General features: G+C 39.7%; 3 protein-coding genes across 7 annotated transcripts; 1 reads left to right on the forward strand and 2 right to left on the reverse strand.

Moving 5' to 3' along the window:
• Positions 1 to 20949: 20949 nt before the first annotated feature.
• On the reverse strand, positions 20950 to 165327 carry BRINP2 (BMP/retinoic acid inducible neural specific 2). The gene is given in 11 exon segments (XM_078156480.1): positions 20950 to 22825; positions 22828 to 22937; positions 24566 to 24788; positions 25459 to 25566; positions 25569 to 25694; positions 31098 to 31203; positions 52922 to 53127; positions 56387 to 56536; positions 56539 to 56576; positions 91762 to 92117; positions 164505 to 165327. Coding segments are annotated over 10 exon segments (2349 nt in total). The 5' UTR covers positions 92040 to 92117; positions 164505 to 165327; the 3' UTR covers positions 20950 to 21821.
• A 10213-nt stretch (positions 165328 to 175540) lies between these two features.
• Positions 175541 to 617444, forward strand: ASTN1 (astrotactin 1). Of its 5 annotated transcripts, none has more exons than XM_020984286.2 (23): positions 175541 to 176376; positions 335117 to 335304; positions 380919 to 381312; positions 385139 to 385312; positions 387203 to 387310; positions 389435 to 389584; positions 391486 to 391677; positions 404347 to 404431; positions 481044 to 481118; positions 497808 to 497945; positions 499055 to 499205; positions 510098 to 510264; positions 519880 to 520074; positions 521617 to 521744; positions 532746 to 532850; positions 535460 to 535648; positions 582039 to 582307; positions 587143 to 587276; positions 590636 to 590787; positions 591866 to 592001; positions 600877 to 600977; positions 605296 to 605479; positions 613976 to 617444. In XM_020984286.2, exons 1-23 carry the CDS (start codon positions 176064 to 176066, stop codon positions 614211 to 614213), a joined length of 3966 nt encoding a protein of 1321 aa, XP_020839945.1. In that variant the 5' UTR covers positions 175541 to 176063; the 3' UTR covers positions 614214 to 617444. The 5 variants fall into 5 exon arrangements, with proteins under 5 accessions (XP_020839945.1, XP_020839950.1, XP_020839946.1 ...); XM_020984287.2 differs by having other exon boundaries at positions 175542 to 176376; positions 391486 to 391653; XM_020984289.2 differs by having other exon boundaries at positions 175542 to 176376; positions 385166 to 385312.
• Positions 617445 to 640314: 22870 nt separating this feature from the next.
• Positions 640315 to 876097, reverse strand: PAPPA2 (pappalysin 2). The gene is made up of 16 exons (XM_078155787.1): positions 876093 to 876097; positions 875078 to 875206; positions 871793 to 871884; positions 865898 to 866091; positions 863086 to 863217; positions 830340 to 830475; positions 828105 to 828321; positions 774110 to 774281; positions 768438 to 768615; positions 767277 to 767490; positions 735768 to 735936; positions 733755 to 733887; positions 728344 to 728453; positions 707547 to 707618; positions 649861 to 649959; positions 640315 to 645404 (listed from the first exon to the last, which is right to left on the reverse strand). Exons 1-16 carry the CDS (start codon positions 876095 to 876097, stop codon positions 645330 to 645332), a joined length of 2127 nt encoding a protein of 708 aa, XP_078011913.1. The 3' UTR covers positions 640315 to 645329.
• Positions 876098 to 1153433: the final 277336 nt, after the last annotated feature.

The following is a 1153433-nucleotide window of genomic DNA, read 5'->3' on the forward strand; positions in this document are numbered from 1 at the left end:
TTCTTTTGCTATCACCTCTGGTAACCTTTGCTAATGACTATATTTTATGACAGGTCTTTTGATGTCTCTTCCAAGCTCTTGACATTAATAAGTTTCATTCTATCGCTAGATACTCATTTACCTAAGACCAGGAAAGAATAAACACAAAAGAGATCATAGAAACAGAGATGTCATGCATTCACAAATATATGGCAGCTGAATATAAATAAATCTCATTTCCCCTTTCCCACTGGGAAGTTCATAGCAGTTTTCAAAAACCACCAGAGAAGAGAGTGAGAAATTATCTGATTCAATCTTTCGAATGCATACTCAGTTCTGATTCAACAACCAATCAAAAGAATGACAACAGCATGACAAAAACATGACAACAGGAAATAGAGGATATTTTTGCAAGTGGAATTTGGGGCCCTCCATTATATATTCCCAGAAGAAGGCTTATAAAGTCCCTGCCTCTTGGACTAGAATCAGACAAGGCACATTTTGACTATTCTGAGGATGGGGCCCTCCACTATTAAAATGATTAACTTAATACTCTTGGATACAGCTTTTATTAACCCCTTACACTTTATCCCTGTTTATCTCAATATTCTAATTCTGGTCTCCTATTCCTGGATAACCAGCATACACCTCCTATTTTGGGAGGTTCTACTTCTGCTCTCTTCCTAGGCATGGAAACACCACTCTTGATTAGAGCTAGAATATTACTCCAACATGGCTTCTCTCCACATCTTCTTCTGAGTTTAGAGATTCCCCCTCTCACAATCCCCACAGTTATCCCCTATTTATCTCCATCTTAATGGTTAGCCCTTGACTGGTTGATGTTGATTGATGGAGGAAAACAGTTTCAAGACCTCTTGTCATCTTTCTTGCCCTACTACGGATGAACTTCATTTTGTTAATATAAAAAAAAAAGTGTTGGCCAGAAGTGAACACGATATTACTGACATTGCCTGATAGCACAGAATGCAATAGGAACATTGCTTCCCTCACCTTGGACAGGTCTTTGATTTTAATACTGTGAGGATCTGTAATTTCATAGATGGGTTCTTCATCCCCTGATGCTCTTTATAGTTTAGTAGATAGTCTTTACATGTTGCTATGGACTAAAAAATATCATAGCAGTTTTCAAAAACCACCAGAGAAGAGAGTGAGAAATTATCTGTAGCTAATCATGTGATATGGCCTCCATCCTTAGATGACTCCATCACTAGGCTTGTACTGTAAGCTTTTCCAGCCTGCTATGAACTGCTTAACTTGTCACTTATATTTCTATTAATGCATCTTGAAATTAGATGAGCATTTTTGGTAGCCAAGTCATATGAGTGACTCATATTGCATGCATAACTGGACATTTACCCCCATTAAATTTCATCTAATCAAATTCAGGTCTTCATTCCAGGCTGTCAAGATATTTTTGGATCCAAGTTCAGTCATCTAACGTATTACATTTTTCAATGCCATGTCTTACCTATGCAATTCAATTCAATACTTACTACACATTTACTATAAGAAAGACACTAGGTAAGGGGAGTAGAAAGATTTTTAAAAAATCAACTCGAGTATTTATTAAACACTTAGTCTAAACCAGGCCCTGTGTGAAGTGCTAAGAATAGAAAGTAAAAACAAAACGAACAAACACAACACAGAATATGGTCTTTGCCCCAAAGGAGATCAAAGTCTGTTGAGGGGAGGTAACATTAGAACAACTAAGTGCAAACAACCTACCTACAGTTAAATAGGAGGGAAGGCACAAAGATTAATGAAGGTTATACAAGGTAAGACTTTAGCTGAAGTTTGAAGGAAGCTAACAAAACCACAAAGTGGAGATGAGGAGAGAATTCCATGAATGGGAGACAGACAGTAAAAAATGCCTGGAGTCAGGAGATAGAGTATCACTTAAAAGAAACAGCAAAGAAGCCAGTGTTAACTGTATCCTAGCAGATGTGGTTGGAAGTACAGAGTAAGAAGATTGCAAAAGTAGCGAGGGGCCAGAGTATGAGAGGCTTTCAGGGGCAAACAGATAATTTTATATTTGATCCCAGAGGAAATAGGGAGTCACTGAAATGGGTTGAATTGGAGGAGTGACATGGTCAGACCTGTGCTTTAGGAAGATCACTGTAATGGTAAATAGAGGATGGATTGGAGTGGGGAGAGACTTGAGGCAGGCAGACCCAGCAGCAGTTATTACAGTATTTAATGAGGTAATGACAGCCAGCACCACAGTGGTGTTAATGTCAGAAGAAAGAAAGTGTCTACAAGGGACATTCCACAGGTAAAAGCATTAAGCAGCAACTGATCGCATATGGGGTGTAAGAGAGGGTGAAGAGTCAAGGATAGCAACAAGGTTGTGAACCTAGGAGACTGGGAGGGTTGTGGTACCCTCAACAGAGAAGCCATATAAGAACTAATAAAAGCATTTAGTCATGAAGAAATTGTTGATACCCCTAAAAGGAGGATTTTTATTACAGATGTGGGTAACTTAGTTGTAATGTGTTGAGGAGTGAGTGAAAAGGAATTCCCGACAGTGAGAACAGATGACTTTTCTAGGATCTTGGTGGTAAAAATGAAGGGAGATTTATGACAATAACTTGAAGGTGAAGTTTTCCAAGCATCAGGGAATTTGTAGGCAGCAAGGAAGGAGTGAACAGAATAGAAGAGATCAAGGAGGGGGGAGAATGAACAATGGGGGCAACTTAATAAAGGAGACAAGGAAATTATACGAGGGCTCAAGTATCAGAACTGACCTTGACAAGAAAGGACATCATTTCCTCAGAGTCCAGAGTAAAGGAAGAGAGTGTAGGTAAAAGTAGACAGAGGTTTTCATATGTGGAACAAGGTAAATAAGAAAATTTATGATGGATGGCCTCAATTTTCTCAGTAAATTTTCAAGTGAGGGCATCTGCTCTGAGTAGAAAAGAGGTCTCCCAGGACCTATAGAAATACTCTTCCCTTGTCCCTCACAAGCAGGTGTCTCTTTTCTAAACTCATGTAGGCTCAGAGGCTCATTTATATCTCATTTTTCCCCAGTAGGATGTCCCCTGACTGTCTCTTCTGGGTCTGGAATCTCTGGGTGATCATCCCATCCTTCCCTCAGTTGTCCTTATCTCCTGCCTTCCCCTGGAACAAGTGAAACAGATTATTCAAATTTTTCAGTGCTACTCCTCAAAATACCTAGAAAGGGAAGGGTGATAGTACACAGCACTCGCTAGCACTACCTTCTGTCGGATTCACTGTCATATAGGCCCCATCTCTCCATTGTGTTCATAAGGATATCATTTGGGACTTTGCTCAATGCCTTATTGTATACTGTGTTGGCACCATTCACTGAATTGATCAACCCAATAACTCTGTAAAAAATTAAATGAGTTTGCTTTGGCATGCCTTGTTACCCATGGTCCAGGTAGACCACTTTCAGAATAGAGGGTCAAGCAGGATTTATCCTGCGAGAGACTTGACTCCAATGAAAGCATGTAGGCTCTTGCTTTGACTCTTTATATCCCTACTTTGGGGTAGAATTCTAGGGAAAACCAGGCAAATAAAATGTAGGTATGGCTCATGTCTAGTATCTCATCAGGAAAGGATTAAAAAGGGCTCCTTCCTAGAAGAAAAAAAAACATTTGAAGGGCAGCTAAGTGGTGCAGTGGATAGAGCTCTGGCCTTGGAGTCAGGAGGGCCTGAGTTCAAATCTGGCCTCAGACACTTGACACTTATTAGCTGTGTGATCTTGGGCAAGTCACTTAACCCCAATTGTCTTATCCCCCCCAAAAAAAAGAAAAAGGAAAATATTCAATATACAAAATAGATAAGTTTCCCCCAGTAGAAAAGCATTGCTTAAACCACGAGAGGCCCATAAGTGTACCTTATTGTTTAGTTGATTCGTCCTGTCTGACTCTTCATGACCCCATTTGGAGTTTTCTTGGCAAAGGTGCTCAAAATGGCTTGCCATTTCCTTCTCTTGCTCCTTTCACAGATAAGGAAACTGAGGCAAACAGAATTAAGTGACTTGCCCAAGATCACATATCTAGTAAATGTCAGAGGCTGAATTTGAACTCAGGTCTTCTTGACTCCAGGCCCAGTACTCTGTACACTATGCCTCCTACTTGCCCCTAAATGTACGTTAACTAACAATAAAAAACATAAAATAACGATTATTTATACTTTTCCTGGAGGTGATGATAACTTAGCGGGACTGCTGAACAGATACTTCATATTCACTTTGGATCAGTAGCGTACAAGCAACTCATAAATCCAGATCTTCTGGACAGCCAGGCATGGATTCTAGTCAGGAGTGTGCTCATAAATGTTTAACAACCAGCTCTCTTGGTGGGGGATGGGGGTGGGTGAAGGGATGTATGCATGATGATACACTTTTAAGTTTAATCTGCGTTAACATCTCACCATCACTTTCTTAATTCTAGACAATCAACAGAACAATAAATGAAGCCCCACTTAGCAGCGTTCACTGATTTCCAAGGTGTAAAAGGCTCACAGTGAAAATGTAAAAATCAGTTTTGCCGCTTTCAGTCCTTTCGGGTTCAGGTCACTGGCCTTTTCGCTATTCCCAGAGGTGGCTGTAGTTACAAGGATAGGAGGATGTTCTACTGGACAGCCAGCGTTAATTCAAGATTGCTCAGCTTCCAGAACTCACAAAGTTACTGCCAAGGTTGGAAACATCCAAGGTTAAGCTCAGAGCTCAGAGAAAGAAACACAGGCCAGAAAAGGCAGGAAGGCATTTGAGGTTCAGTCTCAGGTTCACATAATCATGCATACGTGTGTCCTGCCATATGCTTTAGTTGTGAAGTTGCTAAGGATGATTGTAGAAATACACACACACACACACACACACACACACACACAGTAGCTTGTAGTCCAAGCAAAGCTGGCCCTGGATGTATCCGAAAGACATGGCCTGAGAGATAGGACATGGAGACTTTCTATAGTTCTTAAGGTTCTTGAAGGGGAAGCTTTCTTCCACAAGAGTCCACTCCCTATGACATTTAGTGGCTGACTCAGAGGCAGCTGATGATGCAGTAGATAGGGGAAGGGCATGGAGTCAGGAAGATCTGAGTTCAAATCCAGCCTCAGACAATTACAAGATATGTGACCCTGGACAAGTCACTTAACCTCTATTTTCCTCAGTTTCCTGCTCTGTAAAATGGGGGTGATAGCAACACCTATCTCCCTGGATTGTTGTGAGGATCAAATGACATAATATTGGTAAATTCTTGGCATGTGTTATTCAATCATATTCAACTCTTTGTGACCCCTTTTGGTGTTTTCTTAGCAAAAATACTGAAGTGAAAAAAAAATGGAAGTGATTTGCCGTTTCCTCACCAGCCCATTTTATAGATGAGGAAATGAAGACAAACAGGGTTAAGTGACTTGCTGAAGTCACATAGCCAGTAAGTGCCTGAGGCCAGATTTGAACTCAGGTCTTCCCTAGCCCACTCCTGGCATTCTATCTACCGCACCACCTAGCTGCCCCTTGGCACATAGCAGGTACTTAATAAATGCTTGTTTCCTTCCTAATCTTCTGTGACATAATACCCAGTCACCCGGACACACAAGGACCAAGCAGAAGTTACTGAATCATCTCAGCAAATTAAGGACCTTATCCATCAGCAAAAGGCCAAATTATGGATTGGTCTCCCCAGAGCAGGATATGTGCTCCCTGGGATATCCGCTAGTTCATAGCAATTGCTTTTTTTTTTAAGTGCTCTGAATTCTTCTGTTTAAATAATCTGCTAAAATATCCCCAGAAATTGATGGAAATCTACCTTCCTTCACTTTTTGAAACTTCAGCTAACATTTCTCTATTCCAAGACCTAAGATACTTCTTTAACTCTCCACAAGTCCTGCAGTGTTTCTGCAACCACTTAGGTGAGCTCTTTCATTACCCTGGGCTGTAATCCAGGTGAACTGGATGCCTTTGGGACAGTGAGATGATCCTTTAGCCATTTGACTACACAGACAGGTTTACATTGTGATAGGAAGCGAGTACCCTACCTCATTGTCTCTTCACTTTAGCTTTACATATCTAGAGTGGTAATATTCACACTTGCCTCCTCTCATCCTGACTTTAGAGACTAATGAGCTAATGCTTACAGAACACATTGGAAGGAAGACCACTGATTAAACACTAGAATGGATGTCACTGTCACTGCTGGGCTTGGCTCTGCCTTTTTCCCTGGATGGAGGCTGCGGTATGTAGGATGTGAGTGTTTTGAGATACCTGGGCACTTGGTGCCCTCATTAGTCATAGCTTCCCTCCCATGCGTGTGTCATTTTATAAATAAAGCATATTATATCTGTAGTGTCAGCTGAAACTACATTTTGGGAGCATTTTTGTGAATTGAAATACTGTCATGTCCTAACCCAACCTTCAACACACACACAACCACACACACACACACACACACACACACACACACACACACACACACCCCTGTTACTTGAAATATTATCTCCCTGATATTTCAGCTCATAACCAATCTCCCAAAGGCTTATTCTTCTCAGAAACTGATCGGGACTTAGGATTGATGGGAATACTTGCGATGCACTGTCTCTTTTCCTTAATATAATCCAACTAGATCATTGGATCATAGTCCTAAAGATGGAAGGACTCTCCAAAACCATCTAATTTGACTCTTTCATGTTATAGAAAAGAATACTTAATGGGACTATTGAATAGGCATTTCATCTTCACCTCAACTCTGTACTGTCCAAACAAATCTCTCAGAATTCATTTATTTTGGAAAGTCAGACCTGGGCTTGTAGTTATCCTCTTGTCAGTGTTCGTCGTCTCTACCAAGAAGTACTGTGGTCACTGTCAGGACCTCTTTCCACAGTGTGTCTGGTACCTACTGGAGGACTCAGAAATTCCCAAACTTCAAACTGAAAAAGCTATTAGCAAAGCTGCAAATATCTATCTCATGATCAGTGCTTGGTCACCTATACTCAGGCAAAAGAAACGCATAGCAGAAGAGGCTGCCTGGGCCTTGAGATCCCGAAGCTTACCTGGCAAAGCACCTGCTCTAGTGGCTTTGAGTGAACTATTGCTATTTATGCCAGCATCAAGGAGAATGTCCCATTTTCACCCTTCATCGGTCATCCCCAAAAGATACTCTCAAGCTACAAATTCAGGAAAGTGGAAAGAGAGAGCAGAGATAGAAAGACAGGAAGACAGAGACAGAGACAGAGACAAAGAGAGAAAGAGCTAGAGAGGAGCCATGTTTCTACTGAAATAGCACTCCCTACGCATTCCACCATCATGGGGTGGGAGTGGGAAACCGAGAGACCATCCAGTGTTTTCTTTGTCATCACAAAGTGCCATGTCCTTCAACTCTAAGACTGAACATATGTATTCCACTGGAAGCAGTCCAAAGACTTACAGATCTGGGTTGGAAGTAGGACACTCACTTGTTTGCCCCCTCCTCCTTCCATCATAGTTGGTGGAAGCCTCCTTACTGGAAATCAAATTAACATTCCACTTAGAAGAGATTAGGCTTAATTCAACACTACACAGTGCTGCACACACAGACACTGTTGGCATTAAAATATCATTGGATAACAACATCTCTGCCAGTGCCATGGAACCTACTTCATTGTCATCTCTCTCTTGCTATTGCCATTGCAAACGTGGAGCCAGCTGCTGATGGGGGTAGGGAGTAGGGGAGGGGGGAGAGATGACCATTAAGTTAGCTCAGAAGAGGCAGCAGCTACTGTATCAGCTGCTGACAATTGGCAACTTCTCCAGATGATTGAGAACTGAACAGCTTAGGAAATCATGAAGTACCAGCCTGGCATGGTAAAGTACAAGAAGAGTTTCTCAGAGCACTGGCTTCTCTGCCTTAGGCTTCTCTGGCTGTTCTCTCCTTGGGAGCCCCAGATATGTCCTTAGCCAGCTCCCCTGTTTGCTGATGAGCCGGGTTTTTTTTTTTCCTTCTGTGGTGTCTCCAGAAGGAAGAAATGCAGATTAGCACAGAAGGGAGATCTAGTTCTGTAGATAACACAACCCTTCACTAAGACAAGAAGATTAGAGGGCAGAGATGCAGACCTTTACTCCACATAAATTCAGTGCGGTGTCCCAAAAATCCCTGGCCCTCACCACAACTTTCATGATGTTTAAATTATTTCTGGTTTTAAAGGCAGCTAGGTGATGTAGTGGATACAATGCTGGCTTCAGGAATTAGGAAGACTTGAGTTCTAATCCTGCCTCCCACTCTTACTAGCTGTGTGACCTTGGGTAAGTCACAACCTTTCTGTATCTCAGTTTCCCTATATGAAAAATGGATATAATAATAACACTTATCTATCAGGATTGTTGGAAGTATACAATGAGATAATATATTATTATATCAATAGTAATAGCTATATATATATGCATATATATATATATACATATATACATATATATATAAACTATTATTATTATGAGTGCTCCAGCTTCTCAAGGGGGTCCTGTGGCAACAGTAAATCTTATCTCCAACTCCTCAAGCAGCCAGCTGCAGGTAGTATAAAAATTCAAGCCATAGATGTTTCTCTGATTGACATCTCCTTTCCACTGGCACAAACAGCAGCTCCTAACAGCGAATGGGGTCATGTTGCCCCTGGACTCTGGAGAAAATGCAAGTAGCTACTAGCCACCTTACTTCTAAAAAGGCCTTGATGGCCAGAAACAAAATCTCACCTAAAAGGTCAATGAGTCTGTCTTAACCCAGAGGTGAGAGAGCAAGAGACCTTCAAGAGAAACCTTTGATTAAAGGCAATGTCCCAGGCTGTGTCCCCCCCCCAATCTGAAATTTCATTGGTCCAATCAAATACAGATCCCATCAACTGTTCTGGAGTTTAGTTTGATAACATTTTCTGGGGCCTGGCAGAATAAGTGATTTGCTTATTGTTACATGGCCAACATGAGCCACAAGTAGGAGGTGAACTCAGGTCTTCTAGTTTCCAAGGCCGAGTCTCTATCCAACTGCACTACCTCACATCCTGGGGTCAAGGAGTGTTTGTTCATCAGAGCAGTGATGGAATCAAGAAGAAGACAATGTTTTCTCAATTTATTCCCTGTGCCTCTCTTTCACTTTCTTTTAGTTTGGAGAGTAGAAGGGTGATTATTCCATGTGCTAATCTTTCCAGCTTCATTTGAGACCTACCTCCAGTCAAGTCTGCTTCAGAGCACATATTGAGTACCTACTATAGGCAAGGCAATGTACTAAGGAGTGTGGATACAAAAAAAGAGATAAAAGTCCTGGTCCTCAAGAAACCTCATAGTCTACTGAGGGTATATGACATGTAAATAGAGAGTCAACCAAACTAGAATTTATTAAGTGCTTACTATGTGTTAGGTGCTGCACTAAGCTCTGGGGATATAAAGAAAGGCATAATAATATGAAAAACAGAGTACAACCAATTAAGGGGATCAGGAATATCTTCCTGTAGGAGGTGGCACATGAATTGGGCCTTTGAGTGAATGAAGGAAGGAATGAAAACATATTTGTCAAGTACCTACTAAGTGCAAGGTGCCACCAAATAGCCTCCTCCTGGTTGAATACTACTCATTCCTTCAGATCCAGCCTAAGGCCCATTTCTTCCATGAAGTTTATGCAGATCTACAGAGACCTCCCCCTTCTCTATATTTCTATGACACTTGATGCTTGGACCCATCATTTGGCCTTTATTATAAGCTGCCTTGTATAACTAATTATCGTCTTTATGCTTATATGTCTCACATTCTCATCTTGATTGTAAATTTCTGAAGGTCAGGGGTCATTTTTACATGTCTTTTGTAAACAGAATGGCAATTTTGCCTCACACAAAGGCTGCAAGGATTCCACTTCAGCCAGCAATACAGAATTTCTGAAATCCACATCCTCATCAGATATGCAATTATGAACTGCCTGGTATCCAGAATGTGTAAAACATGTTTAAGACAAGTGGTATTTAAGAGAGTCAATCTAATGGACTTTTTAACTACCTATTTCTCTAAATTCTCACCTATCCTTGAATTCAGTTTTAGTCTTTGGTAAGTAACTTCTTGGACCATGTTATCTCATTCCTGCTACAGAAAATGCATTCAATAACTTATGTTCTTGGTTTTTATAGAGTCAGTCATTCAAAGCACAGCTTAGGGGGCACATCCTGCATGAAGGCTTCCCTGATTTCCCAAACTGTCATCACTCTTTTCCTCATGAAATTGTTTTGTATTTATTTTGCCCCTACAAAGATCAGATCATAGGTCGAGAATCTGAAGGAGCCTCGTAAGCCATCTATTCCAAAACTTCATTTTACAGTTGGGGAAACCGAGGCCGAGGAAGGTTAAATGTCTTGCCCCAATTCACACAACTATTAAGCATTGGAGGCAGGATTTGAACCCAAGTTTTCTGATTCGAGCTAGTGATTTTTTTCATCATGCCACGCTACACTCACCCAGTAGACTTATAAGATCTTCGAGGAGAAGAAATACTTTATTTTTGTCTTTGCATCCCAAGTGCCTAGTACAGTGTCTGGCACATAGCAGGTGTTTAATGCATGTTTGTGGAATTGAATTGAATATAAGAAATAAGATTTGGTTTCCATATATTTTTCACAATAGTAGTTGAAATCTGCATCAGGTCCCCTAACATTAGAACCCATGAAATCAATTCTTTGAATTCAGTGTCAGAAAAATATTTGTCTCTACAGGGAAAAAAAATAATGGATAAGGTTTCTTTTTGACAGACAATGAAAACTAGATAACCTATACGATTTTTTTGCCTCTTTCTCTTTGCCTTAGCTTTTAGGAAATGCAGACATAAATTCAGTATCTAAGAGCTTTTGTGAACTTAACTTAGGTGCCTGGTAACATCTATTAATCTGCTCCTCTCAATAGATCTTTCTAAGGGTTTTATTTTTCATTGCCCTATTTTACAGTTCATTTGATTTTAAAAGTGGCCTCAAAGCCTTTTTGGAAGTGGGATCCTAAATCCATACAGTATTTCTTTTGTAGCCCCAACAGTTCCAAACACAGGACTCAATAAATAGCTTCTGACTGAGAAAGCTCTCTGTTCTTTGGAAGAACCTCTATACATAAATTCATGGTGTTCTTTTTATGAATGATGCAAGGGTGATAATAAAATAGGATAAAGACCTGCAAAAGAGATACAAGAAGCCAAAAAGAAGAGGGGAAAAGAAAATCAAAGAGATTAGGTAAGATAGATGGTGGGTGTGAGCTGTTCACCTGCAAATACATTATTTTGGACAACCTTAGCAGTTTGTTAGGCCGGGCCTTCTGGAAGCTTTGAAATGACTGATGTGGATTTAATCATTTTGTTTGATGGATGCGGGCTTCTGTAGAGTGACAGTTGTTTGCTGTCCCATTTCTGAACAGATTTATTCTGATAGGCTTAGGGGGAAGACCTTTTTCAGCCACTGTGATTCAGCTTAACTGGAATTGTGCATTTATGAACAAATTGACTCAGGACTCTGTGAATTTTCATTTAGTTAAGGGTTTTTTTCATTTCTCTCTCTCTCTCTCTCTCTCTCTCTCTCTCTCTCTCTCTCTCTTTCTCTCTGTTTCTATTTCAGTGTCTGAGTTTCCTTTCTTCCTCTCTTATTGCTTTCTCTCTTTCTACTCTTCCTTCCTTCTTCCTCTGTTCCTCTCCTTTCTTTTTTCTTTCTTTCTTTCCATTCTTTCTTTTCTTCTTTCCTCTCTTTCTTCCTTTCTTCTTGTCATCATTCCTTTCTTTCTCTCTTTCTTTCCTTCTTTCTTTCTCTTTCTTTCTTCCTTTCTCTTCCTCCCTACCTCCTTTCCTTTCCTTTCCTTTCCTTTCCTTTCCTTTCCTTTCCTTTCCTTTCCTTTCCTTTCCTTTCCTTTCCTTTCCTTTCCTTTCCTTTCCTTTCCTTTCCTTTCCTTTCCTTTCCTTTCCTTTCCTTTCCTTTCCTTTCCTTTCCTTTCCTTTCCTTTCCTTTCCTTTCTTTCCTTTTTCTCTTTCTCTTTCCCTTCCTTCCTTCCTTCCTTCCTTCCTTCCTTCCTTCCTTCCTTCCTTCCTTCCTTCCTTCCTTCCTTCCTTCCTTTCCTTCCTTCCTTCCTTTCTTTCCTTCTTTCTTCCTTTCCTTTCCTTGAAAGTACTCTAGGGAGTTACCTGTCATCAAAGCAATAACTACATTGGGGTAATTTGTGCTTCTTCCAAGGCTGTCCAGAATTGGCTTCCTCACCCTAGATGAACTCCTCTCCAGGCTGTCCTCATCCCTGGTGGCAACCTCTGTGACATCAGCCACCCAATATTTTTCCTACACCCTTTAAATTTCGTTTCATTTTTCCCAAGTATATAAATAACTTGTTACATCTCTGCCTACCATGAGAAATGCTGGTAATTAAAGAGGGGCTATTCCTCTGCAGGTGTAGGTTGACTCCCCAAGAAGGTTAGTTAACCATTTTATATGTTGACTTTGTTACTCTAATGACATCACAAGCTCCTTGAAGGATGGATTAGTCCATCCTTTACTATAACAAATGAGTGAGGTATTCCATAAACGAAGGTCATCTAGGCAGAAGATTGTATAACATGTTCAGGAAACAGCAGTCCAGTGTTGCTTAAATGCAGAGCACATGAAAGGAAATAACGAATAAGGCATCTGAGAAGGTAAGCTGCGGACAGTTTGTGGAGGCTCTTAAATAGTGAGTGAAAGAGTTCATTTTCCATTTTAAATGCAAGAGGGAAGCACTGCAGGTTTTTGAGGTGGAGAGCACCACAGCCAGATCCATGTCTTGGAAAGGTTATTTTGTCAGTTGTGTAAAGGTTAGATTGGAAAAATGAAAGACTGGAAGTTGAAAGTCCTACTACAAGGCTCTTACCATCATTCAGTCAAATGATGATGATTGCCTGAAATGAACTAGAGTAGTAATCATGTGAATGAAAAGGAAAGAGACAGAAAAGATGTTGTAGAAAGATAATTGGCCAACTATTTGGATATGTAGATAATGTTAGAGATGATAGAGGGATAGATAGATAGAGAGATAGATAAATGACATTTGGGGGGTGGGGTAGGCAATGGGGTTAAGTGATTTGCCCAGAGTCACACAGCTAGTAAGTATTATGTGTCTGAGACCGTATTTGAACTCAGGTCCTCCTGAAGCCAGGGCTAGTCCTCTATCCACTGTGCCACCTAGCTGCCCCAGATAGATGACATTTCTTACGTTTTTACTACATGCCAGGCACTTTGTAAAGTCATGGGGATATGAAAAAGAAGGTATGGCTCTAAAGTTTTTTGAACTTGTGCAACTGGAAAGATGATGTGCTCTCAAAAGAAATGGCAAAGTTTAAAGGAAGGACATGTTTGTGTAAGGAAGATGGTGAGTTCCATTTGGGGATATTGAGATGAAGAAATCAATAGGACATCCAATCAAAGACGTTCAGCAAACAGTTGGCAATATAGAACTGTAGTTCAGGAAACAGATGAAGGCTGTGTAAGGCAGAAAAATGAATATATGAGCTGATGAGTTCACCAAGACAGAAAATGAATAGTTGGAATCCACTAAGGCTCTGTCCCAGGGACTCATTTCATCTTTCTCTATATTATCTCACTTGGTGAGCATTAATTCCTTTGAGTTTGATTATAATTTCAATGCAGATAATTCTCAGGTCTATTTATATATTCCTAATAACTTTCTAGACCTCCAGTCTCACATCACCAACTAATTACTGGGTAATCTCAACCTGGATATCCCATAGACATCTCAAACTCAACATAACCACAACAGAATTCTTAATTTTGCCCCCCTCCTCTTCTGAATTTTGTCGACCTTTCCAATGGTGGTACATGGGCACCACCATCCTCCTAGTCACTCAAGCTCACAACCTAGATGTCAACCTCAACTCCTTATTCACACTCACCCCCACATATCCAGTATGTTGTCAAACATCTCTTTTTCTAACCTTTGCAACATCTTTGGACATATCCCCTTCTCTTCTCTGACATATGCACCCCTCTGGTGGAGGCCCACTATACCTCATGCCTGAACTACTGCAATAGCCTACTGTTTGGTTTGTCGATGCCTTAAGTCTCTCACCACTCCATGCCATTTTTCACTCAGGTGATCTTTCTAAACCGAAAGTCATACCATATCATCCTTTTACTCAATACTCCAGTGACTCCCGATAACCACTAAGACCAAATATAAAATCCTCGTTTGAGAAGCCCTTCACAACTTTGCCCCTTTCTACCTTTCCAATATTCTTACATTATTATATGATCTAGGGACATTGGGCTTCCCACGGCTCCTTGTACATGACATTCTATCTCCTTTTTCACCAACTGTCTTCCATACCTAGAATACTGTCCATTCTCACTGCTGCTTTCTGGCTCCCCTGACTTTCTTCAAGACTAAGCTCAAATCCCACTTTTTGTAAGGAGTCTAATTCTTGGACTCCTACTGCTAGTTCCTTCCTTCTGAGATTGCTTCCAATTTACATTCTCTATATATCTTGTATTTGTGTAATTGTTTGCTGCCATCTCCACCATTAGAATGTGGGCTCCTTGAGGGAAGGGAACCTGGTTGTGCCCTTCTTTGTATCCCTAGCACTTAGCACAGTGTCTGGTACATGGTAAGTTCTTAATAAATACTTTCTGACTGATTCAGTGAACCTACAAAGGAGAGTGAGTAGGAATTTTCAGGTTAGCAGAGAATGGGGAGACATAAACTGTCATGGAAGCTAAAGGAAGAAGGCCAATAGGTCAAAATCTGCAGAAATAACAAGGTGAATGAGTACTGAGATAAGTTATTTTGATATAGTAGCTAAAACACTTTTGTTAACCTTTGAGAGGTCAGTTCCAGTAGAATGGTAAGGGTGGTAGGAAAACTGCAAGAATTTAGGAAGTTAGTGGATATAGAGGAAGCTGAGGCAGCAAGTATAGTTTATTTTTTAGTTTAGCAGTGAAAGGAAGGAAAGGTGGCGATACGTTCAAGGAATGGTGAAGTCACATTAAGGTTTGAATATGTTTGTAGATAACCTTCCTAGAGGATAGTTGAGATGATGGAATCAAGGGCACAAAGGGAATTGGTCAGGTTTGGCAAGGAGACAGACCACTTGTATTCTTTCTAGATGAGAGATCAAACAAGAAGGGGTTGTGTACATGGAGTAGACCTACTCCTTCTCCAGACTTAGCACAGGAAGGAACATGAAAGAAAAAAAATAGCACAGAAGATGATGTCAAGGGATGAAGCATTGTTAGGAAGTCAGATTTTCCATGATGTCAAAGATGTAGATTATGAGAGGAAGAAGAAGGTGAAAGGAAGCTAATAAAGTAGGAGTTTCCAAGCCAGAGTTATCACTCCAAGTAAGAATGAATAAGTAAGAAATAAGAGGCAGCTATCAGTAGTTCCTTTCCTTCCTTCTGGCATCCTATCCTGATTTACTTCTAAGGATTGATCTTTTTTTCTTAGGGTTTTTCTCTTAGCTCTCAACTCATCTGATAAGGTCAGAGAATCATAGAATCTCGGAGATAGAAGGAAAATTAGAAACCATTTATTTTTATTTTGTTTTGGAAGATAAAAGAAATCCAACTTATATTTATACCATAACCCCTTCACCTCTAAAATATCCCTAAAAAGTAATCATTCAGACTTATATTGAAGACCACAAGTGAGAGGGAGTCTTACTAGTAACTGAAGCAGCCCATTCCACTTTTGGAGAGCTCTAAGTGTTAAGAAGGTTTTACCCCTCAATATATACACGTACGTTTGGATTGGATCTATGATTTCATTAATGTAGGGAACTTCTGGCAAGGAAACTCCCTCTACCAATGCAGGCATCTGTCCTACAACTTAAGAGTCTTAGAAATTTGTGTGGGGCATAAAAAAATTAGCTGATTTTTCTCAGGATCATGTGGCCACCATGTCAGAATCAGGACTCAAGGATATTGTGATTGGAGGCCAGCTCTCTATCTACTATGGCATCTTATAACATGCACACACACACACACACACACACACACACACACACACACACACATGCATCGAGTGTTTATCTAAACATTCTAGATTGTTTTAACCAATCTCCTTGTGGCATGGTTTCTGGTGTCCTCACCATCTTGCTTGCACCCTTTTGGACTGGTTCCAGCTTTTCAATTTCCTTTTAAAATATGGTGCCTAGAACTGCACACAATATTACAAGTGTTGTCTTGTTGACCAAAGCAGGGTACAGTGGGATGATACATTTCCTCATTCCGGATGCTATGTTTCAGTATAAGATCCCATTAGCTTAGTTGGGGTTGCCATGTCATTCTATTTACTCAGATTGAGTTTTCAACCTATTAAAATACACAGGTCTTTTTCACATCAATGATTGATTAGTAATATTCCCCTCATTCAGTCCTTGTTCAGTTGATTCATTTTAATAAAACAAATCAACTGTACAAGTATATATTTATTCATAATTTACTTCACCTTAATAGACCTAACCTATTGTACTGGCCTGATGAGATCTATTTTTGGATATAGACTCTGTAAGTCAGCTAACAGTTCTCTCTGTACAAGTTCTATATCTCACACAAATTTGATAAAGATTTCATTTGGTAATAATCGTTCAAATTTATATATTGCTTTAAGATTTACAAAGTATAATGCCATCAAAAACTCTAAAAGGCAGGTAGTGAACTATTATTCCCATTTTACAGATGAGGAAACTGTGAAACAATTTTCCCATGGTCATATAACTAGTGTTGGAAAATAAATTTGAATCCAGTTATTCTGATTCAGAATGACATTATTTGGGAGTTGGAAGGGAACTCAGCGGCTATCTGGTGCAATGAAAATAGAATCCTTATTATAATGCACCCAAATAGTGATTGCCTGGCCTCTGTTTGAAAATGTCTAAGAAATAGGAACTCACCACTTGCTGAGGTAGCTCATTCCCTTTTGAGGCAGCTCTAATTGTTAGGAAGTATTGATGATATCATACCTAAATTTGCCATTTTGGGTCCAACTAGCACACGTCTAATTCAAATCTATTCTAAGTTTAGGCCCTTTCTACTATAAGACACTGCCCCAGAGTTGATGGGGTTCAGGCCCAAGCCGAGACCTTTGCCCCTCATCCCAAAAAGAATAAGAGTGAAAGGCATTGTCAAATGCTTTGCTGAAATCTAAGTTTATACACACGCCTATGGCGTTTCCCTGATCTATCAGAATAAGACTCTTGTCAAAAGGGCAAATGAGGGTAGTTGAGCACATCTTTGCATCTGTGTAGCTAATGGAGTATCACCTTCCTGGGATTTTTGCACTTTAATAGGGAGATGTTAATAGAAGTCTTCAAGATTCTGAAGGAATCAAAGGAGAGGGACAGGTAATAATTTGATATTTGAGAGCAAGGGGATATGTCCATCACTCTCTGAAGTCACACAATGTAGGGAAGTTTATTCCACCTACACATAATGCCCACATGAATTCATTCTTATGCTGATGGGAAAAGGTCAGGATCTGGACTTAAGCTTTATGTGAGCCCTGATATCACCTTCATTTGGGGGATTGGCTGTTGATGTACGAGTGAGCTTGCTCAAGATAGCATTATATTATTAGTATTAAGCCTTAAAGGCATTATTTAGTCTTAGAGGTATTAATCTAGTGCATTAGTACAGATTAGTATATGATGTATTATTTCTTTAGGGTTATAATTAAGGCTTGCATTTCTGATGATTATTACCCAAAGTGTGTTAGTGGCTGAATGGAGATTTGGCTCCTAATTCCAACTCATGATAAGCTTGCCAGCACCATTACTAAACTGTCAACAATTCCATACTTACAATCGTGTCCTGGAAAAGGCTGTCGACATCCCCTAATGCAAATTCTGGTGACTCCAGTTGCAGCCATGTACTCCTCTGACATGTGACTTCTCAACCTAGCTAGCTGTGAAATTCCACTGTGATTTCAAGGTTGTCCCAGGTCTCTAAAGAGTGTCTTTGGACCTACTCTCACTCCTCTTCTTAGAATTTATTTTATCAATTTATCAAACAATTCTACCACTTAACTCCCAATAGAAGGCTGGCTTATATAATGCTTACTGACTAATACTTTCTAGTGTGACCCTGTGTGACTCTGAGCAAGTCACTTGACCTAAATGTACCTCAGGCAACTAACTCCCTAGGAGTCACTGGATTTGGAGACTAAGGATTTCAGTTTTGTTCCTGAGTCTTCAGCTTAGTAACTGCATGACTCTGAGCACATCACTAAAACTCATTCTCTTGGCCTCAATTCCTCATGACCTCCAAAGTCCCTTTCAGGTCTGTGTATTTGATGCTATGATCCAGGCCCAGCTACACCTGAGGCATCCAAGGTGCCCAGTAGATCAAACCCCGGCCTGGAGTCAGGAAGACTTTAATTCAAATCCAGCCTCCCGACTCCAGTAAACTAGCCGGTGACCGTGGACAAGTTTCCTCAACTGCAAAATGAGGGTAATAATTGTACGTACTTCACAGGGTTGTTGAAAGAATCAAAGGAGATCGCATTCACAATTCACTTAGCACAGTGCCTGGGACATAATAGGTACTATAAAAATGCTAGCGATTATTATGATTATTGTTTGACCCTCAGGCAATCGCAATCTCTCTAGGCTTCCGTAATATGAAGGGTGTGGACCAGAGGACACCTAAGGCTACTTGTAGTTCTAAATCTCTTATTATTATAATAGGATCTGTGTTAACAAAGGGAATTTGTATGCCAGGAGTATTCTATGCTGAATAAAATAGAGCTGCTTTAAGAAGTACCAGAGGAACACCTCAAAACCGAACATTGTATCAGTCACTGTGCTAAGCAGTGGACCAATGCAATTAATAATAAAATAACCTGTTGTCAAGATGGAGCTGATATTTGGGAAGCCTTTAGGATTGCTGGAATGGAGGTGACTAACTTCAACTTTCAAAGCCTAACATCTGAACTAGCAAAGAGCCAGTGACGGGTATCCCTTAAGCACATCTGGGTGTTTCTAAAACCTCTTTCACCACGACCTTCCTGCTAGACCACCCAAATTAAGAAGGCCAAGGCTGGGGAGTTCTCAAGATCCATCTTATAAGGAAGTCAAGAGGCCACACTCTTTCCCCAAACTGGATCTTTTATTTAGAACCAAGTAGCTGTAATTCCCCATCGTTCTAGGTACATGAAATTGCGAAGATTTTAAGGACGGGGAGACCAGTGTGAGGAGATTGCCCTCATTTGGGAATGGGAGGGGGGAGACATGGTACCAGTGGAAAAAAGTCCAGATTTTGGAGTTGGAGGGCCTGAGTTCAAATCCTGACTCTTCCATACTTAGCACTCATGTAACCTTAGCCAAAAGACACTTGGCCACTCTGGGCCTCAGTTTCCTCATGTATAAAGTGAGGTTGGATTAGAAGACTTCCATGGTCCTATTGAGTACCAAGCTATGATTCAATGATCTTTTGTCCTGATTTGATTTCCACCTGAATAAATAAGTCTGTTTTACTGAGATTCCAGACTGTCAGTCTTGACACTAATGCTCAGTCAGCCTCGTGAGGCTCCCTTTCTCAGAATGGTTTATGTTATTATGGCAGGTAGCTGAGTCTCCCACTTGAGACCTTGATGCCTTTAATTGGTGAGTTAAAGTCTCTCTGCCCACTCACACAAGATGAAGACATGCATGTCAGAGCTGTAAAATCACCCTTTTCACACTCACTTCACACTTCTCAAGCACCCTTTATCAAACAACGAAAGTATTTTCTCTTGCCAACCAACCCTATACCACCTTCTCCTCTCCCAGCACCTGACTCTAACTGAACTCCACAGTCCTGGCTCAGTACATGACAAATGTTGGCCTCATCTCTGCAGGTGAGGAAAGAGACATGGAGAATTCTCAAAGTTAGGGAGCAACAGAATCAGAGATAGCAGCTCGAGCTGCTATATGTTGTTGATCAAGAGACCAGGTCATCACTCAATATTCCTGACCCAGAAGGGTTCAATGGGAGCTTTGAAGGCAGCAGTGCCCTGGGCCACTTACCTCACAAAAATTCTGGGTCATGATTTAATATAATAAAGCAGGAAGCTAGAGCATGACAGTAATCTTTGAACAGGCTTGAATAGAGCTGACTGGCTTCCCACTGTCTCCTGATTCCAGTTATACCAACTGCGATGTACCATAGGTGGTGAATGAAATACTTGGTATTTACGTGGTGCTCTCTCCTGAACAGGATGGGGGTTGTCATGCCTACGAATTGTACTGGGAACGTGTAGAGAACAGAGAGAAAAGTGATTCACCTAGGGATGGGCTAGGAGATATTTGCCATGCCAGGCACCAGGTGGGAAATGACATCTCCATGTCAAAAGTAAAAATTTTCTTTCAGATTCATGGTGTTTTTTTTTTTTGTAAGAGGAAAATGGGTAGTGAAAAAAAAGGATGGTTTTGGAGGACTGCTCCCTGGATTTTGTCCAGTTTCCCCTGGGAGTGATCCAATCCCATGGAAGAAAGGATATTGGATGATATCCAAGAAGCCATTGGTAGCAGAGCCAAAGAAAGATTTCCCACTTTGCTTGCCCTTCACCCAGCAACTAGCCAAAACACAGAGCTATTCTGCCTCCCTGAAGCAAGAATTGGCTAAACTGTGGTGACAGATAGAGTCTAATCTTAGAAAAAAGACAATGTAGTAAGAGAAAAGGCTAATGAAGAACTTACATTTTCCCTTAATCAGTGTCTACCACATAGAAGGAACTAATAAATACCTATTAATGACATTGTTATCATTCATAAGCATGCCCACAATTTGCACACACACACACCCCTTAACACATACATATGTGCACACATGCCTAGAACACACTGGGATGTCTTGCAATGCCACAGGAACAAGCAGGACTCCATACCAGTCAAATCATTCAGTCACAGCACACCATCATATTCACAGCAGGCAAAATAACAAACAAAAATTCTAGCCAACCCAGAGAAAGACACTCTTTTTTTTCCTCAAAAAGGCATTTTTAAAAAATATATTAAACCAGGTAAATTTTACTCAGATGTCACTTGGCTGGAGCAAATTAACAAAAAAAACCCATAAAATAAATATATTTTTGGTTAAAAAAAAAAGACATCCCTATACATTGAATACCTGTTACTAACTTGACAGCATTGTTTCCAGGGAATAAGTCCAGTTAGACAGAGGAGATGCATGGAGGTGAGGGAAGGAGGGTGGAGCCCTGGAATTGTGGGTGAGACAGAGAAAGAGGAGGGGGTCAAAGGGGGGCTAAGGAATAGGGATGATGAGGAGAAGCAACAAACATGATCTCTGTCTGTTTCATTTTCGAGGGTTTCCCAAGGGGATGGGTTCTGAGGGGAAAGGCAGTGTTGTGAGGGCACAGCAGAGGAGGAATACAAAAACTGAGAAACCAAAATGGGGAACACAAAACCACTACATTGTTAGAAACATCTGGTTAAAAAGAATACAAAAGTGACTCCTTGGAGGGGGAGGCCCGATACTCAGCCCCACTTTTCTCTCTCTTTGCTCTGAATGGCAAGAATCACTTTTCAAGATTTCTGTAATGTAGGTTTTTTTTGAGAAGGTTTTTTTTAAAATCTCTTCTTTGACTGTTCTCATGTCAGAAATCACTGATTTCACCAATCAGATTCTGCTTCATTTTAGTCTCCCAGGGAGGGAGATAATGTATATATACGTTTATGCTTCTGTGTGCCCACATCTGCATCCACCCTATCTGCTGGCACGTGACTCGAGCCGTGCCTTCAAGTCTCATTTGCTCAAATGCACACGATTGGCACTAAGGTAAGGCCATTTAGACAGTCTTGGCTCCCCCTGCTTCCTAGCCCCAGGGCATCCCCAGCGCCCCCCAGTTAGCTGCAGAGCTTGCCAGTCTCATACTCCACAGGACTTGGAAGTTTGGCATTGAAGGCCCTCAGGGAGGACTGAATCCTGCCCACTTCGTTGTTTGCCAGCTTGAGCCGATGCCGGAGCAAGCAAGAGAAGAGGTCGAGCCGGACTTTTCCGGGGGGAGAAAGCTGGTTCACTCGGTCCCTGATCTCAATGAGCTGCAACAGGGCAGAGTCCTGGGAACCTTGAGTGTATGGGTAATCCAGCTGTAGGATTAAGTCCCGAATAGCATCAGGGTCAAAGGGCATGCTATAGCCAAAGACCTGCAGGCTGTTGATCTTCATGTAGCCGAGATTCTTGGAGGGGTCAGACATCTCAAGGGGCTCATAGTAAAGCGTCTCATTAGAACTGTCATCCAGGGACTTGATTCGGCTCCTCAGGTAGACATGGACGGTCTCAAAAAAGGTCTTCCACTTGTTTCCCAGGGTGAGCGTCCAGTTTTGGCACTGGGCCGACGCATCCACATTAGTCCTTTCCCAGTCTGGAAAATTGCCTTCATTCACAGGCACGAACCAGCTCTCTGAATGGCTGCCCCCAAAGGGGTTGACGTAGATGGCCATGGCGGGTTCCAGGGTGCTGTTCTTGGTGAGACAGATCTGGAGTGACAGGGCCAGCATCACGTGGACCAGCCCTGGCTTGTACTTGTTGCTTTTTAGAGTCAGAAGCATGCGCTTTCTCCAGGAGGGGTCAAACCAGCTGCCCAGACGCATGTCATTGCTGATGAAGATGGAGTGGACCTCAATGCGGCTATCCCGTTTCTGAAGCAGGTACTTAAGTTCCAGGTCCTGCAGATCCGTCTCCAGGCCTACGTAATTCTCCAGAGACTCCGCCACCTCCGGCCGGCACAACCCCTGGGTCAGCACATAGCCATCATTGCAACCCCCACAGCGGGTGCTATTGTCTGGCGCACAGATGGCACAGGCTGGCCCGTCACCCAAGGCACACGGGATGGGACCCTGGCAGGAGGCTGGTCATAGGGGCAGGTGCAGCTGTGGCTCTGCTCCAAGAAAGTCCCAGGGACGGTGCTTTCAGCACAGTATAGGAAGGACTGGATCCGGTTCCACCAATAGGATAAGGGCCTGGAGAGGCAAAATAAGAGGGAAGCTTTATAGAGTCACGGTGAAATACGCAGGGATATCTTTCTTAGGTGATAGCAAGAGAGGCTGACATGGAGGGGTTAATAGAAGGAAAGAAGGGTCAAAAACAATAACAACGGCTGAGTACAGAAGCCCATGGTATTCCTTAGAATGTCCCACCTCGCTCATTCTCTACTGTATGAGAACCAAGAACCAAGGAAATTTGAATTTATCTTGGTTCTAGGATTCGCAAAGTAGAGCTCTTCGCATGACCATTTTTACCATACTTTTACCTTGGCTCTAAAATCCATAGTAGCCCCCTTGAATTCAGAATCACTTCTTTACCACTGTCAGCAAGCTCTCCATCAAATGATTCTGCTGACCCACTTGATCTCACTGCTTATGCCCTGCTATCATGCCCCCTCCTCTGCAGGAAGGCTCATTGACTCATTGTCCTCTCACCTACCATTAAACACCTCCCTCACCTCACAGGCTTTTCTACTTGTCTGGAAGGATTTCCTATCTCTCATTCACAGATCTATACCCTTTGCTTTCCTGTCTCTTGCTTCCTTTGCCAAGGCTTTGCCCACAAACAGTTTTTATCCTTTGCTATCTTTCCCTTGTGAGAGATGCAGCATGGTTTATTGGCTAGACAGTCAACCTGAACACCAGGTAGACCTGGGTTCAAGTCTCATCTCTGACTCATGCTGGCTGAGTGATCCTGGACCGGTCACTTAACCTCGTTGCTCTAGGTAACTCTCTAAGACTATAAGATGCAGAGAAAAGTGCCGATCTACATCAGCAGAGGATGTGTCTTCCGCTGTAAGTTACCTATGCCAATGAAACGGAAAGGGAAAGAAATCAGCATTTATATAGCATTTATATGTGCCAGGTACTGCGCTAAGCACTTCACTGTGACCTTGAGAGGTAGGTGCTATTATTAGCTGCATTTTACGGTTGAGGAAATAGAGGTGACTTGCCCAGAGCCATATAGCTAGTAAGTGTCTAAAGACATATTTGAACTCGGGTCTTCCTGAATCCAGGCCCCACACTCTGTCTGCTATGTCATCTAGCCTATCCCTATTCCCTATTTTGTTCTGCATTTTTTTCTCATATGTCATATGTTAGTCATTCCACTGAAATTAAAAGTTCCTTGCAAGACCTCTTTTCCTACTTCTGGGAGTCTCTTCTAATGTCCTCAGCACAGTGATGACTAGATATATAGCATATGCTGCATAAATATATATTTTTGATTTTCTGTCATAAACTTAATCAATCTTGACATTTGCATATGCAAAGAACAAAAGGAGAAATGCACAAAACTGTGAGCTTCTGTCCCTTAGCTTGTTTTCATTAAAAGTATATGTTAAAATGAACACAGTAGTAACAAAATTGCCCTGTTCATTTTTCTCCCTTTCTGAACCTCCTTTTCCTTTTGTTTATAAATATTTATTGGATGAATGAGTGACATCAACAACACAGCTAGTCCTTTTTTTTTTTCCTCATGGAGACCAGGTACAACCTGTCACTCTTGTTCTTATCAATATGGACAGGTCCATCAGCCCAGGTCACAAAAGGGGAGCTTGGAGCTCCAGCCTTGCCTGGCTGAGTGCTCCAGCCGGGCAGCTCACCTTTCCTTTGGCAGCCAGAATCGAGGCTGCCTGGGGCAGCGTTTGCAAAGGTTGAAGAGGCGGCGGATGACCCGATGGGTCTTCTTGGACAGCAGTTTCAGGGTGGTCCCCAGCTGCTGGTAACGGTGCTGGAGGCTCGAGTCCATGGCCCAGAACTGGGAGATGGCAGTTGAGTTGAGGAAGCGATCCTCTGGAAGTCTTTTCAACAGGGCCTGGAATTCCTCTGTGGAGATAAACCAAATGGGTTATATTATCAGAGGAAGAAGAAAAGAAAATAAGCATTTCTAAGGGACAGCTTGGGAACCATACAGGACTCTTCTCTGGAAGTCTCCACATAAACATGCTGCATCTTATGTAATACCCTGGAAAGGATTTCTATCTTATGGCACAGGGGAAAGAACACTTGATTTGGACTCAGAAGACCTGGGTTCAAATATCATTCCGTTTACTCATTACCCAGGTCATTTACCTTCTGAATTTCATTTTCCCATTTATGGAATGAACTCATTGAAAGGACACTTCTTCCTGAAAATAATGCGATCCTATGCACCCAGAGGGATATTGGTCTGAACAGCTTCTGTATGGTCCCTTCTGCCTATAAATGTTGTATTTCTTTCCTATCTTTGGTGGGGGCCCTTGACAAGGCTCTTATCTTGGGGTCTCCTGGCAAGCTCTTAACTTTTGTTTCTGACAGAACCATGCAAAGGGTCTGCTTCTTTTGGTTGGTTGAATGCAGAACCAGAGAAGGGATGAGAGGAAGGGAAGCTAGGTGAGTGCAGGCCTCAAGGCTCCCTTTCTAGCTGGTCTTGAGAACCACCCCACGGTGACCAGGCAAACGTTAAGGGGTAGTGGCGAGGGGGGAGTGGGGGGGGCGGGCCTGTCAGGTGTCTCACCTGACTCCTCAAACTGCCTGTTGTGAGTAGCCCAGGTGTCCTGAATCTGGAGCAGGCTCTCTTCCATGGCCCGGATGTCCGGTTCAGGGCAGTTGCACTCTGGGAAGCTGGTCCACACTCGCACCAGCAGTCATTCTCCCGGCAGATGAGCTCCCCTTCAGAGCTGCAGGTAATATAGCTGAGAGCAGCTGCCACAAATCGCTCTCTGAGGTACTCAGGTAGCAGCACCTGCAGGCCTGAGGCAAAAGACCCGTCAGGGGAGAGGGATCAACTCCACAAACAAGACTCCCGAGTCAAAGAGAAAGAGCCAGATTCCCCCAAGAGAAGAAAAGAACCTTAAAGATTATCCAGCCCAGGGCTTCTTCACCTTTTTGTGTGTGTGTGTGTGTGTGTGTGTGTGTGTGTGTGTGATGGACCCCTTAGGTCATCTGGGGAAGCCATGGATCCCTTCTCAGAACCATGATTTTAAATGCACAAAGATAAATAAGATTATAGAGGAAACCAATTATGGAAATTGAAAACAACGACAACAAAGTTCCAGGACCCCAGCTTAGGAACCTGTGCTTTAGCCCAGGAACCTAAGGCTGGGAAGATAAAGGGATTTGCCTAAGGCCATGCTGCTTATAAGTGGCAAGAGACCCAAGTGTGTGTATGTGTGTATATGTGTATAGATGCATATATATCCACGTGCACACATGCATGCATGTGCATGTATATATGTGTGTATACTATATAGTATGTGCATATATAGTATGTATATATAGTGCATATTATATGTGTGAGGTATATGTATATATAGTATGTATATATATAAACAATATATGGGCACGTGTATATGTGTGAATATACATGTATATCCACATGTATACACATATGTATTGCATGTATATGTGTGTATATAATATACGTATGTATATGTATGTACATATATGTGTACAGTATGTATATGTAATGTGTATTATATGTGTAACTATATATAGTATGTATATGTATGTGTATGTATGTGTACATATAATCTATGGGCATATATATGTATAATGCCTGTGTGTAGTATCTACCTATAATGCACATATGTGAATTTACACACAGTATATATATGTATACATATAATGGATGTGTGTGTATACATACACAAACACACAGATATATATATAATATATATATATTTTATGTATCATGTGCATGTACATATAGTATGCGTATGTGTATATGATGTATGTATGTTTACATACATATAATGTATGGGCATGTGATATATAATGTATGGGTATATGTATGTACATATAATGTATGTATATCTACACATAGTATGTGTATACATATAACGCACACATATATAGCATGTATGTGTATGTATATATGGTATGCATGTGTTTATGTGTATGCATGTACAAAAATGTCTACTATAAACATTAACATGTTGTGTAAATGTTGACTATTAAGATTTTTGCTATTATCTCTGCCACTAATTAGTTGTGTGACTTTAAGGGAGACCTTTAACTTTTCTGAGCTTCCTTTCCTTCACTGAAAAAGAATCAGAAGTGCAAAGGGCCTAAGAGTCCATCAGTCCAATTTTCTCTTTTTGGAGATGAGGAAACTGAGACTTACAAAGGTTAATTGACTTGACTTGGGTTACATAGCAAATAAATTCCTGACTCTAGATCCAGAACTCTGTCTTTGTGCTGGGCCTGGAGTTAGAAAGACTTGAGTTCAAATTTGGCTTTAGACATTTACTAGCTGTGTGACCCTGGGCATGTCACTTAAACTCTGTTTCCCTCAGTTTCCTCAAATATAAAGTGAGGATAATAACGGCACATACCTCCTAGCACTGGTGTGAGGATCAAACGAGATTATGTTTGTAAAGTGCTTGGTTAGTATAGTACCTGGCACATATTAGGTTATCATATAAATGCTTATGCCTCTCCCTTTCCCCTACATCAAGAGTTCTTAACCTGAGGTCTATGAACATTTGTTTTCTAAAATAAGATTTTGATAACTATTTTAATTGGATTCTTTTGTAATCCCATGTATTGTATTTCATGCATTTAAAAAAACATTATTTTGAGATGGGTCTGTAAGCTTCAGCAAACTGCCAAAGGAGTCGATAACACAAAAACAGTGAAGAATCCCTGCTCTGTAAAAGTTTCCCAAGGTCCCTCCCAGGTCCAACATTTTATGACTCTAAGTTTCTTCCTGGAATCTCCAAGGTTGCTTCAGTCCATGATACCAACAAGCCTGCCCATAGACATGGACAGTAAACCCACGGGCTCCATCTCACTGAGCTGCTTGAGAGTGAGGGAGTCCCTGTATCCCCATGACAGATAAGGGAGCATCTGGAAATTCAGTATCATAGGCCCAAAGCTCAGTCAATTCCCTTGCATGTGACATATGAAGGAACGAGTGCTCACAAGAACTCACCCAAACTCAAGGACAGAGATGTCCAGTGGTCAAAGGAATTCATGGAAAGAGAGTGGGATTTCTAGTTTTCCTTGACCATTTAGAGTATGGACATGGGAAGAGGTCTTCATATAAAGGAGAAGTTCAAGAACTACAGGAAGAGACTCGTGGTTGGATAGTGCTTCCTTTGAATCTTGGAATCTGTCCTTAGCCTTCCCTTATGTGACTGGGCCACAAAAATCCTACTTTCCATTTGGCAGTATCTTCTCCTGAGGTTCCCACACTAATCTAGTAGACAATGGAAAATGTGTTAGTTTGAAATATGAATGGAACTCCCTGACTGCTTCCCCAACAGGGACAAACAGACTAACCCAACACCATGCTCTGGAGTAAAGACCTGTGTTGAATTCCCACCTTTGACACTTGCTCCCTGTTTAATCATAACTGAGTCCCCTAATCTCCCTGGACCTCATTTTCCTTAGTTTTAAAATGAAGGGGCTGAGATGATCTCTGAAGTCACATTCAGTTCTAAATCTATGAGCCTTTGAATCCCTCAATACAGACACCCTATGACTCCTCCAGTATAAAGAAGGGTAGTCTTACATTAGACCTGGGTGTGAGGGAGCCCCAGCTCTATGTTTCTAGCTCAGCATTAGCAAAAAGCAAACCACCAAACATTTCTGTGCTTTAGTTCCAATAGAGTTACCATGAGCTGGAGTCATACCTGAGCTGACTGCAGTAGTAGAATTCCCTTATTTAGTTTCCACCTACCTTTAAACCAGCTAAAAGCTTGACTGTGGATAACCTGCAGTGGGGGGAGGCCTGGGCTCCTGATACATGGGTGTTCCCAAGGCTGGCCTGCAAAGGATGAACCACCCCAGCAAACCCATTTGTCTTGTGACTTAGGGAATAGGAGGCTTCCTTCAGTGTCAGGAGCAGGGGAGTAAAAGGAAAGAGGATCATAGGATCCCAGCTTTAGAACTGAAAAGGCGAGCACTGAATCCAAACCCCTCATTTCACAGATGAGGAAACGAAGAGCCAGCCAGATTAAGAGACTTGCCTAGATTATGCATCTAGTAAGTGTTGAAAGTGGGAGTTGAACTCTGGCGTTCCAGACTCCAAGTTAAGTGATCTATCTGGAGGCAAAGGAGGCAGGTAAGTGGCACAGAGATTTGAGTCTTAGGCTGGAGGCAGGAAAACTTGAATTCAAATCTACACTCGGACATTTACTAGCTGTGTGACTCTGGTCAAGTCATTTAATCTCTCTATGCCTCAGTTTCCTCAACTGTAAAATGAGAATTAATGAAGTAATATTTGTAAATTTTTAATACTGTACCTGGTACATAGTAGGCACTTTATAAATGAGTCACTCCTTCCTTCCTCTTTTTATTCCTTCCTTCCTTCCTTCCTTCCTTCCTTCCTTCCTTCCTTCCTTCCTTCCTTCCTTCCTTCCTTCTTCCTTCCTTCCTTTCCTTGCTATCCTCTACTTTCCCCCAACAGAGCATGGATTCCTCTGGCTCAATTCCGGCTAGATTCTTATTTTCCCTGAACTTCCCATGGTGATGGCATACATAAACACAGGGAATAGGGCCAGAGAGGCAGATTAGGTCCCACAGGCTTGGCTTACAGCATAAAGTATTCCAAAAGTTGGAGCTGACACACCTTTGTACTTACACACCTGTGTCACATTCTCATGCTACTCTCAACCCTCCCCTTCTAGGCTGCCTACCACTGGTTCGGGGCTGAGGAGAGCCTCCATGTCATGTACACCAGTTCCCTACCTTCTCCTAATCCCACCCCACCTTCATGTTTTCTCCCCCTCCTGATGGGAACATTCTCCACAACTGTAGCAGCGCTGCCCTGAGCAACAGCTGCATGAGTGATGGGCTATAAAATTAAATGGCATAAACTATTCCAAACCAACCACTAGACATTTTGAACTTCACCCATCACTAATTCCCAGACATACCAGCTAGCCCATCTAGGGAGCTGAGCATTAGTTAGCACCGGGGAACAGGCGTTCTTTATTTCTTAAGAAAAAATAAATAAAATTTTTAAAAAAATCTGACTCCCATGGTAGTAGTAGGTCGCTTCTGGCTCAGATTGGTTGGCATTTGTAATAATAGATCCTGGGTGAGGGTTATTGATTTTATGGTGCAGAGACAATAATATCTTAAACAGAGTCTAATTCAGTAAAGTCTCAAGAAAAATGAACTTTTCCCCCTGCCAAACAGCTCTGTCTATATCAATTTGCATAGCCTTGGTCTAAAGGATGTCAGAGGGAAATGGAGTACAAGGACTGGGTTAACTCCTCTTATCTTCCTGTCTCCAGACCTAATTCAATTTTCTTCTAATTTCACTCCCCTTTTTGCTTATTAGCCTCCAACCAAGGCTCCCTCCCCTGTTTCCTCTCCTTCCCCTAACCCCTCCCCTTATCTTTTCCTTCTTTCCCTCTCCTTTGCATTTCCCCTGTCCCCTCCCTCTTGCCCTTCCTATCCCCCTTCCCCTCCACTCCTCCTCTTCTTCCTCTTCTCCTCCCTGTTTCTCTTCCTCTCCCCTTTCCCTCTCCTTTCCCTCCCCCTCTCTTTTCTTCCCACCCCCTTCCTTTTCCTCTGGATTATCCTGGATCTGTCACTTCTTAGCTGTATGACCTAGACCAAGTCACTTTACCTCTCTTTGAACTTTTAATCTGTGAAATGAGGGGTTTGAATTAGATGACCTCCATGGCCCCTTTCATCTCTACATCTACAATCCTGGCATCTTTAAGTTTTCTTCTATTTTGGAAACCTTGTATACCTTTTATAGAAGGCTGGTATCAATATTCCCTTCACTACAGACAGGTTGGGGGCAAGGAAGGTAACTAGAGAAGAGCTCTGTCTTGGAGAAGAGTTGAACAGATCCAGGGACTTGGGAAGTGGGCAAGCCATTTCAACATTTTTCCTTAAGGAAGAACAGGAAAATATGAATTCTGCCTCAGACATTTACTAGTTGGATCAGTTCCCTTATCTATGAAATGAGAAGACTGGACTCAATGGTCTCTGGGGGACTTTCCAGCTCTAAACCTAAGCTTTGATGATCCAATGTCCAGAGAAAGCGTCTTGGTTTCAGCAGAATGAAATGAATGCATTTTCTGTTTGTTAATCTATTTTGGGTTTGTTTCTGGGTTTTTCCCCTTTTCTTGCTTGAGCAGCAGCTTCCAGACACTGCTGTGGCTGTGGAGAGGTGGGGGAAAGACTCCTTACCTAATAACTGAACCTTGTTTTCTGGACTCTGCACCAGGACTGAGCTGACGGAATCCAGGTTATCATAGTTACTGCAGCCCAGAGGGCCTGTCCGTGTCTCTGTGACCTAGAGAATTAAGCAGAGAGGGGGGTTTTCAGTAATAGGCATCATTTTCCTTTAGGACTCAGCAATGAAGTCATCCAAGTGTGCTTTGGTAAACTATCCTTGACTGTCCCCAAGGAAGTCAAGTTGGGTAAAGTCAATGACATTTATTAAGCACTGACAATGCACCAGATACCATGGGCCTATCGAGGAAGGTAAAAGTAGTCCCTGCCCTCATTGAGCTCATAGACTAATGAGGAAGACAACATGTAAACTGGGTAAATACAAGATACATACAGAATAGAAAGAAATCATCTCAGAAAGATGGCACTAACAGCAGGAGGCATCAGGAAATAATAATAATGACAACAATTATTACAATAGTAATAATAATAGTAGTAATAATAGCATTTACACAATCCTTAAAGGTTCACAAAGTGCTTTACATGTGTTATCTCATTTGATTCTCAAATACGAGCTATTATTATGCCCAATTTACATATGAGGAAACCCAGAGATATTAAGTGACTCATCCAGGGTTACACAGCCAGTAAGCATCTAAGGCAGGGTTCAAACTCAGCTCTTTGTTACTTCAGCCCCTGAGTTCTCTTCCATCTACTGTTCCACCTTGCTGCATCTAGTAGAAGCCCTCCTACAGAAAGTTGTCCTGAAGTTTAGTCATGAAGGAAGCCAGCGAAGCTAAGAGGTGGTGGTAAGGAGGAAGAGCATTCCAGGGATAAGGGACAGCCAGTGCAATGGAATTTCACATGTCTTCTTCACAGGGACTACAGTCAATTCTCCTTCTTCCCTATTTTAAGACAGAAGAATACAATTGACTAAGAGTTATGCCCCAGAGCTCCAGAGTGCCTGCATTTCATCTGGGAGCCAAAAGGAATCCTGAGGCTCTTTGAAGAAGAGCTGATATGGGCTGGGTAAGAAAAGAAAAAAAAGAACAATTAAAGCATGTGTCAGCTAATGAGTAAGTGAAATCTCTAAGCAGAAGAACCATGAGCAATCTTTGATGTCACCTCTGACTCTCCCTCTGTCCTCCTCCCCACAGGAAGATGACAAATCCTCTGGATATACAAGGGCAGGCAGGCCAGATCCACACTGTAGGACGCTGGCAAACAAGCCGTGCTGTAGTCAATTCATGTGGAATTGACAGACTTTGGAGATCCCTCAGGAAGCAAAACACTAGAGGAATTTGAATTATGAGTAGTATTATTAGTATTAAACATTTAAGTCCCACCTCAGCCCTGAGAAATCCACAGAGAAAAGCAGCCATGGGCTTTACTGAATATTTTAATAAGTATATTAAATATACATAAACTCTTATAGCCACGTCCTATTCTAGAGCACTATGGAAACTCTTTAAAATATTACAAAGCTGGCCCATCAGTTTTCCCATGATGCTTAACGTACGAGTTGAATAATATATAGCTTTAACTGAACTGAAACCATTATGCACTAAGAATGATGGGGCGCAGCTCAGGATTTTAAACTTCTTTGCCAAGATTCACTCAATTAACAAGTATTTATTTGGCATCTATTGTATGGCACTTTGCTAGATTTTTTTTTGAGGGGGAGGGGAAGGGAACAAAAAAAGGAACGAGACACATTCCATGCTCTGAAGAGGGTACAGTCTACTTTTCTATTGGATAAAGGGGATTGGGGTAAAGACTACCTAGACACATGAAATATTGTACTAAATTCTATGGTATTGGCTATGGAGGGAATGCTGGGGCACTGGATAGCTGGAGGAATGTTTTCTGGAAGAATAAGTTTTAGGCTGGGTCTTGAAGGAGAGATGGGATGGATAGGACAGGAAGAAAGGAGAAGAAAAGACGTTTCAGGAAATGAAACAAACGAGGCACTAAAGTAAAAGAGTCTGTGGAAGATGGTTGATGGAGAAATCAGTCTGACTTACTGAGGACATGTTATTAATATTTCTGAAGTGGAATCTAAGGATGATTATCCCCATTTTTGTCATATATGTTATTATCTTTTGTTTTCACTTCACCTAGATTTTCCTCTGCAGCCCTCCTCCCTTTCTCTCCAAGACAGCCATCCTTTATAGCTAAGAATTTTATAAAAAGAAAAAAGAGGAAGAGAAAAAAATTCAATAAAACTGATTAATACACATAAGAAAAAACTTTCATACGCAATGTTTCCCATCTGTGGACTCCCACCTCCGCAAAAGAATGGGAGCAAGTATCTTTTCATATCTCTTCTTTGGGACCAAGCTTGTTCTCTGCAATTCTGCAACCTTGTTTCAATTGTTTATGTTTTTGTTTTTTTTTCCCCATTGACTTTGTTGTTGTCATGTGCATATCTTTTTCCTAGATTGGCTTTCTTCACACTGCATCAGCTCATTTAAGTCTTTCCACCATTCTCTATAGTCATTATGTTAACTATTTCTAACAGCACAGTAATATTCCATTATATTCATGCATCCTAATTTGTTTAGATATTTTCTAATTGAAGGTTATCCCCATTTAGTGAGTGAGAAATGAGGCACCAAAAACTTTACCTAGTGGATTTATAAATGTCTTTTCCCCTTAGAAGACAATTGAGACAGCCTTACCACAAGCAGTGTTAGGCTAAAAGACTGGCTCACAATTTTTCTCTCTACCCCATTACTAGAGGACTTCAACATACAGACTGATATTTCTTTAAAACCCAAATTTTCCAGGTCCTCAATGTATTCACCTCTCATCACCTAGTCCTCCACTACACCTCTGCAGTGCACAAAGATGTTTATATCCCAGGATATGCTGGTGGCCTTTTAGAGCCAATTGTTACATTTCTATGTGAGTATTTAAACCTTGGACATTGAGAAACTCCACAAATTAGGGCCTGATTTATTATTTTGTGGAATGTCTATACTTTAAAAAGTGATTGAGAAAACAGTAATGATGCACATTAAACTTACATCAAAGCACATTTTTCTGGAGAGCAGGTTGTTGAATATTTACCAACACACTACTGGACACCTTTGATTTCATCACTCACAAGTTTTCCATTGCCATAAGTAAGAACTCAGAAGTTCCTCTATCTAATCACGATCTCTTATCTTTCTATTTCTTCCTATTACTCATTCATTTTAAACCTAGTCTTCTTCTTTATTGTAACATTAAATTGCTCTACTGCTCAGTATTTTTCTGGGCAGTCATTCAGAATTTTTGCTTCACACTCTTCCTTTTCCAATCTACACTCCTTAGTGAAAGTTTCTCTCTCTCTCTCTCTCTCTCTCTCTCTCTCTCTCTCTCTCTCTCTCTCTCTCTGTCCCCTCTCTCTCTCTCTCCCTCCTTCTCTCCCTCTCCCTCTTTCTCCCTCTCTTAACATCTCTCCTGCTTCAAAAACCCCTACCCTCAATTACTCTTACCATCTGCTTCCCTCTCTCCTATTCACATGCTGCTCAATGGAGCTTGAACAAATCTTGCAACCATGTTGACTAAACCCACTACAAATTTATGTTCTTTAATTTCACGTAGGTCTTTTCTACAGCAGAGCAATACTACTACTCCTCTCTAATAGATTGTCTATCTCACTCTCTGAAATGTCTCTTCTTTCTTTTCTTCATTCCTTACGACATAAAGAGCATTCTTTTCCCCACTCTCTGGGCTGAGATCCTCACTTTATACTACCCTTCCCCCCAAAAAGAATTAAGGCTATTCATACAGAACTTCCACTTCTCTTCCCTGAAACTGATAACCCACCCTCCTCATCACACAACCTCTTGACATTATTCTCTGTGTTTTGGGTTGAGAATGATTCAGACTAGTCCTATAATAATTTAATTTTGATAATAGAACAAAATGCAATACAACTTGTAAGTTATTCAACATTTAACAAAGAAAGATTTACATAGCTATAAGAGGGTATTTAGCCAGGATAGGCATTGAGGACGCCTTGAGTGAATTTCACTGAGCAAAGGTCCCTTCCCTGACATAAATATTGTGATCCATCATCCAACTATCAGAAATAACATCTGAAGCTTCTGGCTGCTTTGTACTCAGGTGATGAAGAAGAGATGTCAACAATCTGAACCTTAAGTCCCCTGAACTAATCAATGATCTCAATACCTGTTAAGGAAAAACCAATCTAATTTGTATGGGGGGTGGGGGAGAGGTAGAGGCGGGATTGGAGGAAACATATTGCTCTTGTCAAACACCGGCAAGTCCTCCTTTATACACCAGTCTCTGATAAAAGAGTATTGCTTTTCCTAACCAAGATCAACTCCTCCACATGCACCTTTTAATCTGTTCCTCCATGTCTTCTCCAGCAGATTTCCCTCACTATTATCCCCCCACCCTCTAATCTTCAATTTCTCACTCTTATTTTTTCTCACTGTATTTTTTTTTTGCTATAGTCTATAGAACTCTTCAATCTGCCTAGTTCTTAAGGGGAAAAAAAATACTTTACTAGGCCCTACCATCCTCTTTAACCATCAACATATTTTCTCTTGCCTTTCTCAGGCAAACACCTTCAAAAAACCATCTACATCCAGTGCCTCCATTTTCTTTTTTCCATATTCTCTCCTTAACCCCCCTGCAATGTGACTTTTGACCTCACTCAGCTGAAAATGTTGTCTCTAAAGTTACCAACAATTTCCTAATCACCAACTTTAATAGCCTTTTCTCAATTTTCATCTTCTTCAACTTCTGTGCTGCATTTGACACTGTCCACTACATTGTCCTCCTGGATACATGCTCTTCTCCCCTCTGGCTTCTCAGGACACTGTTTTCCTCTGGTTCTCCTCCTTCAAGTCTAACTGCTTTTTCTCCTACATTGATTAATCATCCATGTCATACCCACTAATTGTGGATATACCCAAAGGCTCTGCTTTGGGCCTTCTTCTCTTTTCTCTCTACATTTTCTAAATTGATGACCTTATAAACTCTCACGGGTTCAATTATTACAACTATGCAGATGCCTCAGAAATCTGGCCTTAGTCTTTGTTCTAACTTCTCTTCCCACATCACCAAGTGTGTATCGAACATGTCAAACTAGATGTCTCAGAGATAGCTCAAACTCAGCATGTTCAAACAGAACTCATTACCTTTCTCCAAAAAACTTCCCCCTATACCAAACTTCCCTATTATCTGGGGCTCTACTATCCTTTTAGTCACCCAGACTGACAACTTTGTGTTATCTGATTCCTATTTTCTCTCATCCCACAAACCTTTCTGACCAGTTGCAAAATCTTGTCTTTTGTATTCCAACAATGTCTCTAGCAAACATCCCCTCCTCTGCACTCACACAGCCACCATGCTGTTTCAGGTTCTCATCATCTCTTGCCCGCTACGGTAGTCTCCTATTTGCTCATCCTGCCTCAAATCCCTACCCCTCCATCTCATCCTTTTTAGAGCTGCTGAAGTAATTTTGCTACAGTGCAAGTCTGATCAGGTCACTATCTCCCCATTCCCCCACTATCCCTTCAAATAACACCAATAAAACCAATACATATTGCCTCCAGGATCAATTTAAATTCCTTCTTTGTGTGGCATTTAAAGCGATTCATATTCTGAGTCCATCGTGCCCTTACACTGTATTCTTCCCTCTCATTTTTAGATCCTGCCAGAAAATTCGACACACATGACACCCCATATCCACTACCCATATCTTTACACTGGCTATTTTCCATACCCATAATGTACTCCTCTCTTGTATCTGTTGGAATCCCTGATTTCACTGGGTCATCCTTGACTCCTCACTCTCTCCCACTCCCTTATTCAATCAATGGTTGCGCCTATCATTTACACCTTTGTAACATCTCTCATATACTCTCCCTTCTATCTTCTGATACTGCCACCACCCTAGTGTGAGCTCTCATCACCTCACACATGGACTATCACATTATTCCACTAGTGGGTCTCCCTGTGCCAAGCCTCTCTCCATTCTAGTCCAGTCTACTACTCAGCTACCAAATCTATCTTCTTAAAGTACAAGTCTGACCATGTCACACACACACACACACACACACACACACACACACACACACACAAACCCCAACTTTACCAACTCCAGTGGCTCCCTATTGCATCTAAAGTTTGCTAGCTTACAAAGCTCTTAAGTACCTGGTCTTTCCTTCCTACCTTTCCAGTCTCTTATACATTACACCACCCCCTTCTCTGATATACTCTATAATTCAATGATACTTGCTGCCTCCTTGATGTTTCTCCTACATGATGTGCCATCTTCCTACTCCATTTTCTCTGGTTGTCTCTCCTGCCAGAAACTCTCTCCCTCCTCATCTTCATCCCCTAGCTCCTCTGATTTCTTTCAGGTCTCAACTAGACCCACACTCTGCAAGAAGCCTTTCCCAGTCCCTCTTAAGGCTAGTGCCAACTCTCTATTGAGATCTGTTTTCATCTCAAATATATCTTGGTTACACCTAGCTATTTGAATGTTGTCTCTTCCTTTTAGACCAAGCTCCTCGGGAGTAGGAGCTGAGTCTTTTTTTCTTTTTTTTTTTTGGCCTTTCTTTGTTTCCCCAGGACTTAGCACAGGACCTAGCACACAGAAAATGCCTCATAATGCTCACTGACTAGTTTACTTTAAGATTCAATTCAAGATATATTTTAATCTTTTAATACAGGGAGGAGAAACAAGTGTTCTTTCAGAACCTTTATGGCTTAAAAGGATATTGAGGGAGTTAAATTAAAAAAAAAAATCTGGCAGTTCAAGAGGAAAGGGGTGAGGAAGAAATTGCTCTCTCTTTAAGGATTTTATGAACAGAAAGAGAAGGAAAGGTAAAAGGAGGAAAATAGTGGTGTAGAGAGAAAAGGATAAAAATAGCTATTTCCCATAACTGGGGTGCTTGTGAAGAATATATAAACATTGGAGGAGGAGTGTGAGGACTGTGGAACAGATGAATCTGACCCTTATATGAAATGGACTAAGGAAGGAAACAAGCATTTAAGCATCTGGTATATGCCAAGCACTGGGCTAAGGTCTTCATAAGTGTTATCTCATTTGATATTTACAACAACCCTGACACTATTAATATCCCCATTTAATAGTTGAGGAAGCTGAGGCAGACAGAGTTAAGTGACTTGTCCAGGATCATATAACTAGTAAATGTCTGAGGCCTGATTTCAGCTCAGCTCTTCTTGACTTCAGGCCCAGTGCCCTATCCTCTGTACCATATAACTGACTCTAGACAAAAAGAGACAAAGCAGAGTTCTAGACAGACACATACACACACACACACCACACACACACACACACACACACACACACACATACACACTGGTTTGATGTAAAAATACATAAAACCCATCAGTGAAACAAGCCATGATGGGGATAGGATGGAGGTCAACTGGAGGGTAATATTAGTGAGACAATAGTCAAAGAATAATCTTTCTGATGCTAAAGAAGATTGAGGGATTTGGAAAGAACTAGAATTTAAGAGACTATGTTATTTTCCTCTTAGAAAACTGGAGAATGGCTAAACAGATTGTGGTATGTTGATATAATAGAATATCAGTGAGCCATAAGAAATGACAAAACAGACAATTTCAGAGAATCCTGGGTATTTTGAACTCACCGGAATTGCTTCCGTTTGTTTCCAGAATTTTATTCTTAAGCACCTCCTGTCTCTCCTAGTCTGACTCCCCATGTAGTACTTCAGTGCATAGGACCCTATCTATATTCCCTCTGAACTCCTCGAATAAGCTTTCCTAACATCTAAGATACACTTCAGATGTGCCCAGATTTCCTCTCTGTTATTACAAACTCTAGAAGAAAGTCATTACTTCCTCCCAGGGTTGTCATCATTCTCACCCCAGGAACCAGTTCCTTCCTGTTAGTGAGAATCATATCCAGAACAGAATATCCCCTCTTTGATTTTCCCACCTTTTGAAGGATGAAATTATCATTAAGGCATGCCAAGAAATCATTAGCCATTAGCTTATGGCAGTCAAAGAGATCTCCAGTAGGTGTCTGGATAATTGAAAGCTTTCATCACTAGTCTAGCTGGCCACTGGTACCAGGCTTGTGATATTTCTCCAACTTCTCATCTATTTCCTATTTCTGTCTAGTTGCTCTATATTATTTTCTAAAAGACAGAATTGCTTTTGTCTCTTCTCCCACTGACATTTACCCAAATATTCTATGCCATGCCTCTTCCTCTTGTTTCTTAATTTCCTTACAAGAATATAACTTTTACATACCATATTACCCTCTTTTACCCATGCTATTTCTCTTGAATTAGGTGCAACTACCCAAGGCCATGGTCCATTTGTTAGTTTCATTCCACCAATTCTGAGTGATCCCTATGAAGTCAAATTTGCCTCTTTGTGTCAGGACCTCTAGTTTCTTTTGTTTGTTGCCTACAGTTTGGATATTTGTATATAGATATTTGAAGTCATGGGTCTTCCCACTAGTTCCTTTCATAGATTTTGTCTCTTGTGATCTTCTGGGTGTAACTATTCCTCCCTTTCTCAAGTTCTTCTCTGCAGTGGTTCTCCCTAAGATTCTTTCAGGGGGTCTGTAAAGTCAAAACTATTTTCAAAATAATACTAAGATGTTTTAAGTTCTAATATGTTAAATATTTATCTATCCATCCATCCATCTATCTATTTATCTATCTCCCATAAACAAAGGCTCTTTGGTGAGGGGGGTCCTCAATAATTAAGAGTTTAATGGTGCCCTGAGATCATATAGTTTGAGAACTGTTGCTTTATGGTATCAAAATTAAGGGAACAGGGATGTGTTGGCAAATGTTTAATGAATGTATCTACGGTCAGGGGTGTTTATGTGGCACACGCTTTTAAATGTAAACTGCATTATTAAGATTTTCTCCATAATTTTTTAAAGACAAGACAACTCAAAACATTAAATCAAACCTTGATTTTGCAGTGTTTGTCAATTTCTTAGGTGTAAATGTTAACACAAAATTCAACAATTAACTCTTAAGATCTGGCTTTCTCTCACTCTGGATATACATAAGTAGACTTCTCCTTCCCCTATCCTTTTTAGTATAAATCCCTTTTATATGTACAGGTTGCTTTCCCATAATATAAGTTTCATTATAATAGGCATTGTTTCATTCTGTCTTTTTTAAATTTTTATTTGACTTTTCCTCTGTTTGCACAAGTCAGTTTCTGTTATAAACTTGCCTCCAGTGATCATGGTCAAAGAAAGAGAATAATCAATCAAACAATATTCATTAAATGTCTACTGTGTGCCTGGCCCTTTGCTAAGTGCTGGGGACACAAAAAGATAGTCCCTGCCCTCAAGGAGCTTACAATCTAATGGGGGAGACAGAATACAAAGCAAGCTGTACGTAGGATAGATAGGAAATAATTAGTAAAAGGAAGGCACTAGAACTAGGGCACCTAGAGGACAAAGCGGATAGAGTGCCAACCCTGGAGTCAAAGGGACCTGAGTTCAAATCTGGCCTCAGACCCTTACTAGCTTTGTGACTTTAGGCAAGTCACTTAACTCTCCTAGGGTTTAAAGGGAGCCAGGGAGGTCAGTAGGTAGAGCAGAGAAGGAAGAGTGTTTCAGACATGGCGGACAGCCTGAAGCAGAAAAATAGAGTGTCTTGCACATAGAACAGCCAAGAGGCCAGCGTCACTGGATCAAAGAGAGGAAACTAGAGAGGGAGAGAAGGGTTTGGGAGAGAAGACTTGAAAAGTAGGAGGTGGATTCATCATGGCTTTCAATGCTAAACAAAGCATTATATATCCGGTCCTGGAGGAATAAGGATCCCCTGGACATTATTGAGTAGGGGGTGGTTGTGACATGATCAGACCTATGCTTTGTGAAAATCATTTTAGTGCCTGAATTGAGGATGGATTGGAGTGGGGAGAGTCTTGAGGCAGGCAGACCCAACAGCATGCATTGCACTAATCCAGGTGGATTAGTGGTAGAAATGTGAGGGGAAAGAAGGAAACATTCAAGAGATATTACAAGGTGAAATTGACTGGTCTTGGCAACCAACTGGATATAGGGGGTGAGAAATACCAAAGAGTCCAAGATGAATCTGAGGAACTGGGAGGATGGTATTGCCCTTTACAATAAAAAAGAATGTAAGTGTGGCATAAGATGTAAGAGTAAAGATAATGAGTTCTGTTTCGGACATATTGAGTTTAAGATGTCTATTGCACTTACAATTCAAGAACAATTGTGATACTGGATCTGACAGCCTGGAAAACCAAGCACCAGGGCTGAGTAGTGGCAGTTAACCAAATGACATCACTGTATCATGGGACGGGAATTTTGAGCTTCATTAGATTAAAACTTTCCTATGGAAGAAACCTGAGATATTTGCTGGTAATGATGGCTTCTTCTTCCCTCTAAAGTTCTCTTTCCAACTGATCTGGATTCCACGCCCAGCTTTCTTCAAGTTCTAAGTAGAACTGGAAGCATTAATTAAATAATATCTTTATCCAAAAGTCTAAAGGTAAGAACACTGGATTCAGAGTCAGCGAGCCTGGTTTTGGATCCCAGCTTTGAACTTTTTTATCTATGTGACCTTGGGGAAGTTTCCTAAAATGGAGATAGGTACTATTATATTTGCAGTACCTACATCATAGGATTACTGTGAAGAAAGAGCTTTGTAGGTCTGAAATCATTTGGCCAATCTGTTACGGCTATAATAACAAAGTACAAAGGTATTTTAAGTTCACATTATTTCATGCAGTATAGAAATTTGGTGGAGAATGAGGAAGAAAAACTGAACGTGACCCCTACCATTCAGTTCGCATTTGGCAGGATCTCAACAAGGCCCCGGGGGTAAGAGGGAAGCCCATTAATCCAATACTGGGTCCCAAGCCAGCAAATCTTTCAATTTCTCATTTCATCAGAGACTCTGCTCCATTGAGAAATGAGACAGCTGCTTCAACCCCAGCTCAGAAGTTCTAGATCATAAGCTCTGTCTCAGCATGGGGCATCTGACAGGACAGGGCAGGTAAGAGAAACGGGGAATCGCTGTGGGGAAGTCCAGTGGTGGCCCCATTAAAGCAAGGTAATAAGGCTATGCCAGGTAGAAAGAAGGCAGAGGAGTATCCCCCTTGTTAGTATTCAAGCACAAGCTTACATAAGTGGGCTGCCCTTGAATCTGACTCTTGATCAAAGGTTTGACTTTTGGGGAGAGCTGGGTGATCAGGGGACAAAGAGTAGAGACTGTGACTTTTTCTGCAAAAGCAATGGTAGAAAGAGGCTGCAGATAAAGTGGTAAAGAAAGTGTCTGTAGCAGCACAAACCCACACACTCAAAGAAAACCTCTGATAGGCTTTCAGGAAGGGAAAATAATTGTGTGCTAATTGGTCTGTTGACAGAGAGAGTCCTGCCTTCCTGCCTTGTGAAAGCCCAGATGAATCTCGCCTTCATTAGCAAGTCCAATTTTCCATAAATAACACAAGCCTGCAAAACCTCACTCCAGCCACCCTGCTTTCCTCTTCTCTACCCTTCCCCCATCCACTCCCCTTTCCTCTCCCTTCCTAGGGGGCCCTGTCAAAGCAAAAGCCAGAGAGAAAAATGGGTTTCTAATTGCAAACATTAAGGCTGGGGAGAGCTGCCTGAGTGAAGGTGGGTGTGCTAAAACAAGCACAAATTGAATCTTACCTCTGCTGTAGCACAGGATTCACAGGTCATTTTTAAGGATACTCTTGGGAGAAGAGGGAATACCAGAACTCTCTCGTCACCATCATGCTTTGCACATAAGATTTAGGGCAGCTCCTCTTTCATCAGTTCAGGTGGATCTTAAATTCCCCCTTCTCTTCCTCCTGCCTCCACCCTCCATCTGAGCAGATGACTGAACACAAGATGTTCTACAGGTAGGGAAAAGAGCCTGCTCTACCTTCCTTCCCAGTTCTTCCATCTTTATGAAGTACATAGTTCTTTATGTACTATGCAGCACTCTAAAGAAGCTACTAAGGGAATGAGACGAAGGAAAATGAGCAAATAAGCTTACCGCTGTTCAGAGAGGTAAGAGAAAAAGCAGAAATTCTCTTCCCCTGGCTTTTCCTCTATGGAGTGAGGAGGGCTAGCAGACTCCACATTCCCACCCCCTCTCTAAAGACCACCTTTAGGCTTGTATAGATGGAAAGCTCCTCTATTGGTCACAGGTAAGATGTTTTCAGTTAAAAGAGAGAGGAGACAAGCACTGAGCAGTGTCAGCAAAATAGTAGACATTGGCAGGGGGTAGAGGTAAGGTGATATATTCAGAGATGCTCATAATATCAGACTGTGCTACAAGGTCAAGTTGGAAATTCCAAAACATTAGCAGTTGATAGCTAGGAATTTGAGAGCATAGACAAAAATTTCAAAGACTGGGGCTCAGTGAATAGAGCTCTGGCCTTGGAGTCAGGAGGAGCCAAGTTCAAATTCAGTCTCAGACACTGAATACTTACTAGCTGTGTGACCCTGGGCAAGTCACTTAACCCCAATTGCCTCACCAAAAAAAAAAAAGCAAAAAAAAAATTCAAAGACTTCTGGTGGGACATCTTTGGAAGCTGGAGCTAAACTTCTAGGTCAAACATGTCCACGTGCCAATTGTGGAGGGGAAAAAAATAGTATAATTCTCTCACTCCAAAGTCTAGCTTTGTAACGTTGGGTAAATGCTGAAGCATAATTCATAGTAATATTACAAGTCACAGAAACTATACAGGTCTCTCTGTGGAGGACAAGTCACTCACTAGGTTTGGATAAGAGTCCTTTCTTTGTACACAAATACATACATATGACTTTTGCCTTGTAGGGGAAAAAAATTAAACAGGATTTGAACCCAGGTCTTCTGACTCCAGAGTCAGTGCTTTTCCCAGTGTATTTTATTGACCATTTATTTCATCAGGGTAACTGCTTCTTATATCAGTGCAGAATCATAATCTTTCCATGCTTTGGTAGATTATCTCATGAATTATTATGGTCCACCAAAATACGTCATCTGACAGCCAGGCCTCTGGTTGAGGAGCCTCACAAATTTATATGACTTAGTCCTTGGGTGATAGACACAGTGTTTTCCCATTTAGTAGGAATACCAAAATTCTCTCTCTGCCTGTCTCTCTGTCTCTATCTCTGTGTCTCTGTCTTTGTCTCTCTCTCTCTCTCTCTCTCTCTCTCTCTGCCTTTCTCTCTCTTTACCTCTCTGTCTCTTTCTCTGTGTCTCTGTGTTTGTGTCTCTGTCTCTGTCTCTCTCTCTCCCTCTCTCTCTCTCTCTCTCTCTCTCTCTCTCTCTCTCTCTCTCTCCCTGTTCTCTGCCTCTCTCTCTCTGTCTCTCTGTCTGTCTCTCTCCTCTCTCTCCCTCTCTTCCTCTCTCTCCCTCTCTCTCTCTCTCTCTCTCCCTCTCTCTCTCCTCTCTCTCCCCCTCTCTCTCTCCTCTCTCCCTCTCTCTCTGTCTCTCTCTCCCTCTCTCTCTGTCTCTCTCCGTCTCTCTCTGTCTCTCTGTCTCTGTCTCTCTCTGTCTCTGTCTCTCTCTCTCACCTCCAACTCATTATGTCTTAGGATCTTTCTCACTGTTACTTCCAATCACTGTTTCTGTCTCTTCTGTCTGTCTGTCTGTCTGTCTCTGTGGCTCTGTCTCTGTCTTTTCCCCTCTATTGTGGTGCCTACTCTGTGACAGGCACTGTTCTAAGTGCTGGAGATACAAAGAAAGGTAAAGAGAAGCCCTAACCCTTTCCCCATGGAATGTGGGCAATTGGCTATTTATAAGGGTATTTTTGTCAAGTGCTACCAGATTTCTCATTTTCATTCATTGGTCACCAGATCCCTCAGGTTAGGTGATCCCTTGACTTAGCAAAAATACATATATCCTCAATGATCAAATCCATTCATTCATTCATTCATGAAGTTAATTTTCTGTAGGTTAACACATATTTGTTCAATGAATACTTATTGAGGAGTTACTGTATACAAAACACCCTGATGGGGACTATGGAGGATACAAAGGTAAGTACAATACAGTCTTTGACTTAAAGGGACTTGGTATATGATAGAAAATACAGAACATACAGGGTGTCCCAAAGGTCTTAGTATAGATTTAAGCTTAAGACTTTTGGCAAACTCTATGTACCCTATAAATATAATATAAGGCCAAATATGATAAGTGCTGCAGGAGAGATATAAACAAAGTATTGTGGGCTTACTGAAGAGGGAGACATCATTGCTAGTAGATCAAGGAAGTCTTGATGCCTTCAAGTTTGGCTTTGTGGGATAGGTAGGATCTTAAAATGTGGCTATGGGAAAAGAAGGCATTAAAAACAAAGGGAATGGCACAGGAAAGAAACCAGATAGAGCTATGTGCACTTAAGGCATGTCAAGAAGCCCAATTTGGATGGGAACATGAAGTTCATATAGAAAGAACAGTGACCAACAAGGTCAAAAAATACTGAATTGTGAAACGATGTAGTCTTTACTAATTCCCACATTTAGGGAGCAGAGAAGTATAACAGAATCCATAAAGAGAAATATAATTTGGAACAGGGGATCACGTCAGTGACATTTCTCCATCTTGACTACTGTCTTTCTTGATGGGTTTTTTCCTTACTCATCCCTTTTGAGGAATGAATGGTTAGTTGTTAATTGTTGCCAATATACATCCTTCCTTTATTCTTTATTATATTCCAGGAGTTGGACACTCCCAAATACTTACCAGAGAATGTAACACATTGCCATACCATGTAGCACACTGGGCAAGCCCCCAGCCTTGCTCACAGTTAGACTGCTGTTGTAGCCCTAAGATTCCTGAAGTTTGCTATCGTCTTTGTTTCAGTAAATAGAACCCAATAGGGGAAAGATCCTATTAAATTAAATTAAAAAGCTACCACTCCAGGCTCCAATATATTACAATCTCCCAATTCCCACATTCTCAGCAGCTTAACATCTGATAAACACAATGATAACAACAAAAAAAAAACGCTTCAAAATTTTCAAATAATTGCTTTATTCTATTTTTAGTTAATCATTTCCTCTATCTGAAAAATAAATCCGTGGTACATCATATTGAAATGCAAAAGCCATTCCTTTTATTTTCTTTTAGTTCCATCAGAGTGTTCCACAATCATTCCCTCTCTCCTTAATCTTCGATCTCTCTCCTCTTTCTACTAGTTCTTTTCAGCTGCCTACAAATATCCCCAAGTCTTCTGTATCCTTAAAAACAATTGTCTATAGACCCTGCCATTCACTCAAGCTAGCATCCTACATCTCTCCTCCTCCATCCATAACCAGATTCCTGGTAAAAGTTATCTACCCTCATTGACTCTACTGCCTCTTCTCTCACACATGCTTCTCAATCCTTTACAATATGGCTTCTGACCTCATCGATCAACTGAAACTTTTCTCTCCACAGCTTTTCTCAGTCATCAAACTTATTGGTCTCTCTGCAGCATTTGGCATTGCTGACCACCCTCTCTTCCTTAATTGTTGCTCTTCTTTGAGATTTTGTGACAATGATTTCTCCCGGTTCTCCTTCAAGGAACCCAGCTGCTCATTCTCGGTCTTCTTTACTGATCTGTCATCCACAGCACAGTAGCCATGGATGGACCCTTAGGCTATATTCTGGGCCCTCTTCTTTTTCAGTGAGCTCATCAGCTTATGAGATTTTAATTGCCATCTCTATGCTGATCAACAGATCTGTATGTACATAAATTTTAGATCCAGGCCCACATCACTAACTATATGTTGGGTACTTCCAATTGGATATACCATGGACACCACAAATTCAATATGTCCTCATTATTTCTCACTATTAAATCCATCCCTCTTCCAAACTTCCTTCTTTCTGTTAAGGTGATCATTAATTTTCTAGTATTAGCCATATTACAAAAAAGCAAGGAAGATAAAGTGAAAAAATGTGCTTCAATCTGCATTCAGAGTCCATCAGTTCTTTCTTTAGAGGGAGATTGCATTTTTCATCATAAATCCTTCAAAATTTTCTTTGATCATTGTAATGCTGAGAATGGCTAACTGATTCACGACTGATCATTGTACAATATTGCTGTAATACTGAGAATGGCTAACTGATTCACAACTGATCATTGTACAATATTGCTGTTACTGTGTACACTGTTCTCCTGGTTCTTCTCACTTCACTTTGCCTCAGTTAACAAAAGTATTTCCAGGTTTTTCTGAAAGCATCCTGCTTATCATTTTTTATAGCACAACAGTATTCCATCAAAATTACCACAACTTGTGGAGCCTTTCACTAGTTGATAGGCATCCCCTCCATTTCTAATCCTTTGTCACCACGTAAAAAAACTACTACAAATATTTTTGTACATGTAGTTACTTTTCTTTTTAAATTTGATCTGAGATACAGAATGTGTAGTTGTATTACTGGGTCAAAGAGTATGCAGCATTTTATAACTTTCTGGGTATAGTTCCAAACTGTTCTCTAGAATGGCTAGATCAGTTCACAACTCCACCAATTGGTGTTCCAATTCTTCCATATCCCCTCCAATATTTATCATTATCCTTTTCTGTCATATTAGCCAAACTGCTAGGTGTGAGGTAGTACCTCAGAGTTGTTTTGATTTGCATTTTTCTTATCAGTAGTGATTTAGAGTATTTTTTGTGACTATAAATAACTTTGATTTTTCCTTCTGAAAACTGCCTATCCATATCCTTTGAGCATTTATCAATTGGGGAATGATTCATATTCTTATAAATTTGACTCAGTTCTTTATATATTTGAGAAATGAGGCCTTTATCAGAGAAATTTGTAAAACCAAAATTCCTCTGCTGCAGTTTTCTTTCTAATCTTGGCTGTATTTGTACAAAACTTTTAAATTTGGTATAATCATAATTATCCATTTTATACTCTGTACTCCTTTCTCTCTCTTCTTTGGTCATAAATCCTTCTCTTATCCATAAATTTACAGGTAAAATAGATTTTTCATGCTTTCATAATTTGCTTATGATATCACTCTTTATGTCTAAATCATGTACTCATTTTGACCTTATCTTGGTATATGGTGTGAGAGGTTGGTTTAAAACCTAGTTTCTGATAAACTGCTTTCCAGTTTTCCCAGCAATTTTTGTCAAGTAGTGAGTTCTTGTCCCAAAAGCTTGGATCTTTGGGTTTATCATAACTAGATTATGATGGCATTTTCCTACTGACAATTGTGTGCCCAATCCATTCCAATGATCATTTCTATTTTACCCTCTGGTTCTAGGATATCAGGACAGTTTTCTATGACAATGTCTTGAAATATAATTTCTAGGCTTTTTCTTTGATCATGTCTTTCAGGTATTCCAAAAACTGTTAAATTACCTCTCCTCAATCAATTTTCTATCTATTTTCCAGATCAGTTGTTTTTTCCAATAATATATTTTACATTTTCTTTTTCTTTTTTCATTTTTTGCCTTGTCTTATTGATTCTTGATGTCTCATGGGGTCATTCACTTCCACTTGCCCAATTTTAATTTTTAAGGAATTATTTTCTTCAGTGAGCTTTTGCACCTCTTTTTCCATTTGACAAATTCTGCTTTTTAAGGAGTTCCCTTCAGCAGTGGATTTTTTTTTTTGCCTCTTTTACCATTTGGCCAAGTCTATTTCTAAGATGTTTTCTTCAGTAGATTTTTTTTTGTTTGCCTCTTTTACCAAGCTGTTGACTCTCTTTTCATAATTTTCTTGCATCATTCTCATTTCTCTTCCCAATTTTAAATCAATTCCTCTAAACTGATTTTTAAAATCCTTTTGTATCTATTCCCAGGAATTCTTGTTCAGCTTGTGTCCAATTCATATTTTTCTTTGAGGCTTTGCCTGTAGTTGTTTTGACATTATTTTCTTCTGAGCTTGTGTCTTACTCTTCCCTGTCACCATAATAACTTTGTTATTGTCACAGTGTTTTTGTTTTTATTTGCTCATTTTCCAGCTTATATCTTGACTTTTAACAACATGTTAAAATTGAACCCTGCTGCTGAGGTTGAGGGGACACTGTCCCAAGCTTCAGGTTTTTCATGCTGCTGTCTTCAGAGCTAGTTCTAGGGGTCTATAAGTTTTTGGTGTTTCCAAGGTGGTATGATCTAAGGTGAGGTGTGGTCACTGCTCTTCTGGCCTGTGCTCTGATGAGGAAGGGACTTTTTTTCTCTGCAGCCACAAGTACTAGTGCTGCGCTTAGCTCTTAAACTTGTGACCAGGTCCCCTGCTCTTTTATAGCCACAAGCACTAGCACTCCTTTCTGCCTTGAAACTGAGACCATGGCCTCTACATCCCTGTTAGCAAGCACAAGCACTCTTCCTCCCCCAGGAACTGTGAGCAGGGACCCTATTCCTCTATGGCCACAAGTGCTAGTGCTTCTCTTTGCCTTGGAACTACAACCCCGAACTGCATGTTGATGATTTCAACAGGGTCCTCAACCCAGTGCTAGCAAGGAGTGCATTGTAATCTCTTTTTAACCAGTTGACTCCCTTAACATCTGTGGGTAGAGAGCTCCTGAAACTGCTGCCACTGTTTCAGTGTCCTCCAAAGCCTGCAGCTGATGCTGCCTCTGTGTGCACTATACTCTGGGGCAATCTTTACCCCAGTATCATAGACTCTCCCTCCTGACCTCCTAAGGAGTCTTAGCCTGGAAAAATCTCTCATCCTGACCTTTCGTTCCTCTGCCACTCTGGAATTGATCTGAGGCATTATTTTAAAGACATTCGGAAGGGAATGTTGGGTGAATTCAGCTGAGTTGCTGCCTGTACTCCACCATTTGGGGCCACTGAAGGTAAGGCTTTTTGGTGGGAGAAACCATTTAAATTGTCTTTTTATGCCCAGTGTTTTGCAGATAATAAGCACTTAATAAATGTCTGTTGCACTGAATTGGAAAAAAAAACCTTCTTGTTGCTTTCTCCACAATTCCTCTCTAATCTGTCCCCTTCTCTTTTGTCACATAACCACCACTCTGGTTGAAACCGGGAGTACCTCTAACCAGGTTCATTGCAATAGCCTTCCATTTAGTCCTATTGCCTTAAGATTCTTAACATTCAATTCCACCTTCCACCCACAAACCAAGGTGATTTTACTAAAATAGGAGTCTGACCAGGTCACTTCACTTTTCAATAAACTCTCTTAGTTCCCTATTACCTATAGGAACACATATTAAAAATTCTGTTTAGCATTTAAAGCCCTTTGATGCAACCAATATTAGAAGGAAAGTAGAAATCTGGGATATAATTTTTATAGCCAGTATTTCTGATAAAGTCTTCATTTCTCAAATATATAGAGAACTGAGTCAAATTTATAAGAATACAAGTCACTCCCCAATTGATAGTCAAAGGACATGAACAAGAGTTTTCAGATGAAGAAATTAAAGCCATCTATAGCCATATGAAAAAATGCTCTAAATCACAATTAATTAGAGCAATGCAAATTAAAACAACTCTGAAGTACCACCCCATACCTATCAGATTAACTAATATGATGAAAAAGGAAAATGATCAATGTTGGAGAGGATGTGGGAAAATTCAGATACTAATGCATTGTTGGTGGAGTTGTGAACTGATTCAACCATTCTGGAGAGCAATTTGGAATTGTGCCCAAAGTGCTATAAAAAGTCTGTATCCCAAAGAGATCACAAAAAGGGGAAAAGAGCCCACTTGCACAAAAATACTTACAGCAGCTCTTTTTGTGGTGGCAAACAATTGGAAATTGAGGGGATGCCCATCAATGGGGGAATGACTGAACAAGTTATGATACATGAATGTAATGAAATACTATTTTATTATTGATGAGCAGATGGATTTCAAAAAAAACCTGGAAAGATTTACATGAACAGATGCTGAACAAAGTGAGCAGAAGAAGGAGAAACATCATTGCACAAACAGCAACATTGTACAATGATCAATTATAATAGATTTAGCTCTTCTCAGCAATACAATGACCCAAGACAATTCCAAAAGACCCATGATGGAAAATATTATCCGCATCCAGATTATGGTGTCTGAACGCAGATCAAAGCATACTATTTTCATTTTTTGTTTTTTTTTCTTTTCTTTCTTGTTTTTCCCTTTTGTTCTCCTTCTTTTACAACATGACTAATGTGGAAATATAATTAATATGATTGTACATGTATAACATATCAGATTGTGTGCTGTCTTGGGGAGGAGGGGGAAGGGAGAAAAATTTGGAACTCAAAATTTTATAAAAGCGAATGTTGAAAACAATCTTTAAATGTAATTAGAAAAAAAATGCCATTTAGTGGGGGGTGGGATAAAGCCCTTTGAGATTTGTACCCAGACTACCTTTCCAATCTTATTACAATTATTCCCATTCTTGAACACAAAAGTACTTCCAGGCTGGCCCTCTCCCATCTCTATGTCTTTACATACTGATTGTCCTCCATGCCAGGAATCTACTCCCTTCTCATTCTCCTTCCTAGAATCTCTAATTTCTTTCAAGGTTCAGCTGAAGTGCTATCTTTGACATGAAGCCTCTTTTAATTCCCTCAGCTTCTAGTGTCTGTGTCCCACTCCCAATTATCTTGTATGAATTTTGAATATGCTTATTTACATACATGTTTTCTTCTTGGACAAATTATAATCTTTTAGTAAGGGGCTATTTCATTTTTTTTTAAAAAACAGGGCATGGCACACAGTAGGCGCTTAATAAATTCTTTATTTTTAAATATCTTTAATTTTAATTTGACCTAACAATATCACTACTAGACATATATTGCAAAGAGGACAAAGAAAGGGAAAGGACCCAAACGTACAAAAATATGTATAGCAATACTTTCTGTAGCAGTAAAGAACTGGAAAAAAGGCTAAAAAAAACCCAGTGATATGTGAAATTGAATATTGCAGTGTAAAAAATGATAAACGAAAGAATTTAGAGAACTTTGAGAAAACTTGTATGAATGGATATGAAGTGAAATAGCAAGAACCAGGAGAGAACAATTTACCTAATGACCACAATAACATGAAGGACAACTTTGAAAGACTTCAGAACTCTGAACACTGTAACCAAACATGACTTCAGAAGGTTGATGGTGGAACATGCCCCCTGCCTCTAGGCTGAGAATTGGCACACTAGAGATATGGAATGTGACTTTTATTTTCAAATATGGCCGTTGGATTTATTTGGTTAACTTGACTATATTTTTAAAAAGGAGGACTTCAATGGGGGAGATTAGTTAGAGGGAAGCGATAGAGATAGGTGAAAGAATAGAAGGCAGAAAGGAGAATACATCAATAAAACATAAAAGAAAATATACTAAAGAGAGATTTAGAAGAGAATACAAACCAATGAAGTAATTTTGTTATTACTTTGTTAAATTTAGCATACACTTTCAAAAATAAACTATACTGGGGCAGCCAGGTGGCTCAGTGGATAGAGCACTGGTCCTGGATTCAGGACGACCTGAGTTCAGACTCAAACACATAACACTTACTAGCTGTGTGACCCTGGGCAAGTCACTTAACCCCACTGCCTAACCAAAAAAAAAACTACACAAAAAATTCATAGATTCATACATTATCCACTTTTTTGTGCTCTGTATATTGGAATGTTTGTGTTTTGTTGAAAATTGCTAAGTTAATAATAGAGAAGAAAATATAATTAAAGAAACACAAACATGGAGGGCCTTGAAGGTTAAATTAAGAAGTCTGGATTTTATTTGGTAGGAAAATGGGAACCACTGAAGGTTTTAGAGCAAGGAGAGACATGAGCAAAAGAGTATTTTGGAGTTGACCTTGGGACCCTCAGCTAGGGCTTCCATTAGAAATTGGTCTCTTCCCTCTTCTTCATCAGCCCAATGGATCTTGTAGTTCCCTCTTCCCCAATGGACTCTACATCCCCCAGATTTACCTTGATGGCAGCTGTTGCTATCTGGATGTGGTGGAGACGACGGAGTGTGCTTTCTCTGTCAATGAAGTAGGAGGCTGCCAGCTGGTGTAGGGTCTCCAGGGACACAGCTGAACTGTTCCCACTTCTCCCAGTCCCAGTAGCTTCACTTGCATCTGTTTTCCGGCTCAGTTTCCTCTTGTCCACAAAAATAGTCAATGACTCTTCACCTGCATAAACAACCACAGCCTATTGGTATGATCTTCCTCCCCTTCCTTATTCCATGTATGAGTAAAAACACACACCCTACCTGTTCTGCACAATCTGAACTGGATAAGGTCCTGTTGTTATGACCTACCATCAATCCTCAATCAGAATCTGCTGATAGGATGATAAGGGGTGCCACATTTAGCATTCAGGAATTAGCAGATCACTCTTAGCTAGGTGGAGTTGCCATACAGACAAAACCTGAGTGAAGAGGAATTTATCAAGAAAGCCACCTTCCTTTTACTCCTTCTCCCACCCCATAATGGAAATGTTAGATTCAAAGCCAGTTTACCTTGTTCAGGGGTCCCTTGGCCCTTAAGATGATTGTAGGTATAATGAAATGCCAAAGAATATCCTGATAATTTATCCTAGCTAAAAGTTGCCCGAGTCCAAAAGGATGTTCTCTCTCACTTTATTTCACCATCTTCCATAGTGCTTAAGATAAACTATTAACTTGGGCAAGGTACTGGTACTTGAGGATCTCTCCGTGTCTCAGTTCTGACATCTAATATAACTAGAGAGCTGGTCCAAACCAACTTCTTTAAGGTCCACTCTAACAAAATTTATCATCCATTTTAGATCCTGGTCGCTATTATCTTTTGATCCCCAGGCCATTCTACTGCCTTTTTAAAAATTTATTTAGTATTTTGTTTTTTCCCCAGTTATGCATAAAGACAATTTTTAACATTTGTTTTTTTAAACCTGGAGTTCCAAATTCTCTCTCTTCCTCCCTCCTGACCCTACCTGATTGAGAAGGCAAACAATTCGATATAGGTTATACATGTGTAGTCATGCAAAACATTTCTATTTTAGTCATGTTGAGAAAGAAAACAGAGACAAAAAAAATCTCAAGAAAATTTTTAAAAAGTATGCTTCAATCTGTGTTCATACACCATCAGTTCTTTCTCTGGGGATGGATAGCATTTTTCATCATAAGTCTTTCAGAGCTGTCTTGCATCATTGTATTGCTGAGAATAGCTAAGTCATTCACAGCTGATCATCTTACAATGTTCCTCTTTGTACACACTACTGCCTTTCTTAAGGAACTTTGCACCCAGTTCACAATCTTCTTCTTTATGTAAGATTTACCCTTATATCAAGGGACTTCAACATAGAACACCCTAACCTCCCAGGTCCTCAATCTACTTGGTTCCCATGACCTACTACTCTGCTTTCCCTGAGATACGTATGGGAATGGTCACGTCTTTGATCTTCCCATCACCAACAAGCTTCCCCTACCATGATGAATAACTGTGACATCCCATTATCCAGTCAACATCTCCTATCATTTCATTTCTGTCTGTTTCCTTATCTGGAAAATGGGGATAATAATCCTCCCAGAGTTGGTTTGAGGACAAAATGAATTAATATCTGTAAATCACTCTGCAAACCTTAAGGCCCCACATCAGCAGTAGCTGCTGTTGTCATCATCGTCATTGTCATCATCTCTTCCATGCCTAATTTTCATCCTCATTATGAACTCCAGTGTCTCTACCCTTCAGTCACTCAATACTTGAGGACTCTCCCAGGCATTTGCTCCGATTATACTTTTTCCCTTCTCAATTTCACTCTTTTTAATGAATTCACCAGTTCTACTCTACTGTTCTCTTTTCTAAAAATTCTTTTGTTCTCTTATATTATTACTGCTCACACCTCATCCAACCCCAACCCTAGATTAATCTTACCTATCCTCTGACTAGAGTGGAAGCTTTTTGAGGACAAAGATTGCACCATGTTTGCCTTTGCTTCTTCATCACCTGGCAAGCAGTGCCTGGCATGTAACAGGTGTGTAATAAATGCTTGCTGATTTTCTGATTGATTCATTTCTAGGATTCTTTCCAGCTCCAGCAATGCATGAATCTATGCACCAGGCAGGTCCAGGTAATGTTCTCAACATCCTGCCTTAGTGATGTATCTAATTCATTGAGTTTTCTCCCTAGGCATAGAGAATTTTAGCTCCCTTCGTTTGGTTTTCTGACTTTAACTTCCCAAGAGCGCATTCTCAGGGTATCATTTGTAGGACTTCAAGTGATACCTTTACAGTCCCAGGTGAGACAGGAGCTTTGTCTTTGGGCATTCAAGTGAGGTGTCTATATATTTCCCCCAGGATGCTTCCTTCTCCCATAGGAAGCCTCTGAACTCAGAAGTTTTAATATTTTGACCCCAAATGCATCCATCATGTAGAGACAAGACTGGATTCCTTGGGGAGCCCTTTCCTGAGTTTTCAGCCAGAAAGCCCAAGGCAATAACAAATGTTCTCTTTCTTTCTGGGGGAGGTATGGATGCCACCTCTGTTGGGATCCTAGCTTTCCCCATTAGGGAAAAGGGAGATCCCAGGGCCCCAGGTGCCTGAGGGACATAAGGATCTGATTGCCATTCCTTACTAAGCCTGATGCTGCAAACACAACAAAGGATTGCTTTCTCTGTTGCTAGGAAATAATCCAAACCTGCAGAAAGTAGGAGACAAGGGACTGACAGGCCATCCTTACAAAACTCACCTGAGAGAAAAATGTCAGCTCCCCCGCTGACAGAGACCTTAGAGTAATTTAGAACAAAGGTTCTTTATTATTATTATCATTATTCATTATTATTATATTTACATCATGGACCCTTTTGTTAGCCTATGGTCCCCTTATCAAAAAAATATGGTTAAATGCATAAAATAAAATGCATTTTTTTTATAAAGGAAGATAATACAAATACAAATAAAATTATGTTGAAATAAAAACATTTTTTAAAAAGTTAAAGAAAAGGAAGGAGACAAGCATTTATAAAGTGCCTACTATGTGCCAAGAGCTTTACAAATATTATCTCATTTGATCCTTACAACAACCCTGGGAGGCAGGTGCTATTATTATCTACAGGGTACATACTAAGCCAGAGGTTAAATGACCTACCCAGGGTCATACAACCAGGAAGTGTCTAACTATACCACCCCCCAGGTTAAGAAGCCCTGATTTCAAATTTCACTAGTCTTGATCCTTACCGACCTATCATCTGCTCCCTCTGCCTCTTCTATTTTCTTAGCATATGTCTCTCAAAAATCCTAATACACATATAAATGTTCTCCCAAGGTGATCTTGCACTCACATTTTTTTTCCCCAAGAGAAATTGGAAAATCTTCTCTGATTCAGTGTGAGTTAATTCACTCTATATTTTCAAGAAGGAAAAAGACCCTTTAAACTATGACCTGGAAATCAGTCAGTGAGACTACTTACTCACCTCCCAGAGTTGCAGAGAGTAAGAAATGAGTGCCGTACTTTTTGATGAGGTTTTCTGTAATCTGCTGCAGGCTGGGCCTCCGTCCCAGGAGGCGGATATTCCGGATGAATTCTGGGGCGAGGGGTAATGGCAAGCTGAAAAAGTCTTTCTTTCCAGAGCCAAGTTATTCACCTTCCATCGGGCAAACTCTCTGGAGGAAGTTTTAAAGGGAACAAGTAGTGAGTTCAAGTTAAGAAAGAAGATGAGGCAGAGTACCAATCAACAAGATTCTAAAGTCAAAAACATTTGTCTTCAGCATCCTTCCCTTCCTTCTGCCTTTCAGAACCCCTCTCCCAGACCCAGACACCCACGGCCCCTTCTGACAGTGCCAGTGATTCCCTTTCCTTTTCTAATGTCATTAAAAGCTGTTTTTAGGGGCAGCTAGGTGGCGCAGTGGATAGAGCACCAGCCCTGAAGTCAGGAGGACCTGATTCCAAATGTGGCCTCAGACCAAACACTTGACATTTACTAGCTGTGTGACCCTGGGCAAGTCACTTAACCCCTACTGCCTAAAAGAGAGAGAGAGAGAGAGAGAGAGAGAGAGAGAGAGAGAGAGAGAGAGAGAGAGAGAGAGAGAGAGAGAGAGAGAAAGAGAGAAAGAAAAGCTATTCTTAGGGACTTCCCGGGAGTGGAGTCAAGATGGTCAAGATGGCAGAGTAAAGAAAACTCTCAGCTGACCTCTTCCAACATTCCCCCTCTCCCCAAACAACTTTAAAATAACACCTGAAATCGAATTCTGGAGTGGTAGAACCAACAAAAGGTCAGAGTGAGACATGCTTAAAGCCCAAGACAACACAGGAGGTTGGAAGGAGAGATTTGTGACAGGGTAGAAGAGGTTGTTGACCCAGTACCCATGCGGATGAAACACCAGTGGTGGGACTAGGTGGTGGTGAGAGAAATAGCAGCAGCTTTGGGCTCTCTCAAGCCAGAGATGGTAAGGGACCTGACAACTTGTAGAAAGAGACTACAAGGAACTCCTGTGCTAACACCAGATAGAATACTAAATGACAAGCAAGATTGATTTCAGAAAAACCTGGGAAGAATTATATGAACTGATTCAAAGTGAAGTGAGCAGAACCAGGAGAACAGTATACACAGTAGCAACAATACTGTATGATGATCGACTATGAATGACTTAGCTATTCTCAGCAATACATCGATCTAAGACAATTATGAAGCACTTATGATGAAAAATGCCATTCCCCTCCAGATAGAGAACTGATGAACTCCAAATGCAAATAGAAGTATACTTTTTCTTTACTTTACGTGTGTTGTTTTATTTTGTTTGTGTTTTCTTTTGTAACATGGCTAATAATGGAAATATGGAATATTGGAAATGTGCTCTGCATGACTTCACATGTATAATCAATATCATATTGTTTGTCTTCTCAAGGAGGGGGAAAGGGTGGGGAGAGGGAAAGAATTTGAAAGTCAAATTTTGTTAAGAATGACTGTTAAAAATTTACATGTAATTGGGAAATATTCAATACATATTTTTTAAAAAGCTATTCTTACCTAGATGTTGCATGAGAAAGGATCATCTATTACAGATTCATACTAAAATCTAAGTGACTGATGCACTTAATGTGCTATCTCTTACCAGACATATTTTTACTTTAACAGATGATAATGACATAATCGAAAGACTTGAAACCCCTAGAATTTCAAACATCAGCTTAAAAATCAGCTATTGAGGTATTTCTGGTGAGGGGTAAGTAGATTCATCTACCCCTAAGGCCAGTCTTAACAAAAAAAGACCATAGTTTGGTGTTCTCTTTATCTATCTCCCCCATTCCCATTCTTCCTGTCCTTATAGGGCTAGAGCACATGGGATATGCCTTGAGAGACAATGGATTATTAACAGGGACCCAGAAATCAGCCCCCTATGCATGGAATGCTCTCCTTCCTCTACTCTTGGCTTTCTTTAAGTCCCAATTAAAACCTCCCCTTCTACAGGGAGTCTTCCGTATCATCTCTTAATTTCACTGCTTTCCTTCTGTTAATTATTTTCTACTTATCCTGAACACAGCTTGTTTTGTATATGTTTGTTTGCATGTTGTCTCCCATTAGATTGTAAGCTCCTTGAGGGCAAAAACTATCTTTTACTTTTTTTTTATATCCCCAGTGCTTAGCATAGGACACATAGTGGGTACTTAGTAAACGTTTATTGTATTGTATTTAACTGTATTGTAGTTGGTTTACTAGCCAACATATTTTCAGGTGAGATGGGGACTCCACCTCTCGAGGAGTGATTCTCTCTGTTAGGGAAAAGTCACTTTCCAAAGCCTCAAGGATGTAATGAGCATAGGAATCCTGTTATTCATCTTCCAACAGGAGAACTCTCTAAGGGGAAAAAAAAGTATCCACAAAATCCATCCTACTTCTTTGCTTACCACCTGTGTGACCTTGAAGATCACATCATCTTCCTGTACCTTAGTTTCCTCATGTATAAAATGAGAGGATTGGACTATGAGGCTTTTCAGATTCCCTTCAGTAACCATATATGTGATCCCATGATCTAAGGAGCTAAGCTAGTAGTGTGTTGGTGAAAGAGAAGCAAGCCAACTGCCACCATTTTAGGTTCTGGAATTCTCTCTGCCTAATTCTGGAGATCTAAGATTGAAAGGAGGGGCACATGCTGCATGTTGCCAGGCAAAACAAGGGAAAAATGGATGGAATAATAATGTGTGACTCCAATGGAAATCTTTTGCTATTCCCACTGTGTGGCTTTATTTATCTAAGCAGGAAAGTTCATAATAATATATTATCAGTTCCTTCCTTTGTGTAGGAAATGCTAAACTTTAATTAAACTACAGAATGTTTGTCAAAAGAGCTTTCTCTCAAATCACTTCACAGAGCAAAGAGTGGCTGGTGTTTTGTCCTAGGTGGCTCAGTGAGAGAGAGGATTCTCTCAGTTCCTGGAGTTGTATTACAATGGTCAGAATTACAGAACTCTGTGACCAGATAATACTAGGATGGCCACCCAACCAAGCCCTCTTAATCCAGGAATGATTACCCTGAACCCATCATGGACTGAATTACCATTTTATTCTATGCCAATCAAAGAGGTGGATTTCCTTCACCTACCCAATTATGGTAATGAATGTCCCGCTCTCCTCTTGTACAGATATTCTCCCATTTTAATAAAACTCAACATCATAGAAATAACTAGCAATCATGGGGCCTGGGGCAGGTAATATGGAGTGCCCCTAGGACGAACAGCAGGAAAGGGACTCTCAAACCAATTTTATAATTCAGGAAGTGAAAATAATACAAGAAGTAATTAAGGCAAATTCAATTTGAGGTGGAGAATTATTTACCAGGGTAGCTTTTACGTAGCTGAAAGACTGTGTTAAATTTTTATTCTCTCTAAATTTCAATGTCCTAGGGCAAAGCTACCATTGTTAAAGTTCCATCCAGTGTATGAAAATCTAACATTATTCTAATTATTAAAAAAAAGCAACTTTAATTTACAAAAGGATTTGCCTCCTGAAAATAGTACCTCACCAACCAACGCCATTTAAGTGGCTATTTACAAATCATTCACTACTTGACAGGGAGGCTGACCAGGAACAATCACAGAAATGAAATAGCCATGACTAATTGAAGATCAAACAGAAGTAAAGACAATTCATCCCTGAAATTATCATTTTAAGTCCATGGAAAAATGAGATGTGATATATAAAATTTTACTTTTTATTTTTAACTATTCAAGGATACATCACTGATATAAAATAAGATATATTTAACTGTATACAATCTGGATCCCTGCCCTAGCATGACTATATTTTATAAGAAAATCTACAAATGAACAAGCATTTATTAAGTACCTACATTATGCTAGGTGCTAAGAAAATAAAGACAAAAGTGAAACAGTGCCTGCCCTCAAAGAGATTACAGTTTATAGGAGAAGAAAACATGTATGCATACAAAGAACACACATAAAAGATACAAAGCAACCCACAGGGTAGGGAGACACTAACAGCTGGGGGAAGCAGGAAAGGACTTAGGTAGGGGGACCTGTTTGAGCCGAGGCTTGAAGACCAGAGATGCCAAGAGGCAGAGATGAAGAGGGACAGCATGCCAGGCATGAGGGACAGCCAGTGCAAAGGGCACAATAGATAGAGTTCTAAGTGAAAAACAGTAAATAGGCCAGTATAGCTGGACCACAGTGGGTATGGAAGGGAGTTTTGTGTAATGAGGCTGGCAAAAGTAGGATGGAGACAGGATGTGAGGAGCTTTAAATGACAAAGGAGTTTTTATTTGGTCCAAAGGTGATAAGGAGGCACTGGTGTTTATTGAGTAGGGCAGTGATGTAGTCAGACCTGGGTTTTAGGAAAACCACTCTGGAGGTTGGGTGGAGGATGAATCGGAGTCAGGAGATATCTGATTCACGAAGAACAATTAGGATGTTATTTTAAGGGCCTCATGATGGGGATCTGAACTAGAACTGTGTGAGCAGAAAGCAGGGAATATATTTGAGAAACATGGAGATAGAAATGACAAAAATTGGCAACTGACTTGAATGAGTGGGGTAAGAGAGAATGAGAAGTTGTGTGTCTCACCTCTGCATTTGCTGCCCCAGTGCTTGGAATGTTCTGTCTTCTTACATCCCCCTCAGGGAATCCTTCTCTTCCTTCAAGAGGAAGCTTAAGTACCACCTTCTGATTCCTACAATCTCTACTATCACCCCTAACTACACTGTATTAAACTTTTCGGGATTCATCCATATTTATCATCTACTTATTTTATAAATGTACTTGGGGTCTCTCCCCACAATAGAATGCAAGTTCCTCGAGAATAGGGATTGCTTTATTCTTTGAATTTGTAACTCCATGCCTTGCTCAGTATCTGGTACAGAGTAGGTGCTTAATAAATGCATGTTGCCTGTCTGATTGACTGATACCAAAGTTGTGAGCCTGTAAAGTTGGAAAAATGGCAGTGGCCTCAATAGTAATGAGAAAGTTAGAAAAAGGATTAGATTTGGGGGGGGTGTAAAAGATAATAAGCTTTGTTTTAGACATGTTAATTTTCAGATGGCTTTGGAACATCCAATCCAAACAGACAATAGATATTTGTGATATGGAACTAGAGCTCAAGAGACTCCGATATTCTCTCAGATTCAGATATAGTCAGTATAGTCAGTATCGATATGGGAGTAATCTATATGGAGATGATAACTGAACCCCATGGAAGTTCATGATGTCACTAAGGAGAGAGAAAACAGAAGAAGGATGAGGTAGAAAGTTAGACTGCAAATGCTTTAGATGATTATGAGAGGAGAGGAAGTGAAGGCATATAGTTTAGACATCTTTTTTCAAGGACTGCAATAGATGTCCTGTCTTTTTTGAAAAGCAACAAACAACTTTGATCTCATCCCCTTCCATCTTTTATAACAAATTCTCTCTCTAATCCTCAATCTCTCCCTATTTACTGACTCCTTTCCTGCTGCCTACAAACATTCCCAAGTCACACCCAGTTAAATATACATAGATATAGATATAGATATAGATATAGATATAGATATAGATATAGATATAGATATAGATATAGATATAGATATAGATATAGATATAGATATATATCTCCCTCACTAGGTCTTACCACCCTTAACATCAACCTATATCTCTTTTCCCACTTCTCAAAGTCTTTGAAAAAAGACCATTTATAATCACTGCTTCCACTTTCATTTCTCCCACTCTCTTCTAAATTCTCTTCAGTGTTCCTTCCAACTTCATCACTCACCTGAAACTGCTCTCTCCAAAGTTACCAAGGTTTTCTTAATTACCAAATCTAATAGACTCTTCTCAGTTTGCATCCTTATTGACTTCTCTGCAGCATTGTACACTCTTGACCATCTTCTTTGGGATATTTCTCTCCTCTCTGGGATTACGTATCATTGCTCTTCTCCCTGTCTGACTTGAACCATCTTACACATCCATTAAAGGCGTCTCTATACCAACACTAGATCCTAAATCCTTTTATCTTTACCCTCTCTCATTTGTGACATCTCTACCTCCTGTGAATTCAATTATCATTTCTATGTAGATGACTTCCAGATCTCTATGCTCAGTCCTATTCTCTTTCCTGAGCTCCAGTCCTACTCACAGAATGTTTATTAAACATTTCAAACTATCCCAGAAACTTCAAACTCAACATATCCCAAAACAACACTCATTATTTTTCCTTCCAAAGTCCACCCCTCTTCCAAATTTCCCCAATATTCTGTAGTCTACCACTATTCTCCCAGTCACTCAGATTCAAAACCTCTCTCTCATCATAAATTCCTTACTGTCATTGAACCCACACATCTAATCAGATGCCAACTCTTATCATTTGTTTCCCTACAACATCTCAACATTTACCAAGCCATTGACCCTAGTTCAGTCCTCATCACCTCTCACTTAGACTATTATGACAGCCTCCTAACTGGTCTCCTGGCTTTCTGTATAAGTCTCTCTCCATTCCATTCCAATTCCATTCCACTCTATGCCATTCTATCCTCCATATGGTATGATTTCCATAAAGTATATGTCTTACCAGTTCATTCTGCTATTCAGTAAACTCCAGCAACTCCCTGTTACCTTTGGGACAATATGAACTCAAATGTTAGGAATTTAAAGGTCTTTACAACCCAATCCTATTCTAATTTTCTAGTCTTCTTACACATGATCCCTCTCCCCATATTCTATGGCAAGCCAAACTCTAATTCCTAATTACTGTTCTTCACATGTGATCCTCCCTCTCATGTATCTGTATCTTTGCCTTGGTTGTCTCCCCAGTCTTTAATACACCCCCTCTCACTTCTGCCTGCCTCATGGAATTTTTCCCAATTCAGGTCATTACCTTCGAGGTAAAGTCTTTCATATTCACTCCAGCTGTTAGTGCCCTTCCTCCCCAAACCGTCTTATATCTATATACATATATTTTATTTTCTCTATTAGAATATGAGTTCCTTGAGGGCAGAGGTGGTTTCATATTTGTCTTTTTATTCCCAGGACTTAGTATAGTGCCTGGCACATGATAGGTACTTAATAAATGTTTATTGGTCATTTGATTGAAACTTGATCAGGGAATACAAAGTAGGCAGTACCACCTGTCACCCCCACACTGACTATGGCCCATCTATATTCACACTGCACTTGACAAGTTGTCTAACCCTTGCCATGGGTTAGAGTGCTATCAGAAAAGTCAGGACACAGGGGACCAGTTCAAACCATTACCAGTTTCATTAAGAATCCTTAATCATACTCTTATTAACGTAAGTACCTGGAATTTTAGGGCTGGAAGACTTTAAAGGTCATATCATTCAGGCCATTAATTTATTAGGAGACAGGCCCAGAGATAGAAATCTATTTGTCCATAGCGGGATGGCTCACTAGCAGTGCCGTGGTACCATGAATAGAGTTCTGGACATGAAATCTGGAAGACCTACATTCAAATTGCCCTTCTGATGCTTATTTCCCGTGTGACCATAGTTACATTACTTCACTGCTCTGGATCTCCATTTCCTCATTTGTAAAATGATGAGGACTGGACATGGTAGGTTCCAAGTTCCTTTCTGGTGCTAGATGTATGTGCCTTCATCTGGCCATAAGAGGGCCTGAAGTACCTACCTCCCATGACTATTGCAAGGGTCAATTCAGACCATCTATGTAAAGCACTTTCCAACTTTGAAAGACCTACATCAATGTCAATTATTATTCATGGAGAAGCTGGGACTAGATGGTTGGTCTCAGAGCTCATTGCTATACCAAGCTGGTTTTCATTACCCTCTGTTGAGGCTTAATGGTAGGTATGTTTGATCATATTTTAATTCCTTTAAAATGCTACATATGGTAAATTATAAACAAGCACACTTGATTAATCCTGGAACCTGATCCAGCAACTATGCTGGATAAACACACATTTCCTTTATTTTCAAAGAACCCGACAGAATTTACACCATTCTGCCATCCTGCTAGGGGATGATTATTCCCATTTTCTGAAATTCAGACATTTTCAAGGAGGAGTAGTATGTTAGTGGCAAAGTCAAAATTCAAACTCTTATGCTCAGATTATTTTAACTCCGTGATCAAATTGTAAATGAGAAAGAAGAAAACCTAAAAGAAAGAATTGGGAATAAGTTAGGAAATGATGATGAATAGGAAGTATAGATTCTTCTTCTCCTTCTCCTCCTCCTCCTTCTTCTCCAGAAAGTTCAACAACTTTCTTTGTAATTGAAATCAGAAGGACCAGGAAATCAGGAGGAGTAAGTGGAAGAGATAAGACAAATATAACACATTAGGCATTTACTCTGGCAGAAATTCAGAATTGAGAAGCTGTATTTGAAACAAAGCAATAAATATGTCTGGAAATTATTTTTGGTAGCTTGCTTATAATCCAATGGGTATCTATTGTGTGTGTGTGTGTGTGTGTGTGTGTGTGTGTGTGTGTGTGTGTGTGTGTGTGTGTAAGGCACTATGCTAAGAGCTGAGATGCAAACACAAAACCAGAACAACACTTGCCCTCAGGAAGCTTGCAATGTAAGACTACATAACCACTTTATTTTACTTTTTTTATATTTTACTTTTATACTTACATTGTTATTTATATATTTAGTTTAATTTATATTTCCTCCCTCCCTTCCTTCCTCTCTCCCTCTTTCCTTCTTGTAGCCTTTTAGCATGAGTTAAAATGAATGGGGAAATATTGGTAAATAAAACTCATTAGGAAATTGTGGTACTGCCTTCTCTGTAGTTACTAACTCAATTCTCTTCAACCAGACCTGTAACTAGAAATTTCTGTACCTGGAGAGTGGCATGTGGGAAGGAAAAGGGTAAATGGTAAATGGTAAATGGTAAATGTCCCTGAAGGATAAAAAGTAAGTAACTAACTCCTCTTAAGCATAAAAGTAAGTAACTGTAACCTACTTTAAAAAATCGAGAATATTCTTGGATCATATGGAAAAGAGACAAAGTGGTAATTAAACCCCTGAAATTGGCCAGAATGTGATACTGAAGCAGCCCAGCAGGATGCTAGGATAACAAACTGTAGCCTGGGAGGTCTATGCAGAGATCTCTTTACTCTATGGAGAAATGGTAAAATACTCAAAGGATTCTTTAAGCAAATCTTAAATTTTTGGCCAGAGAAAAAGCCTGAGTCAATGAACTCTGACAACATTCACAAACCTCAGAGAAGAGTATCCTAAGTCATCTTAGGATACTTAGCAATGAAATGTTTGCTTCCAATTCATTAATTCAGTAGACATCAAGGAGGTTTTTATTTCTTTATTTTTTTCAGGCAGTCAAGAATAAAAGCTTTGGGGTGGGGGGGAACTGGGATTAAAATTGTTTTGCTTCAGTTAAGACCTCAGGCCAAACCCCTCCATTCCAATGTCCATGTCTTGCCCAAATTCTTCCTCTTTGTACTTTCTGCTCATTGAGAACAGCTTGACAAAGCAAATGTTTCTAATCTTAGTCTAGCCACAGAGAAAAGTGCTAATGTCACTCTGGAGAGCACTAAGCAGGAGTTTCATGGGTAAATCCATAGAGTAAAGAGATCTCTGCATAGACCTCCCAGGCTACAGTTTGTTATCCTAGCATCCTGCTGGGCTGCTTCAGTATCACATTCTGGCCAATTTCAGGGGTTTAATTACCACTTTGTCTCTTTTCCATATGATCCAAGAATATTCTCGATTTTTTAAAGTAGGTTACAGTTACTTACTTTTATGCTTAAGAGGAGTTAGTTACTTTTTATCCTTCAGGGACACAAAATAATCCCCCCCAAATCCCACCCCATCCAAGATTTTGTTGTTGTCATTGTTCAGTTGTGTCTGAGTCTTTGTGACCCCATTTGGAGTTTTCTTGGCAAAGATACTGCAGTAGTTTGCCATTTCCTTCTCCAGTTCTTTCTGCAAATGAGGAAACTGAGGCAAAATAAGTTAAGTGACTTGCAAAGGGTCACACAGTGAGTAAGTGTCTAAGGTCAGTTTTGAACTCAGTTCTTCCTGACTTTAGGCCCCTACGCTTGCTCCCATCCAATTATTATTATTTGCAAAGCACTATGCTGATCCTGAGGGACATGAAGACAAAATCAAAACAATCTCTCCCCTCAAGGAGCCTATTTTCTGCTGAGTCTGGTATCTACACGATAGCACATGTAAACAGATGAGCATATTCCTAATTATTTGAGGATGAAAAGGACATTAATACGTAGGAAAACTGGGAAAGACTTTCTTTACATTAGGGTACCTAAGCTGGGCCTGGAAGGAATCTAAAAATCCTTACATATGGTGGTAAGGAACTAGTATATTCCAGCCCGTGGGAGATGGAATGCTGAATTTGGGGAACAGCAAGAAAACCAGTTTGGTAACAGGTATAGGAAGAGGGATGAATGTGAAGTAAATCTGGAAAGGTAGACTATAGCCAGATTGTGAGGGATTTAAATGAGCAGAGAAAAGAAAGTTCTGGGACATTAGCCAGTAAGTAAATGGTATTACCCCTACTATCTAATACACTATTCTATACGTATCCTACGTATCCTACCTATTAAATGGCAAAAATAACAGCTCCCATTTAATTGGCATTGAATGCTTACAGTGTTTTCTTCAGACAGCCCTAGGAAAGAAGAAATGTAACTCTTATCACCTCCAATTTATAAATGAGGAAACAGGCTCAGAGACTAGGTGCCTCAGCAAAGTCATCCTTCTAGGAGGCTTCTGAGGTGGGGTTCAAACTCAGGTGACTAGACTCCAGGTACAATGTCAACATGCTAATTCGAGTGTAAAAAGGACAGACCAGTTTCCTTTGCCTTGCTAGTTTTTGTTGTCATTGTTGTTTTTTGCTATATGACGAGAAAAGAGCAGACTTTTACCTTGGGTATGGACCCAAGGATTTCCTGGAAATGAGAGCAGTTCTTCAGGACCAGCTACCGTGGCAGGAATATTGAATAGTCATGATTAACTGGACTTGGCATGAGGAACCTAGGTTTAAATCCTATCTCCTGGGACACTTTGGGCCTCGTTTCCTCATCTATAAAATGAGGGGGTTAGACTTGGTGGCCTCTCTTTTCCTTCCCGTTCTTAATCTATGCTCCTATGATTCCAAGGCTACGCTAACCTAACATAAAGAATATGAGTGATACCCTGGGAACTGGCCAGCCTCATCTCCCCAGCTGGAAGCAAAGGGATCCCAACTGATAAAGAAAAACAGCTTAGGAAACAAAGTGACAGTAATTAGAGAAATGTAAATGCAGGCTGTGCAGTGCCTCCCCTTCCTCATGCCTTGAGGTCATATAGCTGCTGATTTGAATGACGCCAGCCAGCCATCCTGCACAGGACCGGCAGGAAGGGACCCCCTTCTGCTTTACACAAGGTCAAAAAGAGATCTGCCAGCAAGGTTCCCCCTTGCAGGATTGTTATGGCTACTGATGATAAAAGAGGCATCAAGGGCACAGCTGCATCTTCTGATCCCAAGCAAGCTTTCCATCGGCCAAGCTCGGGAACACCACTTTTCGCCTTGCTTGCAAACTAAAAACCTTTGATCTGGCCAGTGACCTAGAGTAATTATCTAGGAAACCCACCTCCCAGCCTTGAAGGCGAATCTTTTTTTTCTTTTTCAAACCCAACCAGCCTTATTTTAAACCATTTATTTAAACTTATAGACAGAAGAGACTGTAAGAGGACATCTAGTACAACATTTTTATTTTATTTTTTCAACTAACATTCTTTTTTTTCTTCCTTCCAAGTCCTTTGTTCCTGGGGGGGGGCGGGGAGAATCTTTTCTTGTGGGGGGGAAGGAATAAATTTTTGTAATAAATGAGCATAGGCAGGCAAAAAAAATTCCCACATTGACCATGTCCAAAAATATGAGTCTCATTCTTCTTACTGGTCCATCATCTCTCTGTCAAGAGACAAGCCCTCATTTTACAAATGAGGAAACTGAGGCTCAGTGAGCTTAAATGATTTGCCTATGGGCACACAAGTAGTAACACAACTGAGATCTGAGATCCTATTCTCTGAGTCCAAATCCAGCACTGTTTCTACCACCCCATACTTATCAATATCATTTTGATATTCCCTAAAGTACTAGCGCAGTCATGTAAGGTTCAGGGGATCATAGATGTGGACCTGGAAGGGACCTCAGAGGCTACCCAGTCTAGCCTCCTCATTTTACATTGGGGTTGCAAAAGTAGAAGCAGGATCTGTACCCGGTCTTTTGATTGCAAATACAGCTCTTGTACAAGAGACAAGAATATGTCCAAGACAAATACACTCTTGCCCAACATCTCATGCTTCCTCTATTTATTAACATAACATCAGCTTGATAATTCCTAGAATTGCTGAGCTGAGGACAAGCACTAAGGAGTTTGACTTGTGATTTATTTATTTTAAGATAAATTTGATTTCCTTCCACCTCTTTGCTGGGCATCCATGCTCCTTTACAGGATCACCAGCATTTTGTAATATATTAGAATTTTTTAAAGATTTTTCCCCTAAATCTTAACTCTATCTCCACTGGTGGCACAGTGGATAGAATTAGAAGACCTGAGTTCAAATATGACCCCAGGCACTTACTAGGCTTGTAACCCTGAGCAAATCACTCAAGCTTACTGCTGAAAGAAAGGAAGGAAGGAAGGAAGGAAGGAAGGAAGGAAGGAAGGAAGGAAGGAAGAAGAAAGAAAGAAAGAAAGAAAGAAAGAAAGAAAGAAAGAAAGAAAGAAAGAAAGAAAGAAAGAAAGAAAGAAAGAAAGAAAGAAAGAAAGAAAGAAAGAAAGAAAGAGGGAAGGGATCTTCAATCCTTGAAGGGGAAGACCAGAGCTGCTATTTTTGAAACAGCTGCTAGTGATGGTAGCACCTGAAGGAAAAACTGAGGCCATTCTTTTGGAGGAGTGACACATTGATGGATTTGTGGGTGGGAACAGTGGACATCTGAACATGAAGTTGAACAACTTCAGTGCTAAAAGGATTGTTTAGCTTAAGTTCAGCAATTTATTTTTTTCTTATTCCCCAGGACTTTTGATTGGCATTGCCAATGCAGAGGGTGGATCAGGAGAACCCAGGAAACTTAACTACAGAGATCCAGGTCCTCAGAGGAACTTCTGATCCAATCCTCTCATTTTGTAGATGAGCATGCTGAAGCCGGAGAGGTTAAGTAACTTGCCAAGATCACAGACTAATGAAACCTGATTAGGTTAAAGCCAGTGCTCTACACAATGCTACTAGCTGCTCCCGCCGCTAGTGCTCCCTGGCCCCCCTTAGCTTGTTTCTACACATGAACTGTTGTCTCTCTAAATAAAATGTAAGCTTCTGGAGGGCTGGGACTATTTCTCTTTTGTCTTTATAACCCCAGCACCTGGGACAGGACCTAGTAAACAGTAGGCACTTAATAAATGCCAGATGATTGAATGAATTGATTTCTCAGATCCCACCTGTCTCTCGTTGATTTTAACAACGAAGATGATGACGACTTCCATTTTAGGTTTGCAAAGCAGATGTTACATCATTTTACCCTTACAACAATCCTGGGAGGAAGGCACTATTATATCTTTGTTTTGCAGAGTAGTAAACTGAGGCATAGGGAGTTTAAATGACTTACCTAGAGTCACACAGCTACATTTGAACTCAGGTCTTCCTGACTCTGTCCACTGTATCACCTAAGCTGCCTTCAGATAGCCCTCTCTTTCTCAGGACAGGCCTTTCTGTGAAGAGAACTCAGTCATAATACCTGCTCAGCTTGCATGGGGTTTGCCAAACCAAAGGGTCACTGAAATGTGCCTTTCTTTGGGGAAGCTCAAAGTACACAGCAGAAGTAATTTCTTCTGTCCTCTCCAGGCCTGTTGATGTTCTCAGGTGTCCAACAAGACAGCACATTGAGCTTGTGCCACTTTAAGTGGGGAAACTGATCCCCAGAGATGTGGAGTATTCTGGCAGAAAGGCCAGGTTCCCAGCCTCTTGGCCTTTGGCAGAGGCTCTGTCCATTCAGCTAAACCTTTGCTGCTTTCTGGGTCAGAAAGTTGTATCTTTTCTTCAAAGGGAGACTGGAGTATTTTTTGTTGTGGAAATCAGATAATTCTGGCCATGAATAAGTCTACTGAGGTAATAGAAGGATACAAATGGAAAGCCTTGTTATTTGTCTCAGTGACACAGTCAAGGGGGGTTCCCTTCATAGTACTTTTTTTTTTTTTGGTTAGGCAATGGGGTTAAGTGACTTGCCCAGAGTCACACAGCTAGTGAGTATTATGTGTCTGAGGCGGGATTTGAACTCAGGTCCTCCTGAATCCAGGGCCAGTGCTCTATTCACTGTGCCACCTAGCTGCCCCTCCCTTCATAGTACTTGAATATCTTAGAGAAAAAAGGATAGATATTATTTATTATCTCATGGGTTCGCCTCTAGCCCAACCGAGTACTATTATAATGTTCTTCTCCTGCCTTGGACAGCAAGGAGTGATTAATCTGAATTCTAAAAGTGAAAAATAATAAAGCACAGAATACCTTGTATTGGGGTAATGTGAATTTGTAAAGTATTTTCACATTTCCTTTCAGTTTATCCATGTAGTACAAGTGCAGAAAGCAATGAACACTTGGGTTTAAATCTTTCCTCATCTGTAATATGAGGTGGTTGAACAAGACAGCCTTTGAGGTCCCTTTCAGCTACAGATCTGGGATCCATGCAACAATCAATCATTAAGGACTTATTATGTGCCAGGCACCATGCTAAACACTGGGGACACACATGTAACAAAGCAAATATAATCTGAGGAAATACAAAAGCAAAAATTAACAATGCGCTAAGGATTACAACGGATAGAAGGCTGGACCTTGAGTCTAGAAGAGCCTAGTACAAATCCTTCCTCCAACACTTGCTAGCTGTGTCACTGTGGGCAAAATATTTAGTCCCTATTTGCCTCAGTTAACTCATCTGTAAAATGGGGATAATCATAGCATCTACTTTCAGAGTTGTTATGAACACAAAATGAGATATTTTGTAAAGCACTTTCTAAACCTTAAAGTGCTATATAAATGTTAGCTATTATTATCATCATTCCAATTATTTTGCATTTGAAAAAAATTATAGATGTGAAAATTGAGACCCAAGAGAATTCAAATAACCTTAGCCCTGATTTTATGGTGGATTTGGAACGAATAGTTATGAACATTTATACAGCTTTCTAAAGTTTAAAAAGCATTTTATATACACTATCTACTGGGTTAATCCCTACTGGGTTAATCCCTGTAATCATAGTTTTATTGCACCTGGGCACACCATCCCTCTTTCAGGTAATTCTCTCCTCTGTGATAACACCCCATCCTACTTTTTGCACTGGAGAACACTGTCCCTAGAAGGAAGTCCTGACCGGGTGGAATGTGAGGTCATTTGGCTAAGAAATATCTCCAGATAGAGGAAACCTTTCAGGCAAAAATGAAATCAACTTCATTTCTCCCAGCCCCTAGCTTCTAAGTAGGGCCCCTGGATAGCCTGGAAAGCCTGGCAAGGAGGTAATTTAAAAGCCCACTCTGTTCTCAAACAACGGCTGGTAAACAATGATTGGCCAATTTCATTCTAATCTCCCCAATTTTGCTCTAATTAAAATCAAGCTGCAGCTTTCAAACAGCTTAATTAAAGCTGATTGGGAGAAATGAGGAGGGGGGCTGGAAACAAAAGGGGAGGGGTGGGAAATAGCTGTTTGGTGAGTCCTTGAGGGTGACTCTAAGACAGCAGTGGGGGTGGTGTTTTCTTTAGTGTCCATGTGAAATGCAAGATTCACATTGAATGTCTGGTGGGCAATCATTTCAGTACAGCTATGGGACCAGAAGAAACTGAGCAACCAACCAGGAGGCCTGGGCTTTCCTAGAACAGCAATTCCAGCTGTGCTCCCCATCATCATTATTCATCCCCTAATATGGTTATTGAATCCACCATTATAACATTACAAATCATTCCTTGTTCCTGCCTTTAAGCACTTGCCTTTTCCCTAGATCCTTGGAAAATACACTTAGACTGCTAAAACTTCCCACCCTTCCTGCTTCTACCTTCATAACATAATAATTTTGGATGATTTACCAATTAACAAACCAACAATCATTTATTAAGGGCCTACTATGTTCTAGGAACCACTGTGCTGGATCCTGGAGACAGATGAAAATAAACTAGTCCCTGCTCTCTATAAGCTTACATTCTAACAGTGAGGACAACATACAAATAAACACACACACAATATAGATAAAAACCTGGGGGGAAGGGAGAGATATTAGTAGATGTGGGCATTAGGAAAGGTTGCATGCAGAAGGAGCTTGATCTAAGTCTTGAAGGAAACCAGGGAGAATCAAGTCCAAGTGAGGTCCAAGTGAGGAGGCAGTGGGTGTGGTCTTAGCATGAGAGATAGCAGAAAAGAAGTGGAATTTTAAAAAATATATATATTTCATTTTAAAGTCATGGAATAAAACAAGCATTTCTATAGCATAGTATAATAATAATAATAATAATAATAATAATAATAATAATAATAATAAAAAAAGATGATCGCACATGAAACTGCAAATAATAAGGACCAATAAACAGGCCAATATGGCTGGACCACAGAGTGTAAGAAGTGAAGTGATGTGAAAAGTCCAAAAGGATAAGAAGGCTGGAATAAGGCAGTGATGAGCAACAAATGCAAAACAAGAATTTCCTTGGGATCCTAGAGGTGCCACTGGCGTTTAGTGAGCAGGGAAGTGACCTGGCCCACCTGACACAGGATCACAGACCTACAACTAGAAGGGGCATTAGAAGCCGTTCAGTTCCCATTGTTCATTTTAAAGATGAGAAAACTGAGCCCCAGGAAGTGTAAATGACTCATTCTTGGACACCCAGGGTATACGCATCAGAGGTAGCATTGGAACCCAAGCCTCTGACTCCAGTGCCAGGGTTCTTTCTACAGTACTATGCTTCCTCTTATTGGAACACAACATTATATTAACTTTTCTTTTTAAACCAACTGCATCACACTGTGAGCTCAGGTCACCCTTGTGACCATCCAACCTCCTTTCACTGTACCTCAGCTCTTTTTCACCCCAAATGTTGGAAGTACCGAGAAGGCAATGTGGATAGGATACTTGGCCTGTAGTCAGGAAAACCTGGATTCAAATTCTATCTCACATACATACTAGCTGTGTGACCCTGAGTAAGTCACTTAACTGCTATCTGCCTCAGTTTCCCCAAATGTAAAAATGGGGATAATAATAGCACCTATTTCACAAGTTGTCATAAGGATCTAATGAGCTAATATATATAAAGGGTTAGCACAGTGACTGACATAAAATAAGTGCTTATTCCCTCCTTTGCCTTCCAAATGCTGTATCTCCTCTTCTCTCTAAATGTACAATGGATTTTTTGGAACTCAATGGACAGTTTGCATTTATCCCCATTAAATTACATTTTTCTTCATTTTGACACAGTTTTAGCTTGTCCAGATAACTGTAGCCTTATTCTAACATTTACCATGGTAGTTGTCCTTTCAGCTTGGTGTCATTTCCATTTCTTTTTTCGATCAACCCCATGTGGTCTATCTTCTTTACCTAACATTGCCAACTTTAGACTGCCCACTCGGCCAGCCAATTCCAATGATCTTTTTAAGACTCATTCTACCTTCTCTCCACAGCAGCTGCTGGTAGGATACGAAATTGGTGACTTTTGGAATAGATTTTACAACATCTATAGCTAAATAGAGGAAGTCCCAGTACTCCGGCTTTTCTATGAACTCTATATGCTGCTTGGCATAGAGGTAGTAGCTATATCCAGCACATGTGTAACCCTATCTGCAAATAAAATACATATATTGGTCAATCCAATAATGTAGTGGGGAGGAATAAAATGATGAGTTGGGTTCAAGGTCATGAATTATCCTGATGTTATAGCAAAAACCTTTTGATGAAAGAGATCTACAAGTAATCCTTTCCCAACCTGATGAGGGCAAATCCCTCTGTTAAGACACAGAACAGTATAGTTGGAAATGACCTCAGAGGCCAAGAGATCATCTACTACAATCCATAGGGGAAGACCTATGATTTCCACACCTGTGTCTAGACCAGTGATTTCCTTGGTGGTGGTATTGGTGTTGTTGGTTATGCTTGGACGCGGGAACTCTCTCTACCAATGCAGCTTAGCACCTTCTCTTCAACTTCTAATCAGCTAGGGTACTTAAATGACTTACTTAAGGTCACATTGTACTGAAGAGGAAGAACTTATACTCAGGTCTTCCCGATTGCAAAGCCCATGCTCTACCTCCTATACCACCATGCCTCTCAGTGCAAATCGTAACTGAACAGAAATCTCCTCTACAACATACCCAACAAGCAGGCACCCATTCTTTGCCTGAAGACCTCTAGAGAAGGAGAACCCACTACCTCCCGAGGCAACCCATTCCACTTTTGGAAAATTCATCGTTAAGAAGACTTTCCTTACCCAAGAAGAAATCTGCCACTTTATAACTTCCATCCATTATTTCAAGTACGATCCTCAGATGCCAAACAGAATAAATACTCTCTCTTTCACATAATAATCCTTCAAATAGTTAGGGAAGACTGGCATCTAGTAGGGCCCACCTCTCCACCCCACCCCCGATTTCCAACACATAAATCTTCTCTTCTCTGGGTGGAGCACCTCCAGTTCATTCAGCCAATGCGCAGGAAATCTACTCAAGGACCATCAACAGCTTGATCAGTTGCCCTTTTCTGGATAGTCTCCTCGAATTTTCCTATGCTCACTCATGCAGCTTGATTTATTTATAGAATCTGATTGGTAGATCTGAATAGCAAAGCCAAGCACTTCCACTCTTATTATATTGGAATAAAGATCTGAGTAACTGATGGAAAAGTAGAGTTTTACAGCATAGGAACAGAGACTTAGACTTGTGATTTTACTGACATAGGGAACTCTTGGGTAGGAAACCCTAGCAATTCAGGTTGGAATCTTCTTTGTAATTGGAGCTTAGAGAGATTAAGTGACTTACCCAGGGTCACACAGGACCTGAGCCAAGTGTTTATGGCTTTGAGGCTGGATTTTTACATCCTTACCCCTTTGTCTCTTTCTTCTGCATAAACATGGATAATTCTAGCACAGGTCCTACTAAGTATACATCTCTAGTTAAATCACAACTTCTCTTATAATTAAGTCTGAAGGACCAGATGAATGTAATGAAAGACTACTAAAAGTACCAGCTCATGAAATAAATGACCAACCATAACATTAATAATAATGACACATTTTAATTTTTTAATGATTTTATATCACATTTGATTCTGCCTATGGTCCACTTTCTATAGAGTAAAACTTTTCTTCCTAAAACACATGGTCTGTGGCTGATCATATGTACAATATTCCATACTCACAACCCCCCAACCCTGCAATGAAGGGAGGGAGGAATAGTTTACATTTCTGAATCTCTTTAAAAACTTTTTTCCTGATATCTAGTGTATCACTAATTTCATTCTATGCTTGAAAAAATAGAGGCTCATAGAGGTAGGAAACTAACCCATAATCATGGAATTGGTATATGCCACAGTTCAAACTTGAACCTAGGTCTCCTGATCTCTTTCTCAGAGTCCTCTTTCTGCACGATACTACTTTTGAACTCTGGGTGATTGTGGGAAACAGGAGAGAGGATATTTGCAGAAGACTAGAGATAAGCAAATATTATCTGTATTTATATAATAAAGTAGATAAGGTCACTTTTGCAAACCATAGGCAATTGAGCTTTATGTCAGTCAATCTCAGTCAACATTCAATTGATCATTAAACAGATGATGTGTGAATATAGAAAAAGAAATGTGATTTCTAAGTGCCAGCATGGATTCACATAAATAAAAATAGTTCCCATTTACTTGGTGAAAGGAATGTCAAAGATTTATTAGGAGAACATTGATTTATGTCAACTTAGAAGTCTCTAGGACAAAGCAAGAAGGCTCTAGACTTCGGATATGCAGATCATGGATCTAGGTCTGCCATCAAGGCCAACCTTCTCCCTTAGCTTATGAGAAAACTAAGGCCCATGAAGATGAAATGATTTGCCCAAGGTCAAACAGTGAGCTGTTATTAGAAGTGGTATGTGAACTCAAGTCCTCTGCCTTTAGAGCCAAGGTTCTTTCCATTTCTGTTCAACATTAGAAAAATAAAAAAGTCAGTGACTTAGATGCATACATAGATGGCATACTTATAAATCTGTGGATGAGTCAGAGATGGGAGAGATTGTTAATATGCTGAGTGACAGAATCCATTTTTTTTTAATACTCTGACAGTTTAAAAGGCTGGGATGAAACTCACAAGATGAAAGGTAATAGGAATAAATGTGTATTTGTGTACATATATATGGTTGTTTGTACACATATGTATATATGCATACATATATGTTGGATATTTTATATGCATGCAATATGTAACACATAAAATAATGTATAATATATGTAATATTTATGTGCAATATACGTGTAGTATATGTGGATATAGTATATTATTGCAGTCGATTTAATTATATTACACACAGGTATATATAACATGTTTATGTATGTATATATATGCACATACAGACACAGACACATGTGTTATTTATGCACATGTATGTGTGTATATATACATATGTGTGTATAAATATATTTATATATGTATACCTCTATATATACCCATATACATACACATTCACACACATATATCACCTTCAATAATACCATCAGGTGGAGACCCAGACTGCTTAACACTAATACATGTGAAAAACACCCAAGGGTTTTGTTTGACTAAATGCACAATGAGTTATCAGTGTGTCTTAGCTGCCAAAAAAAAATCCTAATGCCATTTTAAGCTCTATGAACAGAAGTGTAATGTCCAGAACATAAGACATTAGACATAGTCCCGCATGACTCAGTGATGGTTGGACAGCATGTGAAATACCGAGTTTAGCTCTCAGTGAACATTTTATTTTATTGTTTATTGAGGCCTTTTGTTTTTACACCACATTCATTTCTACATCTATATCTCTCCCCACTTCACCAACTCGGAGTCATGCTATTTAATCAAGATTTAAAAAGTAAGGAGAAATGAAAAAGCCACCCAGCCAGAGCCAAACTAATCCACACATCAGCTTGCCAGAGTCCACTACTCCATGCACATATAGCCCCCCATCTAACCTCTGTAATGTAGACAGGTGTGTTTTAACTCTTTTTGTCCCCAATTGGTGTCACATTTTGAAGGGACATTGACAACCTAGAGTATATTTAGAAGACGGTACCAAGGATGGTGAGGCAGCTCAGTGGCTCAGTGGAGTCAGGGAGACTTGAGTTTAAATCCAGCTGCAGACACTCACTAGCTGTATGACCCTGGGCAAGTCTCTTAACATCTGTTTGCTTAATTTGCTAGAGAATGAAATTGTAAACCACTTCAGCATCTTTGCCAAGAAAACCCCATACAGGTCTTGAAGTGTCAGATGTGACTGAATTACAACAACAAGCTAGGATAGCAAAACAAAAACCCTCAAAACTATGTTATAACCAGGACAACTGAAAGAGCTGGAGAGATTTAGCTTAGAAAACAGAAAATTAACAGAGCACATGAGCAATGCCTTCATTTATTTGATGAGTTATCATTGAGAAGACACTCTACATAGCTCCAGAAAGCAAAAAGAGAACCAATGGGAAGTCATGAGGAGACATTTTAACACAAAAGAAAGAACTTTATAACAATTAGAATTTTTATTTTAATGGCATAAGCTATTTTGTGAAACAGAGATCTCACCGTCACCAAAAGTGTTCAAACAGATACTAGGTACATTGTAGAATGTCTTCCTACACTGGTTGGATTGGATGGTCATTAAGAGTTTTTTTCAGATCCAGGATTCTGATTCCCTTTCCTCTTTCATATAGCCATATCACCTCATCTAGTTGACCCAGATAGTGACTTATAACAGAGTTCCCGAATTGGTTTATCACTCTGCCAATTTGTCCCTGGTCTGTAATTTTCCAAACCAAGAATCTGTGGTCCTTTGCTTATACCCTACACTTGTAAGGTACACCCTAATCACCTCTCTCTCTCTTCATAGCCCAGATTCTTCTTGAAATCTTCTCTCTCCCATTCCACCCACCAACCCTAATTCTAGCTGAACATGCTCTTTCTCTCCTTAAACTAACGATGAACTTTTTATTAATATCTTCTTTGCATTTTATCAGACTTTCCTTAGCATCATTCTTTACATAGTATCATTAACTCTACCATATTATAAATGCCATGAAGGTAGGATTTATGTCTTATCACCAATATTTAACACAGCACTGTATCCATAGCAGGTGCTTAGTAAATGTTTGTTGCATTGAATTAAGTTGATTTGGTTTCTAGTCTCAGCCATTCAACCCCCTTGGGATTAGCAGACATCAGAGAACATAGAGTAATGTTGCATTCATGACTACTGAAGGCAAGCAAAGATGCCTCACTGGCCTGCAGACACACGAGATTATTGGATTTATAGATGGAGAGGCCCTTAGAGTTTAGTAAGTCCAAACTCCCTCATTTTACAGAAGAGGAAACTGAGGTCTAAGGAAGTATAGCAACAGGTTCAAGGTTACATGGGGAATAAAAGGAGCAGAGCTGGGATTTGAATCTTGATTCCTGTTGCCAAATGCAGTCCTTTTCCTCAGCAGGATTCCAAAACAATAAAGCCTGTGTACACAATTGCCAAGTCTGTGTTCAATCTTCCTTCTTCCCTCCCCTTCCCCCAGCCAATATCTCCTTTAGGACTGGAACTTAACCACAGACAGCACTATCAGTGCCCAGGGGTGATTCCACCCTCTTCAGTTTACCCCAGTTACTAGTAAACCAACACCATCGCCTGTGTGGAATGATCATTAGATGTCTCTGTGCCCGGGTGGATCTAGGAGATCTCATTCCCTGAGGTTCTCTCTTCCTGTCCCTTCTTCGTCACTGGTAGGTCCCATGGGGAACACTGACACTTGTGGAACAGAAAGTGGAGTATGGATGTGAAAAGAAGAAAAAATGGCGATTCTCATGGGCCCCCAGCTTCACAACAATGAGCTCAGTGCATCCCTGGTGCCAGCTGCCTCACCTCATTGCCAGCCAGGGACTCTCTGTGGGCTGAGCTACGGGCTGTGAGGGTTGGGGAGGTGGAGGACTCTGGCATTCTTATTCACAGTGCCTGAGGTCATGTTTGTTCTTTAGGAAGGCCAGTAGGCAGATTTCAAGCCTGAACCTTCTAATGCCCCACTTCGCTTTCCTTAGTATTTATTTAATTTTAATAATAATAATTAGCTAATATCTATATAATGCTTTAAAATTTGCTAGTCACTTTATATGTTATCTAATTTGATACTGTGAGGTATGTGACATTTTATTATTTCTACTCTACAAATGAGGAAAATGAAGCAGATGGAGGTTAAATGAATTGCCCCAAATCAATAACCAATAAGTGTGTGTGGTAGTGTTTGAGCTTGGGTTTTCCTGACTCCAAGTCCAGCACTTCTTTATATATGTGTACATGTTGTATCCTCTGATAATCCCCTCCCTCAAGAAGCTTGCATTCTCTTTCACTCTAGTTTTTGCAGTCCCAAAGCCTGGAACATAGAAGGGGCTTAACAAGTGTTTATTGATTGATTGAATTCTTAACCACTCTAGGACTCAATTTCCTCACCTGTAAAATGAAGGAATTGGACTAGATCACCCTTAAGGCCATTTTTTTCAGCTCTAAAAATCGATGATCCTGACATCCTAGGTCAAGTTTTCCTAGATGGACTTATCAGTGATCCCTAAGTTCATGAGCTGGGCCTTGGAAATCAATGATTCACAAAGCTCCATGGAGGCAACAGAGGGCTGCAGAAGTGGAATGAGCCCATCCTCTTTCCTTCTCAGCTCTCCCTTTAATTTTCAACTGATGTTGAGAGAGACCGTAAGGGAATGGGCTCACCAAAGGTTGCAGTGGCGGCAGCAGTAACTAAGGGAGAATGAACCATACATTTTGAAAGGAGACATGGAGAATGCACAATGAGAAAATGAGTGAGTTCCTAACGGGCAAATCCTGGTCTTGAGAGTAAAAAGGCTAAAAATTCTTTGTAATGGTCTTCATGGGCCATGGTGAGAGGCTCCCATTCCTCCAGACACAGACTGCTCATAGTAGTGGTTCATTCATGAATAAAATTAATTATTTTCTGAAGCAAAAATTAATCCTATATCTCTCTGGTTGGCTGACTTTTGATCTCTCTACCAAATCTCATCTGAAACCAAAAAAGTTCCTTCCTTCATCTCTCCACCCTCCTGGGCCCCCTCTTCCTTCATGACATGTTCATTTTTTCCCCTTAATTTTACCTTCATGGATTAATTTTTTGAGAGGCCATTCAGGGTCATGGATAACATGCTAGGTTCGAAATCAGGAAAGACTTCAGCTGGAATCTCGCCTCTGACACTTCTGTAATTATTGCTGTTGTTGATGTTGAGTCATTTCAGTCATGTCCAGCTCTTTGTGACCCCCAGATGTGTAACTGCAAGCCCGTCACTCAAGCTCCCCGACCTTCTGTTTCCTATCTATAAAATGGAGATCCAGATACCTGTCATACTTACCTCACAGGGTCACTGTGATGAGCAAATAAGATAATGCATATAAATCACATTGCCAACCTTAAAGTGCTAAATAAGTGTCAGTTATTACTATTATTGAAAGAAGCTAAAAAATCTAACAAGAAAAAGAGAGGAGAGAGTGCATTTTAGACATGGTGACTATAGCAATGCCTATAGAAAGACCATCCAGGGCCAGCTAGGCAGCACAGTGGATAGAGCACTGACCCTGGAGTCAGGAGGACCTGAGTTCAAAACTGGCCTCAGACACTTGACACTTACTAGCTGTGTGACCCTGGGGAAGTCACTTAACCCCATTGCCTAACAAAACCAAAAACAAAAAAAAAAGAAATAAAGAAACACCATCCACTTAGGTAGGGCAGATTTGGAAGGGTGGAAGTCCCCATCGGCCTTGCTGGCAGAAGTCAAAGATCTTTTCAAGAACTGACATATTAGATTAGCTACATCACATGAGGAGCCTGAGATTAGAAGCACAGTAGTAGATTTCCACCTCAGAAGAAAAGACCTATGTAAATATACCCAAGTATTCATTGAACTCCTGTAATTTTTTTTCTGGCAATGTTACATTGTTTTATGATTTTATATGCACATATATACATATACACATATATACATGTGTCTATATTATATGTGTGTGTGTATATACGTATATTCTCCTTGACTAGAACCTAAACTCATGGAGGACTAAGGGACCCTGTCTTCTACTCCTCTTGTGTCTATCCACATCTCCTAGTACAGAGCTCTGCACATAAAAGGTACACAATAAATGCTTCTTGACAGATTGAATGTAAGGAAATTATATAAATCAGAGTTGCACTATATTATAGCTTTTAGCCATTAGTGATTGGGTGACAAGTGGGGTCTTAAAACAATTCATAGGAGGTAAGTGCGTACGTACATGTATTGCAGATTTCTTTTTTTTTTGCCTGCGATCTGAAAATGTTATTTCACGTATTTATGGAACTCCCCATGCAGAAATTCTCTCCTCTGAGACAGATCAACAACTTGCTTGTAACTTACAGCTTGGAGAGTTGACTAACTGATAAGTGAAGAGACTTACCTGAGGTTATCAATCAACAGATGTCACGGATGATGTTTGACCCTTTCAACTTTGTTTTGACTTTATTCTGTCCAGACCCCCAATTCCCTTTATTCACTATCTCACCAAATGTGTGAAAAATGATGCGTGAGCATTTTTTGAAATGTTGTAATAGCTAGGTGGCAGAGTGGATATAGTGCTAGGCCTGGAGTCAGGAAGACAAGTCTTCCTGAGTTCAAATCTAGCCCCAGACACTTACTAGCTGTGTGACCCTGGGAAAGTCACTCAACCCTGTTTGCTTCAGTTCCCTCAATATAATAGCACCTACCTCTCAGGGTTGTTTGTAAGGATCAAATGAGATAATAGTTGTATAACACTTAGTAGAGTGCTCAGAATGCTACATAAATGCTAGCTATAGGGGCAGCTAAGTGGCACAGTGGATAGAACACCAGCCCTGAAGTCAGGAGGAACTGAGTTCAAATCCAGCCTCAGACCAAACGCTTGACATTTACTAGCTGTGTGACCCTGGGCAAGTCACTTAACCCCAACTGCCAAAAAATTAAAAAAAAATAAATAAATGCTAGCTTTAATTATTATTATTAACGTTTTCAGAGGTGGTCAGAAAAGAATAATTCTGGATTGCAATGGAGTCATACAACCTTATTCTCAACATCCATACTCTGTAGCTCTGTCTTGCAGTTAAGGCTGTTTTATAGATAAAGAGTTTGGGGACAATTTGATAACTAAATCCTCAATTCAATCTAGTACTTATTCATTAAGCACCTAGTATGTGTCAGGCCCAGTGCTAAGGATACAAAGTCAAAAATGAAAATGGTCCCTGCCCTTGAGGAGTTTATAGTATATTATGGGTTCCTTATAGATCAAGGCTAGTTTCACATCATACATAATTCTATTCTATAACAAAGTATATTATAGAGGTAAGAGGCATCACGCTTTAATACATCGAACCTTGGCCCTGAAGTCAGGAAGACCCTGTATTCAGACTCTACCTATAAGACTCACTAGATATGTGGCCTTAGGTAAACTTCAGCTTCCTCATCTATAAAATGGAGACAATAATATCCATAGTACCTACCTCCCATGATTGTCGTAAGGCTCAAATGAGACAATCTATGTAAAATCCTTTGCAAATTGTAAACCACGATAAAAACGTCAATTGTTAATATTGTGGCTGTAAACTGGGACTTTTTATGCTCAGCTAAATAGTGAACTGAATTCATGGTTATACTAAGTGCTGCATATTTTCATATGTACCTCGCCATCAGTACCCTCAGGAAATGCTGCCTGGGCTCAGGGTTAGACGCTTAACATCACCATGTATCCTCAGTTATTGCTTTAATTTAAGCCCTTACCATAAAAAGCAATGGATATCTCTACTGGAGTTAAGGTAGACTTCAATGGAAAACTCACAAAGGTAGATAGATGAAAGCAGTCAGGTGGTCTGGCTAGTCATGAAGGCTTTCAGGTCTATGCTCCTTATACTAGAACTTATTTAAATAAGGGATTCCTGGATTTTCTCATTCTGCTTCTGCTTAAATCCCATGGCCTTTGTACATAGCTCCTTTCTTTCCATTCCAATCAATGCCTCCTTTGCCAAGCCACAGATCCAGAGCACAAGCCAATGCATAGCTCATAGCTGGGCAGCTTTACTAGTCTCAAAGTCATATAATTCTGCCCCAAGATGAGTTATGTTTCTTCCTTCCTTCTCCCATGTAACCAAACTGTAATCGTTTCACCATTCTTCACAGAATCCTCCTAGCAGAATGCCTGTTCTCCTTCTCCCCGTCCCTGCCACCTTTGTTCTCAATCTCTCTCTCTCTCTCTCTCTCTCTCTCTCTCTCTCTCTCTCTCTCTCTCTCTCTCTCTCTCTCCAACTCTGTCTGTATCTCTCTCTCTCTTTGTCTGTCTGTCTGTCTTTGCCTCTGTCATCCTCCTTCTCTCTGTCTCTCTCAGCCCCCCATATCTGTCTCTCTTTCTGTCTCCATATGTCTCTCTCTTTCTCTCTCTCTGTCTCTCTCTCTCCTACTATGTATCTGTATCTGTCTCTCTCTTTGTCTGTCTGTCTCTGTCTCCGTCATCCTCCTTCTCTCTGTCTCTGTGTTTCTTCCTCCCCCCGTCCCGTGTCTGTGTCTGTTTCGCTGTCTGTCTCTGTGTGTGTGTGTGTGTGTGTGTGTGTGTGTGTGTGTGTGTCTGTGTGTCTCTGTCTCTGTCTCTCTGCAACAGATGCAATAAACACCTAGGAAATCACTGGGATTTATTCCAGAAGATTTAAATGGCTTTTCATATTTATGTTGATTGTGATCTCTAATTGGAAATGGTGCCTTTCTCTCAGAGTAAGCTGTTTATCCGCAGAAAGCATTTGTTCTTGGGTGAGTTGTGGCCCAGATTTTAAATCAATTGTGAGGCTCCTCCTTCTGTGATGGTTTCCATCTCCTTGTCTGCTTCCTCATCTTTCTCACTCCCAGGGGCACCCCACAGGCTTCTTCTGAGCCCTCTCTCCTTCTCTGCCTTTATATTCTCTCCACAGTAACCTCAATTGTTCCCACAACTTCATCTGCTGGTGCACCAGCATCTCTCAAGGCTACCCTCCCACCTCTAATCTCTCTCTTGTATCTACAGCATCCTCTCCTAAATCTCTGATTTAGCCAAAATCCACTGAGGGCAGATTCCTTCTCCCTTAAGCCCTCTCTGTTCCTTTGCCCTGACAGCCCTTGTTCTCCTCTCTGACTCCCTGACACTTAGCATTATTGAGTCCTTGACTTAGCTTTTTCCTCTCTCCACTCCCATCCAGGCTCCTGCAATGTCTTAACTTGCTTCCTAGTATATCTCCAGACATTCTTCTTTCTTAAGGAATACACCTCTTCTTGCTACCTCTTTGCCTTGTTCATAAGATTTCCAAGAGACAATGTGGTACAGGAGGAGTTCTGGATTTTGAGTCAAAGGATCTTGGTTCATGATCTGCTCATGGTTTATATGCTTGGAAAAGGGGTGTTGGTGAGGGTGGCAGTCAGCTCTGATTGGTTAACAGTTAATGAGAGGTGGACTGTACTAAAAGAAGTGAGATTACTTCAATGAGAGGCTGAGAGTGACATCATGTAGCTCTTGGAGAAGGAGCCTATCTCTATACACAGTCTTGGGCAATCTAGATAAAGAATCTATAGCCTTCACCTAGGCCCTAGCTAGTTGGGTGGAGTAGCAATATGCAGAATGAGGAGAATGTTAATCCTATCTTCCATCAGCCCTGTCCTACGGAGACTAGACAAGGAAATAGTAGAGGGGAAAAAAAGAAACAAACAAACAACTGGGGCTCTTAACCAATTTTGATAATTGGCTATTAATGAGAAAGAAATAATAATTTCTCTTAAAACTAAATGACCTCTAACATCCCTTCTGGCTCTGCATCTGTGACCCTATGTCAGCATCTTTCCCTATACTCACTAATTGCAAATGTCCTTGACCAATAACTTTCCTTAGGTCAAAAACAGCTCCATTTATAACCCACCATCCTCACAGGTTTTTAGTTTCTATGCTTTTTGTTTGCTTCTCCCAGACGGCTTCCTTACCTGGATTGTTCTGTCCTATTTTTGTGATTCTTTTCCTGTTATGGTCATTTTTCCCATAAAGACTTCTAGCTCACCTACGACTGCTTCTTTTTCAGAAAGAGACGGAAAGGGAGGCAGTGATGACTTGGGGCCAAGTCCCTGCATTGACTAAGCACTAACCTTGCATTCCTCTCAACTGCAATATTCTATCTATCATTCTATATGGTTTCAGCCTTTTCCCATCTCTGAATTTTAATTTATTCTTTCCTAGTTTTAAGTGTTTCATCATAGTGGGCTGGATTTTTCCCCTTCTCATGATTGTCTCTCTATTAAAACCTTAATAAAAAAAGAAATTAAAAAAAAAGACCGCTCATTACTTTGATTTGTAGCAAAGAGAGAATGGAACATTACCGCCAGAGTGTTTCGAGAAACCGTATTTACATTTGCATCAGCTCAATTTAGGTGCCTGATTAGGTTGCGTGTTATGATGAAGATGCACTTACCAGTTGAAGGGAAGTGTCATGGTCCAGAGTAACGAGCGTGAGACTGCAAATCTGGAGACCTGAGCACTATTTCTGCCTGCAGTTCTGGGGGGTTCTCTGACCTTGAAGAAAAGTCCACTTTAATTCTCTGGGCCTTGGTTTTTCCATCCATTCCATAAGGCTTGTTTTGTGAGATGCCAGTCAATTAGCAATCGTTTCTTGAGGTTCTGCCTGAGCAGAGCATAAGCCTACTAGGTGCTGGGGCAGATGGTGGAAATAAGACCATATGTGACCCCTTACAAAATAACAATGTGCCGTGTAACTAGGAGATGAGTTCATGCCTGCTGAATTCTTGGATCGGAAGGTTAGGGATCTAGGGGGGCTTGTGAGAAGTTGATAGGTACAAATTTGAAAACCTGCTATAAAATTGAGCCAAAAAGCTCCAGACCACTTAACTGAAGGGCCTGGTGATCTCAAGGTGCACATCCTAATGAAATGAATTCCATTCTATCCTGGGAAATGTGCATCCGGGACACATCAGCTGCCCTTGAAGCACTTGTAGTGAGAGGGCCAGCACCTTTTAGTAAACAGCAGCTTCAATGGATAAGAGCGGGAACTAGGGCAGCCTAATATATTGGCATTCCTCTTTCTCAGAGCTGTGACAAGTGATGTGTCTACTCCAGAGAGGGAGTGAACTGTCCAAAGACATAGATTCACCACTTGTGGAGAACTGAGTCTGGGGATTGGGTAGAATTTAAATACTAAATCTTAGCCTGGATGGATTTACCCAGTGCAGCCTTTTGTGGGCAGTGGTGCAGAAGAGGAGCAGATACTAGGGAATAGGCGATACTGAAACACATATATGGATTTAGGGTTTAGAATGAAAAACATGTGTATACACATATATGTACACACACACATATGTACATGCATGCATGTGTATATATATTTATGGACATGATCAACTGTTTTTTTTGTTTATCTATATATTTTTTTCCCAATGAAGGTGGATAAGAGGGAAAAAAGGTATATTTCTGTTCACTATAAAATTCATAAATAAATCAGAGGGAGGGAAGGGAATAAGGAAAGGGAAGGGGAAGTGAGGCAAAGGAAGGAGAAAGGAGGGAAGAGAGAAGGGTGTCATGGAAGAGTCCCTTTCTATGACTGAATGTAGGATTTAAAGAGGAATTTTACCACTGATTTTTTTTTTAAAGGGTACTTTGTACCTAGCCCATGATGGGGCCCAGAAACACCAACAGTGTATTAGCTTTACCAGTCTTGGGTAAGCACAAAAGTAAAGGCAGATACATTGGATAGTAAGCACCAGTTCCCACCACCCTCCACATATTGCCACTGTTAACAGCCAAAGGCTGTCTGATGGCCCTAAAGCTACTCTACCCCTAAGTAACAATCAGGGGCCCTTGGGGTTTTGTTTTCCAAACTTGTGAAGCTTCCTGCAGTTCACTGAACAGCAAGTGTTTTGTTCAATCAGTGAGGAAGGAATGCTAGTCTCACTCTTCTATTGTGTGTGAGTGGCCACTGAGTATCTGATTTTCATCTGCATAGGCCATTTGAATAGCTTCTTTTCCCTGCACTGTTGTGTGAAATCAATGCAGGTCATGTTGATTCGATCTGATTATATCCTCTTTACATTTTTTGGGGGAGGTAGTTTTGGGAATTCTATAATTTAATAAATGAGAGGTGCATCTGCCATGGAGCAGCTAGCTCTACCAAGGCCCAAACATGACATCATACAACACTTTCTGACGTGCTCCACTCTGTCTCATTTTCCCACTTTTAAGATCTGACAATATGTTTTCTGGGGAAAAGGGGGAGAAACTAGGGGCTGATTCTACAGTATTTTAATGTTCCTTTGGGAATGAGTGGTTTTTAGTCCACACAGAGTAACTCAGTTCCAGATGGAGCAAAACACACAAATGATTGTGTTAGATAAGAACAGACCTAAGTAGGAATGAAGACAAAACAAGTAACTTTTTGCTGGGAGAGTACTCAAACAGCCTCAGTAGTTACCCAGAGTCACATCAGTTTCCTTAATGATGGAAATTTCAACCCCCAGAATACTACTGGGGCAGCACTACATAAATATTACTTTTTCATCTTCAAAAGGCTTTACCTCCTACCCCCATATCAGATTGATGCTGTTCTGTCAGAAGAAGAATGCAAGGCTTCTTAGACTTCCTCACTCTACAGTGACTGACCCCAGATGCACAACATGATACTGAGAGAGCTTGTCACTTTAAGTGATCCAAAAGCTGCTACGATCCCATAGATGCATTAAGTGTACAGACATGATTATGGACCATTCCCCAATGCCAGCTCTAAGCTACTGCCTCATCACTAGGCTATCAGGCATGAGAACTGCCAGAAAGGCTGTGTGGGTGGGTCAGAGCAGGAGGAGAAGGAGGAAGTTCTACTAAAGAGAAAAGGGAAACGAAATGGTGGGGATGGGAAGTCCTGTCACAACCTCCAGCACTTGCTTTGCTAATTGTCTTACACAGTAAATGGGTTTCTAAAGGTTGAGGGTGAGGGTAGAATTGTGCAGTCATAGCTTATTTTTAAATGCAATCAAAGAAGGCTCAAAGAAAGAAATTCTATGATGAACATGGTGAATCTTTCAGTTAAGGAAAGAGTCTTATAAAACAGAGAATTGTTACTACTACATCGTTTGGATTTGCGGAGGAAAATCAAGAGTTTCATGTATCTAGCCAACTTAAAGTGGGGGAGGGGGGTTTGCCATACTGTTTAGATGCCTGCTTACTCCATTTTACTTGTATAAAATAGGGAGACCAGTTGTCTTTGAAGGGAATTTGGTCTTTAGACTGGGCAGTATTTAAATAATGAATCAATGACTTCAATTAATCCCTTTCCCCATCCAGTATAGCCTTTTGGAGGAGGAGATATAAAATAGGAGTAGGTACCTGGGAACAGAGGGCATCTATGTGGTACAGCAAATAGAGATCAGGGACTGAAGTCAGGAGGACTCATCTTTCTGAGTTCAAATCTGGCCCCAGACACTTACTAGTTGTGTGACCCTGGGCAAGCCACTTGACCCCGTTTGCCTCAGTTTCCTCATCTATAAAATGAGCTAGAGAAGGAAATGGCAAACCACTCCAGTACCTTTGCCAAGAAAACCCCAAATGAGGTCATGAAGAGTCAGACAGGACTGAACAACCACCTGGGAACTGGGATTTTGAAATTCATAAAATGAGCAAAACTCCTTCTCCATAACTGAATCAATCAATCAATTAACCAAAACGCATTCATTAAGAACCTACTTTGTGCCAGGCATCATGCTAGGTTGTGGGCTGAATGGGATTTGGGAACTCTAGAAGCAGAGAGAGACTTAGAAGAGTATTGTGCCAGGCATGCACATGGACTACAAACATGGAGATCTTGGCAACCTTGCTTCTCTGTACCTCTGACCTAGTTGGGTATCAGCCAGACACATATCTAGCTTTCTTTCTTAATGTGGTATGAAAGTGGGCATTCTAAGCAACTGATGAGTGGCCCTCTATACTAAGCATCTGGCCAACATTAAAAAAAAATTGTTTTGAAATATTCCTGTGTGACATACTGCTGTCCTCAGCTCCCATAGCCTTGTTAAGCAAAACAACTCATGCAGATGTTTTAAAGTCATCAAAAATCTCCCAAGATAAAACGGGAAAGGGGGAGGGAGGAGAATAAGGTGAAGGAGTTATGGAGAAAGAGAAAGAGAGAGACACAGAGACAAAGACAGAGAGAAAATTAGTTCAAGGGAAGATCTGTGCATTGTCTATGCATTTTGAAGTGTCCTGAATGATGCTGTGGCACATCTGGTCAGGACCTGGGCGTGGACAAGCACTGGCCCAGTCACCCTGGGAACATGTGACTTTAAAAGAAGAGTCAGGCAGGTCTCATATTTGACCTTCAGCTCTGACATTCTAAGAGATCAATGGTAGAGGAGAAAACTGCTAACCCCAGAAAGTGCAACTTTGTCAGGGGGGGAGGACAGGTGCCCTTCTGTCCCCTGCAGAGCTCGGCTGGGTCTCTGAAACAGGAGGTTGGGCTGCCCTTCTCCTTATTTGCATGTGTAAGTGATTACCACTGATAAAAAGATTCAACCCATTAGTTAAAACCTGGCCCCCGCATTTGCCTCTGACCTCCCGCTGCATCCTGGGCTCCACGCTGACTCCATGCTGACTCCATACCGCATGACTTGTCTTCAGTTTATAAGCAGCATGGCCTATAAATAGAAACTCTTTTGCCAAGTCCCCCAGGAGACACCAGCAGGTTTTTTTCTATCTTTTTTTTTTTTAACAGAACACAACAAAAATATAGTGGGTATATTCTCTCTGCTTCATGTGTACTCCTGCTCCTGCTTTCACCTCTCACTTACTCTGAGGGTATTCAGAACCAGGGCTTGGCCAGTTTTTGCTGTAGGTCTGGGTAATGGAGGGGCTAGCCCATGTCAAGTAGTCAATGATGCTGTGTTATTACTGGATAAAAACTTCTCTTTGACCCTTTCCCCAATTGACAAATGGTCAAAGATTATGACTTTTGCTGTAGGTCTAGGTAATGGAGGGGCTAACCCATGTCAACTAGTCAATGATGCTGAGTTCCTATTGGATAAAGACATCTTTTTGACCCTTTCCTCAGTTGATAAATAGTCAAAGGATATGAACAGGCAGTTTTCAAGGGAAGAAATTAAAGCTACCTATAGTCATATGGGAAAAAACAATGCTCTAAATCACTATTGATTAGAGAAATGCAAATCAAAACAACTCTGAGATACCACATCATACCTATCAGATTGGCTAACATGACAAAACAGGAAAATGATAAATGCTAGAGAAGATGTGGGAAAATTAGAACATTAATACATTGTTGGTAGAGTTGTGAACTGATCCAACCATTTTGGAAAGCAATCTGGAACTATGCCCAAAGGGCTATAAAAATGTGCATACCCTTTGACTTAGCAATAGCACTTCTAGGGCTGTATCCCAAAGAGATCATAAAAATGGAAAAAGGACCCACATGTACAAAAATATTTATACCAGCTCTTTCTGTGGTGGCAAAGAATTGGAAATTGAGGGGATGCCCATAAATTGGGTAATGGCTGAACAAGTTGTGGTTTTTGAATATAATGGAATACTACTGTGCTGTAAGAAATGACGTGCAAGCCAACTTCAGAAAAACCTGGAAAGACTTGTATGGACTGATGCTGAGTGAAGTGAACAGAACCATAAGAATGTTCTACACAGTAGCAGCCATGTTGTTTGATGACTAACTTATATCGACTTAGCTCTTCTCAGCAATGCAAGGATCTAAGACATCTCCAAAAGTCTCATGATAGAAAATGCTATCCACATCCAGAGAAAGAACTACTGAGTTTGAATGCAGATTGAAGTATACTATTTGCTTTTTTTTTCCTTCTGTTTTGTTTTTTCTTTCTTATGGTTCCTCCTTTTGGTTCTAATTCTTCTTTACAACATGACTAATGTGAAAATATGTTTAATAGGAATGTATATGTAGCGTCTACTTCAGACTGCGTGCTGCTTGGGGAGGGAGAGGGAGAAACTTTAAAACTCAAAAGCTTATAGAAGTGATTGTTGAAAACGAAAAATTAATTCATTAATTAATTTTAAGAAAAGAAAAAGACTTCTCTCACCTGTAAATCCTGTACCTGGTGGTGAAACCTTGACGGTACCGTTCCATGAAGTCAGCATACTCCTGAGCACGGTGAAATGGGCCCCGGTCAGTGAGCAACCAGTCCAAAGGGGGCTGACCAGCCAAAGAGGCATGTTGCTCAGGGGTCACAACGGCAGCAGCAGCAGCAGCAAGGGCAGTGGTAGCAAAGATCCAGCTGGAAAGACATAGCGCCAGCAGCGTTGCCCATGGGATCGCCAGCCGAAGCCCTTTAAACTGAACGCCGCACTGCCACCTCATGCTTCTCCTTGACGGTTGGCTTCTTCATTCTCTCGCTGCACTCTCCCCGTCAGCACTGCTCCTCCAGGGCCCCTGGAACTAGTGGGGTATAGAGAGAAGAGATGATGTCAGCACAGTGACCCTTCCTTCAGTCCTCGAGGTAATAGCCACCTTCCCCACCATCCACAGGTACTCAAGTGAAACCCTGAATTGGGCTGAGCCCACTTTGGGAGCCCCTTTCCTGACTCATTATCCTTTTTAAAATATTAACTTTCACTATGAATTATGTTTTTAAATATTTTCCCCATGAGGAAATTGAGGCACAAAATGGTAAAAGGCAACACTGGCTTCATATTAATTAACAATGTGAAACAGGGACAAATCATCCTTCTCTCTAGGGACCAACAGTTAGGAAGACCTTGACTCTAGCACATAGTACATGGCTGAGGAAATTATCACTTCACCGAGGATGACAATTTCAGATGTTCTGGGCATGCCCCAGTCTCTAAATAAATCACATGAGCCATACCCAGGAGGTGTGAGATGCCTATATCTGGAAGCCAGCTGTAACCTCCCCCAACATATTTCAAGATATAAGGAAAGGGATAGTTTTAGATTCAGGCAAAGGTGGGATTGTGTCATAGAAGCAGAAAACATGAGCTTGGACAGACATTGGATTGTAGTGGAGGGTAGAAGGGCCTGGCCTGCCGTTGTTCATGGGGTCACCAAGAGTCGGAGTGGACTGAATGACTAATAATAATAATAATAATAATAATAATAATATTAATAATAATAATAATAATAATAATAATAACAACAACAAAAGGTGGGAAGGCAATCAGTCACCTGGGCACTGGGTAAGCCTGTTTCAGTGCCTGAACTTTCATCACTGGCAAATCGTTGCTTTGAGGTTAACATATTTAAAATTTTTTAAAAAAGCAAACCTTTTCTGAATTACCATATTAAAATGCGACCTTAGTTTGAATTAGTTTATTGACACTTTCCTACTATTAGGTGGCTGGAATTCCTTGAAAGAATGCGAGTTCCTAAATAAATATTATTTTGATTTACTTGTTGACTTGTATAACCAACGGAAGAAATTTGGCCAGTCATGTATTGGGTAAGGGGGGGAGGAGGGATTATGGATGGAATAATAACTAAGTCATCAGAACAAGAGGAAGGCTTCTAGCATGTTGGCTTGATCATATATGGAGGAATTTTTTGAAATATTCTGGTGCCACCTCCTCCATAGAGCCTTTGCTGACACCCTAAGTTGTTAGTACTGTCTCTTGTACTCTCTGCCCTCAATTTTCTTTTTATTGTGCATAACTGGATGGGGATTTCACTCCTCCCCAGACTGCACTCTAGGCCTGGGCTTCTTAAACTTTTTCCATTCAAGATCCCTTTAGCATTTCTTAAACTGTGGGTCTTGACTCCATAGGGTCTTTATCCAACACCCCAGAAACCTCTTCATCCTGGAAGTTCGCTCAAGTGCTGAAATGCATACCTTCCAAGTACCCTCTACCCCCAAATTCTCCCTCTAATTGGGTGGCTCCTCCTAGAATTTCTATTCAAGAAGGTTGCTTAGGCAAGCCATGTCTTCATTTTTTTCCAGGTTGTACCCCAGACTTTCTCTATCATTCTCCCCATTTCCCAGTGTGCGGTACCTACCCAATTTTCATTTTTCTTTTATGTATTGATTTCTTTCATTAGAATGTAATCTACCTGAGGGCAAGGGCAGTCTTTCTTTCTGTTTGCATTTGCATACTCTGTGCTTAGCCTATTTCTCGGTACACAGTAATTGCTTAATAAATGCTTGTTGACCATTTCATGTTAGTCGTGGCCCCAGCACTCAGCACAGTGCTAGGCATAGAATAGCAACTGAAGAAATATTTACTGAATTGAAGTGAATTGGATTGAAATGAACTGAATTAAAAGGTTGAGAATGTATAGAAAGACTGAATTGGTAAAAGGGCAAGCCTATGCTGATGAAACCACCAATCTACCAAAATGCACTAAAAGAAGTATCTATCAAGGACTTTGGGAGGAGTAATAAGGCATAGGTCAAAGTGTTTTAATGACTTCTTTTGGAAGAAACAGACTACATAAAACTTAATGAAATCATATTATTATTTCCTGGTAATGATACTTATTCAACAACATACTGAATGGAGGAAGACCAGTTTCAGGAACAAACAGTTTTGATTGTTAAGCTAAATTCGCTGAGCACAGCAAGAATGCTGCATTCAGCACTGACTGCCCCTCAGAAGGAGAAGGAAAAAAAAAACCTGGCCTTGGAATAATATATTTTCCACTTCATCAGTTTTTCTCTGGAGCTGAAGACAGTTTGACTAAAAATCTCTTCATAAGACAGATAAGTTTCAAATCTATTTTAAAAGTTTTTGTAAAAACGTATCACTAGGAGAAAAGACCCATCTGTATAAAAATGCTTATAGTGACATTATTTGTGATAACAAAAAGCTAGAAACAAACCATGTGCCCCAAAACTGGGCAATGGTTAAACATTACAGCATCGGAATGGAATGGAGGCAGTGCATTCCACTACTGCTGCAAGGAAGGAGGAAAATGAAGAACTCCTGAAGAGGCCTAGGACTTTGGGGGGCTGCTGGGAACCCCAAGAATGCGACGCTGGGCCCTGTCTGAAAGAATTCAACTCAAATCTTTTTCCAGCCAGAGAAAAAGTTTTATTGGTGATAAATCACATAGGCAGATGATGCCAGTAACGACTAGCAGGCATGAGAAAGGCTCAGCCTTTTGGGCTTGAGATTCTCAGCATCTGAATGGGGGCCAGGGTAGATATTATATACTAAAGTAACTTTGGGTAGCCAGAGGAGGGGTCTGGGAAAATGGTCTGGGAAAAGGGTCTGGGAGAGAATTCCATTGGAATGTCTAAGAGATTGAATAGACAATGGTAATAGATAATGAAGGAACTGAAAGGCATCTGAATGAGATCAAAAAGCTTTCAAAGGGAGATGAGTGGCTGGGGCCTGTAGACAAATGGGAGCCAGATTCCCTTTGGGGCAAGGGGTGAAGACCTCAGCTTGGGCCACACCCTATCACTCCCATGAATATGAGAAGACCTATAGGAAATGAGAGTGATGAGGATGGGATCTGGACCCCAGAAAGGAAAAACACACATGGTCAAAAATCTCTGGATTTTGTCTGAGGCTATAATCCCAACAACTGGCCTTTAGTTATCACCTATGCCCAATCTCCCAATTCTGTTACCCTTAACCTAGTTTAGTCCTCCATTGTCTTACCTCCCTATGGCCCTTGGCCACTTCCCATAGTTAATCCTATCTAGGTTCCATTCTCTCTCACCTCCACCCCTCACCCCCCCTACTTGCCACTCCCATCCAGATTTTCCTTAGACCCCTCCTCCATCACCCCAAACTACTTGGCCACTCCTAGATCCCTCCCACAGTCTTCTGTATAGAAGGTTCATCTTGTCTTCACTAAAATGCTCAGATACTTAAAATCTAGCCAATAGCTCACTAATGTTCAGACTCCTTAAGAGTCTGCCCAATATGGTGGATCTTTAATAAACCTTGTCTTTGGCTGAAAGAAGGCTTGCATCAAATTCATTTGGGCAGGACCTGTGATTTTGGGGTCCCAGCACCCCTAAACACCAAAACCTCAACAAGACCAAGTGAAGAAAGCAATGCCAAAAGAAGAATACACAGAATGGCTTCAAGTATATCAGTAGTTAAAGATACATGCAATAAAATATATATATTATGTATGTTTATATATATATATACATGTGTATATATGTACAATGCACACACACACATATATATTTGAATTGAAATGAATTGAAGTGAATTGAACAGTTGAGAAGGCAACACATCCCTTTGTGTGTATATACATATGTATATATCCAGAGTATTTAAGTAAAGTCAATGTGAAATAACTACAAAACTCTGCATAAATAGACTAGTCAATGTTGGTACCATACTGTCCATATTAAAGGACAGATCCTTCTTTTCTGTTAAGAGCCAAAAATCTAACAGGTTTTTTGCTGTTGTTGTTGTCGTGGGGGGCAATGTATTTTGTAAGAGTTTATTGTAGTATTTGTTGTGAAATGCAACTCATGTAGAAACAAAATATTTTAATAAGCTTTCTCCCTTCCACGCCTTCCCCACCCCCCAAGCAAATGTTAGAACTTATTTATTTTCCTTTTTAAAAAGAGCAAATCTGGGGGTTGAAGGGCATAGAACTCAGGTTTTATGTGGCTGCTCATATCCACTTATTCTCAGCAAGTGTTCATGCTGTTTGCTCCTCTTGTGAACCTTTCCCTTTATGAGGCTGAAGAAATTGTGTGTAAATGTTAATCTCTTTATGATATATGTGTAGTGTCAAGAAACCGAGCAGAACAATTAGCACATGTAGGGACTGGGCCTTTCTTTACATTTCTAGTACCCAAACTGATGGTTTCATTAAGTGAACTTTTATATGCCTAGGTATAGTTAGCAAGTGAAAAGGTTGGCTGACCTTGGTTTCTTCATCTGAAATGCTAAACGTGAGAAATTCAAGCTCACCTGAGGAAATCCAAAGAATTTCCATTTCTAATGGCAATTAATGACCTTAATCAAGGCTGCATCTCTTTACTCTAACGAATAAGCAATTAACTTGGTAACAGGAAGGTAAATAAAATCATAATTAATGAATTTGTCTGGGAGATGAATTTATTAGTGGCCTTTGATCTTCACTGATGATCTATGCAATATTAAGTTTTACTGCCATAACTCTATAAATGCAGGTACTGAAGTACAAAAATGGTCATCTGTAGCCATTCAAGGGGGCAGCTAGGTGGTGCGGTGGATAGAGCATCAGGCCTGGTGTCAGGAAGACCTGAGTTCAAATCCGGCCTCAGACACGCACTAGCTGTGTGATCCTGGGCAAGTCACTTAACCCTGTTTGCCTTAGTTTCCTCATCTATAAAATGAGCTGGAAAAGGAAATGGCAAACCAACCTAGTATCTTTGCCAAGAAAACTCCAAATAGGGTCATGGAGAGTTGGACAGGACTGTAAAAAAAAAAAAAGCTTGAACAACAACAAGAAGCCATTCAAGAAGTTCCTGCCCTTCTCGTACATATTAGAGTCACAAAGACAACTATCCTGGAGATAATTTATCCAGGTGGTGGATTTTCTTTAGTCCATAATTAGGCTCTTGCTTCTTTTGGCCTGTGTTTTTACTTAGATTAGGATTGGAATGAATGAATGAAAAAGAATGTTCATAGCTTTCTCTGTGCCAAATGCTATCCTAAACAGCATAAGTGCAAACAAAAAAGCAAAAACAGTCTTTGCTTTCAAGGAATTTACATTCTAATGGGGGAGACCATACACATAGGGAGTGGCACCCAGGGAGGATCATCTTGGTTCATAAAATTATAGTGATGGCAAATAGAGTGACAAGAGAATAGACCGTCCGTGGTGGTGGTGGTGGTGGGGGGGGGGGATCAGTCCACACTTAAGAAAGCTGGATAATTGAAATTTAGGTCCTGAAAAACAAACAGCTGCTGTCAAGAAGGGCAGAAGTCTCTTTCCCATGGATAGATTATAGGCAGTCAATGCATAAAAACTAGGAGCAAGAGGGCTTCTTGGTGGTTGTTAGAGTATTGGCCCTCTACGCAGCTCTTGGAGAGAGCCAGGCAGGACCTCTAAGGTGGCAAAGAGACAACTGTGAGAGTCTCGTACTTCTGGGTGGTTTTCTCTCCTTGGGTGTCAGTGTATTTTCCTTTTGTTTTGTACGTACCTGGGAACTCTTATGGGTTGAGGCATGACGTTGAGCTGCCAATGTCTTGAGTATGAAAACAGATTTTGTCAATGATAAGTCAACACTGGTTAACTATCTGAGATCTTCTGTATTGTTCTCAACGTATTCTTTTGTATGTACCTGAGTCGGAAGTCACAGGAGCCTAGAATAATGATTAGGGGGAAAGTGAGTCAGGGAAAAGGTAGGAAGGGGAGAAGACGATAGGAGGAGGAGAGAAACAGGGAAGTACGAATGAATTGCAACCTACTTCAGGATTTCTGAGATCCAAATTGTAGAGTACTTGGTAAGGGGAGAAGGGAAAGATTAACAATTTATTCAGGAGAGTCACAGTCATGGAAGATCAGTGTACTCATTTTCAGGAACAGGAAAAAAGAAAAGTCCTAATGCCCAAGAAGTGAGGTAGTATACTTCTCTGGGAAGTGTGAAGAAGCTGTCTGCTGCCACAGGGAGCCTGGCACCAAGATACTCATTAAGGAAATAAAGAGATAAAGTAAAAACAGAATCTCTGCCTTCAAAGAGCTTACATTCTAATGGAGGAGACAACATACAAAAAACTTTGTAGATACTTAATATATACCTAGAAGATGGAAGATACTCTCAGAGAGAAGGCATTAACCATGGATGGGGACTCAAAAGACCTCTTCTAGAAGACAGGATATGAGCCGAGTCTTGGAAGGAAGCCAGGGAAGTCAGGAGGTAGAGATAAGGGAAAGCATTGTAGGCACGGGGCATAGCCAGTGAAAGAGTATGGAGTTGGGAGGTGGAATGTTGTATTCAAGGAACCAGAAGGCCACTGTCCCTGGATTCTAGAGCAAGTATAAAGAAGATTGGAAAGGTTGGGAGGGGCCAGATTGCAAAGGGTTTTCAGTGCCAAACAGATCTTGGAGGCAATAGGATGCCGCTGGATTTTATTGAGGGGTGTGTGTGTGTGTGTGTGTGTGTGTGTGTGTGTCTGTGTGTGTAGGGGTAGGGTCCAGGGAGGCAACATGGTTAGAGCCCAAACACCATCATTATATGAGTTAGTGAGTACAGTGAAGAACAATGCATTTGTAAGGAAAGGGGGGGGGCTTTTGATGGAAGCAAGCTGGCAGAATAATGGTAGTCATTCTTGGTCCATATCACGACTGTGATTCACTGTAACATTCCTTGGCTAGAAATGATTTCTACAGCAGTCAGATGGAGCAGCGGATAGAGTGCTGGGCCTACAGTCAAGAAGACCTGAGTCGAAATCCAGCCTCGGACGCTTACTAAGACCGTAGGCAAGTCACTTACCCCATCCATCTGATGTTTCCTCAACAGTAAAGTGGGGATAATAACAGCAGCTGCCTCCTGGAGTTGTGGCGATGACCAAATAAGATATATGTAAAGAACTTAGCTCAGTGTCTGATAGTAGATGCTTAATAAATACTTATTTCCTTCCCTCCCTTTTCCTTATCCTTTGTGTAATAGCTGTGTTCCACTGGATATGGTTATGGAAGCACCACACCTCTTAATGGGTCCTCAGAGGCAAGTACCATGGAAATAAAAATAACAACAACCACCAGCATGATCCATCATCAACACTATTTATCCAGTGCTTTAAGATTTTTCAAAATTTCATATAATAGAATCTCATTTTGTTTTCATAACAACCCTGTGAAGTGGGTGCCATTATTAGTTCTATTTCACAGATAAGGAAACTGTATCTGAGAAGTAAGTAACTCAACCAGAGACAGGATCTGAACTCAGGTCTTCCTATCTTCAAGTCCAACACTATCCATTATGATATCCAGCTGTCTCAGGAGAACCAAGAAGGGGTCAATCAACCAGTAAATAGATGTATTTCAACCAGCAGGGTCAGCTACATTGTGACTGGTCTTCTTGGATTCCTATTGAGGCCTTCCCCTCCTCCTTCGTGTCATAGCCAGTTTAACATTCCTGGCCTTCAATGATAATCAGGATTTAAGGAAACTGACTTCCACTAACAAATTGTGTGATCCTGAACAAGTCACAATGCTTTCAAGCCACCATTTCTACATCTCTAAAAATGAAGTAAGATCATCTCTAAGGTTCCTTTGCTGTTATTCAGTCATTCAGTCATTTCCAATTCTTTGTTATAGCTCAACAAAGTTGTGAGATGCAATCTCAATACTGAGATTGAGATTAAAAGACTTGGGTTTGAATCTTGGCATCATTTAACCCATCTGGGCCTCAGTTTCTTCATCAGAAAAATAAGGAAGTTGGATTAGGTGGGCTTGAAAGTGCCTTGATAGTTCTAATATCTGATGAATCTATGAACATAATTCAAACAGTTTGGGAAGAGATAGATGTGTGAGAGAGAGGCAAGAAAGTCTTTGAAAGGTAGCTTTTATGGTCTAAGATAACACTTAACACATTCTGCCTTGTACTCTATTGTTAATTTGCTTAACTTAACCCTTGAGTCTGTTACCTCTTTGAGGGCCAGGAATGTGTCCTATTCATCTTTAAAGCCCTCAAAGTGCTAAAGACAGTTCTTTACAGACAACAGACTTATTATCTATTAATTGAATGAATGAATGAATGAATAAATGAATGAATGAATGAAGGGTGGCAGAAAGGAGTTATAAATTGTAATTCATGTATGCTGATGCAGTGAGATTTAATAAAATGATTAGGCAGTGACATTAAATAAGTTCTCAAGCCATTTTTGAGTGATTAATAGGGCAGCTTTATTGAGGGGGTGTTTGGAGGGTGGTAGTGGTAGAAAACCCAGGGCAGTGCAGTTAACTCCTGCCATCAAAAACATTTTCGAGGGAAAGCCTTGTTTTCATTAAGGAAGAAGCACGAAATAGAGAAGGTAGGCGGATTGGGGGCTGGGAGAGAAGAATGCAGTAGGAATTGAGTGTGACCCTGAATATGTGACCTGCAGTGGGGGTGGGGGGACATTTATAACCTCTTTTGTTTCACTGATTTTCATTACCTTTTGAGTCCTCTCTGGCTGATATTGTCAGCCTTGGTTCAGAGGGATTATAATGTTCATTTTCACACCATTCATTTTCCCTGGGCTTTGTAACATCTAACTTCTTCAGTAGATTATTACTGTCAGGTTGAGGCAGGGGGACATCTGACACTTCTGAAGGCGACAAATGAACTAGACCCCAAATCACCAACAAACAGCCAGGTCACACTATTTTTAGTGATCTCTTCGATAATTCCCCCACTGTCAAAAAAAGGATGACTCTTAGAATAGATTCATGGGTTTCTATAGCATAACAATGACTACCCACCACCACCACTAACACTACTATTGCTACCATCAGTATTACTACTACTGCTGCTGCGGCTACTACCACTGCTACTACTACTACCATCACCACTACTATTGCTACTATTACTACTACTTCTACTACTATCACCATTACTGCTACTACTACTATTACTACTGCTATTATTGCTACAGCTACTACTATTACAACTAATGCTGACATAAATTTGCAAAGCCCTTAATATACATTATCTCATCCGATTTTCCCAATAACTTGCGTGATAAATGCTACAGGTATGGTTATCCCCATTTTAAAGATGAGAAAACCTAAATTCAAAGAGTTAAAGCAAAAGAATACAAGCACTTAATATGTTTTTTTAACATGATGAGAAACACAAAATGAATATGACACAGTCTCTCTGCCATCAATAGGCTTATGATCTTTCTGAGATGTCAAGGTCAATACACAAGAAAGAATTCAATCATGTTATAGGTAGACATGGCACATAAATATATATACATATACATATATATGTAATGTATGTGTATATATATATACATATGTATGTGTGTATATATACATATATATGTATGTATGTATGTATGTGTATATATATAGTACAAAATTGTATGGTGTTGACTTTAAGTGGCTAAACCTTCTTTCGTAGCCTCTTCTTATAATTGGCTATGGGACATGTTGAACCGAGATGACTGGATCTGGGGTCAGAGGACTAGAGTTCAAATCTCAACTCTCCTTTTGCCTATTTGTATGATCTTGTGTAAGTCAATTTACTACTTGAGGCTAGAGATACCTCATCCAAAGCATTCAGAATAGATGATCTCTCTGAGGCCCCTTCCAAATGAAAAGCACATTCTACCATTCTATAGAGTTTTCCTTTACATCTACCCTTAAATTCTCTTGCTGCAAATTTCAGTTCATTTTTTTCTAGCTCCACCATCAGTGGAGAAGGAAAGAACAGCTGGCTTCGGGAACAAGAGACTTATTTATTAGTATGTGTTCCGCATCGAAGCCTTTCTGGATTTAGGCTCAACAATTCTCTTGGCTTGAGAGAAAGTGACTAGGAAAAAAACCAACAACAACATCCAGTTCTCAGTGCCATCCCCTCTCCCACATTCTAGTAGCTAGATTCTCCATGTAACAGAAAAAGAATGTGAGGCTGCAGAAGCACAACCCCCCTCCCCCACATCATCAAGACTGCATTGTCATTCTTAGGTATTCTTTTCTTTAATTGCCTGTTTAGTTGTCCCCATCTACAAACTCAGCATCATCTCAACCCCTTTCATTGCCCTCAGTATCTGATATATTTCCAAGACCTGCTCATCCATCTCCACAAAATCAATCACATCCATCTCCTCACTACTTACATGATTCTTTTAAATGCCTTTATCTCTCTACCCTGCAGTGTTGTAATAACAAACTCATTAGCATATTTCCAGCATTTCCTCTTTCCTCAAACTTCTTCCACATAGGTTATCAGAGCCTCCTAAAACCCAGGATGATCATGTCACACACCCCTGTTCAAGGATCTTCATTGGCTCCCTATTGCCTCAAAAATAAAGTACAAATGCCCATATTTGGAATTTAAGAATCTTTACAATCTTAATTGTATCCTATATTTCTAGACTGACTTCACATTAATCCCCTTCATGCACTCCATGGATCCAGACAAACTGGTCTACTTCATGTTTCTTGTATATGACATTCCACCTTCCTCCTCCATGACTTTGCATGGAAGTTATCCCTCCTTATCTCCATATCTTAGATTCCTTAGCTCCACTGAAGGTTCAGCTCAAATGCTATCCCCTACAAGGGGCCTTTCCTAAGTTTCTGAGTTGTTATTATGCCCCTTCCCTTGCAATTTGGTTTCACCCAAGGAAAAGTCTACATGACTACAAAATGAAATTACAAAGAACAACAAAAAGTCTAAATACTGTTTAATTTCAACAAACAAGAATGGTCACAGGAAAAAGACAAGAATATGCATCTGTGTCCTTCTGCAGAGCTAGGGAACAAGGGATGTGAAACATTTCACTATCTCACTGGCCAACTGCCTCAGTTGGTTTATGAATTGGCTTATTTTGCCAAATTGTTTTTTCTTCTCTTTTAAATTGTTTGTTACAAGGGATGACTGGCTAGGTGGCAGGAGGGGAGAGGGAAGACAGAACTATTGTCATATTTGCCCGAAGGTGACATAGGGGAAAAAATTACATGAATATTAATTTTTTTTAAAAAGAAAATTGATATAATAAAAACCAAACCAAAATCTTTAATGAAAGCATACATGGCTAGAAACTTGCTTTCAATCTGTTTTCCCCACAACTATGAGATTAACTTTCCTGAAATACCATTGTTATCATATCAAATCCCTTGCTCAAGAAACCATGGTTTATCAGAATAAATCTTAACTCCTCTGCTTTAAATCCCAAATCTCTATATATACTTAATTCTTCCACCTCATCTATAGCCCATACGAAGAATGACAGAACTTTAGAGCCAAAAGGGAGAAATCACAGAGATCATCTGTTTCAGTCTCTAGCATATTTCAGATGAAGAAATGAGGCTCAGGCTTGCCTAAGGTAACATAGGTAGGTAATGACAAAACAAAGATGAGAACCCAAGTTGCTTAACTTCTATGCAAGTGCCTCTTTCTGTTATATTAAACACTTCCTTAAAATGACCCCTCTGCTACAACCAGATTGTCTCCTTAATATCCCCTGTAAATAATTTGGCTCACCGCTGCCCCTTCACCTTCTTTCAGGCTCCTTGCCCTGCTTCCTAACTTTCTGTCATTCCTTATTGATCACTTTCTTTATAACACAACTTTTGGGTTCCCTTACGCTCAAGAAGCCTTTCCTGGCTAGCCTCACCCTTTATTGATCATTAGTCACTGTGCATTCCATCAGCACTAAAGTACACATATGGTCCTAGATTACCTTTCATTTGCTTATGTCCTCTAATTTTTTTTTTAAGGCATGGATATCTCATTTCCTTGTGAATTGTAAACAAAAAGAAGACAGATATTATATCTACCATATCACCATTTATGTAATAGATGCTTAATAAATACTAAATGTCATAAAACTAATAGATTAAGATATGTGTGTGGCAGTGTTGAGGGGGTGGTGGTGGATTCAATACAGTTCAATTCAACAAATGTTTATTAAGAATGTATTACAGTAACAGGATTCAGCTATGTACAGCACCCTTTAGTGATACAAAGACAAAAACAAAGTGATCTCTATCTTCAAAGATGCTCACATGTTACTTGGGAGGAAACAACATGTACACTAATAAGTAAATTCTCTCTTCTTTTCTCCCCATCTCTCTCTCTCTGTTCCTCTCCCCCTTTCTGCTTATTTGTCTCCCTCTCCCTTCTATCCCCTTTCTCCCTTTTTCAAGGAGACAACTCTATGATCATCAGTGGGGGCTCATAAGCATTATGAATGTAAACTTACAAAGTACCTTGAACATTGAGTAATTGTTCACCAGAGCAATTTGAGAATTAAGTCAGGTAGCCCCTGGAGCGCGACAGACATAATATAAAACAGAATAGCTGTACAGCCCCTTCTGTCACATCTACAATGGTCCCACTCATACTGACAGAACATTGAAATATAATAATAGACTGCTGGAATTAGAATAAGAAAGAGCTGGGTTCAAGTACTCTCTAACCCTATTCGCAGTACTAATTTGGGAAAGTTACTTAATCTGTCTTAAACAGAGTTTCAGTTTCCTTACTTTTGGAATTGGGATTAAAAATATCTATAACACCTTCCAAGCTAATGTAAGGCTGAAATAAAACATAGAGAAAGGATTGACTCTCGATCAGTTGAGTTTCTGAGGAAACTAAGACTGAGGACTGGGAAAAACAATAAACTTCACACTGTAGATAGCTTGCTTTAAAGGTTTTTTTCCTACTAACTTATTGATATAGTAAACAAGAAAGTCTGAGAATTTTAAAATGAGGGACTGGAAATTGATGAGTCCATCAGGAAGGGAAGCCATGGAAGAACTCAGCTCTTGAGAATTCTCTGAGCTCTCAAAAACTTCTTGCAACAAGGTAGAGAAGACTTCTCTCCTCCTCACCCCATCTCCATTGGCAATGGCATCTTGTGTCAAAAAACATATGGCCATAAAAGGTATGTGCTTGCTTGCAGCCTGAAATAATGATCCAAGAACATGACTTTCTAAATCTCAAACTTCTTTGGAGAGGTTTGGAAGACAGAGAGAGCTCAGTGCCTGAATTGACCTGGTCCTGATATACCAAGGGAGCAGGACCAGGAAAGTTACCCAATTATCCTGTTTAAAGATTGTGGTTATCTTTGATTGATCCTGGGAGTGTCCTAGACAAGGACTTCAGCCAAGCCAGAAGCTGGAAATGGAAGAGACCACAGATCAAGCAAAGACATCTACAAAGAAAAGCTCAGACAGACATCATGAGAAAACACTGGTATTCTATAAGCTACAGCCCCACATGGGAATTCCTTATGTGCAAGATAATAATAGCTAGCATTTACACAGCACCTACTATGTGCTAAGCACCTAACAAATATTATCCCATTTGATCCTCACAATGCCCTTGGGAGGTAGATGTTATTATTGTTCCAATTTTATGGTGGAAAAAAATTGAGGAAAACAGGTTAAGTGATTTGTTCATAGTCAAAGCTATTAAGTGTCTGAGGCTAAATCTGAATTCTGGTCTTCCTAACTCCAGGCCCAGTTCTCTATCCACTGTGCTACCTAGCTGCCTGATCTCTATGCTTGCTCATTCTACATTTGGATGACATGTATATTTGCAGAAGAATATGGTCTAAGTTTATGGGTGAATGTTCTAATGTAAATCCTCTTACTATACTATTCCACTAAATGCCTTTACTCTCAGCAAATTACATCCTCTGACTACAGAAAGAGAAACAAGTATCAGTGGGGGCTCATGAGCACTAAGAGTGCAAACTCATACAGTACCCTAAACATGGAGTCTCCAAGATGGAAACCTGAGAGTTGGGGCAGTTAACCCCTGGAGCGCTACAGAGATAATCCACATTAAAGCATATTACAAACTTAAATGTGCTATAGAAATATTTTTAAGGAAATCAATAATATTAAATATAATATGAATGGCATAAGAAAACAGTGGGAATATTCATTCATTTGAAATATTTTTACAGAACTATGAATGCTCAGGGAAATTATAAATACTACGAATGATCTGAAAGGAGAATAAGGCACAATTCCTTCCTTCAAAAAACTTGTAGAATGCAGGAGTAACATAAGTATGTACACAAATAACCATAACATAAAGAAAAAAAAATGACAGCTCTACAAGAGAGGCAGCATGGCACAGTATAAAAAGTCTTGGATTGAGAGGAAAAAGATTCAAATCCAAAGTCAGCAACTAAATACTTACATGACTCACCAAACATATTTGGGCCTCTCTCTCTATTTGTAAAATGGAAGCACTAGATTAAAAATCCTAAGCGTCCCTCCCAGGTCTAAACCTATGATCTATGATCTTTATAACTAAAGCGTGCTTTAGAGTATCGGAGAAGGCAGCCATCTCTTCTTGTTGGTGCTGGGAATAAGGAACAGGAAAGCCTTCAGGGAGTAATTATTTGAGGTGGGTCTTGAAGGATGTGTGGGAAGTAACAATCAGAGCCCCCCCAAAAAGGAAAGGCATTCCAAGTGAATGGCCAGATGTAAACAGACGAATGAGGAGGAAGAGTAAGGTAGGTGTTGGACAAGCAGTGTTTGACAAGCAGTGAACAATCTGTTTTAGAGGAAACATAGAATTTGTGAGGAGCCCATTATAAGATGACACTAGAAAGGTAGGCTGAAGTGAGATCATGCAGAGCCTTAAATGCCAGACTTAAGAGTTTGGACTTTTTATATAGCTGAAGGTTTTTCTGTTTTTGTTTTTATTTTGTTTTGTTTTAATTTCCCATTTGTTTTGCATTTACTTAAATACTCAGATAGTTAAGTTTTTGCTTCATTCTGCCCCAGAACCAGGCTACTGTTCTACTTCCTATGCACTTCCAAACCTGCCTCATACCTCCTCTCCCTTTCTTGGCTCTTTACCTTGTCCCAGAGAAAGGGAGAAAGGAATAAGCATTTGTATAGCACTTACTGTGTTCCAAGTACTGTGTCAAGCATTTTATATATTATCTCATTTGGTCAGTCCAACAACTCCGTGAGACAGGTGCTATTATTATCCCCATTTTACAGTGGAGGAAACAGAGGCAAACAGATGTTAAGTGTCACACAGCTAGCAAGTATCTGAGGCCAGATCTGAACTTGGGTCTTTCTGACTCCATGTCTACTTTGCCACCTAGCTACCTCATTAGAATGTAAGCTCCTTGAGGGTAGATACTATCTTGTTTGCTTGTATTTGTATCTTCAGACTCAGCACAGTGTATATAATTTATTAAGCCCTTATTAATGCTTTAAAAAAAATCATTCATTATATATTCACACGTTGCCTTCCCTCAAGAGAATGTATGATCCCTGAGGGCAAGGACTATCTCATTATTGTCTCTGTAAATCTAAGTCTGATCACACAGTAGGCCCTTAATAAATGCTAATGATTGATTATTGGACAGGAAAATTATACGACCAGATCTAAGCTTTTAGGAGTGATTAATGTTATGAAAGTGAATGGACTAGCAGGAGACAGCTTGCAAGTCAGGAGCCTGGCAAGAATGTTAACACAATAGTTTTGGTGAGAAGTAATGAGAAGCTGAACAGGACTCACGGTGATGAGCTGGAATGACTAACTTGTTTTAAGTATCAGGGATCTATTTCCATGGGGTGCTCTAAGTGTTCCTTTCAAGTCTTTTTGTTGTTGTTTTTTGCTTGGGCCATGGGGGTTAAGTGACTTGTCCAGGATCACACAGCTAATAAGTGTTATGTGTCTGAGGCCTGATTTGAACTCAGGTCCTCCTCAATCCAGGGCTGGTGCTCTATCCACTGCGCCACCTAGCTGCCCCCCTTTCAAGTCTTTTGGAGAGGAAAAGGAAGTCACAAAAAAAAAAATCCCTAAACCTTGGGAAGTTCCCCCATCATGAATTGCAGGCTGGGACCTACCAAAACTGCTCCATTCAGCCCTGCTGTCTTCACTTTTATTCTGGGCTGTCTGCCAGACCTGCCTTTCGACTTGAACCTTGACTTGTATGCTCTGCCTGGCTTGGGCCTTGGCTGGCACCAGAATTCATCAACTCCTGAGCTATGCCCCAGAGCAAGGAGCTGCTGAGATGTTATAGATGAGACTGTGACTGGCAAACACATTGTTTCTGGAACTGTGTTTGTAAATACATGAGTTGCCCGACAGCTTGTGGGATTAAATATAGAAGCAACAGTAGAAATTCTCTCTAAAATAAAGTATATGTTGCTCAATGAATGTTAATGAGTGTACTAAGGAAGAATGATCACCCTTTATTACAACATAGTTTAAGGCAAGGAACCTTTTCTTAATCAGAAACCACTTTTGCTGCTTTCTTCCAATCTCACGATCACCCCCAGAGGAGGGGTCCATTGGGAAGGATACTAATAGCGTAGGTCAAGAATGATGAGGAGAGCATGACATAGCAGTGACAGTCAGTTTGTTATTCAACCAATTAAGATATTTAAATATCCTGGTAGATTAAAATCAAGCTGTCAGGGAGTCCTGATCTAAGGGGCAGAGAACTGGAATGAGAATAAAGGAACCCAAACTGTGATGCTCACTCTAGTGTTGATTTGCAGTATAATTTTGGGAAAAATCACTTATCTTCTCTATGCCTCATTTCCTCATCTTTAAAATAGGGACAATCCCTCTTCTCATTCTGCTGTATCCCCTCTGAAGGGGTGTTATAAAACTATTACTGAGATAATGAATTTGAAAGTGTATCCTGTGATCTAAAACCAGATTTACATATACAGTTGTTAAAACCTGGGGGCTAATCCCAAGAAGGTCATTTTCTCTCTTTTGTTCATTGTCTCCCTTTGGGATTACTCCAAGGACATCACCAAACATACTTAGGACATGGCTTGTGTTTACATTTCTAGTATAAGCATTCGGGGTAGCACATACAAATTGTTTATAGGACAACAGCCTTTATTTCAGCTCACAGGAAAACTCAAAAGACACAAAGGATTCACATGAGTCTTTAAACAGATATGGAAACACATAAAGCACTCAGCTCCCCCAAGAATGAAATGAAAGGTGGGGTTTCACTGGGGGCAAGTCTTTGGAATTCTGGCAATTCTTTGGATTCTAGTGAGTGCCTTTTTGCCACAAGGATTCCTCAATACCACAGTGGTTTACACAACCTCAAAAGGTAAACATATTTTGGGGACTGTTGAACAAGTAATCTCCTTCCCATGAGACCTGTACTATATGAGTAATTAATGTTAATACGAAAGTAGCAAGGTGTGGCTCTAACGCTTCCCTCTACTCCATGACTTGGCTTTAGTTCTTTGCCTGCAGGGATCTGGCTGGGAATCCGCTTCTTTCACCAATAAACATGATGCTGAGGAAATCTTCTAGAAAGTAGACACCCAAATTCTCAAATTCAAGAACTCTCAAACTTGTGATTACCCATGAAGCAATTCCCAAACAGAGTGCAGCCCAGGAAATATTCCTTCCCTGGGCAAAAGGCTAGATTCTGGGACCACATGGCTTAGAGAATTCAGAATCCTTTCTCTTCCACACAGGAGTTTGGGGTTTAGGAGCACTGACTATGATCTGACCCTCTTAGGCAGAATCTGCACATATCAGCCTTGGTCATGTGCTTTGGTAGGAGCTCCATCACCATCCATGTCTTTTTTAATTTAATTTAATTTAATTTTTATTATTTTACCATCTGTGTCTTAGACTGAATAAATCTACTTTAAGTCTCTGGTCTCTTGTGCTCAAAAATGAAAAAAAAATGGCAGAAGACATGAACTTTAAATACAGGACATACCCCGTCAGACCACTGGGCAACTTCTTAAAGGATAGGGAAAAGAGAAAATATCCTTTATCTATCCCTTGCTGTAATTCTGAAGAAGGACAAAGGAAAAGGTGAAGAGGGACTTCTATAAAGAGATCATGACCTGATCTGTTAGACAGCTTTTACAGACCACAGAGAAGGGTAGCTCCAACAAGTCTTTCTTTCTGAGGTCAGGCAGTTAATCATCACTTATTCCCCCTGTCTTCTTAGCAAAGGGCCAGGGATTGTATCTATGTTGTTTTACAGGGAGATGAATTTCTGATGTATCCAAAGAGCCACACTTTACAACCTCATCAAGTTGACTGATTGATCAGGGAATACTCTGTTTAACCTCCTTTGAAAAGCTATTTTGAAGGGGCAGCTAGGTGGCGCAGTGGATAGAGCACTGGCCCTGAAGTCAGCAAGACCTGAGTTCAAATACAGTCTCAGACCAAACATTTGACACTCACTAGCTGTGTGACTGAACCCCAATTGCCTATATATATATACATATATATATATACGTATATATATATACATATATATATATACATATATATATACATATATATATATACATATATATATACATATATATATATACATATATATATATATATATATATATATATATATATATATATATACACACACACATACAGAGAGAGAGAAAGAATTATTATCTTTTTTTCAAATAGAGGGAAAATTTTCAAAGGCTGGGCACTAGAATCTTCCCAATGTACTTCTCATTGGAATTCTATTAACTGACATTTCAAAGCATCTGTCAATATAATTTAAGGATCTATGATTTTCCAGGTGGGGGTCCTCCACAAAAAAAAAATGGTGGTACTCCACAAGTAATGTATAACTTAATAGCTGAGTCTTAGAGATACCTGAAGCTTAAGAAAGATTAAATGTCTTGTCAATGGTCACAGAGCTAATATGCATCAGAGGTAGGTGAGATTTGAACCCAGGTATTGCTTGATTCCAATCCAGCACACAATCCCTTATATTTCATTGCCTCATATATCCTTACAATACAATGATAATATTTGTAATGGGCACCTTGAAAGACTGAAAAATTCTGAAGTGTCTTCTGAATCATTAAAGATCAAACTGCTCATATAATTTTACTATATTTCATTTTATTCTAAATATCTGAAAATTGGTAATCCATATATCTTGTTTTCTATGGCCAAACTATTCAACAGAAAAATTCAATAACCCAAAATGCTACATTTCCCAGTAATTCTGGACAACATTGAGTTTATTGTACAAGGATTTTCCAAGCATTTGAGTCAACACATTCTAATCTAGCCTCAGAAGTCCCCTTGGAGGTAAGAAAAACTAACTCTTTCCTTGAGCACAACCTATTCCTGGTACCCTGTTTGTCAGGACTGGAAGGATGGAGTACAGATAAAACTCTAAGTTAGTATGGTATTCAATAATCCTGTTCTTGGGTAGGCTTGGCTCAGTCCATTAAAGAAAATAAACAAAAACCATGTGTGGTTGAGGAACAACGTGTCCTTTTGGCATTATTGCAATAGGTACAAAGGTTCTGAATGGGCAGAATTACAATAATTAGAGATCATGACTCGTGCCTCTCAGCTGTAATTTGCAGAGAGGTACCTTCTAAATCCTAAGTTCAGAGTTCTAAAAGTAAAACCATGAGCCAGTACCATCTCTTGTAGAGGTGTCAGACAACCCCAATGTTCCCAAATTCAGTCAAGCCAGATTCAATTGAGAAATATTTAACAAAATAAAGAAAAAATATGATAGAAGAGATATTACATTTTTAAACTAAGTCAATACAAGGCCCATAAGGATCCTTATGTACAGTTTAGCAGATCCCATTTCTATTAGAATTTGACACCACTGATCACCAAATTAGTGGTATCAGAGGTTAGAAGGCATAAGGTTAGCTCTTTCTGCTCTTGGGCAATTCCACCAAATTAGTACTATAATTGTTCCATCTATAATGAGAGTGGATACATATGCTACCCTCTTTACCCCTCACTGGCTTGAGTTTTTATAAGACTTTACTATTTAAATCATTTTAAATACATTATTTCACTCAATCTTCATAAAAACCTTGCATGGTAGGTTCTATCATTGTCTCCATTTTACAGATGAAGAAGCTGAGATTAAGAGGTTAAATGAGCTGCCTAGGTTCATGCAGTAAGTATCTGCAGTGGGATTTGAACCCAGGTCTTCCTCACTCCAGGTCCAGTTCTCTATGGGTTAAGACAATGGCAGTAGAGAATCTTGAACTTCTAAAAGTACAGGATTAGAAATAAATTTCTAGCATTAAGAATGCTAATTTGCTTTTATCTCTCCCTAATCCATATGGGTTTGCACAGATCCTGAATCTTAGGTACTTCCATTGTTTGGAATCTAGCTTTAGCCACCAACCCAGTCTAGCTGGTTGGACCAGAAAATGTGGAATGTTTGAGCAAAAATGGGCCTTGGAGATCATCTCCTCCAACCAGGTCACTCCTTGCTGCTTTTTGGCAAGTGCTCAGTTCTTCCAGTTGGTTGCTCTACTTGTAAGGAGGGGCTAGGTTTCAGCCTAAACTAAACGAAACAATTCATCACACTCATTCAAAAAAGTTCATTCACCCTCTAGCTATCACCAGACCCTGTAATCCCATCTGTTCTGCCAAGTTCGAAAGGACTGTAGTTAGTAAGCCATGAGTTGGAAGGCCTCCAGGGATAGTCCAGGCTATCCCTAGCCTTGGTTTGGGGTCATTAGTGGAAGCATACTTTCCCACAGCAAGATGGAGTTGTTTAATGATACACGAGGATCAAGTTTCTATTCTGACCTCTTGACTAGAGAAGAACCAGAGAGAAATTTTGTATGTACTATCAGTGCCTGAATTCTGTAATCATTTAATTATGTTGGTAATGTTCATACACACATATGTATTTGCATAATACACACACACACATATATATTTGCGTATACATATATGTATATGTATATGTGAAATACATAGGCACGTATGTATATACAAAATATGACTCAGATTAATTTCCATATAATATGAAAATTTTATATTTTGTAAATATACAATGCATATTACATATGTGCCTGTGTACACAAGTATATCTGTACACGTACATACATATACGCACATACCTCTGCCATCTCACAACCCCATCACTGTCTTTCTCACAAGATACAAGTCTTGCTCTTGACAATGCACAAGAGCAAATGAAAGGAGAGAACATGCCAATGACCTCTATGATATGGTCCTCCTCTCTTACCCTGTGGTAATTCTAGTTTTGAGCCCAAACCTTCAAGTCTAGGGTCCCCTGAGGTGACTCCTCAGCATGAAAATCTGCCAAGCTACAAGACAAACTGAGAATCTAGTGGAAAGGCATGGGAAGTAGATGGTCAGGAGTGGTTCTTACATAGATTCAGCCCATTGGGAGGTATTTCTAGAAGCTAAACTATTAAAGGCAGTTAGTAGTTCAGCAGTCATACCACAATATTAAATCCATTTTGATATCCTGAAATGATGGTTTCCATTCTGCGGGGATAGATTTCCATGTCCAGAATACCCATTCTCCTTACCTTTGCTTCTTAGATTGTCCAAATTTCCTTCAAGAATCAGCCCAATTTTTACCTTTCTCATGAAACCTTTCATTATTTTCCCAAGCAACTAATGCCTTCTCTCTCAAAAAAGAATCATCTTATATAAACATAGAATATAGCTCTCAGAGGGCAGCGACTCTTTCATTTTTATCTTTGTATTGCTATCAGAGTCCCTGAAAATTTTCAGTATTTAATAAAAGTTTGTTAATTGCCTGAATTGTGCTCATTTCAAAAGAATAGCAAAACTGTCCTGCCTGATATTAATCAATTACATATACAGGGCATCCAATCATCATTGTAAAACTAGCTGGGAACAGGACTAGGCAATATCTTGAGCTATCCCTACTAACTGGAAGAGGTGATTCTCTAATTCAAAACCTCAGTCTCATCTCAGGAAATGTTGAGGAGCTCACTGACAATGCCAGAGCTTTGGCCTCTGATTTTCTTCCTGTCTTTTTTAGGATGTTTTGCCCAGTTGATCAGCTTTACCAGTTTTTCACTATCTGTTGGACCCTTCTCCTCTGCTCACAAACATGATTAAGACTCTCACACTAAAAATGCCTCTTTTTTTGACCATTTCCACCCCTTCAAGCTGTTATGCTACATATCTCTTCTCTTTAACTGCTACTAAGCCTCTAAAAAGAATTCTACACACACACACACACACACACACACACACACACACACACACACACACACGCACTTATACAAATATATGCATCTGTACCTACACTCCTTGCACTTCCTCTCCACTCACTTCCTCTTCATTCCCCTGCATTCCGACCTCTGTGTCCATTGCTATCTTCATACTGCCTTCTACAAAGCTGCCAATGACTTCCTCACTTCCAAATGACATGGCTTCTTCTCATTCTTTATTTATTTTATCCTCTGCAGCAGATTGTTGTTGTTCGTTGCTGTTCACCCTTCGTTCTTAAAGAGGCCGATGACATCATGAGGGTGATGTCTTCACTCACATGTGAACTGGATTTCAGTGAGGTAGAGCTGCACAAAGTCATCAGACTCCAGTGGCAAGACTGAAGTCATCTCGACTAGCTGTGGCCCTTCTCTGCAACACACAACAATGCTGACCACCCCTCCTTCTGGACACACTCTGTTCCTCTGATCTCTGAGCAAATTCAGCCTCTTTTGACCTCTAATTTATAAGAACTTACTAAGAAGTCTGCCTGCCTTCACTTTCTCCCATCTCTACTCCATCCTTCACATGTCTCTCAATATAATCTTCCTAATGCACAGTTCTAATCATATCACTCCCTTAATTTGAAAGCCTTCAGTGGTTTCCAATTGCTTTTAATAAAATACAACTTCTTGGCCCAGCATTCAAGGCTTTTTTAGCCTTATTTCAAGGTATTTTTATCAAGTATTATTAATCTCCAGTACCTAGCACAATGCCTTGTACAAAGGCAAAAACTAAACATTCTCTTCCTTCAAGAAGGAGTTTACATTATTCTGAGTGAAAAAAAACATGTGCACATATTGGTAAGTATAAACATATATATATATATATATATATATATATATATATATATATATATATATATATATATATATATACACACACAGATATGTATATGTATATGTGTGCGTATGTATATGAAATTTCAGGGCACTGATCAGTGGGGGCATTAGGGTAGGTGTCCTGTAGGAGGAGGAAGACGCACTTAAGCTAAGTGATGAAAGGAGTAGAATTCCATGTGGTGGAGTTGAGAAGGGAAGGCATTCTAAATACAGAGACATCTTGTATAAAAGCAGAGGGGACAGTAAATGGAATGGCATGTACGAGGAAGAGCAACTAGGTCAGTTGAGATGGAATCTAGCAATGTAAAAGGTAGCAGACTAAATTGAGGGTGATAATTCAACTACAACAACAAAATCTAGCAATAAATATTAAGGGAACTGAGGAAAGGGATAGGTGGGAATGTGAGAAAGAAAATCAGGTGTTTTTTTTTTTTAAGGTAACTAGGCAAGAGTTAAAATAAGAGGCAGTATATTGCAATATGCACTGGGCTTGGACCCAGGAAATAGTTATATTTGAATTCATTTCCTGGTCATGTGACTTCAAAAAAATCATGTTATAGCTCTGAACTTCAATTTTCCCATCTGTAAAATGAGGATAATAATACTTGCAATACCACATTCTCTGGGTTGCTTTGAAGAAAATGTTTTGCAAATACTGAGAGAGAATAAAGGGGGAACATAGAGGAAGCATGATTCCCTTGACAGGGAAAGAAAAAGGTGGTAAATAAGGTGTTGATATCTTCCACTTAGAAGAGAGGAAGGGGATTATGGGTGTGGAATGGTGCATACAGTCAGATATGGTCAGTTCAATAATTGGTTTTGTTTAACTACTTTTTTCTCAACAAAGAAAAATTGTATGTATATACATACGTACACAAATACATATAGATGTACTAGGAAACATTCATATCCATATGTATACATAGGCAAAACACATATTATAAAGGCAATCAATTTATATGTACATTTACATACACATATGTATTTACATGTGTGCTTACACGTACCATACACACACACATACACACGTACATATAGTCAGCTACCTGGAAAGCACTAATCCATGTGCTGCAAATACGGGCACAAAAAGGAAACAAACCCTGCCTTTGAGTAGCAAAGAATACCACATAGATACAAGCAAATATTGTATACACACACAGAGTAGTAAAAAGTGATTACAAGAATGACTTAAAAATATTACAGTGGGTAAGTTCGTGGTGGGAAAGATAGCGGGAAATGCCTAATGTTAAAAAAAAGAAGTGTTTATATGCACATATATGGGTATAGATGCATATATGTCTAATATATCTATGTGTATGTAGACATGAAGGGAGACAAAGAGAAATAGAGAGACAGTGACAATGACAGAGAATATAACTCAAGCCATAGTGGATAGAAAGCTGGCATCAAAGCCAGGAAGATTTGGGTTCAGCCTCTACCACTGAAACAAATTGGTTATTGGGACCTTGAGTAAGTCAATTCATTTATGAGTGCTCTAGACAGCTCTTTTAGATTGTAAGTTGCAGAAAAGGTGCCAATCTACATCGGCATAGGGAGTTTCCTGACTTCCATGTTCCCTGTACAAATGAAGTCACAGATCCAGTCCAAATTCCTATCCCTATATTAAAGGATGTTGGACAATTCGAGTCTCTTTGCAACCCACCAGATTGTGGCAGAGGTCCCAGATGGTCTGGTTGCTTTCTTGATGAGGAAGGTAGGACGGGAATCTTGAGAGAGGGGACTAGAGGTCACCCAACATTCCTATGTGAGAGACGTTTTTAAGTCGGATGTTCCTAATTCACAGATTGCATCTGAGGACATGATGACAGTTTGTTGATTGTAGATTAAAGCTAGAAGAAACCATAAGCTTTAAAAATAAGATCAATTACTTATTTATCATCCCTTTTCTTCATATGTATTGGAGCCAGGTAGACTTCTATACTAGTTCAAAGGTTCCAAAGTCTATATCCAACGTGGACTTTCTCTCTCTCTCTCTCTCTCTCTCTCTCACACACACACACACACACACACACACACACACACACACACACACACACAGAGCCTTCATATATCCTGAGTTTTGGAGGGTCTTTTCAGCAAATCTCTGGGTATTTGGTTTTTTACCAAGCTGGTGCTCTAGGAAACATCCATCTTCATCTACAGAGCTTGTTTGCAGCGGGGACACAAAGGCCCATTAATAAATCAATAAGCCTTTAGAAGAGGGGAGTTGGGGGGTATAATTCAGCCTTCAGAAATCCTGTGGTAGAGCAGGAGGAATCTAAAAATAGGCTTTTGAATAGCAGGGCACCACTACCCCTGACACTTTATAGCTTCCTGCTCATAAACAGGAGCAGCAGATTTCTAGCATGAGACCATTAGCTGAAATCTTCCTCTCCTGCAGTCTTTGGAGCTTTTTTCTAGCTCTCTGTACACCCTATGTACACTCTCCGGCTCCTGGCTCCTTTGTTTCCTCTTCTTTGTCCTTCTCACTCACCATATCTCATCATTGTTCTTTGCGTGAGTCTTCATTCCTGGCTTTCTGTGGCTCTCTAAATACCTACCTTCAAAGACCATTCCCACTCTCTCCGCATCTACTTATGTCAAAGTGACAAGTTTGACCCATAGAGACAGAACACTTATAAGCCTACAAAGTGCCAACTTCACAAGAACCCTGGGAGGTAAGTAGTGTAAGCATTACTATCCCCAATTCATAAGAGGAAACTGAGGCTCAGAGACAAGATACAACTGGCCCTATTTGCTGCTGCTAATGTACCAGTGTCAGGACTTGATCATGTGTTTTCTGATTCTAAGACCAGCACTCCAAAGAATAGCTTGGATTTTAAGTCTGAGGACATGGATTAAAATCCTGACTCTGTTACTGTGTCAACTTGAGCAAATGACAACCTCTCTAGGACTTTGCTTTCTTCTCTGTAAACTAAGGGCATAGAATTAGATAATCTCTAAAATCCTGCCAGGTCTAAGTGCTATGATCTCTACACTACATTGTCTTTCTTAGATGTAGCTGTAAACATCAGGAAACTATAAATTCCGCATCGGTCACAGGTATATCTCATAAAACAAATACAACATCCATGACACCCTTTAATAAACCTCATGTTCTTTGTACAATCAGTGCATACTATTTAAATAAAGCAATTTTCTTAAATAAACTGTGTATGCCAAGACACACACCACTTTCAATGATTCATAACACCATCATTCAACCAACAAGCTTATATTTAATTCTTACTATTGTCTAGGCACTGAGCTAATTGTTGGGGATAAAAAGACAAAAGGCAAATAGTCCTTACCCTCAAAATGCTTACATTCTAACAGAGCTAATATTATAAATATGTAGGAACACACAAAACATAAGGATCGGGATGAGATTTCTGATTTCATTGGCATAGAGATCTCCTAGGTGAGGAGAGTCCTTCTACCAAAGCACATGGGTTTACTGCTGTTCAGTCATTTCAGTCCTGACTCTGTGACCCCACTTGTTTTGGCAAAGACATTGAAGTGGTATCCACATAAGTAGCTTCTCTGAAAGTTGTAGTCTTGGAAGCTCATGCAAGCCTAATGCAAAGTCAAAACCATGTAACCTTGGAGGACAAGCACTCAAAGTTGGGTAGCCCAGAAAAGCATAGCAACTTTCAGCCTATCACTTAATACCTACATAATAATACCATATCATTGTGTCAGTTTTCATGCTGTATCACTTTATCTTGCTCTACGACTCTTCTCCTGTACTTAGAGGAATCAGGGATACATTAGGGGTGGGGGCATGGTGTTAGTTATTCAACAAACATTTATTAAAACGTACCTGTGCATCAGGAGGTTTACTAAGAGCTAGGGGCGCAAAGAAAGGCAAAAACACAATCCCTGCCCTCAAGGAGCTTATATTCTAAAATGGGATACAGCACACACGCACACACATATATACATACACGCATACACATACATGCATATACATACATATGTGTGTATGTATGTGTGTGTATATACACATACATATACACACATAAACAGTGTAAGTAGAAAAGTTTGGGGGTCTAACAATGAGTGCAACAGAGAAGGATCTCCTGCAGAAGCTGGGATATTAGCTGAGTCTTGAAGGAAGCCAGTAAAGGCAGGAGGTCAGGCTGACAAAGGGAGAGCATTCTGGGTATGGGGTACAGCCAGCACGAGGTCCTTGGGATATGGAGTGTCTGTGTGTGAATGCTTGGGTAGGCGTACTTACCTATCACAGGGGTTTATAAACCTTTCAGAGCTATATCAATGTGATGCTTATTACTATTCAAAATGCGACTCTCTAAAAAAAGGACCCGGCCTGTCTTCTACATGAACCTGTTTGCTCTCACAACTGGCCTAAGTTCTCCCACAGAACCATTTCTCTCACATTTCCAGTTCTGGCGGGCCCTTGGCTCTTGGTATCCAACTGGCTTCCCTCCTAGAGTGTTGTTTCTAGGCTCTGACATTTCTAGAGCTTTACCCCAGCTTACCCTCTGGCTTGGCATTTTCCAAATATGCTTTGGAGCTCCCTGAATTCCTTTTTTTTTTGCTTTGTTCTTATTTTTGATGCCTGTCCCTCTGCACCTGGAGGAAGATCTGTTTATTACCATTGAAAATGACTCAGCCATATCCAGGGCTGGGGGGTGGGAGGAAAAATCACCCTGATTTAAGTCAGGTTTATCTTTACAGTCTGTAAACTCACGATGGGGCACAGCATCAAGACCTAGCTATCTACTCCCCACACCACTGCAGAATGTCAGTGTCCCTTATAGATTGCTGATGCCAATTTTGCAATGTTTTGGAGTCTCATGGATATCACTAAAATGTTCTTAGATATTTTATTTTTAAGGAAAGCATTTGAGCATTTTTCCCTCTCACCTCTATCAGCACAGTTGAGGTCAACTCCTAAGCCAGGCTCATGGTTTCCTGATATCTATGTAAGGTCTGCAGAACTGGCCTTTCACATTCAACCTCTGGACGTCCCAGGAATGTCCAGAGTTTTGGGGCGGGTGTCAAATAATCAGTTTCATTGATTCATTCAATTAATAAGCATTAATTTAGTGACTATTTATTAATGTCCATGAGTATTTAAGTGCTTATGAGTTCCAAACATTGTGCTAAGTGCTGAATATATAAAGAAAGGGCAAAACGTTCTCCCTGCCCCACATTTTTTTCTTTCTTTTCTTTCTTTCTTTCTTTCTTTCTTTCTTTCTTTCTTTCTTTCTTTCTTTCTTTCTTTCTTTCTTTCTTTCTTTCTTTCTTTCTTTCTTTCTTTCTTTCTTTCTTTCTTTCTTTCTTTCTTTCTTTCTTTCTTTCTTTTTCTTGGCAATTGGGGTTAAATGACTTGCCCAGGGTCATATGGCTAGTAAGTTTCAAGTGTCTTAGGCCGGATTTGAACTAAGGTCCTCCTGACTTCAACGCTGGAGTTCTATCTACTGCACCACCTAGCTGCCCCCCTGCCCCATACTTTAATAGAGGAGACAATATATAAATAATTTTGTACATACCATATAGACATGTAGTAGATGGGAGATTAGCTCAGAGAATAGGGAGTGGGTGTGAGGTCAGGAAATTCTTCCTGCAGAAGGTGGGATTTGAGTTGAGCCTTAAAGGAAACCTGTATGAAGAGATGGGAAAGCAGAACATTCCAGGATTGCTGTGCAGCTAGTGAAAATGCACAGAGACAGGAAGGGATTCTCGTTCACAGACAGATTGGACTAGATGGTCTTTGAGCAACTACCATGTTGTTCATTCATTTCAGAGGTGTCTGACTCTTCATGACCCTATTTGGGGTTTTCTTGGCAAAGGTACTGGAGTGGTTTGTCATTTCCTTTTCCAGCTCATTTTACAGAGGAGGAAAATGAGGCAAACAGGGTTAAGTGTCTTACCCAGGGTCACACAGATGGTAAGTGTGTGAAGCCAGATTTGAACTCAGGACTTCCTGACTCCAGGCCCACAGAACCACCTAGCTGCCTAGGCACTGAACAACAGCATGATTTTAGTACAGTTCTGGGCTTGAAGTCACAAAGACTTCGTTTCAAACCCCACATCTATCACATACTAGCTGTGTTACCATGGGAAGGTAACTCACCTCCTCTAAGTCTCAGTTTCATCATCTCTCAATGGGGATGAAAATATCTTGGTTTCCAGAGCCATAAATAAGACTGTATATGTAAACCATTTTGTAAACTTCTAAAGTGGGATATGTAAGTGTCAGGGAACCTAGGTGGTGCAACAGATAGAATGCTGGGCCTAGAGTTCAAATTTGGCTTCAGATACTTACTAGTTGTGTGACCCTGGGCAAGTCCCTTAACCTTGCTTGCCTCAGTTTCTTCCTCTGTAAAATTAGCTGGAGAAGGAAATGGCAAACCACTCCAGTATCTTTGCCAAGAAAACCCCAAATGGGGTCACAAAGAGTTGGACACAACTGAAATAACAACAACAAATATAAGTGCCAGCTAAGATATGCAAAGATGTATAAACTAGCCCTGCCCTCAGATGAAAACCAGTGACCTACTTTTGGGCCCTCTAGAGAGCAATGAAGTGACATCTCACCACCCCATCTTTTACATCTTTTGAAAAAAGACTTAAAAAAAAAGAAAGAAAAGAAAAGAAATTCCTCTATGCAACCCTCTCTGGCTTCTCTTTAGCTAAAACTGCTTGGGGGCCTATTGTTTCAACTTATTCCTTCCTGTTCTAAAGCAGTAGTCCTGGATTTATTTCAAAGAGGGAAAATAGATTATACCTGCAGAATTCAAGGAGTTAGACTAAACGGTGGAGAGGGGCTGTCAAGGAGCTGGCCTTCTAAGACTCTGGAAGGCTTTCTGCTCAGGTTTCTATACATATTTACATACCAGTAGTTTCGAGCTGTATTTTTCTACTTGGTTTTTTTTTTCCTTACCGTTTTCCACAAATCCTAGTGTGTCCTAGTCCTGTTGGCAGACCAGTGATAACAACCTATTTTGACGCCAATCCCTTCTGTTCCTCTAATAAAATTCACAAATAAAATAAAAATCACAAGGCTCAGGGGATAAATTTATAAAAATCTTGAGGTAGAAAAAGAGACCCAAAGGACAGACACTGGTTCTGTCCATCTCCACTGAGGAATCAAACTGTAGTCTGAAGGAATTACACGGTTAGCTATTTGAGAGAAAACATTCTTCCTTTTCTTTTGAATTTTAACCTTTTGGGCCACTAAGATGTGGGGATGAGTTTCTGAAAGGTCTCTTTGTTTGTTTGTTTTCTAAAGATCAAAACATTTTGTCTGCCTTTGACAACATCAAGATTGATGACGAAGACAGATTTTTATGATTGGGCTCAAAGTGCCTTCCTGGTGCATAGAGTGAATAGAATATTAGATTTGGAGTTTGGAAGGCCTGGGTTTGATTCCTGCCTCAGATTCTTCATTCTTTTTTTTTTCCTTTTGGCAATTGACTTGCCCAGGGTCACACAGCTAGTAAGTGTCAAGTGTTTGGTCTGAAGCAGGACTTGAACTCAGGTCCTCCTGACTTCAGGGTTTGTGCTCTATCCACTGCACTATCTAGCTGCCCCCTGCCTCAGATTCTTAATAGTTATGTGGCTTTGGGCAAGCTATTTAATGTCTCTGAAGCACAGTTTCCTTATATGTAGAAGGTAGATAATAATAGCTGTAGCATTTACTTTAAGGTCATAAGCAGCAAAAGAGGTTGATAACTAGGCAAGGTGCTTTGCAAACTCTAAAAAGCAATATTGGAAGTGTACCAAAAATCTTAGGGCAGTTTCAAGCTAATAAAACCTAAAACTACATTCAGACTTTTGGGACACCCTGTATAAATGTCATTTATGAATATTATCATTACTATGAACTATATCCATTATTATTCCTTAAATTTTTGTTTGCACTTATACAAAAATCAGCATACATATTGGTCTGGACAAAGAGGTGTATAATAGGACTTGGAGCAGAGAGCTACAAGCAGGTCTAAGAAAGGGAAGCCTTCAGATCATTGGAGTAGATGACCTTGCCAGGCTCCTTGCAGCTCTGTGATAGCAAAATAGCGTGAATTCACCAGATCCTTATGAACTGTGTTTTCAGTTGTACCAGTTAGCTCTGTCCTGAAAATGCCAAAGAGAAACCATTCACAGCCCAAACTGCAAACTTGAAGTATCACAATTCTGCAAATACCTCACTGATTTTCTTCTAATTTGGCCCCAACTTCTCCTACCTCCACGAGAATTAACATTCTGCCAAGTCTGAAAGTTTATGCTTTCAGCAGCTTTGGGAACTATAAGGGTATACTAAAGGTCAAAATACTTTCCTCTCCTTGTGGGAAAAGTAGGTAATTTTCCTCCTCCTGAAAAAAAAATAAAAAAGCCAAAATCCTCTAAGGAGATTTTTCTCTGGTATCACTGTGTGAATGAGATTTGAATATTCTTTGGCTCTCTAGGTTGAGGGGGGGGGTTGGGAGCAATGCTACAAGAGTGAAAGAGATGATTAATCAAAATCCTTTTAATGCTTAAACTAGTATGAGTGTGTGTGTATGTGTGAGAGAGAGAGAGAGAGAGAGAGAGAGAGAGAGAGAGAGAGAGAGAGAGAGAGAGTACATGATTTCAAGCCACATACAGAGCAGGTCATAGGCAATACTGACATAGGTTGCCTATCACATAAGATCATAAATTTCGAACTAAAATAGACTTTAGAGGCAATGCAGCACAACTTCCTCATTTTATAGATAGGGATGTAAATAAAGTGGGTCCCTAGGAAGCCCCTAAACCAAACTCTACCATTAGTCCTCCATTCCTTTGGGTTAAGGTATTGTCATTGATTAACATTCAGATATTTGTGGGGCATGTAACACATTAAGCCACAGTGTGAATTAGTTTATCGGATTTTTATATCAAAAGGATGCCTAACAAACTCAAGTATAAATAAATTAGGATTCTCTTCTGTGAATCCAAGGGCTTCCAAGTACTTCATTTCACTTGGTTACACATTGAGCTTGGCTAACAGAAATCTACTTTCATAAGGCTTTACTAAAAGATGGACAGAATTAAGGCAGAGGAGGCTCAGGTGAATGGATGCTGCTATTTGTACAGAAAAGGAGTGAGAGAAATTATTATTAATAACTGATGATTTGGGGAGATCCAGAGTTTCTCACTTTTGCTAAAGTCCTGATTTTAAGAAGTTCAGTCTCTTGCAAAACTTTGATGATAATGAAATTGGACCAACTTTTTGTTTAGACCTCACCTAAGTGGGGCAGCCATTGTGTTCTGCTCAGGCTTAGGTGGGGCATAAATTCTTGGAATAGATTACCCAAATCTGGGGTGACCTTAAGTAGATGATGTAATCAAAGTTTCAATCAAGCCCCTCATTGTAATATTCATTCTCTCATTAATTGTTAACCAATCAGAGTTGATTGCCATCCTTTTGAATGCTCCTCTTCCAAGAGGACATATAAGTCAGGAGCCCACTGCCATGACTATCTTTGGTCTAAGAGTGAGGCCAAATGACCATCCTTATTTGTTTGTGCCATTTCTCTACAAATTTTTAGAGAAATGGCAAAAACAAGTAAGTATATGTTGAATTGTCTCTTATTGTTGAATGCGGCATTGTCTATTATTATTAAAATGCCACTTTTCCTATACACACATATCTTTATGTTCACTACACCTATGACCTAAAGCAATTTAATTCAATAAAAATTCACTGAGAGTTAGTCTGGCATAGAAGATAGAGATAACAAGACTTGAGTTTAAGTCTTGTCTCTGACTAGTAATGGCTAGATACCATGGGGAAGTCACTTAACATTACTGCAGTGACCCAGGCAATTCGAGCACACTGTGAAAATTACAGATGAACTGCTGTACAGATCAGTGCAGGGAGTTTTGACATTGAGAGTTTCCTGCACAGATGAAATCACAAGATCCCAAAACAGTAAGTCTTTACTGTGTACAAGACACAGAAGAAGATACAAAGGTGAGAGAATCTCAGAATTCTAAAGGACCTCAGAGGTCAACTAGTCCAATCCATTCATTAACAAGAGTCCTACCTGGATAAAAGTTGTTTAGTCTTTGCTGAAAGATCTCCAGTGAAGGAGAACCCAACCCCTCCCAAGCCACTCCATTTTTGAATAGCTTCAAAGTTAGGAAGTTTTCCCCTACACTGATCTTTAAATTCACTTTGTGACTCTAAATTTAACAAGCACTTATGTCCAAGGCACTGAGCTTGGAGTTGGTTATGCAAAGAGAGACTTGAAAGTGCCCCTGCCCTCAGGGGGATTCCATTCAACTGAGAAAATACACAGAATAAATGCAAATAAGTAAACAAGTAAATACAAGATAATTTGAGGAGGGAAATAGCAGTAACAACCAGGAGGATTAGGAAAACTATCATAAGACACTGGATGAGTATCACTTTCTTTGTAAAATGAGGAAGTTGACTAGATTATCTCATAAGCCCTCTTCCAGGGCTGACATTCTACAATTCTTAAAACAGGATTTTACTGTCTACTGAAACTGTCAGGCACCCAACAATACATATCACTGTCTGTCATATAACTATCTATCACTACCCTGCACCTTCACTGAGGATCTGCTGACTAACTGGTAGAATAGATGTATTTGGGACATAGTCTGGTTCTGTGTTAGCTATATTCTGCATTCAAAGCACTCTAGTAGCATAGCCAGAATATGAAGAAGGATATGTTTTCTTTTTACTTTCCATGTTGCTAGAGACAGATAAATAAAGATTTTATTAAATTGCCCAACGAGGGAGAAACCAAAAATTTCATGCAATTATATGGTTCCTGAAGGTTCTCCTAATTGAATTACCACAGGCCTATTGGGCATTCCAGGCCACGCACCCTATAATTCCATTAGCATTACCTCCATGGATCATATAAATGACATTAACATAAGGCTGATATTTGCTTTCAATAAGATAACACAGATGATTTTTGCTTAATTGTCTCTCTAATCCCTACCCTTCCCAGTCCAGGAAATGGTTTATAATTATTCAAAGCCCGTTATTTATTATTGCTGATTAAAACCACTTTTAAAAACTTGACATCAGTACAAGGTGTATTTTGGCATTCTTTCCTCTGACCCTCCGCCTCTGGCCCATTCCAATTTGCATGACCAGTGCTTTTATTACAAAGGGTTATGAGTGAGCACTCCTCAAGGAATGAGGCAACACCTTGCCACTGGTACTGATGAATATGGAGGTCAGAAAGCATAACTTGAAATCATAAAACCTTAGAGTTGAAAAGTATCTTGGAGATTATCCAGTCCTGTCTGCACCTGAAGCACAAATCCTCCTGACAGCACCCCCAGCAAGGGCTTCTCTATCTTGTTTCTTTTTGAAGACCTCCAGATCTCACTCTTCTTGAGGCGGCCCATTCCACTTTTAGACAATCTAACTGCTATGATTTTTATTTTCTTTGAATTACTTTAGGCTTCTCTCCCTACAACTTCTATCCATTGACCCTAGTTCCATTTAATGGTACAAAGGAAAACAGGTTGTTACCCTCTTTGACATCACCAACTCTTCTAATATTTGAAAAAAGTTTTAAGCCCTTCCCCTTAAAATTCTCATCTTAAGGGCTAAAAATACCTATTTCACAAAATTAGAGAATCTCAGAATTGAAAGACTCCAGCACAATTCTGTCAATCCTAAACAAAATTCTCCTCCAGAAGGTTGTTGAGAAACAGAATATAAAATAAAAGGGCAATACTGCTTGAGTTGGAAGGGATAACAGAGGAAATCCAACCCTCCCATTTTACGGGTAAGGAAAGTAAGGCCAATGAAAGTTAAGCGACTTTCCTAAAGTCCAATAGATAGTAAGGATCAAAGATAGTATTTGAACCCAAGTCTTCTGATGCCACCTCACATTTTTTTTAAAGTTTCTATTTCTCCATCTAATCACAGGGAACCCACTGCCTCACAAGGCAGGCCATTTCATTTTTTGACAGCTAGAATTATTACAAAGTTTTCCTTATTTACATCTACATTAAAACTTTATCTCTGTAACTTCCACCACTATTCCTCATTTAGCATAGAGCTAAGCACAACAGAGCAAATCCCTCTTTCACCTGATAGCCCTTCAAATAACCAAAGACAGCTATAGAGTTCCCTCTAAGCCTTCTCTTCTCCAGGATAAACACCAGATGTGGCCCAGGCTTGCTTTAGCATTTTCAGTTGCCATATCCTACTTTTTGCTCATATTATATTTGTGATCTTCCAAAACCCTCAGATCATTTTCTCACAAAAAAAGCACTAAAGGCATGCCTTTCCCATCTTTCACTTGTGAAAATTATTTTTTTAATCAAAGCATAAGACTTTGAACTCCTCCATAATAAATTTCATCTTATTTCATTTGGCTCAATGTTCTCTCTTGTCCAGATCTTTTTGTGTCCTACTTCCATCATCCGATGTCCAAGCTATTCTTCTTAACTTTGCCCTGTTTATAAGATTCCTAGGCAAGTCATCTACACCTTCATCAAAGTAACTGATAAAAATGTTGAAAGTTATAGGGCCATGTCATCTCCCCTACTTCTTTGCAAAAGACTATGGGTTATTTTGCAGAAAATGTCAGGCATTTCCAATGCATTGGTTACTCTAGCTGAACGGTGTCAATTTTCCTCTTTTTTATTTTTTGTAAGGGATCACCCACTGTGAAGAGTGGAGAAAGATATATTGTGAAATATAGGTAATATAAAACCAACAATAGAAAATTTTTAAAAAGATAAAGTTGAATGATCTGGGCTTAAAAATGTTAACATGAACAAGGCCCTAGCTGGAGCTGAATAAAGCTAATGAATAAAATGTCCTTGCCCCCTTAAAAAAAAGAAAAAAAGGGGGGAGAGAGGTGTATAGGGTCATAAGCACATGAAACTGTCTTCCAAGCTGGCTACTCACTGGATCCTACTGTTCAACCAAATCCAAATCCGTCTTGTCTCCTTGTCCACATTTTTCTTCCACCACAGCACGAGCGACTTTGTTAGGATGTAGGTAAACTAATCTACTATTCTTCTAGTCTGGAGACCCTTGTCAAAAATGGAAATGTGATTCTTCTGCCCTATTCCTGATGCTGGCTCTTTGTGGTCACCATTTTCTTTAGTGGATGTTCTCTGCATTCCTCTTCAGTCCATACTCTATTCTGCATTTATCCACCTCCAGTTTCTTCATCCTGGAAGTCCCTTGAGCCCTGAAGTTCACATCTCAGAAGTACCCTCACCCCTGAGGTCCCTCCCTCTGTTTACATGGCTCCTCCTATAACCTCTATTTTAGGACGGCTCTCAGGCCAGCCATGTCTCATTCCTAGGAAGGCTCTACTCCAGACTTCTTCTCCCGACCTCAGCTTGATACTTTGTCTTCCTCCCCCCAACTTTCTCAGCTTCGTTGTATGGGTTGTCTTCTCCTGTTAGAATGTAAGCTCCTTGTCTGATGCTAAGTGAAGTGAGCAGAACCAAGAGGAGTTTGTACACAATAACAGCCACGTTATGCAATGACGAATATTGTTAAACTGAACCCTTCTCAGCCTTATGAGGATCTAAGACACCTCCAGAGGCCTCAGAATGGAAAATGCCATCCACATCCAAAGAATCACTTATTTTTACCTTCTGTTGAGTTTTGTTTCATCTTTCTGATGGTTCCTCCTATTGGTTTTAATTTTTACTTACAACTTCACTAATGTGAAAATATGTTTCATGGGTATGTAAATGTAAAGCCTATATCAGATTGTGTGCCGTCTTGGGGAGGAGGGGAAGAAGGGGGAGAAAATTTTCAACTCAAAAGCATATGGAAGTGATTATTGATAAATCAAAATAAATTAATAGAATTTTAAAAAAAATTAAAAAAAATTTAAAAAAGAATGTAAGCTCCTTGAGGACAGATACTTTTTTTTTCCTATTTGTATTTATGTTCTCAGTGCTTCACATAATGCCTGACAGATTTTTGTTCAGTCCACTCTTGTGACCGCATTTGGGGTTTTCTTGGCAAAGACATTGGACTGGTTTGCCATTTCCTTCTCCAGCTCATTTTACAGTTGAAGAAACTGACGCAAACAGGGTTAAGTGATTTGTCCAGGGTCACACAGCTAGTAAATGTCTAAGGTGATATTTGAATTCAGGGAGATATCTTCCTGACTCCAGGCCCAGCACTTTATCTGCTATACCACCTAGTTGCCCTGCTTGGCAGATAGCAGGCATTTAATAAATGCCTGCTGATTGGTTAGCACCTTAATCATCATTTTTTTAAATGCATTCTGCAGTTTTCCTAAGACTTGAAATCAAGTACACTGGCCTATGTTTTACAGATTCCATTATCTTCTCTTTTTCTTGGAAACTAGGAATCTGACCTTCAATTCTGAGGAACCTGTTATGTTCTCCACCATATTTCAAAGAGAAATGACAGTAACCCAGCGATCATGACTGCAAAATCATATCACATTCCTTTAACCCCTGTGTCTTATAGGATGGTCTACAGTGCTGTCACTATGCTAGGCACAGAACCACAGGATTTAGAAGAAGGTACCATGCATATTTTTGAGCCTAAAATGCTTTCTTTACAGATAAGCAAATCAAAAAACCAAGAAAGGTTCAGTGATCTGCTAGGAAGGGTACAGGGCTGGAATTTGAACTGAGTCGGTCTGACTTCAAAATTAAGCTTCTTTCCTCTTCATCATGTTGCATCCTCTGATGAACCCTGGTTTGTCACCAAGAATTGGACACAATGATGCAGGTATGGCTGAGCAGGCAGAATACAGTGGAAATCTCATTGTTCTCATCTTGGGCACTATGCATGTATGAATGCAGCCTGAGATTTGATTAGCTTTTAGGCTGTGACTGAGGCCTCATACAGAGCTTGTAGTACACTAAATCCCCCAGGTCTTTTTAATATGAACTGTTTTCCAGACACATCTCACCTTCCCTGTACTTCCATAGTTGGTGCAGGCCTTTACATTCATTTCTATTAAATTTGATTTTATTAGATTTGATCAATCATTCCTGATATGCTTGATACCTTGGTCTTCCAACATATTAGCTATCCCTTTTGGCTGCCTTCATCCAAATGTGGAAGAAAACAATCTTTGGGTCCAGTCTTAAGTCATCTATACTTTTTTTTCTTTAAATTTACTTGAGTACATGCTACATATTTTCCTGTAGAAGATAAACTCCTTGAGAGCAGAGCATAACATCTTTTTTTTCTTCATATCCCTAGTGTTTATATAGTACTCTGCATAGGCTAATAAATGCTTACATACAATAGTTATATATGTGTATTTTAATAATATAAGCACAAAATATGATATATTTATTCTATATTATATATAACCTATGATGTACAATATATGATATATAAGCGTTATAATACAACAAGCATCTATACATAGACAATGTATATGTAACATTATTTATATATAATATTTTATATATATAGTAAGTATTATATATAAGTATTATAGCGGCAACTAGGTTGCACAATGGTTAGAATACTTGGCTTGGAATCAGGAAGACTCATGTACTTGAGTTCAAAACTGCTCTCAGACACTTCCTAGCTGTGTGACCCTGGGCAAGTCACTTGACCCTATTTGACTCAGTTTCCTCATCTGTAAAATGAGCTGGAGAGGGAAATGGCAAACCACTCTAGTATTTTTGCCAAGAAAACTCTAAATTGGGTCATGAAGAGTTAGATGCAACTGAAACTACTAGCAATAAATAAGCATTATAGTGCTTGTAAAGTGCTTAATAAATGCTTACAAATAGAATGAATTCTGAACCCATGTAATTGCTCTATCCTCCAGTCAATATTTTTTCACCTTATTCACAAGTTTATTTTGAGAATTGATGTGAAATGCCTTGCAGAAATGTAAATATACTGTGTTTATGGCTTTCCTCTGCTCTACCCATCTATTTACCCTGTCAAAAAAAGGACATTAGGTTAATTGTTTTTAATGTACCCTTGCGGGTCCTTATTGGTCACTGCCTCCATTTCCGAGTACTCATAAACCACTCTTTGAATAATCTGTGGAATAATTTTTCTGGAATCAGTAAGTGAAATCTCTCACATATACTGGATTTTAGACTTCTGACATTATTCTTTTGTAGGCCTTTCCCATTCTTTTATATCTGCCCTCATTTATTCGTGCTCACTTCCATCTCTTACATCTATCCCTTTAAAATCTGAGCTTTTTAATGAGCTCCCTATACAACTATTCTTGTGTTTCTACAAACCTTCGGGACTTTCTTTCTTATTAAAATGAAGTGTGATGGGGTTGTCAGGATTTCATTTTTGAGAGTCTCCCATTCTTCTTCGAACAACCTCTTGTCAGGAGCCTGCCTGTTTAGCCATCTGTGACCAGTATCTGATGCCCAGCTACCTTCCAGCTGTTATTACTTCTTGACCTTGAACTTCCTGAGTCAGGTTCTTTGGTGTCTAGCCCCTGATAGAATAAGAGACCTTAGAAAAATGTTCTGAACCTCAAATTGGCCTAAAGGGAGCTGGGACCTCTGAAGGCCCGCGTAAGCAGTGACAGAACGACCCCACTACAGTTAGAACCAGAGATTAATGAAACAAAATTGTTGTGGGCATGGGTAGGGAAATATGGTGAATACATGACTTTGGATATATCCTGGTCTTCTGTGCTTCTGGTTGGCTTGGGACTGAGGTGGCTGACTCATCATAATCAAGATGGTGCTCAGAGGTGTTCATATAAACTGTACTTATGGTATCCAGAATGACAGAAGAAGTGGGAGCATGGGAGTGTTTGCCTCATTAGAACATGCAGTTATTTCAGCTTAGTGTAATGAATAGAAAGCCAGCCTTGAATGAAGCCATGAAGACCTGGATTCATGTCCTGTCTTTGATGCCTACTGGCTATGTGACTTTGGGAAAGTCACTTAAACTCTCAATGCTCTAGGCAACTCTCTAAGATGAAGTTGCAAAGGAGGTGTCATTTAAAGTTGGGAGAGGGTGTTTCCTCACCTGGAAGTTCCCTAAATTAATGAAATCACAAGTCCAGTCTCAGTCCCAATTTAATGACATAGATACAGAGGTTCCACCTCTCATTGGCCACTGAACTGTGCAATTCCCAAGTCCTCTATTCTCTCACTCCATATATATTCACTGACTGGCCCAAGAAAGAACCTCTATACCCTCACTCCACATATATCCAGTAACTGGCTCAAAAGATCATAGGGACATAGATTTAGAGATGGAAGAAAATTTAAGAGATCATTTAGCTCAACCTCCTCACTGTACAGATGAGGAAATTGGGGCTCAGAGAGTTGAAGTGACTTGCCTACTTATACCCAGGCAGTGTGAATGTGGGGGTGAATGGTGATGGTTTATTGCTGTTTGTTGTTATTAGGAGGTAAGCTTCTTGAGGGCAAGGGCTGGTTCACTTCTATTTTTGTGTTTCCAGTGCTTACTTAGCACCATGCCTGACACAAGTTAGTGCTTAATAAACGGTTACCAATTGATAGTAAGTAGCCCAGGTTTCTAAGCTAGGTTTTTCTACTCTAGATCTAGTGCTGTTCCCAGAACATCATCCTGAGTCCTTTGTAGAATCCCCTCTAAAAGAACCTAAAGATTCATCTGATCCCCAATGTTACTTCTAGGAAGTCTATTTTATTTGCAAACACAAAGAATAACATGGGGCTGCTGAGCCCTCAATACAATCATGAGAATTGACTCGTCCTCTCTGTCTCTCATTGTTCTATTGGACCAGCTACAGCAAGCGGTCATTCTGCCCCATCCCCGTCTCCAAAATTGGCTCTATGTGGCGTGTAACAACCTCATTTGAATCAGTGATGGTGACAAGAAGAGAGAACTGCTTCCAGACTAATCAGGGGCAATTCCACTACTTCAGGATAATTCCTTTCAATGAATACCTCAAATTTTTAAAAAAAGACTAGCTCTCCCTATTTCACTCAGGCTGGAAATACAGTAGTCACTCAGCAGCCCAATCCCATCGCTGATCCACACAGTTTTGACCTGCTCTGATTCCACTTAGTTGGGTTCACTCCTCTTTAGTTGGCCCTCCCCCCTCTCCAGAGTCCACCATATGTGGATGCTAGACTTAATGTGGAATCTAATCAGCTTTAGCCCTACGACAGCTCAGAGCTTCTGAGCCTAAGCAATCCCCTAGCCCCAGCCTCCTCACCATGTTAGGGATAACGGGCATACCTACAGCTTCCAAAAATTCCAGAATTTTGTGTGGGGTAGCCATCTACCTGAATAATGTGTCGTTGTTTTCTTTCTTCTTTTTTCCCAACCTGTTAACAGGGGAATAGGCCAGAGAGGGCTTATATAATAGACCTACAAAGACAAAGACTTCTACAATGCAAAATGCCTACAACAATCCCATGTTCATCATAACAGGGTTATCTCTGTTACTTACCTTAGGGATCTTAGCCTTGACCATACCACCTAGGTACCTGATTCAAAGAACTGTCGACATCCCAGTGTACCACTGCTACAACTGTTCTTTAGGGAAAACTTCTGGTTCTATGTCTATCTTTCACATAACACATCAAACTGAGTTCCCCTAGTTTGGGTCACAATTCTGATCTACATGATTTAGAGGTGAATATCTACCTCTCTGCTGCCTACCATCCATCACCCAATGGCTGGACAGAACACCAGATGGACACAGGAGAAGCTACTCATTCTACCACCAACAGGCTTGCAGCAGAAGCAGGTTAAAATGGTTTATTAAAATAAGTTTTGGCTTTCAACTGGAGATGAATTTATTCATGCCTTCCTTGTGTCCCAATATTACAGCTAATTAAAAGTTCACAATAAAAAAATCTAGTAGTGGGCTATAATAATACCAGCACATTTAGGAATATTGCCCCCATTTAAACATTCTAGTAGAATGTAAGGTGTGGTAGGGAATGTTTCATTTGGTTCTTTGTTTCTCCAGCCAGTAGCACCATCTTTGCCCATGGCAAAAAGTTAATAAGTGCTGGCTGAATTGAATTGGGGGTCAATAGGACCCTAGCATTTTATTCTTTCTCTCTAAATTCCTTCTGTTTTTAAGTAGAAGGTGTGACCTAGGAAAACCTGAGTAAGATTAAAAGTTATAGGGTGAGGCCTTTTTTTTCTACCACTGAAGATGTCTTTTTGCACACATGACGTTTCTTTGGGGATTTTTTTCTGGCATTGTTGATATCATTTAACCTATGATCTCAGCTCACACTGGGTTTTCCTTGGTTCTCTGACACAATGAGGATAAATGATTGAATCACATTTGATCATACTCCCTTACAATCAGCTTTTAAAAGGGCGAACAGATAACAATGACAGACATATAGAGAATCAGAGCTCAGAGAGACAGAAACCTTGAGGATATTATATGGATTTGGTTTCCTGGAAGGAAACCTACATAGCCACATAACCCATGACCCCTCCAGAAAAATTATGTGCATCAGGTAGCCATATGGTCCCAAGAAAGAAGGTCCCATTGATGGAGAGGGATGGAGGTAGAGGGAGAGAGGCTAAGAGTTCTTAGACCAAACCAAGAGTCATAGGAATGCAAATCAAGAGCAATAGTTGAGGGATAAGAATACCTTGCTAATTCCAAATTCTTAAACTTCTCTACAAGAGAGAAAAGGCATTTGCAGATCAAAAGGAGGAGTTCTGGGGCTAAAGGACAGCAAAGGCCAGAGCTACAAGGTGAAAGAGCAAAACTGGATTTTACCTTTCAAGAGCACTGTGGGTTATATGGACTGTGAAGACCTGGGAGAGGAAGGGTTGGTTTTCTATTGACCCTATGTGCTTTCTTCTTTTATGGAGGCCCCAACCAGAGGCATATTATACATCTGGGGGACTTTATAGATCCTTACAAAGGTGGGGCTCACCAGAAGGAAGAATTAGTGGACTCTAGCAATCCTGAGTCCTTTTGACTACTAGGAAGGTGTGAAGGCTTCAACCAGGGTAGTATTATGGGACTGCAGATGACTGTATAGGCCCCTAAGAAGGTATGGATCACAGGGATAAAAGTCAATTCTTTACTGACCTTCTTTACTTTCTCCTTGCAAGAGACTCCTATTTAATGTAGTACCATAAGATGGAAGGAATATCTCTGTCCTAGAGATATACAGCCCTCATCAAAGAGGGAAAGGGAATTGTTTTGACTATACTGGCTATGACACAAGTCCTCTGAAATTTTTGTTGAATTGAAAAAAGCCTGTCTCATTTTTGATGTATAGTTAGCCAGAAGGCTTTCATGGGAACTGAAGGCCCCTGACTTCTTCTGTAGAGACCTGGGCACAAACCAAATGCTGATATTTCCAGGGGGAAACTTGGGTCAGGGCATTTGCCAAAGATAGTATTTGTGAAAGACAGTCCCCAAGATCAAATTCAGTCCATGTTAAGCCAAGAGCTTTGGTTCTGAGCCACGGATTATGTCTGAGTGTTTCATTATTTCTGGATGCCCATCCGCAAAAAAAAAAAAAAAAAAGAAAAGAAAAGAAAAAAAGAAAAAAAATCCACGCATACTGCTCTGGTCTAGCAACAACCAGGAACTACTTCTAAAAGTCCAAGCTCAAAATTATTTGGCAGACAACTGAGCTGCCCAAGAACTGGAGCTGAGTATGGTTTTTCCCCCTCCCCAGTAACCAACTTATGTACAGTTAAAAAACACATAAAGAAAAATATTTGAGTCTACAATGAAAGTCTTCACAACATATCCTTTTAAATCTCCTGCATTTCCTGCAAATCATTTCCCTAATAGAATAATCCTCTGATAATTAATAGATCCACTGACCGATTGCAGAAGCAAGTAGACATCAGTTAATTGGGTGGAATGACTGCATGGGTGCCATACCCTCAGCTGAGGAACCCAGGCTCTGGGTATCCAACTGAAAAGCAGCAGAATCAACACGAGGAGCTTCAAAAGAGAATGCCAGCTTACTACTCTGGGTGGCTAATTTCCACAATTGAAGATTTTCAAAGTGGGAAAGAGAGGTTCATGGGAGATACTTTCCTTGCTTTCATGGTGAAGCAATTATCTGGTTAAATACTCAACTGTGAACTGTGGTGCCAAAATTAATGATAGTTTCATATTACCGTGATTATCTCGTTAATTGATCTCGCATGATTGCTATCTTTAGCTCTGCTTAAAGAAAATGTAATATAGCCTATAGTATAAGATTTTTTAAAAATCTATTCTGAAACTCTTGGTTAAAGTAAGGCATATGATGAGCAATGTATAGTGTGTGATACTTTTTTTTTTAAATCGAATATAGAGAACAGACCTGAACTTTGAAAGGAAGCCAAGGCTTTTCTCACTGTTGGATAATCTCTAGTTTCAGTCAGCAGCTGGAGAGCTACAGATTTTGGTAGTGCCATTTCTTTCCCACCCCCAAGCAGACGCAGACAGCTACATACACGTGCACACATGAAAGGAAAATAACACATAAATCAAAGGAACCAACTATGGGAAAGTCTCATTAGGCCATCAAACCCCAAATCTTGGGTGGCTCAGATCGTTCCCACCTGCATATTCTCTAGAGTTTTATCTGGTTCAGGTTTCAAGTGTCTCCAGTAACGCACTTCCCCAAGGGTTGGTCCTGGTGAAACAGAGCTGTGTGAGGAGAAAATCTTCCCTGACGCTCAGTCTAAAATGGCACTCCCTTCAATTCCTCCCATTTTTTGTGGTTTTCCAAAATTGTTCATCTCCACAATCACCAGGAAAAAAAAATACCTTCTGAAAACTGGGGAAGCAGTTTTATTACTACCCCAAATGCTGCCATCTTGCTACATGACAACATCAGACTGTTCCTGAATTCAGGAGATGCCTCTTCAGGCCATGTTTTGGTATCTATTTTGAAAGGGAAAGGTCTGAGAAGAATAAACTGAGTTTCCAGGTGGGAAACTTGTATATAAGGAAAATAATACTGAAATATCTTGAAGTAAGGCTGTCCTCTGGCAGGTAGAGCAGGTCCATCTCTCTGAGTGAGATCTCCCTTGGGTTTGGTGATATTAGTAAGTGATTAGATCAGTCCTGCTTGCCCTCAGAGAACAGAACTAGAAACAGCAGGTGCAAGTTGCAGAAAGAGATTTCACCTTAATAAAAGATAAAACTCTCTACCAAATAAATCTGTGGAATGGTGGAAAGGTGGAATAGGTTGCCTCAAATGTAGTGGATTCTCCCTCACATAAAGGTTTGGGGTTTTTGCCTTATTATTTTTTTTTTTAATTTAAGAAAAGGATCAAATGGCCACATGTCAGGGGCAGTCAAATGGAGCTTTTCCATCCAATATGAGTCAGGAGAGATGGCTTCTGCTATACCAGGGGTGTGGAACCCTCCAGACTCTGAGGCACTGTTATTTAGGAAAGCTCTGCACGTTTTTGGGACTCCTAACCCACTGGCTTTGAATGAGTTTTGTAGTACCATGACTGGAGGCAAATAAATAGAATGGTACCCCTTAGAGAGTTAGCATTTATATAAAACTTTAAGTCTTTCAAATGATTTACATGTATTACCTTGTTTTATTCCCACAACCACCCTATAAATTAGGTGCTATTATTACTATCTCTATTTTTCAGATGAGGAAACTGAGGCTGAAAGAGCATAACTGACTTTCCCAGGATTACACAGCTAGTGAGTGTCAGAGGTAGGATTTGAACTCAGGTCTTCAGGATTCCACATATGATCTTCTATCCCGCTATACCCTCCAAATCCCCGCTTAAACTCTGAGACTATGATTTGCCAGTAAGGAAAGGAGAGATCAGTTCATATGGTCTGTCTGAAAGAGGAATCAGTAACCTTTTTTTCTTGCCTGGCCCCCCCACTAAAGGAAAGAAGAGAGGAAGGAGAAGATGGAGTTTGCCAACCTTGACAGATGGTGTGTGGGAAGCTTTGGGGCTGGGAAAAGAAAGATTTTTGCTGGCTGACAAAGAACAAGAGAAAGAGATGGGAAAGAAGTGTGACACAAGCAAAAAACAAAAGCTAAACTTGAGATGCACATGGAAGAGGAGGAGACAGAGGGATAGGAAATCACTGAGGGAACAGATGGGAAAAAAATGGACTTGACTTTCTTTTCTTTCCCTTCTTTCTATTTTTTTTTAAAGCAGAACTCCAGTATAACAAGAAAGGAAGAAATGAGTTGTTTAATAAAGTCAGCCTTCCAAGTTCTCTGTGGATTTGCTCATCTTCTGGGTTGAAGCATTCATGGAAACCTCAGACATCTCAGTCAATGCACCACCCCGCCCCCACCACTCCCTTACCCTTGTTAGGCATCCATGCACTTTAGCAGTGAAATCCTCCTCCCAACCCAACTAGATTGGGGTCAGATTGGCAGCTCAGCAAAGCATCTGAAGCATTCTACCCTGGCCTCTCAGTTCTTGCAAGGACTCATTCCCTGAGAATTGGATCTGGGAGAGACACACAATAGGATGTGATGGAATTTCTGCTTGGTTGAACCTTGCAGATTCACCACCTGTTACAAGGCTCTGAGGACCACCCCACATCTTGGCAGAGTGCATCCTGATGGCATGCTTAGCTGCCCCATATTCTCTACCTCTTTCTCTCCACACTAACCAATAAAGCTTATCTAAATAATTTATGCACATTACTTATTATTTTTTTAATGGTTCTGTGCACTGAGTTTGCTTTTGGACACTAAAGATAGACACCTCTCTTTTGTGAGGGCCTCCGGGAAATGGCAGTCATTACATAATGTGCAACTCAGGCAGGTTACATCCTGTATGAACCCATCTCAATGTAGTGTACCCTGTCTGACATAATGATCAAGGTTGAGCAGTCACCAATTTGAGTTGCTTTTACATTGACAAGGCTTCTTGAGGTACAGAATCAAAAGGCTTTTTTTGCAACCAGAGAAGGCAAGTATGTGTTTAAATGGAACAGAGGGATAATGTCTAGCTATTCAAGGCTATAATCCCCCAACGGCAATCTACCACAAACAGACTTGACTCCATCCACTAGACGAGGAAGCTGAAAATGATAAAAACCCATCTTTCTAATATCTTCCTACAGTGTCTCCCTAAAACACTGGAGAACAGAGTTTTGCATGGTAGCTGGTATATAGTAGGTGTTTGATAAATGATTTTTAAATTGAATAACAAAAAGTGAACATCAAGCTTTTATTCAGTGACTACCATGTGTCACGCTCTGTGCTAGGCACAAGGCAGAGAAAGCCAAAACTCAAAGGGAGCCTACTGTCAGGGAGCTTACATTCTATAGGGGGAGAGTACATGTACACACACACACACACACACACACACACACACACACACACACACACATTCTACAAGGTATTTATTCACATTGGGTCGCCCCCTTGTGGCAAACTTTGCAGAGAATATTGACAAGACTCAAACAGAATAAATAGGCATGGAAGGACTATAATTTTTTTCATTAGACGGTACTCAAGAATTGATGATATCACAGATCTATTTGAATAACTTGAGGACAAGAAAGTGTTCTTTGTCCTTTGTCTCACAGAGGACCATGATGTTAGGAAGGTGATGCCATTACATGCAAATGAATTGGATTTAAGTGAGAGAGGGCTGTGCAAAGTCACCAGCCTCACTCTCTCCTCTGGAGCCATCTGGGTTCAGTGGCAAAATATAGATGAGGACGACTGGAGATGGCCCCAGATGCAGTGGGAGACCTTGGCCTTTTGGCCAAGGGAACTTGGTGGTGGAAGGCAAGAGGATTTAGAAGCTGAGAGTAAGGGAAGGGTGGCAGGAAATTAGGAATAGAGTGATTTAGAATGTGGCTCCTGAGCTAAACTTTTAAGGAAATTAGGGGCAAATCTGTCTAAGATCCCATCTGAAGATATTTGGCTATTAGAGTGTCCAAAGCCTCTTATTATAAAGATGCCTCACATCTTAGTCAGCTCTGTGACTGAGATGGGAAGGCCTAAGGTATTTATTTCCTGGTTCTACTGTAAGTTCTTCTTTAGAGACCTTATAACATTATCTCAGTGATTACATGGTTTGGATTTATTTGGAAGCAAATCAAACTTAAACTACCTGTCTCTTTCAATTAAGCTCATGATATATGCATTTTCTGCTTTTCATTAAGATGCTGTAATTTTTAAGGCTTGGGAAGATATTCTAGACATAAATTATGTCTCATTTTTTGGCCTTCCATTGCATGGTCCTTCTATCACTCCAAGACCTACATTAAGGAAAGAGGAACGAGACCATAGAAGGAGATGAGAGACACATAGAAAATGAGGACAAGAACCAGGAGAGAACTATGTTAAGGAATCACAGGGAAGAAAAAGTAAAAAAAAAAAATGAAATGGTTGTGATGAGGGTCAAATGCTATATAGACTTCAAAAAGAATGGAGACCAAGAAGGCTCCAGAAATGAGGAATTTATTGACAACATCTGTGACTATAGTTTCAGTCTAGAGTCATAGAACATGGTGCCTGCCTTCATGGAGCTTGCAATCTAGTTGTGGAGTGTGTAAAAATTAAGTAACTGTGTTCAAAGCAGTTCTGAATAAGAAGTCAAGAGATGCCACTCTGAAAATATGTTAGGTGCAGCTTAAGACAATTGGGAAGGCAAGGTTCAGATGACAGTGAGATTCTTGTGGGATGTAGTGATCAAGAGAGGTTTGTGAAAAAAATGAGATTTGATCTGGACCTTGGTAAAACTTCCCACTATCCAATGCACTCTTACATAACTTAAGGACAGAAAAGCAAGTGAGCAATGAATCTGGTGAAAGTTTGATACTCCACAGTGTAAGAGACACATAGTTAGCAACAGAATACTGGATTTCCTTCCCTGGCCCTGGCTCTCCTGCTCATGGATGTATAAGTCCTGGTCTTTGTGACCTGGGAAAACAAAAGTGGTGGAGGGGTAACAATACCCCATTCTCAGAGGTTCAGAGAACAATCATTCTGCCAGTTGATGTATTTAGCTCAGACTGAAACAATCATCCACTGGGTATCCCCCTTATCACACAGCAAAAGGGCTCAGAGAGTCAAAAGGAACACATCCATGAAGAGGGAGATCTTGACAAAGCAGGAGAAAACGAGAGCAGATACATCGTTATGTTTCTGGGTATAGGTGACGGATGGTGTGCCAGCCAGGTGGTAAGGACCACAAGCATTTTCTTTTAGAGGAAGGGCACTCAATGAGGAACAGGAAGAAGAGGTGACTTCGGATTAGCTTCTCTGCTCAGCTATAGAAAGACGCAGGAAACAAACCTGGACGATGTGGATGTCAAGAATGGGAATAGAAGGGGAGCAGCCCTTTCCAATTTTATTTTAATGTATCTACTCTTACTCTCTCCTCTACTCTTTCTGACCACAGATTCCATCCTTTCTGCCCCTTATATATTGGGTGATTGGTTCTTGAAGTAGGGCTACTTTTATAATCCTTTAAATGACTGGGCCAGTCTTCCAATTTCTGGGCCTTAGCTTCCACATTTGCAACAGAACCAAGTTGTACTGGGCCGCTCGGCTGATTCAACAAGTCTTAAGTGTTTCCTATGTGCATACCACTAGAGGAGATAGAAAGTTCTGATAAGACTTGGTCCCTGCTGTCACAGAGCCTACATTTAGTTAGGAGATAAGATTACAACACAGAAAGCATGACACCGAACATGACATGATCTATTTATTAGAAAGTTACAAAACAGAGAGTAGTGAGAGATCTGAGGGGCAAAGTTGTTACTGGTAGGAAGAATCAGGGAATGAGTGGTGGAGAAGGTGATATTTCTTTGGGGCTATAAAAGATAAGTATGAATTCAGCAGGCAAAACAGGGCAGGAGGGCAGACATTATAGACATAGGGAACAGGGTGAGACAAGGTATGAAGGCATGGAAACCTGGGACATGTTCATGGCATAGAGATTGGTCCAGTTTCAAATAGAGGAATAAATGATAATAAGGCTGGAAAGGAAGGGTATTATCAGACTGAGTGCCAGTCAGAAAAAGGAGCATGAGTTTTACCCAGTAGGGAATAGGAAACCAAGGAAGATTTCTGAAAAGAAAAAGTAACAGCACCAGACATTTGCTTAAGAAAGATCATTCTGGCAGTGTTTTAAAGGATAAATTGGAGTAGAGGTAAAATGGGGAATGACAGTTAGCAGATTAATGCATTAGTCTGAGCAGGTGGTAACAAGGGACTATATTTGGGTTTTGAGTGGAAATAGAGAAAAGGGACAGATAGATATTGTTATATTACATTGTATTATATAATTGTACAATAATACTACATTATATCATATATTATATGATTTTATATTTTACATATATATATATATATATATACATATATATATATATATATATATATATATATATATATATATATATATATATAAAATACTCCATTTATCAGACAGTAAAAAGGCTTAAACAGTCCAAAGGCATGGAGACTTAGGTTTGGGGAGATGCAATTGGGAGAAGGGAAACAAGAGGTGAGGGAGAGGGAAAAACTGATGATAACCCCAAGATAATCAAAAGACAACGTGTATAGTGCAGAAAAAAAGACCACTGGATCTGGGTTCATATACCACCTCTGTCACTTATTAACTGTATGGCCATGGATAAATTACTTAACCTCTCTACACTTGTTTCCTTCAACTATAAAATCAGGAACTAGATGACCCCTATGCTCTCTTCCAACTATAATTCTAAGATCCCATGATTAAGAACATGGGAGATTAGGAACACGGGTGTCACTGACAGAAACAGTAAAATCAGAAGGAGAAACAGATTTAAGGAGAAAGAAAATATGCTTATTTATTAGCTGTGTCACCCTGGGCAAGTCACTGTTTGCCTCAGTTCAACTGTGAAATGGGATGGAGAAGTAAATGGCAAAACACTTTAGTATTTTTGCCAAGAAAACGCCAAACGGAGTCATGAAGAGTTGGACGTGATTAAAATGACTGAACGATAAAAATACTGCTACAGCTCATAGTCTTACAAGTACATCAACAAGTTACATAAGTTCCCATGACTTGGTCAGACTGTGATATTATCACAGGAAAACAAAGCTAGATTACCCATTAGTAGGGCTGGGATAAACTATGACAGGTGAGAGCTTAGGAGGTGCATCATGAGGAACCCTTGGGATGTTTTTAAGCTACTATCATTGGGCTTCCATTAGATTGTAAGCTCCTCCATTAGATTATAAACTCCTTATATAAAAGACTTTTTCCTTTTTTTTTGTATCCCCAACACTTAACACAGTACCTAGCACATAGGAGGCACTTAACAAATGTTTACTGATTGATTGAGGAAATGTAAACTTGACCAATAGGAAAGAGAAAGCCTCATGCTTCATGTAAAGGTTTCATGTTATAGATATATGTAGATTAAGTGACCGTCAAGTTTCCTTCCAACTTTGAGATTGCATGATGATGATAGTTAACATTTATATAGTACTTACCATATGCCAGATATGTATCAGGCATTTTACCAATATTATCTCATTTGATCCTCAAACACTCTGGGAAGTAAGTGCTATTATTATCTTCATTTTACAGATGATGAAACTAAGGCAAAATGAGGTGAAGTGACTTGCCCAGGGTCACACAGCGTTTTCCTGAAGATTCAGGTTTTCCTGACTTCAGACCCAGTGCTTTATCCACTGTGTCACCTGGCCACCAGATACTATGAAATCCCATGGATGCTGCTATCTGCTCCCTCTTCATCAGGCCCCATATCCAGGATTGCTTACAATAAGCATTAGAGAGCCCTTCCATCTCAACATATCAGAATCACATAAATTCAGTTTGTGGTCCCTTTACTCCAGTACCATTAACAAAGCTGAACATTCCCAGGGAGTACTTCCTCTAAGCAGTATTATTCTTATTTTACAGATAAAGAAACTGAGATACTCACAGATTCAATAACCATTGTGGTACTGAAAACCAATCTCCTTGGAGACTCTGATCTCACTTAAGTTTATCGATGATCAAACTGAATCCCAGAAGTGGTTAAGCAACTCATCCAAGACCACACAGGTAGCAAGTGGGATTTAAACCCATGTTAGCTGACTTGAAATCTATGCCATTCCCTACTATACCATGCTGCCTCAGAAGCTAAGGTCCTTTCTAGTTATTCATGCTGGGCCCCTTATGGTCTTACAGTATAATGGAAAGACCCTACACCTTAGTGTCAGGAGACCTGGATTTGAGTTGCGCATTTAACATCTACTTATGATATGAAAATGGGCAAGTGACAACCTCAGTTTCCTCATCTATAAAATGGGGATAATAATAACTGCACTCCTGACTTCATAGGAATATTAGGAAGAAAGTACTTTATTAGGCAAAGTACTTATGAAAACCTAGCTATCACTATTACTATTGATAATAGTAAGTAATAATAATATTATCATTACTAATAATACCAGTTCTTTCCTAGCTTAAACAGTAATCAACAAATATTTGTTAAGTGCATGCAATGTGCAAGGCCCTGGAGATACAAAGATATGATAAAATGGTCCCTGCCTTCAAGGAGCTTATAGTCTGTAAGGGGGAGATACAGCATGTACACACAAATAAATATAGCAGAAGAAAAATAGAAGAGGAAAAGATCTATAACAACAGAGGGTTTCACAGAGGAGGTGGCACCTAAGCTGAACCTTGAAAGATAACAAGAATTCTAGGAGACAGAGATAAGGAAGAAGTGAATTTTAGTCATGGGGGAATAGATATGCAAAAGCCATCATAGGAGATTCAGTGTCAAATTAAGAGCAATCTGGTTTACCTAGAATGTAGAGGAAGAATGTGGAAGAAGGCTGGGAAGGTAAGTCAAACTCAGATTGGAAAGCACCTTATGGGACAGACTGAGAAAGGGAATGCATTTTACCCTAAAAAATATCAAAAGTTTATTAATATCAGAGTGACATGATCACACCTATGCCTTAGCAAGATTATTTTGGCAGCTGGAGGATAGATAAATCATTATGGAGGGAGCCTGGAAGCAAAAAGGCCAATTACAAGGCCAGTACAGTAGCACTAGGAGAAGAAGGATGAACTAGGAGAGGAGGGGCTGAAATGCACTGAAGGGGACAGACTGGAGGAGGCCAAATTCTACAAAATTTGGTAGCTGGTTGAATGTGGAGGGTGAAGGACAGAGCAGAGTCTAGATGACTCCAAGATAATGAGGCTGGGAACTAGAAGGATGGGAGCACCTTTGACAGAAATAGGTAAGTTTTGAGGAGAAACAAGTTTAGGGGGAAAGGTGATGAGTTCCATTTGTGACGTGTGAAGCAGGAGATATCAGTGTGGTATTAGAGATTAGAGCCGGAGGTAAAGATTTGGGAATCATATGGACAGAGGTGATAAGCAAATCCTTCAGACAGATAAGAAAACAAAGAGAGAAAGTCTAGAGTGAGCTGAGAAAAGGACCCAGGACCTTGAAGTGGAGGACACAGCCTGCTAAGGAGGGAGTAGGCAGATGATAATGGAACAAAAGTGCCTGAAGAGTCATGCACCGGGAGGGGGAGAGCCAGGAGATTGCAATGTCACAAAAGCCAAGGGAGAAGAGAGTAATCACGGAGGAGAGGGCTGTCAGAAGCATCTAAAGTTGCAGGGAGAACTTTTTTTTGTTGTTTTATACCAGACAAGTGTCATCAATCTGGAAAGCTCAAAGTGAAAAGCATCCTCTCTAACAAGGCAGATGGACACCTTTTCTGAAATGTGTAGTTTTGGAGAGAGTTGTCTGGGCCCCTGGGAGATGAAAGGATGTGGTGAGTCAGGACTCAAACCCTGGTCTTCTTGACTCCCAGGTCAACATTCTATTCTATCCTAACACCACACTACTTTCATCCTAGGGGTAAGGGGTGTTTATTCAATCAGAACACTGATGTGTTCTGATTTATGACCAGCTCTCTATCACATTAGAAACTCTGATTTCACCTAAGTTTCTTGATGATGACTTGTTTATTGATGACGATAAATTTGAGACTGCCTCCCCAGAGTGAATTATGATTGAGAAAAAGCCACTGGATTTAGCAATTAAGATATCATTGCTGACCTTAGAGAGAGTAGTTTCAATTGAGTGCTAGGTTTGGAAGCCAAAAAGACAAAATCGAAGACATTGAGAATTGAATAGAAGATAATAAAGTGGAAGCAATGAGTGTAGGGTCCTTTGTGGAAAAAGAAGAGAGAAGATATATAGTATGGTAGCTTGAGGGAATGGAAGAGTGAGGTAAAGGGTTTGTAAGGATGAAGTAGACGTCTCCTGATAAAACAGTACCCAGTGGAATTGTTGAGGACTTGAGCAGATAAAAATAAAAAGTACAGAAGATTTTGACCTTTTAGGTGAAAACCCCTTTTATTATTTCCTTAAGAACAAATGATAAATATTTATCTCCTCCCCTCTAATCATCCATTTTATTTTTTTAAAGAGGTAATATCCATCCCATGTATAACCAAAAAAGAAAACAAAGTCAAAAATGTGTAATGCTTCTCCTTAGCTCAAGTACACAGTTATTGGCAAGGCAGCCATTGACTTCATAATTTTAGAGATAGAAGAATCCTTGAAAGATGTTATTTGGTTCAAAACCTTCATTTTACGGATGAAGAAACAAAGACCCAGAGAGCTGTTAAATGGCCTGCCCATGACCACACAGACAGTGAGCAGTCAAGCCAAGATTATGATCAAGCTCTTACCACTTACTTATGTGCTTTCATAGTTATGTTTGGGGGTTGGGCCGCGGTATCGAATCTAACATTAAACTTCTTGCTGGCTGCCCGAAAGTAACCCCCTTCTCCCTCCAACATGGAAAATGATATGTCTGAGGTTTTGTGGCATCCTTGGAGAAGCCAGAAGTAGAGAGAAAGAAGAGAGACGAATGAAAAGGAGCTTAGTAGTAGAGGGTGAGAAGGAAAATTCAATAGCTAGATGAATTATGGGAAGGAAAAAAAAAAACCAACCTTGCTGACTGTTCAGTTTGAGGTGAGAAATAACAGGATTAGAATGTCAAATTGCTGAGTCCTGAGGACCTGAAACATAAACCTTTTTCAAGTTGCTCTGCTTCCTACTCCTCTTACCCCTCCCAAAGGTGCTAATTAAATCTAGACTGGAAATAAAATAAAAGAAATAAAATAAAAAATGGAGGTGCTGCTTTTGAACCAAGCAGGTCATGTGCTGTCAGTCTGAAAGCAAGCTCAATGCCCGGCCTACTTAAACCCATAGTCAGAAGCTTTGGGGCACGGACTGGGGAAAACATCAGACTAAAATGGATTTCACATCTCTTCTGAACTTTCCATAGCCTCTTACTGAATGTCAAACCTTTGAATTCTCACCCTCTTTGCGCCTAAAGAGGGTCGGCTTCAAACAGGGGAAACTCTCTTAACAACGATTCTTAAATAGTTTTTGCCAAAGGATTCCACAGCATCCCAGAAAAGATATCCTTAAAAAGGAATTAAAGGTAGTCAGGTGGTACAATGGATCCAGCACTGGGCTTGGAGTCAAAAAGACCTGAGTTTGAATTTGATAACTTCCCAGCTGCATGTCATTTAATCTCTGCCTGCCTCAGTTTCCTCATTTGTCAAATGAATAGCCTAACAACACCCACCCCACAGGGTTACTATGGGGATAAAATGAGATAATATGTGGAGATCACTTTGCAGACCTTAAAGTGCTATATAAATTCTAGCTATCATTGCTGTTACTGCTGCTACTGCTGCTGCTGCTGTTGTTGCAGTCCCAAATTAGAGGACATAGAAATACAAAGAGGGTCAGCAGTGTTTTCGAGGTAACTTGGAGCCAGAGTGACTCCAGGGCCGCACATCCCATCAGCTCAGCGCTCTTTTGGCTGTTTATCAATTGAAAAATAGAGGCAATTTCTTTGAAAACTATTCACTTTTAGTCTCCTTCCCTTCCTCACTGGGCAATGCTTCCCATGAAGAAGAGTTCTGTAAAATTCAGGAGATGTCTGTCTTCTATACACTGAACTCAGGGCTTTAATAGTCAATCATAATAAAGTCCAGTCCAGCATGGATTTGTTAAGCACCTTATGTGCAAGGAACTGGTGATACAAAGACAAAATGAAAAACATAGCTTGCCCTCAAGGAGCTTTAATTTTACTGGAGGAATACAACATACATATATACATATACATACATATGTATACATACGTAACAAATAGTGTTCTTTTTTAAAATTTATTTTATTTTCAATTTATGGAATAAAATAAGCACTTCTATAACATAGTACAATAAAACGATGATTGTACATGAAACTGCAAATCTATTATGTACAACTTGTTTTTTTCTTTTAAAAATATAATAAAGTTATCATGTAAATTTCTTACAACATATTTTTAAAGTTTTTTTTTATTATGTAAACATTTATTACTTCTCCCCCCCACTGTCCCTAACCACCACCACTGAACAGTTTTTAAAAATCCTCACAAGAAAGATGAATCGTCCAGGAAAACAAATTCTCACATTGGCCATGTCCAAGAATGCATGTCCTATTCTGAATTTTAAGCTCATCACCTTTCTGGCAGGAGGTGGGTGGTGTGATTTCATCATCAGTCCTCTGGACTCTTCGCTTATTAATCAGAGTTTTAAAGTCTTCCAAACTTGTTTTTCCTCCATAATGTTGATATCATTATGTAAATTATTCTCCCAGCTCTGTTCAATTCACTCTGCACCAGATCACAGAGGTCTTCCCAATTTCCTTTGAAATTGTTCATTCCATCGTTTCTTATTATGCAATAATGTTACATTACATTCACATACCAAAATTTATTTAGTCATTAACCAATAGGTGGGCACCCTCTTAATTTCCAGGTTTTGGTTGCTACATAAAGAACTGCTATAAATATTTTTTGTACATGTTGGTCCTTTTCTTCTTTCTTTGATCCTTTTGGGATAAAGACCTAGAAGTGGTCCAGTTGGGTCACAGTTAAGTTACTTTTAGGGTATAGTTCCAAACTGATTTACAGAATGACAGTTTGAATTCCCGGCTCTACCAACGAAGCCTTAGGGTTTGTCTTCCCATAGCCCCTCCAACTTGTCATTTTCTTGGTCTGTCATCTTTGTTAATCAGATGGGTGTGAGGTAGATAGAACTTCATAACTGCTTTAATTTGCATTTCTCTACTAATAATTTGGAAAAGTTTTCATAGGCCGTTGATAGCTTAGGTATCTTCCTTTGAAAACTGCCTATTTATGTAAATATATATGTAAATTTCCAGAAGGACAACTAGATGGCACAGTGGAGAGAGAGTCAGGCCTGAAATCCGGAAGACATCTTTTTGAGTTTGAATCTGGCCTTAGATACTTCTTGGCTATGTGACCCAAGTCCCTAATTCTGTTTGCCTCAGTTTCCTCATCTGTAAAATGGGGACACACTGGAGAAGGAAATGGCAAACCACTCCAGAATCTTTGCCAAGAAAACCTTAAATGGGATCATGAAGAAAGAACTGAACAATAACATTTTTTTGCAGAGGATGAGGGAGAGAGTACTAACACCTTCAGGGATGAAGAGAAAGGCTTCCAATTGGAGGTGGCAAAGAAAGGGATCCTTGAAGCAATCTAGGGAGTCTGAGAAGCAGAGGTCATGGAGGAATGCATACCAGGTTTGGGGGTCAGCCTGTGCAAAGGCACATTGGTGAGAGGTGGAGTGCCAGGCTTAGGGATAACAAGTAGGCCCTGTTGGCTGGAACTTCGTAGGCCTGAAAGGGAGTAAATGTACAATACACTAGGGAAGGGAGGCCAGAGCCGCATTGGAGAGAGCTTTAAATTCCTTTTTCTGAAAAGGTTCCAAATTGCTATACCAACTAGATGTGCTTTCTCAACCCTGTGTTTTCCATATAGGATCACAGACTTTGAACAGGAATTGACTTCCTAGGTCACCTAAGTCCAATTCCCTCATTTTTCAAATGAGGAAACTGAGGCCCAGAGACTTGAATATAGGTTCTTAGACTCCAAAATCCAAGAGTTTTTTCTACTGATCCATGTCACATAATCAAGGTATGATCTGAAATCTTAGGAGAGTCCCACCTATCTGAAGGCCTAGTCCCTGCTGCTTTGAACCATTCTGTTATGTTTGCATAAGCAAACCTCTCATTACCATATGTGCATATGGCCTGTGTCAATTCTTTCAAAATTAGCCCATTTTCCTTCATATGAAGATGGATTTTTAAAAATTGTAGTCCATGTGCTACATAGCAAAAACAGGCAGTTTTCTTGTTTTTTTCCCCAAAATTAAGTCTCTGTAAGTCACTGCCAACTCCATTTCATACACAATATTTGTGAAATGCATTTGAAGAAGCCAACCAAATATAATATCTCATCTAATGCCTGTCACCTGGCAAGAAGTCCATTGCCTTTACTGAAACAACCAATTCTAGACCAATTACTCACACATATTTTCAAATGCTATAGTTTCTAGTGGCCACAGGAAGCTCAGAACAAGAAAAAGCTTGGGTTGAGGCAAGACAGAAATGCCACAGGAGGAAGAATTAGCAGAAGGTTGAAAGAACTAGAGTGCAGACATCAAGAATTGATGTGAGACTCTAAGTCCCAGCACCTGGGGAGAGTATCATTAGTGTCAAACAAAGTCCACAGCTAGGCAGTGTCTCAAAATGCGTTCCAGATCCTCCTCCTTCAAACAATCACAATGCTTACGGGAGAGAGAATGCCCCAGTGGCACAAACCATTGATGATTCTGGGACTTTAAATTGTAAATGTGAGTCCTTCATAATAACATGCTTTGGTCCTAATATTTACACTTATACTTTATTACTTCTGTCCTTAAAAATGTTGTTGAAACCATGCACCCATATGTTTGATGGAATAAACACTATGACTTGACAGTGTTGAAGGAAGAGAGTTATCTCTCTTTTCTCCTTCCCTTTGCTCCTTCCCTTAATACATTCACTTAAACCCATCTCTCCACTGGCTGGTGACAGTGGCTGAAACATCCAGGCAAAATTAATTCCTTTGGTTTAAGTACAGAAGGATCATTGGACTTGGAGGTAGAAAGGACCTTTGAGATCAATTCTTGTTAAACTGAAATGAATCCAATCAAGCCTAGCTTAATCAGTTCAGAGAAGACGAAAATAAGATCAAGAAAGGTTATATGACTTGCCCACAGTCACACAGATGGTAGACTGATGGGAAGTCCACAAGGAATGGACTTCTGAATCAAAGCCCCTGATTCTAGAGTTTTCTGGGAAGGGCATCACACTCTCATTATCAGCAACCAATACTTTAGCTACACATTAGTTAACAAAGATCAAAGGTCTAAGGAAATTAAAAAAAAGAGAAAGAGAAAATTTAAATTGTAAAAGAGGAAGGGAGAAATGATAGGCATGATTTCCCATAAGGGTAGGTAACTCTGAGGGTCCACAGCCTTGATTCCTAGGCAGAATGAGGAGGAAGTGAGAGACAAGGAAGAAAAGCAGAGTTGAGAAGGAAAATTTACAATCTTGCTCAAGACTGGATTAAGGTGAAACTCTAACAATGTTACCTAGCCACCCTTTCTAATCCAGCTCACCTCTAGCTCTCATCTCCTTTCCTCTCCTGTGGAAGATGTGGTGAGAGATGGTTTTGATGAAAGACAAATGACTGAGTGCCCACGACTGCCACACACTCATACATAAAGAGCACCTCCAATCTTGACGATAAAGAAGCTGCAATAAACAACGTGCACTCCAGGGTCCCAAGCTACCCAGAGAGAGCCATTTTCACCAAGGCGTTCACTCAAACACCCAAGCATCTTCCTTTCTGGAATTTGGCCTCCTGGTCCAGAGACAGGTGCGTTGTAACAAAGTCATCTGCCTCTAGGGGTCTCTAGTGTATAGAGGTTTCTCTGGCCTCCCTAACAAAGATGCTGCAACTGCTTTATCAGCTTTGTAACTCAGACCCCCAAAGAGAGAGGGAGGGAGAGAGAGAAAAAAACAAACAAACCAACCAAGAGAGAAGGCAGGGAGCCTAAAACAGACCTATCACCTCCCCAAATCCAGCTCATCTACCAGCTCTGAGACTGACATCATATTTATAGTATGTTTAAATGGCTGAATAAAGGAGTGAAGAGAGGGAGCATCAACCACCCTTGCAATCCTAATTGATGTGCTTCAGCCTTTCTGTTCCTCAAGGGGATTCCAAGGACTCCCCTCTCCCCTCTCCATTCAACTCCATCTCAAGACTGTCAGATTAGCATGAGGAAGGAGGGCTGCAGGGCTCATGATACTACCCTAAAAGAGGGCTTCCTCTCCTCACTTCCTTTCCTCTCACAGGAGAGGAAAGGCTAGCTTATTGAGCCAATAACTGGGGTCTCTCTAGCCCAGTGCTTTAGATGCACAATTTCCCATTCCCACTGGTGGGTCCTGTTACCACTGGTGGCAAGGCCCTAAGGTTGAGGGCCTGGGGGAAGGAAAGGAGGAAGGCGCTGGAATTTTGGAGAAAGCAGCATCTGCAGTTCTGCCAGGCAAGTGACTCAAACACCTGGGAGGAAACTTTTTTTTTTCCAGACAAATGCTGGACGAGGACAATTTTTGCTGAGGGCCAACATGTCCAAATACAGTCTTTTCCATTGCATCACTGCTGAGGAGGGCAGCACAAAAGGAGCAGCTATGATGACAAGGGGAAAAAAAAAGCAATTTAAGCTATTCTCATCCTACAGTGAGTTTAATCTGCATTTCCTGCTTTTACATAAGCTGTATCCCATGCCTGAGATGCACTCCTTCTCCCCCTCTTCTGATGCCTGGTTCTGGTCAAAGCTCACCTCTTGTGCTGCCTCCTTTGCGACGCCTTTCCTGATTCCCCTAGTTGGTAGCCAACCCACTTCATGTTTATTGACTTCAAATATATTTTGTATTTAGTTAAATGTGTACATATTGTATGACCTCAATAGAATGTAAGTTCTTTGAGGCCATGGCCTGTTTTATATTATGTTTTGGTAACTGAAACATAGCTTAATAAGTTGTTTATTGAATGAATGAAAATGGGTTCTTGTTTAGTTTATATAGCAAATTGCATTTTAAAGGTACCAAGAGGTCTTAATTTGAAAGGAATACTATTGTGAATTCTTTTGTAAACAAAACAAAAATTTCTTTGACTCTAATTATATGTTGTTTTATGTGTAAAATGAAGGGATGTAGACAAGGTAACTGACCTCAGAGCTACAAATTTATTATCTATTTTACTAAGCAAGTCTCCTAAGAGCAGGGCACTTCTGTAGTCTTCTTTTTCATCACTTGGATGAACCAGTCTACCTGGGTGGGCTTTGTGGTCAGTGACTCCAGTGTTTCCTGCTGCTTTTCCTCCCCTCTGCTCCACTCCTGATTCATTCAGATTTGGCCTCTCATATTGATTTTATCCTCATTATTGCAACTCCCCACTCCAAGCTTTTCAGGGACTTGGGAAGTTTTTGACTCATTGAAGAGAGTCTGATCATTTTCAGTATATGCTGATGACAACTACCCATCAACCTCTCTCTCATCCAAAGAATCACTGGACAATGCCCAGCTGACTTTCAAATGGCTGGCAATGTAAAACTGTCTCTGCATTTTGCTAAAGCACCTAGGATTTGCAAAGAACAGTGCAGTATAGTAGATACTGTACTACTGAATTTGGAGTCAGGGAAGATCTAGTTTAGAATTCTGCCTCTGACCCAGCTTAGCTGTGCGATAATGGGCAAGTCACATAACCTCTATAAGTCTTGGTTTATTCATCTGTAAAATGGGAAGAACAATACCCACAGTACCAGGACTATAGTGTGCAGCAAATGAGAAAATGTATGTCAAAATGCTTTTGTAACCCTTAGAATACTCTATAAATGTCAGCTATTTTTTGGTCATATCTATAATTTCATTCATGTAAGGAAATTTGCATGAGGAAAGCAATGCAGATCAGCATCTGCTCAACAAATTATAATCTTAAGTGCTTAAATTTGTAAAAGTAAGACCTCTTGGTTCCTTTAAAATGCAATTTGATTTACAAACTAAACACGAACCCATTTTCTTCCATTTATTCAATAAACAATTTATCGAGCCACATGCTAGGTGCTATGGTAGACACCCGGGGTACAGAAACACAAAATGAAACAGGCCAGGGCCTCAAGAAACTTACATTCCATTGCATACGTGTAACTAAACACAAAATATTCTAAGTCAATAAAAATTAAGTGGGCTGGCTACCAAGAGGAATCGGGAAAGGCTTCACATAGGAGGTAGCAAGTAGCACATGAAGGTAAGCTTTGACTGGGACCAGGGATCAGAAGATCTTAAAGGGAGAAGGCATGGGATGCAGCTTATGCAAAAGCATGAAGATACAGACAGATGGAACTCACTGTAGGTTAAGAATGGCCTGCATTGCTTGGAGAGTTTTTTTACTGGAAGGTTCAGTGACTGTCCCAGAATCACAAAGCCATCAGGTGACAGAAATGAGACCTGAACACAGGCCTCCCTGTCTCCAGGGCATGCTCTCTACCCACTGTACAAGACTGCCTTTCTAGCTATCATTAAGAACTGAAAAATGGTGTAATCTCTATCTGCAAGGGTCTTACAATCTAGCAGGGTGTCAAGCCTGTATGCAACCAAGGTTAGAATCTAAAAAGTACATTATAGAGGTAAAATTGAAAAGGTTAAAAGGTTGAGGAGAAAGTGAAAATGCTCGGTGAGGGGAGGTAGCTTCATGGTGGTAACAGCAAGGCTATAAAGCATCAAAGGAGAATGGGAAATCCATTCCAGACACAGGAAGCAAACAGCTTGTACAAATGCAATCCCTGATTTCTTTTTAAACCTTCCCCCTCCCCCAACCCATTTATGTACACTTTACTCCCTGCAGACTGTCCTATCGGAAAAACCAAACCAAACCACAGGATCTGGAATCAGGAGACCTGATTGCAGTCCCGGCTCCATCACTTCCCAGTCTGTGACCTAGGGCAGGTACTTAAGGGTTTCTGGGCTTGTTTCCTCATCTGTAAAATGAGGAAGTTGGACTAACTGACCTTTAAGATTCCTTCTAGCTCTATGTCTATACTCCCATAATCCACAGAATTATATCAGGCCATCCGTCTGCTTGCTCCATTTCAAATGTAAAATTTTATGATTTTCTGCTTATGCTTGGTAGCCTTCTAGCTATATTTAGGATGCTTTACTTTTCTCAAGTTATCTCAGCATCACGCTGTTTGTAGGAAAGAGTTTAAAGTGGTATGGATGGCAAAGCAGGAACGTAGTTGTTGGGCTTACAACCTTGTGGGAATTGGCCAGATGAAGATGGATCAGTTCCAAAGAGGCCCTTGAGGGCACTCAGTTTTAATATTATTAAACTTTTATGCAACACCCACAATGTGACAGGTATATGAGAGAGAGAGAGATGGATTAAGGGAGAGGTTGATGCAATGTGAGCTTCCAACAAAACTGTGACATCTGTCTTCATTTTCCCCTTCAACTGATCTTTCTATGACTTCCTCCCATTTTGCAGAGACCTCCACCTATATTCTCCAACACACAAACTTCTGCTATACACACATACTGTATTATTCACTGCCTCAGGTTCTTACGGTGACAACCTGGACTTGGTCTATTTGCCAGGGCAGTAATCCATGCTAATTTTCTCCATGACCCTTTCCTCCATGAGTACTTACTAACTTGTCTTGTGTATCATTTCCTCCACATATAATCACACTGCTTTCTATTAGGGAACTAATAAATGTGGTTAGTGTTAATTTCTTCCCTATACCTCCTCCTTCCATCACCCTCATGTTTGCATTTTATCAGAGCCAATACTGAGGTGGGGCGGATTTTTGTTGGGTAGATCTCTTGGTACCCCTCAAATTAAAGGATACTAAAGCCTCATACCTTTGGCATGAAGTAATAGGCTCAATTATAAAAAGGGTCTTGACAACAGTGAGCAAAGTGTTCCTTTCTTTGATTTTCTTTAGCTTGAGATGTCCCTCTTGACAAAAACAAACAAACAAAAACACCTTGGATTCAGTTGCAATATGTTGGTCATCACCCTACTGCAAGAAAGGGCTGCCAGATTCTAAAATGTAGAGAAACTTAAAAGTAATGTAACATATTTGATGAATTACCATTCAACAAGCTTAGCTTAGATTCACTCAATGTTAGTTCATAGAGTATCCTAATTTTGGTTCTGATTATTCAAAATGAAGTCAATTGTACTGTATAGTTTATGTACTACTAAAAAATTATTCTAGTTCAGAGCCTGACTTGAGATTTTTTTTTTTCTGGTGACACCTCATTAACCCACACTGGGAGACTTAGGGTTATAGTCAATAGAGTTATGGCCCCAGAAGTAAGGAAAAAATGTGTTCATATCCCCTACCCTTGACATTTATCAGATTTGAGATTGTTGGCAAATTATATAGTCTCTTAGCCTCTTTGAGTCTAAATTTCTTCATTTGTAAAATGGGGGTGATAGTAAGATTCATAGTACCTAGGTGCTATAGGCTGTTAGAATGGTCATATGAGATAATATATGTAAAATTCCTTGTCAATTTCAAAATGTTATCAACATGTCTATTATTGTTATTATTAAGCTGTATAAACTAAGTAGTCTGGTCACCTTATTCAAGGTCATTCCCAACATGCAGTCTGTACATATGATGCATGTATTTGTGTACCTACATTCAAATTGGGCCTAAATAGGTTATAACAGAAAATTCTACTCATAGTTATTTTAGCCGCTTGCCAAAGGGTCTTTATTGGCTTCTGCACCCTTGGACCTCTAGCTATTGTTCTCATAGAAGGGAAAAATTGGCTCCTGGTGCTATCATATAATGAATTGTTTGCTCTTCCTCAAAGAGATATGCACTATCGACCAGGGCTCAGTGTGTAGCATTCAGCAGCTGTATCTCACCCTGGTGAGCTTTCCTCTTTTTAGAACACAAGTTAAAAAAGTGAGAACCTTCATTCTTTAGCACCTCAGCTCAATTCCTATTTGCCTCATCCCCAAAACTACCAAAGTATAAGCTTCACCAAAAAGCAATGGTTTTCCTTAGTGATTCACATTTTATCCACTTCTTATCTACTCTAGAGGACAAACTTTCAAGGGAAAGTGGAGGGAACATTCTAGGTGAAACATTCACACCTGGTTTCAAGAATGGTCATCCTTTGAGGTGTGAGTCCCCCAGAAGAATTATCTTGGTAATTTTCATTCTCAAATAGAAGGTCACAAAGATCACAAGGAAGTAGTTTCTTCCTAGGCCTTTCTTGATTAACCCTAAAGCTTCCCTCCCCACCCCTAGTGAAACTTCCTTTGCGTTTATAGGATGTGCCAAAAGTGTTAGTGTAGTTTTACTCTTTAACAGCTTAAACTACACTAACACTTGTGGTTACACCTTGTGTTTAGCATGTTTACCTTAAATGTGTGTGTGTGTGTGTGTGTGTGTGTGTACCTGTGTGTGTGCACGTGTGTGTGTTAGAATGTCTCTACACATATATAATATAATATAATATATACAATGTATAATATATAATGAGAGAGAGAGAAAGGGAAGGAGGAGAGAGAGAGAAAGAGATAGAGATAGAGTCAATGAGGGCAGGGGATTTTGTTTTGGTTTATTTTTGTATCTTAGGCACCGAGTATAGATCCTGACTATTCTTGTTTGATTGAGCAATATAGTAAGCAATGGGAAACATCATGGAGTTGAATGAGTACTGGATTTGCCACTTTAGTGACTTTGGGCCAGTCACTTAAGTCTGATCCTCAGTTTTCTCATCAGTCAAATATGGAGGATGAGGTGAGATGGCTCTTAAGGTCTCTAGCTCCAAGTCTATAATCAAATACACTTATTCTTCAACATGCATTCTCAAGACTTCAGGTGACCCTGTCAAAAACACACTTTTGAACTCTAGCTTGAAGACATGACAGAAAGGTTAGTCATCTGAGTTACATCAGTCTCCCTCAATCTTAGCTTCAGGAGGGTGAAACTGCCTAAATTTCCATAGGCCATAGTTTTCTGAGCTTTCTAGCCTCCATTGTTCAGTATCTTTTGTCTTCTACATAACCACCATTTTATAGGAAATGGGGCTTGAAACTAGAAAACAGCAGAGCACCCATCTTGTCCCACACAACTTATGGGTTCATCCAAAACTTCACAGGAATGGGAAAACACACCAGTCTTAATCCCTTTCTTGGTTCTACTTCTGACTCTCTGGACCACCATGCTTCAGCTGCTTTCTCATCCTAGAAATTCCCTCATCTTGGAACATCTCTCCACCTCAAGTTCCCCTTCTCCCACTGGTAAGTTCCTTCCCAGATCTCCACGTTGGGAAAGGTCCTGATTAGCCATCCTGCATTCTTCTCTCTGTTCTTCATCTGACTCTCTGGAATTTACCACCATGACTCTATGTAGGAACCAGCCCCTCCTCTTGCTCTCTCCTCCATTAAATTAGAAGCTCCTTGGGGAGAAGAGACTGTCTTTCTTTTGCCTGACTTCATACTCTCAGTACGCCTGGCACAATCAATGCTTGTTGACTGACAACTGTCCATAGATCCTTTAATGGCAGAGGAAACATTCAAGGGAAACTCAAGGATTGAGTGATGAAAATTCCAAGCCATGACACTGTAAGACTCAACCCCAAATATAGTAAAGTGATTCTTTATATATTAGAAAAACATCTAGAGTCCTTCCTACACTCCCCATTCATATTACAGTATTCTTTCCTCAAACTTCCTAAAGCTATCTGGTCCTTTGTACCCATCACCACACTCTACACTGAATTACACGTGGTTGTGCATGTGTCATATCCCCTCCTCCTCTTTCCTTCCCTCCATATAGAATGCAAGCCCCTCTAGGGCAGGTAGGGCAGCTAGATGGCAAAGTGGACAGAGCACCAGGCCTAAAGTCAGGAAGACTTGAGTTCAAATATGACCTCAGACACCTACTAGCTATGTGACCCTGGACAAGTCACTTCACCCTGTTTGCCTCAGTTTTCTCATCTGTAAAACGAGCTGAAGAAAATGGCAAACCACTTGATCTTTGTCAAGAAAACCCCAATAAGAGTCATGAAGAGTTGTACACGACTGAAAATGACTGAACAACGATGAAGGCAAGTACTGAGCCTTTTTTTCTTTGTATCCCCAGTGCCTCTCAGAGTGCCTTTCCCACAATAGGCTCATGAGATCATAGAACTAGAGGGACTTTAAAGGTCATCTAATTGAAACTCTTTGATTCCAGTTAAAAACAGCAGCTGAAGCTGCTGCACCAAAAAATGAGCTATGCGTTAAAAGAAATGATAATAAAAAGGCAACATGGTCCAGCATGGGCAAGGTAGTTATGACACCCAGACTGTTGAAGACTGACTCTGTGTATCACCTGGAACAAGACATTTAACCTCTTTGTGCCTGTCTTTGCCATCCCCTTCAATTTCATAAATGAGGAAACTAAGGAACAAACAAGCCATTTCACTTGTTCAAGGTCATACAGGTAAGAAATGACAAAGCTACCATGTCAAATCCAGTCCCATGACTCCTATGCTAGGACCAGTGTTCAGTGGTCATCAGCTGCCCCAACTACCAATGTCAAACCTGGCCACCTGTGTCACACTTTCCATCAACTGCTGAGTGAGGGAATTGAGGAGAAGGACTTAGTTGTCAAGAACCTAACTGAACAAATAAAAAGCTGAGGATTCCACCTCTGTGGCCAAATATATAGGGCAGGGGGCTTCCCAGCCTGGACAGGGAAAGGGCATTAGAAGACAGTAGGTTTTAGTGAATATTTTCAGTAAAATGTAAATAACTTATGAGTACCTGCCTCCAGGAATGTGAGTAGGGATGAGAAAACAAAATGGAATGGGACTTTGGACACTAGGTTTTTCTCCATATGAAGAAATTTACAACCTATGTGACTTTGGACCAGTTATATATCCCATTAATATTCATACTGGCTACAAGCCCCCAGTCCATAGTGGAAGGGAGCACCCAAGGAATCAGAGACACATGCAAAAGGAATATGCAATGCCAAAAATCAAATGAGGAGTAATGCGGAGAATGTGACAGTTTTATCAGCCCTCTCAAAGCATGACCTTTCCTTTGACAGATAAGGTCTACTTGTCATAGGTCTGCTGTTGACCAGATCAGGGGAAGGCCAGATGTTGCCTCCACTGTATGTGTTCATGGCCCTCGGCGGTTCCTTAGAGCTGCCCCTCATACTAGAAATGATTTTATCCTCTCCAGATTAGCTTGAAAAAGGCCTGAATCACAGTACCTAGTAGTAAGGCTGCCAGCAAGACAGCACAACTTCCCCCCCCAACCCCATTCCATCCTCCCTCTACTCCACTTTGATTTCAATAGCGAATGTTTTATTTAAAAGGGAAAGGAGGAGGGGAGGTAAGAGGTTATACACACAGACATGCTCAAGAATTTTAAGGCTGAAAACTCCTCAGTGTTTTGTCATTCTATAGGGTTTAAAGGCACACTGGGAAGGAAATATTTGGGGGAAATTTAGATCCACTCTAAAAAGTCTCCAATTTCAATTAGACAGGATAACTTATAATGATGCCTTTAAATTCTAGGTGTTACTTTATCAGTTGATAACAATTTCCATGACATTTCCTAATGTGAAATTGGTGAATCATCTGAATTTCATCAGGATTTTGTGTGTTTGTTTGTTTGCCTTTACACATGGCCATCGGCCAGAAAAGGTGGAAAAGGCCAATCAAAGTTCAGTATTCCAGTGAACAGTACAGCCTAAAGAAATAGGGAACATTCTTAATTGTCTTGTGTCATGGTATGCCATGTAATTTTTTTGTGTGTCCCTTTTATGCGTGAAGTCAATGGACCTCTTCCTAGAATTAATATTTTTAAATGTATAATATAAAAGATAAAGGATCACAAGGAAACCAATTATAATCCTACTATTAATAATAGTTAGCATTTATAAAGTGCTTTACAATTTACAAAGTGTGCTACAAATATTAACTCATTTAATCCTCACACTGACTCTAGGAGATAGGTGCTATTATTATCCCCATTTTACAGATGAGGAAACTGAGGCAATTATAACAAAATATAGTTCTAAATTTTTTTTAAAGAGCCCCTCCTCTAAATTATTTTACCTAGGCCTTAGGACTGCTTCCTCCAAGTTGACTATCACTGAAATTCAGTTGTTACTTTATTGTCAGGATCTGAAGGGTAGGAGGTGGGTTGAAAGGGATAGAACTATTCTGGAGACATCTGACCTCCTTCTCTTTATTACCAATTACAGCTACTCTCCCTCTTATTATATTCTCCTCGGTCCAAATTCTAACCATTCTCCAAAGTGTAAAACAGATCCTGCCTCTTCCTCAGCATTCCTGGATCTCCTTCCCATCCCACCAATTGAAAGTTATGTCTACCTTTTCTCAAGTCATGTTTATTGGCAGTCCTGTATAGTCCAGTAGCAACTTTCATGTGGCTTAGAATTTACACTGTTATCATTACTTAATATCTTTGTTTTACAGTTTTCCCCAACTGTAAGCTCCCAGAGGGCAAGCAAGGGACTCCATCTTTGTAAGCTTTGTAGCAACAAGCAAGTATTTGTTGGTTTCACTAGCTCTCTAACACAAAGTTGTATTCAATTGTTACCTCCAATTCCAGTTAAAAACAGCAGCTAAAGCTGCTTATTTTGATAAGATCATCAAAAAATGAGACATGCATTAAAAGAAATGATAATAAAAAGGCAATATGGTCCAGCATGGGCGAGGGAGTTATGACACCCAGACTGGAACTTCCCATTTTGCTGAAGACTGACTCTGTGTATCACCTGGAACAAGCCATCTAACCTTTTTGTGTCTCTCTTTGCCATCCCCTCTTCCAAATTGTAAGGAGGTGACAGTATCAGCTCTGGCTCTACCTCACAGGATAATCAAAGATAAATGAGGCAATAAGCTCGTGTGAGTATTAAGCTCTGTAAAGTACTCTTGGCTCTTTGAGAAAGATGCCATCACACAATGTATACAGGGGCCATTATTATTTAAGAGAAATAGTTGAATTACCAAAAGCAAAGAGCACAGTGTGTGTGTGTTGGGGGGCAGTGGTGGTGGTGGTGGTGGTGCTAGATGGGGGCAGAAAGGATGTGGTGAGGACAAGACAGGGCTCCAACTTAGGAAGCTCCATCCTAAGCCATCTCAAGTCAGCAGAAAGTGCCCACGCAGGTGTCTCAACTCTCTCAAGATTATCTCTTCTTTGTGAGCTGGGGAGTGACTCTGGAGCACTCTCTCAGAGGGGCTCTTTTGTATGTGCCAGTCCCAGAGGACTAACCTGTGCCTGGGGAGAGGTTATCAGGAAGAGTTAGATGATGCAGGGCTGGCTCTGGAACCATATATTCTTTACCCTCTGGCCATACTCTGTAAACAACCTGTAGGGAAGCCAGATGGGGGCCTCCTGAGGGGGGTCTCCAGGGCAAGGTACTGGATGGTCACTAGCACCCCAGTCAGACAGTCAGAAACCCTGTGAGTGGAGCTTCAGGACTATCCGCTCTATAGCCTCTCCTCTCCTCCCCAACCCTGACTCCATGCCTGCCTGCTTGTCTTTGCTGGCCACATTTGCAGCACCCATCACTTCATTCTTCAAAGCACCCCATCTCAATTCTGGAGAGGGGAGATTGTCCAGGGACTAGTGAGACTTCCCCCTGGCTGCGGCTATTGGGTACCAAGCTGTCAGACACTCCGGAGCAAGCTGAACTCCACTGGGAAAAATCCACATTCCCGAATCTGCTTCCCTCCTCCCCAACATTTCACAGAAGCCATTCCCTACCCCCTTGCCCTCTCTCTCCATGGCCACTCTGTAAGGCAGCAAAGTGTGCGCTCTGCTGCACAGCAGAAAGCAATTATGGGTATTGATAGGATTTCAGGACCATCCTGGTAGAATTGCCCAGTTCTGCACCTGATGCTAGAAGACAACTTACTCAGGTTGAGAGAGAACTCAGAATGCTTCTGGCATAAATAAATAACAAACACGCAACAGCAACCCCTCAAGGAGGGCCATCTCCAGATTCTGATCCAAAAGAACCTACTTAAGCATCACTCTCCCAGCTTCTGACGTCATCAGTCTGGAACCCCTTCCCCCATTTTCCTTCCCCCTTTCAAGGAAATTCTACAAACTACTACCCAGCTGCTGGATTGGTCGCTACAGGCATTGTATGCCCTTGGGTAGTATGTTCAAGGAGTGGACACACTTGGATGTGCACATGTGTGGAGAAAGACAGCTGCAGAAGCATTCGACTCCCCAGTACACCTTCTCTCTTCCTTATTGTTTTATGCTGACATAACACTGTCCCCGATACAGAAGGCCCTGAATACACAGCTACAAGGGCAGTCTCTGATAATTACTACCTCTTTTGAAAAAAAAATCATTTGTCAATTTCCAGGGCACTTGGCTCCCTGGGCTAGGGATAACACACACAGAGTTCTTTACAGAGGGGTCTGTTCAAGCATGTTAATAGTGCATTAGCTTGATTGTTAGTTAATATTTGGCTTAAGTCTATATACTCTGGATAAATATATACCACACAGAGGGCTGACTGAAGAGGAGAACTCCTCTGGGCTCACAAGTTCATGTTCTCACTGAACAATTCAGTCACCTCCGACTAGCCCTGTGTAATGCCCAAGCATATTCTGTAGCCAGCATGCTCTTTCCATATACAGCACTTTGTGTCTGTATGCAGGCAGCTATGTGCCCAGAAGACCATGCATGAAAGTAACATGCAAATAAATATATGAAGATCATTACAAGAATGAAGAGAGCTGCTAGATCCTAGAATGAATACAGTATTTCTCTCAGAGCAGTACAGCTGCCTGCCTCAGTCTCCGGTGCTTTGCCTGTTTTAACTCAATCAGTGGGACTTCCACCACCACCCCTAGGGAGAAGAATTGCTGTCTAATAAGGTTCCCTCTTCAGATTTCTTTCCTCCGGCGTATGAATGTGGAAGTGAGGGAGGGAGGCATAGACAGACACTGTACAGACGTACTAGGTAGCTCTATGAACCGTAGGAATGGAGATCGCATGTGTCCAACCTATGTTCTATTTACCCCTTGCAGAGTATGACATGGACCAAGAACAGGCAAATAGACCTAGTCATCCCCCACCATTCCTCAGTAAGATGGGATTCACTGAAGCCAATGAGAGTTGTTCTAACTTTGAAGACTTACCCCAGGCAATAATAACAGGTCAGGAAGAATGCCCAGGGATCTGGCTGCCCATGGAGCAGCAGCGGTAAAAGGACTAGAGCTAGTTCAAACCAGGAAGCCTTCAGCCCGGCTCAGAACAGGACAGGAGAAAGCTAAGAGACCAAGAAGAACGGAATTATCCCCTCTGGCTGCCACTGTTTGCAAATGCCCAAAGCAGCAATTAGGGAGCAATTAGACCCTTTATCAGTCAACGCATACACATGCAACCAAGCTTCCCCAGCAAAACACCACCAGAAAACCATTCAATACAATACCCGCTTAGAGTTACCTTGAATCCTTGCAAGAGACTTCCTTGCTGTATCAGCTGCTCCCAAGCCCCAGAGCGTCTGAGAGGAGATTCCTAACAGATTCCAGGGTTTTTTCAGCACCGACCACATCTCCAGTGGCAGCTTTCCAAAGTTTTTATTTCATGATTTCACGTGCTTCCCCCCTCTCCCCATATTTGGAGGGAATGCGAATGCCTTCCTTTCAGAATGGGAGAGAGCACGGATACCCCTTCCAAATGCTGTCTTCCCTTTGCTGCTGGAGCGGCTATACCTCTCGCCTGTTCTCTTCCAGCCGAACACCAAGAACTCCGGTAACCCAAAGCATGGTTAAGGAGTGCTTCTGGATTGGATCAGGAGGGCGAAGACAGGACGGAAAAAGCAAGGACAGCCCAGAGCCAGCCCCTTGGGGAGTCCCAGGTCCCTCTGCAGAGGAGAAATCCAGGACCTAATTTTCTTTTCCAACTCTAAAAAAGACTCGCACTCCTTGTCCTCCCAATCACTGCTTTTCACTTGGAGAAAGGCAAGTCCACAGTCTTTCAGCCGAGATCATGCTGCTAGCTGATTTGTTCCTGCCTTCTCTACACACAGCAGGTGCACCCACATAGGTGGGTTAACTAGTAGAGAGGTCCCCCCCTGCTCGAGGAACAACTAAAGGAGGGGCCGGTTCTTCTCAGCGTTTTGAGTCAAAGGCGGTCTGTAGCCCTGTGTTCTATATTCTGACTCGGTACTCCGTACCTAAGCAGTGTCACCTGCAGACTCAGGCACCAGATGAGTGTCTTAAGATAACAATGCTGCCCTGGCTGCCTCCCTCTCTCTTCCTTATGCACGGAGATTGGCAGCCAATGAGATCCGTGGTCATACTCCCTCCAGTTGCCTATTGGCTAGCCAGCTTTGCAGGAGGGAGGGCTCTGGATCTTACCGGCTGCCTCCCTTGGGTAGCTAGTAGGCTGGGGTAAGAGCTCAGTTAACCCTCCCAGATTTGCAGCAGGGACTTTCCAGTTTGTTGGAAAAAGTGGTGGACAGATGCCTGACATGGGGTTGGGGTGGTGTAGAGAGATTGGGGCAAAAGAGGTGGAGTCTAAAAAGAAAAGCAATTCAATGTGCCCAAATCTTCTTAGAGTTATAGTAACGTCTTGGTCACACTTCTGTTGTTGTTAACTTGAACTCCTGCAGACAGAGGTCCGTTTCTTACTTAGAGGGTGGAGATGGGCCATGCAACTATTTTCTCTCTCTTTTTTTCTCCTCTTGCTCCTGAAATATCTAAACATATTTACTGTAGAAATAAGGCCAAAGATGAAAGACATTTATTTCAAAACACTGGCAAAAAAAAAAAAAAGACACTGCAATGAGCAGGGAGAAATAAAAGAGGAGAGTCAAGGGCTCAGGGAGATGAAGGAGTTACAAAGCTTAGAAGCAGACTCAAGAATGTGGATAGACAAAAGTAAGGCAAAGGCAGTCCCCAAATCAATAAGGAAAAAGCAAGTGAAGATAAGGGATCTGAGAGTACTGGGTTGTTCATCTTCATCCCAGGGGCAGATTAGGAAGGAACACACACACACACACACACACACACACACACACACACGCACACACACATCCCAAAACACCTCTTATTTTGAATGGGGAAATGTTTCCACTCTGTTAGTTATGCGATGGGGGGGGAGGGGGAAGGGGGCATGGATCTTGCTCTCATTTTTTGTTTTTAAAGGCACACTGGAGAAATCGGAACAGCAGCCGCCTTGTTCCTCCTAAGCAGGTGCTGCTGCTGAGCCTGCGAATTTATATAGAGAGGAGAAGAGGGGGGGAAAGAAAAGTGTGAGGAAAGAATATTAATTGTAACCAGGAAGGGCTACATTATGACGGATTTTCTTCGTATAATGAGGATGCAAAGCTGAAAAATGTGCTGTGAGCAAGGGAGAAAGGGAAAGGTGGTCCTTGAAGAGGAACCTTATATAACAGAGGATGAACCATGGGGATGAGTTTAGAGGATGTAGAGTGCACATTTACTTTTATGCTCTAGAGATCCTACTTTCATTTCTCCACATATCTGAGTCACTACTCACATCCCCCTAAGAAGGGGGAGAGAGACTCTCAATTTAGTTTTCTTAAACAGGTCAGCATCAGAGGTTATTCTGCAAGGGACTTAGGAAAAAAATAGTATTACGAATTTTAGGGAATGTCACAGAAATATAAATCAGGGTGAAGAAAAAAGGTTCTGAGGAGTGAGATGTTTCAAATGAATGAGAGACAACAGGGAATTCTGTCTCACATGTATGCAACCTCTCACCTTCACTCAAGCCTTATCACAAAGCCCTGCCTCTCCTGGTGTGGGACAATTGCTGCTTTCACCCCTACCTTCGCCCCAACAAATAAACCCATGACAGTCTTAGAGTACCAAGGGAATGGTTTGGTGCATAGCTTTGTAATAATTCAATAAGGAACCACCAAAGAAATGGGGGCTTCCCAGCTTCTGTTTTTCTCTAGACAGTGTGCACTGCTGTACTGTAGTATTTTCAGCATAGTACAGTGTGCAGAGGCTATATCTGGACTTAGAAGGTCTGAGTTCAAGCCTGGTTTTGCCAATTTCTAGCTGTGGGAATTTAGCCAAGTCATATCATTTTTCTGAGCCTGTTTCCTCATTTATAAAATGAGAGTGGCACTATATGGCAGGTGAGATCCTCTTCAGTTCTAAAGCTGTATATTCCCATTGCATAAACCTTGTACTAACTTGTCTGTATATGTATTGTGTCTGTATATTGAATTTATAAGCTCCTGGAATACAAGGAATATTTCATTTTTGTCTTTGCACCTTCCTAGTAGGGTTCCTTGTACATCTAAGCATGGAATAAATATTTAATTGAATTGATCTTAAGGTAGAGGGAGATGGGTGTTACAGTAGATAGAGTACCAACTTACATTGTGGAAGATCCTGAATTAAACTCTGGCCTTAAACATTTACTAGCTGTGTGACTCTGTGTGACATCTATTTACCTCAGTCTCCTCATCTGCAAAATGGGGATAATAATAGCACCTACCTCCCAGGGTTTTTTGTGAAGCTCAAATGATGTAATAATTGTAAATTGCTTAGCAAAGTGCCTGACACATAGTAAATGCTATGTAGCTATTTATCATCATCATCATCATCATCATCATCATCAATCAAATCCCTCTTAGTCATCTCTACTACAGTGGAAGGAGCACTGACTCTGGAATGAGAGGACACAGGTTCAAATTCAGCTTCTGATATCTATATGACCTGGGAAAAAAATCATTTAACTTGCTGATGTTTCAGCATCTTCCTCTGTAAAATGAAGGGGTTAGATTACATAATTCTGGGATACATTCTCAGTCCAAAGATCTAACAGAAATGCAATTCTCTGAGTGATTATGGAGCCAATTGCTAATGATAGAGATCATAGATTTGTGGTGCCAACATATTATTGAGTATCTGATAAAGAAAGTCTAATACTGATATTGAAAGTGACTAGGGACTTAGAAGTAGGAATGAAATAGACTACTGACCTCAATTAAGAGAAAAATCATAGTCACAGGAAACAGGGTTTTGGGAATAGCAACCAACCACCTGAATACGGGAAAACGTATTTTCATATACTCAGAAATGAAATCTCCTTTACGTACCATGTTATAAACCATTCTTGTTGTGTGGTAAACATCACAGGATAAACTTGCTGGTAAGCACCATGAATAGGTCACATATTCTTCCAAAAGCAATCAATAATATATTTGTTATAGATTCTTCACTCTAAGAAACTGTGCCAGTGTTGTAGAATCAATCGATAAAATGTTGATAAACACTTATTAAGCACCTACTATGTACCAGGGGATACAAATAAAGGCAAAAGACAATCCCTGCTCTCAAGGAGCTCACAGTCTAATCTGGAAGGAATGAAATACAAACAGCTATGTAAAATAAGATCTATACAGGATAAATTGGATAAGATCGGCAGAGGAAGGACACCAGAACTGTACAGCAGAGGATACAAAGTCAAGTCAACAAGCATTTATTGAACAGTTACTACGTGTCAAACATTGTGCTACAAATAGAAGTTAAAAGATACAAATAGAAGTTAAAAGAGTCCCTGCCCTCAAGGAGCTTAAATTTCAATGGGGTATATAAAGAACAGTAGCCTACTCTTAATAACCTTCAAGTCTTTTTGAAGTAATAAGACCTAGGTTCATGAAATGGTAAATAAAAACTTAATGCATGTGATTAAATACTGCATGAGTGGTTCAGTCTACAGGTGTCATAGGAATTTAAAAGTACATCACACTGTCATTGGGAAAAGATTTCATGGGGAGGTTGAGATGTGATCTGAGCTTTGAAAATAGGTGCCACCTGAATGGAAAGAGATAGTACTGAAGAGGTTGTTGGGCACAATGAAAATATAACTGGATTGGGGCCCAAGGACGTTGGCACAAATTCCAGCCTAAGAACTGCACCACTGGAAACCCAACTACAAGTGACCAATTGGGCAACACAGCTTCCTTCCTTCCTTCTTTCCTTCTTTCCTTCCTTCCTTCCTTCCTTCCTTCCTTCCTTCCTTCCTTCCTTCCTTCCTTCCTTCCTTCCTTCCTTCCTTCCTTCCTTCCTTCCTTCTTCTTTCTTTCTTTCTTTCTTTCTTTCTTTCTTTCTTTCTTTCTTTCTTTCTTTCTTTCTTTCCCTTCCCTCTGTCCACATAGGGTTAACGGGCTAGATTTTTTTCTTAAGGACTTTGCCTTGAACCCAAATCACTCTGGCTCACATTGATTGGCCAACAATAGATCCCAGGCCAAGCCCTCCTTAGTCATTGTTTGGGCCCTGATTGTCTCAGAGTGAATGTAAATAGCACTTTTTTTTTTGGCCCTTAACCCTAAGGGTCTTTCCCCTCCCAGAATTTCTTTTTTTTTTAAATCAGGTAAAAGAGGCCATTCTCTGCCTCATTTCTAACCTAGCCATAATCACTGAATGAGTATTGCTTTAGTCAAACTGAGACCTTCAAAAACCTTAGCTTAAAAAGGCCAAGGTCTCCCACTGTATCCAAGGCCATCTCCAGTTGTCCTGATCTATATCTTGTCTCTAGACCCAGATGACTTTGGAGGAGAAAATGTAGCTGGTAACTTTGCAAAGTCCTCCTTACATCCAATTCACTTGCATGCCATGGCATCATCTTCCTGATGTCATGGTCCTCTTTGAGAATGAAGGACAAACAACAACAAGCCCCGCCTCTTACTGCATGATTATGAGCAGAACATTTAACTTTCCTGTGCCTCAGTTTCCTCCTCTGTAAAATGAGTACAAAATGACATCTGAGGTTCCTTCCAGCAGTAAATCTATGATCCTATAAAAAAAAAAAGGGAAGAGGGTTCAGACGCTCTCCCAAGCACGAAGAATATGGCACTTTAAGGTATACAAAGGGAGTCCTTCATGTACATTATTTCCCTTACGTAAATTATTGAGTTTCTTAACAACCACAGGAGGGAGGTATTACAAGCTCCATTTTACATATAAGGAAACTAAGGCACAGAACAGTTGTGTGATTTTCTTATCATCACACATCAAGTTAATATAAGAAGTGGGATTCATGCAACTGATTCTCCTGGCTGCAGCTTGGGTCCTGTTTTGACGAGTCAATAGAAACTAAGGGCAGTTAGACTGGAAGGGGTAAAAAGAATCAGGTTGTAAGCAGACACACAATTGCTTCCATATAGAATTTTAATGTTTATAAAGTATTCTCCTCCCAATAGCCCAGTGAAATAGAACATCTATTATTTTTCAAATTAGGAAATTAAAGATCTGAAGAAGGGTGATATGTGATTTGTCTGTAGTTAGATGGTTCTGATATTCAAGAAATGTTAGAAGTGGGATCCAGTTTATATTTTCTGATCTAAATCTGGTGCTGTTTATGTTACAATCAGATGCAGGGGGTACCTGGACATGAGGGACTGGAATTCAAAAGAGAGGTAAGAGCTGGAAATCTGAGAGACATCCATATAGAAGGAATGGTTGAGGTTATTTCAACTCTCTTTTTTCATTCATTTTCAAAAAGTTAGGCAGACTTAGCCTAATGATCTGGCTAGAGAATTGATTCTCTAGCCTTTCCCTTAACCCCAACCCCAAATCCTCCATTTAATCCTGATGGAAGTTTCTGAGGTTCTTTGTGTCCCACACTCCTCCCCCTCCCCATTCCTAACAGGACCATATTCAATTCTAGGAATCAAGTAGCCTCAAATGATATCTTCCTTTTTTTTTTTCAGTCCCTTTTACTCACCAACATATGGATCCATACATAAAGACTGCAGATAACAACTGATTCTAACTTGGTATGGTTATCTATGTGAAGGCCAGCCTTGGAATTAGAAAGACCTGGGTTCAATTCCTGCTTGTGACAATTAAGAACTCTGACCAAGGTGCCAGTCACTTAATCTTTCAGTGCCACCAGGTAATTCTTTATCAAAGAGTGAACAAAGGTTTCCGTGTTGGGCATTCCCTACACTTATGAAATCAGCAGATCTAGATCATGGGGAAAAATCCCCACAGTAACAATATTCTATACAGTCGCTCTGTTACCCAAAGTAACTGGAGAAAGAAATGGCAAATAAATGAAGTGGACAGATAATTCTCTCCCAAAGTGATGGTTGGCTGCTATTCTATCTTTCTTTGGAGAAGCCCAAGGCACTTCTGAAAAGTTATTGATGGGATACCAACCTATGGGAGTGGGTGCACATATACAACGTCTCTACAGATCGGCTTTTGTACATGTCAGCTGTTTGGAAATAAATGCTTCATATAGTTGTTGTTAGAAGAATAAAAATGGATATTTGAAAGGTTGTCTTATTCAGTGTTATTCAGGGTCCCAGCACCTAGCTCTGTAAATACTTCGATGTCCTAGTCCATTATATTGGTGTTAGACTCTCTATCAATCAATAAAATTTATTCAGTACCTAATAAGTGCCAGGAACTGTGCTAAGCGCTGGGATACAAAAAGGAGCAAAAGACAATCCCTGACCAAAATGAAGCTCACAATATAATGGGGAAGACAACAAACAAATATATACAGACAAGCTATATACAAGATAAATAGGAAATAGTTAACGGAGGGAAGGCACTAGAATTAAGAGGGGCTGGGGAAGGCTTCCTGTAGAAGATGGGATTTTAAAGGAAGCCAGGGAATTGAGCAGGTAGAGATAGGGAGGGAGACCATTCCAGGCATGGGTGAGTCAGAGAAAATGCCCAGAGCTGAGAGATGGAGTGTTTTGCTCATGAAACAGCCAGGAAGTCAGTGTTACTAGATCAAAGAGTATGGGTTGGGGAGTAAGATGCAAGCAGCCTAGAAAGGGAGAAGGATGGATTATGAAGGGCCTTGAATGCCAAATAGAGCATTTTGTATTTCCTCCTGGAGAAAACTGAAAGCCACTGTGTTGAGTAGAGAGATATGACTAGACTGTGCTTTAGGAAAAATCACTTTGGCAGCTGGATAGAGGATAGACTGGAGTGGACAGAGACATGAGGCAGGTAGACCCACCAGCAAGCTGTTGCACTTGTCCAGGTGTGAGGTGATGAGGGCCTTCACCAAAGTGGTGGCAGCGTCAGAGGAGAAAAGAAATGGCACAAAAGTGAAACTGACAGGCCTTGGCAACAGATTCTGGATATAGGTGGTCAGAGAGGATAATAACTAAGTTGTGAGCCTGAGAGGCAGGCAAGATGGTGGTATCCTGTATAGAACAGGGAAAGGTGGGTGGTGGGGCAGACTGGGGGAAAGATAATGAGCTCTGTTTTGGACACGTTGAGTTTAAGATGTCTGCTGGACAACCAGTTCAAGATGTCTGAAAGGCAGTTGGAGATGTGAGACTGGAGGTCAAAAGAGAACTTGTAGCAGGAGAGGTAGATTTAAGAATTGTCAGTATAGAGATGGTAATTAAATCCAGGAGCTGATAAGATCACTAAGCAAAGTAATAGGGATGAAGAAGAGAAGAGGACCCAAGACAGGATTCTGCAGGACACCTATAGTTAGAGGGCATGATCTGGATGGCAAAAAAGACAGGGAAGGAAGACAGATAGGTAAGAGGAGAACCAGGGGAGAGTGGTGTCCCAAAAACCTAGAGAAGAGAGAATCAAGGAGGAGAGGGTGATGAATAGTGTCAATGGCTACAGAGAGGTCACAAAGAATGAAGATTTAGAAAAGGTCACTGGATTTGGCAATTGAAACTATTGGTAATTTGGAAAGAGCAGTTTCAGTTGAATAAAGTTGGGAGTCAGGTTATAAGGGGTTAAGAAGACAGTGAGAGGAGAGAAAGTGGAAGCACCTATTATAGACAGTTTTAGCCCCAAAGGGCTAAAGAAATATAGGATGATATTGGGGATGGAAAGAACAAATGAGGGTGTTTTTTTCCAGGATGGGAGGAGACATGGACATGTTTTTAGGCAATTTGAAACGACAAGGAGAAAGATCAGAAATAGAAGATAAAGAGAGGATGCTAGCAGGGACAATCTGTTGGAGGAGATGAAAAGGAGTCGATTCCTAGATCATGTAGTGGGGTTAGCCTTGGTATGGAGTAAGGCCATCTCATTATGCGCCGGAGGTGTGAAGGAGGAGATAATGGCAGAAGGCATATAAGTGATATGAAATGAGGAGAAGAGCTCATGATGAATAGCCTCAATTTTTCCTATATGAGGCAAGGTGAGCTCCTTGGGAGCGATACTTTTTTTTCTTCTTTTTTTGGTCTTTGTATCACCAGAACTTAATACAGTGCCTACTATATCATAGGCACTTAACAAAATACTAGTTGACTGGCAGTGTGTTGAAATTAGTGGCTCAGCCTTTTAAGATTAGATCATCATATTATATATTGAAGCTGGAAGGAACCTTCACAGTCATCTATTCTAAACACTGAGGACCAGAATGTTTAAGTGACTTGCCTAAGGTCACATGGCTGATAAATAGCAGACCCTGATATTGAACCAAAGACCTCTATCTTCAATCTCAAGTGTTCTTTTCCTTATAGCATGACTGGCTTTGTCTAACAGGTCTTTGAGGCCATGCTTATGGTATTATCCTTCCTCTCATTCTTTCTCTGCAGACTACGCAAAGTTTGCTCATTGGTGGTCTTGTGGAATATAGCATTTGGCCAACTCAGAGGGAAATTTAAAGATGTTCCTGACATTTGATCTTTACAAGATTGAAACTTTATTTTTTTCTGTCCCCTCCCCCCAACTTGTTATCATTGTTGCCATTACTACCAGACCATGTAAAACTTCTGCCAATATAAAAGTCTTTTTTTTTCTTACTTGACCTACCAGAATTATTTCTTCTGGTATTCAATCCAATCCAACAAACATCTTTCCATTTCCCATCAGCAGCTCTGTAGAACATCAGGCCTTCCTGGCATAAGCTGATCACTCGAAGTCTCATCACTGTCATGCAGATTGACTCAATTTTGACTACTCCATGACTTCTCAACCCCCTCAGTTGCCTCTCCCCTTTAATTGGAGACCTGGATAGTGAAGCAATAAACTCCCACTGCCTTCCGTTGTAGAGGCCTCAGAACTCTGAAGATAACTCATGGTTTTCCATCAGCAACTCTGCTTGGCTTTCACTCCAAGGAGGAGGTTTTTGCCCTCATCCCCTCCCTTTTAAGCTTCCTGTTTTATGTTGTCTTTCCCTCATCATATTGTAAGATCTTCCAGGGCAGGAACTGTCTTTTTCTTATTTGAATCCCCAATTCTTAGCATAGTACCTGGCACATCGCAGGCATTTAATAAATGCTTATTGAGTTAAATAGACTCACGGGGTGCAATTTCTTTCATAGTAACAATGAGTTACTAAAATTAACAACCAATTGCCTCCTCCCCTATTGGTAGTTCCTTGACTAATACATTTACCTACTATCCACATATACAGAAAAGATCACCTAAAGAGATGCCACTCAGTCCCCAGTATTAAATATTCAGTCAAAGATGGGATATTTATCAGATAAACAGCACTTGTCACTGGTGCAATATGAAAACAAAATGAAATCCATCTCTGATTAGATGAAGATGAAATGGCTTTCAAAATATGGGACCTTCTATGCAAAAGTTACATAGTGGTTCAAGTTTCATAGGTAGCACATGTCACTCACCCTCTGTAGGACTGAGTATGGGGAGCTGCATTACCTAAGTGTTCTGGAGCACTTTTGCTAGTGATTGACTGCAGCTTAGGTGAAACTTCACTTGAATGTTAGTTGCTGGCATACTCCTCAGCATGTTTAAAACATTTTATTATGTCTGTCATCCTTTTGAAAAGGGGAAGCTACCTAACATTAATGGAAATTAATCTCATGTGGATGACTTTCCCCTCCCAGAACACTTGCTAAATATCCTATGCCTGCCGTTATAAAGAGGATGTTGAGTTAGTTTGCACACACACATAACTATACACACTCAAATATTTCTTTCTGATTTATTATTAGAGGGTTGGAAACTTTACTTTTTTCTCCTCAGACTGATTTTTTATTATTATTATTCTCTATTGCACATTTACCAACCTTAACGTATCTACATTTCTTTTCCTGTCAAGATATTACTTCTGGCAGCTATACCATGCCAAACAATCACCTGAGTATATAGTTTCCCTTAAAAACATTTGGAAGCAGAGTTGAGGTAGGCAGACCTGGAGGGAAAAGCTCCAGTCTATTATTTTGCATCAAGGGTTTCTTTGGGTGCTTGAGTAATAGACACAGCGCCCTCCAAATTCCTTTAAAATGCTTTCCCAAACAATGTTAAACACAGCCTCATTCTTCTCTTTCTTAACGCCAACCCCCCACCCCAGTAACCAAATCCAACTGTTGGAGCAGGAATGACAAGAATGGGTAGTCAGTAATAGGAGTGTTTAGACACCAAAATAAACTGGAGAGGGTCATCATAAATCATATTCATGGTTCATTTCCAAAGTGTCCTTTAAGAAGTGTGTGTGTGTGTGTGTGTGTGTGTGCGTGTGTGTGCGTGTGTGTGTGTGTGTGTGTGTGTGTGTGTGTGTGTGTGTGTGTGCTTGCGCGCTTCGCCTCAACCTAGTCCACTGAGCCATTTGAATGATGCCAGGGGAAGATTTTGCATTGCAAAGTCTGATTGAAAAAAAAAAAAGCACCAATTCAGGTAGTTAATAGCGGAGTGGGTGCGAGAGCTGGGGAGATGCGAAGGAGAAGGAGCAGCCCAAGCCGCTAGCTCGGGGGCTGACCTGATTCTCTGAGATCCTTAGCTCGCTTTCTTTTTCCTCCCGCCTGCCTTCCCCCTTTCGGGTCTTGCTGTCCCCCAGTGTTTTCCCTTTATAGTGCTCGCAGCCCCTGAAAACAAAGAAATCCGGCTGTGGGTGCATCGGGGATCAGGCAGTGAGTGCACCGCACCCGGGAGGCAGGCAGGGTGCTGCTGCTCCCCAGCCCCTGGACCAAGGCTTTCCCCGCTCGGGGTCCACATCTCCTCCCAAACCCCCACCTTCCTCCCCTCCCTCCCTCACTCCCTCCCTTCTCTTCCCTTCCGTTCCTCCCCCACCATCTCAGCGCTGGGAGGAAGGCGGACGGGGCTCAAGATGGCTTTAGCCCGGCTCTGCGCCCTGCTCGCCTGCTGCTGGATGCCGGCGGCTGTGCTGGCGACCGCCGCTGCCGCGGCCGCCGCGGCCGCCGGAGGAGGAGGAGACGGGGACCCATCCAAGGAGCTGGAGTGCAAGCTGAAAAGCATCACGGTGTCGGCGCTGCCCTTCCTGCGGGAGAACGACCTCAGCATCATGCACAGCCCCTCGGCCTCCGAGCCTAAGCTCCTGTTCTCGGTGCGCAATGACTTCCCCGGGGAAATGGTGGTGGTGGACGACCTGGAGAACACAGAGCTCCCCTACTTCGTGCTGGGTGAGTCCCCGGGGAGGCCCCCTTGCCCCCAACCCCCACTCTCGCTCCATGCATACATACAGACACACGCACACACACACACACACACACACGCACACACACACACTTGCGCGCGCGCGCGCGCACACACACACACACACACGCACACACACTCGCTCGCCGCGACCCCCCCCATTGCTACCTTCATAGATCCGCCCCGCCACCCTTCATCTCCACACCCATATGCAACACAGAATCGCCTGTGCTCAAGAGCTTTTCCTACCTCCAGCCAGAACACTGTTTCCCCACGATAACAGCTCTTTCTACCCCAACCTGCACCTCTCCCCCCCGCAAAGGACACATACTCAGAGTCTTCATATAGTCAACTCCAAACACTGTTACCTCTCTGGATAGCTATCTACAGGCAGGGCATTTCCTGGATGCCCCTGGCATCAGACCACCCACAGCAGTAATGGTTTTTGCCCCCACTCCCTAGCTACCACATTCTCTACATCACCCCCCATCAACTCACACTTGCTCGAAATTTTTGAGTAGATCCCAAACCTTGCAGTTCTTCATCACTTTAGCAAGGATCTCTAGGCCAAACTCAAGCAGACAAGATCACTCTTTGCTTTGCTTCTCAGAAGCCCTCATCCTTTTATGGCCGTGTGACTGCCACCAGCCTTTCCTCCATTCACTTAGCTGTAGCTTTCTTTATCCTAGTTTTCCATCTGAACCTCCACTTCTGGATGTCCAGTCACCATCATGGAAGGGAACATACATCTGACCCATCCAACCACATGCTGCTGATGGCTACCTCTTCACACACCTTCAAACCCCTAAGTTACAGCAACAATTCATTCAAATAAGCTTATCTTCTTTATGCCACACACTACCCAACATAGGCATAAATCTCAACTTTCTTGTGTGCCAAATGCACCTCAGTGAGGAGGAGAATGAAATATTGATTTTATACTCATTCTTTCTCCTGATGATCACATTTCTACCACCCCCTCACACAGCCCAAAAACTCACCCCTATAAGGGCACAATAACACTTCTTTAACCTCTTTCCCAACATCCTTTGCCCATACAGACTTCAACAATATTTATAACATTGTTAGGCCATTTTGCAAAGGGTCACACAAAAGCAGATTCCTACTTGTGTGACTCACTCAACTAAAGTGACTATGGCTTTGCCTTTCCCCTCATCAGGCCCACACATCTGTCATCCTTCCCCCAAGTAGGCAACAGTCTGTCATTTTCCAATTCAAATGAAAATTCCAATAATGGAATATCACCATTCTCATTAAACCTAAGAAAAATATCCAGACTCCAAGCCCACAACTCACAGCAAACAATAAATATCCCCCAGACTTTAAATTTCATTAGGGCCTTCCCAGCCAAAGTTCAGTTTGTATGAACATCCCTCCTAGTTGGCCCAATGTAAGCAGTAAGGCATGCTGTACGCTTCTTAGCATTTCCCACTCCCACTCCTATCTCCAAAGGCACCTTTATTTCCAAAATGGCAAATTGCGTTCATGAAAACCATATGGAATCTGGGGGAGTAAAACTTTTATTTCCTGGATGGAAGACAATCATCTCATAAATTGCCCAGTCTTTTGAAAAGTTGAATTATAAGCTCTGAGGTTCATTATAGTGGGGGCCAATTTGGCCCAACCAAATCTATTTACTGGTATTATTTGATTAATGAAAAAAAAAAAGTTGGGTTATAGCTTGCAATGGAAACCTTGTAGCTTCATCTGTCTTTGGACCCAGCCTAATCTGTTAAAGTGCTGAGTTGCTAGAGTAATTAAACGGGCATTTGTGACTCTGGCAATGGTGTGATGAAGGTGCAGGTGTATCAGTTTTTATTACATTATGTGGCATGTGGTAGAAGGACTGGGGGATCAGTAATGTGCATATAAAGTGTCTGCTCTTGGCTGAGCACTTCAGTGTTGACTGTGCATGAACTAGGCCTTGGACATTATGTGAAAGGAAGGAGCCAGGGTGACTGGGGTGCAGAATGCTTGCTTGCTCCTGAATCTTGAAGCCAAGCCCTAAGGCCATGAACTGCTAACTAGAATCTCTAGTGTATGGTGAAAGGTCAGATGTAAGAAGATGGGCTCTCTGAAGTTTGTACAGTGCTGCTCACTGTAGAGGCCTGACAGGGTAACTATGGTAACCTGTAGTATCCTAGCCTTTATACCCCCACTCTTTTTCTTCAAGGCCAGTTATATTTGTCGGCAAACCCCCATTTCCTTCTCTCTTTCCTGAAAGTCAATAATATGCCTTCACATGGATGGAGATGCCAACATCCATCATACTGGGTTTGATATTTTGCACAGGGCATAAGTCATTATGTGTGGTGGGAATGTGTTAATTTGAAAATTTAGACCCTTTCACCTTGGCAAATACCAGAGGAGCAAAAAAGGCTGTGTATTGCTTCATTTTGAGGAATTGCCTGCCAGAACCACTGGTCTTTGGTTACATTTCTACAAGTACTAGGAGAATCTGAATCAAACAGTAAGTATTTACTGAATGCCCACATTCTGATAATGTTGTTCCAGGTTCTCTGGTGTATATAGAGGATAAGGCACAAGGTTCCATTCGCGAAGGGCTGGGATGTACAGGACTGACACATGCAAAGCAAGAGAACAATCCAAGGACAGTAGATTCCTCATCGGCCCTTCAAAAGATCTGGGATTTTGTCCTGAGTGTGGGGTACCCTACTCCACCAAGGCACATCACAAGCCCTCCATACCTTATTAAGTAGTTTTCATGAATTGCTATGGTAAAAAAAAATCTCAATTCCATTCAATAAACATTAATTAAATGCCAACTGTATGCTTGGTTGTATATATTTGTTGTCTTCCCCCATTAGATTGTGAGCTCCTTGAGAGCAGGGACTGTCTTCCTTCTTTTTGTCCCCAGTGTTTAGCACAATGTCTAGCATGTAGTAGGTGCTTAATAAATATTTAATAATTATTGATCAAGCAATATAAGGACAAAGTCTCTGTCTTCAAGAATTTTCCCTCTGAGATTACTTCTGATTTACCTTGTAGATACATCTTGTTTCTACATAGTTGTTTGTGGATTGCCCCCTTCCCATCCTCCCCATTGGAATGTGGGTTCCTTGAGGACAGGGATTGGTCTCTTTTTAAGCACATAACAAAAGCTTAGTTCATGCTGATTACTGATAGATAGATTGATTGAACTAAGGGGACTAGGAAAGGCTTCTCATAAGAGATGGTGCCTGAATTTATCTTTGAAAGAAGCTAAAGATTCTGGGAAGTGCAGGTGAGGAAGGAATGCATTTCCAGGATGGAAAGGAGATAAATGGAAGGCTGAGTTCCAGGAACAGCAAATAGGCAGGCCCAGCCCATTGGGATGGAACCTTGATTGGGTGAAAGGCAATGATAATTTCATGATCTATTGGTAAGGAATTGATGAGCTTTTTTTTTTCTCAATTAGCAAAAGAGGTAGGAAACCAAATGCCTGGTCTGTACTCTGAGCCTTTCCAGTGTGGTGCTTGGCATACTCAAATTTGAGTAATATGATCACCTAAAGTCATAGCCATACCAGTGTGAAGCAATGGACTAGAACTTTAAGTGAGAAAGTCTTCAAGTATCCAGTTATATGGTATAGAATGGATAGTATAGGAGAAGATCACAGGAGAAAGACATTCATAAGGGCAAGAGCAGGTAAAGAAGGAAGTTTTCCTGAAAAGGTGAGATTTTAAAAAATCTTTTAAAATTTTTATTTATTTATTTTTAGTTAGCAACATCTTTTTATAAGATTTTGAGTTCTAAATTTTTCCTCTTCCTTCTCCTCCCTCCTCCTAAAATGTCATGCAATCTGATATAGCCTATACATGTACAATCTTGAACATATTTCCACATTAGTCATACATATTGTGAAAGAAGAATCAGAACAAAAGGAAAAAGCTATGAGAAAGAAAAAAAAAGAGAGAAAAAATAGTATGCTTCGATCTACATTCAGACTCTATAGTTCTTTCTCTGGATGTAGATAGCATTTTCCATCGTGAGTCTTGGAATTGTCTTAGATCATTGCATTGCTGAGAAGAGCTAAGTCTATCAAAGTTGGTCATTGCACAGTATTGCTGTTATCGTGTACAATGTTCTCCTGGTTCTGCTCACTTTACAATTCATGTAAGTCTTTCCAGGTTTTTCTGAAATCAGCCTGCTCATCATTTCCTATGGAACAATAGTATTCCATTACATTCATATACCACAACTTGTTCAGCCATTCCCCATTTGATGGGCATCCCCTAAACTTCCAATTCTTTGCAACCACAAAAAGAGTATATATATATATATACATATATATATATATACACACACACACACACACATATATATATATATATATATATATACATATATATAGATGTATATGTGTGTATATATATATACACGCATACATACATACACATACATACATACACACACACACATATATGTATGGGTCCTTTCCCCTTTTTTATGATCTCTTTGGGATACAGACCTAGTAGTGCTATTGCTGGATCAAAGGGATCCAGCAGAAAAAAGTGAGATTTGATGTGGGTCTTAGAGAATGAATGGAGAGGAAGGAGGAAAATTAAGATGGCAGCTAGCTGGTGTACTAGATAGAAAGCAGCACTTAGGGTCAGGAAGACCTGAGTCTAAATCCAGCTTCAGACAATTATTATCTCTGTGACCTTAGGTAAGATACTTAACGTGTCTGCATCAGTTTCCTCATCTGTAAAATGGGGATAATAATAGAATGATGTCAGAATAAAATAAAATAATTGTAAATCACTTTGCAAACGTTAAAGCTCTCCACAAAGCTAGCTATTATTCTTAAACTGGAGAGAAATGTCCAAGGGAGCATAAGTAGAAGCATGAGTTATGTGTGAGATACTGAGGAAATTGACCAGGCTATAGGTAAGGATTCATAATTACCTAGATTAAGGAGGGGGTCAGGCTAAATAGTTCAGACTTGGATATAGTAGGCAGTAGAGAGCCATTGAAGGGTTTTTTTGCCTGGGCTTACCCATCCTCTGGGAAACATTCACCAAGATCACACTTGGTCTAGTTTCTTGGGTCAGCCCTAGACCTGATCCTGACTTCTGAGGTGAAAAACATCCTTCGGTTTGTTTTCCTGTTCATATTTTGGGAAAGGATGACTGTTTATAAAAGGCCTGGTGTGAAAACTTAGGTTAACTGAAATCAAGTCACTTACTGATCACTCAGGGAATTTGGGTTGAAGGAAACTTTCTTTGTTGTTCCCTTTCTGCTAGACCAATGTTTCCTAGACTTAACTTTGGGGTGTTTTTTGTTATTTTTTTGTTTGTTTTTAACATTTCACCACTCTTCCTAGTTGTTTCAAGAGGCATTAGAAAAATATCAACAAATTCTCAATACAAAGCTAATTGTGTTTTGCTTTGATTTTCAAGAGGGTAGCAGAGTAGGTTTAAAAAAATCAAACGTACAAATAAAAGTTGCTGCAATTTTATAAATTTGTAAAATTAAAATTTGGAATCCACCCCAATTCTGGCTCTAGATTCACATTTAGATTGTCAAACAGACAGAGCATTTATTAAGTGCTTAATATGTGCTGGGCACTGTGATTAGTACTAGAGATACAATTATGAGTACAAAAACAACTCCTACCTTTAAGGAACTTATGTTCTAATGAAGGAAGACAATGTGTAAAGGGGAGCTGGAAAGGAGGTGGCCAGGGGCAGGAAGAAAAAGCTGGAGAGTTGGGTGAGGAGTGAAGCAAAGCATATGATGGAAGGTTGGAAGTTTAACTTGGAGTATGAGTCTTCAGTTCCTTTCCCAATATTAGGATAGTTTAGACTTAAATCTGAGTCGTAGCTTTTTTTTAAGGGAGAAATTATCTAGTTTCAGATGCATTACCTGAGCTGTTCTAACATATCTTGGATAAGAACATTTCTTCTCAAAATGCTGTACTATTGGATATACAGGTCAGTTAGAGGTCATTCAAAAGAAATACCCAGAGGTAGCATGGTATAGTGTATCCAGAGTCATCCTGTGTCAGAGGAAATGAACAGATGCTGACCTGCATAAGTAAAGGGTAATTCATCGTCAAGAGTACCTTGCTGTACCCCATCCTCCCAACCTTCCTTACTACTCCACCCTCCCAATGTTGAACACTTGCAAAACCATTGTTCAAGTTTGAAGATATGATGATACAGTGCGTGAGTGAAGGTAAATTTGATTTTGAATTTTGTCAAGTTTTGTGTAAGTCATTGTAAGTCATAAAATAGTATTAATCATTAGTGAGTAACTCAGCTGGAGTTTATTGAATGCCTCCCATTTGCTAAGCACCAGGGATACAAAAAAAAAGGCAAAAAGTAGTCCCTGCCCTCAAGGAGCTCACAGTGTAATAAGGGGAGATGACATTCAAATATCTCTGTACAAACAAGATATAAACAGAATAAATTGAGGAACAGACAGTGAAAGAACTAAGATTGAGAAGGACTAGGAGAGAGTTCTTGCAGAAAGTGACAGACATTAGAGGATCATAGATCATAGATCTAGATGGAATCTCACAGACCATGTACTATAACCCTTGCATTCTACAGGATAGGAAGCTGAGGTCCAGAGAGGTTAAATGGTTTTCCCAAGATCACAGAGGCAGTAAGTAACAGAGCTGGGATGTGAACTCAGGTCCTATGAGTTCTACATGCCAAAATCAGTGCTCTGTCTCCAGTACCATATTGCCTCTTCCTAGGGATAGGGATAGGGACTGGACTTGTAATTTCATTTGATATAAGGAACTCCCAGATGAGGAAATTCTCTCTACCAGTTCAGGTCACCACCTTCTATGCAACTTTTTGTCCTAGAGAATTGACTAGAACATTAAAAGGTTGAGTAATTTGTCATGGGTCAAGCAGCTAGTAGGTATCAGGGAAAGACTTGAACCAAGGTCTTCTTGGCTTCAAGACCAGCTCTCTGTCTGCTATACCACATTGCCACAGGGTGTCATAGGGCACTTGAACCCAGGTCTTAGGATTTCAGAGCCAGCATTTATTTTTCATTGCATCCTGCTGGGGCTGGCCTCCATGGTTCCTTAAAATAAATTATTTACAATTTTTAAAAATAGTCTGCTGATTTTTCACTTTTGTTCCCATTATAATGCTTTGGAATTCATTTTTATGGACAGAGTTGCCGGCATATGCAATAAATGTTTTTTGAAACTCAGAGAATAGAAAGACCACTGCACAATGGAGTGGTTGGAGAAGGCTTTATAGAGTAGATGAATCCTGAGATGGGCTTTTGAGGTGGTAGGAATCGAGTAGATAAATATTTTTTTCCCCCTAGGGTCCTGTATACTTCAAGTATCACCATTCTAGGAGGGTGTGGGCACTCCCTCCAGTGATGAAGATTGTAATTCCTCTGTAATGTAGTAGGTAGACTTTGGGAGTTACTATGGCAAATAATGATAATAATCTCACCATTGCTACCACCATCATCATTGCTGCTACCACCATCTTCACCACCACCACAATCACTACCACCACCACCATCATCATTACCCCTATCATCATCACCATCACCACCACCACCGCTATTATCATCATCATCATCACCATCACCATCACCACCACCATCATCATCACCCCTATCATCATCATCATCATCATCACCACCACCACCACCATCATCATCATCATCACCACCACCACCACCATCATCATCACCATCACCATCACCACCACCATCATCATCACCCCCATCATCATCATCATCACCACCACCACCACCATCATCATCACCATCACCACCACCACCGCTATCATCATCATCATCATCATCACCACCACCACCATCATCATCACCACCACCACCATCATCTTCCTCATCCTCATCATCCTCATCATGCTGTGGCTATATTGCTGATGAGCCTCTCCAAATATATCTACGCTAGTGCCTGGATCACATACTTCCAGTCTGCAATTGGACCTATACCTGAAACCTTTCAAACCTGGTAGAACCTGCCAGAGCTTGTGCTCCGTGGTCATAGACTTTGTGAACATGGGGTCAACCCCAGCTTCATTCCATGATAATATGATTTATTGGAGCAAAACTTTAGTGGTATAATGTTGTTAAACAGACCACAGCAATCTCTCCAAACAGCAGCAAATCTCTGGATACTTATCCAATCAGCTGCTTATCTCTTTATCATGATGGTATACCCTAGGAACATTTTAGTGACAATTCCAAAAGAAAAACAATGGAGAATTGGTGGAAGGACTTCATATCTGGGATTGGTGTAACGATCTGGCAGAGACAGTGTTGTAGTATGGATTGTCTGGTGGTAAAGACTAAGGAAACTTTCTGACCTGATGTGAGATAGTATAGTGCAGTGGTTAGACACAACTCAGCTGAACTTGGATTCAGGAAGGCCTGAGTCAGGTCCTAATCTGGTGTGGGCCTGGGCAAACCTCTTCATCTCTTGGAGCCTCAGTTTCCCCATCTGTAAAATGAAGGGGTTGGATTAGATTGCTTCTCTGGTTCTCTCTAGCTCTATGTCTGTGATCCTATGATGCTTCGATCACATGATTCCTGGTCACTAGACAATGCCTATCTTTCCCAGATTCTTATTCCCCCTTAACCTTACACTCAGCATTTTCTGATGATTTCTATCCTTCCCCTAGCACAGATGGTAGAATATGATAAAGTGGTGCTTTTACAGAAATGAAAAGCTCCTACTATGTGTCTGACCCGGCAGTAAAATGAACTATCTCTGGCCTTCTAGGCGTTTATATTCTATGATGCAGACAACATGTATTTAAATATGTAGATACAGATTTGTGTATACATCCACCCATTCACCCATTATTTTATAGATGAGGAAACGAAGGCAAAAACAGAGTCAATGACTTGTCCAAAATCACACAGCTAATAAGTATTTGAGATAGAATTTGACCCCAGATTATCCTAACTTTCCATTGCCTTATCCACTGAACTTTCAGTAACAGGAGTGGGGATGGGGATTAGCAGGACAGAAGGACTGTTGAGCATGATCTTCTTTAATATATAATCAAAATCAATACAAGTTTATCTTTTTTTGGAAGGTGCATTAACATCTAGGTCTGGGATCAGGAAAAGCTTTGGTTAGAAGATGTCACATGGGCAGAGCTATGAAAGAAATAAAGAATTCTAAGAGGTGGAGGTGAAATGAGATTGAATTCCAGGCATAGGGAGCAGGGAGTCAAAAAATGTGGAGCTGGAAGATGCAGATCAATTCAGTAACCCATTATTAGGGCTCTGCTATGTTCAAAGAATTCTGTTTGGTGCTGGGGATGCAAAGATGAAAGGGGAGAGGAAGGAAGGAAAAGAGAAGAGAAGAAAAATGAAAAATAAAGGAGGTAAGGAAATTATATTCTGCCAGAGCGGTACATCATTAGTTGCAACCTTAAGGTAGGATACATAGCAGTTAATAGAACACATTCTCATGTCTTTACACTTTTTATGATTGAAAGAATTATATTTACCATTCTTTTTTTTTCACGTAGTAAGAACTTAGTAATTTTTAAAATTGAATTAATTGGGAGAGAGGGAAAAATAATTAGCAAATAATAATTTGCAAAGATTAATAATACCTTTTATATTTCAAAAATTCTTCCCCAAAATTCTTATTTGATTTGGATTCCTGGCATTGGTAAAATAAAGTGGTTTGTTGAGTGTGTTTGTGTGTGTGTGTGTGTGTGTGTGTGTGTGTGTGTGTGTTCTAAGACAAACTGAGATAGAAGGTGGACATTTCCTTTTTTTTCATTGTCTTATTGTTGCCTTAGTAATTCTAATTATCCAGGGACACTGATAATTATGAAGCTTATGTGACGGGGGAAGGAGAGATTTCCCCATATGTTGGCCAAGGGAATGCCTATCTATGAATAATTGCACTACTCTTATTTTAACAGTAAAGTATCTGTATAGAGAAGGAAAATTATGCAAGTACATGTGGTATTTGGTTTTTAAATACTGGACATATTAAAAATGATGGACTGGAATTCAGCAGAAATTCATTATTATAGAGCAATAGTTCTCTGTGTTTTAAATTCAGGACTCCCTAAAGGCCTCTTTGACCCTTGATTTCAACTCGTTGCCCTACAGTACTCTTTGGTAAAGCAATACAAGTAAGAAAATATGACACCCCCAAGAATATTCATTCCATGGTTAATTTTTATTGAATTCCAGAAAACTGCAAGTCTGTTTTTTAGTCATTTTGAAGCCACAATTGAGTTCAAATCCTGTCTCAGACACCTACTAGCCTTGTGTTTCTGGGCAAGTCACTTAAACTCTTTGGGTCAGTTTTGTTTTTATCTGCAAGAAGGAGATAATAACAGTACCTACCTTCCAGGGTGTTAGGAGGATCAAATGAGATAACATGTTATATGCTTTGAAAATCTTAAAGCACTATAGAATCACCAGTGATCACTATTATTGTTACTATTGCTATTGTTGTTGTTAGTAATAGTAGCAGTATTAGTGTTGTTATTAGAAGTAGTAGTAGTAGTGGTAGTAGTAGTAGTAGTAGTAGTAGTAGTAGTAGTAGTAGTAGTAGTGGTGGTGGTAGTGGTGGTGGTGGTGGTGGTAGTAGTATGGCAATGCTGCTGGCCCCCACTACGTCTTTTATAATGCTTATGCTTTTTATAGGTGTGCCACTGGCCATTCTATGCCACTCAGCACACTGTCCTCATTCTAACCCCATGCTCTATGCAGAGCTTACTGTTTTGAGATGGGGATTCTCTCAGAGACTATGAAGCCATTCCAGGGACTCTGAGAACACTGTCTGGCATTTTAAGACAGCCTTCAGCTCTCCACATATGAGTAAATTCCCTCACATACCTGGGGAAACTCACACCTGCACAGATCTTCCATGTGGGCAGTCAGACAAATCAACAGATGGGCAGATCTAGTAACAAGAGATGCCTCTGTCTCCAGCGAAAGAGGCCCCAAAGTGTTGCAGAATTTCTCAGCCTTCCAAGCCATTGAGAACCAAAAACAGTGACTATTTATTTCTCCAGAGTACTTAAGAATCCTTCGTCTTAACTGTATGTAATATATTCTGATGGAAGGAACAAGTCTTCATTCTTAAAAGAAGCAGCATGGTGTGATGGGAAGCACTCTGGGTTTGACATTAGAGGAGTGTGTTTGAATTTCAGCCCTGCCACTTACTACCCAAGTGACCCTGAGGAAGATGCTTGACCATTTGACCTCTTTCTGTCCCAGTTCCCTCATATGTTAAATAAAGGAATTAGTTTAGGTTAATACCATGGTTCCTTGAAGCTCTAATCTCTGATCCTTTGAAGGTAATCATTTATTTCAATATCTCATTAATATTTGGTAAACGAAGTGTTAAAGAGCAATTACAAAGGAAGTGCTATCGATGCTCATGGTGGAAGTAAGAGAAATTGCATTAGGCTGTTGGATTAGTCTTTAGAAGAGTAAGAGAGAATGAGAGCAGACATTGACTCAGAACAGAATACTGAAGAGGGAGTCAGGGGTGTTTTAGAATTCCATATGCCAGGTAGACAGCTATTTGGAACTGTATAGTTCTCTGTGAATGCCTGAGGAGCTTGGAAGAACTTTCTTTATTTTCAATTATTTCAATTATTTGAATTGAAATTTTCAATTGTTAGCTAGGTTGCTCAGTGCATAGAGCCCCAGACTTGGAATTAGGAAGATTTGAGCTTAAATTCTGTCTCATACGCATTACCTGATGTTTTCTCTGGTGATAGGCAAATGACAAGTCCCAAACAGAATCATGTAGTGACACTTTCCAAACACACACACACACACACACACACACACACACACACACACACACACACACACACACTCTCTCTCTCTCTCTCTCTCTCATCCCTTGGCTTGCAGTCCAAGCTTCCTAAACCCTAGTATCATCTCAGAAATGAACACAAGGATTTGGATCTGAGGTTCTTGATGCTCTTGTGGCCCAGCTCGGTGAATCTAGACCTAATTCATACTCCTGAATACAGACACTGAGAAGAATTACATTAGTTCAGTCTCAAGAACATTTATGGCTGCCTGCTTCTGAAGCCTGTGCTAAAACCCTGCATGTAAATTACTGCCCCATTCTAAGGTGGGATTCCCCACAGTACTATCCAGAGAGATGAGAGAGAGCTAGCTAGCTAGCTAGCTAAAGAGATAAAGTCTGGCTATCTACCTTTAGATAGATATGCATAGTTACATCTATATAACAACATTTTTTTGCTCCTGCTTGCTACTCTCTTGTGAGGGCTAGAGTTGATGCAGCTGATGTCAGGTCAATCTTTCCCTCCTGCCTTTTTTCCATCTCCCTTTTCTATTCCTTCTGCCTTGTTTCTCTGTCCTTTTCCCCAAGTTCTTCCACAGTATAGGTTGGCTAATTTTTTTTTTCCTGCAAACTAAATGAACCTTCTATTTGCACTAGTGGGCAATAGTTTCTGAGTCCAGAGGCTTGCTGGACAACCCATTATGGGTGATTTTAGCACACATGCTCTAATCACTCTAGAGCAATTGAATTGCCTTTTCATGGAGGGATGTTCTACAAGGGGAAGGACTTTTTAGATTGGCCATTTTGCTCACAGTGTGGAGGATAGAATAGTTCTGGGAGACATGCCATTGCTATTATTCATAGTGGAAATGGGAGTGCTGTTAATATAAGGAATTATAATACCTTTAGTCACTTCAGACCTCCTCATACAGAGGCCAAGAATAAAGGAGAGGGCCTGGGGCTGTATGAGAAGACATCTGGTAGTTCTTATAACTGAGTTTTTAGAGAAGGCTTAAAGAAAAGCTACTTCTTTTATCCAAAGCAAGTTATCCCATTTTACCAACTAAGGCCTGGAAAAGTAAGTTGATTTGCCCATATCTTCATCCTAATCTATAGAATGAACTGTTTATATACCATTGGTAATGGATTCTGGCTTATACAGTATAAGACTTAGATAGATACCAGAGCAGAGCGCCTTAACCTTTTTGTGTCATAGATTCCTTTGGCCATCTGCTGAGGCCTATGGACCCCTTCTTAGAATCATGTTTTTAAATGCAATAAAATAAATAAATAAATAAATTAGATTACAAAGGAAACCAATTATATTGAAATATAGTTATAAAAAAACAAATTCATGGAACCCAGGTTAAGAACTCCTATATTAGACAAATTACTTCATATCCAAGACCATCAATCAGTTTGGGCTGCTTGCTATGCTCAAAGGCACATTGCATAGTCCTTTGTTCCTTGATTTTCGACAAATATATAACCAGATTAAGAAGTCTTTATGAAAGGAAATACAGCTTTATGGTAAGTAAAAGAGATGCAACAATATTAATGTTATAAACTGAAAACAAACATGAAATTTGAGTTTGCGACCGCTAGAGTATATAATGTTCCCAAGAGCAGTTTCCCAGACCCTTTTAGTTTCTCAATTATCTGTGGAATTCCCATGACACATATAGTTTACATATATCCAAATGACAGTCTGTTGCTGCATATTCCCAGATTCAGGCAACTCTGAAGTCACCCTACTTCAGGAGTTATTTTCCAGCGCTTTAGAATGGTAAAACAGAAATAGTGACTTTAACTCAGCAGATACTAGAAATGCCTCTGGAGGATCTCAGGGTCTCATTTGGTAAAGATTTAGAGAAAACATGATGAACCTATGCGGAGAACACAGGGCTTAGAATGTTCCACATGTGCTAACATTTAAATCAATGACTAAGGTGACAGACCCATGTCATCACTCTTCATTCCTTTGCATTCTCATATTTAGTTGGCTAATGATGGTGATGTCTAGTATAATGTCTTTTTTACACGCTCAGAGCAAATTCAACTTCATCCTTCTAATATTACCATCTTGATGAATGATTGTAGAGGCAGTGGTGAGAGTTAATGTTCTTCATAAGGTTGGACAGTGACAACAACTTGGAATGTTCAGACCAGAGGGAGGTTTGAGAGAGAAATGTAAATTATCTGGTTAATGGATTTTTCCCAATATAAATGCAAAATCTGCTTTCATTTGCAGGTCACCATGTAAATCACCTGGTCGCCTGGCAGTTTTACATTCACTCAGGTACTTTGCAAAGGTGATTACTAGGAGCTCTGGAGCAATGTAGCTATTTCAGAAGGTTGGATTTGCTATGTGGTGTGTGTTGAAGTCTGGGAGTTCTCTTGGTTTTAAATCTAGAAGAAAATTTGCTGAATATATCTGTCTTGTGAATTCAGCCTCAATTCAATCCTCAGGAGTTAATAACAAATTTAAATCATCTGTGGATCATGAAATTCAGCCATCATCTTAGATTCTTTTTCTTCCCTTATCTGCTTGTCTCACCCCCTTCTCTTATTCTCATCACATGCTATAGTAATTAGTGAGTGGAAATTTGGTCAGAAAGAGGCCATGTGGGTATTAAATAAAGTGTCCTGAAATTCTTCTGGAATCATAAAATCTTAGAATCATAGAACTTTAGAGCTGGAATGTACCTTAGCATTCATATGTAATCCAATCCTTCCATCCTACAGCTAAAGTCCAGAAAAGGGAAGTGACTCACCTAATACTACAGAATCACAGGTTATCCAAGTTCAAAGGGACCTCGGAGGCTAGCCAGTTATTTGTACATGACTGATAAGTAGCAGAGAATAATGAAAGTATTATGTTTGGAGAAAATTAACCTTGTGATGATGTCCAAGATGAATAGGGTTATGTGTGGTGGGACAGAACCTGGAGGCAGGGAAACTGATTACGAGGTTATTGTAGTAGGTCAAAGTGAGAGATAATAAGGACTTAGAGGAGGGTGGCAACAAAGGGAATGGAGAAACATTGCATGGAAGAGACAGCAAGCATGCAGGATCACAAGTATTCAGCAAATAGTGAAATGTTGGTTGGAAACTGTTTTAGAAGGAAGGATGAATCATAGATTTAGAGCTGAAAGAGATTTAAATGCTATGGTTCAATTATTTCAGTCGGGTCCGACTGTTTGTGACAGTATTTTAGGATTTTCTTGGCAAAGATACTGGAGTAGTTTGTTTTACAGATGAGGAAACTGAGGCAAACAAGGTAAAGTGACTTACCCAGGGTCATATTGCTAATAAGGCCAGATTTGAACTTCCTGGCCCAGCTGTCTATTCGCTGTGTCATCTAGCTGGCTGTAAAGAGACTTAAAAAAATAACCTAGTCCAAGCCCATTTCCCATTCATTCATTCATTCATTCATTCATTCATTCTTTTGTTTGTTTTTACAAATGAGGAATCTGATTTGTTGCTTGCTCCAGGTCACAGAGATAAGGTGTTCAAGCTAGGATTCAAACCCAGGTCTTTTGATTCCAGATCAGAAGATTTTGAATGGTGACTGGTAGATTTGTTGTGCCATTAACAAAACCTCAGAAGTCAGAAGTAGGTTTGGGGCATGATGAGATCAGTCTACGTAACATTCTTTGAATCTTATTGTTCTAACAATTCAAATCTTCCTAATAGTACTATTGGCAGTCTCGTAGTTCTTGTCCACAAGGATATCATAAGATACTTTGTTAAATGCCCTTAAAATCCAGGTGCACCACTTCTGATAGCTTTTTCCTGTATACTAATGTCTTAACAATATTAAAAAAAGAAATGAAGTTATTAATTTATTTTAGTGAATTTATCTTAGCACCTAATGATCACTACATTCATTCTTAGGTTACTTACAAATAATCTATTTAGTAAACATTTCCAGAATTTGCCAGGATTTGACAAGCCTGCCTGGAAAAGCCAGGGAATGGAGCCCCCCAAAGAGGTTTTGTTGCAGAAACTGTCTTCTTGCTTAGCCAGTAGTTTTGATTTAAATAAGAGTCATTCTTCCAAGAAAATCAAACTCAGAGCAACTGACTGCCTGGGGTTTTTACTTTTATGGGTTTTTTTTAAAAATATATATAAAGTCATGATCCTGAGAAGACTTTATTTGTTGAGTACACCCTGTGTATAGATCACCATTCTAACTCTGAAAGCAGTTTCTCTTTGATTTCCTTTATTTTCTCTAATATTTCTTTCTCACCTCTCAGCTTTCCTTTCTACAACGATATGTTTCCCAGTATTTTCCTAGAGGGAATCAGCACTCCGACACCTAGCAGCAGCTAGGTGAGAATACCTGTTTCTGAAAAATGCACACATGCATTTTAGTTAACTTGACCTTGTGCATCTCTCTGCATGACATACTTTTTAAAAAATTTCTTCATTTATTCTATTCCCTGGGTTTGCTTATTGTTCAACAACTGCTGGGTACATTAGCAAGCATAATTTTAAAAAATACACATAGTTTGACCACTGATCCACAGGCCAACCACCTTGACTAGGATCTGAGAACTCTTCTGCAATATGTAACTATTATTTTACTGCCATGAAAACAATAATAACCTTGGAATAAATATGACCAAAGAGAGCAGGTCAGGGTTCTTACTGTAGTTACTGGGGCCCCAGTTCATCACGTAATGATCATACACTCTCCTGTGGCTGATGTATCACTGGTAGAAATTCATATAACCCTGTGGATGCGTGATCTGTGCCTAATAAATTGGGTCATTTACTGAAACTAAGTTGACTGGTGGGAGCCACTATGTATTACATAAGCTATAAGGTCATGATAACCACCGATACTGATACCAGACTATTTGGTGAGGCAGAATAGCTCAAGGGAAGTGGTTCGATCTGAGACTACATTCGCTACTATTCCTTACTAGGCCATGCACTCAGACAAGATAACTTTACTTATCTGAACCTTGCTTTTCCCATTTGTGTGTTAGGGAAAATGACTTTAATGTGTCCAAATAACTTTGCCAATGCCTTTCTACTTAAAAATGTTTTATTGATAACTTTTTTTGTTGTTTTTATGTCATAGTGATTTGGGGGCATTTATCCTGTTCCCGTTCCTTTGTCACAATGTAAGACAATTAAGCAAAACTAAGTGGCACAGTGGCCACATCTGACAGTGTATGTAACCTTCTGAACCTGGAAATCCTCACCTCTCTCCCTAAAGGAATGAGGTTCATTTGATCTTCTGTTCTCTAGGAACAAAATCAGCCACTGTAGTTATTCAGATTTGGATTCCCTTTTCCTGTTCTTTTCATTTTAATTATTGTGCATATTATTCTGGTTCTGGTGAATTCACTCTGCACTCTCATATGTCTTCCCAAGTTTATCTTAATTGCTCATAATCATCTTTCCCCAAAACCCAGTAATATTCCAGTACATTTTTATAATATAATTTGTTCCATTCCTCAAACAATAGGCGTCTGCCTTAAGTCCTTTCATCTACACCATAAATAGGTACTGCTTGAATATTTTGCTGTTTGTGACACCCGCATGTCTGAACAGCTGTGATTTTATCAAAAGAGGATAGGATGATACTTCACTAGTTATAAACTACCTTCTACACACGAGTTTTGACAACATAGATTTTTACTTATGTTAGCTAAGGGCTCTGTCCTGGGTCCAATACTCTTCTCTCTTGTGGACTTCATCACTACCCCATTGGATGCATATGTAGCCCACATCTCACTCTTAAGCTTCAGACCTGTATTGTTGACTATCTTATGAACATCTCTACCTGGAAGTCCCAAAGGCATCTCTCTTTTTTTTTTTTTAAAGTGAGGCAGCTGGGGTTAAGTGACTTGCCCAGAGTCACACAGCTAGGAAGTATTATGTGTCTGAGACTGGATTTGAACTCAGGTCCTCCTGACTCCAGGGCCGGTGCTCTATCCACTGGGCCACCTGGCTGCCCTCCAAACACATCTCAAACTCAACATGTTTAAAATAAAATTTGTGTTTTCTCCCTTCAACATACCCCTCTTGCAAAATTCTCTATTTTTTTTTAAAGGTACCACTACCCTTCCATTACCCAAGTTCACAGCTTCAGAGTTATCTTGGACTCATTCCCTTCACTTCAGCCCTTATGTCCATCAAGTACCAGGATTTGTTACTTTTAATTCCACAATATATATTGCATTCATTCCCTTCTCTCCATAGTCACCAACCTGATTCAGGTCCTCCTCACTTCCCACATAGACCACTTCTAATTACATAGTCTCTTTGCCTCTGGTTTCTCACCTCTTCAATCTATCCTTAACCCAGCTGTCAAAAAAGTATTTCTAAAGTGTAGGTCTGATGATCTTACTCCCCTTTTCAAGAAGCTTTAATGGCGCTCTGTTGCCTGTAAGACAAAATACAAAGTCCTATGTTTGGCATTTAAGGCTTTTTATAATCTAACTCTAATATATCGTTCCAGAATCATTCGCTGTCTTTTTTTCCAGCCCAGCCCGCTTCATACTCCCCATACAGGACGTACCACACTCAGCTCACTTCTGTGTCCTTTGTTCAGGCCACCTGCTCCAGGGCCAGAATGCTCTGTAGTGACATTCAAGGCTAAGCTGAAATTGCCACTCTACATGAGGCCTTTTCTGATTCACAATTATTAGTACTCTTACCTTGCTTTGTATTTACTTCTCTGTATAGTTGGGATCATATAATTAGAGCTGGAAGGAACCTTAAAGGCAATGTAATATAGCCTTCTTTTACGGATAATGAAACTGAGGTCCAGGGAGGTCCATTTCCAAGGTCACCCAGATAAGTATCGTAGGTGGAATTTGGACCAAGTTCTCTGACCTTTGAGTCAACATTCTTTACACTGCTCCATGTAGCCTCTATCTTGTTCCCTCTGGATGCATATTAAGTCCTTGAAGGCAGGTAGCCACTAGTTTTTGTGTCCAGTATCTCCAGTGTCTAGAACAGTTCTTAACACTAGCAGAAACTTGTTGAATTAAATTGATGCAGAAATAAATGTGGGATAAGGACTCACAATGCTACCTGTGTCATGGTAGCTGGGTGGTGAAATGGGTATAACATTGGATCTGGAGTCAGGAAGAACTGTTTAAAACCTTCAGCCATTTAATACATGTGTGACCCTAGTCAAGTCACTAAACATATCTCAGCCTCAGTTTCTCATCTATAAAATCTGTAAAAAATAAAACAAAACAAAACAAACAAAAAAACTCCCTACCTCACAGGGTAGTTAAAAAGCACTTGGCAAATGTTACAATTTTATATGTAGCTACTGCACAATGTCCCTAACCTTAAAGGTAGGCCGCCTTGAACCAAATTTGTCTCTCCTTTGACCTGAGATGTAGGGACTCTTCAGTTGGCCTGTAAGGTGGTAAAGGTTAGTATTGCCTCTAACCCCTCTGTAATCAGATGAGGGGGTCTCATAGTGCTGAGCTGAATTGACCTAGTCCTGGAGCCGTGGACCATGCTAGTACCCCTCACTAACATGTATGTAGTGCTCTGATGTATACAAAGTACTTTTATTACATTAGCTGATCATAGGAATGAAGAAGAGCTTGTCGGGGGTGAGGAGAGAAGGCTGTCAAGTAGACATATGTCTCTGGGGACAGGCCCAGGACAGCATAAAGTTCTGGGCTATCCATAACTCGGTTCATCTCAGGGGCCTTCTACCTACAGGTACCATGCATTGCCTTGGCATTGCTTGGGTGATAGCATTTCTCTTCTCTGTTTGTTGATTGATGTAGGTGCTCAGAGGTGGCCTTTTGATTTTCTTAGCCACAGACTGGGGGAGGCAGAGCAGAGAAACAATATGGGCAGTTATTTTAACAACAGCAGCAGCAAAAAAAAAAAAGGAAAAAAATGCACCCAACAAACCCACAAACCAACGATGAAGCACAAAAGGGATGGCCTTGTTTGGGGGATGTTCCCGGTCATTTAGTGGTTAGTGGAGTTTGGCTTGTTTACCAGTTTATTATCTACTTTATATGCTGAATGTAAGTATCTCTGGGCTGAGTATCAGGAAAATAAAAATATTCCTAATGGGGAGGCTGTTTAGCTCAGAGAATACCCTCCAGGGGAGTAGTAGAAGTGTCTTGGCCACTTAATGTAGTGACCTGTGAGGGTCTGGGAAACATTCCTTTGAGAAGCATTTTCTCCTGAGCCTGTGAGGGGGATGGTTTCAAGAGCAGAGAAGTAATATTCAAGATTTAGCTCTTATTTCTTTGTGCTGTCATTGGACAAGGCACTTTCTCCTTTTGCATCTCAGCTTCCCATCTGTTAAATGGGGATAATGATCCTTGCTGTCATATAAATCTTATCCATATACCAATTTCATTATTATGCTCCCTTTCTGAAAACCCTCACAAGCTTCTCAACAGCAGGACCTGGGCCAGGGCTATTGTCTAAACTTAAAATTAAGGCTAAATTAAGCCCCTTAATTTATCACTCAAAGCCTTTCGTATTTTGTCTTACCGTATGAATTCAGATCTGTCTATCCATCCAGCAAACACTGATTAATCGTCTCCTCTGTGATCGATGCTGAGGGAATAGAATGACGGGTAAGACAGGGCCCTTGCCCGGTAGCTTAATGTTGCTCTTGTTCAGTCCTTTTCAATTGTGTCCAACTCTTCATGACTCCATTTGGGGCGGTCTTGGCAGGATACTAAGGCGATATGCCATTTCCTTCTCAAGCTCATTTTACAAATGAGGAAACTGAGACAACCACAGCTAAGTGACATGCCTAGGATCACACAGCTAGTGTCGGAGGCCACATTTGAACTTATGAAGAGGAGTCTTCCTGATTCCAGGGCCAGCACTGTATCCACTATGCCACCTAGCTGCCCCTACCCTAAAAGAAGACATAAAACACATGTACACATAACTAATATAAAATTGCACTGAAGTGCAAACTGCTTATAAAAAAGATGCAAAGTGCTGTGAAAATTCCAAGAAGGTACAGAAAACTGGCTGGGGTGATCATGGAAAATGTCATAGAGGGAGTAGAATTTTAGCTATGCTTTCAAATATAGCCAGGATGTTCACATGCAGAGATTTGGTGGGGAAGGGTATGGGGTGGGGTAGGATCATTCCAGAAGCAGGAAATGATATGAATGAGGGCAGGAAAGCACAGACTAAGTTAAGGAATGGCAAATAGTTGATTTGGGAGTAGTATATGTTACAAGGAATGGATAAGGATAGATAGGTAGCCTGGATCTATATATTTAAAAATAAGAGCTGGGGAAAAAACAAAACAGAACAAAACAAAAAACAACAAAAACAAAGAAAAAACTTTCCTACTTTAATGTATCAGGTTTAAAAAGGAGTGCAGAGGGGAAGAAAAAAGACTCTTCACTGGGAGCAGTGCATAAGACAGAACATTTCACTCAGGACTGGTAGAGAACCTTCCCAGAGAATTAAGGTGAACAAGGAGGCAGTAAGTCTCTATGGTTCAGGATGATGATAATAGAGTGGGTTGTCAAGAGCAGATTCTGAGCATGTAGAATGACGATTCTGGGAGACTGACAAAAGGAAAGAAAATGGATAAAATTCGAAAATAACAGGAGTCCACTAGGAAAAGCCAATAGTGGGACTGAAGCATTTGATCCTATCTTCCACAGTCCCCAAAATGATTATGGAAGCCCTTGAATTCCAGGCTTTTATTTGATAGATAGTGGAGAGCCAGCGAAGGTTTCTGAGCAGTGGCATGGCTTGATGAGAGCTGTTGTTATTGTTCATTCATTCAGTCATGTCTGACTCTACGTGACTCCATGGGCAAAGTCTGGTTTGCCATTTCCTTCTCCAGTGTGTCCCCATTTTATAGATGAGTAACGGAGGCGAATAGGGGTTAAGTGACTAAGTGTCTGGGCAAGATTTCAGCTTAGATCTTTTTTGCTCTAGCCCACTATCCACAGTGGTGCACTATCTGCTGCTCTATCCACTGCACCCTAAGCTACCCCAAATGATAATTAATTTGACTAGGGAGCAATTAGAGAGACAGGGCAATTGGTGAATTCCCAAGGGCAGGGATTAGTACTTTTTTTTTTTCTGTGTCTCTTATACACACCTTATACATAGTAGGCTCTCAATAAACAAATTGGTTTAATTTAATGAGTAAACAATTATAGTTATTGGAGCTATACAGATATAAAATGAGGGCTTTCTTGCTTACCTACGATTTCATTGGTATAAAGAATCTCAGGTGGGCAAAGTTCCTCTAACGAGGCAGGAAGACAATTTATAGTCTGAGAGAATTGCCTAGGCACACTGACAGATTAAGTGACTTGCCCAGGATCACGTAGCTTAAGGCAAAAACTCTGGGTCTACAGAGCCACAGTATATCTAACGTGGGCAGGGACTTTAAGCAAAATCGTTCTCCTCACTTTCACTCAAACTGAATCCAGCTCTTTGTTCCTATTGCCTGGGGGGCTTCCCTGATCTACTTTAGATTCCCTCCTTCCTCACCTTCAGGCCTCCAGATTTTAGTCTTTCTTCTTTTCTCCAGCCACAAATGATCTCTCCTCTTCATTCTTCTAACTAACTAACTATAGTATGCATGCATGCATATATGCATACATGCACATGCATATATGGAGGGTGCATGTGTATGTGTATATATGTTTATATACACACATATAATATACACACATACATAGACACAATACATATAGACACATACATACACATACACATACACACATACATGTACATACATATATACACACATGCATGTGTCTATATATGTGGGTGTGTACCAATTATTCTGACAAACAAATATATTGTTACTTAACTGTGGCATGATAGTGTGTCTTGATAGCCTTGCTATTCATTAAAGAAATATTTGTAAAGTACGGAACAAGTCATTGTGTAATGTGTTGAGGAGACAAAGACAATACTAACAAGAGCCCTGACCTCAGATAGCTTATAGTCTAATGGAGGTGGGGGTGGGGGTGGGAGATAACTATGATACAAGGGAGAAGGAGATAGGTGAAAAGGAAAAGCCCAGACAAAGTGCTTTTAGAAAGGAGAAAATACACAATTAATCTTTGCTATTTGAGAGCAAGATACTGTCACCTCTACCTGTGGACAGACTCCCCTGGAAGATCTCAATTCCCCTGTTTCCTCTTATTTCTCAGCGTGCTTCCCTGTTTGCCTTGCCATCTTGCTTTTCTGTCTTCTAAGCTGCATCCTTTCTTCCTCAACGTGCCAAGTCTCCTTCATAAAAACAGTCCCTAAGAGCCCATTTTGTTTATTCAGTCTCTCCTGACTACATGGATTAATGAATCTTCCACTAATGGAGAATTTTTTTTTCTTTTTAATATAGAATTCATTTTAAAAAGAAGGAAGAAAGCACTCACATGTGCATGAAATCTGACTGTGTCCATTCTTCAATATGACAAAAGAAAACAAATGTCTCTAGGTGCAGTTTCATTTGCCCAGAATTTTTTTTAAATTAGTTGGCCTATGACATCATCTCTGTAGTGCTCTCCTGGTAAAGAGATTCCCCTGTTAAAGCAGAACAGCACCTAGGCAACTTCCTATCTTAAACAGTAAGAGCTTAAGCAGACTACCCAGGGTTACACAGCCAGTATGCCTCAGAGACCGGACTTGCACTCATGTCTTTCTGATTCTGTGGCCATCTCTCAATTCACTGTGTGACACTCTTTTTGCCTACCATTGCTGCAAGCCGAACACAAATGTGAAGTCTTTCAAGTTTCTCTGATTGTCCAAAGCTTCTTATTTTTGTGCATCTTTTACCTTTCTATAGTCATCCTTCTTCTTAATTCAGGCACTTGGCATTGACCTAGAACATAACTGTTTCCTTCCCTCTAAAGAGAAGTTTCTGACATCATCCTTTGCTTACTGATTGACCTATCGTTAATATGCATGAGTTTTTGACAGCACTTACTTCAACCACTATTCGAATTTTAAGCCTTTTAGCTCTAATTCTGGAATTCAATGTTTTGGTTTTTTTTCCCCCCCTCATTAAAAGGGATTTCAGGCACCAGAAAGCTGGCTGAGAAGTGGATTTTTTGTTCATTTGCTTGCTTTTGGGGGCATTATTTTTGGGGGGGTCAGATGGGCTCCTCATAGCATAATAGGCTTAATATCAGATTGGTCTCATGAAAGCAAACCTGGTTTGAACCTTTTTAGAAAGGAGCCTCTCTCTTCCTTCAGATGGTCATCTACTACAGGGATAGGGAATTGGCTTCAGTGGCTAGGAACCTCAGCCTGGAAACTGCTGAGCACAGAAGAGCCCCTGTCTATTCTTTCAAGACTTGGAGCTTATTCTGATCTAGCACAATCCCTGCTTAAGGTCCCCTATCTCTCCAAATATAGGTGCTGTTCCTCTCCCCCCACTTCTCCTAAAAGCATCTATTCCTACCTCCCTTAACATTAGCCCAACTGTTCCCCTCAGTTTCCTGTACCCCCAGCTTCCCAGATGCATGTTTTATGAATCTTAAGGCATTTGAACATTATTTTAGTTAGTATTTAGTGATCTTTTCATATTGTAATTCCCCTTTTTTTTGACATTTGCAACCTATCCTTCTGCCTCCTACATTATTTCTATCTTGGGTAATGAAATTTTTGACAAAGAACATGTTGTTGGAAATCATCTTCATTAGTGAAAGTTTTGCTGTAATGGGAAAAGAGGCAGCCACTTTACTCTGCCCACCATGAAACTCCGCTGATTCTCCTACAATTCCCAGTTACTGGACATGATGCCATGAGTTGAATCAACCAGTCAAAAATCATGTATTCAGTGCCTACTACGTGCCAGGCATTATAGAGGGGGACATAAGCATAGATACAGACACATACACACATACGCATATGAGTGTGTGTATGTATATATGTATACACACATATACACGAGCATATACACACATGCACACACACACACACATACACACACATGACAATCCCTACCCTCAAGTTGCATATATTCTCCTGGAAAGTGACAGCAGTGTTATAAAATGAAGGGCTTAAAATTAGTCAGTTTTTAAAAATATGCTGGATGATAAAAGTTATTGGCAGTGTGTTCAAAAAGCTTACCACAGATATCTTTAAAAAAAAGATATAACTCATAAGGTGACTTCTAATAATTGCCCTAACAGAGGAGAGAAGAGAATTCCAGACGGAGAAGAGAATGAAGAACCACACAGAAGCAAGAATGGGCATGGTGTGCTCGAAAGACAATAAGGAAACCAAATGGTCTCAGAATGGATGGTTCAGGGAGGGGAATTATTATTAATTGAATTGAGTCATAACATACAATATACATCTACGTAGATATATATGCATGTATATATGTATATGCACATATATGTGTGTATCTTTTTCTATGTATACACACATACATACATATACAGTTTATTCGTAAATATATTTGCTCGGTATGGGTCCTGATTTCCTTAGGGATTTAAGAGTCCAATTCCACCAGATTCCTCAGAATTATTTTTCATAATTGTCCATTTCATCCCCATCAGAAAGTTTTCTGGGGGGATGTTTTTATGTTAGGAACTAGCACAGTGCTGCACACCAAGGCAGATCACAGAATTTAAAGTTGGAAGGGACCTTGGCAGCCAAGGTCTGCCAAGACTCAAAAGGAATTTTATCTATAACATATCTGATGATTCATCACCCAACCTTGGTTTGAAGACTTTCAGTAATATGGAACTCACTACCTCCTAGAAGAGCCCATTTCCCAATGGTTAGGAAGGTTTTCCTAATATATACATACATACATATATATGTATATACACACACATTACATTTGCTTCTTTGCTCTTCCCAGTTCTGCTTCTAGTTCTGCCTCTGGGGGACAAACAGAATGATGGGGTTAAGCAGGATGATGCAGTGGAAAGAAATCTCAACTTGAAGTCACAGGACCTGAGTTTGAATATGCCATTTGTTATCTCTGTGACCTCGAGCAAGTCACTTCACTACATGGGGCCAAAGTTTCTTTCTATTTAAAATGAGAAGGTTGGCCCAGATGACCTCTAAGCCACCTTCCAGTTCTAGACTTATGGCCTTATGATAATTCTTTTCTCACATGACTGCCTTACGTTTCTACAGGACAGTTATTGTGTTACCCTTGAATTTTCCCTTCTCTAGGCTAGTTTCTTCAGCTATTCTTTACATGGAGATTGATGGAGGCAACTAGCTAGGTAACACAATGACTATAGAGAATAGGACCCAGAGTCAGGAAGGCCTAAATTCAAATCCGCTTACTAGCTGTGTGATCCTGAGTGAGTCATTTAATTTCTCTGTGTCTCAGCTTCCTCATCTGTAAGATGGAGATAATAACACCTACCTCCCAAGATTGTTATGAGAATAAAATGGGCAATATTTGTAAAGCGATTTGCAAACCTTAAAGCTCTACTTAAACGCTAACTACTATCAGATACCAACTTGAGCCTTTCACCATATTCAGGCTGACTTGAGGCACTGGGATTGTGTAGCCTGGAGAAGATCAGAAGTGCTTTTTGATGAATAGATTGATTGAATGAACAATGCATGTGTAGGTGTAAGTGACATGCTCTTAAGATAGGTGAGTGACAGACAGGCTGTTCTATGTCTTGGTAATCAAACCTTAACACACTGCAGTCTTTCTAAACGTATGCTGACGTCTCTGGATTAGAAGTTCTCCTTACAAGTATGTTAAGACTTTCCATTCATGGATATTGCAGACACTGACTCGATAGACTTGTTTGGGAGATCCCAACCGTAGCACTCAAGTTAAGGCCTGAAAGCAGTACAGAATGACCCCGCATAATAGGTCCTGAGAGTGTTCTAGCTTCTGGCATGCAATGTGGAAGCAGATGTGCAAAGGGGAAGGGTGATATCTGAGGCAGTTTTAGGGATGCTGAGTGTGAGAATCTTGGGGAAGATGGAGCAAAGCAGCTTCTCTTTTGCAGACCCTTTCTGTGGTCTATCCTGGTTCTGGTTCTGGTTCTGTATCAATAACAGTAGGACCTGACAATTAGCAGATTTTAAAGTAGGAAAGTACCTTAAGGATTATCTAGTTGAATCATCTGATTTTGTAGATCACAAATCTAGAGCTGGAAGAGACTTAAGAAGGTATCTAGTCCAATCCCCTCTTTTACATGTGAGGAAACTGAGACACAGAGAGGTTAAATGGCTGTGAAAGGTCACACAGATAATGTCAGATGCTCTCATTTTTTGGAGTCTTTGACTGCAGAATGGGTGTCCTCTCCATTGTATTATACTGTCTGTTGCTGGAGAAGGAAATGGCAAAGCACTCCAGTATCTTTGCCAGGAAAAACCCCAAATGGGTCACAAAGAGTCGGAGATGACTGAAAAATGACTGAACGAAACCACTGCCTCTTGAGACAACGTATCATAAAATGTTATAAAGGAAGATAATTTTTAAACTACAAGTCAATCAGCTTGACTTAGGTTCCTGCTAAAATTCTAGAACGTATTATTAAAGGGGTAGTTAGTGAGCATCTAGAAAGAGGAACAGTGATTACTAAGAGACAGCATGACTTCACCAAGAACAGTTCATGGCAAACTAATGTCATTTCATTCTTTGACTAGGTTACTAAATTAGAAGATGAGGGGAATGCTGAAGACACAGTTTACCAATTTTTTAAAAGCATTTGATGAAGTCTTTTGCTATCCCTATGTATGTGATAGAAAGTTGTAGTCTAGGTGATATATATATATTCACACACACACACAGAGTTTTATTCAGAAATATTTGAAAGGCCAGAGCCAAGGAGTAGACAAGTGATTTGATGTTATCTTGAAAAAAGGTCTCTGATGGAGTATCTTAGGGATCTGTTTAGGATTTTTATCATTGACTTAGATACAGCATAGAAGGCACGAAGCTAGGAGAAATAATTAATGTATTGGATGCTAGAGTCATGGCCAAAAAGATCTTGCCATGCTAGAACTTTGGTTTGAATCTGATTAGAAGAAATGTAATAGATTGGGTGGCTTAAAAATAATAGATTTCAATGGACTGCAATCTCTAAGGCCACAACAGGTAAGGAAGCTAATATGGTCTTTGGCACCATCAAGAGATGCTTAATGGTTAGAATTGGAGAAGTGATAGTCCTATTGTACTATGTCCTGTTTAGATAATACCTGCAATATTGCTTCAGATGTGGGAGCTACAGATTAGTAAGGATGCTAAGAAACTGGAGAAGGCAAGAAGAGAGAAACCAAGATGGTGAATGACCTTGGGATCATGCCATATGAGAATTGATTGTAAGAACTAGGGACGTTTAGTGGAAAGAAGAAAAGATGGAAACATGGTAGCTGGCTTCAAGTATTTAAACTGTCAGGTGCAAGCAGAATCAGCACTGTTTTCCTTGACCTTAGAGGGAAGACTTTGCAGATGTAGGCTTGATATAAAGTAACATTGTCTAACAATTAGAGCTGACCAATAGTGGGCTCCCTTAGGAGGTAGTAGATCCCCTCTCCTTCAGGGTCTTTAATCAGAAATTACATGATCAACTGTTTAGTGATTTTTGTTGTGGTCAGGTCTGGACTAGATCATCTTTCTGAGAGTCTGATGTAATGGAAAGAACACTATACCAAGAGCCAAGTTGGACTTGACAGTCTCTAAGCTACCTTCCAGTTCTAAATCCATTTATCCTATGTTTCAATGGTCATTTCAAGGCAGCTAAGTGGCATAGTAGATAGCCTTTTGGACTGGGAGTCAGGAATATGTAAGTTTTTTTTTCTTTTTACACAATTGGGGTTAAGTGACTTGCCCAGGATCACAAAGTCAGTAAGTGTCAAGTGTTTGGTCTGAGGCTGTATTTGAACACAGGTCCTCCTGACTTCAGGACCGGTGCTCTATCTACTGTGCCACCTAGCTGCCCCAGGAATATCTAAGTTTTAATCCTGACTCAGAAGCTTGATAACTGTGTGACTATGGACAAGTCATGTAACTTCTCAGTACCTCAGTTTCTTCATCTGTAAACTGAGGAAGTTGTTCTGAATGGCTCCTAAATTCCCTTCCATCTCTGAGTCTATGATCCTATAACTGAAGCCCTGGTTTCTTTTTTTCCCAGCTGTATGAACCACAGACAAATCATTTTTTCTCTCCTGGCCTCAGTTTTTCATTTATAAAATGGAATATTTTGACCCAGTGTACTCTGATTTTTCTTTCCAATTCAAAATATCTATAATGCTTCTGTGTTTCATCATTTAACTATATAGAAGTTCTACATTTAACTTGGAAATTAAAAAAAATGCCTGTTCATTTATGGGATCATAATTTTAGAGCTAGAAGGACCTTAGTCCAGCCACTTCTTTTTATAGATGAAGAAAATAAAGCTAAAAGAAGTTCAGTGATTTGCCCAGAATCACATAGCTATTAATTATTGGAGGGAGAATTTGAACTCAGGTCTTCATGACTCCAACTCAAGCACTCTACCCACTCTTGCCCAAGGTCACACAGCTAGTTAGTGGCAAAACTGGGATTAGTGCCAAAGTATCCTGAATCCAAATCCAGTGTTCATTTCACTAGAATGGAAAGCGGTAACTTCTTAATTCTGTGCAAAGCTGCCACTTCCTCTTTCCCCAACCCAACCGTCATAGCCTTTTTTCTAGTCTCTCTAGAGAAGGCAGAAAGTGAATTGCGAGGAGGATGGGACAAAATAAGCAAGCAGCCAGCAGAACGTTAGGGCAGGGGTGGAAGGGGGAGTTGGGACAGGGCAAGGGGCAGTCTTGGTAAATTGTGAGTATGAAGCTCACAAGGCCTGTATTAGATAAACACAGTTACTTGAGGTAGGCTTCATCCACAGTCACCCAGGAATCTCAGTATACCTCTTGCTTGCCTAAGGCCATTTCTAGTAGAGAATGTTTAAGGAAATATGGTATCCTGAGATGCTTAGGAATAAGAATGTGGTAATAAAATAAAATTAATATTTTATAGGGTGGGTGGGTTGAGTAGGTGAGTGTGGAGCATGTAAGAGAGAGATCCATTGTTCCATTCATTTGGCCTTCTTCATTATTCATCTACTGTAATGCCTTTCTTGGCATCATGATGCTTTTTAGGCCCCTGTTGTAACTAACAAAAGTATTTAGTATTGGACATCTCTCTCTGAAACACCAGAGACATTGCTCAAACTCATTCTGAAGCTGTGATTCATTCTCCTCTGAGAGGCTGGGTTCTATGGCTTACCTGTTCTCTGCGCCTTCTTCCCAACTGTTCGCTGCATTCGATGTAACTTGCAAGGAACTTATATTTAAACATTTAAAAAATCAGTATCATAAGCCACAGTGTTTCCACAGTACTTTCTTTACAAAGCTTTGCAGACCTCATGCGATTTGTCTTTTTAGCATGCCTGTGAGATGGGAAGGTAGCAGGTTTTCTTTTCTCTTTTGAATGGAGGTTTATTGGTTGCCTAAATGTGGCTGAATGTGGCAGGTAATAATAATAATAATCATAATGGAAAAGATGTGTGGGAAAGATAAGTAGGATTGTTTGGAGGTTCAAATGAGATGATATGTATAAATCACTTGATAAACCTTAAATCTCTATATAAATTGGGTTGTTGATATTGACATTTTTATTTTTACTTTGATTTGCAACTTCACTGACCTTTTAATAGCTCATTATATAAAATGTATCCCTTCCTCAGGAATCTTAAAAATCTGTGATTCTTCTTTGTGAATATTCTCTCTACAGAGGCAGATTGCAGCTCTCCTATGCCTTAGGAGACTTTTTTTCTTGTGAGTTGTTTCAAGTAAAAGAGTCATCACTTTGTAGTCAGCATGAAAATGGGCTTCTTTGAACTTGGCTAGGCTGGCCCGAAGTGGACAATCATAAAATCCATGACTAGGCCCACATGGAAAACTCTCCAGGTTTGATAGGACTCATCAGAGGCTGTGTTCAGTGTGGCATGACCCTGAGAATTTAGGATTACCTTTGAGATGTAATGAGAAATAAGAAGCAGGGTTTTAGCCAAGGGAGACCCTTCAAGTATTCAAGGAAATTCTCCTTAGGGGATATACCCAATCTGTTGGAAATCTCCCTCTTTTTCTTTTTCTGATGAGGGTAACAGTGTCTCACTCACTCTATCCTCTCTCATTGTCCATTTTAAATCAGCCCATCTACTCTTCTATTCATTCACACCCTTGATGAGATCTTTCATTCCACTTCTTGTATACAAATCACAAATGTTGACATATTTGCACCTCCATATATCTTTTCATTGGACTTTGAGGTATGTGTGCTTTTAATTCTTCTGAAATCATTGTGTTCCATTACTTATAACCTTCAACCAATTTGGATTAAGAAAATACTTGAATAGAAGGAGAAAACAAGGGCAGTTGATTGAGGATGAATACAAAAGAATGGCATGAACCTTAAAGAAAAATGTCAGACTGCCATGCTAAATAAGAAAACAGGCTAAAAAAAAACCCAGGTTGAAATAAAGTTGATGACTAATATTAGGAAAGAAGGATTTTCAGAGCTCTGTAAATGGGAATAAAAATAATAGCCGCTATCAAATTAAGGTTTGCCGGGCACTTTAACTTATCTAATTTTGATCCTTACAATGTGAAGTAGATTTCGCAGGAATAATCCTCGATTACCAGATGAAGAAATTGAGGTTCTGAGATACTGAGTGATTTGGTTGTAGTCACTAAGTAAGATTCAGAGGCAAGATTCAAACCCAGATCTCTTTTAACTACAAGTTCAGTATTCATTCTGTAATATCTTACTTTGCCCTTAATTGTGAAGAGGCAAAGGCAAGATTTTTGCTTGAGATGGATGAAATGTTGATAATGGACAATGGAAAGAAGGCAGTGCTCAGTTTTGATATGTCTCTATTTTCTCTGCCAAGAAAAAATTTCTTTAGTCTGGGAAAAGAGAGAATGAAATGGGTTAAAAGGAAATTGAATCTTTGAATAAATTATGTAGAATAGGAGACATGCCTCAGTAGGAGATGAGCAAATATTGTTTTTTATTTGAATAAATTTATTTATTTTTATTTGCATTTATAATCTCTCCTTCTATTATTCCCCCCACTTCACTGAACAACAACAATGACAAAAAAAATGAAAAACCCTCATCATAAACATACATAATCTAGTAAAATAAACTCCCATATTTATCAGGCCTATATACGCGCTTGTGTTTCTGCATTTTAATTCATCACCACTCTGGCAAAAGGTGAGTGGCACTATTTCATCTTTAGCCTTCTGGACATGTTTAATTGTTGTACTGGACAGAGTTCTAAAGACTTTCAAAGTTCTTTTTCTTTGTAATGTTGTCATTGTTTAAACCATTTTAGTTTTTATTTCTTTGCTCAGCATCAGTTCATTGAGGCCTTAAGGGCAAAAATTGTTCCAGTTTTTGAAAAAGAGCAAAGAGGATTCTTAAAACTGCTGGCTAACCTTTTTAATTCCTGGAAATATTGTGTAACACGTTATTAACCAATTGTTTTGTGATCACTTGGAAAGGCAAGTGCTAATCACGACCAGACAACATAGGTTCATTAAGAATAAGTCATGCCAGAATAAATCTCATTAAGTTTTCTGACAAGACCACTGGACTGACAGGTCAGCGGAATGCCACTGACATTTGTACCTAGTTTCTCCATAATTTTTCCAATGATCACTGATTGTGGTTGAGTTCTTTTAGTAAGCTGGGAACTAGTTCATTCCCATCTGATGAGTGAAACTCATTGACACTGTCTAGATGCACTTTTTTATTCTCTCATTTATCTTGGATTCTAATTTCCTGTTAACCCAGGAAATCTACTTCAATTGAGTAACCATTACCGTAAGTTAGTTTGGAATGGTGAATGCTTATGATCATGACTTGAGGATGTTGGAGAAGGGATGTTTGCTTGCTTGTACTAGGTGATTTCTGAGCTGCCAACTTTGAGATTCTGTATAGAATTTGTTCATTCAATAGTGACTAGTTTGGAACTATAGATCTTGAGCTGGAAGAGACATTTAGTATAATGCTTCCATTGTCAAGCATCAACTAGTTCTTCAAATACAATGTAGCCTAAACTTCATCCCACTCCATTCTTGAGCTGGTTTGTTATGTGTCTTGATCAGATCATAGAGCTAAAGCTGGAAAGAGGCAATATATAGACCAACTCTTTCATTTTACAAATGAAGAAACTGATGCCCGGGGAGGTTAAGCGAGTTAACCATGGGAACACATGTAGCAAATATTAGACGTAGGATCTGAGCAGAGATCCTCTCATTTCAGGGACAGTACTTTGTCCATTATACCACACTGCCTCTGTCTGTTTTTCTTGTCCATGTTACGCATATCAAGGGAATAATTTGACAGGTTGCCTCTATGTTATAGTCTAGGCAATGTGAATTTTTCATCCACTTTGTTTTACTAGTGTGGGTGGTTGGTCCAGTCTCTTGTGTATTACTGTGAATTTTAATGAAGAGTCATGTTATTCCAGAGTATGATACAACTTGCAAAATGTAGATAGACTAGGAATATATTTTTTATTCCAATAAAAATGAAGCAATATTCCTTGTATTCTCAACTTTTCATAATTCCCAAATCCAGTAACATTAAAGACAAGGACTCCAGGGGCAGAAGATGAATGTGTTATGACAAAATCAGAACTGCAGGCACTGATTAGAATTATGAGATTGAAAGTGTCAAAATAATGACTAGTAGGGAGAAGGCCAGCCTGATGCCACTGTGCCTATATAGTAGTACATTTCAGGAACAAGGAGATATCAGTAAAATTAAAATGTAACCAATTTAGAATAGATAAAAGGAAATTCTTATATTTGCAATCAGTTGCTAATCTGTGGATCTCAGCGCAGCTTGGGAGCAAGGAGGATGGCAACAGAGTATGACCTAGTGAAATATTAATTGAGCTCCGAGGGGGAAGTGGATGGAGGATTCACAAAGCAGAGAATCTTACCTCCATCTCTACAACCAACTTGTGCAATTTATGGTAAATCAAGTCATCTGGTTTTGCCTCAATTTTTCTATATCAGGAATAGTGATAAATCAGCCCTTCCAAGTGTCTACCTGTCTGTTCTACCACTGTATCTCAAACCATGACTGTTTGGGGAAAAACAGAACAGCCTACATTGTTAATTACAATGTTATCTGAGGTCTTGTTTTCTTACAGTATTGGGGTGAGGGGATTTGATGGTAACAGTCTCTGCTCTTTGTGTAGGGGTATGGCCCCTGATCAGGATTTATGTTGATCTCAAGTAAAGGTAACTTGGATTTCCACTGTTAAAATGTAGGTGGATTTAGTACCATGAAGTACATTAGAGTGGGATCCATTGTTTTGGGCCCTCAAAAACTCAGACTATGGGTGAAATCCAGAGCTTTGAGTCCTCTTTAAAGGAAGAAAAAGGGTTTTTCTAGATACCTTGGATTCATAGCTTAGGTAAGTAAAATAACGGGAGGACCAGCACCTCTGGTGTGAGGGCTTGCCGAGCCCTTTTCAGGGCTGCTCATCCACCTTTTGTGTCCAACTGTTGGCCAACTCTCACCTATGGCTCCAAGAAGCTCTAGCATGTGCAGCAGTCACATCCTGGAAACTATCTCATCTGACAGACTAAACCAGATTGAGAGGAACCTGTGGGTCTCAAACCTATCAGTGGATTTGGGGGTGGGGTGTCTATCCCAGGCATGTGAAGACTTCCCCCAGCAGAATGGGCAGATGAGAATAATTTGTTCCAGTGGCCATGAAGGCGGCTGAAGTAGGCTATGAAGTGCTTAGAGCTTGGTGAGATGTTGAAGATGCCAAGATCATCCACTGCCTCCCAGGTCATCACCAGTCATCCTGACTTTTGTCTTGCCACTGGACGTTGATGACTCTGGAAAAGAGAATGAGGCTGATGACTGTGCAACCCTGACTCACTTGAATCCAGTTCACACTTGAATCAAGACATCCACCCATGATGTCATTAGTCCTCTTTGAAAATGAAGGACAAAAAAAAAAATAGGATTATAGGTCCTGAGCTGGAAGAAGCCTCAGAGGTAATATAGAGGAATCCCTGCACCCATTTTAACAGTGAGAAACTTGAGATCTAGAGAGGTTGAGGGACTTGCCCAAAGTCACAAAGGTAATGAGTGTTAGAGGTGGAAGTGTCAAAAAAGAGAGACGAATTATCATCTAGTAAAAGACAGAGCCAGGATTTGAACTAGGGGCCTCCAACTCCTGAGTCATATGAAAGGATGAAATTAAAACACTGGGATAGCTAGGTGGCACAGTGGGTAGAGCACAGGCCCTGGAGTCAGGAACACTTGAGTTCAAATCCAACCTCAGATATTAACTGCGTGACTCTGGGCAAGTCACTTAAAGTCACTTAAGTCACTTAAACCCAAAAAGAAAAGAAAAGAAGACACCAAAGGATGGTGTGCCAATGAATAATATGTCTCCCAGGAGTTTTAGATGTACTATTAAGACACAAATTAGTGGAGTGGGTAAGAAGCCTGATTTGGAATAAAACCTAGGTGCAAATTGTTTAACCCATGACTCCTTCTACACTTGGACCTTGCCTCCTACCTCCCCCCCCCTTTTAACTCCCTTTTATATATTGTCTTCCCTCATTTGAATGGAAGCTTCTTGAGGGCAAGGACTCACCCTTTTTGTTTGCATTTGTGTTCCCAGAACTAAGCACAGTGCCTTCCACGTAGTAAACAATTAAAAAATTGTCTATCTGTCTATACATCCACCTATGTATCCGTCTATCTTTGTCTGTCTATCTGCACATGGGCAAGTCATCTTAGCCCAGCTCCAGTTTCTTCATCTGAAAATTCTGTTGTTTGTTGTTGTTCAGTTGTGACCCCCGTTGGGGTTTTCTTGGCAAAGATACTGGAGTGGTTTGCCATTTCTTTCTCCAGCTCGTTTTACAGATGAAGAAACTGAGGCAAACAGGGTGAAGTGACTTGCCCAGGGTCACACAGGTAGGAAGTGTCTGACACCAGATTTGAACTCAGGAAGATGAATCTTTCTGACTCCCAGTCCAGCACTCTGTGCACCACTTAGCTGTCCCATCTGTAAACTGGGGCATGTAATAATTCTAGCACCTTCCTTTAACCTTTCAAGGCTATTATGATATAAAGATGAGATTAATTAATCAATAAATATTAATTAATATTAATCAATAAATAAGATAATATATTAAGTGCTTTGCAAACATTGGAAAGAGATATAAATGTCATGTGATTATTATCTTTGTTGTCATTGGTTGCTTTTTATTAACTAACTACAAAAGCATAGCCTGCCCGGGGAGAATAGGATTCTAGCCAGTTGGGTAGATTGGTGGCAATTCACAACCATCCCTCACTTTTTGTCCTTTATGTATGCATGAACATGTGTGTCATCTATACCCAGACATATTTGTGTTTGACAGTGTGTGCAATGCCAGTTCTCTGGAGTATGCTATTACAGTTGCTGATATTCAGAATACCTGACCAGGCCCCCCAGTTTGCTAGGCATTGCAGAGAAATTAAAACACATGGTACATGCTTGCATGAATGTAGCTTCATTTTGCTTTTTCCCTGGGAGGGCCTTTAGCATCCAATCCCAGATGGGCTACAGCTGTCCCCCAGCTTGTGCTCAGACACTGGCAGAATTCTGAATCATTGCTTCAAGATTCTAGTTTTTGACATTCTGGTGAGATAAACATCTTAATGACAAACTCAGAAGCTGTGATACATTCTCTGATCCCTTGGTGGGTGGGACATAGGAGATGGTGGAACAGGGAGGGAAGACAAAGATATCTAGTTTTACCATAGAGTAAGGACAGGGGAAATGCAAAGTGATGAATCCCCCATGAAGACTTCTTACAGAATTATAGAATTCGTGGCTGAAAGGAACTTTAAAGATCATTTTTAACTTTCTTGAGGCTGTATTTATAGAAAGAAGAGGATTGAAAAAAGTGGTTAGGACCACTGCTCTGATATTGGGTTTTAATAATGAATTATGGAAAGAAGGAAAATCTTTTTGACTCTTATTTTGGTACTTTTTTATTTGTGACTAGGTGAATGATCTTTGGATTGGAAAGGAAGGAATTAAAATGGCTAAGTAGCATTGATTCTCAGAATAAATAGGGAGATAGAAAAGTGGGCATTTCACTGCCATAGAGGAGTTCTCATCCTCTCAGCCCAGAAGAACTGTACCACAAAGGGCTCAGAGATGTGGCAGATGTGATTCCTAAGCCATTGTTAGTGAAGAGGAGAGAGAGTACTGTAGGACTAAAAAGAGGCAGATGTCTCTGTTGAGGAAGAGAAAAAGAGAGAGAGAGAGAGAGAGAGAGAGAGAGAGAGAGAGAGAGAGAGGAGAAGAGAGAGAGAGAGAGTTAGATATGTAAAATATAGGCCATTGAACCTTGGCTTTGATTCGTGAGGAAAAAAAAGTAATTCTAGAACAGATTGTCAAGGGACGTTTTGAGAACAATTAGAATGTGTGGAACAGGAAGAGCTCAAGGAGAGCTGGTATGGTTTCATCAAGAACAGAACATTCCAAACTAAACTTGCTTTCTTTTTTGATAGGGTTACCAGGTGAGTAGATCAAAGCAGCAGTGCAGAAACACAGTTTACCTAGATAGTATCAAAACAGTCTATAGAGTGGTCCATTCCATTCTTACGGACAAGATGGAGTCACTTGAGCTAAACATTGCCTTATTAGATGGATTGATTCAGAAGTGGTTGAAGGGTCACACTGGAGGAGTACTCATTAATGGGTTGATGTCTATTGGAAGGTCTTTAATGGAGCTTTTCAAGGCATCTGTGCATGGCACTACGCTATTAAATTGTTTTTAATCAATTACTTGCATAAAGGCATAGGTGGCATGCTTTTCAAGTGACAAGGTAGCTAAGAAAGACAAGAAACATTTGATGATAGGATTCAAAAAAATTCTTGAACTTTGAAGGCTAAAACTTTTAGCTAGATCTCTTAAGGAAAAAAAATGGAAATATCATGCTTGGGTTCAAAAAAGGTACTTGTTTGAGAAGCACCATGGCATGGTGAATCTGAACTTGGATTCAGGAAGACCTGGGTCCCAGTGGAAGCAAGGTGAGTCACTTAACGTTTTTATGTTACTCCTTTATGCTGCACTTTCCTCACTTTAAAAGAGGATTGGACTATATGTCACACTGTATATAACAAGATAAGGTCAAAATGGGTACATGATTTAGATGTAAAGGGTGATACCATAAACAGATTAGAGGAGAATGGAATATTTTACCTGCTGGATCTATGGATAAGGGAAGAATTTATGACCAAACAAAAAATAGAATTATAAGATCTACAATGGATAATTTTCATTACATTAAATTAAACAAGGGGTTGCACAAACAGAACAAATGCAGCTAAGATTAGAAGGACAACCCAAAAAAACCTGAGAAAACTTTTTTGTGGTAAGTTTATCTAATGAAGGCCACATTTATCAAATATAGAGAACTAAGTCAAATTTATAAGAATATGAGCTAGGTGGAGCAGTGGATAGAACACCATCCCTGAAGTCAGGAGGACCTGAGTTCAAATTCGGCTTCAGACTAAACATTTGACACTTACTAGCTGTGTGACTCTGGGCAAGAACCCCAATTGCTTAAAAGAAAAAATTGAAAACTGAAGGGATGCCCATCATTTAGGGAACGGCTGTGGTGTATGATTGTGATGTAATACTATCGTGCTGTTAGAAATGATGAGCTAGATTGTTTGAGAAAAACCTGGAAAGATTTACATGAATGGATGGAAAAGGAAGTGAGCAGAACCAGACCATTTTACGCAGTAACAGCAATATTGTACAATGACCAACTGTGAATGACTTAGCAATACAATGATCTAAAACAATTCCAAAGGATTTATGTTGAAAAATTCTATCTACCTCCAGAGAAAGAACTGTTAGAGTGTGAATGCAGATTGAAGCATGCTTTAAAAAAAACAAACTTTATTTTTCTTGTTTGTTTTGTTTGTTTGGTCCATGTTTTCTTTTGCAAACATGGCTAACAAGAATATGTTTTGTATGATTGCACATGCATAATATATATCAAATTGACTGCTTTCTTAAGGAAGGGGGAGGGTAGGCAGGGAGGGAATTTGGAACTTAAAATTTAAAAAAAAATTAAAATTGTTTTTACATGTGAACTGGAAAAAATAAAATATTAAAATTTTCACAAAAAAGAGGATTTGCTGTAATTGCTTCTAAATGTCCTTGCAGCTTTAAACCTATGATATTCTGGTTCATAAGTACAAGATGAGGTCATTTGGTAATAAATATTTGCCCAAAAATAGATCTAGGAATTTTTGTGAATTACAATCCTAATATGAGTGAACAGTGTGATGTGGAAGCTAAACCATTAATGTAATCATAGGTTACATCAAGAGAGAAGCATAGTATCTAGGACTATAGTCCTAGGTGATAGTCTTATTCAGTACTGATCACACCATTTCTGGAGTATTGTGTTCATTTCTGGGTGCCATATTTTAATAAGGACAATGACATGCTGGAGAGTAGACAGAAGCGATCGAGAGGTAGAAGATCTAGAACTTGGGAACTGGAGATATTTAGCCTGGAGCAAAGACCTAGGAGGGACATGGTAACTGTCTTTAAATATGTTGAGTCTTCTTATATGATAGAGATTAGATTTGTTTTATACTAGGATAGGAAGCAATGGATTGAAGCTGCAGAAAGACAGATTGAAGTTTGGTAGAAGGTGTTATTTTCAGTTGTGTCTGACTCTTTGTGCCCGTTTGGGGTTTTCTTGGCAAAGATACTGGAGCGGTTTGCCATGTCCTTTCCCAGCACATTTTACAGATAAGGAAACTGAGGCAAACAGGGTTAAGGGACTTGCTCAGGGTCACATGGCTAGTAAGTGTCTTAGGCCAGATCTAAACTCTGGTCTTGCTGACTCTAGGTCCAATGCTCCATCCACTTCGTAACCTGGCTGACCTTGGTAGAAGGCAGAACTTCTTAAACTGCCCCCAGATGGGTACCCACTCATTAGATTTCAAGAGAAATCTGGATGACCACTGGTTGGGGGGATATAGAGGGAAATTTGGTCAGGCACAGGGAGTCTCTGATATCTCTTCCAACTCTGAGGCACTCTGTTCTAGTTTGGCCGCTTCATTTTCCAGAGGTGGATAGTAAAGCCTAGTGAGGTCAAGTGCTTTGCCCAATCCCCCCCCACAGCTGGGGACTTTTCTGGGTTCTTTGCCTGTACATCTTGTGATCTTTTCACTATACCTACTGCTTCCCTACCTATTCTTTATGACTCAGTGACTAGTAAAGGCAGAAAGAAGATAGACTTGAGTCGTGGTTTGTCTTGTAAGATTATTTGAAAACTTCCATGACTCCTGGAGAAAAGACTACATGGTCATAGGTCTGGAGCTCAGAAGGGGCTTTGGAGGTAATCAAGTCATTTTATCAATGAGGAAACTGAGGCCCATGGTGGTTAAAAGACATGCCCAAGGTCACACAGCTAGTAAATTTCAGAAGTAGAAGTGTCAGAAGAGTAAGCTGGACTATTAGAAAATTAAACAAGTCACTAATTTTTATACAGGTCACTCCATGGGGAAGAGGAGTATGGGGACCCAGAGAATAATGTCATTTATTACTAGAGAGGGTCATGGAGGAAAAAAGAAATGCTTTTTAGTTGATTCATAAAAAGTGAAATATGTTGAATATCAACAAAAAATCCAGTGCAGGTGCTTGGGTTTCATAGTGAAGGATCTTTTAGGGAAACTGAGAACTCAAGATTTCTCTTCCCAAGGAAATGAAGACCAGCACGAGAGAGAATGCTGAATACTGCAAGCTAATGGTAGCCATGGCGGCTTCCACTGACAAGGAATATCTGCTACTTTAGCAGGGCAAGGGACTGACTCCAAGCTCTTTCAGGATCAGGGTGACACTAATCCCTGATTTAATTAGCTTCGACAGTGAGTGACTGGTCCTAACAAGTTGGGTCTCCTAATGAGCTGCATCTGGGAGGTAGCTACATTACCTTAAGGGTGTGGCCCCCACTGGGACCAGCTCTAGAGGGTAAAAACAACCATTTCTCAGCTCCCTGACCTGACCACAAGTGACAGGGAGGAGTCAGACTGCCTGCTGAGTCACAGCTACTGCGTAGGGAAGTGACACAGACCATTAACCTGGACCTAAAACATCCTGAAAGCAAAAGTGTTGGGCAAAGGCAATTTTAACAGTGCCTGCTTCTGGTGGACACAGTGCTTCATCTCCCACCTAGTGAACCTCCTGGGAACAATAGGCCATTTTTCTCTGTTCTTAAATGGAAATCTTCATATGGATGGAGGTAAGCCAGGTCAGTCTAGTGAAATGCCTCAGTCTGTCATCAGAGAGGGAGAGAAGAAACTAATGCAGAACAAGTACCTATTTGGGATGTTTGGGAAATGATGATGATGATGATGATGATGATGCTAACAACTGATGTGGTATGTTAAGGTTTGCAAAAGTCCTTTTCATCATCTCAACTGAGCTTCACAATGACCAGTGAGGTAGTCACTGTTGGTGTTATTATCATCCCTACTCCACAGATAAGAAAACTGGATGTCAGAAAAGAATTATTTGACCACAGTCATATTTATCATTGTTCACTTGTGTCTCACTTTTGTGACCCCATTTGGGGTTTTCTTGGCAAGAATACTGGAGTGGTTTGCCATTTCTTTATCCAGTTAATTTTACAGGTGAGGAAACTAAAGAAAACTGGGTTAAGTAACTTGCCCAGGGTCACACAACCAGTAAGAGTCTGAGGCCAGATTTGAACTCATGAAGATCAGTCTTCCTGACTCCAGGCCACACGCTCTATCTATTGTGCTACTTAGCTCCCCTCCCCACAGCTCTGTTTTACTCTTGTCTTGCTAAAATTTTGAAGTTCAAAAAAAAACCTTGAAGGCTAGAACTTTGATTTTTTAAAATTAGAGCCTTCAAAATTCAGGAATTTTTACTTACTCCCAGTCTCTAACCTTCACTCTGGTTGTAGCTAACAGGTTCTCCTCTCAGACCGCATGGTGCCCTTTAATCTACAGCTTGGATGACCCTTTAAACTCTGTCTTCTTTTTTTAGGCCATAGGCAAGTTAAGTGCTTTGTTATCTGGCCTCCAAAGATTCATTCCATGGGATTCAACAGTTCATTTTATTTTCAACAGTTATTTTTTAAGCTAAGTGAAAGATACATGTCTATCTCCATCTCTCTTCCTGTCTCTATTTATAGCCATCTAATTTCACATATTCCCATCATATGGTCTGCAATTACGTCAAACTGACCTATTGCTCTTGAAACCTGCCATGTCTTATACACCTATCCTGCTTTTGTACAGGCTGTCTTCCATACCTGGAATGCACTCCTTCCTTCAATTGAAATCTTAGGCCTAACTTGGGTGTCTCCCCTTAACAGAAGCCCTTGTTTTTTCCTTTAATTATTAAGATGAGAGAGAGAGAGAGAGAGAGAGAGAGAGAGAGAGAGAGAGAGAGAGAGAGAGAGAGAGAGAGAGAGAGAGAGAGAGAGAGAGATGGAGAGAGATGGAGAGAGGGAGTCAACTTTTGATTATCTAGATTAATAGAAAGGATAATCTAAAATTAGCTGGCATTCCAAAATTGTGTTTTGAAGTTTTTTTAAATCAAATTTACTTTTCTAATTAAGTTTTGCTAAGGCAAATATTAAATTGATTTGCATTCCCTAAGCTCAGTGCTTTGTACCCAGTAGGCTCCCAGTCGATGCTGTTGATTGACTGACTGGCACCTGCTGAGCAGTGAGGGACAGCTGCCAGGAGTAGGCTGTGTCAAGAGGAAGTCAACCTGGGGTTAAAAGTTGGATGGGGATAATCTATAAAGCAGATAATCCTTCCTGTGCATAAAAAATTGACCAGCCTTTGTTGGCAAGAAGCTAAAAATTTTCTTAACTGTCTTGTGGAGAAGGGATGACTACTTTGTTTTCTGGTTTCCTGTTGCAAACCTGTTTCAGAGCTGTATCCACCACGTTTTTCTTCATTTAAAAAGAGAGAATTAACACGGACATCATCCTTGTCAAGTTCCAGGTGCTTGAACTGGAGTCATACAATCCCTTAAGCAATCAGCTGAAACCGAAATAGATGACAGCCTTCCCGCTCATGCTCACCAATTACTTTGCACAGAGTAGGCATTTGATGAATGTTTGTTGAATTGAACTGAATAAAATTGCCTACCAGGGCATTAAAGTTCTGGTAAGGTAATAGTTATAGAAAAAGTGTCAATTGCTTGGAAGGAAGGTCTCCATTTGTCAATGCAAAGTACCCTCATAAAACTGCCAAGAATAGTTGTGGCTAAAGCAAATATTTTTTATCTTGAATCATATGCAGACAGAATGTTCTAGAACTGGAAAATTGGACATAGATGTACCACCAGGACTGGATGCCACCTACCAGAGGTCCGAAGGAACATTACTGTGAAATTGTGGAACTATTAACCACAATGTGTAACTTTTTTTCCCCAAAATTAGCTTTGCCTGAGGACTAGTGGATTGACAATATGAATCCCATGTGTAAGAGGGCTAGAGAGGAGACTCTGGGATTTGCAGCCCAGTGAGTCTTGCTTCCATAACAGGCAAAATCATAGCATCTGTCAAAAAGGATATGGATAGATAAGCACATCTACCCTACTGGGGAAAGGCAATGCCAGGACAAAATGTTTTGTGAGACCTAAGCAAGGCTTGAAAACTACATTCGTCTTTCCCTTCACTAATAAATGTATGAATAAAATTTTATTTCCTAAAAGAGAATTTTAATTCATGTTCGAGGTATAGGAGGAGCAAAATTAAAAAAAAATTGTGGTTGTGAAAAAGCTTGCATAATATCCATTATAAACATGTAGAAAGGACATGTTCTCCTTGGGAACTGTATCTCCCACAAGACTGAGCAGGGTACATGGTAGGGGATGACGCTTCTTCATTGCAGATTGTGATTGGATAGGAGTATTTTCAGCCCTCCTAGTAGAAGACTCATCATAAACTCTTGTGAGAGAAGTGGAATGCAGGAAGATTAAAGCAAGGGCTAGAAGAGAGAGAACAGAAAAATAAAGCCAGAGCTAGGTGGCTGCCCCAGGTAACTATGTGTATAGCCTGCTATTACTAACAGGATTTTCTCCCTCTCTTCTCTGCTTGGAAACAATGGTTATAAGCATCTTCCTATCTATTGTTCCTATCTTGCAAGTCATGTTTGCAAGGCTTGACAGATTATATGAGGTTCTGAAGATTCCAAGCCCCTTGGGTTTGATAAATGGATAAGTTGCTAGCACATCTTGACCCTTGCCTAGACTGTTGCAACATGTGGATATAGCAGCAAGGTAGGGAGTGCAGAGAGAGTAAATTCATAAACCTTTTTTTTCCCCCTCCATTCACCTAGGTTAAATTGATGGTTAGATAAGCTGGTATGGGAAACAGAGACTAAGGACCTGTGTTCCCTGGCAATGCAGGAGCTTGTCATTTGGGAATGGGCAGAAAAATTATTCACAGCTTGATTCTTATTTGTGTCTATCTTGTATTCTTTTTTTTTTTTTAAGGAAATGCCATTTCCCCCTTCATTGTTATTATATAATTGATTCTTGATGGTTGGGGCAGGTTGAGAGGAAAAAAAATGGGAAGCTTGGCTTTATAACATTGGCTAAATAGACAATAAATCCCAAAGTGTGCTAGGAACCTAAATATAGCATCACCACATTTTGAATGGTTCATTCAGGGATTTGAAAAAAAACACAAAACTTTATTCTACAGACTTTTTTTTCTTCTGTGATGTGGTTTTGAGTAATAGGTCAGGGTCGGACTATTTGCTCTAGCAGTAGAAGGGCACATTGACAATTTCCTGATTCTTTTATTTTTCATATGTCTTTTTCTAGGGCAAAGTTGATTGTCAGAAGGTTTAAAATACAATAATGATTGTCCTAACTTTTCTTGTTTTAATGACACTGTAAAACATGTGACTTTGTATACCTAGATCTGAAAGGGACTATAGAGGTCATCTAATCCAGCTCCCTCATATTACAGATGAGAAAATTGAAGTCTGTAGGGGTTAAGTGACTTGTCCAAGGTCACACTGGCTGTAACTATCTGAGCTGGGACTAAAACTGAGGTCTTACAATTCCCAGTTCATTGTTTTTACATGATTCATCACAAAGCAAGTATGTATCAGTGAGAGTTAAATTTTATGACCTTAAAATGTGCATTTCTAAAAGTCATGTGAAACAATTTAGAGCTGAAAACCTAAAAAAAAAGAATGTCAACAATTGTTTTTACATGCAATTGAGAGAAAATAAAATATTATGTTTTTAAAAAATCATGTGAAATATTGTCTTTCTTTATGTCTATCTTTGAATTTCTCTATCAGTGGTTACTTATTCCATCTTCTCTCATCTCTATCCCTAGTTCCATCTCTAAGGAAAAGCCAAATATGAATTCTCTAAGAACAAATTAGAACTCATTCATCTAGAGCTTTTGGAAAGCCTGTGAACAAGAAGATGAGTGGAAATAATTTATTAAGTCTTTCAAAAAGCCTTTGAAAGATTCTACTGTTTTGGTTTTTTTTTTAAGGTTACTATGGGATTGGCAGTGCAGTGAAATATTTTCTCATAGCCAGAGAGTTGGCTTAGAGACAGAAAAGAAAGGGAAGGGATAAAATGGACAAGTCTTTGGTTAGAGAGAGTTAAGAGTAGAGTCTTCTAGGAGATGGTATGAGAAGAATCGTTTAGCATTTGTATAAGTTATAAGGAAGGAGTATACAACCAAATCTCAAACTTTAATGTAGGACTAAAAGGCTGCATTGGGATAGTAGCTGAAGCTATGCACTTGGAGAATGATTCTGGCTTCCATTTTGCTCTGATACTTACTACTAACTGTATCACCATGGGCAAGTTATTTAAACTTTTAAAGTACTGGTTTTCTCATCTCTAAAGAGAATGAGGAAACTTGCTTCACAGGTCTATTGCAAGGAAAGTGCTTGGTAATCCTTAAAGTGTTACAGAGATGTCTGTTATTATTATCTTCCTATTTTCTTTTTAGGCAATTGGGGTTAAGTGACTTGCCCAGGGTCACACAGCTAGTAAGTATCAAGTATTTGGTTTGAGGCTGGATTTGAACTCAGGCCCTCCTGACTTTAGGGCCGGTTTTCTGTCCACTGCACCAACTAGCTGCCCCTATTATCTTCCTATTTCTAAGTCATCCAACAATACATCACTGTCAGACTCATCTTCCCAATGCATAGGTGTATTTATGTCACTCCATTGCTCCAAAATCTGGTCTATGTTCTGCAACTCACACGCAAAAAAATCATTTCCCACTTCTGTGACTTTGCACTGACTACCCCCTGTTCCTAGAATGCACCTTCTCCTCAATTCTTTTTCTTGGAATCAAGACTAGGATCAAATATCACCTGTATGATACTGTCCTGGTACCCTCAGCATCTAGTGCCTCCCTCCTCAAGATTACCTTGTGTATGTTTTGTATGTACTTATATATGTTCATGTTAGCTCCTCTCTTAGAATATAATCTCTCCTTGAGGGAAGGAACTCTACATATTGCCTTGTTTTTGTATTCAGAGCACCTGGCAATGGAAGAAATGCTTGCTTGCTTTCTTTATTAATGAACAAGATTCAAACTATTTAATCTGGTTCTAACTTACTTTTCTTGGCTTATTTCACACTCCTGTCCTTTACAAATTCTTTATATACCCCATTTAAACCAGATTACTTGCTGTTTCCCATTCCCAGAAATATCCTATTGCCTTCCATGTCTTTGCTCATATTTTTTACCTCTGATAGTTATGCCTTCCTATTTCTTCCTTTTGAAATCCTATCCATTCTTCAGCCTAAAACATCTCTTCCTTCATAAGTCTTCCAAGAGTTATCCCAGTTGGAATTGATGTCTCCTGCCTCAGCTCTCATAGCGTTCTATATGTATCTCTTAAGGCAGTAAGTCTGTCAGTCAACAGATATTTATTTAGTGCTTACTGTGTGCCAGACATTGTGTTAAGGCTGTGGCTACAAATAAAGGAGAAAGAGAGTCCTTGCTTTTAATAAGCTCACATTTTAATAGGGGGGGAATTAAAGACTTATTATCTCTTTAGGATTTATCACATTGGATTTTGTATTACAGTCACTGCTCAGATACATGCCTCAATTTCCTCATTAGAATATAAGCTCCCAGAAAACAGGGACTATGTCTTATTTATTATGTATCCCTTTCATTAATCCCTTACACATAGTAGGTACTTAGTAAATGTTGAGTGAATGGGTTCATTTTGGAAAGATAAAGGCTGAGATTAGAGCTTGTAAAAATCATTTAGTGAAAGTGTAGGGAAGCTCTACATTTGTTTCTCTAAGTCGTAGGATTTAATTCTAGATATTAAACTTTGATGCTTCAAGGACAGAAATACGTTTAGAGGGAATGATGGTGCCTTAGCTCTTTGCAAATGCTAGATTGCAAAGACGTTTAAGTGTTGCATATCTAGGATTTTTAAAAAAATCAGTTCAATTAATTTTGAAGTACAAAGTCATAAATGAAACAATACTTTTTAGTAGCTTACATCCTAGAGGAGAGGAAGGGGATACAGTATATCGGCCAATAGCAAATGGTGCTTTCTAAATGTCTTTTGTTTGCTGATGAATTTAGGAATTTTTCTCAGAGAAATCCTGTTACCTTTAGTGTGCTTCTGAATTGCTAATTAATTTATGGAATTATGAAATTGGGGGCACATCTGGTTCTTTGGGTACTCGCTGTAAATGGTTAGGTGGAATGGCAACTCATCTGATATGGTTTTTGTTCATTTAAAAGCACAAATATGTTAGGATATACCATATGCTTAATAGATATTTCATCTATCAATTAACAGTCATTTAATAAGTACCTACTGTGTTCCAAATACTCTGCTAGGAGTTGGAGATACAAATATAAAGTATGTGTTCTCAAGGAACTTACATTCTGAATGTGGACTTCTGACTGGAAACTGTCTCATGTCAGTCTCTTGGATATTTTGACTAATATCATGGCTTTGCCTCAAATTCAACAGACCTGGCCCTGAAGTCATTGTTTTTACCTCAATCTACCTTCCAGTGGTACCACCACTTTCTTAGTTCAGGCCACAAACCTTTGCCATTTCCCTTTCCTTCATCCTTTACATTTAGTTATTAAATTTTGTGAAACCTTCCTTTCAAATATCTCCTCTTTTCTCATTATTTCTCTCATCCCCCTGTAGGACCTTATCATGTCAAAGTCAGATTACTACCACAAATCCTCATCTCCAAATCCTCTCTCCCTTCTCCAGTCTAAACTTTGTACAATTAGCACATTCGTCTCTGGCAAACTCTGGTTTTATCATGCCCTCCCTTCCCTCAAAAGGAAAAAACAAACAAACACCCTAATGCTTTATGCTTCAATTCAGTTTGATTCCAGAAAAAAATAAACAGCTAAGGTATGTAGAGTTTAGCAGTAGGTTCTTGGGGATATACAAAGTTTAGATGAGACACAATCTCTGCCTTCATATTATATAGTCTCCCTTGGGTGTGTGGCATAGGATATATGATTAATGCATTAATGAGGTTCAAATCAAAAGGCAATGTGTTTACAAAAAAAAAAAAGAAAAGGATTGAGGGGATGATAGAAAGCTTTATACAGAAGAGGTGACATAATTTACAATCTACATTGCCTGTTCAACTTCATTTCATACAAATCCCCAGCATGTATTCATGTCAAACTTACTGTTCTCATTTTTATGAAGATATAACCTGCCTTCCCCCTACTGAATTTTTTTGCTCATAATTTCCTGGGATTAGTATCTTTCCCTTTTGCCTGTGCAAATCTTACCTAGCCTTCAAGGTTTAGTTAGGAACCCACCTCCTTTATGAAACCATACACTATCATTGTAGACCTCATTGATTTCCCCTTGGTCTGAAATCCTATAGCATTTATTATCTCTACTGAGCAATTTAACACTTAATCATATGCTATCTTGCATTGTTTGCTAATTGTTTCATGTGAATTGGCTTGTCTCCCCAACTAGATTATTCAAGGATAACGTCTCGTATTTTTCTTGTGTTTCCTTACAGCCCAAGGACAGTGCTAGCTGCTCAGTTAGTGTGTTGGTTGATTGATACATCCAACTGGACTTGACCATTTAAACAATCAGGCCATCATTGCTCTGAGTATTTAGCAGAGTTCCTTCCCTTGAAAAATCACATGGAAATACATTCTAGTTACTTTGGGACATATAAGCATTCTGAAATTTGAGCTTAATTTTGTGGTGATGCTCTTCATTTCATGGCAGGAAGCCCATTTGCTTGCCATTAAATACCTCTTCTTCATGCCTTGCTGTGGTGTCCAGGTGCCCAGGGCTCTTAAATGCCTTGGCAGGGGACCAATAACTCTTACAGTCCTACTAAGGGAGGAAGGCATTGAGCGTGAGTGGAGCCACACACCAGTTGAGGGCTAGACAACCTTAGTCCAAAGAGATTTATTATCAGAAGACTGGTTTGTATTTTTTCTTGGCTTATTTGCTTGCTTTGTCCAAAGTAGCTCATGGAGACTCTCTAATTGTAAAGCATTTAGCACAGTGCCTGGCACATAGTAAGCACTATGTCGTCATCATCATCATCATCATCATCATCATCATCATCATCATCATTATCATTATTGTTATTATTATTTCTAAGACAAAGGAATAGTTGTGAACTGCACTGGTTGAGGAAGTACCCACAATGGATCCCTGACATTTAGAATGGCATGAATGGAGTTTGAATCCTACCATATACTTACTAGCTGGGTGACCCTAGACAAGGCATTTAATCTCTTTAAAAATGTTTTTTATTTTGAATTTAGCAGATACTCAATAAAATGGGCATTCCCATACACATAGCAGCACAGAGGATTGGACATGAAACTCCAGGTCTCTTACATAAAGCTGGCTTTTCCTTTTAAGTGTAAGATTAACTTGTAGCTTTCTAAGCTATCCTGTTCACCTGGCCTTCTTTCCCTTAGACACTTAAATGCTCTCAAACTCACTTTGGTCGTATGTAAAATGAGGATAACAATAGCTCCTATCTCACGGAGTTGTTAGGATCTAATGAGATAATGCAGGATGTCTCAAAAGACTTTGGGGACATCCAACATTAAGTAAAATAATTTATATATCTTTGTTTTCTTCATATAGATATTAGTTAGTAATATTATTTACTAGTTATTATTATTTACTGGCTGTATTACCTTGAGCAGGTCATTTAACCTTTCTCAATCTCAGTTTCCTCATCTGTAAAGAGGACAATAATAGCACCTACTTAACAGATTTCTGGTAAGAATCAAAATGACATGTAACAACATAAAACTATATATATATGTATATATATATATATATACATATGTATACATATGTATATATATATATATACATATGTATATATATGTATATATATGTATATATGTGTGTATGTATTTATGTATATATATGTGTGTGTATGTAAATGTGTGTGTGTGTGTATGTGTGTGTGTCAGAGCTAGGCAGTACAGTGGATAGAGTGCTTCCTCTGGAGTCAGGAGGATCTAAGCTAGCTGTATGACAGTGGACAAGTCACTTAACCCTGTTTGCCTCAGTTCCTCATCTGTAAAATGAGCTGGAGAAGGAAATGGCATGCCATTCTAGTATCTTTGCCAAGAAAATCTCAAATGGGATCATGGTGAATTGAACACAAAAATAACCCAACTGTATATATGTGTGGAGGTATATATGTATTATAGATATGCACTCACTCTCCCACATATATCCACACACATATAATTGTATTTATATAGCCATATATGTTTTATAAGTGCCAGCTGTTATTATTTAGTAATATGATTATAATTATTGAGATATAACCCTTCCTGCTCTTTCTCTACTATTAATAAATCTTGCTGGACCTGGAACACTTCTTATTAGAGGGCCTTGAAATTTCTAAATTGATGAGAAGGATGTTTGTAGGGCATTCACTTTGGTATGAGGAATTTTCTGTATCTTCTCTAGGTAGTAGCTTCTGTGATGGCTTGTGACAGGGCGCTTAAGGCAATGCATCAGATGTAAATCTGTCTTTACTCTGTTTTATCACATGCATCAAATCTGGGTTTATATGGAATATCTTCAAAATAAAGTTTAACAGCTCTTTCAATTGATGTCACCATTTGCAATTTGATCATGAATACCTAGCTGACTTCTCTCTTCTCCCTTACAGATTTCTTTTCTTTTCTTTTTCTTTTTTTCCATGAAAAAGATATATTGACAGATGGGAATGTTGTGATCTCAGGTTATCTCAGTGACATATACCTGTTCATTGAAGGAATGTTCACATCCCATCAAGGGCAGACATACCAAGCGAGAATTCCTAGACTTCCCAAAAGAATATCTGTAGTTCTGGCCATATTGCATTAGGGCATTTGTAGGGGGAACACTGTTCACATTTGGGGATCCTGGGGCCCCAAATAGCAACCCTGCCCCTCCTCCCATATAAAATTACTTACAGGAAGAGCAATAGCATAGTGTAGACTTACAATTGAAGGACCTAGATTCCAGCCTTGGTTCTGACACTAGCTTTCTGACCTTGAGTTACTTTAAACTCTCTGAGACTCAGTTTCTTCATCTGTAAAATGAGACAAAGATATTTGCACTCCCCACTATACAGGATTCTAAGGAGAATGGTTTGTCAACTGTAAAGCACCAAATAAACATTGGCTATTAGGAGGAGTTCCTTGTAACTATTTCTATGACGTATACAATTCCTCCATGAAAGCTTGGCTGAGACATTTCTGAAAGTAAGAAGAGATATAGGCTGGTGAAAGCCCTGTGGTAATCAGTTGTTCAATGGATGTACTTTCTTTCAGGGCCAAGAAGCCTTAAAATTAAGTGTGTTTAAAGAAAAAGCTTTAAAAATGAACTGGTTTCTTTAGTAGTAAATTTAATGTTAACCTTTCTGGCCTTGAGAGAAATTACGTCCATTGGACAACTAACTGCAATGGCAAAAGTAACAGTTTCAGTGAAATCTGGGAGGACTTCTATGAACTGATGTAGAGTGAAGTGAGCAGAACCAGGAGAACAATTGATACCATGACATTCTAAAAACAAATAACTTTCAAAGACTTAATATCTTGGATCAATACAGTGACCAACCATGATTCAAGATGACTTATGATAAAAAAAAAAGTCACTTGCCTCCTGGCAGAGAAGTGATGAACTCAAGGTGCAGAATGATATATACATTTTTGAACTTGGATAATGTAGGACTTTGTTTTGCTTGATTAAACATACTGATGGTAGGGGTTTATTTTTCTTTTTTCTTTATTTTTCCCTAGTGGGGGAGGGGTGACTGAAGCAGGAAGGAGAGAAAATAAATGCTTGTTGATTTTCACAAAATGAATTTTAAAAAAATATACTGGACTAGATAAGAATAATCTTATAGGTGTGCTTTCTTTCCTTCTTTTTGTTACTTCTCTCTTTACTCTTTTATTAAGCAGTCATTTAAAAAAGTTGCATCCCCTCTTCCATCCTTCCCACCCTACCAAGTTCACAAGTTCATCTGAAGGACCTTCAGTAGGTTTTGTTATGACAAATACTAGGAAATATGGTCAAAATGAAATTAGCAAACAAATTCAGATTTGACAGCATGGGACTTGACATGGAAAAAAAAATACTAAGACAAACCTGCGTATTCAAAATGACTTGTGAAAACTTTGAACTCCAAGAGAACAAATCTGATTACCATGAGCAGAATACTCACTCCCTACCCTTACCATAGGCTTAATTTTTCTTGAAGAGAAGGCTTCTGAGTCTAGTTATGTGTCTGTGTCACATGAGTGAAAGTTGGCCATATGCTGCCATGTTTCTATATGTGTCTCCCTTCATAGTCACTTATTTGCACCTACTGTTTCTTCTGCTAAGAACGGCTAACTTGTCTTTGTCCTGTAGCTCTTCCAAAGCCACTAAGTCAGCTTCTTGAGAATAAGGATTGCTTTGGTCTTTGTATTTACATCTCCTGTGCCCAGCCCAGAGCCACACAAGAGATGGTGTTTAATAAATGTCAATTGCTGACATTTCAATTTGTTGATTAGTGGAGTCTAGGCTACTTAGTCTTCCATTATACCCTCACCTGTGTTCATTCCTCTACTTAGCACCCTTAATGCTACTACAGTCAGGACGTTGGGGCAAATAAACTGGGGATCAGGAAGGCAACAGCTACTGCCAGTGTATTTGACAAGGGTACCTGTCTAATTCTCTCCTTGAGGGTACCTACAATCCTAGAGCCCCCAGGTTTCTGGGCATCTGATTATCAGCTGGTCTTCATATTGGAGAGCTATTATTTTTGGAGTTGGGGTGGGAGTGGGAAGGGAGGGTGAACAAGGAGGAAGCCACTGAAATCTCTGTATGGCTGAACAATACCATCCTAAAAGGACAGTCTGATTATTTCTTTTCTTTTCCAGTGTGTCTGAGTTCCCTTGTATTTTATGTGTCTATGTATGTGTTCAACCATATCTGACTCTGTGACCCCATGTGGGGTTTTCTTGGCAAAGGTACTAGAGTGGTTTGCCATTTCCTTCTCTAGCTCATTTTACAGATGAAGAAACTGCGGCCAACAGGGCTGAGTCTCTTACCCAGGGTCACACAACTAATGTCTGAGGCTGGATTTGGATTCCAGGCCCAACACTCTATCCACTGTAGCACCTAGCTGCCCCTTTATGTATCTGTAGTAAGTCTTTTTTGTTTATAGCAAGAGTCTTTTGGAGTTGGCTGTACTACAAGCTCCTAGAGATATGAAGGCAGAGAATACTCTGAAAGACATGAGGGGTTGATCATACTGCATCATGAGGTCCATGTGGGCTCTGTGTTTGATGACATCTGCACAGGTCTTACCGATTTTTCTAGAGGTAACTTTGCCACAAGTTCATAAGATCATCGATATACATCTGTAAGGAACCTCAGAGATCACTTATTCTAGTTTCCTCATTTTACAGATGAGTAAACTGAGACCCAGAGATGTTTATTGACTTGTCAATATCAAATAATAGCAGGCAGCAATGGAAAGATTTGAATATAGTTCCTTGACAAAAAAAAATGTTGCACTTTTTCCACTACACTGTGAAATACTCTGTTTCTGATGACATGGGACTCTGGTATTTCCCTGCTTAGGTACTCAGCTGTTTTGAGTTGTTTTGACCTCATATTATCTTACAAATGGATATGTTTGGGGCAGCTAGGTGACAGAGTGTATAGAGCACTGGCCTTGGTTTCAGGAGGACCTGAGTTCAAATCCGGCCTCAGACATATAACACTTACTAGCTGTGTGACCCTGGGCAAGTCACTTAACCCCATTGGCTAACCCCCCCCCCCAAAAAAAAAACCCCAAATAGATGTGTTGGCAGCTTGGTGGCTTAGTGGATGGAACACTAGGTCTGAAGTCAGGAAGATGTGAGTTCAGATCTCAACCTCAGACACCTTACTAGCTGTGTGAGCTTTAGCAAATCATTTAACTTCCTTTTGACTCTGTTTCCTCATCTGTAAAAAGGAAATAACCTGCCAAGGTTGTTGTGAAGATCAAATGAGATAACATTTTTGTAAAGTCCTTTGACAATCTTAAAGCACTATATAAGCACTGGCTATTATTATTGTTGTTATTATTAGTCTGTCATGTGGATGTTTCCCTAAATACAAACTCCTAAAAAAAAAGAAGTTCTTTGGTAACCTCTCTGACTTCCTGTCTCTTCTCACTATATATATAAAAAAAAATTATCTTCACCCAGTAGGTGCTCAGTCAAAGCTTTCCATTGATTAGGACTGGCTGTCTATTCATCTTATGTGCCCCATTGTGTTGCCAAAGCAACACCAGCTACCTGTGACCTCGCAGAGGGAGGAAGCACCTCAGGAGGGTCACCAGGCCTCATTAACTCAGTACCTTGCCGTATGGAGCTACTTTATCATCTCCCCTCCACCCCCCCCCTTTCCTTCACATGACAGAAATAATAGCTAGTCCATGAAAGAACTACTTTTAGCCTGGAAGAATGAGTTGAGTTCTCAAAGAGTAGAGGGTGACGAGGATTTGCCCTGAGCATGAATTCCCAGATAATAGCCTAAGAACTGAACAGACTGTGAAGTTTGTCAACTTCAGTGATCACTTCTTTGTAAGGAGAGAGAATGATACCTGGAAGTTCCCCTGCCATCCTCTTTGCTCTAGTGTTCTTTTTAGAGAAGGAATGAGCATTCTGGAACATCCTGGTTGATAGGTAACTGTGTTCTACCCTATTAGAATCCTGTCAATTCTACCTTGACAATGGTTCTTCCATCTGCCCCTTTCTTATCACAAAAACTGCTATCATCTACCTTGTTGCAGAACCTTATCACCTTTCACCTTTCAGCAAATGATTAGTCTCCCTCTTTTTCATCTCTTCTTTCTATAATCCTTCCTAAACACAGAATTATCTCTAATACAGAGATTTGACTGTCACTTTGGTACTCAAAAGCATCACCAGGCTCTCTGTGCAACATAATACTAACTTCTGCTTGGAATTTAAATGCATCTGTCCAATACTGCCTCAACCTACCTTTTTAGCCTTATACCACACTGCTCCCCTTCACTTACTCTGTATTCCGGACTCTATGCATTTTTCTTCCATGCCTGGAACACACACAACTGCCTTCTTATAAGCCATGGAGAAAGGAGGTTTCTAGCCATATAGCTAGGCTCAACAAGTAAAGTTTATCCTTCCTTATTTCTCCATCTTTAAATTGAGAGCTAACTTTGGCTGAATTTTAATGTAAACTTCTCCCTATCAACCTCACCCACCTCTGTGTTTTTCACAGATAAGAGCAGCAAGCAATTATTAACAATTTAGAAACCCTCAAACTGTTCCACTCCAAACCCATAAAAGCATCCTGTCTCTATTCTTCTCCTTATTCATGGATCGCCTCTTCCAGAAAGACTTCTCTGATCCTCCTGATCAAAGTAAGCTTTTTCTGTCTCAAATTTTTATGACTCAGTGTTTTTGTATCTACTCTTCCCCTTCACATTCTGCCTTATATTATACTTCTTCTCTGTGTACGCATTATGTGTCTATTAGATTATAAGATTCTTGAGGGTAGGAGATATGTCATTTTCTATCTTTGTAGCAGCTTAGCAAAAGACGATGAATTGGGGAGTTGCATCCTGAGAGACCAGGTCCTGCAGACATCATGATTCTGCTGTTTTGCTTCCCTTTGTTTTTTTTTTTTTAATGAATATTGTGACTGCAATTTGCTGTGCAAATTAGGGGTGACCTTTAGGTGTTGAGAAATTGCCCATGCTTCCTGTTGGTTCTTGGAATGGAGCCATCGTCTGTGCTGGAGCAGCACAAACATTCTGAAGGTGTTCTGCACGTGTAATCCGTGCCATCATTAATGAGTTCTGTTCTGCACACATTGTCTCTCATTATCTCTTTTCATGCTTCATCTCTGAAACCTTATACAATGTGGACATCTGTGTTTTTCTGACCTTGATCATAGCCACTGATGTAGCAGTGTCTTGATGGATTGTTTTTGTTTTTGATTTTTGAGGGGCATGAACGAGGGGGGACTAGCTTTCCTTTTATATATCTGGAATGCAAAGGCTTTGGGGCCTTTACATTGGTGGTTATCACATTTTTTTTTTGGTGCATGGGGACACTAGGTGCCCCCGGTGGGTGAGGTTACACAGGAGAAGCTTACGTTCAAATTCAGTCCAAAGTCATTTCTGGCCCTTTGAGCAGGTTGCTAAAAGTGAGAAAGGTAAGGAGGAATCCTTAGCACTTTGAGCTTAGCTCTATCTCCAGTGATCTCATTTCTCAGTAACTTGCAAGAAATTGAAAAGCTTACAGAGTGCTTTTTTTCTATTGTTGATGTTTTTTTTTTCCTCTCTTAAATGAATGATTCCCCTCACCTTCCTCAAAGGAATGCTATGAATCTAGTGAGGTGGGAGGTGGCATTTAGCAGGGTGCCTTGCAAATAGTAGGTGCCTAATAAGTGTTTATTGGCTGACTGTGACTGCCTAGAACATAGATCACAGATTTAGGACACAGAAAGGACCTTGGAGGCCTTTCGGGACAACCCTTCTCATTTTACAGATGTAGAATGTAAGAAGGCAAATGACTCGCCCAGGGTCTCACTGATGGAAAGCCTGGCCTGCTTCCAGACTCTCCTGGATCAATCCCTCTATATGTACCAAAACTGTTGGCAGAAATTCAATTTTAAAGACTGTTTACTGAAATGAGATTATTCATTGCCAAACAAACTGAGGGGCAAATGAGTCAGTGCTGCTGTCATTTCAGGTTTAGGACTGAGCTGAAGAACAACATATTTATTGGTATGGGCTTGTCTTTTTTCCTTTACACATTTTTACCTATAAAGTGAGCGAGTGCATAGTTAACCCCCTAAAGAATTCTTTGAGCCTATTTTAAAAAGTGGTTTTAGTTTTAAAAGCATATTTTTTCTTTCGTATTATCTAGAATAAAAACCAATTGCTAGATTGTAAACTCCTTGTGGGGAAGATTCATCAATGAATCAGTGAATGGATCAAAGTAATGCTTTTAGCTTTCAGTGCTCAGTGTATATCCAGGGAAATTGGGAGAATTTCTTTAAGCAGGTAATTAGAGTGGGGTGAAAGACTCTTTCCTGTTATCAGGTTATGTTTTTCAGCATGGAAAATTAGAATCTGAATTTTATACTGAAGGATGGTTCATCTCTCCCTACCTATTTTTGCCCTGTAGACTGGCACAGACATTGACTTGTTTTACTACAGCAGCATCCTAGGATGTCTTTTCCAAACAGGTAATTAATAGTTTTTGATTGTACTCCCCATCGATGTATTTTTAAAAATGTCACCTACTTATGTTAAGAAAAGGGAGAGATAGGGGCAGCGAGGTGGCGCAGTGGATACAGCACCGTCCCTGGAATCAGAAGGATTTGAACTCAAATCCAGTCTCAGACTAGACGCTTGACACTTACTAGCTGTGTGACCCTGGGCAAGTCACCTAACCCCAATTGACTCACCAAAAAAAAGGGGGAGATATAGTGGTCTGTAACCACAGTGTAGACACCTGGGATGTGGTAACAGATGTTCTGGATTTGGGGTCAAAGGACCTGAGACAGAGTCTTAGCTCTGCTACCTGTATGACCTTGGAAAAGTCAATGACTTCTGAAGTCCTCAGTTTTCTCACTTGTAAAAATGTGAAAGTTTGGACTAGATACCCACTAAAGTCCCTTCCAGCTCCACACACATCTGTGATCTCTGCTCACATGTGGGATAGCTATGTTGATTAATAGCTGAATAGGACAACAGTATTGCATAGGTGCTTTTGACACTCCGATCTAGGGAGATTCTTTAGTCACCATAGGTCCCATGCCTGTTTTGCTCCCTGCCCAGTGTGATGAGCTCGCTTGAACCTATGGGCCTCTCTCGCAGAGCTTCTCCTCATGTTCCGAAGGTCAGAGTATATGGGACTATTTATTTTTCCTTCCTGGCTCTCTTGCCATGATCACCCCCTCTCCTAGGGCTTCAGCATTTCAGCCTGAAAGGAAGATAGCTATGGGAAGGCTGAGGACCCTTGTCAGGGCAGAGCTGTGGCTCTCAGCCACCTTGGAGCAGCTGTCAAGCTTGGTGAGCTGTCTGTGCTCAGCCTGAAGGTCCCCAGATATTGCTACTAATCAGGTTGACAGGAAGTGAAGGCATTTACACTCCCTGGGTTTCTTTTCAGGCAGCATTACGCGCCCGATTCTCCAAGAACAGGCCCATGTCACCTCTCATCCATGTCTTCTTCCTGCTTTTACCTCTACTGCCATTCTCCTTAATGTTCCAAGCTCCCTCAGTGTCTTGGTAAAAGAGGAGGGTCAGCCTGCGACTCCCTTGTCTGGTATCACTCGACAAAAGCCATTCTGGCATGATGAAAATAGGATTTGACAGGTGCCAATAGGGTCCTCATTGATTTCTTTTTTTTAACCCATTATCCTCAAAGTGCTTCAGGTAGAGACAGGACTTCCTCCCCTTAGGGTTTATACTTCCTGCATCTGCCAAGAAAAAAGGCCCTGTCCAGTAGAACACTAAGTGAATTGGAAGGTTGTCTCCTTTTATTTCATCTGCTGTGGTCCCAGGAGGTAGCTCTCTCCAGCCATCATTCAGTTCAGTTCAATTCAGCTAACATGACATCAGGGAACTTCTCAGTCTGGGGTCAAAGAACCTGAGTTGAAGTCTGTTCTGTGCCACTTACTACCTGTATGACCTTGGACCAGTCACTTACTCAACCATTCTGGGCCTCAGATGTTGTTGCTGTTTTCCCTTAGAAAATGAAGAATTGGAGCAAGATGCCTTTAAAGGTTTTTCTATTTGAAAATCTGTGGTCCTATATGTGACCTGATAAGCAGGTTAGTATGCGCTTGCAATGACTTTTTACCAGACAACCATAGGAAACATTAGTTGAAATAAAAATACTTAGCTAAACCACAAAGCAAATTGGATGACATGAAGAGGTTTCCTTTGTGCATTTGTGTTACCAATGTGGAAAAATATGCATGGGAACACATGTGATAAGAGAACACCCGTAGTGGGTACACACATAGGGGCACACACATAACCCTGTTACTAGGGGTAATATATGGAAGGCTCATTTGTAGGGGCACAATTAGCCAAGGTGAAACTCATGCCTCAGAAGCTCCAGTGTCACTGATGTCTTCTGATAATGTCATCACTGCTTTCTGCTACTGTCTGTTGGTCATTGTACAACCTATACCTATGGCTACCTAGCATGGATCTAGGTACCTTCATGGCAGATATTCCAGGACTCCATTAGTAATGTGGGGATTGATACTCATTGAGTCAGATAAGTCATGTATGGATAAGTCTGGTAGAGTAGTTGGTGAAGATAGAAATCTCGTAAGTTTTGTAAGAGATGAATTATTTCCAAGGTGCCCTGGATGTGTGAGACAACTTCTTCCTTTTAAGGATATATATCCACCATCTCTGAGTTTGAGAAGTAACTGTCCTCATTATCAAAAGATGCTGCCCGTATCTATAATATTTTGCCCCATTTAGTTGTATGGAGATGATTTTACATGTCCTTCCCAAGAATGGTCCAATGGAATTCTAAAGATGGAATACTATCTGCATATCTGGGCATCTCAAATGTGTGCATATAGGCCTAATCAATGAGAATTTATTAAGTGCCTACTATATATCATGCCTTAGGTTGGGAATAGAAGTAAAACTGCACAATAGGAAGTGTTCTGCCCTGAGAAATCAGGAGAATTTCAGCTGGAAAATCTATAGGTGACTCAGGGTTCTGCCTGCAGCTGTTAAGCAGATGCTGTTGCAGATTTGCCCAATTAGTGAAGGCCTCTTTGCAGTAGCTCAACTTGATGCCTGGGTTCATCCCGCAGAATCCCATTAGTCAAGAGGAGAAAGTTGGTGTAAATGTATTTTGCAAGCAGCATTTTAACCACATGACCTCAAAGAAAGCCTTTGTGATGGACAAAAGGCTGGCTAAAACTCACCTCAGCAGGAAGCTATTACTTTTTCCTAATTTCATGTGTGGGAGTCCTGTGGCTATTTACCTTACAATAATGTGCCTATTGGACTCATTTTTAAATGGAGCAGTGGTGGTGAAACTTGAAATCCGGGAGAATTAAATGACTTAAGGATTGACACTAAGGAAGCTAAAAAGACTTTGTTTTAAATTTATATTGTTGCTTTTTTTTTTACTCCATAATTATTGTTTCTTAATAGCCCTACCCATATTAAACTCCTCCCATTTTAAAGAATGAAGAAATAAACATTTGATCAAGCCATGCAACCCAGAGACACAGTCTCACACAGTCTATTGCCTTCCACATGCATAGTTCCCATAAGAAGGTGTTTCTTTTCTCTAGCAGGGAGACTGTTCATTACAATTGATGAGAGTTCAGCTGTTTTTAGTGTTGTTATCACTGACATCATTGTGGTTGCGTATATCGTTTCTTTGGTTCAGTTTTGTTCACTCTGCATTAGCTCATGAAAGTCAAAAGAAGGGCTTTTCAATGTGATTGTACAAGTGCATTTTGGTCAGTGTTTTGTCTTGGATTTTCCTCTCTGTATTAATCCATACCAAGAAAACTTTTAGGAATGGTAGAGATGAGTAGACATTCACATTGATGAAGGGTGATGATGATATTCTATCCAGTGGGAATTGGAGAGCCGGTCAGCAAACTCAAAGTTAAAATTACTGCTGTGCTATGAAATATGGATTATTATGTACCAGTCCAATGGTTATTACTTGTCAGGGCATATGAGATGATTTAAGACTGGTGTTCTTAACTTGCAGTCCATGAACTTAAAAAAAAATTAATCACAGTGCTTCAATATAACTGGTTTCCTTCAAAATCTTATATATTTTGTCTTATACATTTAAATATTATTCTGAAAAGAGATATAATAGTTTTTTTTCACTGAGAAAGGATAAAACTATAATTTGAGAAGAATTATTCTAGTTTCAACAGACTGATAGAGGGATCCATGACACACAAAAAGATTAAGACCCTCTTACTTAAGATTTCACTGTACCAGTTTATCACTGATCTGGAAAATGCTTCTCAGGATTTCTCAGAGAGAACTACACCATGACTTCTCCATGGTACTGCTGGTTTGGAGAGATTTAAAGAAGACTCTCAAAGTTAGAAAACTTAAAGGAAGCTGTAAGATTTCAGTGTCTGACCTGTCCTTTGGAACATGCATGAATACTTGATGCCAATATGTATGTTTATCAAAACGGTTTTCATTTAGCAGTTTTTCCAAAGGTCCTCTTTTTGTTGTTCCTTTATATGGAGTCTTCCAAGTTTTCTGTTTTAGGAAGGCTGCTTATGACAGTTTTTAGTCATCAAGGCAAGAGAGAGAAAGAACAGAAATGATGCCCTTTGGGGATTGACTGTGGCAACAAAATGAGAAGGAAGAGAAGGGAAACAGACAACAGGAGCAGGGGGAAGAGGAAGAAACACAAGAAATAAGAGAAAAAGGGGGAAATCTGGGGAAAGAAGAATTAGAAGAAAGTGGAAGGAGAGAAACGGGGGGGGGAATTAAGCCTAACATGGGGAGAGGATCAAGAAGAAGAAGAGGAGGAAAATGTAATGAAAAAAGAGGATGAATATGAGAAGGTAGAAAAGGTTGAGGAAAAGGAAAAAATAGGAATAACAAGAAAAAGAGAAGGAAAAAGAGGAAATATAAAAAGAGAAAATAAAGAAGGAAAGGAGGAGACTGGAGGGAGCAAGAGAGGAAAAGGATCAAGAGGAAGAAGAGATAGTCCAGAACTAATTGCCCATTGCCCATCCTATTCTTGGTACAGCTATCCTGAATGGTACATGAAGTTCTGAAGGACCTGATTCCCGGAGCATGGCTGCTTCTACATTCTTTTCAAGTTACTTAAAAGGTTAGGAGGAAGAAAAGCAGGGAGGGAGCAGAAAACCAAAATACCCTTCACATTTTTGCAGTTTCTTTTGAGTTGAGAATGGCTTTTTAACCAGCGCCTCCATCCAGAACCTTGTTGCCATGGTTACCAACTTCCAGCTTTTGCAAGGCTATGACAGCAGGGCTCAGGAGATCGGATTGCTGACCCAGAAAATGAAATGGAAGAAGTTTTTGTTTCCTGGCATGTAAATGTTAAACACGCACATGCACCCACACACATACTCTCACATGCAGACATTTGTGTTTACTGAGGGGACTGTTTCTATTTCTGTACCCACATACATGCATGCACTCACACACAGAGAGACATTTGTGTTTACTGAAGGGAGTGTTTCTATTTCTTATTAGTTTCATCCTCATGTATGAGATGGAAGAGAGAGCCAAGAGTGGCTTCCCTGGGTACCTGTGGTGAATCCTGTTCTCATATGGGCCTTGCCCCAGTATTGCTCCCATCTATCTTGCTGCCAAAGGGCTTGGCCAAGGACACACTGCCTTCCCGATTCCAATTTCTAAAGCACTTTGAATATTTCCTGAGAATTCATAACATATGCATTCTACTCCACTCTTTGGAGTGTAGGTGTTTCTAAAGTTGTACATATGAATTATTTTTTTATAAATCAAATTAATTGGGGGGAGGGGAGGAGTTCATCATTTGAAGGAACTCGGTGGTAAACCCTTGTATTAAGCAGAATAATATCTTTTTGGCTGAAGATCAGGAGCACAGTACAGTGGAAAACAACCTGGATTTGGAATCAGAGGATGAAGTATGGATGAATAGCAACTCTATTACTTATCACCTGTGTGACATTCAATATGTTGCTTAACCTTTGAGGTTCAGTTTCCTCATGTATGAAAGGGAAGAGTTAGAAAATATGATCTTTGAGGTCCCCTCAGCCCCTAGCTACAAATCTGTGACTCTGTGGACTCTCAAAAAATCTACATTGTCAATTTAGATAATAGTACTAACAATAATAATAATAATAATAATAATAATAATAATAATATAATAATAATAATAATAATGATAGCTAACATTGATAAAATATTTTAAGATTAGCAATATTTTCTTATTTTTATCCTCACAAAATCCCTGGGAGATAGGTGATGTTGTTATCTCCATTTTTCCCCAAATGAGGAAACTGAGGCAGAGGGAGGTTAAATAACTTGCCGAGGGTCAGGCAGCTAGCAACTGAAGCTGGATTTGATTTTTACCTCTTGAATTTTTCTAAAGTGGGGCATGCCCATTCTGGGGTACTTAAGTTAACTTCATAGATAATACATTTTAGGTCTTAGAGGGTATTGAATCCAACTTCCTCATTTTACAGATGAGGAAACTGAGGCCAAAGAAGTGAAAGTGACTTGCCCAGGGTCATATTACTAATAAGTGACTGAAGTGGGAATTCCAATTCTTCTTGTCTGCTGGTCCAACGTAAACCACGCTAAATTTCAATATTGCTTTTTTATACCCTTCTCAGCCCTGGATGATTCTGCAGGGGCTAGTTTCAGTTTGTAGAGTGATACTTAGACACCTTATGATAAATGACCCCTTGGAGGGCATGAGAGGCCATCCAAGTGGCGAATCCAAATCAGAGATCCTAGAGAAGCAGCCTACTATCCTGACAGACCCAATCTGCCTCATCTGGATGATGATAGATTCCCTCAACATATGAAGGTTCATTCTATAAATCAGGTTGTCATGGTAACTATTATTAGATCACTACTGTGTACACTCACAGTTCATAAGTATGAGGGATTCTCAGCCTATTGCTAAAATAAAGAGGAAAAAGGTAGTTGCTTTCTGTGAAAGCCTGTCTATTCTAATGTGGATTTGCATTTGCATTTACATACAAGGGCATGAGTAGAGTAGGCATTTATATAGTGCAGTTAGGTTTGCAAAGTACTTTCATGTACTGTATTGCATTTAAGCTTTGCAACACAGTGTAGAAAGTGCTATAATTCCTTTTTTTTTTTAAAAATGAGGAAACTGAGTCTGGAAGGGAGGAGTTCAGTGATTTTCTCAAGGTTATAAGGAGCAGCAGAAGGATCAAACTACTCTGCTAACCCTCATCTCCTCTTACTATTCCATGTCGCCTCTCATATTTACTGTGTGTTCTTAAATGACAGCTTTCTGTGCTAGAGAGACAGCCAGCCTGGGGAGTTAGAAAGACCTAAATTCACTTGGGGCACTTAGTAATTTTGACCTAGGGCAAGTCACTTCACCCATCAGTGAGTCCCCTAAGCTTTATGTTGCCAAATGGGTGCTGATCTACATTGATGGAAATTTCCTCACCTGGAACTACTTATGCTAATGAATTCAGAGGTCTGCTAAAGAGGGAGAAGGAAAAAGAAGGAGAAACATGGAGGAGAAAAAAGAGAGGAGGAGGACTGAGTGAATTTGGTATCATCAGATAGTAATAAATCCTGCTTGATGTTCATGGCAAGTCAATCTGCAATATCATTAGGGTTTTACAAATAAATCATAGAGATAGGACTTTGCAAACACTTTGAGAGGCAGTTTGGTGTATCCCCCTTCCTATATTTAATTGTCTATATGTTTAAATATTCCTTTGATACTAATATCTGAAAGGCTTTCTGGTCTCCCCTATGTGGCTATACCCTCTACTCTAGTTGTCCATCTGTTTTGTCTTCTTGCTGGTTTGATTACCCAGGTTCTTGGACTCTTGGACTCTTTTTTTTTTTTTAACCTTAGACCATGCTTGTGTCTTTTGCCCTTTGGATCCTGGTATTGTTGTATTGCTGACACATTTTTCTTGCTTCTGTCCCGCTCTTTGTTCCCTTTCCCTCTCCTGGTACAATGCAATAAATGATATATTAATCTCAAATGACTTGCCTTGGCTCCCTCACCATCCAAACCATCACCATTGCAGATGGCCCTTTGCCCAGACTAGGTTGCCCTATTGACATCACCACTCAATTTAAGGAGTACACTTGGCCACAGCCACTGGCCAGTCCTCTCCAAAAGTAGAAGTGCTGTGTTGTTATCCATTCTTTATGATTGTATAGACATCTCTGTCAGGGCTAGGACTGGGAGGGGGTGGTGTTGAATCACAGCACCCCTCTGAAAAGCTCAGAGTTGGAGCACATCCAGTTAGTAGAATGAGACAATGGATTAAAATTAAGAAGCTAGGCATGGTTGTGGAAGGCATACCTACTAGAAAGCAAAATATGGCCAAAGGCTAGACAGATAAGAACTGGGAAATCCTAGTGTCCAATAGAAAAAAAAAAACATTGAGGAAACCGAATGTGAAGAACCTTCAATCATGAGACCTTGATTTTGAATCAACCCTTTTCCACAGTCAGGAAGCTCCTTGTAGTCTTCCTCTGAGGGCCTCAGCCAACCCCAAGGCACCAATTTCCACCCCTTAGATACCTGGCCCAAGGCTAATCTGCATAGCCTTTGTATATACTCTCTGCATATATCCAATTTACTATACCTGGCACATCCTGACAACAGCTTGTAAACCTCAAAATTCTGGAAGCAAGGGTTTTTTTAGCATCTGGTAGGTAGAAATAATTTCATGTTTCTCTTTCCCTTGCTTGGCCTTGTTGATGGTGAAAGGCTGTTTGCCTATAGAAGAAATAAATATCAGCTCAGTGTTCAGGGTGACCTGGTAGAATAGAGAGTCCTGGCTTTGGCGTCAGTGGACCTAAGTTTGGATCCTGGCTCTGACATTTATTCCTTGAGTGAACTAGGGCAACTCAGTCGAAAAACGTTTATTAAGTGCCTACTGTGTGCCAGTCACTGTACTAAGAGCTGGAAGCCATAAGTTCTCTAGGATCAGCCAGTTTTTTCATGTGTAACATGATGGGATTGAGCTAGATTGACCTCAAAGGTCTTTTCCTAGCTCTACATCCATGAACTTGTGATCATTCTAGGCAGATCATTCCAGGCAATCGGGGCAAAAGGAGTTGTACATTTGCAGAAAGGGCTAGAAAAGCAGGAGGAATGTCCAAGACTACTGCCCTGATAGAGATGTATGTGCAGATTCACCTGTGCCCAAGCCCAAGTGTTCCTTTTGACAGAAGTGGGTAGTCAGGGGTCAGAGACAACACATTCCCAGCTGGGCAAGAATTGTTTGGTTAGTTTCAGTTCTTTCTACCCACAGTGCCTTCCAGAGAAAATGAAATAGAATCTTCCCAACTCATCACAGGGGAGAGGGGTCAGGGAGTGGAGAGGAGTGGGAGATGATGTAGGGGGGAAAATAATGAGATAGAGCACCAGGCATGATAAGAAACCAACTCTGCAAAGGGATAAGAGAAGGGATTCTGGGCTGCCCCAGGACTGTCAGAGCTGCATGAAATGTGGAGATAAAAGTTAACCCTGCTCTCTTATTAGAATTGGGGGCTGTCTGCACGGCAGGCTTTTTCTTCTTTTACTGTTTCCTCACTTGGGCTGAAATCTCAAATCCAGGGGCAATGGGGATTTGAGATGGAGGCAAAAGGTCCCCACGTGGGAGGGAGCAAAATTCACTCATTGAAGCAATATTGATCATGGACAGAAAGGTTGATTTGAAGCCATCGACGCCCAGATCAGACCTCATTACCCACATCTTTTTTTGAAAATTGCCTTTGAGTCAGATTGTGCACAGTGCCTGGTTGTTTCCCAGGCTGCGACCACCCCTGCCTGACGTGGGCAGAATGCAGATCTCCTTTTAGGGCCAGAAATTCTCAAAACGGAAGAGTAGCAGCAGCCAGGGGGTAGCATAACTGTCCTGAAAGCAGCTGCTGTTTGTACCATCAACATATTCCCTTTGTCTTTGATGCGAATAATTCCCTGCACCGAAGCCACTGTCAGCTGCAAAAACATGGTAATAAGGATTTTTTTTTCCTGCTGAAATAAAGCAATTACAGTCGACTAGGCAAACACCCGAGTGACCTATGTGGCAGCCCAGAGTAATTTGCAGCGGAGTTAGTTTTCATTGAAATAGCAGAAAGATAAATTCCGTTGGCGCTAGCCTTGAAGCCATCGTGGAGACAAGGGACAGCTCCTCAGCAGTCTCGGACTTGGGGGGCAGGTGGAAACCTGGAAGGAGGAGAAAGAGAGCAGATGAGGAGGAGGAGGAGGCGGCGAAGCAAAGGAATGTGGCTGCGGGCTTAAAACAGACTTCTAACAGACATCTCTAAGCACCCACCTCCTCTGCTCAGTGCTGCCGAGCGAGCTCCCCTAGCAGGCTATAAATCGGCCAGACGGAATCAATATTATTCTTAGAATCTCTATTGCTTCAATCACTCAAACCGCGGGAGCCGCTGAAATTCTCTCCCTAAAGGTGGCCGCCCCATCAATTCCCTGTAGAGCTGGGATCGTGGATTTGGAGGTGGGGGGAATCATAGACGTCACTGAGTTCTGCTCCCTCGTTGTTACCGATGTCGTTGTCATTGTTTTCAGATGAGGACCCCAGCTAAGGAAACGGGGTTTAGTATATAACTTTGTCGCAGGTTACTGAGGTGGTAAGTAGAGGAGCCAGAGTTTGAATCCACCTGTTCTCACTTTCAATTCAGAACTCTTTCCCCTGGACCACATTGCCTCCAACATAAAGCAATAGATTGGATTCTTTGCCGAGTAGAGATATGGTGCTTTCATTATTGTATAGGATACAAAGACGAAAATCTTTTTTTTTTTTTGGCAAGGCAGATGGGGTTAAGTGACTTTCCTAGGGTCTCACAGCTAGTGTCAAGTGTGTGAGGCTGGATTTGAACTTAGCTTCTCCTGACTCCAAACTGATGCTGTATCCACTGCACCACCTAGCTGCCCCATGAAATCCTTTTTAAAAATTCCTCCCAAATTTATATGTGTTCCTTTTCCTCCTCCACCCTCAATAATCTGGGTAGAGGTGTGATTCTGAAGGGTCCAGTGAAGAGTCCTACTGTCCGTATTCAAACCACATCTAGAATACTGTTGTCAGTATGGGGTGTTGCATTTAATAATAGCTTAACATATATATAGTGCATACTATGTGCTAGGCACTGTGCATGTATTATTTCATTTGATCCTCACAACAACCCTGGGAGATAGGTGCTATTATTATCATCATTTTACAGATGAGGAAACTGAGGCAAACAGAGGTTAAGTGATTTACTTGTCGTGTCACAGCTAAGAATGGCTAAGGCCAGATTTGAACTCAAGTCTTCCTTACTCTAGGCCCAGATCTCTATGCCTTATGCCGTCTAGCTGCATTTTAGGGAAGTCGTCAACAAGCCATTTGTTGGGATGTCATAGAAGGGATTCCTCTTCAGGCATATGTTGGACAAGGTGACCTTTGTTGTTCCTGACATTTCTGTGACTGATGTGTAAACTCCTCTGTTGGATATAAAACCTCTCCAGAGCAGGGTCTATTTTTTTTCCCTCTATTTGTATCCTCATTGCTTAGACAGTCAAAGAATCAATAAACATTTATTTAGGAAATACTATGTGACCTAACCACAACCACATACGTTTAGGGCCTGCTATGTGTCATCCATTGGGCTAAGTGCTGGGGATACATGCATAAAGAAGCCAAAGACAATCCCTGCCTTCAGGGAGTTTACAATCTAATGAACTGCAATTCTTTTTCCTTTTTTTGATGACAGAAATGAGATTTATTTTTATTAATTTTTATTTATAATTTTTAAATTTATATATAAATTTATATATAAAATTATACATTTTATTTATAATTAATCTGCCTTCTCTCCCTCCCATCTCTTCTACCCCATTGAGAAAGCAAGAAAAACAAAATCCCTGTTACAAATATGTATAGTCAAACAAAAAAAATTTTTGAATTAACCATTTCCAAGAAAAATATTGCATCAGAAAATCTGTGCTCTAACTCTATTACCTCTCTATCAGGAAGTGCACAGCACATGCCATCATGAGTCTTCTGGAATTGTGGTTGGTCATTGCATTGATCAAAGTCCCTAAATCTTTCAAAGTTGTTTGCTTTTATAATCTTGTTGTTACATAGATTACTTTTCTGGTTCTGTTAATCTAATTCTTCATTAGTTCATATAAGTGTCCCTAGGCTTAATGAATTGCAATTCTGATGAATTAGAAATTATATTCAGACAGTTTGGAACTATGCCCCAAAAGTTGCTAAACGGTACATAACTTTGTGTGGGGGGTTGTGTTAAGTGCTACAGATACAAAGAAAAACAAACAGAAGTTTTTGTTGTGTTACAGATAGAAAGAAAAACAAAGTAAAAAAACAAAAACAGAAACAACAGCAACAGCAACAAAAAAAATCCCAAAACTAAACTAAACAAAATAGTCAGTGTTTTCAAGGAGCTCATATAATGGAGGCAACAACATGCAAACAATTCTGTACGAACAAGATGCACACAGTATCTCTCACATAGTAGGTACACAATAAATTCTTATGTGAATTGACCAAAATCAGATTGTGTCCAGAGGATGGTGGGGGGACTTTAAATCATGGCATGTGAGGATGGGTTGAAAGAATTGACCATATTTAGCTTCAAGAAGATAAGATATAAAATAGTCTCATAAGATCATAGTTTCATGGATTTAGAATTGGAAAGGATCTCAGATGCCATTTAATCAAACCCCTTATTCTCCCATGTCCTCACATGTTGAAGATAAGGAAACTTTGGCCCAGAAGGGGTTTAGTGACTTTGGATAGAGCACTGGGCCTGGAGTCAGGAAGACTTATCTTCCTGAGTTCAACTCTGGCCTCAGATTCTTACTAGCTATGTGACCTTGGGCAAGTCACTTAAGCCTATTTACCTCAGTTCCTCATCTTTAAAATGGACTGGAGAGGGAAATGGCAGACCACTCTGATATCTTTCTTTGTCAAGAAAACCCCAAATGGGGACATGAAGAGTTGGACATAACTGAAATGATTCGACAGCGGCAAAGGTCACATAGTTGATGAGCATCAGTAGCAGAATTTAAACCGAGGTCCTCTGACCACAGTCAGAACTTCTTCAATTACATGATAGCTGTACCTAAATATTTAAAGGACTTATCACATGGAAGATGGATTAACTTTTTTTGCTTGATCCCAGTGGTCAGAACAAGAAGCAAGGGACAGAAATTGTCAGGAGCCAGATTTTCGCTCTATTCAGTGGGGGAAACATTCCCACAATTCTAATGCTTAAAGCTATCTAAAAGTGTAATATTTTCCTTTGGAAAATAATGAGCTTCCCATCACTATAGGTCTTCAAGTGGAAGTTGGTGTGTAAAAGCATGTCTGAACTGAAAGATTAGATTGCTTATTGCTCACGTATAGGCTGGTCTACAATGACCTCTGATATCTCTTGCAACTCTGATCTGCTAGGTTTCTGTCTTTTCTCTAATCCCCTTGAATTAGAAATTATATTCAGACAGTTTGGAACTATGCACCAAAGTTCCTAAACTGTACATAACTTTTCCCAAGCAATATACTTCTAGGCTTATGCCCCCAAGAAATGAGAAAGAGGAAAAGTAGCCATACATAAAAATATTCATAGCAGTTCTTTTTATAGCCGCAAAGAACTGGAAACCAACAGGGTACTCATCAATTAGGGAATCAATGAATAAATGATTACATGTGAATATAATGGAATGTTACTGTGCTTTAAGAAATGATGAAAAGGATGGTTTCAGAGAAACATGGGAATACTGGAATGATGGAGAATGGAGTGATCAGAAACAGAACACTTTATACAATAGCACCAACACTGAAAAGGCATGCAGCTTTGAAAGTTTTAAAACTCTGATCAGTGAAATCACCAATCACAATTACAGAGTTCCAAAGTTGAAACATGATACCCATTTCCTGACAGAGAGGTGATGAGTGCAGAATGAGATATCTATTTTTTGGACATAGTCAATTCAGTAATTTGTTTGCTTGATTATGCATATTTGTTAAAAAAAAAAAAAGCCCTCCCATCCTCCATTCCATAGCAGTGGAAAAGAGGGAGGAAAAAAATTTTCATTTGAAAAAAAAATACAATTAAATAAAAAATATATAACCCTTATTCACAGGGCCTTAACCACACGTTCAGACCAATTAGTCCAAATTGTACTATGTCCAGTGATGGACCTATAAGCACAGGCTTTATAAACATTCTGTGCTGGCTGAGCTCTACCTTCTCCCTCTGCAGTTATGGGTCATTTCTCAAACAGGTACCAATCTATGTAACTGGATTTTTCTGTCAAAACATTTTGACAAGCTATTGTAGGAAAAAAATCCCAAGTGGCATAGGATAATTTAAAACAATCATATTAGATCACTTCACCTGGTCAGTCTAATGTTTCTGAAGTTCAGACAAGCCTTTTACAGTCTCTTTCAAACCATGCCCTTTCTCATGATGTAAGGCAGAGAATTTTGGACTCCACTTGTCCAGAAAGCCTCTCTTTCAGGATTACAAGCTAGAGAAATTGCCTAATTACCTTTTTGAATTGTCCTATGTACATATCTGGGAAAGTGTCAATGATTTCTTGAAGACAATTTTAACTTGTTTTTACTCTAAAACAACACAGGAAGAGGTAGGTTATATCTTGTCTGACTCAGTGATGTACACCGTCTTTAGAGTTTTGCTACACGATTCAGAGTTAAAATTATTTTAGATAATAAAGCTAAAAGGTCATGATTATGCCTTGGTCTGATGGCTGCTTTTATGAAACAAACTCTGAAATGTTGCCTCTTTTTACACAAAGAAACTCTTTCTTTGTTCTAGTTTGATCTCTAATTTTTTTTTAATTTGGTATTATATCCAGTGCATGGCATATTGACTGACACATAGTAGGTAATTTAATAAATATTTAATGACTGACTGACTATATACATGCTTTACTTTCTTACAATTGTTTTTGACTAAAAGAAAAAAATAAGACCTGATACCATTGCTATTATTAATAATAACAATAACAATAATATATTATTTACATCCTCTGTCATAATAATGATGATGAAAGCTAATTTTTATATTATACATGTATGTATATGTATATATGCATATGTGTATATATGTGTGTGTGACATATATATATACATACACACACACACACACACACACACACACACACACACACACACATATATATATATATATATATATACACACACACACATATATATATATGTATAGTTTAGAGATTTTCAAGGACAGTTAGGTGGCATGGTGGATAGAGTGACTGGCCTCAAGTCAGAAAGACTCATCTTCCTGAGTTCAAATCTGCCCTCAGACATTTACTAGCTGTGTGATCCTGGGCAAGTCAATTAACCCTGTTTGCCTCAGTTTCCTTATCTGTAAAATGAGATAGAGAAGGAAATGGCAAACCACTCCAGTATCTTTGCCTCCTAAAAAACAAAACAAATGAGTCATGAAGAGTTGAAAAAGGACTAAAACTACTGAATCACAGCAACAAACTGGTGTGATGTTTGGGAAATCATTTAATCTTTCATGACCGCAGCTTTCTCATCAATAGACTGGATGAGATTCCTTCTAGCTTCAAGTTCTCTGCAGCTTTGACAGCTCCTATCAAGTTGGATAAGCTTCAAAAATTGGACTGGTGATGAAGCATTTGTCTGTTGGCTAAGATCCAGCCTAGATGAATGTGGAGGAGCTAATCACCAGGCTTCCTACCAAGATGACTGACTGAACTAGAGGGAGGCTGCCTAGCTCCCATGTCCAAGGATAGGCAGTTCCGACTAGTTCAAGATCTGATAGTTAAATTTTCAGTGTGAGCATGAACACTTCAACAACTTGACAAATCCTACAAATAAGAGCTTGCTTTATTGCTTTATTGATTGTCTAGACTTAAGAAAGTGATGGGGAAAATTTTATTAAGGCAGATTAAATGTAAAAAAAAAAGTCTTGTATTTTCAGAAAACTGGTCGTCAAATATTTACCTACACAACCCTGAACAGTAACCCAATCCAGAAAAATCACCAAATAATGATTAAATCCAATGAGAAACTACAGTGACCTCTTCCAATCCAGAGCTGCACAAGAAGTTAATAGGATCATCAGAGCTGATAGACTCTAATCTTCACAGGAGATTTTCAGGGACATATGTGATCTTCATGGCTCTGTGTGTGGAGGCAGTGGGCAGTCAAGTTGATAGACTCTAATCTTCACAGGAGATTTTCAGGGACATATGTGATCTTCATGGCTCTGTGTGTGGAGGCAGTGGGCAGTCAAGTCAAGTCAACAAGCACTTATGGGCTCCCTGAGAAAATTCCAGAGTGATCAGAAAACCCCAGGATAGTGATTGTGAAAGCGTCAGGGAGTAGCAGCAGGCAGTGATCACAGGAGTGTGCAGGAGTAGGAGTCAGTGTCCTGAGACCATACAGGTCCAGGCGCTCTAGGTCCCTAGCACTCTGTCATGAGAGGTTGAGAAGGACCTTGATGATCTGGTATTCTGAGTCTCAAAGAAGCAGGAAGAATGAACCCCCAGAGGAGGTCAGTGCAAGAAGACAGGGGACCCAGGGTGAGATCATGGAAGGCCACCGCCCCACCTACAAGTGAAGCAGGAGGCAGAGCTCAGTCCTGGCACAAAGACCCATTTTAGGAATGAAAGCTGAGGAGATGAATAAATTAAGGGAACAAAAAACATAAGCCAGTATAAAATTATAAATCTAACTCTGTAACAATTGCAAGCAGGGAAGTAGAGATTCCAAAAATTTTCTACAAAAACTACATGAATACCTAAAAGAAATGATGCAAATGATTTTTAAAAAATGAAATAGAAATCCCAGAGGAAAGAATTGAAAGAAAAATAAAGTAACTTAAATTAGAAGGTCTAAACCCTACCCAAGAAATGGACTTTATAAAAATTTTAACAGAGCAAACAGAAATCAATGATTCCCATGAAATGGTAAGACGTAACAGAAAAAAAAATTAAAAGATTGAAAAAAATACAAGAAATATAAAATATCCAATAACAAAAACAAATGACCTTGAAAACAAGTCAAGGGGTAATTAAACAATTATTAAACTCCTTGAAAACCATGATTTAAAAAAAAAAGCTGGGGCATTATTTTTTCCAAAAACCATAAATGAACACTTCCCAGATCTCTTAGATCCAGAAGGCTAAGTAAAAATTAAAAGAATACACCAGTCACCTCATGAAAGTTACCTTAAGAGGAAAACTCCTGGAATGTCACATCTAAAAACCAGAGCTCTTAACTCAAAGAAAAAGTCATGCATGTATCCATAAACAAACAGTTTAAGTACCAAGGAACCACAGTCAGGATCAAGACTTGGCAACTTGTACCCAAAATGAATTTAGAAAACAAAATTCCAAAAGGCAAAAGCTGTAAGCTTGCAATGTAGAATAATTTACAAAGCTGTGAATAATCCCACGGGGGGAAATGGATCTCCAGTGAAATAGGGGACTTTCAAGCATTTCTGCTGAAAAGATCAGAACTGAGTAGTAACTCTGAAATACAAAAAAAGTAGTCCAGAGGAACCTAGAATGGTCAATGTATTTGAACAGTTGGAAGAAATTATATGATGATACAGTGCTAACATTCTTTCTATGTTCATTTAAAAATAGTCAACGTTTTAAAGTTAGTTTTTTTCTCTCCCATTATTTCCATCCCCCTTCCACATTGAGAAAATAAAAAAAATAAATAAAGGAAAAATAAAGCCCAGATAAATAAAAATATAGTTTGGCAGTACAAATTCTGGCATTAGCCATGTCAAACAATATGTCTCTGCCTTTTCAGTTCACTACTTCTCTGTCAGGAGGTGAATTGTGATGTTTTAAACTTCATTCTTTTCTACCTTGTGCCTTATCATTTTGATCAGAGTTCTAAAGCCTTTCAAAGTTATTTTCTTTATGTTATTCCTTTATAAACTGTTTTGTTTCCACTCACTTTACTCTTCATCCATTCATAGTAGTTTTCCCATTTTCTTTTGTAATTGTCCATTTCATCATTTCATATCCACAATGATATTCCATTATATCCATATATCACAATTTGTTTAAAAGGACAGTCCTCCTTAGTTTACAATTTTTGACTATTATGAAAAAAGCTGCTACAAATGTCTTTTATACATATATACCCTTTGTTTCTCTAGGGTATGGTTGTAGTAGTAACATAGTTGGGTCAGAGGGTATGTATAGTTTTATAACTTTCTGGAAATTGCTCTAAATTGCTTTCCAGAAGATATGAGCCTATTGGTTCCACAGTCAGTATACTAGTGTGCCTGTTTTCCCACAGGCCTTTCAACATTTGTCGCTTTCCTGTTTTGTCATCTTTGTCAGACTGATAGTTATGAGCTAGAACATCAAATTTTTCTTTATTATTTCTCTACTGATTAGTGAATTTGATCATTTTATATAATTGTTGTTAGCTTAGATTTCTTCCTCTGAAAACTTCCTGAGCTTAACTTCTGATTATTTATCTCTTAGGAAATGACTCTTAGTATTATAAATGTAAATCAATTCCTTATGTCTTAGATGTGAGATCCTATTAGAGAAATTTGTTGCAAATCATGTTATCAGATACTTATTTTGCTTCTGCTTTTTACTATTTTGGACCTTTTGTGTAAGCTTTTAAAAATTTATATAATCAGAATTGTCTATTTTTAAAATGTGATCCTGTCTATGACTCACCATAGTGAGAGTCATGAGTGCGCGCACACACACACACACACACACACACACACGCACACACACAAGTTTGTTGTAGAGATATGTCAAACTCAGCAAGAAAACAAGTGAGGATGGAGGTGGTGTTTAAAAGACTGGATAAAACTAGTGAGGGAATAATCACGATCATAATGAACTTTCTGATTTTGAAGAAGTAATTAAAAGAGATAAAAACAAAGTGAATAATCTAAAGGGGTACTTTCTATTGCCTTTTAGAATATTGGAGAATGACTATGCAAATTATGATATATAAATGTAATATTACATATTGAACTATAAGAAATATCAAAGAGATGGTTTGAGAGAATCCTGGACAAGAGGAACTGAAGCACAGTGAAGTAGGGATAGACAGGAGGTCAATTTGTGTAAGGAAAATAATAATGTAAAGAAAACAATTTTGAAAGACTCGATAACTCTGCTTAAAACTATGACTAACGATGTCTCAAGAGGATCTTTAATGAAGCATGTTACCCATCTCCTGACAGAGAATAATGGACCCAAGGTGCAAAGACATCTGCTTCTGGATTTGGTCATTGTGTGGATTAATTCTGGTTGACTATATTTGTTATAATTATTCCTTTCACTCAATGGGATGGGGAGGGTCAATTTTGGAGAAGGGTTAGTAATAATGCCAAAAAAAAAAGAACATTGTAATATTTTTAAATGCACTGAGAAGGAGCCAAAATGGTGGAGTACAAGCCGGCAAAAGTATCCCAACATTCCCCTCTAAACAACTTTAAAATATATAATGCCTCCAATCAAATTTTGGAGTGGAAGAGTCAAAAGGTCAGAGGAAGATATTTTTCCCCCAGCCTTAGACAACAGCAGGAAAGCTTTGTAACACCATTGTGGGTGCAGGCCCAGAACACAGCAGCAACAACGTTGGTGGGCTCTGGAGTTGGTCATGATATACCGATTGCAGCAACAGCAGCAGCAGTTTTAGAGGCTTTCAACTCAGAGATGATCAGTGGGTCAGAAATCTGGTCAGAAAGAGATTACATGGAACCCCTTTGCTGGCACTGGGTGTAGCTGGGACTGATCAGCATCTCTGTTACCTATAAGCAGTTCTGGGTCTCAGTTCCAGGAGAGAGAGGGAACACTGGTGATCCATCACAAGAGAGCAGGAGCCCTGGTCATAGTTCCAAGGGTAAGAAGAGTGTTACTGTTTGTGGCTGCAGAGGAGCAGGGTCACTTCCTCAGTAAAGATCAGAATATAGACCAAGAGAGCAGTGACCAAGCCCCTCCCCCAATAACACCACCTTGGAAGCACGAAAAACTTACAGACCCACAAAACTAGCTTTGAAAACAGCAGCACAAAAAGTCTGAAACTTGGGGCAATGCCTGCCTACCCCCAGGTCCAAAGTGAGGAAATAGGCTGAAAAATGAGCAACCAATAAAAAAAAAGAACCTGACCGTGGAAAGCAACTAAGATAGCAGGGGAGACACAACAATGTGAAACTGGTAAAAGAAATGAGAATGATATAAGAAAATTATGAAACAAGAGTTAACAGCTTGGTAAAAAGAGGCACAACAAATACTGAAGAAAAGAATCCCTTAAAAAGCATAATTAGCAAAATGGAAAAAGAGATTCAGAAATTCACTGAAGAAAACAACTTCTCAAAAAATAGAATTGGCCAAATGGAAAAAGAGGTACAAAATCTCACTGAAGAAAATAATTCCTTAAAAATTAGAATTGGACAAATGGAAATGACTGACTCCATGAGACTTCAAGAAACAATAAAACAAATTCAAAAGAATGAAAATATAGAAGAAAATGTGAACTATTTCATTGGAAAAAGCAACTGACCTAGAAAATAGATGGAGAGATGATTTAAGAAATATTGGACTACCTCAAAGCCATGATAAAAAAACAAAAGAGTCTAGACATTGTATTTCAAGAAATTATAAAGGAAAACTTCCCTGATACTTAGATCCAAAGGGTAAAATAGACATTGAAAGGATCCACCAATCATCTCCTGAAAGAGATCCCTAAGTGAGAATTCCCAGGAATAGTATAGTCAAATTCCAGAGCTCCCAGGTCAAGGAGAAAATAATGCAAGCAGCCAGAAAGAAACAATTCCAACATTTTGAGCCACAGTTAAGATCACTAAAGATTGAGTAGCTTTCACTCTATAGGAGTGGAGGGCTTGGAATATGATATTATGGAGGGCAAAGGAGCTAGGATTATAACCAAGAATAGCCTGCCCAGCAAAACAGTATAATTCTTGAGGGGGAAAAATTTATATTTAATGAAATAGAGGACTTCCAAGCACTCCTGATGAAAAGACCAGAGCCAAATAGAGAATTTGACATTCAAACAGAAGACTCAAGAAAAACATAAAAAGGTAAACATTAAAGAATAATCATAAGGGACTCAATGGAGTTAAATTTTTTTACATTTCTATGTGGGAAGATGATAAATGTAACTCCTAAAAACGTCATAATTTTTAGGACAAATAGAAGGAGTCTACAGGTAGGCAAGAAGGCATGGCTATGAATTGATTATATTGGGATGATCTCAAAAAAAATAGAATGTAAGAGTGAGAAAGAGGGATGCACTGGGAGAAGGGGAAAGGGAGAGGTAGAATGGAAGAAAGGAGGCACAGAAAGGAAGGCTTTTATAGTGGAGGGGAAAATGGGGTGAAGGAGAGTGGCAAGCAATGCATAAATCTCACTCTCAATGGAATTAGTTCAAAGAAGGAGAATACACACACACACACTCAGTTGGGTAGAGAAATCTATCTCACCCAATAGGGAAATAAGAGAGATAAAAAGAGAGAATGATAAGCAGAGGAAAATGGGATGGATGGAAATGCAGTTAGTGATTATAATTGTGAAGGTGAATGGAATGAGCTAACCATAGAATGGAAATGGATAGCAGAATAGATTGGAAACCAGAATCCCACACTATGTTGTGTACAGGAGACACACTTGGAACAGAAGGGCACACACAGAATTGAAATTAAGAGCTGGATCAGAGTCTGTTATGCTTTAACTGAAGTGAAGAGGGCAGGGGTGGGAATTCAGAGGATGCTCATCAGTTGGGGAGTGGCTGAACAAGTCACGATATAGGATTGTGATGGAGTATTATTGTGATATAAGAGATGACAAGGGGAGTAGTTTCAGAAAAAAACATGGCAAAACCTACAAGAACTGAGGCAAATTAGTGAAAAAATGCTATCCATCTTTTGAGAGAGAACTGCTGAACTCTGAATGCAATTTGAAGTATAATTTATTGCTTTTTAAAAATATGACTAATATAGAAATACATTTTGCATGATTTCAAATATAAAATTGATATCATATTGTTTGCTTTCTCAATAGATAGGGGAAGGGGAAGGGGAAGGGGGAGAATCTGGAACTCAAAATAAAAAAATAAGAAATGTTAAAAACCAGTAACTAAATAGATACTCCAAAAATTCAATGAAAAGATCAGAAGGAAGTTCAAAAGGAAGCACAGACAAGCATGATATATATTTAAAAGTTTAAACTTTTTAATTATAATTTTTAAATATATCTTTATGTCTATAATATTAACAAATTATATGTAAAATTCTTTTAAACATTCGTTTTCTTTAAAATTCCAAGTTCTAAATTCTCTGTCTCCCTCCCCTGTCTTACTCCTTGAGAAGGCAAACAGTATGATCTCGATTATACATAAGAAGTCATATAAAACTTATTTCTATATTAGCCATGTTGCAAAACAAAACAAACACACAACAAGAAAAACAAAATAGTAAAGAAAGTATGATTCAATCCATATTCAGAGTTTATTAATTCTCCCTCTGGAATTGGATAGCATTTTTCATCATGTGTCCTTTGGAATTGTCTTAGATCATTATCTTGATCAGAGTAGCTAAGTCTTTCACAATTTGACCATCTTTACAATATTGCCATTACTGTATACAGTTTTCTCTTAGTTCTGTTCACTTCACTTTGCATGAGTTCATATAAATCTTCTCAGGTTTTTCTGAAACCATCCTGCTCATCATTTCTTATTGCACAGTAGTATCCCATCAAAATCATATATCACAACTTGTTTAACCATCTTAAACTTAGTTTGCCCAATTGATGAGTATCTCCTTGAATTCCAATTCTTTGTTACTACAAACAGTTCTACTACATTTTTGTATGAATAGGAAGCAGGATATTTTAAAAAATAATAAGTAGAAATACACATACACACATATATGTATTTATGTGTGTGTGCATGTTTGTAGGCTTGGATAGATACGCATATAGCACATGTGTTTGTATGCAAATAGTGTGAAATAGAGAATCACAGCTTTATATAGAGTTCTCTTTTTGTATTTGCCATGAATTAAGAAGCACTTCATCAGAAAATTTTGCCACAAGCGATTTTTTCCCCATGAAGGCCTGTTTCTAAGGCAAGTAGGATGTTGCAATCTATGCTGTTATAGGGAATACATATGATGAAATCAAGTATTGTTGAAGTATTAAAGTTTCAGAAGCTAAGAAGCCACATGGCACCATGGATAGAATACTGAGCTTGTAATCAGAAAGATTTAGGTTCAAATACTGTATCAGACACTAACCAAATGTAGCATTGCACATCTCATTCTTTTTGAACCAGTTTCTTCATCTGTAAAATGGAGTTAATGATAATGCCTACTTAACAGGGTTGTCGTGAAGAACAATATGCATAAAGCACTTTGCAAATATCATCTCCTTATTGAATATGTCTATATCTGAAAGGAATGGATTGCAATTCCCAATTATTGTAGTTTTGTTGCCTGTTTCTCCATGTAAATAATTTAACTCTTCCTTAAAGTTTTTAGATGTTATTCTAGTCAGTACATACATATTCAGTAATGCTATTAATTCATTGTCTGCTGTATCTTTAAGTATATTTTCCATGTTTTTTGATCCATTCTTTTTTATTGCATATTGTGAGACCATGATTTCTCTCTACGAATTTTTAATTCATTTGAAACATAATAGATTTTGTTCCAGCTTCTTATTTTGTTTGTTAATCTTTGTTTCAAGTATATATCTTATAAACATAATATTTCTGCCTTCTGCCTTCTAATACATTCCACTGTTCTCTAACATTTTATAGGTGAGCCCAGGTCATCCACATTCGCAGTTTTGATCATTAATTGTGTATTTGCCATCAGCATATCCTCTTATAGTTTTTTTTTCCCTGTATGCTTCCTGAACACCTATTTAACCAGAAGAGAATAAGAAAGAAGGAATATACTCAAAATAGTGAATTATTTTGGTGCAATATGCTTTCAGTCTCCTGTCCCTCTTCTTCAAGTGCCTTCTGGAATATCATAGAATACATTTCTTCTCCTTTATAGTGGTAGCTACAGGGTTTTTTTGTGATCCTGACTGTGGCTCTTGAGGGAGATGAACGCTTTCTTTTTAATTGCTTGTAATATCTATTTTTCTTTGATTTAGAAGCTGAATTTTTTCTATAGCATTCCTATGAGTTTTCATTTTGGGATTTCTTTTAGGAGGTGAGTGATGGATTCTTCCTATTTTCACTTCACCCTCATAATCTAATATAGCTTGAACTTTTCATTCATATTTCTTAAAATACATAATCTTATATTTTTGTTATTGTTGTGATGCTTGTTCTCAGATAGTCCCATGATTCTTGTATATTTTTTCTTCTGAATTTTTTTTGTAATGCAATTGCTTCAATAGGAGATACTTTATGTTTTCTTCTTTTTTGAGGGATCTTTTGATTTTGTTCCAGTATTTCTTGTTGCATAATCACTGATTTTTGTTTCGTCTCTTCCAAGTAATAGGGAGTCTACGATGTGAGTAGCATTTTGCATATCTTGTACTATTTGTCTTCCACTTGTTTTTCTAGAATTCTCATTTCATTTATGATAGTATTTTTTTTTAAATCTTGCTTTATTTCTTTTAGAAATTCTAAATAACCTTGTGGCCAAATTGTGATTTGTTTGATGTTTTGCTTGTAGATGTAGATTTGTTATTTTTGGCTGGGTTTGTGTTCTGGGCATCTCTGATTCCAAAATATTTCTTTATCTTTTGCATTATTTTTTTTTAAAAAACTAACTTTTCCCAACCTTGCTCCCTGGATTGAAACTTTGTGTCTCTGGGTACTTCTTGATCGAAAGATAGGACTTGTTCCATCCAGATCTGAATAACCTATGGTCCTGTCATTGTTTCTTCTGGATATTGTCCTATTGTATTCTTCAAAGACTTCTGGATTGACTCAGACCAGTAAGATTCAAATGTTCAGCACCCTAAGGAGGCTGTGGTCTAATAAATATTGCTTCCATTCTGACCTGGGCTTTGCAAGATCCTGAACCAATTTGGAATCTAGGCAACATGGCTTCAGTAGTCAACTTTTGGCTCTAGCCTCTATTAACTTGGTGGAAGATTACTCCATGTTGCCATTATAGACAGCAGGTTTATCTGTATTCTATGCTTCCAGGATGGTGCACACAGCTATGCCCTGGTCCACATGCTAGAAGGTTCCCTGGTGTGGGTCAATGGTCAAGGTGACACAGAGGTAGGCATGACTCCTTTTTGTACTCCTTGCTTAAGTTAACAGATGCTGGCTTAAGCCCTGGTCCACCTGTGAGACACTCTATCACCCTAGTGCATGATCAAAGTGACTGAGCTGCTGTACCTTAGCATGGTCCTGGGTGCCCTGCTATAGGCCTCAGCCTCATTAGTCAGGTTTCACAACCCTGAGATCTGGGTAGACCCTGCCCAGAATACAAATCTCTAGCCCTAGCACCTATATGTACCCTCAGCTTCGGCTTTCCTGACTGGACTCCCTCCCCAGTACCTTGGGATTTGTTTCCTTGTATCTACCTGGCTGTTTCCCTGTGCCTACCTGAGTTGGAATAGGAACTCACAGTAGTTTCTCCTTGGATTTCCCACTCTTTGCTCAGTCTGGTGCTTTTTCTTATTCTTTGATGGATTAGTTGTGAAAAGCCTGAGCTGTACTGCTTCCTCTAACTATGCCACCTTGACTAATCCCCACCTTTTCAAACTTTAAAAATGCTATATTAATGAAAGTTATTATCATTATTAAGTCTCAACTACCCAGGCATATCAACAGGACAGCTTTCTTTGAGTTTCTCAAAATATTATCCATGATTGACACCAACTAAAAATCCTTTCACTATCTGTAAGGTGGGTAAAATTGGTTATTATTTTTCAGGTAGAGTAATTGCAGTAGCAAACAGGTAGAGAAAAGAGAGGGAATAAGGGAATTGTAAATTAGAATAAGTACTATAAGAGGAAAAGATATTTGGAAGTATAATCAAAGATGAAAGATGCCTTCAGCTGAGTTTTTCAAGTGGAAAAATCAGTGACTCTAAAAAACATGGCAAAGCTGTTCCAGGAGATTGAAAACTACAAGGAAGAAAGATCTTTCATCCAGAAAGAGGAAAATGGGGATTAAGGCTTAGATTTCTGTCATGCTCTCCAGTTTACGAAGTATTTTCCTAACAGTAATACTATGAGGTAAGGAGTACAAGTATTATAAGCCTCCCCTCCATTCCCATTTTACGGAAGAGGAAACTGAGGCTCAGAGAGATTAAATGACCTGTTTAAGGTCACGTAGCTAGGCAATGGCAGACCTGGGACTTTTAACCAATGTGTTGGACTTGGATTTATCAAGACTTGTGGTCTAATACTTCCTCTGACATTTACCAACTATGTGACCCTGAGCAAGTTAATTACCTTCTGAGCCTCGGTTTCCTCATCTGCCAATTAAGGATAATGTCTATTGTACCTACATCACAGGGTTATTATGAGGCTCAAATGAGATGTTTGTATTTTACAAACACTGAAACATGATGTTAATTTATATTATTAGAAAGTTTGAGCATTGAATAAACTAAAGAGACATAATAGTTCAGAGTCATGGTCCACCTTCCCAGACTTCTGTCTTCTGCCAGTTATTATCCTGGAATATGATATTTTGAGTAAGAGAAAACAAGGTGGTAATAGTCCTTCAAAAAATAATAACAATCGTGATAAAAGAAATACACACACATTTGATATTTCAGGGATCTATACTTGACAGTTTTTCTTACCCATTCATCCTCCTTGTATTTATCTACATGCTCTTTGATGATATTTATATTTTTAGATTGTATCATTTTATGGGGAAAAGGTTTCTTACCTGCTCCATTAGAAAGTTTTTCCTGAATAATCTGTCCCCAGATTACTTCTTTCAAATTTAAGTGGTCCTTTCTGGTTCTTGTAATCCAGTAATTGGAGAACAAACCTACATTCACATGTATCTTGCCTTCAAAGATGTATATCTTTTTTTTTCTTTTTTTATCATTTCCTTTCTCAGTCTTAGTCTTTCCAAGCCAAGAGGGACACACTTTAGCCTTCTCACAAGAATGTTTTTCTTCTATCCCTTTGATCATCTTTATTTTTTCTTTCCCCAGAATCAAATGGCTTCAGCTTCATACAAGAAATCTGGGAGCATGAGATGGAGATAGAAACAGAGAATGGAAGTAGAAAGGGCTGATAGAAGGAGAGAGGGAATGAAAATGAGTGAATTGAAGTAGTCGTGAATGGAGAGTCATTGGGCTGAATTTTGTCCCCCTCATCCCCAAGTTGTAGTACATTGAAAGTACTTGTGGAGTGGAGTAAACTTTGCATTATCTTTGGGCATGGGTCCTAGCAAATACTATACTCATAAGCACATAAGCTTGTTTCAAAGAGTTTTAAGTCTCGAGAGGGAGATAAGGTATAAATGTATGTCACATACTTAGTGAATGACAGTTCACAATAAACTATGCAATACAAACCATCAAGACTTACAAAATACCATGCTATAACCATAATGGCTTTAAGGCACTTTAAGATTTGCAAAGTACTTTACATATATTGATTATTTCATTTGACCTTCACAATTCTATAAGGGAGGTTCTAGGATAATCATGGTTTCATAGATGAGGAAATTTAGAGTCCAAGAGAAGTGACTTGCCCAAGGTCACTGAACTAGTATATATCTGAGGCAAGATTTGAACCCCAAATTTTCTGATTCCAAAGGCAATATTTTATCTATTACACAATGCTGCTTAATAGTGCAGTTGAGGTTATATTTGCAAAAGCAGTTAAAGAGGAGAGAATTTGACATATGAGATGAGGGGAAGGCGTATGAGAGAGTAGAAGTGAAGCTGGGTATTAATGGATGAATAGGTGTAGTGGAAGGAGTGATTATTCTTCTTGGCAGAGACAAAATGAGCCAGAGCATGGGAGTGGAGGAAAAACTGTGCCTGACATAATTGTGGTTGTGCTTGGAAGGGGAAGAATGGCAGTAAGAATCATTTGACTGATTTCTGGTTTACCACAGTGCCTAGCACATAGTAGGTACTTAGTAAATGCTTATTGATTATTGATTGATTGGCTAAAGTGGATTATCCAGTGTAGCATGCTCTGACAGCTAAGGCCAAAATTTACAAATGCTGATGGCAGATACTAGGTCATCTTTTTGGTTGGAGTATGGGCAAATTGAGCATCAGTCATTAAATTGACAGGCATGTATTAAACACCTGTAGTGTGAGATGTCTCTCTTAGCCTGACCATCAAGGTCTATACCATTCACAAAATGTGCATGCAAGAAAGGAACAGCTGCCTCAAATCAACCGTACAGAGGAGTCAGATCACACCTGAATAATTCAGAATCCTAAGGAAGTGTGATTGTCTTCTCCCTTGCTGAGCATGCCTCCTTCCATGCTTCTGTTATCAGCCCTGCCTCTAGCACTAAGGACTTCAGGCATGTCCAGGCACTTCTCTAGGCCTTCAGGTAGCCACCCGTGAAATGACAATATAGATCTCCCTCCTGCTGTATGAGGCAGTGAAGCTTAGGGCTGGCAGAGTCCTGTGTATGTTTTAGGGCAAATATATTACAAGCTCTGTTTTCCATCTCACTGTTTCTGCCACCTGTTTGGCCATGCTTTTGCTTGATGCAAATCTGTGCCAAAAAGGCTGATTAATGTTTAGGTTTAGAGCAAGGCTTTAGAGCAGCACAAGGGCAGCCTGTAATCAAAGGATGTGCCTGATTTTAACTGGGAGGTATTATCTACTTTTTTTTGTTATTGTTAACATCTGAAAAATTACTGTGGCCCCATCACTCCATGGGATATCAACAACTCAGAAGAACAACCTATGAAACAGGTGGTTGAAGGTCTTCAGAAATACTGTGTATCACACTGAGAAAAGGAAGACTGGATTTTTTTTTTCTGAATCTAGGTTGGCAGTACATTTTTAAACATTATAATTTAATGTTGTTATTGATATATTTTGCTTCCACATCATCTTCATTTAAAAATGTGTTCTAACCATTCATCTACCCAGAACGTCATTTGTCCCTCTTAACAAAGATTTGAAAAAGAAAAAAAAAAATGTAGTTCAGCAAAACATGAATGCATCAGTTGTTGCTAACAGTATATGAGATATTCCACACCCATACTCTCCAATTTCTGCAGAGGTCTGTTTTCTCAATTACTCACCAAGGCCAAACTTGGTCCTTAAAATTACTCAGTGTTCACTTTCAGGTTTTTTTTTTTTGTTCCTTCTGTTCACATTATTGTGGTGATGGCATATATAGTTTTCCTGGGTTAGCATCAGTTCATAATTCATATACATCTTCCTATGCTTCTCAACTCTTCATGTTGGTTATTTCTTCCAGCTCAGTAATAACGGTTGAGTGCACGTACCACAGTATATTTCACCATTCTGTAATTGATGGCCATCTTTGTTTCTGGTTCTTTGGCGATGCATTGTTGCTTTGCATGAGAAACTTTCACTGTGACATGAATTAGAACTGGCCAAAGCCATGGATGGGGAAAAGCTGACAACAAAGAGAAGTCATGAGGCCGGTTGGAATACACAGACTGAGATATGTAGATAAAGTGTTGGGCTTGAATCAGGAAGACCTGAGTTCAAATGCCGCCTCAAATACTTACTAGGTGTGTGATTCTGGACAAATCGTTCAATCCTTTTTAGTCTCAGTTCTCTCATCTGTAAAATGAGGGATTATGACTTAATGGTCTCAAAGGTCCCTTCGAGCTCTGAGTATATGATCTCATGTCCTCCTCCCTCCCTAAGAATTGAGATGCCTAGGCATAACTTATATAATAATGTTATATTAAAAATGGTTTTGACACTATATTTAAATCATAATGTAATATAAAAGAATAATAATATACAAAGTGATGTTAATTATACAATTCAATGGACACAATAATACATTTAAATAATACAAAATAATAATATAATATAAATGGATATCAATAATATAATATTATAATTCGATGGATATGATAACATATATCCGCCATGATAGCCCTACTCTAATGCTTTGTTATCGATTGGAAATGTCTCGGGCTGTAGGCTACCTCTAAAATCTCTGGTAAGACCTGCTCTGCCTGAAAGACATTGAGAATGGGCCTCATGGTATTTTAGGAGTATGTCCTTAGAATTAAGTTTGGAGTGGCTTGGTCAACAGGTGATGAATTTATCGTTACTATTGTTCTTGCTATGCGGTTATTATTAATGCTCCATGGCAACTCATGCAAGTAACTACCAAAGGGTGTCAGGGATTCAACGTGGAGGGAAAATCCATATCAGTGAACTCTTGAATTTTTTTTTTGGATGCTGAAGCAAAGCTTGCATTGACTTCCTTGCAAATTTGCCTTGAGGATCAAAAGAGATGATATATGTAAAACACTCTGCAACCATCAAGCACTACGTAAGTGAGCTGTGAGGGTTATTTATTCATGTTCTTTTAGAAGCTGTGATGAGGAAGTAGGAGGGATTCCATACCTTGCTACTGCACAGTCTATATTTCTGTACTGGTGCAGTCATTTTGGGGAGATGGTGGTGTACGATATGCCCAAAGGGAAAACCTTCCAGCCCCCAAGTTTCTGCCAAGGAGGGTTAGAACAATCAAATTCTGAGATGCACAGAAGGTGATTCTGATCAAGTCTTCAGTATAGCATCAAATAACTGGGAAGGCCTGCACATGAATATTTATCTTTATAATCCTCTCCTGTTCTTTGGAGTTAGGTAGGCAGGGAAAAATTATCCTTATTATGTTGGTGAGGAAATGATGAGCCCAGAATGCCTTAATGCCTTGTTTAAGGTCACATGATGGGTCAGAAGAATTGTAAATTGAACCTGCCACCCATGAATTTCTTCCTTTTCATTCATACGAGTAAGTGTGGGTGTTCTTTCAAAATGAGAAAATGGGTATAGAGAATAAAAGAATATTTATACAAGCTATCCCAAAAGTCTTAGTATGGTTTTAAGCTATAATAGCTATTGTATCTGATATTAGATATTACAGCTATCAATGTAATAGATAATAATACCTATTCGATGTGGTATATGTAATAGCTTTAATAGATTTAACTTTAATAGCTTAAAACTGCACTAAGACTTTTTGGACATCTTATATACACATACACCCAAATGTAAACACACATACATACACACACACACACACACACACACACACACACTATCTATGCACATACATCTATGTATATAAATGTATGTGCATGTAAACACATGTCTATGTAATATGTGTTACCATATATATACATGTGCACATGTATACACAAATGAATAAATAGGGCTGAAAAATAAAACAATTAAAGAGAATGACACAAGAAATGAAAACACTATCTCTTAGAACTGGAAAAATCCCTGAAGACAATAGGTTCAAGAACTGGAAGAGATCTTAGAAAACATCTAGTTCAGTCCTTTTATTTTACAAATGAGAAAATTAAGGCCCAGGTAGATCATAAAATTCATTCAAGATCATGGTCAGTAATTCTGGGATTAAAAATCTAGGGCTGGGGCAGCAAGGTGGTGCAGTGGATAGAGCACTGGTCCTGAAGTCAGGAGGTCCTGAGTTCAATGTGACCTCAGACCAAACACTCAACACTTACTAGCTGTGTGACTCTGGGCAAGTCACTTGACCCCAATTGTCTAAAAATTAAAAAAAAAAAAGAAAAAAGAAAATTTAAAAAAAGCTAGTGCTAGAATTTAAACTCATGTCTTTTCTGATTTTAAAGTCAGTCTTTGTCCCACTTTGCCATTCCCAGGGTAGCCTTTCTATGTCTTCCCATTTTACAGATGAGGAGCCTGAGATAGGAAGAGTTTAAGTGACTTATTTAAGTTCTCGCAGTTAGTTACAAAATGTGGGCCTAGGACCGAGGTCTTCTTCCACCCAGTGTTCTATCAGCTATGCCCTGCTTCACCTTCAGTACAAATGAAGGGGAATTGTAAACTTGATCTATAAAAGACAGAGACTATGGCAACCTTTTAGAAGGTAAGAGTCAGCCACTGAAAATCATAATTTTTAATTATTGAAATAATTTATTGATGCTGAGTCATCATTTTCATGGTGAACGTATGTGCAGAATATTAACAGGCCTTAGATATTAGTAAGGCTCTCTATTACTGATACCAGGATCATAATGTAAACACATGTGCTCCAGTAAAACATGGCATTTTAAAATAGCATTATGATTATATTGAGTTATTCTTTATGTGGTAATTTTACTTCTATGATTAAAAAAGAAAAGATCAACCCTTTCCTAAAATGATGATAAAAAGGAGCCTTTAGCAGTTAGCTTTTTTTGGGTCAGTTTTCTTAGGAGCTATCAAAATTCAGTTTACTTATCCTGTTTCTGTTTGCTGATTGGCTCTACTTCTAACTCTCTGGCCTTTGCTATTGTGCCTCAGCTGCCATTTCACCCTAGAACTTCCCTCAGGACTTAGGTTCATCTCACCCTGGAGTATCCTTACTCCGTGATAGCCCCTTTCTGCTACTGTGGAATTCTTTCTGTGGCCTCCATTTTGGAGAGGACCCCAGTCCGGCCACATTTTATTCTACTTTTGTTTATGTTTCTGACTTTCTGGTCTTAGAAACCCTGTCCCCTTCCTCTTCACTAAATCCCCTATCCTTTTTGTGTGTACCTCTCTCATTTAGAATACAAGCTTCCTGAGGGCTGGGGCTCTTTCTTTTTGGTCGCATTTGTATTCTTAGTGTTTAATACAGTGTTTGGCATGCAGCAAGTGATTAATAATTCTTGTTGATTTGCCTTGCCTTGTTGGCTGACTCCTCCTCCAAAATGGTAAACCAAAAGAAAGGATAAAGTAGTGACCATTGGGGACTATTTAAATGTCTCACTATTTTCAGGCAATCAATGTGGTGAACAGATAGAGAACACAGATACTTCCCTTGGTACCTACTACAGAGTTCTATATACAGTAGGCACTAAGTAAAGTCACAGACTCCCTTTGTCAATCAAACCCTGGAGACCATCTCATCCTTTGTTTAAGTCTCCCTTGAGAGGGCCACTCACTTCCTCCTAAGGCATCTTATTCCACTTTTAGACAGCTTGAATTAGGAATATTTTCCTTAAATATGAACAATCTATTATGATCCTTGTTTTATAGTTGAGGAATATGCGGAAAAGAAAGGTTAAGTGATTGCCCAGCATCACACAGTGAATAAGTGTGTCACAGGGCAGATTTGAACTCAGGTCTTCCAGGTTCCATGCCCAGCCCTCTACTGCCCCAAGAGCTGTCCCCCACGGGAGAGAATATACCTGCAGCTAAAGAGGCTTCTGGCTGTTTGAGAAGAAACCAACTGCAAATATTCCTTGATATTTGCCAACTTTTAACATCACAGTGAAGAAAGAGCTTCAACCTAGAGTCTTGGGAACCTTGTGCCAGCTTTATAAACTCTGGGCCTTGAGTCAAGGGAGGCGTTGTCAGCCTACTGGCAGCCTGTTTTGCAGTGTGTTCAGCAATGCTCTGAGCATGCATGTACTTGGTGCTTCTGCTGGTTAGAGAGTTATACTGATGTCCTAATTTTTAAGTTTGCCAATTTTTGTTATTTGTTTGTTGGCTGCTTCCCTTACCCTCCCCCTACAAATCAGTCATTGTATCCATGAAGTACACTGTCCATTTCTTTCTGGTTCTTCCTGGCTTAAGAATTATTATAATTGCTGACAATCATGTGGTATTTTAGAGGTTGAAGAGCTTTTACATGTGTTCAGTCATTTCACTTGTGTACAACTCTCTGTGACCCCATTTGGGGTTTCCCTAGGAAGAGATACTGAGGTGGTTTGCCATTTCCTCCTCCAGGTCATTTTACAGATGAGGAAACTGAGGTATACAGAGTTAAGTGACTTGCCCAGAGTCACATAGCTAGCAGGTGCTGGAGGCTGGATTTGAATTCAGGAAGATGAATCTTCCTGACTCCAGGCCAAGCACTCTGTACACTCTGGTGCCACCTAATTGCCTTCAGCTTTTAAATTTGAGCCTCACACCAGATCTAGGATGTAGGGACAACTAGTATCATCATTCCCATTATACAGATGGAGAGACTGGGACTAGGAGAAATTAAATGATTTACTTGCTCATGGCCACACAGCTACTGAAAGTCAAAGGGGAGATTGAGCCCAGGTCTTCCTGTCTTCAGCTCCAGCATTCTGTTCACTATATTACACCTCCTTCCTACCCATATGGTGCTTAAAATGAGGCTCAGTCTAGGCAAAGTATTGAATTGCCTGTTTTCTCTTAACTGTGCAATTCAATTCAGTTCAATTCAAATCAATTTAAATTAGATTAGATTCAATTAAAATAATTTATTAATTTTTCATATGGATGAGAAACTATGTTAGATACTGAGGATATAAAATTGGTCTTACACAGTATGTCCACAAGGAGGTTCTGATGTAATATGAAGGGCAGCTAAGCTAGTAATAATACTATAGATAACATAACATTTACATAGTACATTAAGGTTTACAAAGCATTTTAGAAATATTATAGAAATGTGGAAGTAGTAGGTATTGTTATTTGTCCCTACTTTACATATGAGGAAACTGATGCAGACGGAGGGTAAGCACCACGTCTGGTGCTTTGTCGTCCTAGGTGCCTAGTACACCAACGTATCCCTAGTTTACAGTTGAGGAAATTGAAGCAGACAGAGGTTAAGTGATGCAGGATCGCACAGCTATTACATATCTGAGGAGAGATTTGAACTCAGGTCTTCCTGATTCCAGATCCAGTGTTTTATCAACTTAGCTGTGCAGTACACAAATAATTATGACACAAAGAACAAGGAAATAAATCCAAGAGAGAGTTCCAGGCAAACTGCCCAGCCTCAATAAACTCTCCTCATCCCCATTTCCATGTGTGTCTGGCCCTTTTAACCCCATCAGAGAAGGGACCATGGTGCTCGTGCTCATGATGAGAATTTTGGATGCAGACAGATGTTTATTTCAGACCACCTCTGGCTTGACATTTTAACTTTCTCTTGTTCATAGGAACTCTGTCCATTTCAGCTCCAAATTTAACTCCAGATCATCTGTTCCCCTTAGCTCCTCATTATGAGTCAGGCAGTCCTTTCCAAACCTGGAGAATAGCAAAATAGAGGGTTTTTAGAAAATGTGTGTCACTGCAAGAGAAAAATCATTCCACATGGCTTGGGGCTTCCTTCTCTGATAATAATACAGTACTTAGCATTTATATGGTGCTTTTCATCTTCAAAGCTCTTTGCCGATATTAGTTAATCCTATCAACATTCCTGAAGGGAGGTAAGGGTCGTTCATTATCCTTTTGCAGCCAGGGAAACTGAGATACAAGGGTGGAGGGGCTTAATTTACATCACGAAGTCAGTTTTCTTGACAGATGCAAGTGTGTCTGAGGAACTGTCAAGTCCCTGGGCAGTGCTCTGATTGCTCATATCTGTGCATCATTGGCTATATTAATTAAAAACATACCCAACTGTATTGAAGTCATAATCCTTTCCAACTCATCCCACTCTATACTGAACCATCCCTTGTGACAAAAATGATTATGTAAAGACATCTGATATAGAAACCTTGCCTGACCAAGTCTACAATATTCAGTATTCATGATTTCTTTTCTCTTTGCTGTGATGGCAGATGTGTTTCCATTTCTCTTCTCAAGGACTGGTATTCAGTTTGTTGCTGCTATTCTTCTGCTGAGATTGTTGTTTTGTTTTGTTTTTCTTCTTCATTCAAAGTTCATTTTCTTTGTAGTCAGTCAACTAGTGGGTTAAGAAGCATTTATTAGGTACTTACTAATTGCCAGGCTCTGTGCTGGGCACTGGGGATAAAAAGAGAGGAAGAGAGAGAGAGAGAGAGAGAGAGAGAGAGAGAGAGAGAGAGAGAGAGAGAGAGAGACAGTCCCTGTCCTCAAAGAGCCTTACACTAATGTAGTCATTGTGTATTTTGGGGTCTTAGTCAATTTGCTTCATTTGGAACAGCTTTTCCCATATATCTCTGAATTTCTCCTGTTTCTCAATTCTTACAACATAACATAACACATTTCCATTATATTCCTATGCTATCATTTTTCAGTGGTTCATCAATTGATAGGCTCTCACTTTGTTTCTAATACTTTGCTACTAGAGAAATTGGCACCTGAGTATTTTTTTAATCCATTTCCCCTTTCTGACTTCTTTTGCTTGGGATATAAGTTCAGTGTAGAATTGATACAACAAAGGGTAACAGTTAATCACTTTTCCTCCATAATTCTAAATTGAAATCCAGAATGGATGTGCTATTTATTTCCAAGCTTCAACAGTAGTGAAGTGCCAATTTACATAGAATGAAGTGAAACCTCAGTAGTTTTTAATTTTTTAACCATATTGAAAAGAACTTTTATATGAATATGATTTTTAGGGTTTTTGACATACATGTATTATCTTTTTTGTGTTTTTTTTACTGCATCCATTTAAACAATAATGTAGTGTTTTCAATATTTGTTTTCATATGATTATGTTTTTAAATATGACTATTTTATGATTATTTTCTTGATGTTTAACCATTCTCTAATATTTGATGTGCATCCAACTTTGTTATAGTGAATTATTTTCTCGATATATTTCTATAGTTTCCTGGTAAGCATTCTATTTATTTATTTATTTATTTTTGCTTCAATATCCATTAGTGAGATTGGCTTAGAGCTCTCTGCTCTACATTATACCTCCTTTGTTTGGGTATTGTGACCATATTTGTCATGAGAAAAGATTTTAGTAGAGTGCTTTCTGTTTCTATTGTTTAGAATATTTATAACACAGATGTAATTGCTCCTCAGATTTTTTTTTCTTTTTAAATAGAATTCACTTGTAAATTCATCTAGCCCAGGGCTTTATGCCCTTCCACTGCCCTTTGGCAATTCATTTATGACTTGCTCAATTTATTTTCTGAGATTGTGTTAAGCTCTCTATCTCTTGTTTTGCTAATTTCAATGGTTTATGTTTTTGTAGACACTCAACATTTTTCTTTCAATTCTCAGTTGTGTTAGCATGTAATTTAATTGTGTATAATAATGTCTGATAATTCCTTTTATTTCCTCTCCATTGTGAATTTACTTCATTTATTGTTTGTCTTGGTGATTTTATTTTCTATTTTTTTTCCCCTCCTTGATCAGGTTTGCTAATGATTTCTTGACCAATTAGCTTTAAAGAAAACAGCTCTTAACTTTGATCAGTTCTATAGTGTTTTTATCTTCAAGTTTATCTATTTCTTCTTGAATTTTAAAGATTTCATCTTTTTGTAATTATTTTAAGATTTCTAATGAATCTATTATTCTAATCTATTTCTAATCAATCTTCCATTCTTTCTGATTATATTCTCAGATCATTAATCCTCTCTTTTTCTTTTCTTATTATTAATAACTTTTAGATATTAAAATTTACCTCTTGGTGATTGCATTAGCTTAATCCTACAAGTTTTGGCAGGTTGTTTCAATTTTATTATTATATTCTATATAATTTATTACTTTTTTGATTTTTTGACCCAATCATTTTTCTGGAGCTCATTTACCCAATCTCCATTTAGATCTCCATCTTTTGCTCATATTTTCTTTGTTTATTAATTATTTAATTGATTTAAGGTCTGTAATGCAGTGTGGTGTGTAGTAGGAGGCATTAGCAGGGGTGGGGATGTCTGATCCTGCTCTTTGTCCTTTTCCTTACAACCTGTTTCTTTTGATGTGATGCCCCCTACTTTTTTGAACCTCTCTTTGACCCTAATTATTTTCTCACCCTTACTAGTAGTTAGCACCAAGATATATGACTTACTTTTTTTTGGATGGGGCAACTGGGGTTAAGTGATTCACCCAGTGTCACATAGCTAGTAAGAATCAAGTGTCTGGTCTCAACAGGATTTGAACTCAAGTCCTCCTAACTCCAGCGTTGGTGCTCTATCCACTGCACCACCTTGCTGTCCCTTAAATGACTTAGTTTTGATGAAACTGATGAAGTTGGTACATTATGTTTTTCAAAATGTTTGGTTTGATAGTTTATTTTCTACATTAGAATTTGACAGTTCTTCACTTATGACTAAGAAACTTAGCATGACCAAGGTATATATCATTCAATTCAATTCAGTTCATCAAACATTTGAGTACTGCAACAGCCATATTACCCCACTCAACATTCCAAGCTGCCATTGTCAGAGAAAGAAGATAAATTTAGGTGGATCATTTTCCGAATTGGTAGGGTCAGTACATTCTTAAGTTCTTATTTCCCAAGTTAAAACATTTCTTCTTATTTTTTTTTCAAGGAAGGGGAAGCTTTGTATTTTTTTTTCTCTACTTGTGAAATCCAGAGCTTTCAGAGCCAAAATGTTATGGGTAGAATTGTCATAGTGTGATAATGGTAAAAATGAAAGGCTATGGCTATATGATCTGTCTATATAAAATGAAAGGGTATATAAATAAAAAAAAATAAATGAGGATATCACCACCTTCACCATCCTTGCATTTCTGTCCAGTGGTCTATTGGTCTTCATAGAAAGGACAAGCTTCTAGATTCCATTTCTATCCTTAAAAGTAGAGAACATTGGACAAATACCTAATTTCCATATAAGGTAGTACAATTATAGGTATAGGTGCTTTGAGAGTCTCTGAATTGGGAGGCCTGAGGGAAAGGGGTACAGTTTAATTTCCCAAGGCACTTATAAGATGCCCCTTTGTTTCTGCTACCACCTTGCTATGTGTGTTACTTGACAGGTCAAAGAATGTGGTTGAGGTCTTGTACAATAGGCATGTGATAACTGTTGAAATAATCCCTGTGAAAAATTAACCCATGAGTATTGTTGTTGGTGGAAATTCTAGTATGGGCAACTGCACCATTATCCAGGAGTAAAAGGAAATGTGCTTCCTTCCAGATACAACTCTCATTACTCGTAATACTTTGTAATTCTCCTATAGCTCCCAGGCTGTCAAAAGTCTTTACAGATCAATAGGAACTCATTTATTATTTTAAAAGGCTCATTTTTCAGACAGGGAAAAAATTCTGAAGCACTGCCTACCATAGGGAGAACAGAGAATAGTGCCCTGGACCCCATGCTTTAGTAAGGAGAGTTTGAGGTCTAGTAGAGGGAGTTCATGATTCTTGACTGACATTTTATAAACCTGTGTGCAGCAGTCCAGGATCAGAGAGAGAGGAAGAGAAGAGATGACTGTGCCCCTTGAAGGAAGCTGTTTTGAATCTTTCTTGTATTCTGTCTTGGTACTATTAAAGAGTTGAGAAGGGTTAGTAAGAAGGGTTAGTATAGGTAAGGTCCAGGGCAGGCTATAATTTGCTGACATGGGTGTGTGTGAGCACACATTCAAAAACAGGCAGACAGATAGACACAGATTCATATGCATATGCACATGAGACCTTTAGACTATATGTTGTGACTACTGTGACAGAAGTGATGGTAGGAAGAGAAAGAATAAGAGGAAAGAAATGGTCTCTCCCATTGTTGACAGAATTAGTAAGGCTTCATTCTGGATCATGTAAGACATTGACCCCTATAAACAATATTTTTGTGGGTCAAATATTTATTTATTTTTCTCCATATGTGTATGTGGGGGTGTGTGGTGGGGGTGGGTAGGGGAATGAAGAAGGAAGTTTGAATCTGTGATTTTATTTTTGTAGGAGAATCCTAGATTGGAAACTCTTTCCACACTTGCAAATCAGAAATGCATTATCTCAGAATTGATGGGGAACACTGAGTGGGCAATTAACTTGCCCAGGGTCACACATGCAGGATGTGTCATAGGCAGGACTTGAACATGGTCTTCTTGACTCCATGGCCAGACCTCTGTATTTCTTGTATTTATAAAGGACAAGGTCTAGCTAGTGGTAGAGTTGGCAAAGTTCCTACACTGCTCTTGAACATGTAATCACTGTAATCATAATAAGAAGTAGAAGGAATCCACATGGTCACATTTTGCATATTCTAGGCAGCTCACAAGTGGACTTTCCAAGTGGAAAGTTCCTTTCCTTTTAGTTGTCTCTGCTTTTATCTGGGGGCACTGAGAGGTGGTGGGTGGGGCTACACATATGCATTTCCCTGAAATCAAAAAGCTTCGATATGTTCATTTTAACAGTGTGTTAAAAGCCTGCTTTTTCCCCACTGGTGGGCAGGACTACTGGAATATCACTGTAAGAATTCAGCATGTCTGCATTTTCCAAGCCATTCCAGGGTTGTTTGCTCTTTTCTTGAAATGTATTATTAGGGCTGTCACTTGTTTTAAATGCTATAATGAATGATATTTTGTTGCCTAAGGCTTTTTCAGCAAAGGGCATGATTTTATAAATTGAATAAATAGAGTTATGGCAAATAATGAAAAATCTTTTAGAAAAGCATCATGGAACACCAGCTGACAGCTGACTTCATTTCCACAGTTTTTCATATGGTGCAATTTCATTACCATCACCATCATCTTCAGTGACTTAAATAAATTCTGCATCCATGTTGCATTAAGCACTACGCAGATATGCAAGGATATTTAGGAATACTAACCCTGCCCAAGAGGTTGCTACCTCCTGAAATGTCATCATTAAAAAAAAATCTCTTTTTGTTTGAGGCTATAGTGTCCTGCACTCACAATTGAATGTCCTAATGAATCCTTTATCCTTCCTAATTGTGCTCATTAGTGTGGCTTGACTAAATAAAATAGGATAGCTAGTTCTTAATAATAATGAAAATAATAATAGCTAACCTTTGTATATAACACTTTTAACAATGTGCTTGTGATATCCTATTTGCTCCTCACAACGACCCAGGGATGGGGGTGCTATTATTATGCCCATTTTGTTATTGTTGTTTGTGCTTCATTTTTGAAGAGGACCATGACATCAGGAAGGTGATATTGTGACTTGCAAGTGATTTAAGTGAGGGAGGGCTGTGCAAAGTCACTAGCCTCATTTTCTCCTCCAGAGCCATCTGGGTCCAGTGGCTTGATATACATCAGGACAACTGGAGATGGCCCTGAATGCAGTGGGAGCCCTTGGCCTCTTTAAACTAAGGTCTTTCTCCAGTCTCAGTTCAACTGAGGCAACACACATTAAGGCTAGGTAAGAAATGAGGCAAGGAATGGCCTCTTTTACCTTGTCAAAAAGAAAGAAAGAAAGAAAGAAAATCAGTCTGGGGGGGGGGGGCGGGGGAAGACACTCAGGGTTTCTGACCAAAACAGAAACACTTGCCATTTACACTCATTCTCAGACATCAGAGTCCAAACAATGACCAAGTGAGGCTTGGGCTGGGACCTGTTGTTGGCCAATCAGTGAGAGCCAGAGTGTTTAAGGCATGGTTCTTATGAGATAAAGAAATCTGGCCCATAAACCCCAGTTTTATAGATGAGAAAAAAAAGAAGCTGTTGGAGCATTATTAAGGTATCTATCCCACTAACATAAATCTTGTTGATTAAATGATGAGAGGTAGTATGATGTAATTGAAAGACCAATGGACTTGGAGTTAAAAGATGTGGTTCAGTCTTTGCTACTTATTGACTATATAGCCTATTGTCCATAAATTCAAGGAGAGCAAGAGTCTTCTCTTATCTAATCTTTGAAGCTCACCCAGTCTATAAAATAGTGTTTTATGCATAAGAGGGCACTTAATAAAAATGCCTTTAATTAAATTGAATTTTGTAATCTTGGGAAGTCACTTAACTGATCTGCCCTGGCTATTCCTAATCTGTTAAAAGGTGATGATACTTATGCTTACTACTTCACAAAACGGTTTGATGGTGCAATGTATGTATTGTATGTGTGCACGCATATTAAGTGTTATGTATGTGGGAATTGATTATGGTAACCTTGGAATTATATTTTCCTTAAATTGGGTAGGTAAGAGAAGGGGACAATAGGGTAATATAATGATGAAGTTCATTGTAGTATATGCATACATTACCTATAATGTGCATTTTATGTATATAGTATATACATTATAATGTATATATATATATATAAATATATTACTTGATATGACATGTTTGCAAAGTGCTTTTACATATATCATCTCAGAACCCCACAGTAGTTGCTGTGAGAGGTACATGCTACTATTATCCCCATTTCACTAACAAGGAAGCTTAAGACTCAGTATTTAGACTTGCCATGATCACAAAGTTCTTAAGTGTCTGAGACTCCATATCTTCCCGGCTCAAAGTCCAGCACTCTATTACTAGCCTGAATGTACCACAGTTTAGGTCTTTGCTTTTTCTTTCTTGAGTTGGAATATAAAATGGATACAAGAGGAAGTTGTATTTTCCTCAGGGTAAAGAAAGCTCTCTACCAACTGTAGTTATCAATCATTTATGACTTTATTGAGGAATCTTAGAGAATTGCCTAAAGCATGAGCCAGAGTGAGCAGTGAGGAATGCAGAGTTTACATTCAGTAAGTGTCTGTGGCAGAATTTGAAGCCAGGTCTTCCTTATTATAATCCTAGGACTCTATCCACTAATTGGTGTTACCTCTATTTTAATAATTTAAATAGGATATAGAAATGGGGCAAACTGAGGTCCTAGCACCCATGAAGAACCTGCACTTGCTTTCAGGGTAAGAAGATCAGAATTAATCTGCTGTTTTTCATAGCCTGCACAGAGCATGCATATAAACTAAATATTCATAGCAATATTATATACTGATTTATTCCTTTTTTGCCAGCCTGTTTTCATGTGTATCGAATTATATTATAAAGCTGGTAGGATTTTTTGAAGGGAGGGGGAATACATAAAAATCAAGTTTGGAGTTGTTTCAGTATAATACTTCTTGTTTAATTTTTAATTATACCAATACAAGAGACTATACTGAGAATGGATATTGCCTAATGGAGATATACATTCTCGCCTGGTAAGATATGTATTATTCATAGAAAAAGATGGTCTTGCACGAAGGGGCACCTGGTCCTTTAAGAGACAGGACCCTCCTGAATTGGAGTAGCTTTGATAGTGGTTTGATCTGTTGCCCAAAGTGCACTCACAGCCTCATTTAATATTAATAGGAGCCAAGCCAGACTCTTCCATGACCCTTTGCAATGGTAACTCAATGAATGGGTCTTTTAAGATATTTGGGATGAGGAGCCAGTCAGTTAGAAGTGGGTCACAAGTGTGAGATGTCTCATTAACATAGATATATCTACTTGTGGTTTTTGACAAATTGGGTTGATGAGAGTGGGTAGGATGGAGGTTAACATATTACAAGAAAGTCCAGAAAATCAATTTTTGTCACTGTTTGATTTCTCTTGTATCTTTTCTATCTTCTTAGTTGTTGCATATTGCCTTTTCTGAAAATGTCATTCCTTTTTTGTCTGTGCATTTCTCTGTGGGTTTTTTGTCCTTTCTTAAACTGCATTAGCCTCCATGACTATTCAGTGCAGTGAAAAGGTAACAAGAATCCAACCAGATGGAAGAATATGGAGCTAGGCTACAATGGTTTGTCTGGCGGACCTCAAGATCCTGGTATTTCCCATACCCTGGGTTTTTAAAGTCCTTGATAACTTATCTATCTTTCCAGCCTCAGTATACATTTTTCTCCATCCTCCTTACTATCGTCCAATCAAACTGTCTTTCTTTCTGTTCTTTATGCACTATAATCCATTGCACTGGTTGTCTCATGCTCTGAATTTTCTCCTTACTCATCTCTGCCACAAAGAATCTCTCCCTTCCTTCAGGACATAGCTCAAACACCACATTCTCTATGAAGTATTTTCTTACATGCTCAATGTCCTCTTTTCCTAACTAGAGTTTATATACACATACACACACACGTGCATATGCATATACACACATACATACACATATATGTACACATATAATTTTATATTATAATATGGTAACTATAATCACATACCATTACATAATATTACATGTATCATATTTAACCACCTTATGTTTATTTATATATGCTTATATATGTATACATAATATTTGGCTACATTTGTTGTGTTTATTCTGTATATACTTACATATGTACAAGTTGTTTCCTCTAATAGAATGTATGCTTTTAAGTGTAGAAATTGTTTCATTTTTTGTCTTTGTGTCTTAAGTACCTAGCACAGTGCCTGGCACTCATTAAGAATTTAAATGATTGTTAATTGATGTATTAAAAAAGAGGACCTCTCACACAATACAATCCCACATTCCCAGCAGTGGTGACAGAAATTGTGGACTTCTTGGCAGCAGCAAAATGTTTGAAGAAATCTCTTAAAATCTTTTTCCACCCAAAACCTGGTGGCAGTATGTCCTAATTGCAGGTTCACTTCTTTCAAGAAGAAATAAATTACTGAGTTCTAAATTTGTAAAATTGAAACTATAAATGAAGACATGTCACAAGAAGGATGAGCTCAGTTATGGGGAGAAAGTGTGTCATTGGGAAATGAATTGATTTTTATTTTGACCATGTTAAAGATTATATTGGCCTGCATTAAATTCCTATGAGCTTGGTATCAATTCCTGAAAATATTCTAAAAGGTATTATTAAAAAGATTGTTCACAAACATCTAGAAAAGGAAGTGGAGATCCCAGAGCACCAGGATGGCTTCATCAAGGTCAGATTATGCCCTTTATTTCCTTTTATTATGCTTTACTTGTGTGATCTTTGGCAAGTCATTTAACCCCCCTGGCCTTAGTTTCCTTATATGTAAAAAAAAAAGAGGTTGGACAAGATAGTGTCAGAGGTCCCTTTCATTTCTAAAATTATGAGTCTATTATCTTAAATTGGTAAAGCGAGTCAGTACTAGAGATATAATTTGCCTATTTTAGAAAAAGGATTTGATGAAGTCTGATGCCATCCTTAGGGTATGATGGAGAAATGTGAGCTAGAGGACAGTTCAGTTAAGCTATCTGGTTGAATGACTCAACTTAAAGAATAATCATTAATGGCTCAATGTCAGCTTGGGGTGGAGTCTTTAGTGGAGTGTCCCAGGGACATGTCCTTGCCTGTGTTATTTACATTTCTTAGAGTGATTTGCTTAAAGGCATAGTTGGGATGCTAATGACACAAAGCTAGAAGAGATAGCTAACTTAGCAGATGACATCCTGGGATATCCAGCTAAATCTAATCAGATGAAATGTATGTAAAGTCCTAAACTTGGATAAAAAATGAGCTGCACAAGAGCAAGACAGGAAAGACATGGCTGGATAGCAATTGGAAAAAAAAAAACAAACAAAACATGACCTGGAGATTTCAAGCTCAGCATGAGCCAATATTTTGATGTGACATCAAAAACAAAAATTAAAAATGACTAATACCATCTTCAGCTGCAGTAAATGAATAGCCTAGTGTCTAGAACAGGGGAGATGGTATTCCTGCTGTACTCTGCCCAGATAAACCGTATTTGGAATATATTAAATTCTAGGTTTCTTCTTTGGGAATGGAGTTGATAACTGGAGATTATCCACCTACAACCAGATGGTACAGCCAGGTAGGGTACAACCAGGAGGGCAGCAGACCTTGAGCTCATACTGTAGGTGAATCAGTCTAAGGAGCTAGGAGGTGATTTGCCAGGAAAAGGTTTAATAGGGATATAGTAGCTGTCTTCAAGTGTTTCAAGAGTTTTGCAGAGGAGGCACTCAGCGTGTTTCCTAAATGGCTTTAGTAACAATGCTTGGAAGTTGCAAAGGTATGGTTTTAGATTCGATTTAGGGAAAGGCTTCCTAACACCTAGATTTGTCCAGTAGTAGAATAGGTTGCTTTGGGAAGACTGTTACCAGAAGTCATCAAGCAAAGGCTAAATGACTACTTGTGGCCAAAAATGTTCTCCCTTCTCCTTTCAGTCTCCTGGCCTCCTTGGCTTCCTTCAAGATTCAACCTCAATTCCATTTCTGCAAGAGGCCTTTCCTGATCTCTCCTACCCCAGTCCCCAATTCTAGTACACATTCTGGGAGACAGCATGCCTCCCATCCCATGCCCAAATCTGGTATCTAGTATCTCTGAGATTATTTCTAACATACCCTGTATTTTACATATTGTATCTACATAGATGTTTGGGAGACATGATGCCTCCCCCAAAGTAAACTCCTTGAAGGCAGGATCTCTTTTTGCCTTTCATTATATCCTCAGTGTTTAGCACAGGGCCTGGCTCATATTAAGCACTTAATAAATGCTTGTTAATGATTTATTGATTTAGGGCCTAAAATTATTCATTTGCAGGGGCAGCCCGGTGGTGCAGTGAATAGAACTCTGGCCTTGGAGTCAGAAGGACCTGAGTTCAAATCCAGCCTCAGACACTTGACACTGACTAGCTGTGTGACCTTGGGCAAGTCACTTACCCCATTGCCTCACCAAAAAGCAAAAAAAAGAAAAAAAATTATTCATTTGCAAAATTTTATCTAATTAGACAACATCTTATAGCTAAATCTATGATATTGTGTTGTAGTGAGGATTCTTATTTAAGTTTGGGATGAACTAACCCTCTTAATTCTCTTTCAACACTGATACTTCATGAATGAGGATACAGAGATAAGAGTAGTCCCTCAGAATATAAGTGGAGTAGACCTTGGAAAAGGGGAGGAATGGACAGAATAAATTGAGGATTGCCTTCATTTATGTTGGCTTACTCCATCATATGTAGGGGAAATGTTCACCAAAAGACATGCAGGTGCAACTTCCTTTATCCCCAACCACCCAAACCTTCAAGACCTAAAGATGGGACTGACTGGGAAGTTGAAGGGCTACTTGTTGCAGTGGAAGGACCACTGGATTTCATTTCAGAGGATGTGTGGTTAAATATTAATTTTAGTATTGCTGTCTCTGTGACCCCTGAGCAAATTCTTTCAATTCCTTGGGCTTTGATTTCCTCATCACTAAAATGAAAAGGTTAGACTAGAAGTCCTCTAAGGTTTCTTTTCATTTCTAAAACTGCAGTCCTATGAGATTGCCTGAACTTTAGGAATTGTACTTGGATCAGAGGTCAAACATGTGCCTCCAAAAGCGGCAGAACTAGATGGAAATGTAATTGGTGAATATTTAACAAAATAAAAATACAATAAAACATACATAACATTACATTTTCAAACTACATCAATATGTGGCCTCCATGGATCCTTATGTATGGATTAGTAGTCTCTGTTTCTACTTGAGTTTGACACCACTGCTCTAGATGGCTCACTTCATTTCCCAAGCTAGTTCTTTCCTGAGAGGAAGAGTATTGTCCAAGTGCCAGTCAAAAGGCTGTGCAGGAGATCTAACAAAATCACTGACTGACTCAACAGAAATCAACAAGTGACCACAAGGGTCTGTGTTCAACATTACACACACACAAACATCCCCCCAAAAAAACACCTCCTTCCTCCTCTTCATCATCATTGTCATCATCACCACCACCACCACCAAATATCATCAACATCATCGTCAACATCATCACCATAACCGGTCTTCATCTTCATTGTCATCATCACCAACAACAATAAACCTCACCAAAAGGCTTAAAAGAATTAGAGCACTAAAACAAAGTGCGTGGGGATGGTAATCTATAGGAAGTAGCTGAAATCTGCCCTTTGTTCATAATTCCCTTTTCATCTCTTCATCCTCTGATTTCCCTTCTGCCCTTTCTTCCATCTTTATGTACTGTGACACATTTTTATTCATCCTGGTCCTATGATGAAGCAAGGTGGGCATTGAGAGAGCTCAATCTCAGGAGTTCATTTACCTTCTTAGGTTGGACACCCGTGCTCTTTTCCCAGCTTGTGGTTCTTTCTGGGACCATAGTAGGAGCACAAGTTATTGTTGTGAATATCCCATGTGGCTCATATTCCTTCACAAATATAATATTAGAGTTTCAAGGGACTTTAGAGAGGCATTGGAAAGCCAATTCAATTTGGAGTCCTGGGTTTGAATTGCAACTCAGTCACTTTGTACTGTGAGGCCTTGCATGAGTAGCTCAAGGTCCCTGGGTTTTAGTTTCTACCCCCTATAAAATGAAGCAATTAGACAAGATTATTTCCAAGGTCCCTTCCAGATTTAGATCAGTTATCCCTTCTATATTATTCCCAGTAAATATGTCACTATAAGATTACTTGTAAGTCACCCTCACTTGTCTAGGATGAGAGTAGGTCCTTTTGAAAAGCCAGAAGACACTAGTGGGGCTGACCAGATCTTTTCCCTTCTAGGTCACCAGGTGACATTATGCCCATATCAGGACCAGTTAAAACCATTGCTGTCCTATTAACAATAGAGTAAATGATATCACATAGTTATTTATTACCTTAACATTGAAAGTTAGAATCTAGGCACTGACTGTCTGACAGGCTTTGTCAAAAAGGAAGCCCAGTAATTAAGAGATCCATTAATATAGCTTTCTATAAATCTCCCTTAGTGGTTTCCCACAGAATGAAAAAGAAATTGTCTTTTTGGGAGACCATGGACTTGGTTGCTGTCCAGAATGCCCCAGTTTTGTGTATTAGCAGAAGATGTTTGCATCTTTGGCTAGCCAGCTGGCTTGCCTGTCAGGTTTGTGAGCTACCTTCAAATCAAGGCATTTGGAGCATTTGGGGCATTTGGGACATTTGAATGTTGTCTGCTTTTGTAAAAATAGTTTTCATAGGTCATGATTTTAATGGGTAGGTTGTTAAGGAGCCTGTTATTTTGGTCCTTTCAAGCAGTCAGGACCCTGGACAGCAGTGGCTGTCAATTTACCCATGCATCATCTAGATCTGCTTACTATATAAACACTTTGGAAACTTTATCATCTAGAAGTATGATTCATTCCATCCTTAGGTTGGCCACTTCCTTCACCAGGCCTCCTGGTTAGTTCAGTAAATGCAGTAATTTCTTCAGAAAAGGGTCATTACCTTAGTAAGCAGTTTAATTGCGTTAAATAAAAGGGTAATAAAGTGCAAGCAAAAAGTACTTGTATCTCAGAAGCAGCAACTATCTTCATTCTTCATTCTTCCCTCCCCAGAGGGCAGACCAACAGTTTCACAGGCTTCTGTTTTCAGATGAAAGAAATAGAAAGTCTGTGTATTTAATGCAAATTTCTCAGCCCTTGCCCATCTTAGTGAGTACCATCTGGGAGCTAGGCTATTAGCAATTGTCTTACCACTTGCAGAAATCTTGATGCCTGTATTGGATGGCTCAGTGTGCCCTTCACTCATTAGCTTACTTGGACAAGAACTTTTTCCTCAAGTTGATCTCTACTGTCCCTGACAGGTTCTGGCTGACTTTTTTCACAACGGCAGGTAATCGAAGGACAACTCTCAGCCCTTTCCCAAGTGTGAGGATGAAGGTCCTGCTCATGGCAGTGACATTCCTCTCCCTTTACCTTGCATTTCTCTTTTTTCCTTCCCTCCAACCTTAGTGTGTATGTGTTCCCAGTCATGTCCATGGGTCTTTCTGCATAGGCCCTTGGGAAATCTCTTTGAGAATTCACATGTCCTCTACTCCAAAGCCTTCTGAGAAATGTAGTCCATGGGGGACAGCAAGCATGGTCCCAAAAAATCTCTCCTTCCTAATGATACTCAAAGTCTAGCTAAAAGTGACATATCTGAAAGGTTTCAATGATGGACATGAATGGACATAGCTTGGCAACTCATTGGGTGGGGGGATAAAGTGAAGAGTTGAAGATGACTCCTAAGTTGAAAGCTGGGTAGTTATAAAAATTGTGGTCTCAACAGAAATGGGAAAGTTAGGAGAAGGATATCATTTGGTGAGGGACAAATCACTGACTTCCCAGTTTATATGCTTATGTATGGCAGGGTGGGGGGAGGTAGTTGAGGGATTTATGTGAGTGAGACAGAGAGACTAAGACAGAGAGACAAACAGATAGAATGGAGAGACAGAGGTTCTGGGCTAATTGATTTAATCCGGGTCCCCAAATCATTTGATTATTTTACTTTGCTGGGGCCAGCTTTAATACTTTCCCGAGAGTTCTTGTCTCAAATGAGATTATATAATAAAGCACCTTTTTAGTATTAAAGGCCTATGAAAATGATGATGATGATGATGATTATATGATATCTGAATCTGGGATTTCATTGGTGTAGGGTCTTCTCCTTGAGGAAACTCTCTATAAATGCAACTCAGTACCTTCTCTACAATTCATAGTTTCAGAGAGTTTCTTGAGGGCACTAAGAGGTTAAGTAGCTTACCAATGAGAATATAACCAGATGAAATGTCAGAGGTGGGTATTTTACCCAAGCTGTTCGAATCTAAGGCCTGTTTTCTATCTACTGTGCCCTATTATATCTCACAATAAGGAGAGAATGAGTGAGTGAAAACATTTACTATATACCTGGCACTGTGCTGAGCACTGAGGATACAAATATAAAAGTGAGATGTCTCTTGCCCTCAAGGAGCTTACAGTTCTACTTGGGTACAAAACATATAGATGAGTAGAAGCAAGGGAAGGATAATTTGTTTTAGAAAGTCAGGGATAAGTGACTATAATAATAATGACATCTTTTGACACACTCTTTCTAAAGGCAATGCCAGTGATGATTTTATTACAGTTCTCAATAAAAGAGGTAGAAAAAGAAAGACAATCTAGGCCAGCAGCGGAGTAGGATATGGCGGGGATGAAGACGATGAAGCTAACATCCTTTTTCACTGGAAGTGCAGACCCGAGATAAATACAATAGCAGAAAGAGAAGACAAAATGGATTTTTGATAGAAAGAAGAAGCCTGGAGCTTTTGGCATTAGAAAGCTAAACATTTGTTTCTTTTTAGAGGAATCAAGTGTCAAGAAAAGACCAGAGAAACCATGACTGAACTGCAAGATACAGCTGCAAATTTGCAGTGAACTTTTCCTATCAGATGAAATCAGGGAAATGAGCATCTGATGGAGCCATTTTGGCCTTAGATGACCTGGCTTGGTCTCTTGCCTCACCTATTTTCCAGTGATAGCATAGAAGAAATATTTTCCTGTAGTTATTGAGTTGTTTGGGGAAAATTCATCCTTTTCTCTGATTCATCACACTAGCCATATCCTTCATTCCAAGAAATGGGATGGGTGGGGAGGGGTATGGAGAGAGGTAGTACCATTATTTAACTTGACTTTAGGGTGGGTGGTGAGAGGTGACGTGGTACATTGAAGAAGTGGGCCTAAGTGGCAAAACTCTAGAGTTTGGTCAGAATCAGATTAAAATGTAATTGGGAAATGAGTCATAGAATAAATAAAAGTACAATACAACATAGATGATGTTAATTTGTGTTTTTCTAAATCAATGTGGATCAATGTCTATTTGACTTTGATACCACTGGTATCAGGTAGATAGAGAGCTGGCTTTCAGAACCAGGAAAAATCAAACAAACAAACAAACAGGATTTAGTCTGATTTAAGGAAGGGACCAGGCACTGGGAAGGCAACTCTAACTTGTTAGAAGGTGTTGACCTGCATTGTAAAAGGAATTGTCTCACTTGGGACTTCTTAATACATGTGAAAACTTGGGCCTTTTCCCTGTCCTGCATACCCCGTCCCTTTAGGGCATTTGAGTCAGGAACAATAGAACAATCAGTAGAGTCTCAAAGCCTAGAGAAATCTTTGACAGTTTTGTTCATGACAAAAACTGCATTCTTCTTGGACCTGGCATTATTTTCTCACCATCTCCATTTCACCTTAATCTAAAATGACACAGGAGTGCCTCACTCCAGTACAATTGGTAAGCCTTATTTAGGGAAACCTGGCCAGTTCTTGTGCTTAATTTACCTTGACCCATTACTTAACCCCTCTCTAGATAACCCTTCTTTCCAGAATCCCTTTAAACATTGTCTTCCTCCATTAATATATAAGGTCGTGGAGGCCTGGGAGCTATCTGTATCCTTTTCCAATTCATTCTGAACTCAGTCCTCCTCGGATTCCTTGCCTTTGAAAAGAGAGGGTCCAGGAGGCCTGGTTGAACAGCTGGTAAACTTTGAAATGCCAAAGGTGAGCAGGGAATTGAATTCCTGCACTGTGTGGTTATATGCTGGGGACCATCACTCAGACAAGCTGTGGGGAACGTCTCAGTTCTCCTGAAGTACTAAACGGGACTTTTAGCCGAATTCTGCATCCCTATAGGGGGTAAGGTTGCTTTTGTTTATTTGTTTATCCAAACCTTTGGACATGCATCAGACTGAAAGTTTAGCCTATTTACATTCCCCTGTCACTATTATTGCACTTGAAGATTGAAAAGAGATTAAGTGATAATAATTCCAGGTACACCAGTGCTTTCATCCGAAGACTTTTGCAATCCTGAATGCCAGACTGAAGGACTCAGGGGCTCCTTAAATCACTGCTGAGATGCAGCCATCTCCTAAGTGAAGTAGTCATCTTGTATGGGCCCACTCCCTATGAAAACAAGTGTCCTCAGAACCTTATGTTGGGAAGTGAAACTGACTCCTGCATTACTCAGCAACTGCAGACTGGAGGCAGACTGGAATTATTGGAACAGTAGTTGACTGGCGGAGGTGGGAATTAACATTCCTAAGAAGCACCTAGGGCTGTCTGAAAGGCTCCATATCTGAGAGGCAGCCAGCCTTTTCTCCTGCAGCTTGATGTGGTCAAAGGATGGCCATTGATTCATTTCCCATCCGGAAGAAAGTTGTCAGCACTCTTTTCCAACTGAAGATGCTGTGGGCAAAGCACAAGGTGGGACCCCTGCAAATCATTTCTCTGAGCCCCTTCCTACTAATAAGCCACAGAGGAAGGGGATTTGAGGACTGGCAAAATCAACAGTAAACAGCAAAGAAATAAGCATTTATGAAGTGCCTAGTATATGGCAGGCACTTTACACATATTGTCTCAGTGCGGCAGTGCACAGAATGCTGGGCCTGGAGTTAGGAAGACTCAATTTCCTGAGCTCAAATCCAGCCTTAGACACTAGCTGTGTAACTCTGGGCAAGTCAGTTAATTCTGTTTGCCTTAGTTTCCTCATCTGTAAAATAAACTGGAGAAGGAAATGGGAAACCATTCCAGTAACTCTCCCAAGAAAACCCCAAATGGGGTCATGAAGAGTTGGACATGGATGAACAATAACAACAAATCTCATTTAATCCTTGCAACAGCTCTGAAAGGTAGGCGCTATTGTTATATCTCTTTTTACAGCTGGGGAAACTGAAGATGACAGAAGTTCAGTGATTTGTCCAGGGTCACCCAGCTGAAGACAGATTTGAATTTAGCTCTTCCTGACTCCACACCCAATGCTGTATCCATACTGTACCACCTAGCTTCATGAATGTCAGAATGTGGCTCCAGCTATATCATTCTTTGAGTGGAGAGTGGGGCAGGATCTGTGTTTTCATCTGTGTAAGGACACTCCCATTTATCTGTTACTTTAAAAAAAAAATTGTAGATAATTACCTAATTAGTCCTCTTTATTTTTTATTTCACACACGCCAGTTTTTAGGAATAAGGGATGATTTCATGGGTGACTTTAGAGAGTTATCCGTAATGAACTTCCCTGACCAAAGGAGATTGGCATCTTCATCTACAACCCATAATTTTAGGGAGCTGCATGGAGGACTAAAAGGTAAAGGGATCTGTAGGGTCACACAACCCACATATGTCAGAGGCAGGGCATTTATTTACAGATTAAAATCACATATCAATATGAACGTATATTCATATACTAACATATTATAAACATTATGAACATGCTCATAATGGATTCTTGATAATGATGAGAGAGATGAAATAAATAGCATTTATTTATTTTTGTTTATTAACAGTACAAAACCTCTTTTTGCTCTCACAGAATAATGTGATTGAATTTGTTCCCTTATTGAAAAAAAAATCTTGGTTTTCCACGTTGTGATACAGTGATGGGAAGACCTGATTCTAAGAGCAGCTTGATTTTATCCTGGGTATTAATAGCTATCATAGGTTAATAAAAGGTATCTCACAGAGAGAAGTAGATCCAGTGGTAAGATGTATGTTTACTAAATCATTTTCCAATCCCATTTGTGAGTTATGAAAAGGTTTTGGCTGAAAGCTGGCTAGTACATGTCCATTCTTCCCTGGTGGGTAATTGGGTCTCCAGAGATCAGTCACAGAGAGAAGGGAACAAAGGTAGAGCAGATAACAAGATGTCTAAGTATGTCAAGGGGGTGGATAGTCTTTGTCATTGGCTTTAAAGCTGTCCAGTAGGGCCAGGGAGATGTGCCCTTGGGAATGAGGTTACAAATGTGAAAGAATTCCGTGCTTGGTGATTTCAGCCCCAAGTCTCCTGGCATTAGCAACTCACTACTTCTTACCCCTTGCCAGGTCTGACTCTAGTGTACCTGATTCTCTCATATGTGCTTGCTACAGCTTCTTGTGAGCCAGCATATGCCTCCTTTATTCTCCTGGGGGCTGGGGCTGAGTTGAGTGTAGGGAGAAATAGAGTGGGGTAATAATTCTTCTGGGAACCTGGGACATTGGACAGAAGATACATGCCTGTGGTAGAGGTGAAAGGAGAAAGGACAAGAGTCAAAGCAGGGAAGCTTGCCCCATTGCCTGCCTGCCTAGAGAAGAACCACGCAGGGCTGACTATCCAATACAGTCTGGTCAGGGCATAGGCAAAGGGGTAGCTGGAAGCAGAAGCACGTTGTGCCTCTAAGTGTGCTGAAAAGAGTGTCTGTTGAGCTCTCATGTTATCTTCTTGCCCCTGAGAGGGTAAGTGATGTAGCTCCTAGTCACATAAGCAGTCTGTGTCTGAAGCAGGACCTACACCTAAGTTCACTCTGTGATTTGGAATAAGAAAAAAATATCATTCAAAATTCCTCTAATTGTAGATAAGTTCTGTTTTTTAAGGTGGAGAGTATTATTTGTGCATATATTCTTTCCACCTTATTAGAATAAAAGTTCTTTAAAGACACAATGTGTATCATATCTGTATTTATATCTCCAGTACTTGGTGTGCTGTTCTCTTCTCTCTAGGATCATAGGGATCTCAGATGCTATGTAGTTCAACTTCCTAATTTTAGAGATGAGGAAACTGAGGCCAGGGAGATTGGGACTTGTTCCAGTTCATGCAGCATTAGGGTTATGATTGAACTTATGTCCTCAGAAGTTGCTATATATGCTTATTTCTTGAAGTGTAAAAGGAAGACAATCTGCCTCATTTTGGAGACCCTTAAGAAAATCAAACAATGCAACCATGAAAACAAGTAGCAGTCTAAGATATCAGCCTACATGACTCAGCACTAGAAGAGGACAAGGCTAATGGCAATTGGGAAACAAACTGAAAAGATCTTGAACATTCCTTTTTTTTTTTTAATGCTTGGTTTGAAGAGGAGATCAACTCTATTTTCTGAGAATAGATGCAGTGCTGCTCTTAGTCCAGTTAGATGTTGGATAATAAGAAAGACTGCATTGAGACAGGAGAAAGTATGTCTATGCATTTGAATGGGGCCAATGCAATTTTCATATGCCTAATGATTTGAAGAACTATTTGCAAGCCTTAAGTAATAAGGTACCTGGGGTATAAATACAATTAGTGCTGCGTAGGATTTCAAAGGAATGCTTTCCCTCTAATAGACATAGGAATGCACCTGGAGGGAAAGAGGGCCATATAAAAACAAGCTGGTGGTTTTGTTGTTCTATCTTATATCCAAAACAGCATACAGGAACACACCTGCATGTTAAAGGGGTTAGGAAATCCATGCTCCTGTGATTCTTTGAAGATATACAAAGGGCCAGGTCATACCAGCCAGTGTTCCTTGAACCACCCCTGTCTTATTTCCCCCTTCAGAAATCTCTTTTTTTTTTTCACTCTGTGTGTATGTATCTTTATGACAGAAAGATCAAGGGACCAGTTGTGAAGAGCTTAAGATGCAAAAATCCTTTCCCCAAAATAAACAAAAGTGAGAAAGAGGTAAGAGGAAAATGCCTCGTAAAAGACTGAGCCAGATAAAAATCGTATAATCATTGAATATTAGTGATGGAAGGGCTCTTAAAGTTCATCTAATCCAACACGATCATTTTATAAGTGGGGAAACTGAGTCCCAATGAGAAGACATGATTGGCTCAAGGTCACAGGAATATTCTGTTATTGAGTCAGAACAGTGACTTGAACTCAGGTCTCGGGAGTCTATGTTCATTTTTTCCCCTCTTTATGTAGATGTCTTACTGGATGGAAAAAGCTCGAGAGAGAGTGAGAGAGCGAGAGAGCATGTGTGTGTGTGTGTGTGTGTGTGTGTGTGTGTGTGTGTGTGTGTGTGTGTGTGTGTGGTGGATGTATATACATACACACATAAATATATACATGCATATATACATAGAGAACTATGATGAAAGACAGTGTGATCAAGCAAGCAATAATTCAAATCTGTTTTTATTACGTCCCAATTTCATTCCCTCTCCCCTTGTATTCAGCATGTGAACTTGTCTTCTGAGATATTGAGATTGAGGTCATCTAGTAAACATCCTTGTATCTCCTCCTTATCTCTCCCGAATCTTCATCAATCTAGTCTTCCTTTCCTCCAGCATCAGAAGAAAAGGTGGTCCCCCTCTTTGCCTCTACCTTGCACTTACCACACTTCGCCTTGTATCATTGTTATTTGTGCACATGTCATTGCTACCTTATTAGATTGTAAACTTCTTGAGAACAGGGTCAATGTCTTATCTATCTTTCTAATCCCAGTATCTAGCATGGTTCCTCCTCCCTTCTTTCTCTGTGGGCTCCCCCTAAGGTAAGATCATCCACTCCTATGGCCTCATCCAGTTTTATGACTTCAATTACCACCTTTATGCAATGATTCCTGAATCTCTGGATCCAGCCAGGAGCTCCCCTCAAGCCTCTGTCCTACATTTTAAAATGCCTGCTGGATATTTCCACCTCCGCATCTTACTGACACAACATGTCCAAAAAATAACTTTTGCCGTCTTCTCCCCCAAACCTGTCTTTCTCTCTGGCTTCTTTATTTCTGTTAATAGAGATTACCATTCCCCATCTACTCATGTTCTAAACCTTGGCATCTCCTTCTGCTCTTTCCTCTTCTTCAACCCTATAGATCATCACATGCAAAATGATATTAATTTTAAATGTAACATCTCTTCTTGTCCATCTCCATCTTAATACTTGAGTGCTAACTATTATAGGTCAGACCCTCATTATCTCTCACCTGAACTGTAATTAGTTGGCCAAAGGATAGTTTGTCTCATGTTGGTAACAGTGTGGAGGCAGGGAGGAAGGGAATAATGACGTATGCCAATCACCATCCCTTTGCTTTGCCTTGAGAAGGAATGTTGGTCCATATAACACAGTCTACATGTCCAAGGCCAAATTGCTGTGACATCCCTCTGCTGGGCCTGCCATCTGCCTCAGCCACTGGATGGAAGGTTGGCTTCCTTCCTCTTCTAGCATGTCAAGACCCCAGGTCAGGTTAGACTTTCCTCTGTACTGTTGTTCTCCACCAACTCTATTTGCCCTGGGTGAAAAGAATTCTAAGTATGGAACTACCTTTCATCTAAATTAATGTAATAGCCTCCTACCTAGAATCCCAGCCTCCCAGTTTCATTTCTAACTTGTATGATCTTGGGTGGGTCATTTCAACTCTGTCAAATTAAAGTGTTGAATTAGATTATCCCTAAAGTTACTTCCACCTATAACCTTTTTTTTATTCCAAGTGATTTGCAAACTGAGTTCTCATATCAATTTTCTATTTACTATGTGACTTATAAAACATTTAGAACACCTAAAAAAGTGTTTAGTTTCTATTTCTTAATTTACATGTAAGATTAGACCTGAAAAATTACCATATGACTTTGTTGGGAAGAGTTACTTGAGAAGTTACTTAGCTTCCCTTAACATAATTCCAGTGTCTTACCTCTACTGACTTCTCAATCCCTTGCAATTTAACCTCCATCCTTCTCATGAAACTACACTCTTTGGGGTTGCCAGTGATGTTTTTTTTTTTTATTGCTAAATACAAGAGATGTTTCTAATCTTTTTTTTTTTTGACCTCTGCAGTGTTTGAGATGGCTGACCATTTTGTCTGGTTTCTCTCACCACCTCCCTGTCCTTTGGTTGGATTTTCTTCTTATGGCTCTCTTCTTTCCTATCAGATAAATCCTTTTTATTCCCCTTTTCAAGATTACAAGCATCAGTGTTTTCTAGAGTTCTGTCTTAGGCTATGTTCTCTTCTACACTTTCTCTTGGTAATTTTGTTAGCTCCAGTGGGTTTAATGATAATCTCTATGCAGATAACTTCCAAACCTACTTATTTAAATCCTCATCTGTCTCCTGAGTTCCAGTCCTACATCCCTATTTGTGTGCTGGATAGCTCTGTCTGCATGCCGCATAGGCATGTTACATTAAATAAGATTAAAACAGGACTTTTCTCCCTAAGTCTGTCCCTCCTTTTGTTGTTGAAAGCATTATTGTTCTCTAGGCATCAGCCTTAACTCTTCATTCTCACCCCATATCCAGTCAGTTGCCAAGATTTCTTGATTCTACCTCTTCAATATCTCATGTAGTCATTGCCTTCTCTCTATTCATATCACTACTGCCTTAGTCTAGGTCCATGTCACTTCTCAGCTGGGTGATTGCAGTAACCTCCCATTTCTCCATGCATCTGGTCTTTCCCCTTTCATTTCATCCTCCATGCTGTCAAATTGATAATTTTAAAGGGAAGTTCCGGCCATGTCAGTTTCCCCATTCAAGAAGCCTCTAAGTATTTCCATATCTTTTAAGATTATATACAAACTCTTCTCTTTGACATTTAAAGCCCTTTACATTCTGGCTCCAACTTAACTTTCTAGTCTGATTACACATTTCTCCCCCTCACACACTCTGTGCTTTGGCCAGTCTTCCCTGCTTGCTGTAATATGTACACAATATTCAATTTCCCAGTCTTCTTCTTTTCACAGTCTCTCTTCTCTCCCTGGATGTTTCTACCCTACTTATCTCCACTTCTTAGAAATTCCTTACTCTTTCAGGCTCAGCTTAATTCACATCTCTTTTAAGAATCCTTTATTGAGTCTCCAAAATTAGTTTATTCCTCTCCTCTCCATCACTGTGAATTGATTTTGTTAATATCCTGAATTTATTTAGCAATGGATATAACATATCCTTTTAGTGGAGTGGATGCTCCCTGAGGACAAGGACTGACTCACTTTTGATTTTTATCCCAACGTCTAGACATGTACATGTCTAGACATGGCGCTCAGTCGATAAATGCTTTTTCATTAATTGATTGATATGAGCAATGTTGTAGAAAATAAGACTTTTCCTGGTTCAATATAACTCTTAGCAGTGAACCATATGTTGAAAGGAAGCATGCTGTTACCTTGAAAGGAACCATAGGTTTAGAATTGGAAGATATGGATTCTTAATCTAGTTCCACTCTTTATTGACTGTGTGAATTTGGGAAAATCATTTATTGTCTCAGTTTCCTCATCATTAAAATAGGATACTAATTAATATCTGCTCTGCTAATCTAACGCTAAGTAGTTGTAAGGATCAGCTAGATTAAAAAATGTGAATAGACTTTGTAAATGTCTATGTGAGAGTAAGGTGTTGCAATGTCTAAAGAAATCAGATAAGGAATCAATTCCTTCTTCAATTTTCATTTGTTTTAGATATAACTTGGTAATTCTGCAGGTTAAACACCACTACTTCAATTAGGAAGCAGACAGTGCTTTGTTCTGTTAGTTCCATGACAAGTAAAAGGATAATTAGGAGGGGGAAAAGAGCAGGGGTTGAAAGACGTGGGTGGAATTGATAAAACATAATAAATAACAAGTCATTTATATAATGCTTTAAAAATTTTGTAAAGCATTTTCCTCATAATAAGCCTGTGATGTAGGTAGTACTATAATCTTATCTTTATTTTATGGCTGATATAACTTTCATGAGCCAAATTGAATTTTTGCAGGCCTTATGACTTTTGAAAACTTCCTGTAAAGCAGAAAATGACTTTCTGATTTAAACATTAAATTTGGCAAAATGATGATTCCCTAGTTTAAATAAAACAAACACTTTAATTGAGTGGCACTAGTTCTTTGCAGAAGCACCGAATTTCAGAGTTGGAAGGGACATCTGTGTCCATCTGGTATAAACCATACCTGAAAAAGTATCCTCTCTACAATATACCTAAAACAAGATTTTTGTTTGAACATCTCCCATGAGGTATAAGCCACTAGCTCCTGAGATAGATACCCCATTCAACTTTCCAATAGCTCTAAATACTAGAAAGTCTTTTCTTACAAGCCAAAACTTGGCTTTCTGCATCTTCCACCCATTACTCCTACTTCTGTTTTCTGGGGCCATCTGCCTTTCACTAGGGCATCTTTGAAGAGAGAAATCATGTCCCCCCACTCTCCTCGAGTGTCCTTTTCTCTAGCCTAAATCACCCCAGAATCTTCAATCATTCTTTTTATGGCATGAGTCTAAATGTTTTCATCATATCAGATAAATTCTTTGGTGACTGTTGTTCTTAACTGAGGAGAGATTTCTGTACATCAGTGCCTTAGTAGACCAGAGTCCATTCATATAGTCTGTATCTGGTGTATGATAGGACGCAAAAAAAAAAAAATACAAAACTGGGATCCAGAAAACTGAGTTCAAGCTTTAATTTGATGTATGTTTGAATAATGGGCAAATCACTTAACCTTTTCTGCCTCCCAGTTTTCTGTTCTATGAAACAGAAACAAAATCTCTGTATTTCCTCCTACACAGGATGGTTCTGAGGGTCAAACGACATAAGGTACATGAAAATCTATTGTAAACTATAACTTGTCAGATAAATTTGAGTTCTTATTTTAAGTAAACCAAGTGGGAAGCCAAAATCCCAGGAAGCTGAAACTCACTGGTTCACTGTTTCATTTCCAATGGACTCGAGGGAAATTAATACTGAACAAAACCCATCTAGACATCAAATGTCATGCCTCATTGATTGCTCCCTACCTCTCCCCTCATCCATTCTTCACTGACCCAAACTATGCATCTCCTTGCTTATTTTCCATGGGAGCCTTCCTTAAGGTCTTTGTTTTTCTTTTTGTTTTTTTAATTTATTTCATTTTACAGTCAGGAAGCTGGCCCTGATGCCCAGCCTATATTTTTCTTCCTTTCTTATAGCTCCATTACCCCTAATGTCACCCTCCCTGGGTTACATTCTGAAGGCAGAATTTAAACCCTGCCAATTTCTGTGACTTTGCGTTGCCTTTATTTTGGGGTCTTGTTTTCCATGTTGCTGTTCCTTTTGTTCCTGCAGGTGCAGACAAATTAGCATAACGAGTAAGTTGCAGAATTGGAGAATAGCAAACTTGATTTGAAAAGCCATTTCAGATTGAGGTCCATTTGGTGACATTAAAGCAAAACTAATAAACAAACCAGAATCCAACCTCCCTCCTCAATCACTGATTTAAAAAAAAAAAAACACTTGACAGTACCTCTTTAGCAATAGAAGAATATTTGCTTAAATTCTGATTTTAGCTGTCATATTCTATGTTTTTTTCCCCCTCCCTCTGTATTCCCTTTCTCATTATTGCTGACTATTAGGGGATTTTTCTATGTGGGCTGGCCAAAAAAAATTCCCCCAAACCCCCCAAGCAAAACAAACCAAAAAACTGTTGTCTTTCATGATAAAAAAAGAATATCTTGTCATCCTGTGGTATTGTCTGCATACATAATCTCACAGTCTATAGACGGTATTTGTTAGGCTAATGAGCCACCCAGTGATGGATCCAACCATTTTTGAATGAAGAAATGGATACAGAGGGCTCAGGACTATATCCAGAGGAGAGCAAACAAAGCAGTCTTTAGTATGGAGTATATGAGAATTGGTTCAAGAAACCAGGGCTTTTTATGGAGGAAAAGTGAAGATGCACAAAGTTGTTGTTTTCCAATATACAAAATACTGGAGATATGAAAAGGGATTTGCACTACCAGAGGACAGAACTAAGAGCAACGAGCAGAAATCTTGGAGTGACAAATTTAGGTGTGATGTCAGGACAAAACTTCATAACAGGGGCATCTAGGTGGTGTGGTTGGTGGAGCACAGGCCCTGGAGGCAGGAGGACTTGAGTTCAAACAAATCTGGCCTGAGACATGTGACGCTTATAGCTGTGTGACCCTGGGCAACTCACTTAACCCCACTGCTTAGCAAAAACAAAACAAAACAAAACAAAACAAAACAAGAACCAAACAAGAAAAAAAACCCTTCGTAACAATTGGAGCTGTGTGCTACAATTACCCAAAAATAGCACTCAGAGATTTTCTAGGCATAAAGTGAAAGATTTATTACATTCCCGTGAGAAGCAGGCGTCTGCCGGTCCGAGCGAAGTGAGGTGAGGCACAAAGGTCATGTAGTCCTAACGCAGAGACACCCACCCACCACTGGTTGTAAATTCCCATTGGACAGGAATTTCAGCCTTGTAATCTAAAGTGCAAAAATCTAGCCCAGAAACAAGGAATCTCATTATAATACTACCAATCCTAGCTATTTTATCCTTATTTAGCATTAGCCATTACCTAATACTAATGTAACAGTACAGATCATGTGTTTTTTAGGAACTTGAAACTTGGGCCTATTCAGGCTAGTATAACCAACCTTGAGTTTGTAACAGTCTACAAAACTGTTACACTCAGTCCCTCTGAGAGATCTTACACTGTTTACACTGTCTCATTCAGAGCTATCCTAAAACAGAATGAGATGACTCAAGATGTTGTAGGATTGTAGATTTAGAGCTGGAAAGAACCTGAGAAGTCCTCGAGTCCCACCCCCTCATTTTCATACAGGACAGATTAAATGGATTTGCCTCTGATCACACAGGTAGACCTGTCAATGAAGAGTTGGGAATCAAACCTATGTCTTCTGATTCCACACATTTCGTTGTTCCAAGCTACTTTCCTTTGTAGTGATCTTGCCCTTTCTAGAAGTATTTTAAGCAACGGTTCAATGATCACTTGTTATATATGATGTGATTACAAATTTCCCTGTTTCTGTTGAAGACACCATTATAATCTTAGTCCTGCAGGATGATAAACTAGGTGATATCCTCACCTACTCACTCTCTCACCCACACTCCATTCAAGCATTTTGCCAAGACCTGTTGATTTCACCATTGTAACATCTCTCAAGCATTTCTTCTTCTCTCTCCTGATATTGCCACCACTGTGGTACAGGCCCTCATCTCCTCACACCTGGACTATTGCGATAGTGTTCAGGTTGGTCTACTTGCCACAAGTCTCTCCCCCACTCAGCTATCAAAGTGATTTTCTTAAAGTGCAGGTTCAACCATGTCACAGGTACCCCCCCGCCCGGTCAACTCCAGTGGATCCGTATCGCCTCAGATATAAAATATGTCACATATAAAATGTTTGGCATTCAAAACCCTTCTTAACCTATACTCACCCACCCCTAATGACTTTTCCAGTGTTCTTACATCTTATACTCCACCACATTCTCTTTGATCTAATACACTAGCTTTCTCAGTATTCTTCAAACAAGACAATCTGTCTCCCAACTCAGGGAATTTTCACTGGCTGGTCCTCATTGCTAGAATGTTCTCCCCCCCAATCTCTACCTCCTGGCTTCCTCGGCTTCCCAGACATCTTTCAAGTCTCAGTTTAAATCTTACCTTCTACAAGGAATTTTTTCCCAGTCCCTCTGAAGTCTATTATCTTCCTTCTAGTCATGTTCTATTTATCTGGTATATAGCTTATTTATATATAGTTGTTTACATGTTGTGTCCCCCATTAGACTGTGAGCTCCTCAAGAGCAGGGGCTGTCTTTTGCCTTCTTTGTGTTCCTAGTGCATTGAGTACATTGTAGCCATTTTAATAAATGTTTCTTGATGACTGATAAAATAAGATACTTAAATTGTTACCTAAATGCCAGGTATTGTGATTGTGACTGTGTTGGAGAAGGAATACTTATTTGTGCGTGAGTTGAATTAGATGGCTTTTGCAGCCCTTTGCAATTCAGATGCCATATGGCTCTCTGATTCTTGAAAGAAGATTGGAATTTCTGTAGACACTGGACTGATGTTTATTTGGTCAGAATTGGTTAGACAGTATTTGGTTTCTTTCTCTTTTCTTTCTTAAGAAACATTATTCTCTTTTTTACCATCAGTTCCACTATCTTTAGTGCTGCATATTTTCATTTCTCTGAGGTGAAATGAAAGTGGTAGAAATGTCCTCAGTAATTTAATGAAGGTCAGTCAATGTAGGCAGAATCTAGAAGTCAAGTTTTGAAGGGCCTTCAGTATTTGGCTCAAGTATGGCTCCTCATTATTCTCCACCTACCTCATATTCCAACTCAATTGAGCTATTTGCTCTTCTCTAAATTTGCCCTGAGTTCCTCTACCTTAACGCTTTTGTTTATATTGGTTCCTACACTTAGAATGCCCTTTCCTTTCCAATTCAGCCTGTTTATTTCGTGTCCATTCTTTAAGGCACAACTAAATTTTCATCAACTACTTTTCCTAACAGTCTGACCAAGTACACACAAATTAGTGGAGCCCTGACCCAAGGATCTCTGATTTCCAGAAAACACGGACAACACATTCCTCCTCAGGCCAATGATGATTGGGTAGCTCCTTGAGAAGATGCACAAACTCACATTCTGGGTTTGTAGGACTTGGTGGCCAGAGATACACTGTAGGCAGAGAATTTCATGGGAAACTTGCCTTAGTTCAGTGCCTGCAGAATTGAAAGCTGAGACAAGGGAGCTGATCAGATCACCAGTGCCATGTGCATCCCAGATGCGGATTCTGAATTGTTTCAGATAACTATAGTAAGTGGAGGCAAGCTGCCTCTGCAGTGATGCCTGAGGGCCCACTGCAGCACACTTTCTCACTTGTGCATCTTTTGTTTACTGATTCCCTCTGCTTGTGACTCCTTCTGTGATAGGCATGGTGGTCTTCACAGAATACATGTGGAATTACTCACTTTCTCCTTGTGGTCTAATTTTCAATCACATACACCTCAATCTGTTGCTGTTTCAGTCTCATACTGTATGCTATATTATAGCAATCTTATCATCCCTATTTGTTCCAGGAAAACTGAGATCAACTTCTATTCTTTTTATTCCCACGCAGAACCTATCACAGCACCTTCAGCATGTTATTTATTGAATTATAGCTGGTACAATTTAGCTTGAAACCAGCGTGTAGTTTAATATATGACAGAGATTTTCAAATGCTTATAGTGACTAGTCACCCTCTAATTTAACGACTATTTACCATACTGTTTTCATGGTGACATTGCCCAATAGAGAGAGGTGATGGTAGAGGGAGAACTTCTGGAATATATGCATAGTCATGGATGTAGTGCAAAGAACTTTGGTTATAGGAGGTCAAAGACCTTGGTTTTAGCTTTGTCTTTCCTTCCACCTCACTATGTGACCTCTCTGGATCTAACTTCCCTCATCTGTGAAATTAGGGCCTTATACTAGATAAACTCTGAGCTCCTTCTAGTTTTGTAAATCTGGGTGAAATCAAAACCCCTGAAGCAGCCATAGCTGTGCACATCCTCCTCAGCTAAAACCCCTTATCCCATTGCATTTAGATGAAAGTCCTGTGAATTCCCTTTCTTGGTGTGGACCAGGTCTCAGTAACATAGACAGAATTCTAAGGTGTTATTCTGGAACTAGGGGTAATGAATGGAAGATCCAGTAGTCTCTTGAAGGTTAAATGGATTTTTCTTTTAGGATTAAGGTAATCCTGTTGATCACCATGGAAAAAGACAGGGCTTTTTGAAGTGAGTCTCACCTTCAGCAAAGTAGAACTTGGAGTGCTCAAGGCTTGCAACCTTATTAACTCCAATACATCACCAATATGACAAACATGTACACCTGCAGATTTAATTAGTACAATTTTCTTGAGTCATTGAAAGTTTATGGCTTTCTTCAATTCCAGTAAAACTGAAGCAATCTGTATCAGACTGAAAAAGTCTTTTATTCTGATCAGTCTCTGAGCTGAGCTGGTCTCTGGCTCTTGTGACAGATTTTCTTCTAGACAGGGTAATTAAGGAGGCATAGTCAGCCACTTTAAAAAGTCTCTTCATCTTTGTTTTATTATCTGCAACACCCCTTTAGAAAATCTAAATGGAGGCCATCTTTCCTCCTTTACTCCCTCCACTCTCTGAATGATTCTCCCTCTGTCTTGGCAAAATAAAAGGCTTCCCTCTTTCCAGCTGGATGAAAGACCAGAGTCCCTGAAATGGCTCTCTCTTTTTCTGTACCTCCACAAAGAGCAGCATAATTTTATTCCCATTGCTGAGATACGATTATTCAGTGATAGGGTAGCAAGAAGATATTTTTTTTTCCTGTAGTCCAGCAATCCTTTTCAGGAAATTGTGGAGGTTTTCTCTGAGGAAGCAGTGCTGTTATTTCTACCTTTCAACATTCAGCAAAAATGTATCATGAAAGGCACTGTGCAATACCAATCAAATTATAATATTAAATTCCTACTATAAGTGAGGCATTAAGGTCACAAAGAAAAAGTAAAGCAGTCAGTAAGGGATGCAAAGGTAAATAAGGCATAGACATCTTAAATTCAATATGTCCAAAGCAGAACTCATTATCTTTCCCCCTAAACCCACTCTCTACTGTGTTATCATAAAGGGCAACACTGTCCTCTCAGGCTCTCAGGCTTGCAAGCTAGAAGTCATCCTGGATTCCTTACTTTCTCACCCACATATCCAAGCTGTTGCTAAGGCCTGCCTATTCCACCTTTTTTTTTTTTAACATCTCTCATACAGGCACCCTTCTCTCCTCTGACACTTCCACCACTCTAGTGCAGGCCCTTATCACCTCACGCCTGGATTATTGCAATAGCCTGGATTATTGTCTGCCTGCCTCTAGTCTCTCTCCACTCCAGTATGTCCTCCATTCAGCCCCTAAGATGATTTTCCTAAAGTGCAGTTCTGATCATGCTCTCTCCCTACTCTCCAGGGGATCATTATGGCCATCAGGATCAGATACAAAATGCTTTGTTTGGCATTCAATGCCCTTCCTTTCCAGCCTTCTTATACCTTATTTCCTACTCTTTGATCCAGTGATACTGGCCTACTAGCTGTTCCATGGGCAAGAAACTCCATCTCTAAGCTCTGGGTATTTTCTCCGGCTACCCGACATGTATGGAGCAATCTCCCTCCTCTGCTTCCACTACCACCTTCCTTGACTTCCTTCAAGTCCCAATTAAAATCCCACCTTCTCCTGGAAGTCCTTATTTAGCAGTTGATGTATGAGCTAAACCTAAAAGAGAGGATTCTAAGAGGCAGAGATGGGGAGGGACTGTATTCCAGGAATAGGGGGCAGTTTGGGCAAAGTATGGGACCTAAGAGAGAGAATATTGCATGCAAGAAATAACAAGAAAGTCACTTTTGTTGGCCCACAAAATGTGCAACGTGGAATAATGTCTAATTATTCCCTGGAAAGGTGATTTTGAAGTCAGATGGTAAGGGACTTTAAATGCTCAGAGAGATGTGGAACTCCCAAATGAAGGCAAGCTAAAAATGTTTAAGATACTTCTTCTGGAAGACAAGGCCAGGGAGGGCCAAAGCAGATTTGTTCACCAGTTGGCCACATTCTAGGATAAAATTAGAGTGTTCTCGTGAAAATCTAAATACAGTAAGTTCGAGACCAATGACAGAAAGTATTCCTTTACACAACAGGAAAGAAGCACAAAACTCATCACCCCCTTGAGATGGCACAAGCACAAAGTGTTCTTGGTTTCACAAAGAGTTTTAATAAACTTAGGAATGATTAGATCAAAGATGGATAAAGGGAGACTTAGATACACCTGATCATCAAGGTTGACCTGGGGGAGACAGACATGTAGCCCAAGCCTGGATAAGGAGCACACCGTACATCTAAGACAGTATAATGAAGTCTGTGCTCCTGAACTCTTATGGTCAAAGGATCGTAGATTCTGAACTTCAAGAGACCTTAGAAAACATATGGTACAAATCCCTCATTTTACATCTGAGGAAACTGAGGCTTAAAGCTCTTAAATGACTTGGCCAAGGTCACACAAGTAGTGAAGTATCAAAGGCAAAAATGTAAACCTGGTCTTCCTGGCTCCAAGTCTAGCAGTCAAAAAATAAACTCATTTCAGCTCTGGAATTCATACTGCAGAATCAGGCCTTTGACTTCTCTCTCCCTCTGGTTAGATGGCTCCTCCCAGAACTTTCATTTAAGGAGAGCTCCCATTTTTCCCAGGGATTTTTCTACAATGCCCTGGGACCTTCACCTCCCCTCTCCCCTGCACGTTTTCAGCTTCCTTTTCTGTGTTGTCTTCCCCCATTAAAATGTAATCTTCTTGAAAGCAGGGCCTGACTTTCTTTCTGCTTGTATGTCTATTCCCAGTGCTTAGCATAACAACAGTCCTGTAGTAAGGGCTTTATTGATCGACATGCTAAAGTAATAGTAACAACAGAAACAAAAACAATAATAACAACTAGCATTTATATAGCACTTTAATGTTACAAAGACTGACTCGCTATTCTATTTGCTTCTCATAACATTTCTATAAAATATGTACTATTATTTATCCTCTGTTTTACAGATGGGAAAATTGAATCTCAGAGAGGTTTAAGTCACTTGCCCACAGTCAAACAGCTACTAAGTGTCTGGGGCAGGATTTCAATTCAGTTCTTGCTGACTACAGTTCCAATGCTTTTACCATTGTATATGGCAGGAGTGGGGAACCTGCAGGCTCAAGGCCACATTGGTCTTCTAGGTCCTGGGTATGGCCTTTACACTAAGTACAAGTTTTACAGAACAAATCCTTGATTTGTTATTTGAAGTTTGGATTCAGCCAAAGGGCCACACTTGAGGACCTAGAGGGCCACATGTGGCCTCAAGGCCACAGGTTCCCCACCATGGTATAGGCTTTCTCCCATTTAATAGCATTTTAGTCAGCAGAAATTTGAATCTCATTTCTGACCCTTACTAGCTATGTCAACAGAAGTAAATTATTTAAACCTGTCTGAATCTAATTTTCTTCCTCAGTAAAAAGGGATAATAATAGCTACAGTGCTCATCTTCCAGGGTTACTGTAAGGATCAGGTTTGATCATGTATGCAACATGATTGGCAAACTAAAAGTCCCAGGTAAATATTAGATATTGTGTTATGGCTTTGGGCAATGTCCTTCCCTCAATATCAACAATATTGACATATTCATTTGAGTAATTTATTAATAATAGTTAGCATTTATATAGCACCTAGTCTGTGCCAGGCACTTTGCAAATGTCTCATTTCATCCTCACAACCTTCCTAAAAGGTAGATAGATATTATCCCTATTTTACAGTAGGAAAAAAAAAACAGGCAGACAGAGATTAAGTAACTTGTATAAGATGATACATCTAGAAAGTGTCTGAGGTTACATTTGAATTTGGGTCCTCCTGAAGGCAGGTCCACTGCTCCATCCTCTGTACTACCTAGCTTCCCCTGGCTAATTTTATGAGAGGTATGAAACTTGTAATTCATCCATTTCATAGATAAATTGTCCACTAGGTTAAATTACTAGCACATCAAAACCACTCTAAAGAAATCAATAATCTGTTACTTTGTAGGGTCAAAAACCATAATTTTGATGTTCTGTTAGCCATATAAGTATAGTAGACATTTGTTATTTACAGAAATCTTTAAATAGAGGATGGAGATATTAACATAGCTATAGTCTACTATGTTGGTATTCACTATGTATCTATACAAAATAAGACAAGAAAAATAAACAAATAAATAAACAAATACCTACAGTGATCAGAGCATTGTCCTAGTCATAAAGGGGGTGATAGTTTAGATGAGATAGGGCCCTTGTCCTGGGGGAGCTTACACTCTAGTGCAGGTGTGGATAACCTGTGGCCTGTGTTTCAGTCCAAGGGCCACACTTGAGCACCTAAAGGGCCACATGTGGCCTCAAGGCCACAGGTTTCCTACTCCTGGTCTAGTAGATAGAATGACATCAATTGAGAGAGATACAAGACATTGTACTGCATGATAAATACATTAGGTCTTTATAAAACCAAGTCCTGTAGTGTGTGCAATCTGAGAGAGAAAATCATTACTGACTGGGGAAAGGAATCAAAGAAGTCCTCCTGGAGGAATTGGTAATTGAGTTAGACTGTAAAATATGGGTAAAAATTTAAAAATGGGAGACTAGTTTTGACTGACTTTGTTATATAACCTAAATATTCTCAGAGGACCCTCATAACATTTCTGGGTAGCGGAGCCTTTTATGATTCCCATTTTACAGATAAAGGAACTGAGGTTCAAAGAGATTATATGGCTTGTTCAGTGTTACACAGCTAGCAAGTATCTCAGGCAGCATTGAAAACCGTGTCATCCTGATTCCAAGTTCAATCAACAAGCATTTAATGATGCCTGTTATGTGTCAGGCATTGTGCTGGGCACTGGGGATCAAAAGATCAAAGTGAAGCAATTCCTGCCCTCATGGAGCTCATATTCTATCAAGAGAGACAATATGTACATATTTAGATATATGCAGAATAGATATAAATTAGATGCAAGGTGATGGGAGGGAGACGTTAGCATTAAGGACTGATGGAAAAGTAAGACTTCTTCATGAGTTGTGAAGGAGACATGGGATTCTAAAAAGTGAATGTGACAAGGGAGTGAATTCCAATGTGATAACATTACTTTTTTTTTTTGACAGGGCAGTGAAATCCATTTATTTATTCATTTGCCTTGGAAAATAATTTTGATATTTATTTAATTCAGTAAATATTTCCCAGTTAAATATAAAATCTTAACAATCATTTTTTTTAAATTTTGAGTTCCAAATTCTCTCCCCGACTCCTGCCCCTTACCTCCCTCCTTGAGAAGGCAAGCAGTTTGACATCGATTATATATGTGAAGTCATATAAAACTTATTTCCATATAAGCCATGTTGCAAAAGAAAACACAGACAAAAAAATAAAGCAAGAAAAATAAAATTAAAAAAAATATGCTTCAGTCTACATTCAAAGTTCACCATTTCTTTCTCTGGAGGTAGATGGCATTTTTCATTGTAAGTCCTCTGGAATTTTCTTGATCAGAGTAGCTAAGTCTTCCACAGTTGGTCATCTTTTACAATATTGTTCTTACTGCATACAATGTTCTCCTGGTTGTGCTCACTTCACTTTGCACGAGTTCATATAAGTCTTCCCAGGTTTTACTGAAACCAGCCTGCTCATCATTTCTTATAGCACAAAATTATTCCATCATAATCACATACCATAAATTGTTTAGCCATTTCGCAATTGATAGGTATCCCCTCAATTTCCAATTCCTTGCCACCACAAAATGAGTTGCTATAAATACTTTTGTACAAATAGGTCTTTTTCCCTTTTCTTTATTTTCTTTGGGATACAGGCCAAGTAGTTGTAGTTCTAAGTCAAAGGGTATACACAGTTTTAAAGTTCTTTGGGTATAGTTCCAAATTTTTCTCCAGAATGGTTGGGCTAGTTCACAGTTCTACCAACAATGCATTAGTGTCCCAATTTTTCCATATCCCCTTCAGCATTTGTCATTTTCTTTTGCTCTCATGTTAGCCAATTTGATAGGTATGAGGTAGTATCTTAGAGCTATTTTAATTTGTATTTTTCTAATCAGTAGTGATTAGAACTTTTTTTTTAATGAGACTATTGACTTTGATTTCTTCTTCTGAATACTGCCTGTTCATATCCTTTGACCATTTGTCAACTGGAGAATGGCTCTTATTTTTACAAGTTTGGCTCTGTTCCCTATATGAGAAATGAGGCCCTTATCAGAGAAGCATACTATAATTTTTCCCCAATTTCTTGTATTCCTTCTAATTTTGTCTGCATTAGTATTATTTTTTTTTGTTCAAAAGCTTTTTTTATTTTCATGGTGATCAAAATTATCTATTTTACTTCCTATGATCTTCTCTCTCTCTTGTTTAATCATAAACTCTTCCCTCATCCATAGATATGACAGGTGCTTTTTTTTTCCTCACGCTCCCCTAATTTACTTAGGTTATTACCCTTTATTTATAAATCATTTATCTACTTTGATTTTAGCTTGGTATACAGTGTGAGATGTTGTCTATGCCTAATTTCTGCCAAACTGCTTTCCACTGAGCAGTAGGTTTTTAAAAGCTAACCCAAGTTCACAGTAATTCTGTACTTGGAAGGGTGGTTATGGAATGGTTTTGGGCAGATGCTCTCATTTGGAGGGAACAGCTTTTTAATAGGCTGGAGAATGAGCTCCCAGGCCCATGCTAGGAAAGATCACTCTCTGTGTGGCTCACATTTTGCCCTTATGCTGCAAACAAAGGGATATGAGGACAGGGTCAACCACAGGTACTTACGCTAAATAATGTTGCATTGGTAAATGTATTCTTTAACAGAATATTAAAAAAAACCCAATTAGCTGAAATTAAGGCAGGGGTGGAATAGAGACTGCCTATTCCTTGTGTGTGTGTATGTGTGTGTGTGTGTGTGTTTGTTTTCCACTTGAGAGCAGCACATGAAATGAGAGAGAGAGAGAGAGAGAGAGAGAGAGAGAGAGAGAACTCTCTACTTGTGCATTTAGAAGTCATCACTCTCATGGCCTTGAAGAGGGGAGCTTCTAGTCATGCTGTTACTATGGAATGATTGCTGCCTCTGTCCTTTCTTTATTCTTTCAAAAGTAGCAAAACTCCCACCATGCTCAGCACGTCTCCTGTCTGAGAGTTGAGCTTTCTGAGGTAGTTTCCTCTCTTCCCAAAGTGGGAAGAACTAAAATCCCTGTGGATTTTTTTTGGTGGCCAGCTAATCCCTTCCCAGAGATTGTGTCACACTATATAGAAAATAATTACAAAAGCATGTAGTTGGGAGATAAAATTCTGTGCATGAGAAAGAGGACAAAGGCCAGTTGTCTGGACCATAGAAGGTATAAAGGGGAGTAATATTTGATAATTCAGGAAAGGTAGGTTGAGGCCTCCTTATGAGGGGCTTTAACTGGGTTTATTGAAGAGGTGAGTGATATGGTTAGAAAATTGCTTTGGCAACTATGTGAAGAATGGTTTGAAGAAGGCATTATTGGTCTTTAAGCAAAGTGACTATTGCGATAGTTGAGGCAACAGATAAAGATGACTTGAACTAGGCTGTGAAAGTGGAAATGGGGGGAGAGGGAAGAACAATATAGATGCTGTGGAGGTAGAAATAACAAGATTTGAAAACTGATGGGATATTTTTCAGTGAGAGAGAATGAAGCATCAAAGATAATGCTGAAGATGCCTTTGTTGGGGAAAAAAGTGGGGGGAAGTTGGAAAGAGGGGTGATTTTTGTTTTTGAGGAAAGATAATGAATTCTGTTTTGAACATGTTGGGTTTGAAATGCTAACAGGAAATTCAGTACTAAATGTCCAATTGACAGTTGTCAATGAGCGACCAGAGCTCAGAAGAAAGATTGAAGCTGCTGCATAAATTGATATGGGAGTCACCTGAATAGAAATGGTCAGGGAACTGATAAACTCACTGAGAGAAAGAGCTCCCTGGGGGAAGGGAAGCATTTATATAACACCTACTGTGTGCCAAGTGCTTTTACAAATATTCATCATTTGATTCTTAAAACAACCCAGGGAAGTAGGTGCTATTATTATCCCCATTTACAGAAGAGGAAACTGAGCAAATGGAGTCAAGCGACAGCTAGTAAGTGTTTGAGGACGGGTTTGAACTCAGAGCTTCCTGACTCCAGGCCCAACACTCTATCCACTGCACCACCAGCTGCCAAGAGAGAACGAGAATGAACAAGCAAGGGCCAGCCAAGGGTAGAGTCCTCAGCTATACATGTGTGTGCATATACATGCATCTATGTATGTATACACATGTATGTATGCGCACACCTGTATCTATACACATACACATATCTGTGCATATATGTATGTGTGCATGGATACGTATGTGTATGTATATGTGTGTATAGTGCATGTTATAGATAATTATTCAACAGAGTATACTAAGAATGAAAGTTTGGATGAGTAGAACAGCCAAGAGAAAACAGTATCATGATACCAGAGAGCGTAGAGTATCCAGAAGAAGTTGGCCAAGAGTATTAAATCATATTAATGGTCAACAAGGATGATTATATGATGAGAATAGCCCAACAGATTCAGCAATTAAGAAATCATAGGGGTAGAATGAGCAGAACCAGGAGAACATTGTGTACAATAACAGCAATATTGTATGATGATCCACTGTGAATGACTTGACTGTTTTGAGCAATACAATGATCTAAGACAATCCCAAAGGACTTATGATGAAAAATTCTATCCACCTACAGAGAAAGAAATGATGGACATTAAATGCAGATTGAAACTTTTTTGTTTTTTACTTTTTCTTTCTTTTTTTTCTTTTAGTCTGTGTTTTCTTTAACAACATGACTAATATGGAAATATGTCTTGCGTGACTGCACATGTATAACCTCTATCAAATTGCTTTCCTTTTTAATGAAGGGGAACAGAGGGAAAGGAAGAAGAGAAATTGGAACTTGAAATTAAAAGAAAAAAAGAATGTTAAAAAATTTTACCTGTGACTGGAAAAAAATATTAAAAAACCTAAAAATATAAAAAATCATGGGTGACTTTGGTGAGATGTTCAGTAGAGAGTTGAGGTTGGAAGTCAGAGTGCCAAGGGCTAAGCAGTGATTGAGAGGAGAAACAGAAGCAACAATCTTTTATTCCAATACTACCTCTATGATATTGGCATGTTATGATATAGACATGTGAAGTAATAGATTTTTTAACTACTGCAAAGTCTGTAAGGAAAGGAATACAATTTTCTCTTATACCAGCCCCTCTCACATCCATCTTAATATTATTGGATCCCCTTTTTCGGAACTTAATGTCTCCATCTCCTATGCCCCCATCCACAAACAGTTCCTTTTCTGTTAAATGAAATAATTTTTTAGAAAGGACTGATTCTGGAGTAAGACTTAGGTTCAAGTATGGGCTAACATGTTAAACTTCTGGGATCCTCATCTGCACAATGAGAGATGTAGAATAGAGAGCCTTGTGAGGCCCTTCCAGATGTATGATCTTATGAACAATTACTGCCACCATCCAGTGCTTTTGAAACTCCAATCTTATTTGTGGCACTACAAAGAACAGTTGTATATAGAGATGCATCAAAGAGAAAACATTCCCTGGACTCATGGAACCCACATTATAATAGAAACATTTCTATGTAGATACACAGCAGAGCATTAGTGGACATTCACAAAGGATGGAACAACAAAAGAGACAGAAATATGGGCTTCTGTGTGGCATGACAAGAGATGCCAGCTACCATTGTAAAGCAAGCTGTGAATGTTTGCCCTCATGGGTGGGGATTTTCCTTCTTCCTTTCTGGCCCTAGTCCTTGAATTGGTTTTGGGTCAAGAGCTAGGAAAAAGGTTAAAAGGGCTAAAGAGAAAAAGGAGAGGGGAAGGAGGACTTTAGAGGGTCAGGGAAGTGTACGGAAAGAAGGTAAGAATAGAGGAAGGGGGAAGAGTAAGTGACTGAATGTGTGGATGTGCATTTTATTCCCAGCTCAGCACCAACGTTACCATTTAAAATCAAATGACTACATTTTTCTCTTTCTCTTTTTTTTTTCATTTTGAAATGATTGCCCAGCAGTAGCTATATGTATAAATCAGGATTACCAAGGGAGTGTTTGTCTGGGAGGCAGTTGAGCTCTTCTCATTTAAGGCTACTGGGTCAAAGACAGCCAGCCTTCAGAGCTGTAGTATGATTGGATGTAATTTTCTTAGGGAACCCTTATGTCACGGTTAAATCATTTGTATTTTGCTAGGTGAGGATGCCAGTGGGAAATGGGTAACTCAGAATGATTCTACTGTCTTAACTGTGTTCCCTGAAATGGGAGGTAGCATGATCAAGCAGAAGGAGCCCTTACATCTGAAGTAAGAGGACTTGTGTTCAAATACTATCTCTTCTACTCACTCCTTTGTGACCTTGGGCCAACTATCAACCTCTACTTAACCTCAGCTTCCTCATCCATCAAATCTGGGGCTCGGGGACTTGATGATTTCTATGGTTATTTTTGTGATCTTTATGAACTCTCAAGGTTGAGAAATGCTCTGTGTGTGTATGTGCATAAACACATATACATACATACATACATACCCAGAGAGATACACTTATATACACCCACACCCACATGTGTGTATGTGTGCCTCTCTTCATGAGTATATACATATATATGTATATATGTCTGTATATATACATAGCCACACACCCACCACATATATTCATATACACACACAAATACACATACATACCCACAGACATATATACACATATATACAGAGAGATATACATATATATTCATTCCCTCAACACATCTCTCTCTCTCTGCATATATGTGTGTATATATATACATATATGTATGGAAACATATATATGTATGTGTGGGTGTGTATGTATGTGTATCTCTTCATGAGTGCATGTGTATATATACACATATATACATATTATATAAATGTGTGTATGTCCATATATGCATATGTGCATGTGTATATGTGGATATATTCATTCATTTATTATGATGCTCCCCACCTTCCTTAACCGTTCTTGGCTGTAGATAGCACAAATATAATTATTTCCATTTTTCTAAATAAGAAGCCAAGCTTTATGAATGTTTGTGCTTTGTCCAAAATTACAAAGCATAGCACTGGCAAAGCCAGGACAGAAACCCAGATTATTGATTCTAGGTCTGCTGGGTACCCATCTATCTGTAATTTGACATGCCGCATTTTAAACCCATGGGTTCTCATAGTTTTACATGGGAAGAAATGGAGTTCATCCTCTTTAAAATAACGTGTTTTTCATCTGGGAGAAGCCTGTTGTTAAATCTTCTGTCATCCCCCTAAGATGGATGTGGCTTGACTATTTACTAAGAATGAATTGTACTAAATTGTGACTAAATCTCTGTTTCGCTTTGCAGATACTGGACCACCATTTTTAACAGAGAGCAGTTATAGGACACTGATTAGTTGGTCTGTGGTGGGAAATCATTCACCTGGTTTGCAGCCTGATTCCACTGCGGTACTTACACATTTGTGTGAGAGTTGGAATATTGAAATCTTCATTAGAGCCACCTCTCTGGTTATGGCAGAGTCTAGGCAGGAGAGATCAGGGAATTATGAAATTTTAGAGCTGGAAGGGACCTCTAAACACACAGAACATCTAAGCACATCCTCTTATCTGATGAAGAAACTTGAGCTATAAGGCCCATAGAGATGATGTGTCATCAGTGACAATTTAGAGGCAAAATTAGGGTTAGAACCCAGATCTCCTGTGTTCTTTCCACTATATGATGCTGGGGCTATTTTGTTTGGTAAGCTTTTTCAAGCTCAGTGTATAGCTTGGTGTACACCAATATATATGGGAAGGGGATGGACAGATAACTATCTGAAGGTCATTACTTCTCTGTCCAGTGCTGTGTTTCATCATGGCCAGACAACTTTCTTGTCTTTGCTTGCCCTGTTAAAAGAGGGAGAGTAGTAATTCATGATCTTAGCCTACTATGTACTGACCCAGAAACTGAAGTCAGAAAGCCTGGGTTCAAATCTTAACTCTGACAATTAATTATTAGCAGCATGACCATGGAAAGTCACTCTCAGTCTCATATTCCTATTTGTAAAATGGGGATAATACTTCAGTCACTCATGTGGTAATTGTTAGTTGGAGGTGGGTGCTTTGAAGATTTTAAAGTGCTGTAAAAATGTGAGAGGCACCCTGGTACAGAAGATAAAGAACTAAGCTTAAAGCCAGGAAAATTTGGGTTCAAGAGCTTCCTCTTCTGTATACTAGCTATGTGATTGTGGACACATTGTTTCACCTCCCAGTCTCTGAGTCAGCTCCTTAAAGCCCTAAGTTGAAGAAAAGGTGCCAAGCTGCCTTGCTAGATCGGATTTCTTCACCCAGGCATTCCCTTTATCAGTGAAATCATGAAATCAATTCCTATCTTCATACAAGTGTGAGATATGGTTATTCCTAGGGATCTTTTCCTACTTGCTGCTTAATGAGAAATAAAAGCCTCTGAATTTCTAATCCTATTCCCACTCAGTGCCCTGTAGTCTTATCTATACAGGACTGAAATGGGATCAAAGAAAAGGGAAGTCTGAGGTTCCACTCATTGATACATATCCCTATGTGACCAGTGAAAGGACCACTTTCTACCAGGATGCCCTCCTGCCCCTAAAACATGGATTAGGCTAGCTTTCCCCTGAAAGGCACAAAGCTATTCCTAGGACTGGATTGGTTCAGGTGGCCAGGGTTCAAGCTTCAAGCTGTGTTTCCCTTGATGTAGGTTCTTGGTAACCTTTTGCTATAATGGTGTGGGCTCCTGATTGCCCAAAGGCATTAAAAGCTTCCCAACACAAGTCTAGTTGGGGCCCTTCAGATTTGGTGGATATCCCAATCACTGCAGCTTGTGTTACTGAACAGAGCTGTTTCTACATGGAGGGGAGGGTAGTGAATCCACCCAAGCTGAGTGCTTCAGTTTCCTTGTTGAGTATCTCTTCTATGCTATCGCTAAGTAAACCTCCTTTTGTTAACTTTTGAATTAGTCGCTAGAATTTATAATAAGTAGCATTTATGTAGCACAGTAAAGTTTGTACAATGCTTTGGATGTATTCATTGATCCTCTTAATAACCATGGGAGGTTGGTTTATTATCATTTTATAGATGAGGAAACTGAGGCACAGAGAGGTTAAATGACTTCCTCACTCCTCTTGTCAGTGTCAAAGCAGGATTCAAACTCCAGTTTTCCTTTGAGCCACCCAGCTGCCCATGTGTATCTTATTTCATTTTAATACCTATCTTGAATTCACAGTCTTACCTAAGTCAAATCCACCCCTGGCATCACCCCATCTCTTTCATCCCTTAATATCTCTCTCTCTCTCTCTGTCTCTCTCTGTCTCTCTCTGTCTCTCTCTGTCTCTGTCTCTGTCTCTCTCTCTGTCTCTCTCTCTCTCTCTCTCTCTCTCTCTCTCTCTCTCTCTCTCTCTCTCTCTGTCTCTCTCTCTCTCTCTCTTTTGGTGCAATTGGCATTAAGTGACTTGCCCAGAGTCACACAGCTAGTGAGTGTTATGTGTCTGAGGCCAGATTTGAGCTCAGGTTCTCCTGACTTCAGGGCTGGTGCTCTATCTACTATGCCACCTAGTTGCCCCATCCCTTAATCTCTCAAAGTCTCTGTGTGAACCTCAGCTTCTCTCCTTTCACACGTTGGCCAGAGCTGCCTTCTTGCTTGGGATCTTCGTGAAGAGGCTGAGTAATTGTATGTAGTATTTGTAGAAATGCCAGCTTATCAAATCTAGTAGATATTCAGGACCATTCATAAAGTATTTAGCAATAAAGAGTATCTAAACCTTCTCCTGTGTGCTGCCCACCTTCTTTTTACCATAATCTCTTTAATAAAAGTAGAACCATCTTTATTCTTGATTCACTTGCTGGGTTACCCCAAATTTAAATGACCACTGTTGATCCCTTTCTCCATCACTATGCACATCCTTTTGATCTGGGCTCAAGCTAAAGTTTTGCATCCCTTTGGAAGGATACGAGGCCCGAGTCATTTCTATGAATACTCATCTCCTTACGAAGAGGGTGAAGAATGACCAGACATCATCATTCTGTGGGGTAAGGATGTGAATGCCTAGATACTGTCTAATTCCCTAGCCACTCTTGGCCTTTACTATAACAAGCACTTAGACAAATTAGTTTGCAGAAATGGGCCCAGGTTTTCCATTGGCGTGGTCTACCTCATTTCTCTAATGTATGCTTCCCTTTGTTTCTTTGCCTCCCACCACTTCCTGAATTTTCTCTTCCCCCACTCTGTGATGGACATACTCTTTGCAATCTATACTTGTATGTTGCTAAGGGTTTGGCAGATGGCTCATGGTAGTTGGCCACCACCTTGGCTGCCAGTTTTGAATAGAAATAAATAAGTGTGATTTCCCTCTGTGAAAATCTCACAGATGCCTTCTGAAATGGAAGTTAGTATGTATTGGAGACCTCTGAAGAATACTTGACTGGATGAAGTTGGCCTAAAGGAATGTAAAGTATATTTTTTACTCCCAGGTTCATCAACAGAAGTTAACCATTGAGCTTTGGGCATAAGAAACTCAGTAAACAGTGGTCACTTAAAGGAATAGAGATAATTACTTGTACCTTAGATTTAATTAGTCTAAGGAACTCCTTCTAACAACATAGGGTTAGCACTTCTTTGTATCTTATGGTCTCAGAGAGCGGCCTAGTGCAAGGGTGGGCAAAGGACAGCCCTAAGGCCAAACCTAGCTAGTTTACTAGTTGTACAACAACAGGTGACAGGCCAGATTTGGCCGTGGGGCCTAGTTTGCTGAATTCTGGCCCATGGCACTAAGATGTAAGGTGACTTGCCCAGGTTAACGTAGTCAGTGTGTGTCAGAGAAAGGGACTTGAATCCAAGCGTTCCTCGTCCTGAGTTTAGTTCTCTATTCATTATGCCACAATGCCTCTTAAAGGAAATTTGACTTTTTAAAAATTTCCTTTAAAAAAATGCTTTTTGAGACTGGGTCTTCCTATCTCACCCAGGCTGAAAACAACACTCACAGGCCTAATTTCACAACTGATCAGCATGGGGAATTTAACCTGCTTCATTTCTGACCTGGACTGGTTCATGCCTCCTTAGGCATTTAGATAGTCCAGTCCCTCCACCCTGCTCTTGGACGGATGCTTGACTTAATGTCATTGACTTTAGTCCATTGAAGCTCAGTGCTCCCAAGCTTTAGCCATCCTGCTAGCAGGGATTACTAGCATACCTGTCTTCTTTCAATTTTTCACGATGAAATATTGCCTTATGGAAGTAAGTGTTTAAGAAGCGATGTGGAAGAGGGAGTGATATTAGAAAGGTTGAAGGTCAAAAGATGAAAAGAGAGAAATGTGGGAAGGAAAGAATTAAGACCCAAAACATAGAGAGGGAGGGGAAGTGAGGTATGTAAAATGAATGGAAGGCCAGGATTCCAATGCCTACCGTGCTGTGATATTGGAGAAGTCCTGTAGCCTCTTTATGCCTTAGTTTCCTCATCTGAAAAATAAGATTGAGGTCATAAATTTAGAACTGAAAGGGATGTTAAGGGTCATCTACTTCAGTCTCTTAAATTTTTTTAAAGAAATTATTAATGCTTTTGGGCTTTATATCACAGTCATTTCCAAATAAGTAAGTCTTTTCCTTGAAACAAAACTGACAGTGACCATGTGCATGACGACACCCTGACAGTGTATGCAGCCTCCCACACTCATAGTCTCCTGTCCCTTCAGTGAAACAGGGGAAGTGTATTTCTTCATCTCTTTTCTGGGTCCAAGAATCCTCTCCTTCATTTTAAAAATGGAGAAACTGAGGCTAATAAAGGTAAAGTAGATTTCACAAGGTCACATGGATGGCAGAACCATGATTCAAAACCTCAAATCCAGAATGCTTTCCACAGCATCAGACTGGATCAGAGATGTCATGCTCACAGCCCACAGGCTGTGGGCCTACATAGGCCATAAGCCATATCACTAGTTCATTTCCCCATCTATTTTAGGAGGTTAGAACCATCAAGGAGACTTCCATTAGATGCCTTTGGTGACAGAAAATTATAGCCAAGACTGGGGTTATGTAACTTGAGTTAATGAAAGAGTTCACATGAGAAGTTCTCAGAGATAAATGGGGCTGTGGATGTGTTTTGTAACTTGTTGTTTGTTGGTATTTAGTTGATTAATCGTGGCTAACTCTTCATGACTCCTTTTGGGGTTTTCTCGGCTGAGATATTGGAGTGGTTTGCCATTTCCTTCTCCAGCTCATTTTATGGGTGAGGAAACTGAGGCAAACAGGGTTAAATGACTTGCCCAGGGTCATAGAGCTAGTACATGTCTGAGGCAGGATTTGAATTCAGGTCCTCCAGATTCCAAGCCCAGCACTCTATCCACTGCGCCACCAGCTGCCTTATTCTATAACTAAGTTCCCTTTTCTATGAGCCCAGCATCCAGTGCCCCCTCATTCCAAAGTCCAGACAACTATCCTGGCATCAGCTGACTCTCTGCAGGGAAATAGCCCCCCAGGATTCACAAGCCTCAAATTATGATTCTGCTCAGGCAACCCTAGGCTTCAGAATGACTTTTCTCATTACAATGTATGAAATGATCCATAAATACATAGTTTCATATTATGGAGTTTAAATATTATTACACATATCATTCCATGTCAGATTTTATTAAATGCATGCAGTCATCTCAATTTACAAAGGTCACTTGGGTAACGGTTGGAAATAGAATCAGACATATTTAAAAATCTTCTTACCAGTACATCTGGATGTCAGATAACACTGCCTTTTTCAAAGACTTTTTATGTTTCTTTGTTTTTCCCCAAGTGAGACTTCAATGGGTTTATCATGTGAATAACCTCTTTGCAGAGGTGAGATGAGATTCAGAAGATAGGCTTTGGGAGAAAAGAACAAACCACTTTTGAGTAAAATCAAAGCCATTTTGGCCAGCAGCCTCTCATTCTCTCTATGTGCTTATGTTTTGGCTGCTTATTTACCAAACAGGAACATTTTCATCTAGGTAGCTGGGTAACCAGGATGTACCTCCAGTTAGTTGCTATTCATGCCAGCGGAGAACAGTGCAGGGTGACCTACTTCCGACAGAATTCATGGAAAGCTGTGTTGATTTCCATCAAGCCTGATTTAAATAACCTTCTTGTCATAGAGAGAAAGGGAGGGGAGACTGTGGGGGTGGTGTCCTTAGTGCTGGGCGATAACAGGTGATTAACAGGTGAGTAGAAATTAGTGTTCTCAGAAATGGAGGTACCAGCCACAGGCCACATTGTAGAAATCACATGACCATCAGAAGAGAAAGTCCAAATGTTGCATTAAAATTCTACACCCAGAGGGGCTAGACAGGAAAATGGGGTTTGAGTCCAAGAGCTAAGGGCCTCGGATCAGAGCCGCCCTGGATAGAGCAGATCAGGGGAAGGAAGGATACAATACATCCGTTGTATTTTGTGCTGGGCTAGTAATGTTTTTCACTTAGTTTCCCTCTTTACCCAGTTCAGCTGAAGACAACTCACTGGGTTTGGTTGTCTCCCTATTCTTAACTACTCCATTAGATTATAAGCTCCTTGAGGACAAGAATATCTTTTACCTCTTTTTATATCCCCAGGGCTCAACACAGTGTCTGGCACACAGCACAGTAGACACTTCGTAAATGTTTATTGATTGGTTGATTGATCGTGCCCTTATAGTCTGTGGACTAACTCCTGAGGTCCCTTTCTTCTCTTCTACCTCTTCAGCTATTCAGCTTCAGTGTTTTTTACTGGCTTTTAGCTCCTTTGGGAAGAACTTCTTCTGTCCCTTCCCCTGGTCATGTTGTACTTTTCTCTATACTGGTAGGTAACAATGGGGCCTTGGAATATCATAACTTAGACAGGAGCTTAGTGATAACAGGATGATAGATTTAAAGATGAAAGGGACTTTCAAAGTCATTTAGTCCAGCCCTCTTAATTTTTCAGTTAAGGTAACTGACTCCAAGAGAGATGAAGTGATTTACCCAAGATCACACAGATATTAAATGGCAGAGGCAGCATGTGACCCAGGTCCTACAGAGAGGCCTGTGCCAGAGAGTTTCCCTCAAGTTGTTCCACCTGCCCACCCAGGTAAGTTTCTATTTCCCTCAAGCTCTCTATAGTACACACAGAACATAACTGGCCCCTACGAGGGACCCTTGTTTTCTTGGGCATGTGCAAAGCAAGATCTACCTTCTCTGGGTACATGACAGCTACCCTTGACTTTGAGTGTGTGTGGTGAGTATGGTCACTGGACTTAGAGTTAGGAATACATGAGTTCAGATCCTGCTTCAGGTATTTCCCAGCTCTGTGACCCTGGGCAAGTCTGCCTCAATTTCCTCCTCTGTAAATAGAGGATAATAATAGCACCTACACTACAGAATTATTTAAGGAATGAGTGAGATACTGTATGTACAGTGTTTTGCAAACCTCAAAATACCATGTAAATCCTAGTTAGCAGGACACATACATCTTACAGCGATAGAAATGAAAAGTCAGACACCATACACTGTGAGCCCTGGCTTCCTTGGTATCCCAAGATTGGCAAAAATGTATGAAGAGCTTCAAATGAGATTTTAGCCCTAGAACAGACTGTCAATATGATCTAGTCTAAATACTCATTTTATGGATTAAGCCCAGAGAAGTTTGATTACTTGCCAATTTGATCCAGGTAGAAAGGTCCCAGGCAAGCTTCGGACTGTAGGTCCTTCATCTTTAACAGCAGTATGATGATAAAATAGAAAACAAAACAAAACAAAACAAAACAGGATTTTGAAACAATCCATTCAACCAGTTGACTTCCAACAAAATCATGAAGAACCACCTGAAGTGAGAATGGAGGGAGTGTCTAAGCTGGTCCTTACCTGATGAGACTGCTCATCACTGAGACACTGGAGTTTGGAACTTGGTGAGGCCCATTGGGTATATGGGCCACAGGACAAGGCTGAAACTCAGTTTCCTTGTGCCTGATCACAGCTGGAATTTCCTGTCCTAAAATTGGAAAAGCAAGAGGGTTCAACATTCCATTCTAAGAATAACTCATTCTTGTTTTGGAGGAGGAACTCCCAAGGTTTCTAGTAATTTTTCAAAAAGTGAATCTTTTTCAATTGCTTTACAGATTGGGGGACCATTGACCTCACTGGTTTGAGGCAGAAGGGACATATGATAATAATAATGACAATACCTTACATTTGTAATAATGCTTTGCAAAGATCTAGTCATTAACCAATTTGATCCTAACCACAAACTTGAGATAGGTTTTTTGTTTGTTTGTACAAAGTTTACAAAGTGTTTTTGTACTTGCCATGTGGTTTCATCAATGTAAGGAACTCTCAGTGAGAAAATGCCCTCTAACAGTACAGATTGGAATCTGCTCCTCGATTTATAACCTTAGTGAGTCTCCTGGGGCACTTAAGTGACTTCCAGATCTTCTGTATTCCAAGGTCAGCTCTCTACTCACTATGTTATACCAAGAGCAACTGTTATAAAAACTTCATTTTACAGATTTGGAAGTAATTAGCTTAAAGTTACACAGCTAGTAAATGACTGAGCTAGGACTTGAAAACAAATCCCCTGATGATAAATTCTGGGTCCTTTTCAGTATACCAGAAAAAAAAATGAGGAAGAGGAAGCAGCCACCTAAGCGGTGTGAAGATTCAGAGACTGATAAGTGGAAGAGACCATAAAGTTTGTTTAGATGTTTATTAGGAATCTCTGCAAGAGTTCCAGTCTCATTTTGACCTCTGGATGTCCAAACACCTCTCATGAAGGAAAAGGGATTTCTGGGCATCATTGTATCCCATTTTCTGTTGACTTTTCTATGGCTCCACAGCCACAAACCTGGGCCGTGATACTGGTGAACCTCGCGTATACATTGACTGGTGCAGGCTCAGCAAGGTGACTTTGGTTAACAATGATAACTGTTGTTCATCCTTCATTTTCCAAGAGGATTTAAGTGAGGCAGAGTTGCTCAGAGTCATCAGCCTCACTCTCTCTTCCAGAGTCATCAGACTCCAAGGGCAAGACAAAAGTTAAGATGACCTGGGATGCTGTGGAAGACCTTGGTGTCTTTGATATCTGACCAAGCTCTAAGTGCTGCACAGCACCTGCTTCATCTACCTTCATGGCCAATGGAACAAATTGTTCTTGTTGGCCCATTCCAATGGAGGATGTCTTTATATGCTTGGGTAGACATCCCCTTAATACACTGATGGATTTGAGACCTGTTACCCTCAACCTCTTTTAGACCGTGTGCTGGGAAGGTTTTACTAGAGTCATGCCTCTGTGTGTGCTACAGCTTCAGCAATAATAATTACTAACATTTATATAAAGCTTTATGGTTTGCAAAGTGTTTTATAAACATTATTTTAGTTTATCCTCACAGCCATCCTGGGAGGTAACTGCTTTATTGTTCCCATTTTACAGATTTTGGAGCAGACAGAGTTTAAGTAACTTGCCCAGGGTCCTAGCGCTAGTAAATATCGGAGGCAGAATTTGAACTCAGATCTTCTTGACTCCAGGCCCAGTGCTTTATCCACCTTGCCACCTGGTTGCTTTATGATATATTGATTTTCTAGATGTTGGATCAGATCATTGCAAAATCGTCCTTGCAGAAAACCTTGTTGATAGAAATGGAAATGCAGATAACTCAGGCTAAGTTTACTAAGAAAAAACAAAGAGTCTCTGCTCTCTCCTAACTCTTCTCTTGTCTGTGTCCTTTTGTGCACTCATCCCCTTCATATGTGTTTCATCTGTCCCCCATCTTCCTTCACAGATGGCTGAGACTAATATGCTGCCCTCATTATGTTTATAGAACAAGTTGGGGTCTTTAGAGGCTGAGAATCCTGAGACATTAAGGACTTGGGTCACGTTTGATACCAGGGTAAAGATCTGTGGCATAATTAGTGATCCCCTGCTGTTATTAACCTCTGACTTAGGCAGGTTATTTTATTTTACAAAGGTGTTGGAAGTTAATGCCACTGTTAATAGTTATAGTTAGAAGACCATAATGAAAGCCATGTGGGAAACCAGACCTACCATCAATATCTTTCAAACTCTGAACTTAAGGGGGAAAGCTAAATAAAAAAGGAAGAAAGCTAGATAAAGAGTAATGAATAACTCCTTCGGAGATCTATCCTCAGTAAACTCAATGATGGCCTCCATTGTAGAGAAAGGCCTTTTTCATTAGCCCAAGTTTTGGACCACTGGCCTATTTCCACTGGCATTTCAAGATAGTGGAGGCTTAAGCTGAGTTCTTATAATGAGAAGACATTTATTGGTTGGTCGAAAGGATGGTGAATGAGGAGTCACAAGATGTAAATGAACGTAGAAGATGTCCTTGGAGTTTCCCTCTTGTATTTTGTCCATGAAGGAAATGAGAGTGATTATGCAGCCTTTCAGAGGCATGGGAAGCCAATTAATTTACGGAATTATTAATTGATTTATTGTGACCCATTCAAAAGGAAATTCTTCTGGGAGGGCACACAAAGTTCAGCTAACCACCCTTGCTTTCTACCCATGAATTCATTACAACTTGCACATTCAGGGGTAGGGTTAGCTATGAGTAACTTGTAATCTCAGTATTGGTGCTCCCAATTTATGACTAAGGGAATGTGACCACTAGGGGGTCCTTTGGGTTGAAGGGGGCAGGAACACCCATTTTTTGGATACTTTCTGGGAGAGACCATGACAGTAGCAAGTGGGGAGTGATATTTCAATCATACTTTAGCAAGGCACAGAGAATACAGAGGCAGAGGATATGGGCATAGGGGATGGGGTGGTGGAAGGAGATCGGTGGTAGGGAAGAAAATGGGGAAGGAGAAGGACACAGAGAGTCATTTATGTAACTCCAGATGGGAGTTGGGAATAATTAGCTAGCATGGACCCCTAGCAGGTGGAATAGTGCTGGTGGGGGAGGGGGCTGGGAGGTCGGGGGTAGGAGTTTGGGTTTTCATTTTTATAGAGTTTTGTTGGTGGGGGATGGGCTAATTCTTATCTGTGCCACCTTAGGGTTAGTCCATTAACATGTCCATATCATCTCAGAGTTATCAATGATACCTTACAGTTAGTTCATTAACATAATGCTTTGCTGGTATTCTGCTGGTCTTACAGTGAAGGTCTGGAGATGATTTGAGGCTTATAGATCACAGGCAGTTAGCAGGACTAAGGGGCCCTTACAGTAAGGCCTAGCTAGCATCCCCTAAGTTAGCACAAAGTCTAAGGTTGTTTTAATTTATAAAACAGTTTCCAGTGATTTCTAAGCTCCTAGAATTTAAATGATACCTGTTTTTGCACACCTTCCCTTATTCTAGGTCCTGTCACATTTTCCTCCAAGTTATCATTTTTTTTCTTTTTCTTAAATTACATTTTCTTATTTTCAACTAATGAAAATCTGCCTTCTCTCCTTCCTACCTCCCATCCTAAGTGAAAAAGAAATTGTAAGAAATATACATAGTCAAGAAAAATAAATTCCCACACTGGGAATACCTTTATATATGTAATATATATTATAAAAATTTATTATGTCCAAAATATATGTGTATCTCTACCTGTCCCCTGAGTCCATTACCTCCCTGTCAGGAGGTGGGTAACACATTGCATCAGAAGTCCTTTGGAATTATGATTGGTTATTGAATTAGAGTTTTGAAATCTTTCAAATCCTAGTATGCATGCCTTTGGTTTATTCTCCCCACCCTCAAGAGGACCAGGTAACTTGCTCAATGAACTGGGGTTGGGCCTCTTTAAATTCTGGGTTCTGGGGACATAAGAACCAGAGTGATAGTTGATGGGGGAAAAGGAAAGGGCATGTCAGGGATGGTGCAATATGACCTCATGATGTTTCTAAAAGTGATGAACCAGATTGTTCAGTCAGTCATCTGTCATGTATCCACTGTGATCTAGGTGAAAGAGGGAAGAGTACAAAAAGTTTGACTGAGGGTATTTTATAGCTGAAACAAACCTATAACTCCTGCTACAATGGAGACTGAAGCTGGTGGACCGCTTGAGTTTGGAAGATCATAGATATAGCAGGGTAACACCAATGGATTATCAACACCAAGACTTGACCCCAGGAGGGAGTCAGGAAACCAAGCTTCCTAAGGAGGCTGGGGTGGGGTGGGGCAGGGAGACAGGTCAGAAACAGAGAAAATCAAAATTCTTCGCTGATCATCAGAGGGATTGAGCTGTGAGTGGCTACAGCCCTTCAAGCTGGGACCAGATAGGGAGATTAAGTCTAAAAGAAAAACAAAAACGATAGAAAGAGATCACCTCTCTCCCCCTCAAAAAAAAAAATCCCATCTATTTCAAGTTTCTCCCTTGAATGTTGAGAAATCAGAAGTTCAGAGTGGTGAAAAGACTTTTGCAATGAGTTACTAACAGATTCAAAACTGGGACATGCCAAGCTATTATCTGACTCTCTTGGGCTGGGATTCTCATAAAATGTTTATTCCTGTGAGATTGTGAGAATGTTCATTTCTGAGTTAGGTCAGATATGCCACAAGTAAATCATGCACAGCTGAAGAATGTTGGCTCTTCAACACAAGAGCTTTTTAGAAGGGAAAAAGAAAATAAAAAACTGTGGGAAATAGACTTTGTTAGTTTGAATCAGTAAAAATAATGGGAGACTTGGATAGATTTCGATGTGTTTCCCATGCTCTGTGTCATTGTTGGCCTCCTAAGATGAGTTTTGGTAAGGTAGAATCAGGATCTCTATCATCCCCTCTAGATGTAATACTTTCAGTGTGTGGAATAGCTCAGTGATCTGAGCTTCCTCTCAGGGATAGCATTGTCCTAGATTAAAAGCTCATCTTATTTATAGATAATTGTTTTCTTGTCTGAAACCCTCTTGCAATGTTTCCTTTACATCAAGATGGTGTAGCATTGGTGCATACAAACACACACACACACACACACACATGCATAACACATACAACCCCTTCACAACAATGGATTATACCAAAAAATATTTATAATAGCTCTTTTCATGTCTGCCCAGAATAGAAAACTAAAGGTGTGTTTGTATATTTGGGAGTCCTTTTATTGGCAAATGGTTAAACAATTTGTGGCATATGAATGTAATGGACTAGTATTGTGTCATAAGAAATGATAATATGGGCACTTTCCAGAGAAACAGGAAGACATCTATGAACCAAAGCAGAGCAAAGTGAACAGAAATAGGTGGGGTGGAGGGAGGAGAAACATTATTACAATGATATTATAAAGAAAACAACTTTAAAACACTTTAGGACATTGATCAGTGCTATGATAAACATAAATCCAAAACAATTATCGTGTCACCTCCTAACAGAAAGGGGAAGAACTTAAAATGAAAAAAGCAATATACACTTGTAGATATGGCTGATAGGGAAATTTGCCTTGCTTGACTATGCAGATATGTATTGAAATGTTTGTTTTTGAGAGTTTTAAAAACATTCCTCATGGGGAGGGTAATGAAAAGGACAATCTAATTAAAAATAGTTGTTATTGGAAAAATAAAATTTCTTCACAAGAATAAAAAAAAAGTAGAGTGCAACACAATCAGGATCTCCAGGCCTACACACACACAGACACAGACACACATACATATATATACGTATACATATATATACACACATATACATATGCATATATATATGTACATATACATATATATACATATATACACATATACATATGCATATATATGTACATATACATATATATATGTACATATACATATATATATACATATATATATATATTTTTCAAGCTGTATAGTCAAGGAAACTATATTATGCTTAAAGGCACCACAAACAATGGGAGAAAAATACATGAAATGTATATTCACCAAATGGTGTAGCAGCTAAATTCCTGTTGCTTAATCAATCCACAAAGAACCATTTATTATATACCTACTATGTGTCAGGAATGGTGATAAATACTGAGGATATGGAGCCAAAAAATGAAATACTCTCTACCCTCAAAGAACTGCTTCCATTAGAGAAGACAACGTGTACTTGCATGATTATATGTATCATCTGTAAAAAAAGTAAATCTGAGGCATAGTTTTGAGAGAGAAGGTACCAACAGATGAGGAGGGTGAGGAGGTTTAGGAAAGGCTTCATGTAGAAGATGCAACTTTAGCTGAGTCTTGAAAGAAGTAAGGGAATCTAAGGAAGAAATGAAGATGGAGTGCATTCCAGGCTTTGGTGAGGATGATAGAAAAATATGGAGACAGGAGATGGAATACTGTCTATGAATAACAGCAAGAAAGATAGTTTTACTGGATTATAGAGGGTAGAAAGGGTAATAATGAAGAATAATGAAGCTTGAAAAGTAGAGTGTGGCCAAAATGAGAGAGGTTATAACTTTCTTTTGTTTCCAAAATCCACACTCTGGTTTCTGATGATGTTGAGGCTTTCTCAAGGGAGTCTATATTTGATCTGTCTCTAGTTCCACTGTGAGGCTATTGGCTTGTTTGCTTGTGCTAATGCTGGCATTGACAGCAAGCCTATGGGCTGGCTTTGTGCAATTCTGTAGTGGATAAAGTTACTTCTTATATTTTTTCATTGGATTTCTTGATCAATAGCTGATTTGTTGTTAATTTTTGAGTTGTTTTTAATTTAATTTAATTAATTTATTTATTTTTGCTGGTATATAGTGACTAGGCTATTTGCTAGAGTATAGGAAACCAGAGTGTTATACCAACTTGTAAGTGGAAGGTTACAAGTTAAAGAGTAGAAACATTTCTCAGCATGTCACAACCTCATTTCAAAAACTGGTCAGGTAATAGAGCATATGTCATAAAGAAATGTAATAAAACTGATATGATAAGCATATCCCTTATCATCCAGAACAACTAATAAAAGACATGTTAGGAAAAGATACAAAACTAAAAAATGAAATCCTGAATAATGATTTTATTAAAAAAAAACCAGTTAATAGAAATAATAAATGTTTCTTTTAAAGATACCACTAATAGTGAAACAGTATAGCAAATGATTTGGTATATAATTTCTCAGAATAAATTTTATATCTATGAAAGATTGTAGTAATAAAATAGAAAAAGAGGAAGTGGTTGTGCAATTAAAAGATAAAATAATAAGCAAATTAGCCACCCTGAAACAAGTACAAATAAGAAATCTGGAAAAAATAGTGGAGAAATAGAGAAACTAGAAAATAAAGCCTACAGAATTGATGAATAAAGCTGAGGGTTTTTTTTAAGAATAGCAAAATCAATAAACCATTAGCTAATTTAATCCAGAGAAAGAGACAGGAAATCAAATTACCAAAATAAAAAATGAAGAAAATAAATTTACAAGAACTAATGAGGAAAAACATAACACATTGTCAGAAATTACTATGAACAATTATATAATATAACTTTGCCTACTTAATACGGTATATAACAAATATAACAAGAATTATATGACTTTACATAACTATATAATTTTACTCTGCAAAATCATATACCAGAAAACTGAGACTTCGAAGGAAATCGATGTCTGCAGAAATATGAAACAAACTATCAGAACAAGAATTAGAGCTGTTAGAGTACCCAATATCAGAAAAACAAAGGGAGCCAGACATAAATAGGCTGACAAAGAAAAACAAAATAATGAACTCCAGCCCCAATGGACTTAATGACGATTCCATCAAACATTTAAAGAGCACTTAATTTTTACAGTGGTATGTAAATTACTTGGTAAAAGCAATAATTTGATATGATTTCATTTTGTCACAGCAATGTTTATGCACATGTGCTTCTACTGACACTAGACTGAATTCGAATATGCATCTTTGATCAGATGAAGCTAGTATGGACACCTTTAATTAATTAGTTCTTTAATTTAATTGGTTCTCTGATGGTGGAATTCAGAATTTCGTGCTATTCACATGTGATTGCTCTTCTGTTGAGCTTTTAATTTTGTGACTTTTAAGAATAAATATTACTTCAAGGAAACGTGTAAAGTTTGTAGCTTTTAAAGAATATATCTCAGTGACTATCGTAGCACCTGGTGGCCTGGGGTATTGAAACATTTCAAGGACATTTCAAGGACATTCAACCTCATAATCAACAAAATCAGTTCTGCCAATGTGCAAAGGAAAGTGTGGTAAAAACAAACAAATAGAAGAATAAACAGATGCAAACAACACTAAGAACTGCAAAACAGTCCAGTTAGTTATCAGACCACAAAGACCATCAGAGGGACTCAGTAGCTGACCAGACTGATATTGGATCCTCTATAGCAGCAGTATAAAACTCAATAGAAGTGATGGGCCACTAAAGTATACATAGCAATTCTTGTGGGCTGCATATTAACTTAGTTTAAAAATATAATATTATCTATGTTTTATTGTATATTTATTTCTCTTGTCGAATATTTTCTAATTACATTTAAATGTGCTTTGGGTTGCACTTGGGAGGATTGTGAGTCTCACACTGCCATGTTTGACACCTCTGCTCTACTGTACAACATAGGCTCTTGAAATTAGAAGAATAGTGAGAAAACTGTATCAAAAACCCCCCAGCTGCCGACTGTTGCTATGGAGAAAAGAAAAAACAAACCTTTGTCACAGGGAAGAGAATACCAAGACTAGAGTACTGAAAAAAAGTATACATACATGTATATATACACACATACATACATATACATTTACATATATACATATGTATATATATGCATGCATGTACATATGTATGTATGTATAGATGACAGGCACTTTTTCTACTATGGACATACCAAAACTTTTGTCAGAAGCAGCTCAGGTTGGTCTATAGATTCTGGGCCTCTTCATTAGACTATAAAAACATTCAGTCCTCCAAAATGTTTTGAGGGTTTTTCACGTCTGCTGGAGATCTAATTTCCATTGAAAGAATCATGAATTTTGATAAAATACATTGCTATACTTAGAGGAAGAATTGTTCCTGAATTACCAAAATCCTCAAATAGAGATGGAAGATATAAATATGACCTTACACTTCACCACATACACAATTTTAAGAATTTATCCAAGAGATGAAGATAAACATACTTCAAAAGCCTAGGAACTCACCTGATTTGAACCCCATTGAAAACCTATGTGCAATAATCAGGGCTGGAGCTGGAAAAATGTTAGTTAAAGTTATGTGTAATATCCACAGTAATGTGTGGTATCACAATAAACAATTAAAGGCTACACTTCACATTTTTGTGAACTCAGTGGCAAGTAGTGAGTACAGAACAAATTATTTCAGGAAAAGGAAGATATATTACATACTTTTTAGATGGAAGTTATATAAGTCAAGAAATTTAGTTATTTTACTTTGTCCCAGTTAATTTGTACAATACACTATCTCAAAAATAAAGCAACACCCTAGCAGATTAATCTTATGAATTAAATATGGCATTGACACTTAAATAGGCGAGAGATAAAGTGAAGAAAGGGAGCTTTGAGACCAGTCTCACTAGTGAAAATGGCTGCAAAGAACTTTGAAATACCACTACAGAAATGGGGAACTGGAATTGGATCTTGCATAGATGAGGAACTTGCTCTACCAATGAAGATGTACCCCTTCTCTGCAACTGAGAGTCTTTAGAGAATTGCCTGGAACATAGAGAACTTAAGTGACTTAGTAAGGTCATGTAGCCAGTACAGGTTAGAGGGGGAACTTGAATCTAGTTCTTCCTGACCCCAGAGCTGACTTGCAACACACAATACCACAATGTCTTTCCACAGAAATAGATCCAGAAAATAATTCTCTGGATTCCTGGAATGGGTACTTGGAGGAGTTGAGAGAACCAGTGATGAAACAAATTGAGTTGATTAATAGCTACAGCAAGATTTCAGTTTACAAAATAAATCCACATAATCAGGAGCATTTCTATACTGTCCTTACATAAAATAGGGTTGCTGATAACATGAGAAATTCTATTCAAAATAACTAAAAAATACGTAAAATATCTGGGAGTTAATCAAGAGACACAAGATTTTTGTGATTACAATTACAGAATGCCCTAGAGGGAAGTAAAGAGAAAAATATAACAGGAGAACTAGTTCATGTGTGGCCCATGTTAATATGATAAAAATGACTGCCACCTAGAATAAAATAAAGTTTTAATGTTGCAATGATAAAATTACTGTGAGTGACTATTTAAACTATATAAAATAATAAAATTCATTTAAAAAAGCCAAAAGGTTCATAATTTTGAGGGAAATAGTGACAAAACATACAAATGAAGGGGTATAAAATTATCAGACTTCAAACCATAGCATAAAATAGTAGTTATCAAGTTTTCTTTGAAACTGGTTTAGAAAAAGAAAAAAAAGATAAGTAGATCAGTAGAATAGACAAAATAAACAAGAGACAGCATAAATTATAATTTAGTACAATGATTTATAAACTTAAGAGCATAAATTTATAAATTACCAAAAGAAAGAATTCAGAAAAACTTGGGAAGATTTTTATAAACTTACATAGAGCAAAATAAGCAGACTAGGTGATTGGTTGTTGTCCTTCATTCTTGAAGACGATCAAAATGACCTCGCTATGCTAGAGTCAAGTTTCAGTGTGTCCAGCTATAGCTGATCAGACCAATACAAGCTTGGAATATTGTACCACAGGTCAGATGCAAATAGTCCGTGTGAACATTTGGGGTGGATTCTCTAAATTTGCGCATCCTACGTTTCCTTTGAGCTATTTCAATTCTGCTTTGCCCATAGAGCACAGCACCTTCTCTGATGAGGGTACACCATGTTGCATGGTCCTTTGCCAGTGTCTCCCATGTTACACAATCAATTCCAGAGTTCTTAAGAAAGACCTTGAGAGTGTCTTTGTATCGCTTCTTCTGACTACCACGTGAATGCTTACCCTGTGTGAATTCTCCATAAAATAGTATTTTTGGCAAGTGTACATTTTTTCATTCAAACAATGTGGCCAGCCTATTGGAGTTGTGCTTTCTGAAACAGAGTTTGAATGCTTGGCAGTTAAGAGGATGTACCATGACAATGATAATCAAAAAGTCCCCCAAAGAAGTTATTTAGTAGTGGGCAAACAAACAAACAGTGAAGGTCCTATAGATCAGATAATGAAACAGAGATCTTTTCTCATTGCAGAGAGGTGGGGAGGGGTGGGGAGGGCTGTTAGGCATAGTGTATACACATTTTCAATTTTTATGTCTAAATTGGATGTTTTTGATTGTCATGAAGAAAGTTACAATGGAAGGTGGGAGGAGTAATAGATAACTATGATGTAAAGACAAAAATCATCTTTAAAGCATTTTTAGTGGATTATAATGCACACAAAAGTTGCTTGAGTACTTCCTGTCTTTCTGTATGAAATTGGAAGTATGGCCTAGTGGTTATATGAAAAGTAAGGGATGGAACAGACCTAAAAGGAATTCACCTCTCCTGTGAACATCATTTCTATGCTGTCTTTCTGTGTGACTTTGTTCTGGCTGTTTACTTGACTTTACTTTCAGTGTTAAGATAGGAGGTAATGGTCATGCTCTACTCAAAAGAGACCTCCCAGGAAATCACACACACACACACACACACACACACACACACACTCTAATGTTTACTAAGCACTTTGGAAGTGTGAGGTGCTAGATACAGTTCTGAATAATTATAGAAAGGGCTGAGGTGGCAGCCATTGGATGTCAAATAAATCTGGCCTGATCTTGGTCATGTGCTTGTCTGCACCATTTAACTGGTACATTATGTGCTCCACTTGGGGCCTTGGCTTCCTTTGTTCTTCAGTTAGTAGGAAGGAGGTCATCTAAATGATGGTTTCCAGTGCTTAACAGGGAAAGGATTTGAAGATGAGTGGCATGTGCTTCCTGAGAAGAATTTCAAATACTGTAATGTACTAGGAAATGTCTATTATGGGTGGGGAAGAGCAAAGATTATGGAATAGCATTAAAATAAGGAGGGAAGGTTTCAAAAGTTTCTATCCTTAAATGGGGATATATGCATTCACCTTCCTTGTTTGCAATGTTCTTGAAAAACAATGGGTCTAGATTGGAGGGAACATAGAAGTGATATAATTCTATGCTCTGAATGTGTCACGCCTTGACAGCTGTAACAGGTGCACCAGGTAGGTTTCCTAAGCATCTCAAAGCATGGCATGGGCCCCAGTGCTGGGGCAATTCAGCTGAGGATAAGAAGGAAGAAGCTTAGGCCACCTGGGCTGCCTGGATCCTGGGTCTGGTATAGACTACTTGAACCCCAGATTAGCCATGTCTCCCACTGTGGCTTGGGCATCATCTACCTGGGCACAGGCCTGCCTGGTAATTGGTTTAGACTTTTCTCCTACTGTGACTTAAAGCTGCCTGAGAGTTGCCTTGACGGCTATTTCGCACCGTCACCACCCATGGCTTAGGTTAGATTGCCGTTTCACAGAATTGCCTGAGTGTTGATCTGCTCTGGGTTCTTAAGGTTGTTTGCACACTTTATCTTTGGCCTACCCTGGTTTGTTTGTGCTCAGAGCCTCTGTAGAATCTTGACAGTCTTTTTGTATAGTCTTGGATCGAATGGAGGAACATTTATGGCTGTTTTCCTTTGGTTTTCTTATTGTTCCTTATGGTATATTTTTAGAGCTTTATTAGGATGTTTGTGAGTGTTCTGGTCTTCTCTGGGCCTTAGCATGCCACCATTTTCCCATAGTTTGGTTATTTATTTCTATGACGGAATTCAGAGGATGCACCCAAGATAAAAGTGTTCTGTATTCACTTAAGCCCTGCCTTTCTCCCTTCTTCTATCTTATTGCTTTTCTCTCCCTCCTCCCTGAGATTGTATCATACCATAGGGAAATTAGGAGTTTCCCGTTGGCCTGTAGGCTAAAATGTACTTTCATGGATGGGCAGAAAGGAACAAGAGTCGTGTGTCACACAAACTTTCCTTCCTCAGTGAATTATACTATGGGAATTGTTTTTTGCCTTACTCTGTGAAGAATGTCTAACTTAGCTGCTTCTTTTAATTTGTCTTCATTCTCAGGATGCTGTATAATATGGTAGATAGGGAACTGAATTTGAATTTGGGAAGACCTGGGTTCAAATGTTACTTCATCTATTTATAGCACTTTCATTTTGGTGTGTGACTTAACCTCTTTGTGCTTTATTATCCTTCTGTAAAATCGTAAGGTAGGACTGGGTGACCTCTAGGCTCTGTTTCAATTGAAAACATATAATCTGATCTCTGTGGTACACAAGGTGGTTCAGTGGAAAGAGTATGATAAGTTACAGTCCTGGTTCTGCCACTAACTAGCTATGTGTCCTTGGGTAAATTTCTTACATTCTGGGCCTCAGTTTTCTTATATGGAAAATGAAAGAGTTGAATTAGTTGACTTCTAATGTCCCTTTCAGCACAAAGTCAATAGTAGTAAGAGCTTCCAATGACCTCCAGTGAAGATTTTGATTAACCTTGTATGTCAGTTTTTTCTTCTTTTTTATGCTAACAATAGCTGATGTTCTTATAGTTCTTTGAAGTTTTAAAAATCTTTTAATATTCTTATTTAAACATCACAACAACCCTGTGAACTAGGTGGTATTGGGAGTATATTCTTCACTTTAAAGATGAAGAAGCTAAGGCCAAGAGAAGGGTAAGAGTGAGATAAGATTCAAACTCTTTCTGCTTTCAATTCTACCATTCTATCTACTACATCACTCTCCCTAGGATTAAACATTGTAGATTCTTAACAAGAATTCTCCTTTGCATATGTCTTCTAGTTGTCTAAAGTCAGTGTGTCCAAGACACTAGTGGAAAAAGCAATAGTCTATGAGCCAAGAGACGAGCATTAGATTTCCAAATTCTGCAAATACTTTTTACCTCTCTAAGCCATTTCTTTCAGTTTGGACAAAACTATCTCTAACGGTTTATGACATCAAATGTGTCTTTGTGAATTTTAGGACCTAGCCTAAACAAATCAACAGCTAACACTTGGTACAGTATTCATAGGATAGGAATCCTTAATTTAGGGTCTGGGAACTTAAGAGAATTTTTTTAATAACCATATTTCAATATAATCAGTTTCCTTGGTAATCTGTATTACTTTGTTTTGTTTATTTAACATTATTCTGAGAAGTCCATAGACTTTACTGGATTAATGAAGAGGTCAGTAACATAAAAATGATTAAGTCCCTTTCATAGAATGAAGTCTGCTCTTATGGAAAGAACGTTTACTCATTAGTCAGAGGTTTGTTCAGTCATTTACAGTCTTGTCCTATTCTTCATAACCCCATTTGGGATTTCCTTGGCAAAGATACTGGAGTGGTTTGCTTTTTCCTTCTCCAGCTCATTTTATAGATGAGGCAAACAGGGTTCAGTGACTTGCCCAGGGTTACACAGCTAGCAAGTGTCTGAAGCCAGATTTGAACACAAGAAGATGAGTCATCCTGATGGCAAGCCTGTTGTTCTATCCACTGTACCAACTAACTACCCCTTGAAGTCAGAGGATCAGATGTTTGCTGTCTGTGTGACCATAGGCAAATAACTTAGCCTCTTTGATATCCTTAACTACAGTTTTTTTAACTACAAAATGAGGAATTAAGACCAGATGGTTCTGAAGGCCCTTATAGCTCCACATCTATGATACTATAGCTCCACCGTAGTCTTACATTTATAGGACATGGATGTGACCCTTTGTTCTCAAAGACTAAGCCAAGAAGTATAAACTATGTTAAGCCCTACTAAGATGGATGTCTAGTGATGGATACAAAGTCTGCTGTCCATATGGTAACCTTCCTAAGATCAGAGTGGCTTAGCACCAGATGACCACGTGATTGTGACTTTTTCAGTCCAAACAACTCATCAAGGCGTCAAGATAGAGAGGATTATTTATTTATTTGAGACTAGGTATGCCTGTCTTACCTCTGTTGAAAGCACAGTTGCTCTATGTTGGCTCAATGGCATTGCTTCTTGATGCAGAAGCTTTGACCCATTCTGTTTCCGAGATGGGCTGGTTCACTTCTGCTTTGGCAGTCCGATGGTCCCTCAATGTCCAGAAGATTACTCTTCTTGGTGCTAGACTTAGCACAGTCACCCAATTGACTTCAGCCCTGCTGCAGCTTAGAACACCTAACCTCAAGCAATCAGCCAGCTTCAGCCTCCCCAGTAACTGAAGATACCGGTTTGCGCCAGCATGCCCAGCCCATCGAGGGCTTATACTCTTCATTGTTGGAGATAGCATTAACCCTGAAAAGATTGTCCAACCTTGAAGTTAGGAAGCAGGAATGTTCTTGAAGTCTTTGAGCTTGTCCTGCGACAGTGGGATTGTCAGGAAAGTTTTGTAGCTGTTAATGATAATTGTGATGATGACTAATGATTTGGTGCCTTGAAAGAAGTCATGAAGAACAATGTTAGCAGTTCTGCCTATGTGCCTGCCTGATTCTGATTACTTCTCTCAAATTCCTCACTATCTTGCTTCCTGCACACCATTATCTGCAAGGATGAAGTGGGGGAAAGTTAAGTGGAATTAAAAAAAACAACAACAACAACAAAGCAGAACATAATTTTCTTTCTGTCACAGCAAGGTATCAAACTTCTCTGGTGGACGCTGCGGCAGAGCAGAAATAACCTGTCAGCCTCCATTCCTTACTCAGTCATCTCCCAGGCACTGGGCCTTAAATGCCAGTTCTCTGCAACAGTAATTACCTCCACTCTCCCTAGCAGTTTCGCTTGATATATCCGAGAGTAATTACTGTACAAAGTCTCACTCCCAAATTTACAAGGGGGAAAACCATGTATTTGCCACTGGGGATCATCCAGCATTCAGAACACACTCTGCAGAGGACAGCACTGATCATGGGAAAACGGGAAGAACTCTTATTACCTTACTGTTATTACCTTTTTTTATTTTCACCATAGTAGGCAAGAGCTGGCTGAGCTTTTACACAGTTGTAGATGAGAGAGAGAACTTTTGAGAATGCCTTCTGTAAGAGTGGCAGAGTTTTACTCATAGGCATACCCTTGTGTGTACCCTTTGTAACTATCTCAACCATCATCTTTTCACAATAATATCACTAATGCTACATCATCATCATCATCATCATCATCATCATCATCATCATCACTAGTTTTCTGTAGTTGGCAAAGTACTTTCCAAGTGTTATCTCATTTGATCGTCACGACTACCCTGGAAGGAGGTGTGATTAATGTGCCCATTTTGCAGATGAGGAACCTGGGGCTAAGTGACTTGCCTAGAGTGACACAGTTCATTAAGCACTTGAGGCTACATTTGAACTCAGGTCTTCCTAACTGTAACTCTAGCACTGCACACGCTGTGGCATGTATAACAAAACCTCATTGCAACATTGTAAAGTCCTAATGTTATGTTAGGCATGGGATTGCCCAAGATGCAGAGCCAATTTTTAGAAACAATATGAGCTAGTCCTTCAAGTTCAGGATTGTTAATGCTCTCATACATTATTCTGCTTACTGTTAATATATTCAGAATGACAGAACCTCAGAATCTGGAAGAGACTTCAGAGGCCACCTGCACATACCTGACCAAAAATCTCTTCTATAACATCTCTACCAAGTGACCATCACCATCAAACCTTCATTTCAAGTATTTCAAGTACTCCAGGGAGGGTTTTGCCCACCACCTCTCAAGGCAGCCACTTCTGCTTTGGATTAGCTCTAAATAACGGGAAGTTTTGTCTTACACTGAACCTAAATTTGGTTGTTTGCAACTTCTACCCATTTTTCTGCCCTCTAGGCTCTAGCACTTTATTAGGTAAGGATGATACTTATGATACTGAAGAAATTACTAGAATCATCATATATTTTAAATGTAAAATTTATTTAGCAGCTTATGTTTAATATTTGTTACAATTATATAGATTATGTATCATGCCTCTGAAAGGTCCATTTTGCTCTCTTATAGTCCAAAGGTATGCCATCTGGAAGCATATTTTTCATTTATAATATTCCTGTTGAACTGAGGGCCTCCGGTACTATTTCATCTAAGGTCAGTTTTCACAGAACCAATTAACCACATTAGGCATGGTGGCCCCCTATTCCTGTCCCAAGATTTAGAGTTGCATTTAGTTGGATGTATATACAATTAGTACTTAGCCAGAACTGGTTCCTTTGCTGAATACTGTTTCCCAAGAAAACATGAGAAGAGAAGATAGTGAGCTCAGTTCTCTAACCGTTTTTATTCCTTATCTTGGTTTTTGCCTTTCAGAAATATCAGGGAACACAGAAGACATCCCTCTAGTGCGCTGGCGGCAGCAATGGCTGGAGAATGGCACTCTCCTCTTCCATATCCACCACCAGGATGGTGCCCCAAGTCTTCCTGGCCTTGACCCAACAGAAGAGCCCCAGAGTGAGTCAGCTGAGGAGGAGCTGAGGATTCTCCACATCTCTGTCATGGTAAGACTAGATTGGCTAAGTGACTAAAGCACACGTAGAATATTTCCCTGTCTTGTCTTTATATATCTTGGGTGCCAGGGGGTGCTGGTTTGAGATGACTTGACTCTAGGGTCTTCATCAGTCATATGAGTATAAAGAAAGACATTATGGTTGAGGCATGTGCCTCACCATAAAGAGCCAATGGAAGTGCTTGACTCAGTGTGTGCCAGTACATATGGTCTATTCTTTATGACTAGACATGCTAGTAACTCCATGTGACCAATACTATTCTTTAGGCACTGGTCGAGCGACTTGCCCAGGGTCACACACATAGCTAGTAAATGGATGAGGTAGGATTCAAATTCAGGTCTTCCTGACTGAGTCCAGCACTATATTTACTATAACACTTAGTTACATCAGAAACTTATTGTACGGTTTACTGAGAGTCCCACTGGGGAGGGATCCATAGTTAAGAGTGTGGTCCACTTTCTAGCTCTGATAAAGGGCTTCTCTCTCAGCCTCTCCTCTTCCCTCAGTTTAGATCTTCTAAATCAGCATTTCCACGTCTGGCCTCATCTCCAAATTTAAGCCTTTTGGGAAACAACAGGTATCTCCTTCATTAAAGCAATTCTGCTTTGAAGATAAGCTGTTTTATATGTAATAGCATTGTAAACTTCAAATATCATTAGAAGTGCTCATGAAAAGTACATTTAAAAAGACATTTTGATATTTTAATGTCATGAAACACTCCAGATTTGATGCTTCTAAAATAGGTAGAGGTATCTCTCATCTCATAATTGGTTACCATCACCAATACTGTTCAACCTGTTTGCTAGGACTGAGAGGGACTGAGTACCATTCGAATATGTAAATATCTCATTGGCTCAGTGTTAAGAAATTGTTTTTCTTAGGAATTTCTAGTGGTGTAACATATCTCTTTGTATGTAGCCTCAATGGCTGTCCTGAGCTCCTTTCAAAGGTATCACATATTGAGCTGTTCTGTACTAAGAGATGGACCTGAAAAGATTCTTACAGATCCAAATGGTCAGAGAATCATAGAATTAGAATTGGAATCATCCTCAAGTCAAGCCGCATCACTTTATGGATGAGGGAGCTAAGTCTCAGAGAGATGCCAGGGTCTTTCAAGGTCATGGTATAACTAGCAGATTTGGGAATTCAACCCAGATCCTTTGTCTCTAAAACCAGTTGGCTTTCCATTGTACCATGGGGCCTCCCAAACCACAGGATTCATATGAGGATTCATGTGTTTTCTTTTACATGATGACTAATGTGGAAATATGTTTCACATGACTGCACATGTATAACATATCAAATTGCTTGCCTTCTCAACTGAGGAGGATAGGGATGGAGAGAGAGAGTTTGGAACTAAGTTTTAAAAACAAATGTTGAAAATTGCTTTTACATGTAATTGGGGAAAAATAAAATACTAAATAAAAAAAATAAGGACTATACAAAATAAAACTGAAGAGATAGGGGAAAAAAGATTCACATGAGGCAGGAATGCAGGTGGATGCCTAAGATCATTGTGTTTCATGACCATACATCATGGTTGAAGAGATTAGGCAATGGTGGAATCCTTGATATTCCTAACCTTACCCACTCATAAAAAAAATAGCAAAAAGACTTGTGACCCCAGCTGCTTTAAAGAATTACTGTGTGTCATAGCAATGAAGGTACACTTAAAAAGAAGGAATGTGATTAGAGACACTCATGTGACTAGTACAGTACCACTTTTTTTATATGATAAAGATCTAGAGTGAGCAGAGTCTGCATGGCACACAGTGTTAGCTTTGTTAGAAGGGATTTTGGGATGATTAAATATGGGAATAAAGTACAAGGAGGCCCTATTAGCTATCAGCAAGTGATAATTTTCACACTACTAGCCTAGGCCAGAGTACCCTAACACCTGCCCTCAGAACTAGAGGTATCAATGGACTTCCTGGAAGGCTGTCTGTGTGTTACTGGGAAGAGGAGTTTGGAGAAAGAATTAAGCAGCAGTTTGAAGATTTCAGAGGATTTGGGGAGTTCACATAAGTAGTGTGGAGCCATGATCCTGGATTTGGAGATAAAGCATTAGGTTTAGGTACTGATTTTGCCACTTACTACCTGTATCCCCTTGGGCAAATCCAAATAATCTTTCTTTGTCACTGTTCCTGTATTTTATAAATGAGAAGGGATGGATTAGATGATCTTTCCACTTCTAAATCTATGATCAGAAGCCCCAGACTAATTGTGCCTTATTGATAAGATCAAATGATGACTTTTCTTGAAGTCATGCAATTGAAAACTGGTCTGGGGCTAAAGATGCTAAAATTAAAAGAGAAAGTGCTGTAAATTCCCCATCTCCCTCATTTCTATATATGAGTGACTTCATATGACTCATTCTAGTTTTTAAAGAACACATTTCTGACCGTCCATTGAATTTCATTGTTATTTCAAATGGTTTGTGTTGTTGTACACAGGAATATGTCGTAGGCAAATTTTTGTTGAAGGTAGTCTACTTTTGCTCTTATATATTTTATATACTGAACCAGGGATGAACTGAAAATTCTCATGATAAACTCAAAAGGTCTCTTCACTTTGTTAGAAGAGAGAACAGGGCTGCCTAGAGGCCAAAATAGTCTAGAACAGAAGTTCTTAGCTTGAGGACGTTTGACTCCCCAAGTAGTGTAATTATAGATTTCAGGAGATCACTCATCTTGGATTGGAAAAATAGATTGTTTTTAACAACCTTTAACTGAAATTTAGAATTTTTTTGATTATTTGCAAAAACATTTTCTCAGGAGGCCAAAGATTTCGCCAGAATGTTAAAAGGATCTGTGATGGAAAAAAAAATATTAGAACCCCAGGCCAGAGGATAGATACTCACTCACATGCTTATCAAGAATCTTTTTATTTAACTTGGCCAGCTCAGAGCTCTTTCTCTCACCCTGCACCCAGTACCCTTTTTCTCTCTTTAATATTCTATTCTAGACATCTTTTCAAAGGCTTGAGTTGAATATCTTGCCTTGGCTTAGAAATGAAACCTGAGGGTTTCCTGTTTGAAGGCTTCTTTTCTTAAGGTCCCTGCTGACTTCTTGAGAATCTCAGGGATTGGTGCACTTCATTTGATAAACTTTGTGCAGCACTACTCAGAGGTGGAAGTCAGCTTTTTGGGGCACTTGAAATGAAAGCATAATACTATATAAAGAGACAGGGAAATCCTTTTTACATTAATGCTAATAAGGATGGGCAGTGAAATACACAAGTGAAATCTCACTGCCTAAACCTGTTAGTAGTTTTAAAAATATCAATAGTCATATTTTTTGCATTAAGTGCAAAAATCAATATTGATTCAGTTTTCAGTTTGGGAATAAATTAAAATTGCATAGTCTGGGAAATAGAAAAGTTAAGGTTATCAAAACATGTATGGTCACATTTTTGTTCAACTGTATACAAAAACATGTATACCGAAAAGCTTAACTACTAATATGTGTAGAGGGAATTAATGTATTTTTGAAAACCTTAATGTTTGCGGTTATTTCTGGTTTCCACTTTAGCTCAATGCAGAGCTTCCTGATTCCTATTATGTTTTATATTTAATTTATTTTAGTTTTAAATATCAAATATAAATAAGAGAGGATAGAAAGCCAAAAGAAAAGGGGAAAAAAAACTTATTTGCTGGAGAGGAAGTGTGGCTCAATAGAAAGAGAGCCTGCCTGGGAAACAGGAAGGTCTGTGTTCCAGAAGTCCCATTGATACTTCCCTGGTTTGTGTCACTGTAAAAACCACTTAAATTCTCAGTACTTTGGACTATTCCCAAAGACTGCATTGCAGAATAGTTGCTAATCTTTGGTAGAAGAGGTTTTTTATTCCAATGCAGTTACAGGTCTACCATACTTTACTTTTTACCCTCAAATATGAGTTGCAGCCCTAAAGTAAAATCACTTTGACAGGGGTCAAATAATTCACTTAAAATAATATTAGGAATAGGCCACTCCTCGATTTTATAAAAACCATTTTGGGGTGGGGGGTGGCTTATGGAGGCCAAAATGGTAATTCATTTGAAGGCAAAATGATATAATTTTACTGGTTTCATGATTTACATAAAATTGGATTATTATAGATTATACAAGTCATTTTGCAATTAGAAACATATAAGGAACTTTTTGGTCCACAAGGGAACTTATAATAAATTGTCATAAATTATTGAGTAAAAACAGATTCCTAAAATTTAAGATGATGCATAATTTGGAAATGAAGGTAAAGGAACCTTTCTTCAGTTGCAGGGCTACCTGGATTCTCCACAGGTAAACCAGATATAATGCTATTTGAACTATATATGCAATATGAAATGTATAATTCTATAGTTGTTTGAGGAAAAGCATGTTTGAATGCAAAGTTCTTTACAGTGTTATCACCTCCTTACTTCATAATGACATTGCTTTCATCTTGAAGAATTTGAAATGGTTTATTTGTAGGTAGTCAATGATTGCTTTGCTTGGTATTCAAAGGTTAATGGCTTGATTACCTAACTGGGTGTATTTTGTAGCACTTCCTATCGGAAGTCTATTTGAACATCTTTCTTTTATTCTTGCTGCTGATAGAGAATGCCTCTGCTCTTTTTCTGCTGTGTATCCCACCCTCACTGTAGCTGCTGTCTCTACCCTTAGTGTCTAAGGTATTTCCTCCACCATTGTTGTTAATTTACTTCCTCCTTCTAGTCACTTAGGTTGAAGGTGCCTTTGTGGGCCATGAATGATACAATAGAATGGCAGGATCCTTTCCTGGACCTAGCTTTCCATCTGGAGTGCTTCTCCTCTAGCTTTCCTTCCAGGATGAAGATCAGTTCTAGTGCTGACCCTTTCTCCTTGGCGGCCTTAGTACTCCTGCTCTCTCACATGACTGGTTTTCACATGCTTCCGGATCATAACCTCCATTTCTCAGGACACTGACTCACTAGAATACATATTTATATTGAAAACAAAACAAAATAAAGCAAAACCAAACCAAACCTCTATGCAGACAACCCACTTAATAGAACATTCTTCCTCCCACGTGGAGTAGGTCATAGAATGACAGCACCATTTAACCTATGTGCCTATTCTTGTTAAGTCTGGGTCTCACAAATAACCCTTGTGGTTAATTAGAAGGTATTACAGAAAATGCCATAACTGAAATGCAGCTCTAGCCCATGGCAGATAGGTCTTATTAAGAAGGCTGACCACCAACCAACTGGGACACGTCAAGTGTATCCAAAATCAAGGGGTCAGTGTCCTTGGCAAGATAGACACATGTATGATTATATTCAGATAGGAATATCCCTGGAAATCCCCCAAATGTAGCCTCAACCTTCCAGAACCCCAGAAGATTACTTGAATCTGAGCTACTTTCTAATGACAATGAAAACTAGTTTCCATAACATTAGCCTTTGTATAACTATAAATAACTAGGTCCACTCTTTCATTTCCTTAAACCGTCTAATATATGTGTCTACATATAACCATAATAGCGGTACAATATAGCTCAACTGGAAGCTTCTTGATACTGCCCCTTTCCGTAGTGTTAACTTAGATTTTCAATTTTCCCCACTGTCCCTGGCCATGGTGCTGACACTCTACTTTAGCCACTTGGCACAATGCTGAAAATAGCTTCCCCAGTGTTGAATAGGGTGCCCAACTCCAATCCTGGCACCCTGAACCCAGTATCTACATCTTCTTATTGCCACAGTTTTCTTCCTTTACTGCTAATAATAAAATCAAGAAGTGAACTCAGGGTTCTCTGGTATTGAGAACTACAGATAAGGTTCAAGCATGGTTGCTGCTTTATATGATGCAGTGGACAGATATACATGTTTAGGCTTTAGAGGGTTGCTACAGGGGGCAGACTGGGAAATGTTGAGTATAGGAGTTAGTGTGGCCACTCTGGGGAAGTGTACTTGGAGAACAGTTGTACAAGGTGCAGTGAGACATAGATAGACATTGTGCCCTGCTTCTAAACTCCTTGCCTTAAAGGCAGCACAATGCCTTTGATTGAGAAGAGGCCATCCTCTCTCTGGACGCTGCATGTCGAGTTGATCTGTCTGCTGCTTGGGCTGCTCAGCAGTCCACAGCACTGTGTGCTACATTCCTTGAAGTTTTACTTCCAAAGAGCAGCTACTTCCAAAACAGGACAGAGTAGCTCTGAAGTACAAGGTCCTCAGAGTATCATCATGATCATCAAGTATTTATAAGTATCCATGTGCAGGGAATGCTGGGCTAGATAATCTCAATCACTGTGTGTTCTCTGTGTAGTTAGTGTCCAGGCCTGCAGCTGTGTTGCCTAAAGCTGGTGGTGGGGAAAGTTGGAGGAGGAGGGAAGAGGGTGAGACATGGCAAACATGCCGCTCCCATAAATTGAAACAGCAAGGGCCTAATTGTTTGCATGAAGCAAACTTAAAATTCAAAGCATCTCACTACTTCTTCTATATTATTTCCCTGATCCAGCTCATTCAAGTCTTGGAAATCTTCAATTTTCATTTGCTTTATTTTTTTTTCTTTCTTGCAAGTTAATCACCCACTAAGCCCCCCAGCAAAAGTTAGCCTTATATTTACCCTTGTAGAGGCAGAAACAATCCTGTGTGATGCTAAACAGCCAAAATTAACACATATCCTTTTGCTAACTTTAAGTATTTGATGGGCTATCAAGTTGGAAAAAAAAGATTTGACTTTTTTTCTGCCTGGCCTGAGAGGTCAGAGCTAGGAACACTGCATGGGTGTTGCAAAAAAGGGCAAGTTTAGTCTTAATGAAAAGATACAAAATAATTCCTAAGAATTGGGACCATCTAGGAGGTACTCCCCTCTCCCCTACTCAGTAGTGACTTTTGAGATAAAACTAGTTCATCTCTTGGTGATTAAAGAGGGTTCTTCTTCAGGAATAGATTGAACTAGAAAGCCTCTGAAATTCCATACAACTCTGAGAAGCTGTGGTTCCATGATACCACCAGAAACATATCATACTACCTGCTTACTATGGATGAGGCTTTCAAGCTAGAGAATACTGAGCTGTGGGCTCACAAAATAACCTTGTTCTCTTTGGACTCATCATGGAATTTCTTTTCATATATAATGTATGTATACATTATTTTTGTATTATAGTCAGCTATGTAGTTGTAATTCCCTCATCAAATGGTAAGTTCCCTGAAGGAACTTACATCCTGTTCCTGTGGTCAGCTAGTACTGTACCAGAAAAAGAAGCTTTCATTGATATTACAGTGCCTTTGTATATTGCCCTCCATGTTCTGTTTATTTTATTTTTGTAGTAGTTCATAGAAGCCTTCTCTTATTCCCTCATGTCATTGTGTCTTGCTGCATGAGAGTGTTCCTTCATAATTATGCACCATAATTTTTTTAGCCATTCCCTAGTTTATGGGCATCCATTCATTCCAGTTTTGTTTTTGTTTTGTTAAAAAATAAGCCAAATTTTAGATGGCTTCTTTAGTCCCATTCAGGGTAAATTAGTTTAGAGAGAGGAAGATGCAGATGTATAAGCAGGAGTTAAATCTTAGGAATTTTCAGACACTCTGGTCTCTATACTACAAACTGGTTAGGATTTTAGTAAAATATTATATCTAGTCTGAGAAGTTGAGGAGGATTGAAAGAGAACAGAAAACATTAAAATTAGGAAAGGGCTTTAGGTAGAGAGTAGAAGGCTATGCTAAAGTGATTAGGTTAATTTAGTCTGGAGAAAAGAAGATTTTGAGGGGTTTTAATTTTAAAAAGACCCTCCTCCAAATCAGACTCTGTGTGTGTGTGTGTGTGTGTGTGTGTGTGTGTGTGTGTGTGTGTGTGATGGACCTCTTGGGCAGTGTAGTGAAGCCTATGGACCCCGTCTTAGAATAATGTTTTTAAATGTCTAAAATAATGTCGATAGGATTACAAAAGAAATTAAATGTATTGAAGAAGATATCAAATTTTTTTTAAAAAGTTCATGGACCCCATGTTAAGAATCCCTGCCCTAAATTCTCCAACCCCCCAGGTGAGAACTAACTACCATCATATTCCAAGGGGTTGGGTAATATATACATTCTATACAAGGCTAATTCAAATTCAGAGATCTGGTGTCAACATAATTGTCTTTTTCAGCACTCTGGATAGCAGTGTCATTGCTCTACCTCTGACATGGAAGGATAAGTGCATAAGGTGGGAGCTTCTGATGCTTTATGAATGACAGCTCCGATATCATGGCCACAGTTCAGCTCAGTGATTTCTTGACTGTCTTCTGGATGAAACACTTGAATGGCCCAAGAGCTATGGTGAGTGGTCAGACTGACCAACATCAACAAGATTCTAAATAAGATAGGTCATGAAGAAGCAGACCTTGACTAGAAATTCTCTTAGCTCTGTAGGGTGACCCAAGCAGGATGTAGAATTGATGTTGGTTAACTCCTGAGGCTTGTAGCTTGCAAGCTACCTGCAATCATATCCTACGTAATTTGTTGCTTAGGGCCTATGGTTTGGGGACTTACTGCTTTAGGGAACCAGACAACTAGTCAGGATCATAGCAACTCCTAACATAAGCCCTTGAGGAAATTTACATAGGGGGAAAAAATGAGGCAACTAGGGATAGCAGGTCAACAAGAGATACAAATTATACAAGTAGGATATAGGTATCTACGTCATATGCTTAGGGTATCATTAGGGGAGTTCTGTGTTATTGAAGGTTAGGATATACAAGTGTTGGTAACAAGAGCCTTATCAATTATATATCCATGTTCAACATGGGGCTTCCCTAGAAGAAATATCCTACTTGTTTATTTTATGCTTACTTTTATATGAGACAAAGTGTTGACATCATAGGCATTCCTTTTCAGAAAAAAAGTTTATTTTTCCCAAAGCAGATTTCATAACTGGAGAATTTCATCATTATCTCTATAAAAAGATGAGGAAACACATATGGACAAGTTGAATGGCTTATTCATATTCAGAGCCAGTGGCAAGCTAGGTATTTTATTTTTAACCTTTATTCTTTTCCAAGGCTCCTCTGTAGCAGATCTGAGATTGCACTATGAGTCCTGAGCCAAGCTAGATCTTCAGACCAATTTAAGAATGAACTGAGCCCCAAAACCATTCAGTGGCCCTTAGAATTCTCAAGAGTTAGAATAATTCTGGATAATTTACTCCTTTTTTTCTCCTCATGATACTACTCTCCTCTTAATTGAATTGAGTGTCCTGAACCAGATTCAGATGAATTCAGGAAGCATTTATTAAGTGTGTGTTATATGCCAGGCATTGTTCTAGGCATGAGTATACAAAGAAAAATACTGAAGGTTTTTACTTTTGTCTTTTTATCTCCAGTGCTTAGCACAGTGCCTGGTATGTAGTAAACACTTGATAAATACTAGCTGGTTGGTTGATTGATTAACTAATGAAGCTTTTATCCTACTGGGGAGATGGTGTCAGGATAATTTGGGAGATGTTTTGGTTAGTTTTGCTGAATTGTTTCTTTCATGTTATTTCTTGTTGTAAGGGATGGCTCTGTAGAAGGAGGAGGGGAGAAAATATGTTGGGAAAAGTAGATAATTTATAAACAAAAGATATAAGTAAGAATTCCAAAAAATTAAGGCTTCATAATAGAAGATGGCACCTGGACCCATGGAAATTGACTATATTCAGATCAGCCTCAGACACATGGCGTTATGCATATGACTAGGTAGAAGGATAATCATATAATGTTAATGCTATACTATACCTTAGGAAGCAGATAATTTAACCCCCTCATTTTGTAGTTTACTCCTTAGCAGGGACTAATTTCTACAACAGAGCAACCAATACAATTTTACAAATGAGGGTTTTTTTAATTAAGAAAGGTATTTTTAAAGTTAATACCTCCTACCTTGACTATGATTGTCATCATATAAAAATTGAAATAAAATGAGATTTTAGAGCTATTAGTAAAGTAAATTCCTAAATACTTCAGAAATTCTATCATATTTTCACTCATTCTGCAAACAACTGCTGCCCGCAGGGGAGACAAGTCACTATAGCCGAAACAGAGCACCCTAAGGGAGTGAAATAAAGTAGTGCCAAGCAATTTGAACCACTACCAGCATCTTGACCACCATCTCCCTTCAGATCCCAATGGAGACAAGCCAGAACCCTGAACCCAAGAGCCTTAGGAGTAGTAGTCTTCCAGATCACTAGACTTGCTTCTAGCCGTGGCTCTACAGACATAATTGAAGGGAGAAATCATTGTGGAGAATGGGTCCTCCACAAACTCCTGACCAAGCACTGAACTGTGGGAATGGCACCCCTACCCTCCACTTCCAGCCCAATCCTCATAGTCATCATCTGGGGAAGAAACTCCTGTGGAGAAAAGACTCATCTTCTCCACCACCTGCCAAGCAACTGCCACACAAAGGTCAGGCTAGCTGAAGCAACAAGGCACCTCAAGGGAGAGACAAGAGACACAACATACCAGGCATATCAAACCACCACCATCTCCCTGCAGAACCAGATGGAGACAGCTCCAGACCTCTAACCCAAGAGTCTTGGGAATAGCAAAGCTTTAAATGCAGTGCCTGAAATGATCATCCTGAGAAGCAGCCCCTTGTGTAAATACAGCTTCTTCTGCAGTTGCTACAACCACAGATACTAAAGAGCCAGAGAAGAAATATCTTGCCATCAAAATCAGTGGTACTGATGCTTCAATATCAGAACCAGATACAATTTTTTCAGTGGAAAAAGCTTTAAAGCGGCACGATTATGTGCTTTGCCACTGCACCCTAAGGACCATGAGACCTACCTATTTGCTTATAGCCCAAACCTTGTCTATCTGTTGTATCCCCAGCACTTAGCACAGTGTTTTACACATACTTAAATGCATTTTTAATTCATTGATTCATCAAATATTTAGGTCTCTTTTGTGCTATGCAATTTGTCAGGTGTTGTGGGTAGATACAATTACAAATAAGACACAATCCCTACTTTCATGGAGCTTATAACCTAATAGAGGACATTTGTTCAAAGTTCCAAATGGCTTTGAGAAGCAGCCAGGTATAAAATGAGAGCTGGTCAAAAGGTCAGGAAGGCTTGAGTTCAAGTCTGGCCTCTGCCATCTCCTGGCTGTATAGACTCTGGTCCAGTCATTGAACCTCACAGGGCCTCTGGCAATTCTCTTAGAATATAAGTATGTATCCTCTACACTAATTTCTTTGTAAGATAAAAACACCAAGCAGTTTCTCTTCCTCTATCTGTTCTGTAGCTCTGGATATGAAATGTAACCAGAGCAGAGGGTTTGAAACATCTGTAGTTAAGGGGTTAGGAGGAGGTTAAAGCAAGAGACCAGAAATCACAAAGAAAGTACTGTTCTTCATTGGTAAAGGAAGTTCTTCCCTTCACTGTTAAAATCCAATGTTTCAGTCAAAAATACCCCCAACAACTAATGGTTTTAATAAAGACAGAAAAGCTGAGGGCAAATCAAGGAGTGATTACACACATAAATAGGATTATTGTGAACAAATCATATGTTGTTCCTTCCTGCTAGAACAGAAGTCCCAGTGTACTCCTGAGCTCTGACCCACACGGTAGGCCTTTATATAACACTGAATATATGCTCTAAGAAATAGCACCTTACATAAAAAATGTGATATAACCTGAAAGCAAATGTAGAAAGAAGATATCATTTTTGGAAAGTGGGTGAGCTGCCTCACCTATTGAGGCTTGTATTAGTAAGTTAATCCACTTTGCTTTGCCTGCTTCGCTAGTGACTTAGCAAGAACTAGGTGTGGCTTGCTGGTATGGTAGGCCTCTGTTCAAATTTGGACCTTGCCCCTGTCAAATGAACTGTGGCATTTTCGAATGTAGGTAAATGTTCCTTCCCAACTCATACTGTGAGTTCCTCCTTTTGTTCATTTCCTCCTTCTGTCTTGTGATTAGCAACTCAAGTGTTTCCAAAAAGTCCTTAGTTAGCCCTTCCTTCCTAGTCTGACTCTTCAGCTTCTTCCACTTCTGTGAAAATCATTTCTGTCCAAGCAAACCTGCCTCACATATGCATTATCTTTTTCACTGAGGAGATGGCCCGTGTCTGCTTGTGCTGCCCCTTGCCCTTCTACAAAGTTTCTCTGTGTTTTCATTCAATACCATATGCCAGCAAAGAGTGGAACTGAGGAGGTCCGGGTAAGGAGAGCTGGTCTTGGGGGCAATTTTCGTAACCAGTATTCAGTTCTCCCACCATTTACCGAATACCTGCTCTATGCAAGGCACTGTGATACTATTAGAGGTCGGGATCGGGCTTATCATTTCACCGGTATAAGGAAATCCTAAGGGAGGGAAGCCCTTCTACCGATGTGTCTGTGCCTTTTCTGCAATTTAGAATATTAGAAAGATTTGCCAGAAAAAGGATAATTGGCTTGTCCTTGGTCACACAGCTAGTATATTTTAGAGACAGGATTAGGACCCAGGTACTCCTAGTTTCTTGGCTAGCTCTGTACCTACTTTATGACACAGATGAAGATACAAAAACAAATATCAAAGTTAGTTCCTGTCTTTGAGGAACTTCTGTCTACCGGGTAGATGCAACATGTAACTGAGAAGATACCAACACTGCCCTATTTCTAACTTATTTTTACGGATCTTGAGCACTCTTCCTGCCTCTGGTCCCTTTTTGTCATCATTGCTGTTGTTGTTTTTCCTATAGGTCCACGTACATAATTTTTATTGCTATAGGAACATCCTAGTATGGAAACATCCTCCACCAATGTAAATAGGTAACACTTCAGTAGTTTATGGTCTTAGAGAGTTTTCTAAGATACTGAAAGGTTAAGTAATTTTCCTCTTCCTTTTTCTCCTTAACTTTCTCGATAATGTCCCCAAAACCTCTTTACCATGGAAGTTCATTTAACCCTGGACTTTACATAACAGAACTACTTTTGTCCCTGAGGCCTCTTCCTCTGATTGACTAGTCCCTATAGAACCTTCATTTTAAGAAGAGGCTTGGGCCAGCCACGTCTTTATTTCTCTCCAGACTATACTCCTGACTCTCCTGGGTTCTCCCTACAATGCCATCGTGTTGGGTAGATTCATCTTCACCTTCCTCCTTTCCCTCCCTCCAGCTTGCTTTTTTTTTGGTATTGTTTTCCCCTACTAGAAGGCCAGATTCTCCTGGGCAGATACTGCCTTTCTTTTTCTGCTTGTATTTGTATTTCCAGTGCTTAGTATAGTGCCTGCCACATGAGAAGTACTTAAGAAATGCTTATTGGCTTGACTTGTCCATGGCCATACAGCTATTATGTCAGAGACAAGACTCATATCCACGACTTATAGACCATTTCCTGTCTGATACTAGATGCAACAGTACCCCTCACAATTATAAGAGTTGTTCAAACAATGGCTGGATTACTTCTTGTGACTATAATGCAGAGGGAATTCCTATTCCCTTATCGGTTAGACTTAATGGACTTTGAGGCTCCTTCTAATGCTGATTCTGTGATACAAGAGTCCAGTTTCTTCATCTGGAACTTCATTAATTGGGTTATCTCTTCAGACTGCCTTAGACTTGAAGTGAATGTATCATTAAAGAAAAACTATGCATATAAAAGGTATGATACGGAAATGCAGAAGATGCATGGTTCTGTTCATCAGCGGGGGTGGCAGGACCAACCTAAAGCTGAGATGTTGGCAGCAATAAGATCTAAGTTAAGTGAGGCACCAGAATTAAGAGCTGAATAGCTTTAAGGGTTCATTTTCATAGTGTTTAACATAATGTGACCAGCAAATGAGCCAGAGGCAGTGAGAATATTCAAAATCTGAAAATACAGGCTCCAACTAAGGTAGAGTGGGGTATGGTTTAAGGTAACAGAATCATGGAATTTGAAAGTTGGAAAGGGTCCCATTGGCCAAGCAGTCCAAACTGTACCACTGAAGAAATCCCCTTTACAATTATTTTTCAGTCACTGTCCACCCCCACCCCATAAGCCTCTTCTCCCCCACACCCTAATCCTCTTCTCCCCCACCTCGTAACAACTCTTTCCATTGTAACATAGGGAAGAATAAAATGAATTACAAATTTAATATTGTAGTTAAAGCCCTCTATAGTTGTTCCTATCAACTTTTCCAGGTAAAATTTTATATCACTCCTATTGCTGCTTTCTATGTATCATCCAAACTGGTCTAGTTAAGGTGTCTGAACTGTACATTCATTTCCCACTTTGGTCTTTTGTACAGAAATATACTCCTCCATTCTAGAAATGCAATCTTTTCCTGGCTCTGCCCCTGTATGATCTTTAGCTTTTTTCAAAACTCCATATCCAAACAAGTTTGAACTCAGACAAACAGGTACATTTTTTTCCTTCCATTTTGACTTGCTTAACTTGGTTGAAACAAATGCCTTGAGGGCAGAGATGGTTTCAATTTTCTTTTTCATCTTTGGTACCATAGACTGATACATTGTTTGTGCTTATTCAATGCTCCCAGAATGTAGGATGATCATGCCAGGGACTTTGTGGGCTTTAGCATTTGGGGCCATCCAACACTCACCCTCTTTACAAACAATTCCTCAGTTTACTCATTTTCATGACCTACTTTTTTTACCCAACCTCAGCCACATTCAAAGATGGTCACACTCTTGCTTTTTCTGTCACCCACAAGTTCTCCCTTTCCATGTTGATGAACTTTGAAATTTCCTTATCTGAAGACAATATTGTCATTCCATCTCTTCTTTTGCCTTATAACACCAAAACTGTTTCTTCATCCACATCATGACTTTTAATCCCTTGGCCTCTTATTTCTCTATTAAGCCATTACGATCCCTTCTCTACTTACATTTTTTTTTCTTTTCTCTATTTTGATCCTTTGGTAAACCAGTCCATCTCTACACCATCCTCTTCTCTTGAGTCCCTTGTTCCCTTATCATGCTATCAATCTTGCCCTGCCCATTCTCAGCCTTGGACCACTCCACCATCTACTAACTTTACTCCTATACACATATAGCTGAATGAAGCTGGAGAATATCATGAAACCATGCTGACTGGGATCACTACATATTTAAGTTACATAATCTCACATGGGCTTTCCCTATTGCAAGGCAATCTATTTATTCCTTCCTAATTGATTCACCATCCCACTCACCACAGCAGCTCTTAAAACATTTTCATCCCTCTTCAAACCTTCCATACCTCTCCTCAACCCACCCTCTTTGCAAAAAACCTTGCCTTGTTTTTTTGTGTGAAAAAAATAAAGCCATTCACAAAGAGCTGCTTCTTCTCCTTCCTCATTTCACATAAGCCGGATGCCTTCTGCCACTATGTTCTGTTTCTCCTGTCTCACACAAAGGCTGCCAAGGCAGCCCTTTCTACCTACACTAGTAATCCTATTCCATCCCATCTCCTCTAGCAGATTTCCCTCTCTAAAATCCCTCACTCTCAAAAAAAAATTTTAAAAATTTAAAAAATTTAAAATAAAATAAAGTAAATTTAAAAAATAATAAAAATAAAAAATAATAAATTTAAAAATAAAAAAGCAAAAGAATAAAAAAAAATCCCCCACCCTCTCACTTGTCTTCCATCTCTCCTTGTCTACTGTCTGCTTCCCTATTGCCTGTAAACATGCATATGTCTCTTCCATATTCCAAAACAATGCTCCCATAATCCTTCTTTCCAAGCTAACTCTTGTCCCTTATCTCTCCTGCTTTTCATGGTTAAAATTTTTGAGAAGGCTATTTGTAATAAGTGTCTCTACTTCCTTTCCTCTCACTCTCTTTTTAATTCTCTACAATAAAACTTCAAAACTCACCATTCCACTGAAACTACACTCCAAAGCTATTAATGATCTCTTAATCACCAAATCTAATAATATTTTTCTCAATTCTCATCCTTTTTTAAAAGCTTTTTTTTCTGTAGCTTTTTACAGTGTTGATCACTCTCTTCTCCTTGATACCCTCTTCTGTCTCAGTACTTTCCACTGGTTCTCCTACTGTGTATCTAACTGTTCCTTCTTAGTCTCCTTTTCTGGAGTTTCATTCAGGTCACACCCACTGACGGTGGGTGTCCCCCAAGGCTCTGTCCTAGCCCTATTGTCTGTTCCCTCTATACTGGTTTCACCTGGTGATCTCATCAGTTCCCATGATTTCAATTATAATTTCTATGCTGATGACTCTCAAATCTACTCATTTGGACTGAACCTCTCTGCTTACTTCCAGTCTCACATCTCCAACTGCTTCTTGGATGTCTCAAACTGGGCATCCTATAGATATCTTGAACTCACTATGTCCCAAACTGAACTCGTTACTTTTTCTCCAAAGCCTTTCTTTCTTCCTCATGGTCTCTCACCACTCCCATATCCAATATGTTCCTAAGACCTGTTGACTTCACCTTTATAATATCAAACACTCCCTCTTTTCTACTCTGCCCTGCCACTACCCTGGTGCAGATAATCATCCTCTCAAGACTGGACTGTTGCAGTCTTTTGCTGGTAGGTCTACGTCCACAAGTCTCTTCCCACTTTGGTTCTTCCTCTATTGAGCTGTCAAAGTAGTCTTCCTGAAGTGCAGGCCTAATCATGTCACCCCCGTACTCAGATTCCAGTGCCTCCCTGTCACCTCTAAGATAAAATCTAAACTCCTCTGGCATTCAAAGCCCTTCAAATCTGTTCACCTCTTCTCTTCCAGTCTTCTTACACTTAACACCTCCCTCCACAACTTACTGTATGATCCACTAACATTGGCCTCTTTGCTGTTCCCCTAACAAGATACTCCATCTCTCAACTCTGGGCTTTTTCACTGGCTCCATACCTAGAACTAACTCTCTCTGTCTCTCCCCATCTCCACCTTCTAGTTTCCCTGACTTCCTTTAAATCTCTGCTGAAATCATGTCTTCTAGGAAGGAAAATTCTCCTCATCCCTCTTAATTCTAGTACTTTTTTCCATTGATAATCTCCACCATATCCTGTATGTATCTTGTTTGTACATGGTTATTTACATGTTGTCTGCCCTATTAGACTGTGAGCTCCTTGAGAGATGAAGCTATCTTTCAACCTTTCTTTGTACCCCTAGCACTTAGCACAGCACCTGACACATAACAGGTGCTTAGTAAATGTTTGTTGACTGACTGACTCTTCTTCTGTTTCTGACTCATATTCACCTATGCACAGCTAGCTGTGACTGGCAGCATTCACATCATAGGAAACAGCTGTGCTTGTATGGTGTCAAATACTAGTGTGTACATGTATCTGGTGAAAGGTTCAATAGAATTTTAGATGCAAAAATCTGTTAGCAGAACACATTTTCAAGTTGATCTATACTTTTTGCAACACAGAAAGTGATGTGCTGGTTAGAGTACTGGACTTAGAATCAGAAAGAATTCAGATCCTTCCTCGGAGAGTTACATGTTTTTGACCATGACCAAGTCATCTCAGCTCTCTAAGCCTCAGTTTCTTCATTAGTAAAAGGTGTATAATAATGCCCATCATTCCTAGTTCATAGAATATGTCTGCACCTACTGCACCTCTATATGGACACCTGACTCAAGCACTAGAAGGGAAGAGAAAAGAGAAAGCATCAACATTTACATCTTAAAGGCTTAGCTCTCTGCTTCCCAGACATAGAGTTTGTGAAGAGTCAATTTGAGGGGTTTCAATGGAGACTTACTGGACTCGGTTTCCTTAAGGAGTCTACTCCTGGGTAGGCATCATGGGGTGGGAAATGCTGATATGTATTTTTTAAAAGCTAAATAGAGTTGTTCTGTGGGATAGGCTGCCCCAAGAGACTCTTCACACCATGAAATCTGGGAATATTCCATTTACCTTGCAGGGCAACCACTTCCTGATGGGGAGGCAAAAATACACCCTGGATCCACTATCTCAATGAGCCTATTTTGTTCCTCATGAAACTGCCAGTAATTTTCTTTTCCAAATAGCACTTCAATCCTGTACCCAGGGCTATGGCTTCTTACACCATATTGTGGCTGTAGGACGGATGAGGAGACAGCTGAACACCACGGGGGTGGTAGATGCCAGGGGGTTGAGCTGCCTGCTTTCCCTTTCTGAAGCAACTTTACAACACAGAAAACATCGATGAGGGGGAAATCTTAGTGTCAGGGAGAGACTAAGTTCCTAACTATTTCAAGAACTGCCAAATGGTATCTGAGGAGCCGTTGGTCTAGATTGGGAGAGTTACATGAAGAGACAGTGATGAACTGTACCTCTCCATGGACTATACTTCACATCTGTTACTATGTTTAAATTTTTATTTGCCTTCAGGTCCTGGGGTCCAAGGGCTTAGGCCGATTTTCATAGAAGGACACAGAGAGAGATAGTAACAGAAAACAATAATGAGAGAGGTACTCAGAGACAGAGACAGATGGAGAGAGAGAGAGAGAAAGAGGGGGAGAGGGGGGTGGTAAAGGAAGGAGGAGAGACACACACAGAGAGACAGACAGACAGACAGAAGGAGGGAGGGAGGTGGTATTCAAATTCCACCTCTGACACTTACTACTCGTGTAATCATAGAACATAAGTTAATCTCTAGTCCTCAATTTCCTTTTCTTTAAAAATGGGGTTAATACCTATCATACCTAGTACACAGATTTCTTGCTAGAATCAAATAAGATACTATATGTAAAGTGCTTTGTAAAGTCGGAAGAATCATGCATGTCAGCTTTTATATATAGTGTGCAGTATTATATACTTAGCTAATATATAGACATACATATATTCATAGATATATACATTTATACACATACCGATGAATATTTTTGGTGCTGCGAAATGTGAACCCTTTTTATTTCCTGATGTCCTGTCTTCCCTGCTGCCTATCACTGGGTCTAAAAATCCAAAGTTCTCGATTCTATCTCTGGGCGTTTCAACGTGCGATTATCAGCTAGCAGAAGTAAGCCTCCTTGTGCTTTAAGATCCTGCCAAATAATGCAAGCAGAGAAGCTTAGCTCCCAGGGTCTCCAACTTCCCTAAGACATCATTCCATTTAGTTTAACTTCATATGTGTTTTTGAGTGAGGAAACCCTGGTACTGATATACCTGCTTCTAGGTATGTCTAATCCTTGGCTATCCCCTATAATGTAAGCAGTCAAGCAAACCTATGCCCTTGGGAATAACAACATGCAGTATGGGAGGAAAATGAGTTGGCTGCTGGAAGGTTCAGTTTTCTCCACTTCTTTTCTTCAAGGATACAAATGTGAGGAAATGAAGCTCCAAGAATGAAAGGAAGAGTGATCAGTACTTACTAGGATTTTCTGTTTTCTCACTTACTTTGTTAACCATCGTCTTGGCTTGTCACTACCGCAGGAGTTGCTGAGCTGTGTAATCTCTTCTGGAATCTCTCCCTGACTGCTATCAGATCATACCTTGGTTGCATGACTCTTTTAGCACATCCAATCCACAAGTGGGTTTCCTGAGGACCTGGATTATCATTTAAGGGAAAGGAGGCAACAATGATGAAATAAACCTAGGAGAGTATAGGAATAGATTTTTCTTAAATCTGAGATTCTAGGCTATATGTTGTGGAGGATAGATTGCTGGCCTTGGAGTCAGGAAGCTGTGGGCCGAAATTTCACCTCTGATACTTCCTAGCTATATGGTCATTAACAAGTTACCAAACCTTTCTCAGCTTGTTTCCTCAGCTCCAAAATGGGAATAACAATACCTGTACCAGATATGGTCTAATTCTGGAAAAACATCCATCTATCATGCTGGCCTCCTCCTTCCACTGGTGAGATCCTTCCTCAGGCCTCCGTTTTGAAGATAGGCCCAAGCTGGGCATTCCATCCTGGCTGTGCTTCTGACTCCTCAGATTTTGTCACCACATCCTCAACTTCCTTTTAGGTGTTTTCTTCTCCCATTAGAATTTAAGCTTCTTAAGGGCAGACCTCTTTTTTACATTTGTATCCCAGAGTTTAGCATAAGGCTTGGCACATGGCCAGCATTTAATACTTACTGCTTATGTCACAGAATTTTTATGAGACTCAAATTAGATAATGTATGTAAAGCATTTTAAAAATATAAACCTTAACCTTGTCATGTAAAAGCCAATGATCTCCTCTTCCTTCCCCTAAATGGGCCTTAATATAGCTATAGAATGACCAGCACTTGTTTATTGGTTAAATTAGCCTATTCTTGTTTGTTATCATCTCTAGCCCATCCTATGGAATGGAGCTGCCATTTTGTCCTGGGAAGCAAATTCTCATGAGTCTGCTCTCACCTCCTCCCACCCCCATGTTCTGTTCTTTTCCCCATGAGACCTCATTCTGTGGTGGCTGCCCACTTTTTCATGACTGACTGCTGACTAGGGAAATGTTAGAGTTTGCAATCCTGCAGGCATAGTATATAGAGAGTCATATATAATATACAGACACGGAAGGCTGGAGTCAGTTAGGATCATGGGGTCATAAATTTAAAGCTAAAAGACCTTAAAGGTTGTCTAGTCTACTTGCTTCATTTTACAGATGAAGCAACTGAGACTTGTAGAGTTGGAGTAACTCACTCAAGAAATAAGGGCAATGAAGCACGAGCATTCTGTTGAGGACCTGTGATTCTGTATTTCTGAAAACCTTGGTCTAGCCCAGGCTAAAGAGTCACTCTTGAACCCATGGCAGCATTTCCTTCCATTCCCTGTACTCAGCACTAATCCTCAGGTTTCTATATTTCCTAGAAATTGGCCCATCCTGTAGTAATGGGTTAAACTGTAGGTTTGGGCATCTGTGGACTGATGTGACTAGAAAACAATTGGCTTTGAAGGAAAGTGTGCCCATGTGTCCCAGTGAAAGCCCCACCTCAAGAGCTTTATGCCTGGAAGCCCCCTGTCCTCACTCTGCAGCTTGTGACTCTCAGCATTTCTTCAGGATTGGTTGGAATGTTAGCCCTGAGCTGCTCACTGCTAACTCAGTGCTTTTCTCCCTTAGGACTCCATTCTCTGGTTTGGAGGCATATTCATGGAGCTTCCTGGTGTTTGCCTCCGAATAAAATGCATCTTTTTATTCTACAGTGGCAATGGAGAAAGCCAAGAATGTGGCAAATGGCGGGGGTCTCCTGCTTCCTGCTTTGGAGGGATTTAAGTGAGGAAACACTTCTGACTGACAGGAAGCAATATGAAGTCTTGGGAGAGGCTTTGAAAGAAGGCTGCACTTCCCTGGAGCTCTGTAAGAGCAGAGCCTTTACTCTCCTCTTTGGATTGGCTTAGGTGAAGCCTGGGGAGCAAAGAGTGGGATGTTTTCTGGCAGGTATATCCAGACTTGTGTTTTTATATTTCTTTTTTGTGTGTATGGCATTTTTTGCTTCAGTGGTCCTGGATTCTCCATCCCCAGGAACAGCAGGCAGTTCTAAGAAAAGACATCTTTTTCAAAGGAAAGTGGCTCAGGGGAGGAAGAAACTTCTTTACAGGATAACAATACCATGGATTAATAGAGTGATATCTTTCTCTGGCTTGCAGGTTTTGGTTCACTGCTCCTCTTATGGGGAAAAGTGACGGGAAATTATTCTCATTTTTTAGATAGGGAAACTGAGGAACTAAGATTTAAGGTTTTTTTTAAGTCGTGATGCCTTTCTCTCTCTCCCCTACTCCCTCCCTCTCTCTCTCCCTTCCTTTCTATACACACACATATACACACAACACACACACACACACACACACCCCTTTCTTCTTGCTTTATTTCTCCTCTTTCTCTTTCTCTTCTCTCACTTTTCTCTTCTTTCTTTCTCTTCTTTCTCTCCCTCTCTCTCTGTCTCTGTCTCTTTGTCTCTCTCTCTCTGTCTCTGTCTTTTTGTCTCTCTCTCTCTCTCTCTCTCTGTCTCTCTCTCTCTCTTTCTCACACACACACACACACACACACACACACACACACACACACTCCTCAGGCTTCCCTTGATGTTCATTTAAATGCTGGAGGGTGGCGCACAGTGTGATCTTTCCCAGCCCCACATTCCCTCTGCATGACCCTAACTATAATCCAGGGTTTTTTAGGATACTAAATTCAGAGTTGGGAATGCAAGGAACTCAGAGGTCATCCAGTCCAAACCTCTCATTTTAGAATTGAGGAAATTGAGGCCAAGAGAAGTCAAGAGACTAGATAAATATAGTAAATGGAAGAGTCAGTACTCTTTACTCAAATTTTCTGATTCCATATCCAAAGTTATTTTATTTTTTCCCACTGCACCACACTGTCTCAGTTCCTCATTAGCATCCATTTGAAATACCCAAAGTAGATAGAGTGTGGCATAGGGTATGAAGGATTAATCTTGGAGTTAGGAAATTCTGATTTCAAATGCTATCTCTGATACAGTCTGTGAGAATCATGAACAAGTGTCTTAATCTCTCTGATCTTCATTTTCTTCATCTGCAAAATGGAGATATTAATGCATGTAACAGCAACTTCTTTGGATAATTGGGAAGATCAAATGAGATAATGTAGGTAGCATGCTCTGTAATGGGAAGGGGCAGTGTGAGGTAGAGGTTAGAGATCTGGTGTCAGAGTCAGGAAAACTTGGGCAAGTTGTGCCTGATACACATGGCCTTTGAACTGAAGTAAATCATTTCATCTCTCTGCTTTGGGCAACTCTTGAAGACTGAGTTGTTCACCCAGTATTAACCTGCATTAGTGAGTTCCCTATACCAGTCATATGATTTTGGAAAGATGATATGGTAAAAAAAATGCTTTATTAAACTTAAAACATTGATAAATATCAACTATTATTATTATTTTCGGTGTAAGTGGGAGAAGGGGCCAAATGAGATAGTGGAAAACAGAAGGCAGCCTGTTACTTTTACTTTAAAATGCTATGTTTGAACAGTTCCTTGACACCAGACTGATTATCTGCATTAGGCCCAGAGCAATATGTTAATGGCCCAGTATCCTATTTATCCCATGTATCCTTCCCACCCTCCATCTCTGGTTTTCTTCCTTTCATGTGCTCAAGTGACTGGAACCTCCTTTTAGAAAAGGCCTTGGGAAAGAGAGCTGGAGGATGGCCTAAGCCAGGAGGGCCCTGTCTCTTTATTCTCTTGTCCACAGGGTGACAAACACACTGTTTTTCAGCCTGGTTGGGCAGTGTGACCACTCAAGGAAGTTATACCCTATAAGCAGAATGAGAGTTGCAATTCCTGCTATGAACTGAAGTGACTAATCAAATCCTTTTCAGTGGCCCAATGCTGTGGAGGAAGGGCAGCATAATAGGGCCTATGGCTCACTGTCATTCCAGCTTAAAGGGCCACTTTCCATATCATGGAAGAATAAAATGTTTCCCCTTGAAATTTCTGACTGACCCATCCTTCTTGGTAAAATAGAGGGCTGATTCAACTGTTTCTGTACTCCTCAGCCAATTATTCAAAGGAGACTGCTTCTAGAGACTTTGGCCATTTATACTATACATCATCAGTCTTGTAGACTAGCATCTCTTTAGTGAGTCTGGGCCTGTCCCTTTTCCTGTTGTACCTCAGTTTCCTATTAATCAAGAAATCATTTGACTAGTCCCTTCTCATAAGGAAATGGTACTGTGATCTCCTCATCCCTCAGGGGGGGAAAAGTTGAGATACAGAAAAAGAAAAATAATTTTGAAAGCTTGGGTCTCAGTGGTCAAGAAATGGCATGCAATACAGTATTGCCAAATACAACCTGGGTCCACTGCTGCTTAACTTTCTTTCTCAATGACTTGGCTAAAGGCATAGTGATATGCTTATCAAATTTACATATGGTATGAAACTAGAAATTATAGCTAACTCCTTGCATGATAAAATCTCAAATTTGGGGTTTACAGAACAGATTTAATCTTGGAGACTTCTCAAAATTTTTAATTTTTTGGCTTACGTTAACTCTACTCAGAGTTTCCTCTAGGAGCTTTAAAATATGGCTCATGCCTGTGTTTTCACAGATTAAAACAAAAAGGCTCCAGTTCCCATGCAGGCACTTGAGGTAGCAATGCATATCAGGCATAGGACAGCCTTCATTTTACCCCACAGAAAAAGAACAAAATAAAAGTGTCACAGTAGCACATAAACAGTTGGTACAATCCTCCCCCTTCTGGTGAATCTCACCTTCCCACCCAGAGACTTGTACAGTTTTTATGGATCATAGCACTACAGTGCATTTTGGATTCCCACTGGGTAGCAAACACATTTGGAATTGCTAGCAAGGCAACCCTTTGACTTTCCAGTGAGTCCTAACTTTACCAGAAGAAGCTGTGCAGGTTGTCTTCAGTACTACTCTAAGGATTTCTACTCCCCTAGAAATAAAATAAACTTGGGACTTCTAGAGAAATCACCTTTTGTTTTTTTAAGAAAAAAGGTCATATCTGCAATGTATAAAAAACAGTAGCAAAGTGGAAAATCCAGATTTTTTTCCCTCCTCTATATTGTGGCTCAGTTCCTTGATGTTCTCCAGGCTCTAGTAGCCATGTGCTCAATCCTGGGTCCTTCCTACAGAAAGCTAATGTTTCAGGAATTCTCGATTACACCAGTCACTTGGTCCCAAGTTCCATTCTCCACAGTTATTATCTCTCAAGTGAGAAGTTATATTACTACCTTTGGTGCCAGAAATGCAGGGTCTAGTAACTTGTGTTCTAGGGTCTCCCATCACCTCTTAGATTGCTTGAGTAAGAGAACATAGGACTACAATATACCTCTGCTCCAAGCCTGCCATTAGTGGCTGCTTTAGGGAGGCTAATAACAATAGATAACAGCTAGCAATTATATAGAACTTTAAGGTTTCCAAAGTGCTTTATACATGTTATCTAATTTGGTCCACAAACGGTCCTGTGATGTAGGTGCTAATATTATCTCCATTTTACAGATGAGGAAAACAATTGGAATGAGTCTATCACTTGCCCAGAGTCACATGACTCATAAGTGTCTGAGACAGGATTCAAACTCAAGACTTCCTGAACCTAGGTCCTGTGCTATCTAGCTACCTATTTAGTGGTGCAGCCCTTTTCCCCCTTAGAATTCAGGTCTACACTTTGTTTTTGTTGTTTTTCAGTCATTTGGTCATGTCCAATTCTTCATAACCCCATGGACCACAGTGCAACAGGACCTTCTGTCTTCCCCTGTTTCCTGAGGTCTGTTCAAATTCATATTCATTGCTTCCATGATGCTATCTATCCATCTGATCCTCTGCAATCAATCCTCTTTTCCTTTTGCCTTCAATCTTTCTGAACATCAGGGACTTTTCCAATAAGTCCCATCTTATCATTGTGTGGCCAAAGTATTTAAGTTTCAGCCTCATTATCTGACTGTCCAGTGAGTAGTCTGACTTAATTTCTTTATGTATCGACTGAGTTGATCTCCTTGCTGTCCAGAGAACTCTCAAAAGTCTTCTCCATCACTACAGTTTGAAAGTGTCAATTGCACTGCTCAGCTTTCCTTATAGGTCTATTCTAAGTTTTGCTACAATTCTCCTTTCTGTGCTCTGCTTCTCAGGATCACCCTGAAAATGACCCCCACAACCCCTCCAGCTCCTTTTGGAGTACAGAGAGGTAGCTCTGATCCACAATAGCTTGAGTCAATCAAATCATCCTAAATGTGACCTCATCTAGTCTCTTAGTTATTCATCAACTTTCTACTCCAATGGTACCTCACATTCATGTACAGCTTGACAATTTGCTCAGCTTTTTCATATACATAATCTAATTTGTGCCTCACAACAAGCTGTGATGTAGTCAGGGCAGATATTATTATCCCAGCATTATTGGCAAGGAGATTGAAGCTGAGTGATAAACAAGCACTTCTCCACAGTCACTGAGCTGATAAGTGGCAGAGGTAGTTAGAGAAAAATCTAGGAAAGGGAGCAGTGATCAAAGACAGCCGGTATGGCTACATCACAAAAAGATCACATCAAACCAACATCATCTTCTTTTTTGACAAGATTAATAAACTCCAATATTAGAGGATCAAGGTGGTTTACCTAGGTTTTAACAAAGTATTTGACAAAGTCTTTCCTGATATCCATGTGAAAAAGATGGGGGAAGGGAAGAAAAAGGGAAAAAGAAATGTATATGATAATTTTATAATACATTTAAAAGGAATAACAAGTTGTACATAATAGATTTGCAGTTTCATGTGCAATCATCTTTTTTGTTATACAATTATGGAATAGCTTCTTTTATTTCATAAATTAAAATTAAATATATTTTTAAAAGATGGAAAGATGTGGGTTAGAAGACAGTGAATTTCATTAGATTAATACATGGCCGAATGGATGGATCCCAAGATCACTGATCACTTTGTCTCAGTGGAATTCCCTGGGAATTTGAATTTGAGTCTGTGATGCTTATTTTTGATTATTATTTTCTTGGCTAAAGGTATAGAGGGTGGCATGCTTATCAGATTTTCAGATGGCAAAAATCTAGGACCTTTAACTCACTGGATGACAACAGCCAGATTACAAAGGGTTTTAATGGGGTTTAAAATATTACACTGAACATAAGCGAAATTCAGCAGGGATAAATATGAATTTTCATACTATTTCACAAATATAAGCTAAAGGAGGAATCTTTAAAAAAAGATGCTTTAATGGGCTTTAAGTTATATGTGAATGAGCAGTGAAATATGGAAGCTCCCAAAGCTAATACCATTTTATTCAGTATCCAGAAGCATGATGTCCAGAACAGGGGAGAGAATAGTTCTTATGTGCTGCATTCCACCAGATCACATCCAGAGTATTAGATTCAGTTTCTAGTGCCATATTTAGGACGGGTGTGGATGAGCTGGAGAATGTCAAAAAAAAGAGCAATCAGGATGTTAAAGCATCATGAGATCATGCCTGGGGATGTTTATCCTGTGTGTGTGTGTGTGTGTGTGTGTGTGTGTGTGTGTGTGTGTGTGTGAGACAGAGAGAGAGAGAGAGAGAGAGAGAGAGAGAGAGAGAGAGAGAGAGAGAGAGAGAGAGAGAGAGAGAGAGAGAGAGAGTGTATGTGTGCCTGCACATGTAAGGGCATGTATATGAGTGCTTAATAACAAGATGAGTGATATGTTACCTATCTTCAAGTATCTGAATAACTGTTTCATCAATCCATTGACATACATTTATTAAGTGTCTGCTAGTCCCATAGCGGAATATTAGCCTTGCTCTGTGTGTCCCTCGAGGACGGAACTGGGAACATCAGGTGAAAGTTATAAGGAGGTAAATATAGCTTTGATGTAAGGGAAAACTTCCTAATATTAGGCTTTGGGATGGGCTGACTTGTTTCTTCTCCCCTAATGTTTCCCAGCAAAGACTAGATGACCCCTTGACCACCAGTCTTACTATGTCAAGTTGGAGGGTTTTGTTTAGGTAGGGGTTAAACTAGTTAGCATTGAAGTCCTTCCATCCATGAAATTTTGTTATTCTTTTCCTGTATCCATGTTTGCTGACTCCTGGTCAATAGCTAAGCACTTATTAAAAGCATACTGTAGGCTAGGCTCTTTCTATTGCACTGTGTACCTACTGTTAGGTGATATTTAATTATTTTTATGTTGACAGTAAACATTTTAGAGCCCACTGATGAGAAATCACATAGGAAACATTTTTCTAAGTTCATTTCAAGGATAGGCAGGATTCCTATATCAGGACAGTCCTTTCAGAAATGCTTAAAATTGACAAACAAGAGAATTATATAGTAAGCATGAATACTTTCAGATACTCCTAATGCTTGGAACATTTTGGAGCATGGCAGGTATTACTGGAAAAAAAAATAAATTCTCTTGTTTTATTGTAACATGAGTGTCCTACATAAAGGATAGTCCTATATAGGGTGATGCTACTAATGCTTCCCCATTGCAATTGTTTTTCTCAGGGGAGATCTATAGCAAATGGGAGCAGTTAACAGTGGAAAATGGTCAAGCACTAGTAGAAAGAAGGGATAGTAACTTTTTCCAAACAAAAATTTAAAGTTGAGCTGAGAATTAGTATAAACAATGCTTAGGATTTTTAAAAAATGATTTTTATCAATACTGATGAGCCATCCATCCCTCTAAGTCAGTTGAATATTAAGTGTGCCTCCAAATAATCAATCAGCACATCTGGTATTTATGAGTTATCTGTTCTGAGTTTTTAACACTGGGCTAGTTGCTATTTAAGACACACAGAAAAATTACATGATATTGTACACCACCCAAAGGAGATTAAAGTCTAATTTGGGAGAGTAAACTGTCCCTTAACAAGTATGAAAAACTGAAGACAGAGTAAACTAAGTAATAAATTGTGTTACATGTTACAAGTATTACAAGACTTCAGGCAATGTGTGGTAGTAAGAGGATGACCATTTTGCTATCCTATGAAATTTGGTCTATACTTTAAAAAACTTCACAACATAGATTCAGTTTAATGAGAACTAGTATCAGAGTCAGGAAGATGGGTGCAATTTCTGCTTCTAACTTACGTGGTCTTTGAGAACTGAAGTAAATCATTACAGATGATCTTTAAGCTTTAAATTCTGTGACCTCATGATTAGAGTGGTCATGGAAGACTTCCTGAAGGAGGCAGAACCAAAAATAGGCTTTGAAGGATGATTAAGATTTGATACCTGTCAAGGAGGGAAAGCACAAAAAGACAGGAACAAGCATGGCCTGTTACCCTATGTCCTTATCACACCCTTTTCTGGAAAAGTAATTAAAAAACACTAATGAAAGTATAAAAAAAACCCCCTCAAATCTTTTATAAACAGACAGTTCTGGAACTGAGTTCCCACAGGCACCATGCTCTGAATTAAGCCATGATTATGTTGCAGGTTGGCTAAGGATCGTCCTCATGGGGACCAAGAAGAACGCCCTCCCTGGGTGCAGCATTACCCAATTGGCTGAGTAGATGATTTTTTTTTTTAAACCAGTTGCCTTGGAAGCAAGAAACACTGACTGACTTTGTGGGATGTGAAACTCACTGGCCAGATCAGGCTGACCTACAGATTCACTAGTGTTGGTTAATCAGCAAATCAGAACGAAATGAATATGTTGGAATTGGGCCTGTTGTCATTTTATGTGCCTGGTCAGGGCGTCAGACCTGCCTCCGTCCTAGCCCTGTCCTTTTGTTCCATTTCCAGGTTTTATACCTGTTGGTATCTAGTGGTGCCCAGCAGACCCAGGCTTGGGCTGGGATGGTGTACCCTCTGTGACTAACAGTTAGGCATGGAAACAGCCTTCTGTACCCAACCAAAGGAGAACCAGGCACAACTTGCTTTCCTGTCTCATCCCCTTTCCCACCCCCACCCCCAAGTCAAACAAAAGAGCATCCCTGGAAAGCCAAGAGAACAATACCGCCAATGTGGCCCCGTACTCGGAGGTAGAGGAAGTAGGGAGAGGGAGGAGGAGAGATTTTTTTTTGGGTAATTAATGATGGAAAGGATTTGAAGACCGTACAGTGGCTTTGCCAGTGGGAACATAATTAGCTGAAGACAATGTGATGCTGATTCTGGAGCTGGCGATTTAATGAAGCCTGTCTTAATTAGAACGTCAGTATCTCCCTGAGATTCCCAGAGCAGACCGGGCCACATCTCTGGATTTCATGGTTGATTAGTCTCAGTGAAAAATTATATATCCATGAATATATGTGTAAACATAGGTATGTATGTATATATGTATGTATACACACATATACATTGCAGAAAAATAATGTGCTGATAATCTCTGATTGCTACATCTCTTTACCCTTCTCCTGTAGTCTTCACCAGGCACCACAGAGGGAGTCAGGAAGATAATGATTCAAAAGGATATATTCTTGGGCATTCTCTATTAATAATGCATAGTCACATTAAAAATGTGCTGGTATGAGGGGTGTTCTGTTAGTTACTGGTTCTCTAAAAACAGCATGGCATACTTTTAAGTTTAGCTGGAATTAACGTTTTCTCCATCACTTTCTTAAGTCAAGACAATCAATGAAACAATAAGTCAAGCCCTGGTTTGTAGTGTTTGCCAATTTCTGAGGTATAAATGTTCATGCTAAAAATTTAACAACCAGCTCTGAGCTGGTCAAAGCTGGCTCCAGATCACCCCTGCATGTGTTTGTATCTGGGTCTGTGTCCATGTCTTTGTCTATATCTAAATCATCTATATCTCATCATGTATCTGTCATAATCTGTTGAAATATCTATCTGTATAAATATCTGTTATCTATCTATCATTATCATGTTGATGGTCGTGGGAAAGCCTCTCCTCCATAAGGAAAGACAAAAAAAGTATATGCCTGGGAAACAAGAGACCAGTACTACCTTTGTGACACATGGCAGTCCAACATGTCCAAAATGGAGGCATGTAGGATGTTGGCTCAAGAAAATAATCTTCTGACTATAAATCTTCCCCACCCCATTTAGTACCTGGTGAAGCCTGTAGGTGATAGTGGAAGAGATGGAGGAACTAAAGACTATTCCAACACATTGTTCTCCTGACATGCTTATGTGTGGGCAGACTCCTTAGCCCTTAAGTCTCTGTCTTCCCAATGTATCATCCCTTCAGAACAGAACTGGCTCTCATCTGGTTGCTGAGTTATAGTCATAGCTATTGACTTATCAAGGATGTCTCCACCAAAGCCAGTGTAGTCACCGGTACAATATCCATTTGATGTGGAAGATTTTATCTGAGGAATTTTTTAAAGATACCTCCTTGATTTTCTGCTCTGAGGATAAAGAACTGGGGATTGCAATGGAAAGAGCACTACCTCTGGAATAAGAGGATCTGGGTTCAAATTCCATCCATGAAACTTACTACTTTGTGACCTAGGACAAACCATTACATCATCCTAATTCTTAGTATCATCATTTGCAAAATGATGAGGTTGGTCTAGATGGAAGTGTGTTGAGGTCCTGTCCTGCTTGAGTTCCTGATTCTCTGGTGTCTCCTTAAGAGCCTCACCTGAACTTCTCCTGCAGTGAGTGATGGGTATGTAGGACCATCTGCCTACTTCCCTTCCTACTGTGATAGTGAAAGCTCAGCTCTCTTCCCCAACATGCTGAGACATGGACCTTCACTAGATGAGATGACCCAACTACAGAATAAGTCTCATAGCAATCTGATTCTCTCTACTACCATGGGCCCTCTAAGCCTTTGTTAAGGCATTGTGGGAAATAGTAATATCTTCAATCTCTTATTGCCTAGGAGTGCTCCGTCCTGAAAGCTTCCAGGTGTATCAAAGCCAAGAAATTTTTTAAAAAAGGAAAAGCTGCAATCAGGAGCTAATTTTTGATTCTAGGCCATATATGGGTGGGTAGAGGGATGGAGCCAGAAAAATGTCTAAGTGTCTGCTCACCCAAAGAATTTGAAGAAAATTTGAAGTAACGTCAAGAACAACAAAAGGGCCCACTATTCAAAAAGACTAGTTCTACATTCTGTATCACAATAGCTGTCTGACAAGCATGGTTTTCCTTTGTAAGATCATATAATTGGGTTAAAATGATATATTGGATCAAACTCAGTGGCTTTTCTTACTTGGGTACCTGGAATTGATGGTGAAGCTCCATATTGTCTAGACATTTGGAAATATTCACTAGCCCTCCAACAAACTTACTACTTCCTCACCTCATTCCCTATAGCCACAAGAGTTAGAAGTAGATATCTAAACAGAAGAAGAAAGGAATTATGAGAAGGTGAGAAAATAGCTATTGGCCAGTATTAGAGGGCAAAAGGAGGACTTAGGTAGAGGTAGAAAACAATGAAAAGTGACAGCCTCCTAGAGCAGTCACCTTGGCATAATCCTCTTGGACACTCAGGGGCTGGAAACAGCCAAATGAAGTGACAGCTGATTTCTCTTGCATTTTTGCTAGAGTATTTAGGGAATCCAGCTGGGTGGAATGGAGTTGATATATTTTGGAACATGGTGGGATAGTGAGTGGAGCCTGTGGTGAAGGTGAGTAGAGTCCTGATCTAATCAACCACCACCTGATACAGTTCTTTCCAACAGTCCCCACGTTGTTTGGGAGCAACCCAAGCCAACTGGTATTGTGCACAAAGTACAACATGCACCCTGTTCCACTTCTCAATTCACAGTATCACATTGACCTTCCTTTGAATCATAATATGAAGGGGGGGCAGTTGGTCTCTGATCAACTAATGTCTTCCCTCCCATCCTTGATGTAGTCTTGGAATGTAAGAAACAGATAATAGATAACGTAGTCTGGATATCTTAATGAAGTACAAAGATATATTGATATTCTATCATCCCTTTATTGAAATGTGAAGGAAACCATTGAGTTGGAAGAGTCAATGCCATTACATGGATGATGATTGTCTGAATCCCTAAAAGTTCTTAAAAAGTTGAGTTTAGCAGATATAGTCTACCCAGGGGTAGGAGCAGTTCTATGGAGTTGTGACCAGGGTCAAGGTGTGTGTGTGTGTGTGTGTGTGTGTGTGTGTGTGTGTGTGTGTGTGTGTGTGGCAGGGATTTCTCTCAACGTCCACTGGCCTTGGTGTTTTCAAGTGGAGCTACTCAACCAGTCAGAGACACCACATTCCACAAGGAACAAAGAAACATTCTCTGGATGGCCACAAACATAAAGGTGCAAAGGCTCAGGGTCAGAAAATAGCTTCAAGGAGTGGGACTTCTGGCAAAAGATTCAAGGAAGAATTAGCCTCCCTGGAAGATGGAGACTTTTCCAATGCCATATCAGAGCTGTAGTCGCATGCTCAGCACTGGGTCCCTATTCTGAATTTCCTTAGGTACTTTGATGGACTCATCTGTGAATTACTGAGGATTCTGTTACACCTTTAGTAGATGCCAGATCTCATGGTAACTGGAATAATAGATTTGGCTTTCATCACTGCTGTATGGCTGATAGAATGAGGGAAAATAGTGGGACAGGACTTCTCATAGCCACCTGGAACACTCTTGGGACCTCATGGGTCCTACCATGTCAAGAAGCAGCCAAAAAGACACAGTTTGCTTAGGTAGTATAATTCTCTTTTAAGGGTAAGGGGCCCACAGGCAGATGAGCCTGGTTTCTTCCTAGTGGAGTTAGACTTGGAGATCCTGGCAGGGATCAACCCTGCTTGCCTGTGTGCTCTTCAGTACCTGGCTCTTAGGAAATACCTGCTGGTTTTGTTGATTTTGATTCAGTCAGTCCCAGCGGCCACCCACAGAGCTGTCAGCCCAGTGAGGGAGGTAGTTTTTGCTCAGGGAGGATCCACTTCTTCTCACTGCTGAGACAGAAGAAGGAAGTGAGGTTGGGAGGGGTTTAACTTCTCTATTATGGTGAGAATGAAAGAGGGTTAAACTCTAATGGTCATTAGTGTGTCCTGTGCCAGCTGCCTCTTCTGTTACTTATTCAATAATTCCCTTAATGTTTAGTCCTAATGGACCAGATTATTGTTATTATTTTATTTCATTGAGATCACCTACTGCATAAAAACAAAGAGGAAAGGAGGAAGGGCACATGGCCAAGAAGAGACGTTGAGCAGTCATCCGGCTGGAGGTATTTATTTATTGGCTTCATGCTTGGCTTGTGAAGTCTTAAAGGGCTGAAACACAGAGACAATGAAGTTTGTTTCACACTGCTTTGCTCATGGACTGCAGCAGCAGTGTCCTGGAGAGTGTTTGGGACACTATGTATGACTTTTTGTCTCCATATCAGGTACACACATACATGCAGGTATGTGCTTGTGTGTGCATATACCTGGGACTAGCCTTTACAGAATGACACCAGTTACTGATTGGGGTCTAGCAGATGAATACCAAGTTGGTATCCGCATATATCAGCAAACTTCATTATGTACCAGTTTCCTACCTTCCCAGCCATAGCCGAGGGGATAAAAGAACCCTGCTGTACCTGATTTCTCTCTGCCAGCCCATTTTGCCAAGAATGAGTCCAGTTCTTTGGATGTAGGTGCCCACTGGGATGCTAAGCCTTGCAGATTCAATACCAAGCAAGTTGACTCTTCCCTGAACTTGTTATCACATTGCTCTACCCGGTTTTAGTTTACCTCATTAAGGCAAGCATCAGTGTATACACTCCTGCAAATGACCACAAAGGTTTTGTGATCACAGCAATGTGCTTTGGGTTTGCCCAGGGCTGTTTCAACCTTGTTTGAGGTCTGACAAGGTGAAGAGTCTAGGATTAGAAACATTCCGAGGACAAAAGGTGAGCACCAGAAAGTCATGAGAAGCAGTTAATATAAAATCGTCCCTGGTTTACTTCCCTTCTCTGCAGCCTTTTTCCTTTAGTTTTATTCAGATTCTCTTTACATGAAGTAAGACTCTAGAAGTCTCACTGGAAAACCAAAAAATAACCTCTCACGTTAAGGAATAGGGACAGGGGTGAGACATGACAGTGGTGATGGTTTTAGACCTGGGAAAAGAAAGGGAATAAAGGAACCGTGATTAAAGCCTTCATCCTTTGGTCAGGCACCATACTCTAGGATGCTCTGCTGGGCTCCATGGAGTCTAGATTTTCCTGATTTAGTGGGCAACTTCAAGAAAATTGAACTGGAATCTGGCTTCACCAAGGATCCAGTTGAATGAATTTTTTTTTTTGAGGGCATGTGGGAGGTGGGGGTTGGGATTCCCACCTTCTTCTTTAGATGGTTAGAGTTTCAAGGTGATGGGGGAGGGGAAATTTTTTGCAGCATCCACAAACAGCTGTGTCACCATGGCCCAGTGAGAGGTTAACCAGGCAGGGAGGGTCTGTTCCCTGCCAGTGGAATGTGCAATTCATGTCAGAAACCCCAGAGCACACAGTGAGGCCTCTTAATTAACGTGGTGGCCTGTGGCAACTGGAAAGCATTTCTACACGATTAAGGACTACAGAAAACCCCCAAGGGGAGTTAATGTTCCTAATAATTTATAATTTGAACATGCTGCTTAATATGCCTGCCTTGTATCTCTTAGTCCTCCATTGGGGGAGGGGCTAGAGGTATAATTCTTGTTTGCAGAAGAGTTCATCTGACTTGGGCACAAATAAGAGCATTCTGTATCACTAGAATGCATACCACCATTTATGGCAAAGATAGAAGCCTCTTAAATCAAGGAAGTGGCACCTGGCTTTAGGATTTTGATCAGCCCATCTGATTTTACAGGCTCTGCTTATATAACTTGGGGTGGATGTACTTATCCAGGACTCGAAAAAGTCATTTGCTAAATGGCCTGTTGATGGCCTGACTCCCAATAGGATCAGTACCATCATTTCCTTGGTCTGTGGTTACTGACTTACTAAGCAGGGCATACAGTATTAGCAAACCTTTTTCCTAGTAGGCCATTAGCTTACCAGATTAGAGCGGTTCCCAAATGGAAAGGAATCAAAGTTAGAATTATGGAATTTTAGATCTGTAAAATATTTTAAAGAGTATCAAGTCTCCTGATTTTGCAGGAGGAAAAAACCCCAACAAAACTTGAGTCTCAAAGAAGGCAAGTGACTTGACCAAGGTAGTTCTCCCTTTGTGATCTCATCAGCTTATTTCAGTTACACCATAACTGTTTGGGGATTATCCCAAGTCTTCATAGCTAACCTCAATGACACTCCCCTGCTGCGTATCCATCTGCGCATAGGACATGGCCCTCTTGAGGTCTTAACAGCAACCAAAATTTGATGTATCCAAAATGGAGCTCATATTTTCTCAGAATCCTGTCCCTCCTTTTAACTACTCTATTTCTGTTGAGGACACTATGACTCTCCCAATCACCCAGGTTCATAGCCTCAGTTCCTTTCATTGTCCCTCTATCTATCTCCTTCCCCTCATACAATCATTTCCAAGGTATGATGATTTTGCTTCATGACATATCTCAGATCTATTCTTTTCTCTCTACTCACAGTGCCCATCCTCTAGGTTAGGTCATTATCACCTCATCTACGCTATTGTAATAGCCTCCTAACTTGTCTCCCAGCTTCTAACTTCTCACCTCTCCAATCTGTCCTCCAACCGCTGTGAAATAATCTTCCTAAGGCACAAGTCTGACTATCTCACTACCTACTCAGAAGCCTTCATTGGCTTCCATTTGGCTCCCGGATAAAATATAGATTTCTCAGCCTGACATACAAGCTGGCCCTAACCTCCGTTTTCAGCCTTATCTCATATTATTATATTTTAATTATTCTGTATCCTAGCTAAGGTCTACTAGCTGTTCCCCTAACTTGACACCCCATCTCTTGCCTCTGTGCATTCCCTTCAGACCCTTATCCCAATGTCAGGCATGTAGTAGACCATTAATTAAAGCTAGTTGACTAGCGACTAGGTTTCTCATCCTCATCTCTACCCCTTAGAAATATTCCATTCTTATCTCTGCCTCTCAGAAGACTTATTATCCCTCAAGCCTAAGTTCAGATATTACCTCTTCCATAAAGCTTTCTCTGACCACTACCGTCCCAGTCATTAGTGATCTGTCCACCCCTTGAGTGACCCTGGATTTATTTGTTTGTTATTCATGTGGTATCTCCCTATTAGAATGTGAATTATTCTATAGCAGAGACTGTATATTTTTGCCTTTATATCACAGTGCTTTTAGCCCTAACACCTCCACTGACTAGTTAAAGCAAGTTCTTAAATTATTTAAAGTGAATTGAATTGCATTGCCCTGCCTGTATTCTAGACCATGTTTCAAATGATAGCCAAGCACTTCAAGGGGAATGAGAGAGGGCCCCTGCCTCTCCACTTTGGTCTAGAAACAAGGTAGGGAGTGGTATTGATCCCATTAGGGACCTGCAGTCATTGTATGGGGAGGAAACAGAGGCCATTACTCACAAGCTTCTTGATTTGCTGCATTTCATCAGCAGCTTTCTCAATCTCATTAGGAATGTAATTTGAATTCCCTATGTCCAGTTGCTTTGGGGGATCTTTAATTATGTCCACGTTTCATTCCTCTGTTTAGATTCTGGTTACTCCAAGGGTGAACCTGGGCCTTGGAATGCAAGTTAGTTGGTCGGATTGGTTCTTCCACTGGATATGTTTGCATAAAACCCATCTTAGTTTTCCTCATTTGTGTGCTGCTAAAGAATTCAAGAAAACCAGATGGATCCTTGGACCCTTGTGTCACTTTGTAGATATGGCTTCTTTATCCTTAGAGTTTCTGATCACTTGAAAGAATGTTGGAATTGGCAGGGATGTCTACTAGCCTTTAGAGTAATGGTCTCCAAAGTGGGGGTCAGGACCTCCAAGGGGATTATGGTTTCACTTCAGGGGAGTGAGAAGAGGGGAGAATCCCTACCCGCCCTTTGATAGACAATCATGGAGCTTTTCTCCAACTTAATGACATTTATCCTTACCCGTAACACTCCTATCCCAGCCCCTCTTCACTGGGTAAGCTACCATCTTCTTCCCTTCTGAGTAAGGACATCTTCACCTTTGGAGGACAACCTAATTGCTAACATAACCTAATTACTATGTGAATCCACAGCACCAGCTCTCTGGATGGGATGGAGAAGGAAATAGCAGTACTTAGGTAGACGTGGCCCCTCCAGTCTTCATGTGGAAACAGATCGGTCAGCAGAACAGAGGCTGGTGACTTATTTAGTCTTTGGTGATCAACCAAGGCTGAAATCCTTAGACTCCGTGTGGGTAGAGTTTTTAAAGCCCTCTGGTAACTGGGAAGTCACCTCAATACAGCCTGCAAAGTTGGGTGAACCAAGGTGTACCTTCAGTCTTTTCCAACCATGGGCCAACTGAGTCTTAGCCTTGATGCATTTTTTGGGGAAAAAAAAAAAACCAAAACAATCTTACTACTTTAGGGAAAGGGAGGAGGGAAACCCTGATAGATATGGGTCCAGTTATATACTGTTTCATGACAACAAGAGCCTAAAGATCTTCTAGAAGACGTTCTGCCATGTAAATGTTTTTGGGGATTTTACTCTGCAATTCGCCTAGCATAGGCAGTAGTACTAAGGGGTAAGAAGGAAAAAGAAGTATAGCCACCTTCAAAGGAGTCACCATAAAAGAAAAAGAAAAATATAATGTGGAAAAGAATAAAAGCTAGAAATCCTAGGCTTTTCTTCTCTCTCCTTCAGAAGAATTTAGTCTTACTTCTCAATAAACTGGTCCATGTGATTGGTGATGTCAATTTTTTTTGCAGTTCATAAAGGGTCCCTTGATACAAGATGGTGATGATAAGCTAGAGCAGCCCCTGGAAACCTCAGGGTCACAGCTAGGTGATAATATCTTGGGCACAGTCAGTGATTCTGCATCATGCATTAGGTTCATCTATAGTAAAGTACTTCACATTTGATGTTGAGGCTCTACCCACTCAGTATGTTCCCTGGCTTACTCAACAAAGCCTTCTTCTTGAGAGCTACATCAGGAAGATACCAATCCTTTTCCCCCTTAGAGGCCTCTGAATAGGACCTATTCTTTTCTTTCAGTGGGGCTAAATGAAGACTCTACCTTCATCTAGGAACTCTGGATTACCGTTAAGTCAACTAGAAAAGGGAAGGAGAAGGGAATATGCATTTATGTAGTGCCTGCTATGGGCCAGGCATTGTGCTAAGCACTTTCCAAATATGATTCAGTTGATCCTCACATCTTGTGAGGTAGGTGCTGTTATTATCCTCATTTTGTAATAGAAGAAACTGAGGCAAACAGAAGTTAAATGACTTGCTCAAGGTTACATAGATAGTAATTGTCTGAGGACAGATTTGAATTTAGCTCTTCCTGACTCCAGGCCCTGAGATCTATCCATTGTGTTGCCTAGTTAACCCTATCTAGGTGATTGCCTTTCTTCAAATAAATAAACTCACTATAGTCATATAGCAACAATTTCACCTCCTCCATGCTGTTAGAAAGCAGGATCCCCCAAGTGAAGCCTGCTAAATGAATGGAGATTGAACTATTTCTTTAGGGCTTACAGAGCCCTCTGAGAAAGCAAGGATCTCATGATCCAGGGAGGGGACAATGACGTCAGCCAGAACCATGTACAAAAGCAGTACATTTTTATCAGTTAAGTCTTCCTGGAGATTGGCTCTAAGAAACTTCTGGACCAGAGACCCCTTTTCCTTCATAGGGTGACATTGATTCTATGGTTTCTGAGAGGTTAGATATGACTTGGACATTCAGGTGCATGATGATGCACCTGCTGTTTTGCAGAGAGGCATGTCTCTTGCCATGAGATGGGTTGAGTGCTATTTTGTCAGCTGGGACCAAGTTGGGAGAAATGTGTGTTTGGATTGGCATAAGGAATTAATTGGGTAGAAATAGCTATCTTGCCCTTAGTTAGGGGGATCACATGGGCTTCGACCCACCATGAGATAGCATCACTACCCCAGTGTCCAGATTGTCAATGAACCCTCTCTTCAACTTGTGCTGTTAATGCAATAGCTCCAAACTGGTTATTTAGAATTTTTATGATGTCTCTCAGATGCTGTGTCTGAGGGTGCTGACATTCCCTATATAATCAGAGGCATTGGCAAAATTCCTCTAATGGTTCTGAATCAATGATGAGACATAGGAGACACTGGCACAGGACTGTCCAGCATGGCATGCCCACATCAAAGAAGGCATCATCATATGCTCTATGAGCAAAGCAGATTTGCAGTAGCTCAAAAGAAGTGAGAGATGTACAAATTTAGAGACATCTCCTCTCCAAATGTTCATATGCACTATTTTTGCCTGACATTCCAAGTGATAGAGCCATCCAAGATTGTATTGGTCTGATCAGGCATAGTCAGACACACCGTACCTTGACCCTGACACAGTGCTGTTATTTTGGTCCTTTTTGAGCATGAAGGACAATAACCGACCAGCCCCCAAAAGAAGAGCCTTTGATTCTCTCTAGTCCTGTTTTCTCCAGGTCCCATAGCATTTGGTCAGCCCCATGGTCATCAACCTGGAATCAGTACAGATCGATAACTTCTCAGCCCGATCCCTCAAGTTCTTTCATGCTGACCCACTACCACCAAGGACTTCCAGGAAGTATCTTCAAGGGAAGTGCAGCTGGAATCTTGTCCCACTCTCAGACTCATCAAGCCCTAGACTTCCTTTTTTTTTAGAGAAAAAGTAGCCCAACCCAAGTTGGGGGCAGGCTAGATATTAGTTCTGTTACACACTGCTTGTAAACATGAGACAAGGCTTAAGACCTTAGCTTTCTAACTCCAAGGCCGGTAGGTTACACATGACACCACCCTATGCATATGGCCTTGCCCTGGCATGGGAAGATAGTGTGGTAGAATGGGAAGAGCGCTGGATTTAGAATCAGAGTATTTGGATTTGAATTCTGGCTGTTCTTCATTAGCAACATGACCCAGGACAAGTCATTTTACTTGTCTCTATCTCTGTTTCCTCATCTATGAAGTAAGAGTGTTGAACTAGATGGTCTTGAAGTCCCTTTATAACTCTAGAGTAAGCTAATAGGTCACTGGACATGGAGTCAGAAAGACCTGAGTTCACATGATGCCTCAGGCACTTACTAGTTGTGCGATTGTGGGTAAGTCACAACCTTGCCAGCTTCAGTTGTCTCATCTGTAAAACAGGGGTCAGAATACTAACAGTTACCTCGTAGGGTTGTTGGGGAGATTACATGAAAGAACTTTAAAGTGTTATGTAGATGTTAGATATTAATAATAGCAATAACAATAATATTTTACCACCTGTGATGTAGGATCAGGAACAGTGGTGATGGGTCCCTTTCTATTTGTTCAGTTTCTTTGTTGGCAAGATGAGAGCTTATGATGGGGACTTGAATGCCAGAGGTCTGATGGTGATTCCTCCTCCCCTTTCCAAACTGACCCTACAAATAAAGCCATGTCAAAGTTGTACCCATACGGTATCAGGGTTAGCATTTATAGAGCATGTTAAGGTCTGCAAGGCACTTTGCATGTATTATCTCAATTGCCCTTCACAGTAACCTTGTGAAGTAGGTAGTATTATTAATACTAATAGCTAACATTTATATAGTGTTTACTATGTGCCAGGCACTGTCCTAGGAGCTTTACAATTCTTGTCTCATTTGATGTCGTAATAATCCTGGGAGATAGGCGATACTATTATCATTATTTTACAGATGAGGACACTGAGGCATAGGTTAGGTGATTTGTCCAAGGTCACATAGGTAGTATGTGTCAGAGGCTGTATTTGAACTCAGGTCTTCCTGGGTGATTGCAATCCATGTCAGCAAGGACTGGTAGAGGGCAGGTACTTGTATGATTCTCGGTGTACTTGGGAATCACGAAATTTTAATTAAAAAAAATGGAGCCATGCTTAGAAAAGTCCTTTTGAGGCAGCCTGTCAAGGTAATTGGGCCAGCATTTGGGTCCACTAGTGTGGTTCTGTTGTCATCACAGCAGGGTACTTGTTCACTGCCTCTCTGAGTCACATGCCTGGAGGATTAGTCAGGCCTGGCAGGCTCTGGGAATCAGTGTGGAGTGGTTTTGAGGAATCCTGAAGGGGGGTGCCAGTCAATTCAATCCAGTTTTTCAATGCAGCGTGGGACCTGATAGTGAATGAAGCTTCAGAAACTAAGAAACCATATCCCTGCAGCAGAGCAAGGTAGCCTTGTTTCATATGGCTGTGCTGGGACTCTCAGCTAAGCTCTTCAGCTCATTTTGGAGCAACTCGTTACTAGAAAGTAGCAGCCATTTGGAGAGAACTCAGAGGACAATGACAAAGCTGACCAACACCACAGATGGATGATTTAGGGAAGCAAGATCAGAAGCGTCAAAAACAGTGAGCCAGACGATGAGTATCCAAATATCCCATAAGTGCTGGGATTTTTAAAGCACCTACTATGTGCCAGGCACTGGGCTATAACCTCTGGAGAAACAAAGTCAGAATAACACCTGTCCCTGCTCTCAAGGAGTTCATGGTCTAATTTCATTCCTTAGCAAATTCCCATATGGAAACTAGAGGTCAGAGCTGTATAAATTGAATAAGGAAAAATTTAAGATGAGCCTGGGGAAATCCAGCCCCATTAAACAGCACTTCACTTTGGGTGAGATTTATTCATACTATGGATCAAACCTGGTATGTTCGGTGATGTAGAATGAGCCGGTTTCTCCCTTTAACAGGAAGAACCTACAGTGTGGATAATCTACCTTATTCCCTGACAGCAGGTTTCATACTTTTATGTGTATCTGACTGGTATTTAATAAAAGAAAGCCTATCATGTATGAATATGGTCCTAAGCATCTACTGTCAACGACTTATGCTTTTTGAATTGGGGTGTGTGTGTGTGTGTGTGTGTGTGTGTGTGTGTGTGTACAGTAAAACCATGATTCCTATATAACCAGGATTCTTAACCTGAGATATAGTGAACTATATTTTTTCCTTTAAAATTTAAACAGTTCTATTTCAATATAATCAGTCACCTTATTAATCTTATGCTTTTTATTTTGTGTTTAAAAACATTATTCTGAAGAGAGTTCCATAGGCTTCACCAGACCACCCAAAGGAGTCCATGACCCAAAAAAGGTTAAGAACCTTTTTTCTGTGATGAGTCATTAACACTCTCTTGTGGATTTATGATATGGCTGATCGGGCTTAGAGATATTGTCCTTGACAGAGGTTTTTTTTTTGGTTGCATTTTCTCCTGAGTGAGGTTAACGTGCTAGTACATAGATTTAACCTTTAGCCTTGCCCACATCTGTGCTCTGCTTTGACCAACTGAATGAAAAATTCTGAAAGTCAAGACAGTTGGAAAGGATACTGAGAGATTGTCAGTTTCTCCTATTTCTACCAGAGAAGTATGATGGAGAGATCCCTGGACGCAGACGGTCTGGGCTCTAGCCCTGGTTCTGACACATTATCTTAGTGACGATGTACCAAGCTTAACCTTCCACACCCTCCAGATCCACATTAGGAAGATAAGGGGTTTGAATAAGGTGATCCCTTACAATCTGTCCCTTTTAACTCTTTTGTGGGAAGGAAAAGAGTAAACATTTATTAAGTGCCTACTACATGCCAGGGACTCTACTAAGAAAGTTATGAATATTGTCTTATTTGATTCTCACAACCACCTTGAGAGGTGGGTGCTATTATTATCCCCATTTTACAGTTGAGAAAACTGAAGCAGACAGAGGTTAAACGACTTAGCTAATAAGTATTTGAGGCTGTGTTTGAACTCAGGTATTATTGATTTCAGGCCCTGTGCTCTACAGCTGTGCCACCTAGCTGCCCCTCTCCCACCCCATTGCAGTACACTGAGATGAGAGGAGTTGGATTTAAATCTTTGCTCTGTCACTTAATTGCTTTTGTGTCATTGGCTACTCTGGGCCTCAGTTTCTTTATCTGTAAAATAAGAATGTTGGATTATGTGACCTCTTCATCTATGATCCTATGACCCTATTAAATGCCAACTATTCAAGACATGCCGTGCTAGTTGCTTAACATAGGAAGTAAGTAAAATCCCTTGAGGATGGGAATCAATTCTTTTTTTGTCTTTGAATTGCCAGTGCGCAACTGTGTCTGACATATAGTGGGTATTTAACAAATCCTTGTTGAGCGATTGACAAAGTTAAAATGATGGAAAATGACACTAAGCCTGCCCTCAAGAAGATTATACTTTAACAGGGGAGGTACAAAAATAAATATGATTACTCCCAACAGATGGGAGTTTGTGTTATTTCTATGGCTCTTTAGTGAAGATGGACCATCTTTTTCACTAGTTTATTCCAATGTCCAAAACCTCTCGTGGTCAAGCCATTTTTCTTTCTGTGTGACCCAAAGACCTATTGTAATTGCAGATTGAGAAAAAGTAGGGAACTTAGTGGGACTTAGATGAAATGTAGCAAGAAAATTATTCCTTAAAGAAGTCTCCAAGAGTCAAAGCTCAGTAGTAGAAATCCCACAGCTCAAAGCCCGTTGAGAATTCTTCAAAGTCTAGTTGAGTGGGAATGACATTGAGACAGAATTTAAGGGGATGGAGCCGGGTACTAGACTTGTGTCCATGACTGACAAAAACCTAATGTGACCTGTCACTCGGGGTCTGATTCAGTCCCTTCGTGTCTTTGTGCTTTTGTGCCCTTATTCTAAAATGAGTATGAAACTGAACTTTGTTTTCCTTTGCTATACGATGATATTGTAAGGGGAGATAAATGGGAAGGCTTGGGGCAGGGAGAGCTTTGTAAATCGAAGGAATAATTATTATGAAGCTGGAAAAAGCCCCCTTTAATGCATTTCAGGGGAATAATCTTCTGCCTCTCAGTGGGTGGACTCACTGAGAATTAATAGGGTTTTTCATCTACAGTCTGTGTGATGTGTTGGCATTGATTGAAGTCCAAGGTCAGGAACTAAACCTTGTGGCCCACCTTAGCCTAATGAAGCAGGCTGGGAGTGATATTGACCAAAATAAAGGAAAGGAATACAGAGTGCAGAAGGTAAGATTTATGCTTGCCTACCTCCACTGTAATGGGCTTACAAGGCCATTACTCTAAACCTTGCTGTGGATGGATGTCAGAGGTGACAGTTCAGCCGTACTGTGATGCCACAGCCTTGCACTGACAGACTACAGTAGTGTTGATTTTTAGCTAGCCACAGAGACAATGGCTGCTAAGGAAGAGGAGGACCAGAGTGAAAGAGCTCTAGCCTCTGCCAAAGATAGGGAAATAAAAGGTTGAGGTTATAGCTTCCACTGTGTGATTCAGAGAGGGTTGTCTTGGAAAGCTACAGTTTACTAGAGAAAAGAGTTAAACATCCCTTCTCTCCCCATTTTGGGGTTCCAAGATTCTCCAATTGTAGGTTATAGAATCTAAAGATGGAATGAACGTCAAAGACCCTATATAGCCCTAGCCTTTATGTTACAGATGAATAAACTGACTTGCCTAGGGTATCACAAGTAATAAGCATTTCAGGTGGGATTTGAACCAGAATCCTTTGTCTCCAGAGGCAGCACAGAGCCACACTGTGCACAGCGGGGCACACTGATTCTGCCAGTTGTCATCCTTATCTGATGTTGCCATCTAGGTGAAATTGCTATAAGCAACAATAGGATGAGAGGTAGGAATTGGCAGGGGAGAACAGGAGGAGATAAGAAAAAGCTAGGTGGCATAGTGGATTAAGTATTAGGCATTAGGAAGACCTGAGTTTTAATTTTACCTCAGACACATCAGCTGCCTGACCCCAGATGAGTCACTCAAACCCTCTGATCCTCAGTTTCCTCATCTGTAAGATGAGATATTTTGATTCGATGACCTCTAAGGTCCTTCTAGCTCTAAATCTAAGTGCTGTTTATTCCTTTTCCAAAGGACCTAAAAAAATCATCCTACCACTTTTTTTTTTGGCTGAGGCAATTGGGGTTAAGTGACTTGCCCAGGGTGACGCAGCTAGTGAGTGTCAAGTGTCTGAGGCCAGATTTGAACTCAGGTCCTCCTGACTCCAAGGCTGGAGCTCTATCCCCTGTGCCACCTAGCTGCCCCTATCCTACCACTTTTGAAGTACATTTAAACCTAGATTCTAATCCTGCTTCAGACATAATCTAGCTATGTAACATTCATGAAACCACTTAACCTCCATGGATCTGTTTCCACATCTGGAAAACAAAGATTGGACTTGACCTCAAAGGTCCCTTCTAGGTCTACACCTAAGATCATAAGATACTTCACTGTAGAATGATACACAAGCCATCCACCTTCCTTTTCTTTCAGTTTAAGCACTGATTATAGCCATTTGTTTCTTGCTGTTGAGCTATGCATGCAGCAGGCACCGTATATATGCTTACTGAAAAAAAGTGAATGAGTGAATGTTGAGTTTTGGTAGTTGAAGCATCAAGATTTTTTGAATTAATTCTCTTTCGGATGGCCAGAGTGTGAGCCCTCCTTTAGCCTTGCATCTCCTAGCTGTCTGTTTTCTTCTTTCCCCAGGGGGGGATGATTGCTCTGCTGCTATCCATCCTATGCCTAGTAATGATCCTCTATACCCGTCGACGCTGGTGTAAGCGGCGACGTGTGCCTCAGCCGCAGAAGAGTGCCAGTGCAGAGGCAGCTAATGAGATCCACTACATCCCTTCGGTTCTGATTGGTGGCCATGGTCGTGAAAGCCTGAGGAATGCACGGGTACAGGGCCACAATTCAAGTGGCACCCTGAGCATTCGAGAGACCCCCATCCTGGATGGCTATGAGTATGACATCACAGATCTGAGGCACCACCTGCAGCGGGAGTGCATGAATGGAGGGGAAGACTTTGCTAGTCAGGTGACCCGAACTCTGGACTCACTCCAAGGCTGCAATGAGAAGTCTGGGATGGACCTCACACCAGGTGAGAAGGATCAAATGGTTCTTGGTCTCTCTGGGGCTCCATGAGGCTCTCTAGCTTTGGCCTGTTGGAGATGGGGGAGGGTGTACATCTCTCAATTTCAAGCAGTGATTTCCAAAAATGGTTAGCTATCTCAATGTCTAGTTGCCTATGGAGAGGCAGAGTAAGTCACTTGCAATGATGTTGAGAATTGTTACTGGATCAAAAATCTAGACAAGAATCTCTGGAGAGAATCCCTTTTTCTTTTCAACCCAAGTTGGGATTTGAGACTCATCAACATTAAACACAAGAGTGCCTTCACACCCTTTGAACTGGGTCATGCATCTGGCCTAAGAAACAAAAGAGGCAGAAAAATCCATTATGTGTATGTATTGATATGGACATATAGAATGATCACAACTTTATTGTCCTTCACAAATGAAAATGATTCTTTAAGGTCTAACTTGGGTAGCCCCTTCTCTGGGAAGTCTTTTTTTTCTTGTTGTCCCCAGATGTCCCCAAATTGCTCAGGTATTCCTACTGGATTTCTGTTTTGCACTTATCTCCTTCTACCTTGTATTAGAAGCGTCTATGATATGTCTCATCTCCCTATTAGATTACCATGCTCTTGTGGGCAGGGACTACATCATTTTTGATCTTTGTAACCCCAACATTGAGTACAATGTGTTACACAGAGTATAAACTTAATAAACATTTGTTGAACTTATAGCACTGTTTTTCCTTTTCCCACCTTGTGTTATACTTTGTATCATATTTACTTGTATACTTGTCATTTCTGCCCCATTGGATTATAAGTCCCTTGTGGGCAGGGACTCTGTCGTCTTTCAGCTTTGTATCCCTAGCACTTTGTTCATATTAGACATCTAATAAATATTTGTTGAATTGAATTTGTTTGTTGAATTTGAATTTGAATAACACTTTCTGTCACATTATTACCCACAATCTCTAAGACTTTATGTCAGAAAATCAGGGAAAAAATCCTGGCAGAGTTCTCTGAAAGTGGATTAAATTGCCTCAGAAAGAGGTGAGCTCTCCATCATCAGAAATCTTCCAGCAGAAGTTAGCTGACCTCTTGTTGAATATGAGGTAGGCGGGATATCTGATTAGGTTCAGGTTTGACTCAGTGATCTCTGAGGTTCCTTCCAACTCTGGGCTTCTATTTTATACAAATTACTGTAATTTCTTTTCCTTTATCTGTGACCCAAAGGACATTGTTTCTCCATAGGAAAAATAATGAGTTAAAGGTATCAGTTTGACACATGCCAACATTTCTCTTCTGTGGAACTGCTGGATAGCTGAAGCTTAGAAATGAAGTGTTTGGCATATGATGAAGCTCAAAGTACTCAAATGGATGGAAAACTCAGGAGGAACAGATTCCATTTCTTCCTTCTCTTCCCCCACTTTATTTTCTTTTCTCTGTATTTCTTATGCACCTCCAGAAACAAATTCCCTGCAGGTCAATTCCTATGACGATAAGCCCCAAGGGACAGTCCAGATTTTCTGTTAGGGAAACAGCTGAGAGCTTTTCACTTTACATACTGTCTACTCTATTTCCTTATTGTTTAATGTGTATAAGTTTTTCTCCAGTGAGATTTTAATCTTATAAAGCTCAATGAAGGTAGAGAAGAAATCTCATACATCTTCTTTATTCAAGAGTGCCTACCACAGTGCTAAGCATGGGAGTGATGTTTAATGTTAACAATAATAATAACTCATAGAGCACTTTAAGGATTGCAAATCACTGTGAGACAAGTGTATTTCATGCCCATATTACATATGAGAAAACTAAGGTTTAGGGAAGCTAAATGACTTGTTTTAGGTCAAACAGCTAGTAAGTGGGATGAATTCAAACACAGATCTTCTAAGATGCTACGTACAATGCTCTATTCATTATGCCACACTAAATTGAAAGCAAGTTTTGGTCTTACAAGATTACAGGATTTTGAAGAGTATGTAGTCCAATTTAAAGATGAGGAAACTGAGGTTTGAGATGCTAAGAGATTCTTCCAAGATCACACCAGTAATAAATAGCTGAGCTAGGGTACAAACCCAGGTCCTCTGATGCTATACCTTTCCCAGGTCCTTTCCACTATACCCAACTATCCAGCAACACATTTTCATCTTGATTATCCCACCTTAAAGGCTTCACCCTACATTCTTTATAGCACCCCACTCCCTGAGTCCTATTTTGATGACCCAATATGTCAGACCTCAAATCTGCTCTGATGAAATAGAAGCTCTCCAAAGGCCAAAGAAAGCAGAGGACCTTCAAACACACATACAAGAATGATCTTTACATTTCACGTGATGACCTCTGTCGCTAAGGAGATGATACCCAAATCTATCCATCAAGTCCTATTTTATCCCCCAAGCTCCAATCCTTAATCACCAATTGCCTCTGGCACATTTCAAGCTGGACATCCGGTATCCCTTTCAAATGTCCAAAGCATAACTCATTATCTTTTCCCCTAAGCCCACCTCTGTTTTGGGAGGGTACCGCCATTCTTCTAGTCTTAGAGGTTTACAACCTCTGTATTGTCCTCAACTCTTCATTCTCCCTCATCCCACATATTCAATCAGTTGCCAAATCTTGTCATCTCTAGTTATATCTCTCACATTCATCCTCTTCTCTCCACTCTCCATACTTCAAGTCCTCATTACCTATTTCGTAGACTTTTACAGTGGCCTCCTCATTAATTTCCTCTGTTTAAGTCTCTTCCCTCTTTAGTCTGTCTTCTGTTAGTTACCAAAGTAATTTTCCCAAAGCTCAGGTCTGACCATTTTGCCAACTGTCTCTACCCAGTGAACCCTGTTGTCTTCTCTTACTTCTGCGATCAAATATGAACTCGGGTTTTGCATTCAGATTCATTTACAACCTGTCTCTAACTAACTTTTCTAGTCTCATTATATATTACCTTTGTTCTATACTCTGTGATCCCCCTCGAACTGGTTTTTTTGCTGTTCTTCTCACATGACATTCCATTTCTGGTCTTAATGTGTTTTCACAAGCCATCCTCTAAATTTGGAATGTAATTCCTCCTCATATCCCTTCCCTTCTTTGAAATTCATTATTTCCTTCAAAACTCAACTTAAGTGACATTTTCTACATGAAGCCTTTCTTAATTCCCCTTAGCTACTTATGTCTCCCCACTACCAATCACACACACACACACACACACACACACACACACACACACACACGCACACACACACGCATGCGTACATCCCCTATTTCCTTATTTGAACCTAAGCTCCTTGAGGGCAGTGACTTTAATTTTTGGTTCCTGTGACTCTAGCATCTAGCAAAATTCTTTCCTCACTGGGGCCAGGTTGGGTATGGGTGGGGAAAGTGCTTAATAAATGTTTGCTTTCTGTCCAAGGACTGTTTTAGGACCAGCTAGGTTTGGAGAAGATCATAGAACTATAGATGAAGATCTGAAAGGGACCTTAAAGGGACATGAGTTGCCCAGAGTCATATAAGTATTGAGAGTCTGAGGTTGAACTCAAGCTCAGAGCTGCTAACTCCAAGTTCAATGTTCTGTCCATTTCCCCATTGCTGCCTGGTAAATCTTTATCACCAGAACACAGGCCACCAAGGGATGAGCTTTTTTGGTCACATCAGCTTAAGAAGATTTCTGCTAAAGTATAGGATTGCTATCTGCATTTGTGCAAGGCATCCCAACACTATTGAAACAGCAGGTCCTTGTAGCATCGAAGTCAGCATCTGCTCTCTCTAAATATTTTGTACTTAAACAATATCTGAAACTTACTGCTCTGTACCTCTGAATTTCTCTGCTCTCTTATGCTTTTTTGGTCTTTCCCATCAAAGTCGATGCCTTTGATTCTCCTTGCTCAGGAAGCGACAATGCCAAGCTGTCCCTGATGAACAAATACAAAGACAACATCATCGCTACCAGCCCTGTGGATGCCAACCACCAGCAGGCGACCCTACTGTCCCACACTTCCAGCAACCAGAGGAAACGGATCAATAACAAAGCTCGAGGTATGTGTGGAGGCCCCCAGAGATGAGTCTGCGTGTTTGTAGATCTGCTGGCAGCTTGGGGGAAGATTTGTGAGCTTTAAGGTAATACTGGAAGGAGAGGAAGCTATCTTATCACATACCCACTAAAACCTAATTTTCTTGTATCAACATAGAGAATAACTTGCATTTGCATAATGCTTAAGGTTTGCCAAATTTTTTTTTTCTTGCAGTAAGACTGTGAGGCAGAGTAGTTTATAGGGGCATCACTATTTTCGGTTTATAGCTAAGGAAACTGAAAGTCCTCAAGGTCGTGACTCACCTAAAGACATACAGCTAAAAAAAATGAAGTCAGGATTTGAGCCCAAGTCTCCTGATTCTAAATCCAGACCTCTTTCCACTTTGCCATTTAATGGGAGAGTCCTCTCTTCCACTTTGTTTAGATCTATCTTTGTTTGAGGTCCTTATTGATGGTTTAGACAGAGAGATGGATACGGTGAACTTTGGTGGTCCCTGCTATATGTTAGGAATCCCTATCCTCATAGCTATTATGATTAGACTATATCAAAATGATGACAGCCATGTGATGATGCAGAAAGAATACTGGATTTGAAGCTGAAGGATATGGATTCAAATTCTGGCTTTATAATTTGCTCCCTGTGTGACCTAGGGAAATCACTTCATATGTCTGAGACTTAATTTCCTAATCTATAAAAATGAGGGATGTGGAATTAGATGTTCTCTAAGGTTCCTTCCAGCTCTAGAGTTAGGGGGATGACAATATAATTAGAAGACAAATTAGCTCCCATCTATGCGTTAAAAAAAAAAGTGGTTTAGAGGGGCAGCTGGGTGGCACAGTGGATAGAGCACTGGCTCTGAAGTTAGGAGGATCTGAGTTCGAATCCGACCTCAAGCTCTCAATCACTTCTCAGACATATAACACTAGCTGTGTGACTCTGGGCAAGTCACTTAACCCCAATTGCCTCACCAGAAACAAAATGTGGTTTAGTTCATAAGGTTTCCCTCCCACTGATATGACTTCATGGTATGGTGTTAAGTGGGCACTGCCAAAGTCTTCCTGTCTAAATGAGTCAGAGAGTCATTGTGAGGCTAACAGCCTTTCCTGTCCCCCATCCTTTCCAAACAGATATTATCCAGAGCTGCACCAACCCATTACTATGCATTTATTCTGCTCATCCTTTACACTACTTCTGTAAACTGCAAAGCCTAACATAGGACCTGGCATATAATAGGCCTATGATAAATGTTTGTTGAATTGAATGGAGTTGAAATTTTCTCATCACCTCTCCTAGAGTAGATTTAGGTCCTGAGCTCTTGTTTTTGTTTCCTTAAGACAGTGAGGGCTGTGTGGTATATCGAACATTCTGTAACATTCATACAGGTTTATACATGACCAAGCAGGGGTGTCCTGGAGCCATTGTGTACAGGTTTCTGAGAGCCAATTGTTAAATTTTCAGTGTGACCACACTCTGGGAATCATTATATGCTCAAACCATGGCTTGATTTTTGTTAATTATCTAGCCTTAAGAAAGTGATGGAGAAAATGTTCATCAAGTGGGTTAAATTTAAACATGTCTCCTGTGTATGTGTGTGTGTGTTTATACACACACACACACACACACACACACACACACATACACACGGAATATAGATGTAGATACATAGATAGGAAATACACACAAACCCATTGTTTTTCCCTCTGGAAAGCTGGGTATTAAAGATTTACCAGCACATTCCTTCCACATCACCCCTGGCTGAACCCACAGTTGTTCAGAATGAGTTGGGAAAGGAAAGCCACACAAAGCTTGATGGAATTTTAGACTGGATGCGGGCGGGGAGAGGTTGTTTCTTGGGCTACTGCTGCTTTCCTTGATATATTTCTTTTCATTTCAGCTGGATCTGCCTTCTTGAACCCTGAAGGAGATTCAGGCACAGAAGCCGATAATGACCCCCAACTGACTTTTTACACAGATCCTTCCCGCAGCAGGAGGCGGAGCAGAGGTATTAGAGGTCTCCCTGGGGTGACAAAGGAGTGGGCAGCACAGAGGAGGATTGCAGATTGTACACTCTGGAGAGGAGTGCTAGATGAGATATTTCACATGTGTATCTCTTGGGTTTTGTGTCTATCCCAAGCTGTGAACTTCATATAGGAGTGCAGCTCTAGCTGAGGTATATGTCACCAGTTATTATTATTTAGACAACCTCATGCCTACAGTTGTAACTAGGGTGGTGTAATTAGGTCTGTATTCCAGGGCACTGAAATTTAGAGGGAACAAAATTTATGACAGCAACTTATCTGTCTGTTTCTAGGCTTCCCATATGGCAGTCTTCACAGCGAGAACCTTGGGTAGCTAAGGTTTTTATTTCTCTACCATTAAATTATGTTGAGTCATCCTTATTCTTGTAGGATGGTGCCACAAAATCTTCTTCTCCCATTGCTAAAATTTTGTGTGCTCCTACTTCCAAAACTGCCAATTACAGCTCTATTTGTCACTCAAGTGTTTATCATATAGGTGTCCTCTGATCCAGTCTCTTTCCCAGAGGGAAATTTGAATAGAGTGATTAGAAGTAGAACATCTTCAATCCACATTCTCCTACGTATCTGGAAATGAGGCAAAGCCATGTGTCCAAGTCACATTCTGTAGGGAAATGTCTTGCCCAAACCATAATAAAGTTTTGCTTTTCAGGGGAAGAGAGCAGCAAACCTAGAAATGGAGTCAGAAGATCATTTCTCCTAGAGAATAGTGCACAAGATATCTCAGCTTCATGGAAAGTGCTATTTGATGAGATGAGTCTGTGTCCTCCTGGGAGTAGCAGGATTATTTTGTGATCAAACACAAAAGAAAAAAAAGTTTATGCTCTGTTATACACATACAAATAGCTCTAACATGTAGTACTTTTAAAGTTTATAAATGGATGATAGTGAATGCAGCATGTGTCGTTTATTTTAATACTGCATTAAATAGCTTTATTTGTTGAATAAATATTTACACAAATATATACATATATGCATATATGTATATATGTATATATATAGATATAGATATAGATATAGATATAGATATAGATATATAGCTCTCCCTATATCTCACATGTAAATCTCAATCCTTGATTGGGAACCAAGTGTTCTCCTTAGCTGTATAGCTGTTCTTGAAATCCTATGTAAGGAAATTCGTAAGGAGAAATCATGAAGAGATGAGCTGAAAGACTCCTTTTAAATATAAATCTCTCCTCGTAAATAAAATTGGCTGTTGGTTTTAACAATTCTATAAGACATTATAGGTAAGGATGATACACCATAATGTTAGGGACCATTAAAATGGAAATTAAAAAAATCTCTGATTTTGAATGTACATATATGTATATATATATATATTATATATTAAAATTAAATATTATGTAATGTATATATGTATGCAAATAAATAGAAACTTGTTTCCTTTCGGGGACATTGGATACAACGCAAAATTCAGTTACATATTCAAATAAGGGATATATGTGCTTACTGAAAAATTATTTACTTGAGCCTTAGATCAGCCCTTACCCCTTTCTGGTAAATATCCTCTCTTTGTCATTTGTGATCCTGGGCAACTGGGCCTTTTAAGTCTGTATGTTGCCTTTCTCTATTTTTAGCTTTTCCACCATCTACTAGGACTGAGCTATTCGCACCCCGCCCCACCCCCTGCCCTTGCCCCAGATCAGTTGGGCAGAGTTCACCACTTAAGCATAAACTTTGGAGCAAAAGAGCTTAAGACCAGCAGACTGGTTAGATGAAGAGAATTCTTCCTTCCTGGATCTTCTGGCACTTCACCTCCTCAAAGAACATAATGTTGGACCCCAGCCCAGGGGCAGTACCAGGAGATGAGGTTACATACATTAATTCCAAGCTTTTTACATTCCCACTTCCTTCATATTGAGAATGGAGAGGTCATACAGGGTGAGGGAAATAGAAGTGCCTTTCAGAAGGGATGGCCCCTGCTGCAGTGGGCTAAGTGTCCCGGGTGCTGGCCTTTTATGGGTATTGTGGGCTGGGGAGGAGAAAAAAAAAAGAGGGGAATCCACAAGTTCGGATCAGGTTTCCTGGGCTCTTTACCATTTGTTGCCTTTCTTTTCTCTGGCTTGCAGTGGGCTCTCCAAGAAGTCCTGTGAACAAGACCACACTGACACTCATCAGCATCACCAGCTGTGTGATTGGCCTTGTCTGCTCATCCCACATGAGCTGTCCACTCATTGTCAAAATCACCCTGCATGTCCCTGAGCACCTGATCGCAGATGGTGAGCCCATCCTGCCGCGCATGAGGCCTACTCCTTTCCTCACAGTCTGATTTTCTAGGCATAACCAAGGGGAGTGACAGAAATCATAAAAATTACATTCTGTAATTAATGACTTTAAGAGGCAGTGTGGAATAAGGAATCGAGTCCTGGACTTGCAGTTAGGAAGATCTGGGTTCAGATTGCACCTCTCACACTTAATGAGCAAGTGACTAAACTCTTCTGAACTTGGGCAAATTTCTAAGACTGTCAGTTAAGGATGAGATTCAATTAACATGAGTGAAAGTGCTTCCCAAACCAGCAGTTTTTACACTGATGAAATACCATGTTTTTAATGTGTTGGCATATTAATAGATATATACTCAAAGGTATAGAGGCTTAAGAGAATCAAAATAGATTGAAGAAAGTCAGGCAATTAGGCTAAAACAAATCAGGCAAAATCTAAAAGAGGAAACCAAATAAATCTAAAAGAAACTAAATCAATAATTATGTGTCTCCTTTTTATTTGATTCTCATGAACATATATTTTTTGAAGAACAATTTATTTTAGGTCTAATGAGCTAATATATTCATGCTAAAGAGGGGAGCAGTTGATTTGGGGAAACTAAGTTTAGTTCTCCTTAGTGCGGTTGCATAAACTTACTGTCCATTACTACCCTGTGACCTTGGACAAGTCACTTAACCACTGCTTCTTAGCATTTCTCTAAAATGACTTCATTGTGCTAGCTGGTTCTAAGGTACAGGTCCCTTCTTGCTTGAAATCTATGATTCAAGTGCATTTAACTATGACTTACTCAATGGTATGCTCTCATTGAAATAAAGTTAATATTGCCCCAAAAGGGAATCACCTTTCAGTGAGAGAGATATCTATACCTCAGCGTATCTTAATTTTTCAATGCCAAAAATATCTCTCTAATGTGAAAACATTTTTTATTTTTTAGTTGGGAGCCTCAGGGCAGCTAGATGAAGCAGTGGGTAGCACACCAGCCCTGGAGTCAGGAGGACCTGTTCAAATCTGGCCTGAGACATTTACTAACTGTGTAACCCTGGGCAAGTCATTTAACTCTGATTGCCTCCAAGGAAAAAAAAAGGGGGGGGAAGAAGAGAAATTCGGAGCTTCAGGAGAGGTGGGGATAGCTTAGCTTGTCAGTGAGCGATTATAATATCCATGGCCAATAATGATTATGAACATGGACTTTTTCCCTCTGGCTACCCCCAGGCTCCACAGTAACTTCCAAAGGAGCTGCCACTGATGAAATATTTGTATCTCTTTTTTGAGGTTCCCATAGCTCCACTGTAAAGGCATTCTGTTCATAAGATCATCAATTTACAGATGGAATGGACCTTAGAAGCCATTGAGTACAAACTCTTCCTTTTTACATATTAGGAAGCTGAGGCCCATTGGTCAGACAGCTAGAAGTGGCAGAGTCAGAATTCAAGCCCATGTCTTTTTGCTGACTCTAAGTCCAAGACTCTTTCTATTGCATTATGATGCCTTCTTGAAGAGACTAAATTGATTCTTCAAACTCTTCTGCCAAGGCACCATAAGCTAACTCATCTTTTTTATCTCATCTTCAACCCAGTTGTTCTCTTTGCTTATCTCTAGCATAATTACTCAAAGCCCACATTTAGTTTTGCTTCCACAGGAAGTAGAGTGGATGCAGACTGTTGATTACCATGTAATAAAATGCCTGAATACCCCCACCCAGCTGTACACATAATTCAAGCTGAGGTAAAGCTTCAGCCTGGCTCCGGTCATCACTTGGTTTCAGACTTAGGAGTTTTGTAAAGGTGAATGGGGATGACATGACGTTTTGAGATTGATCCTCAGGTAGGCTTAGGTCAAAGTTACTGCATCTTCAGTGCTTTTTTGTGTCTTTGTTTTGTTCCCCTCTTCTCTACAGGGAGCCGCTTTATCTTACTGGAGGGCAGCCAGTTGGATGCCAGTGATTGGCTAAATCCTGCCCAGGTGCTGCTCTTCTCCCAGCAGAACTCCAGTGGGCCCTGGGCCATGGATCTTTGTGCCCGGAGGCTCCTGGATCCCTGTGAACATCAGTGCGACCCGGAAACTGGTAGGCAGGAGCACCGGGCAGCGGGTAACTGTCAGAGATGTCATGCCTCTTACAATCACTCATGCTTGGGCCATTACTCCTAAATCTCCCACAGTTCCCTGGGGACCATTTAATATACAAGTTGTCATCAGGGAGCTGAGTCACTGAACAAGTTGCCTTACCATTTAGAATCATAACCTGGCCACAGACTTGGTAAAGATAATGTTTCTAGCCCTAGGCCAGACCACGTTTGGCATCCAGTTTTCCCAGGTCATCATAAAGCCAGTCAGCTTTCAGAAAGATCACAAATTCAACTCTATTTGGTGATTCCTGAATGTGAGAGAGCCTAGCTATTGGGAGTTACATAGGTCACTTGGGCAGGATTCCCAGTTCCTTTCTCTCTAATGAAACATTGTTCTCTTTAGTCTTGATAAGGTAAGATTTCTAGAACCCATGGGTTAAGTAGCATAGGGTGGGCCCAGCCAGGAAAGTTTTGTGTTGTTACCTCTAGGGGTAAGAGTAGAGTTAAATATCTCTGTGTATCCACCATTGTCCCAGGAACACAGGATCAGAGATTTAGGGCTGGAAGGGGGCTTAGAGGTCCTTTAGTCCAACCTTTTCATTTTACAGAGGTGGTGCTAAGGCCTAGAATGGTTGAGTGACCTGTCGATGGTTACACCAAGAGAATGGTGGCGAGGTTAAGATTTGAACCACAGTCCTCTGGCTTCAAACCCAGCACCATGTCCAGTATACCATACTGCTTCTCATTTTCCCCCCATTCACTCAGGTAGATTTGAATGGGAGGGGACCTTCGGGATTGGAGAAGAGTAAATATTATGTTCATTTTCACAAAAGGAAAGAGAATGAATTCTGCCAACTGTAGGCATCTGTATTTGGGAGCACAACTCATTTCTAGATCTAATAGGCTATAAACTGAGGCTATAAGAGCAGAGAAGTTGACTTGGATTAGCTCAGATTAATTTTGTCTAGTGCAATTGCCTTAACTTCCTTTACGTGACTACTTGTGTGACCTTGTGCAAGTCACAACCTCTGGGCTTCAGTTCTCATGTACAAAATGAAGTCATTGGGCTAGATGGCCTCTCGAGTCCCTTCAGTCTCTGCATCTATAATCCTAATAGTTCTCTCCATGTACTTTTCCAACCAGTAACACTGGTCTTCTTGCTATTCCTTGCACATAATTCTCCTCCGCTCCCTTCCATCCATTTTCTCTGGCTGTCCCTCACGCCTCAAATTCTTGCCCTCTTCCTCTCCATCCCCTAGATTCTTTAGCTTCCTTTAAATCTCAACTAAAATTCCATCTTCTTTGAGAAAACTGTCTCAGACCTCCTTAATCTCTGTTTCTTCCTTCTGAGACTCCCCACATTCTTCCTGACTATATCTAGTTTATACATAGTTGTTTTGTTTTTTGTTTGTTTTTTAATATGGTGTCTTCCCCACTAGATTAAGTTGCTTGAGAATTGGGACATCCCTCCCCTCCTCTTTCTTTGGATTGGTAGTGCTTTGCAGAGTACTCAGCACATAGCAAGTGCTTAATTAATTCTAATCAACTGACTGATTGCCTGACTAGGACACTGAAATAATGACTTACTAAATAGTAAGCTTTTATTGAAGTATAATTAATACAGTTTGAAAACGGCCTGCCGACTTCTGGGAGACAGTCAGTCAGTAAGGAAACATTTATGAACAAACATTTATTAAGTACCTACTGTGCACCAGGCAGTTCAGTAAGCTTTGAGGATACAGATGCCAAAAAAAAAAAAGACAGTACCTGCCCTCACAGAGCTTACAATCTAATGGGAAAAGAGGACACACAAAAGAAAGCTGAAAAGGTGGGTTGGAGGAGCAGCCAAGGTAACTGGGCCATGGTCGCATGATAGAGAAGAAATCCAGATGAGTATAGTAAGATGAGAAATGAGAAGGTTGTTCTGGTCTTCCTCCTTAGATGGAGGGATTGGAACTCATGATTCTACCCCCCCCCAATCAGAAGACAGAATACTACCTGACTTGTTAATGTTTCCTTTCTTTGAAACTTTCCTTTCTTTTGACTGTGATTTCTTCCAAAGTTCTAGAACCTATCTTTAATAGATTATTGGGGAACATCTAGACAAGGAAGCAGTCTCCCACTAAAAGCCAGTATGATTTTATGAAGGACAGATCACTCCAGATAAGCCCATTTCCCTTTTGGGTGCTGCTGCTGATGATAATGATGATGCTTAACATGTTGTACATGCCACTGTAAAGTTTGCAAAGCATTTGACAAACATTATATCATTTTATCTTCATGGCAACCCTGGAAGATAGGTGCTATTCTTATTGTCATTTTGCAGATGGGGAACCCGATACTCGAAGCGGTTAAATGAATTGCTCTTGGTCACACAAGTAATAAATGAGATCAGATTCAAACACTTACTAAGTTCTGGTCCAGCACTTTGTTCATTACACTACATAGCTATCTTTTTGAGGATGTTATTTGATTGGCAGGTCAGGATTTATTTAAGTTTTGGCAAAAATTTTGGCAAAGTTTTACTATACTAACTCGCTACATACATATACATATGTGTGAATGTGTGTATGTATGTATGTATATTTTGGAGCACCTTATTTGAAGAAGAACATGACTAAGTTGGAGTTTATCCAGAGGAGAGTTAACAGGATGAGGAAGGGCTTGAGTTCATGCCATATGAGTACTGGCTAAAGCCCACTGAGGATGTTTTACCTGTAAAAGAGAAGACTTAGGGGGAACATGATCTTTGTGTTCAAACGCTTAAGAGACTGTCATGTATAAAAGAGATTAGATTTTTTGTGCTTGTCCCCAGCGAGCAGAATAAGGTACAGTGGGTGTAAGTTTCAGATGGGTAGATTTTGAATCTATGTAAGGAATAACTTGCTAATGATTAGAACTACCAAATATAGAATGGGCAACTATGGCTGATAGTAGGATTCCCTCAGTGGAGATAAATTATATGGGGGGATTTTTGTTTCAGCTGTTGGTTGAGTGAGTTAGCTCGGAGGTCACTTCTGATACTACCATAATTTGATCCTATGAGGGCCTTCCCTAGAAACACAATGTAGGAAAACTAAAGACCTTTGGACACTGTGAAGTATGTATAATTTTGTGAATAGAGAGGTGACAGTGGTTTACTTAATGTTCATACTTTGGGTAGGAAATGGTCATCATCATCATCATCCTAACTAACATCTAGCACTTTAAGGTTTGCAAATGTGTGTGTGTGTGTATGTGTATGTGTGTGTGTGTGTGTGTGTGTGTATTGTGATATATATATATATATACCCATATATACATATATACACACACATATGTGTGTATATATACGTGTGTGTGTGTATATAAAATCTTGATTCTCACAAGTTTGTAACATAGTATTATTGTTATTCCCATTTGAAAGATGAGAACTGAGGATTTAAAAGTTAAGTGACTTGCCCATGGTCATATTACTCGTATGAGGCAGAATTGAGATTTAGTTTTTTCCTGACTTGGAGTTCAATGCTCTAGCCATCTGACCACCTGTGTGACTAGCTCCCTATATGATCACTAAGGAGCTATATACTTTTACCAGTATATCTCTTAGTATTAGGTGAAGACAGAAATGTTTATATTTAATCAATTTCTAATGAACCCATTGTAGAGAATCTTAGCCCCCATGTGGAGTAAAAAGTACAGCATTTAAAACTTCCGTTTGTGGGACTCAGCTTGCTGATTCTCCCACGCCATCAGGAAAATGCCAGACTAAACAGATGGGTTTTTCACCATGCCCAAAAGTCAGTTTGCATGTTCAGTCTTAGAAACCTGGAGGAAAGTACAGTCCCGAAGTAAAGTCCTTCCTCACCAAGTTCCCGGTCCTGCTTGTCTGCTCACCTGTTATCTCTCTCTGACCCCTCTGAATTGATTGTTCTTCCTCTGAAAGGACATCTCTTAGAGGAATTAAATTCCTGTTCCACCTAGGCATTAAAAATCAACCAACACTTGGGAACACTTAGAAGGAAAGAGATAACCATAAGTTGTTAAAGCTATAAGGTGTCATGGACATCATCCAGGCTAAACCTTTCATTTTACAGATGAGAGAACTTAGGCTTAGAGAAACTGGGACTTTCCCAAGGTCATATAGCTGGTAGGTAATAGAACCAACTCTACATCCTCCTCCTGACACCTAATCTGGTCTTTCCATTTCACTCTAAAACCCAGGTAGCACAGTCTTCCTCTTTCTGTGTGGACATGCCAGTTTCCTCATGATGGTCTGTAGTGAGACCCCCTCACATCCACACTTTTTTTTTTCAACAGGTGGAATATTTCCAATGCTTGTTGAATATGAGTTTGGGAAGTCCCTCCCCTACCAATGACGTCGTAGTCTCCTGGCAACTAAAGCATTTCCAACTGGAAAGCCACAGAGAGAATCTAAAAATAAGGACCCAAACCTCAGTAACCGAACTAAGTGGCATTATTACTGTCTATGCTAACAGCTGGGAGAGGTACTATGGAGATTATATACATGTGTACGTATATATGCATGCACATACGCATATGTATATACATGTATGTGTATATGAAAGTCCCTCTGTGCCACTTTCCTCACATGAGATAGATGATGTGATTATCCCACACTCTCATCTCTAAGAAACTCTTCGCCTCCCACATTCCATCACAGATCCCATCCCCACATACTTTTCAAGTGTTGAAATTGGCTGCAAGTCAGTCTATCCTTATTTTTGCAATCTTCCTAGCACTCTTTGGAAATGCCATTGTGGTGGGTCATGTGCTTTCCCAGCCAAGCTGAAGCATGTCTTAAGAATGGATGAACAGCCCTAATGCTGGAGAGGAGCAGTCTCAGAGACTGGGATCTTTCAGCATCTTTCCTTTCTTAGATAGCCCAAGTTTGAGCAAATATTTACTCACCAGTTCCCAAGAACTCTCAGACAGGGAAGTAAAGGGCAGGCTTGTCCTCACACCATGTTACAGCTAGATAGTACTGAGTGTTCTAGGGAGATGAAATGACTTACTGAAGTCATATAGAGAATCATACTATAAGCTCCAAGTTACATAATCCTTTTATACATCTAAAATTTTTGTCTGATAGATTTCTCTGTTCCAGAGGTATCTCAAGCTCAATCTGTCCAAAAGTGCCAGGAAGATCTTGGTTCAACTTCTGCCCTGATATATAATGATTGTGTGACCCTGGGCAAGTCATTTAATTTCTCAGATCTCTAGACCATTCTCTACAGGTTGCAGAAGAGATGCTAGCCTGTATCGGTAAGAGAAGTTGATCCACCAAAGAGCTCCCTATACCAGTGAAATCACAAATCCATTATCTCTCCCTATGCCTTCCACTAATTCTCTTTCTAACTTTGCCCTTTCTGTTTAGGGCCTCCCTACTCAGCTTGAATTCCAAACTCATATTCCTAAATCATAAGTCTGACCATCTCACTTCCCTGCTCAAGGCAAGGCTCCTTACTGGTAGCTCCCCATTGCTTTTAAGATAAGATGCAAACTATTTTTTAATATTCTTTCTCAACATGGCTGTGTTTCCAGGATTATGCTATGTTACTGCTTCTCCCATGTTCTTGCTGCAGCCAAACTGGCCAGCTTCCTATTCCTTGTACATGGCCTTCCATCTTCCAAATGCATGGTTCAGCAGAGACCACCCTTTTTACCTCAAATACTCTTGCTCCTCACCTCTACTTCCTTTCAAGGCTCAACTCTAGTGCTAACTCCTTCAAAAGAACATTCTTATTTCCCTCAGTCATTGGTACCCAATCCTCACCACTTTGATTTTGCTTTATCTGTAGCCTACATTGACTTATCTTTGAATGTGTTCTGTCACTTACAGCAGATTGTAAGCTTCTTGAAGGCAGGGGCTATTTATGTATTCCCAGTGGCTGGAAGACAAGAGGTGCTTAATAAATGCTTGCTAATTGATCGATAGGGCATCTAGGTGGTGCCATAGTGCACCTTCCTTACTGCAAATCTGGCCTCAGACACTTTCTAGCTGTGTGACCCTGGGCAAGTCACTTAACCCTTTTTGCTTCCGTTTCCTCATGTGTAGAATGAGCTGAAGAAGGAAATGGCAAATCACACCAATGTCTTTGCCAAGAAAACCTCAAATAGGTTCAGAAAGAGTCAGACACAACTGAAAAACTAGTAAACAACAACAATAATTGATAGATAAAACTATGTAATGTTAAGTTTCCTCCATGTTGCCCGCTAGCATTTCAGAAGTGAATTTCTGGCATTAGACTGACAATGGAAATGACACTTAATTCAACCAATATTTACTAGTTGCCTACTATGTGCCCCTTGCAAGGGTCTAAGAATATAAAGATAAAAAGTAAAACAACTCTTCACATCAGTTGCTCCACGTGTGTTCTGAATTGGGGAAATAAGGAATTAGGGACAGAGTTTCTGGACTTTCATTTCCTATTGAAATAGAGTTGATAGAGCTTGAAAGTAGCCTGTTGCCTTATGGGTGACATGTCAGTCAATAAATATTTTTAAGAAACATTTTTAAACACCTACTATGTGCTAGGCACTATGGTAAGCACTGAGAATATAAATGAAAAGAAAGAAAGAAAAACAGTTCTTGTCCTCAAGGAGTTTATAATTAAACAGAGCAAGAAGACAGACCAAAAAACACTAAAAAGATGGAATGGGATAGCGGGCAAGGTAACTGGGCTGTGGGGGCATGATAGAGATGAACAAAGAAGTCCAGATGCATATAACCAAATGAGAAGTGAGGATAAATCTGTACTGAGCTCCCTTCTTATGTATGTATGGGTTATTTGTAAATCCAGTTCTTGTTTCATAATCTTCTCTGTCCATTGTCTTTTTGTCTGTCTGTTTCTCCTAGGCTGACATGTTGTACTGTTTCAAAGCTTCTCCATGAGCCCATGGGGGGAGAAAGGAATTAAATAGATGCTAAACCTATGGATACTTTGAGTACAACTCCTTTTAAATGGGCCTCACTGTCATACTAACTGTTTTGATCAAATGCAAATAATATTACATGTTGTGGGTGGCTCTTGAAGGCAAATTAATTGTTTTCATTTGAATGGACCAGGGTTTCTCAGTACCTGAGGCTCACAGCATGTTTCCATCCCATTGCAAAAGCATAGTCCCCAGGTGCAAATTTAAATGTCTCCCAGATTCATAAACCTAGCACCCATTTCTAACAAAGCTTGGCTGAACGGTGACAGGGACTTAGTATTTGAAGGCCAAACCAATTTTAGAACATTCACCTAGGATAATCTTATTTCTTTTCCAGAGTCCCCTTTTCCTTGGTTTCCATTTTAGTTTTTAAAGCAGGTGGAAATTGCATCTCTACTTAGAATATCATTGCCTTTTTTTTCTCAGTCTACTCAATGTTCTACAGTCTACAAATGTTGTAAGTTCCTTATCTGCCATGTGATCAGCTGGGAAGCTTTAGCACATGCTTACACATGGATCCTCTACAACGCCTGGCCAAAACAACCCAATCTCAGTCCAAGAGGAGCGGCCTTTTGGGGAGGAACATGGTTTTCCAGGCCAGTTCAAGCTTGTGCTTCTTAGATCCATCTTTCAGCTCTAGATGGGCTAATTACTTTCATTCTTTTGTAGACTTCCTCCCTAGGTGAGGTGCTTTCTCACATATTTTAAACAATTAAAAGACCACAGGACACAGGGGATTCTTGGCTTGGATCAAAGATTTAGAGCTGGCACGGATATAACAGGTCATTGAGTTCAAACTCCTGATATAACTATTGAGGAAGCTGAGGCACAGAGTCATTAAGGGATTTGCCCAGAGTCACAGCTGATAGAATCTAAAGTAGGATTTGAACACAGGTCTTCTTTACTTCCACGTCCAGTCCACTATCTATTATGCCATATTGCCCCATGAAAGTATAGTCATCAATCAGGGTTCTATTTGTCTTGCTCTGGATTTAGCTGATGAGGAAGAAGGTTATTTCAAGCAGAATTTGATCCAATGGGGAGTTCATATCATTAAGTATGTGGAGACGCAGGTTAAGCTGGTTTCTTTGCTTCCACGTCCACTGTGGAAAAAATGTTAAGGATATTGTACAGTTGGCTAGATACCCAGAGATAACTTGTCATGAGGATCCCAAGGATGTCAAGCATCAATGCCCTGTGTTCCTGGCCTGTACATCTCTTGATGGACTCCTAATCTCTGGCAGTACCAATGCCTGCGACTGCCTCTCACAGTTCAGACTCTACCTACGGTTGGTACTTCTCTGTAGCAGTGACACGTTTCTCCATTGGATTCCTGTGTATATCACCACAGAGTCAGCGCTTCGTGTGCTCACCACCATCTGTCACAGCAGATGCAGAGACTGTAACACTTCGAGCTTCGGAGGGTATCCAACACCCTTGTGGGGCCTTTAAAATTCACAGCTAACAATCAAAGCCTGTGCATGCGCGAAGCCCCTCTCAAAGTCAAGATTTAGCAGTTGGTTGCCATGACAACTTTTCCTCTCGACTTCTGTAAAAGTAGGAGTTGGGTAAACTGGTTTTGAATGGTGGTGGTAGATAATACCAACAACCATACTAACCTCTTCCATCGATGTTGAGTTGTGAATGGAGATTGGTCCCACCTGAGAGGTTGAGCTGAACTGTTCCCAAAGAGGTTACTGCATGTGGAATCAGAAAGACTTGATTTCAAATCTCACTTTAAATGTTTATTAATTGTGTAACCCTCTTCTGTACAACGGGGACAATTTTATCTGTAGAACTTACATTCAAGGGCTTGCCGTGAGGCTCCAGCGAGACAAGAAATGTATATGACTGCAAACCTTAAGTGCTCTGTCAAGGTCAGCTTTTCTCATTATTTTTGTTCTTGTGGACATTCATCTGGACAGAGTTTTAAAATACTTCTCTGTTTCTTGGCCTTTGAAATACCAGTTTGGAGAGAGAAGTTGCGTCTTCTTTGTCTTTGCAGCTTGTCCATAAAGTGCAAATTCTAGACCTGATATGGTGATGATGTGTGTGAAAGCGGGACTTTAAAAGATGTACAAACATGCAACCAGTCCCATTGGGATTATTATCTGTTTTATAGATAGGGAAACTGAGGCTTAGATAGGTGAATTGACTTTGGCCGTGATAATAAAGCTAGTGTTGTAGTAAATATTTGAACTTGGGCCTCCTGACTGCCAATTCCTGGTCTTTCCACTAGTTCATATTGATTAAGGACTTACTTTTTTTTTAATTTTAAAGTGTACATGAATTTCCATCCCCTATTATCCTAATAAGTTTTTTATAATAACTTTTATTCTTACACTGTCTTGATTTCCCTCTGTATCCCCCCTTCTTCAAGAGAACCCTTCTCTATAATAAAGACTTTTTCTTAAAGAAAAAGAGGAAGAAAAGAAATAAGCAATATTCTATATCCGTGGATGATCCTTAACCCCATCCCCACCAAAAATGAGGAGGGATAGGGGATGGGGAGCATTAACAACAAGTATATTAACAACAATAATTATGTTATAATATATCAACATAAATATAATATATGAACAACAACAATAATAATGATGTCAGGCACTAGCTGAGTTCTTATATAGTTGTCTTTGCTTGTCACTGTGGACCTCAGTCCAAAGGAATAACTCCAGGCGTGGAAATCCCCTTCAACAATACAGATTGGCAAATGTGAGAGGGAGTGTGGTATAGTATAATGGGTAGAGAGCTAATCTTGAATTGGAAAGATCTGAGTTCAAATCTTGCCTCTGACATATAATACGTGGACAAATCACCTTCTAGTGCCTTTGGCGACTCTCTCAGTAGGCATCGTATTTATTTCAGTTTTTGTTATAATGACCAGATGTCAAGTGCAGAGTTTACAGAGTTGTTTTATGAGCACTTTCACAATCATTATTGTGTCTGATACTCACAACAATATGCTAGTTATGATACTATCCCAATTTTAAAAATGAAAAAACATACTAAAAATGTTGAATGGCTAATCTAGATCCCAAAACTAGTAGATGGCAGAGCTGAGATTAAGATGCAGGCTCTCTAATTCTGCTACCATCTTTCCTTTATGCCATGCTGCCTCCAAAGCATTGCTATGACACTTCAGCATTCCATAAGGTGCTTAGAGATCTTTAAGCGATCAGACATCCATTCACCTTGGGTGGTTCAGTGGAGATGAATGGCATCTACAATTCATTTACTGTTTCTTGATGTTAAAAAGGAATGCAACCAATATTTCCACATAGAATCATAAGGGCATTGCTCTAAAAGAAACATGGCCACTTGTCAAATATGTTACGATGGCATTTCTTTTTTGCATATGGGTAAGATTAGATCTCCACCAAGCTTCCTTCCAACCCTTGCATTCTGTGAAGTACAGTTTTCTAAGAGGAGGGACACCTTGGAATAATCCATAATTGATTCAATTGCCTGAATCATTTTTTTTTATTTTTCTTTTTAATAAAAGTAAGTGAATTTAGAGCAAAACCTCAACAGGACCCAGGCCTCCTGGGAAACTGAAAGCATGTAAAAGTTCAGAGAATAAAATGTTCTCTCTAGCCAGTATCTTAGCTCCTGTCCTTTTCCTCACTCTGCTTAGAAGGAACATTTGCTGGATTGCTTCGTCCTTTTTCTTTTCCTGAACCAATGAATTAATTGATGATAATAATACCATTTTGGCACCATTTATATATTTAGCCAGGTTCATTTTTTTAGTTTGAATTATAGAATGAAACATGAAACAAAAACACCTGATTCCCTAAGCCTTATAGGGGTGTATTGTACTCCTTTATTCTGTAATTATCAATTCACCATTTGTAGTTTTCACTCCTTGCCATTTAATCTGGAACTTATAGATTTATTCAAGACTAATCTATGACAAAATCATCACTGGTCAATTACTCCAATGCTTCAAAAGATTCCTGATGTGATCCATGTGGGCCATCTTTCTATGTGCTCCATTATAATCTCCTTAGTAAACTACATGGCTTCTTACCCTGTTCTTTCCATAGCTCTTCCACTGAAGGATTATGCAAGCAATGTGCTGGAGACCTTCCTCTGTCTTCTTTTGTTTTAATTTTTTTAATATTTCATAGATATCCATGAAGCCTCTTACGCTGTCTTGATTTCCCTCTCTATCCTCCTTTCTTCAAGAGAACTCTTCCCTATAATAAAGACTTTTTCTTAAAGAAAAAGAGAAAGAAAAGAAACAAGCAATATTCTACACCTGTGGATGATCCTTACCTGCATTCCAACCAAAAAAAGAGGAGAATGTACCTCCACCTTTTCTGGTCCTATGTGTTGTATGCCTTTAAAGTCTCTTCCAAAAATTGTCACACACTCCAAAAAACCCACCTTAACATTCTTTGTCGATTCTTCATAAGCTAGGAACAAATTGCTTAAGAACCCAGATCAGAGGATGTATGATGGGGCTTTTTGAATGAATTTCCAACCCTGTTCTATCAAAACCTATGGGCTAGTTCTTCCATAAAGGGATGAGCCAGACTGAAACCCTGAATATGATGCCATTGTCTTTCCATGTTGTGAGACCACCTTACCTCTTTTGTCCTGATTTCTGTATTTGGAAAGTTGAGCACTCCATGGATTAAGTGGTAACTTGTCTCATCAAACCCATAGTGATATTTGTTTATGTCTTTCTAATTCAGTATTAATTGAACAAGCACGTATTCAGCACTTACTTTGTATAGCTAACTATACTAGGAGCACTGGGAGAGAAACAATTTAGAGACATGTTCTTTATTTCTTGAAGCTTACTATCTGGTAAAATTCTCTCTTCTTTCTCTTTTTTGGGGGTGTTTCCAAAAAATGTATAACTGGTGCATGATGCCTTTGGATGAATGAGCATGTTTATAAACACGAAGTCCTTGACTTCCTTGTACCTTCTTTCTCTTCTAGTTTGCCTCACCAACAAATGAGAGGGTTAAAAAATTGTACTTGAATAAAAAAAAATGTACTTGGAGGGGCAGCTAGGTAGTGCAGTGGACAGAGCACTGGCCCTGGAGTCAGGAGGGCCTGAGTTCAAATCTGGCCTCAGACACTTGACACTTAACTAGCTGGGTGGCCCTGGGCGAGTCACTTAACTCCATTGCCTAGCCAAAAAAAAATGCACTTGGGTGAGCCCAGTACCAGTGGCAATGGTGACGAGTACTATGGAAATTGACCATAAGGAAGCAAGGGTCTTGCAAATCAGTACTCTGACATTACCATGCTGACATGGTGTTTGCACTGAACTTAAAGTGCTCACATATTTCACATGTGAGCATCCTGAAAATAAAGTAATGACATGAAGCTTAGATTGGAGAAAGACAACAGTCAGATGATGAGCCTCGCTTGCCAAGTGTACAAGAATTACCAAACCTCATTTTATAGTTAAGATTGGCTTTCTTGGAGGAAGAAGAAAATAAGGATGGACAGTTGCCTTTAAGTCAATCATTTGTGGTGCAGGCTAGTAATTATTATCTTGTGCTTGAAAGTAGGAGGGATGGGCAAGCACATTTTAGTCACTGTGGCTTTCCTTTCCTTTCACAATGTGACTTTTCTGTCCACCGGGAGATGGGATGTGGTGATGGGATTCACTGGCTCATTCATATTGTTGTTAGGGGCAGACTTTAGTCTGGCCATTTTGTATTAATTTGCACAAAGCCAGAGTGTTAATGAACTCATTCATGTTTCTCTTTCCTCCTCCCTACTCTGCTTCTAAGGGGAATGCCTTTGCTATGAAGGATACATGAAAGATCCAGTACATAAGCATCTCTGTATTCGGAACGAATGGGGCACAAACCAGGGGTAAGTGAAGTAACCGCAAGCCAGCCAAATCCCAAGACCTCCCCCACACCCTCAGATGTGGTATGACATGAGACAACTGCACAGTTAGGAACTGAGCCAAAGCTTGGTTATATTCTGAGCAGCAACTCAGTAAAATGAGAAAAAATGACACTGTGCATTTCCATATTTATCCTGTCTTGGTGACGTTCATATCAACTTTTCTCCATTTACAAGTCAAGAGATGATGTCTCTGACTCGCAGCCATGCAGACTCCAGCTGGGATCTGAAAACCAAGCTGTCCTTCTTCCTCTTTTCCACACTATCACCAACTCTGAGGATTCCACAGACATACTTTAGCCCATGATTTTGTTGGAGGCACACGAGGCTGAGCAGACTCCAGCTTGCCTCTCCAAGGGTGTGATTGGCACCTGGCAATGACAGGAGTAGCAACTTGTTTTTACTAGGGTTGTCAGCAAAGGGTGATTTGTAAAGACATGGGAAGTAAGTAATGTCTGTTGAGTTAGGAGGTATAGTTATTTGGGGTATGTCTGAATGTGTGTGCATGCATGTATATGAATGTGTTGTGTGTGTGTGTGTGTGTGTGTGTGTGTGTGTGAGAGAGAGAGAGAGAGAGAGAGAGAGAGAGAGAGAGAGAGAGAGAAATCCCTGGTTTCAGCTTCATTGTATGTCCTGTTTCTCCCCTTCAGACAATCTTGGGCTGAAATTACATTACTGTCTCTATTCCTTTTGAAAGATATTTTTCAATTTTGCTTTCACTATAGTCCACTTTCCCATCTTGATGTCTGTGTTTTCTACAGTGCCTGGTGCATTGTTGAATCAATAAATGCTAAATAATCATAACAATCAATGGAACAGAGACACCTAGAAAGAAATCAAACCCAAAGGCATGTCGAGGTGATTGATTGGCTGCAAATTAGTTATGGGCTTGCTGCCTGACAAGACGGTAAAAGAAACTGATGTAATTTCCCATGGTAAAGACTGTGGAATCACAGCCCTGAGGTCGAAGATTGGCCTCCTCTATTGGATTCTAGTGAGACCAAACCTAGAATATTGAATATAGTTCAGAGCCCCTCAAAGCAATAAATATGTAGACAAATGGGTAAGAGTTTGGAGAACAGCAATAAAAGTGATTGAAGATCTCAAGGGACTGATTTATGATGAAGGAAGAAAAAGAACTTGACTCTCAGAAGTTGGCCAACTGATGACTAAGTTGGGACGTGACAGATGGATGCAGCTATTTGAAGAGGGCGAACATTCCAGAGAGGGTAATTGTTGAGAACTAAGAGTAGGATGGTCTAAAGTTAGGAAACACAAAACGGGTCAGAATGTTTTCTAACCTGGAAGTAGAATGGGCCTTGTCTGTGCAGCTATGGTAAAGCCTTGCTCCAATTCAATAATGCCAGTGGCTGACGTTTATGTAGCACTCTACAGTTTACAAAGCTTTCCCTTCATTATTGTACTTGAGCCGTAGAATTACCCTGTCAGATGGTTGCTACTGATTCCATTTCACAGAGTAGGAAATTAGAGAAATTAAGCAACCATTTCTAGGTCCAATTGAAATCCTAACTTCTGTATAGGAAGCCTTCTCTAACCTCTCTAAATTCCAAGGTTTATTATTCCCTGTGTATCCCATATATAGCTTCGTGTGTATGTGTGGTGTGTGTGTATATATATGGGAGAGACAATATGCAAACATATATATATATATATGTATATACACAGATGTATACACACATATACATACATACATACATACACATATACATACATACACACACACACACACACATATATATATTTTTTTTTTTGCATGTCCCCCCCATTAGATTATAAGCTGCTTGAAAGCAGGGCCTGTGCTTTACTTCTTTTTGTATCCCTAGATCTTAGCACAGTGCGTGGTATATGGTGGGTACTTAATTGAGATGGTCTTCCTAACCCTAAATGCAGTATTGTTTCCACTATGCTAGGCCACCTCTTTTCAGCTTCACTGCATTTCTACTTTTATCCCTGAACCCACTTGAATTATTCAGACAAATCACACATATTTATGTAGTGCTTCACAAGCTAGAATAAAGCTTTTTATGTCCATTACCTCATTGATCCTCAGAACAACTTTGTGACTTGGCTATTATTATCCTCATTTCACAGATGAGGAAACAGGCAGAGAGAGGTTTGTGACTTGCTGAGGGTCACCCAGCTAGGCAGTATCTGAAGAAGTCTTCCTGACTCCTAGGAGAGAGTTTAGCTCACAGCCCCAAGGAAAAGGCTGTTAAAGTCTGTAAATGCCACCTTAATAATTTTATTACTTCAGGATTGGGGGGAGGGGCAGTGGTGGAAAGACACCAAGCTGGGTGGTGGTCATTCTTTACTGGTGATCTGTTTGCTCTACATTGAACAAAGACTAAGGCTGTTTAAAATTGCTTTCCTTTTTTTTTCTTTTTTCCTTAATTCCATCTGATCCAGCATTTCAATTTGAACCATTAAGTGGATTATCTTCTTTCTGAGTTTCTCAGCTTAATGATAGCTGAGGATGAAGAAATAATATAATTCCAAGTGTTGGAACAATTTTCTAGATCATTTGGATCTAAAACTGTGTTGCTAAGGAAAACAGAAGATACATTTTTTTAAAAAAGCAGATTTTTTTTTTCTTTGACCAGAATCATCTAGACTGACTCACCAAACTGACTGAAGTTAAAAGATATTAGCAATGTCTGGTATTTATAGAGGACTCCGTTGTTTGTAAAATGCTTTAAATTGTAGTTAATCCTTGCAACAACCCTGTACAAATAATTGTTATCCCCACTTGCAGGTAGGGAAAACTGAGAATCAGGGGGGTGAAGTTATTTAATCATGGTAACAAGGCAGTAATCAGACAAGCATCAATTTAGAGGTAGAAGGATCTGAGCTTTAAAAGTCATCTGGTTCAACTCTCATTTTAGATCTAGAAAATATCTTATTTTTTATATATAGCAAGAGACAATCCCTGCCCTCAAGGAGATTACAGTCTAATTGGGAAGACAGCATGCAAACAAATAAATACAAAGCAAGCTATATACAGGATAAAAAGGAAATAATTAAAAGATGGAAAACACTGGAATGGGGATCCCAAGACCCAGAGAGGCTAAGACCTTTACCCAAATTCACACAGAAAGCAAATAGTAGAGACAGGATTTGAACCCAAGTTATCTGTTTGTTTGTTTTTTCATAGCCCTTGCCACTTAGTCTGTCTTCAGAGAAAAAGCATGTTGGGATGAGCCTAATTTGGCTTGGTAATTATTCAAACACTCTTCATTTTTCCTTGCTGATATATGGACAGTCCTAAGATTGAGCCCAGTGCCTCAAGGGATAGGGTAGAGGACCTAGAGTTGGTGTCATCTCAAATGAGCCAGGGTAAAGCACTGAGTTACAACCTGGCAGGAACATTAGCCCCAGGAAACAGACAAGAAGACCTAATCTGTCATTTCCATCTCTAATTTCCATGATTCTCTGATCATCACTGCTTATGAGGTCTCATTTTGGACGCTAATAAAATAATGGAATGACTGCTAAGAGAAGGGAAAAAAAACGTAATTCCCATGAGGATAATGGAAGTAGGAGAGATAAGCTTCATGAGTCTCTGTGAAAAAAAAATCATAATAAATGTTCCAGACAAAGTTGACTACAGTTTTCCCTCATAACATGACAAGATGAACAAAAAGGGGAGGGAGCAATGCATCTTCATGTAATTCAGGGATCATCTGCCCTGTTTCTTTAAGCGGATCTCAAGAAATTGATTGAAATTTGTCTGAATGTGAAGTCTGTCAACTGAATTGAAAACAGGCTGATTGCCAGCTAATGATCTATATTGGGGCATTATGGGAAATCAATGTTAGGTCTGGTTTTTCCCAAACATCTTATTTAATGAGTTAGGAGGTGGGGGGGAAAGAACCTCATGTTTGCCTTTCTTCTGCAGTGAACTTGTAAATGCCAAAGAAACAAAATGTTCTTTCAAATGATACTAGCTCCTAACATCTCAGAAGAGAAGGTCAGGGATTGAGAGTGGTAAGGGACCTCACAAGTAAGTTAGTGCAACACCCACCCACCCATTTGTAGATAAGAAAATGGAGGTCCAGAAAAGTTAAGCAGCATGTTGACGGTCACATGGCTAAGCAAGTGGCAGAATTGAAATTCAACAATGACCATAAGAACTTGTGTATATAGAGAGCTTTAGGAGGAAGGGAATAAGAACTTATAAAGCACCTACTTATGTACCAGACACTGTTCTAAGTGCTTTATAAACATTATGTCATTTAATCTTCAACACAATCCTATGAGGTGCTTTCATTTCCCCCATTTTACAGAAGAGGAAACTGAAGCAGACAAAGGTTGAGTGACTTGCTTAGGGTCATACAATAAGTATCTGAGGTTGGGTTTGAATTTAGATCTTCCTGACTCCAGACCCAGCGCTCTGTCCATTGCATCATGTAGCTTTAAGGTTTGCAAAGCACTTCATTTGATCAGCAAAACAAGTCTATGAGATAGGTCCTATTATAATCACCATTTTACAGATGAGGACGCTGTTGTTGGAGGGTTAGTGATTTGCAGAGAAACACACTACTAATGAGTATTTGAGGCAGTATTTAAAGTTGGGTCTTCCTGACTCCAAGTCTAGGGCTCTCTCTTTTGTACCACCTTGCTCCCCAATTCAAACCCAGGTCGTCTGATGCCACATCCAGCCCCATTTCTGCTGTGTCACTCTGACTTCTTAAGTCAGCAAAAGTTAACCACAGTTACATGAAAGTCTGCTTTGGAAAATCTGAGTTATTATGTCTGGATCAAAACAGTCATAAACTTCAGAGAGTTCCAGTGGGGAAGAACACTGATTAAGAGCCATAGCAGTGCAAAGAGTTCTAGATGGATTCTACCTTGTGAAGTTCAGAAAGGAGGGGGCTACGAAACACAGTGGTGACAAAGCAATAGTCTTTGGCCATTCCTTCACCCTCTCCAAAGTTTTTTCTAGGTTTATAGGAGCACAGATTGGAACTGGGAGGAACCCCAGAGACCTTCCTTTAGGTCCAGACAGCTGGTCCACAAGAGCTGTTTGGGGCAATTAATTAATTTTGGTGCAAAAAGTAACACAACAGCATTTCAGTTGCTTTCTTTAAGTCTCCATCCATATTATTTCTTCATCCATACATCCTCATTTATTTTCCCTCTTATGTTGTCATGGTTGATGCATGTTCTTCTTTTTCTTTGCATTATTTCATAAACTTCTTTCTAGAATACTTTATTATTGTTCATATTTGTTGGCTTTAATGAACATACTACATTTTTTTTAGCCATCACCATGTTGTTGGTCATTTAGACTTCTTCAGAATTATTGCAACTACCTACAAAGCTGTAATGAAAATCTTTGAACAGAAAGCATGGCCATTTTTCTTGATAATCCAGCATTATTATTGTTATTAGAAGAAATTAGGATGTTTAGAGATATATTCCTATCCTTGGTTGCTATCAAAGAGATTAACAATGCCTTTTGGGAGGTACTCTCCATGATCCTATGGTTGGAAGGGATCTTAGACTAGATGAGCCGTTGGTCCAATGTGGTGTGGCAATTATTGTTTTACTAGCTTACACTGATAGCCTTTAACCCTGAGCACTACAGATCTGCCTGTCATTAATATCACATTTTTGAGATGAAATGACTAGGAGAAATTTAAATCTCCCCAAGAAGAGAAATGGGGATGAATATGGTAAGATATAAAGGAAGAAAGAGGTATTGGATTACATGAAAACATCAGGGTATGAAGGAAAGGCTGTTAGGTGTTTCAGTGGATAGAGCACTAGGCTTGCAATCAGGAAGACTCATCTTCATGAGTTCAAATCCGGCATCAGACAATTACTCACTGTGTGACCCTGGACAAGTCACTTAACCCTGTTTGCCCCAGTTTCCTCATCTGTAAAATGAGCTGCAGTATGAAATGGCAAACCACTCCAATATCTTTGCCAAGAAAACCCCAAATGGGATCACAAAGAATCAGACATGACTGAAACAACAGAATAAGAAAAAATGGAGGCAGGAATGGAGAGGGTTATATACCACATCTCTTCAGATCATTTGGGACATTGGGACATTATCAGGCTATAATTTTTCATTGTAGTTGCTGTCAAATAAAAAATGTACCCATGGGCCTGAGATATGTGTAAAATCAAGATCAGAATCCATTCAGGTCAATCAATCAATCAATAAACAAGCACTTATTAAGTGTTTTCTGTATACTAAGAAATTTCCTAAGTGCTGGAGTTAGAAACACAAAAAAGGAAGCAAATCTCTGACCTGAAGTTATATTCTGTTGGGGGAAACAACATGTTTCTTTCTTTCTTTCTTTCTTTTTTTTTTGGTGGGGCATTTGGGGTAAAGTGACTTGCCCAGAGTCACACAGCTAGTACGTGTTATGTGTCTGAGGTCAGATTTGAACTCAGGTTGTCCTGACTCTAAGGCAGGTGCTCTATCCACTGCACCACCTAGCTGCCTTGAAACAACATGCTTCTTATGCATGAAAGTATATACAATATAAATTTGGGTAAATAATAGTCTTTTTTTTTATTATGAAACTACCAAAGTAGAGAGAAAAGACAAATTTCTTCTTAGTGAAATGTTAAAACAGGTAATTTAGGAGACTGATGGGCCAAAATGAAGGAGGAAATCAGAAGGCGAGAACTCTGAAAAATAACCAGTCCACTGGAAGGTGAAAAAGGCTCAATTCTGGAAGATGTGAGCAGGAGGGTTCCTGTTGAATATCCATAACCTAAGTGGTACAGTGGATAGAATGGTGGGTCTAGAATCAGCAAGACTTGAGCCTGAATCTTGCTTCAGATACTTACTGGATAGGTGACCCTGGGTGAATCACTTCATCTCTACCTGCCTCAGTATCCTCCTATGTGAAAGGCGGAGAGAGAGAGCACCTAGCTCCCAGGGGTTTTGTGAGGATCAAATGAGAAAATATTTGTAGAATACTTTTTAAACTTTAAAGAGCTACAGAATGGAAAATGACAGCAATGATGGTTGCTTCTGTGCTGTTCGGAAAGCAGCCATTTTATTCCAAGAGGCAGCAAACTAGCAAAGTGAGGAAGCATCCTCTACACACAGATCTGTGACATCGTCTCCATTCTGATTCAACATCACCTTCCTATTCCAGGCTCTTACTGTTCTATTGTTCTCTTGTTCTCACCTCCTCCCACTTCCAGTGAGAACAATATGTTAGCGATCTTCACACATTCGACACTTTGAACAAACCAACTGCTTTCCTTTTAATCCAAGATTGGGGACAGGATTCTCTCAGCCTACCCCTACTCCTCTCTATGCCTTCCCCAGAACGATTCCACAATAGGGATGGAATTGGATTGTGTCTTGCCTGGCAGACAGCATCATTGGTTTTCACGACTAGACCTCAGGCATAAGAGCTGACTCACCCCACATATTGATGGTGTGCCAATTTCTGCTTTCTTGAAATTGGCAGAGGTCTCTTTTAATGTCTGCATGAGCATTGGAGGTCCATTCTCACTCATCCCAGGTAATAAAGCTGAAAAGGGGTGACCCGCAGCTGTTTGGATATCCATGATGGGGACTTAGGTCTAGCTCCAAATCAACACTGCGGCAGTAGCTGAGAGGCTGAGGCGAAGGCCTGGTAATGAAAGACCAAATGGCTTGGTCAAAAGTTGGTGTCTTTAGCCAGAGTTCCCATGGAACATCAGTACCTCAGGTGAAATCCAGAAGTCCTCACTGCTTATATGTCTGCTTAAGCAATAAAGTCCATCACCCGAACCCTCCCTACCCCTCCTTCTTGTCCTGTCTTCTATAGCTCTCGTTATCCCTTTTTCACCCTTCTCCAAGTCCTTCAGACAGGATCTAGACAGGCAGCTGGCTGCTCCGTTATCTCAGGACACTCTCTCGCCCTCCGGCCCATAATGCATTTTCTATACTCGGCTTTTGTCATTGCTGTTCCACCTGCAAATGTGATTATCTTCCCATTAGCTTTTTTCTCTCTCTCCCTCCCTTTCTCTCTCTCCTCTCCTTTTCTCTCTCTCCCTCCTCCTACCGTTCTCTGTCTTCTTTCTTTGTCTCTCTTTCTCTCTCTCATAGCTATTTCTTAAATAGTCACAATTACCATCATATGTATCTTCTTATAATTTGCTCAGGCTTTTCATTCCTATTTCTCCTTTATCCTTTTTCCTTCTTTTTCCCCCTTCACACATGTCTCCATTCCCTCCTTCCTCAAGAGCTGATCAAAGTTGGAGCTGGATTCTGAAGGGAAGCAAAGTTTCTACAGCCCTCTTCCTCTCTGGGTGCCTCAGCATACATCCAGGTGCTTAGATACTATTTGGAAGTCAATTTTTCAGAAACTGAAGGAGCAGGACTTGAATTTTTCTAAGTGGATCTGAAGGGACCAGAATCTAGTAAGATGCTGGTTTGGAAGGGGTCTCTTCCTCCACCTGGCAAAATTTCCACCACATACTGAATGACTTTCCTATGTATATTAGAATATAAAATCTCCACTCAGATGTGAGCTCCTTGAACACAGGGACTGTTTTGTCTTTGTTTTTTTTTTTATTGTTGTTGTTTTTGTATCATCAGAGCTTAGCAGAATGCCTAGCACATAATAAGTGCTTAATAAATGCTTATTCATTAATTGATTGATGATTTGCAAATGAAATCCTGAATGTCTAGAATTCACTCTTACCTTGAACCCCTTTAAAAAGGAATAGGGGATGGGTTCATAATGTCTTCATGGTTATGCTCTTCCCTCTCAATATACAGTATATATAAACACACACACAAACATGCACACACACATGTGTGTGTATATATATGTGTGTGTGTATATATATACGTGTGTGTGTGTGTGTGTATTTCCCTTATATTACTATTAAGAAAATTGAAAGTGGAAATTCAGAGAGTTTAAATGGATTTTTCCTGGTTATACAAACAGTAAGTGTCAGAGGTGGGATTGAAACCAGAGCTGCTAGCCACAAGTATTCCAAATGCCCAGGTCCCAGACAGTATCTACTGTTCCCCAAAGTGTCTCAAAGTTTTCAGCTTAATATAATACAGGGCTGATGGATTCTCTCCAAGGTGAATGTCTAATATTCTTCCTATTCTTCTGAGGGAGAATCTGGGTGTAAGGCGGCTTAATATAAAAGTGAGAAGATAATGGAGGAGATCATTTATATAGAGCTTAAAGTTTTGCAAAGCATTTTACATATATTATCTCATAACAACTTGTGAGATAGTTGCTATCATGATTCCCATTTTACAGATAAGAAAACTGAGGCAGAGAGGTTACACAGGGTCACACAACTAATAAGGGTTTCAGACAGGGTTTGAACTTAGGTCATCCTGACTTCAAATTCAGCACTTCATCCACTATTACACTTAGCTCTTACAGGGATAAGGTCAGGGGAGAAAGATGGAACCCTTAGTTTGTGAAGAAAATGTTTCAGATTCCACAAATGGTCCACAAATAGTCATGCCTTCTCCTTTACAATTATTTTCCTTCATTAGGGACTCAGTGACCACTCAGAGAACTCTTCTCTACCTCTCCAACATTCCCCAAATCATCCTCCTCTCCATTAATCACCCTGTATCTTTATAAATCAGAGACTGTGGTTGACCTTCCATTTTTAGGACCTCTCTTTGCCTTTTCTTTCCTGGAGGTGTTTTCTATTTAGTGATAGCACAGACCATGATGAGCAACAGTGCAGAGTGACTTGTTTTAAATAATGAGGGGAGCCATTTCTTGCCATTAAGACCAATGAATGTTTTCTAAAGACCTCAATTTGCTCTTCCATGTCCAAAATGGAGAAAGTAAATTGAATTTGAGTATTTCGTATTTATAAGGGACCTCAGAGGTTAGTTAGGACAAACCATACCTGAACAGAAATTTCCTCTAAAGCATTGTTGGTAAGTGGCTTTGTAACCTCTTCCTGAAGTCCACTTTCAGAGAAGCAGTCATGATGGGCAGTCATGTAAAACCCATTCACTGTCTTCTGAAGAAGGAAGCCCATCCTACTTTTGGATAACTCTAAATTAAGAGCCTTTATTAATGTGCCACATAATCTTATTAGCTTTTATGACTTCTGTGTCATACTATTGATTCTTGTGGAGTTTAAAGGTTACTAAAAACTCACACCAAGGCAACACTTTTTTTCCCACAAGAGTATTGTCATCTGTGTGTCCCCTCATTCTGTACATGTATAATTAATTCACAATGTTACATTCATATGTATTAAATTGTACTTTAATTCAAATAATCATTTTAGCCTTTTGAGATATTTGGTTTTTGACTGTCATTCAGCCTGTGTCACAGGCAGATTTAATTAGTATGCCATCTATGTCTTTATCCAAGTCATTGATAAAAATTTTTTTTAACAAAACAGAGCTAAGGGCAGATCAGCACAATGGATAGAGTGCTGGGCCTGGAGTCGGGAAGACTCATCTCCTTGAGTTCAGGACTCGCCTCAGACATATACTAGCTATGTGACGCTAAGCAAATCACTTACCCCTGTTTGCCTCAGTTTCCTCATCTGTAAAATGAGCAACAGAAGGAAATGGCAAACCACTCCTATATCTTTGCCAAGAAAACCCCAAATGGGATCTTGAAGAGTTAGACACAGAAATGACTGAACAACAAAAAAGGGCAGACTGGATCTTCTTCAAGGCTGACACTGACTCTGGGCATTTTTCTGGCTGCCCGCCTGCCTGCAATGCTCTCTCTCTCTCTCCTCTCCATCTCCTGGATTCCCTGATTTCCTTCAAGTCTTAGTTAAAATTCTGCTTTTTAAAGGAAGCCTTTCTAAATCTATCTTAATTCTAGAATTCTCTCTCTATTGATTATTCCCTATTTATCCCGCCTCTAGCTTGTTGGTTTATAGTTATTTGCATGTTATCTCCCTTATTATATTGGGATTTCCTCAAAGATGCAGACTTTTTGCTTTCTTTGTGTCCCCATCACAGGGACTGACACATAGTAGGTGCTTATTAAAGGCTTATTCATGGACTGACTCATTTCTCTGTGTTACTCAAAAAGTTCTCAGTAATTCACACTAGTTTCTTTAGAAGATCACTCTTTGCTCTTACTTATCAAGAGTTGTTTGCTTTTGTGTCATTAGAATTTCATTTTTGAGAACTTCTCATTCCTCTTAGGCATATCTCCTCTGTAAAGTTTTAGGCCATGGGGTTCTGTCTATGTGTTCTCTGACCTCTTTTAGCTCTGCACTGTTGTCACACACTAGCCCAAGACTCTATCCTGGGCCCTCTTTTTTTTTTTTCCTCTCCATACTCTCTCACTTGGTGCTCTCATCAATTTCTGTTTCTTCAGTTATCATCTATGTAGATGATTTCCAGACTGAAATATCCAAACTTACTCTCTGATGACCTCTAGTCTCATAGCACTTCAACTATGGGACATCTCAAACTAAGTGTCCTGTAGGCATCTCAAACTTGACGTGTCAAACATAGAATTCATCATCTTTTCCTCAAAATCTTAAGAGGGTTAAGACTCTTAACCTTCTTTCCAACTTCTTATTTTCAAGAATACCTCTATCCTTTCAATCACCACTGAGGTTCACATCCTCAGTATTGTCTTCAACTGTTTGCTCTCATTCACCAAACAACCAATCCATTCTCTTTTTGTTTCTTCCTTTGTAACATCTCTCCCATGTCTCCTTCTCTCCACTCACACAGCTACTACTCTACTTTATGCCCTGATCACCCCTTACCTGTATTACTGCAGAAGTTTTCTAATTGGTCTCCATGTCTTTCTACTCTAATATAGTCAGCTGCCAAAGTGATTTTCCTAAAGTGTAGCTATGACCATTATCACACTCCCTATTTCATAAATTTCTCTGGCTCATTATTACCCCTCAGATCAGACATAAAGTCCTCTGTTTGGAATTTAGGGCTCTGTGACTTGGCTTCTTCATGCCTTTTAAATCTTCTTATACTTTATTTCCCTCCATATACTCTACAATCCCACTACAGGGTCCTATTTGCAATTTCTTGCACAGGACTCTCTTATCTCCCATCTTTGTACCTTTGTACTGGCTGTTCCCCATGTCTGGAATGCTCTCTCCTTTATCTCCACCTCCTAGAATCTCTAGCTTCCATGGTACCCCTTTCCCATCCTCCCCTCCCTAAGCTTTCTCCTCTAAGATTACCTTCCTTCTACTCAAAATATATCTTAAATGTGCTTATTTATTTAAATATTATCTCTCCTGTTGACCCTGAGCAAGTCACTTACTTTGCCTCAGTTTCCTCCTCTGTAAAAGGAAATGGAGAAGGAAATGTCAAACCATTCCAGTATCTTTGCCAAGAAAGCCCCAAATGGGGTCATGGAGATTTGGACATGAGTGAAACAACTGAACAATTGGAAGGTATAAGTTCCTCGAGGGAAATGACAGCTTCTGCCTTTCTTTATACCGCAAAACTTAGCACTGACATAAGCATATCATAAGTATTTGTTGATTGACCTGTCATTTACTGTTCTCCCCCCCTCAAAAAAAAAGCCATGGTGTGCATTAATTATTCCAATATTTTCCTTCCTTATCTACTTTGAATATGAAGACATAATGTCACTACCTCCTACACTGCTCATTATTTCTATTTTAGAAACCAGTTTCCCCTGGTCGGTCACAATGAGCTACAGAATAATGGCTTCACCATCATCCTTTACTCTAGCTTTTAAAGATTGTGATTACTATTAAAAAATTTTCAAAGCTATTCAACCTGAAACATGGAGAGAGTTCCAGGATGTGTCTGAGTATTTTAAGGCTCCTGTCACCAAACACTGTCATCTCTCCCTTCCAAGTTTTTATTTTTTTATTTTTTAAAAATCTTATTGTCTTCATTCTTCTGGCCCATAGTTCAGAGTATGCTCCTATCACAACAATTCTGCCTCTCATTCTGTTGAATCTCAGTTAAATATTCCCCATATTTCCCAAGGTTTGTGAATTTCCTCACCTGAATTTATGTCATATCCAGTGATTCTCCTATGCTCCTTTTCTCTGGTATATCCCATCTGTTTCTCTTCTTGGGTAATGTTCCCTCAGAGTTGCTTATCCTCTCCATCCCACTGATATTCTGCCTTTGTCATAAATGTTGTACCCAGTGATGTCTGGCATGGCAGATCTATGAAGGTGGTTTTCTCCCTTACCCTCTATTTTAAGTCCAGTAGTCTAAGATTTCAGTATTTTCCCTTATACATACTTTGATGGATCTGTAATCTCCCCATTGTAGGTAATCCCTTGAAAGCAACTTATCCATGCCTTCTCTGTGACTTAGGCAGGTAGGTGTCACAGTGAATTGAGCACTGGGTCTAGAATCAGGAAGATCTGAGTTAAGATCTGGCCTTACACGCTTACTAGCTGCATGACCTTGGACAGTTTATTTAACTATAAAATGGGAATAATAGTATCTGCCTCTTAGGGTTGTTATGACAATAAAATGAGAAAATGTTTATTTTTAAGTGCTTAGCATAGTTCCTGGTACATAGAAGGTACTATATAAATGCTTATTCCCTTCCCTTCCCTTCCCCACTTCCATCAATCCTCTGATGTGAAGAGGGGATTCAATCAACAGTAATTCCTCTAGATTTCACATCACATTTCATGGATACCAGTGGTACACACAGTCTATTGATTATGTCTTGCTTTTACTACGTGACCAATTCACCTTTTCTAGTTGTACATAAAGTTAATATTTTCCTTAATGTAATTTCTTCTGCCTACTTCTGAATTGCTTTTCACATAGTAGGCACTTTGAAAAGAAAATAAGTGGAACTTTAATTGAATTCCATGTTTGAAACTAATGTCCAGTGTTCTGGGTGGACTTTTCAGAATATATTTTGAATCCATGAATATTTGTCACCTAAAATGTTCATTTAGCCTCCATATTTCCTCAGTTTCTTTTTTTTAAATCAGCAGAATCATCAGACTTAAAGAAGCAATGAGTAAATCATTTAATTCAGTCCTTAAATCTGCCTTTGGAGAGTACAACTTTCGGTCTCCAAAAGAGGTTGTTATATACATTCTGCTTAAAATTGTATAGAAAAATGCTCCCAAATGTCCATTAGCAACACACTACAACATCTCAAAATACCATTAGGAATTCTTCCTAATAGCTTCCCCTCTTGTCCTGACCTCAGGGGAAGGAAGTACGCTGATCATTAATCATACAGGTCATATATTTCTCCTGTGAATACCAGAATATTTTTATGTAACAAAATGGATCTCCCAATTCTATTCAACTCAGTGACCATTTATTTAGGACCTAGTAGGTGTGAGGACTATGAAAGACCTGTTCCAAGGAGTGTTAACTATGACACCCTCCAACTCTAATATCTACTGACTGAAAAACATAGAATTTTAAACATAGAACAGCACTTAACAGATAATCTAATCTAATTCTTAAACAAAACTTCAAGCACTCTCTGCTGGTGCCTGAATACTTCCCGTGACGATGAAAAGCTCACTAACTTCCACCTTTGTTGAGTATCTCTACTTGTTAAGAACTTTTTCTTGGTATTGAGCTGAAATATGCCTCCCAATAATGTCTGCCTATCAATCTAATCAACCTGTTCTCTGTGCTAACACAGAGCTTGTTCACTTATTTATTACACACACACACACACACACACACACACACACACACACACACACATTCAAATCCTACTGCATGCAAAACACTGCTGTAGATACTAAGAAAACTGAAAGGGTAAACAGCATGACCCCTGTCCTCAAGTAGTTTTCAATAAGTTTAGGAACTTTCGTATATGACAGCACTTTAAACAGTCATGACTAATATAAGTCTTCCTTGCTCCAGGTTAAACATCACTTATTCCTATAAGCATTCCTTATGCTATATGGTTTTGAGGTCCTTTGACATCTTGGTTGCCCTCATATGGACACTGCTAGTACAGAATAAAATTCTGTTAATTCTGCCTAAGATTGGATTAGCGTTTTTAGCAAATACATCATACTCTTGGCTCATACTGAGCACGTGGTCAAATCCAGTCTCCAAGGACTTTTCCTCCCCCATTTGTACTTGAACAATTCATATTGTAATTCAAATGCAGGACTTCAGATGCATATTTCAATCAATCAATTAATCAAAAAGTATTTAATAAGTATCTACTTTACACCAAGGTATATGTGTGCCTGTATGTATGTGTGTGTATTATTTATGTACATATATGTATATATAATGTGTATGTATATATGCAAGCATATATGCGTGTGTATATACACATAAACACACATACGTGTATGTGTATATACACAAACACATATATGTATATATACACACACTCACCCACATAGATAGATAGATAGATAGATAGATAGATAGATAGATAGATAGATAGATAGATGATAGATAGAGTTTTAAGTCTAGTTTCTCTCCCTCCCTCCACCTTTCCCCCATACATTGAGAAGGCAAGGAATATGATACCCATTATACATATGAAGTTAGGCAAAACATATTTCCACCTTGGCATGTTATAAAAACAAAGAAATACATCATAGTTTAGACTGCCATTTTAGCCTTGTCACTTTCTTTCAAAATTTTTCATTGGTCATCTAGTGTATGTCATTCCTCCTTGGTTTATGTCATCTGAAAAATTGCAAGCACCCTTCTGTATCACAACAGGGCCAAAGTTATAATCCTGGGGCACACTGTCTCCCTTAAGACTGACAATTCCATTAATTTGAATGCTTGATTACTATTGTTTAAACAACTGTTATCCAGCCCACATCACACACACACACACAACACATATATATATATATATATATATATATATATATATATATATATGTTTATCTTATGCATAAACATGTCTTAAGAAGCTTTGTCCATGCCTTGGTGAGATGAAGATGTGTTATAGCTACAATATTTTCCTGATTATTAATCTACTAACCATTTCTTTAAAAAAAGAAGGAAGGAAAATTAAATTGTCTCATGTTTTGCCTTTAGTGATCCAGTGCTGACTTTTAGTGATCACCATTTGATTCTTCTTCTCTCTGGAGCCCAAAAATTATGACACAGATAATAAAATTAGTGAGGCTGTTGAGAAAGTTATTCTATTTCTTCCAGTGTGTATGTCCCCTCCCACTGTGTTCTTTCCATACATTGTACAGTCCCAAATTACCAGGAATGTAATCCGACACAGAACTCTAGTACAAAAGCCAGCCATTGTGTAGTATGATACCAACTGACTTATGTAAAGGTGTTGAAGAAGCAAAATGTCTTCTAGTTTTTATGATGACCTCCTCTTTGGCACTAGAATTAAAATACAGGGTCATAACCTGAATGTTCAGTTCCAGCTAAAATGTTATACCCCCATTAGACTTCACTGAATCAAAGGCTTGCTATTGAAAGGAAACTTATAAGTCATCTGTTGCAACCTGGACCAAAATTTCCTTCCACCCCTTACATACACACACTTCAAGTGATCATCCAGCCTTTGCTTGCAGACTTTCAGTGAGAGAAAACCCGTTGGGCTGTGCAGTAGGCAGGCGTGTTTGAGCTGAAATCAGGAACTTTTGATTTTAGATCCTGCCTCAGATACTTAATAGGTTTATGAGTCTGTGCAAGTCTGACTCAGTTTCTTCATCTGTAAAATGAGGTTGATAATAACGCAGAAGGTTCTCGCTTGATGTATATGGACAGTTCCACAGACCTCTACGTAAAACAATTTTTATGTAATGCAAATTTGCCCCAATCCACTCACTTCACTTGGCCTATATAACAAAAGCATGCACAAAATAATGTCTTTATCCAAATCACAAAATGTGCTAAAATGCAGATATATTAAATACTGTATCATGAGAATAAATTGAATTATGAAATGAAAGGTAAGATTAGTGCTAAAGAATTCATAATATAGGTGTGCAGTATGTTTCCCTTCCCGACCCACTGCACCTAGTCTTTATAACTAGTTGGTTGGCTGCACTTTTTTTTTTATGAAGCCATCAAGAGATGTTTTGAGAGCGGCTCTCTTTTTCCCCTTATATGTGTGACAGCAAGGAATATTATCCTCAACCAGTTTTTGAACTTTTAAAAATCTTGAAGTATTTGGAGCCATCTTTTCAATATAAGAAAAAAATTCACTCAAATGATGAAATACTTCTGCCGACTACTTCATTGTGAACCTTTTTGATTCAGCCTCAGGTTCCCTTTCTTCTGCAATCTTTGCAGCTAACAGCTTCAATCCTCATTCGACAGTTTTTTTTTTTCCCTCCATGGGACTCAATCAACTCCCCCACAATATTCTCATCCACTTCTAGCTCTAATTCCTGTGCTAAATTTACTATCTTGTTACTCACTTCTTTGAGTTTTAGCTTTGTCACATCCATGAAAACTGGGAATGAACTTGGGGCACATTTTTTTATAAACTCTCTTTATATGTGTTCCTATTATATCTTCCCATGCCTAAACAATATTATTGATTGCATGGTAAATATTACTGGATTTCCCATAGATCTCTCAATGTCAAATTCTTATCTGTATTCAAAACTGCAACTGCTTGGGAAAATATAATAAGTAAATAATATGTTCTGAAATTCACAATCACTCCTTGACCCGTAGGTTGTAATAATTAGGTAGTGTTATGGGGAATGTAGACCACTTTTACATTTTCATTAAAGTCATGCAGATGGGGAGGGTGATCTGGGGCATTATCCAAAATAAATTGAATCTTGAAAGGGATTCCATTATCATCATATAACTTCTCCTTGGGAATGAAGCAGTACATAAAACATTGTTCAAAGATGATATGGGTTATCCATGCCTTAGGGTTAGCAAAATAATGCACAGGTATTGTTGCCTTGCTGATTTCCTTTAAATACTCTGGGATTTTCTGAGAGGTGCACAAAAACAAATTTTAATTTGCAAATCCCAGGTGCATTCCCTCCAAGCAGAAGAGTAACTCTATTTTTTAAAACTTTGTGCCTGGCATAATTTTTTTTTCTCCACTGAGATGTAGGTTTGAGATGGCATTCTTTGATAAAATAGGCCAGTTTTGTCTACATAAAAGATTTGCTCCAGCAAATAGGGACCTTCATCTATTATTTTTTTGCAGGAATTCTGGGAACATCTCTGCTGCTTCAGTATCTGCATTAGCAGCCTCTCCTGATACTTGCACATTATGAAATCCTACACAATTTTTAAATCATGCAAACCAACCTCTGCTTGCTGTAAAAACCTGTATTCCTTCAGAATACTTTCCCTTTAAATCTTCAAAGAGGCTTCAAGCCTTGGCTTGAATTGTCATCAAGCTTAAAGAAGTATTTTTTCTGACTCCGATCTTCTAACCACATGGTTAATAGTTTCTCTATCTCTAGAACGGCACCTTCTCTTGGTTTCAGCAGATAAGTTGACTTCATACAAGCACTGCCTTTTGCATGATCCTTTATCCAGACAGCATCCTTCACTATGTTGTTCAGTCAGTATATGTGCTACTGGTGACAATTTTATCCTACTTCATATTTTCTAATTATTTTTATTTTCATTTCCAACTCTATTGGCTCATGCTTACGAAATGGTTCAATTTTCCCCTCAAGAGTATGTTTGCCATGAGCCATGGTGAAAATCTAAGGATCTCCATTGAACACAGGGAGAGGCACAGTGTCATTGACTGTCTACAGATGTGGGGGAACTGACTTAGAGATGCTTCTTAGCTTCGCAACACTGTTTATGCTGCTTGCATCATACAGTATCTTATCATACAGGATCTGTTTTGCATAATAAATTTTTGTAATCTTTTTTGGAATGCAGACTTTTCAGAATTCTTTATGTAAAGTCAAAATTGTGGAATGAAAATTTACGTAAAGCAAGAAGTATCTGTAAGGCCCGACCTCATAAGATTTTTATAAGGATCAAATGAGATAATATGTGTAAAGCACTTTCCAAATCTTAAAGCACTGTATCATTTCTGGCTATCATTATTATACCCTGACAAGGCAACCGATTTCACTTTGAAGATGGAATTGTTCTAGGATGTTATTACATTAAGCCTACATTTTCCTCTTTGAAACTTCCAATCGCTGTTCCTGGTTCTATCCTCTGCGGTCAAATAGAATACATTTAATCCTTCTTCCATGTAATAATCTTTTAAATACTTGAAGATGGCTATCATGTCATACTCCCTTCCCCCAGTGCTTCTGTTCTCAATGTTAGACATCTCTAGTTCTTTCAAATGATCTTCTTATGCAATGATCGTAAGTCCAACCACTATCCCAGTTGCCCCATTCTAAACCCTCTACATTTTATCAGTCTACCCAGGGCTAAAGAGAATATATTGGACATGATCTGACCAATCAGTCATCAGCCAGTCAATAAATATTTATTAAATGCTTACTATGTACCAGGCACTATTCTAAATGCTGGGCATGCAAAAAAGACAAAGGGTAGTCTCTGCCATAAATAAGCTTATTTTCTAGTAGGGTAAAACAGCACACAAGAGGAAATTGAAAAGGAGGGCTAGGAAGGTACCCCAGGGAGGCATGATGACAAGTCCAGAGGAGTATAACCTGGTGGCAAATGAAGACATGGCTAGTTTGGTTGCCCTCTCTAAATGTAGGTTCTGTAAGGAACTCCTCTCCACTCTCCAATCTGAGGGAGGGGCTAGTGCAAAGTACTACAGAACTTTCACCTCCTTAGTCCCAAGATTTCATTAGAGTTCTTGGCCAGCCTCATCCCACTGCTGATAATTACAGTCCATAATAACATCCTCTTCAGATGAACTACAGTCTAACAACATCAGATACTTGTGAAACTGATTTTTTTAATCCACGTGTATGACTTTACATTTAATCTCATCTATGACTTAATTAAAGGGTTTTTAGACTTTTTTTCTCTTGCTACAGTATTATTTACTATGAGAAATTGTGGCACACTGAACGTTTAAGTTGGTAACTATAGGAGAATTGAGTGACTCGATTTCCCTTTAATAAGAGTAGCTCTTTGTTGATTTCTTTGTGTGTTCACAGTGTGTTATGTATTGAGGTTCATATATATGAATATGCAGGTTATTTTTTTAATTCTGTACTTTCTATACTAAATATTTTGAGTAAGTAAAATTTATATTAATCAAAATAATTTATAGATTTTCTTTTATGTGCAGTAACATAACATCTAATGTTTTCCAGTACAACCTTTGAGAAGCACTGACTCACTTGTTAATCCTAGGTAGCAGACTACCCAAGGCATGAAGAGGGGGTGAAGTTACTTGTCTTAAGCTAGAAAGCTTGAGAGTAAGGACTTGAATCTACGTCTTCTTCCCTTTTAGTCCATGCTTCCTTTATATAGAAAATCCTCTATAAATGTGAGCCACCACTACTCCTCTTCCAGTTGGGTGCTGATTGGCGGAACAATGGTTAGAACCCTGGGCCTCGAAACAGGAAGATCTGAGTTTAAATAGGGGCTCAGACACTTATTATCTGTGTGAACCTGGGAAAGTCCTAACTTCTGTTGCCCTGTTTCCCTCATCTGTAAAATGGGGATAATAATAGCACCTCACAGGGTTGTGGTAAGGATCAAAAGAGATAATAATTGTAAAGTGCTTAGCAACAACATTTGGCACATACTAAACACTATATAAATGTGAGGTATTATTATTATTCTCTCAGCTAGCTATCAATTTATTTCAGCTTATAAAGTCTAAAGGCATTATCTCTCTCAGGAGTAAATTGGCACATGAATGACAAACTCTGAAAGAGAAAATTCTGGGGTTTTTACCTGCGTAGTTAGAGTGGGTTGGGTTGGGGGAGTGATGACACCAAAACCTATTTTTGGAATGATCCTGGAACCCTTTGAGTCACACACATAGGTGGCTATCTGTTTTGCCATTGGTAAGACTAATTAGAAGGGCAACATGAGAAATTGAGGAATTCCTTCCTGATTGAGGAATAACCTTGAAATCAGAGACAGGGGTTCAAGTCTTACCTTTGATACATACTAGCTGTATGATCCTCAAGAAGACCCTTCGTTTCTCAGTTACCCAGGTGATTCTGCAAGACTGTAAGCCACAGATGAGCTGTGGATTTATACCTATAGGATAAGTTTCCATGCAGGAAGTTCCTTGATACCAGTGAAATATCTAGTCCAGGAACCAACTCCCTCCTCCTTCCCACACCCAGTGGTTGGCTCTGCCTGGCCTTCACCATGTCCTTTAAATTTTCTTGCTTCTCACAACTGACATCAAAGTTAATGGACTATTGTATACTCTTGCAACTTTCTGCTCTTCAAAGGCAACGTTTCTGCCTTTTCTCTCTCTCCATCTTGCTACCCCCTCATCCCCATGGTCAACCTCCCATGAGGACAGAGGAAGGTATGTGTTAGAAACACTAAGCTCAACTTCAGTTCTCTTGTCTAATTACACTGCAGTCAAATTTTCCATGGCAGCCCCAAACGTAGCAGGATGCCCTCTTTGAAGGCATTAGTCTTCACAGCAGGGAGGGTACATCATCAAAGACTCTGTTTTCCAGCAATCCCTGCTGTGCTTAGATGTGCCAGAGAATTGTGGGAAGAGAGAAAGTGACAGAGACAGAGAAAATGAGAGAAAGAGGAGAGAGAGAGAGACGGAGAGAGAGAGAGAGAGAGAAAGAGAGAGAGAGAGAGACAGAGAGACAGAGAGAGAGAGAGAGAGAGAGAGAGAGAGAGAGAGAGAGAGAGAGAGAGAGAGAGAGAGCCAGCCTAGAGCTGGGGTACATTAAGTCTGCTATTCTCTCCTTTGGCTCTGAGCTAAGATTCCTTTGAACTCAGGCCTAGGGAGAAGGATGCTGATGCTATATCTCCAAGCCTCTCCCCATCCTTTCATTTTAAAACCAATTTAACAATTAAACTTGCTGTGTGACCGTGGGAGCAATGTAGAATGTGGGCTGTGGCTGGCTAAGTTGTGATTTGGTAATCTGAGGAGGTCTGGGGGTGGGAGAAAGGATATGTGAAAGAAATTGGCTCTTTGAGGAATTCCCTGGTGGGACTCTATTTGTTAGTTATTCTGGGTGAATATGTGTGAGCCAGGATATACAGAAGGATAGATAGACTCCATGGTCTTCAAGATGCTCAGTGACTGTAACAGATGAAATAACAGTCAACAAAAGCCACTTTGTTCTTAAGAGCCAAGAGCCAAGTTGCTTCCTTAAAGTTGGCTTTCAGGTTTCATGACCAAGAAGTTGTCATAATCCAAGGGGTCTCGATCTGACCATTATGTTTTACTTTTGAAAAAGAAACTACCCAGGTAGCACAGTGACCTCACTGTGCTCAAGGGAGCCACAGGGGTGTTACACAGCCCTGGGGCAGCATGCCATAGCTCAAGAGAAATGACCCATAGTATCCTGAGCACTAGATTAAAAGCGTCCTGTTTGACTCTAAGCTCTTTATCACTGCTGTCCTTGGGATTTTAGTTTCTCCATCCAGAGAAGGACTGTCAATGTTCTTATGTTAAACTCTAGGAAAACACAGAATTAATTTATGGATGAATTGATCTTTTTTCTAATGCCACAGAGTTAAAAAATATTTTGCTATAATCATCCCCTGTTTTATAGATGGGAAAACCAAAGCCCCAGGAGTTTCAAATGTCAGACTGGTAGACCTGAGACTTGAATCCAGAGATCCCACTTTGCAAATCATTTCAACATGTATTTATTGAGTTCCTGCATATGACATGAATAACCATATAAATAGTAATATATTAATATCTATGTGTGTGTGTATATATCTATATCCATATGTATCTATAGCTGTATCTATACCTGTAGAGGTGGTATGACAGTCACCTAGAAAAAACTAGGAGAGTTTCCAAACATGGTTGAATTACTGCCAAAGAAGCCTTTTACAGAGTTATTCTCGTAGAAAAGGCAGCATTTTAAGGACCATGTCTTATATTTACTTTTATAGGTGATACATAGCAGATTCACCCAGAATTACTGACAAAGAATGTCCCACCAGGGAGTTCCTCAAGGAACCAATTCCTTCCACCCTTCCTGACTCAGCCTTGTGCTTTATCCTTGAGATATTTTTTTTTCATAGAATCAGAAACTTTTGCTTAGAACTTTAGAAATCTTTTAGACTCAAAATATCTTAGAATTTGGGGAAAGTCTCTAACTCCAACCTCTTGTTGTTAGAAACATCTTTAATAGGTGTTCATTCAATTAGAAGACCTACCTCCCCAATTCCCCAGTGATGGGGACCTCACTTTCTGAGATAACCCATTATTATACTTTTGGACAGCTGTAATTTGTAGGCATTCCTCCCTCCCCTCCAGCTCCTTATATGAATCTCAAATCTGTCTCTCTGCCACTTCCACTCCTCTCCTAGTTCAGCCTTAAAGTTTAAGTAAAACAAATTTAAACCCTCTTCCACTTAACAGCTTCCTGAAGATGATTTTTCTGTCCCTCCTGTTATATCCTTCTACAAGTGAAACATCCTTACTTCCTTCAGCTAATCTATATGAAGCCATGACATGGTTTTTACTCCCTTTGACATTCTAGTCATCCTCTTTTGCATATGTCCCAGCATTCCAAGATACTCCATCTCCACTTGCCCTCTGTGCATTTTCCATGGTTGTCCCCCATACCTGGAATGTTCTCTCTTTTCACTTCTGCCTCCTTGACTTCTCTGACTTTCTTCAAGTCCCAGCTAAAATTTCACTACCTGCAACAAGCCTTTCCATATCCTCCTTAATGCTAGTTCCTTCCCTCTGTTGATTATCTCCAATTTATTCAGTCTGTGTCTTGTTTGTCCGTAGCTGTTTATATGTTGCCTCTCCCCATTCGATTATGAGCTCCTGAAGGTCTAGGACTGTCGTTTGCCTTTCTTCTCCCCTCCCCCCTTCCCCCAGTGTCTAGCACAATGCGCTGGCATATGGTATTTAATGCTTGTTGCTATTAGATCATTTGATTCTCATAACAACTGTGGGAGGTAGGTGCTATTATTTTTCCCATTTTGCAGTTGAGGAAACAGAGGCAAACAAAGGTGAAGTAGTTTGTCCAGGGTCACACAACTAGGGAGTGTCTGAGACCAGCTTTGAACTCACACACTTTCCTTTGAACTCAGGCCTAGGGAGAAGGATGTGGATGCTATATCTAAGCCTCTCCCCATCCTTTCACTTTAAAACCAATTAAATGTTTAACAATTTAGTGATTAACAGACTTTTAAATAATTAAACTCAGGCCTTCCTGACTCTAGGCCCACTCCTGCATCTAGCTGCTTTTGGTAGTAAAATTCTGGTTGCCGATGAACAAGGTCCTCCAGACCTTGGGGTACTCATCCAGAACCAGCTAGACTCTTTTTGCCAGTAACCACACAGGCCAGAAGGGTTTGAAATCTTAAACGTTGCTATTGCTCTGGGGAGACCTCTTTGGGGACCCTTCAGAACTTGTAGAAACATGTCCTTGTGTCAAGGGCAGCATCTAGCTACGGGCCTTCGGTCTCTCTCTAAGTTTGATCTTACTATCACACAGGTGAATAGTTAGCACTAATGGAAAAATAAATGAAGTCAAAAGGGGTCAGCATCCATTCATTTGCTACTACCAGCTTCTCTAGGTCTAGTTCAGATGGTTGGGGAGTGCTCTGGGCTGGTTAACTAAAACATTGCTCAAATCAGATTAGATCATGCCTTTGACTTCCTGGCTCCAGACCCATTAATGCATCTAAACTTTATTTCCTCTGGTCTCCCTTGCCAGAAAGTTGAAGGTACCTCATTACCTGAAGAACATAGCCAATGAGGGATTTGGAAAAGATCTCAAAGACTAATTATGGGATTAAACGGTTTGACTTCCAGGAAAGAGTGAAAATAACTAAATGGATGATCGGGGTAAAGGACACAGGCAGTTCCCGGCGTCTGTTCTTGGATAGATCAGTGATCTCATTGATAGCAGCTCTTCCTCTATTGGGGCAGAACCAGACCCATTAACGTCTTCTGATTCTGTGAAATTTTTGTTCATGTGCTTCCATAAGTTTTTCTCCAATGCCCTGGAGATCTTCCTTGGAGACAGTTCAGTCCATTGGAAAGAACAGTGATTTTGGAGTCAGAGAACCTAGATTCAAATCCTCCCTGTGGCAGTAATTGCATGACCTCAGGCAAATCACTTAACCTCAATTTTCTCATCTAAAAAATGAGAAAGGGGCCCCTTTCACTTCTAAGTTTATAATTTTGTGTTTTAAAGTTATGAAGATACCTTTACAACACTCAGAGCCAACCGTCTGTTATCCCTCATTTCCACTACATGACTGACTCACCTTATCTGTCCATTCATATAATTCTTTTTTTTTTTGGCTAGGCAGTGGGGTTAAGTGACTTGCCCAGGGTCACACAGCTAGTAAGTGTTATGTGTCTGAGTCCGGATTTGAACTCAGGTCCTCCTGAATCCAGGGCCGGTGCTCTATTCACTGCGCCACCTAGCTGTCCCCCATTCATGGAATTCTTTATGCACAAATGATCATTGGAAATAATCTGAAACTGACTTCAATTCAATTTTACAAATGTGTGTTATATACATAATGTGTACAAGGTACTAGGCTGCCACTTCTCTGAACCTCTCCACTCTGCCCCCAGAAACCTCGTTATTCTGGAAGATCTCTTCAGTGCTAGAATTCACACCTTGAAAGTACTGTCCTCACCTGACACCCCTCCCTCTGGTTAGATGGTTCCTCCTAGATCCTCCATTTAAGAGGAGCACCAGAGCAGCCATTTCTTCATTTCTCAGTAGGCAGTACTCTAGATTTTTCCCTCCTGTCCCCTCCCACCTTTCTAGCTTCTTTTTTTGTGTTGTCTCCTCACCCTGGAAAATAGTAAGAAATTACTAAACTCTCTCCCCCCCAAAAAAATATTAAGTTCTCAGAGGGCAAAGACTCTCTTTTTGTTTGGATTTGAGTTTCCAAATCTTACCATAGTGTCTAGCACATACTAAGAATTTTAAAAAATACTTACTGATTGTCTGTCTTGGGATTATGGATGCAAGAACAAAAACATATGCCCCCTCCCCAAGATTTTTATTTTCCACTGGCAAGATGTATCATAATACAGAGAAAAATAAATACAAGATGATTTTGAGGAGAGAATGTGGGGCTCAGGAAAGGTTTTATATAGGAGACACCTGAGCTGAATCTTGAAGCAAGATGAGGATTTTGAAAGGTTGAGGAGGCAAGACTTCTTTCCAGAAAATAAAGATGATACAATGCCCATGTATACTTTGATTGCAACTTAAAGTGCACAGAGGGTTGTGGGTGTGGTATGTGCATTAAGTAGGTCTAGAAAGGGAGTTTGGATTCAGGTTGTACACGTCTTTGCATGCTAGACAAAAGAGGTTTTTATATCAACCAGAGACAATAGGTTGTTGCTTAGGGTTGTTGAATTGGAAAATGACACAGACCCAGTGCCTTAGGAAAATAATGGACTACAGAGGAGTCTGGAAGCAAGGTGAATAACTAGGTGCTTATGATAGTAGTCCATGTAAGAGATGATGAGGGTTTAACCTAGGGTGGTCGCCTAAATGAGTGGAAAGGAGGGATTTTCAAAAAGATGCCGTGGAGGAAGAATTGACAAGATTTAGCTGTTTACTGACTATAAATAGGGGGTCAGTGAGAGAAAAGGATGACCCATTACAAATGCAGGTGCCTAGAAGATTGGTGGTGTCCTTGAAAGAAATAGGGAAATTTGCTTAAGCTTAGGAAGAAATAATGACAATAGCTAACTTTAATATGGTGCTTTAAAGTTTGCAAAATGCCTTACAGATATTATCTAATTTGATTCTCATAATAATTTGATAAAGTAGGTAATATTATTCCTATTTTACAGATGAGGAAATTGAGGCTGAGGATGGTTATGTTATGTGACTTGACGAGGATCATATATATAGTAAGCAGTTGAAGTAGAAACTCTTCCTGACTTGAATTCTTGTGCTCTGTGTTATCTAACTCTTGTTTTGGACAAGTTGAGTTTGAAGCAACTCGCAGTAGAGATGCCCACTAGGCAGTTGTCAGTGAGAGACTGAATTTCTGTCAAAAAGATTATGGTCAAATGCAGTGGATTTGCATCTAAAGTGCATTTAACTTATGTGAGTTCAACTGTTCAGAAAGAGATGATTTAAATAATGGAGAAGATTCAGCCCATCATTCCTTTATGTGCCATTACAATCAAAGAGTGTATGCCCTGGAGAGAGCAGGAAATGGGAGACATGGATTTCTGCTGTTCCTTGGGTTGTTCTCCATCTCTCATGGTGTGAGCATCTCCCTCCTCTGGGGGGAATTCTAGAACTTAAAGTGTATTATTCTGCTTAGGCTGGCACAATCAATAATAATGACAATCTTAACTGACCTTCTAAGTAGTCCTGATCACCTGCTATGTTCACTTTCACTTTCTTGTGTCCTTTCTTGTCTCATAGTAAAGCAGGAGGAGAAACCATTATAACACTTGTTCATATACTAACAATAGTCACGCTTATAAATCAGGTGTTTGAGAGAGTACTTTTATCCCTAATCATCAGATTAGGGGTTTGAAAAATCTTTACCTGTTTTTGTTTTCATCTATTTGAGTGAAAACCCAGGTTCCTCTGGGTTCTACTCTCTGTCTCCCTCCCTCCTTCTCTCTCTCTCTCTCTCTCTCTCTCTCTCTCTCTCTCTCTCTCTCTCTCTCTCTCTCTCTCTGTCTCCCCCCTCCCCCTCTCTCTTTCCCTCTCTCATTCATTCCCTGCTTTCTTTGTCTCACTCTCTCTGTCTCTCTCTGTCTCTCTCTCTGCCTTTCTATCTCTCTGTCTCTGCCTCTCTGTCTCTCTTCCTTCTTCCCCCCCTCATTCCCTCGTCCTCTTTGTCTCTGTTTCACTCTCTCTGTCTCTATCTCTGCCCCCCCCCACTATAGCTATAGCTTAGCTTTGGGGGAGGGAAGACTCATGCAATTGTTTCCACAGCAACCATCTCAGCTCCATATGCTCTCTGATATCAGCTGCCTTTTTTAATTTTTTTTAAAGCGACCCTATTCTCTTACCAGCTATAATTTATTTGAAGATACTATATGGCTCTTTATGGGCAATTTAAAATATTTTTTAAGGCTAATTTGGCTAAAAGTGATTTTTTTGAGGTAGTCACCTACCTCAAAAAAAGATGTGGCTCTACAGTATGTAGATTTTGTAGTCACCAGCATAGGGATGATAATTCATGGAAGCAGATACAGTCATTATGGGAGAAAGTGATGGGAACAAAGTAGAGCTCAGAACAGAACATTGAAAGAACACACATGCTTAGTGGGAGGGAGACGCCTTAGTCATATAGAATGAGGGAAGCATGCGGCAAAAGAGAATGACAATAAACTTTTAGGCAGGTAAATGAAGAAGTAGGAGAGGGTGTTATAGAAGCCAAAGGAGAAGAGAATGTAGGGAGAGTAAGTAAAGAAAGACAATGTAACTGGTGCCAAAAGCTGGTGAGAATTCTAACAAGAAGAGGATTGAGAAAGGATCGTTTGGTTTAACTGGTAAGAGATCATTTGCAACATTGGGAAGATGAGATTTAGTAGAGGGATAAGGTTGGAAATGCAATTGCACAGGCTGGAGAGTAAGATGATGAAGTGGAAGAAGCAAGTGTAGTCAACTTTTTTTTTCCCTAGGAGTTTGTAAAAAGAGAGAACAGATATAGGGCAATAGCTTGTTGAAATGGAAGAAAATTTGAAAGTTTTTTTTTTTTGGTAGGGGGGAGGATGAGATCAAGACATAGACATGTGCATAGGCACTGGGAGGAGTTAGTACATGGAGAGAATTAAATAATAGAGCTCTAAAGTGGAAACTGGTGAGAGGGGAGATGGAGATAAGATTAAGAGGGACTGCACAGAATCAAAGATACTAAAATTCATAAGTTGAAATCAAATCCAGTGGCCATTTAATCCAATCCATACCTTAAAAGATAAGTCCATGCTCCAAAATACTCACCATCCAGTGGTCATCCAGCCTCTTCTTTAAGTCCTACCATAAAGGCAAATCTACTACCTCCTAAGTCCACAGCTTTTACTTTTAAATAGCTGTTTTGTCTTTTCTGATCCCTCTCTTTTCCAAGCTAAATCATCCCAGTTCTTTCAACTGATCTCTCTGAATGTACTCCACCTTATCACTTTTTAAAAATGTATTGCCTAGATTTGAACACAATACTAGAGATGTAGTCTGGCCAAGGCAGAGAACAGTAGAACTCTCACCCCCACCTCATTCCTAGAGGTCAAGCTTCTCTAAATGTAGCCTAAGGTTCCATTTGCTTTTTTGGCTATTATATCTCTCCTATTGATTCATATTGTACTTGTGGTCCGCTAAAATCCCAAGTGCTTTGTCAGATGAACTTTCTAACCACATCACTTCTACCTTGTTCTTGTAAAACCATTTTCTTCAACCTAAGTGAATAAATCTTGATCTTTACCCTTATTGGATTGCATCTTAATAGATTCAGCCCAATATTCTAATCTTTGGAAAGATTTTTGAATACTGACTCTGTCTTTTTGTCCAACCTCTCCTTCCTAGGTTTTTCCATTTGCTAATTTGATAATGATATGCCCTTTATGCAAATCACTGATCAAAAATTCTATTATACCACTGTATTCTATTATACCCTGGGGATATAATGGACTCCACTGGAGACTTCCTTTCAAGTTGACTTGGAGACATTGGTGATTATTCTCTTGTTCTAACCTGTTCCAATTGCATCTACAGTAATTGTATTAGGGTCAAGATAACCCTTCTCTATCTTTCCTGCAAGGAGAGGTTAAGATTTTTTTTTCATCAAATGCTTTCTTAAAATCTCAGTGAACTATATCTAAAACATTGCTCTAATTAGTTTATTTGCTTTGTTTTAAAAAAAAGGAAATTGATTGGTTTTTCATAATGTATTCTTGATGAAATCTCCCTGATTCTTTGTGATCACCACTTATTTTTTCTATATATTTACTTTTCTCTTTAACTATAAATTCTAGAATTTTGTTAGGAATTGAGGTCAAGCTCACTGGCCCACAGAATGCAGATTCTATTCTATTCCTTTTCATTAAAACTGGAATATTTCTCCTGTGGTGCCTTTCCCATTTTCCATGATCTTTCAAATATCACTGATGATAGTTCAGGAATTACATGCACCTGTTCTTTCCATATGCAGTGATGCAGTTCATCTGAGGTAATTGACTTGAATATGTCTTTAAGAGCCCAGTGCTTTCTCACCATCTCATTACTCATCTTGGGTATCAATTCCCTATTACCCACCTTAGCCTGAATCTGCTTCTCTACAGCTTCCAAAGGTCATTCTTCTTGACAAATAAAACAGAATCGAAACAAATATTAAACAGCTCTGACTTTTCCATATTTGTCAGTTAACATTATTCCATCTCCCTTCTGCATGCATATTTTAAAAATATAAGTTAGTGGGTGAAGTCTCTATGTATGTATATTATTGTCTTTGTCCAATTTATATTTTTCCTTGACATTGGAACTGTTTCCTTTTCTGCTTTCAAAATTTCATTCTTAAGAATTTCCCATATTTCTCCTTAGCAGACTTTTTTTAGAGCTTTAGTCCACGGGATTCTATCTAGCCTTCCTCTAAACTCTTTGAATTCTATCTCCCAAAATATAGGGTGCTCATTAATCTATCAAGAACTCAATAATCAGTTATTAAGTTCCTGTTCAGCTCAAATCACTGTGTTTAGTTGCAAAAGATACAAAACAAAAATGAAATTACCATCAAGGGTGGAATAGAGTGGATGACACATATAGAGAGATAGACAGATGTACACATACACACACACACACATACATGTGTATGTATGTGTATACATACATATATGTATACATATGTGTAAGTATGCAATAGAGTTTGAGGAATAAGGACATAGTATCTGAGTACCAACTGACATCAATCAATCAAACATTTGTTAATTACCTACTGTGTGCCAGGCACTACTACTATGTGCTAAATACTGAAGATACAACTATACCCCTTGCCCTGAAGGAGTTTATAATCTAACAGAGGAAGACAACACAAAGAAAGGAAGCTGGAAAGCAAGCAAAGGTATACAATGTGGGAACGTGATGGATAGTCCCAAAGAGGTCCAAAAACTATGTGAAAATGGGTAGAAAAATTGTGCTGATCTCCATCTTTAAATAGGGGCCCTGAAGCCCATGATCCTGCTGTCCCATCAAAAGATCCAACCAGAGGGGCAGAGGATACTGATAAGATGTGAGTAGCAGTCAGATTCAATCTTGTAACATAATGGGATTTCCGAGTGATAGGGTTAATAATGGCACTTATCTTGCAGGGTTGTTATGAGATATTTCACAAATGAAATATTTGTTAAAAGTGCTTAGCACAGTACTTGCATATAGTAGACACTATATACTTATTCTCTTAATCTTCCAGGGGCCTTATGCCTTGAACTCATCATGGACAGCTATGTGATCTCTTGGTATCTTCCTTCTTATCTTTGACTTTAACTCCCTATTAGCTATTTTTGTTCTGTCCTTTTCTTTCAGAAGATTATTTTCCTTGGCAGAGATATAGATAGGCAGAGAGAACCGAAGTAAAATGAAGGTGGAGGGATTCTGCCTTCTCACTATCTTCCATTTTCATCTTTTGTCTCCCCCAAACATTGCCATGGCCTTTCTTTCAATATCTTTTGTCCCAAAGGTGGTTTGGCTTCCACCCCCTCCTTTTGATTTTGTTTTTAGATTTCCTGGCAAATCTTAGCTGATTCAAAGTTTTACCAGCCTTGACACTATTATAGGCTCACAGAATCCTAGAGTTAGAAAGATCTCCATGGCCAGATAGTCTGCCTCTTATCTGAACAGTAATACCACAATATTGCCCATCAAATGGCCATCTGGCTTCTGATTGAAGACCCCCAAGGCATAGCATCCCACCACTTCTTAAGCCAAAATATTAATCGTTTTTTTTCACTTATGTTTGACTCTTTGTGACCCCATTTGGGGTTTTCTTGGCAAAGATACTGGACTGGTTTGCCATTTCCTTCTCCAGGTCATGTTACAGATGAGGAACTGAGGCAAACAAGGTTGAATGACTTACCCAGGGTCACACAGCTAGTAAATGTCTGAGGCTGAATTTGAACTCATAAAGATGGCTCTTCCTCACTCCAGGCCCAGCCCTCTGCCACTTAGCTGCCTTCTACTTTTAAAGAACTCTAATTGTGACAGATTTTTTCCCCTCATGTCAAGCCTAACTTTCCTCTCTGCAGCTCCCATGTATTTCTCCTGGTTTTACTCTCCAGGGCCAAAGAAAAGGAATTTAATTCTTCCCCAACATGATAGCTCTGTAGATATCAGAAGGAAGCTGTCATGTTCCACCTGCCACCCCCCTATCATTTCTACTCTTCCCTGGGTTAAACATCCTCAATTTCTTTAACATATTCTCATGTCACTTTCCAGTCTGTCGACACCTTCCCAAACTATGGTGACCAATATCGAAAATCTGCATGATATATTATAGGCAATTATTACACTATTTGGTTTTGAAGGGTTAAAACTAGTCTTTCATAGCTAGGTTTTTTTTATTTCCTTCAAAAGTTTATTTCATTATTTTCTGTTTTATGTATTAACCTATTCCGGGGGTGAGGAACCTGTGGCCTCGTGGCCACATGTGGCCTTCTAAGTCCTTGGGCATGGCCTTTCAACCGAGTCCAAGTTTTACAGAACAAATTGTTTCAAGGGTATTTGTTCTGTGAAGTTTGGATTCAGTCAAAGGGCTGCGCTTGAGGACCTAGAGGGCTAGATGTGGCCTCGAGGCTGCAGGTTCGCCACCCCTGCATTACCTCCAGACTCCTCATTTAACCTGTCTTTTTGGTTTTTTTTCTTTTGTTTTCCCCATGCTCTATTCATTTGTCCTTTTACCCCCTTCTAAACTCCTCCTTTCCCTCATCCATCTCATCTATCACTTTTTCCGATTACCTTCATTCTCTTTTTCCCCTCAGTTTCTCTTTCCTCCCCAGTCCCTAGTCTTGGTCTTTTCTTTCTGTCCCATACCTTCCAAATCACAGTCTACCAGAAAAGAGAGAAAAATAGCCCACATGGACAAAGGATCCAGAACCTGAAACCTCAAAAGTCCCTGATAAAGTTACAAGGACAGCATTTTCTCTTTTACAGGGATTTTAATTTTTTCCCCCTAAATTATCAGCCTTTTTCCTTCTCCTGCTGTGTTGCTGAGGTTTTAAGGAGTTGAAGGACAGCCAGATAAAAAGCTTCTCCTTTTAGATCCGCTCTGCTCCTGCATCCCCTCCCTCCTCCTTCTCCCTTTTTTGCATTTGTGGGAAACCTAGAGAGAAAGTGCCAGCATTAGCATTTTTAATAAAGAAAGCTCAGGGAAGAGGGAGGCAACCAGGAGAAGGGCCAGAACCCAAAGCCACTGACAGGAAAAACTTTCTGATGAGACAGACAGGGACAGATAGAGGGACAGAGACAGAGAGCCAGTAAGTTGGGTGGATGGCAGGGAGTGGCACTGGAGAGACGGAAGAAAGAGGTGTAGAGGTCTTATGAGAAGCATTCAGGCTGATATCATTGGGGCTTGGCGTGCTAACCGAGCAGTTACGAGGTAGGAAAGTGCTGTGCTGGGCTGAGTTTGGCCCAACTTGATACTGAGGCAAAGCATTCCGAAATGTTTCTCATTTAGCCCATTTTCTCAGTCTTCCCAGAATGAGCCATTATTCATCCATTACTGCCTAAATTAGCAGCACTCTCTATCCCCTTCTTTTCTCCCCTCCCATTTCCTCCCCTTCCTTGCCTTCCTTTCCTCCTCTCTCTTTGCTTTGATCAATGAGACCAGAAAGAAAAGCAGGGAGGAGGCCCTCACAGCTCAGGTAACAAAAGTATGATCCAGAATCCCAAGGTTGGTGACACTTATATGCTCTTTCCCTCTTCCCTCCACTCCCCCTCCTTAGAAGCATCCAAGGGAAAAATTTGATGGAGTCGCCTGGTTTATATTTTGTCTAGGCAGACCAGGGCAGGTCTGTTCTCTCTGACGAAGTTAAATTGGCTTCTTTCCAACCCTGGAAAAGGAGAGAAAAATATCTCCTGACAGTGGTTTCTCTTCTTTAGTGAAAGTGGCAGTGATTAGATCTAATATCTTAGACAGCTGGCTAAAGAGCTGTTAAATAAGAATAAATTGAATACCCAAGCTGGCAGTCAGTAGGGGGCGGGAAATGGGGGGACAAATTCCCCAGATGCCCAAATGAGCATCCTCGTCATAGCATTGAAGTGCCCATCTTGTGCGTGAGATAGACATTTGGTAAGCCTACTTAATGTCCTTCAATCCATCATGAGAAGGACCATCATTAAGTAGGTCAAGGCCATGGTGGTGGAAGGTCCATTGGGTACTCCTGGGTTTCAGCATCTAAGAGCTTAATATCCATCAACTGGCAAAATGTCATTCTAGCCATTCCCTTCAATTTCGTCCTGGGTGTTAATCACTTCGTTAAACTTCATGGCATCTCTTTTACCCTTAGCAGGCGAGAATGAAAGCTACAGCTGGTGCTTCTTTACCCACCAAGTCTGACATTTCAGACTGTATCTGAAGAGTGGAAAATATTTAAGTATTTATGCAAACATCTGGTCACAGCTGCATTACACACCTGAATAGTGCATCTCACTTTGCATCATTACCGATGAATTCCGTTGATTGGCCTCACTTTTCATGGCACTATATTTGATCCCAGGCATGTGAATATTTCCTTTTTTATGACTGCAGTCATGCAAATGTTTAAAGGAACTTTGCATTTCAATCTGGGGATGCTTTTGAATAGTGGAGAGAAACAAATGGTTTTACACCTAGGTCTCCCAAGTTGGAGAGAAGACTGGAAAGCATATCATTTGTGCATTGGTGGAAGGAACTGGAGGTGTTTAGCCTTGAGAAATGAAAATTTGGGGGGTGTAGCCATTCTCTTCAAGTATCTTAAAGTCTACAGTGTGCTAGTAGGGATCTAATCCCAAATGCATTCTGCTCTGCCTCAAAAAGTCAGAGATAGAAGTGATAGGAAGAAGATATGGGGAGGGTGGTTTTAAAGTAATATAAGGAAGAACTTGCTAATAATTGTTATTTCTGCTGTTCAGTTGTTTCAGTTGTGTCCGACTCTTTGTGAAACCATTTGGGGTTTTCTTGGCAAAGATACTGGAGCGGCTTGCTATTTCCTTCTCCAGTTCATTTGACAGATGAGGAAACTGAGGCAAATAAGGTTAAGTGACTTGCCCAGGGTCACACAGCTAGTAAATCATCTGAGGCCAGATTTGAACTCAGGAAGATGAGTCTGCCTGACTCCTGGTCTGGCACTATGCACTGTACCATCTTGCTGCTTTCCTAATGATTAGAGTTTTTCAAAAACGAAAAGAGATACTTAAAAAAGTAATGAATCCGGCGTCAGTGGTGGCCAGCTGATAAAAGCTAGAGCAAGGTTGGGGAACTTGCCACCTCAAGGTCGCATGTGGCCTTCTAGATCTTTGGGTGTGGCCTTTTGACTGAGTCCAAGTTTTACAGAACAAATCCTTTTCTTACGGGAATCTGTTCTGAAGTTTGGATTCAGTCAAAGGGCTGCCCTTGAGGACCTAAAGGGCCACATGTGGCCTTGAGGCCACAGGTTCCCCTTCCCTGGGCTAGAGGATTATATGTGGCAGATGCTATAGAAACAACACATGCTTCAAAGATAGATTGGATTCCTTGACTTCTGAGGTCCCTTTAAACTCAGAGCTGCACTAATTTTAAGGTTCTCAGTCCATCTTCCATAAGTCCTTAAGTGTCATCTCCTATCTCAGGACTCAAGCTTCATTGTAACAGATTGACTGAAGGATGTAGGTGCCCTCTTCAGGGTGTGAATCCTGAAAGCTGTAGAACTAGAACCCAGAATCCTCCTAACCCCCTACCCCACCCCCCAAAAGAAAGCTATGACTTTGTTTCTTTACCCTGGGGGAACACTTTGTAAATTTGCTTGTATCTGTAAGGCTTTTTCGTTAAAATATAAATTTATTTGTTTCCAGTTCCAAATTCTCTTCTTCTCTCCACTACCTCTCCTGACCATTGAGAAGGGAAGAAATGTGATATCCATTATACATAAAAAGTCATGCAAAACATATTTCTCAACTCTATGACTGTAAGTTTTGTCAACCAGATGAGTTTCCTTCTGCCTTCATCCCCTGTCTGAAATTGCCTTGGGTAGAAACCAATTGTTACGGCTTATGAAAAGAGGTGTGTTTATGAGCAATCTGCATTTGGAGTGAACTGGCCAGAAACAGATGGTGATGGTGGAAATCTTTGTCCATCTGAGACTGCCCTACCTCATTTTCATGAATTGTTTGATGGACGTGATGCAGAAGGTCTGGGCTTCAGGCTCAGTTCTGCTCTCAATGAATTGCGTGACCTTGATTCAGGGGCTGATCCTCACTGATCCTGTTTCTTCAGCTCCAAAGTAAGGAAGTGGCATTAGATGGTCTTTAAGGTAACTCAGAGTTCTAAGATTCTGTGATTCTCATCTTTTGAGACTGGCAGTGAGTGTCTAGATACACTCCTGAAGAGATGGGTTCAAATCCTACTTCTGATGATTATTACCTGTGGGATCACAGGCAAACCACATGACCTCTCTGGGTCCCAGTTTCTTTATCTGCAAAACAGTGGGGTTGGGTTAGATGGATTTTGAGCTCCTGTCCAGTTCCAGATCTGTAACTCTATGGACCATACTCCCTAAATGGATTCTGCATTCCTCTTAGTCCCTTGCTGGAGTTTGGAATCAGAGTATATCTACCACAATCCAGGCAGCATATTCTATATTGTTATGAATAGGTGGTGGTGAAAGTAAAAAGTGGTCCACCAAGAGATCATTCGCTGGTTCTACAATCATGCAATGGGAGGGAGGAAATAGAAAGAGATTGTATTATACTAGATAGAGTGAATACAATTATTACTGTCACATTCACATTCCAGGTATTCCTTCATTTATTCATAATAGATTTTCCTGTGCTACTACTAAATACAAACTACTGTGCTACGCACCGACTGGAACACAAAGAAAAATAAGGTAGGGAACTTCCCAACTTGTTGGAGAGGCAAAACATAGAAAAAGATAGATGGCAATGTATGGTAGCATGTCATCAATAGGGATAGAAATAGGAAATGGACCTGTGATTTCCCGGTATAGAGAACTCCCAGGTGAGAAAACTACCTCCACCAATTTAGGTTGGCACCTTCTCTGCGATTTGTAGTCTTGAGAGTTTGCCTAGAGTAAAATATAAATCAAAGAAATATTTAAATACGAAAACTGAACAGGTGTATGGGAAAAACACAGGACAAAAAGGAACAAGCTTTTTTTGTTTTTCCAGGTTAAAGAGTAGAAAGACATTTCCCAGGCATCACGTAAGGTTGGGGTTTTGAGTTCCAAGGCTCACACAGTGAGTTTGTAGTGACATAGGTCTTTGTGTATCTGTTTATAGCATTTGCACATGCCCCCATTACGTGAAGCTGAGTGGTTGACAGAGGACCAACTACTTGCAGTACTCCAATATGAAGGCACTACCATAATGCCAATTATTTTGTCTCACCACATTCATCTGGAAATAACTTTGAGAAGTTAAGTGACTTGTCCAGGGTAACACAGTCAGTAGGTATAAGAGGTGGGACAAAATCCAGGTCACCATCTTCCTCCCATGTAATAAATTAATTATTTAAATTTTAAAAGAGCTTTAGGGATGGACTGGAAAAGTTTCACAGTGAACTTGAGCCTCTCCTTGGAGGATGGGAAGAACAAGAATAATAAAAGGAGAGGAGGAGAATATCCCATACAGGAGGAATGATATAAGTGTCAGACATATAGCCAAGAAAGTAGGTGGCTCATGCTGGGGATGGAAAAGAGGCTTCATGGAAGGCAAGCACAGTGGGAGACAGATTGGAAAAGGAGCTTGGGGCCAGACTGGAGACAGCATTCTAGCATAAGGAGTTTGCACTTTATCCTTTAGTACATATGGAGTCACAGAAGGCTTTTAGGGCAGAGAAGTGATGTGTCTTAGGCAAAGTAGATCAATCTGGTAATCTCTTCACTACAGCACCACCACATTCTTCATTAAGACTACAAGTTTCTTGAGGGCAGGGACTATCTTCTGCCTTTTTTTTTATCACCAGCTCTTGGCACAGTGCCTGTCATGGAGTTAGCCCTTAATGAATGTTTATTGATTGATTTAGGTATGGAGATAACCATTTGTTCTCAATGCATCAGCTCCGATAGCTTTTTACCAATAATAATAGTAATAGCTAGCATTTATATAATGCTTTCAGGTTTGCAATGCACTTTTCAAATATTATTTCATCTTATCCTTGCAGCAACCTTGGGAGGGAAATGGTATTCTTATTCCCATTTTCCCATTTTTACAGATGAGGAAACTGAGGCAGACAGAGTTTAAGTGATTTGACCAGAGTCACACAGCTAGTTAAGTATCTAAGGTCAAATCTGAACTCAAGTCTTCCTGACTCCAGGTCCAGAGCTCTAGCCACTGTGCCTTCTAGCTGCCTAGATGGAAAAGTTTTAAGCATTATCCCAGCAAGACTTTGTGTCTGTCTTCTGGGACTAGATTGGCTCAGTGTGGAAAGTTGATCCCAGGTGATATATTTTTCGACTGTGGAAACTTATGAAATGTGAATAGGTTGCAATCAGTATCACTGGAGGGAAAACCGACACTGATGAAATCATAGATCTTTGAAAACATGAAAGTAGTTCTAGGAGCCAAGTGCAAGATGGATAGGAGGAGAGAGAGGGAAGAGACGGACAGTAAAGAGGCCAATTAGGAGGCTATTGAAGCAGTCCAGGTGTGAGTTGATTAGGATCTGGACTAGAGTGGGAATGAAAAGGATGGAGCAGATGAGGGAGATATTACAAATGAAAAATTGACAGCCCTTGCTGACTGATTAGTTATGTGAACTTGTGGGGAGGGGAGGAGAAATGAAAGGGACTTATGGGATTTTTCTATAAGATACTTTGATTATGGTGAACACTGTGGTTCTCTCAAAATTGATGTGCACTGGCGATGGGAATGGGAAGGAAGAGAAAGATTAAAAAACCCCAACAGGATGTGCACAGTGGAACTCCAGGCACCAATGATGACTTGCACACTAGTAGCATGAACTTCGTTATCAATAAAACAAAATATTAGGTCCTGCTATATGCAAACACTACAGATAAAGATAGGAAAGTAATTCAAACTCTTTTGTAAAGAAACCCATGTTCTATGGAGGGTCACAACACATACAGAAAATTTTCAACTGTTTAGTCAGATGGAAAAGTCCCAGTGGAGTTAGGGTGCGATACTAAAGTGGAAAGTAATGCCTCTTCTTTTTAACGTCAATTCCATTAGTAAAATCGTATCTGTTTCTGATGTTGAACCATTTGACAGTGCTAAGGTCTTTGATGGTGAGAACCTTCTTTTCTAGGTCTTCAGCTAACTGAGAGAGAGAGGTATGGAGGCAGGTAGGACTCTGGAATGAGAAAGCTATGATGTCTTCATGACCTTCCCCCTACTGCCCCCATTTGTAATATGTGGGTTTGGCTGGCATTCTGATAGGGAAGACAGAGAGGAAGAATTAATTGTGGGACTGGTTGTGTGTGTGTGTGTGTGTGTGTGTGTGTGTGTGTGTGTGTGTGTGGTCATAGTCTCTTGGACATCTTGTTTGCTGCAATTATGCTCAGGGTTATGGCATGGTGGGAGGCAGTCTGTGATAACTCTGTGATTAAGATTGAGTACTAGGCTGCAGAAGGCAACTAAGTAAAGTGCTGGGCCTAGAGTCAGGAATACCTGAATTCAAATCCTGCCTCAGACACTCGCTAGCTGTGTGACCCTGGGCAAATCACTTAACCACTGTTTACCTTAATGCACTGGAGGAGGAAATGGCAAACCACTGCAGTATCTTTGCCAAGAAAACCCATGAGCACTAAGGTCCCCTGGGTCATGGAGAGTCAGACACAACTGAAGGACAAAACAAAAGTAGGCTGCATATCTTATAAACACATTAAGGCTCCTCCCACTTCCTTAAGCATGTGCTGGGTAAAGGCATAGTCAGACATCCTAGATGAGGCCAGAATCGTCTCCTTTACAAATGCAAACAAAAGTGGGAGTACAATGTATATGTCACAGAACAGTCACCCTCATGGCACAGATCTTCATCTGGTGAAATCCTTTTCCTCCTTCCAGATCCAGCTTAATGCCACTGCCTCCATTAAGCCTTCCCTGGACATTTGATGATATTGTGTATAGAGCACTGCAGCAAGGAAGACAATAGAGTTGAATGCTGCCTCAGTGGCTAACTGTTTCTGTGACCCTATACCAGGGGTGAGGAACCTGCAGCCTCGAGGCCACAAGAGACCCTATAGGTCTTCAAGTGTGGCCCTTTGAGTTCAGGACCACACTTGAGGTCCTAGAGGGCCCTGTGTGGCCTCCAGGCCACAGGTTCCTCCCCCCTGGTCTACACAAACCACTTGATCTCTTCTATAAGAGGGGAGTAATTATAGCCCTTATCTCTCAGAGTTGTGATGAGGATCAAGTGAGAAAACGTATGTGAAGCATTTTGCAAAACACAAAGCACCATGTAAATGTTAGCTGTTCTTCTTCACTGTCCCCTTTGCATACTTCCGTGTGCCCTTCTTATAGCATTTATCCACAGTGTGCCTCTAATTATCGTTATGTGTGTACATGTCTTATCTCCCCTTGGAGATTGCAAACTCTCAATATTAGGAACAATACCTCAATTGTCCTTAGAAGTTCCTTTCCAGTCCCTGCCTCCTCACCCCCTAGTGCTTAGCCTAGTTTTATGTTTAGAGTAGGTGCATAATTACGTGTTTGTTGAACAGAATTCAGTTGAGAAAGAAGGGTTGATCTTAACATGTGTTTTTGGACTGTTAAGATGGTCAGTTCCTTTCTAAGTGTTAATTACTCTTTATCACTCTACTCTATTTTTTTTAAGTCAATGATTTCCCATTCCCTCTTATTAATTGATGTAGTGATTAGAAAACCTTTCCCTGCTATGCAGCACTTTCTTTATTTCATCAAGGTTGGGTCCTGACTACAATTCTTTCATCTTTCTGGTTATTCTGTCACTGGAGAGAGAGGATGATGTAGACAGGAGTAGGAAGGATAGGAACCTAGAAAAGTGAAATAAGCTAGAAGAATGCCAAGGTATTGATTCTAAGAGTGAAAGATCCTATTTTTCAGAAGTGGCTTCAATAGGAAAACTGCATTAATATTTCATCTTTCTGCCTTTGGAATCTTTTTGCCAACTTCCAACCTGTTCACAGGTGACATAAATTTCAGTGCTTAGATGAATCTGGGTGTTGTCTACCTCATCAGCCAGTAACCCACTGTCATTCAGAGGATACTTATATTGTTCATTTTACCTTTAGAACATCTTTCATATACTTTCCAGCTTCTCCACTCCCATCCTAAATCCAATCCTTATTACCTCTCATCTGGACTAATAGGATAGCTTCGTATGTGATCTTTTTTGCCTCCAGTCTCTTTTCTCTCAATCCATTCTTCGCACTTACCAAAAAGAATTATCTTAGTGTACAGGTCTGGCCATGTCACTCCCATGCTAAGAAAAAAAAAAAAGAAAACAAAGAAAAAAAGAATCTTCCATGGCTCCCTATTCCCTCTAGGATAAAATGCATTCTTCTTATTCTAGCATTTAAAGGCCTTCTACACATGGCTCCAGCAGATCTTTTTAGTAATATTTCACATTTCTCCCTTTCACACAATCTTGTTCCATTCAGACTCTGCAATTAGTTATTCCGTGATTTGTCTTTTCTCCAATTCTTGAGAGGTATTGCCTTTTTACTTCTGCTGACTAAAATCTTTTCTTTCCTTCATTGTTTAGCTGAAGACTTCTACTATCATGAAATCATCCCTGATACCAACTGAAAGTGTTCTCACCCTCTTTGAATTTTCCTAGATTACGCCTTAGCACCCTCAACCCCCTACCTTGTAACATATTTATATGCATGTGTATATATATATATATATATATATATAATATATGCATATACATATGTATATATACATAAATGCACATATATGTATATATACATAAATGCACATATATGTATACACATATATGTATATTGTATGTATAAAAGATGTGTGTATATGTATATACACAAATAGGCATGAAGTCTGGCTGGGCTAATACTTAGAACTGTTCTATTTAGGCATCTAGAAAGTACAGCGGATAAAGTGCTGGGCCTGGAGTCAGGGAAACTGGAGTTATAATCTGGCCTCAGACACTTACTAGCTGTGTGATCCTGGGCAAGTCACGTAACCTTGTGCCTCAGTTTCCTCATCTGTAAAATGAGCTGGAGAAGGAAATGACAAACCACTCTAGAATCTTTGACAAGAAAGACCCAAAATGGAGTTACAAAGGGTTGAATTTTATGATAGAGGTAGCATTTGAGCTAGACCTACAATGATGGTGGAGTTTCATCAAGTGAAGATGGTGGCAAGAGATGGAAATTCCAGTCACAAGAAACAGTAAGACCAGAAACACAGAAGCCAAGAAATGTGAAGACTGGGAACTATGTGGCCCATTGAAGATCTAGTGAGTAGTCTTGGAATGGAGGAGGAGCAATGCAGTGAGGAAGTTGGTGGAAAGTGATGTCAGATAAGATTGGAAAAAGGAAGATGGTGCCAGATTTTCAAGTTTTCCAGAATGCCAGGCTAAGATGTCTAAAGAAAATGGTTGGAGAACAGAAATGATTTGCAAAACTAGGGTAGGTGCACTGTGGAGCAGTGCAGGGGGCCATGCAGTATCAGCACAAAGCCCAGGGGGTATCTGCTGCACGGACAGAGCTTCATCCAGGCAGACACAATAGGAGTCCGGGCTTCTGAAGAGTGAGGTGCACTAATAGGCATTTGCTTGTCTACGCCTGACTCTAGTGCTTTGGGCCTTTGCCTTTGTGAGCCCAACACACAACAACAAAGAGGAATAAATAAGAAAAGAGAAATCCTGTCATTCCAAGCCCATCTAATCTAGCTGATGTGGCCCCAAGTAGGTGTTTGATCAGCCCTGTTTCCTTTGTAAACTCCAAAGGCTGTGGGAGGTGGAGAGCCTGCCAAGAGCCATGATCACAGAGCAGCGGCAAGAAGCCAGCAGAGATTCGGAGATGCTGAGAGAGAAAACAAAGATGGGAATGGGGGAGGAGCAAAGCCAAACAAGGCCAGCAACAGTGGGGAAGGTGGAAATAGCAAAAGCAGAGGAGGAAGGAGAGTGGGGAAACCATGAGGGTGATGGGAGGTGAAGCAGGAGAGATGGGCTAAAGCAGAGAAAGAAACCAGGCTTCCTAGGTTACTGGAGCTGGAAGGGCCCTGAGAGGCCATCTCACCCAAGTCCCATTTTATAAATGAAGTGACTTACCCAGGTTCACCCAGTTAACATGTGACACAGCTAGGAAGGTGACCCAAATCTCTGGATTCCTCACCCAATACTCTTTCCACTACACCATGATAATTTGTTACTAGCTCCTGCCTTATTTATGGAGGGGTGAATGCTTAAAAACTTCTCTAAAATGATGACATCAGATGAAATCAGTTCTAATTTTTCTTCTAGTTCTAGTCTGTGATCCCTTGGCCCTGTGATCTTGTCTGAGGACTATTAATGTACATCATCAATTCATAGAGATTCTTAAGAGTTCTAAGAAGGGGTATATTGATACTAGCTCAAACTTACAAAAGCTGATTGTTAAATGTTCAGTGTGAGCATTTGCATCTCAGAAATCAGAAAATGCTACAAATCAGTACTTGATTTACAAAAAGGAAATCAATTGTCAGTTGGTTAGACTTATCAGATCTCAATTGGTTCGACTTAAGAAAGTGGAGAAAATGTTTATAAACAAATTAAAGTTAAAAGTGTGCTGTTTGAATGTTTTGTTCTCAAGGAGTGCTGGTTGTTAAGAATTTATCATCACAGCCTTGGTTCTAAGGGAGCTTTACGTTTATGTAGTCCATCTTCTCATCCCATGAAGGAATCTTTTCTTCGGTATCCTAGATAAGTGGTTATCCAGTGAGACCTGGATTTGGAGTCAAAGGACCTGGATCAGAAGCCCAGCTCTGCTAATCACAGTGTGAAACTGTAGGTAAATCACCTCATCTTTCTGGGCCTCAGTTTCCTCCTCTGTAATATGAAGAAGTTGGATTAGATGGCCCCTAGGGTCTCTTTAGAGTCAAAAAATATGGTCATGAACCTTTATTTGAACCCTGTCAGGAGTGGAGAGCTCAATCCCTCACAAAATGACCCATTCTATATTTTAAACTATTCTCATTGAGACAACGTCTTTCTCCACTGTTTCTGGCTGAGCAATATTTACATCCTCCATCATCTCAAAAAAAAAATAAAGAAAGAAAAAGAGGGGAGAGGGAAAAGAAAATTTATCTGCTGCAGAATAGCATTTTTCTATCACTTCATTCTCCTTGCTGTCTGTGTGGAACAATTACTGAGCCCTCAGCCTTTTGTTCCCAGCTGAGGCACCAGTAGGAAGGCAGAATAAAGCCCCTGCCTCAGAGAATACTGAAAGACCCAGGGAATCACAAAGCTTTCAAGGTATCAATGAGATGAGGCGAAGGACTTCTCAATAGCTCTTATGTATCTTGCTCGAGCTGGAACACAGCGATCACTAGGCTTCCTGATGCCCTCCGCTTTTAGCAAGCTTGACAGAGTTCGTTATTTCCCAGCACAAACATTAGACAGTGGCATCATCTATCTAGCAATAGATGGCAATGCCCATTTTTGTTTATGAACTCCAAACTGTTTACTTTTCAGATTCTTGCCAATTCAACTCAGCAAGTAACTATTAAGTGCCTACTGTGTGCAAGGTCTTGGGCTAGGCGCTGGGGGGAAACAAGCATTTTTATTAAGCACTGTGTTAGGCTCTGTGCTAAGCACTTTAGAAATATTATCTCATTTGATCCCCAAGACAACCTGAGGAGGTAGGTGCTACTTTTGCCCCCATTTTACAGCTGAGGAAACTGAGGCAGATGAAGTGACTTGCCTGGGGTTACAAACCATTTGAAGTTGGATTTGAAATAATTTGAAATAAGGTGTGCCTGACGCTCTATCCACTGTGATACTGGCTCTGGGGATATTTAGATCTAAATATTTTGTCAGCATTCTCTCTCTCTCTCTCTCTCTCTCTCTCTCTCTCTCTCTCTCTCTCTCTCTCTCTGTCTCTCTCTGTCTCTCTCTCTCTCTCTCTCTCTCTCTCCATATATGTATATGTATTATAGATACGTGTATATATATGTGCATGTATCTATGCATATTCACATTCCTATACACATTATGTATTTGTACGTGTACATATAGACACACATATACTATTATCTCTCTGCCTCTCTATAAACATATATATATAGAGATCAGAGATACATAGATAGAAACATAGATGTGTATATATGTGTATATACACATAAGTATGTGTATATATAAGCATGTATTTTACATATATGTGTGGATGTATTTATAAGAATGTATAAATTTACGCTATTAATAAATAATTGAAGTTGAAGCTATTGATATTACTATACTCATACGTATACATACAAATAGATGTATGTATATACATACAAATAGATGTATGTATATACATACAACATATATAAATATACACCTATATATACTCACATATATATATATATATACACATACACACGCACGTTGAAGATGCAAAGACACCTGATAATTTTTCATATTTAAAGGTTTCCATTAGTTTCAGGTTTTTGTTGGGGTGCTTCAATATTTTTATAAAAGGGAGGAGTTTGAATCAGATGACTTCAGAACAGTCTCTGCTCTTAAGCAACTTATGTTTTCTGGAAGGATGAAGATGTGTATGGATAAGTAAATGCAAGGGAATTTGAGGAGGGAGGGAGCATTCCCAACTATCCCAACACCAGGAAAGGCTTCCTGTAGGAGGTGATGTATGAACCAACCAAAGGAAGTAAAGATTCTGAAAGTTGGAGGTAGACAGAGAGTACACCCAGGACATATGGGACACCCTATGCAGAGGCAGTGAAGTGTGAGATGGCATGATGAGTTCCAGGAAACTTGGGGAGCAGTGACTAGTCTGACTGGAACTATCAAATATGTGGGGGACAGTAATGTGAATGAAATCGAGAAAAGCAAACTGGAACCAAATTGTGGGGGCCTTTAAAGGTCCTTCACTGAGGAGATTGCATTTTATCTTAAAAGTAATAGGGAGGGGCCGCTAGGTGGTGCAGTGGATAGAGCACTGGCCCTGAAATCGGGAGGACCTGAGTTCAAATCCGGCCTCAGACCAAACACTTACTAGTGTGTGACGCTGGGCAAGTCATTTAACCCCAATTGCCTAAAAAAAAAAGTAATAGAGAGCTGCTGAGCATTCTTGATCAGGGACATGGTATAGTTAAACTTGTGCTGTAGGAAAGTTATTTTTCCAGCTGAGGGGAGGATGAATTATATGGACAAGAAGCTAGAAGCCCTGCTTAAAGAGATATTTTAGCAGTTTGGGTAAGAAGAGATGAAGGCTTAAACTAGAATTGTGACTGAGGATCCAATTCCTTTGATCCTTTTGTTAATTGGTCGATTGATTTGTGATCTGTCCTTAATGAGGACAGAAATGACCAATTATGCAATGAGGAATTGTGAGGGTCCTTAATGAGCAGCATCCTCAAGTCATTTTCGAAACAGAATGGAAAACTATTTGAAAGACTTTCCCCTCCCCTGCCCAGTATGACAGTACACCTTTTGCTCACCCAGAAAACAATGTCCTCTACATTTTGCAATACATACAAAAACGCCTCCAGTTACCTTGAAGGTCAGTTTGTGGGCCTCACAGGATGAGATTTAGGGAAAGAAAAAGCCACATTTGTAATGATTCTGAGGAGTTTCATTTTTCTCTTTTCCCAAGTCAAAACAATGTAGTTTATCAACAGAGCCACAACTCAGGTGGGGCATGCAGAGTTGTGTCCCAGTGCGCAAAATTATGAGGGCATTAATAACACTCATAGTCTTATAGTAAGTGGGAGCAAGGGGGTGAGGTGGAGATGGGGAGATGAATTTAGAACATAGTTATAAAGAATCATTAGTTATCACTGGCTCCAGCCCAGGCTATTTCTTTCCCTGCCCCACACCCTCACTTCCACCGTCTTTCATGTCCCTCACACTAACTACTAAAACTACTTATTACAGCTCTGGCAACTAGAGCCCTAAACCTGACATCAGATTTGAATCCCAGCTCTTCTACTTACCCTGATCAAGCCTCAGTTGCCTCAGATGTAAAATAGGGGTAATGGTACTTGGTTGGGGAGACAGGATTGAAGAAATGAATTGTCAACATTAAAGAGCTACATAAATGCAAACGGAACCATCCATATGCAAAGTAGGAAAGTCACTCTACCTGCCAATGTTCCCTGCAACTTCTAAGACCATAAACTGTGAAACCCTTAAAGATCTGCATTGGTAGAAGGAATTTCCTTGCTGGAAGGCTCCCTGGACCAGATGAAATCAAAGGTCCCCCCCCCAATATATACCCATGTGGATGTCTATGTGCACACACTCATATACATAGTGATGGGAAAGGGACAGGGCCTGCAATTTGATTGGTATAGGGAAATCCTGGATTTAGAAAATTCTTCTCTTAACACAAATCACCACCTACTCTATGATGCATAGTCTTAGAAAGTTACTCAGAGCACTCAAAAGTGACTTACCAAGGATCACACAGATAGTATATGTCAGAGGTGAGATTTGAACCCAAGTCTTCTTAGATCCAGGATTAGCTCTCTAGGCAAGGCCACTAGAGATGCAGTGGATCTCTGGTTACATATACACACATGCATACATGCATGCACACACATGCATACATGTATACACACATGTATGTGCACATACATATACACACACATACACTCACTCTCCAACAATACAGATTATAACCTATCAGTGCCTTTTCATCCTATATGATTATTGTCCAGGTCCTATATCAAATCCTTCACAGAGGTTCCATCCTCCAAGGAAACTTTCCTGTGCATCCTGTGACATGATGTGAACCCCAATGAAGCGCTCTGGCTGTCCATCAGTTATACCTAATTACCTGTTACTACTATGCCTTTGGAGGTGACATTGGGAAATAAAATAAGGAAGCCTAACCAGATTAAATTGTCATTCTCCTTGAATGAGTCAGAAAGTGACTACTTTGCAGATTAGTGGCCGGTGTTGCAAAGGCTCTTTTGTTTAGGCAGGATGGGAACTTGTCTTAGTGTCTCACTTACCAGTGCCCTATCTTATTAATTAAGATATGGATGTACAGAAAGCTAAAATAATTTGTCCATCTAAGGAGTGTCAGAACTCATTTCCTGAGTAATTAAATGCTGGCCTAGATGTATGCTATCCCCCCGATGGTCAGAAGCAGGCTTCATCTAGTTCCAGACACACAATGATGCTCTGGCTTATTCATCTAGAACACAACTATACCTAGGCAGTTGGTCATTCATTCATTCATTCATTCATTCATTCATTCAACAGATGTTTATCAAGGCTTATTATGTGTAGGATACTATAATAGAGGCTGGGTATATAAAGAGATGTAAGGTACATATTCTTAACACATATAGGAATTACCATCAATAAAAATGACTCTTATAGAAAAATAAGAAACTGAATTAGAAGCAGAAAAAGATGTGTGTGTATGTGTTTTGGTGGGGAAGAGAAGAAATCAGTAGAACCCCAATGCCTGTCAAAAACCATGTGAACATTTTTCATAGAAAAGATAAGGGTGGAAAGAGGAGAATGAGTTAATACTGCCAAAATGATTAAGTAGAATAAAAGTGGTGTTTACAAATATACTACGGGAAAAGAAGTGCTTGGGAGAAAATGGGCCCATAAATAAATGAGGAGGATTGAAATCTACTGTGAACCCAACAGGGCTGAGGCACTGAATTGCCTTTTCCTATCTGTTTATCACATGAAAAATAACAAGGAAATGGACTGGGAGTTGTGATGCTTTTCAGAAGGAGGTTGATATTGAGAGGCAGGGAAAGGAGCCCAGCAGGAGTGCCTCTCTTAGCAGAAGTGGGGAAAGACTTAAGAAATACTGCTGGGCTGGATGTTTTTTGCTTTTGTTTTTTACTTTGCCAGAGAGCCTTCCAGAACCTCATAGTGTCCCACAAATATTGTTATTGTTCAGTTGTTTCAGTAATGTCCAACTCTTTGTGACCGCATTTTGAAGTTTTCTTGGTCATATATAAAAATGCATATAATATACATATACATACATGCACATACATATATACACATACAGAGAGAGAGAGAGAGAGAGAGCTTTGTGATGCCATTTTTGGGTTTTCTTGGCTATATATAATATAAATATACGTGTATGCAAACTCACATACATACATATATGTAATATAATATTATATATATATATATATATATATATATATATATATATATATATATATATATATAGAGAGAGAGAGAGAGAGAGAGAGAGAGAGAGAGAGAGAGAGAAAGAGAGAGGGAGAGAGAGAGAGAGAACAAGAGAGCTTTGTGCTGTTGCTTCTCTGATATGAAGCCACGCCTACTGACCCATCATCAAAATAGTGTGCATTTTGAGCTCTTTTCCTCTAGTGGAGATGGATTTATACTGCTTTACTGATGTTCTTTTACCCGGTCCTTTTGTAACTGAAGCCACGTATTCATTCACAAGATGAGTGTCCAGAGATTTTAGTGTTTGGGAGAAGGACATTAGAGATAACCTAAGTTAACTCTCTTATGTTCTAGATGAGGAGACTGAAGCCCAGAGAGGTTAAGTGACCTGCAGGAGGTGACATAGCTTATATCTGGCAAAGAAGAGATTTGAACTTAGGTCTACTGACTCTAAATCCAAAGGTCTTTCTGCTTTCCACAGTTTATGACCATGTAAGAGAACAGGAGATGGCAAACTGCGGTTTGTGGCCCAGATTTTGCTCACTGACTGTTTTTTTGTTGTTTGTTTGTTTTGTTTCTTTTTTGGTGAGACAATTGAGGTTAAGTGACTTGCCCAGGGTCACACAGCTAGTAAGTGTCTGAGGCCACATTTGAATTCAGGTCCTCCTAACTCCAAGGCCGGTGCTGTATCCACTGTGCCACCTAGCTGCCCCAACTGACTTTTTATGCAAATGTAAAAACCACTCTTAGCTCTCAGACCACTCAAAAATAAGAGGTAGACCCAATTTGGCTCTTAGCTTATAGTTGGCTTCTGAATCCTATAATAGAATAACAGTGCCTGACCTAAACAAGGCTTGAGCAGGCGATCTGGGACTTATTAGCACAGCTTTTAAACCTAGATGAAAGTCTTCAAGTCTCACTGAGATGTAAACTAAGATGGCTTGATTTAGAGTTATATTTGACCATGCAAATATGAAAACCTTTGAAGGTGCTTCAGGGGAATAGCCATAGTCCTCACTCAAAGCTAAGAATTGCTTTGCTGTCTTTTAGCTCAGTTCTGCCTGCCTTCTTTCCTCACTGCCGCCATGTGGGCCTTGAAAGATACAGTCATGAAAGCTGTCTTCAAACAGGGGTATGATGGAGCCAGTTCCTACCAGCTCAGACAAACTGATTGTTAAATTCTCAATTGGAACATTTATACCTTAGAAACTGGCAACTATTACAGATCAGAGCTTGACTTACAGTTTAGTTGATTGTCTAACCTTAAGAAAGTAATGGGAAAATGTTTATCCTAAAGATTAAAATGAAAAGTATATCATTTGCACTTTTTTTTTCCTGGAGAGCTAGTTGTTAAGTATTTACCATAATATCCCTATATTCAAGTATTCAAATGTTCAACACATGAATGGAAGGGAGATTAGACGTGTGTTATTTGGTCTCAAAGGATAAAACTAAGACCAGTGGAAGAAAGTTGCAAAGAGGAAGATTTGGGCTTGATATCAGGAAATGCTTCATAATAATCAGAATGATCCAAAAACAGAGGAAATTGCCTTGCATGGTAATGAGTAACTCTTCACTTGAGATCATCAAGCTAAATCTATATGGCCACTTCATGCCTATCTCTTGGGAGACATTTCTGTTTAGGTATAGGTTGGACCAGGTGGCTGTTTGTTATCTTTTGAGTAAGGGAATACTCAGTAGTTGTATATGTTCCCTATAAACACCTGATAGCCGAATACTGGGTATGGGGAGTGGGAAAGTAGGGAGGGAAGGGGAGGGGAAGGGAGGAGAGGAGAGGAGAGAGAATACAGATACATATGGACACACAGATACTGACCCACAGTTGGCCACTCTTCTCAGTTTGTTCACAAACTCCAAAGATGAGTCCCCAGAGAAGTGACTGAATAACATTCTTCTAAGAGTTTTAGAGGTAGGTGATCCTAAGGGGCTGTGCTTTTAGCATTGTCCTTCTCCAGTTCTCCCGGTGTGCTTCCCCATTACCAATCAGCCAGTAGCCTCAATCACTTTTTAGGTAAGGTATTTACTAAGAAGCCATAGCAAGAACCGTTATAAAAGGTATAGTAAGAATACAAAGCATTTCACTCAAAAGCCTGGGAATCACTCTCCCAACAATCTGCACAGAGATGATAGAGGGGAGAATGAGTACAAACTTAAAGTAAAATAGTCATGATTGAGTACAGATGAAGACTGTGTGTAGCAAAGGGTTGCCTCCCAACTCTTGGTGTTAGAATCCTTATGTGGAGCTCTTAGATACTTGCTCACTTCAGATCAAGAATAAAGACTGCAAGAGAAAGAGGCGGCCGTGTGCTTGTGGACCTCTTGACTGAATGGGATTCACAGAAGCCACCCTTCCTTCCCAACCTGGCTTTGGACGCAGCTCAAAGTAGTGCTGCACCGTCATTATCAAAAAGAAAAGAGCAATGAAGCCAGTTTGTCTCTTGTGTAGACCTATTGAGTTCTGGCTTAGCAGCCCCCAGTGCCCAGTTCTTCAGGCCTCTACAGCCAATTGAAGAACTTTTTTCATCACATAATACATACTCCTAAAACATCATGGCCAAAATTAGGATAACCTCAAGTGTCCCAATGATTGCTTGGCCTGTTATCAGGCCATGAATATACATACATACTCCAAGGACTGCATCCTGTCCCACTGTAGGCCAGTACATTTGCATCACATAAATACATGGAAAGCCACATTTTTAAATAAGGTTGACTGTGGAAATACTAATTTTATGAAATGAAAATGATTGATTGGACAAGAAGTTTTTATTGATGCATATGAATATGTTTATATCATTATTATCGAATTGTTGTGCCTCTTATTTCATCACCAAAGAGATTAATAAAAGAAGGGGACTGTGAATATTTTACCCCCTTCATCATTTAAATAGAAATAAGTACTTTATCAATAAAATTTGTAGCTTAAAGTTCCAGTTTCAATGGGGGGGGTGCTTTTTTTGTTTGTTTTTGTTTTTTACGGAAAGTCTATTTTTACCGGACAATCATTGGTGCCAAACTCTCCATAAAGAGAGAATGTTATCATTGTCACACACCTGGGTGCCAACTTACTAACAGGTTGTTGAGGGGTTTTTTTTCCCCCTTCTAATTCCTTTCTGAGTCTTTGTTTAGAAAATGTTTTCCCATGGAAACAATGTTATAAATGGTTCTTAAGTTCCTAGGGGTAATGTGCAAACTTAATTAACCCGCAAAGTACTACTGTGGTTCTTGAGAGTAGACGGTTGGGAAGGAGCTATCTTAGACAATGAGTAGTAGAGGAGAGAAAGGAATGAGGGAAGACATTCTAATCAGTGGTGGCACAGAGGGAAAGGGAGCCTAAAGCAGTCAGATGCCAGTGGTAAGTGTCCGAATATAAAGTACACTTCATTAAAAAAAAAAAAATGCATTGTACCGCTGTGTTCTTTTCCAAAATAGCCTTCTATCCTACTTTGGGATGACATTTTGATTACTTATGTTAAGGTTCCATGGGTCGATGTCAAATAAAGTATAACTAATGAGCTGGACTAATGATCCCTGAGGTCTCTTCAATTTCCATATCCAGTAACCCTAAGTCAATAGTTCAGCCATTTTCCTCAGAACAAGCTACACTGGTTTACAGAAGTAGGGCTTCCACCCGGAAGTTGAAAATTGGGGCAAGGCAGGGGCAGCTAGGTGGCATAGTGGATAGAGCACCAGACCTGGAGTCAGGAGGAGCTGAATTCAAATGTAGCCTCAGACGCTTACTAGCTGTGTGACCCTGGGCAAGTCACTTAACCCCCGTTGCCCAAAAAAATATGTGGCAAGTAGGGAAAAGTTGGAGAAAATGTAGACAGGTCAGTATTAAGAGTAAGTGATGACCAATGAATAGCCAGTATGTTCCACTGGTATTCATGTAATGTAATAAGATCTAGAAGAAAACCCCCCAAGAAGGCTCAGGAGACCCTCTCTAGTATATCTATGGGAGAAGATGAACAAGAATCACAGGAGAGGGATAAGTATGGATGAGTTGGAAACTTGGAATCTACGTCATTGGAGAGACACTTATCCACTGGCAGATTGCAGTGACCTTGTGTTATCTGTCCCTTCTCGTTTCTACTGCTGTAGTACAGTGTAAGGCAAGACAGCAAGTTGTATTGAGGTGTGCTCTTACACTTACAAAGATATTTTTGTTCTAGTGTGTAAGTAGTCATGGTGTCCACATGCTCTGAATAAATGATTATTTCACTGTTGTGGTTTCTGTTTACATCATCAAAAATCAAAACCTGAGTAAAAAAGCTTCATAAGTTGTAGTTGCTGTGGCTGCCAAAAGTTAATCACGTGATGGTCAGCCTTCCGGTGATGAACTACATCATGATGTAACGTGTCTGAGAAGGAGAGACAGAGAGACAGACAGAAAAACAAGAGAGAAAGAGACAATGACAGCAACAGAGAGAGAGACAGAAAAAGAGAGAGAGAGAAGACTTGAGTGCTTTCTACGTGACAGGCATTGTTACAAGTATTAAGATAAGGAAGGAACCCTTTGTTAAATAGCTACTATATGCCAGACATTGTACTAAGGTGCACACACTTGGAGGCATGTTTTGGGGATGAATGGGAAGACAATTGGAAACCTGGATCTAAGGTTAAAGCTCATCTATCAGAGATCACAGTAGTTCCAGGGGTCAAGTCCAAGGTTCCTGCAGTTAGGAAGTAGGGACGATAGCAGGAATTGACATAGTGTAGAGCTAGTGGCTGGGAAATGAGGTGGCCTGGCATGTCTTAGCTGTGTGAATTTGAGTGAGTCACACAAGCACAATGGGGACAGTCAAACTTGAGTTATCTGCCTTATGGAGTTGTAAGGAATATAACTTTTTAAATACTTTTTAACTATTATTATTTTTATCTGTTATTTCATTGTTTTTTTCATTGGTATGAGTAGTAACTTCTACTGCTGTAGATCAGCACTTTCTCTGCCAATGAGAGTCTTGTTACCTGGGGCACTGAGAAGCTGGATGTCTTGTCCAGTGTCACATGGTTAGGACGTGCAAGAAATAAGGCTTGGGTTCTGGGTCATCCTAATTCCAAGGCTACCTTTCTATCCACTGTACCACACCAGCACTCTAAGACAGGAAAACTCTATCTAAAGGTAAGCTGTTAGATAGATTCACTCCCAGATGATAGATGCAGAGTCTACAGTCAGGTCCATACTCAACACCTTTCCTGTTGGTTAAGAGTTGCTGAAGGCTGTTGGAACAGCCCTTGAGAATCCCCAGTCATTTGCATGCCATAATGAGGCTGTGGAAGAGGGGCTTTGAGTGAAGGCATGGTGCCCATAGCCATGTGAGATGTTCTTGCAGAGCAAGGCAAGGCTCTTTCTTTAACCCAGAACAAAATTTTGTATCAGAGTAGAAATACTATTTGGGTAGCTAGGTGGTAGAGTGGATAGAGTGCCAGGCCTGGAGTTAGGAAGACTCATCTTCCTGAGTTCAGATCTGACCCCAGGCACTTACTAGCTGTGTGACCCTAGGGAAGTCACTTAACCCTGTTTGCCTCAGTTTCCTTATCTTTAAAATGAGCTGGAGAAGGAAATGGCCAGTATCGTTGCCAAGAAAATCCCAAATAGGGTCACAGAGAGTCAGACGCAACGGAAATGATTAAACAATAACAAGAAACACTATTAATTGACACAGGAAAGAGACATAAAAAAAAAAAAGAAATCTAAGGAAGTGGGACCACAGAAGCCAAGGACTGGGCTCAAGTAGAAGGAGAAGAAAAAGGTCAAGAAGGGGCAGAAAAAGATTTAGGAATTTAACTGTATATCTAAGAAGCAAGGGACTGAGTTAAAGGGACCATTGTTGAGACAGGATGGGCTTTGTTCCTTGACCTGTATTTCAGAAATAGCCATGTGCTCAAGTCCTTCACTGTATTCTACCCATTACAATTCTTCACATGAAAGATAAATATGGAAGACAGTTCAGGAACTCAGCCCTCTAAGATTTCCTATACATTCTAGCCTTTTGCTGTATCCTTTACAAAATTCTGTAACCCAAAAGAGATGGAACACAAAAGAGACAGCTACCCTTTTATTAGTGACCTGGGGCCTGCCTTTTAGGGATTAATTAGACCTTTTTGGCCCCCTATTTTCATTAGCCCATTGAAGGAATCACACTCTTCTACTCAGACTCAGAAGGCCTCAAATAATCCACACTCCCAGACCATAGAGGTGGCCTAGACCTGAGAACCTCATTCTTAGTGTATCTTTAGGCTTTTCTATGCTGCCTTGGTATTTTCCCTTTAAAGTAGGGATGACCGTTCTTTTTATTTCCTTTTTTAAATTCGTATGTATCTAGATCTGTGTCTATATCTTTATTTATTTAATAGGCAATAAGGGTTAATTGACTTGCCCAGAGTCACACAACTAGTATGTGTCTGAGGTCACATTTGAACTCAGGTCCTCCTGACTCCAGGGTCGGTGCTCTATACACTGTACCACTTAGCTCTCCCTACTCCTTCCTTTTCCAGGCCCCTTTGCTAATGCTGACATCCATTAATAGCAGAGCTTTGTTGATATAATTTGTTCCTCTAAAAAGTGTTTTCTTTGACTTTGTAATTCCTGGTATCAACTTTCACTTTGTTGGCCTTCTTCGAACATATGTACCTATTCTGTCATGTTATAGGAATTTAATACTGAACATCAGTTTCCAGTGTAACCATCCTTGTTTCAATTTTCAATTTTTTTAGTAGAAAATCCCGAGTTAGAAGGAGTGTTGACACCCTGTAGCTTTTTCAGAGGAGAGGGATCAGGCTGGTGACTCATATTCATAGTATCTAGAAAAGAGAGACACTTAAATCATCTAGCCCAATGATGTGCTGGTAAATGTTTAATGACCAGCTCTCAATACTATATGCAGGGCACACTTTTACATTGAATCTACATTATTAACATTTTCTCCACCACTTTCTCAAGTCTAGACAATCAACCAAACAATAAATCAAACCCTGATTAGTAGTCTTTGATGATTTCCCAGGTGTAAGTGCTCGAGCTAAAAATGTGACAATTGGCTCTCAAGATCCTGTTTGAGCAGACTCCTGTCCCGCCCCCCCCCCCCCCCCCGCCCCAGGATTCTATTCTAACTCCTTCGTTCCTCAAAATAACAAATGACTTGGGGCAGCTAGGTGGCGCAGTGGATAGAGCACTGGCCCTGAAATCAGGAGGACCTGAATTCAAATCTGGCCTCAGACCAAGCACTTGACACTTACTAGCTGTGTGACCCTGGGCAAGTCACTTAACCCCAATTGCCTAAAAAAAATTAATAATAAATAACAAATGACTTGTTCAAAGTGACAAGGCAGGTACTAGCAGAGCCAGATTCAAACCCAGGTCTTTTGACTCCAGATCATGCTACACTATAGCCGGGAAGGACCTTGAAATTGTGGTCTTTGAGGACTCATTAAAGGAAATGGGAGTGTTTAGAAAGAACTAGGGGGAGGAACAGGACAAGACAGATGTGTTCAGGCACTGGAAGACTTTGCAGAAGAGGTATTGCTCAGCTCGCCCTAGAGGGCAAAATTAGTATCCATTCTTGGAAATACAGGGGGGGAGATTCCATCCTAATATAAATAAGACCTTTTTGATAATTAGACCTGTTCATGAGTGGAATTGGCTCCTTTGTTAGTTTTCGGGTCCCCAGGCACTGGAAGTTGTTCAAGGACAGATGGATAATTAATTGATGAATTAATTATTGAGCATTTATAAGCACCTACTATATGCCAGGCACTGTGTGAGACTCTGGGGAGCTTACATTCTATCCAAAGAAACAAACTGGACATATGTAACATACAAAATAGATATAAGGTAAGCAGGTGGAAAGGGTACTAGTTACTTGGAAGATCCAGAAGGTGGAACTTAAGCTGAATGTCGGAGCCCACTTGAGAGTGATATCAATAATTCATTGAATTCCATTAACTTAAAGATCTCTTCTATGTTTAGAATTCTATGACTCTATGATCCGCTCAGTGTACCACTGCCAGCTCCAACCTTGGATGAGCTCTGGTTCTCATCTACCCAAATTTTCTCTTCCTTTACTACAGGCTGCCCTACCTCTTTGGGGCATTCATTCCAATCCCTCATTGTTTGTACCAGTACTTGCCCTCCTGGCAACTTGCGATCAAAGAAAACAATGTGTTGGTACACCAGTTCTGCCTGCTGGTCTCAGCTTCACATTGCTGGAGGGCCGTAATAATATTCAAATAAATAAATGTCCCTCGTGACACGTAATACCTTACATTGACTTGAGAGTTACAAAGAGATTTCTCTACACTCTCTCCTTTGATCCTTACGGTAATCCTCCTCATTGAGATTGGTACTGCATGTTTATTACTAGAATATGATAGAGGAAGAAATGGAAGCTCAAGAGAAGCTCAAGTAAGTGACTTCCTCAAGGTCACATACCTACTAAGTGGCAGAGGTGGGGGCCTTTTTCATGGCATCTTTGTCTAAGTTCATTGTTTTGTCCACTATAACACATTAACCTTCCCTGGCCTCTCTACCCAAATGTCCTCCATCAGGTTAGATTGATTCTGGTTTCACAATTCCCAAATATTTGACTTTTGCCCTTTATAGGGACTTCTGACTGAAATGGAATTCAGAAATGTAAGGGACCTTGGAGATCATGTAGTCTAACCCCAAGAACAACAATAATTATTTGATAGTAATTTGAAGTTTGAGAAGTACTTTCTTTTCTTACAAAAACCCCATGAAGGGCGAGTATTACTTTAATAGATGAAGGAACTGAAGCTCAGAGGGGTTAGGTAGGTGACTTACTCAAGGTCTCACAGTTAGAAAAGGAGGGAACCAGGATTCAAGAAACTGGGTCCTAGAAAGGTTAAATGACTTTTCTAAAGAGACTTGTCCACAACAAGCTAGAGATGGAGCTGGGATTATAATTTGAGTCAGTGGAATCCCAGGTCAGTGTTCTTACCACTGTATCATTACTATACAGATAGTTGTGTGGTTTTTTTTTGTTTGTTTTTTCATTCCATAGCCAGGTGCCCTTGACCAATCTAGATAGCCTATGTACAAACCACAGCTAGGTAGGCTTAATCCCAGTGATATTCCTCCTCCACAGTATGCTTGATCTAACCACCAAAAGACTCCACAAGCTTTTATAAGGCATAATTTCTTCTCAGCTTATCTTTTAACTATCTTGTTTAGATGTCTAGAGAGCTAAGTGACACAGTGAATAGCATGCTGGGCTTGGAATCTTTCTGACTCCTGAGTTCAGATCTAGCCTTAGACTCTTACTAGCTATGTGATCCTTGACAAGTCACCTCATCTCCCTTGTCCTCAGTTTCATCATCTGAAAAATGGGGATAATAATAGCATCTTTCTCCCCAATGCCTAGGATACTCTTGCTCATCTCTGCCTTCTGGCTTCCTTTGAGACCCAGCTAAAATCCTGTCTTCTACAGGAAGTCTTTGCCTATCCCCTTTAATTCTAGTGCCTTGCCTCTGGTGGTTATTTCAAATTTGTATATAGATTATTTGTATATAGTTATTTGAAAATAATATGTCACACTTCTCCCCCCATTAAATTATAAGCTCCTTGGGAGCAGAAATAATCTCTTATCTTTTTTGTATCCCCAGTGCATAGTGAGGGTAGCTAGGTGGTAGAGTGGATAGAGTGCCAGGCCTGGAGTTAAGAAGACTCATCTTCCTGCGTTTAAATCTGGCCTCAGACACTTACTAGCTGTGTGACCCTGGGCAAGTCACTTAACCTTGTTTGCCTCAGTCCCTCATCTATAAAATGAGCTGGAAAAGGAAATGGCAAACCACTCTAGTAGCTTTGTCAAGAAAACCCCAAATGGCATCACAAAGAGTCAGACATGGCTGAAATGACTGAACAACAACAGTGCCTAGTAATGTGCACATAGTGGACATTTAATAAATGTATATTGAATGACTGACTCCCAGGGCTGTTGTGAAGATAAAGTGAGATATCTATAAAGTATTTTGCAAATCTTAAAGTGATGACAATGATGGCAATGATGATGGTAAGAGGTGTTCATTGAGTAGTCTATGCATTAGATTTTAGTTGCCTTTAGCAAACTTCAGGAAGCAAAGTGATTGCCATATAAATGGAGGAATGGAGTATTGGAACCAATTGTGTAATGAGAAGTTGTCTCTCACATTTCATCAAATCTCACAATCTTCGAGTTGGAAGGGACCTTGGAGGTCATCTAATCACTCTTGTCCATAACTGAACAACAATACTTTCTTTTTAAAATTATTTTATTGATTTTGTTAAATATTTACAATTATACATAAAAAGTAACACTCATTTTTAAAAATTAAAAAAAGATTTAAAAATTTAAAAATTCTTTCCCTCTCTCCTGCCTCTCCTTCCTCTTTGAGAAGGTAAACTCTTTGATATAGATTATACATGTGAAGTCATGCAACACATATTTCCATATTATTCATGTTACAAAAGAAAGCACAAACAAAATAAAACAATACAAATACAGAAAGTGAAAAAAGCATTCTTGACTCTCCATTCAAAGTTCATCAGTTCCCTTTCTGGATGTGGATAGCATGGGTTCTTGTGGAATCATCTTACATCATTGCTTTGATCAGAGTAGCTAAGTCTTTCACTGTTGCTCATCCTTACAGTCTTACTATTGTTGTGTACAATGCTCTCCTGGTTCTGCTCACTTCTATTTGCATGAATTCATAAAAGTCTTCCCAGGTATTTCTGAAACCATCCTGCTCATCATTTCTTATAGTGCAATAGTGTTGCATCATAATAATATACCACAACTTGTTTAGCCAGTCCTTAATAGATAGCCCTTCAATCGCCAATTCTTAGCCACCACAAAAAGAGCTGCTATAATTTTTTTTTGTACAAATGGGTCCTTTCCACTTTTCTCTATTTTCTTTGAGATATAGGCCTAGTAGTGGTATTGCTGGGTCAAAAGGAATGTACAGTTTTATAGCCCTTTGGTCATAGTTCCAAATTGTTCTCCTGAATGATTAGATTAGTGCGTAACTCTACCAGCAGTGAATTAGTGTCTCAATTTTTCAACATCCCTTCCAACATTTGTCATTTTTCTTTGCTGTCATGTTAGCTATTCTGATAGGTGTGATATTCTGGGAGAGTTGTTTTAATTTACATTTCTCTAATCAGTAGTGATTTAAAGCATTTTTATATGTGACTATAGATAGGTTTGATTTCTTCTTCTGAAAACTACCTGTTCATATCCTTTGACCATTTATCAACTGGGGAATGGTTCTTAACAATATTTTCTATGACATCTCTAACAGGTGGTCATTCAGCCTTTGCTTAAAGACTTCTGGTAAAGGGCAGTACACTCTCTCCATTTTCATTCTACTTTTAGATAGCTCTAATTGTTACGAAGTCTCCTCCTTCTGCAAAGCCAAAATTTGCTTCTTTGTCACATTCATCTACCATTTCTATTTCTGATGCCAAGCAGAATAAATCTAATCTCTGCTGCACATGAAATCCATTAAAATACCTGAAGAGAGCTCTCTGTATGTCTCATCTCCCTCCATAATCACAGACCCAGGGAGTGTAGTAGAGCCAGCACCTACCAGTTTGAAAGAGCCAATTCTTACATTTTAATATGAGCTTTTGCACCTTAGAAATCAGTAAATACTACAAATTGGGACTTAATTAATTGTTTTGTTGATTATCTAGACTTAAGAAAGTGGTGGAGAAAATGTTACAAATGCATATTAAACTTAAATGAGTGTCCTATGTACTTTTTTTCCTGGAGAGCTGATTGTTAAACATTTACTAGCCCTCCCCATTCCTAGTCTCTTTTTCCCTTTTCCAGGCTAAACATTTAGCTTATCCTCATATGGCATAATGTTAGCCTCCTGTCCCGCATCCTCCTGAATTCTGAATATCTGTGGGACCAAATGATTATCCCCCAGAAACATTAGCTAAAATAAATTGCCACTTAACCCCCAGCTAGCACAGCCCTCCACAAAAATTGCAGCTTCAAGACAAGGGAAAGTAATATCCTGTTATGAGCTCTCCAATTACCTCTAGACATCATGCACAGCACATCACTTGCGGGATGCAGTGAGAGACGCTACACAGCAGCTTTAGAAACTTCACTTCCACAAGATACTCAGTCTCATGCCAGCCAGAGGGAAGCTTAAATGGGTCTGACTGCACTTGACTGTTGATGTGTTATTTTCATTTTTAAAATATTCCCCAACTTGGATGGGGGCCTCGAGGTATGAGTAGAAAAAAATTGATATAATTACTTGTAAAAAAGAATCCCCCTAGTGACAGAACATTCTCTATGAGAAAGGGGACTCACCACTTTCTTTAGCTGGTAAAATCTCTCTGGAATGAAACAGAGAAGTTAATCTTTTTTTTTTTGGGAGAGCCAACATATCTAGCTGCCCCAACCCAGAAAAAAGAGTGAAATTTCCCCCCCTCACTAGCTCCCGTTTAGAATATCAGAGATTTAGAGCTTAAGAGGCACCTTAAAAGTCAGTTGGTCCTAATCCTCTCATTTTACAGATGAGGAAGGTTGAGATCTGTAGGGGAAAAGTGACTAAACCAAGGTCATACATATACTCTTTTTTTTAAAATAGGCAATTGGAGTTAAGTGATTTATCCAGGGTCACACAGCTAGTAAGTATCTAAGATTGGATTTGAACCCAGGCCCTCCTGACTCCAGGCTTATTCTATATCTACTGTGCCACCTAGCTGTTCCATCACATGTACTCTTAAGTGACAAATTTGAGATTTAAACTCAGGTGGTCTGACTCCTAATCTAGCCCTCTTTCTACCATACCATGAAGCTCCCCATTCTAGTTGTTATAATTTAGGGGCTCTCAGCCTTAAACTTAGTGCTCTTATCACCTTTCAGTGAGAAGTTACCACTGAGTTTCAATCAATAAAGCATCCCTCTGTGGACTCAGGACCAGGATAGAAATGGTTGTCTTCCATCCTGATTCACATCTAGCTGAATGCTGAGTCTGGTCAACTTTGGGTGGGTTTTCATCATGTTCTTGGCAGAGCCTGGATCACCTACTCTTAAAAATCCTTTGGCAGCTGGAAGGCAGAGAGGATGAAATCTGCTCTTTGAAAAGTGATCATGACTGACATATCATGTAGACCAGCATTGAAAACTACAGCAACAAGCTTAGAAGTCAGTTAGATTCAATCTAATCTGTTAAGACACTACAGTAGCCTAGATACTATGCCAGATTCTGTCATGTCCTTTAGTAGCTTACATTCTATTGAAGGAAAAAGAGGATATACTCAATACGTTAAAAGATCTCTACAAAGTAAATGCAATCATTTTGGGGAAGACACTGAAAAAGGAGGAGGGGATAAGAAAACTTCACAGAGAGTGAGATTTTAACTAGGTTTTGAAGAAACTAAGGATTCCAAGATACAGAGATGATGAAGAACATTGCAAGTGTGGAGGACAGACTATACAAAGTCATGGATGTTGGGAAAGGAATGTATGCCATATATAGGGAACGGCAAAGAGGTCGGTTTGTCTGATACATAGAGTGCCTGAAGAGGCTTTTGTGAATAAGCCTGGAAAGGTAAGCTGGAGCCAGATTGCAAAGGGCTTTAAACGCCAAGCAAAGGAATTTGTATCTTCTCTGAAAGACAAATGAAAACCATAATAGCTTCTTGAACAGAGGAGTACCATGGTCAGCGCAGTGCTTCAGGCACTTTTTGTATTTGTTTATTTAAGGATGCAAAGGATGAATTATAGAGGGAAGGGATTGTATATCTAAAGTGCTCTTTATTAGAAGAAGTAGATTAAAAGTAATGGTAAATGTATCTAAAGGGTCAGCAGTGAGGGAGTACTCTGAAAATAATGTAGGGGTATGTTCAAGGCAAGAAGAAAAAAAGGCAGCTTGAAGATTGTTAACAGTGCTCAGCGTATCCAGTTTGTGTCTGTGCCTCCCTGGCTGTATGGCCTTCCTTTCAGCTGAGCATATCTCTAGGCCACAGATTCCTTTGCTGTTCATGGTAACAGATCCAAGAGGGATTCTGCTGTTGGGGTGATAGGATTTGCCTGAAGAAATCACTGACAACTGAATCCCTGTTTAGGCGATAATCTTCGGGGTCTGGGCTTATCTGAGTGTGGAGCCTTCTACACCTCTATTTTTTATGCTTTGAGGATTTGTGATTTCATCCATTTGCATGTAGTACCCCACCAATAGTGATCAGAATTCCTTCCTGCCTTAATAGCTGCAGTTTATGAATTGATGGGACTGAAAAATTTCATTTTGGCTTACTGGCCAACTATTTGTTGATGATTCTCTCCAAATGGGTGAGGCTTCACCTTGGATGACAGACATGTGGTCTTTCATAGGGCCGTAATCAGAGTCATTCATACTAGTGTAGATTTAGAAGGAAATTAGAGGCCATTAGCTCGATTTTACAGTAGAGCAAACTGAGTCCCAATTCAACAAGTCAACAAGTATTTACTAAGCACCTACTATGTGCCAGGCACTGTGTTAAGTACTAGGGATACAAAGAAAGACAAATGATAGTCCTGCTCTTGAGGAGCAAGGACATAGAATGGTTTGCCTAGGGTTACACATTCAATATATGTCTGAAGTGGGATTTAATCCCAATCCTTCCTGGTTCCAAGGCTAACACTTGAGCCACTATATCATTTTGCTTGTTAGTAACAGTCAAAATTTGTGTTCCACCGGTATAGTCTTTAAGAACTCCGTTCCATGCCACAATAAAGTATCAAAGTATTACTTTATTAGATTCCCACTCATTTCTGAGTAAATTAATAGTTGGAATTTATAAATTCTGACTCTGTCTTGTCCTTTTGAATTTCCCAACCTAAGAAGATATACCTGGGTAGGTAATTAATAGGTAAACCACTCATGAAAAGGTCCAAAAGAGAGTCCAAATGTTATTCCAAAGGAGATCAAAGTATTATTATACTTTCATATATATATATGTATATATGTGTGTGTACATGCACACACACACACACACACACACACACACACACACTCTACCACCAGAGCTCAAAGGGTAGAACTATCAAGGAAAGTCAAGAAAACAAACATTGAATGCCTACTATGTGTCAGGCACTGTGTTAAGTAAACATTTGGTGGTGTCCAATGCCTAGGGAACCTTGTTTTCCATTGTAAACACCAACAGTGCTGCTGAGCCTTGGGGTCCCCCAGAATGACAACTTAGGATCCTCTGAGTAACTTAGGGGGTTCTACTGTAGTGGGCATAGCTCTTAATATAAGTAGTCTTTTTTTTTTGTGAGGCAATTGGGGTTAAGTGACTTGCCCAGGGTAACACAGCTAGTGAGTGTTGTATGTCTGAGGCTGGATTTTGAACTCAGGTCCTCCTGACTCCAGAGACTCCAGACACTATCCACTGTGCCACTTAGCTGCACCATAATATGAGTAGTCTTAAGGAAGACAAAGTTGTCCCAGAATCAAAACCTATTTCAAATCTAAAAAAACTATTATGAGAAAAGAGAAAACCTGGAGGTTTTGGTAACTTCCAAGGACATCAGATTTCAGACATCTACCAGAAGAGATTTAGTCCCCTTAGGGAAACCATCAAATGCTCTATTCCCTTGAAATATCCCCAGATCAAATTGTGGATAACCCTAGCTGTAATCCAGAATAGCAGAACATATACCTGGATAGAGCACCTTCTCTGCAGTGTAAAGTCTTAGAGAGTAACCTAGAGCAGTGGTGTCAAACTCATAGCCCAAGGCCAGCTCTCTAATTGAGAGCCACCCAGAACCAGATGGAAATATAAGTGGTAAATGTTTAACAAAATAAATAAACATACAATATAACTTAGATGATGTTGATTTGTAGTTTTCTAAGTTAATCTAAGACCTGCAGGGTTCTGTTACTATTTGAGTTTCATAGCACAGGCGGAGAAAATCGAGGTGACTTGCCTGCTGGGAAGTTTCAGGCATGAGATATAAACAGAGGTCTAGGGGCAGAGCCAAGATGGTGGAGTACAAGCAGTGACTTGCTTGAACTATTCCCCAAACCCCTCCAAATACCTGTAAAAATGGCTCTAAACAAATTCTAGAGCAGTAGTACCCACAAAAAGACAGAGTGAAACAAATGTTCAGCCCAAGACGACTTGGATGGTTGATTGGAAAGCTCTGTTGTGCCAGACTGGGAGAGGAGCATAGTTCAGCATGGGCCCTGCAGACAAAGACCTGGCCTCAGCAAACTTGCAGTAGTCTTTAGGGGATTGAATCAAGGGGAACTGTGGCGGTTTCCAGACTTCTCAACCCACAGACACCAAAGGCAGCTTAGAAAGTCAGTAGGAAAAGTCTGTCAGACGTGAGTGAGAGAGGAGCTTGGTCCCAGCCCCAGGCCTGCTGCTGCGCCGGGGTGGTGGCGGCTTCTGGAGCTCTTGACCCACAGACAGAGAGGGAATCAAGTGTCTGAGCAGAGGGAGATTACAGGGCTCTCTTTGCTGGTGCAGAGGCAGGATTCTCTTGCTTTGTCTGTGCTTGGGTCTGCGTCTCAGTTCTGAGTGGCAGTTCTGGGGAAAGGAGAAGCGCTGGCATAGTGGAGCTCATAGTGGCAGTGAGAGAGAATCCTTCTCACGGTTCCGAGGCAGAGAAGAGTGCTTGTGGTCACTCATACATCATAGCCAAAGCCAGGAAAGGAGTAAACACCTCACCCTTGATCATACTACCTCAAAAATGGAAAATTTTCCAATCCCTATAAGCATTTCTGAAAACAGCTGCACAAAACCCCAAAAGCTTGGGACAGTACATTTTGCACATTGGAAGCAGACTCTTACCTTAACAAAGAGTTTAAAAGTCAAATAATTGGCTGGGATCATGAGCAAACAGCACAAAAAACATCAGACCACAGAATCTTACTTTGGTGACAAAGAAGAAGAAAATATACAACCAGAAGACAAAAGCTCCTACATCCAAAGCCTCCAAGAAAAATGTGAATCAGTTCCAGGTGTTGGAAAGGCTCAAAAAGGATTTTGAGAAGCAAGTAAGAAAAGTAGAGGAAAAACTGGGAAGAGAAATGAGAGTAATAAAACAAAATCATGAAAAATAAGTCAACAGCTTGCTAAAGGAGACCCAAAAAAATACTGAAGAAAATAACACCTTAAAAAATAGATTAACCCAAATGGCAAAAGAGGTCCAAAAAGCCAATAAGTAGAAGAATGCCTTAAAAAGCAGAATTGGCCAAATGGAAAAGGAAATCCAAAAGCTTACCAAAGAAGATACTTCCTTAAAAATTAGAATGGAAGGGGCAGCTAAGTGGCGCAGTGGATAGAGTACCAGCCCTGAAGTCAGGAGGACCTGAGTTCAAATCTGGTCTCAGACCAAACATGACACTTACTAGCTGTGTGACCCTGGGCAAGTCACTTAACCCCTACTGCCTAAAAAAAATACAAAAAAAAAATTAGAATGGAGCAAATGGAAACTAGTGACTTTATGAGAAATAAAGACATTGTAAAACAAAACCAAAAGAATGAAAAACTAGAAGAAAATTTGAAATATCTCATTGGAAAAACAACTGACCTGAAAAATAGATCCAGGAGACATAATTTAAAAATTATTGGACTGTCTGAAAGCCATGATCAGAAAAAGAGCCTAGACATCATCTTTCAAGAAATTAACAAGGAAAACTGTCCTGATGTTCTAGAACCAGAGGGTAAAAATAGAAATTGAAAGAATCCACAGATCACCTCCTGAAAGAGATTCCCAAAGGAAAACTCCTAGGAATATTGTAGCCAAATTCTAGAGTTCCCAGGTCAAGGAAAAAATATTGCAAGCAGCCAGAAAGAAACAATTCCAATATTGTGGAAGCACAATCAAGATAACACAGGATTTAGCAGCTTCTACATTAAGGGACCATACGGCTTGGAATATAATATTCCAGTGGTCAAAGGAAATAGGATTACAATCAAGAATCACCTACCCAGCAAAACTGAGTATAATTCTTCAGGGGGAAAAAATGAACATTCAGTGAAGCGGAGGACTTTCCAGCATTCTGGATGAAAAGGCCAGAGCTGAATAGGGAATTTGACTTTCAAATACAAGACTCAGGAGAAGCATGAAAAGGTAAACAGGAAAAGAAATCAAAATGGACTCATTAAAGTTGAACTATTTACATTCCTACATGGAAATACGATATTTGTAACTCATGAGACCTTTGTCAGTATTAGAGTAGTTGTAGGGAAAAAAAAAATTATGTGTATATATAGATATATAGAGGGCACAAGGTGAGTTGAAGATTGAAGGGATGATATCTAGAGAATAAAAGTAAGGATAAGAGAGGATTATGCTGGGAGAAGGAGAAAGAGAGAGGTAGAATGGCATTAATTATCTCACATAAAACAGACAAGAAAAAACTTTTACAGTGGAGGGGAAGTGGAGGAAGTGAGAAAGAATGAGTGAATATTATTTTCATTGGATTTTGCTTGAGGAGGGAATAACATACACACTCATTTGGGTATGGAAATCTGTCTTACCCTACAGGAAAATAGGGGGGAAGGGAATAAGGGGGGATGATAGAAAGGAGGGCAGATTGGGGGAGGGGGTATTCATAATGCATGCTGTCTTGGGTGGGGGGAGCGACAAGATGGGGAGAAAATTTGGAACTCAAAATCTTCTAGAAATAAATATTGAAAACTAAAAATAAATAGATTAACAGAAAAAACAAATAATAATAAGAAAAAAGAACAGAGGCCTTCTGGCTTCAAGGCCTGCTCTTGAGCTCTAAACCAGTGGTGCCCAGATGAAATAGAAATGAGGGCCACTAAACCATGCATAAAGATTCATGCAGGCTGCATATTGACTTAATAGTAACGTCATATGTTCTATTGTATTTTATTTATTTTGTTAAATATTTCCCAATTACAATTTAATCTGGTTCAGGCTGCACACTCAGGAGGGCTGTGGGCAATATGTGTCCATACCTCTCTGCTATGCTTCAATTTTTCTCTGTGCTATACCTCTCTCTCTCTCTGTCTCTCTGTCTCTCTGTCTCTCTGTCTCTCTCTCCCCCTCTCTCCCTCCCTCCCTCTCTCTCTCTCTCTCTCTCTCTCTCTCTCTCTCTCCCTCCCTCTCTGTCTCTCTCTGTCTCTCTCTGTCTCTGTCTCTCTCTGTCTCTCTGTCTCTCTGTCTCTGTCTCTGTGTCTCTGTCTCTGTCTCTCTCTCTCTCTCTCTCTCTCTCTCTCTCTCTCTCTCCCTCTTTCTCCATCCTGTGTATAGGTACAGAAAAAAAAACACAAAATAGATATAAGATAATTTGACGGTACTGTGGAAGGTAGGAACTAGCAGCTGGGGGACTAGAAAAGGCTTCATATACAAGGTGATACTTGAGCTGAGAAAAAAGATGAGGGGGTAAGCCAGCACAGAGACAGGTGATGGAGCTATGTATAATGAACAGTAAACCCAATTTGTTTGGACTGTAGTATGAATGAATAAGAATGTACAATAAGAATGGAAAGGTAGGCTGTAACTGAACTTTCAGTGTCATAAAAGAGCAGTGAAATTTGGTCCTAGCCAAGCTACTAGGGAGCCACTGGGCTTTCAATGACATAGTCAGAGCAGCACCTTAGGAAAGTTACTTTGGAAGCTGTGTGGAGGATGGACTGGAGTGGGGAGGCAAGGAAACCGATTAGGAGAATGTTTTGATAATCCAGGCAATAGGCAAGGAAGACTTAAAAGTGGCATGGTGGTTATGTTAGTAGGTCAAAAGACAGAGAAGTGAGAGGTGTTTTGAAGATAGAAATCTTAAGATTTGACATTTGGCTGGATGTGACAGGTGAATGTAAGTGAGGAGCCAAGGAAGGTACCAAGGTTGTGAATCTAGAGTGACTAGAAGGATGATGATGATGTCCATGAGGTAAATGGGGAAGGGAGAAATAATTAATTATTTTGGACAAATTAAGTTTGAGATACCTATGGAGCATCCAGTTTAAAATGCTAGTAGACATTGAATGACATGAGGAGCTCAGGACAAGAAAAAAATATGTATAGAGATCTGTCAATAGATGCTTTTCATAGGAGCTATCATCTAGGTATTTTTCCCCCATCTTATACTTCTGGAGCTTTTTTTTTTTTAATCCTTGTATAGAATTTAACATGTATTAGTAGTAAATGTATTATTTTTGGCTTCTGTTCTAGTCTATGGAGACTATTCTCATCCAATGTTAGAAATGCCAGTCAGTTTTACCTCCTCCTCACATTCAACAAACATGTTTCTTCTACCTTCATAAAAGCTATAAATAAAGAATATTTCCTAGCACTAAGAAGGCTTAGCCAGGAGTAGGGAACCTGTGGCTTCGAGGCCACATGTGGCCTTCTAGGTCCTCAAGTGTGGCCCTTTGACTGAATCCAAACTTCATAGAAGAAATACATTTAATAAAAAGATTTGTTCCATAAAACTTGGATTCAGTCAAAAGGCCACACCCAAGGACCTAGAAGGCCACAGGTTACCCACCCTGAGAAGTGCCTAAGCCTTAGGCACTTGACTAGATATCTCCCTCCAAATTGATATTCACTGGTTAATGTCTATTCTTGGCTTCCACTTGTTCAACCAATTCCAGATTTACTTAGCTGTTCTATTACCTAGGACACATCCATTTTGTCCATAAGAACAGCATGATACCTGATTGTACCCATTTGTAAATTAAGGTTCAGAGATGATATGTGACTTTCTCTTGGGAACCTGTAAATGCAATCTTCAAGTTATTTCTCCTGAAAAATGCTATTTGTTTTCAGGTTGTTTCCTCTTCACTACTCCCCATGTACAACTCAAACTAACCTGTCATATAGCCAGCTGGGGTTTGTGCACAGATACATGTCTACTATTATTTCTTATTTTAATATTATCTGGGATGTTCTCCCTCCTTGTCTCTACTTTCTAGAAGATATTCTGCTGTTCTCACCCACAATTCACTGTCTAATGTATTCACCCAAGTATCATTCAACCAGTTCCCATCTTCCCAATAGCAATTAATGAAGGGATATTTACTGAGAATGTAATGTTAAGATTGAATAACGGAAGTGCCCAGAAATGGACTCACTCTCTCTTCTACGTGCTCAAATTTAGAATTGTCTAAGATCTAAAGTGGTTGCTGCAAGAAGTTCCCACCAACTTCATTGCTGGGTGTGGTACAGTCAATGAATGATTCACTCTCTTGCTAGCAGAGCAGTGTTTTGGCTGCTGCATCAATTCAGTGCTGGGTTGGCTCAAGCATGTTCCTCCTCTTGCTGTGTGCTCACCAGCTTGGCTTCTTGTGGCTTCATTTGTTAAGGAGACCACTGATAATGCTTTCAACCTTTTGCAGATCACAAAGTTGTAGCCTGTTTTTTTTTTCCTGTCTCTGATGCTCATTCAACTAAGATAAGGAAAAAAATAAAAACAGAGTTGAAAAAGGAGGAAAAGGAGGAAGAGGAGAAGGAAGGGGAGATGGAGGAGGAAGATGAGGAGAAGGAGAAAGAGGAAGAAGAGGAGAAAGATGAGAAGGAGGAGGAGGAGAAAGAGGAGGAGGAGAAGCCAATAGAAAATAGTCATAGGATACATGTTCTGAAGTGGGGAAAGCACCTACACACACACACACACACACACACACACACACACACACACACACACACACTTTAAGAAGCTGGCTCACCAACCATCCACCCAAGTGTGGATGGGCAAAAGGCAGAGAATATTGCACATGTTCTTGGAACTGTGCTCTTGTTGTCTGGTCCCCCCACCCCCATTATATTTCCTTATATATTTGTAATTATTTATTATTTTTAAAAACAATACCAAAAAGTCTTGCTGAATATTTGGTTTATACTATCATTTGAGACCTGGAAATGTTCTACCCCTTCACTGCTGGGGGAAGAGAGGGGTCCCTATTATTTTCCTTGAGATTCTAGGATTTTTGTTCCTTTCAATGAATGCCATCATTATTTATCTTAGCTCTATAAAGTATCTCCTTTGCAGATTATAGTATAATAAATCTATAAATTAATTTGAACAGATTGTAATAAGGACTGAACTTGTGATTCCTCTCTGATGAGGAAACACCCCCTGTCAACACAGCTTGTCACTTTCTCTGCGATTAATAGCCTTTTAGAGTTGATTAGAGCATTGGTGTCAAGCGCAAATAGAAACAGATTCCTATTAGTCATATATTGACTTAGAAAGCCACAAATTAACATTATCTGTGTTATATTTTATTTTATTAAAAATTTCCCAGTTACATTTTAATCTGATTTGAGCTTCACTTGGGAGTTTTGTACCTGTCAACTATGTTTGACATCTCTGGTTTAGAATACTGAGTGGTCATGAGACTTGCCCAAGGTTATGTTGCCAGTATGTGTCAGAATTGAGACTTGAACTCAGGTCTTCCTGATCCCAAATCTAGGTCTCTACCCACTGTACTACACTGACTCTTGTATTTTATGTATTATCATAATTTTTATTATTTTGGGATGGCCTGGCCATAAGTATTGAATATGCCTCCATTTATTTGATTTATTGTTCCTTTAGGGGATACTTTGTCAGCGTTTATATATGTATGTATGTATATGTATGTATAAACACACATATATGAAATATGAATATATACATATATGTATATATGTATATAGTGTGTGTATGTGTGTGTGTGTGTGTGTATATATATATATATATAGTATATGTGTGTATACACAGAGATAGAGAGAGATGCCAATATGTATATCTCTGTATGCATACATACACACATAAATGCGCATACACACATCTTGAATGTGCTGTGGTACAATGAATCCTAGATTTTTTGTTTTTTTCTTTTATCCTTATTTTGAATGGGACTTTCTTCCCCATCTATCCTGGTTTATAGTATTATTTTATTGAAAAATGTTTGATTTTGTGGCTCTTTTGTATCCTGTTTCTTTAATGAAGCTATTAATTGTCTCAATTTCTTTGTTGATTTTCTAGAATTTTCTAAGTAAACCATCATGTCTTAAGCAAATAGGATAATTTTATCTTTTTTGCCTATCTTAAGGCCTTTAATTTATTTATCTTGTCTGATCACTATTGTTAGCATTTCTAGATTTATGTGAAATAACAGTAAGGAAAGGGGTCAGCCTTGATTTACAGAAGCATTTACTTTAAAGCTTCTATTGCTTCCAATTTGCATATAATGTGAACTTTTTGTTTCAGATAGATACTTTATATGTTATTTACAAGGAGATCTTTCTATTACTATGCATTTTAAGGGAGTATAAATGAGTATTGTACTTTATCAGGGGCATTTTCCTCCATCTGCTAATATAATCATAAGGTTGGATTTCTTCCTACTTTCATTTAAGCAGCTATAGCAGTGTAGCCCTGCTTCCTCCACAAAACATCCCATGATCAGTGGGAAGGGGGTGGTGAATTGCTCTCTTGGCCTGCCCCTTCCTTTGCTATGTAAACATGAGACTCTCAGGTCTCTCATTTATCTGTCACCCCACTTGCTTTTATCTCTTCCCTTGTAACTGTTAATAGGGTATTTATTTATTTTTGGTTCATTTAATTAGCAAATCTGTGAGGTTGTTGAGGGTTTATTCTTCCTAGCCTCTTAGAGCTTTCTTTAGCTCTTTTATGTCTGGGTCTCAGTTGTCTTTCTTAGATTGTGAGCTCCCCAAAGGCGAGGACCATATCTATCTTGATCTACACAGGAACTTTAATGAGGCAGCATGCAGATCAGTGTTTAATAGGCACGTCTTAATTGACTGATTTACCATTGCCTTTCCTAGATGTTTATTTTTATCATCATCGTTAACAATTACACTTTGGGCAGTGTGATTTACTCCTGTAGAAGATGCAGCTAGGAAGAGGCTGATCAAAGTTAACTCACTGTTAACAAGTTTAACAGGATTAGGGGATATGAATCCTTAGCTGGGCATTGAAGATATCTCCCTCTTCAAGGTCTGAATATCCCCATGGGCACCACATTTAAGACATTATTCTGTCATTGATCATGTCATGTAAACTACACTTGCCTTGGGTAGTCTTTGGTCCATTGACAGTACATTAAGGATGATGTATTTACTGCTACTTTGGGAGTCCCTGAGCTTTACCTCTGGACTAGGCCTCTACATGGGATAGTTAGAGGAGAGAAACAGAGCTGAGGAGCAAAAAAAAGAGATGAGGTGTGTTGTGGGTGCTTAGACATGGTGCCAGTGGAAAGGTAACCTTGCCCTGTGTGAGGCCCCTCCATGGAGCCAGGTGACCCATATGAAGAAGGAGGCACATGGCCTCAGAAAGTGCAACAGCAGGAGACAGTGACAGTGAGAGGAATTCCTGGACAAGAGGAACTGAGGCATAGCAAGGGTCACAGCCATCATATGGAGAGGCAAATCCAGACCTGGCTCCTCACTAATATTGGGAGTTGTATATTCTATAGTATTCAGTGTGGTTTACTTTAGTTGTTTTCTTGGAGGGAGGGGGAGAAGGCTGACTATTTCAAACGCAAGTTTGTTCTCCATGCTAATTGAGCAGCCAGGGTAGAACAGTATAGGTCCCTAGAGGAGCGTGGATTTCATCAAAAGGAAAGGTTATTTGACTATTTAGCAACACTAAGAGTGCCCTCAGCTAGTATTCTAAGTTAGGAAATGCATCGTCAAGTCCCTGGGAAGACAGAGCTCACCAGAGGGAAAGGAGGTAGACTGAATATTGACCCTGAGTGCTGCCCTCTTTCAGGGAGTGCTCAAACTTTGGATAGCCCTTGGAGACCCACCAGAGAAAAGAAGAGAATTGGCTTCATTGTTTTTATGGGCTTCGTAATGAGATTTTTGTGTTTGTGCTAATGGACTTTTTTTTACAGATGAAATAATGTTTGTAAAGTGGCCTGGCACATAGTAGGTTCTATATGAATAATTAATTTCTTCCACTTCCCTTCTGTCAGGTACTATGTATTGTTAGCCTGAGCACTTGCATGGCACCCAAAGTCTCCTAAACATTAGCCAAACTCTAGTTTTCCCAGGGGAAACATCACTCTGGGGTCATGAACAGAAGAGATTGTGTGTGTATGTGTGTAAAAAGCCCCCCAACATTGAACATGAGCCTTGTAAACCCAGACTTTCAATTCTAAGCCTTAGATTACATATCAACTCTGAGATTTACTCCCCCAAATGAAATACCATAGCAGACAACACAACAATTAGTTTTAATGACATCTATCCTAGGAATTAACTTGAATGAGTGTAATTTTGGCAACCTGAAAGCCCAAACCCAGTGTGTTACTCTTGAAAGTGTTAACCATCATCAAAGTGAGATCTTGCCTACCATAGGCACAACCTGACCTGCTCCATTTGACCATTGTTTTCTAGGATTCAGATGAGCAGACTGGCATTTTTCCTTCTCATTTCTAGACCTGACTATGAATCATACCAGACATTTATTGAGTACCTGCAATGCATTAGGCTCGGCTCAGCAAAGAGAATTGGATGCGAACCCTGCTTGGCAGGTTCACCATCTAAAAGGGACAGAACTAACACAAAGGATGAAAAAAAAAACACATTAGGAGAAGGGAATTTTTCCCATGGTATAGGGGTTATTCGTAGCATTAGTATTGTTTATGAGTCAATTCTGCTTGTTCTCAGGGGTTCCAAATTGAATTCTAGGGGCATAGCAAATACACGCATAAGAGGGAAAAGTGTTGTGCATTCACAGAAGCCACAGCTAACAGCTCAAAGGGTGCCCTCTCCAGGTAGTTGCTTGAATAACTCATTGGACTGAATGCTGAGGTTGGGTTGAACCTAAGTGATTTACTTAGCCTGCTCAGATTATAGCAGTTGCCTTTGCCAAAAGAAAAAAAACAAAAAAACCAAAAACCAAACCAAAACAAAACAAAACAAACAAACAAATAAAAACCTGTGGACCGTAAACTCTCACCAATTGGGATAGAGTGAAAAGAGACCAGACACACTGTTTGGATTAATGAGAAGTTATAGAGGTTGTTTTAGAAAAAAATACAAATTTATTACATTCAAGTATGGGAACACGAATTAAGCTAATAAAATATTACCACATAGACGGTCTGTTCAAGAAATAATCAATAAAGGGAGTTTGTAAGTACATTTTTTTCTATGGATTTATTATATTGTCAATACAGGTATTCCCTCCAATAGTTGGACACCTGAGGTGTAGATCCTGGACCACCTATGTTTTCTCATTCTCTTCAGTGCAATCAGCTGTCAGTTGACAAGCATTTATTAAGCACTTAATATGTGCCAGGTACCGTACTAAGTGCTGGGGACACAAAGAACAGCAAAGGACAGTCCCTGTTCTCCAATAGTCGATCTAAATCAACAAAGATTTATGAGGCACTTATTACAGGTCAGGCTCTGTCCTAGCTACTGGCAATATAACTACACACAGAAAGTCCCTGGCCTCAAGGAGCTTACTTTCTAAAAGGAAGTTAGGAAAGTGATGGAGGCCAGCTGAATGTAGATATCTGAGTTGGAGGCATTGTAAGGGAAGTCTGAGAGAAGAGTCAGGAGTGCAGGCTAGACAGGAGTAAAGACATGGTATCACAGGCTAACATACACACAACTCTTGTCCATATTCTCTTACAGATCCTTCATAAAGTATCTACCCTTCATGCTGGGGGCCTTCCTGTTTTTACAATTTTCTTGGAATTCTATGGGTACCAATGGAGTAAAAGAGCTGTTGGTTAACCCTCATATTCTCCACATTAGCCAGTGGGCCAATTAACATCATCAATTATTTTCCTGAGAATAGCAGCTGCAAAAGTGATTGAAAACTTTTTTCCTGGGAGATAGATAAGGATTCTTCTGCCATCCTGTTTCTACTGTACCTTTGCTTAGCAGCTTCCCTCCCACCCTGCCCCAATCAATAATTTTAATACTTTCAATGTCAGCATTAGCCCAGCCCACAACCAAATTATCATGATTTCTGAATTTATTGGGTCTAAATTCACAGGGCTTTGCTGTGCATTTGCTTCTGGTTATCACGAGTAGGTTAGTTAAAGGCCAGACGAGTTGTGGGCTGAGTTACTTGCACATAGATTGTGTTTATACTCCATTAAAGGATTTGGGGATTCCAAGTGCTGTGTGAAAGCAAACAGTTTGTGTTTGTGTTTGTGGTTTTTTTTTCTTCTTCTAGGCCTTGGCCTTACACGATATTTCAGAGAGGATTTGACTTGGTTTTGGGAGAGCAGCCTTCAGATAAGATATTCAGGTAAGTGAATGGTGGGGGCCTGGCTTTATGGCCTCCTCAGGTCCCACAGTTCCTACCTTTCCACTTTAATTTGCTCCTTAGTTACAAAGGAAATGATGGAAAACACTTCTTTATAGTAAAAGTACCTCTGTGCTGATTAAAAAGTAGGAGAATAGTGGAAAGAGAGCCAGATTTGAAATCAGAGAACCTGACTTAAATTTCTGTTTTCTTACCTACGTTACCTTGGTGAAGTCAATCCCTCTTGCTAATCCTACATTTTCTTGCTTGTCCAACAAAAAGTTGGAATAAAGCAAAAGTGAACATTGTGTAAGTATAATGACTAAACTTGGCCACAGAGAAGAGTTGAGGAAGTGATCTCTCTGTCCACTGTTGAGGTGGGAGACCATGGATGTGGAATATTATATGCCCTCTATTTGTTGATTTTTTTTTCAACTCCTTTTTTACACTCTTTTTTTAATTTTGGTTACAAGGTATGATGGTTTATGGGATAGGAGATCTGGGAGAGATATATTCAGAAATGACTATAATATAATGAGAAAAGGCATCAATACATTTTTAAATGAGATTGGAGTAGATAATCTCCAAGGTCCCTCAAGTTTTAAATCCTGTGATTCCTGATACTTAAATCTTTTGGCTTCTTTATAATCAATGTGTAACATATTCAGTAGAAAAATGGGCAAAATTCTGCCCCAGCCCCTAGCTTCTCATAATCCTTGAGGCCTCATTCCCTGTTTCTTGCTCCAGTTACACTAATCCCTGTTCTTTCTGTCATTTTAACAATGTAACCACTGTTGTCCTCTTGCTAGGCTTGCTGAAACCAGAAAAAACAAATAAACAAACCAAACGAGACTCAGTCTTCAGCACTAATATTATCATTGAGATAACAAATGTTCTCAGACGGAAATTCTGGCCAGGAATAATCCCCCATTTCTGCTCTTTGCTTTGACTTTTGCTATCACTCAATGTAGGAAGGTAGACACTTCTGATAGAAAAAGCAGAGGATTTCTCTCTTCTCTCCTCCCCTGCAAGACATATCACCTTAAGGCAGTTATGTGACCAGTAGGAGACACTACACCCTGCATGGAGCACAGATACACTCTCCAGAGGGACACAGACACAGATTTCCCCAGTGAGGACATGATATCCAATAGAGGGACCTCTGGCAGCAGAGAAGGGAGCCATTTAGCTTTGGCAATTAAGAATCACGTTGGAGAAGAAAGCAGACCCTGGGAGCCCAGCCTTGCAACTCACACCCTAGGCATTAGCTTCCTGAGGATTCCATATGGAATAAAAAAGCTATTGAGGCCTGTTGGCACCAGGGGTGTGAGTTGCCTTGGCCATGTATTTTCCTTACAAGTGTGTCTCACTGTCATTAGGTTATAAGTTTGTGCCTGCTCTTCCTATACCTGCTGTATTTTCACGACACTATATTCCAGATTTAGGAGGAATATTTTATAGCTACCTGATCTCCAACTCCGACCACACAGTCATCTCAGGCCCTTGGAGAGCACAGGCCCTAGGCAGCTCGGTGTACTCTTCTCCCACAAGTGGCAAACTCCCATCTTCTCCTTCTCAGGCATTCAGCCAGTATTTGCTGAGACAAGACCCCACTCTCTCTCTCTCCACCTCTTTTTACACTTGCATCCTTGTCCAGTTTAGATCTACACCTCTCCAGTTTTTTAAAATCCTCTTCTGTACTCTGATTCTGTTTTACTCACTCGAATCATTCTATTTTAAACAAACATCCCTTAACCCTATATCATATCATCTCATACTCTTCCCATCTTTTGTCATTGCTAGTATTGCTAGACTCACTACAAAAGCTGTGTTCCCTAGAGTGGGTCGTTTCTTCTCTTATGCTATGCCATGTAATGGAACAAGAGACAGAGGGCCTACCTATTTCTTGCTCCCCACTGCCACTTCTAGACTTCCTCTATATAGCTAACACTCTGCAGCTTCTCTCCTTTTCATATTTATTCCATCATTGCTATCTTCTTGTTCAAAGTCTTCTGGCTTTCACCTACTTGCCTCTGGACCACTCCTCTTCTTTATAAATTAGTTCAGTGTGTGTGAACAATGCATCTGTGTATACACATATATACATGTTGTTCCAAAATTTTAATCACAGTTTTAAGACTATTTTGACACCTTCTACATAGATATATAAAATGCATAGATAGATAGATAGATAGATAGATAGATAGATAGATAGATAGATAGATAGATAGTTAGATAGATCTTCCTCCCTAAACCCTCTCCTCTTCTAAACTTCCCTGTTACTATCAATGACTTTGGAATCCTCTTAATAATCAAGGTTGGAAACCTTGGACTTACTCCTGACCCTTCCTTGTTATTCACCTCCCACAACTAAACATTTGTTAATTCTGGTACCCTTATACCAAATACAGATACCAGACTAGCTCAGACAGCATTATTTGTCAGCTAACCTCTTGCAATAACCTCCTAACTTGTCTCTCTGTTTCCACTCTATCATCTTCCCCTCCAATCCATTATCCACACACACATGAGCTGCCAAAATGATCTTCCTGAGACCCAGACTTCACCGTGTTCCTTTGTTCAAAAACCTTCAGGGTCTCCCTGTCACTTCTAGGATAAAATAGAAGCTTGCTCCTCTGACATCTCAAGCCCTCTATAATCTGCCTTTACAGCATAATTTTGCTTTATCTTTCCTCATACACTGTGTGCTCTAGCCAAACTGGATTATCAACCATTGTGTAACTCTACTTACCATATACATTCTTGCACTCTATATCTGGCATCCATTTCCTTCTCATTTTTACCACTTACAAAAAGCATTCTTCTTGGAAGCTCCACAAAGATATCTCCTTCTGGGGGGAGGGGGAAGAATAAGCACTTATGTGGTGCCTGCTGTGTGCTAGACACTTTGCTAAGCACTTTACACTTTTATTTGATCCTCACACCTTGGGAGGTAGGTTCTGTTGTTACCATTTTACAGTTGAAGAAACTGAGGCAAATAGAGGTTAATTGACTTGGCCAGGGTCATAAAGCTAGTAACTATCTGAGACAAGATTGGAACTCAGGTCTTCTTTACTCCAGGCCTAGCACCTTATCCACTGAGTCAGTGGCTGCTTTAGGAACTTTTCTGATCCTTCGTATTTGTTAATGCTTAAAATTTGCCTCATTACCCTGTTTTTATGTATCTGTCCTATGCCTCCCATACTCAAGTAGAATATGAACTTGAAGGGAAATGCTATTTCATGAGACTTCTAGAGCATGCCAGGTATGTACAAATGACTCTTTGTTGAATTCAAATTCCCTACAATTCCATGACTTTCCACTCTGTCCAACTTATTCTTCTCCAACTGTTTTTTCTTCAGTCCTATCTTTTTGCCTCTCTACCTTGGCTTGCTTTTTTTTTTTGCTTCTTTTGTTTTTCCTTCTGTGTGAAAGAGGGAAAGGTACAGAAGTTCTGACATGATGAATAGTTAAACAACCCTGGGGCATCAACATGCTTGCAGTCATGGAGGGGAGCCATGATTGGCCTTGGACTCCCATAGGATTGGAGTTCACTTAAGTTTACTCAGAAAAATCAGTGCTTGGAGACTTCTTTAATAAACTGGTCTACTACCACCCCCCCCCCCACGCTCTACCAAGACCCATCAACTCTAAGCATTTTTTCCTGCCCTGTCTGTGATTTTTAATCTCTGTGGGCACTCAGCCCACAGCTCTTCCTGTTTCTTGAGGTAGCACCTGCCTTTGTTACAGAAGTTCACTCATAAACCTTGCCCATGGCTCCGGCACTGATTCATAGTATCACTTCTTTACTGTGCCTTGAATTTTCTCTTTTCCTTCTTTGGTGACAGTCCAGGGCAGACTGCCCTTTCTTAATAAGATTGGCTCAGGGATGGTTTGAAGGATTTGTGTAGCATGAAGAGAGGGACTTTTCAATGTTGTTATCTTTGGACCCTGACTGGGGTACCAATGTCTGGAAGCTGTTCTAACAATTTTGGTTGTTATTTATTTGGTTTGGTTTCAAATCCTTTCCTATTAATCATCCTCTCCTGGGTCTGAACTGGGAAGAGGCTGAGAAGAATAGCTATGATTTTAGAGAAGTCCTCTTCTGGAAGTTCTATCCTGGATTTGATCATTTCCAGTCCCAAAGACCCTGTAAAAATCAGGACAATCTCATCCCTTATCCAAAGGGTTTGGCCAGCAAATACCCCCCTACCCCACTCCCACCCCCCCACACACACACACACCCTGGGCCAGGATCTTGAACTGAATTTCTGCACAAAAACTCTCCTTTTAGTAGAGGTCAGCTCTTAGGGAGTGCCCAAACTATACCAACCTTACCACCTTACTTTAAAGCTGGTGTTCTGGGGACAGATAGGTGGCACACTGGATAAAGCTCTGGCCTTGGAGTCAGGAGGACCTGAGTTCAAATCTGGCTTCAGACACTTGACACTTACTAGCTGTGTCACCCTGGGCAAGTCACTTAACTCTGATTGCCTAAGCAAGAAACAAAACAAACAAAAAGCTGAGGTTTTCAACATGGTGTTTATGGAGTCAGTGGATAGACCTCAGAGAGGTTTGGGATGGGGAAAAATGCCTCTTTAATTTCACTAATCTTTGATTTCATTTGTAATCCTTATGTGATACATTTAAATATTCTGAGAAGGGGTCTATGTTGTTGTTAGAGTCATTTCAGTCAACTCTGTGTGTGACCCTATTTGGATTTTCTTGGCAAAGATGCAGAAGTGGTTTGCCATTTCCTTCTCCAGCTCATTTTATAGATGAAGAAACTGAGGCAATCAGGGTTAAGTGACTTGCCAGGGTCACACAGCTAGTAAGTGTCTGTGGCCAAATTTGAACTCAGAAAGATGAGTCTTCTTGACTCCAGGGCTAACACTTTATCCACTGTGCCACCTAGCTTAATCTTCACCAATTGCAAAAGTAGTTCATGATACAAAAGGTTAAGAAGCCCTACTTTAGAAGGACCTAGGTTCTGTATCTATGCTCGTAGCAATCATCATGTGAAGGTCAAATAAATCAAACCAATAAGTCTTTATTTAGCACTAATTATGTGTCAAGCCCTGTAGTAAATGCTGGGAATATAAAGAAAAGCAAAAATAGCCCATGTTTTCAAGGAACTTAAGTCCAATGGAGGAGACAACATGCAAACAGAAACAGAGAAAGAGAAAGAAAGAGAGGAGGAGAGGAGGGAGAGAGAGAGGAGAAGAGAGATTGGGGTAGAGACATACAGAGAGATGGAGGAGGGAAGGAGAGATGGAGAAAGATACAGAGAGAGAGAGAGAGAGAGAGAGAGAGAAAGAGAGAGAGAGAGAGAGAGAGAGAGAGAGAGAGAGAGAGAGAGAGAGAGAGAGAGAGAGAGAGAATAAATTGGAGATAATCTCAGAGGAAAGGCACTAGCATTAAGGAGGATCAGAAAAGGCTTCTTGGGGGGTTTTACTTAGGACTTGAGAGAAGCCAAAGGAAAAAAACAAAAAACGGAAGCCAGAGAAGCCAGGAGGCAGACTTGAGGAGGGAGAATATTGTTGGCATAAGAGACAGCCAATGAAAATCCAGAGTGTGAAGATGGAATGTCTTGTATAAAAGTAGAAAGGGAAGCCAGGGTCCCTGGAACTTAGATAACATGAAAAGGGGTAAAGAGTAAAAAGTCTGGACAGCTAGGAAGAGACTAGGTTATGAAGAGCTCTAAAAGCCAAACAGAGGGTTTTATATTTGACCCAGGAGTCAATTTGACCCAGGCAGCCAACAGAGTTGATTGAATGGGGGGTGGCATGGTCAGACTTGTGCTTTGGAAAGATAAATTTGACAATTGAGTGGAAGATAGACTAGAGCAGTCCAAGAAGACTGGAGGCAGAGCAATTTCAAGAGTCTAGGCATGCGATAATGAAGGTCTGCACTATGTGGTGGCAGTGTCTGATGAGAGAAGGGAATGCACATGAGATGGTTGCAGAGGTAGAATAGAAAAGACCTGACAATGGATTGAACATAGTGAAGTGAAAGAGAATGTGGAGTTGAGGATGGAGAGGGGAGGGCTGCCAGGCCATAAATTCTTGATTTCCATAAATTCTATTCCACATAAGTTCATGGTTAGAGGGTGTGTGTGTGTGTGTGTGTGTGTGTGTGTGTGTGTGTGTGTGTGTGCTCTTGTGCAGACTTCTCTGGTGAGTGCTTGCCTTTGAGCAAAGAGCTCAGTGCTTGGGTAGAAGCATTGCAAAGCGATGTGCAGGGCTCTGAGAGAGGCTGCAATAACCCACAGCAATAATGATTGCTGGTTGGTAGAACAGAAGGTTTAGCTTGGGAAAGCATTCCAGGGTCTCCCACAACTTCTTTCTTGTGATATTTCTGAAGATAGTCTTGCCAAAATCATAAGAAAAGAAACAGATGAGTTTTCAGAGAACACAGATTTTCCACAATTGTTTTCTCTGTACTTGGTGTTTGGGGCCATTGTAAAGGTTGTGCAACCAGAAGGGAGATCCCAGAATTTCATTGTCATAGCTATAGAATCAGCTGGAGAGGACATTTGAGCAATACTATTAGCTATCATTGGTAGAGCACTTTGAGATTTGTAAAGTGCTTTATATCTGTCACTTATTTGATAACTACACAGATACTATGAGGTAACTGTGATTATTTTCCCCATTTTTACAAAAGAGGAAACTGAGGCTGAGAGGGGTAAAGTGATTTACTTAGTGTTACAAGGCTAGTAGATGTTTGAGGCAGAATTCAAACACAGTTCTTCCTGATTCCAAGTCTCATGCTCTATTAGCCGTACCACCTAGCTGCAGTCATCCCACGGTCTTCAGATAGGACTTTACCTGAGCTTTCTTAGGCAGTGTTCATTGCAATAAAATGATTCAGAAAGATCAAATCTCCGAGCTAGAAGGAGTGACTGAGACCAATAATTCAAGGTCCCCTTCTTCAATAAACCAAACAAGGGATCATCAGAGTTTTGCTTCAAGTTCCCCAGTGCCTACAGTGCAGAGCAGGGATCATTACTTCCAACCTATTCTATCTGCATTTAGCTCTAAGTGTTCAGGAGATTTTCCTTATTGTCAAGTCTGTATTTGCCTCTTTGGTTCCTTCTACCCATTGCTTCTGGATCTGCCTTCTGGGGCCAAGAAAAAGACAAAGGCTGATCTCCCTTCCACATGACAGTTCCTTAAAGACTTGCAGACAGCTTTCATTCCTCCCTCACCCTCTTTCCAGTCTCCCTTCTGAAGGCTAAACATCCCTAGTTCCTTCAATTTTACTCCACCACTCTTGGCAACAAACTCTACTGTCTTATAGCATAGACTTCAAAGAATTTTCCTATTAAAAATAATTTCCCGGTAACTTCTATGCCAAATCCCTCCAGCTGCTGTTTAAGTCGCTGTTTCCTACCCTCAGTGGGAATGGAAAACAAGGACTAGAAGAGAAGCAAGGATGTAGAAAAATCCTTCCAAAAACTGATCATGGGGAGGATAGAAGAGGAGGAAGGTGTGAAGTGGCTGGTAATTGCATTCAGCCAGATAACTTCTCATCTACAGCAACTGTTGTTTGCATTGGGCTTTTGTCAGGAACTTTTAATTGCCAAGCAAAGACAGTTGAACAAGCTAGCCTTATCTCAGGAGAAAAGGCAGGAAGATTGAGATAAGTAACTAAAGCCTGTTGGTGGAGCCCCCAGCAGCATAGCACCTAGTGATCTGAAAACATGTGCCTAGTAAGTAGGCAGTTCACCAGGAGAATTGCCCACCACAGATGCTAACAAATAATGAAAAATAAAATAAAAATAAAACCCAAGTTCTGTATGCTAATAGGTCTACCAGGTGAAAATAATTTTGTAGTGACCTTTATAGGATCTATAGTGTCTGTCTTTAAGCTTTGGCTAAGTAAGTGCAATCTGGACACAAAGTGTGAGTAAACCAGCTAATCTTCAGGATGAAGACATAAAGGGGTCTAGACACTTCCTCTGTTTTCCACATTATCAGGAAGGAAGGAAGGAAGGAAGGAAGGAAGGAAGGAAGGAAGGAAGGAAGGAAGGAAGGAAGGAAGGAAGGAAGGAAGGAAGGAAGGAAGGAGGAAGGAAGGAGGAGGGAAGGAGGGAAGGAGGGAAGGAAGGAGGGAAGGAGGGAAGGAAGAGAGGAAGGGAGGAAGGGAGGAAGGGAGGAAGGGAGGAAGGGAGGGAGGAAGGGAGGAAGGAAGAAAGAAAGGGAGGGAGGGAGGGAGGAGGAGAGGAAGGAAGGAAGGAAGGAAGGAAGGAAGGAAGGAAGGAAGGAGGAAGGAAGGAAGGAAGGAAGGAAGGAAGGGAGGAAAGAAGGGAGGGAGGGAGGAAGGAAAGAAAGAAGGGAGGGAGGAAGGAAGGAAAGGAAGAAGGGAGGGAGGGAGGAAGGAAGAGAGGAGGAAGGGAGAGAGGGTGAAGGAAAAGGGAGGGAGGAAGGAAGGAAGGAAAGGAGGAAGGGAAGAAGTGTTTAAGTGATTATTGTGTACCAGGCAGCAGGGACAGCATGGAGTAGGAAATACAGAAATGATCTGGAGGGCAGGAAGAAGTGGGTTCAAATCCTGCTTCTGATACATACTTTTTGTGTCACCTCGGACAGATCGCTTAATCCCTCAGTGCTCTATGCAGCTCTCTAAGATGATAAGATGAAGAGAAGGTGACAGCCTGTATTGGTGGAGCAAGTTCCTTAGACCAATCAAACTACAGATTCAGTTCTTATTCTATGTGCTAAGAATCAGGAATACAAATAGAAAAAAATAATAAATTAAACAGTATGTGCTATCAAGGAGCTTTTAAGCTAGTAAGGGACCTTACAGATGACTCTCTCATTTCATTTTGAGGAATCTGAGGCTCAGAGAGGTTGTGACTTGCCCAAGGTTACACAGATAGTAAGTGATACAACCAGGATTTGAACCCAGGTACTCAGATTCCAAAGCCAATTCTCTTTCCACTACACAAGGAAATAATGAAATGCTACTTTAAAAGTGTGTGTGTGTGGGGGGGGTGCTGAGCCAGTTGGCACACATCTATAATTTCAGCTACTAAGGAGGTGGAGGCTAGAGGACCTCTTACGTACCCAATTTTCATGGGTTTTATGGGCTATGCATGCCAGTTAGGTGTCTACACTGTTTGGCATCGATATGATGAACCGTCTTGGAGTGGGGAGTCATCAGGTTGCTTAAGGAGACACCAACTGGCTCAGGTGAGATACAAAGCTGGTCAAAGTACTCATGCCAACAGTCAGTAGAATGGACCAGTGAGAAGCCCCTATACTTCTATCCTGAGTGCAAGGTGGGGAGATCCAATCTTATGAAAAATGAAAGAAAGGCATTAAGATAAAAACAACAAAGTAATGAGATCTGAAAGGACTAAAGGGGATCCTGACTTGTGTCAGATTAGTGGAGGGTAGAAGAATAAAATACAGGAGAAAGGAAGAAGAATTGTTGAACACCTACAGCCAAGTAACAAGTACTCCTGTAGTATAGAGGGAAGCTGGCCCCTAGAAGGTAATACAGTTCTTTCCTTAACCTCCAAGGAATGACAACATTGACTAATAGAGAAGGAGGCCATCCAGTAATGGCAAGAGGAAGACTGACATAATTGATGACTCCCTATTAAAGGGAAACATGGAGGTAGGGCATGTATCCAGGTTATGCCAGACAACCTCCCAACACTGATGCAATGTAACAACAACCTACTTTTGATGATACATATGGACACAAATGATATGGTGAGAAGGAGCCTAGAAAGCATCGGTAAAGATTATGACATTCCAGACAAGAAACCAAAGAAGATCTTGGAAGTACATTTGGTTACTTTCTTCACTCTTACAGATTAGAGACAGGAGCTTCAGAAGAGAAATGCAGATTTAAAATTGAAAAGCTGGTTTAGAGGATAGTGATTAGAGGTAGATTTGAATTTCTGGACAAAAGAATAAAACTTAAGAATGATAGATGATTCCTTAGAGAAAGAGTGTACTTGAGTAGATAGATAGATAGATAGATAGATAGATAGATAGATAGATAGATAGATAAAGACTATATATCTGTATATTTTTTTCTTCGAATCTTGTAAATAAGAGAGGGATTTAAGTTGGAAAAGGTAAGGTAGACAGAAACTACCAATGTATACTCAATTAAATTCAGTAAACTTGTATTTAATTTTTGTTTGTTTAATCTTTTTATCCTCAGTGCTTGACTTAGTGCTTCATGCATAAGAGAGGCTATAAACATTCACCAAAATATGGTGGAAGATATACTATGATCAAGGACACCATGTTCTAGGCACTGGGGATATGCAGATGCAATAATGCCTAGTCCCTGACTTCAGGCAGCTCGTAATCTAATTGGAGGGCTAAGGCTTGTAACTTATGTGATACTGTGCTCAGCCTGGGGGTGATGCTGGGGGCTTAACTCCAAAGTGGGGCAATTACTTATCTTTGACTAATGTTCCCCACCCCAAAAACTTCCAAGATTCTCCTAAATGCAGCTTAGATATGACTCATATCTAGGTTTTCCCAGAGGTGGATAGCAAGGCCCATAGATAATAAGTATGGCTGAAACTTTATTTCCTCCATTACAGAAAATTATTAGGATGTAAAGAATTCTTAGAAGTCCATGAACAGAGAAATACAAAACATTCCAATATCCCATGAGACTGTGACTGCTGAACATATACTCCCCATTCATTTTAGACTTGCACTATCCAAGTTAATGTAATAGCAGGATTGGCATGATGCAGAGCTCTTGCTCTACTTCACTCCCGTGGCATTACACCTTGAGCTGCAGGATGACCATCTAGTGAGCAGCCTATTTTTTTCTGTGAGGAGCAGCTACTGAGGAGCCGTCTTCCTTTAGGCAACTAATGCCTGAAGCTGGAAATCTTCAAATCTTGATTTCTTAGGAACTTCCAAATTTGCATGAAGGTATCATTTTCAGGAACTCTGGTCTTTGACCTGTGCAAAGGAATGGAAACAGAAAGGAACAAGGCAGCCAGGAATCCATTGTCCATGGACTTCTCACTGTGGCCACCCAGGCAAGCCTAGGCAGTTTACTTGGGGTTTTTCCTGCCAATTGCCATTCTCTTATCCTGAGAGCCAAAGGGGAAGTTTTTCCCTGGGACCCTGAAAGTCTCAGGTAGAGAAGACTTAGAAAAAGTTAAAAAAAAAAAGCAGGGGAGATAGAGGCAGAAATCTGTTCCGTAGCACACTTTTGTGGACCGCAAAATGTTCAGTTCTTCTGACAAAAGTCCCCTCTTGAACCTCAGCCAGCCAATTATTGGAAGGCATCCCTCCTCTTCAAGCCATAGAATGTCAGAGGAGGAAAGAATTTTGGGTTAGACATCACCTAGCCAAATCCCTGCAGTGTACAGGTCAGACAACTTACAGATTGTCTTCCCAGACCCTGGGTTCTTTCATGCTTCAGGCCATGTCATGGTTCCTCATGAATGTATAGTCTCATGCATCATCCTCAATTTCAGCAGCTCTTCTTGTCCATCTACTACCAGTGTTTGTTATACTTGGGTAGTTGAGACTATAGACTGGACTTGTGACTTCATTGGCATAAAGAATTGCTAGGTAAAGAAATCCCCTTCACCAATGCATGTTGGCATCTTCTCTGCAATGTATAATCTTGTAGCAGTACAGAGACCTCTGGATTTAGAGCAAGGAAGACCTAAGCTTAAATACTACCCCAGACACAACCCAGTGACCCTGGGAAACAACCTTTCTCAGCCTTAGTTTCCTCATCTATAAAATGAGGATGATAATAATAGTACCTACCTTCCAGGGTTTTTCTGAGGATTAAATGAAATTTCATGTGCAAAGTTCGTGGCAAACCTCAAAGCATTTTATGAAATTCCATGTATCATCATAGTTATTATTAGTGAGCTGTCTAGCACTATGAGGTTAAGTGACTTGACAAGGGTCATATAGCATGTATGTGTCAGAGTTGGAGATTTAAACCCAAGTCTTACTGGCTCTGAGTCTACCTGTTATTATTATGAATGATAACAATAAGAGTTAGAATTTAAACAGAGATTTAAGGTTTGCAAAGTGTCTTACATATATTATCTCATTTGATCCATTATCCAATTCTTCCTTTCTTGTCTAGGCAGTTACAGTCTGACAGAATCCATTTTTTTTTCTCTTCTCTTCATCTTCCTGACTCTCATTCAGCTCACATGCCCACCTGCATCCTTAGTCTCAGGTCTGGGGAGGATTGAGAGTTCACCTAATTAGAGTGATCTGCCTAATCTTTGTCAAAGGAAGCGAGGGTTGGTGTTTGGGAGTGGCAATAATCCTTTTATTTAGCCAGCTGCATTATTGAAGAGAGAGATAGTAGTTCATCCTTTCCACTTTGATGAGGTACAGCTGGTGAAAATCCTTCTGCCTGGCTGGCCACACACAGCAGTGTCCTCTCTCCCGGGAAGGGAGTGAGGGTGCCTCCCTCAGAGCAGGGAGTGACTTTGTCTCTAAACTGCATCTTGAAGGAGTGTTCAGACAGCAGGTTTTGGTGGCAGGAGGTCTAATGGTCAGGGAGAACTTTCCCAGGGTCCTGGCTAGGGGCCAGTTCCCTAATGGTTGGCTCTCTTCCCTAGGGTGCCCCTTGTAGTTTGAGCTAGATATGACATTCTCCTCTGACAGCTGCTTTGTCTAGGGAAGAAGGCTCCATCTCAGTCAGTCATCAAGAGCGAGTGTAGTGGTACCCCTGCTACCAAATGCAAGGCACTTACAGGGAGTGCCAGGTCCTTGTCGCCATCATTTGACTGGTATTATTGATAAAGCTGCCTTTTGATTGCAGACCCACTCTCGGTCTGCCTGCCTCAGATCCCTGGGCAGTGAAGTAAGTGGGAGGGGAGAAGAAGGGTGTTCAGGAGGAAACTGAAAGGGATTCACAAAAGATGCTTTGTGACTAGCATAGAAAACATGCCAGATCTGGGCTCTCTTTAATTGTACGTGTCTTTCCATTGTTCCTCTCTTCACATTAAGTTGGAAAGAAAGGCCAGGCTGCCAAGCAGCCCTGTGATATCCCACCCATGCTGGGCTTTTATCCCTCAGACTATTTTTGACTGCGAGCGCGCAGCATTTGAACTACCTTGAACTGAAATGAGTGGATAAATAAACAAATAATCTCTCACAGTTTCCTTAAGATCTTTCTTGAAATGTTGATTGGTTCTTTTATATTTGCTTTTTCCCTCATTGTAGAGATACAGAGGGAAAAATTACTGAAAGAACCCTACAGAGAAAATTATTAGCAAAAGTTAATGGTTGAGAAAAACAAAACTGGGTCATCCCTCCTCATTTTACAGATGAGAAAATTGAGACCCTGGTTGATAAAGGACTTAGGTAAGGTCATGCAGGTGGTCAGCATCACAGCGGGATTTGAACCCATGTCTTTCAACCCCAGAGGCAGTGATCTAAGCACCACAGTACTTCCCCTATTCTGTTCTCTTTCCTTAAAAGAATCTTCCTGTTTTTTAGTCTTTTCACTTCCCATTTCACAGAAGGATAAGGAGCCCTACTGGGTTAGACCCAGGGGTTGGCTGGTGAAGGTTTAACAACTAATTTTCTGAGGGAAAAAATAAATGCATGACACACTTTTAAGTTTACTCTGCAGCATCAACGTTTTCTCCATCACTGTTTTTTTAAGTCTACACAATAAACAAAACAGTAAATTCAGACTTGATTTGTAGTGTTTGCTGGTTTCTAAAGCATATATGCTTACATGGAAAATTTAACACTTGACTCTTGAAAGATGGTTCAAGCTGGCTTCAGCACACCTCTGGTTGGACCCTTTCATAAACTTAAAGTGCACAGATGTGCACACACATATAAAATCACATGCGTGCACACACACACACACACACACACTTATTCATATTATACATCAAAAGATTCAAAAATTTCATTAGTGTAGGTATTCCTTCCACCAACACAGATCACCTTCCTGTTACAAACAAAGTTTGAGGGGAGGCGTGGTGTCTGTGACCTAGTGGAGCTATTTCTTAGAGATATATAGATAAAACCTGCTAATGATATGATGAAAAGGGAGAGAGAAAAAGGGAGAGGGAGAGAGGGAGAGAGAGAGAGAGAGAGAGAGAGAGAGAGAGAGAGAGAGAGAGAGAGAGAGAGAGAGAGAGAGAGAGAATCAATTGGCTTTAGATTCATATCTATTAAGGTTACATGCTTATGATAATATTTCATACAATAGCAAGGAGAATTTTCAGAGTAGCAAACTAGCTCTGTACATTTCTAAAAATTCTGAGTAGCAACCCTGATTCAATAGGTTGTATGCATTCTCAAGAGTAATCTACTCCATTACTCCTGGTTTAGCATCTACATGTACAATACCACAAATCAGGACAGAATTGTTTATCTCATGGAAGCAAGCTGGAGGAACCTTTTGTAATGTTAATCAGACAGGACCTAGCATATAGTTTCAGGGACCTTAACAGTTGCAAATTTCAAAATGAAAGGGTTTAGCTTCTTGATATCACATGCTCAGGACGGCACTGGGGTTTGTGTTTATCAGTCTCTATTTCTCTACTAGTATGTATACAGTGAAACCATTTGTTGTTGTCATGTCTGACTCTCTATGACTCCATTTGAGGTTTTCTTGGGAAAGATACTACAGTGGCCTGCCATTTTCTTCCCCAGCTCGTTTTATAGTTGAGAAACTGAGGCAAAGAGGGTTAAGTGACTTGTCCGGGGTCACACAGCCAGTGTCTGAAGCCAGATTTGAACTCAGGTCCTCCTGACTCCAGGGCCAGCACTCTATCCTTTATGCCACCTAACTGCCCCTACAGTGAAACCATAGAGTCCTATAATTTAAAAGTTTGAAGGGACCTCCATGGTCATCTAATTGAATGTGTATATGAAAGAAATCACCCATGTGACATACCCAACAAGTGATCACTCAACCTTTGTTTGAAGACTTCCAAGGAAGAGCAGTCCAGTAGAACTTAACTACACTTTGTGGCCTTAAATATATTAACTTCCATATAAACGCAGATATATTTTCACTAAATCCACTTCTCATGCCTCTTCCTGGCATGAAGAACCTTGGGTTCTTGGAAGATAAGCCAGTGATACACAAACTCTGACAAATCCAACCTATCTGCCATTTTAGGGCCAGCTTAGCTAAGTTTAAAGAGGCTAATCAATACAAGTTTGACCACTAGCAGAACAACTCTTGAAATTATCAATTCCGGCATGAAGGGTGACAGGCCATTGTTGATCATTCAGTCAACAATCATTTATTAAGCTCTTGTTTTGTGCCAGCCACTGTCCTAAGCACTGGGGTTACAAAGAAAGGCAATAATAGTGTTTGCCATTTGTGAAGGTTATACTCACACTGATTAAATCATGTATATTTGTTCCTTGGCGTATTGAAGCTAGTATTAATACATGATTATATATGGCAGACAGGTAGCCATAGAACACTATGGTCTCTGTTGTATTCAAGATAAGGATAATCCAAAAGGTAATAGAGAGATTCAGAGAAGATCATGACAGAAGCACTATGATATGGTGGAAAGCAACCTGTTCTATAATCAAAAGACTTTGATTCTAATCCTGGCTGTACTGATTACTACCTTGATAAATCACTCCACCTTCATGGGCCTTACTTTCCTCATCTATAAAATGAATGGGTTGGACTGGGTGGGCTTTGAGTCTCCTTATATCCTGAGGTCTGTGATTCTGTTTTTCTCTGCTATGAACAAATACTGATGCAGCAGAAGTCGTGTAAAGATTGTCATCAAAAAAGTATAACTAAAAAAGAAAGTGAGACAGTCACAGAGTGAGGGCAAGGAATAACCAATGGCTAGCTTACTTGCACCATTGATAGCTTGCTATGTGAAGACAAGAAGAGGAGGGCCCCAAGCATGTCGCGTAGGCTCCCTGTGGTATACATATGGGAAAACATGGATGAGATTTGCCCAGAATGGGCTGGCATGGATGGGAGATTATGGACCCACTGAGAAGCTAGAATGCACATGTATGCACACATATACATATACATATACATATATATATGGATATGTGCATAATATACATGTGAACACACTATCATACTCACATGCACAAACGGGACATTGCTATTGCCATTGATTCACAGGTTGGGAAGTACGAATAGCATATTTTAGAGCTCTTCTCAACATGGTTGTCAGTCTCTCCTCAGGTTTGTTTTAGGGAAGAGGATTCATCCCTTGGATTGAAAGCATCATCTTAAATTGGAAGGGCCATCTCTTTGTGACCTATAAAATCCACAAATGTTTAGAAATGTGACAGAACTAAGAGAATATTTATTCTTCTCTCCATTTTACAGCTAGTTAAATTGAGGCCTAGAGAGGTTAAATGATTTGCTCCAAATCACAGATAATGCCTGAGCTGGAACTTAAACCTAGGTCTCTTGACCCAGAGCCTTCTGTTCTTTTCACTGTTATAAGGCCTTTCATGATTGTTTTTAAGGCATGAGCATTAGAAGCAATTCTGCCACCAAGGGACTGGGTGAGCTAAGTTTGATAACTTCTTCTCCTTCTCCTTCAAATATTTCATCTGTCAAATAGCGATATCTGAAACAAGTGTGACAAGAGGACCAGTGAAAAGACTATAGTTATCCCATATATTGCCAGCATCTGTAGTGTTAGATAAGCTGTAATGATCACTAACCATAACACTTTGCTCTGCATCCCTGCAGGTTTACCTATACTCTAGGAGAGGGAATGTGGCTGCCTCTAAGCAAGAGTTTTGTGATTCCACCTGCCGAACTGGCCATCAACCCTTCAGCTAAGTGCAAGACAGACATGACCGTGATGGAGGATGCAGTGGAGGTCAGGTGGGTTTGGGTTCAGGGAGATGTGATATGAGCCATGAAGAGGTACCATGAGGTTGAATGGTCTTAATTCTGGGAGATAAAACGACAGGCTGGGGAAGAAAGGAAGGGAACCTGTTCTGTAGAATTCCCTCACAAGGTACTCAGTGACTCAATGCTTATTTTCCTAGGAAGCAATAATGCCCACTAGGAAGTCTACTTGATGAATTGGTATGTAAATATATTCTATGACCGTTTGTGTGTGTGTGTGTGTGTGTGTGTGTGTGTGTGATTAAGGGAGAGTGGAGGCTATGGGGAGTATAAGCTTTCTTTCTCTCTCTTTCTCTCTGTCACACACACACACACACACACATGCATACACACACACATGAAATCTATAGTCAGAGCAATAGAATGATAGCTTCAGGCTCTATGCTATCCTTGCTATATTTGGTAAAGAACAATGGCCTTAGAGTCAGATGACCTGGATGCAAAGCCAGACTTAATCATGTATTAGCTATGCAAAACCCATAGCAAGACCCTTAACCCCTCTATATTTATGTATGCGTGTCATTCTGTACATATATAAATATACATATGCATGTTTTATACAAATATATGTGTGAATATATGTATGTGTGTATACACGTCATAAACTTTAGGAATTGAAGTTAAGGATCACTTAAAATCTAATAAGCTCATGGTACATGTGGGCAAGATGCAAAAAGATGTATTGTTCTTATTATCTTGTTTTTTTTAATACCACTAATATATTAATTGATATGAGAGTCAAGTTGGGTTAATTTTTAGAATTTTTATATCTATTCATCTGTCTATATCTATTTGATTTATACATGCATTATTTTCCTTATTTAATTTGTGGGGAGAGATATTGACACAACCCAACTGCTGATAGTAGGAACAGGTCACCCTGCCTTCTGACCAGCTATGGGTATGGCATTGAGTAGCTAAGAACTTTATTTTCTTTATCCACAAAATGGAAATCACACATTAATACATCCATCAACTCACAGGATCAAATGAGATAGACCACATGCAAGTGTGTGTAATCTGGAGGTGTAAATGACATCTTTTCTTTTTTTCTATGACTTTCTGCCTACCTCTACCCACAGAGAAGAGCTGATGACCTCATCCTCCTTCGACAGCTTGGAAGTTCTCTTGGATTCATTTGGACCTGTCAGGGACTGCACCAAGGATAATGGGGGCTGTAGCAAGAATTTCCGATGCATCTCAGATCGCAAATTGGACTCCACCGGCTGTGTGGTATGTTAGTTCCCCTCGGTCTTTTTTTTTTTCTTTAATGAAAGGAGGTCTGGGAGCAGGTCAGAGGATAGCCAAGAAAACCTAGAAATGCCTTTGGAAGGCCTAGGGATAAGAAAAGGCAGAAGGGGGATGACAGGAAAATAAACAAAGTGAATATTCAACTAGTGATGCACTGTGAATTGAAAAAAAATAAGAATTGAGACAGGAGCAGTTCTTTTTGGTTTTGACTATCAGCTAATCCACATAGGAGTTCCATTAGTAGTAGAATATAAGCTCCTTGAGGTCAACAAATGATGTACTTTTTCACTTGGAGCCCATCACCTGATACAGTGATTAACATACATACATACAAATATATACATATATAGTTAACATATAGTTGCCTAATAAACGATTGCTTGTTGGCTTGTGCCATTTCGATAGTTAAGAAACGAAGCAAACTCATCCTTCACTTTTGCAGTCATCAATCAATTAGGAAATATTTGAGTATATCATATGATGTTCTATTGCTAGGTTCTTTGGGGGAAAAAAAATTTTAATATATGGTCTGTGTCCTCCAAGATCTTACAACCCAGCTGGGGAAAAAAAAGACACACACGTGTGACCCAGTACAATGTAGGATCATAGAATAGAGTTGAAAGGGACCTTAGTGGTTATCCAATCTATTTTACAAATAAAAAGACTGAGGCCAAGCCAGACTAAACAACCTTTCCAAGTTCACATAGCTGGTCAGTGACAATGCTAGGACTGTGACCCAAGTTCTATCACTCTAGTTTGAGTGATCTTTCCACCATGCCACCCCTTGAATACAGGGTCCTGCTCTTCTGTTCTATTTGGATTTAGACTCAGTACCTTTTTTGCACCTAATAAATGCTCAATAAACTCTTTTTTCATCCATTCATTCATTCCATGCTTAACTCTGTGGCATAGGCTGTAAGGAAGAGAGAGCTCAGAATGGGCTAGAGTAGCTGGGGAAGGGACCACAACATCCTTACAGTCAGTTTAACACAGTCTCCCCACTTTTCAAGAGGGACACAAGGGATGGGCACCCCAAAGATAAGCAGAAGATAATGGTCTCTGTCAGGACCCATGCTTGTAAAATCCTTGCAGTGTTAATTCCTGTTCTTCTGTAGGTGACCGCTCACCTACCTGATCATTCCTTTGGAGCACCCTTGGCAACTCCTTAACAGTCTGAAACTGCTAAGATCAGGAGTTGGTTGGGCAACAGAGGACATTAGAATTTTTCTGCCACCTAGAAGAAGGAGGTTATGTTGACTGGGGTAGGAAAAAATGGGGTGGAGCTGCCTCAGCGAATTCTCATTGGCAGGGCTGTCTATTTTTTTTAAATCAATTGGGGTTAAGTGACTTGCCCAGGGTCACGTAACTAGTAAGTGTCAGGTGTCTGGTCTGAGGCCAGATTTGAACTCAGGTCCTCCTGACTCCAGGACCCATGCTGTATCCACTGTGCCACCTAGCTGCCCTAGCCTGTCTATTGTTTAAAGGGAGCAATGGCATCATCCTCAAAGTCTAGAGAAGGAATGGAGGAGGTAAAGTAACAAGGAATGGGAGTAGGGCAAGGGATGGGCATCAATCAGCAAGTGTTTATTAAGCACCTGCTGTGTACAAAACATGATGCTGGGTATCCACATACTAAGAATGATGGGAAGGTAAATGAGAGGAACAAGTATGAAATATATAGTATGTATCCTGGAGAAGACATCTTGGCTCTGCCACGTGTTAGCTTCGTGACCTTCAACTGTCTGGTGTTCAATGTCCTCATCTGTAAAATGAGAGGGTTGGGTATGATGGCTTTGATGATTCCTTCCAGCTCCAGAGCTACGACATGGTACCTTTCCTCCCTCTCCCACCTGCTTCTCACTCTCACATTACTTGTTAGCAAAGCAGCCCTCCACTTCAGCTGCTGGCTGTATTCTTTCTGAGTCCTTGTCTCTCACCAGCTTCCCTTCCCTTGACCCACACAGGGAACTGTTTTCTGCTGAAAATGTGTGTGTCCCTGGATCTGGAGAAGTGGAATGTTTCCTGCCACAAGACCTTTGTAGCTATCCATGGGTCTTTTGAGAAGGGAGGGAAAGGGAAGAAAGTCCAACAATTGAAGAGAGAGAAAGAGAGACAAAGGCAGAGAAAAGAAAGGAGGGAGGAAATGAAGAAAGGAGAGAGAGGGAAAAGAAGAGAGACTGGTGGAGGAAGGAGAGAGGGAAAGAGGGAATAAAAGGGAGAAGAAAGAAAGGAGGGAGGAAAAGTGGTAGGGAAAAAAGAGAGAGAGGAGAAAAGGGAAGAAAAAAGGAAAGAGGGAGAGAGAAAAAAGAGAGGAAAGAAAGAAACGGAGAGAGATGAAGAGGAAGGAGAGAGAGAGAGAGAGAGAGAGAGAGAGAGAGAGAGAGAGAGAGAGAGAGAGAGAGAGAGAGAGAGAGAGAGAGAAAGGGGAGGGAAAGAAAGAGGGAGAGATGGAGACCGAGACAGAGAAAGTGATGGAGGGCTGTGAAGGGGAGATCCTATCTGTTCTATCCTAGGGATAGGAAAGTAGAACAGAGTTGCCTTATAAGAACACACCATGGAAAAGATGATTAAGGTTACCTTTGATGCCCTGTGGCCAAGGGCTGGGTTTATTCCTTATTCTACCTTTCTTGGCTCTTTGCAGTCTCATTTTCAGTGTTTCAAGCAGTGAGGATCCCAGTCAGGTCCTTCAGGAGACAGTTTCACTGTCTAGCAGAGCTCAAGGTTAGGGCATTTTCTTGCTATTCAGACTGCATTTTCTTCATCTAAATTTTAAACTTTCTTTGCAAATTGGATCACGCCAAATGTGCATATGTGTCTGTGTACACATACATACACACACACACAGACATTTCAAAGACATGTTTACTCTCTCATTCTCTCCCCTACACCTCTACCCCTGCCCTATCCTTCATGATGGTTTGCCCGTCAAATCCCCCTAGTCTATCATCCTGGCCTTTTGCCTGGCTTGGATCCAAGCTGATGGATTTTTTTTTCTCTTTTAACACCATGCTCTGTGAGACTGGAGCTGGCAGGAATCACGGAGAGGAATATGCATTTGTAATAGGGACTTGTCTTTTAGAATCTGTCCCCTAGGAAAAAGTCAACTCATAATATGAGTAGATCTGAATTCTCATAGCCCTTTGCAACCACCAGTCTCATGACTCTTGGGTAAGAAGAATGATCAGTTGGACCAGTTGACTCATTGTTTCATTTTGCAGATCAGGAAATTTAGGCATACAGAATCCAAGCATATGGAGAAACCCTAGAGTTCATGTAAAGGATACGCGTCCCTTCTCCGAAGTGCCAAACAGGTGATCACTCAGCTTTGTCCAAAGGCTTGATCTGAGGAAGGGGTGGAGGGAACGGGGTTGAGAAATAGCTGCAAGCTTCATCCCTTTCCTGAGAGTCCCTTTGTGCTGTTATGAAAGACAGACATATGCATAGACAGAGCTCTGTCTGCGGTGCTTGAGATGCAGCGCTACCCAGACTTGTTCAATTCATACATTCAACAAACAGTTGTGAAACCAAATGCAATACAAGGCACTTGGTGGGGGACAGGGGAGACAAAGCTTAACTCACATGATTAAGGCAGGAAGAGGCCTCAGAAATTATATAGTTCAATCCCCTTTACTTTATAGATGAGAAAACTGAGGCTCTGAGAGATTAAGTGATTTTTCCCAGGTCATGTACTTGATAAGTAGCATAATCAGGATTCAAACCCAGATCCTCTTATTCTCAAAGTCCAGTGATCTTTCCACTATAGTCTAATGATATTGGGGGCAAGCATTTAAGTGCATACCATGTGCAAGGCATTGTACTAAATGCTTTACAAATATATCTCATTTTATCCTCAAAATGACCCTGGATGGTAAGTGCAATTATCCCCATTTTTGCAACTAAGGAAACTGAGGCAAATAGAAATTAAGTGACTTGCCCAGGGTGATGCAGCTTTTATGTGTCTAAGGTCAGATTTGAACTGAAATCTTCCTGACTTGAAGCCTAGAGTTCTATGAACTATTGTGCCACATGGGGGGATGAGTCACAAAGAGATAATCACGGTCTACATGATAAATGCTTTAGAAAGCTGTAAAACAAAGTGCTATGGGAGGTTTTTTGGGGAAACTTGTGCATGCTGGAGACAAAGAGGGAAGAAAAAGTGTCATATGGATAGTAAGTAGCAGGGGGAGCATTTGAACTCAACTTCTCTGACTTCCATTCAGGGCTCTTTCCATTATACTGGCTCATCTCAATTTGAATTGCCTCCAAGTAGTCCATCATTATGGTGTAGTCATGTTATCCTGTAAGCCTTTTTGCATCAAGGGGCCATTCTGGCATCATCTCTGGACTTGGTATGAGGGTGATCTGTGTTCCAATTCCAATTCAGCCATGTACTTACTGGGGGGAGGGGAAGAGAGGGGGAGAGAGAGAGAAAGAGAGAGAGAGAGAGAGAGAGAGAGAGAGAGAGAGAGAGAGAGAGAGAGTGGTGAGGAGATCCTGGACAAGTCACTTCTCTGAACCTCAATTTCCTCATCTGTAAAATGAGGGAGTTAGATTCAATGACCTCGAAGGTCCTTTCCATCTTTAAATCTATGATCATACCCATTTCCTGGGCATGCCTCCATATGTATATTTCTCGTAAGGGAAGATCAATCTCTGTATATGTGGTTTGGGTCACAAGAAGAAAATCAGCCCAATTATGTCCATCTATAATGGTAGAGCCTACACACCTCTCTCCCATCAATTATTTGTAGATATGGGATGACTTTTTCTTTCTTCCCCAAATTTTGAGCATCAACACTGCTGCTTCTCTGCCTTTAAAGAAAAGATCTGTGTGAAGGTAACCCCAGGAAATGGAGGATTTATTGGTTAACAAGAGAGTAAAGGAACCCCAGAAAACTTTGGCCAAGTAGTTTTCCCAGTAGGGCAAATTGATAGTGTTGGGATTCCTGTTTTGTCCCCATTATCAGTTCAGCCTTTGTCTGTATTTCTGAGGAGATAGGACACATCTTTTTGGCTCTGCATGGACTCCCACAGGGTTAATTGCTATCCAGTTAATTGCCCTGTTGTTTATATATTCTCTGGAGGATGAAAACAAATATCCATGAAAGGCAAAGACCTGTGCAAAGCATCATTGCCCTGCCCTCCAAATCAAACCTTGCACAGGCAGCTGGAAGCCTCTTTAGCAGAGCACTCAGATGGGGCTGAGTACTCAGATGGGCTAAGCACTGGGGGAGATAAAAAGGAAAGTGGACTGTGTCTTACTTATACCTAGACGTAATCACAAAATCCAAGAACCAAGAAAAAGACCTCAGAGTTAGGGTATCTTGTCCAATTCACACCAGAACAGTAACACCTACAGTATTGTCAACAAGTGTCCATTCAAGCTTCCATCGATTGCCAAAGGAAAGACTTTTTTTATTTAATATGAAAATGGTTGAACTATAACTCTGTCCTTATTATTCAAAGATGACATTAATGAGTGATCCATCATCTTTAGGATGTTGCCTTTGAGAGCTCTTTTGCCAATGGGAGGGGAGTTTGCTTCTTCAAACACATGTTCTTGCTAAGTTCCTATGGTGAGCCACGGGATGTTTTTTTGAATGTCTGTCTGATGTTAACACCACAGTCTGTGACCAAGGAAGAGAGCTGGATGAATTGGCCTATACAAAGACAGAACTCAAAGCTTCACTGCCTGTGTGACCCTGGATAAGTTCAGAATCTGAATTTCGGTGTCCTCATCTATAAAATTGAGATGATAGTATGTTATTACCTCACAAGATGTCTATGAGTATCAAATGAGATGATGCATAAGAATTTCTTTGTAACTATAAAGTACAATATAAAAGAAAATTATCAGGCTCTAACCAGAGATTTAGATTACTTGCTCACTCTCCTTGTCTAACCATTCTGTTCTTTCATATCCCCCCCCCCAGACTCATTTGTTGCCTTTAAATCAGTATCTCTTTGCAATACATCATCCGATTATTCTTAAAGGCAGTGAATTTTGGGGTCAGCATGTAGTAGTTGCATGAGGATTACAGATTTAGAGGCAGAAGGGACCTGATGTTATAGAGATGGAAGCTGAGACCCAGAGAAATGTAAAGGGATTTTTCAAAGGTCATATAGGTAGCAAGGGACAGAATCAGGATTTGAGACCAAGTCTTCTGACTCCACCTTCAGTGCAGCATCCATTGTACCAAGCTCTCTATCACTACTGATAGCTACTGTATTAGTTTAATTCATGGCTGTTCCTGTAGAAGAGCAAGCCAAGAACGATATTACATGGTTTGGAGGTTTATGGGAAATTGCATGGCAGAGAGCTAAGGTAGCCTGTTACTTAAATTTGGCTCTATAAATTGTTTCTCCAAGGAGTATGTAGGGGGTGGGGAGGGAAAATGAAATTCTGAGAAGACCTGCATGGTAGGTTTTATCAAAAAGTTGTAAAAAACATAGTTTTTGAAGAAAAGAGGGTTTCTTTTGACCAGTTAAAAGACACCTGTTTCCTCACCCACTAGGGATCCAGGGTGCTCTTTTTGGTGAGTCATTGTTCATTTGATGCCCAGACAAAATGAGGTAATGGAAGCAAAGCCAAGCAGCCCACTTCATTCCCAAGGGTGCTGGCTATGCTTGCTTCTCTCTCCCCTTCACCTGTCACCAGAGCACCCATCTCTCAGTCTGGGATAGACAGGGACAGAAACTGGTGCACCATGGATGTGGCAAGACTCACTTAGGTTTCTAGCTAATTAGCCAGCAGAACACTACCAGCAGAAATAGAGGGGTGGGAGGGGGAGCACTAGAAGGTGGGGTGGGATGATGTGAATTGAGTGGGGAAAACCAGTTTAATCTCATTAACACAAATATGCATTAGATAAGAATTAAGCCAAGAAGCCATGAGCAGCCCATGAAAGACAATTAACCTTGTGTGTTTTAGGGGTCACTGAAATAGAATGCTCATTTATCAGCTATGCTTGATGCAGGGCATAAGGGAAAGTGGTGCCTGTTACTCAATCACATCAGCAGGTACAGAGATTTTCCCCCACACCCCACACCCCTCACCAACCAGAATGTATCTTTTTTAGAATTTCTGGGATGAGTAGACATGGACTGTGTGAAGTGGGGTTGGAGAGGACCCATTGTCCCAGTCTGAAACAACCTGTTCATTTTCATTATAGCCATCAAAATAGATGGGGGCATCACACACCCAAAGAAATGTTCTTAAAGACCTTGTGAATTAGGATAAGTTGAACAACAGTTCCCCTAGGCCTAAAGGCAATATTTCTCCTAGTTCCTTCACTCTGACTCAAGGTCCTTGGTGGGAAGAGGGAAGCTTTATGAGGATTGAAGCTTCTTCCCAGAGAGAAATATAAATTCTGAGTAATCCTGAGGAGAGAGGCAACAGTAAGACTTCTTTAGCTAAAATAAAATGAGATGCATAATTCAATGAAACCTTGATTCATAGGATCATAGATTTAGCACTCAAAATATCCAAAGTAGTCATCTAGTCCAGTGTTACCCCTACAAATGAGAAAACTGAGGCCCAGAATAGTTAGGTGACTCACCCAGCATCACTCAGGTATTAAAAGTGGCAGAGCTGAGATTCAAAACTGACTAACTCTGAATCTGACACACTTCCTGTTGTACCACACTGTCTTGTTGGAAGCTTAGGGAATAGGATGCTTTCATTAATGGAACTTGCTTGTCACAAAATGTTAGAGCTTCAAGTGATCTTACCAATTACTTTAGTCCAACTTTCTCATTTTATACATGAGGAAATTGAAGCAGAAATGAAGTGACTTATTCAAGATCACAGTGCAAGTTAGTGACAGGTCTAGGGCATGAATGGTGGTGTCTCCATCATATTTTCCACTATAACATAATGAAGGTTAAATAAAATACATTTTTGTTTTGACCCTCATGGTAGAAATCTTTCTGAGATAGAGTTACATACTCTCCTGCCTTAGTAAGTATAGAATAGTGGACATCATTAAACCCTTCATTGATTGTGCTGCCTCAGGATCATCAGTCAGAACTTCTGCATTTAATTTAGGATCCAAATTAGTATGGAGATAGGAGGCAGGAGTATCTGAAGCTTCTTTTTTTTATTTGCTTCTTTTTCCTAAATGGATTCTTGTAATTGGGCTCTAGCTTATTAAGGTTTTATTGAATGAGGCCTTTTTCCTCTAAAGTCAAAACTTCCAATTAAGGCTTATTGTGCTCCTATTTATTAATCTAACTACTCCAAATAGAGAATGGCAGATGATGAAGCTTCTAGAGTGGATGTTGAGGAAGAGGAGGAGGCATGATCAAGCTGATTCTGGTACCCTAAAAGGATCTGAACTTATTCAGCTTCCATCTGGTGATGTTCTTGTCAAGAACCATGCTGATAAGATGCTTGGGGGAGAAAAGAAACATAAAAGACAGGAATCCAACTAAGTTGGAAAGATACGGAATTCTGACTGTTGGTTGAAATGGCTAGTTTCCAACAGTGTTGTATAAAAGTGTGGCGGGAGATGTTTCATCGTCAGCAAAATTCCCAGAGTCCACATGCCAGGTGAGTGAAAGGAAAGGGGTGGATAAGTTTTGCCAAGACTAATTCAGGGAACCTTTCAGGAAATGCTCATGGCCTTCAATATAGCCTATTTAATCCTGTTTCAACCTTGCCTGTTCTAGGACCCTCTGTTCAAACCTTGGCAGCTGCACAGTGGCAAAGCCAAATTTCCTTCTGGTAGTGCATATGGCCAAACAGCTGAATAGCCAAGAAAGTGGATGGGTTGGGAGCAAAGGGAACATGGGATGGAACCCCCAGCTGCCTCATTTGCTTGTTTACCATCATCTGGAACATCTGGGTTTGCACAGTGAGAGGCAGCCTCACGAAACCTCCTGAAGGGCCGTCACCTTCCAACACTCCAGCTGGCACAGTGGGGAAGAAGGAGATGGACCAGGCTGGGAGCCTAGTAAACCCACAGAGGTGCCATTTGTTTGGGAAATTGCAGAGTTAGTGTCAGCGAACAGCGTGCATCCCATTGCGATCTTCGATCAGGGTGATGGGAGGGAGGGAAGGCATGTTTTAACAGGCACACCTGCTGCCGCTTCAGGCTGCTGGGCTGGTACATTTGGCAGCAAGGTGACGGAGTAAGCTGATTGTGTGGAGGTAAGTGGAGACTTAGTCCTCTCACTAGGATGGTTAAAAAGTATTCATTATGAGAGAAATGTAGGAAAAAAGCTAGGACATTGAAATAACTGGAATCCACTCCTGGGCAACGTCTCATACAATACAGCATTAATAACTCAAATCTGTGCTTTCCAAACTGCATTCATCAAAATCCTGGGATGCCTCAAGGTGGAGGTGGGGGCTTCATGAGAAAAATGTCAATGACGACAATATTTTCCCCTCTAAAACATTAAATACAGAATTATGTCTGGATCAATGTACTACTTCTGGGAGTATTAAAATAGGTTTAATTTCTTCCATTTTGCTCCAAATGTCTCTTGATATCCTTGCTCGTAAGGGTATTTCCAAATACTTAAACATCTTTAAACCAGTATTTATAAGCCCCATCCATATAATTCAGTCCCAAAGTGTTCAGTGACTAAGTTAGTTTGGGAAACATCAATGAACATTTATATAAGCCTTTTCAGTTACCAGGCACTATTTGGATGAATCCTCACAACAATCTTTTAAGGTGGGCAGTGCAAGGATTATCCCTATGGTACAGATATTTAAAAATGTGTCAGAGAAGTCTATTGATTACTCGAAGATCACACAGCTAATGACTTATAGAGTCAGGTCTTGAGTCATCCAGCTCCAACACCTGTGTTGTTATTGAGTCATTTTTTGGTTTTGTCTAGCTCTTTGTGACTTGGAGTTTTCTTGGAGGGGTTTGCCATTTCCTTTTCCAGCTCATTTCACATATGAGAAAACTAAGGCAAATAGGGTTAAGTGACTTGCCCAGCATCACACAGCTACTAAGTGTCTAAGATTTGAATTCAGGAAGAGGAGTCTTCCTGACTCCAGGCCCAGCACTCTATCCATTTTGCCACCTAGCTGCCCCCCAACACCTGTGTACTTTACATTATATTAGAGTGATTCACCCATTCTTAGTAGGTTAACTGAGGTTACTTTTTATTTCCTTGTGACCTAGGAAGCATTTGGCTCATTTTAGAAAGAAGTCATAAGACTAGGGCTGGAAGCTCTCTGTACCATTAGCTCCTGGCACATTTCTCTCCTGGCCTGAAGGATCATTTTAGAGTTGTTAATGTCACATGTACACCTGTGGAATTTAACAAATGATGGTGTCTGGTCCTGCCTCCTGTGCATAGCATCCAAGTGGCTTCTTCAAGGTCACATGGAAAGTCAACTATTTCCAAGAGTCTTGAGCTGTCCTCACTTGCCCCTGTACACTCACTCTAACTCCACACTAAACATTGACAAAGTTCTTTGGACATGAAAAGGGTCCAGTGAGTGCTCAGCCTAAACAGTAGCACAGCCCTAAGGAAGCCCTGCTAATGCATTTTAATTCTGGCCCATCACACCCACTGTTCTGCTAGCTTCAGGCCAGACCAGCATACCTCACACATGCTGCTTTGCTACAGTGTCCCCTTTCTTCACAACCCCTTCTGTCTAGGTAAAGAGAAACTCATTTTTAACACAAATATGTATTATTGGTTGCCCAGAGAGAAGAAATGGTATGGCACAAAGGGTCACAAGCTTTTAAAGGGAGTCCAGTCCAGTAGGAAGTTCATGAATGAATTTCCAATGCTAATGATTTCATGCCCTGGCATTAGAAATAGTTGCCTGAGGTTAAATTTTGGTCCCGAGAGTGTTCAGATCGCTGTTTCATCTGGGTTATGTGGATGCTTTCTGATTGTGCCAGTGCCCATCAGGACTCAGCCCCATGAAGGATGGTACCGGTTGCTACGATCGCCATATTGGGGTTGACTGCTCCGACGGATTCAACGGAGGCTGTGAGCAGTTATGTCTCCAGCAGATGGCACCCTTCCCAGACGATCCTTTGCTGTATAACATCCTCATGTTCTGTGGGTGAGTATGCTCAGAACCAGTCTGCATACTTTAATTCAATTGAACATTTGTTGGGCAAATACTTTGTTAGGAATTCAGAATATAAAAATGAATAAGACAGCTTCTGACCACCAGGGGTTTGTAATATAGTAGCTTACTTTTATGAGTGGCGGAGAGGCATAGGTAAGGCATTGTGTGATCATGGAAGAAATAACTGGATGTGCAGTCCATTCTACTTTCCAGCTGCTGTTGGAGAAAGGATGTGGTGAAAAGGGAAGACTTGAGCTGAAAAAGAAGGAAAACATGAAGCTAATTTGAAGGGGCTAGATTAGTTACATAAGTCAGAAATTGCATCTGAGAAGAGAAATTTGGCAACATTTGGGAGAAATTAAGGAACATTTGAAGGAGAACAATTTCTAGGCCCAGCTATTCTTACAGAAACTACTTTTGGGTTGAAAGAAGAGCAGGATCAAGGACAAATAGTGTGTATATAAAAGAATTAAGGGGGTTTGAAAAGGATCAAGGAGGATTGTAGATTCTGAAGTGGTAAACTCAGGAAGGAAAAGGAGAAAGCAGTTGGTAAGACAGGCAATGGTAAGTAAGAAGAGGCAAGTGGAACAATTAGGGGGCAAAGTAAATTTGGCAAAGTTAATCTGTGGGTAGGATGAAACAGATAGGAAATTGGCGTGACTGAAGTGGATCTGGGTATGGTGTTATTAGAACTGAGAAAAGGAAGTTGAGTGGGGTTGTATAGTTATTAAGATGTGACAATGGGAGATAAAATTATTCCTTATCAGTTTATGGTTGAAGAATGAATCTGAGTTCAAGTGCTGTCTTGAACCCAACTTGCTGTGTGATGCTTGAGCAAGTTACTTAACCTCTGTCTGCCTCAGTTTCCTCATCTGTAAAATGGGGAGAATAAGAGGATCTATATCCCAGGGACAGGTATGTGGTTCAGTGGATAGAGTGCTGGGCCTAGAGCCAGGAAGATGTGAGAACAAATCTGGCCTCAGATGCTTACTAGCTTGTGACCCTGAGCAAGTCACTTAACCCCATTTGCCTCAGTTTCCTCATCTGTAAAATGAGCTGGAGAAGGAAATGGTGAACCACTCCAATATGCTTGCCAAGAATATCATAAATGAGGTCACAAAGAGTTGGACGTGAGTGAAAATGACTTAATAACAACACCTCTCAGGGTCATTGTGCAGATAAAATGAGATGGGATTTGTAAAGAGCTTTGCAAACCTTAAAGTGCTACATAAATGCTTGTTATTATTATTCTTTTAAAAGCTGTAAAAGATTAAGTTATGGAGAAATGGGAGAAGCTTTCCATGAGAGCTAGATGATTGTGATTTTGCCTTCGCTAAGTAAATGTCATCTGTGTTCCAAGTGGGGGCTGATTACTGTCCTGATAGGTGAAAGTGTTCAAAGAATGGCTCTCCACACCTCAGGTTTTGCAGGACACTTCAATGGGGAACAGAAGGAATCTGAAGGAGAGGAGTGAGAATTGACCCTTGCCAGAATGTCATAGAATGGAAGACTGTCACACAGAGGAACAAAGGAAAAAGGAATGGCTGTTACAAAAAGAACCTGAAAAAAATAGATCTGAGGCTCTTTCTGCAGAGTCCACTTAAGTAGCTGGGATGGAAGAGAGGTTTAATTGTTTGCAGTGCTCAGATGAGCTGGTGGTCCCCAACTACAGTAACTCCAGTAAGATAGGGGGCACCAGACCTGGCCATCTACCCTGTGGCTGTATCCTAAAGGCCTTTGTTCCATCCAGTTACTGCCCTCAGGCCTAGTGATGTTCCTAAGGACCTTAGGGCCTTGCTATCTGTTTTTTTTTTTTACTGCTTCTTTAGGGTTTGGGGGTCTTTGCATCTGCCCTACAACTAACGTCTCTTATATTTATGTCTCCCCAGATCAGAATGTTAGTTTCTGTAGAGCAAGGAGTATCTCACTTTTTTGATTTATATGCCCATATATATGCTTGGCACATAATATATACTTAATACATTTTTTTTTTCACTCATTCATTTATTGGTTCTCTTTGCATCTTCAGAATTTCACTCTGGAGCATCTCCTCTTTTTCCTGAGCTAACTTCTCTTCTAGCGTTTTTAGTTAATAACCCTGACCTCTCTTTCTTCTGAACCCTTTGCAATCTTTCTTCCTGAAATCTAGGGTGTATGTTCATACTACATGGAGATTTTCTGTACTTCTCTATCACAAGCTTTAAGAGGAAGAAGTCGCTTCCCCTCAGGGTTCCCATCATTTCCACCGCAACAATTTTGCCAGAATAGACTTTCCTCCCTTTCTTCTTTCCCATTTCTCCTCATTTATTTGTTCAGGAGAAGGAAGCTGGGCACTCTAAAGGGGAAAAGTTGTTTGTCCTATGAAGAATAATATAGTAGATACCCAGAAGTGGTCAGGTGTGAAAATACACAGTAAAAGGAAGAGGAAGTAGAGACAAGTTGTAGAAAGCAGTGATTTCCTGCTCAGGGGGTAGGGAAGGAGCTATTTCTCAATCTGATATCAGCAAGAGAAAGTTGCATTGCCTTCCCAGGGCAGGCATCCAAAATATAACAGAGAACCTCCCAAGACTTATCAAAATGGATAATAATTACCTTTTTCTCATGATTTCATGTGGGCACAAATGACACCACTAGAAGGAACATTAGAAGGAACCTAAAAATTGTTGGCAATGATGAAGAAGTCTGAGGCAAGAAAATGAAGATACTTGGGAAAATGGTTATATTTCCCTCATTGTTCCCCAATGAAGGAGAGGGATGCAAAACAGAAAAAAAAAATGAGAAGTGAACAGCTAGTTAGGAAGGTGGTATCTGGGATTGAGATTTAGATTTTTGGAGCATGGCTTAAATAGAGGTATATCAGATCCCAGGCCAGAGACAAAATACATCTAACAATGGTTGAGAAGAATGTATTTGCCAGGTGTCATGCAAATCTAATCAAAAGAGCTTTAAACTAAAATAAAAAAGGATGGAAGAGGGAGAAGATGCCTAGATAGTTATACACACACACACACACACACAAATGTATATACATATATGTACATATATAAATCTGTCTCACCTATCTATGTATATCATCTGTATATCTGTATACGTGGTGAATAGCTACAAAGAAGAAATAGCAGTTGATATACCCAGAAGTTCACAGCAGAAGACTTCCAAGAAAGGAGTCAGTAGAAAAACCTAAGGCCTCAAATATCTATATGTAAATGTCCAAAATTTAAGCCAAAAACAAGAGGAACTAGAGAAAAGCACAGATGGCACGATCATCAGATTTTCAGATGACAAAAAGTTGGGAGGGATAGCTAACATGGTAGATGACAAAGTCGGGATCTAAAAGGATCTAAACAGGATAGAGCATTGGGATGAAACTAATCAAATGGAATTCAATAGGTTTAAATGGAGGCTTTTGTACTTGGTACAAAAATCAATATGTCAGTGCAATATAGGGAGAAGCATGGTTAGACAGCAGTTGTTCTGAAAAAGATCTGGTGGTTTTAATGGACTACATGCTCCATATGGGTCAGCAGTATAATGTGGAGGCCAAAAAAGCTAATGGGATCTTGGGCAGCATTGAATGGCATGGCTTTCACAAACAGGTAAGTGATAGTTCCATTGTGCTCTACCTTTCTCAGACTACATCTTGAGTATTGTGTTCATTTCTATACACACAGGGGTTTAAAAAGGAAATTGATCAACTGAAGAGTGCCCAGGAGAGGCCAGGCAGGAGGATGAAGAGCCTTGAATCCATGTCATATGAGAATTGGGTGCAGAAACTGGGAATGTTTAGCCTGGGAAAGAGAAGACTCAGTGGGGACAAGATAACTGTGTTCATGTATTTGAAGGATTTTTATTTGGATGAGGTATTAGACTTGTCTGTTCATTCCCAGAAGACAGAATCAGCAGAAATGAGTAGAAGTTGAAGAGAGGTTAATTGAGATTTGTTGTCAGAAAAGCCAAATATAAAACTCACAAAGAACTCCCTAACAATGGGGGCTAACCAAAAGTGGAATGGACTGCCTTGTGGGGTGGTGGGTCCCTCTCTTCCCTTTGAAAACCTTCAAGCAGAATCTCATTTTGTTAATGTCCCTTCTAGCTTCTGATAGTATTCGATTAAGAAAAATAAATGCCTTCCCGGTACAAGGCATTCTCTAGGTTCTGGGATTACAAAGATTAGGAAAAAAAAAAGGCCAGGGGGAGGGGAGGATATTCTCTGTGTTCAAGGAAGTTAGAGTCTACTGCTGTATGGTGGTTTACAGTTTCCAAAACATTTTTTTTCCTGATTGAAACAAAGAAACAACCAAAAACCTATGATAAGTAAAATATCCTCACCCCCATGTTGGCAAATGAGGACTATGGAGCTCTGAGTGTTGAAGTTATAGGCCTGTGTTGTCGTTGTTCAGTTGTTTCAGTCATGCCTGACTCTTCATGACCCCATTTGTGGTTTTCTTGGCAAAGATATTGGAGTGATTTGTCATTTCCTTCCCTAGCTCATTTCACAGATGAGGAAGCTGAGGAAAATAGGGTTAAGTGGCTTGTCCAAGGTTGTACATCTAGTAAGTGTCTCAGACTGGATTTGAACTCAGGTCTTCCTGATTCAGGACCCAGCACTCCATCCGCTGTGCCATGGTCACATGGCTAATAGATATTGAGTCAGAACTCACATTGTAAGCCTTGTGTGCATTCCATTATACCACGCTCTTGTAATGGACACATAAGCACCTGGATCACATTCAGGCTAGCCAGTTAGGTTATAGGGCTCCATTAACTTTCAGGGCCTCAAACTCTCAGATTTCTTGCTAGTCATTCTTACCTGTAAATCTCCTTTGTTCTAGCTAGGCAGTCTCATTAACTGAAAGGGAAGAAGAAAGTTGAGAGTTAAGAATGATATGACTTTAGAGCTATGTGGGATATTAGTCCAACACAGTATCCTTTTAGAGATGAGGAAATTGGTTCCAAGCCCAATATGCTTTTCACAGCATCCCTCTCAGAGTATCCCAGACTGTAGGATCTTATAATGTAACAGTTGGAAAAGACATTAGGGATCATCTAGTCTAAATCCCCCAGTTTGTAAGTGATGAAACCTAGGGATTTATTCTTCAAAAAGCTGACAATTACACCAAGTTCTTAGCTATTCTGCTAGAACAAGCATTGTCCGGAAGCAGACAATGTTGTCTATGGTTTCCAATGAGTTTCTGAATTTCTTGGAATGCTCTTTTGTAGTAGTCATGGTTGGTACTTGACATTTTTCAAAGTCCTTTTCAATTACATTATATTAACTTTGGCCCTTGTGACAATCCCATGAGGGAGCCAAGTAGGCAAGATGAGAAAAATGAGTCTCAAATAAATTAGGTGACTTGCTCAAGACCATATGGTTGGTAAATGACAATTTTAGGATTAAATCCCTGAGGTTCTGCCTCCTTATTCAATGATCATCTCTCTAAAATATGGTTCTACTAAAAATGGAAGGAATACCCCCTCTGCTGGTGATCAGGTTGTTGTGGTAGTGATGCTGGTGCTGGTTCTGGTGCTGGTTTTGTATAATTAATAAAAGGCAATCTATACTGAATATTTTTCAGTCATTGTCGATATACCATAGTGGAGTTCTGTTTTATGGAAACAGGTACATATGTGAAGACAGAGGGGTTACAGTCAGTACAGAAAATGTCAGTGACATAAAGGTTGAGTTTGGTGTCATCTGTAGCATGACTCTCTCAGATATGGAGAGGCAGCATCTGTCTAGAAAGATGCTTGAAACCAGACTGAAAAATATGCTATCACTCTTCGATGGCACAGATACAAGAGTATGCTGAAGCTAGATCTAATTGGATTGTGAGAGCCATTGTTAAATTTTCATTGCCAGTGTTTATACCCCAGAAATCAGCAATCATTACAATCAAGGTTGATTTGTTGTTTTGTTAATTGTCTAGACTTAAGAACATGTTAATAATTCAAATAAAACTTTAAAGTATATTGCATAATTTTTTTTAATATCAAGAGTCTATTTAATATCAAGAGTTAAACATTTACCAGCAAATCCCTTCATAGATAGCAACTTGTCTGAAATCTCTCAATGAAAACAGATAATGACCAAAGCCACCTGGATGTTCAGGGTCAAAATAAAGTTAGGTTTATACTCTAAGAGATTAGGCTCAATGGGCAGGAATCTCAAAGCACAGTTATTTAATATCATCATTCAGTGTGTCATCATAGTAACACACCATGAGTATGGCAAGGATTGATAGCAATATGCCTGACTGGGCAAGATTTGTGTGGGTTAAAGAAGTAAACTCACCTTTGCCTTAGAAATCTAAACCACTAGATTTTATTTGCATCCTGAATTTTACCTTTATGAAACAATAACGCCATTAATAACTTTAGCTGCACAGAGCACTTTATAGCTACCCAGAGCTTTCACTTAACATCATCTTCTTTTATCTTCTTACTAATCCTAGGAGGTAGGTAGCAAATTACTGTTATCCCTCTTTCCCAGAAGAGGAAAATAAGGCCCAAAAGATCCAAGGTGACCTGAGGTCACCTAGCCAGGACTCAAACCCAGGTCTTCTGACTCCAAGCCTAGTACATCTTCCAACACGATAGTACCCTGCTTTGATTGAGACAGAGACAGGAAACTAAAAGATATCTAAAATCAAGCAATCGATAGGGTATAAATGTTAAGGTACATTCAGATCCAGGCCATTCCCCTACATGGTGTTCTTCATGAAGAGCCTGGAGCATTCGCAAGATGCCAAAGTTCTTTGGAATCAAGAAAAAAGTTAAATTATGTTCAATATAGTTTTAGTGTTATGAATATTTTATTGTGGTCTGACACTGAAAATTAGAAATCTACGCATGAAAGATAGTGTATGACAGGGATTAGGATGTAAGCTCTTTGAGAGCAAGGACCATTTTGTTTTTGTATCCCAACTACCTGGCACATTTCTGACACACACTAAATACTTAACAAATATTTGATAATTGATTAATGATTTCTCATGGCTCTTCCAACGCTGAGATTCTAAGTTGGAACTGGAATGCTTTATTCCACAATCATTTTAGATACAGGAGAGATTATTGTGTGTACGTCATATTTTCCACAAATGCCTTGTGATAAGCATGCCCTTATGGTTATTGTTGTTTGTCTTTCATTCTCAAACAGGGCCATGAGATTGAACTAAGTCATTATATTGATGTTGGTTTCAGTCACACATACATTAGTTCTGAGCGGTGTCTCATAAAATATAAATGTAGGAAGGGTTTCAGACACTTATAATACAATGATGAGACTTCCAACTTTTCTTCACTGTTGCTTAACATTTTAATTGGTTTAGATGCATTCAGAAATTTCCAGCCTTCAGAGATGATGTGGCCCTTTCCACAGGAAACATACAAGCTACATAGAAAGTAGATTCAAAACTATACAGAAAACATTTTCACTTAGATAATTTAGTAGGGTACACATGTTCATATATATTTGTTCATACAGGTATATACACATATATCTCGAGGTGACAGAAAAATAGAAATAGTTGTCATCGAAAGAGCAATAAGGATATTTTTCACCTGGCACAAAAAAATATGATTAGGTGTGTGGCTCAGAAGACAGTCCTCCAACAAAAAAGGCCTGCACTTTCTCAGTGGGAGGGAATGGGTGGAGTTCAGCTCTTGACCTTTCTATGGTTAGGGAGGAAAGTGAGGCAGCCTGAAAACAGCATGGCTGGTGGAGACAAGTCAGTCAGTCAGCTAACACCTGTCAGGCACTAGGGATACAAAGACAGGCAGAAAACAGGCCCTGCCTTAGAGGAGCTCGCACCATGCAGGGACACATAGGAAGGCAGTGCCTGCCCACATATATCAGTGCTTTATAGAACCATGCCTTTAAAGTTTCAATGGAACTTAGACATCTTCTACTCTAACCTTCTAATTTTGCAGCTGGGAAAACTGAGACCCATAGAGACTGAATGATATGTACAAAGTCACACAGGTAGTAAGTGACAGAGCTGAAGTATAAGCCCAGTTTGTCTGCCCTGGAGTCTCCAACTCTTTCTCACTACTCCATGGTGATTCTTGTTATGATAGTAATTAGAGTCATAGTTAGACCTCTATTGGCAGCTGTAAAATTTTAGGCTTTTAACCAGAGCTCAGCTTATTTTATTAGAAACATTAATGCTATTTCTAAAAGGTAATGCTTTTGAACTTCACAAATGTGTGTGATTTATAAGCATCTTAAAATTTTCTGGCTAGCTGGGCCCAGCCACCCTCCTGTATTTTCCTAATCACAAAGAGGTAATTCATACTTCAGCTAACAAATGAATATCCTTTATAATACAACTGGAAACATGACAGTAATAAACAGATTTGCTAATGGTTAATCCCTCTTTACAGGCATTAGCCGTGGTATATATTTAGGGTAACATGCACCCAGTTAGGGGGACAGCCAGTAGATAGTTTTGGATTAATTGTACTTGGAGAGTTGACAATATGTGAATATGTATACCAGTATGTATTTAGATCAAGAGGACTTCTTGAAGGTGAGAATTAATTTCAATTGATCTTGTGTTGGGACACAAAAGATAATAAATCTTTTCCATGGCCTAGCTAGCTGGTGAGAGGCCAAATTAATACAATGAAATGATACCTTGAACACTGTGTCTTCCCATATTTATTCTGTCTGGATTGCCTTCCATGACTGCAATCTCTGCTCACCTTTTCTGAGAGTCTTTTGCCTCCCTCTCTCTCCTCCTCCTCTTCCTCCTCTATTACTACTACTGCTATACTACTGCTACTACTACTACTACTACTACTACTACTACTACGATACTACTACTACTAGTGCTACTACTACTAGCAATAATAATGACGATGATGATGTTAATAGTATTTATATCATACGTTAAGGTTTGCAAAGTGCTTTACATGTTATCTCACTGGATCTTCACAACAACCCTATGAAGTAGGTGATATTATTATCCTCATTTTACAGAGGAGGAAGCTAAGGCAGGAAGAAATTAAGTGACTTGCCCAGGGTCACACAGTAATTTAAGGCATAGTATGAACTCTGTTCGTCCTGACTCCATGTCATGCACACCATCCATCTAGCTGCCCCTAAATAAAATGTGACAATGGAAAGTAAAGTCCTTGATGGCATTCATCATTTCATTTTTGTCTTTGTGTCTCCAGTGTCTAGCACATATGCTCTTGATGTTGATTGATTACTAACAAATGTTAGGATGGTATAGATAAGTGTCTGAGAAAGACTTTAAAGTACACTGATTCATTCACAAGCTTATATTTGGTGAGTGTCACCCAAAAACTGCTTGAGAAACAAGCTATTTCCTTGAGAATTAGACACCTCTAGACATTCTGAACGTCTCTGCTTAGCAGAGAGAGAGAAAAGGGATCTAGTTGAACTGTTTACATAAATGGAAAGAGAGACAGTTTACAGATTTGGGTAATTGAACAATACTGGGTTAGCAGGGGCAATAGAAATCTCAACATTTCTGCTATCCAAGACGTCTCCTTTTCTTCAATACCATACTCCAATGGATTGGATCAGCCATTAGGTTAACTGATGTTTTAGCCTCTTACTTTTGTGTTCTATCATGGCAGGTGCATTGAGGATTACAAGCTTGGTGTGGATGGGCGCTCCTGCCAGCTGATCACTGAGACTTGCCCAGAGGGAGCTGAATGTGGGGAAAGTCGGGAGCTTCCCATGAACCAGACTCTCTTTGGGGAGATATTCTTTGGCTACAATAATCACTCCAAGGAAGTGGCACCTGGACAGGTGCTGAAAGGAACATTCAGGTGAATTCCATGGGTGTGGACTGGATCACCCAGGGCAGTTTGCCCTTGGAGAACCATAAACTTATCATACAGTCTCAAAAGGATAACATGTAATGATTCCTGAAGGTAGAGGGATGTGACTGATAGATTTTCAAGGTCCCCAATGGGTCCAATATTCATTATTTCAGTATCCTAGAACCACTTGGGTAACAGAGAGGTGTTGAATGAGCATTTACCTTATCCCTATTGGAATTGTAGATTCTGTCTAAGCTATCTCATATCTGTGAAATGGTAATGTGTGTGTGTGGGGGTGGTACTGGTGGTGGTGTTTCAAACACTTGTAATACTATAATAATGAGGTGTAATCTCATCTTCACTGTGTGCTTAGCATGAGGTTAGGTGCTCTAGGGAATTTGCAGCCTGTGGAGAAGATACAGTCTTTGCTGAAAGGAGACAACAATCTATGCAAAAAACCAAGGTCAAAACTATACAAGACACATGTTTACTTGTATATTTGAATGCACATATTCACGCCCATGTGTATATACACATATCTATGTGTATGTTATATACTTATATGTATTATGCATGCACACATACATACATATACATACATTATATATGTATGTGTATGTGTGTGTATATCAATATTACCATTGCCTCCCAAAATGGCATGCCAGTTGTTCTTTTCATTGTCTTTACTTTTGAGGCCTCATGGACCATAACTTTCCTTTCTAGCCACCATTCCTCTGAATGAGTCCTTATTAAATTCTGCCTTAGAATGTTAGCTCCTTGAAGGCAAGGATGACTCACTTCTGTATTTATATCACCAACACTCAGCACAGTGCTTGGAATATAGTACTCATCATTCAATCATGCATTCGTGCTTTAGAGTTATTCAGAGATGATTTTGGTCATTTCTCTTTAAATGGAAGAGTTGTCTACAAGAGATTAAAACTATTTAAAGATATATGGGACTTTGACTTCTCTAACAGGGGTCTTAAAACTTCATCCATTTGTATGTATCTTTCCTCATATTTCCCTTGGAAATTCCTTTGAGAATGGAAGAGATAATAATGAATGGTAGAATGTGAGATTTGGGACCAATTAGAGCCTATATTTGTGCCAAGCTTGGGCATCAAGACTTTGCTCTTTTGGGAATTGTGCTTCATAACGAAGCACTCAGGCTAGTTACCACAGCCAGGTGCTTGCCTGTGGTTCAGGCAGGAGAGAGACTCTACCCATATTAATATTCTTGGCTAGGGATCTTGATGACTGTTCCTTCAGAAACAGTCCCTGAGGCTGAGGACAATTGGATAGGAAAGATTCATGTTGCCCTTTAAGTAGCCTCTACTCTACATTCCTTCCTAATCTTTTTCCAGTTCTATCCCTACATTTTCCACAGGGCTTCCCTTCCCTCATCAAAACTAAGGCAGGCTGGCTAGGAATTTGACATACTATACCAGAAGAGAATTTTCCCCTAAGATTTGAAGAAGAGTATGGCCCCAGAGAAGTGTGCTTACCATGAATGCCTAGAAATCACTGACCTGTTCCTTTTTCCAGACAGAACAACTTTGCCCGAGGCTTAGAGCAACAGCTACCAGATGGCCTTGTAGTGGCCACTGTCCCCCTGGAGAATCAGTGCCTAGAGGAGATCTCAGAGCCTACTCCAGATCCAGAGTTCCTGACTGGTGAGTCTACCTGCCCCTCTAGGCTTCCAGGACCTGATTGAATGAGGAGAGTTACGAACATTGTTATATCCATTACTATTGTTTTATTTTGTTTGGGAGAGCAGAATCTGAATCTCTGATTTCAATGGTGTAGGGAAGTATGGGTATAGGTACAGGTATAGGAACTCTCTCCATTCTAATGGATTGGCAACATCTCTGTAATTTACAGTCTTAGGGAATTGCCTGGTTCTTTGAGAAATTAAGTGGTTTACAGAGGATCACAAAACCAGGATGTGTCAGAAGTGAAATTTGAACTTAGGTCTTCCTAACTCCTGAGACAGTTAGGTGGCACAGTGGATAGAGTGGTAGGCCTGGATTCAGGAAAATTTATCTTCCTAAGCTCAAATCTGGCCTCAGATGTTTACTAGCTATGTAGCCCTGTTTGCCTCAGTTTCCTCATAAAATGAACTGGAGAAAGAAATGACAAACCACTCCAGTATCTTTGCCAAGAAAACCCCAAATGGGGTCATGACTGAAAAATAACTGAACAACTTCCTGACCTCAAGGTTAACTGCAAATTATGCCAAACTGCTTTGTAGTAGTAGTAGTAGGAGGAGGAGGAGGAGGAGGAGGAGGAGGAGGAGGAGGAGGAGGAGGAGGAGGAGGAGAAGGAGGAAAAGAAGCAGCAGCAGCAGAAAATTATATAGCACAGTACCTGTCCTCATTTATCTTACAAGGATGTCCTGGACATTAAGTGAGGTGATAGACTTACAAAAGGGACTTCAGACATTTTCTGGTTTAACTGAATTATTTCACAATTGAGGAAACCAACTAGTCCGTGGACTCATGGAGATTTAGTTACAAGAGCTGTGCCTAAAGTCTGGGCCTCCTGGGTGCTTTCTATGAGAAGGTAGGTTTTGGAGGCAAACAAGAGACAACCAAGCTATGTCACACATGCAGACAGAGCAGTCTCACTGGGTGTACAGTGGCTTACGTGTTCCCTGGCAAGGCTTTGTTTGAAATTGCTAACTAGAATCTCTTCTGGTCACCAGGAGCCAGTAGTACATAGTTACAAATGGTAGAAGATGGTGGGTTTGTGCAAATAAGGTTTTCTCCCTCTCCATAAGCCCTAACCTTAAAGTGCTCTTTAAATATGAGTTTTCAGAGGCAGCATGGGATGATGGAAATTGGCTTTGGCATCATTGAACCTAGGATAAATCTTAAATCTGTCATGTCCTAGCTGTGACTCTACATCACTCAGCCTTTCTAGACCCCGGTTTCATCATCTATAAAGTGAGAGGGTAGGACTAAATGACCTCCAAGGTCCTTATTCTAAAATTTTATGACCTTTTTGGTGTCTCAGTGCCACTTATTCTGAGCCAAAGAGTATGATTCTTGGGACCAGAGCATGAGTGTGGATATCCCTTAGACACCAGGTCTACACCATGGTCATGGTTTCTGGGGTTTCTAGGATCTGAGTTAATGATTGGGCAGAACTGAGAGCCAATATTATGACTGAAAAAATGTTACCATTCAAACAATCAGCTGTGTTTTGCCTTGAAATGGAGTGTTATTTGGTAAGACAGCATGGAAAGGGGAGTTGGAGGGGTAGGAAAGAAATGATAGAGAGTCAGGGATAGAGACAGAGATTTATGAGAGAGATAGAGACAGTCAAAGGCAGAGATAGAGAGACAGATACAGACAGTGAAAGACTGAAAAAGAAAGGTACAGAGAAATGAAAGGAGAGAAAGAGGGAGGAAGGGAGGAAGAAAAAAGAAGGGAAGGAAGGTAAGAAGAAGAGAAAGAAAAAGAAAAGACATTAAAGAAAAGGAAGGGAGAGGGAGTAAAGAGGACAGTGGAGAGAGAGGGAAAGAGGAGCAACCAAAGGAGAGAGAGAAAGATAGAAGGATGGAATTAAAGAGAGAAGTAAGAAAGATGATAGAAGTGAAGAACAAAAGAAAGAATAAAGAAAATGGGAGAGAAGAAGAAAGAGACAGAGAGAGACAGAGAATACATTTTGCTGTATGTTAACAGGAGAACGGGTCAAGAAGAGCTCTCCTTTCAACCATCTGCCTGTGGAAACATCACCCCCAAACTCAGGAAATTAAAATCTAGTGCCTGAGAATGCTCAGAACTTCACTCATGGCTCTGCAGGGTCTTATTAACTTGTTACCACAACATTTTTCTGAGAGTAGAGTACTGATGCTTTGTGTTCCTTCCTCCTAAAGGAGGGTGTGAAATGGCACCTAATAATAATGTAAATTCTACACAGCTCATAGACAGCTAAGCCATTGCTTAAAGCATTATCTAAAAAGTATTCTAGCCACCAGGATACAGTGGAAAGATCCTTGTCTCTGGAGTAGGAGGACAGTGGTTCAAATCCCATATCCAATATGTGACATACCTGTGGGACCTCAAGCAAAATGTTTAGTTTCTCTGGGCTTCCTTCCTTCCTTCTTTCCTTCCTTCCTTTCTCTCTCTCACTTTCTTCCTTCCTTCCTTCCTTCCTTCCTTCCTTCCTTCCTTCCTTCCTTCCTTCCTTCCTTCCTTCCTTCCTTTCTTCCTCTTTCTTTCTTTCTTTCTTTTCTTCTTTCTTTCTTTCTTTCTTTCTCTTTTTTTTCTTTCTTTCTTTCTTTCTTTCTTTCTTTCTTTCTTTTCTCTTCTTCTTTTTTTTTTCTTTCTTTCTTTCTTTCTTTCTCTTTCCCTGTAAAAAGAGGAGGGGAGATGGACTCCAAGGTTACTTTTAGCTCTTGATCTATGAGACAATGATCCCAGGATTCTTCCTTTCATTGCAGAAGGACATTGAACAGCTGCTCCAAGAAAGCACATAAGAAGGCTCAGAGTGATATTACTTTTTCACAAAGCTTCTGAAAGTAGGGGTGGATGAAATTGGGGACATTCAAAATCAGTAGGATTGTATGTCATACCTAGAAATAAGGAGAGACTTCTGCCATGTTTGGGTCCTGTCCCCAAACTAGAATGCCTTCCCCTACCCACTAGAGTTTCCTCTACTGTGAAAAAGTATTAGTATTAAGGACAGGGTAATGTCTAAATGTGATTCTTTCATTTTCACCATCTTAAGGGAAGACAAACTTAATCCCAGTGTATTTGCCACAGAGAGAGGAAGTTATTGGGGCACTGTTAAGCCTTCTTCACTGGGATATTTCCATTAACTTTAAAGCCAAATGAAACAGCCTGGTTTCTATGTTATCCTGTAACCTATTTATGGCTGCAGGTGAAGAGAAGAAATCTTTTATCAAGGTTGACATTGGAGATTCTTTAGGCAAAGGGATCTGAGCAGACAGCTTTCACTGTTGATAGTAAGAGGCAGTGCTGTTTAATGAAGAGAGCTCAATACTAGGAGTTAAAAGACATGGATTCTTGGTCCTGATTCAACAATGACTAGCTGTATGACAGTGAATAAGACATTTCCTTATTCCAAGCTTCAGTTTCTTCATCTGCAAAAGGAGGGACTTGAGTTGATCTCTAAATTGCTTTTCATTTTTAATAGTTGATGGTTTTGTGGTGATCTTCCTTGCTTTTCTTCTTCCTCAGCCAACTTTCTATTGTCCTGAGGCAATCTGTTCAAAGCAAGTAGATTGTTTTAATTAGAGCTTACTGCAGAAAAGGACAAGACCATGGATTCAATCCTAGTTTTGGAGGGTGGTTGCAAGCACAATCAGGAAAACACAATGTAGCCTGCGTTGGAAAAACAGGGAGGGGTTTCAATTAACCAGTCCCCAGAAGCACTGAGGCACCAGGCTTGTATTCTCCCTTAAGTCAGTAAGACTTCTGTGAATGCAAAGCTATCAGGTATAAGGAGAGGGATAGGAGAAGCCAAGGAAGACCTCTGTTGGAATGAAGCAAGGGGATGACAATGGGTCTGGGCTTGCTAGGTATTTCCCTTTCTGTGTACACACTTTGATCTACTGATACAACACCTGTCCAGGGAAAGTAATTTCCACTCTACATGCCCTATGGCCATGTTGACTAGTTGTCCTGAAGTAGGAATATGTCTAGTACCACTAGGATACCTTGATGATTTCCTGACTCAATGAAAGCTCCTATCTTATCTTTTAAGACCACTCTCTTTCCCTTAGGATGTGAGTACTTAATAGGTGGTAAGAACCTTCCAGGGATGGACTTCTTTCTATGGCTAGAATAAATAGATTAATTGGGTTAAATCTGAGTGGCTTCCTTCCAACTGAACAGACCCCTAAGTACTGTTTTAGTTGTGATTCTTCTTGAGTCCCCACCCAGATCCAAAGGATCATAGGATCATATACTTTAGAGCTAAAAGGAATCTTGCAGATCATTAGTCTAACACCTACTTTAAAATTTTTTTAACCCATGAGGAAATTGAGATTTCAGAGAAGTTAAGTGACTTGCCCACAGTCCCAAAGGTACAGGTGAAAGATCTAAGGTTTAAATTTGGGTCCTCTGTCTCCAAATCTGGCACTCATTCCATTATACCATACCATCTCTTTATATTGCTATCATTCTGTGACATATTAGTGTTGCCCAAGTCTCAGATTCTTTTATCCCAGGACCTTGTAGGTCTCACTTATCATGCCTCCATGTGAAGTTTATTTTCAGTAAATGACTGATCCTAAGAGTTGGGAGGGGCTTTGGGGATCATCTAACAGGGGTCACATTACCATTAACACGAATTCCCACTATAATCCCCAGCGCTGACAGTAGGCTGTCTAGCCTCGGCTTAAAGACCTACACTCTAGTGAGACCTACAATCCCACGTCTCAAGGCAGTTCCATCCACTTTTTTATGGGTCTAATTGTTTGGATTTTTTTTTTGGCTTTTTACCATTTATTCAACCTGTTTCTCCAAGTTCTACCCTCTGAGGCTAAATATAATAAAACCAAGCCCTATTCCAAAAGAATAAGGCTAGGTGATCCATGGTCCTTCAGATACTTGAAAACAATTTTCATAGCCTTCCTAAGCCTTCTCTTCTTCAAAACAAACATGACCAGTTCCTTTTAGGTAATGCTCTTATGGCATGGTCTCTAATCCCTTCATCATCCTGGCTACCCTCTTCTGGGCATACTTCTTCTTAGAATAGTACCCAGAATGGAATATAGAAATCCTGATTTTGTCTGAAAGAGGCTAGATACAATAGAAACTATGCTATATACACCTTCCAGGCACTGTTCCTTCTTTACTGTAGCCTACAGCAGCATCACCTTTTTAGGGGATAATGAGGGGGCTGAATAAGTCACTTGTCCCAGCCCAGACTCTTATTGAGTTTCTAATTCACTGAAATCTAGGTCTTGTTCACAGCAACTATATCTGTGAACTGCAGTCCCTCTCCCCACCCCGTCCTGCAGTCGCTGTTCAGTCATTTTTAAGTCATGTCGGACTCTTTGTGACCCCATTTGGGGTTTTCTTGGCCAAGATCCTAGAGTGGTTTGCTATTTCCTTCTCCAGTTCATTTTACAGATGATGAACTGAGGTAAACAGGGTTAGGTGACCTGCCCAGTATCACATACCTAGTAAGTGTCTGAGGCCGGATTTGAACTCAGGAAGATGAGTCTTTCTGAGTCTAAGATCAGTACTCTATATCCACTGTGCCACCTATCTACCCCCATCTTGGAGTAGAGAAGCTAATTGTTTGAGCCAAAGTACATAACTTTATATTTATCCCTCCTTGATTTCATGTTTTTCAGTTTGGCCCATCATTTTTTGCCTGTAAAATTCTCTTTAGATCATGAATACCCTTCTCAACTTTGTGCCATTTGTAAATCTGACATATAATTTGACCTTACAAGAGAAAGAGTAGATCTTTGAAGCTCTTTGATATGATAGGTTGGGATGAAGGGAGAACAGAAGAAGGCCCTGGAGGTAAAGAAGCTTGACCCACCAGCCCATGTTGTTCGTAGCTTGGAGAACCATGGCTCTGCTTTCAAAAGTGTTTTCCAAACCTCTCCACAATTGTCCTGAAGGGCAGCCTGACTGTCAATTTGGCAAATACTGTCACTGTGCATTAGCATGAATAATGGTACAGCAGAGTTAGTAGGTATTAAAGACAGGTTTTCCATTAAGTCTGCACACCCATTCTTGATTCAAGCATAGATGAAAGCAAAAACACTTACCCAGAGGAGCTCTCTTGCATGAAACAGACTAATTCAGAAGTGCCTCCTCTGGCTTCACTCCCCAACCTCCACAAAGAGTCCTAAGCTGTCCACATGTCTAAGCCACCGTATTAGTGAGGTTCAGAATTTCAAGGCACGTAGGGAAAGCCACACATTTATTTGGTCAAACTTCAGGATTTGCTGAATAATATGCTTGGTCTGAAAATGAGTACTTAAAAATAACCCTGTATTTTTTAAGCTATAGAAATATCACCTTTAAAGAGGTATGACGCAACACTTTACAGGCATCAAACGTTAGGTAACCGTTTCCATGACTCTGATGTATCACAAACGCATTGGGAGGATTTGTTGTTGAACATTTATGTAATTGAACTGTTTTTCCACGCACAGTGGGAGAATGCGGGCCACTGTCAGTTTTCTACTCCTGCCTTTTTTTCCCTTCTCTCCCTTTCCCCCCACCCTATTCTGACCCCTGCACCTTCCTTTTGCTGAACTAAAGTGTAGGAAACTAAATTGTGGCAGAGAGGGGGGAGGAAGGAAAGAAGGGAGAGGGAAAGGGAGAGAGACAGAGAAGGGGAGGGGGAAGGGAGAGGGAAAGGGGGAGGGAGAAGGAAAGAGGGAGGAAGAGAGGGAGGGAGAGAGAGAGAGAGAGAGAGAGAGAGAGAGAGAGAGAGAGAGAGAGAGAGAGAGAGAGAGAATGAGAATAAGAACTAAACTAAGGTTCAGGAGAGCTGACCTTCCCAATAACAAAGTGCTTTGTGACCGTGGAACAAGTCTCTCCACATCTCTGAGACTTCATCTCTTTATTGTTCAAGTGAAGCACTTGGACCAGGTGCTCCTTAAGGTCTTTTTTAGCTTTACTGCTCTATGTTTTGTGAGGTGCAAAGGGTTGTACCTGAGATCACAGGTTATAATCATTGCTAGCACTGACGGAGCACCTTAAGGTTTCTAAAGTGCTTTGCTAGATTATCTTATTTGGAACTCACAACATCCCTGTGAGGTAAGTGATCCAGGGATAATTATACCCATTTTAGAGGTGGAATCAGGTTTAGACATGAAATGACTTGACCATAGTCCTGAATCCAGGAACAAGTGGAAGAAGGAGTAGAGCCCAGCCTTCTTCCCCAGGACCTCCCCACTCCACCCACACCCCCCAGCTCTGGCATTTTTTTCCAATTATAAAGGTTCTTTTTCTATTTGTAGATATGTTGGTGATGACAGACATATTTTCTTATATTCATATAGTCCTTTATACTTTCCAAAGTGTTTTCGCACCCTTAGTTTAATATGATTCTCCCGACACTCCTTATATGCAAGTAGAGTGGGTGTTATTCTCATTTGACCAATGAGGAAACTAGTAGTGTCTGAAAAGGGAAGTGATTTGTTCAGTTTCCCACCACAGCTGGTGGGGCAGGGCAGGGTTTAGAAGCCAGGTTATCTGTGGGCCTATTCAGTGATCTTCCTGCTGTACACTGCTGATAAAGTGAGGAGTATAGCCCAGGTTTCCTGATCTAGGTTCTTAAGCCTTGTACATTTTCATGAGAATACTGGCATTCTTATCCTTGTCATCTTCTTCCTTCTGCTTCTCTTTTCTTTCTTTCTTTTCCTCCTCTTCATCTTTCTTATGATCATCTTCCTCTTCCTGCTTTTCTTCTTCCTCCTCTTTTTCTTCCTCTTCCTCTCTTCTTCTACTTCCCCTTCTTCCTCTTTCTTCTCCCTTTCATTCTCCTCCTCTTCTTCTTCCTCCTTTTCTTCCTCTTCCTCCTCCTCCTTTTGCTCTTCCTCCTCATTTCCTCAAGTCACCAACAATAGTAACTGATAGACATTGTTTCAAAGTAATTTTATGGAAGTGAGCTTATTCTTTCCCCCTCTCTCCCCATCCCTCCCCAAGAAATCTGTGGTATAGGCAGGGTGAATACTAATATTGCCGTTTTCTAGATAAGGAAACAGCTTTTCAGACTCCAGGTCCTGTGGTCTTTTTCATTAGACACGACAGGCTGCCAGCTGGGCAGTTCTGGGATACAAGCCCAGTAGAGATTGAATAACAAGGAAAACACCAGGTAGGGCTCAGCCCAGAGACCAGGATTGGAGCTACAGCACAGCTGGAAGATTGTCCAGTCCACTTCTTTTTAAGAATCATATCTTCTCAAGCTTTTATTTTGTGTGGCCTCATTAATTAATTAGCAACTGTTGGGTGATAGAGTGGATGGAATGCTGGATTTTGTGTTAGGAAAACATGAATTTAAATCTTGCCCCAGACATGTAGTACTTGTGTGACTCTGGGCAAGACATTTAACCTCAGTCTGCCTCAGTTTCTTTATCTGTAAAGTGGGCATCAAACTAGCCCTCATCTCACAAAGTTGTTGTGAGGATCTTATGATGTAACATAGGTAAAGTGTTTTGCAAACCTCAAAACACTATATGAAATGCTAATGTGTTCTGAATCTTTTTAGTTTCATTGTTATCTTTAGAATTGAAATCACTTAGTGTATTTCTTCTGAAGTACTCAAAGGAAAGATTACATGTAGGTAGAAGATTTCTGCAAAGAACTCCAAGGAAGGATGAATTCATTGTGGATTCATGCTGGTTGCATCCCTAAAGGTTCAGAAAGAAGAAGCATGATGAGACCTATGTAAGCAGCTGAGAAGAGAGGAAGATGTACGGGGCTTGGACTTGGAAAATGGGTTTGGAACCTGGTACTGATGCTTATGTAGGACCTTGGAGAAGTTACTTCATTTCCATGAATCTTAGCTTCCCCATCAGTAAAATGGGGATAAGAACCCCCTGCACTGCCTAATTCAGAGAGCTGTTGTTGTTGGGGGGGGTGGGGCGGGGGGGAAGTGCTCTGTACACCTTAACACATTATAGAAATATGAGCAAATAGAATAATAACAGGTTTGAAGTACTTTAAATATTGAAAGTGTTTATAAATATGATCTTATTTGATTCTCACAATAGCCCTGGGAGGGTGATGGTTACTCCCATTTTACAGTTGAGAAAACTAAGGCAGGCAAATGTTAAGTGACTTGCCCAGTACCAAACAACTAGTATAAGTCTGACACTAGATTTGAAACTAGCTCTTCTTGACTCCCAGTCAAGCACTTTATCCACCATGCCACCTGAGAGGCACCTTTGGTGTAATGGATGGAAGGCTAGTCATCGAGTCAGAAGATATGGGGTTCAAGACCTGCTGCTGTTCCAAACTTGATGGATAACCTTGGACAACTTAATCTCTTGGTGCCCTAGGGAACTTTCTAAAGCTACTGATCTGTATTGGTGTAGAGAGTTTCCATTACTGAAAGTTCCCCATAGTAAGGAAATAATAGGCCCCAAACAAAAATGTTTATAGAAGTATGTCTGTTATCTATCTATCTATCTATCTATCTATCTATCTATCTATCTATCTATCTATCTATTCATCTGTCATCTATCTTTGAATCTATGAATCTACCCTTCAGTTATCTAGGCATCTATCATCTATCCATCTGTATATTTATCATTTATCAATCTATCCATCATTTATCATCTATCACTTATTCATTTATCGTATATCCATTTATCATTTATCAGTCTATCCATTTATCATCTATTACTTATTCATCTATCTGTGATCTATCAATTTATCACCTATCTGTATATCTGTCATCTACCCATCACGTGTATTTATCCATCTGTGGTATATGAGGTGTTTAGAGAGGACTGGTACCTCTAGCGTGAGGGCTTGCCAAACCCTTTTCAGGGCTGCTCATCTACTTTTGATGTCTGCCTTCACCCAGCTCTCACCCGTGGCTCCAAAAAGCTGTAGCATGCGCAACTGCCACACCCTAGGAAACCATCTTGGCAGACAGGCTAAACCCAGTTGAAGGTAATTGACAGGCCTCAGACCTGTTGGTGAGTTAGGAGGATGTCTACCCCAAGCAAATGAAGAGTTTCTCTGGGGGAATGGGCAGATTAGAACAATGGGCACTAGGCAGCTGAAACAGGCATTTTGGAGAGCTTAGAGTTTGGTCAGACATCAAAGACACCAAGGCCAACCACTGTATCCTGGGCTATTGCCGGTCATCTTGACTTTCGTCATGCCCCTGGACTTTGAAGACTCAGGAAGAGGGAGTGAGGCTGATGACTTTGTGCAAACTTGCCTCACTTATGTCCAATTTACACACAAGTCAGGTTATCATCTATGATGTCACTGATCTTCAAAAACAAAGGACAAATGACATCTATCCATCTATCCATCATCTATCTGTGAATCTATCCATCTGTCATCTATTCATCAGTCTACCTATCACCTATCAACTATCCATCTACCCATCTATTTATTCATCTGTCTGTATATCTATCATCTATCAATATATCATCAGTCTATCTCTCTGTCTACTTATCAATCAATACATATGTCTATCTATCATTTCTTGCCTCATCTCTATATAGATAGATGGATGGATACATAGTTAGGTAAATAATGTTATCTACACTTACGTACACAAAAGTTCTCTGAGCCTCAGTTTTCTAAGATTTCAAATTATAAATAGATCACAGTGTATGGAAGAATTCCCCAAATGGCCAAGTGTAGGTCCTTTGTATATTGTTATTTTGTATTTTTAATAAAGCGCAAGTTCCTGAAGACACAGGCTGTTTTGTTTTGTGTCTTCCACACCTAGAATGGTACCTGGAACATAATATGCACTTAAATGTTTGTTGATTGATTGACTGATTGGAGGAAACTGAGATCACGTGGAAAACAAAAGATGGAATGGTGTGTGAACTCCCAGCACACTCTCTATGGGACCTTGTATTCTTTTTAAAGAGATTAAAACAAATAGGTCTGAGATGAAATGGCTGGATCTGGGCAATGGGGGGCAGTGTGTTTGGTGGGCCATTTTCTAACCGGTCATGTTTTCTCCCTTGTTCCTAGGAATGGTGAACTTCAGCGAGGTATCTGGGTACCCTCTACTACAACACTGGAAAGTCCGTTCTGTGATGTATCATATCAGGCTTGACCAAGCAACCATCTCCCAGGGTGAGTGTCATAGAGCAGCAAGCTGGGGTACAGGATGACCAAAAGAGATTTCAAAGAGCAATCTCAGCATTTATTCTAGCAAATATTGTCCTATCATGTATGAGAGATTAGTGTTTGTATGGCAAAGTAGGGATGGCCTAACATGGAACCAGGGTCCTATAAATCACATGTTTTACAGCTTAAAATGATCTTAGAGATTATCTTGTCCTCTACAGATAAATAATTGAAGCCCAGAGGTCTAGGTAATTTTCCCAAGGTCATAGTCATGCAGAAGGAAAACAAATGAGTCAAGATTTGAACTTAGGCCTTCTGTGTCCAGGGCCAATGTATTTTCCCCTGTCTACTCTGACTTGCTTAAAATAATCCAGGTAGTATAGGCAGTGATGCAATTTCAGGACTCCCATGGAAAATCTCTTCTATACCAGGATAAGAAGTTTGGTCTTTATTTGGTAAGTAATGAGGAACTGTAAAAGGTTTTTTTTTTTTTAGCAGTAGGGTGACACCATCATACCTGTGCACCAGAAACAACAATGTGGCAGCCTTTTATCAGAATATTAGGAAGAGGCGAAGACTGAAGGCAGGGAGTACTAATAGGAGACTATTATAAAAGCCCAGGTGATAGTTAATGAGTGCTGAGAGTAGAGTGACGAGCATGGGGCTGGTTAGTCAGAGGTGAAATCAAGAGATATTTGGGAAGTATGCTTGACAGGACTTGGCAATTGATTACATATGTGGGATGAAAGAAAAGGAGTCAAAGATGATTCCAAGATTACAAGCATTCATTCAATCAGCAGACGTTTACTAAATGGCTCCTATATGGGGGTCGTTAGGGAGAAATGAATATTAAATAGCACATGATCCCCACCCATGTGGACCTTCCAGTTTTGTAGAGGGGAAGATCTGACTGGGAGAATGGTGGCACCGTGATGCTGAAAGGAAAGTCAAGAATAGTAGGACTCAGGGCCAAGCTAGGTTAGTTTTAGGCATGGTGAGCTTTGAGGTGTCCAACCTGGTGGGATGTCTAAGTGGTAGTCGTCTGTAGGCATTTAGAAATGTGAATCAGAAACCTGGAAGGGAGAAGTTGGTTGGGGCGTCATCCAATAGAAGTAAGACCTGAAAGCAAAGACTCAGGTAAAGAGTAGATATGGATAAGGGGGTGAAAGAATGAGCCTTAGGAAATGCTCAGGTTAAGGGGATAGGGGAATGAAAAAGATTCAGCAAAGGCAAAGGGGAAGAGTCATCGAAAAGGTAGGGAAACTCTTGAATAAGGTCTGTGTTGTAGTTTATAGATAGGTAGATGTTTTCCCAAATGGAACTGGGAATCAAGACGATGGAATCAAGACTTATTATGCATGACCATGAGGAAATATGACTATTATAGAAGTTACAGGAAGAAAGATTGTAGCTCAGTATAAGAAAAAAAATCCTAAAATTAGAACTCTCAAAATTGAATAGTCTGATTTGAAAGGTCATGGCCTCTCCCATCGTAGGATATTTTCAAACAGAAGCAATTCAGTCATTTGTTAGTGTTGCCTATTAATGTCAAAGAGGTGGATAGGACCTAAGAGGTCATCTAGTCTAACTTGTTTATTTTACAGATGAGGAAATGAAGACCTATAGAGGTTATGCTGAGTGGTAGAGGCAGAATCCAAGCTTAAGTCTTCCAAATCCAGTGCTTTTCTCCATAGTACAACAGAATTTGTGATTTAGGTAGTGATTAGGGCCTTTAAGATCTATCCACATTCTATGATCCCATGAGTCCTTTTCTTCCATTCCAAACGAGAAAGGTATAGAATTAAATTCCTAATGTATTCCCAAAGTGGGGTCTGATTTCTCTGTGATGCTTGCGGGAGTCTCCAGACATAATGAATGGACAGGGTGAAGGTAGAGAGACTGAATGAGAGAAGTATCTTGTAAGGAAGAGAGGAAGGGGTATGAAAGAAGTATGTCCTCACCTCTATGCATTGGTGGAAGAAGAAAAAGGATGGTAAAAAGAGTCAAGAATTTCTAATTTGGGGGCACAAAGCCAGAAAACTTATATGCAAACCTTAGCAGAGGCTCCTTGAAATTTTGCTTAGTGGCCAAAGAATTATTTGGCCAAAAATCACTAGGACATGGCCATCACTGATAAGAGGCACAGGGCCTCTTGTGGCAATTGAAAACATAACTGCTCTTCATTTTGGACCAGTCTGGCATAAGAGACCGTCCCTATCCTCTGCCAACTTCCTGCTGGTGCGCATAACTCCGAGTGAGTACCAGGCCTTTAGCCAGAGAATGACAGAAGAAATTACTTGGTCAACAGATGGCAGTTCAGACCCATTTCTTCTGCTTTACCCCGGAGGTCACCCATGGGGCTAAACACCTCTACTTTCATGTTCCACATCCGTCCTACCCATGTAGGACAAAGAGGAGTCTTAGAAAAAGAGGGGAATAGCTAGTCTGAAGGTGAGAGGCCTCTAATTGTAAGAAGTTACAATCAAGTACTGTCTGATTGAAAGGAATAATGAAGACTGAAGGGATTGGAATCCAGAGAGAACTGGAAACACTCACTTCTCTTCCCCTACTGTATTCTTTGTACCATTTGACAATGGTGTTCTCCTCCTTTCTAGCTCTCAGCAATGCCCTCCATTCTCTGGATGGAGCCACCTCTCGGGGAGATTTTGTAGCATTGCTGGACCAGTTTGGCAACCATTACATCCAGGAGGCTGTTTATGGCTTTGAGGAGTCATGCTCCATCTGGTACCCAAACAAGCAGGTGCAGCGGCGGCTCTGGCTAGAGTACGAAGACATCAGTAAAGGTAGGGGGCCTGCTCATCAGCTGGCCTGGTTTGCTCTTCCAGTACATTCAACTTAGTGAAGTCTAATGATTAAAAAAAAAAAGTGATTGATCTTAGGAGACTGTGTTCTTCCTTACATTTCAAAGGCATAGATGTTAATCTAATTTTCTTCATGGGAAAGCATTTCAGGTACAATTAATCAGTTAAAAAGCATGTGACAAGGACTTCAATATGTGCTGCGAGCCTAACAAACACAAAAATGAAAGAGGCCTTGCCCTCAAGGAACCTGCATTCCAATGAAAGTGACCAACTTGTACATATATAAGAGATAGGTAGTGGACCTATGATTTCATTAATATAAAGAATTCTCAGATGATGAAACTTCTTCTATCAATGTCAATTAAAGACCTTCCATAACAGATATAATCTTAGAGATTTGCACAGAACCCTGGAAAGCTAAGAGACTTGCCCAGGGTCATACAGCCAGTGTATGTAAGGGGAGGGGACTTGAACCCAGGTCTTCCTGGCTCCAAAATAAACTATCTACTATGCCATGCTACCTCTCATAGTTAAGGTCAAAAAGCAAAATTTTATAAATCAACCTCTTTTCTCTGTTCATCTAAAGGATAATTTCAGAAGTACTTTGCCTTCACTTTTGTTTAATCTTTAATTAGTCATGGTTATTGCTTCTGGTCAGCCTTTCTGTCATGTAATAAATCATTTGTAAATAGTAAAAAGGAAGCAAATCCTTTTGGAAATTAAGGAATTCTGTTACAATTAGAATAATTTAAAACTCTCATATATTGGGCAAAATCTTAACAATGGGAGAACACATGGTGCTTTGCCCCAGGGCATTGAAATCTAGAGGGCACAAAAATTTAACACATATATTCTTTGAGCCAATCTAGTAAATATCATTGACCAAAGACATTCAAACAGTACTCAAGAGGACTAGAAGTAAGGGATCACTGTGTCCTTTGATGTAGAGTTGGAAGGTATGAGAATGTGTTCTGCAAACTACAATTCTACACTCTCTTTCCTACCATGCTTTTAGTTCTCCTGGACTTACTTTAAAAATGTCGGTATAGTTTGTGTGGATCATCAAAGAGTGCTTATAACTTGAGGGTTTACTCTGCCTCTTAGCAGAGGTCAACTATCTACCCTTGGTCTATATCACCAAATCCTTTTCATAGCAATTCCAGCTTTCTCAGCCAAGTTCCCAAGGTCACAAGACTGGTCACCTCTGACCTCGAATAATCCGATAGCATCCCTCCTCTACGTCCTAAAACTCCGAAGGCATGAAAGCATCATGGCTAGTTTGCCTCAAGAGGAGTGAGTTCAACTGCAAATGTGGGATAGATATGGCTAATTCAGGTCAGCAAAATCTCCACATGTACCTACAATGGCCTCAAAGTTCGTTTACGTGGAAGAATGCTTATTCCCTCATGGATGGTCTCTTTTCCCAGAGTTACCACTGTCTTGCGATTTCCAGGGAGAATAGAAACTTGGCTGCAAGCAGGCCTGGGAGCTACATTCTTTTCTTTTCCCCTGAACTAGGGATCCCATATCCTAAATTGGACTCAAAGCTGATAGGCAATTCTGCATCGCATGTTGTACTATTGTTAGGTCTCACTCAAAGCGCTCTTCTTGTCTGAGATTCTTTTTTCACTAAGGCCCTAGTTTTGAAATTGTTCTATGATTTAATCTTTTGAGATGTTTCTAGTGATGTCTTTTGATTTTATAGCACCTTGATTTCCAAATATATCCCTCCCTCTTCCCCTACCCAGCAAGGTATCACTTGTAAGAAAGAATTTTTGAAAAGAAAGAAAGAAAAAAAGCAGTTCAGTAAAACCAACCAATGCATTAACTGATCTGACAGTATATGAAAGTACCTTCTAGTATATGCAGTATTCCCTTCCCCCTCATCTCTAGAGGTACCACTCTCCTTTACCTCCATTTTTTGCTCTGTGCTTCCCTTCCAAGAGGAATCTCTGGGCCCCTGGAACACCTCCCTATCCCAGGGCTACTCTCATTTTCTAAGCCTTTTTAGATAGGCTGGGCCAGGTTTTCCCACTCCCAACTCCTAAAACTCCCTGAAACTCCCCAGGGGCATCTGAGTCAACTGTTGCTGTAAAGAAAAAAAGGGCAGGTGGGTAGGTGGTACAGTGGATAGAGTACTGCTTTGGAGTCAGAAGGACTTGAGTTTGAATCTGGTCTCAGACACCAGCTGTGTCCCCCTGGGCAAGTCACTTAACCCCAATTGCCTCAAAAAAAAGAAAGAAAGAAAGAAAAAAGAAAAAAAGGTATCACTTGTAAGAAATTTTTTTTTAAAAAGCAGTTTAATAAAACCACCCAGAACATCAACTGAATCTGACAGCATATGCAATATTCCAGACTGATAGTCTGTCATCTCTGCAAAGAAGGGCCACAGGAACTGAGATCTTGTCATCCAGCCTCTTTATTTTAGATATGAAGAAGCTGAAGCCCAATAGGGTTAAGTGACATGTCCAAGGTCACACAGATAATAAGTATCAGGGTGAGATTTGAACCCAAGTCCTCTGACCAGAGAGTCAGTATTCTTTCCCAAATTTTTGGATTTATTCCTGCTGCTGACTAGCACCCTCTTCTCCACAAGAATCTCCAGCAACCCCCTCAACCATGGTTTGATTGATAAACATATCAAAAGATATTTAAGACATTTGGGTGTTTTCCCTTTGATAGCTTTTGACCTTCAGTGTCTACCATTTTCCTGCATGAATGTGATGTCCCTGTGATAGCTAAGTTTTTGTTTATTTGTTCATTTTACTTTTAAAGGGCTTTGCTAGTCCCATGGACATTAATTTCAAAGGACTAGTGGAGAACAGTCATTGTATTAGAATTGCAAGTGCGTTGGGCAGAGAACTCTTATCCCTTCATATTCTACATAATGGCTAGTATGAAAGTATATAGAAATGCATAGTGCATCAGTCAATAAGGATTTATTGAGCACCTATGGTGATCCAGGCATTTTGGTGAGGATACAAAGAAGGAAAAAATATAATCCCTGCTCTTAAGAAACTCAGAGTCTAATAGGGGAGACAATGTGTAAGCAAATATACATATATACACACACACACACATAATATATATAATCACATACATATACATATGTATATATGTGTATATACATACATGTATATGTGTTTATATAGATATACATATGTATATATACAAATATATTTCCCCTTCAAACATCCTAACCTTCATATGAGGATATACACACTTACATGAATGTGCACATGTATATACATGCACATGCATGTGTATATGCATATATACATGTATATATAAAACACAGGCAGGGGTTGGAGAGGAGAGAAATACTTAGGGCCAGGCATGGAACTCATTGAGAAAGGAAGGAAATTGTTTGAATATTGGTAGAAAAAGTCAGCAGAATTTTGATTTGTTCATAAATATATTTTTATGCATCTCAAAGGAGGAGAGGTTACTGAATGATGAAGGCAGAGAGGGAGACTGGAAAAGGCATGGAGGAGGAAGGCATATTCCAACTCTCTCACCATGACCAGTGAGTGAGTGCAAATGCAACCAGTCTTTGGTACCAGGGTGGCCAGGAAGAAGGTGTCATGAAGAAGGAGCCAGGTCTCAATGAGTGCAAGAAGATGGAGAGAGTGAGAAAAGAAAGGGTGTACTATGAAAGCTATTTTGTTACCTATGGAGTAGGCATTACATAGAGGGCACTGGAAGAGATAAGTATCTGTAGAGGGGTACATTTTAGGAGGTATGAAGAGGAATCAGAGTGACAGGATGGGACTAAGGGAGAATTCAGTGGGAGATGGTGAATGGTGTTTGAGCACGGGCACCTTGGAGTCCAGAATCATTGGGATGGCTGACGAATGACTATGTTGAAGGATGTTAATCATTAAGGATTTGTGTAAGTTTGTGTAGGTTATTATTGTCCATAGGAGTTTGGACAGCATGAGATTAGAAAGTTGGGGCTGGGGGACTTGTGAGTGTCCTGAAGCACCCAAAACATGATGTAATGACCACTCAGGGAGTCAGGCATGGGCAGAGCAACCCCTGTGGAGCTGTAGATAGACAGAAAGTAGTAAGTTTCTAAAGGAGGCTACCCATCATATTATTCTAAAGTGCCCTCTCTAAAGTACAGATTCTTGGTGCTTCATACTTTGAATGTCAGTGCTATAAAAATGTGGTCATGGAAAAATGGTTTCATAGATTTAGAGTTGGAAGGGTCACCAGAGGCCATCTAGTCCAACATTATTTTACAGATGAGGACACTGAGCCTCTAAATGGTTAGGTTATTTGCCCATGATTACCCAGAAAATAAGTATATGAGGAAGGATTTAAACCCAGATTCTCTTCTCCAGGGCCATTCTTTTCATCCTCTCAATATTGTGTCCTCTGGGGTTGGGGTGGGGGTAATTTCATTGGTGTGCAGGTGGTTAATCATGCCTAATTAATGGAGATTTGGAGATGGATATATTAGACTAGAGCTTCAGAGGTCAGCCTGTGGTGTTTCCTAGAGGTACAAAATGCTCGAAGACCTTACTCTCTGTCTCTGTCTCTCTCTGTCTGTCTCTCTGTCTTTCTGGCTCTGTCTCTTTCTCTCTCTGTATGTCTCCCACTGTCTCTCTGTCTGTCCCTGTCTGTCTCTCTGTCTCTGCCTGTCTTTCTCTCTCAAACACACACACACGCACAGAGAGAGAGAAAGAGAGAGAGAGAGAGAGAGAGAGAGAGAGAGAGAGAGAGAGAGAGAGAGAGAGAGAGTCATAAATACATACCATCCCACTCCCAGATCTAAAAGCAGAATGAAAATGGTCCTATGACCCTACTGTTGACCTTCATCTTCATTCAAAGCCTAGTTTGCTTCCCTATGAGCTGGGCTCTTACTAAGAGAAGGAGCATTGTGTCCTCCCTACTCAGTCTAATGTTAAGCTTTAGGTTCTAAGAAACAGAGGCAATGTTCTCTCCCCTGCACTTTGATGCCTCCAAGATCACTTTATCTCTGTGGAGTCTCTCACTTCAAAAGCGGCAAACACAGGGCACTGTAAGCTCTTAACTCTAGGGAGAAACATTTCCGCCGAGGTTGAACCTTGGATTCAAATAACTTAATTCTCTCACTGACCTCTACACGTACATTTTCCTATTTCCTTACCACTGCTTTTCAGAAACTAATTTTATGAGACCTTTTTAGTCCCTTCCCAATATTTCTCTTTGGTGTTATTCTAGTATGACTTCTGCCATTTTTGTTTCTGGTTTTACTCTTGGTGCACATCACAGAATGTATATAAGTTGACAAGCCATAAAAGACAGACATCTCGCTGTGGCTGGCTCAGCCCTCCCCTTGTACCTGCTGAACTCTGAGTCAGAAGCATTTCTAAGTGCCTGGTTTTAGTTCATCAGGAAAGCTGGGAACAAAGATTTCCCTCCTCCTTGGTGACTGGGGCTCCATGTATTCAAATGCCCCAGTTTGTTAGAATTCTGTTAAATATAAATTAATAAACTTAGTAAGCATTTATTAAGTATCTCCTATGTGTCAGGCATTGTGCCAAGTGCTGGGGGGGGGTACAAAGAAAGGCAAAAGACAGTCTCTGTTTTCAAGGAGCTCACAGTCTAACGGAGGAAAGAACATGTGAACAACTATGTAGAAACAAGCTATATACAGGATAAATTAGAGATAATCAAGAAAGAGAAGGCGCTAGAATCAAGAAGAGCTGGGAAAGTCTTCTTGTAGGAGGTGGGATTTAAACTAGAACTTAAAGGAAGCCAGGGAGTGGTATTGGTTTTATGAATATAGGGTGTGTAATAGGCAACCTCAGTGTATTTTATTCTCAGCTGGTTGGATGGCCATCGATGGACAGGTGTTTGGAAAGTGTATGGGACATATTGTCAAATGACAACTGAGTCTAAATCCAACCTCTGACCCTTCCTGCTTATGTGACCATAGGCAGCAAGTCACATAACTTCTATGACCCTCAGTTTTATCTCCTGATAAATGGGCTTTACTTATAGTACTTACTTCACAAGGTTATTGTGAAGATCAAGGGAGAATAATAGAACAACATTTTAGAAATGAAAGGGACCTTAGCAACCACCTAGTCCAACATGCTTATTTTACAGGTGGTGAAACTGAGGGCTAGAAAGTTTACATGACCTGTCTAGAGTCACAGGGAATAAGTGACTAAGGTGGGATTTGAAGTAGGTCTTCTGACTCCAAATTCAGTGAGTGTGCTTGACACTCTACTGCATTGTCTTGCCAACATCTTTAGAGATCCGTGTGGGGCAGCTAAGTGATGCAGTGGGTAGAGTGCCAGGCCTGGAGTCAGGAAGATCTGCGGTAGTGGTTGGTGCCTGGGAATGATAGGTTCTGTGTTTCTAGGGAGAAGATTTTCAGGGAAATGACATGGTTCTCAAGAATATGATCCCACTATGGGTTCAATTCAGTTCAACATATTTAAACACAAATTAACATAAGAATTAAAAAAATAAGAACAATCTATGTGTGGTCAGTCGGTGGAATTGGCATCAAATCAGAGAAACAGAACTGTTGATAATATTACAAAGAAGAGTCATTTCTTCAGCAGAGTTTTGGGTTAGGTGGACCGTGGCAAGGTTTCTGATTATTTGTTACTGTGAGTCCATATGAGACACTGAGTCACTAAGTGGTTAGTGAAGCACAGCCATGGAGACGTATGTAGAGTCCATGTCATAGCTGTTCTAGCAAAATAGCTAGTATTATTAATTGTTATAATTATTATATGTAATAAATTATTAATAAAAATAATAATAGTGATAACAACAGTAATAATAGCTAGCATTTATATGGCACATTAAGGTTTGCAAGGTGTTTTACATAGATCATCTTATTTGTTCCTTATAGCAACCTCCTAAGTTAGTTGTTATTATCATCTCTATTTTATGGATGTAGAAACTGAGTCAGGCAGAAGTTAAGTGACTTGCCTAGCATCATACAACTAGTTAGTGACCAATTCTTCTTGACTCCAAGTCCAGGATTTTATCCACTGTGCCATGTAACTCTGAAAGACAGGGTGGTAGAACAATTAACCTAAGTGTAAGAAATGAAATACTTTTCCTCCTTTGGAAGGTTAAAGGTTTAAGATCCCATTGTTCCTGGGGCAGCTAGGTAGCCCAGTGGATAGAGCACTGGCCCTGGAGTTAGGAGGACCTGAGTTCAAATCTGGTCTCAGACACTTGACACTTAACTAGCTTTGTGACACTGGGCAAGTCACCCCATTGCCTAGCAAAAATAAATAGATAAATCGATAGATAGATAGATAAATAAATAAATAAATAAATAAATAAACAAATGAATGAATGAATGAATGAATGAATGAATGAATGAATGAATAAATAAATGAATGAATGAATGAATGAATGAATGAATGAATGAATGAATGAATGAATGAATGAATAAGATTCCATTGCTCTTGGCCAGAAGTTTGCCAGCCCTAGTTCCAACCTAATTAGAGACCTACTTCCTCTCACTCAGAGCTTTCTGGACTTTAGTATGGGCTTTGATCATGGTGTGGTCACTCTGGGAACTTTCAGTGCTGTGTGGGGTTTCTCTGAACAGCAGAGGAAGAAAATCATCCAAGAAAGTTGAAGGTCAGATAGCACTCCTTCCTGCTTGTTCTTCGCCATCTCCATCAGCAAACAGTGCCATGGAATCACCCTATGGGAGGTCATAGTGGCATGACCCTTCCACTGGGAAGTTTGGGCAGACTGCGAGAAATATTCACCATGATGAAACACCTATAGCATTTAGATTTCACTTCAGAGCAGGACCTTTCTCCCATTGAGCCATGGATCATTAAGGAACTCAAAGAAAAAAGCTTCTGTGCAGAATTGAACTGCCTTCTGCTCCCCAAGGCACTAAAAGGAGCTGGAGAAATGCCAGCGATCAAGGCTAAAGATGACAAGCTGATTTTTTTTTCCCATTTCTTAAAGTACAGTCAGCACTGTCTTCATCTTGCTATCCCAGGCAGACCCTACCCAGATTGCATTCATCAATACTCAAAGGAAGCCCATTTCCCCGGAGGCGATTGATTCTGTGTTGTTTGAGATCTTAAACAGAAAAGAATTCAAGCTAATGGGACAACACTAGAAGGCAAGATTGAAGGCACTATACTCATTTTTAGTGTGTGCCATAAAATTTAACCGTTAATTATATGTTGGCGTGTTCTCCAATTGTTTATGTCTTTAATTCTGGCCTCTCAGCTAGATCTTTGGCTGTTTGAAACTAGAGATCATGTCTTACATAGTTGTAACTAGCCCAGGACAACCGAGGCTTTGCATCAGGACTCCAAAATACCGAGGAGGGCCCTGCTTCTTCCCCAGATGAATTTCCTCCTAGCAGCAGCCAACATCTACATATCTACCTCCCACTCCTCCACCAGCCCGTGATACCACACAGCAGAATTTCCACTGGGCTGCAAATCCCCAGATTCCCATCACCTTAGTGCCCTTCTCCTGAATTCCATCTTCCCTCTGTAATCCCCATTATCAAGCCAGACTTAGGGAGCAGTCCACCACCCTTCCCAGCACATCTGTGGGCTAATCTCCACACCACCATACCTCCCTAAACCTTGAATATAGCTCAAACACTATTCATATGAACAGCTCCAGCATCTTATAGTATATATGTGTATATGTATGTGTGCACGTGTGTATGTGCGCATGTACCTGTGCCCCACCTATAGCACCTGCTGTAGGATAGGGTATGTAATAGGTGTCCAACAAATATATGATTGATGGCTAACATAATTAGACTCTTTGAAGTCCCTGAAGAGAAGGCAAGTTTCCTCTTCAGAATTAAAATTAGGGTTGAGTGGAGGCACTTCTTTCTCTACCCAAGGCAATTTCAGTTTCTGCACAGAGCACTCTGAAACAGTAGAAATGTCTTCCTCCCACTCATTTTCTTTAAATATGTCCAGGTGCCCATAAAACAGAGCTCAAAGGCAAGGCCCTCCCCTTTATGTTTATTGTTGTTGCTTGGATCACGTTGGAGAGGCTTTGTAGTAATACCCATCTGTGTAGGTGAGGCATTCCAAGTGGGAGATCGTGTCTATTTTTAAATGGATTTCAGTGAAACTTGGCACTGGTTGAATATAGAATCACAGAATTTCAGAGCTAAGAGACACCTCAGCAGTTATCCATACCCATGCCCAGAAGAGAATCCCTTCTACAGCATTCCCACATAGTCATCCAGAAAGAAGAACCCACCACCTCTACTGGAAGGCAGCCCGTCACACTTTTGGATAACTTCTCTTGCTGAAAGTTTGTTTGCTTCTGACACCGAACCTAAATTTATCTCTTTGTAACTTCTACCCCTTCCCCTTAGTTATGACCCCTGGGGCCAAGAGACTTAATATTGGGAAGGATTAAGAGGTCATCTTATCCAGGAGTTCTTAACAAAGGGTCTATGGATAGATTTCAGGGAGTTCATGAACTTGGATGGGAAAGAAAAATCTTTATTTTCATAAACTTTTAACTGAAATTTTGCATTTTCTTCAATTATGGTTTTAAAATTAAAAAGACACTCCTTGTAAAAGGGGGTTCCATAGATTTCATCAGACTGCCAAGCGGTTCAGGACAGACAAAAAGGTAAAGAGCCCTTGATCTAGTCCAAGTCCTTTTTTTTACAGGTGAGGAAACTGAGGCTGGAAGAGATTAAGAAACTTACCTAAGATCTCATAGCCAAGACCCAAAGCCAAGATAACTGACACAGTCCCTTTCCTCATAGTCTAATATTGGATGGTCAATAATTTTTAACCTCAGTTTACATTATTTTTAACAGGGATAATAATAAATAATGATTAGAATAGCTTGCACTTACATAGTGCTTCAGGGTTTACAAAGTGTTTTTAGCAATGTGTGCCTGAAACATGACCAAGAATGAATCACCACTTCTCCTCCCATGTATAGTGAGATTATAGTTTCTTCTGCAGCAAGAAGTCCCCCCTCCCCCCGCCTGGAGTGGGCTGTGGCAGTGGTGGTGGCGGGGGGAGCTTTTTGATAAGCAGCCTGGGTGTTACTGCCTTTTAAGTGCAAAGAAGCTGTCAGGCTCATCATCAGAAGAAAAGTCTCATGAAAGAGTCCAGATGGATCAGCCTCCCTTTTCCCCTCTGTTTCAAAGCCCTGAACCCCCCTATGTGCTGTGACCTGCATAGAGAAACGTACATTTTCTTTTCTTGCTGCCACAGCAGTTGGTCCCTAGCCCTATTAATAACCCAAGTTCAAACAGGAGCGGTTACTAGGATTGAAGAATTTTTTCAGTGATGGGATTTTTTTTTTTAATGGTGGCCTGATTTTGAGAGGTGAGTCCTGTTTTCAAAGGAAGCAGATAGGCCAATCCTGCAGAGTCCCAGCCAATATCATTTGACAATAATGCTATAATTATAGGATAACCAACTCCCTTATAATGCTGTGAGAATACAGAAAGGATTTAGGATTTATGGAAAATTCCCAATTCAAAAATGCCATCAGTTAAAAGTAGATTTCAACATTCTTTGACTTAGATGCTAAGTCTTAAGTAACTGCCTGGGGGACTATAGATGTTAAATTACTTTTCAGGGTTTAGGAATTGTTGGCAGAGGTAGGACTTGAACCCTGCTCTTCTGACCACAAACTTAACACACTCTCCACTACACCTTGTTTACATTTGACTGATCACCCTGTTTAAACATGCATTCATGTAGGATTTACAAAGAACTTTACATGCACACACATTATATCATTTGATTCTTGCAAACACCTTGTGAAGTAAACACTATCATTTATCCCCTTTTTACAAATGTTTCTGAATGTGTATTTTTGTGTGTTTAATTACAGCACTCAAGCTAACCTGAAGATAAGCTCTGGGAGCTTGATGGCAAAATTAATAGTATACTGAAGTTGGAGTCAAGAAGACCTGAGTTCGAATCAGGCATCAGATACTTGCTAGCTATGTGAGCCTGGGCAAGTTGCTTAACCTCTTTTTGCCTCAGTTTCCTTAATTGTAAAATGAGGATCATAATAGTACGTACCTCCCAAGGTTGTTTAGAGGATATAAGATAATATTTGCAAAAGGCGTAGCAAAACTCTAAGTGTTATATTAAATGTTAGCTGTTATTTTTACTGAAACACATGAAGAAAATAACTTAAGAGGCAGTGTTGTCTGGCCAGAGCCTTGGCCTCAAAAATAAGGAAAATAAGGTAAAAATCCCACCCCTGATACAAACTGTCTATGTTAACTTGGGAAAGCTCTCTTAAGCTCTTGGGGATCTGAGCAACTCTCTGAAGACTCTAATTTGTACAGAGTTTGGTCACTGAGGAGTCCCTTTTGTAGATTAAAAGAAAAAGTCCAGTCGTGAACCCTGTTTTACAAATAAGGAATCTGAGGGTCAGAGAGATGAGATAACTTCCTCAAGGTCACAGATAAGTTTCTGAGGTGGGATTTGAACCCACAATTTCACAACTCCATGTCCAGAATTCTTTCCACTATGCCACATTATAACAATGTTGCTATGGAATATTACTTTACTTATGATTAGGTGTGATACATTTTTATTATATTCCCATAAACAAGGAGATAAGACTTAAGTTTCTTAAGGGAAGCGACTGGATATAGTACTTCCTTCTAGGTCTCAGAATTATAGTACGTATCATAAATTCTCAAAGAAATATTTGTTGTAGAAGCTAGTGAATCCTGTTTTAACTTTCACTGTGACTTAGCCCGTCTTTCATTCCCTATCAACTAATTTTCTTATAGGAGATGAGCATTTATCAGCATGGTACCCCTCATGCCATTTTGAATATGGTCCTCCTCCTTCTATCCCACCACTAATGAAGAAAAAAAAATCTGCATTCAAGACTTCTATCATCAATTGTCCTGCACCCTGTCACCTGAAAAAAGGCAAAGAATGTGTATGGCCAGTATTAAAAACAATCATTTGGTATACTTCACACTTCTGAGTATCCTCCCAACATTTTGGGTACCAGTTAGCTTTACTGTGCCTCAGAGCTAATATTTTCCTTTTTTTCTCCATATTTTCCATGCCCACTGTTTTAAGACAAATAAGATAAGAACTCTCCCTCCTCTCCTCTTCTCCCCTCCCCTCCTTTCCTATTTTTCTGTCTGTCTTTCTCTTTCTCTGTCTCTCTCTTTTTATCTGTCTCTGTCTCTCTCTATCTCTCTGTCTCTGTCTGTCTGTCTCTCTCTCTAATTATAGAACCAAACCAATCCACAGGTCAATACTGAAACACAGAAAGAAGATAACTTGGACTAATTACTATGTGTCTGGCTACTTTTCTATTTCTGGTTTGTCCATGGTTTTCATTTCCCTGGTCTCAGAGACAATGGAGCTTGAATGACCACATACGGTGGAACCTAAATGATTCATCTACTATAAATAGGACTTGACCTGAACTGAGCTTCAAAATGAAACCAGATCTCAATAGCAAAAATTAATGGTCTTAGAACCATGAGACTAGGTACCATCCTAACCTAGGACATAGTATATTTCTCTAGTTTTTTGGGGTTTTTTTCAGAAAAAGTCTAATTTGATACTTGAAATTATCAAAAGTATATATTTATGAGTAAAAGAAAATTAACACAAAACACTTTATTTAAGAAGGTATAAAAATTTGGTAGTGACCTTGAAGTAGGACAAGCTAGATAATAAGACAGATTCTACATCTGAGCAGTCATTCTATGAGAGGGTCAAGTGAGAAAATAGTGAATTACATAACTCATTGTGAGAAGAGAAAAGGGATAAGATATTAACCCCTTCTTCCCCATTTTAACCCTTTTCCCTTGGGCCCATTAGGGAAGAGTACCTGAATACTCTGTTCCAGGCCTCTGATTCTACTCTAAGCATAGAGGACTCTCCACTTCTTATCTCTTGCCTAGACAAGAGCCAAAACTAGTTGCTCAAGACAATGGCACCAACCTGGAAGCCATTCAGACTTCTGTCTAGCTATTAGGAGTATATAAATTAAGAGATACTTGAAAACCTACAATTTAAACTTGTTGCCATAGGGGGAAATACTTCCTAATAACTGGAGCTGTCCAAAAGTGAAATGGACTGCCTTAAGAGCTGGTGAATCTACCACTCTCCAGCACTGGAGGTATTCAAGCAATGGCTGAGTGGCAATTTGTGGTTATGTTGTAGTGGGCATAAATTAGTCCAGATGATTGCTGAAATCCCTTCCAACTACCAGAGAATGTAATTCTTTTAATAAAGAGGAAAGGAACTTGTACTATTTGACATATGAGATGGCTTTCTGGGCGGGGGAGGAGAAAGGATACATGGGATGCAAAATATCAATAAAATCTCATTAAAAACAAAAGAAAAGGAACTTAAAGGCAACAGGTCAGAATAGTTCTATGTAACTGTTATTTGCAGAAAGGAGAGTTACTACAATTCCAAAGCCTACCCTCCAAATTTGTATTTCTAAAAATACAAATGATTGTATTTTAAAATACAATTATTCCTTATATGGTGAAACAGTTGAATGGTCATGGCTCTCAGAGTAAATCATTCCCATTTCCATAACTGATCATGAAAAAGTATTCTAGGATTCATATCAGTGTTGTCTCAGGGAAAAAAATACCATGCGTGATTTTTTGTTCTTTTCCTGCCCCATAGCCTAGGGAGGTGGAAAAATTGTGCTCATTTCACTAGTGGGACCTTTAGGAAATGCCCAGACCTCTGGAAGGTGGTGGTGAAGAAAAGTGCATTCTGGATGTGGTGTGTTCCTTCCCCTGCTTGACTCTTCACTAGGTTGGGAATAGAAGAATGGTCTGTTTGCTTCCATGGCTAGGCAGTCCTCCTACCAATACCATTTGTCTTGTGGTGGTTGACGGGGCTAGTTTGGAGGCATTCTTGATGGCATCATCTGGCCAGTGCAGAACTCGTAATCAGTGGACAGGCCAGTGTGTAGGTTGAAAAAAGAGTCTGGGAAGCATCCAAAGTTCTTGGTCTAGTTAATAGTCCAGGGATACCTTACAATACTGTAAGTAGGCTGTGGGATATGGAGTCAGAACATTGGCAAGCTTCAAAATGTTAATTGTTAAAAGCCTTGCCACCGGACTGTTTTGTGTTATCTGACTTGTATGGAAGTACAAGTACATTTGCCCGTCCTTCTTAGACTTCCCTTTCATACCTTGTTTGCCTCTCTTCTCCCCTCTGTCTCATCTTTCTTCTCCCTCTCCTTTCTCATCTCCCTACTCTCTCCTCTCCCTTCTTTTCTCATGCCTTCCTTTTCTTTCCTATCTCTCTCTTCACCACCCTCTCCCCCTTTTTCTCTCTCCTCTCTTATTTCCTATCCCCTTTCTCTTCCTTTCCTTTTCCTCTCTTTCCTTTCTTTCCATCTCCTCCTCTCCCCTCCCTCTACATCTCTTTCCTTCTTCAATTTCTCTCTTCTTCACTTCATGTACCTATCCTTTCTCCTTTCTCCTCTCTCTTTTGCTCCTTCCTTCCACCCCCTCTTTTCACCTACTGTCCTAAAGTTCTGCACCCCAGAATCTAGAGAAGAATCAAAGGAAAGTATAAAAAGAAAGGAGGAAGTCCCAAAGTTAGGGACACCCATTCTTCTACTATGCTTTAACCCATAAGATGTTGTTATAAAAAGGTTTTCAGAGAGCTTAAAATGTGCCTTTTCTGAATTGTTTTCTAGTAATAGCCAGAACATCCTTTAAGGGAGTCAGGAAGTACTTGTTGGTAAAAGCCAGTGAGAGCCTACTAGATGGAACTGGCAGATAGGTGTGGAGAGGCTTTGAAGAAAGGCAGAAAATGGCACTGCAGGAGTTAATTGTGAGTGGCAAGAACCAGGCTGGTTTTAATGGGCAGGTGTAGGGAATGCTCAGAAGGATACATGCAGATCCTTTCTTCACAGCTTTAAGAAATGCTCTTTTGTGGGCTAGACATGGTTATGGCGGCTTCCCATTGAGTTTGGACAGTGGGCAGCACCTGCCCAAATAGAGTTCCTGCCCTTTAGGACTCCAGAGGGTTTTCACACAGGTATCCTTTACACCCAAACTAATGAGAAAGGAAAGAAGTGGCTCAAGTCAGGCCTTTACTGTGCTGGGAATCAAAAAGAAGAAGGCTGGAGAAGGAGGGCATTTCACTGGCTGGAGTTTATGCCACAAAAAACCCCTGTACAGAACAAACATAATAACCAGGCAGGTTCAAAAAGAGCTTTTCAAATACTTTGGCATTGTTGATAAAAAGGGAAAAAAGATATGAAGAAATGCTTTCCCAGCTCAACTTCTTGACAAACCCACTAATCAAAGTTATAAAGTAAAATATGGATGACATGGGCAAGGGGAAAAGAAATGATTAAGTGGTAAACCAGTAGGCTGGCCTCACTTACATTTTTCCCTTGGGTTTTCAATAGCTTTGTTTATTTCACAGGGTAAGTTAATGAAGTTACTCTTTCTCTGTGTCCTCACTGCCCTGCTGATGTCTTTGAATCTCTCTAAGTAATTTTGTGCGTCTGGCTCACTACAGGTGTAATTGGCCATGTGTATGGGTATATGTTTTGGTCATTTATGACTTTATGTATTTTTATTTGTGTCTGTTCTCTGTCCCCTTTCAAAAGCTTGTCTCTCCCTGCCAGGGGCTGTGGCTTCTGCTTCCTTTGTAACTCCCCACATGGTCTGATTGTGGGCTCAGCAATAAGTGTGTGCTCTGGAAATATGTGTGGTAATGAGTATGTGGATGGGGTTGAGGCTCCCAAGCTTTCTGAAGCCCTGAACTTCCTTTACAAAGGCAGGGAATGAAGAAAAGGTGGTGCTTGAAAAATTGTCATTATCTTCCTCCTAGAACAAAAGGGTGGGTGTATGCTTATCTGTATGCTTTTTGGAAAAAGGAGGGAGCTCTCATAGCATATCTGAATGAATACAAAAAAAAAAATAACATTTATTAGATGCCAAGTGCTGTGCTAAACTCTGAGGCTATAACAGTAAGCAAGCAAGATGAGGCCTTCCCTCAAGGAGCCTACTACATCCGGGGCCATCTCTGGCCATCTTGATCTATACCTTGCCACTGTACTAGATGACTCCAGAGGTGAAAGTGAAGCTGATAACTTTGCACAGCCCTCCCTCACTTAAACCCAATTCACTTGCATGTCATGACATCACCTCTATGGTGTCATGGTCCTGTCTGAGATCGAAGGACAAACGATAACCACAACAACAACAACTACTACTACTACTACTACTACTACTACTACTACTACTACTACTACTACTACTACTACTACTACATTCTAATAAAGACAAATAAAGGAGAGCTAGAATTAGAAGGAAGTGGAGCAGGTAGGACACCTTATTTTGGAAAGGACTAGGGAGTGGACTGTTTCTAAGCAAGAAAATATGAAATCTCACCTATCAGAGATTAAGGTCTGAAAGAAAGAATCTGTGCTCTGGAGACAAGAGGAGACAAGACTGCAGGTGGCTTGGAGAGGAAATGACTGGAGAAGTGGTCTATTCACCTGGTTTGGGCACAAAAAAGTAATAACTCACCTATCAGAGTCCAGGGTCCCAAGGTTATCAACTCCACATTGCCTAGAACAGTACATTGTGCATAATAAGCATTCAACAAGTATTTTATTGAATGAGTGAGATTATCATTAAACTGATAAGACATGAAAATACCTGGTTAATTGATATCTCCCATTCACAAAACACCAGAGAAACCAGCTTTGGCAAAAGTTGACAGCCCCATGAGTCAGAGCCCCTCTTCCCACCTCTCATTTTACAGCTATCAAAAATGGTTGTGAAATACTAGACTTTCCCTTAGGGGCACCAGATATTCTGGTATAGACAGATTCATCCCTAGAAATCTGCAGGCCAGAGGGATAACCAATAACCATTGTATGTTTGTGTGCTCTTCCCTTTCACTTCTACTTTTAGAATCTATGTCTTTCTTCAAGAATCAGCTCAAACACACCTTCTTTAAAAGGCCTTGCCAGGTCCCTCGAGATGGTAGAGCATTCATCTTTAAGGTCATCTTCCATCAAAGGTGCTTTTCATTCAGAATTTATCACCATATGACTTGTGTATATTTGGGCCAGTCACTTGATTTGGGATTGCAGTTTCCTCACCTGCATAATGAAGAGGGCTGCACTAGATATATAGCCTATATCCTAAGTCCCGTCCAGTTCTATATCCATACTCCTATGACTTTAAAGCCCTTTTGCCCAAGGTCATACTCATCGTTAATTAGACGAGGATGAAGATAAATCCAGGGAGCACCACTCAAAAAGGTCCTTGACAGATATCTAACAAAGGAATCCTATTCCTGTCCAGGTACCAATTTGCATTTCATCAGAGTTTCTTTACTCCAATATTTCATGAATCGGATGTTCTACAAATCCTCCTTTGTCCTTTCCATTTTGGGGAAGGGGGTGATTAGTCTATTTCTAGCAACAGGAGTTAGAGTAGCTTTTGCTTGGAATGATTTTATTTTGGAGGGCAAGGGAGGAAAGGAAACATATTTAAAGTTTCTTAGCAGTAGCCAGAGGTCATGATTTTTTTTTAACTTGCTGATTCTTGCCATTCAGAGCATATGTTTCCTTGTTATCTTTTAATTGGTTTTTATTCTAAATTTAAGACTAAACTGCTCGTTGTAGCAGCAGCTGTGAGAACTGGTATGGCGCATGTCAATTCCAAAAACGTGTGAGAAATCAGAACCTTATTAGTGTCTTTCTCTTCTTCCCCCACCGTCATGCCCAGACTGCACTACAAATCATAAAATTTCTCATTGTGCCCTTTCTTGGCTGTAGCAAAGTGGTGTGGTAGGAAAGAGAGCTTTGGATGTGGGAATTAAAACCTCATTTTTGTTCTTTACTCTGATATGATCTCTCTTAGACCTTAGACTGTTTATTTCATGTCCCTGGTCTCAGTTTCCTCATCTATACAATATAGAGGTTTGGCTATCTGATCTCTAAGGTCCCTTATAAGTCAAGAAAAAAAGAAATGTTGTTGTTTAGTCTTTTTTTCAGTCGTGTCTGACTCTTTGTGACCCCGATTTGGGGTTTGGGGCAAAGATACCAGAATGGTTTGCCACTTCCTTCTCAAGCTCATTTTACAGATGAGGAACTGACTTGAACAGGGTTAAGTGACTTGCCCAGGGTCATGCAGCTAATAAGTGTCTGAGCCCTGGTTTTGAACTCAGGTCTAGCCTGACTCCAGACCTGGAGCTCTATACGCTTTGTCACCTAGCTGCCTAAATATCTAACAATTACAAGGAAGATAACATACACAAACGAATCAGTGAAAATAGATTGGGGGCATGTCATTGGAGTTTGAAGTTCTGCCTCTTCAAAAAAAATACGGCATATTCTGGAGACAACTAGAAAAATTCCGTTTTGACAGTGTGATATATCTGAAGGCTCTGATGCTTCTGTTACCTCAGAAAGGATGAAAAAAACAAAAATCAACCTTCTTTGGAGTTACTCTTGACTCTTCCAGCTCCATCGTCTTTCACATGTCAACCTATTACCAAATCCTACCAATTTATCTTCCAAAACACCCCCTGCATTTTCCTCTCATTCTACATTCCCTCTGTGATCCAGCCTATTCCAGACTTTCATTAATAACAATGACTACTATGTATTAAACCCTTATAACATGGTGTTTGGATTACTGTAGTGGCCTCCTGATTGGTTTCCTTATCTCTAGTCTCCACACCCTCTCCAAGTATAAATGCCACACTCAACTTCCTGGCAGTTGAGGAACTGCTTGAATGTGTAATGATTCCCAATTACCCACTGTATCAAACGCACATTCCATTGTTTGATTTGTCACTGCCTTGATATGGCCCATGTATTTGTATACACTTATTTTTCATCACTTACAGAATCATAGAAATTAGTCAACAGTCAATAAACATTTATTAAATACCTATTATATGCCAGATGCTACAAGGGATCTCATCGGCCATCTAGTCCAACAAATAATCAAAGAGAAGCCACATCATACAGTGCCAGAGAAGTGGGGAGGCTGCTAGAGGAGCTACTGCTTCATTATTCTTGGACCCTTAGAGCTTGGTTAGACATCAGAGACACCAGGGACCCACACCATCACCAGTCATCTTGACTTTTGTCTTGCTACTGGACTTCAGTGATTCTGGAAGAGAGAGTAAGGCTGACAACTCTGTGCAGCTCTGCCTCATTTAAATCCAATTCACGTGCAAGTTATCATCTGTGACACCATCAGTCCTCTTTGAAAATGAAGGACAAACAACAAGAAGACCCTGTTAGTAGATCACCAGAAATAATAGTGCCTTTCTCTTCTGCCATCATCAAGGACATCTACAATGTTGTGTTCAATTCTAGATGTCATACCTGAACAGCTTTGGTAGCAGGTGAGTGACTAGGATAATGTAGAGTCCATAAACTTTGTTATAAAAGACTGAAGGAATTGCCAATGTTTGGTCAGTCAGTTGATAAACATTTATTAAGCACCTATTTTGTGCTAGACACTGTGCTGAGCACCGAGGATATGAAGAAAAACAAAAGCTAGCCCTCTGCTCTCAAGAATTTTATGATCTAATGGAGGAAAGGAAACGCAAAAAAAAAGAAGCTGAAAAGGGGTAGGGATACACCATGCAGGGGCATGATGAAGTCCAGGGGACTGCAGCCACGTGAGAAATGAAAATAATTCTCGTGGGCACCCTTCTTAAATGGAGGATCTTGGAGGAAGTCTCCATTGTCTATCCTGGAGAAGAGGAAGTTTATGGAGAGCATGGGTTTCCCAATCACCACTTGGTCAGGTACACTTCCTTGATCTTCTTTGGAGTAGTTGTGAGGGAGAAATGCTACTTCTTACTCTTCCCTCTTTTGCAGTTCCCCCTCGCCCTCACCCCATGGAGAACATGCAGCAAAATGTTAAATCATTCAAAAAAGAGTTATCAAATGTGTACTATGGCCACTAGTACTATGATTGAGAATCATGTGAAGCTATAAGATTTCTGTCTGTTTTTTTCAAATCCCCTATGACATGTCCTTGTCATATCTATAGAGCCTTATTCCTCATCACTTACAGAATCATAAAATTTAGATCTGGAAGGGGCCTCAGGGGTCATCTAGTCCAGCCAGTAACCAAAAAGAAACCACACTTTACAGTACCAACCAAGTGGTGAAACTGCTAAAAAAAAATGATGATGCTTAGCTAATTTTAGTAATAATAGCTCCATTATCTTCTGCCTTTGAAGATTGGTGCTGTATATCATGTGCTGCCTTAGAATTTGTCTGCTACTGTGGTTTGTGAACTGAACATGTCTACAATGTTTAATTGGACTCAGGAGGTGGCAGTGTTCCCCAGCATGTTGATTTAAGAATTAGTGCTGCCAGATGTAGCCTGAGGTGGGAACTTGGGGCAATGTGGAAAAGAAATCCCAGCTTTCAATATCAGATAGCGTGAGTTGGGCTGCAATGCTGGCAGCTGGCAGCTCCTTTCTAGAGGAAGTATGGAGGCTGCTGCCCTCATGGAAAGACCATACTGAGGTGCTGAGTAGAAGTGAATTTGTCCCAAGTCAAACAATTATATAATGGAAGAGCAGGCTCTAAAACCCCAGGCTCTGTCAACCAGTGCAGAGTACAATGCTGAGTTTGGTATTAGAAGACTCAAGTTCAAATCCTAACTATACCATTTATTGTGTGACTTTGGGCAAGCCACTTAAACTCTCTTGGCCTCAGTTTACCCTCATTGTAAAATAAGGGGGTTGAACTAGATGATCTTAAAGGTCCAGTCCATCTACGAATCTATGATTATTTTACTACACAATTCATTATTTGATTTTTTTTTTGGTTTGAGAACCCAAAATCTCACCTTAGTCTACTAGATTTTTTTTAATTGTGGATACTTCAGACATTCATCAATGTTATTTCATCCACTTTCCTCTTTACTACTGCTGAAAGGATGAACTTAATATCCAACTAGCTCAGGGGCCAATGCCAATGGTATGAGCTTTGAGTCTGTACTGAATGGGATACTCTAAAGAAATAGCCCTATGGAAATAATGACTCCTAAGAACCATTTTCTGGCGAATCAGTCCCATTTCCTAATTGGTATCATAATAGGTTTTATAGAGCTGGAAGGGACCTCAAAGATTATGTACTCTAGCACCATCATTTTACAGATGAGGAAATAAGGGCCCAGAGAAATTAAGTGACTTCTCTAAGGTCACATAGGTGACAAGTAGAAAAGTCACCAACAATGAACTGTCAAATCTACCTACACAGAAAGAATTTTGTCACAAACTATTTAAAGGTAGGCTGATACGAAGACCACCTATTTTGACCTTTTTCCATGTGTTTGTTTTTGCCTCCTTCTGTCTTTTTCCCTTTATGCCTGGCTCTCCATTTCCCCCACCCTGAGCCCAAGTGATGCCCAAGAGAAGACGGATCTAAAAGTCAAAAGATCCAGATCCTAGTCCTAGTTTGGTTGACAAGTAACCACTTAAACTGGAACAGATCCCTTTACTTCTCTGTACCTTGGTTTTTACAGATATCCCATGAGGGCATTGACTTTGAAGGATGTCTGAGGACCCTTCCAGCTCTGATATTCTGTCCTGAACTGACTGTTCTGAAGTACACTTACTTTTCTAAAGCTCAGGTGTTTTCGAGCGTGTGTTCTGAATAACACTCAGATAAGATGAATTAACAACTTAATGCTATAAACAAAGTCTAATATTTAGAATAGCATCGAGATAGAAATGTCTATGGAGAATGTGTCATTTCCCTTTCTGTGGGAATGTCTTATCTTGAAATGGGAAGTTTCATCTCAGAAAACAGTAATCATGCTTTAATAGAATCATTGAGGTCCCTCTGGATGGTGAAATCAGGTCCAAAGCCCAAGTATTTTCTTCCCCAGGTGATACTGTAGCCTCTCAGATTGGTTCCTTTCTAGGAGACAGCATGGCGGCAACCTTAGTTGCTATTTCTGTTGGACAGCCTTCCCCCTCCAGCTCTGTCCCCAATCTAGTGGGCTGTGATCACACTTGCACCAACAACTGAATTGAGTGACAATTCACCTCTTTCTTCTTGACTGCTGCCTCCCAGCTTACTCCTGGATCTTTTCTGAATTACAGAAGACTTAAAAGGTAGAAGTGTAGATAGATTTAGGACTGGTAGTCTAGCCCCATCTCCTGTTTTGAAGTGAAATAAAATTACACCCAGGGGGACTAAGTGTATTTTCTGAGTTCACACAGGCAGTAAATGCAATTAAGTTCTTCTGACTCAAAAGCTAGGACTATTTCATTTGCTCCATGCTCCTAACCAAGTGGCACAATGGACAGAGTATTGGCCTTGAAGTCAGGAAGGGATGAGTTCAAATCCAGTCTGAGACACTATTCATTGTGTGGCCCTGGGAAAGTGACTTAGTGTCTCCTAGCCTCAGTTTCTTCTTCTGTAAAATGGGGATAATAATAGCACCTACCTCAGAAGGTGTAGTAAGAATCACATGAGATACTGTGGGCAAAGCACTTTGTAAGCTTTAAGCTCTAACAATGCTATTTGTTATAACCTGCCCCTTAAGGCTGGAAGGTCCTCAGAGACTTATCAGCCCAACCAGCTCTCTTATATAGGAACCCCTTCTTTACCACATTATTGATAGATACTCATTCGTCTCCCAGTAATGGGACTCAAAAACATCTTATTCTACTTTTTAGCAATTCAGATTACTGGAAAGCTCTTTATATTAATCCCTAAATCTGTTCCCCTATAACATCCATACATTGAGTTTAGTTTTGTCCTTTGGAGCTAAACAGATTAAGTATAATCCTTATTCCATGAGATAGCTCCTCAAATATTTGAATGCTGAAATCAAGCCCCTCAATTCCCCTTTCCCCCACCTCTCTGCTGAGTATCTTCAGCTTCTTCAAGTTGTCTTCGTAAGGTATTGCTTAAAGACCAGTCACCATCCATGACGAACTCCAGTTTGCTAATGCTTCTTTTAAAACATGGTGGCCAGACCCAAAATCTGTACCTCTAGATGTAATCTGAGCACCACAAATAACAGTGTAAAGTTGTGAGGAGTTATAAGGAATTTCAAATATGATTTAGTTGAAAACCTGTACTTGAATAACAGTCATTTCTACATTCTACAGCTGACCATTCCAACCTTTACTCAGACCCCTAGGGCGAGGAGAAAGGAGGAAACCCACAACCTCCTCGAGCAGCCCACTTTTGCCTAGCTCTAATTCTTAAGAAGAGGCTGCCATATCATTTTGTTGAGTGATATTGGGCTTGCAATACTTTAAATTCTCAGATTTTTTTTTTGTTTTCAGATGTACTTTCTTCTTTTTTTTTATTAATTTATTTTGCGTTATCAACAATCAGGTCCATAAGCTTTTGAATTTTAAATTTTTCTCCCCCTCCCTCCCTTCCTCTCTCTCCAAGATGGCACACAATCTGCGCATATATATCACACATACATATATATATTCCTGTTAAACATATTTTCACATTAGTGATGTTGTAAGAATTAGAACCAATAGGAGAAACCCCCAGAAAAAAGAAACAAAACACAACAGAAGAAAAAAATAGCATATAGTATGCTTCAATGTGCATTCAAACTCCATAGTTCTTTTCTTTGGATGTGGATAGCATTTTCCATCATGAGGCCTTTGGGAGATGTCTTAGATCCTTGTATTGCTGAGAAAGACTAAGTCTATCAATATTAGTCATCTCACAATGTGGCTGTTATTGTGTACAACATTCTCTTGGTTCTGCTCACTTCACTCAGCATCAGACCATACAAGTCTTTCCAGGTTTTTCTGAAGTCTGCCCTTATCATTTCTTATAGCACAATAGTATTCCATTACATTCATATACCACAGCTTGTTCAGCCATTCCCCAATTGATGGCCATCCTCTCAATTTCCAATTCTTTGCCACCACAAAAAGAGCTGCTGTAAATATTTTTGTACCTGCAGGTCCTTTTCCAATTTTTATGATCTCTTTGGGATACAGCCCTAGAAGTGTCATTGCTGGGTCAAAGAGTATGCACATTTTTATAGCCCTTTGGGCATAGTTCCAAATTGCTCTCCAAAATGGTTGGATCATTTCACAACTCCACCAACAATACATTAGTGTTCCAATTTTCCCACATCTTCTCCAACATTTATCATTTTCCTGTTTTGTCACGTTGGCCAATCTAGTAGGTGTGATGTGGTATCTCAGAGTTGTTTTGATTTGAATTTCTCTAATCAATAGTGATTTAGAGCATTTTTATATAATGATAGATGGCTTTAATTTCTTCATCTGAGAACTGCCTGTTCATATCCTTTGATCATTTATCAGATGGACTTTTTAAACCGTGTCTTACATCTTATAATTGTGATATTGATTTTTTTTTAAACTCAAGGGTATAACTTTACATTTCAGCCCATTACATTTTATCTTACTGGATTCAGACCAACATTCTAGCCTGTCAGGGTGGTTTGGGATCCTGCCTCTGTCCTCTAACCTGTCTTGAGAGTGTACTTCTGAAATTAATGTGGCCCAAGTAAAAGCCAGCCTCTGTGACTGCCACCACATTATTATTATAGACAAGTAAAGTCAAGGAGTATGTATTAAGTACCTACTATTTGCCTGGCACTGTGCTAAGTGCTGGGTATACAGAGAAAGGGGGGGGGAAGTCCCTGCCCTTACAAGATAATGGAGGAAACAATATGCAACCAATATGTAGAAAAATATATAAAGGAAAAATCGGAAATAAGGCAAAACATCAGCATTAGGTGGAGGAATGGGGAGATTGGGAAAGACTTCATAAAGATATAAGTCTTTAGGAAAGAACCTCAGAATCTGTCTAGTTTGATCCTCTCATTTTACAGATGAAGAAACTGAGGCCCAGGAATTTAAGTGATTTGTCCAAGGTCAAACAGTTAATTAGCATCAGAGTTGGGGCTTGAACCCAGGTCATCTGATCCTAGAGGCATTATCCTTTCCACTAAACCAGGGCTGGGGAACCTGAAGCCTCAAGGCCACATGTGGTCTTCTGAGTCTTTGGGTGAGGCCTTTTGACTGAGTCAATGTTTTACAGAACAAATCCTTTTATTAAGAGGATTTGTTCCGTGAAGTTTGGATTCGGCCAAAGGGCTGCACTTGAGGGCCTAGAAAACCACATGTGGCCATGAGGCTGCAGGTTTCCCACCCCTACTCTAAACCATGCTGCCTCCTAAAGAGCCTACAGTCATCAGGAATGGTAGCCCAAATGAATGTTAATTCCTTAGGGTATGAACTATTTTTCACTTTGCCCTTAATAGCGGCAGAATCTAGCACAATGTCTTCTACGTAGTAGGTGCTTAATAAATGATTGTTGACTTGAATCTCATAGTTTTTACTAATAATAATAGCTAATATTTATGAAGCACCTTAAGATTTGTGAAGCACTTTGCATATGATGACACATTTAATCCTCACAACAACCCTGTTGGATAGAGGCTATTATTATTATCCCCAATTTACAGATGAGGAAACTGAGGCTGCGAGAAGTTAAGTGAGTTGTACGTGGTCACACTGCTAGTAAATGGCCGGTTTCAAACTCAGGTCTTCCCTTTTCCACTGAGCCACTTAGCTAGTGGAAAGCATATTGGATTCGTAGTGAGAAGACTTTATTTTCAGCATCCCAATGACTTTGAACAAGTCATTTCATTTTGATGGGCTTGTTTCCTTATTTATGAAATTAATTACTTGGACTATATGGTATCTAAGAAGGTACCATCCTGGTCTAAATCTACAATCCTATGATATATCCAAAGATAGGTATCAGATTGAAGGAATTTTAGAGGTGGCACAGTGGACAGAATGTTGGACCTGGAATCAGGAACACCCGAGTTTAAATATGACCTCAGATTCTTAACTAGATGTGTGACCCTAGGCAAGTCACTTAACCTTTGTCATCTCAATTTCCTCAACTGTAAAATGTTAGTAATATAATCCACCCCACCCCCCAAGGTTGTTGTAAGGATCAAACGAGATAATATTTGTAAAGCATTTAGCCTAGTGTCTGGAATGCAGTAGTGCTTAATAAATATTTGTTTCCTTCCATAGACAAAACTCCTAGACAGCCTAGGTAGGTAGCAGCTACAGGCTTGAGCAAGTATGCTGCAGCTTCACCTTTCGTGAGCAGATTTTTCATTAATGGCACGGAGAGGCTTACCCAGAAAAGAAAATGCCAGGGACTCAGGGGCACTTGTCATTTGGAAAGGTGAGGGAAAGCTTGCTGGAGCTGGGTGCGTGTTAGGGCTGAAGAGATGGAGACCAGGAGGAGAGGAAGAGCTCCAAGGCTGTTTGCATTGGGGGTGCCAGCCAGCAGGAGAGAAGGCAGCATAAATCTCACTGAGGCAGAGCTAAGTGGTAATGGAATTTAAGTTCTGTCATATGCTGTTAATTTGCAAAATAAATTGGTCAGAGCAGCAAAAGCATTTAACATCCCATTCGGTTTGAACAGCAAGAACCAGACAAGTACCTGGGGAGGAGAATGGGGAATGTGGCAGCAATCTCTTGTCTGATAGGTTATTATTGAATATGTGTCATAATGGACATTTATTTACCAGGCTTTGCTGCATCCTGGGAAACCGTGAATCCCCAGACTTCTCTATCCTATAGCAACCCCCTAGGATCCCACTTTCCCATTACTCCTACCCTCCCCCTACCCCTAAAATGAACATGAATACATAACTACAATGTAGTGCAATGAACTGAGCAGATAATTTTGCGAAATAATCTTCCTTCAAGGTTTAACTCAGGTGCCACTATCTCCATGAATCTTTACCTGTTCCCCCAATCCAAAGTGAGCTCTCATCAAATTGTTCTAAACCACATTTTCCCCCTATATCTTTCCTTCACCTCATTAGCCCCTCTCCCCTCACCTCCTCCACACACAGATCTGCACATTCTATTGGATATCATACTTATTTAAAAAAAAAAAAAGATAGGCAGCCTCTAGCCCCAGGGCCTTCCTTTTCCTTTCTTTTGCAGATTGAGCTGGACCTGCGATTTCATTAATCTAGGAAACTCCTGGTGTGAAAATTCCCTCCATGGAAGTGAAACCGCCAGTCATCTGTAACCTGTAGTCTTAGACAGATGCAAAGGATAGAGAGAGATTTAATGACTCATTTGCTCAAGGTCGCCCAACTAAAATGTGTCAGAGGCAGGGCTTGAATTCAGATCTGACTGAATTCCAAAGCCAGGCCTCTACCAACTATGCCAGTTTTTTAGGGGGGAAGGGGGATGGGGGAGGACCCCTGATTTACACATGTATTTACACATGTATTAAGTTATATTCATTTGAATTGGACTTACCTCTGGGCCTCTTGGGGCATCTAGGAAGTGCAGTGGATGAGTGCTAGGCCTGAAGACTCATCTTCCTGAATTAAATCTGGCCTCAGACACTTAATAGCTGTATGACCCTGGGCAAGTCCCTTAACCCTGTTTGCCTCAGTTCTCCATCTGTAAAAAATGAGCTGGAGAAGGTCAGAGCAAACCACTCTAGTATCTTTGCCAAGAAAACCTCAAATGGGGTCACGAAATGTCAAACATGACTGAACAACATGAATAGCTAAGTGGTACAATGAATAGAGAGCCAAGCCTGAATTCAGGAAAACTCATCTCCCTGAGTTCAAATCTGGCCTCAGACACTTACCAGCTTGTTACCCTGGGCAAGTCACTTAACCCTGTTTGCTTCAGTTTCCTCCTCTGTAAAATGAGCTGGAGAAGGAAATAGCAAACTACTCCAGTGTCTTTGCCAAGAAAATACCAAAAAGGGGTCATGAAGAGTCAGATACAATTGAAAACTACTAACCAGTAACAAAATGGAGCTTCAGTCTTTTCCTCTGATGATTGAGGAGGCTGAACCAAATACTCCCTCTCTTTAATTCTAACACACATAGAATGTGTCTGGTTTTCTGTAATAATCAGTCAAAGATAATAACATCTATTTTTTTCCCCTCAGTTTCAGAAATGATCAAATGGTCACCTGAGCTGTGTTCTTCCTAGCCAAGATTGGGATCAGGGAGAAAACAGGAAAGGTAGCAAGTGATGAGGAGAACAAGATAATGATGGGGAAGGAGGTGCAGGTGTGGTAGATAATAAGTAAAAGAGAGGAACTGTGCTGATCATTTTTTCAAAGTTGAAGGAACCCCTGATGACCCCCTGGTTCGAGAAGTAATATTGTAAATTATCATGAGAGAAACATCACATCATTATTTCCATTTTATAAATAAAGAAACTGAGGCACAGAAAGGTAGAGTCATGATTAGAATTAAATAATTCAGTTTGATGTATCTGGGGGATATATCAGAAAAGGAGGAGCCTGAATCCCTTGGTTTCTTTGATTTCATCAATAATATTGTCAATGGGCATAAAAATACCTCATTCCTCTGCTAGATTTCTCCTTCACTTCCCTGGCCTCTCCCCAAGTCATTTCACTGGAGGGGCACTTCCCCTCCTTCCTTATGGCAGCCAATGCAGGAGAAGCAGCTGTTCCTTACTGGCCCAGGGGATCTTAGCCTTGGCTTCCCAGCTCAGTCTTCCGAAGAGGGAAAAATAAGACCACAGATACAGACTTTATCTCCAGACAAGTGCAGGGAAGGCTCTTTCTTGAAAGTATGCCTCCTGCGACCACTCATTCACAATGTCTTTCTACTAATGAAGATTTTAAGATAACAAATCCCACAGGTGCTCCTTGTTTTCATCCTTCTCTCTTCTTCCCCTTCCATTCCGCTCTCCTTCCCTCCCTTTCTCTTCTTCCTTCCCCCCTCTCTGTGATGCAGCAGCAGGTATAATCTTGCATGGCTCTGCAGTTTCTGATGTCTGTGACTATGAATCTCTCTGTCAGATTTATTTAGACTTGGACAAGAAGCCAGCTGTCACTGGAATGGGGGATCATCGGATAGAACTCAGGGATGTCAGAAAATCATCTCCCACCCACCTCAGAACAGTAATAGGTAGAGCCCCAGCTGATAGATTTTCATAAGTAACAGAGGAGGGCAGTTGACCCAGGTCTGAGGCAAGATGTCAGCTTCTAATGTTACATAGCGAAAACTCCACACTCAGAAAGTTGGGTGACTTTTAGATGAACACATTTTAAGGTAAATAATAGAAGTGAGACAGGAAAGATAGATGACAGATGGACCATAAGCTACTCTATTTAAAGACTTCATAAGAGCTTAAATATGGAGCTTGGTTCTTGTTCAGTTGCATCTGACTCATCATGACCCTGTGGACTGTACAGTCATGGGGTTTTCTTGAGAAAGATACTGGAGTGGTTTGCCATTTCCTTCTCCAATGGGTTAAGGCAAGCAGAGGTTAAGTGACTTACCAAGGGTCGAATTTGAACTCAGCTCTTCCTGTCTGCAGGCCCGAAGCTGCCTCCTAGGTAAATAGAGGTTAAATGACTTGGCCCGAGGTCCCACTGCTTGTAAATGTGCTGGATTTTAACTCAGAACTCCAGGCCCAGCCCTCTATCCACAGAACCATTTAGTTGTCCCTAAGCACAGAGCACCTATAAGCAAATGCCTTTGGGGTAAATATTTGAAATGATTCTCATTCCATCTTGATCCATGAGAAAAGGAACTTTGGGACTGTGAAGGTTATGAAGAATAGAGACTCGAGTCACCAGAGGCCAGAAATCACAGCCATCCATTCAATTCATTCACTCACCATCATTATCGTTAGGTCCTAGCCTCTGATTCTTTTCAGTGGGGAGGGACATGAAGGGTCTCTCTCTAATAATAATTCATGCCCCTCCCCCAGGGCCTGTATTGTAAATATCAACATTTAACTTGTAATTCTCAAGGGCTATCTCCCAGAGTCATTCAGGCTAGGTTTGTTTACAACAATAAAAAATAAATAAATAAAGCAGAAAGGACTCATAGCTAAAAGCCTTTTAAAAAACCAATTGGGAAATCCCCTCTAAGGGAACTAGCTGAGTTCCCAGTCCAAAGATTAGGCTCAGAGCACCCACCCTCAACTACACACACACACACACACACACACACACACACACACACACACACACACACACACACACACACACACTTCAGAGCGACCTGTCACTGGCCAAATGTGGACAACAGACAACTACTAATATAAGGGAATGCCTAAGGAACATTTAATCTAATCATTTTAATGTTCTCTCAGTGATTTCAACTCAACACTCAATGAATTGACAAGAATTTATTAAGTACCTACTGTATTCACTAGAGATCTGATAGTAAAAGTGAAACATTCCCTGACATCATGGAACTTACATTCTAATGGAAGAAATGACGTGTACATATAGAGATATAAATAAAATATATACAACATAATAGGAGGCACTAGGGAGTCAGGAAGATGGAAGAGGGGAGAATGAAAGGTCTCAAATAGAGAGTGGCTGAGCTTGGAAGGAAACTAGCGATTCTAGGATATGAAGGTGAGGAGGGAGTCCATTTCAGGTATGGGAGATGAACAATGCAAAGGCATAGAGGTAAGATATATAAGGAATCATTTTTTGTTTGTTTGTTTGTAAAAGCCAGTTTAACTATTCCCTTCTATATGTGAAGGTGGTGATATGTAGTAAGACTAGACGGGTAGATAGGGGTCAGGTTATAAAGGGCTTGAAATGTTGCCTAGAGGTATTTATAGTTGACCTTGGAAGTAATGTAGGAAGCAGACGTGAGGCAGCTATATAGTTCAGTGGATAGAGAGTTGGGCCTGGAGTCAGGAAGGCCTGAGTTCAAATCTGGCCTCAGATACCTAGTAGCTGTGTGACCCCGGGCAAGTTGTTTAACCCTGTTTGCCTCAGTTTCCTCCTTGGTAGAATGAGCTAGAGAAGGAAATGGCAAACCACTCCAGTAACTTTGCCGAGAAAACCCCCATGGACAGCATGATCTATATGGTGACAAAGAGTCAGAAATGACTGAACAAGAGAGCCCATGAATTTTATTGAGCAGAGGAGTGGCATGGTCACTGGTGCTTTCTTTGGCAATTGTATGGAGGAAGAATTGGGCTGGGGAGAGACTTGAGGCAGTGAGACCAACCAGAAGGCAGTCACAATGGCCCAGAAGAGAGGTGAAAGGGTGGGATAGCTGTGTGGCTGGAGAGAAGGGCATGGATGCAATAGATGGTGCAGTGGTAAAAACAACAAGATTTGGTCCATTGATCAGACATGTGGGGTGAGGGAGAAAGATAAGTCCAGGAGGATGCTAAGGTTGTGAACCTACAAATCCCACTTGCAGTCTTTGGCAAAGAAAGAAATAGATATTTCCAAGTCTGCCAATGCTTTAGGAGATTTGGATGCTTCTGGGTAACACATGGTCATGGAGGTCAGACCCTCTGACGTCTGGCTGCTCTGCAATTTTAGCACTACCTGGAGAACCATCTAATTGGGACCCTCAATTAAATGGATTTTTTTTTCTTCTTTTCTTCCTCTTTGCTTTTAAGAGAGGCAAAAAACAAGAAGATGAACTGACATTACAGATTAATTTAAAACCACCAAGCTTTTAGTGTCTGTCTTGGCATTAGTGTGGCTTTAGAACAGTCTCTGTGGTTTTCTTTTAGGTCTAACATCCAGTGATTTTGTGATTCTGATACCTGCTTCATTCAACAATTCAACCCTACTGTGTGCCTCCTATTTGAAAGCTCCTATACTAGGCATTGGGAATAGAAATTATAACAATAAAACAGTATTTGTCTTCCAAGAGTTACTGGGGTGGGGGCAAGGAATATCTGAGTAGGATTGCATCTGTACTCTTGTGCTTTATTCACATTAACACATTCACTAGTGTTATCTCATACAATTCGAATCTACAACCTTGGGGTTGGGGATAGGAGGGTGGAGTTGTTTGTCCTTCATTCTTGAAGAGGACCGGAGCATTGGGAAGGTGATGCCATGACTTGCTAGTGAACTGAATTTAAGTGAGGAGGCTGTGTAAATCACCAGCCTCATTTTCTCCTCTGGAGCCATCTGGGTCTAGTGGTGAGAGATAAACCAGAACCACTGGAGATGGCCCTGGATGCAGTGGGAGACCTTGGCCTTTTTAAGCTAAGGTCTTCAGTTTGTCTACCCATTCAATGATTAAGGCTAGGTAAGAAAGGAGACAAAGAAACTCATTTACCTAATTAAAAAAAAAAACCTGGGAGGGAAAGACCCTCAGGGTCTGTGGCCAGAACTGAAACAATTGCTATTTTAAGTTCACTCTGAGCCAGTTAGGGCCCAATCAAAGACACTGAGTGGGGTTTGGACTGGGACCTATTGTTGGTCCATAAATGAAAGCCAGAGTGAATTGCATTTAAGACACGGTCCTTAAGAAAGAAATCTAGCCCCTAAACCCCAAGATATTTTTGGAGGAAAAGGAAGGGAAGGGAAGAGCAGGGATGGGGAAGGAGGAGAAGGAAAAGAAGGAAGGGAGGAACTGGCCAGTTGGGTCGTAGTGGGGCAGCCCATACTACTCACAATTTGCTGTTTGTCCTTCCTTTTTGAAGAGGACCGTGGCAGCAGGAAGGTGATGCCATGACTTGCAATTGGATTTGTGTGAGAGAGGGCTGTGCAAAGTCACCAGCCTCACTTTCTCCTCCAGAGTCATCTGGGTCCAGTGACAAGATATAGATCAGGACCACTGGACATGGCCAGGGCAGGGTGGGGAGGGGAGTGTGTGGAGTAAGCAGAACTATAATAACTAACTCTGTTTTGCAGGTGAGGTATTCAGGAACATGAAATAAGATAATATGTGAGAAGTGTTTTACAAATCTTAAAACACTATTTAAATGTTAGCTATTATTATTGTTGTTTATGAACTCCCTTGTGCTTAGGGGCAAGCACATGGAAACACTACATACTTCTACAAGAAGTCTTTTCAATGACCCAGCCCAGCTGCTTAGGCTTAGAATGTCCACTCTCTAGATCTCTTCTCTAAGACTGAGTACAAATTCATGTAATTCCCACATGCATCTATCCAAGGTAGCCATTCCCCATTGGACATGGGGTGGGGAGATGGTGTATAGAGTATAGGCTTACCTTCCTTCAGGCCCAGGCAAAAGCTGATGCATGGTGGTCTTTCTGCCAAGTAAGATAAAGTAGACAGAAGGATCCAGAGCAATCTCTCACTTTCTTTTATTGACTGGTGCAAAGTGACCCCTACAACAAGTCCATTCTCCTGAATCCTGGACAGTCATTCATCTTGAAGCTATTGTCAGGTATTGAAAACCAATTGTGAGTGCTCTGGGCACTCTCAGCAAGGCACTAGTGGAGTGCCTATGCTGTCCATGGGGAGGTGCTTCCAAACAAAGGTCCATACACTATAATACCATCAAGTTAGGGATTTTATCAAATCAATGAGGGGTGGAACTCTCACCAAGCTACCCCCACATAAATACAAGTAGTGCCTGCAATATTTATTTCTGTTACCTTGTCCTTTACATTTTATATCTGATATCTCTTACATGGAAACTGTCTAGGGACAAGTCCCTATCTCATTCTTTGTCTAAATCTAATCCAAGAACTTGAGCTTTTTGCAGCTGAATAAGTCTTTTAGATGCGAGCTCATTTTCTGTAGGCTCACTGAAAGCATCTTCAAGGCAATTCCAGTAGCAGAAGGGTTAATGGAGATTATTTGCATTTTATTCCTTTTCCAGGTGGAGCAGTAGATAGAGTGTTGGGCTTGAGTTAGGAAGACTTCAGTTCAAATCCAGCCTCAGCCATTTAATAGCTTTGTGACCCTACACAAATCACTTAATCTCTTTTAGTCTTATTTTTCTGATCTGTAAAAGGAGAGATTCTAATGGCCTCTAGTGTCCCTTTAGTTCTAAATTCAATGCATATGATTTGGAATTCTCCTGCTAAATCTCTACATTTTGAAAATTTTATATTTTATGTTGCTTTGGAGATTATATGGTGACAACTGTTAGATATATTATATTTGGGAGATTTGGGACAACAGCTTTGTCTAGCATAATGCTGTCCCCATAGAGTTTATCTCTGGTATACTCATGGATATTTTGAGATCTGTATTTATAACACAGGTATTTGTCATCTGTTACTTTATGAAAGATAGTGAGCTTCTAGTATAGAATCCTAGCTACCAGATTCTATCTCAGGACCTATTCTCTTTGAACTCCATCCAACTAAGAATAAAAGAACAAGATAGAAACAACAACAAAAATATTAATAATAGTAGCTAATGTTTATATAGCATTTTAAGGATTGCAAAGTGCTTTAGAAATATTATCTCATTTTGTCCTCACAACAACCCTATAAATTAGGTGAGATTATTATCTTACCTTTGACTGGTAAGGAAACTGAGGCTAAGATGAATTAAATGACTTGCCCTGAACCTCATGGTAAATGTTGGAGAAAGGACTTCATTCTAGTGGGTCCAGAATTCTCTTCACTATTCCACCTAGTTTCATAGTTCAGTGTGTGCCATGTATTAAAATATATGTATATGAGCTGTATTGGAATTGTATTTAGAATTAGAATTGCATTTAGAACTATTAGAACTAATTAGAACTGTATTAGAATATATGTATATGAGCATTAGTAATTCCCAAAGAAAGGTTTCATTAGTCCATGCCCATACCTGGCTCCTTGATGGCCTTGATGGCCATGAAGAGGAAGGCTGGGTTCAGTACCTAGGAGTAGGCTAACAATAGATAGAATAGAAAAATGGTAAAAGACAGAGGTTTCTGTGGTCTTTCCTCTAGGTTGCAAACCCTTGACTGTTTTGCCTGCAAATATTAGGATGAGATGCTGGATCTCAATCTCATAACAGTTATAAAGCCTCCAAACCCAAGCTGTCAGAACCCCCAGAGAAGCTTAGCTTAGCTTCAGCCAGGAGCTCTTTTTGATGTCTTCTCCTCCAACCCAGAAGCTGTAGGACTACACAAGTAGCCTTAGGCCATGCCAGCCATGTCCTGATATCACTCAGCAAAGTCAGTGGCAACTGCCTGTCCATATCGTTTTTCCTTGTCTATTTTTTTTTCCTACCATAGCAGAACCGCTGAAGAAAACAAGTTTAAACAACCAGGTTGCGTAGTTGTAGAGTACCATACTTGGAGCAAGGAATACCAGAATTCAAATCCTGTTTCAGAAATTTTACAGGTATGATCGTAGCCAAGTCACCTAACTTCTCTGTACCTCGGTTTCTTTACCTGGACCATGAGGGAGTTGCATTCAATTGTCTACAGGATCCTTTCTAACTTAAATTAGGGATTCTTGGTGTGTGTGTGTGTGTGTGTGTGTGTGTGTGTGTGTGTGTGTGTGTGTGTTAGAGAGAGAGAGAGAGAGAGAGAGAGAGAGAGAGATGGAGACTCTTGGCATTCTGGCAAAGCCCATGGAATCCCTTCAAAGTATAAATGTTTTCTTTTTAAAAATTTATACTTGAAGGAAATGCTCAATTTAATAAAATAAAATAAAAATGTAATTTTTCCTCCACTGAGTTCATGGACCCCCTGAAATCTATCCACAAGCTTGTGCTAAGCCTCATGATCCTATATCCTGAGATCCAATTGTCGACACTCTAGGACCAGAACTAATTTTTTCCATTCCTCACACTACAATACTCTTCTTTATTCAGAAAGTTGTCATTACCTCTAAGATAAAGGTTAACCTAGGCAAAGTTGTAACAGAGAATTCTGGCAGCTGGGGTGGATTCATTTCGAGTGGCAGAAACCCTAAAACATCCTAAGACTGACGTGTACTATCATTGCTATTACCATCAGGGGCAGGTTGTATGTGGGTAATCCTTCCCAGGAGAGAGTATTTGCAATGAGGAAAAGTAACCCCCATCTACGTGAACTGATGGCCCACAAGATCCTGGGGCCTGTCAGCTCAGAACTGGGAGCAGGACTGCAGTTCCTTCCCTCAGGACAACAATAGTCCCAAAGTCATGCTTTCTCCCTTTCCCTTTGCTACACCTCCGGTCTTACCCCATCCAGCATGACTACTGCAGGAAGGAAGCATCTTCCTGCTATGTCAGCACCCTGGGGGCAAAACCCCAGTCACCATATGCTAATTACAGCTCTGAATTTAGTTCACTGTTTCCCCAACATGTGTGCAGCTACATTTACTCACTATCTTTCAGAAAGATCACTGTTTGTGTTGCCAAGCACTTTTCCCCACTTTGTCCCACTTCTGAAACAGTCATTAAATCGTTATAGGCATATAAGAAAGGCAAGAGGAGCATAGGTTAAAACAGAGCTTCTCTCCTACCCACATTTATTTGTTCATCCAAGGAACATTTACTGAGAATCTGTCATGCATCATAAGAGGACAGCATGCTTAGTGGGTAGAGAGCTAGCTAGCCTCACAGCCAGGCCGTCCATCCTGTCCCCTGACCCAGCTGGGTGACTCTGGACAACTCAGCCTCTCCCAGGGCTCTAGACTAGGCTACTGTCTAAGACATTTAGTGACAGAGAAGGTGTCAGTCTGCATTAATAGAGGGTGTTTCTGGTACTAGAAAATCACTAATGTAGCCTTTCGTAAATTAGACAGTCTCTTCCTTCTCTGTCTTCCAGACTAGTAATAACAATCATAATAAGGGACACTTAAGTTTTATAGCTTGCAAAGTGCAGTGATAAAAAACTTGTACATCATAAAATAAGAAACTATGATAAGAATCAGAATACCCATTTGTAAGAGGAGAATATCTATTAGATCAGAGGAGAAAGAACATTCAGTTGGAGGATCAGGCAAGGCTTCATGGTGGAGGTGCCAGTTGATGGCAGGACATGGCAACCTAGGTTCCCCTGACTCCAAATCCAGTACTCATTCCATTGCTCTGCACTGTCTCCTCTGAAGGAGGTTTGACGTTCCTACTAAACACAAAGGCTGATTTCTATATTTATAGATCATTAGGAAAAAAAGTTAATGCCTTGCCCTATTTGCTTGCTTTAATGCCTATCTTAAGGGAAATTTAAACTCTTGTTTTTATTTTTTACCCTTTATATCTGACAGTGTTCAATTTTCATCCTGTGATCACTGATTTCTGTGTGTGTTGGGACTGCAGAGTAGAATGCAACAATGAGCCAAGTAACATTTGCCTGGTGCCCAAGCTTCTGATGACTGAGAATCGGGACTGAAACTCCAGCCGAGGGCTGGCTCAGAATCCAGACAGCTTTGAGGCCTGGAATTCAGCGTGTCAGGCTGACTGTTCACTTCCCCCTTATCTGTCTTAGGCTATCTTCAAATCATCTTCGTTTGTACTTTATTGTTAAACTTCTGTAGGTCCAGCCGAGATGTCATTAATCCTTCCCTGCCCTGGACATCAGCTCATGGGAGCTACTGCATAAGTAGTCACCAAAGGGGGAACTTTCTCTTGAACACATACCAACTGATTCATATTTAATGACCAGTTTACACTATAAATTCAGATTATATGCACAATCAGCTAGTTAAAAAGCATTTATTAAGTACCTACTATGTGCATGCTAGGCATTATGCTAACTGTACATTCAGATAATATACTCAATCAATGCAAACATTTATTAAGTATCTACTGTGTACATGCTGGGCATTATGCTAACTGTACATTCAGATTATATACTCAATCAACGCAAACATTTATTAAGTATCTACTGTGTACATGCTAGGCAATGTGCTAACTATAAATTCAGATTATATGCTCAACCAACTACTTAGCAAACATTCATTAGGTACCTACTATGTACGTGCTAGGTATTATGTTAAATGCTGGCAATACAAAAAAGAAGAGACACTGAAAAACACAAGCATATACAAATTATATAGCAAATGTGCAAAATTCATCTAGAAAGTGGTATTGGAGCTCAGCTTAGGGCTTCTATGATGTGGAGATGAGGAGGGAGGACATTCCCAGAACTGAAAGAGACCTTGGATGTTATCTAATTCAATCCCCCTATTTTACAGATGAGGAAACTGAGGCCTGAGTGTTGAAGTAACTCACACAGAAAGTGAGAAACAGAGCTGGAATTTGAACCCATGTTTTCTGGTTCAACCTTTCATTTTTTAGGTATATGAGAACTGAGGGCCAGAGAGGTCCAGCAACTTTGCCCAAGACATATAGGTTATACAAAATATTACTGGGTTTCCAAACCAGATTTTCAGATACGTCAGTCTTTTTTACTTTACTATAAATGTTTCAGCTATATCAAACAGTGAAGGTATCAGATACGTGTAAGGCACACACACACACACACACACACACACACACACACACACACACACCCCACTTTAGGAAAACAGTCACTGAGAAGAGTCAAGACATTTCAACTGTAGCCTCCTTGAGTGTGGGGACTGTCTTTTACTTTTCTTTGTATCCCCAGGGCTTAGCACAGCACCAGGCATATAGTAGGCACTTAATAAATGTTTGTTTGACTCACTGTCATTTATAGTTTTTAAGTACAGAAAAAGTAGTCTGCCTCAAAACTTCTAGAATACAAGTCTGCTTCTGCAGCATCCTTTAAGCACTGAAAGAGCAGATCTTGTATATGTGTTTGCTAGTAGCCTTTATGGTGCCAATATCATGCTGTCTTTAGGTAGATCAATATGCATATATCTTTAAGGCCTAGAGAACAGCAAAGGTAAGTTTTGGAGCATTGATGAAACCATTATAGTCACTCTGTACTAGTCTACTGGGGACACCCTTCCAATGTACTCTGAAAAAGGATTATTTAGTCAAAAACAATTGCCCTTTATTTGTAGTAGTTGATAGATTGTTTTTTACAAAGTGCTATACTTCTTTTAAAATTATAATCTGAATGCCATAATTGCTGGTAACAAAGCTAAGTATTGTGACATTTGAAAAAAGCACTTATTTAGGGTTTACTTTTTCTCTAGGCACTGCACAGAGCACTAGGCATACAAACAAAGGTAAAAAACATAGTCCCTGCCCTCAAGAGGTTTACATTGTAGTGGAAGATACATGTAAATAGCTATGTAGATAGATACAAAGAATATAAATAGAGAGACAGAGACTGGGCGGGAGAGAGAGAGAGAGAGAGAGAGAGAGAGAAGAGAGAGAGAGAGAGAGAGAGAGAGAGAGAGAGAGAGAGAGAGAGGAAGAGAGGAGAGAGAAGAGAGAGAGAGAGAGAGAGAGAGAGAGGAGGGGGAGGGGGGGGGAGGGGAGGGGGAGGGGGAGGAGAGGGAGAGGGGGAGGAGGGGAGAGAGGGAGAGAGAGAGAGACAGAGAGAGAGAGAGAGAGAGAGAGAGAGAGAGGAGAGAGAGAGAGACAGAGAGAGACAGAGAGAGACAGAGAGAGACAGAGAGAGAGAGAGAGAGAGAGAGAGAGAGGAAAGGGGAGAGGAGAGACAGAGAGAAAGATGAGAGAGGAAGGAGAGAGACAGAGACTCAGAGACAGAGAGAGAATGGAAAGCAGTCTGAGAGATAATGCCATTAACATGTGGGAGAACTGGGAAAGGACTCCTTTCAGCTGAGTTTTGAATGAAATTAAGAAAATCCAGAGGTTAAGGTGAGAGAGTAGAGTATTCCAGGCAACACGACAGCCAATAGAAAGGCAAAAGAGGTGGGAGGCAGCTTGTTATGTTTGAAGAATCAGAAGGAGGCCAATATTGTAAGAATAGCTTTGGAGTTCTCCTCTTGGTGTAATTTAATGAATTTTGCCAACTGCCCTGGTAGTCTGAGGGCTAGACGTAGGTGATAATGCTTCACGTGGAGGTGACTTGGTGAGTTCTAATCTTCAGGAAGCTATTTTACATGTTCCCACCCTTTTGATGCTGAGGGTTTGGAGAGAGAAACAGAAGAGAAAAAGGAAAGAGAGACAAAAATTAGGAGAGACATTTGATGTGTTCAGGGCAGAAGGAGGAGTGTTAGAATGAGTGCAGTAATTCTTTGGGGCCTAAAGTGGGCACCAGAATGCCAAGGTCAGTTAATTGTCTTCCTATAGTCCTTGTAATCTGGGATGTCTCTTTGCTAGAACCTTTCTCCAGACTACTCCATTAAAGAGAGTAGATTAAAAAGTAATGTGAAAAAAATCATTCAATCATGGAACCTCAGAGGTAGAAGGGACCTGAGAGGTCACTGAGGCTACCCTTCTGTCTGACCAGCCTCTCCAGGAGCTTTCTGGCTCAGGCAGTTACTGTTTCACTTGGCTGAAATCACAAATCACAGAATCTCAGGGTTGATAAGGAACTCAGAGGTGATTTAATCCAAACCGTACCTGAAGCAGCAGCTGCAGCAGCAACTGCATCACCATCATTATCTTAAAACAACTAGCATTTATATTATGCTTTAAGGTCTGTAAAGCACTTTACAAATATCTCAATTTGTCCTCACAATAACCATGGGAGGTGGGGGTTATTACTATTACAATTTTACAGATGAAGAAACTAAGGTGGAGATAAATTAAGTAGCTATTTGAATTCAAATATCTGACTCCAGGAATATCTCCACTGCATCACCTAGATGGAGCAGATTCTGTTTGTCTTTGTAACTATTTGTAAATTCTGCTGCTTCCTTGCTTGGGAACACCTATGCTTGTCCATTTTCTATTTGAATCTACTTTGAATGACAGTTAGCTCCTTACTCTCCCTCAGAGACTTTTCCTAGATGTCAGGTAGAGCCATCCTGGAGAAAATAGGGGAATGAATGGGACAGCAATCATTTGCCTTGGGTAATTTTCTTTTTGTATGTCCCAGAGTGATTTCTGGAGCAGCAGAATTAAATAGGGGGCAATGAGTAAGAAAGAGGAGAGCCCTCCTCAGCCCTAACCCTCCAACCTTTCTAAGGCTTAAAGGAATTGAGAAGGATTAACTGCGTCTTGATTTTAATTGTGACAGCCAACAGACATCAGCGAGCCAGCGTCCCCTCAAATGTTTAATAGCAATTACAAGTGTTAATGATGGAAAGCTGGTAGCTCTGGAAGTGAATTAGAAACTCAAGCGGCTGCCTCATGCCTGTTGTCACAGTGTCCCCTAGTGGTCACAGAGCCATCATGCACCCTAACTACTAGGAGAATAGAGGAAGAGGATTGATTGTACGGTCTTCTGATATGGAAATGAAAGACAGCACAAGTTCTTAACCTTGTTTGTGTCATGGACCCCCTTGGGTGGTCTAGTGAAGCCTAAAGACCCCTTCTTAGGATAATGGTTTTAAATGCATGAAATAAAACCCATAGGGACAGAGAGGAAATCAATTATGTTGAAATTCCATTGTCAGAGTATATTTTTAAAATAAAACAAGGTCATGAACCCCAGGCTAATAATCCTTGAGTGCAATCTACTTATTTTTTCATTTAGGGAAACTGAGGTTCGTGAATGTTAAGCAGTTAGCCAGAAGTCCCAGATTTTGTGTCAGAGGTGGGGTTTGAAGTTCCTCTGGCTCCAGAGTCAGTGCCTCTCCTTTCTTTTCTCACACTTGTATTTCTTTTCTAGAGTCATCGATTTAGAGCTAGAGTGTCATCGCAGGGTGCTTTGAGGTCATCCCTTCCCCATCCATTTTATAGTTTAGCATCAGAGACTCAGAGAGGGGCAGAGGCCTGCTCAACCTTCCATAAGTAGGGAGTGTCAGGTGCTGCATTTGGAGTGAGGGGAAATGGGTTTAATGCCCATTCCTTATTTACCACCTAAGTGACCTTGAGCAAGTCACTTCTGCCTCAGTTTTCTCACCTTTAAAATGAGGGGGGAGTGGTGGACCAGTTGACCTCTTAGATCTCTTCCATCTCCAGATGGTTAAGTCTATTACACCCAGTTGGAATTCAAACCCAGGTGTTCTGACTCCAAATTCTTTTCTCTATCCGACTAGAGGTGTCAAACACCCAGGACCACACATTCCACAATACTCCTGAGTGCTGACCAAACCCGATTAAAATATAATTGGGAAATAGTTAATAAAATGAATAAAAATACATTGGAACACAATATGGTGATGTTAACATATGATTTTTAAGTCAATATTTAACGTACAGCGATCAACATGTACTGTTTTTGTTGTTAAGTCATGTCTGGCTCTTCATGACCCTGTTTGGGGTTTTCTTGACAGAGACACTGGAGTGGTTTGCCATTTCCTTCTCCAGCTCATTTTTACAGATGTGGAAACTGAGACAAACAGGGTTAAGTGACCTGCTCAGAGTTGCACAACTATTAAGTATCTGAGGTCAGATTTGAACTGATGAAGATGAATCTTCCTGATTCTAGGTCCAGAGTTCTCCCACTGTACCACTTAGCTGCCTTCTTCTATGTACTGTCTAGTTGCCCCCATTTCTGTTTGACTTTAACATGGCTACCCTACACCACTGCAAGTCCCAGCCAATGATTTCTTGCAATACTCTCCTATAATTTAAAAAGAAAATAAAATAGAAAATTATCTTTTTTTTTTTTAATGTGTCACATAAGTGAAATTTTTGAGATGGTCAGATGAAATCAATTGCAGTCTCTTCCCCTTCATTGTAGCTGTTCTCCAGCTATTCTAGGCTTGAGAGTGCCATCTAGTGGCCACTTTCCAAAGAAAACACTTTTTATATAGATACAAGCATTTATTTGGGTAAATACATAAAATATGTTTTTAGGATATATATTTGAGAAAAACTAGATTTCTAGAGAAATAATGTCACATAACAAGAAAACAGTGACTGAAATTAGTGTTTTTAAGTGAGAACCAACAGCTTTAAGATTCAGAGAAAATATTCCAACTCTATTTAAAATGGTGCCCAGCTGAATGCCCCTGCTTCACAATGTCTGAAGTTTCTCTGACTAATCATTTTAAAATGCATGTAGACGCTGCCATTTCAGGATACAAAAAGAAAACAAACCTTTGGCAAGGAAAGCATTAGTCCATAGTAGCTTTGTAAAAATTATTTACTTCCTATCAAAAATCTGAAACAATTCTTGCAATGTCTCATCGAAGGGCAGTTGGGGGCCAGGAGCATGAGCAAAATCTACAGGCTACACAGTAGACACTCTTGCTGACCAAAAGTGCAACAAGAAGGACTGTGAGTTGATACTGAAATACAGCTAATTATTTAGAGTTCTTATATATAATGTGCTAGGACCCACTTGAGTTATCAGAACAAGCCTTATAGAGACATTTTTGAAACCTTGGCTCTGAAAGAAGTACTTCTCACTAATTTTCTGTGTTCAAATTCCCCTTCTTCCTTCCTCTTTGTTACAAAGAACAATGGCACAGAAACAGATCTCTGGGAGTCCTTAGATATTTCATTGTTGCTTATTGCTTATTCCTGGTCAATGGTTATAATAATCCTCCCAACAGAAACCTTGGAGTGCTTACAGTTGGGTTTGGAAGAGACAAAAGCTCTGGTGGGCAGGTGGGGGAGGATAGGTAGGGATCAGTCAGTCAATCAACAGTCAGCAAGCGTTTATTAAGTGCTTACTATAAGCCGGGTTCTGTGCTAATCTCAGGGGATACAAATCTAGGCAGAAAAAGAGCCCTACCCTCAAGGCTCCAGTCATCCTCATCTATATCTTGCCACTAGACCCAGATGGCTCTGGAGGAGAGAGTGAGGCTGGTGACTTTGCACAGTCCTCCTTCACTTAAATCCAATTCATTTACAAGTCGTGGCATCACTTTCCTGATGCCATGGTCCTCTTTGAGAATGAAGAACAGACATACATATCAGCGAGCTGCAGAGGGATTAGGAGATAGCAAAGATGAAGGTACTTAGTTCAGGGGCATGGTAAAGAAAATCTGGAGTACATTGTGGAAAGGAATGAGACCTGGCTGTCCCAGACACCCTTCTTAAGTGAAGATTCTGGGAGGAGCCATCCAGTCAGAGGGAGAGAGAAAGAGAGAGGCTGCAGAGAGTGAAGGGTATTTCCAATGTGTGAATTCCAGGGCTGGAGTGAGGCTTTAAGATAAACAGCTAGGATATGATAGAGAAAGTCCAGAGCACAGCCTGGAGAAGAGCAAGAGTCTCAGGGTTATGAATACTCCTTCGTGAAGGGTTGCAAACATCAGTGTGTGAAGCTAAATCTTTATAAAGACATACCCACTCAGTCTAGAACCACTCCAAGGCCTCTGGCAAGTTGGTACAGGTGCTATTGCATCCTTTGTGATGGAATCACATTTGGTTTTGCTCTGTAAGATTTCACAGAACTTTCATTGACTCATAAGACCTTCAGCTCAAATTTACATCCCTTATTAAGCAATATGTCAAATGTAATGAAAAGTGAGTCATGTAGTTGTATCCAGTGACCCCTTTCCACTACTTTAGAGGTACAGGAGACATCAGCCCAAATTGGTACCACTGGTATACTAAGAATGCAAAACTCAGAAACCATTCTATCATATGCATTGTGGTTTCTCCAACTGATCTTAATTCTATAACCATTATAGTGAATTCCTACTATATGTCAGGCACTATACTAGGTGTGGTATGCAAACAAAACTGCCTCTGCCCTCAAGAAGGTTATATATTCCACTGTGGGGGGTAGGGGGAATTTCAGGTACACGGATAAATAAATACAAAATACATTCAATAATTGGAGGAGGCACTAATCATTGAGGGATTCAGGGAAAATCTCTTAGAGAAGAGGGCACTTGAGGGAAGTGTTGATGGGAGCTAGGAGAGGTTCTAAGAAGTGAAGGTGAGTATAAAATGCATTTCAAGCATAGGGCACATCCCATGCAAAAGCACAGAGGTGGCAGGTGGAATGTTGGGTATGAGAAGTAGCAGTCACTCAGCCGATCAAGCAATCAGCAAACATCTATTAAGCCCTTGCTATGTGGTGGGTACTGCACTAGGTAATGGGAGTGCAAAGACCAAAGTGAGACTGCCCCTGCCCTCAAGAAGCTAACTTTCTACCGAGGGGATACAGCAAGGTCACGAACAAATAAATACAGGCTGTGCACAAAACAAACACCAAGTGATTGGGGTAGGGTACTAACAATACTTCGAAGACCTTCAAAGGAGGCACAAGTGAGCACAGGATAACGGAGCTTTTTTTTTTCCTTTTCTTTCCAATAGAAGCTAAAAACCTTTTTTGTTTGTTTGGTATTTTAGTTTTCCCCAATTACATGTAAAAACAATTTTTTAACATTTGTTTTTAAAACTTTCAGTACCAAATTCTCTCCCTTCCTCCCACCCCACTCCCCTCATTGAGAAGGCAAGCAATTTAATATAAGTTATACATGCACAGTCATGCAAAATATATTTCCAAATGAGTAAAGATGATCTTGAAGGGGACCTCAGAAGCCTTCTGATCTAAATGTTATTTTTCTTTTCATTTTACAGATTAGGAAACTGAGGCCCAGTGTGGTTAAGCAAGGTTCAAGGTCACAAGGGGGAGAGATGTAAACTGAAGCCTGTTCCTCTGAGAGGAACCATCAAAGTCCTTTTTATGCTGCTTGGCTGTGTGCAGGATGGTCTCGTAGCCTTGGGTAGATACATAGTGAATAATGAATAGAATGAGCATTAGGAGAAAGCTTTGAAGAACCCTAAAAGCAATCACTCTTTCTGCTAATGGAAAGGGGCTAAAACCCATCTTTTGGATCATCCTGAGTCCCTTTAAAGTCCCTCCATCTATCCATTGCCCCCCAGTCCTCAAAGACCCAGCTCAGCAGGTATTGGGGAATGCTTGAGAAATGGGAGAACACCAGCATACATATTCACCCACTGCTCATTGACCCCAGAAGATTATTTTAATACTGACACCAACAGTGAATGCTTCATAATGGAGCCTGTATTCGCCCTGAAAGGGTTCAGGACTTTTTTGATGTGTGGCATTTTGATCCCCAACAACTTTCTCTTCAAACTTTTTTCAATCGAAGTGGAAATTACATGAAAAGCATAGGAATCTAGAATAGCAATGCCAATGGATAATGTCTTTGGAAGGGGTATGTTGTTTGATGAATTCTGTACTGTGTCCAGCTTGATGGTGAATGTCTCCGTCAAAAATAGAATTGGAACTCCCCAACTTGTTTTTCATCTCTCCTCCAAGAGTGGCAGGGTATTTTTTTTTTGTCACAGTACTCTCTACCTACTCAGAAAGCATTTTCCCCATCTTCCTACCATTGTCTAACACTTAAGCATAGAAGTGCCAATTTACTTTCTGGCATGAATGTGCTATCAGAGAAGCAATCTGTTCATTCCTGAACTTCCCTGAGTTCACCTACAAAGTTTTCCCTTTGCCACCCCTAGGAAATGGCTAAATGATCTGATGATACTAGAAGGGAGGTAGGTAGCTTGGAATCAAGGCTCTAGGATAATCTTTCTGCTCTTAGCAAACTAACGTAATTAGCTATTTGAAAGTGGATTTCCCCACCAAAATTGGAAGTGTTCACTCTCGTATATCCCTCCTCCAGGACATATTCTGACATGATCAAGGATGAAATCCTGATGTCCAACTGGAAAAAAAAAAGCACATGACATTTTCTGATGCTTCATGCCTTTGTCTGCCTCTGTACCTTTCCCCTATTTCACTATGTCTTTCTTTTTGTTTTTCTTTGTCAGGCAATTCTCCATCAGATGAATCAGAGGAGCAGGAGCGAGACCCTAAAGTGCTCACATTCCCAGAATATATTGCCAGCCTGTCTGAGTCAGGCACCAAGCGCATGGCGGCTGGAGTCCGTATGGAGTGCCAGAGCCGAGGCCGGTGCCCTTCATCTTGTCCACTGTGCCATGTGACTGCTAGCCCTGATTTGCCTGCTGAGCCAATTCTCCTGGAGGTTACCAAGGCAGCTCCAATCTATGAACTGGTTACTAACAACCAGACCCAGCGGGTGAGGGACCCACGGCTGTCAGCTCCAGATGAAAACACAACAAGAGATTTCATAGATAGGTTCAAAAAGTGACAGGACACAGTGGAACTCCACAGTAGACTAAAGCTATTAGAATATTTTAGTTAATCTGAGAGCTTGATTTGCATGGGTTTGCATGTTTGCATATAAAATTTAATTAGTTCATTCATACCACCTACTGTAGTCCAATTGGATATTTAAGGCTCAGCACACCTGAAATTACACCATAAGTTTTTTAGCCCATAAGGTTTAGAGAGAGCGGGCAAGTAAGGAGAATAAAGGCAGAGCAGAAAGTGGGTGATCCCCATCCCTATCAGCTGTCAGTCATGAAATTAAATATCTGCATGACTCTGGGTGATGGGACTTGGACAGGTCAACTCAGCATCTTTCTTCATTCACATTGGGTCATTGGAATGGGAGTAGACCCAGTTTCCCTTAATAACTTCTGAACCCAGAACTGACTACTACACAGATTTGGGACTATGGCAGCTGTCCTCTAGAGTCAGGTTTTCATGCCAGCATCATTGTAACTTGTAAGATTCCCCATTTTATCACCCTTGGTCTCCAGAGAAGATCCTAATAGCCTCTTCTCTCTGCCATATATTATGACACCGAGTCACTTGGACTCAATCACTGTGTGTGATGACGTTCTTTGTACCTAAGAATCCAGGGAAAATCCAGTTCTGGTTCAGAGTTGGGAATCTAGGAAAATCTGGCAAAGGGTATTCCAACAAGGTCCCCATCTTCTTTCTATCCACCCCACTCCCACCTCCTCTTTGATTAATCTTTCTGAGAAGAGTAACTTCAAATCAAAGATTTAGAGCTGGAAGGGACCTTTGAGGGCATGGCATTCCTCATTTTGCAAATGAGGAATCTGAGATAAAGATGTAAATTGACTTGCCATAAGGCAACAGCTATTAGTAATTGTTTTAGGTGTGATCAAACCCAACTTATCCCTACTTCAGGCCCAGTAGTCTTATCCCCTGGCAGAATGTGGCACTACCAAGAGTGGCAAAATAAGGGACTGATAAATCTGATTCTCTGATATTAAAGGCAGTACCACTGACAAGGTATAGTCATGTGAGCCTTCCAGAGAGCATCAGGATATAAGAAAAGGTGGCAGAATGATCAATTATTTTCTTTTTTCCTTCCCATCCTCCCCACTTTTATTTTCAAAGAAAGAGAGATGTTGTGTGAGGCACCTTGTTATGTAGCTGACACTCAGACTTTTAGTCTAGCTTTACTGAAAAATGTGGAGGTGGAAGGGGTGTGTCCACCTGTTTTTGTTTCTTCAATCACTAATGTTCTTAAAAAATTACTTTATTCAATATTTGAACATGATCAGACTTCCTTTAATCAAAAAGTGAATCCATTTTCTTAAGTCCCTCCTACACTTACTCCCCAACCAAATCGGAACAAGACCCAGAGGAGTCTGCCCAGCCGCTGCTGCTGTAAGGGTTCAGGGGCTCCAGTTCTGTCCCTGCCCCTTCACAGACAGGGAGCACATGGCCCCAGGAACAGCCCTCCTTCACAGAATTTGAGCTTTAGGTGAAGTTTTAATGAATGGTACTAGAGGTGCTGCTTATAAAGAAAGGGACGAGGGGAGAGAGTAAACTGCCAATGCCTGCAGGCTCATCTGAAGGAGAGAGCTTGCGGTGAGCCTTCCCTTCCGGGTCAGCCTTAAGAAAGTAGCCAGTTTGTTTTAGGCTAGGCATCCATTTTCCTGAACCCCTTGCCAAACACAGAAGACCATCCTCCTCTTCTTTCCTCCTCCTCCTCCTTCACCTTTTTAAAACAAATAACAGGGGAGCTTCATGTGCACTTTTAATATTGTACTCTCCAAAGTCATATGGCGTAGATAGAGCTATATTCCTTTCCCCTGCTCTCCTCTTTTCTCTGCTCTTGCCTTCTCCCTCTCTCTCCAGTTTCTCCTGTTCTCTTTTCTTCCCTCCTTCCCTCCTTTCTCTCACTCTGTGTCTCTGTGTCTATGTCTCTATCTCTCTCTTTCTCTCTGTCAATCTCTTTCTCTTTCTCCATCTCTGTTTGCCTAATCTCTTTATGTCCTCTCCCCTATCTCCCTCCTTCTTCTATTCTCATCTCTCTGCACCTTTGTCTCTTCTTTCTCTCTGTTTCTCTTCTCTTCTCTTCTGTCTCTTCTGTATGTCTCCCATCTCTCCATCCTTTTCCCCTCTTGAACACAATGCTTTCCACTCGCCTACATTTTGTTTTCCTTTCTCCTGAGATGTAGGGGGAACAGGGAAAAATTTCAGGGAAACAAATATCATCATTAAATTGAAAAGACCCTTAGAGAAAATTTAGTTCAACTTGTACCTGCATAGGAATCCCCTCTCTTATCTTCCTGACAAGTGGTCCTCCTGCCTACATGCTTGGGACAACCCTTTATTTCACATTATTAGAAAGTTGTTGTTGGGATTTATTTGTGTGTGTGTGTGTGTGTGTGTGTGTGTGTGTGTGTGTGTGTGTGTGTGTTTTCCCCTTACATCAAAACAAAATGCACCTTTCTGCAATCTCCTCTTCCTGCTCCTTGGTGTGTCCACTGGAGCAAAGCAGGATGAGTCTAATCCCCAGGATAGCCCTTCACATACCTGAATATAGTGATCATGGCCCCCTGAGTCTTGTCTAGATAAACAGCCCTAGTTTGTTCAGTCAACCTTATTGTAGTATTGTCTCCAGTCCACTCAGTATCCTAGTGACCTAATAGGATGCCTTCCTGTATGTGAATATCCTTTTTAAAATGTGGTATACACAACCAGGTGTTATCTGATCAGAAAAGGGCATGGAGTGACTATTACCTCCTTGCTCTGGGCACAGTTTCACAGAGGGTGAAGTGGGACTATAATAATAATGATAATACTGTTAATGATAATAATAATAATAATAGCAAGCATTTATTTAGCACTCTAAAGTTTACAAACCACTTTCCATATATTGTCTCATTCGATCCTCACATTCCTGTGAGATAAGAGTTGTTATTATCCCTAATTTACAGGCAAGGAACTGAAGCCCAGGGAGGTTAAGTGACTTACCCAGTGTCACACATCTGGATAGTAGTTTAATTTGTCTTTCTAGCTCCATATCCAATATTCAATCCACTGCACCATCTAGATGCACTATTACCTTTTTCTCTCAATGCAACCTATGACAGCATTAGGATTTTTTAAACATATTTTTATTTATTTTGTTAAATTACATGTAAAAATTTATAATTACATGTAAAAATTGACATATTTTTAAAATTTTGAGTTCCAAATTCTCTCCCAAGTTACCCCTTGAGAAGTCAAGCAATATGATATCGATTATACATGTGAAGTCATGTAAAATATATTTCCATATTAGTTAGAGAACATTAGGTTTTATCAGCTACCATGTCACACTGTTGACTCGATAAAATAAAGTCCTAACCCTATATCTCCAGATCTTTTCTAAATTAGCTCCTTACAATGTCCCTCCCATTCTCTTTGTGACCTTGAGTAGGACATTGATTCAACCTCTCTGGGAACTGGTTTATTTATCTGCAACATGGGATCATTAGAATGATCTCAAAAGTGACTTCCACCCATCTAATTCTAAAATTCTAATGCTAAGCAGAAACAGATGAGGCCTGTCCTTCATTTCCCCTAACCAGAGCACATTCTTTCTTCAGGGCTCCCCTTAGAAGTAAAAGTAAGCAGAGGTAGTCCAGGTCCCAAGCTTTTTACTTATCAGGATTTATCTGACTCTCCTGCTACCTCCAAAGCTTTTCTTTCTCCCTTCCCTCTTTCCCCAACTCATTCCCTCTCCTACCTGGCAGCCAAAGATAGAGCACATAGAAAAATTTGAGGGAAGGGGGAAAAAACCAAGCTGGAAGTGTCCAGCACTCAAATAAACACCTTATGCTATTTTTCTACCTATATTTGTCCTGTCTTCTTTAGATGGGGAGACCTTACTGATCAATGACCACCTCTTTAGTCATGTGGACTCTTAACTCCCACCCCAGGGTTCCTTTTTTTTTTTTGACTACCCTCTTGCACGAGCTTCAAGGCAGACCAGGGTGCCTTGACAGCCCACTCAAATGACGGTATCTTTTTTTTACATTTCAAGTGCTTCTTATTTAGTTTGCTCCAGAGCAATTATATGTTTGATTATTCTGGTTCAAAAGTCATTGCAGGAAGTGAGAAGCATTAGAAGGAAAGGAGGAGGATAGTGGGAGAGGACAGTCAGAGAGAAAGTCTCAGACTTGCACCTCAGTCCATTGCGCTATCCCCCAGTGCCCGACACTGAGCCTGTCTCCCAGCAGTAGGCCATCCTCCCTGGCTCCCCCCTTGCATGCTTCCTCCCCAGAGGCAGCTGAATGCCTCTTGGGGTAGTCAGAACCTCACACTGCCCCTCACTTCATCAACATCTTCTGCTTTTCTTTTCTCTTCGTTGTGCTCTTTCTCCCTTAAGGTAGTCCAGCTAATGCACTACAGAGGTTAAATGAGAGGTCCCATATCACCCTTCACCCCCACCCTGAGAACAAAAAAGCATTCTAACAATGGACTTCTGGAGACCATGACTCTGTCTTCATTACCTAACCAAAATAATTGATTCTGTGGCTGGGATTTTAAGAAAGAGAGGAAGGCAGGACACTAGCTCCAGCACCTAGTACTGTACTGGGTACAATAGGGAAGGGATAGGGGTGCTCCTTAGCACCAGATGGAACCTTATTGGTATGCTTTCTCAGACTGCTTATGTAGGTTATTGCCTTGATAACCAAGGCTTGGGGCCTTCTCTTGCTGTCCTCATCCTGATGTCTCTCTCTTCCCCTCCTTTTTCAGTTGTTGCAGGAGGCCACCATGAGCTCACTCTGGTGTTCAGGAAGTGGAGATGTCATCGAGGATTGGTGTCGGTGTGACTCCAGTGCATTTGGGGCAGATGGGCTCCCCACTTGTGCTCCTCTTCCTCAGCCTGTGTAGGTTTCCTTTTTCCCTTTTGCACGGACATTCTGTCTTTGCATTCTTCCTATTAATGTGGTGCCCAGTCAGAGATCATAGCTACTTCCCCCCCACTGCCCCCAATCACAGATTTATCCACGAATGTACTTCTCCCTCAGCATCCACGCAGGCACCTCAGACAAGGCCCTGACTAGCCCTGTCCCTCTTCCCTCTTAGCCTAAAGGAAAATCAGGCCAATTTTGTGTGGCAATATTTTAAGTTAGTAGAAAGGATCATCAAGTGTCCAAAATACTAAGATTCATACAATAAACTCTTGAGGCAGATTTTAATCCTCTGCTACTAATAGCGTTTTAAAGTTTGCAAAATACTTTACATGTTATTGTCAAACACTTGACCTGTTGTCTTATTTAATCTTCATAGCAAAACTCAGAGGTAGGTACAATTAGTAGTATCCTCAGATTATAGATGGAGAAACTGAGGCTGAGAGATTAAGTAACTTGATCAAGGTCAGCATGTTATAAAGTATTTATTAAACACTCATTTTTTACTACATAGGATGCTAAGTGCTGGGAATACAAAACAAAAGTAGAAAGAAAGCTCCTGCCCTCAAGGAGCTTACATTCTAGTGCGGGAAGACAGCATGTACATGGAAGCTGAAAGGGAGGTGATGAGGAAGGTACCTGTCTTGGAATGAGACATGGCTGGCCTATGCAGCCTCTTTAAATGGAGGTGGTGGGAGGAGCCATCCAATGAGAAGAAGTTGCTACAGAGGTGGAAGGAGCTTTCAAAGTACAAGTCTAGGGCTAGAGTGAGCATTAGGATGAAGAGTTAGGGTGTGGTAGAGGAAGTCTAGAATGCATCCTGGAGAGAAATGTCGCTGGAGAAGGTTCCACAGCTAGTAAATTTCTGAGGCAAGATTTGAACTCAGATCTTTCTGACAGTAAGTCCAGAACCCAAAGGTTCTGGGCACTCTCATGCCTTTGAGTTTTGATAGCCCAGCTTTACCATTTAATACTTTGTAAGTAAACTGTACAGTGAAGATTTGGGGTTAGGTGACCATACGAGCTCTAAGGTCCCTTCCAATTCTGAATCTATGGATCTTACGCTATACTAGTATATAAAGATTTAAGAGCAAGCTGGGTGGACAGTAGTCCATAGCCTGGAATAAATATTACAAGCTCATTTTTCTTGTCAACTGTAATTATTTCTTTGAACTGTTTCTCTTCTTTATAATCATCATGGTCTCTTGGCTGTTAGAGCTTGAATTTCATATATGTCTAAATGGCGTGAAGTCCATTACTCCTAATTAGCAGCTTAGCCTCAGTCAGTTTTCAGGGAATTGCAGTTCTTATTTTCGGGGAATTGCTGTGCTCCAGGAATGAGATAGTTTTATATAATCCAAAAAAAAAGTTATTTTTTTACACATTTATTTATTTATACATGACTAATTCATGACTTAGGTAATAGTTGTCTTCAGATCATGGGACATTTGAAGCCAGCTTGATATTTAGCAATAAATATCCAATGTGTCATTCTTCCTTTTGACCCACCACCACGTATTGACATGCTTTCAGTTTTGAGTTTCCAAATAATGGAGAAAGCTAGTCCTGACCAGCTACATTACTTGAACTAGTCCTTTTGGAAACCAGTGCCATCTATGAAGTGGCCAGTCACAGTTATGGGTGCCATGGTGGGCCAGGATGATGATCATTGGTGGTAGATTGTAAGAACAATCTGAGGAACCAAGATGGAGGGAAATATCTCAAGGCCAGGAATGGAGGTTAGAAGGCAGATGTGTTCCCTCTGTACCTTAGGCAGTACCCAGGAGCAGGTGGTTAGGGTACAACAAAGAGTCTGCAAGTAAGTAATTTACAGCTACAGGGTATATGTAGAGGGTAGAGCAAGGCAGTAGGTTTAAACAATGTTGAAACCCAAGATCCGATATGGATTAATGGACACTCCATGTCCAACTTCAGAATGAGGAACACTGGTCTTACCTCCGTTCTGTACTGCTCATGGCACCCAAAAAAAGTTGATTAACCTCTCAGTGCCCTGGAAAAAAAAATCTCTATGACCATAATTTGCAGAACATTTCTAGATATATGTTAGTAGAGTGAATTGTATTACCAGAGGTTCCTTATAGTGATGAAATAATAATAATAGCTAATGTTTATATAGTACCTACTATGTGCTAAGCACTTTACTACTATTATTTCATTTGATCCTCACAACAACCCTAGGAGGTAGGTATTACCGTTATCCCAATTTTATAGTGGAGGAAAATGAGGCAAATTGAAGTTAAGTGACTTGCCCAGGGTCACATAGCTACTAAATATCTGAGGCCAAATTTAAACTTGGATTTTCTTGATTCCAGGCCCAGTATTCTATTCACTGTGCCGAGATTCCTAGGTTCAGACAAACAATTTAAGTCTAGATTTAGGATTTCATAGGTTTAGACAAACAATTTAAGTCTAGATTTAGGATTTCAGTGACATAGGAAGCTCTGTATCAGTGTAAATCTGCAGCTGTCCTGCCAACCTAAGATCTTAGAAAGTTGCCCAAGGGCACTGAGAAATTAAGTGACTTATCCAGGGTCCCATAGATGGTATTTGCCAGAGACAAAATTGAACCCAGGTCTTCCTGATTCTGGCTCTCTATCTACTACCCCATATCTTCACTATCTCACCACACACACACACACACACACACACACACACACACACACACACACACACACGCACACACACAAACACACACCCCTTTCCTGTCCTCATCATGGTTATTTTTGTCCTCATTCCTCACCTTACTACTATTACCTCATTTGATCGTCACAACAGCCCTAAGATGTAGTTGCTATTATTATTGAGGAAACCAAGGCAGATGGTGGGTAAGTGACTTTCCCAGAATCACACATCTAGAAAGCATCTGAGGCTGAATTTGAACTCAGGTCTTCTGGACTTCAAGCCCAGACTTCTATCCACTGAGCCAACTAATTGTCATATTATACAACCAGGGCAGCTAGGTGGTGCAGAGGATAAAGTGCTAGACCTGGAGTCAAGAAGACTTGAGTTCAAATCTGGCTGCAGACGCGTACTAGTTGTGTAACCTTGGGCACGTCACTTCATCTTGTTTGCCTCAGTTTTCTCATCTGTAAAGTGAGCTGAAGAAGGAAACGGCAAAGCACTCCAGTAGCTTTGCCCAAAAAAACCCCAAAAGAGGGGTTATGAAGAACTGGACATGACTGAAAAATGACTAAAGAACAATAATACACAATCACTGATCAACCCAAACACTGGCAGTGGGTTAGATGCAGGAGTAGTCAAGGCTCAGGGTTGGTACCAAACCCCATTTCATCTTCTTTCCTCTTCTCCCACAGACTCCGACTCTCCACGGTGCATGAGCCTAGCAGCACGCTGGTGGTACTGGAGTGGGAACACTCAGAGCCGCCAATAGGGGTACAGATTGTGGATTACCTCATCCGCCAGGAGAAGGTCACAGACAGGATGGACCATTCCAAAGTGGAGACTGGTGAGTGACCCTTCCCCTTTGAGAGCCAACCTTGCTCTGCGGTGATGGAACAATGGCTTGTCCTCAAACCTGTCTCCAACAAGGCTCTGCTTCAGGTCTCCTGCATGAGACACTCAAGGAGAAATCATTGGCCCTACCAGGGATCATCCATGTTGCCCATTTAAGAGCCGCTTAGTGGTAAACATCCAGCAAAAGCTGTTTTGATTTTGTTCTTCTCTCTGTTTATAAAAGAGGTGTCCATTTCATAGCCTCTAGGCATTCTCTCAGAGCCACATTTGAATAAACAACATTACAATAACTGGTTGCATGGCCCACAATTAGGAAACAATTCTCTACTAACCACTGCCATGATTACAGGGGGAAAAAAGGATTGCTTCACTAATAAGACGCCTCCAGGCAAAAGTCTGCCCAAACATATGAATTTTGCCTCATGTTTTGTTCTAAAGCAAACTCTGACTTTGCCTGATTTAGTTAGAGAGGAAAAGTTTCAAACTGATTTGGGGTGCTGCCATTGAAAGTACCCTGGGCCAATTTTTCCACACAGGGAGGAGGAGGGCAGTGTCAGTGGTGCTAATATGACTTGTGCATTTAAGGTGGGCACCCTCGGTGGGGGCATGTGCACACAGTGGGACCTTGTTATGGTTGTATGCTGCATAATCCAGTGGCCTCAAAATGGATTGTTCCATCTGTCACTTCTCAGCCTTTTGGCCCCGTGCATTGTCCAAGGCAGCCTTGGTGAGGACTAACCAATCTGTTGCCCTTGGTGTATCAAAGATGCTGGACAGCCCTGGTGAGTTCTTATGGGCAGTGATGGTTCACTGGGGCTCCTGTTCCTCACCCATGCTAAGGACTTCAAGGAGCTTACATAGAATGCTGATGAACCACTCGTCCTCCCAGCATGCTCTATATTTTGGGGGCTCAGGGAGTATTTCTCCAGTTGTACTGTCCATGGACTTAGGAGACTTGGGGAAGAGCGCGTCTAATGACAGATCTTCATGAAGGTTATCTTTCTTCCCCATTGTTTGCTCTTCCTTGATATCCCTCATGCATTTTACTTTTTTCTTTTCTTTCTGTGCAGAAACAGTGTTGAGTTTTGTTGATGACATTATCTCTGGAGCAAAGTCCCCATGTGCCATGCCGTCTCAGGTGCCAGACAAACAGTTCAGCACCATCTCTCTGATTATTCGTTGTCTGGAACCCGATACCACCTATATGTGAGTAATACTTCAACTCGTGGAGGCACACAGTCCATGGTGGAAAGAATATTGGATTTGTAATCAGTGAGCTGGGGTTCAGGCCCCACCTTTACCGTTCTATTCAGCTTTGACCTTGGGTGATTCCCTTGTTTTCTCTCAACCTAATTTTCTTCAACTGTAAATGAAAAGATTAGACAAGATGACTTCTGAATTCCTTTATAGCTCTAAATCCCTGGTCCTATTACTGGTGATTCTTAAATGTGTGAGTACCATGGTTTCCAGATGGCTCTTGCTATCTACTTTTCTCTCTTCAAGTTCACAGTGAAATATATTGAGTCTTCCTAGTGTTGTCAGTGTGTCTTCAGAAAGACAGTGAACCTCCCAATTATGAACTGTTCTCTCTCCCACCCTACCCCACCCTGAAGGGTCTAGAGATATTTTTAAACTCCTCATTGGATCAAAATACATGGCATCATGCAAATAACACTGGGTTAAGTCAGAACTCTTGGAAGTGAGTCCTGGCTCTAAGACTCCCTAATTATGTGGCATTTAACCTACCTGAGCCCCAGTTTCCTTGTTTGTAAAATGAGTACAACAATACTTGAACTACTTACCTCATTGGTGGAATGGAGTGTTTTGTGAATCTTAAGATTCTAGATAAATGTGAATTACCGATGATTATTGTAAAGCCCCAAAAAAGGGACAGACCATAATAGAGTCTGAGGAATGAGGGAAATGTTGTTGGGTTCAGGCACAGTGCCCAGAGATGCAGTGCTGAGACTTCATGTCCTCACCAAGTATGAAAATCACTTAACAGTTTATAGATTAGCTCATAAGAAGAGAATCACAATAGCCAGAAGAAGTCATTTCCATTTCAACAACCACAAAGCTCAAAGATGTGGGGTGGGTGGAGGCCAAGGGGCAGAAGAAGAGTTATGACCTGCAAGATAGGATCTAGGAAATCTTGAAGATTCAAAGAAACTAACAGCCTGGGAAAAGGCTAGATGCTGCAACTACGTAGATATCCCAAAAGAAAATAAACCACTGTTATGAACAAGTTGTGTGGCACTCTAAGAATGGCATGTAAACTGAACATGATAACATACCAAAGAAAAGGCAATTTCCCCTTTAAGGATGTCCAAATGGAATCATCCTCTGCGTGACTGTAAGGCTAATTAGCAAGGTCACTTCTGCTTAGCCAGAATAGGCTTACAATTTGTAATATTGTGAAGTTGAATACCATTCATCATGAGGGATGTCCATAATAAAGAACAGACTTTGGCTTTGTTTTGTTTGTTTTGTTTGTTTTGTTTTCTCTTTGTGGTATAGCCTGCCTTGTATCTGTAGTATCGAAAACAGCATGGGCCTTAACATAGTTCAGTATACATGGTGTAGTAGGAGTAGGAGCAGTGACAGTAATAATGATTATAATAATAACTAGCATTCATATTGTGCTTTAAGGTTTGCAAAATACTTTAGCAGGTCAACCAATTTGATACTCACAACAATCCTGCAAGATAGGTTCCATTATTATGCCCATCTTACAATGTGGAAACTGAAGCGCAGAGAGGTTAAGTGAGTTGTCCAGGTTCACATAGTGTCTGAGTCAGAATTTGAACTCAGGTCTTCTCGACTGAAAGTCATGAATTCTGTTCACTGTGCCATCTAGCTGGCTAATAATATGATAATGGTATATCAAAGTCATATGAGAATCAGATGGGGCACATGTCATCCCTGCTGTCCTTTCTGATGCTGGAGCTGTATGGAAGATACTTTTGTTGAGTCTACAAAAGATGAGCTTATTCATTAATATGTTTATTCAATAACAAAAAGCAGTCATTTTCTTCATCTCTGTAATAATCCATGAAGGTCTGATAGTAGGATAGTGACTTGACTCCAGACTGCTTCTCTCTGAATACCCTCAAAAAAGGTGAGAATAAGATAGTAATGATGATAACAAAAAAGTTGGCATTTGTACATTTCTTTAAAGTTCACCAAGTACTTTAAATATTTCTCATTTCAGCCTCACTATAGTCCTGTCAGTCAAGGGCTGTAGATATTATTATCCCAGTTTTACAGATGAGAAAACAACATCAGAAAAGCTGAATGATTTGTCTGTGGCCTTTCCTCTAATAAGTGTGAGAAATTAGATTTGAATCCAGGTCTTCTTAATGCCAAGCCAGTATTCCAACCACCACACCATACTGCCTCAGTCATAGGATCCCAGGTCGTAAACTGGAAGGGTCTTGGCAGGTAACTAATCCAACTCTTTTACTTTCTAGATGAGGAAGCTGAGGTTCACAATGCATTAATAAATTAGAGATCAGTAATTAACGTAACTGTGTTGTCACCGATGACTATCAATTTGAATTGTCTACTGTGGAAAAGAAAGCAAAGATAGGGTTTCTTTTTGAGGTTCCTGACTCCAGATGACAGCCGCCCCTGTCAGGTTGACTTAACTTGAACTGACTCAGCTTCTAGACCGCCTAATTAAGTAGCCGTACCTGGGTGCTTTTAGAAGACAGAACCACCACCCTCCCAGCTGCCACAGTTCATGGAAGTGTTGGTCAGCGAGCTTCTTGTATAAACAGACAACATCTGTGAGAAAAACCTTGCAACAATAATATGGTATGAGGGTTAATACAGTGAATGCAACCTCATTCCATTGGATGGCACCAATGCCTATCCCAGGAGGGTGGGACAATAGGGATTATTCTCTCCATCTGAGTGCAGATATTCCTTTGGTGATAAGAGAATAATTGATACTTTCCTACTTCCATTTCCAAAATACTAGAAAGGGCACTGGATAAAGAACTGGTAGGCTTAAGTCCTGCACTACTGGTCACTAACCAGCTATATTAAACAAATGGTTTAATTTTTTTGTCTTAGATTCTCAATCCTAAAAAATGAGGATCAAACATTGTGTCTTCCTTCACATTCCAGCTAAAGTTCCACCTTCTACAAGAAGCCTTTCCTAATTAATAATAGTACCTAACAACTGTTGATTACCTCCAGTTTATCCAGTGTAGGCCTCATTTGTAGATTGTTAACGTGTTGTCTCCCCACTGGACTGTGAGCTCCCTGAGAATACGACTTTTGTCTTTCTTTTTACCCCAGCTCTAAACACAGTGTTTGCTACATAGGCATTTATCCGTATTAACTGATTGACTGACGCTGATAGAATCACATAGCTGGAAGGCACATTCAGGCATTAAACAACCGATGTCCCATGAGGCTAAATAAGTTTACTCAAGTCACAGAGTCACCCAATGGGGAAGCCAGAAGTAGAACTCAGGCATCCTGATTCCCACTCTGCACTGTACCATGTGGCCTATCCTTAAGTACCCAGAGATGCCTTTCTCAACAGCCTGACTGCTTACCCCAGAAGAGCCATCATAAAGAGGGATTAGACTAGTTCAGCTTGTCCCTGCACAGGATGGCTGGAAGTTGCCAAGAGGCAAATTTAGGCCTTCAATCAGGAAAATTTTCCTAGAAATTAGAGCTGCCCATAACCACGAAGAACTGTCACAACAGGTAGTGAGTTTTCCCTCATTTAAGATTTTACGTAAAGAGGTAAATTGCTACTTAACTAGGGACCATGAGCTTAATTTTTTTTAATAATTGTGTTTCCTTTTAATTGGTTTCATTTGTAATTCCAAACATTTTATTTTATGCATGCAAAACCAGTATTCTAAGAAGGGATCCAGAGACTTCACCAGACTGCCAAAGGGGTCCATGACACAAAAGTGGTTAGGAATCTCTTTAGGAAATTGTTCCAGGTTGGAATGGACCAGATGGCCTCCGAGATCCCTTCCAACTACAGGATTCTGGGGACTTTCTGAATTCAGAGAATAGTGAGTCAGATAGAAGGGATTAGCTCAGATTGCCAAGCCTGAAGGGAGAAGATGCATGAAAGGAGGAGGTAAGGGCAGCTAATTCATGAGAATAAGCAGGGGACTACTCCATGCTCATCAGATTCCAGGCTGTTAAGCCACTAAGAGGCCTCTGAGTCAGATCCAACTCTCTGCTCGCATGCTCACATGCCCCCAATAAGTGGGGTTATTAGCATACCAACTGAGGTCTAAACAAACAGACAGGGAAGCCATGTTTGTAAAAAGTACAGACCTTTAAAAAGACCATAAATGTGATTATCCGTTAGCTTACTGGACAAGGTGCATGACTTCTCTTTAGTTTAGAAGAGCATAGATAGTTGTTTTGCTGCCCAATAAATGTTAAATAATAATAATATGAACAATAATGATGATGATGATGATGATATACAAGGAGAGCACATTTATGTACTGGTTGGACACACAATTGCCATTTTAAAATGTGTTATGCCCTACTTGATCCCTATAGCCAAGCTAATCTCCCAGAATTTCAGTTCATTAAGCAACCTGAAAGTGTCTTGCCCTGTTGGAGAAAGCAGGGGTAACTTCATTACCAGCTCTGACCCTTTGCCCAAGCTTATATGATGCTCATTCCCATTTGGAAAGAGAGGAGCCTGAGAACCTCTACCTTGTCCCCAACTTGCCCCCATATGGTAGTGTAGAGATTAATCAGCAGGTGATTTATGGTATTTTGCAAAGCTATTAGTGATGCAGAAAAATGTAGATATCTGTACATATACATATAACACATTGCAGGCTATCTCCAAGCTCTCTTTGCAGACTCATGTTCCATTATTTCCCATCTTGCATTCTAAGTTCCAGCCAAACTGGTCTGTTTGATCTAACCTATACAACTTAATATTCTGTCTCCCAGCCCATGGCCTTTAAACAGACTGTCTTGCATATCTGGGATCCTGTCTCTTCTCTTCTGTTTGGAATCCGTAGCTCCCTTCAAGGAGGCTCCCATTTTTTTCGTGCTGCTCCCTCCCCAATGAAATGACTTTGGATTGACAGTACATATATACACATATCAACTGTATATATGTATATACCCATGTATACAGATACAAATATGTGTATACACACACATATATATATATTGCATTTACTTATATGTTTACTTGTTTACATCCCCCAATAGAATATAAATGTAAATTCATTGAGACCAGGGACTGTTTTCATTTTGTCTTTGTATCCCAAGCTCCTAGCACATAATAATAACTGATAAATAACTGTTAAATTGAATCGAATTACATTCACTAGTCAGAGGCTCCGATATGAGAACCAGACTGAGAGATTAACTGAGGAAAGCTTTCCAAGAGTTTACATGGGACAATGAACATAAGTAAGAGGATAAGCCTTCAACACACTCACAGAAGCCCTCACAAAGTTTGCAAAAGAGGATGAAAGATAACTGCGTTGATTCTTCCCTTTTTTTGCACCTCTCTGGCACCTTTATCCATTTAGATTTGCTGTTGATAAATTGGATCATTCATCCATTTCATTTTGGGGGTATTTATAATAGACAAAATAACGTTCACTCAAAGTCATTCTTAAAACAACATTGCTGTTACTGTACACAATGTTCTCTTGGTTCTGCTCATTTCACTCTTCGTTATTTTGTGCAAATCTTTCCATGCTTTTTTTATTTTTTAAATCATTGAGCTCATCATTTCTTATAGCACAGTAGTATTTCATTACAATCATATACCACAACTTGTTCAACCATTCTCCAATTGAAAGGCATCTCTGCAATTTCCAGTTCTTTGCCACCACAAAGAGAGCTGCTATAAACATTTTAGAACATATAGATTCTTTTCCTTTTCCCCTAATAATCTTTGGAAAAAGACAAAGTAATGGTATTGCTGGGTCAAAGGGTATAGTAGTTTAATAACTCTTTGGGCATAATTCCAGATTGCTTTCCAAAATGGTTGGATCAGTTCACAATTCCACCAACAATGAATTAGTGTCTCAATTTTCCCACATCTTCTCCAACATAACACTTTCTCGTGCTATTATTTTAGCCAATCTGGTAACTGTAAGATGATATTTCAATATTCATTTTATAAACATTTATTAAGTCTCTACTATATGCCAGGCACTGTACTAAGTGTTAGGGATTGAAAGACAAAATGCTTCAAAGAATCATCAATTTTCAGAGTTAGAAGGAACTTCAGTATCCATCCAGTCCAATCCATTCACCAAAGGACACCTCAATTTAACATATTCGAGAAATAATCATCCAGCTTCCACTGGAAGACCCCGATGAAGGGGCAACCCTCCACCTGAGTCAGCCCACTTTACTTTTGAACAGCTCTGATTGTTAGGAATTTCTATTTTTTTGTTTGGTTGTTTCATTGGTTGGTTAGTTTTTGTTCAGGCCAAAAAGCCAACATTGCACCTCTACAACTTTCGCCCATTACTTCTGGTTTTACCCTCCATGGCCAAATAGATCCAGGCTAATCTCTTTTCCATGCGACAGTCCTTCGGATTTTTGAACAGCACTAACATAGCCCCCTTGTGTCTTCTCTTCTCAAGGATAATTGTAGGCAACAGATCCTCCAGTGACATAGACATAAGGCCCTCCACCATCCTGGTGGCTTTCCTTTGAATATTCTTCAACTTTTCCATGTCCTTCTAAAACTATGGTTCCCAGAATTGAGTATGAGATTGAAGATAAGATTTATAAGGGTATAAGAGAAAGTACAAAGAGAATATCAGTGTCCTGTTGCTGGAAACTATGCCTTTTAACATAGTCCAAGATTGAATTAACTTTTGTTTGACTACCACATCCTACATAATTCATACTAAGCCTGAAGTCCAAGAAAACCTCAAGATATATTGCCCCACAACAGGCTCTACCCATCCTTCGCCACCTCCTGGTTTTGTAATTGTGAAGTTGATTTTTTGTACCTAAGTGCAAGACTTTACATTTATCTCTATTGATTAGATTAATTCCAGTACTCTAAACTGACAAGATCTTTTTGGATCAAGACTTTGTTATCCAGTATTTTACTTATCTCTTCCAACTTTAAGGATCTTACTTTAAGAATTCTGCTGGCAGGTAGGCATCTAGGTGGTGCAGTGGATAGATTGCTAGGTCTGGACTCAGGAAAACCTGAATTCAGATATGGCCTCAGACACTAGCTGTGTGACCTTGGCAAGTCACTTAACTTTTGTCGCCATTTCCTCATCTGTAAAATGGAACTAATAATAGTATTTACCTCCCAAGATTGTTGCCAGGATCATATCAGATAATAATTATAGAATGCTTAGCAAAATGCTTGCCACAAAGTAAACAATAAAGTCTAGCTATTATTATTATCATTAATGCATTACCATCCCCAGGTGTTAAAAGTTGTTGTTTATAGGGTCAGTATGAAATGACATTGAAGTAGCACCCAGGAAGGCCTACTGCCAATTCAGGATATGTTGACTCTACTTGTACAATCCACCTTACTGAAACGTTGGGGGGAAACAGAGGAAATAATTTTTGCAAAGTGATTAGGAAATCTTAGAGCACCCTCCAAAGTGATTCATTATTAGTATTATTTTAAGAGAACAGAAGCTACTGTTTGTAGATAACAACATAAAATTTTACAAAGCGCTTTCTCAACAACCTTTTGAGGGAGATCAGAAGAGCATCAGTTTTGAGCTGTAAGGGACTTTAGAAATCACTGAGACCAACTCTCATTTTTGTTGTTGTTCAGCCATTTTTCAATCACATCAGCTTCTTCATGACCCTATTTTGGGTTTGCTTGGCAAAGATACCAGAGAGTGGTTTGCCATTTCCTTCTCCAGCCCTTTTTACAGATGAGGAAACTGAGGCAAACAGAGCTAAGTGACTCGCCCAGAGTCACACAGCTAGTAAGAGTCAGAGGCCAGATTTGAATTTAGGTCTTCCTGACTCCAGGCTGAAAAAAAAAACAAACTGAAGCCCAGTGATTAAGTGACTTTCCCAGGGACACACAGATAATAAGTATGAGAAGTGGGGTTGAACCATGGTCTTTCAGACTGCGAGTCCTACACAGGATCCACCCTTCCAGACAAGTAAGTTGAAATTCTGCTTCTGGTATGAGCATGCTGTATGACCGTGGGCAACTCACTCAACCTCTCTGAGTCTCAGTTTGGTGGAGGGCATCCTGGTATAAGAGCAGTTAATCATAAACAGCGTTGATGTGAAAGAGGTCAGTGTCAAACAGATGCAAACTCTGTGAGAATGTTTTTTTCTTCTTCTCCAGTTTTTCCAGCTTACTAGCTGCATGTTGGTAGGAAAGTCGCTTAACTTCTCTGAGCCTCAGTTTTCTAATCAGTAAGATGAGGATAAGAATACATCCACCACGTACGTTGTAAGTCTATTGAAAATATCATATGAGATGCTATATAGGAAAGCACTGAAGCATACAAAATATTGTACGAATATCAGGTAGTTTTTTATTACTTTGCCCTGAGTAAGATGCTCTTTTAGCCTTCTGATAAATTGAAGAGCTTCCAAACAAAGTCGTCCAGGATGACCAAAGGAACATGTCATCATAGGATGATAGCTATCTGCTATTGGAATGGGCTCTTTTGAGAAATGATGGGTTTCCCATTTCTGGAGGCCTCAAAGCAAAAACTGGATGACCACTTGGGTAAATCGCAAAGAAGATTCTTGTGTAGTGATGGATGTTGAATTAAGATGGTCTCTGAGTTGCCTTCTAACTTTGCGGTTCTATATAAAAGGGTAAATTGAATGCTTACCAAATGGTAGACAAAAGACAGCAAATATGAAAGAATTCAGCATTGCTATTACACCTCAGAATGGTTATGGGTGACTGAACAACAGAATTTCTTGCTCGCTTCGCATCATAATGGTGCAGGTAGTATCTCAGACTCTTAAATCTCAAAGTAGTCTCTTTTGGGTAAGGCACAGCCTTGAAACTGCACTCTAGAGCTATCTCTCAGGTGGCTTTCTATTAGAAATTGTGATGACGATATTGGTATCTTCCCACACTCCCTGTCAGGTTTACCTTGTGGGGAGTGGACAACACAGGGCGACGTTCCAGACCAAGTGATGTGATAGTGAAGACCCCCTGCCCGGTGGTAGATGACGTGAAAGCCCAAGGTAAGAAAGCCAGGTTTTGACAAAGAATGTTGTGGTTAGAGAGCCCTCCCCTTTGCTAAGAACACCAAAGATGCCCAGTCCTTACATATTAGAAGGAATGTCTTCTATTACCTCCTCTTCTTATAATCCTTGGATTCCTTCAAAGGTTAGCTTAATAAGCACTTTCTTCCATGAAAGCTTTCCCAATTCCCTCACTTTCTAGTGTTTTCCCTCCAAAAATTATCTGGTATTTATTTTTATATGTTTGCATATATTTAAATAGGTAAATATTATCTCCACTCAATAGAATTTTGGGGTGGGGTAGGCTATTTCTTTTCTTTCTTTGTATCTCCAGTGCCTAGTGCAGTACCTGGTACATAGCAAGTACTTATAATTGCTTATTGATCAAATGAGTCTGGAAGGAAAGTATTAGACAGTATTAGAATATTAGAATTACATTAGAATTACCTTCTCACATTGAAATGAGAAGGTATTTGGAGGCTAGTTCAAAAAGTAGGAATTTTCTCTTCACCATGGAGCCTCCCCACTAGGGCTGACACTTTCTGAAGAAAGTGGTGAAAGAGGCAAACTTTGCCTTTAGCAGATCTTATTTTCTTGAAACCACTGTTCCCATCCTCCCCAGAGGAAGCATCCAGGGCCCTCCTGCTTGACTCCACCACTGTGGCTTCCCAAGGAGTGCTAAACTGACAGGGTAGTACCCCATGATCTGAGACTTGCCAGACTTTTGGGGTGTCCTGTTCCATCAGAGGTCAGCTAGGTTCTGATCATTTACTCAACCCCACAAGGGAAGAGCCCTCAATTCAGTTAGAGAGATGTGCCCTCTCCCTCTTCACTGATGGGCATTGCCGCAGTCAAACTGACAGGTGCTAAGGACCTTAGCTTTAAAAGACCAAATCTCTACCACATCTGGGGCCATCTCCAGTCGTCCTGATCTTTATCTTGTCACTGGATCCAGACGGCTCCAGAGGTGAAAGTGAGGCTGGTAACTCTGCACAGCCCTCCCTCACTTAAATCCAATTCACTTGCATGTCATGGCGTCATCTCCATGATGTCATGGTCCTCTTTGAGAATGAAGGATGAACAACAACAACAATAATCACCAGCTTCTAAGGGACTTACTGTAGAATGTAACAACTGTAGACTTACCTGCTGACTTAGGACTGCCCTGGTTGAGCCAACCCTCTTCCCAACAGGAGAAAGTACTCTGCTGCTGAGGAGTCAAGTTATCCTACTTCTGGTGAGCCTCATCTTCTTGATAAATCAGTCAGTTAACATTTATTTAGTACTTACTAGGGGACAGAAAGTGTGCTAAGTACCAGACCTATACATCCTTATCACCTTTTTTTTTTCTCCTAAGGAAAATCCTCTTGATGTAATATGAGAGCTAATGCCTTTCTTTAGATGTACAGTCTATAGTTATTCAGACAATGCTAGCGGATGGCAAAGCCCAGGTTTTCTCTTCTACTATCATAACTCTACCCCTGATACTCTGTGGCTCTAACTCTTGATCAGTCCCAGAACTCCTTTATTTTATCTAAAAACTTGGCATTTTCGGGAACCCTTTGCTCTTCTTTATAGGGATCTCAGTCCAAGACTCATTATTACCCAGTATCTCCTTCTCAACATCCAGGAGCCTGGGTCTCAGAATTCCTCAGATCTGTACTATTACACTCCTACTGAAAACTCCCATGTTCAGTCAAAGAAAAACATTTAGCTAAATGAGATAATTTAAGTACAGTGCTTTGCCAACTTTAAGACACTATTGCAATGTGTCCATTGTCCCAGTGTATATATAATCTGAAATATAGCAGAGTGGACTGAGGCTTCCTTTAAACTATGTGGATTGAGGCTAATTATATTCTGCTGCAGAGTGCTGGGCCTGAAGTCAGGAAGAATCATCTTCCTGAGTTCAAATTCAGCCTTTTAGGTGGACTTACTGCCTGTGTGACTCTGGGCAAGTTACTTAACCCTGTTGGCCTCAGTTTCCTCATCTGTAAAATGAGCTGGAGAAGGAAATGACAAACTGCTCCAGGAACTTTGCCAAGAAAACTCAAATAGGGTTACAAAGAGGTAAACATGACTCAAAAAAACTGAACAACAACAACAAATATTGTACTATGAGGGTATTTCGACTTTAAAGATTGCGGTCCATAGAGTTGCAGGCAAACACTAGGCTTCCAATGGTACTTTCACCTAGTTATAGAAACCTTTTCCCTTAGACATCATTCCTAGGACCTAAATAAACTACAGGGCCACATAGAGTCCTAAGAGGTTTTTGGTCTACATAGGAGAGGCACTGTTATGTGAACAGCCATCATTGAGCTGAACAATTCAGTATTGGGTTAGAGTTAGAATTGTTAGAAAGTTGGAAAACCCTCTTGGATAAAGCCTATGTTTTTAACCTGAATTCTATATAACTGGCAATATTGTCAGATAACCCCCCTGCCTCCTATGAACATGTGATGCTTTTCATTCAAGTCCATTCAACTGATTCAGTGAGAAGGGTACTAGAAGATGACCTGTCACATGACCTGAATTTGAAACCTGACCTTATCACTTACCGTCAGTGTGACCTTGGGCTACACTCAATCTCTATGGGCTTCAATTTCTCATCTGCAAAATGAGAGCTTTGGACTAGGTGACCTCAGAGGTCCCTTTTGACACTAAATCTGTGATCCTGTGAAGTCAGATCAACAAGCATTCATTAAGCACTGACAGCATACCAGGCATTGTTCTTAGCCCTGTTCATAACGATGGCAGAAATGAAATCCTTGTTCTCTTGCAGCTTATATTCTGTTGGTTGTTATGACAGGGAGAGATAAGTGAATACAAAAAAAAATATACAAAGTGATTGAATGGGTGTAGGGGTAGAAGAGAGGGCATTGGGAAAGACTTCACATGGGAGATGATGTTTGAGGGGATCCCTGAAGCAAGCCATGAGGCAAAAATGAGAAGGGAATTCATTCTAGGCATGTTGACATCATCCATGAAGTCACAGACATGGGAGATGGAATATCATGTATGAATATCATGTAGGTCAGTGTGGCTGAATGTAGGAGAGGGCAAAATTTAACAATGGATGTAGGTTGTACAAGGCTTTACATGCCAAGCAGAGAAGTGTGTACTTTTTTCTGAAGGCAGTAGGGAGATAGTGAAGTTTTTTGAGAAGGGGAGTGACATGGTCAGGCCCATACTCTATAAGAATATCAATTTATGCTACCCGGTGCAGGAGTCTTTCTTGGTCCCTCCCTCAGCTGCTAGTGCCTTCCTCTCAAAAATTACCTCCTATCTACTCTGTATGTATTTTGTATGTATACACATTTTATTTTAAGCACCTGATTTTCTCCAGTTAGAATGTGAACTCTGAAAAGACAGTTTCTGTCTTTATGACCCTTAGCATAGTACCTGACACAGTTACCTTGCTTAGTAAATGTGGTGATTAATTAATAGTTGTATGGAGTATGTATTAGAGAAGACACTAGTGGGAAGACCTGTTAGGAGTTATAGTGATAGTTCAGGCTCAAGGTAATAAGAACTTGATGGAAGAGAAATTGTAAAAGTAGAAATGACAGCGTTTGGCAGGAGTGAAGAGTTGAGGATGTAAGGATGGCTCTTAGCTTGAAAAGTTGGGTGAATAGAAGGATGACAGCACCTTCCACAAAGAAAGGGAAGTTTAGAATATAGGTGAATTTCAGGTAAAAGATGATGTGGATATGGTTGTCAGCTAGGACTCATTGGTTGTCCATTGTAGGTGATGCCATTTTTCCCTGCCCATGGGTTAAAACAGAAATCAAATGGGCATGAAAGTGACCTGGGACCTGGCATGCCTGGACAATTTTTTTTTTTTAATTGAAAGGCAACTTCTGTGTAAGAGAAAAAGCTAATTGGATAGAGTGCTGGACCTGGAGTCTAGAAGACCTAAATCACCAGACTGGTACTCTGTGTATCTCTGAGGCAGAAGTAGGTATGTTATCCCACAATAGAATTTAAGTTCTTTCTGGGAAAGGGTAATCTTTTATTTTTGTCTCTAATACCTAGCATGGTGCCTTTCACTTAATAACATAGGTAATTAAATAAATATCTGTTGAATTAGGTTGAATTGAACTGAACTTGAACCAGATGATTGCTCACACACCCACACACACCCACACCCACACACACACACACACACGTATGTATGCATATAGGTATATATATATATATATATATATATATATATATATATATATATGTATTATGTTACGTGCAATCATTATCTATATATGTACATCTCTTTATATAGTCATTGCCTTCTCTTTTTTTCCTCCTTTCCTCTCAGAAATAGCAGACAAGATCTACAATCTCTTCAATGGCTATACCAGTGGGAAAGAACAACAGACTGCGTATAACACCCTCTTGGACCTTGGCTCTCCCAGCCTCCACCGAGTCCTCTATCATTATAACCAGCATTATGAGAGTTTTGGCGAGTTCACTTGGAGATGTGAGGATGAATTAGGCCCCAGGTAATCGGCAAATTGTATTGTCTGCTTTAAATCTCTGAGTTCCCCTCAAGTTTAATGACCACAGCAAGCTGTAGATAATCTAGTCATGAATTTTCACCTTTCTGAACTTTCCTGGGTGAGCTTGGTTGCTCAGAAGAGAGACTCCTCAGCTTTTACACTACTCTGTCAACCTTAGTTCTGTTTTAACATGATTTGATTAGTCCAGTCTAACACACACTCCCTAAGCTCCCAGAATACCTGTGCCCTGAGCCTGGAGGATGTTCCTCTAGCTGAGCCCTAAAAGATGTTTTAGGTGGTGGCATTTCAAATGGTGAAAGCAGCTGAGCTAAAACATTTATTTCCTGGAAGGGATTTAGGAAGATTGGAACAGAAGATTCAACAAATAGCTCTTCTTTGATGCCCTAAGGAAAACAAGGGCTTCAGAGAGTCTGAAAACATATTTCATGCATTATGACATAGATATATAGAGTACACATGTATTTTTAATGAATTTGTTACATCCCTTTACCAGCATTGCACAAGGCCAGTAGACATATTAGTTTTAGAGTCTAGAGTTCCTCTTATTCACTCCCTTGCAACAAAACAAAATGCCACAGAAGTTATCCATTTTATTTTATCGTGTTTGCCTTCCTCTAACCAAGATCAAACGAAATCTAGTAGTTTGAACATCTGTCATGTTCCAGAGGGACAAGGGCCCATGACATTCCTTTTTCCTAGTTTCTCATTTGTTATAGAAAGAAGGGAGGTTTTGGCTTTTGTTTTGTTTCTTTTGTTTTATAAAAGTATTCTTATCTTCCTGAAATAAAATTATTTTCTCTGCTTGGCAGACTCTTGTCTCAGAAATCATAGCCTATATTTCTAGAAATGACTTCCCAGAACTTCATTTCATCATGAAAATTGTTAACATTCTGAATGTCCTTAATGTCCTCAGAATTTGGAAAAAAAATGCAACAAACATGTTGGCTTTGTGACCTGAGGCATTCCTTGAAAGAACAGATTTTTTTGCCTTTTTTCGAGATTGTAGGGAGGCCAGGACTTAAGGGAAAATAAGGTATCAGTCTGTGATAAAAGAACACTGGATTGTTAGCCTAATTGCAGTTTCAATATGGTCAAGTACAGACCTACATTAATTACTTTTGGAAAACAGTTAAGAGTTCAAAAGAACAAGATCAAGGAAGATGCCATCAATTTCCTTCTTTGAGGAAATAAATGAACATCTTCCCTTCTCTAGCATTTGAAAATGGTATAGAAACCCACCCTTCTGGCTTCTTCCTCCCAATAAGTCATTGGTGATGAAGGGAAATATGTTAGTAGAAGTTTAAGGGGTCCACCAAAGTCCTTGCTGATGACGAATCGGAAACTTGACATCCCCTTGGCCAGTCAGCTCATCCAAGCCACAAAGGACAATAGGTAAAGGAGAAATGGTTTATGGGTGATGGTATTTAGGCAGAAGACAGAGTGCTTGTTTGATTTTCTCTTGACCCAACTTTGAAAGCTGAGATGACTGTTACTGCCCCTCATCTGACCCCACACTACTCTCTCAGCCCAGAAATTACTCTTGCTGCATGACACCTTTACTCCCACAGCATCTCTGTGGCTTCCTATTGCAGTATCTTTGGAATGCAGTGACATCACCCTCAGTGACATTGGTTGCCATGGGGGGAAAAACAGACTGGGCAAAAACAATCAAAGCTGAAGAACAAGAATTTTTCCTCTTAAGGGTGAATGTTGAGTCATACTAGCAAGAGAGCTGACCTCCAGGTGAATAAGAGGCATTTCTTTGCTATATGTAGGGGCCATTTATCATTCTCTCAGAGAATGAGACTTTTTCACCTCTGAAAACTATCCCTAAATGGATGAGATGGTCTTGGAGGTTGTCATTTTTCAAGGTGACCAGGCAGAGGTCCATCTGGGCCATTTCTGAGGCCTCTTAGTAAAGGAATCATGCAAGATATTAGTTTGAAAAGACTTCAAGTCCAACCTCTAAGTAAATCATAGAGCCTTACCAGAAGGTAGTCATCTACCAGAATCACATGAATTCAGAAATGGAAGGGAACTCAAAGGGCATCTAGTCCAGCATGTAACCAGAATTTCCTCCAGATTAGACATGAGAAAGAAGCAATCAACCTGGGGAAATGAAGGGAAGCTTCTGCTGCTTGAGGCAATTTACTAAATTTTTGGATAGTTCTAATTATAAAAAAGATTTTTTTTATCCCCTATATCAAATCTAAATTTATTTCTTTACAACTTCTACTTATTACTCCTATTTTTGCCCTGTGAAACCAAGCAGGACATATTAATCAATCTTCCATGTGTATTCCCTTTAAATAGTTGAAGACACCTATTGTGTCACTGATCTCTGACCCCATTATGCCCTTAACATCCCCCTTCACACACACACACACACACACACACACACACACACACACAGAGTCTTCTTCAGAGAAAACAAATTCCTTTAAGCAATATTCATATACCATGGTTTTTTGGCCCCTCACAATCAGAGTAACCTTACACCAAGTACCCCACATCACCTCCTTAGCAGCCATTCTATAGTGTGACCCTAAAAATTGGACACATCCTACATCTGCTGTGGTTGATGGTCCTCAGAGTACAACAACACTGTCAAATGCTGCAATCTGGACACTATGATTTTATTAATGCAACTTACTGAATTCAACCAACATTAATGAAGTATCTACTTTGGCAAAGCCACAGAAAAAGAGGATTTCAAAAGGTAGGGATTAACATGTCCAAGGCATCATTGACAGAATGAGTAAAAAATCCATGGAGATAGGAGAATGCAGAATGAAATCGGGAATAAACTAGAAGTTTAATTTGGTGGAAACTAGAAGGGAAGAAATATGAAACATATGGAGGGCACCAAGAAAGACCCTTGGAAGTTTATACTTTATCATGTAAATAAAAGGAAGCCACTGAATATGGCCAAAGGGGATCCAAAATCTTCTTGTCCCGTCTGCCGGATTGCTCAGCAGACTCACATAAGGCTTTCAGTTCTCATTGCCTTTGTACCTGCATTTTTTTTTCATATTAGCTGTTTTCTAGTCAATTTTTCACTAGCCTTTGCTGATGCAGACTTTTTGAACCCAAGTGCAGAACTTTATATTTATCTCTTCCTATTAAATTAAATCTTGTTTGCCTCAGCTCATTATCCCAATCTGTCAAGGTCCTTGTGGATCTTGATTCTCTCATATAATCTGTTAGCTATCCTTCCTAGCTTTATTTCATCCATGAATTTCCCATCTTGTTCCAATGAATTTTGGAGTTAGAAAAGACCACCAAATTACTCACTGAAATCCAACTATGTCTACACCTTTAACTTTTTTCCTGTTTTTAACCATATTTTTAAAAATGGTGTTGACCAAATGATTTGTTCTTAATGCTAGCTCCTAGAGATAATTTTTTTCCTTAAGTGATCATAAAACTTCCTTTTGTAATCCATTCTATAATTATTCCAAGAACAATAATCCCACTTATAGTTTGAAAAGCCTGTCCTTCCATTCTGGTAAATTGCTATCTATCATCTATCTTGGTTCCTTAAAGATCACTGAGAGTGGCTCACTAATTACATTCATAAATTTCTTCATTATCATAGAATGAAGTTTAATTAGGTCTGGTGGCTTGAACTCATGAAGGTCTGTTCTGGTATTTCAATTACTCTCCACTCCCAGGCTGAACCTTTCTTAGAACAAAGACAGAACTAAAAAATGGAGGGGGAGGGAGAGGGGAAACACTGCCTACATAGCTGTATCAAGTTAGATGCCATAGAAAATAGCAGTTACACCATAGAAAAAGAATGGCAGTGAAGATACAGGAAACAAAAACCCCATAAGCACAAATGCACAGAGTATGGGAAATAAACAAGGTAATCCAGCGATCTCTAGGAGAGGAAGCAAACATGAGTCAATAGGTATCACTGAGTCTTGGCAAAATGGGGCTCATGAATGGAATGAGACACTGGAAGGGTGCATTATATTATTTAACAGTGAAAGAACAGATAAAGGTTGGGGGTAGGTTGGGTAGTAACGTTGTATACCAAGAAGAAATATGCATCAGACGTGAAGAATATATTGGTGAACATCAGGAGGAGAAGGAGAAAAAAAGTGGCATGGTTGTGGGGCATACTATAGACCACCTGGTCAGGAGGAAGAAATAAACAAGGCATTCAGGAAGCATATCGCCATAGCACAGTATAATGGTAGAGTTTGATTATCTGAACATCTATTACATCTCTCTTTGTGGAAGAAAAAAACTGGAATAGCTAATAAATTCTTCACTAACCTTTATGATCCTTTTTCGTTCTTTCAAAAGGGTGGATGTAGTAGGCGAGAGAACTGTAATTCCCAACATGATTCTGCCTACCAAGAAGATACTAGTTGCCAAAGAAATATAGGAAGCTTGGGGGCAAATTAAATGCTCTGTCTTAGAATGTGTGATAAATTCTAACATAATCCAGTACACACATTAGATTTGGAGAGAGTAGATTTAAATGAGTTTAGAGAGAATCAGTAGGATCATGTGGGTTAAAATTCTATAAGGAAAGTCATCTCCAAAGAGGTAAGAAGCTGTCAACACCTAAATTCATCAGGTGCAATCCAAAACAATTCTAATAATGAAAAGGGGAGGAGATCTGTCTAAAAAGAATGATGTGGTTGTACAGAGAATTCATAAACTAATTTAGTTTGAGAAAAAGACTAAAGGAATTGGAAATAAGGTTAGATAGCATAGCTTGAATACAAAAGCATGGTGCAGTTTTGCAGAAATAGCATCCAGAGAGTTCAAACTTACAGTGAGTTAAGCCTGGGGAAGGAGGCTAAGAATAACATAAATAATTTTGTTAAGCTATGCTGAGAAAAAGTAAAAGATCAAAGAAGGGATAGAATTGCTATTTAGAGGAAATGGCATGATATTAACAGGAGATGGAAGGAAATGCAGAGTGATGAAAACCATATTTCTGTTCTTTGTTTCCCTCCAAAGAAGAATGATTTTGGGACTGGAAAAGGAGGAGCAGAAATGGGTTATAGGCGGTTGAAACCTGAGATAATTAAGTAAATAGTATACCCTTTGCTGCCAATAATAATCACATGTCATTATTAATAATGTTTATTAATAACTAATGTGTATTAAATGTACTAAGGTTTGCAAAGTGCTTTACATGTGCTATTTTATTTCATCCTTACATCAGTCCTGTGAGGTAGATGCTATTTACTTTATCATCTTGCAAATTAAGAACTCGAGGCTTAGAGAGATGAAAATCATCAGGCCTGGATAAATTCTATCCTGGGGTACTAGGTAGAATGGGAAGATGTGATTGCTGAGCCACCATCATTGTCTGAAACCATCATAAGTACTAAAATAAATACTAAACATTTATTAAACACTTACTACGTTCCAGGCACCTTTCTAAATACCGGGGATCCAAATACAAAAAAAGAAAGACAGTCCCTGCCCTCATAGAGCTTCTAGTCTAGTAAGAGATCATGGAGAGCAAGAGTGGTGCTGTAGTACTAGTGGAGGCCAAAGGTCTTTATTTTAGAAAAAAAGGAAGGGAATCCAATTTGGCAATTATAGGCTAGGTTCCTGGCAAAGTTACAAAAAGGGCTAGTTTGTGATTATCTTAAGAAAAGTAGCAGTGATCACTGAGAGTTGATGACCTTATTAAGAAGAAATCATGACATGCTAACCTCATTTCCTATTTTTATGGGTTACTTGACTGGTAAACTAGGAGGATGAAATAGACAAAGTTTCTCTATATATCAGTAAAGAATTTGGCAAAGCCTTTCAAAATTCCCTTGTGGAGAAAATTGAAATATAACATAAGAAAATAGCACTGTTAGGTGGATGTGGAAGTAGTTTAAAAAAAAAGAGTAATTATTAATACCTTGATATCAACTTGGAGGGTGGTTTCTTGTGGAATATGTCAGGAATATGTCTATAGTCCTGGTCTTTCGAGCATTTTAATCAATCATTTATATAAATGAATAGTTGGTGTGCTTATCAGATTAAAGATAACACAAAACTGGGAGAGATGAGTAATACTTTGACAGAATCCAAAAAAAAAACTCTGTGCCCTAGAATGATGGGCAAAATTTAATAAGTCAAAATTTAATGGAGACAAATGTAAAGACATACATTTGGTTAAAAAAATTCAATTTCAGAAGTATGAGATGGCAAGAAATGGTTATAGAGCAGTGCCAACTCAAAATCTAGGATTGTAAACTGGTGTAAGTCAGCAGAGTGTCATAACCCCACCATCACATGCTATTCCTTAAAGAATAAAAATAAAGAAAAAAAGGAAGAAAAATGTTAAGCAAGGAAGGAAAGGAAAGGAAAGGAAGGTAGGAAGGAAGGAAGGAAGGAAGGAAGGAAGGAAGGAAGGAAGGAAGGAAGGAAGAAGGAAGAAGGAGGAAGGAAGGAAGGAAGGAAGGAAGGAGAAGGAAGGAAGGAAGGAAGAGGAAGAAGGAAGAAGGAAGGAAGAAGGAAGGAAGGAAGGAAGGAAGGAAGGAAGAAGGAGGAGGAAGGAAGGAAGGAAGGAGAAGGAAGGAAGGAAGGAAGGAAGGAGAAGGAAGGGAGGAAGGAAGAAAGGAAGGAGGGAAGGAAGGAAGGAAGGGAGGAAGGAAGGAAGGAAGGGAGGAAGGAAGGAAGAAAAGGATATGATTTTGGATTACATTGAGAGACATAGTTTGCAGAGCAAGAGAGGTAGTAATTCCATTGTACTCTGCCCTCATCACATCATAGATAGATTATTTAGTCAGTTGTTGGTGCCATACAGGAGGAGGAGAAGGAGAAGGAGAGCATTGTTAATCTAAAGAGGGAAAACCAGGAAGTTAAGAAGCCTAAGGACCATACCACGTAATGTTGATGGAAGGAGTCAGAGATATTTAGCAAGGAAAAGGGAAGAACGAGTTGGAATATGAAGGATTTTAGTATGGTAGAAGAATTCTATTTGATCTGATTTGGACCAGAAGAGAGAACTGGGGATAATTTTGGTTCAATGTAAGGACAAGAAAAACCTTGCTAAATATTAGTTATCCAAAAATTGAGTGAGTAGCCTCAGGAGATCCCCACTTAATAAAGGCATCCAATCAAAGGCTGAAGAGCCAATTATTGAGTAAATTGCAGAGAGGATTAATGGTCAATATGGTTATGCTAAATGACTCCAGAGGTTGCTTCCAGCTCTCATCTTCTGTGATCCTTTTAGTAGTTCTACCTTCTCTCTGTCACCTCCCTATCTATGCAAAACCGAGGTCCTATCCCTTCCTGCACCTTCCTTTTATTGTCAGCTTAACTTAAAAAGTGCTGACCATTGAGTGGGATAATCCTCTTGCTTTCTTATATTTCTGATTCTGACTCAATGAATTGCAGGATTTGAGATCTAAGGACTTACGATATTATATTAGATATATCCCATAAGGACTCAGCAGAAAAAGGTTGCTTTAGAGAAAGATAAATGCATCCACAAAGACTGTTGGAGCTTTAGTCTAGTTTTACTGGACAGTAGGCCAGGAAGTTACCCCATGGTCATCTCCCCTCAAGGAAGTTTCAGTGATCAAATGTTCCCTTACTTTTGAGGAGGGCTATGAGCATACTACATTGAGGTCTGTGGGGCCATGATCCCCAACTTTGTTCTTCTCTCATACGGGTGATGCCCCACCACTAATATACTTTCTCTTTGACTCCAGAAACACAGAATCTTAGTACTGGAAGACAGAGCAAATTTCTAGTTATTTAACTCTGAGGTTTAAATCAGATTAATGTAGCCATCTAAGTAACCCTCAGGGATGTGTAGAGGTAAGAAGCATGACTCCACCTTGGAAGGTTAATGAGGTGATGGATCCAAAGAGGTGAGTTCTGGAAAATTGTAATATAAGTGTGAGCCAGTCAGATTGTTGTGCTTATACTTATCCTCCTCACATTACAACTTATTGTTTCAGCATCTGTATCATTGAGTCCATGGGTAGCTTTACATCCAGCTCAATCCCTTTATCCAAAGTTAAAAACTACTGAAATGTGAGAACTTCTATCACTCCAGATGTTTTGTTTTAATTTTTTTCCTTCTAGAAAGAGAATCATAGCATAAATAAAAATGCCTTGGTTATTTGAACTTTTTAATGTCTTTCTGAATTGACTGATCAATCCAAGCCAGTTTTCATTCATGGACATAAGTAGTCTGTTCTCTTACAGATTAAGAGACTCATTTATTTTTGTCATTGAAAACCCATTATTCATTGTTTCTTTATTTTGTGTGTGTGTCCTCATCCATATTATTTCTCTATCTTTCATTATTTCATTTTGTTTCTCTACTTCCTTTTTCCATTATACCGTATTGCCAACCTCTGTTCCTACACCTCCATTCTCTTCACTCTCTCTTATTCATTTTCTCCATTTTTCCTTCCATCTTTTTGCTCTTTGCCTTGTGTCTTCTTGTCCCTTTAACTGGCTCACCAATCTATCATCTTCATGTTTGGTCCGCAGGAAAGCTGGACTCATCCTCTCCCAACTGGGAGACCTCAGCAACTGGTGCAATGGCCTCCTTCAGGAACCCAAGATAAGCCTACAGCGCACTTCACTCAAATACTTGGCCTGCCGCTATCGGGAGATCAAGCCTTATGGACTGGAGTGGTCAGAACTTAGCCGAGACCTCAAGAAAACCTGTGAGGAGCAGACGCTCAGTGTCCTGTACAATGATTATGGAGATAACAAAGATAACTAGAGATTCAGGGTACCTGCAGGGGGCTACCAAGACTAAGCAAGAGGGAGGAAGGGCTTTTGGGTTGGTTTGTTGATTAAACTTTTTTTTTAATGGACTACTGAAACCTCCAAAGGCAAAATAACAGAAACCAGGGAGACATGTTCACTGCTCTCTGCAGGACTTCTTCGGTATGAAATTCTTCTTCAGTATGATTCTTCTTCAGCATGACCTGCCAGTCTGAGGTTTCATATGATGCCCTTTTCCTTTGAGGGATTTCTTTAGGATTTTTGTCGTTGTTGTTGATTTGTTTCCCTCACTTTTCTAAGAGTTTCATCAAACTGCTCCATGCTCCAGATGAAAAATCTGTCATGCACAGACTTTCCTTTCTCCCTCTGTCTGAACCCCATGCTCCTCACTGTGTTTCCCTCCTGTCCCACATTCAGAGGGATATACTCAGAGAAAGGGCTGAGAGTTCAGTCCATTAGACTTACCAAGCGTATGTAGTCTGTAGTGTGGTATAGACATGTCAACTATGACAAAGGATGGGTTTGAATTCACCCACCACAGAGCTCCTGATTTTCACAAAGGTGCCAATGGGGCAAGAGTGGGGCAAATAACAGCCACCTCCTCTATCCCCCATTCATTCCTTGCTAAACAGAATGTAAGTGAGCTATACCTATAGAATTGAGGCTCAGACGAGAATTGAAAAAAACAAAACAAAACGAAAAAAAAACCCAACCTCATCTGGAGAGAGGCTCCTGTCCATCTCTCCCATTTTTTCTTCTTTCCTCTGCCTCATCACTACATTAGAAACTTTAGGGCATTTCTCTCTCAGGGTGAGATCTGCCATTGTTTTTGTGCATCATAGAATATAGAAGGGGACCTTCAGAACTTCTGGCCATTTTTTTTTGCATCCAGGAAGGACTAAATGTAAACTCCACTGGGCAAGTGGATCTTTTTCCAATTCTCTGGTAAAGAGGAAGTGAATTCCCCACCTCCTCCCCTTTATATAGAATTATACCTTTTCCACTGGGGAAGAAAAGTTGGGGCAAAAAATTGTTCCTCTCTTGGTTATCTCCTGCAACAGTGGTTCCAGCATGAACATTTTCAGGCCAGAGAGAAATCTGTTTTATTTTGGCATTTTGTCCATAGCAGGCCAAATTACCAGGTTCTCTTTAGTCTTCTTACCATACCCACCCCCACCTGTAGACTCAGAGTTCACCTGATAATCATAGGAGTGGTGAATTTCCTTCATGTCAGTGTTTTAGCTTGCAAAGTGCTTGTAAAAAACTACTAGCTAGTTTTCCCCTACTAATCTTGCTAAATTATTCAGTTAATCTTGCAGATCTTTTCTCTTGATGACCTTTCAGGGGGCAAGGACTTCAATGAAGGTGTCCCCCCCACTACCAGTTGGGACCAGGCAGCACAGAGATTTCAACTAGGGAAGCACGGTGGAAGTTCAAAGGCTGTCATAATTGACACCCTGCTCCCTATGAGAATAGATTCTGTTGTGAACTTTCACCAAAGGCCCCTTAAGATGACATTCAGTCTATGCTGTCTCCCTCAGATGCCACCCCAAATGTTCAAGCTTCAACACTCCAAATACTTCAATACTTCGAACAAAATGTGCAATACTCCAAGCTTCACTGCCTTTGACCTTGTACTCTTTACTTGAAAGGACATGAGGAAGTTGGGGAAAGGAGTAAAAGTTTGTTGAGGCCAGGCATTGAATTAAGGTAGAATTTGACTTTTGTGAGAGCAGTTGAGGAGATGTGTTCACTCAGTCTCCAAACTTCAAATTCAGGTGATTCTAGAAATCTGTTCCCCACAGGGTGATTATCAGGGGATTGCCACAGCTTCCATAAAGGTCAGCCCAAGACTGATCCTCTAGGTACTGCTCTCCTGAGGGACCTTTGGAGGTGGCTGGTGAAAGAGGCAGAGTGCACCATTAGCCCTCCATCATTCCACCACTCTTGAATGTCTTTCATTGTTCTGGGGCACCAGCTCTATAGGTGGTTCTATAGTTCCATGTATATGTCTGTAAGTTGAACTTGACCTGGCCCCTTCTTCTTAAGAGTGAAGCTCATGATAAGTAAGGAGGAGTTTGAATCCTGGGTTCAAAGAAATTAGTGATGTTATCATGTCTGCTTCAAGAAGGCCAGGCTTCCAGCTCCGCATGATGAGCAAAGCTGGCTCATACTTTTCATCTTCTAGTGGACCTACTTGAGGAATCTCCGGGGATCTACTATCATGGCCAACAGAGGACTGTATTCACTAGCACTTCCGCTACATCAGTACGCAACCTAAGGTGAAATGTTGAGGTTTTTACAAGATCTTTCTGTTTCCCTGCTCTCTCATCAGAGATTTCTCATTGATGAGAGTGGTTTAGTATTTAATTAATAATAATAGTAATAAAAAAGTAGGCATGAGGCAGGAGTTGGGGTGGGGTGGGGGAGTTGCCTTTGGTGCTGCTCACTGCCTTTGCCCCCTGTTCCTCTAGAAAAGTGTTATGGTGATAACACCAATGTCTTCCCACCCTTGTAATGAGTATGCTGATGGGCCTTGGAGAAGAATGAACTGTAACATTATCTTGGAACTTGCCCCTTCTCTGCTTTTGCCTTTGATGTATTGCCTCTCTCTCTCTCTCTCTCTCTCTCTCTCTCTCTCTCTCTCTCTCTCTCTCTCTTGCTTCATTTCTTCTTTTCCTTTTGTTTGTATTCCTTATCCCTTTGACTGCCTTCCTTCTCTTCTGTCTTCTTCTCTCATCCTCCTATATTCCCTATTTGCTGTCTAGTCCATTCTCCCCTGAACACCCTTCTTCATTTTATTCTCATACTCCTCTTCCCTTCCCTGAGTTTCTATAGAATCCCCTTCCTCTATTTTGTTCTGTTCCATCTCTCTACTTTTCTCTTTTTCTTAGTCTTGGTCCCATGCTACCACCATTGACCCTCCAGGTATAAAAGAGGGCCGTATAAGAACAGGGGCATCCTTAGAACAGATAAGCAATGTTGTAAAAATTGTAGTCCTGTCATCACTAGCTGTCATGCAATGAAGTTGCCCCAAGGATTCCCAATAGCTAGAAGTTGATAGTGGTACCTTTTCAGTATTAAGCCTCCCATTTTCCAGACTGCCAAACTAATAAGTCCTTAGGTAGTTCCTCTCCTCTCCTCTCCTCTCCTCTCCTCTCCTCTCCTCTCCTCTCCTCTCCTCTCCTCTCCTCTCCTCTCCTCTCCTCTCCTCTCCTCTCCTCTCCTCTCCTTCCTCTCTCTCCTCTCCTCTCCTCTCCTTCCTCTCCTCTCCTCTCCTCCCTCCCTCTCTCCCTCTCCTCTCGTCTCCTCCCGTCTCCTCTCCTCTCCTCTCCTCTCGTCTCCTCTCCTCTCCTCTCCTCTCCTCTCCTCTCCTCTCCTCTCCTCTCCTCTCCTCTCCTCTCCTCTCCTCTCCTCTCCTCTCCTCTCTTCTCCTCTCCCCTCCCCTTCCCTCCTCTCCTCCCCTCCTCTTTCCTCTCACTCTTCTTCTCCCTTTTCCTCCTCCTCTCCCTCTCCCTTCTCCCCACTCCCACTTCTCTTCCACTAGGGGACATGTTCTTATGCAGCCGAACCTCTTCTGGTGTTCCCCTTTGGACACATATGTGTCACTTTCTAATAGCATCCTGGCTTTTAACTCACCATTCAGTTATTTTCTTTGGAGATTGGTCCATTTGTTATTTTTGGTTAATGATTGAAGACGACCACCATACTTCTTGCTATTCAGATGACCTATTAAGAAACCTAGTGTGAGAAATATCCTTACTGCTGTAGATGGGATGAAAGAACACCATGTGACCAACTTCAGGTATTACAGTATTATTTAAAAAATATTGTACACTTGTTTTAAAAACATGAAAAAGTTAACTAAATATTAAACAAGGCTGTTAGTATTTGTTGGTTGTGTGAATTTGTATATCTATTCTAGATGATCGAGAAACAGGACAATTCTTTGGATTTTGATTATTACTTTTTACTTTTGTCAGGGGAGTTGAGTGGGTGAGTGGGAGGGTGAGCCAATATGTATAAGAGTTGGGATTTGAACTCCAGTCTCCTTGATGCTGAGGCTGCTTCTCTATCTACAACCCCAGGATACCATATCTTTCTCTCTTCTCATACTTTAATATTACTAGTATTTGCCCACTAGATCATTCTTCACTTTGAAATAATCACCAAGATTTTTATGGCCAAGACATTGGAAAGAAGTCAGGTGATGATTGTGTTATACACCCAAATAGTGGCAGAAGTTTAAAAATTTTGGCCTCTAAGCAAAAGTTGACAAAGGGACTTCCTGCAGATCCTGATCCCAGAAATACCAAACCCTGGCTAAGGAAGAGAGGGCAGAGTTCTGTTAATAGGTCTATTATAGGCTGTTCTCCATACAAAGACTTTCTGGAGGGATGCCCAATGAAAGTTTCTGCTTACCTCTCTCGATAAAGGAGTACAATAGAAATGTGTCTGTCTTCATAAAATCAGATTAGGTGAACTCAGGTAAGTCAATTAGAATTTTTCAGATGAGTATCTTTACTAAAGTCCTACGTGGATGCTATCACTCAATGCAACAATCATTTATAATCATTGTGCTATATAAAGGTGAAGAAAAAAGTATCTTCTGCCATCTAGGAGCTTGCATTCTAAACACCCTTGTGTGAAGAAGGTGACCTTGGCTTCACAAAGGATTTGTCTGAGAAAAAAAAGCTCTGGAAGCTTTCATCATGAGCCACAAGCATTTATTAATGTGCCAGGCATCGTGCTAAGTACTTCACAAATACTATCTCATTTGATTTGATCCTCACAACAACCCTTTGAGGGAGGTTTGAGGAAACTGAGGCAGACAGAAGGTAAGTAACTTTCCCAGCTAGTAAGTGTCGGAAATTGAATTTGAACTCGGGACTTCAGGTCCAGCACTCTATCTTCTCTGCCACCTAGCTCAGTGCTAAGCCATGGGAATACAAAATAAGGCAAAAAACACAAAACCAAAAACAGCCCAGGTTCTCAAGGATCTCACAGTGTAATGGGGGAAAGATCATGCCGACAGATATCCACAAACAAGATGTACACAAGACATACTAAAAGTAATCTCAGAAGGAAGGTATTGTGATATAAAAGGAGGCTTCTTGCAGAAGGGGGGCTTTAAATTGAATCTTGAAGGAAACCAGGAAAGCTAGGAGGAAGAACTGAAGAAGATGAGCATTCCAGGAATGGGGGCCAGCCAGTGAAAAGGCACAAATGGGGAGATGGATTGTCTTGTACAAGGACAGTAAGAAGGCCAGTATCATTGTATCTTAGAATATGTGGAAGAGAAATAAAAGTATATGAAGATTGGAAAGATGGGAAGGACAGAGGTACTTAGGTTATAAAAGGGTTTGAAAAGTAAACAGATTTCCTATTTAATTCTAACGGTAGTAAGGAGTCAGTAGAGTTGATTGAATGGGTGGGGCTCAAGGGGAGACATGGTCAGATCTGCAGTTAAAGATGATCACTCTGTTAGCTAAGTGGAGGGTGGACTGGAAGGGGGAAAGATTGGAAGTAGGATGACCAACTAAAAGCCTGTTGCCATAGTTAAAGAGTGAGGTAGTGAGGGCCTGAATGGGGGGGCAGCTGTATGAGAAGGGGGCATATGTGAAACATGATGCAAAGGTGGAAGAAATAAGATTTGACCACAGACTGCACATTTGAGTTAAGGCAAATGAGATGTTGGGCATCATACCATTTCCTCTCATCTCTGCCTCTTAGTTTACTTGGTTTCCTTCAATATTTAATTGAAATCCTATCTCTTGTAGACCTTTCTCAGGCAACCAAAGTTATGAATGTTTTGCCCTCTTAAGATTTCCTTCCAATTATTCTCTATATGGTATGTATGTTATACACATGGTATATGGTATGGTATTATGTATATGGTACATGGTATATCGATTATACACATGATGTCTCCTTCATTGGAATGGAAACTCCTTAAGAACAAGGATGATTTGAGTCTTTGTACCCCAGTGCTTAGTTCAGGTATGACAAACAGAAAGTGCTTAATAAATGTGTGTTGATTGGCCAACTGATGATGAGTGGCCTTTCTTTTCAAGAAAAACACCTCTGCATGCAGCCTTGGTACATCCCATCTATTCCTGTCTTCCTGTCTTCTCCAACAAATTGTCCTTACCATCATCCTTTCTCCCTCTTTCCCAATCTCTGTCTCTGTTTCTGTCTCTCTGTCTCTGTCTCTCTGTATCTCTATCTCTCTCTGTCTTTGTCTTTGTCTCTGCCTCTGTCTCTCTGTGTTTCTGTCTCTCTCTCTCTGTCTTTCTGTCTGTCTTTGTCTCCATCTCTGTCTCTCTGTCTCTGCCTCTCTGTCTCTTTCTGCCTCTTATCTCTGTCTATCTTTGTCTCTTTCTCTCTCTGTGTCTGTCTTTGTCTCTATGTCTCTATCTTTCTCTCTGTCCATCTATGTCTCTGTCTCTGTCTCTCTCCATCTCTGTCTGTCTCTGTGTTCGTCTCTCTCTGTCTCTCTCTCTCCCTCTCTGTGTCTCTCATCTTTACCCTATCTACTGCCTCCTTCCCAGATGCCTGGAAACATGCCCAAGACTCCTCCATTCTTAAAAATAACAAAACAGAACATGACAACAACTAGATATTGGCAAATCTGCCAGGTATCATCCTCTATCTCTCCTCTAGATTTCAGCTAAACTCCTTGAAAAAGCCAACTCATCTCTGCTTCCACTTCCTCTCCTCTCACTATCTCCAATATTTTCAGTGGTCTAGATTCCACCCTTATCATTCAACGGAGACTACCCTTTCAAAAGTTACCAGTGGTCTCTTGACTGCCAAATGTAATCCAATTTTCTTAATCTTCATCCTTCTTGACTCCTGTATATCATTTGACATTGCTGAGTAGCTTTTCTTTGATACCATCTCCTTTCTGGGTTTGTGAGAATATCCTCTCTCACTTTTTTCCCTTCCTACCCACCTATCTGACCATTTCTCACAGTCTTTTTTATTTTATCCATGTCATGTTCACTATGTGTGGGAGCCCTCGGGAGTATTTCTGGAGCCCTCTTCTCTTATCCTTCTATAGTATCTCAGTTGCTGAGTATCTCATCAGTTCCCATAGGTTACATTATAATCACTATGCATATGATGTCTAGGTCTATTTATTTAGCTTTAATCTATCTCTTGATCTCCAGTTCTGCATCACCAACTGCCTGGTGGACATCTCGCACTGAATGTTCTGGGAGTATCTCAAACTCAACATGTCCATAAAAGAGCTGATTCTCTTTACCTCTGCCCACTCATCCCTCATCTGAACTTCACAATTACTGTACACCATCATCCTTCCAGTCACTAGGTTCCCAATATCATTGCCATCCTTAATTTCTCTCTTCCTCTCATCCCACATGTCCAATCAGGAACCAAATCTTGTTATTTCTCTATATCTTTTGAACATACTTCCATTCATATAACCACCACCCTAATTCAGTTCTTTATCACTTCTTCCCTTCACTATTATAACACTCTAATTGTTTACCCTGCCTAGAGCTTTTTCCCCATTCCAATCCATCTACTATTCAGCTGCCAAAGAGATATTTGTAAATTATAGGTCTGAGCACATCCTTCAATAAACTTCACCACTTAACCTATTACCTGCAAGATCAGATATATATTTTTTTTGGTATTTAAAGCTTTTTACAACTTGGTTCCTTACTATCTTCCCAATCTTCTTACAATCTCCTCCCTTCCAGGCCCTCTACAACCTAACTGTGATTCTTAGCATGTACTGCATACCATTTTTCATCTCTTTGGCTTTTGCTGGCTCTTTCTCATACCTAGAATGTTTTCTCTCCCACCCTCCGACTCTCAGAATCCTCGACTCCTTCTGAAAGAGACTCTACCCTGGAACCCCAAGTCAACCCTCCTGTATATATGCCAGGGAGTATGGGGTGAGAGTGTAGACAGCACAATCAAAGGATGCTTCGGTGTAGAAATTATCCAATGCTACATCACAGAGCTAGACTGTGGCAAAATCAGGCCTTCAATGCAGATCTCTTGAGTCTTGACCTCTTCACACTACCATCACAGGTGTACTGACTCTGAAGTCAGAGGACTTGGGTTCAAATCCTTCTGGGAGCAACTTGCTATCTGTATGACCATGGATATTGCCACTTAACCTCCCTGGGCCTTGGTTCCCTTATCTATGAAATGAAGGGGTTTGGCTCAATTGTCTTTTCTGTTGTTTCCAACTCTAGACCTATGATCATATGATAGGTAGAAGGATTTATTGTTGCTGTTATTCTTTATCCTTCGCTCTTTGAAGAAGACCATGGCATTAGGAAGGTGATACCATGACTTGCAATTGGACTGGATTGAAGTGAGGGAGGGCTGTGCAAAGTCACCAGCCTCACTTTCTCTTCTGGAGCCATCTAGATACAGATCAGAATGACTGGAGGTGGCCCCCATATAAGGATGTGGGTGCTATTTGTCTATCCCTACCCTATGGATACCTGTATCTTTGCTGCACCTTGATCCCTTCTCCTATGTGCCACCTTTACAAGTAGGTAATGAAATCATCTTAAACTTCCTTACATATGGATGTTATTTAAAATGCAAAGTATTCCACTACCTTATCTCCCCAGCCCTAAATGATGGAGTCATTCATTGTCCCTGTTATGGCTTGTCTCTTATCTTGGACCATTCTCCCTTCATCTCTCTCCTCGACTCAACCACAGTGGAATCACTTAATAAGGCCACAGTCACACCAAGAAAGACAAAGGCTTCTATGGAAACCTGCAGGAGCTCTGGCCTTGAAACATCTCAGTACCTCCACAAAGAATGGAGTGAAAGGGTACCCTCTGATTCCTCCACTTCACTGCGGGCTCTGAACTTCCCCTGAAGTGGACCGGCTTTTGAAGTGATATTCATTCATTAAATAGACTCCCCTCTGTTTCAGGGGCTCAGGGATGTGCCAGCTTTGTGCTTTCTTCCCCGGTTGTGTTTGAGGCTGCTCCTGGGTGGTCTTTTGTTCTCTTCTCTGAATTATGTGCTCAATCCCATTGGTTAAAAGGGCTCCAGCAAGAGCAAAGTAACAGATTGTGTTCAGCATACGTAGGACACTTGCCCATTATGGTATCCTTCACATCTGTGTTTCCAGGTCACCATCAACAATCATCATCAAAACTAACATGTTTATAGGACTTTGAGATATAGAAAGTCCTTTATGTGTTAATAGCTAACATCTGTCTGTCTGTCTGCCTGTCTGTCTGTCTGTCTGTCTACCTGTCTGGCTATTCACATTTGATCCTCATAACAACCCTGGCAGGTCAGTGCTATTATTAGCCCCATTTTACATGAGAGGAAATGGAGGCTGAAAGAGGCCAAGTGACTTGTCCAAGGTCACAGAGCTAGTAAGTCTCTGAGGCAAAATTTGAACCCATATCTTCCTGACTGCAAGTCCAGTGCTCTTAAATGCCTACATGTATCACAACGTTTTGTCCTCACAACAGCCCTTTGAAATAGGTGCTATCATTATCCCTATCTTACAGATGAGGAAGCTGAGGCTCAGAAAAGTTAAAGAACCTGCCCAGGGTCCCATAGCAAATAAGTATCTGAGATGGGATCCAATCTGAATCCAAGGCTCCCCTGGGAAGGTTCTTTTGGTATCATTTCCTGGGATATTCAACTCACCAGATTGTAGTGGGGCTTGAATGAGTATGTCAAGTACTTTGCAAAATTTACTCTAGAAAATATTAGTTATCAGCATCATCATTATCTTTTATTATTACTTATTTCAGAAGTGGATTGGGTCATCCCTAGATATGTCTGATCCACATTGCAGCTCTAGGGAATGCTGTTGTAGTGAGTGTTGTATTGAAACAATACACATCTATGCACTCATATTTATGTATTTAGTGTTACAAATGGAGTGGAATAGAAATCCACATTTCTGGGATGCTGGGGCTCCATGAGTTTGCAAATGATTTCACAGAAAATGAGTTTGAGCTCTCAGAGTAAATCATTTTCCTTTTTGCCAAATTTTGAAAGGAAAGGACTGTGTGTGTGTGTGTGTGTGTGCGCGCGCGCGCGCGTGCTCATTGGCTAATTACATCATTGGTCACTTACAAGAGTGGAGAATCCAAATTTCTTGTTTGATTTCTCCATTAGTGTGATAAGCTTTATCATTAATATTACCTTTTGTGGTAAAATTTTGCTGGTTTGTTTCAAGGGCCAGTCTTCTACCACCAATGCAGTTTACTTTTAGAAGACTATGTTGTTTGGGCTTTGTTTTCTATATTTTTGCAGTGCTGGGGAGTTGGGGAGGAAGGAATTTTATTTCTATAATATATGCCTCAATCGATTAATATGAATTCATCAAAGACCTGCTTCACTCCAGGCACTATGCTAGGCATTAGAGATACAAAGATAGAAGTAAAACAGCCCCTGCCTTCAAGAAGCCTACAATCAAGAGAGAGAGAAAGAGAGAGAAACAAAGAAAAGAAAGGAAGAAAGAAAGGAAGAAAGAAAGAGAAGAGAGAGAGAGAGAGAGAGAGAGAGAGAGAAAGAAAGAAAGAAAGAAAGAAAGAAAGAAAAAGAAAGAAAAGAAAGAAAGAAAGAAAGAAAGAAAGAAAGAAAGAAAAAAAAGAAAAGAAAGAAAGAAAGGAAGAAAGAAAGGAAGAAAGGAAGGAAGAAAGGAAGGAAGGAAGGAAGGAAGGAAGGAAGGAAGGAAGGAAGGAAGGAGGGAAGGAAGGAAGAAAGAAAGGGAAAGAAAGGGAAAGAAAGGGAGAAAGAGAGAGAGAAAGAGAAGAGAAAGAAAAAGAAAAAGAAAGAAAGAGAGAAAGAAAGAAAGAGAAAGGTGATTAAGGAAAGGAGGGTACTTGCATCAGGTAATCTAGAAAACTTGATGTAAAATGTAACATTTGTGCTAAATCTTCAAAGGATACTAGGGATTATTATAAAAAGCATGGATAAGGAGGGAGTATACACGCACAAATGTGTGTGTGGTGTGTGTGTGTGTGTGTGTGTGTGTGTGTGTGTGTGTGTTTGGTTGTTTTCAGTCATGTCTAACTCTTTGTGCCTCATTCGGGGTTTTCTTGGCAAAAGTACTGGAGTGGTTTGCTATTTCCTTCTTCAGCTCATTTTTACAGATAAGAAAACTGAGACTTAACAGGGTTAAGTGACTTCCCCAGGGTCACACAGCTAATAAATATCTGAGGCCAGATTTGAATGCAGGAAGGCAAATGTTCCCGACTCCAGGCCAGCACTCTATGCACTATGGCGCCACCTAGCAGCACATTGCTGCCCTAAAGTATTAGTTTGTCATTACCTTAGAGATGTAGCCTTATTCCTGACCACAGTATCAATTAGATTCCAACTCAGGGTCCATCCAGTCATGTGATGGTGCTTCTATGCTATGAGTATCTGGCCTCAGGTAACATTCCTGCTCTTTTCTCACTTGCTGGCAAGTTCAGTGTTGGCCCACACTGCTCTAAGAGACAAAGCCTGATTTCTATTCTTAGCACTGGGGTTCTTAGCAAGGGTCTAGTGGATAGATCAGGGGGTACCTGGACCCATATGAAGAATAAAATGACACCTTTATTTCAATATAATTAGTTTCCTTTGTAAATTTCTGAATCCTATTTTATGCATTTAAAAACATTCTGAGGAGTTCCTAGGTTTTACCACATTGTCAAAAGGGTCCATTAAAGACAAAAAAAAAAGTTAAGAATCCTTGCCCTAGGATGAACCAGCCACATTGCCTAGTCGTTGACATAGTCCTTGAAGCTTGACCAAGTTTGGAACAAGATGTTTCTCTTCTTTAATTTTGCTCTGATGCATCAAAATCATGGTGATCTTAGGCCTTCAGATCCCCAAACTTTTCCATCCTCAGGTCTCCAGTAAGTAAGCAGACCCTGTTTTTCAGCTCCACTTATAGATGTCAGATGGAGTTAGATTTTTTTTTTTTGGTTCTAACCTCCTGCCCTTACTTTATATTCAAGGGAGGAAGCTAGAGAAGATATCAATGGTGACTCTAGTAATGGCTAACTGAGGGAGGGGGGCACAGTTGGGGGCTGAGGGGTGGTCAGGAAATGACTGTGTATAAAGAAAGGGTATACCATCACCATGGCAACACAAGCAAACACGAAGCTGAAAGGGCGTGGCTCCAGACTTAATGAAGTGCCACTGGGTTTGATCGGCAGCTGGAATGCCTGAGCGTGGCCAGGTTCCCAAAGAGACTGAAGCCAAGTCTGTTCCAGGGACTGCCTGTACCGTCCAGGATGAAAAGCGGAATGGAGAGAGGGGAGACTGTCTCCCAGGTATAAGCTTTCCTTCCACAAAAAGAAGAGAGAAAGACCAGCACAGGGAACGGTTGTAATGGAGACAATCTGGAAAAATCAGTGGAGAGCCAAGAGAGATTCCATCTATAACATTATTTTCCCCTAGAACTTTGAGAAGAGTGACTTCAGAGGGTAAGAAGGCACATCGAAGTCTCATCTCCTTCAGTTCTGTTCTTTACTTTCTTGGTTATTTTCCCTTCTCCGAATTAAGTCCTATTTGGGTGGCCTGCAACATCAACTCCTTTCCTCTGATTAAAAAACAGAAGCAAAACAAAACAAAACCCACATTAATGACAAGAATAATTTCCTTATATGTGTCAGCACCAACAACATGAGTTATGGTAATGTAGGTAAAAGATTCAAGATAGGACATTGGCAAAAGAGCAGGGCAGGGGTGAAGGATAGGAGCCAGACACAGAAGCAGTGAGATCCAGGGGCTACTCGGAAGTCAGTAGTCAAAGCAGCATGGGGGTCCAGGGGGAGATGGAAGTCAGGAAGAAGGAAACAGTAATATTAAAGTTATTTTACTGCAGCATTTTTTTTAGGCAATCAGGGTTAAATGACTTGCCTAGGGTTACATAGCTAGCAAGTATCTCAGGCTGGATTTTAATTAAGATCCTCCTGATTCGAGGGCGGGTGCTCTATCCACTGCATCACCTGGCTGCCCCCTTAAAATTATTTCTGTGCTGTGCTTCCTTATGCCAACTTTGTGGGGTAAGTAGCATTTGTATTATTTCCATTTTATAGATACTCAGAGACAGGAATTGAATTTAATTGATCATGGTTGTGTAGATAATAAGTGAAGGAGGAAATTTACAGGAACTAGAGGCTGTGATCAGGCCGCCAGGCAGCGCCATAGTGCATAGAGCACGGGGCCTTGAGTCAAGAAGATGAGTCTTCTGAGTTCAAATTTGACCTGAGACACAAGCTGTGCGACCCTGAGCAAGTCACTAAACCTTCTTTGCCTCAGTTTCCTCATCTGTAAAATGGGCTGGAGAAGGAAGTGGCAAACCACTTCAGGATCTTCTCCCCCCCCAAAAAAAAGGTGGGGGGTGTCATGAAGGTTGGACATGACTGAAAACAACTGAACAACAAGAAGGTGTGATCAGCACCCAGGATGCAATGTAGCCAATGGAGAGATTTTGATTTTAATATAACCATCTATTTCAGCCAAAACCTTCTTCAATGCTCAAGAAGAAACCAGTTTTATAGTAGGGTAAATCTGCTTTGCAGCAACTGTACCTGCCAGTACCTAACATAGGGCTGCTAGATCCCTTCAATAGGTGATGCTTTTGAGATCTGGGAATTGTAGATCATAGACTGAGATCTGGAAGGCACATTATGACCAAATGGATGCCAGAGAGTTTGAGTGACTTGTCCAAGGTCACACAGGCAGTAAGTGACGGGCAGAACTTGAACCCAGGCCCTGTGACTCCAAATTTAATGTTCTTTCCCTAACCTCTAGGCTCTCCGCTTGAAAGCATGCAGTTACCAGAACTCTATAGTGTCCTTTTTCTTGACTTTTGTTTTTTTGTGTCCTTAACAGACGCATCATTACAAATTCTCTGAGCTGAAAGGGCTCTTAGAGACCATCTGGTTGAACCCATATCCAAAGGATCCCTTTCATTTCTGTCTTATGCCCCCTGGGGCTGGTCTTTGTAATCCTAAGAAAGTTACTATAGAGACTCAGCATGCGACAGAAGGAAACAGGTGTCACCTACACTCTTCCCTAATGGTTTTTGAGAACTCTATGCTGCTCTCTCCAAGCTACAGTCAAAGCCTGGAGGGTTTCTTAACTACTGGAAGGTGAATTCTGAATGTCACTGGGGCCTATGGCTGTCATTAATGCTCAGCAGGGGCCTGCATGGATCTGGTGTGTTCTTTGGTGAGTGAGAGCCCCACAGGAAAAGCCTCAGGACATGCTCCCTGGCAGCAACTGCTCCTTCGGCATGGTAGATAAATTTCATTCTTCTGTTGACAGGCTTTTTTCCCTCTTCCTTTAATACTTGGAATCAAGAAAACATTCAAACTATTCAATCTGGGGCCTCAAATTGGCACACGGTGTGACTCCAAATGTAATCACATTTAAAACATAGCCAAAGGTTTATAAAGCATTTAATCAAGTTTGTGTGTGTATGTGTGCACGTGTGTGTGTGTGTGTGTGTGTGACTGTATGCACATGCATACGTTTTCCAGTCTGTCTAGTTCCCATTCCTAAATGGGAACAGCAAAAATACAGAGCATGGAAATTCAAACGTCAACCGATGACCACTTGTCCTTTCCCCTGAATCCATCTTTATCACCAACACTCCTGCCAACCTATCATGGGAGGGGTCCTCTATGAACTTTACTCTCTCTTCCTCCTGCCAACAGAGGCCCAGGGCACTAAATTCGGGTGTCTCTCCACACATCCCCAGGTTCGTACTGGACGGAGGGTTCAGTAGCAGGATGACTGCCATGGTCCGCTCTCCAGGCAATCACTCTGTGATGATGCATTCAAAAAGCAGAATTCTCTACTGTGGTCTTCTTGGCCTTACTTGTGTGTTTGCCATCTTGGACCCTTGGGGTCATCAAGTGTTCTTTCATTTGGAGTCTTTTGTTAATCAAATCAAGCTAGGTATTGGACTCTGGACCCCTTGTGGTTTTCTTATGCATGCAGCCAGAATGAGTTGACTAACAATGTAGATTTGGGAGTTTTGTTTGTTTTGCTTTGTTTTGTTTTTAAAAGGGGCAAAGGAAAAAAAAATCCTACATATCGCATTAGAGGATCTGGGTTCAAATCTCAGCTCTGCTTGAGCATAATAATAGTTGTAATGATGATTATGATGATAGAGATAATGATAATGGTAATAATAATGAACAACTAGCATTTATTTAGCGTTTTGAGGTTCACAAAACAATTTACATATATTTCATTTGATCCTCATAACATAGCCCATGAGATAATTGCTTAAAATTATCCCCATTTTACAGATGAGGAAATGGAGCCCTAGAGAAGGTAATTGACTTGTCCAGAGTCACAAATCTGGTAAGTGCTTAAGGTAGGATTTGAATTCAGGTCTTCCTGGCTCTAAAGCCAGCACTATGTGTATTAAAGTATAGACTTTGCCAAGTTGCACAGACTTTCTAGGCCTCAGTTTGCTTATCTGCAACATGAAGGGCTTGGACCACATGACTTCTATGTCCCTTCTAACTATGGATGTGCTGGAGCCAGCTCATAACAGCTCATGAAAGATAATCATTCTATTTTCAGTGTGAGCATTTATATTTCAGAAATCAGCAAAAAAATAAAATAAAAATTTTAAAAATAAATAAAAAATAATTTTTTTTTAAATTTAAAAAGAAAAATGAAAAAAGAAAACAACAACAAAAAAAGAAATTAGCAAATGCTGCAAATCAAGGCTTGATTTATTTTTTTGATCATCTATCCTTAATAAAGTGGAGAAAATGTTAATAACACAAATCCATTGTCAGCTTTCTTTTCTCACCGTTGTCATTCTATTCCAATCACATAGTATGGGGGGGAGGAGAAGACCTGTGAATATGGAGCCTTCATTTAAATCAATCCATCATTCAACAGGGATTTATTAAGCACCTACTATGTGCCTGGCACTGGACCAGGTGTGTGAGGACTACAAAAATGATAAATGAAAAAGTATCCCTATTGTCAAGCATCTTCCATTCTAGGAGGGGAGATAACATGTACGCATATGAATATATACAGAAAAGCTATATACAGACATAGTGGAGTTGACTGTTTACTCATCTTCCAGCCTCAAAAGCCCAGAATGAAATCATAGAAAGCAAAGATCAGATTGCAAAGTATTAAAATAAATATAAAGATCTGGCCACTCTGAGGGATGTCTTTATGAAGCTTGAATAAGTTCTTTCATTGAATTAGAAGGGAAACCTGGCTATTGACTAAGCAAATGATTCACTTCACCTCAAAATTATTTTTCTATTTTGGGGCAGGGTGGAGGGAGGGGCAATCGGGATTAAGTGACTTGCTCAGGGTCACACAACTGGTAAGTGTCAAATGTCTGAGGTCAGATTTGAACTCAGGTCCTCCTGACTCCAAGGCCAGAGCTCTATCCACTGTGCCACCTAGCTGCCCCCTAGAATTACTTTTTTTTCCTTTTGGTTAGGCAATGGGGTTAAGTGACTTGCCCAGGGTCACACAGCCAGTGTTATGTGTCTGAGGTCGGATTTGAACTCAGGTCCTCCTGAATCCAGGGCCAGTGCTCTATCCACTGCACCACCTAGCTGCCACCTAGCTGCACCCTTGAATTACTTTTAAAGGACAGTTTTAACACTTCAAAAGTGAGTCAGTTTGGGTAAGTTCAAGCCAGAGGCAGTTGTGTGAAGTATGATCCTTGTGTCTTAGGCTAAATGCATCTATTGACTGACGTGTAATGGGCTCTATCCTGGTAGGGAGTTAGGCAATGAGATGGCCAGATGGGTAGAGCCCTGGGCCTGGAGTCAGGAAGGGCTGAGTTCAGATACAGCCTCAGACACTTACTAGCTTTATGACCTTGGGCAAGTCACTTAACTTCTGTTTTCCTTAATCCACTGGAGAAGGAAATGGCAAACCTCTCTAGTATCTATGCCAAGAAAACCCCAAGGATAGCTTTGGTGTGCCATGGCCCACAGGGTCATATGAAATCACACATGATTGAACAACATGATGGGTAAGGGAGTTGTGTGATATGGTTTCGGAACTATGCACCCCTAGGATATCATGGAACCTGGGAGTGGCAGCCTGCTTCTTGGAAGCCAGCCTGTAAGTGCTAGTAAAGATTAGGGGAGTAACCCAGAGAGGCTGCTACACAGAATAAGTGCAAAGTAGTTAAATCTGTGGTAGTTAGGGAGTGAGGGAGGCAACGGTTTAGGGAAAGGCTTCCAGTGGATTAGAAGGTAATACACGTGCTAGAATCTAACATTTCTTCTTGAGTGGCCTTGGGCTTCCTTAGCTTCTCGGGCCCTGTTACTTATCTAGAGAATAAGGCCTTGGAATTAAATTAGTAGCTTATTTTACAAAGTTGTCTGGGTGAGCTTGTGAGTGGCTCTCCTTCCTTATGAGTAAGTAAAAAAACTTGTGGGATCCATGAAAGTCACACAGAAATCCTCTCCCCCTCTCCTTCTACCTCTCCTCCTGTCTCTCCCTCTCCTTCTTCCTCTCCTCCTCTCTCTTCCTCTTCCCTTCTCTCTTCCTCTTTACCCCTTTCTCTTCCTTCTTTCCTTCTTCCTCTCTCCCTCCTTCCTTCCTTCCTTCCTTCCTTCCTTCCTTCCTTCCTTCCTTCCTTTCTTCCTTCCTTTCTTCCTTCCTTCCTTCTTCTCTCTTACTCTCTTTTTCTCTTTCTCTTTCTTCCTCCTTCTCTCTTTGTTTCTTTCCTGTTTTCTTTCTTTCTTTTTCTGGCTCTTTCTTTTTTCTCTCTATTCTTCTTTCTTCCTTCATTTCATTTACTCTTTCCTTCCTTCCTTTTTCTTTTTCTCTCTCTTTTTCTTTGTTGCTCTTTCTATCTTTCTTTTTTCTTTCACTCTTTGTTTCTCTTTCCTTCCTTCTCTCTCTCTTTCTTCCTCCCTCCCTGTCTTTCTTTCTCCCTTTCTCTTTCTTGCTGTTTCTTTCTATTTTCTTTCTCCTTTTATTTCTTTCATTCTCTTTTTCTCTCTTTCCTTCTTTCTTTTTCCTTGTTCCTCTTTCTTTCTCTCTATTTTTTCTTCCTTTGTTTCTTTCTCTCTCTTTTCTCATTTTTCTTTTTCTTTGTTGCTCTTTCTTTTTCTCTGTATTTATTCCTTTCACTATTTTTCTTTTTCCTTCCTTCTTTCCTTTCTTCCTTCCTCCCTTCATCTCTTCCTCCCTCACTTCTTCTCTCCATACTCTCAGTGCCTGAAGTTGATGAAAGTGAGATCTTCAGGTTAAAAGAGTCAATACTATAATGAAAATTAACATACTGAGCATGATTTATTTCCTAAATACTCAATTAAATAGGATGTCTCCAAACTTCAGATCTAAGACTCGTGTAGCATAATTATAAATAAATATATTTAAAAAAATAAAATTAAAATGCGCATGGTCATATGTGACTATATCTAGATGAAAAATTAATTCTGCTTTTGAAGAAGATGCTCTGAATCCCAGATAATTTAGCACAATTCCTTCCTGTGCTAAACCTTCCATGTCAAAAAATTGGAGTCTGAATAAATTTTTACTAGCTCCAAAATATTGCATTGGTCTCATTCACCTTTTCCTGTGCCACCTTTTTCTACTCTTATTTCTGTTCATGGCTTTTTGTTCAACCCCGTATCACTGAACTAGAGAATCTCCCCAAAACCAAATACATTCAGCATTCCTACAGAGATGCAAATCAATCATAGCCAACCACAATGTACCTTACTTTCTCCTTCTAACGTCTTAGAAACTTAGAACTGTAAAACAGTGGAACAGGAAGAGATTCTTGTCCAGTAGAGTCAACGTGTGGCTTTGAATCTTCTCAAAGCAATGGTATACGCTTGTTACATTCACTTTCTCTTCATTCACTCCATCTTGCAAGATGATTCCCTCCACTCAATTGACATTACTCACCTGAAGGTGACAAAATGGCAGCTTTTTTACTTAAGACAGTGGACTTTTCTCAGTCCCCAACATCCTTGAATTCTGTCCGGCATTTCCTAGAATCACAGAATTAGAAAGATTACTGAGGGCATTGTGAATACTCCTACCAGATTGATCTTGCTCATGTACTGCTATGATTACTTTCTTATTAAAATCCCTCAGTGACTCCCCACTGCTCATTAATTCAAGTTCAGAATCCTTTTTCTGTCATTTAATGACCCTCACAATATGGTGCCATCTACCACTGCAGCCTCATATCCCACTACAACCCTACATATATGTTTCATTTCAACTAAATAGGGATGTTTTCCATTTGCAAAATGTAGCCTATAACTTTTAAGTTTCTACACCTTTGCTCATTCCTTCTTACATCTCTATTCATTAGAATCCTCTCCATCTGTTGAGGCCCAACTCAAAACCCACCTTTTCACATGAAGCCTTCCCCTGATCATGAAAAAAAATGAGAATTTACATCTTCTTTCTCTAAACTTCGAGTGCATTTTATTTGTACCTTTCTTTGGGGTATTTACTATTTATTGCTTTGTATTATAGTTATTTTTATGTTCCTTCCTTATAAGACTATCCGATCATTGCGGCACATTCTTTGCTCTGGTACCTTTCATAGCATCTAGAAAAATGACTTACACATAGTAAAAAGTCAACAAATATTTGTGTATGAATGAATGAAACTGAAGGTACAAGAAGTTATGATGTCAAAAGTCACATCAGTCATGGTTCTTGGACTTGGTTTTCAAGTTTCTTAAGACCTCAATGGATTGGTTCAGGTTCTAGGTATCACACTGTAGGACAAGTTTATCACATGGGGAGATTCTACAGATTAAACCAATATTCTCAGTCATAGTATGCTAGTAAATGTTTACCAACCAGCTCTTCTCTCCCTCAAAATAAATGCATCATGGATTTTTAAGCTTAATCTTAATGACTGACGTTTTCTCCATCACTTTCTTAATTCTAGACAACCAACAAAACAATAAATCAAGTCCTGATTCATAGCCTTTGCCTATCATTTTCTGAAGTGTAAATGCTCACACTGAAAATTTAGCGATCTTAAGACAGGTCTATGAGCTGGCTCCAGCATTTCCTTGGCTGAAGTTCCCTTGGGAAAAACTCTACCTTAGTGCCTTTGTATTTTCTTCTTTAATGACCGGCGAGTTCTCTGTAATTTTTCATGAGGAGCCAATTGTCGATAGGAAAGCTAAGTGCCCTGGTGACCTTCAAGATGAGACTGTGACAACAGGCACATGTGTCAGAGACTGACATATACCCTTGCTGATGATTTCTAAGTGCTGAGCTTTTATTCTGATCTCATTCACCTTCTACCTGGGTGAAAGTTTTATGTGGTACATTTAGTCACTAGCCTGAGGTTCTCAGGAAGGAAAAACATAATTTAATTAAAAACATATACCCCAGTGGCCCCCTGCCTTGCAAAGGAGTCAGTAGTTTTATAAGACTCATTTTATTAGGGCCATGTCCTCAAACTACACCTACACACACAACAGTTACAAAATTTTTTTAACCCTTTCGTTTGATTCCAGTAATAGCCCTTAGTAATATCCTGGCCAGGAGAAGAGAGTTGGGATGAACCAATTATAATCACCTTCATTGTTTCCCTAGACCTGGGTTTGGAGAGGGAGAAGTCATGAGCTCTGATCTTTGCTTGTTCCTGGAATCAGCCACATAATCAACCTTAATCGTGCATGATTATCATTCTTTTTTTGTTTTTGTTTTCGTTTTTTTGATGAGGCAATTGGGGTTAAGTGCCCAGGGTCACAAAGCTAGTAACTGTTAAGTGTCTGAGGTCAGATTTGAATTCAGGTCCTGCTAACTCCACGGCCAGTGCTCTATCTACTATGTCACCTAGCTGTCCCATGATTATCATTTTTATTCCTGTTGCTACGCCTCTCTCTATCCTCCCTCTCTGCTGGTATGAGATTTTGTGAGCAGTTATGTTCTCCTAGCCTCTCAGAAATACCAGGATAGTTTTAAGAAGCTGCTTAGACTCTCGTTGGTCATTCATTGGAGTCCTGCTTTGAAAATGTCAAAGTTATTCCTTAGATACAGTGGACAGAGTGCTGAGCCTAGAGTCAGAAAAACTCAACTTCATGAGTTGAAATCTGGCCTCAGACACTTACTAACTGTGTGACCCTGGGCAAGTCATTTAACCCCTTTTGCCTCAGTTTCCTCATCTGTAAAATAGGCTGGAGAAGGAAGTGGCAAACCACTCCAGGATCTTTGCCAAGAAAACCCCAGATGGGGTCATGATGAGTCAGATGTGACTGAAATGGCTGAATGACAGAGTCGTTCCCAGAAGTCGTTTAGACACTTGGACAACTTAACTCACCAGGTGTAAAGGTGTTGGATCTCCACAGGTTAACTGGGGAGAGATTATTTACAATTAAGGAACTTTCAAGATATTTAAATGGAGGATCTCTCTATGTGTGACTAATCAAATAGAAGTCTAAAGCCTTCAAGTGACTGTTAGTTGTAGGAGAGGAGAGGTAAAAGGATGAAAAAGGGCTGAAGAAGAGTAACAGCACAAGAGTATTTTAACAAGCCTTTGTAATATATCCATTCTCAGAAGCAGCCTGGGAGTCAGTAAGAACTGGGTTCAAGTTTCATACATAACAAGTGCAGGTTGTGTGACCCTGGACAGCCATTTAACCTCTTTATGCTGCCCCTGGGCAATTTACTAAATTTTCCAAGTAATTTCTTAAATGTGTTGATAGATGGAATTTTGTCCACCTTAAGGGAATCATGGGCCTAGACAGAAAACAAAAACAAAGCAATTAAAAAAATATATAAAACTAGTATAGAGATAATTAAAAGGGAGAGAGACTGGGCTGTGCTGGCTTATCCATAGCACAGATTTTGGTTAAAAGAAGATGAACATAATCAAAAAGTGTTTATTAAATGCTAAGCTCACTGTGTGCAAGGCACTATACCAAGCATTAAGGATACAAAGAAAAAGTGAAAATCATCCCTGCCCTCAAGGAGATTACATTCTGATGGGGGAGACTATATATACAAAACTCTATGCATGCAAGATAGATACAAGACACTTGTAGATACAAGGTAACCTTACAATAGCTAACATTTATATAGCACCTACTATGTGTCAGCCACTGTGCTGAACACTTTATAGTTATTATTTCATTTGATCCTCACAACAACCTTGCAAGATTGGTGCTGTTAACATCCCCCTCTTACAGACGAGTGATCTCTCCAGTACACTCCCTAGCTGTCCCTTGGAGGGGAAGGCACTACCAGTGGAGAGACCAGAAAGATCTTCGGCATGAGCTATTTGTTAAAGGAATCCAGCAATTGGTAATGTTATCCCCATTTTGTAGGTGAGGAAATTAAGAATCAGAAAGGGTGACTAATTTGGCCATAGTCACACAGCTAATAAGTGAGTAGGGATGAGTCCCTTCTACTTTTTCTCAGCCTCTTTTTGTCTGTCTGTTTTTATTACCTAGGCAACAGGTGGCCAAGCACTGGCATCTTGCAGCCTGAACCCCATCCTCAGACCAGACATCAGACAAATAAGATATTTCTTGTAAACCCCTGAGTATAGAAGTGCTGTTCTTACACACACACACACACACAGACACACATACACACACACACACACACACACACACACCCCTAGATCCTCAAGCAAAGGGACAGGATAGTCTTCCTCTCAGGAGAATATCTATGCCCGTCTCCTTTCTTCCTCAAACAAATCATGATCTACCCCTTACAAGCGTCTGAAAAAGGCCTAGGGTTTGACTCTAGGTTTTTCCTGACTCAAAATTGCAGTCCTTCCACTCTGCCGCATTGTGTACACATACATCCTAGTGTATTGTAAAAAGCTTGAGACTGTGATGAGGGAAGGAAGGAAGGAAGGAAGGGAAGAAGGAAGGGAAGAAGAACAAAATGAAGAAACAAAGGGAAGGAGAGAAGAACAAAGGAAGGAGGGAAAGGAAGAGGAAAGGAGGTAGGAAGAAAGAAAGAAGAAAGGAGGGAAGGGAAGAAGAAAGGAAAAAGGGAGGTAGGAAAAAAGGACGAAAGGGAGAGAGGGAGGGAGGGAAGAAGGCCTTCTGTCAACCTTGGAAATCTGGGTATATGCCTTTGAGCACTAAAAGTACTGGTACGGAAGCTAGACTAGGGGCAAGAATGTGACCTGTACCTTCAAGGTGACTTTTAACACATATTCCTCTGCATAACCATTGATCAAAACTGAAAGAATGGTATGTCTCCCTCTCATTTGTGATTGACTAGCCTGAGAAATAGCTTGAACTTCTTGGGATAGATTATGAAAGCTCTGAAGACTCATAGCTGGTCAGAGCTTGGGCTTGGAGATACTTCCAGGTCTTTGGGGGCTTAGGGCTTTTGTAGGACTGTGCTTCCAGAAGCTAGGAAGATTCTTCTAGGTTTTGCTCATTCTCCTTTTTTTGGATTAATCAACCAGTCCCAACCCCCAACCCCCACCGCCACAACCCCTACCCCCTTGGAGCAGTGAAGCTAAGCTTCTTTTTTCCTGGGGCAGCATTTCTCTCTCACATTGGCCTCATCGCTTTGAGGCTTTTTCAAGGTTTGGTATCCATCCATCAGGACCTGGGAGAGGTTATATAATCCATGTCCATATTCTTTGTATGAATGTTTGGTATGAACAGATTTTTAAGATTCTGTATTAAAATCACATTCTCCATTATTGGCACATTTATTTTGGAGCTAAGTTTTCCTCAAAGTGGTCAATGTGGGTTTTTTCTTTTATTTTTTTAACGCCTCCATACTTGATAAATATACCTCCTGTTCTCAAGGAGAAATCTCTATCAGTGTGATTAATCATCATGCTGTCTCTTGTCTGATCTCTCACCTCTTTTTCATTGCTAAACTTCTTTAAACAGTGCCTGCACTTGCTTTGGGCACTTACTCATGACTATATTTCTTGGCTTCCCTTTCTCCTCATATCCTCTTCCTTGAAATCTCACTCCCATAGTTTCAACTACCACATTGAAACTAGTGATTCCCAAATCTGCTTCTCCAGACTTTACCTCTATTTGCAATTATTTTCTTATTTCATCCTCACAACCTTGGGAGGTAGGTGCTATTATTATCTGTATTGTATAGATGAGAAAACTGTGGCAAACAGAGGTTAAGTGACTTGCCTGGAAGTCACACAGCTAGTCAGTGTCTAAAGCTAGATTTGAAGTCAGGGCTTTGTTTCCTCATCTGTAAAATGCATGGGAGAAGGAAATGGAAGCCACTCCAGTATCTTTGCCAAGAAAACCCCAAATGGGGTCATTAGAGTAGGACATGATGGAAAAATGATCAAAAAGCAACATTCTAACTCCAAATCTAGCGCTCTCACTACTGGGATAGCAAGCTGCATCTCTCATTGTCTACAGGATATATCAGGAGACCTCCCTGGAATATCAAACTTAGCATGTCCAGAGTGAAACTGTCAGTCTTCCTCCTTCCCCCTTCCCCTTCTCCTAACTTTAATGTTCTTCTGTGGGGTGGCATCTATTTACCCATGTATGTAATCTTGGGGTTATTGTGGATTCTTTCCTCTCCTTCATTTCCCATATCCTACTAGTTCCTGTCAATTCCATCTCCAAAACACTTTTTGAAGGCATCTTCTCATCTGTTCTCCCTACAACCCTTCTGCTACAGGTCCTAATTACTACCTATTGAGTGATGCAATTGTTTCTTTAGGTCTTTCACAGCTCTACTCTTCCTCTGTTCCAATCAATGACTCATACCACTGCCAGAATGAACATCCTCATCAATAAATCTGTTCATATCTCTCCCATGCTAAGAATCCATGCAGGCTCCATATAGTCTGCTTGGGTAACATTCAAACTACCTTGCTTAACATTCAAGGCCCTTTATAATATGGATCTACTTTCTCACTATAGCCTTATCTCATGTCCAACTGTTCATTACCCCATTTGGAGTTTTCTTGGCAAAGATACTGGAATGATTTGCCTTTTTCTTCTCTGGCTCTTTTTACAGAAGAGGAAACTGAGGCATACAGGGTTGAGTGACTTGCCCAGGGTTACACTGCTAGTAAGTGTCAGAAGCCTGTATTTGAACTCAGGAAGAACAGTTTTCTGGACTCCAGGCCTGGCACTCTATCCACTGTACCACCTAGCTGTCCCCACCCCCACCACATACTTTATGCTTCATCCTAGTTAAACAATTTTCTTCTCCCCAAGCCCAAGCCTAAATGCACACTACTTCCACATTTCTCTGTCTCTTTGTTCAAGGCTATTCTCTATGCCTAGTGTGCTCTCCTTTCTTTCTTATTCTATTAAAGATCTTTCTATCCTGTAAGGTCCAACTCAGATGCCACCTCCTTTGGGAAGCGCCCTTATCATCCCACCAGTTGGTAAAGACCTACCTTTTCATACCTACCATAGCATTTTGTTTCATAATTTTGTTTTGTAATTCTAATGCACTTCGCATACATTATTGTGTATTTGTATTATTATTATTATCTTTGTTGTTATCGTGTGCCCCATTGGATGCTACATTCTTTGAGGGAAGTGATCCAGTCTAAGCTAAGTTTTGTATGCTCTCAGTATCTAGCACAGTGCCAGGAACTGTCTATAATCTTTTTTTGTACACTGTCTCCCTCTTGTTGAACTATGAGAACGGGGCTGTTTTTGCCTTTTCTTTTCTTTTGTATTCCCATATTTTACCATAGTGCCTGGCAAACAGTAGGTACTTAACAAATATTTGTTGACCTGACTTGATTGTTATCAAATTGCATTACTGCCAAAATTCTGCTAAAGTACTTCTTAAGGGGCAGCATGGTATGGTGAAGAAAGCAGAAGACTTGGAATCAGGAAGGCCTGAGTTCAGGTCCCAGGTGAGACTGACTAGAAATAGGACCATGAGCTTAACCTGTCTTCAACTTGATTTCCTCATCTATAAAATGAGAGGGTTGGAAAGTGCCTTCAGGGTCCCTTTCAGCTGTAAATCTTTGATCCCATAATCTGTGACCCTTGAATTTTATGGGAGAAGTCCAGCAGAGACTCCTAGAAGAACCTGAGAACTATACTAGCATTAACCACAAAACCTTACACAGAATGAGCACTAAACAGTTGAATGAATTTTCAGGAATGATGACAGACCTTTATTTTATTGAGTAGTGGGGAAAGGAAGAAGAACTACAGAACTCAAAAGACTGGGGAAGAGAAACAGGCACCTGAGACATGTTACCTTTGGTGTATTGATTTTTTTTAATGAACATAGTATAATCTTACAAAATAACTGGCTTTAGCAGTTTTATGATACAGTAGATCAGTTCCTTTCAGTGTCCCCAACTATACCATTCCCAAGGGATTTGAACTGATGCGTCCATTAGCAATATCATAGGGTAGAAGAAGGGGAAGAAAGGCCAACCAAGATAAATCCTTGACCTGGTGATGGAGAGAAGAAAAGAATGAACTTGCGAATGGTCCCCTTGTTCTCTTGTTTCATATGCAGCTCTCTCTCTGTCTCTCTCTCTCTCACTCTCTCTCTTTCTCTTTCTGTCCTACCATTTTGGTCAGAAGTAGCACCGTGAAAGATCTGACCAGTCCTTGACAACTGCTGTGTTAGGATTATCCCAACACACCCTTAGTTAATGGTTAATGAAGACTTTCAGGAAGTATAGACACCAAGGTATGTGGTTTTGGAACCAGGAAACCAGGAGTAAACAACAGGAGCCCTTCCTACAATAGACCATTAGATTCTTTACTTTTGAATGAGGAGTGAGCAAGAATAGAGTACCTATCAATGTCCCCTGGGAAATCCATGACCAGGGCATTCTAGTTCCTGATCTGTCTCTGGTCATAGTACAGATGATATTTGGATAGTTGAATCATTAGATTGTAAGCCTCTTCCTACTTCTATATCCTGGGTGCTTAGCACATAGTAAGCACTTAATAAATGTTTAATGATTGGCTGATTGATAAGTTCCTGTGATCTCAGAGACAAGAGGTGAAGGAAGTTGTCATCTCTGAAAGGCTAGAACTGAGTGAGGACTCTTCTACCTGCTAGATCAGGTCCAGCTGGAACCACGGGAAAATAATATGTGAGTGTATTAATTTTCTGAAAATAAGAAATAGGTGCTCCTGTCTTCCCACCGCAGCAGGGAGCCAAGGACATGAGCAACATAAAATAAAATGTGTAAACATAAAGAAGTCTAAAAGAAAAACTCTAGTTACTGTCAACTTTATGAAGAGGCTGGGCAGAGACAAAATCTCATGTGAACAACAGACTTCTTATCCTTGTTTAGGACTACAGCCATTCTTGGGCAGTCTTAATGGCTACCATAGCTCTCTGACCTTATGCCTTGAACTTCCAACCATGCAGGAAGGCTCGAAGGCTTTTCCAAGGAATTGGGACTCTCCTGTATTTTCATGTCCCAATAAAAGCCATTTTTCTACCAGAGTCATTTGTAAAATGAAGAATAACTCATTCTTTCTATTGTTTTCCAAGAAAAGCTTACCAGCGTCCTTGGAATCCAGGTCTGTTTCAGAGGCAGAAATGTATTTGCTTAATTTTCTGTGGCCTCAGGTGTACAAAAGGATGTTTATCAAAATTAGGCTATAGTTTTTTGTTTTGCTTTGTTTTTAACTTCTTCCCCTCTACTGCTTCCCCTCACTTCATCCTTATCTTGCTACATCTTCTAGGGCCATCTGAGGCCCGTGAATTTTTTTAAACTATTCTGATAATTTTATTTCAAAATAATGGGCTGCTAGGTGGTACAGTGGATAGAATGCTGGGCCTGGAGTTAGGAAGACTCATCTTCCTGAGTACAAATCTGGCCTCAAACACTTATTAGCCGTGTGCCCCTGGGCAAGTCATTTAACCCTATTTTGCCTCAGTTTCCTCATCAGTAAAAATGAGCTGAAAAAGGAAATGGCAAACCACTCTTGTATCTGTCACAATCACAACAATTATAATCCTTTGCATTTTATTTTATGTATTTAATTTTTTTTTCTGAAGAGGTATCCATAGGCTTCATCAGTCTGCTGAAAGGGGTCTGTGACACAAAGATGTGTTCTTGAGTATATCAAAAATGTTGACTTTGAAAATAATGTTTAATATGACAGTTGCTGACCATTTACTCTTTCTGTGATAAAACAAATGGTGGGCTTGGGAGTTAGTGAGCCAAAGTGTGTATGTTGTGATCAGAGCAGGTGGGAAAATAAAAAGCAATTTCTTCAGGAGATCTAGAGAGTACCAGAGTTCATCTTTCCTTCTTCTTCTTTTTCTTCTTCTCTTTTTTTTTTGTTCTTACTCCAAGGCTTTCAGTGGAAAATGGATTTAGTACAAAATGAGCCTATAGCAGGTTAGTATTTGCTTTCCCATGGCTACTGGTCTAAGGTGCTAAAGAGGAATTAACATGTACCTACTAGAGGCTTACCCAGATACCAACACAAAACACCTATCTTTGGGAGTTTGGGGGTGTGGGAGGGTAAGGCAGGGACTTATATATTTAAGTTTGCTGCATTGGCAGGCAGATTACTATGCTAACTTCCTTTAAAACTGAACTATTGGGCCCAAATGGCTAAGAGTAAAGACTATGGGTCTCATATTGCTGAAATTCGCCTACCTCCCCACAGAGTGTCACCCTAACTCCATGTGTTTCTCCAGTTAGCTGTGTGTATATCTATGGGTCACAGATTTTTCATGCAACGTTTGATTTGAATTTCCTTTGGACTCTGTGGATCATCTCTGACTGCCAAAAGTAACCCCCTGGGTATGCTTCCAGGCTTGGTTTAGGGACTGAGTCACCTTGACTCATTTCTTCCTCCGTCTCCCTCTCACCACCCCCATCCCCACCCCAAGCTGGGGCCTCCTTTAACCCTCAAGCTGATAGATCTGCTCTGTGTCATTTTCAGGTTTTCTTCATCTTTATCTTTGTCTTTTTCCTCCACTGTTAGTTCCAATATATATTTTTAAAGTAAATTCTTCTCGTGGTCAGAGGAGAGGTCTTATGTGACAAGGGCATAGAAAAGAGGGCAGGGATGATAAGAAGAGAGCGAATTTTTAGGGCTACACTAATGAACACTCAGAAGGTCTTAAGGAAATATTTGTTGCTAAGTGACTGAATGAGATTCATATTCAAGTTAAACATATTGGCAATTTCCATCCTACCCTGTCAGCCTTGGGATTGAAAAAACCCCTGGATGGTACCCAAGTCAACTGAGTGCTCTTGGAGTCAGAAGAAGGGGAACGTTCTAACAAGAGGTGATACCTTTAGCATCTCCTTCTACAGGCATTGAAGTCAGAGACTTTAAAGGAAAAACATGATTATAGAGAGATCATGGCCCCAGACAGGGCAGCAATGGGTACTGAGCTTTAAAAAAAAAATGGAACAATAACATATGGAGGAAATCTATCACAAAATTTCTAAAGTCTAATTTTTTTTCACTGAATTCCATGAACCAGGCAGGATTTTTACATGTTCTGGAAGCCTCGATCATTCAGTTTGTCTAACTGGCCATCTCACCAACTCGTGATAGAGGCTTCTTAAATATAGAATAATTGCATTTGGAAAATATCAGTAAGGTTTTGACTTGGAAAGCAAGGGACTTTAATCCCCTACCTGCCCTAGAAAGAAGGAACAAATATGACTCTATCTTAGCCAGTGATATTTTCCTTCCAGTGAAATAACCTTGAAATGGGAAAGCTGTCTCGTCTAGCATTTCTCACTTCCCCATAAGCCTCGATTTCAATCTGGTCTCTGTCCTCATTCTTATATTCCAATGTCTATGTCTCATCAGGTTTTCTAAATCTCATATTTAAGATAATAGGATTGAAAATTTTTCTGGTTCACATGTATTTCTGGAATAGGGTCGAAGGCACATAGCCACTAACCAAAGAGTCCTTGCAAGCCTGAACATTCTAGTTTTCCTATATAGTTCAATAGGGACCGTAGGGATAGAGATTGAACTTGAGATTTCACTGGTATAGGGAACTCCCCCTTTGGCAGGTCAGTACCTTTTCTGCAATTTCAAAGTCTCAGAGAATTGCCTAGTGTGTTGAGAGAGTAAGCGATTTGGCTGGTTCACACAGCCACTATTTGTCAGAGGTAGGATTTCAACCCAGATCTTCCCGGTTCCAAGGTCAATTCTGAAATCTCTATACGATGCTGCCTCTAGATGGTGCAATATTAGGGACATGAAACATCCAGGCAAAACCTAGCCTGTTTGAATAGACATGGGAGGGAAGAGAGGTTGATCTAGGTTTCTTGGTCTCAATCCCACTAAGTTGTTTTTCAACCAGTGTTTGTGTAGCTCAGCCCTGCTCTCAGGGCCTGAATCCAACCCATCAAAGGATAACCAGGATCACAGTTATCACATAGTCTCTTATTCCCTGTCTAGACCCTACAACCAAGCAAGGAAGGATGAAAGGGCTATATCCACTTACCCCTAGACTCCTAGCATCTGTTTTGGGACATGCATTTTACAGCAGCATGTGTGTGACAAAGGGTTTTTGTTTTACCTTAATAGACAGCAAAAAATATATCATATATTTCATATATTTATGCAATTTATGTAGTTTTGCTTAAATACTTGTAGAGAGTTCATGACTAAATTCATTACTGCTGAAGGAGTCTATGCAGCAGAAGAAAGGAAGCAAGACAGGTTAGAGAAGACAGAGCCGTCTAGTGGCAGACCATTTATGATAAGAAGGTACAAAGAGTCCCTGGCAGCTTCTCCTCAATGATTTTGAGTTTGAGTTGACAAGCTGGGTGTGGGTGGGGTGGAGAGTAAGGGAGGAGAAGAAGATGAGAGTGTGGGAGAGGAGAATGAGAGTGGAGCATGGTACGGGGGATCTTGGCCCATCAAGAGTAGTTATCCCATTATGTGAAAGAGGTTCTCCCCTTTTACGATTCAGGATGATGATGATTATCAGTAACTCAAATGTCTTCTGCCATGCTTGGCACTTAAAGGCATTCTCTCAGAGGACGTCTTCTTCTTCTCCCCCTCCCCTTGTTTCTTACGAGCTCCTCCAGGCACTTCTTCCTTCCATCAGTCTTGGTCTCCAGAGGATTCTTTTCTTCAGACTTCCTTCCTCGCCCACTCCCCGCCCCCCTTAGCCAGAAGGTCTTCCCCAGGGGGGTTGCCTCTGGCTCATAGACTCTTGGGCCAGCAACAGGGTCTTTTTGCCCCATTTATTGATTCTCTTCTGCTTTGGGATCCCGGCAGGTGCATTCATCTTGCTCACAGTCAGCAGCAAATGGGATTACCTATAGGAGACAGAGAGAAAACTATGTTACCCTGGGGATTAAGAGAATACTTGAAAAAACATTTTTTTTAATCCCATACTGTTTATTTCAAGATCGCTTTTACCCACAATTCACCCAAACTTATCTTTATGCATTGTTACTATCTTTTCTTATATCCAGATAAATAGCCAAAGCAAGCAGGCAATTTCTAGTATTTTTTTTTTTACATTTTCTTCCCATGTAAGTCATATTGTGACAGAAAACACAGAGGGAAAAGAATCCAAGAAAAATAAAGTTGGTTTTTGTTTCGTTTTGTTTTGTTTTGTTTTTTGATAATTGGGGTTAAGTGACTTGCCCAGGGTCACAAAGCTAGTAAGTGTCAAATGGCTGGTGCTCTATCCACAGCGCCACCTAGCTGCCCCAAGAAAGTTTTTTAAAAAGTATTTTTCAATCTACATTAAGACTCTGTCATTTCTTTCTCTGGAGATGGATAGAATTTTTTTTCATTATAAGCCCTTCGGTATTATCTTGGATCATTGTATTACTGAGAATAGCTAGGTTATTCACAGTTGATCATTATACAATATTGCTGTTGTTGTATCCTGGTTCTACTCATTTCACTTTGTATCCATCCATGTAAGTCTTTCCAGGTTTTTCTGACAGCATCCTGCTTGTTTTCTTTCTTTCCTTCTTTCTTTCTCTTTCTTTCTTTCTTTCTTTCTTTTCTTTCTTTCTTTCTTTCTTTCTTTCTTTCTTTCTTTCTCTCTCTCTCTCTCTCTCTGTCTCTCTCTTTCTTTCTTTCTTTCTTTCTTTCTTTCTTTCTTTCTTTCTTTCTTTCTTTCTTTCTTTCTTTCTTTCTTTCTTTCTTTCTTTCTTTTTTTCTCAGACAGTTGGGGTTAAATGACTTGCCCAGGGTCACACAGCTAGTAAGAGTCATGTGTCTAAGGCCGGATTTGAACTCAGGTCCTCCTGACTGAAGGGCCACGGTTCTATCCACTGCGCCACTTAGCTGCTCCCCTGCTTGTTTTCTACTTGGAGATTTTTAACACTCTTCATATCCACTGTCTCATTTGATTGTCTCACGCCCTAAGGCGTTTGAGGCAAGCTTTTTTTTTTCCTCCTTGACATCAACTTTGATTTCACTAGTGTAAGAAATTTTCAATGATAAAACCTATTCCACTGATGGAGATCCAGAAAGTCCTTTAGCTTATAGGGATTCTGGGATTCTTAACCTGGGATCCCTGACTTCATGGAAAGATTTCATGAGGTCTGTGAACCTTGATGGAGAAAAAATAGTACAGCTTTGTTTCCACTCACTTCTAACTGAAATTTAGCACTTCCTTCAAGCATTCAGTTTTGAATGAAAGAAACAAATATTATTCTGAGGAGGGTGTCACTAGATTGCCAAAGGGGTCTATGACACACAAAATGGATAAGAATCATTGTTTGTGAGAGTCACCTGGGGCACAGAGACATTAAGTGACTTTCTAAGGGTCATACAGTCAGAGCATGTCAGATGCAACTTCAACCCAGATCTTCTGACTGACAGACCAGTTCTCAACCCACTATATCATGACAAAGTAGGTAGAACACTCATTTTACAGATGAGGAAGCAGAATTAGACAAGTTAAGTAACTTGTCCAGTGTTCCATATATTAATGGCAGAGTTTATGCTGAAATACACGTTTTCTGATTCCCAATCTGGGGTGTCTGACATTTACCACACTGCCACCAGGTAATATAGTATTTTTGAGCACTGAGCTTGTAGTTAGGAAAATTTGAGTTCAAATCTTACCTTAAGCACTTACAAATTGTGTGACCTGGGCAAAACTGTTAGCTTCCCCTAGACTCAGTTTGCTCATCTGAAAAATGGAGTTGTCACACCTACCTCACAGAGTTGGAGTGAGGATCAGAATGAGATAATATGTGTAAATCACTGCAGTCTTTAAAGTGATGTACAAATGTCAGCTATTATCAGTAGTAGTAGTACTAGTGGTAGTGGTGGCGGTGGTGGTGGTACTAGTGCCAATAGTAGTGCAGGAGTCAAAGCATTGTTACAGTCTTAGGAGTCTTGATAGTTTTATAGGAAAATTGTGCCATTTTTGGTTCCTTCCCAGATAAATGTATCTGCCTTATCTGCTCTAAAAATTTATTGAAAACTTTAGTGATCTATGAAAACTCTGGCATTCCTCTACCATCTCGGATGTGACTAAGCTCCTTCTTTCTAGGCCTCCCCCCTTTCAGAGGTGGCCCAGAACTTACCTATACCTCCACCAGACCTCCCTTTTCCCAACAATTGTCAGATTTTCCTTGCTGCCAATTTGTCTATGATGATTTACTGAAGTCGTGGTGCACAGGATACATGGGTACTCTGGGAAATACGTGAAGAACACACAGAGGTCTTGCCTTGTATTTGACCAAGAAATCCGATATCGCCAAATCCATAACCAAGAGAAATCTATTCACAGTATGAACACAATGATTATCCAAGTGCCCTGAGGAGGATGGATCCAGGGACTTTGCTGGGTAGTGTTGCTTGGGTACTGCTCCCAGCTGAAAATCACATGCCCAGGGTCAAGTGGATTAAATGGGACACCAGGGGGAATAAGGTCTCTTCCAAATACTGGTTTATGTGAAATGATATTCGTAAGTGTTAAAATAAGGTAGCAGTAAAGCCATGACCAGTAGGACCATGAGATGAGAACCAATGAATGGCACATGGCTCTGACCTGTTACCTCCTTGGGAGACTAGGAATCCCTCAGGAACACAGCATGGGAGGAGGAGTGGCAGTCAGATGGACTCCTTGATCAAGGTCTTCTTCAGCCTCAATATGGGGACCAATCTGGGTTCAAGCTTGCACTTCAGGCTTGTGGGAAGTGATAGGAAATTGATCCTTCTAAACTTAGCTAGTTTGGGAAGTGGGATGGCTCCTGAATATTTTAAATGTTACTTACACATAGACTTTTTGAACTGAAAGGAATGTGGAAATTGCATGGACTGACTCTGTGTATGCAATTTGTTGTGGGCCCATGTGCAAAGAGTGAAGCAAGATTTCCTTGACCAGTTGCAAATGAGCAGATTTTCCAAAAATCTTCTTCTCTCTCCACTTCCTTTTCTGTCCCACCACATGGGCTCTGCCTTCCCTTCTAGCTTTAAATCCACGAACCTATGTTCAGAAATGGCAGAATCTCCTCCAAAATACCCTGTCCAAAAGCCCATTACAGCCTGTTCAGCCCATGTGATGAACTTCTTCATTACTCTTAGAGCCCCAGTGCTCTCAGTTCATCCAGATCACTGATTCCCGAAGTGTGTCCTAGGGAGATTTCTCACATGGTCTGTGAAATGGTCTCTTAAATGAATAATCTGCTTATGTCATTTAATAAAAATTAGATATCACCTTATGGCTGTCTCAACAAACAAACCTTTCTTCTCATTTGCTCTATGGAGGTTTGGGGGAGGTGGTGTTAAGTGAGAATGGATGTGGTGGATGGCTGGTCTATTGGGACTTTTGCTTTTGCTGCTGGGACTGAACAAGGCTGAAGAAGAACACAGAATCATCCTAAAAACCCTCAACTTGAATCCTGTAACTCTCAAGATTCTCCCTTTCCCCCAGCATTCCTTCTTTCTTCTGAATGTTCAAAGAAAATCCACTTAAGGAGACACAACATCAGAGGAGGAAGGGACTTCAGAGGCCATCTAATAATCCCACCCATACCTGAACAAGAGTTCCATGACAGCACACTTTACAAATAGACATCTAACCTTTGACTGAAGGGAAACCCACTAACTCCAAAAGTAGCTCCTCTTACTGTTGGATAATGTTAGTTTTGTGAAGTTTTTTTTTTCTTTGTGTCAAACTGAAATCTGTATCTTTGTAACTTCTACCCATTTACTGATCCTATTGCTGCTCTCTGAAGACCAGGAAAATAAGGCTTAATGCCTCATACATATGGCAACCCTTTACATACTTAAAGACAGCAGGGTCTTTACCCCTGCCTCTCAAGTCTTCTCCTCTCCAGATTGAGCATCCCCAGTTCCTATATAATTTTCATATAGTGTGGTTAAGGGAACCCTACACTATGATTGTTCTCTTTGGAACACTTCCTAGCTTATCAATGCCCTGTCTAAAGTGTAAGACCCAAAATAGAACACAGTACTCTAGATGTGGTCTGATCAGAGCAGAATAGAGTGGAAATAGCACTTCTCTGGTTCTGGACTCTATGCTTTTCTTAATCCCAAGATCATATTAGGTGTGTGTGTGTGTGTGTGTGTGTGTGTGTGTGTGTGTGTGTGTGTGTGTGTGTGTACTACAAAGGAATGATATTTGAGGGAAATAAGTAGGCTGTTTCTGGAAATCAGGTCCTGCCAAAAATTCAGATGGGTTTGGCTGATGGACTCGTGCAAGAGCAACTCAGTGCTTTTAGTGATATCTACTCTTATCCCCCTGGGCCCCCTGCCCAAGCTCTGTTTACCTACCTTCTTGGAAGAGAGGGTTGAAGAACAGCAGTCGCCACCATCATACTGACAGTAGGCTCGGTTGTTGATTGTATCACACCACCCATCAGCTTGAAAAGGCTGGTGAGGAAAATGACAAGTCAGTGTCTATGTATGATCTCAGTTATCATTGCTCTTGTTTTATTCCCCCTAGAGAATCCCTAGAGAGAATAAGGCTGACAATGTCATGTGACTCTGCTTCACTTAAATTCAATTCACGCACAAGTCAAGACATCACCCCCAATGTCATCGGGACTCTTCTAAAACAAAGAACCAACAACAACAGAGGCAGGAAAAAATACTCGCCAACTCTTATATAAAAGCGAGGCGTTTGCATCTGCTAATGGTGATGAACTATTTTAATGACTCCAGGACCATTGCACCAAGGCCAAAGACATCTTAGCGATACTCAGTATCATGAGTAGCAGGCCAGTGTCTTGAATCTTCTGAAGGGGCCCTTTTTCCTTAGTCTTAGTCTATATATTTTTGTAAGTGGCTATAAACTAGCTTGTCCACAGGGTCCCTAAGATGGCATAGGGGATGGATATGAATTTTCACCTAATTTTCCCAAATAATAGCAGAGTCTCATGCCCTCGGGAGGCCAGAAGGAACCTGTAGGGACTATACAAAGCTCTAAGCTCTGCCTGTAGCTCCTACCACTGACTGGCCTACTGTCAGTCAGGCTTAAGGGGTGGATCATTGGTCATTTCTTCTGCTTCCAATCCAGCAAGGATGACGGCATCCATCACTTCCGCTGGATCAGACAAAGACTGGTACTTAGAGATGAGGAGATTCCAGAGATGCTATGTAAATAGAAGAGGGTGACTGTCCCGGAGCAGCTTGTCACTGCATTCAGTGACCCCAGTCCTGGGGCAGAAATGTTCACACATGTGCAGTAGTCCTGTGCACACAGTGGTGAAACCACAGGGTAACAGGAGAGCAAGCCAAACAGTTTCCATTTGCTCCTGTTACTGCTGCAAGTTAGCAGGAACCAAAATGGGAATCAGGCCCAGGCCAAACCAGAGTTAATGGAGTGTTTCACCCCAAAAGGGAACACATGATAAGAACAGCAACAAGTGGTTAAACAATAACTCAGTGGCCCAATGCCATGGATGTCAAGAGTAAAGGCCCTGGCAGGAAATACAGTCCCACAGCATCTTGGAGGGCTTACCAGCCAGCCCACCTACTCAATAACATTGGCTCCACTCCATCCTAAACTGATGAATTACTGCAAAGCCTCTAAAAACCTCTCAAGTTAATTGCTTAGGGCAGGGATCCTTAACCATTTTTATGTCTTTGACCCCTTTGGCAGTCTGGTGAAGCCTATGGATCTCTTCAAATAATAATGTTTTCTTTTTAAATGTGTAAAATGAAATACATAGAATGCAAAAGATATAAAATAAACTAAATCTATTGAAATATAGTTATAAAATATTTTAAAGAATAAATATTTTTAAGAATAAATTCATGGAACTCAGGTTAATAATCCATGTTTACAACTATATAACACACTGATGCCTCCCAAGTTGCAAACTCTAATTCTGAATTTTTATGGGCAAACCATTTCCCCTCCCTTTTTTATGCCTCAGTTTTTTTCATTTGCCCAACTGGGATAATATCACCCATTTCAAGGTCTTATAGCAGCTGCTAGTAAAAGATGACCTATCAAATACATTAGATTAATTTATTTTATATTATATGTGTATTATATTACAGAAGCACATATTTATATAGTGACCCTGTTTCTATATGAAGTTGACACCACGGAAAAGAACTCCTGGTGATGAAGCTGTTTGCAGTTTGGCAGCTACTCTGCAGTTTAAAGTTTTAGGGAATTATAATTCTACCCATCATTATTTAAGGAAATCACATGCTAAGGGATCCCCAAGTAGCTGAGACCTTATGCAGGCTGCACACCAGTGTGCTAACCACTGACATGCTGCTGCTACCTGTAAGGTGAAATATGACATCTGTTTAATAGCCATTTAGCAATGTCAACCGAGAATGAGAAGCAAGATCAAGTCCTCTTTTCAACCCAAAGATAAATCAGGGAATGGCACAAATAGCCTAGAATGTGAGTGTTTGGATACTTGGGGCCTACTGTTCTGTCCCTACAGACCCTAGAATGATGGGGAAATCAGGATTTCTATTTTACAGCCACCCAACTAAGGATTTATTAGACTCGAGGCAATCTCAGATGCCTAGTGGAACATCTATGCAAAAGACAGGAGGCCAGGAAGATACTAAAAGAGAGAAAGGTTCAGAGGTAGGCTTTCCACTTTCAACATTGCAACTTGTTATTTCTTCCCCAGCTGTACTTGACTCATTGAAACGCTAAATCCGTCCCTGATTTCTTTTCCAAGTGAATGTTTATTTAAAAAAATGCAACAATACAGACACACTGTCCCCTCATACATGTATATTGTCTCTGACGTGAGCATTCTAGGTTTTCTTACATCTGTAAAAAGGAACTGACAGCGAAGACTGATAAATGTTACAATGGGTAACCAAGGGAAGCCGTGGAATCTACTTCTCAGGAGGATGGATTATCATCTGGGAATCATTAAGCATGGTCCGCCTGGAAGGAAGGAGTGGGCCTAGGTGACCTCCTAGGTCCTTTCCAGCTCCATAATCCTATAGGACTAAAATGATTTACAGACTACTGCCTCTGTGAGGTCTTCTAAGGAAGTGAAAGGGAGGGAAGAAGAGAGAGAAATGGGGAAATCAGCGGAAAGAACAGGATTTAATCTTACTCTATACCTATTAGAATTAATTGCTCCTCCCCCAACCTGCCAAAACCAACCACTCCACCCTAAACAAACAGAGTTGCCTATGGCAACATGTACTGGGGAAACTTGACTTGTATCCAAAGTTACAATGGAAAAAAATAGGAGGGGGAAAATGACTAATTGATCCAAAATCTTGAAAGCCTCTGAAGCCTGGATGTAGTCTAGGGGCTTTTGTTTCAACAACTGAAAGGCGTCAGGCTTGGGATATGGGATATAATGTTTGTTGAAATTGCCTAAATGAATTTAGGCATTCTTTTTCCAGAAGGAAGCTTTCCCAGATCTTCCAAGGGAGGTTTTTCCCCCCCCACACACCATAAACAAATATATTCATGTAACAGTCTAATCTTTTACATCTAGAGTAACATCTCATTTATCTGGCATCTTCAGAAAATTTACCATCTGGATAACTGAAGCTTGCTTTTTCAAGAGCTAAAATTTTCCTTTTAACCATTTTTCTGGATACCTTTCTTTAAAAAATAGATTATACACATTCTTATGATTTAAATTAAAATATAGGGAGCATAATTTAACTTTTTCAGTGATCCAGAATCATAACCTAAAGCATCAATGTAAAAACAGTGCTATGGAGAGACAGGAAAAGCATATTGAATTTGGAGTAAGAAGACCAAAATTCAAATCCTGATTCTGCCACCTATTTACTACCTCTGCAGTGACTCTAACAAGTCCCTGGATTTCTCTGGTTCTTTCATTGTAAAATGAAGAGTTTAGACTTCTAATGTCACATCCAGCTCTAAATCTGTGATTCTATGATCTTAAAACAGGGTGGAGGCGGCCAGGCAGGGCCTGGCCAAAAATTCTAGTACTGATGAGCACGTGCAGCAGAGCTGGCTGATGCAATATACCAAAGTGGACTTTGGAGTACACGTTTTTTGGACTCTCTTCTAGTCCTCTACCCATGTGGTGAAGAGGAACCCGTTTAAATGGGTGCACAGCTGAGGCTGGAGCATATTCAAAAGCCAAAGTGGATCTCTTAGTCTGGCTCTTTGCTGATTGGCTGGCATTGAATAAGGAGGACAAGATGCTGTGGGCCTCCAGGTAGGGTCTGGCATGAATCTGAGAGCATGTGGTCTACTATTTCCTTCTATCATTGTTGTGTCTGTTTCTAATTTTTTCCCCTTGTTTTTAAGTAAAGGAGTATCACTTCACAAATAGTGAAGGCTGCATTATGAGTCTCAGAGGGTTAGCATGGCAAGTCATCAAAAGCCCAGGATCAGGAGTGCATGATGGGATTTGCCTGAAACCAGATGGTGAGGAGTTGAGTAGCCCATGAGCTGCTTGACCTAGCCAGGGGGTGATCAAGATGGTATTTATCCAGCAGCTATGCCATATTTGGAAATACACTTAGTGGGAAAAATGTTATTTAGAAACTGCTTGAAATTTGGGCCCACTATCCCCAGGGACTGAGAAGGTTTAGGAGGAGAGTATTTCCTTAGGTGTTTGGGGAAATGTTTATGCTTCTATTCTTGCCCTGTCTTCACAGTTAAATCTAATTGAGGCTAATTGGTTAAAAGTAAAGACACCAACGACTGGTGGTTAACAGAAAGGGAGAGGAACACGCTGAAATGAGGCTCCAGGTAATGACATTAGAGAATACTCTTTTATAGTATACCCCTATAAACCTGAAGAGGAGATGTAGCCAATTTAACTCTGTGAACCCATATGAACTTTTTTTTTTGGAGGGGGAGGGAAGTCTAAGGCCAGAATCACATGACAGTAATGAAGCCTTCAGGATTTGCTTTTTGCCCCTACGCTGAATGGCCCCAGACTTCTTTTTTGCCTTTACAATTTCTGTGCTTTCTTCTTCTTTATCATTGTGTTTTGTTTCTTCCCTCACTGACAGGCTGTCAGCTGTGACTTTTTGCTGCTGTCAGTATGAGTGTGTATAGCAGCCTCCCCACCCTTCCAATTTATTGCTTCTATTAGGCTGTGGGTGGGAAATGAGATAAAAGCATTTCCCAGAAACATGTCTAAAAAAGGAGTAGATAGAGGCCGGAGTGAGGACCTGGGAGGAGCTCTCCTGTGAGGAAAGTACATGAGCCATAGTGTATGACATCTGTTTTGGCTGCTCAGAGGGCTGTTTTTCTCCCCCTCTCCTTGACCTTCTGGTTCTGAGCTGTGTTCCTGATATTTAAGGTTGCTGAATAAGTGACCTCCTGGTTAAGTGAGTGATTCTTGTGTTAGGCACACAAGTATAATTACAGGTACAAAGCATAATGGAGAGAGACAGAGAGAGACAGAGAGAGAGAGATAGAGACTGATTGACAGACAGGCCAATATTGAGTTTGAGATGCCTTTGGGATAGCCAGTTCAATATGTCCAACAAATAGTTGGTGCTATGAGACTGGCACTAAGCGGGGAGAGGGTTGTCTCTATAGATGTGGGAGTAATTTGCATAGAGATGATGATTGAACCTGATGAGAACACCAACCAATATACTACAGAGTGACAAAAGAAGAGAACCTAAGAAGAGCCTTGGAGTACACTCATCAAGGATGTAGGATGAATGGAGAACCTGTACTAGAGACTGAAAAGGAGCAGTCAGATAAGAAAAAGGAAAAAGGGGGGGAGAGAGAGAGAGAGAGAGAGAGAGAGAGAGAGAGAGAGAGAGAGAGAGAGAGAGAGAGAGAGAGAGAGAGAGAGAGAGAAACACACAAAACCTGAACTGAAAATTCCTGGGGATTTCACTGGATGTGTGTGGATGAGTCCCATCTTCTCCTCCCCCTGTGACACACACTCATTCTTTCCCCTTTCTTATGTCTTCCTCTCTTACGTTTCATGGGGGTAGTCATAGCTGCATAATAGGGAACTTCTATTACCAAGATGACTAATTCTCTCAAGGTAAGGCACATGCTGGGACTCTGTTTCTCTTATTATGAAGTGTTGGAGGCCTGGAGAAGGTGCTAATCTAATCAAAAAGTTGATTCATGACTAATGCTTGATTACTGTTTTCTTCTGCCTTCCCTAAGTCACCTCCCAACAAAACCTCACAGTCAATCAGTCCTTTGGATGACTAATCACAGTCACATCTGTTTCTTTGTATTGTTTAGGCTGCATCTGTCTGGACAAATAGAAGCTTTTTCTTTTTTTTTTTCCAAGGCAGCTGTGGTGCAGGCACCCAATGGATTTTTTTTGTAGCAGCTGAAAAAAAAAGTGTGTAAAAATATAAATACATACATATACATACGTCCACACATATGCACGCCTATCTATGTGTGCTACTCAACATTCTGCTTCCCTAATCAATGATCTTTGACCTACTTCTTATTTTCCTAACTGCATGTGTTGGAAGAGTTCACAAGTTTTTTATCATTCAGCCTGTTTGAGCCCTCTTGTGACCCTCTTTGGAATGCAAAATCCAGACTCTCTTAGGATTGTAGAACTTAAACTGGAAAGGAAATTTAGGGGTTATCTAGTCCAATCTCTCCACTCAGTCATCTGCGTTCCTTGGTGACTGAGTCTTTACTTCCTTTCTTGCTATCATGAAATTATGAGATGAGGAGTTTAGAGATCAGGCCCATTCACTCATTTACAGATAAGGAAACTGAGGTCCACAAAGTCAAAGGGAATTCAGTCAGATTCACATAGGTCATTCATAACACAGGTAATATTTGAACCCAAGTCTTCCAATTCCTGATCTATTTCCTTTTATTCTACAATACACTACTGCTATCAAGTGACAACTACCACACTTCCATTTCTATGGCAGAATGCACATTCCCTGGTCATGCATTCAAGGAAGGTTTCAGCTCTGGTGCATGAATGCTGATATTGATCAGCTGAGGAATGAGCAAAATCAAAATGTAAAGGGGTACAAAGTCATCCCCTTCCTCTTGCCTTTTTTTTTTCCTAATGCCTTAGAAATTGACTAACTGCCTAATCAAAAATGCCCCTGAAGGTCAAAGGACTTAGCATTTAGTCTGACCCCTTGACTGCCCTGACGTTTAAGCATGCAGAAGGAGGCAACCTTGGAGCTGGGGCATTGAGGCCCCAGCCACAGCTGTGCATGTCTGAAGAAGAGAACAGCTGTTTTTAGGCAGAGGGAGCCTGAAGCCAGGTGGCTGAGTTGGTTCTGTATCTCATTTCCATCATTAGAGAGAAAATGAGAAAGAGAATCAGGCCTGGACCCTGCAACTCAGAGGAATGTGTATGCATGGGGGTATCCTTCCCTGACTTGGTTGGCTTCTCCGCTTGAGATATTGTGGGTTTGGGGAAAATCTTCCTAGAGATGGGATGAGTTTAAGTGACCACACACATCCTTTGTTGAATTGGGACAGCCCCTGCAAAGCTAGAGGTAGGAGCTGAGATGTTCTACTATAACAGTGGGAAAACGACAGCCTTCATGCTTTGAAATTCTCTCTTTATCCTTAATCCACTATTCAGGGTTAATAAAAGGCATTTACTGAGCTTCTGATAATGCGTCGGGCTACATCACGGTTCAAGAGCAGAATTCAGTGCTCTGGGTATTTTCTGGTTTAGTCAAGGCATTCATTCCGCAAGACTTAAATCCAGGCCCTGTCCTTCAGAACTCTGTTACTGGCTGGAAATGTATGTGGTCTCTGAAGCTGAAATACAAAAACTAGATGTTATAATTAGGTCTTTCAACAGTTCCAAATTGCTCCCAGACACAAAGGTCTATCTCCTTGAGGTTAATATTATCCTGGTAACCTGCGGTGGTTGTCAATAACAAAGCACCCTACTTTGGAGGAACTAAAATCACTAGTAATCTAAAGGGAGATGGAAAACTTTCTAAGTCAGGGGAGGAGAGGAGGTAGGCTGAATTTCTGTATTACCAGTGATGACCTGCACATACGAATTTGGACCAAGCTTGAAGTGTGACTGGAAAGGAAGGCATATAGAAAGAAAGAAGGATTTATTCTGAAAGACTGGATTTGAATCCCAATTCTGTTAGTTTGTAAGTATATGACATCTGACAAATTATTTAACCTCTGTGAGTATCAATATAAAAATGGTATCTAGCATTTACATAGCATTTTTGATTCACAAATCACTTCACATATATTATTCACATATGGTATTGCAGTTGCTACAACAACTCTGTGAGATAGATGCTATCATTATCCCCCTTTTACAGAAGAGTAAACTGAGATAGCTAAAATGGCTTATGGGATTGTAAAAGAATCATCTTATCCCTTCAGGGTACAACCTATAACTTTGATGGACAATTGCAAGCTAATAAATGTACAGGACTCAAACTCGAGTCTCCCTGACTCCAAGGTCAACACTATACAATACTATACTAGGGCCACCTAGCTGCCTCCTCTGTAAAACTAGGGATAGACAACGTGACTTCTAAGGTCCTTTGCAGCTTTAAATTGATGGTCCTTTGATCTCAAATCTTATGAAAGGGAAGTGGGTCCAAGTCCACATACAGTTTGAGCACTGTAGTGGTATCTCTAAGGTATTGAAAGAACCAGAGAAAGATGTTTAGCAGAACGGATAAAAACTACAAAGAAGAATAATTAAAAGGCATGAAGAAGCTGCTACTTCCATCGGTGGTACATCCAATATTGAGCACACAAAGGTAGCAAAGTATTTGGAATACACATCAAGGAATAAAATCCAAGAATAGGAGATCTGTTAAGGTAGGAGGAGAGTGGTGTAGACAGGGAATGTTGTAGTGGCATGGGATTAAAGAGGGAGGAAATGATAAAAGAGAGAGAAAGGTAGGACATTCCCACTAGCTCTAAGCTCTAAGCAAGGCTTGAAGTAATATTACCTCTTCTTGTTCCACGCCCCCTCCACAACTAGTATTGCCAGCTACTACATGATGCCTGCTGATCCAGACACATTGTGGAACTACTCTTCCCATCTTAAATCAAATCCTAGATCTCCCCTCCTATCTCCAAGATCTAAACTGTCCTACTGGAAAAGGTCATTGGTCCAGTGAAGGTCAGGAGGCATTGATAACATGAGAAGGCAGACCTAACTGGACCTTCAGAATGAGAAAACTGCTTCCATCTCCAATGCCACACTTACGGAGGATCAGAGGTTCATAGATGCAGATCTGGGAGGGACCTGAGAAGCCATCTTGTCTGACCCACTCATTTTGCAGATCAGGAAACTGAGAGCCAGGAAGCTTTTGCTCAAGGTCACACAGATAATAAACCTCAGAAGTGGGATTTGAATACAGATCTTCTGATGAGAAGAGAAAAAAAAAACTTGGGGAGCAATAAGTTCTATAACATTGGAACTCAACAACATTGAGGCCATCCAAGACTATTCCAGGCTTCTTAAGCAGGTCTTCTTATATTGGAAGGATATGCTTTCTCTTGCTTCTTTTCAAGGGAAACTTAAGTTTATTTACAGAGGAGTGGCTCCATCTTCATCAGTAGGGAGTTTCCATACCGAGAGTTCTCCACTCAAGTTTAGACTCTTTACTTCCCCTTCTCCCACAAATCACGAAAAACCCCAAGAAAACCCACCACTTCTGACATTGTGAAGGGGTACCTGCTCCCCTATGTGACACTGGCCAAACTAACTTCATGTCCTAACCATAGGTTTGGAGCTGGAAATGATTTTAGAATGCCTCCAGTCCAATCCGCTCATTTTACACAGAAGCAAACTGAGGCCTAGAGGGTAAGTGATTTGCTCAATGTTACAAAGGGAACATCAGATATATTGAGGTGGAAACAGTATGGCTGTTCCCATTCCTGATATAGCTTTCCCAGTTCCTGTCAACACTGATACAAGCAGAATGTGGATGAATTGGTGAATGACCTCTCAATTGCCAGAGCTAATGGCTTTTTCTCAATCTTTATCCTTCCTTCCCTCTCTGCAGCCTTTGACACTATCAACCACCCTCTTCTCTTGGTTATTATCTTCTGTCTAGGTTTGAGGGAAGTTGTTCTCTACTGGTTCTCTTCCTATCATGGCCTTTCCTCAATATTTTTTGTGGACTCTTCATTCAGAGTATGCCCACTAACCATGGGTGATCTTAAAACTCCATCCTAGACTCTCTTCTCTTCTCCTTCTGTATCAAGGCTTCTTACTCTTACTACCATGAAATATGTATGTATATATGTATACATATATATATATTTTTTACACACGTATAAATATGTACATATATGTATAATATGTACATATATTCATAGCAATAGTAAATTTGAGAAAAGGAGGGGGTTTGTAAGGAAAGATGAGTTCTGTTTTGAAGATGTTGAGTTTGAGATGCCTACGCATCTCAATAAATATATAGATATGGATATATATATATATATATCCATATATATATATATATATATATGACTATTTCAATAGAATTGATTTCCTTAGCAATATTATCAATTTTATTTTGTGCTTTAAAAATTATTTTAAGAAGGGATTCATAGGTTTCTCAACTGCCAAGACAGTTAAAACAGATAAAAAAAGGTTAAAAACTAGTTTACTATTATCCTTTGCAGATGCTTCCCTAATCTATATATCTGTCTTTAATATCTTTAATGAATTCCAGGCTCATACCATGAACTACTTTATTGCACACCTCAAATAGAATGCAGCATTGGCATCTCAAACTCAACGTTCTCAAAACAGAAGTCATATTTTCTCTCAAACTCTCTCCTTTCCCCACGTTATTATTGCTGTTGAAGTCACCAGTCTTCACAAATTAGGTATCACCCTCAATTCCTTATTCAAATTCACCCCACATATTTAGTCTGTTGTCACATCTCATCGTTTCTACCTTCATATATTTCCTGTAAGTTCCTTTATCTCCACTCACATAGCTACCACCTGGTTCAAGCCTTGATCATCTCACATTTGGATTATTGCAACAGCCTTCTCATTATTCACTCTACCTTAAGTCTTTTCCCACTGCAATCCATCTTTCACTAAGCTGATAAAGAAATTTATCTAAAGCACAGGTTTTGCTATGTCACTTATCTACTACACATACTCCAGTGGCTCCCTATTACCTCCAGGAATAAATAAATATAAAATCCTCAGTTTTGCATTTAAAGGCTTTAACAACATGACCCCTTCCTATATTTCCAGTCTTCTCACACTTTACATCCTTCTACATACTCCAAGATGTAGCCATATTGGCTGACTTGCTGTTCATCATGCATGACATTCCATTTCCTGCCTTTTCACTGGCTGTCCCCCTGCCTGGAAGATTCTCTCTCATCACCTTGGCTTCCTTGCTTTCCTGACTTCTCAAGACTCAGCTTAAAAGTCACCTTGTGAAGATTTTTATCTCTCTTCCCCCTTTCCCACACTATGAGTGCCTTCCCTCTGAAATGATCTCTAATATATCCTATCTACAACTTGCATGTATATAATGTCCATGTTATCTCCCCCATTGGAAAATGAGCTTCTTGAGAGCAAGAACTACTTTTGCCTTTCTTTGTACCCCCTCCCAACATTTAGCCTAGTGCCTTTCACATCATAGTGCTTAAGAAATACCTGTTCACTGATAACACAATCATGGTGTATGAATTTAAAGAAATGCTATTGTTTTATAAGAAATGATGAAATAGATGGTTTAAAGGGAAACCTGGAAAGGTTTGTATGATCTGATAAAGGGTGAAGTTAGCAGAATTAGACCAATTTATGTGATAACTACAGCACTATACAGAAAAACAACTTTAAAAGACTCAAGAATTCTGATCATTGCAATATCTAGCTACAGCTCCAGAGCACCAATGCCTGAGAGATGGGATGGGAGACTCTCTCTCTCTCTGTAAGTGTGTGTCTGTATATATACATTATATATGTATACATGCATGTATGTATGTGTGTATATACATGTGTGTGCTTATGTATATACACATGAATGACGTGACCAAGATATTGATTTATTTTGCTTGACTATGATTTTTTGTTACAAATTATTTGCTCTGTTTTTTCAAATGGGGAGGAGAGATAGTAGTAATATACCATCAATAGCAATGCCCAGAAAAGAGAAAAGAATGAAAAGATCAATGAAACATTTTGAAAAATGTGCAAAAAAGAACAGAAGGAGAGAGATAAGCAGGGCAACTTTGAAATGCATATGTTAATATAATATGTTCTTCTTAAAATGCAAGCTATATGTAATAGATATATGTTTCATGTACAACATGTTTTTTTTTTAATTTTCCTTGTTGTATATATGGAAATGTTCATATTTTTTGATGTTTGTAAAGTTCAGATAATAAAAACATCTTTGAAAAAGCTATTAAGTCTTGAAGTTAAGGAAGCTGGGCATACAAAAGCCAGTACTGAAGGCCTCAGAGCATTCATGCAGAGTTCTAAGGAACTTTAGAGGCCATAAAATCCAATCTGTATCACTTTACAGATGGGGAAACTGAGGCCTAGGGAGGTAAAGTGACTCGCTCCCAGATAGTAGACATTGTAAAGAGAGCAGGAATTTGGGTTCTCTGATTCCTTTCCACTCCAAGATGTTGCCTCCCAGAAACAGGGCAGTAAGTGCCTTGAATGAGACTGGGGGAAAGGGGGTGGCTCTCCTCAAAACAGCGTGGGTAATTTGGGTTATCTTAGCATCTGACAAATTCCAAAACATCACAAACACCTTCCCCCAATACAGCAGCAGAGGAAAACAGGAAGATGAAGAGACTCACTGTGACTTGTGTTTCAGCCAAAAATAATATTTCAACAGCCCCTTTCATTTTGTTCCTAATAAAGACTCATGCAACCTGTGGATTCTCCCACGCATTCACCCAGCTGATACTCTAACACCTAGTACAGAAACTCAAGTGGAAAATGTCAGCAGCTCACCTGATATTAGCCTGTCCAGGGACAAAGATGAAGTACATGTTATACTCTGGCTGTCCAGGGTTTGCTGATAACATGTGAAAAATTGGCAAGACTCTGACGGGGCTAGGCATGCTGACTAGTTGTGCAGCAGCTGGGATATCAATGTACAAACTGCATTCCTGAGTTCTCATCTCAGAGCTGTATGTTCACATTAAGCTGTCGTACATAAAGTACTTTACATTTAGATTCCAGAAGACCTAGGTTCTAATCCTGACTCTGACATTTACTAGCTAGGCAAGCCCCCCTACTGTCCACCCACACCCCAGCCCAAGCCTTGGGCAGCTCTCTGAGCCTGTAAGTTAAAAGATGGGTTGTAATCAGCAAGGATAGAAGGAGTTCCCACATGGGGCATTGAACAAAAATCACACTGGCATTCACAAATCAAATCCCTAACTTGTAAAGGGCTAATGAGAAAAATCTTACTGGAAGCCTGAACAACCAAAAGGAAATAAAATCCTAAAGATCCATTCGCAGAAGTCCTGCCACTTCACAGGTGACCACATTCTAGGAGAAAGGGCTCCCCCTGAGGCAGATCCAGCCTCCCCTTCCTTGGACACTTCTCAAACAGCATCCATACTGAGGGAATTTGCGAAGAGTGCCATAGCTGGTTAATAATAATAAGGATGACAATGACAATGACCAGTGACATTTGTATAGCATTTTAAAGTTTGTAAAGCACTTTATACTCTTCATCTCATCATCATCATAGGTAACACTTATATAGCACCTACTATGTGCCAGGCACTATGCTAAGTGATACACAATTATTATCCTCTTTGATTGTCACAACCCTAGAAGGCAAGTACTACTATTATATCCATTTTGCAGATAAGGAGACTGAGGCAAAAGTGGTTAAGTGACTTTCCCAGCGTCATATAGCTAGTAAATGTTTGAGGCCAAATTTGAACTCAGGTCTTCTTGATCCCAGGTCCAGTATTCTATTCACTGTACCATCTCACCGCCCATCTGAACCTCACCAAAACAAAACAAAAACAAAAATGAAAAAACCCTGTGAACTACTAGAGATATGTGTTTTTTTCTCCATTTGACAGAAGAAGAAATTGAGCCTCTCAGAGACTGAATGACTTGACCAGGTGTTAGGGTCAGGGATCAGGATTAGAACACAGGTTATTCTGACTCTAAGTCTGGTGTTCATCCCCTACTCCACACTGTCCTAATCATGCTTGAATGCTACTTATCTCATTGTCTGTCGTTTTTCCTTCATTCTCAAAGAGGACCGTGACATCAGGGAGGTGATACCATGACAGGCAAGTGAATTGGATTTAAGTGAGAAATGGCTGGGAAGAAAATGCTTTTTAAAACCTTAAAGCACTAAATAAATGTTTTTGGTCTGTGATCCAGTGATTCTCAGCAGTTTGGGAGTCACAAAAACCTACTGTTTGATTTCATGATGGCACCTCCATCCTCCTAAAAGTGCCATATGGCAGCAGTTATTACCACGTTGCCTGGGAATCACTGGGAGTCCCCCCCAAGGCTCACTAGGTGGTCTGTGAACTACATTTTGTAGCACTGATGTCTATGATGTGACAATGATACTTTTGTTTCTGACGTGAGATAGTAATTTACATATGATAATACCCCATTAGTGTCATTCAAGGCAATGCCGTTTTTCTCATTAATTCTAGTGTTTTTTTCTGGCAAGTAAGGTAGCTGGTCTGAAGAGTTTTTCTGGAATGCGTATTATATACATATATATGTATATGTGTGGTGGTGGTGGTGGTGGTGGTGGTGGTGTTTGTGTGTGTGTGTGTGTGTGTGTGTGTGTGTGTGTGTGTGTGTATTACTGAAATTCTCAATCAGGAAACCCTTCACCAAGCAGGTTGGTAACTACTCTGTATCTCATAAGTGAGTTTCTTAGGGGCATTGAGAAGTTAAGTGACTTACCCTGGGTCAAACAACTATTTGAATTTAAATGCAGGTCTTCCTCATCCTGAGCCTGAAGCTCTATTCTCTATCCCATGCTGCCCCTCATCTATCCCTATGCTGACCATATGGCATACTCTATTTGGAAATTATCGTTGGCCCTTGTCTTCAACTTAGGAGAAATAAGAGGCACTGTAGCCTGCACATCTGGCACGCCCTATGGACATGCTTATGGCGTGCATATGGCTTTGTTTCCAATCTAGACCCATTCTTCTCTTCTCAGGAAATCTGAGAATCCTCCATTCCTAGGGGCTCATGATATTCCAAGCTCCACGCAGACTGTTGACCAACATGGTGCACTGCAACTCCAAACTTGAGCTAGAGCCATGCTCTAGCCTCAGTCTCCCAAGTATCCAGTGCTACAGGTATGAGGCAGAATTGGGATTAGCACAGGGATGCACCCTTCGCCTTACCTTGTGGCGTTCCAGAGTGACTCTCTAGATGGTAGACTTCCTCCTCCCAACAACGTTGAACTTATGGTGGAATGGTTCTCCAAACTGCTAGATCCTTCAAATCTTAGTGTGCACTTTGTGCTCCACACAGAACATGCCCTTCCTGCCCTCAAGCTGGACTGTGCTCTGAACTACCCTGCCCCCTTCCCCCAATGAATATCCTCAACTTACAGCTTAATCTAGTTAGGGCTGTAGCTATAGTTTTAAATTTGACTTAATTAAAAAATATATTTTAAATTTCTGGCCTTAAGAAAACTGTGTGTTCAAAACACCGGTGATACATCACTGTTCCTTCAGGTGCGTCTTAAGGTCTCACAGTCGGAGTGATGAACTCCCTCCCAGCTCAAAGAGACACTCAACAGTAGGACAATGGGGCCTTTATGGAAAATCTTTCGTTCTTGTTCAGTCATTTCAGTCACGTGTGACTCTTCACAACCTATTTGGGTTTTCTTGGCAAAGATACTGGAGTGGTTTGCTATCTCCTTCTCCAGCTCATTTGACAGATGAGGAAATCTCTACCTGTTCGACTCTGGGCAAGTTGCTTGTGACTCAATTTCCTTGTCTCTAAAGTGAGGAGGTTTGGAATAGGCGGCCTCGGAGGATTCTTTCAGATCTAGATCTAAGATCCCAAGAATCCTTGTTTTCAGATTCTCTTATTTTCCCCAAAGGTTAGCTGATAGTGGCTTAGCTATTATCTCTCCTAGGGATTTAATTGAGAGGTCTTCTGGGCACAAAGAAATGCCTCCCTCATGGTGAGGAAGTGGGGGAACTGGTTTGAGGTTGGTGGAACTTTTCTGGTGTTCGACTCCTTGAATTCGTGATGCCTCATAAAGGCAGCTGCAGAGCCCACTTGACCCTCTGCTGACTACTGTGCTGGAGGCCCATGCCTGACAAGGGGAAGGGGGTGTCCAAAGCCATGGCACCTTCTGTCCAGCTGTTAACAGCTGGGAGGTGGATGAGATGAAAGACAAAGAATGCTTCCCACAGGAACTGCATACTTTATATTTGATGAATGGAACTGAGCTGAATTAGGCCTAGGAAAAAAGAGGGCAGGCTATTTTGCTCCCCTTTAATCTTTCCTATTGTTTCTTTCCATCCTCTTCTAAATTTTTTGGTCTGATTTTAGTTTAGAGGAGGACAAGTCATGCCAGAAATGGCGATGGTAATGTTACATGTAAGCCCTCAACACATGTGTCCCGCCCCTCTTCACCCCCTCTCCTCCACAGGCCGGGCAGCTCGGCCGGCCGGCATTTCTTGGCTCTTCCTGCCTGCCTGTGGAAGATGACTGAGAATGCAGACTGTGGGAGGAAACGACAATGTTCATTGTTTGGATTAAATATTTTTCTTGGCCTTCCTACTGTTTGCTGAGTGTCTTATTTTTTTTTCTCCCTCTCTCATTTCCTCCCTCCCTCAGCAGTCAGAAACACTGCTCAGTGCAGATAGAGAGGGTAAGGGGTGTGCTGCTCCCAATCAATTTTTAGTCCTCCCCTTCGATGTCCCCTGATGTGTATAAACACCACGGGGGAGGGGTGAGGAGAAAGAGTGTTGGACCTGGAGCCAGAGGTTCTGGGGGCAAATTCAACCTCTGCCATACACTAGCTATGTGACGCTGAACAAATCATTCCCCCTCGCTCAGCCTCAGTTTCCTTGCTGATAAAATGAAGGTGAGCTCTAAAAAAAGCCATTTCCTTCTTTATAGTGTGGAAGGTATTTCATTCTTTGATACTCATAGGAGTCACAATTTTCCAATATTCCCATTAGAATGTGAGCTCCCTGATGGCAGGGAAAGTACATTTTGCCTTTCTTTATATACCGAGTGTTTAGCACAGTACTAGAACACAGTAACTGCTTAGTAAATACTTGTTGCTTGACTGCTCTCATCTTAAAAATGAGGCAGTTGGATTAGATAATTTTTTTGGGGGGGGAAATCAGGGTTAAGTGACTTGCCCAAGGTCACACAGCTAGTAAGTGTCTGAGAGCTAATTTGAACTCAGGTCCTCCTGACTCCAGGGCCAGCGCTCTATCCACTGCACCACCTAGCTGCCCCTGGGTTAGATAACTTCTGGGGTCCTTTCTAGCTCAAAGTCTATGATCCTATCCCTTCAATACTGGATATTTTGGGGGTGTCTTTCTCTTATACCATATATCCACACTCCTCACGATGTGCATGACTCTGAAACTCTAACCATGAGGTGCTAAAGAATGATCATTGAATAAGGTCATGAGAATGGCACTCAATGAAATCAAGTCTTACTATTGATTAAATAGCTACTATAAACAACATACTGGTGCTCTAAAAGGATGTGGAAGAGAGAAATCATGGATCTCGCCCTCATAGAGTCATATTCTATTTGGGGACATGAGACATAGATGTATGAAAATTTAAATAATAGTACAAAATGGCAGCTGGGGGGGCTTACTGGATAAAGCATAAAACTTCATATCAGGAAGAGCTGATTTCAAATTCTGGCTCAGACATTTGCAATCACAACCTCTCTCAGGCAACAGTTTCCCCATTGGTAAACTAGGAATGATAAAAGCACCTTTCTTACAGGGTTGTTATGAGACCAAATAATCTGTAAAGCAGTTTGGAAGTGGTAGCTATCGATCTTATTATTACTAACACTTAAATAACAAATCCAGATAGTAGGAGAGATAAGATAAAAAAAAAAAAAGATCTTTAGAGTAGGAAGGGGCATTACCAGCCACCCAATTTCAAACTCCTGCCTAGTGCAGGAATTCTTTCTCTACTTTCTCTCAGAGAGAGTCATCTGATATATCTGAACACCTTTCAGTGATGGGGAACTCACTGCCAGATGAGGCTGTCTATGATCTTGTTTAGAACAGCATTAAATATTAATGAATTCTTCCTTATTTTTGACACAAATGGGTGATGTAGGCAAGAAGTACAAGACGTTCTAAGGTGGTAGAGAGAGCTTTAGATTCTCAAGGAAGAATTTACAGAGCACTGTGAGATTTGAACTGCCTTGAAAGACAGGAAGGATGTTGATCAGTTAAGAGGATGAGCAGGAGGGATATGGAAGGGTAAAGGGGGGAAGGGCATCATTGCTGGCAGGGAGAAAAATAGGAACAAAAGCACAAGGGTTATTAAAAAAAAAAGGGGGGGATGTTTAAGGAATAATGACCAAATCAAATGTTTTGGAGTAGAGGATTTGTGTAAAAGAGCAGGCTGACGATAAAAATAAACCGTATCTGAATTTTGCATTTAATCTTTAAACAAAGGAAGCAGATTGCTAAGGCAAGTTGAAGCCAGCCTGTTAAGGGCCTTGAATGCCAGGGTAAAAAGTCAGAATTATATTCTATGGGCAATGAGAAGGCACTGAAGGCTTTTGAATGGTGGCAGTGATGAGATACAACTATTATTTTTAGAAAGACTGGTGAGCCAGTAGTTTCCATAATGGGCTGAAGGAGAAAGTGATTGGATTCATCAAGACCAATTAGAAGCCTAATTGTAGTAGCCCACATATGAAGTGATGATGGCCTGAACTACAATGGGAAGGGAGAGAAGAAGTGGATTTGAGAACTGTTTGAGAGGAATACTTGAGAAGACATGGTAACTGGTTACACATGAGGGTCAAAGATGAATTTCTCCCTTTTTCTATAAGAAATTCTGGCCATATGAAACATTGTATAGCTTTCTCTAAAGTGATAGGTACTAGGGACTGAAACTATGATTTTATTGGTATAGGGAAATTCTAGGTGAGGAAACTCCCTCTGTCCATGCAACGTGGCACCTTCTCTGAAACTTATCACAGAGAATCTCCTGGAACACTCAGAAGTCACCCAGACAGTATGGTTCAACCTCCTTGACCCTCAGTCATTACAGCTCAAAGGTCAGCTATCTATCCACTATGTTTTGCTGCTTTTCATCAGTATCTGAGGTGGGATATGAACCTAGATCTTCCTGACTCCAGGTCCAATAGTCTGGCCCCTCTGCCACATTGCCTCTGGAGAACAAAGTAGTGGTCACTGAAAATGGCTTGCCATTCCTCCTAGAAGAAACCAAGGCAATCCAACAAGTGAACCACACAGGTCACAGGTCATAGTGATAGTTCCCATGAAGCTAAAGCAATTCCTTTAAGGTTTCCTTACAAAGCATTTCCCTCACAACAGTGCTGGAAAATAGTTAATGTGAGTATCAAGATCCCCAATTTGTAGATGGGAAATCTAAGACTAAGAAACATTAAGGCTCAGGGTCATGAGTCATGATACTAGTAAGTGATGATTCCAAGACCGTGGTCCTCTCCCAGTGTACCATGCTCCCTGTGTCAATCATCACATCCTTGTACTCTTAAATAGATATTACAAGCATTTTTTATTGCCTTGAAAAGGGATTAAAGGGCAACTTTAGGCTCATCAACATTGTGGTTGGTCTGCTACATTTCCCCCAGTATTCCCTAAATATCCTAATGTTCTAGAGAGGCTTTGTCTGTCACCCAAAGAAATACATTATTCTCAATGGAGTAGCAGAGACATATTTTTTAAAAAAATTATATTAACATATTCACTTGCCCAAAGCCTACTTTCTTTTAACTGCAGCCTCTTTTTTTAAAGTTCTTATACCTACAGACAAGCTGTGATTTGGGCAGTTATTTGCTCTGATTCTCACCCTCACCTATCCCTCCAGCCTGGTTTACAAGCCCTGCCGTTCTGTTCTCCGTTAGTCATTCAGCACATCCCAGCTCGATTGCATCCATATGGAACCTATTCTCTGTGCAAGTGTCTTGTTGACATTCCCTTTATCTGCAGGATGCTTGTCTGTGTATCTTATCCTCTCATCTGCGGATCTGGTGCATCTGTTTCACACTATGTTCTCCGGCCCCATTTCCTTGGTCTTGGCTTCTTACTGAGCAAAGCCTTGGTGTTTCTCCTCCTCCTCCTCCTTAAAGCATGCAAATCCCAGGGAGGAATCCTAGCAGGGGGTTCAATACCCCACATAGATCTGCCACATTAGGTTTTTAGAAGCCTGGTGCTACTGGTTCACATGCTTTTGATTTCCCTTCAGTCATTGCTTTGTCTTCCCTCCCCCATCCTCGTTTTTTTTTTCTCTACCACACACTAAGAACACCAAATAACCAGCGGCCAATTCTGTCCACAGGACACAGAGCCAGAAAACCAAGGCATCTTCAATTAGACTCACAGAATGCTGTTTTTGAAAACTGCCACGTCTCTTACATCCATCTTGCATCTCCTCCCTGCTCACAGAAACATTACCTAAGTTCGGATATCATCATACCTCACCTAGACTATTTCAATAGCCTACTTGTTTCCCCCTCCTTTAAAAAGGAGCTCCCTGCTGCAATCCACTGTCCACACAAATGTCAGTGTAAAATCATTGAATCATATAGATCTGACCATATCACTGTACTCAAGAAGCTTCAGTGACTCTTTATTGCCTCTAGAATACAATGAAAGCTTTTCCACTGGGCATCAGCATTTAAGGGCAAATCTACATCTGGTTTCTCTTTTTAGGCTCTTTGCCCGTGACTCTCTTTTGACCCTCTATGTTCCAGTCAAATCAGAAATAGATGTTTGTTGAGTGAATGAAAAGGTCATGAGAACTCGATGCCAAATTCTGGAATGAACAACAGCGTCCTTCTCTCCCTCTCGAGCTCCCAACCAATGTCCAGCTATACAGAGCTGGTGCTTTGCCCTGGTCCATCCACCAGGGGAAATTATCTTCACAAACTGTGAAATCCTGGAGAGATGAAGCACACAAATGAGGTGACAAAGTGTCTAATTGGCTTCCCTGGTTTTTGAGTGGAGATATGGCTTGTGGTACTGTATTGTGTCCAGCTTTAGCATTAAGTGGACCAGTGGCAAGAGAACCAGATTTGGAATTGGAAAACCTATGGTTAGATCTAGCTCAGATGCCAAGTTTCCTGGGTGACCTTGGACATATCACCATGTAATTCCCACGTCTGTAAAACGGCCAGTTTGGGACAAGAATGAGATCTATGAAGAAGTGGCATTTTAAAGTATGTGAAATTCTTTCTTCTCTAGCCTGCCTATCCCCATTGGCCCCAACAAATGACACCCCTTCCTTTTCCTCACATCCTCCAAACACTCAGTGACTTCGTTCCTTTTCCTCTGATTATAATGTGTTCTCAGACAGGTTGCAGACCCTAGTTGAAGGAGTACTGGGGAGCAGCTCGGTGGCACAGTGAATAGGGCATTGGCTCTGGAGTCAGGAGGACCTGAGTTCAAATCCAGCCTCAGACACTTGACACTTCCTAGCTCTATGACCCTGGGCAAGGCACTTAACCCCATTGCCTAGCCAATAATGATAAATAATAATAATAATAATAATAATAATAATAATAATAATAATAATAATAATAACAATAATAAAAAATTAATTTTAAAAAGAAAGAAAGAGTACTGGGCTTGAAGTCATAAGGCTTGGGTTCAAATACTACCTTAAATGTTTTCTAGCTATGTGACTCTGGACAAGATCTTTATCATCCCAGCACCCTAGCTTCCTCAGCTGTAGAGAGACAGTAACATCTATACTAGTTACCTTGCAGAATTGTCATGATGAAAAATGCTTTGCAAATCTTAAAAGTCTATTGAAATGTGAGTTATTATTATTGGTTTTGACCCATGCTTTTAACCTTTTAGGTTAATTTCAGTGTGGAAACTACACTAATGAGGAGTAGTGAATCCTCTGCAGTGTTTAGACAGAGTATTCCTTAGGGAACTGGCAAGTTCAATGATGTGCCTGTAATCAGAGAGCTAGTCTGTGTTATGGCAAGATTTGAGCTCAGGTCTCCCTGACTCCAAGTCTGGCTCTCTATCTATTATGCCAAGCTGCATTTAGTGATTATTATGGATTGAAAAATGCATTCACTCTGAGGTGGAGATGAATAATAAGGCAGAATGTGTTATCTTTCCAGTGGCCTTGGCATTTTAATTGGGAACAAAGAACTCAGGCCTGCTAGGATAACTCACTGGGGTTTGCATGCTTTAAAAATGAAAAGAAATGTCAAGATTTTGCTTAGCAAGAAGCAGAGACAAAGAAAATGAGGGAAGATAACATGGCAAATGGGCTTCAGTGGGAGAAGCAACAGGGGGATTTGAGCTGAAGGAGGAAGAGACTAGTAACAATGATAATAATAGCTGATTTAGAGCTTTATGATTTTAAACAAATTTCTTTTGATCCTCACAATAAACCAATGAGATAGGTTGGTATATTATGAGCCTTATTTTAAAGATGAGGAAACTGAGGTTCAGAGACATTAAGCAATTTACCCAGGATCACACAGCTAGTATATGATATCTGAGGCAGGATTTGAAACCAGATCTCTCTGACTCCAAGTCCAACACTCTAGTCCACTAGTATGAAATTAAGAAGATTTGGAGAGTTGTAGGATTGTGAAGAAGACTAGCAATATTTGGGGGAATGAGAATTGCTGAATCACAGAATTTGAAAGTTAGAAAGGACTTCAAACATCATATAGCCATACCTGAAAAAGTAGCTCCTCTATGGTATCATTGAGAAAGGATCACAGGATCAAAGATTTGGAGCTGGAAGGACTTCAGTGGCTATCTAGGCTAATCTATGACAAAAAATGTTCCTCTCCACAAAATACCAAGAAGTGGTCGGCTCTCTTCCCTTTCTGAAGCACTCTCATTTTTTTTAATAAAGATTTTCCTTTTGCAAGCCAAAATTTGCCTCTCTTCAGTCTCAGTCTATTACCCTTCATTCTGATCTCTGGGGCCAAAAGGATCAAGTCTTCCCTGTCTCCCACATTATTCCTTCAGATACTTGAAGACAGAATCTAGAGAATCATGGGAGGGTTCATATGAAAATGTGAAAGGAGCTGACGAGAAGTTAGAAGAGAATGAAAAGGACTCGGGCAGAAGGAGAAGGGTGAAAGCTGAAGGATGGTTTCAATAGGAGAACAAGAAGGACTTGATTAGGAAGGAAAAGGAAGATTAGAAGGCAATGGGGAAAGACTCTAGCTGAAGAAAGAGAAGGATTCCAAGAACAGGAGAGGGAGGGTCAGAGAAGAAGGAAGACTAGAGCTCAAGGAGAAAAGACAAGTTGTTAAGACAAAGTAGAAGGTTAATAAGGAAAGAAAAAAAGACATTGGAAGGGGTTGTCAAAATGTCAACAAGGGGAGAAGGTGTAAAGGAACTGATAAGGGGCTGACAAAGTTCCAAGAGAGGGAAAACTCTTAAAGAGTGTATAGTTCACTACCAAATCTCTTTCGAGAAGTGCCTAGCAATAATTTTAAAAAGAGGACAAGAAGGAACTCAGATCTCACTTTTAACAAATGAGGAGAGTAAGAAGGAGCACTCCTGCCAACAGAATAAGGTGTTTGTCTCTCTGGCACAAGCAAATAACTGATATCCATTCTTAAAACTTTTCTCCCTTCTGGAAGAGAAGGCAAAGAGGTTTAGGAACATTTCTCAAATCTCCAGCTTCTCAGGGATAATCAAATGTTATAAAAATAAGAAAAGAGATCTGAAGAGGCACAAGGGAATCTTGACCAGTATCTTAAGGTTGGTAGGTCCATTGTGACTCAAAGAAAGGGAAACAAAAGAACCACTGAATATCTAAAGCAAAGAAAAATGGTATAAAACCTTTCCTGATGAGGAGGAACAGTGACTTATCCTACAAGGAATGATCATTGTTGTCAGGTAAGAAATGATCCAATAAGGGTTAAGGGAAGAAGAAAAGAGTAGTGATGGTTGCTGACTCAGTGGAGAGGTACTTGGTAATTCATCTAGCAAGCTGGTAGCAACAGTGATGAGGTCTTCTGTCTTCACAAGACAGACTTGTCAAATCTGATGACCATTATCCTCTTCCGGTGATTCCTATGAGGATAAATATGAGGATAAATGATATTGACAGAAGAAAGCTGGAACACATTGCTAAAGATTCTGTTAACTTAACCAAGAAACTAAAAATCTTAGGTTCATAGGAGCTGGTTTCATCATGGCTACCAATCAAAAGCAAGGGCTTAAGAAGAGAAGACATTTCAGAATAGAATAATAGATGGCTAAGAAAATGGTGTCTGAGAATGGGATTTGGATTTCTGGACCACAGATTAAAATGTAAGAAGGCCAGGTTTCTAGCCAAAAAGAGAGTATAGTTTTACCAGCCTTATCAATAGGCCTTTAAAGTGAAAAGGAGGAGAATATTGCCTGCATTAGATAACATATAGAGTAGCCATAATGTAGGGGGAAAACAGCAGTAATGATGTCCAGAAATTCACAACAGAGTGCTACAACATAGGAACTCACATTCTAATCCATGGCTTTAATATTGTATATACAAATGAACAAAGTACATGTAACAAGCAAAGTGAGATGAGAGATCCTAGTGTGAAGAAATAAACTTGACTTCGTAAATCAAATTGTGAAAGTCATACTTGTGAAATGAGAACTATGACTAGATTATGGCTCTGGAAATTTTGCCTTACTCAAAAGGAATAGAATAGATAAAAGAAGGGCAGAATAGATAAGAGGAGGGCAGAGTGCAATATATATTAAGAATACAGGCTAATGTGAGAAATACCAGGAATAAAAGTAGGAAAGCATAGCCAAGAGAACTTGGGTGAAGAGGAATAATCAGATGTTATGTTTGTCACTGGAGTGTAATACAGGTAACCTGGACAAAATCCAATGAGACATTTGGGAAACAGATAACAAGCCTGGCAAGGAGGTATGATATAGTATTAATAGGGGGAACTCAAATATCAAGACATCTTTTAGAACAATCTCTCTGCCCCAAACAGAGTAGCTAATAATTTCTTGGCTTTTCTTAATCATAATTCTCTCTTTCAAAAGATGAAGGAACAGAAACCAAGAACTTCTATTCTGAATCTTATTCTCACCAACAAGCAGTTGTCCAGGGCAGAAATGATAGGATCCTTGTGGGAAACTGGACTTTCCCTCTTAGAATCTGTTGTAAAGTTGAAGAAAGCCAAAAGAATTCTAACAGGAAATCTAGATTTGGGGAGACTAGAATTCAAAGAATTTAGTGGAAGGATTTGGGTCTAAGAGATCATTAGTAACTTTCAAGAGAGCAGTTCCAGTTGAATGATGAAACTGAAAGCTAGATCGCAGAGACTTAAGTAGAGAGGGAGAAGTGGAGGCACCAATTTTAGGAGTTCTTTTTAAGAATTTTAATCATAAAAGAGAAGAGAGATATAGTAAGATAGTGGGGATGGATAGCTCAAATAAGGGGTTTTTGAGCATGGGAGAGACATGGGAGACTTTGTAGGCAATAAAAAAACAAACAATAGACAAAAAAAAAGATTGAAGATTAGTAACAGATTGAGTGGGGGGAGATAGACACAGGGGGCATTCTGTTGGAGAAAATAGCAGATGGAAGACTTCAAATCACTCAATCAGTTAAATGCAAATGAGCTAAAGGACCATAATGCTTTGCAGCTCTAAGTTCCCAACACAGTCCTCTATTTAGCGTCCTTGAAACTATTTCTTCATACATTTTCCAGTTTTTAATAAATAAGAGTTATTTCTCTTCCACTTTAAACCATAAGATTGTTGAAGAACAAATGAGACATATTTTTATATCTTTCACAAGGTGATTTCAGTCATTACGTTATAATTCATTTTCTTTCTCAAACTGTCCAAGTCCCACCTAAAAACCATGTTTCTTCAAACACAAATTTTTAACATCTTTTATTAAATCAGAATCCTTTTCCTCTCTTTTTTTTGGCATTAAAGTATTAATCTATATTAGAGGTAATATCTTGTGACCTTTACTAACTGACATATATGTGTGTGTGTGTGTGTGTGTATGTGTATAGATAGATAGATAGATATACATACACACATATATACATATATACACATACACACATATAATACAAAGGCATTTTTTAAAAACATAAATTTATTTATTTTAATTTTCAACATTCACTGCCACAAGTTTTTGAGTTCCAAATTTTTGCCCCATCTCACCCCTCCCCCACCCCAAGATGGCATGCATTCCCCTAGTCTGTCCTCTCTTCTATCTCTCCCCCCTTCTCTTATCCCCTTCCCCTTCTATTTTCCTGTAGGGAGAGATAGACTTCCATACCCCATCTCCTGTATTTCTTATTTCCCAGTAGCATGTGAAAACATTTTTTTAAACATATGTTTTTAAAACTTTAGGTTTCAAATTTTCTCTCTTCCTCCCTCCCCAACCACCCCCATTAAAAAGGCAAACAACTCAATATAGGTTATACATGTGCAGTTATGGAAAACACTTCCATAGTAGACATGTTGTGAAAAACTAACTCTATTTCCCTTAATCCTATCCTGCCCTCCCATTTATTCTATTTTCTTTTGACCCTGTCCTCCTCAGAAGTATTTCTTCTGATTACCCCTTTCCCAATCTGCCCTCCTCTCTATCATCCCCCTGCTCTCTTGTCCCCTTCTCCCCCTATTTTCCTGTAGGGTAAGACAGATTTCCATACCCAATTGAATGTGTATGTTATTCCCTCCTTAAGCCAAATCCTATGAGAATAAGATTCACTCATTCCCTCTCACCTTCCCTGTTTCCCCTCCACTGTAAGAGACTTTTCTGTTTTTTTTTGTGAGATAATTTACCCCATTCTACCTCTCCCTTTCTTCTTCTCCGAGTATAATCCTCTCTCATCCCTTAATTTTATTCTCCAGATATGACCCCTTAATCTTCAACTCACCCTGTGCCCTCTATCTATCTATCTATCTATCTATCTATCTATCTATCTATCTATCTATCATATACATACATATAATTTTTTTCCTCAACTACCCTAATACTGACAAAGGTCTCATGAGTTTAAATATCATCTTTCCATGCAGGAATGTAAACAGTTCAATCTTAATAAGTCTCTTATGATTTCTCTTTCCTGTTTACCTCTTCATGTTCCACTTGAGTCCTGTATTTGAAAGTCAAATTTTCTATTCAGCTCTGGTCTTTTCATCAGGAATGCTTGAAAGTCCTCTATTTCACTGAATGACCATTTTTTCCCCTGAAGGATTATACTCAGTTTTGCTGGGTAGGTGATTCTTGGTTGTAATCCTATCTCCTTTGCCCTCCGGAATATTATATTCCATGCCCTGTGGTCCTTTAATGTAGAAGCTGCTAAATCTTGTGTTATCCTGATTGTGTTTCCACAGTACTTGAATTGTTTCCTTCTGGCAGCTTGTAATATTTTCTCCTTGACCTGGGAACTCTGGAATTTGGCTACAATATTCCTAGGAGTTTTCCTTTGGGGATCTCTTTCAGGAGGAGATCTGTGGATTCTTTCAATTTCTATTTTGCCCTCTGGTTCTAATATATCAGGGCAGTTTTCCTTGATAATTTCTTGAAAGATGATGTCTAGGCTCTTTTTTTGATCATGGCTTTCAGATAGTCCAATAATTTTTAAATTCTCTCTCCTGGATCTATTTTCCAGGTCAGTTGTTTTTCCAATGAGATATTTCACATTGTTTTCTAATTTTTCATTCTTTTGGATTTGTTTTACAGTGTCTTGATTTCTCATAAAGTCACTAGCTTCCAATTGCTCTATTCTAATTTTTAAGGAAGTATTTTCTTCAGTAATCTTTTGGACTTCCTTTTCCATTTGGCCAATTTTTCTTTTTAGGGCATTTTCTCCTCATTGGCTTTTTGGACCTCTTTTGCCATTTGGGTTAGGCTAGTTTTTAAGGTGTTATTTTCTTCAGTATTTTGTGGGGTCTCCTTTAGCAAGCTGTTGACTTGTTTTTCATGATTTTCTTGCATCACTCTCATTTCTCTTCCCAGTTTTTCCTCTACTTCCCTTACTTGCTTCTCAAAATCCCTTTTGAGCTCTTCCAAGGCCTGGGACTGATTCATATTTTTCTTGGAGGCTTTGGATGTAGGAGCTTTGACTTTGTTGTCTTCTTCTGGTTGTGTATTTTGATCCTCTTTTTCACCAAAGTAAGATAATATCGTCTGACTCTTTTTACACCACTTGCTCATGATCCCAGCCAATTACTTGAGTTTCAAACTCTTTGTTAAGGTAAGAGTCTGCTTCCAATGTGTAGAATGTACTGTCCCAAGCTTCAGGGGTTTGTGTAGCTGTTTTCAGAGATACTTGTAGGGACCTGTAAATTTTCAGTTCTTCCAAGGTGGTATGATGAGGGGCAAGGTGTTTACTCTTTTCCTGGCCTGTGACCACAAGTATTCCTTTCTGTCCTGTAGCTGTGAGGAGGGGCTTCTCTCCACAGCCACTACAAGCTCCTCCACGCCAGAGCTCCTCTTCACCCCAGCACCGCCACCCAGAACTGTGACCCAGATCCAAACATGGGCAAAGCAAGAGATTCCTGCCTGAGCACTGGCAAAGAGATCCCTGCGGTCCCTCTTTGATCAGGCACTGGATTCCCCCTCTGTCTGTGGGCTGGAAGCTCGGGAAGCAGCTGCCCCCCTAGGACCAGGCTCTTGGATAATGGAGCTGAGACCCCGCCTTCCTCTCTGACCACCGACAGACACAGACTTTTCCCACTGACCTTCTAAGTTGTCTTTGACATTCGTAGATTGAGGAGTCTGGGAACCTCCACAGCTGCCCGGGATTCAGTCTTCTGAGGCCTGCTCCAGATTTGCTGCTGCCTGTGCGCCCACGCTGAGCTGTGCTCCCAGCCCGGTGTGATACACCTTTCTGATCAATCATCCAGGTTGTCTTGGGCTGGAAATTTGTTTCACTCTGTCTTTTTGTGGGTTCTGCTGCTTCAGAATTTGTTTAGAGCCATTTTTTATGAGTATTTGGAGGGGTTTGCGGGAGAGCTCAAGCAAGTCACTGCTTTCACTCCGCCATCTTGACTCCTCCCCAATACAAAGGCATTTTTATGCCCTTTTCTGCGCCAAACTACTTCACATGAAAAAGTCAACACCTCAAAGGGATAGTACCTTAGATCAAGCACTAGTTATCTAGGTACAGGGAACAGAGGTCAGGAGAGCTGCTTCAGTAGTCCTGAAATCATACCATATAGCCACAGTGCTGTGCCGGAACCAGCTCATACCAGCTTAAGAGCCAATTGTTAAATTTCTCAGTCTGAGCATTTGCACCTTGGAAACTGGAAAATGCTACAGATCAGGGCTTGACTTCTTGTTCTGTTGATTGTCTAGACTTCAAGTGATGGAGAAATTCTTAATCATGCAGATTCCATTTTAAAGCGTGTCATGTATACGTTTTCCCCTCCCCCCATTCCCCCAGAGAGCTAGTTATTAAACATTTACCAGCATGGCTCTCCATATAGGCAGCTACCTACTTCATTAACTCAAAAGCCTGATGTTCTTCCAGAACAGGGCACCTTTTAGGAGAAGGAAAAGACAGGATGGGTAAAGTAGTCAAGGGAGGAGTAGAAATATCTTATATCAAGCTGACCACTTGATATACTCTTCCAGCACACCAAACAAGAGCTCTAGTAGAAGCCTTTAGGCTATTTGTGGAGGGGGCTGGGACGATGAGGAGGAGACAACAGATAGTAGAGAGGGGGAAAAGAGAAAGATGAAATAGCTGTGAAAAAAGCTTTTAGGATGAAAAATGACCATTTGCCCCTTCTGTTCCATTTGCAGGTAATACATGATGTCGATGTCATTGTAACCTGAACCTGCTCTGCTGTAGCAGTTTGGGAGACTTTGGTGGCTGCAAGTAGAACATTCCTAGCAATCTAAAGGGTATCACAGACACGCACCACTAAGCTTGAGAGTTTGTGCATTCTAAAGGTTTCAGTTGAGTCACAAACTTATTTTTAATTAGTCCTTATGTAACCTAATGAGGCAGATTAGTACGATTATCCATATTCCACTGATGGGGAAAATAAGGTATCAAATGGTGCCCCAAGGTTACTCACTGAGTGAATGGCAGAGCTGGGAATTAAGCTTGGGTATTTCAATACTCCCAAAGTAATGCAAGAGGGATAGAATAGCCAAGGATAGGGATCACATGTGCTCAATCCCTTTTACTTTCACATTCCTAAGAAACAACATGGCATAATGGAAGGATTACTAGCCTTAGAGTCAGAAGATCTCTGTCACTCACTTCTTGGACTCAACTTCTGACAGCCTCAGTTTCCTTCTTTGTAAAATTAGGATAATAAAAATTGTTTTGCCTGACCATATTGGGTCATAACCCAATAAAGAAAGCACCATACTAGTATCAGATATTATTATGACCTCATACATAAAAGAGAAGCCACATGGTATAGGAGAGAGAGAGAGAGAGAGAGAGAGAGAGAGAGAGAGAGAGAGAGAGAGAGAGAGAGAGAGAGAGAGAGAGATAGCCTCAGAGCTAGGAAAAAGAAAACTGGGTTCAAGTTCTACCATGATACACACTCGATGTGTGACCCAAGGATCCATTTGAGCCCTCAGGACCCTATACAAATCTTTAAGACAGTAAGTTGCAGAGAAGATGCTGACCTGCATTGTTATAGGGTTTTTCCCCATGTAGTTCACCATATTAATCCCTATACCATCTATAGAATCTCAGGCTTAGAAGGTACTGTAGAGATCCCCCATCAGGAGAACTTTCTATTACACTAATTACCTCTTACCTATCCACCTCCCTGATTTCTCTCCTTTGTTATTATCTCGAGAGAAGTCATTGAAGGTTTTCATACTCCATGATTGGGCAGCCTTGTTGGAGAATACACCTAGAGAATAAGAATCATCCTTCTGGGACAGGATAAATAGGTGGGTGTATACATACACGCACACAAATACATACACACATATGCATGTGTATACATGCATGTATATACATGTTTGGATGTAAGTTGTTCAGTCCTTTTCAGTCATGTCTGACTCTTCATGATCCCATTTGTAGTTTTTTTGACAGAGATGCTAAAGTGGTTTGCCATTTCCTTCTCCAGCTCATTTTACAGATGAGGAAACTGAGGCTCTGGATTTGGAGTCAGAGGACTTGCCATCATCTCAGTTCTGCCACTTAGGACCTTTGTGCATGTCACATAATCTCTCATAGCTCTAGTTTTCTTATTGGCCAAATTAAGACAATGGTGCTGTCAATTGTTTCAGTCATGTCCAACTCTTTGTGACTCCATTTGGGGTTTTCTTCTCAGAGACACTGGAGTAGTTTGCCATTTCTTTCTCCAGCTCATTTTACAGATGAGGAAACTGAGGCAAACAGGGTTAAGTGACTTGTCCAGGGTCAAACAGCTAGTAAGTATCTGATGCTGGATCTGAACTCAGGGAGATGAGTCTTTCTGACTCCAGGCCCAGCACTCTATCCACTATGCCACCTAGCTGTGCCTGATGTTGGGGTAGTTGACCTCTGATTATTGGCTACCTTTTTGTATTTCCCATGGTCCTTACCAAAGTGCCTTGTGTGTACTGGGTGCTCAACAAATATTAGCTGAATCACCTGCCAATGGAATATACCAGCAGTCTCTTATCAAGAAAATGCAAACCAAGCACACGGCTCCTAAAGAGAGGAAAGCCAAAGGAGGGAACATAACCACATGCAAAGAATGAGCATAGATTTAACAAGGGTGGGGAACCTGTGGCCTTGAGGCCACATGTGGTCTTCTAGGTCCTTGGGTGTGGCCTTTTGACTGAATCCAAGTTTTACAAAATAAATCCTTTTATTAAGGGGATTTGTTCTGTGAAATGTGGATTCAGTCAAAGGGAAGCACTTGAGGACCTAGAGGGCCACATGTGGCCTTGACGACACAGCTTCCCCACCCCTGGCATAGAACTAGAGTCAGGAGTATGGGGGTTCAAGATCTTTCTCTGATGTTTACCAGCTATTTGGCTTCCATAAGTGCTAACCTCTCTGAGCTTGAGATTCCTCATCTTTAAAAATAAGGGTAATACTTGCATAATGTACTTCATAAGACTACTGTGAGACAGTGTTTTGTAAACTTGTCTCACATGCCTGGAAGACTCTTCCCCTTCACCTCTGCCCTTTGGAATACCTGGATTCCTTCAAGACTCACCTCAAACACCACCTTCTGCAGAAGAAATTTCCAGTGTCCTGAGCTGCTGGGGGCCATCTCCTCCTAAGGTTACCATCCACCTACTCTGTAAGCATCTTAACATGTATGGATTTATTTACATGTTGCCTCCCTTTAGAATGTAAGCTCCTCGAGGGCTTTCTTCGTATTTTATGGCGCTTAGCACTGTGCCTGACACAGTAAGGGTTTAAGAAATGTATCTTGACTAGTTAGGTGACCAAACTAAAACCTGCTATGCAAATTTGCTATTTCTATTATCAGAGTCAGGGTATTTGGTAATCAAGGCATTTGATGGTGAACTTCAACCATTCTGGAGGGTCTTGGGGGATCTGGCAAGGACAAGGAAAGTCAACTTTCAGGACATGCTTGTAATTAAAATATAAAGCTCATGTTCTCACCTACTTGAGTTTGTTTTTTAGAATAGGGAAACTTGGAGTCCTAGATTCTGCAGGGCTAAGCTTGGGGATGTGTGAAGATGCTTCCCTTGTATGGAGTAATGTACATTCCTGAGCTAGGACATGTTTTGTTTGATGGTTGTTGTGGTTTCTTTCTTTTTTTAAAAAGAAGGTCTGGATAACTCTAACATTTACAATAACACCATCAACAATGACAAAAACATGAGTCTTGATCCAGTGTGAATAAGAAGAAAATTTGGAAGAGGGGGAAGAAGGCCAAAAGGAGGTAGAAAGAGAAAAATATTGGCCGAGAACCTAATGGAGGAAGATGCCATGCGTGCCACAAGGCTGGCACTGTGGGCAGCAGCATCTGTTACTGATGAGAATTCACAAGTGCCCAATGCTGTGTGTGTGTGAGAGACAGACAGACAGACAGCAGATACACAGAGACAGAGTCAGAGAGAGAGAATCAGAGAGAGAGAGAGAGAGAGAGAGAGAGATCATTTGTGTTCCTGCATGTGTATGTGCATGTGAGTGTGTAAGGAAAAACCCAGGCTTTATACTTCAAGAAGTCCAACTCATGTCTCCAACCTCATCAGCCTGAGAGGCTGCCCTCAGCAGCCTGCCTCTCACCGTGAGTTAGATCTCCAGCCGGCTCATTCTTGCTAACTATGCTAAGGGAAGAATGGATTGTGCAAAACAAGTCCAAAAAAAAAAACCCACAAGGGCCTCCTGACCCATTTGTATCTTGTTTCTGCCAAGTTCTCATTACAGATCTTAAATAAAAAAGAAAACAATGTATAAGGATGGAATAGCCAAGGAGATTATTGTCAAAATCCTGGATGGCAGAGGATTGTATGCCTGAGGAGGCTGCATCAGGGGGAGATGAGAGTATAAGTGTGCATGTGTTTACTTGTGTGTGTACATCCATGCATTATTTACCTTTGCAATTAAGGCATTGATTGTTTTAGTTCACTTCAGTGTTAATGTACTTATTTACCCCCCAAAATTTTTCTTTTGGTTGAAAGAAAAAGAAGGAAACTGAGAAAGTGAATAAAACACCCCAAACTGGGCCAGATACAGCAGTTTAAAGGATTTACGGACAAATAACTTAACTAATGTCTTTGAATGCCAAAACCCTGAGGGTAAGGAGAGTAGACATAGACCAAGGTGGCAAAAGTAGTGATCTTAGCCAATGAATTACACTTTTTTTTTTATGTTCTGTTCAGGTGCCTATGGTTGGAAATGTGGGTAAGCACTGCCATATATATCAGCATAAGTCCTGGGGCAAGAGAAATGAAGTTGAGCCAACAGGAAGCAGGAAAGGAAGAAGAGGAGGAGGAGGAGGAGGAGAAGGAGGAGGAGGAAGAGATTTGCCAAAGTCTACTTCTCCTTTCTGTTAGTATTTGCCTAGGTTTTACTGCTCAGCTTCAATTTCAGCAGAATCATTAGTCCTTCATTTTTAAATTATAGACTATAGATCAAAGATCACATAATGTTAGGGCTGGAGGGGCTCCAGGATCATATAGGAATACCTCTGACACTTTACACATAAGGAAAAGGAGTCTCAGGGAGAATCCCACAACAGCTAAACATTACAGTTAGAACATGTTAAAAATCATCAGAGCAAATGATTTACTCAAGACTGTACATCCAGTGTAGCACAGGAAAAAACCAAAGTGTGCACTGATTCAAGACACTTCTAATAGATCCCTACTATGACTTTAAGCCCCCAGAGGCTGAAGGGACCCCAAGTGTCCCTTCCCCCACAAAATCAAAAATTAGGGCTTTAGCATTGCAGTCCTCTCTGTACTAGGAAGTCTTGATTATCTATTAACAGTGATTGTTATCAGAGACTTAGAGGAAACATCAAATAATGGCATGTTCAAAAAATAATAACGCATGTACATAAAGTATTGCTTTGAGGTCAATTTTATTTATAAGGCAAGAGATAGCCTATATATTAATCAGGTAGAAGAGTGAAGAGAGCACAGTGTCTGGAGTCAAGAAAACCTGAGTTCAAATTTGGCCTCATACACTTAGTAGCTCTGTATTGTTAGGTTAGGTATAGGTTAAATAGGAAAGTGGACAAGGCAATAGACCAACAGAAAGAGTGAAGGAGACAGTCTCCACTCAGATTCTGTTTTCTAATGATTAACATGGCCAACAAGTCTTTACATTATAGGGGGACTAGTCTACAAAAACTGACAATGATTAAGAGGGTGCCCTTTCTGTTTTGAAACTTTCCAGCTATGTCATTGGTTTATATTCTGTCAACTGGATATTGGTTTCGTCAATAGGATACATGTTGTTCTTATTAGAAAATCACTCAAGATCTTAAATCTTACTCAGGAAGTTTTCAATCATTTATATTGCTGGACAGCTCCATTTAAAGGTACAGAAATACTTTAACAGGTAAATGCAAATTGGAGGTGAAGGACAACTTACTATTGCTTGACCTGTGAAAATAGCATTCCCAGATGACTTTTTTCTACTTGGGGATTTCTCCTAAATATTTAGAATAATGGCCTCAGAAATGATTCATGTAGTCAGTGAGATCTCTCAATGGAACAGAAATGAAAGTATGGAGGAGAAGGTGGGGCGGGGTAGGTATTTGAGAGCTATAAGCCTCAAGTCTACTTGCGTCCAAAACTGGTGATTTATTGGTCTCAGTAGGTAACATACTTACATGTTTATTTTAACAGCAAACACGTGCTTTTTGTAACAGCTAGGTAATTCAGTGGTTAGAATGCTGGACTTGGAGTCAGGAAGACCTAAGTTCAAATCTGACCTCATACACATTCCAGTTGTGAAGCTTTAGACAAGTCACTGTCTTTGTCTGCCTCAGTTTTCTCAACTGTAAAATAAAGACAGATAATAATAGCACTAACCTCCCCCCTCCCCGGGTTGTTGTGAGGACAAAATGAGATAAAATTTGTAATGTGTTTTGAAAACCTTAAAGCACTACATAAATGCTAGATGCTATTTTAAATAGGTGAGACCACTTCTTGTTCTTATTAATTTTTTGCAAGAGTTATGAGAAATAATTAGACTATGCATTTGAAGATGCTGGAAAGAAACTCATGTTGTATGCAGTTCTTTAGGTATATGTGGGTACTTCTCTGAGTAAGATAGGTAAATAAATGAGCATTATAATGGAAGGAGTAGAGACAGGGCACCTTACTTCTATTACTTATTCCCTGGGTGACATTTGGCAAGTCACTAAATCTCTTCAGTTTCCTAATCTACAAAATGAGGACCATTGGACTACAGACTAAAAGATTAAAGGGACCTTAGAGATAATGGTAACAATACCTAGCATTTATATAGAGCCTTATGGTTTGAAAAGTGCTTTATCAATATAATCTCATTTGATCCTCACAACAATCCTGGGAGGTCAGTGCAATTATTATTTCCATTTTATAAATGAAGAAACTGTGCCATTCAAGGCTTAAGTAACTTGCCTAAGGTCACATGGTTAGTAAGTGTCTGAGGTGTGATTTCAGCTTAGGTTTTCCTGAAACCATGACTACCACTCCATCCATTGCACAATTTAGCTGCCAATCCAACCAACTCTCTCATTTTACAGGAGACTAAGGCCTAGAGGGCTAAAGTGACTTGCGTAAGGTCACATAGGTAATAAATAATATAGCTAGAATTTGAACCCAGTACATCTGACTCCAAATCCAGCATTCTTTCCACCATTCTCTCACAGGATTGTGGAGATCTAATGTATGGAAGACTCTTTGTAAGTTGTAAAGTGTTATATAAAAGCAAATCATCATCATCATAGTTACTACTATTATGACCTATGGGTCTTTGAGCATAAATGATGCATGTATCTTCCATGTTTCCCAGTCATATGAGGCATTAAAAGGAATTGAGATTTCAAGTCTAAAAAAGTGAAAATATAGGGGAACATGATAGGATTATTCAAATAGAGCTTATGTAGGGGGGAATAGATTTATTTTGTGTATTTTCAGTCAGCCAATTAGTCAAGGAACACCTACTATGTGTGAGACACTGTGCTAATTGTGGGGAATACAAAGAAAGCCCCCAGGTAGTCCCCATTCTCAAGGAATTCAAGTCTAATGGAGGACTCAGCATGCAAGTATCGATGTTTCTGCATATAATATATATATAATATATATATATGTATGTATGCTTGTATGTACATATACGTATGTGTGTAAATATATATGTATATACGTGTATATATACACACCCATATACATACATACATACATACATACATACATACATACATGCATGCATACATATATATATATATGCATGTATCTAGTCTCAAAGGGAAAGGACTAAAATTAAGGATGACTGGGGAAGGTTTCTTTCAGGAATTTCAATTGAGATTTGAAGGAAGCCAGGAGAGAGGGATGAGGAATGAGAAATTTCCAGGTGTAGGATCAGTTATTGTTATTATTATTGTCACTGAATTAGATGACCACCGAGATCCTTTCCAACTGAATTTTCTTGTAGAGCTTCCTCAGGGGCTACTATCCCAGCTAGCAATTGCAATGACAAGCTGGGTCCCAAGAAAGTGGCTACTACTACTCTTAGGGGGAATACTAGGTAACCATGAGGGGCTTGGTTTCTAGTACTGTCACTCATGACCCCTCACCAGCATACTTCCCATTTATTATCAGTAGGCTTGATTAGTGTCTATCAATGGATATTTACTAGGCAGGTATAGTAAGGACAATGGGTACAAAACATCCCCCACAAACTGGGAGCACATATTCTCCTTGCACCCACAAGGTCTCTGGGCAAAGTGGATGCAAACTCATGATAAAATGGTAGTGTGGAACACACGTGGAAAATACCTGTGAAAAGGGGATACTTCTCAGCTCTTGCATAATGGAAGTACTTTTCTCCCTATGTAGAATTTTTGTGAGGGTCCCTTTAGGCATATGTTGTGCTAGACTCAGAAAGTCAGTGCCTTTCTAGGATCTATAGGCAGAACTTCTCTCTGTCATGAAGGATCACAATTCCTGAAGCTGCTACAATCTTTGGATGATTGTCTTTCCATGTTCATTTATAGGTGTTTCCTATGCCATCAGCAGTCTGGTAACCTCTAATGTAATCACTTGTGGGACTTCTAATAAGCCCTCAGGATCTGCCAAAATTTCAGTCACCTGGGGAAAGAAGTAAAAAGAGAAACTTTCTCTTCCTCTTTCAACCCAGGCAATTCCTTCCCAGGGGCTTGGCTAGAGCAACCTCCTCTTACTAGATTGATCTGCTGCTGGATTTTATGATTCTTAGCTGGCTTCCTGTTTTATACAGAGGCTCAGAGATGTGTCTGATTGTTTCAACCAATCACAAGATTCTTCATGTGCAGCCTCACTTAAAAAAATCTATTCTTTAACTTTATTCCTCTCAAATTTAAAACTTATTCCCACCTAGCCTACACCTTTAATTGATTGATTGATTCAATCAAGTTGTCTGGAGATGTTCTATGATTACATTAATTGGATTGGGAATTGACAGCCTCAACCCTCTACAATGATTCTGTGATGTAGTCTGAATATATCTGCATGCTTGTTACATTATCAACATTAGAATAGAAAGAACACGGAATTCAGAATCAGCAGTCCAGAGTTCCAGTGGATAGAAAGCTGGGCCTGGAGTCAGGAAGATTGAGTTGAAATCTAGCCTCAGCTGACCCTGAGCAAGTAAGTTGTCTAACCTCTGTCTGCCTCAGTTTCCTTATCTGAAAAATAGGATAATAATAGCATCTACCTTATAGGGTCATTGCAGAGATCAAATGAGATAATATTTGTAAAGCACTTAGCACATTGCCTGGCACATATAGGTGTTAGCTATTATTATTTATTGTTATCATTATTATTATTATTATTATTATTATTATTAATTATCCTGACTTGCTAGATGGGCAATTCACTTGACCTCGCTGAATATTAGTCACTTCACATGTAAAATGAGGATAGTGTATGTACTTCCTACCTCATGGGATTATTGTGAAGAAAGCATTTTTTAAACTATTCTTCCCATTTCTGCTTCTTAGCTTTCTGGATTTCCTGCAAACTCAGAGAAGGCCTTTCCTGGTCCTTCTTACTTCTGGCCCCTCCCCTCTAAAATGATTTTTCATTTATGCCATATTTTCCCGTATGGACATAGTTATTTCATATTATCTCCTCCATTCAAATCTCGTCTCAGATACTTAACAAGCTATGGGCTCTGGAAAAGTCACTTAACTTCTGTTTTCCTCAGTTTCCTCAACTGTGAAATAACAATATAAATAGTACCAACCTGACAAAAAGTTGTTGTGAGGATCAAATGGGATATTTGTTTTTTTTTTCCATTTTGTTTTTAGGCAATTGGGGTTAAGTGACTTGCTCGGGGTCACACAGCTAGTAAGTGTCAATGTTTGGTCTGAGGCTGTTTGGCACATAGTAGGCCCTATCTAAATATTTATTCCTACTCTTCTTCCATTAAAATGTGAGCCATACAAAAGCTAGGACTGTGTTTTTGCTTTTTTTTTTTTTTTTGGCATCCTCCATTTTCTAGCATAACCCTGTTCACATAGTCATCACTTAATAGAAACTTAGTGACTAGTAAAGTTTCAGATAAATAGGATGGACAGTCTCTTGAAGGCTATGACACTAGCTCCAGCTTGATCAGACTAACTTGCTGGGTTCAGTTTGGTAGATCTCCTCTGCATCTGTCACCTGAAGACCAGCCTAAGCTAAGTCCCAAAAGGTTCCTTACCAGGCTGTCTATTATTCATGCAGTGGAAACCAAAAATATAGCAGTTTTGAAGTCTGCCTCAGTGGACAAGACGCAATGTCCACGACAGTGAAATAATGTGTCAATTAAGAACTAAAGTAGTATAGACTGTTATTAAGGCTTAAGCTATTTTTAGACAAGAGCTGGGTATCGTTTTATTTTTGGTTATTTGTTTTTATTTCTGTCTCAGCACTTCCCTCAATGCCTTATCTATAGTATAGCAGGTGCTTTATAAACTGTGAGGAATTGAATTATCAAGCAGCTAGAAGCAATGGAACAGGGGAGAAAGGTATGTTGATAAAACATAGATTTTTCAGGCTAGCACATTTTTCCTTCTTATATTTTCCTGTCACAACTTTCCTTCTTGTAGTAAGTTGGGATGTGATGATGCTATAAAGGCAGAGTCAGAAATAGATATACTATTACCGGGAGAGAAAATGGAAAGCAAATAAATATAACCAAAGAATAAATAAATGGAGAGAAAAACAGAAATCGAGTGTCACTCACTTCAGAGAATGAGAATTTACAGGGTGAGAATTTGGCCCACACAAGAGACTCGGCCCAGAATGGAAGCAAACACCCATCTGCAAATCACACCAGGAGACTTGGTACTTCTTGGTGGGCACGTTTTATATGCATAATCTCTCATGAATGCTGTTCAGCTAGATGGGGTGTTACAATTTCCATGGTTGGGCTTTAATGCTTCATTTTTTTCTTTAAAGAAAAAAAAACAATGCTTTTTGATTTCGAAATGAAAACCTAGTTCTAATTAACAGTTGGAGTCAGATTTTCAGAGATTCCAGCTGGAACAGTAAAGCAGAACTCTGAATGGGACTCTGGGCATGTCTAAAGATATGTCCGAGTTTTCTGCTTGCTGTAAAAGCTGCCTAAAGCTGGTGGCACAAAGTGCAAACACATCTCCAGGGTATCAGGCCCTTGGTTGGCAGCAGTCTAGGGAGGTAGTGCCAGCTTGTGCCAATTTTCAATCCTTATGTTGGAGCTGAACCCAGAATTAGATGGTTGGAAGCCATTCCATCCCATCCATTGCCAACATAGATGCCCTTCTTATATGTCTAACCAACATACTATCATAATATTATACATGTTTATAATTCTTTTTCAATCCACAGGTCCCAGAGAATTTTCCAAGCAATAAAACAAAACAAAACAAAACAAAATAAATATAAAATTCAAGTCTCAAACGATCCACCCACTGAGAAGCTGGGAAAGGATCATTATGCCCAGTTTATAGATACCTAAAGTGAGGTACAGATAATGGTAACAGGTGATATTTAGAGAAGTTTTCAAAATTCTTTACGTCTCTTGTCTCATTTGTTCCTCACAGTAACTCCTTGAGGTAAGTGCTATAGGTATTATTAGCCTCATTTTAAAGATGAATGAACTGAAGCCAAGAGAAATGACTTGCCCAGGATCACACAGCTAGTTAAGTGTCTGAAGTTTGAGATTAGAGACCAGGTCTTTCTGACTCTAACTCCAGCACTGTGTTTACCCCATCAGGCTGCTTTTCAACAGAGAAGTCCAGTTATTGCTGTCTATTAAGTAACCAACAAAAACTAAATAAATATGAAGCAACAGCAAGATCAGTAACTTCCATAACTACGCAAGTGATAAAGTTAGATAGAAACATTTGGTTCTCTGTATTCAGATGTTGATAAGAGACACAACACATACAAACGCTTATCCTCAGGTGAAAAAATTTTTTGAAAGACCAATAACAATCCACCTAGTCAGACTTCTAAGCACAGTTGGGGATGTGGTAATACTATAAAATCTAGGAGTTTGGTCCAGTGAGACACTTTATGGTCTTTTAATTACCTTATCTACAAAGGACTTTGCAAATACAGGAAGATTACTATGATTGATGATGTTGGTGATGGATATATTACTATGGAGGGGGCAGAAATGGAACATCATCTGTAGAAGTCAGAAAGAGAAGAAAGGAAAGGAGAGGAGAGGAGAGGAAAGGAGAGGAGAGAGAAGCAAAGGGAAGGGAAGGGAAAGAAGAGAAAAGAAAAGAATAGGTTAAAAATTTGAACCTTTAGAAGGCAAGAAATCAGGGAGAGAAAAGAGTGAAGATTCCAAAGTCAGAGAAGGGAGTATAGGCCTGATAAGCATAGGGACAACTTCTCTAATAGCTAGTCCCTATTCTAAGAGAAATCCATTCTATTTACTTCAGAAAACTTACATTCTTGATAATTTAAGAGCCACTGGTCACAGAGATTCCTTTGAAGTGGCACTTATTAACATTCAGCCTCTTAAGGAAAAAAATCTTTTAGTCCTCTTATGAAGCTACCAACTTGCTGCTACAGGAAATGCAACTTTTTAATTTGAGGTCACTGAAGCCCCTCAGGTAGTTTTGTTTCTATTTTATCTTTCAGGTCCAGATCCCAAGAAGTATTATAAAATTCTTGTTGTTTTAACACCACTCTCCTCTCAGTAGTACAATGCATCATCCCATAATCCCATAAACAAACCTTTAGAATGGACATAGGCAATTTTATATGTTTAAACTCCAAACTCCCTCACTCACTCATAAAAGATGCCTCAAACCAAAGTCTGTTAGACAACTATACAACCCTTCCTCTTCAGTCAGGTCAAGCTTCTATCTCTCTTTCTGCTCATGGATCTTATCTCCAGATGTTTGTACTGGTCATTCTGCATCCCTAAAATGACCTGAACCTTCTCATACACTGAGTTGGTGCCTCTCATACAGTTGTAGCTACTCTGCTTTAACTCACACACACTAAGGAACTAGAAAATAAAGTGAGATGAAAAGTCCATCTCTTTCACCTTCATCTTGTTTGACACTATTTTTACTGCTCCTCAGCCACAGTACTCCAGACCTTGTCTCTGTTTTCTCCTTGGCTATTCTTCATGGCTATAATGTTCTCCCTTCTCACCTATGCCTCTGGTATATTTCACAACTCAGCTGAAAGTCTGCTTTGAGTAGGGGTCCTTTTCTAGTACCCTCATTAACTTGTCTTCCCTTTTAAGGATGTGTTCCTTCTATTCTTCATGTACTTATTTTTTTACATACTGTCTTCTCCATTGGTATGCAAGCTCTTTGAGGACAGGGACTATTTTTGTATCTATGCCTTTCTTTGTATCCACAGCACTTACCAAAATATCTAGCACACAATAAGCACTTAAATGATTGTTGATCGAGTGATGGATCTAAGGGTGTGGAACCACTGGCCTCGAGGCCACATATGGCCCTCTAGGTCCTGAAGTTTGGCCCTTTGACTGAATTCAAACTTCATAGAATAATCCTCTTAATAAAAGGATTTGTTCTGAAAAACTTGGATTCAGTCAAAAGGCTGCACCCAGGACCTAGAAGGCCACATGTGGCCTTGAGGCCAAAGGTTCCTCACCTCTGATCTAGGCTTTATCTGCCATTGAGACACTATATAAAGCAAAGGCAACATCTATTAGATACTGAGAAGACCATGGTGAAGGCAGAACCAATAGTGTCATCATCAGGAATATAAATAAAACTTAAGATGGAAAAGGGGAACAGGGAAGACCACAAGAAACCCAGAAAAATTATTCATGACATTTTGACCAGAAGGATGGAGTTGATAATTGAAGCATTGCTGGTAACTACTGCTAAATTCACTATATATATACATATATATATGTATATATATATATATACATGTATATATATATATCATATATATATACACATATATATGTATATATATATACATGTATATATATACATATATATATACATATATATGTATGTATGTATGTATACACACACACACACGTGTGTGTGTGTGTTTATATACCTTTGTCTAGGTGAATGTATCCATGTTATGAAATCACAAAGCACATGCACATCCTTTTCAGCACTAATCTTGGCTCCCAAACCCTTGGGGAGTATGGCACTCTAGACAGAGCACGGGATGTGGAGTTGGCGAATATGGGTCCAAAATCAGTGTTTGTTGCTTCCATGATCCTAGGCAAGTCATTTAAGATCTTTAAATATCTGATTCTTCATTTGTCCAAAGAGGGAACTGGAATAGATTGCCTTTAAAGTCTCTTCTAGCACTAAATCTATGTATGACCCTACATTAAAGTCCAAGTGTGGTGATTCCACTATTTTTCACCTCATTATAAATATCAGGTAAGACATAAAAGTGAGAATTATACTCACCAAAGTGTATTTAGCACTGTGATGAGGAGACCAAGCTCAGTTTGGAGAGGGCTTTTCCATGGATAATGAGGTCCTTCCCATGTTCCTATCTGATGATGACATTGTGTTGGTCACATCAAGGCCTGGAGCAGGTCTGTAACCACTCAAAAGAATATGGCTTTGCCCTCACACAAGAAAGACAAAGTATATGAAGATTGTCTATTGCCCATTTGGATGCAAAGTCTAGAAAGCCTGCCCATCAGTAAGTATACCTGGGATAAAGAACACAGACAGATAACAAGTTTATCTGGTACTTGAATGAAGGAGAAGGGGCTAGATTGCCTCTAAGAAATAAAAAAAAAAGTCCTTTAATGACCTCAAGCTTCAAGTGGAAATAAAGGCCTGTCTTTTAATACCAACATTCTACTTGTGTAATTGTATGACTGTCAGAGACAATAAGGTAGTCTCTGAAGAATTAAAAATGAAAATCCTTGGGGCAGCTAGGTGGTGCAGTGGATAGAGCACTGGCCCTGGATTCAGGAGGACCTGAGTTCAAATGTGGCCTCAGACACATAACACTTACTAGCTGTGTGACCCTGGGCAAGTCACTTGGCAAGCTTAGCCAAAAAAACAGAAACAAAACAAAACAAGAAGAAACAAAAAACACAAAAAACCCAACCAAATAAACAAAAACAAAAATTGGAGAAAGGATTGGAGAAGCACATGTGGGTGAGGACAGGCTACTACATATAACCAATGTGGGGCTTTGTAAAATAAGAATGAAAGATGTCATTAAGGAATTATATAATAAGAAGAAAAGATGGGTTGGTGGCATGGTAAGGGAGAGGGATAACAGATGGACAAGCAGAGTTTTCCACTGGTATTTTTATGTCAGGAGAAAGAAAGCAAGACCCTTAGCACATTAAGTGTCCCCCTTGTGATGAACTTAAGGGAAAATATAAACAAGAATCACACAGGATGGAAAAGTAGGGATTGCTGGCAATCTATCTTACTGGAGGAAACTTCCACATCAGTGGGTTCCATTTGAATATTGAAGCAATGCAGGATTTGAACAATATCCTTTCTTTTCCAATTGTTATTTGTGCAGATTAATCCTCTCCCATCCATTCCAAGATGTGGTTACTTCTGAACTTATTTTTACTCAACTTAACCCTGTTTCCAATAACTTCTTTACTTTTCCAAGATTATTCTCTTCCTTTGCTTCCAGTTGTCAGGTTCCTAAGCCTCCTTAAGTATGGCCTTATAGGAAGGAATCATCATCAAAGCAGTTTTCCTTATACATAAGCCATCCTAGATATGCTATTTACCTGAACCTTAGGGAAGCTCAACAACACAAACATATAAATGTGTGAGTGTGTATGTGTGTGTATATGCATATCTGGGGGGATTTGTATACATAGTTACATATGGTTTTATGTATAGATGTAATACGTACACACATATACATACATAAACACACATATATATGTATATGTATATATGTTGTTCTTAGTCCACAGGGACACACATAACAGAAAGAGCATTTTGTTTTGTCCTGGTCACTCATTAGAGACCCTAGAAGGCCACTATGATACTCATAAGAGAAAGAACTTCAAGAACCTTTAAATGCCTATAGTCATGCTTCTGTGCTGCATCAAAGTACTACCTGGCTCTTCCTCTCTCTTTGTCTTCATACTATATTATTATAGATGTAGGGGATGCCTGAAACAAACACCATCTATTGTTGCATCATATCCCTCTTTTCAAATATGTTGGCTTAATATAGCATCTGCATGTCCCCATAGTCTTCTGAAACAAATGCCCCCATCTGTTCTCATCATGCTTTCAAGGTCCCACTGAATTGCCTTTCCTGTTATGCTAACACCAATGTCTCACAACTTGGTTCTATGTGCAAATGTAATACTTCTCCATTCTTTTATCAAACCTTTCATGTGATGACTTAAACTCTTTCTCTCTCTCTCTCTCTCTCTCTCTCTCTCTCTCTCTCTCTCTCTCTCTCTCTCCCCCTCCCTCCATATATATATAATATATATACTATATATGTATATCTCTATCTATATACATGTGCACACATATATACACACATATATGTGTGTATATGTATATGTATATGTATATGTATATGTATATGTATATGTATATGTATATGTATATGTATATGTATATGTATATGTATATGTATATGTATATGTATATGTATATGTATATGTATATGTATATGTATATGTATATGTATATGTATATATTACACTGACCAATTTTCACCAATCCATCTAAGCACTGTGTGGTCAACTCTATAGCTATCTTTTTAATGGTGAGTGTGTCATAAACAGTTGGCTCAAAAAACTGTGTTTAATTCATAGTCATTTCTCTTCAGTCTATTTGATCCATCATTCCATCAGAGAAGAAGCATATATCCCTATTACAGAGTTTTAAAAATGCAGAAACTTGGAGATACAAAGGATAATACAGATCATCTAGCCCAGCTCCCTCATTTGACATAATGATAACAACAACAGTGATGATGATAATGATATTAAAACGTTAACGGTCACACTTTAAGGACCTAAAAGGAAGCATCCCTTGAATATTAGGCAGTGTGGTATAGCAGACTGAGAGTTAAACTTAAGAGTTAGGTGCACAACCATGGAGAAGCTATTTAGCCCCTCAATATCTTAGTCAATACACTAAGACTGCAAACTGTAGACCAGTAGTTTATTTTCAGTGGTGGAAGGGATTTCCTCACTCTGCTGAATCATGGGTCTAGAGCAACGGCAATCCCCACTCACATAGTACTTGAAGTTTCACCAAGCATTTTCCTCCCAATGATAAGATTAGATTGTAAGTTCTTTGAGGGCAGAAACAGGGTTTTTGCCTCTTTTCTGTATCTTCATCACTTAGTACAGTGCCTGGCACATAGCAGGTGCTTAATAAATGCTTATCAGTTGTTTGATAGGATAGCCATTATAATGCTCATTGAATAGATGAAGAAATGGTGGCTCCTCAAGATTAAAGTGACCTTTCTTATTTTGTAGTTAAATTTCAATACTTAAGTTTATAATGTTTCTTTTTTCTTTTCTTATTGTGTATTTAAGTTTCAGCAATAAAAAAAGCAAAAATAAAAGTGTTTAATGATTTTAAAAAAACATTAAAATGACCTGCCCACAGTCACATTTTCTACAAGAAAAGCCTGAGTTCCCTGAAAGAAAGTACTATCTGGTTCTTTCTCTTTTTAGCAGACAAAAATCCACTAAGGTGGGCTCAGAAAAATTAAACAGCTTGCCCAGGTCCCTTGACTATAATATGGCCATTCAGCTTAGAGACAAACATGTCTAAAACTCGGGTCTCTAAGATACCAAGCCCATGTGTTTTTCCTACTAGATTCAGTAGTGATTCTCTTTAAGGTGTATACAGGTTGATTTAGTGATCATTTCTTCCAGGATTTTACCTACTGTAGAAATTAAGTTTGCAGCTCTGTAATTTTCATAATTAAATCCTTTTCTTTAAACACACACTCATGCACATATGTCTAGCCACTTACACTGACTCTTTTCCAAGCATTAGACAGTTCCTTAGTCCCTTGTGGGCCTCAGAACTGTGAGCTGGTGTCCCCAGTGTGATTTATTTATTAAATAAACAATCCTTCACTGAAACTTCCTCAATTACAGCTTTGTTTCCCACCGTTTCAATGTGTCTGTGTGGATGTTTATCCTTGTCCCCAGTTAGCTTTCTTTGTAATGACAAAGATTTACAAAGCATTGACGCCTCTCCTTTGTGTGTGTATGTGTGTGTGAGAGAGCATTAGCTGTCAATCCATGTCTAATAAAAGGCACTGTTTCCCTTAAATTCTTTTGTGCTGTTGATGTGTGTCAAGCATGTTTTTTTCTCTCTTTCTCTTCAAGTCTTTTGCAATTTGCATCTCATTTCCTGCTTCAGTCTTTCTAACCTTAATCCTATGAGCCTTCACTATTTTTTTTGTATATTTCTCCTTGGTAAACTGCCCTAGCTTCCCTATAAAACACAGAAAGATGAACTGGATTCTCATTCTTCCCTATTGACCTAAAGAAGATTCCCATTTCCAATATTCTGAGTTGGAGGTCAGATCCCAGCTTCAGGATGGTAGCCAGACTTTAAGGACATAAAAGGAGGCATCCCTCAAGCAATGGTCATGACAAGCAGTGATGGAAGTATCCCACCTGACATGCATTTGTTTAGAAACACCAAAAGCTTTAAATAATTCTTTCAAAATTTTCCTGGAGGACTCATAGGCTTTTAGTAAAATACTCCCACATGTATTATGCAGGAAATAGAGACATAAAAGAGATAGATGTATAATTGCGTTCTTTTCCCAACTCTTAATGTGATGTACTTTACTACAACCCTATCCAAAAAATATGTATACTTCTTTGGTTTTTCTTTTCTCTCCATCCTCTCTTGAAGAGGAATGGAGTCAAATAGTTCTGAATGATCAAAAGACCTTTCCACAAAAAAGTATTAACAAACCTATGGGTTTTATGGGAATATATGGGGGAAAGGAATGTGAACCTGCAAAGAATGTCTTCCTTGTGGGATGGCAGAGATGGAGGTAAAGAGGCGGAACATTTCAGGAATGGGAGCCATGCAATGAAAATTCCCAGAGTTGAGTGATGTGATGTAGGAAGAATAGCAAGGAGGTCATTGTCATTGAATTGCAGAATACATGTTGGGGTGTAAGGTATAAGAAGAATGAAAAAATGGGAGATATGGGGAAAACAGTTCATGAAGGACTCTGAATGCCAAATGGGATTTTATATTTGATCAGAGAAATAATAGGAGCCACTGGAGTTTATTGAGTAAAGAGCTAGTATAATCAGACCTATGTTTTAAGAAGATCACTTTGGCAGCTAGGTGAAGTATGATTTGGACAAGGGAGAAACGTGTGGCAAGGAGACCCACCAGCAGGTTGTTGCAATAGACTAAGTGTGAGGCTATGAGGTCCTACCACAGGCAGGTAGCAGTGTCAGAGGAGAGTGGTCATATAAAAGAGACGTTACGAAGGGAACATGCCATCTCTCCCTAAACTGCACCATTTCTAAACATTTATTGTTGTCCTTAAAAACTCCAGTCCCTCAAACTCTCTGTACTTCTTGGGTCATTATCCTTACTCTGACCTCACTCCCCTGCCCCATAATGACCCTGTCATTAGTCAGTCTGATTCTGCATAATCCTTTATTCTCAAATCCATCTTCTTGTCTTATCACCATTTTTCTCTTTCCAAACCTCAGCTCGGGATTGTTCTAACCTCCGAAGTCCTCCCATTTCTACCTGCTGGAATCTCCTTTTGGAAACACTCAAAGTATGGCCTTCCAACCTCATCACTTGAAGGAAACTGCTCTCTTTTTCCTATTAATGATCTCTTAATAGATAAAGCTGATAAGTTTTGTTTTTCAAGTCTCGCTTTTTTTTTTCAACCTATCAACTGCCTAAGATGCTGCTGACCATCTTTTCCTTATAGATGTTCTCTCTTCTCTGGGCTTTGGTGAGGCTGTTCCCTCCTGGACCATTTCCTTCCTCATCAACTCTCTTGTATTTGGATATAATCTCTAAGCCAATTATTCCCAGACATATGTGTACATATGTGTGTGTGTGTGTATATATATATATATATACACACACACACATATATATATATATGTATGTATGCATGTGTGTGTATACAGATAAAGAGATAGATCTGTAACTACATACATTTTTTGTGTGTTTGTGTGTGTGTGTGTGTGTGTGTATTGGGGGTAAATATACTTACACATATAGAAGCTTAGAGGAAAAATTGGGGCTGGATATATGTGTGCATGCAAACACACATGTATATATATGCACACATATATGTGTATACATACACACATCTATACATGCATACACATACACAAACATACAAAGTTGTATGCATGCATGCATATATGTATATATTTATATCTATATCTACATATCCCCAGTCTTTCAACCTCCCATCACCAATTTCTTATTGGGCATTTCAAACTAGATGTCCCAGAGATATTTCAAAGTCAATATGACTAAAACTGAACTTATCTTTTCCCCTGACCCTCTCTTCCATATTTCCTTATTTATTTTGCAAGCACCTCTATTCTCCCAGTCTCCTAGGTTCACGATGTAGGCGTTATCTTCTCCTTGGCCCCACATATCCCACATATCTCATCCCTTGCATCCTACCCTTCTTTCCACTCACATGGCTCTCCCCTTAGTTCAGGCCTTTATTAGCTCTTGCCTAGATTATTGCAGTGGTCTCCTAATTGGTGTCCTTGCCTCATATATCTTCTCACTTTGGTCCATCCTTCACATTATTGCCAAAGTTATTCTCCTTAATTACAGATGTGACCACATAGCACCCCTGCTCAATAATATGCAATTACTTAACCAAACACAATAACGCATCTATAGTAGAGTTGTGAATCGGTACAGCCATTATGTAAAGTGTTTTGAAACATTGTCCAAAAAGTAACTAAACTGCACATGATCTTTGACCTAGTGATGCTACTACTAGGCCTATATGACAAAGAAATCAAAGAAAGAGGAAAAATTCTTCATATACAGAAATATTTATAGCAGTTTTTTTTTGAAATGACAAAGAACAGGAAACTAAGGGAGTACCTATCTGGAGAATCACAAAACAAATTATGGCATATGAATATAATGAGATACTACTGTGCTATAAGACATGATTAATGGAATCGTTTTAGAGAAAACTGAAAGACTTATTTGAACTGATTGCAAGGTGAAGTGAGCAGAATCAGGAGAACAACCTATATGATGAAATAATTGTAGAGACAAACAATGTTAAAAGACTTTAGAACTCTGATCAATTCAATGACTAATTGCGAAGCCAAAAGTATGAGTCACGCTACCTACCTCCTGATAGAGAAATGATGAACTGAGGATATAGAATGAGGCATATACTTTTTCGGACATGACTGAGGTAGGAGTTCATTTTGCTTGACTACATGTATTTTTTTAAGTGTTTTCCCTTTTTGATGCTTAGGGAGCACAGGAGGAAAGAAAATCAATTTTTATTCATTGGAAAAAAAGGAGTTTATTTTTTTTAATCCATCTGATTTATCTAACTTCTAGAACAAAACTCAAACTCCTCTATTAGCTTTTAAAATCCTTCACAAACTGGCTCCAATCTCCTTACAACATCATTGCACATTTCTCCCTTAGCAAAGTGACTGGAAGATACTAGATTCTTAATAAATGCTTGTTGTCTTGACTTGACTCATATACTCTGCAATTAAGCCAAACCGGCCTTCTCCCTGCTCTTCACACTATGTCCTATCTCTGTGTCTTTGTACTGCCTATTTATTCCCTGGGCCTGGATGGCCTTTTTCCTTGCCTCCACTTCATAGAATCTCTCTTTTCCTTTGGCTAATGACTTAATGAATTTGAAAACATTTATTAAGTTCTTTCCACATACCAAGCTGCACTGTGCTAAGTGTAGAGTACACAAATAGAAAAATCCTAGATAGTCCCTATTCCAAAAGAGTTCACATTTTAACTGGGAGAGACAATATATATACATACAAACACACACACACACACACACACACACACACACACACACACATACACACACATGCATACATACACACATGCAAATACATATGTGTATATACACACATACACATGCATGTATACATACATACATACACACATACATATACGTGTCTGTATACATACACATATATACACACACATACTTACAGGGCTACAGGGACAATAGTCTCTTTCTATACTCTTTCTCAATGAGTTCATCAGATGTCATGGGATCAGATTTTATCTCTATACAGATGACTTTTAAATCTATATCTCTAGCCCTCATGTGTCTTGGGAGGGGAAAGGAGGAGAGGGGAAGGAAGGAGAAGTATATTAATAAAATTTGTCCCATATCACAAACTGCATGCCAGCCATCTCCACCTGCATGTTTTCTAGACATCTCAAACTCAACACTTCCAAAATGGAATTCATTGTCTTCCCCAAGTCCGTCAAATCCAACCTTCCACCCAACCATTCAAGTTCCTAACTTGGAGTCAATCTCTGTTTTCTTTTCCCCTGCACCATTCAATCTATCAGCAAGTTTTGTTGATTCTTTCATATTAACTCTCTTGTTTGCAGATGCGCCAAGTACATTGCACAAAACCAGAGGTTTTGTATTATACTACAATTAAAGAAGTTTCATCTCTGAAAGCCTTCATATCTTTTGCATCTATGCCCATTTCTCCAACCATATGTCCACAACCCTACTTTAGGCCCTCATCACGTTTCTCTAGGACTGTTGCCTTTCTGGATTGGGCTCCCCCAATCTAACTTCCCTCCAATCCATCCTCTACAGTGGGGCTTCTTAAACTTTTTCCACTCATGATCCCATCAATGCTTCTTAAACTGTGGGTCACAACCCCATATGGAGTCACAACCTGAGGGCTACTAAACTGATAAACCTAAATCAAAGGTCTGACCATATCGCTTTCCTGCCAAAGAAACATCAGTGCTTCCCTATTTGCTTCTGGCATAAAACACACAAAACTCCTATTTGACATTTAAAGTCTTTTACCATCTGACTCCAAGCTATCTTTCCAAAATTTATATTACTTTCTCTCTCCCTCAGGTACTCCATGTTCCAGACAGACTGGCCTTCTTGCTATCCTTTGGACAGGATGTTGCATTTCCCACCTTCCCATCTTCCTACAGTCTGTCCTCCATGCCTAGAAGGCTCTCATTTCAGTAAAGATTCAGTTCAGGTGTCATTTCCTGTCCAACGTCTTTTTACGATCCCCAAGTATTAGCAATCCCTCCCCAGTAGCCCTAGTGAGATTACTTTGTACTTGCTTACTATATATTTTATATTTACTGATCTAAGTACATGATAATTTCCCCAATAGAATACAAATTTTTCAAGGATGGGGCTTATTTTTGTTCGTGATTTTATGTCTTCTATACTCAGTGTGGTACCTGGACCAGAGAAATTGAATCTACCTACAATTCGAGTAGAATCAGAGCCAGGCCAGGGTATTCCTACTCATTCAGCAAAGCTTAAAACTTGAACACCCTATACCCCAATTAAAAAAATATAAAATTCACCCTCATGTGCAACTATTCTCTGAAGGCTTTGAGACTTTACTGTGATACAGAAAAGTAGACACAAAACATACATCCACACATCATGGAGAGTGGAATTTCTGCATTCAAAATTTGAATTTAGAAAAATTAAGATGAAAAAGCATCCTTAGTTGCTCATCCCTTCCTTTTCCCTTCCTCTCCCCTCCTGAAATGGAACCAGCTTGGTACAGACCAAAAACTACTAAATGTAGGAAGGAAAAGTGAGGTTGGGTCCCAGGCCATACATGAACAGACTCACTAGGTGTGTGACAACTGGCAGATCACTTAACTCTTTCGTGTTTCAGTTTCACCAACTGTAAAGTAGGATAATAATAGGAAAACTCTTAGAAAACCTCTCCCAGTTCTGCTTTTGATTCTCTGGACTTTACTATCTGTTCCCTAGGAGGCTTCTCAGGGGCTGAGGCCCCCTCTTCTGATTAGTGAGTTGCTTCCCAGAACTTCTATTGGAGGAAGTACCCATACCACAAATGCTTATTACTTTGCTGGATCTACTCTAAATTCTTTGTACACTGCCATCTTGCCCTCCTCCAATGAGTACTTTTTGGTGTTCAATTTCCTTTTATGTATATTCTTCCTTCATTAAAAATAAGCTCTCTGTTTATTATTTTTGCTTATATTTGTATTTCCAGTGCCTGGCACACAGAAAGTACTGAATAAATGTGCTCTATCTTTATCCATCTACCTATCGAAACCTCAGAGTGTTATATAAATATGGGTTATTATTAGTATGCTCTAGGTGGCCATTTAACTTGCCTACCTTTAGTTCTGGTTCTGGGCGCAAATGTGTCTAAATTTTTGCAAATAATTTATCCCATCTTTCTACCAATGGCTTGTGAGCTATGCATATCTCCATGAAATTTTAGAAGCAACCTTTGTTCCTCTTCCTCTTCCTCCTCCTCCTCCTCTTCCTCTTCCTCCTCCTCCTTCTTCTTCTCCTTGTCCTTGTCCTTGTCCTTCTTCTTCTTCTTCTTCCTCCTCCTCCTCCTCCTCTTCTTCTTCCCCTCTCTTCCTGCTCTTTCTTCTTCCTCTTTTTCTATGACTCTATCATTCCCCCCCCCAGACAAAGATAAACAGTGAGTTGAGGGAGGTTGGCCTTTGAGAGGAGGAGAGAAGTAGGGGAGAAGGAGTCATTTCTTCAGACTGGCATCTTAGACTAACTCACTGCAGCATTAATTGAATATCTGTTCCATAACTACCATTTTTAAGAAGCTTTAATACAAATGAGAGATGCAGAGGCCATGATCCCTGACCTCAAGGAGTCTATAGTAAAGTATGGAAGTTTAACATACACTTCTAAGGGAGTTGACTTGCATGTTCCCTCTAAGGTTCATTGCAGCTCTCAACCTATCATCTGAGAATTAGAGAACAGTTACAAAAAGGAGAAATGAGACTATTACATATTGGATAACTGTATAAAAATCAACCAATCAACAAGCATTTATTGAAGGCCTACTGGGGGCCAGGTACTATGCCAAGCACTGAGGTTACTAAGAAAGGCAAAAAAAAAAATAGTCCCTGCCTTCAAGGAGTTTATATACTAATGGGGGAGATAACATGTGAATAAATAGCTACGCACAAGCTACATTCAGAGTAGAAGGGATCTTAGAGGAGAAGACTCAAGTGAATGAGTTTACTGGGAAAGACCTCCTGCTGAAGGGAGAATTTGAGCTGACTTTGAAAGAGGTCAGACAGAGATTTCAGGAGACATAGGTGAGGGGAAAAGCATTCCAGGCATGGAGGACAATCAAGGCCAAGGCAAGGAGATGAAGGCATGGGGATCTTAAAGGATTACCGATTTAGAGTTGGAAGGGGCCTTTGAGGTAAATGTGGCCCTGCCCCCTCAATTTACAGATGAGGAAACTAAGACCAGAGAAGTGATGAGAGTAGCTCCAGGTCACACCTGTACTAAATAGTAGAGCCAGGGTTCAAGCCCAGCTCACCTGACTTTCCCTCTGTATCACAAAGAGGTAGAATTAGTCACTGAATGTTTTCTGGGAGAAGTAGTTCTGAATTGACTCCTGAAGGAAGTCTTGGGTATGGGTTGGCAGACTGGACAGGGAAAGGCATTCCAGGTGGAAAGGAAATGACTTGAGCCAAAGACAGGATTGACATTAAGTGAGAGGTGGGTTGAGGGCAATAAGGTGACTGACTAGTTTGGAATGCAGGGGCCATGCTGAAAAATAATAAAGGTTAAGGTTCCCTGCTGCTGCAAAGTTGAAATAACTGCTTCAAAAGGACCAGATTTCAATTTACATCCAATATTTACAAGAAAGAAAAGGAAATAAAGAAAAAGAAAGACAGAAAGAAAGAAAGAAAGAAAGAAAGAAAGAAAGAAAGAAAGAAAGAGAAAGAAAGAAAGAAAGAAGAGGGAGAGTGGAAGAAGGTGGAGAGAGGGAAAGAGGAAGGGACGGGAGAATGGGAAGGAGAGAGGGAGAGAAAGAAAGAAGGAAAAAAGAAAGATCAAAAAGGAAGGAATGTACATCAAATATTTACAAGAAAGAAGGGAAGGGAAGGGAAGGGAAGGGAAGGGAAGGGAAGGGAAGGGAAGGGAAGGGAAGGGAAGGGAAGGGAAGGGAAGGGAAGGGAAGGGAAGGGAAGGGAAGGGAAGGGAAGGGAAGGGAAGGGAAGGGAAGGGAAGGGAAGGGAAGGGAAGGGAAGGGAGGGAAGGGAAGGGAAGGAAGGGAAGGGAAGGGAAGGGAAGGGAAGGAAGGGAAGGGAAGGGAAGGGAAGGGAAGGGAAGGGAAGGGAAGGGAAGGGAAGGGAAGGGAAGGGAAGGGAAGGGAAGGGAAGGGAAATAAGTCACTTATAGAAGGCAGCATGCAAAAAAAATATCTAACTAGGGCATCCTGTACAACATTTTGTCTTGGCTTACTCCTGCACTTTCTTCCCTTCACCTTGCTTGCCTCTGTATCTGTTTTCCCTCAGTCTGACTTTGATATTATTCAGTCCTTCTTAGTATTTTTAGATTACTTTTGATGGAAAAGAAACATTTTCTTCCAAATGTTTCACTCTTCCTTTCCCTGCTTCTTATCCTCTTTCACCCCACTCTTGTCAGTATCTTTTTTTTCTTGTCCCTTACACCTATATTTCCTTCTCTCTCCATTTTCCTTTCAATCCACATGTGCCCTGATTCCCTCTCCTTCCTCCTCCCCTCCCTCTGTGTGTACTTCTCCTTCTAGCTTTCAAGTCAGCAGCCAATATCTGGTCCTTCAAAACCCGCCCTACCCAGAGGGCCCCAGACAACACTTTAGAATAATCTTACTGTCAAGAAAACTGGCTGGACTTGTTCCCAGGCAGGGAGGAGCTGCGGTTAGGGATGCACTGGCCAAGAAGCTTCTTGTCTGCCTGAGTAATGGGGTAGGGGAATGGTCAATTCTCAACCATAAGTGTAATGTCAGCAGTTCCATAGGGCAGGTGGGAAACTGTGCTGCTCAGCCTTCTGAATCCATTTCAGCAGGGGGGCAGTGTGACCTTAGTGTCTCTGGCTGCTGATCTTATGGGTACTGAGGGGTCCGAAGAGGAGAAGGACAGAACAACAACAATTAAAAAAGCATCATAGTCTTACAGTCTGGGAAAAAGCAAAAGCCCCAAACGCAGATTCTAACTCCATCTTCTGGCTTCCCTCTTTCTATCCTAATGCAGAAGGAGTAACAGAAGGGAATGCTCAACCTCTCTTTGATCTCTTCCCAGCTCACAAGTGTTTATCTCCCTCCCTCCTTGGTCCCCTACCCCAAAAGCCTTTCTCCTCCCTTCCCTCCCTACCCCCTGCCCTGGAGATGATTCACTCTTTCATTCCCTCCTCCCCACCCCACTGCCATCTGTTTTCCTAATGATGGCATCAGATGAGCTGTTTTGTTGGCCTTCACCATATAACAAAGCACCCTCCATACTAACTAAATTGTATTCCTCATTTACTCCTCTCAGCATGGTTAAAAAAATTGGTGTCTTCCCTTACCCCTCCCTTTTCATCCTCCCCCCATTATTTTCTGTCACCCTACCCCTTCACCTCACCCTCTTTCTTTGGACTCATGTGCATCACAATTTCATCAAAAAATTGGATCGAGTGAAAGAGAGATACAAATGAATAGGGGGATTTGTGGTGTGTGTGTGTGTGTGTGTGTGTGTGTGTGGTGTGTGTATTTGGCACTGGGGGGATTTGGGAGTGGGGGTGCTGGAAGACATGGCAGTCCAACTGCTCAGGCTCCAGAGAGCAAGGGTGAGCCAGGATTACCCAAGTGTTACTGCTAAGTAGCTTAATTATTCCCAGTGAGAGCTTTGGAAGACAAACCTGTTGTGGTTGAGGATGGAATAAGTAAGTATTTGTCACTGTCCAGTTCCAGAGTGGGAAGGTTTCAAGTAGGGTGGAACTCTCCCCCACTTCCCTCACATGTCAATTCTCTTTTATCACTGCCTTCTGAAGAGAGGCGCCCTCTGAAGCCTCATACCTTTTTTTTCCCCAGGGCTACTATGCCTATATTTTTCTTTGTACCCACTCCAGCCCTTATGATTCCCTACCTTATTGGGCCTCTATTGACCCTGCTGACCTAGAAAGTCAACTAGAGAATATGGGCTTGAATAGAATGTGTCTTGAGGCAACAGTGGACCAGTCTAAGCTGAACATAATACAGGTTTTGCAGTTAGAAGTCATTACCTGTAATGACCTTGATCTTATCACTAAACTTCTCTGGTCCTCAGTTCCTTGTCTATAAAATAAGGGGTTTACACTCAATGACATCTAAATTCATTTCCAGTGCTTAATCATCCACTCTCTGACCCTTCTGTGTGATTCCAGCTCTAGCCTCTAAATCATCAAGTCTATTTTCAGATGTAAAAAAAATGCTTATGGAAAAGTTCTTTTTTGTTCAACTCAGATCGTGTATATAAAGGGCTTTTCTAAGCTTAAAACACTATATAAATGTTGGTTATTATTATTATCCATAATTATTCCTTCACTGGGTCAAGACTTGATTACATTTACGAGTGAAAATTCTGCCACAGATACCCTTCAGGTACTCTTAAAGCCCTTAACCAAATTCAAATTCAAGAGATTTTACTCAAAGAAATTGCAACTTCAGAGGACCCATCACCTGATTTGTACAGGTTTCAAAGCTGTAAGAAAGAAGTGAACGAAAGGATCTTCTTCTACTGGACTAAAGAAGTATGGTGCAAATACTCACCCTTACTCTAGGTCAGGACCTAGGAGAAGAATAAACGAGCTTACCTCACATGATTGGATGCAGTGAACCAGGCTGGGATCTGGATGCCACCTTAGCCTCCCAGTACACACTATATTCTGAGAAGAAAAGGGACGGAAACAAAGTATTAGTTCAGGAGAAAGAGAAATTAAGAAGACCCATAGCATCCCTGACCTTAGGGACACTATGAGACTCATAGGTCCCTATTAGTTCAACATACCACTGCTAATTTCCCAGGACATCATCCTATTGGGAGGCAAATACCTGTTAGTAGAATGAAAAAAGAAAAGTCTCTGAATTTGCAGTCCAAGGGACTGGACTGGGATCTTGACTCGGCTTCTTACTTTCTATATGACCTTAGGCAAGTCACTGCTCTCTGGCCTCAGTTTCCTGAATAATGTGACAGGATTGGACAAGATGAACCCCAAACTCACTTCCAGCAATAAATCTATGATCCTACATTCTACCAAAGGGGCCAGAGTGATCTGAGCTTTCCTGAAATCTCCTAGCCTCATAGTATGGCCTTATAGGAAGTAATCAGGCTCTGAGTAAACACGGCTCCCTGGACCTCTGATCCTCATGATGTAAATGACTAAATAAGGAATAGAAGTCCATTGAGCTCTCGCTGTGCTCTTGTCAAAGCTATAAATCTTTCCCTTCCATAAGCCATAAAAGGGGGAACACTCATTGTTTAAGCACCTCATAAACGTAGCCCTTTGAAGCAGCTGGGGATCAGCATGACACCAAAGGAAAGCTGAAGAAGGGGGGTAGTTCACTCCTGCCCAACACCCAGTACTCCCAGATTTCAAAACATCGCTGTTGGATGCCCACGTGACTGTGTTTGCAGTCCTGTGCCCTGAGTGGAATGAAAACTCACTGTTGACATATCTAAGTACTTTTCAATATTGCTGGATTCTAAAGTTCCAGGGAACTCACTGCAGAGAAAACAGCCTGATCCAAAGCAGGAATAAAAGCTCTCTCCCCATCTGGCTACCTTCTCTAAACCCCTCCTCCCCCAGGCACCAGTACTTCAATCTCTAGTATTAGGAAGAAAGGAACAGCCTGGTGAGGTGAGACCTCTTCCTTTAAAAAAAAAGTTTATGCCTTTTAAAGTTGAAGAAATGCACTTTCGAATGCCTACACAGTGCCACAGTCAGACTATTGAGCCACACATTAGATGGCGGTTCAGCCAGGCCAGTGATCAGGATTATCACCAATTAAAACAGGACCTACCAGATTTATTTTATAAGGGGGGCAGGACCATCTCTATTACACGTATCCTAGAATCCAGGCCCCCCCTCACCATGAAATGCCTCCCTTAGACTAAACTCAGTCCTCACAACAAAATCCCAACCATTTAAACCCATTTAATTTAGAATTGTGATTGAAAACAAAGATATGGCTATAGACAATTTGGTGCTGTGAAGAGAAAAAGAAAGACAAAAGGAGTTGTGTCAACTTAGGAAAGTAAACTGCTCTGATCTGCTTTAAGAATCTTTAGATTTGAATTCTAAATCTAAAGATTTAGAATTTAGACTTAGACTCACTTTAGAATCACTCATTTATATACGAACAATTAATGCACATTAGTGATACTTGGCTAATTATTAAAGCGGGTCTATCAAGAGTCCTGCATGGCAACAGCTAGTTTGCTAGTTGTAAATAATGATGACCATTCATATATTTTAACCCGTTCTGTAATTCAGATGGGCATTTTCCCCCAAATATTCTAAATTCTGACAAATACTATATTTATGTGTTCGCATATATGTCCAGTCTCCCCCACAAGACTATAAATACCTTATGGGTCAGGATTGGTTTTCATTCATCACTGTATTCCCCTTCCCACACAGGCTTAACACACTGCTTTCCATCTAGTAAGCATTTAATAATTAGCTAGATAAAGAAATTAAAGGAATGAGATGCTTTATCTTGTTTAACAGTACTTATAGCTGAAGCTGCAAGGTATTCTGAGGAAGAGACAGGAATTAGTATGTGCTGGGGAATCAAATCACCACTAGCAACTTGTCTACAATTTCCCCTCAGATCCTGATAGAGAAAGCCTAGGATCCTGGGCCCAAGAGCCATGGGAATAGCAAGGCCAACAGACCTACTTCTAGCTCAGCACTCATAGCCATCATTGAGGAGAGAAGTCACTGTGAAGCTGGAGCCAATCTCCCTGACCGTCACAAGCAATAGCTGCTGGCCAACTGAAGTTCAGGAACCTTTGGGGTGACTGCATCCTCAGACCACCAGTTCTTCTTACATCGAGGTAACTCTTGTAGATAAGGGGCCAGCTATCCATACCAACTGATAATTTCAACTCGCAGGGCAGGCAAGCCAGTCTAGCTGAAACAGCAAGGGATGCTAAAGAAGAGACAAGAGGCAGCATGCTCCGAGAAGGTTAAACACCCATCACCATCTTGACCATCACCTCTCCTCAAACCCTGAGAAATATCCCAAGAACCTAAACCTAAGAGTATTTGGAATAGCAGCACTTCCAGCCCAATGGCAAATGGTTCAACAAAGGAAACTAATAAGAATTTATCATTGGAGATGACACTAAAGAAGAGGTTTGACCATCTGTTCTGCCTGCACCCTAAGGACCATTGGACTTTTCCATCTGACTTGCAGTCAAAACTACCCATATGTGTTGTCTTCTCTGTTAGAAAGTGAGCTCCTTGAGATCAGGGACTCCCTCACTCTTGCATTTATATGTCCAGTGCTTAGCACATACTAAGTGCTTAATAAATGCTCAATTCATAAATTCATTCATATGAAGGATATATTATCTCCAATCCCCCAGTTGTTTCATTTGTACCTCCTTCTCCATAGTCTTATTTACTGTTGTTTCTCCTTCATTTTCAAAGAGGACTAATGACATCACAAGTGAAATCTTGACTTGCACACGAATTGGATTTAAAAGAGGCAGAATTGCACAAAGTTGTCAGCTGGCTGGCAATGTCTTGGGATGTAGTGGATGACCTTAGCATCTCTGAAGTCTGACAAAGCTCTGAGCACTCCACAGTGCCTGCCTCAGCCCCATTTTTGGAACAAATCATTCTCATCCATCCATCCCACCAGGGGAAAGTCTTCACATACTTGGTGTAGACATCCCCCTAACTTGCCAATGATGGGTTTGAGGCCTGTTGGTTACCCTCAACCTGGTTTAGCCTATCTGCTGGGAGATTCTTCCAGGTGTGGCCACTGGGCATGCTCCAGCTTCTTGGAGGCACAGGTGAGAGTTGGGTGAAGGAGGACACCAAAGGTAGATGAGCAGCCCTGAAAAGGGCTCGTCAAGCCCTCACCCCCTGAACACCTCATACACCCTCCTATAATTGTATGTCCAGAACCGAGCACCAATCAGGCATCAGTCACTGTGATTTGACCACTGTGTTGAATATATTACTCTTTCTACTTCAGCTCCTTGGAGTTTCAATTATTTTCCCTGCATGGGTAAATTCATTTACATAACACCATAGAACTGGCCTTAGAAGAGATTTAGTCCCATCTCCTTTCCATACATAAGGAAACTTGGACCCAGAGAAGTTTAGTGACTTGCCTGGGGCAACATAGGTAGACTGTGGCAGAGCCAGGATCAGAAGCATTGTTCTGTGATTCTTTTTATTACCCAAACTCCTTCCCCCAAGAAGAATTTATCAAAGGCTGCCCATGTGCAAGGCATGGTAAAGAAAAACACAGAAAGTAATTATCTGCTAATTCAGTGCTACTGTCCTATGATTGTTATTGTTACTACCATCATGTCTATACTTAAGTTATTTCAGAGTATAACAAAAAGGTGATTTCAGCCAGAAATTTACAAATCATGTGCCACAGAACCCTAAGGTTTCCATTAAGCACCTCTAGAAGATCTCTAGAGAAAAAACAACACCCCACAAGAAAATAAAACATCAAAATTTGATCCTGCTAGATATTTTTAATTTTTATCAGTTTGACCACTTTTGGATATCACAGTCCATATGGTAATGGAGCTGGGGTTCCAGAACATGTAATCATCCAGTCAATCAATTAACAAACATCTATTAATCACCTACTATATGCCAGGTACTATGTTATATATTGGGTATACAAAGGCAAAAATGAACCTGCCTTCATGAACCTTACAGTGTAGATGACCTCTCTGACCACATATTAGAATGCATACACATACAAATTTCTAGATTTTAAAATCTTGACTAAGCAGGAAGAACTCTACCATTTTTATGGCACACATTAATTATATAACAGTCCCAGAATCAAAGGATCTTAGAGTTAGTCATGATTTTAAAGACTGTGAAATCTAGCAGCATCCCAAACACAGGAACTTGCTCTACAAGACTCTTTCCAAAGGACATGCAATCTCTACCCTTTCCAGTGATGGGGAGTTTGCTACTTCGTGAGGCATTCATTCCATCTTTTAGACAGATCTATTGCTATCCAGGGGCCACTAGGTATTAAAGTGGATAGAATGCTATGCCTGGAGTCAGGAAAACCTGAGTTCAAATTTGACCTCAGACACTGACTAGCTATGTGACACCTGGGCAAGTCACTTAACCCTGTTTACCTCAGTTTCCTTATCTGCAAAATGAGCTGGAGAAGGAAATGGCTTACCACTCCAGTGTCTTTGCGAAGAAAATCCCAATGGGTTCATGAAGAATCAGAAACAAATGAAAAGATTCAACAACAACACTGCTATCCATGGCTGGAAGTTTATCTTGGCTCTAGGCCCTAAGATTTGAGACAGGGCAGACAAGGGCATTAGAATCTAGGTTCATAGATTTAGAAATGGAAGAGAGACCACTGAATGAAACCTCTTTTATTGTATAGATGAGGAAAATGAGGCACAGATGTTAAGAGGCTTATGTCTCTTAAGTCTACCTCAGTTTCCTCATCTGTAAAATGGGGATAACAATGGCACTTACTTCCTCCTGTCCAGGATTGTCACTGGGATAAAATGAGATGTAATGTGTTGTGCAGACCTTTAAGCAGTATACAAATGCTAGCCATTATCATTGGCTATTTTTATATATAAGGGCATACTAAGTAATTTTATATACATTTTAATACAAAGCAATATCAAGAGGGAGAAAATGCCAACAATGGGGTGGGGGGAGAGGAGGTGTGTTATAGGAATGACCTCCAAAAGATAGTGTTACAGATAGCGGGTTTTGAGGAAATTACAAATTCTAAGAAGGGTAGGGAAGAAGAGAATAATATTTGGAGATAGAACAATTGCCCAGAGTTGTACAAAATACAATTGTACAAAACCATGGAGTCAGGAGATAGAAAGATGCGCACGTGTGTGTTCATGAAATAGTCAACTTGACAGTTTCACTGAAACCAAGAGTGCTTATAGGTAAATAATATAAAAAAAGGTTAAAATGTAGATGGGAGCCACGCTATAGAAGGCCTTAGATGACAAGGTGAAGAGCTTGCAGTTTATCCTGTAGGTGATAGGGAGTCATTAAAGATTTTTAATTAAAGAAGTGGCAAGGTCAGGTCTTTATTGTAGGAATATCAATTTGACACCTATGTGAAGGAAAAAATAGAGAGCAGAAGAGACTGAAAGAAAGGAAATCAAATAAGAGTCCGTTGTAGTCTTTCACAAGAGAGATGAAGAGGATCCAAACTAGGAGAGTCCTATTGAAAAGCTGCAGATTATAAGAGGTGATGTATGGGAGGTGGGGGTGGTATTTGTGGAGTGGGGAACATTTGAATTGGATTGAAGAGGATGGAACTTATTTGAAGGAAGGAAAGAAATTTCATCAGTCAATTTCCATTGATTAAGGAATAATTATGCAACTGTGGTATATAAACATAATGGAATATTACTGCACCATAAGAAATAATGAATATGAGGAATTCAGAGAGACAAGGGATTTATAGGAGTTGATTTAGCAAATTAAATAGAAAATGAAAATGATACATGTGACTACAACAATACAAATGGAAAGAACAATAAAATGAAATTGATTGTAATATAATTATAATGACCAAACCACTCCAGAGGAGAAATGAGAAAAAGTACCTCATTCCTTTCCCTAGAGAGGTGAGGGAATTTTAGGTGGGGATGTTGTCTGTGTTGTCACAAATATGATTTCAGGCACTTGAATTTTCTTGAGTTTTTTGTCTTCTTTTTTCTCTTTGGAAAAAGAGAAGACTATCTGGATGGAGGAGATGGGAGGTATATATTCATGAAGGTAAGAAAGAAGGAAGAAGGGAGGGAGAAAAGACAAAAAAGGAAAGGAGAGAGAATGAAAGAAGGATGAAAAAAGGAAGGAAAGGAAAGAAGAAAGGAAGGGAGAAAGGGAGGGAGGGAGGGAGGAAGAAAAGAAGGAAGGAAGGAAGGAAGGAAGGAAGGAAGGAAGGAAGGAAGGAAGGAAGGAAGGAAGGAAGGAAGGAAGGAAGGAATGCAACATTTTATATATTAAGAGAGAATGAAGGACATTTCAACCAAGCTAGGACAGGGAAGAGAATGTGCAGAGAAAAGAATAATACAGTTTGGTTAAGGTATAGAATGCTTAAAAGAGATAGCAATATGAGAACAGCCCAAGATAAGATAGCATCAACTGTGGGAATCCTTGAATGTCAAGTTAAGGAGTATAACTATTAATTGATAGGCAATAGAGAAATACTGAAGAATTTTGAGCAGAAGTATTATATAACACAAAGATTATTCAAGCAGTAGTATTGAGAATGGATTAGTGAGGGTTGAGAGGAAATGAAAAAGACTGTTAGGATTCCATGGTAACAACCTTGGCAGACAGCAAAGAGAACCTATACCCAAGTGGTATCTGTTGGGATAAATAAGAAAGGGTGGACTTGAGAACATTTCTGTGGTGGAATCATCAGGACCTGGTAGCTGACTACATATTTGAAGCTGAGGGAGGGAAGAAGCAAAGATAATAAATGCCAAGGTTACAAACAGCAGACTGGTGAATAGTGGTACAATAGTTAGAAACAGCAAAGTCATAAATAGGAATAGGTTTAGGGGAAATATATAAGCTAAGTGGGGAGATATTGAATTAGAGATGACAGTGTAACATCCAAATGTACTGTCATCAAATTGGAGTGATAGAACTCTAGACAACTAGAGCTGAAAAGGACCTTTGAGGCCATCTAGTACAACCCTTAATTCTGCCTTATTTTCCAGTTAAGGAAATTAAAGTCCATGGGGATTAAATGACTTGCCCAAGATCACATAGGTACTAAGTGCCAATGGCAGAATTTGAACCCATGCCCCCGACTCTAAAGCCAACAAATTTCTCATTTTAACATGCTTTCTCAGAAGTGATAGTGGAACAGACTGGAGATACATATTTGGTAATCAACTATGTAAAGGTGATAAAGACATGTGAATGAATGCAATTGTCAAGAGAAAGAGAGGAAAGAAAGGAAGGGACAGAAGGAGAGGAAATGGAGTCAAAGACACATGCTTGGGTGGGAATTACACTAAAAGGGTGTGTGACAGAGGATTGGACCAGACTTAAGTACTAAGGAGGACAGACTTTTCAAGTACTCTAGGCTCAATCATTTACATGCAAACTCTTGCTTTGTTTTAATTACAAGTCATTCTTATCTTTCTATTAAAGCAGTCCCCAAATGAACTACTTCTTGACTACACATTGCTAAAAATGCAAACTGCCAATATTTAAACAAATTTGGTTTTTTAAAAAGTTTAAAATACAGTAGTATACTTCCTTGACCTAGTCAATAGTAGGGGGAAAACCATTTATTTGTTTAATGTTTGGTTGTTTGTAGAAATGTTATCGTGCTTTATGATACCAGGAGTTCTTGGAGGTACTAACATGATGCCACTCTCTTCACCATTAGGCTAACACAAAATGCCAATTTATCCATGAAGGCAAGGTCTAAAAAAATCATTCTCTCCCTCCTGAAATTTAAGATCTATATCTATATCTGTATCTATATATTTATATCTTTTGCTATGTCATTATTGTTGTTATTATTTGTCCTTCATTTTCAAAGAAGACCAATGATATCACCAGTGATGTCTTGCATGTGAATTGGATTTAAGTGAGGCAGAGTTGCACAAAGTTGTTGGCCTCATTCTGTCTTCCAGAGCCATTGAAGTCCAGTGACAAGACAAAAGTCAGAACAACTGACAGTGGCCGGGGCTGCAGGGGCTCACCTCAGCATCTTTGATGTCTGTCTGACCCGACACTAAGTATTCTGTAGTGCTTGCTTCAGCTTCCTTCATGAACATTGGAATGAATGGGTCTCATCCTTCCATTCCACCGGGGGAAAATCTTCACACACTTGGGGCAGATATGCCTTAACTCACATATGATGAGTATGAGGCCTGTTGGTTACCTTCAACCTGCTTTAACCCATCTGCAGAGATAGTTTTACTGGGTTGGGGCCACTGCATATGCTACAGCTTCTTGGAGCCACAGGTGAGAACTGGGCGGCAGGTGGACACCAAAGGTAGATGTGCAACCCTGAAGGGTGTTAAGGAAGGACTAGCACCTCTGGTGAGAGGACTTGCTTCTCATAGGTACTATGAATTTGAAAGATGCAAAAAAGAATACATGCTTTCCCCCCTTTAATCCATCCATTTTGCAATGAATTATGATGTTGTCAATGTGGACACTTCCTGCAACAATGTGGACATGCAACTTTGCTGGCCCATTCTAGATGACTGTTGTCCAAATCCTCCCATAAATCTGCATAGAGGGTCAACTCAATGTTCATGTTACAAAACCAGTTTACAATTGGCCCCTTCAAATTGAGCTTTTTAAATAGCACTCTATTAAAAAAAAAACTAATTATGTCCCATTGTTCCCAACCAACTCTCCAAATTCACACTTCTGTTTTGCAATATAAGTATAGTTTTTAAAAATCTTTTTTAAAAGAAAGTTCTCACCTTGTATGACTGTTCCTTTCTTCCTAATATTGATGATTGAAATATAAGTATGGAGGTACAGAAGGTAGCTAGAAAGTTAATTCTATTTTGGATCTTGTTTTTTTTTTTCTACAGTGAGCTCCATGCCTTTTAGAATCTATTTATAAACATATCTGTGTGTGTATACATATGTATATATGTGTATGTAGGTGTACACATACACCTACATACATACATGTATATACACATGTACATGTGTATGTATATGTGTTTAGTTGTTGCTACTGTTCAGTCATTTTTAGGTCATGTCTGACTCTTTGTGAGCCTACTTGGAGTTTTCTTGGCAAAGATACTGGAGCAGTTTGCCATTTCCTTCTCCAGCTCATTTTATAGAAGAGGAACCTAGAACTTAGACAAACAGGGTTAAGTGACTTGCCCAGAGTCATACAGCTACTTAGTGTCTGAGGCCAGATTTGGAAGATGAGTCTTCCTGGTCTTCAGGCCTGGTGCTCTAGCCACTTCACCACCTAACTGATTAATATACACAAACATGTGTGCACACACACATGCATATATACATGTATGTATATAAACATATATATGCATGTATATATGTACAATATATGCACACATATAAATGTACACATGCATGTATGTGTGTATATAGTGTATATTCCAAACAAGATTTTATTGATAGAAAAATAACTAAATAGTCAAGAAAAGCATATGTAGAAATTGGAAGGCTTAGGGTTTTTTTCCAAGCACAAAGGAGAAGGGATTAGGGGAAAAGATAAAAATGATCATGGGATAAAGAGAGTCTGCCCACTCCTGACCAAAGTGCTTGGCTAAGACACTTTTCCATGATCATTGCCTGTGATAGTGAAGGCCCACCAGAAGCCCAGTGATGAAGCAGGAAAGGTCTTTGGACAAGTAATTTACTATCTCTGAGTCTCTGTTTCCTCATCTATAAAATAAAGGAATTGAACCTAATGGCTTCTAAGGTCCATTTCTGTTCTAGTTCTACCATCCTATGAGGTAGGAGCTGTGAAAGGCTAAAGTGGAGCTGCTAGCAGATAATTTAAAAATTGCCAGAGGAGGTCTCAATGCCCCAGGTTGGGAGTTCTCCCAACTTTTTGGCTCTTTCGGGGTCTGACAGTAGAAACACAGACTGGAAGAGCACTTGCTAGCTCACTGTGAGAATGGCTGAGTTCAAGCACTTGATCTGTGTTTTGGAACTCTTGGAGTTGAGGCATGCCTATAGACTAGCTAAGGGTAATCTGGGTCTGGGAGAACCCACAGCCCACAACCTATAAGACAGTTATTTTAATATATTTTATGTTATCCCTTTTTGCTTTTCTAGTAGTAAGTAAAACACTGAATACAATTAGATCCTGTTCGTGTGGTTGACTCCATTGTGCCTTGCTCACATGACTGAGGTCCATTGAAATGCATCAGGGAAAGGAAGAGGGTAGTTTTCCCAGGGAATTGAGTCTAAGCCAAGATTTTAATCAGTAAATCCATACTGATCGCACTTCTACACTAACAGAATTAATATTGTTGCACACACACATACACATACACATACACATATGCACACACAAGGTACAGCTTAGAGACAGAGGTGGCAAGTTGTCTGAGACATATGGAAAACTGGGCATCTTCCTCTAGTGCCCTCTCTTGTTGGGTGGAACAATAATTACTACAGAAATATGTAAGGAATTGCTCATGTTTGGTTCTTATTACTGAATAAGATCAAATGATAATGGCTAACACTCTCTGGTAGTTAAAATAACAATAATATAAATTAAAAATATGTTCTGAGAAGTGAAAATTTGAACTATAAATGCTCTCAGTGACCTGAGACTAAAATAAGTCTGAATAGAGTGGGGCTGCTTGGATAGACTTTCCAATATGGAAGGCAGGCCTTGGGTATGGACATCTGACAGACGTTTCAGTTTTCCAGGAAGGAAAGGAAGGAAATACAAAATGGGAAGCATCTCTTATTTGTCTTTCTGAAGTGTCAGGAGATGGGGAGGGAAAGTAACTTTGTCATTACCAGGGATCACCTGACATCTAGTCTAATAGCCAGTTAGCAATGATGAGTTTGGAGATGTTTCTTAAAAATGGAAGAAGAAAACAAAGAAGATGAAGACAAAGATGAAGATGAAGAGGTCAAAGAAGACAAAAGAGAAGGAGGAGGAGCAGAAGGAGAAGGAGGAAGAGGAGAAGAAGCAGAACAAAAGAAAATTATTGCAACTTGGTGTGAAACAGTAGGGTAATTGAATAAAACTAGACTGTAGGAATCCTCTTTTTCCAAAACTGGAGGTGAAGGGTAATCAATAGGACTGTGGGTTTGAGCTAAATGTATTTACAATCCCAATTTGGGGGAGCATTTTTTTTCCTTTTTGCTCCAAATATATCTAGATGAAAGAATTCACTTAATGCTTCTTTGTAAATGGGGAAGGAAGGAAGGAAGGAAGGAAGGAAGGAAGGAAGGAAGGAAGGAAGGAAGGAAGGAAGACACAAAAAGAAGAAAGAAAAACAGCTCCTATTTAAATAAGAACTTTACATTCAAATAGGGGAAGAAAAAAACATAAAGAGAGCTTGAAAGGGATAAGGAATATCATAAGAGCTGTACTGGAAGGACAACAGATTAGAGATTGAGTGGAAAGGGAAGTGAGCACTGTGGCTAAGGCTCCTGGAGATATGGCAGTCCCAGGCAAGAATTCACCAGTCATTAAGGACTCCCAAGGGAAGAGGCAAGACCCTTACATGTAAATTGTTTGTATAAAATGTTTAACCTTCCATGTGGTTTGATAACCCAAAAGAAGACCCAAGACTCAATTGGAACAACAGAGATGAATTGATCTGGTCTTTAGGTAATTGACCAAAGAAGATGATCGTGGCCTTTAGGTGATATTATTACAAAAATGTGTCAGTTGTGTGATTTTATATAACTCATACCTATAACAATGGTTTTCTCTTAAATGAAAGCTATGGCTGATGCTATGATCCCCTTTAGAAATTCCCAAAGAAAAGAAATAGTAAAAGAATTTCAATCTCAAGCTCATTATTCTCCCTCTTCTCTTTCCCTACTCACAAAATACTTAAGACCTGTCATTTTTAATTGAAAGGATAATTAACTTGTACCAAAAGCCTTCTGCAAGATTAGAAGCTACTCGAAGCTCATAAAGAAGGTGAATAGTTGTTAGGATGTATTTAAGAAGTTCATTTGTTCAAGTCCCTATAGATGTGTTCCCTAAAAATGATAATAATGGTGATGATGATGATGATGATGACAATACAGAATGGAAAAATAATATCAAAAGTAAACATTATTTAATTTGTTTGTTTTCTATAAATTCATTATGAGGTAGATACCTAGAGAATCATGTCTGTCTCATAGATAGTCAATAGAAGTATTGAGAAGTCTGGGAGCAGACTAGAGAAGGTGAGGTAATGCATCTGTGGTATTGTCAAAGAACAAAAGAGTTTGAATTATTTATTGATTTTAAAGTATTGAACTTCCACTTCAGCAATCAGTAAATATGGGGTGAGTTAACAAATGAATATATTAAAGTAGGAAATGCTCAATGGCCACTGGAAGCACCATCTCCTCAAATTTGCTCTTCTTTACGCTTTAGGGTTTTTATATCTTTGTTAATGACTTCCTTTCAATATGGAAGAGTAAAGTAATCAAGTAATGCTAATACACAGTTTTGCCCAGGCTATTTTTGTCAGTCTGTACTGTGAGAAGTAGATGACTGCCCAGATGCTACAATTTACCTTACATGTAGAAAAAATGATAGATGATCATAACAATGAAAATGGGAGGGAAAATATATGTTATCATAATAATAAATAATGGTAAAATCATTTCTGTTATTCTTTTCCATCAGAATTTTTCAAGATAGGATTCAAGTGCTAAAAGAGACCTGAGGGGACATCCAGTCCAATACATTTTTTTTTTTACAGATGTGGAAACTGACACCAAGATCCACAAAGGCAATGTCCAGATCCAAGGTCCTGGACTTGTTCAAAGTCACAAAGATGATAAGTAGTAGACCTAAGAGTCAAACCAAGGTCTTTGGATTTCAAGTGTTTTCTTGTCTCCATTTGATTATGTCACCAATGTACTAACCTTTGGGATAGAATAGGAATGATATTTTTCAAGTAAATATTATGCTATAAAAAGTATACCTAAAATTTATAAAACAGAAGCAAGGAATAATACTAGCTCTTATAAATGTGTATGTGGGGAGCTCTGGGATAGGGTGGGAGAATCAGCATGGAGAAGTGACTTAATAATAAGATGAAATTTTATTTCTTAAGTAATTGATAGGCCTATCTTCAAGAAAATACTCATCGCAATTTCAAATGCATAAGAGAACTCCTGTATGTTTCATTTGCATAGCAGATATAATAGAATGCCCACTTATTCTCAGACCCTCGTTTAGTTATACCTATTAAGATTTGTGGATCCTGGCCTACCAGAAATCTAACCCACTGAATCCAGTAATAAGAGTACAATACTGACTTATCTCACAATGGTATTAGAAACAACTGTTAGTAAAAATGGCTGGGGAAGCACTAAAATTTTTGCTTGTTTTTGTTTTTTTTTCTCCCAGATTTCTAATGTGAGGGTTGTATCATTCGTCAACATGAATGGCAGATGCAAGTGCTTAGGTTTTTTTCTGTTCTGGCATAAATCCCTGAAATAAGTCTTGTATGATTAATGTATGTAGGTGGATAGAGTGATATCCGACTCTGATTTTTTTTCTTCTCTTTTTTAATGAATGAAACAGGCTCAACTCCAGGGATTAAAACCTTTTGGTGACTCCATGGAAACAGTTTACTCAGCATTTCTTTTGCCAACATAGCCTAGTAAGGCAACTAACAGCCTGCCCTTTCTCTGATGATTGACTCATCTTACTACTCTCAACCTAGGCAAGAATTGTTGTTAGGGGCAGCTAGGAGGTGTAGTGGATAGAGCACTGGCCCTGGAGTCTGGAGGACCTGAGTTCAAATCTGGTCTCAGACACTTGACACTAACTGTGTGACCCTAGGCAAGTCACTTAACCCCAATTGCCACACCTCAAAAAAAGTAATGATAAGAGTTGTTGTTGTTCTGCTGTTTCAGTCATATCTAACTCTTTGTGACTCCATCTGGGTTTTCTTGGCAGAGATACTGGAGTGGTTTGCCATTTCTTTCTCTGGCTCATTTTGTAGATGAGGAACTGAAGCAAACAGGGTTAAGTGACTTGCCCAGGGTCCCACAGCTAATGTGTCTGAGGCTGGATTTTAACTCAGGTCTTCCTGACTCCAGGCCTGGCATTCTATCCAATGAGCCACCTAGCTGCCTATAGACTACTAAGCCAAAGCATTGATCAGTTTAAGACTGCTAACTTTTTGCTCTACTTCCTAAAACTTGTCCTTTCCTCTCTATTGTTTTTCATTCTCTCCTCTTTCTCAGTTAATAATAAGTTTTAAACTTATTTCTTCTTCTATCATCCTTTCTTTGTCTCTTTCTATAATGTTTCTAATTATTTTCTTCTCTTCTTTCCTCTGTCTCCTTTCATAGTAATCACCCTCATTTAGTTTGGGCTGAAATGGTTTGGTACCTTGAAGCGATGGAATGATATACTCATTAGCCACTGAGCTGAAGGAACAGATGACTGAGTGATCCCTTGCTCCTAACCCAACCCATTATAGTGGTCAGGGAGGAGTGATGCTTTGGTTAAAAGGAGAGATAACTTTCCTCTAGCTCTCTCTTCCTTTGACCCTCCAAGGCACATTATGAAACTCAAAGACTTCAATGAGAGCCTGATGATGGACTTATAAACATCCTGATAACCATTCTTATGTGGCTCTATTAGATGTGGCTCTTTTCTCTGATCCACTAGCTGCCTTTTCCACATTGTGTTTCCTTTCCTGAGTAAATTACTAAGCTGCAATCTCAAGATAGATGGGACCAGGCTTGGAAGCAACCTTGTGAATTCAAGAATTTTGGAGGTCCTAGGTCCATTCAGTGAAGCATACTGATGGCAATGGGAGTTTCCTCATAGATAAAGATGACCACAAGCAGAAACTAGGTATAGACCAACATCTCATACTGTATACCAAGATAAGATCAAAGTGGTACATGATTTAGACATAAAGGGTGATAATGTAAGCAGAGTAGGGGATTATGACATAATTAACCTGTTAGGACTGTGGATAAGGGAAGAATTTATGAATAAAGAAGAGGCAGAGAGCACTACAGAACATAAAATGTAAAATTCTGATTTTTTGCTGTTGTTTGGTCATTTTTCAGTAGTGTCCAACTCTTTGTGACTCCATTTGGGATTTTCTTTGCAAAGACACAGGAATGGTTTGCCATTTCCTTCTCAAGCTCACTTTTCAGATGAGGAAACTGAGGCAAACAGGATTAAGTGACTTGCCAAGGGTCACATGGCTAGTAAGTGTCTGAGGCCAGATTTGTACTCATAAAGATGAGTTTTCTTGACTTCAGTCCCAGCACTCTATTGACTATGCCACCTTGCTGCCTCATAATTTTGATTATATTGCTTTTTTGGACAAACAAAACCAATGCAGCCAAGATTAAAAGGAAAGCAGAAAATGAGGGAGGGGGAGGAGGGAATTTTACAGCAAATTCTTCTGATAAAGGTCTCATTTCTCAAATATATAGAGAACAGAGTCAAATTTATAAGAATATGAGTCATTCCCCAATTGATAAATGGTCAAAGGACATGAAAGGCAGTTTTCAGTTGAAGAAATCAAAGCTATCTATATTCATGTGAAAAAAATGCTGTGAATCACTATTGACTTGATACATGCAAATTAAAACAACTCTGAGATACCACCTCATACCTATCATATTGGTTAATATGACAGAAAAAAATGGCAAATGTTGGACAGGATGTGGGAAAATTGGAACACAAGTCACTGCTTTCACTCCGCCATCTTGGCTCCGCCCCTTCTGCTTTTTTAAATTTTTTGCTAAGCAATGAGGTTAAATGACTTGCCCAGAGTCACACAACTAGTGAGTGTTAGGTATCTGAGGCCAGAGTTTAACTCAGGTCCTTCTGACTCCAGGACCAGTGTTCTATCCACTGTGTGTACCCTTGTAAAAGGATACAATAATACCACTACTAGGTCTGTACCCCAAAGAGATGGGGAAAAAAAGAAATAGAGAAAGAGAAAGAGAGGAAGAAAGAAAGAAAGAAAGAAAGAAAGAAAGAAAGAAAGAAAGAAAGAAAGAAGAAAGAAAGAAAGAAAGAAAGAAAGAAAGAAAGAAAGAAAGAAAGGAAGGAAGGAAGGAAGGAAGGAAGGAAAGGAAGGAAGGAATGAAGGAAGGAAGGAAGGAAGGAAGGAAGGAAGGAAGGAAGGAAGGAAGGAAGGAAGGAAGAAAATGACTTATATGTACAAAAATATTTATAGCAGCTCTTTCTGTGGTGGCAATGAATTGGAAATTGAGGGGAAGCCCATCAATTGGGGAATGGCTGAATAAATTATATATGATTGTGCTGGAATACTATTGTGCTATAAGAAATGATGAGCGGGGTGGAGCCAAGATGGCAGTGAAAGCAGCAACTTCCTTGATCTCTCCCCCAAACCCCTCCAAATACCTATAAAACATGGTTCTAAACAAATTCTGAAGCAGCAGAACCCACAAAAAGACAGAGTGAAACAAATTTCCAGCCCAAGACAACCTGGATGATTGATCAGAAAAGTATATCGCACCGGGCTGGGAGGGCAGTGCAGCGCGGCATGGGTGTGCAGACCACAGCAAACCTGAAGCAGGCCTCAGAGGACTGAATCTGGGCAGCTGTGGGGTTTTCCAGACTCCTCAATCCAGGAATGCCAAAGACAACTTAGAAGGTCAGTGGGAAAATTCTGTTTCAGTGCTGAGAAGGAAGGCAGGGTCTCAGCTCCATTCCCCCAGAAAGTGGCCCTGGGGTAAGCAGCTGCTTCCTGAGCTTCCAGCTCACAGACTGAGGGGGGAATCCAGTGGCTGATCAGAGGGGGATTGCAGGGATCTCTTTGCCGGAGCTGAGGCAGGAATCTCTTTCTTTGCCCGTGTTTGGATCTAGGTCACAGTTCTGGTGGCGGGGTCCTGGGGTGAGGAGGAGTACTGGCGTGGTGGAGCTTGTAGTGGCTGTGGACAGGAAACCTCCTCACAGTTCCAGGACAGAAAGGAGTGCTTGTGTACTAATAGACCACAGCACAGGCCAGGAAAGGAGTAAACACCTCGCCCTTATCATACCACCTTGAAGAACTGAAAATTTACAGGTCCCTACAAGTATCTCTGAAAACAGCTATACAAACCCCTGAAGCTTGGGACAGTACATTCTCCACATTGGAAGCAGACTCTTACCTTAACAAAGAGTTTAAAACTCAAGTAATTGGCCGGGATCATGAGCAAGCAGCGCAAAAAGAGTCAGACTATATTATCTTACTTTGGTGGCAAAGAAGATCAAAATATACAACCAGAAGAAGACAACAAAGTCAAAGCTCCTACATCCAAAGCCTCCAAGAAAAATATGAATCAGTCCCAGGCCTTGGAAGAGCTCAAAAGGGATTTTGAGAAGCAAGTAAGAGAAGTAGAGGAAAAACTGGGAGAGAAAGAATAATCAAAAAACAAGTCAACAGCTTGCTAAAGGAGACCCAAAAAATACTGAAGAAAATAACACCTTAAAAAATAGCCTAACCCAAATGGCAAAAGAGGTCCAAAAAGCCAATGAGGAGAAGAATGCCCTAAAAAGAAAAATTGGCCAAATGGAAAAGGAAGTCCAAAAGATTACTGAAGAAAATACTTCCTTAAAAATTAGAATAGAGCAATTGGAAGCTAGTGACTTTATGAGAAATCAAGACACTGTAAAACAAATCCAAAAGAATGAAAAATTAGAAAACAATGTGAAATATCTCATTGGAAAAACAACTGACCTGGAAAATAGATCCAGGAGAGAGAATTTAAAAATTATTGGACTATCTGAAAGCCATGATCAAAAAAAGAGCCTAGACATCATCTTTCAAGAAATTATCAAGGAAAACTGCCCTGATATATTAGAACCAGAGGGCAAAATAGAAATTGAAAGAATCCACAGATCTCCTCCTGAAAGAGATCCCCAAAGGAAAACTCCTAGGAATATTATAGCCAAATTCCAGAGTTCCCAGGTCAAGGAGAAAATATTACAAGCTGCCAGAAAGAAACAATTCAAGTACTGTGGAAACACAATCAGGATAACACAAGATTTAGCAGCTTCTACATTAAAGGACCACAGGGCATGGAATATAATATGGAGGGCAAAGGAGATAGGATTACAACCAAGAATCACCTACCCAGCAAAACTGAGTATAATCCTTCAGGGGAAAAAATGGTCATTCAGTGAAATAGAGGACTTTCAAGCATTCTGATGAAAAGACCAGAGCTGAATAGAAAATTTGACTTTCAAATACAGACTCAAGTGGAACATGAAGAGGTAAACAGAGAAAGAACTTATTAAGAGACTATTGGAAAGATGATATTTATAACTCATGAGACCTTTGTCAGTATTAGGGTAGTTGGAGGAAAAAATTATATGTATGTATATAGATAGATAGATAGATAGATAGATAGATAGATAGATAGATAGAGGGCACAGGGTGAGTTGAAGATTAAGGGGTCATATCTGGAGAATAAAATTAAGGGATGAGAGAGGATTATACTCGGAGAAGAAGAAAGGGAGAGGTAGAATGGGGTAAATTATCTCACAAAAAAAAACAGAAAAGAAAAGCTCTTACAGTGGAGGGGAAATGGGGGAAGGTGAGAGGGAATGAGTGAATCTTATTCTCATAGGATTTGGCTTAAGGAGGGAATAACATACACATTCAATTGGGTATGGAAATCTGTCTTACCCTAGGAAAATAGGGGAGAAGGGGACAAGAGAGCAGGGGATGATAGAGAGGAGGGCAGATTGGGAAAGGGGTAATCAGAAGCAAATACTTCTGAGGAGGGACAGGGTCAAAAGAAAGAATAGAATAAATGGGAGGGCAGGATAGGATTAAGGGAAATAGAGTTAGTTTTTCACAACATGTCTACTATGGAAGTGTTTTGCATAACTGCACATGTATAACCTATATTGAGTTGCTTGCCTTTTCAATGAGGGTGGGTGGGGAGGGAGGAAGGAGAAAATTTGAAACCTAAAGTTTTAAAAACATATGTTTAAAAAAATGTTTTCACATGCTACTGGGAAATAAGAAATACAAGAAATGGGGTACAGAAGTCTGTCCTGCCCTACAGAAAAATAGAAGGGGAAGAGGATAAGAGAAGGGGGGAAGAGATAGAAGAGAGGACAGACTAGGGGAAGGGATATTCAGAATGCGTGCCATCTTGGGGTGGGGGGAGGGGTGAGATGGGGTGAAAATTTGAAACTCAAAATCTTGTGGAAGTAAATATTGAAAACTTAAAATAAATAAATTTATATTATATATATATACACACATATGTGTATATATACATATGTGTGTATGTATATATGTACATATGTATATATGTACATATGTACGTATGTATGTATATATATAAAGAAATTATGAGCAGGATGCTTTCAGAAAAACCTGGAAAGACTTGCATGAAATAATGCAAAGTGAAGTGAATAGAACCAGTAGAACATTGCACAAAATAACAGCAATGCTGTATGATGATTAACTGTGAAAGACTTAACTACTATAATTAAGACAAAGATCTAAGACAGTTCTGAAGTAGTTATGATGAAAAATGCTATCCCCCTCCAGATAAGGAATTAATGGAGTTTAAATGTAGATCAATGCATGCTATTCTTTACTTCATTTTTTTTCATGTGTTTTAATGTTCTTTTTCACAACATGACTAATATGGAAATGTGTTTTTCATGATTGCACATGAAATGAAAGGAATAATCTATATCAAGTTGCCTGCTTTCTCAAAGAATGGGGAGAGAGAGCTAGAATTTGGAAGTCAAAATTTTTAAAAAATGCTAAAAATTGTTTTTGCATGTAATTGGGAAAAAATAAAATGTTTAATTTAAAATTAAAAAAAAGAAAAAAGATGAACATTAATAATAGGAACCCTCCTTCGATGAAGACAGTACAGAGCAAAGGTGAAATGCAAAGTGCCTAGTCAGCAGTCCTGCTGTTTTGAGTTCTAATGATGGTGAAGTGTCAGTTTCCTAGAAGATTTTAACAGTAGTTATGTTATGATATTGAATCTTGTTTTAATCTATTTTCTCAATGGGTGTTTTATCTTTAAGTGTTCAGTATTTCTTTTACATGTTAGAATAAAATATCTGTCCTATATCTGATTCCTATTGTACACTGAATATCTTTTCATTCTTTCCCTTGTGAGACATGACTCTAAACCCTAAGCTATAAATAACTTCTCCCTACTGCCTGAGTTGGGGGTTAGCAAGTTGACAAACACAGGAAAAGAGAGCCTAGTACCCCTCTCACTGGAGGCTAGGTTTTATAGTTGGATTATGTGCCTGAGTCCAAAGCAAAAGGGCTTTTTAGAGAGAGGGAGTGGGCACAGTGCCACAGCCCGAGGCTCCTGTTGGTGTTTCCTTAATGTTATAAATCATTTTGTTGGTCTTTTGTACTCAGAAAGCCTTCAACCTTTCCTATTCCCAGTATCTTAGATTTAAGAGCTGGAAGGGGTCTTTCAGACCAACAAGTCCAAACTCTTCACTTTACCCGGAAAAGAAACTAAGGCCCAGAGAGATGAAATAATTTTTCTAGGGTCATCCAGGTAATAAGTGTCTGAGACACAATTAAACTCAGGTCCTGTCATGCATTAAAGTAAAACCCTTCCGCTGCTCATTGTTCCATTTCAAAATCCTCTAAAGATCTTTCAGGCTCACCCAGGTTCTCTTTTAAAATTCTGAATGCTTTGAAAGTACTTAGCATATTCATACTTAAATCATAATGAGATCTCTCCTTACCTGGACCTTGGTAGGTTCCATCCAATGTTCCACAGTGTCAGTAGTGATGTTTTCAGGCAGGATCACTGGATCACTAGGGGGGATTATACAGGATGGCGTACACATGGCACCTAGAGGAAGAGATACGCACAGTATGCTATCAGATTATTCACACAAAGGCCTAAAATTTCTTCTATTCTCAATCCCTTTTTTTTTCATCTTGGAAGCAATGACTTCTAGTTTTGCAAGGGTACTTCCAAGTCAAAATTTACAGAAATATGCTGTTGTTACATATTTCAGCTCTGTGGGCCACCATATTCTCACACTTAGAAGAACTCCCAGAGGTCAAAGACACTATTTTAGCAGCAGCTGCTGCCTTTGAACTCTGCTGGTTGGAAAGAGGTTGATGATCCAGAAATCTGGGATATCAAGAAAGGCAAATAACATTGCTGAAGCTTCCTGCTGCACAGAATAAATTTTTTGGCAGTAACCAAGAAATCTGTATGCTTTAAGGAGGAAGGTGGGGAGGGAAGGTGTGGAATGGGGTGACTCTAAAAAGGAAAAGAATGAGGCCTTCAAAATGAGTTGGACTCAGAAAGGGAAAACTCCAGGGTACTTGATGGTGCTTGGGTTTCAGTTCTTTTCTAAATTTCTGTCCATAGTGGTGTGTTGCTTAACATTAACAACTGCCTCTCTAGAAAAATAAATAAGCAAGACACATTTTTTTTTCACTTGGGCTTCATTGTTGACATTGTCTCCACTATTTTCTTAATTCTTTTCCTAGTTTTATGCAAAATTTTTCTAGTTGCATGCCCAATTCATTGATCTTTTTCTCTATTTCATTCATGTAAGCATTTAGAGATATAAAACTTCCCCAAGAAATGCTTTTGCTACATCCCATAAGTTTGATATGTTGTCTCATTGTTGTCATTCTCTTGAATGAAGTTTTCGATTGTTTTTATGATTTGTTGTTTGACTCATTCTGTTTTTAGGATTAGATTATTTAGTTTCCAATTATTTTTAGTCTATCTTTCCTGTGGTCCTTTATTACATATAATTTTTATTGTATCATGATCTGTAAAGGATGCATTTAATATTCCTGCCTTTTTGCACTGGATTGTGAGGTTTTATGCTCTAGTACATAGTCAATTTTTGTGTAGGTGCCACGTACCACCAAAAAAAAAAAGGATATTCCTTTCTATCCCCATGCAATTTTCTCCAGAGGTCTACCGTATCTAACTTTTCTAAAATTCTATTCACCTCCTTAACTTCTTACTTGTTTATTTTGTGGTTAGATATATCTAGTTCACAGAGGGGGAAGTTGAGGTCCCCCACTAGTATAGTTTTGATGTCTATTTCTTCCTGTAACTCCCTGAGTTTCTCCTCTAAGAATTTGGATGCTATACCATTTGGTGAATATATGTTTAGTAATGCCTATGGTGCCTTTTAGCAGGATGTAGTTTCCTTCCTTACCTCTTTTGATAAGATCTATTTTTGCTTTTGCTTTGTCTGAGATCAGGATTGCCACCTCTGCTTTTTTTGCTTCAATTGAAGCATAATATATTCTACTCCAGCCTGTTACCTTTATCCTGAGTATATCCCTCTGTTTCAAATGTGTTTCCTGTAAACAACATATTATAGGATTATGGTTTTTAATCCATTCTGCTACCTGCTTCTGTTTTATGACAGAGTCCATCCCATTCACATTCACAGTTATGATTACTTTCTGTGTCTTTCTCTCTATCCTATCCCCCCCTCGCCATTTATGCTTTTCTTTCTCCTTTCTCCCTTTCCCTCCTCACTAGTGTTTTGCTTTTGACCACCGCATCCCTCAGTCACACCTCCCTTCTGCTTAGCCCCCTCTCTTTTCTTCCCCTTTACCCTTACTACTTCTTCCTCCCTTCTATCCTCCCTCCATTTTCTTTCCCCTTTCCCCTCCTACTGCCTATAGGACAAGTTAGATTTCTATACCTAACTGGTTATGTTATTCCCTACTTGAGCCAAATCTGATGAGAGTAAGGTTCAAACAATGCTCATCTCCCTCCCTTCTTTCCCTCTACTATAATAGGTTTTTATGTCTTTTCATGTAAGGTAATTTATCCTTGATTGCCTCCTGCCTTCTTTGTCTCCCAGTACCTTCCCTTAGTTAGATCAGATTAATCCACTTACTTAGATCCATTTAACCCACTTGAATAATTTTTTTTATCATTACATCAAAGTGAGCTTATATCTACCCCCTCTATGTATACCCCTTTAAAATTGTATAATAACAATATAGTTATCAAGAGTTACAAGTGTCAACTTCCCCTCTAGGGATGTAAACAGTTTGCCCTTATTCATAACGTGTGTGTGTGTTTTTTTTCTGTCCTGTTTACCTTTTTATGTCTCTCTTGAGTCTTGTATTTGAAGATTAAATTTTCTGTTGAGCTCTGGTCTTTTTATCAGGAAGGTTTGGAAGTCCCCTATTTCATTGAATGTCCATCTTCTCCCTGAAAGATTATGCTCACTTTCACTGGGAGTTGATCCTTGGTTATAATCCAAGCTCCTCTGCCTTACAGAATATTGTTTTCCACGCCCTACAATCTTTTAATGTAGAAGCTGCAAGGTCCTGCATAATCCTAACTGTGGTTCCATGATATTTAAATTGTTTCCTTCTGGTTGCTTGTAGTATTTTCTCCTTCACCTGGTAATTTTGGAATTTGGCTACTATATTCCCTGGTATTTTCAATTTGGGATCTCCTTCAGGAGGTGATCGGTGGATTCTTTCTATGCCTATTTTACTCTCTGGTTCTAGGACCTCAAGGCAGTTTTCTTTGAGGATTTTTCTGAAAGGTATTGTCCAGGCTCTTTTTTTATCATGATTTTCAGGTAGACCAATAATTTTTAAATTGTCTCTCCTGGATCGATTTTCCAGGTCAGTTGTTTTACCAATGAGGTATTTTACATTTTCATCTTTTTTTTCCATTGTTTTGTTTTTATTTGACTGTTTCTCCCTCTCTCATAGAGTCATTAGCTTCTATTTCCCCAATTCTAATTTCAAACAAATTGTTTTCTTCTATTAGGTTTTGAACCTCCTTTTCCATTTGGCCCATTTTATTTTTTAAGGAATTCTTCCCCTCAGTGAGTTTTTGTGTCTCCGTTTCTGTTTGACCAATTCTGCTTTTTAAGGAGTTGTTTTCTTCAGTTAATTTTTGTCCTTTCTTTTCCAAGCTATTGACTCTCTCTTGCATACCTCTCATTTCTTTTCCCAATTTTTCTTCTACCTCTCTCATTTGACTTTTAAAGTTCTTCTTGAGATCTTCCAAGAAGGCTTGTTGGGCTTCAGACCAGTTCATATTCCCTTTTGAGGTTCCAGATGTGGGTTTGTTGCCAACATTGTCCTCTTCAGAATTTCTGCTTTGATTTTCATTGTTCCTGTAATAATAATCTATCTCATGTTTCTTTTTGCTCGTGCTGTTTGTTTTTTCCCTGGCCTTTAAAAAGATTGAGCTCTCCTGCTGGGGAGCAAGGGGCACTGACCCAAGCTTCATGTGTTGGCAGCCCTTGGCCTGGTCACTGGCTTTGTGTGCTGGGGCCTCTGATGCTGGCAGTTGGAGGCTATAGGGTTCTGGCAGCTTACCTGGTGTTGGGCTAGAATCAGCAATACTGAACTCTAGGGGTAGGATTGGGTAGTCTGACTGCTGGAGATTGCCTGCTCACCTGGGCTTTTCCTTTTGCTTTCTTCAACTCCTTTCAGATGGATGTTTCACTGCTGCAGGATATTTCTCCACCTGGGGCTTTCCTCCTTGGAGTGCTTCCCAGAGTTTTGCTGAGGCATTGGGTGACTTGGCTGTCATAGAATGCCAAGGCATGTGGTGGTTTTCCAAGCCAGTTTCCACTGGTTCACCTGCCCATACTGAGGCACTTGGGGGTCCTGGTGTTGGTGTTTGCCTGCTCCCCCACCTAGGATTCAGGATCTCGCTTTGGTATGCTGAGGTGGGGCTTTCCACTAACTTGCTGGGACGCTTCCCATTCTGCACTGCTCCCCCTCCCCCAGTTCAAGAGGGGCCTTTCCTGTTAATCCCTCAAGCTTCCTAGGCTACCAGACTGCTGCACCCCATCTTTCTGCTGGTACAGCTGTTCCAAGATTTTTCCTGGGGAGATATTTTCTGGGCTTTCAGAGGTTAATAAGGGACAGTGAGAGTAACTTACTTATTACTCCACCATCTTGGCTTCCAGAAGCAGAACTCTATTTTCTTAATTCTAAATAATCAATAAAATAAAATTCTACCCAATGAAAAATCATACTCTTTGAGATTTGTCCCATTTTCCCACTCATGGGAGCTTGCAGTCTTATATGATTCTGGAGTCACATTTGAAATTATTATTAACCCCAAATAGCTACTAGATGCTCTCTTGGAACTAAATTAGCATAATATTTTAATAAATAACTTAAAAGTCCTTGAGGATCTGTAAGATACAAGTAGAAGAGAGCCCTCCAAGTGGCCTGAGAATCATGATCTGATTATTATTGTTCTAGATTTATCACTAGACAATATCACTTCTGCTGCAACATTCCTATCTACATAGCCATTTGCTATAGTGGTAAAGAGATTGACTTGAAAGTTATGAGCCCCAAAGCCAGAGGCTAATAAAATGATTTCTGTAAACCAGAGCTTAGCACATTACCAGGCACATTTGAGGTGTTTAATTAATGCTAATTGACTGACTGACTAATTCAGCCCCTCTGCAGAGCCTAATAGTCTAACACAAAATAGAATGGTTTGTAAAGACTATCCCTAGGCCTAGTAGAGTCTCAGTGTGTTTCCCACAGACTGTGTCCCTTTGCTAAAGGTTCCAGTTGCAGCCAACATGTTGCTGACTCAAGGCCTTCTGGGTTTTTCAACATCTCTATAAATCAGACCTGGCTAAACAGAACTTTAATTGCAATGACTTGAATAAGAGACTGCCCGCAGGCTCCAGCTCTCAGCCCCCTGTAGAGAAAGACAGCTGAAGAGTCGCACAGGAGTTGTATTATCACATAGGCCCTCCAAGAACTCTCCGCTCCAGTAACCATGGCAGAAAGCGTGGAGGAAAACTGCTAATAAGCATAATCAGTTGTGTTTGCTCTCTCTTGCCCCTGGAAATACTAAATCCTTACTCAGAAGCCACTCTCAGCCACATGGCTTGAGGTTGGTAACATGACCAGACATGATGCAAGTGTCCAAGGAGCCCAATCAAATTTATGTGTGTGCAGAAGAATAAAAAGGAAACAATTTCACCATAAATTTCATTTTTACTGAGGCGGCTAAGAATCAACAGGCCTTTCCATCAAATCCTTGGGGAAAGCAACAGATCTGATTCAAAGCCTAGACAGGCTTAATAAAAGATTTTTTAAAACCCTTTTGTTAATATCTTTTAAGGCAGAATTCAGCATCCTTTCTCATCCTTACCAATTCCATATCCTTGTTCACACTTGTATTCCACTAAATTCAGCTCTGGAGGTGGAGGACATTCCCCCTGAAGGTTATCGCACAGCTTAAACTCTTCTGTCCATAAACCTTCTTTAGTGCAAATTATGGGCTTCTAGAATGCAAAAAGATACCAAAGATTTGTGTTGTTAAAAACTCTTCACAAAGGAGTTTGTTAAAATAAAGAGTGGACAGATTAATTAGTAGTAGCAAATGACTGAGACAAAGTATTAATTCATATGACTATTTACAAACACTAAGATAATTCTTTACCTTTCTTATAGGAAAGGTACATAGGTACAAACCCATTTTTACCCCTGAAATTTAATCATCAATATCTGCTTCTTTTGAACAGGAATATAAGATCACTCATATTTTCACAAGCTAGTAAGTTCATTATTTATTCATTTATCATTGATCTATCATAAGTAGAGAAATTACAACCTTTAGTTGTTCATTCATTTTCTCAACAAGTAATTATGAAATGCCTATAAGTACAAGGCATTGCGTTACACTCTGGGAGTACAAAGGCAAGAAGAAATAATCCCAGCCTTCTAGAATCTTATATGCTACTGAAGGAAAATTAGGTACAGAGATAAGTCAATTAAAAAAAAACCATATAAAATATAACATAGTGAGGAGGGAAGCACCAACAATTGCCTTGGTATTGATTCCTCTCCATTAACCTGATCTCTTCCCCTGTGACCAATAGTGCACATGTACAAAATAGCTCACCAGGTTAAGCCATGAAGTCTACTCATTGCTATTTCTCTGCCTATCTTCTTGAAGTTGCTTCATCTCTCCCTGCTTGCATAGTCTCACTCACAGCATGATCTCTGATCTGGCCAAGTCTATGTCCTCTTTTTTTTTATCATGATAACTCTTGGCTGGGTCACTCTTCCTGGCTGCTACCCCCACGGAATCACAAAAGCATATTAGGTCAACAACTGGATGGAGAACATGGATCTCACAACCTTCAAAGAGGCAACATTTCAGAATTCCACCTAGCTCTGGCCCCCTCACTCATTCTCTTAACCTGGCAGCCTAAAAGAGCTATTTCAGTTTTGCTGGTCCCTGGTAACCTTGCATGTTCTCTTCATTTTTATCCCATGGGATTCACTCTCAAGAGACTGGGAGCTCTGGGTATGGAGGGGAGGAGCCGGGCCAGGAAAGAAGGAGCAGTTATTACTTTTTCCAACCAGCCCACATGGTCCCCCCCTCCCACATAAGGGTTTAGTATTTGAAAAGTTTCTAAAATAAAACTGACTTCAGCCATCGTCATGATAAGACTGTGGTTTTTGCTTTCTGAACCCTTGGGCCAAATTGTTGAGAGGCAAACAGTCAGACCACATTTTAATGTCTGCTGTGAAAATTGCTTGCTTGCTTGCTTATTAAGAGCTCTTTTATACAGAAAAATACATTCATTCATACATACATACATACATATATATATATATGTATACACATATAAACAAGATAGCTAGGTGGCACAGTGGATAGAGTGCTGGGCCTGAAGTTGGAACACTCATCACCCTGGGCAAGTCACTTAACCCTGTTTGCCTCAGTTTCCTCATCTATAAAACAAGCAGGAGAAGGAAATGGCAAACCACTCCAGCATCTTTGCCAAGAAAACCCCAAATAGGGTCGCAAAGAGCTAGACACAATTGAAATGACTGAACAACAACACATGTGTATAGTACACACATATTGAGTCCCTAGTCATACATGGTAAGTCATCATAACACTTGAAATAGAACTACCATCACCCCCATTTCCTTTCATTGCCATGCATTTGAAGTGTTTCAGATACAACCAAAGGTTGTAACATCTGCTTTGGTTTGTTTCTGAAAAGTCAACACACCTATTTAGAAAACCACGTTCCTAAAGTGTTGTTGCTGACATTCCTCCAAAGGACTTCTCCTCCACATTTTCAAATTGGCCAGAATGGTTTGGACATGGCCTTACCCTAAATGAAATGCACATGGTTCTCCTTACCCTTTGTCGATTCAGGTTACAGCTGAGTACACACTGGCTACCCAGCTTGAAGCCATTGCTACAGGCATACATGCCTTCAAAGATGGGAGCTGGGGGTTCACACACCACTGGGATGCAGCTGCCTTGCTCCCAATTTCCACTCTCCAGGCATTGTATCTTCAGAAGCTTGCTGGAAAGACACAAAATAACATCTTCCATCACAATATCTCTGAAGCACCCTTTGGGAAGATTCCACTTATTAACAGGTGGATGACAAACTAAGGCCATGTGGAACCTCAAAATCATACATTATCTGAACTTCCCCCCAATTCTAAGTTCCAACTAAAACCTACCATATTTATCCAATGATAATGGAGATAATAGTGTAAAAATATCCCAGTAAAAATATTAGGTCACTGAAAGCAGAGGCTACTTTTTAAAATATTTTTTTTTTTAGTCATAGCACATAAATGCCTTTGAATTTGTTGATTGGTGAGGCAACCTGGTATAAGAAGCACAGCATTTGAGGAAATAGGCAAACAGAGGTTAAGTGACTTGCTTTGGGTCATACAGCCAGTATGTGTCTGAGATCAGATTTGAACTCATTTTTTCCCCTACGCCACAGCAAGCAATCTGTTTTGCTCCTTCTTAGTAGATTATCCATCTTTCTCTCTAAAATGGCTTTTTAAAAACTCTTCTTTCTTCATTAAACCTCCCACATTATTTGGTCCCCACCCTGATACCTTCTGCTATAGCTATACCCATCCACCCATATGAGGATCTCACCCCATACTTTATTGAGAATAGAGAGACCATTCATTGGGCTCCTTTGCCCATTCTGTACACCTCAACACCCCTTGACACCATTCTTCATTCTCTCCTTTATTACAATCTTGTTGAAGAAGTGAACCTTCCCTTCACCCAGGCCAACCTTTCACGTATATTCTTGATCCATTATGCAGGAGATTGCTCTTTCAATCACTAGATCAGGGGTTCTTAACTTTTTTTTTTATGGCAGGGGCTTGTTTGGCAGTCTATGGGTACCTCTTCACAATAATTTTTCTTAAATAAATTAAATAAAATACGATAGTATTATAAAGCAACTCAATTATATTGAAATACAGTTCTATATATCTATATGTGTGTTTATTAATTTATCTGTGTATTTATTTATTTGATTATTTATTTGTTCATTCATTCATTCATTTGGTTGTTTGTAGCTCACAGATCCCAGATTAAGAACCCTTGCCCTAGATCAGGGTTTGGCAAACTCATGCAGTCCAAGCAGCTTGCTTTTGTATGGCCCTGTGAGCTAAAAATGGTTTTTACATTTTAGAATAAAGAATATAAAAACCATTCTTAGACCAGGCAGGATTTGGTCCTTGGACCACAGTTTACAGACCCCTGGCCTAGATGATTAATTTCTCTAAAGCACAGAGAATTTCTCAAGAGCACAGTCTTGCGTAGGGTCACACAGGCTTGTAAGTGTAAGTATACGAATGAAGAATTAAACTAGGTTTTCTGGATTCTTGCCAATATACCGTACTCCCTCTTTCAGTCATACTTTCAACATCCCATTCAGGGGAGAACAGTATAAGGTCCCATTTTGTTGACAGGAAAATTTAAATAAGTGACTTATGCAAGGCCACACAAGGAACTGGCTAAGCCCTTGAATAGGAATCCAAGTCTTTTGATTCTCAAAGTAGCTTCCCATCCATTAGTCCTTGATGCTTCCTCACACTCATAGAAATAAACTGTATGGTGAGGGAAATCTGGAACAACATTGTTCCCTGAATCTTGAAGGCCAAGGAGCTAGCTGTCTAAAACAGGAAAAACAGGATGACAGCTTGGGCCAAAAAACTGACTATCAAAGGGACATCATGGGGAACTGGAGGAGGGTAGGTATTTATTTTCCTTTTAGCATCTCCAGATAAATGAGCACCTCATCCAGGTCAGAAGGTGAAGTTTCCGGTTGCCAGCCCTTGCAGTGTTAACCTAGGGGCTAAAAATACAACTGTTACCTTTTTATATCATTTCCAGAAATAAAATTCTTGTAGCCAAAACTCTGCTGAAAAGTTGGTTGCTGAAGGTTGAGGGAGATGGGAGCCTATTGGCCATACTTCTTCCATCTCTCCATCAACCTCATGGTTGGCAACAGGAAGAGTGCATTTTTTTGTAAGACCAATGCATTGATGGGGCCTTCAAGAGCCACCCAGAACAACAGTATAGTCCTTGGTGTATTTCTTTGAATGGGAATTACATCACAGGTTTCCAATGGTGAGACTTCCACCTTGCCTGATTTAGGGACTGATTTCTTCAAAAATAGAAATTACAAATAAGCAAATTTCCCTTTCTTCGTATGTTTGCTTCAAGAGTCTCCAAGTGTTTTCACATAAATTCTTGTTATATCCCCAAAAAGTAGATGCAGAGATAAGAGGTAGCTTGTTGATTGCAGTTTAGAGTTAAAGAAACTGAGGCACGTATTGGTTCAGTGAGTTTCTCAAGATCTTCCATCTGGTCAGTGACTGGGCTAGAATTGGAAAGTAGAACTCTGACTCCCTCGCCCGAGGCTCTTGTCATTCAGCAAATCACTAGGACTGTCTTACCAAAGAGACCTGCTCTGGCTTCCTAGTCAAGTGAAGCCAACAGACATTTATTAAATGTCTGCTATGTGCCAGATGTTGTGCTAAGTGCTGGAGATGTGAAAAAAGGAAATAAAAACAAAATGTATCTCACAGTCTAATATCATGCAGACAACTGTGCCCAGATATATACGTGATAAATTAGAGATAATCACAGAGGGAAGGCATTAGCACTAAGGGCATTGGGAAAGGTTTCTTCCTGCAGGTGGGGCTGTATCTGGTACCTGAAGGAAGTCAGAGAAGCTAGGAGATGGAGTTGGGGAGAGAGAGTGTTCCAGGCATGGACAACAGCCTGTGGAGATGCCTGGAGTCAGGAGATGGAGTGTGGTGTATGAGGAAATACAAGGAGGTGAATGTCACTTAATCCTAGACAATGTAGAGGAGAGAAAGGTATAAGAAGAGCTGAAAGATAAGAGAAGTACAAGATGTTTGTGCCAGGTTTTAAAAGGCAAACAGATCTTGGGGTGGGGAGAGGGATGAGATGGGAATAAAATTTGGAACTCAAAATCTTGTGGAAGTGAATGGTGAAAAGTAAAAATAAATTAAAAAAAAATTTTAAAAAAAAAGCCAAACAGATGATTTTATATTTAATCCTTGAGGTAATTTAGGAAGATGGCTTTGACCGTTGAGTAAAGGATGGACTGGAGTAGAGAGAGGCTTGAGTCAGGAAGACTAACCAACAGGCTATTGCATTGTTTAGCTGTGAGATGGGGTCTATACTAGGGTGGTATTAGTGTCAAAGGAGAGAAAGAGGCATGTACTAGAGATGTTGTGAAGGTAGAAACCACAAGGAATAGCAATTCATTGGATATGGGGGATGAGAAAGAGTAAACCATCAAAGCTAATGAGTTCAGTTTCAGACATGTTGAGATCAGATATCTATAGTTCACAGTTCTAGATATCCAACCAGCAGTTTGGAATGTGATACTGAAGGTCAGGAGAGAGGTTAGGACTGGATAAATAAATTTGAGAATTATTTCACAGAGATGATAATTGAATCTATGGGAGCTAATGAGATCCCTAGGCTAAAGTGTTCAGAGTATCAGTTCTAAAAGAGTGGTTCAAGGATCCCTGGGTATTCATAATAATACCAATGATTTAATTTCTAATACAGTAAATTTCATTGGGTACAATCCAGATAAACAAAAACTCTTTGTGGGGGTTTTCAATAATTTTACAGAGTGTCAAAGGATCCTTACTCCAAAAACAGTTTAAGAACCATGATTTTGGAAGGAAAAGAGAAGGGCCTAGGAGAGCCCCTTGAGAAACATCTATGTTTTCTGGACAAAGACCCAGCAAAAGAGAAAAAGGAATGGACAGACAGGTAGGAGGAGAACCAGGAAGCTGTCATAAAATCCTAAAGAGAAGGAAGCATGAAGTCGAATAGGGTGATTGACAGTGTCAGTGGCTACAGAGAGGTCAAGAAGGATGAGCATTGAGAAAAGTTCATTATATTTGGTAAGTAAATCCTGCTTTATCCTACTTAAGAAAAAAAAAACAATCATTCCACAAATATTCTCCCACTAAAAGTGGAAAGTCTATTTCTAGAAGATAAAACTGCCTATTGGAAAAGATACGATGAGAGTTTTGTTTGTGCTTTACACTGCCTCTATTCCATTTGGGGAGCTTAGGTCTTCATATTGGTGAGTGCAGGAATTCCCTGCCACACAAACCTCAACTTTCTATCTAATATCCTGATCACTAGGAGCAAAGGGTGCTAGATAACCTTTCTAAATTTCTAGCCCACTTTGCAGCTTGGTTTTAAATGTGACCATACAGGTATGAAAATACTATAACTTAGAATGATGTAAAAAGAGAACCATATGGGTTTTTGTGTATGTCACCCATAGAAATTAAGTGGGAAAAAAGTGTAAAACAAGATAATGTTTCACAATGGAATGTGTACTGACTGTAGAGCCAAAGGACAAGAATTCAAATCTTTCTGTCACTTTCCACCTGTGTAAACTTAGGGAAAATCATTTAACTTCCTTGGTCCTCAGTTTCCTCATATATAAAATGAGTAAATTGGACTAGGCAGTTTGCAACATCCTTTCCAGCTACATCTATGATTAATGATCCCATGATGTTGACATAGCCATGCTTTTAAAGTCATGGGCAATACACACGAGGCTGACAAGTGACTTTCCTCTCTAAGTCCATTTACCCTGGGCAAACACAACAGCCTAAGTTATAGAATTGTGCCTGCAAATTCAAAATGCTGAGTGTTGTTGTATTCGTTCTGTGGTGGTGGTTAGGACCATGACTTAAAACACAGAAACATTAGATGGAACCCTTCTGGCTTAGTGATCAGGAGTTTAAGTAAAAACTTAGAGCCATAACCAGAAATTTTTTCACTTGGAGAAAAAAGTTGAACATAAATGAAAAGAGGTGGAAGCTTAGAGGATAGCTGTTCAGCTGACCAATCAGCATTTAGTAAGCTCCTGCTTTGTGCCAGGCACCATGCAAACTGATGGAGATACAAAGAAAGACAGAAAAATAAATCTGAGAATGGGTATATTTTGGGTCAGAAGAAGGGATGGAAGAGAAATTGGGGGTGATAAATGAAACCCAGAGAGGGGTATTATAGGAACAAAATCCTGGGGTGATCAGCTGAGCCAGATTTAGCAAAGAAATTTGTGGGTCTAGATTGTCCAATGGCACTTTATGGCACTGTGGTTTCAGGACAGAAGAATTAAGAAAGGCCAGTGGGTGCCTTTTGGAGAATCCATGGCCACTCTGGAAAGACCCAGACTGCATAAGGGTGAGTGTGATAAGGGGGACTAAAATAAAAAATACTACAAATCATGAGGGGGGAAGAAGTAAAGACCTTGTAGATTCCCTAAGAATATCAAATAGGTCATCAGATAATTCCAATGACCTTTCAAGATGTCTTTGTTTTTTACCTTTCTAAATAGCTATTGAAACAATCCAAGACCTTTTCTACAAAGGTTTACATGGATTTCTCTCCAATCTATAGCATTTTCATGTTTTTCATTTGTGACCACCATCCAGTAGATTCTGGGTTCCTGGCGAGGTTGCACCCCAACTACCTGAACCATCTGGACATTTAAAACTGAGAAATCAGCAACATAAAGGTTATTACTATAAGGTTTAAGTTCCAATTGGTACTTGGAAGCAGGAAGCTGCTAGAAAGCAGATGGGAATATAAGTATGCCACGCATGCATGAGCATGAAGGAATATATCATAGAAATGCCTTCATCCACCTGGGAATTAACTTAACCAACCACTGCATGTCACTGTTGCTCTTTCTGAAAGCATGTCTGAGCCCCCTTCTCCAGCAGCCCAGGAATTGATAAAATGTAAATTCTCCTGTAGGGTATGGGAAGTGTTGGGAAGCTCAGGAGAGAGGGAAAAGGCTAACAGTTTGCCCAGGTAGGCCTTGCAGTTCCAGAGACCCTCTTTGCTTGCTCTGATGTGGGCTGGACAGGTCTGACTACTTTTTCCTCTGACCATCTGATCTGGAAGGATATCAGGAATAATAGTGACCCGCAGCAGAAGAATTTAGTGAACATCGTGGCTGACCCCCAGCTATATGTTGGGGGGCATATTCAAGGGACGTCGTAAAGGTAAAATCAATAGGTCCTAGTAACAGATTGAATACAGGGGATGAGAGATAGTGAGGAGTCCAAGATGACTCCTAAATGCTGTCCTGGTTTCCTTTCTGCAGCTTCAGAGACTAGGCTGACCTCCTTCAGGAGGCATGGAAGGCCTCAGAAATTAAAGGCAGGCCAATATTTAGCCCTGGATGGCTAGTTCTCTCTTCTCCACTCTCTTATACACACACACACACACACACACACACACACACACACACACATGCACGCACGTGCATGCACACACACACAGGGTTGGATATTGGCCTTCCACAAGCATTCTCCTATATCCCAAAAGATAATTTAATAGTTCAGATTTTTGTCTAAGCCAGAATTCCCTGTTAGACAGTAACAAATAGGTTTGTCCTAATCTGACCCTGATGCCAGAAAGAATAAAGACAAGGAGACATCCAAATTTTTGCTCCCCAAACTGGAGGATCAATTAATCAGAAGCACAAGACAAAGCAAGTTGAAGAAAAGAGGGAATATTTCAAGGGAGGGGGCAAAAAAAAAATCCACTACTCTCGGGTTAAGTTAAACTTCACTATGTAACATACAAGCTTTCACTCCTCTCAGAACCTCAAGAATGATATTTATTTAGGATTAATAGAAGAATTGGGAGCCAAAATAAAATTCAAAAAAGGGAAAAAAAATGTTTAAAAATAAGATACTTAATAGCCAGGGTTTGAAGGCCATGGGGAAGATGTACGAGGTCGAAAAGAATTGTGCTTGATGTGAAGGCATGAATGCCAATCTCTCAAGCTCTGTGAAGCAGGCAGCGGGAAGCTGGCCTGCACCCAGGTGCGTATTAGAATGGCCAAGGCTTGGAGCAAAAGATCAGTTGCTTGAATGCCAAGAGAGACTGTAATAAATTAGCCTAAAGCTCACATTATCCCACAATGGCAGGAGAGTTGAGGATTCCAAGGCTAAACTATGAGCATATTTTCTGAAAATGACAAAAAAGCAAGACTAGCAGAGAGAGGGAAGAGAGGGCACTGCGTGTCTTCCCTGTGCAGATACAGATACAGATACAAGCACATATGGCTTACACTGTGTGCCATATCCAGCATCTTTAATTAATTTTTAAAAGCCCAGAAAGAAGATCTTAATGAGTTCACTCCACCACATTAACAATCCAGTTTGATTCCAATGATTAAGTCTTTTTGGTCAATCAATCAATAAGCATTTATTAAGTACCTACTATGTGCCAGGTGCTGTACTAGTTGCTGCAGATACCAAGAAAATGTAAAACAGTTCCTGCCTCTAAGGAGCTAACAATCCAGCTTAGGGACACTGAATAGGGATAAGGATCAGCACTGGACCAATTATTTCATTGGTATAGGGAAATCCCAGATGACAAAAGCTCCTTTACCAATGCAGGCTTAGAGCCTTCTTTATAATTTATAGTCTTAGGAAGTTGGTCCGGGAATGGAGAAGTTAAATGACTTACTAGTAAATAGTATATCCACTATCTATCACAGACAACATTTGAACCCAGGGCTTCCTGGCCCCAAACCAGACCTTCTAACCACTATACTAGTGAGTCAACCAACAGAGATTCATTAAGTGCCTAAAGAGGCAAAAGATGGTGCCTGCCCTCAAGGAGCTTAAAGCCTAATCGGGGAGGTAACAAGCAAACAAATGTGTCCAAACAAGCTATCTACAGGATTAATAGGAAATGATTAACAGAGGGAAGGCACTAGAATTAAGAAGAGAGAGAAAAGTCTTTCTCTAGAAGGTGAGACTTTGGCTGGGATTTGAAGTCTAGAGGCAGAGTTGAGAAGGGAGACATTCAGGCTAGAGAAACACCAGAGAAAATGCCTAAAGTAGCTTGTTCATGGAACAGAAAGGAAGCTAATGTCACTGGATTAAAAGGTACATGTCAAGGACTAAGGTGTAAGAAGACTGGAAAGGTAGGAGGGGCCTTGGTTATAAAGGGCTTTGAATGCCAACCAGACCTTTTTGTATGTGATCATGGAGGCAGCAGGAGCCATTGGAGTTTCTTGAGTAGAAGGATGATATGATCAAACCTACACTTTAGGAAAGTCACTCTGGTGACCAAATGGAGGATGGACTGGAGTGTGGAGTGACTTGTGGTGACTTGAACCACCAGCTGACTATTGAAATAGTCCAAGCTTTAGTTGATGAGGGGCTCTACCATGGTGCTACCAAAAAGGAAGAGGCATAGTCATGAGATGTTGCAAAAGTAAAATCAACAGGCCTTAGAAGCAGATTGGAGATGGAGGATGAGAAATGGTGAGGGGTAGAAGATGACACTTAGGTTGCAAGCTTGGAGAACTGGAAGGTTGGTGGTATCTTCAACAGTAATGAAAGGGGGATTCTTTGGGGGGAAATGAGTTCAGTTTTGGACATATTGAGTTTACGATATGTACTAGATGTTTAGTTCTAAATGCCTGAAAGGCAGTTAGTTGGAAGTGAAAGGTTAGAGATCTGGAGAAAGGCTGGAAAATGATACTTGGATTTGAGAATCATCAACATAGAGATGGTAATTAAATCCATGGGAGCTGATGAGGTCACAAGCAAAGTGGCATAGAGGGAGAAGAGAAGAGAGTCCAGGAAAGAAGTTTCTGAGACAGCTACTGTTAAGAGGGAGGGACCTGGATGAGTATCCTGCAAAGGAGACAGAAGGAGAGTTCTGATAAGAGGAGAACTGAGGGAGGGGTATCCAGATAACCTAGAGAGAAGAGACAGAATCAAGGAGGAGAAAAGGATCAGCAGTGTCAAAGACTGCAGAGAAGTCAAGGAGAATGAAGATGGAGAAAAGGCCATTGAATTTGGCAAATAAGAGATCATTGGTAACTTTGGAGAGAATAGTCTCAGTGAAATGATAAGATCAGAAGCCAAATTGTAAAGGGCTAAGAAGAAAGTGAAAGGAGAACAAGTGGAAGCAGCTATTGTAGATAGCCTTTCCAGAGTGTAACCACAAAAGGAAGAAGAGGTAGGACAATACTTAGCAGGGATCAAGTGAGTAGATTTTGTTTTGGTTTTTTGTTTGTTTGCTTGTTTGTTTTACTATGAGTTAGACATGTGTATTTTGGTAGGCAATATGGAAAAAGCCAGTAGACAGGGAGAGATTGAAAACAAGGGATAGGGAGGGAATGACAAAGGTGGCAATCTTTTAGAGGAAATGGGATCTAATGGGATCACTTGAAGAAGTAGAAGGTTTAGCTTTGGAAAGGAGTAAGGCCACATGATGAATCATGTGACAGAAGGGTGAAGGAAGAGATAGTAGTAGAAGGCATCTGAATGAATGAGATGATGAAGAGGGGAAAAGAGGGAGATCATGGCAAATGGCCTCAATTTTTTTCTGTAAAATATGAACCAAGTTTCTTTGCAGAGAGGGTTGGGGGAGAAGGAGTCATGGGAGGTTTGAAGAGGGACAGAAAGGTGTACAAGAGGCATTGTGGAAAGTGGGAACATTAGTTTATAAGGCAGGTATAGAAGGATTGCCTAGTAGCAGTGAGAGCCCAAATATGTGTAACATAAATCTGTAGTGGACCCAGTCAGAACCGTTGCATGATATTCTCCAACTTTGTTTAGCAGCATGTATGTAGGGACAAAGAAGGAAAATGATAGAGGTGGTGTAAGATTGAACTCTCTCTCTCTCTCTCTCTCTCTCTCTCTATATATATATATATATATATATATATATATATATATATATACATATATACATATATATACACACATATATATGTGCAAAGCACAAATGAAATAATTTAGGGGTAAAACACTAGGAGATGTGGAAGGATACCACACTGAAAGTTGAATTTGAGCTAAGCCTTGAAGGAAATTAAGAATTCTTAGAGATAGTTATGAGCAATGAGGGCATTTCAGGTGTGAGCAACAGACAGTAAAACATGTGTATATCACAAGGGCCCTGCCTTAGAGGAAAGGCCATCAGTAATGTTTGTCACAGACTGCTGGCACTCTTGGCCCATGCTCTACACAAATCTATATATAACAACAATTCAAAGAGTGGAGATAGAAAATGTAAAATGGGGAGCCAAGACGGCAGAGTGAAAGCAGTGACTTGCTTGAACTCTCCCCCAAACCCCTCCAAATACCTGTAAAAATGACTCTAAACAAATTCTAGAGCAGCAGAACCCACAAAAAGACAGAGTGAAACAAATTTTCATCCCAAGACAACTTGAAAGGTTAATGGGAAAGGTCTGTTGTGCTGGCCTGGGAGATGATCGCAGTTCAGCATGGGCTATGCCAGACCAGGCCTCAGCAAACCTGGACCAGGCCACAGGGGACTGAATCAAGGGGAGCTGTGGTGGTTTCCAGACTTCTCACCCCATAAACACCAAAGAAACTTATAAGGTGAGTGGGAAAAGTCTGTTGGGCCTCAGTGAGAGAGGAGTGTGGTGCTGGCCCTGGCTCTAGTGCAGCCCTGGGGTGGTGGCCACAGTGGCAGCAGCTGTTTCCCAAACTTTTGGCCCAGAGATGGTGGGGGGATTGATCAGAGGGGGATTGCAGGGATCTCCTTGCTGGTGCTGAAGCAGGAATCTCTTGCTTTGCCCATGCTTCGATTTGGCTCACAGTCTTGGGTGGTGGTCCTGGGGTGTGGAAGAGCACTGGCATGGTGGAACTTGTGCTTGTGCTATGGTGGAAAGGAAATCCCCCTCACAATTCCAAGGCAGAAAACAGTGCTTGTGGTCACTCACAGACCAGAGCACAGGCCAGGAAAGGACGAAACATCTCTCCTTTGATCATACCACCTTGGAAGAACTGAAAATTTACAGGTCCCTAGAAGTATCTCTGAAAAGAGCTGCACAAAACCCCTGAAGCTTGGGACAGTACATCCTCCACACTGGAAGCAGACCCCCACCTTAACAAAGAATTGAAAAGTCAAGTAATTGGCTGGGAACATGAGCAAACAGTGCAAAACAAAACAAAACAAAATACCTCAGACTATAAAATCTTACTTTGGCGACAAAAATCAAAACATACAAACAGAAGAAGATAACAAAGTCAAAACTCCTACATCCAAAACCTCCTAGAAAAATATGATTTGCTCTCAGCTATGGAAGAGCTCAAAAATGATTTTGGAAAGTGAGTAAGAGAAGTAGAGGAAAAACTGGTAAGAGAAATGAGATTGATGCAAGAAAATCATGAAAAATGAGTCAATAGCTTGCTAAAGGAAACCCAAAAATACTAAAGCAAATAACACCTTAAAAAATAGACTAACCTAAATGGCAAAAGAGGGCCAAAAAGCCAATAAGGAGAAGAATGCCTTAAAAAGCAGAATCAGCCAAATGGAAAGGGAGGTCCAAAAGCTTACTGAAGAAAATAATTCCTTAAAAATTAGAATGGAGCAAATGGAAGCTAATAACTCTATGAGAAATCAAGACATTATAATACAAAACCCGAAGAATTAAAACAAATAGAGGACAATGTGAAATACCTCATTGGAGAAACAACTGACCTGGAAAATAGATCCAGGAGAGAAAATTTAAAATTATTGGACTACCTGAAAGTCATAATCAAAAAAAGAGCCTAGACATTGTCTTTCCAGAAATTATCAAGGAAACTTCCCTGATATTCTAGAACCAGAGGGTAAAATAGAAATGGAAAGAATCCTCCCATCACCTCCTGAAAGAGATCCCCAAAGGAAAACTCCTAGGAATATTACAGCCTAACTCCAGAGTTCCCACTTCAAGGAGAAAATATTGCAAGAAGCCAGAAAGAAATAATTCAAATATTGTGGAAACACAATAAGGATAACACAAGATTTAGCAGCTTCTACATTAAGGGACTAGAAGGCTTGTAATATGATATTCCAGAGGTCAAAGTAGCTAGGATTAAAACCGAGAATCATCTACCCAGTGAAACTGAGCACACTCCTTCAGGGGGAAAATGGACATTCAATGAAATAGAGGACTTTCAAGCATTCTTGATGAAAAGACCAGAGCTGAATAGAAAATTTTACTTTCAAATACAAGACTAAAGAGAAAAATAAAAAGGTAAACAGGAAAGAGAAATCATAAGGGACTCATTAAAGTTGATATGTTAACATTCCTACATGGAAAGATATTTGTAACTCATGAGTCCTCTCTCAGTATTCACTTAGTTGGAGGGAATAGATAGATAGATAGATAGATAGATAGACAGACAGAGGGCACAGGGTGAGTTGAATATGAAGGGATGATATCCAAAAAATAAAATTAAAGTGTGAAAGAGGATTGTACTGGGAGTAGGAGAAAGAGAGAGATAGAATGGGGTAAATTATTTCACATAAAAGAGGTAAGAGGGAATGAGTGAATATCATTCCCATTGGATTTGGCTTATGGAGGGAATAATATACACGCACAATTGGGTTTGGAAATCTATCTTACTCTACAGGAAAATAGGTGGGGAAAGATAAAGAAGGGAGGATGATAGAAGGGAGTGCAGAATGGTGGAGTGGGTAATCAGAAGCAAACGCTTTTGAGGAGGAACAGGGTCAAAGAAGAAAATAAAATAAATGGGGGGCAGGATATTATGGAGGTAAATATAGTTAGTCTTTCACAACATGACTATTATGGAAGTGTTTTGCGTGACTACACACATATAACCTATATCAAATTGCTTGCCTTGTCAATGAGGGTAGGTAGGGAAGGAGGAAGGGAGAGAATTTGGAACTCAAAGTTTTAAAAATGAATGTTAAAAATTGTTTTTACATGCAACTAGGAAATAAGATATATAAGCAATGGGGTATAGAAATCTATCCTACCCTACAGGAGAATAGAAGGGAATAAGAGAAGGGGGGGAGGGGTGATAGAAGGGAGGGTGGACTGGGGGAAGAGGTATTCAGAATGCATGCCTTATTGATGTGGGGGAGGGTAGAGATAGGGAGAAAATTTAGAACTCAAGATCTTGTGGAAGTTAATGTTGAAAACTAAAAATTAATTAATTTATTTATTGATTAATAGAAGAAAAAAAAAAGAAAATGTAAAATGGCAGAAACAGTAAGAAGGTCAGGATCGTTGTGGCCTGGCTGGATCATTGTGTTCATGGATGGAAGTAATAAGTAATAAGGGTAGAAAGGTAGATTGTGGCCAGGTTCTGAAGGGCTTTAAGTTTCAAATGGAGAAGTTCATGTTTGATTCTAGATGTAATAGGAAGAAAGGAAAGAAGGGAGGAAATAAGTACTTTGTTAAGCACTTACTATTTTCCAGACACTATGCTAAGTGCTAGGGATACAAATGCAAGCAGAAATAAAGATAGTGCCTGACCTCAAGGCACTTACTTTCGATTGAGGAAAACAACACAAAAAAGAAACTTGAAAAACAAGAGGAGATGAGAGCAAGTTTGAGAAAGGCAGGTGGTGTGGGAGAATAGTTTTAAAATCCAGAAGACAGGAAAAGAGGCAGGAAGGAATGAAGGCTGGCCTGGGCCTCTATACAAATTCTTGAAGGAACTCATCTACAGGAGGAAAGTCATGTCTTGGATATTCTAGATTGAGAAGGCTGCCAACATCAGGACAAGGATGATGTTCCAGGACAAGGAGGCCCAGGCAATGAATGAAGTTCTAGGAGGTTCTAGGGCATGGTTTTTAAAGTCTAGAAGCCAGGAACAAGACCAGGAAGAAAATAAAGGCCAATCTGAGTCTTTCCCTAAAATAGAAATTCCAGGAAGAATTCACCAATGAGAAAAGGGGTGGGAGAATATAAGGGAGCCATTGAGTTGATTAAGTAGGGAGTAACACATTAATAATAGCTACGATTTATATAGTACTTTAAGATTTGCAAAGCATTTAAGGGGGGGAGGGAACAAGCATTAATTAAGCACCTAATATGTGCTTTACAAATATTATGACATTTGATTACTTTACAGATATGATTTTATCCTCACAGCAACCATGGGAGGCATGTGTATATTTTTATTACACCCATTTTACAGATGAGGAAAGACAAATACTAAATAACTTGTCTGGGGTCACACAACTGGTAAGTGTCTGAGGTTGGATTTGAACTTAGGTCTTCCTTACTTCAGATCCAGAACTCTATCCCTTGACTTACCTAGCTACATCTAACATGGTCTAAATTGCGCTTTGGAAAAATCATTTTGGTTACTGCTTAGAGAACAGAATGGAGAAAGATTTGAGGTAAGGAGTCCAACTTAAGGCAAGAGGTGATGAGGCTTGAACTAGCAGTGGCAGCTGAGTAAGTGAAGAAAAGGAGACTTATATGAGAGATGTTATGGAGGTAGAAATGACAAGATTTGGTAACTGAGTGGCTAGATGGATGAGTGAGGAATGGAGATGACAGTGGGGATATAAACTTGAGTATCTAGAAGTAAGGTTGTGCTCCCAACAGAAACAAACTTTTTTTCTTCTGTTTTCTTGCTAATGGTAGAAGAAAAGAAGGAAGGAAGGAAGGAAGGAAGGAAGGAAGGAAGGAAGGAAGGAAGGAAGGAAGGAAGGAAGGAAGGAAGGAAGGAAGGAAGGATTTAGTATTGCCTTAGAGGCTTAAACTAAAGTTTGAGAAGAGTGAAGCAGTCTCAAAGTCTACGTAATGCTGTTCATTTCATGCCCCCATCCTTTTGCTCCCAGACTAGCTTGTCCTCATTTGCCCACTGCAAGTTTTTTGAAGTATTTCCAGATCCATCTTGCTGACTGTTTCATTTCCAACTCATTTTCCCCACATTCACCTTTCTTCCTCTTTCATGGTCTACTTGAATCCACTGTAGTACTTGGACCAGTTGGCCAGTAGAAGGCAGAATTAGGGGGAGCAGACAGTTGGAGTCTGAGTTGAGGACGGGGAGAGAAGTTTCAGGGTTTTTTTTTGATGAACTCTGTTTTTGATGTGTGTGTGTGTGTGTCTGTTTTATAGGCAAGTAAAATGTACTTTTTTTTTCTTCTGGTGGCTGATCCTGGGCAACTCCCACCTTGAATACCAGCTCTAGTCTGCCAGCTTCAATGTTGTTTTTCTGAGGCACGGTCAAGGGAAACCAGGTAGTGAAAAGAATGTAGTGAATATAGTTCTGGCCAAACAGACAAACAGCTGGAGGAGTATTCCCTATCATATATCAACTAAAGATATCCTCAAGGCACTGGATAGTTTGAAGGTGTCTTAAATAAAATGTAAAGTGTCCTGATCTTCAGAATCAAATACAAAATCCTCTGCTTGCCATTTAAAGCCCGTCCTAATCTGACCCTTTCTTACTTTTCCAGACTTGTTATATTTTACTACTCTCCACATACTTTATAATCCCATGACGCTGGCCGTCCTTACATGTAACACACTTTTTCTTGACTCCAGCCTTTATACCTGCTGTCCTTCATGCCTGGAATACTCTTCCTCCTCACTTCTGCCTCTTAAGTCCCACCTCCTCATCCCCACTTTTCTCTGAGATTACCTTCCATCTACTCTCTATATCTTGTATGTACACAGTTTTTGTTTTTGTTGTTTGTTTGTTTGATATTTCCCCCCTCATTGGAATATGAACATCCTGAGGGCAGGACTAGGTATTTGTTCTCTTTGTATCTCTACCACTTTAGCACTGTGTCTGGCACATAATAAGCACTTAATAAATACTTGTTTGTTCATTGATTGGAGAGAAAACTTTTGAGAGCCAAGCACTTGTGATGATGATTTTCTATAGGTGCCTAGAAAGAGTAGCCTGGATTAAAAGTGGAGGAAACATGTTCCCATAGAAAGAAGGGTGAATTTTGTGTCAGAGGTCCAAGGTTCATGTCTTGGTGTCACCCTTCCTACCTTGTGTGACCTTGGGCAAGTCATTTTAGTTTTTCCAGCCTTGGTTATCTGTAAGATGGAGATGGTGGACTAAATGACTTCCAACATCCCATTGATGATCCTCCTGTGTAACCTTCTGGTCTACTGCTAATAGTCATCCTCCTTAGCCAGGCTTTGGAAATCTCTGATTGCCCACTCTTCAAAAGGCATTTATTTCCCTTAGGAGTGAGTGGGTTACAACCTCCAAAGAGAAAGAAAATCACACCATCATTGCTCTTCAGAAGGGTGAGTCCCAGGACCACTAGAGATTAACTGAGCTTCCTTAGGGCTTTAGGAAAGAATCCTTTGTAAGTTCATGACTAAAATACGATCATATTGATGTTTCTGTTATTGGTGTGGAATACTAATTTTCTTATAACATAACTTCTCCATAATCTTTGTGATTTAGAACAGAAGTTTAGGGGTCAGACCTATAATTTCAATGGCTCAGGCAATTCTCAGATGAAGTAACACCTTGTACCAATGGTCAATGATTTCTCTGCAACTTGCAGTTTTAGAGAGAGTAGTACAGAGCACTGAGAGGTTAAGAAACTTGCTCATGCTGACACAGTCTCTATGTGTCTTTAACGTGAGACTTGGAACTTAGGACTTCCTGATTCAGAAAGCTAACTCTCTCTACCACTTTGTCACATGACCTCAAATTAAATTTAAATGTAGAATTATAAAGCACTGGTTTAATCACTTCATTTTATGAATGAAGAAACTGAGAGTTGGAATTACTTGCCCTAGGTCATACAGATTCTTTGTAGTATAGCCTTCCTTCTCCCTGCCCAGCCCTCATCCCTTGTACACTGTGCAAGAGATCCCCTTTGCCTGGAATTGATGTGCCAAACACACACACACACATACACACACACACACACACACACTGCATTTGATCTTTCCTATGAACTTATTTGTTTTCTAATTTTTGTTTTCCCCATAGCCCCCTCTTTGACATTCATTTTCTTTATAATTTTTTATTGATACCTTTTGTGTTTATATTGCATCCACTTCCCCCTGTATCCTCTCCTTCCCCCTCCTTTCCCAAGAGCCATCTTTTTTAAAAAAAACAAAACAAAGAACAAAAAAGGAAGAAAATTTAAAAAACAACAACAACTAATGATCACATCAAAAAAGTTTGATATTATATGCCACATTTTGTACTTGTGGACTCCCCACCCTATACCAAGAAGAGAAGTGAGATATTTCCCCATATGTCTTCTTTGAGGCAAAGCTTGGTTATTATAATTTCACAACATCTGGTTTCAAATGTTTTCTAATTGTTGTTCTTTCCATTTATGTCATTTTAGGCATTGTATGTATTGTTTTCTTAGTTCAGTTTACATCTGTTTGCTTCTCTGTGTTCATTATATTTGCTGTTTCTTACAACACAGTAATATTCCGTAACATTTATGTACCACAATTTGTTTAGCTAATCAATAAATATGCACTTTGTTTTTAATTCTTTGCCACCACAAAAAAAGAGATTTTATAAATATTTTGTTGTATATGGAGCCTTTCTTTTTGTTACTGACCTCGCTGGGATATATGCTTAGCAGTGAAATATCTAGGTCTAAGGGTATAGACCATTTAATCACTCTCTTCATATAATTCTAAATTGCTTTCTAGAATGTTTGTACTTATTAACGGCTCCACCAACAATGTATTAGTGTGTCTTTCTTTCTTTCTATGACCTTTCAACTTTAACTATTCCTATCTTCTGCCATCTTTGCTAATTTGCTGGATGGACAGTGAAACCTAAGGGATGTTTCCAATTTATATTCCTGTTACTAGTGACTAGGAGCATTCTTTTTCTCATCTGGTTGTTAACAGTTAGTAATTCTTCTCTTGAGAATTATTTGTTCATCTTCTTTGCCCATTTGAGGTATTCATTTCAATTCTTTGGAGACTGTGGTACCTACCCCATGCCACTGCCACACAACAACACAGGTAGAATGTTGACATTAAAAATACAGGCTTTCCTTTATTTCTGGGAGAATCTTAGGATCATTAATGAAGCTTTGTCATCTCCTAAAGGGTCCAGAGGATGAGGGAGAATCATTAGAGACAGGGAGCTCCACTGGTATCTTTATAATGTCAGGAGAAAGAAAGCTCTTAATCCTGTTGAGTGGACTGCCTGTGGCCAACATATGGGAGGACAGGACAAGAGTCACAAAAAAATAAGCGTACAGGAATGGTTTGTAACCTACATAGTTGGAGGAATGCCCAAATCAATGAGATCACAGATCCATGACGGAATTTCCATATTTTTGTCTTTACTATTGGTGTTAAGCTTCCAAACGAGAACTTCATTTAAAAGCAGGGACTATCTTTTTATTTTTTTTCCATTTGTGTATCCCCAAGCAGCTACCACAATACTTTGAACAGAATGAATAGCCAATAAATGTTTGTAGAAGGGAATTAGTGATGGCTGCCTGTAAGCTAGCCCCTCAAAGTGCCTAATCAAGTAGCCACCATGGAAGATGAAGTGTATTCTCTATATAAATCTGTTTTCTTTTCTACAACATCCTCAGACACATACACTTTGAAATAACTAACACAGTGGGGAAAGTCAGGGAGAACAGCTGGTGCTGCTGCTAATTAGCCTGGAGGAAGTTGTTATAAAATGTGACAACACCTCATAGGTGGCAACCTAACTAAATAACTTGCTGCAGAGAGGCCCATCTTAGTCAGCTGGGAAAGGTAGAATAATTCTGAAATTAAGTTAATTGTGTAGCAATCAGCAGAAACAAGGAGAAAGCTAGGCAAAGTAAGCCTACTGAAAGATAAAAGCCAATGAGAAAAAAGGTAACTGTGGCGGGGAAAGAAACAAGCAAACAAACAAAAAAGGTGAGCAAGGCCAAAATAGGATGTCCTTTGTCAAAGTAGAAGCCAAATACATTTGTTAAAGTTTGATTAAGAAGTTAAGCTAATGAAGGGCTGGAAAATGATGCACAAAGAGGGTATTGTTAATAAGAACTGTATGGAGAAATGGAGCAAAAACTTTAAGGATGATTTCCATTTACCCCTAGTTCTTGTATTGGATGGTGTACTTGTTCTTCTGAATATTTAAAGTTATAGGCTTGGCTATACTTTATTACTGCAAAATCAATTAGCCTTAGAAAGACAGCATTCGAAGTCCAGTTGTATATGATATCTAATAGGTTTGTAACATCCACTAGACCAGATGGAATTTGCTTCTCTCACTTGGGTGGGTGTATAACAGCTTAAACCTATTGTAGGTCACAAAATTATGAAATAGAATCCTGCTGATTGACTTATTCCCATAAGACACATATTTCTGGAGAATTACCATCCCCATTCTGTCTATGATGTATTTTCTGGAAGACTTCATCACCCAACTACACATCCCTTTCAGGAATGACCAACTCCTGTATGTCCTGACCAATTTACTTATCTATTCAAACAGTTGGGATTAAGGTCTTTCCCACCTCAGGAGACAGGCCTACTTTTGTTTCATTGGTATTTAAATGCGGGTCGTTGACTGAGATATGGAAGGGACATTAGATGTCATGTAGGCCAACCCCCCACATTTTACAAATGAAAAAATTGAAACCCTTAGAGGTTAAATGATTTGACCAAGGTCCCACAGGTCAGTGGCAGAGTAAGGACTGAACCCAAATCCTCTGTTGTCAAACCTAGTACTGTTTCTATGGTGCCATTTATTTAGCGGTTGAATTTTAACATGAAGGTGAAGTTCCCTTTGTGGTGATTCTCTCAGCTAAAGTCTTTCGCAGTTAGTTCTCTACCACTTTGGAAGAGTGCTGAGGTCCCCTCTATTTGATGGCTCAGTGCTTCGTTTTTTCCCCTACCTTGAAAAGTCACTTTATAACTAATTTTCTCAGCACTGTGGTATAATAGAAAAGAGCTAGACTTGAAATTGCAAAATTTGGATTCAAGTCCCAGAACTTTCGGCAATTCACTTCTTTATAACTCAGTTTTTTGTAGCAAATATTCACATGACCAACCTTGAAGAATTGTGAGAAAGGTATCCCATCCTGTAATTTCATTGTGGAAACTATCTGTTCAGAGCAAAAATCCCATCTGAAATTTGCAGCATTAGAAAGGTGCCTGGGAACACCAAGGGGTTAAGTGACTTGCCCAGGATTACAGTTAATATGTATCAGAGGTGAGACTTGAACCTACATCTTTATGAGTTGGGGTCCAATTCTCTATCACAATAACATGTTGCCTTTTTACAAGTCTTAGACTGTTATAGAAATTTAAATGACTATTGTTGTTGTTTTACATTTTATACTTGAACAAATGTCCAAGATCTATTGTTCCAAGATACTTCCAAATAGAGGCAGAACCTTAGCTTAACTTCCTGAATGTCTTCCTTTCACCCAGTCTCCATTTGCTTTTGCTACACATCTAGAGTACACAGTTATGACTGTGTTACCTAACATAAGGAATGAGGAATGAGTAAGGAAGTAAATAGAATACAATATTCTGAAATGGTAGTACCTGTCTGACAAATTTTAGAGAACATATTTACAAACTGAAAATCATCTAGACTAAAGGTTCTTAACCATTTTTGAGTCAAAGGACCTATTAGGAATCAGTCTGTTGAGATGTATAGACCATTTCTCAGAATAATGTTTTTTATAGAATTAAAGGAAATGCCAAATTTCGATCTGAAATCATTAAAAATAAAGGTATATTTCCCATCCAAGTTCATGGACTACATGTAATGTATGCACAGATCCCTTAGAAGTCTGTGGGTTCCAGGCTAAGATGCTCTGATCTAGAAGATGGTGATGTCATCAGTCCAGGTTATGCCTAATGAGGATCAGCTAAAGGAATCCAGGAAGACAAGGTTCAAGGAGGCTAATAGTAACTGCATTCAGGTGTTTGAGGGACTTCTGCTCCACCTCGGAGGTAAAAAGAAGGGAAAATAGGAGCAAACTATAAAGAAAATCTTAGACTTAATGTGAGAAAAAAAATACTCCCTAATTAGAGCACTCCCAATGAAATGGGATCATTGGGAGTTTTCAAGAAAAGGCAGAAAGACTCCTTGTCAGGTGTAGTAGAGGGGATCCTCTTTTAGTTATGGGTTGGACTAAACGATCATTGATGTGTCTTCCAGATTTTATATATCATGAATTGACAGCAGAGATACATCTGTATACACACACACACACACACACACACACACACACACACACACACACACACACATATATATATGTATGTATGTATGTATATGTGTTTATATACATGTACATGCATATATACACGCAGATAGACATTTCTCAGTTTTCTAAATGGGAAAATGGGGGTGATATTAGCACTTACTTTCCAGGGCTGTTGTGAAGATTGCATGAGATAATATTTTTAAAGTGCCTAGAACAGTGACTGGTTCATAATGGATGTTCAATAAATGTTTGTTTCCTTCCATACATAAATAATCATTACTAAATGCCTATGTGCCATGCACTGTGCTAAGCACTGGGTATACAGTCATAAGAGTCATAAGATTGTTCCTTAGCAAATATTTACAAATAAGCTATATATAGAATTAATAGGAAACAAAAGAGGAAAGGCAATAAAATCAAGAGGAATTGGGAAAGCTTCCTGTAGAAGGTGGGACTTTATTCTGGACTTGAAGGAAACCAGGGAAGCCAGAAGGCAGAGATGAAGAGAGAGAGTGTGTTTAGACATGAAGGATGCCAGAGAAAATGCCCAGAGCTCAGAGATGGAGTATCTTATGTGTGGAATAGCCAGGAATATGTCACTGGATCAAAAAAGTGCCTGGCCAGGAATAAAGTGTAAGAAGACTGGGAAGGTGAGAGGGGATTGGTTATGAAAGTCTTTGAAAGTCAAACAGAGGATTCTGTACTTGATCCTCGAGGTAATAGGCACTAATTGGGGTTTATTGAGTAGTGATTGACAAGGTCAGACCTGCCCTTTAGGAAAATCACTTTGGTGGCTAAATGGGAGATGGATTGGAGTAGAGAGAAACTTGAGGCAGACAGTCCAGCTAGCAGGCTTTTGCAATAGTCCAAGCTGAAGGTAATGAAAGGCTTTATCAGGGTGGGTGACAGCATCAGAAGAGAGAAGGGGGCATACCTGAGAGAGGGTACAAAGCTATAATTGACAGACGTTGGCAATGGATTCAATTTGAGGAGTGATAGCGAGAAGCTGAGGATGACACCTAGGTTGTGAGTCTGGAGAACTGGGAGGATAGCGATACCTCAAGAGTAATAAGGAATTTTAGGGGGCTGCTAGGTGGTGCAGTGGATAGAGCACCGGCCCTGGATTCAGGAGGACCTGAGGTCAAATCCAGCCTCAGACACGTAACACTAAATAGCTGTGTGACCCTGGGCAAGTCACTTAACCCCACTGCCTAGTTAAAATAAAATTAAAAAAAAACAAAGAATTAAAAGTAATAAGGAATTTTGGAAGAAGGGAGGGTTTAGGGTGAAAGATAATGAGTTCAGTTTTGGACGTGTTGAGTTTAAGATGTCTACTGGACATCCAGTTGGAGATGTCTGAGAGACAGAAATATGAGACTGGAGGTCAACAGAGAAGTTAGGGCAAGATAGGTAGATATGAGTAATGTGAGCATAGAGATGATAATTAAATCTATGGGAGATGATGAGATCATAAAGTGAAATGGTATAAAGGCAAATGCAGAGAGGCCCCAGGGCAGAGCCTTTTGGGATACCTATGGTTAGTGAGGAATATATACACGTATATATACATATACATGTGTGTATACCTCAAATGCTTGTATATATGTATATTTCATTGAGAAAGAATAGGTATAGGTGCTCTAAAGCAACAAGGCTCAGACAAATAAGGTCTTAGAGGGAACTGAATCCTGTGCCTTTAAAAAATCATCTATTATTCTTTGTTGAATGTGAGAAGAAGCAGGATGGAAAACAGGCTATTATCGGCAAACAAATTAGACTTATTCTACTTAATCCAAAAGGAAGAACTAGAAGCAGTAGGTAGAGGTTCACCAGAGACAGATTTAGTAAACATTCAGTTATTAAGTGTCTACTGAGGATACAAAGAAAGGCAAAAATGGTCCCTGACCTCAAGGAGCTTATATTCTGAATAGAAGACAACATATGATAAACAGAGACGGTGAATAGTGACCTTGAAGGGATGGTATTGAGAGGCAGTCTAGCAGCTGGAGAGGAAAAACAGAGAGATTTAGACTCAATATGTGAAACAATTAGATCTAGTGGGTCTTTCCTCATTGGAGGTTTTCAAACAAAAACTAGATGGCCACTTGTTGGGCATAAGGCAGAGGAAATTCTGATTAAAATACAGTTTGAACTAGCCTGCCTCTGAGGTCCTTCCAACTCCAAAATATTGTGAGCCTGTGAGATTTGCTCTTGGAAGACATGGCTATAGCTATAACTTTTTTTTTTAAAGAAACAAAAAGCCTGGAAGAAGCTTTGAGCTCCACAATATGACTTGTATTTGTTCTCCTGGGCTTGCTTAGTTTCATCTCTTGTGCTTAGATGTTCAGAGGGACCTTTAAGGCTCCATTTCTAAAGCCCTGGAATCGCTACATTGACCGAGGAATGAGGCTTACATAGTTCATAAGGTAAACCTAAACAGCTTGTGACAGTGATTTACACCCAACTTCCAAGCATCTGATTACCTAATCCATGGCCTGCTATGTAAACGGGAGTAAACCAAGATTTAATCAGTTTACATAGTGTATAGTAAATAATTGGATCTCTCCTCAGCAGGGTGCTTGCAAATGTAAATGTTTAATCCAAATTTGAGGCTGACGGAGTGATTCAAGCACCTACTTTCTCAGCCAGCAAAGCTGTATCAACAAATGGCCCTCACATGCCCTGGCCTTGTGGTGGGAAAAGTGAATGTCTGAGGACTAAGGGCAAGGCAAAGAATCCTATCTCCCCATGGTCATTTGCTCACCTGAATGGGAATTCCAGAATTCCAAACCCATTGCTTAGGAAAGGACCCAAAGTTCCAACAATAACTTCCTTTTCCAAGGCAGGACTCTGCCCTGTGACCCTTCTCTCCCCCAAAATCATCCTCTTTCACACACTGGTGGGGGGCAATATCTGATGTGGTGTTTGTGAATAGTGAAAAGTAATGGAAAAAAAGAAAAAAAATAGTTGAGAGATGCCAACCTGTGATGTAGGAGAAGTAATTTTCTAACTTGTAAACTGCCTGAGAATAGATGGTATAGACTGTGCATGTAAATATGCAAATCAAATGTAGAACATATGCAAATGAGACATGCTTAAAGAGCCTGTAGCCTTCTTATCTCTTTTCTACATCTGGGTGTGGTCCCTGGGGGAATATATCAGTGGGGGAAAAAATTGCTGAGAGAATGCTATCTCATAAATTTTTGATTTTCACAAAATTATTGTGATATTATTAAGTGCCTACTATGTGCTAAACACTGTCCCAAGTTCTGGGGATACAAAGAAAGGCTACCCCCCACAATCTATTGAGGAGACAACATAGAAGCAACTAGGTATAGGCAAGATATATTCAAGATAAATTGGAGGTCATCTCAGAAAGAAATGATTAAGATCAAAGGGATAGGGAAAGACTTCTTAAATAAGGTGGGATTTTAGCTGAAATCTGAAGGAAATCATGGAAGGCAGGAGAAAGACAAATAGAAAAAGCATTCCACGCTGCAGTTGGGAGATGGAGTGACTTGCTTCAGGAATAATAAGGACAATATCACTTAATCCTACAGCATGTGGAGGACAGTAAGGTAAGAAGAATGCCCATCAATCAGGGAATGGCTGAGCAAGTTGTGGTATATGAATATAATGGAACACTATTGTGCTATAAGAAATGATGAACAGCCTGACCTCAGAGAAACCTGGAAAGACTTTGTATGGTCTGATGCTGAGTGAAATGAGCAGAACCAAAAGAACGTTGTACACAATAACAGCCACGTTGTACCACGACTAATATTGATAAACTTAATCCTTCTCAGCAATACAAGGATCTAAGACATCTCCAGAGGCCTCGAAAATGCTATCCACATCCAAAGAAAGAACTACGAAAGTTGAATTGCTATTTTTTTCCTCTTCTGTTGAGTTTTGTTTCATCTTTCTGATGGTTCCTGCTATTGGTTTTAGTTTTTACTTACAACACCACTAATGTGAAAATATGCTTAATAGGAATGTAAATGTAAAGCCTATATCAGATTGTGCACCATCTTGGGGAGGGTGGTGGGAAGGAAGGGGAGAAACATTTTAAACTCAAAAGCATGTGGAAGTGATTGTTGATAAATCAAAATAAATTAATAAAATTTTTTTTAAAAAGAAAAAAAAATAGGTTGGAACCAAACTCTGAAGAGCTTTAAATGCCAAGGAGAAGAATTTGTATTTGATTCTAGGAGTCAAGTGGGATCCGCTAGAGCTTTTTACACAGGGAAACAACATAATCAGACCTGTGATCTTGGAATGTCAATTTTCCAGCTTCATGGAGGATGAATCAGAGAAAGCAGAGAATGGAGGAAGTGAGACCAATTATGATGAGGGCCTACAATAGGGTAGTGGCTGAGTTATGGAGACAAGGGAACAGATGTGAGAGATGGCAAGGACATAGAGTTGATAAGATGTGGCGACTGATTGGATGGAGCGCAAGAGTTAAAGGATAGTTAAAAATCGATGGCAGCTACCACTGCAAATCTGGGTGATCGGAACGACAGTAGTGCTTTTGACCTATATATACATATATACATAGACATACATATATATACATACACACACACGTATACATATACATATACACACACTCACATATAACATAGAAAGAGAGATGGGTTTGGGAGAGGTGAGTTATTTTGGACATGTTTTGTTTGAGATGTCTAGAGCATCCAGTTGAAATTGTCCAACAGGTCATTGGATTTTCTGAGACTCCTTCTAAATCAGAGATGCTGTGATTCTATGACATTACTAGATATGTATCAGTCAAGGAACTGACCTTGTTCATGCCATCATACCTCCTCATCCTGGCCTCCATCTCAGACTAGTCACTCTGGACTCTCCTCTGGGGCTTTGGACTGCTTATTGGTGAGAATTTTCCATATCTACCCTAGCTCTTGGTTCTTCATTGGTTAGTGTTCTCTGTATCTTTCCTGACCCTGGGCTTTGGACTGGTGAAAGTTCTCCATATCTACACTGACCCATGGTTCTTAAATGATGAACATTCTCCATATCTATCCTAACCCTGGACTCTTGATTGATGACAATGCGCTATATCTATCCAGATCTAGATCCAGATTTACCACTGTTTTCCTATCATCTTGATCTTATGCTGCTGCAACGTCTCCTAGGTTGGTAGGTGGCATGGTGAATAAAGTGCTGGGCTAGGAGTCAAGAAGACCTGAGTTTAAATTCAACCTCAGACACTTACTAGTTGTGTGACCCTAGGCAAGTCATTTAACTTCTATTTGCCTTGGTTTCCTCAACTTTAAAAAGGGAAAAATTACAGCACCTACCTCTCAGAGTCTTTAATGAGATAATATTTTAAAACCGCAGTGTCTGGCACAAGGTAAATGCTATATAAATGCTTATTCCCTTATTCCTTTCCCCTCTTCCCCTCTCACCACCTCTACCTCTGGAAATAATATGTGAAACAATACAACTGTTCTTAGACCATTAATCATTTGCTCTGTGGCTCCACTTACTACTTATGACTTTCAAAACATCTCCCTGACTTTCATTCCCTTTAAATATATTGTCTCTCCCTATTAGAATGTAAGCTCTTTGAAGGCAAGGGCTATCTTACTTTTTTATATTTGAATTTTCTGCACTTAGCATTTTGCCTAGGACAAAGTAAATGTTACTAAGTGCTTTTTATTCATTCATGTATTCATTCAAGGAATAAGATAAAGTCACTGAACACACCTGCATTTCATTCCCTGGGACATATTTACCAACTCATTTATGTTCTCATATGGTACTCTTTAGCTAAGCAAAGTTAAATGAACTCTTTTTTTCCTACCAGTAATTATGACACTCAGAGTGTAGCTGAAAGCAGGGAGAGGGGTACTTCATGAAGGCATCAAAAAAAATGTCAGAAATGGAGCTAGAAGGATACTCTTTTTTCTTCCATGATGAAAAAGGAATATTCCTAATTTCCTTGAAGATCCAAAGTAAAGGGTAATAGAATGACAATGCTGAGGATTTGGTTACATTCAGAACTGGGGGGTGGGAGAGTGGCAGAATGGTCAATTCAGTTTAAATCAACAAACATTTATTAAGTTCCTATCATGAACCAGGAACTATGCTAGACTCTGGAGACACCACAAAAGCTCAATAGCCCTGGAAACACAAGGAGCTTTCCTTGGCAGGGAGAGGGCAGAGGGTAGAGGATTAATAATATGAATAAAAATAAATAGCATACAAGACAAGGAGTAAAGGAGACAAAGGAGAGATCAGACAACGAGCTCTAAAAATATTTGTTGAGAGAGGACACTAAAATTTTAAATGATTGGAGAGTCCAGACAGAGGAGATAATGTCTATGTTGAGCCTTGAAGAAATAGCTAATAGCTATTCTATAGCTTAAAGTTTCTCAAAGCTCTTTACACATATATTCTCATTTCAAAGGCTCAGAGGAGCATAAATTCAGAGGTGGAATGGCCATTAGAGGCCAGTGAGTACAACTCCTTCATGCTACAAAAGTTGAGGCAAGTGATCCTCACATCAACTCTAGGAAGTTAATATTATATTTACTATCATTTACAAATCAGAAAACTGAGGCTAAGAAAAGTTAAGTAACTTGCCCAGGGTCACACAGCTAGTAAATGTATGTGGAGGGAATCAAATCTAGGTTTTTTTGATTCCAGATTTACTGCTTTGTATACTATGCTAGGCTGCCTCCTAAGAAATATAAAGAAACCAAAGGCAAAATCCAAAGGGTCCTAGACATGGAGTTTGTAAGATCTGGAATCAAATCCTAACTTTGCCACTTATTAGTTGTGTCAATGTGGGCATATCATAGCCTATCAGAGCTTCAGTTTCCTCTTCTATACAACTGAGATAATTTAACATACTACAATCATATGTAAAAAACCCAAATCACGTGATTTTATTAATAGATACAGAAAAGTCTTTGACAAAGTACAACACTAATTTATGACATAAATATAGAAGGATTTTTAAAAAAAATGATAAAGTATCCATCTAAAACAAAAAGTTAGCATTATATGTAATAGGGAAATACTAGAACCATTCCCAATAAACCTAGAAGTAATGCATTTTTGCTTTGGGAAAATTTACATTTTCCTAATGTAACTTGACATGGTTCTAGAAATAAAAATAGCAATGAGACAAAAGAAAGAATTTAAATCCACCAAAATAAGTAAAGAAGAAAAAACCTATTCCTGTTTGCTGATGACACAATGGTTGACTTAAAAAATCCTAGGAAATCAACAAAGAAAGTAATTGCTAAAAATTAATAAATTCATATAAGTATCAGGTTACTAAAGAAACTCATAAAAATGAGTGTTTCTATAGCTAGTAATTATAAATTCCAGAAGGAAATAATCAAATAGGAAGCACCATTCAAAATAACTACAAAAGATATAAAATAATTGAGTGTCAATTTAGCAAAGCAAACTCAATACATGAAGAAATATAACTGCAAACTATCCCTTAAGGAAACAAAGAATAATTTAAGTAACTAGAGGAATATTCAGTGCTCATGGCTAGGCTGTGCCAATATAATCAAAATGACAATATCTCCAAAATTAATTACAGATTCAGTGCTATATCAAACTACCAAGAGGAAACTTTCGTTGAGCTAGACAAAATAATCACAAAATTCTTCTGGAGCAATAAAAAGATCTAGAATATGAAGGAATGTAATAGAAAAAAAGGAACAAAAGGGGACTATCACTTGTAGACCTCAAATTATATCAGTTATCAAGATTATTTGGTAAGAGTTAAAAATATTGATGTAACAGGCTAGAGGAAAAAGATTCAGAAATAACTTAGTGTTTAATAAACTCAGAAACTTAAGTGTTTAATAAACCTGAAAACATAAATTACCTAAAGGGAAAAAAACCTCCTTATTTAACAAGAATTTCTGAGACTGCTGGAAAGTGGTCTGGCAGAAATCACCAACATCTTACACCATATGCCAGAATACTCTCAAAATGAATGCATGCCCTGAATATTAAAAACATGCCATAAACAAAACAGAAGAGAACCAGATCATGTGTCTTTCACTGCTGTGATGAGGGATAAATCTTTAGCAAATAAAGAATAAAGGCAGTCACAAAAAATGAAATAATTTTGATTGCATGAAATTTAAAAGTTTCTGAATGAATGAAATTAAAGCAATTAGGATGAGAAGGGAGATACTTGACGGGGGGGGAACTTTGTATCAAATATTTTTTGTGAGGATTTGTTATCTAAGATAGATAAGAAATTAACAAAAATATTTAAAAACAAAAGCCATTCCCCAATATATGAGGATGGAAGGATGGGGGGGAAGCAGTTCTAAAAAGAATTCCAGACTATCAACGGCCATATTTAAAAAAAATAAAGGCAGCATGGGGTTAGTGATACAGAGCTGGTGACAAAACCAGGAAGACCTGGATCCAAAAGTCACCTCTGATACACAATGGCTGTATGACCCTAGATGAGCCACTACTAAGTATCTTAAGCATAAGTAACTCCTAAATATTCCTGTCAATTTTCTAAGATTATAAGTTACAGAGGTGTCAACCTTCATTGGTAAAAGGAGTTGTTTTGGGGCAGCTAGGTGGCACAGTGGATAGAGCACCGGCCCTGCAGTCACGAGGACCTGAGTTCGAATCCAGCCTTAGACCAAACACTTGACACTAGCTGTGTGACCCTGGGCAAGTCACTTAACGCCAACTCCCCCCCAAAAAAAAAGGAGGTTTTTTTGGTTTGTGTTTTGTTTTGTTTTGTTTTCATTAGGGAGTTCCTAATACCAATAACAGGTCCAGTCTCTGTTCCCTAGTCTCTATGAAAGAACATTGTATATTAATACTAAAATAAGAAATACACAAGGTTTTACCTAAAACTCAACCAATTGTCAAAGATGACAAAAGGGAGGCATTCAATGTTCAAGAAACTGTGGAGGGAGCAGCAAGGTGGCACAGTGGACAGAGCACTGGCCCTGAAGTCAGGAGGACCTGAGTTCAAATCCGGCCTCAGACCAAACACTTGACACTAGCTGTGTGACCCTGGGCAAGTCACTTAACCCCAAATGCCAAAAAAAAAAGAAAAGAAAAAGAAACTGTGGAGAGACAAGTAGACTAGTGCATTGTGGGTGGGGCTATGAATTGTTCCATCCATTCTAGAAAACATTTTGTCATTATGTAAACAAAAAAAAAGTAACCAAAAGGTCCATATCATTTCACCCATAAATTCCATTGCTAGACATATATACCAAGGAGCTCATTGACAAAAACGAAAAGAAAGGCTTCATATATGACAAAATATTTATAGCATCAGTTTTTGTAGTAACAAACAACCGGAAACAAAGTAGGTGGGCATCACTTAGGCAATGGCTAAAACCAACTGTGGTGTGTAAAAGTAATAGAATATTACTGTGCTGGAAGAAATGATGAAGTAAAGAAGAAATGACTCTGGAAGTCATTGGAAGAAATGACTACGATGAAGTCAGAGAAGAGCTGGAAGACATTAATTGATTGTAAGCGAAGTGAAAACAAGGAAAACAATGTATAACATAACAACGTAAGGGAGCAAAAAACCCCCGACAAAACTAGGAAATTCTAAAGACCAAATTTAGTCTCAAAGAAGAAATATGAAAAAAAAAACCCTTCTTCTGATTCTTTGAAGAGGTGGTGGACTATGGGTATGGATCACTACAAAAATATATTATATTTTTACATGTATTTTATAAATTTTTCTTTTTATTATTTGTTATAATGGCTGTCTGGAAGAGGGAAGGAATGCTTTGGGAAACGGTGATATAAAAAGAAAAAAGCATCAATAAAATCTGTTTTTAAATTTTGTACTATCTTCTGGTATTGTGAGCACTATATAAATGTGAGCTATTACAACTGTACCAACATGATGCATATATGCATATACAGGGAAGAATATTGATTTAAATATAAATATTGAATATGTATGAATATGTATGAATATAAATATATGGATATTGATAGATGAATAGCAATTCATCTTTCTGTCATGATTAGGTTATATTTGATATATACGTATCTATATCCATATTTTTATCCATATCTATATTCATACTCCTCTCATCTTTCAAAATGATCTCCCTAATAGGCAGGGATATATGGAGATACACACACACACACACACACACACACAACATATACATACATATATATATATATATATATATATATATATAATCTTGAACAGATGAAAACAGTTACAAATTTAAGGGATGGACAAATAATCTTTGAAAATCTTTTCTCATTATTCTCTTCTAAAGCTACAGCTTAAAGTTTTATGAATGGAGACAAGAGAATAAAACGTGAGGACAAGAACGACTGCCGATAATAAGGATGACTTACTTGCTGGGCTTGCTTTCTGCGCTGTCCGCCACATAGTACCCAGGTTCACATTGGTATCGGCAGATGGACCCCACATCATGATTTCCCTGGAGGCAGCGAGGCAGTAGCAAGTTGGCATTAGGTATGACTGGGGGAATATCACATTCTAATTTGCAGTAAGCTTCTGGGAGAGACCAGAGCCCATCCTCAAGGCAGGTCAACCACTGGTTCATTCCTAACTCCAGGAAACATAAAAGAGAGAAGCTCAAATAGAAAGCTGGAAAAATCCATAGTGATTAGAAGCGGATTAACCTGGGGAGGCACAGTGGCTTCTTTGGAGCGGGTGACAATAGAAGTGAACACCAAGTACAATAAGATTTCTTTAAGGTCTCTAATCCACAACAAAACAAAAGCAAGCCTAAATTTCAGGATGCTACTCAAAGGCATAACTAGGGTGAGGTTTCAAGCATGTAGTTACAGGGTACTAAAATATAGAGGGTGCTGACAGCATCTGAATTCCTTCAGAAGCCATTAGCTGAAATAGGAAGCTGTCAGGTGGCATGCTTCTACCCTACCCCTGCTGTTGCTATACCCTAGGTGAGCTTTTCTTCACCTTGCTCAAACTCTGCTCACCTGTCCTTCACCTCCACTTAATTGAATAGGTCCTAAAAAGGTGATTTGAAGGTATGTCTCATGCTTTCCCCAAATACAGAAATTGATAGTTTTAGCTCTGAATACACTAATTTATGCAACTCTTTTTTTGCATAATATAAAATTTCTATTATTACAGACAGAACACCTATTTTAATTTTTAATATGAGAGAAGGATTAACTGCGTGAAAGAAGGGTTTATTAGGTCAACTTTCACCACACCTTCTCCAATAATAATTATTGTGGAATGACTGGCTAAATCATGAAAAGGAATTAAGATTCCCAATTGATTCTGGCCTGAAAGAAATAAGGAAGGATGGAACCTTCTCACTAATGGAGATCTAAAATACTATCAATCAGGGAAAAGTAAGTAAGAGTACAACAGGGATTTGGAAGTGGGGAAGAGAAAGAAAACAGAAAATGGCAGCGGGGTGGGAGGAATGGTGCAACAAGGGAATAAGATGCAGAGAATTTCTGAGTCTGAAATTCCAGGATGATCATATACTTATATGAATTCCAACTTGATGATACCTTGAAGTTTGGCTGGTGAGATACAGGAGAAAGAACAACGTTTCAGAAAGGCAGTTCCTTCTAGGCAGGAGAAGCTTGCGTAGTACACATGTGACTGGTCAGGAACACCACAGTCAAGGGGGACACAACTGACAGCTTGGTCCCAGTGGCCAGAGGAACATGTGAGCAGAATCTCCTTCTAAACAAAGACAATTTAAAAAGACAATCAGGACCGTCCACAAGCTTGGAAAGAGTCTAAGACAAGGAGTTGTGGGCTCTTTTCCTCAAGCTGCAAATATTAATAAAGCTGTATCAACATGGGCCCTAGATATTCCTTGGTAGATCCACAATAGTCAGCAATTTGACTGATCACAGAAGTCATGCAAAGGTGGCAGAGTAAAAACACTGTTACACCTTTATTGTCTTACAGATCAAGTACTTAAAAAAAATACCTCAGAATCATAGAATCTGTACACCAACTGTGTTCTGACCAGAGTAGAGTATTGTGGAACGATCACATCTCCAGTAATGGCCACTAAATTTCTCTCCAAGCAGCCTAAGGTCAGTCAGTGCCTTTTTAGGCTTCCATAATACACCACTAAGGCATAAGGAGATGGAAATCCATGCAAATTTCCACATGAACTGGTCTAGCTATTTACATTTATCACTATTGCATTTTTAAATGGGCATTATTCAATGATCTTTCAATCTCGAGATTCTTCTGTATTCTTTTTCTGTCACTGTTCATCAATGAGCATTTATTAAATGACTAATATGTGTCAAGCACTGTGCTAAGCACTAGGGATACAAAAACAAAACAAAACATTAAATGGCCCCTGCTCTTAAGGAGCTTGCATTCTCTTTGGGGGATACAATATGTTCACATAGCAGTAAATAAAGTATATGTGTATGCATATATACACATGTACATATATATACATGTATATACACACATATAAAACACACATACACATAAAACATATATACACACACTTGTGTGTTTATACATATACACACACACACACACACACACACACACACACATATATATATATATATATATATATGCACACATGTATGTATATAAAAATGATGAGAGAGTGGTGGAGTCTAACAACTTTTTAATCAGAAAAAAGCCTTTTGAAGGAGAGCTCATTTGAGTTAGTCCTTCGAGAGAGTAAAGAATCCCAAGAGATAAAGGTAAGATGGAAGAATATTCCAAGCATAGGGACAGCCTATTCAAAGGCACACTGACAGGAGATGGAATGTTATTTATGAGGACTAGCAAAAAAGTTTCTTAGACTGGAATGTAGACTGTGGTAGGAGGAGTAATACAGAATTATTATGAAAAGATAGAATGAAGCCAGATTGTAACGGGCTTTAAATGCCCAACAAAGGAGCTGGTGCTTTATGTTAGAAGCAAATCAAATCAACAAGCACTTATTAAGCACCTACTATGTGCCAGGCACTATGCTAATGCTTCTTGAGCCAGGGAGTAACATGATCAGTCCATTGATCAAAGGGTCAAAGAGTATAGAGGCAGATGGTGGAACAGTGGATAGAGTGCTCACCCACAGTCAGGAACATTTGAGTTCCAATTCACACTCAGACATTTACTAGCTATGTGAACCTGGGCAAGTCATTTAACTTTTGTTTGCCTCAGTTTCTTCAATTACAAAATGGAGATAGTAGCAATATATACTTTACTGGGTTGTTTTGAGGATCTTGTGAGATAGTATTTGTAAAAAGTTCTTAGCACAGTGCCTACCACATATAAGTGCTTATGCCTTTCCCCTTCCCTAAAAGCCCAAGAACATATCTTTGGATCACTTGTTAGAGCTGTCCATTCAAGTTAATATTGGTTAATATCAATGACTATTCTTTTTATTTCATCATTCTACACCATCTTTGAAGACAGGGAAAATTTCCATTTCTTACTGTAAAATTATTAATCACAAAATCCTCATTCCCCTTTCCTTCACAAGAAGAGCCCTGAAGAAAAGATCATTTATCAGAGTGACCAAAGGCCTAAGGTATAGACAAGAGACTGTCCTTGAGACCATCTTACAGAGCATCAAACCATAATAGGACCAGGGTCATAAGTATAATAACCAGCAAAATTCCTCATAATCCCTCTCACTGCACATATGATGTTTCCAATTAGATTCTATAGTTGTCGAATTCAAGTGCAGATAGACGCATTTTCAGAAGAAACCATATCTATCACCTTCTCATCATTTGCCAAACCATCCCTAGAAATGCCTCAACTTTGCCAGCCTCTGGAAATGGACAAGAGTCAACTGGAGAATACCTTGTGGACGAACTGCATGTGACTGATAAAGGTCGCACTATCATTTTTAGTCTGTGGCTCTCATCTCTAAAAAGTTCTAACCTACTACCCCTTTGATAAACACCACCACTGTTTCTGGCCAGTCTCTGTCTCCTATACCTGGAAGTTTGTTCCAAACTCTAGTTCTTGTATTTCCATCGTAAGAATGTTTGTCAGGCTCTCTCTGTGTTGCTTAGATCATTATCCATCTTGTTCAACTCTGTGCAACTTTTTCTCTTGAGTTTCTTAAGATGTTTTAATGGGCATATAACATTTTCAGTTTCACTTTCCTTAGCTCCAGTCACTTCTCAAGAAATAAGTTCTTCCATTCGTCTTTCCCCATTCTTTTTTTTCATGACTTTTGTTCTGTCTTACATTCTTTTTTCTTTCTCTCCTTTCTGTGTAACCATCTGCCCTTTTAGTTATTGGATTCGAATGGGCAAATATTTATTCATCACATACTATGTATGATACATCATGCCCAAGGCATGGAGAATTGAAAAATTAATTAGGTGTTGCCCTTGCTGTCAAAGAGCTTACAATATTGTAAGGAAGGTTAGATGTACATACAAGTAATTATTCTGCAAGGCTCAGTATGTTAAATATAATCAACCAGATACTAGAGTTCAAAGGTGGGGCAGTTTTAACTTTAAATGTCATAAGGATATCCACGATAATATTAAAATAACACCACTAATAGAATATTAGTAACACATTAGTATTAATTGTACTAATGGTACAATTAATAGTACTACTTTATAGTAATAGTACAATTAATTAATAGCAATAGTATAGTTAATAGTACTAATTTATCAATGAGTAAAAATAGTATATTAATATTGAAATTACAAGTATACAATGAATTTATAATAACCTATATTTAAATCAGTATTCTTTTAACAACAATATTACATTTATTATATTCAGTTCTCACTGTTTTGGGGTGAGGGGAGTTGAGACCTATGATTTCATTGGCAGAGGGAAATTCCAATATAGAAACTTCCTTTGTCCATGCAGATTACTGATTCATTTGTATTTTATAGTCTTGGTGGTTTGCCTGGAATATTGAGTGACTGGTCTGTGACCACACACGTAGCGTAAGTCAGAAGTAAGGCTTATATAAATGTCAGCTATAATTATGCTGCACTGCCTTTCCATTCTTATGCTGTGAAAATGCCATTTATATACAGGAGAAACTCACAAGCAGTAAGAAAAGACTTTTCTATATCTAGTTCTGCCAATGTAGCTCAACCTTTATCTAAGTTAGGACTATCTAGGGGATAGTGGAAGACGGTTTTACCCTTCTTGCTTGTTTCACTGATAGAATCATAAAATAATGGTTTCCTGTGCTATGTATTTTTATCTAGATTGTACTAAGCAAAAGTCCTGAGCTCCCAAGTTTGGCATGAACCATTACCTGCTGGACATCTCTACCTGAAAGTACCATAGGCCACCCAGGTCAACGAATCAAAATTGGACCTCATCACATTTTCTCCCAAATCTGGTCTTGCTCCAAGTTTTCCCTTTTTCTCTTGTGGGTACTACCATCCTTCCAGTCAGCCAGGATTACAACTTCAGACTCACTCCTGACTCCTCTCTCTTCTTTACACCTTATATTCAATCAACTGTTGTCTCACCAATTCTACATCCATACCATCTTCCTTGTACTCTTTCCAATCACAGCATCTGAACCTTACTTCAGACCTTCTTTCTTCTAATTTGAACTACTACAATAGCTTACAAACTGGTCTCCCTGAATCCAGGGTCTCCCTTTATCGATCTATCCTCCATAGAACTAAGCATTACTCTCAAAACGTAGATCTGACCACATCACATCCCTATTCAAAAATATTTGATGATTTCTTATTGCCCCTAGAATGAAATAAAATTCAAACTCTTCTGTCTGGCATTTAATGTCTTCAATAATCTGACTCTTTCCTTTAGGAGTCCTTCGATCTCCATTCCACAGTAATATTATAAACACCCAAAAGTAGAACTATAAAAGCGAACTTCAGGTCATTCAGCTTAGTTCACAGAACTTAAACTTCCATTGTTTTATAAACTAAGAGTGGAGTTCACTTGGAGTAGCAAGCCTCAGGGGCCAAACCCTTCCTAGCTTCCCTGATCCTGGAGAAGGGAAGGAAGAGAGAAGGCAGAGTGGCTAGAAGGAGAAAGTCTCTAAGTGGTTCTCCAAAAGGCAAAGGCAGAGCTCTCTTGTCGCTATCCTTTATGATTGGGTGGGGGAAGTAAAGAAAGTACAGACCTCCCTCATACTCCTCAGCACCACTTGCTGTTAACATTAGTTTTCCAAGAGATTAGATTTGTTCTGGCTGGACCCACAGTTTGGGTACTAGTATCAAATATTGGAAGATGTACAAAGGCAAATTTGGGCTTGATGTCAATAAAAAACATCCAAACAATAAGAGTTATCCCAAAGTAGGAGAAAGTAGGTTCCTCCTCACTTACTGGAAAAGTATTTTCCACTCCTGATATGCCACAATCTCTCTAGGTATGTGTGATCACTGATTTGAGTGTAGAAAATGTTTTCCTTTGACTTAATATGTGGGTGCATTGAATATATTTGCCACTCAAATGATTGTTGAATGAGTGAGTGTTTGTAGACAGATTACTGGAATTCATGAAATCTAACCAAAGAGCTAGAATGAGCCAAGCAACCATTGCCCAACCGGGGGTGGGGATCCTGTGGTCTCAAGTCCACATGTGGTCTTCCAGGGTCCTTGAATGTGGCCTTTTGGCTGAATCCAAGTTTTACAGAACAAATCCTTTTATTAGGGGGATTTGCTCCGTGAAGTTTGGATTCAGTCAAAGGGCCACACTTGAGAACATATAGGGCCACATGTGGCCTTGAGGCTGCAGGTGCCCCACCACTAAACCAATGGATTAGGGACTTCTGATGAGTAGTGAGGAACACTGGGGTAGGGATGATTTCTTTTTTTTTAAAGACTCTTTAAAAGAAAGGTCACAAAACTGCAGAATACCTAACCTTTGGCATCTCTGACTACTTTGGTATTCTAATCTCCAAAGCAAACTAGGATGGTCCTGTATTCAAACAGAAAAGCTTAAGCAATGGGAATATGCCAGGCATTCCTATTGTAACACAGGCCTGGAAAGAAATTCATCGTTTATTCAAACAAGCAAAATCTCTTATCTCAGAGGCACAGATGGTATATGTACAACCTTGCCATCTCTAAAGCCAAGGCCTTCTTTGTGAAGGTCCTTATCTGCTCCTTCATGGGAATTTTTTTTTAAATCTCAAAATGAAAAGCTTCCTGCACCCAGAAATTAATCCTACATGGTCATGTTGACTCTGTAGGTCCCTCCAACCAAGTACTACCTGACTTACCTGCATGGGCCTTAGTCTCTGTCCATTGCTAGCTTGGAGGATGAATCCCCTTTCACAGATGACAGCACATTTCATGTGTCCTGGGCTGCTGGATGTACAATTCACCACATCTGCATGGTCAGGTAGCAATGGCACACAGCTGCCTTGTTCTCTGTAAGGCTGATGGGCACAGCTGAAGAGGAGAATAAAGCATATACACCTTAAGACTGGCCCCGATGTGTGTGGTGACAACAACATAGTCTTCCTAGATGTATCTCTGTTTCTCTCTAACCAAGAATAGAAAAATGCCCTGGTTGTATTAAGAACTGTCTTTATACTTGCATTATACACCTGCATTATACTTGATGTATTTATTGGGCATAATGTTCATTAAACTACTGTTGAAATTATCAATCAAGAGTTAAGTGAGGTCAAATTAATCCAAAAAAGTTTCCAGGTGTTTCCTGTTTCCAATTTCTCTATCAAGGGATAGAGATATTGGCATTAATAGGAAAATGTGTGCACTAAGGAGTAACCCAGACCTATCATAATTCAGGGGAAAAAAAATTAGATCTCCATGTTTTTCTAAGATCATAAATGTTATCATTTCTTATATCACAATATTATTCAATAATATACTGCAATTTTTTCAGCTGTTTTCCAATTGGTGGGCATTCCCCCAATTTCCAGTTCTTTGGTGAAACCCAGAAGAAGACATTTCACTTAATGATCTTCAAAAAAGAAAAGAGAGTTTCCTGAGGGTTAAGTGGATTAGGTACAAACTTTGTTTGTAATTTTTGTAAGCTGAAACAATGTTTTTCACATTGAGATGGTTTATTAGCCTGGGCATTTTGAAGAGAGCCTAGGGCCCTTTTTGGAAGAGCAAAATGAACCAAATGCCAATGTTCCCATAGTTTCATTTGGTGGGAGCATTAGCCAAAGAGATTTTGTAACACATCCTCAGATTTTACAGGGGTCCTTCCTATCAGAGCTAGGGATCAATTGATCTATAAGTTATATTTTGGGGATTTTTCAAAAATTACTGATTATTATTTTTTGTGGAACTCTAGGCTAACAGCATTAACACTGTCCAAGTCAAGATTGTTGTTGTTGTTGTTGGAGTGGTTTGTCCTTCGTTCTTGTTTGTTTGTTTTTGTGAGGCAATGGAGTGAAGTGACTTGCCCAGGGTCATACAGCTAGTAAGTGTCAAGTGTCTGAGGCCAGATTTGAACTCAGGTCTTCCTGAATCCAGGGCCAGTGCTTTATTCACTGTACCATCTAGCTGCCCCTTGTCCTTTATTCTTGAAGAGGACCATGACATCAGACAGATGATAACATGACTTTCAATAGACTCTGATTTCAGTAAGGGAGGGCTGTGCAAGGTCACCAGCCTCACTTTCTCCTTCAGAGCCATCTCAGTCTAGTGGCCAGATATTCATCAGGAGGACTTGAGATGGCCCAGGATGCAATGGGAGACCCTGGCCCTTTTTAGCTAAGGTCTTTTCAGGTTCTCACTTTGAATGAAGTGATACTCGTTGAGTGAGTAGGCCTCTTTAAGAAGTGAATCAAAGGATGGCCCCTTCACTGGAAGGGAAGACTTCAAACCATCAGTGCCATATGTCACAGAGATGTTGCAAGAGTGACAGGTGACTGAGCAAGAGAAATGAGGTTACTAACAGAAAGCCTTTCGGGAACATAGCTTTGATCTCCTACACACCTTGAAGATTGAATAGCCCTCAATTTCAGTAGGAGCTTAATAAGTGCTTATTTATTTCCTTACTACTAAAATAATTGGATGTACTAGATGATCAGTTTGGTGCCACTGAGAATGCAGGGGATAGTTATATTAGGCTCCTAACATCCTCTTAGATATAGATAAATAAGATCACTAACCTTGGGCAAAAGTTGGCAAAAATTGCTGCAGAATAGTATGCTCAAAGGTGCAGTATCTGTGGAGCACATGAAGCACCCTAGGCTGACCCAAGTGATCAAGGGAGTTCAAGATGGTCAATTGGCATTATAACAACTATGCTTCAACAACAAAAGCTCTGCTTCCCTTACTCAGAACTAGTTCAGTCAGTGAGGTAGGTTTAGGCAGGAAATGTGAGCAAAGGGGGTTGTCAGAGGCTAAGAAAAACTGACCTTGTAGGTCATCAAGCAGCACTCAGGTGAGGCTCAGGAAGACAAAATAGAGCCTAGACCAGCTGAACTTCACCAAAGAAGCCCAAGCTGGGCTGGCTGTTTGTCAGATAATTGTTCCTCACCATTCTTCTTTGAAGATCAACTGAGCCCATTTCCAGAGGTCAAGGAAATTGCTTGGGAAAATAGCTCCAAAGAGCACACCCAAAGAAGCTGTGATCTTCTGTTGATTATGCGCACTCGAGAGGAAAATTCAACCATGTTCTTTCTAAAAACGAGGCCAACCAGAAAAGGTGCATGGAAATTAAAATGGAGGTAGGACCAAGGGCTGTCTCAGGTGAGAAGTTAGCACTTGTCTTAAAAATCTTTCCTGGGTATGTTCTGCCTGAATATATAGGAGGCTCTTATATAGCAGAGATGATAATGACTGAAGCTTTGGAATGAGTATCTCAGCTAAACAACAACCAGGTAACAGTTATATTCCAATCATTTGATGAGGAAAGTCTGAGGGTGAGGTCTGTTCCAGCACAACCTATGAGGAGGCAAGATCTCTGTGGCCTGAGTGAGGAGGCTTATCCATATCCAGACATGCTTAACGTTCCTCACCAAAGTCATAGGTGCCAGAGAACAACGGACACCAAAAGCCTGCTATGCAATGACCAAGCCAATCTTTTCATGGTTTCTGAATTGATTCTGACCAATTCCAATCAGTGCAGAGCACTTCGGGGGTACTATAGGCAGCAAGATTGGACTAAGTACCCAGAGACTGTGGTGTAATGGGTAGAATTCAGGGAAATTGGGAGTCAAGACCATCCTTAGGCACTTACTACTTACATGACCCTTCATTTAATCTCTGTCTGCCTCAGTTTTCTCATCTGTAAAATGTGAATAATAATAATAATAATAATAATAATAATAATAATAATAATAATAATAATAATGATAGCAACTACCTCACAGGGTTATTGTAATAGATACAAAGAAATGTAAAATACTTTGCGAGCTTGCTTGTTAATTTTTTTACTACTAAAATATTTGCAGATGCTGGATAATCAATTTGGTGCCACTGAGAATTCAGGGAATATTTATATTAGGTTCCTAACAACCTCTTAGACATCGACAAAGAAGGTCTCTAATTTTGGGCAAAGGCTGGCAAAAATTGCTGCAGAACAGGGTGATTGAAGGTACAGTATCTGTGGAGCACAGTGAAGCACACTAGGCTGACCCAAGTGGTCAAGGGAATTTGAGATGAAATTAAAGTGTTGAGTAAATGTCAGCTATCATTATTAAGGTATTCCTTCAGACAAATTTCAAAATCATATAAGATTCCTTGAAAGCTGCAAAAGCAGAGATAACATTATTCAATGATCCTCTGGTCATTAATAATAGAAAGTAAGACAACAGCAGGGAAAGATGTTCTCCATCTCCATCCACTCCCAGTACTTGGCAGGGGGGAGATTCAGAACAGAGGCTAGATAGAAGAGGCATTCCCGAAACATGTGAGGTTTTCCATATCCCTGATATAGGAATAACATTTTGTGGATTGTTTCAAGTTTCAGAAGACTGTAGAGACTTGTGGGTGAGATTTATAATGACCCAAAATATTTTGGTTTACTATTCATTTAGGAAAAATCATGTTACTCAGACTATGATACACAATTGGATAGGCCACTTATGACAATCATCCATCAATTTCTCTGCATGGCTATATATGTATATACATAGACATACATGTATTTATATTCTACATATACAAATCTTGGACAGGCACTGGAAATACACGATGAATTGGACCCAGGGTTGAAAAAGAAGAGTGTGGTAGATTACTATTGGGAAATTATACAATTCTTTTAATATTCCCAAGCTTCTATCCAAAATGAAGGCACATCTATTTATCCAGTCTTCTGGTAATGTGGTATAGGACTGCAAATTATAGAATGCTCCCGACCCTCAAGAATTGTGATTGTGGATCACAAAAAGCAATATAGAGGGACATGACAGCACATTATAAATGGTGAATTACAAAAGTCATGCAAAGAGTGTTATCATAGGATAGATAGATTGATAGATCAATAGATTGGTTTTTTTTAAAGGACTGATTGTGTAGCAAGAAAGAGAGAGAAAAGCTATGAGAGCCTCTTTACTCCACTGGTATCCTCAGGCTGTTAGAAGAATTCAAGGACTCTCTCTGCTGTCCCCATTCTCATTGGGTGGATTCCCCACAGCATGGTTATGAGAGAACATGTTCAGAAGTCATAGAGGGAGCAGCTAGGTGGTGCAGTGGATAGAGCTCTGGCCTTGGAGTCAGGAGGACCTGAGTTCAAATCCAGCTTCAGACACCTGATACTTATTAGGTGTGTGATCTTGGGCAAGTCATTTAACCCCGATTGCCTCACCAAAAAGCAAAAAACCCCCAAAAAAGCCTGAATGGCTTGCAGTCAACAATTGTTGGATGAAGTACCCACTTTGATGAAGTCATAGAGGCATTAAGATGTCTCAGGTGCAGAAGTTCTTATGAAGACTGAAGACTGAGTACAATACTGAAAGAGAGCACAGCTCAGAGCTCATGTTAAGTCATCTACCCCAGGACTCAATCAAGAGAAGTTCAATTTCAGACAGCCTTTGGTAGCCCCAAAGTGAAAGGATCCTCTGGAAAAGAACCTCGTTTCGATGAATGTTTTCACTGCAGGAGTGAGGTGAAACAGGTACAAAAATGGGCGGTGTGCACAACTCACTTTTATAACCTAGGTGGAATAGTAGATAGAGTGCTGGCCTGGTAGTCAAAAAGGTCTGTGTTCACATCCTACCTCAGACACTTAATAGCTGTGTGACCCAGGGCAAGTCACCTACCTCACAAGGTTCTTGGAAGGATCAAATGATATTAAATATTTATATATGTAATATCAAATGATATTATATATATATGTATGTATGTATGTATGTATGTGTGTGTGTATCCTAACAAGAAACCTGTGAGATAGCAATATATAGTAGATGGATAGATAGATAGATAAATAGATAGATAGATAGATAGATAGATAGATAGATAGATAGATAGATAGATAGATAGACAGAACTTTGTAAATTATAAAGGGTTTTCTAGATCAAATGATATTAAATATTTTTATATGTAATATCAAATGATATTATATATATAGGTATATACATACACATGTATATCCTCACAAGAACCCTGTGAGATAGGAATGTATAGTAGACAGATAGATAAATATACAGACAGACAGATAGATAGTACTTTGTAAATTATAGAGTTCTCTAAATACTAGATACAGGTGAAAAAAAGTTAGTGATCAATGACAGTCTATACTTCTCCCCCATTGTGGTACTATAGCAGGAAATTAAATAAAGAAAATAAAGCTGTCTGTGGGCTAATGAACCTCGTGAGTCTCAGGACAGGAGCATCAGGTACACCATCATAGCTGCTTGCTGACTTAGGCTTTGAAGTCTATAAGGATGGGAGCAAATTTGAGGTTTATGACTGTTTTGTAACTTGACTGAGAATCTGGTGGAAGGAGACCTATGGCCTAATTATGTCCTTGTCTCAAAATAGTTCAGAGGGATCAACAGCATGTCTAAGTAACAATAACAAAATCCAGGAGGTTCTATTAGAAAGCCAAGTTCCACTGAAAATAACTGAAATGCTTAAAATATCTGGGAGTCGTTTTAAGAGGGCATACTAAAGATTTGTATAGATAAAATAATAAAATACTCTAGGAATTTTTTTTTAATGACAACCTACTGGAGATATATTCTGGACTCATCTGGGCCAAAATGATGATATTATACAAATTAGTTACAGTTTTAAATAATTACAATATATCATTATATAATACATAATTTCAATATATTACATATCAATAAAACCACCAAGAACCTACAGGTCTCCTTCCCAGAAGATACTGAGAAGACTGGGTATTCAGAAGTGGCAATAAGCCATCCCAGAAGTGTCTGGACTATGGCCCGTTTGGGCTAATAAATGATATCCTGGGAGTGATGAACAAAGTCTTACATCACGCATAGATCCAGTTAGCATTTACTGCTTTAGGACAGCATTCTGTATCTGGGAGAAGTGGCATATTTTAACTAGAGGACAAAGGTATTGGGCATGCAAGGAAACCCCTTTCCCCCTGTTCACAAGAGTATAAGCAAGAAGAGATCAATTTCTGGAAATAAATAGGAGCACCATGACCGAGATAAGGTGAAATAGGCTGAGATGTGCCTAGGAACTGAAGGGAGGCTTGTGCAATCATATACAAATATAAGAACTACCACTTTAAAGAAGGGCAAAGGCAGAGCTAGGTGGGTAGAGCTCCAGCCTTGGAGTCAGGAGGACCTGAGTTCAAATCCGGCCTCAGACACTTGACCCTTACTAGCTGTGTGACCCTGGGCAAGTCACTTAACTCCAATTGCCTCATCAAAAAAAAAAAAAAAAGGACAACTAGGTGCAGCAATGGATAGAGCACTGGGTCTGGAATCAGGAAGACCTGAGTTCAAATCTGGCCTCAGTTACTAGTTATGTGACACTGGGTAAGTCACTTAACCCTGTTTGCTTCAGTTTCCTCATCTATAAAATGAGCTGGAGAAGGAAATGGCGAACCACTTTAGTATCTTTGCCAAGAAAACCCTAAATGGGGTCAGAAAGAGTTGGATAAGACCAAAAAATGATTGAACAACTCTTAGACTCAGTATAAATCCTTCTTCAAATTAGAATTTCTGACCTCTGTGTCATTTGTCCTCTTATGACTTCTCATGGCCAAAGTAAAGTGCTTCTTATAATATTTAGGATAACTGACCTGAGTGTATGACTTAATATGAAGAGTAAGATAGAATGTAAGAAGAGTCAGTGTTACCATAATACATAAAAAGCCCCTAGTACAGGGGCTCATAACCTCTTTTAATGTCATAGACCTTCAATCTAGTGAAGACTACTAACTGCTTCTTATGACTTTTTTTTAATATTTGTAATTGAAGCAAATGATAAAATTCAGTTCAGAGTTTAGTGAAAACAAGGATGTAATTTTTCCCAACTAAGTTCACAGACTCCTTGAACCCTATCCAAGATCCTAGGGTAAGAACCCTTGCTGTATTTTAGGGGCAGTAGCAGAAAAGGAAGGAGAGTCTGCCATGAAATCACCAAAGCTCTTTCCTTTAATCCAGTGTCTCCCTTCTAGGGAGTGGTCACTTTCCTTTGTATAGGCTGGTATAGATTTTTTCCATACTGCATATGGAAGCCATTGCATATGGCTTTCTGGCTTTGGACCGAAAAGCCCATGGTTTACTCTTGCATTATGTGGTAAGTATGGGAAAGGCTTTCTTATTGTGCATCAAAGTGGAACCACTTCAAAGTCAGTGTAACAAAATCTTCGCCACAGACTATGCCAGCAGGCAGTGCCATGACAATGGAATTGCCGCTGTCCCATAGCCCCCAGAGCTTCCTCCTCAAAGTGTGCTCAGCACACTCCCTTGCTTGACTGCTCAGCCAGAACTGTCCACAGACATACTGTAAAAGGAGGGGGTGTCAAGAAAACAAGAAGAGATGAATTTAGAAGAGATTAGTCCACAAATTTTAGGAACTCCCATCCCTAGCTTTTGTTCTCTTTGTATTTCTTCACTGCTTTTCTTCCCAGGAGTTGGCAGGCCAAAAGTAACTGAAAACTCCAGGATGCTTTAATCTGTAGACTGAGGCCAGGTTACCTAGAAATCTCCTGGAGTCTGGTCCAAGACGGACAAGACAGGACTTTGAAGGCATCTCGGCCAGGATTAGGCTGAAGACCTCAATGCCTTACTGAAACATGCTGGAAATGGCAAACCACTTCAAGTCTCTTTGCCAAGAAAACCCCATAGACAGGTCCACTGGGTTATGAAGAGTCAGATACGACTGAACAACAATAAGAACTTCCTGACTCCAAGGCCAGAGCTCTATCCACCACACCTCTAGTGGCCTCTTGCACCCTCAAGCTCAGGTTTATAGTTCCTGAACAATTTCATCACAATGAAAGAACTACCATCTCCCCCTTCATTCCATTTAACCTCATTTCTCCTTATCTGTCTCTAGTACACACACACACACACACACACACACACACACACACACACACACACACGCACACGCACACACACTCGCATGCATGTACTACTCTATACTCTGATAATGTGACTCAGACACATAAGTATTATGAGTCCACACTTAGGAGGTCTGAATATGGGCCACATGCCTATTAATGTCTCGTATTTTTTATTTTTTTATTAATGTATTTTGCTCTGTCAACAATCACTTCCATAAGCTTTTGAGTTTTAATTTTTTCTCTCCTTCTCTCCCCACATCACTCCCCAAGACGGTGCACAATCTGATATAAGCTAACATATACATTCCTATTACACATAGTTATTAATATCTCTTAAAGAAAACAAACATATAGACATACACTGAAATAGGTAGGTGTAACAGTTTATAGGATGCACTTAGTTTTACCACAATTGGGAGGAAACTTTTTCACTATTTGAACCAATGCATCCCTTCTAATTTTGTATTAAATGTAAAATCCCACTCAAGTTTCCTCTAGTTGCGTCTTTTATCCCCAAGAGTGTGATCAGGAATATTTAGAAGACTTTTGACCATCTTTGATATCAAATATTCAGTTTCTTCATCTTCATATAAAGTGATTGAACTGAACAGAAGATCTCTAACATCTTATCAGATGATAATTCTTTAAAAAAAAATAAGATAGAAATCCCAGAATCTTTTAGGGCTCATGAGATGAGATGATAATAGTAGCTGATATATACATAGCACTTTAAAGTTTGAAAAATGTTTTAGATATAATGCATTTTGATCCTCACAACAATCCCCAAAAGGAAGACATTATTATTATTCCCATTTTGCAGATGACTAGCAAATGTCTGAAGATCCCAGGCCTTCCAGGTGCTAAGTCTCATCTTCTATCCATTGCAATGCACTCCCTCTTCCAAGAAATGGCTTTGTTACAATACCGCTTACTCAATGGGTTCATCATGTAAATGGTAAGATGTGTTCCTTTTACTATATTTCCCACTGAAGAAGCAGAGCAGGAACTGAATGTCCAAAGTAAGATTGTGTCACATTTGCAAATTTCCACAGGCCAAGAAATAATCTTTCCCAGTATAAGGGAGCTGAAAACTTGAAAAGATTATGGGTTTTGCTGACCATATATACATAATAAGTGCAGGGATATGGCTAGACAGGGAGTGGATGATGACCTAGCTCCTAGGTCTGGATTGTTATCTGTGCTATTCTCCTCTTATAATCCTCTCTTCTGCATAGAATAGTGGAAGGGGTTTTTGATTTGAGAAACTGAGGGATCTTGGCCCCTGAGAGTCTCAGCAACTTGTTCTTTGGAGGGTACCCCCCAGAATGGAGGCTGATTAGATGTAGCCCAGATATTAATGCCAGGAAGCCTAAAGAATACTGGCCCTAACAATGAAATAGTTCTTTAAGGGAAAGCTCTAAATCTCTGACAACCAGAATGTGCACTTCAAAAGACAGACTTGACCCTGAGGCAATGAGTCCAACAGAGCCGGATCCAGCAGAGACTGAACACAAAAGAGATGACATACCTATCACACACTAGCCAGGAGCAAACCCAGTGACAGCGATGTGGTGACATCACCAGACACAGCATTTGTTAAGTGCTTACAGTGGGGGAGGGGGATATGGAAACAACTAAGTACAAATCAGACATGTACATAGGATATGGGAAAGCAATCTAAGGGAAAGTATTAGTGACTAATGGGACTGGGAAGGAGCTTCTGCGGAAGGTGGGATTTGAGCTGAGTCTTGAAAGAAGCCAAGGAGATGCGGAGATGGAAATGAGGGAGTAGAGGACTCCAAATGTTGGGCTCAGTCTGTGACATGGCAGAGAATCAGGAAATGGGAGTGTTATAGTCATCAAACTTCATGTAAGACAACATTGTGCCTCAAGGAGAGTAAAGTATAAGAAGACCTGAAAGGTAAGAAGAGGTCAACCCTTCAACATTGGAGGAATGAGTGGCCCCATTAATTTATCTTCCAATGTATTTGCCACCTCCTCCACACATGTGGCTGGCCATGGATATATCTTGTATGTGTGTGAGTGTGTGTGTGTGTGTGTGTGTGTGTGTATGTATCTCTGCACACATTCTCTCTACATGTGTTCACTCTCCCCAAAAACAGTGTGTGTTTTTGTGGAAAGGTGTGACCTAGGTTTATGTTTTTATTGCTATTTTTTCATGCTAATTTATTAAATGTTTTTGAATTTCATCCTATGGCTAACTAGTAAAGATAATGCATTAATGGCGACTCATAAGCTATGATTTTGACTGGATGTGGACACATAGACCTCCTTTCAGCTGTGGTGTCCTTACCTGGAAGACCTCATTCTTTGAAGTTACACCCACCCCAACAAAGTATCTGTTATTCCTTTTTTGTTCCTTTACCTTTCTTTTTCTACCTACACCTTCTCACTCCATATTTTAAGGTAGTTACTCATCTACATTTCCTTCAGGTCAATAAAATTACTCAATAACAGTCACATCAGGCTGGAAGCATATGTTTAAAAACATTTGATATTTTAAATGAAAACTTTAAAAGCCATCAGCAGTTTTTAAAAACTCTTTTAATAAAATAGCTCCTAAAAATCCTGCACATGATAAGCTTACATGTAGCCAAAGGCACACAACTACTGTAAGGAAAGACAGAGAGGTTGGGTGCAAGGGATCTGTCTAATTCAAATGCACAGCTTGGTACCCACCCTGAAACAGAAAATAACTACGAATTTAGGCACAAAACTAGCACTTTGCATTTAAAATGGGCAACTTGCCCTCACAGCAACTTACACATATGTTTTAAGTGCAGGCTTTTATTTTTTTATTACCGTTTTTAGCACACAGTAGGTGCCTTGTAACAGTTTGGTAAATGAATAGATGAATCAAATAGATGGCTGGACTTTTATACCTTCATTTCAAATGTTCCCTTTGATACTGTAGGGCTTTGCTTTTTTTTTTTTTACAGTTCATTCATAACCACCCTTCTATTTGATTGCCACAACAATCCTGTACTTACTCAGGACAGGTAAATTTATCACATTTAACAGGTAGATTTATTGCATTTTGAAGGTTTTGCCTAAAGCTCCACAGCAGATTTCCTAACTCTTTTCCTAACTCTTCCTTGCTCCTTTCGTCCATAGGCTGCGAGGATGCTCATTTGAAAATATCTCCTGAGTACAGAGGCATGGAAAGGGCATTTTTTGTTCTGTGCCCCTGTGCTTCCTTGTCCTCAGTAATGGTGTTGGCTATTGATTTGGGAGGTTTCTGCTTGCATTGCAGCATCGAAGTGATATAAACTGAAAATGGCCACAAAGAGTTCCATTCAACTGTAGAATTGATTGTCTTTACTTAGAGCTAAAGAGTTCAAAGTGTTCTGTGGTAGAAGGGAAACATACCCTGGATATCAGATAGACCTGGGGTTCATCCCCAGCTCTGCAACTTACTAGCTTTGTAATCTTGGGCTGTGACTTGCACTCTCTAGGTCACTGATCCTGAGCTGTAAAATGGGGGAGAAGTCAACACGATGACTGATCTCAGGGCCCTTTCAGAGACTGGAAGATTCCATGATTACCACCTGACTGTTCATGGTGGATAGTTCTCTGTTGGCTGTTCGCAGTCATTAAGGGGCAAAGACTATCCCTTTTTTCACAAATGGGGAAGCATCAGGAAGGGAGGAAGCCACAGAAGAAAACAAGAGAAGCCCTCATACTTCCTGTTGGCTGGGCTCATCATCATGTTGTATACCTACTACAAATAAGGAAGAAATTCTATTGCAAATATACAATAATGCACATTTCTCATGTTTGAGTCTTTCCTAACCCATGAGTTGTTAGCATGATCTCTCTTCTGAAATTGTTTTGCACAAACATATCTAAGTGGTGTAAGGGATAGAATATTTTCCTTGGAATCTACAAGACCTGTGTTCAAATCCTGCCTCAGATACTTATGAGCTGTATGAGTCTGGGTTTCTCACTTAACCTCTGTTTCCCTCAGTTTCTCCATGTGTAAAATGCGGGATAAAAAGAGCACCTACCTCCCAATGTTGCTGTAAGCATCAAATGAGATAATATAAGTAATAGAATTTGCATACCTTAAAATGCTAAATATAAATGCTAGCTATTATTGTTATTGTTATGGTGCCTCTCTCTCTCTCTCTCTCTCACACACACACACACACACACACACACACACACACACACACACACACACACATACACACACACACACATACCCACAACCCAGGCTCATTATTTCATTCCATTTTGATCTCAGCACTTGATTATCTGTATTTCTTCTGGACTTGGACTTGGAGTCAGGAAAACCTAAGTTCAAATTCACCATTACATACTTCCTAGCTGTATGACCCTGGGCAAGTTTGTGTGCCTCAGTTTTCCCATATGTAAAAAAGAGATAACAATAGCATTACCTCCCAGAGTTATTGTAAGGATAAAATGAGATATTTGTAAAACATTTCACAAATCTTAAATCACCATGCCATAGCAGCCTTCTTACTCTAGAACTTCAGTGTTCCCACCAAGCCCCTTCCTCTGACTGATCTTTTCCACTAAAAGTTTCCAGTTGGCTCAGCCCAGCAAGATTTGCTCCTTTCTTTCTGGTCTTAGCTCCTGATTCTCTGGACTTCTTTTTTTATGAAGCACCTGGAGAGTTACCACACTCTCTTCCCTTTTCAATTTCCTTTCATGTATTGTCTGCCCTCACTAGAATGAAAGCTCCCTGAGCACTGGGATTGCTCTTCTTTTTTCCTTATATTTGTAAAATTCCCAGCGCTAATAAATGAATGATTGTTGACTAAATAGGCAGTTAAGTGGCAGTGGATAGAGCTTTGGACCTGGAGTCGGAGAGTTAAAATTTCAAATTCAAGGTCAAGTTCATATTCAGCCTCAGCTACTTCCCAGCTGTGTGATCATGGACAATTCTATCTACCTCAGGTTCCTCAAGTGTAAAAAAGCAGATAATAATAGCACCCACTTCCTGGAATTGTTGTAAGGATAAAATGAAATATTTGTCAACAGTTTTGTAAATCTTAAAGCACTACATAAATGTTAGTTATTATTATATTGGTGAACTTGACCTGCCTGTCCAGTAGAATGCAAACTCTTTGAGGGAAGGGATTGTTTTGTTTTTTGTCTTTATATCACCAGGCCCTGAACAATAGTAGCCACTTAATGCTTGTTGCACTGAATTAAATTTCTGCTGAGGATAAAAGGTTTCTTGCATACCCGTTTCAAACTGTGGTTTCAACTACACACAAAGCAAACTGAAAAAAACTAGAATAAATTTAGAAAAGAAACTCAATCTATTTTAGAAGCCTTTCTTTGCTTCTTTACTAACCTCAGGCACAACACAACTTTAAAGGTTTTGACCCCTTGTATTTTTAAAGGAAGGGACACTTTTAAAACTCTACACCCACAACTCCTCATAAACAGCTGACATGGCCAAGATTTTAGAATAAGTTCTGTTTTCTGGACAAGTGTGTTTAGTATGGACTACACCTAAGCTGTTTATTTTCTTTCCCTGGGTGTGAACCAAATGAGACAAGGCGTCATTTTCCTGCAATGTTTCTTTTTATTCTGGCAATGTGTCCCCTTAAGAAATATTGTGTTAAGTCAAATGTTTCCACTTGATTTAATGAATAAATGGGTATGTTCTTTACATTCTTTCTAGTCCATTTATTTCTAGAATCAATTATCAGCCCTGGTCCCTGTCCCTCCTACCCTCAACCACCAACAAATGAGTTGCAAAATCCTTCTGTTCATTAAGTCTCACTGGAATTTAGTTAAGGGCTGGACTGGTAAGGGAAAACTCCACAAAACAGGTGTATTAAAACTAAGTATAGAGTAGGGGTGAGTGCATTCCAAGCTGGGTGAATGGTGTGAACAAAGACGTGGAAGTGGGAAAGTGCCAGGTGAGCTCTAGTATGTTTGCCATTCATAGCACAGCCAAATGTAAGAAAGATTCCCCAGTGACTAGCTTAGTCTTATTAGAAAGAAGGGTGCTGGCTATCAAAAGTAAGTTGGGGATAGAGTGTTGATCCAGACTCAGTTCATTTGAGGAGGGGGTGTTGTAGGGAAGTAGGTGGGGGAGAGATTTAAGAAAATGAATACCACTAGAGAACTCTGAGGTGCTTATATGCATATTTTCAAAATCATCAAATCAGGAAGCTGGAAAGTACCTCAAAGTTTATCTAGATACTTCAACCATACCTAAACAGAAATACTCTTTATAAGGTCACTGACTTGACAAGTAATCATTTAGCTTCTGCTCCAGCGACGGAAAACTATCTCCTGAATCAGCTCATTCTGCTTCTGGACAGTTCTAATTACTAGGAAGTTTTTCCTTGATACAGAACCAATTAAAGAGGGCAGAGAACGCAGGATCCCATAATACATATTATTTGTTCACTCTATTTTTTTTTTTTGGTGACGCAATTGATTGGGGTTAAGCGACTTGCCCCAAGTCACACAGCTTATGAGTGTTATGTGTCTGAGGCCAGGTTTGAACTCAGGTCCTCCTGACTCCAGGACCAGTGCTCTATCCACTATGCCATCCTAACTGCCCCTCACTCTATTTTTTCTTAAAAAAAGGATTTGCCTTAGTAGTTCCAAATACCAACTAAAGGGATCTCTAATAAGGCTCCTCTCAAGTACATGTCAAAATCAGACAAAATAGCTTTAACGTAATGTAATGACAGAGATAGCTTTGTTTAATGACTATTAATATTAGGAGGCATCAGGAATTATTTCATTATTGTCTTGTACCTCTAGAACTTCTCATGGTGGCAGGTAGGTACATAGTGGGTACTTAAAAGCTTATTGGTTGGATAACTGTTTGATTAAACAGGGTGATTCATGTTTGCTAAATATGTTCGACACTTGTCGATGAGATCTAACACAAAGCCAAATAGAGGAAGGATTCTCTATGGGTGATTAGAAGCACCAGATGCCCCTCTTCCCAGATAATATTGTGCTGATGGCATTCAGCTCCACAACACTGCAGAACCTTCTAAATGCCAACCACAATCCCTCAAAGGATTTTGGTCTAACTATCCACATGGGGGGGGAAAAAAAACCCAACCAAACAAAAAAGAGTGAATGAAGAATGCCTGTAATAAGACTACAAGATGTAGTTGGGTGGGCAAACCATAGAACCAGTCCATCCATAAATATAATGTAAGTACATTATATATATATATATATATATATATATATATATAATATATATATATGTGTGTGTGTGTGTGTACGTGTGTGTGTATGTGTGTGTGTGTGTGTATTATGAATATAATGAATGTATATGAATATAAGTATATTAGATACTGCATGTGGACAATGAAGGAAGATCTGGAATTGAACAGGAAGAAGAGAACAGTCTGGAATGGCTTTGAGAAATTGCCTAGTACTAATGAGAGTCTTAAATCTGCTTCAGAGGATGGGAAGACCTATTTTTCTAACATCAGTATCTTATAGTGTTATTATAGGATTGCAAGTCATAGAATACCATGGTTGCTGAAAGTTGTGTTTAACCCAAAGAGAAATAGAGAGGGACATAACTGATGTGAATATTATCAATGAAGAATTATAAAGGAGTAGCAGAATCAATCAATCAATCATGACTATTTATTAAATTAATGTCAGGCAGTATGCTAGGCACTAGGGAACCCAAAGACAAAAGGAAAAAGTAGCTCCTGCCATCAAATATATAAATATGTACATATATATGCACATATAAATATATGTATACATATATGAATATACATACATATTATTATAGCTTTTAAATAGCAATCATAATAATAATTATTATATATTATATATTATATTTAATTATAATAATAGTAATCAGCACTTATGTAGCACTTTAAGGTTTACAAAGCACTTTACAAATATTAGCTCATTTTTAACCTCCCAACAGCCCTGGAGGGAGGTACTATCATTATCCCCATTTTACAGATGGAGGAAACATGGGCTTAGAAGGATAAAGGACTTGCTGAGGATCATACAGCTAGTGTCTCTGAGGTACTACATGAACTCATATGTTCCTGACTTCAGGACCGAGATGACCACTAAAGGATGGGCCCCAGCATCAAACACAGTACATGTGGTCTGACTAGAGCAGAGAACAGTAGACCATCATCTCCCTCACTCCAGACATTATGCTTTTCTTAATGTAGCTTCAAATCAAATTACCGGTTTTGGAGGTTTTTGTTTGTTTGGTTTTTGCTTGTTTTTTTTTCTTTTTGTCTGGTGCATAATTCTGTTGATTCACATTGAGCCTGCAAACTAGTAACAATCCTAGATCTTGTTCATGTAAACTATTGGCTAGCTATACTTTTACTGCCCTGTGTTTGTATTATTAATTCTTTTTAATGAAAGTATAAAACTTTACATTTATTCTTATTACATATCATATTATTAGATTTTTTTGCCTGTCATTCTGGCCTTTCAAAATCCTTTTGGATTCCAACTGTGGTTTGATCTGTTAGCTATGACCATTAGTCCTGGGTCATGTGTAAATTGAATAAACATGACACCTAGGCCTTCATGCATTTTTTTCCCTTTATAAGCTGCTTAGTATGGAGAGTGGAAGCTGGACTCCACATCAGGTCAGCCTCCTGCTAGCTGGCTGTAGTACATGGACTAATTGGGAGCCCTGGACAAAACTCACTTTGTATGGCTACAGAAAGTCCTTCCTTGACCTTTGGCATCTCACATTCAAATTTACTTGGCTTGTGTAACAAAATTTCTGAGAAGAAATAGTAAGAACTTTGCTCCTAGCTGGTCTCCAGTGCTGCCCATTGGCATGCGGAGGTGAGTGGATAAGATTGGATTATGAAACATTCATGGCACATAAAAACATCTGGCCTTGAAAGAACTGTCATGTGGAAGATTGATGAAGGTTGATTATAATAATAACAAAAACTAACATTTATATAGTGCTTACTATGTGTCAGGTGCTGTTCTAAGTGCTTTACAGTCATTATCTCATATGGTCCTCACAATAACCCTGGAAGGTAGGTGCTATGATTATCAGGAGGAGGAGGAGGAGGAGGAGGAAAAGGAGAAGAAGAAGAGGAGGAGGAAGAGGAGAAGAAGAAGAAGAAAAGGAGAAGAAGATGAAGAAGAAAAGGAGGAGTAGGAGAAAGACAAGAACAAGGAGGAGGAGGAGGAGGAGCAGCAGCAAGCATTTACATAGTACCTACTACGTTCCGGGCACTGTTCTGAGTGCTTTATAACTATTACCTCATTTGATCCTTACAACAACCCTGAAAGGCAGGTGCTATTATTATCCCCATTTTAATAATAAAAATTGTTATGATGGTGATTATAATGATGATGATGATGATGATGATGATAATGACAGGCAAGCATTTAGATAAAGCCTACTGTGTTCCAGGTACTGTCCTAAGTGCTTTACAACTATTATCTCATTTCATCCTAACCAAAACCTGAAAGATAGATCTATTATTATCCCCATCATCATCATTAGCAGCAGCAGCAGCAAGCATTTATATAGTACCTACTACATTCCAGGAACAATTCTAAGTGCTTTACAAATATTAACTCATTTGATTCTCACAACAACCCTTGTAGGTAGGTACTATTATTATCCCCATTTTACAGATGAGGAGATTGAGGCAGAGGTTAAGTTGTCCAGAGTCACAGAGACCAGAATGAAGACCAATGGGTGAATGTTTCTGAGAAGACAATTTAGATTCTAGGTAAAGAAAAACATGCTAAAGATAAGAGCTGCCCCAAAGAAATAAACTTCCTTGAGAGAAAAGGAGTTACTTATCAATGAAGGCCATGAAACAGACAAGATAACCACTTGTGGGGATATCATAGGAAGGATTCATTCTTGGGTTAAGACTGGATTCACTTCTGCCTCTGAGGGTCGGGGATTCTGTGTTTCAGAGAAGCAAAAAGCTATGAGTGGGAGCTTGAAAACATTGGCGAATGTGTGTGAAACCATTGCAAGTTTCTGTGGGCTAAATGGAATTTTTGAAGGCCTGATGATTTGGAACAAGGATTTTAACAATTATTTCCAAGATGCAGTGAGAAGTGACCAGTCCCTAGTGACCCCCAGTTACTTTTGCATGAGCTGTTTAAATACATGGGCTTGCATGGAATGTGAGCAGAGCTTGTAGATCAGAGGACGCAGAGACCACAGGACAGTCCTGGAAACTACTGGAGTGAAACCCTTAGATGCTTTCCAGCCATCAGATTTGATGAGTTGTGCTTCCCAGTAGGAGGCCTCTACTGATCAACAGGGAGGCGCACACAGAAGATAGACACACAAAGCCTCCCTCAAGGTCAAGATTTATGCTACAAAACCTGTAACATGATCCTTTTTTTCACTCTACTAGAAACCAGGATTCTAAGAGCCAAGAATTAATGGTTTGTTCAAGAATTCTCTCCAAAATTTTGTTCTGAGGAGCCAGAAAAGAGGTGGTGGGAAGAGGGAAGCAGAGAACACAAGACTTTCCATAGTCCAAGGATGTCCCAGAAGGAGCCATTTACTGTTCAAGGGCAAGAGAAATGCTCACAGCAAGTCAGATTCACAGCCTTCCATATTCACCTTGACATGGTGACAGTCAGGTACACATAACCAACAAAACACAGTAAATGGAGGGAGTGCTGGGATCAGAGTTTAAAAGTAGCTGTTCAGTCATTTTTCAGTTGTGTCTGACTTTTTCTGACCCCATTTGGGGTTTTCTTGACAAAATTACTGGAGTGGTTTGCCATTTCCTTCTCCAGCTCATTTTTATAGATAAGGAAACTGAGGTAAACAGGGGTAAATGACTTGCCCAGGGTCACACAAGTATCTGAGGCCAGATTTGAACTCAGGGAGATGAGTCTTCCTGACTCCCAGCCCAGTACTCTATCCACTTCATTACCAAGCTGCCCCATATTTTGAAAAACTTGGGTTCGGGGGCAGCTAGGTGATGCAGTAGATAGAGCCCTGGCCCTGAAGTCAGGAGGACCTGAGTCAAATCTGGCCTCGGACCAAATAATTCACACTTAACTGGCGGTGTGACCCTGGTCAAGTCACTTAACCCCAATTGCGAAGAAGAAGAAGAAGAAGAAGAAGAAGAAGAAGAAGAAGAAGAAGAAGAAGAAGAAGAAGAAGAAGAAGAAGAAGAAGAAGAAGAAGAAGAAGAAGAAAGAAAAAAAGGAAAAAGAAAAACCTGGGTTCAGATATAACTTGTGACAATTACTAGCTATGTGATCAGCAGATAGCTATTCAACCACCCTCTGCCTGTTTCTTCTTCTGTAAAATGGAGATAAGACCTTAGAGACCTACCTCTCATTGCTGTTTTGCAGCTCACATGAAGCAATGTGTGTAAAAAGTTGTTAAACCTGTATCAACTCTTTTCTTATTATGACCACACTCGCTCAGATACAAGCCTAGTAAGCTGCTGTCCAGAAATAAAGCTTGCTGGCAGAACTAAAGCAAGTTTGCTAGACCCCATGATGGCTTAATGGAGATGAGCTAGAGACAGCTATTTGTAATATTCAAAAGACGCCCTTGAGTAATTCCATCAGCTGCTCATGACACTGGAGAATGGCACGAGGAGACAATAGCACTCAGGCTAGATGGTCTGACAGGATGTCTAAAGAGCAGAGGATCAAGCCAGGAAGAGCTGAATTTAAGTTCTGACTGATCCATACTGTCTATGTGACCCTGGGCAGGACCTGGAACCTTTCAGGGTTCCCAGGCAAGCCTATAAGATTCTAAATTAAACAGAATTTGGTCATCTGCATTAGCAAAGACAGTTTCCACAGAAGAGAACAAACGTTCATTAAGTGCTTACAGCACTTTACAAATATTAGCCCATTTCATTCTCACGAGAACCCTGGCTAGTGGATGGTATTATTATCCCTGTTTTACAGTTGAATAAATTGAGGCAGACAGTGACTAGTCCAGGGTCACACTTCTACTAAGTGGCTGAGGGTGAATTTGAATTCACATCTTAACTTTTAAATCACAGGTCTGAACTAAAAGAAAAAAAAAGGTAAAGATATGAAATCTACAGAATCCAAAATTCCATTCTTGGTTAGTGCTTTGAATCTTCTTCCCAATTGAATTCTTTTTTTTTTCTAAATCAGAACCACTAACATTAGCCAAATTGACTGAATTGATCTTCACCTCCTTTCATTTCTTCTTTTCACTCTTGGTTTGTGGTACCAGTGATAATCTGCTTTTAAATTATCAAGGCTTGATTCTACCTATAAAATAAGGAAACAAGGATTTAAGCTAAATGAGGGGTTACAGTTCTTGCTTGTAGTAAACCCATCACATGATTACATATCCAGGCCTAAATCATCAAATGTGAGAACTTCCATTGTTTTCCCAATGATAAGCTGGTTTTCAGTTGTATCTGACTCTCCATGACCCTTTTTGGGGTCTTCTTGGCAGAGATGCTGGAGTGGTTTACCCTTTTCTTTTCCAGCTCATTTTACAGATGAGAAAACAGAGGCAAAGAGAGTGACTTGCCCAGGGTCACACAGCTAGTAGCTGTCTGAGGCCGGATTTCTACTTAGGAAGATGATGCTTCCTCATTCCAGGCCCCACACTCTATCCACTATGGTGCCACCTAGCTGTCACTTGAACAGATGGAATGGGACAAATGTCCTAAACTAGAATAGGAGTAAGGAGGATGAGGAAACAAGTTCTATTAATTTGTTTGTTTTGTCTTCATTTTATACTGCAATCCCCCCTTATTAGAGCTTGAATGAGGGGCAATATTAGGAAAAAAAATGCCCTTGCCTCCCCGTCTTTGAAAAGTCCATATATCATAGAACCATAGGCCACTCCAGCAGGTAGAGATCGTTAATGAATGGATTTTCTCAGAAGGTTGTACACTCCTCTTCACTCCAGGTCCTCCCAAGAAGGCTTGGTGACCACTTGTTGGGGATATGGCAGAAGGCATTCTAGAGCAGATGCCATTTGGACAGAGTAGCCTCTGAGTTCTCGCCCAACTCTGAGATCCTATGATTGACTGAAACCTCCCATTTCATAGATGAGGAAGCTGCTACCCAGAGGAGAAGCAGAGTCAGGACTAGAATCTGGGTCTTGTGATGCCATTTTTCTTTCTACTCCATACAGCACACACCTTGCCTGGACTAGATGAGATATTCATAAAGACAGTAAAACCCCAAGGATGGGGACATGAAAGATTCCATTCAGGAAGTATAACATTTTCTTCAATCTGCTTAGACAAAAAGTGCTGGATACTGGGGAGGTATGAACAGTTCTGCCTTGTGTCAGCTCATTGCCAAAGGAATTAATGTGAAATAAGGTGCTGTTTTTGCAGCCTCTCCATCCAATTAACTCACGTCACCGCCATGTACAAATATGTGCTGAGACAAGTCACCCCAAAATTGTTCTGAGTGCCTTTATGGAATGAGCCTACCACCATCTAGCTAGGGTTCCATTAGCCACCGTTGCTATGACAACCAGAGTGGAAGAGCCCATTCAGCATTGGTGGGGGGGAAGGGGAAAACAGTGAGGGGGGAGGATGAAGGGGAAGGGGGGAAGCCAAACCCAGACCTGTTTATGAGGTGAGAAATGGTTTTAGGGCAGCTGCTACAAATTCTTTCACTAGCTTGTATTTCCATTTGCTTCCTTTTTAAAGAATTTGTTTTATGGCTACAGTGTTTGTCAGGTCGTTAGCTTCTGATCACATCTGGTACCAATTGTAGACTTCTCCCCCTGGTGCCCCTACCCCCAACCTTGTCTACATCTCTCTGCTACCACACACACTATTCCACTGAACCAGGTTGTTTTGCTTCATAGAGCTCTCTCTCTCTCTCTCTCTCTCTCTCTCTCTCTCTCTCTCTCTCTCTCTCTCTCTCTCTCTCTCTCTCTCTCTCTCTCTCTCTCTCTCTCTCTCTCTCTCCTCCCCCCACCTCCCCTTTCCTTAACATTTTTTTCCTACCTAATTTGACACAAGCTCCAATATGAGGATTTAAATTTTATTATTAATAATTATAATGATGATGATATTCTGTACTCTACTTCTATGGCCCTAGAAGACACTTTGATGAAATTGGCATTACTGAAACTCTGAATGTCCCCCAGAGAGATGGAGAATTAGGTATTTACTAACAAGGCAATTAAAGACGTTTGGAGGTTCATTGGTGACTTTCCCAGAAAGTCAGAGGAAAATCCAAAATGTTAATTTTAGAGACCTAGTTCAAGGGACCATCTTCAGGCCCCAAGGCTGTGTCCCCAGGGATTAGTTTGTTTTATTGATTTTTTTTCCTACCTTTTTCTGAGTTTAGGGAACTACTGGCAGAAGCTACTCTGCAGGAAGGTTCACTGTAAAGGAAATTCACAAACAGGAATAGTGAATATTTCCTTAGTATCAGACTTCCCTTTCAAATCAAATTGAATCAATCAATCCACAATCATTTTATTAAAGGGCTAAAGTGTGACAGGTAGCCACAAATAGGGAAGCCACAACAAAAAGAAATTATCCCTACCATCAGGGAGCCGACATTCTATCTAAGCACTTTATATGCGGCAAAGTTAGATGCCTCCTTTCTTACATCCTTTCCTTTCATGCCTGGAGGCCACTGAAGAGCCCAGTTTGATCACACCCTTTGTACGTCCCTCTAGTCAAAATCTGCTCCCCAAAAAAGGTCAAGTAAACTCATTCCCACTGAGCTGCAGATAACTAAACTAAATTAAACTAAACTATCACTGTATCCCATAAAAGAGGCTAAAGGATGATATTTTAAATATTAGTGAACTGGGGGGACTTAAGGAATAGCAATTCCTCCAATAAGCATGAAATTATAAGCATATAAATGTAAATATATGTATATACCTGCATACATATGTGTGTATATAAATATTACATACATATACATAGATGCATAAAAATCATATGAGGCAACTCAGTGGCAGAGTAGCTAGAAAGTCAGACTGGAGTCAAGAAAACCTGAGTTCAAATCTAGCTTCAGACACTATCTGTATCATCCTGAACAAGGCACTTAACCTTGACCTGCCTCAGTTTCCCCATATATAAAATGAGGATGATATTAGCATCTATCTCTGAGGTTGTTGTGAGGATCAAGTGAAGGATATTATAAAATGCTTTGCAAACCTCAAATTGCTATGTAAATACTAGCTTTAACATGTAGATGGCTCCCTATGCACTCACTAACAGAGCTCTGTATTTAAATCTTCCCCATTTTCAGCTTCCCATTCCTGTTTTCCCCCTTTAAATTTCCTCCTTTGCCACCTCTGCACATGGCTCTTGGTTCTGCCCCTGGAACCAAAAAGAACAAACTGAATTTGTCTTCCATTTCACTGCCTTTTAAGTACTTAAAAGGCATTTATCACATCCCCAGATTTTTGCCCTTTGACATTCTGGTTTCCCTTCTCTGAATACCTTCCAGCTTATCAGTGTTCTCCCTCAACTATGATGCCCAAATCAGAATGCAATACTCCAGGTAAGGAGATGGAAATATTTTACCTAGAATTGTCCATCATCATGTCCAACTCTTTGTGACCCCTTTTGGGGTTTTCTTGGCAAAGAGCCATGTACAGAGCTGGCATTTATTCATATATTTTGAATAGAAAATAGACCCAAGTATAGAGAGAATACTGTATTTGATGTCCACATAGGTAACTGTTATCTAAAACATGCTTCCAACACAATGTCAATAACGACTTACATAAAATGGGGCACAGAATTTTTCAGAAAGACAGTGTAAGCTTATTATATTTCTCTCTAGCTCTAAATCTGTCATCCAAATCATCTCCCCTAAATAGAACTAAGTATGGTTTCCAAATTAAAGATGGAGTCAAACCACACTGTAACTACTTAGTTATGGAATCTTTCTTTAAATGTGTCAAAATGGCATTTGAATCTGATAAGTATGTGATTCTACATGTTTGCCAAAGACACATAGAAACTGAAGACTTTGAGCTTGAATGTAGAAGGCACAATGACCAAAGGAATGAAAGCGATACCTACAAAGATCTAGGCCTCCTTGAATAAAACACATCAGGCATAAAAATATCAAAGAGGAGGCTGTGGCTGCATATATGAACGGATTTAGTGGCATCCTGAAATCAAAGTCAAATCAACAGAACATATTTAAAGCAATTAACAGCTCTATAATAAATGTCCAAATGTATGCTTTTGGAAACGTGAGACAAACCTAAGAGAATTGTAAAGTACCATAAAAAATCTACAAAAACAAAAATCCTGAACAATGCCAATGGAACATAGTCCATCATGCTAAGGCAACTATAGAAAGTTGCCTTATAGAAAGTTCCTCCAAAAAAAAAGTAGGAAGAGGATTGAAAGACATTCTGAGACTACTTAATAAATGAATCAAAAAACTATAGAAATACTTTTGGAAACAGTAAGCATTTCCTCATTAAGCAATAGTAAGGTAATAGGTATACAGCACTGGATATGTCGAACATAACCGAAAATGGCTTCCTTCAGGATGGAGCCTATGAAATCACTAAGATCCAAAAGTGGAATTAAAAGGCCCTCCAGAGGACCTATCCACATGAACTTTGTTAACAATATGTCAAAAGAGAAATATGTAACAAATGGATGTCACGTGGATTTGTTTGAAAACGGAGGGGCTTATGATGGCAGCTTGGGACCAAGTCATTGCCAACATTAACTATAGAAGAATTACATATAACATATTATAATATATTCTTATGATATATATTATATGTTATTATATATACATATGCATGTGTACATCGTAGCAAAGATTTAATGCTCAATGCAGATTATGCAAGAAAATGGTGAGGACAGGAAAACATATCCCTGTAGGCTGTAAACACTTAACATATAATGAATACTTAGTAAGACATAAACTGTTGGCAAGAATTAAACCTCATAAGTTCACTATTATTTATGTACTGACGAATTTCCATATAGACCTCAAGGTATCCTGAAGGACTCAATCAATTAAGTGGGTTTTTTTAATTAAAATTTTATTTCATTTTCAGATCTCCATTCCTCTCTTCTACCTCCCCCAGCCCTTATAACTGAGAAAGCAAGAAAAACAAAATCCCTCTGACAAACGTGTAGTCAAGCAAAACAAATTCCTGCATTGGCCATGTATAATAACAATAACAACAACAACAACAACAACAATAATAATAAAAATATGTTTTAATCTGTATACTGAGTCCATCACCTTTCAAGGGGTGAACAGTATGTTTCATCATGAATCCCCTGGAACTGTCATTGGTCACTTCATTGAATTCCTAAGTCCTTTAGAATTGTCTTTACAATATTGCTTAAACCAATGAATTATAATGGAACTAGACCATTATCACAGAATAACTGTTACCTAGATATAATACTGATTCATAAAAATGTAAGTACAACATTTTTAATAAATGGCATATTCATGATCTCTAACCTACATGAAGCAAAACTCTTAAGTGTAGACTTGGTAGAGAAAATCAAAATCAGGTGGAAAGATTACACACACATACACACACACACACACACGTGTGTACATGTGTATATGTTGTTGAGTCTGCAACTGGAGTTGCTTTTAGTAAGCCTACATAAATAGCTAATAATTGCATTTCTGTAGAACTTTAAGGTTTGCAAAGCACTTTACAAATATCACCTCATTTGAGCCTACACAGAATGAACTTAAATCTTAATACTTTTATTCAACTAAAAAAAGGTAATTTTATCCATCTGAGTGAGATTCCATAGAACATGCAATACAAAAGAATAAACAGCAAGATAGAGACTTGTCTCAGAACCATCTGAACCCCACTGGAAAAGATGAAATGACTAAGATAATATAATATTTAAATGATCTATACTATGCACAAAAGCACCTTTATCACATGATCTGATTTTATCCTCATAGCTCCCCCAGGAGGTAGGCAGGGCAGATCTTCAGTAGCTCCCTGAAGTCTCTAGTAAAAATGCACATTGGCTCTCTAACTGCTAGCTGCACACTATACTCCCTGCCTAGAATGTACTTCCTCCTTACTTCTACTTTGAAGCATCCCTGGAATCCTGCAAAGCTCAGCTCAAGGGTCATCTCCTAGATGAGGTTTTTTTCCCCCTATTCCTTCAAGTTATTAATACTCCTGTCTTAAAATTACTTTGTGTATATTTGTGTCTAATAGCTCACGTAGATGGGTAATGCAAACTCTTTAAGGTCAGATACTATTTCATTTTTCTCTTGTATTCCTAGCATCAAGCATAGTGTCTTAAATACAGTGAGCTCTTAATATATGTTTGCTGCATTAGCCTGAATTCTCATTTGACAGATGAGGAAACTGAGACTCATAGTGGTTCCCTTGCTGAAAGTCATACTACTATGAAGATATAGGCCTAAAACTAAAACCCAAGTCTCTTGATCATTTCCAGGACCATATAGTCAGTCACACTATTGCATTCCTGAGTTCTGGCCCAGCAGGAGGAGAAGCTCAGTCTATCAAAGACCTCCTTATTCTTTTAAATGAGCCCAAAGAAGTCTTATGGGCAAACCCTAAAGTCTTCCTATACCTACTAGAGTGTACCACTTAAAGAGGAATTAATGAGGAGCAGTTTTAGGCAGACATCAGAAAACAGGCGTCACCCCCTGAAGACGAAGTGGTCAGTCCAACTAATGAAGTGCCAGTGAGCTGTCCCCCAGGACATGCCAAACCGCTCACCTCTTTTTCTTTTTCTTTTCTGTGGCTGGAGGGTGGTTTGCTGCCCCTGTAGCTTCCTGCCTGGCCCACACCCTAAAACTTAGGGCTGTTCCAGAATAGCTTGGGCCACCCCAGGGAATTGGGCTGGGACCAGACTAGGGCTGAAATACTTCTGCCTCCCTGGGGGCCTTATGTCTGGAACTGGATAGGCTCTGGTCCAAGATCTCCCTGAGGGTATTAGCAGTGGAGTCTGGGTGGGAGGGTGGAGGTGGTCCCTGATAAAGCCAGTCTAAATTCCCTAAGACTCTGCTCTGGAATAAGTCAAGATCTTCAGGAGAATTTGGATTCTTCCCAAAATATAGAACTGGTCCAGGTTAAGAGCATCTGTCCTCAAAGAGGTGGCAGAAAGAGAGAGAGACAGAGAGACAGAGAGAGAAGAGAAGAGAAGATTTTCGAGTCCTGGGGTGATAGTGCTTCCTATGAGGTTCAGAGAAGTTGCTTTAGCATCTGTGGCTGTGAGAAAAAGTATTCAGTGCAATGGATAGGCTACTAAAAAAAAAATCAAACAAAACCCAACTAGGATCACGTGCCTCCCCTCTGATAATTACTTCCCATGAATCCTCTATAGAGCTTGTTTGTATATATTTATTTGCATGATTGTCTCCCCCATTAGACCATAAATTCTAGAGGGTAAAGACAGTCCTTTGCCTCTTTTTGTAACCCCAATGCTTAGAAACAGTATCTGGTATATAGTAGGCATTTAATAAATGTTTACTGATAAAGCTGGAAGGGATATCAGAGGTCAGTTAGTCCAACTGCTTCATTTTACAGATGAAGAAATTGGGGGCCAGTTGAGTTAAGCAAATTGCCCAAAGTAACATAAGTGATAAGCATCAGAGGTCCTCTGACTCCCCAGCCAGCGCTCTTTCCACTGCACCGTGCCTCAGAGCTTCCTATAACCTTCTGCTGCTCCCATTTGTGATATAGCCTGCGCTCAAAACCAGGACCTGTGCTATCAGTTTCCCTGTCTTCCATCATTGGTCACTTCTCCTAAGTACATTATCCCAGGCATCCTTGGATATCCAGAGGAAGCCAAAAGCTGACTGCATCTGCCTTCAGGGGAAGAGTGACTATGGGAATGGCATGAAACCATAGCAAATCATTTGAGGGAAAAAGAGCTCAAGAAACAGCGATTTTTCACCCTCAAGCTTTACTGCCGAGTGTAAAATTTGAATTAATAAGATGACTTTTCTATTGTTTCATACAAGCAGATTTGTTTCTCACTACTTTAAAAGTCACCTTCAACCATATTTCAGTTGCTTGGGGGGTTTCTCTAGAGATAGCTCTTTTGAGTTAAAGTGATGGAGCAGGATCTCTGGGGAGCGGGTTCACCTCCCTCTCTCATTGTGTTTATTTGGTTATCATCGGAGAAAGTGGTGGAATGAGAAGAAAACTTGTCTCTTGCTTTTGACCATGGGTGGGACCTTCATTTGCTGAATTGGAAAAGCAGCTTTATATCAGTGCAAATCCAGTCCTCTTCAAGCCCACTCTTGCATATTATATAAAGGTGACTATCTCCAGCCACTAGCTAGTTCCTTGTTTCATCACACTCAAATGCAGCAAGGAATGTTTCCTCTACTGCTTCCCTTTGCTCCCCTGTCCTTCTCACCTCTCACTGCATCTTAGGTGCTTTGTAGGAGAGGAGCTGAATCACATCTAGCTGATTTACACCAGCATTTTTAGATAAAGAAACAAGGAAATCTCAGGCACCACCCAGCATTTTATCAAAAGTCTGAGCCAAAGCAACCCAGAAGGAAGGCCTAGGCTCTCCTCCTCCAAGGCTCACATTACATACACAGCAAGGGGTCTGAGGAGCAGTGTCAATTCTTTTGCCTTGCGGCCATGTGCTTTCACTTATTTCATCCTTCTTCATATCAACAAAGCACTCCCTCCCTACACCATCCTCCATATTGATAGACTTCTAACACAGGTTGGCCATGTCACTCCCTTTCTCAAGAAGCTTCTCTTTTTCCCTATTATATCCAGGGTGTAAATAAGCCAAATGGCACAGAGGAATGTGTTGGACTGGGATTCAGGTAGTCCTGAATTCAAATTTCTGCCTCATACCTACTAACTATATAAACCTAGGCAAGTCCCTCTCTATCTTTCCTTCCCAAGTTGTTTCATGCTGATCTATTTTAATAAATATTCAATGAATTGAGTTGAATTGACCTGGAACTCTATAATATCTGAAGAACTTTCAAAAGAAGCCATGTTACCTATAAGTGTTAAATCAATCAACAACCATTTATTAAGAACTCATTATGAAATATGTACTGTGCTAAGTGCTGGGAGCACAATGAGAGGCAAAAACATGGTCTGTTGAGTTCAAGGAGCTCACTTTCTAATGGGGAAGGAAGGAAGCAAGGAAAGAAGGAAGGAAAGAAGGAAGGAAGGAAGGAAGGAAGGAAAGAAGGAAGGAAAGAAGGAAGGAAGGAAGGAAGGAAGGAAGGAAGGAAGGAAGGAAGGAAGGAAGGAAGGAAGGAAGGAAGGAAGGAAGGAAGGAAGGAAGGAAGCATTTATGAAATATTATCTCATTTTATCTTCACAACAACCCTGGAAGGTAGGTGCTATTATTGTCACCGTTTTATAGGAAAAATTAGGTTAAGTGACTTGCCCAGAGTCACATGCTAGTACATGTCTGACACCATACTTGAACTCAGGTCTTCCTGACTGTAGACCCATACAAACAGGTATCTACTGTACCACCTCGATCCCTCTATGAGGTAGACAACATGAAAGTAACTGTAAACATAACATCTATATACAGTACAAATAAAAAGCAATCTGAGAGGGATTGCTGGGCCAGGGGGAGGGGAAAAGAAAGATTTCCTACAGAAAGTAGGATTTTGGTTGAATCTTAAAGGAAGTCAAGGAAGCCAAGAGGCAGAGGTAAAGACAGAGAACATTCCAGGCAAGAGAACAGCCAACAAAAAAACACAGAGGTGGGAGATCGAATATCACGTAAGAAGGACAGGAAGAGGGCCAGTGTGATGGACAGCACGTGATGTGGAAAGGAGTAAGAAGGTTGGAAAGGGTGGAGGGGGCAGGCTGTGAAGGGCCATATTTTCTAATTCAATTCAGTTCAACAGCCCCAGGGTACAAAAATGAAGTAAGATGCACCCCTGCCCTTCACTTACATTTTATTGGGGAAGATTATATGTATACAGGTAACCAGGCATTTGTTGAATAAAAGTTCTACATTAGTCACAGGCCGGCTGTTCCCTGTGAGTGGACAAGATACAGGTAACTCTAGATGTGACTCACATATCCTCACTAGACTGAAATCTGGTGGTCCCTGCACTGGGAAATTTGTTCCACTTATTTCCAATTCTGGGCTCAGTTTATACTATGCATGGTGGTGACACTAGAAATTCCATCCAAATGCCTGCCCCCCTTACCCCTCCCCATCCCTTTAAGGAGAAACAGATTTTCATTAAACAGCCAAAGCATTCTCTTTCAACAGCCTTGTGTCACCAAGGTTTTAGAACTAATGATGTTTAATGCTGATTATTAAATAATTAGGATAATGAAGGAAGTTTCAAAGCAATCTCACAGCCTAGTAGATGGAAAAATCTCCTTCCCAGCAGCTAGGTATCCTTAGAAGTGGAGTTACCCATTTGAAAAAACAAGGAAGAGGAATCTAAACAGATCTAGATGCCTGTTTTTGTTTCTAATTTGCAATAGCAGTAACCGACTTGACGAGGGCCATTTCCTGGTGATGAATGATCACTAGAGCCCTCCAAATGTCTGGGCCGCTGGCTCCTCCCTGATTCTAATTCATCCCCAGGGACTATCCCAGGCATTCATTACACTATTATTTCAGGAGTGACAGCTTTTACAGCTACATTCATAGGCTGAGCCCAGGGAGTTGTGAAACATGTGGGGTTTAGTAAGGGAACAACACAATCCCTATGAACCAAGTTTAGTTGGTACTTGATTCACACCCTGAAATTCTTAAATGAAATCCCTGAGGGCCATGAAAAAGAGGTGCCTGGCCTAAGAACAATCTAATAGCCTGGTGGCGCCATCCTATTTAACTCAATACAACAAGAATTTTAAGGTTCCTACTATGTTCAAGGCATCATGCTAGGCATTTGGAAAAGGAAGGCAAAAACCAAATAGTCCTTGCCCTCACAGAGCTTATAGTCTACTGAGGGAGAACTAGGGGAAGGAGGACATATAAAAAGATAAATAAATACAAAATATACTTAGTAATTGGGGGTTGGGGAAAACACTAACTAGGAAGATAAAGTACATAGGTTGTAGGTGGTGACATTTAACCTGAATACCAAATATCCAGGCTTCTAAGAGATAGAGGTATAGAGATTCCATGTGTGGGGTCACCTGGGACTCTAACCTGAGTCTTGTCTTTTCTTTCTTTCTTTCTTTCTTTCTTTCTTTCTTTCTTTCTTTCTTTCTTTCTTTCTTTCTTTCTTTCTTCTTTCATTCTTTCTTTCTTTCTTTCTTTCTTTCTTTCCTTCCTTTCTTTTCTTCCTTCCTTCCTTTCCTTTCTTCCTTCCTTCCTTTCCTTCTTTTTTGAGACTGGATCTTCCTTTCTCACTCAGGCTAGAAGTGAAGCTGTCACTCATGGCCTGACTCCACCACTGATTAGCCCAGAAGCTTTGATCCATTCCCTTTCTGACCTGTACAAGTTCATGTCTCCTTAGGTAGCCTCGTATCCTTCCCCATTCCTCTCACCACACTGATGCCAGACAATGTAGTTGCCCAGTAGGCTTCATTCCTACTACAGAACTCTCAAACTTGAGCAATACACCAGCCTCAGCCTCTCCTTATAGTAAGGATTACAGGCTTGCACTACCACATCTGGCAAAACCCAGGTTTTCCAACTACAAATGCAGTATCCATTCCACTTTACCTACTGCCTTATTGCACTGTTTTCTCTTCAACCCTTTGTGATCTAGTTTCTGACCTCATCACTCACCTGAAACTACTCTCTCCAAAGTTACCGATGTTCTCTTAACTACCAATTATGATGGAGTTTTATACCTCAATTCTCATCTTTCTTGTTATTTACATTGTTACATTATTTCTCACATTTGACTCATTGACCACCGTCTCCTTATGGATACTCTCTCCTTTTGGATTTTCATGACATTACTTTTAGCTGGTTTTTCTCCTGCTTGTCTGACCACTCCTTCTCAACCATCACTGTTGGCTCAAAATTCATGCTTTGTCCCTTATGTGTGGATATAACTCAGGGTTCTTTCTGGGTTTTTCTCTTTCCTTACCCTACAATCTCTCAGTTAGTGACTCCATCAGCTTCCATGGGTTTAATTCTCATCCATTTGCAGATGACTCACAGATCTATACCTCCTCTCCCAGTCTCTCCCTTTAACTTCAATCTTATATCACCAACTTCCTATCTGATGTTTCAAACTGGATGTCCTATAGACAACTAAACTCAACATGTCCTAAACAGAATGAATTGGTTCCTTCCAAATCTACCCCTCTTTCAAATTCCCCTATTTCTTTCAAAGGCACCCTTCTTCTGGTTTATTAGCTCATTGTTATGCTCAACTCTCCACATTCACTCACCCCACATATCCAATCAGTTTCCATATCTTGATATATGGGCCTCCACAATACCTCTTACATCTGATCCCTCACACAGCTACCACTTTCATATTGACTCTCATCACCTGACATGTAGACTACTGCAATGGCCTCCTAATTGATCTCCTTGTTGTAAGTCTTTTTATTCCAGTCAATCCACCACATAGATGCCTCAAGTCTAAACATGCAGCCCCTTACTCAATAAATTCCAGGGGTCCCCCATTGTCTCTAGAATAAAAAGAACCCTTCTATTTGTATTTTAATGCTTTCCACATCCTGACCCCACACTATCTCTCTAGGCTTATTATCCATTACACCTCTTCCCATACTCTACAATCCAGACAATCTGGCTACTACCTCTTTGCTCCTCACATACAGTATTCCATTTCCTTTCTTTATACATTTGCAGTGGTTTTTTCTTATACCTAAAATGTACTCTCTCTACATCTCTACTTCATAGAATCACTCTTTCCCTTCAAGATACAATGTAAGTACGATGTTCTCCACGAAAACTTTTCCAATCCCTACCACCATAAATTTTAGTACCTTCTCTCCCTAATTACTTTGAATTTAACTACTTTTTTATTTATTTTGGATATCCACATATATGCCTATACATGCTTATACATCTATATAAATATGTATGTATATATGTATGTATGTAGATCATCTATCTGTCTGTCTATCTATCTATCTATCTATCTATCTATCTATCTATATATCTATCTGTATCTATTTATCTACCTACTACATATTTCCCCTAATACAATGTAAGCTTTTGGGGAGCACAGATAATTTCATTTGGGGATATCAATATCCCCAGGACCTCATATAGTTCCTGGTAAATAGATACTAAAGAAATATTGATTGATTGATGGACACATTCTATCACTTCTTCATTCTTTCTTTAAACATAAAATACTTGTGAGCTTATATAGGAATGGGATACAATAGACACTTTGGTGACTGATTTGGGGTTCCTTCCAAGAGAAGATCCAATGTAATACATTGAAACATCACTGTAAACAACTTAAATATGTCAATTTGCATGGAGTATAACAAAGCATACCCAGGACAAGAGAACATAAGTGATTAGAAATGGTAATTGACCAAACACATTCTACCTTCGGGCATTTAAGCACAAAGAGGTGAGGATCAGCCATGAGGTACTGGACTTGCAGTCAATAATACCTGAAATCAAATCCTACTTTGAATACTTACTATGTGACCCTGAGCACATTACTTAATGTCTCCTAGTTTCAGTTTCTTCATCTGTTCAATAGAGATAAAAACAGCACCTACCTCACAGGATTATTGTGAGAATGAAACAAAATGGCATATGTGAAATGCTTGGCAAACTGTTAAGTGCCATATAAATATTTGTTATTTTTCTTTCTTCTCCATCTCCTCCTCATCCTTCTTCTTTCTTCTCTTTCTCCTTCTTATTATTATTGAAATATAGGCCAGCCTCAAAAACCAGATATGGCAAGACTTCTCAGGCTTAACCAGGCCAATCCATAGAATTACCAGTAGTCGATAAAGGAACCCAAATTAATTTGCTCTTGCCACCTCTAAATAAAACATGGACAAGGCCATTTTGCATTTTTTCTTTGTTTTCATGACTTGCTGTGGCCAAAGAATTTGTCATCTAATGGCTGACCTAATGATAATGAACATCTCCATGATCTTGGAAGTTCACCACAGTGGGTTATCTCAAAGTAGGACCAGTGGACCTCCTTTGCTTTCTTCTAGTGAGATTCTCAGTAGAAGACATAGGCTGACCACTGGTTATCCATCACTTTAGACATGTAAGTAACCTATCTTCTTTTTTTACACATATATTTACTTAATGCCATCTGTTACTCTGCTCCACTGTCATAATTCTCTGTAGTGCATTACATCCTGCTTGTTACTTCCATGTGATTTTTCATTGCCTTCTTGGTGATATCCATTTTCAGTTTTTGGAGACTACAGTATTCCATGACTCTCAGCCATACAGTAATACCAGAATAATATTGACATTTAAAATATAGGCCTTTGTTTCATGGAGAAATATGTCATTAAGAATTGTACAATGTTTCAAAAACAATTCAATCTATTCTCTTACTGTTTAATTCTGGGCCCAACCAATTGTTCATTTGTTGATGGCAAAACATATGTTGATGTATGAGCTTTATAGGTTGACTATTCAACTGTACATTATGCCATGAACAACAGACATTCTTTATCCACTTGGTTTTTATTGAGTGTATATTTCTGCCACTTTCTTCAGTCACTCATAAATACATAAATATTTAAGATCTTACATATAGCAGGAGTCAATAAACTATGACCCAAAAGGCCAAATGCAGTCTAGGATCTAAGAGCCATGAGCCAAGAATGTTTTTTGTTTGTTTTTACAATTTAAAATACAATAAAACTTTATCTTAAAATGCAAAAAAATTCTTAATTCTCAGCTCATTATCTATAGTGTTCTAGAACTTAATACAATTGGCACAATGGCATTGGCAATCGGGAGCGTCAAGAGAATTCGACTACCTATTGGGAATCTCTCTTAGATTGAGACTCTGAGCTAAATCTTTTCTATGACATTGGTGAGCATATGTCTTGATGTGTTACCCTCACCTGATATTGATGATCAGAGTCTTTCAAGAAAAAGTTATTTGTGTTACGTCTTTCAATGAATCTTGAATAATCCTGATGTATGAATGAAAGCTACCTTGTTAGAAGGATTATTTTGTTCTAATGACCAGATTTTTTAGAGTCAACAAAGAGTTTAATCTTGTATTTGCTACATCTTTCAGTTAATTGTATGATGTGGGGTAGACTGGGGACATCCTACCTATTACCTTCTAATACCAACATCAAGGTTGCTTTTGGTACCCATGTATAGATGATGCTCACACACTCACATACACACAAAGATGCACAGAGATAGGAAACAAGGCATACAGGTTGGCTTAGCTGGGCTGTTCACTGGGGGATGAAAAGGCATGTTTTTTTTCCCCTAGGACTGTACTTGAAGTCTTATTTTTCCAGCATGCTAGAACTGTCAGCACCATTTCCCTTAAAATTAAACATACCCATTTCAAATTACCCTATTTCTGTCAAAGGCTCCACCATTCTTCCAATTTCCTTGGTCCGTAACCTTGGTGTTTTCCTCCATTCTTCATTTTGTATCACTTGACATAACCAATCAGTTGCCAAGTCTGGCCATTTCTACCTCTGAAAAATGTTTCACATCTGACCTCCTCTCTATTCACTCAGCTACCATGTAGGTGGCACAGTCAATACAGCACTGGTCCTAGAGTCAGGAAGACCTTAGTTCTAATACAGCCTTACAAATTTACTAGCCGTGTGACCTTAAGCAAGTCACTTAACCTCTTTCAGACTCAGTTCCTCATCTGTAAAATGGATATAATAATATCACCTATCTCACAGAGTTATTATGAGGATCAAATGAGATGATCTTTTAAAGCACTTAACGCAGTGTCTCACACCTAGTAGGTGCTTAATAAATGCTGCCATCACCTCTCACTTAAATTATTGCTGGAGGCTAATTGGTCTCCCTGCCTCAATTCTCTCCTTACTTCAGTCTACCCTACACACTGCTACTGAAGAGATTTTCCTTGACTGCAGAACTGACCATACCACTCTCTACTTGATAAGTCAGATGACCTAGGTTGGAATCTCAGTTCTTTCATTTCCTTGTGTGACTTTGAGCAAATTACTTAAACTCTCTCTCTCTGGATTTCACTTCCCTCATTTGTAAAATCAGTTGGTTGAACTAGATGACCTCTTATGTCCTTCCAATTCCAAATCTAATACCAGGCCTCGAGGCTGGAGTGAAAAGTTCTGGGCCTAATGGTTCCTAGAATGAACCTTGGCATGGATAGCTACATATATGGAAATATCTTGAGTTGTTATTTCTGGTATACCTTCTTCAAATTGTCAATAAACTCCCCAAGGAGTCTTATATGGGTTAAATGTATGTCTGATTCTCTAGACTTTATAAGCAGAGTACTTTTTAAGAGATGATGGTGGAGGCAAGGCTATTTTCTAGCAGGTAACCCATGGTGCAGTGCAAAGTATGTTGGATCTGGAGTTAAAGGGCCTGTGTTTGACCTTTTTGTTGAGTTATTTACCCTCTCTGGAACTCAGTTTCTCCATCTATAAAACAAGGAGGTTTAGACTAGATAGCCTCAGAGGTCCTTTCCAACTCTCAATTCATGATCCATGAAAATTGGGAGGGGGGGATGGACCACAGAACCCTTCAGAGTTGTTTCTCATCCTCTCCTGTTCTATTGTACACAAATCTTTCTTGGAAAAATAAGTTGGGCAAGAAGGCTAGGGAACAATTTAGCAGCTATAATTCTTTCCTTGCTTAAAAGAAAGGAGGAGAAACAAAAAACAGATTCCATGGTAATTTACTAAACTGCTTTGGGAAAGGAGATAATCAAATGAGTAGGAACACAATACATATTTTATTTCTATAGTGCCTTTCCCAGCAGTGAGAGAAAGCACTTCCCATCATCAGTGAGTCTTCAAAGGAAACTCTTGGTTAAAAATAAAAGATGAAAGGCCAAAAGCTATACAAATATTTTGCCCTACTGTACCTAAGAAAGGAAATAGAAGGGGCCTAGGCTTTCCTAGTGCATCTAATGGGAGATAACTCAGAAGCATTGGTGATAGGCTCCCTAAAGAAAGGAAAAACCTGAAGAGCTAAGGAGGCCAGCACAGGGCTAGGCAAGTGGGAATGGAGTGATAGGAGATTCAAATCCCACTCCAAGTAATTTATGTACAATGGGGATTGTTAAAGCAACAGCAATGAGGGTTCCAGGGAAAAACCAAAGCATGAAATAGAATGACAGATAATAGAAATGGAATGATACTATTACAGAGATTGAGTTCAAAGACTGATTACAGCAGTGGTTGGAATGCCGCGAGGATTGGGTTGTGTTCTTGGCTCTGTCCCTGACTGGGAACCAGGAGGCTTGGGTTCTCTCCCAAGCTCCACCAAAAACTCACTGTGACCTGAGGGCAATGTCTGCATGCCTCAGTTTGTCATTCAAATGATGAGCACAATAATACCTGCTTTCTAGAGACACTTAAAGCATCAGTGAGGTCATAAATGTATAAGTCCTAAAAAGGGTAACCTCATACTCTCTTTGCCTGAGTCTCTCCCCCTTCCCCATCCCAACCTCATATTTACAGGCAAGTTTCTATAGTCACTACTTAAAGGGACATCCAGAAATATAGCTAAACCAAGATAGAAGAGAAACTTTAAAAATAATCACTTACTCGTGTTTGACTTTGCAGTGGCCACTATATGGCTTTTCTTTTTGTAGCAGTAGCAGACATCTTTTAATCTCTTTTTTAAGGTTAATTTTAAAATAAATGTATAGGCCTGAGCACACTTTGGGCAGTGTGAAAAAGTGCTTTGTGGCAGGGGAAAAAGTCATTATGGTGTAAGAATTGATTGCAAATAGTCCAGAAAGTTTGTGTATGTGTGTATGTACATACACATATATGTATATACACCCACACATATATATACACACATACACACATGTGTATGTATATGTACATACAAACATACACTCACATTGTTGTTTGTCCTTCATTCTCAAAGAGGACCATGACATCAGAATGGAGATGTCATGACCTGCGAGTGAATTGGATTTAAGTGAAGCAGGGCTTGCAAAGTCATTGGTCTCACTCTCTCTTTCAAAGTTATCTGGGTCCATTGGTAAGATATAGATAGGGTGCCTGGAGATGGCCCCCATATGTACATATATAAATGCAGATTGTTAAGAGATGCCTACTGATGGTAATTTCTTAATTATCTATAATAAATTACTTACTTTGGGGGCCTCCTACCAACACTGGGGCTATATATATGGAAGAGTATGATGAAGAGCTGGAATTAGCACGTATGTGCCCAACACACTATGTCTCTAAGTTCTGGAAAGGGAAAAGAAAACAAAGGAAAATGGAGGGAGGTGGAAGGGACAAAATAATAACAAACATTCATTTAGAATGCTACAGAGTTCACATCATAGGAGGACTAGGAACAAGCAATGTCCCAGAAGATGAAGGATAAATTATCAAGAAAGAGGATAGTGGCTAATAGTAAGCATCTAGGTGGTATAGTTGATAGAGATCTGAATCTGGACGTTAGGAAAACTTGACTTCAAATTTTGCCTTTAACACATACAAGTTGTGTAACTCTGGGCAGTTCACTTAACTTCTATCTGCCTTAGTTTCCTCATCTGTAAAATAGGGATAATAACAGTATCTATTTCCCAGGTTCAGGCATCTATGTGGCACAGTAGGTAGAGAGTCAGGCCTGGAGTCTAGAAGACTCATTTTCGTGGGCTTAAACCTGGCCTCAGACACTTACTAGCTGTGTGACCCTGGGTAAGTCACTTAACCCGTTTTCTTCAGTTTCCTCAACCATAAAATGGGCTGGAGAAAAAAATGACAAACCATTCCAGTGTCTTTGCCAAGAAAACCCCAAATGAGGTCATGAAGAATTGTACTGGACTGATTGAACAACAACAAAAACTTCTCAGATTTTGGTGAAGATAAAAGGAGAAGATCATAAAGCACTTTGCAAACCTTGAAGCACTAATTAAGTAATAATAGCTAGCATTTATGCAGTTTGTTAAGGTTTCCAAAGCACTTTGCATATGTGATTTCCTTTGATCCTCACAACAACCTTGAGAGGTAGGTTGCTATTGACATTATTGTCTCCACTTTCCACATGAGAAAACAGAAGTTTGAAGAAATTAAACAGTTTCCCCATGGTCACAAAGCTAGTAGGGGTCAGAGATGGGATTTAAACCCAGTTTTTCCAGATTCCAAGTCCAATACTCAATCCACTATAAAATTCCTCAGAGCATATTTACATTTCTGTAGAGAGATTGAACTCTTACAAATGTCCAGAAGGAAAATCAGACATTTTGACTGCTGCACTATCTCCTAAGGAAGGTCAATTTAAAAAAAAACCCAACAACTCTAAACTTAACAAACTTCAAGTGAAATGAACACTTACCATATGCCCAGAAGACCAGAGAGGATTGCACATGGAATTATGAATCTCTATTACATGCCGCTTGCTCTTCTTTTAAAGTATATAATAAATTGAATATATTATTCTCAAAGCTGCCCTGCTTGACTCTTATTCCTTCTATCCTCTCTTCCTTTCTCTGAATATTAGATAGATAGATAGATAGATAGATAGATAGATAGATAGATAGATAGATAGACGGATGACTCATTTTAATTTTTTTTCTTTTCTTTTTGGTAATCCTAGCAGGCACTATACAAATGCTATTTATTATTCCATAAATGCAAGTCATTATTATTATTATTATATTAGTAGTAGTAGTAGTAGTAGTAGTAGTAGTAGTAGTAGTAGTATCCATAGCTATCCCTTTATCTTCAATCCCAATTGAGAAAAATGTAAAACAAAACACTTCATTCAAGTGATGGATTTGGAACATAGCTAAAAGAATCCTGAACTTTGAGTTAAGAGAGATCAGAATTTGAATCTTTGGACACACTGGATGTTTGGGGAAGTTACTTCTTTTGGTTACTCAGTTCCTTTACCTTCAAAGAGTGGAAATAATGATATTGGGACCCTCCACTTCACAGCATTGTTGGGAAGAAATTGCTGTATAAAGTAATATTATTTAAATGTATAATTATGGTTATTGTTACTATTTATTGACCAACACAAATTATGAAGTGAAGTAGTAGAAGCCATATTACATTGCTCCTAGATGGAAAGTTTTAGCATCTAACAAGTACCTACAAAGACATGATGAGAAAGCTAGAATCATGTACTAGAAGCTAGCTACCCTTTACGGACTATTGGGCAACAAGTCTCTATATGACAAATGTGAACTGGAGAATTAAACAAATACACTGGTCTGAAATCAGGGCATCAATACAGACAAAACTGTTTTCCATACCACTCAGACATCACATTGATCCATAGAAATTAAAGAAAGTTTTATTATTACTGTTGGGGGAGAGGGGGTTATCATTGTGGAAGCATAAGCCCACGTAAGCCACACAGAAGCACATTGCGTGATTGCACTAACTGGTTGGCCCTCATTGGAACCAGATGTTAGCGGACCCATGGATCATGACATATGTATGGGTGTACCCTGCCATAAGTATACAGAAGGATTTCCCCATAGGAAAAGTCCCCAAGAAACATCCCATCCTCCTTTCCCCACACCCAGGGCCTGTTTGAAGAACAGTTAAAGCAAGAATGTGTCCTATTTTGGTCTTGCCTAGTTCTGAGTAGCGCAGGCTTAGTCCCCAGAAGGTTTCCATTATCAAACTGGATGATAACAGTGACTCAAGAGGACTAACTGACCTAGAAATGCAGAGGGAACAGGTCTTATAAAATGAGGGCAACATTTTAAAGCCAAAACAAATATATCACTATCCTCCTCAATATATTCACACTATGATTGGTCAATTCAAATGTCTCTAAACATTTTGTAATTGTTGAGTTATTTCAGTCATGTTTGACTCTTTGTGACCCCGTTTGGGGTTTTCCTGGCAAAGATACTAAAGTGGTTTGCCATTTCTTTCCACAGCTCATTTTATAGATGAGGAACTGAGGCAAACAGGGCTAAGTAACTTGTCCAGGGTCACACAGATAGTAACTATCTGAGGCTAGATTTGAATTCAGGAAGATTCATCCTTCTGACTCCAAACCTGGTACTCTTATCCACTGTAGCAACTTAGCTGCCCACTTCCATACTACTACTCCAAAATTGCAAGGAAAGCTAACTCTCCATTTTTAGTGCTTATGGAATGAAGGGATGCATGAATCAATGAATGAAAAAGACAATTACTAAGTTCTTCTTATGTGACAAGCACTGTGCAAAGTGTTGAGGTACAAACAAAAAACCAGTAAGATAGTCTTTGCTCAGAGTTTATATTCTAATTGGGCAGAGAACACATAAAAGAAATCACAGTGAGAGGGTAGATGTAAAGGCCCAGAAGAAGCAATGGTTCAGTTAATCCAGATTAAAAAAAAAACAAAATGTATGTCTTCGAATGTTATTCTATTCAATCCAACAAATTTATCCTGAGTAGGATACAGAGTTCAATAAAACACAGTCTTTGCTTTCAAGAAGCAGTCCGTAGTCTAGTAGTGGGGAAAGATGACAGATATGCTAGTAAATTTTATAGGAACAGGGTATGGATAAGGACCAGGAGAAGAGGAAACCCAAAGACTTCTATAAGGTTTGGAGAGAGTGAAGGATTAGCTCTAGCTTAGTGTAGCTATCAAGGATACAGGAAGAAGGTGGCCCCTGAGGTCAATTCTTAAAGGAATAGGCAGGGTTTCAAATGGCAAAGATGTGGAGGTTAGACCATTCTTGGCATAGGGAAAAGTATGAAAAAAGACAGTGAAGTAGGTCAGTTCCGGATGCTCCCAGGGAATGACAAAGGTAGAAAGCAAAACTCGAGCAAAATTACAGATTATCTTGATTGTCAAGGTAAGAAATCTGCAATTTATTCCATAAATGAAGATGAGCCATCAAAAGATTTCAAACAGGTAGTAGTACTAATGAGACATTAAAAATCAGGCAGCAGTTCATTAAGGATAAATTGAAGGGAGGGAAACTGGAGGCAAGACGTTAAAAGATTACTGCAACAGTCCAGACAAAAAGTGAAGAGGGCTCACACTAGAATGGTAGGAATGGAAATGGCACATAGGAGCTACACACTAGCTGCTGTGGAGGTAAAATTGACAAGATCTGATAACCAATTGGTTGTGAAAGTGGCAAAAGAGGAAGGTGAGTCAAAGATCCAAGTTTGAGCCAGAAGGACCTTAGATATTATAGGACAACCCCCTTCATCTTACAGATGGGGAAACTGAGACTCAGAGAGGGAGTGGCTTGCCCAAAGTCGCACTGGGAAAAAGAAGAAGAGACGAAATATTAAGCAAGTTCCTCAGGCTCAAAAATCAGTCTTCTTTCCTCTGTTGTATCTCATAGCTTTCATACTTCAAGCTTAAGTGACTTGGATAAAGATGGATCCATCGGCAGAAATTTGGGGAGTAAGAAGGGGCACATCTAAGGCAAAACATGGGCTAGCAGGGGAGGCTTGAGAGGGGTGAAAACAGTTTGGAAGAGACACTGTGGGTAATGTCATTGGGAGTCTGCTAAGGATAAAAATAATGATTGCCAAAGAGCACTGAAGGCCCAGGAGGGGTTACATAGCATGAATTTGTATCAGAGCCAAAAGACCCAGTTTCATAACATTTACCAGCAATTCTTGGCAGTCCAGGAGCAAAAGCAGAAAACAAGTTGATTCAGAGTTTCAAACCCAGGAAGTTTACCCTGGAGTTGGGAATTGGTAAGCCAGGTACTGGAGCAGTACATCTAAAAAATTAAGGACCATTGAAATGGCTGACAGTGAGGTTAAAGGCTTGAGTAGAGAGAGAAAGGAACCCTGAAGCAAACTTGCAAGGAGGGCTAAGATTGGAGAGACTGGGAGTTATGATGGGAGAGGAGAGCAGGTTCAGTCAAAATGAGAGAATGGCCCTCCTGTTGGTGTGTGAAATGTTGCACATATTGTCAGACGTGGCAGATATGTCGGTTGTCTTTACTGAACTTTAATCATCACCACCATGATCATTATTGTTGGTCTGCTTTGTTGTAGGGGATGGCTCGCTAGGCAGGGAAGGGAGATGAGGGGCAAACTCTGAAATGAATGTGATGTGAGAACTAAACTCATCCATAAAAATATTTTTAAAATTAAAAAAGTAAAAGAGTGGCAAATATGGAAGTTTGTGACCAGACATGGGGATTTTAGAAATAGGGAAGATGGAAGGAACTGATTTAAGAACTATGATAAGACCAAAGGCTTCAAACTCTTAGGCTGACATTGGAAGCAGATCATTTCCTAGTGGTGATGAGGTCTGAAACGTGATTGTTCTCCTGGGTGGCAAAACTCTAGCGGACATGGAGGCCATTGGAGCTGAGGAGATCAAGGAACTCTGAAGCCAGGATTTGGGAAGGGGCACCAAGATGAGAACTGACAGCCTAGGGAAGGTTGCGGGGGAGGGAAAAGAGTGTCAGGGGATCCTTACAAACAGATGCCAGATTACTGAAGAACTGTAGACTACTCTTCCTTAAGTTTAACAGTGAACAGAATTAGAGTGATAGGATAATGGCTTGAGGGAGTAATAAAGTTAAAGGTCTTTTTTTTCTAATACAGAATAGTAGAAAACTTTGGGCTATATCCAAGCATATTTCTAAATGGAGGGAAAAGAAAGTAGAGAGGACAAGATTGAAGATAGAAAAGAGGTTGGGGTAGGAAATGGTGGCTGGTACAAGATCCCAAAACAAGCAGGAGAGGATGGGATCAGGCACATAGCTCTGGTGCATTCCTTCTTGACCTTCACATTATAGAATTCTGAACTTCCAACAAGGGGCTACCTACTGTGCAAAGTCTTAGGTGATCCCCTGGTTCCTACTGTTCTATCACTCTATTATAAAAAATAGAAATAATATAAAGTGTTAAATGATGATAGAAAGTGTTACGTGATGAAACTAGGGGAAAAAATCACCTCCATTTTGTGGGATTATGAAAGGTATCATGGAGAAGGGAGCATTTCAGCTGGGTCTTGAAAGATAGGCAGGAGCTCAATAAGCAAAGATTGTGAGTCCAAAGAGGGGTGTTGGTATAGCTAATCACATCACAACTATGTGTGGGGAATATCAAGGTTCAAACCATCTGTAGTGTGTGTATACACATATACACATATATGTATTCATATATACACATACATATCTACATGCACACATATATAGACATATACGTACAAACAGTTCAGAAAGTTGTGAGAATCATAGGAGATAATGGACATTAAAAACACTTCATAATTTAAAATTGTATATAAATGTGAAGCATTGCTATTGTTAATATGAAAAGAATAATGATAAATTCAGCTTTTTCTTTAAAGAAGCAGACCTGATAAAATGTAAACCTTAGGAACCATTTAGACTTTATATTTATGAACATCTATTTTTTTTTCTCTCATTCAATTAACATGGGTTTATACAGAGAAAGTTAAATGAGGGCATTTATACTATTACATGTTTGCTTTGGACATAAAAATGAGATAAAAAACATCAAAAGGAAACATGGATTTCCAGTCTATTTTGAAATCATATTTTTTTAAAAATGATTATTACTATTAGGGATGAAGGGAATCCAATTTTGGAAAGGAAAGATATGTACCAAAAAATGCAAGGAACCCCAAAGGAATCTTTGTCTAACCATTTAACTAATAGCAATTTTTTACATTAGGAATTAGAATGAAGCTAAGATGAATGCTGGCAGGATCAGACAGAAATCAATGTATTTTTATCCAAGGATGGGGGCTGTTATCCTGTCTGAAAAGGCAGTCAAGCAGTCAGTCAACTAACTGATTACATTTATATTTAATTAAATTAAACTAATTCAGTTTCAACTATGTGTCATATACTGAGGACATAAATAAGGGCAAAAAAAAAAAGAATGATCCTTGCTTACAAGGAGCTCAGAATCTACTGGGGGAGACATGCAAACAACTAGGTTCAAACAACATATATAGAGGACAAATTAGGAGTAGCCTCTGGGAGGGAAGTGCTAAGATTAAGGAGGTCAGGGAAAGGCTTTTTGAAAAGGTAGAACTTTCTCTGAGTCTTGAAGGAAGTCAGGGAAGCTTCTTTCTCCTCTTATTCTTCAGGAAGTAGGAGCTGAACTCTCATGGTTATAGTTTTAAAGCTAGAAGTGAACTTGGAGGCCATCTAGTTCAACTCTCCTTCCCCAGCCCCATTTTGAAATGAGGAAACTGAGTTACAAAAACATCTCAGCTTTCCCATTCCTTTAGGATGAGAGGAGAAAGAAACTGTCTTTTCAGACATGGTCACCACCCCCAGTTCTTAGATTAGAGCACACTAAAGAGTTTCACAGATATCTAAGCAACATTCCAAATCCTTAGGGAAGAGGATGCCTCACTCTGATGTAGTCCACAGATCACCATCTTGTCTGCAGGGATGTTCTGAGTTTTCTTTCTGAAAGCTACATATGCCAAGTCTAAGGCATTCCCCTGATCTACCAGTATAATATCCTGTGAATAACAAAAACAAAGAAGGGCATTTATATGCCCTTTAAAGTCTGTTAATTACTTTATATATTTTGTCTTAGTTGAGCCTTATACTAACCCTATGGAGTTGGTTCTCATTGTTTAGCAGTTTTTCAGTAGTGTCTGACTCTTTGTGACCCTATTTGGGATTTTCTTGGCAAGGATACTGGAGTGGTTTGCCATTTTCTACTCCAGTTAATTTTACAAATTAGGAACTGAGGCAAATAGGGTTAAGTGACTTGCCTAGGTCACACAGCTAGGAAGTGTCTGAGGCCATATTTGAACTCAGGAAGAACTCAATTTTCCTGATTCCAGGCCTGGCACTCTATTCACTATCTAGCTGCCCCATGTGATGGATACTGTAGGTATTATCTTGATTTTACAAATAAGGAAACAAAGATTCAGGAAAGTTAACTAAGGTGGTACATAATCATATATTTAATAAACATTAGAGACAGGATTTGAATTGAAGCCACCGTCTCTCTTGATCCCCACAACAATACCACAATTGTCTCAGGAATCCCATGTATCCTGCATCCTGAGATTAGAGAATGAAATGGAGTCAGTCTGCCCTGGAGGAAAGCAGCCTAGAGAGAAGAACATGATGTCCATAAGACCCTAGGAGGGGATGTGGAAAAGGATAGACTGGACCAAGGAGCAAGGTCAGTATATTCTGATAGTTAGCAAGGAATTAGGAACACAGGAAGGAGGATTGCCTCCATGGTAGCACTTGAGGCAAATGTCTCAGTAGCCCTATGTAGCTTCTTTTTCTGGATTCCAATCAAGGCACTTACTGAAATAGGTCAATTTATTGACTATATATGCTCTGAATCATCAATATCTACACGCCATCTTCTGCTATGTCAAGCAAATCTGCTGCTTCCATTTCTTAAAGAAGGAAGAGCATGATACTTGGAGAATGATGGATAAGTGGGCATGGTTACTCAAAGGCAAAACTTTCAATTGACAGGCTCTGCATTGCTCAAACACTAAGGGAATTCAGGTCATAAGGGGTGGGATGGCAGTGGTCAGGAATCCCTTTGTGCCCAGAATTTGAGGGTTTCATAGTTTATAGCATGTGCATATATATATAACTGTGTTTGATATAGATCTGCCCATACAGACTTGTGCCTAATTAATTCTTTAGCAAATGCACATGGCTTAAGAATCTCAGTCAGTTCCCCTAGTACCAGAGAAAGACATTGGTGTCTGTCAGCTTGCCTGTTAACATGTTACCCTATTACACTGATTTGCTTGTTAAGAGTGAGCAGCCAATTTGCACTGCTTCTGTCAATCACATGCGGCTTGGAAACCTCCATGCATTCCAGATACACTCTGTGTAAACTAGAGAATCATATCCCATTTCCACTGGTTGAGATGCACGCACATAAAACTTGCTTTTCATACAGTGTCACATCAAAAGGAGTGAAAAGGAACCAGTAATGATCACAGTTAATCAACCTCCTTGTCAAGCCTGGGATAGGCTGGGCAGACTATGCTTTCATCTCTTTGCTGCCCTATTGTTCTGCATCTGTGAGCTACATGATGGAAAGCCTAGAATGATTCTCATCTCTCAGTAATCTGTAATGTGCTGATTTCCTTACTATTGTGTGTTTTGTCAAGATCTTCAGAGGTCTCTGGGATGAGTATGCTCATAGATCTCAGATCATCACTCATTTGACTTTCAGGTAAAAATACTACAATAAAGAAGAAAATCAATTAAGAGATAGAATAGACTAGCATGGGATTGGACTAAAAGTCCAAGGAAATAAAGCTCAATCTATCAGGTCACATGTGTTGAGATAGAGGGAAGAAGAAATAGAAAAAATTTTCCCACTGGTAGATAGGCTCAAAAAAGCCCCAGGATACCTGGGACCTAAATATAAGGAAGCTCTACTTAAACAGAAATAGAGGTCCCCACCCTGCTAGTGCTAACAGATTGTGTGACACACTGCTCCTTCATTTCTTCTCTCTTCTCCTGCATAAGGAAACAGAGGATGCCAAACTTGACTTGAGATATAGTAAAAATGCCTTTTTGTATAAATTGTGAACTAGTAGGGTGCCATGCACTGGATAGTAATTTAAAGTGAAGTTGAATTCTTAATAGTAGGGCTGACATAGGAAAGGAATAAGGATTACTGAATGATAACTAATTATTTAGTAGGAACTGGTTGGAGGAAGGAGTGATAATAATAGAATATTATTATAAGCCCTATTCATTTATTTATATTTATATTCATGCTGTTTATAACCAGTGTACCCTTAAATCACTTAACCATATTGAATCTCAATTTCCTTATCTGTTCAATGTGGAATTTGAATATAAATCATCAGTCTTTTTATATATTATCAGCAAAACTTCAACAGGAAGAAATTTCATTCAAAATAACTACAGAATGTATAAAAATATTTGGGAATCTACCTACCAAGACACATATAGGAATTATATAAAATTAACTACAGAATACTCTTCACAGAAATAAAGATAGAGCTAAATAATTGGAAAGATTATTGGTTGAACTATGACAATAAAATGACAGTACTACTTGTACTTGGCCCATGCCATACCAATCAAACTAACACGGGGATACTTTACAGAGCTAGCAAAAATAATTAAAGGGGGCAGCTATGTGGTGCAGTGAATAGAGCACGAGCCTTGGAGTCAGGAAAATCTGAGTTCAAATCCAACCTCAGATGCTTGACACTTACTAGCTATGTGACCCTGGGCAAGCATTTAATCACATTGCCTAGCCAAAATAATAATAATAATAACAACAATAAAATTTATCTGGAAGAATAACAGATAATGAATCCTATGAAAATCTGCAAAAAAAAAAAAAGAGTAGGAAGGGAACTTAGCACTAAGTGACCCCAAAGTATATTACAAAGCAATAATCTTAAAAATTATTTGGTAATGGTTAAAATATAGAAATTTTGAGCACAAGCTCTAAAAGCAAATAAACATAGCATCATAGTATTCAATAAACCCAAGAGTTCAGCTACTTGAGTCAGGAATCAGTATTCAACAAAAAACAGCTGGGAAAACTGGAAAGCAGTCTGGCAGAAATTGGGTTTGGACTAACATCTCACACCATATTCCACAATAAGCTCCAAATAGATACATGACCTAGATATGAATCTTAGATATCACATAATAAATTAGAGGAATAGTAAAAGAAATATATTCCACGACTATGGAGAAGAGGCAGGTTCTTAACCAAGTAAATATATTAAAAGTGCAGTGGATTTCTTGATGATATCCAATATCTACAAAGAAGTGATTCAAATATACAAGAATGAGAGTCACTCACTAATAGGTGAATGGCCAAAAAGTTTCATTAGGCTGTTCTCAAAATAGAAAAGCAAGCTATCAATAATCACAAGAAAAAATTACGCCAAATAACTAACAAGAGAAATGCAAACTAAAACAATTCTGAGGTTCTATTTTATGCCTCATAATTGAAAAATATGACCAAGAAGGAAAATGAAATATTGGAAAAGACATGTGAGGAAAAACACACTTATACGCTATTGTTAAAACTGTAAATTGATCCAACCATTATGGAAAGTAATTGAAAAATATATCTAAAAAGTGACTAGAATGTTTATACCTTTTGAGTGATACCACTACTAGGCATATATACCCTAAAGAGATCAAAAATAGAGAAAAAAGATCCATATTTGCAAAAAGGTTTATTGTTTATTGGAAAAATGTTTATTGCACTTTTTATTGTAGTAAACAACTAGAAACTAAGGGGGAGCCTATCACATGGGAATGACTAAAATTATGGTTTATGTATATAATGGAATATCATTTTGCCACTAAGATTTTGAAGGGGATTGAATCAGAGAAACCTGCAAAGACTTGTATGAACCAAAGCAGAGGGAGCTGAAAAGAACCAGGAGAACAATTAGTACAATTACAGCAACATCAAAAAGCAACTTTGAGACAAGAAGTAACAATCCATGAAACAACCAACCATGACTTCAGAGGACTGATGATGAACTATGTTTCTCACCTCTTGATAGAAAAGTACTTGACTAGAAGGGCAAGATAAAAGACTTATTTTTGAAAGAAAATGTATGGACTTGTTTTCCTTGGCTATGTTAACTATTCACAAGGGAGAGTTTATTGGAGGGGCAATTCTAGTGATATGAAAAAGTGCTCTAAATCACTATTGATTACAGAAATGAAAATTAAACAACTCTGAGACACTGCCTCATACCTATCAGAAATAACTAATGATGGAGGGGTGAGGGAAAATGGGTTCACTAACAAACTGTTGGTGGAGTTGTAAACTTGGTCCAATTATTCTGGAAAACAATTTGGAGCTATGCCCAAAAGGCTATAAAACTGTATATACCCTTTAACTCAACAATACCACCACTAAATCTATACCCCAAAGAGATAAAAGAAAAGGGAAAAGGACCCATACAGCAGATCTTTTAGTGGTAGCATAGAACTAGAAATTGAGGGGATACTCATCACTTGGTAAATGGCTAAAGAAGTTGTGTATATTATTATGATGAAGTAATATTTTTCTATAAGAAATGATGGTGGGCACAGCTAGGTGGTGCAGTGGAAGGCCCTGGATTCAGGAGGATCTAAGTTCAAATCCAGCCTCAGATACATAACACTTACTAGCTGTGTGACCCTGGGCAAGTCACTTAACCCCATTGCCTGACAAGAAAGAAAGAAAGAAAGAAAGAAAGAAAGAAAGAAAGAAAGAAAGAAAGAAGAAAGAAAGAAGAAAGAAAGAAAGAAAGAAAGAGAGAGAGAAAGAAAGAAAGAAAGAGAGAGAAAGAAAGAAAGAAAAAGAGAGAGAGAGAGAGAGAGAAAGAAAGAGAGAGAGAGAGAAAGAAAGAAAGAAAGAAAGAAAGAGAGAAAGAAAGAGAGAAAGAAAGAGAGAAAGAAAGAAAGAAAGAAAGGAAAGAAAGAAAGAAAGAGAGAAAGAAAGAGAGAAAGAAAGAGAGAGAGAAAGAAAGAGAGAAAGAAAGAAAGGAAAGAAAGAAAGAAAGAAAGAGAGAAAGAAAGAAAGAAAGAAAGAAAGAAAGAAAGAAAGAAAGAAAAGAAAGAAAAGAAAGAAAAGAAAGAAAAGAAAAGAAAAAGAAAAGAAAAGAAAAGAAAAGAAAAGAAAAGAAAAGAAAAGAAAAGAAAAGAAAAGAAAAGAAAAGAAAAGAAAACAAATGATGGGGGGGTTAAAAAAACATGGCAAGACTTATATGAACTGATGCAAAGTGAAGTGAGAACTTCGCTGTGCACAGTAACAGCAATGCTGTAACAATGATCAATGTGAAAGACTTGGCTGCTCTGATCAATATAATGATCCAAAACAATTCCAAAGGACTCATGATGAAAAAATGCTATCCACCTTCAGAGTGAGAAGTGATGAACTCTGAGTGCAAATTGAAGTGCAATTTTCTCACTTTCTTTTTTTTCTTTTCTTTTCTTTGAAATATTGCTCATATGGAAATATGTTTTGCATGATTTCACGTATAAATTGATATCATTTTTCTTTTCTTCACAGTGGGTGGGGAAGGTAAGGAAGGGAGAGAGAGAATCTGGAACTCAAAATTTAAAATGAAAAGAAATCTAAAAATAAATAAATCGTGAATGGGGGGAAAGCTTTTCACAATTTGGGGAAAAGTGGAAGAACAACAAAAACATGCATATGTAATGATATTAAGAGTTTCATATATGATTTTTTTTTTGGTTTCCCTTTGCATATGGAAATGTAAAGTTGGTTATTGCTTATAAAATGAGAGGGTTGAATGAACTACATGATCTCTAAGGTCCTTTCCAGTTCTAAATACTGTGATCTACACCATCTATCTCAGAGGACAGGGACCCAGGTATGAGTTATGAGTTGGTACTCTTAGACTACAAAATAGTGGGAATCAAAAGAGCAATAAACGAATAAATAAATCAATTGACAAGCAGTTACAATTTAGGAAGCATTATGTTAGGTGTTGAAGAGGAAGAGGAAAAGAAAGAAGAGACTGAGAAGGAAAAAGAAGAGGAGGAGGATAAGGGAGAAGGGAGAGGAAGATAAGGAAAGAGAGGAGGAATAGGAGAAGACAATCTCAGGGATTTTTGAAAATATATCCACTGTTGTGGCAGCTATGTGGCGCAGTGGATAGAGCACCAGCCCTGGATTCAGGAGGACCTGAGTTCAAATGTGGCCTCAGACACATAACACTTACTAGCTGTGTGACCCTGGGCAAGTCACTTAACCCCATTGCCTAACCAAAAAACCAAACAAACAAAAAAAAAACAAAAAAAAAATATCCACTGTTGATTGACAATTATATAAGAGACAATTGTCAGCTCATCTTGGCCAATGAGAGGGGAGCTACTCATGAGCCACCAGGAGAGAAAAGTTCAGAACTAAAGAGAAAGCTCAATCTAGGATACTTGGAGAAACAAGAGGGTGGGGGCAGCGTCATAAAGGGAAGACTTGTCTTCAAGGTTCCAAGATACAAGATCCAATGGTAGCCAAGGGCTGTAATTGGAAGAGATGAAGGCTGAGACGCCAACAGTCTTACCAGTAAGACCGATCATTTAGGGTTTAGAAGTGAGCTAACATCAAGGACAAAATCTGATAAATGGCTGTTCAGAATGAGAGAGCCAAGAAACAGTAGAAAGAATTCCCTACATGTCAGAACAAAAATAACTGACAAAGTCTTTTACAATTGGTTAGTATCACTCTTTTTAATGATTCTTCTGTTCTCTCTCCTCTTTGCTATGTTCCCCATGTGATACAAATAATCAATCCCTGAACCATACCTAGGGTGAGACCATTCAGTCTTTGCCCTGGGGGACCCTAACTTGTAGTTTTTGAACAACATGGAAGGTTTCCCCCAACTCGCTTGCTTGGCCATGTGCTAACTGAATGCCTCTCCGGCCTGGGTTAGCCCTGTTCCCTATCTCCTGCTTTGTGACAACCCAGAGTCTTTTCCCAGATAGTGTCCCAAGGTCTACCCCAGACCTTAAATTTATTTGCCTTAAAAGTTGATTTGAGGTCATATTTCATGCTACTCACCCCAGGTACATTGTGTACTGCATGTCCTGTGCACAAAAATGTTTAATTATGGCTCTGATAAATTCCCTTCTGAAAACACCTAAAATGAATATCCACAGTCTCTTAGGGAGAGGAGGAATGGGTAGAATGGTGGAGAGTATCTAAGTTCTTTCCATGTAAGAATTCTAGGAATTAGAGTCCTCTGAAAGATGAGAAATGGTGGCACTGGAAACCTAGCATGCTGTGCCAGCAAGTTGGAAACTAGAGCTTTTTAGTCTAAAAGAGAAGTTGTTCCATAAGGGAAAAGGTTGTGGGAAGGTGGAAGAGGGCCTCATTTTACAGGTCCTGACCTATGGCCTCATAATGAGGGAAAATGCTTTCTTCTGCTTTTGATTTTTTAAAAAATTGTTGTATTTATATAAAATGTGCTCCTTGAAAACAGTAACTATTTTTAAGTAGCTACAGTACACAGAGCACTATTCTAGATGCTGTGAAAGCTTAAAAAATTGGATAAGACACGTCCTTGTGTAACCTACCAATACTCATTCACATATACATAAGTGTGTATGCACACACCTACTTCAATACTTAAAGGATATTTGATTTCATTTGTGTGGGTACTCCTTTCACTGGTGAAGTTTGCAATTATCCTATAGCTTGGTTAGATGGTTTGAAAGTGCTAATGGGGCAGAAAAAGTCTTCCTTTTTCAGTCAGCCTGGTGAAAGATCTCCTCCTCTGTTTTGCTTTATTAGTCCTCAGAGAGATGACAGACACACTCTTGGGCAGCTCATACTCAAAGTCTCTCCAGACTTCCAGGACCCACTCAAACTTGAGCCCCACTGGCATTGCCTTTAGAAACAAACATGATTTCTATGCCACAATGAAGCATTGGAGGGAGGAATTATACACACACACACACACACACACACACACACACACACACACATCTGAAAACTGACTCAACAAGGAACAACTAGGGAAATTGTGTGAACAAAGACAAGGAGGGAGGGAAATGCATGACATTTGCCAGTGATCAAACATGACTGCAACAGAAAGTATGTAAGGTAGAATAATGTGAGATTTAAGTAGAAAGGATTGACCGAACAAAGAAATAATACAATAAATACAATATTAATATTCTCCTTCACAAATTGTTAGCATCCTGTTTTTTAGTATCTTGAATAATTTCCTTAGTCATACTCATAACTATTAGATCCCACCTTAAAATGTGAACTTCACTATTGGGAGATTGACAATAGTGAGGAGAAAGAAGAGCATAAAGAGACATTGTACCTTGGTCGTTGGTGTCCATGCCCTTCATGACCTGGGACACAGTTGTTGAGGGCTGAAGGGTTAATATTTAAGGAAGTCCTTAGGGCCACTGCTGAGATACCCACAAATGGTGAAGAGAAATTAAGCATCACTGAGTTGGTTTGGTGAAAAAGGAAATTCAGATTGTGGGTCACATTAATAGCCAATGGGTTATGCTGGCACGATAACTCATAGGTTCCTGTAGAAAAAGAAAAAAATAATGGTATAACCAACTTCAAATTGTAACATCTGACCAGGAAATTTCTTGGAGATACAGAGCAGAGACATCAAGTTCTTTCAAAAAAGTATATTTATTCTTAGTTTTCAACATTCACTTCCATAAGATTTTGAGTTCCAAATTTTCTCCTCTTGACACACAGTTCTTATTGAGTGTCTTATTAATCTCTTAAGAAAATATTTAAAAAGTCTTACAAATGGTAGGCTAAAACCATGCCCATTACATGCAATCATTATTTATGATGCTGTCCATCACAGAGAAGAGAGTAAAAAGAATACCTACGCAAGGGGCACAGATGGCACCATAATACTGACAGATGAAGCTTCTTGATGGAGCCAGTAAGCTTAGATCATTATGTGCTGGCAAAAGGGGCTTTTTAATGCTGTTGATCTGATCAGCTAGTTTTCCATAGCTTTCTGAAAGATGTTGTTTTAGAACTGTAATGCTTAACGAGTCCAAAATACAGGGCAGCTAGGTGGTGCAGGGGATAGAGCTCCAGCCTTGGAGTCAGGAGGACCTAAGTTCAAATCCAGCCTCAGACACTTGACACTTACTAGCCATGTAAACCTGGGCAAGTCACTTAACCCGATCGCCTCACCAAAAAGCTAAAAAAAAGTCCAAACTAGGACTTTGTATTGAATACCTTCAATGCCAAAGATCCCTTTGTCAACTGGATCTTTGTGGGAGGTTGTACTAGCTCCTTTGGAAAGAGCATGAGAAAGGCACAACTTACCCTAATGTCTTAGTGAAGCAGCCATTCCCCAATCTCCTTTATATTCAGGAGTGGGGTAAGGATAAAGTGTTAGTCTCTAACTCTAGGTAGTAAGGAGGAATCAGGCTGTTAGCTTACACCGGTGCAGTTTCTTGGTATATACCTTTAAGGTTCCTTTCATTCTATATCAAGGAAGATACAGGGAAGAGAATAGTAACTCCTCAAGAAATACTTTCCCTCCCTAATTATATCACATTTTCAATGTTTTTGCATCCATTATTTCAGCTTATCCTCACAATTTGGTTTCCTATTGCTTACAGAATAAAATATAAACTCTTCTGTTTAACTATAAAGCCCTTTATAACTCATCTCCCAATCTATCTTTCCAGACTCATTTTATTATACACCCTCTTGTACTTAATAATCCATCCAAGGTGGTCTGCTGTCCCTTCCTTGAGACACTTTATCTCTCACCTCCATGCCTTTGCATGGCTCTCCTCCATACCTAGAATGTACTCCTTCCTCACCTTTGCCTAATAGAATCCTTCAAGATGCAGGGCAAGCATAACCTTCTATGTGAAGCCTTTCCTGTTCCATGCAAATATTAGTGCACACCCTCTCATATCATACATAGATATATATGTGTGTGTATGTGTATATATATATAGAGAGAGAGAGGGAGAAATGATAGTGCCCTCCATATTTAACTACTTTGTATTTATTCTCTTGTTATCAGTCTGTATATACTTATTATTATACAGATATGTCTTTTTTGCCTCTCTCATTAGAATGTAAGTTTCTCATATGTAGGGATTGTTTCATTTCTTTTATTTGCATCCCCAGTGTCTAGCCCAGTACCTGGTCATATAAGCACTGACAGTAAACACTTAGTAAATGCTTATTGATTGATTTAAGCATCCCTTTCAGATAGGCAGAAGTCAGCATTACAAAGGAAGACATATACCAAGATAAATTCAAATTTGTCCAAGTGAACGTAGGTCAGACCTGTAGAGAAGTCATATTCATAATTGCAAAAATATTAAGTGGTATACTATTGGCTTCATTCTATATGATTCACTTATGTTTTGTCCTTCTTTCTGATTTCCCCCTTTTTTTTTTTTGCTCAAATAAATGTTCAGTATATAAGGGGTATAAAGGCAAGCAGAGATCAAAATAAAAGGAAAGAATGACCCTTATTTTGGGGCTCCTGCAATCTTCTCTGTGACTACCGTTCCTCTTTTTCATGAAGGAGAAAAGCCACACTTACCAAGGGAGTGGTTTTGTCCACTGGCATCACTCAATTGAAGAGTCACTGTTGGCTGCTGCTTTTCCCCATAGACCATGCCATCAGATGCCAAGAAAATGAAAACTGTGGTGGCCACACCAGGTCTGTCAAAGCATACCTAGGCACAAGTACACATACGTGTAACTCATAATTTGTTTTTATATCAATAAAAATATCTACCTCATTACAGTAAAGGAACCATTGAAATGGTTCTAGTATACCAAACATACTATCACTAAAAACAGATAAAGGTGCAGTATGATACATTTCAGTCAGACATAATGAAGCATACCTTGAGTTCCTCTTTTGATTAAGCACTAAAGCTAAACTCTAAAGGCGTTTGTGGATTTTCTGTACTTTGGAGAACTTTAGGCATAAAACAGGCCAGGAACACGTCACCTGGACCATAAGGAAATGAGATAGAGGGTGGAGCTGGAGTAGAAAAAAAGCACTTACCAGAGACTGAAGAAATAGTCCAAGAAACCCAGTAAAGTTGTCATCGTGATGACAACATGGGGCAAGAAAGTAGGAAGGGACTGGATATGGGAAGCATGATCGCTCAGATCATAGTTTGAATTACAAGTGCCTTCTCCACTACTACTGTTGTGTTACCACAAGGCAGGTTGTGCTCTTATTTCAAATCCCACCCCTCCCCCAACCAGAAACTGCATGTTATGATCCAGACAACTGCCTAGAGGCAGGAGGACCAGATGCCTTCTTGAAGCCATTTTGATTTCTAGAATGTAATGATTTAAATTATTAGCAGCCAACAGAGTACAATGGAAAGAGCAACGAACTTGGAGCCAGAGGGCATGGCTTAGAATGTTGGTTCTACTAGTTGCTACTTCTATGATTCTGTCCTGTTAGTCCTCAGTTTCCCCATGTTTAAACTGAAGGTGAGTTGAACTAGTTACCCTCTAAGATTCCTTCTGGCTCTGTAATTATAAATCTCTTAGACTCTGTATTGTACACAGATAAATGCAGTTTTCCTTTTAATATAAATTGTTCTAAAAACCAATGAGTTACAGTGTTCTATACTCCCTACTTTCCCACTTTTCATCTATTTCTCCTTAGAACAAGGAAGCACATTTAAACTGTTAGTTCCTTTATTGCTTTCAACTGCTGTTAAGGACAAATTTCTACCTTCTCTGGTGCACACATAACATATAACTCAGCAGTATCGAGGTGGGTATCAATGGAATTATTGCCACCATACACCAATGGAAGAAGAGTGATTAACCTCAGAAAAACTGTCCCTGGTTTCAGAGCAGGATGTGACATCTAATAGGAGATTAATCTTAATGTGATGAGCTTCCATAGCCTAGAAGCTACATTACCTGTCTAACCAATCCCTGTTTTCTCTCCAAGACAAAAAACAGTCATTTGTGTGATTTGCATGATTGGCTTAATTAATACAAGCTAATAAGTGCAGGAAGGCAGCATGGCAGAAATCCCTTACCTCAACCCCACCCCCACTGAAGAAAATTGTAACTGTTCTCTTTCTTTCATTTCTTTCCTTTCCTTTGTCCTTTATCTTCTTGTCATCACAAATCCTTCTAGAAAAGGAGAAAAGAAAAAAGAAAAGGCAAAGGAAAGAAAAAGAAAGAAAAAAGAAGAAAAGAGAAGAGAAGAGAAGAGAAGAGGAGAGGAGAGGAGAGGAGAGGAGAGGAGAGGAGAGGAGAGGAGAGGAGAGGAGAGGAGAGGAGAGGAGAGGAGAGGAAGGAGAGGAGAGGAGAGGAGAGGAGAGGAGAGGAGAGAAAGGAAAAGAAAAGAAAAGAAAGAAAAGAAAAGAAAGAAAGAAAAGAAAAGGAAAAGAAAGAAAAGAAAAGAAAAGAAAAGAAAAGAAAAGAAAAGAAAAGAAAAGAAAAGAAAAGAAAAGAAAAGAAAAGAAAAGAAAAGAAAAGAAAAGAAAAGACCTGGACCCATAGTGTATAGATTATAGTGAAAGGTCTAAGGAGCATCAATTTTTTTCTAGAAGGGGTCAATGACTCTAATTTTGTTCTTTTACATTTGAGGAAATTGAGATTGAGTAAGGCTAAGTAACTCATTGAAAGTCACTTAAAGTTTACAAGGTAGGATTTGAAATCAAGTTTTCCTGGTTAAAAGCCCAGCCATCTATCCACTATAACACCTAATTCTTCTTTAACACTGAATCCTCTGAAACTTACTGGATTGGGTTCATCTGAGAGCAAAATCTGAAATACATCACAAGGTAACTGAGAAACCTTTCCAAAGCCTTCAGCCCTGGGTGCTGAAAGAATTCAAAATCCCCAGGGAACTCCCCTAACCTTTTCCAGTTTGTGAAAAACCGAAGAGACCTGCTGTATGAAAGCTTGAGGTTGACAAAACAGGCCTCATCTAAGCCAGGGAACAAATACAAAGACCAAGTAAGCATATGGTGGCTTCCATCCAGTGGGCCTCAAGTCTGATGGATGGGGATGACTGCAAGGAAGGACAGCAGAAATTAATTTTCTCAATTCCCTCATCCTGGTCTCTTCCTTGACACCACCCACCAGGAAACCGGCTGGTCTAGTGGTTGTTCTTATGATGTGGACACTTTTTCTCTTGGGCCTGAGCCCAAGACCAGCTTTTCATGTTCACCTTTAAGGTCTTCGAAACCCAGACCACTGCAAAGGCTGATTGCTGGGGATGCTAAGGTGTCCAGTGGCTTAGTTTGTGTGAAGGGCCAGTGCTAAGATTTTTAAGCCATAGCTTGATGCAAACCACAAGGGAACATGATATATGTAGGTGATCTGGTTGGGGGGAGCAACAGCACCTCACAGAGATACGTCAAGCAAAAAGAAATATTGGCTGATCAGGACATGGGATTACAAATGCAGCTCTAAAAATGTCTCAGATGGAAATCTCTAGTAAAACAATTGGCCATATCCTATACTTCCCTTTTAATGTAGAAAAGGCTACATTAGTAGCAGCTACATTAGCACAAGAAAAGTACCAGCTTTGTCTACCAGGCAATATACTCTTCATACATAGAGAGAGATTTGTGTTTCATCTACATGATCCACTAATGCAAGGGTTTTTCTTAAACCTTTTTTTGATGTTATGGGCCCTTTGCCAGAATAATGTTTTTAAATATACACATAAAATGCATAGGACTGAAAAGAATATCAATTCCATTTGAGTGACTTTGACATTAAAAAAAATAATAAGTTCATGGACCTCAGGTTGAGAACTCCTGTAGTAGAGATAGAGACACGTACTGTAACTACAAAAATAATTAATGAGGGAGGGAGAAAAACAGGAAAGAAGAGAGTAAATATGTGTGTCCAGAAAAGGAATCTTGTTTTGACCCTGTTCAAGAATTTGAAATGAAGTACAGAATTTAGGAAGGGACATTAACAATTGAAAGACCAGCAGTATCAGTCGATAGAATTTTTTAAAATAATTTTAATATAATTTCTGCTTTCTGTGAAAATGCATTTTAGATACAAATAATTACAAACAGATATTATAACTTTACTTTGAAATAAAAATTTTCATCCTGTTATGATTTTCTTTCCCCTAAGTGTATAGTTTTATCTTGGTCCTTCAAGGTATTCTTAAATTCTGATTTTTTTTAAAGACCACAGAGGATTTGTACAAGGTAAAACAGATAGTAGCACAGCAAAGATTTAAGCACAGGTGCTCTAGCTCCAAATCCAGGATCTTACACTCTCATACAGTGGATATCATATAGGGACCGGATCATGTTATTTTAGTTCTGAGGATTAAAAACTCAGATTCTCCCATTCAAGCATATGGTGTCCACTACAGAACTCATCTATAGGCTTCATCAGTACCCAAGAGTCCAGGAGTCCACTAAAGTCCTAGCGATATCTAACACATAGAAGTAAGCCACAATTCAAAAAGATTAACATAAAAGTAAAATCATTTAACTTCTCTTGGACTCAGTTTCTTCACCTGTGAAAATATCTGGAAATAATAATAGCACCATCTCACAGAAGATGAAATAAGAGAGTTTTGTAAACCTTACAGAGATCTCTCTGTCACGCGTCTGTTCTTTTACCTAGGGGACTAAAGAATACTCTTTGGCTCCTTTAGTCTTCTTAGGTGACTATGGCTTGACTGATTGGGTCTAGAATACTTATCAATTGGTAATTTCTTTTTTAACTACTCATCTTCTTAGAAATAACTGTGCAGCTCATTTCTTTAGAATTATCTGAGATAGAGGTTAGCAATTGGACCTGAAATTTTCTTGGTATAAGGAATTTCTAGGTTGGGAAAGTTCCTCTACTAATATATGTTGACACCTTCTCTGAAACTTATAGAATTGCCTAGAATACGGAGAGGGTAAGGACTGGCCCAAGACCACAAAACCAGTATGTGTCCGAGGCGGAAAGTGAACATCGTCTTTCTAATTATGAAGCCAGATCTCTACTATGTCATTCTACCTTTTTTAGAATTATTATGAATAACTTTTCATTCTTTTTTTCCATCCTCTTGCTTTTGCACAATTTGCTCCCCCCCCCCATTCCTGGAATACCCCTTTGAATTCTTTATTCAAAGTTCAGTACAGGTGCAACCTCATAGAGGAATATTTTCCTCATCTCCCTGGTTGTTAATACACTCTCCCTTCTCAAATTATCTTTTTTTTACTTTTCTGGGTACACTTTTTCTTTTCCTAGGAGAATGTAAAGTGCCTTAAGATCAGATTCTACTTTTTTTTTTTCCAGATCCCAAGGGCTAAGCACAATGCATTGTATTTAGTGCTTAATAAAGGTTTGCTGAATTGAAGGCAGGAGTAATTTGTTCATATTGGTACATTTATACTGTCCAAGGATTTTGCATTTTAGTTCTTATGCTTTATGGTTCTTACTATACTCTGTGTTTTCATGGTCATTATTGGCTAAAAATTTCCCCTCCAGTCCATACACTTGGAGGTTCATATTAAATACTTCCTTTTTGTTTGCCCTCCAGCTGTGACTTTATTTAGTGTAATTCTACCTACCAAGGATCCTAGTTTAGGAGATTCCAACACTATTGATCTTAAGTCAATTTATGATGGGGCAGACAAGTTAATACTTCTTATCTCTCTAGTGAGCCTGGGCTTTTGCTACTCTCAGTGGTCTCCTTAAATCACAATTAATGACAGGGAAAACTGTCTACCATCAGGGCTAGTCTTAATAAGCCTCAGATCTGAATCTTGAAAACCCCTGAAAGAAACAATATGTCCAAAGTGACTTTTAAAGTAGATGATTCAAGGAAGGAAATCCACATCAACTCTCTGTCAATCATAGGATAGAAGTAAGACCTTTTCAGAAAAACCCATACTTCCTTGGGACCAGGTAACCTCGGTACCATGGGGGACAGTCGTGAAATTCAGTAGGTCCATAACTCTGACAGGACTTTCTTTGAAACAAAAAGGAAGCTAAAAGTAAAACTAACCTCAAATTCTCAGTTTCTCTATGATCCAAAAGTTCCACATAAAACCAACCAAGCCAACTGGGGCCAGTGGTGGGATGTTAAGATAAAGGAATGTTTCACCTAATTCAGAACAGTTTGAGAGAGAGAAAACCCTCTGTCTGCCTGCTAGGCCCAGACCCACTTAGTAAACAGGCAGGCCAAGTATTTCAGCTTTCTGGTCATCCTTTGTGGTGGTCCCTGGAGAAGTGACCCCAAGATTGCACCACAAACTTGAAAAGAATCTTCTATGAGGTTTCCAAATGCTTTGGGTTTGTTACTGGCTTGTTGTTTTCCCCCTGTGCCCTCCAAATTTCTCTCAGCTATGGGCACTTCACAATTCTGAAGGGGAAGAGGAAACACTCAAGAGGTGGCAGATTAGCAGTGCCAGGGATCAATCCTCTGGTGAATGGAGACTTGTATACAGATAGCCAAGGGGCGGGGGGGGAGGGGCCAATTTTTGTTTTTATTCTGAACTTAACAAACACCAACTAGATTGGGCATTTCCGTATAAAAAGTAAAACAGAAAAAGAGGATTATGCATGAAACTGCAGGTCTCTATTATTTACAGCTTACTTTTCTTTTTAAGTAGATCTAGGTTCCTCTTAGTGTAAAAGATGAATCCTGGGAAGTGATTGCATGTAGTCAAATTAATACTATTTAAATTTGTTGTTGTTCAGTCATGTCTGACTCTTTGTGAGCCATGGACCGTAGCACAACAGGCCCTTCTATCCTCCGCTATCAACTTAAGTCTATATAAGCTCAAGTCATTGCTTCCACGACACTATGTATCCATTTCATTTTCTGCCATCTTCTCCTTTTGTCTTCAATATTTCCCAACATCAGAGTCTTTTCCAATAAGTCCCATCTTCTCATTATATGGCCAAAGTGTTTAAGGTTCAGCTTCAGTATTTGAACTTCCAATGAAGAGTCTGAATTAATTTAAGTATTGACTGATTTAATCTCCTTACTGTACAAGAGACTTTCAAAAGTCATCTCTACCACCACAATTCTAATGAAAGCATTGATTCGGTGATGCTCAGTTTCCCTTATAGCCTAACTCTCACAGCCATACATTGCTACTGGAAAAACAATAACTTTGAATGTATGGACCTTTGTTCGCAAGTCTCTGCTTTTTGGTATGCTGTCCAGATTTGCCGTGGCTTTCCTTCCAAGGAGCAAGCATCTTTTAATGTAAACTGATCTTTTCCAATTCAGTGACCACTACTAAGTTTTCCAAATTTGCTGGCATATTCAGTTCAGCACTTTACAGCATCATCTTTTAGGATTTTACGTAGCTCAGCCCAGAGCAGCTAGGTGGTGCAGTGGATACAACATTGGCCCTGGAGTCAGGAGATCCTGAGCTCAAATCTGGCTTCAGACACTTGATACTTACTAGCTGTATGACCCTGGGCAAGTCACTTAACCCTGACTGCATTGCAAACGAATGAAAGGATAGTTAAATAAATAGCTAAATGAATGGATGGACAGATAGAGATAGATAGATAGATAGATAGATAGATAGATAGATAGATAGATAGATACATAGATAGATGGATAGATAGATAGCTCACTCGACTGGAAATCCTTTACCTCCACTGTTGTTATAAATGCATCTTAAGGCCAACTTGACTTTTACTCCATTCTCTAGGACGTCTGGCTCAGTAACTACAACATCGTGGTTATTGGTTATGTTAAGATCTTTCTTGTGTAGTTCTTTTGTACATTCTTGCCACCTTTTCTTTATCTCTTCTATTTCTGCTAAGTCTTTACCATTTTTGTCTTTTATAATGCTTGTTTTAGCACAAATATTCCCTTGACATCTCTAATTTTCTTGAAGACATATTTTGCCTTTCCCATTCTGTTGTTTTGCTCCTATTTCTTTGCACTATTCATTTAAGAAAACCTTATCTCTCATTACTATTTTTTTTAATTCTACATTCAGAATTCAGAAAGCTATGGGTATGGCTTTTCCTTTCTCCTTTACCTTCTGTTTTTCTTCTTTTCTCAGCCATTTGCAAAGCCTCATCAGACAGCCATTTTACTCTCTTGCTCTTCTTTTTCTTTGGAATGTTTTTTGTTGCTGTCTCCTGTATAATGTTGCAGACTTCTGTCCCTAGTTCTTCAGGCACTCTATCTACCATATCTAATTTCTTAAATCTATTCATCACTTCCACTTCATACCCATAAGGGATGTTATTTAGGCCATACCAACATGGTCTGATGGTTTTCCCCTACTTTCTTGAATTTAGGTCTGAATTTTGCAATAAGAAGCTCATGATAAAATAACACAGTCAACTCCAAGTCTTGTTTTAACTGACTGTATAGGACTTCTCCACCTGTGGCTGCGAAGTATATAATCAATCTGATTTCAGTATTGACTGTTTGGTAATAACTGTGAGTAGAATCACCTTCTGGGTTGTTGAAAAACTGCTATGACCAGCGAGCTATCTTGACAAAACTCTTATTCTCTGCTCTGCTTAATTTTGTATTCCAAGGTCAACCTTGCCTGTTATTCCACTTATCTTTTTATTCCCTACTTTAACATTCCAATCCCTTATGATGACTATGATTTCTTTTTGGTGTTATTTCTAGAAGATGTTGAACTGATCAACTTTGGCCTGTTCAGCATCAGTGGGTGGAGTGTATACTTGTATTACTATGATGTTGTATGGTTTACCTTCGATTCCAACAGATATCACTCTGTAATTTTTGAGATTATACCCCAAAACTGCTTTTCTCACCCTTTTATTGACTGTGAGGGCTACTCTATTTTTTCTAATGGATTCTTGCCCGAAGTAGTATATGTAGTGATCATCAAAATTAAATTCACTCATTTCTGTCTATTTAAGTTCACTGATACCCAAAATACTGATGTATAATCTTTCCATCTCCTGTTTGATCACATTCAGCTTTCCTTGGTTCATAGATGTTACATTCCAGATTACTTCATATTATTGACCTTTGCATCATTGGATTTTCCTTTTTTAACTAGACACATCCGAGGCCAAGCTTCCTTTTGGCTTCAGCCCAGCCACTTCATTAGTACTAAAGCTATTTGTAGTCATCCTCTGTTCTTCCCTGGTATGTCGGACGCCTTCCAACCTGAGGGGCTCATCTTCCAGTGTCATATCTACTATTATATTAATACTGTCTATGGGGTTTTCTTTGCAAAGATACTAGAGTGGTTTGCCATTTCCTTCTCCAGCGGATCATCCTTTATCAGAATTTTCTAACAGACCTGTCCATCTTGGGTAAACCTGCATGGCATAGAGTATAGTTTCATTGAGCTATTTAAGGCCCTCTGCCATGACAAGGTGGTGATTCAGGAAGGGTATTTGAATTTATAACTATGTAAAAGATGGTAAATAGTTCCAGCCCAATGGAAATATACATAGTGAATTCAAATCAATGTTATCACTTCATGGAATTCATTATTTATATTAATTGGGACCTGGTTATGAGATCAACCTATAGCTTTCAAAATTTTCCTGCTTGTCTGGCCATGACCTTCTTTTTGTTCTTTCTCGCTATTTTTAAAAACAAATTCCTCAGTGACCTTATTTTCTTTCCTTCTTTCCCTGTTTTTTCCTTTCCTTCTTTTCCTCCTTCCCTTCCTTCTTTCCCTTATTCTGTTTCTCCCCTTCTTCCTCTTCTTCTCTTCCTTTTTCTTCCCTGCTTTTAACCCCACCTTATCCTCCCATTTTGCAAAAAAAAAAAAAGCTAAACAAATCCTGTTGAATATATACACAGTCAAGCAAAATACATCCCCACATTGGCAGTATCCAAAAATATATGTTATTCTACGAAGAGATGGTCTTTCAAAACTCAAAGGAATATCATCTTAAAAACAACCCTGGGTGAATGTGTTCATTGCTTCAACAAACATTTATGAAGCATCTTCTATGTATGAGGAACTATGTTTCCTGAAGGGAATATGCTAAGAAAAATACATGATGGTCCCTTCACTTAAGGAGCTAATAGTTTGTTTAAGGAAAAAGATGCTTTGTGTCTTGTCTGGAAATTGCTTTTAATTCTAATTCAGCTCTAAAGGGTGGGGATACAAATGGAATTGAGCTTGGTGTGACTTTTTTTTTTTGGCTAGGCAATGGGATTAAGTGACTTGCCCAGGGTCACACAGCTAGTAAGTGTTATGTGTCTGAGTCTGGACTTGAACTCAAGTCCTCCTGAATCCAAGGCCAGTTCTCTATTTGGTGCTACTTTTTAAAGGATCATAGAACCATAGCTTTATAGCTAGAAGGAAGCTTGCAGGTGGCTGATTTCAAATCCTTCATTTTGCAGATGAAGAAACTGAGGCCCAGAAAGGTTAAATGACTTGTCCAGGGTCACATGCTAATATGTTTTCACCAGTAGGTTAAAAAGAAGATCTGACTTAATTTCTAAGGTTAAGGGAACTGTTCTCCTTAGGGTTTACTAAACAATTCACCAATCAAAGTTTTAGTTAAACTAACATGTAGAAAGATTCTCAGATGATTAATTCTATTATTAATTAATTATTAATTTTATTGTGAAATATAGTTGTCAATTGTCAGTCTCTGTATGGGATGGGGAAAATGAGATAGAGAACAATTTATGGATATCTAAATGTATGTTAGAGATAGAGTTCTGCTTTCAGTCTGGCATTCTGGTTTTTGGACTCCCTCCTGGAGTCCTCCTGGAATATTTCTCCAGATGGTGATATTGGAAACTGACGCTAGCTGATACATTTCTGTAAGGACCCTTGAATAGAAGAGATTATAGAAAGTGCAATGAGGGAAGAGGCGCGGTTGTACTGGTGGGAGAAATCACATAGTAGACAAAGTGAAAGTGGACAAAAACCAATGGCTGAAGACCATTTTCTTGAAGGACAAAGGACTGGAAACTGACATTGACTCAATAGGGCAATAAAATTATCCATGATTAACCAGCATCTGTTCAGCACCTGCTTTGTGCTAAGCGCTTCATTAGTGCATGCATTCCACCAAAGAGCTCTCTGAGTTTTAGTTGTGGGTGTGATGAAGTAAACACGATTATGAACACTACGGAAAGTTTGTTAAGCATGTTTAGTGTCTACAAAAGATCCCAGAATATCAAAAAGTGAGCACATCAATAACGATTACATGGGGAATAGAAAACAAACCACAATGTGAGTGTAAATTGTTCTCTAACACTGAAATAAATGAATTTTTCCAGGGCACAATTTAGGACAAAATGCTATAGTAATGTCTCCCTTTTATCCAGTGGACACGTGTTGGGTAGGGTTGAGTTGGAGTCAAGAGAAACCCCAAACTTCAGTGAATCCTGAGTCATATCCTTGCTACATATATAACACTGGTAAATTACTTAACCTTCTAAGCCTCAGTTTCTGCTCTGAAAAATGGGTATAATAATAACATCTGTTTCACAGGGTTGCTGTGAGACTCAAATGACATAATATAGGCGAACTATTCTTGAGACCTTAAGGTGCTATTTAAATATGAGCTTTGGGAGGGGCTTCTGTATAAATACAGATTATAGGTAACTACATTTGATGTTTATAAGACCAGATTTTCTCTTAAATTCATTATTTTATGTTGAGTGTAAATATTTCTAAATTATGCAATTCCTACCAAATAATAATAGCTAGCATTTTAAAGTTCACAAACTGCTTTACAAATATAGTCTCCTGTGATCCTCCCAAAAACCCTGCAATGTAGTTACTGCTATGATCCTCATTTTATAAGCTGAAAGTTTAAGTTATTTGCTCAGGGTAGTGGGGAAGGAAAGAAAATTAGCACTTATATAGCACCTACCACACGCAAGGTACTGTAGGAGGGAGGGAATCTGTGTGTGTGTGTGTGTGTGTGTGTGTGTGTGTGTGCGTGCGTGTGTGCATGCATACAAATACATATATATATATATATATACATTCATATGTAAGTATAAGTATATATTGTATTATAATAATGTAACTATATATCTCACCTACTATGTGCCAGGCACTGTGCTTAGTGCTTTTATAAATAGTCTCTCGTTTGATTCTCACAACAACCCTGCAAAGGAGGTACTATTATTATCTTCTTGTTATAGTTGAAGAAACAGAGGCAAAAATAGGTTAAGTGAGTTGTCCAAGGTCACATGGGTAGTGAATATGTGGGGATGGATTTGAACTCAGGCCCTCCTGACTTTAGGCCTAATGCTCTATTTACTGTGCCACCTAACTGCTAATAATAAGTATTTGACACAGGATTTGAACTCGGGCCTTCTGGACCCCAAGTTCTTAAACATAATTTGTTGAACAAAAGGTCTTTTCTTTATGACTTTAGGTCATCCTCATAAACATAGATGATGGTGTTAGTAGTCTTCTTAAACAGCGAAGACCTCAGGATTTAGGGAGACATGTTGGTTTCTGCCCCTACACTTAAAAGCCTCAGAATTCTGAACTTGTAATTTGTATATCTGATATTTTTAAGGTTATCCTCCATCACAGGGTTATTGTGAATAAAGGACATTATAAATGGCAAAATTTGACATAAGCATGGCAATGAGAAGGAAAATAGACAGTCTCTCCGTAGTTATTGGGTTGTAAAGGTATCATTTCTTGTAGTTGCCCCGATGACTGCTTCTATGGGTCACTGGCGGCAAAAGAATAGAGCTCTAGGCCTGGAGTCAGGAAGACCTCCAGCCTCAGAAACTTACTAGCTGGATCACTCTGGGCAGGTCACTTAACTGAGGTCTATCTCAGTTTTCTTAATGGAGTTAATAATAGCACCTACTCCCCAGGTTTGTGGTGAAGATCAAATAAGGCAGTATTTTAAAGTTCATATGCCTGGAACATTGTAGATACTTAATAGTTGTTTGTTCTGAGTTTCTAGAGTTGCCTATTCCCTCCTAATTTGTGGTTTTGAAAATCAGATAATTAAGGTTTATGAGAATTATATGTAAAATTGTATGTAAATGGGATCTAAATAAGAACCTGGAAGACTTTCCTGTGAGGGAAAAAATGAATTAGCTTTAGTGCATGGGTCTTATAACATTTGTTTTTTTCCACCCAAAGGCCTTTTTTTTTTCATTGCTATTTGGAGTTCTTGGCTACGTTCTAGAAAACTGAAGTTGCCAGAAAAATGACCTCTCGATTAAGTGAAGTGTCATTTGTAGTACTTAACAGTTTTGACAGTTAGTATTGTCCTATAAGCCTCAATTGTGGCAGCCAAATAAGAAAGTTAATAAAAGTTGAAAGCATGACCTGGAATGCTAGTTTTCTATTTCTTTCAGGCTATAGTTGCTTACTGTCACAAATGTTTTATGGCTATAATTCTGTGGAAATGAGTTGAAGAACATTATTGGGGGAGGGGAGGGAGAGAAGGGATTAGTAATATAGTGTGGCCGTCAGCTGGAATTCACCCTCCCTCACAAATGTCACTGTTGACCCAATGGAACAAGGTTGAGGTCCTTTTAGGGGCTCAGCCTGACATCTTGGGAAACATCTACTCTGTACTCGACACCCATAAAGTCATAAAAATTAGAATTGGAAGAATTGTAGGATTTAGAGCTGGAAGAGACCTTAGAATCCATCTCATCTAACTGCCTTATTATTCCAGATGAGGAAACTGGCCCAGAGGGGCTATGCTACTTGCCTAAGGTCACACAGCTGGTACGCAACAGAGCTGGGAACGGAATTGAGGTTCTCTGATTCCAAACCCACTGCTCATTCCAATACACTTGCAATCTTAGAGAACACCCAGTAGAGTAATAGGATGATAAGTTCATGTATTTAGAGATGGAATGAACATGAGAGGCCCAACACTCTCCCTTTACACATAAGGAAACAGAGGGTCACAAAAGTTAAGCCATATGTCCAAGGTCACTGTGACCTCGGGTAGTAACTGACAGAGATGAGGTTTAACCTAAGTATATCATTTTATTTTATATACGAAGAATTAGGCAAAATGGTTAAAGAAAGGAGCTTAGATTCAAATTAAGTCCCCCTGACTTTTGAAGGAAGGAAATGGGCACTGTGGTCAGGTAATATCTCAGCATCCTAGCACCATATATTTTCTGCTAGCAAAACATTGTAGAGATCATGTAGAGCTACCCCCTCCTCTTTTTGCACATGAAAAAAAGGAAGGTCAGACTAGTTACAGGACAGTAGGTAATAATGGCAGAGCTAGGATTCAAGCCCATATTCCTTTGTATCAGCCCTTCATCTTATATAAAAGGACACTGAGGCAGAGGGAGAATAATTAATAGCCAACTTCTCTCAAAGACAAAACTAGGAGACCCCTGATTTCCTATCTTCCCCATTCTGGTCCTTTTGCATTATACCACACTGGTTCTCTCTTCTCTCACCAGGAAGATCCAAACACATTTCTTTTGGCTGCAAACTGTTGGACAAAGAAAATACAAACTATCTTCCCAAGGTGGTATCAACATGGATCATTGTATACATACAGAAATTTTATCTGCTTTTAATGGATGAAGTTTGGGGGACTTTTCTGGAGGGGAAGGGGGTGACAAAAATACTTTATTGAAGCCAAAGCTAGACTGGCCCATGTATGTAAGTATACAAGACATTAACAAATGATCTGCTTGTCCTGCTTTCTGTACCTCAATAACCTATATTAATCTGTTTCTGGCATGGGACCTCTGAACCCACACTACAGTTTTTGTGTATAATTCCTGAAGGAGGAGATCTTGGAAATGGATGTTGGCACCATGAAGTATTACTGAGATCCCCAAATCAACTTACTTTTTGTCTTTGTGTGAGTGTGTAAGAGAGACAGAGAAGGGAACAGAAGGAGAGAGAGAGAGAGAGAGAGAGAGAGGGAGAGAGAGAGAGAGAGAGAGAGAGAGAGAAAGAGAGAAAGAGAGAGAGACAGAGAGAGAATTAATAGGAGAAGCCATGGCTATGTATTGAGAGGACTTGATGTCAGACAAGTGACTTAACCTCTCTGGGTCTCATTTGCTTTATCAGTAAAAGGAGGGATTTGAACTAGATGATCCACAAGTCCCCTTTAGCTCTAAATCTCTGATGCTATGAGCATTCATTAAATCTCTCATTAAAACAGTTCTTGAAAACATGGAAGTCATTAAGCTGACATAATGTTAACCTAGAGTATATCATGGTTTTGTCTTAATTTCCTGGCTGGGCTTCACGATACCTACCAGCTCTTCATTATCTTTTTGTTGTTTTTCAGTCATTCAGTCCTGTCTGACTCTTTGTGACCCCATGGACCATAGATACCGGAGTGCTTTGCTGTTTCCTTCTCCAGAAATTAAGTGACTTACCCAGGGTCACACAGCTAGAAAGTATTTTAGGCCAGATTTGAACTCAGTGTCTTCTTGATTCCAGGCCCAGAGCTCTATATGCTGAAAACCACCTAGCTGCCTCCTAGGCAAATAGGGGTTGTGACTTGCCCAAGGTTACACAGCTAGTAAGTGTCTGAGGCTGTATTTGAACTTAGGTCTTCCTGAGTCCATAATCAGCACTCTATCCACTAAGCCACCTCGCTGCCTCCTTTCACTACCTATCCACCATTTAAACTTAGGTTTCCTTCAACATTCTTTCCTTGGGCCTATGATCTTTTCTCTCCACCTTCTCTTATTTATCAATCTTATCCATTGCTGTGGCTCATCTCTATGGTAAGACCCATTTCTCAACTTTTGTCTCTACTACCAAACTCTCACCAGTGCTCTAGTCCCATATTTTCCAACTGCCTTTTGGAAAACTTAATTTGGATGTCCTCTCATATCCCCTGGCATCTCAAATTCAACAGGCCCCAAATGGAGCTTCTTGTCCTCCCCCTAATAATTTGCCCTTAGCTCCTAATTCCCATATTTCTGTAGACAGCATCACCTTCCCCCCAAACTCACAAACTAAGAGTCATTTTGTACTCTTCTCTTTCTTAGTACTCCCACATTGCATCAGTTTCCAAATCTTGTCCATCTATGTCCACAATCTGTCTCTCATCTATCCTCTCCATGCCGATCCCATTATAACCATCTTGTCTCTGACCCTCCTTGCCTCTCCCCTTTATTCTAGTTGGTGTTCCTACCTTTGGTCTCTCCAATCTATACCACCAATGCCTTGAGCGTCACCTTCCTAATTCATTGCTCCAGTCACATTATATCTCTATTCAAAAACCTTCAGTGGCTTCCCCTGCCTACTCAATAAATTATTGGCCTCTTTTACTAGAATGCAAGTTCTTCTGCCATTTGACTTCAACCTATATGTTTTCCAACCTATTCTACACTATTCTCTTTTATGTCCTCCACTTCTGATCAAACTAGCCTATATGTCATCATCATTCCCAGCCTACCCTCTCTAATCTCCATATCGCTGTTCACCGATCCTCTCTTCCTGGAACAGACCCTTCCACTGAAATCCACACTTACTATAACCCAAATCAGGGACCACAACCCCCATCAAGCCTTCCTCGATTCCTACAGCTTAACACCATCACTTTCTCATTAAATTTCTCATAGCTATGTGTAAATTCCTTTGATTTTATTATGCCTCATGGCCCATCTATATTTGTGTATGTTTTATCTTCCCTACTAGACTATAAATACCTTAAAGGCAAGGACTTCATCTCATTTCATCTCTGCATGCCTAGTATCAAACTGCAGAATATAATCAGAAACTATCCGAAATGTAGTATTTTGCATGTCACATGCCTTCTTTTTATAAACTTTCAGAAATTACAACATGCTAGAGGAATTCAAGTAAATTCACCAAGTATTTATTAGAAGCCTACCATGTGCAAGGTCCTGTTCTTGGAAGTGGGAATAAAAAGGCAAAAACAAAATAACCCCTGCCCTCAAGAAGCTTACATTTTACTGGCAGGGGATAAAGCATGTATAAAGAGAAATAAATACACAGTATATACAGAGTGTAAATGCAAGATAGAGAGGGAGGGAGAAAGAAAGAGAGAGAGAGAGAGAGAGAGAGAGAGAGAGAGAGAGAGAGAGAGAGAGAGAGAGAGAGTGAGCACTAAGGAATATAGGAATCAAGAAAAACCATTTATAGGAGATTGCCTGACCACTAAAAAATATTAAGAGTTCTAAAGAGGTGGAGATAAGCAGAGCTATGAGGAGAGACAAAGGCGGAGAGTTGGGAGGTGAGAGACCATGTCTAGTGAGATGTCCAGTTTGACTAGCTTAGAGAATGCATTAAGGGGCATAATATGAAATAAGATTAGAAAGGTTTGTTGGTGCCAGATTATCAGAGGCTTTAAATGCTAAACTGAGGTTTAATTTTCTGGGGAAAAAAATTCCTAAGACATATGTGTGTGATTGTTCATCTACAGAACAAGAATTTTTTCATAAGGATCTACTCTAATTATAAATCATAGATCCCGCAAGACCTCACAGGATTTTGGTGTCAAGTTAAGTAATTCCAACTACAATATGTGCTTTATTTTGGATTAACCTCAAGAATTAAGTAGCCTCAACTACTTACAGTGATCTTTCCATTTTTGAAAAAGTTCTTTTTCTCCTCTTTCAAGGGAAAATAATTTTTTAGGAATAAAAAATAATTTAATAGTAGATGCTATTTGCAGATCTAAAAGCCAAATGCTATTTATGGTGATTAAAAAAATCTTTTATTTGTACTGTGTCTTCTGGTCCCACCGTCGATATAAATTATAGCTTCTTTTCCAAATCTAAACCTTTGAAATACCTATTCCATATATGTTCAACAAATTGCTAAGTTACATTGCGGAATATTATGGTTCCATGAAAATGAAAAAAAAATGTATAGAATTCAAGCAAATATGGGAAGACTAATATGAAGTAAACCTGTATTCAAGTTCACATATGAATGGAAGGATTTGAACCCACATCCTCCTGACTCCAAGGCTGACCATCTACATTAGAAATACATTAGAGACACTGTAGAAAGGATTCCTCTTAATGGATATGATGTTGACTTAGATAGCTTCTAAAGCTTTTTCAAAAGCTAAGATTTTATAATTAATGCAGGCTCCTTGATGACAGACACTATTCCATTGTTGTCTGTATTCCAAATATGATGCTGTGTTTGTTGTGGCTGTCTTAAAAATAATTGTTAAATAGAATTGAACTGAATGGTTTCAACATTATTATTTGTCTGATTACTAGAATGATTATTTTAATAACTTCCACTTATCTATTAAATACTGTGAATTTAAAAGTACTTTTCATTCCTATAACAAATTTGTTTAGTCAAGTTATTTGGGTATGGTCCTATTTCATTTGAGTCTTATGTCAAATTTTCTTTTCAGATCTAGTCTTTTCTTCAGGAATGCTTAAAAATCCTCCATTTCATTAAATATTCATTTTCCACCTGTAGGATTATAATCAGCTTTGCTAGGTAGGCTATTCATGTTTGTAATCCTAGCGTTTATATAACACCTACTATGTGCCAGACAGTATTCTAAGCATGGTGCTTTACAAATGTTATTTCATTTGACCCTTACAACAACTCTACGGGGTAGATGCTGTTATTATCCAGGACTTATAGTAGAGGAAACTAAGCTAAGTGATTTGTCCAGCATCACACAACTAGGAAGAGTCTGAGACTGGATTTGAACTTAGGGCTTCTTGACTCTATTTACTGTCCCACCTAACTGGAGACTAGTGATGGGAAGCCTTTCTATTCTCCTCTGCCTGGTATTTGAGAAGACCTTGCTGCTTCTATTGAAGGATTCCTCTACTTGATGATTCAGTAGATTTCATCTTGAGAAAACTGCCTGAGCAGTTTTACAGATCCTCGTTAAATCAAGAATGAACCCTCCCTACTGTTCATTGACCCACTGCCCTCAAACTCATGCTCATTTAGATGGCACTTCTTTTGCCATGCCCTTTTCACATGTTTTTTTTTAGAAAGGGTCAGAAAGAAGAAAGAAAACAATAACACAGAGGGCAAAATAGTGAACAAACCAAATGAAAACATTTGTAATACAGAACACAAAATTAGCACTGAGGAATGTTGCCATAGTGATGGGAAACTTGGAAATATATTTGTTCAAAGTCTCATAGTATCTGATACATTCTTGACTTGTCTTGCTGACAATTTTTTTCTCTTCAAAGGTAGACAAGATAGTGACGGCAACCTCCAGAGGAAAGAGTGACATTGATGATTTTCTGCAAGTTGGCCTCACTTAAATCCAATTTAAGAGCAAATCAAGACACAACCCTCATGATATCATTGAGCCTCTTTCAGAAGGAAAAATCAATAACAACAACTTGCCTTGCTGACATGACTTTTCCTCTCTAAAGGACAAGTGAAGACAACTGTTAGTCTATTCCTGATTCCATCCAATAAAGATTCCAGACAATGGAGGGGGAAATACACAGGAGGAAAGGATGTGTTGATAGAAAAGACAATTCCCCAAAAGGAAAGGTTGCCATGTAGACCAAAGTACCAATTTTCAGACAAGTTAGATTAATGTCAATCACTGATTAAATTCTAAAATGGTACACTAAAGAAAAAAAAAAGATCCTTTGTAATCACCCAAATAAGGGCACAGTAATTAGTAGGAGCCAGAATAAATCCACTAAATATAAATAATGCAAATTTCACCTTATTTCTCATCTGTACAAATTTGAATACTAGATTGTTAGTTTTGGGAAATGTCAGAAACATAGAATATGTCTAGCAAGACATTTGACAAAGTTTCCCTGAGTTTCTATCTGTACAAAATAAAGTTGGAGCCTGGATGACTAAACAATTAAATAAATCATGACTAGTTGTATACCCATCCAAGTTAATAATTAATCAATCATGTTGAGATTACTGTAGTCACTTCTGGGCAACACATTTTAGAAGAGGCTTCAAGAAGTCAGAATACACTTAGAAGACGATAACCACGACGGTGAGGAGGCTTAAAATTATGTCAGATGATCTACTGAAGAAACTTAAAACCTGTTAAAGAGGAGACAGGCATTGGCATATAATACTAGTCTTTAAATATTTAGAAGATTATCATATGGAAGAAAATTCAAATTTGTCTTGTTTGGCATTGGAAGACAGGTGGAGGCTAAATGAGTGGAAATCATAAAGCGACTTTGGTTTAATATAAGGAGATAATTCATAAGAATGAGGGCTGTCCAAAAATAGAAAAGGCTACCTTGGAGGGTAGTGAATTCCCTATCAAAGGAAGGCTGGATTTCTACTAGTAAGAGAAGGTGTAATGTGTACTTGCTACAGTTAAGGACTGGTCTAGATGATCTTTAAAGTTCCATCTAGCTACAAGATTATATTATTTCCAATAAAGATAAAATTGAGTATATTTATTTTAGTTGAATGTATCTTTTACCTGCCTGTAAATAATTATGTAAGGGAAATGTAGTAAAACTAAAAAAACTGGTGTATAGTCAGGGCTGATAACAAAGCGTCTAAGGATAAACAGCTGTGGAGTAAGGAAACAAGTAACACGTTCCAATGGAAATGAAACATTTTATTAACCCTGGGGAAGAGTAGAATTTCAATCTTTTCAATTCTGTATAAAGGAAAAGTTGGGCTTTTATTTGTTAGAAAATAAGCAAATGAATGAATGTTGAGACCTCAGAATCTCCTTATAGTATGAAAGATTGTTATGAGTTAAATTTAGGAGAAGGGGGGAAAGGGATCCTAAAATTTCTGGAGTTGAAAGGGACCTTAAAGCTCAAGTAGTAGACCCCTTTATTCTACAGATAAAGGAACTGAGGGCCAGGGAAATGATGTGACTTGTCTGAAATGACACCAGTAAAAAGTGCCAGACCAAAGAGTTATTTAAACTTGTATCTTGGGATTCCAAATCCAGGGCTATTTCTGCTATTCCAGTATAACCATGGTGGGGTGCAGAAACCAGGTCAAAAGAGAAGGTAAAATTCTGCACAGAGAAATATAAACACTGCTGAAAAGGAACAAAAATGGAAACTACCTAAACAGATTAATGGGGTTGCCCTGGGAACTCACTGACCAACCTGAGTTAAAAACAAAAATAACTCCTCAAAAATGTGTATCGAAGATAGAACTGAAGGGCAAAAACTGAAGATGAATATTTTTAAAATGTGGTGTAGTCTTAAAATATATATATATAGATATATACATATATCTATATATATATATATATACATATATATATATAGATATATATATCTCAAGAATGTCAAACTCTAGAACAAGCTGACTCTTCCAGAGAATGCTAAAGACAACAAGAAGAGGTTTTTGAGGTTTTTTAATAGCTATATTGGGGGTATGGAGAAGATCAAAGAAGGGATAATATCCCTGCTAAAGAGGATTAGGATGGTGTTAAGACAAAAGGAAGCCAAAACTATTCAAATCTGATTTTGTCTATTTTCTGTACAGCAAAGAATAATGAACATCAGTCTGGGAAGCAGAGAATAAAGATAGCAGGGAACTGAGGGCCAAGATAAAAGAGGAAAATGTTCCTAACTGCCCTCAATGACTTTAAGTCACTAAGGCCAAACAACATTCCAAGGTACTGGATGAATTTCTAGATATATTTGCTAAGCCATTATCACTGGTATTTAGAAAACTTTGGAAAATGGGAAAGGTACCAGAAAACTAAGAAAGAATAACTATCATCTCACTTTTTATAGGGGGAAAATAGATTCTTAAACCATTAGGAATTTTGCCTTTGATATGATTTAGTGATTTGCATTTTTAAAGGGATAGTTTTTAATCATTTCAAAAATCAAGTGAAAACTATAAACAAACATGGGGCTCATCAAGGCAAAGGCAAACCAGACTAATTTTTGTTTTGGGCAGTTACTACATTGGTCAATAAAAGTAATTCCATAGTGTGGCAGCTAAAAGATGAAATGACTGCAGAAACAAAGGTTCAATCTTCCAAGCATATCGATTTATTAAGCAATGTGTGCCAATTGCCCAACAAACTGGGACCAGACCTCCTCAGAATAGGCCTGGACCCTGAATACAAGGTGAGACAGACTGTTATCCATTAAAAGCAATTAATCAAATAAAGCTGATTATTATTTTTTAAATAATACAACATTAGGTAATCTAATTTCTAATTGGATGAAAGATTAGGGACTTTCCAAGTTGTGAGAGGAGAGTGAACAGGTGCAATTCCCTTAATTAAAATAAAAATGTGTCCCAATAGTGATAGTTTAATTGATTTTAAACAAGTCATCTGCAAAATATGCTTGTGGATAAGATAGAGAGAAAAACTGTTTGATCATGTAATAATGAGGATCTGGAGCTCTTGTAGACTCTATCAGCTTGCTTAGCTAATGTAAGTTCTCCATGAGGATGATGCTGTTGAACTTGCTTCCAGGAGATTCATGATACATATAAAGTATTTTGAAGAGATTGTGGAGCATGAATGGCTATTCTGTAACTGGTTCTGATGACCTAACCAAGTGGTTCTTTGATTGGCTTTGGAGGCATTCAAAAAGGCTTCTCAGTTTTAGCTTGCTTCATTTGGTGACTCCTTTGTATAATAAGGTGTTTCACAATCTCTCTAAGGCATTTATTTCCCTTACATGTCTAGCATTTTCCATATGGGGAGGTCACATCAGCTAAGCCAGCTGATGAGATCTGTGAATGTACCAGACTTCCATTACAATTATCCAGCTAGATGGATTTTAACTTGTGTAATAACCAGACAAAAAGAGTGATAACTAGTGGAACATTATCAACCTAGATGGGTGTGTCTAGCAGGCACTGTCCTTGGTATTAAACATTTTGGCAATGATATGGATGAAGCATCATATGATGTGGAATGTGAATCAGATTTTATATTGGATGATAAAATCAATATTTAGGAAAAAAGCAATGCCAAATGTCAGATATGAATTTAATAAGATAAAATTCAATGGGGATCAATATAAAGTCTTACAGATGGGATCAAAAAATCATCTATGCAAGTATAGGTTTGGAGAAGCATAGCTAAGCAACAATTAACCTGGAAAAAAATCACATATGGGTTTTAATGTACTGAAACCTCAGTGAGTCAGTAGAGTGACGTGACAGCCAAAAAAGTCAGTGCTATCTTTGACCTCATCAACAGGAAAACATCCAAAATGAGCAAGGTTACATCCATTCCACTTTGTCCTAGCAAGTCCACATGTAGAATATTTTAGTAACCTTAGGAACCACATTTTATGGAGCAGATTGGTAAGCTAGAGTGTGCCCAGAGGCTGGTGACCAGGGTAATAAGAAGATCCAAGTCTTTCAGGAATCGGCTAAAGAAACTGGGGATGTTTAGACTGGAAAAGGGAAGACTTACTTTATGCATGAGAGCTGTCATCAAGTATTTGAAGGGTTTTGCTGTGGACCAGGAATTAGAATTTGATTTGATCTTATTTTCTGCTCCATTTATCCTACAGCTGCTAGTGTTCTACCCTCCAAACCACACCACCAGAGATGGAGATCTAGGCCATGCATGGCTCTGTTTCCCCTCACCCCATGCATCTTAAGCTTTCCCTGGCCATTTTCTGCATGTGTACTCTCCTCCCACTCCAGGTCCATCTCTACTTCTTGCTATGAAAACTGTGATCAATCAATCAAAAAAGATTAGTAAGCACCTAGTATGTGCCAGGCACCATGTACAAAAAAAGGCAAAAGACAATCCATGCTCTCAAAAACTTACAGTCTAATGGGGGAGACAATATGCAGGGAGATATAGATATAGATATATGACAAACAGAAAATAATTAATGGAGGAAAGACATTTCCCCAACTAGGGGTTGGAAAAGACTTCTAGTAAAAGATAAGATTTTAGGGCCTTGAAGGAAGCCAAGGAAGTCAGTAGAAAGAACTAGAGTGTTCCAGGCATGGAACAAATGCATGGAGATGAGACAAAGGGTAACTTGTTTGTAGACTAACCAGGAGGCCATTTTCACTGGAAGGAAAAGTATATGGTAGGAAATAAAGTATAAATAAGGAGACTGGAAAGGTAAGAACAAGTTACATTGCGAAAGGCTTTGAAGGCTAACCAGAACATTTTCTATTTGGTCCTGGAGGCAATAGAAGACTGGAGTTTATTGAAGTGGGAGGGGTGAAGTGACATGATCAAACCTGCACTTCAGGAAAATCATTTTAGTGGCTGAATGGAGAATGGGCTAGAATTGGGGGAGACTTTGGGCAAGAAATTACAGTAGTCCAGGAGTGACATGATGAGGGCCTGCATTAGAGTGGTAGTGGTGTCAGAGAAGAGAACCAGAGCATATTTGAGAGATGTTGCAGAGGTGAAATGTACAGGCCTTAGTAACAGCTTAGACATGGGGGTGATAGTGAGGTGTCCAGGATGTCTCCTAGATTGTGAGCCCGTGAGGATGGTGTTGCCCACTATGGTAATAGGAAAGGTAGGAGGGGTGGAGGATTCAGGGGGAAAGATAATGAGGGGTTTTTTATATGAATACTGAAAGGCAATTGGAGATACACGGAGTGGTTCATACAAGACAGCTAGATTTGAAAATAATTATTATAGAGATGGAAATTAAATTCATGGGTGCCAGTGAGATCACCAAGTGAAGCAGTGTAGAGGGAGAAGAGGGGCCAGAACAAAACCCTGAAGGACACACATGTTGTGTTAATGGACTGATTTATTATTCTACTTGTCATCTTAATGATTTCCCAGACCCTAACTCTGGTCCTTGGCTACCATTACCCTGAGCAATTATCTCCTCCATTAGAATGGAATCTCTTTGAAATTCCATTTAAACTTGCTGTAGACATTATAAAACATTTAGGCATCTACCTCCTGAAACAAACCCAGGAACTCTATGAACACAATTACCAAACATTTCTCACACAAATAAAGTCAGATCTAAATAATTGGAAAAACATCAGTTCCTCATGGGTAGGCCAAGCTAATATAATAAAAATGACAATCTACCTAAGCTAATTTACTTATTCAGTGCCATACCAATCAAACTACCAAAAATTATTTTATGAGTTAGAAAAAATAATAACAAGATTCATTTGGAAAAACAAAAGGTCCAGAATATCAAGGGAACTAATGAAAAGAAATGCAGGGGAAGGTGGCCTAGCCATTCCAGATCTTAAATTGCATTATAAAGCAGCAATCATCAAAACTGCTTGGTACTGGCTAAGAAATAGAGTGGTGGATCAGTGGAATAGGTTAAATATGCAAGACATAGTGGTCAATGACTATAGTAATCTATTATTTGATTAAACCCAAAGACTGCAGCTTCTGGGATAAGAACCACTCTTTGAAAAAAACTGCTGGGAAAACTGGAAAAGAGTATGGCAGAAATAGGCATAGACCAAATCTCACACCTATACCAAAATAAAGTCAAAATGGGTTCATGATTCAGATATAAAGGCTGATACTATAAGCAAACTGGGAGAGCAAGGAATAGTTTACCTATCAGATCTATGGAGAACAGAAGAATTCATGACCAAACAGGAGATAGAGAACATTACAAAAGCAAAATGGATAATTTTAATTACATTAAATTGAAAAGTTTTTGCACAAACAAAGCCAATGCAACTAAGATTAAAAGGAAGGTAGAAAACTGGGAAAGAATTTTTACAACCAGTTTCCATGATAAGGCCTCATTTCTAAAATATATAGACAATTAAGTCAAATTTATAAGAATGCAAGTCATTCCCAATTGATAAATGGTCAAAGGATATGAACAGGCAGTTCTCAGATGAAGAAATTAAAGCCATCTATGGTCATATGAAAAACTGTTCTAAATCACTATTGATTAGAGAAATGCAAATCGAAACAACTCTGAGGTACCACATCACACCTATCAGATTGGTCAACATGACAAAACAGGAAAATGATAAATGTTGGAGAAGATGTGGGAAAATTGAAACACTAATGCATTGTTGGTGGGATTGTGAAATGATCCAACCATTTTGGAGAGCAATTTGGAACTATGTCCAAAGAACTATAAAAATGTGCATACCTTTGACCCAGCAATAGCATTTCTAAGGCTATATCCCAAAGAGATCATACAAATGGGAAAAGGACCCACATGTATGAAAATATTCATAGCAGCTCTTTTTGTGGTGGCAAAGAATTAGAAATTGAGAAGATGCCTATCAATTGGGAATGGTTGAGCAAGTTGTGGTATATGAATGTAATGGAATACTATTGAGCTATAAGAAATGATGAACAGGCTGACTTCAGAAAAACTTGGAAAGACTTGTATGGTCTGATGCTGAGTGAAATGAGCAGAACCAGGAGAAAGTTGTACACAATAACAGCCAAATTGTCTGATGACTAATATTGATAAACTTAACCCTTCCCAGCAATACAAGGATCTAAGACATCTCCAGAGGCCTCGTGATGGAAAATGCTATACACATCCAAAGAAAGAACTACGGAATTTGAATGCAGATTGAAGCATACTACTTGCTATTTTTTTTTCTTTTCTGTTGAGTTTTGTTTCCCCTTTCTGGTGGTTCCTCCTATTGGTTCTAATTTTTACTTACAACATCACTAATCTGATAATATGTTTAATAAGAATGTATGTATATATAGCCTATATCAGATTGTGCACCATCTTGGGGAGGGTGGTGGGGAGGAAGAGGGAGAAAAATTTTAAACTCAAAAGCATATGGAAGTGATTGTTGATAAATCAAAATAAATTAATAAAAAAAATTAAAAATAATAAAAAATTTTAAAAATAGACAAACAAAAATAAAGAATGGAATCTCTTTGAGGGTAAGATGCCATCTTACTTTTTATTCTTAAATACAAGATAGACATATATCCCCAGTACTTAGTACAATGTTTGGCACATAGTAAGCCCTTAATGTATTTCATTCTTTCTTTGATTCAGTGGGGAGAACATGGAGAACAATGTATATTTTTACAGAGAACAAGTTCTTGGTTCAATGCAAGGAAAAACTTTGTAGCAAATTAGAGCTGTCCAAAAGTGCAATGAGCTGCTTTGGGAGGCAGTGATTCCCATATAACTGGAATTCCTGTAGGGCAGGCTGGATAAGCACTTGCTGGAGATATTGCAGAGGGTATTCCTGATCAAGTATAGGTTGAAATAAGGAACCTCTGCAATTCCTCTTAACTTTCAGATCCAATGATTCTATGTAAGGGAAAAGAAAAGAAGGGGGAGAGAAGAGGATGTGAAGAAAGAGAAAAAGGGAGAAAAGAAGAAAAGTGGGAGGGATAGGGAAAGTGAAAGAGAAAGATGGAGTGAGGAAGAGGAAGAAAAAGGGGAGCAAGGGGAGAGGGAGAGAGACAGAGATGGGGGAGGGAAAATGGAGAGAAAGCGAGGGAGACAAAAGAGTAAGAGAGAGAAAGAAAAAGACAGGGAAAGAAGAAGAGAGAGAGGGAGAAGGAGAAGTTGGGGAAGAGGGAAACAGAGGCAGAAAGAGAAGGAAAAAGGGAAAGAGAGAGAGAGAGAGAGAGAGAGAGAGAGAGAGAGAGAGAGAGAATATGTGAAGGAAGTATTGGAAGTTAGAAGGAACAGAGAAGGAGCCAAGATGGGGCAATGTGCAAAAGAAAGAAAATCACACAGTGATTGCTCTTTGTTGGGCTGAGATTTAATAGATATTTTTGTATTCATTGTCCCCTTGATAGCTGAAAGAAGGAAAATTCAAAGGCTAAGATCTCCTTACTGAAATTAAAGAATAATCTGAGGAAAATAAGGCCCTTCTAATAATATAATGGATGTATTATTAAGTCAAAGTATGGGTATGGTCAGAAAAATAAATGATGTAAAAATACCTTTTGGCTAAATCTATGAGTCAGTTATGGTTCTGCAATTGGGAAAACACATTGTACTCTGTCCTGTTTGGGACATAATCCATAAGGGAGGTGAGTTTTGATGATAAAATTCTAGTGCAATACAGTTTTAAAAAATTATTGGGAGGGTCATAAAAATTATAAAAGCTAGGTACAAACCAGGGGCAGAAGGAGGTACAGGTCTGAGACCACAGGATGGCCTTACAACTCTGTCTACTACAAATAGCACCTCTGAACTCACAAGCTGAGAACATGGGTCACAAAGGCCAGTGAATAAAAATAAATCCTGAACATGCTGGGCCAAATTTTCCAAAGGCAATCCCATTTGCTTTGAGCTCTATGCTATATGCCACAGGTGAACCAGAGGGTCACATGAAAAGACTCTATAAAGTTTCACAGGGCCTCAATATTAAAGGCCCTGCATTCTACAATTCTAAGCTGGTCACTGATGTTTAATCATCCATCTCTCAGGGAACTCAGATATAAAACAGAGGTAAGAGTTTACAGAAGGTCTGAGACTTAACATTCCTCAAGAAAGATCAGGAAGCAGTCAAAGGAAATAGGGGAGCAAACAGGTAGTCAGAGCTATAGTCTACTACCATTGTACAAACCATGTGTTTTCTGTTACTAAGATATAATTCTCCATTCTGATGACCATATCTGTACAGGGGCATGAATTACATCACCTTTAGAATTCCTTCCAAATCAAAGATTATAAAGTAGTAAGGGCTGATATATCAGTAGGTCCAAGAAGGGTTTGGATTGCATATCTGATGCCAGGAGTCTGATGATAATTATAACAATAATGAAAATAGCTAACATTTACAAGTTTGTAAAGTATTTTACATGTGTTATTTGACTTGATCCTCTCAAGAACTTTGTGAGATAAGTGATAATATTCCCATTTTACAGATTAGAAAACTGAGGCTGATGAAGGTTTAAATAATTTGCTCAATATGTGTATGAGGCAGGATTGGAATTTGTGTCTTCCTAGCCCCAACTCCAATACTATCTACTGAGCCACATTGGGAAATCCCTTGGTGCCACTTTCAGGTACAGAAAAGATAGACAGAACTCTGACATATCCCAGGACGACTTTTCTTAAATTTAACAGAGGCCAAGGTCTCTATATCAGGCATATCTTCCTTCTACCTTTGAGAGGGAAAAGACCTAGTCTAAAAAAAACCTATATTTTGACGGCAGGGTTTAAGGGCTGTTTCTCTAGTCAGCAAATTGTATGGATCCTTGTCCCACCTGGTACCCCAGTCCTCTTGTCCTGCCCCTTTTTCTGGAATCCTTTCCATCTGGAGTCTTGAATGTGTGGAATCTTCCAACCTACTCGCTTTCAGTTTCTAAACTGATTGAACCCTCCCTACCTGTGACTTGAGAGGAAGAAAAAACAACCAGACCTGTTTGAGCAGGACTCCTCCCTTTCCTATGAAATGCCTGAGCTGCCCTGACCCTGGAAGTCCTCTGAAGCGTGGAATAAACATAAACCCTGGGGTACCTACCGGAACTGGTTGCAACCATGTGCCAAGTTCAAGGGGCAACCTTTCACAAAACCAACAGACAATCCTTCCTTCTGCCATGGCCTGAAAACCAATCATGGCTGAGGTCCCTTGGCAATGTCCAATGGTTTGGTCCCACCCTTTCCTTCCTCTGCTCTTTCCTGTCTGATTTTGGAGAGGCCACTCTCAACTTCAAGTGTGTGGGAGTTGAGAAATGAGCTGCCATAGTTTTGCAGGTATCAATTGTTTGAGGGGTGGACTCTACCCTTCACTCTTCCATTATTGTTCCAAGTTCCCACGGTTAGAAACCCTTCCCTTAAATGCATCCATTGATATGGCCTAATGTTTTCAGCATTGACGGATGTATTTCTTCTATAAAGTGCCTTTAAGTCTCAAAAAAGAGACTCTAACACTAGGTTAAAAGCTCCAGATACCAGCACAATTGAGTCTAGGGACCCTTCTTTGGAACTGCCATCACCCTAATTAAATGAACTGCCCCTGGCTTCTATACTGCTAGCTTCCCTGGTTCCTAACAGGTTAGAAAAACACCACCCCAGAATCTACTTTCTCCAGGGAAAAACAAAATTCATCATATATCCTCTTGGCATACTGTTGAACCAAGTGAGCCCTACAGAGTCTGTGAAAGAAATAGGTCCCAGTATTTTCCAAGATTGCAATGACCACACTGGCTTACTCCTTCTGAAAAGCCCTTCATCTCTTACTTGCACTAGGATAAAGCTCTCCTCACTATGCCACTGAAAATTGATATTTCCAAGTTTCCAACCACCATCATTCTCTTCTCTCTATTTTTTCCCTGAGTATGTAGTGGTTCATTAACATCTCTATTGACACAGGGTTCCCAGAATTAGCACTGGTGCAGTGGCTACCTCTCCCTCACTATTCTGTGCTAAGTTTGAACATTTCATGATCCTGCCCACTTATGACTAAGGACCTCTATGATTGGTCACTGAACTTCCCAGAATGCTGTCAGGAAAACTTTGGCCATGTTTCACCTCACTTCCTCCTCTCTAGCCATCTCCTTAACTTCCTCATTCCCCAGCCTTTCCAATCCAGTTCTAGAACCATGAAACATGATCGAATCAACTCTGCCACTGTTTCTGGACAGGATGTGTCAATCTATTCCCCTATGGTCCTACTTCCTGTTCCTATTTTTTTCTGTACCAAAGTATCTGTCCCTGACCACTATTTCTTTATATATGTTTTCCCCTCATCAGAGTGTAAGATTCTCAAGGGCAAGGACTATCTTTATTTCTGTATTTGTACCTCCAGTAGTTTAAGAACTTAATAAATGCCTTTTTCATTCAATTATGGAATGTTAGGGCTGGAAGGAATCTTAGAAATTAACTAGTCCTTATTTATTTATAGATAGGCAAACAGTTTCAAAGAGGTTAAGTACTTTGACCAAGGTCACACTACTCAAGGCAAAGCCAGGACCAAACTCAAATTTCCTGTGCAATTTTCTCTATACTAATCTACTTTGCTTATCAGCTCATTGTACACACCTGATTCCTGCACCACTCCAAAGGTTAGATGATATAGAGAAACATGTGAAAAAGACCAACAGTTACCTATCTTTTAGAAAAAGAAGAAATGATTATCCAAGTGTTTTCAAGGGGCAGAAACCAATGCTATCATGGATAAAGGGAAGGAAAGATTATTAAATACTTTAGGCATCAGGGATTCCCATCTTTCAAAGCACAATCAATTAAAACGTTATTGAACATCTATGTGCTGGAAGTTCATGCAGAGAACTTGGCTAGCTGCAAGAATGAGAAGAAACATTATTTAGGAGACTATAATTAGTTTGAGACTTTGTGCAGTACAAATCTCCAAGCAATCATCTGTCCATAATGTATCACTGATGTGGTAGCACGTGATATTTAAAATACCACATGTGTGTGGTTGTTTCTCTTGGGGTTGCTATCCATTCCAGTTTGAGTGAAACCATTCCAAATTTGAGATTCTTCTAGAGCTGCCACGAAAATAAACACGACCATGTTATTTTGTATATGTGGATATGTCGCTTGGTATTCCAATCAACAAGCATTTATTGTCTACTTCTCTAGCTACTTCCTTTGTGTCTGCTTGGCCTAGAATATTAGCATACTGAGAGCAGTATGGCTTTTACTCTACCATCTACTGCCTCAATATCCATTCACAGTATTTATGTAAGGGTGGCACAGCGGATAGAATGATGGGCCTAGAGTCAGGAAGACATCTTCCTGAGTTCAAATCTGGCTTCAAACACTTACTAGCTGGGTGATCCTAAGCAAGTCACTTAACCCTGTTTGCCTTACCTTTCTTATCTGTAAAAAGGAACTGGAGAAGGAAATGGCATACCATTCTGGTATCTTTGCCAAGAAAACTCCAGTTGGGGTTACAAAGAGTTGGACACACCTGAACAACAACAACAATAAATCACTAATAAGTTGGAATGCATCTAAAAAGAGTAACAGAGATAGTGAGAGGGCATGAAACAAAGTCATATGAGAAGATAGTGAAAGACTTAGTGACATTCAGCCCAGAGATGAGAAGACTCAGGGAGGACATGAAAGATATGAAGGCAGCTACATGGTGCAAGGGATAGAATGCTGGACTTAGAAAGACCTAAGTTTGACTCTTGCCTCAGATATTTGCTAGCTTATGACACCTTGGGTAAGTCACTTCATCTCTCTCAGCCTGAGCTTCCCTATCTGTAAAATAAAGATGCCTTCCTTCCCCAGGAAATTCATCATTTGAAAATCCCATTACATTGCAAGACTGAATCTGCCTGGTACTCACATCCCATCGGTACTCTCTGCCCTTCTGATTGGACCCTTTGATTGGAGGGCTTGGACCTGCAGGACCACTATTTAAAGAGAGAGCTCAGAATAAATTTTCTCCCCATTTCCCATCAGCCACATTGCTTTTGGACCTCTTTGGAATTCTCCATCATGGCCCCCCAGAGGGTCCCTAGTAGGAATGCAAAGAAAGGCAAAAATAGTCCCTGACCTCAAGATGCTCGCAGGTAAACACTAAGGTATATATACAAGGTGACCACAGAAGAGAAGGTGATTTAAGAGGGGAAGCCATGATCATCTGCTGGAGTGGAAGAGGGAGGAAAAGGCCTTCACTGAGCTGAGTCTTGAAGGAATACTACTTCATCTATGAAGCCAAATTCCCTCTGATCAGATATGATCTTTGCCTATCCTGAGCTTTCAAAATACTTTACTCGTATCTCTTCTAAGCACTTAAAATATTCTATTTTATGTTATAGTCACTTGTCTATATCTCACGTCGCCCCTCACAGACTGCAAGCTCTTTGAGGACAGGAGTCACATCTTATTTATTTCTGTATATGCCTAAAATACTGACTCTCACTTAGCAGGCACATAGTCAGGGGGATTTACAAAATTAATTGTTTTTAGATTAGACGGACATCTCACTCTAAGAAGAAACATCAGTACTTCTACAACTGCCCAAACCCATTTTATCACATTAAACCATATTTAAAAACACTTGGGAGAACATTTCATTGAAATCCTGTAGGGATGTCAATTGTCTACATTTTGAATTTTACGTTTCATTATTTCCTCCTAAGTATTAAGTATTATTATGGGTGTGTTCTGAAATGTTTTCTGCCAACCAGAAGTTTCATAGTGACCATTTCCCCCTACATAGGACCCCCTATATTCATTTCCATTAACCAGTGTTTCTCTACTGTCTGCATCCCCTTAGCAGTTTGGTGATTGAAATGACTTACCCTTTGTGACCAGGTTTCTGGGACCACCAGACCCAAGATTCTGATGTTTTTACTGATTCTAAACTTTTTTTTCTGATTTATTGATAAAGGTACTTAAGTCTGTTGGATATGCTACTCAGATAATTAATAACACAGAGAACAAGGGTTAGAGGCCTACTGAGTTCAAGAGCTTTACATGAAAGGAATTCCAGATCACCCATCCAATAAATCAGGAGAGATAAAGATGAGTTAAGAACCCAAACAGAGGTCAAGAAAAGGAAGGAAATTCCTGGCTCTGGACCATTCCAGAGAAAAACAGAGACATGCATAGGTATGTATGCATACCAACAGCCTAAACAAAAGACATGCAAGTCACTTACCTTGAGCCAGACCTTTTCATCCCTCTCTAGGTCTATCTCAGGCTGCTTTCTCTGTCCTTCACTAGTGATACAGGGAAACCAGCCAGCAAGAGAACGATCCTCTGGTGACTTGGGATGGTGGGATTTGCAAACCTGAAAAATAAAAATGAAAGAAAAGATTTCCAACTAAAAGTATACTATGTGAATCAGGGGACAAAGGAATACAATGCAATGCTATGCGATGCGATGTTCAGTAGCTTCTAAATCTTTCAGGCTATCAGTTTGAAACCAAAGTGGTAGTGAACCTATTAGCTTAAAAAATCAAAAACTCCCAGCCAGCTACGGAAAGGACCTCAGAAGGCATCTATTCCAATTCCTACAACAGTCTCAAAAAATTATTTTCTAGCCTCCTCTTGAAGGTCTTCTAGGACAAGGAACCAGGACAGAAAGTCACTTTTTTTTTTCTGAAACTGCCCATCTCACTTGAGGAGAACTCAAGGGTCAGCAAGTTATTTTTTCTTCTTTAATTTGTTCTGGAATCTTCATCCCTGCTACTTCCACCCACTGTTCCTAGTCCTGTCTCCTAGGACCAGACAGAGAATAAGTTTGATCCCCCCTCCCCAAGGCAACTCTTTGAGTGCTGAAGACTTCTTTCATATTCATTTCTGTCTCCCCTCTTGCTCCCATCTCTTGCTCTTTGGGTTCAATTCAGTTGCTTTCCAGTCATGTCAGACTCTTTGTGACCCCATTGGGGTTTTCTTGACAAAGATACTGAAGTGGTTTGCCATTTTCAGCTCATTTTGAAGATGAGGAAACTGAGGCAAACAGGGTTAAGTAACTTGCCCAGGGTCACACAGCCTACTGGCTATGTTTGAACTCGGAAAGAGAACTCTTCCTGACTCCAGTCCTGGCACTGTATCCACTGTGCCACCTAGCTGCCCCATTTTTTGGGTTAACCATTTCTAGTTTCTTTGACTGATTTCTGTATACTATTGCTTTGAATTCTGCCACCATCCTGGCTGTCCTTTGCCTGGAAATATGTTCCACTCTGTCAGTGTTTTTCATTTGCTTTGGTTTGGTTTTATTTGTCTTTCCATAAAATGTGGTAACAAGAATTGAAAGTAATACTCTGCCCAATTTCTGCCCTTTTGGATGGATAAGAGGGTGGGGCACTGCTGCTGCTGTGGCCCCCTCAGCAGGGGCCAGCCACTAGTGCCAGTTTGCCTTCAGTGGGATGTTCAATTTCTCTTCCATCTCCAAATCCTACTATGGACAGAGCATAACCATTTATCCACTATGCCAGACTGTAGCGGGCATCATGATGGTACTTCTGGTGCCTCTCTCTTAGGTTGTTAGGAGGTTCATGTGTATTTAGAGCACTCTGTAAACTGTAAAGCACTTTATAAATGCTAGTTATTATTACTCTGAGTATTTACTTTAATGTTATCCACCTACAAGAAGTTTCATAGGTACCATTTCCCCCTAGGCATATATACACATAAACCAAGGAAGCTAGGGGATAGAGCACTGGAACTGGAGTCAGGAAGACTGATTTCAAATCTAGCCTCAGACACTTACTAGCTGTATGAACCTGGGCAAGTCATTTTACTTCTGCCTGTTTCAGTTTCCTCATCTGTAAAATGGGAGATGGGGAGAATAATGCCACCCACCTCCCAGAGTTGCAATGAGGAGGAAAGGGAACAATATTTGGAAAGCACTATATAAATGCTAGCTAATACTACTACTATTCTTATCACCAGTTTCCATTCCTTCCCAAGAGGTAAACATAAGCTCTGCATGGCTAAAATGGAATCTATCCTTTTGTATTAAATGTTTCCTGGAGAAAGAGTAGTTTAGTAGAGAGGTGAGACAAAGGATTCATTCCCAGTCTGTTTTCCAGGCAGCATTATCACAGAAGCAACCACAGAATCTCATAGTTGGGACATCAGAGGCCATGTGTGCACATGCACATGCACACACACACACACACTATCTCCAACAAGTTGTCAAACAGCATCTGCTTAAAGACCTCTATTGAAAAGGAACTTACTACCTTGGGGCATTCCATTTCCAGATGGCTATAATTGTTAGGAAACATGGGGACTGAATCTGTCCCTTTGAAATATCTACCCATTGCTTCTGGTTCTGGCCTGCAAGATCAAGCATGACAAATCTAATTCCTCTTCCATGCACTAGCCCTTCAAATCCATTAAATTCTCTAAGCTCTTAAAAGGCTAAAGTGGATGATGAAGTCAATACAGGAATAGCCTGGCAACTCTCTTTCAAATCCTTTGCCCCAATAATTTGTCTTAGCAACTGAGAGAGTAGTGGTTTCATCTTTCCTAAGAATGGAGCCCAATTCAAATACAACAACTGCTTTGACGACTGAGTCTTCTAATGGTATATCCTTGCCTAGGCATCTGAAGTAAATCTTCTTTTTCTTAGCTCACAAACAGAGTTGACCTTACAAAGAAGGCATGTGATGATTTGAAAGGTCCCAAACATGGCCCTCTGTCACCAACTCTTTACCCATACTGGATGTTGGAATACTCCAGATTTCACTATTAGAGAATCATTCCTTTGGGCCTTACGATTTATTGACTTTCAAGAGCTAACTTTAAGATACAAATGACCTAAGCGAAGGACAGTGTCTTATCAATTAAGACTTTTTCAGAGATTATGATAGGTCATTAGAGAAGCTGATGCAGAATAGGCACATACAGGGATAGGCAGAACCAAGACTGGCAGGAGAAGGCAAATGGGTACAAAGGTACCAAAGGTAGACTTCAACTAATTTACCATTTACTTATTCTGGTCATAACACTTGACTTACCTTGGAAAGAGGTTCCCCAGTCACCAGGGAAACAGGGCACATCTTATTATCCTGATGAGATGTATAAGCCTGAGTGGCCCATTGATCCAAATATCCTTTGGGAGTATAGAGGCCACAGTCTAGGACGCTGTTCATCTTCTCAAAAGGCTCACATATCCCATCTCCCTCATAGATGTAGCACAGGCTTGGCTCTCCTGTAAAGATATTAGGTATTGGAAGCAGAGAAGGTCTGAGCACTTTCTAGGACAAACAGTTAGAAAATGGGTAACCAGTACCATAGAAAGGATCTACCTTGGTTTGATGCCACCCGTCACTTAAAAGGGATTTACAAGACTAGCTTTACAAAGGTTAGATGACAGAGGCATCTAAGTGGTGCAGTAGATAGAGTGTCAGATCTGCAATCAGGAAGACCTGTGTTCAAATCCTGTCTAGCTATGTGACTTAACCTCTGCCTCAGTTTTCTCAACTATAACATGGGCATAATGCCACTTATCTCCCAGGGTTGTTGAAAAGATAAAATGTGGTAATATTTGTAAAACATTTTGCAAATCTTAAAGTGCCACATAAATGTTAGCTACTGTTAGAAGTCCTGGACATGATTAACAAATTTCTGTTAAATTAAATTAATTTCACTCCACTAATTCGTCCTAGACACCCTACTTGCAAATTGATGATATCTATTTCTAGGCATGTCAAGTAGTTAAGCTTTCTTTGACTAGTTTGCTGAAACATGCAGTATAGAGCTTGAGTATCTACTTAGACATGCATTTTGTATAAATATGTGAAGCTATATCCCAAATGACCCAATCAACATGAGTTTACTGTTATAAATTCATTATAACCAAGGCCTACTCTAATATCCTAGAGTGCAGGTTAGCCTCGCCCTGTTGCCTAATTTAAGTCATTGTCTTTTTCTTGGGATCAATAGAAGCAAATAGAATCAAACCGCTTGTGAGAGACACCCAGAATTTTCAATAGAAGCTCCACTCATAAAAAAAAAAACGCATTAGATTGATTGTTCATTTGACTGCTTTTGGAACTTAAAGGGAAAAGAAGAAGGACAGAAAAAATAATTTAAAACAGCCTAACTGCTGTGAGTAGAGTCATTGTCCCATTGGTGATTACTTTTCCATCAGACTCCTGAAAATCTGCGAGTCTAGGAGATGTAACTCATAAACCCCACACACTGCTAATTTAGTCAAGTAACAGAAATGAGTCCTGATATTTAGGCAAAATATGTAACATACAATCCAGTGTTCAGAACAGTCCTGAGGGTAGGTGCTGTTATTAAACGTATCTTACAGAAGAGAAAATTAAGACTTAGAGAGGACAATTAATAATCATAATGATGGCTAGCATTTATATAGCACCTGCTATGTGGCAGGCGTTATGCTTAACACTTTATAAACATTTCATTTTATCCTCACAGCTCTTGGAGGTATAGTCTACTACTGTCCCCATTTTACATTAGAGGAAACTAAGGCAAACAGAGGTTCAAAGGACTCACCCAAGGTCACATAGCTAATAAATGCCCAAGGCTGCATTTGAACTCAGATCTTCCTGATTCCAGGCCCACAGTTCTATCCACTTCACATTTTAGCAGCCTCTAAGAGGAAGCTAAACTCTGAAACTCTCTGAAAGAATTAATCTCTTGCCCAAGGGTCACATAGTGAACCCAAATCTAAGTACAAATTTAGCACACCTCACTGCCTCAAGTACCTTCCTGTCTGCTTCCATATTTTATGCTAATGTTCAGTATTTTTCCATTGCTATTTTTAAGGGAACATAGATATATTTTCCTCAGCTAAGGAAAGTATTAAACATACACACACACACGCACACACATTCTCGCACTCATGCATGGCTTGTTTTCATCTTTTGTTTTTGAAAGATGAAGTATATATGTTCATTACAAAGATTTCTTTTTTTTCCTCTTTAATGGGGAGAGTTGTTGGGAAGGGGAGTTGTGAAAAGACTATTTAAAAAAGAGAAGAAAGGAGGATAAGGAGCATGTTTATACACACAAAGAAGAAACCAGAAGAAAGCCAGAAGGAAAACAGGCAAACAGGAAACTTAGAAAGTTATATGTTGAATTTATTCTTTTCATGACGGAAAAAAGCAAGCTAAAAATAAGAGCTTGTGCATGTAAAGTTCTCTGTCTCTGTTGAACTTTTTATATAGAAATATTCATTTTATTTGGTATTTAAGTTCAGAATAAAAGACAATAAAGACTTAAAATAAAGATGAAGTATGGCAAAGTGGATAGAGTGCTGGCCCAGAAGATCTGAGTTCAAATACCATATCTGACATACACTGGTTGTATGAACCTGATTTGTAATTTTTGAGGTGTCAACATACACACTGAAAATTTAACTATCAGCAGGTAGGAGTTAGCTCCAGGACAGCCCTGTGCAAAGAGGCTCTAACTCTGCCTTGGAGTACAGAACCAGTCAATTCCACCTTCAATATCCACAAGAGGACCAGGAAGGCAGACTAGGGACTCCCCTGGGGACTGGGGAATTTTCTCAATGTCATTTGTGCAGTGGATGGTGTGAGTACCCAAGGTGGAATCTGGGTCATAACGATTCTACATGGTCCAAGTGGGTAGAAGGGGAAAGACTGGAAGTTTGCACAGAAGTGGGAGACAATGAAGTGGAAGAATAATGCTACGTGGGAGATAGGCATTCCAACTGTTTCTCAAGGTAGGTGGGATTGGACCCATTACCCCACCCTCAGATTGGTTGATCATCTACCTATTCAGATCAAGCAATGACCCTTCAGGAAGCCAAAGCCCCCTTTTGGCAATGACTGCCTCAACCAATGAAATCATAAGTCCCCTGTGAACAAACCAAAACAATTTTTTTAAAAGTGCTAAGCTCAATTCATGTTATCTGCTAAAGGAGTAAAACTGCCATCAGGCCCCTTGAACTTTTCAGTGTCCTGGGGCAAAAATCTGATCACTTCACGCTAGTTCCAGCTCTATTTCACCATACTTGGTATGTTGAGATAGGACAAAATGGGACTGTGTTCTGGGTTCTGTTTAACATATTAGACTTGACTGTGAACTTTACTGTTTACTGTAACAAATAACTTTGAGAAGCTACAGAATGTGCTTCCCTGGAAGGCTTTAAACAATATTATTTAGTTCCAGTTATTCTTAGGTTTGGGGCACTAACCAACTGAAATATAATGAGTAAAATGTAAAGCTATACTCTTATGTTCAAAAATCAAAAGTTGGCTAAATGGTAAATGTAAGAAGATTACATAAAAAGACCTAATGAAAATCATCACCTAGGTGAATAATGTGGCATATGGCTGCTTTAGAAGTTGAGCAGATCCTAGGCTGAATGGATGGAAGTTTAACACTCAGAACCAGGGAAATGATGCTCCCTCTCTTCTCAGACTTAGCTTCTAGAGTGTTGAGTTCATTTCCAGCAGATAGGTTTAGGAGGGACATTGACAAATAATAGCCATCAATAGTTCAGATGTGTGACTTTCTCTAAGATGTACAAAGCAAATTCTTCACAAGAATTGAGTGGTTGGGGGCACTTGAGCATATGAAGACAAGGTCAAGGTGAGGGGACTCAAAACCATTGTATCTGAAGAATAGTTGAAAGACCTGTGTGTATGGGACGGGGTAGGAGGGAGGGGAAGGACTAGTTATCCAGAAGATAAGAAGACTTATGTCAAACATAATAGCTGTCTTCAAATACCCAAAGCACCATATAAGTATTAGTTATTATCTTTAATAATAATAATAATTTTTATTTGAAACAGGTTACATTTAATTTATGTAGCTCCAGAGGACAGAACAATGATAAAACAGTGGGAGTATAGGGAAGCCCACATCTGTTCTTTATAAGAACTTCCCCACATCTGAGCTGTTAAAAAATGGAATATATTGTCATTGGAAATGGTGACGTAAAATCCCTTTCAGTTCTAAATCTATGATCTTATAATCTCAGCTAGGTGGCACAGTGGATGGAGTCCCAGACCTGGAGTCAAGAAGACCCAAATGTAAATCCTGCTTCAGATACTTACTAGCTGTATGATCTTGGGCAAGTTACTTAGCCTCTGTTTGTTCACTTTCCTCATCTGTAAAATGGGGATAATTATAGCACCTACCTCCCAGGGTTATATTAGGAATAAAATAAGATATTTGTAAAGTTTTTTGCAAACCTTAAAATGCTATACAAGTTCTAGTTATTATACTTATTATTGTTCTCTTCCTCTCAGAAGTCTTGTTGATTTGATGTCTACATCCTATCCTGGATCATTCCCCTCCACTCATCCTCCAGCTCAGTCCTTGATCACCTTTCATCTAAACTACTGAAATAACACCCTATGCCTCTTTACCTTCATTCTCCTCTCTAAATCGTCTTCTACACAGCGGCTGAATTGATATTGCTAAAGCATAAGTCTGATTCCCCTGATCAAGAAGCTTCCTTCAGTGAACTTCTATTGTCCCTAAGATAAAATACAAAAATATGGTGCCAGCCTATCTTTCTAGACTTACTTATCATTATAAACTGATTTATTTACCAGTTGCTGCACAGGCACTTCATCTACATGCCTTTGCATATAGACTGTCCCCCACAACTAGAATGTTCTCCCTCCTTATCTCTATAACTTAGACTCTGCAGGTCCAGTAAAGGCTTAATTCATATGATTGTATTTTAGGATCATGGATTTAGATTTGGAGGGGAACTTCAAGGACATCTAATCCAATCCCATTCATTTGACAGATGAGGAAATAAGGCTCAGAGAAAGTAAGGGACTTGTAAGGACACTCAGGTAACCTGAAAGTGGCAAGGCTGTGATCAAAACCCAGGTTCTCTGACTCTGAATCCAGATCTCCTTCCAATGAGCCATTCTCACTGACATAATGTGCCATCTACTCAATGAGGCCTTTCCCCATCTGTCCAGTAATTAGTGTCTCCCGTCTCCAAATACTTGTATTCTCTTGGTATATGTTTTTTCATTTACTGATATGTGCACATATTGTTTTCCCTCACATGTGATATAAACTCAATAATAGCAGGGAATCTTCCATTTTTGTCTTCCTATTTTCAGTGCCTAGCTCAGTTCCTGGTTCATAGTAGTCACACAATAAATGTTTGTAGAAATGAATCGAACAGCCCAGATAACTACCTGGCAGGAATTCTGTAGAGAGAATTCCTGCACTAAATAGAAGGCTGGACTTACTGTTGTTCTTGTGTCAATTCAATCATGTCTGATTCTTCATGACCCATTTGGAGTGTTCTGGGCAAAGATACTGGAGTGGTTTGACATTTTCTTCCCCAGCTCATTTTACATATGAGGAACTGAGGCAAGCAGGGTTAAGTGACTCACCCATGATCACACAGCTGTATGACCTTGGGTAAGTCACTTAACCCTGTTTGCCTCAGTTCCTCACGTATAAAATGAGCTGGAGAAGGAACATACAGCTACTAAGCATCTGAGGTCAGATTTGAACTCAAGAAGATGAATCTTCCTGCCTCCAGGCCCAGCTCTCTATCCACTGTAGCGAACTTACTAGATGGCCTCCATATTCCTTTTTTAAGGTCTATATCTCTTTGAGCTAAGAACCCAAGCTTTTAGAGTAAGGAGACCATATCAAGCATATGTTCTGCACAACCCACAACAAATTGTGTCTAATGTCTATGAAGTAAATTAATGCTAAATGAAAATTATAGTCAAGCTTCCTTTCTAGTTTTAGGGATTTTGTCATACTCAAATACAATAATGCTGCCATAAGCAACATGGATGAACAGTTGTGTTCCTCCCCAGTGAATGCCTAAGTAATAGTAACAAGAATAAAAAAAAAAGATTCCTTTTCACTGACAAAAGCAAATAGATCCAAAAACAGCCCCAGGGAGAATGTTCTAGACTCACCAACACAGTTGAAGCCTTTTTCCTTCTCACATTTTCTAGAGCAGCCATCTCCATCAAGCAAATCTCCATCATCGCATTCTTCTCCCAGACTTCTAAGAGAAAAGGAGTGAGAAATGGTGGCTTTTCCTTTGGTCTTTGTGATAAAGCAAGTTAAAATATGGTGCGTGTCCTGTTATGGTAACTTTATCCAGTTCCGTAACTTAAAATTATGATCTCTGTATCTTAAAAGAGTTTGTAAAAATCAATAAAACTTCTATACACTTTTAAAATCTCTGATGTATTTAAATAAGCTAAGTAAGAATCAGGAGACCATAGTTGTCGCTTGTTCATTCCACTAGATTCTATGGCTTTGAGCAAGTCACTGGAACCATTTTGGCTTCCGTTTCCTCATCTGAAAGATCAGAAATTTGGACTGGTCACAAGGTCGCCTTCCAACTTGAACGTCTTCATTATCTATGCCATTTGAGCAAGGAGGGACTTCAGAGGTTTAGAGATTTAGGGCTAAATGGGACCTATGCAGTCACTTAGCCAAATCCCTTCATTTTTACATATGAGCAAGCTGAGGTCCAGACAGGTTAAATAGTTGGTCACACAGTTCATAGAAGCATAGAATTTGAGAGTTGTAAAGTAACTCAGTGGCAATCTAGGAAGGAATCCCTACTACAACATATCCAACAAGAAGGCATCTAGCCTGTGTTTGAAGACCTCCAAGGAAAGGGAACCCACCACCTCTTGAGGTAAGCCCATTGGACAGCTCTAATAATTAGGAAGTCTTTCTTGACATCAAAGTCAAATTTTCTTCTTTTCCACTTCCATCCAGTGCTTGTGGTTGTTCTCTCATGAGGCAGACAGGATGAGTCTAATCACTCCTCTATGTGACAGTTTTTCAAATACTGTATTCTCCCTTTGGTCTTTTCTTCCCCAGACTAAACATCTTCAAATGAGTCTCACGTGACATGGATCCAAGGTCCTTCAACATCTTTGTTGTCCTTCTCTGAATGTTCTCCAGTTTTTTGATGGAGTTCTAAACTATGATTTCAGAAGTGAAAACAACACTCCTAATAACAGCAGAGAATCTATGCAAAGAATCAGAAACCAAGGAGGTGATTTTCAAGTGAGGTGGAGCTGACCAAACTATGGTATATGCATTATACTGGATAGTATTTTGCTGTAAGGAACAATGAAAAGAACAGTTTCAGAGCAACTTGGGAAGACTTATATGACCTGATGTAAAGTGAAGTGAGCAGAACCATTTATACAATTACAACATTCTAGACAAATGCCCACAGTCAGAAGAAGGAGTAACATTCCAGGAACTACAAGGAAGTCAATGATATTGGATTGTCAAGTATGGGAATAGGGGAGGATAAGGAATAAAGGAGACTGGAAAGGTGAGTGGCAGAGGGAGGGAAGTTATAAAAGGCTGTGAATGCCAGAGGACTTTGGTGATAGGAAGCTAATGAAGTTGATTGAGTTGGGAGTTGATACAATAGATAATTATGTTTTAGGAAGATGACTGTCATAGCCCAGCAGAATATGGATTGCGATGGGAAGAGATTTGTGACAGTTCTGACTTAAATAACCACAGTTCTGAGTTTATTTGGCCCCTGAGATTTCCCAATACTTTATTGAACTTAATAATGCTTTGGAGGATACCACATGTAGTACTATGCTCTATTGATGGTCTGATCATGAGATTAGCAGAAGATAAATGCATGGAGAATTCAAAATTGTGCTTCTTTCGATTTAACTGGAATCCAAGGAGCAAATTTTTAAAAAGTGACATTGATATGCCACCTGATTAGGTGACTATATCAGTACTCTTGATGTTCTTTTCACACATCATAAGGAATATTCAAGCCATGATAGGCCAACCACTAAAAGAAAGCTAGAACTTTAAGCTTCTCTAAGGCTGTTGTTTCTGCCATTTTCCCCCACAAAAGGAAAATTATAATTGACTTCTCATTGCCCACTGAAAAATGTCCTTCTAGAGTGTTAGATGTTTTCCAGAAAGTTGCATTAGTTCCTGACTGTTTAGTCTGTGCAAGTGCATTACCATAAACATAAACCCTTGCTTGTGACTCTTGACACTTCACTACATAATGCTCGGAGTACAGAATGCTTCATGACTCTGAGGCACTGAATGTTTTCTAGTCAATAACAATGTTCTTTATAGAAGAAAAAGATACATAATTTGACAAAGACACCGTTGGTCCTTTGCCAAGATGTACTACAACTTCATGAATTGCTCTGATCACAAGGCTTTTGAAACACTCTCTTCCAAGGCTCTAAATATTTCACCATGTTTGCAATTCAAGACTCTTCTATTCAGCCCCTTATGATAACTCTTTTGGTCTTCCAAGCCCGAAAGGGAAATATTGAAAGCTCGTGCCGTGACTCATCTACCATTACAGAGCCCAGATATTGAGCCAATTCCACTGGGACATTTTATGGTAGAAGACATCCCTATGACCTTAGGAAATATCCTGGATAGGAAAGGAAGAACACTCATGATTCCTCCTTTCTGTTTTCACCTTTCTGGGAAGTCCAGCTTCCAGAACGTGTGATAAATGATCTGGTCTCTGTAATAACAATCACCACACCTTGGCCTCTAGGGGTAATCCCAAAACCCTGTTTCTCTAGGTCTGAGGATGGAAAAAGAAATCTTTACTCCTTCAATTTAACAAAGATAAGTTTGACATTCCAAAAGGAGCTTTATTAGGTAACTATGGGAGAACTAAAACAAAACAAAATACAATAACATAGAATCAAGAAGTTTACAAGAACAAATATTTCTATTTCTAAGGCAATGTGATGGTACACTCTCTTCCCCTGGGTTTCTCACTAGCTCTTAGGTAACTCAGCTAGTTAGTGGCCGAGCCAACCCTGGAACCTAGCTCGATGGTCTTTCTAATTTACTACCCTGCCAATTTGTTGGTTCTCAGGTCATGTTTAAGTAGCAGCTTACGATTCATCTTCTTCTCTCTCACTTAGGTGCCTCTTTGGGTCACTGACCAGTAACCACTTTTTTTCAAATAATGTGGAGTTACCACAAAGTAAGGAGCTCAGACCAACTACCAAACTCTAGAGGCGGGTGGACTGTGATTCCCATTAAAGATTCCTATTTAAGCTCTGGATTCTGGGAATCTATGATTGACTAAAAAGGTTGACATGTCTTACCCTACCCCAACTTCACATAATACATCAAAACCCAAACTAGGGGCTGAAAATCCTTTGCCGTGCAACCATCTTTGCGCATAAGTTCCTACTGGAAAAAGTACTCACTCTGTCACCTGCCCATCCCCACAGTAGGGGGTGCCATGGATATGGATCAGAGGAGGAGAGGCTTCTCCCAGTTCTGTGCCAGCTGCAGCTTGAATCTGGTATTGATATACCTGACCAGGAGTAACTTCCCTGTCAAAACCAAAGGGGAAACAGTGAAAGAAGGCTATGGGATAGTACAAAGAGACACGCTCTCCCCTTCTAGTTTCTCAGCCTGCACACCACTGTTACAGTTACCTTCATTAAACATGAGACTGATAATGGCTGCAAAGTTTCATTGGCTCCCCATTACCTACTGAATGAATCACTAGTTCTGCAGCTTGTTATTCATGGTTATGGCAATCAGGCCTGAACTTCTACTATTCTTTTAATGTACCCTTTGTTCCAACCAAATTGGACCAGAGCATCATTCCCCAAATATGCATTCTATCCCCCATGCCTGCCTTCTTCCTGCCTTTGGTCACACTGTTCTGTCTATTTGGAAAAAACCTTCCCCACTCCCATGTCTGTCTGAACAAATCTATCCACCCTTTCAAGCTAAAATCAAATCCAACCCTCTCCGTGAAGGTTTTTCCTGATTACCACCCCCCCCAGTCTCTAGAGGGAATTGATCTTTTCCTGCAATTAATCAACAAACATTAAAGGCTTCCTCTATGTCAAATACAATGCTAGGTGTTGGAGAAACAAATACAAAGAATGAAACGGTCTTTACTCTCAAGGTCTCCGATCACCCTTATAGTACTTTGTGTCTCTCTTCTGGTTCTTGTCATGTTTACTTACTACAACAAATATTATGGTTATTTGTGTACATGTCTTGTGTCTTCTACTAGAATTAAGCTCTTTAAAACCATGGACCGTGTCATTTATATTTATATTCTCCTCTACCCACTCCCTTCCAGACTATACCATATATACGTGGTGGGTAAAGAGTCAAGGTTAAATGATGAATGAATTGAATGCACTCTTGTCCTCTGCAAATGTTTTAGTATAGAGAAATGTTAAGAAGGCACATAACTACATCATAGCAATAGCTAGTGTGTATATAGTACTTTAGATAAAAAGATGATCTCCTTTTGTCCTCATAACAACTATGAGAGTATTATTACCTCCACTTTACAGATGAAGAAGCTGAGACTGAGAAAGGTTAAGCGACTTGCCAGGATCAAAGAGCTGGTAAACATCTAAGGCCAGTAAAGTTCTTCCGCATTCCAGTGTCAGTGGTCTATGCGCTGTACCACCCAGTTGATGATATGAAAAGGAACTGATTTGGGGGCATCTTAGAAGTAACCAGGATGATGGCAGCTATGGCACTTGGGATTAACTTTGGTTTTTCTTTGAATTTTTTTCTTCGTACTTCTTTGAAAAGGTCAAATAAACAACTTTTTTTTATTTCCAAGGCAAATAAAGTAAACAAGTATTTATTAATCGCTTGCTATGTGCCAAGTGCTTTGTTAAGCCTTGGGGATAGAAAGAAAGCCAAAAACAGTCCCTGCTCTCAGGGAACTCAATTCTAGTGGAAGAAACAACGTGTAAACCACTGTGCACATGCAAAATATTATTACTGTATAGGAAAATTGGAGATATCTTAGAGGAAACACCTAAGGAGCACAAGGAAAACTTCTTACAGTAGTGGTGTGTGGTATGGGGGGTGAGTAGCTATGATTTGAAGGAAGCAAGGGAAGCCAGGACATAGAGAGAAAGAGGGAGAGAATGCCAAGCACTGGGGGAGGGGGAAGTGAGTGGAAATGACCATAGCAGGGAGAGGGAATGTCCTTTGTGAGGATCAGCAATGAGGATATTGCTGGATGGCAGAGTAGGTGAAGGGCCATGAAAGTGTAAGAGGAATGGAAAGGTAGGAAGCGCCCAGGTGATGAAGGGCTTTAAAAGCTAAACAGAGGATTTTGTATTTGATCCCAGAGGTAATAGGGAGCCATTGGAGTTTAGTGAGCAGAAGGTTCGTATTAGACCTGCACTTTAGGAAGATCACCTGGAAGGTGGATTAGAACTGGGAGATATTTGAGGCAACAAGGCCAACCAGAGAATTCTTGCGCTGGTCCAGATGATTATTTCCCAAGAAAAAGTCTTATAAAGATGAGGCAGCTTTCTTATAGTATGGTACCAAGTATGTGTTCAGGATTATTAGCTTGCCCTATTCTCCCACTCTCCTATATTCTAGAAGAAGTCTATGTTCTAGAAGATTTTCTATGATGCCTAATGTTCTTCATCTAGATAATTACTATTTATCCTTTGTTTATACATCAGTAGCTGAGGAGAATGAAGATATTAAGCCTTATCACAGCCTTATTATTATAAACCTCATTCACAACACTTTGTATCTCTCACACCTTTAACGTAAACTGCCTTATTTCATAGTCATTTCTGTATCTTTTCTATAAGACTACAAATTCCTTGAGGGAAGGCCAGTGTTTTATTCAACTCTCAATCCTCCTTAGTTTTGGCACAGATACTTGTACATAGCAACTCCTTTCATTTATGCTTATTGAAATGTTTTGCTTTGTTTTGTTTTTAATGTCATTAGCTCTTTAAACCTCAGTATGAATGAGCATATCACAATCTTTCCTCAGGCAGATTTTGATAGCCAGGAGAAATTCTTGCTGCATTAGGTAGTTGCCAAGTTTGCGGTGAATGAGCTACAGGAAGGTGAGTTCAGTGGCTCCTTAAACAAATTTTGCTTACTCTACAGTCTGTGCAATTGTCACCTACCTGACTTTTCCCTGTCCGTGATATTTCATCTCTAACCTCCATGCCCTTGTAAAGGCTGTATGACTGAAATGCACTTTATCCTCATCCCTGCTTTTTCAAAATCCAGGCTTTCTTCAAACTTCCTTCGGTTCAGGTATCAGCAACTAGACAAGGGCTTTCTTGATCCCCCTTGTTGAATGCTTTTCTCCACTCCCAAGTGAGATTGTTTTGTATTTACTTTGTGGTTATTTTCTATTTATTTATCTGAGTAGATACTATTTCCCTACCTCAAGGGATTATTGTGAGAATCAAATGAGAGTCTATGTGTAAAGCTCTTCACATACCTTAAAGTATTTAAGTATTATTATTATTATCTCCATGACCTTCACTCTACTACAGCATCATACAGGGATAAAAAAGTTCAAGCAGATCTTTGATCTCATTATCACCCACGAATGTTCCCACTGTCCATCCACTTTCCCAAATCCTACATCCATGCTACTGAATGTAAATGGAGAAAGTCACACAATCATGCTAGCCCAATCCTCTATGAGCCACGTTCTTGAACAACGATCCTTTTACCATTTTCCCAATTGACTCTATAGTCTACCATACTAAGCATCTGCTGTAGCTTTTCTCCCTTCTCCTCAAACTACCTACACAATTTCCCTCTTGTAATCCCTAATAGAAGAATTCACCAAGTATTATGTCAAAAAAATTGAGGTTATCCATCACAAGCTCCTTTTCCTCTCCAACTTCATACTTCAAGCCACCTCAATGTAATGATCCATTTCTCTCTTCCTTTACTCCAATCTAGGAGGTAGAGGTAGTTCTTATTTCCTGACAACACTAACCTTTCTACTTGTGTCTTTGCTCTCATCCCTTTCCACCTTCTCTGGAAGCCTATCCCTGGGAACTATTCTTACCCCCATCCCCACCAATTTTAAATCTATCTTTATTTGCTGGCTCATTCCCTATTGCTTACAAATATGCCCAAATCTACTGCATCCTGGAAAACAAACAAATAAAAATACCTTCATTTAATCCTACTATTTCCCCATATACCGGCCTATATCTCTTTTCCATTTCATAGCTGAACTCCTAGAACAAGATATCTACATTTGTTTCCTCCATTTTCTTATCTTACGCTCACTTTTTAACCCACTACAATCTGGCTTCCTCCTCAGCATTCAACTGAAACTGCTCTATGAGGTTATCAATCATTTAATAATTGCCAAATCTTATAGCTTTTTCTTAGTACTTAATCTTCTTAAATTCTCTGTAGCATTCGATACTGCTGACCACCTTCTTTAAATAGAAACCTGTAACATCCTGAATGTTCATGACACTACTCTCTGTTTTTTCACCTATGTATCTGGCCAATAATTCTCAGTGTCATTTGCAGAATCATCATCCTTTTCTCCAGTTATGAGTGTATTACAGGGCTCTGTTGTGTGCTTCTCTCCAATCTCTATCTTAGTCATCTCATGAACTGCCAGGGGTTTAATTGTCATGTCTTTTCAGGTGACTTCTATATCTATATAACCAGCCCTATTCTTTTTACTGAACACAGGCCAATATAACCAAACAGATATCGGGCTGCTCCAAATGCATGATGCCTACAGGTATCTTAATCTTAACATGTCCAAAACAGACCCTTATTTACCTCCCAAAAAAATGATCCCCTCTTTCAAACTTCCCTAATTTCCATTGGTGGGATCATCATACTTCTAATTACCCAACTTTACCTCAGAGTCATCTTCAACCTTTCACTTTCCCTTACTCCCCACATCCAATGCATTGCCGTGTTTCATTGAGTTTGTTTGGGAAGTATATGTTCATCCATTCCCTTCTCTCCACTCACATGCATACAATAGTAATAGGGCCTTTATCACCTCGTTCCTCAACTCCTGCAATAATCTAAGTAGTCTCGCCGCCTCATGTCTGGCCCCTCTCCAAACCGTCCTCCACATAACTTATAAATCAATATTCTCAATGCAAAGATCTGACCATGACATTTCCCTCCTCAAGAAGGAGGCTTTTCTTTGTCTTTAGGATAAAAGCTAAACTCTTCTCTTTCTTTTCTTTTTTAAAGCCCTTTCCAATTTGGCTCCAATCTACCTTTCCAATCTTATAGCATATTATTCTCCTCTATATATTTTACATTCCAGACCTATTTAACCACTTGCTGTTTTTCATATAAGGCATTTCACCTCCCATTTCTTTGCCTTGGCCTAAGCTGTCAACCCTGCCTAGAATGTTCTTCCTCCTTCTAGAATCCTGAGCTTCCTTCAAAACTCAGTTCAAATGTCATCTCCTCCAGAAAAACTAACACTCTTCCCTTCAGAAACCACTTCACACTTACTATCTAGATTTTCTATTTTCTTTTCTATGCACTCATTTTGTCCCCCTCAGTAGAGGGTAAATCCCTTGAGGTCTGGGACTGTCTTTTGTTCCTTAGTACTTAGTATAGGAGACACTTAATAAATTCATGGTGAATTGAGAGTAAGCTCCTTGACAGCATTAGCTGTTCACTTTGGACTTTGTTTCTCCAGCACTTGACACATAGTAGGTGCTTATTAAATGTCTACTGAACTGACTGTAAGCTTCTTGAAAGCAGAGACTGTTTAATATTTGTTTCCCTAGTATTTACCATAGCCCCCTAGAACATAATAGGTGTTTAAAAATTCCTAAAGAAAGAAAACCATAATCCCATTGAAAACACTAGAAAAATTCCAAGACAGTTTTCCAACTCACTTATCAGTGAATTTCCGATGACGGTGTGCCACCATGATAGGGGAGTTGCTTTTAAATGGGGGATCCCGAAGGATCTGGTACTTCACAGGCCTGCAGCCAGAGCACAGTGGGCTATGAGGCTTAGAGGTAAGGAGAGCTGCATCAATTTCCATCCTCTCATCAAACGTGTAGACCTTCACTCCTGAGACTTTCCATTCAACATTAAGTTTGACAGTGAGGGGAGTATCACAGAAGGTGTCCAAGGGTCCCAGATGAATAGACTCATGGTTTTCCATTAAGACCTCCATGTCAAAGAGAGCTTGGGAGGAATCCATGGAGAGGTAGGTGATCCACAGTGTAAGGCTATCTGCATGGACTGGATGGAGGAAGAGCAGCTCCAGACTACAGCCTTCTGCTGGACAAGGGACTGTCATGTTCATATGGTACAGATGGAGTTCTGGACTCCAGGCCTGTAAGCTTGGCTCACAGGGTTGGTCCACATCTGGGGGCCCTAGGAAAATGCAGTGAGAGGGAGGAGTGACAAAAAAAGAAGACAGTGACAAAAAAAAAGATAAAGAATAAAATCCTGTACTTATATCAAGCACTACTCTGACAGGTCAGCTTGATTGGTTAGGGCCTAGTGCTAATGAGGATAAGGATATGAGGTCATTACATTAATATAGTATATAACCCTATATCTAGCCCAGTATTCTAATAGATCTGTGTGTCAGTGTAAGTATCCCCTCCACCTATGCAGATTGCAAGGCAGGCAGAGTACCATGGATGGAGAGCTGCCCCAAGCCAAGATCAAGGTTCAAGAGGTTTGAGTAGTATCCTATGTACTTGTTGTGTGACCCTGGACAAGATATTTAACCTCTCAATGCTCTTATTGTTGTTGTCGAGTCATTTCCGTCATTTCTGACTCTTTGTGACCCCTTTTGGGGATTTTCTTGGCAAAGATACTGAAGTAGTTTGCCATTTTTCTCCAGCTCATTTTACAGATGAGGAAACTGAGACAGAGTTAAGTGACTTCCCTAGGGTCACACAGCTAGTAAGGGTCTGGGGACAGATTTGAACTCAGGTCTTCCTGGAGTCAGGGCTAATGCTCTATCCACTTTGCCACCTAGCTGTTCAAGGCTCTAGGCAACTCTAAAAGACTATAAGTTGTATAGATGGTGCTGTCTTACATTGTTAAAAAGGGTTTTACGCATCTGGGAGTTTCCTTTGTGGACCAAAGTACTAGTCTCTATGCTTACGCAGATCACAGTGCTGTACATCTATGCCTGACCTTCCTCAGTGATCCTCATCCATGTATTTTTACAAATCCCCCATAATAGGTCACAACATCTACCAGACATGCTGAGGTCTAACTTAATCAATCAGCTCTAAATACGTGTCCTTGAAAGGGCAGAGGGGAATAGGTCAAAAGAGTGGGAATGGATCAGCACAAATTCTAGGTTCAAAAGCTAGGTTAACAAAGTATTGCATACTTGATATCCTTGCAGAATCCAAGTTGGTTTTAGTATATTATAATTTTTGGATATAAATGGTTATTTATATATTAAGTCCCAACTAAAATCCCACCTTCTACAGGAAGCCTTCCCTAACCCCTCTTAACTCTCAAGCCTTCCCTCTATTAATTATTTTCCCTTTATCCTATGTATAGCTTGCTTGTGCACACTTGTTTTAATGCTGTCTCTCCCATTAGGTAGTGCATTCCGTAAGGACAGGAACTTTCTTTTGCCTATTTTTGCATACCCAGCACTTATCACAGTGCCTGGCACATAGTAGGCATTTAATAAATATTCATTGATAGGTTTAAAAAGTATTAATACTAGTCTAGCTGCTGCAGTATCAACACAAATTCCAAGTTAATGAAGTTTAGACACAATGCTTTCTGAGTCTCTCCCCTCTCCACAAAATTTCTTTCTGGTTGTTTAGATTCCAACTTGGCATCTAACCCATCCATGAACTCTGGCTCATAACCTGGCTTTTACTGTAGCCTATTTTTTTAGATTGGTTTTAAAATTCTCATTGTTGTGCCATTATACTACCTGTGAACATATATATTTCCCCAGGGAAAGCCGGGGGTCAAGAGAAATAAACAAGCATTATCAAATGAAAGTAAGACAGACATGTAGTTGCCAACTTATATATGCAAATGAGCATATATTGCTGGGGATGTGAGACCTATAATTTCACCATTTTAAGGAATCCCCAGTATGGAAGGAAACTCCACCGACCAGTTATACATTAGCAACTGATGGTCTAGCAAATTATCATTTTTGAGAATTGCCTGAAATCCTGAGAGATCAGGTGACTAGCCAAAGGTCACACAGTGAGTATTTGTCAGAGGTGCAATTAAGTCTTCTTGGCTCAAAGGCCAGTGCTCTGACCATCATGTCACATTGCCTCACAAATATCTATAAAGGAACACAAATCATAAAGCTTCAAGAGGTCATATGTGCAGGAATAATCCATGGAAGTGGTTTTATTTTCCACTCCACAAATGCATATGGCCTTAATAATTCAAGATACAAAAATTTTAAAAGCAACACACAAACCATTGCAAATATGTTCTCAGGTAGTTAGTATGACTTATGATACATACCATTCTACTTGGTATTCTAATGATTTTTCTAGTGACTTGTGTTTATCTCTCCCTCTCTCCTTCTCTTCCCTCTTTCCCTCTCTCCTTTTCCCTCTTTTCTTCTTTCTTTCTCCTTCTCTCCCTTTCCCCATCTCCCTCTCCTTTGTCCTGTCTCCCTTTTATTTTCTCCCTTCCCTCTTTCTTCTCCCTTCCTCTCTATTTCTCTCTTCTGTGTCTCTATCTCTCCATCTATCTCTGTCTCTCTCTGTGTCTCCTTTCTTTGTCTCTCTCTGTCTCTATCTCTGTGTATGTCTCTCTTGACTAGATCTCCCCATCTAACCCAGGCTGGATGTTCAGCAGCCACTTTTGGACCTGATCCAACTGCTTATTGGCACAGAAACTTTGCTTTTTTTCTGACCTGAGCTAGTTTGCCCCTCCTTTGGCAGCCTGATGACTCTGCTGTGGGAGGGCTCATCGTATTGGTGTGAGACTGAACTTGGTGCAGATACCCCATTGGTCTAGTACATTGGAGCTCAGAGCTCTCAAGCTCAAGAAATGCCCCAGCCTAAGACTCCCCAGTTAGCAGGGATTACAGGTATGTACCCTTGTGCCTGGCATCTCTTCTACCAGTTTGTTAACTCTGTGGACTGTGTCCTATTCCTTTTAGTACATATCCCTTCCATAGTACCTAGCCCATTAGTAGATTATTAATGATTGTTGAACGGGGCTGAATGAACTATGATGTTATTTATAAATATTTCCATGAATTTGCTTCTGAATATGGAACATGCCAAGATTTCAACATCTTTAAGCTTCTTTTTTCCATAATTGGTGTTATTTTTTTGTTTTTACCTTATCTACATTTTCCAATATATTCCTTCCCTATTCATCTCAGAGAGGCATCCTTTATGGCAACAACTAATTTTTTTAAAAAGAAAAAAAAAGCTCAGCAAAACTAACCAATAGTTCAATAAATACCCACAGTTCCCCTACCTTTTCAAAGAAGTGGGTAAAGTGTTTTAAGGTATTTTTAAAAGTTCTAGGTCATGGTCTAGAGACAAGCAAATTAGGAAATGGTACTATTGGTCCCTACTGAACTTCAGCCAGGTTTATGAGGAAGGTCCTTCTTAGAGGTCAGAAGGCTTGCCTCACCTTGAGATCCCTCTCCCCTGCAACTTGCTTTCCTGACTGGGTAAATTAATATCTAGCTGTGATTTAATTATTATTAATTGATTATTTTTTATTTAATTTAATTAATTATTAATATTAATAAATTAAGATCTAGCTAGATTGATATCTAGCTCTCATTTCATGTGAGGCTCCAGCTCAACTCACTTCCTAGACCTCTCCATTTCCTTGCCAGTAGCCTTGCTCCATGGGGGTACCCCTCTCCTGCTTTCCATCTCCCCCTTATGATTTGTCTTTCTCTTTTAGGACGTAAGTTCCTCATGGGGAGGAACTGTCTGGTTGGCTTGTATTTCTATCCCCAATGCTTAGCACTATGCCTAGCACAGTAAGTCCTTAATAAATGCACATTTTGGACACTAAAAGGGAAGCCTAGGAAACTAAAGTGCTTTGCTCCATACCACTCCACAGGCATTAGAATTCAGAGTTTCTCCTTACTCTTACCTCTTGTTGGTGCATAGACCCAGAAGGTCTTTGAATTTTTTTCCAAGAATTAAAAGATAAATAAAGGGCTAGAGAAAGAAACAGGTCCTAAAACATCAGCACAGGACAAACTGTTTGCTACAGAAAAATGGTCTTTCATGAAATGCCAATTTAAATTGTTCAGATACCATGCCAGTGCAGAGTTCATGTTCCTTTTTTCCATTCTTCCCAGAAAACTCTGATTTACAATATTGTATACAGTTAATCAAGGCTTTTACCTCCTCCGGTCTTCTTCAAGGTTCTTTTCTCTTGCATATAAAAAGTGACATTTTTTGAACACCTTTAGCTCTTGGACCATATTAAGCTCAATCTTTCTCTGTCTTATTTGAGAATACAAGTTTGTCAAGACGGAATTATATCTCTACCAGCATTGTCTCCAGTAGCAAATAGCACAGTGGTTCTTTGTGAATGATAAAAACACAATAATGATGGTAATGCTGATGCTGACGATGTAATGATGCTGGTGATGTGATGATAAAGAGAGCAGTAGTAATGTCTCTCTTTGGGGAGAAGGATTCAGAAAAAATATGAAGAAAAAAATATGAATCTTTCTTTTTTTTTGGCCTTTCTCCTTTGGAAGGCAAAAAAGATTCCCTCTGTAAAGTGAGTTAATGGATGCTAGTGTATATGTGAGTGAAGTGGGGAAGGGGATCACAAGAGCTACAGCTAAAACATTTTCAGCCTTTAGGGAGCCTGGCTTAAGTTATGTCTCAAGTACAGCTAGTTCCCAGTTAATAGACTCATAAATACCATAGATCAGAATGAACAGTTGGGAACACCTAGTTCATCCCCATCAACTCCCTCCAACATAAGAGTGTCCCCCTGTGATGTGTTTTCCATTACTTTCTTGAAACAAATGACTAAGAAGTAGGGATTCACCGTTTTGTGGGTCAGGCTGTCTCCTGGATATGCTTATTATTTATGTTAAACACTATATAGTCACATTTATTTAAACAATTATATAGCATATTGAGATGTTATAGTGTTGTATAATGGCTAGAGAGCCAGCCTTGGAGTCAGGGAGAACTTGTTTCAAGCCCTACCATTGACATATACTATCTGCATTGTCCCAGGAAAATCACTTAATCTCTCAGTTCAGAGGCAGTTTCCACACTGGAGTTTACCTACACTGATGAAATCACTGGTCGAGGCCAAAATGTCTTATGTTATATTTCTTGAAGTATAATAGAACAAATGAAATGTAATATGACAATATTTATAACATATAATATGACAATGCTTACCCAACAGTCATGGATACATAATTCAATGTGCCCATCCTAAAGTGACTTTTCAGGTACCCCTACCCCATTGCCTTTCCAAGACACTGAGAGGAACCATTCTTCTCCTCCATCACTGTCACTTAGGACATCAAAATAATCTCCACAGGCAGTCTTTCAAAGATGTTGTAATTGTGCATCAATTACCAAAAAAATCTTATAATCACTCATTCATCCTTGCATCACTTAAATTCATAAAGGAAGAAGCAGGTCAAGGAAATGAAGTGTTTTGTCCCAAATTAAGACTAAGTCCAACCCACTCTCTTACTCTCCTGCTTGTCTGCAGGACCAGTGGTATGGTTCTGCCATTCCCTGGTGCAGGGCCAAAGGTGAGAAGCTGCTCAGTTTTACCTACTGCCTCCTCCGGAGTCCAGTAACCTGAAGAATCACACACACGACGTGAAGAAGCAGAATGGACATATTGGCGGAAAGTCCCATCTTCTGTGCACACTCCACACAGACTGCCAGCATCCCTTAGGAGGAAGAGGAAGGAAGGGACACTCAAAGACTAGAAGACCAAAAAGGAGGAAAGCATGAGAGTCTAAAGCTGAAAGTGTGAAGGTGGAGACCCATTTATTACCCCATTCATTTCCTCCTTATTTAGACTTCCTTGCAGCACGATTCATACTGACGTAGAAATCTAAAGGTCATAAAGGAGAAATCAGTGCTAAACAAGTAGTCAGGGGATAAGGAGGAGTTAGTATTGTAATTTCATTAAAACATGAAAAATTGTAATTTGTTTCTTTGCAACACAGGCTTCCTTCATCACTTATTACTCTGTTGCAGAGTCCAAAAGCTTCTTGTGTTCCTCTCAATGTTAAAAAAAAAAGATTTCAAAATAAGATTTAGATATTTATATGACCATATTAATTTTCATAAACCTGAATTAATTTTCGTAAATGTAAGCTCCCTACAGGTAGGGAGCAAATGTTCTTTGTATCTCCTTTACCACTTCACTCATACTTTGCCTAATTTTTGGGGGGATGATTCAGTTGTTATAAAGCAAACTCCCTCTATTGAAGCATATGTCCCCCACTTACAAAGCTTCCTGGATCACGGACAGATTAAGAGACTTGTCCCAGGTCACACGAATAGTAAGTGTTAGAATTGGAATTCGATTCCAGGTCTTTCTGTGTCTTTTTTTATTTTTTATTTATTTAATTTTAAATTTGTGAAATAAAATAAGCATTCCCATAACAGTAGAATAATGAAAAAAGATAATTGCACATGAAACTGCAAATCTATTATGTATAATTTGCTATTCCTTTTAAATATACAATAAATTTATTATGTAAATTTCTTTTTTTTCTTCTCTCCCTCCACCCCTGCCTTTGAGATGGCTACCATTAGACACAAGTATGTATAATGCTACCTCTCTATCCACTGTCTTGCTGCATCTTGCCTTAATAAAAGTTGTTGAATTAACAACATATTTATTTATGTGATGCTTTCTGGTTTTCATAGAGTTTTCTTCAGAACAAAGATTATATGAAATAGATAGTGCAAGTATTACTTTTCTTATTTTGTAAAGGAAGAAGTCAAGGCTCAGAAAGGGTACAATGTTTATCCAGAGCCAGGATATGAACCCAATCTCTTGATTTTTTAGTACAGAGCTTCTTCTACCACTGACCTCTCAGCAGTGATCTATTGAATGAATTCCCCTGCTGTATTAAAATACTCTCAACTACTAATGACACTGACCAAATAAAATGAATGAAGTAGCATAGTCTGTTAACAAGTCCATATTCTGGGCCACCAAGAGAGGGGAAGCTAGCAGTAGCTGGAGGTCAGAGAAGTAGTTTTGAGGGCTGTTCACTGAAACCTGGACAGCTTCCCCAGACACAGTGCAGTTGGGGATTGAAACAGGCATTAAATCAGAACGCTTCTCCCCAGCGTTCTGGGGAAGCATCTTTCTTAGGGAAGATTTCTGACACTCTGCTGGAATGTTGGGATACACAGTTTAATAAGTTCTGGTACTCAGCTCTTTTTGTAATTAGTGAAGATTTCCATAAGCCCCTCACTTTCCTGGCATTGATACTCATTTTCAATGGCCACGAACTCATCATGTTTTCTTGGATACATTTGGCCTTTCTTTTTGCTTGTATGCGTAGACAGGGCCCCCTTATGACATGAGAATTCCAAATACCAACTCACGATGGTAAACACAGTAGCCTGCCCCACGTAAACTCCTGGGGATGTGACGTGAGTCTATAACCAATGAACATATCAGGAGATCTTGAAACTACAACCCCTCAGAGTGACGTAAGAAAGCAAATGGCTGTCTTCTCAGCCAGCAGTTTGTGGCAACGCAGTGCTGATGTCGGGTTTGTCGTCAGGTTTGTACCAGAGACAGAATAGAAAGATTAAATTGTTTATGTGTGCTATGTAAACAGACGTAAAATTCTGGTTTGTGTGTGTTCCCACAGGGCTCGCTCTTCAGTTTGCCCAATCCAAGCCACACAAAATCACAGGTGCAGAAAGATACCCCCTCGCCCCATCACATAAGAGAGATGCATGTACAACTAGCATATGACAAGCTCATTGTTCACACGCTAAGTGACTCTGGGTTTAGATAGTATGAGTACATATACACATATATTAATACATAAAAATGTTAGGCAATGATTCTTCCCTCTAGTTTCATAATTATTACCCTTTGCTTCTCCCCAGGGATTGCTACAGGAACATCATAAAATTATCAAAAAAAATTCCACAAACAAAATTAATTTTAATTTACCTTAATCTACAGATGAATTTTTCTAACATAACACAAAAAATATAAATAGACACATAATAGCTCATAGGTATCGATACAACTGAAATTTATATTACACTTTAAAGTTTGCAAAGCATATACACGAAATTTAATAAATATATATAACTATATACACTATACATAGTATACTATATATAGTATATAGTGTCTCTAGCACATATACTAAGCGTAGTATGCATATAATTATATAGAGCTATCATTTATATAGTTATATAAATATGATATATAATCATTATATGTAATGAAAATATATTTATAATTTTTAGTATAAAGTATATATGTATAACTATTTATAGTTATATATATAGTATAGAATATGGTATATATTTATATATACCCTATACGATTGTGGCATATAATTATATATACTACACAGTTCTAGTATTTATAGTTATTTATAATAGTATAATGAAAGTATATTTATATATGAAATACTTTATTATATGTGAATACACACCTATATATATATATATATATATATATAATATTATTTTTTCTTATAACAACACTGAGGTAAATAATATCATTATTCCTATTTTATTGATGAGGAAACTGAGGCAGTTAAGTGACTTGTACAGAGTCACATAGCTAGTGAGTAACTGAGGAGGAATTTAAGCCCAGATCTTCCTAACTCCAAGTCTAGTACACACACACACACACACACACACACACACACACACACACACACATATTTTAATGACTAAGAATAGCCTCCCTAACCACCTCATAGGATTCTGAGGGGGGATCAAATGAGAGGGATATGAAAAAAAATGCTTTAAAATATAAAATCAGCATAAATATGAAGTTATACCATCAGATAGAAGCTATCAATGTGGAATCAAAGTGATTGTCACCTCAAGAAGGCTTGAGGAAAGTACCTTTAGGACTTTCTGTAACATCACAGTTGCCTCCTTTTTCCCTCAGTCTCCTCTCCCATTCAAACTCATGTAGCATTTGACTGTAAGGAATGTTATTCAGGTACGTCATATCCTTGCTTTGTCTTGGTTTCAGTAGGGAGTAGAGCAAAGCCAATCTTTCCTCCCAGGGGAAGTAGTCAACCACTGATGTAGTAGCTCAAGGGAGTTCCAAAAAGCATTCCATGACCACCAATTTTGCCCAACCTCCTAGGCAAATAACCTCAGTCAGGTTTCTGGGTTTTACCTTAAGACTTTGATAACTGCCAAGATGCCAACAATTCTAGGAGGGGCCACACTTTAAATTACTGTCAGTCATTAATGTCTCAATACAAATAAATGATCTCAGGGTGGGGTTTTGATCATAGTGAGAAGAGTAAAAAGGATATTTCAAGCAAAATGCCTGGTGGGAATGTGGAACATCCAAGATCTCCGAAGGGGGCAAAGTCCTGAAGAGAAAGCTTGGGGACACCAAAGGAAACCACTACTTCCCAGTTCTGCACAGAACTGAACCCTATACTGTGCTCTCAAATTTAATATTTGTCAGGGACTGCCTCGAATTTTTTTGTGCAAAACATACACACATCCCACCAGCACAGCCAGGAGGAAGGATCCCTATTTTTCTCCTCTCTCTGACATTAGAGTAGTAGCTGGCCACTTCCCTCACTGAGAAGGTAGTGGCTAATGCCTGCCAATTGGCAAGTACACTTCAGAGCCTGCCAGTTCATCCTCAACACCTTCCTCAACTGCTGGACAACCACAGCTGTCATGCCAGATGTGACATTTTCTATATGGGTGTCCAAAGAAATGCCTGTCAGACATTCTCCCAGAAAAATGAACACATGCAGTGAGCTGGCTAGTCATTTACTAAATGAGGTCAGATCTGGGACTGGAGCAAAAAATAAGGGTCAAGAGAGTATTCTGGAGCTCACTATGTGACTCATTAATTTTTCACTGGTACAATTTGGGGCTTTCCCTGTGCAGGCATGCAAGAAACCTTCATTCCCCACCATTCTCTGAAAAGAAAAAAAAAATCATCTGTTACCCCTTATAACTGCTCTCTCTACCCCACCCACAAGCACTGCTCTCACCTTTCATACAGAACTCCACTAATGGGAGGCAGCCAGTGAATGGTGAGGGAATTTTGCGTCTGTCCAATGACCACTGGTGGAATTGGGATGGGGGTGGGTCTTTTGCTGTCACTCCATTGTTGATACACCAGATCCAAATAGCAATGCATTCGGGCCACTTGGTTTGGGGTGAAGTGATCAGTGCAGTCATCATCTGTGAATGAAATATAAAAGGGAGACAAAGAAAATAAGTTGAGAAAGATAAGTACTGCTACATAAGGTTAAGTAGGGAATCATTTCCAAATTATTCCACTAAAGGAAGATAAAATTCAAATGCCCCGCAGGCTCAGAAATCTGTCTGACTGGACTGCTAAATGTTCAAGAGACCACAAGATGGCAGTGTTTCAGCACGTGGCTTTTCCATGTGTGACCAGTTGTGATGCTGAAGAAACCCTCTTTCTTATCCGGAGACTCTGACAGAGTCAGAGGAGAGATGTCCCAAGAACCGAGACAAGGAATAAGTCCCAATGCTACTGATGGAAGAAGAAAGTGGCTTACTTTTGATGAATCTTCTGTTATACTTAAGGAGAATTGTTACTACATTGGAAACATTTCCTTTACTTCAAAACTCTTTCCTTTTCCCTACCTGCAGATCAGTTGGCTGGGTTTTTCCCTAGAGGTGCAAGCCATAGGTGTGTCTTCCTTCTGGCAACTGCCAAGACTTGCTGGTTGTGGGAAGGGGTGGGATTGATTAGCTAGGTGTACCTGGATGATTTGGCAATATGGAAGTATATGGTAAAATTATTGCTGGGTCACAGAGGTAACCAGGTTATCAGCTATCTCTGTAGAACTGCTTGATTATAAATGTCATCACCAGTGTCTGGTTAAAGTATTTTTCAAAGGAAAAAAAATTAAGACCCAACAAAAATTCTGGCAGAAGCATTCCTGTTTTTTTTGTTTCTTGGTTTGTTTTGTTTTGTTTTGATGTTTTTAAGAAAGTACCCCTGCTGGGCAGCTAGGTGGAGCAGTGGATAAGTTCTAGGTTTGGAGTCTGGAGGACCTGAGTTCAAATCCAGTCTCAGACACATGACACTTACTAGCTGTGTGACCCTGGGCAAGTCACTTAACCCTGATTGCCTCATCAAAAAGGTGAAAGAAAGAAAGAAAGAAAGAAAGAAAGAAAGAAAGAAAGAAAGAAAGAAAGAAAGAAAGAAAGAAAGAAAGAAAGAAGAAGGAAAGAAGGAAAGAAAGAAGGAAAGAAAGTACCCCTAGACCTCACAGAAAAACTATCCTTTCCACCTACTTCTACAGAAGACTTTCTTGGCAAATTTACCTTTACCCCAAAGGTCAGAGTGACTGTGGTCATCAATAGGAATGCCTCAAGGCTGTTCTTCGCCTAAGGCTATGTGTTTGGTTGAGGAATGCTAAGAGCAAGTATAATCTTCCTGGTTATTTATTTTAGTGACTCAGTGTATAGAGCACTAGGCCAGGAGTCAGGAAGACCTGAGCTCAAATTTGGCCTCAGACACTTATTAGCTGGGTGAGCCTGGGCAAGTCACTTAACCTCTGTTTGCCTTCATCCACTCCAGTATCTTTGCCAAGAAGACCCCATCGACAATATGGCTCACAGGGTCAGGAAGGGTCAGGTGTGACTGAACATCAAAAACAGTTTTGTTAAGGCAGAGTTGAAGCTGGAATGTGGAGATGGGGGTTAGGTAGAGGAGAAACAAAAGAGTATTGTTGACCTGAGAGTCAGGAGCACCCAAATACAATCCCAATTAGAAGAAACAAATGGACCTTGAATTAGTCTATCTTCAATGAACCCACTGGATTCCTTCCCTATTTCTGTCTTTCTGAATCCTTTAAACTAACTTCAGATGCCACATTCTCTTAGAATACTTCCCCATGTCCAAATTCTTTAGTGTTTTCTCCTTCCCCAAATTACCTTGCATTTATCTATCTGTGTACATTTAATGCTCTCTTGGTTAGAGTATAACCTCCACAAAGGCAACAAATTATGCATTTTTCCCTCTGCATACATAGCACTTAGCATAACACCTTGTACTCGGTAAGGGCTAAATAAGTGCTCATTGAACTGGCTTCCCAGTATTCTTGATCTGGTGGCAGTTTTAGGGTGAAAAAAATGAATCTTCAACTACTATTGGGAAATACATATTTAGTGCACTGATGCAGTTTAAAACAAAATTTTAAAATGCATTTAAAGACATTCAAGTCTTGATCTTAATAGAATTTTCATTTCTTCCTTAGTGAATCACAAAGGACAAACAGCAACTGAGATTCACTAAGTACAAGGGAGATCCCAATCCCTTTTAAATCCCATTGAGTTTGTTTTAGACTTGATAGCTAAGAGAACGAATACCATCCAGTGCTTTGCACATAGTAGGCAGCTAATAAGTGATTGCCGATTGAATACCATGTAGTCACTGTATTGCAGAATGTGGGGGAGTCCTCAAGAGGTCCTAGCCTAACAAACTTGGATCTATTCTCTTTTGAAAGATCCACAGGGATAGAGGCTCCAATTTCTCCCTCAAAATTAATCTTTCATCTCTCCAGTAGTGTTTCAAGTTCTTCAAGGATACATGAAATGAAAGCAATCCCTCTATCCCTGTCTTCCCCCTTCCAAATGATTTCTACCTCCTATCTTCCTTCCCTCCCTCTGAAGGATATGTTCATGAGACAAAACAAAGATGGAGATGTGCTGGTCATTTCCTATTACCTGTATAGCTCATGTAGTTGTTGAATGGTGTCCCAGAGAAGTGGTTTTGGCCACAGGTGTCATTAGTAGGTTCTGGGTCCTGGCACAGCTTACTTTTGGGCGTGGGGGCTGTGTCAGCACAAAGGTCTCCTGTGTCCATGGTTGGCGTAGTCTCTCTGCAGGGATCATCACAAGATTCCCTTTCGCTGACCCCTTTGAAAACATGGTACAGCCCCAAGACATGTCCTACTTCGTGGATCATGATGTTGGTATGGCCAGGCATGCCGTAATAGGTTGGGTTGAGGACCACACCACCTGCAAGAGAAGGTATGATACGCATCCTTGAAAGAACATGCAACTAATCCCCTCCTTCCCCAGTGCAAAATACTTCCTGATAATTTCAGCTATTAAATTTTAGCCTCCACTAAGATAATTAGACATTTTATGACTCCTAATGACAGTGGTGGGGAGGCGGCTAGGTGTTGCAGTCGACAGAGTGCTGGGCCTAGAGTCAAGGAGACATGAATTCAAATCTGGCCTGAGATACTCACTTGCTTGTGACCTTGGACAAGTCAACCTCTGTCTGCCTCAGTTTCCTCATCTGTAAAATGGGAATAATAATAATAATAATATCTACCTCCCAGGGTTGTTTGAGGATAAAATGAGATCATATTTGCAAATGCTTAATTCAATATCTGGAATATAGTATTTAATGAATGCTTATTTCTTTCCTTCCTTTGTGACCCTGGACAAGTTACTTAATCTCTCTGTGTCTCAATTTCCTCATCTGTAAAATGAAAAGATTGGATCTGATGGTTCCTAAGGTTCCTTACAGCTCTAAATCTATTATCATTTGACTTATTACCCACCTTCCTGCCCCCAAGACCACTTATAATTTTAAAAATAATAATAAATGATGGTGCCAGTGTCAGCACAAAGAAGGAAGAGTAAAGATCTCTCCAAGTGTCTCAATGCCTATCCATTTGCTCCTTCAGGTACATTCAATATCCAAATCTCCCTTCCTCCATTCACCACATTGACCACTCCTAGGAAGAACACACACAGTCTCAGCCTTGTCATTGAGTACTTAGATGGCACTGTGGATAGATTACTGGTTCTGGAGTAAGAAAGACTTCTCTTTCTGAGTTTAAATCTGGCCTCAAACACTTATTAGCCGAAGTGACCCTGGGTAAGTCACTTGACTCTGTTTACTTCAGTTTCCTCATCTGTAAAATGAGTTGGAGAAGGAGATGGCAAGCCACAACAGCATCTTTTCCAAGAAAACCCTAAATAAGGTCACCAAGAGTCAGATATAACTAAAGTGACTAAACAACAAATAAATTTATCATCTCAATTCTCAATTTTGAAAAATCATCATCTTCTAAATGGAATGTTGAAATTTCTTGAAAGCAGAAGGATTTCAGTCAATGCCATGAGTGTTTATTAGTGCCTTTTTCCGCTCCCACGACCACAGTCATCATCATTATCACATTCCACAAATAATTAGACTTTCAGCACTTCAAATAACCATCTCAAAATGTGTCTTAGGAGAGAAATTCAGGGACCAGTTGAGTCTCTTCAAGTTTCATTTCCCAAGTTTTATTTTTAGTTCCATGTGTCATTCTATGTTTGCTTGTCTCTCTGTCTCTTGTTTCTGTCATTAGGAAGCAGGGTGAACCTGGAAGCCAAGTGGTTCTTCATCTTTAAAGAAAGCCTACCCATTCCTCAGGAGAGAGAGAGGCAAGGAGCATACAGACTGCAGGATCACTGATTTATACCTGAAAAGGTCATCAAGTTCAACTGCTCAGAAGTTGAGGCCCAGAAATGCCAAGTTATTTACCCAAGGTCATACAACTTGTAAATAATGGAGCTGAGATGTAAACCCAACTCCTCTGACTACAAAATCCAGCACCAAACTTCCTCCTCTCCCTTGCCGGTCATCAAACAGCTTGCCCTCTGGACAATTCAACCTTGATTGTTTCCAATCAAACTCTAAAATCCCTGTAATAATCTCTGCCATTTGTACAGGAAAGAGGCATGTGATTTGTAATCACCAGATAACATAGCAGAAAAGAAAAATACTAGAAATAGAATATTTCAGAGGCAAGTAAAGGGATAGTATAAAAAGAGAGTGATGTAAAAAGTAACAATGTCATAGAGAAGCCTTAGATTCATGGAAAGCAAGAAGCAGAAAAGTCAGAATGATGTATGTTTTCAACCATCCAAGATTATTCCTTCTTCCAATGAGCTGACCTAAGTACCAGAGTAAATGACTGGTAAAGGTTTCTGTAGCTGCAACTACTAACAACAAAAAGGCATGGGAGTTGAAAGTAAATGAACAACCACTTGGTACAACAGGATCCCCTACACACGCTTACTATCTCATCCCATCCCATCCCATCCCATCCCATCTCATCCATCCCATCCCATCCCATCCATCTCATCTCATCTCCCATCCCATCCCATCCCATCCCATCCATCCCATCCATCTCATCCCATCCCATCCCATCCCATCCCATCCCATCCCATCTCATCCCATCCCATCCCATCCCATGTCATGTCATCTCATGTCATCTCATGTCATCTCATCTGTGTGTGTGTTTGCATATCTGTCTATCTGTCTCTCCCCCTCCTTCCCTTCCTCACTCCCTCCATATAGATACATATAGATCTATCTTTATGTATATAAATGTATGCACATATGTTTACACACATTCATACATATAAGTGTGTTCACACATATTTTTAAAAACCCATTCTTTATCTCATAACATAATCAATAAAAATCAGTTTCCATCTGCTTTTGCAGGTTAATGATATCAACATTAATCTCCCCCACAGTCTCTCTCTACCTCTCTTCTCTGTGTATGCTTACAGTTATAAAATCTTAACTGTTAAAAAGTAGTGAGTTCTTCACTGAAGGAACACACAGTCAACCATGAACATCCTATAGCACATTCAAAAACATATATGCGCAGAAGGAGGGATAAGACAGGAAAGGCACATTCATAGCTCAGAAAAATTTTAAAGTTATAATAAAAACAAAGTTTTTAAAAAAATCCAGTCTTCTCAAGCCAAAAACAAATCTGAGTGAGGCACCAAGGGTTGTTGCCCAAAAACTAAACAGAGGAATGCATGCAAGAGCTTAAAAAGCAAGAAAGGATGAAAAAGTTCCAAACAGTAATAATAAATAAAAAATGAATACTAAAACCCCAGTAAAAGATTATTCTGCTGGCCATCCCATCTGATGAATTGATTCATTTCAGTTGTACTACTGATATTCTGAAATAGAATACTCCCACCTTTAAGGAAGAATCTGCAATTTTTATTCTAGGAGCAAAGTTACAGACACAAAAATAAAAATCTGCTGGGGAGAACATGTCAAACTACTTACTCTCTTGGGGACACCTGACCAAAAAAGTCATGTTGTTCACATCAATGATTAAATCAATTTGGGATGGCTTTACGAAACTATTACCTACTCCCCACAATCTCAAAAGGCATTATTCTTACCCTTAAGGAGGGTTCAGTCTAGACCTCCTACTATCTAGTATCCTTTTATTCTACTTAAGGTAAGCTTGAATGATGTCAACTTTTCAATGGGCCCTGGTTGTATATTGATTCTTGCTAAAACAAATGAACAAATTTAAGGGTACTGAGTAGACTACACTCTTTTGGTCTTCCCCACTGTTAATTCTGGAATAACCATTATTGTCAAGCCATACTCTTAGGGCTGAGCCTAATTCATTTGTCAATGCATTTATTAATTTAACTCAATTGAACAAAAGTTATTAAGCATCAGTCAGACATCCTGCTAGGTGCTGGAGATATAAAGACAAAGAAGATAAATGGTTCCTATATTCAAAGAGATTCTATCCTACTGGGGGAATACAAGTAAATAAAATGCACGGCAGTGACAGGAAGAACAGGTCAAGATCAAATGGAATAAAACGGGAATTTTCATAAAGGAAAAGAACACTGAATAAATCAATCAGAAAAGGATTTGTGCAGGACACGTCATCTAACATGAAATAAACATTCTGAAAGGTTGAGCTGAAGAAAAATATATTCTAGGCTTGTACAAATGCCTGGAGGTGGGAAATGGAAAATTTATAGTCCAGTGACTAGAATTTAAAATGTGTGAAGAGGAGTAATGTGGAATCAGGTTGGAAAGAGTATGTGGGAGCCATAATGTGGAAGACCTTAAATGCCAGGGTAAGGAGTTTGTATTTTATCCAAGAGGAAATAGGTAGCCATGTAAATTCTTTAAACAAGAAAATGGCATGTGCAGATGTCTGTCTTAATATTATTGCATTGGCAGCTATGTGAGGAATGGATGAGAGCAGAGGGAAATGAGGCAAGGAGACAAATTAGGAGGCTAATACCATAGTCCAGGTGGGATGTAATGTGGGCCTAAACTAGTGAAGAAGTAAACTCAAGAGATGCTATGGAGGTAGAAACAACTAGGGTTGGCCACTATTTAGGCCTGTAGATGGAGAAAGGATGACTCCCATTAGCCTAGGTGACTGGGAGGATTATGGTGACCTAAAACAAAATAGGTAATTTGGAGAAGGGATGGGTTGCATACATTGAGTCTAATTTGCGAATAGGATATACAAGTAGAAGTGTTCAGCAAGCAGTAGGAAATGTGTGCCTTAGAATTCAGAGTTAGGAGTAATTCACATAGGCATATTTAAATTATTAATTTGTTCGAAAATGTTTTGAGTACCTACTATCCATAAAGATCAATGCTAAGAAGAATTACACTGACATCCTGGAACTGACAGAATTCTATGGGGAGATAATATACAAGAATCAGTGGGAAATGATATTTGATAATATGGGGCATGAGCCATGGAGAGATTAAAAATAGTGTTATAGAAATTCAAATAAGGGAATGATTCCTTGATACTCTATGTGAATAAGAAATCACCAAGCTGCCCTTGATAAGTTAAAATCACCAATCCCAATTATACTACATCCCATTATACTGAAAGTCCTGACAGAGTTCATCACTGAGCAATTGTCGATTATCTTCAAAACATCAGGAAGAATGGAAGATGTGTCACAGAACAGAAAAAGAATAGATTTCTCTATTTCTCCACAAAATAGGAAGACTATAGTCTCCAAATTCCTACACCAGTGATCTTGACTTCAATTCCTGGAAAAATTAGAGAACATATTATCAAAGGAATTATTAGGGAACATCCCACAAAAGAAGTAGTTATCACTAAAAATGAATATGGCTCAGTCATCATAACAGAATAATGTAATTTCTTTTTATAAGGCTACTGAATTGGTAGACCAAGAAAATGCTGTAGATATAGTCTACCCATATTTCATTGGAGAAAGCCTTTTATAAGATAATAGATATAGGTCAATATGTGGCCAGAAAGGCCATCAAGTCCAAACCCCTCACTTTACTGATGAGGAAAATAAGACCCAGAGAAGTGAAGGGATCTGCCCAGGACTACACAGATAGGATGTGGCAGAATGAGAATTCTAGCTAAGTTTCTTGGACTCTAAGTCTAGTTATCTTTCAACTGAACCACAATAGAGAAAGATTCCAGTGGATGCAATGGAAATGAAAGGTAAATGGGAAGTGACTGGGAGAGAGTATGGAAGAACAATTGAAAGAATCAGTGTGGACAGTATTCTGGACAGTAGATAAGCCACCATCACTACTGATTTGTTTAACTAATCCTCTCATCACCTGTATATCTTGCATGGGGTGAGTCTCCCATATGGGTGGCAAATAAAGGAAGTAGGGGGAAAAAGTTCGTGCCAGTGGGAATATAGCCTGGAAAAAGGGAATGAAGATATTGGTACCTTGGGTGTGGGGTACATGGAAAGCAAGGCAGGGAAAAGGCTCTGGCTAGAGGGGTGGTTGAATATAAGCTACATAGAGACATGAGTTAAGAATTTTCAGGAGAGTGGGAAGAATATCTTTCCTCAGAGTCTCTCTGTGCCAGTGGGGCACAGTTGAGATCACCCAGTGCTCTTTTGGTCTTTACCTATCCTATATAACAATTTTTTTTGCTGTCACTTGAATAAAGTGACAGGTGGAATGCTTTTCTAATGTGCAAAATGACAAGAAGATTTGAGTGGTAGCTAGCAGGTTGGATGACATAGTTGAGATCCAAAAAGCGAAACCTCAGCATGCTGGAGCATTTGAGCCAAATCTAATAAAATGAAATTTAGTAGGAACAAATGCAAAATCTTACACTTGGGTTCCAAAAATCAACCTGTCTAAAAGCAGGACAGGTATTACTAGATAGTACTCCCTGTGAAAATTATACAAGGATTTTAGTGTACTTCAAACTCAACATGAGTCAAAAGGGTGATATGGCAGCCAAAGAAAGCTAATACACCCTTAGCCCACATGCAGAGGAATAATGACCTATGGGAAGGGAGGTGATAACCTCTCTCTACTCTTCCTTGCTCACATGGGGAGTGTAACATCCAGTCCCATGCATCACATTTTGGAAAGGGCACTGATAAGCTACAGAACATTCCAGAGGAAGAGTGAATAGGAGGATGAATGATCTTGAGATCATTTCCAAAGGAGTACTGGGTGAAAGAACTGTATGCTTTGCCCAAGGAGGCTTGGGTGAGGCATGAGAGCTGTCTTCAAGTATTGAAAGACTGCTACATAGAAGAGGGATTAGAAATCCAACTCAGACTCTTCAAGGTCATTATTCTGCAAATTGTAGCTTTGAGAATTATGGAAAACTTCAGGGAAGAGATAACGTGGGATAGGACATAGAGAATGGATAGGAGTTGGATGAGCATAAATAGGAAGGAGAAGGGCATTACAGGAAGAAGGAAGATCACAGGGAGAAGCATGGGGTTGGAAAAGGGATACATGTGTTTAGGGACCAACGTAGTTAAATTTCACTGATGTGTGGGTAAGTGTGAAGTGGTGTAAGGGGAGATAAAGTAGTTTGCAGTTAAATTATTGAGAATCTTAGTCTTACCTAAATGAACCCAGAGCTATCAGGCTAAGAACCTCAAACAGAAAACCTTGATATGTTCCTAAAATACATGCTTTTCCCCTCCATGCCTCTAGTAAGTCCAAAGCACAAAGATACCCAGGAAATTGAAGGCAAGGACATACCTGGGATGGGGGAAAGTCAAGACGGAATTAAAGAATAAATGTATCCCCCCCCACTTCATCAGAAATAAATTACTACATTGATGATAAGCTTCTCTATACCAGAAACTGAGTGAAAAGGAGAATGGAGTGATACTCAGGGAGCCTTGCTAGGAGGGGAGATATGAATAACAGTTTTTGCCAGTAATCTTTCTCCTTCCCTCAACTATGAAACAATCAATCAACATGTATTTATTAAGGGCTTACTATGAGACAGTTCTTAGGTGAGGCACTGGGGATATAAATACAGCAATGAGACAGCCCTTGCCTTGGAGAAGCTTATGTTCTTATCAGGGTTTCCTTATATCAGGGATCATTTTTCTTCCTATATACCCTGGAAGGAAAAGGGCAAACTAAAGTTGTCAAAAGAGGTCTGCCATAACAGTAAAATCTTGATGACAATAATAATAACTGTCATTGACCTTTACAGGTTTCAAAACTTTACAGGTTTGAAAGAACTTCCCTTACATTATCTCACTTGAGTCACATGAAAAATCTGAGAAAATGAGTTTTATCAGTATTCTCTCCATTTAAGAGATGAAGACACTCAAGTTCACAGAGTGACTTGATCTAGGTCACCCAGTTAGTGCAAGCACCCAAAGATGAATAAACCCAGGTCTCTCTAAATGCAAGCCCAATATGAGAAAAGCTGCCCCTAGCCTCCATAGGCTCTTTTGTATAGTTACTGCCTTCAAGTGAGGCAAGAGTATTCCAAGGAAAGGGAAAGAAGCCTAAAATTGGAGAGGGGAAGTTGGACAGAACAGGTGGCAGAGATGGAGTCTATGGAGCCCCACACCTCCTCTCTTAGTAATGTGACTCCCCTCTCCTACTCTCTGGTGCTGCTACCAGTGAGAGAGCTGTACAAGATATGACATAATGATAGCACACAGAACTGAGAGTTGGAGGGGACCTTGGCAGCTATGTAGTCCAACTCTTAGCCAAAAGAAATACTCACTACAATATTAATATGCCCAGAAAGTAGTCATCAAGCCTTTGCCTAAAGATCTCCAAGAAGAGAGATTACAATCCATCCTACTCCTGGACTGCTCTAATTGTTAGGAAGTTGTTTTCTTTGTTTGTCTTTTGACTAACAGAATCCAAATTTTCCCCGCACCTTTCTCCTGGTTCACTCTCTAGCACAAACCCAAGTCTAGAGTTCCTTTGACTATCTTTCTACGTGATGATCTTTCAAATACTTGAAGACAATTATTGTAATCTCCCCGAGGTTTCTCCATGCTAAACACACTCAGTTTCTGCAATTGATCATTGTATGACACAGACTCAAAACCATTCATTATCCTGATTCCCATCCTCTGGATATTCTTCATCTTATCAGCATACTTAAAATGGAGTTCCTAGAACTGAACACAGTACAGAACATAGAGTCTGACAGGGATAGAGTACAGTGGGACTATCAACTCTCTATTGCCAGAAGCCGTGTCCCAAGTACCAAAATGTAGCCCAAGATCAAACTATTTTGGTCCCATTACATTAACTTATATTCAGTTAGTAGTACACTTAAAATCATCAGAATTTTTTTAGAACAAGTGATATCAATCCATGCCTCCTCCTACAATGCCATTTCAAATTTGTGAAGTATTCTTTTTAAAAAAAAGTCCAATATCTTATATTCATTCCAATCAAATTTCATCTTATTAGATTGAGTGGAATGTTCCAGCCTATCAAGAGCCTTTTGGGTCGAATTCTATCATCCACTCCCAGTATTTTGTCATCTGCAAATTTGATGAGCGGGTCATCTATAATTTTATCCAAATCCCTGATACCAAATTTTTAAAACACAAGGGCAAGTACAAAATAACTGGGTTACTCCACTGGAAACCTTCTGCCATGTTTACATTAAACCATTAAGAATTACACATTGGGGACAGCTAGGTGGTGCAGTGGATAGAACACTGGTCCTGGAATCAGGAGGACTTGAGCTCAAATCCAGCCTCAGACACATAACACTCACTAGCTTTGTGACTGGGCAATTCACTTAACCCCAATTGCCTCAAAAAACAAAAACACACAAAAAAAACACAAAACAAACAACAACAACAAAAACAAAAAACAAGAACTACACATTGAGTCTGGCCATCCAACCAATTCCACCAATTCATTCAACAAGCACTTTTAGTAAGCATGCATTTATGTGCCAGCCTCTAAACTGGGTGTTGGTTATCCAAGGACAAAAATAAATAAATAAACAAATAAATGAATTAATGAATGAATAAGTAAATAAATAAAAACTAAATAAATGGATGAAGGCATGAATAGATAGATAGATAAACAAATAAATAAATAGATGAATGAATGGATAAATAAATAAATAAATGAATGAATGAATGAATGAACGAATAAATAAATAAATAAATAAATGAATAAATGAATGAATGAATAAATAAATAAATAAATGAATGAATAAATAAAAGAAACGACCCTTGTCTTCAAGTAGCCAATGTGCTTTTGAGAGAGGAGGGCAATGTGAACACAAAATTAAATACAAAATATATACAAAGTAAATAAAAGAACATCTACCTATGCCATCGTTCTCTGATGCTGAGCCAATGGAAAAGGAAAAGCCTCCTTGACTGTTGGTGCCCTACCCTTGATATTTCTCTTGATCTGAGACTGCCAGAGATGCAAGAAACATCTGTATGTGGAGGGACAGACGGGAGTGTGAAGAATCAGGCAAGAGATGTTCTAAGTGATGCTCCTATTCAGTTGCACAGTCTTACCCTCACTTATAACTTCCTCCAGGAACATGAACCAGAAGCAAGGTCAGCTGATAGAATTCAGGTAAGAAGTACTAGATGGGATATGCTATTATAGGATTGTCATCATTTGCTCTTTGTTGTGCACATGTGAGCTGGTGAGCAGCACAAAACATGACCCAGACTGAGAGCAACATAAGGACAACTACCTTGTTCTCACTCTTACTGCATGCCACAATGAAGTGCGATAATTAGAGGCGACCCAAGATCATGTCAGCACTAGCACAAACCTCCTAAGTGCTGCCCACCTCCCACACCCACTGCCTCATACCAAGTACTCTGTACTCACCACATATCTACTGTCCACCCTACAATGTTTTATCACAACTCCTTCCTCTCTGCACCGAGGACAAATTAGTACCTCCCATTTGAGATTTCTTTCATGTAGGCTGCATATATCTTATCTGTACCTAGTATTTACATGTTGTCTCCCCCATTAGAATGTATGCTTCTTGGGCGAAAGGGATTATTTTTGTCTATCTTTGTATCTCTAAGGGCTAGCTTATTCTCACCATTAGAATATGAACTCTTTGAGAACAGAGTTTGTATTCTTTCCTTCGTATCTGCAGTTCTTAGTACTATGCTCCTAAGTATGCTCCTTTCTTCCGGAGGAGGTGTTGTGACCCAGCCTCCCTGAGGGCCCCAGGGAGTAACTGAGATGAGCTGACCACATTGTTGGAATGCCAAATGTACTTTTGCAAAAAGACTGTTTTACCAAGAACTCATGCAAGGGAGGCTCTCCTGTGGTGATCAGAAGAAGCAATGCAAGGACACTCTCAATGTCTTTGTAAAGAATTTTGGAACTGATTGGGTGACATAGGAAACTCTAGCAAAGGACCATCCAACATGGTGTGCCTGCATCAAAAAAGGTGCTGTGTTCTATGAACAAAACAGTAGCTCAAAAGAAATGTGAGATGAGCAAATTTAGGCATCACTCCAAATGTTCACATGAACTATTCGTGACCAACCTATGGTAGAGCACTTAGAGCTCATATTGGTCTGAGCATCCATAGTCACACACACCATAACTTGACTCCAACACAGTGATGTCATTTTAGTTCTCCTCAAGAAAGGACAACAATCAAACAAATATATTCATCATTATTGTGATAGTATTCTGCCAGGTTAGCTATCCTTGGTAGTGCAACTGACACCGAGTCACCTTTTAGCTGTTTGGAATGTAGGTACATGATAACACCACAGTGCAAGGGCACCTTGCTACACTTGAAGGGTTAAAGTCACTAGTACAAAAAGACTATATCCCAGGGTAAATTGAATTGTGGGATTATGGAGGAGATGGAATTTGAGACAGATGGCCTATTACATTTTTTTCCTGTGAAGTACAAGGTGAGGAATTCAACAAAGTGGAAGAGAAAGGACATGGGAGAATGGGAAGAGTATTGGATTGGGAATCATTGGTCTCGGGTTCAAATGCTGGTTCTGCTATTTCTTTCTTATATGACTGGGTAGTCACTGAACCTCTATAAGCTATTTGCCTTATTTGTAAAAATGAGTTGGTTGGACTAGATGGGTCCCTCCCCATCTAAATCTATAATACTATAGAGTGTCAGTTTTGTTTTGTTTTGTTTTGGGGAGAAGAACATTTGGAACAGTCATTGTGAGAAGTGTGAGTATTAATAAGTAAAGAATAAAAAGACTAACATGGCACCATGATGGTCCTTTGAGACTTTTCACAATAAACTTGTCACCTGTATAAGAAGATTTACTTTAATGAATCAGTTCTCCATCATGTTAGCATGAGATGCAGACTTGAATCTTGCAAGTTGAAACTTCTCTGAGACTCAGCTGCTTTATCTACAAAATGAGGGACAGGGCTAAATGATTTCTAAGTGCCATTTATCTCTAGAGAAATGATGGCACTCTACTATGCTCCTTCCAACTCTAAAATCCCAGGATTGTAAGTACAAGCACTATTATCTCTATTTTATAGGTTAGGAAACTGAGGTTTGAAAAGTGCCTAGGTTAATCCTCAGTATATAAAAAACACTAATGCATCGCTAGGAGAGTGGGTCAGACGACGTGATCTCCAAGTTCCTTTTCAGCACCATGATTCAATCATAATATGATAAATAATTCTTCAGAAAGAAAACTTTTTTAAAACCTAGAAGGCAATTTTATTTCTATGAGCCTATGTTTTTGTTACCTTAGAATCTGACCACTACTTAGCTGTCTCCCTGAAAATACTGCTGAAGGGTAAGGTGTGTCAGTTGAATTGGAAGGGGAAGGTTCCAATATATATTAACCACCAACTTAATGTAATCCTGGCTTCAAGGTTGGAGTATTTGCATAAGACTCACCTCATTGGTGGAAGCCACATTTAGACAACCCATGTAGACATAAATAATCTAGATGAGCAGTGCATAGACACACAGTATGAATGAATTAATTTATCAAATAATTTTTATCTTTACAGCAAGTGTTTATATGTGGCCCTCACTCATGTGTATAACATAGTTTCTCCAGCAGGAAGGCATTGGTTGCTGAGAGTGGATGGGAAGATAGGATGTTAGGAGGCAGTGGAGGGGGAGGAGGAAAGGTGCAGAATAATAATGATGCACATAGCTCTATATGATATGCTGAGATTTTTTTTTCTTACAACTCAATAAGGCAGAAAGTCCATGAACCTATAAAGTGCAAATATCAACATTTTACCAATGAGATCAAGTGAATTGCACGAAGTCATATAGTTAAGCAAATGTCAAAGAAAGGATTTGAACCCAGGAGTGTCAGGAATACCAAAGAAAAATGCAATTTCAGTATTTCCAAAAAGGACCTGGGGTGCCTCATCACTCTAATAATTAAAACAAGTACAATATTCATATTATAGGTTACAACTACAGATGTCCTAATGCTTTTCTTTCTTCCTTACTTTTCTCACTTACTTCCCTCTTTTGTCCTCATCCCCCTCTCTTTCTTTCTCTATCCTTCCTTACTACCTTACCAGTCCCTTGCTCATTGCCTGCTTCCCATCCGTCTCCAAACCACATATGTACACACATGCACGCACACACACACACACACACACACACACACACACACACACACACACAGAGACACTTTTCTGGCGATGTTTTTTACATTTCCCAATTTCAACTCGTTAAGTGTGTTTAAGCAAGGAACTGGAAGTGATTACTCAGGCACCTGCGAACCAGACCTTGACCTCTGTTTTATGGACATATCATGTTCAACCTTAAAAGTTTTACAATGACATCACGGATCTGTTTTAAAGTAACTTTAGCCAGTAGCCAGTAGTCTCCCTTCAGTCTGTCTGTTTCATGGCAGGTGGATTCAGAAGTCAGGATTATTCTTTTCTCCTCCTCCCTCTCCCACTTCTGCTACTTTGGCCTACATCTGAAGTAATTGGGAGAAGTGAGTTCCTGTACTGCTAGGCATCCCTTTGGGAGTTCAGCCGCCTGCTATGTAGAAGAATCAAATTCTTACCATCTTTTTCCTCCTCTCATCCTTCATCATACATTTTTTTTCAAAATAAAAAAATTTGAGGAAGGAATCCTGTTTGGACAGAGAGCTCACTTCCCCCCCTTACCCCTAGCAACACAAATGACCAACTCCACAAGGGCTTCCAATGGGCCTACAGAAGTTCCAGATGCCTCCCAGTTCTCCTGGCACAATAGATGGCCATGATGCTCCAAGAAAATCTTTCCTAGACTGTGGCACTTCCCAGGAAGAAAAGTAGGAATTGATAGAGCAGGATGCAAGCAGAACAAGGAGGCTCTGTTAGGGCTTTGTTTTGTTTTGCTTTTCAAGTTATAGGCAAGTAAGAACCTATGGATATTGCAAAAGTATAAAGAACAAGCTTGGCCCCAAAGAAAACATGTGAGAAGACATCTCCACCTCTTTCTTTGCAGATGTGTGGGGCTAGAGTAGTCCACAGGCATGGGAGGTTGAATAGGGTATCAGATTTTTTTTCAATGTATTAATAAGTTGTGATGATTTTTTTCTCTTCTTTTTCTTTTAAATCTTTGTTATAAGGGTTATCCTCTCACAAAGTAGACAGAGGGATATAGGGGAAAATTTTAGATGGTATTTTTTAAGTATCAATAAAATATATTTTTAAAAAGAAATGACACTTGATAGTCAAAAATTTTTAAGCTGATAAACATTTGCCACCAACTCCTGGTGGAGAGAATATTAGGAGCCTAGGATGTTACTAAGCTGGGAAACAGAGATGCTTGAATTAAGTAATATGTACAATGCTAGAAGAAACATTTACTCCATGAGTATCACTGCTATTGCACATAACTGATAAAAAGATCATTTGCTTGCGATTTTATTCAAGATATTTTGGAGTCACCTGATATAGGCTGATTGCTGGTGATAGTAAGGGATGGATAATGAATGAGACCAGCCTTGATGCAGAGAAGATAGAGCAACCAAATGGTATTAGCAAAAACAATGGACATGTTGTGAGTGCTATGTTAATTGGAGTGAAAAGACTGTGTGCGGAGGGCAAAGAGTACTACATGGGGAGAAATCTGAAGAGACCAGGAGTCATGAAGAAGTGACACCAAGTATCTTGATCTAGAATCTCCTCTTCTTCAGGGCTTATTATAGTTCTCTACTCTAGAGCTAAACTGGCCTTCTTATGTTTTCCTAGCCATGGTATTCCACCTCTTATCTCTATGCCTTTCCACTGGCTATCCCACATGCCTAAAATGCACTCCCTCCCTATCTCTCCCTTTCAGAATCTCTAATTTCCTTTAGGATTCAGCTCAAAAGCTTTGTGTGTGAGGCCTTTTCTGGCTGGCCAAGCTAATAGTGTTCTCTTCATCTCCCCACCCCTGATGTTGCCTTGTATCTGTTTTATATGTATGCATGCATGTGTGTGTATGTATATGTGTGTGTGTGATTATAACTTATTGTATAACACATGCATAGTTCTATGTATGGGCATATATAAAATATACACATACATTTTCTTACATGTATATACATACACACATAAACAGACATAATTTTATCATTGCGTGTTGTCTCCTCTATTCAAATGTAAATTCTTTGAGGACAGAGCTTATTTCACTTCTGCCTTTAAATTCCCAATGCTAGCATGTGTTGTTGTTTTTTGGTACTTTTCACCACAATGAGTCTTCTTAACCCAATTTGGCTTTGGGTTTTTTGTTGTTGTTTTTGGAAAAGATACTGGAATGGCTTGCCATTTCCTTGTCCAGCTCACTTTATAGATGAAGAAACCAAGACAAAAAGGTTTAAGTGCTTGCCCAGGTCACAACAGCCAGTATGTCTGAGGTAGGAGTTGAATTCAGGAAGATGAGTCTTCCTGGCTCTAGACCCAGCAATCTATCCCCTGTACCACCTAACTGCTCCATCTTGGCACATAGTAGGCACTTAACAAATGATCCATTAGATTGTTATCTCCTTGAAGAAAGGAATTTTTGACATGGTACCTGACATGTAGTAGGTGTTTAATAAATGTTTATTGAACTGACTTGATTGTTTAGTGATGTGGAGAATGTCAGTGCTGGTGGTGAGAGTTTTCAAACTTTAAGGAGCCATGCCTCATTTAGCTAGAGAGCTCATGCACTCAGCTTATACTAGCGCAGGAAGAAATAAGGATGTCACTGTGACATCTGATGCAGCCTCCTACTGCTTCTCTGAATTTTGTCAGCCCAGTCTGTTTCTACTTCCAGTTATTAGAGACAGGCATCACTAACTGAAAAAGGACCCTTCTCACAGACTATGTTGATTCATTTAGTAGGGGTTGCTATTCAGCACCTGCCACAGCAATTATGGTAACTTGGGCTGACTCAGCAACAATACCCAGTGCCACTAATACACTACTAGTAGAACTGAATTGGACCAATTATTCTGAAAAGCAATTTGGAATTATGCATTAAAATTTACTAACTTGTCCCTGACCTTTGAACCAGAGATCTTGCTGCTAGAAAGAAAGTCAAAGATTGAGAGAAATTCTTGCATATACTAAAGTATTCATAGCAGGACTTTTTGTGTTGGCAAAGAACTGGAAACAAAGTAAATGTCCATTGTTTAGTGGATGGCTAAACAAACTGTGGTTCATGAATGTTACTGGCTTTCAGTGCTGCTAAAGAAACAATGAATTGAAAGACTGCAGAGAAGCATGGAAGATATATGAACTGATGCATAGTTAAGTAAGCAGAACCAGAAAATCTCTATACACAATGACTGCAACAATATAGATTTAAAACACACACACACACACACACACACACACACACACACACAAAGTAAAACTCAATGCTTTGTAATTATAATGACCAAGCGTGTCCCCAGAGAAGAGATGAGAAATGTACCTCCTTCCCTTCCTTTGGAGGTGGTGGACTCTGGGTCTCTAACTTTGCACCTACTGTCATGTGTTTGATTAATTTACTTTAAATTTTTTCTCTCTTCATTTTTAGTTGCTAGAAGAATTTACTGGGTAGAAGAGAAGAGAGAAGTATATTTAGAAATGAAGGTGATATGAAATGGAAAGAAAGATGAAGGAAACAAGAATTTGTTAAACACCAACTATATTGGGCACTGTACCAAGTGCTTTACAAATATTATCTCATTTGATCCATACAACAACCCTGCAGCCTTTTTATTGTGTCATCCACATTTAACATTGAGGAAACTGAGGCAGACAGAGTTTTAGTTTCTTGCCCAGGGTCACACATTTAGCAAGTAAATGTCACAGTATCATTTTTTTAAAGTACATCCTGTTCACATAATACTTCCAACCTCCCCTATGTGGGATACTCCTCTGGAGCTAGTGATAATAGCCCTGTCCATTTTTTTGAGTATAGCTAGAAAAAACTTTAAACTTCCTAGGATCAGTGCCAGCTTGTTTTTTTTTTTAGATGTAACCCCATGTCTTTTCAAGGAATTAGGCTTGAGTAGCTTTTGTGATTGGAAAAGTGGGAGAGGTCAAGATTGGTAGGTAGGGCCCATGATGGAGGACAGAGATCATTTACTAGGGCCCTAGAAATATTTTGATGTGAATTTCCATTTTATACTTAGGTAATCTCATAGGAAATAATATGCTACAGTTTCAACCCTAAACATTGGCTAAAGTACAAAAGTCCGTGCTAGATTACATGAATTTAGTTGTATCAGTTGAGAGGTATTTGGGACTGAAAGAAAGCATCTCTGTTGGGGAATTTAAAAAAAAAGATTGAGTATGGAGCTTCAGAACTACTTGGCAGGCCACCTTGCTCCTGACAATCTATCATATGTTAACAATACTGTCCAATTTTCTTCACCCATCATCTGTTATGAGTATAATCAAAGCTTTGGAGCTATAGAGACTGTGGAGATCATTTAGTCCAACACTATTTTACAGACGAGGACCCTGGGGCCCAGGGAAGTTAAATGATTTGCCTTTTGCCACACAAGTAGTAAGTATTATGGCATCACTGAAATATTAATCCAAGTTTTCTGGCTTCAAATCCACAATTCTTTTCACTACACTGCCAGGTACTGATGCATATGGACTTTCAGGGAGATTCTCCATGTTATTTTATCATGAATCTATCATAGAAACAAATACCTCCCCCCAGTGCATTCATATTGTCAGATTTCTTTCAATATATTGTTTGGTTTTGCCGATATTTTTTGTCTTCTTCCTTTTCTTTTTCTTTTTAGAAGCAGAGCAAGGGTTCAAACCTAGGTCTTTTAACCTCAAAGTCAATGTATATCACATTGCTACCCTAGAGTAACATAATATCTTAGTTAAGTACAAATTTACAAAACAAAAAAAAAGTGTTGATTTAAGACTCAGAAGACGTGTGTATGAAATCCTTACTCTTTAACTTACTACTTGTGGGACTTGGGTCAAATCATTTAACCTCTTTGGGCCTTTCTTTTTCTTCCTCCATAACAGGATGCGGTGGAATGAAGTGGTCTCAAAATTCTCTTCTGGTTCTAAAGATATGATTTTATCCTTTTCTGCCTATGATCAGAACAACACTTGTTTAATGTTGATTAAGCTGATACTTTGAAGGAGTGTGGAGGCCCTTTGCTGCCTTGCTACCTGAGGCATAAAAGGCCCAGCCCAGGGAAAGTTAACATTGTAGGTTTTACCAGTGTTTCCACTAGCTACTAGAGAAGTATATGTGTGTGTGTTTGTATATGTATGTATAAGAATATATGTCTGTATGTATATGCATATATACACATGCAGGATATGTAGTATTATAGTGTGCACATACAAACATACACACATATACATACATAATGTGTGTGTATATATACATATATATATGTATATATAAATACACACACACACACACACACACACACACACACACACATATATCCCCTATGTTTAGAATGTAGACTCCTCAGGGACAAAGACTGTCTTGCTTTTTTGTTTTTCCTATTTCAGATAGAGTGCTTAACACCTTATGGTTACTTAGTAAATAATTATTGATTGATAGTATTTTATAAAATACTGTATAATTATTGCTATAATTATAATAAACATCTATATTGACATAAATATATAATAAATACTATTTAGCAACTATTTCTCTTGCAGAAATCATTTTGCCTTTCCCCCATTGAATTATGCTTATCTACATGTACGTTGTTCTTCTCCTTGATGGCATATTTTGTACCAGTTTAATGGCAGTAGGACCCAGCAGTCTCTAATTTCCAGGATCTTTGGAGGGGCCTTCCTCTGGATGGTAGTCATATTGGCAACCTACCTTTCTCCTGGCATAGAAGTCTTTCATAAATTGAGGTTATGCATTTTGGCCAATGGTTTCACAGTTTCACCATCCCATGGTCTTTCAAAAATCTTGGACTGGTGCCAACAATTCCAGTGGTTTATTTCCATCTCCTTTCTCAATTATGTCTAGAACACACTGTACATTTCACCACTATTTATTGTAATATATCTGATTTATCTGCTGCTAAAGTTATTTTGAAAGTATAACACTCCCTTGAGTTAGCCTTAGAAAAGCCAAAAGGAAAAAAAAATCACTGAATAATAAAAAACAATCATTGAATTAATTATTCATACCTTTGTCCACACACATCCCTTCATAGCACTGCCTCTAATGTAATCGAACATCGAAAAGGGCACCTTCAAGCTTAAATCAAGGCTTCTCTTCTCTTGTCTAGAGTGCAATCCCTTGGGTCTCACTCACCAAGGTGGCTGATGGCTTCTTTGTCCCAAGGCCAGGTGGCAGCACCTGCCAGATCCTCCCGCACTGAACTGGCAAAGTAGACATTGAGGAAGTGGGTGCTGTTCAGTTGCAAAGCTTCTTTCAGCTCCTTCACACTCATGTAAGCCCTATGAGAATGGGAGAGGAGGAAAGAACACATAGGATCAGTACTATGGAGAGCAGAATGGTAGGAATAGGCTTAGGCAAAGGCCACACATTCTCTGTCCAGTAACTCCTAGCCCTGCCATCTATATGGATCACGACAAGGAAGGAAGCAGCCTGAACAACAAATAGAGATTAAATTGGGGCTTTAGTGTGGGGTAAAGGGGAAGGAGAAGTAAGTATAGTATTTTATGGGTAGCTAAGTGTCACAGTGGATAGAGCACCTGGCTTCAGGTCAGCTACTGAGTCAGAAAGACATGAGTTCACATCCCATTTCAGGTGCTGACTAGCTGTGTGACCTTGGGCAAGTCACTTAACCTCTGTCTAAGTTTTCTCATCTATAAAATAGGAATAATAAAGCACTCATCTCCCAGGATTATTGTAGGGATCAAATGAGATAATAATTGTAAAGTGTTTAGCACTTTGGCATATAGTAGATGCTATAAGTTATTTATTTATTATTATTATTAAGAAATACTAGTTTTAGCTAAAGATATCACCTTCAATTGTTCACACCTAGATAATGGAAAACAAAACAAAAATCTTAGATATCTGTATAATCTTGCTTTCAAGAAGCTCAAAATAACTTCAGTGGGAAATGTGTTGGATTTGGAGTCAAAAAAGACCTAGTTCTGAATCCTAGTTTTATTATGTATTAGCTATGTGACCACTGGAAAATCACTCAAATTCTCCTAGCCTCCATTTCTTCATCTGTAATATAGGCATAATAATGGGCACATTACCTACCTTACAGAGCTATTCTGAAGGAAGTTCTATATAAATATGAATTATTACTGCTGTTGTTATTATGATATTTCTCATACCCATAATGGAGAAGGATTTGCATTTTAGGTTCTCTCCAGTCTATTTTGCCTCCTGGTTTCACTATTTCTCATCACTTAGCCACCAGCTGCCTCTTTGTGGGATTGGAGATATATGAATAATTTGCATAGATATGATAACTGAATCTATGGAAGATATGGAATCACCAAAAGAGAGGGTGTAGGGAGGAAAAAGGAGAGGACCCAGGACAATACCTTGGGATATGCCCACACATAGAAGAGTGGGATATTTATGACCCTTCAAAAGAGATAGATAGGTAGAAGAACGATGAGAGAGCAGTATTATGAAAACCCAGGGAGAAGAGGATATTCGGAAGGATTGTGTTTTGCTGTTCGGTTGTTTCAGTCATCACCAATTCTTTTGACTCCATTTTGAGGTTTTCTTGGCAAAGATCCTGGAGTGGTTTGCCATTTCCTTCTCCAGCTCATTTTTACAGAAAGGAACTGAGGTCAATAGGGTTAATTGACTTGGCCAGGGTCACACAGCTAGTAAGTATCTGAGGCCAGATTTGAACTCAGGAAGATAAGTCTTCCTGACTCTAGGCCTGGCACTCTATCCACTGTGCCACCTAGCTGCCCCATTCAGGAGGATAGGAGGGTCAATGGTATTAAATGCTGCAAAGAGATCAAGAAAAATAATGACTAAGAATTAAAGCCATCTAAAGTCATATAAAAATGCTCTAAATCACTATTGATCAGAGAAATGCAAATTAAAACAATTCTGAGGCATCACCTCAAATTGGCTAATATGACAGAAAAAGAAAATGATAAATGTTGGAGAAGTTTGGGAAAATTGGAACACTAAAGCATTGTTGGTGGAATTGTGAACTGGGACCAATTTGGAACTATGCCCAAAGAGCAATCAAACTGTGCATACCATTTGATCCAGCAATACCACTGCTAGGTCTGTATCCCAAAGAAATCATAAAAAGGGGAAAAGGATCCACATGTACAAAAATATATATAGATGTTCTTTTTGTGATGGAAAAGAATTGGAAAATGACGAAATGCCCATCAATTGGGGAATGGCTGAACAAGTTATGCTTTATGAATGTAATGAGATATTCTTGTGCTGTAAGAAATGATAAGCAGGCAGATTTCAGAAAACCCTACAATAATTTACATAAATTGATGATGAGTGAAGTGAGCAGAACCAGGAGAACATTGTACATAATAACAGCAACATTGTGTGATGATCTACTATAGTACACTTAGCTCTTCTCAGCAATGCAATGATCCAAGACAACTCCAAAAAACTTATGTGGTAAATACTATCCACATCCAGAGAAAGAACTATGGGGACTGAACAAAGATTGAAGTGTACTATTTTAATTTTTTTTGTTTTTTTTCTTTCTTGTGGTTTTTCCTTTTTTGTTCTGATTCTTCTTTTAAAACATGACTGATGTGGAAATGTTTAACATGATTGTACATGTATAACCTATGTCACACCACTTCCTCTCTTGGAGAGGGGGGAGAGAAGGGAGGGAGGAAGAAAAATTTTGAACTAAAAATGTTATGAAAATGAGGATTGAAAACTATCTTTACATGTAACTGAAAAAATATAAAACATAAAATGCTATTAAGTGGGAAAAAATAATACAACATTATATCTTACAGGAATGAACCTTGGAGATTGTATAATCTAGACCCTCAATTTATAATAAAGAAAGTAAAGTCTCAAAAGGTTTTTAACTTGTTTATAGTAGCATAAATGAGAGGTTAAATAAAATGAGAATAAAACAAAAACATACTGACAAAAAAAGGAAAAGAATGACTAATAGATAATTAGATTTAGCAGTAAATTATTGAGAACCCTGTAGAGAGTAGTTTCAGTGGAGGGGTGGGGAAAAAAGCCGGGGGTTTTAGAAGTGATTGGGGCCAGGTGAGAAAGTTAGAGGAAAGGGGCATAGACAATTTTTCTATGAGTTTGACTGTGAAAGAAAAAAAGATAGAAGAAAATAGCTTGATAGTCAAATGAAGGTTGCTTAAGGAGTTGGGTGTTGGAACAAGAAAGGAGCTAGTCAATGATTGAGGATATATTTTCCTTTCTGGAGACATTCTATATCACTTTGTCAGGAAGTTCAGTGGTATTTATGTTTGACATCACACCCATCAGGTATGATCACAGCTCTTTCGGTCTTACAACTATATACAGTTTAAGATCACATGATCATAAATATCAAGTTAGAATGAACTTCAGAAATTACCTATTCCAATCCTCTCATTCTATAAATGAGGTAGAGAGACAAAGTCCTATGCAAAGTCCCTTAACTAGCAAGCCACATAGCCAGGATTTGACTGTAGGGAAGCTAGGTGGCATGGAATCAGGGTCTAGAATAATACCATATATGTAGTAGGTACCTAGTTGCATTTATATATAATTTCATACATATGCATATGATACATTATGTGTACTTATACAATAATTTTATTGAAAGTGACTTTATCGATCTGAATGTTTGTTCAATTGAATCAAAGAGATCATGGACTCTTTTCTTCTCTCTCCCTCTCTGTCTTTCTCTTTCCATCTCTCTCTTTCTCTCTCTTTCCTTTCTCCCTCTTGATGACCTCATCAGCTTCCAAGAAATCCACTGTTATCATCCTGATGAAGATGACTCCCAAATCTATACATCCAACCCTCTTCTCTCTATTGAAAAAAAGAAAGAAAGAAAAGCAGAAACTGAAAGAGTTGAAGGGTAGATAGAAGCAAGTGCATGAGAGTCCTGTTCTGAAGCTTCCAGGAGTCAAACTCATTGCTACATATATAAATGAGGAAATAACTAAAGGTTCCCAATTCAATGGTTGATCCTTGCCCCACCCCAACTTTAGTAATAGTTATTAAGGCTCAGCTGTTCAAACAAAAATACTCACCTCATGCTAAGAACGGCAGCACGAGATTTCAGCTTATGTCTACTTTAGCTAGTCTTCATAAAGAAAGGAAATCCAAAGTCAGAGGCCACACAGAGAGATAGAAGTAGGAAAGCTGACAATGGGATCTAACCAGAAAATCAATCATTTAACAAGTCATTCCATTCTCCATCCAAGGACCATCTCCAGGTGTCCTGGTCTGTATCTGGCCACTGGACCCAGATGGCTCTGGAGGACAAAGGGAGGCTGGTGACTTTGCATAGCCTTCTCTCACTTGAATCCAATTCATTCACAAGTCATGGGATCACCTGCCTGATGCCGGGTCCTCTTTGAGAATGAAGGACAAACAACAACAACCATTCTCCATACGGTTCCATTTGGTATCAACTCCAAAGATATCTCACCTCTCCAGCTTCCATTTGTGTCTTATCTCCCTCATTAGACTGTAGTTTCCTTGAAGGAGGACAAAGTCTGTCTTTCTTTTTCTTATTTGAATCCCTAGTGCTTAGCACAGAGCCTGGCACATAGTATGTACTTAATAAACACTTACTGAATTGAATTGAAATAATTGAGTTGAAAGGTGGGGGAGGTGCATGGATTAACATTGATATAAGTTTCCAATTCAATTTCATGGGAAGATGTCAACTTGCAGTTCGGTGCACATAGTATTCTATCTTCTATCTCTATGCCTTTGCATTAGCTAACCACAGTACTGGATTACGCCCCCTCTTCACCTGTGCCTGCTTTCCTTCAAGACTCAGTTCAATAATCATCTTCTTCATGAATCTTTTCCTCAACCCCCCCAACCAGGTGCTCATTCATTCCCTTCCAAAACTACCTTGTATTCATTTTATACATACTTCATTTAAACACATATATGTTCATATTAATTCCACCATTAGAATGTAAGACCCTTAAGGGCAGAGATTGTTTTATTTTTATCTTTATATTCCTTTCACTTAGGTCAGTGTTCAGCACATGATAAATGCTCAATGAGTACTTGTTGATAAGTCTGACTATAACTACCACAATGACCACTGACTACTAAATATCTACTCTTTTGTAATAGCAGTAGTAGTAGCAGCAGCAGCAGCAGTGATAGTAGTAGTGGTACTAAGTGGTAGTAGTAGCCATAGTAGTAGCAGTAATAATGGTGCTGGTGGTGGGCAGCAGAAGTAGTAGTGTAAGTAGTAGTAGTAGCAGTGGTAGCGGTAGTAACAGTGGTAGTAGTAGCAATAGTAGTGATAGTAGTAGCAGTAATGGTGCTGGTGGTGATAGCAGCAGCAGCAGCAGTGGCAGCAGTAGTAGTAGTAGTAGTAAAATAGATCTCTAATGGTTGCAAAGTGTTGCACATTCATTATTCATTCACATTCATTTCACATTCATAAACAACCTTGTGAGATAGATACTGTAGACATTATTACATTCATTTTATAGATGGGGCATTCGAGGCTTAGCAAGGATAAGTGATTTGCCCAGAGTCACACATCTTGCAAATGTATCAAATGAAATCTGAAATCGGGCCTCTTTTACTCCATCCCCAATGCTAGGCTGCTTCTGACAGCAATCAATACTGCTAAGACTGCTAACATTACTGGTACTATTTTGTTAAACATCATAAAGGCAAATTTCTCTGAAGACCTCAAGCAACAGCCGGCCTTTTGCCTGTTAATGTTATGTTAATAATTTTAAAAGAACATTAAAAACATGTGACTCATGGCCCAGAAGGGAGAATAACACATATGTGCCAAAGCCCAAAGTGTGCAGGGCTTTACACATGGTAATAGTTAGCAATTATGTAGCATTTAATGGCCCGCAAAGCACTTTACATGCATAATGTCATGTGATCTGCACAAGAACCCAGTCTGATAAGTGCTATTATTCTTCCCAATTTACAGAAGAAGGAACTGAAGCTCAAGGGAGTTGTGCCTAGCCCTAGATCACATAAGCAGTAAATACTGGAAGCAGAATTTGAAAACAACTTTTAAGTGCAGAATTCTATCCACCATGCTGTTCTGTAAGCATGTGATAGACAATCAGTAAATGTTCAATGAATCCATTATCTTTATAAAAACTCACATTTAATAAGAGGTCTCCAGTCAAAGTGGACCCTTTACACCTCTGCTTAGATCACATAAAACATATTTCTGATTTGAATCAACATGTTCATGAGACACAAGACAAGCCTAAGGCTTATTGATCTCCCCAGCCCCCACAGGAGGCTTCAGCAGTAGCCTGGACCTTATGCTTCAAAGGAGCAAAAAGCATTGTTACCACATCTTGCTGGTTAAGAAGCTCTCCTTATAACAAGGGTAAAAAATGCCTTCCCAAATAATACCTGGTTTTTGCTTTTCCTACAGACAAGCTTCAGACAGAAAAGTCTCCCTATCCAGAAGCTAACCTTGAGGGCAACATGACCCCCTTCCTCTATTGCCTGTTCTGACTCCCCAACAATGCAGATGCCGTCTACTTAATTCATGTGAAGGGTGTGTTGGCAGAGAGGCCAAGAGAAAGAAAACACATCTCAGAGGAGATTTCTCTTGCATGACTTGGACCATAATCAAAAAGAGAACTAAGAGGGACATAGAGATGTTGGAGGGCCGGGGGAGATCACTCTTTCATACCAAAAATGCCTAGGAGAAATAGGCTTTAAAAATAATGTCTCTTCCTGACCTATGATATCTTGGAAAAATAGCCCTCAGACCCAGAAGCCATCCAAATTCCACGAGGTGACATCAGACGTGATCAGAGGGAGATTCCTACTCCTTTCTTGGAGACATGATGTTTTTTTCTACTGTCGCCTGGTTTTCCCCTGACATTAGCTACATTCCCCTTCTTCCCCTTTCCTTTTATTATAAATAACTCCAATTTCCTCCATTGAAATACTGTGGTGGTTTGAGGCTATGGTGAGGTTAAGTGATTCCAGCAAGGAGCTGCATCAATAGTGAAAAAATAAAACGAATTGAAAGAGAGAATGGAGATCCAAGTCCCCTCCTAGCAAGGTACCAGAAGGACATGCTTTGTCCTGGGGCTACTTTGCATCCAGAGGACCCAGAGAAGGCCAGTGTTATCTAGGATTGACAGTTTTAAAGTTCTCCCTCTTTTCCTTTGTCTCCCCATCCCCCTCCCCACTCATTCTGTTCCCAGCATTCCCCTGCCCTTAGCATTCTTTGCTTGCATACTACTGGTGTCTCTGTCTGTCATTTACTAGTCTTGGCTGCCACAGTAATGTCTTCCCTCATCCCCAGCAGTTCCGCTCTTTTCCCTTGAGTACCCTCAAAGAAGTCTCCTGGCCCACCACAAACCTCATTAGCAGTGTCTACTCATCTCGTCTCCCCAGCCAATCCTTCCCTTACCCTCCTCCCTCTCCCTACTCTTTGGCCAACATACATTTTTCCCCTCTAAAGTGTTTGTAACACATTCATGGTGAGCTGGGCATGGTGTGCTAAGATTCCTACATGCCAATGAGATGGAGATGCACTATAATTTTTATTGTCTATGATGGGGAACAAAGACAGCAACCATAAATAGTGAGGAAGTAGAAAAGCAAGGGGTGGGTGGGGGGGAAATCCATTAATTGGCTGGAAGGAGCAAAACTGTGGTTTATTTTAAGCACTGCTGCTGAGACTGCTAAGCAAGGAAAGAACGAGTAGTGTCCACCTTAGGTCTGCCTCCTCTTCCTGGTAAGTCTCTAGAGCCCTCTGTAAGATTGCATAGTTCTGTCAATCAAAACCTGAAAGAGTCAACATCCATTACCTGTGTTTTATATGGAATTTGGAACTCAAATACAAGATGATTTCATGGGGTGGTGATTAGGCACTAGCAGCTGGGGAGACACAGAAAGGCATCCTAGAAGAGGTGATGCTTGAGCTAGGCTTTGAAGGAAACTAGGAATTCTAAGGAGAGAGTGTAGTCCTGATACAGGGGTAACCTGTTCAAAGTCATGGAGAAGGGAGAAGGAATGCCATGTAGGGGGAACAGCAGGTATGCCAGTTTGGCTAGAATGTAAAGTGTGTGTGAAGAGGAATAATGTGTAACAAGTCTAGAAAGGCAGACAAGAACCAGACTGTGATTGGGTTTTAAATGGGAAACATCAGAGTTGATATTTTTGTCCTAGAGACAAGAAGAGGTCACTGAAGTTCATTGAGTAGGGAAGTGACGTGAACAGACCTGTACCTTGAGAATGTCACTTTAGAAGCTTTGAGGAAGATGAATTGGAGTAGAAGGAAACAGGAGGCAGGGAGACCAATGAGGATACTATTGCTATAGTCCAGATGACAGTGATTGAAGCCTTCAACTAAAGTTGTAGCCATATCCATAGAAAGAAGAAAATAAACCTGAGAGATATCATGAAAGTAGAAATAACAAGATGACAAATAACTGGATATTGGGTTGAGAAAGTACGTAGGAGGTGACTTCTGGATTGGGAAGGGTTAATGATGCCACAGACAGCAAGAGGCAAGTTAGGAAGAAGGGTGGGCAAGAATATATATATACTAAAATAAATAAAATATGACATTTTCTGTGACCAAAGGAGTTATTAGTCTATGGAAGGGCATGGAAACATAATAGTACAAAAGCCAGGAACTTGGGAACCATGAGAAAACTGTAAAAAGAACTGCATTAATTTGTTGAACACTTCTTAAGATTGGCCTTTATTCTCACTTTCATACACCTCACTCTACTCAGCTGGGCCCATTGACTATTCTTTCTCTCCTTTGCTGGATCTTTAGCCAGCAACTTTATCCACCATATATGGACTCTGTCCTAATTCATCTTTCTATACTGTTTTGTTTGGTGATCTCATCAGCTCTGATGGAATCGGTTATCATCTCTATGTGAATTATTCTGAGATATTTTTGCCCAACTTAAAAAAATAATAATAATAGTTAGCACTTACATGGGGGCAGTTAAGTTACATAGTGAATAGAGCCTGAGCTAAGAGTCAGGAATATTCATCTTCCTGATCTGGCCTCAGACACTTACTAGTTGTGTGACTCTGGGCAAGCCATTTAACCCTGTTTGCTTCAGTTTCCTCATCTGTAAAATGACCTGGAGAAGGAAATGGCATACCACTCTAATATCTTTGTCAAGAAAACCCCAGATGGAGTTACAAAGAATTGGACATGACTGAAATGATTGAACAACCATAAGAACAAGATAAACAAGTGAAGGAGAATGAAAGAATAGACCTTTCATAGCTATAGATAGGAGAAGCGTTCATGAACTAGATTATCACCTCCATACCCATTTCCATTTTTTTGAAATTCTACCCACCCTTCAAGGCACAAGTCAAAAGCCTTTCCTAATCTTCTCAGTTGGAAATAACTTTGTATCTCCTTTATCCTTTGCGCATTTCTAACACTGCTGCTATGTTCTATTCATCATTATAATTGCCTAATTACTCAACAGTGTTACAAATTCATATAAGGCAAATATCCCTTGTATTAAGAATATAAGCTCCAAGAGGGAGCAACCTCCAGGATGACACAGTGGTAAAAATCCTAAAATGAATCTACGTACCTGAGTTCTAATCCTGACTCAGACCTATAATGACTACACCAGTCATTTGCTAGTCTATGTCTTCATTTCTTGAGTTTAAGTCCTGCATTTGCAAGTGACTGCTGGGCATTTTAACCAGATATTCTTTTCACTTCTTAAATTTAATGTATACTGAATTCTTCATCCCCACTCCCTAAAACTAGAAATAAAACTTTTCCTTACAACTTCCACATTATTCTTAATACAATTCTCATCGTTCTAGTAAGCCACAGTTATCTTTGATATTTGTCTCTCTCTTTTCTTCACTCCATATTCAGCTCTCAGGGGTTATCAATTTTTTCTTCCCAATGTCTTCGCATCTATTTTTCTTTTACATTTTCACTATAGGTACCCAAATCCAGCCTCTTATTATCTCACTCCTATCATTATTATAATGGCCTTCATTGGTATCTCTGTTATTCTCCTGTTCTAATGTATACTAACACCAGACAAGTATTCCTAAAAAGCCAGTTTCATCACTTGATGTCCTGCCTGAAAAAAAAAATTAGTAACTGGCTACTACCTAGAGCATAAAATCCTAATTCCTTAACTTGGCATTATAGGCCCTCCACAATTTCCTTCTCATTTACTTTTCCAACCTTAACTCCCACTATTCACCTTCACGGATCCACAGTCTTAGCCAAGTTGGTCTACATCCCATTCCCAAATCTGTTTTGCATATTCTGGCCTCCGTTCTTTTGCTCATGCTATGGGCCTTCATTTGTCAAAATTCTCCCTTCACTCTTCAAAGCCCCCTCAATTTTTTTTAAATAACTTTATCATACACCTAAAAGTAATAGCAAGCTATACACAATAGATCTGCAGCCCCATGTAAAATCATCCATTCCATTATAACAAGCCATGGAAATGCCTATCCCACTCCACAGTCTTCTTTGATATGATTTATCTCTCCTTCCTCTGAATTACTGGACCTTTAACTGCCTTTATTGTACTTATTTGGCTATCTCCTTAACATGTCTATAAGTTATTGGAGGGCAGGTCTCATGCTTTTATATCTCCCACAATTAACAGCTTGATGTCTATATAAGAAGTATGTATATACATATATGTGTGTGTATACATACATATGTGTGTATACATATGTGTGTATATGTATACATACACATAATTGTGAATGTAATAATTGTAATAATGAGTAAATGAATAGAGAAAGAGGTTTGAGTGATAATGTAGATTTGTCAAAGTTGGTCAGGCTTTGAAGGCAAGATATGGAATAAGGGATTCTACTGTTTGCCCTGACCAGCTCCCTTTTCTTACAAGGACTAACTGAAAGAGATGAATGGTAAGGATGAAATTTATGTAACACCTAGTCTCTGATATGGTCGGATCCCAAAAGAATTTGTGATCTGAGTAGACTCTGTACACTGACCATCTTAAGACATAACAAGTCCTTGGCAAAAACATCATGATCTTGACTTCTGGAGGCGGGGGTAGGGATGTGGTATGCAATTCCAAAAATATCACATTGGAATTTAAAAATAGGAGGTTTTTCCCTAGAGGCTGATCACAGTATTGTGGAGAGCTCCCCAAGTGGCCCTCATAGAGAACTAGGACAAGTGTGATATGTTCCCAGATGACTGCAAAACCAGATGAAGTCACTGATTATTTTGGTCCTTTCCTCATGTTGCTCACATTATACCTTCTCCATGAATTAAAACTCTCCCATTGCTTAAGAGCAGAAATACAAAATTTCCTTGAAATGTGATTGTTTACAACAGAGCTTTCCATAAATCATTAGAAGGTATAAGGCCAAAGAACAACCATATCCCATCAACTTCCAAATGTCCTTTCAGAGCTAATATAGAATGATTGATAGTCCAAAAGCATTTACACCTGCCTATGGAACATAGCCAGAAGCAGACTCCCAAACATTTATCATGCCCTGTGCCTAGGGGGAAGTCCAAGGTAATCCCAGCTTGACCATCCCAGGGCCTAGGTGTAAAGAAGACTTGGGTGGGGTGGGGGGGGGACATGGTGGATGTCTTCAAACATTTTGAAGGGCTAGCATTTGGAGAAAGGCTTGGACAAGTTCTGCTCAACTCTGAAGAGGGTATAGTTCCAGAAAGGTTAATAATTCAGCTTGCATATAGAGGGAAACACTGCCTAACAATTAGAACTATCCCAAAGTGGAATGAACTGATCTGGGATTTAAGAATTCCCTCTCACTAGAGATAATAGGAGAATAACAATGATGACAACAACAACAATATCTAGCAATTACAAAGCACTAAGGTTTGCAAATTGCTTTACATGTATTATCTTATTTGATTCCCACAACAGTCCCACTCAGTGGGTGTTATTAATTTCCCTGTCTTACAGATGAGGAATTGGAAGCAGAAAGAAGTTTGTGACTGGCCCAGGGTCACATAGTGAGAAAATGTCTGAGGTGGGATTTGATAATATATTTGGAGCTGGAAAGGACTTTAGATGACATGGAGTCCAAACCTCTTACTTTGTAGATGAAGAACTGAGGAACAGACTCAAATAATAATAAAGCTAAAATATGTACAGTGCTTCCAGATTTGCAAAGCACTTTACAAATATTTTCTCATTTTATCCTCACAACAACCCTCAGAGATAGAAGATATTTATCCCCATTTTACAGATGAGGGAACTGAGGCAGGCAGAAGTGAAGTGATTTGCCCAGGGTCACACAGCTAATAAATACATGAGATAGGATTTGAATCCAGGCCTCCCTCATTCCAAGTTCCTCATAACATCCTCTGTACTACTCAAGGAAGGCTGGAGGATAAGTTGAAGGTGTCCTAGTGAAGATTCTCAGTCAGCCCACCGTGAGGGTCGCCTAGATAGCTACTGAGTTCCCTTCCAGCTAAGAATTCCTGTTCATCCAGTTATTAATACAGTGTTGAGCACATGGTAAGCACTTATTTTTTTTTCTTTCATTCATCCTTTTAGCCCAAGCCAAGCTCCAATGCCACTTGTTCTAGGAAGCCATTCCCAACTCCACCTTCTCACCCACCCCAAGAGTCACAAATTTCCTTCTGGCTCCCATATGTCTCTTTGTTTTGGGCCTCTCTAATACCCTTTTTGTGTACTGTTGCTGCACATTGTAATTAGCTATGTCTGAATTTATTTTTCTTTATTAGAACAAAAGTTCCAAAGTACAGGAACTTTTCTATTTTTTTTTAATTTTCTCCATATCATGCACACCATTCTGTGCACAGTGGGTGCTTAATCAATGTATTTTAAGTTGAATACAATTAATCCATAGGCAAGGCCTTTTCGTATTCTGGCATTAGGGATTCAATGCACCAAAGGAACTTCTTTGAGATAAAAACCAGTAACCCTGAAGGAGAGGAAGCACATTTTAAGGTAAGACCATAAGAATTGCTACTCTTATCTCACCATCCATCCCATCATAAACCTTGTTAAATTATTCCTGGTGTAGGCATAAACTGGTATTAAACATCATCTAATTTTTAAGAGAGACGTGTTGATATCTTCTGTTTTTATAACATTTAGCTTTCCCCCTATATCCCTTTCATCCTCCCTCCCTCTACCCCAAAGCCATCCCTTGTAACAAATACAATGTATATCAGAAGTCTTTATGCTTATAAAGCTTTAGCACTAAGAATTTTGGCTCACACTGTAATTTGCCTAACCTAATTTTATGTATATACACTGAATATCCTTGAGTTCCTGGACCAGAAATGGAGAAATTTATAAATGCCATTATACTTGAGCCTAACAATGGCTTATGTTCTCATTTTTATGAATGTTAAATTCATATTGTTAAAGACTCCACTGTAGACTTCATGAATTTGTGATGTGTATGACATTCTTTCTGACGGAATAGAATAAGCAATAAAGATAGCATGATAATAAATAGAGCAATAGCTGAAAAATCTTCACCAGGGGAAATTCCATTAGTGATTAAGAAAAGAAAGGCAGGGAAATCAAGATGCATCACGTGGATCTAAGAGCTTCCAGTGGTGCACACAGCTGTCCAATACATCTCAGAGAACATTCTGACAGGATCCTATGAACATCATGCTTTTAGCATTAGAAGGCTCCAAGTTTCACCCTTCCACCTTGATAAGTCCTTAACACACAAACCCAGATGCACCCACCCACAAACCACATGCAGATGTTCATGCAAAAGTCTGTTGCTGGAAGCACCAGGCCTTTGAAAGGACATTTCTGTTGGCTTTTTACATTATTGTTTGTAAACTTGGATACTTTTCCAAGAGAAGGCCAGCCCATTCTCCTTCATCTGACAGTTGTATCTGTTGTGATAGCTGAGGAGAGGTAATTCTGCACGCACACACACACACACACACACACACACACACACACATTTCTTCCATCCAGGGACAAAGTGACATGCTGGGGAATTAATTTTCACCACTATTTCTCATTCCACAAAAAGATGATCTGCAATGACCTACATCCTTCTCTTGACTTCTCTTCAGCCCCATCCTGATCTTTCTGTTCTAAAGCCAAATCTGAGAACTATTACTGAGCCAAGTGCTCCTAGTATGGCCTAGAGATGAGTCAGATCCTCGAGGTCTCATAGTGTTTACCTTGTACATTCCATCCCAATGTGGGTTTCTCACTCCACAGTAGGTCTCAGCACACTAGAGAGACTCATTTCTCTCTACTTTTCTATAGACACACTGTGGCATCCACATTCATTTAGGGTACCCATAAAAGATCCTAAGATCTTCATTAAGATATAATATACCAAAAATGCTGACTTAGGGCAAGCTCCCACCCAAGAGCAGTAGACTATTTGCAAAGCAAGAGAAAATAATTTGACATCTCTCCATTAGGCAGGGCCCGGATTCTCCCTCCTCAAAATGGAGACAAGTGAATAAGAGGGGAAGAGCATCTAGGTGGTGCAGTGAATGAGCACTGGGCCTGGAATCAGGAAGACTCATCCTCCTGAGCTCAAATCTGGCCTTAGACACTTATTATCTGTATGGCCCTGGGCAATTCACTTAACCATTTGCCTCAGTTTCCTCATCTATTAAATGGGCTGAAAAAGGAAATAGCAAACTACTCTAGCATCTTTGCCAAGAAAACTCCAAATGGGGTCATGAAGAGTTGGACAGGAGTGAAATGACTGAACAACAAAAAACAATAAGAGGGGAAATGAATAAGGTCATTTTAACTGGATATATCATACCTTATGGATATAAGTCATAAATGAAAAGGGGGAAAGATTACCACAACATATCATTGCCTCTTTCCTCTCTATTTCCCATGCAATCCCTAAGGAATTCCCCAAAGCCATAACTCCTTATAATTTGTCAATCTGTCAATAAATATTTATTAAGTGCCTACCATGTTCCAGACACCGGTGATACAAAGAAAGGCAAAATCAGCCCCTGCTCTTGAGGAGCTCAAAGTCTAATGGGGGGAGACAACATGCAAACAAACAAGCTATTGCAGGATAAATTGGAATGACTGATTTGGGGAAAGGTACTAAAACTAAGAAGAAGTCAGAAAGTCTTAAGAGGATGAGATAAGGAGAGAGAACATTCAATGAATAAGGGATAGCCAACAATAACAACAAAAAAAAAAAGCCTGCAGGTGAGAGATTGAGTATTTTGTTCAAGGAACAGCAAGGATGCAAGTGTCATGGATGGAAGACTCCATGGAAGGTGTAAGGTATAAGAAGACTAGAAAGGTTGAGGGATTAATTTGTGAGGAATTTTTGGCAGCAAATTTAGAGCTCTTTTTGGAATAAATTTGAAGTTCAAGTAAGACACCTAGGTGGAAATGCCCAGCAACTAGTTAAAAATATGATACTGCAGCTCTGGGGAGATACTATAGAAGGGGAAGAAAAGAAGAAACATTTATATAGCAATACCATGTGTCAGGCATTCTGCTAAGTGCCATAAATGTCTCATTTGAGTGGAGATATAGGTTTAAGAGGTATCCACATAGAGGCAGTAATTGAAGTAGGAATAGATGAGACTGTCCAAGGAAAGATTGTAGAAAAATAGTAGAAGAGGGTCGAGGGGAGAGTCTTAGGAGACACAAAAGTTTAGCATGAAGAGAAAAGGGAGATAAGGAACCAAGAGAAACAGAAAAGGAATGGTGAGAGTGGTTAAAAAAAATGATCCCTAAGCAGTGTCCCCAAAGGCAACAGCGGAAGAAACAGGGATAAGGAAGAGAGAGACAACAGTGTCAAATGTTGGAATGTTCCAGGATAAGGACTGAGAAAAGGACACAGGATTTCATAATTAGTAGTCTTCTGGAAGACATATTTAGGCTTGATGAAAGATAAACCTTCTAAGAATTAGAAGTGTTCCTAATGGAAATGAGCTGCCTTTGGAAGTAATGGCTTATCCTTCCCTCAGAGGTCTTCAGGAAGAAGTTGGATGATCATTTGTCAGAGATATTTCTGAGAAAGAATCAAATCCCTAATATAGTTCTAATACATTATATTCATAAACTCCTTCAGAGTGAGTCCTCCACCTTCTCTTTCTAACCTAACCTGCCACTCCCATAGATCAATCCTGATCTAATCCAGATGATGATGAAAAAAAAAAAACAAATCAGAGTAGGATTAGAGAATCCCTAAAGACTCATGGGGAACTTGGGCCTGACCATTAGGATAAAGGGTGACAACCTGGTCAGATTTTTAAATAGGCAAAGTAGGCAGCTGGTCTACCAATTTTTGATTTTAAGCCAAGTATCTGTTCCTCCTTAGTTGCCAACTACACTAACACAATTAGAAAAAGAGTCAATTTGGCTTATGACTTCGATGACCTTGCATTTGGGAGAATCAATACATCATTTATTAAATTTATTTAATAAAGCATTTATTAAATCAGTCAACTAGCTTTTTTTAAAGTGCCTGCTATGTGTCAGACACTGTGCTAAGAACTGGGGATATGAAGAAAGGCAAAAGGCAGTTCCTGCTCTCAAGGAATTCACTCTACTGACAGAGACAACATTCAAATAACTCTCTTCAAATAAGAAATAGACAGGGTAAATTACAAGTTGTTCCAGAGGGAAGGACGTAAGATTGAAGAGTACTAACAAAGACTTCTTGTAGAATGTGTGACTTTAGCTGAGACTTGAAGTATTTATTACTATGTACGAGGCACTGAGAAAGCAAAGATCAAAAGAAAAATAACTGGCTTCAAGAAGCTTACCTTCTGAAACTTTCTGAAAGATTGTTTTAATAAGATGTATTTAGGAGTAAGGGGAGTGGGAGGGAAATGGAGACAGAGAGACAAACATTTCCTGCTTTGCAATTTTGCCAATGTCTTATCCTATATCTGGGGGAGATGGGAGTAGCTACAAGGATGACCTGGGCATTTAGGTTCACTTTGGTCTAGTCCTGGATTTACTGCAGGAACTGACCCAAGCCCCTTCAACCCAGTGAATAGTCAAGCACCTTGAGCAATCCAGTAACTGTTTCTATCACCCAAAGGCCCAGGGACAGCATGAACTTACTGTACTTCACACTCAGAATTGGACTTGCCTTCAAGGATGAGAGGAAGCAAGATTACTTTCTAGCATATTCATCCCATATCAAGCCATCTACCTAGACAAACCAATGAAAGTCCACTTCATCATGTAATCACCCATACTCACAGACTGAATACAAGCAGACATCAGACTGAATGATACACATGTAGAGCCGCTAACAATAAACAAGTCATCCTAGGCAAAGGGAAAAAACTAAATGCCCTCTTAAGGCATCTTCAATTCTTAGAATTCAAAATCAACTACAGAATACAAAACCAGATGACTTAGCTATTAATAGCTGAAGACACTAAAAAAAAATAAAATTTTAAAAAGATCAATCAATGAACCATGTATTTAGAGTTGGTAGAGAAAATGTAGTTGAATCTCCTCTGCCCTGACTCCCTGCTATTTTACAGATGAGAAAACTGGGTCCCATTAAGTTGAAATGTCTTGCCCTGGGCCACACAGACAGTGAGGAGAAGAGAAGATCAACTGTTTTATAGACAGTTTCACTCTGCATTGTTCTCAGCTCAACCCTTTGACAATGAAGGTGACATATTTTTGCCCAATGTCATCCTTTTATTTTTAAAAGAAGTCACAATTTCCAAAACCAGGATCTACTGGAAAAGCATTTTTACTATTCAGTATTTCCTATTTGACTCCCCCTAGTTTGAAAAATAGATTTTTTCAAATCCAGATTTATTTTTAGACAAGAAAGACCAGAAAGATTGAGTTTTCCAGATCGGAGCCCTCTGCTCCTGGGCCGACATTCTAAAAATGTTCCTTTGCCAGATATAAAAAGGCCAGTGGATAATTTATTGGAGGAGTTTTTTCAAAGCTCTTATTGCTTTTTAACCAGAAAGAGAAAAATACCAGGACTTGATCAGCTCAATATTGCACTTGGCACAAATGAATATATAAGGAGGTTAGGAATTCTCTGCTCCTCTTCCAGCCTTTACTCTTATTTGTCCACAATATACCCATGCTAGAGGGTTCGGGCTTGTTGGCATTCCATCTACCCTCTTCTCTGCAAATATGCAATTCTGTTTCCCTAAATAATAGGGATGGTTGAGCCAAAGAAAACTCAAAACAATACATTCACTTAATAGTTCTAATGGCTTTGCTGAATCCTGCCAATGAAAATGTTGGCTAAATAATTCCAGAGAGGCCTTCTACTGGATCAAAACAAAACCCACCAAATCTCCATCCACCTCCTCCTTGTTTCTGCCACTCAATTTTTTTTTTCTTTTTTGGCCTATTCATAGAGAAGTGTGTGAAACACCCAAGGAATGTTCTCTTCTTACAAAGAAGAGAGTTGTGTTTGGGATATTGCTAAAGATTTAGTATTTACTAAAGACTTTTCAACGTATCTTATTTTGCATTGGTCACTAAAGACAATTAAGGCTTAAAGATGGGGTGCCTACATTCAATAACAAATTGCCATGGCTTCCCCTCAAGAAGAAAGGCAATATTGACCTTCACTGGTCAAAAACAGCTACAGAAGGAATGAAGAACTCAGAGAGGACTTAATGACCTCTTTAGCCATCAATGCCACTAGTGAGATTAGCAGTCCCCATAAATGTTATCACCAGTAGATTTTAGACATGAGCTAGTGAGGAAGCAAACAAGAATGGAATTTTAAAAGTGGGAAGTGGAGAAAAATGAAAAGACAAGGATTAGGAAGCTACAAATTTAAAAGAGAGGTACAGATATTGTGCCATAGTAGACCAGCCACTATGAGCTAGATCATGAGAAATTCAATGATATTCCTACTATAGATTCCTTATGTGGATGTAAAAAGAGATTTGGTCAGTCATTTCTAGGAAAATGAACAACTACTAGAATTAGCCATCTGAATAAGATCCTCATGTCTTGCCACTTCCTGACTCCAATATTCTAAAGAATCCCTAATAGGACTGATATAGAATCCCCTCCAACAATGCTGACTGTAATCCAGCAATGCCTTCCCATTCTGTAAGAGAGATCCTTGTTCATGGCATCCTCCTAGAAATCCATCACAAAGAATTTCCTAAATGCTAAAGGATTTCCTTATGTTCTCTCCATGACACATGGAAGTCAAGGGGTTATGTGGACTATGCATCCATTGCTTCCTTCTCCTCCCACCCCCTCTCTCCACACATGCCTAGCCTGTCTCCTTTTCCAGTCATAAGATCATAGGAGCATGCATTTAGATCTAGAAGGGACCTTGAAAGCCAACTCCTTCATTTTATAGATTTTTTAAAAAGAGGTGCAATGACTTGCCCAATGTCACAGAGGTACTAAGTGACAGAGACAGATTTTGAATACAGGCCCTCCAATTTTAAAGCCAGTGCGCTTTTGATTATATTGCTATTGAGTTATTTCAGTCATGTCCAACTCTTCATGACCCCATTTTGGAACTATCTTGGCAAAGATATTGGAGTGGTTTGCCATTTCTTTCTCCAACTTTTCACTATATCGTATTGCTAAACTGAAGTAGCCAGGTTATCCCCATCTCCCAGATATCCCTCTCAACTACCAAAGTTAAATTATCTCTTGCTATATCTCCCAACTATTATTCCTGTTTAAATATTAGCTGTTGGCATGCCAATATGTAAAAAGAACCTCTTTCAGGAATTCAGACCAAACACAATCCCCATTTTAAGCATGGTCTTCTAATCTGTCTCAAAGCCCCACAGAAATGCCACTTTATCTTCCAGTGAAAAATTCAATTCAACAGACACATGTGTATGTATACAAATATGCATTTATATACACATATGTGCATATACATGGATGTATACAGATATATGCATATATATACATAGATATATGTATTTATGCATGTGTGTATATGTATGTATATATGTATATGGGTGTACACACACACACACACACACACACACACACACACACACCTGCTATGCACAAGGTGCTATGCTAGGCCCCAGGAAAACAAAGATGATTTATGGAGTGTCCTGAACCTAAAGGTTTAGAAAGCTTTACAGGCTCCATCTAATTCATCATCCTGGGTTCTTGGTGTATTGAGTTAGGGAAGTAGTAGGAGATATTGCTGTTCATATTTTTATAGAGACAGAAACTGAATCATGGAACCAGAAGTCAGTGTAAGTCATGTAATAATTCAAGGGTGAATCTAGGAAAGAACTCACATCTCTTGATTCCATGTTTTTTTTTTAATCTGTATTCAAGTTGCATATAAACAACCCCGAAATATTTTGTAAGGGGGAAAAAGGGTGGAGTCCATGAGTCAGTACTTGAAATTCTCAAGACCTTCAATTTCAGCCTTGGTGAAATCTAATCCACTGATTTTACCAACTCCCCATTTGTAAGACACATTCAAACAACCAATTTGATTTAAGCCTCCCTTCTGACTTAAGCTTCTAGGTTTGTTAACCAATCTAGTAATAGCTGATTAATAATAAATATCAGCTGGCATTTATATAGGAGGCCTGGAAAGTTTTCGAAGTATTTTATATGCATTACTTCAATTGATCTTTGCAACAACACTGTTATGTAAATGATACAGGTATGATCATTCAGTCTCACTCTTGCCTCTCACTGCCTGCATGACCTTGGATAAGTGACTTGACCTCTCTGAGCCTCTGTTTCCTCATCTGCAAAATGAAGGAATTGCACTAGATGATTAATAACATCCCTTCTGACTTTTAGGCTAAACCTGCCCTTGCCTACTCTTTCTAGAGGGGATAGTCATGTGAGTGCAATGTTTAAGATTAAGCAGCCTGGTGTAGTAGAAAAGGCACCAGACTTGGAATAAGGAGGGGGACAAGTTTTATGATATTAGCTATGTAACCATGGGCAAGTCACTCAACTCCTCTGAGCCTCAGTCCTCATTCCAGCAAAATGGGGATGGAATGTGAAAACATGTATTAAGTGGTTATGTGCAAATTACTGGGCTAAGCCTGGGGATGGGGCAGCTGGGTTGCCCAGTGAATAGAACACCAGGACTGTAGTCAGAAAGACTCCTCTTCCTGAGTTCAAATCAGGCCTCAGACATTTACTATCTGTGTGACCCTGGGCAAGTCACTTCACCCTGTTTGCCTCCATTTCTTCATCTGTAAAATGAGTTGGAAAAAAAATGGTAAGCCACTCTAGTATCTTTCCCAAGAAAATCCCAAGGGGGTCATGAAGAGTTGGACACAACTGAAAACAACTGAACAATAAACAAAAACAAACTACAAAAAAGCCTGGGGATACAAATACAAAAGAACATGATCCCTATTTTCAGGCAGTTGACAGTGGAGTGAGTGGAGAAAACAAATCCTGTATAAGATAGCCCTGCTTCAAGGAAGATATACACATGCCATGGTTATGAAGGTAGGGAAGCCACACATATGACAAAGCCTAAGAATATGACTTATCTTAGAGCATGACAGCAGGTCAGATGGAAATTCCTGAAGGTCTAGAGATTATAGAGGATGGCAGAAGGTAAGATCCAGTGTACTTTGAGAAGCAATAGCAAGGAAAATGGTAAGACTCAGTAGTTCATCATCTTATTAGAAGGATTGTTGTTTGATAATAATACTTGCACTAAATACCTGATAGTGTTGTTATGAAAAAAATAAAATCTTTGTCACTCTGCAAATATAAACTTATGAGGCATGCTAGCTGTTTCTCTGAGGTCAGCTACTATTAAAGAAGGCTTGGCATTTAAGAATACTTCAAAGGACTAGTAAATTTTGGTGTCAGTTGATATACCTGAACCTGTTTAGTAGGCACCACCCGGCCCATCTATGATCAAGGTCCATCTACTAGGATCTAGGATGAAGGAAATAGAATCATTAAATATAAAAATTCCAGTAAGCAGAAGGGCTCCCCCTTCTTTATTTTCCCCTAAAATACTGTAACTGGCAGTTAAAAAGCACTCAATACCAAAATGTTTGTCACAGTAACATGAAAGGACAAGGTAAGGAGGAGTCCCATCAAAATGCAGAAGAGTTTGGTGAATGTGCTAATACTTCATACCACCCCCTGACCAGAATATTGGACACACCTATGTAACTCATCATCTGTCTGAAAGACTAACCCATTTGACCCCCTTTACCTGAACCCAAATGAAAACTTATTTTTACCCTGAAGGCAAGTAATTCTTTATAAAGGATCATTTATAGGTAACTGGCCAAATACCTCGATTTTGGTCACCAAAAATGAGGAACAACTTTCTTTAGTTTAGAAGATGCCTGAGACAGTATAGGAATCCATGAACTATCACTGCCTATTATTAATAAGGGCATAACCACCATCCTTTTCACCTAGGTTTATAATCATATCACTCTTACCTCTTCATTTGGACTCATAACACATATGGTGGATTCTTTTGTGAAGACAAAATAGGCCATTTTTTACCTCAATTCTTTCCTAACCTTTAACTACTGAATGGGTATTGCTTCAGACAATCTGAGACCTGGGAAAAACCTTAGTTTAAAAAGGCCAGGTTCCCTCACTTCATCTAGGGCTATTGCCAGTCATCCTGACCTATGTCTTTTCACTGGACTCCAATGACTCTGAAGGAAAAAGGGTGGCTGTTGACTTTACACAGCTCTGCCTCCTTTAAATCTTGTTCACTTGCAAGTCAAGACATCACTCTCCTGGTGTAACTGGTTCTCTTCAAGAATGAAGGATAAACAACAATCTGTAAGTAGTAGTAGCTGCCCTCCTGGGGTAACACAATAGACCAGTTCCTATTGGAAATGCTACTATTTCCTCCCTCCTCTTCCTCTTCTTTCTCCTCTTCTTCCTCCTCATCTGTCCATGTGGGAAGTCATACCATTACATGCAGATGCTGTGTCCAAAAGAATATAAATTTTGATTGCTTATACTTCTCAAGGTATCTTGTGGTTGGAGGACTAGATTTTTTTTTCTTCCCTACTTATTTATTCTATCATTTAAAAAAAAATGGGACAATTAACTCTTTTGTCTCCTGTAGTTTTCAATTATGATCTCTTGAAATATAGCTCTGGAAAACCAGGGTTTGAAAAAGCCCAATGGAATTCAAATGGAGCTATTTGACTATGCCTTTAAGCCCAAATCACTCTGGCTCTCACTGATTGATCAATAACAGATCTTAGCCCAAGCTTCACTTACTCATTATTTGAATTTTGGTGGCTCAGAGTGAATGTAAATAGAAATTGTTTCTATTCTGTCCAGAAACTCTGATTCTTTTGTGAAGGTAAAGTAGCCTTTAACTACTGAATGGGTGTTGTCTCAGACAAAATGAGACCTGGAAAAGAACTTAGCTTAAAAAGGCCAAACTTTCCCACTGTATCTGGAGCCCTTGCCATGTCTTATCACTGGACTCTGATGAGTCTGGAGAAGAGAATGAGGCCAATGACTTTGCATAGTCCTACCTCACTTATATCCAATTCACTTGCAAGTCAAGACATCACTCTCCGGTTCTCATTGGTCCTCTTTGAGAAAAAAGGACAAACAACAATAACAACCACACATGGTGCCAAATCTTATTGTTTCTCTCTCCAAAACATCTCTTGTACATGTGGCCCTGCTTTCCACTCACACAGGCACCACTCTAGGTCATACGTCATCGCCTCTCTTGGACTACTGTAATAGACCTAATTGGTCTTCCTGTGTTGAATTTCTCCCCAACAACCACAAAGCTACCAAAATAACTTTCCTAAAGTGCAAGTCTGACCTGGTCAGCCCCATACTGCACAACTTTCAGTGGCTCCCTATGACTTCCAAGATCATATATACCTTCTCTGCTTTACATTTATGTTCTTCATCATCTCAGCTCTTTCTACTTTTCCCGTGTTCTTTACACATTACTCCCTTGCATTCAATCTATAGCCCAGCCATAAACCTACTTGGCATTCCTCACATACAGCACTTCTTCTCCCATCTCCACATCTTTCCACTTGGCTGTCCTTTATGTCTGGAAAGGCCTCCTGCCTTACTTCTGTCTCTTGGAATCCTTGACTTTCTTCAGGTCTCAACTCAAATGCTACCTTCTTCAGGAGGCCCTTCTCAATTCTCCCAGATGCTATTGTCTTTCCTTTTACAGTTACTTTATATTTACTCTGTATGAATCTTGAATATACATATTTATAGACATATACACTTCCTCTTTGGGACAGGGGCTCTTCTTTCTTTTTAACACTCAGCACTTAGCACAGTGCCTGGCACACAATAATTGCTTAAGAAATCTATGGCAATTGATCTTTGTTGACAGTATCTATATTATACTTTGAAGAATAGTCAGTCAATAGGAATTTGGCCCCTTTTTTTTTCAGTGCTGCCAGTTAACAAAAATGGAACACAGCTTTATTTAATTTTGCCTACTTGGATTCCCTGATTTTAGGATTGATGGTAGAGCTCTTTGGGTGTTTCTGAATCCATGTTTTCTGGCTCTCTAAGACTCATCTTGGGTAAAAATCAGGGCAGTTGGACTCAATGGTAAGAAGTGCCATTAGTAACATCAGTTTTGCAATTTCATTTGCTATATAATCAAATTTTTTTAAATGAATATTATATCCCACATAGCAAACTATTTGTTCTCCTGAAGTGGCACAATATATTCAGGCATCCAGTAGTCACTAGGGAAGAATAGAAATGACACAGAAAGATTAGTCCTAAAATTAATTTATTTAGGGGAAAAACAAACCAAGAGAAAAAATATAATAAAAAAGAAGTACAAATCCAGGAAGAATTAATTCCTAAACCAAAGGGACTAATGAAAATCCAGTGGAAAACAGGATATTAAGAAAAGAGAAAATTAATATTGGGGGAGAGAAAGACAGAGACAGAAAGACAGGGACTGGGCCTAAATGATGGAGTTGGTGTCATTATTTCTCAGGACCTTTCCTGATGACAGAAGGTGAAATATTCAGATATTCTCCATACTCTTGTATATCTGCCAATTGATCAGACTGAGGGGATACTAATCCTGAGGACCCAGGATTCAGATTATGCAAGTCAATCTGGGCATTTGAGGATGCGGACTGAGGCATGTGATTAACAAAGGTTCTTACCTCTCTGACAAGTTCTATCTCTCCTTAAATGCTTCTTCTTCTTCCATGTTCCCTCAATATAATGCTGAGCCCCCATAGTTAGGTGCTCAACAATCTTTTCTTGTCTCTCTCTACTGTCTCTCAGAAATCACCTCAATTCACATAGATTCAATAATCACCTTTAAGTAGGTGACACAGACATCTCTATCTTAACTTCTGACCACTTTTTCAAGTGTCAGTTACTCATCTCCAGATGTCTGCTAACCATTTAAACTTGAAGGGCAATGGATTAAAAGACTGGAAGAATCTTCTCTAGCACAAATTCAACCACAAATTAGTATTATCTTGAGCTCTGGGCCTCAGTTTCCACATCTGTAAAATGAGGGGCTTAGACTAAATAACATGTAGGGTGCCTTTCCAGTGTGAGAACAAATTCTGATTCTTTGAAACTATGAAGGCTGTCAGTAGAAGTGAGTAATAATTGGGATGGCCTATAATCACTTCAACTTCATGTCTAAATTTAAATTTATCATATTACATACACACACCCCACGAACATACATATACATATAACCCAGCATCTCCTACTGGCATCTTTGTTTCTATTAATCATCTTCCATTTACCCCAGATTGAAACCTCAGAATCGTCTCTGACTCCTCTGTCATGAGACCCATATACAATTAGTCACAAAATCATGTTGGTTTTTTTTTCATGATATCTCTCACACCTGACTTTTTCTTTCTAATCTCACCACCACCACTCTAATTAAGGGCATGATGATGATGAGGGTGATGGTAATGATAGCATTTATACTGTGAATAAACATTTATATAGCACCTTCTAAGTGCCAGGTGCTATGCTAAACATTCAACCCTCACTATGAAGTTGGCACAGTTATTATCCCTATTTTGTAAATGAATTAACTGAGGCAAGCAGAGGTTGAGTGACTTGCTTAGGATCAAACAGCTTGCTTCTGAGGTTGGATTTGAACTCAGATCTTCCTGATTCCAGTGTTCTATACCCTGCATCAGCTATTTGCTTTTGTAGTGAGCTGTTTGTCTTCATCTTCCATTTTTTTGATTTTCCCAGTTTCCTGGCATATTCTGTATCTTCTGGGGGCTTCCAGGGTCCGTTTTAACCCTCTTAAATTGTACTGTTAGGGAAAGTAACAAAACTCATTCACATCGAAATATAAATGATTGATGAGGCTCAATGAGTCACCTCTCTCTCTCTAAAGACTACTTTTATACTTTAATGAGAATGAAGTTCTATTTAGCTTAAATCCAAGAAACAAAACTAAATTTTAGAATTCCAAGCAAGGTAGGAGCTGAAGATGAGAGAGATTTTGTGGAGCATGAGGCCTCTCCTAGTGCCCCTTTAATCACACTACATAGAGGGCCACCTTACTCTGCTTACTTGTAAAATGGATTACAATGAGACCTTGTGGCCAACCTTTTGTTGGCACCAGTCAGAGTGAGGAGCAAACATTGCTCGCTGGGAAAGACCGTAAACCACAACAGATGGGGGTCAGGTTGGTCTGTTTGCATCAGTCCATGACTGCTTTTCAGTTGCCAGTGATGGCCTCAAGTTTTATGGGAAGCATAAATCAAAATTGCAGCCAGAATCCCAGATTCAGCTTTTAACATAAAAGACATGTCAAATGCAATATATCTTCAGACTAGCTGGATGAGATAGGAAAATTAAATGTTCTCTGAGGAAGCTTCTTAAAATAAAGGGATTGCAATCCACAATTCGTAGCTGAACAGCAACTTCAGGTTCAGATAAATGATGGACAAACTAGAAAGACAGGTGTAAGTCTCCTTACAAAAAAAAATATATAAAAAAACCACTCCAACCCACATAGAACTACAGAAGCTACACAGTGCCAGGCATATAGTAGGTGCTTAATAAATGTTCATTGATTGATTGATTACTATTATCTTAGTCACTAAGTCTTCCTAGGCAGTCAGAGAGCCATCTATGCCCTATGTGTAATGACCCAAACAGAAAGCCATATTTTCAAAGGTATGCATTCAATAATCAGACAAGGGATTCCTGAAATATCTCCCCAAAGTTCTCTTTTGCTCCTGTATGGTATTGTGCTTTTTATAAGTTAATTAGATCATTTCTTGAGGACATGTACCATCTATTATCATTTTGTGTCCCTCATGATATCTGGCATAGCTTGGACACATAGTATATGAATAATAAATGCCATCGTGATTGAGTATTTAGGCATTTGTGTCTGAACAATCTTTTAATTATACATGGAAGGAGAGGTCAGGACCTGTAATTTCCTTTTTGAGGGAAATCCTAGTAACTCCCTTTCCTTCTCCCCTCCCCCACCAACAATGTATATCTGTATCAGACACCCTTAATTTACAGTCTTGTCTATTGTATTGAAAAGTTAAATGAGTTCTCCAGGGTCATATAGCTAGTCTGTGTCAGAGGTGAGACTCAGACAGAAGTTTTCCTTATTTTAAGGCCAACTATTTATATATTCTAGACACCGTAAATGATTAGAACTTTAAGAAGTCATCTCTCTACTCATGAAGTTTACACTCTAAATGAGGTTCAATTCATACACCTTTATTAAGTACCTAATGCATGCAAGATCTTGTGCTAGTGACAAAGAAGACAAAATAAAAGCTTCATCCATTCTACTAGGAGGAGGATATACCTTGCAAATTGATATATATGTGTGTGGTCTTTTGAGGAGGAAGAAGAGAGTATTAATTACAAAGAAGATCAGAAAAGGAGGCAGAGAAAAGGAGGGAGTGCATTCATGGTGAATAGATTATGCAAAGCAGAGGAATGAGAATTTGAGGGTTAAGGTCAGGAAACAGTGTCAGGTTTGGCTAGGTCAGTTTGGCTAGAATGCAGAATGTATAAAAGGGAATAAATAAGCAGTAAGACTGAAAACACAGCCAGATTGTGAAGGGCTTTAAATGCCAAACTAAGGGGTTTGCATTTTATCCTAAAGATAATAGGATGCAAGTGAAGTTCCTTACAGAAGGGAGTGACGTGGTCAGACATGCTTTAGGAAGAGTATTGTGTCAGTTCATGTGGAGGCCAGGAGCAGGATGAGATAGAGAGAAGAGGCAAGCTGCCTCCACAGTGGAGGATGTGCCTAGAAGAATGGCACATTTCTGCCCTAAACAGAAATAGTTAAGTTGGAGGAAGAAGTTTAGGGAAGGCAATAATGGATTCCATTTTGGACATACAAGTTTGTGATGCCTAGGTATTGCCAACAGGCATTAAGTGACAGAGAAATGGAGCTAAAGAGAGAGAATAGGGTTAGAAATGTTGATCTAAGAGTTACATGCAGAGAGATTATCACTAAATTTATGGGAATTGATGAGGTCACCAAAAGAAAGGTACTTCATACATGTACACACACACACACACATGTACACACACACATATCTTTGCTTTATTTTATAAAAATAATTAATAGATGAAAAGTTGTTTCTAGGGGGTCTGTTGATAGACCTTACCTACTGTCCAAGAACCAATGGATAGGTTCATGGCCAAAACAAGGTTGGCCATTTCAACTCAAAAAGCAAATAGAGACACAAAATGTCCTTCACCTCTCTGCCCCACTTCTGTGGCAAATACAAGGAAAGAGCACAGAGCATGCTTAAAAACACACAGTTCTTAACACTATCTATAAACATTAACTGTTAATTTGCTTACTGGGTGATCTTTGTCCAACAATAAATTAATCGATATGCTGTTAAAGGAACTGAACCACATCCATATTGACATCCTCACTGCAAATAAAACCAGTAGACATAAATAAATCATAAAGGAAGGAAGGATAGTTTCTAGGTTATCCTCAGAAAGGCAAGTGAAGGAATTGGCTAAATCAGTTTCCTTGTGGGTCCAAAGGCAAAAAGATGTATTATGTAATGGGAGCTAATTCATTTTCCTCTTGCAGTGTTTATGATGACTGTAAAGGAACAGACCACCATGACAGATGCTTAATCATTGTTCCTTATTGCCAATACTTATTGCAAAGAGGAAGAGAACTCATAAAGAACTTGATGAGAACCTTCAAACTAGTCAATGCAGATAGTGATCATAAGTGACCTTAATGCAATGGTAGACACAGGAAAGAATAGTCAAAATTATGTTAAAAATATGGTTTAGGACCAAAAAATTAAGGAAGTTGAGGATCATAGATTTAAAACTGAAAGGAATTGCAGAAATTATATAGTCCTACCCCCTCTTTTTCACAGATGAGGAAACTGAGAGTCGTAGAAGTTAAATGAATTGACCAAGATCACACAGGTAGCAAGTTCCAAAATTAGGGTTCAAACTCAGCTCCTTAGAAACTAAATCCAGCACTATTCATTGTACCACACTGCCTCTAGGTCATAAGATCAAAGACTTAGAGCTGGAAGAGTTCTCAGAGATCATATAGACAATCCCACTCATTTTATAAGTGAGGAAACAAAGTCTGAAATGTTAATAACTTGTTCAAGACCACATAGATAAGTGCAAGAACAAGGATTCAAACCAAGTGCCTCTGAATCAAAATTTAGCATTATTCCAATGTCCTACTCTTATTCATTTTAGTCAGATACCTTTAAATAGAGTATAATTAAAACAAGCTAAATCTGACAAATGCAAAATGACAACATAGGAATGAAATTGACTATATCTTAACAGATAGGGAGTTTCTATTATGTACCAGCTTTGCAACTTTGGGCAAATCATCTAACTTCTATGGGCTTTAGTTTCCACATCTGAAAAAAAAAATAAAATAAGATTAAATAGCTTCTGACTTACTTTCCAATTATCAGTCTATGATCCCATAATCCAATGGTGGGTTACAGACATAGCAACAATCTTGGGAACCATTATGTGTGCTTACTTAGGTTATTAGATGGTTAGAGGAAAGGTCAAGTAAAAGCCAAATTAGAAGAAAATTTAAAAAAGATAAGAAGACACTGAATGCAATTACATCTCCAATCTGACCTTTTAAAGCAAGTTTTCAACTCTGAGAAATGGGAAATGGACACAAATAAAGACATTAACTCTGACTGCTATGACTTTTTAAAGACTAGTGTCTTCAAAAAGGTTTAATTAATGCAAAACAGCTGGAGAAATGAGGAAGCCACCACATCAAGCAAAAACCAAATCTCTCTTGCTAAGAGGCAACATGAGAGACAAGGACAATATTAGTTAAGAACACAAGAACACTTGCAAAACATTATGAAAGAGGTTAACAGAAGGCTGTGAACATCATCACCTCATAAAACAGCAAGAAGCAATTGAGGATACAAGTTAAACCTGATATAAGACAGCTTTGCCAGCATTTCTAGAGATATATGTTCTCATCAGTGATGAAGGGGAAGCCACCACAATTGGGTTCTACCAATTCAGTACCTAATATATCAAGTAGATGTGAGAAACTATCAATAGTAGTTAAGAAATAAGTTCTGGAAAATCATCTGAACCTAAACAAATACACAATGGGAAAAATCTGTGCTAGAGACAACACCATCTTAAGGGACAGATTTTCAAGAAACCAAAGCAATTAATCTTTGACATCGATATTGTGATGTACGCCAATTATCTTGTTTGATCTTCATGACAACCCTTTGAGGTACATATGATGAGAATTATTATACCCATTTTACAGATAAAGAAGCGGAAGCACAGATAGGTGAAGTAACTTGCACTAGTCCATAGAATTAGTGAGAGATGGAAAGTCAAGTTTCTCCTCACTATGATGATTTTACTATGAAACTGTGTTTCTTCTCCCAAAAAAAACATTTCCGAAACATCTTACCAATGGGTTTATATTATAAAACTGGCATTGCTTTTGCATGCTGTATCATTTCAGTTAGAAAAAGAGATGATTTGTTTCATTTCCAAGGCAGTTTCTGGACTATTTTGGTCTCCTCATTGATTAATTTACATTGGTTATACTGGGGAAATGGTGGTAGTTTATTTTAGTATAAATTCTTTTATCTATTTCTAGTCTTCAACATCAATATCTCATTTAAATAGGTAAAGATAGAGATAATTCAATTCAATAATACTTTTTTCGTTTTTATTCTTTTAAATTAAGTATTGATTAAATTATTTAACATGTAAAGCACTTTGCAAACCTTAAAAAAACCATAGAAATGCTAACTATTATTAGCTAGTATTATTATTTTCACTAATAAGTTGATGAAAGCCACCAACTTAGTTTAGGCCTTCATCACTTTGTGCCTAGATTATTGCAGTAGACTTTGAGTGTCCATCCTACATCAAGTCTCTCCTCACACTGACCCATTCTACATACATCTGCTGAAGGGAAGGTATGACCTTGTTATTTTCTACTCAATAAGTAAAATCTAGTGACTCTCTATTTCCTCTAAGATCAGTCATAAACTTCTATGTTTGGCATTTAAAGTTCTTCATAACTTGACCCCTTCTTATCTTTCTAGTTTTCTTATACATTGTTCCTCTCTACACACTCTATAGTCAAGCCATACCAGCCTCCTTACCATTCCTTGAACATGGTACTCCATCTCCTGTCTCTGTGCCTTTCTGCTAGTTGTCCCCCATGCCTGTAATATTTTCCCTCCCCACTTCTACCTCTTAGAATCTCTGGCTTCCTTCAAGACTTAGTTCAAGTACCACCTTCTGCTGTAAGCTTTCCCCAATTCTCCCAGCTTTTAGTACACTTCCCTCTAAGATTATTTTGAATGTACTTTGCATGTATCTTCTATATGACTTTCTATCCACCTAGGTCTATGCCTGTTTGTGCTCTCTCTCTCTCTCTCTCCCCCTCTCTCCCCTCTCCGCTCTCTCTTCTCTCTTCTCTCTTCTCTCTTCTCTCTCTCTCTCTCTCTGTCTCTCTGTCTCTCTGTCTCTCTCTCTCTTTCTCTCTCTCTCTCTCTCTGTCTCTCTCTCTCTCTCTCTGTCTCTCTGTCTCTCTCTGTCTCTCTCTCTCTCTCTCTCTCTCTCTCTCTCTCTCTCTCTCTCTCTCCCCATCTTTTTGTCTACTTACCTATCTAGCTATGTCTATCTATCATCTATCTCTCCATCTCTCTGCCTACCTAGCTTTATTTATCTATCTGTCTGTAGGCAAACATGTTATCTCTACCACTGGAATGGAAGCTCTCTGAGGACAGAGATAGTTTTTCTTTCCTTGAGACCAATAATGCTCACAGCGCTTGGCACAAAATGAGTGTTTAAAGCTTGTTGATTGATCAGTTGGTTTTTAATCCATATGGTCCATACTAGGTTGGTCTTTGCAAAACTCAGACTCTCCCCAGTTGATTACCAACTAGTTACTGCTGCTACTGCTGCTACTGCTGCTACTGCCATAGTAGTACTAAGAATCCTCATTCAGTGAGGGGAATTCTTAATTCTACACCTTATGTTCAGAATCCTTTGTCCCAGAATTTTTATGTTTCATGGAAACTCTTCTTTCTAGACTTCACAGAATGCTATAGCAAGCTCAAAGATCACATAATCCAGTAGTATTGTCTTATCAATGAAGGAGATGAAATTCAGAGAAATTAAAGGGCTGACTGTCTGAGAGACACACACATCAAGGACTGCTGGTCCAACAGCAGAGACACAACAAAAATCCAGGCCTCTTGATTCTAAATCCAATGGCTTTTCTGCCAAACTGTTCTACCATGGTCTTGAAATTTGATGCTGACTTACTCATGAAGAGGATAAGTTCACAGAAACACTTCATGGTGTCTTTCACAGATGACCAAGCATTCCAATGAAGAAAGAAAAGGGCAAAATTGGAATTTCAAGTGTCACTTTTGCTATGGCCTGCATAAGACGTATTCAAACTGTGACATGGCTATAAATAGCTCTTCAATGTTTCCTCAGGTCATTTCATTTCTATAATATTTTTATTCTATGAAAGGTAACCATTGATCCATCACTTCATCGACTCCTGGGAGAAAAACAGAGTTCCATGACATCCTCACTCATATCCGGAACACTGGGGTGGGCGGAGAGGGATTCAAAGCATCTCTGTACCTTTTTCCCATTTACCAAATAACCTTGTACTTTTTCTTTAATATATTTTCAAATCTACAGGTTGTCTTCCCTTATAGAAAGTAAGCTCATTGGAGAAAGTGACAATTTGATTTCTTTCTTTGTGTCCCAGTACTTTGCATACTGCCTGGAGCATAATAAACACTTTACAAATACTTATTGGTTGGTCGGTAGGTTGATTAATTAATATTAACTTCTAAGCCTGTGCCAACATTACAGTGAACACAAAGCCCAGCTTCTGGTGTGTCACCATGTAGTACTGGGGCCACGGAATTACACATTGTCCTTTGGAATTAAATGTTTTCTATTCAAGAATATTGTTGTGTACAGAGCACTATTATCCACCAATGGACAAGCAGCCCTTGAATTTTCATAAAGAAGCACCATAACTGCCTTCTTTAATCACAAATTCTATTCTGAGAATCCAACTCTATATAACTTACCACCTTTTCAGAGTGGAAACCATCTGCTTAGGGCTTATACATCTAAGAGTAATTATCAAGTACTGATTCCCTGGGCCATGTGCCATGATAGAGCCCAAAGAATGGGGCACTTTGATGGGAAGTTTTTCATGTCAGAACATCTCTGCAGATTTCCCACATCTTAGGGGAAAGATGAACTAGATATGGGATATCCAAAAAGAGAAACCATCTGAGAAATTCAAGCTATTTCAGATGTCATAAATATAAGTTATCTACTCATAAAAATAAGGCATTTATAGGGAAATTGCATCATTGTTCCAGAAGGTGATCGTCATTCTACCTTACCCACAGCCAAAATATCTTGCAGCACATCCGGGAATTGTTCTCATGAAAGCTTTGGAAAAAAGCTACAGCTAGTGGCCTGGAATTGATTATGGTATTGAAAAAACTGTAAGGGAACATAGCAAATGCCAGATACGTTGGCATAACCAATCAAAGGCGCCTACTTTTCTGTGGGTGGTGAGCAAGAAGGCTTGAACCAAGATTGATTTGATTTTACAGAACCACTTGGGGCAGGGGAGTTGGGGAGCTTTCTTTCCTGCAGTAGTCAACCTCAAAGTGGCTTGCAGTGGTATTAGTTTTATTTCAAACTTCTGTTGCAATAATTGCAGCTCTGTGCCGGTTATTGGGATGCATGGATTACCATACCCTATCGTTTCTAAGACTAAATCTGCATTTACCTCAGCTGAGATTAAGTAATTTGTGAACAGCAATCTTACCCAAACTATCGCCAGGAAGCCTCAGCACCCTGAAGCAAAGAGTGAGACTGAAACAATGGCATGGACCACTAAGAATTCTATGGAGCAGATTGTGGAAGGAGATTGCTCAACCCGGCTTACCAGATTTATTATCGCTCAACGTGTCCTTCCATGTTTCACAACAGGAACCAGTCTGAGTTCCTGATGGGGTGAAGCTACAAACTTTCCCTCAATCATCTATATTCAGACTTAGCTAAAGACATAAAACAAACTAGAATGTTTTATGGGTATAATTTTGTATAAAATTTGAATGAATGAAAAAAAAATCATGTTTTATGCCCTCAATGTGCTGGGAATACAAAGAACAAGCAAGACTGTCCTTGCCCTGGAGGGCTTTATATTCTAATGGAGAGAGGTAATACATAAAGGAGGAGAAAGGGTCTGAGACCCAAAATGAGAACAGTGGCATGGTTTGGAAATGGCACATAAGTGGCATAGTGGTCTAAGAAGATAAAGAGAATCATCTCTTTGACTATACCAACTTTTGTCAGCAAGATGATGCTGTCCAGATTTGCCATAGCTTTCCTTCCAAGGAACCAGTGTCTTTTAATTTCATGACTGCAGTCATTGTCTGCATTGATCTTTCAACTCAAGATTATAAAATCTGACACTGTTTCCATTTCTTCTCCCTCCATTTGCCAAGAAGTGATGGAACTAATTGCCAAAATCTTAGTTTTATTTGGTTTTGTTTTTGTTGTTAAGCTTCAAGTCAATTTTTATACTCTCTTCTTTCACCCTCATCAAGAGGCTTCTTAATTACTCTGCATTTTCTGCAACAGGGTGATATCATCTGCATATCTGAGATTGCTGATATTTCTCCCAGTTACCTGAATTCCAGCTTTTGATTCATCCAGCCAGGCATTTTGCATCATGCATTTTGCTATAAGTTAAATAAATAAGGTAATAATATATAGCCTTGTCGTATTCATTTTCCAATATTAAACCAATCAATTGTTTCATGTCTGGTTCTAACTGTTGCTTCGTGGCCTGTTACACGGTCCTCAGGAGACAAGTAAGATGATCTGGTGCAAAATCTGTAGTGTAGTCAATGAAATAGAAGTAGATGTTTTTTGGGAACTTCCTTGTTTTCTCCATAATCTAGTGAATATTGTCATCTTGGTTTTAGTTCCTCTGCCTTTTTGAAAACCAACCTGCTCTTCCAGTAATTCTAGGATCAAATATTGCTGGAGCCCACCTTACAGAATCTTAAGCATAACCTTGCTAGTGTATAAAATGAGCAGTGTCGTTTAGTGATTTGAACATTCCTTGACATTGCCCTTCTTTAGGATTGGGATGTAAACTGATCTTTTCCAATCCAGTGACCACTGTTGCGTTTTCCAAATTTGCTGACATTTTGAATGCAGCACTTTAACAGCATCATCTTTTAGGGTTTTAAGTAGCTCAGCTGAAATTCCACCATCTCCACTAGCCTTGCTGTTAGCAGTGCTTCCAAAGGCACACTTAACTTCATTCCGCAGAATGTCTGGCTCTATATCAGCAACTACATTATTGTGATTACTGATGATGTTAAGATCATTCTTATATAGGTTTTTTTGTGTGTTCTTGCCACCTTTTCTACTTCTATTAAGTCCCTACCATTTTTGTCTTTTATCACAACCATTTTTGCATGAAACATGCCCTTGATATCTCTAATTTTCTTGAAGAGATCTCTTATCTTTCCCATTCTATTGTTTTCTTCTATTTCTTTGCATTGCTCATTTAAGAAAACTCTCTTATCTCTTCTTGTTATTCTCTGGAATTCTACATTCATTTCAGTATATGTTTCTCTTTTTCCTTTACTTTTGCTTTCCTTCTTTCCTCAGCTAATTGTAAAGCTTCATGAGATACCCATTTCATTCTCTTGCTCTTCTTTTTCTTTGGGATTTTTTTTTGTTGTTGTTGCTGCCTCTTGTGCAATATTGGGAACCTCCATCCATAGCTCTTCAGCCAGATCTAATCTCTTAAATCTATTCATCACCTCCACTTCATATTCATAACGGATGTTATTTAGATCATACCCATATGGGCTGATAGTTTTCCCTACTTTTTTCACACTGGCTATGTGACCATGGGCAAATCACTTAACTTCTCATTGCCCCAGGCAATGTTGCTCCAGACTTTTTGAATTCTCTGTTGCAGAGAATTCAAGTCAAGTCAACCTGCATTCTTCAAGTGCCTACTATGTGCCATATATTATACTAAGTACTGGGGATACAAAGAAAGATAAAGAAAAAACAAAAACAAAAACCTTGCTCTGGAGGAGCTAAGTAAGAATCTAAAGGGAGAAAATAACCTATAAACAACTCTGTACAAACAAGATATATACAAAATAAATTGGAGATAATCAACATAGGGAAGGAACCAGCATTAAGGGGTAATCTGTGTTCTACAAGAAGACAGAATTTTAGAGACTTGAAAAAGCCCAGTCAAGCCAGAAGGCAGATATGAAAAGTGATAGAATTCTAGGCATAGTGGAAAGTCAGTGAAAATGCACAGAGAAGTCCACTTGCACAGGGAAAGGGAGTTTCCTCCCCTAAGGGTCCCCTCTACCAATAAAATCACAGGGCTTTCCCAAGTCTTATAGATAGCAAGAGAAGGAACAGAGTAGAGAGATGCTCCATAACTATTTCAGTCACTTAAACACCATATCCTGTCAGTTGCCAAGTCATATTAATTCTAGCTTCTCGCTATTTCTCACATCCATTTCCTTCCATCTCTCCACTCCCATGGGCACCATATTAGTTCAGGCTCTTGTTGACACTTATGTGAACTACTGTAGTAGCTTCCTAGGAGTCCTTGCTATTTACTCTCTCCTATTTCTATCTATCTTCTACACAGTTGTTAAACTAAGGCACAAGTCTGACCATTTCAGTCCTCTGCTCACAAACTTTTAGTGGCTCTCTATTGCCTAAATCAGGCTTCCAGGCCACATGTGGAGCTCTAGGGCCTCAAGTGCAGCCTTTTGGCTGAATCCAAATTTCACAGAACAAATCCCCTTAATAAAAGGATTTGTTCTGTAAAACTTGGACTCAGTCAAAAAGCCACACCCCAGGACCTAGAGTGCCACATGTGGCCTGGAGGCCACAGATTCCCCACCCTGGCTAAAGTATAAAACCAAATTCTTTAGCATAGAATTTAAGCCCTCTTTCCTAAACTGACTCTGACTATTAATCTTCCTATTCCTTTCATAACATTCCTCTTCACATAACTCTGTATTCTACTTTCCAAACTTTTTCCTTGCGAAATGTTCTCTGGATTCCTCCAATGTTAGCAATCTCTGTCTCTGTCTATCTGTCTCTCTGTCTCTCGTCTCTCTTTTTGTCTCTGTCTGTCTGTCTGTCTCCCTGTCTCTCTCTGTCTCTCTGTCTCTGTCTCTCTGTCTCTTGTCTCTGTCTCTCCCTCTCTCTCTCTCTCTCTCTCTCTCTCTCTCTCTCTCTTCAGCTTTTCTTGCATTATATTCAAAACCCTAACCAGAAAATAATGTATCACAGTCAAACTACATGAAATAGTATCTAGGAGCTGGGGTGGGAAGACCCTGAGATACCAAGGTCTGGGCAAGGCTAAGTAAGCATGAGCTTATTTAGGGAGGCTATGGGGAGAGAAGGGAGGAGGTTTGAAAGAGGACAAGTTTTGTAGTAGTGTAGCTAGGATATGGCTACTGGTGGTGGCAGGTGGGGGTAGGAAGCTCCTGGACCTTTCTTTTTTTAACAAATCCTTTCAGTATTCTGTATAGCTGTCCCTTATCTGTTAAAGGCCATAATTGCTGGTATCCTCCAAATGTTGGCACACTGGAGAAAAGTGCTAGTTGTACCACCCCAGTTATGTTCATGGCTACATCTATTGCATTTATACCATGTCTCCCAGTAGAATGTAAACTAAACTCCTTGAGGGGAAGAGGTGTCTTGCTGGGGTCTTTATATCTCTAATGCCTTGCTCATATGAGGTGATTAATCACGTGTCTCGAATTGAGTTCGAGTTTGTCCAGAATGCTGCAATGACTGGACTGGGAATCAGAAGTCCTAGGTCAGAACCCTGGTCTTGCTACCTGATAACAGCCCTCATCTATGTAATTCTTCCACATTTACAGTGTTTCCCTCACAACAACCTTATAAGATAGCTAGTATAAGTATTATTATATCCATTTTGTAGATGAGGAGACTAAGGCCCCATGAAGTCATTGGGCTGTAGTTTTAGAGCTACATGGGGCCTCAGAAATCATTGAGTCCAATCCCCTCATTTTATAGATGAGGAAACTGAAGCTCAGAGAGTTGGAATGGCTTGCCCACATAATGACAGAGCTTGAAGTCAAGCATGGGGCCTCTCACTCCAAATCCAGAGCTCTTTCCAGGACACCATGAAACCTCTCAGATAGACCCAAGTCTTACAGGTGGAATTGGAGATTACTTCTCTCAGCCTCAGTTTCTTCATCGATAAAATGGTGACAATAAGCCCTTCCTGTGTCAAAGAGTTGTTGGGATTTTTTGGTTTGTGGTGATTATTTTTTTCTTTTTTTGCAGGGGAGGAGGTGATCAAATAAAAGAATTTGTTATGTGCTTTATAACTTTAAGGCCATATATAAATATTGGTTGAAATTTTGAATGGAAAGGAACTCATCACAACCCAAATTCTCTTGATTTTCTCTCCTGAGTTCTGTTTTTCTAGGGCTTCTTCATCTGGGGCCAGATGAGAAAGAGGGAAGGGAGAGAGGAGAGAATTTTCTTTCCACTTGCCAGCCAGAAAAGGAGCACAGTCAGCAAGTGCATCCCCAGGGAGTCGCACGTGAAGTGGACTGCCTCTTTTTTCATTCTGACTGCGATAGAGTTTGGCTTTTCCTCTCACTAGAATTACTTGAGTTTACACCATTCATTTCACTGACCTTTTGGCTGCAAGAATGTCCCCAACTATCCATACAGCCAATGATGAGTCATCAGGGTCAGCGTATGGCCCTGGTTGCCTCTTTCTGGGCATTAAGCACACAGTGAACCCACAGCTAGGAGGGGTTGGTTTCAAAGGAAGAGATATCCAAGATTTCTTGGGACAGCCTTATAGTTATATAAGATAATGAGGATAGTTATTTGTATACGAGCCAACATCCACTAAAGTCCTATGTAGTGCCTCATAGTGCCTTGGAAGTAACCATGGACTCTTCAGTTAATCAACCAACAAGAATGTATTAAGAGCTTACAAAGGGTGAGGAACTATGCTAAGTGCTGAGGAGAAGAAAGGCAAAAGCTATTCCTGTCCTCAATGAGCTTACCTCACAGTGGGGGAAACAAGATGTAAATAAATAAGTACATACAAGATATAAGGTTCTTGAAAGCTAAGCCAATAGAACCAAAGCTCTATTATTGTTCAGTTGTTTTTATCACTTACATCTGACCCCTCATGGCCCCATTTGGGGTTTTCTTGGCAAAGATACTGGAGTGGCCTGCCATTTCCTTCTCCAGCTCAATTGACAGATAAGGAAACTGAGGCAAACAGGGTTAAGTGACTTACCTAGGGTCACACAGCTTGTAATTATCTGAAGCCAGATGTGAAACTAAAAAGATAAGTCTTCCTAACTCCAGGCTGGGCACTCTAGCCATCTAGCTGCCCAAACTCTAGCATTTCTCATAAACTGGAAAGGCTTTAAATATGGACCCAGAGACAGATTGTACAGTTGTACAAGGACCAGTGAAGTATGGGCAGGTTTCAATCAATCAAGAAATATTTATTAAACACCTACTGTGTGCCATCCACTCTGCTAGGCAGTAGGGATGAAAGTACAAAGAACAAAACAATTCCGACTTAGCTGGGCAGCTAGGTGGTCTAGTGGATACAGAATTGGGCCTGGAGTGAGGTGGACATGAGTCCAGATCTGGTCTCAGGTACTCGTAAGCTGTATGGCCCTGAGCCAATCACTTAACCTCTTTATCCTGTTTCCTCACCTACTTCCCAAGGTTATTGTGAGGATCAAATGAAACAATATATATAAAACTCTTAGCACAGTGCCTGACACATAGTAGGTACTAAATAAATGCTTATTCCATTCCCCTTCCCTTCACAAGGAACTTACATCCTAATGAAGGAAACAAGTACTTACAAAAATATATAGAACACAAATATCAAGTGAATAAATACAAACAAATACAAGGCTGTTATATAAAAGAAGCAACTGGACAGCGCGGTGGGATAAAGTGCTAGGCCTGCAGTCAGGAAGATTCCTCTTCCCAAGTTCAAATCCAGCCTCAAAAACTTACTAGCTGTGTGACCCTGAGCAAGTCACATAACCCTGTTTTCCTCAATTTCCTCATCTGTAAAATGAGCTGGAGAAGGTAATAGCACACCCCTCCAGTATCTTTGCCAAGAAACCCCCATATGAGGAGTCAGACAGGAATGAACAACAACAAAAGTTAAATGCAAGGAAGTTTGGGAGAGAGTGCACTATCAGCTGGGATTATCAGAAAAAGCTTTATGCAGAAGATGGTACTCGAGGGTAATCTTAAAGAGATTCTGAGGTGAAGATAAGAAGGGAGTGATTTCCAGATGTGGGTCAGAATGTCCTATGAGAGACAGAAAAGGACACATTGGCTGGATTTCAGAGTATAGGAAAGATAGTTTGGGGTCAAACCATGGAGAGCTTTTAGAACTAAAGAAAGGACGTTATATTTTACCCTACAGGCAGTAGGAAGCCACCAGAGTTGGTTGAGTAGAGGAGTGATATGGTTAGATCTGCACTTCAGGAAAATTATTTTGGCAACAGCACATAGGACAGATGGGAAGGAGGAAAGACTTGATGAAAAGAGACCAATTAGGAGGCTGCTGCAATAAGCTAGGGGAGAAGTAATGAGGGCCTGACCCGAGATGGTCGCTGTGTGAGTAGAGAGAGGGGATTGGTAGGAAATGTGTTACGAAGGTAGGAATGAAAAGAGTTGGCAACTGTTTGGATATGCATGGGAGAATGAGGAATCCAGAATAAGACTGACGTTATGAATCTGAGACCCTGGAAGGATGGTGGTCCCCTCCATGGAAATAGGAATTTTTGAAAGAGAGGAGGGTTTGGAAGAAAAGGATTAACCAGTATGTTGTGAATTATTTCAGCCATAGCAACTGACGAAATGTGTAGTTAGGCAGAGAGCAGTGCATCATCTACACTAATGAAAGAATGAATCCATCAATCAACAAGGATTTATTGAGCCCCTATTGTGTGGCAGGCACTGGAGATACAAAAACAGAACTGATAATGCCGCTGCACTCAAGGACCTTGCTCTCTATCAGAAATACCAACGCAAACGAAATCACTAATCATTGATACAATAAATGATTTATATACTGACAGAGCTGGGACACCCCTCGCCTTCTTCTTGTATCACTCCCTCTCCTAATCTACTCTGTTTTCACTGATGAATCTAGTTATGTGTTAGGGCCAGCAAGAAAACTAGAAAGTCCAAACTGAAGCTTGAAAAACACATGAGATCCAGGAGATCTGCTCCCAAATTACTGAATCTACCATACAATTTTACCCTGAACATAGTACATGTAGGTTCAAAGCCAGCATCGTAGCCATGGCACCATATGTTTTTCTCACTTCACCCTGTACACCTTTCTGGTTTATTAACAATATCAGTTTCTCCAAGAACAAGCACAGGGGGCATAGTGAATAGAGAGCTGTATTTGAAATCAAGAAGAGTGGGGTTCAAATCCTGTCTCAGACATGTACTAGCTGTGTGAACCTAGGAAACTCACTTAATCTCTATAAACTCCTGTATTTCCTAATCCATGAAATAAGGATAACATTCGCACCTCCCTCAGGTCATTGTGAGAATCAAATATAAAGCATTTATCTATATCTGATTGGTGAAATCAAGAAAAATGCAACTGAATGAATGAATTGCCAGCATGGAGAAGGTCCAAAAGTACCTCTGGGCCTCATGGAAATAATAAATAACAATCAATGTTTGTTGAATTGAACTAGAAGAGGGATTGTGTCCATTCTAGAACAGGACTGGATGTCCATTTCAAAATAGAAGGAGTCACATTAAGTGTCCCTTAGATTGAATTTTAAACCTTAGACTGTCCTGAGATCCTCACAATCTTCCAGATGCCCTGTGACCTATATAATCTCAGACCAATATACACATCCTGGACACAGCATACACCTTCCCCAATTCCTATCCCACACTTCCAACCCCAAATCTATTTCAGTCTGCCCTTTGTGCTTTGAGAAGCTGTAATAGGGCCAGACTATGTTAGTGTATTTTTTTTCGGGGGGGAGAGAGGACTGAGTTACATGCCTCCTTTTGCTTGGGATCTTTCTGCTTTCTAACTCTACCACTGCCAATTGGTGTTAACTTGAACATTAAAAAAAAAAATTCAAGTAAATGGATCACTAAAAATACCAAGAAAATATTGTTACATGGGAAGTGTAGGGATTGTTCTAACTGAGGCCTTCATATCTTCAAGAAAATGCCTTTAATTACTTTTTTTTAATTTAAGTTGGAGAGTAAGGCAAGGAGTAAAATGTTTCCTGGCAAGGGTTTGAATTTCATTATATGCAGTTACTACAAACAGGCAACAGATCCCAGTATACCTCCCCACTGACAGAACAGGGTGGACATCAGAACTGTGCCAGGGAGAAATCAATGCCATCCTCTTGGTCCTTTCTTCAGTTTCAGATTAAATTGTAATCTACCTTTATAAGAAATGGGCTTTGTCAGAAACAACTGGAGCTTGCTTTTTTTTCCCACCAGTTTTTTTTTTGAACATGACATTTTATGCTAAATTAATTAGAAAACTGTTGCAACCCAGGGATAAGGATGAAGGCTACTGGCCTAGGAAAGAAGTACTTGCCACCAACCTAGCCAGCCAAGGTAGAGTACTTGTGGTGGCAGGACCAGCCTGGAAGCAGCCTCCTGTAGCCTCTAGGAAAGTAGAATATTCCCCACACACACACACACACTCAGGTTACTGCTATGCTGGAGTCTGCCATGAGTTCTTAGGTTGCAGATTCCCTTTCACAGTCTCCCACTGAAATGAAATGTTTGAAGAGGGAAGGAGGGAGGGAGGAAGGAAGGAAGGAAGGAAGGAAGGAAGGAAGGAAGGAAGGAAGGAAGGAAGGAAGGAAGGAAGGAAGGAAGGAAGGAAGGAAGGAAGGAAGGAAGGAAGGAAGGAAGGAAGGAAGGAAGGAAGGGAGGGAAGGAGGGAGGGAGGGAGGGAGGGAGGGAGGAAGGAAGGGAGGGAGGAAGGAAGGAGGAAAGGTGGAAGGAAGGGAGGAAAGGTGGAAGGAAGGAGGAAAGAAGGGAGGGAGGAAGAAATTTCACAGTCTAGGGCCATCTCAGGTGACCACAAGAAGCTTTTTAGCATGACCTGCCAGATACACCAAACCTCAGAAGAATGATGTGGGTGATTAAAATATTCAGGAATCAACATTTCTCTCATGAATATTCAGAAAGTGTCCTGCAGCTGCCTTAGATCAGTCCATCCGGCCCAGGTTTTTTTTGCACCTGTCACCGTTTCACTTAGAAACTTCTCTGTGGCTCTGCCTTCTCTTCTTTGGTAACCTATTGTACTTCTGCATCTCCCTCTATGCCCTTGAATGTATGTCAGTGCCTTAGGTGTAAAGTTGAAGCCGTGCTTGGAAGAGTACCTGGGGAAAATATGCAAAGTATCTGTGATTTCATTTGTAGGCAATGGAAAATATTCTCCTAATGATATTGCAACCAATCTGTGACCTAGTAGATAATAACTCTGGAGCTGGAAAAGAATTCAACTTTTCATGACTATGTCAGGAAGATTTTCTAAAAAGAAATTTCTGCTCATAGGAAAAATGCAAGGGGGTTGGGCAGGGGACCAAACAATGGCTACTTGATGAGAATTTATGCAAATAGAAAATGCAAACCTGTATTCTGATTAAAAATGCAAATAAAAACATAGCTCACTTTGTGAAATAGATGCAGCTATAAAAGGCTAGTTAGAAAGTGAATTTCTGTAAAATTAAATCACGTTTTTTCCATTGACTTCTATAGAAGGTGTATTCCCAAGCAGGGGAAATGTATAATCCCAGGCAGGAAAAAAAGGAAACAAGTAGAGCTGGGGCATAAATTTAGTGAGGATTCTAAGAAGCTACTTGTTGGCTATCAGAGATGCCAAGAGAATTCCAATAAGGTTCTCTTGTTGTTCAGTCATTTCAGTGATATCCACTTTTTTGTGACCCCACTTGGGGTTTTCTTGGCAGTGATACTTGAGTGGTTTACCAAGATCCTTCTCCAGCTCATTTTGCAGATGAAGAAACTGAGGCAAACAGGATTAAGTGACTTGCCCAGGGTCACACAGCTAGTAAGTGTCTGAGACTAGATTTGAACTTAGGTCTTTCTGACTCCAGGCCCACTTCTCTATCGACTGTACCACCTATCTTTCCGATAATGTTTTAGGAGCATACATTTAATTTATCCCCTTCTTTGTTAACACACACACACACACACACACACACACATACACACACACACACATATCATTATTGAGGACTTTCAAATGGATTGCTAGGGAGTATATATTCCTGGTCTTTACAGCACTTCCCTATGCCAGCATGCTGCTAGCTATCTCCATTTCCTAATGTGGGTCATGGAGTTCAAGCTTTCATTAATGGAATGAATTTGGTTTGGGACTGTGATTAAAGCACAAAGCAAATTCATACTTTTGTCATGAGCTTCCTATTTTATGTTGGAACTTGAAACCATGTCACAAAAACAGTGTTTGAAAGAACAAGAGATCTTTAACCTGAAAGAAAGAGAATACTCAAGTCAGGCCAAGGGAACTTGAGAATATTTAAAGAAAGAGCCTCTAGGAAGGATCTTCAAATAAATTCTGCTTGCCACAGAACAAAACAAAGACTGCTCTATAGAAGGTTCAATATAAGGAAGGCATTTTTAACTATCTGGAAACAGACTGAATGGGCTACCTCATAAAGCAATGAGTTCTCCATCATGATAGATATTCAAGTAGAGAGTGAGTGACCACTTAGTGAGGGTATTGCAATCATCATCATCTTCATCATCGTCATCATTATATAACATTTGCACAGTGCTTTAAAGTTTGCAAATATTAAATATCATCTCATTTTATCTCATTTTAGTTAATATTGTCATTTATATCTCATCTCATTATATCCTCACAACAACGCTGAAAGATAGATGCTGTTATGATTGTCTCCATCTTATAGATGAGAAGACTGAGGTGCAGAGTACTTTAAGTGATTTGCTCAAGATCACATAACTGCTATGTGTCTGGAGCCAGGTTTCATTTCAGGTCTTCTTGACAACAGGTCCAGCATTTTACCCACTAGGCCACATGGCTGCCTCTTTTGGTTTTAATTTATTTTTTGAGGGTGGGTGCCATTCCAAACATTTTAATAAATCCTTTTCCAGGCATTTAAACTAGTTTTGGGGGATGAATTATCCTGTACAGAGAGAATAAAAAGTGCAGATAATTCTGGAGCTGAACAGTCTTCTTGATTTCTTGGCAGGAGCTGAGAGTCCACTATTTTTTCAATCGGTCTTGCCCTGCTCCATAATCTGGCATTTTATTTCTGTGTTGAAAATCTCTCCTTGATTCCTAGGTCTGAGCAGCTTCTTCAAGCATCACTGACATGCTTTGGAATTTTTACACCTGAGAAGTCAACCTTGGTAGAGGTGTCAGTGACAAATTTCCAATGGGTCCTTTGTAGAGAGACACATTTGGGCAGAGATCCAAAGAAAAGTAGCAAGCCCTTAGCCAATTGCTTCAGGAAAATTACTTATTTGTCCCTGTGTCAGGTAGTAAAGATAATGCAAACTATCCTGAGAGTGATGCTATACTGTATCCTCCTTATATGCTGGTTGAATGACTGAAAGGCAGAAGGGGGCTTTAAATGCAATGCATCCAAATCTCCTTGACCTCGAAATCAACCTCTATTTTCTCTCTCTCTCTCTCTCTCTCTCTCTCTCTCTCTCTCTCTCTCTCTCTCTCTCTCTCTCTCTCTCTCTCTCTCTCTCTCTCTCTCTCCCTCCCTCCCCAACCATCCTGAGAGAAGGGAAAAAGGTTACATATGGTTTCATGAATCAGGTGGGAAGTTGAAGAAGATGACCTCTAAGGAACCTCCTAGCTTGAGGAGCTACGATTCTAAGTCACCTCAGTTCTCTTTGCTAAGATCCCCTGTTGCTGTTCATCCTTCATTCTCAAAGATTACCAATGACATCTGAAGGTGATGTCTTGACTTGTGAGTGAATTGGATTTAAGTGAAGCAGAGCTCTGCACTCTCTCCTCACTCTCTCCTCCAGAGACTAGTGGCAAGACTAGTCAGGATGACTGGTGATGGCCTGAGATGCAGTGGGAGAGCTTGGCCTTTTTAAGCTAAGGTCTTTTCCAGGTTTCAGTTTGTCTAGGCAACACCCATTCAGTAGTTAAAGGCTAGGTAAAAATTGAGGTAAAAGATGGCCTACTTTGCCTTCACAAAAGAATCAACCAGGGAGGAGAAGACCCTCAGAGTTTCTGGACAGAATAGAAGCATTTGCTATTTACATTCACTCTGAGCCATCAAAACTCAAACAATGAGCAAGTCTTGGACTGAGGTCTGTTATTGGTCAATCAGTGAAAGCCAGAGTGATTTGGGTTTAAAGGCATAGTCAAGCAGCTCCATTTGAATCCCAGTGGACTTTATCAAAGCCTGGTTTTCCAGAACTCTATTTGAAGAAGTCATAAATGAAACCTACATAAGACAAAAGAGTTCATTGTTCCAGATTTTTGATGAAAAAAAAAGAAGAAAAACAATGATAGAATAAATAAGTAGGGGAGAAAAATAATCTAGCCTCCACACCCCAAGATAACTTGAGAAGCACCTGCGATCAAATTTTATCCTTTGGACAGAGCACCCACATGTAAGGGTATGACTCTGCACATGGAGAGAGAAGGAAGAGGAGGAGTTTCTTGTGGAATTAAAGCTTCTAATGCATCTATTTTGAATTCCCTCTTCTAAACACTTTTTATGTAATTGCCTTGTAGTGGCACCTACCCACCCCTCTTCTATTTTTTTTTTGGTGCCTTACTCTAGGAAGTATCAATTTCTGCAAGAGCTAGAGAAAATAAAAGTGATGTTCCATGGTAGAAAATTTCTTATGTCTCTGATTTGTCCGTGTCTTCCCCATGGTCATTTTCTTTCCCATTTACATGAAGTTTCCTTTTCAGGGAAAATGTCCTTCAACCCTTCTAGATATTGATTGCTCCTGGGAATCCTGATTTCCCCCCTTTTCCTAAGGCATGATGATGTTTCCCTTTCATCCTGAGGTAGAATGCTCTCCATGGAGGCACAACAGAAGAAGTAGTCTTTCTGATACTGATTATAAGTTCCCCAACCTTTCCCTCCATGGGAGTGTTCTTCAATGACATCCTATCCCACTATAAAATTGAGATTTCTCCCTTTCTTCCCCCACCATTCCCATCCCTCCCTTGCCACCTCACCTACTTTCCTATAGTCCCTTTTGTTAAGAAACTACAGGAATTATTTTCCTCTCCTTGTTTACCATTGACTTTATTGTGTGTACATCACATATTACTCTGTATCTTCTTGCTCTCCTCTCCCTCTTCATGTGCCGTCCAATTCTGAACTTTTGTAAAAAAAAAAAATTAATTCACCTGTAGGCAGAGCTTTGTAAGGTTTAGTCTATGGAGCTTCAGACCTGTTTCTACACTATTACTGCTAGTTAAATTATGCTTTCATTTGTATCTCCCCGTTTACTTTTAAGAAAGAAATCTCTTAATGATCTGATTGTTGTTATTTTGTTTGTTATTTTATCTTCCACTTTCTAGGGTTTTTTTTTTCCTTTTCTTGAGGCAATGTATTTTTGTGCTTTCCTTAATAGCTGTATTTATTTACCTCCTTTCTGTTTTTTGTTGCCAGGGCTGTTTGAAAGGTGAATAAACTGCCCAGATTTTTTTCCTCCTGTGGAATGCTTGAAATGTCTCTCTTTAATATAGATTTTTTTTTCATTGATTAGACTCTAAATTACAGGATATATATTTTTAGTTTGAATCTTGAGTTCCTCTGCTCTCAGAACACATTATTTCATTCTTTTCAGCCATTTCTGGCTGAAATATCTTAAGTCATTCTAATTTTCTTTCTTTTATGTTTGAAAGACTTTTTCTTCTGGTTGTTTGTAAAATTTGTTGTTTGCAGATGAAATCGTTAAATAGCCATTATGTGCACTGACCTTTGCACCATGAGATATTTGTTTTTATTTTTATTTTTTCTAGGGGTATTTTGTAAATTCTTTCAGTGGGGGTGGTATTCAGAGGTTCTGAGCAGCTTTTTCATGTTATTTCTTGCATTGTGGCATTCAGGCTTTTAAAATTTTTTCATGTTTTTCTGGAAGACCTATAATTTTAAGTTGTCTCTATGCATCCTATCTTTGAGCACAATATCTGCTTATATAAAGATCATGTTTTCTTTTACTAAAATTGCTTCTTTGCTTCTTTTTTTCCAGATTGTCCTTCATATTGCCCAATCAGTCGTTGGTGTTTTGTTTTGTTTTCTTGGAGAAACCTTCCATTATATTATGGATCGGAGATTTTCTATGTCAATTATTTCTGGTGAAAAGGCAATAAATTCTGTTTTTGTGATTCTTTGATCTTGAACCACTCAAGAACATAATTCCATGCTCTCTTTGGAATATACAAGGTCTTTTGCCTCATCAAGTATTGGTTCAATTTCCTTTTTCTTGCAACATTTACTCAAAAGATGTTTGGACTCATTCAGATATCCTGGTGGACATCTTTCCTTCTGTTTTAATATCTTTTGTGTTGATTTATCTGTTTGTGTTTAACATTTTTTAAACTGTATTCTTCCTCCTAATAGCCCTCATGATTTGGCAAAGTGTTTTCCTTATATTTCCTTATTGCTCACTTTCTTACCTCTTCCTTTTTTGATGGCATATCCCTAGAGGCCTGGATCTCAAAGCTATTTTAGCTTCCTTACACACTGGGGAATTTACTTTTCATCAACCTCAGTCTCTACCCTGATTTATTTCTAAGGGATACAGAACTGGCCCCAGCTGGGTGGCAGTCACCTTTCTCTAATGCCTGGTATAGTCCTGATGGGGCAGTAATAATGGACCCCTAAAATGGAAAGACCTTCAGACCTTAAACTTTACCACAAAATCTCAGCAACCTGGATCCCTGGCATTCACCTGAAGCATCCAGCCCATCCCAGTATAATCCTTTCAACCATCGTTTCACTGTGGCCCTCTGACTCAGCCCAGCCTTTCATTGTCTGGACCTGGCCAACCCAGGCTACTTGCTGCTCCTTAATCCCATCCAGACCTTTCCACAGTCTTTTTCTGTATAAAAATATCAGTCCCAGCCTCATCAAATGTGAAGATTCTTAGAATCCCATTTGCTTCTATTGGAGATACAATAAACCTTGTTACTCTGACTGAAAGAAGACTCAAGTGGTTAAATTCTTTGAAGGCAGATCTCCACCATGTACCCTTGCATTTTGAGATTTCAAGCACCCCAAACCACAACAATCCCAGACACACAGTGATGCCCTGCCTTATTGCCTTTCTTCTTTTGTCCTCTAGCTGAATGCTATTCCATCAGCAAGCTGCTTTTCCAAGAAAAGCATGCCTCTATCTTCTACCTATGTAGGAGGGAAATGTTAGAGTTGAATTCTGTTGTATGTTATTGCAGAACAGTGGGGGGGAGTACAAAAGCAGGGTATATTGACAGATACTATAGTAGCAACAAGGAAATTGCTGAGTTGATCCCAGAGCATAAAACTGTGGATCTGGTTCTTCTGCCCTGCCAGAGCATGAGGAGTCATAGGGGAAGGGGGGCTGATTAAGCATGGTAGAAATTAAGGGCTAGCCCTTCTCTGGTGCTATTTAATCAGGCTGTGACTTTGTCAGAAATCGTGGTATCTTGGCCTGCAAAGACAGCTGCAATTACTTTACCAAATGTGCATAGTTCTCATAAATTCTTAATTTGAAAGGGCATGAGATCAGAAAAAATAGCTAGTTCTCCCTCTTGCTGGTCATGTAACCTGGACTATAAATGCACTTTTTGAACCATGGCATCCAGAACTGAATATAATACTTCATATAAGGTCTGATGATGGCAAAATACAATGGAGTTATCACATCCCTCTTCTTGGAAGTTATGCTTCTCTTAACATAGCCCAAAATTGAATCGGATTTTTAGCTGCCACATCACACTACTTACCCAGATTGAGTTTTTGGTCCACTTAACCTCCCAGATCTTTTTTTATTCATGGAAGATCATAGGGTCATAGATTTAGAACTCTACATCCTAATTTCTGGATTGATTTGTGGAGTGCTGAAGAACATATTTACAATTCTCTTTTTCTCCTTATTCTACTACTTACAATGAGAGGCTTTAAAGTCAGCATGGGTAATGGCTGAGAGGACTTGTATACTCTGACATTTGGGGAAGTTGCAATTCACAAAATGGGTGGTAAGAGTATGTTCTCCTTGATTCTTCATTCTTGTTATTTATTTGGAATTGTATTTGAAATAAACTTATGTTGGCAGTACTTTGATGTCAACTGATGAATGCTGGCTGCTCAAGAGGATTCAGAGGGGAGAACTGGTGTTAACAAACAGCTTTTGGATTGGCTAGAGACAAAGGAATTCTAGGAACCTGAAAGCAGCAGTACACACTGCATATACATATTAGATCTCCACTACTGGACTCCTCAAAGTCAAGGACTATGTCTTATTTATCTTCATGTCACCCGACAGGCCCTCTGATCAAAGACCTACAGTGGAGGAGGCCCCCCTGTCTTCCTTGACACTTTTGGTCATCTCTTATTTGGGGGGAAGTTTTCTTTATCTGAAACTGAAAAGAAATTAAATCTATTTGCTCTGAAACTTCCCCTTACTGCTCCTACTTTGCCCCTTGGGTACAATCACAGAGATCAAGTCTCATGTTACATTTGCACATAACAAGCCTGCAAATAACAGAAAATAGCTAGCATGTTTTTCTCCTCAACTCTTTTCTTCTCCAAACAAACATCTTCAGTTAATTCAATTGTTCTTGTATGCCATGGTGTCTAGTACCCTCAGCAACCTCTTCTACAACTCTTCCACTGTTTTATGTACAGAGACAAAAATCTAGCCTCATCCTATTCCCAAAACAGAAAACTAAGGGCCTGAAAAGTTATGTGATTCACCAAAGAGCAATATATCAAGATGATTCCTACCTGAAATGCATTTTGCCAATTCCACTTCATCATGTATGCATTAAGCATGAGAGCATCATGGAAAGAACAATGGACTTGGGATCAGAAGAGGCCAGGGTTCAATCTTTCCTCCAACACTTATTACTAAGTGATCATGGCTAAGCAACCAAACCTAACCTCAGTGTTACGTTTATACAATGGGGATGGTACCAATAGTATTTAATCTCATAGGATTGTCATGAAAAAATAAATTAGTATAGGGAAAAGAGTTTGCAAATCATAAAAATGTAGACTTCAACATTATCAAGATACATTATTATATTGGAGCCTACAGAAATCTGAGCCAGTACTCGGAATCCATGTTTTACAGTTAGGATTTGCTCTGGTCTACATAAAATACTAGCTTTGGAGTTTCTAAAACAATGACTTCTAACAAGTATTTTCCTCCTATAGTACCTTTAACAGACAGTAGTAGTAGTAGTAGCAGCAGCAGCAGCAGCAGCAGTAATGGTAGATAGCATTTACATAGCACCTATTACATGCCAGGCACTAAGCTATGCACTTTATAAATATTATCTCATTTGTTTCTCACAACAACCCAAAGAGATTGGTGCTATTGTTGGCATAGGCTGCCATTTTATTTTGGAAGAAACAGTGGCAAACAAAGGTAAAGAGACTTGCCCAAGGTCACATAACTAGTGGCTGAGGTTGGATATCTACTCAGGCCTGCCTGACTCCCGGCCAGTGCTTTATCTGCTGTACCATCTACCTCCCTCTGACACTCATATATAGTCAAGTTAAATCTTAAAATTCCAAAAGACCAAATGCCCATTTTCTATATCTTTTTCCATCAAAAATTATCAGTCAACACATATTCAACATTTTCTATGTGTTAGGAATTATGCTAAGTTCTGGAGATACAAAGAAGAAAGTAAAATAATCTTACCTTCAAGGAGTTTTTATTCTAATAGGGTAACAACATGGACACATACATATATACAGAACAGATATATGATAAATCCAAAGCAGATTTTGGAGGAGGTACAAGCACCTGAGACAATCAAGAAAGGTTTCTCAAAGAGAAATATTCTCAAAGATGGTAATGCATAAACTGAGTCTTGAAGGAAACTAGGGATTCCAAGAGACTTTAGTAAGAAGGGAGTATATTCCATACATGGAGGGTAGTCACTACAAAGGCATGGAGACAGTAGATGTAGTGTCATGAGTTTGGAAGAACAGGTGTCTCTTATAAAGTTTAATTTAATTTTGGGAGTCCCTCAGATGCTATAAAATTAGGAAGTGGCTTGAATTATGGCTTAATATTAATCCCAAGCTCACTGGCACTCTTCCTTGGCCAAACTAGAGGAAGAAGAGGTTCAAGTCTGTAATTAAACAATCCACAAAACATTTGCTTAGATCTGGACCTACCTTTCTAATTTTCATACTTGATAAGTGAAAGCAACTAACAAAAATATCTTGAGGTAGATACAATGAAAAAGCCTATCACAGTTTAAGGCCTATGTATATTTCAGGGCCTTAAATACATGGCCAAATTAAGGGTGATCCTTGAATCTTTAGGAAAATTATTAAAGTGGAATTCATATGACAAATCAGGGCATTGTCTGATCTCCATTTGTCTCTCATTAAGCCCTGGTAATTCAAGAAACTAGTTCACAATTGGACCAAATAATCTGAATATGAAAGTGCCTCTCTAAGTAAGCCCTTTTCTTCCTCCTTTCTCTAGCTCTTCCCTTTTATCCAACTCATTCCTTTGTGTTTTTTTTCACATCCTGTCCTAACCCTGAAATGAATTCTTAATTTTCGCCATCTTCAAAGTAGAACTTTCCTGTTTTACCGCCTGTTTTGGAAAGAGAACAGGGATTTTTGTGCCTATTCAATCTTGGAATGATCCTTCATTTCCCAATCTCTCCTCTTCCATATAAATTACACTGAAGCATGGGGGCATGTCCTCTCTGCTTATTTTTTTTTTCATTTTAAAATTGGGTTTCACATGCTACTCTCCATGCCAGCTGCCTAAGAGATGGTGTACAATCACCATAGCAGAAATGTTTCAGGGGATCCCAAACATGGACAGAAGGAAGTCAACTCTTTCTAGTTTCCTGGTAGTTATATTACCCACTCACAGTGATAGCCAGTAAAGGCCTTTGTTTTCTTTCTGAGCTTTCTTCATATTCTCTTTGATGGTCTCTGGTCTTTTTCTCTCTTTAGTTTCTTTTGCTTTGATAATGACTAGAGCATATGGAAAGAGAAGATTGAATGAGAACATAGAAGACAAGTAAAACACACTTCCCTCAAAATCGAAAGAGATAATTGTGTAACCCTCTTGAATCCAGAAATTAAAAGACTAGATCCAGATTGAACCTTGAGTACACCTCCTTGGGTTCCCAATTACTATTTATTTTTCCCTTCTGCTTCAGAACTGCTATTTACTAGTGAGTAGGATACATGGAAGAGGAAATTAATCTTGTTCTCTTTGACCCCAAAGGATATAACTAGGAACTTTGCAAAAAGAAAGATTCAGGCTGGGTATGAGGGGGAAAAAAAAACTTTCTAACAATTAGAAATGTATAAAGGCGGAAAGGAATGCTTCAGGATCTTGGAGTTTTCCCCCTCACTGGAGATACTTGAGCTAAGGTTAGATGACTACTTATAAGGTATGCTGCAGAGGGGATTATTTTCAAGTAGAAGTTAGACTACATGGCCCTTGAGCTTCCTCATATCTGAAAATCTCCATGTCAATTGGGCTGTGAGGCTTCATTCCCGGTAGACTTTTGGGGAAACCATGTATAATTCATTCTGAGCCAATGAATCTTTTATAGTAGTTCACCTCATAGAGCTGGCATCCTACCCATATGGGCTTCCCAGGTTTTAAATATGTTCTTTGGAAGTCTAAAGAATGTCACCTAACCAAAGAGCTTACAAAAGAAGTCCATGTATTCAGATTTGAAAATGAGCCTACAGTAAGTTCACACTGTGCTTTCACTTGTATATTTAATAAAAGGTTGCCTTGAAAGAGCATGCATAACACTGTACTTTAGTACTTCACTGGCCATTGGACATGGATCAGACATTTAGAGTACCAATTCCTCCAAGTTAGCATTTGCCTCTCCAAGGAAAACCTATTAGCCTTCTTTAATTAAGGCCATGTCTGGTTTCATTTATAGTGAGAATGTTAAGAGATATGATTCACACAGAGTCTTAAAGGAAAACTGTAAAGGAAAACTAACATAATAGCAATAAAGACCTAAGTAGTAAGACAACAATAGTAGGTGATAGAAATGTCTCTCTTTCAGACTTCAAAAAATTTAAGAGATAAATAAGAAAGAAATCATCAATCCAGTGATTTCTAAGTGGGAATTTTAAGAAAACAAATTATTTTTCAGTATCATCAGCATCATTATAAAAAACTGATCATGGGGTAAGGTGCAAATAAATCTTTTGCAAGTTAAACATTTCCATTACTTTTACATGTGCTTCATATGAAAGTGTTTCTAGACTCCTCACAACCTCACCATTCAAGACATTATTCTCTGCATTTTCTGTAGAATGTTTCCTATTTCTGCCATTATTTCATGCATATTGTATGATCTGTTACATATTTCTTTACCTATTGCATATGTCACTATAACTCATGGAAAGAGAATACTTAATGTCTTCAACATCATACTACAGACAAAAGAAGGAATCCCTATTGATATTAAAATTCCCCAAGTGTTTTTATTCACAGAGCACAGAACTAATTTCATAAAGCCCAACACTACTTCAAAGATGTCTTAATGGAATCTAAAGAAATGTAAAACAGATTAATATAACCACCCACCAAAAAGATTTGTAAATTAAATTTTTATTTGTCCAGACTATGACACACAAGTAAATTATATGTTAGTCCATGAATTTATACACATAGAATCACAGATCTATGGTTGTAAGGGATCTCAGAGGTCATCTAGTCCAATGCCCCTATTTTACAAAATAAAGAGACTCAAAGAGGTTAAATGTTTTGCCTAAGGTCATACAAGTAGTGTCAGGAGAGGAATTTGAACTTAGGCCCTCTGATAAAAGCCAATACTCTTTCCAACATGTCATGTTGCTGTGGATGAACAATATTCTGGGCTCAAATAAAAGGAGGAAATCAGGCTAGATTATATTTGGAAAATTATGCAATGCTTTTAATGTTACCAAATTTGCCACTGATGCAAAAGACCATTCATTAACATTCATGAGATAATATTTGTTTTTAAAAAGAGATATTTTTAAAGTGCTTTGCAAACTTAAAAGTGATATATAAATGTCAGTTGTTATTTTCTCTCTCTCTCTCTCTCTCTCTCTATATATATATATATATATACATATATATGTATATATATATGTATATATATATATGTGTGTGTGTGTGTGTGTGTGTGTGTGTGTGTGTGTGTGTGTGTGTGTATGTATATATAAAAGAGTCATGATATGGCTATGAATCAAAGAATATTACAATACCAGAAAAAATTAAATTTATAAGAACTTTAAAAAGCAACATTAAAGTATGTAATTAGTTTAAACAGGTTGTAGAATATTCCCAACAAGGTTTGTATGTAGAAAAAAGGCATAAAAATCATTGACAAAGTTATGTAATAAGAGTTCTCCAAACATGGCTTGGGCTTTCTTCAGTGGTAGCCATTTCCCTTTCACTGGAAGATTTCAAGCAGAGGATAGAGGGCCACTTGTTGAGGATGTGATAGTAAAGTTTCTTGGTTAGATATATGTTACAATAATGACCTTTGATAGACCTTTTAGCTCTTAAATTCTGTGACATATAATATAGGTAGATAGATAGAGAGATATGTGTGTATGTATGTGTGTATATATATATATATATATATATATATATATATCAAACTGGTAATGCAAATAGGCTTACCATATAATGAAAATGAGAGAAAATAGACAGCCCAAATCCTATACCGGTACTCCCTAGATATTAAAATATGGGGGGGGGGGGGAATGGGTAAATCTCCAATACATTAGGCAAACACTTAACCACTCCATGAAAGATTTATGGATATCCACAGCTAAGAATTTCATAGATGAAGGAAGGGGGGATTAGTTGTTTTGTGACCTCCATGGAAGGAGTGCTGCCAATGATGAAATAGTGTATCCAACAAAGTACTTATAAAGTAGAATTATATTAACTTGTTTCAGCTGCTATATTACACTTTTGGTTTATATTGAATGTGAGATCAACTAAAAACATCACATCTTTTTTAACAGGAAGGACTGAAAAGCCAGCTCCCTTTCATGCTGTACATTTATACAATTGAATTTAAAAAATTAAATGAAGGACTTTTTCCCTATTAAAATCCATCTTGTTGATTTTTCCTATAATTGAATCTATTGACATCATTTTGAACCTGACTCCATCATGCATCATGTCATATATTCCTACCAACTTTGTATCATTCATTCATTCATTCAATACGGACTTTTGATCATTTATTGTATATAGAGCACAAACAGAAACCAAAACAACATCTAGGAAGATGAGGTTGCCCAGTCCCATCTTGTAAAGTGCCCAACCTTTCAACGATTTCAAACTATCTTCCTGGATGGATAGCTAACCTTTTTTTCAAAGCAGAGGCAGAAAAAAAAAAACAACTTCACTAGTTCCTTGTGTTTCAAGGTCCATAGATAATGGACCATAGATGGAGAATAAGAGAGGAAAGGTTATCTAGGGATAAGGCAAGCTTCAGCTTAATGAGAAATCCCTTTTCCTGGGCAAAATCTAAAAACATTTTTTAAGTTTTATCCTGCCAATGTATTACACATGCTTGCCTTGGCCCTGTGTTCCCCTTGCATACCATACATACATAAACAACCCAGTACCTTTGACTCCTTCTCCACCTGCATGTCCTGCTGGCATATCACATTCAACAAATCTGAAATGGAACTCACCATTTTCAGGCTTTGATCACCTGTGTAATTTGGGAAGCACTATAGGACTGTAGCTATAACATTCACACATCACTATGATACTACAGTACTGGTGATGACTGATGCCTTTGCTAGCTGGAAGAAGGGGCTGGCAATACACTAATATGGTGCAGCTTTAGTTGGCAAACATGTTCCCGAGGAAGTGAATACAGCCAAAGCCTTCACAAGGAGGGAGCATGGTGCAATGAAAAAGAAAACAAGAAACCTGTTTCTGGCATCAGAAGACCTAGGTTCAAATCCCACCACTGATAAGAAGTACCTGTGTGACTTCAGGCAAGTCAATTAATCTCCCTGAGCCTCAGTTTCCTTATGTATAAAAAAGTAGCTTTGGCCATATGACCTCTAAGTTTTTTCTATCTCTGGATCCATGCCTCCCAGACTTTGACCACTCTGTATCTCTTCTTGGTATGCCTTTTCTTCTCCAGACCTACAGAAATCCTATCCATTCTTTGTACAAATTTCAAAAGTGGAAATAGCACCCATCCTATACACACTGCCTTAAGATTGAGGTAACCTGCCTATATAATTGCCTTCTATCCCACATACCCTCTTCCTGTCACTAACCATCCTCCTGAGTCTCTATCCTATACCACTGCATTGCCAACACACAAAATCTGGAGGGGTACTTAGAGAAAAAGGGATACTAGTAGAAGGGCCGTGTGAGACAATGAAACAAATAGCAGACTTGTAGCCCTAGGCCTGTCATTTACAGATTGTATGACTTTGGATATATCACTTAACCTCTCTGATCTTAAGGTTCCTCATCCCTGAAACAGGGAAAATAATATTTGTATTACCTACCTCATGGGGTAGTAGGTAAGAAAAGCAATTAATCTTTTTTTTAAGTGTTTTGCAAATGTGAACTCTTAGTATGGTCTACTGTTCTCACTTGCCAACCTTATGATGGCAGAAACATTGGAGGCAGAATCTAGACAATTAATAGTACTCATCCCTTGGTGTGCTCCACCAAGAGCCTAACCACCAGACCTAAGGACCCACTAACCCACAGACAGTATTGAAGAAGCCAAAGTTTAATTGTTCATTCTTAAGCCTTGTGTTAGGACTTCTTCCTATTTGACATCCCTTTCCCAGGTAAAAAAAGGTTCTCATGCTAGCTTATGGCTAGCCAAACCCAAATGCTCTCTCAGTGATGGCTATAAGCTGGAAAATTTTCCTGAATCTCTTTTACCTCATCAAAACTTATCTGTCCAGTATGTGTTCTATTTCTACAAGCTTCTCTGGACTAATTATCTGATAAGCTAATTCATAACAAAGTACTGAGGATAATAATGGCTGTATGTGTCTTCCTTTCCAAATAATATTTTTCCAAGCACCTTCAGTCACAAAATCATTGAATCCTAGAATTAGAAGATATTTGAGAAGTCATGCAGCCCAACTCCTTGTCCATTATATGCATTTCCTTTACAACATCCCTCACAAGTGCAGTCATCCAGACCCTATGTGAGCATTTCAAGGAATAAAGAACTCCTCTCACAAGGCATCTCTAATCATTAGGCAATTGTTTCTTATATTAAGGCAAAATCTATTTTCCTAATGACCATCTACGGTGCTAGTTCTCTCTTCTGGAGCTAGGCAGAAGTCTAATCTCCCTTCTACAATTAATTAATCAATCAATCAACAAAAAGTTATTAAGGGCCTGTACAGGTTCTAGGGCTGGTGATAGAAGGACCAAAATAAAACAGTCTTTGTTCTCAGGGAGCTTAAGATACCCTTTCAGATATTTGATGACAACTATTATGTCTTCTTTTGGGGGTCCAAGGTCAACTCAAAGGAGTAACAAATACAGCAATTCTGACACTATAATGTCAGTTTGGGATGTTGGGCTCACTCCATGCTTCTCAGTTCTTACAGAACAGGTGTAGTAGTTCCTTCTGTCTTTATCGGATGACCCTGCATTTATCCTTGTTCCCATCCCATACACACTCCTTGCAGTTTAATTGATGACCTACCTCCTTTACGCTGCATACTCTCCCCTTCTAGTAAACGGTAGGAGGCAGCCAAATCCTCAAAACAGTCTTATGCCTTAATCAACCACGCTGCTATGTAAATAAGAAGCTCTAGTCTCTGCAGCAAGAGAAGGAGCTGAGGTGATAAGACAGGGCCATTCTGTCACTCTGAGACCACTTGTCTATTGTTGCTATCTATATACCTCAAAATAGTAGTAAGGCCAGAGGAAAGCACAATTTTATTGTTGTCAATAAGAAAGCATTACTTCCCTTTTCTTCCTGGGCAAAGCAGTAGGATGGGATCCTGCCCTAACTTTAAGTCCAGTATATCTCTTTTTTTTTTAATTAATATATTTTTATTTCTTTCATTAAATATTTCCCAATTGCATTTTTAAAAATTTTGAGTTCCAAATTCTCTCCCTTCCTTCTTCCCAACCCTCTCCACCCCTTGAAAAGGCAAGCAATATGATATCGATTATAAATGTGGTCATGCAAAACATGTTTCCACATTAGCCATTTTGCAAAAGAAGCTACACACACACACACACACACACACACACACACACACACACCCCAAGAAAAATAAAGAAAAAGGGGGAAATATGTCTCAATCCACATTCAGAGCTCATCAGTTCTCTTTCTGGAGGGGGATAGCATTTTTCATCATGCTTCCTTTGGAATTGTCTTGAGAATTCTTTTCAGTTGAGTACATCTTGAACAAGCGACATGTTGACTCAAGAGCATATTGGACAGGAAACAGGTTTGAAATCTGGTTCTGCTAGTTACTAGCTATGTGACAGTAGGCAAATCACTTCATATATGTTGCATCTAAGTTACCTCATCTGCAAAATAAGGATAGTGATATATTCTCTAGGGAATAAGGGAACAAGCATTTGGAAATACATACTACGTGCCAGACACTGTACTGAGCACTTTACAAATATTTTCTTCTTATCCTCACAACTCGGGGAGGTAGGTGTTATTATAATCCCAATTTTATAGTTGAGGAAACTGAGGCAGACAGAGGTTAAGCCATAGTCACACAACTAGCATTGGAGGTTGGGTCTGAACTTAGGTCTTCCTAACTTCAGGTCCAGTGCTCTGTGGACTATGGTACCACCTAGCTGCCTCCCTACCTCAGGATCATAAACTTTGAGTGAGAAAGCCATCTATCTCACGGAACCTAATCATTTGATAGATGAGAGTACTGAGTCCCAGAGAGGAGAGATGCCTCCCCTGAGGTCACGCAGGTAGTAAGGGGCTGCACTGGGATTTGAACTCATTTCAAAGCCAGAATTCTTTCTACTGCAGTATGGTACCTCAGGGCCTGGTTGTGAGCCCATCGGTCAGAAAGCATTTATTAAGCAGCTACAATGTGCCAGGCACTGTGCTAAGCACTGGAAACACAAAAAGAGGCAAAAGACAGGGTCCCTTACCTCAAAGATCCCAAGTTCTAATCAAGGCTAGCATTTTGTATATTTTAACCTTCCATAGAAATAGGAGTTCATAGGTTTATTAATTGAAAGCTGAAAGGCTATCATGGCCAAAGATTCTTAACGAGGGGGCCCATGAACTTTTATACATATATACATTTATGTATTTTATATATGTATATATATATGTTGATAGATAATATGTCAACATTAATTGGTCCCTTTGTAATCCTACAATCCTCTCATTTTGTAGGAAAAGAACGGAAACCCAGAGAAGTTAAGGAAATTGTCCAAGATTAGGCAGGAAGTGAGCAGCAGAGGCAAAATTTGAACCAAGGTCCTATGATCCCTCAAATCCAAGACTCTCTCTACTATGCTAGGTGACCAGTTGCTGTGATAATTAATTTTGTCTGGAAATGGGGGAAGGGAGAGAAAGGAGATATATTTCTGAGACTTTCAGATGAGGAGTCACTTAATCCATAAACATAGTAAGTGCCTACCATGCGCCAGGCACTAACTCAGTCCTGGTCGCCATAGGTTCTGCTGCTCTATCACAGTCCTATTGAGTAAGGAAGGATTTAAAAGGAGAAGAGAAACAGGGAGAGAAAAACAAGTCAGGGCAGCTGTGGAAATGGTTACTAACCACTCACCTAAAAGAGCGTGCCAGATGAGTGGGGACAAATGCTGGTTTTACTTGTTTTCTGACCTGGACATCTACTGGGGCTGTGAAAGGGGAAGTGGGCTAAGACAGGAAAGAGAGAAATGCAGAGAAGGGAGGGGGTGGACCACCCTGTCCTTTGGACCAGTAAGATTTCCTGGCTCATTTGCAAGGTGCGCAAGGTGCCCTTCTTCCCTCTGGCTCCCTTAGCCAGGTGAAGGAAGTGTGAAGAAGAGTCACTGGCTTCCAGTTTGCTCTTGTTTACGCATTCGGAGATGGAGAGATTGAGAGGTTTCCTTGCTACTCGTTTTTCACTTTCTCTACCTCATCCCTCTTCCCTCTCTGCCCTCTCCTACCCCTTTACGCTTATTTTCCCCCTAGCATGTTTTTTTTGGCTTCAGGGAACTTTCAATCCTGACTTCAAACGAAACCTATAATGAAGTCTGGATGATGGTTAACAGACCCTGACACCGCAGGGCCCCAGCTGAGCTGTTCCCTTGGCCCAGCCGCCAGCAAGAATGGGTGAGTGGAGAGAGGAGCTAGATCTGAGAAACCAGGTACTGGTGGGGCCTCACGGGCAGCAAACATCTCCACCTGCTCTCTTTTCCATCACACACACACAGACAGATACACACACCCTTGTCAGTTTCCTAAGGGAATGTCCTCCTTTGAACACACAGCTGCAGAGACTCTAACTGTCTCTTACCTGTCTGCTTCTAAGCAGAAAATCTGGGCTCCTGCAGAGTATAGCAAGCCCTCTCTCTCAAATTACTGCCTCTAATACACCCAGCCCACCCCAGCTCGGAACATTGGCGAGAGGAGGCAGACCACGAAAGGGATGCAGAGAGGGACTCGGAGAGACAGACAATGAGTCACTCTGACACACACAGAGACAGAGGCCCCAACACATAACTCTAGAAAACAAATGCATCCGACATCCATTGTCTGCCTCCCAGCTTGGACTGAGATGGAGTGATTGATGGCCCAGTTAAGCCTTGCTTAGTCACTTGTTTTCATTCTATGATGTTTCCCCCTATTATAACAAAGAGGACGGAGACACAGAAGCCAACAAAGAAAGGCAAACGTCAAATTGCAGAGCTGGTCCCTGCTGAGCTTAGAGAAGGAAGAGGAGGCGAGGAAGGCAAAAGAAACAGGGGCAACAGCAGAGAGACCCTTGTCTCTCTATCATTGTTTTAAGGGAAAGAATAGAACCATCTGGGAGGAATCTGAAACCCAGAAAAGTTCTGAGGGGAAAGATCATTTTCTTTAGGGAGCCAAAGATGCTCCTTGCTCAGCTCCCAGAACTGACTTGATCAGGGTCTTGAATCCAGTGATTCCATTTCCCTTAAGTGTCCTACTCTCTTGTCCCTGGCCTATGATGGAACCTCCCAGGGTGGAGTTGCTTAGACCCTACCACCATCACCACCCCCACTCAGTAACTAGCCACATTGGCAGCTTGATGTAATTCTTCGCAATTGGCCAGGTAGTCTGTCCATAATTCACATCTCCTGCGTGACCTAAAGCCTGATAAATATTAGCCCCCTGACAGCATGCCCATCTGGATTACAGATGTTTGATGTTGTATTCTTTAGCTTATCTCATCCTCTTAGTTGCTTCTGGGACAAGAATTTTTGTGAAATTAATTTCTCTTTTGGCTCTTTAGGACCTTTGAGGAGGACTTGGGAGTGGGAGGGTAGAGGATGAGGAAGGCTATTAAGTGTTATCTCTCATCAATACTATAAACATATATATATACATATATTTGGGAGGTGGTAATGGTAAATGTGGGCAAATGTTAGTTTTCCTTAACCGTGTGTATTTGTTGCAAGGGTAGATGTAGTGAGATAGAGAGAAACTACATTTCTGTTCATTGAAATAAATTAAATTAGAAATAAATAAATAGATCCTTAAACAGTATTATCTCCTAAAAATTGATGTACGGGACATGCAAATGTTACCATCAAATGTACCCATGTATCAAACAATTAAGTATTAAGTGCCCACTATGCACTAGGCGCTGTTCTAGGTGCTAGGGACACAAGTAGAAAAAAAGCAAACTCCTTCCTCATAAAAACTGACATTCTAGTGAGGTATTCAACTTATAAAAGTATATAAACATCATCAATGTAAAGGGAGCAAATATAAATATGTACGAAGTAATTGAAGACAAGGTAGTTTGGGAAGAAGTACACTTCACAACTAGATTCAAAGGGACTCTAATCCAATCCCTACCAAAATAAGAATCTTTTTTGCTTAAATATGTCTACCCACGGAGCCCTCAGCATTTCCGGAGGTAACCTATTCCACTTTCAGGTTATTCTTAATTATTAGGAAGACTTTCCTTACACCTGTGCTTGCAACATCCACCACTTGCTCCTAGTTTTATCCTCCAGGGCCAAACAGAACCAACCTAATTCCAATTCCCCTTGCCAGACTTCAGGTTATTGAAAAGAACTATCAGGACCCCCTGAATCTTCCCTCCTCTGGTCTAAATCCCTAATTCCTTCTACTGAGCTTTATTGTTTTGAAGCCCTTCAGACTCTGGTTGTCCTCCTCTGGTCTGCAGTTTGCCATTTTTATTCCTAAAATGAGACACCAACAGTGGGTACAGTGTTCCAGACGCAGGTTGATCAAGGCAGAATACAGTGCTACTGGATACTCTATCTCTCTCAATGTAGCCCATTACCACATCATATTTTTTGGCTCTCATAACAAACTGGTGACTCATAATGACCTTAAAGTCCACCAAAGCCCCAAGGTCATTTTCAGATCAACTACTGATTAGCCACACCTCTCTTTTATCTTTCACTTGTGATGGTTGACTTTTTGAACCTAAGCGTTTTTTGTTCATTGAGATAAATTAAATTAAATTAGAAATAAATAAGCCCTTAAATGAGGTTAGCTCTTTAAAATCAATACACAGGACATGTATATTTGCCAATGTGTCATCAAATGTATGTATGTATCAATAAGTATTAATTTTTGCCTTTTAAATTTCATCTTCTTAGATTCAGCCAATTCATCCTTCACAGACATAAAGTATAATAGCTAGGAGTTATGTAGCACTTTAAACTTTGCAAAGTGTTTTGCAAATATTGTCTCATCTCATCCTAATGATAACCCGGCAAATAGGTGTATTATTATCCTCATTTTACAGATATAGAAACAAAGGCACACAGAGATCAAGTGACTCACCCAAGATCACACAACTAGTAAATGTCTGAAACTGAGTTAGAACTCAGGTCTTCCTGGTTCTAAGTCCAGCACTCTGTCAGATTCAACATTTGCCTGCTTATTTGTGAGTCCCAATTGTCATTATTGTCAACTATTCCTCATTGTTGTCTCATTTGAGAAATGTGCCACCTATGGCTTTAACCAACTCATTGACAAAAATGTTCAATAACATAGGGTCAAGCATGCATCTCTAAGGTGCTCCAAGCTGAGATCAAAACATTAATTTGTACTCTATAGATCCAACCCAACCATTCAAAAGCCAGATGACTACTATTATCTAGTAAATGTCATCTTTCCTACAAGAATAGGATGAGCACTCATTGGGTACGTTTCTGAACTCCAGGAAAACTATAACTACAACATGGTTTAATGACCCTCCAAAAAAGCAAATTAGGTTGCTGAAGTTTGACTTGGTACTTTTGTTTGTTGATATGTTTTGTTTTTTTCTTGCTGAAGACGGTTTAGTACTTTGTGACCATCTCTTCCTTTTGTAGGTGTTCAAGAGATCACAACTTTAGAGCTGGGGAGATCTTAGATGTTATTTTGTCCAACCAACTCATTTAACAAATGAGGCAGAGAAATTAAGTGACTTCCTGAAAGGAATACAAGTATTAAGTGGCAAAACCAGGATTTAAAATCTGGTCCTGGGACTACAAATCTAGTACCTTATACACTGTACCAAACTGCCTTCACCATCTCTTTAATAACGCATTGTAGAATCTTGCCAAGATTCAAGGTGTAGCTTACTGGCCTGTAGTTTGCAGATTTCATTTTCTTCTCATTTCTGAAAGATGGGACTATTTATGTCATTTTCCATTCCCATGATACCTCTCCCATTCCCCATGATTTTTCAGACAATCATAGTTCAGTAAATTCCTTCAGTACCTCAGGATGTATTTTATGTGGTACTGGTAATCTGAACTCATCAAGGACAACTATCTCTAATTACATCCCTATCTTTCTTAAGTTATCAACTGCCTATTAATGTGTTTATCTTATTATTCCAATCTAATGACCATTTTCCTTTGCAGAGAAATGTCAATACATTAAGGGGCTTTGATTTTGTAGCTGTGTGGGAACTTCCACCAATATAGACTGCAATTCATCAATGAGGACAGTTCCATGCCAATGGGCTTTGAGATGCAGATTATATAAAGGTTAGTAAATAAGTCTTGGAATGTTGCCTAATGAGAGTTTGCTTATAGTCATGAAGCTAGCCTAGCATCAGAGATGGAATCTGAAGGCAGGGTTTCCTTAATCTATATTTGATACTCTCTATACCTCTTTCTGCCATTCATTCTTGGCAGAGAAAACAAAAGCAAAGTTATGCAGTGCTTCATTCTTTCTGCTGGTAGTTATCATTATCCTACGCCTCCCTACAACAATAGTCCCATTCCTTAGATCTTACCCTTTGGGGAAAGCCAGTATAACCAAAACCCCTTTTAATCAACATGGCTAAACTATGGCCCTCTTAGAACTATTCTAAGAAAACTATGCCAACCTTTCACATTTACCCTCTATTAATTGTCCCTGCTTCCAACTTTCATCCACATCTTTTAAAAATCCTAGTTGGTCAATTTGAAGTTTGCCTTGTAACTGGAATTCTAAGTAAATGAAAAGCTCTTAACCATGAGGATAAGTTAATGGTTGAATAACACAATATGTTCACTCACCCCACAAGTAATGAATCACTTTGTGCCTCAAACTGCTAGATCTCTGTGAGTTGAAAGTATGGACAGTCTATCTAGTGTTAGAATTCTTAACCTTTTTGCTTGTTTCATGGACCCCTTTGGCAGACTGGTGAAACCTATGGAACCCTTCTCAGGATAATGTTTTTAAGAGCGTTAAATAAAATGCATAGGATTACAAAGGAAACAATTATATTGAAATAGTTATCCAAATATTTTACCAAAATAAAATTCACAGGCTCCATTAAATCTATCCACAGATCCCCCTTAAGATCCACAAACTCCAGGTTAAGAACTCCTAATTTGTGTCATAACCTAGTATCTTAGGCTGTCCTTCATTTCTGTTTTGAGCCTCCACTGAGATTTGGGTTCAGTAGACTAAATTTCCGTAAGAGTTAAGTGTGAGTTTTAATTATAAGTTGCTCCAAGAACTAAGAAAAGTGATCCATAACTTTATAATACAGATCTACACAGAGAAGGAGGGTGGGGAAAAGTGAAGAATAGTCAAACAAGCCTCTGAGCCAGAGATAAAACTATGAAAGATGGACAAAAGTTCACCTGCCCTGTGCCATTGTATTTTTCTCTCTCTTCAGCCTCACCGTAGGGATAGGTTGAAGGTCCCCAAAGGAGGGATGATGTGTGGAAGGAGGTTTTTTTCTACTAAATTAGAAACATAGGATGAATCACCCTCTGAGCTCATAGTAACTACTAACTAAAATAATCTGCTCCTCTACCTTCCTTTGCTGGGAGGGGGAGATGGAGGAAAAGCAGTAAATAGAGGTAACAGGCATACTCTAAGAATGAAAGTGTGACATTTTCAGTGCCAAAGAAGAAAGAGACTGCCTTTCTTTGACAGGGGTGCTGAATACATAAGTGAGCTTTTGCCTTATCTTCCCCAGAATCAGCCCTTCAGTGCCTTCCTGATCATTTCCACATCATGTTATCTTGTTATTGTTCAGTTGTGTCCAGCTCTTCCTAACCCCATTTGGTGTTTTCTTGAGAAAGATACTGGAGTGGTTTGCCATTTCCTTCTCCAGCTCATTTTACAGATGAGGAAACTGAGACAAGCAGGGTTAAATGACTTGCCTGGATCACGCAGCTAATAAGTGTCTGAGGCATCCTCTACCAATCTATCATCTATTTATCATTTATCTATAATTTATCATCTATCATCTATTATCTCTCTGCCACTTATGTATCTATCATTTATCAATCTATCATCGATTTGTCTATAGACATTACTAGGGTATATAACGTCCAAATGAGGGAAGTGGCAACTGGAGACCAAGGAAATATTGTAGAGGCAGAACTTGGGAAACAAAGTCTTGAATACCGGGGTTTTAAACTAACCTCTGACACTTACTTGCTTAGTTACCCTGGGCAAGGCACTTAAATGTTCTATCTTCAGTTTCCCATGGTAAAATAGGGCTAATAGTAACAATGATGGTACTTACTTCAGAGTTTTGTTAGGAGGTTCAAATGAGGTCACCTACAGAAAGACCTTGGCAAATCTTAAAGCACTCTATGAATCTCAGTAGTTATGATGATGCTCATACATCTAGAGCTAGAAGGGACTTTAGAGGCCATGAAGTCCAATCCCCTCATTTAACTTAGGCCCAGAGAGGGTAAGTCATTTACTCAAGGTCACAGAGACAGAAAGTTGTAGTGTCAGGATTTAAGCCAAGATCTCTGACTTCAAATTCACTATAGTGCCTCCATATTGGTGATAATGATGACACTGATGAAACAGCAGCTGAATGATCTCGAGAAACCTTCCTCTCAGTAGATGTGGTCTCTTGAATGGGCAATTGCCTTAGTGTGTGTAGGAGAAGAGTGGGAACAGAAAGGGGTTGAAAAGAAGATAGAGAAATGGTGACTGGGTTGGGAATCTTTGTCTCTTTCCTGGGGATTCTACAGTAGGTCCAAATTGAGGCTCACGCACAGTAACAATTGGAAATCTTTGCTGTGATAATAAATAGTCACATTTTAAGCAATATTTATTCAGGAAAGCCTCTCTTTGGATTTGGCTTTCATATTTTGATACCCTTAAGCATCTTATAACATTAATCCATGATACTATTAAGGCTTAATGGTTCTAGAAATAGCCTCATGTCACAGGCATCCATACGACCTCACTCCCTTCCACCTATCCCCTAGGATTAGATAATAATGGTAGCTAGCACTTATATAGATCTTTCAGGTTTACAAAGTGATTTACAAATATTATCTCATTTTATCATCGTAACAATCCTGGGAGATAATTGCTATTATTATCCTCATTTTCAAGATAAGGGAACTGAGATAGACAAAGTGACTTATCCATGTCACATAGCTAGCAAGTGTCTGAGGCCAAATTTGAACTAGGTCTTCTCAAGCACTCTATCTACTGCACTACCTAGCTATTCTATGAGAGCTTAAAGAGACTTTAGAGATCATCCCTCACTTTGACAAAAGAGGAAACTGACTCCTAGAGATGGAAAATGACTTGTCCAAAGTCACATGAGTATTAATTAACCTTAAAGGACATTGAGTCAAAACCCCTTATTTCCTCCAACAAATCAATATTCTTCAGGAAAATGATAAATGTTGGAAATGTGGGAAAATTGGAACACTAAGGCTGGTGGAGTTATGAACTGATCCAGCCATTCTGAAGAGCAATTTAGAACTATGCCCAAAGGGCAATCAAACTGGGCATACCGTTTGATCCAGCAATACCATTTCTAGGTCTGTATCCCAAAGAGATCATAAAAATGGGGAAAAGACCAACATGCACAAAATATTTATAGCAGTTCTTTTTGTGGTAGCAAAGAATTGAAAATTGAGGGGATGACCATCAATTGGAGAATAGCTGAACAAGTTATGGTATATGAATGTAATGGAATATTGTTGTTCAACAAGAAATGATGAGCAGGTGAATTTCAGAAAAACCTGGGAAGACTTACATGAACTGATGCAGAGTGAAGTGAGCAGAATGAGGAGAACATTGTACACAGTAACTGCAACATTGCATGACGACCAGCTTTAATAGACTCAGCTCTCTTCTCAGCAATGAAATGATCTAAAATAATTCTAAGGCTAAAGATGGAAAATGCTATCCACATCTAGAGAAAGAACTATGGAGTCTGAATGCAGATAAAAGCATACTATTTTCTCTCTTTTTGTTTGTTTTTTTTTCTTTGTTTTGGTTTTCCCCTTTGGATCTGATTCTATTTTACAACATGAGTAATGTGGAAATATGTTTAATAGGATTGCACATGTATAGCCTATGTCAGATTATATGCCATCTTGGGGAGGGGGGAGGGAAGAGAGGGTGAGAAATTTAGAGCTCAAAATATTACAGTTGAAAACCAAAAATAAATAAATAAATGTTTGAAAAAAGCAACATTCTTTCCACTGTTACATGACTGGGGCACCAATGCCCATAATTACCCAATTATTAGCAATCTTTAAAAATTGTTCTAACATATAATTTGCATTACTTAATTAATTTCAGTGTACGCCTCTATTAAATAGCAACCAATTCACATTATGGGGCAGGAGCTTTGGGGTTTGTTTCTTTTTTTGTTTCGCTTTGTTAGTGTGCACATTCTTTAGGATCCTAGGACTCTGAAAAAGAAAAGGTCGTGAATTCAGTCTTGAGGCAGAAAGTACCCAAACCCCTCTTTCTTACCTCTTGGGTGAGTCAGGGTCAAAACATGTCTTCTGTACATCAGTCGCATCAGGGTCACAGCAGTCACCATCGTCAAAGTCATCCAACATGTTGTTGCACTCCATGTGGCACACACCATCCCTTCGATTCCATGAATAGCAGCGTCCCTGAAGGCGGCAGTCACCCCCATCATAGCCAGTAAGCGGGTGCTCACACTCAGTGTCGCAGTGGTCATTGCCAATCTTGCTGGGCTCACAGTTCACCAGGACAGCCCGATAGCGCAAGGTGGAGTTACGCACTTCATGGATGCTCAGTTGCCAGCTGATGTTGTACTGACTGAAGGCTGCACGCAATGCCTGATGCTGACGGGTGATCTGCTCACTGCTGACAGTAGGGTGCAGTCCATCATCATCACATATGTTCACCACTTGGTAACGGATCACCTTCTCGCTCCTCAGTGGCCAGTGCCAGTTGTACTGGGAGATCAACTCCACATTGTCACAGGCAGTTTGCCCACAGGGTGGAGGCATGAGAGGGTACAAAATCTCAGGCTCAGGCTCTGGATCCTGGAGCATCTCAAGTCTTGGAAATTCCCCATCTTTAAAGGTTACCCATTGCTGTTCCATTGGAGCAAAATTAGCACTGAGTGCCAAGGAAGCTAAGTCCCCATACCCACTTGGCTGCAAGAAACTCTGCTGGAGCTGGCTTTGTTGAAGTGCTGTATTCCAGAGAGTCAGAGTGCCCATGTGCCCACGAAATTGGTGCCTATTCTCTGAGCTGTCCCCACCCAGGATTAAAGAACGGCAAGATGCCATAAATGGGCTGTGCAAGTGGCCAGACTGACCCAGGCTACTGGCAACTTGAGCTCCATCCACATACAGAGCTATGCGGCGTCCATCATAAGTGGCCACTAAATGTGTCCATGTAGCTGACAAGTAGCGGCTATGCCCAGTCACGATTGTAGCCTTCTTCACACGGTCCGTGCGGAGAGAAAAGAAGAAACGAGCATCCTTCCTCCCATGATTCTCCACTGAGTGGATACCCAAGGCCCAGCCCTTGTCACTGACAGCATGGGAGCAGTTGTCAAACACACCTAGGCAAGAAGAAAGGAAGAAAATGGGGAAAGACAAAGGGCAAAGAAAGAAAAGCAGAAAGGGAGAGAAAGCCCATGTAAATACAGTACAGGCAGGTTTTTCATGGTTTAAAAAATAAATAATGTCAAATATCCTTCCCTTGATACCACTGGACATGGACATTCCTCTACTTCGTCTACCTATTTTGACCACCACTACCCCATTCCCAAGCACCTTAAAAGGAACCTGATTTGAGATTCAAGAGTGAAAAGAGCACTGACTCTAAGTCAAACAACCTAGGTTCAAATCCCATCTCTGACACTACGTTGGATAAGTCATTTGGCTTCTCCAGGCCTTATTTGCTTCATTAAAAATGAAGAGGTTAGACTTGATGCCTAAAGTCATTTCTAGTTCTAAATCAATAATTCTTGATCTTAATCTATCAGAAAAAAAAGTTAGTCAATAGGAAAGTTTAAATGGGGAGTGAGCTGTTGGTGGTCCTGCACAGTATCAATCAGGGAGAAAAGGGAAGCTATCATACTTAGAATCAAAAAGACCAGTACTTTATCAATGGCAACCCACACTAATTGGTCTATGGCGTGCTTGTCACCTCTCTATCATTCAATATACTGTCCTCTTCTTCTAAAGCTGCCCAAACTTACCCTCATTAGGTACCTTATGTCCTAATATAGAAAAGTAAGCTAACCAATGAAAAACTATACTATCCCCAGAATCATATTCTACCTAGAACTTTCATTACTTTCCCAGGGTAGATTATTCCTACCACCAAGGTAACCCATCCAATGATGGCAGCAGTGCATCTGTAGATGCCAGGTCAGAAGAAAATCATCATCATCATCATTATCATCATTCCCATTAATATTGTTTGCACCTTAAAGAAATTCTGTGGGAATAGGTATTGTTATAATTCCCATTTTGAAGAAAACTGAGGCTCAGAGAAGATTAATGACTTACCCAAGACCTTGTAGATATAAGTGTCTGAGGCAGGATTCAACCCTCAGTTCTCCAGAACTCAACCCGTTAGCTACATGACATGTGGAAAAGATAGGAATAAGGACAGGGATAGCTATAGAGATTAGACCTCTGACTTCACTGGTATTGGGAATACCCAAGTGAAGAAATTTCTTCTACCAAAGCACATGAACACCTTCTCTGCAGCTTATAGTCTTAGAAAGTTGTCTAATGCACCAAAAGTTAAGAGACTTGATCAGCACACCTAGCTATTTGGCTTAGGCCTTGGCTCTTTTTGACTCTGAGGCCAGCTCTCTCTCCATTATGCTCATGAATGCCTATAGATAAGAAGGGCTAGACCAAATTTCCTAGGCTGGTCTTATACTTATTTTGTATTGCTGCTATTGGCTAGGAATTACCTGGCTTAAAATTTATGGAACTAGTTTTGAAGGCTTAATTAAGGGACGGTCACTTTTCTCAGACTTCCTGGGAAGTGGGGGTGAAACATTCAAACAGGGTAAATGGAAAGACAAAAGCAACTCAGAACAACCAGATACTCAGTTGGCTTTTAGCCCTCATTATCTCATATCTAGGTTATTGTCTCCTTTCTTCCCTCATATCAGCCTTTCCTTTCACCCTACATTCCACTGAGAGTTTAGTTGTTCTCAAATGCCGTCTTCGTTATGCCATTCCCCTATCGAAAAAGTCATCAATAGCTTCCCTAAGGTCAGTGAACCAATGGAATACTGAAGTAGGATCCAAGATCTTCCCCTGAAGCACACAGCTTGGCCTACGATAGAGAAAGTAGCCTCCTGTATTCATGGGATGATGCTGAAGATCTCTAGGCAGTGCCAGGAAGGAGAGAGAACTAGTCCTCGCTACAGGAGGAAGAACTGAGTCCCAGTGGTCCATAGTTCCTGGCTGAGTGTTATTAAGGTGTCCATAAGTCAACCTGACATGAAAAATCAGAACGTATGCCTTTTTCCAGGAGCACGTATGGGAAACATTATGGAGAGCCTACTGAATCGTCTCAGACCTGACAACCATTACCCAATTCTGGTGATTTATGTAGAGACTAGCCACATGAATCAGCTGGAAAGTGAATAGCAGATTAAGAAGAAGAAATCTGTACAAGAAAAAAATGAACACTATGTAATTATAATGGCCATGCTTGGCCCCAAAGAAGAGATGAAAAAATTTACCTTCTCTGAAGAGGTGGGAAACTAGGCATGTGGAACATTGCATATGTATACTTTCAGACCTGACTAGTGTGCTGGTTAGTTTTACTGGACTGCTTTTTGTTTTAATCGTTCTCTCTTATTCTTTGTTACAAAGGATGACTTGCTATGTAAAGGATATGAGAGGAACATATCTGGGAATGAAGGTGATATCAAAACAGAAGACATAATAAAAGAATTAAACCAAAACTAAATAAAAATTAAAAGATGGTATCTAAAAATACGATTGGAATTTATGCTTAAAATACAAAAATGACAATTCCTGACTCAAGACAGAGTACTCTCAACAAGGGCTGCTAAGAATATATTTTCCTGGAGTCTCGTACATCCAACTCCAAAAGCCTTTCAACAACTGCAAAGAAAAAGGAAGGAAGAAATCCCTAAATACATTGAGCAAGGAAGGTGCCACAGCAAGTAGATACATTATAGGGAGAAAAGTATCAATAAGGATACCTAGCAATTAATAGAAGATGAAAATTTAAGAATGGAACCAGCCATAAGATTGACTGATAAACATCTTCTTCTATGAGATTTTTTTTAAGGGTAGCCAGATGGAGCAGTGGATAGAGCAATCAGGAAAACCTCAATTCAAATCCAGCCTCCTACACTTACGTCCTCTGTGGACAAGTCATTTATCCTCTATTTTCTGCAGTATTCTCATCTCTAAATTGGAGATAATAATAGCACCTACCTCCCAGGTTTGTTGTGAGGATCAAATAAGATAATAATTATAAAACACTTAGCATAGTGCTTGATGCAAATTAAGCGTTATATAAGTGTTAGCTATTAATTAATATTTGTATAACACAAAAATTTTGCAAAGCATTTTACCTACATCTAATTTGAACCTCATAAAAACCCTGTGACCCTTTGAGGTTTTTAATATTCCCATTTACTGATAAGGAAGTGGAGGTTGAGAAAGTCTGACTCACTTCCCTAGAGGCCAGACCCTGAAGTCTAGCCTCTTCTTGACTTCAAGCACAGCACTGTATTCACAACTATGTTCTACTTCTCCATTAAAATCCAGAGCCTCAGGTGTCTATGCAAAAATAAACAAAGTAGTAGAGTAAGGGGAGAAAAGTTTCATCAAAATCATTAGTGAGATACGATGGGATAGAACAGGATGGGTAGGTGGGTGGTTCTGTGGATAGAGTGGATAGAGTGTTAGATGACAAATCAAGAGTACCTGAGTTCAAATCCAAAAAACACTTATTAGCTATTTATCCTGAATAAGTTGCTTAACCTCTGCCTCCCTTATTTGTAGAATGGGGGCAACAATGGTACCTACTTCCCTCAGTTGTGAAGAGGATCAAATGAGATGTTTGTAAAGCACTATAAATGCTAGGTATTATTATTAATAGGAATGTGGCTCTCAAAAGGTCTATCTTATTCGAAAGGAAGAGAGTAGTTAAAAGGAAGGTGGTGGGAACAAAGAATGAGAAGACACATTCAAGAGAGAGAATCCAGAAACCAAATGGAGGACCCAAGGTGGAGAGCACTTTGATGAAGATCAAAGTAGGCAAAGACAGAAATGATACTGTCATTGGTATATACTGCAGATGAACTGAAGAGAAAGAAGAAATAGAAAAGGAGTTTGGGGACTAGGACTCAAGAATGCATTACAACATAGCAATGGATGCATTTCAACTATCTGGATATCTGCTATAGTTCTTGCTATGATAACTAAATGATCATTTATTTCCTCATTCAAAAGACAAAAGAGCCTAAAAGTTAGGAAACTTCAATTCTGGATCTGAGTCTCATTAACAAAGTTCAACTGGCGTTGGGACAGAAATGATGAGAATTTGTGATAAAGGAGAGGAAAACTAGGAGTGGAGACATACATCCTAAATTTTTATTTAAGAATTGCTTTCATGGATGGTTTCAGAGAAAACCCAAAAGATCTTTATGAACTCACTGATGCTGAAAGAAGTGAGTTGAACCATGAGAAAAATTAATTAATAACAACTTTATAGAGGAAAAATACCTTTGAAAGACTTGATAACTCCAATCAATTCCATGACAAACCACAATTCCACAGGACCAAAGACAAAGAATGCTAGTCACCTCTTGACAGTATCTATGGACGCAAGATGAGGAATATGACATTTTTTTGGACAAAGACAATAAGGGCATTTCTTTGCTTGATAACAGATAGAAATATCTATAGAAAGGATAGGTGTACACACACACACACACACACACACAAGTGTACATACACACATTGCCCTTAGGGGAAATACAGGGTTAGGTTTCTATAAGCCTCTGATCACAACATTTACTTTAGTACTTTCTAGAGTGGCCTCACATATAAATAAGCAAATTCCCTCTTTCTTTTTCCAATTGTGCCATATTGCTGATTCAGTAACATTGAATTCACAGACACCAGCACTATAACTCATGCCTAGATGAAGATTACCCAAAACATATTTTGTCTGTAAAGCACATCATAGCCTTCTTGCATTTAGGAACACTGGACAGCACCTTTGGCACTACACTTGAATACTATTTTACAATGTGAAATCATTAACAAAAAGTACAAAAATGAAAAAAGTGACTGCAAATAGACTGCAAAAGGGATATTTGTTTATAGTATGAGAGCTGAAACAAGAAGACTGAGCATATCTTTGTTTGATCTCAGTTGGAAACATGCACATGAGATGATTCCAATTTTTCACCACTTCATGGATGTTTGTGAAAACATCATGAATATTGATTGTGGGGTTACAAATAAATTTTAGTGAGTAGATGAATTTGCAAATTCAGAATCCACAAATAATGAAGATTAATGATAGATGATGGATGGATAGATAGATAGATAGATGGATAGATAGATAGATAGATAGATACATAGATACATAGATACATAGATACATAGATACATAGATACATAGATGGATAGAGATATTTACAAGGACTTTTTTTGATCATGTGAGGGATATAGGAAATTAGAAAATAAATATTTGTTAATTTGTTTAATGAAATTAATTTTTGAAAGTAGATTTTTAAAGATTCAGAGAAAGTATGACTCCTATCACCTAAAATTCCACAGAGGAAATCAGCCCAAGAGGGATATTGTGTTCTTAAGAATGACATCTTGAAGACATGAAGAAAAACAATTTCAATATCGAGGGGAAGAAACCATTATCTTGAAGATACCAGATATGAATACACAGGGAAAGCATCCACTCAAGTATTTTAAAGCATGTATAGAAGGTGAAAGTGGTGTATTTTAGGGATCTGGCCAACATCCAGAGGGAATGAGTAAAGTTTGGTGAAAGGCTTCAAAATCATGCTACTTGACAATTGACTGAAAGAACTGGGGATATTTAATTGAGAGAAGACTTGGGAGGATGCGACAGCTGTAATCAAGTATGTGAAAGGCTGTCCTGTGGAAGAGAGATTAGAATTATTCTTCTTGGCCCCAAAGGCAGAACTATATACAATGTATGGAAGTTAGGAAGAGACAAATATAAGTTTGGTGTGGGAAAATTTTTCGATTAGTCATACAAAAGATGGAATAACTTGCCTTGGAAAGCAGTGTGTGAATGATTATCCATTGATCATATTACACTTATTCAGATACGGGCTAGACTAAGCACCTTCTTAGTTCCCTTCTAATTCTGAAATATTAGGATTCTGTGATGCAATCAAACGGCATCTTGAAAGTATCGTAGGTGGGATGAAATTCTGAGAAAGAAAAAAAAAGACCTTAGAGGCTTGGTGGCATTTTCATCATTACCTTCATGGACCTATGGTCTCATTGACATGGGCATTCCAATGGTTTAGATACTAAACCATTCACATCTTCTCATGTGTCCTCCCATAAATAATGCAGAGAGGGATTCTGCAATGTGCTAAGAGACTTCCTCCAGATCCATTGATATTTACGCAGAGCATGCAGGTCATCCATCAGATATACCTTGTTATATGACCATCTTACCTACCCTCCAAATTGTATGTCTCTCTGATGATATTCCTTAATGAATTTCTCTCATACAGTTCTTTGTTGGTAGTGTCTCACAGCCTACTTGTATCCACCACATGCCTCTCCATTATCCTTTAAGTGTCCTACAGTTATAATAGTTCAGAAACTGTACATTTTCCTGATTTGCAGTCATACTCTACATCATTGAAAACAATGTTTAAATTCAAAAGAGATGCCTCCATATATTATTTTTTAATTTAAAAGATGGACCATTTATCCTTCCCCATCTTCATTCTCCAGAGATTCATTTCTTGTAACAAAGAACAAAGAGAAAAAGGACTCAGCAAAACTATGCAACACATTAATCATGAAATGTGTGGCAATATAGTCTATATCCCACCTCCATAGTTATGCCCTTCATCTTTTTTAAAAAAAATTGTAGAGATAAGAAAGTAAGCATATGGGTGAACTGTGATGCTTTCTATTGCTTTTTTTTTTTTTTGGAATACTAATAACACTTGATCCCCCCCCTTTTTTTTTACTTTTTTATATGCATATAACATATCTGGAACTAATCTGTTAGAGTTCAGATATATCAGCTTCACTGTCATTCATAGAGAGAAAAGTTTGTTCTAAAAACTTTCTGTAGATGTTTTCTTTTTTTTCCTGCTTGTTGTCCTCCTAGTTTCATCCTTAAGTGTTCTTGTGAGGTTCTGCTTTAACTGGTATTTTTAGTCAAGTTTTATTTTTCTCCATTGTTTCTAAATTTTTATTAGTAATATCACACATATCCCATCATTTTCCTCCTCTTTAAAATATTTCAAATGAGTTTATATTATAAACCAAGGGTTTTTAACCTTTTTTTATGTCATAGACACTCCTTTGCCATCTAGTGAAGCCTATGGACCTCTTCTCAAAATAATCCGTATCTGCCAAAGCTTATTTTCTGCTAAAAGCAAAATAACTATGCCTGGCATGTAGTAGGCACTTAATAAATATTTATTGGTTATTGATTGATTGTTCTGCCCCCTGAGTAAAACTAGGAGCAATGAGTAGATACCAGAGAAAACCAGCTTTAGGACTGATCAAAGGAACTTCCTCATATTAGTAACTTTTCAAAAATAGAATCAGCTATCCTCCCTTCCTCCCATTGATGAATTCATCTCCATTTTAAGGAAGAACCTAGGACAGCTAGTGTTCTGCGGACTTCACCACCAAGTCTTTTCTCCCTCTATCCCAACACATCCCTCACCAACTCTTTTTCATTGCCTTTTTGTGTATTCTTCCCCACCCCTTTAGAATATGAACTCCTTGAGGGCAGGAACTTCTTTTCTTTTTTGCTTCTATTTATATCCCAGGTGCTTAAGACAGTGGGTAGCCCACAGTAAACACTTAATAAATGCCTGTTGAATTAAATAGCAGTTAGTTCATCATCACTAAAAGTCTTTAACAAGACTTTGAATGGTAGTACATTTTAGTAGATGTTGTACAGGTTAATTCTTGTTCAAGTGTGGATAAAATCAAATATCCTCTATGGTCCTTTCCAACTGTGAATTTCTGTGAAATAATAGGTGTGTGTGTGTGTGTGTATATATATATATATATATATACACACACACACAAATACACTCATATGTGTGTGACATGTGGGCATTAGTGTGTAATATACACATAAATTTATATTATGTAAATATGTGTGCATATATGCATATGTATGTGGTAAAGAACTCTGGATTTGGCATCAGGAAACCTGGGTTCTAGTTTAGACTTGGCCACCAAATTAACCATGTGACTTGAAGCAACTGTCTTCTCCTCCCTGGCCCATTTTATTTGATTTTGTAGGTCACTTCCAATAGTAAAATCTTGAGTCAAATGATAACTTCAACTGAAACATATTAATTCATTTCATTTGCTTCATATCTTCATTTGTTGATTATCTTCACCTGGAATACCTTTTTTTCCCTTTCTATCTACCCAAATATTACCCATCTTTCAAGACCTAGCACCCATACCATTTCATCCAAGGAGTCTTCCTTGAATAATCTAGTCCACAATGACCCCCCTTCCACTGAATGCTAAACACTCTCTTTATCACTTACTCCTTAACAGTATATTGCCTTAATCAATTGTTTTATTGTCTTTCATGATTATTTAACCCTTTTTCAGCTTTTCATATGCTGTTATCTCCAGTATTGTAGGCTTTTTGAGGACAAAGTTCAAGTACTGTACTTTCTTCTGACCTTCTAAAGTGTTATATATGAAATCACGTGGTTTAGCAAACAGAGCAATAGACTTGCAATCAGGATAGTACTATCTAACTTCTGGCACTATGCATTGCTAACTGGGTAAGGCATATCACCTCTCTGACCCTTGCTTTCTGTAAAATGGAGGTATAGGTACTATTATTGTGTATGAAACTATTCTAGTAGCTGGCTTAATTTTGGCATTTCATCATTTTTTATGATATAGACTACATGTACAGAAGCAGATAGCTAAATAGTTATGGAAACAATGCATGTTTTCCCCAAGGAAATACAATGCAAAAGTACTGAACATCATCTTTCTAAAATGGAACATAGCTTACTTAATGAGAACAGCAGAGAGAACCTTAGGCAAAGGAAGCCTGAAAACTTATACTATTGAAGAAAAATAAAGATTAAACCAATGGCAATGAGGCAGTACAGTGGATAGGGCAGTGGACCTGCCATCAGAAAGACCTGAATTCAAATCCAGCCTCAGATTCTTACTAGCTCTGTGATCCTGGCCAAGTCATTTAAGCTCTCTGTGCCTCAGTTTCCTCAACTACAAAATGGGGATTATAATAGCATCCACCTCATGGGGTTGTTGTGAGGATCAAATGAGATAATATTTATAAAGAGCTTAGCATAGTAACTGACACATCAGAAATGCTTAGTTTAATAAATTTTTGTTTCTTTCCTTCCTTCTTTCATTGACTACCAAAGAAAGTTTAACCTAATTAGATCAAGAAAATGCCATTGAAATAATTTGAATTTATATAGTGCCTATACATAGTAGGCACCAACTAAATATGTATTCCCTTCTCCGTTCCCCAATGATTAGTTAAATGAAATACTGAAAACAGGAAGAATTGTGAAGACTCTCTTAATCTGCCTATAAAAAAATAATACATCTGGTTAAACCCCTTCAATTTGTGGCTTCCAAAGAATGACATTTAATATGTAGTGGTACATGTTTGATCCTTAAGATAGTCAGCTAATGGAAAGTAAGTGGGATGAGTGGTATTTAAAAAAAGGTAAGGTCATATTTTAAGATCAACTAAGTAACAGTGGGAGCATTGCTATTTTGTCCAGTAGTTAATTAATAAGCAAGACTGCTAATTAATTGAGGGGTTTTTTTTAACTTAAAATAAAAGTTTGTATTGTGACTCTGCCAACCTGAAAACAATTATCTTTCATTGCCACTGGAGGATGGAATTCTCCAAGAGAAGGGAACAGTCTCTCATATAAAGCCATGGTGGTACTCATCTTTCTTCAGTAATCCCTGAGAATCTTTCCCTGACCAGAAGGGCCTGACCTACTTAATGGGAGCAGGCTGAAAAGAGAGACAGCATGTGTTTGTCCATGTGATAAAGAGTCTCATCAATTCCTGAGGAAACAGTCAATAAATATTTTGCCTATCTCTGCATCTGATCAGTGTTGGCCATAGCCCATTCCACCAAGTCTGGAGGTTGTGAATGGAGGAGACCTGTCTGGCCATGTCCTCCCCTTGAGACTGTACAAACCCTTCCACAGAGTTTGGCAGGAATTTCTGGCTTCACTTGAGGGAATGTAAAACTTGGTCGATATGGAAAACGTGTGACCTGGAAAGCCTGAACCCCTATTTTGTGCTTGTGGGAAAGGTGTCATTCCCAATAGCTTCAATGACCATCACCCAGCTAAACCACATAGTTTTAAGAGGTCATCATAATGGGAAGAGGATGCAGCTATGATGCCAGGTATCCTCTGTGGCCAATTTGTTTAATCATAGCTACCCTTCATTTCATGTTTTTCCTCTTTTGGCAAACGGGGTACTAACTAGAATCTATCAAATACCCCTGAACATTGACAAATATTTCTGATATAGTAAGAATTCATGTACCTAATACATTAGTGGTTGTCCCAAATGTCACCTTTGCCTTGCACACTCAATCCAGCTGTGATCAATCCACATCCAAGGGACTAATTCAAGAGGCCCAAGATGATGGGAGGTTAGTGTCAAAATGATCTGATATATGTGATTTAATATTACAGGAACCAGTGTGGCTTTACCATAATCTAGCTTGTTACCACTTTGGTATCTAGAATGCACCGTTCTCTGCCTCCTCGATCCAGCTATCACCCAAGCAAACCCAGAAAGGCTCTCAGGTTTATAGACTGGAGCCCCAAAATATTAATTTGGAAATTTCAATCTTATACACTTGTGGGTCCTATAATTTACCAAGGGACATTTTTTCAAGGCTCTATAAATCTTCACTGCCATTTTGAATGTGCTGATGTACAAAGCTCACTTTATCTAAATTCTTTAAACCGGTGGTTCTAAACCATTTTGGGGCCCTGGATCCTCTATGGCAGTCTGGCAAAGCCTATGGACCCTTTCTAAGATCAATGTTTTTAAATACATACAAGATAATACATAGGTGTACAAAGGAAGCCAATTCTATTGAAATATATATTACATATACATGTGTGTATGCATATATACATACATACATATTTTAAATAAGTTCACAGACTCTAGGTTAGGACCCCCTACTCTAAATACTCAGGAAGTGCTTGTTTGCTAAAGATCAGTTGCTTATTTTGTCCATATTCAGGAGTACTTTACACCTAGTCAGAGCACTGTGACTTCAAAGTATTTTGATCTATAGTTTGATGCTCATGACTCTATATCAGCAATGAAAGCTGGTATCATTATCCCAATATCACAGAACCAGAGGGTTAAGTGTCATACAGTAAGGAGCAGAATTCAAGTTCCATTCTAAAAGAGAAGCTAGTAGATTTTCTGTAAGTCCTCTTTCCACTGTATTGTCTCCTGTCTATATGGGTTACATGTACAAAGAAGGAGTGGACAAGGATAAATATGGACCCTCCAAGCGATCTACCTTTGCTCTCTCTGTAGGTGAAGTATTGCGCAATGAGCATCTGCACTTAAGACCTCTTGGTTTTGAAATTAATAAAAGGCAAGGACAGGGGAAACACTTTCTTAATGATTAACAGCCATCTCTGTAAATGACAGGACATTTTACAAATCAAACCCAGATCTTGCCCCCTCGGCATTCTCCAGTCACATCTCATGTCATCCAGTTACTTTCTGTGAGTCTTGGATACATCATCATGAGCCTTTGCCCTGCTTGTGACAGTGAAAAGAACACTAGTTTTTGAGACAGAAAATCTTATTTCAAGTCCTAACCTTTTGACATTTACTAACTGTGATGTGACTTTGGATAAATCACTTCCCTTTTTTTTTAAGCCTCAATTTCCTCATTGATAAAATTAGTATGATATACCTGCATTACTGATCCTCACTGACTTTTCATTCAGTAACAAACATGAATTAATTGTTTAGCCTATAGAAGTCACTGTATTGAATTCTGAAGTGAGGATATAAAAAAAAAATTTAATGACTGAATGACCTCAAGGAGTTTATAGCTTGATGGACAAAAGCACTTTGTAAGGCATTATGTAAGTATGAGTTATTATATTGTGTACATATATATATATATATATATGTGTGCGTGTGTGTGTGTGTGTATACATATGTATACACACACACACACACATATGAGTCATTATAAGAGACCAAACTATATAATAGGAGGGACTCTCAGAATGGAGTGTGCAAATTTAGGTGCAGGTCCCTGACCTCATGTGACTCTGGGAAAAGTAATTTCCTCACCTGTTTTCTAGGAGTATAATAAACTTTATTATTTTTCTTAGCGAGAAAGATGAGTTATAGTGAATAGTATGTTGGGCTTGGGTTCCAATTTCACCTCTGACGCCTACTAACTGTATGATCATTTGCAAAGTTTTTAACTATACTAGGGTTCTTATAATTTTCTAAGATGATTAATTATAGATGATCACAATCTGGATTGATAAAAAAATCTTCCCAGATTGATAAAATCACAATACACATGCTTGACCTATTAAAGTATCTCCCATTGTGAGTCAAGTCATTGTATAAACATGATATATGTAGTCATTGTGATCTGTGTTCAAACTGATATTTATAAATCACAGGTCTAACTATAGCACTTCCTTCCTCAAAATGTTTCAATGGCTTCCTATTGTTTCTACAATAAAATATAAATTCTGGGCTTGAAAGCCCTTCATGACTTGGCTTCTAACCTATCTTTCCAGGAAGATTATACATTACTCAACTACCCCACATCCTCTCCATGTATTCTACATTCCAGCCAAACTGGTTTATTTGACTTTCCCTGTATATAATATTCCATCTCCCACCTCTCTTTCTTTGCACAGGCTGTCCCTCACGCCCAGAATGCTATTCCTCTTCACCCCTGCCTTTCAAAGCCCTTAGCTCCCTCCTTTTGGGGGCCTTTGATGATTTCCTGATTATTGGTCTATCTCCTTACTCCAGAAATTATTCAGTACTCATCTTCTATCTATTTTGTATATCTCTGTATGTGTTACTTCCCCTCTGTAGAATGTAAGCCCCTTGAGGGAGGAACTGTCTCATTTTTGTCTTTATAAACTGCAGTGAGGGCTTTTTAAAATGCCTGTTTGATCAAATTGAATTGGACATGAGCTACTGTTATTCTTTGGCCCCAGCAGTTCTGTGGTTACTTTTTTTTTTCCAAGAGCAAAGAATTGTTTTAGGAAGTATGGTGCCAGAAAATCCCCAGCCACGTGACTCACATGCTCGAGCTCTCTCTTGCTCAAACAAAAGGCTGACTAAGCTTAGAAGCCCCACACCAATATACATGGAGAAATTTAAAACTCATGTAACTTTGAACCTCTACAACACTGAATGTAAGCCATCTGATGGCTGCAAACATCTTCAAAATGCTGTCTCCTCTTCAAAATCACATTCCTGAGGGGAACAGAAAGACCAAATCATTAATGTATTTTGTAAAAGCACTCAGCAGCAACTTCCCAATGGTAGCCAATGGATTTGGAAAATCAGCCCTAATGGTGTATCTCAAAAGATGGTGGTTGTGGTGAAGCCTAGAAATTTGAGACTTCAAGTTCAAAGATCATTATCTTTTCATATGCTGGTTACAGTTGCCTTCTCCTATGTGCACTTATGTAATACTTCCTAATTTACCCAGGGATCTTTGCTTCACCACTCAAGGAAATCTAGATATTACTATCCCCATTTCACAGATGAAAAAACCAGCCTCAGTGAAGTAAAGTGATGATTTCATTAATAAATGGCAGAGCTGGAATTCAATTTGAGATCTTCTGAATTCAAATCCACCTAGACCATGCTTCCCTTTCTGTACAATCAAGATCAGTTTTCCCTGGCACAAAGATTTCTCAGCCATGCTGTATTTGTTCTGAATGGATGTGGTAAGGGAATGAATTCAGGGGACATGGGCTCTTCCTATCAATAACAGAAAAATAGCTGGCTTTTATAGAGAGCTTTAAGATTTGCAAAGGGCTTTGAATATAGTAACTTGCATATTCCCTGGTAACAGCCCTGTTTGAGTTATTATTATCTTCATTTTACAGACAGGGAAACTGGAGCTGAAAGGGCACTAGCCCAGGGTCACACACTAGAAAATGTCTGAGGTGGGATTTGAATTGAAGTCTTTCTTAAATCAAGTCCAATAATGCTAGCAGATGCCCAGCCCTGCCCCCTAAACCCCAGATTTAGAAGGTTTGGTACTCACATTTCTGCCCAGCTCTACCAGAAAGTTGGGGTGTAGTTAAATGGCATTGGAAGGGATTATGATTGTTAGTAAACAAAATGTGCTACCTTTGTGACCTTAGTCAGAACTCTTCACTTTTCTGGGCCTCAGGAAAACTCTCAGATTTGTCTATTAAGTTATAAATGACTTGCCATCTATACTAGTGAGAGAAATCCCCTGCAGTTGCTTGATGTCAAGGAAAATGATGATGATGATGATGATAATGGTGATGTGGTGGTGATAGCTAACATTTCTATAGCACCTTAAGGTTTACAAAGCATTTTATATATATTAACTCATCTAATGCTCACAATAATTCTGTGCAGTATGTGGTATTGTTACCTTATTTTACAAATTAAAAAAACACCTGAAACTGAGACTAAGTGATTTGCCCAGGGTCACTAAGCCAGAAGAAAAGAAACAAGATTTGAACTCAAATCTTTCTTGCTCCAGTTCTAGCATTCTATCTACCATGAACTCAAAAGACAAAACAAAATGGCTAATGAACAGTTGATAGCTAATAAAATATGGATATGTACTAAGAACATATTAATCAAACCATCTTTGCTGAATTTTTGTCACTAGGCTCAGATAAATAGACTCCAGGATACTGAATGACCTTTACTGAGCAGTCATCACATGGAAAAAGGGACAGATGGGGCAAATTGATTTTCTGAAAAGGAAAGAAAATGGAGTGACCTTGACCTCAATTCCTGGAAAAATTCTAAGATCTGTCTCCCAACTGGTTAGCTATTTAATAAAAACCTTTAATCTATCTGACCTGTCAGCCAGAGCTTCATTGCACAGTATTCTTAAAGGGATGGTGTGAACTAAGGTGGCACAATGGAAAGGATTCTGGATTTGAAGTCACAGGTCCTGTGTTTGAATTTAACTTCTCTTGGTTTTGTTTCCTTCACCTATAAAACGAGGAAGTTAGACTAACTGACCTCTATGGCAGGAACAACATCTCCTACAAATCTTATTGGGATCCATGTCAATAAGACTGAAAAGTCTTATATTGTTACAAATGTAAACTACTTTATTTGCCATTTAAACCTATTCATAATTTTCTTAATCCTGATTTCTCAACCTATCTATAACATTTGACACTTTTGATTATTTTCTTCTGGACAGTTTCTCCTCGCTAGGTTTTCATGACACTGCTCCCACCTGGTTGTCCTCCCATCAAACTTGGATCTACCTCCAAGTTCAGCCCTTTTGCTCAGGTCATATAACCAATAAGTGTCAGAGCTGGGATGTGAACCCAGACTTCCTGACTTCCCATCTAGCCTCCTTCCCACCACATTTATACTGTCTCATATAGATAAGAACCATACAGAGATCAGAGTGGTAGAGTTACAAACAGCTATTTGGCAGTGGTAACAATAAATCCCTGGACCTATGAATGAGGTGACCTGGACTCTATCATTTCCTGGATCCTTCCCCTAGACTCTTAAGATCTGCCCAAATAAACAAATGTCTGCTTTTGAAGAGGGGAAAGGGAATGTAGGTGTGATGTTGGGTCTTCAGGACAGAGGAGGCCTATTCTATGTGAGAAAGTCTGAAAATTATTCCTCTAAAATAAGCAAGGCCCAGAGCCACTGAGTGCTACAGCTCAAAAACAACACCTGAAAACTACTAAGAAGCCAGAGCCCACTGTGAGCACAGGTGTAACATGTTCCATGGAGGCTAAGCCCTTCAAACTGACAGGTGGCTTTCCTAAATTTAATGACTTCTGGGTGGCCTTCAAGGTGGGGTTAGGGGGAGAAGTTTGCTCTAGCCATCAGATCTGGGTGCTAACAAGGCATAAAGGCTGGGTTTGCCATTAACGCAGCCAAGGCTATTGCTGCAAGGCTTGGCTCCCTTAAGTAGGACAGAAGAGTGGACCATGAAGGGCAGTCAATTGATAATGACTCTTTTCCCAGGCCAAAGTCTTCCATTCTTCATTTCTTCTCCCCTTACCTTATGCCCTTTTATGTTATTCAATTCAACAAGTATTTAAATGCCCACTATGAGCATGGAACTGTGATAGATATTAAGGAAAGAGTGTTTTTAAATGAGAGGGAGGGAGGGTTGAATGACTCAGGAAAAAAATTCCCAAGAAACACAATTCTGACCACTCAGTTAATGGCGCCGCCCCCCTTTCCTCCTCTCTGCCCCCTCAATATACCCCCCCTACACACACACACATCTTCATGGAATAATACCCACCAAGTAACTGTGTGAGATAGTGGAAATAAGACTGAACCTGGGTTTCAGTCCTTCCTCTGAGGTTTACTACATGTATAACTTTGGACTATCCACTTCCACCCAATTCAAGTCAACAAACATTTATTACTAAGTATCTGCGATCTTTGAGGCACAGCGTTACTGTTACAAAGACAAACAAACAAAGAGAAAATAAGCTCTGCCCTCAAGGAGTTTACATGCTAATTCACTTCTCTGAACCTAAGTTAAAATGGAGAGAATCCTTTTCCTACTAGCGATCTCACCAGGTTGTCATGAAGAACAAACGTGATCACTGAGAGAACAATTTCTACAAAGCACTTTTGCCTGCACTATTCCATTTGATCCTCTCAACAGCCTTGAGAGGTAGGTATGCTAGATGACTCAGTGAGAGCTCTGGACCTAGAGTCAGGAATACCTGAGTTCAAATCCGGCCTTAGATATTTACTAGCTGTGTGACCCTGGGCAAGTCACTTAACCTCTGTTTCCCTTAATCCACTGGATAAGGAAATGGCAGACCACCAAAGTATCTTTGCCAAGAAAATGCCATGGACAATGTAGGGTCACAAAGAGTCAGACACAACTAGTGTAACCATCATCTTCATTTTACACATGAAGATACTAAGACTGAGAAAGATGCTGTCTCTTGCCCAAAGTCACCAAGATGGTAGACAAACAAGCAGGGTTTTAAATCCAGATTTTTGAACTCCAGATCCAACACTATCCAGCACCCTCTAGCTGCCATCTTGTAAAGTATTTTGTAAAGACTATAATGGGGGGGGGGGGCAGCTAGGTTGCACAGTGGATAGAGCTCCAGCCTTGGAGTCAGGAGGACCTGAGTTCAAATCTGACCTCAGACACTTGACACTTACCAGCTATGTAACCCTGGGCAAGTCTCCATTGCCACACCAAAAAGGAAAAAAAAAAAGATTATAATGTGAAGTACTTTATTAACTATAAGTCACTATATAAGTTATTGTTGTTATTCTTATTTCCTAGACACAGCAGAAGGGGATTCTGTGGCTTCTAGTGGTGTGCTAGAGCCAGCTTGAACCAGCCTGTCAAGAGCTTCTTATTAAATTTTTAGTGTTGAGAATTGGCAAATGCTACAAATCAAGGCTTTATTTAGGATTTTGTTGATTGCCTAGAGTAGATTTCAGAAAGTGATGGAGAAAATGTTAATAATTCAAATTAAACTTTACAATATGTCACAGGTACATTTTTCTGACAGCCTATTGTTAAACATGTATTAGCACACCCCTACTTCAAACCAAAGTAGGGTAGGAGGGGAGAGTTCTGCTCCCTCCCACCAATTTGTAAAAGAAGGTGAAAACCCCCTGCCTTCCAGGCTTGGGGGTAACAAAGGAGGTCAGGAGAGGATATATAAAAAGGTAAAAAAAAAGAATATAAGCTACCAATGACCTGGCAAGCTGGCAGCCCACCTGAGCCTCACCTATGACCTCATTTGCTCATTGAACAGCCTCAGCCAAATAGTCTCACTTCTCTGTCCTTCAGTTCCCTCATCTGTAAAGGAAGAGGGCTGTACAGCTGATCCCTAAAGTCTCTGCCAGTTCTAAATCCTGTGATTCTATGACCTCAAATCCTGGTATTAAGAATTCCATCAGACTCCCCTGTCAACACTTGGGGCTTGTGAAGGGAAAAAAAAAAACCCAACTACTTAGGAGACAGCCTTGGGGCTATACAGGAGAATAAGACAAAGCCAGATCCTGGGAACTTTGTTTAATGTTTTTTAAAAAAATGATGGGGGTGAGAGAAGGAAAAGGAAGAGGAGTTTCAAGTTCCTTTTTCTACCACAGGATCACAGGAATAAGAGAGAGAGGGCATTGATAGGGATGCATATGTCTCTTTGTGCTCACCTAAGCACAAAAACCTACAAATAGATATATATGTATGTATGTATATGTGTGTGTGTGTGTATGTGTATGTGTGTATATATGCATATATATGCATATGTATGTGAGTATATCCATCTATGTATGTATACACTGATAGGTGATAGATTAGATATGGATGATAGAGAGCGAGAGATGATGGATAGATGGAGACAGAGAGAGAGAGAGAGAGAGAGAGAGAGAGAGAGAGAGAGAGAGAGATCTACACATTATATCCAAGATAATAATCAGGAATCATCCTTAAGAGAGTGTACCAAATTTTCATCTCCTAATATTTTTCAAAACAAAGGAGGACCTGGATTCAAATCCTGGTTGGGTGAGTCTACATAAGTCAATTAGCTATCAGTGCCTCAGCCAACTCTCTCAGACCATAAATCACAGATGAGTTGGAGGGAATTTCCACAGTGGTTACAGCTATGCAGACCAAGAGAAAAAATAATGGGGAAAAAAGTACAAAACAGTCTACTAGGCTCAGGAGTTATAAAAACAAAAAAAGAAAAAGAAATGATACCAGCCTTCAAGGAGTACATTGTACTAGGGGGCCATAGTACACACAAGAAGAAGTATATGCATAGTATAGATATGGTAGGTAGAGTTTGGAGCAAAAGGAACCTTGGAAGTCAGCTAATCTAACCCTCTCATTTTACAAATGAGGAAACTAAAACATAGAGTTTTATCAACTTGAACAAAGTCAAAGAGGTAGCAAGTGACAAAGACAAGTTTTGGACTCGGGTCTTCTGACTCCAAAGTCAGCATACTTAAAAAAAAAAAAAGGTTGGTCTTGTTACCTCTCCCAGCCTGGAAGTAAGTACAGGGGCTATGCATGGGCCAGATCCTGCTCTGATTGGAACAGGAACTTTGACCTGCTCTATTTCCTGCTTTCATCCTTCTTTAGACAACCTGTGGCTCCCAAGCTCCTATGGAGCTCACCATGTTAATGTCACACTTAGTGTGAACACCCAGTTGGCATATCCCACTGCAGCTTAAAACTCTGGAACTCAAGAGAGCCACCAGCCTTAACCTCCCTAGCAGCTGGAATGACAGGTGTGCACTACCACACTGGAATATGTTTTCCCACTATGCCATACCCCATCTCAAAGGAAATACAATGCGTTTTCAGCTGAGGGAAGGACAGTAAAAGTTGGAAGTAGGGAAGGAATTAGGAGAGGCTCATTCTGATCTCTTATGGAATGGAAAACATATTGGATCTGGAATTAAAGGGTCTGACTTTGAATCTCTGTTCTAGTATTTATCACCTATGACTTTGGGCAAGTCATCAAACTTCTCCGGGCCTCAGATTTTTCATCTGTAAAATAAGGAGGTTGAAACAAACAAACACTAGGATACTTTCCAGCTCTAAAGCTATGATTTCTACGATTACATGATTTCATATAAATCACTATGATTTCTCCCCTGTTCTTCTGTGCCCATCCTTCTAGTCCAAACTTTAATCACACCTCTATCATGAAGTCTCTCCAGACTACTCTGGTTACTAGCTGTCTCTCTCATCATGGACACCTGTGAGACATTCTGTAAATTACTTAACATCTAATCACATGCCAGCTTACGATCTTAAAAAAGTTTCCCAACTAGATTGAAAACTATTGAAGGGCAAGGATCTTTCTTGGAACCATAGCTAATGTACTTCTATAGATGTAATACATAATCAATAAATATTAATTGAATGGATAAATCATAGCATTCAGTAGAATATAAGCTCCTTGAGGGTTAGGGACTGTTTTACTTGTGTTTTTAAGGCCCCCCTCATCTAGCAAAGTACCTTGTACCCACTAGGTGCTTAATAAAATGTGTTGTGCCCAAAATGGCCTCCCTTGATGTAGAGGTCAAGGTCATGAGATTTGTTGGTACAAATAAAGGTGGACTGAGAACACCTAGAAACAGTTGGAAAAAAAAAAAGATTCATTTATTAGAGCACTAAGTAGAAAGAACCCATAAATGTGCATAGAGCAAGGGTGGGGAATCTGCATCCTCAAGGCCACATGTAGCCCTCTAGGTCCTCAAGTGCAGCCCTTTCAGTAAATCCAAATTTCACAGGACAAATCCCCTTGGAACAGAGCATAGGACAGATGTGCCCACCCTCCTTGGGAGAGCATTTCTGTTGTTTCTTCACCTGAAGGAAGCCCTGACTTGGAGTCATAAGACCTGGGGTGGAAGTCTAACAAAAAACTTTCCTTGGGGTCCTTTGCTATAAAATGAGGTGAGTTGGAGGACTAGCTGTAAATCCAATGATGCTGAATCTAATTGTGACCAAGTATGTGTTAGAATTGAAAAGAACCTTAGAGGTCATCTAGTCCAGGGCTTCTTAAACTTTTTTGTATTCGTGATCCCTTTTTGGTTTTTTGGCGTGCTGAAGTGTGCATGTCTCTGTTCAGAATCGAGGCTGCAGTGAAGTCACGTGATACAATACGGGCAAGTGCTCAGATTCATTATGTGTTTGATTTTCAATTAATATTTGGTTGTTACGGGTTCAGAAATCTTTTACTGTTGCCAAATTTTTCACAACCCCATATGAGGTCACGCCCCAACTTTAAGAAGCACTGATTATTTCTAGTTCAACACCCTCATTAGAAAGAGAAGGAAGCCAGAGCCCAGATAGGCTGAGTGTCTCAAGGCTTGTGGAAGGGAACTCATCAAATGAGGTAACATGTAAAGCACTTTGTAAAACTTAGGTACCAAAAAAAAAATGTCTTAGAGAATGTTGGGGGCTGCTAGGTGGCGCAGTAGATAGAGCTCTGACCTTGGCATCAGGAGGTCCTGAGTTCACTTACTAGCTGTATGACCCTGGTCAAGTCATTTAACCCTGACTGCCTCACCAAAACAAACAAACAAACAAAAAAAAACCCTTATGTACTATATAAATACTACCTATTATTATTATTGTTGTTAACTAGGAGAGTTTGGTTTTTTTTAATATCAGTAGTCTGATTTAAAACCTATGCCCTTTCCCAATGTACCTTGCAAAGAAGATATTTGTTAAATATCTCTTAGGCTCATTAACTGTCAAAGACAGAAAGAACCTTAGGGACCAGTTATTCTAACCCTCTTATTTTATAGATGACAAAACTGAGACCAGAGACATTGAGTGACTTTCCAAAGGCTACAAAGCTAGTAAGTGACAGAGATTAGCATAAGAAATCCAAGTCTTGTGTTCTTTCAACCTCCCCATACTGTACCCATCATCAGATCACACACCAGCTGGGTCTTATTGGGATTAGAAAGCCCTCTCCATGGAAAAGCACTACCACAAAACATCAGCCAATGGCAGGCCTTGGCTACAGACCAAAAGGAAACATCCCCAAAGCTATTGCTCCCTCTTCTACTAGGGATGGTGAACTTCCTTTCCAGAAAACCTTTGGATTTTGAATCTCAGAAATTCTGGAGGTATTTAATACAGGCAGGAGCCCTGGCCTTCTGGGAAGTCCTGCTGGCTTCCACGAAGGTGAGGCTGAATGGAAGGCCATAATTGGGCCTCATGTATACCATCAGAATCAATAAGTCCAAAAAGTTGCTCTGCAGTGTGTTCAATAAGGACAAGGAAGGCAGGAGAACCTCAAAGTCAAGCCTGGGTTATGTCATTTGAAAGAAAGGAACCACACAATGTTAAGTGCTTGCTATGTGTCAGGCACTATGCTAAGTGCTTTAAAAATATGATCTCATTTGATTCTCACAACAACCTTGATAGAAACTATTATTATCATTCTTTTATCTATTACATTTTTACCCATGAGGAAACTGAGGCAGACAAAGGTAAAGAGACTTGCCCAGTGTCACATAGCCAGTGTCTGAGGCCAGATTTTTACTCAGGTCTTCCTGACTCCAAGCCCAGTACTCTATCCAGTGAGCCTCCTAACAGCTACAAGGTAATCATTACTTGAAATGTTATATCTAAGGTTTCTCCCACCTTCTTCAGAAGTACTCATTCATCGGTAGCTAGGAGGCTCAGTAGATAGAGCTCCCAGCCTTGGAGTCAAGAGGACCTGAGTTCAAATCCAGCCTCAAACATTTGAAACTTACTAGCTGTGTGACCCTGGGAAAGTCTCTTAACCCTCATTGCCTCACAAAAAAAGTACTCATTCAACACCTCAAACAGTCAATAAGCATTTATTAAGCACTACTGTCTGAGTGTAAGACACACAGAGAAAGACAAAAAATATCCCCTGTTCTCAAGTAGCTCAGAATTTAATGAGGGAGACAACATGTAAACAACCACGTACTAACAAGATCTAGTCAGGCTAAATTGGTCTCTGGAAAGCCTCGGTCCATCAGAGGGCAGAGCACTAGTATGTCAGAGAGGGGAGTGGGAGAAAGTTCAAAAGCCAAGGCAAAGTGTTTTTCAGCATTCGCTGACTGTTCAGGATTAGATTCAATGCAAAGCTTTTCATCTGTGGGCCAATGCTTTTAAGAATTAAGCACAGGGAGTAGAATCCTCTAGGGTCTGTTTGGCTAACATCTTTCAGGCAGATTTTCCAAGTTCTCATTCAACTCCATTTTTCATTTTAGTCATGCATTCATCATGGGCATGGATGAGAGTAGAAGAGTGCCAGGATGGAAGGATTCTGTCTCTCCCTTGAGTCGACAGAGATGAAGGGTGGCATACCTGTTCTCAGCCTGCCAAGGAACAAAGAGAAGAGGGACTGGGAAAGAGGAATAGGGATACTCTTGTGAATGGGAAAAGATGAGGTGAGAAGTAGGCAAAGGGAGGTAGGGCAACTTAGACTCATCAAGATCCTTGCCTTTCCAGTTCTCCCCATTCACATCAATCAGAAAGCTTATGTTAGCTATGACACTCTCTCTGCCTAATAAATTCCGGCCATTCTTTATTACTTTGAGGGCCAACTAAAGACTCCTCTCCCTCCACTTGTCTATTATTATGTGCATGTTGTTTTTAATTAGAAGATAAGCTACTTGAAGGAAGTGACTACATTTGGTCTGGTTTTGCTTGTTTCCTTTTGTTTTGGGGGGTTGTATCCTCAGCACTTGGTGTGTGGCATGTGTTAAATGCACTTAATACATGCTGGTTGATTGATGTAACCTTCAAAAAGTAAAACTGCACCTGACATTTATATCTTTCGAATCCTAAATTCCTAAATCAAACCGACTTCCATATCCCTAATACTTCAATCAATCAACATGTATTTATTAAGCTCCAAATACATGCCAGGCACTGTGCTAAATTCTAGGGATACAGAGAAAGGCAAAAGACAATCCCTGCCCTCAAGGAGCTCACAATCTAATGGGAGAAACAACACATAAACAACTATATACCAATAAGGCATAATCAACAGAGAGATGACATTGGAATTGAAGAGAATCAGAAAAGACTTCTTGTAGAAGTTGAGATTTTTGCTGAGACTTATGTGGTAGAAATAAGTTTTAGTACCTTAATAAAAGAGTAGGAGTAAATTTTCCAACCTAGCAAAATCAATTCCATTTTGTTTTAAGCCTCCATTACATGATTAAGCTGCTTTGAGTATGTTATTGTTCCATAAGTTTTTCAATAAGATAAACACTTGTGTGATATTCTCAACATACGTATGTTCTTAAGTCACTGATAAGCATATGTGGACCCTCTGATAATATAGACTATTTAGCATATATAATGGTAAATTGGACACATGCCTACATAGTACCACTTGAAGGAAACCAGGGAAGTCAGGAGGTGGAGATGAGGGGTTAAAGAATTTCAGGCACAGGGGATGGTCAGAATATATGCCTGGAGTGGGGAGATGATGTATTTTGTGCAAGGAACAGCAGGGAGGGGCAGCTAGGAGGTGCAGTGGATAGAGCACCAACCTGGGAGTCAAGAGGATCTGAGTTCAAATCTAGCCTCATACACATAACACTTACTAGCTGTGTGACCTTGGGCAAGTAATTTAATCCCATTACCTAGCCAAAAAAAAAAAAAAACAAGGGATAGCAGGGAGGCCAATGTCACTGAATCAGAGTATGAAGAGGTAGAAGGAGAGAAGTAAGGATGGGTTGCAATGGGGAAAGACTTGAGACAGGCAGACCCATCATCACACGATTGCAATCCGCAGGGTATGAGATGATGACAGCCTGCCTGAGGATAAGGGCAATCAAAGGAGAGAAGGGGGTATACATGGTTACAAAGGTAGAATTAATGGGACTTGGCAACAAATTAGCAAGTACTAATAGCCATCTTTTCGTAATGTAGGTAAAAAAGCTACTTATGTTTCCATTCTTACATGAGATATTGTGTTACCATGGACAGAGCTATAGCCTTTGAGTTAGAGGACTGGGGTTTAAATTCTGCCCCTGATACACACACTTCTTGTACAAGTCACTTAACTTCCCTTCTCATTGATACAATAAGAAAGTTCACTAGATGGCTTTTAAGGTCCCATTTAGTACTATATCCTGATTCCATAATGATAATCCGTGATCTTGTACAAGCCTTACGACAATTCCATGAGAGATCAGCAAGTGTAATTATCCCTGTTTTATAGAGAAGGAAACTGAAGTTCAGAGAGTGATTTGGCCAAGGTTATATGGCTAGTAATAGGCTCAGGACACAGAAAACCTAAGTCTTCCATTCCCCGTCTTTGTCACTCTCATGCTCCCTAGACCAGAAATGAATAGGATATTCTTGTCTCTAATTGTCTGTAGGAGTCTGTGGAAACCTATAGATTACCTATAGCTCTTATGTGGCCAATTATAGAAAGGCAAATGGCATCATAGTACAGCCCCTTCTTCTCTTACAATTCCTTTTCATCCATTTGTGATACCTCTCTTCTGCAACAAACCTATTTACTCTTCTTTCCAGACATGTGGGCTCTAGCTGCCTTGATCAAGGACATCCATGACGTTCATTTGAAAGAAGTTCACTTCCATTAAGGTGCTGGGCAGGTGAAGGATTCTGAATATCCTGATTTACCTTGGGCCTCTAGCCTGTGCCTCTCTTTCCTCACACCCACATAAGTCCTAAAAATAGCACTGTCCACCTGTCCTTTCAACACTCCCCCAGTAGTGCTTTTGTTTCTGGGCAGCTTCAGGTACACAGACCAGAGCAGGGCTGAGGCATCCAGGCCTACTCAGAGCCACAAATTTTCTAATGGTCACTTCGCATTTAGGCAAAGGCAGAGAGTATTTTGTCCATGCTAAAATAATTGCCAAGGGTGCTGTGGGAATCAAAACTTCTTTTGCTGGCTCTTCATCTTTCCTCCACCCCTTCAACATGGATGTCCCCCAAGGCTCTGTCCTTGGCCTTCTTTTCTCTCTCCCCTCCCCTTCAGTGCTTTCATCCACCTATTCCCAAGGCTTCCAAGTATCAACTGTATTCAGATGACTCTCAAATCCTTATCTCCACCCCACCCCCCAAACCACTTCCCAGTCTTCTGGTTCTGTATTTCCATCTGCCTTCTAGATGTCACTAACCAGATATCCTGCTGTCAACTCAAACTCAACAGTACCAACTTGAGTCACAGAATCATGGCATTTCTGAATTAGAAGGGATTTCAGTGGCCACCAAGATCAAACTATAACCCACCAGGAGAATTAGCTCTACTTGTCATGGGGTCATCTAGTATTTCCTTGAAGACCTTCAGTGAAGGGGAAATACCACCTCCCAAGCCAATCCATCTTGCTTTTGAATTATTATTAGAAAGTTCATCTTTCTATCAAGAGTAAATTTAGGTAGTTTTCCAATGAAGAAATCAAAATAATTTATAGTCATATGAAAAAAATGTTCTAAATCATTATTGGAGAAATGCAAATTAAAACAACCTTGAGATATCATTTTACACCTACCAGATTAGCTAACATAATCGAAGAGGAAAGCAACAAATGTTGGAGGGGTTGTGGAAAAATTGGAACACATTCATTGTTGCTGGAATTGTGAACTGATTCAACCATTTTGGAGAGCAGTCTGTAATTATTCCCCAAAAGTTATTAAACTAAAGCATTTGATCCAGCAATACTAGTATCAGATCTATTTCCAAAGATGATTAGGGAAAAAGAAAAGGAACCTCTATGTTCTAAAATGTTTTTAGCAGCTCTCTTTGTGGTGGCAAAGAACAGGAAATTGCAGGGATGCACATCAATTGGGAAATGCCTAAACAAGCTGTGGTGTATGACAGTGATGGAGTGCTATTGTGCTATAAGAAATGATGAGCTCAGTGATCTTAGAAAAACATGGACAGACTGGCAAGAGATAAATAAGAGCAAAATAAGCAGAACCACGAGAACATTGTATACATTAACAACAATATTGTTTTAAGAACAACTTTGAGTGAATAAGTTATTGAGACTATTATAAATACCCGAATTAACTATAAAGGACATATGAAGAAAGATGCTATCTGCATCCAGAGAAAGAACTGATAAATAGCTGTATAGAATACATGTGTATGTATATGTATGCATACACACATAAACACACACACACACACACACACACACACACACATATATACACACACACACACATACACACACATCTATTTGTGTCTAATGGTAGCCATCTGTAGGGAGAGGTGAAGGGAGGATACAAAAAAAAGAAATTTACATGATAATTTTGTTGTATATTTGAAAGGAATAGCAAGTTATGCTTAGCAGGTTTGCAGTTTTATGTACAATCATCTTTTTATTGTACTATGTTATGGAAATGCTTCTTTTATTTCATAAATAGGTGTTAATGTTAAAAAAAAAAGAAGAGTAAATTTGCTTTTTGGGAGGCAACTTTCATTCATTGCTCTTAGTAATGCTTTCTGGGGGTCAAACAGAGCAAGTTGAATCCACATTCCAAACAACTGTTTTTCAAATACTTGAAGACAGCTGTCCATGACCCTGAGTCTTCTCCAATATGAATATTTCAAGTTCCTTCAAGTTATTCTCACATGTCCTGAACTCAAGACCCTATACTTTCCTGATTAATCTCCACTGGTCTTTTCAATGTCCTTCCTAAAAATGTCATCCCCAGAACTAAGCACAATACTCCAGATGAGGAGAAGCAGAATACAATGCAGCTATTATCTCTTTATTCCTGAAATGCCCAGAAGCTGTCTTGCTTAATGCATCCATCACACTTTCATACTTGGTAACATTTGATTCAGCAAAGCAAGATGCTACCTTAAAGGCTGCCTACCTTCAACAGGGTGTCTCCCTTACATGTCAAAATCATTCTTTATTTCTTAATTTTTTTTAACTTTGATCATTATTAAATTTATTATTATTATTATTATTATTATTATTATTATTATTATTATTATGGGAGGAATAAAAACAGGGAGATATATATTCCTTAAAAGAGCTTGCCAATGTCATGGAATACATTGAATGCAGAGTCCAAATGGAAAATGCAGCTACAGCAGCCCAAAGGGAAAAGTGCTGAATTTGAAGTCAGGAAAACCCAAGTTCAAATCCTACGTGGTACATTAGTTTTGTGTCCCTAGTCAAGTCAGTTGACCTCCCTCAGCTTCAGTTTCCTGATTTGTATAAAAAGGGAACTACATTTAATAGCCTTTAAGGTCCTGTCCAGCCCCAAAATTATGATCCTGTGATTATGAAAAGTGATTCTCTGTAGATGGTGAGGTCCTTGAAACCTTCTCTGCAGACGACAGGAAATGATTCTAGAATGTTGCAGATTGTTCTAAATGAGATTCAAAAGAGCTTATCCTAACTATTCACACAGCTAATACACAATGAAAGAAGACATTTTGCCCATACTATGATATATGGTTGGATAAACATAGAGCTTGGCCATCAGTTCATATATCTTAGACATTGTTCATAAATAATGAGCCTAGAACTGAATAGGAAGAAGAGTTGAGACTTTGCCTTTTGGAGGTCATACAGTGCTTTTGATGGCCTCAAGTTTCTCCCTAAGGTCAAGATCAATTTTTTCAACAAAAATGCTCTTCTGGTAACACCGTATGGTTTCAAGACACTTCCACCATCATATATATCCCTCCCACTCCTTAAAAACCAATCTGCCCCTTCTCCTAACTTCCATGTTACTGTTGATGGCACCACCATCTTCCAGTACCCCAAGTTTAAAGTTCCACTTCCAAAACATGCAGTTCATCTGTCCCTTCATCTGTATTCTCTGAGAGGCCATTTTAATACAATCCTTTGTTAATTCTGTCTAGGACTTTTGAAGGAGCCTCAAAGGATCATAAATTCAGAGCTAGCATGAATGTTAGATGTCATCCAATCCAACCATATCATTTTACAAATGAGAGAGTTGAGGTCCAGAAAAATTAAGTGACACAGACAATACCTACAAGGTCTAGGGATCATGGAAGACACCAGTCAAGAAGCATTATTGAGAGCTTGCTATGTTTCAATCCCTGTGTTGAATCCTGGAGATGCAAAAAAACAAGAACAAAAACCAAAAAAAAACAACTAAATTGTTTTTTTTGTGATCAATCACAGCAGGGAAAATGGAACTCATAGGAAGTTGTTTCCTCAGCTAGAGTTTGTCAATTCTCAGCTCCATATGGGCAAGGTAACCTTCCTCTGGCCCCCTGTTCATACAAGATGTGAGAGTGTGTTCTTTTCCTGGTCTGATTCTCACTGAGTGGTATAAGGGGCTGTTCACAGAAACTTCCACTCTGAGACTTTGCCCAAAGAATGACTCAGCTCCATATACACCCAAACCATTAGGTAAAACATGTAGGTTTTTAGCAGGTTGTATAGACAGTCCTGCCCTGAGTCAATCAGTAGTTTTTCCCCATAAAAGATTACTAAGAATCAAGAGATTCCATTCAGAATCCTGTTATCACCTCATATTGCTGGCAACTTTTCCTATAACACTCCTTTTAGGCAAAAGTTTTCCTTCTTTCTGTCTGTACATTGGACAAACCTGAAGGTTTAGTGGTGTTTTGTTTGTTTTTTGTTTTTCCTCTACTGACATCGATGGGTAGATGGAGAGGTGTGGAGAGAAGTTGAAGCTTGTTAAGAGCTGAAATGTTCCTTATGGCTGGTGGCTATCTGTAGAAAAAAATTCCTGAATAATTTTTAAAACGTGAATTTTTTTAGGATGTCATTCCAAACACTTTTTTTAAAATTCCCATTGAGAGTAGGTGGTATAAAATCTCTCCACTGTCCAATGCTCATTGCTGCTCCTCTGACTACAGAATTTCATAACCAGAGGATCAATGACTACTCACTATGGTTAGCATAATGACCATCTGAGTGGAGGAGCTGTGGTTGTGTGCTCTGCTGTCTCCCTGCTGAGGTAGAGAGGTACCTGAGGGCTTGTCCTTTCTTATTTACCTTCCTCCCTTTAACAAAAACAGGAAAATGGTGTGCTCAGAATCCTGTTAATGCCGCACAAAGAAGAACAAATCTCCCAGAGTCGAAGGCAGGCAGTGCATAAGCAGAGAGAAGGCAGCATGGGAAGTCATTCACCGTCCATCCAGAAAGAGGCGGTATTATTTTTTTTTCAATCTTGTACTCTTAAATACGATATCCTAATGCACAGCACATGCTGAGCCATGGTGAGACATGTCGGCGCCCAGAGCAGGATGTCAATTCCCTTCTCCTCCCTTAATTACACCATCTCAATTGAGGGGCTCACTTGGGAAGCTCCATCTGTTTGTCCCCTTTCAGCGCCCTCACATGTGACTCTCAGGAGCATTAAGGCCTATTTCTAACATCATCATCACCCCAAAAGACATGAGCTAGGCCATAGAGGTGACTTTAATGTACATCTTAGAAGCTTTGTTTTTTGCATTTCAAATAGATATAGGTGTACTTCAAATTGCATAATCGGTGCATTCCTGGAAAGCTGTGTGTATATTATACATTTCAAAAATAAACTTTGCCATTTTATTTATATTGTGCAAGAGAAGGGTCTGTCATTTAAAGGTAAACTGCAAATAATCCTCTTATAAAGTGGAAAACCCTTTTGTAATGAGTATAACTACTTTGTAATTTATCTGCTCCAGAAATTCAAGGGTTTTTAAAATTTGTTTGTTTTGGGGTTTTTTCCCCAAATATGGAATTTGATTTCACAATATTAATATTAAATTGCTTGATTTCTCATTCATATTATTTATTATGCTTCTATCCCTCTTGCTTAATTAATAGTAACTAGACCCTATCAGTTTTACCTGCCATTCTGAAAGTGATTAAAAGTGTTTTCCAGGGGAAGCGGTATCTAATTAGCCAAGCACCACAATACCACTGTGCAAACAGTACCCAGCATAGTATCTTGACATAGCAGACACCCAATGATGAACATTCATTGAATCAATGAATCAATGAGCAAATGGATGAATGAAACACAAACATTGCCTCATTTGAGACCTCAAAGCCAGTATGAACAATTGAGAGGAAATTCAAGAAAAATGTATGCTGGAGTACCATGCATGATAGACAAAAGGTATTCAAAGAATGGAATCCACATACTCTAGGCTACTGTGTTTGGTTTCTATTGCTGGGAAAATTCTAGAATAGAACATTAAGGAGATGGTGAATTTTTAATGAATGTCTGTAAACAGAAGAGGTGATCCCAAAGAGCCAGCATGGCTTTATCAAGCATAGGAAATGACCCACTCACTACCTTTAATCCTTTTTTTGACAATGTTGCTAAGCTGACAGGCCAGGCTAATTCTGCAAATAGTATCTGCCTAAATTTTAGCAAAGCATTTGACAAAGTCTCTTACACTATTCTTCTGGAAATGATGTAGACAATGGCGTGATGTGGCAGTCAAGAAAACTATGGTAATAAATATTAGGCTTTGCTAAGAGACTCCTGACTTTCAGCAAGAAGAGAATGACAATTCTTTCTATACTTGACCTGCTCAGACCACATCTGCATTATTACATACTGGTTGGAGGTCCACATTTCTGGAAAGACATGCAGAGGAGAGCAACTAGAATGGGGAAGAGCCTTGAATGAATGCCTTAGGATGATAAGTTAGAGGAACTAGGAATGTTTAGCCTGAAGAAGAGAAGACTTGGGCTGGGGAAGGGGAAGGGGAGGAGATGTGACAGATGTAGACAAATATTGGAAGGGCTGTCATTTGGAAGAAGGATTAGAATTGATCTGCTGGATTCCAGAGGGCATTACTAGGAATCACAGGTAAAAATTACAAATAAGCAAATTTGGGTTTGATATAAAGAAAAAACTTCCAAATAATTCAAGCTATCCAAAAAAGAAATGAGCCACATTGGGGCAGTAGCACCTTCTTTATCACTGGCAATCTTCAGGCATAGGCTGGACTGTATGGCCACTCAGTAATCTTCCAGTATTCTTCTGTGATCCTATACCTATGTACAGTCCAATGTTCAGAGGGGACTCCCAAAGCCGGTTTTTGACACCTTCTCACATACCTAAGACAGGTTTGACTGCCTCTGCTATGAATAGCACAGAGAAGAATGCAAGAGAAAGGTACTTAGAATGCAGTAGAAAATATGTTGGATTTCAAAACCATAGGATCAGGGTTCAAATCCCGGCTCTTGAACTTACTTCCAGCTTGACCTTGGACCACTTCCCTGGACCTCAGTTTTCTCAACTGTAAAGTGAGTATAGTAAACTAGATGACCTTAGAGTTCCCTTCAGTTCTCCCCTGCTTACCATGAAGGTGAGACATAGAGATGCCAAGCAATTACAGAAGAATACAAAAGAGCACAGGGAAAGCTTGATTTTAACCAGAGTGCTCAGGCACTTGAACATTTTCGGTTCAATTCAATCCAGCAAACGTTTTGATTCATTTAACTTTCTGGTTAAGCTCAAAATCTTTTTTTTTGAGTCCTGTTGTTGAAAGCCTTTCTAAAATGTTTTAGTCCAAGCACTGTAGCCTGGATATAATTGAACTTTTGAAGACTCAGATGTTCTCAGGTCATCATTCTTAATTAATGTTACCTGTCTCAGATGTTCCCAGGTCATCATTCTTAATTAATGTTACCTGTCAGTATAAAGCGTTGTGGATATAAAAGGGTTTGGGAATAAGATAAGATCTAGATTGATTTATGAATGTATTCTGGAAGTTGGGGTGGGGGAGTCCTACCCATTTAACTAAATCACTGATTTTATTGTTGATTTTGCCCTTCATTCGTCTAGGTAGTTATTAAAGCACTGGCTGAAGAACTAGAAAGAATTGGGCTCAAATCTGTCTCTAACAAGTACTGGCTGGGTGACACCAAATGAGTCCTTTACCCTCAGTGTATTAGTTGTTGTGTAGTCATGCCTGACTCTCTGTGACCCCATTTAGGGTTTTCTTGGCAAAGATACTAAAGTGGTTGGCCATTGCCTTCTCCAGCTCATTTGACAGATGAGGAAATTGAGGCAAACAGGGTTAAGCAACTTGCCCAGGGTCATATAGCTAGCAAGTGTCTGAGACCAGACTTGAACTCAGGAAAATAATTATTCCTGACTCCAGGCACTTTGGTCACTGTGCCACCTAGCTGTCTCCAATGCACAAGCAACTGTCTCAGAGTATAAGTTGCAGACAAGACATGAGCCTGTTTTGGTAAGAGCTCTTGTTTCCTTCTAGGAGATTTCCAATTCCCACTTTTTATGGGCTTCTTGATTACCTCTTAATTCCAGTACTTTTCCTCTGCTCATTATCTCCAAGTTATCCTCTATACAGCTTGTTTGTACATACTTCTTTATATGTTTGTCTCTCCCATTAGAACGCTGAGCTCTTTGAGAACATCCTTGAAAGGAACTGTCTTTTGTCTTTCTTTGGATTGCCAGCACTAAGCATAGTGCCTAGCACATAGAAAGAGCTTATTAAGTATTTATTGACTGACTGTACCAATGAAATCACAGTTCCAGTCCCTATTCATTCAGCAAACATTTAAGAGATCCTGTTGTCTGTAAGACAGGCTAAGTGCTGTTTTTGCAGTAATTGTGCTGCAGCGTGTGACTAGGATCCTGTTTCCTTGAAAGCAGGGTAGCTTCCCTGGAAAGCATTTGTTGTGATTTGCATTTTTATCCTAAAAATAGAATTCAGAGAATTTCTTGGTAATTCAATTCAATTTATTAAGCATTAACCACTTTCCAGACATTGTGGTTGGTACTGGAGATACAGAGATGAAAAGCAGCACACAATTCCCCAACTCAAGGACTTTTTATGCTATTGGAAAGGACATATGCAGCCATAATCACGTTACAGAATAGAAGGTGATGGGGGGAGCGGGGGAGGAGAAATCCAAGTAGTGTTCTAAGAAAATTAAAGGAAAGCAAAATCCTTTGAAGTTGGAGGTGGAGGGGTAAGCATGAAAGGCTCCAAGGAGGAAGTACCACCTGAACTGGTTTTTGAGAAAGAAGAGTATGTGAATAGGGGATGATCAGAAGGTGCATTCCAGGTATGAGAAATGGCCTTCACAACATGGAGATGAAAGAGGACAGGGCAAGAGAGGAGAATAGCAAGAAATCCAGTTTGACCCAACCATAGGATACATGAAGGAGAGAGGCATGAAATAAGCCTGAAGACACAGTTGGGAACCTGGTTTGGGAGGCTATTAAATGCTAATCTGAATTTCTATTCTATCCAGTAAGTAACAGCATAACAACTAGGTCATTGAAGAATCATAGATTTAGAGCTAGATGGGATTTGGAAGGTCATCAAGTCCAGAGGCTCAGGTTGGTTAAAGGGATTGTAGTCTAAGAGCAAACTTAATTAAGTAATGTGGATATTTCACCTTGTTGTTAAGTCGTTTCAATCATGTCCAACTCTGTGATCACATTTCAGGGTTTTCTTGGCAAAGATGCTGGAGCAGTTTACCATTTCCTTCTCCACCTTATTTTACAAATGAGAAACTGAGGCAGAGAAAGTTAAGTGACTTGTCTGGGATCACACAGCTAGTCAACTGATGCCAAGCTAGTGCTCTATCCACTGTGCCACCTAGCTGCCCCAATATTCCACATAACCTCTCCTTCTAGCCATAACATTCTGACCTCTCATCTTTCTCAAGAATACGTAGTTTTCCTTTTTTTCATTCACCAATTTTTTCTCCAGGGACCACAGTCTTGTTTCTCTCCACTTTCCAAAACTCTGGGCTTTAGCAAGCTTTCAAGCAGTAAAATACAATTTTCCCTTCAGAATGTAAACTCCGAAAGAATAGGGATCCTTTCATTCTTTGTATAAACATCCCCAGCACCTAGCATAGGGCCTGGTATATAGTAGGTACTCAATAAATATTTGTTGATTAATTGGTTGAAATTAGGCTTATGATTTTAAGCTTCTTGTATTTTCATTTATTGCTTACAATTGTCTTGTCTCCTCGCTATCTCTCCCGTTAAATTGTAAGCCTCTTAGGTGCTCCTAAGTAGGCTTCTACTCTCTTTTACCATTGGTGCTTCCCAGCTTTAATAACAACTGAGCAAACTGATAACTCCATATCATTGGCCCTCTTTGAAAACAAAGGATTAACAACAACCAACATTTTAAAAATGATAACAAATGAATAACTGACACATATAATAATATGTTATCTAATTTCATCCTCATGATTTCTATAATAATGAGGATATTATTATTTCCTACTTTACAGTGAAGAAGCTCAGAGACGTTAAGTCACTTGCCCACAGCCACATAGCTAGTGCCAAAAGCAGCATCTGAACCCAGATCTTCTTAACTCAAAATCTAACATTTGTATGGTGAGAGTCCAATGACTGACTGATTGACTTGACTTTTTTTCTTTTGTTAAACTCCTTCCTGAGTGAAGCAATTTTTTTTTATTTGAGTCAGTTCAGTCCAAATACACTCTAATTTTTGTTATTGTTGTTCAGTTGTTACTGTCATGCCTGACTCTTTGTGATCCCATTTTGGGGTTGTCTTAGCAAAGATACTGGGGTGGTTTGACATTTCCTTCTCCAGCTCATTTTACAGATGAGGAAACTGAAGCAAACAGGGTTAAGTGACTTGCCCAGGGTTATACAGCTAGTACACCTTAATTAGGAACTTAATTACTTTTTCAAGGTCCCTTAATATTCTGAGATTGAAAGTTCCAGTTACCACCATTGTGTTTAGACTGAATCTTGTTCACCCACTTCTGACTCCTATTGGGAAGAACTGAGATCAATTTCCTTGTCAGTTCTTGTGTCAGACTTGTAGAGTTGCAGACAATTTCTTTCTGGAAGGTGTCAGAGTTGTGAATATTATTATAAATGAAGAAGCTGGTGACACTCAAATCAGTCACATCCTGAATGATCCTGAGTAACTCATTTATCCTTGGCCTGCCTCAGTTTCCTCATATGTAAAATTAGGATAATAATAGCACCTACCTCCCAGGGTTGCTATAAGGACCAAAAGAGATAATACCTATAAAGTATTTTCCACATCTTAATGTGCTATACAACTGCTTGTTGTTGGTGGAGGTGGTGTTTTGTTTGTTGCTGTTGGTATCCGCCCCCCCCCCCATAACTTTTTCCATGCCCCAGAGCACAGACACCAATCCTCATACGAGCTACATACCAGGACTTGAACTCAAGGGGTTTTTTAAAAATCCAGATTCTGAACAAAAACTAAAGTATTGTTTCCCTCTTCTGTTTGTCTGGTCTCATCAACAAAGGCATATGGATAGAAAAGAACAGAAGCTAGCTGTGTGGCAAGCACATTCTGAATTAATCAGGCAGAACTGCCCCCCAAAGGAATAGTAAAGAAATATAAAGGAAAAGAGATGAGGTATAGAAAGCAGAAAGCCAGAGGTGAGAACCCTGGAGAAGAGCCAACAGTTCGATTTATTGGGAAACTGAGTGTGATTTTCACCTTCCAAAGCCCCCTCACACACCTTTGAGCAATTGCAACTCAAGAACCCATGGCTGAGTACTGGACTCTATAGGGTCCTAGTTGGCTCCACCCTCTTCCTTAAACACTGTGGAACCATGAAGACCTAACCAGGTTTTTAAAAATTTCCAGTTGGTGGTGCCACATACATCTATCATACATCCATTCAATCTATAAATTCCTCTCTGAAAGAAATAGACAATGCCCTAAGAAAAGTTGCACAACAGGGAAAGTCTAGCCAGGCATGGTAACACATGCCTCCAATCCCTGCTGCTACTGCTGCTGCCACTACTCGAGAGCCCATGGCTAGTTGATCCTTCAAGCTCAGGAATTCTGAGCTTCAGTTAGTATAAAGCTGACCTTGGGGCTGAAGTACATCATATGGTAAGCCCTTTGAAATGGAGGGCCTAAGGAGGGGCAAAACCAGTCCAGGTTTGAAAAAAGCTCCCCTGATGATCAGTACTGGGATCCGGCTTGTGGGTGGCCAAGTCACCACTGTACTTTCAGCCTCAGCAAGATAGGGAGACCCAGTCTCAAAACAAAACACAAACATAGATAGAAACATGAATGTCTAAGGAGTGAGGGAGGTGATTTGATGAGGAAGTTAAGAGAAAAAGGCAAGAAGGGCATGTGACTGGCATAGGCCTTGAGAGATTGAAAGAGATGCTAGAATTATAGGATCATGTCCATGGTTTTTTCTCACGAAGAGCTGTTTCCAAGTTCCTGTGCCCTCTCTCCCTGCCTGCTCTTCTTCCTCCTAGTCCCACCCCTCAGAAGCCTGGCTGACTCCAAGTCCCAAAGCTAACACCTTGTGCCAGACATCCAAATACTGAACAATGAGGCTGCAGAGGCAGCTGTAAGAAGGCATCCCATACCCTACTTGGGCCAAGCATGGAGGTGGAATCCAGAAGACAGATCTCATGTCACAACTAAGGAAACAATTCTGGTTTTACTTTTCCCTCCTCCCCTCTTCTCCCTTCTCTTTTTCCTTTCAAAGATGCTGCTACATCAAAATCTGACCCTGTACTACTTCTGAGGAGCTAACTGTTCTCGGTATGGATGTCACTTGGTGCTCATCCAGGTGAAAAGTAATATGGAGTGGTTAATATTAGGTAAAAGGTTTTCAAAAACCCTCGTCAGTGCACTGGAGAGAAAGTTGGGGAAGAGAAGAGAGCTTTTTAGGGTGCCACATAAAGAGACAACAGATGGCACAGTTAGGACAGCTTGGAGAGAGAAAAGCAATCATGCCAGCCAGTAAAGCTTAACACCCTTGGGCTCTTCACCTATTTAATCAACACACCAAGTAGTAGAAATATAAATTTAAATCATCTAGGCTGCCCACAGGGAGACACCAATGAGGCTTGTTTCTCAAAGCCCATATCCACGGCCCGTCTCAGAGAGCATCAAGCAGTGGAATTGAGATTCTGTCCTCAGTCTTGCTTCTGAGTACAGTTTATGGTTAGCAAAAACTGAAGTAAAAACAAAACAGCACCCAGATCCCTGAAGAGGATATGGTAGGCAGAAGTGACCTCCTGGCCTCTCTGATCTCTTCCTGGTCCAGAGCTTTGACCCAATGATTGTCTGACCCCACTGAGGAAGCCCCAGCGTGCAGAAATCTCCTTTTACCCAAGCTCTTACCTACAAAATTCCTCAAGTAATCCAACCCTGGAATGAACCTGGGTTTTTTTTTTATTTCCACTACTCTAGGGAAGCTGGAAAAGAAGGAGGGGGTGTTCCTTGCTTTTCACCACATGCTTTGTTTGTAGATTTTTGTAGATGACCATCCCCTTCTATTCTCCCTCCTCATTAACTTGATCCTGAGAAGTGTTTGACTTTTTGTTTTTGTTTTTTGTTTTTCTTTCAACTGCTAGAACTTAAGAAGTTGTAAATGAAGAGAGTCATAAACTGCAAAACAACGTAATATGTAAATGCCATCTGTTATTCAGAGATTTGACATAGATGAGTGGGGGTGGCATTGGATTGGGAATTCAGAGACCTCTGCTTGAGTCATAGCTCTGATACTGTCTGGGAGACATCAATCAAGTCACTCTTGGTCTCAGTATCCTCACCTGTACAATGGAGATAAGGAAGCTTGTACAATCTATGTCATAGTGTTGTTGTGAGGAAACCTGAGAAATAGAAATAGAAATCTGAGCTGTCAAGGTGACCACTTGTCATACTACAGATGTGAACATACCAAATCCAGAGCAAATCCAATTGTCCCACCTTACTGTCATGCATGTCCTACCTGTCAGCACTAGGCAAACGACTGAAGTTCACCACAAGGTCTGGTTACTTGCTCATTCAGTGAAGAGTCTTCCACTTTCAAGGTACCTTTGCTCCCTTTTATCTTGGAGCAAAGGTCAATGTGGGATGTGCCCATCCTTGTCTCACAATTTTTGAAGAGCTCTCTAACTGCAAAGTTTTTTGCTTGTTTGTTTAGACATGATGCATTTAAACTAGTTGTGAGAGCACTCTGACTTCAGATGGTTAAAACTCTAGAACAGAGAAATGTGAATAGGGATAGAGGATAGAAATCTCCTTTTCTGAAGATCTTTCAGAACAGGACAGAGCTAGATCCTTCCTCCATCTATCCTGGCAGACTCAGAAGTAATGACTCTGCACTCCGTGTCCTCCAGTCTATGATTCCATAATAACAAGACCATCTAATGACTGACAACATTTCTTCTGTGATGCTCTATATTTTTAATGAGTGACATTAACATCCTACACCTTGAGATACTGGAACAGAAGTTGTTAAGACAGTAGAATGAATAATCATAGCAGCTTGTGGAAACTGTAATACAAAACATGCTGGATTTGGAGGATGACTACAACCCAGGTTCAAATCCCAGCTCTGTCACTGACTAGCTGACTGACACTGGCAACTCATTTAACCCCTAAGAGCCACAGCTGTGTGTCATTTATCCTTGTCTGCCTCAGTTTCTTCATCTATAAAACGGGCATAAAGAACCTTAAAGCGTTATGTAAGTGCCAGTTATTATTATCCTATGGCATTTCCTGAAGGTGGTGCCTTCTGCTGATCATCTCCAATTTAGCCTGCACAAGTCTTGTTTATACATAGTGGTTCACATGTTGCCCCTCTGTTTAGACTATGAGAGCAGGGATTTGGTTTTGTTCCTTTTGCCTTTGTTTGTATCCCCAGAACTTTGCTTGGTGCCTGGGACATAGTAAGTATTTCATAAAATCTTGAAAAAAAGCTATTGATATGCACTAAATTTTTACAGGTATTTCTGCCTAAAGGAATAGACCATATCCATTTCCAGGTTCCCTTGAGTCATTTATTTTTATTAAAGATCCCTTTTCTCCTCATTTATGCCTATAATTTTCCCCTAGACTTGTGATTTTTATCCACTTAGGAAATTCCTGGTGAGGAAATCAATCAATCAGATAAATGATAGCTCTCCAAGTTTTGTTTTAAAGTTGCCTGAGCACAGAGAGTCTGATTGATTTGCCCAAGGTCAAACAGCCAGTACATGACTGATGCAGGGTTTGATCTAAGGTCTTTCTGGATTTAAGGATGGTTCTGTATCCACTATATTATGCTGCCTTTTTGATATCCTATGGAAAAACTTTAGCAGTAAGCCAAATGATTTCCATTTTATAGACCTGGAAATAGAAGACCTTCCTCCCTCCACTTTTCTCCCCACAAACATACAACTATTTAAAACAAACAAAAAAACCCTAGGTTGCTGACTTAATCTGTCTAATGAAAAAATATGGACTAATGACAAAGCTTGGTCTAAATAAAGGACTTTCAGGTCAACATTTCATTTATTTTTATAAACCGCCTCTAACTGTTGGGATGTCTAGACCAGTAGCATAAACTCAAATAAAAATAGGGCCCACAAAAATCCTTCAGGGACCAAATTGACTTAGAAAACCATATAGTAACATTATCTACGCATTACTTCATTGTTATTTAATATTTCCCAATTATATTTTAATCTGACTTGGGCTGCAGTGGCAGTGTGAGCCATGTGGCCTACAAGCCATGTGCCTGAAGCCTCTGGTCTAGAAGACTACTTGGGGCTATCTTTTAAAGCCTTGTAGCAGGGATGCTTGATAGCAGCAACTAATGCATCCTTGTTTCTCCCATTGTACATTACTCATAATGGTTGTTTTTAATAAATATTTATTGTATGAAACACAGTAGGCCATCCAATTGGATGGTTTAGTGAGGTCCCACAATTAGCCCACCAGGGTCAGCCCATGGCCCTGGCTGAGCACTGAGAAAATGGTACAATTTAACTATCTAGAGGAAGTAAAAGTCGTAACAAGGTTTCTGTAGGTAAACTTGTGGAAGAATCATTAGATGGCTCAGTGGAAAGAGTGTTGGGCTTGGAGTCAGGAAGACCCGAGTTCAAATTTGGCCTCAGACACTTCCTAGCTAAGTGAGTCACTTAACCACTGTTTGCCTTAATCCATTGGAGAAGGAAATGACAAACCACTCTGGTAGCTTTGCAAAGAAAACTCCATGGACAGTATGGTTCCCATGGTCATGAAGATTTGGATAATACCGAACAGCAGCAACAACACAGTAGGCACTTAATAAATGCTTACTGATTGAAAAGTAGTGAGTAAATATGGTGGAGTAGAAAGAACATTTAACTGGGAGTCAAAAGATTTGAATTCTAGGCCAGGGCTTACCACTAACTAGCTCTATGATCTTTGGTCAGTCGCTTGTCTAGGCCTCATCTTCCTGATCAATACAACAAAAGCTTTTAACAAGATGATCTTTAAGATCTCTTTCAAACCAGCAATTCTACAATGCCATGAGGAAATAAATCTAGGTTAATATCTTAGCTTTGCCATGAAACTTTTTGGAACTTGGGGGATCCAAGTAACTTCAGGCAACATTTGAAATCTATGAGGGACAGTTAGCATACCATGAATGTGTTAAGTGAGAAGAAGGGAAGGAAATATGGAAGAATAAAAGAGATGGAAGGAAAATAGGGTCATTCAAGAATCAAGAAATTCATTTAAGAAATCCAAACTTTGGAATGAAACCTTCAGAGAATTGGTCTAAATTTAGTTCAAGGCCAGGACTTTCTGGGGTGAATTCTCATCAGTGGCCTACCTAAAATGGTATCCTGACCTCAGGCTAGTTGTTAGTAAGTAGGTATCCTGTAAGTGACCAGCCTCCTCAGTAGGGTTTTCCATGAAGAACGCAATGAATTATAGCAGAGTGGGGCACTGAGCCTGGTTCCCATTTTCCAAATCTGTTTTTTTCTAGTGCTTTGAAGATTGACGCTCTTCAAATGTATAAGAATACAAGTCATTCCCCTATTGATAAATGATCAAAAGATATGAACAGGCAGTTTTCAGATGAAGAAATTAAAGCTATCTATAGTAATGTGAAAAAAAATGCCCTAAGTCAATATCAATTAGAGAAATACAAAATAAAACAACTCTGAGGTACCACCTCACACCTATCAGGTTGGCTAATATGACAGAAAAGGAAAATGATAAATGTTGGAGATGTGGAAAATTTGGGACACTAATGCATTGTTGGTGGAATTGTGAACTGATCTAACCATTCTGGAGAGCAATTTGGAGCTATGCCCAAAGGGCAATCAAAGTGTGTATAGCCTTTGATCTAGCAATACCACTTCTAGGGCTGTATCTCAAAGAGATCACAAAAAAGGGAAAAGGACCTACATTACAAAAATATTTATGATAGCTCTTTTTATGGTGGCAAAGAATTGGAAATTGCAGGGATGCCCATCAGTTGGAGAACAGCTGAACAAGTTGTGGTATATGAATGTAATGAAATACTATTGTGCTATATGAAATAATAAGCAGTCAGATTTCAGAAAAACCTGGAAAGATTTACATGAATTGATGCTGAGTGAAGTGAGCAGAACCAGGAGAACATTGTACACAGTAACAGCAACATTATATGATGATCAACTAGGATTGCTTCTCAGCAATACAATGATCCAAAACAATTCCAAAAGACTCATGATAGAAAATGTTATCCACATCCAGAGAAAGAACTATGGAGTCTGAATGCAGATGGAAGAGTACTATTTTCACTTTTTTTTGTTTGGTTTTGGTTTTTTGCAGCTTTCCCCTTTCATTCTGTTTCTTCTTTTACAACACGACTAACGTGAAAATATGTTTACATGATTGCACATGCATAATCTATATCAGATTGTTTGCTGTCTTGGGGAGGGGGAGGGGAGTAGAGAGGGAGGGAGAAAAAAATTTGAAACTCAAAATCTCATTAAAAATGAATGTTGAAAACTATCTTTACATATAATTGGGGGGGAAAGTACTATTTACAAAAAAAAAAAATTAGCACTCTTCAGAAGAGGCATTAGGTTTGTTCTGCTTAGCCCTGGGGCCAGAACTAGTAACAAGTCAAGACTTGTTGGTTTGATATATAATGAAAAAATTCCTAATAGTTCTGTTCCAAGGTAGAATGGACTGACATCATTGAAGATCTTGGAACAGAGGCTCTGGGGCGATTTGTCAGGGAATTGTAGAGGAGATCAGGCATGGGTTAGAACCCATAGCCTCTAAGATGCCATCCAGATCTGAGATTCTAGGATTTGGATTCTGGTTTGGAAGCTAAGCCAGGTTCTTCTAGTCCTCTCCCATTGAACGTCAGAAATTCTCAGGGCCTGGGATGTATGAATCACAGAATGAACCCAAAGTCCTCATCCCTAAATAAAACGACACTGTTAAGATACATTGGAGTTAAATGTACCATGCTAGCGGGGGGTGGGTAGGTTGGGGGAAGGGGTGGGGGCAGGGAGGAGTTTGTGTAATTAATGTATGTGTATATGTACTTTGTTTTTCCCACAAGTAGCTAAATGTGCAGCATCCCAGCCAGCCACAACCCAAGAATGTCACCTTCACCAGTCACCATGGCGTTGTGATGTAAACTTCCTGGAGTTTCCCATCCCCACCTCCACCAGGTAGGACTATTTACACCCCTAGGAAGAACCAAACATTCCAAGGCATCAGTCCAAGCTAGGTGCAGACCCAAACTGACATTTCCCCCGACAGGATCTGTGGACTGGTGCCAGCCACCCTGTGCATGAAGCAACACTGCCACCTAGTGTCACACGCAGGAAGTATTCCCAAAGGCCCGGCCTCTCTTGGGGTTCCTCTCTCCAGGGGCTAGTGAGACTTGGAGGCCAAGTAAAATATGCCATGTATTCCAGAGAGTACTGGTTGTAGTGAGAGGACTTTGGGACTGAAGTGTGGAGGGCTGTGGAATAAAGCATTAGGAGTAATATGGTCTGCTCACCACTCTTTGCTTTAAGGCTGGCTTAGGACTGGATGGTATTTCTCCAGCAGAACTCTGGACGGGGTGAAGTGAGAAGTGTATGGCAGGTTTTGTGGAAAGATAGTAAAGGAGTCAAGTATAAGCCTATATTGTCCATGGAGGAGGCTCGTAGTTTTCATGGTTCTCCATCGAAGGAGCCGTAGCTAAATGAGGCTCTTTAGAGCAAAGTGCAGTAGAAAGGAATCAGAGAGGGGGAAAGGGCCCTATTGACTGACTAGTTCTAGCTTGTCATCTAGATGAATCTAGGAGCAGCCTCTAGTTCCTGGCTTTATTTAAGCCATACTGTTTTTAACCCTCTTGGCAGCCTGGTTGGCAAAGCCCAAGGGTAAATACCCAGCATCAGCACCCACCTGTCCAATGGGATCCATACCGTTGTTCTACATGTCAACTTTTTAAAAATTGTTTAATGAATAAGCCCATTAAATGGAATTAGATAGAAAGTGGGAAAAGATGAGGGTAGTTTTTATTTCCTGTTGATGGGGGTTTCTCTCTCCTTCCATCCTTTTAGGAAGAGGATAGAGGAGAGACCTAAAATGGAAAGTTTGTTTGCCACAGGGGCAGCAAGCCTTTTCCAGATTGATCAGACATGAAGCCTCACAGGGTAGCTTGCCCAATAATAAAAAGGGGAGAAGGGAATTTGCGGCCAATTTTGGACAACCAATGGGTTTAGAAACTTTAGATAAGTACTTTCAAGAAGGATCTGAAGCCATGAGAAAATGGATCAGTGCCCAAGCCCACATACACCCAAACAGAAAAGGTGAGAGGACCAGAATCTCAGCTATCACTCCTCAAAGACAATCTGAGAGGACACCTAAGGGCTGGTGGCAGGTAGCAACGCATTGCCTTTCTCCAGGGCAAGGTATTAAAAATTTAGAGCAGCTCACATGTCTGTAGTGCTCCAAGGTTCCCAGAACACTTTCTAAGTGTGGTGGGCTCTGAGAGTTTCTTCTTTGTAATTTTTTTTTGGATTCCTCTCTGCTTTTACCCAGCCAGGGAACTGGTCCCAGGTCCCCTTTTCCTGCTACTGCAAGAGCAAAGTTACTGTTCTTGGGTCAAATTGCAAGAGAGCAGTCTCTCTGGCAGAAGAGGAGGCAGTGAGGAGGGGAAAGCTGTAACACAGCCAGCCCTGATCAGAGAATCATCTTATTGTATTATTTCATCATCTTGGCACCAGAAGAAGGATTCCCCCTCTTTCCCCCCACCTTCCCCAACCTCCAGCCCATCCTGACTCCCCTCCCCAACATCCAAAAAGGAAGGGAGCAGGGAGGGAAGAATAAAAATTATATTGCTCATCTTCTGAGAATCCCAGTCCCCAAAGGTGCCATTGCAATCAAAGCAGGAGAGAAAGAAGAGGAATAGCACCAGGAATGAGTGTCCTAGTAATACCTAGGTGATCAAGAAAGTCTTGCTCAACTCCTCTTTCCTGCAGATTGCAAACTTCTCCTTGACTTTACAGCTCCCCCCAACTATGGAAGAAGCTATGGCCCTTTAAGCAGTTGCCTGTCCAAACAGTTCACTTCTTAGAACTAGAGAAATATGGAATGTTATAGGACTGAGTGGTAGAGTGGAAAGGACAGTAGCGGGATTTGGGGAAAGGAGATCTGAGTTCAAATCCCAACTATGCTACTCACTAGCTTTGTGACGCTGGGCACGTTACTTAACTTCTCTGGGCCTCAGTTTCCTCATCTTTAAAATGGATCTGCACTTCTGCGATCCTTTCTGGCTCTGAATTTCATGAATTGATCATCTACTCCAACTCTCTCATCTTATACTGAAGGAAACTGAAGCTCAAGTCACCCAGCTAATACATTTTGTTGCCTCAGTTTTCCCATCTGTGACATGGTAACACCTAATCCTTCCTTCTTGGTTCAGAGACCTCCCTGTTGCAAAGAGTCACTAGTTCAGATCATCAAGTATTTGTTGTCTACCATGCAGCCAGGATCATTCTGAGGATTATGGTCCTATTTTTTTTAGTTATAAAATAGAAAGTGGTAAAGTATCAAGCCAATTTTTCATTCAAAGTGCTCCAGATGCCCTTCCTCCCACTCACCTACTTAGCAGGTAGGATTTGTAAAATGTGGAGCTATTCATATATTTCCCACACCCCACATATAGAACCTCATTTTACAACTGGCAGGAATAGGAGGATAGGATCCCATTTGACAGAAGAAGAAACTGAGACTTGGACAAGTTTGCTTAAAGTCGCGCAGTTAGTAGCAGAGACAAGACTAGGACCCAGTTAACTTATTCCAGGTGTGTGCTCTTTCCACTAGGGTCTGCTGTCTGTATTCTAGTCACATCGTGCTTGGGAGCTAAAGAAGGTTTCCCTGAATCTGTGGACAGATAACTTCCTCTGCCAAGGTCCACTGGTCCCTCTCCAATATCCCTGCCATGCCCTGGGTGCAGTTCCCCAGAGAAGTTCCTATAGTCCCTCTGTCTTTGAAGGCTGTCACCTCCCCACCCCATCTCTCATCAGTCTTGCCACCCAAGAGCCAAAGAATGTCCTGTCTCTCTAGAAAAAGGCAAGAGAATTTGGTGGAAAAGTCTGGTATGGGAAAGGAACTTTCAGAAAAGAGTTGGGGAAACCCAATGGATTAAAGCAAGTACAACTGTATCACTGCCATAGAGATCATTAGATATGTGGCTCATCTTGTGTAGAAAGAATAAAAATCTTCCCCACCTTCCTACCTCTAACCTCCATTCTTAGCTTCTGTTGTATTTTGTCTCCTTCTCCTCACCCCTGACTGTTCCTCCAGCTACATAGGATTTGGAGTTGGAATCAACCTTTGAAATCATCTATTCCATTTTCCTCATTTTACACATCAGGAAACTGAGGCCCAGAGATGGCTAAGTGACTTTCTCGGGTCACACAGCTCTTAAGCCAGGATTTGCACCCAGGTCCCCTGACTCCAAAACCAGCTTTCTTTGCACTCTCCCACCTTGCTCAATCAGCACATGAGCAGGGCAAGTGCCCAGTTATCCAAGGACTTAGAACCATGGAAAAGCAGAGGGTCTCTTACCTGCTATAATGGCTGGGTTGTTCTGCCCTCCCTCTGGTCTTACCCAGGCTTCAATCGTGAATGCTTCCCGGGGAATCTCAACCATCACCTCTGGGTGAACCAACAGCTGTTCCCGCCTCCCAGAGAAGTACAGGATAGGCAACCCTTCTTGGGAGTTCAAGGTTGCTCCTCCCCAGCTGGGGTTTTCCCCCAAGTTCTCTGCATTCTTCTCCTGTGCCTGTCTCCGATGTCTGACCCTCACTTTCCCCTTTCTTTGGGATTGTGGTTCTGATCCTTGTGGGTGTGAAGGGGCTCCAGTGCCGACAGCAGCTCTTTCTTTGGTCCCAGACTCACTCAGAGACTCCAAGAAGCCTTGACTCCCAAAGTGAATGTCATCAGACTGCTCACTAGGATTGTCCCCTGTCTGTGGAACTAGAATGCCCCCACCTCGACTCCTGTTCAGTAGTGTGGGTATATTCCTTGCTCGCCTTTGAGATTCATCTCGATGAAAATTATCTGTAACCCTTGCCTCAGTGCCAGGCTTACTATTTCCTACAGAGGGGCTTCTCTGTTCCCTGATGGGGTAGGGATGCAAGTAGTCCACTCTTCTGCTAGGGTAAACCCCGAAGAGATGATGCAGGGGAGCAGCTCGGGGTCTTCGGGCCCTAGTCCCCAGCCAGCAAGGTTCTCCTTCTGCAGACACTTGGTTCATCTGCCGCCTGAGGACCAAGGACTGCTTATGTTCCCAGCCCAGGTCCGAGTCTGCCACGCTGAACACCCCCACCAGTCAGAACCACAACTGTCATTCCCAGGACCGTTAAGCCCAGCATACCTCCCCTGGCTCATCCACAGAACTGCAAGCTAATATAGAGGGAGGAGGTGTCACACCAGAATAGGGATGGGGAGTGAGGCAAGAAGAGGAGACAGCTAATGAAAGTACTGTAGTCACTTGGATTGGGACAGCTGCTTTGTCAGGACATTAAACTTCCACTAAGGCTCTCCTTCATCGTAACCTGCAGTCTGATGCTTCCTTCACCTTCCAATTTGGCTTTCTGCTCCCCACCCCCACCCCCCACCCACTGTGTATGATCTTCCACACTCTTCCTCCTTAATCTTCCTCCTCTTTCCCTCCTCTAGTCCTTACAGAATGAAGCTAATTTCTCTCTGGTTCCTTTGAATTTCCTGCCCAGGGAAAAAAAGCTCAGGTTTCTTTCTTTCGACCGCACCTCCTCTCAATGCTAGTAGATGAGGGAAGCATGGGCATTTTCTTCTGAGCCAAATTCTCTCAGACACACATTCACAGACACACAGACACACATATCACTCCCTACCTGGGCTCCTTTTACAAACTTTTCTCCCTTCAACTCATCTCTCTTCTCTTTTCCTTACAAAGTTATCCTGTATTTTACACACACACACACACACACACACACACCACCCTCCCCTACTATAAAGTAAAATTGCTAGAAGGACTTATAGGTACACACACACACACACACACACACACACACACACAGCTATAATGCTTGCTTTCTAAACATACACAAAGAATCTAGAAACACAAAATTCAGACTAGTACTTAACTTTCACTATGCCAGTTTGTCCTTTCTCAGTCAGATCTCCAATCAGCTCCCAGGTTGCCTTTTCCCTTCTGTTGGGTGCTTGGGGGTGCTGGTTGTTATTTTTGTCCCCTTCCAACTTGTTGGTATGTTGAAAGCTTGGTTAAAGTTCTCCTTTCAGGTGCCAGTCTGATGTTAGGAATCACCTTATTGGTTTAAAAGCTCTGTGCTTCACTTCATCTTCTTATGGGCTCCTGGAAAGATGGGGGGAAAGGACAAAAAGAGAGGAGAAGGATGCAGTTCAGGGAACCTGCTCTGTCCTGGTCTCTCTTTTCCTCTTCCTTTCTTTCTGCCTGTAATTATCTTCTTGTTTGTTTCATTTAAAGACAATGATGTCAAAGCTAATAAGTTCAGTGCATCACTCCACCTACTCTCTGTCCCCTCCTCCCTCCTGAAAATCTCCCCACCTCATACAGACACTGGGGAGAAAGAGCCTGGCCACATGCTCCTCTTGCTTCCCCCCAGGACACATCTTGGGCTTTTTCCTTCAGCAGGCTCAGCCTACACAATCAATATCAAACAATCAATAGTGTTTGGGAACTCCCTCTCTCTCTCTCTCTCTCTCTCTCTCTCTCTCTCTCACACACACACACACCACACACACACACACACACACACACACACACACCTGATCTCTTAGCTGTTGCGTATAAGTCCACATTAGTCAGCTTGGAACCATTTATATCCCTGTTAATCACATCATTAATATGTCAAGAACCTCTTGTATCTGTCACTGCTATCTGAGCTTATTATGCTTCTTTCTCATTGCAGTGATTACCAGGGACTCAAAAGGGACCCTGAGTCCATTTTACAGTGGACACTAGGGAAAAGGAAGGAAATATATATGTATATGTGTATACATATATATATATATATACATATACATGTATGTATATTTGTGTAGATACATACACATATATATGTATACACACATATATATTTGTGTAGGTATATATATATACTTATATACACATACATACATATATGTATGCACATATGTATGAAATGTGTGAGAAATTTTATAAGAATCTCAACTGCATTCATTCTCCTTCTCTCTCTCTCTCTCTCTCTCTCTCTCTCTCTCTCTCTCTCTCTCTCTCTCTCTCTCTCTCTCTCATTACCTAAATCTGAAATTACTTAAAGGCACCATATGCCTAGTGAGAAGATCAATGAATAAAATTTAAAAACACAGAAATCTGATAGCTTATAAATAGTACAGGTGAAATGATGGACATCTAGACCCAAAGGAAAAAAAAAGAAGTCACATGGATACAACAGTGGAGCACACGACATGCTCCTACCCCACCCCCAAAAATGCCTAATCAGTTATATTGTTAAACTGATCTCAGGCAATATCTCACTGTGCCTATTCTATTCCCCACTGACATACAAGACAGATATACTGGTTCTGAATGATCAGCTACTGTGAGGATGTTTGAAAACAGGTAGAAAATTGCATTGGGTGCATGGCTTTGCAAAGAGAAAAATCCTTCAACCATTTAAAATCTTTGCCTATGTTTCACACACACACACAACACACACACACACACACACACACACACACATTAAAGTAGAACCATCCTCTTTCTTGTGCTTTGGGCCCTCCCACCCTCTCTCATTCTCAGAAACCCCTATCTTAAAACTGTGATTTCATTTGTCTATAAACATGTTCTGTACTAAGCTCCCTCCTCTTTCACATGTCCTGTTTCCCTGAGCAGCCAGCCTGCCACAGAAGACTCAAAACCAAGTTCCCAGAGTGCATATCAATACAAGCACAAGGTGACTACGGAAGAGATCTTCTACATCCTATTCTTTTGCCTTTTTTGTATTACCACCTCTCCCCGCCCCCCCATACCCATGCTACCATCAGCTTTCTTAGTGAAACTTCTCAGTAATAAAAAATGTTGTTGTATAAAGGAAAAAAAGAAAGAAAGAAAGAAAGAAAGAAAGAAAGAAAGAAAGAAAGAAAGAAAGAAAGAAAGAAAGAAAGAAAGAAAGAAAGAAAGAAAGAAAGAAAGAATGAGAAAGAGAAAGGGAAAGTTGGAGATTAAAATTAAGGAACTCAAATGAGAGAAGGTAGCAGCAACTAATAAGAAGGGGGAAGATGACCAGGTAAGAAAATAAGTTGGGGAAAAACTACCTCCACCCCCCAAAAAAGTTTCATACCATTCATTTCAAAAAGAAGGAATAATATAGCAAGGAGAAGTATTCCGCTCGGAATTCCCCTCCTTTTTAATTTAAAAATTCTCTTGCATCACCTATATGTCTCAGTGCTTCCCATCTGGGTTGCGGCTACTAGTAATCCATTCATAAGGTTTCAAGCAGCTGCACAAAGCTCCAGCTTCCAGTTTACTCTCACTCTCTCTCTCTCTCTCTCTCTCTCTCTCTCTCTCTCTCTCTCTCTCTCTCTCTCTCTCTCTCTCTCTCTCTCTCTCTCCCCCTCTCTCCCTCCCTCTCCCTCTCCCTTTCCCTTTCCCTTTTCCCCCTCCCTCTCTCTCCTTCTTCTCTCCCTCTCTCTCCTTCATTCCTTTGCTCACCACTCTCCACTTCAGCTCTTGGCAGTCCAAAGTTAAAGAAAAAAAAGGTTGAACCATTTCTATGTTTTCCTCCTGTTGTAACTTTTGCTGTGACATCATAATCCTGCCCACCAAAACCCTACCTCTCTCTCTTCTTTCCATCCCACCCCTCACCAGCTCTATACCCCCCAAACAAACCCCCTGCTAAGAAGGAGCCTTGCTGTCACTCTCGATGTAGGAAGCATGCAGAGCTAGGAGAGGGTGCCCCTTTCCTCCTCCCCAGTTCCCCCTCCACTCTTCCCTCTGCCTTCCACCCTCCCTCTCTTACCCACCGCTAAGCCAGGGATCTCTCAAGGCTTTTAACAATGATCCCATCTGTTTGACATGTGCGGAAAGGTGGGCTGGATTCAAATAATCTGTCAGACAAGTCAGATCAAAAACACAGCAACCCCCTCCCCAGTTCCACCACACATATAGAAAAACAGCAAGAGTGAGAATATTCTGTAAGGACTGCAAGTCACAACTGCATAGGACCCACCCTGGATGCCAAAGGAAAAGACACCGAACATGCCAAAGGAAACCCGCAATTATTTATATATATATATATATACATATATACACATATATATATAAATGTGTGTGTGTGTGTATATATATGTACATATATATATACACATATATATATATGTACATGTATATATAAATTAAGTTGCTTATTTATTCCTAGTAGCTATATCATTCCCCACCCCACCCCTGCCACTATCCCCAACATACACACACCTAGGTCCCCAGTCCCTCTAACCCAAGCCCTGCCATTATACAAGAACAGGGTTCTGAGCTTTGTAGGATCTGTTTTGAAATCTCCAACGAGAGGGTTCCCCCCCCTTTTTTTTTCACTCCAAAGCACTATCTGTGGCGATCAGACTAGAGCAGGGTTGCCAGCAAATGCTGGAGGCCCCTTCTAGGGTACAGGCTTTCAAACCAGCAAAGCTGGAGGGAATGGATTTAAGGACACACAGCAGGAGCTGACTGAATTTGTTTTATTTTGACGGGGGTAGCCGGGGGAAGAATATCACTGCTGAAATAGCCAAGGATTTCTTAAACAGTTCTTTCAAGAGGAGTGATGTCTTGTTTTGCAGGTAAATCAAGAATTTGGAGCTTATAGATAAACAGATCAGGGAAGGAGGAGAGGAGGAGAGGAGAGGAAGAAGGAGAAGGGAGGGGAGGGGGGAGAGGACAAGAGAAGAGAAGAGGAAAAGGAGAAGGAGAGAAGAAGGAGAGGTGAGGAGGTGAGGAGGGGAAGGGGAGAGGAGGGAAGGAAGAGAAGTAAAGAGGAGAGGAGGGGAGCAGGGGGAAGAGGAGGAGAGAAGGAGAGAGGGGGAGAGAGAAGAGGAGAACAGAGGGAAAGGGAGTCAGGACAGAGGAGGACAGAGGAGGGTAGGACAGGACAGGATTAGACCAGACAGGGGAAAAAAGAAAAGACTGAAGGAATATACAGGAAAAGAAAAGAAGGAAGAGAAGGGAGGGAAGAAGATCAAAAGAATGTAAGGAAAGCAAAAGTAGAAGAGGAGAAATGGAAGAAGGAATGGATGGAGGGATAGAAGGAGTGAAAAGGGTAAAGAGGAAAGAGGAGAAGTAGAGTTAGTGAGGGAGAGGGGAAAAAATTAAGAGGTGGGAAAGCATATGACAGATAGAATAAAATCTGGTAACTAATAAACAAGTTGAATTAATGATGGATTGACAAAATGGAGCAAGCAGGAAAGAAAAATTACAAGATGCCATAAAATGGGGCAGAGGGCAGACCATGTAAATAGAGAATAGGCACACAAAACAGAAAGATACCATATTGATAATGAGACAGATTTTCAAAACAAATTGCAAGGTCAGATTTGAAACTATCACCTTAAGCTCCTCGTTCTCTCCTCTTTTTCTTTCCTCCTCCAAGCACCCCCTCCCCCAACATCCCCCAACCTTTTTATTCCGTGCAAAGCCCTCTAGTTAGCAAGCTTAGCTGTGTAAGGTTCGAACTGTTACCTGTTGGCTTTTGCTCCAGCCACGGGCTTTACAAAAATCACTCCCCAAACGACTCCCTTCTTTGTTTCTACCAAATGGTCTAGCCACAGTGGGCCCTGCGCAATGGCCAGCCCCATATTGTCTGAAGGGTGGACTGGTTTGTGACAATCTGATTTCGGTTGTGTGCTGATGAATGCAAAGGCCTCAGACCTGTTTTTGTTTGTATGGCTTGCTACTGTAGTGTTCGTCAATTAGCATTAGTATTATCACCATTACTAATAAGAGTCATTTAATCAAACAACAGGAGCCTCTCTCTTAGCCTGGAGTCCACCTGTAATAAAAGCACCAGCTTCTCTCACCAAATGACAGGAGACCCCATAAGAGGGTCACTTACCCCTCTGTTTTTCAAAAGGAAGATACAGCTCATCTGGGCCTGAGTCAGGAAATGTAGCCAAAAATTAAAATAAAATAAAATAAAATAAAATAAAATAAAATAAAATAAAATAAAATAAAACCGTCCCCAAAGCATAATAAAGTGCAACAGCTATTTATATGTACATATATATGTATGTGTATGTGTGTGAGAGAGAGATCTCTTTTAGTGAATTTCAGGATAAAATTACATCCCAAAGCAAACATTTTTGCAATATGTTTGTTGGGCTCTTATTCAGCAAGAACCAGAAAGAGTGAGGTTTTCTCAAGAATTTCACTCAAACTCATTGATGTTGCTGCTTACCCTGCTTCCCACTCCAAGTCTCAAGGCATGGAGGGAACAGCTTTATCATTCTTAGGGCTTGGCACCATAGAGTAAAAGTCAGAAGAACTCGAGGGACCATTTCGTAAAGCACCTTATTTTACAGGTGAGGAAACTGAAACCCCAAAGACATCACATCCTTAGATAATGGCACAGAAGACAAGCTCAGATTTCCAGACTCTCAGTTCAGGACTTTTCACTGGCAATGTGATTTATATTCCCTCCTGTAGCATTGGCTAGGCCCAACTATGATATTAACTGGATCCAGGAGGGATGTAAAATCATACTGTAAGGCAGTATGAAATGCCCTATGCATAGACCCCCACCCTGGCAGTATATGTGGGATGTGTAGATCTCTGAAAGTTTATATGGTGAGGAGACAGATGCAGATCTGTATTCAGTTCCCATGCATCTGAATTGCCGGGTAATCATCTATCACAGAATCCAGCAGGGGATCCAGATTTTTCCTCTCTCTTTCTACATCAGAAGTATCAAACTTGCTGCCCGCAGGCTGCTTGCAGCCCATACATCCCAAGTGTGCCAGAAACAGATTAAAATGTAATTGGGAAATATCTGATAAAATAAATAAAAATTCAATAAAATACAGGTAATACTAATTCGTGATTTTCTAAGTAAATACACGGCCTGCAGGGATCCTTTTGTATAATTTAGTGTCCTCTGTTTCTATTTGAACACTGTTCTATGTGGTTTGGCAAACTGGAATAAATTACCAAGCATTGCATAGAATTTCACAGATGTAGAGTTAGAAGGGACCTTCTAGGTCATCTGATCCACTCCCCCTCTACTTTATCTTGCAGATGAGGAAACTGCAATCTCTAAGAGGTTAAATGACTTCCTGCCCATGGTCACAGAAGAAGTACTAGGATTTGAAATTAGGTCCCCTGATTCTAAATCTAGCACTCTTTATTAAGATCTACTGTATTCCAGGCCCTAGCTAAGTGCTAGGGATATAAAAATATCAAAGAAATGGTTCCTGGCCTTGAAGAGATTACATTCTATTAGGGGAAACAACATGTGGGTAAATCATTAAAAAATAAATATAAGGTCTTTTAGGAGAAGGTGAGAGGCCACACATAGGATCATAGGTCACCTAGTATACCCTTTCATATTACAGATGAGGAAACTGATACACAGAACAATATGTTTAAAGTCATGCCTTTCAGAAGACTATGTTTTATGTTTTTCCATATATAATTAGAAAGACTCGGAAGATTTGGGAGTCAATGTAGGTAAAGTACTTTAGAAACCATAAATCTCTATGTAATCACTATTACTATCATAACTCATCAGTGTGGATGCTGAGTCTAGCAGCTCAGAATGCATCTTATGAGATAGCCTATAGCCAAAACACACTGACCCCTTGGTGGCTGGCCTCCTTTAGCTTCTCTGAAATAGGCCAGGCAAATCCTCTACAACAGATACATGCAAGCACAACATCAGGCCCTGAGCAAAGACTTACCGCTCTTCCGTTGGCCCTATCAGAGCGCATATTCTACTGGAGAAGCCTTGGTGAAGACCTTGTTCCCCACTGCTCCTCTTAGCACTAGAATAGAACTTTTAATGGGGACTGTAAGCTTGTGATCACAAATTGTCATTGGTGATAATAGTTGAGACAGCATGGGGTGGAAGATAAAGGAAAAAATGGTGTTAATATAAATACTAATTTTGTAGAGCACATCTTATCCAAATATTTCAAAGCATTTCATAGACATTTTTAAACCTTCATGATCTAGGCATGCTAAGGGCCTAGTGACTTGGCATCCTCTGTTCTCCCCTGTTGATTTCACCAATTGGGTTAAAGCACTTTATCTCTGTGGCCTAAAGCCCAGAGAAAATGAACAAGGCTCTCTACCTCTTGACTACATGGGGGGCCATGAGAGTGCCTTTTGTCCTCAGGAAGAAGTGCTGCAGGGTCTTCAATTTCCCTTATCACTATCACTGTGGCCAAGCAAATGGCACTTGGTTTAGAAAGCCTGTGGATGGGTAACCTGTAGACTGGGTCTACAAGCCAGAGTACTTGTTTATCATGACTGGATCTAGGAGGCAACTCAGGTCTTGCTTAAGTCCTGAGGCCTTTACTAGTCTTTTAGACTACCTCTTGAGAACAGCTAGAAGAGCCTGGAGGAATGGCTGATCAGCTGAGGGCAAGTTGTTTAGAATCATAGACCAGAAGATCATAGAGACAGCATGAAGTAGTCAGTAAGGTTCTGTGCATGGAGTCGGTAAGACCTGGGTTCAAATGTGACCATTAGTGCTTAAGAGCTTATGACCCAGGGCAAGTCACTTTATTTCTCAATGCCTACATTTCTTCATCTGTCAAAATGAGGACAATAATAGCACCTGTTTCTCAGAATTGTTGTGAAGATCAAATAAAGTCATACATAGTAAGTGGTGTGCAAACTTCAAAGAGCTATATAAATGTGAACTATTTTCATAGATTTACAGCGTTGAAGGAATCATGGAAACACATTTATGAACACTACTGTGTGCCCCAAACTTTCTAGGCCTTGCAGATATGGAGTTAAAAATTTGAAATCTTCCCTGCTCTCAGCAAAGGAAACAAACCCAGAACAGTTAAGTTGACTTTTCCAAGCTAGTGCAAGAATACAGATCCTCTGACTCCAAATTCAGTATTCCTCATACGATAAAACATTGCATCTCTTTGAGCCTCAGTTTCCCTTGTCAGTAAAATGAGGGGTTGGACCAGATGATATCTGCAAGCCCTTCTAATTGTAACATTCTTTAATCTGTGATTTTATACCTTCATGGTAGGCTCTTAATAAAAAGTTTTTGGATTGGATGGGATGGAATGGGACTGGAACCTCTAGCATAAATCTGGGCTAAAGATCAAGAATATGGCCTGAGAGCTTTAGTGCTTCTGAGGAAAAATACACTATGTCAGGTGGGGTATTAGGATAGTTTCCCAAGATAACCAAACCTGCAGTGATTTGGTGTTGGTATTTGTGAGAATCCTGCTATTTCCTCAAATCTATAGCTTCCCCAGGGGAAAAAAAAAAACCAAACAGAAAACTAGAACTTGCCCTGGACTATTTCAATTCTATCAACTCAAATTCCAAACGAGTCTTAAACTTGATGCCTACTGCATGTGGATCAAATACTTTAACCTGCTTTGGGATCAAGTCCTGTCCCAGTGCTCCTAGGATACCGTCCCCAAGATCTCTAATGTTATTTGGACAATTACAGCCCCCAAATCAACTTCTTTTCCCATACCTTTTCATAGCTGAAATAGAGTCAAAAAGATTTTACTTACAAAGGCCACCAACAAAATTGTGTAACTGGAGCAACATACTACCAATACAAATTAAATACTACACCAAGCATCCTGGTAGAGGACTCTCAGGATTACTTACTTTATCTTAGAGCTAGAAAGGACTTCAGAGGTCATCTAGTAACCCCCCCCCAACACACACACACACACCCCAACTGAACCAACTGAAATCCATAGTAATGAAGGGATGTATGTGCAAGGTCACATAATGAATTGGCCATGGCCCAACTGATGTAGAACCCAGGTTCCTTAACTCCTGAGTTCATTTTCTTTCTATCATTACTAGTCTGGAGAGCTTTTTACTGTACTGCACTGCTTTCCTGACTAATTTTCAGCTAGATAACTCCCATACACCTGCTGGACTTGGGGACCAATGTATTTTTTGCCCACAGTGAAGAAAAAAGAATTCCTTTGCCTGTTTTATTCTAGCAATATGTTCAAAGCCTATTTTACTGGTAGGACAATGCTTATAATGCCCACCTCTCCAGACTGTGGAGAGGAGAGGGGTTTTGTAAACACTAGGGCTCTATATAAATATGTTGTCTTTGTTGTTGCTGCTGTTATTTATGGTTGTCATTGTTTTGTCTTTATCCCCATATTCACTTCTCCTTCTGACTTCACTATTTCAATCAATGACACCACCATTCCCTCAGTCTGCCCCGTTCTCAACTTTTGCATTACTTTTGACCCTTTCCTCTCCCTCAGTTTTCATATCCGGTCAGTTATTAGTCCCATCAGTTCTATCTCCATAATATCTTTTATGTTTGTCTCCTCTTCTCTATATTTGATGATACTTCTGCAATGAAGGTCTTCATTACTACCCTACTGGACTATTTCATTAACCTCCTTTGGTCTTCCTGCCTCCATTAAACATCTCTAACACCCCTCTCTCCCACACACAGCAACATTATTACACATCTTTTCTATCCATAGATCTAGTCATGTTACTCCTTTGTGAGAAAAGAGGAGAGAGGAGAAGAGAGGAGAGGAGAAGAGAGGAGGGATGGGAGGGGAGAAGAAGAAAACAAAATCATAATGACTCCTTATTGCCTGCTAAGTAATGATCATCTTCCTCTGCCTTGCATTCAAAGTTGTAATGGATAGTAAGCATGTTGGTCTTAAAGTCAGGAAGACCTGTGTTTGAATCCTGCTTCATACTTCATACTATGACCCTATGTAAGTCATTTATTTTCTCTGTGCCTCAGTTTCCTCATTTGTAAATGGAGAAGATTGGGCTTAATGGCCTCTAATATCTCTTCTAGCTCTAAAGCCACTTCTAGCCCTAAATCTATGGTCCCTTGATCCTATGATTCTTCCCAGCATTTTCTGTGATAGGCTCAGCTTTCTCCTTCTGGGCCCCAGAGCTTTGCCCACTGGCAATTTTTAAAAATCTCTACCATGCCCTCAGCCACTCAGCAATGGCCAATGACATCTAGTTGGTCATGCCCCACTTTGACCCCTAACCTCACACAGCCATTCATCTATAACACATCCTTGGTCACCAATTTTGACTCCAAAATTCCACAAGGAAAACCCTTTATTCATGCTATATCAGTGAATTATTGTCTGCAGTGGAGCAAAGAAAGCCCTTCTGCCACCTTGTCCTGGGTTCTTTACTCATTACTTCAGGCTCTAAGCAAAAAATTACATAGAAGTCCAAGACCTACGTCCCTACCCTGTGTCTGTAGCCAAGGAAGGAGCCTTGCCCATCTTGTAAAAATATTCTATTAAAAGTAAGGTAAACAAGAGCATATCTAAGGAACCTTATGCATATGCATATTTCAGCCCCATCCCTAGACTGCCCCACTCTCCTTTGTTTCATACTCTGAAGTCTACAAGAAGAGGTTGTGTCTTTGGACCGCTAGCAGATTCCAAGTGTCCCCCAATCAGACAAAGTGAATGGCAGCAGCATTAGTAGTAGCAGTAGTAGTAGTAGTGATAGTAGTTAGTAGTAGTAGTAGTAGTAGTAGTAGTAGTAGTTGTAGTAGTAGTAATTGCCGTTACTAGTACCAAGAGATCATCTCTGCTCTCTCCTTAATTTTCATTCTCTATCCACTGGCTCTTTCCCTGTTGCCTTCAAACATATTCAATACTCTTCCATCCCTTAAGGAAAAAAAAAAGCCCTTCATTTGATTGTACTATTCCCTTAAGCTAATTTCCTCTACTAGGGACAATCTCCAGTCATCATGATCTATATCTTGCCACTGGACCCAGAGAGTTCCAGAGGAGAAAGTGAGGCTGGTGACCTTGTACAACCCTGCCTCACTTAAATCCAATTCACTTGCAAGTCAGTACATCACCTTCCTGATGTCATTGGTACTCTTCAAGAAGGAAGGACAAAAACAATAACTTCCTCTAACTCTCTTCCCTTTCATAGCCTAACTCTTGGGGAAAAGCTGTCTAGAGAAGGAAACAAGTATTTATATAGCACTGTGCTAAGCAGTTTTACTAATATTATTTCATTTGATCCTCACAATCAATCTCTCAACATTTATTAAGTAGTTAGTTTGTCGTAAGCACTGTGCTAAGTGCTTGGGATACAAAAAGAGGCAAAAGATGGTCCCTGCCCACAAGACACTTACAATCTAATGGGGGAGACAACATGCAAATAAAATGTACAAAGCAAGCTATGTAAAGGAAAAACAGGAAATAATTAACAGAGGGAAGGTACTAGAATTAAGAGGTGTTAGGTAAGGCTGCCAGTAAAAGATTGAATTTTAGTTGGGTCTTAACAACAATTCTGGGAGGTAGGTGCTATTATTATCTCCATTTGACAACTGAGGAAACTGAGGCAGACAGAGGGTCGATCACTTGCCCAGGACCACATAGCTAGTAAGTGTTTGAGCAGGATCCAAACTGAGGTCTTCCTGAGTTCTGTCCATTCTGCCACCAGCTGCCTTCACCTTTTACACTTCTCACACCTCAAGTGCACTTTTCATTCCTTAAAACTGTCTTTTGACTTCGTCACTCAACTGTAACTACTCTTTTCAATATTATCTATGATATTGACTTATTAAACCCCACAACCTTTTTTCAGCCCTCCTCCATCCTGACTTCTCTGCAGTATTTGATGATGTTGGCCACCCTTTGCCTCCCATTTCCTCCCTAGATTTTAGTGACACTGCCCTCTCCTGGCTCTTCTCCTATCTGGCTATTTTGTCCTTCAAAGTCTCCTTTGTGAGATCCCCCTTTGGGTACAACTTTTGTCCTAAGCCCACTTCTTCTTATGGATAAACACTAGCTCCTGGTGATCTCATCAGGTCATCTCTATTTGGATGATAACACCATTTCCATATCCTTCCTCAGTCTCCTTTCTGAAGTCCAATCCCTCATCACCCCCCTCCTATTGGATACCTTCAACTGGATGACTCCTACTCAGTAAACAAATTTTTATTAAGCATTTACTATATACCAGACACTGTCTTATGTTCAGGGTATACAAAGAAAAACAAAAACAGTCTTTGTATTCAAGGTGCTCACATTCCACTGGGGGTAAACACATGTAACAAAGAACATATAAAATATACAGGATAGATGGAAGGTAATCTGAGAGAAGACACTAGTAGCTGTGGGGACTAGAAAAAGAATCCTAAAGAAGGTGGAATTTGAGCTGAGACTTGAAGGAATCTATGGAAACTCAGAGAAGGAGGTGAGGGAAAGCATTCCAAAAATGGGAGATAGTTAGTATAAAGGCACAGAGATGGGAGGTGTTGTATCTGATGCAAAGGAGAACAAGCATGGGTAGATCATAGAGTGGATGGAGGGGAATAAAGTGAATGAAGGGCTAGAACAGGGCCAGATTATGAAGAACTTAAAATGACAAAAAAAAAAGACTTCATAGCTGATCTTGAAGGTAATAGGGTTTATAATGAGAGTACATTTAGTAGGGGGAGGGAGTAACGTAAACAGCCCTAAACTTTAGAAAAATTACTTTGGCACATTAGTGAATAAAGGATGGAGAAAGACTTCAGGAGGCTAGTTCTGTGATGACAGACACACAGTTCATAACTCAGCTTCATTCAAAGTCTTTCAGGTGAATAGAATCTTCAAGAGCTCTTTAAGACAAAGTTATTGAGAAGCTAGGATCACCCACGGTGGCACTGAGGAAGGACTCTAGTTTGGGGGATGCTGGTGTTGTAATTTTACTATACATATATAATCATTGTTATTAGTATTTATTAATCTTATTCCTTAAGGTTATGTCGGTGAGATGTTATCTCACAAAGTCTAGCAAACCAGAAAGGCTTTATGCATTTTCCAATGGTGGACCTTTGCTGGTATCTGAGGACCAGCCTAGCGAAGTTCAGAGACTCGTCTCTTTGGCCATAAAGATGATGAATTTTTTTTTGGCCACAGCAACCCTCAACTTGTACAATCCCAGATAAACTAACTCCATTGCTTGTAGCTAATTTGACTCATTCTTAAGATGAGTTCAACAACTACTTTTTCATAGGTGTCGAGGCAGAATCCATGAACCTTCAGCATCAAGACTTTTGGATAAGAAACAATCACTCAATAAACATTGATTAAGCACCTACTATGTACCAGGCACTGTGCTAAGCACAATAATATGAAACAATATATGATAGTTAAGATATTATGAAAGCCTTTAAAAAATAAGTTAAATATCTTCTATCTCGCTATTCTTCCTGCACCAGAGGGTCATTTGCATACACCGAAAAGGGATTGTAGTTCCAGACAATGTTATTAAAATGAAATCTGAAACCGCTAGATTGTTGTCCCAATGTTAATGCTATCTAGAAATGGACAAATGAATGCACCCAGATGCCTGCAGAAAAGAAAACTCTAGAATAAAAATGAGAGAACAGCATTCCCTACTTCACCCCTACTGTGGGGTTTTCTCTCCTTGATATATCTCAAATACTTCATCTCCTGACTCCTGGCATTTTCTCTGGCTGTCCTCCATGCCTAGAATACTTTTTCTCCTGGCTGTCTTCAAAACTCAGCTGAAATTCCACCTTTTGCATGAAGCCTTTACTGGTCCTGAGAATGCTAGTCTAGTATCTTCCCTGTGCATATCCTGTTTGTACATAGTTGTTTGCATGTTGTCTCTTCCATTATACTGGGAGCTCCTCAAGGACAAGAACTGTTTTCACCTTTCAAAGCATCCTCTGTGCTTACAGTAGCACATAGTAGGCTGCTACCTGACTTGACACTGGAAGCCTAAGAGTAACAGGGCAGACTTCCACAGCCCACTGTAAATCATTCAGAGACAAATAATTCAAATCCACTGCCCAGTCTCCAAGTCAGGTTGAAGAAAATCAATCTTCCTGAGCCTCCCCCCTCCCCACCCCAGGCTAAGTAGCTCCAACTCCTCCAACTTTTCTGACTGAAAGGCCCACTTCCAGCTCTCAATTACCATACCAAAGATCATAGGTTTCAGTCCTTTCCTGCCTCCCAGAAGGCTCTGATTCTACCCTAGAAATTTGTCCGAGAGAAGGCTAGAAGTTGAGGGAATGAGGTGCTATCTCTACAGGGTAAGTCACATCTAGGGTTTAGATTTTGATGGACCTCTCAAAATTTCTCCTTGCTTACCTCCTTCTGTGGGAATACCTCATTTTTTTGCACTTCACATATATTTCACTTTTTTTGTTTTTTGTTTTTGTTCTTTGTGTTTTTTTTTAATAAATTGAAGGTTTTCTGGCAATCCTGCTTCAAGCAAATCTATCGGCACCATTGCTCTAAGAGCATGTGTTCTCATCGTGTCTCTGCGCTGCATTTTGGCAATTCTCACATTTCAAACTTCTTCATTGTTATTATATCTGTTATGGAGACTGTGGTCAGTGAGCTTTGATGTTACTATTGTAATTTTGGAGGGGCTTGATCAACTGTGCCCATGTAAGGTGTTAACTGTATGTGTTCTGCTTGTTTCACCAATCGGCTGTTCCCCCATCTCTCTCTTTCTCCTCCTGCCTCCCTATTCCCTGAGATACAACAATATTGAAGAATATTACATCAGTTTAGTTGGTAAAGCAGTGGCAGGGTTTTAAGAGCACTGACTCCAATTTTGAAAGAAGTTCTACTATGGGTGAATTAATAGCAAACACCATGGCATGCTACAGAGAAATCTTTCATGAAAGGAAGAGTCAACCAACATGGCAAATTTCATTGTTGCCTTATTTTAAGAAATTTCCACAGCCACCCCAGGCTTCAGCAACCACCACCCTTATTAGTCAGCAGCCAACAACATTGAGGTGAGACTGCAAAGAGATTACAACTCGTTGAAGGCTTGGATGAGGGCTAGCATTTTTTAGCAATAAAACATTTTTTAATTAAGGTATGTATATTGTTGGGTTTTTTTTTAATATAATGCTATTCCACACTTAACAGACTACAGTATAGTGTAAACATAACTTTTATATGCACTGGGAAACCAAAAAATTCATATGACTCACTTTATTGAGATATCTGCTTTATTGCAGCGATCTAGAAACAAACCCACAATATCTCTGAAGTATGCCTGTATTTGAAACAAATAAGAAGATTTGAGGAATTAATAGATGGATGGCTAGGAAGACTAAGTCCCAAACTGTACTATGGGCCAATAAAACAGTTTGATTATCTCCGGCACGGCCCTGTGCCCTCTGGGTTAATGTCTTAGAGTTAGTGACTCTCTTGGGATTTAGGCAGGGGAGGCCAAGAGCCAAGAGTGAAGGAGAAGGAGAGAGCTTGAGGTAGAAGGAGAAGGATGTAGAGAGATGGAAGAACCAGTTTATAGAAGGAATTAAGTTTATAGGTTTTTAAAAAGCAGAGACCTGTGCTAATAAAAGTTTTGCAGGTCAGTAAAACTTTGCTGCTGACCATTGACTGTGAAACTAAAGTTTGCCTTCTCTAAACTGGAGACTAAGGTGTTGGTCAGGTAATAATAGCACTGGACAAAGAGCTCCCTAAAGGTATATGCAGACTAAGAATCAGCTGAATTTCATGGTTCCTGGAATTAAGGGCTGGAAGGGACTTTGGAGATCAACTGGTGCAACTAGACTTATTGATCCATTCATTCATTCATTTGTTCATTTGTCTGTTTGTTGTTTGAGGTTCCTTCAACCAAAGAATAGCAGCAATTTCTCTGCAACTTAAAGGCATCATATGGAATGCTGAGAGATTAAATGATTTCCCTAGGGTCATATAGCCCATTATGTGTCAGAGGTAGAATTTAAAGCCAGGTCTTTGTGATTTGGGCACCCATTTTACAGTCAAGATCATGGAGGTTTGCCCATCATCACACAGCTAGAAAATATTTAGAGGTGGTATCTAAAGCCCAGTAATACTGAATGATGACAGAATGTCTGGGTCTTACAATAGTTAGGTGGCCACAAGCCTCAGATACTGCTTCACATCCCAACCAGCTATCCACTGACCATCTCCTTACTATTTGCCTAGCCCCTGCCTCTCCCATCATGCCCCAACTTCCACCTCTTTTATCAAATTCAAATGACCATTGCTTCTGGAAAGGGCTTACTAAATGACTTCCTAAGCCTATGCTTGCCACTATCAAATCAAGTCAACTAGCATTTATTAAGCATCTCATATGTGCCAGGCATTGTGCTGAGCTCTGAGAATACAAAGAAAGACAAAAACCAGTATGTGCTCTCAAGTTCAGACAAAAATATCTTTCTCTAATCACCAATACACCATGTGCATGTTATCTCCCCCAATTAGAATGCAACCTCCTAGAGGACAGAAAGAAGCTGGGTAGCTTTGGCATCTCAGTCAATTGATATTTATTAGTACTTATATGCCAGGCATTGTGTGGTACCATGTGTGCTTATTGCACTTAATAAATGTTTTTCATTGATTCATAGATATCCCTCTGTTCATTATGCTGTCTCCTTTCTATGTGGCTTGCTCATATGTTGAAAATAAATTTAGTGTTTTGAATTACATTGTTGAATGTATATGCAGACATTTTTAATCATTACAAAAGCTTTAATTTAGTTATCCCAGGATTGATGTAGTCTTTTCTGTTTTCCGAATTCATTTTCCCATCTCTACCTCACCCCAAAACCGGAAAAATATATCACATTTAATAGCAACTCACATTTATATAGAAGTTTACAATGCATAAAACACAAACATTTTGGGGCTGGGCCCAAACCAGCCATGCTTCACTCCCAACCTGGCTCCGTTTCTAACTCTAAGGATTTTGCCACCATGACTTGGCTACTTTCTTACCTGGAATGTTCCCTCAGCTCCTGGGACCTTCTCACCCTAGTTTTGGCTTCTGCTATGCCAATCTCCTTTCTTTTGGTGCCTTCCTGAACTCTGTTTGACTCCTGCACTCTGGGGATGGGCCCAGATGGACTATGCTTTATTCCTGTCCAGGCTGTGCTTCCGACTTTAAAGATTTTGCACCAAGGTAGCCCTTATCTCTCTCCACCTCTGTTATGTTTTTTTTCCTTTCCCCATTGGAACGTAAGCTGCTTGTGAGCAGAGACCATCTTTAGAGACTGTCTTTTGACTTCTATTTGTATCCTCAGTGCTTAGCCCAGTCCCTAGCACACAGTAAGTGCTTAATGAATGCTTGTTATGGGGGCAGCTAGGTGGTGAAGTGAATAGAGCACCGGCCATTTCAATTTGATAAAAGAGGTGGAAGTTGGGGCATGATGGGAGAGGCAGGGGCTAGGCAAATAGTAAGGAGATGGTCAGTGGATAGCTGGTTGGGATGTGAAGCAATATCTGGGGCTTGTGGCCATCTAACTATTGTTAAGACCCAGGCATTCAGTCATCATTCAGTATTACTGGGCTTTAAATACCACCTCTAAATATGTTCTAGCTGTGTGATGATGGGCAAATCTCCATGTTCTTGACTGTAAAATGGGTGCCCAAATCACAAAGACCTGGCTTTAAATTCTACCTCTGACACATAATGGGCTATATGACCCTAGGGAAATCATTTAATCTCTCAGCATTCCATATGATGCTTTTAAGTTGCAGAGAAATTGCTTCTATTCTTTGGTTGAAAGGAGGACCTGAATTCAAATTCAGTTTCAGGCACTTACTAGCTATGTGATCCTAGGCAAGTCACATAACCCAAATCACCTCCAATAAATGAATGAATAAATGATTATTTCCTACTAACCTAACTATATACCTCTGAGTTAAGTACTGCCCATATTATAATCTCTGCTAGGCACTGAGATGATACAGTGGATAGACCGTTAAGCCTTGAGTCAGAAAGACCTGAATTCAAATCCAGTCTGAGACACTCACTAGCTGTGTGACTCTGGGTCTTCCTCAGTTTCCTCAACTGTAAAATAGGGATAATAACAGCATGTACTTCAAAGGGTCATTGTAAGGGTCAGATGAGATAACATCTATAAAGCACTTAGCACATACCTGGCACATAGTAGATGCTCTATAAATACTTCTTCCTCCTTCCCTTCCATTTTACAGATAAGGAAACTGAGGCTCAGAAAAGTTATATGACTTCCTCACCATCACATAGCTAGAAAGGAATTGGAGATGATTTTCAGATCTAAAAGTTCTGACTCCTATGCTCTGATGTGCTCCATCTTCTTCTAGAAGATTGCATTGCCCTCATTTATGTAGACTACTTACCTGGCTTCATTAACCTTAGCCTTGGCTAAGGGTTAAACATTTTTAGAAGTCCCAATCTTTAACTCCTAGCTGTCAAACTTAGAACTCACATCAAATTTCCAAAATGATGTAATAAAAATAACTAGCATTTGCAAACCCTTTAAGATTTACAAAGAACTTTACAAATATGGTAACATTTTACACTCACAAGAACCCACAACAACTATTAATTATCCTCATTTTATAGATGAGGAAACTGAGACAGACAGAGTTTAAGACAACTTGCCTGGGGTCACACAGCTGATAAATGTCTAAGGATAGGTTTGAACTCTAGGCTTCCTGACTTTGGCTTGGCATTATATTCATTGCAACATCAAACTGCCTTCTTTTCATTTATATAGAAGGGGTCATCATTCTCACTTATTGTCAATTGGCTTTCACACACCGCAAAGCATTTCATAGAAAGAACTAAAGCACTCCTTCCTTTACCATCCATTAGAATGTCCAGGACCCTAAAGAGCAGCCTTCGGATCAAGTAGGACAGATATTGAAACGGTAAATACATTTTTCTAGAAAGAAGAGTTCTCTGAAAATTCTCTCCCATCTGTCTCCTGCTTAATGGCCACACTAGGCCAGATCTTTATTACCTCTCCCCTAGACTACTATAACACCACATTTACAGGTCTTCCTGAGTCCTATCCATCCTACATGACCATGGTCAGAGTGCCAGTAGACTTTGTCCTTGCCTAAGTAGGTTCAACATTTTACCAGTGACTTATATGAATACACAGATGACGTGCTCACCAGATGTATAGATTACATGAAGCTAAGAGGCAAAATATATTGGATGATAGATTTGGGGTCCAAAAACTCTGTTTGGGGAGGAATAATGGATAGAATCCAATAAAATGAAATTTGGCGGGAACGAATAGAGTTTGAGAGTTCAAAAACCAATTGCTCAAGTATAGGATGGGCTGGCAAGAGTTCAGGTAAAAAAGAAATTGGGGAATATCAACAACCTGAAAGTTCTTATAAGTCGACCACATGTCAAAAAATGAGTGCAATCACCAGCTACACTAAGAGAGGCTTCCTGTTCTGACCGAAGGAAGTGAGAATGTCTCTGTCCTTTGCCTAAACCAGACCACATCTAGAGTGTTGTGTCCAGTTCTGGGCAACTCATCTGAAGAGAGAGATTAGTAAACTGAAGCATTTAAATGATGCTTTGGGGGCACAAGAGGTCAGCTCCTGACCCCCAGCAACACAGTAATTCCTAAAGGGGTGGGAAGACTTTCTAGCCCTTCACAAACACTCCTGACAATGCAAAAATTGCTAGCCACAGCTCTGTGGACTCTGAAGTGATTCTCAACAGCCCAATAGTCCACTTTTCTAGAGAGTTCCAGGCAGGGTAGGAATGGTGTGACATGAACAATGGCTAACCTCCACATTCCCCTCATGAGTGTCCTCCCTCCCTGTCCAATCCTATCCAGGAGGCCCCAGCTCCCAGACTGCACTAAATACCTCCCCCCTGCCAAATGAGGAAAGCCACCAGAGCTCTGCTGACTTTTTAAGCTGTACTGTCAAAATGTCTCTTGTCTGCAGAGTCAAGTTAGCGTAACAGTATTGGAACAGAAAAGGTTTGGTGGGTTGCTTACTTCACCAACAGGGGAAATGAAAGACTTTTATTTAGCACCTATTAAAATGAATCTCAATCTCATTCATCATGGCTTTGGATTTTAGGATTGGCTCAGAGATTCCAATGGAGGTGAATGGAAATGGGTTCAGAGATGATTGAAGTCTCTTCAAGAACCTGAGGCATCATCTGTAAAGGTTATATAAACAGCTATAACTTGAACCAAAACTTTCTCAACCAGCAAAGCAAAGCAAAAACAAACTGGAAAGACTTTTGAAAACCCAGGAGCTTAGCGGTCTCTTTTTTTCATGCTGTCCAAAGGCCTGCAAGTGAAAGAAAGGCTTAGAAGATGATTTTATCATCAGTGGATCAACCTGTGTTGAAGTAAGGAAGCTGATAGGATAACAAAGTAGGAACTTAGATCCTGTCATTTGGTTATGGACCATTGTGCAAACTGTGTGCGATCAGGACTTCAAGGGAAAGAGTCCAGCAGCTCCCAACCACAGAGAGAGAGAGAGAGAGAGAGAGAGAGAGAGAGAGAGAGAGAGAGAGAGAGAGAGAGATAAGGATTTCAGGGCTGAAAGGGACCACAAAAATTTGTCTGAGCCAACAACACCCTCATTTTGCAGATAGGAAGACTGAAGCTCAGGGAGTGACTTTCCTAAGGTCACACCAATTTCAACAGAATCAGATTTGAACCCAGAATCTCTGACTCCATGTCCAGTGCTCTTATCTTTATAACACATGCCAAGTTTTCCTTCTTTTCATTTGCTTTTTGAGAAAGTCATGGAAACTAGTAAACAGAGTAGCCTTTGGCTCCAGAAAGACCCATTCCCTTATTACAGCTACATGAGGAGCTATAAGGGAAGATGGGAGAAATGAACACAACTAGGAGGAAGTGATGCTATCATTTGTACTTGTTCAATCATTTTTCAGTTGTGTCCAACTCTTTGTGAGCCCTTTTGGGGTTTTCTTGGCAAAGATGCTGGAGTGGTTTGCCAATTCCTTTGCTAACTGATTTTACAGATGAGGAAACTAAGATAAACAAGGTTAAGTGACTTGCCCAGGGTCACGCAGCTGGTAAGTGTCTGAGGCCAGATTTGAACTCAGGAAGATGAGTCTAGCTGCCCGTGATTTCTAAGTGGGAAGAAAAGGAAGATAAATTAGTGAGGAGAGGTTAAAAAAAAATGTATGTAGCCCTGTAGACTTGTGGAATTGTGTGTAAGAATGGCTTAGAAGCAGAGCCAAGATGAGAATCTGATTAGAAAAATGTAGGAGAGTAGAAAAGTGGGTCTCCCAAAAGGATGTGAGCTCAGCAGAATAAAGCTGACAAGCTGTATCCAAAACCAGGAATCTAACTAGGCAGAAAGGGTCTAATAGTCATCATAAGTCTACCAAGTAAAATGTCGAGATCCATAAGGTTGTTTCTTTTCTGCATAGCTAAAATATAAGGGAATTGGGAAGGAAACCAACATTTATCAAGTGCACCTACTATGTGCTCAGTACTTCACTATGCATTTTACAATATCATTTTGTCCTCACAATAGCCCTGGGAGATAGGCGGTATTATTATTCCCATTTTACAGGAGAATAAATTGAGACTGAAGTTTAAGTGGCTTGCTCAGGGTCACATAGCTAGTAAGTATCTGAGCTAAGATTCCAGCCCAAGAGCTCTAACTACTGCATCATCTGCATTAGAACAGAAAGTGTTTGATGTGTAGGAAACATTATAGGCAGGGATGTGCTAGTTAATATTTAATGACTTCCTGTCTAGGGAGAAAATGTATCCAAAACACTTTTGAGTTTAATCTGCATCATTAATATTTTCCCATCACTTTCTTAAATCCAGGCAATCAACAAAATAATAAATCAAGGCCTGATTTGTTGACTTTGCTGATTTTCTAATGCATAAATTCTCACACTGAAAATTTCAGTCATTCTCTGGAGCTGGCTCCCACAGGACTTAAAGATTCAGGGAGGCACTAAAGGTCCTCATGGCCAAAGTGTCAAGTCTGAGGAAGTGGGCTAGCCCAGTCTGGAAGCAGAAGACAGTAAAAGTGCATTGTAACAGGTAACATAAGTATGATGATGCCTCTGCTAGATCTGAAATCAGAAAACCCGAGTTTGAGGCCTGACTCTGCCACTTTTTAGCTGGGTGACCTTGGACAACTCATTTAGTGTCTCTGAGCCTTAGTTTTCTATATGTAAAATGGAGATTATGTTTTAACTATCTAACCCAGAGTATTGGTTTCCATGACATATTTATTCATTCTCTCTCTCTCTCTTCCCCTCTTCCCACTTCCCAGATTTCCTCTTATCTATCTGACTGCTCCATCTACTCTTTCATTGACACATCTTCCTTTTCTACCTGTACCTTAAATGCGAGCATCCCCTCAAGGGTCTATCCTCAATCCCCTTCTCTATTAATAAATCCTCTCCGTTGACTATCTCATTCAGTCTCATGACCTCAACTATCCACTGAACTTTCAATTAACTATTCAGATGACTCAAACTTGGGAACCTCAGCCCAGATTTCTCCAGTGAGCTTCAAGCCCACATCTCCACCTTCCTGCTAGACATCTCCAAGCTGGATGTGCCACCAACAATTCAAACTTAACATATCCAATGAGCCAACAAGCATTAAATACTTACTATGTGCCAATCAATGTGCCAAGTATTGAGAGTACAAGGAAAGGCAAAATGACATCATACCTGATCTCAAAGATATGAACTGAAGTCACCATATTCCCTCCACAATTCACCCTTCTCCCAAACCTCCCCATTTCTATTGATAGCCCTAGCATCCTCTAAGTCATTCAGACAAATCAATCAGAGTCATCTTTGATTCTTCTTTCTCCTTCACTTCCTATATCCAATCAATTGCCAAGTACTAATTACTGTACTGGTCAGTTCACTTCTATTCGTATTGCTATCATCTTGTGCAGGGTCCTATTACCTCATACCCTAACTATTGTAACAGCCTCCTAAATGGTCTCCCTGCCTCCTGTCTTTCCAATCCATCCTCCATCTCAAAATAGTAATGCTTAAGTGGATATGCAGTCTCATTATCATGGGTACAACCCTGATTGGTGCCACTCATATTGCATCCATGATTTGACTTGTGTTATTCTTGTTCATGTGCATTCTTAAGATTCTATCAAATTGCTAAAGGTCATCCAATGGGTCTAATTTACATTTTTTTTTAGTACAAGGGCATCATTTGAGCTGTCCATCTGTTATCCTTTACTCTTGCTACATGACCCATCAAGCATTTCCTTGATAACACCCCTTACTCAATTTCTTCTTAACTGGACATAATAGGAAACATGTTTCAGCCTGCTTTCGTCAACCATGAAGCGCTTCATTGCTTTTTGGGCCACATTAATCACACTGGTGACCATTACAATAAGCAGGTCTGATAATGCTCAAGAACCTTTGATAGCTTCCTGTTGCCTAAAGGATAAAATATAGATGCCTTAGCCTGGCGTCAAGATCCCTTAAGATATGACTCCAACCACATCTTCCAGATTTATCTCATCTACTCCCCTTCATATATTTGTTGTTGTTATTCAGTCGAGTCTAACTTTTCATGACCCCATGGACCATAGCATGCCAGGCCTTTGTATCCTTCACTGTCTCTTGAAGTCTGTCCACATTCATGTTTGTTGTTTCCATGACATTGTCTATCCATATCATTCTCTGCTGTCCCTTTCTCCTTTTGCCTTCAATCTTTCCCAACGTCAGAGTCTTTCCCAACACCAGAGTCTTTTCAATCTTCTCATTATATAGCCAAATTCCTTAAGCTTCAGCTTCAGGGTTTGTCCTTCCAATGAATAGCCTAAATTAATGTCTTTAAGCATTAACTGATTTGACCTCCTTCCTGTCCAAGGGATTCTCAAAATTCTTCTCTAGCACCACAACTCAAAAGTGTCAATTCTGTGGGCTCAGTTTTCCTTATAATCCAACTCACAACCAAAAATTACTATGGAAAAACCATAGCTTTGACTATTCAGACCTTTATCGGTAAAATGAAATCTCTGCTTTTTAATATGCTGTCCAGATCTGCCATAATTATCATTTGAGGGAGCAAGTATCTTTTAGTGACCTTTGAGCCCAAGAATATAACATATGACACTGCTTCCAGTTCTTCTTCTATTTGCCAGGAAGTGATGGGACCGATTACCAGGATCTTAGTTTTTTGATGTTAAGCTTCAAGTCGGCTTTTATATTCTCCTCTTTCACCCTCACATTTTGGCTAAACTGGAATCCTTGCCATTTCCCAGGCTTCTACTTCTAGTCCCTCCACATCTCTTACTATTTAAATCCTACTGTTTCTTTGATACAAAGCTCACACAACATCTTTTCCATGAAACTTTCCCAATTTCCCACAGCCAGAAGAGACAGTATCATAGGTTTAGGGCAGGAAGGGATCTTAAAAGTCATTTGGTCAATCTCTCATTTTCTAGATGAGTAGAATGAGTACCAGAGATGTTCATTGACTTGCCCAAGGTCATACAGACTAGTGGCAGAGTCAGGATTTGAACTCAGGTCCCCTGACTCATATATAGTGTGTTTTGCAGTGCACTCACTACCACTGATTGTTCCCTCTTCAAATTTTTAAGTAATTTGTCTGAACCTTTCTTTTGTTTTTTGTGGGGGTGGGGGTGTTAGAGATTTATTTGTCTCATGTTTGGATCAGCTTTTGGTTTGCTGTGAATATTATGTTTAAAGGAGTACTTAGTTAACAATAGGTAAAGGATCCCATTCTCCACAGGTGCAGAAAATATCCCACCCTAGAGGGTTCTTAGGGCTCATCTGATACTGTTCTTTTTTGTAGATTTTTTAAAATTTTAAACTTAAATGCAAAATGAGAAAAGAAGGAAAAAAACATCGCCACATACACAGCAAGCCATAAGAAAGGATTCAATATAAAACAATAAATTTCCATTTCAAGAAAACCTATATAATAAATACTACACGTTGTTTTTAAAGCTGCCCAGCTTTTTTTTTTGCTTCCTTGTTTGTTTTCTTTTCTTCTCTGTGTGCACTTTTTACTTTATTTTTTCCCTTCCCTCCCCTTACGGCCCTGAAGAAGGCTATGATTAAGTGTGGATATAGATACACAAACACTGATATCTATAAACATACACATATATACACATATACACTCATACACATATGTAAGACCATATCACACTTATTTCCTCCTATCATCTGTTCCTCTGAAGGTGGGTAATGTCTTCTTTCATAAGTCCAAGTTTTTCCACATTTTTCTAAATCAGCCAGCTCATTTCTTACACCACAGCAATATTCTAATCCAATCACTTCCTCTCTGAGAGATTGTCTGTGAAAGTTTTTCCTTAATTTTCTACATTCCTTTTATTTTTGGCTATATAGGTTTAATTTATAGAAGAAAATTTTAATTTAAAATAATCAAAATTATTCTTTTTACATTTCAACAATGCTCTTACCTCATAATATAGTTTAAGGTCTGATAGGAGCTGAATCTATTTTCCTTACATCTTTTTTCTCCTGTTTTTTTAAAGTTCCTGACCTTTTTTTCTTCCACATGAGGTCTATTATTTTTTGTAACTTAGTAATAATAATTTTTAGCAGTTTAATTGGGATGACATTGAATAAATAGATTAGTTAGGTAAAACTGTCATTTCAAAAATTATATTGGCTTTACCTACCCATGAACAATACATATTACTTCAATTATTTAGATCTCAGTTCATTTGCATAAAAAGTGTTTTATATTTATGTTCAAATAGTTCCTGTGCCTGTTTTGGCAGGTATACACTCAGGTATTTTATACTGTCTGGGTATTTTTAGTGGTCTAACACAATATTGAATAATATTGCTGATACAGTGTTGTTTCTCTATTTTTTGCTTTTGATTAAATCTGTTTTAACTTTATCTGAGATCATGGTTACTATCTCTGCTTTTTTTACTTACTAAATTCTATTCCTGCCTTTTATTTTATCTTTGTATGTATCTCTCACTTTTATAATGTTTCCTGAAAGCAACACATAGTTGAATTGAAATTTTAATCTGCTATCCATTTCCTTTTTATGGGCAAATTTGTCCCATTCACATTCTAAGTTACAATTACATGTTGTGTATTTTCATCCTACCTATTTTTCCTCACTGTCCTTCTCACTGTATTTACCCTATCAAACCTCACTCCTTGCCCTCCCATTCCTTAACCTACCCACTCCTTTAAAAGTCTTTTCCTTATCCTCTTCCCCTCTACTCTATCTCCTTGTCCTCTTATTTCTTTCTGAGTTTAGAAGACTTTTATAATCTTCTAGACATATATGTTGTTCCCTCTTTAACCCATTCTCCATTAAACTTCCTGCACTAACCACCCTTTCCCCTACTTGCTTCTTCTGTATTGATTTTTCCTTTTATGTCTCATTTGTATGAGATAATTACTCCTTTTTTATCTCTCCCTATACAGTTTAATTTTTTTAGTATCGCACTCAGCTTAGCTCATGCCTTTCTTTCAAACCATCCAAATAATGATGATAATCATAAGAGCTAATATTTCACATATACAAAGTAAACAATTTCACCTTATTTAAGTTCCTTATAATTGGTCTTTAATGTTTACCTTATATTTTTCCTGGATGTTGTATGTCAAATTTTCCCTTAAATTCTGGTGTTTTTGTCACAAAAACCTGGAATTCTTTTAGTTCATTAAATGGCCATTTTTTTCATTCAAGATTATACTTAACTTTGCTGGGTAAGTTACCCTTGATTGTAACCCCAGCTCTTTTGCTTTATGGAATATAGTATTCCAAGACCTACAGTCCTTCAACATAGTAGCTGCTAGGTGTTGTGTAATCTTTATTGTAGTTCCATGTTATTTAAATTGTTTTTTCTTGTTGCTTTCAATATTTTCTCCTTAACCTGGGAGCTTTGAAACTCAGCTATGATATTCCTGTAAGTTTTCCTCCTGGGATCTCTTTCAAATGGTGATTGGTGGATTTTTTCTATATCTACTTTGCCTTCTTGTTCTAGAACTTCAGGTTAATTTTCCATGATGATTTCTTGTAATGTTGTATCAAGATTCTTTTTTATCATAATTTTCAGGTAGTCTGACTATTCTTACATTATTTCTCCTCAATCTGTTCTCCAGATTGAGTTTTTTTTTCTAATGAGTTGATTTTCTAATGAGATGTGTCACTTTCTCTTCTATTTTTTCATTCTTTTGATTTTGTTTTATGATTTCTTGGGGTCTTAGAACATCATTAGCTTCTCCTTGACCAATTCTAGTGTTCAAGGAATTATTTTCATCCTTAAGTTTTTGATTCTCTATTTTCAGGTGGTTGATTTTCTTTTCATAATTTTCTTGATTTTCTTGGATTGCTCTTTTTTTTTTTAACTTTTCCTTGATCTCTCATATTTGATTTTCAAAGTCCTCTTTAAGTTCTTTCAAGAACACCTTTTTGGGCTTGGGATCATTTGACATTTCTCATTCAAAAACTTGTGGCTTTTTTTTCAGCTTCATTATTTTCCTCTGAATATTAACTCAGATCTTCTCTATCCCCACCGTAATTATCTATGGTTGGGTTCTTTCTCATTTGTTTACTCATTTTTTTTTGTTTTATTTTGTTTTTAGCAGCTGTTAGTGTAATCAAGTTGTAGTCCTGAGGTATGGGGAATGATGCCCCAAGTTTCAGGTCCTTCTTACTCTTACTTTCTGAGGTCTGTCTTGAGGCCCAACATTGGGCTCTCCTCTCCACTCCTAAGCCACAGCTGGGGCCCCCAGCCACACTGTCCCGAAAATGAACTTGATCCCTGTGGTCCCTCTGGTGGCTGCAAAATATAGCTGTCCTCTCTGCCCTGGAACTGAAACCAGGGACTGTGCTCCCCTGCAAGTGCCCAGAGCCAACAGAATTGCCCCTTGTGCCTGCACTTATCAGGTGTGTGCTAACTCCTTCTCCCCACAGCCACATCCCAGGGTATATCTGATCAGCACAGCTGTGCTCCTACTCAGTCATCAGATCCCCACACTGTTGCCTGTGAGATGACAATTTCTAAGACTGAGGCTGCCCCTCAACTCAGCTGCCCCCAGGGCTTGTTGTTTGTTAATTCTGTAGAGTTGTCTTGGAGGTGTTTGCACTTCACTTAAGCCAAATCTCCACTCCTGCTGGTCAGGTCTTTTCCTGAGGCCTTTTCTAATTGTCTTAGGAGGACAACTACTTTACCTTGTGTTTATTTCTGTTGCTCTGAGGCTATGTTCTGTCTTCTTTTGTGTAGGACATGTGGAGAACCAAAAGTTTTCTGACATGCTCTGCCATCTTCCCAGAATCCTCTCCCAAATTTTTCTTTTAAAAATATTAATAGCTTTGGAGCATCTAGGTGGCACAGTGGGATAGAGCACTGGCCTGGGAGTCAGGAGGACCTGAGTTCAAATCTGGCCTCAGACATTTACTCATTGTGTGACCATGGGCAAGTCCTTAACCCTGATTGCCTCCAAAAAAAATTAATAGCTTTTGTTTTTCTATCACCTACATTTCTCAATGTACCCTTCCTCCTTCCCCCAGAGAGCTAACAAAGATTTCTAAAAGAAAGGAATGAAAGAATTTAGCAAAATAAATCAAGATACAACAAAAGTCTAACACTAATGGCAAACCACTTCAGTATCTTTGCCAAGAAAACTCCAAATGGGGTCTTGAAGAGTGAGAAATAGTTAAAAAACAATTGAACAAATATTCTATGATCTACACCCACAGTTCTCCACCTTGCAAGGAAGGGTTGGGGGGAAGTGCTTGATCATATCTCTTCTTTAGGGCCACAGTTGTAGACTTCTTTTTACTGATCACATTCCCTCTGGTATATTTACTTGAGTACACATCTTATATCCCTGATAAGATTCTAAGTCCCTTGAAGACAAGGACTATTATTTTTCATCTTTGCATCCTCAGCACCTAATATTGTATAAAATTGCTGGCTTCATTCAAAGCATAGAACTGATGCCACCTCTTGTATAAATCTCAGGGTTGTTAAAAGGATCAAATAAGATAATATTTGTAAAATGCATAGTATAATTCCTGGCACATAGCAGGTATTATATAAATGATAGCTATTAATATTTTATTACTATGAGGCTTTTCCTAATCCTCTCACTTATTAGCACTTATACAGAGATAAGAAGCACAATCAGAGAAATAGAAGATAAGATTAGGTAAAGAACCAAAGGAAGCTGAAATCAAGTAACAAAAAAGAAAATAAGGTATGTATGATACCTGAACAGATACCGGGAAATAAGGTAGGTTTCAATGCAATAATGTGCACCTCAGAGCATCTTTCCTTTAACTATCAGTTGAGTTGTGCTGACCATGGTATTTATCATCTCTTAAAGTGAATGGATGGATGAGTAATATAGCACAATAGAAAATGTGCTGGCTCTGAAGTCTGGGTTCAAACCCTCCCATGGGTGCTCACCACCTATGTGGCTTTGGGCAGATGACTCAACATTTCTGAAATTTATTGTCCTCAACTGTAAAATGAAAGAGTTAGACAAAATAGCCTTTAGTGTCAATTCTAGTTCTATATCTATGATCTTATTCAAGAACTAGACCCATTCAACAAAGGTGATGGAGATGCCACCATCCCTTCCTTCCTCTGAACTATTAGTGGAGAAAAGGAGGCAGGAAGAGATAACACAGCGATCAATGCAGAAAAAGAGCCATCTCAGTAAGCGAGGGGGAAGGATATAGAAAAGATGAGATGAATTTTAAGGGAGTCTATGGCGGTCAATGTGAGGTGCTTGTGGTTCTTCCAATGGTAGCCCCTGATGCTATAGGTTTGGCAGCCAGTTCACTATATATCTTAGTGTCACAGTGTATACAGTGTTGGGCCTGGAGTCAAAAAGACCTGAGTTCAAATCTGGCCTCATAGACTGATTAGTGTGACCCTAGGTAAATCACTTAACCTCTATCTGCCTCAGTTTCCTTAACTATAAAATAGGGATAATAATAGCATCTACCTCCCAGACTTGTTGTGAGAATCTAATGAGATATTTGTAAAGCACTTAGTACAATGCCTAGCACATAGGAACTTAATAAATGCTTATTTCCTTCCCTCAAAGAAAATTATGAAAATCTAAGCAGTCTACTAAGGTATGCAGGGGTTTTTATCTATGTTGGTGGTGTAGCCACATTAATGAAGTCATGCATCCTTCAAATCTGAGGAAGTCTATCTACCAGATTCGGCAGTGTGGGTATTCTTAATATCTTGTTGTATCAAGGAACTAGATCAATGTCAAGATTTAATCTTACCCACCACAAATGCTAAAAGCCTTCATTCATTTTAAATCCAACAGGAATAGAAGGCAAGCATGATGTCCTCCTGACCGAAGATGACCAAAAAGCCTCTTCTTCTCAGCACTTTGGTGAAAAGTGTAGACAAGTTGTTTGTGGCAGCCATATTCCTTTTGACTTGGTTTTATTGTGTGTGCTACTATTCAGACAAGTATTCAATGCCTCTTTCCAGGATGAGAGTAATAATAGTCTGAAGATGAAGTCAGAAAGATGAATTTCAAACCTTGATTTCATTAACATCAGCTGAAATTCCATTCAGTTTTCCACAGTGATGTATTATATTTTAACTTATCTGGTTAAAATAATTTTGCATTTGAATGGAAGTATTAAAAAATGACACTTGTATGCTGGTGTCACAGTAAAGAAATATTAAAATATTCAATAGGAAAAAAAAGTCTGTACTAACATGTTAGCATACCAGGAAAAGCAACATAATAAAGAAGGAAGGGAACAAACATGGATAGAAGAGTAGACTAGAATCTCTCCCCACAACTGGGCCACTTACAGACAAAAGATTTAAACTGAGAAGCAGCACCACCATTGCTGGTGTGTGTCAGTATGAATTGAACAGTTGATGCCTTGCCTGTCCCAAGAAAGGGTGGATTTCCCTTGTGTCCCCAGGGCTGCCTTCTACATCTGTGGCTCCGTGTCAGCAGTTGAGAGGAAGGCTGAAGAAAGCAGCTGGCAGCAAGCAGTCTTAGGGTCTTACACTTAATAGACTCATAAGAAGGGGATGCTTTCCAAGAACAGAGAAAGGGAGAGAGGAATACAGGTGCATCAGAAGGGAAAGCAATCAGTCACAGGTAATGACTAAAGAGACAGAGTTTGAATTTCAGCAGCAAGGAAGAAAAAGAGGAAGTAAGCATGCTAGATACAAACATTTCTAAGAAGCATAATGATTATGACATTTATATAGCACTTTAAGGATTAGAAAGAATTTTGCATTGAATTAACTGTTAGATAAATATTATATGTATAAGCACCTACCTCCTGGGGTTGTTGTGAGGAACAAATGAGGTATTATTTGTAAAGGAATTAGCACAGAGCCTGGCTTATGGTAGGAACTTAATAAATTCTTATTCCCTTCTCTTGTTCCCCCTCCCAATTTTACCGATGAGGAAACTGAATTTCAGAAGTACGACTTGACCATGATCACACAGCTAGAAAGTATCAGAGATAGAATTTGAAGCTAGGTCAGCTTGACTTCACTATACCACACTGCCTGGAAAGGGTAACATTCCCTAACAAAGGCCAGTATGTAAGGTGATATTATGACCTCCATGGTCATGAAAAGCTACCTAGGGGCAAGATGCCAGGCTGTAGGCATAAACTGGCCCCCCAGAAGAGCAAGTCATTCTCAATAACTCCCCATCATTTCTTATTAGCAGCAAGAACTTACAAGGACACATCAGATCAGGGTCTGACTCTATTGATCATTATATTGACCCACTTAAGTTCTAAGGATGCCAGCATGATTATATTATGAAATGGCAGTAGACGTATGATTCATTGATCCAGGAAAACTCCTTCACTGGTGATGATCTTAGAGTTGCACCTTTCTCCCTATTGGTTTGTGAGTGATTATAATTTCTTTCCATGAGTTCAGAGGCTGGGTAGTTTGTCCATCATGTTTGATTTGTGGGGGAGCTAGGATACTAAGGAAGAAACTTGTCGTGTCTCATCTGCCTCTGATTGTGAGAGTGAATCAGGATCTCACATGTCCTTCTCAGGTCAGACAGAGGACAAGCTTGTGCTGTGAAGTTGCAGCTCCAATCACTAGCACTTCTTCCAAAAGTGTTATGCTAAGTGTTATGCTTTCCTTGCTATGACCTTACTTATAATAAGCAATATTTTATTCTTTTTTAAATTTCATTTTCTTTATTTGTTACATCTTAAGTTCTGAACTGTCTCCTTCTTTCCCTCTCCGTCTTATACTAGAGAAAGACACCATTTGACACACACATATACACATGTACTCATATATGTAAGTATGTACCTAAATGTAAAACCATACTAAGCCTTCTTCTATTTATCACTTCTTGCTATAGAGGTAGATAGCATCTTCTTTCATAGGTCCTTGGTGGTGGATTTCAGTATTTATAATACTCAAAACAACTTAGTCATTCACAGTTATTCTTCAAACCATATTGCTGTTACTGTATACAATGTTCTCTTGGTTCTCCTCATTTCATTCTTCATTATTTCATGTCTTTTCTAAAATTAATCTGCTCATCATTTCCTACAGCACAGTAGTATTCCATCACAATGATATACCACAATTTGTTTATCCATTCACCAATTGATGAGCATCCCCTCAATGTCCAGTTCTTTGCCACCATAAAGACAGCTCCTGTAAATATTTTAGAGCGTATAGATTCTTTTCCTTTTTCCCTGATCACTTTAGAAAACAGACCTTATCATGGCATTGTTGGATCAAAGGGTATACACAGTTTTATAACTCTTTGAGCATAATTCTAGATTGCTCCCCAAAATGGATCAGTTCACAGTTCCACCAACAGTGTATTTAGTATCCCATTTTTTTCCACATCCCCTCCAACATTTGTCATTTTCCCCTTCTATCATTTTAGCCAATCTGATAGGTGTGAGTTGATACCTCAAAGTTGTTTTAATTTGCATTCTTCTAATGAATAATGATTGAGGGCATTTTTACATGACTATATATAGCTCTGATTTCTTCATGAAAATTTGCATGTTCATATCCTTTGATCATTTATCAATTGGGGAATGACTGATATTCTATATAACAAGTAGCATTGGGATAGGAAGACAGTTTATCATAACTACATTATCAAATTACCCTATGGTCTGAGCATATTAAAGAGTTGGTCCAACAAAAGCTTCATATATCTGGGTTTATTCTGAGACTACTCCTTCCTCTCAAGTCAATACCAAGTAGAGGATAATATATGACATTCAAGGGAAGATGAGCTTGAATAAGACAGGGGGATTCTGTTATACCTTGTAAAGAGCCCTGTGCTATTGATAACCAAGTGACACCTAGTTAATAGGCTTTGACGGATAGTCAGACATTGTCCCACATGGAAAGCAGAAGGCTCAATCATCACCAATGGTCTATTCGGTCTTTGGTAATACATCTTTATTGACTTAACTGCAGATTTTAATTCTGTTGACCACTCCCTCCTCCTAGATAGTCTCTCCTCCTTGGCCGCTATATCTCTACTTTCTGCTTCTTCTCCTATCTGAATGATCTCATTCTCTCAGTCCTCCTTCCTTCCTTCCTTCCTTTCCTTTTTTTAATCACTATGCCATCCCAAGTATTGTTGTCCCCATGGCCACTGAGGGAATTTGCTTTGGTCATTTATGCATACTTGTTACAAGAGTGTTATTTTTGGTTTGATTTTTTCCCCCAATTTGATGAGGGAAGTGGGAAAATGGGGTAGAGAGAAAATAGATTTTTGTTCTTTTTTTTAAAATTGATTTACTTATTTTTAAAGTGCTTTAAGTTTTTGGGGGGGATGGTAGCTATCCCCCATATTTCTGTCCTAGACCCTTTTCTCATCTTCCTCTGCACTTCTTGTCAGTGATCTCATTAGCTCTCAAGGGTTCAGTTATTATCTCTATACAAATTACTCTCAAATCTCTATACAGAGCCCTAATATCTCTTCTGAACTGCAGGTTCACATCAATAATTGACTTCTAAATCAGCCAGATCACTAACCTTGAAGATAGCCTTATTTCTTCATTCTCCATCTTTTACATCTGTCCCCTTCTCTTCACCAGGCACCCACTACCCTACTTCACTCCATCACCTCTGGCCTAGACTACTGCAATAGCTTCCTAATTGATCTCCCTGCCTCAACTCTTTCCCTTCTCCCATCCATCCTCACATAGCTGCCAAAGCCATACTCCTAAGACAGATGTAATGATATCACTTCCCTTCTCAAAAATCCATGATGTCTTCCTCTAAGATAAATTCCTCAGCCTGGACTTTCTTTGGATCTCATCTATCTTTGTATACTAACTTCACTTCATATTACTCATCTCATACACTCTAAAATCCAGCCCAACTGTGTTATTAGTTTTTCCCTGGACTCAACCTTCCATTTCCCACTTCTGTGTTTTTGCCTAGGCTGTAGTTCTTCCACATCTAGAATTCAGTGAAAGAATTCAGTGGAAGAAATTGGTTTTCTTTATGTATTTTATGCATTTAAAAACATAATTCTAAAAATCCATGATTCTGAAGGGTCCTTAGGCTTCACTAGATTGATTGTCAAAGGCGTCCATGACTCCCAAAATGGTTAATAACTCCTATTATAATAGCACCCATCTCCCAGGACTTTTGTGAGGATAAAATGAGATGATATTTTAAAAGCCCTTTGCAAACTTTAAAGAGCCATTTAAATATTACCTATTATTATTATTATTATTATTATTTAACCTCAGTTTCCTCATCTTCAAAATACAGATAATAATACTGTTGTACCTACCTCACAGGGTGATTATGAGGATCAAAGGAGATAGTATATGCAAGTGCTTTTAATACCTGAAAAGGCATGATATATATGTTAGCCTTCATTATCATTATTATTGCTATTGTGGTTCTTAGCCTTCTCCAAGATTCAGTTCAGGTACCTCCTGTATCATATAAACTTCCCTGATCATCCAGTTGTTAGTTTTTTTCTCCCTCCTGATATCACCTTGTATTGTTTATCTGGATTTATGTTCTGCATCCCCCTGACCACTAGAATGTAAACATCAGCTACTCCTGCAGGTGCTATAGCCACATCTTATCAAGACCCAAAACAGAGAGCTCTTGTCACCAAAGTCCCTGGCACTGTCTAAAGGGTGAACAGCAGAAAGTAATGTGATTTTATCAGTGGAAATACCATTTTAAAAGAAGCATTACTATCTGCTTTCCTGCTACACCTTAAGGACTTTGGGACCTTTCCATCTAACTTACAGCTAAAACTTTCTGGATATGTTGTCTCCTCCATTAGAATGAGAGCTCACTAAAAGCAGGGACTGTCTGACTTTTCATTTGTATCCTTAGTTCTTTGTACATAGCAAGAACTTAACAAACACTTTATTCATTGGCTAGCAAAACTATGACTAGCCATTAACTGTTGTTCAGTTGTTTCAGTGATGTCTGACTCTTTGTGACTCCACAGGGGGTTTTTCTTGGGAAAGATAATGGAATGGTTTGCCATTTCCTTCTCTAGCTTATTTTGTAGATAAGGAAACTGAGGCAAAGAGGGTTAAATGATTTTCCCAGAATCACAAAGCTAGTAAGTGTCTGAGGCCAGATTTGAACTCAGGAAGATGAGTCTTCCTGACTCCAGACTAGTGTTCCATCTACTGTGCCTATTGCCCAGAGAATCTGGGTCTTACTCCCAAAGAGGTGGAGGTAGAGGAGAGGGGGGAGAAAGTAATCCCTAGAAGAGGGATGCCGTATGATTGGTTGGTTGGTTGCTGTCTTTCGTTCTTGAAGAGGATGAAAATGGCATCACTGTGTTGCAGTCAAGGTACAGCATGTCCGACTGTGACTGATCAGACCAACACAAGTTTGGAAGACTCTATCACAAAATAGTCCACATGAACATTTGGAGTGGAGATATCTCTAAATTTGTCTTATCTCATGTTTCTTTTGAGCTACTGCAATTCTGCTTCACTCATGGAGCACAGTGACTTCTTTGATGCTTTCATGCTAGGGGCAGCATGACATGCACTGATGAAGAATGATGGATGAGGTCAGAAAGGTAGTCACTTAGAGAGAAAACATATCCACTTTGACTTTTCTTTGTTTCATGGGACAGAAGTCAGGGGTCTGTACTAAGATAATGGGAATGAGTAATCAAGACTGGGGCTCAGATCCCAGCTCAACCATATCTCTATGATTTTAGACAAGCTATTTAACCTCAGTTACCTCATTTGTTAAATGAGAAAGTTGAAACAGAGTCTAAGGTTTCTTCTAAATCTAAATCTGCAACCTTCTAACTGCCATGATATTTATTTCATTTAAATTTGGCTTCCACTTTGAGCATTACCACCTACTGAATCTTGCACTTCCAAGATTTGTAGTCCCAATCATAACCTGTATCTTGTTCATGTAACAATTCTGCTACTCTCCTGACCTCCCAGACTATTCTGGAAACTCCCAGCTGAAGCTTCCTTGCTGCCCTGTTCCCCCTCCCCATCTATGGAAAGGTATCACAGCATCATAGGATTAAAAGCTTAGGGGGACCAAAGGAATCAACCAATCCAGCTTCCTCAATGTACAGATGAGGAAATTGATTTCCTGTGAGCCTACTCTGATAGTACCCCAAATCGTGCTTGTATCGAGTGGCAGAGCTAGGAATCAAACCCAAGCCCAGCTCCAAATCCAGTACTTTTCACACTCCTTCTTACTCAGTCAGAATGGTGTTAGCCAGCCCTAGTCCCTACTAGTTCTATCCTCCAACCTCTGCTCCCTTCCATTCCCTGCATAGGGTTGAAAAGAGGGGAGAGAAGAGTGCATAATTGGACATTCAGTCAGACAGGTGGTAAAGTGGTTAGAGTTCTTGACCTGGAGTCAGGAAGACTTGAGTTCAAATGCAGCCTCAGACTTTTACTAGATATATGATTCTGAGCAAGTCACTTAAGTCCATCTGCCTCAGTTTCCTTATCTGAAAAGCAAGGATAATAATAGATCCTACTTCCCAAGATTGTTGTGAGGACAATAGATACTATTAGATAATATTTGTAAAATATTTAGTACAGTGCCTGACACATAGTAGAATGTAATGAATGTTTACCTCCTTCAGTCAGTCAATAAATCTTTATTAAGTGCCTACTATTTTCCAGGCACTATATTAAATACAAAGGAAATACGAAGGAAAGCAAAAGATAGCCCCTTCCCTTGAAGAGTTCACAGTCTAAAGGGGGCAGACAATACATTAAAACAAGCTAAAAAGAGGGGACGGGGAAAGTTGAAGTCCAGAATAACAAAGCCAGGCAGAAAATGAAGATATTTTGCTGTAGGCCCCCTCCTTAAATGGGGGGATGTAAGAGGAACTCTCCAATCTCCAGCCTCTAACCTCTCCAATCAGAATAAGGAGGAGCCCCAGGGACAGAAGATACTGATGAAATGTGGTTTCCAGGGTTGACATGATCTTGCAAGATGAGGTTCCTGAGAACAGTATGCAATCCAGACGTGTGCATCCAGGTAGGACACAAGAAGGATTAGACAGTAGACTCTTTGGGGGCCTGATTTAGTATAATATTGAGAGTGCTCATGTAACATATGTGACCACATGGGTTGTCCAAATGAGGTTTTCCAAGAGGCCTTTATAGGTATGTGTGGAATCTTGCCCACCCCTCTCCAAGTAAGATTGTGAGTCCTGCCTTGAAGGGAACATGGGAAAGGAGCTAAAGGCTAGGCACACATTTCACGATTCTCTGACAGTGGTATTGGATTAGAATTATATCTGTCTGTCCCCTAAATATGGTTGACCTAGGAGGACATTAGGTTCAAAATAAAAGACGCTTTCTTATTTACTGGCTCTTTAGAGGGAGCCCAAGTTTATACCCACAGACCTGGCTCCTTCCCATGAAATGCTGGTTACACAAAAGACCATCACAAATAGCAACAAAAAGTAAACCCATTTATCCAAGCAAAATAGCATGCAGGAATCTGAGAAGTTATATGGATTAGAACATACCAGAACAATACACAAAAGTGAACTAGGTCTTGCCACGGGAGCAAAATGGCAGCAAAATCTGAGAAAAGAGAGGCCCAGTTCTCACCCAAGGGGAAATGTCCTCTCTGAAGTCTCTAGGGAGGCAAGCTTGAAAGCAAGGGCATGATGGAGAGCTGGCTTCCCCTATATATCTGTAGCTTCCAAAGTCTTTCTCTTTCTCTCCCCCAGAGTTGATCCCAACCCCCTGTGTCTCTCTCTAAGAATATGTCTCCTCCTGAAAGCTCTCACATCAATTCACAGGGTCCTAAAGGGTGCCATAAGTAGTCTCACCACTAATTAGCAGTCTCCTGCTGCATATGCAGCAGCTTGAAAAATGCCCCAGACTGTGTTACATTCATAAACAATTTGGCCCCTTGGGAACATCTGAAGAGTGCTGAGACAGGAGGGTACAATTATCTATTTTTTGACAATGAGCTCATCCAGTGCCATAAAAAGGTCAATAGGGTCATAAGATCTCAGGTACTAGAGCTAGAAAAGACCCAACCTCCTTTGTTTATAGATTAGGAAACCAAAGCCCAAAGAGGTTAATTCCTCTTTTGAAAAGAAGTGAGAAGGTCCTTTCTGGGAACATACTGAGACAATGCACCAACTCCCTGTTATATTCATGGATAGACTTTAATTGTGGTCTTGACAGAGTGGTTAGAAGTTCAATAATTATTTACATCCTGAGTAAGAGGTCTCTGAAGTCTTCGAATGAGAACTGTGGAGGGAGGGGTTTATATTTGTAGGCCAGGTCCCAATGGCCATTGCTATGGGACTGTGTCTTTATGAGGTACTGGGCAGGTGAAGAGACAGAGAAAGAAAAAAAGAAAGAAAGAAAGAAAGAAAGAAAGAAAGAAAGAAAGAAAGAAAGAAAGAAAGAAAGAAAGAAAGAAAGAAAGAAAGAAAGAAAGAAAGAAAGAAAGAAAGAAAGAAAGAAAGAAAGAAAGAAAGAAAAAGAAAGAAAGGAAGAAAAGAAAAGAAAAAAGAAATAAAGGAGGGCAGGAGAAAGAAAACATTTATTAAACATTTGATAAATGCAAAGCACTGTGTAGTTAAGAGGCACAAATAGAAAAATCAGACAGTCCTTAATCTCAAGGAGCTCACATTTCAATGGGGAATACAACACATAAGGAAAGTTTTAGTTATAAATCAGATGGAAAGGCCCCATAGTTCTTAGGGTGCAGATGCAAAGGTAAATCATCTTTTTTGTGTCATTTTCATTGATAAAACCACATCCATTTCTGTGGTTGAACAGTTTGACAGTGCTAAGGATGTTGGTGATAGAAACTTTCTTTTTTTGATCTTCATTAGTTGTAAGTTCTGAATAATTATATAATAATAATAATAACAATAAAACAACAGCAACAATAACTCACATTTTTATAGCACTATAGGCCTTGGTAATACAAGTATTTTTCCCATTTTACAGATTAAGGAACAGGGTCAGAGAGGTAACACAACTAACTCATGGTGACATAGCTACTTAAGTGTCAGAGGCACAATTTGAACCCAATTCTCCAGCTTCTTGGTCTAATACTCTTTGCTCTCAATGTCCATCCAGCAGAGTCAAAATATGATTTTTTGAAAATCATACTGTTTGTTCAAAACCTCACACCATAGAAATAGTGATGGAGAGAAAATAAGGATTTTCATACAGATCTAGATGCCTGGTTCAATGGAATACAGCATGAGATAACTTGGGATTGCATGGTTTCTGGGAGATCCAGCATCTAAATCAATTAATTGAGGAAACAGCTTCCCCAAAACATAAGTGGTCCAACCGTATGAACAAATAGCTCTTAAAAGTGGAATTGCAAACTACTAGCAACCACATGAAAGAATGCTGTAGATCACTGGTAATGAAAGAAATGCCCATCAAAACAACCCTGTGGTTTATTTCCAAAGTAGCAAAGATGACAAAAGATGGGAGTAGTCAGTGTTGGAAGGGCTGTGGAAAGACAGGCACATTAATGCATTGTTGGTAGAGTTGAGAAATAGTTCAACCACTCTGAAAAGCTATCTGAAAAGCAACTAAGAATTATATGTGGAAAAAAGCACTAAAATGCCCATATATTTTGGCCCAATGATTCCATAGCTAGGTATATACATCAAAGAAGTCAATTACAAAAAGAAGTCCCCACATATACCAAAATATTTATAGCAGAGTTTTTTATAGTAGCAAAAACTTAAAACAAAGTAGATGCCCGTTGATTGGGCGATGGCTGAATCAGTTGTGGTATATGAATGTAAAGGATTATTATTATGCAATGAATATTATAAACACAGAATGGTATGAGAAGACTTACATGAACTAATACAAAGCAAAACAAACAGAATCAGGAAAATTATATACATGATACAACATGTTAAGTGGAAAGAACAATGAATTGAAATGGAATGTTGCAAAATTATACTAATCAATTTTGGCCCCAAAGGAAAGATATGAGAAGGTACCTTGCCCTGCTTTTTTAATAAAAGTGAGGGACCATGGGTATGGCATAATGTGTATGACTAGATTTTTTAAAAAAATTATTTTACTTAATTTTCCCGAATTATTGAAACTTTCCCCCCTCTTTTTTATTCTTTGTTATTAGAGGGAGCTTTCTAGAAGACAGCAAGTTCGGGAAATGTAAGTTACACAAAAGCAAAATGTATTAATTTAAAATTCTTTTTTCAAGTGGTGGAGGCATAGCCATGGTGAGAGTATTGGGGGAGGGGGAAAGATGGGAAGAAGTCAACAAATGAGAATCCAAGAGGTGAATTTCCATGTGAGGGGAGGGAAAAGGAACAAGAGTGTCAAGAGTGATTGTGGGGGGTGGGGGAAGATGAAGAGAAAATGTACACTGGCACTAACCACATCAAAAGTCATCCCTTTGAATTTTTCTCCAATAGCTTGCTGTCTCGGGAATCTGTTGAGTACCCATTGACTAATGCACAACTTAGGCATACAAAACATGCTTGCCATGACGTCCTGGAATTTGACAGCACCTCCCACTGAGGAACAAAATGGGCATGATCAGTACATGCTGTCAGAGAGTACGCCACCAAAGCATGTATTAAACAAGTCACCGTATCATTCAGTTGTTACCCTGCTCCACATTTGCTTTCTTCCTTGGCTACCTGGACCCACATTGCCTCATCCTGCCATTGTTCTCAATTCAGCTCTCAGTCTTGGCTCCCAAAGCCTGTGTGTCCCAACTAAACTGGCCTTCTTGATGCTACTGTTCCTGCTCTCTTCTCTAACATGTAATTCTCCTTTAAGGCCCTACTATTGGTTTACCTGCAGTTTCCTCAAATGCACTGATCATAGTTCTCATCTATTAATTGATCTAGTTGCTAATCCTCCCCAACCCCGTGGAATATGGAACTGTCAGGTCCCAGCATCCCCAGCTATCAGCTTTTATTTGCCTTGCTGGTGGACTGGAAATTACGTAAGCCACATAAAATGGCATAAAAACAACGGACATCTCAGGAGAACCATTATAAAGTAATATGCCCACAAGCGCAGAATGGTTCAGCATGGGCAGACTACCTGCCTGACTCCACACTGAGGGTCCTCAGGGCCAAGGACCAATCAGAGCAAGGAGCTATTTCTAGAACATGTTTCCCCCTTGGCATCATCCAGCTCTAATGGAATTCGGAAGGAAAGTTCTCTTTAACAAACAAATCCTCTGGGAAAGCATAAGCTGCGGCTCAGCAGAGCATGGTAGCTGAGGTTTAATCAAGCCATCAGCAGTCTGAGTGGATTTCCAGCCTATGTGTGATGGGGGAATCCGAGGTATAAGAACACCGAGGCCAGCCAAAGACAGAGAGAAGTTCTCTTTCACCGCACGATTTTCTGGCTAGGGAAGAAAAGGAAAGCACGAGACCAAATAAACAAGTGACTACTTGTTGGGACCCTTGGCTGTGCTGCTCTGACAGCTCATAATAATAGCTACTGATGCTATTATTTTCCTTGAGAGTGGAGATACTCCTGACAGAGTATCTCACAGAGTGCAATGACAAGTTGTTAATTAGATTAATTAGTGAAGATTCTTTCTTCTACATAGCCTAGAAGTTGGCTTTACATGTTCATTAAATTACTGTGTCACCATGGCTGACCCTGGGAAGAAAGTGAGAAGTTAAGAAAAGCTTTCTAGAGTTTCCTCCTCCCTTGTGAAGAGAGCTTCTCTTGGTCCCCACCCCCTCCCCTCACTCAGATTCCAGTGCCCCTTTTGCTCTTCCTGCTTTCCACAAACGACAGTGCCAGCCGTTTACATATACTCAAGCATGAATTTAAGTACTATTCTCATCTCTTCTTAGACTAATGTATTTCGAGACTGATCTCTAAGCACAGGATCTCAGATTTAAAGCTGGAAAGGACCTTAGAGACTATATTTAGCCCAGCCTTCTCATTTGACAGATGAAGAAATTGAGACCCAAAGAGGCTAGATGACTGTCCAAGGTCACAAAGGTTATGAATAGCAGAGACGGGGTTGGTACTAATGTCTTCTGACTCTAGATCCAGTGCTCTACACACTGTGCCAGTCTGCCAAGGACCAAAGAGAAATCATTTTCTCCTGCTGTAGATATTTCCTAACCTGCTGAATGGGTCGAGAGACATTTTGGAAGAGAAGCAGGGTACAGTCCTGACAATCCCAGTCCTACACCAAAGTTCAGCCTTGGTACTCACTTTTTTCTGCTTTCCATTCACTTTTTTTCAATAGCTCTCTCTTTTCCTCTCTTACCTTTCGCTTTCCCTTTTCTTTCCTCTTCCTCTGCATTTCAAGAGCTTGTTGGTTCCCTTTTATATGTCAACTTCACCCATTAGAATGTAAACTCCTAGAGGGCAGGGACTGCCTTCCCACCCCCACCCCACCCCCCCCCACCACCACACAGACACACATCCCTTGTCTTTGTGGTATAAATCTGTTGCTGCCTCTTACCTTGACCATATGCTCCAGTTCCCATACATTTTAACCCAGATGAGGGAAATGGGAGTAAGGGAGATCCATGGGAAAACCATTCTGGGCTCTCCAGCCTCACCAGTAAGCAAACCATGTAGCAATTTGTACCCTGTAAGTTAGGCAGGGTTCCCAGAGCGAGTCAGTTCTATTCCCACCACTTCTGTTCTCTTTTTTGCCTTCCAAATCTCCTTAATGACTGTATCTACGTGTCTTCAACGGATTCAGACGTAACCAAAATGGGACAGCAGACCACAACATTGATGGGCATAGACAATAGGAAAAAGTTGAGAGTATAATAGCATATGCTGTTACTCTGGCAGATCCTGGAGGGCTGAGGGGCTCAGGGTATAGAGAAGATTAAACAGAGCAACCAAACATAAGCCTTACCTGCTTTACAATTTTCCCTAGAGCTTGTCCTAGACTCTAGGCAGGGAGTGGCAGACAAGGAATAAGGGATATGTGGAACCCTGGGGCAAACAGTCGCAACTAGCCCATTCCAATGATTTGTAATTACATTATTTATAAAGTAATTTGTATTCAAAATTCTCAGATCTAGGGGGTGGGAGAGGAGAGGAAACAAAGGCTTCTTCTGTACTTAGATTAATTTCCAGACCAACAACAAACATGTATTGAGCACTTACCACGTAGATCTACTTACAGTAGATTCAAGGACAATAAAGAGGTATAAATCATGGTCTCAACCCTCCAGAAGATAAGTCAAATTAGAAAGATAAGACATACAAATGAAACATCAATGAAGAAAAATCAGTCACCAAGCACTTATTAAATTCCTAGCAGACAGAGAGGCAGTGTCGTAGTGGATAGAGAGCCTTGCTCAAGCCAGGAAGACCTGAGATTAAGTCCTACTTAAGACACATACTGGCTATGTAGTTTTGAGTAAATTAGTTCATCACTCAGGACCCCAGAGTAATTTTCTAAGACTATATGTTGCAGAACAGTTGCTAACCTGTATTGATGGAAGGAGTTTTCTAATGGGGAGCATTCTACACTAATGGAATCACAGGTCGAAACAACAACAAAAAACCTGCCAGATGCTGTAAATACAAAGATTTAAAAAAAATAGTCCTCATCCTCAAGGAGCTTACATTCTATTAGGAAAAAATAACATGTACACATATAAGTAGACACAAAATATCTATTAAGAGGATGTAGTGGGTCTTGCTATGTAGTCTTAGTCAATTTCACTTTGTATTTGATGTGGATTGGTCAAAATTATACCATGGCAGTAATCACTGGTTAGATGATACTGAGGAAATACTAACCAGCCATGATTTTGAAGGAAGTACACCAGACAGGGGCTCATGAGTTGTAAAAGAAAGATAGCTTTAACCTCTCAGGGTTACTCCTAGACCCCAAGAGAGGAGAGCAGCAGCCTCACACACTATTCAAAGTGAACGTTGGGAGAGTGAACCCGGAATCTATATGTGATACACATACAAAGCAACTAGGAAGGAGGTGAGGAGGAACTACTGACTGAGAAGTATTAGGAAAGGCAAACACCAAACAGCAGGTACACCAACAAAGAGGGCATGACTTGAGTATGCTCTAGATAGAAAGTGTAACCCTCTTGAGCAGTGACTGCCATTCTTCCATTGCTTCTGAAGTAATTTTACTGCCCCTCCAAAATGAGAAGCTGTCCTCTCTTTTAACCAGAGAGAAAGGCACACAAATGTGTGAAGTAGAAGGGCATGCCAGGGGCATCAGTGCAGTGCCGGATTTGGTATCTGTAATGTCTGAGTAATTGCCCTTCTATGTGGATAAAATTGCTGTGGTTTTGTTTTTGCTTTTGTTTTTTGCATTATGTAAAATATTTCTGTATTAGCCATTTTGTATAAGAAGACTTGAATAAAAGAAAAAAAAGTGAAAAGTAGCATGCTTGTTTAGCCACTCCCTAATTGATGGGCATCCCTTTGATTTCCAATTCTTAGCCACCACAAAAAGAATTGTGATAAACATTTTTGTACAAATAATCCCTTTTGCCTTTTTTTGGATGTCTTTGGGATATAGACCTAGCAGTGGTATTGCTGGATCAAAGGGTATGCACAGTTTTATACCCCTTTGAGCATAGTTCCAATTGCTCTCCAGAACAGTTAGATCAGTTCACAACTCTACCAACAGTGCAATAGTGTCCTAGTTTTCCCATGTCCCCTACAACATCCAATATTTTCCTTTTTTGTAATATTAGCCACTCTGATAGGTGTGAGGTGGTACCTCAGAGTTGTTTTGATTTGCATTTTTCTGATCAATAATGATTTAGAGTATTTTTTCGTATGATTATAGATAGCTTTGATTTCTTTGTCTAAAAACTGCATGTTCATATCCCTTAACCATTTATCAATTGGGTAATGACTTGTATTTTTATGAATTTGACACAGTTCTTTATATTTGAAAAATTAAGCCTTTATCAGAGATACTTGTGGCAAATTTCCCCTCCAGTTTCCTGCTTTCCCTATAATTTTGGTCACATTGGTTTTGTTTGTGCAAAAACTTTTCAATTTTATATAATCAAAATTACTATTTTATGTTTTGCAATGCTCTCTATATCTTCTTTGGTCCTAAATTTTTCCCTTATCCAAAAATCTGATAGATGAACTAGTCCATGCTCTCTTAATTTGCTTATGCTATCATCCTTTAGGTGTAAATCATATGGTATATCCATTTTGACCTTATGTTGGTATGTTGTGTGAGATGTTGGTCTATACCTAGTTTCTGCCATACTATTTTCCAGTTTTTCCAGCAGTTTTTGTCAAATAACAAGTTTTTGTTCCAAAGGCTTGGATATTTGAGTTTATCATATACTAGATTACTATGGTCATTTACTATAATGTAATGTGTATCTAATCTATTCCACTGGTCTACTACTCTATTTCTTATCCAGTACCAGATTGTTTTGATAATTACTGCTTTATAACACAGCTTGAGATCTGGTACAGCTAGATTACCTTCTTTTGCGTTTTTTTTCCCATTGATTCCCTTGATATTCTTGAGCTTTTGTTCTTCCAGATGAATGTTATCATTTTTTCTACCACTATAAAACAACTTTTTAATAGTTTGATTGGTATGGCAATGAATAAATAGCTTAAGTAGAATTGTCATTTTTATTGTATTGGTTCAGCCTGCCCTTAAACAATTAATATTTTTCCAAATGTTTAGATCTGACTTTATTTGTATGAAAAGTATTTTATAGTTATGTTTATATAGTTCCTACGTTTGTCTTGGCAGGTAGACTCCCAAGTATTTTATACTGTCTACAATTCATTCTGAATGGAATTTCTCTTTCTATCTCTTGCTGCTGGACTTTGTTTGTATTGTATAGAAATGCTGATGATTTATGTGGGTTTATTTTATATCCTGCAACTTTGCTAAAATTGTTAATAATTTCAAGTAGCTTTTTAGTTGATTTTTAGTATTTTCTAAGTATAACATCATATCATCTGCAAAGAGTGACTGTTTTGTTTCCTTGTCTATTCTACTTCTTTTAAATTTTCTTCTCTTATTGCTATGGCTAACATTTCTAGTACAATATTAAATAATAGAGGTGATAACTGGGCATCCTTTTTTTGCACCTGATTTTATTGGGAAGGCTTCTAGCTTATTGACACTACAGATAATGCCTGCTGATGGTTTTAGATAAATATTATGTATCATTTTAAGGAAAACTCCATTTATTCTTATGCTCTCTTGTGTTTTTAGTAGGAATAAGTGCTATATTTTGTCAAAGGCTTTTTCTACATCTATCGAGATAATTATATGATTTCTGTTGGTTTGGTTATTTGTATGGCCAATTATGCTGATAGTTTTCCTAATATTGAACCAGCCCTGCATTCTTGGTATAAATCCCATCTGTTCATAGTGTATGGTCCTTGTGATATATTGATATAATCTCTTTGCTAGTATTTTATTTAAAATTTTTGTATCAATATTCATTAGGGAAATTAGTCTATTTTTTTTCTCTGTTTTTACTCTTCTTGGTTTAGGTATCAGCACCATATTTGTGTCATAAAAGGAAGTTGGTAGGATTCTGCCTATTTCTTTCAAATAGTTTATATAATATGGGGATTAATGGTTCATTGAATATTTGGCAGAATTTGTTTATGAATCCATCTGGTCCTGGGATTTTTTTCTTAAGAAGTTCATTGATAGTTTGTTCAATTTCTTTTTCTAAGATTGGGTTATTTAAATATTTTATTTCTTCTTCTGTTAATATGATTTACCTATAATTTATATTTTGTAGTATTCATCCATTTCTTTGAGATCGTCAAATTTACTTGCATATAATTGGGCAAAATACCTCCTAGCAATTGTCTTTATTTTCTCTTCATTGGTGGTGAATTCACCACTTTCATTTTTGATACTAGTAATTTGGCTTTATTCTTTCCTTTTTTAAATCAAATTAACCAATTGTTTTATGTATTTTGTTGTTTTTTTTCATAAAACCAGCTTCTAGTTTTTATTTGTTAGTTCAATGATTTTCTTACTTTCAAATTTATTAATCTCTCCTTTGATTTTCAGAATTTCAAATTTGGTGTTTAATTGGGGATTTTTGATTTGTTCTTTTTCTAGTTTTTTTTAGTTGCATGCCCAATTCACTTAACTGCTTTTTCTTTATTTTATTGCTGTAAGCAATTAAATGTATAAATTTTCCCTTAAGTACTGCTTTGGCTGCATCCCATAAAATTTGGTATGTTGTCTCACTGTTGTCATTTTATTTAATGAAATGACCAATTATTTCTATTATTTGTTTTTTGAGCCACTTATTTTTTAGGGTTATGTTATTCAATTTCCTATTATTATTATTATTATTATTATTATTATTATTATTATTATTATTATTATTATTATCATTATTATTATTTTTAGTGAAGCAATTGGGGTTAAGTGACTTGCCCAGAGTCACACCACTAGGAAGTATTACGTGACTGAGGCCGGATTTGAACTCAGGTCCTCTTGATTCCAGGGCTGGTACTCTTCCACTGCGCCACCTAGCTGCCCCCTCCAATTAAATTTTAATCTCTCTTTCCCATTGTCCATTATTGAATGTAATTTTTATTGTATCATGATCTGAAAAGGATGAATTTACTATCTTTGCTTTTCTGCATTTGATTGTGAGGTTTTTATAGCCTAATGCATAGTCAATTTTTGTGTAGGTTCCATGTACTACTGAGAAAAAGGTATAATCCTTTCTATTCCCATTCAATTTTCTCCAGAGATCTATCATATTTAACTTTTCCAGAATTTTATTCACCTCCTTAACTTCTTTCTTATTTTTTTTGGTTAGATCTTTGAGAGAAAAGTTGAGGACCCCCACTAGTATAATTGTATTATCTATGCCCTCTTGTAATACATCCAACTTCTCCTTCAAAGATGTAGATGATATGCCATTTGGTACATACATATTTAGTATTTGTATGACTTCATTGTCTATGATACCTTTCAGTAAGATATAGTTTCCTTCCTTATCTCTTTTAATTAGGTCTATTCTTGCTTTTGCTTTATCTGAGATCATGGTGGCTACCCCTGCTTTCTTTACTTCAGCTGAAGCATAATAAATCCTTCTCCAGCCCCTTACCTTTACCCTGTGTATCTCTCTGCTTCAAATGTGTTTCTTGTAAACAACATACTGTAGGATTCTGGCTTTTAATACATTCTGCTACCTACTTCTGTTTTATGGGTGAATTCATCCCATTCACATTTATAGTTTTGATAATTAACTGTGCATTTCCCTCCATACTATTTTCCCCTTGTTTCCCCCCCCTTCTTACCCCACAACTTTTTCCCTTCTCACAAGTATTTTACTTCTGATCACTGCCTTCCCCAATCTACCTTCCCTTTTATCAGTTCTCCATTCCCCCTTCTATTATATCTATCCCTTCTAACTTTCTTATAGGGTAAGATGGATTTCTGTATCCAACTGAGTGTGTATTTGGGTTATTTTTAATACTTCCTCTTCATATGCTCTGTTTATTTCCTCTGACCAAGATTGGGTGACTCCATCACATTACCTGGGCAGTGATTTGACCACACAGCCACCTTTACCGAGCAGCTACTATGGGTTTTTCTTTACTAATCCACAAACCGCAGAAAGTATAAATAGAAACATTGCTTTTATTTGTAGATTATAAATGCTTAAGGGGAAGGAAGCTGGTTCAGAGGCACAAAAGCTTACCTCTTCCAATTCACTGAACTTTGGCCCCATAATTCTTGCAGTTCAGAAAATTAAATAGAGGGCAGCAATTTATGCCTAAGGTAGCAGAGGCAGGAAGAATAAGCAGGACTATTAAATGCAGCTGCAAATGTGCATGTTTGTTTTCTTGTTTCCCGTGTTATTTTTGCCTGGGTCTGCCACAACCAAATTGCTCCAGGTTTATGGGCTGAAAACCTGAGTCTATGAGATGGCTTCTTTGTAGCACCTCTGTATTCCAGATGTAGAGATAGTCATTGCCTGACACTTCTGAAGAGTAGTTTGGAATCCTCAGGTTGAATGCTGCTTCAAAAGACTCTTAAAAGAGGTCAGCCAATGGTTCAATCCTATCCTCCTAAGATCATAGACCTAGAGCTAGAAGGGGACTTAGAGGCTGAGTTCAATTTTTACAGATGAGGAAACTGAGGCACAGATAGGTTAAGCAACTTACCCAGGGTCACATAGCTAGTAAATAAATGAGGCAGGATTTGAACACAAGACTTCTTGACTAAAAGTCCAATGCCCAATATTTATTCATTCATTTATTCATCCCAGCCAACTAGCAAAGTGACTTATGATAGAGTAGACATTTCATATACATATTTACTGAATTGAAATATTGATCAACTCAACAAACATTTACTAATCATGTGATGTGTTGGGGTGCTCTCTAGGACACAGTTCCATTAGCTTCCTTGCTGCTCCTAACACCAGACACTCCATCTCTGGACTCTGTGCATTTAACTGGGCTCTCTGAACACGGCCCCAATCCCCTCCCTCCTGTCCCCCTATGCCCAGAATGCTTTCCCTTCTTACCTTCCTCTTATTGTTGTTGTTCATCCTTCATTCTCAGAAAGGACCAATGACATTACAAGATTAATATCTTGACTTGCAAGTGAGTTGAATTTAAGTGAGGCAGAGCTGCACAAAGTCGTCAGCCTCACTCTCTTCTCCAGGGCCATCAGAGTCCATTGGTAAGACAAAAATCAAGGTAACAGTGATGGCCCAGGATGCAGTAGGTGACCTTGACTTTCTAAATTAAGATCTTTCCCAGGTCTCAGTTCATCTCAGACAAAATCCATTCAATGACTAAGGTCTAGGTAAGAACTGAGTCAAAAGATGGCCTAATTTACCATCACAAAAATATTAATCTAGGAGGGGAAGACCCTCAAAGTTTCCTTAGAGATTAGGTAGGCCACTAACCCATGAGCCCCATAATCCTTATTTTATAGATGAGTTAACTAGGGCCCAGAGACACAAAGTAAATAGGATACATAGTTAATAAGTAGTAAAGCCAGGACTTAAACTGGGTCTTTTGACTCCAAATCTAGTGTTATTTCCACCATAGAGCAGTATGCTAGTAAATGTTCAACAACTGGCTCTCCAGGGGAAAAAATGTACACAATTACACAAGTTTAAGCTACCTTTTTAACATTTTCTCTGTCACTTTATTAAGTCTGAACAATCAACAAACCAATAAGTCAGACCTTGAAGTGTAAGATTGGACAATTTCTGAAGTATAAATGCTGAAAATTTAACAATCAGTTCTGTCAAGACAGTTAAAGCTAGCTCTAGCATACCTCTGACAGAGCCTGAAGGATCAAGCAGCCACCGCAGGTCCAAACAGACAAGGGTTCAAGTCCCCAGGAAGTGCCAATCTCTCAGAACTGAGCCACAGCACACACACACACACACACACACACACACACACACACACACACACACAGCCCACCAGAAAGTGGCCAAGGGAACTCAGCTCAACTCAGTGTACGCCCTGGCACAGAGAGTCAGAGTCAGGGGCAGGTTCAAACCTAGGTCTTTCTTCCCAACCCCTCTCAATTCTTGTGCCTCCCCTCTGTTAATTATCTCCCATTTATCTCATACATGGCTTGTTTGTACACAGTTCTTTAATTGTTATTTCTCCAATTAGAATGTAAGCTACTTGAGAGCAGGGACTGTCTCTTGCTTCTTTTTGTATCCCCAGCACTTGGCACAGTGACTGGCACTTAATAAATATTTATTGGTTGGTATTGATTCATAACTTGAGCTCTCCTGAGCCCATTCTGGTTGGCTCCAATACACTCTTGCTACTATACCACACACCCTTCTTAGACTTCACTCAGTTTACATATGAGCCTGGTGGCAATAAATCTCACCTTTTTAAACCTAATGCTACAGCAAGACAGTCACCTAAAGACATCTAGGAAGTAATGTCTCCTCTCACTATTGTCATCAACAATGTTTCATTTATATCTTGTTGATCTATATTCAATGGGAAGCATTGTAGCTTCAAGGTATGGATGATCTATAGAGTTTGTCTCCTTTTCTTACCTCAGACTGCTAATAAAACTGACATTTATACAGGTTTTAAGCTTTGCAAAGTGTTTTCTGTATATTACTTCATTTGAGGTATATGCTATTATTATCTTCATTTTGCAGATGAGAAAACTGAGGCTCTGAGGTTTAAGTGACTAGCCCAGGGTCACACAGTCAAGGCAAGATTTGAACTGAGAACTTTCTAACTCCAAAGTTCAGCCCTCTATGTAGTATGGTGAATCGTTGGCACCTATAACATGCCTAGCCTTATCTTATTTCCCAGACTTTCCTTGGGAGGAAAAAAAAAGGAAGAAAAAGAAGTTTCCAGAGTGTGTGTGAAGTAATGCTGCTGAGTTTTTTAGCCAACTCGTGTGTATCAAGCATTGGAGTCCCTCCAGTCCTTTGGCATCACTGCTCCTGGCATCCAAGAAGGGATTAGAGGAGACAAACTCTAAAGAAACATGGCACAGATGGCAAAAATCAGAACACACTTGGCCTAGAGAGGAAGCATGGAGCTTCATGGAAAGCACACATCAGTCAGAAAGAGCAGGAAAATGACCATTATACAGGGTTCAGAAACTGTCTGGTGATGAATTACTATGCAGGCTAGTTGTACCACGGCACTGAAAACAGAGCTCGCCACAAAATCATTTTTTCTCCAGGTCTTTTGTTTGGGTTGGAGAAGGCACCACGGAGGGTACATTTGGAGGAGATGTGTGTGGTGTGGGGGAGACAGAGCCAGTCTCTTGCTAGGCAAATTCTCTCTACTGTAGTCCTTCCCTCCCGATAGCTGATTCTTCCTCCCCCCATCACCCAAAATGAAGCCATCTGACTTTATGTAACTGCCACACAGCCCTAAGCTCTGCTCCTCCATCAGAGGGTCTGCATGGGCTTAGCAGCCTAGAGATCAGAACCAGGCCATCTTACTCTTGCCTGAATTAATTACAGGCGTTTCCAGGATTGAACAAGAGTCCCAAAGGGGCTTTCAAACCACAGGGAGATGTGTGCTGGCTTTTGGAAGAAGGTCAGAGAGATCAGTTTCTGGCTCTTCCCAAGACTTTCAGTGAGCCACTTATAAAGAAATAAGCTGTTGGCTCCACACTCTCTCCTCTGACTCCTCCATTCTTCACCACCTGACTTGCTCCAAGTCCACACCACTGGAAGGATTTAAGCCAAGTTCCCAGGGATTTTGATGGGGGTGATATTTGGGGGATGGGGGGAAGGATGAATGGGAGAAATGAGGAAAAGCCTTCACAGTACACACCAATAGCTCTTGGTAAAGACAGAAAAATTCAGAAAGTCCAAAAGAAGAGTTTATAGGCTCACAAGAAGAAAGTTGAGGATAGTAATTTAATTGAGGAAGCCCTTAGAGTCTGCCCTGTTCTAAGGGCTGCCTTCTTTTAAATTTCTACTGTGCCTCAAGGCTTGCAAAGTGCTTTCTTCATTAAAGCCATCACCATCAGAACTGTTAGAGGTATGTAATAGAAGTATTATTATTTGGGCTATTTTATAGATTAGGAAATTAAGTCTGGAAAAGGTTAAATAACTTGCTAACAACAACAAAAACAACATTTATATAGTGTTTTTACTATGTGCCAAGCACCATGCTAAGCACATTATAATTATCTCATTTGATCCTCACCACCATCCTGTGAAGTCCAAAGATTCTATCCCTCATATACTCTCCATTTCCAGACCTTTGGATCATACGCTGCCTCACCCACTCACCCCCACAGAAATGTTCCCCATCCTCACTTTGTCCTTTTAAAATTTTAGAAAGAGGCTTTTCTCAGTCCCCCGAACCACTAGTGCCTTCTCCTTTAAGGCTGCCTTTTATCTCTCTTGGATGTATCTTGTAGATACCTTTTTATGCACATGTTATCTTTCCTTACAAGCTTCCTGAGGATAGGGGCTGGTTTGTTTTGATTTGTTTTTTTATTTTTTTATTGTGTCATCAGCACTTAGCAAAGTGCCTGGTATGTAGTAGGTACTTAATTAATGTTTGGATGATGATAATGATGACATAGATAATAAGCATCTCTGCTGAGACTAAAATCCAGATCTCTTGCCTGAAGTTTGACAGGGCTCTGGCACTCTACCCATTAACCCACACTGCTCAGCCTTCCATGCCATTATACCATAGAGCTGAAATAATATTTTAAAAAGAATTAATAGGGGGAAAGCATGAGAGTAAAGTTCCATCACAATCTACCCTTGCACCTAGCATCCCTTTGCTTGCACTATGTTCGTAGCTGACTACTATGCAACTAATAGGGGTTGCTTGTAGGACCTGGGGTAGTTGAAGAGAAAGAACTTCCCATTAGAGGAAAAACAGGGGTGAACTGGAAAGCTTTTGTAAAAATGCTGGCTTAATATCTCTTGTGCCACCCTCTGTGTCTGTGAATATGGCAACCTCCCTCCCGTAAGGAGCCAGACTCTGGGAGAACAAGGGAAGAGCCATCTGAGCTGAGAGACATAGTGTCTCATGATTTCTTCACTGTTTTTGTGTTGCCGATCCAGGGTCTCAGAAGAATAGTACTGAATCTTTAGAAAGTATGGTGTAGTGGATAGAGCACTGGACCTGGAGTCAGAAAGACCTGAGTTCAAATCCAGCCTTGAACACTAAGTGTGTGACCCTAGGCAAGTCACTTAACCTCTATCTGCCTCAGTTTCCACATCGGTAAAAATGGGGGGGAAATATCACCTACCTCACAGGGTTATTGTGAAAATCAAATGAGATAACATTTAGAAAATATTTAACACAGTGCCTGGCACATAGTAGGAATTTAGTAAATGCTTGTTCCCTCCACTCTCTGGGCATAGGTAGTCATTGGCTGAAGACAGTTATAGGGACAGGAAGAATGATGGAGATCGTGATGTCCTGGGAGAGAGATAAGCAGATTCCCTTTAAGATCAAAATCCATTTCAAGCTGTTAAACAGTATCATTTATATCAACAGAGATCTGTTTGGTGCAACTAGCTTAACCAGTAATTGCTCACCTGTAGTTTTTCATACTGGTCTATTTCTAGCCTCACCTTGGAAATCCTGCTATAGACTTCTACTATGTCCATCCACTAAAAGTCTGTCTGATCTGTTCTGTCTGTTTTCTCCTGTCCCTACCTCAGCCCCAGATTTTACTCATTTTTTAGAGACCCTTTTTATCTATCAGATCTACTATCAGGCCATTAAACTATTCCCACCATAATTTTTCAGAGAGCATGTTAATTGAACTCTGACAAACCAGAGAGTTGCCCCCACCTTAGCCAGGCCCTAGACAATACGGAAAATGGTGAGAAAATTACAGCCTCCACAAGGGAAGCAGCTGTGTACAAATCTAGATTTGGGACTTTTCTGAATGTTCTGTATCTGCCCCAGAAAGTTCTGGAGTGAGAACAGACAGGCAGCAGCTTGGCCAATATAGTATAGAAACCTCTCAGACTCCATCAGAATCTCCAAGAAGACTCAGGACCATAGAATGGTAAGGTTGGATAGGCCATCATAGAAGGAAGAGAGAAAGAGTAAGCAGTAAAACAGACAATAGCATAGCTTTTCCTTGGTAAGACCACAACTGGGACATTGTGTTCAGATGTGGATGTCCCTTTTTTTTTAATGGAAGAAGAACATCATGATGGTGAGAAGTTAATGTCATAGGAAGGCTGGTTGATAATGCTCAGGATGTTTAATTTCAAGAAAAATAATAATTTTTTAAAAAGAGAAAACATGATTACCATCTCATTGTCTTCAAATATATGAAGAGATGTCCAGTTGAGGAGGAACTAACTCTTCTGTTCCTGACTTTTGTGGAAAATGTGGGAGCAAGAGAAGGAGTTGTGAGGAAGACTTGGGGAATGTGATAATTCTGTTGATTTGTTGTTGTTCAGTCATTCAGTTGTGTCTGACTCTTCATGACTCCAAGGACCACAGCAGCCAGACCCCTCTGTCTTCCATACTGTCTATGGGGTTTTCTTGGCAAAGATACTGGAGTGGTTTGACATTTCCTTCTCCAGTTTGTCCGAACTTTCCACTATGACCTTTCTTGAGTAACCCTGCATAGAACAGTTCATAGTTTCACTAAGTTATGCAAACCCCTCTGCTATGACAAGGCAGTGATTCAGGACTGATTTTGGATCTGGCAAAATTTAGAAGAACTTGAGAAAGACCTTAAGGAACAGAAAGATGTGAGTTGAAAGGAAGAAGAATCTGATGAGGAAGACTGCAGCTGAAAAAGAAGAACTCAAGGGTGAGTAGGGATAAAGAAGAAAATTGGTTGAGTACGTAGAACAAGGTAAGAGGTTCATAAGACAATGGAGATGAAGTTGGGTGTGGCTGCCCAGGTACCAATAAGTGGGAAAGTGCTAAGGAGATGAAAAGGTACTACCAGAGGTAAAGCAGACAAGTTAAGGTCTTTCACAAGAAATTTGCTGCAGTGGTTCTCCCAGAGATCTGTAGGCAAGACTTAGGATCTCAATTCTATAAAGTACATGATGTTTATATTTCTTTCATAGCCAAGGAATCTATGTGTAAAACACAGGCTAGTCTTTCTCCTAAAAGGTAAATAAAGCTCAGGAAAGCTTCTTTACTGTCTAGGTTACCAGGAGGAAGTATGTCCTTTAAAAGCAAAACAAAAACTTGAAGAAAGACTTCAAAATGAGTCCAAAGAAAACATAGAAACTGAGGAGGCCGAGAGGAATCTTGATCTGTATCAGGAGCTAAAAGGGTAGGAGAATGTGACACAGAGGAGAAAAGGAAGAAGAAATTACACTGAAGTACCAAAAGCTAAGAAACCGTGGGCCTATCCCCAAGGAGGAGAGAGTTGGACTCTCTGAAAAGAAGTCCTCCAAGGACTTCTCCTCCAAGTAATAATGGTGTCAAACCATAGGTTCTGCCAGTGAGAGATCATCTGGTAATAAAGAAGAGATGAGTATTGGTAACAAGGCATCAGTGTCAAACTGACAACTATATCAGAGGGACCTACTGTCATACTGGGACATGTATCTACTACATGAAAGAGAATGTGTCAAGGCATGTCAAAACAAGATAACCACTACTGACTTCTGGTGATTCATGGGTACATAACTGATACTGCCAAAACATTGCTAAGACTATAAAGTATTGGGCAAGAAAGTGCTCCTCTCCTTTCTTTAACCACTGCTGCCTATTGAAAGAAAGGAATTCATAAGAAAAAAACAGATAAGGAAAATACACAGCTGGTTAAATGGACAATTTCTGAGAATGGGGCTTATATTTCTAAACCTTAGGTTAAAACATTGCAATGACAAGTTTCTGGCCATGAATGAAGTGCACCTAAAAAGGGCTCAAAGACCATGTTAGTCCGAAGTTTTGCAGATCTTCTCATCAAAAAAGAATTTAAATATAAAATGAAGGAAGAATAAAACTGGCAAGATACATATGTAAACACAGACATAGACACTGATGTGGACATAGACATAGACACAGACACAGACACAAACACAGACACAGACACAGACACAGACACAGACACAGACATATATCTCCACCAAACTAGATACTATGCAGAATACTACAGTGTAAGAAGATAGATAAAGATACATAGAGTAGGGATGCCCAAAAGTTAATAGAAGACAAAATCCAAGGAATACATAGCAATAAAACCCATAACCCCTGATATTTTTGTGCAAATACACAAAGTTTGGGTAACAAACCAGGTAAACAAGAGAGCCTAATGAAAGGAGGCAGAGTTGACCTTAAAAGTGTGACTTTGATTTGGTAGAATGAGACTCATGACTAGGATATGACTTTGGAATATACTTTATTGAAAGCGAACAGGCTAGGTAAAAAGTGAGAGAAACAGAGGGAGTTTAAGGAGGGACAATAACTATTTTAAAGCTATATCATTAAGGAAACTCATGAATCAAAAAGAAAAAGCATGTGGTTAAAGGATAAAGAAAAATAAAAAAGCAATATTGTTACTGTGATATAGCATAAGCCATGTGAATAGAAAGAGCAAAGAGATGAAGGGTCTGGCAAGTAGATCAAAAGTTTGAAAAGGAAACATGATATATTAATGACAAAGGACTTCAATTAACCAAGTATCTGCTGAAATCTCTGTGTGTCTGTCTGTCTGTCTGTCTGTCTGTCTGTCTGTCTGTCTCTCTCTCTCTCTCTCTCTCTCTCTCTCTCTCTCTCTCTCTCTCTCTCTCCAGCAGAGTAGCAGCTAATAATTTTAAATGATAATTTCATCTTTCAAGATGTGGTTGATATTTCAACAACTACTGCAAAAATTCTCGTCAACAGTCAATTGATAAATGTTTATTAACTACCTACTATGTTCCTCGAACTGTGTTAAGTGCTGGAGATGCAAAAAGAGGCAAAAAATAGTCCTTCCCCTCAAGGAGTCCACAATCTGACAGGGGAAACAAGTAAGCAAAAATGTCCAAATGAGCTACATACAGGATAAATACATAATACTTAGGAGAGGGAAGGTATAAGAATTAAACAGGTTTGGGAAAGGCATCCTGTATATCATGGCATTTGAGTTGGGACTTGCAGGAAGACAAGGAAGCCAGAAAGTGGAGATGAGAAGGGAGAGTACTCTGTATATGGAGAAGAGCCAAGAAAATGCCTGGAACTGAGAGATGGAGTGTTTTGTTTGTGTAACAGCCAGGAGGCCAGTGTCACTGGATTGAAGAGTATATAAAAGGGCATAAGGTGTAACAAGACTGGAAAGGTTGTGGGAGAGAGATTAAGTCATGAAGGGCTTCAAATACCAAAGAAATGATTTTGTATTTGCTCCTGCAGGAAATAGGGAGCCACTGGTGTTTGCTGAGTGGTGGGAGAGAGCAGTGACATGGTTGGAAAGTCACCATGATGACTGAATGGAGGATGGATTGGAGTGGGAGAGAGATTGGAGGTGGGCAGACTCACCCAAAGGTTATTGCAGTAGTCCAGGTGTAAGGTAATGAGGACCTGTACCAGGGTGGCAGCAGGGTCAAGAGAGAGAAGGAGGCACATTCCAGAGATTCTGTAAAGGTGAAATCAATAGGCTTGGCAACAGATTGACTATGAAGGGTGAGAAATAATGAAGAAGGAAGACACACAGGTTTCAAGCCTGAGGGACTGAGAGGCTGGTGTTACCCTTGACAGTTACAGGGAAGTTAGGAGAGGAGATATATTTGAGGGAAAAATAATGAGTTCAGTTTGGGACATGTTGAGTTTAAGGTATCTACTAGATCTCTAATTCAAGATGTCTGAAAGGTAATTGGATGTGAGATAAGAGGTAAACAGAGAAGCTGGGGCAGGATAGGTAGATTTGAAAATTATCTGTATAGCAATGATAATTAAATTGATGGGAGTTGATGAGATTACCAAAAGTAGTATAGAGGGAGAAGAAAGGAGAGTCCAAGTGAGAACCCTGTAGGACACCTACAGTTAGAGATGAAGATACAGTAAAGGAGACTGAGAAAGAGCAGTCTGATAGATAGGAAGAGAACAAGGAGAGAGGGGTGTTCTGAAAACCTAGAGAGAGGAGAGTACCAAGAGAGTTTACTTGTTGTTTCCTCCATTAGATTGTGAACTCCTTGAGGGGAAGGACTGTTTTTTGCCTCTTTTTACATCCCCGGCACTTAACACAGTGCAAGGAATTGACTGTTGATGACAATTTTTCCAAGAATAGGTGATTAGCAGTGTCAAAGGCTATAGAAAGGTCAAGAAGAAAAAAGACTGAAAAAAGACCATTGGATTTGGTAATTAAGAGATCACTGGTAACTTTGGAGAGAGTAATTTTGGTGAAATGATGAGGTCAGAAATTGGATGGTAAGAGATTAAGAAATAAGTGAAAGAAGAGAAAGTGGAGTCACCTATTGTGGACAGGCGCCATAGGCAGGCAGACATTAAAAATAAATAATAGAATGGGAATTGTAGAGGGGGGCAATTTGTTGGGGAAGATGAGATGGAATAGGTTTGCTTGAACAGGTAAAGAGGTTTTTCTATAGTAAGAAGTAAGGCCATCTCTTCATGTGAGACAGGGTTGAAGAAAAACATAGTGGCCAAAGGCTACATCTGAGTGATGAGATGAGGAAGAAGGGAGAAGAGAGAGTAAATGCCAAATGGCCTTAATAAATAGGAACTGCTTGCTAGGATAGAAATGATGGGAATTTGGGGAGAAATAACACCCATCTTAGAATTTATGATAGAGAAAAGGAAAATAGTACGAAATGTACTATAAATTTTAGAAAAGCAGGTGTCAGAAGTTTCAGTAATAGAATAGTTAGCATTCCATGGGCTAAAATTATATAGGAGAAATTACTCAGAGGGATGAATTTTTTTCAATAATGAAATTCTGAAGACATAAAGAGAAACAACTCTGACAAGGAAAAAAAGGAAGTTATGAAAAGGAACCAATGTAGCTACACAGGAGACTGACAATTTCTTTTAAAAGAAATATATAGAAGCTGGAAGAGCAGGTAATGAAGAGTCCAAAACATGGAGTGGTCTTGTAGGAAATATCAGGGGGGCTAAACCTCAGAATAAGCTGAAGCTGTCATGAAAAGCAAAGGACAAAAAGGGAGGGGTGTGTGTGGAGAGAGAGAGAGAAGGAGAGAGAGAGAGAGAGAGAGAGAGAGAGAGAGAGAGAGAGAGAGAGAGAGAGAGAGAGAGGAGGGTATTTTAGCTATATCGATGAAAAGAGGACAAAGAAAGGATAGGATGATTTCTCTGAATGATGAAACTGTGATGATGGACTAAAGATCTTTGAAGATAGAACAACTAAAATAAATTATTTCTTTTCTGGGTTAGCTTCATTTAATTTTCTTTTTTTTCTCAGTCAAGTAAGATGTTCTATGGACTAGAAATGACAAAAAAGTCACCAATGGGGGCTTAAAACCCAAAATAAGTGGGGGAGATATATAAACTGCATTCAAGTATTTGAAAAACAGTGTCAAGAAGTGTTTGTGAAAGAGGGATTCGATTTCTACTTAGAGAGGGCAGAAGTAAGAGCGAAGGGTCAAAATTTCATAGAATCAGGTCTAAGTTGGAGGTAAGAAAAATCATCCAGAACAACTGCATCCATCCACAACGAAATGAACTCAAAAACTGTGATTTCCCTTCAGTGAAAGTCTTCAAGCAAAGACTAGATCACCATTTACTGGCTTTGTGGACAGGTTGCATTAGGTGGCCTCTGGAGTCCTCTGCAGCTTTGATATTTTGTGCTTCTGCCTTACTCAAAGATGTGATAGGATCAAAGATTCAGGGCCCAAAAGGTCCCCTAAAGGTCACTGAATCCAACCACCCCATTTTAGAAATGAGGACAGTAAGGCACAGAGAAGTGATTTACCCAGAGTCACATAAATATCAAGTGTCTGAAGGAAGACTTGAACCCAGGTCTTCCTGACTTCAAGTCCCAGAGTCCTATTCACTCCTCCATGCTACCTCTACAAGGCAGGGTAAAACTGAAACCAATGGACAGAAATTACAGTACAGCTGATTTTAGCTCCAGTATAAGGAAGATCTTCTTCCCAATTAGTGCTATCTAAAAATGGAAAGAGCACATTTCTCATTAGTGAAGGTGCATGATCAGGGACTGGATGACCCCTTGTCAGGAATGTCGTAAAGGCAATTTATATTGGGGCAGGTTGTCCTTCTAATGTTCCCTCAAATTCTAAAATGCCAGGGTTGCATATGGTTTTGCATGTAAACGCTTAGAAAACAAGCCATATGTGCTTCATTACTTTGAGTAGCACTTAGCATGGGAGTATGAATGTGAGGGGGATTCATAAATATTATTTGGAACAGTCGAGAAAGAAAACAAGCGTGAGGCCTACAAATATGCTGGGATATTTTATATATCTTCTGTCTGCAGCCATTTTGGTTTAGCAACATCCTAATATATGGGGAGGGGGAGGAGAGGGGACCTATTTCCAATCTTTCCTGACAGCAACTGGAGGAATTGAGTCATTCACATTAGAGCTTTCTCTCTTACCTGAGAGGGCTGAGATAAGTTCACAGTCTATGAAAAAAAGGAGCCCACTTTGGCAAAGCTTAGGAAACATGGGCAAACCCTCCCTGCCATGGCCTATTCAGATTTGGTGCTTTCTTCCCACCCCAACATTAGCAATGATGCTGCTGTTGATAATTTCCAGGAAGTGGAAGCAACATGAATGCCCATCACCTGTCCAGATAATGAATTGTGTTTAATCAAGGGGAGCCAAGACTTTACAATTTATCACCAGAGCTTGGCTCTTGCTGACAGCAGCTTCTCCTTTTTAACATTCATAGCCAGGCATCACAGTCTTTAAGGCAGTCGCCTGCAAAGAGCTACATTTGGAAGAAACTTCATCATAGTCCAATGAAGTCATTATCAAGTTTACTTCTTTAAGCTTTGGTTCTCTTCTGGAAAGGAGCCTGGTGTGAACAAAAGAAGTAGGGAAGCAGGGTGGCATCGTCAATCAGTCAATTAACAAGCTTTTAGGAAGTATTTACTGCGTGCCATATTCTGTGCCAAAAGCTGGGCATTCAAAAAGAGGTGAAGAAAAGAAAAGGAAAAAGAAGTCTTACCCCTCGAGGAACTTGCAGTCTAAAAGGGGAGACAACAAGTAAATAACTAGGTAGAGACTGTTTACCAGCTGAGTGACCCTGGGCAAGTCACTTCACCTCTCTACTAGGAATAATAGTATCTACCTCACAGGGTTGTTGTGTGGAATAAATGAGATAATGTACAGTGCTATGCAAACCTTAGATCATTATGTAAATGTTAGCCATTATAATATAATTATAATAATATAGCTGTTATAATGGCTTTGATATAGATGTGTCTAAAAATGTTATAAGTATATGTAGAGAGAGTGTATACACACACACACACACACAGAGGGATGTAAGGAAGGAAGGATGGAGGAGAGAGAGAGAGAGAGAGAGAGAGAAGAGTAATCTGAGTGAGTAAACCATGGGTGGGGGGGAGCAGGAAAGGCCTCTCAGAAGGTAGGATTTGTGCTGAGTTTTGAAGGAAGTGGGAGGACTGACAGAGAGGTAGGAGGGGGCCAATACTGGCTCTGAACCTGGGTTCAAATCCCACCTCTGATGTTTAGTACCTTAGACCTTGGTCAGGGCCCTTCACTTTCTCTATGCCTTACCTTCCTCATTGTAAAATGAGTGTGGGGAAGGGGGTTGTACTAAATGATCACAGCTTCCTATCTAATCCTGAGGGCATAGAAAACCAGGTACACACTGGATTAGTAGGTTTAATGGGCTAATCATCCTTGGTGTAAAGGTTTTAGGAGCTAGCCCTGGGGTAGAATACTAATTTCAGGGAAAGTGAGGGAAACAACAAATTCTACCTCTGGCCCCTCCCCCCCTTCCCCACTTATAGCTAAAGGAACTGACCCTTAAGCAGTAAAAATAAGAATCAGGTACTTCACTTTTTTCTTCCTCTTCCAATTTTTATCTGTCCTCCTTCCTGTTTTCTTCCTCCTTCTTTTCATCTTATTCCTCTTCTTGACTGTTCTTCCCCTATAACTTTTTTTCATTCTTCTCTGCCTGCATGTGGCTTTATGTAGGCAGTGTTGGTATCATATACAGGGTTTGCTTCTAGCAGATTCTAGGAACCTTCTAGAAACTTTCAGAGCTGTTCAGAACCACTGGGGACCTCCAGAGACAGTTGCCTGTCTCTCACCCCACAGGAATTCTTGTATTTCCAGAGAAAACTCAGTGCAGAAGGACACTAAGGGGTCTCTGAAAAACAGAGAAAGCTCAGGACTCCAACTCCTCTGCATGCTGTATTGATCAAAAATATTTACATTTTCAGTTATCTCAATGAGAGTCAGCTCATTTGCAAGCCCGCACAATTATCTTCTTTATTCCAGTGGCTAACAATTGACAAGGGCTTTCATTCCTGGCCCTTGCCAAATTAGTAGAGTATATCCTGGATAACAAGAACTTTATTCCTTCAAGCACCCATGGTTAGGGTTTCCAGCGAGGCACTCTACCAAGTCTTGACTTTTGTCTTGCCACTGGACTTCAATGATTTTGAAAGAGAGAGTGAGGCTGACTTTGTGCAAATCTGTCTCACTTAAATCCAATTCACACACAAATCAAGATGTCATCCCATGATGGTATTGGGCTTCTTCAAAAACAAAGGATAAACAGCCACCACATCCAGAGGGTAGATTCCCATGCTTTGGGTCATGTACCACCACTAAATGATGGAGAGTCAAGGGTTAACAGTCATCCATGAAAGTTGGGACCTGAGGACAGAATCTCCTGGGTCTATGTCTGTTGTCGGTAATGTTCAAGAAATTGGGTTACCTGAAGGCTAGGACGTTGCTATCAACCTACGCTGAGAAGGCAGAGGCCAGAGTAGGATCAGGAATGAAAGCCAAGAATGTCAAGTTGAAGGAGTCTCCCGAAGTGCTCTGACTTGAGCACATGAAAGCTAGGTCAAAGGTCACAGGGATGTTGACAAGATGCAGCAAAGAACCAAACACAGAATCACAGGATTTGAGAGTTGAGAAGGACCCTAAGATGCTTGACAAATGTCCTCCAGTCTTTTAAGAAGGAGGCAGCCAACACTTACCGAGGCTGTCTTACTTACTTACTTACTTACTTACTTACTTACTTACTTACTTACTTACTTACTTACCCACACTTAGGAATTGTTGTTGTAGCCCTCCAGGCTAAGAAGTGTTTGTCCTGATATCAAGCCTAAATTTTTCACTTTGAAATTTCCAATCACTGCTTATTGCTATTGGTTCTACCCTTTGGAGACAAACAGAATAAATGTAATCTCTCCTCCTAAATTCAGGTCAAGTTAAAAAAAAACTGGTTCAAGTACCATGAAACTTGAGAGGATATGGGAAAGTAAATACATTCTGTGCAATAATACTAACCTTCTCTGCTCCCTTTTAAAAAATTAAATGTTTCCAATTAATATGCATGTGTTCTCTCTCTCTCTCTCTCTCTCTCTCTCTCTCTCTCTCTCTCTCTCTCTCTCCCAGAATAAAAGAAAAAGCAGCAGCAAAATGCCTTTAATAAATATGTATAGTGAAGTAAAATTAATTCCAAGATTAGTCATGTCCCAAAAATGTGTTTCATTCTGCATATTGCGTCCATGACTTCTCTGATGATTAGCATTCTTCACCATCTGTAATTGTAACTAGTTCTCTGTAATCATGGCTGGTCATTGTATTGATCATCATTCTCAAGTATTTCAAACACATTCCTTTTTAAATTGTTGTTATAATATAAATTGTTGTCCTGCTCTCTTCACTGTATCAGTTCATACAAGTTTTCCAAGGTTTCCCTGAAATCATCTATTTCATAATTTTTTATGGAACAATATTATTCCATTATATTGATATACCATAATTTGTTCAGCCATTCTGTAATTGATGGGTTAGTTCACAGTTCTAACCCTTTTAACAGAAAGCTAACATGTGTCAACCATGACTTTAATTCTCCCTAATATGGCTACTTTGTCAAAAAGTGGGAAATGAACCTTTCAGACTTATCCCTAATCCAGCACAGAGGGTACTAAAGGGCTGCCAAGGAGATAAGCCATTTCAAAAGTAAAAGGAACATAATTCCCAATAATTAGAGCTGTCCAAATGTGAAATGGGCCACCTTAGGAGCATTACAAAAGATTCTTCATTGCCAGAGGTTTTTGAGTAGAACCTGGATAGCCACTTGTAGGCAAGTCACAGAAAAAAATTCTTGTTCAGGCATCAGTTAGACTAAATGACTTCTTAGGATGTCAAATCCTGGTAAACCTTCACATATTCAGAACTTCTATGGATCACATCACTATGTGTACTTTCTCCAACAGTGAAGACTGAAATTCAGCCATGTCTTCTTATCCTGTGTGACTCCTATCCATGTCTAGTGTCCTGTGCCCTGTCATCCTGTAAATCCACCAAGTGGACCACTTGTTTTGGGTTCCTTCCTCCAGACCTCTTACTATTCAGTGGGTTACCACTGCTTCATGTGAAATATCCATCAGTTTCTTCTAAAATGCCACTAAATAACTGGCTCACCTTTTTGTTCTTACCTACTTTTGGTGATATCTCTTACTTTTCTTCTTGGATATATTTTTTTTGTTTTATTTTTAAGGAGAATGTCAATATTGATATTGTTGGGTTCCTGTAGTATTATGACTCACCCATAGGAAATTGAATGAGGATGTCCCATTTAGAGACTTAACTGGTTAGTTGGTCTGCCCATAGAGCTTTGCCCTTTTCATGACCGTGTACTGCCTCGTTTCACAGCTGGCTTTTCCATGCTTGTAGTGTGGTACTGGTCTCCAACCTAGCACCTAATACCTTCTTCAGATGGTATTACTGTAATAAAGCCATTGAACTTATTGAAATCTACTATCAAAAATTCACCATCTATATTTTCTCTCCTTCATTTTCCTAAACCTCTGTGTCCTCACCTTTCCTTGGCAGATAATAATATCTACCTTGTAAAACAATTGTTTGTGTAGATACCATCTCCCCCTAATAGAATACATGCTTCTTAAGCAGGAACTAATATTTTTTTTTTTTTTTAAATTTTAGTGATGTTGTGATTTTACATTTCAAACATTTACATAACAATCCATGAGAGGGTTCTTACAACAAAGTAAAACAATTAAGCAAAACTGGCAATACCATGACCTGAAAGTGCATGCCAACATTCCACACCTTCAGCCCCTCAATCTCTTTATTAAAAAAATTAACATAAACTTATTTTCTCTCCCTGTCATCCCTCGCCCTCTGAAGAAAAATAAATTCTTTGTAACAAATGTATGTCATCAAAATAAAACATATATAATTTCTCGTTGTGTACTCCATCAGCTCTCTATCAGGTGGTCAATGATACCTTTCAACATTTGTCCCCTGGAATCATTAATGTATTGATCATAGTTCTTACAGCTTTGAAAGTTGTTTGTTTTTATAGTCTGTTGTTCTCCTGCTTCCACTTATTTCATTCTTCATTAGATTGTAAAGGTCTTCAAAATTACTCATTTTTGTAATAATGATGTTATGGAATAAATTGTTTTTCTGGTTCTGCTTACTTCAATCTGTATCAGTTCATATAAGTTTTTCTCTGTCTCTCTAAAATTATTTATTTCCTCATTTCTTACTGCACATGAGTACTCCATTACATTCATAAACCACCATTTAGTCAGCTATTCCTCAAGTGATGGGCATCCCTTTAGTTTCCAGATTTTTACTGCCATAAAAAAGAGCTGCTATAAATATTTTTGTACATAGAGGACCTTTTCCTATTTCTTTTATTTCTTTTGGTTATAGGCCTAGCTGCAACATAGCTGAGTCAAAAGGTATGCACTATTTAATAACTTTTTGGCATATTTCCAATTTACTTTCCAGAATGGTTGTATCAGTTTACAAGTATACTGTCAATATGCCTGTTTTCCCACAGCCCCTCTAGCATTTATCATTTTCCTTTTTTGTCATCTTTGGCAATTTGATAGATGTGAGGAAGAACCTCAGAACTACTTTAACTTTCTTTTCTCTATCAGTGATTTGAAGCACATTTTCCATATAGTTCTAGACAGCCCATGTTTCTTCTCTTGAGAATTTAGACCACTTATCAGCTGAAAAATGATTTTAATTCTTATAAATTCAATCAGTGCCTTACATATCTTAAAAATGAAATCTTTACCAGAGAAACTTGCTGCAAAGATCTTTTTCCCTGTTTCCCTTTTGATGTTAGTTTTTTTTTAATTAATTAAAAATTAGTGCAAAAACTTTTTAAATTTTATGTAATCAGATTATCCATTTTATCTGTAGTGATCTTCTCAGTCCCTTGTTTGGCCATGAATTTATCCTCTCTCCATAGATCCTATAAGTAATTTTCCCCACGTTTCTCCAATTTGTTTACTTTTTATATCTAAGCCAAGTACTCATTGGAACTGATTTGTGTGTAAGATGTGAAATGTGGATCTATATCTAATTCTTTCATACAGCTGCCCAAGCAGTTTTCCCAGCAATTTTTATCAAATAGGGTGTCCTTAAAGAATACTAGGGTACTAGACATTTGCTTCTGTATTTGTATAGCTAATCTGATCCACTGATCAATCTCTATTTTTCAACCAGTACAAAATCATTTTGAGATTATTGTTTTGTAGTGTGCTTTGAGATCTGCTACTGCTAAGCCTCCTTCATTCCTACTTTTTTCATTATTTCCCTTGAGATTCTTAACCTTTTCTTTCGCCACCATTTCCATTTTATTATTATTTTTCTAGGTCTATAAAGTAATCTTTTGATAGTTTGATTGATATGGCACTGAATAAGTAAATTAATTTGGGTGGCATTGTCATTTTTATTATATTGACATCCTACCCATGAGCAATGAATATTTCCAATTATTTAGGTGTGGGTCATTTCTCATCTTCCAGTCTCTCCCTTTTCCAAACCACTCCCTCCAGACCCCTCCCCCCACCACACACACATCATTATCTAATTAATAGGCCAAAAACACAGAACTGACCATGTCATATATTCTCCTTCTGGCTTCCTATTACCTCAAGGATAAAATACAAAATTCTTAGCTTAACATTTAAAGCCATCCATAATCTGTGTGTAGCCTACTCTTCTGTTCTTATATCTTATGTGTCCCCTTCATACTCATTCTAGTCAAATTGACCTGCTGGTCCTTCCATGCAGGTTACTTACCTTCCACATCTAGTCCTCTGCACCAGTGGCGGTCTTGTGTGCCTGAAATGTATTCCCTCCTCACTTTTGCCTTGTAAGAACCTAACTTCCTTCAAAGCAAGCCCAGCTTGAATGCTACCATCTGCAAAAGACCTTTCCTGATTCTCCACCACCCCTCCCAGCCCCAGTGATTAGCATTCTCTCCCAATTGAAATCGCTCCACTTTACATTGTATTTACTGATGCACGTGTTGCATCCTTCCTCTCCTCTCCCCCTTGAGAGTCCATTCCACTTTTGTACAGTTTGGTTTTTGTATGTGTGTCCTCATTACTTAACACAATAACCAGTTTCATGCAGGTACAGAATAAATGATAGTTGAATTGAATTGAATTATTCTGCATAGATTTTGTTTTTATTTATGCTGCTCCCTCTCGGGAGAGTATAAATTGCTTGATCACAGGGACTAGTTAGTTTTTGGTTTCATATCTCTGCTGCCTAGTCAAGTGCTTGGAATGTAAGAGGGACTTAATAAATGTTTAATCCAATTTAATTATTTTGTAATTTATCAATCTCCAAGTTTTTGTTCTCTCTCCTCCCTGCCCTCAGTAGAATGGAAACTTCTTAAAGGCTGGGACTGTTCAGATTTTATCTTTATGTCCCCACTGCTTGGTTAGGACCTGGAAGATAGATGTTAAATAAATGTGTGCTGAATCCATTGGGATGGTTGTCAATTCGATTCAATTTAGTTCAAGGGAATCCTTGCTCATTCTTGCAGCAACACAATTCTTCATATGTGATAGAAGCTTAATAAATGCCCAACGAATTAAATGGAACTGAATTTATTTTGTCAATTCTTCTTTTTCCTTTTCTTAGAATCTTGGCCCTTCCTAATTCTGTGCTTAGGGTGACCTTCAACCTTCTGACCCTGTAGTCCCCAGATAAACCTTTGACTTCAATGAGACTCAAGAAAGGCCCCTGACATCACTGAGTTCTCTACCAAAAGATGCCTCCAGTGGCCCAGAAGGATGAGTTAATGGAATTTCCTCAAGTGCCTCCCTGACCAATGTAGGCTCGGTTTAATAATTGCTTCTAAAAATCACAGAAAACCAAGAATATACCCCTGTATTAATAGTTCTCAGCCACAGGCCTCACTTTCACAGACTGGGATGGGAAGTCTAGTGAAACTTCTTTCTTCTGCCTTTCCCAAACACCTCTAGCTCTCTAGAAGCTGTCATGGATGTCTCCCAGCATAGATAGCTTTCTTTTTAATATTTATAAACATGAAAGCATTTCCCCCCTCTCTCTTCCCCTTGAAATGTATATATTCATTCATTAAAAGGCATTGACATTGCTGGGGTAATGGCCTGTTGACAGATTTACAGCAGGAACTAAGTCACTGCCTGCAGGCCGGTGCTTTTTAATATAATTAAAAGGCTTCTGTTTGGGATCTTGACTAATTAATATTCATGCTTCTCTCCCCCCACCTGCCATTCCAGCTTATTGCCTAATTAATCCAGCCACTAGACAAAAGGAGGGAGGGCTGGGAGAGGAGAAGGAAAGGGGGAATGCCATGACTGCTCCCCCTTTTAGTAAGAAAAAGACTTTCATTTGAAAAATCCTTTTTGTCTCAGGGGAAGAATTGGAAAGAGTCCCTTTAAGTATGGAAATTTGGTGGAAGTAGAAAGGGTGACCAGGAACTCCAAGAAAAGAAATGCTACTGTCTAGGCAATGGACATTTTTTTAATTTAAAATAATAATAATAATAATAATAATTCCCACAGGCCTTGGTAATAACTGCCTTTCTGATTTCCCAGAAAAGCAGCAATCACAGAACAGGAAATCAGGATGGCACAGGCTTCTAAGGTGGTGTCTCAGTCACCACCAGGTGGTGACAGGGGGCTTCCTCAGGCTAAAGAAATTCATCCCCGCCACCTGCAGAACTGTTATTCCCCAGGAGATGTTCAAGAATCAGATATCACAAGGTCATCACACCCAAGCCCAGATTTATGGCTACCGGGTAAACCATCAGAAACATTGTTAACTTGAAAATAGTATCAACCAACTCCCCCCATCCTCAGAAATCAAGCACAGTTTTGAAAGGAGAAAATTTCAAAGTGGAGGGTAAGGGTTAGCCTGACCTGCCTCCATGGCCATGAGAATGCCTGACTAGTCTCTGAAAATAATAGGGAGAGTTGGAACTCACCAGATCCTATCTTGCCCATTTCACCATCTGAATATTAAAGAGCCATTGTGTTAGAGCGGAAAGATTTGAAGTCAGAGGACCTGGTTTGGAATCCCAGGGCTACTGTTTACCACCTGTGTGACACCAGGAAAATTCACTCTCTACCTCTCTGAGCCTCAGTGTCCTCCTCTGTAAAATGAGAGGAGTTGGATTTGATGACCACAAGGTCTCTTCTAGCTTCAGATCCTATTCTATTATTCCACAAGGAGGAATTTCCAAAGCAAGCTGAAAATAGACCAAAATTATAGTCATAATACTGACTTTATGCAACAGGTACATTTAGTCTGTCTTACTGATGAGTCATTCTCCATGGCATGAGCAATGTATCCAACTCCAGCATACAGTGGAAAGGAAGCCCATTAACAGGCTGTAGCATAATCATTGGATCATCAGGCTGGGGAGCTGGGATCAAGTCCCTCCTTGCTCCTAAATTGCTGTGTGACCATGAGCAACTCAATCCAATTCTACAGATATTCAGTAAGCCATTGATACATACAGGGCATCATGCTTGGCCCCACCCAGAATAAAAATGTGTTCTAATTCAATGTGTTCTGAAAATGATGGCTGCTGAGCTTCAACTGCAACTAAAGGTTAAGTCTGATTGAAGTTACACTGTAAGTGAACTGGAAGTGTGATCATCTCTCATTCACTATGTTGCTGTAAGGTTCTCACTTGGAAAAATTATAAGGCCTTAAGCAATGGTCCGCTAGGATCTTAGATCTAAAAGTGGAAGGAATCTAAGAAGCTATCTGGGCCAATTGCTTCATTTTACAGGTGAGGAAATGGATGCCCAGGAAAGGTCACTTGTCCAAAATCTCACAGGGAGAGGCAGGACATAAACCTAAGCAAAGTATGGTTCTTATTAACATTGCTATTACTAAAAAACTCAGAAGGATCTTCCTCAAGCTCACCGATCAGATTGACTTTTTTCATAGTGGAACTTTACAAAAGCCTTAGGCCTTCTGGGAAGGTCCAGCCCAGCCCCGACTGAGCCAAAAAACACCCAAGCCCGTCCCTAGCCTTCCCCAAGCCCTTGGCTCCAAAAGCCCAGTTTGAGAGGGCACATGGCAAATGGGTCAAGTCCAGCTCAGCACTCCTTGTCTGAGCCAAATAGAGCCAAAGCCTAGTCCAAGCTTAGCCAAGGGAACTTTGAGGACATCCCAGGCAGGTCCAGCAAGGCACCAGCAACCTGAGTCCAGCTGTGAGAGAAAGGCCTTAGGCAAGAGTGGTGCCTGAAGCCTGAGGAAAGGAAGCTCAAGGAGAAACAACCTAAGAATTATCAGATTATCTGGAAACCATGATCAATAGCTAATAATAGCTAGCATTTATATAGCTTTTTAGGGTTTAACAAAGAACTGTACAAATGTTAACTTATTTTATCCTCGTAACAGCCTTATAAAATTGTTGCTATTATTAACTCCAATTTACATATGAGGAAACTGAAACACAGAAAAATTAAGCAGCTTGTCTAGGATTACACAGCTAATGTATATCTAAGTAAGCTTTAAACTTAAATCTTTCTAAGTCCTCATGTTCTATCCACCTTGTCACCTAGCTGCCTTCTATGATCAGAAAAAAAAAATCCAGATACCGTATTTCGAGAAATTTTAAATGAAAATTTTCCAGAACTCTGAGAACCAGAAGGCAAAGTGAAAATAGAGAGAATCCACTAGTCACTTCTAGAAAGAAACCTGAAAATGAAAATGAGAAATCCCAGGATCATAACTAAAATCCAGATTTTCCAGGTCAAAGAAAATGATACTACATGCACCCAAAAAGAAGGTAGTCAAATTCCAAGGAGCTGCAATAAGGATCATACAAGACTTAACAGCTGCCAACTAAAGGAGAGGAGATCTTGGAACATGATATTCTAAAAGAAGACAGGAGATAAAGGTTTACAACCAAGATTAACCTTTCCAACAACAAAAAAATTCATTTAAAAAAGGAGGAAAAATAAACTTTTAATGAAATAGAGGATTTCCAAGCATTCTTGATGAAAGAGATTGAAGTGAGTAGATATTTTGAAATAGAAACTCAGGTACCATGTGAAAGATAAAAGGGTACACATATTTGCTTAATTGAAAAAAGGTAACAGGTGGGGATGAATTGCTTATACATTAACAGGGAAATATGAAACAATATCTTTTTTAGTCTTAATATCTTTAAGGGTCATAAAGGTCAAAATGACATAGGACCTGTAGGTGTTTTTGTTCTGTTTTAATAATCCTAAGAGAAAACAGAAATCAAAGGGAAAGGAAACCATATTGATGAAGAAGGGAGGGGAAATTACTATTTCAAAATAGAGGTGTATAAGATGAAGAGTACATAGTGATGAAGGAAGGGGTAGGGGCAACAGGTATCCCATGAGCCTCACTTTCTTCTGATTCAGATAAAGGAAGTTTAAATAGTTACACACAGAGAGACATTTTGGTATAGACATAAATTAAACTCAAACAAGAAATAAGAATAGGAGCAGACAGGGACAAGGAAAAAGTAAAAACAGTTCCAAGAGGCAGTCAGTCAACAAAGATTTATTAAGCTCCTAGTGTGTATATTCGGCACTGTGCTAAGCACTGGGGATACAAAGAAAGTCGAAAGACAATCTCTGATCTCAAGGAACTCACAATCTAATATGGGGGGGGAAAACATGAAAATAACTGTGCACAAACAAGATTTATACAGGGAAATTCAAGATAATCAGAACTAAGAAGACACTAATATTAACGGGGATGAGGAATGGTTTCTTGTACAAAGTGAAATTTTATCTGATATTTAAACGATGCTGGGGAAATCAGAAGGTAGAGAAAAGGAAGGAGAGAATCTAGACATAGGAGACAGCCAGTGAAAATGCTCTGAGTGAGGTGGAGCATCTTGTGTGAGGAACAGAAAGAAGGCCGTGTCACCAGATTGTACAGTAGGTAGAGGGGTCGAAGGTATGAGAAGACTGGAAAGGTAGGAGGGCCCAGGTTATGAAGGGCTTTGAACACCAAACAGAAGATTTTACATTTGATCCTGAAGAAGACATGAAACCACTGGAGTTTCTGAAGTAATAGGGTAACATGCAAAGATTGTTTACTTCAGGAAGACCAAGCAGAATGAGGATGGGAAAAGTCAGGGAGGCCCACAAGCAGACAATTGCAATAATCTAGGGAACAAAGTGATGAAGACTTACACCAGGGTGATGATAACTTCAAAGGAAGAAAGAGGTATACATAAAAGATATTATGAAGGTAGAAAAAAAAATTAGTCAACATATTGGTTATTATTGGTAGAGAGAGTGAGGAGCTGAAGACGATACCCAGGTTGTGAGCCTAGGGGACTGAGAGGATGGTGATGCCCTTAACAATAATAGGAAAGTTGGGAGGAAATATGAGTACTGTTTGGGACATGTTGAGATTAAGATGCCTATGGGTCATCCAGTTTGAGATGTCCAATGGGCAGTTGAATATGAGAATGAGGGTCAGCAGAGAAGTTAAAGCTAGATAAGCAGATTTGGGAAACATCAGCATAAAGATAACTGAATAGATGGGAGCTGACGAGTTCAAGCAAGTGAAACAGTATAAAGGAAGAAGAGAAGAGGGCCCAGTACAGAACCCATTATTAGTGGGCATGAACTGGATAAAAATGCAGCAAAGGACAATGAAAAGGAGTGGTCAGACAGGTAGGAGGAGAACCAGTGGAAAGCAGTGTCACCGAAACCTAGAGAGAATAGAATGTCGAGAAGAGGATGATCAGCGGTGTCAAAGGTTACAGAGAGTCAAGAAGGATGAGAATTGAGAAAAGCCATTCGACTTGCCAATTAGGAACTCGCTAGTAATTTTGAAGACAGCAGTTTCAGTTGAGTGATGAGGTCAAAAGGAAGACTGTCAAGAGTTATAAAGGGAGTGAGAGGAGAGGAAGTAGAGGCATCAATTATAGACAGCCTTCTTAAGGAGTATAGCCACAAAAGGGAGGAGTGATATGGGATAATAGCTAGTGGGGATGGACAGAGCAAGTGAGGATTTTTTTATATATGAGTAAGACATGGGCATGTTTGTAGGCAATAGGGAAGCAACCAGTGGACTGGGAAAGACTGGAGATAAATGAGACTGTGGGCATGACAGACATTATAGTCTCCTGGAGGAGACAGAGTAGAATGGGACCAAATATATTTGTGCATGTTTCTCCAGCCAGGAAGCTAACATTTATGTACTACTTAATATGTGCCAGGCACTGTGCTAAGCATCTCACAAATATTACTTATTTCATCTTCACAGCAATACTGGGAGAAAGATGCTATTATTACCCCCATTTTATAATTGAGGAAACTGAGGCAAACAAAGGTCAAGTAATTTGCCCAGGGTCGCAGAGATATTAGATGTCTAAAGATGGATTTGATCTCAGATCTTCCCAAGTCCAGGCCCAGCACTATATATACACATGTACCAGAGAACAGAAAAAGAAGTATACCTCTCTCCTTTTAACAAAGAAGCAGGGAATACCAAAGTAGAATGCTGGATGGATATATTGGATGTTTTTGAGTGACGAAAATACCAGTTAGGCCCTAAAACTTCCAGTTTCTTATCCTGGATTTCTTTGTCTAAAGAAATGTTTCCTACTCTTTGACAATATGATTTGCCCCATGTGACTCACCAAAAGTAGTTATTGTCAGATTTGCTATAAAGATCAGAAGGCCTAGGAAAAACAGCAAAATTCATAAGGAAAACAAGCACCTTTCCCTCCCTCTTCGAGTTCTTTAGAGAAGAAAAGAGTCATTAGATTTTCCCCCTAAACGTTGCCTCTTGTCCCCAGATGTTGGCATTTTGACACATGGGGGTGCATTTTTCTAAATGGGTGTTTTTTTCAATCAGTTTCTCTCATCTTTGATTTTCGAGTTTGTCCTTGTCATCTTAAACTTACATATATCCCCATTTAACCTGGTCTTCTTATTTCTAAATATATTGCATAAGGGTGTAAACATTTCAAACTGAGAGCAGTGTGTTCTCATTTATTATTGAAAGAACATGCTGCTCGCCAAATACAGACACATACGCACAACAGAGGCACCCACAGAGAACCGTTCAGAGATATCTGTCCAGGCACAATGAGCTGAGATATGAACAGGAAACCTACTTGTGGGACCAAAAGGTTATTGTCAACAAAGCTGTTGAAAGCATGTACTGGCCAGCTTTGAGAAATGAATGGATACTGACATTTGAATCAAAAGAGCCAGGGCTGAGAGATAGTGGAATTTCAGTTAAGACTGACTAGAAAGGAAAATTGAAGTTTTTACCCATTTCTTAATTCATGTGGTTCTACATTGTTACATGTTAAACACTGAGTGTAATATTTAGTCCTATTTTATATGTGTATTTGATTATTTTTTGATGATTATTAATTTATAATTCATATGGAAATCTATATGCAAATACATTTTAGCACATTTTGCAAAGAGTGAGGTGTTTTATGAGGGTATACATCTAAGATCAGCCACATGTAAAATCTCACTCTGTAAAACGTTTGTTCAGCTCTCCAAAACTTTTGCCTTGCTTTTTAGTTCTGAAGATGGTCAAGACAAAGGGCACAGCAGATGGCTGATAGAGACTTCTGTCAATAATCCCCACTCCCTAATGGACACCCAGAATCAGAATATTTGTGCATGCTCCAAGAGGTGGGGAACTGATGGCCTCGAGGCCACCTGTGGCCCTCTAGGTACTCAAGTGTGGCCCTTTGACTGAATCCAAACTCCACAGCACAAATCCACTTAATAAAAGGATTTCCTCTGACAAACTTGGACTCAGTCAAAAGGCTGCCCCCTATAGGCTTCCCACTCCTAATAGACAATCAATTGTTTGTCCAGTGATAGAAATGGGGTTACATGGATCCTTTTCCTCAAAATACTGTATGGGACCACAGAACAGAGCATGAGTAGAGGACTTTACAGAGACAAGGCCCACCATCAAGGCCTCATCAGTAACTCACTGCTCTATTGATCTATTGCTCATAAGCACCATCCTGCCTCTCTTCCTAAAAGTCATTCACAACAGAAGTAATAAAGGAGAGGCAAGAATGAATGAAACCTCTGAAAGAATGTCAGGGAAGGTGTGGGGGGAGAAAAAAGAAACAAATGACTGAAGAGATTCAGGTAATGCTAACAATTAAGAAGAAAGGAAACAAGTATTTATTTAGCACCTACTGTGCTAAATATTTCATAGTTATACTTTTTTGTCCTCACAAAAACCCTATGAGGTAAGTGCTGTTATTATCCCAATTTTACATCTGAGGAAACTGAGGGAAAGGTTAAATGACTTGCCCAGGGTCACACAACTAGTAAGTAGGTGAGGGTGGCTTTGAACTCAGGTCTTCCTGACTCCAGACCCAATACCGATCTACCTAACTGCCTAAGGCACTGAGAGATTAAGTGAGCCAATATATGACAGAGATAGGTCATTCTAGGTTATCTTCTAAGGGCAGCCTTATATCCACTACTCCATTCTACCTTTATGTGTAGAATATGTACACTCTGCATGTATTCTAAGGGGCAGCTAGGTGGTACAGTGGTCAGGAAGACTCATCTTCATTAGTTCAAATCCAGCCTCACACGCTTGCTAACTGAGTGACCATGGGCAAGGCACTTAATGCTGTTTGCCTCAGTTTCCTCATCTATAAAATGAGCTAGAGAAGAAAATGGCAAACCTCTCCAGTATCTGTCAAAAAAAAAGAAAACCCAAATATGGACATGAAGAGTTGGAAATGACTAAGAGAATGGCTGAACGTGTATTCTACTTACAGTATGTCTATATGGACATATATGTAATACAAATATACATAGAAGAGGCAGCTAGGTGGCACAATGAATAGAGCACTGGCCCTGGATTCAGGAGGACCTGAGTTCAAATCTGGCCTCAGACACATAACACTAGTTGTGTGACCTTGGGCAAGTCACTTAATCCTATTGCCTAACCAAAAAACAAAACCAAATACACATATGTATGCAGTATGTAGGCATCGTGGTATAGGGGAAAGAGTCAGGAAGACATGAGTTCAAATACAGCCTCAAACGTTTACTACCTCTATGACCTATAGCGTGTGACTTATTATTTATTCCTAGGCCTCCCTTTCCTCATCTTAAAAATAGGAGGGCTTGATTAAATAGCCTCTGAGGTCACTTCCAGTTATATATCTATGATCATACATATACTATAAAGAAGCATTTAGTGAGTACTTACTATGTGTTAAGTCCTGTGGATACAAATAGAAAAGGCTAAACAGTCCCTGCTCTCAGGATCTCATGCTCAAATTGGAAGAGACTGTGTGTGGTATGTGTGTGTGTGTGTAAGCTGTATTATAGAAAGAAAGTTCCAAAAGTCAACAAGTCATTAATTCATTAAATTCTTCCTATGTACTAATGTATCTGTGTACACACAAAATATATCCAGGATAATTTGGAGGTCATCTCAGAGGGAAGGCATGAGGATGAAGAGAGACCGGAAAAGATTTCTTGAAAGCCCTAGAGGGGCAACAGTCAGGAAGAGGGTAAGGCTGAGAGAGATCCATAGGGATGTCATAGATGTGTTTATGTGTGGATGTATATACACATATATGTATACACACACCCCCACTGCCTAATGCGCTCAGTGGTTCCATGTGTGGACTCACACATGGACCTGCTTCTGGCCCAGGAAAATCTGGCCTATCAAGAGTCAGGTTCTTTCTTATTGTCTTTGGTTTATTATGATGCCATCCTGGAACTCCCTGAAAAAAAATCATCTGAAACATAGGTTTGGCTGGGGTCTAGGGTCTTTCACTAAAAGTATCAGAATGCCACTCAAAGTGAAATGTAGATTAGGTAGTATCTTGGGGCTCAGGGATAGAAACAACTTTTTCTACACAAAAGAAATACTTAAAACACAAAAAGCATCCATTGGAAAAGACATAACATGAAATAGTAACCCACAACTCCTGTTAAAACATGTAAACCTGAACAATTTTGAGGGTCAACTAAACAGCCATTACTTCAACATTACGACTTCCAACTGCCTCAAGGTCAACATCTTCTGGAAAAGCAGGCCATGATTGTGGCTCATCCTCCTGTCTCCATCATCTTCTCTGAGAAGACTACAGTTGAAGAAAAGTCCTCAGGCTGCCAGTTAACTCCCACTGAAGGAACTGAAATCTCCTAACCTCTTGAACTCACAAGATTGTCTCCAAATGTCCACAAATATCTAACTCAGGATTGCTATTCAGTCTTGGGCGGCTAGGTGGCACAGTGGATAGAGCACTGGCCCTGAAGTCAGGAGGACCTGAGTTCAAATCCGGCCTCAGACCAAACACTTGACACTTACTAGCTGTGTGACCCTGGGCAAGTCACTTAACCCCAATTGCCTAAAAGCAAAAAAAAAAAAAAAGGATTGCTATTCAGTCACCTGCGATCAAGGAAAAAGGCACAAAGCAGAAAAGGCAGCCAGGGCCCAAAGCCCAAGCTCAGATTTGCCCAGGCAGTTGATGTGCCTGGTACCATGTGTTAATACAGCTGCCATGAAGGAGAGGGCCCTCTCTCCTCCCCTCACAGAATGTCCAAGAGAAAGCCTCTGTGGAGTCTCTGAAAAAGAGCAGACCAGAGGGGACAGTGAGTCCTTTTAAGGTCTACTGCATGGCCACTTTTCAGAGTTTCTTGGTCAGTCTTCTTTGATGTAGCAATCTCCTTGTGCTGCCAGTAGAGACAGAGGAATCACTGCATCATACCAAATCCTTCAACTATAAGCTCATTTCCTCAGAAGTAAACAGAGGACCTCAGCTGAGCTCCAAGCATGCTTCATGGGATGATTCTCATTGCATCTATACCTGTATCTGTATTGATATCTATCTATCTATCTATCTATATATCTATATCATCTATCTATCTATATCTATATATGTATGTATCCAGGCATACCTCATTTTATTATGCTTCACTTTACTGTGTTTTACAGATATTGCATTTTTTACAAATCAAAGGTTTGTGGCAACCGTGCATTAAGTCTATTAGGTGCCATTTTTCCAACAGCATGTGCTTACGTTGTGTCTCTGTGTCACATTTCATTAATTCTCACCACAATTCAAACTTTTTCGTTATTATTAGATCTGCGGTTGGTGATCTTTGATGTTACTATTTTAATTGTTTTGGGGCACCACAAACCATGTCCATGTAAGATGGTGAACTTAAAAGATAAAACGTTGTGTGTGTTCCAACTGCTCCATCGATCAGCTCTTCCCCATCTCTCTCCCTCTCCTTGGGTGCCCCTATTCCTGAGATATAACAATATTGAAGAATATTACATAAACTTAGTTGATAAAGCAGCAGCAGGGTTTGAGAGGACTGGCTCCAATTTTGAAAGAAGTTCTGTGTGTAAAATGCTATCAAAAAATGCTACAGAAAAATGTTTCATGAAAGGAAGAGTCAATTGATGTGGAAACTTCATTGCTGTCTTATTTGAAGAAACTGCCACAGACACCCCAACCTTCAGCAGCAACCACCTTGATCAGTCAGAAGCCATCAACATGGAGACACAACCCAGCGGGCAGCTAGGTGGTGCAGAGCTCTGACCTTGGAGTCAGAAGGACCTGAGTTCAAATCCAACCTCAGACACTTTCACTTACTAGCTGTGTGAACCTGGGCAAGTCACTTAACCCTGATCGCCTCACAAAAAAAAAAAAAAAGAATGAAGGACAAACAACTACCAGCAAAAAAGATTCTATCTCACTGAAGGTTAGGATAATTGTTAGCATTTTTTAGCAATAAATTATTTTTAATTAAGGTATGTACATTCTTTTTTTTAGACATAATATGTTTATATACTTGTTAGACTATAGTATGATATAAACACAACTTTTATATACACTGGGAAATTCATGTGACTCACTTTATTGAGATATTCACTTTATTGTGGTGGCCTGGAAGGAAACCACAACATCTCTGAGATATGCCTGTATAAATAATGTTTTTGTGTATGCCCATATGAGGATAGAGAGCTAGCCTTGGAACCAGGAAGATCTGGGATCAAGTCTGACCTCTGACACATAGTAGCAATGTGAAATAAATTTCAGAAAAGGCACAAATTTCTTCACCCAGGAGCTCCCTCCATCCAACCTCAGATATTTAATAGCTGTATGATCCTGGGCAAGGTACTTACCCCTGCCTCAGTTTCCTCAATTGTAAAATGGGGATAACAATAGTGACTACTTCTCAAGGTTTTCGTGAGAATCAAATGAGAAGGTATTTGTAAAAAGCACTTGGCACAGTGCCTGCCAAAAAGTAGGTTTAATATATTCCTTCCCAAACTTGCCCCAGTGCCAGCTTGCTTTTCATTATACCACAATACCTTCATAATAAATTTATATAGGCAAGGGAGGGAAATGGTGAATCCAAAGATTAAGACAAAGTGATTTTGTCAGGTCACTTTAGATTGCTCTAAAAGTCAAGAATATTGTAATCTAGTACAAACTGGGCAGCAGGTCAGGATGACTTGATATTGTTGTACTAACAACAGAATACGGAGGCAGAATCCTGACCTCCATTGGCTTACAGTCTGTGTTCACGAAGCAGCTGCTTCCCTGTAGCAAAGGTTATTTAGCAATTAATATCCAAGATTCATGTCTAAGTAAGTAATTATGTTTGTAGTGAGGTTAAGAAGTCTGTTGTGATTCAAAGCACAGGCAATATTTCAAACCCTATACAACAAGTACAGTGACATCTTCAAAAGAAGATCACAGGCAAGAGAACTCAGCCCAATGTTACCATAACAAACAAGCCTACTAACCTTTGTAGGTAGTTTGCTTCTGATTAACCTAATTGTTTGGGGGCTCCTTTAACCCTAATTTTTTTTTAGGGAGGCACAAAGAATTATACACTCCACCCCTATATTATAATGTGGAGATGTTTTAATGTCATGAAAATAGCCTTTAGAGGAGTAAAGTATACTTACTGAGACTACCTTTTCAGGTCAGTCAAAGAAACTGCCTTGACTTTCCAGGCAAAAAATTTGGGAATGGCCTCCTCTGTGCTTTTAGTCATATTATACACACACACACACACACACACACACACACACACACACTTCAGATATCTGTTATTCTGCTTTTGTGGTGCCTCTTTTAAGATCCACAAGTTCCATCTCCTACACTAGGCCATTTCTGATTCTCCCCTACTCCCACCCAACTGTTAATAACAATAATAGCCAGTCATGGTGGTACATGCCTATAATTCTGGCTCCCAGGAAACATCAGTTGGTGAACCATCTATGCTCTGGGGTTATCCTCCCCTATCCCTCACCTTTGCACCCATACCAGGGTGGCCCACTCTCCCTTTCCACATCTTGGCTTACTTAAATCCTTCTCTTCCTTCTCAGTTTCCCATATCAGGTATCACCTCTTCTCTGATCCCTCCATCTGAAAGTGATCTCCCTTCCTTCAAAGAGTATTCCTTATAGCTCGTTGTCCGGATCTCTTTGCTCTTATCACGATCTACTTCGTGTCACACTTACTATCTGTCTGATTTCCCTTAGGGGTGGGAACTAGGTCATCTTTGTGTCTATGTATATAGTAGGCACTATATGAATGCTTATACCCTTGCCTTCCCCCTTCTGGAGCCAGAGGACCTGGGTTCAAATACCCCTTCTGACACTACCTAAAGTTATGATAGTGGACAAATCACTTACCCTCTCTGGGCCCTAATTTCCTTGTGTGTAAAATGAGGTGAGTCAGGATGATTTCTGAAGTCCCTAGCACCAGATGCCCGATAGCAGAAATCAAGGTTATTTACCCTATAGAAGGACACAATAGGGACTTGATGGATGTGTGCTGAGCTGAATTAAATTAATCACAAATTAGTGAAGTCATAGTCTCACAAGTTCTTTACCGTTACCTGTCTTGGACCCATTTTCCCCCCTATTCCATTCTAATTAAGACTCCCTATTTGCTTTCTTCTGTTCTCTTTTCTTCCTGGCCTTTCTCAGGTGCTCTGACCACTCCATCCAATGGGGAAATCTTTCCAAAGACCAGGCTACCTAAGGACTATCTAGCACGGCCCTGCCTCACTTAAATGCAATTCACTTGCATGTCATGGCGTCACCTCCCTGACATCATGGTCCTCTTCTAGAACAAAGGACAAACAACAACAACAGCCCAACCCACCCCTTTTATGGATTAGAACACTGAGGCCCAGAGAGCTTTTGAAGCTTGCTCAAAGTCCTGAGGGAAATTAATAGTAGGGTGGGGACTTCTTCCTGGTCCTTGTGCTCTTTTCTGCCATATCCCAACTGCACAGAAAACAAGGGGCACCTACATCACTGTGCCTCATGGAAAGATTGGACGTAGACTTTTTTTATTTTTTTTAATTTATTTTATCTTCAATTCATGGAACAATACAAGTATTTCCATAACAGTACCATAAAAAAGATGATTGCACATAAAATTGCAAATATACCATGTGCAACTTGCTGTTCTCTCCAAATATACAATAAAGTTATCATTTAAATTTCTTTTTTTTCCTTTTTTCTGCCCTCTCCCACCACCAAGTCACTTTGAGTATTATAAAAGCATAAATTAAAAATAAAGGACATATGAAGAAAGATGCTATCTACAAATAGAAGTATGTATAGAATAATTTTACACATACATACCTATGTGTCTAATGGCAGACTTTTTAAAAATATGAATAGTGGATAGAATTCTGGACCTGGTGTCAGGAAGACTCATCTTCCTGAGTTCAAATCCAGCCTCAGACACTTACTGGCTATGTGACCCTGGGCAAGTCACTTAAACCTGTTTGCCTCAGTTTTCTCACCTGTAAAATGAGCTGGAGAAGGAAATGGTAAACCACTCCAGTATCTTTGCCAAGGAAAGACCAAATGGAATCACAAAGAGTCAGACATGACTGAAAAACAATAGAATGCTCCCTAAAGCATTTAATATGTAATTCAATCTACTAAAATTAAATTTATCACTAATGCACTAGGAATGTATATGTTACAGACTGTGAGCTCTAACTAGTATGGTAGAAGTTCCTGGAGTCAAACCTTGGAGAGCAATCCCAGGTAGTAATGAATTAGTGTGAGGGGGAAAGAGATGCTGATGAAGGGATAAGAATTATGCAAATCATTGGGAGGAGACCCCACCCCCAGGAACCCCAGTCAAAGAACTGGAGGAGTGAATGCTCCAACCGGTGGTCAAAGAAGCAGAGACCTAAAATGTCGCTTACCTTCCAAGATATTCTGACCTCTCGGGCTTTTTATTCTTTCTCTATACCAATAGCTCTCTTCACTTTTCTTCCCCCTAAATAGAAATAGAGGCAGGTAGGTAGCAAAGTGGATAGAGCACTGAGCCTGAGTCAGGAACCTGAGTTCAAATTCATACACATACTACTGCCTCAGTTTCCTCATCTGTAAAATGAGGATAATAAAAGTATCTATCTCACAGGGTTGTAGTGAGGATCAAATAAAATAATATTCACAAAGCATTCAGCATAGTGCCTGGAATACGGTTGTTGAGTCATTTCAGTCTTGTGCGACTTTTCATAACCCCACTTGAAGTTTTCTTGACAAAGATACTAGAGGAGTTTGCTATTTCCTTCTCCAGCTCATTTTACAGCTGAGGAAACTGAGGCAAACAGGGTTAAGTGACTTGCCCAGGGTTACATAGTAAGTGTCTGAGGCTAGATTTGAATTTAGGAAGATGAGTCTTCCTGACTCCAGGCCTGGCACTCTATCCATTGTGCCACCTAGCTGCCCACCGTAGACGCTCCATAAATGTCAGCCATTATTATTATTATTATTATTATTATTATTACTACTACTACTACTATTACTATTACTATTATCATTGTTATCTATACAATGAGTGGGGTGAAGCAGCTGCTCTGAAAGGTCCCCCCAGCTTGAAATCTCTGATAAACCCTGGGTACAGGAAATTTTGAGCACTATTGTTTTACTGGTTTTGCACATAGTAGGTGCTTAGTACATATTTAATGAATTGAATTCTGGGAGATCACAAGATCACAACGGATTTAGACTCTGAAGTCATTTATTCCAACCTCCTCATTTTTCAGATGAGGGGACTGAAACCCAGAAATTAAGTGTCTTGCCCAGGGTTACAAATGATAGAATTAAGATGTGAAGGTAGGACCTCTGATTCCGTGACCAGTTGTCTTTCCACTATTCTAATGAGGGCGTATAGTTAGACTGGTTAGAAATTTTGCCTCTAAATAGGCCAATAACCCTGAGGCCAGAGTCGTCTTCCTACATCTTAGTTACATCCCCACTTCTCATCACAGCCTCCCTCCCCGTAGAATTAATTCTCCCTCAGTACAGTGAGTCAGCCATCTAAATTCAGATTCAGTCTGAATTAGAAATGACTCACCTATAACAAGAAAACTTTTCATTACAGCCCCACAGAAGTGCTGGTTCTTGTGATTTTGGGGGCAAGACATTGAATAATAAATCACATTTCTATACTACTTGAAGGTATGCAAAGCACTTTCCTCACATCTCTAAGGTTTTAGAAATCAAGCATTATCACTGATTATACTGATTAAGAAACTGAGGCACACAGAAATTAAAGTGAAGTGTTCCTGACCTAGGCGAGTCACTTAACTCATTTGCCTCAGTTTCCTCATCTGTAAAGTGAATGAGCACCTGAGTCAGAATTTGAACCTAGCTCTTCAGAGCACTAATTACTCAGCTGGACAAAATCTAGTGGGGTCTAAATTATATGCAAATGAGATGAATTAAGTAGAAAAAATAGTTTGTGCTTTTACTTCCATTAGTAATTCACCTTTCCATTTCAAACCAGAACTTTCACTTATAGTTTCTCCAGGTCCTTGGGTATAGATCTTTTGATCCAAGTCCTAGGCTTACCCCTTGTTTCCAGAGTGGAATTGTTCTTTGGAAAAATCTCCTAAACTTGAATTGGGTGTCTTCCCCAGATCTTTCCCACAGACTTGTGTTGCATTCAGCTCTCTTTCCTGGAAACTAGGGTCTTACAGGGCAGCTAGGTGGCACAGTGGATACAGCACTGGGCTTGGAATCAGGAAGACTCATCTTTGTGAGTTCACATCCAGCCTCAGTCATTTATTGGCTGTGTAACCCTGGGCAAGTCACTTAACCTTGTCAGCCTCAGTTTCCTCATTGGTACAAGGAGCTGGAGGAGGAAATGACAAGCTACTCCAATACCTTTGCCAAGATAAACCCCAAAATGGGGTCACAAAGAATCAGACACAACTGAAACAACTAACAACACAGGGGCTTACAACTTAGCTTAGGAGCTACATAGCATTTTTAACACCATGAACTTGGCATAAGGATAAATAAATAAAAAAAAATCTCAGTATAGGCTGGATGCAATAGACTCGTGACCCATCCGCATTCCTGAAGGTCATAGGATCCTAGATCCGGAACTAGAAGGAACTTCAGGGTCATCGGAGCCAATCCCTTCATCTTACACATATGAAAACTCAGGTCAAAGAGGTTAAATGACTTGCGTAAAGATAGACAGGTAGTAAGTGACAGAGCTGGGATTTGAACCTAGCCCTTCTCACACCAAAATCTACCACCTTCTACTTCTCCAGGTCCTCAAACAATGACCATTTAGTCATTTGTTGGAGACACGGTAGAAGTGCTTCTGAGGTCCCTTCCAACTCTGAGAGTCTGTGATTCTGGGATACGATGCAGAAGAGAAATGTGTTCAGTTTGCCATAAAGTACTTGTGTGACCTTGGATGAGTGACTTAATGTCTCTGGGTCACACTTTCCTTATCTATAAAACAAGGGCATTGGACTAGAAAGATATTTCTAGCTATTCATCCACAACTATTCATCTGTAGCAAAATATCCACCCTTAAAAAAGGCAAATCTAGTGGGGTCATTCACAAAATAAAATACAGCATGGGTCAATAGATCACAAACACATCTGTGTTAATTGGAATTCTACCTATGTTTACTCCAAAGGCATAATTAGGGGAGAGTGATGAACCTGAAGCTAAGACGCTGAAATTTAGAAGACACAAAAATTCAACTCATGGTTTCTTTCAGTAGCATAAAAATAGCTTTAGTAACTAATTATCTTTCCCACTCAACTATATTTATCTTAATTATTTATTGTATTATTTTTACATCAGGAATGACAATATTGACTTGAGGGGCTATTTTGGGCTACGTGATCCAAACATGTATCAGGTTGCTTTGCAGTTGCAGTTCTGGTGAACACAGTAGATTAAGTACTTCCAAAATAATAACAATAATTGTGTTGTTGTTGTTTAGCTCTTAGGTTGTGTCTAACTTTTTGTGACCCCATTTGCCGTTTTCTTGGCAAAGATACTGGAGTGGTGTGCCATTTCCTTCTCCAGCTCATTTTACAGATGAGGAAACTGAGGCAAATGGGGTTAAATGACTTACCCAGGGTCACACAGCTAGTAAGTGTCTAAGGCCAGATTTGAATTCACAAAGATGAGTCTTCTTGACTCCAGGCCCAGTGCTCTAACCACTGTGCCACATTATTATTGTTGCTGTTATTATTATTATTATTATATTATTATTATTGTTATAGCAAATCCATTCCTATAGTGCTTCATGATTCACTTTTTTTTCCCACAAAAATCCTTTAATAGGGCAGCTAGGTAGTACAGTAGACAGAGTTAGGAGGACCTGAGTTCAAATGTGGCCTCAGACACCTGACACTTACTGCCTGTGTGACCCTGGGCAAGTCATTTAACTCCATTGACGAGCAAAATAACAAAAGAAAAAGAAAAAAGAATCCTTTGATGTAGGTAGGTCAAATAGTATTATACTCATTTTAATAAATAAGGAAAAAAGGCCTAGAGAGATGCTATTACTCTATTAAAAGTATATAATGCTTTTAGAATTTACATTAAGAATCAACATTTCTCCTCTTGGCCGGTTGGCATCATTATCATCTTCATCACCATTGAGTAGCATTTATATATGCTTTTTAAAGTTGGCAAAGCTTTTTACAATATGATCTCATATATCGTATGACAACTCCAGCTAAGCAAGCTAGGTATTATTATTATCCTCATCTTATAGGAAACTGAGGCTGAGAGGTCCAGTGAATTCTCCAAGGTCACACAGTTAGTGATATCTTTGGGCCATCTTCCCCTACCAAGGTTCTTCTATTAATCCTCAGTCTCCTCCGAGAGTCTATTAGGACTAATTTTGAATAAACTCTCTAGAGTACTGGTAGGATTCCCTGACAGTACCATTAATTACTGCTTTAATTACCCAATGTACTCTTGAAAATATGGATATAAACCAAGTGTTTGCAAGCAAATCTTATTTTTCCCCCATCATAATTCATTATCATTTCAAGCAGATTACCAAAGGAAAGAAATTGACTAACATATACTCATATAATGAAAATTGGTCTTGATTCCTAACCTTTTTGCTATACCTAATTTTTCCCAAACAACTATTGCAACAAATGAAAGGGATAACACTTCTGGATAGTTTTTATAATTGTCTAAATATAATATATAATAGGTTATGGGCAGTTAGATGGCACAGTGGATAGAGCACAGGGCTTGGAGTAGAAAAGATACGAGTTTGAATCCTCCTTCAAACACCAATTAGTTTGTGTGTTCCTGGGTCTCTCTGTACCTCAGTTTCCCCATCCGTACAATAGGGATAATAATAGCATATACTTCACAGTTTTGTTGTAAAGGTCAGTTGAGATAAAATGTGTAAGTACTTTGCAAACATTAAAATACTACATAAATGCTAGCTATTATTATATCAACAAATAATAGATAATTTTAATATATAATGTGATAGCTGGAATTTGCATAGCACTTTAAATTTAGTAAAGGACTTTACATATATTCTCTCTTCTGAGCCTGACAATAATCCTTTGAGTTATGGATCACAAGCATTTCTACTAATGAGGAATGAAGCTGAGCTTTAGAAAGGTTAAGTGATCTGTCCATGATTACATAGCTATTGAGTATCAAAGGCAGGATTTGAACCAAGGTTATCCTAAAATTGAACACTCTATCTATTGCACCCTGATTCCTCTCTACTACAGTCAATAGCGAATAGCTGAAAATTGGGACAAGGACCACCAGACCGTACCTGGCTCAAGGTTATGAGTCAAAACCAAGCGGAGCAACCATTGGAGAGCAAAGTTAGCTAGGAAGTTCTGAGCCCTCTCTAGAGGGAGGCTTTGGGAGGAATTTATTCCTGTGCCCTCCCACTCTCCAATCAAAGAGGAGAGACAGCTGAGGATGCTGAGGAATTGTTGAACGTTAAAGCTGAATTAGTCTCCATGATGATGAGATTTCAGATGATGGTCTTACTCCGGGGGAAGGATTCAATTCCTGTGTACTCCATGGGACTTAATGCTTCGCTAGGCACATTGGTTATACCATTGCTCCATTATTTAGAAGAGCTTTCTGGCTAGAAAACATCTAGCACACATGTTGCTCAGACATTGTAGACAAGAGAAACAGTCCCTGATTTGCATTTACAAGTGCTTCCATTCCTTTAAGAAGATTTGCCCATCTCAACAAACAATTTGGTAAACCTGATGACAAAACAATCACCAAAATGGCCTATCAATTTTCATTCCTGAGAAGAGCATCCGCAGTGCTGGCTGAACCATTTAACTGAATGATAGTGATGAGTTTCCTGGGGGCTCAGAGCTAAAAAAAAAAAAATCAAATATGTCACTCTCCCATTTTATGAAGCACAAAAATAAAAAACTGCGTTAAATGAAACTGCCTGAAACTGGACCTATCTTTATTCCATTTAGGCAGTTAACATGTAGCAGTTTCAAGTTATACCCCCAGGAGGCTGTTACAACTTCTATATTAGATTTGCATTTGGATCAAGTTTTTATATTAAATAATGTTTGTGGTTTGATTTTCTTATTGATGTTCCATTCCTAACTTGTTTGGTGGATTACAGACGAATGGACCATGCTATCAGAAGTCTGGATGGGAAGGAAGTTTGATGCAAGCATTGTGTGCCAGTTCTCGTATGGCTACAGACTAGGCCAGATTCTGCCCTCAGTTACGCTCTTATTGACGTCAGTGAGAGCTGTGCTCATGTAACGAGAGGCAGAAATTTGGCTCTTTGATCTTAATATAATTAAATGCCCCCAAACTATGTTGATGCAGGTCAAGAATTTAAACCCCAAAGGGTCAGGAAAATACAACAGATTATGGTTCTGCTGGCTACTCCATCTCATTTCCATGTGCCATATAATTAAGTCATACAGTATTTCTCCAGTCTAACTTGGAACTCAGTACTAGGGTGGTTCAACATGTATTCTTTAATCTTGTAGTATGGCCTTCGAAGAGACACTTTCCAAAGTTTGTTCTAGGGCAACAGATAGGGAATTCTGGACTTTGTCTCAGGAAACTATTACCTGTATGACCATGAGCAAATCACTGAACACCTCTGACCTTCAGTTTCCTCATCTGTAAAATAGGGCTAATATTTACGCACTCTATTTCAAAAGATTAATAAGAATTGCTCCCCACTACCTACTAGCACCCCCCACAAAAAATTACCTTGCGTTTATTTTCTGTATGTAAGGTGTGTGTATGTTGCCTCTATTGGTTATGTGTACATCCGTGTTGGTTTATCTAGATGAGATTCAAAAGGAGACATAAATAGGTATCTCTGGAATCTTAGCTATGCATTTCCAAGGGAGATTCCAGTGTCTGCCTAGAAGGGAGAAAAAAATTGGGGCTACGAGCCTGGTCCACTTTGTAGTACTCAGTGAGGGGATAGTTGGATTAGAATTGTATCTATCTTTCTCCCTAGTCTAAGGGAAATGATTTTTTGGTTCAAGCTGCTTTCTTGATCACTTTCCCTTAATGAAAAAGAAGTGTCCCAAGCTATATCCAAAGGCCTGACTCCCTTCTCACCAAATGTTAGTTACACAGAGACCACCGCAATAGTGAATAGCTAATGGACACATCTATCCAAGTCAATAGCCAGTAGAAATTGGAAAAACTGTACAGATCAGAATATACCAGACAGTATATGGAGTAAATGAACTGTCCCATTGGGAATAATGTCTCTCATCTCAATCAAAAGACAAAGTACCCAGCTAATCCAAGAGGAAATTCCCTAAAGTTTCTAGTTTGGAAAGCAGGAAATCAGGAACGTGGTTGATGTTTCAGCTCCTCCATGTCAGCTTCTCCCCAAAGTCCTTCTCTCCTTTCAGGGACCTCTGCCTAAAGAGAGCTACCAGCTCTGCCCTTCGCACTGTAACAGAGAATGAAGTAATCTGTCTCTCCACCAATGAGGAGAGTCTTGGGCGAACGGCTGGCTTGAATCCAGATTTATATAGATAGTTTGTATGGATATACTTATACATGTGTGCCCATTTTCTCTTCCAATCAAAAGTACTCTCCTTAAGAGGAAGATCAAATTTCATGTTTGTCTTTTTATCGGGCATGCAGTAGGCATTTGATAAATGCTTACTGAATGGCATTGATTAAACAGCAAAGTGTTATATAAATATAATTGATCACTATTATGATGGTGATATTAATTAATAATAGTAGACCCTAGCACCATTCCACTGTTAGCTTCGGAACTGAATTTCCAGTTTGTATTTTGAAGCAGTAACAAAGATGAATGGTCAGCAAAAGGAAAAGAAACTTTACCTGTAGAATCTCAGGAGTCTTGGGGCAGAGGCAAGATGGTGGAGAAAAAGAAGGAGTCTAGACATCACTAGAAGTTCTCAGATGAATAACTCTGGTAATTTCTTTGTTTAAATAATGTGTTTTTCCCAGGAGATGATAACCAAAGCATTCAACTCCTTATTACAATTATAATAATAGCGAACATTTCCATGACACTTTTAGGTTCACAGACTGCTCTACACATGACATCTCTTTTGATAATTACCTATATGCATTTATAGGAGGACAGCTGAGGAGCAAATTTTCCACAGTATAGAATTATTTAAGTAGCATGACTTTGGCATGTATTTCTGTGCTTGCTTTTAGGTATAAATGGATCAGATTCCCTGAGAACTCAAGAAACTTTAAACAAAAGAACTACCTGCTTCACTTTGGGTTTGAGAGCTTTCCATCCTACTCTACTCTGTTCTCTCTGCTCTACTTATCTCAGCAACTCATTCCATGCTAGCAATGGGTAGCATCACCTCTTGGACTGATGTAAAGGATTGGCCAAAACAAATCTGCCCTCCTTTTCCCAAGAGTTACCAGAAGAAAGTTATAAAGGAGAAAATAAAGCATTTTGAAATCTAAAAGCTTTCCTGATAGAGTGGTAAGCTAATATTTAGAATAAAAATAAACAGACCTATTATGAATTATCAGCAATGAAAATAAAAAAGCAAAATGGGTGATAGATGTGAATAAGAACTTAAAAGCAAGATTTTCCATGAATAAGCCTCATTGTGGAAATCTGCCTACAGATAATGAAGAGTTGGACATCTGGTTTTGGTGTATATGAGAAGAATGAATGAGGAAATGTTCTTGGCTGGCAAAAGGGATCAATGCTCCAGGATTTAAAGAAGAAGAGGGTTGGGAGTCTGATCTAATTCAGAATTCTTTCATGGGAACTAAAAAAATCTTTTTTTAAATAAGGAAAAACAACAGTTAAGGTGAATTTTTATTTTTCCTAAGTATGATTTACCTCTTTTGTTTTTCAGTGATTTCCAGTCATATCTTTTAGTCATATCATATCATACCTTTCAGTCAGGCACTTTGTGACCCCATTGGGGCTTTTTTGGGCAGTTACTAGAGTGGTTTGACATTTTCTTCTCCAGCCCATTTTACAGATGAGGAAATTGAGGCAAATAGGGTTAGGTGACTTGTCTAGAGTCACACTGCTGGTAAATGCCTGAGGCTGGATTTGAACTCAGGTCATCATAACTCCAGGCTCTAGCCACTGAACCACCTAGCTGCCCACGGAAAGGTTTGCTAGCTTTATTTTGTAAAGGCCTTTAAAGGTAAAACAGAGGAATTGGTGTATTTTTCTCCTAGAGACAATAGGGAGCCACTGAAGAATCCCAAGTTGAAGAACAATACGATCAGACCTGTGCTTCACGAAGACTGTTTTGACAAATAATTATAAACTTCTGATGGTGTAGTAGATCATATAGGCCTTAGGTCTGGAGTTAGAAAGACCTGCCATAGAGTTCTAATTGTTAGAAAATGGTTCCTTACATTGAGCTGAAATCTGACTTCTTACTTCTACCTTTCTCTTTCTATTGCCTTATTCCTAACCACTTACAAAAATGTTCCCTGACATGGAAAAAACATATGGCTTTGACCTTGCCATCACAACCTCTGATCCCATATTTTTCCTCTCCTTCCTGCTAAACTGTGAAGGATGGTGAACATCTACTGCTGCCTTCCCTACTTACTCTTTCCACGCTTTTCCACTCACTCAAATTTCTATAGCCTAATTTCCTTGTCTTCCAATTTACTTAAATATCTCTCTCAAAAATAACCAATTGTTCCCTTAAATGTCAAACCCAATGGTCTTTGTTGATTGTCATTCTCTTTACTCTTTCTGGAGTATTTGGCATTGCTGACTTTCATCTCCTTCTACATACTTTATCCCCCTATCACTTCCAAGTTCCGCTGATCCCTCTTGGTTCTTTTCCTGCCTGTCTGATCAATCTTCCTCCACCTTTTTCTCTGGTTCATTGTCTTCCTATCTGCCCAGAAACAACAAAAGGCGTCCCCCAATGGCCGTTCCTTGATACTCTTTTTTTCTCTCTCCATACTCCAGTAATTTCCTCCACTCCTGTTGCTTCAGTTATTTATTCAGTACAGATGATTGCCAAATCTATGTACTTTATCTGGTTCCAATCTCTTCCCTGAGCTCCCTTCCCATACCACAGACACCTCAACTGAACCATATCCAAAACTGAACTCTCCTCTCTAGTCCATCGGCCATACAACTGCCAAATAATCCATGTGATGACTAGCTCAGACCATGTTATTCCTCTCCTCAAATACCTTTAGGAGCTCTCTACTGAATATAAGTGAAATTCTAAATTCCTTAGCTTGGGATTTGAGGCCCTGCCCAGTACAGATCCAATCTCCTTTTCCAGGACTTTTTCAATATTATTATGATTTCTATGTCATTATATCATATATTTAATTATTAGTTATATGTTATATTGAGCATAATTGTCACTTCTATTTATCAATCATGTTTTATTTATTATAATTATTACTTACAGTTGCTAATTATATTTTAATTATAATTATTACTTAACCTTTATTAACTGTTTGTTGTTCATTTATTAATTATATGTTTAATTACATATTTGATATTATTATATGATGTATTTATAATAATAATCTTATTATTATTACTTGTTCCAGTATTATTTCCCTCGTGGCATATAGTACTAGTCATTCTCTGATTTCAGCCTACATTTTTCCACCCCAGTAAATTAATGAATTCTGGCCCTCATGCCAAGAATGTCCTCCCTCCTCAAGTATGGTCACTGAACAACTTCTCTTCAATCCAGGTCTATCACAAGTTCCACATGCTCCAAGAGGCTTTTTCGGATGCCTTTAGTTGAAAGCCATCATTTCTCCTTCCCCAAATTTTCCTAGGACACTTTGTCCTGATCTCTCCTTGGACCCAGTGGTATTCTACATTGTGTTGTCCTTATTTGTCTATGAATCATGAGTACCTATTAAATTGCTTTAAAAAATAGTTTATTGTTTGTATTTTTCAAGTAACAAGAATTTTTAAATTAATCTGTCTGCCCACTACTCCACATGTTACACACACACACACACATTATATATGTATGTATATATATATACATATATATGAATTTATTCAGGGGATTATTAATTTTTAATAAACAAAGCTATATAGTTATATTATATATGTATACATTTATATTATATATGTATACATTTATATTTTATATATGTATATTGTATCCATCTAAGTGTATTTTATTATTGTTATTATTGTTAAGTTGTTTTAGTCTTGTTCAACTCTTTGTGATACCATTTGGGGTTTTCTTGGCAAAAATACTGGAATGGTTTCCCATTTCCTTCTCCAACTCATTGTACAAACGAGGAATGGAGGCAACACATACATATGTGCATATGTATACATTTATAGACATATACATATATGTATAGATGTATGTGGGGCAGCTAGGTGGTGCTATAGATTGCCTAGTCTGGCATCAGGAAGACTCATCTTCCTGAGTTCAAACCTGATCTCAGACACTTACTAGCTGTGTGACCTTAGGAAACTCATTTAATCATGTTTACCTCAGTTTCCTCATCTGTAAAATGAGCTGGAAAAGGAAATAGCAAACCACTCCAGTATCTCTGCCAAGAAAACCCCAAACAGGGTCACAAAAGAGTCATACATGACAGAACAACAACAACAAACATATACATGTATATATACAGTTACATATATATGTGTGTGTATGTGTGCATATATATAATAGCCACATGTGTACAATATAGTTACCTAGCTGGACAAAACAAATTCCTCCATTAACTATATCTAAAAATGGATGTCACTTTTTGCATCTTTAGTTCATCCCATCTCTTTCAGGAAGTGAGTAGCATGTTGCATCATTAGTTAGTAAGCTCTTTGAGAAAATGGACTCTGGTGTTTCTTCTCTTTGTTTCTCCAGTGCTAGTGCCTTCAGCATTTAGGGTCAAGGAGGTAGGGTTTGAACCTGTGATTTCTTTGGTGTGGGAATTCCAGGTTTAAATCCAGCTCTTCCAACATCCTCCGATAACTCAACAGTCTTGGGAATTGCCTGGGGTAGCGAGAACTAAAGTAATGTACCGGGTGCCACACTCAGCCAGATGTGCCAGGGGCACAGTTTAAATTCAGATTTTTCTTATTCCAATGTCAATCCTCTAACAGCTCTGCCAGGCTCCATCTCACATAGAACCTCTTGCATATAGTAGCCATTTGATAAATGTTTGCTGAACTGAATTACATTTGTGGGATTCCACCCCTTGGACATAGTTCTTCCCTCTGGAACTGAACATCTGGCCATTCAAAGTAGCCTTCCTTGGGGTGGGGAGAGAGAAGGGACCTCATTAGGCTTGTCAGACCTTCAAGTTTCACGGCATGTGACTCTTTCACAGCCAAGATGGAAGGTAGTGCCTGATCTTCGTTGGTGGGGTATGCATTCCAGTATTTACATATCATCATTAAGGCCCCTGAGACTGGATTAGCCAATTCTTTCTGTATGTTACTTCTGTGGACATTACAGTGCTCAGCTGATATGTCTGAGATCATGTAGCTTTTCTGGGAAAATCATTGGGCAATAGATTGGGAGCTGGAAGAGATGTTAGAGACCACTGAGCCCAATCCTCTCATTTTACAGATGAGGAAACTGAGGCTTGGAGAGGTTCAGTTACTTGCCCAGGGTCACACACCTAGGTGAGCCTTCCAGACCACAAGTCCAGCTACCTATTCACTATGCCACCTCGATGCCTGTATGCCACATAGGCAGCTACCTAGGACTCTACCCTGAACAAATTGACTTTTTACTTGAATTAGTGCCAAAATCCTCAATCTTTTCAACGGCTTGACCAAAATACCTATTAAACAATTACAAGACACAAGACACAAGGAACTGAATTTAATGCTAAGAACACTGACTCTAGAGCCAAAGGACTTGGGTTCAAATTCTACCTCTAATGATTTTTACCTGTGTGACCTTGGGCCAGTCACCTAACCCCCTGACTTTCAGTTTCTTCATCTATGAAATAATAAGGTTGCACAAAATGGCCTCTGAGATTCCCTCTAGCTCTGCATAGATGAGCTTATGGTCTTAGCTGTACAAAGGGAAAAATAAAGTCCCTTACCTCAAGGAGTTCATAATTTACTGGGCATGGGAGGGGACATATCCAAATGTTACCACTAGAATAATAGATCTTATAATACTAGTGAGTATGTGAGTTGTAGCGCATAGGAGAGTTGGATCCCAGGGACTTCATCCTTTCTCATGTCTCCTTCATTGGGGGAGGGGTGGGGTGGGGTTAGGAAGATGTGGCAGGATGAAACTTCCAGGTCTGGTGGGGTTGGAGGTAATCATTTAATATGGGATCTTTTCTACAACCCTTATCCTCAATACCTCCTTTCACTCTGAAGATTTGCTCAGTCATACACTGTTGCAACAATTAGCTTGTTTTTTAGCCAAGGAGCAATACGGGAAGGAAGGAAGGAAGGAAGGAAGGAAGGAAGGAAGGAAGGAAGGAAGGAAGGAAGGAAGGAAGGAAGGAAGGAAGGAAGGAAGGAAGGAAGGAAGGAAGGAAGGAGGAGGCAGGGAGAAAAGAAGGATAACTCTTAGTTAAAATGATCTGTTGCCTTTTTCTCCATCTTCTGATAAAACAGAGCTCCTCTTTTTTTCTTTTGGTTCTTTTCAAGTATATGCAAAACATGTCAACCTGAATAACTTTGTTATCCCTCATGCAAATTTTTCAGCTCTTGACTGAATGGCTGTATCTTGTTCCTGCTGTCAGGCCCTCCTTTAAGAGCCATGGGGGATTTCAAACCCAATCTTCCATGAGGAAAACAGACAGAAAACATCATCAATCAAGGGGAGTGGAAAAGTAATGAAGGAAGTGTGGAAAGTGTCCGTCAATCAATCAAACCCACTTATTAGATCACAAGGTCATACAATCAGAATGAGAAAGACCTCAAGGTCATCTATTATAATACTTTGTTTTACATGTGAGGAAACTGAGGCCAAGAAAAGCTAAGTGATTTGCCCAAAGTCAAACAGTTAGCAAGGAGAAATCCCACCTCCTCTGACTCCAAATCCAGGATTTCTTTGTTTACTTGCTGGCTTGCATGTTTTTCCATTGAAAACACTGGTGAGATTTCTGACCTCTCTAACCTACATGGTGAGGTAGTGAACATTCCTAGGTTTCTGATGCTTAACTGGGTACCCTATTGAGACATCATTAGATGGTAGAAAGAGTACTGGACTTGGAGTCAGAAGATCTAGGTTCAAGTCTTGGATCTGTCACTAATTGTGTGACCATGGACAAGGCACTTAACTGAGCTATTTCATCTGCTACCTACCGAAAAGGTTATTTATTTGTTTGAAATATAGATCTTCATAAATTTTAAAGCATTGTAGAAGTAAGTTATCGGTAATGAGGAACCTTTCATTGACCCAAAATTATATGTTAATGTAGCCTTTGTAAGCTTTTAAGATCCTTATCCCAGATGAATCAGGTCCCTGAGTAATACTACTTCTTCTCTTTAGGGTTCTAGGGTACTCCTAGTGGTTGGAAATCTTTCGAATGCCATTGACTGGAGTCCCTATTTTGGTATGTTCCTCTCATTATCAATCACTAGTATCATTTAGCCATTTAGTATCATTAGCTTGTGCAAAGGAATATTGACTGAGATTTAGCAAGAACAAAATCATCCCCTCCTGCCAACATCTGAGGGAGGGCCCACTCTTCCCTATACCACCTTGGATGCTGGGGAGAGTGAGTTCAAGCTTAAAACAATTATTGCAAAGCACTACCCCACCAAGCTCAATTCTGAATGTGAATTGGCCAATTTCTCATAGTCACCATTTCTTGTAGAATCCAGCATCTTGGCTAGGGCATCAATCCTTTGCTGGGCTGGGTCCTGGTCACTCCTTGGGACTATGCTAGCAGAATGAGAATTCTGGCCTGTACTCTGGCTTCTAGACCTTGGGTAGCTCCGAGTATGAATAGACACAACAGGGACAGAAGCAACAGGAGAGTCATGGCATCCTGGGCGGAGAGATAAAGTTCCTTTTCCCACATGGGGCTTACAGTGGTCCTTGGCTCTTCTCTTGAATGAAGCCATATAGGAAAAAGTTCCATTCTTAGTTCCAATTTAGCAGCCAACTGAAAGGCTCTTTTCATTCATATGGTAAGTGGTCCATAAACAATGTCTGCCCCTGCTCTGAAGTCCACGTGAGGATAGAATCAGAAAATCATACTTTGCAACCACTTAAGGACCAGGCTTATTGGTCCCAGTCTCTTGTATCATTAGATTTCCAGGAAAGATCTTTGCCTCTGCCTTCAGAGAAATCGATTGGGAATCAGTGTGGGAAAGGGGAGGGAGATGTCTGTCAGTGAAGAGAAACAAAGTCTTAGGGTTAACTGCTAGGTGGGTTAGGCAGCATAGAAGGTAGCTCCAGCTACTAGATCAGAGAGGAAATGCTAAAGTAAACTGACTCCTGAAGATGATGTGACTTCTTGGCACATTAATGTCTCTCCACAAACTTAAATCCTTCTCAACCTCTGAAGTGAGTGATGAAGATACTACACTTTTTCCCACTTTCCCTGGAAGACACCTGAAACAACTAAAAAACAAGAGACAATTTTAGGCATTCACTGGAGTGCTAAGCTGTGTAGACAATGAGTCTCCCAGGTTTATTACTTGATCCCAGAAATATGTGTAACCCAATGTTTTAGGTACTACATGCAGAAGCTTAGGTGTAGACATGGACGCGGGTTGAGGAAAGCAGTGAGTTTACTCCTAGGGCCCATTTTTTCTCCAGCATTCCCCAAGGTCTTATATCTTTAGATTTAACCTGAGGATAAACTACCTAGATTGCCACAGACCCTGACCTTGGAAAGAGGAAGGAGAAGTATGAACCCATGGGAATATAGGAAGCACATACATGGGAAGCAGGAGACCAGCACAAGTGAGTAACAGGAAAAAGATACTAGAATAGAGATGTATTGAGCTACTAAAGGCTAACGTGATTCCTAGGGGAGTCCATTGGAGCATGATCTGAGCCCAAACTACTAACTAGGTAAAAATCTGCACTGGAGGTCCAGCCTGGGGTGGGGGTGGGGAAGAGAGATGATGACCTGGATGTACCTATGGGTTCTGTACTTATTTTAACATCATCCCACTGTCTATCACCAGGCTATTTTAAAAAGACATCTGGGAATTTGTAAGTACTGGTTTTTCCCTAAATGTTTATTTTTTTTATGCCTAAACTTAACATGTGATAAAAACCTTGTCGACCAAGAAAAACTCTAAGCTATATGCTTTATTTTGTTTAATATTTACAAATATAGAGTAAGAGTCGAGGAAAGGTAGAACCCCTTTCTGAAAAGAGATGTCTTGCCTAGATGAACTAAGCTGGGGGTTTGGAGTTCCTATATGACAAGAGCAAAGAGGAGTAACCTATGTTGGACTTTTATAAGCTTCGCAAAATAATTTGAAACCAAATACACTCCTACACTCTTAGATTCATTTCCTATGAATTTTACCATAGTGTGGGAGCAAGCAAATTGGGCGGTCATTTTGTTTCCTCAGGAAGGCCCATAAGCTGGGTTTGAAAGGAAAACCATACCCCAGGAACAAGCTGCCAGGGAGGCCCCACCCATGAAAAGGGAGGGGGATTGAGTTCCCCAGGTATGAGTAATCATTCCAGGCAAAGTCACAATTCAAACATTTCAGGTCTTTGTCATTCTAACCTGCTTTTCCCACTCCCAACTCACTTACTCCCCTCATCTAAAACTCTCTCAATACCTAGAATAGAGGAGTTCTGAAATTCCTTGAAAGGAGAATCATTCTTTTGACATAAAGCTTCTTATCCTCAGTTAAAATGCAATACCCCTGGGCAATGTAATCCATTAACCTTTATTGATGTCGCAGAGAGCGAATGAGTTATATCTGATACTATCTAGGGAGAGAGTTTTCTTGTTTTCTCTTTTGGGGGGTTGGGGAGGGAGCAGTAGGAGAGAGAACCCAGCAACACTAGGGACCTGGGACAACAAAGTAGACAGAAAGGGGGCAACCGGCAATGCCAAAGATACTTAGAATCCTTTGTAATTTTGCTTTGGCAGGAAGGGGGCAGAAAAGCCAAAAAGGGATCCTTCCTAATTGGAGGATCAGACAGGGAAAGGTGACCTCTTTTCAAAGGGGCAAAAATGTGCATCCTCATTAAGAGTATTTGGGAGCAACCAGTTATTTAACACCATTTTTGTCCCTGGCACCCTATCAAAAGAAAGTCCAGGATAAACCTACTATGAGACCTTACAGCTGAAAGCCTAATGACATCCAGTCTTCTTGCAATCCAAGAAACAGAGATCTCACCCAACCTTGTGCTAGACATGCCCTTGGTCTCTTCTCAAGTGAATCATTGGCCTTTCCAGGCTTCAGTGGGGAAAGTACTAGACCTGAAGTCAGGAAACCAGAACTCAAGTGCGGTTTACAATACTTGAACTCGTTGGTCGTGTATGACTGTGGATGTGTCACTATGGATGAGGCCTTTTCCAGGCCTCAGTTTCCTCATCTATAAATGGGGAGGGGAAGGAAAGGGAAGAAGGAGGGAAAACAGAGAAGAAGAGGTTAATAATAATGCTCAAACTACCTACTTCACAGAAATGTTTTGAAGAAAGCACTTGTTAAAATATAAAGTACAACATTATTATTTTTGGTGGTGTTATGGCCAAGCAGGAACTATTTTAACTTGCCAGCTATAACAAGCCACCTACCTCACAAGAGCATTGAGTAGATCAATATGTTGACGTCTAGAAAATGTTTTAAGATCCTTGGGTGAAAGCCACTAAGTGCAAAGCGTGATTTGCCAAGAATATTTTACTCACGGCCCTGCAGACGACTGACTGACTGCCTTTGGGATGTATTTCCATTCATCAGAAGCATGGAAATTTAGAAACAGAAGGGACCTTGGAGATCACTTTATCTAGACACTTCTCTTTACAATTTATGAAACTGAAACCAAATGAGATTAAGTGACTTCCTAAGATCATCCATTGATGGATAGATAGAAGGGGCTGAAAATGTCATCTAGTACAACCAACCTCATTGTTTTACAGGTGAGGAAACTGAGGCCTGAAGAGGAAAAAAGATCCACCCAGCGGCAGAGGTGGGTCCTCTGACTCTAAATTCAGCACCACATTCTATTATGCTGTTAAGGCAGATAATGGCATAGTGGATAGAGCACAACACTTGAAATCTGGAAGTTGTGGTATAGTCCTTTCCAGTTGTGTCTGACTCTTAGTGACCCACTGGGGTTTTCTTGGCAAAGATACTCGAGTGGTTTGCCATTTCCTTCTCCAGCTCATTTTACAGATGAGGAAACTGGGGCAAACAGGGTTAAGTGACTTGACCATGGTCATCTAGCTACTAAGTCTGAGGCCAGATTTGAACTCAGATCTTCCTGACTCTAGGGACTCTGGCATTTCATCCACTGTGTCCCCTAGCTGTCCAAAGTCAGAAAGACCTGAATTAAAATCCTGCCTCAGACATTGATTAGGTATGTGACTCAGGGCAAGTTACTTAAACTGTCTATGTCTCAATTTCCTGATCTGCAAAATAGGTTATAATAAGCTTGCCTCCCAGGGTTGTTGGGAGGATCAAATGAGATAATCTAATTAAAGCAGTTGCAAACTTTAAAGCACTATATAAATGGTGGCTACGGCAGATGATGAGATAGTGACGGTGATGATGACGATGATAATATCAGGCTATCTCTAAGCTTCCTGATTCTTAGGCTACTGCACTGCCTCTCAGGCCTCTTTCCTGTCTCTGGATGGTTGTTCGGGGTGCTTTGATAACTTTGATACAGTATGTCAGTTTCTTCCCATCAGCCAAATACTAACTTCAGCCTAATTCCAGACTTCCATATGGGCAGGTTTTTTCCCTTACTTGCCTATATGAGATTTAGAAAAGGTTTGGGGTGTGTGTGTGTGTGTGTGTGTGTGTGTGTGTGTGTGTGTGTGTTTTAATCTAAATTCTCACTATGTCTACTACCCACAGTCAATTATTTGCCAATTTTGTCAATTCCATATACACAGCATCTGCCCCCTTCTCTCTACTTACACAGCATCCTTCCTAGTTCTGGCTTTTGTCATTGATGGCCTAGATTATTGTAATGGTCTCCTATGACTCCATTCTCTCCCCACTCCCATCCACCTGCCACATAGCTGCCAAAATAATCTTGCTAAAGTATAGATCAGACCATGCCATTCTTCTGCTCAGAATCATCAGTGACTCCCTACCACCTTTAGGATGAAATACAAACTTCTCAACCTGGCACTGAAGGCCCTCTGCAATCTGTTTCCAATTACCTTTCCAGACTTTTCCTACATTATTTCCCTTCATGGTCTCTATATTAGAACCAAACTGTATTTGTAAGTCTTCTCTGAATTTGCATTTCATTTCCCATTCCCATGTTTCTGCACAAGCTGTCCTCAGTCTTGAAAAGTAATCAATCTCTCCTCATCTTCACCCTTTAAAGGATTCTTATCTTCCTTATGGCTTATGTCATGTGCTGCTGCCTTCACTTCTTATTCCAACTGTCAAGGCACTCACCCCCTGCATGCTACCTTGTATTTGTACATGTTATATTTCTTCCAGTAAAGAACCTTACTTCCTCAAGGGCAGGAAACATTTCCATTTTATCTTTGTATCACTAGTGTCTAGTACACAGGGAAAAGCTTAATAAATGTGTGTTGAATTCGATTTTATACACATACACATGCATATATTTTTATCTGTAAACATACACACACACACACACACACATATATATATATATATATATATATATATATATATATATATATATATATTATATATGTATGTATGTATTTGTCATTCAATCTTTCAGTCATGTCAGACTCTTCATGATCCCATTTGGGGTTTTCTTGGCAGAGATACTGGAGTGATTTGCTGGTTCCTCCTCCAGCTCATTTTACTGATGAGGAAACTGATCAAACAGGGCTAAGTGATTTGCCCAGGGTCACACAGTTAGTAAGTATCTGAGGTCACATTTGGACTCAGGTCTCCCTGACTCTGGGCTTCTAGTTCTACCCACTGTGCCACCTACCTACCTACTATCTATCTATCTATCTATCTATCTATCTATCTATCTATCTATCAATACATATATATGCACATCTATCCATACACCTATCCGTGCATACACATATTACCATATACATATATACACACATATATACACATGTATATTGCATATGTATATGCATATATACATGCATGTTTTAAAATATTTTCATATAATAAATATGCATTTAATAAAATAATTAAATATATGTATTTGTGTATATAAACAATAAGTGCATAATATGTGTGTGTATGTATATATATACACATACACACACACACACACACACACATATACATACACATATATGGATAGAGAGTAGACCTGTGATTTGATTGGTAAAAGGACCTACCAGGTGAGGAAACTCCCTCTATCAATATAAGCTGAAACCTTCTTTGCAACTTATGTTATATTTTTCTTTTTTTTATTAACTTTTTCAATCAACAAAATCAATCTCCCTGTCACCTCCACCTCTTTGAGATAGCAAGAAAAACAAAACTTCTGCTACAGACATGTACAATTGAGCAAAATTGACCATGTCCAAAGAAAATATGTCCCTTAGTCTATCACATCTATCTGGAGGTGGGTAGCATATTTCATCCTGAGTCTTTTGGAATCATAGTAGGTTGTTGCATAGCAACCATGTAACCTTGGGCAAGTCCCTTAACCTTTGTTGCCCTTAGTTTCCTCATACATAAAATGGACACAATATAGCATCTACTTCCCAGGGTTGTTGGGATGATAACAAAAAGCTTCCTTATACATAAAATGGACACAATATAGCATCTACTTCCCGGGGGTTCTTGGGATGATAAAAGAAGGAAATTAGGAAGCTAGCCTTTATTATGTGCCAAGCACTGGGCTAAGTGCTTCAGAAATATTATCTCACCTGATATCTCATTATAAAATGTGATATTTGTAAAGGACTTTGCAAACCTTAAAGTGCTATATAAAAGTTGTTATTATTGTTATTAACAGCATTTTTTCATATTGCTATTGAGAGCTTAGACTCCTTGCTCTGAAAATTGCCTATTTATATCCTTTGACCGTTTACTAATTGGGAAATGGCTCTTATTCTTATACATTTGTATCAATTCCCTATATTTCTATGAAATTAGACTTTTATCAGAGAAACTTGTTGCAAAGATTTTTTTACCCCATTTATCTGCATCTCTTCTAATTTTAGCTGGATTGGCTTTGATTATGCAAAAACTTTTTAATTGTGTGTAATCAAAATTGTCCATTTTACCTTCTGTGTTCGTCTCTATCTCTTGTTTGGTCATGAACTCTTCTCCTATGGGTAGATCTATCAGGTAGTTTCTTCCCTGCTCCTCAACTTGTTTGTTATCACCCTTTATCTCTAAGTCACATAGCCATTTAGAGCTTGTCTTGGTCTACATTATGACATATCGGTCTAGGCCTTGTTTCTATCAGACTGCTGCCCAGTTTTCCCAGTAGTTTATGTAGAATATTGAGTTCTCACCCCAATAGCTGGGATCTCTGGGTCTATCACAAACTAGGATACCGTGCTCATTTGCTTCTGTATATAGTATACTTAATCTGTTCCACCAATCACTCTGTTTCTTAACTAGTATCAAATCATTAAGCATACTTCAGTAGAAATGTAGGTATTTTTCACCTGAGACTGAAGACTGGGCAAGAGGGTTTTCAGACTATCGAGAATAAGAACATGGGTTTCCCTCTCCATCAATAATATATAAATTCCTTAAAAAGAGAGACTATTTCATTTTCTGTCTTTGTATCCCCATGGCATGGCACAGCACCTGTCCCATAGTGTTTTCTTTTTAGTAAGTGAAAGACCAAGAAAAATGGTACAATCCTTTTTTTCCCCCTGGACATTAATTAGTAAAAGCGTAGGGAATGAAAAAAAAATGCAGGCAACTGTCTTTCAGGAATGGCCCAGTCTTACATAGACTAAGAATGATAGACTAATTGACATCTTAATATCACTTCCATTTCTACAAAAGTAATTATTAAACCCTGTTTTCTGTTTTCCATCCTTCTTTAATTCAGATACAGGTTACTCCCCCCCAGAACTGGAAGACTCTAAATCCAGTAACAATAATATTCCTCAGACCAACTTTGAACCTCTACTGTTTGTCTCCAAGAAATTCTTGCCCTACCTCTAGCAGGAGACATTCCCAATTAAACATAAATTTTGACATCCCCATGTGTCCAATGGCTCCATCTCCCAGCTGTCATGACATCATTCCCAAGGAAAGAGAAGCAGCTAAGTACCAGGAACTTGAGGAGGATGAGGACCCTCCCCCCAAGAAGGTGCTTTGTCTGGTTTCTTAAAAAAAAAAATCAAAGCTTAAATCAAACAATGAAATATTCATGGGGTGCTAAAGTAGTGGGCTGGCTAACTGCTTTCTTATGGGGATATCAATAATCCTGGAGCCAGTCTTAATTCAATATTCAGAACTCTCCTCCCCCTCTGTCACTTTGGGCACAGACTTATTTTCAGAAACCTCTCTTCCCCTTTCACGTTCCTGCTCCATTAGCAGGTTGGATGAGGGGGAGGGGAGCTGGTGGGAAGAGGACAGAGTAAGATGGCAAGAAGGGGGAGAAACAAAAGCTAAGTGGGAGCAACCATCTTGGGTAAAACTAGACTAAAAGGCCGCTTATAAAGACCATTTTGAGGACCAAGAGTGAGAAGGAGACAGTTTCACAGGCCAAGACTGCAGGTCACCAGAGGAGAAGGTGTTTCCAAGGGACAGCTCTGGGATGATGGAAAACTTTGAGCCCAGTCATGTGACTGGCGTGAGTGTTTTCGTCTGGTCTATGATTCTAGGTGTATGTAGGATTTTCCTTCTTGGAAAGAGCTACAGGGAGGAGTAGGGAAAGGGGAAAAGGGGGAGGTCACAAGACTAGTCTCACTGGAGAAAATTGCATCAGGGGGAAGAAAGAAAATCTTTTCCATCATCAGTCTGTCCCCAGTTGTGAGTGTCCATCCTTCCTATGTGCAGGAAAGGGTGTGGAAAGAAGGGCTACAGAGACATTGATTGCTCAGAGGATACCACAGGCAAAGCGATGTCTGCAACAGTATAGCTCCCTGCATGGTTCCCACATTCCACTCCCCGCCTCCACCACCATCACCGCCCCTAACCCCTTATAATACACATGTTTTCCCTAAAGGTGAAGTAGGACCTCACATTCTTCCTTTCCATTCTTGGCATCGTACTTCAGCCTGCCAAGAAGGGGGGCAGTTAAGACAGTGGTTTCCTGGTGTGGGTACCTGTCCCTCAGAACTGGAATGAGACCAGCCAGCTCATTCCAGGCCTTGCCTCCCCAAAGCAACGGAGCTGCCCTCTCCCCCAAGAGCTGCTCTAAGCCAGGCTAAAAAGCAGAAAGCCATCAGATGCTTCCCTTTCAGGTGCCTCAAAGGCTGGGGAGGCTCAGAGACTACTTGGAGACTGGAGCCTGGAGAAGCGACGCTTGCCAAGCCAAGCCAGAAACCAAGGAGGCCCAGCTGCGGCCCTAGGCAAAGGAGGTAGCTGTGGAGAGAAGGGTTGAGGCAGGGAGCAGGGAGCAGGGAGCAGGGAGCAGGGCCCAGGCTTTCAAGCTGTCATTCATGCAGCTGGAGCTGTGGAGCAACAATGTTCAATCCTTTTCCTGAAAGTTGCTGCCCAGAAACTCTCTGTTCCCCAGATAAAATGAAAATCTGTTGCCCCGATAAAACGCTCTTTGGCCAGGGACAGGAAAAGAAACAGCTTTTATCCTGTTAGCTTCCTAGTTACCTAATATGCACCCTTTGGGGCCCCCTAGCCTTCCCTTCCCTTGCTCTCCTATTCCCTCCCTTCCACTATTCTCTTCTTCCCCATCTCTCTTTACTTCCCTTCTTCTCTCCTCTCCCTTTCTCTTGCTTCCCTCCCTCCCTTTCTTTTCTCTTTCATTCAACAATGATTTAGTATAAACTAAATATTTGAATAGAGGAGGGTAGAGGGATAATTAAGGCAGACTTCCTGTCTTCACAGAGTTTGTCACTGAGCAAAAGGGAAGCAATGTTGTCATTGTTCAGTCATTTTCAGTTGTGTCAGAATCTTCAGGTTTTGTTGGCAAAGATACTAGAGTGGTTTGCCATTTCCTTCTCCAGCTCATTTGACAGATGAGGAAACTGAGGCCAACAGGGTTAAGTGGCTTGCCCAGGGTCACACAGCTAATAAGTATCTGAGGCCTGATTTGAACTCTTCCTCAATTTAAAGATGAGTCTTCTTGACTCCCGGCCCAGCACTCCACACACTGATCCACCTAGCTGCCCCAAAGGAAAGAGAACATATGTTCAAATACACAGCATTATAGTGTAGAACCGAGTTGTCAGACATACAGCCCTCAGACACATGCAGCCCATGACACACAGAACCAGATGAAAATGTAATTGGGGAATATTTAACAAAATAAATATACAATGCAACACGGATAATGTTAATTGAGGTTTTCTAAGTCAATCTGCTACCTGCAGGAATCCATTTCTATTTGAGTTTGACAATATTAGGGTAGAGTAGAATATGTTTATAATAATTCCATCATCTAATTAGGCCAAGGATGGAAGAAGAAAACATAATTTCTGTTAGGGGAGATCAGAGAAGACTTCATGGAAGACAGTGTTATTTGAACTAGTCCTTAAAGAAGGAGTAGAACTTCAAAGAAAAAATGGTTGCAAGCACTCTGGACAGTTTATATAGAGGAGTCACACTAGCAAGACACTACAGCAGGCAAATGCTGTATATTCAAGGTATATTCAAGAGAAAGCAAGTAGTGTGATTTTATTGGAGAAAGTCATATGTACAGGAAAGCAGTGTTGCACTCAAACTGGAAAAGTCAAGAGCATGAAATACAGTAGCATATTATTGAGTAAGTCCAAGGACACCAAAGTTAGGGGTAAGGACTCCCTAATTGGCAAAAACCTACCAGGAAAACAAATCAGGGTTAAAGACCAACATCTTACACCATATATCATAACAAGTTCCAAAAGGATGTATGACCTAAATATAAAAAGTTGTATTATTAATAAAAATAGAGAAGAGATGTTTCACAGCTATCGTCAGGGAAAGTATTTAAAACCAAACAAGGTCTCAGGTAATCATAAAAGACAACCAATTAATTTAATACAAAAACAAGAGCTAAAATAGTTCATGCCCTCAAGCAGCTTACAGTATAGTTGGGAGCAACACATACTTGTAAAATAGATACAAATTAGATATAAGATGATTGAGGGCAGGAGAAGCACTAGCAGGTGGGAGAATCTGGATAAAATGGACAATTGTAATTATATAAAATTGAAAACCCTTTGCCTATCACTTACACAATGTCAGAAGAAATGGTAGCATATGGATGCAGTAGAATATTATTATACCATAAAATATGCATAGGAAGAATTCAGGAAAAGCTTAAGAAAACTTACATGGAGGATGTAGAGTACAAGAAGCAGAACAAAAACACAATTTACACGATGATCACAATAGAGTAAAGGAAAACAACCTGAAGGACTTCAGAAGTCTTATCAGCCCAGTGACTAATCACGATTTTAGAAGAATGATTATAAAGCATTCCTTCTACCTGTTGGCTGAGAGTTGATAGGAAAGAGATGCAGAATGAGACAGTTATCTTCAGTCATTGCCTACGCTTTGGTTTGGCTGAGCTTTTTTTTTTTAACTAGTTTAATTCATTACAAGGGAAGGCTTATCAGAGAGGAGGGTGCTTGAGTAGATAACAATAGAAATGCAAAAAGAAGGGGCAGCTAGGTGGCGCAGTGGATAGAGCACCGGCCCTGAGGTCAGGAGGACCTGAGTTCAAATGTGGCCTCAGAACAATTGACACTTACTAGCTGTGTGACCCTGGGCAAGTCACTTAACCCCAATTGCCTCACTAAAAAGGGAAAAAAAAACACTATTTGCAAAAAAAGAAAAAGAAAAGCAAAGAGGCATCAGGTCATGCAGGACCTTGAATGACAGGCTATACAGAGTTTGGACTTTCTTTAGGAAGCAATCAAGAACCATTTTGAGAGAAGTGATGTGAGCTGTGCTTGAGGAAGCAGCCTAAAGGATGGATCAGAAGGATCCATCAAGATCGGAAGGAGAGGGGACAGAATGGAAGAAAGGGGATTAAATTTTCATTATTAGAACAATCTGAGAAGCTTATAACACATGTGCTATCCTTGTCCTCCAGGACAACTTTATAACTGAGAACTATGGGACTGTTGGACTCTCTGATCTATTATACTAAGGCAAAGATTGCATTAAGTTATGATAACTAAAGGTAATAGCCCAAAACAGTGGGCCACCTGGACTGGAAGGAACAGTTCTCATGCTCAGTCATGCCTGCGGTTTCCTTTCTATTTTTTTCTTTGATTACTAATATATGTTGATATCCCCAAGCTAGCTATATAGTGCCCCATTTGGCACTTCCCACCAAATTCCAAGGTCTAGGCTTCCAGGCACTATTTATCTATCACATTGGCAAGGCCATATCTGTTAACAGAAAAGGAGTTCTCATTCCTTTCACATCTAGTACTTCCTGATTTACTGAAAGACCGAAGTTTAACTGTACAGCTTCCCTCAAAGCAGCTCAAATTGGGAAGGCATCATATTTTCTGGCAGCAACTACCACTGGGGAGAGAGCTATGACCTTATGCTTTATGGAATAAAAATGGAAAGGGAGACAATTCCACTCTTTTTTTATTATGAATCAATCATTCGTAATTTTTTTTAGTTCCTACTATGCTATGTGCAAGTCACTGTACTATGCAAAAAAAAAAAACTGGAAACAAAGATAGAACCCACCAATTGCAAAATGGCTGAATAAATTGTAGTATATAAATGAGGAATGTAAGCACCTTGAGGACGGGGTTATCTTGCTTTTGTATTTGTACTTCCAGCATTTAGCACACTGCCTGTCACAAAATAGGCAATTAATGAATGCTTAAAGTTGATTGGTTGACTGCATGTAAGGAATTTTTTTTGTTATGAGAAGTGACCAGTTTGATGAATTCAAATTGAAGAAAAATGTATAAACGGAGTCAGTACCAATTAAGAAAATGTAGGAAAGCAATATGTATATAATGACTAAAACTTAAATGAACATAAAGATAAAGGTCAGTCCAGACTCAGATTCATTAAAATGCCCATTTATGGTCCTGAAGATCAGATAATGAAATGTACACCTTTCTCTTGAAAGAAATGGGTAAGGGAGCAAAATATGATGTATATCTCCTTACGAAGGGATTTCCATATATGATACCACTCGGTCCTCACAACAACCTCAGAAATAGAGCAAATATTGCTAACCTCCATTATATGGATGAGAAAAGACTAACAGACTTGTTTGAGGCCACCCAGTTTAGTACCATGGTCTCCAAATGGTTTTGATTGTTTACTTCAAACAGTAAATCAGTTTTGAAACCATTCTTTAGGGCATGTGCTATATGCCTCGATAAGTATCAATCCATACAAAGACTTGACGAGCCTATTTCCAAGCATAGCACCACTTGGCCCACTTCAGGGTACCATATATATCCTCTGACTATTTCATGTCTGCTTATTATGTAGGGCCAAAAACCTATTCAATTAGCTGCCAAATTGGAACTGAGTGTGCACATGAAAGGTTGTACTGCCAGTGTCTCTCTCTTCCTGGGTGATTTTCAAGGGGGAAGTATTGCTGTAATCTTCTGAGCGAGGGAAATGGGCCACTCAGAAGATTACAGCAGTTCTCCCACCTGGCTACCACATGCCATGAACACATGGAATTTCTGTTCTTAGTGTGTTTCATTCTTGCCTGATCGTAAATGGAGAAATAGTCTTTAATGGGGAGCACCCTGTTGATTGATGAAACCCAGAGATCCATCAAAACTGTCTGAGGTCCCAAGACCAATCAGTCTTAAAGTCAGTGGCAGCAGCCAACACCTGCAAAGAGCCAGCCCAGCCAAGCAAGGCATTAACTCACCTGTCAGTTATGCCACACCCAGAAGAGCAAAATGACTCCCAGGCTCACATATTTCAGTACCTTCATACTTTACAGTTGAGCCCATTCTTCCTAAGGACCTTGCCTATGTTCAGGAGGGAGAGTATGTCCACTTTGGTGGTAAAAAGGGAGAAGGATTGTGAAGTACCAACTACTCTAACTTTGAACTCACTTTCCTCAGGGTCTGAATAGGCATATAGAGGCAAGAATACACTCCTGCTCCACTTGGGTGGGAGGCAAATTTTGTTGTACTTCAGCCCTTGATAAAAGCTAATCATTATTACAGTTATCCCTTCTACATTGTGCAGGGTAGAGGTGTGGTGCCCCCACAATTTGGAAAATCTAAGTAAAATTTTTTGGCCCTCCCTTCGCACCAGAGAAGAAGACTGAATTATTATGGTATTTAAAAGATAAAATATGTTGATATTATGCAATACTATACAAATATTTTATACATTTCTGAATTTCTAAACTTTTTCCTGTGACATCTACTGACCACCACATGTCATTTGCAACTTCCGCAAAATTCCCCCAAAATTTCCATTTTGTTTCTTATGCCAACCCATGATATATCAAAACCTCAATGGGTAAAGTTGCAAGGTAGAAGGGATTATTGTAATTGGCTACTTGATATGTGAGAGATGTTAACTTATAAAGGGGAATATATTAAATGGGGATTCCAAGGTGATAGAATATGAAAAGCATCCCTAACCACTCATAGTTACTGAGCTCTAAAACCATGAGAAGAGAAGTAGTCAATTGCCTCCTGGGATCCAACCTGCAAGATCAAATGGGGGCTAGGAAGTAGCCCCAGAGAAGGTCTTACATGTGTATATTTATTTATTTATAAATTATATACACATATTACTGAGCTAACACTTATGTGCATTATAGTAGAATATTATAATGTTATTAGTGGTTGCTATGATGACCAAAAATAGAAATGAAAAAGTATACGGTAAATAGGAAATAACGCAATCCCAGAATCAATAAAAATGCCACTGATGTTTACTAACTAAGAGACTGACATGGCAGACCATTACATTAGGAAAATTACTTGGCAGTGTCTGGAGGATGTATTGAAGAAGAGACCAATTAAGAGGTTACTACAATACCCTACAAGAGGGTACAAAGGCCTAAATTAGGGTGTTGGCTGTGTGAGTAGAGAAAAAAGGAACAGATATAAAACTGTTGTGAAGAGATAGAAAAGACAAGATTTAACAACTGATTTATAAGCGGCATAAGAGAGAACAAGAAGTCAGAAATGACACAAGGGTATGAGCCTGGGTGACAGAAAAGATGAACATGCCTTAGCCAGTAATAGGGAAATATACAAGAAGGGTGGGTTTAGGGTGAAAAATAATATAATAAGATCCAGATGACACAATCTATCTCTGCCTGCACCTCCTGAACTACTCACTCTATCTCACCCAAAATGAAAAGGAGAAAACAGTGTTCTCTTATAAAATGTAATTTTATTTTTTTCAATTAACAAAAATAGATTCTTCTCTCCCTCCAATCTCCCCCCATTCATTAGAGGGTAGGTGGGGGAGGAGAGGATATCCTTATAACAGTCATGCATACTTGAGTAAAACTAATTCTCATGGGATTTTTTGCTATAGAAAAAAATGTTTAAATCTGCACCCCAACATCCCAAGAACAACCACAGTCCTGAAGTCAATGGCAGGAGCCAACCCCAGCAAGGAGGCAGCCCAGCTAAGCAATACATGAACTCAGCCATCAGTGATGCCATACCCAGAAGTGAACTTGGCAGGGACTACCAGAAGAGTAAAACAGACTCCCAGGCTCCTGTATTTCAGCACTATCACCACTTCCTCAGGAGGTAGGGAGCATGCTTCATCACGCGCCCTTTGGAATAGTGTTTGGTCACTGTGTTGATCAGAGTTCTTAAGTCTTTTGGAGGTATTGCTCCCAAATATGAAATATAACTTCCAAAAAATATCCACACGTTGTCATGAGGGATTTTGAGAGTAAAGGAGGTTTGGGAAGGGCATCAGAAAGAGGGAAGTCGGGAGATTTTGTGCAATAGAGGGAGAGGGCTGAGTAGACGACAATTGGGGAATAAGGATAAGTGAGGTTGTGTTGAAGACAAGCCCCACAACATCATGGAAAGGGTGGGATGGGGCTCATCTTCCCATTTTCTGACTGGTTGATCACATACCTCTTGAGTTCAGGCTTCAGCCTCTTAGGAGGCCCTGGGCCTCATTATAGAGACAACCCTTCCTTGTACCCAAGTAACAAGATGTATAGGGTGTTTGGCTTGGAGTCAGTAAGACCTCAATTAAAATCTTGCCTCAGATACTTACTAGCTGAGAAACCCTGAGCAACTTAACCTCTTTCTGCCTCCATTTCCTCAAATGTAAAACGAGGATAATAGCAGCACTTACCTTCCAGGGTTGTTGTGAGAATCAAAGGAGCTAATATTTGTAAAGTGATTAGCACAGTGCCTGACATATGATAGGCATTTAATAAATACTTTCTCCCTTTCCTTCTCTTCCCCCTTTGATCCTGTGCAATCCTCAGTCATGTCCTTTCAGAGACCTCCCATAAAAGACAATACTGCTCTTTTAGAAATTACTGTCTGATTCTCCTGCTATCTGCAGACTAATGTAGCATACAGGTTATCCATTTATTGTATCTCATTATCATTATGTAGTGTAACAGAAGTTCAGAATTCAAAGGAGCCACAAAGCTCCAATTTGAATCTTTATCTTGAAAACTGCTGACAAAGAGTGGCTGCTATTTCCTGTGTCAGTATTCCACTTTTGAGAGTTCTAATACAAAGTTTTTCCTTATAAATACTCAAATGGATATGTGATTTCACTTATTTGGAAATTTCCTCCAATAATACAGATTGTGGGTTGGTACAATGGTAAATGATATTGTGCTCTGGAGTCAAAGGACCTTGGTTCAAATCTCACCTTTGATATTTACTGCCTGTGTGACCTTGGCAAAGTCAATTAACCTCTTTGGACTTTGGTTTCCCCATCTGTTAAATGAGGAGGGTTGGATTAGATGTCCTCTGAGATGTCTTCTAGTTCTAGATCTATGATCCTACGATCTTTGCATGCCTGCCTGTCCTGAATGTCTCTTATCCATGGCCTCCCATAAGTTCACCAAAAGGTGGTCTACCCAATGTGCAAGAAATCTTCCTTGTTTCCTCCTAACATCACGAAGTTACCAGAAGAACATGCATGTATTGACACTAAATCAGCTTCTCTCTGTAGTCCACCCATTGCTCCCACTTCTGGCTACTGGGGCCAAACAAAACAAATTTAACAACTTTCCCACATGATAGGCCATTCAAATGAGCTATTATGTCCAAAGTTTTCTTTTTGACAGACTAAACATCCTAGGTCCTGCAACCAATGCTTGCATGGCATGGTCTCCAGTCTTCTCACCATCTTGACTGGTCTCATCTGGTGTTGTTTCATTTTACCTATACCCTTCCCAAATTGTAGCCCTGGAAGTGCAGGCCATACTCCAGATGTGGAGTGGTAAGAGCAGGCTACATCAGTCCTGTAGCACACCTCTTTTGTTTTGGACACTATGCTTCTGTAAATGAGTCTTAATACCATCTTTTGGCTATCATGTTGCTTGATATTAATATCAGAATTCATTAAAATGAACAGATCTTTTTTTATATAAACTATTTCCTAGTCATACCAACTTTGTCCTGAACTTGTGTAGTTGACTTGTTTTTATACCATAATGGTAAGAGTATAGGATTTTATCATTATTCTCACAAAATTTTCTCATTCTTGTCTGTTGAGATATTTTGGGAGCCTGTTTCTGCCATTCAACAGGTGAGCTATCCCTTCAAGTTTTGTATCATCTGAATATTTGATATGCTTGCTTTCAAGTTGTTGATAAACATTTTAATAGCCCAGGAGCAAGGATAAATCCCTGGGACACCCCATTAGATACTGTCTTCCAAATTGGTACCTACCATTAATGTCTACTCTTTGTGTCTAGTCAGTCAACTGGTTGCAAATCCATCTAAAATTGTGCTATTTTATAGGTCACATAACTCCATTACATCCACAGTCATCAAATGGGAGATATCCTTAAATGCTTTGAGGAAAATTGGGTAGGATCACAGTATCACAGAATCTTAAATTTAGAGCTAGAAGGGAACTTGCAGGTCATCAAGTTCAACTTCCTCATTTTACATATGAGGAAGCTGAGGCCCAGAGAAGTTGAGTAAACACCTCCTAATGCTTAGTGTCTTCTATCTGTTGATTATTGTAATTTATCCTGTCTATATCTTATTTGTACACAGTTTTTTTTTTGCATGTTTTCTCCCCCATTAGAATGTATGCTTCTTGAAAGAATGAACTGTCTTTTCTCTTTCTTTGTTATCCCCAGCACTTAGCATAGTGCTTGGCACATAGTAGGTGCTTAAAAAATCCTTTTTGACTATCTTGTGACTTGCCCAAGGCCATTAGTAAGTCTAAGGCAGGATTTGCAACCAGATCTTCCTGAGTCCAATTCTAGCTCCTACCCACTAATTTCCTCAATGCAATTTTGATTTATCTCTTACTACTCAACCTTTGTCTCAATTCACATATGCAGGTGAGTGCGTGTGTACATATGTATACATGTTTATTCGAACACACATATGGACAGAGAGAGAAAGACACAGAGACACACGGAAAGACAGAGAGAGGGAGATCATGTAACTCAATCAGCTAATATAGAAATATATTATTATAAATATTACTCTATAATAAAGTCTAAGCAGCATGTATCTTTTTCCCATTTTGTTTTTCCAACATAAATTGTTAAACTTGTCCCTTTTGAATAATTATGAAATTCACTCAGTACACTTTGTAGTGTTCCAGGGCTTAATGTAATTTATACAATATAACATATGTTATCTATGAATTCAGAGTCATTTAGAGAACCTCACTATTAATAGGAAATCCTTCTTAGTTTGAATTCTATATAGAATGTAATCCTTAACACTGTTGAACACCAGTGGCCATACGTCTCTGTTTTATGCCTCACTTGATATTAAAACTAAGACTGTTATTGATCAAAATTATTTCTATAGCTGTAGAATCACTGCATGAGAATCAAAGAGGGCCTCATCAAATCCAACCCATGCACACGTGCGCGTGCGCGCGCACGCACACACACACACACACACACACACACACACACACACACACACTCTGCCATATCTGACAAGTGGTGGTCCATTCTCTTCTTGCAGACCTCCAAGGAAAGGGAACTTAACATCTCTCACATTTGGAGGCATCTGCAATACAATTGTGTATTATTTTAAAACCTGTGTATGAGAAGAGCCTGTAAAACTATATTTTGCTCTACTGAAGTCAAACATTTCTCTTATCCTTATCAACAAGCAAAGACCACTTCTTAATTAGCTATGTCACTAACAATATAGTTTATGGTAGAAAATTGTCTGTTAAATCCTACTTGCTCCCTTCTCATATTTTCATCAAGGTTTCCCTTGAACCACATGTAAATCATTTTCATAAGGTTATTACAGAAATGTGAAAGTCAGAAGATGAGTTAGTAGCTTCTGATTGTACTTTAGAGGTAAAAGTATTATCCATTATCTTTTTTAATTTTTTAAAAAATGTTTCCATCTTTCAGATATCTCGAAAATTCCTGGGTACCTTTAAGATTCCATCATCTCCTATTTGGATTTATTTTCTTATTTACTTAGATCTAGCCACTTTTTGTGACTTCATCTTATATAGCATATATGGTATTGAGGTGGCAGAGTTCAAATGTGATAGTTCTACTGTGTTCACCAATAAGGATGGATCACCATAGAAACCCAATCGGATCAGTTCCATTTTGCATCTGTCCTTGTTCCCCTCCTGGATTCATCTACAAATGCTTTGGAGATGATCTAGTTTAGATAAAATTCCCATCAAGCTCTCTGCCTCAGAGGCTGGTACATAAATAGCAATTTCCTTCATGGTGGTCTGCTTATGCTCAGTCCTGACCACTGAAAGGCAAATTGACCCAGAGCTCCATGAAATGATTTTTTAAATTAAATGTTCTTTTATTTTCAATTAGGAAGCATTCTCTTCTCTCCCTTTACTGAAAAAGAAAAAAAGAAAATCCTTGTAACAAATATGCAGAGTCAAACAAAATAAATTTCCACATTGGCCATTTCCAAAAACTGTATGTTTCAATTTTGCATATTCAGTCCACCTCCTCTCTATCAAGAGGATTTTCTTTCTTTTGGTATGAAATTGACCTACCAACTCCCATTTTCTTTCTTTTGCTTATCCAAGTGGAATCTGTGACACATTGTTCCATTTAGCAACAATTTAATGTTTGTGGTTGGTCTAAGAGCTGCCTCACTTTCTACAACTCTTCCACCATCATGTCGAAAGTAGAATGGGATTCCAGAGGACTAAAGATCATGTTGAATTTTTTTGTCCCTTTTATTTATGACTCTGTTTAGGAGACAAATCATCACCTGGTGGTTAACATTCTGATGATAAGTTTCTCTATGCTTAGCCTTATCTTGGGTCATCAGACAACAGAGACTTATTATCTTAGCAATTATATTGCTGCTACTGCTATTGTTGTTGTGGTTGTTTTCTTCTTCTTCTTCTTCTTCTTCTTCTTCTTCTTCTTCTTCTTCTTCTTCTTCTTCTCCTTCTGCTTTTTCTGCCTCTTCTTGTTCTTCTGCCTTTTCTGCCTCTTCTTCTCCTCCTCCTCCTCTCTCTCCTCCTCCTCCTCTTCTCCTCTTCCTCCTCCTCCTCCTCCTCCTCCTCCTTCTTCTTCTTCTTCTTCTTCTTCTTCTTCTTCTTCTTCTTCTTCTTTCTTCTTCTTCTTCTTCTCCTTCTGCTTTTTCTGTCTCTTCTTGTTCTTCTTCTGCCTTTTCTGCCTCTTCTTCTTCTCCTTCTCCTTTTCCTTCTCCTTCTCCTTCTCCTTCTCCTTCTCCTTCTCCTTCTCCTTCTCCTTCTCCTTCTCCTTCTCCTTCTCCTTCTCCTTCTTCTTCTTCTTCTTCTTCTTCTTCTTCTTCTTCTTCTTCTTCTTCAAGAGAACCAATGACATCATGAGAGTGATGTCTCGACTTGCTCATGAACTGGCTTTAAGGCAAGCTGAACAAAGTTGCCAGCCTCTCTCTAGGTGCATATTCAAAGCCTGTCTATATTAGTAGAAACTGACAAAATTTGCATGCTATTGAAATGGCCTTCAAGGGGCAGCTAGGTGGCATAGTGGATAGAGCACCGGCCCTGAAGTCAGGAGGACTTCAGTTCAAATCTGGCCTCAGACCAAACACTTGACACTTACTAGCTGTCACTTAACCACAATTGTCTAAAAAAAAAAGTGAAATGGCCTTCAAAATTTTATTTATCACACCTCTACTGAGGCATTGTTTGAGCATTTTTATGGAAAAAAGAGAGATACACATTGAAAATACCTTACTACTGATACACACACACACACATACATATAATCAGATTGTTAATGTAGATAATAAGTGCTATCGCCTTCAGAAGAGGGAGTAATCACTCTATATTAGGGGAGTCATATTAAATGTGGCAAAAGGGATATGATCTGGGCATTGAAGGCAGGGTAGGATATGATATATAATGAGTATAATAGTGAGTATAAAGATATGATGAAAGATGGAGAAGAGGAATATGAGTGTAACTATCCGAATCATATAAAAAATCAGGACCCTGGAGGCATATGGTACCCTGAAATAGTTCATAATTCTCTAAAAACTTTCACTAGTTGACCCCCACCTACTTGAGCACACCTCATATTTTTCACAAGAAGGAGTAATATATTGTGTGCTACAGGACAGGCACTGTACTAGGCACTGGAAATATACAGACTGAAAATGAAATAGTTCTTGACTTCAAGAAGCTTAAATTCTATTGGAAGAAAACAAAATTAATAATCAAGCAAGCAAGCAATTCTCGAACACCTATGTGCAAAAAAAAGAAAAAAGAAAGAAAAGAAAAGAAAAAGAAAAAGCACTGTGCTGATAAACACCAGGAACACAAAAAGAAAAGCAAAACAATCCCAGCTCTCAAAGAAGCTTAGACTCTAATGGGGAAATAACGTACACAGGAGATCTCTTCCCTTCATTGGCAATTAGTCTGCTGTTGGGAGTTGTTGGGAGCGGTGGTGTGAGAATGATGGGTTCAGTCTCCCCAGTTGCTGCTTCCTTAGATGATGGCTATGGAAGGCTGGAAGCAAGACTGTTAGTCTGGAGGTGGAAGGTGGAAGGTTAATGGCTATTCTCAGGGCTCTTAATCTCAGAGTCTCCAACAGGGTCTGAAGGGTGTGGGCAGTAGAGGTGATAGTAGTGGTTTGATTTACCCGGCACATGCCACCTCTTGTCTCACCTTCCAAGTGCCTTGCTGCCTCGTATAAGCTGATTTGCTTGCCTGGTAGGTAGGTGGCAGTTGGTTGGCACTTAGTAAAAGAGAGGCAGCCCCTTCTCCACATATATAAAAAAAAAAGTTTCCAGGAAAAAGGGAACTAACAACTTGGGAGATCAAGACAGGTTTCCTATAAGAACTAGCACTTTGAGCTTCGTTTGAAGAAAGTTAAGAATTTGATGGGGATGGAAGTGAGGAGAGAATGTATTCCAGGCATGGGGGATAGTCTGTGGAAAGGCATAAAGATGGAAGATGGAATGTTGCAGGTGGGGTAAGGTGGGGAAATCAACAATTAGGCCATTTGGATTAGAATGTAGAATGAATAAAGGAGTGAAATGTGCACTAAAACTGGAAAGGACTTTAAAAGGCCCACAGCCTGTTTGCTTTTGCCCTTCAGTCAGTCAGCCAACAACAAACGCTTATTAAGCACCTATTGTGTGCCAGGCATTGTGCTAAGTAAGCATTGGTGATACAAAAATAGACAAAAGACAGTCCCTGTCCTCAAGGAGCTCACAGTCTACTAGGGAAGACAACAAGCAAATAAACATGTATAAACAAGCTAGATACAGAATAAACTGGAAATAGTTAAGAGAGAGGAGGCATGAGAAGTAAGAGAAATTAGGGAAGGATTCCTATGTAGAAGATAGGATTTTAGCTGGGACTTAAAGGAAGCCAGGAAAGCCTTTGCAGCCTCCTAGAGGCAAGAGGGAGTTTCCTGAGCAGGGAGGTGACAAGTTAGACTCACACAGAGGCTGGATAAGCAAGGGAAAAGATTGTAGGGGGGATACAATTAGGAAGCTGTTTTGGTAGCAGTGAGAGGGATTGCAAGCTGAAATCAGAGAAGTGTCTGTGTGAGTGGAGAAAAGGAGCAAGATATGTGAGAAAGAGATTGTAAATGGAGAAGAAATTGTTGAGGATGACTTCCAGGTTGGGAAACTGAGTGACTGGAGGGATGGTGGTGCACTCAATGGAAACCAAAAGTGGGAAACTGAGCTCTATGCAGCCCCAGCCAGTCATCCCACAAATCCATCAACCCAATTCAAGTTTAAGTGGAAGCAACATATTCATTTGCCTTGTCTCACCTCATGGGGGGAGCCACAGGCACTCTAGAGAGACTGACTGACCCAAACCCAAAGGAGAATCCAGGTCCTTGTGACCCCTCTCTGGCAATGAGCTCAGTAGCCTGCAAAACCAACCCGATTGATCCCAGAGTCCTCCCCTGTGTCCTACCTGTTTTCAGCCCTTTACACTGGTCTCCAGTACTACACTGAAGCAGCCACTTTCCCTCCCATGTTCCTGTTGGGATCTGGTCCCAATCTTCTTTTTTTCCAATTTATTTATTTATTTTTAGCTTTCGATATTCACTTCCCCAAGATTTGGAGTTCCAAATTTTCTCCCCATTTCTCCCCTCCCCCAACCCCAAAGCAGCATGCATTCTGATTACCCCTTCCCCCAATCTGCCCTCCCTTCTATCACCCTCCCTTGCCTTGTCTCCTTCCCCTTCTATTTTCCTGTAGGGTAAGACAGAGTTCTATGACCCATTGTTCAGGTGCCAATCTTGACCCAAATTGCTGAAGGCCTCTCCTTTTAAGAGACAGTCTGACATGATGGAAAAAGCATCAGACACTGAATCAGACAATTTGGGTTTGAGTCCCCATCTCAAGGTTTCTCAACTCTTTGCCCATAAGCTAGACACTTAACTCCTCTAAGCCTTGGTTTTCTCGTCTCTAAAATGGGGGATAATCATATTTGCTACTGACCTAGCTCTCAGGGTCACTGCGAACCTCTTGCAAACCTTCAAGAGCTATTTGAATATGAGCTATTATGTTATTAAACCAGCAGCCAAAGAAGAGAAAACCCACAAGCCTCCAACATCCAGTCTGGCTCCAGCTCTCTGGAAAAGAAAGAAGCAGGTGACCTCTGAACCAAGAAGCCACTTGGGGCCGTAAGCTGAGCCAGGGAGATGCCATCTATTCTATTCTAATTCAAAGCTTGAAAAAGAGACAGACAAAGGTCATGGACCCCAGACTGTAGACCAGATATAATGGCTCTTAGGAGAGAAGTCACTTGGGGAGAGCTGGTGCAAAGTTGATAAACATCAATATTATTCTTCTTGGAATTATCACATTCTTCTTCTCCTCCTAGTCCTCCCGTCTCCCATCCCCCCCACCAATTCCCCCCTTTATTTTGGTTTCTCATTCTCTTTATTTCTGTCACATTTCCATATGGGGGTTGAATTTTTCTCGTTATTTTCATTTCTCCCCCCTGAAGGGACCTGAAATGTCCCTTCGGGAAAAGCATTCTTGACGCCATTCTGTTCTCTTTTCCCCTGTCTAGACTTACCAACTAGGCTGCAGACAGCCTGTTTCTCTGGCTGATCTTTCCTGACCTTATCATCCCCTCCCTGTTGGTTCTGTTTGTGCTATTTCCATTTCTATCTTTCAGGGCTGGAGCCAGGTGAAGGGCTTGGGTGGATTTGGAACAGGACCCCCAGAAAAACTGAGGCACGGGGAGGTGGAGAATCTGCTCCAGGTCATA

This window comes from Phascolarctos cinereus, unplaced genomic scaffold (genome assembly GCF_003287225.1).
Source record: "Phascolarctos cinereus isolate Bilbo 61053 unplaced genomic scaffold, phaCin_HiC Scaffold_5;HRSCAF=322, whole genome shotgun sequence".
Taxonomy (NCBI): domain Eukaryota; kingdom Metazoa; phylum Chordata; class Mammalia; order Diprotodontia; family Phascolarctidae; genus Phascolarctos; species Phascolarctos cinereus.

Bases quoted from the DNA above. Each gene is read 5' to 3' on its own strand.
- PAPPA2 (XM_078155787.1), bottom strand. The intron at 863,218-865,897 runs GTAAGTCAAGTG...TTTATTTTTCAG, and splicing joins CTGGGGAACCTCTTTCCAAG to GTTTGCAAATCCCACCATCC. The intron at 828,322-830,339 runs GTAAGTGTGGCT...CTTTTTCTACAG, and splicing joins TGGACAAAACCACTCCCTTG to GAACCTATGAGTTATCGTGC.
- ASTN1 (XM_020984286.2), top strand. From the start codon at position 176,064: ATGGCTTTAGCCCGGCTCTGCGCCCTGCTCGCCTGCTGCTGGATGCCG. The intron at 335,305-380,918 runs GTAAGACTAGAT...TTCTTTCCCCAG, and splicing joins TTCTCCACATCTCTGTCATG to GGGGGGATGATTGCTCTGCT. The intron at 587,277-590,635 runs GTAGGTTTCCTT...CTTCTCCCACAG, and splicing joins GCTCCTCTTCCTCAGCCTGT to ACTCCGACTCTCCACGGTGC.